We start from the raw sequence: 1,153,433 nt of genomic DNA on the forward strand, positions 1-1,153,433 counted from the left end.
TAAACCTGGCTTGACAATAAGACTGAGTATAATGATTTAATTAGTATATCAACATGCGAATGTAGAGGCAAGCCAAAATACTTATTTTGCCCCAACTTAAATATCTAAATATTAGATAGTTATCTAATGTTCAGTGTAACAATAAAGAAAAGAGTTTTAGTTTTTCTGGCCCCGATATTTTGTATATTAACAAATTTTCCAAAACCGAATAGAATTTAACAATTCAAGAAAATAATGCTTAAGTCATATATATCTAAACGTATAAGAACTTGTTTATTTTTTACCCTTATGCTTTGAGGGGGAAACATAAAAGAAACTATTGTTTTTAAAGAAGAAAGTAAACATTGAAAAAAAATCCCCACGATCTTGTTTACACATTTGTGAGATTCTAGTCATTACCATTTAAAAATTATTTTTTGTCATCCTGAAAAATATTAGGAGGATTCTTTTTAACAAATGCTCTTGGAACTAAGAAACTAGTACAGGCTATTCTGCTTCAATGTGTGTATCTATAATACATATTAGCTTTCGAGCAGGTGGTAAATAGAGAATGGAGTCAATATAAAGTGGAGGCTATGTTAGGTGAGATGCAGTTTTTCTTAGCAAAGGAAACCAGCATAGTGAGAGTAAAATTATAGTTTTCAACAGGAAAGGGAAAAGCTCTAATGTTGCCTGCTGCTCAGTCATCACTTCTGGAGGAAGGCCTTTCTTGATCACCTGTGTGGTATAGGACTATCATTCTGTATCCTATTACCCTGCTTGATTGACTGCGCGAGGCTTAGTATTTAAAGATGTATTATTATTTTGTTTATTCATTTATTGTTTGCCTTTCTAACTAGAATGTAAGCTCCATGAGGGTAAGATCTTTTCTGTATGGTTTACTGCTGTTTGGCACATGGCAAAGGCTCAATAAATATTGATTGATTGAATAAATGAATAATGGCTTCTTCTTACTTTGTCAATGCCAAATTTGGCTTTGTTCTTCCTCAGCATTCATCTTAGGTGACGGGGAAATATTCTCCTTTCACATCCTACAGTTGCAATAATTCAGAATGAGAGCTGCAAATTGAGGAAGCTGGTAACCTAAAGGGATATAGGATAAAAAGAGCCTGTCTGTTTAGAAAAATATTTTCTTTTACTTCAAGGCTCAAGTCAGGTCTTTGATACTTATCCACAAAGCTAAGAGCCCCAGCTTTAGAGTTTTTGTGTGTCAAGAGCATTTTCATTATATGTGTCAATAGGTGACACTAAGCAATGCATTTTAATGAGAAATGTTACATTCAACATTTCCCTTCTTTGCTTCTATGAGTCCTCCATTACAGCCAAGTTGGTCTATTTGCTGGTCTTCATTCTCCCTCCAGCCCCCACCATCTTCTTCCCTGAACTTCTCTCATCTCTACCTTTGCCCTTGTGGCTGCCTACACCACATTTGCACCAGGACTACACTTTCAACAGGCTGCTCTCAGGCAATGATTGAGCACAGGGGAAAATTAAGGAAGGCCTATTTTTGTGAGGTGCAGGACCCCTTTGATGGGTGACTTTGGCTAAAAGACTCCACTTTGACCTGACCTAAACTACCTTAGAACTGCTTTTTCAGTCTAAGATTCTGCTTATCCAACTCTCCTTCCTTCCATCTCTCCTTACAGGACCCAACTTGCATCAGGCTAAAGAGAATATAGGAGCCCATCTGCCTAGGCAAAAATATTTCATGTGGAATTCGCCCTATAGAGACATCTGTGTAGTCTGCTTTATGGTGGGACTCTGATTCCCTTACTTAAATCCACTGCTCCCTCTGCTTGGTCTCAGCCCAGTGACCTCAGTGGTATGCTGGTAAATGTTGAAAAACCAACTCACTAAAAAATTTTTAAAAGCCAGATAATCACGCCTATAATCCCAGCACTCTGGGAGGCCAAGGCGGGCGGATCACTTGAAGTCAGGAGTTCAAGACCAGCCTGGCCAGCATGGTGAAACCCCATCTCTACTAAAAATGCAAAAATTAGCTGGGTGCAGTGGCGCATGCCTGTAGTCCCAGCTACTCGGGAAGCTGACACAGGAGAATCGCTTGAACCCAGGAGGTGGAGGCTGCAATGAGCCGAGACGGCACCACTGCACTCCAGCCTGGGCGACAGAGTGAGACTCCATCTCAAAAATAAAGTAAAATAATAAAATAAAATAAAATAAAATAAAATTAGAAGGCACTGATATGTAGCACCTAACTGTTCCTATAGTGTAAATCCTCCCACCGTGGGTAATTTCAAGCTTCCAACATGTCATCCCTGAATGCAGAGTAAGAAAGAGATGCTGAGTAGCTCACCATTATACAGCATTTTCACACTACAGATACAATAGATGCAACTAACCTCAAGGACATAGCTAATAGTAAAAGGTAGCAAATACTTTAATTTTTTTCTTTTTTCTTTTTTTTTTTTTTTTTTTGAGACAGGGTCTCACTCTGTCACTAGGCTGGAGTGCAGTGGTGTGATCACAGCTCACTGTGACCTGAACATCCTGGGCTCCAGTGATCCTCCCACATAGCTAGGATTACAGGTGTGCACCACTACCCTGGCTAATTTTTCTATTTTTTGTAGAGACAGGGTTTTACTATGTTGCCCAAGCTGGGCTCAAACTCCTGGGCTCAAGTGACTCACCAGCCTCGGCCTCCCAAAGTGCTAGGATTATAGGTGTGAGCCACCACACCTAGCTATAATAATTTTAATAATGGCTGTGTTTAACAAGTGGTTCGTGAAATTCTGGAAAATTTAACAATTGGCTCTCATAAGTCTGTATGAGCTGCCTCAGCACATTACTAGTTTACCACAACCTTGATTTCTGATTGTTCAAGCAGGGGTTACAAGGTCTCTACCCAAGCCACTGATATTGACTTATACCATAGAGGAGCTGGAAAGGAGCTGAGAGCAGCTTTTCTCCTACTTGTTCATTTTATGTCTAGGAAAATTGATGTCCACAGAGTTTATCCATTCAAGTAAGGAAAATGCCATGAACTGGGTCTCCTCAAGTGTATATATTTCTGATATACTCATTTTACCAGGAATAGATGATGGAAATTGGATTCCCTCTTTTGTTAATAGATCATCCAATGAATTATTTGGCCCTGGAGGAGTTCTATTCTCTAGTGGCTTTCCTGTGAAACACTGAGTTGGAGGATGACTTTACTAAAAGGTCCCAGATTCCCTTTAATATATAAACTCTTTGCATGAGGATTTATTTATGAATTGCCAATCAGAAAAAAAAATGCACTGATGCACAAAGCTATTTAATCAATTGTTTATAAGTATACACAGACAGTGTTCCTTAACTTTATTAGAGCCCACTGGAGACTTTTCCCAGGATGCATGCCTAATTAACAGAGGCCATTAAAAATAGACGACTATGTTATAAGAGCTCAGTTAACTGTTGTTTTCTTCATATTAGACTAGTTTTTAAAAGATTCACTTTCATCTTTTTACTCACTAATTAGCTGGGCATTGATAAATAGCAATGGTTGGCCTTTATCCTTGGTTTCAGCTGCAAATTAAGTAAAAATAAAGTGTACTGAATATTTTATTTTTACTGCAGGTAGATCTTACTTCTGGCAGAAAACAAACTAGAGTTAAGCCATTCAAAAAAGGTAATCTTAAAACACCAGAATGAAAGGCTAGATTTTTCTTACTTGCCTGCGATATTGAGAGAGACCCTTGACAGGCTCTGAAATGTTGGACTTCAGGAACGATGCATTATTTATAAAGTGGAGAAAGGGAGAAAACAGTGCAAGAAAAAAGATACAGAGGCTTACAATATTGCTCTTTTCCCTCTTAGAGAAAAGTATAAGATGATTGCCAATGAATACCCTTAAACCCAGAGTGAGGAACCATGTATATTAATTAATAGAAAAATGCCTTTTTGTTGTTAAAAGAGCATTTTTCCTTTGGTGAGAAAACTCACTTCTCTTTGACATCAGCACATGGTACATGTAAGATAGGTTCCCACTGAAAGTTTTTGATGGCGTGAGCCAATATAAAAACATTATGTAACTCACTAAATGTTTTAGACACTTTTAAGACAAAAATCAGTATTAAATATCATAAATATTAAGAAGCCACATTGCCATTAAGTGAAAGCTTAAAGACTAAGCACAATCTATTAAAACACTGTCATGCAACTTTACATACAGGCATATACCTCAGATATATTGCAGGTCCCAGATCACTGCAATAAAGATACTATCATAATAAAGTGAGTCACACAAATGTTTTGGTTTTCCAGTGTATATTAAAGTTATGTTTACACAATACTATAGCCTATTAAGTGTGCATTATGTGCATTATAGCATTATATCTAAAAATGAACATAATTAAAAATACTTTATTGCTAAAAACTGCTGAGCCTTCGACAAATCATCTTTTCGGTAGTTTACGATCTTACCTTAATGTGGATGGTAGCTGACTTATCAGGGTGGTTGTTGCTGAAGGTTGAAGTGGCTGAGATGTTTTCTAAATATAAGACAACAATGAAATCTGTTGCATTGATTGACTCTTCCTTTCATGCAAGATTTCTCTGTAGCATGTGATGCTGCTTGATAGCATTTTACCCATAGTAGAACTTCTTTCAAAAATTGGGGTCAATCTTCTCAAACTCTGCCACTTCTTTAAGAATAAATTTATATAATATTCTAAATCCTTTATTGTCATTTCAACAATGGTCACAGCATCTTTATGAGTAGATTTCTTCTCAAGAAATCACTTTCTTTGCTCATCCATAAAAAGTAACTCCTTACATGCTATAACATTAGATTGCAGCAATTCAGTGACGTCTTCAGTTCTAATTCTAGTTCTCTTGCTATATCTATGACATCTGTAGCTACTTCCTTCCCTGAAGTCTTAAACCTCTCAAAGTCATCCATGAGGACTGAAATCAACTTCCTCCAAACTACTATTAATGTTAGTATTTTCACCTCCTCCCATGAATCACAATTGTTCTTCATGGCATCTAGAATGACGAATCTTTTCCAGGCAGCTATAACTCTATAATACATTTTTTTAAATAAAAAGACTTGAAGTTGGACTTGATCATTGACCCATAGACTACAGAATGGATATTGTACCAGCAGCCATGAAAACAACATTAATATCCTTGTACATCTCTGTCAGAACTCTTGGGTGACTAGGTACATTGTCAGTGAGCAGTAATATTTTGAAAGGAATATTATTTTATGAGCAGTAGGTCTTAGTGGTGGAATTAAAATATTCAGTAAACCATACTGTAAACAGATACGCCATCATCCAGGTTTTGCTGTTACATTTATAGAGCACAGGAGGACTAGATTTAGCATAATTCTTAAAGGTACTAGGATTTGCAGAATAGTAGATGAGCATTGGCTTTAACTTAAAGTCACCAGCTGCATTAGCCCCTAACCAGAGTCAGCCTGTCCTTTGAAAACTTGAAGCCAGACACTGATGTTCCCTTTCTAGCTATAAAAGTCCTAGATGCATCTTCTTTCAATACAAGTCTGTTTCACTGACACTGAAAATCTGTTGTTTAGTGTATTTATCTTTATCAGTGATCTTAGCTAGACCTTCTGGATAACTTGCTGCAGCTTCTACGTCAGCACTTCTTGCTTCACCCTGCCCTTATGTGTTATGGAGATGGTTTCTTTCCCCTAAGCCTCATGAACGGACCTCTGTTAGCTTCAACTTTTGGTCTGCAGCTTTCTCACCTCTCTCAGCCTTCACAGAACTAAAGAGAGTTAGGGACTTGCTCTGGATTAGGCTTTGGCTTAAAGGAATGTTGTAGCTGGTTTGATCTTCTACCCAGACCACTCAAACTTTCTCTCTCCTAGCAATAAGACTCTTTCACTTTTTAAATCACTCATGTGTTCACTGGAGTAGCACGTTTAATTTCTTTCAAGGACTTTCCTTTGCATTCCCAACTTGGCTAACTGTTTGGCACAAGAGGCCTAGCTTTCAGCCTATTTTGGCTTTCAACACACCTTCCTCACTAAGCTTAATCATTTCTAGCTTTTAATTTAAAGCAAGAGACATGCAACTCCTCCTTTCACTTGAACACTTACAAGCGTTGTGGGATTATTAATTGGCCTAATTAAATATTGTTGTGTCTCAGGGAATAGGGAGGCTCAGGGAGAGGGAGAAAATCAAGGGAACTGCCAGTTGTAGCAGTTCGAACACATACAACATTCATTGATTAAGTTCATCATCTATCCACATAGTTTGTGGTGCCCCAAAACAATTACAATAGTAATATCAAAGGTCACTGATCACGGATCACCATAACAGATATAATTATAATAAAAAATTTGAAATATTGCAAGAATATCCAAAATGTGACACAGTTATAAAGTGAGAACACGCTGTTGGAAAATGGCACCAATAGACTTGCGCAATGCAGAATTGCCACAGACCTTCAATTGGATAAAACAACAACAACAATGCAGTATCTGAGAAGCTCAATAAAGCAACATACATGAAGTATTACTATATTACATAATGCAATACAAATTTCCTTTGTGACTGTTACTGGTTTTAAAGGCAGACTGATTTAAGCCAAGACAGCATCTCTTAGAATAATGGTGTTACTACACAAGGTGATGCCTTCCAGGAAAACATTTGCTTGGCTGTTCACATCCTGAATTATTCATTTTTAAAAACCAGACTCACCACTTCTGTAGTCAGAGCTCTACATTGTTAGAAATCAGTTCAGAGGCGAAGGGAAAGCAAGTTATTCGAGGGAAACCTCAGAGGAATCGGAGACAATCAGTAGCTGCTCAGAGAGGCAGTGAATGTAGTGTCCCCTTACCCAGTGACAGAGCTGGCTGGTGAACCCAGCGCTTTTGAATATGATCAGCCAGTATCCAAATCCTCTGGCTGTGGTGGATTTCTTCTTGACATTTTTACTCACAGCTGTTCTCAGCATCTTGCCACCTGAAGCATGCAAAAGTGGAGAAGGATGCTTGTACATCCCCACTTCTTTTCTGATTAGAATAGGCAGCTTGCTACATTCTTAAGTAGAACTTAAAGATGTTGATTTGACTTATCTCTACTAGGATATAGAGGATCATTCCATCCTTTCTTGAACTCCTCTCCTTTTCCTCTCACCCCACCATGCACAAACCATGCTACCTCTTCCAAGTAGCATTGCTTTATAATGCGCAGAAGATTTTGCCATTATAATTAAGGAAATCTCATCTCAACTTAATGGTTAGTCACAGTCATTATTTAAGTCTCTGTATTTATTTATCTTACCTTCTCTCTGTACCTTACTATCTTTATTGTCTATTTTTGCAGTGCTGTGGAAGCGGCTTTTATTGTGGCTACCTCAAATTCTTTCTAGGATTGAAAGGAATGTACTCTAAATTGGTAAATCATTTTGAGAACCATATAGAAACAAGAGACAATGTGAAATTGACAAGACTGTTGACAGATTTCCAGTTTTGATACCTTGTGTGATCTTGATCAAGGTAATTCATCTCATTGAGTCTAGTTTATTTGCTTGAAAAGGAAAGATATTGACTTGATTTTTCCTCATAGAATTGTCACAGCATGTGCAGTGTACAATATTTTAAAACTCCAAGTGAATGTGCTACCTGCTGGAAAATAACATAAAATAGCTTAAGAGTAACTGAGATAATCTGTTGAAGCTAGAATTTACCAAAATTATCATTCTTGAAGGATCAAGAAAGAAGAGACATAAATGTGATTTCCTAGAAATAGCAAAATGTCATAAATACATTGCTGTGCTGACATGTCGTGCAATAAATTCTTACAGAATAGGGTCATGGGTGTAAACATGGAAAGAATAAGATTGGTAGTCCCAAATCCTAATTTAACCTATGCAGCTCTAAGATGAACTTTCTGGGGAGCACTGTTTAAACAACTTTGCCTTCCATCTTATGGGTGTCATCTGGCATTTCTAGTAGCTGACCACATTAAAGAAATAAGGATGGAAACGTTTAAAGTCCATCAGATAATTTCTGGAAAGATTCCAACCTTTTTGGGATAATGCTGCTATAAAAACAATAAATATTATTTTTAATACAGAGATGATCTTATATAAGTGAAATATCATATTTAACTATAATAATAAACTTTATTTTTTGAAAGGTTTTAGGATCACAGCAAAATTGAGTGGAAAGTACAGGGAGTTCCCATTTACCTTCTCTCCCTATACATGCACAACTTTCCCCCATCCATATTTCCTGCCACAATGGTACATGTGCTACAATCAATGAACCTACATTGACACACCTTCATTACCCAAAGTCCATAATTTATATTAAGGTTCACTGTTTGTGTTGTGCATTCTACAGGTTTGGACAAATGTATAAATGAAATGTGTCCACAACTGTAGTATCACACAGAATAGTTTTACTGTCTAAAAATTCTCTGTATTTTTCCTCCTCCTACACATCTGATAATGACTGACCCTTTCTCTAGTTCCATAGTTTTGTCTTTCCAGAATGTTTTACAGTTGCAATCATACAGTATATATCCATTTTAGATCGACTTCTTTCACTTACTAATGTGTATTTATGTTTTTTCCAAGTTTTGCATGGCTTGATAGCTCACTGCTTTTTAGTGTTGAATAATATTGTATTGTCTACATGTACCACAGTTTATTTATCCATTTACCTGCAAAGGACATCTTGATTACTTCCAAGTTTTGGCAATGATAAATAAAGCCGCTATAAACATCCATGCGTAGGTTTTTGTATGGATATGAGTTTTCATCTCATTTGGGTAAATACCAAGTAGGATGATTGTTGGATCATATGGTAAGAGTATGTTTAGTTTTGTAAGAAACTGTCAAACTGTCTTCCAAAGTGGCTGCACCATTTTGCATTCTTAACAGCAGCAAATGCTTACATTATCCATTTGTTCTTGCATTGTTGCCTACTTTTTCCATTAAAAGCGTTAGCATATTAATTAGGTTTTTTAAAATTTCCTGGTCTGATAATTCCAACATTCCTTACATATTTGACTCTGGCTCTGGTCCTTCAAACTGTATTTTTCCTTTTCAAATGCCTTGTAATTTTTTACTGAAAGGTGGGCATGATGTACTGGGTGAAGAAAATGTAATAAATAAACCTTTAGTAAAGTAGTAGTAAGGTGTAGGGGGAGGGGAAGCATTCTATAGTCCTGGTGTTTATTAGTCTCCATCTTTTGGTAAGCCTGTACCCTTGAGCTGTGAACTTCACAGGTGCTGTTTAGTATACCCATCCCTCTTAGGTGAGACAGGATGGCTACAGGGGGCTGGAGTTGGATATTTTCCTTTCCCCACATCAGTTTAGCTGTGATAAAACCCCAGCAGGTTAGGGTCTGATAAGATAGTTTGTCCTGTAGGCAGGACTTGTAAAGCAGAACAGAATGCTCTGGAATATTTCAAAATGGCCATTTTTTCTCCTCCTAGCAAGAGTGGATTTTTTTTTTTTCTGTAATATTCACTGTGAGGACCAGGTCCAGCTCCTGAAGGTAAAACTCTCAGAAGCACTGAGGATCCCCATGACTGAGCCCCCCACTGGAGTTTCCAGCTCTCAAACTTGTCCATACTGAGCCGCCAGCGATTTGTCAATTATAGTTTAGGCTTTCCCACCTTGACACTGGTTCCTGTAGAGGTTCCTATTCCTGGGTTTCTGCTTCAGTAAATCGTGATTCTCTGTATCCCCCTGTCTGTCTCTCCAGTTTTGGGAGCAGTGATTTGCCCTGTGGACTTACTTCTCTGACAGATCTGAGAAGAGTTGTTGTTTTTCAGTTTGTTTAGCTTTTTACCCTTTTAAGAATGGAATGGCGATTTACAAGCTCCTTATGTGCCAGAACAGAAACTGGGAGCCTAAAGTAGAACTTCTATGTTTAATGACTTTTATGGCTTCCTAAAATTATGGACATGAAATTGCCTTGCAGAATAAATGCTGGATTCACTCTTTCTTCTTGAATATGCCAAAGGTTCTTGCTCCTTAGTTCAACACTAGAATTAAAAGGACCCATTTTGTATTACTGGGAATTTGTAATGATTAACATTTCAACTGTTCCTTTTCTTTTAATAATAGAAGAAATTTGCATATTGAAAAGTTTAATTTTTATTATTTTATGTAACTTGTGTAAATATAAATATATTTATAATATATAAATATATAAATATATTATATATATATGGTGCCATATGACATATTGTATGTAAAAAAATTATCCTTACCCTGTGGGAGCTTCCAGTCTAAAGTGAATTATCTTCCTTTCATACAGCAGCCATTTTTCGTAGGGTATGATGGCAAAGCCAAGAGAAAAATGTTAATGTTCTCCATCTCTTCTCGGTACCTGCTGGTCTCAGACTACAATAAAAGTTCTAAAATATTAAAAAGCAAAATATGCAGCCTAAGAATAAGGTTCACAATATTTATTAAAATTGTCATTAAAATAAATGTAAGTAAATGTTCTTATACTGCTTAAGTCAGACTGCTGCTTTATTTTCTTGAAAGAGTCTAAAATGCATACAAACTGCATGATTCTATACTTTTTTTTCTTGTTTTTCTCATCCAACATATATGAAATAATGGCTGAATCCTTTTATGTCAAGACACTGCTGGGCAATAAATCACTTCTATTTTAAGCAATGTGATTTCATTTATCTCTGATCAAGGCATCAAAACAGTTGCTTAAATTAGTAAGACAAACCCAAGAGAAACAAGGGTTGGATACCTCTGTTAACCTTTTATTTCTTTGCAATTATTTTCAGATACCTTGTTCAATGGTCTTATTACTTTTCAATACATGGCATCATCTTTGCTTCTGCTATCAAAGAATGTGCTGCACAGATTTAGAATCACATGTAATCTATACTGCGTTTTTAAAAAATGTATTTCCGCAATAAACATACGTGTGCATGTGTCTTTATAGCAGCATGATTTATAGTCCTTTGGGTATATACCCAGTAATGGGATGGCTGGGTCAAATGGTATTTCTAGTTCTAGATCCCTGAGGAATCGCCACACTGACTTCCACAATGGTTGAACTAGTTTACAAAGACTTGGAACCAACCCAAATGTCCAACAATGATAGACTGGATTAAGAAAATGTGGCACATATACACCATGGAATACTATGCAGCCATAAAAAATGATGAGTTCATATCCTTTGTAGGGACATGGATGAAATTGGAAATCATCATTCTCAGTAAACTATCGCAAGAACAAAAAACCAAACACCGTATATTCTCACTCATAGATGGGAATTGAACAATGAGATCACCTGGACACATGAAGGGGAATACCACACTCTGGGGACTGTGGTGGGGAGGGGGGAGTGGGGAGGGATAGCATTGGGAGATATACCTAAGGCTAGATGACGAGTTAGTGGGTGCAGCGCACCAGCATGGCACATGTATACATATGTAACTAACCTGCACAATGTGCACATGTACCCTAAAACTTAAAGTATAAAAAAAAAAAAAAAGGAAATATCTTCCCATAAAAACTAAAAAAAAAAAAAAATGTATTTCCATGGCTTAAATTAAAACAGAGTATGGTCATTTATCACTTTTGAAAGCAAAAGATTCGTTCACAATCCTTCAGTGCATCAATCAGATGGGGCTAGGCTTTTTTTTAGTTAGTCCACAGCTAAAAGCTTACTTTAGAATGTAATTCATTATCATGTCCACACAGATATAATGCCCCAAGGATTTGCTATTTGTTTTTCCTTAGTATCATGAAATTTTTGTGAAACAGCAATATGAAATGCAGAAAGTCCAGTCTCATGATAACTTGGCACTTTCCATTGCAGGGCTTTGAATTCTCCTACATCAAAGCTTCATTCAGAAACCAAAAGGGTTATGCAAAAAGTGGAATTCTACCTCAATACAAACTCAGGAAGAACTAGACATCCTTCAAGGCTGGAATGAAAAACCTAAGCTCCTGCCATAGATTTATGTCCAATCAGAGGAGAAACAGTACAGATTAATAACAATTTGCAAAGGAATCCCATGAACATTTGGTGAGTGCTCTCTGACCCAGCAGAGATCCATCTGTGGGATGTCCAGGTTAGAGAATACCCAGAGAGGCAAATAGCAGTTTGACTTGAGCCTTAGCCCTCATACCAAGAGCACAGTTTGATTTTGGCTTGGCTATAAGCATGTATGCCTAAAGTGGAATGCATTGTATAGAAATGCTTGAATTTGAATCATTTCTTAGATGTCTGGCATTGTGATCTTTACAAACTTTTAATAAATGGCAATCAACCCAAAAGGTTCGAATACTTACTTTTTTAGCAGCAAAGGTCAAAATTTGGATGTGCAAATTTTGGTCTTATTGTATGTCATTGGGAATGTAAAAGCTAACATTTATCTTTAAACCTACTAAACTATTCTGATCATCAGGGAAATAACCCAGTAGGCTTCAATGGAGGTTCTCTAAAAGGGTCTCAGGGATATTCGTTTTATGGACTTGACAAAAATTTTAATTAAACTCTCAAGAAGGCAATTACAGGGTCAAGAAAGGACATGGAACCTTAGGTCATTGAGAGAGAGGTAACAGCTTCCAAAAGCTTATATAAAAGTGATTCTGTATCCCCATAGCATTATGATTGATGATGCTTCATAGGACTCATGATTTAGAGCACATACAGATGCTCCCCAACTTATGATGGAGTTACATCCTGATAAACCCATTGGAAGCTGAAAATATCATAAGAAGTTAAAAATGCATTTAATACATCTAACCTACCAAACATCATAGCATAGCCTTGCCTATGTTATATGTGCTCAGAACACTTACATTAGCCTAGAGTTGGGCAAAATCATCTAACACAAAGTTAATTTTATAATAAAACATTAAATATCTCATGTAATTCATTGAATATTGTACTGAAAGTGAAAAACAGAATGGTTGTATTAGTACTCAAAGTACAGTTACTACTGAATGTGTATTGCTTTTGCACCATCGTAAAAGCTGAAAAATCTTAAGTCAAACCATCAGAAGTACAGGATAGTCTGTACTGTCAAATCAATTGTAAGACTGGTAAACATTTGTTGGGGGTGATAAACTGGTTAAAACATAAGAGAAAATTATTTACCTGTGCTTAGAATATGTTATAAACCCTAATGCATTCATCTTATTTGTTATTTTTTTCAATGACTATTTATAATTATTTTTATTTACCAATTCAGTACATACCCATTGTGAATTATTTTAATCCAGATAAAGGAAAATAAAATTGCCTTCCAGAGACAGGAACAAATAACATTTTGTTCTCCTTAAACAAACAACACAAAGATCACACTGTGTGTTCTGTCTTGAAATCTTTTCTCATTGAACAGTTTTCTTTATCATTAAATGTTATTAAATATTCTTCTATATTTGTAATAGCTTTTATTAGTCTCTTCTATATATTTACCATATAATTTATTTAGTGATGTCTCTCTGGATATTTATGTTGCTTCTAATTTTTCAGTATTAATAAGACAGTACTATAACACATTTGTTTAGCTTTAATTATCTCCTTAGGAAAAATGTTTAAAAGTGCCATTTATGACTCAAGGGACACACAAAAGTCTAAAGTATCTGATGCTTGTAGCCAAATTACCATCTGAAAGATTTAGTGCCAACCTATCTATAAATGTTTTCACCTTAAAAGAAAAGAGCAGGACAAGTGAGATGGCTCACGCCTGTAATCCCAGCACTTTGGGAGGCCAAGGTGAGGAGTTTGAGACCTGAGGTCAGGAGTTTGAGACCATCCTGGTCAACATGGTGAAATCCTGTCTCTCCTAAAAATATAAAAATTAGCCGGGAACAGTGGTGAGCACCTGTAATCCCAGCTACTCAGGAGGCTGAGGCAGAAGAATCGCTGGAACCCGGGAGGCAGAGATGGCAGTGAGCCGAGATCGTGCCATTGCACTCCAGCCTGGGTAACAAGAGTGAAACACCATCTTAAAAAAGAAAAGAAAGAAAAGAAAAGAAAAGAAGAAAAGAGCAAGTTGTTAGTAGATTCCCATTCCATACGATGAACCAAGGTCTAGTTTTCTTATTTGAAATTTTCAGAGGTTGATACAAGATGGAGTAGAGAAGAATTAAATGTCTGGTAATAGACATCAACATGTAGGCAATGCATTTAACAAAAAGTTTTTTAAATTCTCTTTCATGTGTTTCTTTCTCTTTCTTATGTGTCTTTTTTTCTCTCTCTCCCCACCATCCTCTGTCCCCAGAATAAAAAAGAGGTTCTCTTATTAGAGGGACAAATATACCTAAGGCAAAATCTCCTACAAAGCCTTTTGCTGGTGCCTATGAGCATAAGAAATTAATGGGGGTGTAATGGGGGACAGTGTTAATTAGCAAAAAGAATAATAATTAAAAAGCATTTGGTTCAAGGTTTAGGGCAGGAAAATTAGAGTGGTTGCATATTACAGTGGGCACTTACATATGGCCCTTTCATCAGGCAGAAAGACCAACATTGGAAAAGAGGATTTAGGAGACTACTTTCCTTGTCTTTGACTCCTCTATTTGATTATTAGTTAAATATATTGTTAAAAATAACTACTGGGAAAAGAACAATAAAGCCCTTCAGACTCACAGACCCTTTTGCTAGCGTACTTTTGTCAAGATTCCTGTGGTTAAATCAGTGTATTAAGAAAAGGAATAATTAGAGACAAATGTGTGTGTGTGTGTGTGTGTGTGCGCGTGTGTATGTGCATAGGAGGGTGAGGGTGGAAGATCGATGTGTGAAGTGTAAACATTTTGTGTTTAAATTGTAAAACAAACAACAAAACAGTTAAAAATATATTAAATGAGTTATATGTTGCCTTAGTCCATTTTGTGCTGCTATAACAGAACACATGAGACTGGGTAACTTATAAATAATAGAACTTGATTTCTCACACTTCTGGATGCTGGGGAGCCCAAAATCAGGCCCTGGCATCTGGTGAGGACCATCTTGCTGCATCATAACTTGGCAGAAGGGCAAAGAGAGGGCAAGAGGGAGCAAGAGATCAAATTTGCAGCCACAGCCTTAAGCCTTCAATTTAATTGATTTATTTAATGTCAATAAAAAGAGTCAAACTTTGTAATATGTTTTAAGAGATTTATTCTGAACCAAATATGAGTGAACCTGGCCCATGATACAGCCCTCAGGAGACTCTGAGAACATGTGCCCAAGGTGGTCAGGGCACAGCTTGATTTTATACATCTTAGGGATGAGACATCAATAAAATACACAAGATATACAGTGGTTCAGTCCAAAAGGTGGGACAACTTGAAGGTGGGGAGGACTTCCAGGTTATATGTAGATTTAAAATTTTTCTGTTTGCAATTGGTTGAAAGAGGTTGTGGCGACCAAAGTTTTATCCTTAAGATAAAACTTTTATCATGCTACCTCCAGGTAACAGGCTTCAGAGAGAATAAATTGTATATGTTTCTTATCAGACTTAAGTCTGTTTGATGTTAATGCTAGAGGGGTATAATGAGGCATATCTGACCCCCGCTTTTTATCACTGCCTGAACCAGTCTTTCAGGTTACATTTTGCAGTGCCTGACCAAGGAAGGAGTCCATTCAGATGGTTGGGGGCCTTAGAAGTTTTAGTTTATATTAACATTATTTAAAAATAAATTTTATTGTGTATATTTAAGATATACAAGATGACGTTATAAGAAACATAAATATGTATTTATATATAACAGTGCATTCATCTTATTTATCTTACATATATATGTGTATATCCATATATACATATATATATGGTTACTATAGTGGAACGAATTAACATACCCATCTTCTCATTGTAAAAAGTGAGGCCAAGCTGTAGTATATGGTGAAGGATGCTCTGACACCTGGGGCTCACATAGTATCAAAACTGGCTGCAGAAGCAGCATTAGAGCTTGAGGGTAACAACTATCACTTCTCCATAAATCTGAAGTGATAACCATCTCATTTCTTGAGTGTCATGATCAAAGTCCCCTTAGGTCTACCCTCTAGATTGAAATATTTAACTTTATTAAATATTACCTCAAAGGTATGGGTAGAAAAAATATTCACATAATTTAGGGCTGCCTAGTTCTGCAAACTCCTCCAGAAACAAAAACCTACCCTCCTTAACATTCCTCCTTCCTTAACATGAGTGCAGAACCTGTCTCCTGTCTGTTTCCTGCCTTCTTCTTCAATGCCTTTCTGGCCTAGGCACTAGTCTGTGAATCTGTTTTCACAACCAGAATCACCTCTGCTCTCAGTTCTACAGTTCCAGCCCATCTCCTCTGTCCTCCAGCCACGAAATCTCTCAGACTCACTAGGGATGGGGCCAGTACCTGCATTTTTAATAAGCTACCTCCCCAACCCTGCCCCAAAAAGATTTTAAAAAATGTTTAATTAACACATACTAATTGTGTATATTTATAAGGTACACAGTGATGTTTTGATACGTACAATGTGTATTGATCTAATCAAGGAATAAAACATATCCATTATCTCAAAAATGTATCACTTCTTTGGGCTGGGAACTTTCAATATCCTCTATTCTAGCTATTTGCAAAAATATACTACTGTTAACTATAGTCATCCTATAGTGCTATGGAACACTAGAGCTGATTATTCCTACCTTGTTATAATATTGTATCCTTTAACAAATATCTCTCTGTCCCCTGGTTCCCCCTACCTCCAGGCTTTTTATAATCAGCATTAATTCATTCATGAAGGTGGAACCCTCATAACCTAAACACCTCCCAACACTGTTGCATTGGGGATTAAGTTTCCAACACATGCTTTTTGGGGGACACATTCAAACCATAGCAACTATGTTACTGCAATTTTAGAAGTGAATCTTTTTAACATGAGTTAATGTGATGTTATAAACCATGATATTAGTTGATGACTAAGGTCAAATGTGAAAGGTAATTTAGTATTTCCTTATATTTATTCCTTCTTTTTTTTTTTTTTTTTTTTTTTGACAGAGTCTCACTCTGTCGCTCAGGCTGGAGTGCAGTGGTGCGATCTCGGCTCATTGCAAGCTCCGCCTCCTGGGTTCATGCCATTCTCCTGCCTCAGCCTCCCAAGTAGCTGGGACTACAGGCGCCTGCCACCACGCCCAGCTATTTTTTTTGTATTTTTAGTAGAGACGGGGTTTCACCGTGTTAGCCAGGATGGTCTTGATCTCCTGACCTCATGATCTGCCCACCTCAGCCTCCCAAAGTGTCTGGGATTACAGGCGTGAGCCACCGCGCCCAGCCTATTCCTTCCTTTCTTAACCAAAGAGAAGCTCTCTCCTTTATCAAATCCACATTATTTCATTTGTCACAAATTTTAACTCTGATCTTAAAGATACAAGAATGATACATAATTTCAGAAACAACATTGTGAATCATAGGTACAAGGTAACTGACATTTACTGTAAAAATAAAAAAGCAAGTATAGGAATTACTTATTGGCAAAGTATACATTACAGTATGGATATACTCCAGAATCTCTAGAGATGACTCTTTTGTTCTTAATTTAACAAATGTTAACCAAGAATTAACTTTGTGTTAGCCACCAAAAGTAGACAAATAAATAGACTTTAGTTTAAATGTGGCTTGGTAAGCTATATTTGATCCCTTGTGCTTCATTACTTTTCATGAACTTAGACAACAGCCATAACCCAGATCTTCTATCTGTGGAGAAGTATTGCTGAGAGCAGAACAAATTGGACATGGTCAAGGGAGGAAGCCACAAGAAAATGTATTGTTTTCTTCTAATCATCTCAGGCAGTGAGTTCTCTAAAACTCAGAGTTCTCCAAAGATAGGTTGAACTTCCTAAGAAGTCTTATTAATAAACCCTTGTTTGGAAAAGTACAACTAATTTGAATGTGTATGGAAGCTGTCATACACATTCAAATTAGTTGTCTAAGTTCATACATACTGTAATGTATACATTATAGCCACCAAAAATCCAATGGTACAGTTTGGTGAATTCCTCATCTCAGTGGGAAATGTGAGATAGTGTATTAATTCTTCATTTTTGCAGTAAAAATTTACATTTTTATAGATGCTGTCTAAAGTTGATAAAGGAATAAAAATTTAAGTAAATTACATCAAGTTATAAATCCACTGAGGAAAAAAAAGAAAACAAACTTCTAAAATGGTAGGAAAAGCATGGACACACAAAAGCAAACAAAACACATCAATAGAGCAAAATATTAAAATCTAAAAAAGTATTGAAAACAGAAGGCATAAAACAAAATGGCAAAAAAAGATCAAATACATATGCCACATACAAATGTAAATAGTATAAACATTAACATCTCAGTATAAATGATATACAGGCAATATAAACAACATACAGATAAAAATAAAACAACTATGTTGGATATACAAAATACATATAAACAATAAAGTGTTTGAAATGTTACAAGTGAAGGTGTAAGTAAAATATTACAGGAAAATATTACAGGAAAGTATTACAGGAAAATATTACAAAAATCAGGAATTTTAATGTTAATATCAGACTGCTAAACTCAGGTAGGTAACATTAAATAAGACCAGAAAGACAACTTATATCAATAAGTGGTTCAATAAACTATTTATCACAATAAATATAACATCAGAATTTATAAATCAAAATAATAAAGAAATACAAGAAAAATGATAAACATTATAATAGTAAGAGGCTTTAACTCCCAAAGTCAGTTCATGAAAAAGTAGACAAACAGATCAGAAAAAAAGAGACTAGAAAGGACTTAAAGTAACTTAATAAGATGAATTGAACTTTATACTCTGAAGACAAAGAATACGCCTTGCATTCTACTCTTGTAATATTTTCTAAAACTAACCACAATTACACTACAAAATACCTTATAAAATATAACTAGTATATACACATGTTTTTAAATGCTCAAATTCATTCATTACTTTAAAAAACACAGATTTAGATAAGACGTCATGTTTCACTTACATGATTGGAAAAGGTCATCATGTTTGGTGATACACAGCATTGTCAAAGTCATGGGAAAAAGAGACTATCATACACTGTTGATGGAAGTAAAATTTAGTGAGGTTCAGAAATATCTTACAAAATTTAAGTGATAGCCTTTTTTAACTTAGAAATTCTATTTTAGAAATTTAGCATCCAGTTATACTCATATATGTACATAAAAATGTAATTAGTATGTTTATTGAGGTCTTGTTTGTAACAAAAGCAACTGGAAACCATCCAAATGTTCATTCATAAGAAATTTGTTAATAAAATATGTCATATCCATAGATCATAGGCTCATGTGAAAAGTTAGGCAAAAAAATACTGTTAAAGGGAAATAAACAGTGTTCAGGAAAGATCATGTAACATACCACCATGTTATAAACATTTTATATGCACAGAACATTTCTTGAAGAACATGCACACGAAAACCAATGGTAATTTCTTCTGGCTAAAGGACGGTCATTCTGTAGTGAGAAGGAAAGTTGTTTTTTTATTGTATATACTTTTGTACTAATTTTTGTTAACCATGTCCAAATATTAGATTTGCAAACCTTTTTTTAAGTAAACAAGGAATGAGAGAGACATTGTATGTGCCCATGAGGCACTTACAGGATAATGGAGGATACGAACATTTACATGAAAATGACAATACAATGTGAGAAATAAAATCGATTTTGTACAGATTGAGTGTAGAGGAAATGCCTAATTGTGATAGTGATTTTCTTATAAAAGCAAGGGAAAGTATTGTACAATGCCCCTCCCCCTTTTTTTTACTGTTAGCATACAACTTTCTAAGAAAACAGGCCTCATTTACCAACTTGAAACACAGGACTCAATGGTACCTAAAACTGCTAGATTCTCGTGAACAAAGGAAGCAAATGCAAGCAAAATCCAAGAGGAATTGTTACTAAATCAAATATGCCTTCTCCCTGTGGGGAAGAATCGTCCTTTAATACAGTCTTCTCTGATTATATTCTCCCATTCTCTCCTTTTATTTCAAGTCATCTTTCAGGCAGGGTTGAAAATTCTGTTCATGGTTTGCTGCTATCAATAATGAATGTAAAATATGTCCCCATGAGTATGGTCATGGACTCTGTATTTTAAGCGAATTCTCCCATCCTGGGTGATGGTCTGTCCTGATGACTGTGTCCTCTGTGGCACTGGCTTTGCCACGTATGTGACACAATGGTGGCGGTGCCATGGCAGTCAAGCTGAAGGCCATTTGCACAGTGTGACATGCCTCCTTGCTTTGTGCACTTCCAGTGGCTTTGATGATGTGATCATCAAATAGTCCATTGTTAGAAACAAGAGACCACTTCATCTTGACATGGACAAAAGGGGTGAATTACTGAAAAGCTCGAAGGAGTTAAGTTTCTCACAATAAATAAACAGGCTGGGAAGCATTGACAGCAATATAATCCTTTAGAAACACATTGATCTTTGGGTTTCTGTGCATTGTCTGCTGGAGTTCAGAATTCTACGCTTCTGGCAGAAAAAAAAATAGTGGAATGTTTAAATGCATGAAACATAATAGCTTATTGTAAGGGTGAAAGTATTGTGTTAGCAGGCCCCCATTTGACAGGATTTCCCTCAAAAGTTTCAGAAATCTCATGTTGAATTTTGATGCCTTTCATGATAAAATGCATTTCAACTCCCATATCATTGCACTCCTGCACTATCACAAACAGATGCTTGATTGAATTTTGCATTACTACATGTCTCATTACTCTTTTTTCCTTGCAGTCTACCATTTAGTATCACCAAGAAATATTTTAAAGTGGATTTACTATTAGAGTTTGTTGTTAGTAAAGACAATTCTATGAATTAATATAGTCAAAATGAATAGGAAAAAAGCCATTAGGAAAATCTATTAGACAGGTTCTCCATTGGGCCCTTCAAATTTCTATTTGGTAAAAGTGGAAAATATCTACGGCAGGAAATTCATATCATGTTTCACTATTTTCAACAAAAGTTTTGTTTTCAACAAAAGCCTAAGAAAAAAGAAATAAAATAGCTGGCATAAATAGAGATTCACAAATCTTCTGAGTGGAAATCACAATTATATCAACATTACATTCTATATTTCCAAAAAGATTTTTCACCTAAATGAACGTTACAAAAATGACATATCATAACTTATAATTTTTAAATTCTATACTTTAGTTCTGTCATCGATCTTTCATCCTATCATATTAGAAAGCTATCTCAATATGAAACTGTGCCTCTTTCTGTATTCCATAGCAGATAGAGTTTAGATGATGTTAAAGAAAAAACAAATTGTTGCAATATTATTTTATCTTAATTTCAACAACCTCCTTAAAGCATATATTATGACAGTGCAAAGATTGTAATCTAACCTGTGTGAAACAAAGATAAACTTTAAATTCATTCACATTAAGAATTTAGTTTAATTCAATGATATAATAAATTCTTAGATTTTAACCCCTCTTTTTCAATTGAAATGATTTTACACTCATATTGAATTACCGTTTCACTTGAGAGATTTTACTAATGCTTGTTTTTCTCTGTCTGTATTTATATAACTTGTGAATTCTCTGCAACCAATTAATGATCCAAATTGGCTTTTCCTTGCCAAGATGTGTGCTATTTCCTTCTACCATGGACTGTTGTCTTCATAAAATGAAAAATCATTTCAATATTGACTTCAGTAAGACATACTAAGACAAATGGCCCCTGAATAATAATGTCAGACTTTTCAAAGCCAAATGGAAATGAATTTCAGATCATCTTCTGTTTGTGATTATCAGCACCACTGCTCTTCCCATTAATACAGGTAGTAAGAGCTAAATCTACTTTTCCTTAAATAAATCAAAGGTAGTGGTTTATATCAAGGTTTTTGCCAAGTTTATTTGGTTTCTGTTCCCACTCAATCATTAATCTATACTTTCTGACAAATGTTTAGCTCAATATCAATTTCCTATCTTCCTGCTATAAGAACCCTGTTCAGCTTAGTATTCCCAATACCTCACCGAGTGCCCTGCCAGTAGTTTATGCAAAGCTGGGTAACTACCAGCATACATGCCAGTCAATGTTCTAAGCTCTACATTATTGACTAATTTCATATTCACAACATGGAGAATTAATGGTAAGAACCATTATTATCCTCATTTTACAAGTGACAAAACAGAGGCTAAAGAACTTATCCAAGGTCATAAACTAGGTGGTGGAGGAGCCAGCTTTTAAACCTTTAAACTCAGGCAGTCTGACTCCAGATCCTGGGTTCCTAACCACTAAGGTATGAATTCTCAAAAATATTAATTTTATACAACTGACTGATTTCATTGAGTACTTTCACAGATAGCATGGCCAAAATGCTGAAGGGGAGAAGAGAAAACTTTCTTGGCCAATGATATCTAATAAGTCAACACAGCGGTCCCCAACCCTTTTGGCACCAGGAACTGGTTTCAGGGAAGATGATTTTTCCATGGATGGGGATGGGGGATGGTTTTGGGATGAAACTGTTCCACCTCAGATCATCAGGCATTAGATTCTCTTAAGGAGGGCACAACCTAGATCCCTTCCGTGTGCAGTTCACAATAGGATTCCGACTCCTGTGAGAATCTAATGCCTGCTGATCTGACAGGAGGTGGAGCCCAGATGGTAATGCTTGCCCACCCACTGCTTATCTCCTGCTGTGCAGCCTGCTTCCTAACAGGCGACAGGCCAGTACGGATCCACGATCTAGGGAATGGGGACCCCTGACCTAACAGATGAGGGAGTTACATTATTTTCTCTTTCTTCTGCTAATTTGTTTTGTGTTTGTTTGTGGTGCTATGAAGGAATACACGAGACTGGGTAATTTATGAAGAAAAGAAAAAAAAAGAAAACTCAGAAAATGAAAGTATCAAAAACACAGTACAAAATATTTGAGGGCCTAAGGACATGAGACTGTAGACTGGAGAGCCCCACTGAGTGTAAAGGATAATCAATGAAGGAAAAGAAACCTCTTACCAAAGCACATCACTGTGAAATATCAGAACATGAGCAATTAAGAGATAAACTTGAAAGTTTCTGAGAGAAATAATGAAGTCATATAGAGAATGACATTGCACTTGTCAACAGAATATTGGAAGGGATAAAGCAATGGAAAAATGCTTTTAAGATTCTAAGGGATAATGATAGTTAATTTAAAATTTCATATCTTCATACCTCACTAATAATCAAGTGTGAGAGTAGGATAAATGTATTTTCAGATATGTAAGCTCTGAGAAGAATTCTCCTCCAGGCATCCAATTTTAGTAATCTGCAGAAGGATGTATTTTCCCAAAATAAGCTGGTGGACTAGGAAATGAGAAGCCATGGGGTCTAGGAAGTACAGGATCCAATATAGAAATATCAGGAAAATAGTAAAGAAAGTCCCAGGGCAATAGCCATAGGAGCAAGTCAACAGACAGTATCCAAAATAAAAAATTCAAAAAGCAGCAGAAAAAATATTATTTAGAGACAATAAAGATAATTATTAGAAGAAAGAACTAAAGTGTTTAAACTGATTGCTTCTGGGGGGTGGGATTTAAGAATAGACAGGCTAGGCTTGCTCCTTTTCCTCATAAGCCTACACATGAAAGTTTTGATTTTTAAGCTTCTTGTATGACTTTATGAAAATTAACTTATTCAGTGAAGTATACCTATAAAATATAGAAATAAAATCAATGCAGAGTGGAATTAGTGATGGTGCAAAAAGGAAATATAAAAAATTAGATTAATCCAATTGAGAATGAGAAAGAAGGAAAAAGAAGCATAGAAAGCTGGTAGAGATAAAAAGCACAAAATAAGATTATAGAAATAAATCTAAAATAAAAATAAAAATAATAAAATGAATTAAACTTTCCAGATAAAAGACAAAGAGTTTTATATTGTGTAAAATAACAAAACCCAGCTCTGTGCTATTTAAAAGACGTACTCAAAAGGGCCAGGTGCAACGGCTCACGACTGTAATCCCAGCACTTTGGGAGGCCAAGGCTGGCAGATCACCTGAGGCCAGTAGTTTGAGACCAGCCTGGCCAACAAGGTGCAACCCTGTCTCTCCTAAAAATACAAAAATTGTGTACCTAAAATTTAATTGAAAGGGAAATATAAATACATATGTTAGGGGAAAAAATTGCCTGTATAGAGTAAGGATTTAACCTTTGCTAAATGCCAGGAGGCAGAGGTTGCACTGAGCTGAGATAGTGCCACTGCACTCCAGACAGAGCAAGACTCCATCTAAAAAAAACAAAAAAAAACACATACTTAAAGCATAATGGTGCAGAAAAATAGAAACTTCAAAGATGGAAAAGCAAACACTAACCAAAAGAAGATGGTTGTTATTACATTAATTTCAAACAAAATAGACTGTAAGGCAAAAGATTTATTAGGGACAACCAAATTCCAACATGTGGCTAAATAAACAATTTACCCGTAAGCCATAATTCTGAACCCATGTGAACAAGATAGCTTCAAACTATGTAAAGAAAATTTGAAGAATTTCGAGAAAAAGTAGAAAATGTCAAACATTGGGAAAAGTATACACATTTAAAAAATCGAATTAACCATCTTGGGCTAATGTGTGTGTGTGTGTGTGTGTGTGTGTGTGTGTGTACATAGCATAGATATAGGAATAGATATGGATAAGAATGTGGCTATATTTGTTTGTATCCTTATACATGGTATATTGAACTATCAAGCTTGTTGCAAAGTGCAAGGAGAAACTAACTAATCTTTCAACTTCTAAAGACTTTGCTCCTGAATGAAATATTGACAAGTTTTATAGCTCTTCTAATCATTTTCATGTGATAAAATACAGCATAGTCAAATATAAACCCTACATTCTCATCCAATTTTAGATGATTCTCCTTCCCCAGCTCAGCTCACATGGGTTCAAAAACTTACAACGAGAAAGCAGGACGTGGTTGGCTTCTTTCCTCTTTCTTCGTACACCCCCTTCTCACTTGCTGGATGTGCTTTTGGTCAATGGGAAGAGAAGGAAGGATATAAAAGGGGCATTAAGGAGAAAACAATTTTTCAAGGCTCACAGGGTCACAATCTGGTATGAAGCTTTGCTTTGTATTCCACACGCAGTGCTCTTTCTTTTAAAGGCAGTTTTGTAAAAAACTGTGAAAGATCCCGCAGTATTGCTCATGCATACAGCTTACAAACCCTAAGCTTAGCTACTAGATTCTAGCAGCTCACCCTACTGTTGTGGCTACCTATTCTTCTAAGTAATACTTTTAGGTAGTATGTCCCTCCCAAGTAGCCATAAAATCTTGAGAGAAATGTACATTCACTTTTGCCCTAACAGACTATGAAAGTGCAGTCCATTTCTAAGCAGATCACTTTGGCTCTAACTTTTAGAATATATTTACTCATGAACCCCATACCAATTACTGTGTCCTCAAATTCTAGGGAGCATCTGTCTTGCTCTTTGATTGTTTCTGTCAATATATGTCCCTGGCTGGGATTAAAATGAGAGTAGCATTAGCGCCACATCTAGATGGAGACGAGAAACATCATGATTCTCCAATTTTCTCTTTAAAGAAATACTGTACTTCTTTTCTTCATCTTTATCATCCCATAACCAATTCTCTAGCCTGGTTTCATACAGCATTTGAAGCGAAGGATGATTTAAGTTTTGTAAACCCAGTCTCACATTATCTTAGAATGCCCAGCAAACATGCACATTGAGAAGCTGAGACTTTAGCTGAAACATCAAGATAACAAAAAAGTCACAGCTAAAATCTTCTCTTTCTCTTACACATGCGCACACACACACACACACACACCTACCTGCACCCAAAATTTGAGCCTTAAAAAAAAACCAAACATAATGTAGACCCATTCTTGTATCTCAATGTAACAAAATTAGAAATCAAAAAATAAAGATAAAATCCTCATACAATTGGAAAGTTTAAAACACAGTTTTAAATAAGTCATAAATCAAAGAAGATAATGGAAATTAAAAAATAATTAGAACAGAATTACCAAAAAATCCCTGTGGATCAAAATTTGTATACCTAAAATTTAATTTAAACTAAAATATAATTACATGGGGAAAATTGCCTATATAGAGTAAGGATTTAACCTTTACTAAATGCCAGTAAGATGTTGCTTATAGATTTTGTTGTATTAGATCATGTATATTCTTTGTGTCTTTTTAGAAAGCAATTCATTCCTTTTAAAAAATTTTAATTTATGAGAATCTCTAAAGTAATTTCTTATTCTTCACATGGTTATAATGAAAACGGACTGTTCTCTAAATACTGCGATACTTCAATGACATGTTTATATTATTTAAGTAATTCGTTAAAAGCAATTTATTCTCTTTTTATTCTCAGGTAGACACATTAGGGTAAATCTCCTGCATTTCAATTGATCTTTAAAAAAAATGAGGAAAATTCAGGGCCTTAAGAATAAAGTGCTAGCAATGACAATCAAGTGCTGAAAGCAGAGAAAGAAAAATATATGTATATATATATTATTTTAAAAGCTTTGAGCTCCCTCTAATGGCCTTTGGTAAAATTCCCAGAAGCAATAAGACAACTTTACTTAAGTAATAAATCTCCAATAAAGATGTTTTAAGAACATCTTCAAAATGTTCAGATTGCTGTTTTACTTTAAGTAGAGCATTCATTGTGGGGAAAAACTGAGCATATCCAAATGTTGCTGTGGGAATGTCCTTTCCTGTCTACCTGTTATCCTGTTACTGATGAGAGACACATTTTCTCTCCCCCTAGTGGATGTTTACAAAAATGACACAAAGATATTACCAAACTAAGAGATTAAATTATTGCAATCAGAGAATTTAGATAGCACTAGCTGAGGCTCTTGACATGATTCAGCCTAACCTGTCATTTTGTGCTAGAGGAAATACAACAAATTTATGACTGTGTCATGGTCCAGGGGCACAGGCTCACTAAAATACTGAAGCAAATTTTAGGACTATGAACAATTTCCTTCACTCTACGCCTTACTTCTCCTTAATAGGGTTCCTGTACAACAACAGGAATTACAGTGGAAAGAACTGCAAACCTCAGGAATGATTTAAGAAGTGTCCAGGGAAATCCAAAGACAACAGAGGAGACGAAAACAGGGACACCAGAGGAAACTTTAGCCTCTGACAGAGCTACTGCAAAGAGGAAACACAGTCGAACTCCCAGTCATATAAAACCTCACACTAAAGACATAAAACCTCACACTAAAGACATAAAACTAAAGACATAAAACCTCACACTAAAGACATAAAATATATAAACCATAAAACCTCACACTAAGGACATGTTTATCTGTTTTTTTTACCCAGTACTTCATATTTAGCTTTCATCAAAAAATTACAAGGCATGAAAAAAGGTGAAAACCACAGTGTGAAGAGACAGAGCAGGCCTCACAACTAGACTCATATATGGCAGAAATTTTAGAATTATCAGACTTGGAATCTGAAAGAATTCTGAGTGATATGCTAAGGGTTCTAATGGAAAAAGTGGACAACATGCAACTACTGATGGGTAGTGTAAATACAAATATGAAAACTCTACGAAAGACTCAAAAGTAAATGCTATTATACAAATTAAAAATCCTGCAATAGAAGGGAGGAATGCCTTCGATTACTTATCAGTAGACTGGACATGGCTGAGAAAAGAATCAGTGAAATTAAAAATATATCAGCACTAACCTGCACATTGTGCACATGTACCTTAAAACTTAAAGTATAATAATAATAAAATAAAAAAATAAAAAATAAAAATATATCAGTAAAAACATCTCAAACTGAAAAGCAAAGAGAAAAAAGAATGAATAAAAACAGAATAGTATACCCCAAAATTGTGGGACAATTGCCAAAGGTATAAATACATATAATGGGAATACCAGAAGGAGAAGAAAGAGAAAGAAACAGAAGCAACATTTGAAGCAATAATGACAGAGAATTTTCTCCAAATTAATGAGACACCAGATCACAGATTCAGGAAGCTCAGAGAACACAAAGCAGGATAAATATCCCCCCAAAATCTATACATAGGCAAATCACATTTAAACCACAGAAAAGCAAAGACAAAAATAATGGCTTAAAAGAAACCAGAGGGGAAAAGAAACCCACCTTACTTATAGAGGAGCAAAGATGATAATTACATCAGGCTTTTATGTAGAAACCATGTAGGGCCCAGCATGGTGGCTCACATCTGTAATCCCAGCATTTTGGGAGGCTGAGGTGGGAGGATCACTTGAGTTTAGGAGTTCGGGACCAGCCTGGCCAACATGGCGAAACCCCATCTCTACAGAAAATACCAAAATTAGCCAGATGTGGTGGCACACACCTGTAATCCCAGCTACTCAGGTGGCTAGGAAGCACAAGAATCACCTGAACTCAGGAAGCAGAGGTAGCAGTGAGCTGAGATCATGCCACTGTACTCCAGCCTGGGTGACAGAGGGAGACCCTGTTTCAGAAAGAAAGAAAAGAAAGAAAGAAAGAAAGAAAGAAAGAAAGAAAGAAAGAAAGAAAGAAAGAAAGAAAGAAAGAAAGAAGGAAGGAAGGAAGGAAGGAAGGAAGGAAGGAGAAAGAAAGGAAAGAAAGAAGAGAAAGAGGAAGGAAGGAAGGAAGGAAAGGGAAGGGAAGGGAAGCAAGGAAGGAAGGAAGGAAAGAAGAAAGAAAGAGAAAGAAAGAAAGAAAGAAAGAAGGAAGGAAAGAAAGAAAAGAAAAGAAACCACGAGTGAGAAGACAGTGGTGCATAATATTTAAAGTGTTGAAACAAGAAAAACCAACCTAGAATTCTGCACCCAGCAAAATTATCTTTCAAAAGTGAAGTAGAAATAATTTCTCAACAAATTAAAAAGTAGGGAATTTGTATCCAGTAGACCAGTTGAACATGAGATATTCTGAAAGTCTTTCAAAAAGAAGGAAAATCATATAGGTCAGTAACTCTGATTTACATAAAGAAAGGAAGAGCATTAGAGAAGAAATAAAGGAAAGCAAAATAAAATATTTTATTTTTCTTAGTTGATTTAACAGATAACAGTTTGTTCTAAAGAATAACAGCAATATTGTACTCAGTTTGGGGATAGGGAAAAGAATAATAGCAATGTTGTAAGGGATGGGAGGAAAACATTGGGAATTTGCATTACTTGTGAAGTGGTATAGTGTTATTTGAAAGTGTACATGGGTTAGTTGTAATTGCAAATCGTTAACTCTAGGACAACCACTAAAAAATAAAAAGTGAAAGCATAATTTATTTGCAAAGACAGGAGAGAAATGGAATTGTATAAAATGTTTATCTAAAATCACAGAAGACAGAAAAAGAGTGGAAGACAAAAACAGGAAACAAAAAATAAGGGCAACACATAGAAAACAGTAACAATTATGGTATATATTAATCCAATTATACCAATAACCATATGAAACATCATTGTCTAAATATATCACTTAGAAATAAACTGGATAGAAAGACGAAAACCATTTGGTCCCACTTGTATGAGGAATCTAAAACAGTCCAACTCATAGAAGCTAAGAGTAGAATGATGGTTGCCAGGGGCTGGTTTGGGGTGGGGGTAGGGGTTTGGTGAGGTATTAGTTAAAGGATGCAAGTTTCAGTTACACAAGATGAATAAGTCCTAGAGATCTACTGTATAACATAGTGCCTATAGTTAATACTGTATTATGTTAAGTGTTCTTGTTGCACACACACACACAAATAATAACAAATAAAACTTGTGGGAGGAAAAATGAATCAATGAATAAATAAATAGCCATTTAATTTACAGAGTATCACAATAGATTAAAAACAAGACCCAACTATATGTTGTCTACAAGAAACTTAAAGACACAGATAGATTAAAAATAAAGAAATAGAGAAAGATACACCATGCTAATACTAATCATAAGAAAGCTGAAGTAGCTATATTAATGTCATTCAAAGCAGATTTTTAAGAGCAAGAAATGTTGTCAGGGATAAAGAGGCATATTGCATAATGATAAAGGAGTCCAAGAAGACATAACAATTCTTAATGTCTATGCACCTAACAACGCAACATCAAAATGTGTGAGCCAAAAACTGGCAGAACTGCAAGGAGAAATAAATGAATCTACTATTGTAATTAGAGACTTCAACATCCCTCTATTAGTAATTGGCAGATCCAGCAAGCAGAAAATCATTAAGGACATAGTTGAACGGAACAGCACTATCAATCAAGTGAATCTAAATTGACATTTATAGAATATTTCACCAACAGCAGAATACAGATTCTTCTCAAGCTCACATGGAACGTTTACGAAGAAAGCCCATATTCTGGGCCATAAAATACACCTTAACAAATTTAGAAGAATAGAAGTTATTAAAAGTGTACTCTCAGACCACAATGGAATTAAATTAGAAATTAATAACAGAAAGACACCTGGAAAATCCCAAATCAACAATCAAGGCTTCCACCTTAAGAAAGTAGCAAAAGAAGAGCAAATTTAATCCAAATGAAGCAGAAGAAAAGAAATAATAAGCATAAGAGCAGAAATCAACGTAATTTAAAAGGGGAAACCAATAAAGAAAAATGATGAAATTAAAAGCTTGCTTTTTGAAAAGATCGATAGAATGATAAAGCTCTAGCCAGGCTAACTAAGGAAAAATGAGAGAAGATACAAATTACTAATACAGAAATGAAAGACAGGCCATCACTCCTGATTTAATGGGTATTAAAAGGATAATAAAGGAATATTAGGAACAACTCTATGACCACAGATTTGATAACCTAGATGAAATGGACCAATTCCTTGAAAGACACAGTCTACCTCTTAAAAATGTAACCCTTAGGATTCAACAATGAGAAAATACACAACCAAATTTTAAAATGGGCAAAAGGTCTGAGCAGACACATAATCAAAGAAGATATACGGATGGCAAATAAGCATCTGAAAAAACGCTCAACATCATATGTTATTAGGGAATTGCAAATTAAAACAATATTGAGATATTGCTACCACCCATAGAATGGCTAAAATTCAAGAGATTGACAACACCAAATGCTGACAAGGATGTGGGGCAACAGGAACCCTCATTCAAAGTTGGTGAGAATGCAAAATGGCACAACTGCTTTGGAAGACAGTTTGGTAGTTTCTTGCAAATCTAAACATGCTCTTACCTTGCAATCCAACAATTGTGCTCTTTGATATTTGCCCAAATGAGTTGAATACTTATATATACACAAAAACTTGTAAATTAATGTTTATAGCAGCTTTATTCATAATTGTTAAAACTTGGAAGCAACCAAGATGTTCTTCAATAGGCTAATGCATAAGCAAACTGTTACAGAGTCATGCAATAGACTATTTTCCAGTGATAGAAAAAATGAGCCATCATGTCATGAAAAGACATAGAGAAACATGAAATGCATATTACCAAGTAAAGGAAAGCAGCCTGAAAAGACTACACAGCATATAATGCCAAGTATATGACATTCTGGAAAAGGCGAAACTATGGAGACAATAAAAAGAGCAGTGGTTTCCAGGCATTCAAAGTGAGGGAAGGAGGAATGAATGGTTGGAATATAGGGAAATTTGGGGCAGTGAAACTATTTTGTACCATATTATAATGGTGGATATATGAATCATACCTTTGCAAAAGCCCATAGAACTGTACAACACACAGAGTGAACCTTAATGTAAACTATGCATTTTAGTTAATAATAATGCATCAATATTCGTTCATTAATTGTAACAAATTTACTACACTAATGCACGATGTTAATAAAATGAGAAACTGTGATTGGGGTGATAAATAGAAACCCTCTGTATCTTCTGCTTATTTTTTCTGTAAACCTAAAATGGCTCTAAAAAATAAAGTTGATTAATTAAATAAGCAAGAGAGAGAGGGTTTTGGAGCCTAACAAAGATTCAAATCCTGGTTCTCTCACTTATAATTTGTGTGGGCTTCTGTCCTGACATTTTAGAAACTGATTTTTTTTTCTCATCAGAAAATAAAGATAAAAATATTTACCTCCTAGAATTATTTTGGATTTGAGTGAGCTAATACATGAGAAGCTCCAGAGAGAGCCTGGTACACAGTAGACATTCAGCATTTATTAACTCTTCTAGCTTTCCCTTTCTTTATGAACATTACTACTTGATAGTTACTAAACAATGTAGGAGAAGATGGGCAAGAAATCACCAGGAGCAGTAGCAGAAGCAAAAGTGTAGTTGAAGATGCCAGAGATGATCTAACAAAGAGATCAACTTTTGAGGCTGCATAACATAAAAAGCATTCCTGTCGAGAGACTACTGTGAATAAGAGAATATATTAAGCAAATGAGGCACTGAACTGGATTGAAATTTATACACTATGTGGCATTTGAAAATGAGCAGTAAGCTGTCTTGTGAACTGACACTTCATCTTTGAATATTCCACTCTGTGAGAATGCTTATGCAGTGCTGCCCAACAGAATGTTGTAAAATGATGGAAATGTTTTTGTCCACTGTCAAATATAGTAGGCATTCACCAAATGTAGCTAATTAGCACTTGAAATGTGGCTAGTATGACTGAAGAACAAATTTATTTTATTTTATTATGTTTCAATTTAAATTTAAGTAGTCATATGGGGCTGGTGGCTGTCAAATTGGACAGTTTAGACAATCTTCAAAAAAATGATAAGCACATAGCAAGGAAAATTAGAAAATAATTTGACATGAATGAAAATGAAGACACAACATAATGAAACTCACAGGATGTAGCTAAAGCAGTGCTTAAAAGGAAATGTATAGCTGTAAATACCTATATTAAGAAAGAAGAAAGACCTCAAATCAACAGCTTAACATTTCACCTAAGACAGTAGAAAAGAAAACTAAATGCAATGCAAACAAGGAAGAAAATTAGGATTCGAGCAGAAATTAATGAAACAGGGCCTAGAAAAACCATGAAGAAAATCAACAAAACCAGAACTTTGTTTTTTGAAAGAATAGACAAAATTGACAAACCTCAGCTAAACTGACCAAAGAAAAACAGAGGAGACTTAACTTACTAAAATCAGAAATGAAGCAGAGGACATTACCTTGCATAAATAAAAAGGATTATGAAGGAATACTATGAACAGATAATAACAAGTGTTAACAAGGATTTGGAGTAATTGGAACTCTCATATTGCTGGTGGAAACATAAAACATTGCAGCCATTTATGAAAACAGACCAACAGTTGCTCAAAAGATTTAACACTGAGTTACTCTATGATCCAGCAATTAGACTCTGAAGTGTATACACAAGAGAAATGAAAACACATGTCCACATAAAAACTTGTACATGAATGTTCACAACACCCTTATTCATAATAACCAAAAAGCGGAAACAACCCAAATGCCCATCAATTGATGAATGGATGAATAAAATGTGTGTCATTCATACAGTAGGATATTTTTCATCAATAATAAGAAATAAAGTACTGATACATGAATAAATTTTGAAAATATGTTAAGTGAAAGACACCAGTCATAAAGGGCCCCATATTGTCTGATTCCATTCATTTCAAATAGGTAAATTGGAAAGGCAAATCTGTAGCAATGGAAAGCAGATTAATAGTTGCCTAGCACTAGGGGTGAGGTCTGCTAGGGGTATGGGCAGGTCATCACCTGCCCATGACTAAGGGGAATAGAGATTCCTTTTGGGGTGGTGAGAATGTTCTAAAATTGATTACGGTGATGGATACACAGCTCTGTGAATATACTAAAGCCATTGGATTGTATACTTTAAATGGATGAGTTGTATGTCAACTATACCTCTTATAGCTGTAATTAAAAAAAAACAAGCAAAGTGGAGGGAGCAATACTTCAGGCACTAACAATTTACAAAATTGTAGCTTCAGCAGTGGTTGTTCTTTGTTTCCGGGGTTCCTAGAAAACCCAACACCATGTGTTCATAACAAAGTTTCCAGGTTTCCTTGGGCCAGCCCAATCCCACCTTATTAATTTCCTGCTAACCTTCAACCTAATCTCACCCTCAACAATGCAAGCATACAGGAATTGAACCTGCATATGGAGTCTCATGAAACAATCAATAATTTTTTCATTTTGAGGAAAAAATTTTCTATTTTCTATTGCTGAAATTAAATTTACATTGCTTAATGTTTTGTCAAATTTGGATTTGATGACCATAATAACATGGTATTACAGTTGAAGTTTTGATTTGATCATTATTCTTCCAAAGATAACATGGATGCAAAATTTCATTTCTTAAATTTGTTTTGACTTTTAAAAATGCTTACACAGTTAAGATTTTATGTTAGAATTTTGTACAAGTAGGATTTTTTACTGATTTTTAGTTGCTTCGTTAAGGAGAAATAAAATCTCATGACAAAATCAGACTGTTGGAGTGTCTGGCAGTAGTTACAACAGTTGCCAAGATATTTTTATGTCTGAAAACCAGAACAATTACCCTTAATATTGTAGTTTTATATTCTTACATCTTTGGCTGCTTGATTTGTTTTTCCAGCCAAAACCAGTGTTGGTGAGTAATGTAAGAAATGTGTCAGTAATCAGTCCTAACACCTTTTTCGTGTTTAATCTATATATGTTCCAGTGAGCATACCACTCGTCTACTGTTCTTTCTGATAGATGTTTCTAGTTATATAGGGCTTTACTTTGCCTATATTCAGGTAGAAGGGTTCTGATATTGATAAATGAAGAAGGCCCACATTATCTCTTTTCTTTTTTTTTTTTGAGATGAAGTCTCGCTCTTGTCCCCCAAGCTGGAGTGCAATGGCGCGATCTTGGCTCACTGCAACCTCCGCCTCCCGGGTTCAAGCGATTCTCTTGCCTTAGCCTCCTGAGTAGCTGAGATTACAGGCATTCGCAACCATGCCCGGCTAATTCTTGTATTTTTAGTAGAGACGGGGTTTCACCATATTGGTCAGGCTGGTCTCGAACTCCTGACCTCAGTTGATCTGCCCACCTCTGCCTCCCAAAGTGCTGGGATTACAGGTGTGAGCCACCGCACTGGGCCATATATTTAGCTTTACAACAAGAAGCACCTGTCTTCATTAGATAGTGGCAGCAGAAATCCCACATTCAGAACATGAACTTGGCTTCACTGACTCCTTCATAGATTCCAACTTCACAAACTTCATATTCATTTCCAAGAGTATTCTTACAAAGTCCATTTTATTTTGCTCCTCCAAATTTAATTGAAAATCATTGCTTCCTATAATGCTTCCTTGCTTCTCTTTGCCCAAATTTCTGAAAATATAGATCCCAGATTTGCCCATAGCTGCTAATTTTTATATTGCCCTGCTCAGATTTTCTGCCACAGTGACTTAGTTTTAAGCTTGTCTAGACTCTGATTTTGACTCTCAGATTAGATGTAAGAAGTTTAGATTGGAGGTACAGACCAGAAGACTAGGAAGGGTCTTGGGAATCATATTAAGCCCGTAAGTCAAGTAACACAAGTGTCTCATTTTAAAATTTAAAGGTAAATACTACCACTGAGAGTGATAGCTCACACCTGTAATCCCAGCACTTTGGAAGGATGAGGTGGGTAGATGGCTTGAGCCCAGGATTTCGAGACCAACATGGGCAACATAGAGAAACCCCCGTCTCTACAAAAAGATACAAAGAAATTAACCAGGTGTAATGGGGTGCACCTGTAGTCCCAGCAACTTGGGAGCCTGAGGTGAGAGGATCACCTGAACCCAGAGAGGTTGAGACCGCAGTCAGCCGTGATCGCAACACTGCACTCCAGCCTGGGTGACAGAGTGAGACCCTGTCTCAAAAAAGAGAAAAGGTAGATACTACCAAAAATATATAATCAACTGAAGTGAGATGGTAGCAGTCAGGAGAACCATGGGTGTATACTGGTTTCATCTTTTCTCATAGTAGGGAATCAATAGATGCTAATACATAAAGTTAAATATACAACATAAAGTAGTAGTTATAAATATAACCATTAGTACAAAAACATGAACTCTCCAAATTACCAGACAATACACACATATACAAAATATTATAGATGATATAACAAAAAATTATAAAAAGGAAAAAAATAACTGAAAACACAATATGAAATATAATATGAAATATATCAGATAAAAAGTAAACATATATGCCATATAAATAAAGGTAAGTAGATTAACTCCTCATTTTAAAAAGTCTCAAACTAAATCATAAAGCAAAATGTAATTATATTTTCAAATTCAAGATATGTATCTAAGATAAAATCACTCAGAAAAAATGAAAACAAAAGAATGAGTAAAGGCCTATCAGACAAATGTAAAGAAAATAATAAAGGATACAATCCACTTCAATGATCTCATCATTATGTATATCTATGAATAAAATAACCTCGTATCAACATACTTAAAGCAAAAATTACAGGAAACACAAGAGGAAATAGAAACACATTAGGTACAGGCAGTTTTAATGCCCATATCTCAGTTCATGACATAGCAAGTGAATAAAAAATAAGTTTGTAAATGGAACACATAAATAATGTAAGTAATAAGTTAAGTTTGCTAACTAATTGCTCTGCATGGAATTAAATTCCATGACTTCACATTCTTTTCACATACCCACAAAGCATTGGAGTAAACTGACCATATTTTAGACCACAAATAAAACCTTAGTCAATTTTTCAAAATTAGAAGATGAAAATATGAATATAAGAAGTAAAAATATTGTAAAGGAAGAGTAAATAAAAGCAAATCAATTCATAAGCTATTGGAAACAAGCCAGTTCAGTAAGGTGACTGGTTACAAAATTAATATTAAATAAATAGCCTTCCTATATGCAAGAAATAATCAACCATAAAATGTAATAAAAGACTCTATCAATAATGGCAAGAAAAAAGATTAAATACCTAAGAGAAGCTTATGAAAAATATTTGTCTATATTTCTGCCAGGCACAATGGCATGTGCCAGTAGTTCCAACTACTCAGGGGCTGAGGTGGGAGGATGACTTGAGTCCAAAAGTTCTAAGCCAGCCTAGTCAATGTAGTGAGACCCTATCTATAAGACAATATAAATTAAAATGAATCTTTTTAATCTATATTTTAAAATATAGGATCCCCATAAAAATACCATCTGAGTTTTATTTTAATATAGATGAGCTGATTTTAAAGATATAATAAATTTTGCTCTAGAAAAAATTTATATATGGCAACATGCACACACACACACACAAAGACAGAATTCATATCACAAAGAAGGCAAAATATTTGCAACATGCATTGCATATATAGGACTAATTTTCTTATGGTGTGAAGATCTCCCATAAACTAACTTTTAAAAATCAAGAAGATAATATAAGATGGAGATCACAGCAAAAGAAGCACAAATAACCTTAAACACATAAAATAATTTTACTCTTAATATGATAAACACACCTGTAAATTAGCAAAGATTCAAATCTTTGGTAACAAACTGTAGTTGGAGAAGAAGTAGGGAAGCAGGCACTCATAGTTCACTGGTGAGAGTATAAACTGGTATGACATCAATGCAGAGCGACTTGGCGATATCCATTGAAATTCCAAAGACACATATCATTTGATCAAACAACTCTACTTTTGAGAACTTATTCTACAGATAATACTTGCACATGTGTAAAATGAGACATATCTAAGTAGGATCAATATAGCATTGCTGGGATTAGCAAAAGATTAAAATGAACTAAATATTCAGAATTAATACAAGTTAAATAATTGGCAATCTACTCTCTTCATGGAAGGTTTAGGCAAGGAGGTAGTAGAGTTGAAAGTTGAATGGGACCATGTTAGTACAATCTGAAATCTAAGCTAAAGGATTTGGACTTTATCCTGTAGTCAAGTGAGGGAAATCAAAGTTTTCAAGCAAGGATCATGTGGTCAGCCTGGTGGTGGTATGCAGAAATCTGAGTTGGGGTCAAGAGTTCCAGCACAGGCCTTAAATTTGCACCAGAGCTGTGGGGATGATAAAGCCATTGATGCAAAAGGCCATAGAAAGCTTTACAGTTTCAGAATTTTGATGACTATAGTTGGTGCAGGAGGGAGAGCTGTGGAGTATTATTTATAATTACTGCATAATAATGACAGTATTAATAAAATTAAAAAGGCAAAATCTGAAAATAGTTTCATGGATAAGGTAATTAATTTATCTTTTATCTGATTGCATTTGAGAAGATAGTGAGCTTTCTATGTGGTTAGAAACTGGAACTGACATTCTAGAGAAAGATTAGAGAGGGAGATGTAGAATCAAGTGTTTCTGTTAAGGCTTTGAATGTAGATTCTTTCTCTTGTGTATAAGCAGGGAATATACAATTGGGTTTGCCATCTTGTAAAGAGATATGCCAAGAGTCTGACCCTGATATGGTTTGGCTGTGTCCCCACCTAAATCTCACCTTGAATTGTAGCTCCCATAATTCCCTCGTGTTGTGGGAGGGACCCAGTGGGAGATAATTGAATCATGGGGGGCAGTTTCCCCCATACTGTTCTCATGGTAGTGAAAAAGTCTCATAAGATCTAACGGTTTTATAAGCGGAAACCCTTTTTGCTTGGTTCTCATTCTCTTCTCTTGTCTGCCACCATGTGGGACGTGACTTTTGCCTTCTGCCATGATTGTGAGGCCTCCCCAGGCACACGGAACTGTGAGTCCATTAAACCTCTTTCTTTTGTAAATTGCCCAGTCTCAGGTATGTCTTTATCAGCAGCATGAAAATGAACTAATACAGACCCTTTCTGTCTAATGTAGTGGTGGGGTGAAGGGAGATAGATGTGGGCAGTGGGGCAGTGGCCGGTGAAAATCTCTTGCAAACCAAATGCTAAAAGTTAGTTGACTATGTACTGGTTCCTGCCATTCTCGACTGGAGCAGAGGAACATGATTTAAGTCCTGGTGTCATCTCTCATAAGTGTGCGTCTGGGGACAGCAGAAATAAAAGGTGACAGAGCCAGCCCTTGTTAAATGATTCCAGTGCCTGATACTCACTTGAAATAAGTATTTCTCAAATAAGAAGGTAGAGAGACCTAAAAGAAAGTAAATTTGGAAGAGATAAGCAGAAGTTAAAAGGAGTTGGAGAATAGACGAATGCAGCATCATGAACCCAAAGAAAGAGTCTTGAAAAGGAATGGCTTTTTTTTCCATAAAAGTAATAGTCAGGCCAGGCGCAGTGGTTCACCCCTGTAATCCTAGCATTTTGGGAGGCCGAGGTGAGTGGATCACCTGAGGTCAGGAGTTCAAGACCAGCCTGGCCAACATGGTGAAACCCCGTCTCTACTAAAAATACAGAAAATTAGCCAGGCGTGGTGATGGGCACCTGTAATCCCAGCTACTCTGGAGGCTGAGGCAGGAGAATCCCTTGAACCCAGGAGACGGAGGTTGTAGTGAGCCGAGATCATGCCACCTCACTCCAGCCTGAGTGACAGAGTAAGACTGTCTCAAAAAAAAAAAGTAATAGTGTATGAACAAATATAGAGAATAACAAAACCACCACAGATCTGTTTCCTGACTGCCAGCTGCAATGACTCTTCTCCCAATTACCCTTCTCTTTTCATACAACACTGTGTAGTTATGCCATACAGTTTGTGTTCTCCGCATCATTTTCTGTGTACTTCTGTTATAGTATCTGGCATTTCTTATTCTTGCATTTTTTGTGCTTTGATAGATATATTTCCTGCTGCCTGTAATCTCCTTTAGGGAAGGAATTAGTTCCTGTTATTTCTGGTATATGGCTTCTAGCATAGTGCTTTACTCAATAAATGTTGGTCATGTGAATATTTTGAAATATTTCCAGGAATTGTAGCTTCTAGAAATTTAAGCTGTGGGCAATGCCACATGCCTATGCATATAAATTTTGGAAGGAATCTTAGCTCCCATCTTAGATCATATTCTGAGGCCAAGTTTAATTGACTCACATTAAGTAAAATGAATTTTATGTATGTGGAGGAAACGAAGAACTAAATTATCTCTGGAATATTTTTGATATGATGGGAGCAAATTATGAGCCTTTTGGAAAAGAATGATAAGAGCACTCTGCAGCATCAGCAACTGCAGTGCACTGATGAAACTTTATGATCCTTGGTGCATTCATTTATTTATTCACTTAACGAAGATTGGCTAACTGTCTACTAAGTACTTGGGGCTAACATTGAGGATACAGTGGTGAATGAAACAGACAGACTTGCCGTTGAGTTCATAAGCTTATATTTATGGAAGATGGACAGTAAACAAATAGATTTATATTGTAATATCAGGAAGTGCTCAGTGTTATGAAGAAAAATGAAGCAAGGTGTTCAGGGAAGGCCTCCCTGGGACAGATGATATGAGGAAACAGGACTCCATTCAGCAAGAGGGAGCAGCTGCAAAGAGCCCAAGGTGTGAGGGAGCTGGAAACACCACTAGGCCAGGGCGATGGAACAGAGGGAGTGAGGGAAAGGGCGGTAGGGAGTGAGGGCTGAAGGCAGCGGGGGCAGGGATTGGGTCACGTGGGCCTTGCAGGCCATGGTAAAGCTCTGTGGAAAAGCACCATAGACAAGCAGACGTGGAGCAAGTGGGCCGTTACAGTGCTAGTGAGATTTCCAAGTGACACTGGGTGAAGTTGGGGCTCAGGTGGGAGCAGGAGGGTGGAGGGGAAGTGGTCAAACACTGACTGTTTCCTCTGTGGAGCTGACAGAATTTGCTAAAGGACTGGATGTGGAGTGAGAGGGAAAGTGAGGAGTCAAGGAGGTCTCCAAGGTGTGTGTGTGTGTGTGTGTGTGTGTGTGTTTAAAATAAACTTACTTTTAGAACACCTTCAGATTCACAGAAAAATTGAAAGGATAGTGCAGTTTGCTTATTATTAATAACATCTTACATAAGTATGGCACATTTGTTACAAGTAATGAGCCAATATTGCTACATTTTTATTAACTAAAGCCCATACTTGTATTCAGTTTCCTTAGTTTTTACCTAATGCCTTTTTCTGTTCCAGGATCTCATGCAGGATACCACGGAGAGACTGAATACTGGGTAATGACAGACCATATATAAAAACAGAGCTCTGACCCACAACCTGTAGCAACCAGTCCAGGAAGCTAAACAACAAGCCCTATAGCAATTGGCCCCACATGGCCAGAACCTAATGACAAACAGCTTCTGTAATTTTTGCCGCAGCTTCCAACTTAAGACAAACTAAAGAAAGCCATTTAAGTCCCAAGTACTTAGGAGGCACTTGAATGGTCGACCAATCTCTGTTAAATGAATGACTGCACCCTTAACCCTGCTTCTGTTTGGCCCACCTACAGCTTCCCCATGATAAAAGCCTCCAATCTGAAGCTTCTCTTTTTCCCACTCTGAAGCTTTTCCACTGCTGTGAGTCTGCCTTTGAGTTTCCACCAAATGCAAGTGATGGTGGCTACTCCTCTGCTATAGTAAGCTCTAAATAGCCTTTTCTTGCTCTAATTTAGGTTCTCTTTGTTTCTTTCCACAGCACAGTACATTTAGCTGTCATTGTCTTCTTAGGCTCCTCTTGCCTATGACAGTTTCTCAGGCTTCTCTTGTTTTCAATGACCGTGACAGTTTTGAGGAATACTGGCCAGATATACTGCAGAATATCTCTCTATTCTCATGATTACACTGGGATTACGGTTTTGAAGGAGGAAGACCACCGAGGAAAAGTGTCATTTTCATTACTTTATATCAAAAGTACATTCTCTCAACATGACTTATTACTGGTGATGTTGTATTGGACCCATGGTGCTTTTTATCAGAGCAACTAGAAAAGCATAGTTGCCATTTACCGAGTAGGAAGAGTACAAGAGGGGCAGGATATTTTGGGGAAACACTGAGAGTTTTAATTAGTCTCCTGCCTAGACACCAAAGTGAAGCTATTAAACAGTTGTAGAGTTTAGGAGAGAAGTTATGGTTGGACATATAGAGATGGAAGTCATTAGCATACAGATGTTGTTTAAGGCTGTGGACTGGTGAAGATCACTGGGAGCTTGAAAAGAAATACAAGTACTACCTACTGGATCATTTCAACAGGAATTTTTACTACAAATAAGGATAGCTGTGTTTTTTCCATGTTAAAATTTTTTTTATCTCTTTTTACATTGTTACTTTAAATGAAAGGCTTCTATCTCACTACTTAAGTGTGTTGGCTATGTTATTTTGTACATGTCCTTTATCAGGTTAATGATTGCTTCTATTCCTAGTTTAACAAGAGTTATGAGTAAGAGTTCAATTTTATCAAATGTTTTTAACTGTATCTACTGGTATTATCAGATTCCTTTTCTTTTTAAATTTGGTAAATCATCAATAAATTTTTCTGACGTAGGACCACTCTTCTATTCCTGGGAGGAAAACAACATTACTTAGTCACAATGTATATCATCAATCATCATCATCACTATCACCCAATTCAATTTTCTAACATTTCACCTAGAATTTTTTTTCTTTTTTCTTTTTTTTTTTTTTTTTTTTTTTTTGTTTGCAGGGCTAACTCCGAGGCAGTGTGCCCAGAGTTAGCCTTTTCATCTATGTTGATAAGGGAGAATGTCTTATTTTCTTTTGTCTAGTTAGGAAGCTAACCATAATGAATGCTCACTACAGAAATCATTTAACTATCCCTCACTCATCAGGGGAGGAAATTAAAGCTCAGAGAAGGTAACCCTCAGACAAGAGTTGCTTTCTTAATTAGTGGCAGAAGCTGTGCTAGATTCCTAATCTAGTGTATTTTCCACCTAACCCTGCTGACCTGCTTAGAAGCAGTTAGTTCTATGAGATAGGAAGCAGAAGGACACCAAATGGCTGTTCCCATGCAGCTGGTTTGATTGGGGAGTTACATAAATTGGACTCATTCACCTCACAGGCTCTCTTGTCAAAATTTCACTTCTAAGCATTAAAGAAATGCTGAATTGACAAAAGAAAAAGCACATGGCCCTGAGCTTTAAATATTGCTTGAAAATGAAGGTGCTTGTAGGAACAATTGTGTTATGTTTCCTTTTCTAAACTATCATAAAAATTAAAAGGGAAAAGTGGAATGTTCTGTGAATTAAAAGTCTTGAGAAACACTACTACAGATATAAATATTTAGGAGGTATCATGCACTGAGAGCTATTGCTTGAAGTTATGCAAACTTTTAACTTTGTAAAAACACAAAATTCTAGAAAACAATTAGAATACTCTGCAATATGTTATTGCATATTAACAGGGATTCCTTGGCCAGAGAACTAATTTTAGTGGCATGGTTTCTTATTCAAAGGAAAATTTCAAATTTTTCAAAAGAAACATTTGTTCTGTCTCCTACAAGAATATTTTTAGTGAACTCATATTTGGAGGAGAAAAAAGATGATTATGAGGACGTTTTGCTATGTGTGTGCTGCACATGAATCTTAATAGAAAATTCAACTAAATTCAAAACATGTTCGTAGTACTCACTCACGTAAAAATTTGAATGTAGTGGTATTCTAAACCCAAAGTTACTACCATCAAGGAGCTCATAAATGAATAGAGAATATAAGCATGTACAGCCAACAATACTACAATGTAAAAAGATTTTATGGTAGAAGAAAACTTTGAGCAAGTCCTTGAAAAGTGAAGAATACCTATTAGTAGAAGGTGGAAAGGGAAAAACATGCTCAGGTAAAGGGATTGATAGGGGCAAAGGTGCATGGCTTCAGGCTTCGGTAGGGCAGATTCTTGCAGTGGGTGCCTGGGAAATATGGAGCAGGATGTAGGAAAAGGAGAAGAGTCTAGAAAGCAAGAGTAAATTGAGTTTTTAAGATTTTACCATATGAGAAAGAAGGAGTGATAGACGTTTTCATAAATATGTATTTGAGAAAAATAATTGAGTTTGCTCTTCTTTTTTCTTTTTCTTTCTTTTTTTACAATTTAAGATTACTGTATTTCCTTGTAAGAGGAATGTTTCAATAAATTTTACAGGTGTCAATCAACCCTTGTTCAAATTGGTCACATATCAAATCTAGCATCATGGGTGTTTTATTTATTTGCAAGTGAATTTTAACTATCATAACAAATGCCAATATACTACGCAAAACATCCACAGGAACTTTTTTCATCTTTTTTTGAATTGTACACAAACATTTCCTACATAATCCAACATACAACAGAGAAATGGTACATCTTTTTCTTTCAATTTGCATACAATGGAAAAACAAGTATATATGTATTTTATAAAGTTTAATAAGACATTAGAGCAAGTTGACAGTTTATAGGTGAGAAATTATCTAATAAAAATAATCAGTTTTTTTCAGCATCAGTCACTTCCATAACCAAGTGTTATTCTGATTAATAAAACTTGCTGCCAATCAGAATTCTGGTATATACTCATACCATTACTCAATTTGTAGTACTGCTCCCCACTTTAGTTCTTCACAACCACTAACATATAAAATTGTTGAAAAGCAGGGGCAAGCATTTGCAAAAACAAACAAAAAATGCCCAGCTTTTTATAAGCATGAATATGTATGTTGGAATTTCTTCCCAGAAATAGGCTTTCAAACCATCAAGAAATCACCAGAACTAAGTTTGCCGAGTTATTTTGCCTATGTCCAAGAAGAGATGCACTTACATATCCAACAGAGGAGCTGAAAATCAAACTTAGTGTTTAGTTTGGGGGTGGAGAAATTCAGCCACCATTTTAAAATGACTGTCTTAAAAAAAATGACCACAAAAAATAGGTTCACTAAATTTATTTTAAAAATCATAAAATGTTTCTTTAAAAAGAGCATTATATTCTGCACACTGCTCTGAACAGATGCCAGGGACATATGGACTATTGTTACTTTTCCTCCCTGTCCCACCCCCCAAATGTTACAGTGACCACAAAGCAAGGTGTTCGCAATAATTACATGGGGGGAATTTTTTTTAAACCATCAACAATAACAAAAAATAAAATCCACTCACTCTGCTGCTGTTTCAAAATTTCAATGTTAGTTTTTGCACGCCCTTCCCCCACAACCCTATTTGTAAGGAACTAAAACATTACATCTGGTGAACAGCAAAGATTTCACTACACTTCAAATGCAGAACACCTACAAAGCAGAGGAATGTTGGCTTTTTAAACAGAAGCAAATAAAAAAAAAAGATGCAGGACTCCTCCAGTTCTTCACTAGTCTTAGAAAAACTTTCCAGAATACTGCTACACATTGTTCTGCAGCAAATATTGTGCATTCTGTATCTGGTCCTGTGTTCCTGTAATGATAGTGATCTGATCTTCGGATCCTTCTAAAGGCTCATCAATTTTGATTGAAGCTCCCAACTCATGACCGATTTGTTTAATCCGCTGACCACCTTTGCCAATAATAGATCCAGTCAAATCTTTGGGAATAGTTACTTGTGCAGTAGTAATAGGTCCACCAAGATCACCATATGAGCCACCAATCCCTGCATAGGAATAATCATATCCGGAGCCACCCTGTGGTTCATAAGCCATCTGCCATTCCGATGGGCTCCATGTATCTATTGCAGAGTTCCAAGTTTCATCAGGACTGAAACCAACCATGCCATCGTAACAGTCTCCAGGTCTCCCTCTTCTGTCATAGGCCATTAGGTCTTCCCCTCTAGGTGGTGGTGGTGGAGGAAGAGGAAGATTCCGAGCTCTGCTACCACCCCGGCCACCTCGTCCAGTAAGAGGAGGAGGTGGTCCTCGATGAGGGTTCATATCTCTTCTAGATGGAGGCATGGGACGCCCACTCCAACCAGGAGGCATTCTGTCAAAACCACCTCTTCCCCACATTGGAAATCCCACTGGGCATCCAGGGCGGTCATCAAACATCATTGTAAAACCACCATAATCATAGGTTTCATTGTAAAAACTGGGATCATAAGGCTGTGCAGGTCCTTTGATGGGAGACTCAGATATAAGATCAAGGATGATCTTTATGCACTCTACAACCCTATTGGGTTTTCCTCCAATAAGAACAACTCTGTCAGTGGGATGAGAACAGCATTCCTAGAAAAGCTTGATGGTTGTTTGAGCGTTCTCTCAAAGTTCTTTGATTTTAGCACCTTTGACCCCAATATTCCTCCTGCTAGACTCTGATAAATCAACAGCTTCAACTCGCACTCAAAGTCTCTTCCTTTATAGTGTTGGTAATTTAAGCATTCCACAGCATCAGATTCCAGCAGGAGCTGGCTGGTTGGAGTGAGTAATGGCAACTGGAGGCCCTCTTCCAAGGTAGGGATGATTTTCTTTAGAATTTCTCCAATTGTTTCAATACCAGCACTGATACTCAGTATGCACTTGGGGCCACTGCTGTCTGGGACTGAAACACTGGCACTGTAGTCTATACAGGGAGCCTTAATATTCTTACCTCCTTCTCCAATAACTGCCCCAGAATTCTTGTTCTGAAGCAGAATGTGTAACTCAACCATCTCATCAGTGTTTCTAGATCTTTTCAATGCTTGTTCCTCTTCCATATCTTCTGCAGGGCATTTACCAAATTCACCATTGGTTTCAGTGTTAGGGAAGCTTTCTTCTGGCTGTTCAGTTTCCACTTGTATTAAAGGGACACACCAAGCTATAGGCCACGAACAAGTGGGACACAGGCTGAGTTTGCTCTTCTTTAAGGAAAATTAAAACAGACTCCAGTGATGATTGTGTGTGGGGGCAAAGGACAGGTATTGAAATTTTCACACTGAACTCGTGTAAAAATGAGTGACTTCTTGATATCTCTGTAATAGGATAACCCATAAATTCTACTGTCCAAATTGGAACATTTTTTAGAATAAGAGGTGGGTACTTTAAAAAATCACGCTGGGACAACAACCCTAAAGTGGGAGTGTCCCAGACAAATTGAGAGGTAGGGTCCCACTATATCTTATTACATATCCTTTAGTTGAAAGCAAACAAGCAAACAAACCTTGATTTGGAAGTTACAATTCAGACTCAGCCAAATAAAGGTCCTTTTGGCTTAAAATAGTTATTATGAGATGAAGATGAATATTTAGGCAATTTTAAACTCAAAGAATAAGAGCTAACACTGTGAGTTAGGCACTGTGCTAAGCACTCCACACCTATTAAGTCATTTAATCTTCATACAAAAACTATGAGGTAGGTATTAATATGACTATTTGCTCCACTTTATAGGTGTTAATGGAGAGACTGTTTTAAGTGAAAGATCCAAGGTCAGCTGGTGACCGAGCAGAGCCAAGATTCCAATCCAGGATTTTTGGTGCCAGCTGTCCCAGTCCATGCTACATTGCCTCTCACACTCTAAGCTTCAGCTCACTTGCCTCCTAAATTTGAATTTTAAATGAACAATAATTTCTTTTTTTAGAACAAGTGTGTCCTATGCAACGTTTGAGACAAGGCTCCTCCTTTTTCCTGGTTGCCAAAGGAGCTTACTTATCCTCGGTGTGGTTGAGTGCTGAATGTGGGTGTGGGCTTCTGATCTCTGTGTCTCAGCCAGTACCCTTGGCATTACCTGCTGAAGTGTTCTTTTTGGTTGTATAACTCACAGCCTGTTCTCAGAGCCTGGTCTCCCAGCAGAGCCCATCATTTCTCAAGCCAGAATCAGCTCTGCCTCTACTCCTGGTTATGTTACAGATACCTAGTCTCAGCCTCATCTCTGATCTGCCTGGAAATATTCATATGAATATTTTTGAATGTTTGCATATTCATATGAATATTATGAACATTAAGGACTATCTTAAGAATATTTAAGAATAGGCCGGGTGCAGTGGCTCAGCCTGTAATCCCAGCACTTTGGGAGGCCAAGGCGGGCGGAACACGAGGTCAAGAGATCGAGACCACCCTGGCCAACATGGTGAAACCCCAACTCTACTAAAAATACAAAAATTAGCTGGGTGTGGTGGCGGGAGCCTGTAGTCCCAGTTACTCTGGAGGCTGAGGCAGGAGAATTGCTTGAACCCGGGAGGCGGAAGTTGCAGTGAGCCGACAGCGCCACTGCACTTCAGCCTGGCAACAGAGCAAGACTCCATCTCAAAAACAAAACAAAACAAAACAAAACAAAAACAAAAAAACCAAGAGTATTTAAGAATAGACCTAATAAACCCGATTTGGGCTAGAAAAAAAAGCTCCACTCAAATAGGAAAGAGTTTTTTTGTTTGCCTATGTTCATGAGCAAGTAAAGCAAAATTCCACCATGGCACTTGCTCACTCACTATAGCTCACAAATGAATTCTATCATGTTAGAGAATTCCTATAAGGAAGAATTTGATGAGTTGTTAGCAATGACTGAAAAAATAACAAACCAAGCAGCTCTTCGTTCTCCCATAATTTTCCATTGACTCCCTTCATTGTCTGCCATCTAAGAAGAAATCTTCTCACCTTACCACCCACAAAGCAGGCAAGCAGTTGAGGTACAGCCTAAGGATTCTAGGTTCCATCTCCAGCTCTATGCACCATTTTCATAGCCTTAGTTTCCACGTTTCTAATACTGGAATAATAATACCTGCCACACATAGTTCTTTTGAAGTTCAAATGAAAAGTGGTAAGTAAAACATAAAATATAGTAAATGTAAATCAAGGTTAACTTCAAAGCTCATCTTACCTCATTGTCCATGTAGTGGGTTGAATAGTGCCCACCCCCCAAAAAAGATATGCCCACCTGGAACTTGTTACTGTGAACTTATTTGGAAACAGGATCTTCATAAGACCTACAAATATATTGAGATGATATCATTCTGGATTTAGGGTGGGGCCTTAGCGGAATGAGTATGCACTTATAAGGAAGTATGCTTATAAGAGAAAGGCAGAAGGAGATTTGAGACACAGAGACATGGGGGGGAAGGCCATGTGGAGACAGAGGCAGAGATTGGAGGTGTGCTGGCACAGAGGCAGAGATTGGAGGTATGCTGGCACAGGCCAAAGAACACCTGGAGCCACCAGAAGCTAGAAGGGGCAAGGAAGGATTCTCCACTCGAGCCTTTGGAGAGGCCCTGCTGACACCTTGATTTTGGACATCTAGCCCCCAGAACTGTGAAGGAATCAATTTCTGTTGTTTTTAGCCAACGAAAACATTAGTTGCAGTAATTTGTTATGATAATCTTAGGAAACTAATGCAGCTTACTCCCAACCCATCAGTAAATCATGACAGCTCCATCTTCAAAATACATCCAGACCGTGTGCCACCTCCACCTCCATTAGGGACACTAAGCCATCATCATCTCATTACTGGTCATCCTGCACTCATCCTCACATGGACTGCAGTCACACAGCAATCAGAGTGTGATCAGAAATTGATATCAAATATTGTCAGTTCTCTGCTCAAAACCCTCCACGTGCTTCTCATTTCTCTCAGAGTGTAATCAAAGGCTTTCCCATGACCTACAAGGCTAGACACGATCTGGCCCCACTCCCTGTCCTGTCTTCTTTACCATTCTCACAGTCCTGCTTCCCTGTTGTCTGCGCACATGCCGAGCACACTCCATCCTTAAGTCTTTGCATGCCCTTCTTTCTGTCCGGATAAGCACAGGCCTGCTGCATTACACGTCTCTGCTCACATCTCACCTATTCAGAGAAGCCTTGCCCATTCATCCTATCTGAAGTGGTCTACTCCAATTACTGTCAATATTACATCACTCTTTGTTGACTCCTCAAACTGCACATCACAAACAGTACTTACTTTATTTTCCTGTTCCTACCCTCTCTCCTATTATAAAGAACGCTCCCTAGGTATCAAGACCTTGTCTGTCTTGTTCGTTACTGCATTTCCAGTACCAATGCTCAGCACATTGCAGCCACTAATAAATATTTGCTGAAAGGATGGAGAAACCAACATACCTTATAGCTATTAAGGGTGTTGATCAGAGAGGATGAAGATGGTTATCTGTCTTTAGCACCACCCCAAACAGCACGATCCGGACAGTAACCTGGATCTCCACCTACACACATTCTTAGAGGATAGGAGCCACCGCCAAAGAAAACCGCCCATGGTAGTTGCACAGTGAGATCTGAAGTCAGAGTATTGCTACATAGTATTAACTTTTCAGTGAGGTATTTTGGAATGCTTACAACTGTGAAGCTCAAGAGATAGATTAATGTGAAATCTCTAAGTGAGTTCCTGAAAAAAAATTGAGAACAACAAAAACAATTTTTTATATATTTAATGCTAAGCAATTTAAAAAATGTTTTCGGACAGGTGCGGTGGCTCACGCCTGTAATCCCAGCACTTTAGGAGGCCGAGGCGGGCCGAGGTCAGGAGTTCGAGACCAGCCTGGCCAAAATGGTGAAACCCTGTCTCTACTAAAAGTACAAAAATTAGCTGGGTGTGGTGGCCTGTGCCTGTAATCCCAGCTACTCGGGAGGCTGAGGCAGGAGAATCGTTTGAACCCGGGAGGCAGAGGTTGCAGTGAGCCGAGATGGCGCCATTGCACTCCAGCCTGGGCAACAGGGCAAGACACCATCTCAAAAAGACAAAAAGTTTAAAAAATTTTCATATGCTCTATTTTATTTGAGTCTGTCACCTGCCTGATTTAGGGATGGTGGATAGTATTATTCTCAGTTTGCAGGTAGAAATATGAAGACTTATGGAGACTAAGTGACCTGTACAAGGGCAGGCAACTGTACAACTGGCATTAGAGTAGTCTCAGACTCAAATCAAGACTTCTGATTTGAAGTTCCTTATTTTCCTCTATCGCACTCCATTAATTTATTTAATGTACATTATTGAACACCAACTATTTCAGGTACTGTGTTAGGTGCAGCATATAATAAGAAAGTTGATAATCTGTCTATTTTACAATTAAAAAAAGAATGTGCAATACATGCACTTGGGGAAAAATTCAGTACAGTAACTGCTACTCTTCTCCCCTCTCCCTCTTCTCCTAATCCCTCTCTCCTGATATAATCACTGTTATCTGGAAATCTTTGACTATACAGGCTAAGTCCCCTGTATCTGCCGCGAGGTCCTTCCTGGAGGTGCTGACTGGACTAGCTGATGTTGGCTAGATGACCGCCAACCAGATGACCTTGGCTAACTGATCTTATCCCTTGGGCCGCTGTGGCACAGGATGAGTGAGCTACGCCTGGTAACAAGAGTGCCACTCTCGTGTAAGGGGGCTGCGAAGTAGAAAGGAGGCCAGCCCTTTGGAAGATGTTTCTAGAGGGTGTGGGCAGAACCAAGTCTCGGTAGTTAGGAAGATCTTGGCTCCAAAGTTTAACTTGCAGCGTCCCGGCCGGGTTCACAGCGCATGGGACAGGGGGGGCGGGGCGATGCGGAGGCGGAGCGGGGCGATGCGATGCGGGGCGGAGCGGGGCGGGGCGGCGACGCGCGGCGCGGTGCGGCGCGCGGCCGACGTGGCAGCCGCAGGAGCATGCGCCGCCCGTGGCCATCTTGTAGGCGGGGACACGCCGAGGTAACTTCCAGGGTGCGCCTTCGTTGTCTTCTCCAAGCTGTAGTTCTACGTCCCGACCTCCCTATCATACCACACTCTTCAGCGACCACGCAGGCACTTTCCCGGTCCCCAGGTGAGCGCCAGGTGGCTCCGAGGGGCGTGTATGAGGGGGGTGGCATGGCATGGCATGGCTTGCAGGCGCCAGAGCCAGACCCCGAGGGACGGTGTCCCTGGAAGGTGGGCGGGCCGGCCGGCGCCACTGGACGCCGATGTCGTTTGCGAGCCCCCTAGTCCCGTGGTCCAGGCTCAGCTGTGGCGGCGTGCGGGGTGCAGCAGGCAGGAGTGCACATCGCAAGGTGAGCAGTTTCCGCTGGGGATGGCACGGTGGGCGCGGTTCGAGGGTCTCGCCCCGCGACACTTTGCTCCTGTCCAAGGACCAAGGCAGGAGCGCTCTGGCCCCACCTTCCAGGGCGCTGACTTTAGGGGAGACTGGCGGGAGCGCCGGCGGACCTTAGCCCGGCCCTGTCTGGCCTGGAGACGTGGCAGAGCCTGAGGGGAAGCCGCTGTCTCCTGAAACAGGATTTCGGCCGCTCTGGCCCTGGAGAGGCCCAGGAGGCTCGAGAGTCATCACACCAGGACCTGCAATGAAAGGAAGCTTATTTTCCCTGAGGTTACCCCATCGGTGCTTAGCGCCGCTTGGGAGAGTTTTTGCATTCTCTCGTTTCTTTGTTTGGTCTTGGGACCTGCTTCAGGCAAATTTGCAGATAGCACGTTTCCTAGATTGACAGAATTTATAGCCAATAGTGTTTTTGTCATTCGAAGTAGTTATTTTGAGAGACAACATGTGCATTTCTGCGATCGTGACACATCTTGGCATTCAGTCTTTCTCCTGTGCAGCCAGTGTTTAATTCAGTGAAAATTTATAAAATTTTATTTCGGGGTCAGATTAGGCTCTAACTAGCGCTCACTGTTTGGTAGTAGAGACAATCTTGTGGCACGAGTAGGTCAGCAATAATTGCTCTTAATGCTTTAAAGTTTATCAGAGCTTCACTCTTCCATTTCTTGTAAACTTGTAAATAGACATCCACTTTTTTTTTTTTTTTTTAACAGAAAAACCAAGGCACAAGCAAATTGGAACAACAGGGTCTAGCCGGACTGAGAACTCAGTTTTCCAAACCATTTTCTTCACTTTTTCTTTAGTGTTGATATATGAATAGTACTTTTCGTGACAAGACTTGAGCCCTAAAACAGTTACCAACTCTGACACTTCAGTATTGTTTTATCATAATAGGTTTTTTTAGTAGAAGGCACTATGTTTATGCATGTAAAATTTACCTCAGTATTGCCATTACGGCAGTTTTCATATAAAAAGCCATTAAAGACAAAGAAATTGATTATTTATTCCACTTAATGACTTTGTATTCATTGTACAGTTTCTTTTGCAGACACATTTGTTAATGTTAGGGATTCTCTTACAATAGGACTTCTACTAGTCATTGTAAGGATTGGGGAGCATCTGTAGTAGAGGGTGAATGACCAATAAAAAATTAAATGAAGAAAAGAGGGAGCTTTGGTTGAGGAGTGGTAAAATCTCCAAAGGGGCATTTCTATCTCAGGTTATTTACCTTCGATGTATAGGTACTGAATGAAAGGATTCAGCCTCCCCGGATCCCTGTTCTCTGCTTAGTGCCATAGATCTTTCCTACGTTCACAGCCAAACTTTTTGAAAGTGTCATGCGTGTTAGTCTCACCTGCCACTGCTCGATTCAGTTTACACTGGAATCTTTCTCCACTCTTTATATGAAAACCGTTCTCCCTAAATTCATCTCCAGTTTGGCAGATCCATTGAACTTCTCAGATAGTATCCTATTTGGCTTCTCTGCAGCATTAATACTGTTGCCCATTCATACTGCGAAACTCTGGCTTTTGGACACCACAGTCTCCTGGTTTTCTTCCTTTCTTTTAGCTCATCTCTTATTCTCTGCAAACTTGTCTTCCATCTTACTAAACCAATAATTGGTTTAACATCATATTCTCTTTTCTCTTGGTATTCTCTTACGTAATCTCATCTCAAAACATGACGTTAGACTATCAGTACACTGATGACACCCACATTTATGTGGTTGCTAAGCTCCAGACCAAGTCAGTGTCTCTACTTAGATGTTTGTTTCAAGGAACTTAAACAGCATGTCAAAGACTAAACATTTTATGATTTCCCCCATCCGACTCCCCCAGAAAGAACATCAAACACATTGGCCTTCTGCAGTGTTTCCTATCTTTGTGCATGGCACCACCATCTATCTAGTTGTGCAAGTCATGCCTCCTTTCCCTTCCTCCATACCCAGTCACTGAATTTTGCCACCTAATCTTGTCTTGAACTTATTTACTTTTCTCCATCTCCACTATCATCACTTGAGTCTAGGTCAGAGTTTTTCAACTTTGGCACTATTGAAATTTGGGGCCACTTAATTCTTGTGTGTAGGCTGTGCATTGGAGGATTTTTAGTAGTATTCCTAACCTCTTCATGCTATATGCCAGTAGTAGCCCTCTAGTAGTGACAATAAAAAATGTCTTGGACATTGCCAAGTGACCCCTTGGGGGCATAATCAGCCCTTCCCACTATGAAAATCATTAGTCTAGGTTGTTACTTACTTCTGATGGAACTACTTCTATATCTTCCTTAATGGCCTGTCTGCATCTGCTCTGTCTGCCCAGTGGCCCAGGCTGCATACTTTGTTCAGATCTTTTCAAAAAATAAATATGAATTGCTAATAACTGGAATCAGCCTAAATGTCCTTCAGCAGGTACATTTATACAATGGAATACTATTCAGCAATAAAAAGGAACCAATTTGATATATGCAGCAGCTTGGATGAATCTCAAGAACATTATGTTGAATGAAAAAAAGCCAACTTCAAAAGGTTATATGCTGTATGATTCGATTTATGTAACATTCATGGAACGAGAAAGTGATAGAAAACAGAGCAGTGTTTGCCAGGGCTTATGGTTGACGGGAAGGTAGATAAAGGAACAACATGAGGAAGTTTCTTTTTAGTGATGGAATGGTTCTATGTCCTGGTCGAGGTGGTGGTTATACGAGATTGTGCATATGATGAAGCTTCATAGAACTATGCACATACACACACACAGTAAATGTAAAAACATGTGAAATACAAATAAGATCTATAGTTAATAGTGTTGTACCAATGTCAGTTTCATGGTTTTGATCATTGTAGTGTAGTTATGTAAGATGCTGTTACTGAGAGAAGCTGGGTTTGGGGTACTCAAGAACTCTGCTGTTTCTACATTTTTTTTTTGAACCTAAAATTCCTTCAAAACAGTTAAAACAAAAGACAGTTATGCTACCCTCAGCTTGAATGCCTTACAGTTGTAGGATATGATAAATTTCTCTTCATAGATTTTAGCCTGTAAATTGTTAAGTACAATGAGTTCTGAGATCCTCTCCAAAGAACCAGTGTATCAGTATGTTCAGCTCCCCTGTTCTTTGTTCTTCATTTTAAAGTTTAAATTCCTAGTTCTTTATTTCTCCTTGCCCCCAGTTTCAGTAAACAATCCCCTTCTAGCCTCTATCAACTGCTCTGACCTTAGTCACCCTTGGTCACCTGCTCTGACCTTAGTAATCCTTGGTCATCTGCTCTGTTCTTAGTCATCCTGGATCACCTGTTCTGTAACCGTCCTTCCCGCCAAACTACTCACCCTGCTGCTCTGGCTCATACCCCTGCTCTCTTTAAAATAGCCAGTTGGAATTAGCTTAGACTGCGTGGTCCAACCCTAGCCAATGGGGGAAAGACACAGCAGTAGGGACTAGCTGCGTTAGGATAAGAACCCCTTCCCCTCCCTTGTTCAGGTGTGCTCTTGACATTGCTCCATCTGTGAGACACACCCTTCTATAGAAGTAAAATTGCCTTGCTGAGAAAATTAAATTTATGTTCGAGTGCTATTTCTTTTGTGGCACCGAAAATTTATTTCTAACACAGTGACACTCTGTTCTTTAAAAACCCAAGTTTTTTAACCTGGTTTATGAGGCTGAACACCTTCTGGGCTTCTGTCTGTCCCTCCAGTCCTGATTCTTCTTTCTCTCCCTTCACATGGATTTTATTGAATGTATCTTGTTCTTCCCAGCTCAGTTGGTATATATATTTGCTATATATTCACTTTTTCTGGACTCTGCCTTTCTTCCCTTGCCTAATTAAGTTCTTATCCTTCAAATCTCGGTTTATCTGTGACTTATTTGGGGAACCCTTTCCTTACCTCCAAGTCAAAATCATATTCCTGTCAAACAAAACTGTGTTCTTACCCTCAGAGCACATAATTCAGCTACCATTCATTGTAAATTGGTTTATTATTTGATTGTTTCGTGTACTAGACTGTAAGTATCCTATTTGTTTTTGCTAATCATTGTCATTTCCAAAGGCATCAGTATAGTGCTCGTCAAGCAGTTGACCTTCGCTAAAAACTTATTAAATGAATAAAAATATTAAAAACAAATATAGCATATTTAGAAGTTGGTTCTGTACTTGAGATACACTTCAGGATTTGTAATTTTAAAGAAAGTTTTCTCATATTTTATAATCCATTGTTGTCTATTAGGATGCTGCTATCTAATGGCATTTTTGCTATAGTTAACTTTTCTAAAACCTCAGATATACAATTTATCTGTTACTGGATATGCTTTAAAATGTGAACTAGGAAAATTGTGAATTAATGCTTTTATCAAGTGAAGCACATTTTATTTTATTTTATTGAGACAAGGTCCTGCTTTGTTGCCCAGGCTGGAGTACAGTGGCATTCTCACTGCTCCCTGCAGCCTCAACCTCCTGGGATCAGGTGATCCTCTCACCTCAGCATCCTGAGTTGCTGGGACCATAGGCACATGTCACCCTGCCTGGCTAATTTTTTAATTTTTTTGTAGAGATGGAGTCTTCCTATGGTGCCCAGGCTGGTCTCAAACTCCTGGTCTCAAGGGATCCTCCCACCTCTACCTCCCAAAGTGTAGGTTTACAGCGGTCAGCCACTGTGCCTGGCTTTATTTTTTTTTTATGTTAATGGGGTTATCTTATACACAGTACTTTATGAGAGAAGAGGAAGGGCTTCAAAAATACATTAAATATTTTATTTATTTATTTTTAGAGATCTTGCTCTGTCACGCAGGCTGGAGTGCAGTGGTGCAGTCATAGCTCACTGCAACCTTGAACTCCTGGGTTCAAGGCATCTTCTCATCACAGCCTCCCAAAGTCCTGGGATTTCAGACGTGAGCCACTGTGCCCAGCCTCATTTTTATTTTAAATTTAATAATGACTGAAATTTATATTATTTACTTATTTTATTTTTTAGAAATGAGATCTTGCTATGTTGCCCAGGCTTGTCTACAACTCCTAGCCTCAAATGCTTCCCGTCTTGGCCTCCCAGAGTGCTGGGATTATAGGCATGGGACACCACACCTGGCCCAGACATAACTATCTCTAACATGCATTCATGTGGCAGAAATCAAATTAGTAATTTACTATTTGAAATGTAGTAGATAATTAGTTATATTGTTATTATAACATGAAATTATTTCCCACTTATAAAGTATCTACATGGGAATGTTACAGATTGTTTGATATTAAATATTCTCATAGATTGCTTTCTTAGAAATTTGGACAAACTCTTCGTCTGGAAATAAGTTGCATTATAAACAGTAAAGGTGGACATCTATCTCTTGATGATTTTTTTTTTAGTCGTTCTCTATTCAAGCTTTAAAAATATACTTTTGGTTACTGTGTAATATTTGTTACATTTTTGTGTTTTTATAGTATACCATAATTGAAGAAAAATGATGGAAGAGAGTGGAATAGAGACAACACCACCTGGGACTCCTCCACCAAATCCTGCAGGGCTGGCTGCTACTGCTATGTCTTCTACCCCTGTTCCATTAGGTACATGTAGTTGTCTAACATCTCGTGTGTTTTGAGAATAGTGAAGATACTATCATCTTTTCTCAGAGTCAATTAAGAAAAGAATGCATATATTAAAACTTCTCTATTATTTTTCAGGATGAAAGGAAATAGCCTTTTTAATTTAAAGAATAGAAAGAAAGTCTTGTGTATTTAAAGTAAGAAAACATCAGTGTTTTGCTTTAGGTGGACTTTTGTTCTTTATGTTCATAATTTTACCATCATTTATATTATGGCAGAAATATCCTAAAAAGCATGTGTTAGCTTTGTCTTCTGTTCTTTTTCTTTTTTTTGAGACGGAGTTTCACTTGTCACCCAGGCTGGAGTGCAGTGGTGCGATCTCATCTCACTGCAACCTCCGCCTCCCAGGTTCAAGTGATTCTCCTGCCTCAGCCTCCCAAGTAGCTGCAATTACAGCACTCACCACCATGCTCAGCTAATTTTTGTATTTTTAGTAGAAATGGGATTTCACAATTTTGGCCAGGCTGGTCTCAAACTCCTGACCTCAGGTGATCCACCTGCCTCAGCCTCCCAAAGTCCTGGGATTACAGGTGTGAGCCACTGCGCTCGGCCTACTGCTCTATGACTTTGTGGTGATTAACCTTTCTGAGCCTTCAGGGCATAGGTTTTTATGCTCAAACTAGGGATGAAAAATCGCTTTATTTTATTAAAAATACACCAAAACAAACCAAAAAGCAAAAATGAACAATGCCATAGGTTCATACAGCTGCTTCTTTTACTTATGGGAGTTGAAAGTCATTTACACTCAATTATATTTGTTGTATATTTTAAATTACACATTTTAAAATAATTCTTGGGATATGCTTTGGTAAGTTAAAAATTTTGCAAGAAGAAAGTAATTAGACAGTTTGAAAACTAAATAAAAAACATTTCTAATTCTGTGCTTTTATCCTCTCCACTTTTTTCTAGCGGCAACCAGTTCTTTTTCTTCTCCAAATGTATCCTCCATGGAGTCCTTCCCACCACTCGCATACTCTACTCCTCAGCCGCCCCTTCCTCCTGTGAGGCCTTCAGCACCATTACCTTTTGTGCCTCCTCCTGCAGTTCCTTCTGTCCCACCACTTGTTACTTCTATGCCACCTCCTGTTTCTCCATCAACTGCTGCTGCCTTCGGTAATCCTCCTGTATCTCACTTCCCACCTTCAACTTCTGCCCCAAACACTCTTTTACCTGCACCCCCTTCGGGTCCTCCTATATCAGGATTTTCTGTTGGTTCAACTTATGACATTACAAGGGGACATGCTGGGAGAGCTCCCCAGACACCCCTGATGCCATCATTTTCTGCACCTTCAGGAACAGGTAATTCTTTCTGATACTTTGAAATACATGGCTATTAATTAATGTTTTATTCTTTTTTAAAATAATAGCTTTGTTGAGATATAATTTATGTACTCTACAATTCACCCAATTCAAAGCATACAGTTCCATAGTTAGTTTACATCAGAATTGTGCATCCCTTGTCGCAATTTTATAACCTTTTCATCACTTTAAGAAAGAAACCCTATACCTTTTAGCAGTCAGCCCCTACTGTCCCCCAAATCCTCACAGCTCTAGGCAACTACTAATCTACTTTCTATGTATATGGATTTGCTTATCCTGGTCATTTCATATAGATGGAATCATATAATACGTGGTCTTTTGTGACTGGCAACTTTCACTTAAATATTTTCACTTAAATATTTAACTTAAATATTTTCAAGGTTCATCCATGTTGTAGCATTTGTCAGTACTTCATTCCTTTTCATGGCTGAATAATATTCCAGTTTATGAATATGTATACCACATTTCATTTATTCAATTAATCAGTTAATGTTGGGTTGTTTTCCACTTTTTGGCTATTTAGATAATGCTGCTATAAATATTTGTTTACAGGTTTTTATATGGACATGTTTTTATTTTTCTTGGGTGTCTACCTAGGCATGGAATTGCTGATTTACATGGTAATTCTACACCAAACTGTTTTCTAAAGCAGGTGTACCATTTTACCTTCTTATTAGCAGTGGGCGGGGTCCCACTTTCTCTGCATTAATGTTCTTCTCTTTATTCATTTCTTTGGTTTCCAGAGTTACCTATTTCACATTTTTGCCATTTAAATTATTAAAATAAGGCTGGTATAATTTAGTATATGATTTTTTTATGTGATATACAACTCAGTAGATGATTAGTATATGGGATGTCAGAAAATTCCAAAATTTTGTCCTAATATTTGTGCATTTATAGAGAAATTTAAAGGTGAAGTCTGAGTTTTTTTAAGTTTTACTGAAAAAATTATCAGGACTGACTGTTCCAGGGAGTAGTGTTTTTTTAGCCAGGTAAAAAGTCAGAAACAAATAAAACCTCATGTATGCCAAAAGTTTGTGATACTGGGTCATTTCCTTTCCCTAGGTCAGTTAAATCTACTTGTTTTGTTTCTTTGGAATAATTGTTGCAAATGAGTTATCAAAACTTCGTCCTTGTCATCCTCTGCCTGTTGTTTCTCATTTTAGGGAAAAGCAGTAGCTTTGCTGTGCTTTTTATTATCTATCTTTCCCTGTCTACCTTTACAAATGAAAATTATTGCAGAGTGCAAGTACTATATTCATGTCTATGTATATGTGAATTTTCTTTCTGAGTTAACATGAAGTATATAGAGTATGTGTAATAATTGTGTGCTTTTTTGTGATGAACTTCAGTGCTCAATTAATTTTATGGATTAAAGAGACCTGAACTACAGCCGTTCATATCCAAGTGCTGAATAGGACAGACCTGAAGAACTTTTGGATATACGCTTTTTGTCCATTTTCAGGATACTTGGTTTAAGACTATATAAAGGGAAATAAATTTCTTTTGAAATTCTGTTTAATTTGCGTTTTATAAAGGTTTGTGTTAATCTTTGATTGTATAACTCAGTCTTCAAATGCCTGAATATTAATATTAAAGTTGTTTGAGCCACTCCTTTTTATAGGAAAAAGTTTATGGAATAAATTATACATATGAAAATTTTTGCCATTGATTAGGTCTTTTGCCAACTCCTATTACTCAGCAAGCCAGTTTGACATCTCTGGCACAGGGAACTGGAACCACATCAGCCATTACTTTCCCAGAGGAGCAAGAAGACCCTAGAATTACTAGAGGTCAGGATGAAGCATCTGCTGGTGGAATCTGGGGTTTTATTAAGGTAAGACGTGTTTAAAAATTATGTTTAATTTTCTAATTATAAAACTAATAGATATTCATTAGAGAAAATATTGAAAATACAGGATGGCACAAGGAAAAATAAAATTCTTTTTTATTAGCAGTTTTCTGTAGCTGCTCTCAGTCTCTTGCCTATGCATATCTGTGTAAACGTTCCTTTGAATTAAAATCAAATTGAAGTAGTGACAGGTCAGATGGATACTATTTCATGTTTTCTGGTCTTTACTGAGCATATATCATGGATATCTTCCTGGCCGTAAAATATTTTTTTCAGAAATGTATTTTGGTTTCTCTTATGGCTGCTTCACCATACATGCTGTTGCATTTATTTCCCGTGTTTTATTTTGCTAATCTGCCTATTGGCATTTTCTAATTGTAATTATTTTTTTTAAATTAGTTAATTTATTTTAATTGACAAAAATTGTATGTGTTTATTATGCACAACATGATGTATACATGAAGTGTGTATACATTCTGGAATGGCTAAATTGAGCTGATTAACATATGCAATACCTCACATATTTACCATTTTTTTGTGGTGAGAAAACTTAAAATTTTGAAATATAAAACCTTATATTTCAAGAATATAATACATTGTTCCTAACTATAGTCACCCTGTTGTACAAGAGATCTCTTCTAATTGTAATTCTTATCAATAAATCATCATCATGATTAGGTCTGGCATGGTGCCTCATGCCTGTAATCTTAACACTTTGGGAAGCCCAGGCAGGGGGATTGCTTGAGTCGAGGAGTTCTGTATGAGACCAGCCTGAGCAACATAATGAGACCCAGTCTCTACCAAAAACTTAAAAAAATTAGCCAGGCATTGTAGCGTGTGCCTGTGGTCCCATGTACTCAGAGGCTAAGGTGGTAGGATTGTTTGAGCCCAGGAGGTCCAGGCTGCTTGAGCTGTGATCATGATACTACATTCCAGTCTAAGTGACAGAGTGAGACACTGTCTCAAAAAAAAAAAAAAAAAAAAACCAAAAAACTATGATGAGCACTGTTGTATGTAAATCTTTATGGACATCTTTTTTTCCTCCGAATTAATTCCTGATGAACATTTGAGTGAACATTTGAAGAAATTGATACCTATTCCACTTCAGGAGGTTTATACCAAAATACACTGGTATAACATTTTTCACTTGCCAGCAGTAGTTATTAATTTGGACTAGGGTATTTTCTGATTTGACAGGCAAAAAATAATACCACATTTTAATTTGCTTTCCTTTGCTACTGAATTTGAACATTTTCTCGTATGATTTTTAGCCATTTGTATTCTTCTTTTGTGAAATATCGGTTATGTTCTTTGCCTAGTTTTAAATTGGGATGATTTTCTTTTCTTATGAATTTGTAAGAGCTCCTAATACAGTAAGAATACTTTTCTATATGCTCTCATATGTTGCAGTTTTCTCAATTTTTAGTTTACATTTTCATTTTAATACCCTTTTTGACAGAAAAGTTCAATTTCAGGAGTCAGTTCTGTCAGTCTTTTCTTTTCTTTTTTCTTTTCTTCTCTTTTCTTTTCTCTTTTTTGAGACAAAGTCTCGCTCTTGTCGCCCAGGCTGGAGTGCAGTGGTGCGATCTTGGCTTACTGCAACCTCTGCCTTCTGGGTTCAAGCAATTCTCCTACCTCAGCCTCCCAAGTAGCTGGGATTACAGGCATCTGCCTCCATGCCTGGCTAATTTTTTTGTATTTTTAGTAGAGACGGGGGTTCACCATGTTGGCCAGGCTGGTCTCGAACTCCTGACCTCAGGCGATCTGCCCGCCTCGCCTCCCAAAGTGCTGGGATTACAGGTGTGAGCCACCGCAGGCAGCCTCTCCTTTTCTTTACATTTTTTTTTAATGCTAAAAAAGACCTTTTCTCACTACGATACTGTGATAAATGTTCTTCTGTGATCCCTTTCTAGTTCCCTTAATGTTTAATTTTTTAGACACTTAGCGTTTAATATAGTTGATATTTCTTTACTATATGAGGTAGAGATCAAACTTAATTTTCTTCCAGCTACTCAATGGAGTATTTCAATATCATATCCCCATTGATTTGGTATGATCCCTATATTATCTTCCTTAAGAAATTGTGTGTTAAAATCAGCTTCTGGCCTCTGTATTCTAGTCCACTGCTGTTTCCCTGTTCTTGTAGTAGAGCACACTGTTTTAATTACTTTTACTTTGTGTTCATTGTACTAACGTGTACTGAGGTGGGGATGTGGAACATTCAGTGATAAGTAAGATAGGACAGTTCAAGTCTGCATTTATAAATGTATATCAGTATTTAGTTGTGTAAGTTGTATAAGCTGGCTGATTTTTCTTTTAAATTTTTCTTTACTCATCTTTCCCAATTTTTTTTGCAATGAATTTTGAAATCATTCTGCCAAGTTCCAATATTCTGCTAAGGGTTTGTTTGCAATTTTATTATTATAATTATAATTTATTATTATATTAAAGATTTAAAATTGGTAGATGATTGGCTGATTTGTAGTATTTGAGCTTCATGTTTCAGGAATGTGGCATTTTTCTAAGCTTGTTTATTTTTTAATACCCCTCTGTACTTTTTTAAAAAGTTTTTTTTTGCATACAGACTACAACATTTTGTCCCTCGTTAAGAGCATGTGTCAGTGTGTTTGTCATGAGTTGTAATACCCAGTTCAACTCTATAGGTCTTGTAAATAGTAAGTCATGATGTTTCAGCATATGGTTGGTTGGCAGTCTTAAATTTCAATTTTATGAACTCATCTTTTCCTGAGTCACCTTAGTTTAATGGCAGATTGGAAGATGGGGAATCATGGCAGGTTAGTCAGATGCCATCTCAGGAGGCACTGCTCCCTGGAGTGTCTTTTACCCTTTGTGAAGTATCGCACAAGAAGGAATACTCAAGACTTGGTTCCTTTTAGTAGTAACGGCTCTAAGAATCCAGAGGAATAGATCTGAATATAAATGGCGAGTTTGGGAATGTACAAAACAAGAAACAAGAAGTAGGAAAAAGAAGAAACTAGTAGAAGATAGCAAAATGTTGTACGTTAAGGTAATAAGTAACTGTTCTGCCCCCAGACGAGAGGTGTTTTTACTCTTTTTATTTTTTTTATTAGGGAACAAGTATGGACTTACGTAGACACCTGATTGGGACCTTTATTTGGGACCCTAAGGGACAAGTTTTGCCCAATCTTTTATATAAATAAGTAGAAGTGAAATTATATATATGTATATACACACACATATATATGTATATATAGTATAGCATCCTTTCCATACCCATGCTACTCAAAGCGTGATCTGTAGATTGCTGCTGGTCTACACACTGCTGAGTCAGGAAAAAAAATTGAGAGTATCATTTAGAAACTTAATAGCAATTTGATATTGTCATGACCTTATATATCTTACAAAAGTACTGGTTTAGGATGCATTGGAAACTTTTAAAAAAGTTTTCTTCACAATCATGAAGATCATGGTGTTCCTCACTTAGAGTGAATACTTACATATTGATTTGTTTTATGCAGGGTGTGGCTGGGAATCCTATGGTGAAGTCTGTGCTTGATAAGACAAAACATTCAGTAGAAAGCATGATTACAACGCTGGACCCTGGCATGGCTCCCTATATCAGTATGTACATAAGTTAGACCGGTATCTGCCATTTTTTTTTTAAGGGTATGTCCACATCAGCCACTAATTGTAATTCTCTGTTCGTTTCCACTGATTGTGTAATCAGTGGAAATTCTTATTATATTCTTGCATTAATTTAATTGTCAGTCTTATTTTTTGGTGTTACTAATTCATCTTTTTTAAAAGTCATTAAATAAATTTTGAAAATCCCACAGAATGATCCTAGAAGGAGTAAAAACCATGAATTATTGGTATACTTGCTGATTTTAATTTTAAATATAGGTTAGCATTGCTTTATATGAATTTTACTTTATTCACTACTGACATTTGAAGTGATGTTTGTTTCATACTTTTTTTTTTTTTTACATTTCTCCTGTTATCTATTTTAATTAAATGTTTGTGTGTAATTGAGGGATAATATTTTTGGAGGAAGCAAATCTAGTTAATAATATCTAATGACTGGGTATATTGGGAAAGCTATTTTTAACCACCTCTGAACACTAATCATCCAGAATCATCCAGACAGTTGATAGATACTGTCTGCTATTTAATTTTTATGTACATATCCAATATGTGAAAAAATATCACAAGGCTTAGTGACCAATTATTAGTAATTCTGTAAAAGATAACTTTTAAGTCAAAATTGTGCAGCAGGTACCTGAACAGCGATTTCAGTGGCAATAAAAAGCCAATAGCTTTCACAAGTCTTGACTATGTTGGTAGTTTACTGTCTAGTAAATATCAAAAGATAAGGCCTAGCAATTGTTAAGTGTCTTTATTGAATGCTTCTGCCAGGCACTTTCTCATAAGAGCTCTGCAAGGTAGGTATTTTCCTCAAGTTTTGGACGAGGAATCTAGGTTTGGAGGGATGTAAGTTATCACCCTAGATCACACAACTTGGTGGAGCTGTATTGAACTCATGCTCAATTTTTTTACACTTAGCCACTTTGCTTCCCTTGTAGTAGAAAATTGAATCAAGCATTAAATCAACTGAGTTGTTCTTTGTGTTTGTAACTGTCCAAAGAATTCAAAATTGGAGTCCACCATATATGTTCTTTTCTTTGCAAGTACATATTTTGAATGAAGGAAAAAAAGGAATTAATATTTTTGGAGCTTTTGCTGTTTTAATGGCTGTACTATGTTAGACTATGAAAGCAATTACCTTATTTAATCCTTAGAGCAAACCCTATGAGGTGCCAGGTGTTTTTATTCTTCTTCTTCTTTTTTTTTTTTTTTTTTTTTTTGAGACAGAGTCTCACTCTGTCACTCAGACTGGAGTGCAGTGGCGTGATCTCAGCTCACTACAACCTCTGCCTCCTGGGTTCAAGTTATTCTTATGTCTCAGTCTTCTGAGTAGCTGGGACTACAGCCGTGTGCCACCACGCCCAGCTAATTTTTGGTAGAGACGGGGTTTCTCCATGTTGGCCAGGCTGGATAGCAGGCATTTTTCTACAAAGAAACAAGCTCAGTGACTTCCACAAGGTAAAGAAGCTAGTAAATGATAAAGGTAGAGCCATCAAGAAAAATGTGTAACACCGAAGGGGAAAAAAGAAAGGTACAGAAATGAAATTTCTATTATTAGCAAATGTCATAACTTTATCAGCTTTAAAAAGTAATAAAATCGAATTTAAGAAAGCTGACATCTTTACTGACAGCAAAGCATCACCATTCTGATCTAACAAAACAACTCAAAGTAAATCTTAAGGTTTTTTTTTTTGTTGTTTTTTTTTTGAGGTGGAGTCTCACTCTACCGCCAGGCTGGAGTGCAGTGGTGCAATCTCAGCTCACTGCAACCTCTGCCTCCTGAGTTCAAGCGATTCTCCTACCTCAGCCTCCTGAGTAGCTGGACCTACAGGTGCACGCCACCATGCCCAGCTAATTTTTGTATTTTTAGTAGAGATGGGGTTTCACCATGTTGGCCAGGATGATCTCGATCTCTTGACTTTTTGATCCTCCCGCCTAGGCCTCCCAAAGTGCTGGGATTACAGGCGTGAACCACCGCGCCCGGCCATCTTAAGGTATTTTTACACAAATATTCTAGAAATCATTTGATGTAACAATTTCGTATGTGTCAAGAAACTCAAAAAGTATTAGAAATGGCAGGACTACTCATCACAAGCTGAAAAGCCATTTTGAGCTGAAGCTTAATGGAGCAGTACTTAGCTAAGGTCGAGAGATGTGTCCCATGTGGAGGAAAAAAGTGAAAAAAAAAGTATATTCTTCTTCTCTTTTATGTCCTAGTAACTTCTGAAGTATCCAGTACAGATGTGATCTGTGAGACATTATGTCAGTCAGGAAAAAGGGATCCATTATTTTTAAAACCCAAATATTTGAAAATATCTTTCCCTGTTCCACATGATATTTATTAGGGAAAAACAACCTTGTTTCTAGGGCAAAATGTTTTACATTATAAACAATTTTCATGAAAAATCTCTTTTGCCGGTGATAACTATTAATGCCAAATATCAAAATGTGCTGTGTTTAGAACAAGGGCTTTGAATTCATTATATCACAGAAATGTTTGGTTAAGATTTTTAAAAATAATGAAACATTTGGTCAAATTGATCTGTCTAGAAATAGTAGTACTTAGGTTGTTTAAGTAATTGAAAAATTAAAAATATTTGAAAATATTTTTATTTCGTATTACTCTTAATATTTTAAATTTTAAGTTTTATGTGTTATTTCAATTTCATATATGCTTGCATATTTATATTAGGGCAGTAGTACATGTATAATTGATAAATATCTATTTGTGGTGTATGCTCAGAACATTGTGGGGATATTTAATAAAAAGCTTGATGACCCCATATTTAAACTATTTTCTAGGTTAAAAAGTATATTTCATGGTAGTGCTTGTTTAGTACATAACTTCTCTGCAACTCATTGACAAATCACTTACTATCAGTAAGTCTTTATTTTAATTTTCCGTGGAGTATACTAAATATGTAACTTACACTTCACAAGCCAGATATGTGATTTCTGGCTTGTGATATGTAATGTCAGTTTTGAGTCCTGACATTAGTGCTAAGTAGATACGTTACCTTGGGCAAAACTTTGTTGGCCTCAGTTTTCTCAAGCATATAAAAAAGATAATGATCTATATCTTGCATGGTTTTATGAAACTGGTAATAATTATGTATATTAGATGTTAGCACCTGGTATGGTAGTAATTATGAGAATTTCATTATTTTAATTTGAAAGTTAAATTTTCCTCTGGTCTTTTTAGAATCTGGAGGTGAACTGGATATTGTAGTGACCTCAAATAAAGAAGTAAAAGTTGCTGCTGTCCGAGATGCCTTCCAGGAGGTCTTTGGCTTAGCTGTGGTTGTAGGGGAAGCTGGACAGTCCAATATTGCCCCACAACCAGTGGGCTATGCAGCTGGATTAAAAGTGAGTAACAGAACACCATTTTCAGGACATGGAAACTGGCATTTAATTTTTTCACAATTCTGATAATCTGTTGTCTCTATGGAGCTAATAGACTTTTACATACTGAAATAACAATGAACTTTGCTTTTAGTAGACAGCCCTATCGTATTATGAAGATATAGTGGAGTTTTAATTTAAAGAAATTTAAGATAGGTTTTGATTATTGTGGGAGGGAAAGAAACATTGAGAGAGCACAAAAGGAATAGTTAGTCCTAAAAGAGATCTTCTTAATCCAGCATTAACATTCAAATCAATTACTGAGATGATAATATCCCTTGAATCCCATAAGCTTTTATTATCCCTATTGATAATGCTTAAAAATATGTAAGTTCCAGGAATTCCGTCCTCTCTTTCATACTTTATTTTCCTCTCTTTGTGTTATTACCAGCATACAGTCATGCAAGAACAAATTAACAGTTCATTGGCATACAAACATCTTTCTCACCTTGAAAAAAAAAGAAAAAACCAAAGGAAACCCCAACAAATTCTTTGACCTCCCTTCCTCTATAACTTAATGACCTATTTTGCTTCCTTTTGCAGCTAAACTCCAAGGAGTTGGCAGCACTTTTCTCATATCCTTTTCACATTCAGTTAAGTCTACCTCAGTTAGGCTTTGATGTCCAGCACTCTACTGATAGTGCTTTCAGGCTCGTGCTAATGTTCTCCATCTTATTGGACTTACCAGAGGCTTTTGAGACAGTTGATCATGCACTTCTCTTTAATGCTTTTTTCACTTGATTTCTAGGATTCCACACTTTAGTTTTTCCCTCCTTCATGTATTGCTCACTCCTTCTGTACTTCCTTTGCTGATTCCTCCTCTTCTCTCCAGTCTTCTGACGGTCACCTTCTCATCAATTCACTCTCAGACTATCCCATGGCTTTAAATACTGTCTCTGTGCTAACAGTTCCAAATTTATATCTCCACCTGAGACCTTCCTGTAGACTCTTGATTTATATATAAGTTGCCTTTTTGACAAGTTTACTTGAATATCTCAAACTTAATATGTCTAGAACTAAACTTCTTTCCTCCACACTTGCTCCCTCTAGCCTTCTTCACCTTAATTGATGGCAGTTCTAGCCTTCCGTTTTCTCAGGCAAGAAACCTTGGAGTCAGCCCTGACTTCTCTCATTACCCACTTCTAATCCATCAAGAAATCTTATTTGTAAGACAGACAGTTCTTGTTTTTCAACATAATTGTGTTCCATAAAGTTGCTACAGACTGAATTTGTGAATACTGAGCCATTGCTCCCAGGGGAGATACGATGGTTAGGATACTGTGGGCCTCTGGTCACATTTTGCCAACCTGTCAATACATAACTTTGTTTTATGCCTCTTTCTGTTTAAATACATTTTTATACACATACATGCACATATTTTTGATTCATTAATATTGAACTCTCACAGTCAACAGTACTGTAACTCATGCTTGAATGCAGCTTATTTAACACACTCGTTTTCTCATTAAGGCACATCATTGTCTTCTTGTGCTTAGGAACACTACAGCACTCCAGCACTACACTTGGGGGCCATTTGAAAACAGCAGTTAACATCAACAAACACAAAGATGCAAAAAAGAGGTGCTAAATAGATCCCAAAAAGGATACCTGTTTACATTGTGTCAGCTGAAAGAAGAAGTCAGGGCACTGCCTTGTTCAGCCTCAGCTAGGAGTGTATGCATCAGGCAACTCAAATTTCTCATAGCTCTGTGCATGTCCGATTTTGAGATTATAAATAAATTTCATGTGTAGTCAATGGAATCCACAAAACTAATAGGATCGATCAACTGTATTTATGTTTAAGGAGAAACACATTTTCATATATGACATTCTGTTGTTTTATTTGAAGGAGCTTATAATAGCCTGCATTTTTTGAGAACATCCCCTGAGCCAGGCACATAGACCCTTTACCTGCATTCATTTGATGTGTGTAAAGCATTAGAATGAGGTAATTGACATAGCATATTTCATTGGGGAAAAAGTCTGTTGCATTAATTATAATTAGTCACTAAACACAAACCCACACTGACACTAGATTATTTTTAATTCTACTAGGTAGTGCTACATAAGTTTGAGGTGTTCTTTGAGTTGTATTTAGTACTTTATTTAAATAGAATATGAAGCCCTTTTCTTTTACACATATGCATACTCACATACCACAAAACCACTTTTCTATATTAGGGGCTATTAGGCAGTAGTTATACCCTATCTAAATGTAATGCATTATATATAATATGAATTAAATTACATGTTTTCTGCCTTTTCACTTTTCACAGTGGTCTGTCCTTACACACAGAGCAAAGCTGCCAAAAGCACATGCACTTTGAAATGCTTCTTTTCTCTAGTAGGTTTCTCTTGAATTTGAGCCCTAGTATACATTGCCAATAAGAGTTTCTTTGGTGGTAGGTGTTTGGACTTAATAAAATTTAGCAAAGGTAACTGACGGCTGTAGGGTTTGAATTTAATCTAGAAATGAAAAAAAAAATACAGCAAATGGGTAAAATAAGTATGTATACATGATAATTGTACATTAAACTAGTTGTATATATATAAGATAAACCATAAGCATTCATACGGGCGATTTTTACTTGAAAAACTGGAACAAGTCACATACTTAGATTGAGAATGTATTTGAAGATTTCCCAAGAGGTTTTGCAAGTTGGAGAGAGTTTATAGGTCTGAGAAAGAAGACTTTTCAAGATTTAGTTGCAGAGAGTAAACTGAGGAAAATCCTAAGTAGAAATGATTATTAGACAAAATGGTGAGTACATTTCACTGAAATTAGAGACTAAAACAAGGGATTTCTGTAAATTGTGAAGCATTGTATAAATGTGATATGGAAGTTGGTAACCTTATTTGATGGAAATTATTGTAGTTGCATTTATCTTTTTATAATAGCATTTGACAGATTATTTTTGCTGCTGATTTTTATCCTTCAAATTTACAAATATGAATTCATTTTCCACAATTTTCAGTTCAAGCTCAAAACTAAAATTCATTGAAACTAATATATAAGAAAGTGATTTGTAAATTTGTCGGCTTTTTATTTTTTTTCAGAAACAGTAGAGGGAGCTAATGAGAAGAAAAATAATGTAGAGTCTTAGAGTATAAAATGGTAACCTGTTTTTGTTCTCCCCAATCAGATTTTATTTGAAGTAAATGGGTTTTCTGAACTAAACTTACGTTACCTTTTAAAAATAGGAAATTATTTAAGGAAGTAAATCAGTTCAGCCAAAATTAAAGTTAGGAAGCTTCTAGAACTTTTATGCCAAGTATTAACTTTATTGAAAAGCCAGTTGTAGTTATGACTACTGTTTTATATAGTTTTATATTCAACAAATATAATATCTATAAGCATTTATGAAAATATTATAAAATTTTAACTATTCACTGAACCAAGTTGCTTAGTATAAGCTCTTAGAGTACAATATTGTTCTTCAGTTCTGAAATGATTATTTTAATATGGTCTCTAAACTACCTAATTCTTGATCTCTTATATTGCTAAAAAATAAAATCTCCTTCTCAAAACATTGGTAGGGACTAATATTAAAATGTCTGTATTTGTAACTCCAAAAGAGGCCACATTTAATTAATGTAGTGGTCAGAGGAAAAAGAAAGGCCAGATATAACCCCATTTTCATTTTCTTATGGATTTTATAAACAAAAAAGAAATTTGTCTACCTAGCTTATTATCCTGTTTCTTGCAGGAACTAATTAATTTTAATTAAATGTTTTGTGAATCCTGTGAAATATAAAGCTCTGTGCTGTAGGATAGTGAAAAATGAACAAACTTAGTCTCTGTTCCCTGGAAGCATAAAATCTAGGAATATTTTGTTGTAGTGCATAGCTGAGATATCACCTGCAAAGAGTTAGGGGATGAATCTCTGTACATCTTACTAATCCCTTAATAGTTTTTACGGAATGAATGTTTACTTAAGCTTTTTAAAAATCAAACTTTAGCCATAACTGCTTCCTGGGAGGAGTGAATTAGGCAAATTTGTAACATCTGGTATAAATAACTAAGTTCATCTTATCTGTTAATACTGCTTTCAAAATCAACAGGTGCCTCTTTAAGTGTTATTAGATTTGGTGATGCCATATTTACACTATTTGTATTCTTAACATTGACCACATAGGCCTTCAGAAGCATTTATTTTTTTCTTTGTTCAGTTTTTTATGTGGTAAGTTCTTATTGAACACCTATTAAGTTAGGCACTGTGCTGGAAACTAGAGATAGAAGAGTGAGCAAAAATATACAATCTTGGTTTTATTGTACTTTAAATCCTATCATCTTCATCTTTACAAGCTAGTATCTTAAATTGTCTTACACGTTCTCGCACAGTTGTCACTTTCTCTTTTTCACTTCAGTTGTCTCTGAAATAAATTGAGTTTTCTCGAGATGTGTCCTAGCCTTCTTAATTTTCATTTGGATAAGAATTTACCATTTAATCTGATATTGTCTGTTTACCTCTGCTGTCCTTATAAAAATTATCCATGGCTACTTCTGTTCAGACTTCTTATCTTGCGTTTTGAACACATATTCATCACATTGTTCATGGTCACCTTTTATGAAAGGATTCAGATAAAAGCAATAAACAGAAACCTTTTCCCTCAGTCATCCAGCTTTTAGTTTTCTATTACATATAATCAGTTCATGTCTTCAATGGTAATTATTTTGTTGAATAAGCTGTGGTGTAATGTATACATTTGCAGCTTTTTATTTTAAGTAACTGGTCATTTTGGTGCATGTATATTTAAAAGGAATCAGAAGAAAGAGAAAAACATATTTATTATTGATATGATTGCCTACCTGAAAAATTCAAGAGAGAATTAACTGCAAAACTGCCAGAACTGATAAAAACTTTGTATGTAGTAAGATGGTCTCTTGCCAGATCAACATTAAAAAATACAGTTTTCTTAAATTATTTAACAGTAACAATCAATGAGAAAATGTAATATAAAAATAATCCACAATAGCAACCAACATCATAATGCATATGGAATAATTTGGAAGGTGTACCCCAAACTGTTGATACTACGGAAATGTAATTGTATTTTGTCATTTTTTACTCTACATTTTTGTATTGTTTGAACGTTTACAGTGAGTATATATATGTGTTTGCATATAAATGTATGCATGTATTGTGTAATCATAAATTAGTATATTTAATATGTAATAATTTGAAATGGTCTCTAACCTCTGCCATTGTTGTTTAGGGTGCTCAGGAACGGATAGATAGCTTGCGTCGAACTGGGGTGATCCATGAAAAACAGACAGCTGTGTCAGTAGAAAACTTCATTGCAGAATTGCTGCCTGACAAGTAAGTGTATTATGTTTCTCTTGGAAGCAAAATATAATTGGGTCTGGGAGTTGACACTGAATACTTAGCAAAAAGTGTCTCCTGTTTTATAACCAGAGAGAAAAGTATATTTTGATGCTGGCTATATCACTTAACTAGCTGTGTGTCCTGCATGGCTTAGCTGGCATTTCTATCCTTGTGTCTCTTTTTTAATTATAAAATGGAGATGGTCATGCCTGCTTTCTGAGATCATGCTAATAATTAATAAAATGGCACTAAGTATAAGATGATAGATTTGGTGTGGATATAATTGACCATGAGTAGCAAACACAATTATTCTCATAGTTATTCAAAGTCGTGGAATATATGGGCAAGAAGGCCTGATGGCATTCTCTAGGTTTGAGTTTCTAGTGAGCAGTATCTCTCCTGTACTCATAATAGTTTAGAAAAACCTCCAGACAGCATAATTTATCATTGTTTTTCAGGTGGCTTTTTATGGGAAAAATTTTTAATTTGCTTAATTGATTTATATTAGAATAACTTCCCTTTGTTGAAATCTACCTTCTTTTGTATTTGCATTATGGTTTTGTTGTTTTTATTTTTTATTTGTTTGTTCAGTGTTGAATAACAATGGGCATAGCATTTTGTGGCTTGTAATATGCAAAATATATCCTCCAACTTTGAGGCATATTATAGGCCAGTGGGAAAGAAGATATATGTAGTACACAGATGAGCAGTTTTAAGTAATTGTAAAAAGGAAACATAATTTTTTGCTGACAGGAAATATATAAAATTTCAGTGGAGGTAACTCTGTGGAGATAGTGTCAGGTGAAATTCATGAATAATTAGGGCTTGAACTGGATTTTGAAGAAGAGGTGAAACTTGGCCAAATGGAACAAAGGAAGTAGGATGTTCTGGGTGGAGAAAAAGTTTGAAGGTAATTGAAATGTATTCTTGGGTCAGTGATTATATCAACTTGGCTGAAGGTTTGTTGGATGGGAAATCAAGAGGTGACGGGACAAATTGTGAAGAGCTCTGAATTCTAGGTTGATAAGTTTCAACTTTCTATGTAAGCACTGAGAAACCGTCCAGTGATTGTTGTGTCATTTTTTTTTATTAACCTGTTACTGTTCATTTAATAATTAACATTAGAAATTACAATATGCCTTTTTGATATAACAAAAATTATAACTTGTGATAATACTAGTACTACTTTTAATACTATTCACTCCCTTTTCACCTTTTGCGGTATCATTGTTAAGTATTTTAATTCTGCATATATTTTAAGCTCTTAAGACATAACTGGTAATGTTCTTTGCAGTCAGTATTTGTTTATTCTCTGAATTCTTTCTTGCATTTCTGTTTTTCTGTCTGGGGTCATTTTTCTTCGAAAGGAAGCCTAAAGTACTTCCTTTGATAATACATTATAGTTCAGAGCTGCTCACTACCAATTCTCTCAGCTTTTGTTTATCTGAAAGTGCTTTAATTCACCTTTATTTTTGCTGGATGTAGAAGTCTAGGTTGGCAGTTTCTTTTCTTTCAGCACTTTAAAAATGTCATGGTACTGTTTTCTGGCTTCCGTCATTTCTGTTAAAAAGTCATCTCTCCATAAATGTTTTCTTTTGAGAAGTGTCTGTTCATGTCCTTCGCCCACTTTTTGATGGGGTTGTTTGTTTTTTTCTTGTAAATTTGTTTGAGTTCATTGTGATTCTGGATATTAGCCCTTTGTTAGATGAATATGTTGCGAAAATTTTCTCCCATTTTGTAGGTTGCCTGTTCACTCTGATGGTAATAGGAGTGGTGAGAGAGGGCATCCCTGTCCTGTGCCAGTTTTCAAAGGGAATGCTTCCAGTTTTTGCCCATTCAGTATGATATTGGCTGTGGGTTTGTCATAGATAGCTCTTATTATTTTGAGATACGTCCCATCAGTACCTAATTTATTGAAAGTTTTTAGCATGAAGAGTTGTTGAATTTTGTCAAAGGCCTTTTCTGCATCTATTGAGATAATCATGTAGTTTTTGTCTTTGGTTCTGTTTATATGCTGGATTACATTTATTGATTTTGTGTATATTGAACCAGCCTTTCTTCCCAGGGATGAAGCCCACTTGATCATGGTGGATAAGCTCTTTGATGTGCTGCTGGATTCAGTTTGCCAGTATTTTATTGAGGATTCTTGCATCCATGTTCATCAAGGATATTGGTCTAAAATTCTCTTTTTTTGTTGTGTCTCTGCCTGGCTTTGGTATCAGGATGATGCTGGCCTCATAAAATGAGTTAGGGAGGATTCCCTCTTTTTCTATTGATTGGAATAGTTTCAGAAGGAATGGTACCAGTTCCTCCTTGTACCTCTGGTAGAATTCGGCTGTGAATCCATCTGGTCCTGTACTCTTTTTGGTTGGTAAGCTATTGATTATTGCCACAATTTGAGATCCTGTTATTGGTCTATTCAGAGATTCAACTTCTTCCTGGTTTAGTCTTGGGAGAGTGTATGTATCGAGGAATTTATCCATTTCTTCTAGATTTTCTAGTTTATTTGCGTAGAGTTGTTTGTAGTATTCTCTGATGGTAGTTTGTATTTCTGTGGGATCGGTGGTGATATCCCCTTTATCATTTTTTATTGCGTCTATTTGATTCTTCTCTCTTTTTTTCTTTATTAGTCTTGCTAGCGGTCTATCAATTTTGTTGATCCTTTCAAAAAAACCAGCTCCTGGATTCATTAATTTTTTGAAGGGTTTTTTGTGTCTCTATTTCCTTCAGTTCTGCTCTGATTTTAGTTATTTCTTGCCTTCTGCTAGCTTTTGAATGTGTTTGCTCTTGCTTTTCTAGTTCTTTTAATTGTGATGTTAGGGTGTCAATTTTGGATCTTTCCTACTTTCTCTTGTGGGCATTTAGTGCTATAAATTTCCCTCTACACACTGCTTTGAATGTGTCTGAGATTCTGGTATGTTGTGTCTTTGTTCTCGTTGGTTTCAAAGAACATCTTTATTTCTGCCTTCATTTTGTTATGTACCCAGTAGTCATTCAGGAGCAGGTTGTTCAGTTTCCACGTAGTTGAGCAGTTTTGAGTGAGTTTCTTAATCCTGAGTTCTAGTTTGATTGCACTGTGGTCTGAGAGACAGTTTGTTATAATTTCTGTTCTTTTACATGTGCTGAGGAGAGCTTTACTTCCAAGTATGTGGTCAATTTTGGAATAGGTGTGGTGTGGTGCTGAAAAAAATGTATATTCTGTTGATTTGGGGTGGAGAGTTCTGTAGATGTCTATTAGGTCCGCTTGGTGCAGAGCTGAGTTCAATTTCTGGGTATCCTTGTTAACTTTCTGTCTCGTTGATCTGTCTAATGTTGACAGTGGGGTGTTAAAATCTCCCATTATTATTGTGTGGGAGTCTAAGTCTCTTTGTAGGTCACTCAGGACTTGCTTTATGAATCTGGGTGCTCCTGTATTGGGTGCATATATATTTAGGATAGTTAGCTCTTCTTGTTGAATTGATCCCTTTACCATTATGTAATGGCCTTCTTTGTCTCTTCTGATCTTTGTTGGTTTAAAGTCTGTTTTATCAGAGACTAGGATTGCAACCCCTGCCTTTTTTTGTTTTCCATTTGCTTGGTAGATCTTCCTCCATCCTTTTATTTTGAGCCTATGTGTGTCTCTGCACGTGAGATGGGTTTCCTGAATACAGCACACTGATGGGTCTTGACTCTTTATCCAATTTGCCAGTCTGTGTCTTTTAATTGGAGCATTTAGTCCACTTACATTTAAAGTTAATATTGTTATGTGTGAATTTGATCCCATCATTATGATGTTAGCTGGTTATTTTTCTCATTAGTTGATGCAGTTTCTTCCTAGTTTTGATGGTCTTTACATTTTGGCATGATTTTGCAGCAGCTGGTACCAGTTGTTCCTTTCCATGTTTAGTGCTTCCTTCAGCAGCTTTTAGGGCAGGCCTGGTGGTGACAAAATCTCTCAGCATTTGCTTGTCTGTAAAGTATTTTATTTCTCCTTCACTTACAAAACTTAGTTTGGCTGGATATGAAATTCTGGGTTGAAAATTCTTTTCTTTAAGAATGTTGAATATTGGCCCCCACTCTCTTCTGGCTTGTAGAGTTTCTGCCGAGAGATCTGCTGTTAGTCTCATGGGCTTCCCTTTGTGGGTAACCCGACCTTTCTCTCTGGCTGCCCTTAACATTTTTTCCTTCATTTCAACTTTGGTGAATCTGATAATTATGTGTCTTGGAGTTGCTCTTCTTGAGGAGTATCTTTGTGGCATTCTCTGTATTTCCTGAATCTGAATGTTGGCCTGCCTTGCTAGATTGGGGAAGTTCTCCTGGATAATATCCTGCAGAGTGTTTTCCAACTTGGTTCCATTCTCCCCGTCGCTTTCAGGTACACCAGTCAGACGTAGATTTGGTCTTTTCACATAGTCCCATATTTCTTGGAGGCTTTGTTCGTTTCTTTTTATTCTTTTTTCTCTAAACTTCCCTTCTCGCTTCATTTCATTCATTTCATCTTCCATCACTGATACCCTTTCTTCCAGTTGATCGCGTCGGCTCCTGAGGCTTCTGCATTCTTCATGTAGTTCTCGAGCCTTGGCTTTCAGCTTCATCAGCTCCTTTAAGCACTTCTCTGTATTGGTTATTCTAGTTATACATTCGTCTAAATTTTTTTCAAAGTTTTCAACTTCTTTGCCTTTGGTTTGAATTTCCTTCTGTAGCTCGGAGTAGTTTGATCATCTGAAGCCTTCTTCTCTCAACTCGTCAAAGTCATTCTCTGTCCAGCTTTGTTCCGTTGCTGGTGAGGAACTGCGTTCCTTTGGAGGAGGAGAGGCGCTCTGCTTTTTAGAGTTTCCAGTTTTTCTGCTCTGTTTTTTCCCCATCTTTGTGGTTTTATCTACTTTTGGTCTTTGATGATGGTGATGTACAGATGGGTTTTTGGTGTGGATGTCCTTTCTGTTTGTTAGTTTTCCTTCTAACAGACAGGACCCTCATCTGCAGGTCTGTTGGAGTTTGCTAGAGGTCCACTCCAGACCCTGTTTGCCTGGGTATCAGCAGCAGTGTCTGCAGAACCGCGGATTTTCGTGAACCGCGAATGCTGCTGTCTGATCGTTCCTCTGGAAGTTTTGTCTCAGAGGAGTACCCGGCCAGCCGTGTGAGGTGTCAGTCTGACCTTACTGGGGGGTGCCTCCCAGTTAGGCTGCTCGGGGGTCAGGGGTCAGGGGCCCACTTGAGGAGGCAGTCTGCCCGTTCTCAGATCTCCAGCTGCGTGCTGGGAGAACCACTGCTCTCTTCAAAGCTGTCAGACAGGGACATTTAAGTCTGCAGAGGTTACTGCTTTGTTTTTGTTTGTCTGTGCCCTGCCCCCAGAGGTGGAGCCTACAGAGGCAGGCAGCCCTCCTTGAGCTGTGGTGGGCTCCACCCAGTTCGAGCTTCCCGGCTGTTTTGTTTACCTAAGCAAGTCTGGGCAATGGCGGGCGCCCCTCCCGCAGCCTCGCTGCCGCCTTGCAGTTTGATCTCAGGCTGCTGTGCCAGCAATCAGCGGGACTCCGTGGGCATAGGACCCTCTGAACCAGGTGCGGGATATAATCTCCTGGTGCGCTGTTTTTTAAGCCTGTTGGAAAAGCACAGTATTTGGGTGGGAGTGACCCGATTTTCCAGGTTCCGTCTGTCACCCCTTTCTTTGACTAGGAAAGGGAACTCCCTGACCCCTTGCGCTTCCCGAGTGAGGCAATGCCTCACCCTGCTTCGGCTCGAGCATGGTGCGCTGCACCCACTGTCCTGGGCCCACTGTCTGGCACTCCCTAGTGAGATGAACCTGGTACCTCAGATGGAAATGCAGAAATCACCCGTCTTCTGCGTCGCTCACGCTGGGAGCTGTAGACAGGAGCTGTTCCTATTCGGCCATCTTGGCTCCTCCCACAGTAGCTCACCATCACTGGCCATCAGAGAAATGCACATCAAAACCACAATGAGATACCATCTCACACCAGTTAGAATGGCAATCATTAAAAAGTCAGGAAACAACAGGTGCTGGAGAGGATGTGGAGAAATAGGAACACTTTTACACTGTTGGTGGGACTGTAAACTAGTTCAACCATTGTGGAAGTCAGTGTGGCGATTCCTCAGGGATCTAGAACTAGAAATACCATTTGACCCAGCCATCCCATTACTGGGTATATACCCAAAGGACTATAAATCATGCTGCTATAAAGACACATGCACACATATGTTTATTGCGGCACTATTCCCAATAGCAAAGACTTGGAACCAATCCAAATGTCCAACAATGATAGACTGGATTAAGAAAATGTGGTACATATACACCATGGAATACTATGCAGCCATAAAAATGATGAGTTCATGTCCTTTGTAAGGACATGGATGAAATTGGAAATCATCATTCTCAGTAAACTATCACAAGGACAAAAAACCAAACATCACATGTTCTCACTCATAGGTGGGAATTGAACAATGAGAACACATGGACACAGGAAGGGGAACAGCACACTCTGGGGACTGTTGTGGGGTGGGGGGAGGGATAGCATTAGGAGATATACCTAATGCTAAATGATGAATTAATGGGTGCAGCACACCAGTATGGCACATGTATACATATGTAACTAACCTGCACATTGTGCACATGTACCCTAAAACTTAAAGTATAATTTAAAAAAAAAAAGTCATCTCTCCATCTTCTTGTGTATTGTCTCTGTGAAGATAATATGTTGTTTTCTCTGGCTGCTTTTAGGATTTTCTCTGTCGTTTTATTTTTTGCGGTTTTAGAATGGTATGATTATATGTATTTGCTTGCTTGCTTGCTCTCATAATTATTTTTTGTGGATTCGCTGAGCTTCTTGATTCTGTGGATTAATATCTTCAGTTTTGGAAATTCTTTACAATTATGTCTTCAAAACTTGCTTCTGGCCCATTTCTCTCCCTTCTCTTTGTAGGACCTTAATTACATGCCCATTCACCTTTGACAGTGTCTCACATTGTCAGGTTTTTTCCCCCACTCTTTTTTTCCTCTCTGTTCCTTAGTTTTGACATTTTCTATTCACCTGTCTTCAGGTTCACTAATCCTGCCTTCTGCTGTGTCCAGCCTGTTGTTAAACTCTTACATAGAGTTCTTACCTTTTAAAATGCAGGTTCAATTTATCTTTTGAATGCCTGTATCTTTAAATGTAGTTGAACTGTCTTTACCTCTCTTTTCTTGACTATATGAACCATAGTTAACTTTTAAATCCTCATCTACTGATTCCAATATCACGGTCACTTGTGGTCTGTGTTAGTCTCCTTTTTCCTTTTGGTTTGAATATATGGTGCTGTCTCTCTGAATGCATAGTAATCTTTGAAAACCATTGTTTAGAAAACAAAACTCTAGAGTCTTTAAGTGATCTTGAGAAGGTTCATCCTTTCCTCTATAATAATATACACAATTGTAGGGGTGTGAGGAAGGGGAGGGTAATGTAGTGTACTTCAGTCACAGTCTGAGCTGAGTCAAGTCTAGGTCGGTGTTCTAAGGTATATTCACTGGCATCATAGAAAAAACTTTCCTCATACCTTCAGTAACACTTTTTAGGATGTCCACACCTGAAAGCTTGGTTAGTATGTTATTCACCATAGAGATTATTGTCTGCAAATTATGCAAAATAAGGCAAAATAAAATTTAGCTAAGCTCGACTTTATGGAGGCTTCACAAATACATTATCTTGATTGAGAAAGTTGTAGTAAAATACAAAATATCTATTAGTCTACCAAATAAAATAAATGTCATTATTTAATGTTTTTAATTTTAAAGTTTTAGGATATGAACACTATAGACATTATAAAGTGCCATTTTAGTATTCAGCAAAGTTATTTATGTTACTGTATATTTTACTTTGTTGTTTTTTTGAATGTGTAAATAAAAGTCTCCTAATCCATTTTATATTTCATTGCATTTTATTAGATTTACATTAAAAAATAGGCATTAAACATTTTCCTGCTTCATATCCTTTTATTGTTTAAATTCATTTTTGAGGGTATCTGGCTGTTTCATGATTTGGGTTAGCTAAAATTTGGGTGGTACTACAGTTGTTTTCAATAAAGTCATTTTTAAAATTTATCATTTTGTATGATATATAAGTCTCTTTAAATGAAGAGAAGTTTCCTGGATTTCATGAGGCTGTTTTCAAAGACTGACTCATTGTGAATAATTCAGAAATTGTGATTAGAAGGATTTATTATTAATGAAGAGAGTATTTGTTATTATTTCCTCTGAGCTTATTTTTTAATTTGTTAGTAACTTAGTTGAGTACATATTCATGATAGAGTTTGTATTATAAAATTTCCCATATTTTAGCAAGTGACAATTGAAAAATATTACTCATAAGCTGTTTGCATATTCAATGTATGTAAATTTACCTGTTGCATATTTGAGTACCCTTACTTTGATTATTCTCCCTTCCCATGGAGAGGAAGCTTTCCATGATAAGTATTTTTAAATTTTTTTTCTTTGTGGTTATTGTCTTTTTTCCTCTTAGAATTAATACAGAGTAATTTTATCTGTTGTTTTTATGAATTGTCCTTTTGCAAGTTGGTAAGAAAAAGATTTCCTTTTTGAAATCTGTTCTATCTGAATAATAGTACTTGTTTTTTCTTTTTGTCTATTCATGATAAGTTTTATTTGGCATATAAACCATTTGAAACTCGTAATTCTGTTGCAGATGGTTTGACATTGGTTGTTTGGTGGTTGAAGATCCTGTCCATGGCATTCATCTAGAAACATTTACACAAGCCACACCAGTGCCTTTGGAATTTGTACAGCAGGTTGGTTTTCTCCTTTGCTTTTTCATTATGCTCCAGAGAAACTTACACTATTGTTTTCAGAATAAAAATTTGTTCGGTTTTTTTGTTAGAAATATGTTCTTGATTTTGTTTCAGTCATTTTTCTTTTAGTATTTTTCTTTGCTTTTTAATTTCCTGATCCTTCCATGTTGTTTTAGTACCTTCCTCCTTTTGTTTTCCAGGTGTCTTTGAAAGGTAATACATTACATGGTTAATCATTATTTCTCTCATTTTTTTCTTTGTTTTTACTCTGAGTTCTGGAAAAGATTTACCTTTTCTAGTTGTTTTATGTCCGCCTTTCGTTTGCTTTCCCTTTTATCTCACATTTCATTTCCACTGTTATCTCCATTTCCCTTTTCCTTGATTGATTGTCCTCCTGTTCATCTTTAGTGAAATCAACATTAGAAACCTTATAGGCACGTGTCTTTAGGTTTTTGGCTGAAAAATGGACCTAATAGTGTACCTATCCACACAGTTTCCAGGAGAATGTAAGTATAAATGATAATCCTTATTCCTCTTTTTTTTTTTTTTTGGTGTGTTTTCTCTAATCCTTTCATGAACAAAATGGAATATAAATATATACTTGCATTGGAATCTCTGTGCTCTTAAGTGGTATTCTATTGACTTTTTTCTGTCAATTTCATAAAATTTTTGTTACAGTTGTAGTTTGTACATTGTTAAATATCATTTCAAAACTGCCTTTCAAACTTATTTGGGACATGAAGACATTTGAGAATCTAAGAAAACTATTGGGCTGTCTCCCAAGAAAAATGCGTGTATGTGTACTTTCATAGAACTTTGGCATATGTGTTCACATAATCCCTAAAAGTAACCTCTGGCCTACTTATTACAGTTTAGAAAGGGGGCTAAGAATTGATGCTTGGAATTTGAAATTTTACTGAAACTTTTATTTATACCGTAATTTCTTTTCATAAGTTCAAGAAAACCTTTTTATAGATATTAACATTACACTCATTTCAATATGAAGGTGATTAAAAGACTGTAAGTGAATACTATGCATACTGTTATGCCAATAAATTAGAAAAATTAGGTGAAAGAGTGGATTTTCTAGGAAAATAGAAGTTTTGCCATAGTTAAGAGTATTAGGTTGAACCAAATGACGTTGTTGCCTTTGATGGTCAGAAATAGTTATATATTGTCAGTTTCATATGATTCAGCTTAATTGAAGCATTAAAATGGAAGAACTTTATGTAACTAAAAAAAAAAAAATCACTGAGTACCAATGGTGTTACAAGTGAGTTCTACAAAATGTTCAGAGATGATTTGCTGTATGAGGTATCAAAAATAGAGGTAGAGAGTTTTCCAGTTCATTCTGTGAGACTAGCCTCTTTTAACTTTAAATGAAATTATAGTCCAAAGAACTAAATGTCAAAACCATTGGTAAAATTAATAAATAAAATTCAGAAATGTATTAGATGAACATTGTATCCTGACCATGAAAAATTTGTCCCAAGAACAGCAGAATGGTTCAACAATAGTAAATTTATGTAATTCAGTACATGAACATCTGCATTGAAAGGAGAAAAAAGATTTTGATAAGAGTTGAAGGTATTTGCTAGAAATAATCATACTAATAGCTCTTAGTATTAGACGGGTATGTGTGTACTACAAAATCAAAGCAAACTTCAGATCTAATAAATAAAACACTGAAAACGTTATAATTATGAGGATGCTCCTGTCACTGCCACTGTTAACATTGCTGTAGATCTGGGGTCAGCAAACAGTGGCTCACAGCCAAATCTGGCCTGTCATCTTTTTGTAATTAAGTTTATTGGAACACACCCATGCCAGTTTGCTTACTTATTGTTTATAGCTGCTTTTGTACTATAGCAGCAGAAATGAATAGTTGCAACAGAGAATGTCTGGCCCACAAAGCCTAAAATATTTACCATCTGGCTCTTTTCAGAAAAAGTTTGCTGACCCCTGTGTTAGATATCTGACCATTGCAAAGGACAATTTTTATGTTGTTTTTAGGAATATATACTGGAAAGAAGTAGACATGAAAGAATGAAGTGGACTCGTGTGTACCAGTACCAAAAGATAGCTATTACATATTGCTGAGTAAAAGTCAAAAACAGCACATCTAGTATGATCCCATTTACTAGCAGGCGTGTGTATGTGTGTGCTTTAAAATTTTAATAAGAATAGGGAAAAAGGCCTGGAAAGATAACACAGCAAACTGTTAATAGTGGTTAATTCTGAATAATGGTATTTAAAGGGTGTTATTTGCTTTTTACTTTGCTTTTTATTCTGTTTGTTTTATTTTGTGTCATTTGGTTTTAAAATTTAGAAGATACAAAACTGTGTGCATTGAAATGTCTTCTTTTTATCCTCAGCTATTCAGCTCTCCTCCCTGTTTCTTTTTATTCATTCTAAAATGTTTTATGCTTTTTTATTGTTGGAATTTTTTAATTTAAGGTAATGGAAATCAGCCCTTCAGGTAATTAGAATTATCAGTATATATTAGTAAAAATCTGGAAATAAATTTCATACAATTTGTACTTGTTAAACTTAAATATAAATGATTCCTCACCCCCATAAAAAACCCCAGCTGTTCTGGATTTTTGCCAATAATATAGAATACCTTGTTTCTAAAAAGTGTGGTCCTTGGCTTAACATCATAAGCAGCACCTAGAAATTTGTTAAAATGCAGATTCTCGGGTCCTAACACAGGACTAGTGAATCAGGAGCTGCATTTTAACAAGATATTCAGGGGATTCATAGGCATGCCATAATTTGAGAAGCACAGTGTTACTGGTGTCTCTGAGGACGTTAGTAGTATATCTGCTGTTTCTCTTTGAAATATAGTGAAATACTGATACTGTAGTATACACATTGGAAGAGAGTACTTAGAGCAGGGGTTCCCAAGTGCTGGACTGTTTGCATCAGATTGACTTGGAAGCTATTTTACGTACGTAATACTGTACTGTTTCTCTTGGAACCAGCTGTAGAGTTTCCAATTCAGTTATCTTGGTGTCTCAGTTATCTTAGTGGGATGTGAGAAACTGGATATCGTTAAAAAAGAAAAAAGAAACAAGAGCTCCTCAGGTGATTGTAATACATGGCACATTTGGTAGTCATGTATAACTGTATAGATCCGTTCTAGATGTGGCTATACTTCTCTGGACTATACCTAACACCCTAAAACAGAAAAACCACATCAGTCTTGGATATCAAGCAATGAGTTTATTCTTCTGTCATTCCTTTGTAGATGAATAAATGATTTGAATAGGAGCAAATATGAGTTGGGTCAATTAGGAATGTTGCATCAGTGGTTGATGTTGTCCAGGACTGGATATTACTTGATACATATTAACATGTGAATCACATTTCCAGAGAGAATTTCCATAATTGAGCAATTCTTTTCTGAATGGATTTAAGCCTTAATTTTCAGTTTTCCTCTTTCTGGTTGAAATTTTACTACTATAAAAGATAACTTTAGCACTGATTTTAGTACCAATCTTATTATTAACCTGAAGTGACACTTAATTTAGAACTAGAACTCAAACCTTCCGACTGTTAGCCTCGTTAATGGGGATATTTTTTAAAAAATAGATGTGTGTAATGTTACATTGATTGTGTTCTAGCCTTGTAAGTTGATATAGTTGGCAGCCTAGCTGTATTTCTCAGAGTTTGTCATAATCTATATTTAAAATAACATGAAACACTTTGAAATGTCACTTATAGCTAGTTCCAATGATATTTTTAAATGTATTATAAGTAATATCAATTTCATCTTTCCACAGGCTCAAAGTCTAACTCCCCAGGACTATAATCTGAGGTGGTCAGGCCTTTTGGTGACAGTGGGTGAAGTCCTGGAAAAGAGTTTACTGAATGTCAGCCGGACTGATTGGCACATGGCATTTACTGGGATGTCCCGTCGGCAGATGATCTACAGTGCAGCCAGAGCGATAGCGGGCATGTATAAACAGCGCCTGCCACCCAGGACAGTGTGAGAGGAGACCTACCTGGGAGACTGAGACTTTCCCCCACTTTTAGCTTGATGTTAAAGAAGTGGTTGTACCTTCCTAAATCGAATAGTCTAAATGAATCCAGTAGTTTTTATCATTTTCCTGTAGCCTGCAATTTTTCTTTCTCTAGAAAGGCATCATGTCATTCCAGGAGACAAAAAGAAACAAATCCTTTTTATAGTCATACCATTTCACCTATCATAGTACTCAAAAAAGAAAATATACAAATCTATTTACAGCACAATTTAATATACCAGATTTATAAGGTGGAAATTCATGTGCAGAGACATTTAACTTAATGCCATGTACTTGATTATTTTGTTCTTTAAAGAAGACATTATTAAAGAACATGTTGGTTGAATGTTTATAAAAGCATGATTTGCTTTGGCTTCATCTCTTTTCTGTCAGTCTTTGACTACTTTTGTATGTGCACACGATCTCAGGGCTGGTGCTGAGCAGCCTGCTCAACAGTCACTATAAGACACCTACTTGTCGGGAGATGTTCCACATTTCTGTGCATGTTTTCAGTAATATGGGCCAAAATAATGGAATTGATTATTTTCCTTTTTGGCCATCACGTACACATGTAATCTGGAAAATCATACCTTTGTCAATTTTAAACATAACTTTTGGCATTTCCCAGATTTATACTATGAACATTGGGGTAATACATTTTATTTTTTCATTGCTATATGACAGCTAAGGGGCAAATGATTCAAGTATATTTTAAATCAGAAGTATTCAAATTATTTTTGTATAATACTGTTCAGTACTTCCAAGAATAAGCTCTGACAACAGCCATTGTTTCTGCTTCCACTCATATTCTCTACACATTTTAATACAGAAATTTTTGAGAGGGGGTTACTTTATTGCTTGTGGGTTAGTATGTCTCTTACTTCAATTAAGGTTACTTATTTGGTTTGCCTTAAGCATTACTTTTTTAACTTTGTGCCATTTGGTCTTTACTTTTTATGGATGTTTTCAAAGAAACTATTTTATATTCAATCTAGTTTATTTAGTCTACTGTATTTCTATTTCGTGGAAGCCTTTTCCCCTCAAATAATATATTATATCATTTTTGGACTTATATAAATGATAATTAAATAAATTTTTTTCTTAATACTGTTGGACTTTGTATATACAAGTTCAAATAACTTTTTCGAAGATAGTTTCTTATATAAATGTAATTTAATTTTTTTACTCTTCTATACAGTTCTTTAGATGTAAAAGAATTAGCACAATCTCTGGCAGTTTTATAAAAGCTGTTGAAGCTCTTGTCCTGCACTGTCTTTAGGTATCATAGGTATCAGGTTTGCTTTGTGTTAATGCCACTTCAAGTCATTATTTGGTTTCTGCTATTTTTTTACCTGAGGATAAGAAGAATGAATATTAAATTTGAATATTAAATATATGTTACTTTCCAAGCACTGTATAATGACTGTTCAGTGAATATCAGACTTCCGTGTCATTAAAAGTCATGAGAGACAGCACAGAGAGGTTATAGGTTGCCTTGGTGTACTTTTGTCCAGGAGTAACAGGGACAGAATACTTTCTTTCTTTCCTTCAAGTACAAGAAGGCTTTCTCTACCATTTGCGTCTACACTTTATTTTAAAAGCTATCCTTTTCTAGTAGTATTTTATCATGGCAATGGCATGATGACAACAACAGTCTTTCATTACAGACTGAAGGGAAGCATGTCCTTACTTAAAATAGTTCTGCTACTTTCCCTCCTATTATAAGGAAATCTTACAGATTCTAAAAATACCTTAATTTTTCTTTGATTTTTATTTTACCAAGTCACAAATGTCTTTTTGATGTTTTGAGAATTGTTCTCATAGAATCACAAATACTGACATTTCATTAGATGATTATTTTCCTAGAATCCCCAAAGAGCAGTGGCAGTCCATGGCTTGGTTGAAGCTAGAAATTTTCCTGCCCCTGGTGACCTGGTAAGCCTCCTGCTCGGAACCGTGTGAGTGGGTGAGGAAGATGAGAGATGGTCAGATGGAAGAGAGAAATACATGAACTGCTCTGGCCTCTCTGGTTCTGTTCTTGGCCCAGAGTTTTTGAAAAGCAGCGGAGCATGACTGACTTCACATGCTCAGCTTTCTCAGCCTTTTGTTTATTTTGTTGTCCTTAGATTTCCCTGTTGTAAAAGGGGCAAGAAAAGTAACTCATCATCTCTAACACACCATGGCAGCTTAGCCAGGTAGTCTTAGTGGTGGTGTTTAGGCATAAGATATGCTGATCATCAGTCTCAGGCCACAGTTTCCTTCACTAATCGTCCAGCTTGAGTGTTCTGTTCTCTTCCTGCCCATTTCCTTGAACCTCCTGCTCTAGCCTTGGCGGAGGGAGAGTGCTATTTGCTTTTGTTCTCCCTCTGTCTTAGGAAAAGCCATCTTTAATATAGTTCTTCACCACTGTTGGGGTTGTTTTGTGATTTTTTTTTTCTTCCGAAGAACTCCTGGTTGTTATTGGATTTTGTATTTTAATACAAATTATTGAATTTTATAAGCTTGTACACAATATTTAATTAGTGTGAAAGGAAACAAAGAATGCAGGAAAAATAATTTAATATCAACCTCAGTTGACAAGGTGCTCAGATTATTCAATTCGGGATCCTCCTTTTGTTAGGTTTTTGAGACAACCCTAGACCTAAACTGTGTCACAGACTTCTGAATGTTTAGGCAGTGCTAGTAATTTCCTCGTAATGATTCTGTTATTACTTTCCTATTCTTTATTCCTCTTTCTTCTGAAGATTAATGAAGTTGAAAATTGAGGTGGATAAATACAAAAAGGTAGTGTGATAGTATAAGTATCTAAGTGCAGATGAAAGTGTGTTATATACATCCATTCAAAATTATGCAAGTTAGTAATTACTCAGGGTTAACTAAATTACTTTAATATGCTGTTGAATCTACTCTGTTCCTTGGCTAGAAAAAATTATAAACAGGACTTTGTAGTTTGGGAAGCCAAATTGATAATATTCTATGTTCTAAAAGTTGGGCTATACATAAATTATTAAGAAATATGGATTTTTATTCCCAGGATATGGTGTTCATTTTATGATATTACGCAGGATGATGTATTGAGTAAAATCAGTTTTGTAAATATGTAAATATGTCATAAATAAACAATGCTTTGACTTATTTCCAAAGTTGTATAGCGATTTTTTTTTTAAATGCTAGTTTATATTGAAAGGACGCATATTTCTTTTTACCTAAATTTGTTACTGGCTGCCAAGAATTCTTGTACAACAGCAACTTAACCACCATCTTTCTAGTGGAACTGTAACATTCACATATACCAGAGTTGCTAACTTCAGGGTGCAAGAACTCAAAATATTTAGAGGAGAGGATACATTGGAGATAAAGGTAATAGGCAAGAATTTAAGGCCTATGGTCATGAGGACACTTCTTGAGTATTGGGTTTTCGAGTAGTTTTATTTCTTAGTTTCAGTTCACAGCAGAATTAATTAAAAGGAGGGAAAGTACAGAGATTTCCCATATATCGCCTTCCCCTACATATGCATAGCTTCTTCTCTCTTTATCAACACTCCCCACCAGAGTGGTCCATAATCAATGAACAATAAGTGGTCCATAATCAATGAATAATAAACAATCAATGAACCTGCATTGACCTAACATCTCCCATAGCCCATAGTTTACCTTAGTTACTCTTAGGGTTGTACATTCTTATGGGTTTAGGCAAATGTATAATGACATGTATCCATCATTATAATATTGTAGGAGATTTTCACTGTCCTAAAAACTCTCCATGTTTTTCTATCCCCCCAACCTCTGGCAACCACTAATCTTTTAACTGTCTCTATAGTGTTGCCTTTTCCAGAATGTTATATAGTCTGAATAATACAGTATGTAGCCTTTTCAGATTGGCTTCTTTCATTTAGTAATACATATTTAAGATTCTTCCATGTCTTTTCATGGCTTGGTAATTTCTTTTTAGTGCTGAATAATATTCTATCATCTGGATGTTCCACAGATTACTTATCTGTTTGCCTACTGAAGGACATCTTGGTTGTGTCAAGTTTTGACAGTTTTGAGTAAACCTGCTATAAACGTCTGTGTGCAGGTGTTTGTATGGACTATTTTTAGCTCATTTGGTTAGTGAATACCAAGGAGTGGCATTCCTGGATGTATGATAAGAGAATGCTTAGTTTTGTAAGAAGCCACCAAACTGTCTTGTATAGTGGCTGTATTTTTTTTTTTTTTTCCTGGTTTATTTTGTACTATATTTGGTATTTTGAGTTTATGATCCCAGGACAAGAGATTTTTGTCTTGATTTGACCATATTTGGGGCAGGGGAAGAGGAGATACCATAAAACAACAGAATATTGATTGGGGAAGGGGCTGCTGGGTGGGGTTTCTTGGTTGGTTGTCAGAAGACAATAATACTGTTTTAAAGAGACCAGAAAAATACCAGTTCAGGACCTGGGAAAGGCCCTGTTTCTTTGTATTTAATTTCAGAATTAACTGGAGGAGGAAAAAAAATATGTTGGCAATAGAAACAAAATTGGCAAAATGATATCAAGGAGGTTTAAAAATTTACAGAGGAAGGAAATCTTATAAATTATACTAAAGTGAGCTTATTTTAAGAAAAAGCTCACATTTTCTTAAGAATAATAGTAACACTTTTTAAATAAATTTTTAAAAAATTTTTCTTAAAGCTCTAAGGAGTGAGGAACAAACATTTATATAAGTTTCTATTAGGCACTGGAGTAGAAACTTAAAACCAACATTATGTTATTGAGCCCACAGATTTTATTACTCCTATTTTTATAGGTAAGGTAACTGAAACTTAGATTAAACTGCTTGCCCAGTATCACAAAACAGATGAATCACAGAGAATTCAAACAGTATGTGACTTGCTGAACCAGTCTCTTCCCCACCATCCTGAATATTTACTTCAGGAAGTTATAGGTACATAATCCTATAAATATTTGTTGAATGTAAGTGAATTCAAATAATGGCATGACGACTTTTCCTTAGTATACTTTTAATCTTACACTATTACGTTTAGTGAAAACAATTTTTACTCCATATTTTTCTTTTGAGTTTGAAAGGGCTGTTTTGGGCTTTCCTGCTGGTATGAAACTATGTTCTTGACATTTGGATAGCCTCCCCAATTTGAGAAACCATTAACTAGGTTTGAGTGTCATTTTTAGGATAAAAGCCACAAATGTTCTCTAGTGACATCAGGAAGGTATTTGAAGAAAATTTCCTGTTAAACTAGTCTTCAGGCAAGGTACTGACCACGTGCCTTTTAAAATATTTAAAAATTACTTTTGTTATTGACATGTACATGTAGGAAACTACATAAATCACAAATGAATTACCACAACATGGATACACTCAGGTAACCACTGCTCTGATAAAAAAAGGTAACCACTGCTCTGATAAAAAAAAAAAAAAAAATAGACCAGGCTCCCAGAGCACCATTAGGCCTCCTGAAATCTTCCCTGCTAAGATAACCAATACCTTAAATTCTAACAGAGAGTCTTGCTGGTTGTTGAATTCAATATAAACGGAATCCTAAGATATATTCTTTTACCCCTGACTTCTTTTCTTCAACATTACGTTTGCAAAAATCATTTGTGTTGTATATAGCAGTATTTGCTTGTTTGTCTTGCATAGTGTTATGCAAGTTATAGTGTTCTGTTGTCTGAATATACCACAATGTATTTTTGTTGCTGAACAATTGGGTTGTTTCCAGTTTTTTTGGTTGTAATGAATACAGCCCTGGTTATCTTGTACAATTCTTTTGATCCACATATGTGACATTTGTGTTGGAAATATAGATAAGATGAATTGCTGGGGCATAAAGTATGCATATGTCAATTTTAGTAGGTATGGCCAAAATATTTTCCAACTATGCCTAAATTTACCACTCCCATCATTACTATGATGTTATTTCTATTTGCTGTACACCCTTGTCAAAAGACTCAAAGTCTCTTAAAATTAATTATATTGTAGTTTTAATTTGCTTTTCTCTGACATTAAGGAGAAAGTTGAGCAACTTTTCATGCATTTGCCATTTGAATGTCCTTTGTGAGGCATCAAGTTTCCTGCCCATTTTTCCCTTGAGTTTTCTCTATTTCTTAACTGATTTTTAGAAGTTCTTTGTATACTCTAGGTACTATGAGTTGCAGATATCTCCACTTTTTATTTCTGTAGTGGTATCTTTCAGTGAGCAAAAGTTTAAAATCATAACATACAGGTGGTATCGCTCTTTTTTTTTATGGTTAGTGCAATTTGTCCTGTTTTAAAAACACCTTTTCTTACCCCAAGTTCTTAAAGACATTCTATGTTGACTTATAAAAATTTTTATTGTGTTTTAGTTTTCACAGGTGAGATGGGAAAGTCTCCTGGAGTTATTTTGTATGCCTGTGAGTGGTGTGAAATAAGGGTTAAATTAAAAGTGTTCCCCTCCAAAGTGGATATCCTATTGTCTTGACGTCATTTATTGAAAGGACCATCCTTAGATTTATTGGGCACTTTAACTGAGTTGACAATCTTCTACCAGTGTGTTTCCTCCTCACCCTTCTCTAAACAATTCTAAATGTATTTAAAGGTCTCAGTAGACATTATTGGTTTTGTTTAGAGTCAACGTTGATTTATATTTCCCTACATTTTACCCTTCCCATTGCTCTCTATTCCCTCCTGTATTTCTCAGCTTCCTTCTGTGATTACTTTCCCTTTACCCTGAAGAAAACCTCTTTATAATGTCCTTTACTGTAGATCTTATGGTGATGAACATCCTCGCTTTCTTGTTTTGTTTGAAAATGTTTTTATTTCATACTAATTTTTGAATGATATTTTCACTGGATATAGAATTCTAGTTCATTATAGCCTATCAATATCTGTTTTTGTTTTTGAGATGGAGTTTTGCTCTTGTTGCCCAGGGTGGAGTGCAGTGGTGGGATCTCAGCTCACTGCAACTTCCACCCCCCAGTTTCCGGTGATTCTACTGCCTCAGCCTCCCAAGTAGCTGGAATTACAGGTGCCCGCCACCACGCCTGGCTAATTTTTTGTATTTTTAGTAGAGACGGGGTTTCACCATGTTGGCCAAGCTGATCTTGAACTCCTGACCTCAAGTGATCTGCCCGCCTTGGCCTCCCAAAGTTCTGAGATTACAGGCGCGAGCCACCGCGCCTGGCCACCTATCAATATCTGTCTTCTGTTGTTTCTCTTCATGAACCAATGATCAGTCTTACTGTTGCTTTGAAGGTGATACACCCTTTTTCTCTCCTGCTTTTCAGGTTTTCTGTCTATGCCTTTGGATTTCATCAGTAGTGCTGTGACATGATTAGAATGTTCAACTGCCAAATTCTGTATCACCTCTCTTTTGAGACTGTAATTATACATATGCTAGACATTTTCCCTTTTCCCATATGCCTCTTTTCTGTTTCGATCCTTTTGATTCTGAACTTCAGTCTATTTTCTTTCGGTTTCTCCTCTGCTTCACAAGTTCTTGCTTCACCTGTGTCTACTTTCCTATTAAACTCATCTGTTGAGTTCTTGGTCTATTTTTCAGTTCTAGAATTTATTTCCATTGGATTTTTTAATAGTTTCCACACTTTGATGAAATTCTCCATTTTTGTTTCTTAATTCCTTGAAAATATTAATTCTAGTTATTGTAAAGCCCATGTTTGATAACTGTATCTTCTGAATCTCCTGTGGCCCAGTTTCTATTACTTGTTCTCATCTCTTGGTTTCTGGCAAAAACTTGTCTTCCTGTAATGGTAATGGCTGAGGATTTTGGGGTTTCTTGTTCGTTTTTAGAGACAGGATCTCACTCTATTGCCCACCCAGGCTAGAATGCAGTGGCACAATCGTAGCTCACTGCAGCCTAAAACTCCTGGGCCCAAGCGATCCTCCCGCCTCAGCCTCCTGAGTAGCTAGGACTCCAGATGCATACTACCATGCCAGCTAATTTTTTTAAATGTTTTTGTAGAGACAGGGTCTCCCTATGTTGCCCAGGCTGGACTGGTTATTTTTTATTGAGGGCCAGACACTGTATATGACCAGCTGTTGAGGTAATTTGAGGCTCTGACATTATCTTTCTTCAGTGAGCATGCGTTTTTGCCTCTGGCAATCAACTAGGTTAGGGGTATATCAGTTTAATCTCATTAGACATCAAAATAATTTAAGGTGTTTTTAGTCTTTTTGAGGACTGGACTACTCTGTTTTTGGTGTACTCTTACTCTTGGTTTGTACCTGAAACCCTGAAACCTGGGGCAGGCCCTGCACTCTAGTTTCTATCTCCATAGTCCTATGAATCTGTCAAAATCTATTCTCAATTCCTTACCATCTCAGCCACTGTTTTCATATCTCACAATATTCCTAGGGGGCAAAATGGTGCCAGGCTTACGCCCTTCATTGTCTCTCTCCTCCTGGACATTGGTCCCACAAATTCTCATTTATTTGGTAGCTTTTTGATGATTTTAAACAGACTTTTTTATATGATATTGATCTGGCTTTTTCATTTGTTTCTGGTGGGACAGTTGGATCAAAAAAACCTAGTTGGTCCTTGCTAGAAGTGAAACTTTCTTAGTTTTTTAAAGGGTGGCTGTTGGGCCTTTAAGCATACCAGGGGCTGGGGGAGCGGGAGGTATAGGGTTTATGATTTAACAGAACTTTTGAAATGAATAGTTATTTGTAGAAATCTGTTACATTCCAAGTAAGTTCATTTACAATGTAATGTGTCAGAACAAGTGGGACTGTAGAGGAATTAGCTTTTATATACAGCCAGGTCACACCTCAGCCTGTATACCTGCACAGCTCTGAGGCTTTCACTGGGGACGAGGGAGTCACAGGTGCATGAATAATTGTTGACTGCTAATGGTGGCTTTTGTGCTGGAGCAGCTACTTATCCTAAAATCTCCTTGCCTCTTCTGCTTCTGTGTAATTAGTATTATTGTATCAATTCAATAACAACTGCTAACAGTCAAATGGTTTCTATGTGTGACGCCTTACCACATATGTAGTTCCAAATTTGTTTTTGTAGTCCTTTAAAATAGGTAATAGTATTTTTGTTTCACACATTTAACAAAAGATTGTACCACTAGAATATAAGCCCGCTGAGCACCAGCACCATGTGGTCATGTCTACCACTACACCTCAATGCCTCGCACAATGATAAATATTAATAAATTAAAAATTAATATTTTTAAATAAAGGAACTCAAGTCTGTTTGACCCCATAGGCCATATTCTTCGTGTACTATGCAGTGTAAGTGTTAATAAATGTTTTAATTTTTTAAATAAAAACACTTAAAAAATACCACATGTAAGTCTGACTTTAAAGGACTTTGAATCGCATAATATTGTAGAAAGGGGTTGAAATTGATCTAAGAAGAGAGCCCAATAGACCTGCTCCACTTCTGACAGGAAACTACTGAAGGATGGAAGAGCTAGAGGTTTAGAAACCTTGGATTTGAAACTTGTGCTCACCACACAGGAATGAAATTCCAAGCAAGTGTTTCATCCCTTTCAGCCTCAGATTCTTCATCAGTAAAACAGAAGTGTTGATACCACAGGCACAAGAATGTTGTTAGAAATAAATGAAGCAATATATATATACTTAGTTCCTGTGAGTCTATTTATTATGAACATCTCCCCACACTGAGTATGCTTGTGATGTTTAAAAACCGATTTTTCATGAAACGTAGCCCCTAAATGCTAGCCAGCTGCTTACAATTGCCTGTTTTAATGCTGGAGAATTAACTTTTGGGCTTACCATGAGACATGCCAACCTCTACTCCAGGTCCTTCTTATGGAGTGAAGGTCTTAGTTTTTCAGTAGTACTTTCGAACATATTATAATTTGACAGACATATTTCTGAAAACCCCTGCTTCCGGTAGAATTTTGTGCTAGAGGTAACAGAAGTTTTGGGAAAAGATGGGATTAGGGACAGATCAATAAAAACGTATATAACTTTGAAACCAGGCACTAACAAAACTGGTAATGACCTCAATTAGAATATTAGCACAAATTTTACATTTTATGTTTCTAATAAATACACCAAAATAAGAGGCCTTTGCCTTAATGAACAAAAAAAGGTGAAGGTAGACTGATGGACAGGGAAGGCAGTGACAAAGGACTGAGCATGCTGAGCTATGCAGAAAGAGCAAAATACAGAAGGATCAGGGAGAACTGTGCAATGAGCACTTCCAGACAAAACTGGAGGCTCATATAAGCCAGAAAGAAGAACATGGGCTGATGGCCATTGAGTGTTTGTGATTTTGCATTTAGGTGCTGCTACTTAGTTACACGAACCAAAAAGACTTCTAGGTTATACAAACAACATTCACTCATTTACCAATTTTATTTAAGCTAATTGTTACAGAAACATGAGCTGTAGCAGAGCAGACTGAACTTGCTATTTATCTTATAACCATTAGAAACTAATTACCACCATACATAGAAGCCCTTTGTAAACCACCGTGGAAAAGTCAAAGGCCTGTAGGGGTCAGGCAAGCAATAGAAGTGAGTGAGCAGGAAGACACGGACTTCTCTAAATAGGCATATCCCATCTACAGGGGACAGGCATGCTCCGTTTCAGCCAACTGTTGCCATGTGGGATGGAGGACTTGGGTATGGCCAGATCACTTGATTTTTCCCCAGAGAATTCAGATATCTGGGTTTTTAGGTAAAATTGCCCAATTCTTAAAACCCTGACCAAAGAAGATAGGACAGGGGGTTGGGATTCACTTTGGGCTCCCAGTTGTGACCTTAGGAAAATAACAGACTGTATAAACCTATTAATACCCGTTAAGTCCCCAGGGAGCTTTAACATATGAGCATTTTGATGGTTGTAGGTGGCATGGCCTCAAGGGCTGGGATTGAATGGGAGGCTACTTAATGTGTATTCTAGATATTGAAAATAGAGTTAAATTAAGTTGTCTGTCAAGTAGGTTACCCACCGTTCTTTGTTATTTCCCTATAATTGGGCTGTTTCATTTGTGCTTTCTCCCAAAGAGTGAAAAAACCAGTTTCCTTTTGCATTTGCAGAGTTGGTTTGTCCAGGATACATGCAAACACTTGGTGGAAAATTAAAGCCTAATGCAATCGCTTCAAACTTCCTCTAACTTTTCCCCTTATCACTATGTTATTTAACATGAAAACAATGTGTAGAAAAATGTTCAAGTGTTTCTAATAAACGTAGCTAATTGGATTCTCAAGTCTCTTCTGTGACATAAAAACTGAAATAGTTTTGAAGCTGAAGCACCAATTAATAGGGCTAGTCATGGAAAGAACACTTACAGGAACAAAACTTAATACCACATCTTTAGATTTGTGTAATGGTTTGCTGGCAAGCCAAGTCTTTTTCCCCTGTTTCTTTTGCTTATGTTAAATGCTCTAAAAGGGCGGAGGCAAGTATTCTTGTCAGCAGAGACTTGGCAACTAATGTCTCCTTCCTGGTCCCCTGTGCCTTGCTTCAGCCTCAAGACAGTGAGACAGCCAGCCAGCCACCCAGGCAATGTTTTATGAATCTGATGCTATGGAAAGGAGGGCAGTAAATTAGGGGAAGCTGGAATTCGCCTGTCTGTTTCAGAACACCCCATTTGGGGTATATAAAATGTATGCTGCCAGCAGGAGTTTCTGAGACAAGATGATGAAGTGGCAGTTTGCTTATATGATTTTATTTTTTCAGCTGACTTGGCCCCAGTAGATATATAGGAGGTGAGAGGGGAAAAAATGATTAAATTACCTAGTAGTTAAAAACACACTTTCCCCCTGCTTCTAAGTAGGAAAGTAAGGAATGGTTGACAAATATTTCCATGAGGTAATAATTGATCCCTGAATAGGCTTCCATTAGTTAAAAAAAATCAGTTTATGCCATATGCCAGTGAAAATGTGCATGAAATCATGGTGGAAAGGAGAGATACATTCAATGTGAGATCAGAGAAATGAACTGGATTGTGTTTCCATGGTTCCTGCAGGAATCTATCATATTGTATCTGCCACACTGTATACATATGTTTACAGTCATCCCTTAGTATTTGTGGGAGATGGGTTCCAGGATTCCCCATGGAACCAAAATCCACTGCCTCATTATTCCATGGTTTTCCAGAGGGCAGAGGAATTGTGTGAATTTTGGAGTATAGCTGTATTACCTGAGGTGGCCTTTAAAAACTCAGCTCCCATTCTAGGGAAGTTCTGAGAGATACAAGGTAGAAAGTGTCCTTTCTCCAAAAGAAAAGTGAAACTTCAAAAGCATTTGAGAACCCTTATCTTAGAGACCAAAGGATGCCTGCTTAGATTTGCCTTCTGAATTACAGTGAGACAGACACCTTCTGGCCTCCTACCTTCTCCCCTTTCTCTTCCCTTCTCGTAAATCTGGGGTTGGTTAAGTTAGGAAGATTGGATTTCTTTAGCTTTAGTGACTGAAGACTGTTCACCCTGTCACTAGAGGGCACCAGTTGCACATCAAATATCTAATGTGTAGGTGTCAATGCCCACAAACATTCTTCAAATACAGCAAAATGTCAAATTGAAATGGCTTGTAATAAGGTGGTTCCCCTAGTGTCCCTGTTCTTATTTACCCCATTTCTGCTGCTGAAAGGAGCATTCTAAATTTGACTTTCTAGTGCTTTCAGAATTTTCACTTAATTCAAAACTCTAATTAAAGTTGCAGATATGAAGAATCAATGTTTTTCACAAGATTACATGATGGCAATTTTGCTACCATTTATCTGGCTCTTGCTCTGTGCTGGGTAATATGTAAAACCTTATAGGAATTTTTTCACATGGTTGTATTTCAGATCCTGCAACAAATGAAAATGGTTGTTATCAACCGGAAGCCTCCCCTGTAAGCTAAAATATACCATTCAATATAGAGTATAGGTATGTCTCTAGAAAACCTACAAGTTGAGTTTTCCTGTTGAAATTTTACAAAGAAAAACTGTCCAGGCATTTAGTTTATGTTACTCTTCTCTTCATGGGATTGCACAAAGTGTTGTAAGGCAGTTGTCAACAGTCTGGTTTCTACTGGCTTTGCCTCGGGGGACTGACCCACTGTGCCAGCCCTTGCTTGGGTTTACACTGGGAAGACCAGGCTCATTGTTTCTCATCTGTGATGCGTCCCCTCAACCCATAGTTATGTTTTGGCAAAGGAAAAAAAAAGGAGGAAGTGAACATTCACCCCAGGACCATTTGATTCTGTTGATTGCTGACAGGTGCTATGTTCTGAATAGAATTAGAGACTCTGTACACCTCAGACATACCCAATATCAGGTCAGCTATAATTTGTGCATGATGAGAGGTCACAACGTTTTGGCCTTGGGAAAAAGGCACATTCCTGACTGTGCGGCAGCAGTTGCTATGTGGTGTCCAGTAAGATCTTCAGTCATAGTGGGCTTTGCAATGTACACCCTAAAAATGGAAATGAACCCAACGTCTCCTTACAAACTGTGTGAGTCCTGATGGATGAGCTTCCTGACCCTAGACGAAAGGAATCGGCCCAAATAGAACGTCAAAGGAGGATGAAGAAGTATAAATTCCAATTGCTCTTGGAATCTGTGCGTCTTCTCCAGAACTGAGGCAAGTGAGTCGGAGGGGCACTCCCCGTGTGAGGTGGGGCTGGCTGGAGGAAAACAATTCAGCATCACATATTGAAAAGCCACTACATGCCTGGCCCCATAATCTCAACAATCTGATGAAGTAGAACCCTTATTTCTGTCCTATAGAGGAAGAAATGAGGGCTATTCTAGATTTAAAAATTTTCCCAAGGCTATGCTGCTTACTATAAGAGGTAACAGGATGGCAAATATCAGTCACTGCTGACTATGCACATACCCTGTACCAAGCACCATCATTATCTCTGATGCAACACCACAAGGGAGGCATCACCATACCCACTTTGTAGATGAGAAGCCTGAGGCTGGGAGAGGTTAAATCACCTACCCAAGTGTACCACCATCCTCCCCTCCCCTCAGCATTGTCACCACCCTTTGGTGACAACTCTTCCCTGCCACACAGTGTCCCCAGATCTGCTGCTTCCTTCTAGAATAGGAAAAAAAGCCTGATAAACTAATTCACTTGCATACCCTGGAAAAATTGTGACTGCCAAGACCAGCATCTCCCAGAGGATGTATGGCAGAACAATAACCCTCTGCTTCTATCCAAACAAAGGATCCCTTCATCAAACACATCTAGAAAATTTAGAGTGCATAGGAAAAGGCTCTGAGAAATCCTGGAATACAGAAGAAACTTTCTTAATAAAGGACAGCCCCTTTAATTTGCACTGTTGAGGCACAGAAAACAGCACCACAAAATACGGTAAGTTGGCATGCTGAATGCTTTGAAGGAAAGAAAATGGAAAGGTCTCAGAAATAAGCCTCAGAACCTTCCCCCTCACACCTGTTTCTCTTATCCTCTCTTTTCCCAAGCACCAGAAGGGACTCTGTCCCAAATTTCCTTATCTGGCTAAGGAAGCTTTTTTTTTCCAAAATAAATGCAATTGTCTTAAGACTCTGTTCTTAGGAATCTCATCAAATAACTAGGAAAGATTAACCACAGGAGAAGAGACTGGGAGTTGTCACCACACCCAGACAGACAAACTTTTCATCTATTCTTCTGAAGGCAGCTACTAAGATTACCAGGGAGGCTCTATCTGTATAAGACAAGCTTTGTTGATAATGAAGGTCCACCTTCCTGCCACCTCCCCCAGAGCCCAGAGCCCAGAGCCCAGAGGAACATGGTCTCAGACCATTTTTCTTTGGGCTCATTCATTTCCATGGAAAATCGGTTACTCCTTCATCACCATCTTCCCTTCCCCTATGAAGAAGGGTATGAAAGCCTCTGGGCCTCATTGGGTTATTGGGTAATCACTCTACTGTGATTTCCCCTGGACACTTCAAATACATTTTGTATGCCTTTTTCTTGTACTAATCTGCCTTTCATCCATTCATTTTCAGTAATCCCTCAGTGGGCAAAGAGGAAGATTTCTCTCTACCCTCACAGCATGAAACACCTGTGTTGTAGGTATTTGACTTTGAGCCCCATTTTCATCTGTAAAATTAGTTTATATATGTAAAAGCACTTAGAATAGTGTATGACAGTTAAATTCAGCATAAGCAGTAACCGTGGGACCCTAGTAAATCAATAAGTTAAAAGGAACCGGAAGGAGCCAGGCTGGTAGAACAGGGACTGGACCTAACCCAGGGATCTAACCCCATTTGCAACCCTTTTGTGTGAAAAACCACAACCAATATCTTGCAACTCCAGAAACAGAAGGCATATGGGTTGCAAAATGGCTAACAACAGCAAAGCATTTCCCTTGGGCACCTGGAGAGGAAAGGGCTGACAGTTAAAAATTACCCCAACATAGTCTTAGCATATAGCATAGCACAAGCTTACTTGCACACAGCCCTCTCCAGCACGACCTTACAAAACTTCCCTCCAGCCCCTGCATCTTTGCAGACAGCCCCTTCTCTGCTGTGCTGCTTGTTGCATCCTTGCAACATTATCTTCATGCTTCCTCTAATAAGTCTACCTTTCTTTACCTATGACTGTCTTGGTAAAGGAGCCCAAAGAAAAATGGCCTGAGACTGTGATAACCATGATCTTCTTGGCTCTAGGGGAGGTGGCGGGAAGGTGAACTTTCATTATGAACACCACCAGCCAGCTGTCACGTCCCCGACAGCAACTATTATTATTACTATCATCACCACCTGTAAACAAGGCACCACAGAGCCCTTGTGGGGCTGAATTCAAGGATGTGGGGTACGTGTGTGCAGATATTTATTGACAGAGCAACATTTCAGAGTCCCCTTGGCACATGTGAAAAGTGTGGCTTAGGGGAAAGATATGGATTTTTGATCAGATAGATATGGGCCATGCTCTAGCTCCACTGTTTACCATCAGTGCAACCTTAAAGAGTTATATAACCTCTCTATGCTTCCTTATCATAAAATGAGGATAAATAGTACCTTCCTTTTATTTTTTGTGAAGATTAAGGGGCAAATAACTCCACAGTTGTGGATTGTTATTACCATTAAAAAGCCAGTGGAGAACACCTGTTGAGCATGAGGGTGTAAAGCCTCCCAACCGAATGTTAATTTCCCCAACTGCATCTTAGAAGCTATTTTGGCAAAGAGTAAAACTCTTCACTTTAAAGTTTATTGGGCCAAAAGCATATTTGAAGCTTAATCTTCTCAATATGATTTAAAAAAGTGGAAGAAACTATGATAAAGCAACAGAGAAAGGGATTGACAGGTATGAAAAAACATATGGAGAAGAGTGAGTAAAATCTCTGGAAGAGAATGCAGACCTCTCCCTCCGTTTTGGATCAGTAAGTCTGTGTAGCCACATCAGATCTCATCCGTTGGAAGACCATAAGCTGCCCTTGGGCATGAGGCAATGAAGGGCAGGGGTGTCATCGTGGATGGGTATGACATAAGAGAAAGAGAAAGTGGAAGAAGAGGGGAAGGAGGAGGAGGAGGAGGAGAGAGAGACACAGGACAACCAATAAAACCTTGCATACACATCACAGAACCAAAAGAAAGAGTAGATATTTTGTGTGTGCATATTTGTGTGTTTTTATCTTAAAGACAAATTGTATGCTGTCTAGATCACACAGGTAGGGCAGCTGTCTAGATATTGAGTATGTTAAGGACTTGGACATCTTAAAACAATACACTTAATCAACTGCCTTTGCTACTTAAAAAAAAACAAATCTCAATTGAAAATGGATTGATTGGAAGCATGACAGAATATTTCAGATTAAGCCAATGGAAGGAATCCTATCGTTGCTGCACTGATAATAAAATAATACTTGGAAACCACTTACCACCAAAGTGGGTGCTCAATAGATGTTAGTTTCTCTTTGTTTCCCCTTGTTTCATAAAAAAAAGGAAAGAAAAAAAAAACCAAAGCTATACAGGAGGGAGAAAAAAATGAGGGAAAGGAAGAAAGTCAAAAGGAAAGAAGTTAAAAAAAAGAACGAAGAAAATTTCCCCCAAAAGACTTCAAGCCAACTAAGACACGAGAGAAGTTTGTCAATTTAAACATTGATGATATTTGTGGACATTGCAAGTTCTCCATACAACATCTTATGAGTGAGAAAAATCCCATAGTATAAGAGGCTTTTTTTGATTAGATGTAACAGCCAATTCACTACATAATACAAATTAGATATCTTAAAGAGATACTACCACCAATCAGATTTGACATTTTCTCTTATGCTTTTTTTGTATCTCTAAGGGTTGATTTTAAAGGAGAGAATAACACTTTTGACAATAGTTATGCAATGTACTTTTAAAAACTAACCTGTGAAATCGGGCTGCAATCAACTAGTTGACCTTGGTTGGACCATATTGAGAGGTGACAGCGTGCTAGCAGTCCTCACAGCCCTCGCTCGCTCTTGGCGCCTCCTTTGCCTGGGCTCCCACTTTGGCGGCACTTCAGGAGCCCTTCAGCCCGCCACTGCACTGTGGTAGCCCCTTTCTGGGCTGGCCAAGGCCGGAGCCGGCTCCCTCAGCTTGCGGGGAGGTGTGGAGGGAGAGGCGCGGGCGGGAACCGGGGCTGCGCGCGGTGCTTGCGGGCCAGCGCGAGTTCCGGGTGGGCGTGGGCTCGGCGGGCCCTGCACTCGGAGCTGCCGGCAGGCCCCGCCGGCCCCGGGCGGTGAGGGGCTTAGCACCTGGGCCAGCAGCTGCTGTGCTCAATTTCTCGCCGAGCCTTAGCTGCCTTCCCGCGGGGCAGGGCTCGGGACCTGCAGCCCACCATGCCTGCGCCTCCCCTCCGCCTCCGTGGGCTCCTGTGCGGCCGAGCCTCCCCGACGAGCGGCGTCCCCTGCTCGACAGCGCCCAGTCCCATCGACCACCCAAGGGCTGAGGAGTGCGGGCTCACGGCGCGGGACTGGCAGGCAGCTCCACCTGCGGCCAGGTGCCGGATCCACTGAGTGAAGCCAGCTGGGCTCCTGACTCTGGTGGGGACTTGGAGAACCTTTAGGTCTAGCTAAGGGATTGTAAATACACCAATCGGCAGACACTCTGTATCTAGCTCAAGGTTTATAAACACACCAATCAGCACCCTGTGTCTAGCTCAGGGTTTGTGAAGGCATCAATGGACACTCTGCATCTAGCTACTCTGGTGGGGACTTGGAGAAACTTTGTGTCAACACTCTGTATCTAGCTAATCTAGTGGGGACATGGAGAACCTTTGTGTCTAGCTCAGGGTTTGTGAATGCACCAATCGACCCTCTGTATCTAGCTACTCTGGGGGAACTTGGAGAACCTTTGTGTCCACACTCTGTATCTAGCTAATCTGGTGGGGACATGAAGAACTTTTGTGTCTAGCTCAGGGATTGTAAATGCACCAATCAACACCCTGTCAAAACGGACCAATCAGCTCTCTGTTAAATGGACTAATCGGCTCTCTGTAAAACGGACCAATCAGCAGGATGAGGGTGGGGCCAGATAAGAGACTAAAAGCAGTCTGCCCGAGCCAGCAGTGGCAACCCGCTAGGTCACCTTCCACACTGTGGTAGCTTTGTTCTTTCCCTCTTTGCAATAAATCTTGCTACTGCTCACTCTTTGGGTCCACACTGCCTTTTTGAGCTGTAACACTCACCACGAAGGTCTGCAGCTTCACTTCTGAGCCAGCGAGACCATCAGAAGGAACAAACTCCGGACATGCCGCCTTTAAGAACTGGCACACTCACTGCAAGGGTCCGCGGCTTCATTCTTGAAGTTGGTGAGACCAAGAACCCACCAATTCCGGACACAATATGATTCTCTTGAAGTCCAAAGATGTGAATAGATCGCTTTGTGTACTCAGCCCTCATCCAGGCCAAGCCAGCCTGGGTTTTGTTTTGTCATGTCCACAAGAACATCATAGGCAAGTAGGTTTTGATTTACAGATACATGTAAATAGATGTGATTTCTTTCCCAGGAAAAGGGCACAAGGAGCTAACAGTTTAATTTATACACATGAGGCTGTTTTAGAAGCTTGCATTGTAGTAAGGGCTAGTTAAAGTCAGTCTTTCAGCAGGATGCATTGCTCCCAAATGTTTGCTGGTAGACAGTAAATCTGGGAAAATATCAAGGCCAGCAGGTGACAGGGGAAGACCAGGACAGGAGAATTTTCAGAGCTGAAACATCTCACTGTAAAGATTTAATAAATTTCACATGCATCCCCTTATTTTTCCATATTTTGTTTTTATTTTTGTTTTAGCTGTTTCCTGTGTTTCAGGCACTGGTGATCCTTTTGCCTAGAAACACTAACTACTGTATTTTTTTCTGATGTGGTTTTCTGTTGGATAGGATTTCCATAATAAATAAGGTTGATTTGGTCTGGTCAGCTTCGTGTCAATTTTCTAGTTTTGTAGGTGGTTCCTTTTAATCATAAACAAAAGCTATAACTTAGCCATTTCCAAAGCTCAACGACATTTACAAGGGCCCCAGAGGAATAACTTTCTGGTTAAGGCAACTGTAGTAAGTTTAATAGGATAAACAGGTAGTACCCTTTCAAGCTCTAGGACTCTCCTCCTCGAGGAGGCCCCTCAGCCAGTTTGATCATAGTGGTAAGGAGGTCAAGGCTGTTTCAGTTCCCATCAGCTGGCTTTGAGCAGAGAAAACTCATTGCATGGCCACAGGTTGAACCCCAAGTCTAAGGAAATGACTGTGTTGCTCAGAGGAGGTATTAATAAAAAGCATCCTTTGCACTTTTTCCAGCCCTATTCTACACATTTGTCCTTTGTTCCTTCACAACCCAAAGAGTCAAAGAATGCTTCTGTCCTTTGTTGGGAAGGCCTCTCCTTTGCAGAGCTTTCTGTTCCCTTTCAATTTCCTATAGTCCATTAAGACTGTTCCTGTGACCAGAAGGCAATAAAAGAAACACATTTCAAGTAGTAAAACAAGCATCCAGGAAGAAGCTTTCCATCAGTTTAAAACAGATGAAAAAGCCTGGCCTCTTGTTTCTCAATCTAGATCTGGAACAGACAAGAGAGAAATATTAGAGACACCTGACGCTGGAGGGGTGTGAGGACACATTTCCAGAGCAGCTGCCCTGTACTTTATTTGGACAGTTCTTGCTTCCCACTGTCTCACTTCAGTTTTTTTGTTTTTTGTGTTTTTTTGCTTTTCAAATTTTTTTACACTGTCACATTCTCACTCTTTCTGTACTTTTCATTTTGTTCCCCTCTGCTCAAAACTTTTGACTCCCTCTGTCACCTCCCATCCACCCAGCAAATCCCCAGTTCCTGCTCTATAGTGAGTTCCTCTCGTATGTCATGGCAGTTATAATAATAATAACAGCTATAGGTTATTGAAGGCTTTTCATGAGGTTTTTATCTCATTTAAATGTTTCAGCAATCTTAGAGGTGGTATGTTAATCAGGACAGGCTAATTGTTATAATAAGTAGTATCAGTATTGCTATGAGACCAAGTATTTCTTTTTCTCATGCAGAGTCTGATGTGCATGCTCCTGGCTGGGTAGCTCTCTTGGGCAGATCATCTCCAAGCAGTTGGGCACTCCTTTTATGATGTGGCTAAATTATCCTGGAGTCTTTTGCAGAGAGGGGAGAGAGTGTGTGGAGGATCACATGGATGTTTTAGGGGCCATCTCTGAGTGACATCTCACCACCTCCCCCACAGTCTATTGACCCTAAGTCTGATATATGGTCCTTCCTAGTTGCAAGAGAACAAGGAAATGTATTTTTCTCTTGTGTCCAGGATGAAAATGAAACTACATGGTGTAGGCAGCATTGCCTCTACCATGGTGGGTGGGGTGGGGGCGGGAAGGGCTTTCAACACCTCCAGGTGAGGGAATTCAGGCACAAAGATTCAGAATCATTAGCTAATATGTGGTGGAACAAGATTCCAACCCTATAAATATGACTCTAGAATTATACTCTTGACATTGTGTCCTGCTTTCTGTCTTTAAATAAAAATAACTATTCCCTCTTGTGCTCATGGTTTTCCTTTTTTACAAGTCTTTACTCCAGTGCTTATCACACTGTTGCACCTGTTACACCAGACTGTGAAACCCAAGGGAGAAGAAAAACCCCTTTATATCCATATGAGCAGTATGTGCCTGGGACACAGTGGGGCTCAATAAAAGTTTGATGACTGAAGAATAGCTGTGATCTGTGTGGTGGTTCATGAAAAGGCAACTTGAGGCACTGCATCGTGATTACATCACTGAACAGCTTTTCTAGATTAAAGTCAGGGGTGTCTAAATTAGTGTAACAATCATCTCCATGTAGCTGTTTTCAACCCATCCACAAGATGGAGCCTTTACAAATATAAGTAAGAAATGATGTCAACAAGGCGGTAGAATAGAAACATTCCACTATCATTCCCCTACAGATAAATCAATTTTGGCAAATATCCACAGTTAAGAGTACCTTTGTTGGAGTCTAGGAGTGCAGCTGAGAAGTTCCAGCACACCACTGAAGCAAAAATCCAAGAATAGGTGCACTGAAGAGTGTGGAAGAACAGTTTCATGTTATCTACCTCACCCCTTTCACAAGGTGGCATAGCTCAGTGCCAAGAGAGACGTTATTGGCCCATGATTTCTCCCATGAGGAAAAATGAAAGTGTAGTAAGGGGGTACCTGGCTCCCCCAGCCACATCAGATGCTGCCCAAGAGGCCTGCTTCTTTCTTAACCCACCCGGAATACTGGAGTGATTGGAATAAATGAGTGGTTGGAAGATGCTGGGAGCAGGGAAGAAAGGCTGCCATGGACCTTACTAAGTTCTGCCTACTCCATCAGGAAGCAGGCCCACAAACCACTTGAGGAACCTCAGCTATGAACCCCATACCCACTGCCCCATGGGCACTCCATATTTTCTATATGCTTCACCTTCTCACCACAAGACATGAAGAATTACACCACACATAAGAATTACAGACATGAAGCACTGCATCCAGCCAAAAATGATTATTTTAAGGAAGCTCAGTGAGCTATAAGATAGACAATTCAGTGAAATCAGAAAAACAATACATGAACAAAATTAGAAGTTCAATAAAGACACAGAAATCATAAAGTTGGGTATGGTGGCACATTCCTGTAGTCCTAGCTACACAGGAGGCTGAGCACAACAATCTCATGTGGACAGCTGGCTTGACTCTGCAGGATTGGGAGAAGGTATACAAATTCAAGCAATTCAAGGTGCCATCATAGCAAAAACAAACAGGAGGCACTTAGCACCCACTTCGGCTTTATGGGGTCATGATAAGCCATACAATCTTAAGAATTCTCCCCCCACCAAGAGGAAATAAGGGGCAGAGTGGGCACATTGATAGAAAAGGTCTGAGAGAGCCTCAGAATCCCTAGCTGGGCTATTTAGTTAAAGCATTTTTCTCTCGAAGCCAATCAGTAAATATGGGAGGAAATGATTACTTCTTCAAGTGCACACACAATGACGCAAAACTTTAAGGAACATGAAAAATCTTGAAAACATGACACCACCAAAGGAATAAAATATTCCACTAACCAACTCAGAAAAATTAGAGATCTATAGATTGCCTGACAAAAAAATTGAAATTATATTTATTTATTTATGTTTCAGAGACAGGATCTTGCTCTGTCACCCAGGTTTGAGTGCAGTGGCATGATCATAATTCACCACATCCTTGGACTACTGGGCTTCAGAAATCCTCTTGCCTCAGCATCCTGAGTAACTAGGACTATAGGCACATCCCACCCTACACAGATAATTTTAAAAAATTGTAGGGACAGCATCTCACTATATTGCCCAGGATGGTCTTGAACTCCTGGCCTCAAGCAATTCTCTTATCTCGACCTCTCAAAATGCTAGAATTACAGACATGAAGCACTGCATCCAGCCAAAAATGATTATTTTAAGGAAGCACAGTGAGCAACAAGATAGACAATTCAGTGAAATCAGAAAAACAATACATGAACAAAATTAGAAGTTCAATAAAGACACAGAAATCAAAAAGTTGGGTATGGTGGCACATTCCTGTAGTCCTAGCTACACAAGAGGCTGAGGTGAGAAGCCCACTTGACGTCAGGAGTTCAAGACAAGCCTGGGCAACATAGCAAGACCCTATATCCTAAAAAATTCATTTTAAAAGAGATACAAATAATAAAGAACTAAACATACATTATGAAGCTGAAGAATACAGTGAATGAAATGAAAAATGTAATAAAGAGCATCAGCAGCAGACTCAATCAAGCAGAAGAACCTGTAAATACAAAAGACAGGTCCTCTGAAAATATCCAGTCAGAGAAAAAACATAAAATGAATGAAGAGGAATGATGAACGCCTGCAAAATTTATGTGACACAGTTAAGAGTGCTAACAGTTGCATTATAGGAATTTAAGAAGGTGAAAAGAGAAAGAGGCAGAAAGATTTTTTTTTTAAATAGCTGAAAACTCCCCAAATCTGGGGAAACATACAGACATCCAGGTATGTGGCATTTAAACGTCTCTGATAAGCTTTAACCTGAAAAAGAGATCACCAAGATACACTACAATCAACTGTCAAAAGTCAAAATCAAGGAGTTTTAAACGCAGCAGAAAAGAGGCTTATCTCATACAAGGTAACCCACATAACACTATCAGATTTCTTATCAGGCTATCAGAAGATTTCTCGGCAGAAAGCTTATAGGGTAGGAGAGAGTAGAAGGATATATTCAAAGTGCTGAGAAGAAAAGATAAAAAAAGCCAAGAATATGTAAACCTGACAAAGTTTCTTTCATAAATGAAAGAGAAAGAGTTTCCCAGACAAACAAAAGCTGAGGGAGTTCATCACTACTAGACTTGTCTTATAAGAAATGCTTAAGGGAGTTATTCAAGCTGAAATAAAAGCATGCTAATTAGTAACATGAAAACATATGAAAATATAAAACTCATTGGTAAAGCTAAGTATACAGTCGTATTTAGAGTAAAATTATAATAGTGATGTGTAAATCACTTACGACTCTAGTATAAAGGTTAAAAGACAAAATATTGAAAATAACTACAACTGGCAGGGCGCGGTGGCTCACACCTGTAATCCCAGCACTTTGGGATGCCAAGGCTGGCGGATCACGAGATCAGGAGATTGAGACCATCCTGGCTAATATGGTGAAACCCCGTCTCTACTAAAAATACAAAAAAATTAGCCAGGCGTGGTGGCAAGCGCCTGTAGTCCCAGCTACTCCGGAGGCTGAGGCAGGAGAATGGTGTGAACCCGGGAGGCAGAGCTTGCAGTGAGCCGAGATCGCGCCGCTGCACTCAAGCCTGGGCAACAGTGCGAGACTCCGTCTCAAACAAACAAACAAACAAAAAACCAAAAACTACAACTGCAATAATTTGTTGCTGAATACACAATTTTAAAAGATATAACTGGGATATCAAAAACAAATTGTAGGGATGGGGCAAAAGTGTAGAGTTTTTGTATGCAATTGAAGTTAAGATGTTATCAGCTTAAAACAGACTGTTATAACTATAAGATGTTTTATGGTAGCCACAAAGCAAAACCCTATGTAGATACACAGAAGATAATGAGGCAAAATCAAAATACACCACTGCAGAAAATAATCGAATCACAAAGAAAGACAGCAAGAGGAGAAGAAAGGAACAAAGGATATACAAAACAGCCAGCAGACAATTAACAAGATGGCAATAGTAAGTCCTTACCTAGCAATAATTACTTTAATATAAATGGATTATATTCTCCAATCAAAAAACATACAGTGACTAAATGTATAAAAAGGCATGACCCAACTGTATGCCATGTACAAGAAACTCACTTTAGCTTTAAGGACACACACAGAAAGTGAAGGAATGGAAAAAGGTATCCATGCAAGTGGAAACTAAAAGCGAGTAGGAGTAGTTTTACTTGTGTCAGACAAAAGAGACTTTAAGTCAAAAACTGTAACAAGATACAAAGCAGATCATTATATAACGACAATTCATCAGGAGGATATAACAATTATAGGTATATATGCACTAAATATTGGAGAAACTAAACATATAAAGCAAGTATTAACAGAACTGAATGGAGAAATAGATAGCAATCTAATAGTAGGGGATTTCAATACCCCACTTTTTACAATGGATAGATAATCCAGACAGAAAATCAATAAGGAAACATTAGAGTTAAACTGGGATTTAGGCCAAATGGATCAAACAGACATATAGAGAATATTCCATCCAACAGTAGCTGAATATACATTTTTCTCAAGTATACACAGAACATTTTCCAAGATGGGTCATATGTTAGGTCACAAAATAAGTCTTAAAAAATTTAACATGACTGAAATCATGTCACACAACTTTGCTAAACAAAATAGTATGAAACTCGAAATTAACAACAGAAGAAAAACTGGAAAATTCACAAATATGTGGAAACTAAACAATATGTTCTTGAACAATGAATGAGTCAAAGAAGAAATCAAAAGATAAGTTAAAAAATACCTTGAGACAAACAAAAATAGAAACACAACAGACCAAAACTTACGGGGTGCAGCAGAAGCAACTCTAAGAGGAAAGTTTAGAGTAATGAAAATACCTACATGAAAAAGGAAGATCTCAAATAAACCATCCAACCTTACACTTCAAGTTACTGGAAAGGAAGAAAAACTAAACCTAAAGTTAGTAGGAGGAAGGAAATAATAAAAATCAGGAATAAAACAAATAGAATAGAGGCTAGAAAAACAAAGCAAAGAACTATGAAATGAAGAGCTGATTTTTTTTTAAAGATAAGTAAAATTGGCAAACTTTCAGCTAGACTAAGAGGAAAAGAGAGATGACTCAACTAAAAATGAAAGAAAACCAGAAATGAAAGAGACCTTACATCTAATACCACAGAAATACAAAGGATTATTAAACTGCTATGAAAAATTATAAGCCATCAAACTGGATGATCTAGAGGAAACACATATTTGTAGAAACGTACAACTTATCAAGACTAAATCATGAAAAAAATCCAAGAAGAATAATAACAGCTAAGGAGACTGAATTAGCAATCAAAAATCTCCCATCAAACAGCCCACATCCTTATAGCTTCCCTGGTGAATTCTATCCAACCTTTACAGAAGAACTAATACCAATTGTCAATTCTTGGAAAATAATTGAAAAGGAGGGAACATTTCCAAATTCATTTTGTAAGGCCAGCTTTACCCTGATACCAAACTCAAACAAGAACACTATAAGAAGAGAAAACTATAGGCCAATATCACTGATAAACATAGATGCACAAATCCAAAATAAAATACTAGCAAACTGAATTAAGTGTTAAAAGGATAATACACCATGATCATGTGGGATTTATTCCTGGGATGCAAGGATAGTTCAACATATGTCAATCAATAAATGTTATACATTACATTAACAGAGTGAAGGACAAAAACCATATGATAATCTCAATATATGCAGAAAAGGCATTCAACAAAATTAAACACCCTTTCACGATATGATAAAAAAAATCTCAACAAATGTGGTATAGAAGGAATGTACCTCAACACAATAAAGGCCATATATGACAAGCCCCTAAGTAACATTATACTCAATGGTGAAAAGATGAAGGCCTTTTTTAAGATTTGGAACAAGACAAGTTTGCTCACTCTCGCCACTTCTCTTCAACATAATAATGAAAGTTCTACAGTAATTAGGCAAGAAATAGAAATAAAAGATATCCAGACGTGAAAGAAGAAGTAAAATTGCCGCTCTTGACAGATGATATGATCTTCTACACAGAAAATCCTAAACACTCCACCAAAAACTGTTAGAACTAATGATGAATTGGGCAGGCACAGTGGCTCATGCCTGTAATCCCAGCACTTTTGGAGGCCTCGAGATCAGCCTGGCCAACATGGGGAAACCCTCTCTCTACTAAAAACACAAAAATTGGCTGGGGCATTGTTGTGCATACCTGTAGTTTCAGCTACTCTGGAAGATGAGGTGGGAGGATCACTTGAACCTGGGAAGCGAAGCAGAGGGTGCAGTGAGCCAAATCACATCACTGCACTCCAGCCTGGGTGACAGAGTGAAACTCTGTCCAAAAAAAACAAAAAAACAAAACAAACAAAAAAAACTAATGATGAATTCAGTAAAGTTGCAAGATACAGAATTAACATACAAAAAGTGCTTGTTTCTCTATAAACTAACAACAAACTATCTGAAAAAAGAAAGAAAACAATCTCATTTATAATAGCATCAAAAAGAATAGAATACTTAGGAATAAATGTAATAAGGAAGTGAAAGACATCTGCAATAAAAACTATAAAACATCGACAAAAGAAATGAAAGAAGACACAAAGAAACAGAAAGGTGTTCTGTATTCATGGACCAAATAATCAATATTGTCAAATGTCCATACCAAAGTGTTCTGCAGATTCATTGCAATTCGTATTAAAATTCCAATGACACTTTTCACAGAATGAAAAAAACTATCCTGAAATTCATATTGAGTGACAAAAGTCCCTGAATAGCCAAAGCTATCTTGACTAACAACAAAGCTGGAAGCATCACACTTCTTGATTTCAAATTATATACAAAGGTATAGTAATCAAAACCATATAGTGCTTGAGGCCAGGAGTTTGAGAGCAGCCTGGGCAACATAGTGAGACCTCGTCTCTCTAAAAAAAAGCTAAGCAAACAAAAAAACTCAAAACCTAAAAAACTAAGCTACCTGTGGTGGTGCATGCCTGTAGTCTCCAGCTACCTGGGAGGCTGAGGTGAGAAGGCTGCATGAGCCCAGGAGTTTGAAGTTGCAGTGAGTGAGCTAGGATTGTACCATTACACTGGATGACAGAGTGAGACCCTGTCTCTTAAAAACACAACAGCTATAAACTATATGGTACTGGCATAAAAACAGGCACATAGAGCAATGGAACAGAACAAAAAGTTCAAAAAGAAACCCACACATATATGGTCAATTAATCATTGATAAAGCTGCCAGTAATTTGCAATGGGGAAAGGATAGTCTCTTGAATAAATCATGTTGGTAAAACTGGATATCCACATGTGGAAGAATGAAATTATATTTTTATCTCATAACATATACAAAAATAAGTTCAAAATGGATTAAAAACTTAAATGTTCATCGAAGAAAACATAAAGGAAAAGCTCCATGACATTGGTTTGGCAATGATTTTTTGGATGTGACAGCAAGAGCCCAGGCAATCACAAATAAACAGGAGAGACTACATCAAACTAAAAACTTTCTGCAGCGCAGAGGAAACAATCAACAAAATGAAAAGACAACTTATGGAATGAAACAAAATATTTCCAAACCATATATCTGATAAAAAGTTAATATACAAAATATATAAGGAACTCATGCAACTCAATAGCAAAAAACCAAATAACCCAATTTTAAAAATGGGCAAGGACATGAATAGACTTTTTTCCAAAGAGGATACATTAATGGCCAACAGGTATGTGAAAAGGTGCTCAACATCACTAATCATCAGAGAAATGCAAATCGAAATCACAATGAGGTATCACCTCACACCTGTTAGGATGGCTATAATCAAAAAGTCAAAAGATGATGAGGATTGCTGAGGACATAAAGAAAAAGGAAGTCTTATACATTGTTGGTAGGACTGTAAGTTGGTATAGCTGTTATGAAAAACAGTATGGAATTTCCTCAAAAAATTAAAAATAGGAGTACCATATGATTCAGGAATTCCTTTTCTAGATATATAGTGAAAGAAAACTAAGTTACTCTCTTGAAGAGATGTCTGCACTCTCATGTTCATTGCAGTATTCTTCACAATACCCAAGATAAGGAATCAACCTAAGCATCTGTCAACAGATAAATGGATAAAGAAAATGTGACATGCACACACAGAGGAATATTATTCAGCCTTAAACAACAAATAAATCCTGCCACTGGTGACAACATGAATAATGTACCTGGAGGACATTATGCTAAAAGAACTAAGCCAGACACACAAAGACAAATATTGCATGATCTCATTTACAGTTGGAATCTTAAAAAGATAAACTCATAGAAACAGAGAATAGAAAGATGGTTACCAGAGGTGAGAGGGTGCGGAAATGAGAAGATGTTGGTGAAAGGGTACAAACTTTCAGTTATAAGGTGAGTAAGTTCAGTATCGTGTATAGTATGGTGTCTGTAGTTAATATAATATATACTTGAAATTTGCTAAGAGAGTAGATCTTAAATCTTATCACAAAGAAAAAAGGTAACTATGTGAGGTGATGTATATGTTAATTAGTTTCATTGTGGTAATCATCTCAGTGTATACATAAAATATCATGTTGCACACCTTAAATATATGCAATTTTATTTGTCAATTATACCTCAATAAAGTTGGGGGAAAAAGGAATGAAGTGCTGATTCATACTATAATAATATAGATAAACCCTGAAAACAATATGTTAAGTGAAAAAAGCCAATCGAATTATGTACTATATAATTCCATTTATATATAATGTACAGAATTAAACAAAGCCATAAAAATAGAGTGCAGATCAGTAACTGCCAAGATGTAAGGAAAGATAAATTAAGAATGATTGCTAATTTCTTTTTGGGGTGATGAATATGTTCTGGAATTTACAAGAAAACCATTGGTCTGCACACTCTTAAAGAGTGAATTGGATAGTGTGTGAATTTCATCTCAAAGAGCACAAAATCAAAAAAAGTCAAACAAACAAAATAAGTGGAAACAACTCAAATGTCCATGAACTGATAAATGTGGTACAGATTTATCATGGGTGATGAAAATGTTCTAAATTGATTATGGTGATGATTGCCCAACTCTGTGAATATACTAGAAACCGCTGAATTACACTTCAAATGAATGAATTTTATGGTATGCGAATATACCTCAATGAATCTGCAATGCATAAAAAAAATCTCAAAAACCCAAGTCAGAGTGTTTCTCTCTTTTGCTCAAATCTCTGCAATGACCTGCACCCAGATCTCCTTCCCTTCCCTTCCTTTCTCTTTTTTCTTTTCTTTTCCTTTCTGTTTTTTCTTTTTTTTCTTCCCCTCTCTTTTCTTCTTTCTTCTTTTCTTTTCTTTTTTTTTTCTTTCTTTTTGGGACAGGGTCTCACTCTGTCACCCAGGCTGGAGCACAGTGGTGTGATCATAGCTTACTGTACCCTCGACCTCCCCAGGCTCAAGTGATCCTCTTACCTTAGCCTCCTGAGTAGCCGGAACTCCCAAGTAGCTGAGACTACGGGTGCACAGCACCATGCCCAGCTAATTTTTTTTTTTCGGGGGTAGAGACATGATTTTGCTCTATTGCCCTGGCTGGTCTCAAACTCCTGGGCTCAAGCAGTCTGCCCACCTCAGCCTCCCAAAGTGCTAGGATTACAGGTGTGAGCCACCACACCAGGCCTCCAGATCTTGGTTCCCTGATACCATGTTCCGATAAATTGAACCAGGGCTTCCTGGAGAAATGGCTGAATCCAAGGCGAGGGCAGGGAACACAGAAGATGAGCCTGGGGCATCTTATAGTACCAGGAGATGGAACATACATTAAAAACAAGATTTAACAAAACGTTCATCTCAAATGGAGCCAATCTGAAACAATTGCCAATGTCCAAAACCAGAACAAATGGGGAAAAAAAACAAGTAATGATAATATTAGAGTGTAACTCAAAGAATAATTATCTATGAGTCTATACTGATATAAATAAGCAAATAAGGGGGAAGGGGTGAATCTTCCTTAGAAATATTAAACATAGAAGGAATGAAGGAAATAAAAAATCACCATTATAATACCACTGGCTATAGTTGAGAGCCTTTGATGGATACTAAAATTACTGGGCAAAATTTTAAGAGGAAGCAGGACATTTTCATAGCCTCAAGGTATCTCTTCTAAAAGTACTCATTAATTACTGTGGCAATTTTAACCTATGTTCACAAATTATTTGATACTCCTTTCTCTAGAAGATAAAGCTTAATTCTCTTCCTTTTGAGCGTGGGCTGGATTCCTAGAAGTGAGACCTACTTCTATATATAGAGCATGGAAAAGAAAAAATAGTAACTACTGTGGAGAAACCTGGCAAGATGTCATCTTAACCTAGTGGTGAAAGCCAACATCACCAGTGGTAAGCCATGGGATATCATGTACCCCATGACAAGATGTAATGAGAAGGGCACTTCCTCAGTGTAACTATGAGAAAACATCAACCACATTCACATTAAGGGACATTCTACAAATACTTGCTCAGTCCTCTTCAAAAGTGGCAAGGTCATGAAAAGCAGGAAAAGAATGAGGAACTGTCGCAGATTGGCGGAGAGTAAGGAGACATGAAAACTAAGTGCAGCATGATCTCCTGGATTGGATCCTGAGACAGTGACAGGACATCAGTGGAAAAACCAGTGACACCTGAATAAAGTCTGTATAGTTTTGTACCACTGTTTATTTCCTACTTTTGATAAATGAGCTATGGTTACATAAGACATCAGCATTAGAAGAAGCTGGGTGAAAGGGATATGGGAACTCTAGGTTATCATTGCAACTCTTCTAAAATCACTTTAAAGTAAAATGTTTCTAAAAATACTGAGAAGATAAACCCCTCAATCTCATGCTGGGTAAAATTCAAAGTCATTCTTAATTGCCTTCTAAGCCTGATGTAATGCTCACATTCCCTCTCTGCCCTTCTCTTCTCTCATTCCTTCCCTCCTGCAGATGACTTTGGCTACCTGTCTCCTTCCTGTTTACTCCTGGCATGATTTTTTCTGGGCTCTTGACTCTTACTGTTCCTTTTGCCTGGAAAGCTCCCCATGAAGAAAGTTTCATGGCTAGTTCCCTTACCTCTTAGAGATCTTTACTCTGATGTCCCTTAATCACGAGGCCTTCTCTGACCGACCCATATAAAACCACACATAGTATGTCCTGTCATGCCCTATACCCTGGCTTGCTTTACATCTTCATTGCTCTTATCACCACCTGTCATTCATTATATTTTACTGATTTTTTTCCTTATCTATTTCCCTTGTGGAAGGCAGCATAATGGCCCCTAAAGATATTCATGCCCTAATGCCTGGCATTGGTGATTATGTTATACATGGCAGAGGGGAATTAAGGTTGTTAATCAGCTGACATTGAGATGAGGAGATTATACTGGATTATGTGGTAGGCCCAGTATAAACACAAGGGACCTGAAAAGTAGAGAGAAAGCAGAAAATACAGTAGAGTGATTCCATGTGAGAATGACTCAACTTCCCATTGCTGGCTTTGGAGATATAAGGGAACCATGAGCCAAAGGCTGTGGGCCGCCTCTAGAAGCTGAAAAACATGAAACAGATTTTTCCCTAGAGCCTCCAAAAGAAACACAGCCCAACTGACACCTTAATTTTAGCCCAGTGAGACCTCTGTCAGATTTCTTTACATAACTGTAAGAAGATACATTTATGTTGTTTAAGCAAAACAACACAAGACAGCATTCCTTTCCTGTAATAAATTTGTGATGATTTGTTACAGCAGCAGTAGAAAACTCATTCATATCATGAACAAAATCCCATTGCTAACGTCCCTGTGGGATCTCAGGTCTGATGAGTATGGGAACTCATATGTAACACAAGGACTATTTTGTCATAAATTTCTCCAGTGGTGATGAACAAGTCTGTGAGCACAGTGAGTGTCTCAGGGTATGTGTGAGTAAGTGTGAGTGAGGGATTTTGTCTGTTGTGTAAAGAGTTCCTGCCATATACTCAGAGACCTCACAGGCACTGTTCCTATCCTTGGGTTAAATGCTAAGAGGTAAGGCCTTTATCATTTCCACTGTTTTTCAAATTTTATTTTTTGTTTTTATAGAGACGGGGGTCCCTCTCTCTCACCCAGGCTACAGTGCAGTGGTATAATCATAGCTAACTGCAGCCTCAAATTCCTGGGCTCAAGCAATCCTCCTGCTTCAACCTCCCAAGTAGCTAGGACAACAGGTACAAGCCACCATGCTCGGCTCTCCCATTTCTAGTGTTCAAGATTGAGAATCTTTACGTGGACTTGGAAGACATTTCTGAATACTTTGCCTAAGAACCCTGTACTACCCTGTCTGTTCTAAACAGGAGATAAACAGTGGCCACAGCATTCTGGAGTTTTATGTTTAAAACTGACTCTCAGACATTAAATAAATCTTACCAGAAGAAATTGATTTAGGAAGGCAGTGTAAATGTGTCTTTTGTTTTTATTTAGAGAACTTCTCATCTAGATTCAGACCTTTGAGGGGTTATAGATTGATGGGTGAATTTGCTTGTGTTCATTATGTAAAATAACAGAAGAGCCAGAAGCAATATAACCAAAATACAAGAGAGCTTTATAAACAAAATAAGAGTAATAGATACTTGAAAGATAATGTCCCCAAGCACTTTAGAAATGTCTAAAGTATCGTAGAAATTTTTAGATGAATGGCTCTAAATTCATTTTGGAATGGGCTTTAGTTGTTAAATTTTCTTTTCTAAATAACCCAGAAAAAGTTTTAGCTAGATATAAAATACAAATTGAACACCAAGAGAATTCACCATAAAGTTTTCATTGATGTATTTAATATAGCTGTAATCATGATATGTCAGTAGAAGACTGTGGTTTACACATGACAAAAAACCCCTGACACAACCTGGCTTAAACAAGAATGGGAATTTACTGGCTTACATAACCATAAAACCCCAAGAGAGGGTGGGTTTCTGCAAAGTTGATTCAGATGTTTAGAATTCATCAACAAAGTTGATTCAAATGCTTACAATACAATTCAAATGTTTTCTGCAGTTCTCTCACCCCTACTCTCTGAAATTTGTTGGCTTTTTTCTTGAACTGGCTTCTCTCACTTCTTCTGGCTCCCAGAGGGGTCAGCTCGCTCACATTTGACAAACAGGGCCACCCTGGAACTGCTATTCTAATCATCACGGGGCTAGGAAAGTCAGGATTGATAATAATAGAGCAGAAGTCTGCAAACCAGGGCCTGCAGGTGAAATCCAGCAAGCTTCCTGTTTTTGTAATAAAGTTTTATTTGACCACAGTCATGTCCATTCATTTGCATATTGCTTACGGCTGCTTTTGCACTATAATAGCAAAGTTGAGTAGTTACAATGTGAACCTTACATCATGCAAAGCCTAAAATATTTACTTTCTGGCCCTTGACAGAAAAAGTTTGCTGAACTCTGTAGTAGATTAATAGAGAATAACTCTTTGAGGTAGCACTCAGCCCAGAAGCCAGTCTTCTCACCAAAAGCAGTTAATTCATGCTATGGCTCTTTTTTCTTTTTTCCACCAAAGCACAGAAAGATTTTTCTTAGGCAATTACAGCAAGCAGTTTTTGAAAGTCAAGAGTCAGGCTTCCGATGTTTTAGGATTTACATGGGTCGTCTAAATGGCTAATAGTTAGCTATAGCTAAGGAAATAGAATGGAGTACTGTACCGCAAATTCACACAAACAGCACACACTAGGGGCCAGATTCTGCAAGCACTTTATATCTATTCGTCTCTCACAAAATCATGTGAGGGGTGTTCTGTGATTATTCCTACTTTATAGATGAGGCACCAAGAGCTTAAGAAATTTCTTCTTACAGAGCTGGAGCTTCTTAAATGGAGCATCTGTAATTGAAAGCCAGATTGTGGGACTCCAGCATCCACACTGTTAATCAGTAACAAGAGGTTGCCTGAGCAAATGCAAAACGAGGCTAAGAATTATCTGCAGTTTGTGGTCTGACTCAATACTGAAGATGAAAAAATGTGAGACATGCAATGAAAGAGCAGAGGACTTTCACACAGCCAGGAGACAAAGACACAGATCAAATTAGAAGCAGAAAACAAACATTTGTTAATAGACACTGGGGACTCCAAAAGAGTGTGGGGAGGGTTGAAAAATTGCCTATTGGGTACAATGTTCACTATTTGGGTAGCAGGTACACTAGAAATCCAAACTCCACCAGTATGCAATATACCCATGTAACAAACAACTATATATACCCTGTGTATCTAAAAAAAAATTAAGTAAATAAATAAAAACAAAATAAACCTTCCCTCCAGCTGCCCCTTGCTAAGGGGCTGGAGCAAGACCCTGATGAGGAGGGTGCTGGAAGATAACACCTTACCTATACCAGTGTCAGCCAGAATGAGCTCCTTAGAACATGAGTACTGGAAATTTCTGTATAGAAAATTGGTCCTGTGGTCAGCTTAGTGGAGAAACAGTGCACACACTAACTCACTCAGGGGTATTCCCAGTGCAAATGTCAGAGACTCTGAGAAATGCTAGACTAGAGAAACTGGTTTGCTTAATCTAGTATTTACTGAATTTATAAGACCACTGAACATTCTTTGTGAATCTGTATGACATCTGTAAATGTCCCAAAGAACAAAATTTCCATGCATTTTATTGTATAATTTAAATGCATCATTTGAATGCCTAGTAGTATAATTTAGTTCATAGCCTGTAGTGTGAAACCATTGCTTCTTAAGTTATCTTTTTTGGTTGTCTTTTTACTTTTTTTCGTTGTTGTCTTTTTACAATCTTAATAAGAGCCCTTCCAAGGTAATTAAACTGGGATTCTGAAGCAGATGGATCTCTGGAAGCCAGATGGACTGACCATTTGAACCAGGTGAGCTTCCTTGCCAAAGGGGGCTGGCAAGGCCCCCTTCTAGGAGGATCTGCCACCTAAGTTTACCCACTACAATGGCAGCATCAAAATAGCATTGTCATACTGATATGCTGAAGGACTAAATTGTGTGGAACAGATATGGAGTGTATCAGAGCACAGGTAAATAGCTGCAAATAGTGTAGGCAATAAATTCACAGGAACTTAAAGATTGCAGTTATGGGCATAGTATGGACTATTGCCAACAGGAAAGGGTGCACGGGAGGAGGAGATGCCTGAACTGGACCTTATGAGGTCTAGCGGATGTGGGCAGTGGAGAGAAGTTGTGGGGGGTAGGGTGGAGGGTTTCAGACCAACAGGAAAAGATGGGGCCTGAATGTGCACAGGGCTGAGAACAGTCTCTGTTAGGGCAGGGGGTAACGCTGGGCCTGGATTAGGCAGAGGGTGTGGTTGGTGAGGTCTGAGAGGTGAAGTGGACTAGTTTATGGACCACCCTGATAATCTGGCTGAGGGGTGTGGTTTTAATTCAGCTGATAACAAGGAAATATTGCAGGTTTGTGAGCACGGTCAAAGTGTGTGTTGTTTGACATAGATCTAGAGAACGGCAGTATGAAAATGGATCAGGAGGGAGAAATCTAGAAGGGTAAATAAAATTCCTTTATTACAGGGAATACCTGAAGCACCAGGAAGACCAAATGATTACAGAGTTGGAATTTTCATCCCCACTCACAGACCTCCAGGATGAGAAGAGAAGGAAGAGAAATGTATAGACTATTTACAATTTCATGCTACCAAGAAGGCTGACTTCCAAATTACCAAAGTCAAAGTCATTGATTTTTCTAAGAAATGTCCAGAGAGATTGACTGTATAAGCAACTGTAAGTGGCCCGCCCCGTTGTTTAACCATTGTTATAATTAAGAAGATGGTTTGCTTGCTTTCTTTTAAAGTAACACATGTGTATGTTAAGGGACTGTAGCCACTGGGAAAACACACTCTGTTTTTCTACATCCTCACACAACGCTTCTGACACCAGATGTGTGGGGGTTTTCCACACCAGGCAATTCTTCAACTCTCCAAACACCAGTTGGGTATTCTGCAATTTAATTAGATTCTGACACTATCTGGAGTCAGCTCAATCTCACAAGACTGCCCCACTTGCCAATCACAAGTCCAGGCCTCTGATATTTCTGATTGACCAACTATAAATCCAAGGTACCCAGGACCCCCTCCTCATGTTCAATAATTTGCCACAATGTCTCACAGAACTGAGGGAAGCACTTTACTTATGTTTACTGGTTTATTACAAAGAATACAACTTAGGAAAAACTAAGTCAGGGGATGCATTGGGCAAGATATGGAGGTGGGACTCGGAGCTTCCAGCCCTTTCAGGGTGCCTCCTCCCAGCACCTTCACATGCTCAGCCACCCAGAAGCTTATCAAATCTCTTTGTTCAAGAGTTTTTATAGAGCTTAATCTCTAGCCATCCCCAGTTCCCCAACATCCTGGAGGTCTGTGAGTGGGGATGAAAATTCTAGCTCTATAATCACTTGCTCTTTCTGGTGACCAGACCCAAGGGAGACTATCTAGGGGCCCCACCCAAAGTTACTTCATTAGCATAAACTCTGGGGTGATCCAAAGGGGATCGGCATTAATAACAAAAGATACTGCTATGTCTCAATAAATTCCAAGGGTTTTAGGTGTTCTGTGCAAGGAACTGGGGAGAAAAACCAATTTTTAAAAATTGTACCAAAACCATGTATGATTTGCTTAACACAGCATATTTGGCAAATATAGAAAAAACCTAAGGAAGAAAATGAATCATGCACAATTTCAGAGACAGTCATACATTTTTGGGGGTATTTCTTCCCGGGAGCAGTATGGTGGGGTCTCTGTGAGGTGATGAAGCCGTGGAGAGGTGGACGACAGACCTGGCAGTGCTCTGTGGTCACTGGTCACTGCAGTGATGCCTGGCTGGAGCCTCAGCATCCACCTGAGGCACTGACGAGCGGGAGCAGGCTTGAGTGGCACTTACGTGGGAGTCCATCAGTCATGCTTGTAAGCACATGTGGGTTAGGGTTAAATGCACTTGCCAGGTTTTGTGCCATTTCAGTCACTTTTCATGCAAGAGAACAGAGCCTTAAATGCCAGCCCCACCGTATGTGACCTTTCTGCACACCACTCCAATAATTTGCGCTATCATACTCCTGCTTTACCAATCAGGCCAAGACAATAACACATAAGAAAAGAACACTTCTGCATTGTTCCACAAGCCTTGAAATGTAATGTGAGTCTTTACTGAAGTCGTTTGAAGGGGGTTACATCATATAACATACAATGGAACAGCCTGGAAACCCCTCTGCGATTCAGCTCCTTGAAGCCCCGCACTGCCAGCACCGGCTCCGGCTCCTCCAGTTCCTCCCAGGACCCACTGGCTTTCTCTTAAATGCTCCTGATTCTCTGGCTTGCTTTTTCCTCTCCTTGCTGTTGCTTTGGGAATTTTCCTTTTTGGAGAACTCAAGCCTTTTCTTATGTAAATAAGTACAGTATCTCCAAGTTTTTTCAGCTTCTTCACTCTACCCACTACTTCATCCATGAGACAAGGGCTGAGGAATCTAGCAGTTCAGCTAGACTTCCAATCTTTCTTAAAAAGCTGGGGAGGGGAGAAGATAGAGAATCACTCTGTTTTTCTAATATTGCACCTGCCACACAAACAAGTGGGGGTGAGCCTTATTAAGAGGCTGGAACTTCTTAATCCAGATTATCTACAGATTAACTCTAGGCAAAAATGATCTCTGGAAAACAGAAAGCTGATTATTGCTAGTAAATAAATGGGCTCTAAACCATAGTAGGTACCCAAATAAAACTCTTACTTTAAATGAGCTCCTTTGTTGATGTTTCCTGCCACTTCAAAGCAAGTGTTTGCACATGCTGATTGACAAGCTGAGAAGACCGAATGTTGAGCGGAGCTGCATTTCTTCACTTGGCTGCACTTTTATATAAGACATTTCAGAAACTTCTTGGTGTTATCTCAGAGCTGAAATGAATTTCCAGCTTCATGTTTTCTTAGTTATTATTATCAGTCCCAAAGTACTTACTATATCTGGTGCACGGTCTAGGTCCCTGTGCTAATGTTATGACGATTAAAGAGGGCTGGGTGTGAGTTTCACTATTAATAATGTCTATGGGTCTTTCTTCGAGTCTCCAGGCATTGGTACGAATGTCTTTCTCTCCTACTGCTGCTTGGGTCTGTGGATCTGATTTCATTTATGCCTTTCCTTGTCTCTGTCCCTCCAGTAGTTGTATATAATCCTGGCTAAATGCACTGGTGTCTTCTATTGTTAGCTTTGCCTAACCTCATCTCTACAGTTTCTTCAGGGATTCCTTGAGCACAGAATAGAGCACTGCCTTTCTGCCACAGAGAGATGGACTGTAAAGTCTGGCAATGTAACTCTGCAGGAGGGATTTAACAGCTTGTGATAAAATATTTAAGGAAAAAATAACCAGCTAATGGGAAGAGATTAATTGGATATTAAAATTATTTCCATGTAACAAGAAGACTGGGCTAAGAATATATATTGCAACGGGGGACCAATTGCATAATGGGGACCATAATGGGAACAAAAAACTATATGCTCCCTCAATGGGGACCAGTAACTATAATGGGGACCAATTAAAATTTGTCCATAATGGAGATCAATAACTATGCCCCATTCCTACTTTCATCAATAATTTTAATTTATTAAGGTAAATTAAAATATTAAATATATTTAATATCATAATAGTGATTGTATTCATATTATATATAAAATATAAAATATATAAATACTTTAATACATTTAAGCATATTAAATCTATAAAATATAAATATATTAAATTTGTGACAAAGGCAAAGTATGCAAACATTAATATTTAATATTAGTTTAAGGATATGAATACTTTGAAGAGTTTGATTTTTAACAGTCAGAAGGGACTTTAACAATGACCTAGGAGTGCCTTGATTCTGTGGGTGAAGACCCAAGGCCTAGGTGGAGCAACTTATTTAAATTTCCTCTGGTTACTGGCCAGAACTTCATTTATTGAGTGCCTACTGTGTGCCAGACCTTAGTCTAGGTCGTGATATGCAGCCACAAATGATATCAAGATCCCTGTTTTCTTGGAGTTTAAACATCTGTTGGGGAGGCAGACAATAAACAAGTGAACAAAGAACAGATGAACAAGATCTTTTCAAACAGTGATGAATCCCTTGGTGGCTATGAAGAGGGGAACATGATTGAGAGGTGCAGTGGGGGTTCTGAAGAGAAGACCTTGCCGCTGAGGCCTTGGTGGTGAGAAGTACCAGTCCTGCAAAGCTGGTACAAGCCTGAATGTGTGTGGCCGATCACAGCACTCCAAACTGCCTCCAGAGAAAACAACTGTGGCATCTTCATCAGTTTCGTGGAGGTTCTATCATCTTCCTAGCATTTCAGAAAGAAATGAACACATAGTAGTGATATTTTGCAAATAGGCATCATGTATCAAAAACTGTAATATGCACATATTGGTGATATTTTGCAAAGGAGAATCATGTATCAAAAGCTGGAATATGCATTATGTATCAAAAACTGGAAGAGCATACTATTCTAGGACCTGTTAAAAGGAAGTTTATGTAGCATGCAGCCCTGCCCTTGATGAGCTTACAACTTTATGCACAGCTTCTTCCTCAGGAAGGCAACCTCCTCAACCTTCACAATTGCTCTGTGATCTATACCAGTAGAAGTAAGGGAGGCAGCTAATTTGACTTAAACAAGATTCTAATCAAGAGCCTGTTCTCTTCTAGAAAGAGCTTGTAGACATGTATATCCAGGGCTTTGGCTTTATAACTTATCTACCACAAATAATGGTGTTTATATTATATTACACAGTTAAAAAAAGGTCTATGTGTATATTCACAATATTGACTCTCGGCCTGATATTAATTCCTAATAGTAGGGATGAATGAGAAGAGTCAGTGAAATTTCATCAAGCAATTGGCAACATGCAAAGCATTTTTTTTTCTTTTAAAAATAAAATTTAGCCAGGCGCGGTAGCTCACGCCTGTAATCCCTGCACTTTGGGAGGCAGAGACTGGTGGATTACCTGAGGTTGGGAGTTCGAGACCAGCCTGACCAGCATGGAGAAACCCCATTTCCACTAAAAATGCAAAATTAGCCGGGCATGGTGGTGCATGCCTGTAATCCCAGCTACTCGGGAGGCTGAGACAGGAGGACCACTTGAACCCGGGAGGTGGAGGTTGCGGTGAGCCAAGATTGCGTGATTGCACTCCAGCCTGGGCAACAAGAGTGAAACTCTGTCTCAAAAAAATAATAACAAAATAAAAATATAACAAAATAAAAAAAAAATTAGCTAAATTTAGTTGAGACTGAATGACAAGAATTCAAGCTACAACTTGATCATTGTTCTTTATCCTGTCATCATTTCAGAAGCCACTGTAAGATGGATCAATATATATTTATTGTTGATAATGGAAAAACACATGTTGAAAATATTATCTTCATATCTGTTCTCATAGAAAATTCATCCCAGATTATATGGGCTTCATATTATCTTTTATTTTTTATATATTTTATTTTATTTTTGAGACGGAATCTCACTCTGTTGCCCAGGCTGGAGTGCAGTGATATGATCTCAGCTCCCTGCAACCTCCATCTCCTGGGCTCAAGTGATTCTCATGCCTCAGCCTCCCAAGTAGCTGGAACTACAGGCACCCACCACCACACCCAGCTAATTTTTGTATTTTTAGTAGAGACGTGGTTTCATCATGTTGGCCAGGCTGGTTTCAAACTCCTGACCTCACGTGATCCATCCACCTCAGCCTCCCAAAATGCTGGGATTACAGGCATGAGCCACCATGCCTGGCCCACATTATCTCTGAAGAGAGAAAAAAAAAATGTCTTAGATAGTTATAGTTACAGTTTGGAGAAGACAGCTGGACAAGGACAGAGGATTTTTTAAAAACAGGTTTAATGGAGATCCTGGGTTCTTCAAGACTTTTTCAAAGGACTTTAAAACAATTATAAAATTGTTTCAGTCCCACTGCATAGTGTTCCAGAAATTGTTAAGGTGGAAGGGAGATGGGATAACTATTAAAAACCTAAAAAAGTTTCATAGCCTCAAAAGTGTGAAAATCTGTGCGGCCTAGTCTTTGTCCAGGGAGCAGGGATTTGCACCCAGTCATGATATCTGAGAGCTAGTGTAGGGTGTGCTGTTTGCTACAAAAGAGCCAGACAACACAAGAAACTTTGATTCTCAGAAAATGCTGCATTTCTCAGAAGGTATGAATGGCGGAATAAAAGGGTGGCAGTGTGAATGTGTATCCTCACTGAAGTGTAATGGGAATTCAAAAGACTTTCTGCTGTCTCGCTTGAGCCCAACCCCAAGAGTAAAAGACAAGCTGCCAAAGATGTTAGACCCCAATCTGCAGGGCAGGCTAAGAAGATGGCATAGTTCTGTGAAACTGATGAAGAGTTTTTAGACATTTTCTTTGGAGGCAGTTTGGAATGCTGTGGTGTTTCTCTTCTCCCTGTTTCCCTCACTCCATGTCTTGCTATGGGGTAGTGGAGACTGTTACCCCCGAGCCAAGTGAGAGGAGCTTCAAGGAACCACTCAGACAGCATGACCTTGTGCCCGCACACCCCATCCTAGCCTAGGAACTGTGACTAAATCAGCCTTGAATTGACAGAGCAAAGGGAGAGAGCATTTCCTTGGAAGGCAACAAGATAGCAGGGGAAAGACGCTTGTTTTGACTTTGAATGAATTTGAAGTTTTGTTTCTCTAGCAGAACAGACAAACTCTGTAACTTCTGACCAAACTGAGCTCAATACTGTTTGAAGGTGACTACAGCTTTTGTTATCTATGCATGATTAGTAACCACAGAACTCCTAGGCCGGGCGCGGTGGCTCACGCCTGTAATCCCAGCACTTTGGGAGGCCGAAGGGGGTGGATCATCTGAGGTCGGGAGTTCCAGACCAGCCTGACCAACACGGAGTAAACCCCGTCACTACTAAAAATACAAAATTAGCTGAGCATGGTGGTGCATGCCTGTAATCCCAGCTACTCGGGAGGCTGAGGCAGGAGGATCACTTGAACCCGGGAGGCGGAGGTTGTGTTGAGCCGTGATCATTACATTGCACTCCAGCCTGGGCAAAAAGACTGAAACTTCATCTCAAAAAAAAAAAAAAAAAGAAAAGAAAAAAGAAACCACAGAACTCCTTAAGATGAATTGAGAGCATTTAATAGAGAAAAATAAAAAATAAAAAATTGGTTTCTAGGTCAACTGATAAGCTGGTTCTGTGACCTGAACACACATTTAAATTGTGTGGCTTTTGGGTTCCAAGGAAGAGGTTGAATACCAGTGACCAATAATGGTTTCTGTTTAACTTGCATTCTCTCTGAGACAATGTCTGTAAAGTGCTTTGCACAGAGTCTGGTATAGCAGAAGCCCTCGATAAATAATAATGTTATTATGCTCATTATCTTTAATTATTATTGCAAGCCATCTGATTTAAAACATATGCAGTTAGACCCTCAGCAGTTCTCATCCAGTTCCAGGCCTCTGTAGAGTGAGCCCTGAGACCATCCCTCCCCAGGCTAAGAGGTGGTGGGCCTCTCTACGAGCTGTGGCTTCCTTGGGAAAACTTGATGTAGGTGACAGGTGGGACTCCAGGGAGGTACCATGGCAGACAGGTCAGGCCATCCTGACTTTGAATGTTGTCTCCACAATCAATGGAGATTTAGAAATCCAATTTAAAAATCCAAAAATAATATATACCTATTGTGGAGGTTTAATACCTACTTAATTGGCTTCTTGTGCTACATAATGGAAATCCAGTTCATTTACTTCCTTCTTCCCATCTTACCTGGCAGTGTTTCTTTTCTTTTAATTCTTAAAACCCCTCTGTGGGAGGCTAGCATTCTTAAACTTCCCTGTTCTGTGCCCTGTTTGCTTTACTTACTTGAGAAAGTAACCTATTAAACCAATTTCTAATAAGATATAAATAAATGATAATTGCTTAGACTGAAGATTCCCTTTTAACAGAGGAATTTGGAAGCTGGAAAGCAGAGGAGAAATCTCAGACCCTGAACATCCCCACTGTGTTGACCTGGGAAAGGTCCAGGGCTGCAGAGCCACGTTAAGCACCTGCACTAGGCTGGGTCTTCACAGAAGACAAAACTACCTTTTCTCCAATGTGGGCATCCAACTATGACAGCCGATGAGCAGACAGTGAGCTGACATCTGCCACCTTGACTGGCCACCTGCTCTGAGCTCCTCTGTGCCCAGCTCTAAACTGGGAGCTTTACAACAGAATCGCATTGTGTCTTTGTAACATCTTGAAAGGAAAGGTATTGTTAGCTGAGAGACCCAAACCAGGCAAACTTCAAAGCAGTTGATCATCCCAGACGCACCCCTATGAGAAGAGAGCATTGAAGATGTTCAAGTAACACATATGTGGGAGAAAAGTAAAAGATGAAAAAGTAAAAGATGAACACTTTGAAAAGAGGAGCAGTGAGGGGTAAAAGATGAAAGGAAAAGTCACCAACTTTAAACGCTTGAGGTTTTCCTTGAACTCTATCTTCCTTCCTTGCTAGTTAGTACTCATTTCTGTTAGATCAGCACACAAAGCTACTTTTCACAAATCTGCCAGGTACTCAACTGGTAACATGAGGTCAAACAGAAATGCGCATTCACGCCCTTTAATCTGGAGCTGGCATTTGGCAGAGTTTGTGGAGACTTAACTTTAATTAATTGAGTCCTTAGGAATAGAGCTGACAGTTTCCCTTTCACGGATTTTAGAAAGTTGAAATATTTTCCTCCAAGAACTTGATTGTTCTCTAAATCCCCCTGCCTGTGGAGGAGGCTATCATAAAACAGATGACTTGATTTCTTAGAGAGTCTTTCTCGTCAGACAACAAACACGATGTTATTCATCCTTGCAGGAAAATGTAGGTCCTAAGAGATAAGCAAAGGGGTATTTGGTGATAAAACTGGAGAAAAATAGAAATGTTATAATTGAGCTGTGATCCCTAAACACTCTTCCTGCTCTTCCTCAAAAAACTTCCTGGTGGCTTCCCATCTCACCCCACTGAAATTTAATGCATGATTTAGTCCTGCTGAAGAAATCTCAGCACCCACTTGAACAGCACCCCCCTGATCTCAACCTCTCTCCAGAGGTCTGAGCCCACAGCCATCAGCCATCTCTTAATCCATAAAGTAAATGGGGCTTAATGCTGGCGGCAGAGGTCGCAGCAGGAGACCGGGCTGCACTTGCCCAAGATACAGGCTTGTATGAGCATGCCTGTGGGACAAGTAGGTGAGCCTGCCAGGTGCAGTTTCCATGATGACCAGGGCATCTGCTAGGCAAGAAGATGCTCTAAAAGCAGAGTCAGTTATGCTGCATAGATTGCACAAAGTGAGTTCTGAGGAAGCACTGTGTGGATCCATAATTGCCCCCAGGGGTGTTGGGTTGTGTCCAAGGGAGGGGGCTGAAGTGAGATGGTGGATGAAGCTTAAGAGCTCCTGATGATGAAGTGCCAGCGATCCAGGCTTCTGGAGTTGGTTTTGATGGACGGCCACTCCTTCAGTGTGGACAGTACCTGCGTTGATGTGACTTTGCTGGGAACTGCCGGTGGCCTTGTCATATGTTAGTGCCCTGGCCAGGTAGGAGCTGCAGGGGCAGCATTCTGGTGTGTGCCCACAGTGCTGTGCCTCTAGTGAACATTGTCAGTGATGGCTGACGATGGGTTACAATTGCCTTTGAAGATCACTGTGACAAGAGACAACTGTACAGTGAGCAGCACTAATAGCTGTAAACAGAGAGAAGGGCTTCACAAAACATGGGCAGGACCTCTTTGAGAATTCCCATTATTAACAAGCTGTATTCCCAAGGGAGAGGTGTGCTAGAGTTCCTCCTGACTCAGTGGAGGCTGAATCAGAGAAATTCTGTGTAATGATGTTATGTTAAAACTTCTGCTACCCCTGGGTGCTACCCCTACACGCTATAGGGAATCAAGCATATGTGTGTTTGGAGGTGGGTCTCTGCTTTGATTGTTGATGGCAAGCTATGAGATGAGACAGGCAGAGTGCTCACTGAGAACCATGCTGGGTCAGGAAATCAAGGGGCCCTGAGGCTGAAAGTTGAAGAGATCCAGTGTGGTTACTGACTTTCCCTCAAAGCCAAGTGAAAGTCAATAGCCACACTATATCTCTTCAACTTCCTGCTGGGAAAGGAAGTTGGAGAGATTCAGTCAACAGAAAGAGGAAAGGTCAATAGCCACTTTGGATCTCTTCTTACTGATAGCCAGGCCAGGCTGTCAGCAGCACCACTGATTCTCTAGATCTGGCCTACCCCTTTGACACTAGTGGAGTAGTCTGGGGACTCATTTTCCAAGGAGAGTGCCCTAATTTAGCCATGACGGTAAGTGGTGTTTTGGCAGAGGGATGACATTCTGGGCAAAACATGTGTTGGAGGCTTGGACACCTCTGACCTAGCCACTTTAGCATCCCGAGTAGTCTGGGATAGTGATTGAGTTTGTGTGTAGGGTGGGGAGCTATGTCTCTAGAGAGCTGTATGGCTGAGAGCAATCTTAGATGAACAAAATACCAATGCTTCTCTCCCCTGAGCGGGGAGCAACTCCTGTCAGGTTAGCACTGGTGGACTGCTGTGGTCTGCTCAGCAGGGAGGGCTACCTTAACACAGCAGCGATAACAGCCACTACCACTGACGAGCATAAACTACTTGACTGATCATGGAAGATGTCTCACTTTCTCTCCTGAAAGGGCTGCCTATCAAAATGACCCCTTTGACTAAGTAAATACCTCTGGGTCTTAGAACTTCTTTTGGGAAGGAAGGCCCCAGGAATGGAAGAAACACTTTCCTCCATGGGTGTACTGATACCTTCATTTAATTTGAATATTTTAAAAAATGGTACCTTATTTTGCTTCCCAAGTTGGTAAAGAAGGACAGAACAATTCCATATTACACTGTGCAGATTACTGAGACGCCAGTAAATGTATGTTCCTATTCACTTTCCAATTATCTTTAGTGCTGTCTTTAGTGTCTCGATAGGACTTTGAAAATTTTGAGAAATCAGTAGTTCCTGCTGGTAGCTGTGGTCATGTGAAGATATGGAAGAGCTTGCAAACACAGGATAAACAAGTGAGAGAAAAAAAGTTTGAAGCTTGTCTTCATGAATTAATTATAAAGTGCCTGAAGTAGAAGATAGGACTTGGTTTGAAAAATAAGAATGTCCTGTGGTTTAAATCACTGAGCTGTCTCCATACACCATCAGCCTCTAGCAATGATCTCTGAACCCTGTCTTTCTTTTCAGTCCTTGTGAAATAATGAATCCTTCTGGAAGATGACTGGTGGATAAAATAAGAAATAAAACATTCACTTCCAGGAAAAATGGAACTAGGCACTGTCAACTCTCATGAGCTTTGTTCTAAAAGTTTTCTTCTTAAATAATTACAACAGATATCTTCTTAAATTCTGCCACATATCCAAGACCAAGATTTAGAAATAGGTTGCAGTCTTGCTTTAAGTGTTTGATTGCTGATGCAGATCCATTTAAAAAATGGCTTTATTTTTAACATATTCTCTTTTGAAACATCAAATAGTCAGGCCTTCCCAAGGCCAAAATAGGTTTTGGTCAGGCAAATTAGATCATGTCCAGCAGTAAGAATAAGCAAAAAAAAAAAAAAATGCTGTAAAGACTGTTAAGGAAACCATCTTAGTCTACAGATGCTAATCAGTTGGTTGGAAGCTTTGTTCATAGCATCAATGTATCTTTCAATATTATTGCTGCTTACTGGAAAGCCAGAGACTTACAGAATCTCTTAGCCTGACTTTATGATTTTTTTCTATTGGCAGTTAACTTTGGATCGTGGCTGTCTTAGTTCCAGTTATCTGGAAACTGCCTTTGAAATGGAGATTTGTGTGTGGGAGGTTATTGAGGCCCACCCTCAAGAATAACACCAGTAAGGGAGCAAGTGAAGCAAGACTGAGTAGACGAAGAAGTCGTGTGTGACATGGTTGCAGTTGAGGTTTGAGCTTATCCCACAAGGAGGTCAGGAGCTGTGATGACCTTTCTGTTTTGCCTGGAGTAAGGCAAGCAGGATGGGTCTTTGCCTCCTCTATTAATCAGTCATTGGAAGAGGTCTCTCCTAAGGGAGGGTTGTACCTTGGCAAGGCAGCTCCTTTGGCTGAAGGCAATCCCTGGAAAGGGACACAGCTGTGAGCCCTTAACAGCCCACATTCCTCTCACCTGGCAAAATGAGTTCCATGGTTCTGACTGGAATGGAGAGAAGTGGAGGGGGCATTAAGGCAGTACACTAAAGATCTACAGCAAGTCCCCTTATTAAAGAGGCCCCTTAATTAAGGTAGACGGCGAAAGTTTGTTACTGTCATCTAATATTGTGTAACATCTCACCTTAAAACGTAGTGGCTTAAAACAACAAAAATAATTAACTGACCCACTGGTTTCTGTGGGTCAGAAATTCATAAATGGCTTGGCAAGAATCTTCTGTTTGTACTGCCTTGTGTGAGTGCAGTCAGCTGGTGGCTGAAGCATCTGGGGACTGGCCAGGCAGCTCTCTCTGCTCATGCAGTCTTGGGGCCTCTCCGTTTGGTCTCCTTGTGTGGCCTAGTTTGGTCTTTCTCACAGTATGGCAGCCTGGCACTTCTTACATGGAGGCTTAGGGCTCCACTGGTGAGGGTCCCAAGAGAGACTGGAAGAAACTACATGGCATTTTCTAATCTAGCTTCAGAAGTCATGTGGCATTACATCTTCCACGTTCTATTTGTGTCAGGGACCACCCAGTTTCAAGGGGAAGAGACAGATTCCACTTCTTGATGAGAAGTGACAAGATCTGTAAGAACATGGGCATTTTTGACAATATAAAGGCTATAAAGCTTATATTTTCTGATAGTAATAAATCCCATGAAAAAGAACTAAAAAACAATGGTATAACTAAAATCATTTGATTCTTTTTAGTTACACCGTTGTATATATGTGTACCCTATATATGTATATATGTGTACCATATATAATTATACCATGTATAATATACAGTGTACCATATACACACACATACAAATACACACACGCATACACACACACACAAACACACACACTCAATGCTTAAGTTCAGCTCAGACTATTTCATCAATTGTAAGAAACTAGACCTAGATACCAAACCCAGCATTACTAGCTTCTAATAAGTATGCTATATGAGGGTATAAGAGATACTAGATAAACAAAAGTTATTCCTGTTACAAAAGTCAGTTGAATGAATTCCACACTAGTGTTGGTTCATTCTCAGCCTATATTTTTCATATCATAATGCACAGTGCCCAATAGTAAATCCCTTTTTTGCAGCAGTACTGGGAAAGGATGCTTTGAACCTCAATTTTAGGCCACAGAAATACTACTGGCTTCCCAACTCTTACTTACCTGAAGAAATATGGTCACCACCTTGGGAATTTTGTACCTCAAGTTCAGTTTCAAAACTGGCAAAAAATTGTTAGCTCTGGATTCATTTGGTCAATGCTAATAGGTTTGTCTTTCTGAAGTTTATTCGATGGCTCCCAGGAGGAAAACACAACTACCTCTGTGTAACGAAATGTGGGAAACAAAAACCAGCCATGATGCCTCATGGATTTGCTCCACTTTTAGCATCCTTGTCATTCAGCCTAATCTCTCTCAATGCCATGCTAAGTGACCAACATTACCAAACTGGTAGATGAAACTATGAAGGCAAGCACACCATTAGCATTTGTTTGGAGGAAACAAGAAGATTAGTTTTAGGTTAGAAATCCATCAAATTATGCTTTCCAAAAAGGCTTTACAATATCTCTTGGTTTAAATAGGAAAGGCTGTTTAGTTTACGATATGTTGCTATGGAGTGTACAATATACAATTTAGATGATAATAAATGGGACTCCAAATGCTTTTATGATGCAGAACATTTTTTAGCAGTGTTTGGCAGTATAATCAATGTTGTTTTCACAACTTAAAAAAAAAAGCATTTGATGGAAACCTGCTGTTACAGAATGACATTGTAATGTGCTTTCATCAAAAGTGAACATCTTTAAAAATAACTTTTAAAAGAAGTGATTAAAACCTCAAAGATGTAAAGTTATCTTAAAGTAAATGATGAATATCTGTATATTTTAAACTATGTGCCAAGTTTGGAGATATTAAAAGCATTTTCATTGTTGAACAAATATTGCATATTTTAATCTCTAAAGAGAAGCTTTTCAACTCTTTATCTCATTGAGGCTAGAGGAACTAGTCGGAAGATAGGTTTGCATATTTATTTGAGCACCTTCAGAACTATTCTCAGTTCAGCCTCCATATGACCACAAGTTTGGGGCTCTCTGACTAGAGTTGCATTGTTTCTCACAATGCTTAAAACACAATAACGGGTAAGTCTTGGGAACCTTTTAAATCACTGAATATTATCAGCCGTGCTAATATGCGTTTTAGATACTCCCCCAGTACCTTTAAAGCCAAGATTAGGAGGGAAAATGGAAAGGGACAAAATGAAGGAGTAAGAAAGAAAGAAAGAGGAGAGAAAGGGATCTCTACCAGTGATGTCCAGTGATACCCAGTTCCATTATAAACTCACACCCAACTGATCCCAGCATCCCTGGTTATCACCAAAGCGTAAATCCCTCCAAGCGCTGTTCTTCCTCCATCCGTTGCTTGGCTCATGGCTCTTCTGGGGGGTCTTATAAGAACACATGATATCTATGGAAAACTTCTAAACCTGTATACCTAAATCTCTAGACCCAACCTTTTCCCTGAAGTTCAGAACCCCGTAGCTGAAAGTTTGCTGGACATCTCCAGTAATGAATGCCACACAGGCAACTCAAATTCAACCCATCCAGCAATAAATTATCCCTGCTGCCCACCTCATCTTGTCCCTGACATGTTATCTTCAGGATTCCTTGTCTCAACAAATTGCAATACTATTGACTTTGTCATGGTAACTAGAAATCTGGGAATCATCCTAAAGAATTCCATCTTACCCTACCCCCATCTAATCACCAAGTCCTAATGTTGCCTTTTCTTGAACATTTCTCAAGTCTGTCCTCACTGCCATTGCTGCAGCTCACATCCGCGACATCTCATACGTGGACTCTGACAACAGCCTCTCCTTGAGCTTCCTGCATCCACTCTTGCTCTGCAATCACTACTGAAGGCCACCAGGGTGCTCATCTGGAGTAACACTTGAGCCTATCCCTGCTCCCCCAAACCTTCATGACTTTCACTCCTTAGAGCTGTGCTGACCCTAAAGGAACCATTAGCCCCATGTGGTTACTGGGCACTTGAAATGTGGCTAGCTGAATTGAGATGTAGTGTAAGTGTCTATACAATATATATCACATTTTGAGAATTACATGTTGAAATGATTTTTTTGATGTATTGGGTTAAATAAGATGTGTTCTTACTATTAATTTCACCTACTGCTCAATGTAGCTGCTCAAAAATTTAAAATGAACTATATGCCTTGCATGATCTATCATCAGTGCTAAAGTAGAGCCTCAGCTCCACAGGCTGTGTGGGCACCCCTGTGTCCCAGGGGTAAAGGTCCCCATGATCCCCAGGCTCAGGAAGAACTAAAAGTCTCTATACATACGTGTCAAATTGATACCAATTGGGAAGTGGCTTAAGAACTCTGTGTGTGTGTGTGCGTGTGTGTGTGTGTGTGTGTTTGTGTGTGTGTGTATGTCTATATCCGTGCCTGGAGCGTGTGAATTTAAGCTTGGTCATTATCACACAGATCATTATGAGACTGGTTGGCACGACACTCGTATGCATTTCTATTTTTAATCCTGAAGAAAAAAAAAAAACCCTCAAGGAGCTCGAGTGATGAAGTTAGGGCCATGGGCTGCCAGCTCAGACAACCCAGATCTCTGTCCTCCCAGCTCCACCTTATTTCTGGAGGTACCTCTTCCCAGTTAGCAGCAATCTGAGACCAACACTTCCCCTTTTTTATCTGGGGGAGAATTCCTAAGGATTCCTGGGAAATGACCTTGAGTGGTCTCTCAAAAAAAGAAGGCAGGTGGTTCTAGTCGTTTTTCAACTCCCATCCTTTGTTCTCCTCTGACTCTCTGAAATTTGTCACTTTTGTCACTTTCCTTTTCAGACAGTGACAGTTCCCTAAAGATTTTTCACTCCACATCCTCTCTTGACCTTTCCCTGAGAGGTTGTTTCTCATTTTACTGCCAGCTTGCTGTGTGGCCCTTTTTTATTTGCAAGTTTTTAGGGTGAGCACTTTCTTGTGTGAACTCTTTGTACCTCAGGCTGTATTTTACTCTGGGGCTCAGTCTCACTTGTAAAAGGGTAACTTACAGCCAAGATAAGATGAAGTAATAACATCCTAGCTTTTCCTGCAAGCTCTTGAATTCTAGGATTCAAATTTTCCCATTTCAAGTCTTATGCAAATTTGACTTTTCAGGAGCTCTCTTTATGTTTTGTAAGCACTTTCACTGAACCTGAAGAAATATACCTGCTTCATAGATTATTGCAGAAAGTCAAACTGCACAGAATTTGACTTTTACTTTCCTTCTTAATAGTTTTTTGTTGTTGTTGTTACATGAAAGTACAATGTTAATAGAGGATCAAAAGGATCCTCTATTTTATCCTTCCTAGCTTGAAGGATTACTGACATGAGTGGATGAGATTCTAAGAAGGGGTCCTTTATTTACTAATAAGTTCTAAAATAAGAAAAAAAAGAAACTTTGGAGAATAAATTTTGTTTGACTGCACAGATTTGTTCTTGAAGTTTTAATGATGGAGAAAATATTTTACCAAGTTTCAATTTAAAATAAAATAACTAAATTACCTTATTGCTGAAATAAGATTGATTTGAACTTCAATTAAGTCACCTGATCTAGTCCAAACTAAATGGTAAAACATATATCCAATGTGAAAAATTACCTGGTAATAAAATAGTGGTAAAAATAGGAAAAGAGATAAGCAAAATAAATCCATCTCTCTCTTATTTTTTTCTGTTTTAGAAACTTCTGCACAAACCAAAGTAAGTGAAAATGAGTATGAGGAGTTCTGGAAATTAAGATAGCATTCATAGAAGCCTGATTTATTTAGAAAGCTTCCGTATTTTACATATGTTTTAGTTGTTTTAGTAAGCATACTATCTGTATTTATTTAGCTAGTTATACATTCTGATTCTTACCTCTTTAACAGTGTGTTCTGAGGTGTTATGTCAAAGAATTTTTCCATCATAGAATTTTTCATGTTACTTGGGAGAGTAAGGCAATTTGTTGACCCCCATTTTTCACTATTAAGTGCTCAGGCTAAGGCCAGTTTTAGGTTGGATGAGGAAGAGACCCTGAGGCTATTCTAAGAATCGAACACACTCGCCTCAAAGTAAAAGTGAGACAAAGGGCTTCATCCTTTATTTTCCTCTTTTAAAAAGAGTTTAATAAGTGTATTCATTTCCTATTGATGCTGTAATAAATTACTACAAACATAGGGGCTAAAACAACACAAATTTATTCTCTTGCTATTCGAAAGATGGGAAATTGGAAATCAGTCTCACTGGGCTAACCTCAAGATGCTGGCCGGGTCATTTCCTAGTAAAGCCTGTAAAAAGAGAATCCATTTCCTGCCTTTCCCAGCTTCTGATGGCTGCCTGCATTCGTTACTCCATGGCTCATGTTCCCTTCCACCATCTTCAGCACCAGTAGTGTAACATCTTCTGTCCTCTCTGACCCCGGCTTTGACCTTTACATCTTCTCTTTCTGACTTCAACTCTTGCAACCCTCCTGTAAGGACCACGGTGATTACTTGGTCTGCCCAGGTAATTTAGGATAATCTCCCCATCTCAAGGTCCTTAATGGCATCTGCAAATTCTTTTTGCTCTGTGAGGTAACATATTCACAGGTTCTGGAGGTTAGTATGTGTGCATATCTTTGGGGGAGTATTGATCTGTATACCATAGTAAGCAAATACTCTGTAGTTCTTAAAACTTTTCCAGTTGGACTTTCTTTTCAACAACAAATCAACAGGATGCCCTAGAATTAGCAGACTATTTTCATATATGAGGAAAGAGGCATGAAAGGATAGTGTAAAAGTTTAAGCTGGAACTACTGGTACAATTCTAACATTTATACCACCTTGTCTCATAGGGGTCTCTGGTAAAGGTTTACTCATGGAGTTTGGACTTAGGAACTTAGCTTTAAAACTTATACCACTGTTTGCAAGAGAAAACGAGGGCAGAAAGATCTAGATGGTGTGATATAAATTTTAGAAGTGCTTTACTTTTTTGGATTTCTTCCCAGCAAAAACATTTTCCATTTATAGTCTGTGCCTTTTTAAAATGACTTGTGAAGCTTTCTAGAGGCTGGTCAATGAATTTCAAATATTCTTATGGATGGACTAGATTAATTTTTACAGCACAACTTTTTCAAAAGCATTAAATCAAGATGCAGATGCTTTTGTCAACTGTTCAGTTCTTACTCAGATGCCACATTCTGTGCTGATCCTCTATATAAAAAAAAAGGAGGGGCATTCAATAAAGAAGTTCTTGGGAGTGAGATAAGGACAAATGAATTCTTAAAACTCCAGCAGAGAACATTGAATGGTACACTAATTAGCAGAGGGCAAAACAGGCTGACTGGTTGCAGTCAGGCCACTCACCATCGCAGACTGGCACAAGTGATGACCCCCCATATTCAAGTTTGTTTCGGAAGCCTGGGGTCATCTCAGGGGATCTCAAGAAGCACTCTTGGCCATCACTGCCCACAGAGTACCTAAGGGCAAATCTGCATATGCAAGTTCTTAGATTTTCCATTCAGTCCTAGAGCAGCCCCCATGCTAGAATCTCACTCTGCTGGTGTGGACTTCCACAGAACTTCTGTGCTGCTCTCCCTCCACAGTCTGACTTTGCAGAATTTTCACCCAGGCAGCCACTGAAGGTTCCAGAACAAGGGTTGGGACCAGGACAGCCTCCATCAAGTACCCATCATTGACGTCACCCGTTAAGATGCCGGAGATGTCATTCCTCTCACTGGTGGCTCAACAAGGTTGTTGTCATAACGAAATGAGCCCTGAAAAGGCCTCTTTTAAGATTTTAAAATCCTAATAAATATGTCTACATTTCAGCTTAACAAAAACCTTTCAAATTAGTCATCCAAATGCCACCAAAGGACAGTCATCTTTTTTTTTTTTTTTTTTTTTTTTTTTGAGACGGAGTCTCGCTCTGTCGCCCAGGCCGGACTGCGGACTGCAGTGGCGCAATCTCGGCTCGCTGCAAGCTCCGCTTCCCGGGTTCACGCCATTCTCCTGCCTCAGCCTCCCGAGTAGCTGGGACTACAGGCGCCCGCCACCGCGCCCGGCTAATTTTTTGTATTTTTAGTAGAGACGGGGTTTCACCTTGTTAGCCAGGATGGTCTCGATCTCCTGACCTCATGATCCACCCGCCTCGGCCTCCCAAAGTGCTGGGATTACAGGCGTGAGCCACCGCGCCCGGCCAGGACAGTCATCTTAAATCCTAGTTTAAAAGTTTATTTAAGGTAACTAAGAGTTTTTGTGTATGTCTTTGTTTGGTTTTACTCCTCAGCTTTTCAAGTGAGTTAGGGATTTGACTTCAAGAAGTCAGAAGAATTTTCTTTGTAGTCAAGTACATATTTTTCTTAATAAACATAAACATTTTTGAACACATATCTTGAAATTAGTTCACATGTATAGTGATGTTCCTTTTTTAGTTAATCTAAGAATTGGATTTTATCTGTTACAATGGGTGCCTGCTAATTGCTTATGAAAGTACAAATATTAAATCAGTGACTTTCACACTTTTTTTACTGTTATCATATTAAGAAGTACATTTCATAGTGCATCCTAACACATATACATATTATAGATACATATTTACATACTTTTGAAACAAAAGTTTTATGAAAAATAATGTCCTTCCTATAGCTGTACTCTAATATTTTCTATTTTATTCTATTTCATTAAGAAAATGCTTGTTATGACCCACTGAATTGATTTCATGACCAGAAGTGTGAAAAATATTGTGTTATTAAGTGATACAAAAACCCATTCTATTTTGAGTCAGAAAAACACAAGTACAATCCAAGTTAATTGCCTGAACATCTTCAATTATAAAGGGATTAAAAGTTCAATCCTTGAATCATGAAGAACATGGTTCAAATTTTTGTAAAACTTATTATTGGTAGATGTATAATAACTTTTGGAATAATGATATTGGGTAATCCAGCTATCAATAAAAATAATACTTTTAAAAAGATGCTAAGGCCCTACACTGTCACAATTTCACTGTAACCCATTGTATTGCTTATAAACACCAGGGGTTAAATTTTAGCACATAGAGAATTACATCAAGGGTGTCAACATAAACTAAATGCAGGTATCCAAGGAAGTAAAATAGTAATACTTTTTCTATCATTTGTGACTCAGAAGAAAAAAAAAAGAAGTTACAAGGACTAAAGTTTTTGTTTTGGAGTAATATCAAGATTACATCCAGCTGGTGGTAGCTTCATGAAGTTCTAAAGGTAGTTCACTGGGTCACAGGAAAAGACACATTACTGAGAAAGGTGAAGTTTTGACCAAAGAAAGGTGAAGTGTACATTTGCAGGTGAGCAGAATGTGATCTAACAAAGGGCCAAATGACCACCTTTCGAAGTGTCAGTCCAGAAAAGATTAAGTTGCTTCTTTATTCTGTGATTCAAATTTAAACCAAAACTAATCTGTAGAGTAAGATGCTTCTTTATTCTGTGATTCAAATTTAAACCAAAACTAATCTGTTGAGTAAGCATAAACATGAGCTCATCGAATTCTTCTTTTCCCACTGGTTATCACTTTGAGGTAGTATACCTATATACTTGTTTCAAGTTTTTTTCTCAGTCACTTTGGTGCTTCCGCTTTGGAAGCACCTTAGGCACATACTTACCATCCTTCATCCGCCCCTTACCTGTCTCAGCAGCTTCTGGAATGAAGTGAGTTTGTAATCTTGGTTAGTGGTTTGTGGCTCATGGGTTTTCCTTAACCGTGTATAAAGCATTCCTGCTGTGGAGACACATTTTTCTTACCTTACTCCTACAACAGATTTTTACTGAATATAAATAACTTCAATTCATCTTCACTTTTATATTGCCTTAGTTGCTGCTTCTAAATGCATTTTCGCATGAACTGAAGAGTTGGCTAAGTGGGTGACCTTCATATCCTTGCACAGGAGAAAATACAAAATGAGACCTGGGATTACCATTTTAAATGGAAGAACTGTGGCTGGAAGAAAAATAGCTCCTCAAGGCCCTTGAAGCAGAGCTGATTAGTTACAGAGAGCTAGAGACAAAGCACCTCCCTTTGCACTATTTTGCTGAATTTCTTCACTGGTTTTCAGCTTCTAGGCCCTTTATGCAAAGAAGAGTGGGTGAGGGATGGGAAATAACACTTGCATAGTGTCAGGGGCTTTGCATCTGCACTCATTCAACTGGCACAACAAATACCATTTCTTCCTTCATCAAATGGGGATTGAGTACTAACTATGTGGCACACTAACACACACACACATATGATACATAGATGTATCTATACATTTTCTAGTAGGTTTTGGTGAAAACAACAATATAGCAGAGTAAGAGAAAAAAGGAGTGTGGTAGGCAGGCAAGATCTCTCAATTATGGTGACCTCTGACCAGAATCCTAAAGACGTGAAGAGGAAGAGCCTTATCAGCTTTTGCAAAGCCCCTGAGACGGGGACTGCTTGGCACCTCCAGGAAACAGGAAAGTCCATGTGGTGGGAGCTGAGTGAGAAATACCAGATAGGGCCACAGAGATAGGGAGGAGATGGGGTGTTTGGTGGCAACATATTGCAGGTGACATACTTATACTTAAAATTTTTTGTTACTTATTTAAAATTAAAATTTAACTAAGTGTCTTGTTGTTTGTCTTTTTTAAAAAAATTCTCGCTGTATCTGACAACCCTGTTCCTCCTTTCCTTCCTCTCTTCTTTTTTTTCTGTGTGGCTGTGGTATTCACATGACATAGTCAGGTTCACTTGTTTTGGTTTGCTTTGTTTTGCTTTTTGCCCTTTGTCTTTATTGATGCAATTTTATTTTTGAATGTGTAGGATATTATCATGCTTTTAAAAGTCAAAATTCTCTGACTATATAATTTACAATACTACTCTTGTATTGTAGCACCACTACCTTTTCTAGCCAATTTCACCATTTTCCAGGTTTACTGTTCTCGTGGGTTTTCTTTCATTTGATTTTTTGTAATGATAAGAAAACAGATGCATGCTTTCTTATTCTCTCTTATTATGCAAATTTTGCCATTCTAAATATCTCCTGAAAATTATTCCACATCAGTTCATAGAGTTCTTTCTCAATCTGTTTTTTTTTTTTTTTTTTTTTAAGAGACAGGGTCTCACTCTGTCACCACAGCTGGAGTGCAGTGGCACGATCATGGCTCACTGCAGCCTCAAATTCTGGGTCTCAAGCAATCTTCCCACCTCAGCCTCCCAAGCAACTGGGACTACAGGCATATGCCAACAATGCCCAGCTAATTTTTAAATTTTATGTAGAGACAAGAGACAAATTTTATGTATGTTCCCCGGGCTGGCTTCAAGTAATCCTCTGCCTCTGCCTCTCAATGTGCTGGGATTACAGGCCTGAGTCACCATGCCCAGTCCTTTCTCAGTATTTTTGTTAGAGCTGTATAGCATTCCATTGTGTGTAGAACAATAATTTATCCAACCAGTCTCTTATGCTTGACCATTTAGGAAGTTTTCAATGTTTTATATTTATAAGTAATGCTGCAAATAATAACTTTGTGCATACGTATTTTTGTAATGACTGATGGTATTTTCAGAATAAATTCCTAGCAGTGGGACAACTGGGACAATAGTAAATCGGCAAGTAATTTTGTTAAATATTACTAACTTTGCCTTCAAAGGAGCAATATCACTTTACATTCCCAGCAGAAATATATGAAAGTACCCGTTGTTCGAAGCCTTACCAAGAGGCTGTATTATCAGGCTTTTGAATTTTTGCCAATCTGAGGGGTGAGAAATAGTACTTCAGTGCAGTTTTGATTTGCATTCCACTTATTATGAGATAGAATATTTTTTCATATATTTAAAATAAATTTTAGATTCTTTTATTGTGAATCATCTGTTTGTGTCTTTTGTCTATTTTTCCATAGATTTCTTTCTCTCTCAATTAAAACAATTCATTGTATATTAGGGATTTACCTGAGACATACGTTGCAAATATTGTCTCACAGTTTGCCATTTGTCTTTTGATTTTATTTACAATGTTTTTGCCATGCAAAATATTTATTTTCTTGTAGTTATATTTATTTATAATTTCATTTATTGCTTGGATTTTTTTTAACTTTTGTATTAAGTTCAGGGGTACAAGTGCAGGTTTGTTACATGGGTAAACTTGTGTCATAAGGGTTTGTTGTACAGATTATTTCATCACCCAGGTATTAAGCCCAGTACCCATTAGTTGTTTTTCCTGATCCTCTCCCTCCTCCCACCCTCCACACTCCAAAAAACCCCAGTGTGTGTTGTTCCCCTCTAGGTGTCCATGTGTTCTCATCATTTCGCTCCCACTTATAAGTGAGAACATGCAGTATTTGGTTTTTGGTTCCTGCAGTAGTTTGCTAAGGATAATTACCTCCAGCTCCATCTATGTCCCTGCAAAGGACATAATCTCATTCTTTTTTTTATGGCTGCATAGTATTCAATGGTGCATATGTACCAAATATTCTTTATCCAGTCTACCATTGTTGGGCATTCAGGTTGATTCTATTTCTTTGCTATTGTGAACAGTGCTTATTGCTCAAAATTTCAAGTCCCACTTAGAAAGCCTTTCCTTACATGGAGGTTAAAGAGGCAGTTACCCATGCTTTCATCTAGTATTTTATTACTTTATCTTTTACATTGAGACTTGGGTCCATTTGGAGTTTATGCTCATGTATGGTGTGAGTAATGAATTTAATTTCATTTTTGCCAAATGGCTATCCAGATGTCCCAACACCATTTTTTTTTTTAAAAGACTATCTTTGCCTCGGTGATTTGAGATAATACCTTTGTCAAACACTAGATTTATATATAAAATAGGTCAATTTCTGTGCTTTCTATTCAATTCTATTGATCTGTCTGTCAATTCATAAGCCTGGATATATTTTGAAGGTAGAGTTAACAGATGTTGGTGATGAATTTGATGTGAGGCGTGAGAAAAAAAGAGTCAGGTATGACTCTATGATTGTTGACCTAAGTAACTAGAATGTTGGAGTAGCCATCTACTGAGGAGAATTGAGTTTTTGTCGGGAAATACCAGGAATTCTGGGTTGGCCATATTCAATCTGCAATAACCTTTAAATGTCCTAGTGGAGATGTGAAGGGGCACGTGGCTATAAGCGTAGATTTAGGGGAAAGGCAGGAGAAAGATATTTAGAGTCAGTCATGTGGAGACAGAATTTAAAACCATGAGCCTATTAAGAGTTTTAAATGAAAGCATTATCTCCATTTGGAAGATATACATCCTACAGTTTTGAGGGTTTAAGTCACTTGTCCAAGTAAATTGCAGAGCTGGGCCATGAATCTAGTTCTTATTCTCTGTACTCGTTTTCTATGTCGGATGAAACAAAGTACCCTAGACAGGCTAGCTTAAATAGCAGAATTTATTTTCTCTCAATTCTGAAGGCCAGGATCAAGACATCAGCAGGGCTGTTTTCTCCTGAGGCCTCTCTCCTTGGCTTCTAGGCAGCAGTCCTTTCCTCCCTGGTATTCACATGGTCTTCCCTCTGCTACCTGTACGTGTCCTAATCCCCTTTTCTTAAGGAACATCAGTCCTATTGGATACAGGTCTACCATAATGATATAATTGTAGCTTAATTAACCCATAAAGACCTTATTTCCAAGTACAGTCACATTCTGAGGTACGAGGGGTTAGGCCTTCAACATATGAATTCCGGAAGGACACAATTCGGCAGGTAATATTCTGTTTTTGTGACAACAACTTGCTGTGTGTTTGAGACTGTAGTAGTCAGAGTTCTCCAGAGGGACAGAACAAATATATGAGTTGATTAGGGAGAATTAGCCCACACAGTTACAAAGGTGAAGTCCCACAATAGGCCATCTGCAAGCTGGGGAAAGAGAGAAGCTGATAATGACTCAGTCCAAGCCTCAAAACCAGGGAAGCTGACAGTACAGTCTGAGGTCAAAGGCCCTAAAGCCCCAGGAGGTTGCTGGTACAAGTCTCAAATTCCAAAGACTGAAGAACCTGAAGTCTGACATCCAAGGGCAGGAGGAGAAAAATGGCTGCCCTGGAAGGGAGATAGAGGAAGCTCTGCAAAGTGAATATCTCACTTGTCCCACCAGCTTTGTCCTAATGGCACCAGCAGCCAGCTGGATGGTGCCTGTCTACATTGGGAGCATTCCACTGACTCACATGTCAATCTCCTCTGGAAACTTCCTCACAGACACACCCAGAAACAATACTTCACCAGTCATCTAGGCATCCCTCAAGCCAGTCAAGTTGACACTTACTATTTACCATCATACAGAGGAAACGAGAATTTAGGGCCTGAAAGATCATATGTTTCATGAGAGAATTAAAATGATGATTACTTTGGGCTGGTGCAGTGGTGGCTCACGCTAGTAATCCCAGCATTTTGGGAGGCTGAGGCAGGTAGATCACTTGAGGCCAGGAGTTTGAGACCAGCCTTGCCAACATGGTGAAAACTCATCTCTACTGAAAGTACAAAAATTAGCTTGGCATGTTGGCGCACACCTGTAATCCCAGCTACTCAAGAGGCTGAGGCAGGAGAATTGCTTGAACCCGGGATGCAGAGGTTGCAGTGAGCTGAGATTGTGCCACTGCACTCCAGCCTAGGTGATAGAGCAAGACTGTGTCTCAAAAAGAAAAGAAAAAGGAAAATGATGATACTTTGATGCCTATGGGTTAGCATTTCTCCTTTATCTGAAGGCTATTCATATGTGTGGCATAAAAATAAATGATATTTAATAAGAAGCTACAATCCTCAGATCTGTGTCCAGGAAAGAAAGGCTTGTCTTTCCTTGGGAAACATGGGACAGGAAGGACCCATGACACAGAAGTTACAGCAATGCATTTGAGCCTTGTCTGGGCTGGAGGAAAAAAGGGTGAACATTTTTTTAAAAACATGTGTCAATGTTTATCTTGAAGAAGTCACTTTTTGACCACTAAGAAATGTGGATTAAAATAAATAAGAAATACCTGTCAAGTAAAAAAAAAAAAAAATCCGAAAGTTTATCAATATGTTTTTGGTTAGAAGTAATCAACTTCAAGAAAATTTCTCCTTTTCATATAGTCTTTAGTTATATATGAAAATCCAGTCAACTTATAGATTATTGTAATTAATTCATTAAATACTTGTATATTTGTAAGTACATTAAAAAATAATTAAGCTCTCTGAGCTTCATTCATCATTCTAAGAATGATGCCATAACTTCTCTAGGTCACCTTTACTTGGAAAGATTCTAAAAGTTCTACTTCACACTATTTTGTAATCTTTTTTCAATATTTTTGCTACTTGGTTATTACTCACTAAACTACAGTGTATTGGTGCAGGAAAACATCTCCATAAATTACTAACTGAAACTCATCAAGATTCTATGGGAAACAAATTACTTTGAGTTTGTCTTCCAAGAATTTACGTCATTTCCTAACAACTTTTGTCACTGATTCCTGAGACAACTTTTCAGAATGAGAATATGTTATCTGACATTTCTACTTCTCAGAAGAAATTATCTGAACTAAGTAAAATTTGCTCGAATAGAGTAAGCTGGAATACAGGTTGAAGCAGTTTGGATTTCGGCTCTGATGTTTTGATAGATTTTTAAAAGTGTAAGATTGGAGGGGGAACTCTGATGGAACATTTTGGTTGCCTTGGTTGCTTAGCAAGGTGGCACCAGGGTGTCTGAATAAGGGCAGCTTAGAAACTGATGTTGGTTGTTGTTCTCACTCATAGGTGGGAATTGAACGATGAGAACACTTGGACACAGGAAGGGGAACATCACACACCAGGGCCTGTTTTGGGGTAGGGGGAAGGGGGACGGATAGCATTAGGAGATATACCTAGTGTAAATGACCAGTTAATGGGTGCAGCACACCAACATGGCACATGTATACATATGTAACAAACCTGCACGTTGTGCACATGTACCCTAGAACTTAAAGTATAATTATATATATATATACACATATATATATATACACATATATATACACATATATATATATACACATATATATATACATATATATATATACACATATATATATACATATATATATATACATATATATATATACATATATATATACATATATGTATATATGTATATATATATATATATAGAACAAAACTGATGTCGGTTGTAGATAATGGACCGAAAAAAGCATAGATACTGCAAAATGAAACAAACAAAAATCATAAAAATGTCAATGTTGATTTCATCAGTACCCCATCAGTTAAGTAAGGTTAATTTATCCTTGAAAACAAGAAAATCTGGCTGGGTGTGGTGGCTCACACTAGTAATCCCAGAACTTTGGGAGGACGAGATGGGTGGAATGTGTGGGATCAGGCGTTTGAAACCAGCCTGGTCAACACAGGGAGCCCTCATCTCAACAAACAAACAAACAAACAAACAAACACAAAAACAAAAACCATCCAGGCAGTGTGGCATGGACCTATAGTTCCAGCTACTTGGGAGGTTGAAGTGGTAGGATTACATGCACCTGGATTTCGAGGCTGCAGTGAGCTATGATTGCACCTCTGCACTTCAGCCTGGGTGAAAGAGGGAGACCCTGTCTCAAAAAATAAAAATAAAGAAAATCTATCTAAGTTACAGCAACATGTTGAAAAGAAATTACTCCTAAATAGAATTGCATCTCCTGCCCTGCTCTTAATTGGATAGACCCTCATCCTTGAGAACCACTGGACCTTGATATGGTTTGGCTCTGTGTCCCCACCCAAATCTCATCTGGAATTGTAATCCTCACATGTCGAGGGAGGAACCTGGTGGGTGGTGATTGAATCATAGGGACGGTTTCCCCCATGCTGTTCTTGTGATAGTGAGGGAGTTCTCACAAGATCTGGTTGTTTGTTAAGTGTCTGGCATTTCCCCTGTGTGCTCTCTCTTTCTTGCCACCATGTAAGACATACCTTGCTTCCCCTTCACCTTCCGCCATGATTGTAACTTTCCTGAGGCCTCTCCAGCCATGTGGAATTGTGAGTCACTTAAATCTCTATCCTTCATCTATTACCTAGTCTCAAGTAGTATCTTTATAGCAGTGTGATAACGGACTACAGCCCTCTTCTCTGCTGTGGCCAAAAGCTTCCTCTCACTAACATTACCTCCAAATTGCATATCCAAGCAGTTGCAGAGGTACATAGTCAGGACTGAACATTTAAAATGTTTACCTAACACTTCATTTCTGTTTTGGCATTTCTTCCTTTTCAATAAACAAAAGTAGCCTGGGCCTCTGTAGCCTTCTGAGATTCTTTGTAGATACTGATTATTTTAAAATGCCACCAATAAAACACAGCAGCCAGTGTTATGGGCTCATTGCTCTATTTAAGCACAGCATTCCCCAAACAAAAAGGTTCTGGGAATTCCCCTGGCCTGAGTCGCCCTCTCCTGAGGCCCTGACTTGTAAGGCCTTGCTGTGCTCCTTGTCCTCATCACTGTGTTTTGAGGGAGAAACTTCTGTCTCCAGATGTTTTTAATTCGCCTGATTATGGCTGCTCTTGGTCAGTGAGGATGGTCACTGTCACATTCTGAAAACACACAAAAACAAAAACAGAAGAAAACCATAGGTTAAATACAACTCACCATGGCTCTGTTGTGATTAGCCCTTCCTCAGTTACCTTGTTTTTAAAACGGGTTGATCTTTTGAACAAGTTGTCCCTTCTCATCCCTATAACTTAGAGCAGGCCAGGTAATTTAAAGAGTTTGATAGCAAGTAGCATTTTTTCCTTCAGAGTCTTGGAGTCTCAGCCTCTTCCATCTATTTCTAAGAGAAAGAAGGCAAGTCTACATTTAGTGGGTGACTGCCACTTGCCAAGTGTTTTAATTTATCTTCATAACTAACATGCATTGTAAGTATGAAGATACCCATTTCCAGATGACAAAACTGCGATTTCAATGAAATTTCATGCCTGCAGTTACTGAGCTAGCAGCAGCGGGGTCAGGGCTTTGCTGCAAGTCAGAGCTTCCAGTCTTTCAAAATCATTATCAGGCTTTGTGTGAGATTGACCACATGCTAACAAACCATTCCTGGTACTATTTACTTGGCCATTTCTTTCTAACCATACTAAATGGTTAGAAAACAGACATTTTATCTCTCTGCCAAACATGTCATCCTCCAGAGCAATATGCTGTCCTAACTCTTCTTTAGGTAACTTCATGATCATTAGAACTAGGAGGAGGAAAATGAAGGATTCTCAAAACTCCTTAGCAGGGTTACCAGATTTAGCAAGTGAAAATATAGGACACTCAGTAAAATATTTGGGACATACTTATGCTAAAAAAGTATTCATTATGTATCTGAAATTCAAATTTAACAGAATATTCTGCTTTTTATCTGGCAAACTTATCCCTTAGCAACAATTTTGCTAATGTAAAGTTTAATCTTTCTTTCCCAAATAGCAAATTTTTTTTCTTGTTAGATATTTAGTTTATTTTCTTTCTTATAATTTCTTTGTAAGATACAAATAGGTGGAGGAATTGGCCAATAGGTGCTTATCAAAGGGGAGAGTTTTGTTTGGGTAACTGAGAAATCAGTTCTTTCTGCATGAAGAATTCACTGTAAATTTCATTCTGATTCTGAAAACCTCTGGTGGCAAAACCTTTTAAGTGACTTTATCCAACAATGTTTTTTTCTTTTCCCTGGTAAAGGGTCTTAGATGAAAATATAAGAAGGCAGGAAGAGGGCCTATACCATGAATAAAACTGGAAGCTATACTTTCTATTAAACTTAAGGCTTTTTTTCTTTTTTCAAATCTATTTCAGAAGACTATTTTATTATTATTTTTAAATTTTTTATTATTTTTTCTTTCTCTGTTGCCCAGGCTGGAGTGGAGTGGTATAGTCACAGCTTACTGCAGCCTTGCCCTTCCTGGGCTCAGGTGATCCTTCCCGCTCAGCCTCCAAAGTAGCTGGGACTACAGGCACACACCATCACTTTTGTAGAGATGGTGTTTCACCAGGTTGCCCAGGCTGGTCTTGAATTCCTGGGCTCAAGCGGTCTGCCCACCTCAGCCTCCCAAAGTGCTAGGATTACAGGTGTGAGCCACTGCGCCCTGCCCAGGGACAATTTTTGTAACACGAATATATTATGCTGCAGAGTCATGTTGGTAATCTTAATTTGTAATGAATGGTTCGATAATTAAAAGATGCAAAACCAATCTAAAACACCAAGAATCTATAGGCATTTGGAGGTAAATACACCAGGGAATTTCAGACAAATTCATTGTCAAGACTGCCGTGATGGGGTCTCAGGCTTCACCTGTGGTTTTCAAACATAAAGAAACAATTGAGCATGGTAAATGCACAATCTCAGAAAGAGGACATTCTTATTTTTAAAGGACAAAAACTTCATGAAAAACTTGAAAATCGTTTCTAACTGTGATGTAAAACATACACCATAAGGAAACATGAAACAAGACAGACAGTAATAGAAGAAAAGCCTCTGGTTCTAGTCAACATCTACATATGGGAATTTAAAATTGCTTATGTCACGCCCAGAAAGAAAAATTTTTATTATATTCATAACATGTTTCTGCATGCTATTGTAGGCATTTCTCTATCAATTATTACCTAGAAAAGTGTAAGAATGTATAGCCGACAGAAATTTCAAGGTGACCTGATTCAGCTCCTCTCAAAGTACAAAGTAAATTCAAATTATAGTTTTAATGAAGAGAGTTGATAATGGGGGTGGGGTAATGCAAGAATGAACACTTGTTTGTATCTTTTTTTTTTTCTAGCTAATTGCTAGAAAGTTCCAATGAGAGAGATTTTGTGGCCTTCAAAATCAGCCGTTCAAGTATCCCATTGACCTGGCTTTTTTTCCCTTAATACTTCATTAAAGTATCCTTGATTACACTGTGAAAACAATGAATGCATCATTGTTTTAAAATAAATTGTGAGATAGTTTCTCTAGAGAGAGGCACTCTGTCCAGCTTTGACAGGACAATGATAGAGTTGTATTCCCTAGATGTGATGGGGTCTTAGTGGACTGTCCCTTTTCAGTCTATGCTCACTTTGAACCATAATTCAACATTTCTTGCATATCAAAGAACAAATGCAGTTCCACAGTACTTTACAATTATTGTAGGTGTTAGCAAAAACTTAGTAAGAATACACAGAAATGAATTGGCATTGCCCACTGCATTAGTCCGTTTTCACGCTGCTGATTATGACATACCCGAGACTGAGTAATTTACAAAGAAAAAGAGATTTAATGGACTCACAGTTCCACGTGGCTGGGGAGGGCTCACAGTCATGGTGGAAGGCAAAAGGCACATCTTACTTGGTGGCAGGCAAGAGAGAATGACAGCCAAGCAAAAGGGGAAACCCCTTCTAAAACCATCATATCTCGTGAGACTTATTCACTACCATGAGAACAGTATAGGGAAAACCACCCCCATGATTCATTTATCTCCCACCAGGCCCCTCCCACAGCATGTGAGAATTATGGGAGCTACAATTCAAGATGAGATTTGTGGCGGCGGAGGAAGGGCATAGCCAAACCATATCACCCACCACACACACACACACACACACACACACACACACACACAAACTTAATGAAATAAAATTCTTCATTAAATATTTCAGAACTTTGCCAAAATTTTCTCCTTGACTGCCTCATCTTTCTACTCTTTTTCTCCCCTCCTCCTTGTAGGGGCAAAGAGAATACCTCCGCTTCACCTTCCGAAAGTTCTCTGAAAATCAATTGACTAATAGGAGAAAAGGCATACAAAATTTATTAATGTGTGCACGTGTGCATGGGAGTCAGATAAAATATGAAAGCTCAAAGAAAGGGCCAGATGGGTAAAGTTTTATACCATCCTGAGGTTAGAGAAAGAATGGAGGCTTGGAGCCTGGCAAGACTGGTTGTGGGAGAAAGAGAGAGGATAGGCCTGGCTTGCAAAGGTGCTCTTGTTATGCAGGTGAAACCTCACAGGTGGCAGCTCTCAGAAATAAGAAGTTTCTGTGAGACCCCCCAAAGGTGTCAGACTCTTAGTCTCCCTCTCCCATGAGCCAGTCCTTCCTAGATCAGGACAAGGTGTGGGACCCAGAGAAAGCCTGGCTATTTATTTCGCCAGTGCAGATTTTCCTACAGATGCAAATCTCCTCCACAAAAGGATTTGCAAGGGTGTATTCCTATGTGCAGGCCCTCTGAATAGCCATTTCAAAATATGTCAACGAAGTATATTTTGGAGAAAAATATTTTTGGTTTCCTTTACCTTCATTGCTCTCTGTTTTCTGAAGTAATATTGCTGTCATGTTCAGTTAGCGTATTCTACTCTGTGAAACCAGAGGCCTATAAACAGTAGACTCCCACTCCCTTGGAAAGCTGCTCTAGCACTGACTAGGATGACCCAGAAAACACCTTGGGGGCCTCACCTCCCACACGCTGTGGCTTTCCAAGTATTCATCAAACAGAAAAGTTTTTTTCCTTTGTGTAGCCATCCTCGAGATCGGCCCCCAGTGATTCTTGCCTGCTGGTATTCACTCTCTTGTGGATTCTTCACCTACAATGAGTCACAGCCAACTTCTATGACCAAGAGAATATGATAGAAGTGACAGCACATGACATCTGAAAATAGATCATGGAAGACATTGCAGCTTCCACCTTGGTCTTTTGGATTGCTCACTTTGTGGGGAAGCCATGCTTTGAGGATGCTCAAGCAGCTTTGTGGAGAGGCCCATATAGAGAGAAACTGAGGCCTCCTGACAACAGCTGCCACTGCCACCCACATTGCTACCATGTGGCTGAGCTATCTTGAAGCAGATCCTCCAGTTCCGGTTAAGCTTCAGACAACTATAATCCTGACTGACATTGGTGAGCAACTCATTAGAGACCCAGAGCCATGACTATCCAGCCAAAGCATTTCTACCTGATTCACAGAAACTGTGAAGGAAAATGATTAGTATTGTTTTAAGTGACCAAGTTTTGGGGTAACTTGTTATGCAACAATGAATAGTTAACGAATTCTTAATTAAGCAGTGATTCTAATGCTTACAGCGTTTTGTGATGTGAATAATGCTTTGAGATTTATAGTGTTGGATGATTTATTTCTTCTATTATCTTTTTTTTAATAAAACAACATTGAGAAACTCAGATAACTATTATCTTGAATTTCTAATGGATTCATATTTTAAAGTATATCAACTTGAAATCATGAAATCTATAAATTTGAAAGAAAGAACTTTATTTCATATAAAGGGTTGCAACCTGCAGCCTGACAGGAATATCCTCTTGCAGAAACAAAAAGCAGTCACTTTGAGGGAGAGAAAGTGTCACAGAAATGTTATGCTTAGCAGATCAGCTAGACATACATATTTAACAGGCTATAGGAGGGGCCAGGAGTATACGTGAGAGGATTGTTGCACATGCATGGTAAACAAACATGTATGTTACATACGTTCCGTGTTCACTTTGGGGTGGAGAAAACATCAAAATGTAAAATTAGGCTCTATACATCAAAAAATGAAATAGAGGGCACAGATGTGCCCTGTGAGTGGCCTCTATGGGTTGGCCAGAACCAGTCTGTGGTTGGTGGTCCCTTATCAGAAAGGAATGCTGGTCAATGGCTGTGTCCAAACCGTGAAAGGGGAAAGGAGTTCAGTAGCAGTGCCAGGTGGTTGGTTGAACTTAGAGGAGGAGCGAGTCTTCCATTCTTTGTTTTCTAGGGCTGATTTCTGTTTAACTTTGAGGGAAAAAAGTCTAATGGTAGTTATCAAGGAAGGGGGTGTGTAATGAGGCTTGACCAACCTCCCATCCCTTCATGCCTAGGAAACTTAGTTGTAAGTTTTTCTGGGGTCTCCTTGGCCAAGGGGGTTTGTTCAGTTGCTTGGAGAGTTTAGGATTTTATTTTTATTTCACGAGTGTATTCTATCCAATACTGGGAACACTGAAGCATCATATTTAAGAGCGTAGAAACTGGAGCCATGAAGCCTAGATTCTACAATCTCCCAGCTATGTGACCTTGGGCACATTATTAATCTGAGACCTGGTTTCCTCATTTGTAAAATATGCAGAGTAATCACAAGTACCTCACAGGGATTTGAAAGGATGAAGTATGATAATGCATGTTCTTTGTACACTGCATGGCTTGTAGTGAATGTTCAATAAACGTCAGCTATTAATGAGCTGCTTTCAGCATTAGAAGTATGTCTGTTCTGATTAAATTTAAAATGGAAATTTGGCAGATAAAAGACAGAAGTTCAAACCCAAATCTTACCAGCATGTTATTTTTTTGTTAATGATATTAACAGGATTAGAATGACTTTCTTTTCATCCAGACAAGCTCACAGACAACCCACTGACACTGTGAACTTGGATGTTGTGGAATGCTAATCATCCCTAACAATGTCAGTGTCAGGGCAAAGCACCAGCTGGAGGAAATTTAACCAAGGACACATCTTCTGCATTTTTATGTGACATTTTATGTACATTTGATGTAACTGTTTTGCATGGAAAAATCTTGCAACCATAGAATATTCATGAAGGTAGCTTCTATATTTCTCATGCTTTATCTCCTGGTCTTGTTCATTCTTCCATCACACGTACACAGTATACTTTAAAAATCATTTATTGGTTGATTTACTGGTGATTGTAAAGCTCAGTTGGTGAGAAATGTTACTGATCTTGAATTTACTGAGCAAACAGGAAAAAGAAGCTTGTGGAAAATGAGCTGGAGAAGCAGCAAATAAAGAAAAATAAAGAACACTAATAGAAAATGACAAATAGAAGAGAAAAGGCATAGTATATGAAAATACGGAAAATAAGGCAAGCCATATGGAAAATGAGCATTTGTTTGCTGTGAAAAATTAGGGCATAAATGACTCAAGGATAAGAGCTTATGAGAATTCCTAATGACTATCACCAGCATGTATATTTCATCCTGTCTCCCTTAGCTAATTTATTTAAGAAAAAGAGGGCTATTTTTAATTAACAATACTAAAAGGAAATGAAAGTTTAGGTTGTGGGTACCTTAAACATTTGCTATGAATCTTAAATAGTTACTGTTTACAAGCACTGACTTAATTTCAGTTTGCTGACTCTACTACCTGGATATTGGAACCTGAAAAGGGCAACTCATTGAGCAATAAGTTGATCATCAGGGTTCCCAGGTAAATAAGGGAGCTTACTGCTTAGAAGACTCTCTGCCATGGATGAGATTCAGCTTTTCCATCTGTATACAGCAGAAATAATATATGTCCTTCCATCATATCTGAGCAGTTAATAAGTCAATGATTATATCTAGCCAATGAAATAGAAGTGAGCCATTCGTACTTAGTACTTTAAGGCAGCACTTTTCAAATGTATTCCACAACACAATGAGGAGGCCAGGGAAGGGGCAGGGATGAGAGCTGAGACCACCCGACCCCAGATGAAAGATATGCTAACCATACTGACAAAAAACAACAGGCTTAGGCGAATTCATGCGTATTGATTCCTGAGGCCTTAGATACTCCAATAGGCTTCTACCACTCATGTAGAAGACAGGAAGATTCTACTTTGAAGAGTCTGAACAGCCTAAAAAGAAAGACCTAAAGTCACTGACATCACAATTTTCTAGTAAATGGGATACCCAGATTACATTACAGTGAAGCTTAAAGTCAACCAGCCTCTAAATATACATATTTAGAGTTTCTAATCAGGGAAGACCCCAAGATGGAAGATAAAAACCAGAACAGACAGGAAAAAAACAACTTGGCAAGAAAATAAAAGCCACTGACGAAGAAGAAATTTTCCAACACCTATTATGAATATCCTAGGGAGTTTTGGAAGATACTGCATCCCTGAACTGAGAACAAGATGCTAAGAAAAAAAGGCATTCAGAAAACAAAAAAGAAGAAAATAGAAGAAAAAGACAGAAAACAGGTCTAAGGAGATAAGAAATTTAGAAAACAGTATAGAAAATCTAATATGTAATAATAGAAGTTCAAAAAGAGCAAGAACACAGAAAATTGAAGATAGGAAATCATCAAGAAGATAATTGAAGGCATTTTCCCAAGAGTAAAGGTCATGAATTTCCAGATTGAAAGGGTCCACAGGAAGCCTCGACAATGAATGGAAATAGGCCTATCTATGGCACATCATTGTGAAATTTCAAAACTGGGTACAAAGGGAAGATTCTCAAAGCTTCCAGATGGAAAATCAAGTCACTTACAAAGCACTAAAAATCAAATGAACTCTGCAAGCTAGTGGAATTGAGAATTCCTTTAAAGTTCAGGAATAATATTATTTCCTACGTAGAATTCAATATAGAGGTAAAAGATCAACCATATGGGAGGATAGAACACAGATACTGTTATCAAACATGTAAGGCATTCTTTTCCAGAGCACTATTGGAAGATGTGATCCACTGAAACTGAGAGAACAAATCAAGAAGGAGAAAAACATGGAACACAGGAAACAGGAAGTCAAACACAGAAGAGAGGAAAAAGAAAACCCTTAGGATAATAACAAGGAGGGATTTCAATAAGACTGCTCTGCTGCAACCATAAACGGCAGATTGTGCACAGTGTTAGCTGGAAAATTTGCAGCCAAGGACAGCGAAGGGTCCTTTCTCTCTTGCCAGCCTTCGCCTCATAGTGAAGAGACAGGTATAGTAGAAGTCAAAGAAACCACTGCATTTATTGATGAGATCCATATAATGGTGTATGACTGAGAATGAATGATGAGATATTTAAAGTATGGTTTCAGTATTTCTATTTCTCTATTTTGTATTACTGAGGTTTGGGTATCCTTCTGGCAATGAGTTGGTCACTACTTTTTTTAAGAGGTCACAATAATTATGCATCATGGAAATGGGCACTCTCAGCAGGATATCTGGAAGGCTGGGGTCCCCCACCCCAGATGGAGTAGTGGGCAAGAACAGGGTCCTTGTTATGTAGAGACAAGATCTGCTCAGCTTTCCTTAGTGGGCAAAATAGGCTTCTTATGATATAAGACAAGATCTGTTGCTCGGTTTTCCTTGAAGAAATCCCTTGCTCTTGTATAAGAGAACTGTGTTGAAGAACACAGAACTTTTGTTTCACACTGTAGCAACTAGCGATTTCTGTATGAATTTGTGATTCTCAGTTTGATCCCTGGAGATTGCCTGATGGAGCCATTCCTCACATGGGCTACTCTAAGAGCATGCCCCTACATGTATAAATCTTCTTAAGACCTAGAATTTAGCAATTTTGTCATAGAAATATGCAGTTATTGGATTGTTTTAGATTTTTAAAATATAAATTAATGCAACTTAGTTTAACTGAGGGCAGTTGTTTAGAATATGTAAGTATCTGGAATGATATCAGTATTGATTAATGTCTTTGAGAATATCATAGACAAGATATTGTTATTTCTTCCTGTGCTAGCATGTCAGGAGGACAAGTGGTAGCCCCATCAGGGGCACTGACTCTCAGTAAGTGGAACATGCCTCCATCCCATCAGAATTGGGTATATTTTCTTCTCAGTTAATATTAATACATGCTCTCAAGACAATTTAAACCTTACTGCCAAATTTAGTCTTTTCAATTTATTAAAGTATTCTGTTCTTAGTTTTTGTTTTTGTATTGGGATTAGATGAATAAAATAATGATAACTATTGGAAATTATTGCAATTAAAATAATTTCCTTTACTTATGTTTATAAAAGTTACTAATGAAGTTCAAAGGCAATTTTTGCTTTATTAGAAAATTGTTTCATATTTATTTTCAGATGACTGAGAAAGATCAGAAATATTTCAGTTACATTTTATCTGAATTGATTGCTTTTGTAGAGAACTTGCATTTTCCCTATGACAGAGTAATTCCCATTTTATTTTTATGTCCCAAATCCTAATATGAGATTTAAAAGATACATTTCTTAGCTGATATCTTTTGTGGTTTATCCTGAAGAAAACATTTGTCATGGATGATTCTGTATCATCTATTTGGTTTGTCTAGAAAACATATCCCCTAAACCTTTATTTACTTGAAAATAAACAATGTGGACAAGACTATTATGATGTCAACAGCTATCAGACAGGAGCTTTACAAGCATGTGAATTAAAATATATATCTCACTTTGTTTTAAAGGGGTAAGAATTATTAATGCAACCTGCTTTACATTCACTCAACAAAACTCCTCCTTTAAGTGCAACTCAGTAATTTTAACATCATTTTGTATTCCCAGAGTTTCTGAATATTAGTTTTGAGTCTTGTATTGTAAATGAAATTTTAAAAAATCACATGATTAGTTATGTCATGAGTAGTCATAAACCTGAGGTGTGCAAAGTAAACACAACTTAAAAAATTTTTCACTTCTGAACTTGGAATAGAATGGCTTCTGTTTCCATTCTGCCTAATAGAAAATTACCTATTTACTTCTAAGTAGTCTGTATTACTGATTTATCTTCAGTCTGTTTTGGGTACATTCTCAGTAAAACCTAGGGTTTTTCTTTGTCTCTTTCTTCTCCTTCTCCCCCAGGGTTGAGCAGTGCTCAGTGGCGGGACTGAGAAGAGCAGATACACTCAGTCCCGAACCGGAAAGGCACAGGAGCATTTCTCTGAGTGGCGTGTGTGTCTGTGTGTCTGTGTGAGTGGGGTGTGTGTCTGTGTGTCTGTATGTGTGAGTGGCATGTGTGTCTGTGTGAGTGGGGTGTGTATCTGTGTGTCTGTATGTGTGAGTGGCATGTGTGTCTGTGTGAGTGGGGTGTGTGTCTGAGTGGGGTGTGTGTATGTGTGAGTGGGGTGTGTGTCTGTGTGAGTGGGGTGTGTACTGTGTGTCTGTATGTGTGAGTGGCATGTGTGTCTGTGTGAGTGGGGTGTGTGTCTGTGTGAGTGCGGCATGTGTCTCTGTGAGTTGGGTGTGTGTCTGTGTGTCTGTGTGTGTGAGATGTGTGTCTGTGTGAGTGGGGAGTGTGTCTGTGTGTCTGTGTTTGTGGTGTGTGTCTGTGTGAGTGGGGTGTGTGTCTGTGTGTCTGTGTGTGTGAGGTGTGTTTCTGTGTGAGATGTGTTTCTGTGTGTGTGTGAGTGTCTGTGTGTCTGTCTGTGTGTGCATACCCAGGCAGCAAAGCATCCCTGCTTACTGCATGACTCTAGTGTTAGCAGTGCCCCCTGGGACTGGATTTTAAAGAATGAGTTGATGAAATGCTATATTTTGGAATACAAATTGTGAATCTAATAAAAAAAACTCAAGAAGTCAGGTGGTTAAGGAGATTTCAAGTTCCTGATTACTCTTTAGTAAGGAAATTTCGGGTGAGTTATGTAGGGAAGCTGAATGTCCTTATCAATTTCAAGATAAGATGGTTTACATAATCAGGCCATATATATATACTTGCATATCAATACACATTATATCTCTATTATATGAACTCACGTTGTTTTTCTTGGTATTTCTAAATATGTTAGAAATTTTGTAAGATTATATATGTGTGTGCATATATCATGCACACACAAAAGCCACTAATAATATCTATTCCAACATTTTAACTCTTATCAAAGATATTTAGGTGAACTATGTTTTTGGAATACAATTTGTCTAGAAAAAACTTATGTGAGATTTCTGCAAATACTATTTTCCCATCCTAATCACAGTGCATGAAATCCATAACTGAAGTGTGATACTCTTCCCATTTCGCATGCATGTCTGAACACCTGCACCCACTCCCGTCAGAGGTGGTTCTGATAGAAGCAGTAACGTACATGGCATTGCTTTGGGCCCTCCTCTGCCCCTGTGAACCCACCTCTCCTCAGGCTTACCTCAGCTCATTGAGTATTAATGTACACATACACGAGTACATCTTTGTGATTTTCTGTACTTTAGTGCGAGGGCCAATGAAGAAAGAGAAACAAAAGGACAAGAAAACCCTGAATAACTCAACCACATTGCCAGTGTGCAGTCAGCTGCAGTGGAAAATTCCCTGAGGAGCTGTCACCTCATCTTCTAGTCTAAGCCCAGCGTTCCAGTGTCAAGAGGTGACACACTCTATCCGGTGGTCCAACACCTCAGGTTCTGAGGGTTCCTTCTCAGATTTTACACAAGAGAGAAAGGGAACACTATTAACACTTTTCTGCCCTTATGGGCCTTTTAAAGATCAAAATCAGGGAGACAGCAGGCCTGCAAGGATGCCTTATGGTGACAGAGAATCTCCCCTTCCCATCCTGTTGGACTCTAAACACTTTAGAAATAACATAAGTCATTTTCCAAATGACAATTTTGCTTTCCTAATGTGAAAATACACATCACTAGTGCTCTATGTAAAAGAGACTTTTTCTAGCCCCATCTTAAAAAACTAAAAGTTGATTTGTTACTAAAAAAAATGTGTATTTTGCAGTTTAACGATCACTTCAGTCTTGTGAACCCAATCACTTCAATCTTGATAGTGCATTGTGAGTAATAATACAAACTAGCTAACAGGGCTTCTGTAAGAAGTAACTGACAGAATTGTATGTAAGGAGGCTGGGCTCCTTTACCCCAGGAAAATGTGAGCTAAGCCTGAATAAAGGAAGCCCCTATCCCACTGCCACTGCCCCCTCAGTCTGGTGAGGGACCTAGGAATGGAAGTGGCTCTGTTAAAGCTTTCACTCTTTTTCTTTTGGATATCCATGAACTTGTCTGTTGATCCACAAATGCAACCACTGACAGAGAACAAGCCTGAACAGATAAAGGTATCCTAAGAATGGTTGGGTGCCGTGGCTCATGCCTGTAATCTTAGCACTTTGGGAGGCCGAGGTGGGCAGATCACGAGGTCAGGAGATCAAGACCATCCTAGCTAACACGGTGAAACCGCATCTCTACTAAATACACAAAAAATTAGCCGGGCTTGGTGGCGGGCGCCTGTAGTCCCAGCTACTTGGGAGGCTGAGGCAAAAGAATTGCTTGAACCGGGGAGGCAGAGGTTGCAGTGAGCCGAGATCGTACCACTGCACTCCAGCCCTGGTGACAGAGGAAGACTCCATCTCAAAAAACAAAAAACAAACAAAAAAAAAGTACTAACTTCGGCAGCACATATACTAAAAATAAAAAATGAAAAAATAAAAATAAAAAGTCTCCTAAGAATTAGGCACAAAGCGAAAGTTTGTTCCTGGGCAGATTTCAGCATTGCATCGTTGTGCAGAAAGGCTCAATGTTCTTAGCTGCTCTGCAACTAATAAATTGTTTTGTATCTTTACTTAGAGAGAGAGAGAGAGACTTATAAGTCCTTCGGTTTTAGTACCTTCAGCTATAAAGTGATTACTAAAGTAATTGCCTTCTAAATGAATCTGCAAAAATAAATGAAGACATTGTAAGCCATAAATAGTGAATTCCAGTGGAAACAGCTTCTCTAATCAGAAAAGTCAGTGAATATAATTAAAAATATGAGGAACTATCCCTTTAAAATATTGTGGATATATATTTATGAAATATTCTCATAGTAATGATATCACTTTTTCTGAAGACATTTCTAAATCTTTCCTTAAAGCTTAGATCTACATAAATACTGTTTATGCCACTGGCAAAAAAAAGAGGAATTCTTATTACTTGCATCTAGGGAAAACAAAATACATTTATGAGTTAGGATTCATTTAAATGTCTATTTTTACTGCTAATCATTTGTTTATTCAATGAAAAATATTTTGCCTTCATTAAAATTTTGAATGCTTAGAGGAATTTAATACAATGATCAAAGTTCAGTTAATACTCTGAAATATTTATACCTGTAATAAAGAAAAATGGCTTTGCTTAACCTGAAAGTTGCTCTTTTAACCAGAAGAATATAGATTAAACACTGATTTATGAATTTGCTGACTACTTTTGCTTGATATGGTCATTGTCCATTGTTTTGTCTTCAGCTGGAGCACATATTTATGAAATTTTTTTTATGCCTTTATTAAAGACCACATGCAGAAACGTATACTAAGACTAGTTGTAGTATGAGCCAATTGAAGTGCACTTTTGCAACTAATGACCTATTAATGGTAAGCTGATGATACAAGAAAAAATTTTAAATTTGTTTTGATATTGGAAGTATAAGTGGGTTAAAATTCACAAATTGACGAATTATGCTCACAAATCCATGTATATAGATCAAGCATATGTCCAACTTGAGGAAATTCAGACATATAGTATTATTATGTAAATAGACCAGAGATTTCTCATGTATAATTATTATGTGGAGGCCCTTGATAATCATAACCTTAAAATTTTGATGCATATATTATTTGCCATGAACATTTTTCATTTACAATCTGTATGGATAGTAATTACTATCAAGGCTATTATATACAGGTTGCATATCCCTTATCTAAAATGTGTGGGACCAGAATTTGGGATTTTTTTTCAGATTTTGGAATATTTGCATATACATAATGAGATGTCTTGGGAATGGGACCAAAGTCTAAACACGAAATTCATTTGTGTTTTATATACATTTTATATACAGTCTGAAGGTCATTTTATTTTTCCCTTGGGGACACTGAATAAGCTGTGTGTTGTGCAACTGCCTTTTGACTGTGACCTGTCACATGAGGACAGGCGTAAAATTTTCATGGTGTCATGTCAGTACTCAAAAACTTTTGAATTTTGGAACCATTTAGATTCTGGATTTTCAGGTTAGCAGTGCTCAACCTGTACTGAGTACTTCTCTGAACTGGGCTATTTGGGTTTGGTGAGGAGAAGAATGCCTAGGTGGTTATATATGAGAGCCTTGATGAAGCTCCAAAGTTGAAAAATTTCTCCCTCTTTGGCCTGAAATTTCAGCTCTGATATAAATTCATTTCTCACATTCTGATTTTCTTCAATAAAATCCTGATTAAAGTACAGTATTTCAGAGAAAGTGATATGTTGTCACTAATGCCCATTAACATCATCGTTCTTATCACAACTTTTTCTTAGCAGTTGAGAGAAGAATCCTGGGGAATAGGATATAAGTTGGTAAGTTTTGATGCAGGGAAATACAAAAGTCTCTTTTAGAAGTTAGCATGTGAGCTGACAATACAAACGCTCAGCCCTGAAGACAATGTCTAAGGACAACTCTGAGACACGAAATAACTTAAATTCAGTCCCTGCTTTACACTAAATTTCAGTGAAAGACACAAAAGTTGTATACTGGTTGACATGTTACGCATTTAACAGTTAAGTTGAATTAATAAGTATTCATGTTATATCATTAAAGGGGATGCACTCTACTCTGGTAGATATCTATAGTATATATCTGGTATCTATAGATCAGATAGATAGATGATAGATAGATAGATAGATAGATAGATAGATAGATAGATAGAGTACATACTTGGTAGATATCTGTAGTAAGTACACTAACAATAATAAGAATACGTACTTAGAGCAGACGGATTTGAAGAGAAATCCCCACATTTTTTCAGGGCTAGTGAGTAAATCTTTTGGGTAGATGTGTTGTTGGAGGAGCTGTTTACAGAGAGAAAGTAGAAGGGTTTGGCTTAGGGAAGGGGAAAGAAGAGCTCACCTTGTTGAGAGGGCAGGAAATGAGCTTATATTGTGCCAAACAAAAAGCCGCAGGCGCAAAACTGCTCTTGAATGATATCAAACATACTACATTTATTTTTCACTCCAATTTGTAGACTAGAGGAGAGTTCCAGGACCAAGCTTTTTCATTGATTGGCTTTTTATGAATCACCTCCATTTCTTGCCTTTCCTATAGCACATTTCCTCTATGCTTTTGTTAATCACCAGTGCAAAGGGAGGAAAAAACTCAACACATTTTTTACAAACTCCTCCGTCTGAAATGAGCTAAGCATTGTTCTGATACATTTTGCGGAATGTTAGGTGATACTCATAATTTATTCCAACCTGGTGATTCTAAGATTTTTTTCTACTGGGACATAACTAGTATAGAGTTTATATCTCTTTGGCATTGCCCAAGTTTTGGAGACGTTGAGACTTGTGGCTAAGCACTCACTGTGTTAATAAATTCTAGTTCCTACGGTGTGATTTTTTTTAAGTATGTAAATCTGAAAGTGAAATGATTTGGTTTTATACCTTGGAGCTCTACTAGGGATCTCACTATCCATTTAGAAATGATGTGTCCGTGGTGATGAGGATACAGCAAGTAGGAAACTTTCTGAACTGGTAGTGAGCCCATATCTCTCCTGGGCACCAGAGAAACTCAGTACAAGTTATCAGTAGACTTCAGTGTGGTTAAAGCTGTCCAACTGGGGCCCAGCAGCACCCTGCAACTCTGAAGGAATCTCTATTTCTCAAGGTTTTTCCTAGGTTCAGAAAGATGTAGCTTTATTTTAATTACTCTGAAAAAGCTTAACACTAGGGCTAGCATCAAAATCCACAAACAAGCATGAGATCTTTTCTTTCTATTTGGATTTATTTTCTCTCTCTTTTCCATGCAGAATGATAATAGGAGAAGCAGTTATTTCCATTAACAATCATGGCTTATATCCCGTCTTTTCAGCTCTGATGCTAATCACAGCAAAGCCCCAGCAGCCTCTTGAAGCACTGCTGAGCAATCCATGTTCAACTGTGACCTGAATTTTAAAAGTAAAAAATAAAGGCAATGTTTCCAAATAGCTTATCAAGAAATGTTTTTACAAGTAGTATAGTACAACTCTTAAGGGTTGTATAGTATACAACCCTTATATAGTATATGTGCAGTATAGTGACCCTTAAGGATATGACATTTCAGTTATTTATTTCCCTATTCTTTCTCCTTCCTTGTATTGGTTTGCAAGTTCCTGTGACCCCTTAGCATTCATATAAATTACTGATATTTCAAGCATCTGATTATCACTCATTTAGATGAGGAAAATATGATTGATGTCCTCAAAGAATATATAGAGTCGTCATCTCTTTTTCTATGGCTTATAAGCTCTGGATGGTTTTACATTTTTAAATGTTGGAGGAAAAAATCAAAAAGAAGAATAATATTTTATGACACAGGAAAATTAAATGAAATACAAATTTCAGGGTCCAGAAATAAATTTTTATCGGAACACAGTCACACTCACTTGTTCATGCCTAATCTATGGCTGTTTTCATACTGTAACAGAGTTAAGTGGTAAGTACCAAGACCAAGTGGCCTGCAAATCACTTTACAGGAAAAATTTGCTGGCTCTTGAATTAGAATATAAAACGGTTAAAGTTTAAATGTCGATGTGAAGACAGTGTTGCCCTAATTAACTGCAGTTCCATTTTCCACAATCAGTTATTAGTGCTTAATATTTTGAAGACATCTCATACTTGTGCAATTCTTTTCCATCAATAGTATTTAATTATAACAACTAATGCAAGCTAAGGTGACTCCACAATTACAGTGAGTCAGAAGGAAATGGCTTTTCCCATAGTGAATGAGGCTTAAGAAGAAAATGGAATTCATAGAAGAGGAAAAGATTGCTTTATACCTAAAATCTTCCACTTAGTTTCAATCAACATATATGCATTGCTAATAGAATTAGAGCATTTTCTACAGTCCCTGGTGGGGGGCTTGGCAGATTTCTGGCTGAATAAGAGTCTGCGTCTTGCCTTTCAAATATAAAATAATGATGGGCAGGGAGGAAATGCTTCCCAAGATTCCTCCACATAACACTCCCAAATTCTCAGTGTCTTCCCCTTTGCCTTCTTAGTCATTTTGGGTTCTTATCTTTGAGGCTAAGGAGACTTTCAATGCTTAATCCCAGTGCATGTTGTTTTTATTCATGAGATCTGATCATCATTTGGTGGGAGTACAGAATTTTGTATTTTTTTATTTTATTATTTATTTATTTATTTTGAGACAGAAACTCACTCTGTTGCCCAAGCTAGGGGGCGGTGGCTCACTGCAACCTCTGTCTCCCGGGTTCCAGTGATTCTTCTGCCTCAGCCTCCCAAGTAGCTGGGACTACAGGTGCACGCCATCATGCCCGGCTAAGTTTTGTATTTTCGGTAGAGACAGGGTTGCACCATGTTGGCCAGGCTAGTCTCAAACTCCTGACCTCAAGTAGTCCACCCACCTCAGCCTCCCAAAGAGCTGGGATTAGAGGTGTGAGCCACTGAGCCTGGCTCTGGAGTACAGAATTTTGGATGGGGATTTTCCATGATCTACTTCTCTGTAAAGTTTCTGAATGTCCTGTCTACTGGCTAATGTCTCAAAAAAAGAAAAAAAGAAGGGAAGAAAGAACTTGCTTTTAAGAATGATGATCCTGATTCTTCACTTTTCCAGCTAACTCAGTACAGACTTGCCCAAATGTAAGGTATAGGGAGAGGTACCAGCAGGGAAAACGAATCCTCGATTAGAATAGAAAAATCACCTTATTCCAAATGAATTCTGAGGGCTCACAATCCAATAGTATCACATAGGTCCAAATATTTATGGAAGGCCTGCTACATGCCCTAATCCATACTGGACTTCTGGGAGAGTATAAGGCTCCTCACTGATGTTAAACTAGGGATCCAGGACATATGTAAAATGTTGCTCACTAACCAAAGCTGTGCCTCTGTGAAGAATCTAAACTTGGGCAATTCTGCTGACATACAGCTGACAATAATTTAATAGTGACTTGTTTACTATTGCACAATGGTAACTGTTAGCTCAGGAGTTGAAATGAGGAAATTTCTGTTCATAACAAGAAATAATAGAGGTTAAACAAGTGGTCTCTAGAATCTAGCTGCCTCCATCTGAATCCTCTGTTGATAATTTTCTACCTGTGTGATATTGGACAAGTTATATAATCAGTCTTTATCTAAGTTTCCTTAGCTGCAAAGTTATAAAAGCAGTGTCTAATATATTTATGAGGATTAAATAAATCATAGCATGTAAAGCACCTCAAAGGTGTTTGGCATATAAATGAAAATCCAATAAAAAGTAACAACAACATACATGCATGATCTAGAAGATAGCTCAATATTTGTGCAGTGCTCCAGTTCCAGTTTGAGCATAGGGAATAGTTTTTAACATTATATTTGTGTTTAAATTTGCTGGAGTTATGCTGAAATGAAAAATTATAATTTATCATGGGAAGATGTGTGCAATCCGCACAATCCAAAGAAAAAAGATAAAAGTAATATTTATCTTACATAATAGCCTATATGATAGCCTAGACTTGCATGTACCAGAAACTGTTTCAAGCTCTTTTACATAAATTTAATGTACTTAATCTCTACAACTCTGGGGATAGGTAGGTACTATTATTATCCCCATTTTACATATACAAGAGTATAGGTAAGATGAGAAGAACAATGCAATGATTTGAATTGCTTTGTGTCTTATGTTGCTGTTAACTATGAACTCTCAGGCTACCATTAAAATCTCATGTTTTTATATGTCTATAATCTAGTTGTTTAATTTTTTAAGCAAAATTTCTTCTATGAGTTATTTATATTAAGATTTTGCTGGTTGTGTATTCCAGGGAGGGTCATTTTGAGACAGGGCCATGCTGATTGAAGAATAGACCTCAGTGGATGAGTGGTTTCTGGAGATCATTAAGAGATGTGTCAGCAAACTGGACAAGCCAGCACAAATGACAATTGCTAACAATAGAAGTACTTTTGAAATTACATTATGGTTGAATATGACCAAATACAAAATGGTAAAGACACTTGAATACATAGGTACTTAGTCAATCATTTAAGGGGAAATTCTAGTAGCAAAAACTCACCTAGCAAAGCATCACAAGAAACTCCACTGGAAACAATGATGAAGGCTTCACAATTTCTAATTACTACATGAAATGATTTTTTATTTAGGTCCTCACAGAATATGCTTCTGCTTGCAATGCATCAGATTTGTTGTCATTATGTAAATAGCAACCTTTGAAAGGAAAATAGCCAGTGCTATCAGCAGCCACTACGTTTGAATTGTACCAATTACTCAAATCATGGTGGATTTGAATTAGTTCTCTGTGTTTATGAAAACATGCTTGTAGAATTGAAGTTTTCTTTCCTATTATTTATCAGTAAGAAGTAAGCTCAAGTATTTTAGAATAACAGTATAATTCCCTATGATTGGCCAACAGACAACGCTGAGCTATTTTGATACTCACATGAATGTAGAAAATATTTCTGGATATTTGATATTTTCAATTTAAATGGTAGGATTGTGTATAACAGTTGATATTGTGCTTCATTCACAACAGACATGATTCTCTCTTCTACCTCCCACCCCGATCCCGACCCTCCAGAGAGTACCGAACAAACATTAGAGCTGAGTAGAAGTTCCTGCAAAATGAAAATATGCCTCTCCCATTCACACCATGTTTCAGAGCCTTCAGCCCTCAGATTTCAACAGCTGACTTCTAACTCTGCCAGTGAAGACTTGAGGCAAATAGGAATGTAGAGCTACCCCCATTTCCTTCTGTCTTTGACAGAAGTAGACTGTAAGGCAATACTGCAAAGTATTTTCCTAAAAAATGTCCATGGGAACGCAAGAAATCAGTTGTATCTTCCAGATGAAAATTCCCTCCTGATGTTCCTCTTGACATGCTGGTGATCTATTCCTTGCTGGCAAGGTGGGGTTCTTAAAGGGCTTGCACTTGCTCCCATTATCCCGAAGGACATGCTGAGTATTTTGGAAAGCTCAGCCATGCATGGGAAGAGAGTGATAATGTTTTCCTGTGGACATTTTATAGATGGAATCATACAATTTTCAGTCTATTTAGGATGTTCTTATTTTAACAAGTGGAGAAAGTGGGACCCATGAGCTGACTTGCTTAGGGTAACTTTGCCCCATGGCCAGTGTAAGAATGCAGATCTCTAGGATCCTTGCACCACTTTGCCTCCCATAGGTCACAACTAAAGGGCCCAGGAGTCTTCAAGCAACTCTCAATCCTCTTTTCTCAGTAGGAGATTGCACTGCCTTGAACCACTTATGTCCAAAATTGTATAAAATTTTTTGCAAATTGCAGCGTGTTTGCATTCTGGTTGTAATGTAGCTCGAAACTCAGAAATATTCTTCCTAAAATAAAGGAAATCAATATCCTTAAAGTAGCAAAGCATTGATTGCCTTATTTGTTGTTGCCTCCTGCAGTGCAACATCACTGAGAGGGAGTGTGGAGCTGTCTCTTGGTTCCACACTAATTAGAGTACAGTTTTGAGATATGATTTTATAATGGAAAACACAAACATGGAAAATATTGATGAAAATTTCTTCTTTAAATCAAGTGGTAATGCTTTTTGGACTTTTAAGTGAGACAATTTATCCTAACCTCCAACCAGTCTCTGACCCAGTGCTATGCTGAGTTTGGAGCCACCTGTTATGCAACATTTTAATTCAAGAGAAAATTCAACTGTGTAAGGGGTGGGAGTGGGTAGCAAGGGACCGAGGGCACTCAGCTGCCCACTTGTTGAGTTAGCGCTCTTGCTACACGGTGGCCACTTTGAGACTCACGTTAGCCTGAAAACTCTTTAAATCCATGCAAGAATGTGAACAGGCTAATTTTTTTGGAGAACACCGACTTTAGGTCTGGGTTTTTTGGTTGGTTTGTTTGTGTATTGTTTTTTGTGAGGAGCTTTCTCTGTCTGCTCTCAGGAAGGCACCAGGCTTGTGTTGTCCTCAGAGAAGAATGAAGAAGCAGAAACATTAAGCAATGTTTACACCTTGTGGGGTCCCAGTAGTCTAACACTTACACCTCATTAGAAATGTTGCTGCTGTTTAAAAGTCTTGATTCTACATGCATCCAGCAAAGGGGTTGGTGAAGATCAGAGTGGCTAGAAGAAAGATTTCAGACGCACTATCCGGTCAGAAGAAAGCAATGAAACAATAAAAGATGGCACACAAGAAACAGAAAAGACAGACAAAAACAGTCTCTGATTAGCAATCTATTCTTGAATATTGAAGTAGGTCAGAAGTATGAAAAAGAGCCACCTAAATAAGTTTTCTCTAAGGATCTCAGACCCAAAGAATAGTTGCCTGATTATGGAGATCAAGCTCCCTCCCTGCCACCCACCTTTCATACTCACCTAGGCCACACTTACTCTTCATCTACTGGAACATTTCTGCAGACCAGAGAGACAATTCTCAGACTCCAAATCTGATGCAATCTCTTTCAATGTCCACATCCACCGTCTCCACTCACTGAGAAAAGAATGTCATTGCTCTTCCAGAGGCCCCTATCAAACTTTGAGTTACATTGAGACCCACCATGGTTCTTTCATTTTTTATTTGTTTTCCATGACACAGCCTCCGGAGGTCCTGAGGACATGCGCCCCTGGTTCTTTATTTTAGACACTGCAGAAGAGCAAGAAGTGGGCAAAAATGTTTTCAATGTTATCTTTGTGTTCTTGAGTAAATAATTTAACCTCCTCACATCTTGTCTTTGTGGCTATAAAATTGCAATGATAATATTATGTGTCCTGGGATGGTATAGCTCCTGTGAGGTACTGGCTGTAATAACTGATCCATTAGAGATGGAGCCAGGACATGGGAGTGCATCTGGAAGTGTCAGACCGTGCCCTTGCCCCTTAGGAAAGATCTAGAGTTCTGGAGTGGCATAAGAAGAGCAACATGCTAAATAGACAGCTGTATTGTGCTGAGCTAGAAAGGAGACAAGATGTAATCCGAAACAGGATGCACTAGACCAGAGGCTAATGAAACTAGGTAAACTAAGGCACCACAAGCCAACATGAGGCTAGAAGCAAAGAGAAGGCAAGGAGGCTGAAGCAGGAGGTTCAAGCAAGTGCAGGTGGAAATGGAGCAAATACTGGAAGATATTGTTGGTGTACGATGAAGCTCATGTATGCTGAGATGGGGGAGAGTTATGCTAAAGAAAGTTTATCTTGGGGACATAATCTACGAAGAGTCATTCTGTAAAGGGTAACACTCTAGTTAAATGTTGTTGTAGACTATGTCATTGCTTGACAGTATTCCATGTTCCTTCCTAGGGAAAGATTATATTTCTTAGCCTTTTAAATCAAGAAGTAGTCATGAGATTTGCTTTGTCCAATGCAATTTGAGCTGCTGGTAGAATCCTTAAGAGCCAGGACATGCTTTGCCATGCCCTCTTTTCTCTCTACCTCCTTATCCGGTAGAATCCAACCTCTCTATCTGGGTCTTGGAATAAAGATGATGGTGACATAGGAGCAGAGTCCCTAAATGATCTTTCATGAACAAGTAGCAGCAAATAAACTTTTGGGGCTAGGTGTGGTTGCTCATACCTGTAATCCCAGCACTTTGGTAAGCCACAGCGGGCAGACCACCTGAGGTTGGGAGTTCGAGATGAGCCTGGCCAACATGGTAAAACCCCATCTCTACCAAAAATATAAAAATTAGCTGAGTGTGGCGGCACACACCTGTAATCCCAGCTACTAGGGAGGCTTAGGCACGAGAATTGCTTGAACCCTGGAGGTGGAGGTTGCAGTGAGCCAAGATTGCGCCACTGCACTCCAGCCTGGGTGACAGAGCGAGACTCTGTCTCAAAAAATAAACTTTTGTTATTTTTTGCCACTGAAAAATATTTTTTAAAATCATAGCATTATCTAGCCTATCTTGTCTGACACAAATGAAGATTGCTAGTTGGAAGCTAGTAATTAGTGGTTAAGCCAGTTTACACTTATTTTACTATGACAGGCAAAGTATAGCAACGATGTTGCAAGAGAAAACAACTGGAAAAAAATCCAATTGCTTTGATTGTTTACAATGATTTGTAACAGAGAGTGAAGTCTGTGGATAAATGTGTTACCTCTCCTAGAATCATAATCACTCAAGGGAAAAATAAATTAATAGAAAACTCAGCTTCCTTTATGCTCATATATCTTACAGCCTAACTGGAAGTCAAAAGAATTACACACAGGCACACACACACACATTTCACTGGATAAAAACCTGTAAAAGGTCAAATTCTTTTCTAAATTCATTTTTTATTGAGGTAAAATACATAAAACATCACTCTTACTATCTTTAGGTATATTGTTCAGTGGTAAAAATTCATTTATATTTTTTTCTTCCTTCTTCCCTCTCCTCTCTCTTTCTTGGCCTCTGGTAACCACCAATCTACTTTCTATCTTGATGAGATACATGTTTTTAGCTCCCACATATGAGTGACAACATGAGATATTTGACTTTTTGTGCTTGGTTTATTTCACTTAGCATAATGGCTTCTAATTCCATTCAAGTTGCTGCAAATGATAGGATTTCCATCATTTTTATGGTTCAATAATATTCCATCGTGTATATATACAGTATTTTCTGTATCCATTTATCTGTTGATGGGCACTTAGGTTGACTCCATATTTTGGCTATTTTGAATAGCGCTGCAATAAGCATCAAAATGCAATTATCTCTTTGATATATTGATTTCCTTTCTTTTAAATGTATATCCAACAGTGGAATTGCTGGATTGCACAATAGTGCTATTTTTAGTTTGTTGAGGAACCTCCATATAGTTCTCCAATGTGGCTGTACTAATTTACATTCCCATGAACAGTGTATGAGGGTTCCCCTTTCTCCACATCCTAGCCAGCATCTGTTATTGCCAGACTCAAACAAGACAAGGATGCCCACTTTCACTGCTATTATTCAATATAATAATGAAAGTCTTAGCCAGAACAACTAAGCAAGAGAGAAATACAGGGCATCCAAATTGGAAAGGGAAAAGTAAAATTAGTGTTGTTTACAGAAGACATGATCTTATACTTAGAAAAACCTAAAGACTCCACCAGAAGAACTGTTAGAATTGATAAACAAATCCAATAAAGTTGCAGGATACAAAATCAACACACAAAACTCAGTAGCATTTATATATGCCAATAGCAAATCATTTGAAAAAGAAATCAAGAAAACAACCCCATTTACAATAGCTACAAAAATTATAAAACACCTAGGAATCAATGTAACCAAAGAAGTAAAAGATATATATTGGGAAAACTATAAACCTCTGATGAAAGAAATAGAAGAGAGGACACTGAAAAAATGGAAAGATATTGCATTCTCCTGGATTGGAATAATTAATATTGTCAAAATGGCAATACTACTTGAAGCAATTTATAGATTAAATTCCATCCCTATCAAAATACCGATGACATTCTTCACAGAAAAAGTAAAAATAATTCTAAAACGTATATGGAACCGGAGAAGACCCAAAGAACCAAAATAATCCTGAACAAAAAGAACAAGGGTATCACACTACCTGACTTAAAAATTTACTACAAAGCTATAGTAACTAAGAGAGCATGGTACTGGCATAAAAAGAGATTCATAGACCAATGAAACAGAATTGAGAACCCAGATATAAATCCATACATTTACAACCAACTCATCTTCTGCAAAGGTGCCAAGAACATACAATGGAGAAAGGATAGTCTTTTTAATATATGGTGCCGGTAAAACTGGATAATTATATGCATAAAAATGAAACTTGACCTCTACCCCTCACCACACACAAAAATCAAATCGAAATGGATTAAAGACATGAAAAAAAATTGAGGAAATTCTTAAGAGTTTTTTTTGCATAAGGCCCCAAAAGCACAGGCAATCAAAGGAAAAATAGGCAGTTGGGATTACACCAAGCTAAAAAGCTTCTGCACGGCAAAGGATACAATCAACAAAATGAAGAGACAACCCACAGAAAGAGAGAAAATATTTGCAAACTACCCATCAAACAAGGGATTAATAACCAGAATATGTAAGAAGCTCAAGCGACTCAGTTGCAAAAAAACCAAACAGTCTGATTTAAAAATAGGCAAAAATTTAAACAGATATTTCTTAAAAGAAGATTACACTCTGGGGACTGTTGTGGGGTGGGGGGAGGGGGGAGGGATAGCATTAGGAGATATACCTAATGCTAAATGACGAGTTAATGGGTACAGCACACCAGCATGACACACGTATACATATGTAACTAACCTGCACATTGTGCACATGTACCCTAAAACTTAAAGTATAATAAAAAAAGAAGCAAATAAAAAAAAAGAAGATATACAAATGGCTAATAGGTATATGAAAAAAGGCTCAGCATCACTTATCAGAGGGTCCAATTCTTGCCATTATAAGAGTTCAGTTTCTAAGAATACCAAAGGTACAAGGTTGATGAGTTTTCTGATTTTGATTGTGGTATTAACATTAATATTATTTTACTGTTGCTTTTGCAGTGTTAGATATCAGAAAGACATAAAAACAGGAGTTGACTGAAATTGCAAAAATATGTTCTACTCTTTGTTGTATTTGCTTTCCTGAGCCACATAGTCTTTGAATGGACAATACTTGAAGGGAAACACCTTGGAGAAATTTATTGTTTTGGGGGTGATGGGACTATAGAATAAGGAAGGTTCAAAAAGAGATGCAAGAAACTATACCAGACAGAGAGACAAGTTGTAGATTCCATCCCTGGAGGGAAACCAAAACAGAGCCTAGAAGCCAGAGAGAGAGCTCATTTCAGGGCATAGAGGCCAATTCTTGAAGGCAGGGCCAGGGAAAAGGTGACCATTTAATGATGAATGGCCCAGTCTGCCATCCTGACTTGACCTGGGAGAGTGGGCATGTGTGGGCAACCATGGAGAGATTCTTCTTCATCCTTTTCCCATTTGCAAACAACTTTTCTTGGATTACACAGTAGTAATTCATAGTTCACTGAATATCATATTGGCATTTGATCCAATCCCCAACCATATTCATAATATGCAGCATGAATCTCAGGGCTATTGGCAATACCTAATGTTCATTTTTCTCAATTGACCCAACATCCACTTTTGAATTAAGAAAAATGTTGCGAACAAAGGCAAGGACCCTTCCTAAAAGCAGTGCAGAAGGACATTCTTATGAGGATGAAAAAAAAAAAAAATGGAAGCAAGACTTGGCTAATATCTGCTCTATCTCAGGTTATTTTAAAAGTGTTATTCTTGAGCATTTCAAATGAAGAGTTGCTTTTTCACAAGTTCTTTGAAAATTGTTCCTGAATTGTATCCAGTTCCTATTAATTTACCAGCCAGCTTTTTCACCTTTGTGTTAGTAAAAAACACTGAACATATTGAAGTATATGCTATTGCATTTGTCTATGTACAATTGCTGCAAAAATAAATTAATAAGGGACACAGTTTTTTTAGATTAAATATGTGTAGTGTTTCAGCCAAATAATCATTCTAAAAGGACTTTATTCTTCAAAATTTGAAAACAAGTACATCCAGCCTTTTATTAGATTATCAATGAAAAAATTACATGATTTTTACATAAATACATAATTACAGAATATCACATAATAAACATAATAAACGTGATATTCTGCTACAACTAATGACATATAATCTACTACATAACTTTCTTCAAACATTTCGGAAATGTAATGGGGTATAAATGTATACACACATAAATAAATGAAAAAATAAATAATTAAATAGAAGTTAGCTATATAAGTGAATAAATAGCTAACACATATAAAAACAGATCATGCCTGCCTGCTATGGAAAAACCAGGGCAGTAGTTTAGATTTTATTGCACTGCATGTGATTACAATAAATTACATCTTAAGTGTACATAATATGCTTAAGGAGAACCAAGAAAGATTAGCTTTACTTATATGCAAAGCAGACCATATTGAGGGAAGACTCTGAATGTTCTAGAAGCCCCCGTCCTCAAAGAATCATCCTCATTTGGTGTTGGTACATAAGATGCTATTATATGAGATTTGTTGCCTTGGATAAGGGCGAGGTTTTATTTTTTAATGGTTTGCCCACACTATATTGATAATTTTTGCAAAGTAAATCGCACATAGTTAGCCAATATGTGCATGCTTAAACAATCAAATTGCATAAAAGGGTTTATAATGAAAAGCAGCAAACCTGTGCACTGTCCTCATCTTGAAGGTCTAAACACAGGGAAAAGGAATTTTAACAGTTGCTCTTTTTAATTCTCTTCTTGTTTTCTTAATAATAGATATTGACATCATTCCTGCTTATTTTATCAATGCTGACATTCTCTGTGATGTTCTTACAATAATAACTGGTAATTTAGCTCAATCTTGCCACCACCTGTCCCAGCAGCTATATCAGGACTCCTGACCCACTGGCTGCCTCCACAGCCTTGGAATGTGATGGGTCATTCATTTGTCCATGGAGCTTCCACTTCTCCCTAATTTAGCCTCATGTCTCCTTCCTGACCATAGTCTTTCCAGCTGGGCAGTTACTCTCTTCAGCTGGAGCTGCCTTGGCATGTTTTCTAAGCTGTGTCTCCATTCAGCATTCCTCCATTCGCTTTCCCTCTCCCAGAAATAGACCAAGCTTGTCTCTGCCTCTTGTTCTATTCTGTTGTCTTCCTCCTATGGGCTTTATGCCAGTCATTCTTTACTACCACTTTAGTGGAAGGAAACAAGGAGAGGGAGAAAGGAAGGGAAGAAGAGAAGATATATGCATTTTGAATGGGAATTCCAGGCAGAGGTTCTTAATGCAGGGCATGTACACTTTTCTAATGGCGGGTCCATGGATGTAATCAGTTTTTCATGGAAGTCTGTGATATTCAAAAGGCTCTTTCCCCACACGGTTAAACTGCTTATTGTGGCCAAATAATCAAAAAGGGGAAAAAATCATTTAACTTTATAGTTTTTCAAAGCGTGGACTTCATATGCCCTACATCATCAATCACATAGGTTTCTTATTCCAAATACAGGTTCTTGGCCTTACTGAATTAAATTACCCGGGCCTAACTGCCCTCCTCACTGCCTCCAGGCTAAATATGCATGCTTAACAAGCTCATAAGGTAATTTAATATTATAGATAACAGAAATACAGGTGATTTATAATATTTACATACTTACTATACATAAATATGTAATATATATTATTTACAGGCAAAATTATAGATGATAGGCCTCCTATCAAAGTTTGGAAGAGGTAGATATAACCTTAATATCTGCCTATTTTAATAATATATTACATAACTGAAACTCTTGATTGTTCCCACTGAAATTTTGAAATATCTGTAAAGTTAAATATTTTTGCAAGCAGCATTTAAGTGCATCATCTATAAGATGTAGCATAGAGGGGGCTGAAATTTGCATTCAATGCCCATATATCACAACTTCTGTTTATTACCACTTCCTCAAACTCCTTTCCACCATTCTACAAGTATAAATATCAGAAATGGAAATCGGGTTTCCATGATTTTTTTTAAACAAGCATTTTTTAACTGCTTCATATGATATTTTTCTCCTCTGGGTGTTTTCAAAATTGATTTATCGGTGGAAGGATTTTCAGTTCCAGAATTGTGTTAGGTATTAAAGTCGGGCTAACAGGTCAGTTATTCCCAGGTACCTTCTATTTCATTTTCTCAATTATCCTAATGTTCTAAGCTGCTCAATCCTCAAACTGTCCATGCAGTAGTTTCCTTTCTAAAACGTAGCTGTTGAACAGAGAAAGAAGAGTTCCAAAATGACAGCATAAAAATATAGAGGAATGATTTGTATAAACTAATTGGCACTTTGTATGATATTTTAAAGGCATTAAGTATTTCAAACCCATTAAGAAAATTGTTATTATTGTACAAGTCACTTTAAAAGAATAAATTTACCCACCAGGCTGTTAGAGCCAAAGTATTTCCTTTGAACAGTGAATAATCCATAGTGATGTCCTTATACTTTTATACTGTAATTAGAATTAATAACTTAAATGTTGCAAATGTTGCTTCTAAATAGAACTACTGCTGTGTATTTTGTGAAGCTGCTCCTTCTTAGGGTTGGAGATCAGCTTTTTGGCAGCATGATTCATCACCTAGCTATATGCTTTGTTCTTACTTATACAGGAAAGGATTAACAAAATTTTATAGGGCAATCTATAATCCTCACAAGTATTAAATTCTGTCAGTGTTTTTTTTCTTGCACATATATTTCCACTTCGTTGCAGCATTCTCGTCTTCATTTTGAGTGCTTCTCTATTCTAGATGTATCAGCTACTAATTGAGCATTTAGCATTAAAACAGATGTGATATATACAGAAATGCATTCAAGAAAAGATCAAACAAGGAGGCTGCCAATCTGCAGTTGGACTTTAACCTGCTTGCTTTTAATAGCTCTTAAATATAGATCCCAATGTATAGGCTTGGTGTGAATATCATTAAACCTTTCCCACTGTTCCCTTAAGCTTTGAATGTTCACTGATCTGTGAAGATAGCTGAATGGATAAATAAACTTAGACCTGGCAAATCAGAGAGATTTTAGAAATAGAGCTAATCTTGACTTTTTTTTTTTTAAAGCAAAGCTTTATGTTGCCTGATATATTTTTTTTAAAACAAGAAGACAGAAATAAAAATAACACACATAAACTGACTAGCACTTTTTTAAAATGAATTAAAAAGTGGCGGGGTTATTAACATGTATTCTAGCCTGCTTGTCTTTCCACCTTCATTTCCCATTTGCTGGTAGTTGCATGAATTTTATTTGGCCTGAACCCCAGAGTGCAATAGAGAGGCGATGAAGAGAGAAGGCACTAAGGGAGAGGGGCCTAAGGGCTGAGATATATGTTCCCGCCACTCATTTTAATCCATGTGTTCTTTTTCTGAACCTTCCTTTCAGTGAGTGTTCAGCTGTGTTCAATGTTGCCAAAAAGCAAGGAAGATGAACACTAAAAGGACTCTTTGGCTTGAGGCAACCAGAAGCCACTAGTGACCTTGTGAAATCAGGTCCTGTAGAAAGGTGAGGAGACAGTTCAGATGTCTGCTGGGTGAGCCATGAAGGGGGAGGTTGGGAAGGTTAGGAATTGGAATTTAGTGGAAGTGGGCCAGTCTGTCAAGAAGCTCAGCAACCATCGCTAGAAGTGGAGCTCCTCAGGGCCCTGTTTACCAAGGAATCTCCTAGAGTTGTTCAGTGCACAACCTGAACAAACAGAAGCCAGGACCCAGTATTCGTGTTGTTTATTTTTTGCAACACCTAACACAGAACATATCTGACATTGAGAGCTAATGAATGATCCCTGGATAAGTGAAAGAAAGGACATACACAAAGGAGAGAAGAAAAGATTTTTACAAAGAGTCTATTGATAAGAACCATGTTTATATTTTGAAAGTTATATAGAGTTTTTGTTCAATTTATTTTGAGAATTAGGCAGAGTTAGACAGAAACACAGTAATAATAATAATACAGCCTTGTACTGGCATGAAGACTGATGGCTTATAGTCTTTTTTTCAGATTCATTATCTATTTCTTCATGGAAAAGTGCATCATAGGACATTTAGGAAAGAATTGCAAATTAAAGAACATTAAAGGTGAGGCTTGAAATAAAAATGTAGAAGTTTTTAAAGTAGATTTCTAACTAATAATAACTCATGATGTTGTGTAACTAAAGAGAAAGACTAAGTTACACCCAGGAGTGGCCCTGGATCAGAATGGGTAAGTAGAAGCACAGCATATATAGCCATTTATACATCATAAAATCATCCTGTTTCATCACAATTCCGTGTGTATCTGAGCTGTGTACAGCTCGGTATAGTATTCTAGGCTTCCTATTTAATGTTGCACCAGAGAGCAGAAATTTTAAGAATTCAGAGAAGAGATATAAAGATTATTAAAAGCGAAAGAAATAGGATCTAATATAAAATGTTCAAATGGAACTTTGGTAAACCCTTATTCATTGTTTTAGAATTCATGATGATTCACATAATATAGCTGCATAAGGGGAAGGGCTGATTTTAATAATTTCCATTATAATTATCTTTAAGAAGAAAGGTTTAAATTTAGCTCCAAGCATAACACCAGATCTTCATCAAATACTCTTTGGTTTATCTAGTTCGGCTTCTCTGAAAGGAAAGGGCATTCTAACAAAATTTTGGAGTGGTTAGTGCCTGACTTTTTGCAGCAAGGACAGAATGAAAAGAAATGCGCCAACACATTTAGACTAAGTAAGCAGCAGAGGAGTTTGTTTAAACAGAGGTTGTCAGAGGAAGTTATGGCATCTACTTCTCTGGAGACTTTTTAAAATAGGCCAGGCACTCATCTCTCTGGGATGGTTTCAGCCTGCAGAGTAGCTAGAGGACAGCCCCAGGCCTTTTCAGGTTCCCTTCTCCCTCTACGAGTCTGTAGGCTAAACCATATCCGAGAAGGCCTCTTTGGCAGGGTAAGCTACAGTCACCCAGGCTCATGTCTAACTATGATATTTTCTCACCGCATGGAATGATAATTATAGGAAGGAGGGTGAGGTCGGAAAGATTCCTCAACCACACTCTGTTGGCATTGCCAAAACAGGCACTCCCTCTGCCAGAATTGACTAAATGCAAGAGGGATGCCAGTTAGTACAGGATGATCGTGCTCAGTTGGATTTCATGTGTCCCATTGTCTTACGGTGTGTGGTATGTGTGTGTCTGAAAATAGGGTAAGTAAAATGAATTGGAAAGAAAATTCAGTTAAAAATTAGGAAAACAAATGGGGAAAGAACCTGCATATTGTCTTGAGGTTAGACTCTAACATCAAGCATTCGATCCTAACATTTAGCATTTGATTTGAAAGGTTCCTTTGGGGTCCGAGGCCTATCCTATCCAGGATTGTGGTCCGTTGTGAGCAGATGGGGTTTCCCTCTTAGAAGATGAGCTTGGTTCCAGTTTCCTAGAGCCTTTGGGTAATGGCCGGTTGCTCACAAGAGCTGAGGAGACAGCATAGCTGACAGGCACAGTCAGAGGCAGCTTTAAATATCACGCACCCCATCATTTGGTGGGTGGGTGTGTTGTCGCTAACTGTGCCGCCACTTCAACAAAGAAAGTGGTGAGTTGCCAAAAAACAAGGATGCTCCGTCTTAAGCATTAGGCTGAATTCTTCTTAGAGAAGTGTTTTTTTAATGAAGAATTTTATCCTAAAATATTTTCCAAATTTACTTATCCAACGAAAGTAATTTAAGCATTGTAGCAAGTAACTAGAATCTGCAGAATGAGAACAACTTTCTCTCACAAAAATCAATCTTCTTTATTCATCGAGTGGTCTCAGGTGCCCTGTGTGGGGTGGGGGCTTTCCCAATGCCACAATTATGCAGGCTGCTCAGAGAGACACTGGACCTGGCAACCAACTGCCCAGCTAATTTACAAGCAGGTGACAGGTGGTGAAACTATGATTTTGATATTTTTAAATGGTTCTTTCCTTCCCATAAATGCTGCTTTTTGGAAAGGTCACTTTAGTTTTCTTTAGGAAAATGAGCCTTTTCTCCCTCTCCCAAATGCTAAGTTGATGCCCTTCCCCAGAAGTCTTCCTGTTAATTGAGTTGGCCTGAAGGTCATCAACAATAATCAATATGAAGACTTGCTGCGACGTGCTAATTGACACTCCCAAAGAGGAATAGTGTCAACAATCAATAAAGAGGACAGAGCACTGGTAGATTTATGGCTTTGATTTTGAAAAGGTATAGGAATGCCTGTGATGTTTCCCCACCCCCCAACCCCGTACTCCTTTTGAATGTTAATGCTTTCTTGAAGATGATTTCAGACACACTGCTAGGATACTGCCTCTACTCGCTGAAGCAGAATCCTCTGAAGAGTTGCTGAGGCAGAACTGAAATCATGGCTCACCTCAAAGAAGCAGCAGTATTGGCCGTTAATGATGCCTCACACAGAAAGACGATGCTCCTTTAACTCGGGGTTTTAATGGGAAGTTTCTAAGCCTGAAACAACAGCTTTAGACCTGGGGTGTGCCATCAGCTGCCTTGCAGCTACCACTGTCTACTGCTTTCACACAGCGTGGTCGGGAAGAATGGAAACTAAAGAGGCTTGTAACTACCTGTAACTGTTCCACCAGGAAATGGATCAAGTGTTTGTTCAGCCAGAGCCAGGTACTTGACCCAACCTGTATCTTTGACGGGCTAATTAAATGCTTTTCTCTAACTTTACAATTGATGCATGAGCAATCATCGCATACATGCCTTTCGGATCATAGTTGTGAATTTAGATCTAGCTGTTAGATAAGTCTAATTAAACAATTGCTAGATAAAGTTAAGAAGCGAGGGGGTAAAATGTAATGATGCCTTTATTTTTAAAGCATGGTTAAGTTTATAATGTTATTGATACTGGATGAAGAAGTAGTAAAACAGGCTTTTTTTTCTTTCCTAAGCTGCAGTAATTTATTTCTGAAAGCTGTTTGCCCATTATCGTATTTTTTTTTTCAGTCACCTAAAACGTCCAACCTTCCAAAATGTAACAAGGATGTTCTGATTTGTTTACAAAGGATCACAACTCAACCACTCATATTGACAGCGTTGACTGTCCCTGGCTGATAAGCTGTGTGCAGCACTATCCTTTTGAGATATCAGCAAGTAGCCGTTTTCACTATGAAACACACAAAGAAAGACAAAGAAAACCAGGTGGAACAGTAGGGCTTATTATTTGAAGTTAAAAGTTCCAGTTCGTTAAGGGTGCCTTCTGATACCACCGATTCCTGACTAGGCACCCTCATGGTGTTTTCTGATGTTCTCAGCTAGGCAGTAGCCTTGCCCTGCAGTCCCTTAAAAATTCCTCAAGCAGATATTAAGAGGAAGATGAAGATGGGGAAGAAGTAAAGCTGAGATTGGGGCTGAGGCTGAAGACAAAGGTCTCCTGCTGACCCAGAGCTTAAAAGCAGCAGTGAGTTGAGAATAACAGGGTCCACTCCCAGCCCAAGCAGACGTGTCTGCAGGCTGACTTTGCAGAAACAAGCAGAGAACAGACTTCCCAGTGCAGCAGTGGGGGCTGGCAACAGTTCTGAAACTGCCTGTTGACATCTGTAGCTGAAGACATCCTCATGTTTATGAAATCATTGTTCGTAGGCTTTCTAGTAGACTTGAGTCTATGTTTTGAGAGTATAAAATATATTTACCCTTAGCCCCCCTTTGAATTTTGAAGCATCAGGGCTATTGTATTGGAACAGGAGGGCTGTACTTGGAAAAAAATATAGAGATGTTGCCGTGTATATGAGCCAAAAACAAGGGGAGTGGGAGGATTTAAAATCTATGAAACACCTAGAAAGAGCCAGGAAATCTTTACCTGAAGTTCTTTGCTGGTAAGCAAGAGGGCCATGAATTCTTTGAATTTATATGAAATATTTTGTATCTTTGTGTGTATATCCTGAATGCAAGTTACTGTTCACTAGAATAATACACAGAATTTCTAAAAGATTTGTAGGGGAATAATATTTGCTTATGTGGTGATTCTGTTGCTTAGATAACGAGGTGGCTTATACAGATGACTCACAGTTGTGGTGGGGATGGATAATAGGATCATTTGGGAGATTTACACATCTAGGGTGGGTGAGTGGGTTGGAGAATGAAATGTACTTTGAGAGACTACAGTTATACAAACAGGAATGCAGCCCAGGCTTCCTTTAGTGCTAAAAGTAGAGAGGGATTCTATTTAGGCTCAGTATCAGGATGTGTATTACTTGAATCATTCAAAGCCATGTTAACATTTCCACAGTTAACTTCAGAACTGTTGCAGAATAATGCAGCATTTTGAGTAAGTTTGTCTCTGTTGGTCACCGCAAATTCAGTCCTGCCTAGCTAGGCAATTCCGTTCCTGTTAAAGTCTAAAGATTGGTCTCGCTAGTCTGCCAGATAAATATAAATAAGGTTGATAGTATATCTTTGCAGGATAAAGTGTCCTGTCTATCACATGTGAATGGAAACTGGACAAGCCCAAGAGTGTCCTTGCTCAATGGATGGGCTGTTTTGACACCTACTTTTGAAACCACGTCAAGTCACGTAACTAGGTTTCTGATCCAGAAGTTTTAAAAATTAGGTACTGCAATTATGTGGTTTAGGAATATTTAAAATACAGACAGCATTGCTTCACTGCACCCTACAGGCCGTTAACACCTGAGGGATGACACCTTCAATTCATTCCAACGTGCCAGTGAAAAACTAGGGATCTACCATCATTTGGCGTTGGGGTGGTAGGGGGTGGTGCTACCTTTTTGGTAACGATTTTTATAATTCTGGGCAGTTTATTTATAATTTTCATACCTTAGTGTGCTTGATCACATAATAGAAATTAAAAATAAATAACATTTTGCACAAAAATGGTGTAAAAAGAAAACACTCATTCATCCCCACCTACTTATCAAATCCCCACTATGTGCCAGGCAGGACTACACAGGTACTGCAACTATTAATTAGATCATTGCACCCTATTGCAAAAGGGTGGGCTCTTGAGTTGATGACCTGTAGAATCAAGTCCCTGTGTGTGGCTCCACAGAACAAGGTGTCCAATGCACTTAAGTAATTCTGTCGCTGTCACTTAAAAAAAAAAAAGAAAAGAAACATGTCATTGCTTTAAGATACATTTTCTTCAGAGAAAGTATTTTTTCCTTACTGTGAAATTGTATAATGAGATGCTAATGAAATAAAATGTCCAAGGGATCCAAGCCTGAGAAGGGTACATGTTGACATTAATAGTTTTTGTGTAAGACATTTGGATTCAGGATATTTTAAATGGCTGCCCTTCCCCACCAAAAAGTAGATTAGGTAAGAAAGAATTGACCTCTTAAATAAAAGGGTAACTTTCAATTTCTGGCTGATTTTTATATTTCAGATTCCACCCATCAACACGGAGGCCAAGGAAAATTTAATGAGCCAAATAACTTATGGCTCTTCAAATTACAAGATCTGTGGGTTTTAAAGTGTCATTGTGACTTGAACTAGCTGTCTTTCTTTCAAACAAGACTTACTTCAAATGTGATGGTCCAGCACCTCAGTCCGGCTTGATGACTTGTGCTTTTGTTTTTCCTCTCTGCATCAGTTAGCTGGCACCTCGGGTTTTGAATTCAGTTCCCTGGACTGTAAGGGGTTGAAGATTTGATTTAACTTATATTTAAAAAGGCAATGATCCCAGAACAGCAAATAATTCCTCAAGGAGCTTATTGTGTAATAAGGAGGAGATAAACACTGTCAAGACTCGCACTGTAATCAGTGCTGCCACCGAGTACAGGTGATGTCTCTGGAGATGGAGTAAAAAACACCCCATCCTTGGTGAAGGGAAACAAAGAAGGCCCCACCGAGAAGTGGGTATTTGGTGTGAACCCTAAGGGAGGGAGAGATGGAAAGAAGGAGAGGAAAGATGCTTGCCTCATAGTGCTTGCCTCCCCTCCTCTCCACAGATGGAAAGAAGGAGAGGAGGCAAGTATTATGAGGTAGGAAACCTGGAGGTGTTAGAGCACAGCAGGTATTGGATCAAGCTGAAAAACAGACAAAATGAGGACATTCTCCACAGGTGTCCACAGACTCAGTTACACGGAAGTTTATTCTGATCAACACATTGGCCATTTTACTGAGAACTAAATGTGATTTGGTGTTGACTCCTTTCTAAACTTATAAAAATAAAACTCAGATCTTAAAAATTCCATTGTCAGCATAGGTCCTAATCTGTGGTCCGGAAAACATCTGGGCATCAGGCCCACAAGGGGGTTAATGGGCTGTGGACACTGGGGTGCAAAGGTTTTCTGAGGGGAAGAGTGGTGAGATCTGGGCTTAAAAAGATGAATCGAGATGCAGTGTGTAGGAAGCATGGGCAAGGGATGAGGAACGCCACTTTGAAAATTACTAAAACTAAAGCAAGTGACTAAGAGTGTGAATGACCCTGGCTGCAATGACTACGCCTGCTGGGCTTCGTAAGTAATTATGGGTGTCTTCTGTTTTTGTCAGTATCACAAGGGAGCTTGACTCGAGCAAGGGAATGTATTATATGACTTTTGAAAAGGGTATCTTTTAATTAAGGTTTTCTTTAATTTTTCAGTATTAAAATTAGACTCTATTTCCTGAGCACCCACAAATGGACCTGACAAAGGGAAGACACAGATGTACTGCGTGATGAGGAAAGCCTATCAGGATTAAAATATGGCTGTGAGTAACTGTGGTCCTTCTTTATACTTAAAATAGCTGCCATGTGTTATTATGAAGGCTTCTGATGGTGGTATCAAAATCCTTTGAAATAATAGACTTGCACAGATTTCCCTGGTCATCTAAAAGAAAGATGTCATTATTCAGTTAAAAGCAAACTTGCACATTTTCTAAGAATCATTTTTACCAAAAAGGGACATTTTACTGCGAGACAGACATTTAAAAATTTACATGTCTTGAGATATTTTTGTATTGTGGTAGCAAAATGATTACATTTATTTCTTTTTCTCCACCTTATAATAGCTGATGCTTCCTTCAACTTATACATGCTGTTGGAGCTTTCTAAATCGGTAAATTATTGATTAGCTGATTGCAGGTTTAAAATCAAGCAGACTCTTCCAGGGATTTCAATCAGTCCTGGGCAAAATTGTGAATTAGTCAGCATTGGTTTCTGGATCTCTTTATCCCTTTAGCAACCACCTCCTGATTGTCTCTACCCACCATCCCTCATCCCTCCCCTAGGGCTCTCCAGTGGGCCCCCTGTTCACACCACCATGCCTGTCTTCCTGTCCTGTCCAGGAGTCCCTCATTCCCAGCTAGGTCTTCCTTCAATCGCCTTTCTACTTACCACACTTTCCCCTCCTTCAGGTGGGAACGGTCCTCACAAATTCCTGCTAGCACATTAATGTGCCACTTTCCTAGGTAAAATATTGCAATTTAGTAGGAGACGTTGATACTTTGACCAAAAGCAGTTATTTTTATAGGAACTTGGGCACCACAGTGTGCTGGGAGAGGAGAGGATTACAACTCCCAATGTGCTACAGAGTTTTAAAAATTCTTTCACCTCTATTTGCTCATAATTTGGTATATCAGGAAAGGTTTGGTGATGAAGACATTGGAGTATACACATATTTATATTTTAGGAGGCTTCTCAATGCAAAGAGGGTTAACCTTTCCTTTGTACCTTGCCTTTTAATCAGTAGAGGATGGTAAAACTTCAAATTAAAACTGATTTTAAAAATCATTCTAATACTTGGCATCCTCGTGCAGAATCTGAGTCCCAGAGTCATTCCTAGGGTGACTGAAGAGGCAGATATGGCAGATAATCTGAATCAGGATGAATAAGTTATTTGCTGGAATTTCTGGAATGGTTGCCTACCACTGCAGCCCCCAAATGAATGGTTTGCTCGCTGTAAATCCTGAGTTGTGGGTGAAGCCTAGAAAGTATGAGAGTTGATCCAGGAGAGAAGGATTTGGCATTTGCCCTGTATGGAAGAGAAGGCTGGGGAAGACTACTCCTGGGGTCACAATGTTGCTCATCAAGTGGAGATCCCCGGTGGGAAGGGAGGGACTGAGCAAGGTATCACCGTCCTAGTCAGCCTGCTTGTGCTGAGGAGGTCATTCTCAAGGACTCAAAAGGTTCTCTATCTAGTTCTTACCTGAATTTTTGGATTTCACAGATCCAGAAATCCTTACATCAGTTATACAGTTAATGGTCTTTTCTCTTCTTATATTTCCTTTTTGGATTATATGGTGTTTTCCTAAAGAACTTTCTGAAAATGGCCAGGCATGGTGGCTCATGCCTGTAATCCCAGCACTTTGGGAGGCTGAGGTGGGTGGATCACCTGAGGTCAGGAGTTCAAGACCAGCCTGACCAACATGGAGAAACCCCGTCTCTACTAAAAATACAAAATTAGCTGGGCGTGGTGGTGCATGCCTGTAATCCCAGCTACTAGGGAGGCTGAGGCAGGAGAATCACTTGAACCTGGGAGGCGGAGGTTGTGGTGAGCTGAGATCGCACCATTGCACTCCACCTTGGGCAACAAGAGCGAAACTCCGTCTCAAAATAAAAAAAAAGACTTTCTGAAAATGCATACCTGTCTCGGCTTTGTTGAGAATGGACAAAGAACAGGACTCTGGCCTCATTTGGGCTGGATGGAAAAAGGGCATAGAATGAGATTCTGATAATCCTGCAAGGAGAGCAGGAATCAAAGTGAGAGGATCCTCAGTAGGATATGAAAAAGCAAGGAGTATGTCAGGGATGGCCTCAGCATCTGCTCCTCTGTCATCAGCGGGCTTTCCTTTGGCCCAGCCCTTGGAGAATTTTATATTTCATATGATTAAGTATAGTTTGAATATTTTTGGTGGACACAGATGGCCCTGGTCTGATGTGCTGAGGAGACCTGCATTGGAGGCTCTGGCCTCCCTTCCTGCCCCTCCCTTCCTGGCCCACAAGGAATTAATACCCAAGGCTAGGAGGGTGCTTAGAAACAAGCAAACCAAAACAAAACCCAGTGCATTAATATCCTCTAAATTCCTAAAGAGCTTATTTTTTTAAAATGCGGTCAAATTTTTATCCCAATCTTACTTCCAAACAAACATGAATTATAAATGAGTTTTGCAACTGTTATAGCCTTTAAAAAAATTCAAAGTGATAGAGCTGCAAAAATGATGCATTACCCGACTGGTAACTCCTTCCTCCCAGATCCTGGCTGGGATCCCCCTTATAAATTGTTTTTTAAACTGTAATTTTACAAACTTTGAAGTGTCAATATAATGCAAACTGTTATGCTATGATTACTAATGCTGTACTTGAAGGCAATGATTATAAGTTAACTGAAGGAACATTGTATTGATGCTTTAGGTCACATATTCTATTTTTATTTGGTTATTTTCATTGAGCAAAATTTATTTTGTGTCCGTGTTAATTTCCGTAGCTAATTACTGTGCTTTGTAATTTTTATTATAAATAAATTCATAATAAATATCATTTAATTTTCTATATAGTAGTAGTGTCTAATGTATATACTTTTATTTACGATGTGATTTAAGTAGATTTCGTTCAGTATCTGAAGCTTTTAACGACCTCTGTGTATACTTGTCATGTATATACTTGTATATTTATACGGTAATATACACTTGTATATTTATACAGTAATATCTACATATCTAAGTTTTTCCACCAGTAAAATTAAAATAGTGTTAGCTTGTCCTTTTCCTTCTCTTCCTCTCTACTGAATAGTCTTAAATGGTAGGAAGCCACTCTAAGGAAAACTGTCCTTTTGAAAATATGCATCGATCAATTCCTTTCTCTTGGCTTAATTCTCTAGGTGCTTCCCAGGGTCAAGTATTGAACCTGGTCTTTGTTTTCTGAGGAAAAAAGAAAAAGCAGCAGTAACTTGATAGTTTGGGAGACTGAGATACCTCCGTTCTCCCTTGGCTCAGGCAGTAGAAAGGAAAGGAGAAGCAGCATAGCTCCCTTAGTTGTGTCTTAGGTGAAGCAACACTTGGCTTTGTTTGTTTTTCTTTTTTGTATACTTTTCAAAGGGTTTTCACAGCTCTTCATCCTTATTACAGCACCATGAAAGATGCAGGCATTGCTACTTGCATTTTTACAGCTTAGTGACCTCTCCAAGGTCCCACACCCGTTTTGCAGTAGAGTGGAGCCCGGAGCCCAGAACCCAATGCTCCTGGAGAAGGTTTCTATTTTAAGCACCTTTTCTAGCCTCAGTTTCCTTGCACTGGGGCTAAAGAGATCCCTGCTTTCGTGAAGCTTGCAGTAAAGTGGCTAACATGTTTCAAGTTTAGCCACTGTGCTGACACATAGCTGAGGCTCCCTCAATGGCGCTATCGTAAGAACAATGTGAGAGTAATATTAGTGGAGCAGAGCAGGAGGAGACTTGGCAGGGGAGGCTGGGTTCAGATGTCAAGTTGACAGTACACCCTGAGGTCAATATTACTGTGCACATTTCTCATCTTCTATATTATAGTCGTATTCCCTGCCCATCCCTCCTGGCCCCAGGTGGCTCTTCTGAGAACAATCTGGTAATTTCATGCAAGAGTAAAATATCTTTCCCGATAATTATACAGAATTGAGCATCTCTGGTGAAAAAGAAAGCTGGTTTACAGATTTCTTTTTCTCTCTGAAAAATATGACTGTGAACCTAAAAAAATAAGGCTGCTATTTTATAGGTATTCCTTTCCCTTCCTTTTTCCCTGCAGATAACTCAGCCTCTCCAGAGTGCAGCCACCATGACCTCCGCAGATTGATGATGGAAGAAAAGAAAACCAGGATATCCTGTGCTCTGGCTTCCCTGGACCATGGATGGAGGACAGCCCATCCCCTCATCCCTAGTGCCCCTTGGGAACGAATCAGCAGATTCTAGCATGTCCCTGGAGCAGAAAATGACATTTGTTTTTGTGATTCTGTTGTTTATTTTCTTGGGCATTCTCATTGTCCGGTGCTTCCGGATTCTTTTGGATCCATATCGAAGCATGCCAACCTCTACCTGGGCTGATGGACTTGAAGGCCTGGAGAAAGGGCAGTTCGACCATGCCCTTGCTTAGGAGGGATGGTGTGGGATCTCCTCCTGAGGAGATGAAGTGCTTTGTGTCTTGGTGAGGATTCCCTTTATTTAGTGTTCTCAACAAATCAAATTTAAACAATATTTGGTCCCAGGACCATAATCCATTATTCCATAAATATGCAGTTGGGTTAAAGACATTTGAGGATGTTGGAAATGGACACTTATATAACTAATCCAACATAAGAAGGTTTAAATTTTTATGTTTGCTCAATGAATGAGTACTCTTAAAATTGTGTGATTGTGAAACCAAGAGCGTTAATACTGACATAGATTTGCCATCAAACAAAACACCACCTGATCTGACTAAAGAATAAAAGACTAGAAAGGATCTCATATGAATCTGGTGACAAGGCCAGGAAGAGATTTCCTTGCTCTAATTATGTCTATATTTGTTTTATTTCATGGGCACCTATCTGGGTCCTGAGCAGAATGAGGAAGATTGTGCTGAATGGACCCAAAGTAGTTTCTTGTTTTCTCCCAAAGCAGGGAGCTTTGGGAAGCAATGGAAAAGCTTAAAAGAGATGATTCTGTCCTTGGTAAATGTGAGTGAGAATAGCGTTTTGTTTTTCAAGTAAAACTTAATTCAAAGGCTACAAAGTTTTAAAAACTATTTACCAAGCCAACTACATTATATGTATTCATATTAATAACATGTGTAGAGGTAGCTATACATTACTTGAATTTACACTTTACACAAATGATTTAAAAAATAGGTTGCAAGTGCAGCTTAAAGTTTTTTTTCAATGAAAAGTTAATTGTTTAGAGGAGAAGACTTTTATAGTCTTCAGAGGAATGTGTATTTATGATTGTATATAGTCACCAAATAAAACTTTTCAAGAAACAGAAATGCTTCCTCTCTTATTTCACCAGAACTAATGCACTGAGGGTGCTACCTGGTATTAAGTGCTGAGGCTTAACATTTTTCCAAGAGAGGAGAAAAGAGTTAACAGCATGAAAGCTCATCTAATTCATCCCTCTCCCATTTCAAGAAGAGCTCCTATAAATTGTCCTGCACAGACAAAACCGATAGTTTTTAAGACCACCAAAAAGGGAGATGTGAATACCTCTTATTCCAACTTTTGTTGGAAGGAAAAGCTTGTGTCTAAACCAACCCTGCAGATAACTCAGCCTAAACCAACCCCGTTAGGCTGTATTTATAATCTATGTCTTCTAGTTTTCTCCTCAGCTAGTCATTACCTTTTTTGATTAAAAAAAGCACACTTCTTTAACCTATTAATTATAAGATTTTCTTTTTCTTTCAAATGTACTGTGTCATGTGTGTCCTCATTAATTTTTTTTTGTATTTTTGTTAGAGTCTATTCAAACCCACTCATGTATTTATGGAGCTCCTGCTTTGAGCCTGGAATTGCTAGCACTAGAAAGACAGAAAACACACAGGGCCAGTTCTTAATGTTGAATACTTTTCTATCTTGTTGGATGGAGAATACATTTAAAAAGGCATATGACTGAATCATTGTTCAAATGACTAACATGGACCTGATGGTTCCCACATCATCAGAATCAACTGGGGAGGTTAATATGTGTGCTAATTTTTATTATTTTTTTACTTTCTATTTTTTTTATTTTTTAAGAGATGGGGTCTTGCTCTTTCGCCCACTGGAGTGCAGTGGCACAATAGCTAATTTTCATTATAAAAGTTGTACATCATCATGGCAAAAAATTTATTATACAATATAGAAAAATATAAACATCACTGGTCAAAATTCTACCAGCTTAGTTCACCCTAACTCCTAACTCCAATTTTTCCTGGGTAGTTTATTGACAATGGAGATTATTACAGCCTTTCATCCCTACAGGTTGATTCTGTAGAGTTGGGTTAGTGAACAAATGCTCCAAGAGATAAAACATGAGGAAAGATGAATGTAGCCAAAATAATTAAGGAAATGTCCACGAGACAATGGCTCAGGTATAATTGTGCATGTTTAAGTGCTTGGCATAAAGTTCAATGCAATGTAAGTTATTATTATGAAATAAATTAGATCTTGACCTGAGAGGATGGAGGTAGTTTAGATATGTGCAAAGGAAAGGAAGAGGGAAAACCATAGAATAAGGAAACAGAGGTATGAGTGTGGGACCCGAAGGCAGGAGTGCAGCCTGGCTGGAGTAGAGAGTTGGAGAGGCAGCTGGAGCTCACAAGGGAAGGACAAAGGCAGAGGCTGGACCTCAGAGGATCCTAAACAGAAAAATCAAGGGTGGGAGTCACCGTAGATTCACGAAGAAAAAAATGACCTAAAGAGTGGTGTGTCAGTTCCAGCTTCCGTGCCCTTCCTCAGGGCAACACCAGGATCCACTTCTATAATGGGAACACACTGAAATAGCTACCTGCCCCCTAAGAGACCTTTGAACACAGGCATTGCCCACAAGTGCCACGGGGCCTCCCAAAGCCTGCCCTTCTTTCACTCCTCCCTTTATTTCCCACTCTATTTTTGTTTTCCCTTCTCAGATTACTGCTCCTTGTTCAACTTCCCCTCACTGGCTCTCCTGCCTCCTTCCTTGTCCAGAGCAAGAATACCATAACAAGTGAAAAAAAGCTTTGGGCTATTCACAGTAAATTGATCCCCCCTGTAAGAAGTGCTAACTCTCTTGTTTTAATTACTCTGGGCTTCTTGGAGTGAACAACTTATTCTCAAAAGGTCACATAAGCCCTCTCTTTCCTGGCTTTCTGGCTAAAGGAGTTACAGGGCAGCACTTTGCCTATCTTACAAGATATTTATAATGAGTGCAGCTGGCCTTTATGGAGTATATCTGCATCCCAGGATGGGGGGAAAAAACCCTGGACTTTCCCAAGGTCACTCTGTAGAATAGACCTGCCTTTTGATGCAGAAAAATGTGCAACCTCATTCTTAGCCTGAGCTCGGAATCACAACCCTGTGTTTTATTCCCCCAGAGATCCCAAGTTCTAGATCAACATTTCTCCCTCCAAGAGACCTTTTAAAATATTTTAAACACTGCGTAAAGCAAGTTTAACTTGGGTGCGAAGGAGCCTAATTTGACTCTGCTGTTAAATTAATAAACATTTCAAGACAGGCAATTCTTTTGCTATTATTAAGGGTTAAGGCTGAGGCAAAATAAACAATTTTAGGAGGCAAAAGTTAGATAGAGCAGATGTTTATGTATGCAGAAAAAATATGTATTCAAGTTCCTTTTTTATTGGATTCATTGCACAGTGTTTACTGAAACACTGAAGTTTTTTTTTTTGAGATGGAGTCTCACTCTGTCGCCCAGGCTGGAGTGCAGTGGCGGAATCTCGGCTCACTGCAAGCTCCACCTCCCGGGTTCACGCCATTCTCCTGCCTCAGCCTCCCGATCAGCTGGGACTACAGGCGCCCACCACCATGCCCGGCTAATTTTTTATATTTTTAGTAGAGACGAGGTTTCACCGTGTTAGCCAGGATGGTCTCGATCTCCTGACCTCATGATCCACCCACCTCAGCCTCCCAAAGTGCTGGAATTACAGGCGTGAGCCAGCACGCCCGGCCTGAAGCTTTTTATAATGTGAACATACTGATAAATTTGGTACAATGAGAAATTTCACTTGTTCACCATAAATGATTTTTTTAAAAAAAACCTTATTGTTTCAAGATGTCAACTTTCAGAATTGACATGTAAAATATATTGAAACATGGTTATTTTCAATAAATTTTCTAAGCCCAAAAACATTGAATAAAACCTAAGATATGATTTGTGAGATGTGTGTCGACCAAGAAAAATTATGTAAGATGGGTGTCTCAGTTATTGATTAATCCAAAAGTTGTAGAGTTGAGCCATGATCTCCAGAAAGTGCCCAAATGACTATATGTATGTATGCAATCCGTGATCCAACTGGCCTACTCCAGAAGAGATTTTTTTTGTTTTGTTTTGTTTTGAGATGGAAACGGGGAACCCTCTAAGCTTTGTTTGTACTTCCCGTTTCTAACAAAAATAAATGAATTATTTTCAGAGAGGGGTCTACTCTGAGGACATGAGGCCTCCCCATCTGGCATCTTGCTCTGGTCAGGTGAACCAAGCCCAGTACTTTAGCCAGTCTTTAGTCCTTTCCAAGGTCATGTTTTTAGAATAAAGTTCCCTGCTGCATTTAGTACAGTGGAAATTTTGCCTTCAGTTTCCTGCTATAAATTATACTCATGTCTTTTTCTAAAACACCACAAGATCCTCTTAGATCCCTCCATCCTACAGCCTTTCTCAATATCCTGATTGATGTTTCTCTACTTTCTGTGCTTCAGAGTAAGAGAAATTCCTTTAAACTGTCTTTTCAAAGAGATTTGCACCCTTATTCTCTTCTAGGCCCTATGACCAGCCCTAGAGCACCAAACTTATGCCAGCTTTTAAGAAAGAGGCTCTTCCTGGGTTCCTTGGAGTTTGAAAAGCTGGAAAGAAACATTGCTGTCATCTATTTCAACCTCCTCATTTTACATATAAAGAAACAGAGAAGCAGAGAGGTCATATGGCATGACCATGGCCACTTCTTCACCCACTGGTTGTAGCTGTAGCATCTTACATATGTGGTGTGCAGATGAGTTCAAACAGAAGGGCCAGTTGATAAAACCATAAATAAAAATACCCGTTTGTTAATTGACATGAAAGTTATAATAATATTAAATAGTCTATTTTGGCAGGGAGTGGGGAAGACATATTTTGTTTCTGAAAAAAGTCCTACGGATGATGTATTTTCTTTTGGAACATTCTGAAGCTTCAGTTTAAGTGTCCAGGCAACGAGAAGTATTTCCCGTTAGATTGTAGAGAATGCCTTAACAAAGATTCTGTTTCTCAAAACACGGGATAACCAATCTAGGATAAAGAATCAAAGTTTCTTTTTTTGTTTTTCTTTTTTTTTTTTTTTAAATTTCCTAGTAGACTTTTGAGCTGTTTTTCTTAGCTGAAGAAGCTCGACAAGGGAGATTACAACATAAGTTTATAAAGGCTCTGGATTCTGCTCTATCTATGGCTTATCAAAGAGTTATCTGGATCCTCTTGGGACATAGAGGTGACCTCAGAAAATATACAATTAAGTATTTCAAGTTTGAAAGTACACTTTATCCTTTTCTGTCCTATCTTTTTTCCTAGTTACTTCACTTCTATTTTTCCCTCTACTTTCCAATAACTGGAGTGCTGGAAGAAGTTTAATACAACCACTACATTCAGTGCTTCTCTGGTATATTAATATTTTCCTCAATAGTCAACAACAAGTGGCTGCCTGGTTTCTTCCTTAACATGTCTAATGTCTTAAAGTGTCCATCCTATTTTTAGCTTGTTCTGTTGTTTATAAATATCTCTTTATCAACCCCAAATTTGTCTTTCTGTAATTTTTGCCAGTGGAATCTTGTTTTGTCTTCTGGAGTGACAGAGATTTCTAATACTTGTTAACATGACAACTCTCAAGATATAGTTATTGTTGAAAGTCACACTCCATGGATCATTGCTGTTTCCGCATGTCTTTACAGCAGAGGCAGTGACAATATTTTGTTCTTTTCAAAGAGATTTGTTTAGAGATCGTATCTCCCTTTCCCTAAAAAAATGGCTGGGCAGGTTTGCTTGCAGCCCATTATGAAAGACTGGGTTTTCCTAAGCTCAGAGTTCCCCTCCTGTAATGCAGCCCATTGTGTGTGCAAGCACCATCTGGCTTTTTTTGTGTTGCCCTGTGGGAACTGGAGCTTAAGGAATTGGCACAGGAAAATGCTGATACTCAGTGTTGTGATTGCTGTAAATGATAAACTGTCCTTTGCCTCTGACCCAGAGGTCTTGTGTCTTCTGCCGGCATCCATGAAACTGTGGCAAACTAGTTATCCTGTAAGTAGGGTAAAATCTCAGATCCTACCTTGTTCTTGATGGTTATCATATTCCCCCAGGATAAACAATTCCAGCAACTTCAACCACCCTATATAATTTTCAGGTGCTTTGAATTATCTCTTATCCTTATCAAAAATTCTGGATGCTCTTCAGTTTGACCATCTCCTTGGTACCTAGAAAGGAAAATAATAGTTCATAGGTAGTCTGACTAAAATGAGGGGAATCAAATTATCACTTACTTTGTTTTGAAAACCGCATGACGTTTTATACCTGACTCCCTCATTATCGTATTCATTGCAGTCTCCATCTTTGTATCACCTGTAAATTGGCTCAGCAAGCCTTCTATTTATTTATCCACATTAATGATAAAATTTTGAACATATCTGAGCCAGAGAGAGAGAGAGTCCTGGGCCTTGCCACAGAGATCTCAATGCACATAAGAAGTCAATTGGCAGCAGTAATTGTAAGCAACTGCTCCCATGGAAAGCTCCATGGAGCACGTCCATGGAGATGTTCAAGGACGGCGAGCATATGAAGCATGATGACTTATACAAGTCATGCAGTGAAGCTTCAAAAGGAAACCACCAAAGTGATATTTGTGTAGCTTCCAGAGCTCAGCTAAAATGCCATGGATTCAAATGGGCAAGTGGAAGTCAACACTGAGTGGTGACAAGGGACTCTGAACACATTGTCTAGGACTTAAAATTCACTGGCACTGAAAAGACTTTTGGCTACACCTCCACGTCTCTGCCCAGCACTGTAACTGTTTATACATAATCATGCCTTATTTGCCTGAGGAAAACTTTTCCTCGAAGGGATTATCAGTTATTTATTCATCAGCTAGAGATAGCACAGGGTAGTGAAAGAGTGCATGCCTGGGACTCTGGCAACCTGGGTTCATTACTGTTTCCATAAGGAGTTAGCTTAGAGGCTTTTGAAAATCACTTAATTTTGGCCAGGTGCGGTGGCTCACGCCTGTAATCCCAGCACTTTGGGAAGCCGAGGTGGGCAGATACCCGAGGTCAGAAGTTCGAGACCAGTCTGGCCAACATGGTGAAACCTGTCTCTACTGAAAACACAAAAGTTAGCTGGGCATGGTGGTGGATCCCTGTAATCCCAGATACTCAGGAGGCTGAGGCAGGAGAAATGCTTGAACATGGGAGACAGAGGTTGCAGTGAGCCAAGATAGCACCACTGCCCCCCAGCCTGGAGTCTGAGGTGGACAGACTCCATTTCAAACAAACAAACAAACAAACAAAGAAAAACATTTAATTTCTCTGGGCCTCATTTTTTTTCATTTGTAAATTCAGTTTGGGCCAATCTCTAAATTCTGTTTTACTTCCTAATAAACATTTATAGCTAGAATTTTGGGAACAATTTGCTGAATACCAATATGAAAGAGGCTTGAAGAACTTGGATAGTAAGCCCCAGGTCACATGGTCCATGTGAAGCAAAGCAGGAATTTGAATTCAGTTTGCCGTGAATGCCTTCCTATCTACAAAATAGAACCAGGCTTCAAGCAAATAGAAAAAACTATAGGAATAAGGAAAATTCTAGAAATAGAAATAAGGTTTTCCGGGAAACACTAAATTGCGTTAACATTCTGCTGAAGTTATTATTGGCGTTTTTATGAAACCTCCAGGAAAAGAGGATTTATTAGCTAAAAAGTAGCTTTTGACAGGTCTGTGAGGTTGTTCGGTATACAGTTTTGTTTTGTTTCGGATAGATCCTCATCCTGTTTGCATTCAGCCTCCAGCTCTCACAATTTCTGTGACCTTGGGAAAATTAATTTTTTTATACCTCATTTCCTCATCTGTAAAATGGGCATGGTATGAATAGCATCTGCTCCACACAGGTTTTTACGAGAACTAAATGGGAAGGTGAGAATAGTATCTAATAAGCTTGTAATAAATATTGGCTTAATAAATATTACATTGCAGAAGATATTTTTTACATGGGTAGCTTGCTGAAATCCTAAATTATTTAAATATGTGCCAAAGCACAAAACTCTGGAATTAGACTAATAAGTGTAAACTTTATAAAATTTTTCTTTATGATTGTTTCATTTGTTTTTCCAAATTCAGAATATAATAAAGAAAATGTTTAGTTAGAGTGAAGATTAATTTGAGCTCTGTGCTTGAAATAAAAGCTTTATCTTTGGAACTAGCACAGACCTCTAGGCATTGAGAGAACAAGTTTCTCTTTTTCATTCCCAGAAGTGCTCTTTCATCATACATATTTTTTTTCTTTATATGAGCCAACTTTCAAAATATTTGGAAGAAGAAAGGATTCATTCTCAGGTTTCTCATTATTGCTTTGCTGGTGACCTTGGGAAAGTCAATTAAATTCTTTCATGTTTTTCATAACATGGAAATAATAAGTGAGACTATTCAGCACATAAATCAATGATTTGGGAGTGCTTAAAATCCTGCAAAAATATGAAATACCAGAATATTACTATTTGAAAATAATGAATTTCTGTTTGTGTTCCAAAAACAAAATAATCACATATTTTATTGATAAAGGAAGGTACATCGCACATGTGACAAATGCTATTTCCTAGTCCCCAGTTAACATATTCAATGCTGAAACATGGAGGATTTATTGTGGATGTTCTGTAGCAGTGTAATCCTTGCCCCTTGCCAGCCTGCCTCCCCCTCTAAGATAAGTAGAGACTTTTGCCGCTATTTTTAGTTTGAAATTAGATTTAAATAGGGAAAACATTAATCTCGTGATTACCCTCCTCACAGAATTCCAAGCCTGAGCTTTCACAGAGGTCACACTGTTCCTTAGAGTGATCTGTAACTGAAGTTTCAAAGAATACCCAGCTAGTGAGTCCAGGAATGAAACTATGTGTTTATTTAAATATCTCACCAAGGAGGGCAAAATATGAGAATGATGTGTCCTCTAACATTTGCAAAGAAATCTTTGGCAATAAATCCCAATGACTCTTTGGAATTGGATAGCTCTGCTCAGTATGTTGGACAGATTTACAGGATATCAGGTTATGGGGCACAGCTTTTGGTGATGATATTTCTATGGAAACAAGACCTCTGGGGAGATGTCTACAATTTGTGCACCCTACAGGACTTCTCTGGGAGGTCAAGTGCAGTAGGCCCTGTGGTTAGCTGCCATCTTGCCCTAGCTCCTCTTCTTAGAGTAACTTTCCTCTTTGGCCCTGGAAAAGACCTGCCTGGTTTCTTGGATTGTTCTATATTACCGAATCATTATTTTGTTCTATATTACCGAATCATTCTTTGCTTACCTTTGTGGATAATTAGAATTTAAGAGGTGAAGTTTTCTGAATATTGCCAGGCCTTATGTTTTATTTATTAATTAATTCATTCTGAACATGCAATGCTGAGTGTCCATTGTGTATCAGGCACCGTACAAGATCCTCATTAGCGTTACAAAGAGAAAAAACAGAGTACCTACTCTCAAGGAGTGTACATTCTAGTTAGGGAGCAGAAAACGTTCTGCTTTTATGAATACCTATTGACTCCTTAGTAACTTTTGAAGAAGCTAACCTTTTGATAAAATTTTGCCCATTTAAGTTTGGTTTGCATTTTACCTTCTAGAAACAAAATTTTCGTTAGTTTTTCAGTGAATATGATTTTAAAGCATTTCATAGAATTTAGTAAAATATGATATATGAGTAAATGTTATTGAAATATGTTAATGTTTTGAATGAGTTCTTCAGATTCCAGAACTGCTCAAAGTTTCATTTCTGAAAATGGGTTTAAGACAGATTTAGAGAAAATGCTTGGATTTAAGTCAAATAAAGAATCTTAAGTTATAGGAAGACAAATTAAATAAGTTATGACTAGAAACAGTTATCTGGGTAACTGAGACCCCTTCTTTCCCAGGAGTCAGTGCTTATGTCTGTATGTGGAGAGGGGTTGATATTCAGATCAACTGATCTATGAACAGTATCCATACTGCCCAAAACTTCTGAGGATAGAAATTATTTGTAATCATCCTTAATTACCTTATATTTCCTAGCCAACACACTGCCTTGCATATAATAAACATTCAACAATTATTTGCTGCATAGCATTGAAGTGAATTGAATTAAGTCAAGTGTCTAAATATCTGCTTATCCCCATGACCACTAACCACTGGCTGTGATAAACTTTCTTGGTTTGACTCTTAATATTGAAAACACAAGGGCCTGTTCCTGACTTTTTCTTTCTACCCTCTGTGTCTCATTTAAAAAATTACTAGTAGGCCCACTGTGAGTGAATTTTGTTTTTGTGTGTGGATTTTCCTTAGGACTAATTTCATTTGGGGCTGAGCTTTTCCTTCTAACCCTCCCTTGAGTCCTATGTAAACAACATATTTAAAAATAGAAATGTATTGATTTTTTAAAAGATGATCCCATACACGAGGTATATAAAATTACTGCTTTTAAAAAGTCACTGCCTCTCCCTCATCCAGCTTGAAATAGCATTTAGTATAATAAACATTTACTTACTAAACATACTGGAACAGAAGAATTGGGTGACAGATTATTTTATGTTTAAACATCCACTGGCAAACACTAACCAACTCTTTTTCAAGTTAACTAGACTGGGTCTTTTTGGCTGGAAGCCTCTCTTCACTTAGCTGAAATGGCACTCTGCATGTTTTAAGGAGACACACGGATTTCCAAACTTAATCTTTAAATCCCTAATACTCGGTCTGTGCTATAATTCACTAATTCTCTTCTTGTTAAAAGACAGTCTTAAAGAGGAGGAGTGAAATTATTTTTAAAAAATCAACAGCAAACTTCGAAATGTGTGTGTAAGCTTTTTGTTCAAGGGAATCAGAATGGACTGCATGTTTGTTTTCACATTTTCATGCATCCATTTTCCAATATTATAGATTTAGTAGCCAAGGTCTAAATTGATACAACTTGTTCCTTTGTTTAATAATTTATTTGACAAAAAGGCATAGAGAGTTTCCTGTGTGGAAGGCATCTTCTCAGTGGACACACACTGTCTCAGATAGCATCATCACCTTCACTTAACCTATTTAAGATCCAAGACAGGAGCTAAGGATCACAAACATCTAGCAGGTTACAGTCTGAGTGTGGGCAAATAGGCTGAACGGTAGGTCACTGCTGGTTGGACACTGTGGAGGAAGTGCCATTTATCTTAGATCCTGAAGAACAGGGGGAATTCTAACATGCAAAATCAGAAGAAAAGAAGAAAAATAAATTATGTGGTGAAAAAAGTACGGGACTGGAAAGCAACAGATCTGGGTTCTGGCCTCTATCAGAAATTGATTTCATGAGCTCTAGTACCTCAAGCTTCTCATTTATAAAATGAAGAATTGGGCTAGATGATCTCCAGCTTCTTTTCCAGTTCTACCATTCTGTGACTATATGGCACTTCAAACGAGGGGAATGACCTGAGCAAAGGTATAGATTTAGTATGAATGGTAATGGATGAACAGTAATCATGATGAGCTGGTATGTAGGGTTCATGATGAAGAAAATAACAGTAGGCTTTGGTTTTGAATATCAAGGTGAGATTACCTGGAAAAATATTAGTGATCATAACAAGATCTGATATTAAAACAGTATTTTGATTGTAGTTTGGAAAAGCAAAACCTTTCAGTTTGCTTTACCCATCTTCTGACACTCAGAAAATAGTACTGAATGGCCAGATACTTGCATGAAGTTTTGTTGCTCTTCTTATTGTATTTCCAGTTGCTCCAATTAATTGCTTCAGGAAAGTTTGGTGATTTCTTGCTCTTCTCAGAGAGAAACCAGTCCCAATGGTGGGTAAAATTTAGACATTTGGGATGTTTAAGAAACAACGATATCAATCTTGGCATCTCAGAGGAGGAGCCAAGGCCTTCTGGGGGCATCAGAAACCTTTCTTTCTAACCTGTTTGTTATATAGGTTGCTGGTTTTTGTCAACAAGTTGGTGGTTTTGGAAATACATGAAAGAAGATGTACTATTTCAGGTTATAAAATCCTTGTGAAGGATATCTTTTTGTGAGCCAGGCTTAGTCAAGTCAAAGTCACTGGGAGGTGCCATGAGACGCCCTCACTACACACACACACACACACACACCCATACACACACACACACACACGAAAAGTAAAGTTCTTCCAGCTAAACAGAGCTTCATCTTGCTGTGCATTTCTTTGCCGTCCTAAAGCATCATAGCTCCTATGTGAAGAGCAAGGAGTAGGGGGCTGCAACAGTTTGGACTTTATTTGAAGGACAGGGAGGAGTAATTGTTTTTGTTTTTTTATTTTTGAGTAGAGAGTGGTTTTATTTGAATCTTTCATTAGTAAGGTTGATTTGGAGACAGAATACAGTTCGGATGAGACAAATTGGAGTAGGGAGACTGTACAGGCAGAGAAATCTGCTAGGATGTATTATGAGAAGCTTAAAATAGATAATAATAGTAAGACTAGAATGGAAGAAATTTTTTAAATGTTGAGAAGGAAGACTAGAATGATGTAGAACAGTGCTGTCCAGTAGAAATATAAAGCAATCTACATATGTAATCTAAACTTTCTGATGACCACATTAAAACAAGACAAAAAGACATAGGAGAAATTAATTCTAATAATATATTTTATTCAACTCAGTCATTTCAACATGTAACTAATTTTTAAAAAATATTAGTGAGATATTTTATATTCATGCTTTTTGTACTAAGTTTTCAAAACTTGGTGTGCACTTTGCACTTACAGGTCTCAATTTAGACTAGCCAGATTGTAAGTGCTCAGTAGACACATGTGGTTAGCTGCTACCATATTGTTCAACACAGCTCTGGAATGATGACAAATTGCATAAATTGGACTAGAAGAAGGGGAGGGAGAATCTGAGGGATTGAGTCTAAAAAAAGAAGAGTGCCTCCTTTATTAAAACTGGAAATATCAGAAGATGCATATGATTGAGGAAGAGAGTGGGGATAGAGGATGAGCAAGTAATGATTCCATCATTTTGACTTAAAAGGGCCAGTAAAACACCTGTTGGGGGATATGTGGCAGGCAACCGTAAAAGTAGGGTTATTCAGCATGGAAGACAGAACTCAAAATGGAGATACAGCCTTGGGAGCTGGTTCTAAGAGCATGAACATCAGAAATGGTGATATTCAATGTGGTTACTAGTGCAGAGGTACGGAGAGAGGAGAAAGCCTTGAGCAACCCTGAAAGTGGAGGGTTCAAGGAAGAAGGTGATTTGGCAAAGGAGAAAGGGTCACAGTCGAAGGCTGGGAGGAGAGCCAGTTCTAGCAGTGCCTGAGTGAGGGATTGTTGAGCTGAAGTCTACCCAGGATTAGGAAGGCACATAAGGCAGGAGAAAAATGGAAGCACAAGAAGAAACTTATGGTAACAAAGGGGTGTTTCAAGTTTGAATTTCATTCTGCCATTAGCTAACTAGATAACTTTAGAGAAATGACTCCATCTTTCTAAATCTTTGTTTTCTAATTGTAATAACAAAATAATAGACGCTAATACATACTACTTGCTTATTCTCCTATATGCCAGACACTTTGTTAAGTGCTTTAAGACCATTATTTCATTTCATTTTTATAAAAAACATTGTAAAATATATTTTAGGGGTTATGCTGACATAAGATATTATTAGATGATAATACAATCAAGGCACCTATTTTTAACTTATCTTAGACAGCTTGCTTCCTAATGAAGCTCTTATGAAGTAGACAGATGCATAAGGGACATGAAAAATAGCAAGTGTGGTACCCTTTACATTTTCTGGGTTCTGCCTTGAACCCCAACTTAAGCGTCTAATAAAAAGGCTGAAATGCATGAGCCTTTTCACTCCTCCGTGGGAGACCATGACTCAGCTCACCACCCAGCAGTTTAAAGGAGACGTGCCAGAGACAGACACACTCATGTGCACATCTTTCTTTCTTTTTATGAGACAGAGTCTCATTCTGTCACTTAGGCTAGAGTGCAGTCGCATGATCACAGCTCATTATAACCTCGACCTCCCAGGCTGGGCTCATGTGACCCTCCCGCCTTAGTCTCCAGAGTAGCTGGAACCACAGGTGCCCACCACCTCACTTGGCTATTTTTTTTTTTTTTTTTTTTTTTTTTTTTTGTAGAGACGAAGTCCTACTGTGTTCCTCAGGCTGGTCTTGAACTCCTGGGTGCAAACAATCCTCCTACCTCGGCCTCCCAAAGCGCTGGGCTTACACGCATGAACTATGACACCCAGCCCATGCATCCAACTTTCTTGTGCACAGTGACCTACCACTAGTAAAAATGGCTCAATAAATTACCTGGTCTCTAACCAACCAGGTTAGTTGAGGGTGTAAAGAGGAGTGATGGCAGAGGGGTGGATAAATTAAATACTCTCTGACTTTTCTTTGAGGTCTCCAGGAAGTTTTCTTGTCCCTATTTTATGAGAAAATTGAGGCCTGAAGAACTTCCTGGAGACTTGACTTTTGTCAAGTGGCAGAACTCAGATTCAAAAGCAGGCCTGACTGATTCCTAAGGTTCTTAATAATTGAACAAACTTAGAACTAGCATTCTACATTTCTGCAAGTATTTTATTAGAAAGTAGGATTCTCACCAATTTATTTTGACTTCTAAAGTCATATTATTTATATTACACTTCACTGTCTTTTTTTGTTATTGCTAACTTCATTTCTACAAGGCAAATTAGTTTAGTTATATTGCACTGACATGCGAGAAAACATAGGCAGAGGGTGTCGAGGGAAATAACATTTGCACAGTTATTTGGAACTAATGTTATTACCTAGCTGCCTTCTTGGCCTAGTTTTGATTTTAATTATTTTATCTCACATTTCAAATACATATATATAAATATATATATATATATATATATACACACACACACACACACACACACGTATATATATACATACATACATATATACATACATACATATATATATACACACACATATATATGTATTTGAAATGTGAGATAAACGTAAAATATATTTGTATATATATTTTATGCCTCATAAATTCAGGAAATTTTGCATTTATTTTATATATATGAAATTTTCTATACATACTATATATACATATTATACACACACACACACACACACACACACACACAGACCTAGTTTATATATATTTCTCCCAAGATCAACATCATTTCTGTCAGCTTAGCCACATACTTTCTTAGGCTGTGGAGGCATATGAACCTCAGAACACCAGGTTATTATATTAGGTTTGCTCCTAATATCAACTTTCTCTTTTCAATTTGATCTAAACTGTTAGGTGAGGATCTAAAAAAAGATTAAGATTGGGGAAGGATAACAGTTCAGGCTTTTGGTACAGGCTGACCTTGATCATTTTTGTCTTGTGTTTGAAATAAACCTCCCGTCATTTAATTCAGACCTCACCATCCATATCCTCTTAAACAGATTATTTGTCATCTAGAATCTGAGCTTAAAATGACTTTGGTTTCTTCAAGCCAATACCAGTCAACTTTTTGTGTAAGTGGCCAATTTAGAAATCTAAGCTATGATTTTCATTCATTCAATCATAGCAAAATAGTCATTATTTGTACAGTGCTTTCTAAATACAAGGTCTTGTATATGCTGTTCATGAATTAATTTATTTAATTTTCATATTATTCTGTGAGTTAGCTGCTATAATTATTCTTATTGTATTGAAAGTAAATCTAAGCAGAGGGCATTTAGGTTACTTGCTCAAGATCATACAACTAGTAAATTGGAGAGCTGGGATTCAAGACAATGTGGCTTTAACTACTAAGCTATGTTATATTTCAAACAGAGGACATGAATGCCTGGAATGCACAGCAACATTCTAAAAATTTTAGGCCCCAATTATAATTTTTTAATCAAAATGACAAGCTAATTGGAAACTTGGTTATTTCAATCTATTAATATTTATTTATTTAGCATCCGTGACACAACAAAGCAAGAGAGGATATGGTAATGCATAATGATAACACAAAGTCCTTGCCCTTGAGGCATCTAGTTGGGAAGATGAAACTGCCACATGGAATATTCAGAGAGCAATAAAAGTGTGTAGTTAAATGCTGAGTCATGTGGTGTATTAAGACGTGTACTAGAAGAGCATGGAGAAGAAGAAGAATGCAAAAGACCAGTGGTCAGGAAAAGACTTGTAGAGTCCTTAACATTTAAGATAGGGAGAAACAGGGTGAGGAGAGAGGCTATAAGGAGACCCTGGCAAGATGAGTAAGAGGAAGGTGACTGGAATATCAGAGAGTGGAATGAATGTGGTATGGTTTCTATATTCTTCATTCCCTTGGTCTCTCTTCTGTCTCTGTATGCAAATACATACATGCATGCATATTTGTGCTGTATATGAGTATATATAGGTATACTTCACAGATTTATAATGTTTGTTTTGTACCAGTATTAAAATGTCTCTGATAAACTCAGAAACATGATGGGAGTGATGGTTAATACTGAGCGTCAATTTGATGGGATTAAATAATACAAAGTATTAATCCTGGGTGTGTCTGTGTGGGTTTTGCCAAAAGAGATTAACATTTGAGTCAGTGGGCTAGGGAAGGCAGATCCACCCTTAATCTGGTGGGCACAATCTAATCTGCTTCCAGTGAATATAAAGCAGGCAGAAAAATGTGAAATGTTGAGAAGGACCTAGCCTCCCAGCCTACATCTTTCTCCTGTGCTGGATGCTTCCTGCCCTCAAACATCATACTCCAACTTCTTCAGTTTTGGGATTCCCGTTGGCTCTCCTTGCTTCTCAGCTTGCAGACAGCCTACTGAGGGACCTTGTGATCATGTGAAACTCAATCTTAGTAACCTTCCATATCTATCTATCTATCTATCTATCTATCTATCTATCTATCTATTATCTATCTATCTATCTATCTATCTATCTCCTATTAGTTCTGTCCCTCTAAGAGAACCCTGACTAATACAGATTTTGGTACCAGAAGTGGTTCTAGAGGAACAGAATACTAATGATGGAGTTCTTTCATTGGTTTTGGGGTTTCTGGAGTTGGCTGCTTAATGATTAGACCCAAAAATGCTAAGGACTCTACTTTTAATAGTATGGAGAACACTGATAGTCCTTGGCATGAGCTGTTTAGGGAGTTATCCAAAATAAATGCATTTGACACACTTGATTCATTGCTCATGAGAGGCAAGGAGTTTAGTGACTCTACACATAATACCTTTGACCATATGTGGAGAACCAAGGAACATAATAAAGCTGGTTGGTTGCCCCTAAATTCAGTGGAAAAAGTGATGAAAGAAAATTATGAACTCAAGGATTCTGTCTCCCAGCTTCAGAAGCAGATATTGAACCTCAAATCTGCTAGGATTGCCCTGACTGAGAGGCTTATCTCCTGTAGAAAGAGAACTGAAATTGTGGACAAACAGACACAAGCTCTTATCATGCTAGTGGCTGACCTGCAACAGAAGATGCATGCACAGCCTCGCCAGGTGTCTATTGTTAAATGAAGGCATTGATTGGAAAAGAATAGGCCCCTGAAACTTGGAATGGGGATGTGTTGTTAAATGAAGGCATTGATTGGAAAAGCATGGGACCCTGAAACTTGGAATGGGGATGTGTTGGAAGACCCTGATGAAGCTAGGACACTGAGTTTGTAAACTCTGATGAAGTTTTTTTGCCAAAAGAAACAGCTTCCCCATCCCCAGTAGTGGCAATATCCTCTCCCTGACCCATGTTGCCATCAGCCTGTCCACCTTTGTCTGAAGAGATAAACCCTGTGCTGCCTGAGGCAACAGTGATGGCCTCCTATTAGGCAGTTGCCAGGCAAGATAATGTTGATTCTCCTCAGGAGCCACCCCCAACACCTCTGTTTGCTTCTAGACCTATAACTAGACTAAAGTTCCAGTGGACCCCTAGAGGTGAGATTGAGAGTATGACCCATTAGGAAGTGCACTGTACTCAAAAAGAACTGTTTGAGTTCTCTGATTTATATAAATAACAATATGGAGAACAGGCATGGGAATGGATATAAAGGATGTGGGTTAATGGTGAAAGGAACATAGAGTTGGATCAGGCTGAATTTATTGATTTGGGCCCACTAAGTAAGGACTCTGCTTTTAGTGTTGCAGCTTGGGGAGTTAAAAAAAGGGTTCTAATCATTTATTTGCTTGGTTCACTAAAATATGGGTTAAAAGATGGCCCACTGTGAGTGAGCTGGAAATGTCTCATCTCGCTTGGTTTAATGTAGAGGAAGAAATCCAAAGATTTAGGGAGATTGGGATGGTGGCATAGATTACTCATGTTAGACCTACTCATCCCAGCTGGGAGGGCCCAGAAGATATACCCTTGACCAGGTATACCAGTTGCAAAATAGATTTGTGAGGGCAGCACCCACATCTTTGAATAGCCCTGTAAATTCTCTTCTCTGTATGTCAGATCTTACAGTAGGATCCACAGCCACTCAACTACAAAATTTAAATACAATGGTAACAGTTGGATCGTGAGGTGGCAGGAGCCAAGTGGCAGCACTCAACAATCAAAGGCAAGGTGGGAGTAGCTACCATAATGGACAGCAGAGGCAAAGTGGCAATCAGAATAGTCTGACTCATGTAGAGCTCTGGCACTGGATAACTAATCGTAGTGTTTCTAGAAGTGAAATTGATAGGAAGACTACTGCATTCCTACTTAAATTATACAAACAGAAAATTTCTAGGTTGAATGGACAAAAGACTAATTTGAATTACAAAAATAGAGAATCATGGCCCCTCAATTAATTTCCGACTTGAGCCAGTTTACTGACCCAGAATCCCTTGAATGAAGGGGAGACCAGGACCCCTTGAGGAAGGACCCCACTGCATTACCAACAATTTATGTGGTGAATCTTTCTCCCATTCTTCCCCAGGGAGACCTCTGGCCTTTTACCAGGGTAACTGTGCATTGGGAAAAGGGAAATGATCAGACACTTTGGGGACTACTGGACACTGGCTCTGAGCTGACGTTGATTCCAGGGGACCCAAAATGTCACTGTGGTCCTCCAGTTAAAGTAGGAGCTTATAGAGGTCAGGTAATTAATGGAGTTTTAGGTCAGGACTGACTTACAGTGGGTGAAGTGGGTCCCCGGATTCATCCTGTGGTAATTTCCCCAGTGCCAGAATGCATAATTGCCATAGACATACTTAGCAGCTGACAGAACCCCCACATTGGCTCCCTGACTGATAGGGTGAGGGCTATTATGGTGGGAAAAGCCAAATAGAAGTCATTAGAGCTGCCTCTACCTAGGAAAATAGTAAATCAAAAACAATATCGCATCCCTGGAGGGATTGCAGAGATTAGTACCACCATGAAGGGTTTGAAAGACACAGAGGTAGTGATTCCCACCACATCTCTGTTCAACTCTCCCATTGAGCCTGTGCAGAAGACAGATGGATCTTGGAGAATGACAGTGGATTATTGTAAGCTTAACCAAGTGGTGACTCCAATTGCAGCTGTTGTACCAGATGTGATTTCATTGCTTGAGCAAATTAACACATTTCCTGGTACCTGGTATGCAGCCACTGGCTTGGCAAGTGCCTTTTTCTCCATCTCTATCCATAAGGCCCATAAGAAGCAATTTGACTTCAACTGGCAAGGCCAGCAATATACCTTTACAGTCCTACCTCAGGGGCATATCAACTTTCCAGCTTTGCATCATAATCTTATTTGGAAAGATCTTGATTGCTTTTTGCTTTCACAAGATATCACACTGGTCCATTACATTGATGACATTATGCTGATTGGATCTGGTGAGCAAGAAGTAGCAAACACACTGGACTTATTGGTGAGACATTTGCATGCCAGAGGATGGGCAATTAATCTGACTAAAATTCAGAGACCTTCTACCTCAGTAAAATTTCTAGGGTTCCAGTGGTGTGGGGCCTGTCGAGATATTCCTTCTAAGATAAAGGATAAGTTCCTGCATTTGGCCCCTCCTATAACCAAGAAAGAGGCATAATGCCTAGTGGGCCTATTTGGATTTTGGAGGCAACACATCCCTCGTTTGGGTGTGTTACTCCAGCCCATTTATTGAGTGACCCAAAAGGCTTTGAGTTTTGAGTGGGGACCAGAACAGGTGAAGGCTCTGCAACAAGTCCAGGCTGTTGTGCAAGCTGCTTTGCCACTTGGGCCATACGACCCAGAAGATCCAGTGGTGCTTGATGTGTCAGTGGCAAATAGGGATGCTGTTTGGATCCTTTGGCAGGCCCCCATAAGTGAATCACAATGGAGGCCTCTATGCTTTTGGAGCAAGTCCCTGCCATCTTCTGCAGATAATTACTCTCCTTTTGAGAGACAGCTCTTGGCCTGTTATTGGACTTCGGTGGAAACTGAACACTTGACCATGGGTCATCAAGTCACCATGTGACCTGAACTGCCTGCCTATGATCAACTGGGTGCTTTCTGACCCACTTAGCCATAAAATGAGCTATGCACAGCAGTATTCCATCCTCAAATGGAAGTAGTATCTATGTGATCAGGCTCGAGCAGGTCCTGAAGGCACGAGTAAGTTACATGAGGAAGTGACTCAAATGCCCATTGTCTCTACTCCTGCTACCCTGCCTTCTGTCCCCCAGCCTGCACCGATGGCCTCATGGGGAGTTCCCTATAATCAGTTGACGGAGGAAGAGAAGACTAGGGCCTGGTTCACAAATAGTTCTTCATGATATGCACACACCACCCGAAAGTGGACAGTTGCAGCACTACAGCCCCTTTCTAGGACTTCCCTGAAGGACAGCAGTGAAGGGAAATCTTTCCAGTGGTCAGAACTTTGAGCAGTGCACCTGGTTGTGCACTTTGCATGGAAGGAGAAATGGCCAGATGTGTGATTATATGCTGATTCATGGGCTGTAGCCAATGGTTTGGCTGGATGGTCAGGAACTTGGAAGAAGCATGAGTGGGAAATCGGTGACAAGGAAGTTTGGGGAAGAGGTATGTGGATGGACCTCTCTGGGTGGTCAAAAATTGTGAAGATATTTGTATCCCATGTAAGTGACCTCAGCAGAGGAGGATTTTAATAATCAAGTGTATAGGATGATCCTGAGTGTGGACACCACTCAGCCTCTTTCCCCAGCCACCCCTGTCATCACTGAATGGGCCCATGAACAAAGTCGCCATGGTGGCAGGGATGGAAGTTATGCATGGGCTCAGCAACATGGGCTTCCACTCACGAAGGCTGACCTGGCTATGGCCACTGCTGAGTGCCCAATTTGCCAGCAGCAGAGACCAACACTGAGCCCTCGATATGGCACTATTCCTTGGGGTGATCAGCCAGATGCTTGGTAGCAGGTTGATTATATCGGACCTCCTCTATCATGGAAAGGGCAGACGTTTGACCTTACTGGAATAGACACTTACTCTGGATATGGGTTTGCCTATCCTGCACGCAACACTTTTTCCAAGACTACCATCCATGGACTCAAAGAATGCCTTATCCACCATCATGGTATTCCATCCAGCATTGCCTCTGATCAAGGCACTCGCTTTTTGCCTAAAGAAGTGCAAAATGGGCTCATGCTCATGGAATTCACTGGTCTTACCATGTTCCCCATTATCCTGAAGCAGCTGGATTGATAGAAAGGTGGAATGGCATTTTGAAGTCACAATGCCAACTAGGTAACAATACTTTGCAGGGCTGGAGTGAAGTTCTCCAGAAGACCATGTATGGTCTGAATCACTGTCCAATATATGGTACTGTTTCTCCCATAGCTAGGATTCACAGGTCCAGGAATCAAGGGGTGGAAGTGGCACCACCCACCATCACCCCTAGTGATCCACTAGCAAAATTTTTGCTTCCTGTTCCCACGACATTATGTTCTGCTGGCCTAGCAGTCTTAGTTCCAGAGGGAGGAATGCTGCCACCAGGAGATGCAACAATGATTCCATTAAACTGGAAGTTAAGATTGCCACCTGGACAGTTTGGGCTCCTCCTACATTTAAGTCAACAGGCTAAGAAGGGAGTTACAGTGTTAGTTGGGATGACTGACCCAGACTATCAAGATGAAATCAGTCTACTACTCCACAACAGAAGAAAGGAAGAGTATGCATGGAATACATGATATCCATTAGGGTGTCTCTTAATACTACCATACCCTGTGATTAAGGTAAATGGGAAACTACAACAGCACAATCCAGGAATGACTCCAAATGGCTCAGACTTCTCAGGAATGAAGATTTGGGTCACTCCACCAGGAGAAAAACCATGACCTGCTGAGGTGCTTGCTGAAGGCAAAGGGAATACAGAATGGGTAGTAGAAGAAGGTAGTCATCAATACCAGCTACGACCACGTGAACCAGCTGCAGAAATGAGGACTGTAACTGTCATGACTATTTCCTTCTTCTTTTGTTAAAAACATGTTTGCACATGTAAACACTTGTACTAAGAAAATATCTTCATTTTATTTCCTTTTCATTTATCATGTAACATAAGATTTATTGGCCTCATGTCAGCATTTAAGTACTGTTAACTGTATGTAATAGTATTTGGGTTGGGGATTGGTGCATTTCCAGTTGCATGAAGGATGGTTGGATTATGTTAGGCATAATTATGACCTCATTATTGCCTTTATTTGAATATTATGCATGTGTATGGGTTCACACTGAGTCAGTGTGCTGGGGAAGGCAGATCCACCCTTAATCTGGTGGGCACAATCTAATCAGCTTCCAGAGAATATAAAGCAGACAGGAAAATATGTAAAAAAGAGAGATGGGCCTAGCCTCCCAGACTACATCTTTCTCCATGCTGGATGCTTCCTGCCCTCAAACATCGGACTCCAAGTTCTTCAGTTTGGGGACTTGGGTTGGTTCTCCTTGCTCCTCAGCTTTCAGACAGCCTATTGTGGGACCTTGTGATTGCACATATATATGTGTATACATATGTGTGTGTATATATGGTGTACATATATATCCTATTAGTTTTGTCCCTATAAAAGAATGCTGACTAATACAGTGGGTTACTGGGAGATGGCAATTGATAACTTCTAAATCTGCAATGACTCGTCTGTAAGAGAGAAATGAGATAATGGCTATCCTTCAACCATATCCTGCAATACTACCCTCCTTTCAGAAATCAAGGACAAGTCAATACTTACACCAGAAAGATATTTTTATTAAAAAAAAAACTCCTCTGTATATGGTAAAATTGATTGTTTTTTGATTGACACCACATTTTACTCTTGTACACTTTTTTGGTTTTATCATTGCTGTAGGCAATAGAGAGGAAATTGCTCTGTAATATTATCCCTCTGTATTTGACAATAAAATCCAAGAAAAATAAAGTCTTCCTCCAGTACAGTGAGTTAGGTGATTGAGATGAAAATTCCCAGTTTTATGGGTAGGTAGAGTTATGAATCATGGGTGCTGTTACCAAAAAAAGCTACATTTTTAAGACCAGGATAGGAAATTCTTACATAAAATTCTCTCGTCTTATGCAGCCTTGATTATATGAAACAAAGAAACCAAAATTCCTGTTTTTTTTTTGAAAAGTTTTGAGACATAGTAAATTGGTTTTTATTTGCCACAAGATTTTTTTACAACTGATAAAAAAATTTTTTCAATATAATTCTTATTTACCCCAAAACTGTAATCCACCGACTTGACTTAATAGCTATCTTTTTTTCGGGCCAGGCACGGTGGCTCATGCCTGTAATCCCAGCACTTTGGGAGGCTGAGACAGGTGGATCACGAGGTCAGGAGATCGAGACCATCCTGACAATCATGGTGAAACCCCATCTGTACTAAAAATACAAAAAAAAAAAAAAATTAGCCAGGTGTGTTGGTGGGCGCCTGCAGTCCCAGCTACTTGGGAGGCTGAGGCAAGAGAATGGCATGAACCCAGGAGGTGGAGCTTGCAGTGAGCTGAGATCGTGCCACTGCACTCCAGCCTGAGCGACAGAGTGAGACTCCACCTCGAAAAAAAAACAAAGCTGTTTTTTTCATGTCAGTTGAGTATAATATTCTTGTTCTACTTTTGTATCCTTAATAACCCACTTTGAGCAATTAGTGGAGGAAAAACCGTATTTGTATTCTGCACTCAGTGGGGCCATTTATATTTGGACATCATCATATCTGGTAGTTCACTGACAGTAGAATCAGATGGTAAAATTGATTCTCTTCTTATTTCTTTTACAAAATTCATCACAATCTTATAGATATTACAATAAGCTTCAGTGGTAGTGTTGATCTTGATTTCATCAACAGGAGGTACATTTGTATGTACGTCTGTGTGTCTGTGTGTGCAACCAAAATGGCAGCCTTTCAGAGTAATTACATATTCTCTAGATTCCTAGAGTCGCTTTTCCTTTAGTATTGAAGCAAAAAATTTATTCAGTTATCTTCTCACATATTATTGGAAACCTATCATATTTTCCCATAGCTATGCTGATTCCTGTTGAGTTTGATCAGTGGGGGGATGTCACTTGCATTTTTTCTGATCGCTTCTGACTTCTAGTTCTTGCTCTGTTGAATTACAAAGTTCTTCTCAACCTTTCATTTCCTACCTGTAAGGCCATATTTCACTGTGCTTTACACTGTCCAAACTGTTTACTACTAAAGTCCTCTGAGTCTAGAATATGTGCATAGCAGACTTTCCTGAAGGACTTGGGGGACTAAAGGAGAATTATATAAAATAGGCAACATACTTGATGTAATCTAACCTTCAGTGTTAGACAGCCTTGGTCTTAAAAGTCACTTATTCATTCTCATCGCAGTTAATCATCATTGGTTATATATTTGACTTTGCCTTCAGCCTATTGCCATGCTGTTGGACTTCCCTTTCTTCCTTCAACTGTTTTCCCTCTCTCTTCAGCTTGCTAATCTCTAACCCAAAATTCCTGTTCATTTCTTCTATAGAATAGTTTATTCATATCCTTGAGTTGAAGAATATTAACAAGAATGGCTATACTCAGCTTTGCTCTGAAGTTCTTATCTCTGTTGCCAGAATACCCCTTGATATAATTTATATGGTCAACTCATAACTTAAAATGTTTTTCTAAAGAATGATACATACTAAAAATATTATAGAATAAATGATATGTCTGGGGCTTCCTTGAAAATAATCTGAGGGAGAAGAATGGGTAAACATAGAGGTGAAATGATATTGACTATGGGTTGTTTTGTCAATATTGTTGTGCTATATCAATATTGACCATAAGTGTTGAAGCTAGGTGATAGGTGCATGGGGGTCCATTATATTTGTTTACTTTACTTTTGTATATACTTAAAGTACTCCATAATAACAAGCTAAATTTTTTTCTACTATGTATTGTAATACGTAGTATATGTTCTATAAATAATAGATAATTATGTAGATAATTACTATAAGCCAATGTAAGAAATTAATAGACTAAAACTCAGGGTAAAAGCAAATATTGGAAGGGAGGCAAACTTAAGGGTACATTGAAAAAATTGTAAGGAGAGATGCAATGATAACAAATATACTTGTTAGCTTCCAGGGCACAAAAAATTACCAAAACTTAGTGGCTGAAAACATCAGACGTTCATTATCCCAAAGCTGTGGGTCAGGAATCGGGGCAAAGTTTAAGTGGATTTCTCAGGATCAAGATGCTTTGCAAGGGTGTCATGAAGTTGTTGGCTGGAGCACCAATCATACGAGGCTGGGCTAGATGAATATCCACTTCCACAAACACATTTATGTAATTCTTGGCAGGTCTCAGATCCTCGCTGGCTGTTGTCCAAAGACATCAGTTTCTTGTTCACATGGTTCTCTCCATAGGGAAACTCTACAACATGGGAGAGATTTCCCTTAAAGAGTGATTGAGGGAGGAACTCCAGGTAGAAGCCACAGTCTTTTTGTAATCTAATCTCAGGTGACAGACACTTGCTTCTTCTATATTCTACTTTTTAGAAGTATGTCAATAAGTTAGGAGGAGGGTATCATTTGGGGCCATGTTAGAGGGTGCCCACCATAGTCTGCACTTTGGGCCTCAATAATTTACCTTTCTCTCACATTCCAAATACATTCATTCCCTCCCAAGGTCCCCAAAGTCTCATGTCATTATAGCTATCAGCTCAAAGTCCAGGATCTCATCAACTAAGTCAGATCCCGGTACGGAAGAGATTTCTCAGGGTGAGTTCCAAAGTTCAGCTCCTTATATGGATTCTCTTACTATAGAGACCTATGAAAATAGAAATCCAGGTTCTCTGCTTCTCACACATCAATATACTATGGTGAAACAGGTATAGGATAAACACTATAAATATTCCTTCAAAAACAGGGAAAATGCAGGGGTTGGGCACAAAGGAGTCTCTGATCCATAACAATTCTGAAATCTAACTGGGCAAATGTTGGAAATTCCTTAATTAGGTCTTAAGGCCTAGCAATAATTCTTTGTGGCTGTTGGCTCTGTCCTCTGGAATTATACTGTCAGCCCAGGCTCCTATCTATATACCACCAGCTGGATGCCTTAAACAACAGAAATTTATTTTCCCACACTTCTGGAGGCCAGAAGTCCAGGATCAAGGTGTCAGCAAGGAGGTCTTTCTTCCTGGCTTGCAGATGGCTGCCTCCTCACTGTGTCCTCAGATGGTCTTTCCTCTGTGTGTGTGCAGAGAAAGAGGGGAGAGAGAGCGAGAGAGAGCACGCGCGTGAGAGAGAGGTAAGACCGGTACAGCATGAACATAGAGATTAGAGGAACAATTTTATATATTATTCATACCAATCATCGTAATAATTTCCCAGGATGCCTTTCTTGTAGGTGAAGGTAAAGCCACTAAAAATTCCACGGGATAAATCAAAATCATGTTGTCTAGAACTTAAAGAATTATATAATGGTACTATTATTTGATTATACTTTTTATCTAATACAACCTTGATTTTGTTAATATTCCATCTACTCATTTATTCAACAAACTATTGTTAACCAGTTACTAATTGCTAGGCATTGAGGTTACCTTAAAAGAGCTAGCAAATTTTAGTTTCTAATTCTATAGGGTGATTTAATTTTCTATGTAAGAAAGTACCTTAACTGAAATAATTTTTTCAGGCTTTTTGTAGACTTCCTAAATAGTTCCATTTTTGTAAATAGTTTGAAAAAATAATTTTTTCATGAACATGTTTAAAAGCTAGAAGAGCAATTGAAATTTTCTAAATATATGAATATTTTTAAATTTAGATTTTAAATACGTATTGGCTTTTTCACATCTGGCAGAGAAGATACTTGTGGTTTACAGTGAAACAGGTAGCTCAGTGATTTATACTCTTTAAAGGTGACTGTCCCTGTGGAAGACTCAATAAGAGAAGGAATGATGCTCAGAAATCCCCTGGCTCGCTGTCGCCTGAATCAAGAGCTACATTTTAATATTAGTGCTTGGAAGATAAACGCTGCAGCCTCCAAGGGAGATGATCCTCACTGGGTATCAAATGACTCCAAGTGGGAGAACAGAGAAACGACTCAGCTGTTGACAAGCAGAGCTAAGTAAATATTTACGCCAGAAATGTGCACATTTGCTATAATAACATCACCCCTACTCAGCCACCCCAATAGATAAATAGATATTTTAGATTCCTCCCAGGAATATGGCATTCGTGGGATATTATTTTAAGTTATGTAGCTTTTGATGGGATGTTAAAGAAGATTTCTGTACAGACAAATATACTACATACCTGATAATTCCTTGGCTAATTTAACAGAGCCCCAGCCAATGTTCTTTGTGGTCAGAGGCCATCACTTGACTAGTCTAAAATATCACCAACAAGTCTCTTCTAGTCAGCATGCTCTGCTCTTCTAATGCCTGGTACAGAGAGGTGCTCTGCCCCACTGGGAGAATATTACTCAATATTAGGAATGACCTGATATCCTACATTCATTTTGACAAATGAAATATTGTCCTAGAGTCCTTTTGCAGTTCCATCTTCTAGGCCATTACTGAAGGCATGGTGTTCAGAAACCCAATTACCTTTTTTTTCCCCTTTGCTAGAAATGCCACACACATTGCCAATTTTCCTTCCAAAATTCAGAAGTGATACAACAATTAAAATGGATTTCTGTGTAGAAAGTGGTAGAGCCTAGCAGCTCAGCATTTCTTCACTTAAAAGCTGAAAATTGTATTTTCAAATAGTCTTCGTATTAGAGGAGACTTTTGTAAGCCTGCTTTGATTCTTTGCCTTTGATTCTTTGAATACTGAGTTATCTTGGTTGGGATATTTTAGTTTGTTTAGTAAAGCCCACATTATCATTTTCTCGGTGTAGGGAAAAGTCTTAGTTAATTAAGCCACATCCATGAATTGGATCCATTTCAATTATTTTTGAGATGTGATGCAATAGCAAATGTTCTTTAGAAAAATAACATTATATGAGTCATAATCGAATTCTAAACCACCTGAAACATAACTAAGTGAATGAGGAAAATATGCCACTAGAAAGAAGCTGAAAAGTAGAAAATTTTTTCTTGAGTTTATAATTACTATAGACTCTTTGGCATGAAGTATTGAACAAGTTACAAGAGCCTCAGTATGGCTAAGAATCTTTGTTTCACTGTAGCCTCATAAGAACAAAGGAGAGATTCCTAATTCACATGTGATGTTGTTCTTCATTTCTCGTGTTGTTTTTTTTAGAACTACCAGCAGTTTTTCTCAACCAGGTTAAAAAACAAAACAAACAGGTTCACTTTTGCCAGATATCTTAGAATGAAGAAAACCACAGTGCAAGTCAGGCAAAATGAGAAATCTTGAATAACCATTTTTCATTGTGTAAGTTGCTGTGAGATTCTCTGGTTTTTATAATAAACAGTGCATACAATGAATGGAAGAGAAAATACCAAGTGTCTCAGAAGTCCATCTCAGAAACTGTAAAATGAGAAAAAAAACCTTCTAAAACTCTCCTAATATATCTCTCAGGACTGGAAGAACTATAACTATTTTAGGCCTGCCCTTCTGACCCCACTTTCTTTCTAGCAAGTCAACAGAATTCAATAATCAAATGCTTCAAATGATGCCAAAAAGTCTGACATAATACCCAAGCACAGTTATTGGAGTTACAGCTGGGGAGAGGCAGAAACCATAGGTGGGTCTTTGTTGAGTCTAGGTCTGATTCAAAAACAAGAGAAAAACCATAAAAGCATCAAGCTAAGAAGACAATTGTATGTTTGGCCTTCCTGTAGAGACAATGGTAGGACTATTAGACTTCCACATTGTTTCAAAGTGAGTTCCTGGATTTCCTGTATCATAATTTCCCTCTCTGAGACTTTCAGAGCCACCCATATTCAAGGACAAGGCATTGTAAAAACAAGATTTAATTAGGGACCCAGGAGGTGGTGAAGATTTAGTATTACCCAATCAAATTAAATATTCTTCTGCAGCTTTTTATTTTCTTACAACTTAGCAAAGTTACTCAGAATATAAATAAATCTAATGGAGAATAAGCCCAAGTGATTAACTCAATAGTGGCAAATGCTATGACCTTCTCAGAGAGCACTTGGTTTTCCACTTTTGTCTGAATCCATTTCAAGAAGAATTAAATTCAAAAATAATGTGGAAAATTGTTTGATCCAGTGTGCAAAAATTCAGGGTTCTTTCAGAAAGAATAAAATTGTGCCATATGTCTAAGAATTTACAGAAAACTATTTAAAGTTCTAAGTGTCCACTATGGAATAGCTAGGAAAGCACTGGGGTCTAGTTCTGGTTTCATTCATTGACTCATTCACTGTCTCACCCATTTATTCTTTCCATAAATGTTTGTTGAGAACTACTATATGCTAGGACCTGTACTAGGCACTAGTGATACAATGTTGATCAAAATCAGATTTTGTTCTCCAAAGTTTATTAGTCTAGAGAGGAGGAGGTATATGTTTCTAAATAGTTGCTATATTGTAGATTCAAAAGGAATACGATGCTATGGGTGTAGACCTCAACCAATCTAGGCATCTAGGAAGGGTTCCTTGAAGAAGCAGGATTTAAGCTTTGATCTAAAGAATGAGTAGGAAGAGTTCATCATGTGAAGAAGGAAGGACATTCATGTAGAGGGAACAGCATATACAAAAATCATGGGGAAGCAGAGAGCACAGTATTTTGGAGACATTAAAGCCAGTGTTCCTAGGGACAACAACATCCTAAAAGCCATGAGTAAACTAAGTGTCTAGATCTTGGTTTCTAAATATCACTTTTTACTAAAAAGAGACAGTATGCCTCAGAGAAAAGGCCATATTTTCCAGGACATCTTGATGTATCAGAAAGTAAGAAAGTGCTGAAAGAATAAAGGGACTTGGAACTTGTCAAAATAACACTGACGCAATTCCAAGAGGTTCCTTTTGGCCAAATTTCTGACAATTTGAGTACAAAAATAAATGATGATAGCAATAGATTATAAAACATGGGATAAAATAATAAACTATGAGTCTATGTTGATCAAATTACTAGGCATGAATAAATTAAAAATTTGATAACAAATAGGATATTCACATAGTCTCAAATTACTTTCCCACAAATACTTGTTAATTACACAGAAAAAAAATAATACTTTACAATGGAGAACCTTGGCAAACACCACCTTAACAAAGTTAACATCATTAGTATTGGTACAAAATGAAATTGTGTGCCATTTTATAGTAATCAGTGAGAAGAGCACAGATCATTTCTCTAGCATTCCTACAAAAGTATACAGCTATCATGAAGGAAAATCAGAACAATCTAAATTGAAGGAAATTCTCCAGAATAATTGGCTTGTAATCATCAAGTTTCAAGGTCCTGAAAGTCAAGGGATTCTATGAGTAACTTGTCCTAGTTGAAGGAGACTAACCAAACACGATAACTGACTCCAAAATGGAACTTTGGTTCTAAAGGAAATTATTTGAGTACTTTGTGAAAGTTGACTGAGTTCTGAGAGATGAAATGACTTTAAGTTGCTGATTTTGATGGTTGAATTTTAATTATGTAGAGGAATGCCCTTGTTTAGGAAAAAAAATGCATTGAATTATTTAGAGGTGATGGTATATCCTGTCATCAATGTGTGCACCCAAATGTTTCCTGAAAAAAAAATTACATGTACTATACTTGGAAGCTTCCTAGAAGTTTGAGATTGTTTCAAAATAAAAAATTAATCAATTAATTAAAAAAGACAAAAAAAGGCCAGTGTGGCTAGAAACCTTGGACTTCAGTTTCCACATTGGGACAATAAAGAAGGGAGCTGAAATCCATGAATCTCAGATCCAGTTGTACTGTAGTGTGCTAACTAGTCCCCAGGAATGATATACAAAGGGGAAAAAATGTGCATTACTTTTCTATTGCTATGTAACAAAATACCCCAAATTTGGTAGGCCAGAAGTTTGGGATGGCCTGAGTTTTCTGGTGAAGGCTGAAATCAAGTTGTCGGCTTGAAGCCCCCACCTTCTTGCTGGCTGTCATCTGGAGACAGCTCTCAGCTCCTAGGGATTCTCCTCAGGTCCTTCCCTTATAGCCCCCTCTATCCCAGCAACAGAGAGCCTTCCTTACATCAAATCTCTCTCTCAGAGATTTGAATTTTCTCTTTCTCATCTGTTACTGTCTGCAGTAACTCTCTGCTTTTAAGGGCCTTGTATGATTAGGTTAGGCCAGCTAGATAATTTTTCCATCTTAATGGATTAGTAACCTTGATTATGTCTGCAATATCCCTTTTGCCATATTATATAACAGAATCATAGGAGGAACAGCAGTGGAAAATATTGTGGGGGCCCTCACAGAATTCTGCCTACGACAAAATAGTTGAGAAAAATGAATTTGGGTCTGTTATCAATCAATATAGGTACAGAAAAAAAGAGTATACAACTCTGCTTCTCTGATTCATGAATTGAGGGTTGGGGAATTCTAGACTGTGGTCTCTGAGACATCGTCAGCAGTGAAGTTCTTTGATTTGTCTTTATTAGGCTGTAAGAGCAGGCACAGACTGTTTCTGATTTACTGTTGCATTGCTAGCACTTAGCCCAATGCCTCGAACCTAGTGGATGCTCCAAAATGAGGGTATAAAGAATAAATAATAAGTGAATAATTATATATAGCAACCAAAAATTTGTTTTCTTGTTTGACTAATCAAAATCTTCAATGCTGGTCCCTCAGTGAATTATTCTTCCCAAATAGCCAGGTTAAGAAGAAATCTGACAGTTAATTTCCAGTTCCATTTTGATAGATAAGATTTGTGTGTATATAGAATTCTGGAGGGATTTTTTTTAAGTAAATGTAATTTGCCAAGACTTGGAACATATCCATTTATCAATAGAAGAGGAAAATACATTGAGCATGAAAGGATCTTATGATGCTATATTGTTCCAATTAACAGATATAATAATGAAAGCTTGAAACATTCCTATACGAGGGTATAGGAGGAAATCATTTTAAAGATTATTTTGGAAATAGCTTTATTGCTTTTTAATATTATGAAATGTGAATATGCTTAAGATAAAATATTGGAAAATAAGGTATAAAGAAAATAAAGATAATTTGTTATCTACAAGTCAAAGATAATCGTTCTCAATATTTTGATAGATATCCTTTCACACATTTTCCTCTGCACCTATGGGTGTCAACACACCAGCATATACACATGCAGTTCTATATAGATAATGCAGTTCTATATAGATAGTTTGCTCTTTTCATTTAAAAATATATCAAGATATATTTTCATGATAATAAACATGATCATTTTTAATAGCAACAAGATATTTTATTTTATAGTTGTCATATTTTATTTAGCCAATCCTTCCTGATATACTACTAAATAATTACCAATTTTTCTAGCAGTATACATATAACTTCAATGAACATTCTTGTACATCAATCTCTGAACTTTGGCTTAATTATTTCTGTAAAATAAATATCTAAAAGTACTATTGATAAGTCAAAGGGTATGCGAATCTTGATATTTTCAGATTGCCCTCAGAAATGTTTAACCACATAAGTAGATTATGAAGTACCTGTTTACCCTTGCCAACAATAGATATTATCAACTAAATGTTTAATGTTTGACACATGAAAATGATATATTGTTTTAATTTGTATTTCTTTTTATATAGTATTTTACATCTTTATTTCTCTTTTGAGTTTTAAAAAATATTTTAAGGTGAGGTTTTTAAATAGCTCTTAGACATTATTTTTTCTTATTAATTTGCCGGAAACTATAGTTTTACCATTTTAAAATATTTGTCATTTTCTACATCATTTTCAAGTGCATCAGTGTGGTGGGCAACCTCTAAAATGGCGCCCAAGGGATCTTAAGCACCTGATATTCACAACCTTCTGTAGTCTCCTGCCCTTGAGTATCAGCCAGTCCTGTGATTTGCTTCTTTGTACAGCCAGCATAATATGGAAAAGGGAATGGAATGTTGCTTCCGTGATTAGATTATAAAGTCTCATGACTTCTATCTTGTTAGCAGATTCTCTTTGTTGCCTTCTTAGTTTGCCTGCTCTGATGAAACAACTTGCCATGTTGGAGAGACCCTCCTGGCAAGGAACTGAAGATAGCCTCTGGCCAAGAGCCAGCAAGGAATGGTCAACAGCCCATGAGGAAATGATTTCTACCAACAGCCATGTGGTCATATAAGTGGATCCTTCCCCAGTTGTGTCTTCAGATGAGACCCTAGGTCTGGCTAACACCTTGATTACAACCATTGCCATACTCATTCTTGCCACACCAATTCCATTCTTGCCATACCCCTTCTATTATTCCAATATCTCCAATGTTTACAATGTAAAGTTTCCGATGTACAGAAATGTGACTCTACCTTTTATTTTATAGTATATGGATTAAATATTTATGCTGAAATTTCATATTATGAGTTATTATATATTGTATGGCAATTGGGTGATTTTAGTGTAACCAAATGGAAATTTGGTCTTACATCTGTTTATTTTTGACAAAGAAAGATGATAAAAGCTCTTGTAGATGAGCTGTAAGTTTCTTAGTCTGATAGGGTGTTGGAAGAAGAATAAATAATTATATTTACTTAGCATCTTCTGTAATGAGATTTTGATTGCCTTATTACCTGATGTATTTGACGTATTTGTGTCTTGTTTTTGTTAAAGAACTTATTGGATATACACTCAACATTTTATTCTTCAACTAGCACTGAGGTTTTTAAGGACACTCCTGTTTTGATTTCATGATAAACATTGGAAATTTTATAACTATTTATTTGCATGTACTTGTATTTATATATGTTTGAGAATATGCTTACTATGTGTCCTGACTCATCTAGATTCTGTTAAAAATAAAAGATAAATATCTTACTTTTTAATTCCGGCATGCATAATTCCCCTGGGAAATGTTCCCTGGGAGGGCTGGGAATTATATAAAGGCACCCCCATTTTGTCTTGAGACGATTTGAGAGCACCTCAGTTTCCTTGCCTAGAATGACAGCAGTTGTCTCTCAGCAGTTCTGTATTAATGTGGGTGAAAGTAGTTAAAGATTTAAGCCATTTTATGAACATAAGGGAATTATCCATGAATGTCTTATTTGGCCCTCTGCTTATAAGGCATTGTGAGGGACCTAGAAATTGTAATTTAGGGAAAAAGGAGAAAGCCTCTCTTGCTTCCCACATTACCTTCACCTCCTTTACTCCTTGACTCCTGCCTTCACCACATTAAATATAACCTCAAGAGATTCCTTTGAGAAAAGGAGAGTAACGTTATTTTCTTTTCATTTAAATGTCCTTTATTCCAAGAGATAGAGCTAAAATTTAATAACAACTAATTGGGATTTTATTCCTACATTCACTAAGTGTAAGTTTCCACATTTTCACAAAATATTGAATTCAGTAGTGAACAAAACAAAACAGATTCATGGTTTTATCTACCATATACTTAGCTATTTCTATTTTATTCTCACATAAAGGAGGTTGACAACACAGGAATTTTAAAGCTGAAAGTTAGTGGTAGACTGAAGTGGGTAAGGGGGAGAACGCAAAATAAATAGATGGATGCAGAAGAGGAAATAGATCACCTCATTTGCAGTTGTACCCTAATCAAGCCACTTTTGAGTAACCACACATTTTGTTCTAAACAAAAGAGATTATTTGCTTCCCTTCTGGCCCAAAGTCAGATTCTTCTTCCTAGTATGAACTTTCAGCACTTTATTTTGATTAGTTAAGAGAAGTCCAAAAATCCATGCTAAATATCAAGATAATTCTTAGCCTTGGCAATTCAAAAAAATTAAAACTTACGATGTTTCCTATGGAGGAGTTAAGAAATTAATCTACTTTTCCTAAGTACAGGGAAAAAAACCTGTCTTCAATGCAAACTTCAACAGAATCTACATCTCAGGAAGAAGATGGGGACTGAACCACTTAGAGCATCTCCAGTCCTCATTACAGAACACTGTAGTAGTAAGATGATAATTTAACATAAGAAAACTGCCTTCCTGGATTTTCCTTGAGAAGTGATTAATATGTAAGAGTGGACAACTCAGGGTTTCACTTCTACCTTCTCCATTTGATGACTCTCAGAATGACCAGATATGCCATGCACGGTGATGGAGAACAAGAACCATAGTTTGAAATCAGAACAATGGGATTCCACCCGGCACTGGTACCTATTAAATCTCTTCGAATCTCAGTTTTCTCATTAGTAACAATCTCAGCAGGATTGTTTTGAAATTCATTGATAAAAAGTATGAAAAGAGTTGCTGTACACATTACCTTTGTGATTTTTGTTGTGTCATGTGTGTAAATTCCAGAATATTCTAAGAGAAGCAGCATGATTTAGTTATTCAAACACAGATGCTGTGACAGAAATTTAACTCTGCCACTCATAAGCAGCATGAAGAATTTAAATGTTCATTCCATTCCTTCAGGGTACATCCAAAGATATGCCTACACAAGGGATCCCTGGAAAGCATTTTTCAATTGACATAAAATTTTTAAAAACACTTTGAAGTTCATCATGCAAATTTTAAATATTAAAAGAATTCAACTAAAATATATTTTTCTAAAAATATATTTTCTTTCATCTACCACACAGAAAAACACCAGCCAGTCTTGTTATATAAATGACATCCTTTTAATTAATATGAGTTTTAAGAGAAGCCAACCCTTGAATTATTCTTGTTGAATTAAGTTGCCATGTCCCTTGCAGTCAACAGAAAGTGACTGCAAAAAAAGGTGAAGTTTGAGATAATATTACTATCTGTTGCTGAAAAGATGTGAGGCAGTGGGATGAAAGGAAGAGGGAATCATAGCCACTTCTCTAGTTCCCATAAGGATATATTGTGATCATTAGGCTTCTCTGACATATTCAGTGGATGAACTTGAGTGCCCTCTTTCATGATCTATGATAGCCAACATATATTTGGAGTGATGGGAGTGTGTAGGCAATAGATTTTTAGCATAGAGATGAAAAGTATGAATTTTAGCTTCAAAAAGACCTGTATTTGAATCTTAGTCATTCTGGTTCCTGGCTGTGGGATCTTAAGAAAATTATTAAATTTCTGTAAGAATCATCTTCTTCATATGAGATGGAGCAATAATCATAACAATTGTTACCAGAGTTGTAAGAATTAAATGGAATAATATAAATAGAACACTAAATCTTGTACTTTATGAGAGCTCAATAAATAGGAACTCTACATATATTGCTATTTTCCATGTGCTCTTAAATTATGTATAAAAATTGAGATGTAGTCATATATTTTAATGATATTCCTAAGTTTCTGAGCCCATTCATCCTCATATTCAATACACATATATTTCTCATTTTATAGCGTCATTTTTCTTATACTTTCTTTTGTAATATAGATGTAGTCCTGATAAACTAAATCAATATTTTGTAAACCAAATTATATTTGGTGATGAGGGGTAAGTATTACATTAGAGAAACATATTCTGTTAAAGGAATAATTTTCAAATGTATTAAAATGCATATTCTTTTGAAAATCTGATGATAGCTATGTATCTGTTTTCTACCCAAACGCACAAATCCTTACATGAACCAAACTTCATATATAATTAAAGGGACATATGGACCTTCCCTACAATTTTTAAGAAATTTTTAATGAAGTGGCTAAGCATTTGAGCCAATAGTTCAACCATTATTTACCTGTATAAAGTCAAATGTATGTATGGTAACTTTTAATGAAGTACCTTACATTAACTTTAATGTTTAATTCCATCTGAAAGATTTCATATGTCACAATGTTTGCTAATAAAATTATTTTTAGCCTAGGTTTATGAACTATGCTGTACCTAGCAGTTTCATATCCAGCAAATAAACTGTCACCAGAGAACCATAAATATTAGTGTCAGGTGGAAATATCAAATTACACAATCTGATTAATTACTTTTCTTTTATGTTTCTTCTGCACCAAAGAGCCAGAAAACATTTTTTTTCTAGAACAGTTCTTTTAAAACTCTATATTTTCGGTAAACATCTTTTAGAAATTTCTATAAGGTACTTATTCTCCCAGCATATCAAGATGTAACAGGCATTTGAATCTTAAAATGAGTCAGCAAGTTGGTAAGTTTACAACTAAACACTCAGCTTCACTCCAACACTTGATATTGTATTAAAGTTAATGCAACATGGTGTTTTAGTATTTAAAAAATCAAATTATTAATAGACTCCAAAGACTTCCCTGCAGCAAAATTTGGTATTTCTTTTAATAAGAATAAATCCCAGTGACACCTTCTGAATCTGAATTTAAAGATTGGTTTCAGAAGATATGAGATCTTAAGGAAATGTAGTTTAGTTATTAGATAATCTTTAATATTTCATTTATGAAGTTGAACATTTACCGGGGATAACCTAGGTTACCATCTCATTTGCAATTTGATCTCCATTATGTCTCCAAAATTCAACTAAGGGAGCCCAATTGTTGGCTTCACCTTTTTTTTTTAACTATGAGATTTTGATAATCCATTATCTGTGATACCTTATTGCAAGATTTACCTTCATTTGTTTGCTTTAATGTCATTAGGTAAATCAAGAGGCACATAAAAGCAGTTCCCATCATGGTGCTGAGAAACAACCTACACTGGCAGTTGGTTGGGTTGTTTATCTGGTGCATCTGACATGTGTAAAATGACAGCAGGATCACTCAGGAAATTCAATATACCCACACACAGAAGCCAAATATGTCAGCTTATTTTGGGAACCACTCTATCATGTAGATGCATTTGTTCTTGGAGCAGCCTCAGAAAGCCTCTTCTTTATCCAACTGTCTCTTGATTAAAGAAGCAGCCAATGTATGCTACATAAAGAATGGTTTTTCTCTGGAAAAGTTGTCTTATAGTCAATATTTTTCTTATTGCAAGGAAGATATTTTATTGCTAAATATTTGTTAATTGTCTGTTTTGGTAGCACAGAATGAGAGATGGTTCCTGGAAGGCTGGTCATAGTCATCTGATAAATCACAAATAGTTAGTAAATCCTTGTAATGATGTATATGACATTTTTATCATATAAACGATATGCTTCTGAAGCAGGATGTATGGCAATGTATCTGCTGTTTGTTTAAAATGTTAGATTTTTATTCTTTATACTTGTAGTATAGTTCACCAAAAATTATTTAGCAACTAAAATTTAAAAATTAATTCAAATGCTATTGTGTTTTTATTAGAACATTTTGATAAAAGCAAATAATACTATATTAATTGTGACTAAAAATTAAGAATGATATTTGTTAGGGCACTAAACCAGGCTTTTCCTCTTTCATTCCCTTGAATTATTTTCTTTACTTTACCTATAATTTCTACCCTATCTTGGGATTTGCTATTCGTGTAGCTTCTCTTGCTAATTCTATCCACAATAGCCAAAATAATACTTTATAAACGATAAGTGACAAATATGATATATTGAAAGTATGCGAGTACCTCTGTCTTATTAGTTTCTGGGACTTGACACTACTGAATTGCTTTTAGATTCAGCAAGGATTTCACAAAACTCACAGAAAAATAAAATCATCATCAACATCTTGCAAGGACAAGCAATGCTTCACTGATTGAGATGTGTGGCAGATTTGGAGCATTTTTTCTCTGTGTGATATAGATTTAATGTTTCTAATTAAAACCAAGAACTGTGACAAAACTGTTTGCCTTTTTGAGCTTGTCTACTGAAAAAAATATTTTTTTCTTGTTTCTAACCTGCCATACATTAAACCTCTCCAAGATCAAATTGTTCTTTCCTTACATTGCAGTTAACAATTCATTTTCTCCCCAAAATTAAAACTACAAATACAACATTTCTCTATGCTTTCTAGTTGTTTGAGATAAACTTAATTTTGAACAGTATCCATATGTTTTTTATGAGGCAAATGCTGTTGAGTTTTGAAATGGGCAGTTTCTAGGAGGAATCGTTTCTCCACCATTTTTGGCATTAACCACACTGATAGCGCATGATGATTAATACTTCTAGAATGGCGACACATTCCCTGCATTGAATAAGTACAGATGGTGCTGATTGTTTTTCCTACTTGTCATTGACTTTTAACTCACATTCACATTGAGTCCCAAAGTGTTATCCTCTTGGTGAAGAATAACGATGATGTGACCTCCAGATTAAAGATGTGACTTGTCAGTCGTTTTCAGACTCTGGCATTCGGAGTTGAGAACTCTTTTCCTGCTGCTCGGTGGCCTGCTATTAGCACTTTGTAAAGGCAAGATATCTACCTTTATTGCATCCCTGTTCTCTCTAGTCTCTACCTCAACTCTGAATCTCCAATCTCTCCTTCCTTGTTCTACGGGCTTCAGGAAGGGTTCCAGAAACCTCTTAAATTCCTTTTCATTTGTGCAAACACCACACACATGCACACACACACACACACACACATATTCAGTGCTTAGTGGAGTGCCCGATACAAACTATTAATAAAGTTCGGTAAATTGCTGATAAAATAAAAGAATAACCAATGAAATTAATTACATTGAAATATGAAGAAAGGTTCCAGTGAATTTTGGAGTTGGATGAAAACGTTTGTTTTGTTGCTGATTCTATGAAGGTAAATATAAAGAAAGAGTCATTATTTAAGGGAATAGAGAGATTAATGTGGATACCATTTATAAGTTAAATGCATTAATAGACATTAACATTTCAAAATAATTCCTAAGCTACAACTACAAGGTGATTGGTAATTTTCTGAAAGTAATGTAATTATTACATTGTGAAAATAAATTATATATATAAAACTAGTTAGTGTTTATTAAGTTTAAAGTTTTGTCTACGAAACTGATTCTGAAATTATTTTTCAGATTAAAATCTTAACTGTTCTCCTCACCCTTTCTTTAACTTTTTATTTTCCTTACTGGTACATTATACCTCATTAAGAAAGAATAGAAATAAAGAAAGAGAGAAACAACTGTAATTGTTGCAAAGTAAATTAATCTTATTGAATATTTTTCTAGTCTAGATAATATCAAAAAGATGTAAAACATGTATATATGTCAACACCTTATATTAGTAAGATATGATCATTATTATTTCTATGGTTGAGAAATGTATGTGAATTACATACAAATTGTATGCAAATATATACCTGCATTGGATAGTGTTAGAGCTCCCATACATATTTCACCCTTCCCCACTATGTAGTAGCCCTGGAATTTGAGTGGGATTGATCCCACTGACAGCTCTAAGGGTGAGTTCTGATGGATCCTTTCTCATTGTCACAGTGATTGGTTTGGGGTGGGCATATCTTTCAGATGGAAGCCAGTCAACATGTCCTCAGTCGTAGTGATTACCTATTTAAGATCAGTCAATTAGAATAAAACATAGGACTTCTGTTCTAAGGTCATGGAAAGCAACTCTGTCTCTATCTCTGGCCATGAACAAAGTCGTCTGTAGTCCCAGTTCTGTTGGCAGCCACTCCATGCCTGCAAGGAAAGCCAGCCCTCAGAAGAAGCCACACTGTTTATGGAAAGATACCACATGCTGATAATATCAATGATTAACCTTGAAGTACCTTTAACTTCTGGACTTTATAGGCACATGAGCCAGCAAATTCCCTGATGAGTTAACTACTATTAGTCACCTTTTCTGTTACTTGTAGCTGAAAATATCCTTCACAGAACAATAGCCATCAAAACACCTTCATCCATTTGACAACAAGCCATGAGAAAATCCTGGAAGATGATTTTTGAGAAATGTCTTCTTAGGATTCCCTACTGTCTTGTTTGTTTTTACTTATTTGAGACCAGATTCTTTATTGAAAGTATATGAAAATGATTTTTAAATGAAATATTTAGATGAATTACATTTAATTTTACAGCTAATAAATTTATGAGAAATGTTATTGGAGGCATAACTAGGGACATAAAGAACATGGATTCCACAAAACCTAGAGTAGCAAAGCATTAGAAAAAACATGAAGAATATTTTAAAACATAGTGACAGCGGAAACAACCTGGAAGACATTTCTCGGTGAGGATAGCAGCCTAACGAATATGTCTTGAAACCATGACTGTTTTGTACCATGCCTATCTCTAATGGCTTGCATTGTGATAGGCACAAGACAATGATAAATGTTTCCAAATAAGTGATCTACTCTCAAGAAGTGAATGTTATAAAGAAAAGTAAATAAATCCTAGGAAAACCATAATTAGGTACTCACCAACACAGTAGTAACATTTTAAGGAAAACAGCGTATATAAGCAAAAGAATGAATAGAGATTGTGCTGTAAGTTGAACAATTGTTTCCTGGGTAAAAATCAAGAATAATATGAAAAATATAAGTATGTGAACTAGGCATTTATTGGTAGAAAGTAATAGGAAGCAATTTTGACTAGAAAAGAAAAAAGGAATTTATTGTTGGCATATTGGGGCTCATGGAATCAGCAGAAGGCTGAGTTAGGTTTAGAAACGAGCAGAAACCAAGACCACTCCAGAGACTAAGAAGCAAGACTTATAACAGGAATAGTTAGGTCAGAATGCTGCTGTTTAAGGACAAGATAGAGGTTGGTGGTGACCAAATGAAAGCTGTTTTGGAAGAGTCTATGAATACTCGATTGGAGAAGATTGAAGAGAGAATGGAAAAACAAGCCACTCTTCTGAAGAAGTTTTCACAAAAGGGAGCATAGAAAAAGATGAGGTCAAGGGAGGTTTGTTTGTCTTTAAATGGTGCTAGTTGAGCATGTTTCTGTGATGACAGGACTGAACCACTGGATGCAACACATTTCCCTGCAAGCGCCCCAAAGCTGGTTCCTTCTCATCTTTCACATCTCTGCTCTATGTCACCTCCTGGTCCTAGTCTTATGACATCGTTTTATTTTCTCGATAACACTTGTGTCTGTCTGTAATTATCTTCTGTATTTGTTTGATTGCCCTCTACCAACTAAAGTACGAAATTCATGAGAGCAGCAACTTTGTCCTGCTTATCACTGTCATATAAGCATCCAGAACAGTGTCTGTCGCAAAGCTGAGCCTTAATAAATATTTGTGGGATAAAATTAAAAAACAGATAACTAGAACTTCAACTATTTCTTTCCTTCTTATGTTAACTGTTTGAGATTCAAAGACCCAGGATCCAGTTGCTGATGAGCCAAGTTCAACGCTGTGTAGTCCTTTGTCTGGGCAGGGTCTGCACCACCTTATATTATTTGACGGGGGCTAGCTAGGTAACTGAGTTTACTGTCAGTCCAAAGCCAACTATGAGGGGAGAGAGGCCATTCTCACAGGAAAATCAAATACTGCTAGGAATTTCCAAATGACAATTGCTCAGCGCAGTAAGGCACAGTAAGGAGGGAGAAGAAATGTTCATTTCTTGCTACAAACAAGCCAGAAACGAAAAGTTTATATTCCGGCTGATCCATTAACAACTGTCAGTTTCATCCCTAGGTTTCCCAAGAAAAAATTTTAGGACCAAGGGGACAGACAAGTCTGTCTGCTTACACAGATAAACATCCCTCTTCATTAAAACAGGCTGGGAGTCTGGAGATAATTAGACCCACTGCGTCAAGCAATCAGCAACACAGGGAAGAGGTCAGAAAAACAATGACAAGTGACCTGGCTAATTCTTAAGAGAAACAGAGGAAAGCCTTTGCAATCACTTGAAAGACTTTTTGGCTGTTGTGGCTCATGGCCTGATCTGTACTTGTTTGTTTGCTGTTACTTTGGTTTCTCTGTCACTTTCGCCCTTCCTCTTGTCCTCCCCTAGCACAGACACACTCACCTAGACTCTCAGACATGGGCACAGTCACCTCGCGTTCATCACAATGAAAACATAGTGAACTTTCCCAGGTCAGCTTTGGGAAGGGTGGTCATTTTTCTCTGCAAGATTCTACCTCCCCAGGAGGAAAATCTAAGAAGTGCTCCTGTTTGTTTTTATTTGCTTATTTTTTTTATTTTTTATTTTTTTCAGTGCTTGGGATCTGTTAAGTTAGAAGATCTTTTTGGAAATCCCAAACGTGCTTCATCAATTTTTTCCAATAAGACGTTAGTAGCTACTAGAATGATAGCGTGATAAAATAATGAGCTCCACGAGGGCAGGAACAGTATCGATTTCATTCGTGCTGAGCACCTTGCCTAGCACAAAGTGAGTTTTCAATAAATATTTGGTGAATAAACAAATCAATACATAAATGAAAGAGTGAGTGGACAGATGAAGCCAAAGGGCTATTTTCCAAGCAGAGGCTCCAAAGACCACTGCAGCTTTCTCTGCTCTCCTCAGCCACACCACTTCATTGTAAATCTATTATCTCTTCTGTCTTGCCCTTTTCTCATTGCAATGTTCTCCCTTCCATTCCCCTTTCTGATCCTACTGATATTTACTCACCTAAGTTAGATAAGACATCCTGATAAGCACGAGCCATGGAACATATAAAATATGCATATTCTTAAGATTCCTCCTTGTTATATACGCATTATATGATTTCTGATTCTAAGAAAAGATATGTTTTTGATAGGCTACAAGGTAAGTTTTAAAATTGTACGTAATAATCTACAAGATCCCCAATGAGCTTACAGCATTTTTTCAATTTAAAACAATGTTAATGGTGGAAGTGTCAATGATTTATATGTATTTCTAGAAGTTTTGTTATAATACCTCTTTGTTTTCTTTACATTTAGAGGGAGAAAATGTAGTTTTTCTAAACTAAAGCTCAACTTTTTAAAATAAAATCATTTGAGTGACTTTCATAAGTACTTTTCCTTAATTATAAAAGAAAAATACCATTAATTTTATTAGTTAGCATGCTTAGAATTCTGTAGGTCAATATGCCTTTAATGACCCAGCCAATTTCCTCAGCACTACCTTCTGAAATCCTTCCCATGCAGTATTTTTTTAAAGGAGAAATGGGAATGGAAAAGTCACTTTGTTTTTCAAGGACTTTTTGAAAGTCTGCTTTTGTACTAGCCATATCTCTCCACCTCTCTTTTTGATCAGCTAGATGTATGATAAGATTAATAACCATTACAAATAATTAGTGCCTACAGTGCCTTTCACCAGCCATTATTGAGATGACTTTTCTTTTATAAAATATTATGACTACAACTACACAGTGAACATCTGGACATTCCTCTAAAATGCACTAAAGTGTAATCTACTCTGTGGGTTTTTTTTTTTTTTTAAATGAGATGAGCTAAAGAAACAGAACAAAAATGTTAGCTAGAAGGGATGACAGAAATAGTTCAAGTGGTTCTTCCTTTTTTTTTTTTTTTGAGACAGAGTCCGGCTCTGTAGCCCAGGCTGGAGTGCGGTGGCGCCATCTTGGCTCACTGCAAGCTCCGCCTCCTGGGTTCACACCATTCTCCTGCGTCAGCTTCCCGAGTAGCTGGGACTACAGGCGCCCACCACCACACCCGGCTAATTTGGTTCTTTCTTAAAGTAACAAATCCAAAGCACAGAGAGGTAAGATGATTTCTGATCCCCAACAGGCTGCTAACTACATGCAAGGCCGATTGCCCAATCCTTGCCTTTCCACAACTACCCATTTAGTGTTGGCTTTTCTATCCAGAACAACAACCGCTCAATAGTTCTTAATTTTATTCATAGGGTTTTTTTTACCAAGGGGCTGGGTCACTTGAAGTTTTGTTGAAGAAGTAAATGCTAATTATACTCTTTAATAGATCAGTCTTAACTATTCATTCCTGTTACTATTGTAGTTACTTGCTCTATAATGCTCTAACCCTAGAAGCAAATTCTGTGATTAGAAACATTGCTGTCATGCCAGTCTAATTTATTTTAGGATGAGCCGTGTGACTAGATTGGGTGAGTCCAGGACATACAGACCAAAATCCAGGAATGATTCTGAGCTGTGGACTGCAGGGATCCTACCTGTACTTCCTGTCAGAGCAGAAAGTGAAGCGGATACAGGTTCACCTGGGTCTACAAATGCATCCAGGGAGAGATACAGCAACTGGCTGGGAGAAAGTAGCTGGTGTCTTTGGACAAGCAACAGGGAAGATGGAGCAGCAGTTGCAGGTGAACAGTGAGCAAACTACCAGCTAATCAGGCACAATGAATCACTTGTGCAATCCTGTGTTAGGAAAGAAGCTTTCATGAGAATGTGGCCGGGTGGGGTCTTCTGTCTGGGGCCGGCGGGTCCCAGGGAAAGCAGATCATCACAATAAGGGGTTGGTCTGTGGTGACACCACTGATTGCCTGTAAACCAATGCATTTCTGGGTGTGCACCCCTCTCAGACAGCAGTGTGGCTGTTTCCTTAGCATTGGTTCTGGATGTAAACATGCCTTGGTTTGAGCACAAAACCACTGTTTCTGTTCCACTTTGAATGAGTTTTCCAGAAATGATGGCTATGTGGTGATTCTTCACCTATTCTCATGCCTGGATCTGATTTGTGAGATGTTTTGAGAGGTTACTGCAGCTTTGTAACGGAGATTTTTTTCTTTGGGAAGTTAACTGTCTTTTCCACATCCATTGTGGTAGCCTAGCAACAAGGGACAGCAGAGCAATAGCAGGGATTCTAAAACTCTAAAGAATGATGCCTGTTGACGTCTGTCCCAGGGACAGGGGATCCCAGTGGGTCTGGCTTGAGATGGGACAATGCTATAGCAAGAAATCTGTGGTCCCAGAGTCTGACACCTCAGAGAGAAGCAGGTGAGTTCCCAGCTCCTCTCATCCCAAAATAATTCATGGGAATTTCTGGATAAAGTAGCTTTCACTCAGTACTTAAAAAAAAATCTTTCTTTAAAGTCTGGGGAATAACAGCAGACAGACTTTTTATCCTTTCCTGGAGAGTGACCCCTTTCTTTGAAAGCTGCTGTCTTCCCAGATCACAGGGCATGGCCTGACACACAGTAGGGGTTCAATAAATATTTGTTGAACAAATAAATTGTCCCTTACTTGGTCTTCTAAAAATCACACACTCACCCACCCCAGCCATTTTACTGATGTGGGAAGGGGGAGGGTATGAAGCCAGCCTTCTTTCAGTTGAAAGGAAATGTCATCTTCACTACTCTCTTGCCAAGAGATGCACACACAAAAAGCTGGGTCATTCCTCCTCTACATGTTCCCCACATAAAAACCTAGATCAATGTTGGCTAGAAATATGGAAGTACAGTTCACTTCTCTAATTGATCTGCATTTAATTACTAGAAATTTTGCATGTTGACACCATACTCATTTCCCTTTCAAATGTGGAAATATCTTCCATTTACAATTTTCTTTTAAATCTTGAGTGAGAGGTGGCCACATCTCTGTAGCAGGAGCTACATCCTATAGGGCAGTATCCTTGTGGGATGTTCACATGCAACCATGGTTCTGCTTTTTAAAGTTTTTGTTTGTTTGTTTGTTTTTGAGACAGAGTCTCACTCTGTCATCCAGGCTGGAGTGCAATGGAGTGATCTTGGCTCACTGCAACTTCTGCCTCCCGGGTTCAAGTGATTCTCCCACTTCAGCCTCCTGAGTAGCTGGGATTACAGGCATCTGCCATCATGCCCAGCTAATTTTTGTATTTTTGTAGAGACAGGCTTTCACCATGTTGGCCAGGCTGGTCTTGAGCTCCTGACCTCAGGTGATCTGCCCACCTTGGCCTCCCAAAGTGCTGGGATTATAGGCATGAGCCACCGTGCCTGGCCTGCTTCGTTAAGTTTTAAAATGTATTTTCCTTATGTGAATGTGTGATCCTTGTTCTTATTTGCTTTTCGTCTTGGGTCTATGGTCTGTGGATGATATGAGAAATTCACAAATCTAAGATTTTATGTAAAATGTTGTTTATTTGTGCAAAGGATTCCATAAGCCTCAAAAATTAAATAATCTATGGGAGGGAGTAAGGCTTTATCCATTTATTAAAGCTAATGAAATTTAGCAAACACTCATTTTCTTTTATTTTCCCAGAACAAAGCAGCTAAAGAGATAACATATCTCCCCAGTAAGCCTAGATCGCGACACTGCACTCCAGCCTGGGCGACAGAGCGAAACTCCATCTAAAATAAATAAATAAATAAATAAATAAATAAATAAATAAATAAATAAATCATTTATTCACCCAGGCTAATTGGTGACTAGTCCTCCAATTTGACATGAAGAATGAAGTAAAAAGTTTAGAAAGCGGAAAGACATTTCATTTAAAGGAAGGAAATTTCAATGTTCTTATAATGCACTGAGAAAAATGCCGTATCATTACTCCCTGCCAATAGAAATTTAAAGAAGTTTTTCCAGGTTTCCAGTGAACCCTGAAGTAAGAAAACAATGCAATAAAAACAAACTTTATAAACATATTTGTTAATTATATTTTGTCTTTATCTCAAAGCTAATAGGCTTTCTAAAGCTTTCTTCCCCCCTTAATTATTGTACAACATGACTTCTCCTGTGTATGCTGGGTTACCATGGTTACTCTGAGGCCATGACTCATGACCTTTAAATATAATTGTCAGGCAGCCAAAGCTCTCATTTTTAAATCACCAGTTTTGTTTCAGGCATTATTATTTAAAAGTAGTCTCAAATTGTACTTTCTGTGATGCATTTGTGGCACATCTGAGTATGCACATAAGGGTATTGCACTCACGTATTTTGTTTTGTTTGGTTTCATTCGGTGACTGAATATGACTTTTTTGCCCAGCATAAAAAACAAACGAAGCACAGTCCTTGTCCTCTATGAGGGTGTCACTGAGAAATGCAAAACACAGGTAGAGAAATAATCACATATATCATGAACCATAATAAGGGCTGCAAGAGGTGGATGTCCAAAACCTGCTTGTGGAATACAAAGGCAAGAAATACTTCTGACTGGTAGGGTCAGAGGGCCTTCAGGGAGAGGCAGCATTTGAGTTATGGTGTGAAGAAATGTAAGATTTCAACAAGCAGAGAAGAGAGTATGAGTGTTCTGGCCAGAGGAAACAACTAAGAAGAGGATAAACACACACTCTGGACTATTAGGCTGTACAGTTGAGGGAAAACATCCGTTTTGTGAGTTTCACTGATAGAAGATGAAATTCATTAGAGGGCTCCATTTATTAAGATCCTTTAAAGCCATTTTTTGGTTTGTCCAGCAACTGTGATGACCAAGAGTTTGTTTTCCATTTCATGATAAAGAGGTGTTGTCAAGTAGAAAGTACCAAAATACTGTTTTTTTGCTGATTTGGGTGTCGTGCGAGAAAAGCAATTACATCTCTTAGAGCACCAGTGTCTCCTTCCACTAAGTGAGAACTTAATTAATTTTGTTCAGTAGTCACTGATTACTTTGTGAACATTTGTAAATGGTTTCAAATTTTTTGAAAAATGAGTAAAAGAGAGACATGTGCACAGAAATATGGAAATAAAACAATGTATTCATGAGGAAGATAGTGGGATAGAAAATAATAAAAGTACCTTGGGATTTAAAAGTAAGGCTTTATTGGCAGGGCGCAGTGGCTCACGCCTGTAATCCCAGCACTTTGGGAAGCCGAGGTGGGTGGATCATGAGGTTAAGAGATCGAGACCATCCTGGCCAACATGGTGAAACCCCGTCTCTACCAAAAATACAAAAATTAGCTAGGCATGGTGGCATGTGCCTGTAATCCCAGTTACTCGGGAGACTGAGGCAGTAGAATCACTTGAACCCGGGAAGTGGAGGCAGTGAGCCGAGATTGTGCTACTGCACTCCAGCCTGGGTGACAGAGCAAGACTCCATCTCAGAAAAAAAAAAAAAAAAAAAAAAGTAAGGCTTTATTGATTGACAACAATAGAAAGGAATCTGTTACATCTGTGAGGTTTATTAGATAATTCATTTATTTATTCAACAAATATTTGTTGACCACCCTATCCTTCTTCAAGATGCTGAGGGTAAAGTAACAAAAACAACAGAAAAAATTTCCTGTCTTCAAGGAGTTTACATTTTCAGTTGGGAGATGACACAAAAAATATAATCAATAAGCAAACTATATAGTATGTTAGAATGTGATAAGTATCACAGAGAAAATAGTATGGTGATGAGGTGAGGGGTTAAATTTTAAATGAGATACATATGGTAGGTCCCACTGAGGTGGTGACATTTGATCAAAGACGAGAAGGAAGGATGAGTAAGCCAAGTGGATAGACTGAAAGTATCCAGGGCCCTTGGATGTGCTGGGAACTGAGTGAAGAAAGTATTTCAGAGAGAGAGTGATAAGTCATGTCAAAAGCTGTTAAGGTGAGTTGTGTAAAATAATCACTGGGTTTAGGAATGCAGAGATCTTTGGTGAATTGGACAAGTGCAGTTTCTGTGGAGTGGTACTAGTAGTGGTACTAGTCTAATTGCAGTGGCTTTAGCAAAAAAGAAAGAAAACTAGAAGGGAAGGAATTGGAGACAGTGAGAATATCGTTTTGCTGTAACCTGAATAGCAAAAGAGGTCAGTATAATCAAGTGGAAACTAAAACGGTAAGAAGGCTCTAGGCATGATAAATAACAACATGTTTATAAGCTAATGGAAATGATCCAGGAGATAGAGAGAGAAGAGAGAGGGAGAGAGAACAGTGTAGGAGACAAAGAATTCTCCACGTCTGCTGATTCTTAGGAGGTTATGCTTTCCTCTCCCCACTTTTTTTTTTTTAGTTGAAATACAAGATTGTTCAGGTTTTCAGAACAGATTGTACTGTTCAGACTACTTATTCTCAAGAGAACTTTTAAAGGCTATTTTATCTTCTGCGAGTAAAGTTTACATTCCATTATTTTTATTTCCCTTAGAAATGTCCAGAAATTGACATTTGGAGGAAATACTTTAGAAAATTTATTTTAAATGTTACAGTGTAATGATCTATTCATTGTATGTGCGGGGGTGTGTGTGCGCACATGAGAGCCTGAAATAAAATTTTGGAATTCTAAATGTTTACTTTTTTTCAGCATGACGTCTGGAAGTTCAGAGTCAGATATACCACAAGAAAACAAAGTATCGGTAAGAAATGAAGTTTGTATGAATTCTTTATTTAAAAAAATCATTACAGGTAATGAAACTAACTTCTTTAATTAATATTAAGGTTTTCTTGATATTGTTTAGTTTTCACATTTTACTAGTAAAGATTTTAGAAATAAAACATAGAAAGTTGTTTTCCAAGTAGAAGATTGATGTAAAGTGGGGTGGAGTGGTAACTATGGGATGTTACTGGGGCTTTGGAAAAGTTACATGTGATGTGGCACAGCCTTTCTTATTTTGACATGTAATAAATGCCACACTGCTCTCTGTGGCCCTACAATACTATAGACATCCCTGGGCTATTTTTGAAGTGTCAGCTTGTGTATGAGGAAATCCTGGAATTCACACACGAATGATATACATTGGGTACAACACAGTATTTGGTTTAGCTAGACTGAGGTTTAAATCACAGTCTATTCCAGATACATCTAGTTTTATTCTCTTTCAAGTCGCTGTGACCCTTGAAGGCTTCTTACACCATGAGCTCCATTATGTCTTGGGAAAGCTGGGTCCTTTCTACCTGAGCACCACTGGGTCCCTCCCTAGGCCTCCAGTGAAAGTGTGGGTTGCTAAGAGGTGCTGGAGCTAGGTGATGGGTATACAGAAGATCATTATACCAATTCTCTACTTTTATGTAAGTTTGAGGATTTTTCTTTGAAAAGAAAAACATTAGCTATCTATATTTCCCTCAATCTCCTTTGATTCAGGTTGAAGACCCTCTGGACTCCACCAGAGATATTTCTGGAACAATCTTTTCAGCTCTAATATAGAGGCAGTATAGTATGGAGAAAAATTACAGACTAAGAATCAAGACTTGGGATGAGGCCAAAATTTGCCATCTCCAACCTTTGTGATGATAGCCAAGTCATTTAAACTCTCCGAGCTTTACTTTTCATCTGTAGAATAAAGATAATGGACTTAACTAGTGCACTTCAAATAAGATTTTTGGGATGTGAAAATGGTTAAGTGCCTGAGAGTGTACAGGAGCATGGTTATTCGGAATTGATAGCATTCCAGTGGGCTTCCGTGTGGGCCAGGGGACTTTGTTCTTTAATTTCTCTATTTCTTTCTGGATTCAGAAGTTCTGGCCTACCAGTCCGTTGGAATCCCGGCATCACTAGGTGTAGTAGTTCGTTCTCGCACCACTATAAAGAGATACCTGAGACTGGGTAATATATAAAGAAAAGAGATTCAATTGGCTCGCAGTTCTGCAGGCTGTACGGGAAGTATAGTGGCTTTGGCTTCTGCTACTGGGGAGGCCTTAGGAAGGTTCCAATTAGGCTTTCGGAAAGGGGTGGCGAGGCATGTCACACAGTGGGAGCAGGAGAGAGAGAGAGAGAGAGAGGGAGAGGGAGAGGGAGGAGAGAAAGAAGAGAGAGAGAGGGGGAGAGGGGGAGAGAGGGGGAGAGAGGTGGAGAGAGGGGGAGAGAGAGAGAGAGAGAGAGAGAGAGAGAGAGAGAGAGAGAGAGAAATGCTACACACTTTTTAGCAACCAAATCTCCTGAAAACTCACTCACCATCATGAGAACAGCACCAAGGCACCAAGGGGATGGGGCTAAACCATTCGTGAGAAACTGCCTCCATGATCCAATCACCTTCCACCAGGCGTCCTCCTGCAACGCTGGGAATTATAATTCAACATGAGATTTGGACAGGGACACAGATCCAAACCTTATCACCAGCTAAGAATAATTGATTCTTTTGTGAGTGATATATCTAGAACCTCACTTCTGTAGAATTATTTTTGATCATAAAACGTTAACATCTCTCTTGTCAGTGTAGTTCATTTTACCTGGTCCTAGACAAACTGGACATAGCTCTCAAATTTATAATAATTTTCAGAAAGAGTGTTTCTCTTGAAGAAATATTAGCCAAAGGCAAATCAAATTAGTTTGGTTTCAGTTAAAAATGTATTTTCTAACTCTAGTGATAATTTAATCTTATGTTGCTTTTTTCAGCTAAGAAAACCTGATAATGAAGTTTTGCTTCATTTAATGGAGCTGTTTATGATACTGTTGCCCAAAGAGTGTCCCTCACTGGACCATATGAAAACAATTTTTCTCTGGTTGGTGGGGACCCTTGAATTTGGGATATGGGAATCTTCAGGGCACCAATTTCTACTTAACTGCCCTGTCTTCTAAGGATGCTAATCAACCAGCACCCTAGAGGTAACCCTCTCATGGACGGTATCTACACTGAAAAGGACAAGGTGCCAATTACCTACTACCTTTAGGATTTCTGCCAAGGGCTTCAATTAGCTTCCTGGAGTTCAGAATCCATCCCCTTCCAATTTACAATGGGTAAGCTTGGGATCCCTGGGGCTTGAAGGAACTGGTTGTGCTTCGGTTTCTGATTTTTAAAAAAATATTTCTAAAGAAATACATTTAGCTGGAGGGAGTTGGGATTAGAGACTCAAAGTGGTGGGGATATCCATGATTACTGCTGCCTTCTTCCACAACGCAGTCTCTTTTAAGTCATGGAACTCACAGAGCACAGAACTCAGCAGAATGGATTCTGCTGTGAACCATGAGGAACCGAATTGCAGGTGGATCTCAGTTGCCTCTTTTAAATAATTGCTTTTAGTTTTGGTCGAGAAGACAGAGATGAGAAAATCTTTTCATGAAGATTTCTTGACCACCAAGCAGAATTAACCCCGCTCTCTCTGCCTTTGTGTCTTGGTGGTTCTTTATTTGCCTTTACTGCACTATTCTCTGAATCTACTTTGACTTTTGAACTCTGTTGGTAAACTGTGCATTCCTAGAGAAAGGACTGAGCTTTATTAGTCTCTGGGACAAAATTTCAGACATCAAAATGGCTCTCGATCGATATCATTTGAAATAAAACAAACAGACTGAGCTCCAGGCGTAGTAGCAGGTGATTGAAATTCCCTGTCCCTCTGAATCCGTAGAGCAGCCCATGAGGGTGGTGTCTGGCATCATCATTGTTATATTGATAATTTTCTTCCTATTGTTATAATTACCAATTTAGAAATTAAGAAATTGAGATTCGGGGAGATTCAAGGAGCTCCAGAATGTTAAGTGATCAAAGAATATGTGTTTACTTTATCGCAGGAACCTGATGGGATAATCCAGTAAGACTTTGTTTAAATCCACTCTCAGGTGCCAGGTAGTCCCCATTTATCTCAACCCTATCTATTCTTTGGGCCTGCTGGAGAATTAGAATGTTATTTAAACTATTGCTTTTGCTGCATTTTAACATCTTCTGACAGAATAGCTAGTGCATATAAATTATCTCATTTGAAGCTGTTTAGGAAATAAAAATTCTATTGCAAGAAGGGTTGGCCAAAATAGGATCACGACTGCTCCCTCTGAACTATTTCTGAGAATCTAGACACATAGAAATAAGCAATGTAAAACATATAATGTCATTGGTTATGTGGAGTGCCACATCTAAAAGTAAGGCTATGGGTATGAATTCATTAGCTCTAGAATATATATGAAGTATTTTACTCAGTGTGCAAAACTAGGCTTATTATAAAATCCCATAAGCCCTTTAGCTTTCAAGTAGTAATTTAGTGATCACTTTATTAAAGAATCACTATTTTAAGTGCCAAATATATGAAAGCACTTTTTGGTTTTTAATTTGTAAGATCAAATAATAGCCCACTATATAGGAAGTCAGCTTTATAAAGTGACCTTAAAGTAGCTAAAACATATTATATTTGATAAGTTGGGGAAAGCAAGCAGTGTCTTATTTGTGTCAAATTATATAAATTCTGTTCTTCTTTTAATACTTAGTGTAATATACTATTAGTTTTGCTGGAAACATACATTTGGTCATATTTCTGGTATCTATAAATTTTAACATTCTAAGATGACTTTCAAAAGATTCTTTCCTTTGATGAGCAAACTTTCAAATCGTTAATGAATCAAGGTTATCAATATATCATTTGTGTTTTAAATAAGTGATTTAAAGGAGGTATCGCTGTTTATTGTTAAGATGAGAACAATATAAAATTGTATATGTATCTATATTTAAATAAAGATTTGTTGCTGTTCTGGGAAATAGGTTAATTTTTTTACCACTCTAATAGGTAAGAAATTACATCTCAAAACTCTTTGTTTTGCCTTTCCTTTCTTTCTCTCTCTTTCAGCTTTACTAAGACATAATTGACACATTTAAAGTATACAAGTTGATGAGTTTTGATACCATGTGAAGCTACCACCACAATCAGGATAATGTGCCTATCTACCACCCTCAAAAGTTACTCATGCACCTTAGGAATTCCCCCACCTGCCTCTCCCCACCTGCCCACACCCCTCAAGCATTTCCTTGAGATTTTTATAAACGGAGACATACAGAATGTACCCTTTTTTACTGCTTTCTTTCACTTAGAAAAATTGTTTTGAAATTTATCCATGTTGTAGTGTGTATCAATAACTCATTTTTATTGCAGAATAGTTTCCCGTTGTATTGGAGGTACCAATCTGTTTATCCCTGCTGCAGATTGGATATGGTTTGTTTGTCCCCATCAAATCTCATGTTGAACTTTGATCTCCAGTGTTAGAGGGAGTTCTAATGGGAGGTGTTTGGGTCATGGGGTTGCATCCCTCATGAATAGATTAACATCCTCCCTTGGGGGTGAGTTCTCAATAAGCTGATTGTTAAAAAGAGTCTGACACCTGCCTGTGTTGTCTCCTTGCTTCTTCTCTCACCCTGTGATATCTGCACATTCCTGTTCCTTCCACCATTAGTGGAAGCAGTCTGAGATCCTCCAGAAACTAAGCAGATGCTGACACCATGCTTCTTGTACAGCCTACAGATCCATCAGCTAAATAAACCTCTTTTCTTTTCAAATTACCAAGCCTCAGATATTCTTTTATAGCAACACACAACAGACTAAGACAATCCTTTGTCTGTTGACTGACATTTAGATTATTTCCAGTTTTAGGCTCTTAAAAATAAGGCTTCTATGAATATTCATGCATGAGTCTTTGTATAGACATATGCTTTCTTTTCTCTTGGGAAAATACACAAGAGTGGTGGTAGAGTCATATGGTAGGTGTACTTTTAACTTTTGAAAAACCTGCTAAACTGTTTTCCAAAGTCATTGTATCATTTAACATCCCCACCAGCAATGCATGAAAATTTTAGTTCGTCTACATTCTTTGCAACCCTATGAAGGTCAGCCTTTAAAATTTTAGTCATTCTGTGGCCGGGTACAGTGGCTCACGCCTGTAATCCCAGCACTTTGGGAGGCCGAGGTGGGCGGATCACCTGTGGTCGGGAGTTCGAGACCAGCCTGACCAACATGGAGAAACGCTGTCTCTACTAAAAATACAAAATTAGCCGGGCATGGTGGTGCATGCCTGTAATCCCAGCTACTCGGGAGACTGAGGTAGGAGAATCACTTGAACCCAGGAGGCAGAGGTTGCAGTGAGCTGAGATCACACCATTGGACTCCAGCCTGGGCAACAACAGCGAAACTCTATCTCAAAAAAAAAAAAAATTTAGTCGTTCTAATAGGCTTAGTTATAACTCATTGTGGTTTTAATTTGCATTTCCTTAATAGCTAATGGTGTTGAGCAACTTTTCACTTGCTTATTTGCCATCCTTCAATCTTATTTAGTGAAGTATTTATTCAAGCCTTTTGTCCATTTTCAAGTTGTGTTAGTTTCTTATTTGATAATGAGAGTTTAAAAAAATATGATTTGGATGTAAAGAATTTTTCATATATATTTTGCAAGTATTTTCTCCTGTCTGTACCTGGTCTTGTAATTCTCTTAGTAATGTCTGTAGATGAACAGAAGTTTTTTATTTTGATGAGATCTAATTTATCAATTTGTATTTTCATGGACCACGCTTTGACATCTGATCTAAAAAAATCTTTGCCCGAGGCTACAAATATTTCTCCTAATTTTTATTCTAGGAATGTTATACTTTTAGGGATTTTTTCCTGTTGTTTTCATCTTTTAAAAAGTAATTGACACATAATAATTGTACATATTTATGGGGTACAGTGTGATGTTTTAATATGTGTATATAATGTGTAGTGATCAAATTAGGATAATTAGCATATCTATTACGTCAGACATTTATAATTTCTTTGCTAAGAACATTAAAAATCCTCTTTTCTAGCTGTTTTGAAATATACGTATTATTGTTAACTGTAGTTACTCTGCTTTGCAGTGGAACACTAGAACTTATTCCTCCTATCTAGCTATAACTTTGTATTTATCCCCCTATACCACCATCTCCCTAATCTTCTTCAGCCTCTGGTAACCCCTATTTTACTCTCTATTTCTATGAAATTGATTTTTTTAGATTCCACATATAAGTAAGATTATGCAGTATTTGTCTTTCTGTGTCTGGCTTATTTCACTTATCATGATGTCCTCCAGGTCCACCTATGTTACTGCAAATGGCACAATTTCAGTCTTTTTTGTGGCTGAATAGTATTCTATTGTGTAAATAGATCACATTTTCTTTAGTCACTCATCCACTGATGGACACTTAGTTGGAGTTCATATCTTTGCTATTGTGAATAGTGCTGCAACAAACATGAGTGTGCAGATATCTCTTTGACATACTAATTTCATTTGCTTTGGATATTGACCCAGTAGTGGGGCTGTTGGATCATAGGGTAGTTTATTTATTTATTTATTTTTAGATAGAATCTCACTCTGTCACCCAGGCTGGAGTGCAGTGGTGTAGTCTTGGCTCACTGCAACCTCTGCCTCCCAGATTCAAGTGATTCTCCTGCCTTAGCCTCCTGAGTACCTGGGACTACAGGCACATGCCACCACACCTGCATAACTTTTGTACTTTTTTTTAAGTAGAGATAGAGTTTCAACTCCTGACCTCAAGTGATCCATCTGCCTTGGCTTCCCAAATTGCTGGGATTATAGGCATGAGCCACTACGCCTGGCCAGTAGTTCTATTTTTAATTTTTAAGGTACCTCCCTACTCTTTTCCACAGTGGTTGTACTAATTTACATTCTCACCAACAATATATAAGGATCTCCCATTCTCCCTGCTCTCACCAGCATTCATTATTTTTTGTCTTTTCAATAATATCCATTCTAACTAGGGTGAGATGATATCTTATTGTGGTTTTGATTTGCATTTTCCCAATTAGTGAAGTTGAGCATTTAAAAAATATACGTGTTAGCAATTTGTCTTTTGAGAAATGTCTATTTAGGTCTTTTGCCCATTTATAATGAAATTATTAGGTTTTTTTTTTGCTATTGAGTTGTTCAGTATCCTTATATATTCTGGTTATTAACGCCTTGTCAGATGCATACTTTGTGAATATTTTCTCCCATTCTGTAGGTTGTTTCTTCACTATATTGATTACTTCCTTTGCAATACAGAAGCTTTTCAAATTGATGTAATCCCATTTGTCTAATTTTGCTTTTGTTACACATGTTTTTGAGGTCTTATTCAAAAAATCCTCACCCATACCAATCTCACAAAGTGTTTTCCCTATTTTTATTCTAGTGGTTTCATAGTTTCAGGTTTACATTTAAGTCTTTAATCCATTTTGAGTTGATTCCTGTAAGTTGGAAGAGATAGGAGACTAGTTTCATTCTTCTGCATATGGATGTCCAGTTTTTCCAGCACCATTTATTGAAGAGACAGTCCTTTCTTCAGTGTGTATTATTGGCAACTTTGTTGAAGCTCAGTTGGCTGTAAATGTGTGGATTTCTGTATTTTATGCCAGTGGCATGCTGTTTTGTTTACCATTGCTTTGCAGTATATTTAGAAGTAAGGTAGTGTGCCTCTAGCTTGGTTCTATTTTATCAAGATTGCTTTGGCTGTTTGGAGTCTTTTGTGGTTCCATACCAATTTCAGTATTGTTTTTTCTATTTCTGTGAAGGATACCATTGGTATTTTGATAGGGATTGCATTTAATCTGTAAATTTCTTTGGATAGTGAAGACATTTTAACAATATTAATATATGTCCATGAACATGAGAAATCTTTCCATTTATTTGTGTACCCATTTCTTTCATCAATGTTTTGTAGTTTTTATTGTAAAGATCTGTTTTTGTGTAAAGTCTTTGAAGTTTCATATACAAAAGATCATGTCATCTGTAAACAGGAACAATGTGATTTCCTCCTTTGCAGTTTGAAGGCCCTGTATTTCTTTCTACTGCCTAATTGTTTTGACTAGGGCTTCCAGTACTATGTTGAATAAAATTAGTAAAAGTGGACATCCTTGTCTTGTGATTTTAGTAAAAATGTTTTCAACTTTTCTCCATTCAGTATATTAGATATGGCTTTGTCATATATGGTCTTTATTGTGCTGAGGCAGATTCCTTCTATACCAAATTTGTTGAGAGTTTTTATCATGAAGGGATGTTGCATTTCATCAAATGCTTTTTTTTTGCATCTGTTGAAATGGTCATATGTTTTTGGCCTTCATTCTGTTGATGTAATGAGTAATGTTTATTGATTTGTGAATGTTGAACTCTCCTTGTATCCCTGGTATGAATCCCACTTAATCATGATGAATATTCTTTTTGATGTGCTATTGGATTGGATTTGCTAGCATTTTGTTGAGGATTTTTGCCTCTATGTTCATCAGGAATACTAGCCTGTAGTTTTCTTGTTTGTTGTGTCCTTGCCTGGTTTTGTATCAGGGTAATGCTCACTTCATAGACTGAGTTAGCAAGAATTCTCTTCACTTCAATTGTTTGGAATAGTTCAAGAAGAATTGATATTAGTTCTTCTTTAAATGTTTGGTAGATTTCAGCAGTGAAGCTGTCAGGTCCTGAGCTTTTCTTTGATGGGAGATTTTTATTACTGATTCAATCTTCTTATTTGTTATTGGTCAGTCCAGGTTTACTATTTCTTCATGTTTTATTCTTGATAGGTTGTATGTGTCCAGGAAGTTTCTCTTTTTATATTTAGGTCTATAATCTCTCTAGAAATTTCCCTCAGCTGAGGGAGCTCCAATTTACCACAATTACCTGCCCCACCTCCTTCTTCATAGGATTAACCTTCATTCAATGACTTCTGATGCAGGGCCATAAGATGTGACCTCCTTGCTTTGATTGGAAACAGTTTTGAAGGGCTATCCCAGCTCCATATCTCCCCTTGGAATTGGCTGAAGCCTCTGTTGTATTTTTCCTTCTCTCCTTACTTTATAGGGGCCATCTCCAATAAGCCTTCTGCAGCAAAATCTTTCAGACTCTGTTTCCTGGAACCCTAACCTCATACAATCACAAATATCAGAATAAATCATAACCTAATGAATGAGGTTGTGTGAATAGAAATTAATAAGAAATATTAAACAGCCATAGTGTTATCACTGAAAGCAAGACAAAAAATATGAATAGAAACTGTCATTGTAACTGACAGCCCTTTAGAGAAATCTTTCTTAATATATATAAGAAATTAAATGAATATCTGCTTGCAAACTTCAGGGAAGTAAAATATTTTATTTAACAAATCATTGCAATGTTCATATATTCAATTTTAAGAATTTACTTTTTGCCACAAAAGGACACAAATAGTATGTAAATTGAATCTTTATTTCTAGATTCTTCTGCTAAAGGTAAGTAATGTTATTTTCCCAGATCTTATTTACCCACATTATACTCTCCTGTTCCCATTCTGTTCCCTGCTCCTATGAACTATATTCACCCAATTTAAATAGTGTAGCCTAAATTCTCTGCAGAAAAAAGCTTCTGAAGATTTTGGCTCAAGCAGTGCATAGAAAGGTAGTAGTAATAGTATCCTTGTAATTGGGATTTTTTTTTTGCCTGATATCAAGAAAGATCAAAATTTCAATTAATTTAATTTGATTATCATTAATTTTTTGAACTTTACCTGCTGCAATTGACTAAATTCTTAATATTTTATTTACCTTAATAATTTATTTCTCCTTCATAAAACCCATTAAAGTTGGGAAGCAGAAGGTCTCCAGGGAACTCTCTGGATGGACACTTAACCTGGGAATGCCTTTCTGCAATCTGGGCAGCAATGGGTAGGAGGGGGAAAATTGTCATTGTGAGGGCTCTATCCAGAAGTTACACATATAACTTCTGCACTCCTTCATCAGCCAAAGAAGTCACATAGTCCCAAAAACTTCAGGCTTGTGGAAGTAAAATCATATTATGTGCCTGGGAAAAGTTTTAGAACTATCTTGTGACCAGAAAATTATAGCAATATAAAGCTAGACAAAAAAAAAAAAAAAAAGAAAACAAGAACAAAACAAAACAAAAAAAACACAGAATTAAATCTAAGAAGGAAGCATTATCTCCAGAAGTTCTCACTTTAATAATAAGTGCTATTTAACTTGAGAGCAGAGGCCATAAAAAAGATCTTAGTGATTTAAAATGAGGTTGGCCAAATATCTGGGAAGTGTCCTTTAGAAAATGATCCTTCACAAACAACTGGGCAAGACGACCTATTTCATTTTTAATTTACATGATAGTGCAAATGTATAAGAAAAAAAAGGTCCTGTCTTCATGCAAATGTGTTCTTTTAATTTTTTTAAATGTCAACAGACAAAGAAATTTAGAAAACACGTGGCACTGAAACAGATTGTTTACAGACAGAATGTTTTTCAGAATTTCCCCAAGAGGCACCAGTGGTGCAAAGAACCTCTATAAATGGAAGCATCTGAGTGTCTCCAGATTTGTTTCATCAGATACCCATGACATTTTTTTCTCCATTTGGCTCCTTCAAATGGCAAAAAGTTCCTAACAACTGGCATAATTTGAGGAAAGCATACTAATTTGTGCTGTGTAGTGCTGGCACATTTTATTCTCTATGAGGGTGTTGAGGAGTTTGTATGTATAGAAGGAAGGGAATTTGGTAATGTGAAAAAGGGAGATAAATATACATCCTTAGAGTTTAAGGGTTACTCTGTACTAACACTTTGAATAAAATCAGATTTTATGTGCAACTTGCTCATCCTCTGGAAACTGAATGTTTAGATCAGGGAAGACTGGGCAAGGGGAAGCCAGTTTTGAGGATCATCTTGTTAAAAATATTTAAAAATTTTTAATTGTTATGGGTACACAGTGGTGTGTATATCTATGGGGTACATAAGATGAAATATTTTGATACAGGCATAAATATATAATAATCACAACAGGATAAATGGGTACCCATCACCTCAAGCTTTTATATTTTATTTGTGTTACAAACAATCCAATTATACTCTTTTAGTTATTTTTAAATGTACAATAAGCTATTATTGACTGTACTCACCCTGTTGTGCTATCAAATACTAGATCTTATTCATTTTCTCTAACTACATTTTTGTACCCATTGACCATCCTCACTTCCCCACACAGACCCCTTCCAGCTTCTGTTAGCCATCCTTCCACTTTTTATCTCCATGGATTCAATTGTTTTAATTTTTAGCTCCCAAAAATAAGTGACAGCATGCAAAGTTTGTCCTTCTTGACAGGTTTATTTCACTTAACATAATGTCCTCCAATTTCATCCATATTGTTGAAAAGGACAGGATATCGTTCTTTTATATGGCTGACTAGTACACCATTGTGTACATCTACCACATTTTCTTTTTCTATTCATCCGTTGATGGACACTTAGACTGCTTCCAAATCCTGGCTATTGTGACTAGTGCTGCAATAAATGTGGGAGTGCATGTATCTCTTCAATATGCTTGTTTCCTTTATATTTTATATATACATACATATATATATATATACACACACATACATATATATACATACATATATATACAGACACATACATATATATATATATATATACACACACATACATATATATATATATATATACACACATACATATATATATATATATATATATATACACACATACATATATATATATACCAAGCAGTGGGATTGCTGAATCATGTGATAGCTCTATTTTTTGAGAAAACTCCTGTATTAGTCCATTCTCACATTGCTCTAAAGAACTACCTGAGACTGGGTAATTTATAAAGAAAAGAGGATGAACTGGCTCAGGGTTCTGCTCATGGTTCTACAGAAAGCATGGCTGGGAGGCTTCAGAAAACTTATAATCATGGTGGAAGTTGAAGAAGAAGGAGGCACGTCTCGCATGGCCAGATCAGAGGAAGGGGCGGGGGAGGTGACACATGCTTTTTAAACCACCAGATCTCATGAGAACTCACTTACTATCATGAGAACAGCAAGGGGGATGTCCACCCCCCGATCCAATCATCTCCCACCAGACTCTTCCTCCAACATTGGGGATCACAATTCAACATGAGATTTGTGCTGGGACACAACTCAGACCATATCATTTCACCCTCACCCTCCCAAATCGCACGTCCTTCTCACATTGCAAAATACAATCAACCTTTCTCAACAATCTCCCAAGTCTTAAATCATTTCAGCATTAACTCAAAAGTCTACAGTCCAAAGTATCTTCTGAGACAAGATAAGTCCCTTCTGCCTATGAGTATGTAAAATCAAAACCAGTTAGTTACTTCCAAGATACAATGGGGGTACTGGCATTGGGTAAATACTCCTATTCTAAAAGGGAAAAAATCAGCCCAAACAAAGGGGCTAAAGGCCCCATGCAAGTCCAAAACTCAGCAGGGAAGTCATTAAATCTTAAAGCTCCAAAATGATTTCCTTTGCCTCCATGTTTCACATCCTGGCAACACTGATGAAATGGGCAGAATCCCAAGGCCTTGGGTAGCTCTGCCCCTGTGGTTCTGCAGGGGACAGCCACCATGGCTGCTTTCATGGGCTGGCATTGAGTGTGCCTGCAGCTTTTCCAGGGGCACGGTGCAAGCTGTTGGTGGATCTACCATGCTGGGGTCTGGAGGATGGTGGCTGTCTTCAAACAGCTCCACTAGGCAGTGCCCCAGTGGGGACTCTGTATGTAGGCTCCAACCCTATATTTCTCCTCCACACTGCCCTAGTAGAGGTTCTCCATGAGGGCTTTGGCCCTGCAGCAGACTTCTGCCTGGACATCCAGGCCTTTCCATACATTCCTTGAAATCTAGGCAGAGGCTCCTAAGCCTCAACTCTCATATTCTGCACCCACAGGCTTAACACCACATGGAAGCCTCCAAGGCTTACAACTTGTACCCTCTGAAACAACAGGCTGAGCTGTATCTTGGGAACTTTAAGATACAGACCTTAAGATGGCTGGGCCTGGAGTGGCTATAGTGCATGGCACCATGTCCTGAGGCTGTACAGAGCAGCAGGACCTTGGGCCTGGCCACAAAACCATTCTTTCTTCCTTGGCCTCCAGGCCTATGATGGGAGGGACTGACATGAAGTTCTCTGAAATGTCTTCGAGGTCTTTCCCCATTATCTTGACTATCAACATTTGGCTCCTCTTTACATATGCAAATTTCTGTAGCTGGCTTGAATTTCTCCCCGGAAAACGGGTTTTTCTTTTCTACTACGTGGCTGGGCTGCAAATTTTCCAAACTTTTACACTCTGCTTCCCTTTTAGATATTAGTTTCAGTTTCAGACCATTTCTTTGCTCATGCATATGACCATATGCTGTTAGAACCAGCCAGCGCATATCTTGAATGCTTTGCTGCTTAGAAATTTCTTCCACCAGATACCCTAAATCATCTCTCTCATGTTCAACATTCTACATATTCCCAGAGCAGAGGCAAAATGCCTCCAGCTTCTTTGCTAACATATAACAAAACTGACCTTACTCCAGTTCTCAATAAGTTCCTTATCTCCATCTGAGACCACCTCAGCCTGACTTCATTGTCTATATCACTATCAGGATTTTGGTCACAACCATTCAAGAAGTCTCTAGGAGTTCCAAACTTTCCCTCATCTTTCTGTCTTCTTCTGAGCCCTCCAAACTCTTCTAACCTATGCCCATTACTGAGTCCCAAAGCTGCTTCCACATTTTCAGGTATCTTTATAGCAATGCCCCACTCCCAGTATCAATTTTCTGCATTAGTCCATTCTCAAATTGCTATAAAGAACTACCTGAGACTGAGTAATTTATAGATAAAAGAGGTTTGATTGGCTCATGGTTCCTCAAGCTGTACAGGAAGCATGGCTGTGGAGGCCTCAGGAAACTTGCAGTCATGGTACAAGGCAAAGGAGAAGGAGGCATGTCTTGCATGGCTGGGGCAGGAGGAAGAGAGAAAGCGGGGAGGTGCCACACACTTTTAAACAACCAGATCTCATGAGAGCTCACTCATTATCATGCGAACTACAAGGGGGAGTAAGCCCCAATGATCCAATCACCCCCCACTAGGCTCCTCCTCCAACACTGGGGGTTACAATTCAACATGAGATTTGGGTGGGGATACAAATTCAAACCATATCACCTCCATACTGTTCTTTATAGTAACTGTACTAATTTACATTTCCACCAACAGTGTATGAGGGTTCCCTTTTCTCCACATCCCTGCCAGCATTTGTCATTGCCTGTCTTTTGGATAAAGGCCATTTTAACTGGGGTGAGATGATATCTCATGTAGTTTTGATTTGCGTTTCTCTGATGATCAGTGATGTCAAGCACTTCTTCGTATGGCTGTTTGCCATTTGTATGTCTTCTTTTGAGGAATGTCTTTTAGGATCTTTTGCTCATTTTTAATTAGAGTACTTTTTTTTTTTTACTATTGTTTGAGCTCCTTATATATCCTGGCTATGAATCCCTTGTCAGATGGGTAGTTTGCAAATATTTTCTCCCATTTGTGGGTTGTTTCTTCACTTTGTTGATTATTTCCTTTGCTATACAGAAGCTTTTTAATGTCATGTGATCCCATTTGTCAATTTTTGCTTTAGTTCCCTGTGCTTATGGAGTATTACTCAAGAAATATTTGCCCAGAACAATGTCCTGGAGCATTTCCTCAATGTTTTCTTTTAGTAGTTTCATAGTTGAGGTCTTAGATTTAAGTCTTTCATCCATTTTGATTTGATTTTTGTGTATGGCGAAACATAGGGGTCTAGTTTCATTCTTCTCCATATGGATATCCAGTTTTCCCAGCACCATTTATTGAAGAGACTGTCCCTTCTCCAATGTATGTTCTTGGTAACTTTGTCAGAAATGAGTTTACTGTAGATGTATGAATTTATTTCTGCATTCTCTATTTTGCTCCATTTGTCTGTTTTCATTTTTGTGCCAGTATCATGCTGTTTTGGTTACTATAGCTCTGTGGTATAATTTGAAGTCAGGTAATGTGATTCCTCCAGTTTTGCTCTTTTTGCTCAGGGTATCTTTGGCTATTCTAGGTCTTTTATGGTTCCGCACAAATCTTGGATTTTTTTTTAAATTCTGAGAAGAATTTCGTTGTCATTTTGTTAGAGATTGCATTGAATCCGTACATTGCTTTGGGCAGTATGGACATTTTAAAAATATTTATTCTTCCAGACCATGAACATGGAATGTTGTTTCCTTTTTTTGGTATCCTCTTCAATTTCTTGCACTAATGTTTTATAGTTTTCATTGTACAAATCTTTCATTTATTTGGCTAAGTTTATTCCTGGGTATTTTATTTTATTTTTATCTCTTGTAAATGGAATTACTTTCTTGATTTCTTTTTCAGGTTGTTTGCTGTTGGCATACAGAAATGTTACTGATTTTTGTATGTTGATTTTGTATTCTACAACTTTACTAAATTTGTTTGTCAGTTCTAATAGCTATTTTTTATGAAGTCTTTAGGTTTTTCCAAACATAAGATCATATTATCTGCAAACAAGGATAATTTGACTTCTTCCTTTCCAATCTGGATGCTCTCTATTTTATTCTCATCTCATTGCTCTAGGTAGGAGTTCTAGTACTATGTTGAATAACAGTGGTGAAAATGGAGAGACCATCAAAATTAATCAGTCTGACTTTGAAAGCACAGTTCAATTGCTATGATCTGAAGAAAATTACTTTTCAAAACTGTTTAAAATTTCCTTAAGAGAAGATATCATTCGAAGGGGTTAGGACAGTTACTTAATCTAGCCTTTCTCTTTGAGAGGCTTTCTCTGGATACTTGGGGAAGTTGGCAGAGAATGCAGGTGGCAACAGGGTAAATAGCACAAGGATGCAGCCTCTCAGGAAGGAAGTCTGACCTCTGGCTGCCCTCAGTCTCACCAGGCAGATTGCGTAACATCAGCTTAACTTATTTTGATAGTTTTGTTAAACTGAAATTTGCTGCTGGAAATAATAGCCCCAGGTCTTCATGTCAATAGCTAAACTGTTTATGTTAGATCAGATATCAGAGTCCATTGGTTATTTTGAAATAAGTTAAAATATTTCAATCAATGTGGTGTACTATCTGTACTTAGGTTCAGAGAAATGGAGGGTTTTTCTAAGTTTGATTAGAGCTTGCTTCTTCAAGAAGTTGATTGAATGAGGTTATGCATTAACACAGAAAGATGACAAGATAATTTGGATTCTGAAAATTCTGTATCTCATAAGAAAATTTATCACTTACCATTTTTTCAACTCATTTAAGAAGTATTTCCAAATACTCAAAGTAAGTGATTGAAAAATATTTATAATGTTTATTACAATATAATATCCTTCATATATTAAGGTCTTGCCTTAAATACCTAAGGAGAATGCTATAAATTCTAGAACAACCTGCTTTCTCTAGGGCCTATTTCTACCTGCGATCTTCCTTACAATAGAAACATCTATGTCTGTGGTGACTACATTCTGAATCCTATTAATGTTTTTCTTCCAAATTATAGCAGCATTGAGTTTTTGCCTCCTAATGTGTTTTTACATTCTTTTCTGATAATTATGTTATTGAAAATCTAGAAAGAAGTCTTCCATAGTACTTGCTTTGTGATCACTCATCATGTAATGCTCAAATCCAAATGTACTAAATGGTTGGAATTGGTTTGTGGTTTAAAAAAAAAGTCTAGGCCGGGCACAGTGGCTCATGCCTGTAATCCCAGCACTTTCGGAGGCTGAGGCGGGTGGATCATGAGGTCAACAGATCAAGATCATCCTGGCCAACATGGGGAAACCCCGTCTCTGCTGAAAATACAAAAATTATCAGGGTGTGGTGGCACGCGCCTGTAGTCCCAGCTACCTGGGAGGCTGAGACAGCAGAATCGCTTGAACCTGGGAGGCGGAGGTTGCAGTGAGCCGAGATAGTGCTGCTGCACTCCAGCCTGGTGACAGAGTGAGACTCCGTCTCAAAAAAAAAAAAAAAAGAAGAAAAGAAACGTCTAGTTTCAAATATTCAAGTACTTACCCCTATATATACTAGGAAAATAGTATCATCATTCACCATCTCAACTAAAGAAATCCATCTAAATTTTTTCATTTTTAAGTCATTTTTCAAATAATTTACAGAAGGATAAAGGCATAATAGAAAAACTGATTAGAAATTTTAATAAAAGTTAAACATAGCAAAACTCTTTATATCAAATAAAAAATTTGGCACACAAACATTATAAAAGATAAAAGAATATTGTCATATATGCAATTAGCAAAAGAGGAAAGCCCAAATTCTTGTTGCAAAATATGGTGTGATACAGTCTGTCCTGTATGAAGTACTCTATTTTCTTTATTTTCCATAGAGACAGGTTGTTTACTCATTGATTCATGAATTTGAGGAAATTTGTTAAAGTTTGTAGGAAATCATGATCTAAAGATTCATAGTCTATTTCACTTACATGATTGATTCCATCATCAGCATTAGTGTGTAAAGTAGCACTGTCCAACAGAAATATATTTCATGTTATACATGTAATTAAGAAGTTTCTAGTAGCCAAATTGAAAATTTTAAACAGGTGAAATTAAATTTGAATAATACATTTTATTTAATTTTGCATATTCAAAGTATTATTTCAACATATAATTGATATAAAATATTAATAAGATATCTGATATTCCCATTTATTGTACTAAAGCTTCAAAATCAGTGTGTATTTTATACTTAAAACACATCTCAAGTCAAACTAACCATATTTTAAGTACCTGAATGTCACATGTAATTAGTGGCTACCCTATGGGACAGTGCTGGTCTGGAGAGCTTGCTGTAGCTCTTTATATTTGTTTTCTGATTTGTCTAAGAATTGTGAAATGTCTCCCTCTGTCAGTTTTCTTCTGTTTGGTCATTATAGATGGAAAAAGAAAAAATAAGTATTCTAAACTGTGTTCAATGAAGCTAAAAACAACATACACATGGCGTCTCCTCTTCTATACTATCTTGAAAGATGATGCAATACTTTTGGCAACACAGTATAAAATTGAAAGATTATTATTAATTTCACTATTGTATTTGTCTTTCTAGTAGGTTCCATTATTTTTTGTTTTTTTCTTTAGTCTTTTTTTAAGTCATAGTTGAAAATAATTGATGAATAAGAAAAAAATAATTCCTAGTATAACAAAATAGCAAAATGTTTAAAATGTTAGAAAAAGAAGATCACCAAGATCTCACAATATGTCTTAGCTTTATAAAAGGCTCAATGGACTTGTGTGATAATTGCAAGATAGAATAAATTTTATTTTAAAATAAATATATGTTATCTTTGTTCTTTGTAAGACTATTAAGAAATAATAAAATTCACAAAATATCAATTTTTACAGATAGAACTGCTCAAAAAAAGAAACAAAACTATAATTGAGTCCAGTGAACTCCTATGGTATATGGGGGGTTAAATTGCATTAATTAAACAACATGTCGGGGAAAATTTCAGCGACACATTTATTTTTTAGTCCCCCTTTTCTTCTCCATAAGCTTTCATCTCATAGGACTTTTCCCAAGTTTTCTCCTCAAAAATTCTTTGAAAAACTTTCTCTGGTAGCCCCAGTACACAATCTCTTCATCTCAAAAGCCCCAAAGAACCTGTCTAACAAGAAGGTCGCCCAGAGAAGGGGCAGCAGCCATCACTGCAGCTCCAGTCTGCCATTTTCTCCTGTGGGTGCTGGGGAGGCTGGGTGGTTTGGGCCCAGGAGGAATTCCCCACAGCACAGCACAGTGGCTGTGGCAGATCATGACCAGATTGCCTCTTGAGGCTGGACCTCGACCCATCCTTTCTCACTGGTCAGGGCCTCCTTGTGGGAATTTCAGCCATTCTGGCCAGGGGTTTACGGACAGAGCTTTGATCTCCCTGGGATGAAACCCTGGGGTAAGGGGATCTGCAGACTTAGTCTTTCCCCTTGCTGGCTCTGAGGAATCCAGGCAGTCTGGAGGAGTGGGATTCCTCCCACACAGTGCACCCGCTCCACCAAGGGGCCACCAGAGTGCTTCAGTAAGCAAGTCTTTGATCCCATGCCTCCTGACTGGGTGAGACCCTACAACAGTGGTTGCCAGACACATTATACAGGAGCATTCCTGCTGGCATCAGGTTGGTGCCCCTCTGGGACAGAGCTCCCAGAGGAAGAAGTGGACAGCCATCTTTGCTGTTCTGCAGCCTCCTCTGGTGACACCTCCAAGTGTGGGAGGGACCCTGACAAATAGGGTCTGGAAGGGACCCTCAGCAAACCATAGCAACCCTACGGAAGAGGGGCCTGACTGTTAAAAGAAAAACAGGCTGGGAGTGGTGGCTCATGCCTGTAATCCCAACACTTTGGGAGGCCACGAGGCAGACGATCTTCTGAGGTCGGGAGGTCGAGACCAGCCTGACCAGCATGGAGAAACCCCATCTCTACTAAAAATACAAGATTAGCCGGGCATGGTGGCGCATGCCTGCAATCCCAGCTACTCAGGAGGCTGAAGCAGGAGAATCACTTGAACCCAGGAGGCAGAGGTTGCGGAGAGCTGAGATCATGCCATTGCACTTCAGCCTGGGCAACAAGAGAGAAACTCCATCTAAAAAAAGAAAAAAAAAATCAAAAGAAAAGAAAAACAAACAAACAGAAAACAACAGCGTCAACAAAAAGTCCCCACAAAAACCCCATCCAAAAGTCAGCAGCCTCAAAGATCAAAACTACATAAACTCATGCTGAAAACTCAAAAAGCCAGAGTGCCTCTTCTGCTCCAAATGATCACAACACCTCTCCAGCAAGGGAACAGAACTGGGCTGAGGCTGAGATGGATAAACTGACAGAAGTAGGCTTCAGAAGGTGCGTAATAATGAACTTTGCTGAACTAAAGGAGCATGTTCTAACCCAATGCAAAGAAGCTAAGAACCACAATAAAACACTATAGGGGCTGTTAACCAGAATAACCAGTTTAGAGAAGAAAATAAATGACCTGATGGAGCTGAAAAACACAACATGAGAACTTCACAGTGCAACCACAAGTATCTACAGCCAAATAGACCAGGTAGAGAAAATAATTTCAGAGCTGGAAGACTATCTTGCTGAAATAAGACAGGCAAACAAGATTAGAGAAAAATGAATGAAAAGGAATAAACAAAACCTCTGAGGACTATGGGATTATGTAAAAGGACCAAACCTACAACTGATTGGGGTACCTGAAAGAGACGGGGAGAACAAAACCAAGTTGGAAAACATTCTTCAAGATATCATCCAGGAGAACTTCCCCAACCTAGCATGACACACCAACATTCAAAGTTAGGAAATCCAGAGAACCCCAATAAGATACTCCATGAAAAGGTCAACCCCAAGACACATAATCATCAGATTCTCCAAGGTCAAAATGAAGGAAAAAATTGTTAAGGGCAGCCAGAGAGAAAGGCCATGTCACCTACAAAGGGAAGCCCATCAGACTAACAGAGGACCTCTCAGTGAAAACCTTACAAGCCAGAAAAGATTGGGGGGACAATATTCAACATTCTAAAAGAAAAGAATTTCCAAACTAGAATTTCATATCCAGCCAAACTAAGCTTCATAAGCAAAGAGGAAATAAAATCCTTTTCAGACAAGCAAATGCTGAGGGAATTTGTCACCACAAATCCTGCTTTGCAGGAGCTCCTGAAGGAAGCACTAAATATGGAAAGGAAAATCCATTACCAGCCACTACAAAAACACACTGAAGTACAAAGACCAATGACACTATGAAGCAACTACATTAACAAGTCTGCAAAATAACCAGCTAGCATAATGGTGACAGGATCAAATTCACACATAACAATATTAACCTTAAATGTAAATAGGCTAAGTGCCCCAATTAAAAGACACAGAATGGCAGGCTGAATAAAGAGTCAAGACCCATCAGTGTGTTGTATTCAAGAGAACCATCTCATGTGCAAAGACACACATAGGCTCAAAATAAAAGGATGGAGAAAAACTTACCAAGCAAATGCAAAGTAGAAAAAAACACAAATTGCAATCCTAGTTTCTTTTTTTCTTTTTTTTTCTGGAGACAGAGTCTGGCTCTGTCACCCAGGCTGGAGTGCAGTGGCATGATCTCGGCTCACTGCAGTCTCTGCCTTCTGAGTTCAAGCAATTCTCCTGACTTAGCCTCCCGAGTAGCTGGGACTACAGGTGCATGCCACCACGCCTGGCTAATTTTTGTAGTTTTAGTAGAGACAGGGTTTCACCATGTTGGCTAGGCTGGTCTCAAACTCCTGACCTCAGATGATCAGCCCACCTCAGCCTCCCAAAGTGCTGGGAATACAGGCATGAGCCACTGAAACTGGCTGCAATCCTAGTTTCTGACAAAACAGACCTTAAGCCAACAAAGATCAAAAAAGACAAAGAAGGGCATTACATAATGGTAAAGGGTTTAATTCAACAACAAGAGCTAACTATCCTAAATATATATGCACCCAATGCAGGAGCACCTAGATTCATAAAGCAAGTTCATAGATACCTTCAAAGAGACTTAGACTCCTACACAATAATAGTGGGAGACTTTGAGACCACACTGTCAATATTAGACAGATCACAGATCATAGTGACAGAACACTGACAAAGATATTCAGGACTTGAACTCAGCTCTGAATCCAATGGATCTGATATGTATCTGCAGAACTCTCCATGTCAAAACTACAGAATATACATTCTTCTTCGGGTCACATGGCACTTACTCTAAAATCAGTCACATAATTGGAAGTAAAACACTCCTCAGCAAATGAAAACGAACTGAAATCATAACAAACAGTCTCCCAGACCACAGCACAATCAAATTAGAACTCAAGATTAGGAAACTCACTGAGAACCACACAACTACATGAAAATTGAACTACCTGCTCCTGAATGACTCCTGGGTAAATAATAAAATTAAGGCAGAAAACAAGAAGTTCTTTGAAACCAATGATAACAAAGAAACAGTGTACCAGAATCTCTGGGATGCAGCTACAGTAGTGTTAAGAGGGAAATTTCCAGCACTAAATGCCCACATCAAAAAAGATTAGAAAGATCTCAAATCGACATCGTAATACACAAATAAAAGAACTAGAGAACCAAGAGCAAATAAACCCCAAAGCTAGCAAAAGACAAGAAATAACCAAAATCAAAGTGGAACTGAAGAAGATAGAGACACAAAAAACCCTTCCAAAAATCAATTAATCCAGGACCTGCTTTTATGAAAAAATGAATAAAATCAATAGACCAAAAGCTAGACTAATAAAGAAGAAAAGAGAGAGGAATCAAATAGACACAATATAAAATGATAAAGGAGATATTACCACTGACCCCACAGAATATACAAACAACCATCAGAGAATACTATAAACACCTCTATGCAAATAAACTAGAAAATCTAGAAGAACTGGGTAAGTTCCTGGACATATATATCCTCCCAAGACTGAACCAATATGAAGTTGATATCTGAATAGACCAATTACAAGTTCTGAAATTGAGGCAGTAATAAATGGCCTACCAACCAAAAGAAGCCTAGGACCAGACAGTTTTATAGCTAAATTCTACCAGAGGTACAAAAAGGAGCTGGTACCATTTATTCTGAAACTATTCCAAGCAATTGAAAAGGAGAGACTCCTCCCTATCTCATTTTATGAGGCCAACATTATCCTGATACCAAAACCTGGCAGAGATACAACAAAAAAAACTTTAGGCCAATATCCCTAATGAACATTGATGCAAAAATCCTCAATAAAATACTGGCAAACCAAATCCAGCAGCACATCAAAAAGCTTATCCACTATGATCAAGTCAGCTTCATCCCCAGGATGAAGCCTGGTTCAACATATGCAAATCAATAAATGTAATTCATTACATAAACAGAACTAAAGACAAAAACTACATGATTACCTCAATAGAAGCAGAAAAGGCCTTCAATAAATTTCAACATCACTTTATGTTAAAAACTCTCAATAAACTAGGTATTGATGGAACATACCTCAAAATAATAAGAGCCATTTATGACAAATCCACAGCCAATATCATACTGAATGGGCAAAAGCTAGAAGCATTCCCTTGAAAACAGGCCAAGACGAGGATGCCCTCTCTCACCACTCCTATTCAACATAGTATTGGAAGTTTTGGCCAGGGCAATCAGGCAAGAAAAGGAATAGAGCATATTCAAATAGGAAGGGAGGAAGCCAAACTGTCTCTATTTGAAGATGACATGATCCTATATCTAGAAAATTCCACCATCTCAGCCTCAAAGCTTCTTAAGCTGATAAGCAACTTCAGCAAAATCTCAGGATACAAAATCAATATGCAAAAATCACGAGCATTCCTATACACAAATGATAGACAAGCAGAGAGCCAAATCATGAATGAACTCCTGTTCACAATTGCTAGAAAGAGAATAAAACACCTGGGAATACAGCTAACAAGGGGAGTGAAGGATCTCTTCAAGAAGAACTACAAACTACTGCTTGAGGAAATCAGAGAGGACACAAACAAATGGAAAAACATTCCATGCTCACAGATAGGAAGAATAAATATCGTAAAAATGGCCATACTGTCCAAAGTAATTTATAGATTCAATGCTATTCCTATTAAAATACCATTGACATTCTTCACAGAACTAGAAAAAACTACTTTAGAATTCATACAGAACCAAAAAAGAGCCTGTATAGCCAAGACAATTCTAAGCAAACAGAGCAAAGCTGGAGGCATTATGCTACCTGATTTTAAACTATACTACAAGGCTACAGTAACCAAAACAGCATTGTACTCGTACAAAAACAGATACATAGACCAACGGAACAGAATAGAGAACCCAGAAATAAGACTATGACCATCTGATCTTTGACAAACCTGACAAAAATAAGCAATGAGGAAAGGATTCCCTGTTTAATAAATGGTGCTGGAGAACTGGCTAGCCATATGCAGAAAATTGAAACTGGTTGCCTTCCTTATACCATATACAAAAATTAGCTCAAGATGGATTAAAGACTTAAATGTAAAACCCAAAACTATAACATCCCAAACAGAAAATCTAGGCAATACCATTCAGGACACAGGCTGTAGCAAAGATTTAATGACTAAAACATCAACAACAAAAATAAAAAATTGACAAATGGGATCTAATTAAACTAAAGAGCTTCTGCATACCAAAAGAAACTGTCATTAGAGTGAACAGACAACCTACAGAATGGGAGAAATTTTTTGCAATCTATTCATCTGACAAAGGTCTAATATCCAGGATCTACAAGGAACTTAAAGAAATGTACAAGAAAAAAAAACCATTAAAAAGTGGGCAAAAGACATGAACAGACACTTCTCAAAAGAAGACATTTATGTGGCCAACAAACATATGGAAAAAAGCTCAGCATCACTGATCATTAGAGAAATGCAAATCAAAACCACAATGAAATACCATCTCACACCAGTCAGAATGGCAATTATTAAAAAGTCAAGAAACAACAGATGCTGGCAATGCTATGGAGAAAAAGAAACACTTTTACACTGTTCGTGGGAATGTAAATTAGTTCAACCATTGTGGAAGACAGTGTGGCAACTCCTCAAAGACATGTAACAAGAAATACCATTTGACCCAGCAATCCCATTACTAGGTATATACCCAGAGGAATATAAATCATTCTATTATAAAGATATATGCACGCATATGTTCATTGCAGCACTATTCACAATAGCAAAGACATGGAATTAACCCAAATGTCCATCAATGATAGACTGGATAAAGAAAATGTGGTACATATACACCATGGAGTACTATGCAGTCATAAAAAGGAATGAGATCTTGTCCTTCAGGAACATGGATGGAGCTGGAAGCCATTATCCTCAGCAAACTAATGTAGGAACAGAAAACCAAACACCACATGTTCTCACTTATAAGTGGGAGCTGAATGATGAGAACACATGAACACAGGGAGGGGAATAACACACACTGGGGCCTGCAAGGGTGAGGGTGGCAGGAGGAAGGAGAGCATCAGGGTAAATAGCTAATGCATGTGGGGCTTAATACCGAGGTGATGGGTTGATAGATGCAGCAAATCACCATGGCACACGTTTACCTGTGCAACAAACCTGCACATCCTACACATGTACCCTGGAACTTAAAATAAAATAATACAATTTTTAAAAAAGAAGGTCAAGGAAGAGAAGAGATGGAACAGATCAATTAAAAATTCTCTTTAGCTGGCAGGGGAGGATGCAAGGCTGTGCCCTCCCCACTTGCATTTTTGAATTTTTGCTCTTAGTTTATGCATAACTATGTGCATTTTCTAACAAGGAGTAACCAGGCTAGGAGGTATATTCACATAAAGCCAAGAGTTTCTGGTCCTTACAATCAACTCCCAGACTCTCTCCTAGGCTGAGAACTCCCAGAAGCTGGACCATAGGAACATAAAACCTACAGCTTGATGAGAGAATTTTCTTTTTACTTGCTACTGTGGACCAGCCGTTATACTAAGTAAAGTTCCTGAATTACCCCATTTCATCATCACAGCAAACCCTGGAGTTATCATCTCCTCCATTTTTATAGATGAGGAAATAGGGGCTCAGAATAATTAAATTACTGTCTTAAAGTCACAGAAACAATAAATATAATTGAGTCAAGGACCTCGCATCAGTCAGATTCATATTTGAAATCAACAGAACCCATACTAGTTAGGATTCAAGAGGGGAAAGAATTATTGGAAAATATTAGATATTTCAGAGGTTCTTTAGGAGAGCCAGAGAATCAACCTTGGAGGCTACACGCAATTATCTTGCAGATTCTGAGGACAAACCTGTTACTGCTGCCACCAGACCTATAACCTGTCACTTTCCCTGAATCTGAGATATTACTTCTAAGTCTTCTATCACTGTAGCCTCTGAAAACAGAATGACCCTGTCCACCAAGCCAGATTCCACGCTGTTTGGCACCTTTTTCATTTCATTCTCATCCACATTGAAGTTTCTTTTTTTTTTTTTCCAGTTTCCAATACATTTTTTATTTCCACCTGAGAATTTGTCAGCCATGCCTTCACTAACTATATATATATATATATTTTTTTATTATACTTTAAGTTTTAGGGTACATGTGCACATTGTGCAGGTTAGTTACATATGTATACATGTGCCATGCTGGTGCGCTGCACCCACTAACTCATCATCTAGCATTAGGTATATCTCCCGATGCTATCCCTCCTCCCTCCCCCCACCCCACAACAGTCCCCAGAGTGTGATATTCCCCTTCCTGTGTCCATGTGATCTCATTGTTCAGTTCCCACCTATGAGTGAGAATATGCAGTGTTTGGTTTTTTGTTCTTGCGATAGTTTACTGAGAATGATGATTTCCAATTTCATCCATGTCCCTACAAAGGACATGAACTCATCACTTTTTATGGCTGCATAGTATTCCATGGTGTATATCTGCCACATTTTCTTAATCCAGTCTATCATTGTTGGACATTTGGGTTGGTTCCAAGTCTTTGCTATTGGGAATAATGCCGCAATAAACATACGTGTGCATGTGTCTTTACAGCAGCATGATTTATAGTCCTTTGGGTATATACCCAGTAATGGGATGGCTGGGTCAAATGGTATTTCCAGTTCTAGATCCCTGAGGAATCGCCACACTGACTTCCACAATGGTTGAACTAGTTTACAGTCCCACCAACAGTGTAAAAGTGTTCCTATTTCTCCACATCCTCTCCAGCACCTGTTGTTTCCTGACTTTTTAATGATAGCCATTCTAACTGGTGTGAGATGGTATCTCATTGTGGTTTTGATTTGCATTTCTCTGATGGCCAGTGATGGTGAGCATTTTTTCATGTGTTTTTTGGCTGCATAAATGTCTTCTTTTGAGAAGTGTCTGTTCATGTCCTTTGCCCACTTTTTGATGGGGTTGTTTGTTTTTTTCTTGTAAATTTGTTTGAGTTTGTTGTAGATTCTGGATATTAGCCCTTTGTCAGATGAGTAGGTTGCAAAAATTTTCTCCCATTCTGTAGGTTGCCTGTTCACTCTGATGGTAGTTTCTTTTACTGTGCAGAAGCTCTTTAGTTTAATTAGATCCCATTTGTCAATTTTGTCTTTTGTTGCCATTGCTTTTGGTGTTTTAGACATGAAGTCCTTGCCCATGCCTATGTCCTGAATGGTAATGCCTAGGTTTTCTTCTAGGGTTTTTATGGTTTTAGGTCTAACATTTAAGTCTTTAATCCATCTTGAATTGATTTTTGTATAAGGTGTAAGGAAGGGATCCAGTTTCAGCTTTCTACATATGGCTAGCCAGTTTTCCCAGCACCATTTATTAAATAGGGAATCCTTTCCCCATTGCTTGTTTTTCTCAGGTTTGTCAAAGATCAGATAGTTGTAGATATGCGGCGTTATTTCTGAGGGCTCTGTTCTGTTCCATTGATCTATATCTCTGTTTTGGTACCAGTACCATGCTGTTTTGGTTACTGTAGCCTTGTAGTATAGTTTGAAGTCAGGTAGTGTGATGCCTCCAGCTTTGTTCTTTTGGCTTAGGATTGTCTTGGAAATGTGGGCTCTTTTTTGGTTCCATATGAACTTTAAAGTAGTTTTTTCCAATTCTTTGAAGAAAGTCATTGGTAGCTTGATGGGGATGGCATTGAATCTGTAAATTACCTTGGGCAGTATGGTCATTTTCACAATATTGATTCTTCCTACCCATGAGCATGGAATGTTCTTCCATTTGTTTGTATCCTCTTTTATTTCCTTGAGCAGTGGTTTGTAGTTCTCCTTGAAGAGGTCCTTCACATCCCTTGTAAGTTGGATTCCTAGGTATTTTATTCTCTTTGAAGCAATTTTGAATGGGAGTTCACTCATGATTTGGCTCTCTGTTTGTCTGTTGTTGGTGTATAAGAATGCTTGTGATTTTTGTACATTGATTTTGTATCCTGAGACTTTGCTGAAGTTGCTTATCAGCTTAAGGAGATTTTGGGCTGAGACAATGGGGTTTTCTAGATATACAATCATGTCTTCTGCAAAGAGGGACAATTTGACTTCCTCTTTTCCTAATTGAATACCGTTTATTTCTTTCTCCTGCCTAATTGCCCTGGCCAGAACTTCCAACACTATGTTGAATAGGAGTGGTGAGAGAGGGCATCCCTGTCTTGTCCCAGTTTTCAAAGGGAATGCTTCCAGTTTTTGCCCATTCAGTATGATATTGGCTGTGGGTTTGTCATAGATAGCTCTTATTATTTTGAAATATGTCCCATCAAGACCTAATTTATTGAGAGTTTTTAGCATGAAGGGTTGTTGAATTTTGTCAAAGGCTTTTTCTGCATCTATTGAGATAATCATGTGGTTTTTGTCTTTGGCTCTGTTTATATGCTGGATTACATTTATTGATTTGCGTATATTGAACCAGCCTTGCATCCCAGGGATGAAGCCCACTTGATCATGGTGGATAAGCTTTTTGATGTGCTGCTGGATTCGTTTTGCCAGTATTTTATTGAGGATTTTTGCATCAATGTTCATCAAGGATATTGGTCTAAAATTCTCTTTTTTTGTTGTGTCTCTGCCTGGCTTTGGTATCAGAATGATGCTTGCCTCATAAAAAGGGTTAGGGAGGATTCCCTCTTTTTCTATTGATTGGAATAGTTTCAGAAGGAATGGTACCAGTTCCTCCTTTTACCTCTGGTAGAATTCGGCTGTGAATCCATCTGGTCCTGGACTCTTTTTGGTTGGTAAGCTATTGATCATTGCCACAATTTCATAGCCTGTTATTGGTCTATTCAGAGATTCAGCTTCTTCCTGGTTTAGTCTTGGGAGAGTGTATGTGTCCAGGAATTTATCCATTTCTTCTAGATTTTCTAGTTTATTTGCATAGAGGTGTTTGTAGTATTCTCTGATGGTAGTTTGTATTTCTGTGGGATCGGTGGTGATATCCCCTTTATCATTTTTTATTGTGTCTATTTGATTCTTCTCTCTTTTTTTCTTTATTAGTCTTGCTAGCGGTCTATCAATTTTGTTGATCCTTTCAAAAAACCAGCTCCTGGATTCATTAATTTTTTGAAGGGTTTTTTGTGTCTCTATTTCCTTCAGTTCTGCTCAGATTTTAGTTATTTCTTGCCTTCTGCTAGCTTTTGAATGTGTTTGCTCTTGCTTTTCTAGTTCTTTTAATTGTGATGTTAGGGTGTCAATTTTGGATCTTTCCTGCTTTCTCTTGTGGGCATTTACTGCTATAAATTTCCCTCTACACATTGCTTTGAATGTGTCCCAGAGATTCTGGTATGTTGTGTCTTTGTTCTCGTTGGTTTCAAAGAACATCTTCATTTCTGCCTTCATTTCATTATGTACCCAGTAGTCATTCAGGAGCAGGTTGTTCAGTTTCCATGTAGTTGAGCGGTTTTTAGTGAGATTCTTAATCCTGAGTTCTAGTTTGATTGCACTGTGGTCTGAGAGATAGTTTGTTATAATTTCTGTTCTTTTACATTTGCTGAGGAGAGCTTTACTTCCAAGTATGTGGTCAGTTTTGGAATAGATGTGGTGTGGTGCTGAAAAAAATGTATATTCTGTTGATTTGGGGTGGAGAGTTCTGTAGATGTCTATTAGGTCCGCTTGGTGCAGAGCTGAGTTCAATTCCTGGGTATCCTTGTTGACTTTCTGTCTCGTTGATCTGTCTAATGTTAACAGTGGGGTGTTAAAGTCTCCCATTATTAATGTGTGGGAGTCTAAGTCTCTTTGTAGGTCACTCAGGACTTGCTTTATGAATCTGGGTGCTCCTGTATTGGGTGCATATATATTTAGGGTAGTTAGCTCTTCTTGTTGAATTGATCCCTTTACCATTATGTAATGGCCTTCTTTGTCTCTTTTGATCTTTGTTGGTTTAAAGTCTGTTTTATCAGAGACTAGGTTTGCAACCCCTGCCTTTTTTTGTTTTCCATTTGCTTGGTAGATCTTCCTCCATCCTTTTATTTTGAGCCTATGTGTGACTCTGCACGTGAGATGGGTTTCCTGAATACAGCACACTGATGAGTCTTGACTCTTTATCCAATTTGCCAGTCTGTGTCTTTTAATTGGAGCATTTAGTCCATTTACATTTAAAGTTAATATTGTTATGTGTGAATTTGATCCTGTCATTATGATGTTAGCTGGTTATTTTGCTCGTTAGTTGATGCAGTTTCTTCCTAGTCTCGATGGTCCTTACATTTTGGCATGATTTTGCAACAGCTGGTACCAGTTGTTCCTTTCCATGTTTAGTGCTTCTTTCAGGAGCTCTTGTAAGGCAGGCCTGGTGGTGACAAAATCTCTCAGCATTTGCTTGTCTGTAAAGTATTTTATTTCTCCTTCACTTATGAAGCTTAGATTGGCTGGATATGAAATTCTGGGTTGAAAATTCTTTCCTTTAAGAATGTTGAATATTGGCCCCCACTCTCTTCTGGCTTGTAGGGTTTCTGCCAAGAGATCCGCTGTTAGTCTGATGGGCTTCCCTTTGAGGGTAACCCGACCTTTCTCTCTGGCTGCCCTTAACATTTTTTCCTTCATTTCAACTTTGGTGAATCTGACAATTATGTGTCTTGGAGTTGCTCTTCTCAAGGAGTATCTTTGTGGCGTTCTCTGTATTTCCTGAATCTGAATGTTGGCCTGCCTTGCTAGATTGGGGAAGTTCTCCTGGATAATATCCTGCAGAGTGTTTTCCAACTTGGTTCCATTCTCCCCATCACTTTCAGGTACACCAATCAGACGTAGATTTGGTCTTTTCACATAGTCCCATATTTCTTGGAGGCTTTGCTCATTTCTTTTTATTCTTTTTTCTCTAAACTTCCCTTCTCGCTTCATTTCATTCATTTCTTCTTCCATTGCTGATACCCTTTCTTTCAGTTGATCACATCAGCTCCTGAGGCTTCTGCATTCGTCACGTAGTTCTCGAGCCTTGGTTTTCAGCTCCATCAGCTTCTTTAAGCACTTCTCTGTATTGGTTATTCTAGTTACACATTCTTCTAAATTTTTTTCAGTTTTCAACTTCTTTGCCTTTGGTTTGAATGTCCTCCCATAGCTCAGAGTAATTTGATCGTCTGAAGCCTTCTTCCCTCAGCTCGTCAAAGTCATTCTCCATCCAGCTTTGTTCCGTTGCTGGTGAGGAACTGTGTTCCTTTGGAGGAGGAGGAGGCGCTCTGCTTTTTAGAGTTTCCAGTTTTTCTGTTCTGTTTTTTCCCCATCTTTGTGGTTTTATCTACTTTTGATCTTTGATGATGGTGATGTACAGATGGGTTTTTGGTGTGGATGTCCTTTCTGTTTGTTAGTTTTCCTTCTAACAGAGAGGACCCTCAGCTGCAGGTCTGTTGGAATACCCTGCCGTGTGAGGTGTCAGTGTGCCCCTGCTGGGGGGTGCCTCCCAGTTAGGCTGCCCGGGGGTCAGGGGTCAGGGACCCACTTGAGGAGGCAGTCTGCCCGTTCTCAGATCTCCAGCTGGGTGCTGGGAGAACCACTGCTCTCTTCAAAGCTGTCAGACAGGGACATTTAAGTCTGCAGAGGTTACTGCTGTCTTTTTGTTTGTCTGTGCCCTGCCCCCAGGGGTGGAGCCTACAGAGGCAGGCAGGCCTCCTTGAGCTGTGGTGGGCTCCACCCAGTTAGAGCTTCCGGGCTGCTTTGTTTACCTAATCAAGCCGGGGCAATGGTGGGCGCCCCTCCCCCAGCCTCGCTGCCGCCTTGCAGTTTGATCTCAGACTGCTGTGCTAGCAGTCAGCGAGACTCTGTGTGCGTAGGACCCTCCGAGCCAGGTGCGGGATATAATCTCGTGATGCTCCGTTTTTTAAGCCTGTCGGAAAAGTGCAGTATTCGGGTGGGAGTGACCCGATTTTCCAGGTGCCATCTGTCACCCCTTTCTTTGACTCAGAAAGGGAACTCCCTGACCCCTTGCACTTCCCAAGTGAGGCAATGCCTCGCCCTGCTTCGGCTCGCGCATGGTGTGCGCACCCACTGACCTGCGCCCACTGTCTGGCACTCCCTAGTGAGATGAAACCGGTACCTCAGATGGAAATGCAGAAATCACCCGTCTTCTGCGTCGCTCACGCTGGGAGCTGTGGACCGGAGCTGTTCCTATTCGGCCATCTTGGCTCCTGCATCTCCACATTGAAGTTTCATGCTGGTGTGTCTGACTTGGTGGAGTCTAAGTCACATAACTACACCTTGGCTGCGAAGAATGCTTGGGAAGGAGCTCCTGGCTTTTAACTTTGGAAGATAGGATTTATGAGATGGGAAATTATCCAAACAGAGAACGACACTGGGCAGTCAAAACAGCTTGCCAAATGGCCAGTGCAGAGGTCAAGTTGAATGAGGTACAATGGTGTTCTCATTTTACAGATGGGAAAACTGAGGTGCACTGAGTAGCTACAGTTGGCTGTACTATGCTCTCTTCTCCAATATTTTTGCCATGCCTCTTAGAAGCATTTTGATTGCAAGACCTTAAAAGAAGTGGAAATTCACAGCAAAAGTGAGCCTTTCCATCTGTCTTCTGTGCCTTATAGTATTAGAATGTACTATGGAAATTGTTGCTAAACTTTTATCTGATAGGAAAGGATGCATAACACATTTCTCCTTCAGATCTTGGTAAAGAATGGAGTCTGTGCAAATGCCAGTCTGGGAGGTAATAAAAGGGTTTCTCATGAAAAAGGTTTCTATGAAACTTCAATTTCAATGAAGGATTTCCTTGCTAGGTTTTGGAAATAGCATTGTTGGAATATTGAAGTTCTTATCATTGTAATTAATTTTTTAAATTTTTTAAAAAATTTACCTATTTAGAATCTAAAACTTTTTAGTAGAAAAAAATTACCTCCAGTCTGAACAGTGTCAATCATAAAACATTTGCTATTAATTTTACACAGTATAGCAAAATTTATACAACAAAACTAATTTTGAAAAGCCACAATCAACTTGGGCAATGAAATGTCATCAATTCTATCACTTTACTCATGAGCTGACTTGAAAGTCCTACAGGCATGTGCGTTTCCTAAAACACTAAAATTCAGTTGGAGAATGAAAACATAGTTGGTCAACATGCCAAAGTACTCAAAATCTAAACTCATGCATGATGAGTGAGAAAATAAATAATCCTGTCACACAAAAAAAGTACCATCTTTTCAAATGGCAAACGTATTTGCAGTATTTTATATCCCACTTAACTGAAAATGTTATTTAAAAACAAATAGATTTTTTTTTATTTAGTTGTTGTTGTCGTCATTGTTGTTGAGACAGGTTCTTGCTCTATCATCCAAGCTGGAGTGCAGTGGCGTAATCTCGGCTCACTGCAGCCTCCACTTCCCAGGCCCAAGCAATCCTTCAGCCTCAGCTTCCCAAGTAGCTGGGACTGCAGGCACACACCACCACCACCTGCTAATTATTTTTATTTTTTTGCAGAGACGAGGTCTCACCATGTTGCACAGGCTGATCTTGAACTCCTGGGCTCGAGAGATCTGTCCATCTTAGCCTCCCAAAATGCTGGGACTGCAGTTGTGAGCCAGCACACCCAGCCTGTAATTTATTTTTGAATAAAAATTAAAGGTGACTAGCATGTGATATTCCCTCTAAACAAGGATTGCTTAATGTGGGCTACATGAATGATATTGAGAAGAGTGCTTAAACACCCTGAAAGCATATACAAAATTATGTGCAGGTGTGCTTACTGTATGTGTGTGCAAGCTGTGCACATACTTTTTTTGATAAGAGAATTCACAGATGTTATCAGGTGTTCAAAGGAGTCTCTGTTGCTCATAAATCAAAATGATAGAGGGCTATTTTAGGTCACAGAACAGATTCTGTAACATATGTAATGTAATATGAACTTGAATTCAGGACTCCTCTAGCCCAGATCCTATTTTGCTATTAACTTTAATTTAAACCATGCAAGATATCCATCTTTTGCAAGGTCCTTTTTCTCCTCTGATGCTGTTTATACAAGGTCTCTAAGAGCCTATAAAGCAATGTTACTAGAGATAGACCTGGAATATTTGAAAACAGATTAGAACTGCCTCTTACCACCTTCTAACATCTACCAGAATCTTCATCAAAGAGGAAGGAACAAAGCCCTAAAGCACAAAGCAGTATATTAGGAGTGAGCATAAAAACGTTAAATTAACCACCAAACTTGTGACATTCTTTTCATTTTTACATAAACCTAATCCCAAGATTTCTGTATTGGAGAGAAATTCTAGGCTGAGACTCCTAGTGAGCATATTAACTACGTCTGCCTTGTTACTCCTTATTTCCCTGTTGCCTAGTATAGTGCCTGGCAAATAGTGAGCCTTCAATAAATATTTTTTGAACTTAAATGAATTGAATTGCTTTGAGCTGAATAAGAGTTGGCATGTTAAGAGTTTTGGGTCAGCCATTATTTAAAGTTATTTATGAAGCTATCAAATGTCACATGGGCATTTCTCTTTAACTTCCATGCCAACAACCTTTTTATAAATTAAAATCTGAGTCAACAATTTCTTTCCAATACCTTTTTCTTTTATTCTATCAGTAATGCTATAGAAATGGACAAGTAGTTAAATCTTTCACAGGGTGAAAGGTTGACTTTTAGGAATGTGTTTATTTCTAAAAAAAATAGTATCCTGGAACCTTGCTAAGGCAGATAAGTTGATATAGAATACAGGTGCATCTTGGACTAGGTCCAGGGGAATTCAGGGACTCTAGTTCTGGAAAGGTCACCTGATAAAACATTCAATTCACAATTTAACAGAGATCATTTAGATAGGAGGTCTCTATACTTAGATTTCATAAACCAGTAAGAATTTTCACACCCAAAATAATTAGGGTTAGTTCTCATAGGACTGCCAACTTTTCAATTTTTTTCAAGACACTAAAACACAATAATTTCCATGTACCACCATCATTTGTTAAAGAAATATCCTCTTAACACCAAAGAAAGCAGAATGATTATAATCTCAGAATAAATGACAGTCTTCAAAGTGGAATCAATTTGGCTTCATGAAAAATTCACAATGTTCTCTTTAAAAGTTTGCCTTGTCCTTTTGTTGCTGGTTGGCACAAATGTTATCACAAACCAACACTGATCTATGGGGTGGCATTTGGGAACCACTAATATAATTAAACCCCTTTGGGCTGAGGTTTTTTTGTTTCCTCCTCCCTATCCACTCTCCACCCTTCCCAACTCATCTTTTCAGGGAACGCTGATCTCGCTGGACATTTATTTGGGTTCTCTTGCCCTCTGGCTTGATGAGTTCAGCCCAAGAGAGACACAGACAGGAGAAGAGGGGATGAGAAGAGAGAAGGTCAGGCTATTTACTCCGCTGGTTCATTTCCCCTCCCCGCTTCCCTCCAACCACCAAGACTGCCTAGACATAGTTGGCCGTGGCTGTGTTCCTCTCCTCAAGCTTTCTTTCTAGACTTGTCAGTTTTGCTCTTCCCCTACCTCTTCAGGTCAAGATAAGGCAAAGGGCACCCGTACTTCCAGGAAATGCTTCACCAACCTTTGTTGGTTCCTTTAATCTTACCCACACCTTCTAAATCATCCCTTCGTTTAACTCTCCTCGGTTTCTGCATTGGAGTAGCCATCTATTTCCTGCTGTCTTGATCAATACATTCTTCATTTAAAGATGAAAATGTTGAGACGCAGACAAATGAAGTAGCTGGTCCAAAGTCACATGGTCACTTAGAATCAAGTCAGATATAGACCATGCCTTCCAGATTACAAGAAGAGTGCTCCTTAGGTTGTGCTCATCCAGGCCACCATCCTCCCAGGGCCACCACCTGCTCAGCCATATAGATGGGCATTTCAACAACTAGTTGTAGTTTGTTCACATTTCTAATTTAAACATCTTCTTAGGTGACTATTGAGGCAAACCCAAACACAGAGGAATACTGTTTTCACTGGAGTGGATTAGAGCCAGGAAAATTGAGTTTTTAAATATTTGCCTAAGTAGAAATGGGCAATTTAGTATAAGAAACTATTGCAGGGCCAGGCGCGGTGGCTCACGCCTGTAATCCCTGCACTTTGGGAAGCCGAGGCGGGTGGATCACGAGGTCGGGAGATCGAGACCATCCTGGCTTAACACGGTGAAACCCCGTCTCTGCTAAAAAAATACAAAAAAATTAGCCAGGCATGGTGGCGGGCGCCTGTAGTCCCAGCTACTCGGGAGGCTGAGGCAGGAGAATGGCATGAACCCAGGAGGCAGAGCTTGCAGTGAGCCGAGGTTGCGCCACTGCACTCCAGCCTGGGCTACAGAGCGAGACTCCGTCTCAAAAAAAAAAAAAAAAGGAAAAAAAAAAAGAAACTATTGAAAACGCTAAACACAAAAGAACATGAGAATGATGAAATTACCACTGTGATGTGAATTCTGATCATGAAAGGGGAGCGGGGAGAGATGAAATAAATGTGCCCAGGGTGAGGGGCTGAGGCATGGGTGGTAGGTTGGGGAGAAGATGATCAGCTGGGGAAAGACTTGAATCTGCATGAGAAAATGAGTAGGTTGAAGAAGGGTAAGGAAGAATAGGGTGATAGGTGCCTGTCAAGCAGAAGGAGAGAGGAATGGACAGCAGTAATGAATAGATATCAAACAGGATATTTGTAAAATGTGTTTATCTGGCAGGAAGTTACTGTACCACTGAGCAGGGGCTGCTGCTGGAACCCTGACATATTAGAAGCCTCAGATTTTAGAGAAACTGAATTCTCCAAAACTGACCTATGTCAAAATGCTCTTCCACAATGGTGAAATTTGCCATAACCACACTTTTATTTAAAAATCTTGCTCTTAAATAAATGCACATGCACATATTTAATACATTAACTGTTCTTAATTACAAACTTGATTGAATTTCCCACTGCTGTTTGGTCACTTGCTGTTACAAAAGTGTCCCCATGGGTATTTTCTTTTACTTGGGTTTTAAAATAAGCTAGAGAGTCTTAATACCAAATTATTCTCTTTAAAGGAATTGGGATAATGGAATTATTAACATTTATTGAGCACTTCTTCTGTCAAAGCATTTACCTGCTTTACCTCATTCAATTCTTAAAACAACCGTTCCATCACTCAACCTCGTGACCACATTCTTGCCCTCATCTGCACATCTGGCCCCTGACCATGGCAAGCAGAGCTTCTCTGTGGCTCTGATCCCTGTCAATGTCCCAGGTCAGATGCATGAAAAGTATTGCTCAAAGAAGTCACTGTTATAGCCTCTCAGCATGAAGGACTGCCTGCTCTGGTACAGCCACCTTCCTTGACTGCCGAGCCTTTAATCAATCAACAATTATTTATCAGGCTCCTACTTACTGTTCAGCAAAGTCCCATCTGTCTTCTGCAGACAGGAATCTTTCTAGATACCGCACATGAAGTTGGATCAGTCAGAAACCTTGAGCCAATCCTTAAGGGTCAAAGAGTTTGTACAGCTGTCATTTTAGGACAGAGAAATAAAGGCTTAACAGCAAGGTAGAGGATAATGAGAAGGTACTGGAATAGATTAAGAAATCAAGAAATATAAAATTAGAAAATAATATGCAAATTTTCTTTTAAATTATCCAATGAGAAACCTTTGCAACCAAAATGAAGTCTACTCTTACAATGTCATATAAGATTTGTTCAGTTAGTAAACTATCAACCTCAACATCCATGCATAATAATAGTCAGGTGTCTTTACTGTAATCAAAGAGTTTATTGAATTTTTAGTGTTATTTAGTATCATTTTAGATTGATCATCTTGGCTACATTAGGTATCTGTATTTAGATAATAACTTTATATTTAGGTAGACAATTTTAAGACAAAAAGTAGAAATTAACAAAGAGAATTTTTATTAAATTGTTGGAATTTACCATTTGGAAATCCATACACAGGTTCAATTCCCAAACACCTATATATTGCCTATATTTTCATCATTTTGATGTCATATAACAGACTGTTGATTAGTATTATTCACTTGCAACTACTTTAACCACTGAAAGTATTCATTTTCATTATTAATACAAATTGCATGTGTCCACACGTACCTGGAAGTAAAATAAAATTAATTATGGAAGTCCTATCTTTCTGCCCTTCTGCCATTGCACCTTGCAAAACTGGGACAACAACTGAACACATCTAACTTTTTTAGTCTTTGAAACCACATATCCACCTCCCAGACCTCTATCTTTATGTGTTTACTTATTTTTGAAATTGTTCTTGACTTCATTTTTGTTTGCCTTTTTTCTGTTAATGGGGTTACCTCCTATTTAAAAAGTGCTTGCTTTTGTATAAGCTCTTTCCCGTAAGGGAGTGGGAGAAGCTGAAAGGCAGGTCAGAGAGCAGGGTGTGCTCACTGCAGCTGGAGTGAAGGTGTAAAAGACTGACTTTGCATTCTCCACAGTTTGCTCAGGTCTTTCTCTGTCCTAAAACAGATGACAATTTCCTAAATTTGTCTGTATGAAAAGTCCTATGTTATTTAATAACAGTCCTCGTTTATGCCTGTTTCATTTGGCTTTGACTTATATTGCTTTTGTCTTATGGAAATGTTTGTTCTTCTTAGCCAGGGAAATTTTGGGTGTTTGGAGAAGGCCTGGAGATATGGATTAGACAATCTTGCTGAGTCTACTCATACAAATTTTAAAAACTTCTTCTTGAGATCAAACATTCAACAAGAAAATTTTCCCTGGAAATAGCAGTCTAGATCAGAGATTCTCAATCTTTTAAAAATAGTTTGGCCTCATGACAATTCCCCATTTCTGCATATAATGTCTTACAACATGTATTCATCTCTAAGTGTAAATACACAAGAATTTTGTTTAAAGCCTTTTTTTTTTTTTTGAGAATTTTTGAACCCATTTTTGAAATTACTGGAACCATCAGGGATCCGAGGACAATTGGTTCACTTCCTAGTATCACCATTCCAGCCTAAGATATTCCTCCCCTAATGGCAAACTTTTGAGGGTGAGTATGCACCTGTAGTGGCAGAACTTGACTGTGGAGCCAGGCTGTTGGTGACGTAGCAATATTTTTTTGCCCCTCCTCCCATAGAATTCTGTTTATATCAGAGGCCAGTGGCAGAGACTCAAGGTTCAATGTATAGTATGAACAATTACAAAAACTGAATGAATGCTGTATTTTTATGCCTGGTTTCATTTACCACCAGATGGCTCTATTGTATCATCAGGAAATGCACACATGTAAAATCAGTGGTCTCATAAGCCATAGGGAAAAAAATAAAGCAGAAGTTAGACCTTTAAGGTATGTAGGAATGCAGTTCATTCTTTTTTTTTTTTATTTCTTGTTTCTTTTTTATTTATTTATTTTTTTATTGTTATACTTTAAGTTTTAGGGTACATGTGCACATTGTGCAGGTTAGTTACATACGTATACATGTGCCATGCTGGTGTGCTGCACCCACTAACTCGTCATCTAGCATTAGGTATATCTCCCAATGCTATCCCTCCCCCCTCTCCCCACCCCGCAACAGTCCCCAGAGTGTGATGTTCCCCTTCCTGTGTCCATGTGATCTCATTGTTCAATTCCCACCTATGAGTGAGAATATGCGGTGTTTGGTTTTTTGTCCTTGTGATAGTTTACTGAGAATGATGGTTTCCAATTTCATCCATGTCCCTACAAAGGACATGAACTCATCATTTTTTATGGCTGCATAGTATTCCATGGTGTATATGTGCCACATTTTCTTAATCCAGTCTGTCATTGTTGGGCATTTGGGTTGGTTCCAAGTCTTTGCTATTGTGAATAATGCCGCAATAAACATACGTGTGCATGTGTCTTTATAGCAGCATGATTTATAGTCCTTTGGGTATATACCCAGTAATGGGATGGCTGGGTCAAATGGTATTTCCAGTTCTAGATCCCTGGGGAATCACCACACTGACTTCCACAATGGTTGAACTAGTTTACAGTCCCACCAACAGTGTAAAAGTGTTCCTATTTCTCCACATCCTCTCCAGCACCTGTTGTTTCCTGACTTTTTAATGATTGCCATTCTAACTGGTGTGAGATGGTATCTCATTGTGGTTTTGATTTGCATTTCTCTGATGGCCAGTGATGGTGAGCATTTTTTCATGTGTTTTTTGGCTGCATAAATGTCTTCTTTTGAGAAGTGTCTGTTCATGTCCTTTGCCCACTTTTTGATGGAGTTGTTTGTTTTTTTCTTGTAAATTTGTTTGAGTTCATTGTAGATTCTGGATATTAGCCCTTTGTCAGATGAGTAGGTTGCAAAAATTTTCTCCCATTCTGTAGGTTGCCTGTTCACTCTGATGGTAGTTTCTTTTGCTGTGCAGAAGCTCTTTAGTTTAATTAGATCCCATTTGTCAATTTTGTCTTTTGTTGCCATTGCTTTTGGTGTTTTAGACATGAAGTCCTTGCCCATGCCTATGTCCTGAATGGTAATGCCTAGGTTTTCTTCTAGGGTTTTTATGGTTTTAGGTCTAACGTTTAAGTCTTTAATCCATCTTGAATTGATTTTTGTATAAGGTGTAAGGAAGGGATCCAGTTTCAGCTTTCTACATATGGCTAGCCAGTTTTCCCAGCACCATTTATTAAATAGGGAATCCTTTCCCCATTGCTTGTTTTTCTCAGGTTTGTCAAAGATCAGATAGTTGTAGATATGCGGCGTTATTTCTGAGGGCTCTGTTCTGTTCCATTGATCTATATCTCTGTTTTGGTACCAGTACCATGCTGTTTTGGTTACTGTAGCCTTGTAGTATAGTTTGAAGTCAGGTAGTGTGATGCCTCCAGCTTTGTTCTTTTGGCTTAGGATTGACTTGGCGATTTGGGCTCTTTTTTGGTTCCATATGAACTTTAAAGTAGTTTTTTCCAATTCTGTGAAGAAAGGCATTGGTAGGTTGATGGGGATGGCATTGAATCTGTAAATTACCTTGGGCAGTATGGCCATTTTCACAATATTGATTCTTCCTACCCATGAGCATGGAATGTTCTTCCATTTGTTTGTATCCTCTTTTATTTCCTTGAGCAGTGGTTTGTAGTTCTCCTTGAAGAGGTCCTTCACATCCCTTGTAAGTTGGATTCCTAGGTATTTTATTCTCTTTGAAGCAATTGTGAATGGGAGTTCACTCATGATTTGGCTCTCTGTTTGTCTGTTGTTGGTGTATAGGAATGCCTGTGATTTTTGCACATTGATTTTGTATCCTGAGACTTTGCTGAAGTTGCTTATCAGCTTAAGGAGATTTTGGGCTGAGACAATGGGGTTCTCTAGATATACAATCATGTCATCTGCAAACAGGGACAATTTGACTTACTTCCTCTTTTCCTAATTGAATATCCTTTATTTCCTTCTCCTGCCTAATTGCCCTGGCCAGAACTTCCAACACTATGTTGAATAGGAGTGGTGAGAGAGGGCATCCCTGTCTTGTCCCAGTTTTCAAAGGGAATGCTTCCAGTTTTTGCCCATTCAGTAGGATATTGGCTGTGGGTTTGTCATAGATAGCTCTTATTATTTTGAAATATGTCCCATCAAGACCTAATTTATTGAGAGTTTTTAGCATGAAAGGTTGTTGAATTTTGTCAAAGGCCTTTTCTGCATCTATTGAGATAATCATGTGGTTTTTGTCTTTGGCTCTTTTTATATGCTGGATTACATTTATTGATTTGCGTATATTGAACCAGCCTTGCATCCCAGGGATGAAGCCCACTTGATCATGGTGGATAAGCTTTTTGATGTGCTGCTGGATTCGTTTTGCCAGTATTTTATTGAGGATTTTTGCATCAATGTTCATCAAGGATATTGTTCTAAAATTCTCTTTTTTGGTTGTGTCTCTGCCCGGCTTTGGTATCAGAATGATGCTGGCCTCATAAAATGAGTTAGGGAGGATTCCCTCTTTTTCTATTGATTGGAATAGTTTCAGAAGGAATGGTACCAGTTCCTCCTTTTACCTATGGTAGAATTTGGCTGTGAATCCATCTGGTCCTGGACTCTTTTTGGTTGGTAAGCTATTGATTATTGCCACAATTTGAGATCCTGTTATTGGTCTATTCAGAGATTCAACTTCTTCCTGGTTTAGTCTTGGGAGAGTGTATATGTCAAGGAATTTATCCATTTCTTCTAGATTTTCTAGTTTATTTGCGTAGAGGTGTTTATAGTATTCTCTGATGGTAGTTTGTATTTCTGTGGGATCGGTGGTGATATCCCCTTTATCATTTTTTATTGTGTCTATTTGATTCTTCTCTCTTTTTTTCTTTATTAGTCTTGCTAGCGGTCTATCAATTTTGTTGATCCTTTCAAAAAACCAGCTCCTGGATTCATTAATTTTTTGAAGAGTTTTTTGTGTCTCTATTTCCTTCACTTCTGCTCGGATTTTAGTTATTTCTTGCCTTCTGCTAGCTTTTGAATGTGTTTGCTCTTGCTTTTCTAGTTCTTTTAATTGTGATGTTAGGGTGTCAATTTTGCATCTTTCCTGCTTTCTCTTGTGGGCATTTAGTGCTATAAATTTCCCTCTACACACTGCTTTGAATGCATCCCAGAGATTCTGGTATGTTGTGTCTTTGTTCACAGTGGTTTCAAAGAACATCTTTATTTCTGCCTTCATTTCATTATGTACCCAGTAGTCATTCAGGAGCAGGTTGTTCAGTTTCCATGTAGTTGAGGGGTTTTGAGTGAGATTCTTAATCCTGAGTTCTAGTTTGATTGCACTGTGGTCTGAGAGATAGTTTGTTATAATTTCTGTTCTTTTACATTTGCTGAGGAGTGCTTTACTTCCAAGTATGTGGTCAATTTTGGAATAGGTGTGGTGTGGTGCTGAAAAAAATGTATATTCTGTTGATTTGGGGTGGAGAGTTCTGTAGATGTCTATTAGGTCCGCTTGGTGCAGAGCTGAGTTCAATTCCTGGGTATCCTTGTTGACTTTCTGTCTCGTTGATCTGTCTAATGTTGACAGTGGGGTGTTAAAGTCTCCCATTATTAATGTGTGGGAGTCTAAGTCTCTTTGTAGGTCACTCAGGACTTGCTTTATGAATCTGGGTGCTCCTGTATTGGGTGCATATATATTTAGGGTAGTTAGCTCTTCTTGTTGAATTCATCCCTTTACCATTATGTAATGGCCTTCTTTGTCTCTTTTGATCTTTGTTGGTTTAAAGTCTGTTTTATCAGAGACTAAGATTGCAACCCCTGCCTTTTTTTGTTTTCCATTTGCTTGGTAGATCTTCCTCCATCCTTTTATTTTGAGCCTATGTGTGTCTCTGCACGTGAGATGGGTTTCCTGAATACAGCACACTGATGGGTCTTGACTCTTTATCCAATTTGCCAGTCTGTGTCTTTTAATTGGAGCATTTAGTCCATTTACATTTAAAGTTAATATTGTTATGTGTGAATTTGATCCTGTCATTATGATGTTAGCTGGTTATTTTGCTCGTTAGTTGATGCAGTTTCTTCCTAGTCTCGATGGTCTTTACATCTTGGCATGATTTTGCAGCAGCTGGTACCAGTTGTTCCTTTCCATGTTTAGCACTTCCTTCAAGAGCTCTTTTAGGGCAGGCCTGGTGGTGACAAAATCTCTCAGCATTTGCTTGTCTGTAAAGTATTTTATTTCTCCTTCACTCATGAAGCTTAGTTTGGCTGGATATGAAATTCTGGGTTGAAAATTCTTTTCTTTAAGAATGTTGAATATTGGCCCCCACTCTCTTCTGGCTTGTAGGGTTTCTGCCGAGAGATCCGCTATTAGTCTGATGGGCTTCCCTTTGAGGGTAACGTGACCTTTCTCTCTGGCTGCCCTTAACATTTTTTCCTTCATTTCAACTTTGGTGAATCTGACAATTATGTGTCTTGGAGTTGCTCTTCTCGAGGAGTATCTTTGTGGCGTTCTCTATATTTCCTGAATCTGAACGTTGGCCTGCCTTGCTAGACTGGGGAAATTCTCCTGGATAATATCCTGCAGAGTGTTTTCCAACTTGGTTCCATTCTCCCCATCACTTTCAGGTACACCAATCAGACGTAGATTTGGTCTTTTCACATAGTCCCATATTTCTTGGAGGCTTTACTCATTTCTTTGTATTCTTTTTTCTCTAAACTTTCCTTCTCGCTTCATTTCATTCATTTCTTCTTCCATTGCTGATACCCTTTCTTCCAGTTGATCGCATCGGCTCCTGAGGCTTCTGCATTCTTCACGTAGTTCTCGAGCCTTGGTTTTCAGCTCCATCAGCTCCTTTAAGCACTTCTCTGTATTGGTTATTCTAGTTATACATTCTTCTAAATTTTTTTCAAAGTTTTCAACTTCTTTGCCTTTGGTTTGAACGTCCTCCCGTAGCTCAGAGTAATTTGATCGTCTGAAGCCTTCTTCCCTCAGCTCATCAAAGTCATTCTCCATCCAGCTTTGTTCCGTTGCTGGTGAGGAGCTGCATTCCTTTGGAGGAGGAGAGGCACTCTGATTTTTAGTTTCCAGTTTTTCTGCTCTGTTTTTTCCCCATCTTTGTGGTTTTATCTACTTTTGGTCTTTGATGATGGTGATGTTCAGATGGGTTTTTGGTGTGGATGTCCTTTCTGTTTGTTAGTTTTCCTTCTAACAGACAGGACCCTCAGCTGCAGGTCTGTTGGAGTACCCTGCCGTGTGAGGTGTCAGTGTGCCCCTGCTGGAGGGTGCCTCCCAGTTAGGCTGCTCGGGGGTCAGGGGTCAGGGACCCACTTGAGGAGGCAGTCTGCCCGTTCTCAGATCTCCAGCTGTGTACTGGAAGAACCACTGCTCTCTTCAAAGCTGTCAGACAGGGACATTTAAGTCTGCAGAGGTTACTGCTGTCTTTTTGTTTGTCTGTGCCCTGCCCCCAGAGGTGGAGCCTACAGAGGCAGGCAGGCCTCCTTGAGCTGTGGTGGGCTCCACCCAGTTAGAGCTTCCGGGCTGCTTTGTTTACCTAAGCAAGCCTGGGCAATGGCGGGCGCCCCTCCCCCAGCCTCGCTGCCGCCTTGCAGTTTGATCTCAGACTGCTGTGCTAGCAGTCAGCGAGACTCCGTGGGCGTAGGACCCTCTGAGCCAGGTGCGAGATATAATCTCGTGGTGCGCCGTTTTTTAAGCCGGTTGGAAAAGTGCGGTATTCGGGTGGGAGTGACCCGATTTTCCAGGTGCCGTTCGTCACCCCTTTCTTTGACTAGGAAAGGGAACTCCCTGACCCCTTGCGCTTCCCAAGTGAGGCAATGCCTCGCCCTGCTTTGGGTCGCGTCGGTGTGCGCACCCACTGACCTGCGCCCACTGTCTGGCACTCCCTAGTGAGATGAACCCGGTACCTCAGATGGAAATGCAGAAATCACCCGTCTTCTGCGTCGCTCAGGCTGGGAGCTGTGGACCGGAGCTGTTCCTATTCGGCCATCTTGGCTCCTCGCAGTTCATTGTTTGTGGGGTTAATTGGAAGCAGCTGCAGCAGGAGTATTCACAAGAAAACAGGACACACCCACAGCCAAGCTATAGGAAGGTCATCATCCTAGCATGTACAAGGTTTTCCAACTTTTCATATTTCTTTCTAATTATTAAGTATCACAATAGCAAAAGAGTAGTTAGGAAGTGCTCTAATCTCACAAAGGCCTGTACCTTGTGTTTTCCTACCAATTTTGCATACTCTTCAGCTTGTAGCTGAGAAAAAGTAACTTTAGAAACATTTTGAGTCCAGGCGCAGTGGCTCACACCTGCAATCCCAGCACTTTGGGAGGCTGAGGCGGGCAGATCACGAGGTCAGGATTTCAAGACTAGCCTGGCCAACATGGGGAATCCACGTCTCTACTAAAAATATAAAAATTATCCAGGCATGGTGGCGCGTGCCTGTAATCTCCAGGGGCTGAGACAGGAGAATCGCTTGAACCCAGGAGGTGGAGGTTGCAGTGAGCCAAGATCGTGCCCTTGCACTCGGCCTGGGCAACAAGAGCAAAACTCTGCCTGGAAAAAAAAAAAAAAAAAAGAGAAAAAACTTGACAGGCAGAGTCTACACATCTGCTAATTTAAGTCATATTAGCCAGGCTCTGGGGAAGAATGATCTGATTCTAAAACATGTGGTATCTTTGCTTTAATGACATATGCTAAGAAGGTGAAGATGAGAGGAAACAGGGTTTCTCTGAGTTCAGTTGACTCTGTTCCTACTGTTAGATGACTGTTAAAAACATAGGCATTCTAGGTGACATCTTCCATCAGGAATGTGAAATTTTCATCCTAACCTTTTGGAGTAAGAATAAAAGTTTCAAAGTAGTCAAATTCCAATGACAGTTATTTAATCTAACTTTCTAAAGCTGTTCATTGTCATCATTTATTTTTTACTCTTTTTACTTTGTATATTTTAAATGAAACTATTGTTAAAACATTTTGCTGTTTTATTTCCATGTTAAGAAAAGGGGAGGATTTGTGTGAGTTTATCAAGCCTATCATTGATAAACTCTTATGGATCTTATCAAGTCCATAAGATTGTTTGAGATGCACTCAAACTATCCATGTCAAAAAGTAATACTTGATTTTTTTTTTTTTAAAGAAAGCGTCCCTGGATACTGGACAGATGGCGTTTACCTTGGCCCAACTTGAGTCCTTGGAGATTTGCCTGAAAGAAGCAGAAGAAAAGGCTAAAGCTTTATCTGAACAGGTAACACCTGTCATGGGAACTGGAAACAAATGTTCCTCAGTGTGCAGCATGGCAAGTGTAAATGTAAACACACGTTTTAACCTCTCCCTCTACTGATACACACACACACACACACACATACACACACACACACACACATTGCAGTATGCCCCCCCACCCCACACACACACAGCATTCCATTCATTTTAGACATAACAGTGCTTACTTTAGTCTGTATGGACCTTTTCAGCGTTTAAAACTTTTTTCATCTTTATATTTTATTTGACTTTCATTCACCACAGGCCATGAGTTAGGCAAACCTTCTTTAACTAAGTGATCTTCCTGAATAAGCAAAGCATATTTGCATTATAAACAGATAAGCTCAAAGATAAAATAAAGCCTATTGGAGCCATGCAGAAGTAATTTTCTTTTATTTTTAGGAAACTTTACTTGGAAGAGAGTTTTTCAAATATTGACATCCCTCTTGGGTTTTTGAAACTTACAGAAGCAAAGCAGCAGGTGATAAGTGGAGCCTGGTCTGCCCCAGGTGGCCTGGACACGTTATAGGTGCTTTGCATGTACAGCAGCTCCATGATTTCAGAGACAGTGGCTGTGGGTATAAGTAAAGCTCAGACCAGGGCTGGAACATTTCCCAATAAGATTATACTTTGCAAATAGTGCAGCTATTGTTGCCTTTCCCCCTGGTCAGAGAGGCTTGGCCCCAGGGGACAAACTGCTTGGAGTCTCGGTCCCCCAGTGCTCTCTTTTGGTGACAGTCAGTGAAGGGAAAAGGATGGAGGAGGCCCTGCAATGTTAGAAATGTTTATTAATTTCTTCTGGATTGATACATTTAGATAAAAGTATATTTTAGATACATTGGAAAAAAAGAATTTTAAGGTACTTTTAATAAAGGTAGTCTCCCTGTATAGTGAAACCTAATTGCATCAGAATTTTAGCGGAAACTAAGGAGGAAAGGTGCTTGTGTTATGAGAAAAAGTATAATTAATATATAATTTAGTGATACACACACAAATGCCCTTCATTTCTTTTTCAGCTTACCAAAAAAGGTGCATCCCTTACTTTGGCATGTATTTATTGTTTACTGACTAAATGCGATTGATGCAAGCGGTCACAGGGGGCTTGTGTCAATTAATAAAAATGTGTTGCCCTTTTGGAAAAGTTTCCATCTCAGCCTCAAGCCATAGCTCTAGCCTGCCAACTGTTGTTTTTTTTTTTTTCTAAAATAAACAAAAACAAGCCTCGAACTGTGGCAAAATTAAGAATTACCAAGAACGTAATGATAAACATAAGGTACCATTTCAAAGCAAAAAAAAAAAAAACTAAGAATTTCAGAGTCTCCAAATTGGGAAAGATTTTTCAATGGATAACTAAAAAAGGGCACCCATGCTGGGATTAGGTTACACTAAGAAGGTATATAGGATTTTTTTTTTTTTGGTAATCAAATGGCTTTTAATGATTTCTCGTTTGAATCAGTAAGATTGAATTCACTCATAAAAGTACCCATTCCTGCACTTTGGGAGGCTGAGGCGGGTGGATCACGAGGTCAAGAGATCGAGACCATCCTGGCTAACATGGCGAAAGCCCGTTTCTACTAAAAGTACAAAAAAATTAGCCCAGCGTAGTGGGTGGCACCTGTAGTCCCAGGTACTCGGGAGGCTGAGGCAGGAGAATGGCGTGAACCCGGGAGGCGGAGCTTGCAGTGAGCCGAGATTGCGCCACTGCACTCCAGCCTGGGCGACAGAGCCAGACTCTGTCTCAAAGAAAAAAAAAAAAAGTACACATTATTTTTGTTCTTGATGAAATATTTTTATCCAATGCAAATGTAACCACCCAATCAATGGGTTCACCTTGCCCGCTGCCTAGACAGAATCGATTTATCAAGACAGGGGAATTACAACGGAGAAAGAGTAAATCACAGAGCCGCAGAGCCGGCTGTGCAGGAGACCGGGATTTTATTATTACTCAAATCAGTCTCCCTAAGCATTCAGGGATCAGAGTTTTTAAAGATAATTCGACGGGGAGGGGCCCGGGAAGTGGGGAGTGCTGGTTGGTCAGGTTGGAGATGGAATCATAGGAGCTCGAAGTTAGGTTTTCTTAATGTCTTCTGTTCCTGGGTGCGATGGCAGAACTGGTTGGGGCAGATTACCATCTGAGTGGTGTCAGCTGATCCATCGAGTGCAGGATCTGCAAAATATCTGAAGCACTGATCTTAAGCTTTACAATAGTGATGTTATCCCCAGGAGCAATTTGGGGAGGTTCAGCCACAGGCTGCATGAACCCTAAATTGTAATTTCTAATCTTGCAGCTAATTTGGTAGTTCTGCAAGGGCAGATTGGACCCCAGGCAAGAACAGGGTCTTTTCGGGAAAGGGCTGTTATCAATTTTGTTTCAGAGTCAAACCATGAACTGAATTCCTTCCCAAAGTTAGTTCGGCCTATGCCCAGGAATGAACAAGGACAGCTTAAGGGTTAGAAGCAAGATAGAGTTGGTTAGGTCTTATTTCTCTCACTGTCATAATTTCCTCAGTTATAATTTACAAAGGTGGTTTCACAAATAGCTCCTAATATTTAAGATTCTTAGCTGGATGATCTCTTTATATAACACCAAACAATTAGATGTATTTATTTTTTCAGTAATATAGCAGATTAAATATATAAAATGGAAACTGGATTTCACTTAACTTTTTTGTACCTACCATAAGTAAGGTGCTGGTTAGGTGTTTTGTGGGAAAGACATGTAAGCCAGAGCTTCTCTACCCAAGTAGCTCACAGAGAATAGAAAAATTGGAAGACATGGAGAATGAAAATAGGTGTTTATATGACTCCAAGATAAACTGCACAATAGCATTAAGTTGCAGGATCTGTACATGTTAATTGTACTAAAGGATAGTTCTTGAAGTTGCCAAATTTGCATAACCAAGTGAGTTTAATTGGAAGTTGGCCATAGTTTGAGGAAAGGGAGAGTATGATGTGTAAAAGCACATTGCAGCCATTTTCAATATTATATTTTTAATTAACTTGAGCATTTTATGAGATCTGGCTGTCTTCATTGTTACTGTTGAGAGGGGTCAATCAACACTGTTGTCAGAGGATTTAATCCTGAGATTTTTGCTTTCTCCAATGTTTAGTCTCTTCCTTGAAAACATAAAAACTTTAAGAACAGTCCTCTGTCCCCTATTTTAAAATTTAAGTCAACATTAAAAACATATGGATGAGAGGATAGGGAAAGGGGAGAAACTGATATTTCCTAAGAATGTTCTTGAGAATATTTCAGAATAGAACACCTGTCACAAACAATCAAACATTTGTCCACTGGGTGCCACTGTCTTCCTTACCAGGCCATGCCACTAAGGGATTGCAGTAAGACTGTCTTTAGTGTTAAAGACAAGGATTACACACACACACACACACACACACACACACACTCTCTCTCTCTCTCTCTCTCAATCTGTGTGTATGTGTGTGTGTGTGTGTGTGTTTGAAGGAATATTTTTGCCTGCTGTACACGTTAAGGCTTTTTCTAAATGTCATTAATTTAGGATTTGTCACAAGGATGTTGGGAATGCTAGCTTGCCTTTACTGGTAACCCAAATTATGGGCTAGCCGGGTGAAGTAGAATGAGGTGGGGAGTGTGGAAGACACGACAAGAACCAAGATTTGTGCTGGAATGAAGCAGTGGAAGCTTGCAATATTATCAAACAATGGATCCTGCCTTTGAGAAAAGGGTTAATCTCACTGTTATTCAAGACCTTATCTGTTAGCTTTGCCTCTGAGAACACAGATTTAACTCAGAATGGAAAGTATAGGTGCCTAGTGTTGTTACCTGCATTAATCATCTGTTGGTCCTGGGCCTAAATTTGTGCAAACTGGGCATTTCTAAGGTCTCCTTCAGCAAGGTCCACTGTTACAAAGAAAAAAATTAGAAATAGCCAACAAATAAGAAGGTTGTGGCCACTTCCTCCGATGAGGTCACACAGTCAACAGAATTCTTTGTTGGGCTTCACTTTAGCTTACAATTATTCTTTATTTCTCTGCAGCCAAGTCACTAATGTCAAAATAAAAGAAATAATGGGATCAGGATAACTTGCAATTAAGACTTATAATCTGGGTTAGTCAAGGCTTTGAGAAATAACTGCACCAATTCAGCCAAAGTAGAGTGAGAAAGTGTCATTTGGCTCCAACTTCTAACCTAGGTTATAATGATAAACCACTCAACATATTACCAAGTTTTGCTTAAGAAAATACTTTATTGTATTTCCCATAGGTTAAGATCAGGTGGGAGGAAAACTAAATGCCTGGATGTTGGGTAATAGATAAAAAAAAGGGTGAATAAAAGGGAGAAAAGCTGTTAGGAATGTGAAAGAAAGATGAAAAGTAAAAGCATTTCTAGAGAAGCCCATAAAAAATAGTTTTTTCATGTGTGCTGGCTTCTATCACCAGTGAATATAAGAGGACAAGGAAAGGGACTCTGGTGGACTGCTGTTTATGACCATACACAAGCAAATAGACCATACAGCTTTTGTGCTGAGACAAAAGATAGTGTCAAGAAAACCCATACTTTTGCAATGAAGTCTGGATCCAGATGCATGCCAACATAGAGCTTATGAGGTAACATTCCTTTTGGCAGCAGTGTTAGCCCAGAGTCTCTCCCATTTATCAATGGCTTCTGGTTCCCAGCTCCAGGTATCAGATCAGGGAGAGCCCAGGCTTTGTTCCTGCTCCACTATCTGCTAGCTTTATGGCCTTGGGCAATTCACTTTGTCTCCCCAGCTACAGTTGTCTTATCTAGGAGGGTGTAAACATGCTAGTTACATAGGGCTGTTGTGAGGCTGTTATTAAATGGGATAGGTATCTGTCCCTCTGTCCCTTTGTGGTTATTATGGCTGAATGTTTCTGTCCCCCTGCCAAAAAGAAAAAAACCATATATTGAAACCTAATCCACAATATGATAGTATGTGGTGGTGGGATCTTTGGTGGATGATAAGTTCTTGAGGGCACTGCCTCAGGAATGGGACTAGTGTCCTTATAAAAGAGACTCAAGGGATCTCCCTCACCCCTTCCACCATGTGAGGACAGAGCAAGAAGCTGCCATCTGTGAACCAGGAAGCAGACCCTCATAAGACACCAGATCTGTTGGTGCCTTGATCTTGGACTGCTCAGCCTCTAGAATTTGAAGAAAGAAAGAAATTCCCATTGTTTATATGCTAGCCAGTTTATGGTATTTTGTTATAGCAGCCCAAATGAACTAAGACAGTAGGTTCTCAAAAACATCTGTTTATTTTCACTCCTACCAGTGGTCATAGCAGAACTGTGTAGTTCTCTTTATGCCTTCAGCCACATAAATTAACGAGTTCCAACCTACCACAAAAGTCTTTCTTTCTCACACACACACACTGCCCCGCTCGCTACCCAAGCTCCCTTGTCATAACTTGGCTGGCTTTTCTACTATCCAGTTTTCTCTTCTACTCTTTCTCATCTCTTCATCTGGTAAAGGGATTTTAGTTCTTTAACCTTGTCTTTCCTTTCTGCTTCATCTCTTGGAGCTTCTGTCTGTTTCTGTCCATTATCTGATTTTGTACAGACTGGGAGCTGTTTTCCTTGGCAAGCTGGGGCAGGGAGGGTGTCAGGAGGTGAATCCAGTAAGGACTATGTAGTAAGAATTCATTTCATATATCTTCTGGGTACCATACCTAGCAAAATATAGTTACATATGAGAAAACTTTTTAAAGTTCATGGAAAAATGGAATTAAACAATAAAAATAAAAATTATAAATTTTATTTTTCAACATAAGCTTCATCAATTTCAAGACACTTTTGAAGTGATGATACCAGCCCTTTAGTCCACCTTAAAGAACTGAGGGTCCTGGGGATTTAACCATTTTAATACAGTGGTTTTTTTTTTTTACATCATTAACTAAAGAAAACTGAGTGCTCTTTAAAGGTTTTTTAAGACTGGGAAACAAAAATAAGGCAGAAGCAGCCAAATCAGTACTGTAAGGAAGATGCCTAATGATTTCCCATGGAAACTCTTGCAAAGTTGCCCTTTTTGATGAGAGGTCTGGGTTAGCATCTGGTACTGAAGCGAGATGAGGTAAGTTTCAAAACTTTACATTTATAACAAGTTCCCATCTCGCTTTAGTACCAGATGCTAACCCAGATCTTCAGGCTGAGGTTCTTTTTCACCCTTGTCCTGTGTTCTCCAACTGCATGGCTAACACGGTGCAACCCCATCTCTACTAAAAAATACAAAAAATTCGCCGGGCATGGTGGCAGGCTGAGATCGCGCCACTGCACTCCAGCCTGGGTGACAGAGCGAGATTCTGTCTCAAAAAAAAAAAAAAAAAAAAAAAGGAAAGTTTTAGGAAGATTGAAAAATAATAATGCTCCAAGAGCCCCGTGTTATAGTTTGCAGAGATAATCTCAGCAAGACAGAAAACCAAGTCTTAAGTTAGCAGAAGATGGCAAGAGCTGAACTCTAAGATACCCCTCCTTGTTGGAGTCGTATGATGAGACTCCTGGAATGTAAGAGGTGGGGATAAATTACCCGTAATTTGTATTTGAAGAAAGAAAATATTATGTGTATGTTGTCAGAATGAACAAGAAAGTTAAAGGAAATTCAAGAGGAGGCAAAAACGCAAAAGAAACACTCCGTTCTGAAAAAGACTTGTATCTATTCTGACTGGCTCCCCAACATCCTGCTCCCCTTCAAGCCCATTCTGGCTTATTGCAAGAACCTAATTTGGGGCATTTGTGGCTTTGCACGCTGTTCAAAGTCAAGATCAAGCCAGGTTTAGTTTCTTTGCTGTTTTTTCTGTTTGTTTGTTTTTGTTGGTCAGCACTCATTTGTTCATTTAACAATTGTTTATTGAGGATTCACTATATGCCAGGTACTATATCTAGAAGTGGGAACACAGCAGTAAACAAGATTGATAAGACCCCTGACTCATGGAGCTGACATTCTACTGGAGGACACAGATAGCAAACAAATAAACATTGAAAATACATGGAGCTTCAGATGGTGTTAAATACTTTGCTGGGCCACACTAAAGGGTATCTGTGGGACTACGCTTAAACTTAAATCCCACTGGGAAGTCTGGTTCCTGAGAATAACCTTGTGGGCCCTTGTCCTTGAGAAGCTGGTGACTGTAGCTCTATGTGCATGTGTATGTTGGAGTGTGTGTATGTTGGAGTGTGTGTGTTATTCCTGTTGTTTTTGATATGAAACAATAAAACCTAAGGCCAAATTATTGCTCTAGGTTAGATCAAGGTTCTTGGGGCTCAGGTTTTCTCTTCAAGATGGCATTTTCAAAGAAACGGGAGGATTTTAATAGTTTACTTTCTCTTGAGAGTTTTAACTATTTTGCTAATATTTACCCTAAATTCTTCAGGTATATTTATGTGTATTGTTATAAAGCTTGGACTAGAAACAAACAACGCCCCACCAAAAAAACTAATAAGTTATGTTTGACTCTAATCAGCAAGAAATTATGAATCATTTTATGCCTAAGGCCCTAACAAAACTCCCATTATTTCTCTCTTAGTACATCTTAGTGTCCAGTCTATCTTTTCTTTATGTTTAGGAATAGAAGGAACAAAGATACCAGCAAATTTTTGATACTGAATTTGTGTATTGAGTGGCTAAAAGTAATCTGATGCATACTGAGATTATCCAAAAAATGCTCTGTTTTTTTTTCATTGTTTATATGCAACAGTGGATCTTTTGATGTCAAGTTTATTTGAAATAAACAATGTGCCCTTGGTAGGAGTATTCATTTCTGCAAATGCTCAGAAATTATGCTTGACATGCCAATCTGAAATCATGAGTTTTGTGAATGAGTTTTTGTTTTCAGAACTATTTTGAAGTGTACTTTAATGCCATAAAATCACAAGCAGTCTGTTTGACCCAAAATGAGTTCCTTATCAACATGAAGCCCAGTTATCAGGAACTTCATTAAACAATTTGGCTAGCCAGAGTTCTGATTGATTTTACAGCAGACAAGTTCCCTCCTTATTAAAAAACAAAACAAAATCCAACAACTTCTCATTTAAGCAGATGTTCATCTTCATCTTGTTACTGGGTTGTTGGCATAAATTGGTAGCCTCAGAGAATGCAAGGAAAAAAATAGAAGCTGGTGAAGAGATGGTGTTGTTTTGAATAGAGTCAAACACAATGACAAATCGGCTTCTGTAGTATATTGTTGTTGCAGGCGGGATGTGTGGATTGTTGGCCTGTTACATAACTAAAAACTTCCTTTTGCTTGTAAATGTCAAGATCAAACAGAGGTCAGTTTTAAATAGCTGACCGGTGCTAATAAATGTGACTTTCTTGTCTTGGAAAAAGCAAAAAGCCTCATGCCTTAAGAGTCATGGCTCTGCTGTTAGGAGGAGGTGTCTTTGTGTATGGGCTTAACCTGTATTTTGTTCATGAGATTTTCTTTGAGATGGTAAATGAACTTTCCCTTTGCTTATTGTCTACAAATAAATTAGTAAGTTAGGTATATGCTTTTGTTCAATTATTCATTCAATAAATATTAATCGAGTTTATACTATGAGCTAGGCATTCTGTTTGGTACTTCTGTGAATTTTAGCTATGTATTTCTCCAAACAGTCCTGGAAAATTGTATATGCCATTTTGCAAATGATGAAAGCTCTTTTGTGGGTTTGCAGCCCTCTTGTCTGCTCCTTCTATAGACTCTCCTTGGTGATCTGACTTTAGCATACACAATCTGCTGAAAAGCCTTAAGTCCTCACTACTAGTCCAGGTCTTCCCTGACTTCAGACCTAATTATGTATACTGAACAGCTCCACCAAGGTTCTCACAGACAACTCAAGCTCTCCATCTCCATCTCCAAAATTCAACTTACCTGCTTCTTGCCCCAAACCTGTTCCTTCTCCCACATTCCCTAGGCCAGTGATCAGTGCCACCAGCCACACTGTGCTGCTTTGATTCTTTCCTTTTCCTCATGCCTCATATGCAATCAATTGCTGAGTACTACAGGTGATGACTCCCAAATCACTCTTGAATCCATCTTTTTTTCTCTATCTCCACTATCACCATTTTTGTCCAGGCTACCTTCTGCAGTGCCTCTCCTGACTTTACCTTCATTATGGCCCTTGTTTAATGACTCCTCAACACTACACCAGAATGAAGGTTCTATAACAAAGATCTCATATTTCTCAACTTTAAATCTTAAATTAGCCTGATTTCACTGTCAGGGTCAAATCTGTCCTCTAACAGATCTTACAATGCCATTTATGATCCGACCACCTGCTTGTTTCTCCAGCTTTACCTTACACCACTCCCTGTATACCACTATTACACCACTTTCAGTTCTTTAAAGGTATCATATCCTCTCTCACCTTTCTAATCTAGAAAAAACAAAGGCCTCATTTCTTAGAGTCAAATTATCATTAATACACCCCTTTCCCTCTGCTTCTGCCTAGAATTTCTCTGCTAACTTTCTCTACTTCCTCTTATCGCCTTACTCATTATCCAAAGAACCCCAAGAGACTTCTTTTCAGATCCTCAGTTAGATGCCATTCCCTCCAAAATGCACTTCTTCTTCCTTCAAGTTTGGGTTAGATGTCCTTAGGTGCTTTCATAATCTCTCTCCCACCTCCCGCCGATAATAATTGCTTGTCTGTGTCTCCCACTATACCATATAACACATGGAAGAAGCTCAGACAGTAACTCCTCTGAGGTCCTAAGCCAAATTAGAATTCATTACTTGTCCCTTTTCTGTCAAAGCCCATGTTTTTTCCATTATACATTTGGAGTTGACCCCTACACAAGGAGGGCCATTGAAGGAGGCACATTCTGATCTGTGCTCAAGAGAGAAAACAGTGAGGGACTGAGAAGGACAGATTTGAGAGACCAAAGCCAGGCATATCAATGTGTAGGCTCTTATAAAAATCCAGTTTGGAAATGATAAAGGCCTAAATTATTGGTGGAGAGAAGACAGAGACAAGATATATTTATGAGTTGGATTTGGTGATTAATTAAATGTAGAAGTTGAAGGGAAAGTAGGATTCAAGACAGATCCCAAGTTTCAGGTGACTACGTAACCTGTGGTTACCCAACTATCTTATGTTAGAATCATTAGATGTTAAAAATGATTCATTTCTTATGGACAACTCCATGCAGGCTCAATTTACCACTTACGCTATAGATTCTTCATCCAAGTTTTGGATGATTTTAATCTCCTTTTTTAGATCTTCTGAATCTTGCAATCCTTGGATATTATGTCAGATCCTTTAACTCTGGGGTGTCTAATCTTTTGGCTTCTCTTGGCCACATTAGAAGAAGAAGAATTGTCTTGGGGCACTTGTAAAATACATTAACACTAAGAATAGCTGATGAGCTAAAAAAAAAAAATTCACAAAAAACCTCATACTGTTTTAAGAAAGTTTACCAATGTGTATTGGGCCACATTCCATGCCATCCTGGGCCACATGTGGCCCACGGGCTGCAGGTTGGACAGCTTATTTTAAGCCATTTCCTGGAAATAGGTTTTCTTCTATTTTTCAGTCCCTGGAGCTTCAGGGAGAAAATTTTGGAAGACCATGTGTTTTGTGTATGAAGATCTCATTTATTAGCCTCAGAAAGTGTTTAATGTTGAAGTCTGGAGTTACACCAATGCAAATCTCTTGAGGTTATTGAATGAGTGTATAGTGACATGCAGTGGTCTAGTACAGAGGTCTTCAAAATTTTGTCCAGCAGGTCCCTTGGAGGTTCCTAGCACTCTTAAATGATCTTTAAAGTTAAAAGATTTGGATAATAGTTAAAATTATTTGGATAATAATACTAATAGGTTATTATTCTTTTCTACTATCATTCTTTTATGGGTGGAGGAGAGTCTTCCAGATTCTACATGGCAGAATGTATGCAGAAGCAGATATGAAAGTCCCAATGTCCTTTATTAAACCAGACATTAAGGAAATATGCAAAATGTAAAACAATACCACTTTTTTACTGTTTCATTTTTGTTTAGTTTTGAAAGAGTTATTTTTAATTAAAATATATTTTTGTGTTAGGATATACTGAGTTTATTTTTAAACAAATTAATAAAAGCACTTTTAAATTTCTAAGTTTTACTTTCTGATACAATAAATATCAGTAGATATAGCCCACATTAACAAAAACTTTTTAAAGTCCCCAGTAATTTTTAGAGGTGTAAAAACGTCCTGAGCATCAAAAGTTTACAAACTGCTGATTTATGACTCTGTAGAGTGTAATTCAAGGAGCACAGCCTGTTTGGGAATATGAATCATGTTGGAAACCACCATTACATAAAATAGATAGTAAATTAACATAATTTTATTAATAAACAAAATAGTAAATGCTAAACAGACTTCCAAAGAGGGGAGCCTCATCAGTGGCTGGTAATTGTAACATTTGGTCACTCTATCACTGAACAGAAAATGTCCTTCAATTAGTAGGAGGATATCAATGAAATGAACATGTTCCTTATTCATATTTCCAAAGACCGTGAATGAAAAAGGAGTTGTCCATATTATGGAGACTCTTCGTTTTCTTCCTGATCCCCAGTATTTGTGCGTCTAAGCTCCCTGAGTCTGTTTGGTTTTTCCCTGCTCACTGAAATTCTTCCTCCACTGCCTGTTGTCAGCTTCTTAAGCCTATTTTCACAATATGCCCTATGTTAACCCATCCCACTCACTTATGCCCTACGTTGACACTGCATTTCTGATTCTGACGGGATGATTTTAAATTTATAGCACACCCAGGCAGATAAATGCCTTTTTCAGAATGGTTTAAGGGAGGAAAGGGTAAAGGCTTCTCTCTGGTTTTGCCTAAGATGGAGAGCAGTCTTGGTGTCAGTGGTCTGAGTCTGATCTGCTCAGTCAAGGAAAAATACCTCCAGGGAGTGTTCTTTAACATGGTGAACAGCAGAGAGGCATTTGCTGAGAATGACTGATTACACAGAGTATAATATGCAGGCAAATATAGGAAAAAAAAGTTCTAGAGAGGACATATAATGGGTTATGAAATCAATCAATCAAATTCAATTTCCTCCCTAAGGAACTGGTAAACAAAACAAAACAAAAACCTGTTACCTAATATAAATAAGGGAGCAGTTCTAACCATTTCTAGATTTTAATTTCAGGCCATGGGACTTCTGTGGATTCTATTCTATTCTTGTCCTACCCCATCCAAGATGTCTACTTCTTACTTCAAAGTCCATTATTATCTGTGTATGTACTCACGTCCTGTGTAAAAAAAAAAAAAAAAAAAAAAAAAAGTACGAACTCTAAAGTTTCACTTACTCGAACTACCTCAAATATGTTGTCTCAGGTTGTTTCCCTTAGTAACACAATGGACTGCTGCTTCATCCTGCCACTTTGAGTGTGTGGTGTCCTTGTCCACCCCCACTTCCCATCTCTATTCCTCTGTTCTCATCTTGAGTATTCTGTGTTTTCTTTGGAACCCACACACTCTCTAAAGAAGCAGTAAGCTGAATTAGGATTCCATTCTGGTGGGAACAATCACTTCCTGCTTTAAAATTCATCTGGGAACAGTTGCCTTCCTCATTCAGAGTAGGGGACTCTGTATTTCCTAACCTCAAGGACTTTCCCTGAAGTTGCCTAATTTTTGTTTCCAAAAGCCTAAACCCATCAAAGAGACTAATAAGGCCTTGAGAGAAAGGGAGACTCCTGAGACAGACTCAAAGATAGCAGAGTGCCTTTTCCCCAAACTGGAAAGTAGAGAGTCAGCTCACTGAGTCACACCAGCATGGGAAGCCTGTACCCTGTTCCATGAAAATGCTCTGAGAATGTGCCAGTTAGAGGGAGTGTTGTATCCTAGGAATGTGTCCCAGGCCCCTGTGAAATGTCAGCTACCCTGTAGGATCTAGGATTCCACACAAGGGTTTCTGGTGGGACGAGAAAGGGCATTGCCAGTGCCCTGAAGATATATAGGGTTCCCAGATGGGTAAACTACCGTGGGGAGAGATCTTCGAGAACGGTTGTGTAACTACAGGTGAGGACTTAACGTTGAAATAAGATTTATAGAAAGTAAAAAATGTGCTATTTTTTGTACACTTGGATTTGTGGATTGAGAGCTGTCTGCTTTGCAGTAGCTCTATTTCTGTGTAATTACTTTATGTCCAATCTCATGTTGACTTTAATTTCTTAGAACCCAATATTATTGCTTTTTGACCTTTACCTTTAATGATTGCCCTTTATATCCGAGTCAATGATTGATCACCTCATCTTTCCCATGTCTTTTCATTTCTCTCTGGTATTCTTTATCTATTCTTAAGGCCTAGAGAACTTTTTTGAAGATTAAAGGAAACTTAGGAATCTCTTTGCCTGCATCCCTAACTTTATATTTCAATTATTGATTGGCCTGTTGGTAAATATTTCTATTTTCACTTGGAGTTTAAATGAGCCTTTGTTAAGGCTTATTAAATGATCCTTTATTAAGGATAATTTTCCCCAAAATAACGTGAGGGTGTTATGGATTAAATCGTATGTCAGCCCCGCAATTAATTTGTTGAAGTTCTAACTCCCAGTACCCTAGAACATGACTTTATCTTTTAAAAGGGTCATTGCACATGTAAGTAGTAAAGATAAGGTCGGCAGGGTGTGGTGGCTCACTCCTGTAATCCCAGCACTTTGGGAGGCCGAGGTGGGCGGATCACGAGGTCAGGAGTTTGAGACCAGCCTGGCCAACATGGTGAAACCCTGTCTCTACTAAAAATACAAAAATTATCCAGGCGTGGTGGCACGTGCCTGTAATCCCAGCTACTCAGGAGGCTGAGGCAGGAGAATCGCTTGAACTCAGGAGGCAGAGGTTGCAATGAGCCAAGATCCCACCACTGCACTCCAGCCTGGGTGACAGAGAGAGACTCCATCTCAAAAAATAAAAAAGTAAAAAAAAAATAAGGTCATACTGGAGTAGGATGGGCCCCTAATCTAATCTGATTGGTGTCCTTATAAAAAATGAAAATTTGGTCACACTCATATAGGGAGAAAGCCATGTGAACCTGAAAGCAGAGACCAGAGTGATGCTTCTGCAAGCAAATGAATGCCAGAGATTGCCAGCAAACCGTTAGAAGCTAGGAGAGGGGCTGGAATAGATTCTCCCTCACAGCCCTCAGAGGGAGCCATCCCTGCTGACACTTTGATCTCAGAATTGCAGCCTCTGGAACTGTGAGATAATAAATTTTTGTTGTTTAAGCCACCCAGTTTGTGGTACTCTTTTATGGCAGCCATAGCAGACAAATACAAGAGATTATTATGCTTCTAAGTAGACCCTTGGAGGTCTATTTTATGTGCGTAAACCTAGAAATGACTACAAAAGCTATTAAAGCCAAAACGTATTAATAAACATAAAAGTCTCTTCTGTCTAGAATGGGGTTAAGATAAAGATTTTGTTGTTTGTTTAACTCCTAAAATTGAAATGAGACTAAACCCGTTCTGTGAGCTAAATCTACATTCAGATATAGGGCTTCCTGCCCATTCCACAGGTAGGACAGGTAATTTTTAAAGTGCTTGCCAATGTTATTTACTGCCAGGAAATTTCCTAATTTGTGTTACTAATCCAGTTCAGCTTGCAAAGCATTTAGCACAAGAGAACGCTTTGTTTTTAAATTAAGTCCCTCCTTTCTCTGTAGCATGAGCTCTACAAGGTCTGGCAAGACTTAATTTGTTTTTCAGTGGTTTTTGAGTGACAGTGGAGAACTATTCTGCAATATTAATTACCGCATGTAAATGTGTGGGTTGTGGAGGAGAAAATTTTGGAGAACAGACAATAAGAAGAGATAAATAGGAAATTCACATTACTTAATGGAGTGGTTTTAATAATTGCACCAAGTGATGGATTGGGTGAATGGTGAGAAAAAGAGAAGTCTTTTATCTTTGTGGCTTAAACGTATGAATGGATGGTGCCATGTATTGAAAGAAGGAAGTCCGGGGAAGGAACAGATTGTGAGGAATTCATTTTGAACACATTAATTCTGATTTGCCTGGTATACATTCAAATGACAATATCAAATAGGTTGTTGGATTTTGTGTGTATGTGTGTGTGTGTGTGTGTGTGTGTGTCTGAAGCTGAGTGGTTGTACATTTGAAAACTGGGAGTCATCAATATGTGATTGGCATTTAAACTGTGGTACCTAATGAGATTACTTAGAGAAAGAGTATAGATAAAGCAGAGAGGAGTGCCCAGAAACAAATCCTCAGATCTCAATATGTAGATTTGAAGAAGAGGAAAATCCAGCCAATGAAACTGAGAATCTGAAAGAAATCCAGAGAATTCTGTCCTAGAAACAGAAAGGGGAGAGTGTTTCAAGGGGCATGAGGTGCTCAAATGTGTAATATTTTATTGTGAGGTTGAATAAGGTGCCCAGAAAATTGTATATGGCATTTGGTAAAATGAGGATCAGAGGAAACCTTGACAAGTTCCATTTCAATAACGTAGTCGAGGGCAGAAGCCAGATTAGAAGAGTGGTTGGGAGAGGAATGTAATTTAGGCTGCTGGCAGCCCTCTTCCCAGTTACTGGAAATTTTTTTCCATAGTGAGAGAAAGATATAGAGATAGAGATAAAAACGGAAAGAGGGAGGGAGGAAGAGAGAGAGATTGAGAGAGAATGGGCAAAGAGCCAATGGTAGAGTGAGAGATTTCTAAAACTCTAATTTGAGATTCAGGTTCTAGGGATGCCTCTACTTCCCAGTTAAATGAACCAATTTATTTTTTATTTTGTTTAGAGACTGGACCCCACTCTTTTGCCCAGGCTAGAGTGCAGTGGCATGATCATAGCTCAGTGTAGCCTTGAATGCCTGGGTTCAAATGACCCTCCCACCTCAGCCTCCCAGGTAGCTGACATTACAGGTGCAAGCCACCAAACCTAGCTCAGTTATCTTTTTAACCTAAACATATTTGCACTGAGTTTCTATAATATAACTGCAGTGACCTTGACAAATAGATAAATTGGTGACATACCTGAAACTGGAATTTAGTACAATCCCCCCAAAGGAATTCTCTGTACCTCTTTTCTTGGCTATGGCCATGGAAGTAAAGGACAAAGAAAGCTCTCAGAGGTCAGAAACAGTCAAATTGTTCAGCTACCTCCACTCACTGCACTGCCAGGACAGTGAGGCCTTTCTATCTCTTGACTAATAGAATGTGCAAATAGAATTTGTGATGGCTGGTGACAACTGTAAGTGATTTCCCCTTGCTCCTGATTGTCCTGTTTTTCTGTATATTGGGCATATTAGGGATGGTACATTATTTAATTTTAGATGCTATATCATGACAATTTTCATCTGGATCTGATCCAGGAGCGAATGCACATAGTTTGGAGATCTGAATGTAGAGCTAAAGGCAGTAACGATATAATTTTGGCTTGTTTCCTTTTGAGAGGGAGTGAATGCATTATTGGATTAACATAGAATAGATGCATTATATTATGCAGGAACATTTTAGGAAATGCATATTATGTATAGGTATAAGGGTTTAATTGTGCTGAACACCCACGGGGCAAGGGTGGACTATAATTGGCTTCCGTTTTTATGCCTGCTTTATTTGGAGAATGGCTCCTTTCTCACTCCAATCTTTTAATAATTCTATGGCTGTAAATCACAGTATTCCTGGCTAGAGGGAATGACTTTTGAGCACAATATCTAGGTTCTTTCAATTATATTATCTCATTTTCTTGACCATAAAAATTGATTCAGGACAGGTTATATGATCTAATAGAGTCTTTTTTCAATTTCTACTGGAAGATGAAGTGCCTTACTACTAAGGCCATGAAACTGGAAGTCTATAGGTGCCATTTTTCCTACTGTGTGAAGATAGCTTGTCTGCACTGGGAAATAACAAGGCAAACACATAGGAGCAGCACTAAGAATTGGAGGTAGGAAGAGACAGAATACTATGACCTTGTTTGAGTTTGTGGAATCTAGTTTATGTGAAACAGTACCTATTTCTGACTCCTTACTTATATAAGCCAATAATTTTTATGTGCCTTTTTAAAAGAGTTCAATTACAAAAAATGACAACAGTATGAGGTGATTGTTTTACGAAGTTTTGGAAAAGAAGCAAAAGTATGGGATGATAATGGAGAGGGAGGCAATGGAGAGTTCAGTGGACACCTTTCATTCATGGAAATGTCTATGTCATGTTTATATGCTGAATGGAATCTTTCAGAAAGAGTAAACTAGAAAATGCAGAAGTGGATTGGGGGGTAGGGTACAGAAATTACAGGAGCAAAGGCTTTGTGACAGGTAGGCGTGATAGGAGTCAAAGCCAAGTGCAGTGGCTGGCCTTTGATAAGCAGAAGAATATCATCTCTATTTGTTCAGTAAGAATGCTTTCCTCTTCAAATAACAGAATCCCAATTAAAGTAATGTAATAATGTTGCAGGACTTTTCCTTAGTTCAGCTAAAGATAGGGTCCTTGTCCAATGACCAGCAAGGTTTAGGCTCACAGGTTTGAAGGGTGAATACAGCAGGGTTTTATTGATTGAAAAGGAAAAAAAGGGGAAGCAGGGATTCTCCACGAGGCCAGAGTTCCTGTTGGTGTGGTTCCCGCCTTGCGTTTGAATCCCAGGTTCCACACAGGAAGAGGAGAGGCAAGCTCCTGCCTGCTGCAAATGGTGTGAACTGTGTGGCTTGGCCTCAGTGCGCATTTCTTCCACTGCACAGGCCAGTTGAAGTTTTGCCAGGCACCCCTTCCTACCTGGCTGTTTCAATAATGCCAGCTATCATCTTATATAACAATATGTCTATAGGTGGGCCAGTTTCACAGTTGGTTAATTCAGTGGTTCAAGAATGTCACCAACGGCCAGGTGCAGTGGCTCACACCTGTAATCCCAGCACTTCAGGAGGCCAAGGCAGGTAGATCACTTGAGATCAGGAGTTCAAGACCAGCCTGACCTACATGGTGAAATCCCATCTCTACTAAAAATACAGCATTAGCCAGGCGTGGTGGCGTGCACTGTAATCCCAGCTACTCTGGAGGCTGGAGCAGGAGAATCACTTGAACCTGTGTTGGGGGGGTGCGGACGTTGAGGTGAGCCAAGATCACACCACTGCATTTTAGCCTGGGTGACAGAGTGAGACTCTGTCACAAAAAAAAAAAAAAAAAGTCACCAAGATCCTTTGCTCTACCCTCCTTTGCTCCACCCTCTCTGTTTGTTGGTTGTGTCATACTTGCAAGATATTGGCAGTAATTCCAAGCAATAAGCAGTCAAAACTACATCCTGATAAAAAGAGATGTGCTTCTTCCTGTGCATCTTTTTAAAAATCTGGTAAAAATCCTCCTCAAGCTCCAGGGACCTCTATATATTGCATACCCGTGTCAGAAATGATCTCTTATACTGGAAATGAAACAAACATGACTGATTTAGTTCAATCATGATTCATGTCTCAGGGCTGGACAAGGCCAAGCTCTCCTGAACACATGGATGCTAGCTAATCCAAGTTGGGTTTTAGTTAGCAAGAGATAAAGGGGGAAAAAGACTCATGGGAAATAGATGATCAGTATCTGCTACAGTTAAGGTTTATAGATTAACTGGTGGGAAGGTGAGGGAATAGCTATCTGGCAGCTTCTGTTTTTTTCAGGGACTTACTGAGGTTGTCATTTGGGATGGGTAGAATTTTTGAAGAGAGGGGAAGTATGAAATGATATTTGAGGAGAAAGTTGAGGGAAATAAATAGCTACCTCACAGAAGAGAAAAGTCAGTTTACTAGGAGAAAAATATAGTGCTATTTTTATTTCAGGGTATTGTGGAGTACCCACCTGAGGTTTGTATTTATTAATTTAAAATGAAACCAGTGAATCCAATTTTGTGATGTTTTTTCTGGTAACATTCAATGAGTGGATGTAATGCTAACAATTTTCTAAACCTAAGAAAATCATTTATTTTCTATTTTTAATGGAGGTAAAATTCACAGAACTTAGAATTCATCATTTTGAAATATACAATTCTGTCACATTTAGTGCATTCCCAATATTGTGCAACCAACTCTTTCAAGTTTCAGTGCTTTTTCATCACCCCAGAAGAACACTTTATGCCCATTAAGTAATTACTCCTCATATCCTCTTCCTCTCATCCCTTGACAATCACTAATCTGTTTTCTGCCTTTATGGATTTATTTATTCTGGATATTTCAGATGAAAGGATTTATCTAATATGACCTTTTGTATCTGGCTTTTTGCACTTAACAAAATGTTTTTGAAGTTTATCCAAGCTACAGCAAGTATAAGTACTTTATTCCTTTTTATGCCTGAATAATATTCCATTGTGTGTACATAATGCAATTTGTTTATCCACTCATCTGTTGATGGACATTTGGTTTCCAACTTTTAGCTATTATGAATAAATATTTGTATGCCATATTTTGTGGGTGTAAGTGTTCATTTCTTTTTGGTATATATGTACAAGTAGAATTGCTGGATCACATGGTAATTCTAGGATTAACTTTTTGATCGGTCACCAATTATTTTCCACATTGCCTGTAACATATTACATTCTTACCAGCAATGTACAAGGGCTATTATTTCTCCATATCCTCAGCAACACCTTTTATTTTCCATTTGAAAAATTATAGTCATAATAGTAGGTATGAAGTAGAATCTCGCTGTGGTTTTGATTTGTACTACCTTAACGACTAATGATGTTGAACATCTTTTCATGTGCTTCTTGGCCATTTGTGTGTCTTCTTTAGAGAAATGTCTACTCAAGTCCTTTGCCCAGTTTTCAATTGGGTGGTTTGTCTTTTTGTTGCCGAATTGTAAGTTCTTTATATATTCTGCATACTAAACCTTTATCATATATGATTTGCAAATATTTTCTCACATCTCGTAAGTTGTCTTTTCATTTTCTTGATTATATTCTTTGCTACACAAGTTCTCAATTTTGGCCAAGTCAAATTTAACTATTTTTAACATTTTTTGTGTGTTTTTGCTGTCAAAGAACCCATTGCTTAATTCAAGATCATGAAGATTTACCCCAGTGTTTTCTGTTAACAGATTTACAGTTTGTGCTTACATATTTAGGTCGTTGATCTAGTTTAACATCATTTTTGTTTATGAAGTAACATAGGGGTCCAACTTCAAGTTCTAACATGTTGGTTATCCATTTGTGCCAGCACCATTTGTTGAAGATCCTCTTCTTTGCCTATTAAACTGTCTTGGCACCATTGTCAAACATCAATTAGCCATAGATTTTTGGGTTGATTTCGGAACTCTCAGTTCTATTTCAGTGGTCTATGTGTCAGTCCTTATTCCATTCAGATACTATTTGGATTACTGTAGCTTTGTAGTAAGTTTTGAAATTGGGAAGTGTGAGTCTTCCAACTTTTCTTCTTTTACAAGATACCATAGGCTGTTCTGGATCCTTTGAGATTTCATATGAATTTTGAGGACTGACTCTCTTATTCTGAAAAAAAGAAGCCATCATAATTTTAATAGAGATTGCATTAAATCTGTAGGTTGCTTTGAGGCATATTGCCATCTTCATAATATTAAGACTTTTAATCCATGAACATGAGACATCTTTCCATGTATTTAGTTTTTCTTTAATTTCTTTCTATAACATTTTGAGTTTGCATTGTACCAGTGTTTCCCTTCCTTGGTTAAATTTATTCCTAAGTAGTTTATTCTTCTGGATCAATTGTGAATGGAAGTATTTTATTTCCTTTTCAGATTGCTCATTTCTGGTTGTATAAATCATGCCTTTTTTTCCCTGTATTTCTGATACTTTGACATCTGAGGCCTTGGTGACCCTGGTTACACTACCCCTCCCTCCCAGGGCTAGCCAATTCCTAGAAATAGCAAATAACTTGCCTGGGAGCATTCCTTTCATATGGAAAGTAAACAGTCCAAAGCCCACACCCCCATTACCTCCTCTATTGGGTTCTCAAGCTCAGGGCCACAGTTCTTCTGCCCTAATCACCCCAAGTTCTGGTACCACACAACTAGGGATAAGCCCCTATGTTCCAGAGTTTGCTGAAATTTTTCAAACTAGCCAATCCAATGCTTGCCTATCTTGACTTATTCATCCCTTCTTAAGGAAACCACAACAAGGGCTCTTGCCCATGTTTTCCCCTTGCTCCCTCTGCCTCCTGACCAACTCCAGTGCTTTTCTGTGTGCCCCCTGTGGTGTAGCATGCTACCTCCTCTTGGGAACTGAGTGACAGACTACCTTTTCAGTGGCAATCATCTCCTGATTTCTTAGCGTCATCACACCTGAATAATAATAAAGCCTACACTTTAAAACACTGGTGTATAGAAACATAAACTGACTTTTGTGTGTTTATCTTTGATGTGGTTTGGCTGTGTCCCCACCCAAATCTCATCTTGATTTGTAGCTCCCATAATTCCCACATGTTGTGGGAGGGACCTGGTGGGAGATAATTGAATTATGAGGGCGGTTCCCCCATACTGTCCTTATGGCAGTGAATAAATCTCACAAGATCTGATGGTTTTATAAATGGGAATTTCCCTGCACAAGCTCTCTTTTTGCTGGCTGCCATGTAAGATGTCCCTTTGCTCTTCCTTCATCTTCTGCCACGATTGTGAGGCCTCCCCAGCCATGTGGAATTGTGAGTCCATGAAACCTCTTTTCTTCATAAATTACCCAGTCTGGGGTATGTCTTTATTAGCAGCATGAGTACAGACTAATACAGTAAATTGCTACCATTAGTGACTTGCTGCTGTGAAGATACCCAAAAGTTTAAAAGCTACTTTGGAACTGGGTAATGGGCAGAGGTTGGAAAAGTTTGGAGGGCTGAGAAGAAGATAGGAAAATGTGAGAAAGTTTAGAACTTCCTAGAGACTTGTTGAATGGCTTTGACAAAAATGCTAACAATTATATCTAGGCTGAGGTGGTCTCAGATGGAGATGAGAAACTTGCTGGGAACTTAAGCAAAGATTGCTCTTTTTATGCTTTAGCAAAGAGACTGGTGGCATTTTGCCCCTGCCCTAGAGACTTTTGGTACTTTGAACTTGAGAGAAATAATTTAGGGTATCTAGCAGAAGAAATTTCTAAGCGGCAAAGTGTTAAAGAGGTGGCTTGGGTGCTGTTGTTAAAAGCATTCAGTTTTATAAGGAAAGCAGAGCATAAAAGTTCAGAAAATTTGCAGCCTGACAATGCGACAGAAAAGAAAAACCCATTTTCTGAGAAGAAATTCAATCAGGCTGTAGAAATTTGCATAAGTAATGAGGAGCCAAATGTTAATCATCAAGATGTTGGAGAAAATGTCTCCAGGGCATATCCAAGGTCTTCACAGCAGACCCTTCCATCACACGCATGGAGGCCTGGGAGGAAAAAATGGTTTCATGGACTGGGCCCATGGTCCCTCTGCTGTATGCAGTATAGGGACTTGGTGCCCTGCATTCCAGCCACTCCAGTCATGGCTAAAAGGGGCCAAGGTACAGTTCAGGCTGTGGCTTCAGAGGGTGCAAGCTCCAAGCCTTGGCAGCTTCCACATGGTGTTGAGCCTGCGCGTGCAGAGAAGTCAAGAATTGAGGTTTGGAAACTTCCGCCTAGGTTTCAGAGGATGTATGGAAATGCCTGGATGTCCAGGAAGAAGTTTGCTGCAGGGGCAGTGCCCTCATGGAGAACCTCTGCTAGGACAGCACAGAAGGAAAATGTGGGGTGGGAGCCCCCACACAGAGTCTTCACTGGGGCACTGCCTAGTGGAACTGTGAGAAGAGGGCCACTGTCCTCCAGATCCCTGAGTGGTAGATCCACTGACAGCTTACATCCTGTGCCTGGAAAAGCCACAAACACTCAATGCCAGCCTATAAAAGCAGCCATGAGGGAGGCTGTATCCTGCAAAGCCACAGCGGCAAAGCTACCCAAGACCATGGGAGCCCACCTCTTTCATTAGCATGACCTGGATGTGAGACATGGATTCAAAGGGGATCATTTTGGAGCTTTAAGATTTGATTGCCCTGCTGGATTTCAGATCTGCCTGGGACTTTTAGCCCTTCTGGTTGGGCCAATTTCTCCCATTTGGAATGGGTGTATTTATCGAATGCTTGTACACCCCTTGTATCTAGGAAGTAACTAACTTGCTTTTGATTTTACAGGCTCATAGGCAAGAGAGACTTTCCTTGTCTCAGATGAGACTTTGGACTGTGGACTTTTGAGTTAATGCTGAAATGAGTTAAGACTTTTGGGGACTGTTGGGAAGGCACGATTGGTTTTGGAATGTGAGGACATGAGATGTGGGAAGATCCAGGGGTGGAATGATATGGTTTGACTGTGTCCCCACCCAAATCTCATCTTGAATTGTAACTCCTGTAAGTCCCACATGTTGTGGGAGGAAGCCAGTGGAAGATAATTGAAGCATAAGGGCCATTCCCCCATACTGTTCTTGTGATAGAGAATAAGTCACAAGAGATCTGATGGCTTTATAAATAAGAGTTCTCTTGCACAAGCTCTCTTTTTGCCAGCTGCCATGTAAGACATTCCTTTGCTCTTTCTTCATCTTCTGCCATGATTATGAGGCCTCTCCAGCCACGTGGAACTGTGAGTACATGAAACCTCCTTTTTTTTTTTTTACAAATTATCCAGTCTCAGGTATGTCTTTATTAGCAGCAGGAAAACAGACTAATAAAATCTTATACTCTGCAACTTTACCAAATTCATTTATTAGCTTGTGTGTGTGTGTGTGTGTGTTGTTTGGAATTTTTCTTAAAATAGAATTATGTCATTTTCAAATACAGATAGGTGAACTTCTTTGTTTCCAATGTGGATGTCTTATTTGTTCATATCATAGCTCTAGCTAGGACTTTCAGTACAAGGTTGAGTAACAGTGGTGAAAGTAGACATCCTTGTCTTGTTCCTGATCTTACCAGAAAAGCTTTCTGTCTTCCACCATTGAGTACAATGCTAGCTGTGGAATGTTCATAAATGTCTTTTATCATGTTGAGGAAGTTTCCTTTTCTTTTCCTACTTTGATGAATATTTTTATCATGGAAGAGTGTTGGATTTTGTCAATTTTTTTGCATCTGAATTGACCATGTAGTATTTTTCCTCTATTCTATCAATGTGATCTATTGCCTCAATCCATTTTTAGATATTGAACCACTCTTGTACATCTGAGATTAATCCCACTTGGTCATGGAGTGTAATATTTTTACTGTGCTGTTGGATCCAGTTTGCTAGTATTGTGTTGAGGATTTCTGTATCTATATTCATAAAGGATATTAGGCTATAGTTTTCCTGTACTATTTTGTCTGACTTTAGTATTAGGGTAACATATTAGGAAGAATTTCCTTATCTTCTGTATTTTGGAGGGGCTTGAGTAATATTAGTGTCAGTGTTAATCCTTTTTGAAATGTGTAATATACCAGTGAAACCAACTGGCTCTGGGCTTTTCTTTGTTGGGAGTTTTGTTTCTTTTCTTTTCTTTTCTTTTTTTTAAAATGGATTCAATCTCTTTAATTGTTGTAGGTCAATTGACATTTTCTATTTCTTCTTGAGTCAGTTTTAGTAATTCATGGTTTCTAGGAATTTATTCAGTTCATCTAAATTATCTAGTTTGTTGGCACTCATTTGTTCATACTAGTATCTTATAATCCTTTTATTTCTGTAAAGTTGGAAGTATTGTTTCCACTTTCATTTCTGATTCTAGTTATTTACATCTTATGTCTGTTTTTCTTAGCAACATAGCTAAATATTTATCAACTTTGTTGATTATTTCAAGGAACCAATATTTGGTTTTATTGATTATCTCTGTTTTTTTATTCTCTAGCTTGTCATCTCTGCTTTAACCTTTATTATATCCTTCCTTTTGTTGGCTTGTTGATGTGACATCTTTTTCATTTTGTAATGTAGGCATTTTCAGCTATAAACTTTCCTCTGCATCACATAAGTTTTTTTCTATATATATAGATACATTTTATATGTGCATATATAAACAAATAAACATATATGAGGATCTATGTAAAAATTTTTTTTTGAGATGGAGTCTTGCTCTGTCACCCAGGCTGGAGTGCAGTGGTGTGATCTCGGCTCACTGCAAGCTCTGCCTCCCAGGTTTATGCCATTCTTCTGCCTCAGCCTCCCAAGTAGCTGGGACTACAGGTGCCCGCCACCACGCCTGGCTAATTTATTGTATTTTTAGTAGAGACGGGGTTTCACTGTGTTAGCCGGGACAGTCTCGATCTCCTGACCCTGTGATCCACCCGCCTCAGCCTCCCAAAGTGCTGGGATTACAGGCATGAGCCACTGCGCCTAGCCTGGATCTATGTAAAATTACATACCATCACCCAATGCAGAACCCATGCATTAAATAAGTAAGTTGTCATCAACCTGAGACTGATGTTCAAGTAGTAACTTCTTTTTTCTTCTCAATCTCCTTTGTTCTTTTTTTAAAAAATGTTTTTATTTTTCCATAGGTTATTGGGGGTACAGATGGTGTTTGGTTACATGAGTAAGTTCTTTAGTGGTGATTTTTGAGATTTTGGTGCACCCATCACTCGAGCAGTATACACTGCACCCTATTTGTAATCTTTTATCCCTCACCCCCCTCCCACCCTTTCCCCTAAGTCGCCAAAGTCCACTGTATTATTCTTATACTTTTGCATCCTCATAGCTTAGCTCCCATGTATCAGTGAGAACATATGACATTTGGTTTTCCATTTCTGAGTTATTCACTTAGAATAATAGCCTCCAATCTCATCCAGGTTGCTGCAAATGCCATTAATTCATTCCTTTTTATGGCTGAGTAGTATTCCATCATATATATCTATATTTATCTATATATACATACACACACATATATATACACACACACATATATACGTATACGCACACACATATATATATATATCACAGTTTCTTTATCCACTCATTGATTGATGAGCATTTGGGTTGGTTCCACAATTTTGCAATTGTGAATTGTGCTGCTATAAACAAGCATGTCCAAGTATCTTTTTCGTACAACGACTTATTTTCCTCTGGGTAAATATCCAGTAGTGGGGTTTCTGGATCAAATGGTAGAACTAAAAAGTTCTACTTTTAGTTATTTAAAGAATCTTCACACTGTTTTCCATAGTGGTTGTACTAATTTACATTCTCACCAGCAGTGTAGAAGTGTTCCCTGATCACTGCATCCATGCCAACATCTACTGTTTTTTTATTTTTTGATTATGGCAATTCTTGCAGGAGTAGGATGATGTTGCATTGTGGTTTTGATTTGCATTTTCCTGATCATTAGTGATGTTGAGCATTTTTTCATATATTTGTTGGCCATTTGTATATCTCATTTTCAGAATCGTCTATTCATGTCTGTAGCCCACTTTTTGATGGGACTGCTTGTTTTTTTCTTGCTGATTTGTTTGAGTTTGTTGTAGATTCTAGATATTAGTCCTTTGTCAGATGTATAGATTGTGAAGATTTTCTCCCACTCTGTGGATTGCCTGCTTACTTTGCTGACTGTTCCTTTTGCCATGCAAAAGCTCTTTAGTTTAATTAAGTCCCAGCTATTTATCTTTGTTTTTATTGCATTTGCTTTTGGGTTCTTGGTCATGAAATCCTTGCCTAGGCTAATGTCTAGAAGGGTTTTTCCAATGTTATCTTTTAAAATTTTTATAGTTTCAGGAAAGCACATAAGATTTAAATCCTTAATCCATCTTGAGTTGATTTTTGTATAAGGTAAGAGATGAAGATCTAGTTTCGTTCTCCTACATGTGGCTAGCCATTTATCCCAGCACCATTTGTTAAAAAGGGTGTCCTTTCCCTACTTTATGTTTTTGTTTGCTTTGTCAAAGATCAGTTGGCTGTAAGCATTTGGGTTTTTTTCTGGACTCTCTATTCTGTTCCATTGGTCTATGTGCCTATTTTTATACTAGTACCATGCTATTTTGGTGACTATGGCCTTATAGTATAGTTTGAAATTAGGTAATGTGAAGCCTCCAAATTTGTTCTTTTTGTTTAGTCTTATTTTGGATATGCAGGATCTTCCTTGGTTCTACATGAACTTTAGAATTGTTTTTTCTAATTCTGTGAAGAATGATGGTGGTATTTTGATGGGAATTGTGTTGAATTTGTAGATTGCTTTTGGCAATATGGTCATTTTCACAATATTGATTCTACCCATCCATGAGCATGGGATGTGTTTCCATTTTTTTGTGTTGTCTATGATTTCTTTCAGCAGTGTTTTGTAGTTTTCCTTGTGCACGTCTTTCACCTCCTTGGTTATGTATATTCCTAAGTATTCCTTTTTTTTTTTTTTTTGCAGCTATGGTAAAAGGGGTTGAGTTCGTGATTTGATTCTCCACTTGGTTGCTGTTGGTGTATAGAAGAGCTACTGATTTGTGTACACTAATTTTGTATCCAGGAGCTTTGCTGAATGCTTTTATCAATTGTAGGAGCTTTCTGGAGGTGTCTTTAGGGTTTTCAAGGTAAACAATCATGTCATCAGCCAACAGTGACAGTTTGACTCCTCTTTACTGATTTAGATGCCCTTTATTTCTTTCTTTTGTCTGATTGCCCTGGCTAGGACTTCCAGTACTATGCTGAAGAGGAGTGGTGAGAATGGGCATCCTTATCTAGTTCCAGTTCTCAGAGAATATGCTTTCAACTTTTCACCATTTAGTATTATGTTGGCTGTGGGTTTGTCATCTTTTATTACATTGAGGTGTATCCCTTGTATGCTGATTTTGCTGAGAGTTTTAATAATAAATGGATTTTGTCAAATGGTTTTTATGCATTTATTGAGATAATCATGTGATTTTTGTTTTTAATTCTGTTTTTGTGGTGCATCACATTTACTGATTTGCATATGTTAAATCATCCCTGGTATGAAATCCACTTGATCATGGTGGATTATCTTTTTGATATGGTGTTGGATTTGGTTAACTAGTATTTTGTTAAGGATTTTAGCATCTATGTTCATCAGGGATATCGGTCTGTAGTTTCCTTTTTTGGATATGTCCTTTCCTGGTTTTGGTATTAGGGTGATGTTGGCATCATAGGATGACTTAGGGAGGGTTTCCTCTTTCTCTATCTTGTTGGAATAGCGTCAATAGGATTTGTACCAATTCTTTGAGTGTCTGGTAAAATTCTGCTGTAAATTCATCTGGTCCTGGACTTTTTTTTTTGTTGGTAATTTTAAAATTTCCATTTCAATCTTGCTGCTTGTTATTGGTCTGTTTAGGGTATCTAATTCTTCCTGATTTAAGCTAGGAAGGTTGTATCTTTCCAGGAATTCATCCATGTCATCTAGGTTTTTTAGTCTGTATGTAAAGATGTACACAATAGCCTTGAATGATCTTTTGTATTTCTGCGGTGTCAGCTGTAATATCTCCCATTTCATTTCTTATTGAGGTTTTTTGGATTTTCTCTTTTCTTGGTTAATCTTGCTAACGATGTATCAATTTTATTTATCTTTTCAAAGAACCAGCTTTTGGTTAATTTCTCTTTTGTATTTTTTGTTTGTTTCAATTTCATTTAGTTCTGCTCTGATCTTTGTTATTTCCTTTCTTCTGCTGGGTTTGGGTTTAATTTGTTCTTGTTCCACTAGTTCCTTGAGGTGTGACCATAGATTGTCAGTTTGTGCTCTGTCAGTCTTTTTGATGCAGAGTTTTAGGGCTATGAACTTTCCTCCTAGCATCGCCTTTGCTGTATCTTAGAGGTGGGGTTTTTTTTTTTTTTTTAAGACGGAGTTTCACTCTGTCACCCAGGCTGGAGTTCAGTGGCACGATCTTGGCTCACTGCAACCTCTGCCTCCTGGGTTCAAGTGATTCTTCTGCCTCAGCCTCCTGAGTAGCTGGAACTACAGGCACGTGCCACCATGACCTGCTAATTTTTGTATTTTTAGTAAAGACCATGTTTCACCATCTTGGCAAGGATGGTCTCGAACTCCTGACCTTGTGATCCACCCTCCTCGGCCTCCCAAAGTGCTGGGATTACAGGCATGAGCCACTGCACCCAGCATCCCAGAGGTTTTGATAGGTTGTGTCACTATTGTTGTTCACTTTGAAGAATTGTTTAAATTTGCATCTTGATTTCATTTTTGATCCAGTGATCACTCAGGATCAGATTATTTAATTTCCATGTATTTGCATGATTTTGAAGGTTTCTTTTGGAGTTGATTTTCAGTTTTATTCCACTGTGGTCTGAGAGAGTGCTTAATATGATTTCAATTTCCTTAAATTTATTAAGGCTCATTTTGTGGCCTATTATATGGTCTATCTTGGAGAAAGTTCCATGAGCTGTTGAATAGAATGTGTATTCTGTGGTCGTTGGGTGGAATTTTGTATATGTATCTGTTAAGTCTATTTGTTCCAAGGTATAGCTTAAATCCATTGTTTGTTGTTGTTGTTGTTGTTGACTTTCTGTCTTGATGACCTGTCTAGTGCTGTCAGTGGAGTATTGAAGTCCCCTACTACTATTGTATTGCTGTCTATCTCATTTCTTAGGTCTATAAGTAATTGTTTTACAAATTTGGGAGCTCCAGTGTTAGGTGCATATATATTTAGGATTGTGATACTTTCCTGTTGGACAAGGCCTTTTACCATCATATAATGTCCCTCTTTGTATTTTTTAACTGCTGTTGCTTTAAAGTTCATTTTGTCTCATATAAGAATAGCTACTCCTGCTCATTTTTGGTGTCCATTCATATGAAATACCTTTTTCCACCCCTTTACCTTAAGTTTATGAGAGTCCTTATGTGTTAGGAGAGTCTCTTGAAGGCAGAAGATGGTTGGTGAATACTTATCCATTCTGTTGTTCTGTATCTTTTAAGTGGAGCAATATGGCCATTTACATTCAATGTTAGTATTGAGATGTGAGGCACCATTCAATTAGAAATCCTTTAATTTTCTTTATTTTCACACATTAAAAATGAAACACACTAAAAAAATGGTTTTCATAGCAGATTACACATGGGTCCATTCAGACTTGCTCTCAAAGTGCTGCCAATATGACAAGTGCTGCCAATACAACAGCTGCTAATTGGAGAGCCCATGTCTTGATTTAAATGCAGTAGCATGCAGCCTTCAGTGTGGGAGGTTCGGTCTTCTCTGTTCTTAAATTAGGGTAAATGGCATTGGTGTCCATATTTACAGACATGAAATGTATCTATCCTGAGCAGTTCCAATGTAAATCTGAGACCAGCTGATGGGAGTCTTGGTCTCAGCTTTAAAAAGGGAGGTACAATGGTGGCAGGCTGGCTGCTGTAAACTTGAGTTGTTTACATTCTTTCCAACATGAACTATTTGCTGTGGGACACACAGTCAGACCCTTCCTGGAGGGTTAAGCCAAGTAACTGTAGGTGTGCTTTTCACCATCAACTTGCTCCAAATATTCTTTCTCAATTAGAATGTCAATGCATTTCTTGATCAGGGACCCGGGATTTGAACCTGGAGGATAGCTGAGTGAGGGCCTCATCAACTAACTGCTGGTGTTTCAAAACCTTCCTCATCTTCATGATTCTCATGATGGCCATCTGAATCAGTAGTTTGCAGTCTTCCTCAATATTTTTGTTTGTGTTTTCTTGTTCCTGCTTCTGTTCAGTTTCATGGGCACATTGATGTTAACCCTTAATTTCTAATTTTTATAACCAAGATGTAATTTTATTAAGGTATCTGTCTTCAATTCCACCTCATCAGCATTTACATTTTCATCTTCCAAGACCAATAACTTCAACTTTAATAAAATCTGTAGGACTTATGCCAAAATGTCCATTTTAATTTGAGTGCAATCAGTCAGCTGCTGTACAGTGTAGGCATCTTCTGTGTTGTACTGAAGCAGGATTGCCGTCTGGAATGTGGATGCCTGCAAAGTATATCTGTTTGTAAAGCAGTTAGTTACCAATTCTCCTTTAGACAACTGATATAACCATGTCAATTTTCAGCCACTGTGACAGCTGGCATAGAAAGCTGTGAATTGCCGATAACTACATTCCAACCCTAGGGGAAGGCAAACATACAAGACTGCTTAAAGGGCCAGGACCCAGAGCTCAGCACCTGAATGCTGAAATCCCAGTCTAGGGGTTCTGAATTTGTCAGGTGATTTTTGAATTGCTCATTCAGATCTTTGCTCACACCAGTGTCTTGAAACATCCACTGAAGTTTAGAGGTATACTCAAAACCACAAGCTTGCTTTAACTTAGAGAACATGCTGGCTTCAGCATTGTCACTCACTGCCTTCCCTTAGAGTTGGAACGTAGTTATCGGCAATTCACAGCTTTCTATGCCAGCCATCACAGTGGCTGAAAATTGACATGGTTACTGGCATCATCATTTGCATCATCACTGTTCTGGTAGATGAGCCTCTTGGCCAGCATTTTTGCATAGAACTTCTGAAACACATCTTTGTCCTCTATGTACTTGAAGACAACCATTATATGATTGAGTGTATCTTCTAGTTCTGCCTCATCTGTGTTCTTGGAACTTTTCTTCAAGAACGAGTCATAGTATTGAGCCAATGACTCATGGGAGTTACTGGATAAATAGGCCATCTTGGTAACCGCATTGTTGTTTATGAAGCAACCACAACCTTGTCAAGAGCAGCCACAAAGCCAGTGTCATTGTTAAATGCAGACATTACCAAGGCAATGCATTTTTTATGAAGGTCAAGCACCTTCTGTACATACATTTTGGGGTCATTTAAAGCAGCTTCTCCACATTTTTCAATAGCTAAAAGACCCTGATTATGAATCTGTGTCTCCAGCAGTTTTTTCAATTCTCCTAGGTCATTCTGGATTCTAGATACAAGATTATACATGTGTCCCAAATCTTCATTTTTGTCAGCATCCAATAAATTCTGAAGTTCTGTGTGGAAAATTTCCAAGTGTTTTTCAATGAGGACTTTCTCACATTTCCTTGCTAATTCATCTTGTGTGCCTTCATGAAGGTAAACCTGAACTCTTCATTGTTCCTGAAGCACACAAGCCTCTGCCTTATTCATATATTCAGTAACTGGGTTCTGCTGCAAGAATTCAGTACTCTCTGTGACATAAAATCTCTCTGTGACAGAAAAAAAAAAGAGAGAGATTCAAAGGATTCTTTATACACTGTTAATGTAGGGCCCTTTGCAAATGCATCATCTTCCTTCAGCTCCAATTCCATGTAACACTGTACAACTCCACTCACAGTTTTGTATTGATGGTTTCACCATTTCCTTCCTTTTTGATCAGCTTTGAAACAGAATTTCTTACCTGTTTATTCAGTGGCCTAAATGGTCTCTCCAAGTCACCAATGCAAGGGAATAGATTTCACATATTCCTTTCGTCCTTTGTCACATTCACGGTGAACCCAGTGTCTACTGAGGTAGGCACAAATTCCATTCAGCACTTTGCTTGAAAATCAGTAATCTTCCCATTGTTGAGTGTAGAATTTCAGTACACTCTTGTCCATCAAATCTTCTCCATGCTTAAGAAGACTTGTCAAGTAATTATTCAAAAATTACTTAAGTTGTTTGTATAATTCCAGGCCAATGTACTGAGCTCCTTCAGGTGTCTGCCCCTTTTTTGATGTAGAAACTCTGGCTCCTCATGCTTGGTTTGACTGGTGTACACTAGCACACTAGTTATGAACATGAGTGTGGAGCTCCATGTATCTGGACCTGGTCATGCTGTGCCACATGTACACCTGCTGGATGGTGGCTCTGAGGTCATCCAGATCTGGTCTAAGCCAATCTGCTTCAGGCCATGGGGGTTCTGGCTCCGGATTTATGACATCGTGAGGGATGTTCTAAAGCTGTCCAGTGCAGCAATCCTTATTCAAAGTTCAGCTAGTTCTCCATTAGATAAAAATATGCAGTACCATTCCAAATTTATTCACAGCAGTTTGGAAAGAATGTCCTTTAAGTGTAGAGAGTGAAATATATTGCAGGCAAACTCACATCTCCATGGTACCCAAAAGGCTCCCCTGATGCCTCCACCTGGTCACCAGGCCTAGACCTTGGCAAAACCCCCATCCCACCAATGTCTGGCTGCATCCCTCAGCCACTGGGCTGCCCTGCCTGGAGTTGCATGTGACATGGCACCTACCTCCTCCTCACCTGCCAGCCCAGGCCTCCTCCTCCTGCTGCCGCCACCTCGTCCCATAAGTTTTTGTATGCTATGTTTTGTCTTCATTTGTTTCTAAATATTTTTTAATTTGCCTTGTGATTTTTTCTTTGTCCCACTGGTTGTTTAAGAGTGTGTTATTTCTGTGTACGTGAAAATTTTTCAATTTTCCTTCTGTTATTGATTTTTAGCTTTATTCTCTATTGTTGTGAGAGAAGATACTTTAAATGATTTTATTCCTTCTAAATTTATTGAGAATTATTTTTATGAACCAAATTATAGCCTATCCTGGAGAATGCTTCATGTGCACTTGAAAAAATGTATATTTTTCTGTTGTTTTGTGGATTGTTCTATCTGTCATACTACGTCTGTTATGTCTAGTTGATTTATAGTGTAATTCAAGTCTATTTTCTTCTTGTTTTTCTGTGTAGATATTATATCCATTATGAAACTGGAATATTGCACTTTGAGAGGTCAAGACAGGCAGATCACTTGAGGTGAGGAGTTTGAGACCAACCTGGCCAACATGGCAAAACCTCATCAATTCTAAAAATACAAAAATTTGCTGGGCATCATAATGCATGCCTGTAATCCCAGCTACTTGGAAGGCTGAGGCAGGAGAACCTCTTGAACCTGGGAGGTGGAGGTTATAGTGAGCCAAGATCACACCACTTCACTCCAGCCTGGGTAACAGAGTGAGACTTCACCTCAGAAAAAAAAAAAAAAAAAAAAGGGGGGGACTATTGAAGTCTCCAACTATTCTCACAAAAGTGTCTACTTCTTCTGTAAATTCTATCAATAGTTGCTTCATGTATTTTGGGACTCCATTGTTTGGTGCATTTATGCGTATAGTTTTATATCTCCTTGACAAATTGCCACTTTTATCAATATGCAATGTATTCCTTTTACTTTTATAAAAATTTTTGACAACATCTATGTGACTATGTGACTATGAATATAGTCACATTGGCTGTTTTTGGGCTACAATTCACATGCAACATCTTTTTTCATTCTTTTACTTCCAACCTATTTGTTTCTTTGAGTCTAAAGTGAGTTTCTTATAATCAGCATATAATTGGATCACACTTTAAAATTTATTCTGCTAGTTTCTGTCTTTAATTGGGAGTCAAAGTCACTTAAATTAAAATATTACTAATAATAAAGAACATACTTCTGCCACATTGCTTTTCATTTTCTATATATTTTATGTCCTTTTTATTCCTCAATTCCTCCAATACTATCTTCTTTTGTGTTTGATTGATATTTTCTAGTGTTCCATTTTGATTCTGTATCTTTTGCAGTTATTTGCTCCTAGAATGTATATGTTAGTATGCTTAATAGTGTCCTGTAGGCCTCTTAGGTTCTGTTTATTTCTCTTCATTGTTTTTTCTTTCTGCTGTTCAGACTGGGTAATTCCAATTGCTGTATTGCTATGGACTGAATATTTACACCTCCTCCAATTCATATGTTGAATTCCTAATTTTTAATGTGATGGTATTTGGAAGGGGTACATTTAGGAAATAATTAAGGTCGTGAGGTTGGAATCCTCATGATGGAATTATTGCCCTTATAAGAAGAGAAGGAGATAAGAGCTCTACTTTTCTTCATCATGTGAGGATACAGCAAAAAAAAGGGGCTGTCTGTAAAATAGAAAGAGGGGCCTCACAAGACACTGAATTTTTTGTCACTTTGGCCTTGGACTTCTGAGACTCCAGAATTGTAAGAAATATTTTTTCTTTAAGTCACCAAGCCTGTGATATTTGTTATAGAAGTCTGAACTGACTAAAATAAATTGGTAACAAGAAGTGGGATGCTACTGTAACATATACCTTAAAATGAGTTTTGAGCTTCAGGCTTTAAAAAGTAGATATTTCCATGAAGGGGCTGCTGAAGACAATCTGGTGAGGCCTGACCAAAATAGGAGAACTGGAGAGAAATCCTCCCTCTTATTCGAGAAGACATAAATAATCATGAGCAGAATATTGATGGAAATATGAACAGTAAAGGCCATTTTGATGAGGTTTTAGATGGAAAAGAGGAACATGTCATTGGAATCCAGAGGAAAGCAATCCTTGTTGTAATGTGGCAAAGAACCTGGCTAAATTATCTTTGCATTCTAGTGTTTTGCAGAAGATAGAATTTGTGAGTGATAAAAGTGGATATTTAGCTGAAGATGTTTCTAAGCAAAGTGTTGAGAATACCAAGGGTGTGGCCAAGCAACTGTTTGTTAAGGAGATTGGTATGGGTGTGAAACACGGACCTAATCAGTACTCCAGCAAGAACACTGCCAGTCTGAACTGAAGGAGATGAAGGTGGGGGAAAATGAAGAAAGTTTCTCAGACTTCTTAGAGGCTACAGGACAGGATGATAAAGCTATTCAATAGCCTTGTGCTGTTCTAGAAGATGGGGGAAATGGCCCCAAAGACAGTTCAGAGATTATCAGGGACATCATCTCAGCTTCAACAGGCCAAATATCCTCCAACTAAAGCCATGATGGTGAGGTCACCTGGAGCCATGAGAGCACAACCCTACCTGGAAGAAATTTGAAACCAAGATCCTCGTGTGGTAGAGCCCTTGGGGTTTAGCTTCTCTCTGACAGAACCCTGGGGGAGAGATCACCATTCTGCAGAGCCTTTGGGCATAACCCCCATGCAGTAGGGCTGGGTGGGCACAAGCCCTGCTCAACCTAGCCACAGCATGGATGGATCTCTGCCAAGCTGTGGGGGTGACATTTCCACTCCAGTGGTCCTGGAGGGCAGAGTATCAAACCAAAAAGGATTATTCTAGATTATTCTTGAGCATTAAAGTCTAGTGGAATTTGCCGTGATAGGTTTTGGATGTATGTGGGACTCATCACCCCTTCCTTCTTTCATTTTTCTCCCTTCTGGAATGGAAATATCTATCTTATGCCTGTACCATCCTGTATTTTGGGGCTTGGAGGCCATTTTGGGATATGTTTTGTACTGATATATCATAGTTGTACATATTTTGGGTACATATAATATTTTGATATATGTATACAATGTGTAATGATCAAATCAGGGTAATCGGGACATCCAACACTCAAACATTATCTTTTTTTTTGTATTGGAACATTAATATTTTTCTTCTAGTTATATTGATACACAATAAATTATTGTTAACCATAATTTTCTTACTGTACTAATGAGTACTAGAACTTATGTCTCCTATCTAACTATTTTTGTACCGTTAACCAACTTCTCATTATCCTCTCCTCTTCCTTTTTCTTCCCAGCCTCTGGTAACTACCATTCTACTCTCTACTTCCATAACATCCACTTTTTTAGCTCCCAGATAGAAGTGAAAACATATTAGGCATTCTGCCTAAATTCACATTTAATTATGGGATAGCAAACAAGGCATCAACATAAATAAGAGGAGATTCAAGTTAACAACTGCAAGATATCAGAGCTGAATTTTTAAGCTCTGAGAAACTTGGGCATAGCTTCCTTTTTATTGCTTTTTAAATGTTTATTTATTAATAAAAACTGCTTGTTTTTACAGCATAGAAAAAGAAAGCTCAGGCTAATTTAGTTTCACATATTTGCTTACAAAAAAGAAAGTAGAAATGCATCCATTCTTTAAATGACCAATTTCTATATATTGTAATTAGCCACCTTTGCTGAAATATATAGTTTACATGATGTTGGAAAGCTGATATTCTACATATGATACCTTATGAAGACCAGGACTCTGTCCCCTCCACCTGTGGTCCTAACAAGTTTGGAAGGAGAAGATCATTTAAAGAGAATGGACAACATTCATCTGAAAAATTGTGTACAGCAAAATAACAATTGTCATATTATAAATTTGAAGCTCTGCAAATCTACTCAGAAAATTCAACTTTCAATATTTACTCCAATGTCCAATAAAAGAACACTATAAAGTTATTGCAATATATTAAAAGCCAAAGAAAGATAAACTATATCTATTGTACCATATTGTTGCAGTCAAGAAAGGGTACTGATATATTTTGGAATTATATTTAAGTAACACTTAAAATAAAATGATTTGAACATCACAGAAGATGACAAAATAAGAAGTTCTAGGAACTGGTCCTGTCACAAAAATAACTACTGAACTGGCAAGAACTGTCAGAATCAATCATTTCAGAACTCTGGAGTGTAGCAGGACACTTTCAGCTTCCAGAGAAATGCTTGATGAGGAAAGATACTGGAATACAAGGAAATTCCTGTCAGGTCACTGGCCGCAGAAATATTAGAATAGAGACTTCAGTAACCATACATGATAAGGAATATAGTCTTTGCAACATTAGTTGAAAAAGTCATTAAACAAATGGATGATTGCAGTCTTCAACAAGCAGCAACAACAAACCTTGGGGTAGGAGGAGAATCTGATTTCTAGAATTATGAAATTATATACAATGTTAAATTCTCAGCAAAATATTATAAATCTTACAATGTAAAGTATGGCCCATTCATAAGAAAAAGAAGACACTGACAGAAACCATTCTTCAGGAAGCCCAGAGAGCAAATTCCAGACTTACTGGACAAATGAATATGTTCAAAGAGGTGAAAGAAACCATGTGCAAAGTAGTAAGGAAAATCAGGAGAATGATGTATGAGCAAGTTGGGAATATACGTAAGGAGACAGAGATTATAAGAAGGAACCAAGTAGTGCTGGGTGTGGTGGCTTATGCCTGTAATCCCAGCACTTTGGGAGGCCAAGTTTGGTGGATTGCTTGAGCTCAGGAATTTGAGACAAGCCTGGGCAAAAAAGTGAGATTCTGTCTGTATTAGTCCATTCTCACACTGCTAATAAAGACATACCTGAGACTGGGTAATTTATAAAGGAAAGAGGTTTCATTGACTTACAGTTCAACATGACTACGAGGCCTCAGGAAACTTACAATTATTGTGGAAGGGGAAGCAAACATGTCCTTCTTCATATGGCAGCAGCAAAGAGATGTGCCAAGCAAAAGGGGAGAAAGTCCCTTATAAAACCATCAGATCTTGTGAGAACTCACTCACTATCATGAAAACAGCAGTGTAGGGGTAACCATCCCATGATTCAATTACCTCCCACAGGGTGCCTCCAATGACATGTGGATTATAGGAACTAAAATTTAAGATGAGATTTGGGTGGGGACACAACCAAACCATATCACCATCTCATATATATATATATATATATATGTATAAAAATTAGCTGGATGTGGTGGTGTGCAGCTGTAGTCTCAGCTACCCAGGAAGGTGAGATGGGAGGATGGCTCGAGCCCAGTAGATAGAGGTTGCAAGAAGCTGAGATTGTGCTGTTGCACTCCAGCTTGGGTGACAGAGCCAGACCCTATCTCAAAAAAGAGGCAGAAGCAGAAAAGGAGGAGAAGGAAAAGGAGAAGGAGAAAGACAAGAAAGAGGAGGAGGAGAAGAGGAAGAAGAAGAAGAAGGAGGAGGAGAAGAGGAAGAAGAAGAAGAAGGAGGAGGAGGAGGAGGAGAAGGAGAATAAGAATACAAATTGTGGAGTTGAAAAGCACAATGGCTAAAAGAAAAAAATTCACTAGAAGGGTTCAATAGCAGATATAAGCTGGCAGATAAAACAATCACCAAACTTGAAAATAGATGTCTTAGTCATTTCAAGCTACTATAACAAAATACAGCATAGATTGGGTGGCTACCTATTGGGTACTATGCTCACTACCTGGGTGATGGAACCATTCATACCCCAAACCTCAGCATCATGCAATATACCCATGTAACAAATATGTACATATACTTTCTGAATCTAAAAAAAAAGTTGAAATTATTTTTAAAATCCTATCATAGGCACCAAGGTTATAGAGTCAGTGAGTTGTGGAATTAAGACTAAAACATAGATATCCTGATTCTAAGTCAACATTTCTTAGAATTAAGCTGAACATGAGTTAAATATATCTGAGTCAAAGAGATATTCAGTAAGAAACTTGTTACAAAAGGAGAGGAAATAAGGGGTTAGTGTCTATATAAAAGGAAGCAAGATGGTGGGTTAGAGAGAATTCTAAGGTATTAGAAAAAAGTTTCCTTTAAGTATATAAGTTAAGACCCTGAGAAATATTGCTGAAGTCCACATGGTAAGAAAAAAACGTCACAGGCCTCATTGTGACAGGCAGCCTGAGTTAGGATTTGGATATGATCTAAAATCAGGAATGGAGGCAGACAAATGAGGGCCCAAATCTAACCTCTTCTTTTTAGCTTTGGAATCTTACACAAGTTAATTCACCACTAAAGCATTAAAGCATTTAGTTTCTCAATCTTTACAATGAAGATAACAAAAAATATAAAGAAAATTGCTGATAGGGTTTTGAGCAATGATGTAAGGTAACATTTATATATGTAGTACCCAGCAGAATGCCTAGTATACTATATCTACCAAATATATGTTAGTTTCTGCTGTTTTTCATAAACTTTTCTTACTTGTGGTCAAGAGCATGGAATCTTAGAACCAAACAGCATATCCGTAGAATACTTTTGGCAACAGGTAATAGAAAACTCCTTAAACAATAAAGGAATTTATTGGCTCACTAAGTGCAAGTTGTAAGGTAGGGTTTGCTTCAAGATTGGTTAATAAAGCACTTTAATAATGTTATCAAGAACTTAAGTTTTTTCTATTGTTTACTCTTCCTTTCTGAGTATGCCTGATTTCCTGATGTCTGTGGGATAGCTGTAGTAGCATTCGCGTCTGGTCGGTGACAGAGGGTGCCTCTCCAAATCACTCTCCAATTCTGTGCAGTGTGAGTAACCCAAATTAGGTCACATCTCCTTATACGATAACTGTTGCTACAGGAAAGCCAGGCTCTGATTAGTTTATGCTTTGATTCCTGAACCAATCAACAGCAAAGAGGATAGAATTGTCATGATGACCAGGGCCTACTTTGGAGCTGGGGTCAAATTTGGGTGTAGGGAGTCAAACCTGATGTCCACTACTGAAAACTTGAACTCCAGAACTTACTTGCTGTATCCTTTGATAAGTCATATAATTTTGTTGAAACTCAACTTCTTTATCTGCAAAATGGGAGCTATAATAGAATGAACCTTCAGGATGTTTTGAAGATAAATTGAGATACTAAAATAAATTTGAAAACAAAAGGCTCTGCAGACTGTCTGACATGTAGTAAGTGCCCAAGAAATGTTAACTATTATTAATATTATTTATTCACCTATATAGTTTTGCATTATATAATAGCTATTTTTAAATGATCTGACTTTCTGGCTAAAGTATGAGTTTTTTGAGGCTGTGAACAATATTGTTTTCATTTTTTAATCTACAAATTCTTACATATAATAAATGTCCAACTTATTTCTTTAACAAATGAGTGAATAAATGATGTCTTTTGAGTGAATGAATAAAGGCTTTCAAACAATAGAAGGTAGATTTAAAAGAAAGACAATAAAATGGTAACGATGGATCACATAACAAACAGGATATGGGAATAAAATGGGCCCAACTGAGAGAGATTATATTTGAGAAAAAAATAATTCCAGACATAGAGAGGAGTTTTCTCTGAACATTAGAGTGGTTATAGGAAATGAACAAATCAAATATAGTTTGAATTCAGGGTATGCAGCTCATAAAGATTATGATGTCTTCAGATATTTTGTTTTTGTTTTACAATTTGATAAATAGGCCGGACACAGTGGCTTACACCTGTAACCCCAGCACTTTGGGAGGCCGAGGCGGGCGGATCACTTGAGCTCAGGAGGTCAAGACCAGCCTGGGCAACATGGTGAAAACTCATCTCAAAATTACAAAGAATTAGCCAGGCGTGGTGGTGTGAGCCTGTAGTCCCACTTACTCAGGAGACTGAGGTGGGAGGACCCCTTAAGCCCCAGAGGCGAAGGTTGCAGTGAGCAGCGATTGCGCCATTGCATTCCAATTTGGGTGACAAGGTGAGACTCTATCTCAAAAAAAAAAAAAAAAAAAAACAATTTGGTAAATATTTAGATAAAACCCAGAAGAACACCTACTGTGAGCTAGAAGAGGTAGAAGAATAATTATAATAAGAGCTGCTAGATGTTTGATATGTTCCAGGCATTGTTCTAAGTGTCTCTGTTGTTTAAACTCATGTAATCCTCAAAACCAACTGTTGAGATAAGTAGTATTCTTTTCATCCCCATCGCTATTTACAGATTAAAAAACTCAAGCCCAGGTAGGTCAAGTAACTTGCTGAGATCACACAGATAGTAAACAGCAAAATTGAGATTTTTTTTTTTAAGACAGAGTCTCACTCTGTTCCCCAGGCTGGAGTGCAATGGCGCGATTTTGGCTCACTGCAACCTCCGCCTCCTGGGTTCAAGTGATTCTCCTGCCTCAGCCTCCCTAGTAGCTGGGACTACAGGCACCTGCCACCAAGCCTGGCTAATTTTTGTACAAAATTGAGATTTTTTTTAACCCAAAGGATAAAGACACTAGACTCCTTGGCTTTAACCATTACACTATACTGTGTCTCTAATAAAATAGAAGGGTAGGCAGAGAAGCCAGACTGCAATCCCAAACCACCATGCACTCAGGAGTTAAACACATGTTGGTGATCATGAGGAGCACCGCAGGTCTCCAAGGCCACCAAGAGCCAAAAGGCATGGCCAGCAGTTCGTAACATGTGTGTTCCCTCTAACCCTTATTTTGCACTTTGTTAATCTGCGGCATATAACACAATGGCTGTGGAGGAGGCAACTGAACAAACATTTGTCCAGTGAATGAGCGTGTGGCTGGATGGTTCGGTGCCAGTATGTATGTTGTGCTCACAGTATATATGATATGCCAGTATATCTGATGGGCCAGTATAGATAATGTGCTTATTTCCTTGGCAGACTGACCTCTTCATGCTTCCATATTTGGTAGATTGTCTTTAAAAATTTAAGGACAATTAAGTTTTCTCAAAATGAGACAACTTGCCTTGCAATAACATTCAGAGTAATGAAAAAGAAATGTAGAGATAATCCATGCTTCAGAGAATGCCCTGGGAGTTGCAGTGAATACAGAATTGTGTGTCCCTTTCCAGGGAGTCTTTCAGGACTGTTGCTGACCTATAGAGAAAAAGCACAATAGCTGTCAGAATGAAAGGAGAAGCTAGTACAGGCACTCTCTAAGGGAATTAGAGACTAAGGACTATCAAACTACCACTTTCCTCAAAAGGAATCAACAAACAGTCAAACAAAAACAAAGTCATTGCTAGGAATTTTTTTGGTTGTGGCTTAGCATAGATCTGCCTTTGATCAGACTTTAACTTGAAATTCCTGAATATACCCCAGTTCCATGCACCCTGATGCTTCTATGGCGAACATTCAAAGGAGTCAGAACTCCCACTCTTTCTAGATTGCTGTAGCCCACCAAGAGTTAAGTTTCAAAGACCATATATAAGCCAGAATACAAGTTTCAGATTCAGCTGTACAAATAAAGTGCAATCTTGAAACACAGTGAAGATGAGTGTTGAGGTCTTTGCATTCAAAATTTCTCTATTTCTAGTATTTCTATATTCTCCGTTGTAACTATGCGATTTCATCTCTTGCTTAGAAAGATCTTAGTTATAAACAATAAATAAAATCAATTTTTCCTTCTTTCTCTATGCTAATTTATCATCTATGAGGAATGCTCCAGAAGCTATTTTCATATTTAGTAGATACTGGTGGAAGATAAATTATTTGTAAGTTGAATTTTTAAAAGGAGCTTTTAAAATATCACTGTACTTACATACTCTTATAAAGAAAATATCTTTAGCTTTCAGTCTCTGAAGGAACAAAATCAAAACTGCTTGAACAAGTATCCCGGCTGGAGGAAAAACTGGAGGCTGTGGACCACAAGGAAGCCAGTGGGGGACCATATGAAAAAATGGTTCTTGTGAAAGACCAGGTATGTTGTAGAACAAAGTCATCTTTATTTTAAAAGTTACCTAATTTTATATGAATTGACAATCCTGGAAAGCCATTTCAGTCTGGATTAAAAGTCGTATTTTTAAGTTCATAATGGTAAATAACAATATTTGTATTTGCTAAAAGTAATTTTATTCCCTGGCAAATATTGAGATAAAATTTATTTTGCTAGTAGTAGTTTTAAAGTTTGTTTGATATGTAACCCTTTGAATAACATTAGCTGAATATTCTATTTATTTTATAAATGGTATTGACTGTACAAATGTCTCTTAGTTGTTAATGTTGGAGTGTTTCTTTCTGTGGAGTAAAACGAGAGGCTCATAACATTTGGCATATGTTTTTTAATCAATTACTTTATAAGAAATGATTAATCTCTGAATATCTGAGCATTAAAATATATATCATTATGTAAATTTACCTCTTGTTCAATCCAAAGGGTTTGCTTTTGGAATATATGGATATGATTTCATGTGAAGGTATATATATATATATATATATATATATATATATATATATATATATATTTATTTATTTATTTATTTGTAAATATATATATATTTATATGATATAGGGGCATTTGCATTAACCGTAGCACATCAAGCTAACATTATCTTACTCAGGCATATCCTAGTTCTTAATATATTTGTGTGTTTTTTCTTTGGGTTCTTTCATAGAATGGAAGAGAAATAGGAATGGGGGGATGATTTCTCCAATGATGGTTTTCAAAACGTAGCTGAAATAATGCTGCCATTCACGAGATTTGAAAACTGATACACATTTATGTCTGTAATACGTTGAGTATGTAAAAGAAAGAGTTACATACTTAGTTTCTAAACTTTTCTCCTTTTCAGTGCATCCAGAAATTGCAAGCTGAAGTAAAAGCTTCCCAGGAGCAACTTATAGCCCAGGTAAGTGTTTTCCTCCTTTTTTCATCCCTTTATTTATGTCATTGTTAGCTTGGAAATGAACAGAACATGGAAAGAAGTTATAAATGAGTTTCGTCTGGAGCAAACCAAATCACAAGGCTAAAAATGAGTATTTTTACTGCGTCTACACAGTTTCTTTTCATACATAAAATTCTGATTTTTGTGGATGACCAAAATTCCAAACTGAGCTCTTATATATAATCAGATGGTCTAATCAGGTGCTATCAGAAGAAGAGAACTGGAAACTTAGGACAGAAAGATGAAGAAGCCAGTCTAGTTGGGTGAGTAGGTGGAAGTGGAGAGATGTGGTAATTATTGACCCATCAGATAAAGGTCTAGAGCAGTTCTTCTTAAACTTTACTGTATGTAAGAATCACCTGATAGCTTCTTAAAACAAATTACTCAGATTCTGTTTCCTGCATGCCTAGGTTGGGGCCTGGGAATTTGCACTTTTTGGTGATTCTAGACTCAGACAATGCTGATGCTGCCAGTCTTCAGGACACACGTTAAGTGACATTATTTTTTATACATTTTTTATACATACATATATATATTACATATATTTAATATATATTATTAACATTAATATTGATTTTAGGCAAGTGACCATATAAACCAATCAGACTACATAGTTGCCCATTTTCTCCTGCAAGTACTCGCCTGAGAGAGACCCCATGAATTTCTATGGCAAATTTCATTTGCACACTAGCCTATGTTTACTCTGAGAACAACACATAAGCATCTCCTGCCACAATACCCTGTGTGTCCATGACCATAAATCTGTCACCCTGCCACTATTCCTTCCCAAGGATCTGAACAACCCAAATGCCTTAGACATCTCCTCAAAGACTTGATTGCCATCCTTTTGGTCATCTTTTTCATCCACATCTTGGCTGCTATGGAATGACTTCTTGATTAAAGATACTGACCAGTCATGTTAATGGCCAATCTTAACTACACCAGGCCCCTCAGACAGACCTGAGACCTATGAGGTTGCCCTCCAAAAGACTGCAAGATAATACATTCTGGTGACCATTCCTTTGGGGTTTGGAATGAACTGACTTGGGTAAAATATTGGTAATTGTCCCCATTTTTGTGCTAGAGAAGAGAAAAGCTAATCTGCTGTGGCAGTTAGCAGAGCTTTTAACTCTAAATTCAGAATCTTTTTTGGGCTTGTATGTTCAATTGTCCAATATTGAAAATGACTAAGGCTTGCATTTGTAGCATTGTGACATATTTAGACAGAAATATGTCTCATTAGCCAGTATTTTGTTGCAGATGCCTTTCCCCTGGTCTCCCCCTGAGGGTGCCAGATAATGACTATTGTCAGAGGATGTCCCGTCACGACATTTGATACCCACAGTCATTCACATGGAAGAAGCTTTTAGCTCAGAATTTTATATGGAGGGCAAATGTATTCACTAAAGCTCAGATATTAGCTTCCAGCATCTCTTTGTGAAAAACAGATGAAAAAAGCCATAGTTCCTGGTGCCTTAGGGAAATTCCTATAGTGTCTTCTTTCACTGCCTAGTTACTATGGATGCTATTCCTGTACCATGCTGTTACTGCTTGAGACTTGTCTGAACTAGAATTGCTTCCCTGTATTAGGGTATTGATACCAGTGACTGAGATTTCTCATATGTAATTGTCCAACATTCAGGTTTCAATACAACAGTGTATTCATGAAAGTTTTGCTTCAATGTGTCAAGAAAAACTTAAATGAAAACAGTATTAACGATAGTATTTATTGAAAGTGGATTATGTATTTTCTATGTGGAAGATATTTCACATATCTATTTTAAATCTCAACACAACCCAGCAAGGTAGTCATTAATTTTCAGAAAGAAAATGGAATCTTAAAAAGATTAGATCACTCGTCACACTCTGAAACCCATGATTTTGCTATTACAACTTGCTGTCTCTCCAAATTATATTCTCTATGTGCCATTTGAGGTATCAAATGGTGTTTATAAAGGTTCTATCTCCAACCTCCTTTTCTCTTTCTGTTCACTTTTGGTGATTCAGCAGTTCATAATGCTTCAACTCTCACTCCCATGCAGACAAACTGCCTTCTCCCACAGCAAGTTCCTTCTATCTTAAGCCTCCCCTGATTAGAGATCTGTAGTGTTTTAATGAGCACTTCTTAGAACATTGTCCCTGAAAAAAACATTCCATAGGATGCTAAGAGGTATTCTGAAAAAAAAAAAAAAAAAAAAAAAAACAACAACAACAAAAAGTAGGAAGACTGTTGGAAACAAAGTTAAATGGGTTTATTTCCTGCAAGAGTTATCCATGTACAAACAATCTCCAAGAACAGGCTGTTGTTGGTCATTTTTCCAAAAGAGTTTGATTATGAATGGTGATTTGTAACACACAGGTTTAGAGATGGCTGGTACACGGCATCAAACTGAAGTACTCTGGTTCTTAAATATGACCTGAATATCTTGCTGACACCTCAGGCTAAGAATATACAAAGCCAAATTTATCATCTTCTGTTATTATCTCTTAAATATGTTTCTCTATTCGTATCCCCCAGCCATGGTGGATAATATCACACTACTGTTATTTTTTCTAGATTCAAACTACAAAGCAGTTTTAAAATCCTACCTCTCTCTGCCTCTGTCCTACTTTGGTTAGTTGTCAGGCCCTGAATATGTTTCTACAAGTTATCTCACTTCCATGTCTTCTATTCCATTATACTGCCACTTCTCTAGCTCTTTTTAATCGTCTTATATTTTAATTATTGTAACTGGCCCCAAATTGTTAACATATGTGAGTGAATTCAGAGCCCCCCACAACCCCACTCCCCGTTACAAGGTAGCCCACTTGCTCTGGCACCATCAAGCCCTATTGAGAGAAGAGAGAGGATAAAAATCTGTGTGTAAAGATTTGGAATGGGTGCAGAAAACCAAACAGAGCAAAAGTGTAACACTCACAGGGTGAGTGTGATCTGCTGGCGTGGCAGAGAAGAGAAAGGGGATTTAAAAACCAGGGTGGTAGGAATGGAACACTGAAGATGGGGTGAGGGTTCTTCTGGAATAAGAGATGAGAGTTCTGAGGATGCTGAAGATTAGGAAATAACTTGAAGTATTAATAAGAGTTGCCTGGCAAAATATGTACTTGAACCCCTTTAAGTGAGAGTCCCATGGAAAGTTTGGAATTTCTGTTTGGAGTGTGCCTCCTTAATGTAACACCTGTGGGACCTGACCTCTATAAGAGTCTCCTGGTTTCCGTGCCTCCATCCTGAGTGAAGTTTCCAAAGCATAGTCCCTGCCCCTCATCTTCTCTTCTCCCTCACTCCCCTCTCTCTGCCTTACACTGAGCCTACTACTAGAATGGAGCTGCTATCTTTCTTTACATATCCAGTATTATTTGATGTTCTGTGATTTTGCTCACAGTATTCTCTTAAACTGGAATATCCTTCTCTCTTCTCTTCATTCAAATAACTCTTTTCTGTCCTTGCAAGACTCAAGTTATGTACCAACTTCTCCCTTAGTCCCCAGATTATTTTCTGTGGGTCCCCACAGCCTCCTTTAGATACATCTATTTGAGCTGTTAAAGTAAACATTGTAGACAAATTAAATTTAACAGAGTTCATGTGAGCAAAGAATGATTCCTGAATTGGGTAGAAATCAGAACCAGAAGAGGTTGAGAAAGCTCCATCCAGCAGCATGAGTAGCAAGCTTTTATAGGCAAAACACAGAAGCAAAGTAAAGACATTATCTGTTGGCTACCTAAGTTAGGTGTTTGCCTTATTTGGGTGTGGTTGGATCAGTTGGGTGCCTGTGATTGGCTGAAGCTCAGCTGTTTGTGACTGGCTGAAACCCAACTATTTGTTACAAAAAATATACTCCTAAGTTAGGTTTCAGTTTGTTAAGTAGGAACTCAAAATAGGGAGAGAACCTCAGGCCAATGGCCTCCTGCTTATTTAACAGAGCTCAATACACTACACTTTGTTGACATTATCTGTTTATATATCCGTTACCCACTAGACTCTAGGGACATTGAAGGCAGCACTAAGAATGTGTCTCTGAATGCACTACACCCAGTACAGGGCTGGGTGCATTGTAGCTACTCAATACATTTTGCTGAATTGCATTGAATTTTATTCTGATCATGTCATTTCCTTAGTTCCAAAGCCTTGAGTGAGACATTGCTTGTCCATTATCCCAGAATAAAGTCTAACCTCCTGACCATGGCATTTATCATGTTGACAATGGGGACCTGACCCCCTTTCCTGCCTCATCTCCATCTCCATCTGCGACCCCCAAGTGCACCCTGCATCTCTGCCCTAGCAGCTTTGCTTGTAGCTCCTTGCTACCCTGAATGCCTGTCCCTGCCATTGAGTTTGCCAGACTTTCCCCATTCTTTATCAAGATTGTTTTTTCCACGAAGTTCTCCCTATCAGTCCAGAAGTAATCTCTCCTTCTTTGGTGCGTTCACAGCACTTCTCTGTGCCTCTTTTCAGTCATTTGTCACACTATGCCCCACAAGAGAATGATCTGATGCAGCCTCTTTCTCAAGACTGCAAGTTCCTGGAGGAAGTATGTCTGTTTATCTTTATTCCTCCCACAGTGTCTGGCTCGATGTCTTGTACAGATTTTATTGAAATGAATTGTTAAAGTGGCTAAATTAAAAATAAAATTATTTTGGCATTTGTAGGAGCACCCTTTATATATCAGGGAAAATCACTTTATGACAAAGAATTGTATTCTGTGAAGATGTCAATATTACATCAGGCATTAATTTAATGAGGCTGACTCTTTCAAATATAACATGCAAGTGACAAAAGGTAAGGATCTCTTAGAGTGGAAACAGAAGGAAAAAAATAGCAGAGAAAGAAAACACAGTTGCTGGAAATTCCTATTTCACGTGAAATAAAAAGAGTTTCTAAAGGAAACATGGTCTTAACATGAAAATTAACAACGTAATGTCTTGGCTTGCTTTTATTCAGAGTTCACTGCTCTAGAACTCAATAGTTGAATAATATGATTGTTTAATTAAATTGATAGCTATGAAATGGAGAGGAGATGAAAGCCTTAACATTTCAGAGTTATCATTTGCTAATACTTTGAAGATTAAATTCTCACCCCATTAAATTTACTGTGCCTAGTCACAACTTAGACTTCTAAAGAAATTATTAAGGGTTACCCCTCCCAGTGCACATGTGGGCACCCAGGCTGAGCCATCACCGGGCTAAGCTGCCCTGGGCATCTTTATCACTCCCTCCCATGATTACTTATCCGCTTAAAGACCTACATGGGATAAAACAAATATTTGAAATGAATGTTTATAATTACTTAAAGATATCTGTTCTTGTTAGGGCGATTTGAGTCAGGACTAGGTATCTTAATAAAAAATTCCTTTTAAAATTAATGCCTTCCAAATTATGGAATCCATATGTTGCCTGTGTTTAGTATTAGCGGGTATAAGTGCTTAGCCCCATCTGTTCACTCCTTCGTGGATGACCTGAATATCTGCAGTACTCCAGATGTCTGCCTCCCCTCTTTACCTCCATCCCAACGGCCATCCCATCTCTCAGTTTCCAGCCACCCACAAGACCTGACCAGGACCAAAAGCTCTATAATATTCAATGGGTTTATTTCAAAATGGAAATCTGGGTAATTGGGTGGTAGGCACTCAAGTGTGATGTTATTCTCTATACTGTCCTGTATGTTTGATACATTTCATAATAAACTAAACAGTTAAAAACATCCAGATGAAGGAATCCTTCAAATGAATCGTACAGCATGCTTAAAAGTGTAGGACAGATGAGTGAATTTTGGAAACCAGAAGATCCTGAACCACTGAGGCCTGGAAGCTCAGGGTGAGGAACTCAGGGCATGGGAGGCACCCAGGACGGGGGTCTCCCAAAATGCTGGTTTAACTTCCTTTCCTCCTACAAAGAAGCTATAAACTGCCATTTTACTTTCTAAATTAAGAATCTGTAAGAGCGGACTGCTCCCTCCTAGAATTCCAGGCCCTCTGCTAATTGACTTGTTCTTACCATAACAGAGGACATGGCCTGTTTCCTTGGGTTTGGTTCTGTTTTGTTTTGCTGCCTAAGCATCCACTGACACACCTTTGGCAATAATACCCAGATATTCTCTACAATTGCATCTCTCCCACTATGTGCAATCTTCCAGGGCCTGTCATTCAAAGAACTCTGTCAGCTACTAGCTGAGGAGTGGACATGTGCCAACTGGACTCTCTCTCCAGGGACTCAGCACATTAAATTCAGGTGAGGAAAGAGAGAAAAAACAGTTGGAGCTGGTACATTCTACCAGGGATACCCAGGCATCATGGTGAAGTAGCTTATGCTGCTTGAACCAGAACTGTCCTAGATCCTCTCCATTTCTGAGTGTGTTTCCTACTGATTTTAGGAGGTACCCCCAAACCCTCCAATAAATTCTCTTTTTCTTTAAGCTAGCCAGAATCAGAATCAGTTGTTTATAACTGAGAACCCATCATTCTTCTTTTATCCCAGTAGTTCTGAAAATGTGGCTCCTGAACCAGAAACATTAGCATCACCTAGGACTTTGAAATGCAGATTTTGAGGACTCATCTCATTCTGCTAAAGTCTGAAATTCTGGGAAAAGGATGCAGAGTTTTACAAGTCCTGTAGGTGATTGTGATGGTGGTAAAATCTGAGGTGTACTGCACTGTCCAGTGAAGCCCCTAGCACTTCCAGCATAGACCCTTACTTTCTGACCAGGACATTGTCCCCGACCAGCATTTCACAGATGAGGCTGGCCTCACGGGCCTCATGCTCCTTGTGCTGGGATACCTCTCCAGCCTGATTCCTAGTGCAGTGCCGGGGATTGAGACATGGAGACATGCAGTAGCACACAACACATGTCTGTTCAACTGGTGAGTCAAATGAGAACGATCTTCCTGCCCTCCCTCTCCCAGTCCCACACTTCTATGTGCTCTAGAAGCATCACTTCATTCCTGATGCTTGTCATGACTAATTCTACTGTAAAGTGACAGCAGTTAATCACACCTTAGAGTCACATAACAATATACAGCTTCCTAAATGCTCCCACCCACATCATGTCATTTATATTTCACAATAATCCTATGAAGTAGATATCACTCCCCCTCCTTGATCAGCAGAAGAAAGTGAGAGTCAAAGACACAAAAATCCCTGCTCACAGCAAATAGCTGGTATGTAGCACAGCAGACTTGCGTGTAGATGTTCTGATGTAAAGCTCCTGTTTTTAAAGCCGAATTTCACTTCTAAGTCAGTATTTTTGCTGCATATATATGCCAATGCACAGATGCCAGCTGTGGCAATAAATTAATTTTAATGATCTTTTAACTTTATTTTAAAATATCATATGGCAGACTCAGACCACATGGCAGAGTTAATCAGTGGTTATAATAGAGTTCTACCTGTGCCAATGAGGAATAGGGAAATTCCTTTCCTGCGGGCCATTCTCTTAGTGCCACATGTACATTAATCTAAATGGAACATTCCTCAGTGATTATTTATGAACAGAAGCAGGTGGTACTGAATGATTGCATGTGAGATAAATCTAGGAAATATTTTTGTTGCATGTGTTCATTATATTAAAATGAGCCCCTCTCTGTATCCCACCTTCTTTGGTTAGATTATCTGCACTGGATGATTATTTAGCCCCTCATTTTAACCCTTTATGTCATTACCCCATGGCTCATCTTTCCCATGCTGAATCTGGAAAGATTGAATATCATAGAAGAATAGCAGAAGCTTTCAAATTCCATTAGTGGGTCTTGCTGCCAAGCTTCTCTGTGCGCTCAGAAGAGGAGGGGTTCTGAGCTCTCTTCACATCAGCAGGTTGCTCCTAACCTAGATAGAATCAGCACTCTCTGAACTATGATCCACTAACAGATCCTGCCCAGTTAGATGTGGTTAAGAAGCTAATCTGTAACGCATTGAAGCAATATTCAAAATGAAACTTTGGAGCCCCACCAGGATATTATCTTTTCTTTTCCCCACCAAATAGCCAATGCACAATAAATTGCTCTAGAAGCCACTAATTAGTTGTTGGCTTTACTAGTGAGGACACACTGAGGGACAGAGACCTAATGTTTGAGTTGGGTTCATTACATCACACAAGGACCCTGGCTGGCACCCAGGAGGCTTATTTTCCCCTTTCTGATCAGATCTAAGTCCTGTTTCCTCATTTTCTATAGACGATGAATAAGTTTAAACTGAACAACCACCTGTACCAATTCCTGCCACACCCCCCACCCTACCGCCCCCAGCTACCGTTGCAGGTGTCTAGTCTTTGCTTAGCTATTTGATTGGACACAGGGCGTAGACATTTTTTATAAATACCTATTAGCTAACCACGCATTTCTTCAAACATGTATTTCAGTTTCTTACTTAATAAGCTTAGACTTCTCACATCAACATTCTATCAAAGGAATATACAGATTTTAGAGGTTCTCATATTCAAATACAGATCAGTTACAATCCCTATTTACTTGCTGAAAAATCGGATGGGAACAATGTAAGACAGTCTCAGCTCTTCCCCACTCTGATCCTGAGCCACATTTCTCTATATAAAACTCCAGCCATTGAGGCTCACCCAGAACTCATCCTTTACTATTACTGTAAGAATCTAATAGAAATCATATTTTTATTGTTCTTAAAAATTTAAATTACTTTAAGAAGACTGAGAGGCATACCTCTCCATTATAGAGAGCAGAAAGATGAGCTATTTATGCGAATCATGAGGGGTTTTAAAAGTCCTCTGGTCCTGCGGCCTAATCCCTGCCAGAGAGGAAGACAGCATTGGGGAGTGAGACACTGGGCTAGACCTCAGCTCTGATACCATCTGTGGACCTGGCAAAGGTTACTCTACTTCTGTTCCTTCTGTCAGTAGAAAGAAGCTGACATTACTTAGCCCCATATAGTTTTTTGGAGGTTACGTAAAGTTGTGAAGTGAGATAATTCACATGAAGTGGTTAGCAGAGTGCCAGAACATAGTAAGTGTTCAATAAATCTATTAACAGGTTATTCTAAAATTGAGTTATCCCTTACAGTAACTGTTCCCCAGTTTATGAGATTATAGTTTATAATTCTATGGAATAAGGCACCTCATGTTAGCTGCCTATTTATTTTATAGACAATACTAGGAAGTTTATTAATTAAAGACAAAATTGCTTTCTGAAGAGAATCCTGTCATGTCCTGTCAGGTCAGTACTTTCTCGGCACATTTCTTTCCATGGTCAATGTCTTCTTAAGCCTTTCCCAAAGCTATCTGCTTGTCATTTAATTGTCTGTTTCTTTCTTTATCCACCATTAGATTATAAGCTTCTTGGGGGTAGAGCCTGGGTCTAGTTCACTGTGCCTTCTGAGTACTAGATTGTCAATTAAGTATTTGTTCAGTCAATCAGTTGTTCAATCAGTCCTTCAGTCAATCAAAGGATGAGTGGATAAATGAATGTGGGTAGTTCTTCAATTCAAGAAATATCAAGAAAATCATTTCCAAAAGATTTCTGTTCTACCCCTAACCCAGCTGGCCATTTCAACCAGAGAGCTCTGTGCTTCACTCCACTCCTGGGCTGATCAGGAGTCGATATTTGAGCTCAATGCTTAGCTTTAAAAAGCTTAGGTGAAAAGAAGCAGGACTATCTAAATATAGTCCTTATTTTCAGATATGTAACTTAAAATCCTTCCTGAATTAAGTGAGATCAGCAGAGAGCCACATTCCTAGACTTCAGCAAGGTGCCCTAGAGCTACTTTATTGAATGGCAGGCAGGAGGGGGTAGTCTGATGTTCATGACGTACTGTGGGAGGATTTTATAAGAAACTGCCCTGTGAAGCTTATTACTGTGTTTACTGTCAGGTTATTATTGAGGACATTTATTATTCTATTAGGTAGTATGCCTTCCTGCACCAGTAATGTTGCTGCTTCCACTGAGCGCTGGGCTTGATTTTATTCCATGGATGCATTTTTGTTTTTATAAATGGTTATTTTGACCATCAGAAAGACTACAGCCAACTTTCGCCTTACCTCTAACAAATGAGTATTTTATGTTAGGGCATGAATTGTGTGAACCTTCCCTCTTGCCCCATTTTACTTCTCTGCCCTTAAATTCTCTTTATCACATCTTTTGAGTTCTTATTTTAGTGGCTTCTCACTTAGTATATCTACCTTTTTTTTCAAGCTACACTAAATCCTTTCTGAAATGTACAGTCTCAAAGTAAATCAATGAATCCTAAGGGAAGTAGTCAGATCCATATTGACCCTAAGTGGTTCTTCCAGAGTCAGTTTCATGGACTGTGGATTCAGTTACATAATTCTCACTTAAAACCCTCAGTGGCTGCCCATAGGTCTCCTGATACTCTCCCGCTACCTTCTACTGCTAGTTGACACCCAGTGATGGTGCTCGTTTGAGGACTTGGAATTCACTAAGAATTCCTCTAGGTTCAGGCCTCCATCCCTTTGCAGAGTGAGTCTTTCCCTCTGCTCCATCCACTACTTACTTTCAACAACTGGCACTCATCTCCCCTAAAGGGCAAGCCTTTCTTGACTTCTCAGTAAGAAGCCAACCTCTCCTTGTGCATATTCCATGGATCTCTTTTTTGCCTTTATTCTACTCCATTAGTTGAGTTCCCCAGGTTCTGGGACTTGGCTTTATTCATATACAGTTCTTGACACACAGGAGGTGCTCAGTAAATACCTTGTTCAATGAATGAGAATGGAGTAAGTGAGAGAATGTATAAATGCCATATACCTGGATTTAATGTTGATTTTTAAAAATGAGCAAAGTAACAGCAGTTAAGTGTGTCTCTCTATAGCAAATCGTCCAAAAAAGATACTAAGAGATTTATTTGTAATTTTATCTTATTTTCAAAAAGAAAGAAAATCAAATAAAAATTTGCATCTCAAGGGGATACAGCCTGTTACTTTATGAATGTTAAACTTTTGCTGTTCTCTTGATACAATTTTACACTGTCATTAAATATTAACTATAATGTTTAATTTAACCATATTTATTTATTTATAGTCTAAGTTCAAAAAGGATCTGAGATTGTTAATAAGATGCAAATGTGTGAAATAGTTGTATTTTTAAAAAGCACTTAAAGAGCCATAATTGAGAATATATATTTGAATAAAATAGAAATATCAGGAAAAAAAATAGAATACACATATGTGAGTTCTAACTTCCCATGCAATATAGCTGAAACATAAATATGGCTTTTATCTTTCTAACAGCCAAAGGCAGATCAAGGAAAATGATCAAATAAATAATTAGTGTGTTGGGGGGGATGCTACCATTCATTTCTGTTGAGTTAAGCCTAAAATGAGATTCTATGTTGAATTTCATATAGGGAATATTGAAAGACATAGTGAGGGGAACACTCATGAACATATCAGACCAGCAAATGTAATAATTGGTTTTATTTGGCTGTTTCTGTAATTTCCATCAAAAGAAGCCAAGGACATAACATGTAAATAGTTAATCTTTCCTTATTGTAATTCTAGGCTAGCTAGTATTGCATATAGTTTTAATCCCCAGCTATTTATGATAATCCAGCTGGCAAAGTCTACTGCAGTCGAAGGCCAAGTAAGTAATGTAGAAGAGGGAAGATGGTCAGAACCAGTCATATGGGTCTGGAGGGTGCCTGACTCACATAAAAAGGAGAATAAAGCCCAAGATCACTAATTTTTCAGACAATGAAAATCCAGATTTTTGGTGTGAAATCTTCTCATTTGTAAATGTTTTCAACTGATTTGAATAAAACAGATTGCTCTGTGTGGCAAACAAAATACATTTATTCATAGCCTAAATATGAGCCTTACACTGGATTTTACATTCAGGCTGCTATTTTCTTACATCTGTTCTACAATTTGAAAGATGTTCTCCAAAAAAGGCCAGGAATAAGTGAAGGAGAATTAGGTATTGTGGTGGTTGTTTCAGCCACTTTAAGTTTGCTAGTTAGATAATGCTAGCTTTTGTAACACATAGATCCCAGAATTTCAGTGCTTACCACAATAGAAGTTCATTTCTTTCTCATTCAAATAACAGTCCATTGTGGGACTTGCTGGTGGGCAGACTCTGCCCATTCATTGTTATTTAGTGTCATTCTGTGATAAAAACTGTTGGAGCCTCTGCTGTGCTCAGCATGTAGGATCCAAGGTCATTTTGGGGTCATCTCTATCCCAATTGGCCAAAAAAGAAGAGATTGTTGAGGTGTGGGCTTGGAAAACTTCTAACTGGTCATACGTGGAAGTGGTGCATTGGTTAGAACTCAGTCATGAGACCACATTAATTACAAGGAATGCTAAAAAGGGTAGTCTAGCTGTATACCCAGAAAGGAGAGGGGAATATGGATTTTTGTTAAGCAGCCCTAACATAAAATACTCACTTGTTAGAGGTAAGGCAAAAGTTGGCTGTAGTCTTTCTGATGGTCAAAATAATCATTTATAAAAACAAAAGCGCATCCATGGAATAAAATCAAGCCCAGCACTCAATGGAAGCAGCAACATTACTGGTGCAGGAAGGCATACTACCTAATAGAATAATAAATGTCCTCACTAATAACCTGACAGTAAACACAGTAATAAGCTTCACAGGGCAGTTTCTTATAAAATCAAATCTGACTCAGGCTCCATGTGTCATGTGTTAGCAGAAAGTTCAGTTTCGGTCATTTGGGAGGAAGGGTGGTCCTCTCTCCCTCCTGGGATTTGCAGAAGTACCCCAGTAACTTTACTTGCCAAAAGTTGGGGCCACTAACTTCTAGTGGGTTGTGACTTTCCTTCCCTCTGCTCCATGTCCATGCCTATGGGCCCATTCAGAGCCTTGTGGCTCTTTTTATTCAGTGCTAAGCTTTAACAGAGGGTTTATGGCAGCTCCTGGTCTATATACAACACTCAGCATCAGGCCTCTTTACATATAATTGCCTATTTCAGGTCTTATTACCCAAAGGACCTGTGTACAAGTGGAGTACGCTCTCTGCTGTCTTAAGAACCCCCAATACTTAATCTGCTCTAAATTCTGAAGCAACTTCCTCCCCTTAGGTTTTTCTACTTCCTTTTCTTTTTCAAAGCACCAATCTCCATTCCCTCCCTTGTTGGGGCATTTTCAGGTTGTTTTATTAATGAGACCAGGTTTCCCAACCAAAGGCTTTCCAGATGCTCAAACTCTACCACAAAAGTTAATTTCCTCTCCTTGCATAGGAGTTGGGGGTAGTGTTGGTAATGTAGTAGCAGCAATTCCTCTTTATGAGGAAGTTAATGTTTTAAGGCTGAACTTACTTGAAACTTAAGGGATTTTTTTTAGAGGGTTGTGTACTTAGTAATGCTTAGATAGGAAGGCTTAAACAGAAATGCTTAGACAGAAATATGTGCTTAGATAGTTGAGTCAAAATGTGATATATTTTTATTTATTTTGTTCGCGAATGTGAAGAAATACTAAAATTATTAGGTAAAATAAAATCAAAGCTGTAAGCATTAGTTCTTAGCACTGAAATTGACTTTGCCTACTCTTTCACCTGTTAGATATCTTTTACTCCCCAGTGATAAGTTTATTATCATCAGATTTACCAGGTGGTAACATACATAAGAGGAAATGTGAGTACCTACACCAATAATCATGATACGTGATAGAGTCATTGGCAAGGTCTGAGAAGAAAAGGGAGACTCAATAAATGCCTGTCTCTCCTCTCCCCAGCCTTTCCTCACACTATACACACCCTCCATACACACTGCTCCCTGCCCCAGTAAATTGGATGAGTTGACTAAATATTTAAGAAATTCTTGAGTATAAACTGCATGTATAGAACATTTTCCCCTCTGAACATTCAAGACAGACTGCTTTGGTTTAGAGCCCAGCTCTACCAGTTACTAGCTGAGTGTCTGAGTAGATTGCTTGATCCTGAGGCTTAATTTCCACGACTGCAAAATGGGGATACTAAATGTATCTAGCTCACCGATTTGTCATGAGGGTTAAATGTGTTAATTTTTATAAAATCCTTAGACTGGTACCTACAACACAATCAATTTTATGTAAGTGCTTGCTAAACAATAAAACAAAACAAAAAAATAAAACAACAAAACCAGCATACATTTCCATGTTTTGCTCAGTGGTAAGTTTTAACCACATTCTTTGTGAGAGAATGCTCTGAATGTTCAGCATCGTGATTATCTGTAAAATGGAATAATGGTAGAACCTACCTCAACAGGATTATTGTGAGAATTAAATGGGATGACACTGGTGAAGAGCTGAAAGTGGTCCTGGGATATAGCCAGCCCTCATTAATGTTGATGGTGATTATCAGTGCATCGGTGCTGCTGCTATTGTTGCCTTGTCCTGACCCTCATTTGCTACATATGCTTTGACATTTATCTAAGTGTTTAAAAGCATATATTTTTTGGTACCAAATTCCATTTTATTGATTTTAACTCTTAATTATTTCACTGTCTTCAAAAAAAATACATGTCCCTGTTGAGCCCAAGATATTACTCACTCATTCTTTCTGTGCACGAGGAGAGCATGTAGGAGACTGTTTTGTTTCTGCCAAAGGAGGAATTAGTACGGGGCGTTTCTGCTCACCTTCACTTGAGTAAGAACACAGTGATTGCTTTAGGCAGAGGTCAATGCCATGGGGAATGGAAAACTACTGCCTACGAGTTTTGCAACTGAAAAAGACAATCTTTGATGTTTCAAGGCAATTCTGACCACACTCTTTTTCCTCCACCTTTGCTGCCCTAACCTTTACTTTCTCAGCTTCCTGGAGAATGCCCTCCTACCTGTTTATCTCTAACTCTTGCTTGACCCCATAACCAAATGCCCCAACTGGGAATTTTTATGATGCATATTTCCTGTGCTCAGTGCTAAATCAAATGCAGCTGATTTTACCGTTTCTTTGACATCCATTTTTGGATGCATGTTCCTGGAGACATTTGTGTCCCTTTAGAGTGGGAGCCCGTGCAGGGCGGAGAAGGGCCTGATGGCACACACCTTTCCATGAGGCCCTTTTGACGTTACTGTTCACCTTCCTCATTGCGGGGGCCCAGGATGGGACTTAAACTGTCCCTATTTCATTATGTTGTTCTTTTTCTGCTTTAGCCTTTCCACTCTCAAATTCTCTTGTCAGGAATTCCTCTAGAAGCACCCTCAAGGAAATTGAATGAAAAAACTCAGAATTTTTGAAAATTTAAACAAGTAAATTTTTGTATAGTTTCCTAAAAATCATTGAGGATATCAATACCCTCTTTTGCAAAATAAAAAAGGAAATTGTTTCTAGCTTTAAATTTTATTTAAAATTTAAGTAACTGCTCATCTGCAGTTTTTTATCATTTGTAGTGTTTCAAATATAAATAATTCTATGTTTTGCCCAATCTCTTCCCTTTCTTTTATGTGCCATTTACTGAGGGCTGACATAAATCCCACTGGGAGACTACAGAGAGTAAAAAGCGACCTGGAAGAGTTTGCTTGAGCCTTTATGACTGAAAAGTTTTGTCATAGTCTCAGAATCTGTAACAATACTCAGTGACCATATTTAAAAAAATGATTCAGACAGACTTGTTCAAGCAGATGTGATTTCTGCAAGGATAGCCAGGTCAGAGTCCACAAATGGTTTAAATATGAATCATCTTAAAAAACAAAGAAAAACTAAAATAGTAACTCTACACTTCTTAAACTTTTTCCATTAAAAACTCATGACAATATTGTGTTATAGGAACTAAGAAGGACCTGAGCTTCTCATAGAAAGGATACCAGTAAATCACAAAATCCAAGAAGAGGCAAAGGAATGTAAAACCAAAATAAATAGTTATTAATTATTCATTCTTCAACTATTTTTACTGATCCTCACAAGCCAGTTTCTCATCCTTCAGGCTTAGTGGGTGCAGGGAGCCTTGGTTGTGAATTGCTATTGTCTGTCCTCACAGAAGAACTGGTTTAGAGGAAGGATTAAAAGGAAAAGCAGGAGGAGGTTTGGAGGGTCAAACAGGGAGGCTGCTTCAGGAGTAGGGGAGAATGCAGACGGCAGTAAGGGCAGGAGTGGGAGCAGGAACAATGTGAACAGTGAGACTAGAAGTTCAGTAGAGGGAATAGTCGGAAATCAGAATAGGAGGCGTTATTCTTCTTTGTGGAATTGCTAATAAGAATACAGCTAAATGTTTGCATTAAGCATTAAAAACAAGTTATGTCCAGTTTGAGCCCATGGGCATGTTTCCCCCTCAATGCTCTTTCCCGCATAAAACACACTTCCCCAGAGTGTGGAGCTCAGGAGGTAACCAAAGTAACCAAAGAACTCTGCCATGGTAACCCTTGCAAGGCTGCCATGTTGAGTTAAAGTGATTGTTGTGGATAAAAGCTTCACTGAATGGAAATGGAGGGTTGAGATTTTAGCCTAAACAGTAGCATGTTTAATGCTTATAAATGTGTAGTTTTTAGTTAATTGGAATAGCTAAAAGCTTAGTTGGGAAAAGACTCAGTAACATTTTGGGAGATCTTTCTATGACTTCTCCAAAACTGTGTTGCCCGAGGAATTTACTTTGCCTTTCAGCCCTGGATCTTAGAATAAGAATTTAGACTTTAGAATGACTTTCCAGCAAAGCAATCCCTTGCTGGTTAGTTTCAAGTCTGACATGTTTGGAAATTTGTGCCAATGAAATTCTAGCTGCACAGCTCCCACTGTTCTCCCATTCATGTCCTACGTACCTGTGTTGTCTTAAACATTGTTGAGGGTAAACAGTTGTTTTCAACATCTTCAGTATGGCGAATTTTTAAAAATATTTTTTAATTAGTTTTCTCTGATGGGTTTTTTTTATTTTTATTTTCAAGACAGTATGTGTTGGGAAAATTTCTGGCCTCAAAATATAATTCTTTGCACCTCTCATGAATAAATATTATGACAGAAGGATCTCTCTCTTTCAGCAATGACCATGTGTAGCCTTAAAAATGCTCAGTAGTAAGACTCTAGGCTGGTGTTTCTCTATCTGAAACTGTAGGTTCATGGGCATATTTTCAGATCTGTGTGGTGTATTAATAGACTGTGTGACCTGGGAGCTATTGTACACATCAACTTTAACATATTTTAGAAAGAGTCGATGGATATTTGTGTGCCATTTTCTGTTGACTCCCGCATAGCAGAGCAAACTAAATCTGAGGAAGATGGTGAAACGTCAGAACAGCAAGTAAAATTCTTCCTCTCTCTTGCTGGATTTCATTTAGGAGCAAGTGATCAAAGAGACTGAAAACCTGGAATCTTGAGGCTGGGTCTGTCCATTGGCACATTTGGGGATGATAGGGGGTGGGGAAAATCAGGTTTTACATGATTTCTATAAATTCACAGAGTTCCTGCATGGAATCTACCTTCAGCTTCACAGAAACAATCTTCTCTAAGCCTTCCAGATTGCCCACAGGAGTCTAAGGAGTTTCTTTAAAGAGAGATGTATGGGCTGGCTATGGCGGCTCACACCTGTAATCCCAGCACTTTGGGAGGCTGAGACGGGTGGGTCACGAGGTCAGGAGATCAAAACCATCCTGGCTAACAAGTGAAATCCCGTCTCTACTAAAAATACAAAAAAATTAGCCAGGCATGGTGGCGGGCACCTGTAGTCCCAGCTCCTCAGGAGGCTGAGGCAGGAGAATGGCATGAACCTGGGAGGCGGAGCTTGCAGTGAGAGTAGGTTGCACCATTGCACTCCAGCCTGGGCAACAGAGCGAGACTCTGTCTGAAAAAAAAAATAAAAATAAAAGAGAGAGATGTACAAGAAAGAGAATTTGTCAAAATCCATGACTGATTATATTTGGGATCAGGTGTTATTAAATATACAGTATGTATATAAAAAGTACAAAAATCACATATTTTGTCTCTAAAAGGTTTCATCCATCATTGGTTAGATAAAGCTATTAGACAATGTACTTTAAAGAAGTTGAGATACATTAATATGTGTTAGAGAAAAGTAATGAGGAGGGGAGGGGCTTATGATGGACTTGGCAAAGAAATCATGATTTGGAGTTAGTGTTCTGGAGAGAGTGACTTAGAAATCAACATACTGTTGTGTGGATAAATATTTTATAATTAGCATTAAACATTACAAAGGGTTCAAATTGCATCAGTAAAGCTTTTTAGAGGGAATTTGCTCATTGAACCATGAAAAGGGGGGATTTTCTGCAAAGGAGGCAGACAGAGATTTGCTAGGACCCTAAAGCTAATAAGCAAATTTGGGATAAGCTTGTACTTAGTTTAGCTTTAGTGGGGCTTCTAAGGTAGAGTCCTGTGATATCAGTCATGTTCTTGTTTTACAGAAATACCAGTTTAAGCAGAATAGGTATTAAGTGAAGGCCATGGCTAACTCTCACTCTCCAGGAGAGCCAGAGAACCAGATTTGGAAATGGAAGCTGAAACAATGGTCAAATCACACCACAGAACTTCCCCAGGTAGCTTCCCACTGCTGTATAGTTCTAGCTGGTACCTCTGGCTCTGTGCACTGGAAGCCTCCACTAGAACTTTTGCTTCTAAACAGGGTGTTTCTGCTGTGAACAGAGGGCACATAGCAGCTATTCTTATCTGAATTCTGGCATAAATGTTTCAAGCCTTGCACTGAGGATGCGAGGGAGGCTTCTGCTTTGAGAAAGTGAGGTCTCAAGGTGGGGAAATAACCAAGCTTAGGAAAAGTGTTCAAAGATGGTTGGCAGGCAAAAAGAATGCTATAGTTCCATCACACCCAGTAAGTTTGTGGGTCTCAGATAAAAGAAAATCAAGGCAAGTTCAACTGTAGGCTGGAAAAATATTAGAGTTCTTAATGATTGACTTATTCCATGCTATTTGTTTCTTTAAACCTTGTCCTTCAATATATCTGGATTTAAATTTGTCAAACAAAGGTGATAATGTGATATTATTAGTTATTCATATTGTTAACATTTTTCTTATGAATCATAATTGATTGGATGCTGTGATAGTCTTTCTTTTCCACCTATTACCGGGTGCAATGTCACACCTGTTGGCAGTTGGTGGCTTACAGGTACAGTGCCTTGGAGGAAATAGTGACACCCTAATAAAGTGATTCTCAAATTTAGTGAGTCTTAGGTTCACCTGAAAGCCCTATTTAAAATACAGGTAGAAGAGTTAAAATATGACCCAGCAGTTCTGTTCCTAGGTATATACTGCAGAGAATGGAAATATGTCCACACAAAAGCTTGCACAAAAATGTTCATGGCAACATTATTTACAATAGCAAAAAACTGGTAACAACTCAAATGTCCAGCAATTGATGAATGGATAAACAAAATGTAAAATATTCAACTAATGGAATATTATTTATCCATAAAAAGGAATTCTGGTTCATACTACAACATGGACAAACATTGAAAATACTGTGTTAAGTGAAAGAAGCCAAAAACAAAACTCCACATATTGTAAGATTCCATTGATTGAAAATGTCCAGAATAGGTACTGGTTGCCATTGGCCTGAGGGGGTGAGATGGATAAGGAGTGAGGGAGTGACTGCTAATGGATATGAATTTATTTTTGTATTTATGAAATGTTCTGGACTCCGTAGTGATAGTTGCACAACTTTGTGAATATACTAATATTGCTGAATTGTACACTTTAAAAGGATGACTGCTATATCTCAATAAAAAATAAAAATGAAAACAGATTCTTGAATTATTTCCCAAAGAATCTAAATGCATATCTAGGATGAGGGCTGGAAACATGTATTTTTATTTGGATGCAGCTGATCTCTGAACCACGCTTTTAGAAACATTGCATCTAGTCCTTACATGTGTAAATCTCCTAAGCTATGACATTGTAGAAGTAGTCATACAAATCCACAATTCTTCAAAGTTCATGACCTTGCTTTAGAAAATATCCGTAAAAATAGTACAAATTACTATCAGAAGAGTCTTCAGAATAAAGTATATGAAAAAACCCAGCATAGCTTTTTCCCAAATCACTGCTCTAAAATCAATGGGCGTAGTGATTTTTAATCAACATGATATTTACATATTTTTTTGCTTATAACCTGCTTGCACTCTGGAATAAATAAATTGCTACCTCTTAATGTCACTTGATAAGAGTCTAAAATACTTGAATTTGAATATATAAATCCATTAATTTAGCAAAATTTTAACATCAGTCTTATGCATTGGGTTGACATACTAAAGACTGAGTCTCTAGGACTTTGTCATCTAATGCAGAGGTTTTCAACCTTGGCCACCATTGAAGTCAACTGGGAAACATTTTTTTTAAAAAACGAATCCTGGGTTCTACTCCTAGACATCCAAAATTCTATTGATTTGGAGTACAAACAAGACATGGGGACTTTTAACATTTCCTCAAGTCATTCTAATGTGCAACCAAAGTTTGGAATTACTGCTATCAAGAAGAGATTACATAGAGACCCCATACATAGGTCTTATAGCACATTATGACAAGTGGAATGATCGTGGCTGTCAAAAATTACTATGAGAATTCAGAGGAACCATCCCTAACCCAGGGTGGAGCTGGAGACTGCTCCAAGAAGCCATCAGGTATGCCAGTGATACCTGAGCTGAGTATTAAATTAGGGAGAGGAACTGTCCAAGGGAAGATGGGGGTGGGAGTGATCTAGGCAGAGGAAGTAGCCTGTACAAAGGCAAGGAGAGTTGAAAGAGCCTGGATGTTAGCTAGGGGAAAGGACTGGTAAGGAAAATCCCAAAAGGCATGTCACATATTTTATAGCTGGCTACAGCCATTGGAAGTTTCCTCAGAAACCAACTTGAGTTGGCAATGCTGGGACTTTCAGGTCATGACATCTTCTTGCTTTGTTTCATTTGAGGAAAGGCAACAACTCCTTAATACCCCACATAATGGATTCATAGTAGAAAAAGAAAACCTAGCAGTGCTGGGCTCTTCCTGTGAGATTATTAACTGTTGAAAGGGATCCTAGCTTTCATTATTTGTAAACTGTTTCATACATGTCTACCCATATCCATTTCAATGTCACTTTTCCGGAAGTCCCTGAAACCCATGGCTCCAGATAAAGACCCCCTACTGTCCCTAAATTAAGCCACCATTGAAAGCAAGGAGGGTACACGCTAAGGCAACTACTAGGAAGCGCGCTAACAACGACTTTCCCTCAAGAGATGCCTGCTTCTTTCTTATCCCCAAAAGAACTTCAGGGCTTGGGTAGGCACCACATAATTATGTCAACAGACTCTGCTCTAGGTTCCTGACTCTGTATTCTTACTCTCTCCCCAGTCAGATTGCCATACAAATACAGGCGGTTCTCAGGTAGGGTAAATAACCATGTTATTTCCACAGGAATATTTGAGATTGTAGGGAGGTTGCCTTTATCTGGCAGGGTGGAGTCAGTGATGTGATAATATATGTTATCTTTTTTGAGTCTGGGTGGTCACTTCCATCATGTGACTTTAAAGACCTAAAATGAAAGAAGTTTACATCTTAGCAAACATTTAATGCCACAGTGAAAGATAGCATGGGAGCCAAACCCTCTGATGGTTGTTTCTTTTTAGATGTCTTTACTTCTAAAATGAATCTATTTTATAGATTGCACCATAGATTCTGAAATCCTTTCATGAAGAAGTTTGCTCTTTCTTTAGACCACCACCACGATCCCTATAAAACAATTTACAGGGAGATTCAATAGCAGGTCCAAGGTTAGAGAATCATCTTTGTCATACTTTAGGCAGAAGGAGGTTTAGACTCCTGCTCCTCTGCACAAATGAATAGTCCATGGTCTATAAGGTGCTTGCACTTGCACAGGCAGCCTTAGTTTCCATTCTCAGGGATTATCTTTATCCTTGTTTGTTTTCACAAAGTATTTTAAAGCACACACGCACACACACTCTCTCACACACGTACATCTCTAATATTGAAACTTAACCTTAGCATTTCATCTTCATACTCTTACTGATTGTGTTATTTTAAATGTTCTTATTTTGAGCAGATAATGCTGTGAATTATGTGTGTGAGACTGAACAAAGATAATTTCCCTTAGAACTTTTTCTGTACATCTATGACATTTCATTCTTATTACATTTCTAAATAGGTTATTCTTTAAAACAATTTTACTCAGCCTTTGCTCTGCAACCACAAAATATAGCCAATGAATATTTGGCCAGAAGGTCAATAATATAAAGGCATATAAATTTTAAAATGTCGGCTGGGTGTGGTGGCTCACGCCTGTAATCCCAGCACTTTGGGAGGCCGAGGCGGGTGGATCACCTGGGGTCAGGAGTTCACGACCAGCCTAACCAACATGGAGAAACCTCGCCTCTACTAAAAATACAAAATGAACTGGGCATGGTGGCACATGCCTGTAATCCCAGCTACTCAGGAAGGCTGAGGCAGGAGAATCGCTTGAACCCATGATGCAGAGGTTGAGGAGAGCTGAAATCACACCACTGCACTCCAGCCTGGGCGACAGAGTGAGACTCCATCTCAAAAAATATATGTATCTAAAATAAATAAATTTTAAAATGTCTTCCTTCTCCTTCCTACTTTCTCACTCCCTATGTTAACGATACATACTTTCTACACTCTATAACATAGAAAAACACATATATACATGTTATTTTTTTTAAGTTGATTTTTTGTTTGTTTTTACAAAAATGTGATCTTCTCTATGTATTACTTTTCAAATATATGTATCATCTGTTTCCTTTATCAGTTTGTCAGACATACTTACAACATGACTTTAAATGATATAATCGTAAACTAGTGAAATGTCTACCAAGGATTAATTTAATCTAAATATATTTTAATATAAAAATGTCTCATTAAGTTCGAGATCTCACTTTCCATCTTCCCATGCTCTCTGGTCTCCATCTAGCTAGTCCTTTTCAAACATCATTTTTTCCTCCCATCCCTATAGTATCCACACACTACATGTACACACACACATATACACACACACTGGAAGCTCAGGCAGGCAGAATTCATAGTAACATTGAGTGATGACTAACAGCTAGTGGTGTGCTGGTAAATGTTTAACAACCAGCTTTGGTGGAAGGTGGATGATTTATAGTGTTTGCCTATTTCTGTGGTTTAAATGCATCCTTTCGACATGGCCTTTTTTGAGCTACTGATGTTAGATCAACCAGTTCACATTTCCTGAAATTTTAACAACTGGCTTTCACAAATCTAAATGAGCTGGCTTCAGGCTGCCACTGACAGAGGTTATGTTGTCAACAATAGAAGGTGCTATGATTTATATAAAGTATCCTGTTGTTGGTGGAGAAACTCATCTAGGGGACAGCCTCTTTTTCAGGAAATCCAAAAAGTCATCCCAGACCTCTGCCTTGATCCAAAGTTGACAAGAGACTGGAGAATTCAACTTTCTAAGGATCCCATGAGTCCCTTTTAAATACTTTAGGGATCTTTAATGTAGCTCCCAATCTGGCAACTAAGCTTTTGTGAACTTTATGCGCTTGTCTCCATTTTACCAATGTTGAAGCTAAGAGTTTGCCCAGGCATCCTGCAGGAAGTCTTAAAGCCCAGCTCAGAACCTATTGTCCCTGGCCTCTGGAATTCAGAGTTATAGAAAAAAAGGGAACCTGGGAGATCAAGTACCTCCTCAGGTGGTCCTTAGACCCAATGATGTTTGAAGACCCTTTCCTAGTAGGTGACTATTTCTTCCATGGCAGCATAACTATAACTGCCATAAAGACCCTGAGATAGAAGGTGGTACCCAGAAAGTGTGCAACAGAAGGGCTAACATAACATCCAGCCAACTATGAATCTTCCCACACAACTGAATTATGAAGTTAACTGTAAATATCTCACAAGCTCTATTGGCTAAAAAAGTTAAATCAAGGGACAATAAAGGGAAGATTTAAAGAAATTAAAATGTAAACACAGGTTAGTAACTACTGAACTCTGGCATTTTCCTCCGCTACTTTTAATTAGTTGTCTTCATGCTTTTTGCCTAAGAAACAGGAACTTGCCACTGCAACTCCAGGGACAACATTCTGGGCTTGGTAGGTCCCTGCCTTAGACACGTAATCAGAAAACACTGAAAACTGTTTGCCCTTCTCAGAGCGAAGGGCCTTTCACATTGTCCCTTCATACACTGCTGAGGCTCAGGACCATGGCTGCTTTCAGGCTGTGTCCTCTGAAGAAAGCCTTTTCTATTTCTCATCCCTTTTGGGGTTCAATCTGCCCATGGGTCTTAGGAAACAGAGAGATTAGAAACAGTTAACAGCATTGCTTAAAACCTCATTCATTCCTTTCTAAAATATTTACAGGATGCCTATGGCAGGACATAGCAGTAAGCAAAATAGACTAAATCTCTATCCTCAAAGAACTTATGTCCTAGTGGGGTTAAAAAAAAGACAATAAGCAAATAAACTTGTAAATATATGAAATATCAGATGGTTAAATGGCTAAAAAGAAAAAGAAAAACAGACTATGAAAAGGGAGAGGGGTTCTGGGAGAGGGTGTGCAATTCTTTGCCATGATGTGGTCAGGAAGTCCTCACTGGTGAGTGGATGTCAGAGCAGTGATGTTCAGGGAGTCAGGAAGAGAGCTCTAGGAGCAACTGTGGAAGGACGCTCCCTCAGAGGCTCCAGGAAGGACAAAGATCATTCCTTTAGGGGTCCTAGGAAAGATTTCAGGGCACAGGTCTCTGCAGTCTATGATTTCCAAAGGATAACGGATAAAATGGCCCTCAAGCGTGAAGTGCTGTTGCTGCAGGGTTGGAGGCTCTGCCCAAGTCCTCAGGCCCCTGAGGCCCAGTGAGTGACACCTAGCTTCAGGGTTAGACCATGTCTGCCTTGTAGGCTGGATATCTTCTTGTGGTTCCAGGTCTTAAGACAAGGTTTCCAGGGAGAGAAAGAACCAGGGCCCTCTCAACGCTCCTCAAGAAACGCCCCAAATCCACAAAAACACCACATTACTCTCTGATGAAGATAACCCTGCCTATCAGCTCTGCATCGCAAGAGGTCAGCCCAGGCAAACCTGCTACTCCCCAAAAGCATCTCTCATGGGGTTTTATTGATTTGTGCTTCTCCTCTGAGTACTTGCTGACAGCAATAGTGCAGCGACAGTAATCTCATTGTACAGGTGTCTCTCCCACACTTTGTACGGGTCAAGTCTGTCTTTTCAAATCTGTGGGTACAGGTGATGTTGACAGAGCCTGGAGCTGTTTACAACTCGCCTCTTTCCTCTACCATCTGCCCAGGTCTTGGGTCAGAGAGAATCCCTCTGCTTTTGATTGTTGAGTGCCAGGTTGATCTATTTGCCCTTGAGATCATCCAGAAGTCTCCATTATGCCACATGAGTGGGTGTCACATTTTAATAGATTCTTAACATATTCTTCTCTCACCACTGATTTTACTTATTCAATTTCCCACACTGAAGACTATTTTATTAATGAACTACCCTTTCTCCACCTATGAATTAAAGGTGGCTAAACTCTACTAGGCCAGCTTTCCCCTGTGCCAGCCAATAAATTTCTATTTTCAAGCCTTGTTGGAGTTTCTGCCTTATATCTAAAAAACCATTTAACAGGTGGGACTGTTCTCATTGGAAAGAGCTGTCCTCAAAGCTTCATTCCCTCTCTGACCTCCAGAGTCACCCTAGGGTCACCCTGAGAGTCCTTCTTGTAGGCCTCAAAGAGGTCAAAGGATTTTCCTTAGTGCCTCTCTACAATCGTGTTTCAGAAGTGTTATTAAAATTGGTGAAAGGCTTTCTGTTCCAACTGTGCCTACACAAAAGAATCATTATTAATTGGACCTTTAGTTGCCAACTGACCAATTTTTTCTTTGCTGATGGAAATCATGGGCTTTTCCAAAATGTGCAGTCCTCATGTCACCTAGCACAACAGGCCAACCAGAGGCCACATCAGCTGTGTGTGCACCTCCACCCAATAGCAAGGTTTCTAACCATGAAGCACACTCAGGGAAGAAATGAGAGCAAACTAATGAAAGGCCAAAAACTTCTATTACTACTGCTTGCCCTTAGGGAAATATTAGGCCTAAAGGAGCCTATCTTCAAGGACAGGATGAAGGTTAAAAGATGTGCTTCCCTTAAGAAAACAATTAGCAGCTGTGCTAGGGTTTCCTTGAGACACTAACAATAATATCAACAACTTCTTTCTTAGCTGTTAGAAAGGAAAGAAAAAGGATAGTGAGAATAATGTAACCTTTAGTTTTGATTGAGAAAGGTACCGGAATTGCTCAATGTCCCATGAAATCCATTTGAATGGATCCTGTTTAAGCGTGCCAGCTGGAAGCAATATTATTTATAAAAGCAACAGGCAACATTCAGTAAGGAAACAGAACCTGTGAAATAATGTGGAAAAATTTTATTTCTAAACTTCCATTCTTAATGCTTTTCTCACTGGGGGTTTATATAAATTAAACAGATTTTGTTTGAGTATTTCCAAAACTCCCCAAATCTTTCACTGAATGGAGTGCTTTCTGAGCACTTTTTGCATGGAATTTCACAGACCCAAGGATAGAGATACAGCTGGGAAGATTTTGGATATCATTAAATTTAGAAATTGCCTCATAGATCAAGAAGAAGTCAGAATCTCTGTTTAAAAATCCATTGTGATTGCTGGAGCATGGGAGCCCTGTGGGCTGTGTAGGATGTAGGATCACCTCAGCGTGCCTTGCCTTCTCTCCTCAGGCTCCTGAGGGTCACTCTGTCTTAGAAAAGAGAATATTCAGGAAGTCACAGAGCTCCTTAGGAAGTAGCCTATTTTTCACCTCCTGTGCTAAGATAAATGGTGACAAATACTTGAATCCAAACATGGTTGTTTCGAGAGAAGCAATGAAAGGGATTAAAAGTTTTTAATATGGGAGAAGACTAGGTTGGTAGTTGTTCAAGCACACAAACTTCATCTTTAAGATAATCTGGATACCTAAACTGGAATGCCACAATAGCGCTGTCAAACATTTTGACCAGATTTTGATACTCTTAGAAAACAAAAAACTAAGGTATCTTCATCAAGTGTTTTCTTGAAGAGTTTTAAGGAGTATTGACTAAGAATGGATAATCACTTAGAAAAGGTTTGAGAATAGCATTTACTTATTTTCTAATCTATTAAAACACATTAATATAAAAGCACATCATCCACAATGGCATAGAGTAACAGTTCAGAGAAACAGTCTAGAAGCTAACAAGTTGTATTAGTGGTATCTGTCTTAGATCATCAAGAGTACAACTTTTGAAATATGACTTAGAGCTAAAACTCTGAGTAGAAATATCTCCTCATCAGTCATAAATGGTGACTTTCAGGTCAGCAGGAGCCTTAGAGACCATTTTGTTCAAAGTTGATGCAAGACTGGAACCTCTCAGCAGCATCCCAGTACTTCAAGGACAGCCCACTCTGCTCCATCAGGAATTTCTCCAGTTCTTAGAGGTTTATATCCCTCCATTCATGGCATGAGTGGCTGAAGCTGTCTCCTGGACATGACACTTGGGTTTTCCAGAAAGGTCCACACCCCTAGGTGCTTCTGGGAGGTTCCTCCTGACAGGTCTCTAACTGCTCCAAACATATACATTCTTCCTTTTATTTATAGCCAATGATGTACATTTTATATACAATCTATATACATTCACTTTATGGAGGGCCAAAGATTTTTACTAGTTAAATAGAAGATGAATGATTGTAGATTATTAATATTTGAGGCTCATCAACTAAACTTAGCCACATTGTTAAAATTTAAGGAAGAAGATATTCCGTAAGAAGATATTCCATATTTAATGCAATGCTTGGCAGTACTAGCAAGCTACTTCTATGAACATGAACAAGTAGTTGATTTTTGGTTTTTAATTGTTGCATTTTTTGGGTTTAAATTATAAATGAATGTTACTTTAGCTTTATCATTTTTGATTTAATTTGTTGAGATTTATTTGGCCATTTATTGAGGGTCATTAGGTTAAACATTATTTGGATATTTGGTTGATGAGTATTAGCATTAATAGTATAAGCTCAAACTGCAAATTGTTTATTTTTTTCTTCTAAGTTGTCACTGGGTTCTTTTTCAATTGGAAAGGTGGAATGAATCAGAGAGATGGATTAGAACCATAAAAAATGTTCCACATCACTAATATCAGAGAAATGCAAATTAAAACCACAGTGAGATACCATCTCACACGAGTCAGGATGGCTATGGTTAAAAAGTCAAAGAAACAACAGATGCTGGCGAGGCTGCAAAGGAAAAGGAAAACTTATACTCTGTTAGTGAAAATGTAAATTCATTCGGCCTCTGTGGAAAGCAGTTTGGAGATTTCTCAAAGAACTTAAAACAGAGCTACCATTTGACCCAGCAGTGCCGTTATTGGGTATACACATCCAAAAGAAAACCAATCTTTCTACTGAGAAAACATGTAGGTTCATCACAGCACTATTCACAATAGCAAAGACATGGAATCAACCCATCAACAGTGGATTGGATAAAGAAAATGTGCTGGAGGCCATTATCCTAAGTGAATTAATGCAGGAATAGAAAATCAAATACCACATGTTCTCACTTTGAAGTGGAGGCTACTAGATGGGAGAGGGAGGGAGGGGGGCAAGGGCTGAAAAACTATTGGGTACTATGCTCAGTGATGGGATCATTCATATCCCAAACCTCAGCATCACGTAATATACCCAGGTAACAAACCTGCACATGTACCCCCTCAAGCTAAAATAAAAGTTGAAAAAAATAATAATAAAATAAAATATTTGTTAAAAAGAAAGAAATCATTTTACTGGAGAACAAGAATAAAGACCATCTCTCAAGCTTCTCCATCTCCAATGTTCTGACCATGCCTTGGTGATAAGTTTAATAGAGTAATTTTTTAAAAGAGGAACAATGTTTTCATCAGTGTGCTTTTCTCCAGATATTTTGAAATCAAATAGTAAAACTTGTGTGTATATTTATTTTTAAAATATGACAAATGAAGATAATATGGAAATGCTGAATGGATCATGATTTGTGTAGTGGATGAATTATGTCACCTACAGAGGCCTGCGTTCCCAAATGTGGTGGAAGTGAGACATTTGTAGGGCTGTCTGGGCCAGCTCTACAGAATAAAAAAATTACACAAAGTAGGGAAAATTCCCAAAAAGCCGAACCTTTTTCAGAGAAGTCAATTTGTCCTTCATTGATCTGAGGAAGAGTAAAGGGAGTAAAGGCTTCTCAGTAGGCACCAAGTACCCATTTGGTCTGTCAAGATATTAGATCTTGGTAGCAAACTTCAAAGGGCAGTTTCTAGTGCTTTTTTCCAGCATTTGCTTTTCTTGGGCCACACAAAATATCCACCGTGTCCTTCGGGAATAAAGCCTGAAAGAAAAAGAACAGATCCCAGTTGTTTAGAAAATTAGCTTATTTTTATTATTCTAATGGTGAATGATTAGCCTTGGAAATGTCTGATTTTAAAGATCTTGTAATTTATACTGGCATGGTTTATGGTGTCTTTAAATACGGAACCAATCTGTTCTTAAATATTTAATTAGTGTAAAAGAATTGGGCGTGGTCTGCGGAAGAACGCCTTGTGCTGTCTATTGTCATTAATTCAGCAGTTCTCCCCTGCCCAGAGACAGCTGTACAATGTGCAAGGGCTGTCCTGAAATAACTGGACCAACATATAAATGTCAAAACAATAAACTAATGCTTCCCTTCAACTTGATCATTTGGTCAAATGCTAACTTCCAACTCCTCCGGCGCAGTCTCACCAGTACCTAGACAGAAAAATGAGAGGCATATACCTCAACTCTACCCATGTAAAATCCTTCACCAAGGTCAGCAATTTCCTACCCATTATTTGCTAAGAATTTTTTTTTCCTTTGAGACTGAGGCTCACTCTTGTTGCCCAGACTGGAGTGCAGTGGCGCGATCTCTGCTCACTGCAACCTCTGCCTCCCAGGTTCAAGCGATTCTCCTGCCTCAGCCTCCTGAGTAGCTGGGATTACAGGCACCTGCCACCATGCCCGGCTAATTTTCATATTTTTAGTAGAGACAGGGTTTCACCATGTTGGCCAGGCTGGTCTCAAACTCCTGACCGCAGGTGGTCTGCCCACCTCGGCTTCCCAAAGTGCTGAGATTATAGGCATGAGCCACCACGCCTGGCAATTTGCTAAGAATTTGAAGACTTGACTCCACGATTCATTTTTCAGTCTTCACCCAATCATTTCAAGAAATTTAAAGCATCCTTCAAGTTCTATATATGTGGTCTCGAGAAAAGGTTAAGCTTCTCCTGAGTAATTAGAAACCCTAGGGAAAAATGCATCACACCTTTAGAGTCATCTGGTAGACTACTAACAAAAAGACAAAAGAGGTTCATTAGAAGTAGTATGATCTTTGTTTGCCAATTACTGTTTTCCTGTTCATTTAATAAATACTTAGTCATCATCTGTTATGAGCCAGGCTCTGTGCACACATAGTGACAAACAACATGAAGATGATTGCCTGTGTCTCTTCTGGTACTTTCAGACCAGTGGAGGACATCATTAAATTAACAGACATTTGTAAGGCAGAGTGTAGCATGCTAAGACAGGGTAAATATGCATCTTTGTGACAACATCTGGGAATAGCCCCTAATTGAGCCTGAGAGTAGGTGGGGAGGTCTCTCAGAAGAAATGAAATGTAAGTGGAAATATGAAGTGTCCATAGGAATAGAGGTGAGAACATCAAGGAGAAGGGTATTATATTTAGTCCCTTGAAAAGGAATAAGGGCATTTCTTGGAACAGAAAGTTGTCCAGAAATAAGGGTAAGGAGGTAGGCATTGCCAAGAGCAGTTGGTAGCCATCAGGTGATTTTAGATATAGTCAGATTTATATTATAGAAACAGACTGGGAGCAATGTGGAGAGAGGATTGGAGAGCATGGGCCAAGGTTAGCTACTGCAGCAAACCTGGTTGGGGGCAGATATTGGCTCTCCTTTGGAAAGAGGTAATGAGGATAGACACGGAAGCCATAATGGGTGGGATGGTGAGAGATGGGAGATGTCTAGAGGGAGAACCCGGTATGCTGCTCCAAGAGCTTGGGCCAGAGAGTGGAAGGTGGCAGCAGTCATGGAGAGGGGGGAGTCTGTTGAGGAGCAGGCTGGGGAGTAGGCTGAATTTGATTTTGAACACACTGCCTTTTGGAATATCTAAGTACATGTGGTGGTCAAGAGTAAGTTGAAAATGCAGATCTGAAAAAGAAATTGCAAACAGGATTGGAAACTGTTTTAAATACAAGTCAAGGAAACAAATGGGAAATTTAGATCCTCTTTTATATGTTTTCCTAGAATTGTTTTTTGGTAATTATAAACATCCTTTGGAATCTTCAAAGGGGAAAATATCATCTCCCACCTTTGTCTTTCAAATATCTATGACAGCACTATAATTTCTAATGAGCTTGTTTATTTTTAACATTATTCCTGGGAATCAAAGAGAAAAGAATAGCAGGGAATAAAAGAAATTGCTATAGGAGGAGCTAGGTGAAGAACACCTACACCATGAAATATAGTTTTAATATACAAAAAATGAAATAGTTCCAATCTCATAAAATATTTGCAAAGAAAATTAGATGCATGAAGAAGTACAACATCTTAGTGGGCTTTTATTGGTCTATTTTTTTAAAGGTTACTTAATTCTCAGTTTACTAATTTCCAGAATTAGTGTTTTTGTGTCTTTGTTGATTTTTATGGAGTCAATTAAATACAGCTCAAGGACGTGGCAGTATCTTTCCCCAACTGTAGCCCCCACAACTGTTACTAATAACAACACAAACACAGACAAAGGATCTTTAACAAATGAGAATAACATACCGGTGGCTTGAGTAGAGTCATGAAGGAAAAAATGTACTCTATTTTTTAGTAAATTATCCATTTTCCCAAAAATTTGCATTGTGAAATGGAATGAAAAATAAAACATGAACTCATATTTAGTACCTACTTTATATTCATTCTAAATTTATTTTCTAAGACTTAGAACTGTTTTTAAAACAGTCTACATTGTCAGGTCATGATACACCTTATATAGCAAAGGGGGAAAAACAGTGCAAGGCTCACATGCAAAAAATACACAGATGCCTTTCGCAGTCTCAAAAAAAAAATCAAGGATTCCTGTAGCACGTGTGTGTCTTTTTCTGGTTGATTTTTAGTCAAGAGTTTGGTAGATACATTCTTGCCCTGACCAGGCTTCTAAGATCAGTGGTTTCCATTTATTTTTGTAGAGACTGAAGAAAAGGAATGACTACCTTGTGTGTTAGTCTGTGAGGGCTGCCATAACAACATGCCACAGACTGGGTGACTTAAACAATGGAAATGTATTTGCTTATCATTATGCAAGCTGGAAGTCCATGATCAAGCTTCCAGGAGCTTTGGCCTCTCTCCTTGGCTTGCAGGCTTCTTGCTGCGTCCTTATATGATCTTCCCTGTGTACATGGGCATGTCTAGTGCCTAAATTTCCTCTTCTTACAAGGACACCAGTCAGACTGGGTTAGGGCCCACTCTAAAGATCTCATTTTAACTTAAATATTTCTTTAAAGACTTTATGTCCAAATATGGTTACATTCTGAGGTACAGAGGGATAGGACATCAATATGTGAATTTGTGAGGTGGGGGACACAATTTGGCCCACAACATTCTCTTGCCTCAAGTTAGCATGCAGGAGATCAAGAACAATGCTAAAGGTTTTTGAGAAAAAAAAAAAAACAGGAAAGTTTCCTTCTACCCCTGTGACTTTATAATCTACAAATGAACTAAAAAACGAATAAAACTACTCTTCTTTATGAAAAAGTAAAAATTTAAATTTATCTAAACACAGAATGTTAAACCACATCTTAAGGACATATTTTGGCAACCTATGGAAATCCTAACTGAGTATCTGTTAATGCTCTGTTTTCAGCAAACTCACCTAGCAAGCTTAGTTAGAAAAGAGGCAAACCTCCAGGGCTGGCGAGTTATTTATGGTTAATTCTGAGGGATGACACTTCTAAATTTGTACAAGCTGCAGCTCAGCTCATGTTTTCTGTAAATAAGTACTGGAGACATTCTAATTCCAGTTGAGTTAGGAGGTTAAGCCCTAAAAACAAATTTTTCTCCTTAAAAACTGTGTCTTCTATCTTGAAGATTTTGTATTCTTATCCTATTAAAAATCAAGAAAAGCTATATTTTTTAAGTTCATAAGATTTTGGCATTAATTGTAGTAAAAATTAAACATTTAAAATCAAGTCTGTAATCATCAGAAGAATAAATTGTGCTTTAAAATCTTCAAAATCTTCAAAAGTGTGTGTGTGTGCGTGTGTATATGTGTGCGTGTGTGTGTGTGCATCTGTGTGTGTGCATGCACATCTCCAGTCATTGAATTAACAACCCATGTTGCATATTGGGCATTTTTATAGTCTGAGCTTTCTCACATTACTTTCTTCCCAACAAAATTCAATGCCTATATTGTGTGTGTGTGTTTTTTAAGTAGTTCTTATTAGAAAATAATCACATAATGCCGATAAGGAAACAACTTATGGAGGTATTAATCACTGGTTATGACATACTTATTTAAAGTCTTGGAAATAAACAAAATGAATACATAAAGGTAATCTCTAATGATAGAAATTCAACTATTATAGCATATTCAAATTCATTAATATAAACATAATTAAAAATACACTTGAAAGTATACATACACACATATGTACACACATACTCCTGATTAACATATGATCTTTAAATATTACAATTCACATTATGAAAACTTAGAAAAAGTACATAATAAGAATATTATGTCAAAAAATCTTGTGAAATAAAATTTAATTTGATACAAGGAAAATCAAAACATTAATTGCAAGTTTTTTAAAACTGTAAATAAGTTAAATTGCTAATTTAAAAATGCAAGATAAAAATAGCATAGTAAATTCAAATAAATAGAAGGAATTAAATAATTAAAGGAATAGAAAAAAATATGAACCCTGGCAAATCAATTTTTAAAAAAGAAAAAGAAAAAGAACAACCCAGTAGAAAAATAACCAAAGTTATGAGAAAGCAAAAGTTACAAATAAAACTGAATAGCTAGTAAATACATGAAAATATCTTTAATCTCACCAGTATTCAGGAAAGCAGAAATTAGTACAGTGAGGTACAATTTCACACTCATCTGATTGGATAAAATAGAAGAGGCTTCAATACTAGAGAAGAAGTGAAAAATAGGAAGTCTTGCAAAATGCTGGTAAGAGTTTACACTGGCGGAATCACTCTAGAGCCATGAGGCAAACTCGGATTCGGATGAAAATGCATGTGTCCTCTATCTGTGCAATCCCACTTCTGTGTATGTAACCTGAAGAAACTCCTGCACCAGAAGAATCGCTGCAAAATGATCTAGACAGTATAATCGCATTAATGTGAAAATTTTTAAAGATATATGATAAGGGCATAAAACACGCCTGTGATAAAGGCATATGTAAAAGAATCAGTGGAAAAAAATAGAGTAACAACTTTTTTCAAAAACACAGAAAAAATTACAAAATTCAGAATAGTGATTGCCTCTGGGGGGAATAAAAGGGAAAACAGAACTGGGGATTAGAACAAAGTAGATATCAAACTTAGTAAATAAATATGACACACACACATGCATACATGTATATTTAATATATAAGTTACCAATAAGAGCTGAACCAAATCACCAAAACCCAAACTATATATTTATATCTTGTTCATGTTCACATCTAGCTAAAAACCAAACAAAATAAAAATTCCCTGGAGCATGGGCATCTTTAAATTATGTTACATGTGTCAGCAAGTCCTGTCTACTGTGGGTTATCTTGGGGCTTCAATCTCCTAAATATTGAAACTGTAGCCAGAATAGCTAACCTTTTCAAGCAATTATAATATTCTCCTCTAAGCCAAAGAAAGGAGTTATTCTGCAGGCTGATAGAATTTGAGGGAAAAATTTAATCGTGGCCACATTAAAAGGCTTAGCCCTCTTGTAAAAGATGATCTTATTCTTAGGTTATTGTCTGTGTAGCTCTTATTCAGAAAATATAGATTGGAGCAAAACTCAAGTGTTAACATTCTTATAACTCCTTCTTTCTCATTTCGCAGTCCTGCCTTGTTCTTTTTCACTAATGGGTTGATAATAGATAATCAGCTAATTAATTCTCCTATGGCATATAATTTATACCTCTACTCTATCATTTTTATTGTTTGAATTATTTTATTAAAATTGCATCTTGTCAGAATTATTTTACATGTTCATCACTTTCAAAATTATTTAGGCTTTTAATTCACTGTCCTATTGTCCAATGGTGGGCACATGCAGAGCTCACTAAATAAATACTGATTTGAACTTCTTTGAATGATCTCTTCTGGTCTCTGTTTATATTACATTATAAATATAAAATAGTAAACTCCTTGAGAGCAAGGACATTATGTTCCATGTATCCTCCTTATACTACATGCCATCATACATATAGCAATTGCTTCATATTATTTGAATGGTTGTTTAGGTAGAAGGATAATATTTTTGTTTGTTTTCTTTACCAAAGCAAAGCTGTATTTCTGTTAATATTCAGGGGGTACCTGTGGTTGAAAGCTAGTATTTCTTTGCAGATGACCTGTTTGTGCTCCTAGAATTAATAAACCTATGAATAGAAAACCTATATTTTCTAGATTTGCAAGATCAGATCACTGCAGTTAGCAATAAGTGTTACAGTAAGCTGTATAAAAAACAATTCAGTTAAATTTTCTGTCTCAGAAAATGTCTCAATTTTTAATCAAGACAGAGAACTTGAAAATTTCTCTTCTATCATACACCAGAAAACGTACACAATGTTTACCATGCATCCACAATTAAGTGACAATTAGAGATCAGCTTAAGAAAATGGAAATCATAATGATGAAAGGTAAGAGAATATGCCATCCCAAAATATGCCACTTTGACATAAGAATTATTTTGAGCTGAGGGCAATTGAGCTACAAAAAAGCCTCTCTTCCCTCTTCCTATTTGTCTAAAAGCAGGACATAAATTGGTAAAGGTGTTCTTACTCCCCTCTCTGCCCAAATAACAGAAGTTAATCACCAGAGATGTACCTAGACCCTTATCAGCCCAGAGATGGCACTAGAGGAATCTACAAAACAGATTACTGACCAGCCCATATCTTTCATTAGTTCCCCCATATATTAACCTTCCCACAATTTGTTGCCCTAGAAACTCAAAGTCCTTTCCCTTTGTCTCATCACTTGTCTAAAAAATGTATTGTTCTTTTGTTAAACTATACAAGCTGAAATTCTAACCACTCCTTTGAGTTACTCATCAACTGAATACTCCCATGCACGGTGTACAGATGGACATGTAAATAAACTTCTGCTTTTCTCGTTAATCTGTCTCTTGTCAGTCTAATTTATAGGGCCCCAACCAATGAACCTAAGATGAGTGGAGGAAAAATAACAAAAGCAAAACTTTAATATCAATTATAGTGCTTAGACAAACTTTAGAAGACATACAAATGTGTTTTATAGTATTACATGCGATATTCATAGTATCTTTGCAGGCAAGAATTTCAAGTTGAAAAATAAGCCAAAATTCTCACCAGCAGAATTTTTTAAAGGGAGCAACTGTTGCGTGCAAACACTAATCTCCCGGGCGCAGTCAAACAATACCTTCCCCAAGGGTCAGCTGCTAATTGTTAAACTCTCTAGCGAATAGTAAAACAGCTGTGTCTTGAATCTGCAAAAACATTATCATCTAATGAGTGAAGAATATGTGATTGTGCAATAATAAAAAGGGCCCAGTGTGTTGTTAAGTGTGCCAGTAGCACAAATGGGCCAGTGTGTATATATATACATATTTTTTTCTTTTACAAAGCAGAGAAAAGCAGATTTTTAAGTTATTAGTAAACTTGACATGAAAATATTAAAATGAAATGGTTCCAAAACATTTTCTTTCTCTTCAGCCAGTCTATCAACTGTCTCAGAAAGCATATGCAACTTGAGAAAAGAAATAAAAGTAATGATCATGTCTTTAAATCCTATTTAAGCTAAAAGGCAGGATGAAAAGAAAATTATTTAAACTAAAGTTCTTTCTATGTGGTTCTATGGTATGTGTTAGGTATTGATAAACTGCATCAAATTTTACAGGAAATTTACATTCTCAAATAAATGTTATATTTATTGAAATTAAAATATTAAGGATAAAATTGGTTCAGTTTACACATCAGGAAACACTCCATATGGTTCAGCAGTCAGCACAAAATCTGAAAGATTTCCCAAATTCACTCTGATATTTTTCACTTTTCTCAGCATGTTCCTTTTGCCCAGTTTCTAAATTCCTAATCAACTTTCACAGTCTTCTCTGAGGATGCACACAGTGTTTTCTTCCTTTGCATGCTGGATGTCTCTTTTGGCCCTCCTCAAATGGCACTTTGGTTTAATGGTGATTCTGGAAATATCTCTCTCCCTCTATTAGAATGTGCGTAGGTTTGTTTTCACACTACTGTAAAGACATACTCATCACTGGGTAATTTATAAAGGAAAGAGGTTTAATTGACTCACAGTTCTGCATGGCTGGGGAGGCCTCAGGAAACTTAGAATCATGGTGGAAGGGGAAGCAAGCATGTCTTTCATGGTGGCAGGCAAGAGAGAAAGTGTGTGTGAAGTGAAGAGGGAAGAGTCCCTTATAAAACCATCAGATCTTGTGAGAACTCACTCACTATCACAAGAATAGCATGGGAGAAACCGCCCCCATGATCAAATCACCTCCCACCAGGTCTCTTCCTCAACACCTGGGGATTACAATTCAAGATGAGATTTCGGTGGAGAGACAAAGCCTAACCATATCATTCCAATCCTAGCCCCTCCCAAATTTCATGTCCTCACATTTCAAAACCAATCATGCCTTCCCAACAGTCCCTCAAAGTCTTAACTAATTTCAGCACTAAGTCAAAAGTCCAAGTCTCAAGTTTCACCTTAAATAAGGCAAGTCCCTTATGCCTAAGAACCTGTAAAATCAAAAGCAAGTTAGTTACTTCCAAGATACAATAGGGCTACAGGCATTGGATAAATGCTCCCATTCCAAATGGGAGAAATTGGCCAGAATGAAGAGGTTACATGCCCCATGCAAGTCCAAAATCCAGCAGGGCAGTCAAATCTTAAAGCTCCAAAATGATCTTCTTTGACTCCATGTCTCACATCCACGCCACACTGATACAAGAGGTGGGCTCCCATGGCATTGGGCAGCTCCACCCCTGTGGCTTTGCAGGGTACAGCTTCCCTGCCCCAGCTGCTTTCATAGGCTGGCCTTGAGTGTCTGTAGCTTTTCCAGGTGCATGGTGCAAGCTGTCAGTGGATCTAGTGTTCTGGGGTCTGGTGGCCCTCTTCTCACAGCTCCACTAGGCAGTGCCCCAGTGGGGACTCTGTATGGGGGCTCCAATCCCACATTTCCCCTTTGCACTGCCCTAGCAGAGATTCTCCACAAGGACTTCACCCCTGAAACAGACTTCTGCCTGGACATCCAGGCATTTTCATACCTCCTCTGAAATCTAAGCAGAAGTTCCCAAACCTTAATTTTTGACTGCTGTGCACCTGCAGGCTCAACACCATGTGTAAGCCACCAAGGCTTGGGGATAGGACCCACTGAAGCAATGGCCTTAGCTGTATGTTGGCCCCTTTTAGCTACTTTTGGGATGCAGGGCACCAAGTCCCAAGGCTGCATAGAGCAGCAGAGGGCCCCTGGACCAGGCCCACAAAACCAGTTTTCCCTCCTAGGCCTTGGGTCTGTGATGGCAGGGGCTGCTATGAAGGTCTCTGACATGCCCTGGAGACATTTTCCCCATTGCCTTGGTAATTAACATTTGGCTTCTTGTTACTTATGCAACTTTCTGCAACTTATTAAATTCCTCCTCAGAAAGTGGGCTTTTCTTTTCTACTATATGGTCATGCTGCAAATATTCTAAACCTTTATACTCTGCTTTCCTTTTAAACATAAGTTCCAATTTCAGATCATCTCTCTCAAGTTGAAAGTTCCACAGATCTCTAGGACAGGGGTAAAATGCCACCAGTCTCTTTGCTAAGCATAACAAGAGTACATTTGTTTCATTTCCCATTGCCTCTACATTTTTGGGTATCTTTATCATAGTACACTACTCTCTGAGATACCAAATTACTGTATTAGTCCTTTTTCACACTGCTATAAACACATACACAAGACTGGATAACTTATAAAGAAAACAGGTTTAATTGACTCACAGTTCTACATGGCTGGGGAGGCCTCAGGAAACTTACAATCATGGTGGAAGAGGAAGCAGGCACATCTTATATAGTGGCAGGTGAGAGAGAAGTGCAAGCAGGGTAAATGCCAGATGTTTGTAAAACCATCAGATGTTGTGAGAACTCACTCACTATCATAAGAATAGCATGGAGGAAACGACTCCCATGATCCAGTCACCTCCCACTAGGTCTCTCCCTCAACACCTGGGGATTATGATTCAATATGAGATTTAGTGGGGACAAAAAGCCTAACCATATCAGAATGTAAACACTTTGTGCACAGGGATTACACTTCACTATGGCCAAGAGCCACCTGGAAATTGGCACCATTTGTCTCCAAACAAATCTTCATTATTTTGTACTGATGAATAAGAATTAGACCAGATTCTGGCTAATTCAGTGGCTCACACCTGTAATCCCAGCACTTTGGGAGGTCGAAGTGGGCAGATCATGAGGTCGGGAGATGGAGACCATCCTGGCCAACATGGTGAAACCTCATCTCTAGTAAAATACAAAAAATTAGCCAGGCATGGTGGTGCACGCCTGTAGTCCCAGCTACTCAGGAGGCTGAGGCAAGGGAATTGCTTGAACCCAGGAGGCGGAGGTTGCAGTGAGCTGAGATTGCACCACTGCACTCCAGCACTCCAGCCTGGTGATAGAGCAAGACTCCATCTCAAAAAAAGAAAAGAATTAGGCCAGATTCCATAACATAGATTCTGAAATGTGAACTCTCTATTAAGTATTGGTTATGCAAAGAGACGTTATCTACCCAATTCTCAACCCCGCATGGGTAAGCAATCCTGTTCAGTCTTCTTTCATCTCCCTGACTCCTACAATGCCTTCAAACTTTGCCTCACTTTGTAGCCTCTGGGAAAGCAAGAAGCCTAGTTTCTACAGCACCTAGCACAATGTCACATATAGTTGGCGTGAGTATTAATAAGGACATAACAAGAATAATGTATTTTTGTTTCACTTAGAGAAAATTATAGTCATGGTCACTTAAAGAGTTCTAAATTGTTCAACTGAAAATGGAAAGATGTTATTAAAGACTTTTAATTGGTGATACTGAGAAAATAATACCTCTTCGTCTTCAGGGGACATTAATTTTCAAGATGCATTTTAATTATATTAGTAAACATGTATGTACTCAGGAAATAAAAGCCACAATTGACAGTGTTTATTTTCTGAAGGTGGAATAGGTACAGAATGTCTTTCTCAGGATAGGTGGATGGGTTGTCAAGAATGTGCAGTCTTCCCATGGTCTCTCTTAAAACTTCCTTTTCTTAGGTCCACTGAAACCTTTTTTAAAGACTGAGTTCTGCTACGATGGTTACTTGTACATTTCACCTCCTTGTTGCCAGTACTGAGAAGAGGTGAAAAAGAAAATGAGGCTCAGAAGATCAAGAGCGCTAAAAATGTACACATCAGATTGCCTAGACCCCAATTTCCATATTCACTCTTCCTGTGTATCCCACACTCTCTCCTCAACACTGTGAAAGCAGCATCCTGTGTGTAGTCTGTACTTCAGTGGTGTGACCAGAACTGGTAGGCAGCAAAGACTGTCGCTGGGGTGACTCAGCCTCAAACACACTGACAGCCTGGGCCTCTTCCCGTGAGATTACATCCCCTCCCAAGGAGGCTGAACAATGCCAAGTAGCAGCTCCACAGGAAGCTGTTATTCTCTTTAGGTAAATGGTTTTCACCTGAACCCTGGATTTTTCAGACACTTAAGACATACAGGTCTTCCTCCATATGGAAGGTATACACTCTTAATTCTCTTGATAAACTGAGAAAGGCCTGATAACTTAAAAATAAGTATAAACAGTTCTTGGAATGCTAAGGCAATAATAAGGCTACCTATTACAAGTGCTTAAGGTGAAAAACTGGAAACAAACTAAGTGTTAAATTACAGTACAACTCCACAAGAGGAAGTAGATGACCATTCAAAGTCATGTTATCACAGAACATATAATAGCAAGGGGAAATGGTCATCATTCAGTGTTAAGTGAAAAGAGAGGAATACATAACCACATCACTACAAATGTTATATGTATTAGTATGCTACAAATGTTATAAAGTATGTTTTAATGTACATAAGAAAACAAAAGCCAGGAAGAAAATATACCAAAATGTTAGCAATAGTAATCTTAGTAGAATTTCAGGTGATTTATAATTCTTTCTTAAATTTTCTATTTTTAAAGTTTTTATAATGAATACAGGTCAACTTTTAAATCACAAAATAAAAATAATCATTGGTTTTTAAAATAATAAATTTGAATATTTTTATAAAGATATAATTATGGAGAAAAGTGGCAAGTACCATTACACAACATTGCAGGGAAGTGGTCAAGGGACTGGGCTCTGGAATGACTGTACAGCCTCGTGACCTTAGGTTAACTTCTCTGAGCTGTGTATCCTTGCCGATTGAATAGGGATACTGTATTTCATCACACTAAGAGTCTATGGATTGTAAGATATATATATATATATGATCCTTTTATGTACAAATAAGAGTTTTTAAAAATACTGCCAATACTCCATCTTAAGGCAAATTCTTATTTCAGAGATTTGAAAAAAAATGCATCAGAGCCTCAAAGAACTATGGTAATATTTGCACCTACTTCATAAAGTTTCATGAGAATTAAATAAAACAATCTATGTAAAGTTCTCAGAAGAGCATATGACACTTAATAAACACTTAACAAATGTGAGCCATTATTGCAGACTCACTTAGGATGGCTAGCAAAGACCCTGAGGGTGAAGGTTGATGTTTCAATTTGAGAGGTCTGAGGGTGGCTGTCATGAAAACCTGAAGCCAGAGTCCCCTACCCTTGCTGGCTAGGAATGAGAGCCACAAGTAGAAAATACAGCCATTGTTTTAGAAAGCAACATTACATAGGATTCTTGGACTTGACATTCTTAAATAACTGGGTAAGAAGTTAAATGTATAAGGCTGAGAAAGAAAAAGAGGAAGTGAAGAAAGTTTGAGGTTGGCTTAAGTTTTATAATCGTCAAATTATCTCTGTATCCCTAATATTTATTGAGTAACCACAGGACACACAGAGCCCTGTAGTTGCATGGGTGGAGTAGAAATAAAGCTTCAAAGAAAAAAAGCACATTTGCAGTCTTTTTTCTTAGAACATTCCAAACAAGTAAACAAAATAAAGACATACATATAGGAAAACATGCAATGTATGTGCCTATAATGGTATACATAAATGTCAATAGAACAGAATAAAGACAAGTACAAAAATGAAGGTGTGGTAAAATTATTTTATTAAATTATTAATTAATTTATTAAATTGTTAAATTATTTCACATTTTTTTGAGCTGCAGTAAGACTCCAGGAAGTTAAGCACTTTTTGAAAAAGACCTATTACGACTAAATGTAAAATATTCATCATTATCTAGGTTTAAGAGCAAGACTAGTGAAAGAGAAAGAGTTACTAGAAGCAATAAAAAGCAATACGTTTCATCATATTGCTCACTTAAGGGTTAAATCTATCATGTTTTTAATTACTCACATATAAAGTTTCTACCAAATATTTACCATGTGGGTTTTTAAGTTTGATGAATGTAAAAGCACTGGCACAGGCTTCAGCTAGGAAGTGAAGTAAAAATGTTGACCAAGTGGGAGAAATCTGGCAAAACAAGTCAACCAGAACCCTGACCTTTGAGCCTTTTCAGGTTTTGTATAGAACAAATCTTGTATAGAAATAAGATGTGACCTGGAAATGGTCCCAAAAATTGAAATACTTTACAGTGCCAGGAACAACATCATGTCAAACAAAGAGGAAAAGGAACTGTTAGCAGAAAGACATTTCTTCAGTTTGTATGTGCCCTTAAGAGGCAAATTAGTATTAGGATGTGGAGCAACAGTATAGTGGAGTCCGAAATACACTTTTAGCTTATGGTGAATTTTGAGGCTCAAGAGAACAAAGCACATAATTTCGGAGTATATTATAACCTGGAAGAGCTGAGCCCTTCAGATTTGTCCTCTGAGTTCCCAAAGTGCATTACTTTCTCTCAGGGGAAAGATTCATCAATGTGCACCAGATGGGGTTGAAGGGAATGACTGATGTTCAACATTTTGTGTGGGTGTTGATTTGCAAACAAGGAGTGATTTTTTAAACTAGCATCTGTGTTTGCCAATTTTTTTTTAATCTTGGTTTTCATTTTAGAACACAATCTTTCAAGTTTTCATAAAATGGTAGATTTCTTTGAATACTAGAATGAAAGAGGCTTCATCTGTCTCCTAGTCTGCATTATTCCATGTAACCCCTCTGGAGCAAGAAAGGCATGTTGAGGTCCTGGAGTGGGGAGGCCCTGTGGTCCATGCTGAGCTGCTTCTTAACATATACTCACCCTTGACTACACTGTCTTAGAACAAACGGAGTTGTCCAACGTGTGTATGGGTGGCTCCCATGGTCATGAGCCATGACCCAAGCCTTGGGTCACCAGCCCAACGAGTGATCAGTAAGCATGCCTTGGTATGGGGGCAGTTTTAATGTTTGGACCAGAGGGAACAGCTCTTGTTTCTACAGGGGCCAGGCAGGTTGTGTAAATGAGTTCAGTGAAGCTGCAGTGAAAAATCCACTGAGCAAGTGCAATGATGAATGTTGACTATTGCTTGGCCTCAATGAGGACAGAAAAGGGAGTGACAGAGGCTGTGTTGACCCAGAGAAGACAGGCTCTGTTTTAAAGGGGGAGCCACCACTTAGCTCCCATTGCTTTTTGTAAGGAAAATGGGCGGAGGTGCCAGCTCCTCTGAATTTTCTAGCAGGGCTGGCTTCAAGGGCATGCATTCCCTGCAGTGCCCCAGGGCCAGCACTCAGAAGGACCCACACCTGGTTTGATGCTCTGCTATCCCCATCTTGAAATTCTTTTTTATTATTAGTATTTTTAATTTTTCTAGAGACAGGTCTCACTTTGCGGCTTAGCTTGGAGTACAGCAGTACTATCATAGCTCACTGCTAACTCAACTTCCTGTTTTCAAGGGATCCTCCTAGGAGCCTCAGCCTCGAAGTAGCTGGGATGACAGGTGTGAACCACCATGCCCAGCTAATATTTAAATTGTTTGTAAAGATGTGGTCTTGCCATCTTCCCCAGGCTGATCTTGACATCCTGGGCTCAAGCAATCCTCCCACCTTGGCCTTCCAAAGTGCTGGGATTACAGGCATGAGCTACTGTGCCCGGCCAAAATTCTTAATAATTTTTGAACAAAAGGTACCTGGACTTTTCATTTTGCACTGGATTTCAAAAGCGATGTAGCCAGTCCTACTTTCAAAAGCAGTTATACATGTGTAATTTTCTACAAAATATTCCAATTTTTAAATATTGGCAACTAATTGAAACTTTTGAAATGTAGTGAATGCTACACATCTGCAAGCTAACTGGTCTAGAGTTGGCCAACATGTTCACCCCTCTAGATTGCCTCAATGATTATACTAGAATCTTAGAACTCAGAGCTATGATGTCTTAGATGCAACCTGGCTAATCCCCTAATTCTCTGGATGAGGAAACAATCAAAAGAAATGAAAATGGAAATAGAGACTGTCACAACTTCCACTATACAGGGCCTGTTGGGAGCAGCCTTCCTGGACATACTGCCTATGGCGAAAAGTGCAAGGAATTGGAGTTTCATGGCATCTGTGATAGTGTACACTTTCTGCTTCATCACCTTAATTTCCTGGGCTGTATTTTAGTCAAGTTTTTTTTTTTTTTTTTTTTTTTGAGATGGAGTCTTGCTCAGTTGCCCAGGCTGGAGTGCAGTGGCACGATCTTGGCTCACTGCAAGCTCTGCCTCCTGGATTCTCACCATTCTTCTGCCTCAGCCTCCCGAGTAGCTGGGATTACAGGTGCCCGCCACCATGCCCGGCTAATTTTTTTTTTGTATTTTTAGTAGAGACGAGGTTTCACCATGTTACCCCGGATGGTCTCGATCTCCTGACCTCGTAATCCACCCGCCTCAGCCTCCCAAAGTGCTGGGATTACAGGCGTGAGCCATCGCAGCCAGCCAAAAGTTTTTTTTTTAATCTCTTAGTGACTTCAATTTTTTGCCAGGGATTTAAGCCGTTGTTGATTTTATTATCATTTACACAGTAATTATCCAAGAATAACTCTTTTTTTTTTTTTTGAGACGGAATCTTGCTCAGTCGCCCAGGCTGGAGTGCAGTGGTGTGATCTTGGCTTACTACAACCTCTACCTCCCGGGTTCAAGTGCTTCTCCTGCCTCAGCCTCCCGAGTAGCTGGTATTACAGGCATGCACTACCATGCCTGGCTAACTTTTGTATTTTTAGTAAAGACGGGATTTCCTCATATTGGCCGGGCTGGTCTCGAACTCCTGACCTCAGGTGATCCGCCTGCCTGGCCCTCCCAAAGTGCTAGAATTATAGGCATGAGCCACCTCGCCCAGCCCCAAGAATAACTCTTGACTTAGCCAGAGGCAAGAAATACATTACCAGATCCTACCCAAGGTCTGCAGGTTTTCATGTAGGCGATTTCTTTCTTTTCCCCTTCCTTCATGCCATCAGCTTTGATAACATTCTATGTGATGTAAGAAGGGAAAAAAGTAGCTTAAACAAATGTAAAACCATATTCTAGTTTAACTGTTTTAATCTTCTTTATATTAGCACATTAGAAAGGTGTGCATTCCTGGGTTATCAGACATTATATGGACCAGCTATTTTTATAGATTTTAATTTGTGTTGAACCCATCCCTATAAAAAACGTAAAATAAACAACATCATCCCTTTTCAAGAGTCTGCCAGTGTATATTTCTTTGCCTTTATGGCCCCATTTTTGTGTCTTTCTTCTTGCCCTGTTCCATGGCATCTCATAAGACAGGAAAAATCTTGCAAGCCATCAGTAATTGAATATGTGCTTTGACAGATCCTGCAGCAGGCAATGAATACATTTCTCATAGTGAAAATTTATACCTGAAGCTGTGCTAGCTTAATCATTTCATCCCTGTTTGCCTCAAAGTCTAATTTTCAAAGTAGATTAAACTTGTTAATGAGGCAACAGGATTTAGAGACAATTTAGTTGAAAGATATTGTGATGGGTAAGACAGGTGATTTCAGAAATGGATTTGACAAAGACTACAAAGCCAACCATCACAATAACAGAGCTGAGTAGAATAGAGCCCGAGTTCTAGACAGATTCAGGGTTTGGTTTAACTTAAGCAATTTTTCTTTGGTATGCTCACCCCTGCCTTGTGAGGGTGTCTGCTCCTGCCCAGGTCACTCTGAGCGACCCGGTGAATCTTTCTCATCCAGCACTAGGCTGGATTTCCCTCTAGCAGAGACAAAGGGTGAGGAGACAGGGCTGTGTGGCGGATGAGTGAGATATTTTGGGGACGCAGCAGGATGTGGATGGTGTGGCTGCTCTTTGTGCATTCACAGTGGCAGCCTGCCGAGCAGCCCAGCCAACAGTGCCCTGTCTTTGCTCTTTTGTTGTTTCGTACCATGTGGTGCCAGCAATATTCTGGCAGCTGACACCGTCAGCAGGTGTCCCTAAAATACCAAGAAACCCTGGGAAGACAGGAGGAGGAAATAATGTCTGAAGCCTCACAGGGCCTTGTGCCACCATTTCAGCGGAATTGACTTTTGTTATTTGTTTATTATTTTTTAAACCAAAGGGCGCCACCCTTCTCTTTGTGGTTCTTTGAAGATAGCAAGATTGCACTGCTAGTCTCTGTTCTTAAGAAGGGTCATGTGTGGAAGAACAAATAACCCTGAGATACTAAGAAGGAGCTGGATGGACTTGAAAAAGCAGCATTTGGAATAAAACTAGTAAATACCACCATCTAAGAAAAGCAAGAAAGATGCAGTTTTTATTTTAATAAATGGCTGTTATTAGCCAAGAAGCCATGTTCTTGCCTCCATGTCAGTCATGGAGACTGGAGCTGTCTGGAGGAGAGTCAGGGAGTGAGTTGGGATGCTGCTAGTAGGAATAGTGAGAGTGGGCCGCCCTTTCAAGACATGTGGCCACGAATGAGAGCACAGGGTGAGAGCTTGAGGGGCATGTGCACTAAGAAGGTGGTTCTTTTGTTGATTTGTTTGTATGAAAGGAAAGTCTTAAGCATATTTATAGCTGTGAATAGTACTGAGGAGAGAGTTGAAGTAATAGGACGAGGAAACCACATGGGACAGACTTGACCGAGCTCAGGGAGGTGGCATTTGAGATCATTTTGCAAGCCCCTTAGTGAACAAATAAGACAAGTGAGGCTCAGAGGAAAAACAAACAAACAAACACAGTTTACTGATTTATCTGAAAAATTTGTCATCAAGCAAATCATTTCAAGGTATTTGCTAGTTTCCCATGTGAATTTTGTCATAAATGAAGATTCTATTGCGAGCAAGACCTTGGGTTTAAATAGATGATAGACAGAAACAACAGAATGCAATTTTAAAAAAAAAGCTATAACTCTTACTTTAGCATGAAAAAATTATGCTGAGTCAAGAGGGACATGTATGTGCTATACATATTAATGGTCCCTCACTGTACCCAAGGAGTAAGATATCATTCCTGTGTATCATAAATTTGTCCTGAAATTAATATTCTAACTACTTTCAGTAGAATGTAACCTTTATAAAAGCCAGCACTTTGTCTTTCCTGCAATGGTCTCCCTTGAATCTAGAATAGGGCCTAGATAAGTAGCATTCAATAATAAAAGAATATTTGTTTGGCCGGGCTTGGTGGCTCACTCCTGTAATCCCAGCACTTTGGCAGGCTGAGGCAGGTGGATCATGAGGTCAGGAGTTCGAGACCAGCCTGGCCAACATGGTGAAACCCCATCTCTATTAAAAATACAAAAATTAGCCAGTGGTGGTGGTGCGTGCCTGTAGTCCCAGCTACTCGGGAGGCTAAGGCAGAAGAATTCCTTGAACCCGGGAGGCGGAGGTTGCAGTGAGCCAAGATCGTGCCACTGCACTCCAGCCTGGGCGACAGAGCAAGACTCGGTCTCAAAAAAAAAAAAAAAAAATTGTTAAATGAATGAATACATGAAACAAGGCTGAATCTTCTCCTTGACCTCTTACAGGCATCTAAATGTTAAAACTGGACTTATTTTGCACCCGTTTTCACCCCACACACCCCTTACGCCCACAAAAGCATATTATCTTTCTTTGTAGTGCCTATTTTATTTTGTTTTTATTTTTATTTTGAGAAGGAGTTTCACTCTTGTCACCTAGGCTGGCATGCAATGGCAGGATTTCGGCTCACCACAACCTCCACCTCCCAGGTTCAAGCGATTCTCATGCCTCAGCCTCCCGAGCAGCTGGGATTACAGGCGCTCACCACCACGCCCGGTTAATTTTTGTATTTCTAGTAGAAACAGGGTTTCATCATGTTGGCCAGGCTAGTCTCGAACTCCTGGCCTCAAGTGATCCACCCACCTCAGCCTCCAAAACTGCTGGGATTACTGGCGTGAGCCACCGCGCTTGGCCATAGTGCCTATTTTAATTAAAGATGTTTCCATTCACCTAGTCAATAAAGCAAAAAAAAAAAAAAAAAAAAAAAAAACAGGGAAACATCAGTGATTCCTCCCTTGTCCCCATTTCTAGAACTAATGGGTTCCCACATTCTGTCAATTCTACCTTGGAAAAAGGTCGATTAATATTTTCCCTGCTCAGCATTTCCACAGTCCCCCTCTTGTGCAGGCCTTCATCATCTCTCAACTGGTCCCGTGTTTATTTTCATCATCAAACCAGTGTTATTTCCAAATGTCCATCCAATGGTTAAAAGTATGACTCATGATTTTCTACAGAACAAATTTCCATGGTGCTACCTTTAAGAGTTTGCACAATCTAATCTCTTGCTATGCTTTGTGTTTCATTACTTTCCCCCATGCACTTTTGCCCATTCAAGGTGGACCCATACTTTCACAGTCTCATGCCATTTCTCATGCTGTTTCCTCTGTTTAGAATATCCTTGCCTCCTAGCCATCTGATAAAATCAAAATTATTTTTCACATTTTTCCTCCATTATTAACTCATCTTCCAAGAAGCTTCTTCCCTTGAAATTCACATAGTGAATAGTCCGTTATATTTTTGCTGCTGACAGTATTTCTTTTAAAGACCAATCTACTTTCAAAAGATATAGAACTTTATGACAGAAGGTGAAAACAGCCAATTTAATGTTTAAACCCAGTATGTCCATATTTAATGGACATAAAATATAAACAGATAAGATGTTTGACTTCCCTCATAACTAAAGTAAGTCAAAATAGCTATATGTCATTTTGTACGTTTCTGATTGGCAAAATATAAAAGTTTTATTTAAAAAACAGGACTGGTTCAAGATCAGCCTGACCAACATGGTGAAACTCCGTCTCTACTAAAAATACAAAAATTACCAGGCGTGGTGGCAGGCACCTGTAATCCCAGCTACTCAGAAGGCTGAGGCAGGAGAATCCACTTGAACCTGGAAGGTGGAGGTTGCGGTGAGCCAAGTTTGCACCACTGCACTCCAGCCTGGGCAACAGAGTGAGACTCCATCTTAAATAAATAAATAAATAAATAAATAAATAAATACATAAATAAATGCTCACTGCAACCTCCACCTCCTGGATTCAAGCGATTCTACTGCCTCAGCTTCCCGAACAGTTGGGATTACTGGTGCCCACCACCACACCCAGCTAATTTTTGTATTTTCAGTAGAGACAGGATTTCACCATGTTGGCCAGCCTGGTCTTCAAACTCCTGACCTCAAGTGATTCGCCTGCCTCAGCCTCCCAAAGTGCTGGGATTACAGTGATTTTTTTTTTAATCTCTATGTTTGGTGACCAAACTCCTGAGTGGCTACAGTTTTCTTATCATTACTGCTCCTAAGCATGGTCCTGGTTCTCTCTTATGGTTGCAGTCTGTGAAGCATTTCTGTGTCCTCCTGGAGTCAGTGCCATAGTAAACCCTTCACGTGGTCACACAGGCTCAGTCTTTTTATTCAGAGGGTCATAAAACAACTTCACAACAAATGGAACACAGAGGGATTTAGCCATTGCCCAACTTGAGAGTGAACTTGGAACTTCCTCCTTCCCTGGGCCTGTTTGCATTTCTGTACTTTTATTTTCTTGGTCTGAGTTTACCTGATATCCATTGGCTATCCAATTCCTGACCTTACTTCTAGCCTTCATATTTTCTTCCTGGAGAGCCTGGGTAACTTTCCTTATTGAAGCCAGTCCAACAATAGCAATTAAAAGCTCAGGCCGGATAACTCTTCAGGGATTCAAAACCCATCTCTGCCACTTACTAGATGTGACTTCTCACCTAAACTCTGCCACTCACCTTGGCCTATCTTCTGTGCCTTAGTTTCCTCTACTGCAAAATAAAAAGGCTAATAAGAGTCTCTACCACATAAAATTCTTATCGTGTTCTTATGAGTTAATATATGTAAAGTGCTTAGAATAGTATCTGGCATGCAGAAAGTACTGAATAAGAATTAGCTATCATTATTACTTCAGAGACACTTAGGTCGTTCTGGGGAGAAAAGGCAGTATCCATTATTTAAATTTGAAAAGACACTAGTTATGTAAATTTTACATTGAAGATAAACTATATAAAAGGAGCAGTTTGCCACCTACTCAGAAAGAAAGGCTTCTGTGTAAACTTTAGAAATCCTGTCTATATAGCCAGGTGTGGTGGCTCGTACCTGTAATCCCAGCATTTTGGGAGGCTGAGGCGGGCAGATCACTTGAAGTCAAGAGTTTGAGGCCAGCCTGGCCAATGTAGTGAAACCCCATCTCTACTAAAAATACAAAAATTAGCAGGGCGTGGTGACAGGTGCCTATAATCTCAGCTACTCGGGAGGCTGAGGTGGGAGAATCAATTGAACCCAAGAGGCAGAGGTTGCAGTGAGCTGAGGTCGCATGCCACTGCACTCCAGCCTAGGCGAAAGAGTGAGACTCTGTCTCAAAAATAAATAAATAAATAAAAGGACATTGAATTTACTTGAAATTAGTAAGCCTAGACTGCCTTATTCTCCCCAGTTCTACAGCCAGGATTCCCACCTCCTCAGCACTCTCAGCTTAGCAGCCCACAAGCCACAGGGGATAGAGGCTGACTTCAACTGGCCACTCTGATCTAGGATGATCTCCAGAGGTCTGTCCAGCTTGGCTCACCTCTGTTCAAGAGAATGTCTGCAAGATAGCCTCAGGAATTCCAGAATATAGAAAGAGTTGGCTCTCCTGGGACAAAAGAGTGATTTCGTCGGCCCTGAGAGAACCTTCCTCCACTGCCTACAAGTACCTAAATACCATCATTAGAGATTCATATTTTTGGCCTTAGGCTCCTAAAGCCTGTAAAAGGAAATGAAATGTTGCCAAATGAGTAATTTATACTTGACTTAGGTTAGAGATTTGTAAGGCTCATAAAGAGGTGGAGAGAGATACAAGACCAAGGAAGCAGAAACAAATCTTCAACTTCTCAGTAATACCTTTTCCTAAAGCCAGTCCTGTTTCCTAAACTAAATCAAGACTTACAGCTCAGGATCCAGCCTGAGAAAATTTTTTTGTGAAGAAGAATCTCTCAGGATAGGACTCAGAAAATCCAAATAAGACCTTTCAAGTCTTTAGTGAAAACAAGATCAATTGCATTTATTATACCTACCAGACTTCTGTACTTACTCAGATCCACACTTGGAGAATTACAACAACAAAAGAAATAAAAGAGGGTTTATCTGCTTTTTCTGATAACATCTGCTAACTGACTGTAAAGCAATAGTAGTTTATGCCTTTAAGGCTGGTTGTAAAATAAAGGCCGTAGGGATTATAGAGCTTGGGATCAGTGCTGCCGCCTGAATCTGTCGCTTCTTTGCATGTGGTTTCATGATCACACTTAATCCCCTTATCTCTGGCAGGTGTAGAGCCACCAGGAACATCGCATATATTTGGACAAGGGCACCCAGCTCAGGGGCAAGTGGGGACTAAAATTCAGCTACATTCTGCTGGTCTAACTGAGCTCCTTGACTCAGGAAAGGATCCCCCCAGAGAAAGAGTAATTTTTAAAAATTCTCTTAAAGGTACTCCCAGGGCTAATGCACTAGAATGCATCTATCTCAATGGGCATCTTTTGCTGATTCTCACAAAGGTACTCCATGGTGTGCAGTAGGCATCTTGGTGGATATTTTAGCTTCCCAGAATTTGGAACCCCTTACCTATAACAAGGAAATTCTCCATTCTATAGGTCTTCAAGGAAAGCAGAGCCCACCGTATAAGCAGGCCAACGTCCCTTGCAGCCTGGATGAAAGAATATGATCAGTCAGATGTACATTCCCTGCACTGAGAGTTGAGAGTTTGAGATGCACAGGAAAGGGCAGGGAGAATTCCTTGGGGCACTAGCAAATTTCGGTTTCCAAAGCAGCAGAGGGCCAGGTGCGGTGGCTCAAGCCTGTAATCCCAGCAATTTGGGAGGCCGAGGCAGGCAAATCACCTGAGTTTAGGAGTTCAAGACCAGCTTGGCCAACATGGTGAAACCCTATATCTACTAAAAATACAAAAATTAGCCAGGCATGGTGGCAGGCGCCGGTAATCCCAGCCACTCCGGAGGCTGAGGCAGAAGAATCGCTTGAACCCGTGAGGTGGAGGTTGCGGTGAGCTGAGGCCACACCACTGCACTCCAGCCTGGGCGACAGAGAGAGACTCCATCTTGAAAAACAACAACAACAACAAACAAACAAAGCATCAGAAGCAGAGGTTGCAGAAGCAACAAGAAGCACCTGTCCCTGGTGCCACCATGGAGGCTTTGCAATCTGGGCCACCTGAGACTAGTTCTGCTGCAGGATTGGGTGCTTGTCCTGGCTTCTGCAAATCTCCCTTGTCTTTGGCCTGTTTTCTGATCTCATTCTCCAAATTTCTCAGCAGTAAATTATTTTTATTAAATTGGTGTCTATGATTTACAACTAAGAACCCTGAGCAGGGATTAGGAAATTATTCTAAAATGTTATCAGACAGGCCAATTCAGCTTCCTACCACCATGCAAACCTGTGTACCTACTTCTTCGAGACCAACATTCACCTAGCTTTTGGTCAAGTCCTCTCCCACTATCTCAGGAATCTTGGAATATCAACTATTTATGATATTTAATATCAACTATTCATATATCAACTATCCATGTCTTTCTTGTTTTTTTGGTTATTGCTGTTGTTGTTTTGTTTTTTTGAGATGGAGTCTCGCTCTGTCACCCAAGCTGGAGTGCAGTGGCATGATCTCAGCTCACTGCAACCTCCACCTCCCAGGTTCAAGCGATTCTTCTGCCTCAGCTTCCTGAGTAGGTGGAATTACAGGTGCACGCCACCACACCTGGCTAATTTTTGCATTTTTAGTAGAGACAGGATTTCACCATGTTGGTCAGGCTGGTCTCGAACTCCTGACCTCGTGATCTGCCCGCCTCGGCCTCCCAAAGTGCTGGGATTACAGGCGTGAACCACTGTGCCTGGCCTCTTTCTTGTATTTTTAAATTTCCCTTTTAACTAGATTCTTCCTGTCAACACTTGAACATGGTTACATCCCTCCCAGTTAAGAAAAATGACTTACATTGAGCCCACACATCTGTCTAGCTATTGCTCTGTCTCAGAGTTTACCAACTGGTTTGCCAGAATACTGTGTGTTCCAAGAATGGGTTGTAGGTGTTCTGTGATATATTGAGGGTTGTAAATATTTATGGTAATGAAAAATTAAACCAGTTTTATAACCATTCAAAATTTAACAGTTAAAATTAAATGTGAACACTAGTTTTATGGTCCCCTCTCTGCTGAAGTCAATAATTCTTATTTTGTGCTCAAAATGTTTTCCACGATACCAACCCCAGAGAGCAAACACTACTGCCTATCACACGTGCCTCCTCTCCTTGACTTCCCCTTCAATTATTCTCGTCAGTCTGGCTTAGTCACAGTTCATCCTGTTGAAGGTATATGTAAAATAGTGCTTGATTTTGCATTTAATTGAATTTACTCACATTTTCACAATTATTTTCTTTACGCATAAAGCATATGTTTGATTATTACCTTGTTTTTACATGATAGACAGGAGAAAAGGTGGGTGTAGCCCTTAAGGGGAGTACCTGTTCAGCCTGTGGAAGAGAGGCCTCTGCAGTGTTTTCTCACATGGGGGAAGTATTGGCTGTTATGTGAAACACACAGTCACATTTACACACTCTGAGGGGTCAGGATAGCCTTCAGAGCCACAAACTTCTGTGGCATTCACCCAGATATCTCCATCTCACGTTTCGGGGTCCCAGGTTGTCCCAACCAGAGCCTCGGCTGAGCCCTCTGTTGTCTTTGAAGCTTAGCAACCCTGACTATAAAACTCTGAGTTTGCTCCTCACTGCAGCTATTCTCCCATAACAGGAGGGAGAGACACTTTGTAAGCTACTAAAGATGCCTGGTGGTCCTCACACTTAGTTCTTAACTGTTTGGCAACTATCATCAGTTACCCATTATTCTCTTTAGGCTTCATCACAGCAAGCCAGTTCATTGTTTTCAAATGCTGCTATCCCTGGCCGGGTGCGGTGGCTCACACCTGTAATCCCAGCACTCTGGGAGGCCGAGGCGGGCAGATGGTCAGGAGATAGAGACCATCCTGGCTAACACAGTGAAACCCCGTCTCTACTGAAAAATACAAAAAATTAGCCGGGTGTGGTGGCGGGTGCCTGTAGTCCCAGCTACTCAGGAGGCTGAGGCAGGAGAAAGGTGTGAACCCAGGAGGCGGAGCTTGCAGTGAGCTGAGATCGTGCCACTGCACTCCAGCCTGGGCAACAGAGCAAGACTGTCTCAGAAAAAAAAAATTCTGCTATCCCCATGCTGAAAGAGTCTGAATCTTTGCACCAACCCAGATGTTTACTGTCCACCAGAATATTCTACCAAGTTAACACCAGTGGAAGTTTCAGCAACTGGACTACCACCTCATTCCAGGGACTATCTATGCCCCATATGCTACCCAGAATGGGATCCTCAGTATCCCTTAGAAACATTATTTTCCATATGTATAATAATTCAAAAATGTTAAAATTCTTCCCTTTCTCAAACACATACCCCTTTCTGAACCAAGCACTCTTAACAAGTTGTCTATGCTTCCTGACTACATTTGCTAAATTCAGCCACCTTTTTTTAATTTCACAATTTTTATAGATAATACATTCCTAGTGTACAACATTCAAAGCATCAAAAGCACCTGGAGGCTGGGCGTGGTGGCTCATGCCTGTAATCCCAAAACTTTGGGAGGTTGATTCGGGCAGATCACCTGAAGTCAGGAGTTTGATATCAGCCTGGCCAACGTGGTGAAACACTGTCTCTACTAAAAATACAAGAATTATCCGGGCGTGGTGATGGGCACCTGTAATCCCAGCTACTCTGGAGGTTGAGGCAGAAGAATTGCTTGAACTTGGGAGGCAGAGGTTGCAGTGAGCCTAGATCACACCACTGCACTTCAGCCTGGGTAACAGAGTGAAACTCCGTCTCAAAAAGCAAACAAACAAACAAACAAAAAACAAACAAAAAAAACATCTGGAGTGAGAATTCTCCCTCTCAACCCTTCCCTCAGCCCCATAGTCCTTCTTAGAGATAACCATTGTTTCCAGGTGTTGTGTACTTCCAAAGATGTCTGCTTATGTGTTTATGCACCACTCGCTTTTCACCCCACCCTTTCAATGACTCTATTCCCAGCTCCCCAAAGGCACCATGGCACCTTCATCATGAAACCATTTAAATCTTTATTGCATTTGACCACTCAGCAGCCTGCAGCACTGTTGATCACACCCTTCTAGAAACACTATTCCTTTGGGTTCCAGGTCATAACACTCTCTTGATTCCTTCCTCCAAACCCCCATCCTTCCATTCATTCTCTGTCTTAGCAGGCTCATCTTTCTTGATCCTTCATTAAATCCTTGAGTTCCTCATAGCTCAATCCTACACATTTTTTCTCTTTTCACTCTCTGGTGTTTCCAGAGACAATCTCTTCAATTAAATGCCTTCATTTACCCTTATCTGCAGATGACTTCCTGATTTGTACAGTAGTACCCCCTTATTTACGGTTGCGCCTTCTGCAGTTTCGGTTACCCACAGTAGAGTACAATAAGATAATTTTGAGAGAGTCCACAGTCACATAATTTTTATTACAATATATTGTTATAATTTCTCTATTTTATTATTAATAGTTAATCTCTCACTGTGCCTAATTTATAAGTAAAACTCTATCATAGGTGTGTATGTATAGTATAGGAAAAATCATACTAAAATATCTATAGCGTTCAGTTTCAGGCATCCACTGGGGGTTTTGGAAAGTATCCCCTGCAAATAAGGGGTGACTCCTGCATATCTAACCTAGACCTCCTTGACTGAGCACCACACTCATATAGCCAAATTCCAAGTCACATACACGCATACCTCAGAGATACTGCAGGTTTGATTCCATACCACCACAGTAAAGTAAATAATGCAATAAAGTGAGTCACAGTAATTTTTTTGGTTTCCCAGTGCATATAAAAGTTACTTTTACACTATTCTATCATTTATTAAGTGTACAAAAGCTTTATGGCTTTATGACTATTACACACTTAATAAACTATAGAATAGTGTAAACATAACTTTTATAACAATGTAAACATAACTTTTCAGCCTAACTTTTATAACAACCTTTATAACTTTTATAACAAAAACAATGTATATACCTTAATTTAAAAATAATTTGTTGCTAAAAAATGTTAACAATTATCCGAGCCTTCAGCAAGTGGTAATCTTTTTGCTGGTGGAGGGCCTTGCCTCAGTGTTGATGGCTGCTGATTGGTCAGGGTGGTGGTGGTGGTGGATGTTTGCTGCACTGATTGACTCTTGCTTTCGTGAAAGATTCTGTAGTATGCCACACTATTTAATAGCATGTTTCCCATAGCAGAACTTCTTTCAAAACTGGAGTCAATCCTCTCAAACCCTGCCACTGCTATATCATCTAAGTTTATGTAATATTCTAAATTCTACTTTGTCATTTCCACAATGTTCACAAAATCTTTCTCATCCACAAGGAGCAACTCATTCATTCAAGTTTTATCATGAGATTGCAGGAATTCAGTCACATCTTCAATCTCCATTTCTAATTCTACTTATCTTACTACTTGCACCACATCTGCAGTTACTTCCTCTGTTGGAGTCTTGAACCCATCAAAGTCATCCTTGAGGGTTGGAATCAATTTCTTCCAAACTCCTGCTAATGTTGATATTTTGACCTTCTCCCATGAATCACGAGTGTTCTTAATTAGTCTAGAATGGTCAAGCCTTTCCAGAAGGCCTTCAATTGACTTTGCCCAATCTATCAGAAGAATCACCATCTATGGAAGCTATAGTCTGACAAAATGTATTTCTTAAATATTAAGACTTGAAAGTCAAAATTATTTCTTGATCCATGTACTGAAGAATGGATGTTATGTGAGTAGGCATGAGAACAACATTAATCTTGTGCATCTCTATCAGAGCTCTTGGGTGACTAGGTGCATTCTCAATAAGCAGTAATATTCTGAAAGGGATCTTTCTTTCTGAGCAGTGGGTCTCAACAGTATTCCTAAAATATCAAGTAAAGCATGCTGTAAACAGATGAACCAGACTTTGTCGTTCCATTTATAGAGCACAGGCAGAGTAGATTTAGCATAATTCTTAAGGACCCTAGGATTTTTGGAATGATAAATGAGAAAGTTATCAGCTGCAGTTAGCCCTTCACAAGAGAGTGAGCCTGCCCCTTGAAGCTTTGAAGCCAGGCATTGATTTCTCCTTTCTAGGTATGAAAGTCCTAGATGGCATCTTCTTCCAGTTGAAGGCTGTGTTGTCACCATTGAAAATCTGTTGTTTAGTGTAGCCACTTTAATCAATGATCTTAGCTAGATCTTCTGGATAACTTCCTACAGCTTCTACCTCAGCAATTGCTGCTTCACCTTACACTTTCATGTTATGGAGACAGCTTCATTCCTTAAACCTCGTGTATTAATCTTTACTAGCTTCCAACTTTTCCTCTGCAGCTTTCTTACTCTCTCAGCCTTCCTAGAATTGAAGAACATTAGGACCTTGCTTTGGATTAGACTTTGGCTTAAGGAAATGTTGTGGCTGGTTTGGTCTTCTATCTAGACTACTCACATTTTCTCCATATCAGCAACAGGGTTGGTTTGCTTTTTTATTCATGTGTTCACTGGAGTAGCACTTTCAGTTTCCTTCAAGGACATTTCCTTTGCACTCACAACTTAGGTAACTCTATGGTGCAACAGGCCTAGCTTTCAGCTTATCTTGGCTTTCAACATGCCTTCCTCACTAAGCTTAATCATTTCTGGCTTTTGATTTAAAGCAAGAGACTTGCAACTCTTCATTTTACTTGAACACTTAGAGCCATTGTAGGGTTATTGATTGACCTAATTTCAGTATTCTTGTGTCTCAGGGAATAGGGAAATCCAAAGAGATGGAGAGATATGGGAAAACAGAGATGGTTGGTTGGAGCATCAGAACATACACACTATTACCACCAATTATGTTTGGTGTCTTATATGGGTACAGTTTGTGGTGCCCCAAAACAATAACAATAGTAATATCAAAGATCACTGATCACAGATCACCCTAACAGATATAGTAATGATGAAAAGTCTGAAATATTACAAGAGTTACCAAGATGTGACAAAGTTAGCACGTGCTGCTGGAAGGGGCACTGATAGACTTGCTTGACATCAGATTGCCACACACTTTCAATTTGTGAAAAATGTGTTGTCTGAGAAGAGCAATAAAGTAAAGCATAATAAAACAAAATATGCCTGCATTCTCATGGAAATCTCAAAAGCCTCTCAAATAATTCAACATTCTTCAAATAGAGCTACATCTCCATGATACCAACAATAACACCCCACCTCACATGAACACTTTTACCCACCTTACATCAGTGATCCTTACATAGGGTTACTCAACTCAGTGTGTACCATTATAGTCCTTCCAGTTGTAAGCTGAGAACTGGGACTCATCCTGAATACCTCCCTCAACTTTCCCACCCTTATCCAAACCAGCACCAAACCCTGTTAATGTTAACTCTCTAGATCCATCCTCTTCTGTCAGCTTCTGCCATCATTACTCTGGTCTCATCATAACATGACTAAGCTATTGAATTAATATTTCCTACCTGGTGTTCCTGGATTCATTCTGTCCTACTTAAATTTATTGTCTACATTGAAACCAGAGCGTATTAGGGTTCTCCAGAGAGAAACACAACCAATAGGATATACATACGTACATATTTTATATATATGAGAGAGAGAGAAAGATTTATGTTAAAAAATTGGCTCACATGACTGTAGGGGCTGGCAAGTTTGAAAGCTGTAGGGCTGGCTGGTAAAGTGGGAATGCAGGCAAATTAGTTGATGTAGTTTTCAGTTCTAAATCTGCAGGATGGGCCAGCAGGCTGGAAACTCAGGCAGGGTTTCTTAGGTTGCTTTATTGAGGCATGATTGCTTCTTCTTCAGAAATCTTCAGTCTTTGCTTCTAAGGCCTTCAAAGAATTGCATGGAGCCCATCCACATTATTAAGGGTAACGTGTTGTATATAAAGTCAACGGATTATAAATGTTAATCATACCCACAAATACCCTCACAGCACATCTATGCTAGTGTTTGACCAAACAACTGGGCACTATAGCCTGGCCAATTTGACACATAAAGTTAACCGTCATGCAGGGTGACAGCTCTAAGTCTCCATTTGCTTATATGTATAATGGGAATAGCAATAATATCTATTTCACAAGGCTGTTGTTCGTGTAAATGAGTTAATATATACGAAACACCTAGAACAATACTTAGCCCACAGCATGCACTAAATGTTAACCACTACAAATATTAATATTATAAATCCGATCCTATTGACCACCTGCATAAATCATTACAATCACCTCCCATTGCTTTTAACCTCACACACCAGGCTTCTGTCTGTCTTTGCAGACTCCCACTCTCTCTGCCCGAGGCCCTCTGGATTTCATCCAGGCCCTGGTGCTCACCATTTCTCTTTCCATTGCAAGACCTTTACACACAGTGTTTCCTCTGCCTTAATGCTCTTTTCTCCCTGCATTACCTAATTAATGCCTCTTATCCGTAAGATTCCCTTCAACTGTGAAAATCTTTCCTAACTTCCTTAATGAGGTCACTTTTCTTATCATAAGCTCTCAGAATGCCATGTGTCATTCCCTCATAATACTTGTCACAGTTGGCAACTGACTGCATCTGTGTGATTATTTTAAGTCTGTTTCCATAACTAGACTCTAAATACCATAAAGCCAGAGACTATGATTGTCTTGCTTATCCCAGTATTCCCTGGGTTGCTAAGTTTGTCTGCGATAAACAAATAATGGCTTCATACATCGCTGCATGAGGCATTTACCCAGTCATAGCACCAACTTACAAAGAACAAAGAGAAGCAAGGCCCAGTCACTGTGTGAACTCATATGACCATTGCACAGCTAGAAAAATGGAAGAAAGGGACAAAATCAAGTACACAATTTGCAGCTGTATTCAGAAAAAAGGAGCCAGCTAATATTTCATAAGGCAAGAAAAACAGTACAATAAAGTCACATTAAATCATCATCAAGGGGCTCAAATTATTTGACACTTTTGTGTGCTTATAAAAAAAAACACTGTCACATAAAAATTGTGTTGAGTATAGATGTACTAAATTAAAAAATGAATCATGAAGCTCTACCTGGAACATTTGTCTGTTCACAAACACTGCCAATGTCCTCATGGAGCTTATATTCTTGTGACTACTAATGTTCCCAACTGCCTTTTTCCTTACTGTGAAGAAAGATCTATCCCTTTGAGGAGAAATCCATTAGTTATTTTGTGCCTGAGATGTTTATGTAGACAAACTCTAAATTGTAGAATAAGCTATGATTTATAGCTTACCTTTAATTCTTTTCTTAAATATTAACAAACATGTTTTGTCAGTATTTATTAAATAATAAAACATGTTTGTTAATATTTAACTCAACTTTCTGAGAGGGTCTTCTCCAGTCTAATGTCTCTATGGTCAGACACAGGAATCTGTATTTTAATTAGTTCCCCTTCTGATTCTTATGTGTCCTTATGTTGGAGAACTACTTCTAGGATTCTGGAATCTGGCTGTGCAACAGAATCACCTAGGAAGTTTCTCCCAAATACAGATAACTTAAGTTCCACCTCAGCTCTGGTGAATCAATCTCTAGGAACAGGACCCAGGATGTTCATTTTAAAGGTTTTTTTTTGTTTTTAAACCAGAACTCAGTGTAATTTTTAAATCTGGGGAACTGTGCCTTCCTTCATTTCCAAAAATTTGCCCACCATTTTTACTTCAAAAATAGCTGCTCTCCCATTCTCTCTTCTTTTTCTCTGGAAAGCACATTAGATTTTATCGAAGATTCCCTTCTCTACTCCATGTCTCTTAAATGTCCTTCCATATTTTTCATCTCTTCATTTCTGTGGATTCTCACAATTTTCCCCACATCATCTACCAATTTACTAAGTCTCTTGTCGGCTATGTCTATTCTATGGTTTTACACATATGTATTTCCATTATTATAGTTGTTTACATTCTTACTTGATTCTTTTTCATGACCAAGTCTTTTTGCCTTCTTTTTATCTCATGTGGTTCCTTACCTAGACAATGCTATTTATCAACCTCCAGTTTTGTGCGTACTGGAATGACTTCCTCCTTGTACCCCTTTCTTCCTAACCTGCCTAACTTCTTAGTACTTCAAGACTCAGCTCAGGTAATATCTCCTCTAGTAAACCTTCCTTGAACCCCAGTCTCACCTCTGCGCTCCCAGATCACCCTACATAAAGCCTGTCACAAAACATTATATTGAAAATTTATTATATATCTATTTCCCCCACAAGACAAAAGCTCCAAAAGAAAGGGATTATGCTTATTTCCTTTTGCTTTATTTACCCAGCATCTGGCTTACAGTCTGGCATATAGTACATACTCCATAAATGTTTGTTGAATAGAACTAAATTATTGAGAATCGCAGAAAAACAAGCTCTTTCTAATGAGCTGTATCCTCTCTTAAAATTTTCTCTGCTTTGGAAAGTTTAACCCGGTGAGAAAAACATGCAAGTCTTAAGCTAAAAAGTTTTTTAGTAGGTTATGTACTTGGAAAATTGGGATCAGTCCAACAGAAATGTTCAATTCTTGCTAAATGCCCACTTGACATTCCCAGGTTAAATACCACTTCTAGTAGAACTTTCCTTGTTTAATTTATAGGTTTTCTCCCACTTACTCTATCATAAAAGATAGCAATAAAAGTCCCACCAAGAAATAAAGAGAGCTATTGAGCAAAGTAATAGAGAAGTGACTAGATGCAATATTTCTTTCCTTAAAAATATGTACAGTGTGATGCCAGTTTGGGACAGAAAGAATAAACAGAAAGCATGCAAATAATCAAAGTCTGTCTAGTAACTATACTTCCCATTAAGCCTTTTCAGATAACACATCAAGATTCCTTCTTTTCATACGTTAGAATAACAGAATACTTCAAGATCCCATAAGACTTTTTCCCCCATAATAGACAAAAATTAGGTTAGCCAGCCAAAATCCCTGAGATATTTTATACCACAAAAATGACCAGTTTTCGCTTTCTTTTATAGCATGTGTATTTGTGTGTTAAGTAGACACAGGGATTAGAAAGGATTTAAAGCATTTTAAGAAGCATGGGTTACTTTTTTTTTCTTTTTTTGTGGACAGAGTTTTGCTCTTGCTGCCCAGCCTGGAATGCAATGGCGCAATCTTGGCTCACTACAACCTTCACCTTTCGGGTTCAAGCAATTCTCCTTCCTCAGCCTCCCAAGTAGCTGGGATTACAGGCATGTGCCACCATGCCCAGCTAATTTTGTATTTTTAGTAGAGATGGGGTTTCTCCATGTTGGTCAGGCTGGTTTTGAACTCCTGACCTCAGGTGATCCGCCTGCCTCGGCCTCCCAAAGTGCTGGGATTATAGGCATGAGCCACCGTGCCTGGCCCATCTTGGGTAGTTTTTGAAATAAAAATAAACTGTAATTTTAAGCTAAAAAAAAAAAAAATGCCTGGCCGGGCACAGTGGCTCATGCCTGTAATCCCAGCAGTTTTGGAGGCCGAGGTGGGCAGATCACCTGAGATCAGGAGTTCGAGACCAGCCCAGCCAACATAGCAAAGCCCCGTCTTTACTGAAAATACAAAAATTAGCCAGGCATGATGACAGGCGCCTGTAATCCCAGCTACTCGGGAGGCTGAGGCACGAGAATTTCTTGAACCTGAGAGGTGGAGGTTGCGGTGAGCTGAGACTGTGACACTACACTCCAACCTGGCGACAAAGCGAGACTCCTTCTCAAAAAAAAATTTTTTTTTATTCTTTTTATTCTCTCTGTTCCACACCTCACTTTGAACATTTGACGCTCAAAGCATTTAAACCATATGAGTTAATTCATGTGTATGTAAACCCTGAGGTGATTTAAAAAATCCCATTTGGCATTTGGAGAAAGTGAACATCAAGGCACTTGCCTCAGATTACTCTGCTGTTGATGGAGTTAGGAAAAGGACTTAGATTTTTTCCTGCTAGATTTCTTTGAAGCCTATGAAAGTCATTGAAATAACTGAAAAATGTACTGAGCGTGAAAACAGGTATGGAAACATTTTTAGTTGTTTTGATCTGCAATGAGTTTTAAGGGAGTTGTGAGTGGGAAATAAGAACCAGAAGGACTGGGTTTTTTTTCTCCAAGTCAGAGACAGAGGGAGTGCTGGAGCATTGAATGACTTGGTGCAGTTTGATACTTTGATTACTATTTCTTCATATCTACGCTAAGAAAGGAAGCTGCTATACTCCACAAATTCCTTAACTGCACTGCAATATTTATAATTTCAAAAACCTGCAATTCCTTTGCTTCAACAAATCTCTTTCTCTCTCAAGCTGAAACTGGCCTTCTACAGAAAAATGGCAGGCATGTTACATGGACCAAGTTCTCATGGGAACCTCCCCATCTGCAACATTCTGGAGTTACTGCCATCTCTACTTCCCCCAAAACATTCATGCTGGCCTCAGTGCCCTCATGGATACAAGCATACACATGCCCACAAGGACTCTCACAGCTTTTGTGGCCAGCACCTGGCTGTTACCTAAGATACTCTTTCAGTTGACAGTTGATCTTTATAGTTGTATATATCAGAACCAACCAGAAAGCCTAAAAGCCAAATTACAGTCTCATGCCCAAACTTCCCCAAACTCTGACTGAGTAGGATTAGAGAGAATCTAGAGCATGCGTATTTTTAAGAAACTCTTCAGATAGATCTGATGTGCAAATCCCAAACTATAGAACAATAGGGGAAACCTTAGCACCTCTTTTTCAAAAGAGTAGAAGATTGAAAGAAGTTCACCACTTAATTAGCTTATCTGATGGTAATTTCTTTTCTAACAGCCCCTGAATATTTATCATAAGGTTTCCTATTTCTTATACTAATGCATTGAGTTTTCCTATTTCTTATACTAATGCTTTGAGTGATGTCTGCTTGATGACTTCAGGCCTGGCTCTATCTGTCATGGAGGTTTTGCATTTCCCAATAAAAGCATTGTAAGTCACAGTGACAGTAGCATAGACTGTTCCTTTATTTAAAAAAAAAAAAAAAAAAAAGGAGGAAGGCTCTAAGTGAGACACAAAAGGAAAGCTTAACTTACAAATCTGTGATAGAAATTGTACTACCAGAACCATATAATAAGATCTGAGATGGCTTCAAAATGTCTTCCCACTTTAAGGCCTATGTGCCTCTTTGGCAACAAAAACAAAAAGTAAGTATTTTTGAAAAGAGAGAATGAAATTTATAATTAAAAGGTAAAAAGTTTCAGTTAATTTGGAAAAGGCAAGTATTGTAATTATTGTGCTACCATGATCACTACCTCAAGAAATGTCTTCTGCACAGTAACCAAGGGCTGGAAACAACCCAAGTGTTTATCCATGGATGAATGAATAAACAATATGTATACATACCATGGAATAGTATTCAGCTTTAAACAGGAAGGAAATGCTGACACATAGTACAACATAAATAAAGTGCTAGATTTGTAATGGAGTTAGAGAAGATGCCTTGCTGGAGAGTAAATTATAATGAGGACATCATGCCAAGTTAAATAAGTCAATCTCAAAATAAATACTGTGTGATTCCACTTATATGAGGTACCTAGAAGAGTCAAATACACAGAACTAGAGACTAGAATTTTAGTTGCCAGAGGCTGGAAGGAGGAAGAAACAGGTAGTTGTTGTCTATGGGTATTGGACAGTTTTGCAAGATGAAAACTTTCTGGAAATTGGTTGCACAACAATGTGCCTATATGTAATACTACCGAACTGTACACTTAGAAACGGTTAAAATTAACATGGTACATTTTATGTTATGCACTTTAAAATCACAATTAAAAAGAAAAAAAAGTCTTCGAGTTGAAAAGTCAAATTCCTTTGTGACTCAGAGTAACTGACATTGTTAGTTTAGATAAGGCACTATAAAACGGAAATTAGAGCAAGTAGAGGTCACTTTCAACTTTGACGCATAAAAACTGAGCAAAATTAAGGAGCATATTATTCATCTGTTTGTTCTTTTAAACAGTCAAAATATATGTATTTGTTGTGCATCTCCTGAGCTTTAGTTTTACAGAAGCTTGGCTGGCCTTGGGTCAGCCTCACTCTTACCTAGAAAAAATCAGAGTCAATCCAGGGTGTACCAAGGATGTATTTCTGGGCACCAAACATTTTCATATCTGAGTGGTCTTGTTTCAGGTCATTGTCGCTCCCACTATTACAAAGGATGATCAGAAAGTTTGAGTTCAAAACATAACTGATTAAATATGACTCACTTGAGTTTTCTGGGTCAGGACCATAGCAGGAAACTCACCATTTATCTACATTGGGAAATCCTCAAACTCCTCTTTATTAACAACTCATATGATTATTCCTAAATTTTACATTCTCAGACTCTGGGAAGTTGTGACACCACAAGTCACTAGTGGGAGATGAGGCAAGTGGTTTTAAGCCAAATCCACAAGTTCCCTCCCTACCTGCTATCCGTGCATATCTCCCAGAAATGAGCATGTGTTGATGGAAACAGGCTTAGAGGGCTACCAGATAGGATATTGAGATCTACTTAAAGATCCTTGCTTGGGAGTTCAGCTTCATGTGCTGTCTTTTCTGTGCTAGATTTGTAATGGAATTAGTTAAGACATCTTGCTGGTGAGTAAATTAACAAGATAGTCCTTGAATCCAACAAAACCAAAGAATAATCTGTATGTGATGATTTGTTTTAGAGCAAGGACATTTGTTTAGGCTTGTTAAAATATGCAATATGAAACTTACTAATATCTCCATAGTAAAAGTTCACATCACCACCACACCTTTCCCTCTCTCTCTGTTTACATGCTATTTACAAGTATCAAGTGCTTCTTTTATTGGGTCATGTCTTGGCAACCTAACCTTGCATACATATAACCCAATTCACTTGCAACATCACACTCTGAAATTAAACTTATGTTCTAAGGACTATTAAAAATAACTATATATAATGGCTGGGCATGGTGGTTCACGCCTGTAACCCCAGCACTTTGGGAGGCCAAGGTGGGCGGATCACGAGGTCAGGAGATTGAGGCCATCCTGGCTAACATGGTGAAACCCCGTCTCTATTAAAAATACAAAAAATTGGCCAGGCGTGGTGGCACGTGCCTGTAGTCCCAGCTACTTGGGAGGCTGAGGCAGGAGAATTGCTTCAACCCGGGAGGCGGAGGTTGCAGTGACCGGAGATCACGACACTGCACTCCAGCCTGGGCGACAGAGCGAGATGCCGACTCAAATTAAAAAAATAAATAAATAACTATATATAAATCTAAATATTCTTGTCTCTCCACCTATGAAACATGGCTTCATAACATGAACAAAAAGCTTCTCTAAATAGGGGAGAAGGATAAAACAAAAAAAGTAACTAAAATCACAGCTGAAATGTTGAGTATGAGAAATTAAACTTGATTTAGAGTGCAAATACTGCTTGAAGTTCAGACCATTTCCCCAGGTGCTCAACTACTTCCACAGAGCAGGACTGACACCTTTAAGTAAAGAAGTTTTCAGCTGTAGCAGACTATTGCTATTTTTTCCATCACCTTTCAAGGTTTGGGGTGTAGGTTGCCCTAGTGGTCAAGGACAGGTGCTTCAGGAAAGCTGAAGGGAGAGGTTAAGCTAATGATTGTCAGACTGTTAGACTCTAAGGTTTTAACTCAGAAAAACAAGGAGTGATTTTGTTTCAGTATTGGAAACATGGTTTTCTTATCATCAAATCGACAAAGACTACAGTGTCATCCATACTAGATCAGATATCTTCAGTACACATTTATAAAATTGTATGAATGTGGACAGAATTGGGAGGGACTATAAAATATGTTTGCAGTGAGACCCCCAAAGTGACCTTGTCTTGTAGCTATCAGGCAAATGAACTTGAAGGTAGTTCAGCTTTGATCACTGGGTTATATCTATCGTTGTCAAGATCACATTTGTAATTTATTTGCAGATCAACTCCTTTCTTTGCTTTGTGCCTATAGTACCCTGAGGAACTTGGTTTCTCTAAATAAAGAACAGGATAGAATTGTAGTGGCATTTGCTGTCCCCTCTGAGCTTTTTTTTATATACCGTGCTCCCTGTGTTACAACAGATAACTGAGAAGAGGAAAATCAAGAACAGAGAGCTTTCAGGGTAGGAATAACAACCAAACTGTTGAACGCTATCTGCGGTTCTAGATAAAAGTAGTTGTTCTCAGCATGTGCAGACCATTTAGCATCAGTTCTGCAGCTCAGCAATGCTACGTGGTTATGAGTACCCCAAGGAAAAAAAATCTCTGCTTCATCAACTTATTCTAACTTCTTACATTGCCCAGTCAGTTTGATATTCTAGGGAATATTACCTTTCAAGTAAAAGAGTCAAAAAGGAAAACCACATCTTGAGCTAGGAGCCAAGTTTGATGCTTTAATTTTTGGTAATTTCTCCATATGCGTTTAAATGCCCTTAGTCAAATTAACTATCACACATTGCTTCTAATGAAGTCAGTGGAAAATTTTACATTTTCTTAGGAAAAAACTTAGCTTGAGATTCTTGCCTCTACAAAACCATTTTTTGTTTGTTTCCAGACACATACTAGATGAAAGCAATGGAAAAATTAGAGAACTGACTCATTTAATTGCAGCTATATAATATTCAACTTACAGATAATACTGTAAAGTCATGTGCTCACATGATTCATTGCCAACAATTACTTTCTCAGAAGTTTTACTTATAAAGAATAAAGATTCTAAAGTATTAATATCAGTAACATTATTAACTAATACCATGCAACTCAGCAATTTTCAAAACATTCACCTACATACTCCTTTGCTTTTAACACGGAAAACATGTTTATATGAGATCACGTCCATTTCACATTAAACGTAGACATTTCTTCTATAAATGTCTAAATTAACTCTGCCACAAGAAAGCTGCAGTTTTTAAAAAAATATTGTATTTTATGGGAAAATAATACATATCACAGAAAACCTCCCACTTGGCTGTTTTCTCTAATTTCTCCTGTACAGTGTGTGAAGCTATTTCATGCTGTTATAAGCATCATTTCTCCTCTTATGATAATTTTCCTTTTCTCTACTTTGGTTTCTTTATCTTTTGTAAGTTGTTTTAAGGCCAGCTCTTGTACTTCACTGAACCTGTATCACATGAAATTTCACTGCCTTCGGGGCAGAGTGGGGTTTGTAAAGGAGAAGAATATTCATTGGGAAAGTTAATTTAATTAGGTTTTCCTTACTACACCAAAAACTCTAAAGGTGAATTAAGTACCTTGGTACTTCAATACCTCAATTTTCCGGTCCTTGAACACATGCCTGTGCTTTCTGATCCCAGATAAGTCACAGATGGCCAATAGCTATTAATTTTCTTCTGGAAGACAGCTTCAGTCAAGTTCAAAGGGAGTGCTGGACACAGAAAAAGCAAAGTATCTGACCGATTATAAAGTTATTGCTCTTCATTATTTTTGTAATCATGTTAGAAGAGCTTAGCAGCACTTTCACTAAGCAGGTATGGGAATTCTTTTCCACCACTTGTAAATTCGATCCTCTCTGGTTTCTGTGCTCTTCTACCCACGTCACTTCTTACAGATGTTTGCCAATGATACTATACCAACAACTGTAGAGGTGGGGCTAAGAAACTGAAATTGCTTCATATGTAGCTTTGGCCCTTTGGGCACTTTCTGTCCCCAAGGGGAATTGGACTGGAAAACAGCTTCCTGCCAGGCACTGCGAGGTGTGACAGTGCACTTCTCTGTCTGTTCTCAGGGTGTGATTTGAGATTGTAAGACCAAGGAGATCTTGCTTTACCAGATCTCCTCCTTGGTCTACATTTTCTTTTCACATGACCTGCTTGAGCTCTCAGTTTTTTCTTTGCTATGCTCAGCTGGTAATATGAAAAATTATTTATTGTATGATAGCTTCTTTCTTTCTCAAAAATCTTGATTATCAACTTCATTGATGTTTACTGGGTAAAAAGATTTGGCAGCATTACCCAAAGAAAAGAACCTGCAAGTAGAACCTCCTTAATCTCAGAAATGGGTTGGAATATGGCATATAGCATAATGCTCTGTGAAAACAGGTTTGCTAGTAGACATTGATCCAGCTTTTCTTTTTCTTTTTTTTTTTTTTTTCAAGTTGGCGAGATCTTAGTTGCCTAGACCGTTCTATCAACTTCCTGGACGTTTCTCCCTGTCTATGTATACTACATAAAGGGGCCAGAGCCCAGTCTTCCCTGGCTCTCTGTAAAGGGGGTTTAAGTGAAGGCTGCCTGCCAAAAAGTCCCGCTACTTCTGATACTGGAACCTTACACTTAAAAAATCTTAGGTCCCACTGCAGATTCCCATGACGTAGCCATCCCATTGCTCTTCAGTTCTTATGGCCAAGGAGCAGCATAATATGGGGTCAGAGAAGGGGGCAATAAGACAAGGAATCAGAAAATCTGGCTCTGAGTTTTGCTTCTTGGAGCTTTATATTAATGAATTTGGTAAATTATTTCATTTTCTCTGTTTCTACTTCTCCATCTTCAAAACGCTGGACAGTTTGTCCTCTAAGAGGGCATCCAATTCTGTGTCATCCAAGATTTGATGATTCCATCTGACTCTAATTCATACTCAGTGGTGAAGTCCATGTCTATAAGACTTCATGGTCAGAGGTTAGACACTGCTTTCCCTTGCTTTAAAATAGATTTATAGAATCTGAAATGCCTTGGCCAGGTGTGATGGCTAATGCCTGTAATCCCTGCAATTGGGGAGGCCAAGGCAGGCAGATCACTTGAGGTCAGAAGTTCGAAACCAGTCTGGTCAACATGACGAAACCCAGTCTCTACCAAAAAATACAAAAATTTGCTGGGCGTGGCGGTGGGCGCCCATAGTCACAGAGTGAGACTCTGTCAAAAAAAAAAAGAGAGAATCTGAAATGCCATCTTATCAAAACTCCCCACAATGTAGGACACTGGGTAAGACACTGAGGCATGCACAGCATAGTGATAGAAGGCAAAATCTGGAGATAGACCGCAGAGATTTAAATTGTGACTCACCATGTCACTTTGGGCAAGATACTTAAAACTTTTCTGTGTCTCAGTATTTGCACCTAAAAATAGGATTTATAATACTTCTCTTTCATTGGCTTGCTACAAAAATGAAATGAGGCCGGGCACGCTGGCTCATGCCTGTAATCGCAGCACTTTGGGAGGCCGAGGCAGGTGGATCATCTGAGGTCAGGAGTTCGAGAGCAGCCTGGCCAACATGGTGAAACCCCATCTCTACTAAAAATACAAAAAATTAGCTGTGCCTGGTGGCACGTGCCTGTAGTCCCAGCTACTTGGGAGGTTGAGGCAGGAGAATCACTTGAACCCGGGAGGTGGAGGTTGCAGCGAGCTGAGATTACACCACTGCGTTCCACCCTGGGCAATAAGAGCAAAACTCCATCTCAAAAAAATAAAATAAAATAAAATAAGCTAGTACATATAAAGTTCTCAGAATGATGCCTGGCATATTGTAGGTGGCCAATAACTGTTAGCACCTCTCTGGAACACTCCCAGCAATGGCCTGTCTACCACATGCAGGGGAGGGAACAGTGCCATATTTTAGGGCAAAACATTCCAATTTTTGGACAACTCTACTATTAGAAAGTTCTATCTTATCACTGGAATTCATCCCAAGTGTAAGGTTATCCCTTTATCTTGTATTAATTTGAAGTTTCTCTTAAATAAACACTTATACAGGCATCCTGGAAAGCAGAACATCTATTGTCAAATGCCACTTCTGTATCTAATAACTATTTATTTATCCTACAGAGGGAAAAAACTGAGACTTTCCTCCAACTATAGGCAAACTCTTCCCTTATAGTGAGTCAGGTTGTTTGTTGAATTACTGGGATTTCATTTTCTTTTTATTATAAATCCCAAACCTTGGGTTTCAGGAGTAACTAAAATATATTTCTATAGCATTTTGCAACATAAAATAAGATGAGTTGGGACTCAGATGGGAGGGCTACTGCAAAGAACTGAAAGGTGTTAGCTTTGATTTCCAAGATCTGACTCTCTTGGCTATCAAGCACCTACCAGTGGTCATGTGGGGTCAGGCTCTGGGTCAAGGTTAGGGTGATTCCTAAGGGTTTGTGTATCAACTAGCTCCCCAAAACTTTATCAAATTAAATAAGAAAAAGCTACGTCTTGCACTTGTGATTGTTTTTCATTCGAGGCATTTGTAAGAAAGGTTCTTCTGATCCATTCTTTGTCACTTTAGATGACTCAACAGAATGGTCACAATAACAAGAATCAATTCTGGATACTCCAAGGAAAGATACTAAAGGGAAAGAACAATACCTGGCTCAGAGTGCCCTTAGCTGGGTTCATCAAATCTTTCCTTTATTTCCTAGGGTCTCTAAAGATATCTTGGCAACTCATGCAATAAATGCCATCACACTTCACCAGCACACTTCAATGCTAAATTTTTGTAACCAAGCTGTCACATTGCCTTTCTAGGTTACCTTTAAGTAACTTAAAACAAAAACAAAAACAAAAAAACTAATGGTGCTATTGCTTAGTGCAGACTGAAGTTGTCATTGGAAAGAAAAATCAACATCTGGAAATAAAAAGACCTTGGTTCAAGTCCATTTAGCTGTCTACTCACTATACAACAAGGATTAGGTCCAGCTGAACTCTGGCAGCTCAACTTTCTTGTCTACATAGAGAGATACTAACACGGATGACAGGTTTCATCAATGGGCAGTGGCTGCTGAAAGTGCGACTAAACGATTGTGAATCCAGGGGTGCAACACAGGGTTAAAAAATCCCCAAATCAAAGGCCTGCCATGAACTGAAAAAGAACATACATGACACATATTTGACATCCCTAGACTTTATAATATTCTCCTGAGGGTATATAAATACGAAACATGTAAAATTGACTTTTAAAGACAAGTTGTATCCAAATTCTATCACTATTTATAAGTTTCATTACTATTATTGATTGGCTATTAGAAGAGAAATGCAAGGAAGAACCTATGTATACCTTCTGTATTCAAACCAAATTCTCTTTTATGTCTTCAATAGCGAGCATTTTGCTAGTGGGCCACTGAAGACAAAACCCCTTTGTTATACAGGCTCTCTAAGTGAAGGAGGCTGGGATGGACAGAGTAAATTTCAGACAAAGTGGGAGGAAGCTCTGCCCTGGCAGGCCCAAGAGAGAGCTGCCGTGAGGAGCAAGAGGCAGTGCCTTGGAGTGCTCCTCACATCATTACACGCAGGCAGCCACTGACTTTGCCTAGGCACCGGGCCAGCTCTGGCAGGAGATTGAATCAAGGCTATTTGCATGTCTGTTTTCAGAACATTAAGTTTTGTCTACCCATCCAAAGTGAGGAGATCAATGTAATCATGCAGAAAACTTAATTTCTAAAAAAAGAAGAAGAAATGAAACATCTTGCTTTCAATTAAGTATGAATTTTATTTTCTGTAAAGTATGATAACTCCCATTTTATTTTCTGTAACGTTTCAATTCTTCACTAAAACACTAAAGTATACTTAGAGAAAGTGCTTAGAAAAGATACTTTAGTGTTTTAGTGAAGAGTTGAAAATTTCTCTTATGTGTTTTAAGAGTAATGACAAAACCAGAAAGACATAACTACTACACGGCATAGTGTCGGGTAATGTCATTTCTATGTTATGTCCTTGGATCCCCACAGTAGTCCTATGACATGAATCTAAGGCTTAGAAATGTCATGTGCCAGGCAATTGGGTAATTGCCACGGTTTAAAGTATGTGGAAATACCCAGAAATTTTAAACAGTGCTGGCAACTTTGTGTTGACGCTCTTCTATGAATAGCTCCCTGGTTATTTCTAATTCTCATTAACTTGGAATAATGCAAGCCATTCAGCAATATGATACGAATAGATATTTCCTTTTCAAAACATTGCACAAATACATGATTTCCTCCCTCTTTCCACCCGGTAGGAGAAGTAGGAAAAGAGCACGGTAATAGGAATTTACCTCCAAGCTATAAAGCCTTCCTATCCTTTCAGTAATCACCAAAGAGAGTTCCTAGTTACTAAGGAGACCATAATAGACTGCATTAGATTCAAGTATGACATTTGGGTTGCCTGGCTAGTGAACGCCAAACAGCAAGGAAAATATTATTGTTGCTGAAATCATTTGATGTCTATGACTAATAAAAAACATGTTGGCAAATTGAATTGTTTGAAATGCCCAAAGGGCTTGGTTAAAGCTATGAATTAATAGCAAAGAGCAGTTCTTTCTGGAGAAAAGAAAAAAAAAGATGAAGATGTTGAACTATTTTTAAATGTATCTGAGTAATCAAAAGGTCTCAACAGAAATGTTAGACAGCCAATCTAAGTCTTTTATCCAATTTTTAATTTAAATTTCATTTTCTCCTCCCTTATAGCTAAATAATAAAGTGATATTTTGGTTCACATTATCCTTGAATTCTAAGGGACGCACAGGCTTTGTTAACCTTCTTATCTAGCTTCTCACAAATACCAGAATTATCTTTAAAGTATACCAACTGTACCAACCCTGGAGGCTTTGAGGGCTGAGATGTCCATTTACTCATGTGCTGTGCCCCTCGGGGAGCTGGAGAAAGCCAGAAGTGGAAAGAGTTGAGGGAAGCCCAACTTCCAGTGACCTCTCAACCCAAGTCCCACAGGTCACCAAGGGCCTGCCTGAAGATGTCCATCCAGTCCCTGCTTGATCTTTCCCAGAGCAGGAGGTCTTTGCCAGGATGCATCCTATCCTGTTCTGGATGCAGCTCTGATTGTGTGGAGGGCTCTTTCTCATGTTGTGCCAACATCTGCCTCCTCATGGTTTCTACCCATTGTTCTTCATGTTATCTTGAGAACAACATTGTTTGACTCAGCTTCCTCTCCTTTTGAATAGTCCCTTAGGTAACTAAAGTCAACTGCATGACTGCCCTGTATGCTGTAATGTCTTCTCCAAACTAAATAGTCTCAATTTCTTTCTCAGATTATAAGGTAAATATACAAATATATAATAGTAAGAAGAGACAGAACATATAATCACCATAAAAGACAGACAGCAAAGTGGTCTGGTAATTGAATATTTTTTTAAAAAGAGTTAAAATTTGTACCTAGAAAGGTGAAATTCTTAACTGATATTGAGAACCCCTGTGTCTGTCCACTGAGTTCCTGCATTCTATCCATCAAATTATTCCATCAAAATGAAAATGTAGCTTGGTAAGACTTTTTCTTAGTGACAGACACCATGCCAGCTCCTAGTGACTGTTCATTAATTCTCACCTCACTGCATTTATTTTTTCTTGTGTTTATTTACTGTCAATGCATACTTTGAGAAAAGTTTCTGGAAAAATACATATCTGCATATGAATAGTTGTGACATGATTTGAGAATTTGAATACCATTTATTAAGAATTAAGGGAGGGGCAATGTAAGGAAGATAAATCTTCAGTTCTTTCTCCCCCTAATATCTTATAATGAAAAATTGCAAACATACAAAAAAGTTGAAATAATTATATAGTAAACACCCATATAACTCAAAAACTAGATTCTATAGTGAATATTTTACTATCTTCGGTTTAACACGTATCTATTGTTTCTCTATCAAACTGTCTTATTTATGCATTTCAGTGCAACTTGCTCTCATCAGCACACCTAGTCCTTAACATTTCAGCACACATATTATTGTTAGTTCTTTTTGGACACTTTCTAGCACTCCCTTCACAATCTCTCTTGCCTCATTTTCCCTCATTCTCTCCACTTTCTCAATTTTCATTTCTGTGCCCTTCCTCCTACTCTATATCTCCAAAGTTCTAAATTGTAAAAAGAAAGTGTAGAAATTTGAGCATGGAACAGTATTGAAGTGGAAAAGGTCAATGGTTACCATCCAGGACCTCACAAGGTGCTGTCACCACAGGCCTGGGATAGATGAGATCCTCATGAACAAGTTGATCCAAACCAACTCACCAGAGACAGAGGTATATATTAAAATGCCAACTTAATAATTGAAAAACACAGCTGTCCAGCTGTCAAATACCCAGACATATTTCTTGGTCAGCTTGGTCTCTCCTGAATTAATCTACATGACAGGCCAAATTATGAAGGCTTTCAGTGAATGGAGGCTCAGAAGAAGGGAATTCATTAGAAGGTCTTCATGACTTGGAGGCAGAGACTATCAGCCTTCATGTTTCAACAGCTGGCCAGCATCGTGTCTGACACCCAGAGGATGCATTCTAATAATTAGTGCCACCTCTTTACAAGTACTGCCATGAAAACCAGGCCTCTGTGTTGTGGCTCACGGTACCTCTCACCTGGATTGTGCTGGCTGAACCCTGCCTAATTCTACCCTCTAACTCCCCTTAAAGAAGTTCCATGACTACCATTCTCCTTCGAGTAACACATTTCTTTTAGCCATGTTCATGCCATTAACTAAGCTTTAGTGAAGTGCTGATCTTCCTGTTTGGGGTCTAGAAGATAACCTGATCTGGGTGACCTCCCAAAGGTTTAGATCTCATAAATCATCCAGATGATGTATGTAGTTGTACTGGCAACAAAGCAAAAAGTGAAATGAGGGGTCTTTGAAATGAGAGGCCTGTTTCTATTTAAGACCATTTTTGATAAATTGATTTTACTGGTGTTACTCTCAAAGAGGAGAGTGGTTCCCTACTGCCTGAGTATAGTGCCTTCAGAGGCCAGGGAAGAATATGATCTTACCTAGTGAGCAAAAACCATCCCTTCCCTATCTCAAGATTTATGTCTGATAAGAAATGTTAGTAGATTATTTTCCCGGCTTCCTAATTACCAGCCCACAAAGACTTGGCAAGGTGAGCTCTTCAGTGGAAAGGTAGCTATACAAAAGCAACACGAAAGCGCAAATGCAACACCTTTCACAACAGACAGCTTCTCCAAAGTTGCAGATAAATCCAATTTTAATGAATCAAATCTACTCTGAAACCCTAAAAGGAACTTTCGAGTCATGAAGTCTCGAGGTGAATCCTTTGATTATGTAACAAGTTCCTAATGCAGTTCTCCCAAAGATTTCGATCTCATAAATCAAATTATTTTAGAGTAAGGCATTCCTGTTCATTACTGCTTAAAAACCATTCTTATGCTTGACGCTTTCTTACCCTTGACACTTTCCCTGTATGGATCCCATACTAAATATCAGAAAACACCAGCGTTTGGTGGTCGTATCACACTTTAGAGTGTATTTGAAAGCAAACCATTATGGTGTTGAGGGGGAAATGACTTAGAATCAAGGCTCTATTTCATATGAGTCTACTTACAGATGGGAAAAAAAATCTGATACTAGTAGGCATTAGTACCTCGGTGGCAAATGCCAACTGGCAAGTAGAGTTCTTCTAACTGCCTCTATTATAAGCAACAGGGTTCTGACCCAGGTAAAAACTCTTCAACAGTGTAAAAGATACTATGATGAAGAGAGTGGGCTTTTTTTTGTTGAGGGTTCAAACACTCTGACAGGAGCACATACACTGTTTCACAAACCTCAAACAGGACTCAATCTAGATAAACAGGGAGTGTTTCATCTAAGCAGGCTTCAAAGGCAGTGTTTGTTCAGACATCATTCATTCCTTTTATTTCTTTGATGCGTCTGTCCCTAGTGATGGAAACTCTTATTTTTTTTTTTTTTAAGAAACTAAAGCATGAAAAGAAAGTGAAAAAACTACAGACTGATTTGGCAACAGCTAATGCCATCACAGTTCTGGAACTCAATGAGAAGATAAAGACTCTATATGAAGGAAAGCCAGCCCCTAGAGGTCAGTATTACCACGTGACAGATCCACACTGGCCCGTCAGCTGGGTGATGTATGTAGTTGTATTGGCAACGAAGCAAAAAAAACGAGGCTACAGGCCTGGTCTGACCTCTGTGTGGCACCAGTAGAGACAGCACATGAACTACTAACTCCAGGCTGGATTCACTTTCACCTTGAGAGGGGCAGGGAATGAATAAGCGGTTTGCTCGTTAAGGGAAAGTCTGTGAGGCTGAAGAGCTAGACTGAAATAGATCTGAGAAGTGTCACTGCACAAGCTGGGTGGTAGCAGGGGGAGGGCAGGGCGTAAGAAGGAAGGCAGGTGCCTGCAGGGACTGAGCTCTGGAGTGAGACAGAGCTGTCTGAAAGCACAGGCTGACAGACTAGGGCACAGGGAAGAGAACAGAATTTTTTTTTTTTTTTTTTTTTTACCAATAGGCAAATGAACCAGAAACAAGCAGAGAAGGCTGGCTGGAGATGAAATGTGGGTAGTTCAGAAAATTGTTAATAGCCACATTGGTTCTGACTTTTTAAAAAAAGACTTCTCCAGCTAACAAATTATAAACACACCATTAGGCAACAAACAAGCAAACAACAAACAAAAAAACTCCAAATCTCAGACTGTAATTTTAGCAAGAATACTAGTTAACAATTAATACAGTGCTATGGGCCAGGTATTTTGCTAAGCATTCCATGTCTATTTAATTCTAAGAATAACCTCTAAGGTAAGTACATTTAAGAATTCCCTAAGAATAAGCAGAGGCTTAGAGATGTGTGTTACCTTGCCACTGCACAAGCAACACTTGGAGAGTCACCCTCTAGAGCAGCCGCTGACCATACCCTAGTGTGCCTTTCCCAGCTTTGGGAGACTCAGGGCATTCCCTCTGCTATGTCACAGTAATATCAAACTTCACTCCTGCCTGGTGAATCTCTTGCAAAGCTGTGGTTCCTGGGAAAAATGTCTTCCTTTGATGTGTGCCACTCTTGCAAAGCCAGGAACATGCCATCGTTCTTACTCTGGCTTTCTTTATTACTCATGAGTAATTGTGGAAAAAGAGGAGCAATGCAGAATCAAATGGAGGAGGAGGAAGCAGGCGATGTGGTAGTTTCAGAAAGGGAGACACTCCCAGCACCTGACTACATGGTAAAGCTTTTCATGTGAATTTGATATTCATTTTCAATTTCGTATAGTGCTTTCCCAGGATTCAAATGCCATGTAACATTGTGAACTTGAAACAGTTTTTTCTTTCAATGAAACAACATAAAGGCAGTTTGTAAATTTGCTTTTACCACCATGAAACCTAAAAGAATAAAATCCGTCACAGAATATTATCCATTTAAAAGTCCTTATTCTGAGGCATTAGCCAGATTTTCCACTGGTTTCATTAGAAGAAACTGACAATGATTGTAGAGCACATTGGAGAAAGTTCCCCAGCTCGCTTACGAGAAGCTTTCAACTTTTCAATTGCGTTTTAAACCCGGTGCAAAAATATATATATATAATCGCAAGGTCTCTAATTCTTATTAGTTTCATTTTTTTCAATATTATTTACTGTATAATGACAATTTTGTTTCTTGGATATTTTGATAGGGCAAAATTTAAATAATACTGAGGGACTAGAACTCTAATGGCTTGGGATAGGGAAGAAAACATTAAATCTTACCCTTTTTTTGCCCATTATTCTCTTTATTTTTGTGGATTTTTTTTTTAAACTACCTGTATAGAAAAACATGGGTATTTATGAACAGATGCAAATTTAAAATTTAAATAAAGCCAGTCATTGTAAGATCCATTATGGATCAAAACAGTGATTTTCTTTTGGAGCTACATGTTGCTTCTCTTATTTGGTGGGGAAACTAAGTCAGTCGACTGACATCTAGCACTAAGATCCTAAATCAAATATTTGCACATTCTTGCTCTTCCACAGGCCCCTTGCAGCCTCACCCACATTCAATAGTCCGGGAGGTTGTCAAGGCCATTGTTGTCCCAGAATAATATTAACTGGCATTCTCAGAAATCTGGTCACCTTGGCCTCTGAATTCACTTCAGAATAAAGTGTGAAAAGATGTCCAGTAACTTTAATACACAATGACCCCTATTTAATCACAGGACAATGAGGGCTGGCCCACCCCCCCACACACATATTTCTGGACCTAGAACACCACCACTCCCCTGATTATCTTGTAAAATGTTTGTTTTGGGTTCTCAGACCTCTGTTTGCAAATGAAAGATGCTCCAGTCATAACAGCTTAAGGAGAAAGGGTGATTTACCGGCACATGTAAACAAACCAAGAGAGAGCATTGCACTAGCCTTGGAGTAAGATGGATTCCAGTCTAAAGTACCATCAGGAAACACTGTGTCACTCATCTCTGCTTCTCTCTAAAGATGGATTCCAGTCTAAAGTACCATCAGGAAACGGTGTCACTCACCTCTGCTTCTCTCTGCATTGAGACTTGATTCTCTCAGGCTAGACTTCAGAAGAGAATGGAAATATGGCCACAAGCAGCTATGGGCTGCCCTCCTTATCATATAATCTCCAGGGAAGAAAGAAAGCATTTTTCCACTAACTCTAGTTGGAAAGTGCAAGAAAGAACTCAGTCCTAGCTTAGGTTGGGTACCCATCTGTGGATATGAACCAATCTTTGTGGCCAGGGCTGAGGAAATAAGGTTGAACAAACTGTGGTCATGTCCCCACCACTGGGTGGCAGGGTAGAGGGAGTAAATGTGGGGAAGGAGAATGCTCCAGCTGGCAGCTCCTACGAAAAGCACAGAGCTGGATTAGGAGAAATCCACTTTCTTAAAGGAATATCTCATTACTGGAAAGGAGTGATAGGCAAAACCAATATCTCCTAGCCAGGCATGGTGATGCATCCCTGTAATCCCAGCTACTTGGGAGGCTGAGGCATGAGAATTGCTTGAACCTGGGAGGCAGAGGTTGCAGTGAGCTGAGATCGTGCCACTGCACTCCAGTCTTGGTGAAAGAGCAAGACTCTGTCTCAAAAAATAAAATGAAATTGCCTTGGCGATGCGGGCTCTTTTTTGGTTCCATATGAACTTTAAAGTAGTTTTTTCCAATTCTGTGAAGAAAGTCATTGGTAGCTTGATGGGGATGGCATTGAATCTGTAAATTACCTTGGGCAGTATGGCCATTTTCATGATATTGATTCTTCCTACCCATGAGCATGGAATGTTCTTCCATTTGTTTGTATCCTCTTTTATTTCCTTGAGCAGTGGTTTGTAGTTCTCCTTGAAGAGGTCCTTCACATCCCTTGTAAGTAGGATTCCTAGGTATTTTATTCTCTTTGAAGCAATTGTGAATGGGAGTTCACTCATGATTTGGCTCTCTGTTTGTCTGTTGTTGGTGTATAAGAATGCTTGTGATTTTTGTACATTGATTTTGTATCCTGAGACTTTGCTGAAGTTGCTTATCAGCTTAAGGAGATTTTGGGCTGAGACAATGGGGTTTTCTAGAGCAATCCTAAGCCAAAAGAACAAAGCTGGAGGCATCACACTACCTGACTTCAAACTATACTACAAGGCTACAGTAACCAAAACAGCATGGTACTGGTACCAAAACAGAGATATAGATCAATGGAACAGAACAGAGCCCTCAGAAGTAACACCGCATATCTACAACTATCTGATCTTTGACAAACCTGAGAAAAACAAGCAATGGGGAAAGGATTCCCTATTTAATAAATGGTGCTGGGAAAACTGGCTAGCCATATGTAGAAAGCTGAAACTGGATCCCTTCCTTACACCTTATACAAAAATCAATTCAAGATGGATTAAAGACTTAAACATTAGACCTAAAACCATAAAAACCCTAGAAGAAAACCTAGGCATTACCATTCAGGACATAGGCACGGGCAAGGACTTCATGTCTAAAACACCAAAAGCAATGGCAACAAAAGACAAAATTGACAAATGGGATCTAATTAAACTAAAGAGCTTCTGCACAGCAAAAGAAACTACCATCAGAGTGAACAGGCAACCTACAAAATGGGAGAAAATTTTCGCAACCTACTCATCTGACAAAGGGCTAATATCCAGAATCTACAATGAACTCAAACAAATTTACAAGAAAAAAACAAACAACCCCATCAAAAAGTGGGCGAAGGACATGAACAGACACTTCTCAAAAGAAGACATTTATGCAGCCAAAAAACACATGAAAAAATGCTCATCATCACTGGCCATCAGAGAAATGCAAATCAAAACCACAATGAGATACCATCTCACACCAGTTAGAATGGCTATCATTAAAAAGTCAGGAAACAACAGGTGCTGGAGAGGATGTGGAGAAATAGGAACACATTTACACTGTTGGTGGGACTGTAAACTAGTTCAACCATTGTGGAAGTCAGTGTGGCGATTCCTCAGGGATCTAGAACTGGAAATACCATCCCATTACTGGGTATATACCCAGCCATCCCATTACTGGGTATATACCCAAAGGACTATAAATCATGCTGCTATAAAGACACATGCACACGTATGTTTATTGCGGCATTATTCACAATAGCAAAGACTTGGAACCAACCCAAATGTTCAACAATGATAGACTGGATTAAGAAAATGTGGCACATATACACCATGGAATACTATGCAGCCATAAAAAGTGATGAGTTCATGTCCTTTGTAGGGACATGGATGAAATTGGAAACCATCATTCTCAGTAAACTATCCCAAGAACAAAAAACCAAACACTGCATATTCTCACTCATAGGTGGGAATTGAACAATGAGATCACATGGACACAGGAAGGGGAATATCACACTCTGGGGACTGTGGTGGGGTGGGGGGAGGGGGGAGGGATAGCACTGGGAGATATACCTAATGCTAGATGACGAGTTAGTGGGTGCAGCGCACCAGCATGGCACATGTATACATATGTAACTAACCTGCACAATGTGCACATGTACCCTAAAACTTAAAGTATAATAAAATAAATAAATAAATAAAATGAAAATAAATTAAAAAAAAAACAAAACATCTCCAATACACCTTCAGCTGGTGGTCAAGTTAAAATATAGTATAGGCCAGGCACGGTGGCTCACACCTGTAATCCCAGCACTTTGGGAGGCAGAGGTGGATGGATCGCCTGAGATCAGGAGTTCGAGACCAGCCTGGCTAAAATGGGGAAACCCTATCTCTACCAAAAATACAAAAACTAGCTGGATATGGTGGTGGGCACCTGTAATCCCAGCTACTCCAGAGGCTGAGGCAGGAGAATCACTTGAACCTAGGAGGCAGAGGTTGCAGTGAGCCGAGATTGCACCACTGCACTCCAGCCTGGGTGACAGAGTGAGATTCGAGCTCAAAAAATAAAATAAAATATAGATACATACATACAGTGTAATACTTAATGAGCAACCCATACCATGGGTATTTGTACTTTAAAAGTCGATTCTTCTCAATGAACAAAAGACCTTCATGATCTAAGAAATAAATCTCCAGTGGTATAATTTCAGACCCCATAATAAATATTTCAGACCCCATGATAAATAGAGAGTGAACCACTTTGGAAAAGGAGTCCCCTTCTAGCCTTCAGTAAGTGATACATGGTCACCTACTCTGAAGGCTTGCTTTGTTGTAACAATTATATGGCAAGAAGGGGAAAAAAGTGTTGATTCTAAGTGACATTTGTTACCTAGATTAATATTCAGCTATTTCTCTGTTATAGTTACAAACTGATGCTTACAGTTCTAACAAGCAGATTAATGAAATGTTTCCAAATAAATTAGAACTCCTTTTTACCTCTGTGTGATTTTTCCTTGCTTGGTTCATTTTCTAAGCAGTCTATAGGTCATTCAGGTCTGTCATTCAGGTCTTCTGATCAGAGGGATCAGAGGGATGTTCCAAAATATTAGGAATATTTTTAGGCATATTCATATTCAAATTAATGAAACAGTGTGCTACCAAACTTCTTTCTTTTTAAAAACATAAACACAGTAAACTATTTCATTGGCAGTGTGCTTAAATTACCTCCAAGGAAATAAACGATTTAAGTCGATGGAAAGTTCAGCTGAAAAGAAAAGCCCCTTTATTACAAAACTGGCACAGCAGGAAACTTACTTACAGCCTGAGTGTTGTTTGTTGATTTTACTTTGTTCAAATAATCACAACCCAAGGCGGATTCCTTCCATCATTTCCACACCTGAAATGCTTACAGCTCTATTTAGCAGAACTCAGTAAAACACCTATTGTATCCCTTCAAAGCTTGAGTCCACCTTTTGGTACACTTCAGTATGCAGGAACCTAAGGTTAAATTTTAAAACAATCCTTGTGACCGGTTGTGGTGGCTCACACCTGTAATCCCAGCACTTTGGGAGGCCAAGGTGTCTAGCCTACACATGCATGTCCCCATTATCCCAATGAAAGTCCTGGCAACTCTAAAGTTACCTCTTTGTTTTACTCCCATTAAGGAGGTACTCCTCAGGTAGTGCTGGTACATTCCAGGGTAGACTTATCCAAGACTCAATGTCTGAATCGAGCCAGCTACACTTTTGAGGGGAAGCCTGTAATGGGATTGACATTTTAGTGATTTTTCAGTGACACATAACTTTTTAAACACTACACAACTTATCCCATTTATTTTAAGTATCAAACTATTGCTATCCTACATTCTTGAGAAAGTCCGGAAATATATTTCTTTGCCGACACCCCAGAGCCAATTCTCATTAATATTTTAAAGTGTATCTTTTATCATGATGCCCACCCCTAGGCACTCAGCTCAAACCTCTCTCTTGCAATATTCTTTTTACCTCTCCACCTGTGAAATTCCTCAGGATCAAAGTTCCTATGGCAACTAGGTGTTAGGAAAAGAGGGATTTGGAGGTGATAAAAATGTTCTGGAATTAGATATAGCAATAGTTGCACGGTATTTTTAATATAGTAAAGCCATTGAACTGTACACTTTAAAACGGTTAACGTGGTGAAATTTATGTTATGTGAACTTTATCTCCATTAGAAAATAAAAAAACAGTGATTAAAGCAATCCTCACTAACACTGACTAACAACCCTGTCAAGTGTAAGTGTATTTTAAAGAAAGTGCGTTGGGCCTAAATAAAATCTTGAGTTGGCAGCATTCCAAGCATTTAGAGAGAGGTCATGTTAATATTTATTGGAATAAGACTAGGCGTGAATAGTTGTCCACTTGGGTGTAGGTCTGTTGAACAATGTCACCTTTTCCTCTTCTAATTTCTCCCAGCCTAGCTCTTTCAAAGCTGTTATTCCCCAGACTAGCAACCAATTATTTGACCAAGAGTTCTACAGGTAACCTTCTTTCACCACTGAAAACAGATATTTGTTTTACCAGTCTACCTAGGGTTTTCTAAGAAAGTAACTAGTCTGGTCTTGGAATTTCACTGTTTGAGATGCTGGGACTTCGTCAAAAACCACTGCTCACCATCATCAGACTTTATGGAGCTCAGGTTGATATGTAGTCAAAAGCACAGTGTTTTTGCACTCTGCTCCCTACTCTCTACTATGTCCAAGGGTGCTATTGCCTTGACAGAAAATGACAAGAACTTATGAAAACAAAAGGCAGAGATGTCTCCCCCACAGGAATCATTATCCCACCATTTGCAGGAAGGAATTTACTTTTACAGCACTACCACTGAACTTTCAGATACAGAAGCTATACCAAGATGGGATATTTTACATTTAGACCAATACACACCAGCAATTAACAGTGGGAAAAAATAAGAGAGCATAGGAGTGATCAGTTAAAGGTGTACTTTCTAAATATGATAAATTCCTAAGGAGTTTTGATATTTGCCTTACAGAAATAGCTCATATTTAACTAAAAAGTTAAATGTTAAAAAATCTATAGGTCTCATTCAGAGATTGCCTGTTAGTTATCTCTTCCTTTGTCCACTGAAAGTATTTTCCTGAAATAGAGCCACTATATCCCTAAACCAAAATCTTCTTCCTGATTTCAGAACTTCCCGCAAGGATAAGCATCTGTTTCAGGAGTCCCTGCAGAGCTTAGAGATTTATTGCACAGAAGATCTCAGGAAATGTTACTTCTTCCAGCTGGAGGCTGTGGCCTAATTCAATATGTACAAATTTAGTGTGATTGTGATTTTCAAAATGTCATTTTAGAGACCTGTAGGCTTAAATAGCACTGACGTAAAAACTAAGCATTGATCAGGACTTTGTTGGTTGCAAGTGACAGAAACCAAAATGAAACTAGTTGAAGCAGGAAAGGGATGTATGAGCCGCTCAGGCTGGTAAGGAGGCTGAACCGCGGGCTTTCTAGACTCCTCCGATGGCCCCTCCTTGCCTATTGACCCCACGTGGACTACTGCAGGCACAGAAAGGGAAAGGGTCCCTTGGCTGTCCAGGCTTAACAGTCTATAGTGAACATTTGTTGTTTCTACTCAGAACCACTTCCCCGTTCTTTCAGTAACAGAGGCATGATTTCTGTTACTGAAAGAAGAGGCTGAGGCAGGAGGATCACAAGGTCAGGAGATCCAGACCATCCTAGCTAACACGGTGAAACCCTGCCTCTACTAAAAATACAAAAAATTAGCCAGGCGTGGTGGCGGGCGCCTGTAGTCCCAGCTACTCGGGAGGCTGAGGCAGAAGAATGGCGTGAACCCGGGAGGCGGAGCTTGCAGTGAGGCGAGATTGTGCCACTGAACTCCAGCCTGGGCGACAGAGCAAGACTCCGTCTCAAAAAAAAAAAAAAAAAAAAAAAAAAAGAAGAGGGAAGAGACTGCATCTCAAAAAAAAAAAAATACAGAAAGCTATCTTATATCATTACCATATATTCTTTTTTTTCCTTAGGTAGTTAGCACTGGCTTATGGTACTTGCAATCAAGGAACATTAATTCACACCCAACTCCAGGTAACAGAGCTTCCACAGTCTACAAGGAAATCTCAGAGAAGGAATTTGATTTCCCTGCTCATACCACTTTCTAACTCCTTAGATCAATTACTGCGGCCAAGGCAATGGGATATTATCCTGGACCACACCTGAGTCATGTGCCAGATGTGAAGGGCTAGGGAGTGTTATCAGATAAAAGAAGATGGGGAAGCTTTCTGGATAGAAGACAAAATACACCTCTCACTGTGCCTTCTAACCTGTTTTAGTTAAACCTTATAAACTTGGAGAAGACAACCATCCACTGTTTTATCTTGTCAGGAAAGTACAACATTTCTCTTCTTTTTTCTCCCTATCATTTTTACACTACTTATTTAGGTCCTTCCTTTGCGAGAGGTCTGGAAATCTATTTATTTTGTAATTAACAAAGGGCAAAAAGATCTACCCTGAAATTTTTGGTTGGGGTCCAGTGTTTTCTAACTACACCAGCTGTGGGAATTCAATGATGTCAAGGTCCCCTCCCTCCTTTGTTTATAAGACTAATTTTGGAATTATACCATTATCAGGAAATGGTGTTCCCTTCCTTCTGTCCATTCCTTAGGAATGGTACTTTTTGTTTGTTTGTTTAAAAAAAAAAAGTCTTCTTCCCTCTGTATCCAGAGAGGTTGGATGAAGGGCAAGCACCAGCTAAATGTCAGACAAAGCACAAGGGAATTGGAGCTTGATCAATTTCAAAGGTTTCGTTCTTAGCTACAGAGACTGCTCTGATTACCTGAAGGGCATGTACTGCTTGGGAATGCTGCTAAATAGCTCAGACTGGAGCTGGGGAGGAAGATACTTCCTTCCAGGATATTTGCAGAACAGTCTTGGGCACTCCTTTGTCAAACATCAGCAGATGGACATCAATTTGTCAACATAAGCTGAATTGGAGACTTTGGGGTTGCAAACAATTGGCAGCCAGCTGTCAGTAGTGGAGCAGCTGTCCCTGGTATAAACCACTTGTTGACAAAGCAGAAAAAGTGAATGGTATTCTCTCCTGTAGCTCCCCAGAAACCTCACTATTATTTTATTTAGTAACTCAGTGTTTCCTTATAGGAGGTTAAGGATAGAGATTAGCTACATTGGTCATATGAATACATTTGGAGGAAAGAGTAGATACTTCTAGGGAGCTTGAGCTTATCAAATCAAATTTAGAAAGGATGCACAAAACCAAATCCTGCTGGACAAGCAGGAGACTTCTGTATGAAGGCACAGCATTTATTTCTGGCCAGTGGGATAATGTTATATGTATCTAATATGTATATTAGATATATACCTCTGTGCATTATGGTAATCTATGTGTATATGGTAATTTACTATGGTATTCTAAAGATACACTGGCTTGGACCAGATTACCCTACTATGCCTCTAAATTCCTCAATTAAATAAAGCCATAATTTGATATTTGCCAAAGAACATATGATTAAAAAGAAGAAATGTAAGAGGAACAGCATTCATTGCTCCTTAGTTGCCTCGTATGCAGTTGGATCCCAGAAAAAGTGTATTATTAACTCAGGCAAGCATAAGAAACAGGTCTGGCAAGACTGAAAATGTTACTGCTCTTCTGCACGTGCTTTTCTTAATCCCAGAAACTGTGGCTATAAATGTCCCCGACTCCCCAGTTTTCCACTAAGACCTGGAAGTCCTGCCATGCCAAGCTATCATCTGAATCTGGGCACACCAATAGAGCATCTGCTCCATAAAGATGGTCAAGACATGTTCCGGGGCTACTTTTTTCCCTGGCTTTCCTGGTAAATAAGGAAGGAGCCCCATTCCTATTCTAGAGAACTTTGAATAGAACTTGGCAAACAAAGGAAGGAGGAGCCCTCAGTCACAGACTGAACTTGTATTATTATACAGTTGACCCTTGAACAACATAGGTTTGCATTGTGCTGGTCCACTTATACCCAGATTTCCTTCTGCCTCTGCCACCCCTGAGATGACAAGACCACCCCTCCTCTTCCTCGTCCTCCTCAGATGCTGAGGATGAAGATCTTGGATCCATTTATCTACTTAATGGATACTAAATATGTTTTCTCTTCCTTATGATTTTCTGAATAACATTTTCTTTTCTCTAGATGACTGTGTTATAAGAATACAGTATATGATACATATAACACATAAAATTTGTGTTAACCAGCTGTTTATATTATCAGTAAAGCTTCTAGTCAACAGCAGGCTATTAGTAGTTCAGTTCAGTTTTGGGGGTGTCAAAAGTTGTATGTGAATTTTTAACTGTGCAGGAGGTCAGAAACCTTAACCCCTGTGTTGTTCAAGGGTCAATGGTAAATTGATTGATTGTAACTCAAAAAGGTAGATTGCTGAGGCCAAGGAAATGAAAGGATGCAAAGAGAAATGGCAAGAGAAATAGATGTATGCTTCAGGAATGAAAGAAAACAAGAATTGTTACCAGTCTTCAAAGGCAGAACAAGTACTTACAAGACAGATCAAGGGGATAAAACTTAGCTCTATAGAATCTCTATGTTATAATCTATATTATCTTAACTCTTAAAAAGGCTGGGTGTGGTGGCTCACACCTGTAATCCCAGCACTTTGGGAGGCCGAGGCAGGCTGATCACTTGAGGTAGGGAGTTTGAGACCAGCCTGGCCAACAGGGGGAAACCCTGTCTCTACCAAAAAATACAAAATTTAACTGGGTGTGGTGGTGCATGCATGTAATCCCAGCTACTCTGGAGGCTGAGGCATGAGGATCACTTGAACCCAGGAGGTGGAGGTTGCAGTGAGCCGAGATCGTGCCACTGCACTCCAGCCTGGGTAACAGAGAGAGACTCTGTCTCAAAAAAAAAAAAAAAAAAAAATCCCCAAATGTATAAGGCAATAGGATGGCAAAATTCTTTATCACACTAGGCTGTCTATAATAGGATTCTGACTTCAGGGAAATGTGTCATCCTCTAAGTTGACTCACAATACATCAACCTATTTGAAAAACAATGCCTTCCAGTCCCTTTATCCCAGCTGACCAGAACAATTTTGATGGCTCTTCAGAGTAAATAGGTTTTTGTAACTTTGGATGACTGCCAAAACCTCTGGAAAATTTCTGACAATATGTAGTTAATTTTTATTTCATTTTTGTAAGGTTTTGCCACAACCAGACATTATTCATTTTCATTTTAAATTATGTGTAACATTAATTAATTCATAATTTTTATTAACTATTTTTTTTTTTTTTTGAGACAGAGTTTTGCTCTGTCACCCAGGCTGGAGTGCAGTGGCACGATCTCGGCTCACTGCAAGCTCCACCTCCTGGGTTCATGCCATTCTCCTGCCTCAGCCTCCCAAGTAGCTGGGACTACAGGCGCTCACCACCATGCCCGACTAATTTTTTGTATATTTAGTAGAGACAGGGTTTCACCATGTTGGCCAGGATGGTCTTGATCTCTTGACCTCGTGATCCACCCGCCTCGGCCTCCCAAAGTGCTGGGATTACAGGCACGAGCCAGCGCGCCCAACCTTATTTACTATTTTTTAAAGATTAACAAGCTTTCAACATGAGAACTCCTTTAAAATACATATTTTTAATTTTCAATTTTTAATACCTTATATATGTATTGTGATCGTATTGTTAGATCTAAAAGTCAGGACAGCCGGGTGCAGTGGCTCCCGCCTGTAATCCCAGCACGTTGGGAGGCCAAGGTACATAGATCACTTGAAGTCAGGGGTTCGAAACCAGCCTGGCAAACATGGTGAAACCCCACCTCTACTAAAAATACAAAAATTAGCCAGTCATGGTGGTTGGTGCCTGTAGTCCCAGCTACTCAGGAGGCTGAGGCAGGAGAATCACTTGAACCTGGGAGGCAGTGGTTGCAATGAGCCGAGATTGCGCCACTGCACTCCAGCCTTGACAACAAAGTGAGACTCTGGCTCAAACAAACAAAAAAAAAAGTCAGGACATCTCTTGACATAAATTCTCACGTATAAATTTACATTCATACTCAAAGATATTTGAAATCAGGACCATGCTCCTGAATACTAGATCTAGTATCACTATACTTCTAATTCATATAGGATTGCAGGAGAAAATGGAAATGCCACGTTTATTTAACTGTTCTCATTTATGGATGTTAACCACTAAGTGTCATGTAGTCATAGAAGCAAAAGTTAGAATTGAACATACTAATTTTTAATAGAATGTACTTAACTCCACAAATCTAAGACACTGTCAAAGAAATTGAGGGAAATACACAGCTGACTACTCTGAATGTGAGAATCAGTGCCTAGTTTTATTAACTGTGGCAGAAGAAGACAGTATTTAAACCAGACCTTATATAATCCATCTATCTTGATGCTATAAACAAAATTTCCAGATACAAGGGGCTAATCTTTTCTTTTTCATAGCCATAACTTTTCCTTGTAAGTCCCAAGAGAGAGTCAATAATTGAATTTCAGAAAAGATGACCTTCTTTTGAGGTTGTTTTTGATCTGAAGCCAAAGGGAGGTAATTTATTTAGCAGAAGCTGTGGGTTCTAAACAAAGATACATATGTGGAAATAATGGCAAACAAAATAAAGTACCTTAATTTATTCATCAATAAAGCACTACCAAGATGCTAAGAATTCACATCAGAATAAATGCTCATGGGAATGGAAACTGGTTTGAGGTTTTCTTTTTTCCTTTTTCATGAGCACATGCTGCTGAACGCTTTTACTTCTATTATATAAAAAAGCTTTCATCCTTTGAAAACATTCCTGAAGAAAACTGATAGATCTACAAGTCTTCTGTTGCCTCAATTATATCAGCTTTCCTTTTGGTTAATTTAATCTAAGGCAATAAATAAGTAAATACTCTTATCCCTTTTAAATGACTGATTTCTCATGCATATTTCTTTTTTTTTCCTTTTCTTTTCTTTTCTTTCTTTCTTTTTTTTTTTTTGAGACAGAGTCTTGCACTGTCCCCAGGCTGGAGTGCAGTGGCACCATCTCGGCTCACTGCAACCTCTGCCTGCCAGGTTCAAGGAATTCTCCTGCCTCAGCCTCCCCAGTAGCTGGGCTTACAGGAGCTCGCCACCACGCCCTGCTAATTTTTGAATTTTCAGTAGAGATGAGGTTTTACCATGTTGACCAGGCTGGTCTTGAACTCCTGACCTCAGGTGATCCACCCACCTCAGCCTCCCAAAGTGCTGGGATTACAGGTGTGAGCCACCATGCCCAACCTCTATTCTACTCTTTAAATTGATTGGCCTCCCTACCCCAGTTGGCACGCTGGGCCAGCACCTGGCCCCTGTATTGGCATGCCTATCCCTTCAGCCACTTTGAACCTGTCCATTCTGCACACCTCTTTCTGAACTCTTCCTGACCTCCTCTGGCCATGCCACTGGTCAACAGTTTTATAAATTTTTTTTTTTTTTGGATCCAATATTCAAGGTAACTTTTCTGGTTCTTACTGCATTCCTTAACTAATCAATATGTCCCCTGATGGATGTTTGCTTCCATCTGTTTTAGGTAATACCTTGCCCAATTCTGGTCTAGTGCTTAGCATTGTCTCCTATGTGGTCTGATGTTCCCACCAAATGGATCTGGATCTCACAGATGCGAAGATCTCTTGTCCATGTATGGTGGCTCACACTTGTAATCCCAGCACTGTGGTAGGCCAAGCTGGAGGATGGCTAGAGCCCAAGAGTTTGAGACCAGACTAGGCAGGATAGTGAGACCCCATTTCTACAAAAATTTTTTTAAAAAAATAGCTGGGTGTAGTGGTGCATGCTTGTAGTTTCAGCTACTCAGGAGGCTGAAATGGGAGGATCACTTGAGCCTGGGTGGTCGAGGCTACAGTGAGATGTCATTTTGTGACTTTCCCAGTTGCTCCTGTAGATAAGCATCACTATTGTAAAACCTAAGATTGGTGTTTTGAGATGCCACTACACTCCAGCCTGGTCAACAGAATGGCAGTGAGAGACCCTGTATTTAAAAAAAAAAAAAAAAAGGCTTAGGAATTTAACCTTCATTGGTCTGGCTCAAGTCCACTGTTGCTTACCTTCATCTAGCCATCTAGAGCTTCGTTATCTAATCTCTGGTCCTTCACAGATAGTCTCATAATTTCTTTTCTTTAACCAACTCAGTGCTTTACACTTAAGACAGGTTAATTATGTAGGAAGACAGTTTTGGGAACATCATTTTCAGTCAAAAATTCTTTCATGGATTCCCATTGCCTGTGAAATAAAATTAACATATTTTAGCCTGACATTCAGGGCCCTCTATGAACTGGCCTCAACACTTATTTCTAGATTTATTTCTTAAAACTTTCTTTCTTATACTCATATTCCCTGTCTCCATCATTTGCCCGACAAAACATCTGGTGGAAGCTATCTATCTCTGTTCTCCACTGCTACCTGGTTGGTTTCACTTTGTTTGCATGGTTATAGATCTCAGATGAACACATAATTTTGCTCAGCAAAGCAGCCATGTTTTTTTCCCCATAGATTGCTTTCTCACTATTCTGTACCCTCACACTTCTCTTCAAACTTCTCTCTTCATCCCCTCTATGTACACCCAGGAGAATGACCTTGCTTGTTTGTTTGTTTTGAGACAGAGTCTTGCTCTGTCGCCCAGGCTGGAGTGCAGTGGCGCAATCTCGGCTCACTGCAACCTCAGCCTCCCGGGTTCAAGCAGTTCTCCTTGTCTCAGCCTCCAGAGTAGCTGGGATTACAGGTGCCTGCCACCGCTCCTGGCTAATTTTTGTATTTTTTAGTAGAGACAGGGTTTTGCCATGTTGGCCGGGCTGGTCTTGAACTCCTGACCTCAGGTGATCCGCCTGCCTTGGCCTCCCAAAGTGCTAGGATTACAGGTGTGCACCACTGTGCCCAGCCGAAAATGACCTTACTTATGACTCATTGAGAGTACACAAGCCATCCGTGAGGGATTCTTATCTTTCATCTTTCCACTACCAAATCTAAATTCTTGCTTCTTCACTTGTTTTCTCCTGATTGCTTTTTGTTAGAGTGGAAGAAGGGTCCCTCCTCCCATTTAAGGTCTCTCGTTCCACCTAGTGCTCCACACTCATCATTCTCATCTTTCCAGTGATGTACTTATTTGCCTCATCTCATGCATGCATCATATACTTCTCTTTACTAGCTCATTACTATCTGCATAGGAACATGTTGGTATTTCACATCTCTGTAAAAACTTCCTTTGATGCCTCATTTCTCAGTCTCTTTGTCCCACTCTCACCTTGGAATAAGGTCAACATATTGAAAAGATTATCTCCACACACTATCTTCACTTCTTCACCTCCCTCTCATTTGCTGTTTAATCCACCACATTCTGGTTCTTTCTACTCCATCTAGATGATGGTATTCAACTGATAGTGCTTTTATGTATGGCATTTACTATCTTTTAGGTTACCTAACAATTTTTGTCCATTTCTTCCCATTGGACCACAAGCTCTTCGAGGGTATATATTACATCTTCAGCATATTTGTATCCTCCCACATTACCCAGTACTGCTGCCTTGCATAAAGACAGGCAGAAGTACTGTCTTTTTTTTATCAGAGTACTATTGGGTTTTTATCAGAGTACTATTAACAGGAATGGAAATGAAAGATGTTGCGCAAATTACTAAGTCTAAAAAAAGCCAAGAAGCTATAAAGAATGTTGGTTACAATAATTATCATTTGAAGATTGTTATGTGCTTATGTCATAATCAAATTGTAAATTATCTGATGCTATCATATACTTGGAGCAGTGGAGAAAGCCCTAAAATTAGAGACTAAACATCATAGAAACACATGATTTCAAAAGAAAAGGTAGACAATCCTGAGATAATTAAGGTGCTGTTGTTTGTTGTTTTGTTACCATGTAATTCTGATTACATGACAAAGATTAACTCCTGGATGGAACTAGCAGAACAGAAAAATACAGATGTAGTTATTTCTAAATTTATAGAGAAATTGGTTTAGTATCTAAGATGCTGACATTAGTTGAGCTGTAGTGTGGATTCAAAATGCCTTTAAAAAATCTAAAATGAACTCAAAATATGTTTCCATTATAATCAGAAGTGCATATGTACATTTCAGGTATGTAGGTGATGTGGAAGAAATTTTAAATTTTATCTTTGTGAGCTCTAGTAGTTCACTTGGCAACTGGCAGTGCAGTCCTCTGACATCATTTTCTCATTGTTGACTAGTTTTATGAAGATGTGGCATTGTTCTAGAGAGAAATTGAATAATTATGAATTTAAATAAAGTACTCAGAAATCTGTGTTATAGTTGGCCAAATGTGCAAATAAAGATTTTATTTTATTTTTAAATGCAAGAGCTGGTTAAATAGAAACACATAGCTCAGGGTTAGGAAGAGAAACAGTGTAGAGTAGGTTTGTATGAAAATAAAAGAACAGAGAAAATAATGCTCTCCATTGTCTCGAGTGACACAGAATTGGCAGTAATCCAAATACCGCAAGAGACAAGATTAATATTAAGTATATCTGTCAACATCCTGTTTGAAAATCTCAGCCAGGATCGGAGATATCTGAAAACATCCAAAGGGGGTTTCGCCTAAGAATGAGTCATAGTCTCCATAGCAGAAAGCCCTAAAATATCAGTATCGGGTGTTAGAAGTCAAGCAGACCTTAGCGATAATCTTGTCCACTCCCATGTTTTACAGATGAGAAAACTGGGGTCCAGACAACCCTCTCTCCACCCAGCTACACTGGCAGGCACCAGGAAGTAATGAACAGAATATGGATTTGGAACTACACAGAATTAGGACCAGATCCCAGCTCAGTCACTCAGACAAGTCCCTTACTATCTCTGAGCCTCAATTTCCTCAACTTTAATATGAGAATCAAAATAGCTACTTTGCAAGGTGGTTGTAAGATTGGGAGCAATGCACATATAAAGCATCTGACACACAGAGAATCAACAAATGCTAGGTCTTATTGCCCATAGTCCTGGGATTAGTAAAACAGAACAAGGACACCCACTGCAGTCCAAGTGTGTTCTCACTATACCTTTAGAGATCTCCAGTCCGTAGACCTCTTCCAAAAAGAGGGGAAGGGGAGGAGTTATTACACTCTTCTATAAACACGTAGGCTTTTGATAATCTGGAAATATCAAATGAGCCAGTATCATATAAAATGCCAACTGGAACTTACTAACTTGTCCAGAACATCAACATGACAAAGGATAGTTTAACATAAGGGACAGAAATCTGATAAACATTTATAAATACAGCCCAACAAAACCTTTCTGAATTGAATCTTTCACACTTAAGTATGTGTGGGGACGGGGTGTCAATGTTGCATATATATATACCAAACCAGGCTTTGTAAGTTACACAATGGCCTATTTTTAAAAATTCAGCAATAATGCATTAATTTTTCTAACATTTAAGACAGACCTCCTGTATCTAAAATAAAAGTTGAAATTAAAGAAAAAAAAATTTCATTCCAAATTAAAACTAAACTTTGGGAAAAAAAATCCAAACCTTTAAAGATGGAATGAATTATAGCAAAAAGATAAAGGAAAATTGCTTAAGCCTTTGCGGTTTGTAAAAGAGTTGAGACAAAGCTGAAATGTTTATTTGTTCTAATTACCTATCTCCATTGCAGGTGTATATGACATGGAAATACAGGCCCTACTACTTAAAGGATAGACTTAATGACTCGTGGGCATTCTGATTGCTCGGATACTTTAGTCCTATCTAATTTTTTTTTTTTTTTTTTTTTTTGAGACGGAGTCTTGCTCTGTCACCCAGGCTGGAGTGCAGTGGTGTGATCTTGGCTCACTGCAAGCTCTGCCTCCCGGGTTCATGCCATTCTTCTGCCTCAGCCTCCCGAGTAGCTGAGACTACAGGCGCCTGCCACCACGCCTGGCTAATTTTTTGTATTTTTAATAGAGACAGGTTTCACCATGTTGGCCAGGATGGTCTCGATCTCCTGACCTCGTGATCCACCCGCCTCGGCCTCCCAAAGTGCTAGGATTACACGCGTGAGCCACCGCGCCTGGCCAATCCTATCTAATTTTAACTCATTTATATAAATATAGTCATTAGCCATGACATGTTAACTTTGAATGGACAATGTAAGTTTCCACAGCTAGATTCTACTGAATACCTTCTCAGGATATTCCCTTTGAAAATGAATAAGAATCTAAATCTATAAAGGAATGCTAAGTAACTAGCTTCTCCAAGTTACTACTTGCATTGTTTCCAGGTGCCTGGAGTCACCAGTATGGTAATATAAGATCTAAATAGCTGACAAAAGTAAGAAATCTGTAAGATTTTAGAACTAGAAAGGTTGTTAATGAGGCCACAAATTCGCCCATAGGCTAAATCCAGCCAACCAAAGTGTTTTAATTGTTCCTTAAAGTATTTGCCCATGCTATATGTTAGATACTTTGCAATAGTCTCAACCATTTAACAATCAAGAGATTTCACATTGCAAACAAGATTTCCAGCTTCCTTTGAAAAGTTATATAATCTGGCAACTCTGGGCTGAATTTTTTTTTTCCCTGCAACTTTTATTTTGAGTTCAGGGGTACATGTGTAGGATGTGCAGTTTGGTTACGTAAGTAAGCGTGTGCTGCGGTATTTTGCTGCACAGATCATTCCATCACCTAGGTATTAAGCCCAGCATCCATTAGCTATTCTTCCTGATGGTCTCCCTCCCCCACCACCTTCTTCTAACAGTGGGTCTGAATTCTTGCATGGCAATCCTTGGTTAGAGCTGAACAGTGGCCACCCCTTAAATGCAATGAGTTCTCTCCAGTTGCCCCATCTCCTATTACTCCTGATGGGATTACACAGGCCGATTCTGCTTACTGACATTGCCTTCACAGCTCCTGCTCTGGTCCAAATTCATATTTTACAGAAAAGAAAAGCCAACGCCCAGAGAGATCAAAAGATTGAAGCTAGCTCCAGAATCCAGATCTCCTAGCCAATTATGCCTTTTCCCATATCAGAAAGTCTTGAATGATTATTTGTTTTAATGAGTATTCCCTAAGAAATGAATAAGCACAAAAATAAAATCTAGAGCACAATTTGCAAGATATTAAATACTTAGGTAAAAAATAGTAGGGCTGGGTGTGGTAACTCACTCCTGTAATCCCAGCACTTTGGGAGGCCGAGGTGGGTGGATCACTTGAGGCCAGGAGTTTGAGACCAGCCTGGCCAACATGACAAAACCCTGTCTCTACTAAAAATACAAAAATTAGCCAGGCACGGTGGTGCACACCTGTAGTCCCAGTTACTCAGGAGGCTGAGGTGGGGGTATGACTTGAAGCCTGGGAGGCAGATGTTGCAGTGAGCTGAGATCACGCCACTGCACTCTAGCCTGGGTGACAGCCGTACCCTGTCTCAAAAAAAAAAAAAAGTAGTGCCACCTCAGACAAAAATATTACTGATTATCAGTGGCTGCTTAGCTTGTTCTTAGAAGGAGGACTAATTATTAACAGGCAATTGGTTTCGTATAATTTTTTAAAATCTCTAAATTGGCTTTATTTGAATCTTTAATGTTAACATACATAAGAGTCCACTTGGTGGAATTTAAGTCCCTAGGCCCTTTTTGAAGAGATTCTGAATAAGTATGTCTGTGTTGAGATGCAGGAATTTGCATTTTTAAGTGACTATCACAAGAGATTGATTGCACTTACCCATCAGACTAATACGTCACTTTCAGGTGGGTGTGGTGGCTCCCTCCTGCAATTCCAACACTTTGAGAGGTCCAGGCAGGAGGATCATTTGAGGCCATGAGTTAGAGACCAGCCTGGGCAACATAGTGAGACCCCCGTCCCTACAAATAATAATAATAATAATTTTAAACAATTAAAAGTCACTTTCACATTTTCAATTCTCATCTTAAGCTCCAGACCTTAATCATGGTACTTGGTTCCCCTCCATTCAAAGAATGAAAATTTCCCACTTGTAGCTCCTGATTCTTTTCATTTTCTTCTTCTTTTTTTTTTTTTCTTGAGACGGAGTTTCGCTTTTGTTGCCTAGGCTGGAGTGCAACACTGCGAACTCGGCTCACCACAACCTCTGCCTCCCGGGTTCAAGGGATTCTCCTGCTTCAGTCTCCTGAGCAGCTGGGGCTACAGGTGTGCACCACCACACCTGGCTAATTTGTTTTTTGTTTTTTGTATTTTTAGTAGAGACGGGATTTCTCCATGTTGGTCAGGCTGGTCTCGAACTCCTGACCTCAGATGATCCACCCGCCTCGGCCTCCCTAAGTGTTGGGATTACAGGCGTGAGCCACTGTGCCCAGCTGATTCTTTTCATTTTCTGTGTTTCCTGTTTTGCGGTTTATTAAAGAAAAACCCAAAGAACATATAATGACTGGTATAGCACAAAGGACCAATCCCATAAATATAATTGCTCAATCAGAATGTTTTTATAATGGTGACTAGGTTACTAGTATAGAGTATCTCCTACAGACTCTACTGACTTTATTCTTCTTTCTAAATAATGCTTTCTTTGAATTGAAAAATATTTCCTTTATGGAGCAAATGTACCAGAAGTTTTTATAGCTTTCGCTTAAAACTGCAGGTCAACTTTTGTATTTCTTCTCTAATGTCTCTCTCTCTTTTTTTTTTTAAAGGTTTTATCATCTTCTATGCCTTTTAAATAGACTTTTAGTATAACCAGACAAGCAAAATAAATAGCTACACAGTAGTCTCCTCACATATGACTATTATTTGATTCCATCTAACGAACTAGATATTATATCCTACATTATATCAGAATCACTTTATTTTACCTAAGGCAATTTTAAAGTGAAAATTTCTATATTCAGCCCCCCGAGAATAAAAATCAACAACAAAAAATCAGTCTCTTATAGGAAAGAGGGATATGCCAAAAAGGGATATGATGTCTGTCCACAATTAATTCATACTGAAACACTGCAAAAGTAGCACCAGATAAAGGGAAAAGAAAGTTCATTGAAGTATTTAGCTGGATTCACAGTAGGATATTTTTGAAGGTGAAAGTTAAGGCTCTCGGGTTCTAAGTGCTTATGACAGAGCAATTCTTGATGTAAAAGCAGGCATATGTAACCAGGCCACTTTTAGAGGAAGAAATAGGACCTCGGAGGATTTTTAATATTATTCAATGGAAAAGAATCTTGTGTATATATGGAATAATGCAATTTTAGAAAAAGTGCATACATCGTATTTTGGGTTTTTCTTTTTCATTTTTCCTCTTAGGAATTAGCCTTTAGAGAGGATTCTCATTTTTTTTTCTTTTAAAATTTTGCATTAGAATAGGTGTTCTAGTTTATGAAAGCACTTTTGAAAAAGATCATTTGAGAATGTGAAAATATTTAAGAATGTTTCAACTTCTCATGTAGTTTACTTCAAAAGTAACCTTTATAATATTAGACTATAAGTTATGCTGCAGAAGTAATTAATTGACCTGATTCTATTCATTAATTAAGACTCTCCCTGGTATCAAATGAGAAGCTTAACATACTGGGCAGTATAACAGTAATCATTGTGAAAGTGCTCACTTTGGCTTTATGATTAACATAGGAACTTAAGAACTGCTTAGCTTAAAAACTTGCTAGAGTATATTTAACGGGGCCTGAAAGAGACCTAGTATATTTAATGGGGCCTGAAAGAGACCTTAATATGGTCCAGTTTTTTTTTTTTTGAGACGGAGTTTTACTCTTGTTGCCCAGGCTTGAGTGCAATGATGCAATCTCCATTCACTGCAACCTCCACCTCCTGGGTTCAAGTGATTCTCCTGCCTAGGCCCCTCGAGTAGCTGGGATTATAGGCACCCACCAACACGCATGGCTAATTTCTGTATTTTTAATAGAGAGGGAGTTTCACCATGTTGGCCAGGCTGGTCTTGAACTCCTGGCCTCAAATGATCCGCCCACCTCAGCATCCGAAAGTGCTGGGATTACAAGCGTGAGCCACTGTGCCCGGCCCAAATGTCTGTTAATAGAGGAGAGGAGCTGGTTTAGTTCCTTGATTCAGAGTTTCCTATATAATAGAAAGCTTGTTTGTAGGTGTAGTAATTTTTAAATAGGAAAAAGAAAAACTGAAATCATGCCCTACTTTTAGCAGTGGTCCTGTTTTGCAGGTGTGAGAAGGAGGGAGGAGGAAGGGAGAGGTGGAATACAAGAGAAGGAGCTGAGCATGAACACAACAGAGCATGCAAGAAGGTTTTTTGACTCCATGAAATGCTGAGATGTGGACAAAGCAGCCTTCCAGGGAGCCCGTTCCCATCCCTGCATGGTACCCTTCATGCTAAGCAGTGTCCTTCAGTGAAGGGTGGGGTGAGAGAGGGAGGGAGAAAGACAGAGGTTACTGTGACTGAGATGGTTCAAGGGTAAATCCATAGTAATTCTGTACTTAGGACAAAAGTATGGTGTTCTAAGTAACCCCTGTGGCTCTAAGGTACACAAGTCATATCTAATGAGGACAGATTTTCACTGTGAACAAGGGTCCCTAACCTCAGTTTTGCCTTTTCTGTGGCACCTACTCTGGCTCCAGGGCAGTGGTTACAGCGAGAGTGGGTTTCTTTGAGTCAGCTAGCTGTTTAGGAAGAAAATACATTTTATGAATGAGGAATGACTCACAGACACATTTTGAAATTTAGTTTCATATGTTATACAATGCTGCTAATTTTAAACTCCAGAGCAAAAGTTAGGAATTACATCTTTATTTCTCTGTTTTGCGTTTTTGGGGGGAGTGAACAGGGGGAGCTTCTTTTCAATAAAGCGAAAGAAATGCTCTAATACAGAGGAGAAAAGAGGACCAAACAGGGATCATTCTCTATACAGACATTTGTCTGAGGAGAGAAAGGTGTTCAAGAAAAGCAGTGGAAAGGTTAAGGGACCATCCAAAGAGAGATCCAAGCCCTGCTCTGAGGCTGTTGACCAAGCTCCTCATCAGCCTGGACAATGCACACATTGGCAGGAGAGGAAACGTTTGGAGAGTTTCTGGAACAACATGTGGGCTGGCTTAATCATAAAGCCTCAAGGTTGGCAAGCCAGAGGGCCTGCTCCTGAACTTAAAGAACATAAACACAGCCTCTCAACTGCCAGCCATAAAAGTAAACCATCGTCACACTGCACCAAAAAAAAAAAAAAAAAATTTGATTTGATGAGAAAAAAAGATCTTAAACAGCTGTCCATTCAAACCCAATCACCCAGCAGTGAATCTGTTGATTCTAAGCTCGTTTGTGGGCTTGGGGAAGCCTCATGGAGATGCAAACCTGATCTTAATCTTGCAGGACCAGACTCACAATTTTATTGTGTTTTCAAAATCACAGCAAGTTCTCAAAACAACCTGCATGTTTATCTTCGAATATTTACCCAAATACCCTGAATGTACAGCTGTCCCATAGGAATGGCAATGGGCATCACAAGGGGACACAGGTCCTGATTTCTGTGTGGGACCTCAGGTGTCCTCTGTGGTTGCCTCAAGTTTGTTTCCCCTGACGCTTAACTAATACCTTCAGATTCCCAAAGAAAACTGCCAAGCTGATTCCAAAAGTCCCTGCCTTCACCTGTGTTTAGCATCATGTGTAGATTTAACCACCACTTATCGGACACATGTTAACACTTACTTTGAATATCTAGCATTCAGAAGAAAGAGTGTAGAGCGGAAAGAATCAGAAAAACTAGGATCAAATCCCAGCTTTGCTAACCCTAGTATTTGGGCTATGCCTCAGTTTTCTCATTGCCTTAAGACCGGAATAGCGTTACAAAATTTTGTTGAAAAAAAATATGGAAATCCCTAGCACCACAGGTGCTCCTTCCTTTTCCTGGAGGTGTCTGTTCCTCTTAGAGATGCTACAGCTTTAAAGCAGGGTAGCATCCTAAACTCAGATGTACATGGAAAACGGAATTGGGTTGATTCTATTAATTACAAGCAAGTCAGTAAGGCCAGTGCAGATTCAAGGATATAGGATGAGATTCCACCTGTTAATGGGATGTGGCCAGTTCACATTCCGAAAAACATGTGAGATGAGACATAGTACTGTGGTCTTGGGAAATACGATCTGCCATCCATGGTTTGCCATATAACCCACTTTTGAAGGTCAGAAGCTGAAAACAGGCTGTTGGTGTTTTCTTTGTAATAAATTCCAATTTCTCCTTAGCCAGATGCTTAAATGAAACTAGCACAAATGATTTTTTTATTCAAAAAGACAAAAGAGAAAAGTATATTAAACATTATAGAACATGATCACAAATGCACCTCTAATTAAATTAAATTGACAATGTTCCTGAGCCATGACCTCATGGATAGAGTGGCTTGGCTTCCTAAAGGCCTAGGTAACAAGTAAGGGGGATATGGCAAACTCTCCTATTGAATTAGCTTTTCTTAAAAATTCTTTTTTATTAAAGCAGTACTGTATAAACGTTGCTATGTTCTATCAGAATCTATTTGAGTGAAAAATAAATAAATACAGTTACTGTGTGCCTCAGGTCTTACTAAACAGTCCCTCTTCTGAAGAAAAGACCAATTTGATAAAAAAATTAACATTTGGGTTCAGAATAAAACTTTTTTCCCCTGGAGAATACATATTTTGGTTAAAAAAAAGTTTAAGTCTGTATAAGTTGTTTTTTAAGCAGAAATATAAATTAGTCAAAACAGTGGGACATGACTTAAATTATAATCAATTTTATCCCATGTAATACAATTGGGTATCTACTTACAGTAAACAAAAAAGATGAACTCTTTCTTTTTATGAAGTTTATATGATGAAATTCATTCCACATTGTTTCACTGAAATATTCTTAAGAAATTAAACTGTTTTGTTAAATCATGACATTGCTAGGTAATATCTTAAAAAAATTATTCCTAAATAATAATCATCAATGATTTGCAGTTATTTTGAATCAACCTAGGGTGGAAAAAAAGTAATCATTAGGCAGTTATTACCAAACCTCTTTTTCATTTGTATTTTCATTTGTATATATAAGGGGGAGGAGCACCTTGTAAAAACTATATTCACATCCCTACAGGATTAGACTGGTTTAGAGAAGTAGAAAAATATAGTTTAAAAACAAATAGAGAAATTCAGAGAGTCATTAGATATGAAAAGCAAACATAATTAAAAATAAAATTAATTAAATCATCCCTGAGGGATGGAGAGAAGAGAAGATGGTTATTTTTGTACTCGCTTCAGGGAAAGCCTAACGGAAAAGTATGGCATCCAAGAATCTTCTCTTCCTGCTCCCAGTCAGTCAGGGCTTCTTTACCATTCATCTCTTTCCATTCCACACATGTTTGAAGGTTCATCTATATTTTAAAGGCTGCTGGTCCTCCCTGTATTTTATAGGCTGCTGCTAGTATTATTTTATCCTAGTTTTTACAGTCCAAATACTATTTTGTATTCTGCAACTTTATTTTGTATTCTGCAACTTTAATAAGATCTTTTAAATTTCAGTACTACAGGGATCCCAAATAAATCCCAAGTAAATTGTGATGAATAAATTGTGTATATAAGACAGTAATTGCTGAGGAACACAAATCTTTCTTCTAATAATAACCACAGGCCAGACATGGTGGCTCACGCCTGTAATCCCAGCACTCTGGGAGGCTAAGGCAGGTGGATCATCTGAGGTCAGGAGTTCAAGACCAGCCTGGCCAACATGGTGAAACCCTGTCTCTACTAAAAAATACAAAAATTAGCCAGGCATAGTGGTGCATGCCTGTAATCCCAGCTACGAGGGAGGCTGAGGCAGGAGAATCGCTTAAACCTGAGATGGGGAGGTTTCAGTGAGTCGACATCCTGCCCCTGCACTCCAGCTTGGCCTGGGTGATAGAGTGAGACTCCATCTCAAAATAATAATAATAATAATTAAAAAAATAAGAACCACATAATCTAGGCAGAACATAACAACAGGAAGCTATAAAAGTTTTTTTTTTTTTCCATTCTTGAATCTGGGTCCTGACATTCACAACATGTTTGTTAAAGAAAACAGAACAAAATGAACAAACAAACAAAAAACCAAAAAAACTTCCTGCTCTCATTTAGTTTAGGGAATGCTCTTTAACTAACATAAACGTTCCTTACTTGATCATCACCCCCGGTTTTCACATACCTCCTATCTGCATGCATTCATGAGACATATATCATATTTGGCAGTGAAAGTCAAGAGATGAATCTGATGTTGGACTAGCCTTCAGCCTAGCATTCAACAACTTGCATGACTATAAAGTGTGAAGTAAATGCCTAGAAGGATTGCTGCCTGCCATAGCTACAGAAAATGTTCTGGGTTCATGTGCATCATAGAGTAACCTCCTGGGCAATTAGCAGTGGTATTTTTATAAACGATGACACCAGTTACTCTGGGCAGATAGAGCTTGTGAAGTACCCTAGTGCTTCAGCAATGGCTTTGAGAGTGTAGGTCAAAATTCTTAATTGCCTGGAGTTGCTCTGGAGCATGTGAGCTTAACTTTATTGTGTCTATCAGTCAACACTCATGTGGTTGCAAGTGTCAGGAACCCAAATTACACTCGCTTAAACAAAAAAGGGAATGTATAGGCTTTTTTATTAAAAATCTCAGGCACGGCAAGTTCCAGATGCTTGGAGAGGATCAAAGGGAGTCAGGAATCCATCTGTCTCCCAACCCTGATTTCCTCTCTAATGGTTCAACTTTCCGGCATGCTCTTCCATTGCTGTAAAGAGGCAGACACCAGCAGCTCCACACTTGCAGGGTACATGGTTAGTAATCCCAGCAGGATAAGAACTCCTCTTTTAGAACAATCCTGCCTAAGTTCTGTAATTCATTCTTTTGGAGGAATTTTTTTTTTTTTTTTTTAGATGCAGTTTTTGGTCTTGTCGCCCAGGCTGGAGTGCAATGGCGCAATCTCGGCACACTGCAACCTCTGCCTCCCAGGTTCACGTGATTCTCCTGCCTCAGCCTCCTGAGTAGCTGGGATTACAGGCAACCGGCACCACACCCAGCTAATTTTTGTATTTTTAGTAGAGACGGGGTTTTGCCATGTTGGCCAGGCTGGTCTCAAACTCATGACTTCAGGTGATTCGCCCGCCTTGGCCTCCCAAAGTGCTGGGATTACAGGGGTGGGCCACCGCGCCCAGTCTTTGAGGAATTTTTTGAATGAATCATTATGGCTGGATGATGAAAAGTTTTGGATGGGTATGTCTGGTTCATGCAGGCATGAGTGGAGCCTCCAATAATGTCAACTGCTCCCAAATCATATAGCCTGAGAACAGAAAAGGGGAGATGACCAAACAAAAAATAGCTGATCATTACAAATACAAATGTTAAAAGCTTGGTCTGAAGTCCAATTTTAGGTGACCAAAATTTGAGCCAATAATTTTTAAAAAGAAATAAAATCCAAAGAAATGAAAGCTTTTATTGAAAACTGTTTTGTTGGAGGTGGCAGCCAGTTATTGACATTAAATTTAAAGGAGAGTGAATTTCATCATGACAAAAAGTGGCTGTTACAGGTAAAATAATGACCCTCCCCCAAAAGATGTCTTTACCTAAATCCTGGAACCTGTGAATACGTTCAGGGACTTTGCAGATGTGGTTAGGTTAAGGATCTTGAGATGGGGAAATTGTCCAGGTGGGCCCAGTGTAATCACCTGAGTCCTTAAAAGCAGAGAACCTTTCCTGCCTGTGATCAGAGAGAGATGTGATAGATTATGAAGGGCCAGAGAGATGCAGCATTACTGTCTTTGAGGATAGAGAAAGGGAGCCACGAACCAAGAAATATGGACAGCCTCTGGAAAATGGGAAAGGCAAGAAACAGATTCTATCCTAAAGCTTCCAAAAAGAAGACAGCCTTACTGTAACCTTGATTTTAGCCCGGTGAAACCTATGTTTGGACTTCCAACCTCCAGAGCTGTAAGGTAATGAATGTGTGTTGTTTAAGCTGCTGTTTGTGGTCATTTGTTAGAGCAGCAATAATAAAGTAATACACCAGCTATTTCTGCACCTTCATACATTCTGTAGCCTAAATTCTTAGCACATGGTTTGTACAGACCACTTAGAACTGCTCAGACTGAAAAGCCTCATTTTGGCAGAGACTTTTTTTTTTTTTTTTTTTTTTTCTGAGACTGAGTCTCCCTCTGTTGCCCAGGCTGGAATGAAGTGGCATGATCTCGGCTCACTGCAGCCTCCACCTCCTGGGTTCAAGCCATTCTCCTGCCTCAGCCCCTGAGTAGCCGGGATTACTGGCGCTTGCCACCGCACCCAACTAATTTTTGTATTTTTAGTAGAGAAGGGGTATCACTATGTTGGCCAGGCTGATCTCGAACTCCTGACCTCAGGTGATCTGCCTGCCTCAGCCTCCCAAAGTGCTGGGATTACAGGTGTGAGCCACCGCACTTGGCCTGGCAGAGACATTTAATGCTCACTGAATACATCTGCATCACCTGCCTTTCCCAGTCTCTGTGTAGTTAGGTAGGGTTGTGTGGTTTGCTCTGACCAGTGTACTGTGAGTTTAGGTGACAGATGTCACCTTCCAGGCTCAGACAATGAAAAGCCTCTGTGCAACCGTTTGGCTTGTTCTTTCCCCACCTGGGCAAATTGGAAGACTCATGTTGAGGTAGTTGCTGCTACTAGATGCAAATATCCTGAATCCCTGGGCTTTTGCTGAAAAGGAGCTGCCTGGAGGACCACTGGGAGTACAGAAGATTTTGCATGAGTAAAAAATAAATTTTTATGTCTTAAGCCACTGAAGTTTACAGATTGATTTGTTTCTGTAGACTAACTTAGTCTATCCTGATGAGTTAGAATAAGGGCTACCTCAGGAGACAAAAGTTTCAACCTATCAAGTTTAATGTGAAAACTAATTTCTAATTCAGTCTCTCTTATTAATCTATGAAGTTGCGTCTTTAGGCTTCGGATTCCCTCTATGCATAATAAGGAGATATGCAATTTTATATAGCACTTGGAAAAATATTGAATATTATTTAAGTGACTATTCCCTTTATTTGTGGTGTTTACATCATATAATGATGAATTTTAATTTAGAAAACAAAAAGAAGTTTTGCATTTTATTAAAAAGTAATACTTTTTCTGTCATTGACTGGTAATGCTGATGCAGATACCATGCTTTCATGTCAAGTTCACAATTTATGTGATGAAAATTGCCCTTTTTCAAAATATTTCACGTTTAAGACCTTTGACAAGATACTAATACACTTTAGCAAAATAGCATACTTACAGCTATCAAAAGGTGTGACTGACATGAAAAGTAAACTCACAGCCTATGTTTCTTTTCTAAGAGAATTGGAATGCAAAAAAAAAGTAAGCCAAAAGCATAGTCTATTTTAAGTAATGGCTTAGTATTTTCCATTTAATCATCCAAGGTGAGAATCATAGCTCAAAAAAAAGCAGGGATTACCCAATTTCACTCCTTTATTTGATGGATGAGAAAACTGAGAATTGCAGAAATTAACTAATTTATGCCAGGTAGCCAATAGGGAGAGAGATATCATTCCTGAGGGGAAATCTAAGTGCAGGTAGAAAGCAGCAATTTTGTCAAAGGCAAGCTGGATTTGCCTGATCAAAAATCACTTCTTTTTTTTATAACTGTTTTTTTATTGTGGTAAAATATATACAACATACAATTCACATTTTGGCCATTTTCAAGTGTACAATTCAGTGCCATTAAGTACATTCACGTTGCTGTGCAACCATCACCGCCACCATCCACCTCCACAACTTTTCCTTCTCTCAAACTGAAACCCTCTGCCCACTGAAAAATAACTGCTCTCCCCCGCCTGCAGGTAACCACCATTCTGCTTTCTGTCTCCATGAATTTCACTATTCTAGGTACCTCCTACAGGTGGAATCACACAATATTTGTCCTTTTGTATCTGGTTTATTTCACTTAGGAAATGTTAAGGTACATCCATGTTGTAGCATGTATCAGAATTGCATTATTTTAAAGACTGAATAGTTTTCCATTGTATGTATATAACACATTTTGTTCAACCAATCATCTGACAATGGACATTAGGGTTGTTTCTACCTTTTGGCTGTTGTGAATAATATTGTTATGAGCACAGGTGTACAAACATCTATTTGAGGCTAGGTGCAGTGGCTCACACCTGTAATCCTAGCACTCTGAGAGGCTGAGGGGGGTGGATCACTTGAGCCCATGAGTTCAAGACCAGCCTGGGCAACATAGGGAAACCTCAACTCTACAAAATATACAAAAATTAGCCAGGCATGGTGGCACATGTCTGTGGTCCCAGCTACTTGGGAGGCTGAGGCAGGAGGATCACCTGAGCTCGGGAGTTAGAGGCTGTAGTGAGCCATGACCACACCACTGCACTGCAGCCTGGGCAACAGAGTAAGATCCTGTCTCCAAAAAAAACCCCAACAAAAACAAATATCTATTTGAGTTCCTCCTTTCAGTTCTTTTGGGTACATAGCTAGAAGTGAAATTTCTAGGTCACATGGTTGTTCTGTTTAATTTTTGAGGAGCTGGCACATCATTTTTCACAGCTGCTGAACCATTTTACATTCTTATCAGCAGTGCACCAGGATTCAAATTTTCTCTACATGTTTGCTAACAATTGATATTTTGAGGGTTCTTTGGTTTTTGTTTTTTTGTTTGGTTGGGTTTTTTTTCACGATAGCCATCCTAACAGGTGTGAAGTGTTAGCTCATTTTGGTTTTGAAAAAAACCACATCTTTATACTACTGAAAAGCTCTACCACTACCTTGTTTGAATTTGGAAAAAGTTACAAGGAGTCATATCTGTGAACAAAGTCCAAGAAACCCACAAGTTAGCCATAATTTTAGTGTCTACAGAGACTAAACAAATAAATAAGAGCAGAACAAAAAATAAAATAATTCATTTATATAGGGGTATTTTTTTCAAATTTTATGTTTTAAAACAAACTGAAATGTTTTATTTTACCTAATTTAAAACTTCAGATTTGGGTTATAAAGTTATCTCAAGTAATTTACATTGAAAACAATTTTGCATATTACAATTCTTCAGTTATTGTGATCCAATATTAGTATCAATTATAGTAATTTTAGATATAAAAAACTATTCTAATTATTTATTTCCTTTCTCAACAGAGAGACTAATATAAATAGATGTTAAAGTCTGACATCTATTCAAAGTTTTGCTTTTAAAATAAATGTTAAAGTCTGACATCTATTTCAAAGGTTTTGCTTTATCTTAATCAGCTATTTCAAGTAATTAATGATTTTTGCCTCGATTTTACTTCAAAAGGGTTTAAATTTTCATTATATCTGTCTGTTACCAGTGGCTGAAACTGGTAGAAGTAATGTAGCTCACATAACAAGATTTATTATTTATCAAAAATTAAGTCATCAAAAATCTTTGGTATGCTGGTGACTCTTCTCTCAAAACAAAACCTACAAAAATCTTTAGCCGGTTTGTAAAATTAGTTGAATCCATATGAACTGAAAATCCAGATATTTAATCTGATAACCCAGAGCATTCTGCCTATCTAGACCAAATAGAAATGGTGCATAAACTCTTTAAGTCATAATCAGGTTGTAATAAACAGGCAGTGTATTTGTGAAGGAAGGAAGATTATTGCCTACTCAGGGTTGGTACTTTCTAAGACTACAACCACAATTTAATGGTTTTGGATAAACCATTAAAGATTGGCTTAATGCCATTATCGTGCTCACCTGTAGAGGACCCATCTCATCTAATGTCTCGTCTTATACACACACAGACCACACACATCTCACAGCTTGTTCAGCACTGGGACAGCTAACTTCATGCTTTTTTTTGTTTCCAGATAGATGATTATTTTGGAGGGGGAAATGCTCAAAACATACTAATAATCCAAACACATTTATTTCCCCTGGTCATATAATTTAACAGCTCTTTGATATGGGACAAATCAGTTTCTCCCCTTAGGAATTTAGAGGTCTACAGGTTCTTACTCAGAACTAAATGAAATACAATTATATGAACAGGGTTTTTCTAAATCTTAATTTTCAAAGAAGTGTAAAGGGGTATTATTCTTAAAGTAATACTATAAGTCATTCTTTTACTTTCCCAAAACAGAATAAAAACCTCAAACAAATTAGATTAGAAATAAAGTTTAACATCACTTCTTCCTGCTAAAATATAATCATGTTGGCGTTGTCACATGCTCAAGAAAAACTTAAAACTGTTATATTTGTACCTGAGTTGAATTTTTATACTGGTAGAACACTAATATTTTGAAATATCCTCTGATATGATTTATAGACTTGGTAATTTTATTTTATTTTTATTTCTCCCTCGCATTTCCTTTTGTCATTAAGTGTAAACCTTGTGGGAGGCTGAGGGTTACTCCTCAGGGTAGGGAAGAGTAAACACTGCATAGTACAAAGAATAACTGTTCAACTTTGGCATCCAAGTTGAGATTTTTAAGCTCTATAGGGAAATAATGGTTGTGAAAATCAGGTTTTGAGAAGAAAAAATGATTTTCTCAGACTCTCAAAATCATATCTTCATAGGTTGAGTTGCACAAAATTTTTAACATTCAACCATTTTTTGACCAATGAAATGTAACTTTATTATTGTTCAATTTATAGTGTATATCAAGAACTCAAGCTTGGAGAATTGGCCCTAGATTACAGCATGAAGAAGAAAGGGAGGTCATGTGATGTGATATAAAGAAAATGCTTACCTTTTTGTTGCTAGAAGGAGGAGCTGAAGAGAGAATAGGGAGAAAGGTCTGTGAAGGCAGACACAAGATCAACCCCTGGGCGAGAGCAGTGGACAGGGAGATACACACCCAGGTGGGTCTGGGGCCAATTTCACTGCCTCACCACACAGAGCCTGAGGACTTTTCAAGGCCCTTCACAATACCTTACGTTGACTGGCCACAAGTAGGAGCACTTCTGTTTCCAAACTGCAAGGACTGAGTTACCCTAAATGGGCAAGTTTAAGTTCACTTCTTCCCCTTGCTACTATGCAAGAATAGAAGATCAATAAAAAGAAGAAATCAATTAAATTTTGAGGTATTCCATACTAGATTTAGATAAACGTGTTCTTCAAAATGGGTTGCATTTAGGAAGAAAACAGACTTTTCCTATTTTTAACATGTTTGCTACTTTTTAACTTGCTACCTAATTTGCAGTCTTTTGTGTCCTTAGTATACAATAGTTCCAATATCAACAGCTGTAAAGTGACACAATTCATTCATTGTCACATTGCTAGTTAATGGAAAAAAAAAACTAGAAGCAACTTTCATATTTTCTGAGCTTGGTCCAGGGCACTTCCTAATAGCATTACTTTATTTTTAAGCTTTAGTTATAAAGTGCTAAGACAATGATGCACTGAAGTTTACTGGACTAATGATAAATTCTTCTTTTTAAAATTTTCTGGTCAAAATAGATGAATAGAAGTGTTCAAAGCTTGACAGAATGGTTTATATATATATTTTAATTCTTAAGGGAGACCACAATCTCAATTCATCTCTACAATGGCTTTTATTGCCTCTTCTATGAAAAGGAATCAATACAAGGATCAAATTTCCGTATTTTCAAAATGTGCTCATTTTAATTTGGCACAGTTTCCTCATTTCCTCTGTGGATGCCAAGAAAAGCACCTGTGTGAAAAAGGCTTATGTTAAACTTAGACAAAACAGGCCAAGTGCCTATAAGAAGATGAAAACAATCAGAATGTGTTGCAAAGAAAAGTTGACCTTTCTGAGCCTCCAAAGCCTCAGATTTGCATCTTCTGCATGAAGCTAGAGGCTAGACTCTTCCTGTCTTATTTATTATCTGAAAATAATATGTGCCTTTATGGCTGTCAAGATGATGAATGTAAAATCCTCTATCAACCTTTAAACAAGATCACTGCTTGGTGGGTCCTTCGAAGCTTTTGGCATCTTCACTAAATAAAAATTGCAAAAGCTCAACACACAAGAATGGGTGGCAGCTCTTTAGACTGGCTTCTTAAGTAAATTAACTAATACAAAGAATTCAGATCCAGATAAAACCAATGTGGCTGGCTTTCTCAGATCTGTGGGTTAGTGCATCCATCTTTACTAGCAAGTGATTGGTGCAATATAAAAGGAAACTTCCAGCTGTGCTTATAAATGGTTGGGTGTGTAGTTAGGGAAATCCATACAGCCATAAACTCCCAGTGTTGAATTAGTGATTGTTCAGAACTGAACAAATATGTAGAAGCGTAAATAACTGAATGTAGCACAATTCCCCAAAAAGTCCCATTGTTTCCCCGCTGCAGTAAACATGGAGATTTCTTTTCCCATGCAGGAGCCACAGGAAAGGTGGTATCCAGTAGTAAGTAGAGGACCACTGACTCTCCAGATCACAGTATTTCACATGACCCCATACACAGGCTAACAGCAGTGTCCTGCCAAAGTATAACCCATGGGGAATAGGCCTTTGAGGTTGTTTAAAAGTGGCAGACTGTGAGAGAGAAGCATATTTCCTTTCTGGGAGCCTAATTTAGCTGGAAAATGAAGATAGGCAGAATGTGAGTTTCCTGTAGCTTCATGCATTGTGTAATTTTATTAGACATAAAAAAAAAACTTCCTCTGAATGACTTATATTAACCAACTGAGATGTTTACTTTTATGTAAAATGTGACCTTCAAACTTTGTAAACAATATCATCCAATAAGAACACAAAATATTAATAGCTACCTAAAATGCCCATCACGGTCAGTCCAATTATCAAATCCTGCAATGGAAATCGCTTTCTTTAATTTCACAAGGCATGCATTGAGTCCCACAATATGTGTATGTATGTCAACAAATATTTGTGGAACATCCATTGTGGGTCATAAAATTGTTCAAGCCCAGGGGACATGAAGACAGGTAACACAGTGTCTCTAACCCCAAGGAATTTTCATGCCAGAGTGAGGAACAGACATGTAGACAGGCAAACACTAAGATTAATGCGGGGTGTTATGATGGCTGAAGAGAAGCTGGGAGCTAAACCTGCTGTTGGTATATAAGTCTCTGTAATCCTCATGGCTCTGGAGACATTACCAGTTACTTGTAATACTAATGGACAAATCCTGCATCCTTTTCTTTGAAGTGATCAAAAGAAGCTGAAAAAGCATGTATTATATTCTTCTCAGCACCATAAGTTCATGCACTCTATAATTTAGATATATTTATTGATAGATATAGATATACAAAGAGACAATTTTTCCTTCTAGGTCCATAAAGGGGTACAGTAAACTTACTAAACAATGTACAGTAAACTTGAAAAAGGGAGTGACAGATAATACAACAATTCTCTATCTTTTGCCTTATACCACTTTTTTTTTTTTTTTTTTTTTACAGACAGGGTGGTGTTACTCTGTCACCTAGGCTGGAATGCAGTGGTGTAATCATAGCTCTCTGCAGCCTTGAACTTCTGGGCTCAAGCAATCCTCTCACTTCTGTCTCCTCAGTAGCTGGGACTACAGGCAGCACACCACCATGCCCAGATAATTGTTTTTGGGCTTTTTTAAGTTCTTTACTCACATATCTCCCACCTCTCACCAAATTTTTTTTTTCGGATGGAATTTTGCTCTGTCGCCCAGGCTGGAGTGCTGTGGTGCAATCTGGGCTCACTGCAACCTCTGCCTCCCAGGTTCAAGCAGTTCTCCTGCCTCAGCCTCCCGAGCAGCTGGGACTACAAGCTCACATCACCATGCCCAGCTAATTTTTTTTTTTTTTTGTATTTTTACTAGAGACAGGGTTTCACCATATTGGCCAGGCTGGTCTCGAACTCCTGACCTCATGATCCACCCATCTCAGCCTCCTAAAGTGCTGGGATTACAGGCGTGAGCAACTGCTCCCGTCCCAAAAAAAATTTTTGTCAGGAAACAAGGAAACAACATCAAGCAAGGAAACGCTACTGACAGTATATTCAGGCTATTTTTCCAGTAGCCTCCCCTTAAAGCATAAATTATGAGTCCTCCTTAACAGAGTACAACAATGGGTTGTATAGCTGTTTTCCTTATCTCTAGTGAGAATAGATTCCTGGGTTTAGCAAAAAAAAAAAAAAAAAAAAATGAAGCTGTACTTTACACTTCTTTTTTTAACTGTAATGTTTAGAGGTTATACTAAAGATGTTTAGAGCTTACTCTGGGAAGCCAAGGGCTTCTGCACTTGCAGACATCACAGGAGAACACCGAGCCTCTGTGATAGTGGGAGGTTTCTCGGCAAGGGAGGCAGCCTCTTATCAGAGGTGGATTCCTTGTGGTGATAAGAAGGTGTTCATTGGAGCTATTATATCCAAAAGATGCAGGATTACCTGGGGAGGAGGAACTCTTCACTCTCTGCTTAGGTATTTGAAGCAACTGGAAATTTCTGCTATAGGTTCTTTCTTCCATTCAACTCTCAATGAGTTCCACAACGCTTCCAATGAAACTTCCTATGGCTTGCTGTATATACTGCAAAACCAGGCTTATACCTAATCATAGAATAAAACACAGTCAGTTCCACATTGCTCTACCCTTCACCATGTTAATTAGGGTGGGTGACACTGTAGGTGTGTTCTGCACTGGCCCTGACCAACACATGGTCCCATCATCAAAAGTCAAACTGTCCAAAAGCTTTTCCATGCCCTATTGACAGCTAGCTGTATTGTTTAGCCATAGAGGAAATGTTCTGGTTTATATGTGAACTTTCTGGAGATAGCATGATTCAAGGACAAGACAAATGGTTTTGGGGTCAAGCAGATATGAACTTAAGTCCCAGCTCCATAATTTTTCAGCTGTGACCTGGGGTAATTCTGCAAAAGCATGTATTATGATGCCTAGTCTACAGACCAACAAACTAAAGCCCAGAGAAGCTCCAGGAACACAATAAGAAAAGGAAGGTCTAGGAAGAATTCAAATGCAGATGCCACTTTACCATATTTTCCAAAAGATTGTGTCTTCTCCTCCCTGGCCTTTGAATGTTCCACTTGTTCAGATTACCATCTGTGATAAACCTACGTTTACCTCTTCATTGTTGGCCACCTTAGTAACTGAGTGGTTCTACATCTTGAGGCCTCACTGACCACCAAAGAGAAAGAAAATATCCTGAGTATCCTGGAAAAGGGATTTTTAGGTTCACTTCTACCTAGACCGCTGCTTTTTATTAGAAATGGAAGTGAGATCAGATTTTTAAACCCAGCTGCAGTTACTGTGGTTAAAGCTGATGTGGAGGTCAAGTCTATTTGAAAATTTTAAAACATATGAAAAGACATTTAGAATCCCTGGAGATAAAGAGGAAAGAGCCTTAGAAGAATTTTCTCCTGGACATCTCTGGAGATCTTAGGAGTAGTTAACAAGAATAGGTCTTTTAGATTGGGATCTGTTGTCAACTTCCTCAGATAAAACCAGATGAACTGCCTGAAGACAAGATAGTTCTTCCAACCAGTAGTTCATGCATAATAGCACATGTGCTGGAGTTAATAAGCTTGGCAAGACCCAAACATCTTGATTCCTTGACTTACCCCATGTGGAGGTAGATGGAAAAAACAATAAAGAACAGGGATGAAGGAATACATAGCTATGCCTAACAATTTGAGTTTGCTTTGACTGGTATTTTATGGTATATTTGTATGAATGTGAATAAAAATGGAGAGGGGGGTAGAAATTAAAATAATGGGGAGAAAGGCAGAATTATGATAACTTGGTAAATAGTCCAAAACCAAAATAACTTCTCCTTGGAAATTATAGCAGAGAGAATGAGTAGGAGGAAAGACTGATCTAGTGATAATGAATTTCATGGAGAAAATAAGGCTCACATTTTTTGGATGTGGAGAGCTGATTGGTTCAGGATGTTTGTAATGGAGAAACTCACATTCTTGCTTAATAAATCTTGCCTTGCAGAGCTACATATGAAAATTTCTTCTATACTGTCTGCCCTGACCAGTATGTCTATAATGTCTTATCTGAAGCTTGGGGGCCAAATATGTTTCAGAATGTGGACTTTTTAAGATGTGAAAAGTAACCCAGGTATGGTCTGGGACAATATTCTAGTATCAAATATAATAATATTTACACCAATGTATAAATACTATAAATAGCCTCCCATCAGTTCATATCAGGTTTTGCTGCCAAATGAATTGAGATTAGGTCAGGTCAGATTTTGCCACCAGATGACCTATGAAAAACTTAAATTTTCCAGAGGATTTAAAAAATAGAACTATGAGATTGTGAACCTGTACAAATGGTAACTTTTACTTGACTATTCTACTAAACAAAAATATCAGTTGATTTACAGGAAGATGGAAGACTTTGATTTGGGCAACGTGCTTGGAGATAGGGTACAGTCAATAATAACAGTAGTTAACATTTCTAGAGCAATTACTATGTCACAGCACTATTCTAAGAGCTTAACATGAATTAACTCACTTGAGCCTCTTACAACATTATGAGATATATTGATGTATTGATGGGCCGACTGACACATGAATAAACTGAGGCACAGAAAGTTTATGTAACTCTGCCAAATGCATACAACAATCAATTGGAAGGGCCCAAGTTTGAACATGAATTGATTCCTTCCCTGACTATTAATATCATAATTTTATGTTCTACACAAGGAAAATAGGACTTATGTGTCATTCAAATTACATTATTCCTGACAATAGAAAACTAAGGGATATATTTTACATTTTCAGTTAGTATAATACAGGCATAACTCAGAGATATTGCAGGCTCAGTTCCCGGGAACCAGAATAAAGTGAATATTGCAATAAAGTGAGTCACATGATATTTTTGGTTTTCCAATACATATAAAAGTTATGTTCACACTATACTGTAGTCTACCAAGTGTGCAAAAACATGTTTAAAAAACAATGCACATACCTTAATTTTAAAATACTTTGTAGCTAAAAAGTGCTAACAATCATCTGAGTCTTCAGCAAGTCCTAATCTTTTTGCTGATAGAGCAACCTGCTGCCCGCGGGCCACATACAGCCCAGGACAGTTCTGAATGCAGCCCAACAAAACTTCATAAACTTTCTTTTTTTTGTTTTTGAGATGGAGCCTCGCTGTCGCCCAGGCTGGAATGCAGTGGCGCAATCTCTGCTCCCTGCAGCCTCTGCCTCCCGGGTTCAAGCAATTCTCCTGCCTCAGCCTCCCGAGTAGCTGGGACTACAGGCACGCACCGCCATGACCAGCTAATTTTTTGTATTTTGAGTAGAGACAGGGTTTCACCATGTTGGCCAGGATGGTCTTGATCTCCTGACCTCGTGATCCACCCGCCTGGGCTTCCCAAAGTGCTGGGATTATAGGCGTGAGCCACTGCGCCCAGCAATACTTCATAAACTTTCTTAAAACATCATGAGATTTCTTTTGCAATTTTTTTTTTTTAGCTCATCAGCTATTGTTAGTGTATTTTATGTGTGGCTCAAGACAATTCTTCTTCCAATGTGGCCTAAGGAGGCCAAAAGATTGGATCCCCCTATGACAGAGGGTCTTACCTGGAGGTTGATGGCTGCTGACAGATAAAGGTGGTGGCGGCTGAAGGTCTGGGGGGCTGTGGCAATTTTTTAAACTAAGACAACAATAAAGTTAGCTGCATTGATTAGCTTCCTTTCATGAAAGTTTTCTCTGTAGCATGTGATGCTGTTTGGTAGCATTTTACTCACAGTAGAAACTTTTTCAAAATTGAAGTCGGTCCTCTCAGAACCTGCCACTAATTTATCAACTAAGCTTATGAAATATTCTAAATCATTTGTTGTTATTTCAACAAGGTTCACAGCATCTTCACCAGGAATAGCTTCTATTTCAATAAAACATTTTCTCTGCTTATCCGCAAGAAGCAACTCCTCATTCATTGAGGTTTTATCATGAGATTGCATGATACACATCTTTAGTCTCCATTTCTAATTCTAGTTCTCTTGTTATTTCCACCATTTCTGCAGTTATTTTCTCCACTGAAGTCTTAAACCCCTCAAAGACATTCATGAGGGTTGGAATCAACTTCCTCTATACTGTTGTTAATATTGATAATTTGACTTCATTCCACAAATCACGAATGTTCTTTACGGCATCTGGAATGGTGAATTATTTCCAGAAAGTTTTCAATTTACTTTGCCCAGATCTATCAGAAGAATCATTATTATGAAAGTTATAACCTTACAAAATGTATTTCTTAAATAATAAGACTTAAAAGTAAAAATCACTCCTTCAGCCATGGGCTGAAGAATAGATGTTACATTAGCAGACATGAAAACAACATTAGTCTCCTTGTACATCTCTACCAAAACTTTTGGGTGACCAGGTACATTGTCAATGAGCAGTAATATTTTGAAAATAATATTTTTCTCTGAGTAGAGATCCCAGTAGTAAGTTTGAAATATTCAGAAAGCCATGCTATAATCTGATGTGCTGTTATTCAGGCTTTATTTTTCCATTTCTAGAGCACAGGGAGAGTAGATTTAGCATCATTCTTAAGGACCCTAGGATTTTGGAATGGTAAATGCACATTGTCTTTAACTTAATGTTATCAGTTGTATTAGCTCCTAACAAGAGTCATCCTGCCCTTTGAAGCCAGGCATTGATTCTCCTCTCTAGCTAGTCCTAGATGGCATCTTCTTCCAATAGAAGGCTGTTTTGTTGCCATTGAAAACCTGTTCTTTAGTGTAGCCTCCTCCATTTGTTACCTTAGCTAGATCTTCTGGATAACTTGCTGCAGCTCCTCCATCGGCACTTTCTGTTTCAGTTTGCACTTTTGTGTTATGGAAACAGCTTCTTTCTTTAATCCTCATGAACCAACCTCTGCTAGCTTCCAGCTTTTCTACTTCAGCTTCCTCACCTCTCTCAGCCTTCATTGAATTGAAGAGTCAGGGCCTTGCTCTGATCTGCCTTTGGCTTAAAGGAATGTTGTGGCTGGTTTGTACTTCTATCCAGACACTAAAACTTTCTCCATATCAGCAATAAGGCTGTTTTCTTTTCTTATCATTTATGTTTTCACTGAATAGCACTTTCATTTCCCTTCAAGAACTTTTCTTTGCATTCACAACTTGGCTAACCGGCGCAAGGGGCCTAACCTTTGGCCTACCTTGGCTTTCAGCATGCTTTCCTCACTAAGCTTAATCTTTTCTAGCTTTTGATTTAAAGTAAAACAAGTGTAACTATTCCTTTCACTTGAACACTTAAAAGCCATTTAAGGGTTATTAAATAGCCTAATTTTAATATTGTTGTGTCTTAGGAAATAGAGAGGCCAGAGAAGAGGGAGAAAGATGGGGAAATCGTCAGTAAGTGGAGCAGTAAAAACCCACATACTATTTATAGATTAAGTTTCCTGTCTTATATGGGTGCAGTTCATGGCACCCCAAAACAATTACAACGGTAACATCAAAGATCATCGATCACAGAACACCATAAAAGATATAATAATAATGAAAGAGTTTGAAACATTATGAGAATTACCTAAATGTGACATAGAGACACAAAGTGAGCACGTGCTGTTGAAAAAATGGCACTAAAACCGGGCATGGTGGCTCACACCTGTAATCCCAGCACTTTGGGAGGCTTAGGCGGGTGGGTCACTTGAGCCCAGGTGTTGGAGACTAACCTGGGCAATATAGTGAGACCTCGTCTCTACAAAATAAAATTAGCTGGGTGTGGCGATAGGCACCTGTAGTCCCAGCTATTCAGGAGGCTGAGGTGGGAGGATCACGTGAGTCCAGGAGGTCTAGGCTGCCATGAGCTGAGATCGCACCACTGCATTCCAGTCTGGGTAACAGAGCAAGACCCTGTCTCAAAAGCAAAAAACAAAACAAAACAAACTCAATGGCATTGGTATACTTACCCAATGCAGGGTTGCCAGACACCTTCAATTTGTAAAAAAAAAAAAAAAAAAAGTAGTATCTACAAAGTGCAATAAAGTGAAGCCCAATTAAATGAGATATGCCCCTGTCTTTCAAGATGCTTGCTTTTATCACGGAGTGTCCTTTTCTATTTGAGAACAACTGAAGTTTTGTATCTTGAAACTGAGTAAATTAACAGATTATTGACACAAACCATGTTAGCATGAGCAACATAAGAAGAATCAAGCATTTGCATTTCTCCTTGAGAGTAGGGACTGGTTTTTAGTCATTGTTTTATCCCCAAGGCCTAACTTAGAGGCTTGTATATATTACACACTCTATGGGATGAATGAATGTGTCCCAACCTCAAAAAAGCCCCAAAATGAAGGAGTCCCATTCAAACATGCTAATTTGCATTACTCCATTTACACTTTTCTCTTGGTTAATGTTAATCCATTAGGTTTTAGTAAATCAAACTTTTATATTGGTTCATATTTATATAAAAGTGTAGCATTGATGAGGAGGGGGCAGTGAACAGCTTTGCGTTTGGTTGAATGTATTATTTTAGCTGGTCCCTCCTGACTCCTACTCATGCTTATACGTTTGTCTGTATATATGCGTGTGTGTATGTGTGTGTGTCTCTGTATGTCTCTCTGTGTGCATATATGTATGTGCATGTGTGTATATATGTATGTGTACATGTGCATGCATGTGTATGTTTATGTTTGCATATGTGTGTATATGTGTGTCTCTGTGTGTATATATGTGTATATATGTGTGTGTCTGTGTGTATATGTGTGTGTGCATGTTTGTATATGTGTGTATGTATATATGTGTGTGTATGTGTATATATGTGTGTATATATCTGTGTGTGTATGTGTGTGTGTATATATGTGTGTGTGTGTGTGTGTGTGTGTGTGTGTACCTATGCACATGTAATATGTAACATCTCCAGATTAGATCAGGCCTTATTCCAGTAGCTCTCGGAAAATGATGCAGCTTATCCAGTTTGACTACTCTGGATACTTGACTGCCAGAGTCAGGTGCTTTCACCTGGTTCCCATGACTATCTCTGACAATATCTGAAGAGTTCTTTGACTCAGAACTTTGTCAAGATGATAAAGGTGAGAATCCCTTTATCATACCACAGGACAAACTACAGATAATTTTTTAAGTTACCTTGAACAAAATATGTACTTATAGTATTAATGTCCAATATTTATTAATTAAGAAATCTGTGGATACGAAAAAAAACTTCCAGAACCCATCCATATTTTGCACCACTGCCATGGTTCTGCAGGATCCATGGCTCCCAGCTTCTCCTGTCCTGTCTCAGTTTCAGACCGTAATGGTAGAGTCACTCTCTTGTCTCAGTGCTTCGGTACTCAAAGCAGATTCTCAGTATCACTATCTGCAGTTGTGCAACAGGCTTTCCTCAGAGCACGGCATTGTTCTCACAGAGCTTCTACAGCAAACTGGATTTTGCTACTCCATAGGAAAGTGCTGAGACATCAGAGTGTCACTCTTTTCCAAAGCATCCTCTCCAAAATCACTGGATGACTGCTCCTTCCTGTAGCTTTTCCCTCTGCTATTCTATCTCACAAGATATCACTCTCCATCTCTCTCTGTGTCCCTCTGTCCCTCTGTGTCCCTCTGTCCCTCTATCTGCTCTGTACTACAGTGGATAGATGCACTATTTTGACAGAGAATGCCACTTTCAGGTAAGGCAAGACCAGGTAAAGGATTGCCCATTGGCTAGCAGCCACTTACTCTCTGTTACTTTCTGTGGCACATCATTATACTTCCTCTCTGGTTATTCTTGGATCTGACAGACTTATGTCTATACATGCAGAGCTACACACACCTGCACTCCTATACCATCCTTGCAGAGAGAAGAGAATTTGAGAATTTAAGATGTCCTATTTGCTTTTCACACATTTCTTACACCAGTTGTTAACATAGAACCATTTTAGAAATAGTTCTTTTTCAGTTTTAATTAAAATTCTAACTTGCCAACATTCTTATTTTACCCACTTGAGAGATTTGTGCTCACACACAAATACATAATTCTGTGATTTATCATGAATAGATAAATAGAAAAAAATTATCTAAAAATATAAACCCAAGAATTAACATTTCATTGATTTATCATCATCAATGATGATGATCATCATTATGATCATCAATCATCATAATTTCTAGGAAGCTAAAAGGAACTGAAGAGGCTTTTTTTTTTTTTTTTTTGAGATGGAGTTTTTGCTCTGTTGCCCAGGCTGGAGTGCAATGGTGCAATCTCGAGTCACTGCAACCTCTGCCCTCCTGGGTTCAAGCAATTCTCTGCAAACTTGACTCCTGAATAGCTGGGATTACAGGTGCTTGCCACCACACCTGGCTAATTTTTGTATTTTTAGTAGAGATGAGGTTTCACCATGTTGGCCAGGCTGGTCTCAAACTCTTGACCTCAGGTGATCCACCCACCTTGGCCTCCTAAAGTGCTAGGATTACAGGCATGAGCCACCGCGCCCGGCTGCTAAAGAGGTATTAATAAGTTATTTTTGCTCACTTTTGGTCCTTTTTCTCTTTAAGAAAGGACTGGCGGCTGGGAGTGGTGGCTTATGCCTGTACTCCCAGCACTTTGGGAGGCTGAGGTGGGAGGATCACTTGAGCCCAGGAGTTTGAGATCAGCCTGGTCAACGGGGTGAAGCCCTATTTCTCCAAAAAGACAAAAATTAGCCAGGCATGGTGGTGTGCACCTGTAGTCCCAGCTACCTGGGAGGCTGAGGAAGGTGAGGCTGCAGTGAGTCATGCTTGTACCACTACACTCCAGCCTGGGCATCAGAGTGAGAGTCTGTTGGAAAGGAAAGGAGGAAGGAGGAAGGAGGAAGCAGGAAAGGAGGAAAGGAAAAGAAAGGAAAGGAAAGGAAAGGAAAGGAGAAAGGAGAGGAAAGGACAGGAGAAAGGAGAGGAAAGGAAAGGAGAAAAGAAAAGAAAAGAAAAGAAGGAAGGAAAGAGAGAGAGAAAGAAAGAGAGTAGTGGAGGAAGGAAGGGAAGAAAGGGAAAGAAGGAAGGGTAGGAAGGTAAGAAAAGAAAAGGAAGGAAAGGAAAAAAGACTGACAAGGTAGTTAAGTAGTTTGGGGGTCATGATGACATTAGTATACTAAATAAACCACTCCAACCCATCCACCTACTAAAGAAGTCACTCATAATCACCATCATTGCCTCCAATTTAACTCAACAAGAATTTAGCACTTACCATGTACCCACTATCTGGCAACATAGATGCAGAGTGAGCTGTTAAACAAGGCATAAGAAGCTTAAATGTCAACATGTGCATTAACAACAGAATGCATTATGTTAAGTATTAAAATAGTCTAGAATAAATGCTCAGAAGTCCAAAGTCCCTAATACAATCATAGAATTGTAGAGTCAGGGAAGTCTTTCATTAATTATATGGATTAACATTTTTCTTTTATAAATGAAGAGACTGACACACACGGAGGGGCTGATTTGTCCAAGGTTTTAGGAAATTACTGTAGTGGCCATCCATGTGAGTGTAGGCCCCGAACCTCCCCTTGCTTGTTTTGGGAGCTGCCTTCTCTCTCCATACTGGGTCAGGTAATTCATTCCCTGGCTCTCAGATGGTATTAATTTGCCCGAGAGTATATCTTAGAATATATAAATAATTTTTTAAACTTTGTGATGTATGTGGTAGCCATGCTGGAAATGCTGACACTTCTGTCATTAAACATTGTCGTGCACTAAAAAGTACATGCTACTAAAAATATTTCTTCCTATTTTGTTTGATGTTAAAAGTCTCTTCAAATGATAAATATGAAAGCCAATTTGGACCTCAACGAATTGGATTCTGTGTTAGTTCTCTAGCCAAAAAATAATTGATTAAATTTCCTTAATATCAACATGTTACAATGAATAACTTCTTAATCTTTGTCAAAATCAATAAACTGCATGTGAAACAACCAGCTTCTTATTCTGCTTAGAATTTTGATACAGTTGTGACTTTCCCTAGATTTTTCCATAAGTTTGATTTTTATGATTTGCTTCATTTTAAGCTATCTTCTAGATAACATTATTTAATTTATTAAAACTCTTACTAAGAAAATGACTACAAAATGAGACTTGTAATAATGGGGAGGAGCCTCTGTTTATTATTTATTTATTTATGTATTATTTCATTCACTCGTCTTCCTGATTTCCTTTCATTTCTGTTATAAATCGCAATGCTTAAGTACATTGCAATGTTGAAAGTTTAAACATGGCCAGGCATGGTGGCTCATGCCTGTAATCCCAGCACTTTGGGAGGCCAAGGCAGGCAGATCGCTTGAGCACAGGAGCTCAGAACCAGCCTAGGCAACATGGCAAAACCCCATCTCTACATAAAAATACAAAAAGTTAGCCTGGTGTGGTGGCACACACTTGTAGTCCCAGCTACCCAGGAGGCTGAAGTACGAGGATCACTTGAGCCCAGGAGGTAGAGGCTGAAGTGAGCTGGGATCACACATCACACTACTGCACTCCAGCCTGGGCAATAGGGTGAAACCCTGTCTTAAACAAACAAACAAAGCAAGGAGGAAAGAAAGCTTAAACATCAATTGCATAGCTCACTCACTTATTCAGAGATGAGCCTTGTCATCTAAATGAACCAATGGGATGTGGGGAGTATTTGTTGAAGCTAGCAGGAAAGACAAGCTGCCTGTTTTTCTGTAGTAAATAAATACCGGTAGAAACATTCTTTGACACTAGACAGAAAAGAGAATTCTCTCTAGAAGATAATGGCAGCCATCTGAGTACCAAAATAGTATCAGGCTTAGGAAGAAGCTGGCACTGTAAAGGGAGAGCAAAGAGACCAAAAGAAGCCACATTTTCAGTTACATTATTGAGGCCACTAGTTCAAGACTTGCCTGAAGCTATCTCTGGAGCCAATACATTTTCTTTATTAGTTAAGCCAGTTAGAATTGGGCTTTCAGGTTGTTGAACAAAAACAGTAGTAAATGATACACTATTATTGAAATTTGGTATAAAGAAAAGTTTTGTTCATTGTGGCAGACCCTATTAGTCACCTACACAAAAGATTCTGTTCTTCCTTGTGAACGGAACTCCAATTTTACTCATAGTTCATTCATACAGTATTTTAGGGGTCCTCCCTCACCCATTTCAGAATGCTAATTTTCATTAGTCTTTTTTTTTTTTTTTCTTGAGACAGAGTCTCACTCTGCCTCCCAGGCTGGAGTGCAGTGGTGCCATCTTGGCTCACTGCAAGCTCCGCCTCCCGGATTCACGCCATTCTCCTGCCTCAGCCTCCCGAGTAGCTGGGACTACAGGCGCCCGCCACCATGCCCTGCTAACTTTTTGTATTTTTAGTAGAGACGGGGTTTCACCGTGTTAGCCAGGATGGTCTTGATCTTCTGACCTTGTGATCTGCCCACCTCGGCCTTCCAAAGTGCTGGGATTACAGGCGTGAGCCTCCGCGCCCGGCCTTTTCATTAGTCTTAACCAATCATGGCATTGATTTTTTTTTTTCTTTGTCAAGGGCTGCTTTAGGAATATGATGGACATACATGCACAAAAATATGAGGTAAATTCTGTTGCAAGCATCACGGAAGCTTTCCTAACTTTTAAAAAGATGAGACAAGACAGGACTTTCTCTTCCAACTTTCAGACAATGCCTTATGAAGAATGCAACCACCTTGCAGATAGAAAGGAGAAACAAAAGAATCCCAGAGAAGCCAACCTGGCTCCCCAGAGCTACCAAATGAGCTAACCCTGGAATTCCCCCAGGTTTCACCTTAGGTACAATAATAAACTTTCCATTGTATAAGTTGCTGATAGTCACATATCCTGTTATTTGGAGCTGGATCACTCTGACCAATATATTCACAGACAATATTGATTCTTTGAGGTTAATCTCAAGTAAAATATTACCTTACTTAATTGATTAAAGCTAATCTGAGTCCTAAAGAGGAAACAAGTACTTTCACCATTTTTGGCACACTTTATCATTTGATGGTTTAAGTGGTTTGAAGAACTGAAGTGACCAATTAATACATAATGCTGATTAAATTTAAATAATTTCTATATCTTAAGCCTCAGATGAAATGGAAAGTTTGCCTGCTGAAAACGAATGTGTGCCCTAAGCCTTTGTTTATCCAGGTGGTTAGAACCAGAAAACACTGGGAGGGTCATCTTGGGAAGCAGCCAGAACAAATGCCCATAAGTCTTAATGGTAACCGTGCTGCCAATTCCTAAGATTCTTAGCATTTGCTAGATCAGAAATTAATAATAGATGGAAACAAAAAAGAATGAGACAACTGGCCTGTTGTTTTATCTTTTAAAGCCAGGAATATTCCATAAACAATTGAGAAGTGATTAGCATATGACCCCCAAGGGTATGTTGTGACCCCAGATCAGTAGGAGATGCTAATGGGACAAGACTTCCATGGACTTACATATTTACCTGACAGTAGAGGCAGGATGGAGTGATGTGGTTGAAAAGTGGCCTGCATGTTTCAGACCTGTCTGAACAATGGATAGGTGCTGTGATCTATACAAAGATTCTGGTGGTATCATTCATAATAGTAGCAATAAGAGGCAAATATTTACTCTGTTCCGGTGTAATTGCTGAACAAGTTCTTAGTAAAATGACATGGAGTAGGTGCTCTGTAAATGTTTATCTTTCCCCACTTTCCTTTTATCCCCCTCTTTACTCCTATCTCACAAGTACAGAGGAGGAAGCTATGGAAAAAAAATCATAGCCACAGAATTTTTTGACATCTCTAAAAATTATATTATTTTTCTATTTTGATTTATGTACAATACATCTCAACAAATATATAAAACAAAACTTATATGCAACAACAGAAGCATTTTGCTGAGTATTCCATCTGTCCTCTTGACAATTTTTTATGCCTCTCTAAAGTGCCTTGGATTTGAGTCTAACCTGAAAATAACTCTATTACCATTAGCTTTAATAATGTTCTCAAGGAATATAACTTACCTGATAAAGTAGGTAACTATTGGAAAAAACACCTATGAAAATTAATGTTTATAATAGAATATCAGAAGATTTCCTAAACTAAAAAATCTTGTTTGAGTCCCCTCTTGGAGAATTTCTCTATAACTTTTGAATTATCTTTTGTAATTTCAAGATGAAATTGTATCTTGATATGAAAAAAATAAAATCAAGCTGATAAAATTGGAATGGCATTCCACAAGGAGGAGGAATTGAAAGACGAGTATTCCACAAGCTGTCCTCAAGAACGGGGCATTTTTATGCTGCCAAGTTAGCTTAGCAGACACATCCCTGTCCCTCAGCCCATCCTTGAGTCAATTTCTCACTGTTGTTTTATTACAGTAAAATTTAAACTAAAAGCAAGTAGCACAAAGTAAAAGCAAGTAGCACAAAAAAAGTTGATAAAAATAAAGTTAGATATGATTGTTCATCTTGGAGAAGATTGATAAGCAGTCATTGCTTTTGTAAGTTCTTCCTCTCAAGTGTGCAAGGGCCCTCCCACGTCGACATTATTTTTACCCACTTCAACTCTGCTATTGCTTCTCGTTCGCTTAAACCACTTTCATGGCTGTCTCTCTAAAACCTACTTTCCCCTTGGCATCTTCTGAACTGAACCCTGTAGTTTCAAACAATAAATGTCCAAGTGCTCAGGCATGTCACTACAAAGCCCATTTGTATTATCTTAATACAAGAAAAGCTTCAGCCAAATTAAATTTAAAGGCATTTAATTGAGCAATGAATGATTAGCAAATCAGGCAGCCCCCAGAATCACAGCAGATTCACAGAGACTCCAGTTCAGCCACGTGGTGGAAGATTTATAGACAAAAAAAGGGAAATGGGGCGTGCAGAAATTTGAAGTGAGGTACAGAACAGCAGGATTGGTTACAGCTCCGCCTTTGCCTTATTTGAACACAGTTTGAACACTCAGCAATGTATGAGTCATTGAAGTTCTGCCGCTGCAATTGGCCAAGACTCAGCTATTGTTACAGGTGCATACTCCTAAGTTAGGTTTTCAATTTTTGTCTATCTATTAAGCTAGGTTGCAGTTTGTCCACAAGGACTCAAACATAGAAGTATGGAGTCCTCAGGCCACATTTAGTTCACTTTAACAATCTGATAAGTGACTCCTCATCAGCTTGTTACTTCCTTATGGCTATTATGTCTCCTAAAGTGACTTAAACCGAGGAGGAAACATGGGGTTTGGACATGTCCTTGATAAACTAGTACCCCATAGAGATTGAGAACGTATTTTGTGAAAGAGAATTATAAGGATGTGGAGGTGAAGGAAGTTGCAGGAGCATGTTGCATGACCTAACGGGGGTGGAGATAATAAGACAAACTTAAAAGGTATTTAGAAGTCTAAATCAACAGAACTTTGTGAAAAGACGGATGAAAGAGCATGGGGGTAAAGGAGAAACTGGGTATGAGATAAGCTTCAGAGGTTAGATAATGAGTTGAGTTTTTGGCATATTATATCTGAGGTGCTTATAAGATATCTCAGTAGGAGTTCAGAGTCTAGAGCTCAGGTCCGACCTAGAGTTGTAAATTTGGCATTATTCATACCAATATATTGCAACCAAGGCCACAGGAGGGAATGAAATGACCTATAGAGAGGGAAAAGAAAGTTTAAGACCAGGAGTTTAAGAATCTCCATGCAGTAATTACTCTGAGGAAAAGCTCACAGGGGACCAAAGGAGTAGGCAGAAAGTTTGGAGAAAAAGAGTGTCCTGTTACCAAAATGAAGGGGAGAGTGCTCTGAGGAAGACTGTCAACAGGGCAAATGTTTAGAGGTCAAGTAGATGAACTTGAAGCAAATCCATTGGATTTGGTGGCATTGGTAACCTCAGTAAGACCAAGTTTAGTAAGGTCCTTTTGAAAACAAAAATTAGATTGTAATACGTTGACATGAGAAAAATACAGCCGTTCCCTTTTATGCATGGTTTTGCTTTCTTCAGTTTCGGTTACCAGAAGTAAACCATGGTCTGAAAATAGGTGAGTATAGTACAATAAGATATTGAGAGAGAGAGAGATCATGTTCACATAACTCTTATTACAGTATGTTGTTATAACTGTTCTATTTTACTATTAGTTATTTTTGTTAATCTCTTATTGTGCCTAATTTATAAATTAAACTTTTTCATAAGTATGTGTGTACAGGAGGAAAACATAGTATATATGAGGTTTGGTACTATCTGTGGTTGCAGGCATCCACGGGGGGTCTTGGAACTATCCCCCGAGAATGAGTAGGGACTACTGTAGAGGAAAGAGGGTGAGTACAGACAACTCATCCAAGAGCTTTGACTGCGAAGGCAAGAAGAGTGACAGAGTAATAGCTGAAAAGGCATTAAGTAGCTTAAGAATTTTATTTCCTATTTAAAATGGTAGCAATTAAATGTTTAAATGTTCATGGCTTGGAGCCAGTAGAAAGATTAACATTTACAAAGAAGAGGGAACTATAATGGTTTAAGATTCCAGAGGAGGCAGGAGGGTCTGTAATCCAGATCTCTCTGGATGTCTGGAAACCCTCAGTTGCCCTTAGTTGCAATCCAAGTCCACTGGTGACATTGCACTAAATGAGATTTCTGGCTCTCCTATAATGGATAGATTTTCTTCATTATTCAGATGTTCTTTGGTTTTTTTTCCCTTCTCTATTCATTTCCTGTTGCTGCTATGACAAATTATAGTATAACAGTAGCTTAAAATGACACAAACTTGTGATCTTATAGTTCTTTTTTTTTTTTTTTTTTTTTGAGACGGAGTCTCACTCTGAGTGAAGTGGCCCAATCTTGGCTCACTGCAGCCTCCACCTCCCAGATTCAAGTGATTCTCCTGCCTCAGCCTCCTGAGTGCCTGGGATTACAGGCACCCACCACTATGCCTGGCTAATTTCTGTATGTTTAGTAGAGATGGGGTTTTACCATGTTGGCCAAGCTGGTCTCGAACTCAGGTAATCCGCCTGCCTCAGCCTCCCAAAGTGCTGGGATTACAGGCCTGAGCGACCACGCCTGGCTGGTGATCTTTTATAGTTCTTATAGATGGAGGTCAAAAGTCCAACAGGTGTCACCTGACTAAAATCAAGGTGTCAACAGGACTGTGTTCTTTTTATAAGTTCTAGAGGAACATATCTTTCTTTGTCTTTTCCATCTTCTTTAGGCCACTTACATTCCTTGGCTTGTAGCCCCTGTCTCTGTGTTCAGAGCCAGCATTGTGACATTTTCAGATATTTTTCTCTGACTCTGACCCCCTACTTCCCTTTTATCATCCTTGTGATTACATTGGGTCCACCCAGATAATCCAAGACAATCTTCCCATCTCAAAATTCTTAATCACATCTGCAAAGTCTCTTCAGTCATATAAAGCAACATATTCAAAGGTTTCGGGGATATCTTAGGGGCGTATTATTCTGGACATCTTTGTGGACAGGCAGTCATTATTCTGCCTACCACACTTCCCTGTTTCTAAAGTACTCTTCCAAGCTTGCTGAGAATTATGGATGGAGCTTCCCATGCTCTACATTTTATATAAGTGAAAATCTCAATAACAAATTTTAGCCATGTTATTCTTTTTTTTTTTTTAAGACGGAGTCTCGCTCTGTTGCCCAGGCTGGAGTGCAGTGGCATGATCTTGGCTCACTGCAACCTCTGCCTCCCAGCTTCAAGCAATTCTCCTGCCTCAGCCTCCTGAGTAGCTGGGACTACAGGCACCTTGCCACCACGCCCAGCTAGTTTTTGTATTTTTAGTAGAAACACGGTTTCACCAGGCTGGCCAGGCTGGTCTTGAACTCCTGACCTCATGATCCACCCACCTCAGCCTCCCAAAGTGTTGGGATTACAGGCATGAGCCACCATGCCCGGACTCAGCCATGTTATTCTTAAACGATAGAGGGGCCACCACTCAGAGAATATGTTCTGAGAATTATGTGATGATCCCACTTGGCTGGTACTGGTAGCATTTTATTTCATCATTTTTAGTATTCAGAACAAAATAAATGAACGACAAAAATAAGTTCTGTGTGAACCTGCCGCTGCTGTAGTATCTTTTGCAGTTTATTATGTCTTATGCACACATTTTTAAGCTCTGGCCAAAAGACACTGACTTCAGACCTAGCACCATATCTAGGGGGCTAGGAAAAGAGAGACTCCTCTGCAGACCAGTAGTGCTATCTCACTGTCATCCCAAGGCTGATCAAAAGAAAGAAAATGAGGGATGGGGTGAAATTTTAAAAAGAGAAGGGGCTGTGTGTAGAGATGTATAGTTGCACATGTCAGTCAAAATTTGGTACAATAAAAGATTGCATTCAAGTGTCCTGTCATCAGGAACATTTAATAGCAATGTCAAGTCAGCTAAATCAAAATAACTTGTACCTCCTCTGTACAACGCCCATTCCTCTGCACAGTTTAAACAAGTAAAATCCTGATAAACAATAGCAATGGATCCTTTATCCCATCTTTCTCAAAAATTTTTTTCAGTCATTATCAAAGAATAGCCCTAACAATACTATTATTACTACAACATTGTTTTGTTTCTCAGTGCTACACAACACTAGAAACTGTCATATCTTTTTAAAATTAAGGCAAACAAATTATCTAAGTAGGCATTCCTTATTTCATAAGGAGGTATCCTTAACAAACCCTTGTGCACCACCAGGAAGAAAAACTTGAAAAAGTCCCACATTTGACACTAGTGCAACATGCAGTCCAAAAGATGGAAAATGGCCAGGCGCAGTGACTCACACCTGTAATCCCAACACTTTAGGAGGCCAAGGCAGGCAAATCACTTGAGGTTAGGAGTTCAAGACCAGCCTGACTGACATGATAAAATCCCATCTCTACTAAAAATACAAAGTTAGCCAGGTGTGGTGGCGCATGCCCATAATCCCAGCTACTCTGGAGGCTGATGCAGGAGAATCGCTTGATCCCTGGAGGCGGAGGTTACAGTGAGCCGAGATTGTGCCACTTGCACTTCAGCCTGGGTGATAGAGTGAGACTTCTTCTCAAATTAAACTAAACTAAACTAAACTAAAGTAAACTAAACTAAACTAAACTAAAATAAAAAGATGTAAAATCATCTTTACTTTTGTACCTTCAATTGACTTTGAGTCCATACTGATTCATTTTCAGATAAGCATAGAAGCAGTGCTTCATCTATTGTCTTCTATCTTTCTTCCATTCATTCAATCTCATGGACTCTCCCTCCTGGAATTTCCTAACCTCCCACCAGTGTCCATTTTTACCTTGTGGCTTCTGGCCAGGCTGCTGGTCACTGCATTCCATCCATTATTCTCTTCAAAGCCAGAGTTGTGGGAGGAGACTTCAGGTCCTACTCATAGGAGGAAGTAAGAGAGATTCCAGAAACCCTTTCTTCTGCTCAGATTGACTTCCTCTTGGTATAACTCAGGTACATGGTTATGCTAACAGTCTTCTCAACCTTACCAAGAACCCCTTCTGTAAAATATTCTGATGTGGCCTGAGACCCTGCAGTGGGTGGGAAGGAACTCTGCCCCAGAAAGGAACTGATGAGCTAAGTAAGTTAGCCTAGGTTATCCTACCCTCAATCCTAATGGAGCACTTTGTGCTACTGGAGAGTAGATAGAAGATGGGATACACACTGCACTCTGCTCACCAGCCAATGTCTGGCCACTGGGGCCTACCCCCACCTTCCACAAGCCTATATTCATTTTGTGGCGTCATCTTTGAGACATCATCACTTGCTTTTCCGCACAAACGACCAACACCCTGCCAGCCTTTCCTGTGCTAGCAAAGATGTGTATGCAAACATCTTTCTGTGATACTGTTCTTATCAGTCTTCTTGGACATATGTGCTGACTCCAGCAAGCTCCAGGAATAAGGGCCTGGATTCAGATTCTCAGGAGTGGGGGATTCACTTCCTCCCTGCATGGTGGTGGTAACTGTTAAACTTCTGTGGAAGCTGGGGAGTCACTGTGCTTCCAACCCAAAGTCCAATCTCTTCCTTCCTCTCCCTCTGGCTCATCCTCTCTTTCCCACCCCTACCCATAGGAAGGAAAAGAGAGTCTAAGGAAATAGATCTATTCATCCACTGAAACAGAAATGGAAGCAAAAACAGAAACAAACCCCTGAACACTCATCATTTTTTCTGTATGTTCTGGAGATAATTTAGCCAAATTGGAACTGGCAAGATATTGTTGGGATGTAAGCTAATTAAAGCAGCGGGGCTGGGTTGCAAGGACCATGGATGCATTCAATCAGCTAGTAACATTTAAAGGCAAAGCTTTGTCAAGTAGCCAGCACAATAGATGTGCTCTCCCTCCTCCAGCTGTGCATATTGCAGCCTTGTCAAGAATAGGCTTGCCTGGTGATTTCTGGCCTACCTGTTAGGATTTAGCCAAATCTTGGTTCACCATAAATCTTGCAGGTCAGCAGAAATTCACTTGTAGAAACCTGGCTGATCATCAGATTTCCTTGGGAAGCTCTGTAAAAATATAGATTCCCAGGCACCCTTCTAGAGTCACTCAAGCAGAATTTCAAGGATGAGATCTTGGATTCTCCATATTAACAGAGATTTCCCAGTGCCAGACTTGGGGAACAATTTTTACAGCTTATAGAAATCTAAATCCTAGATTGGGAAGACATCTAGGGGATCAATTTTTCTAACTTTCTGTTTTCTATCAAAAAAGAAAGTAGGCTGGGCACGGTGGCTCACACCTGTAATCCCAGCACTTTGGGAGGCCGAGGCAGGTGGATCACGAGGTCAGGAGATCGAGACCATCCTGGCCAACATGGCGAAACCCTGTTTCTACTAAAATACAAAAAAAAAATTAGCCGGGAGTGGTGGTGCGCACCTGTAGTCCCACCTACTTGGGAGGCTGAGGCAGGGGAATCGCTTGAACCTGGGAGGCAGAGGTTGCAGTGATCCGAGATCGTGCCACTGCGCTCCAGCCTGGGCAACAGAGTGAGACTCCGTCTCAAAAAAAAAAAAAAAAAGTAAACTCAGTGATATTACATGCAATGACAACAGTTTGTTGTGGGTTTTTTGAGACAAAGTTTCACTCTTGTTGCACAGGCTGGAGTGCAATGGCACGATCTTGGCTCACTGCAACCTCTGCCTTTCAAGTTCAAGTGATACTCCCACCTCAGCCTCCCAACTAGCTGGGACTACAGGCATGCGCCACCACGCCCGGCTAATTTTGTATTTTTAGTAGAGACAGGGTTTCTCCATGTTGGTCAGGCTGGTCTCGAACTCCCAACTTCAGGTGATCCTCCCACTTCGGCCTCCTAAAGTGCTGGGATTACAGGCATGAGCCACCATGCCCGGCCACCAGTTTATTTTTTCTAATGCAGTAGTGAAAGCATTATTTGAAGAAAAAAATACTCCTGGGGAGGGAATCTAGGATATTGTTGTATCCACCCTAAAGATACAGCAATTGTAACCTTCGGGCTGATGCTTTCTTAGGTGATTTGTGTTATATATGCACTTAACTTTCATTTATTTATTCACTTGACAAATGACCATCACTACAATCCATGCACTATTTTGGGCACAGGGGATACAGTACTGAACAAAACAATAAAAAAGCTCTGCTTTCATGGAGCTTTCATTCCACGAGGGGAGAGTGACTGCAAACAAGATAAAAACCAGATCTAGAATAGTCAGATACAGCATGTCAGTAAAAACAAGGCAGAAAACATGGATGTGAAGTGTTCAGCAATGGGGCTTGGGTTGAAATTGTAGGTAAGATGGCCAGGGAAGGCTTCACTGTGTGAAGGTGACTTTGGAGGGTTGAAGACCTGAAGGAACTGAGAGAGCTAGCCATGTATGCCTCAGGTATACAATTGTGCAGGCAGAGGAAATAGTAAATGCAAAGTCCCTGGGATAAGAACATGCCAGGCCTGGTAGAACAGCAGTGAGAATTGTGGAAATGTAGCAGAGGAAATGTTGCATTTACTCTGGAGAGGAGGAAGGAGGAATAGGTTACGTGCTATCGAAGTAAAGAGGTCCCAGATCACATAGGGCCTTGAAGATCAGTGTGAGACTTTGGTCTGCATGAGACGAAAAGTCGCTGGAGGATTGTAGGCGAGAGTGTCAAGACCTGACTTATATTTTGATGGGACCTCTCTGTGCAGAGTTGAAACCAGCCTAAAGTAGCAGAAGCAGGGTGACCAGAGAAGAAGCTATTGCGATACTTAAATACTAGGCGAGAGGGAATTACCACTTAAATAAATGATGAGCATGGGCACTGGAGTGAGTATATGCCTCAGACTGAGCATAAGAAGTAAGATAGGAATCTGTATTTCTCTTGGTCTGCTTAACTCCCACACACCTCTCACCGTGAGAGCATCTAATTGCCACATGAGTGATGCGAGTGGTTAGAGACAAGTGTTTTTCATTCATTCTACGTGTTCACTAAACCATAAACAAGTCCTAGAAGTGTCTTCATCAGCCAGGCCCCTCACTCTGGTCTGGAGACTGGTGGAGTACTAGGGTCTGAATGTTTGTGGTCCTCCAAAATATGTATGTTGACATCCAATCCCCAGTGGGTTGCTATTAAAAGGTAAGGTCTTTAGGAGGTGACAAGGTCATGAGGGCAGAGCCCTCATGAATGGGAGTAATGCTTTATAAAAGAATCTTGAGGGAGCCTATTGGCTTTTCCACCATATAAGGACACAGCTGGGAGGCACCATCTATGAGGAATGGGTCCTTACTAGACAATGAACGTGCCGGCACTTTGATCGTCAACTTCCCAGTCTCCAGAACTATGAGAAATAAAATTCTGTTGTTTATAAACTAAGGCATCCTAAGCAGACTGAGATATGCAGGCACCACAACTTCTCAAGGCCCAGATGAGCAGTAGGCAACAACTGCTTCCTACATGGTCTCTCTTGCCTCTTGTTTTCCTTTTCACTGGGTGTTCTACAGGCTCTCTGATCCACTGCTCTCAGGAGCACTACCCCATGTCATTCAGGCTGCAGCCCTTCCATCATGATCTCAACTAAGTATTTGTTCCCTTCTAAGTCACTTACTAAAACAGACAGATCTTCTTAAACTCTCAGGTTTGGGCCTGTTGCTAGGTGAAAACATATATTCTCTCCACTGTGCCATTACATCTCGAATTTTTCCTCTAAAATATAACTATTATAAGACTGATCTTCATTATATTATCAAAAGTTTCTAGCTAATTTTATATACTACATTTTAATTCTTTTTAGTGACCAAACCTCTTTGCCAACCAATTGTATTCTTATAATGCTGCTTGTTTTTTCCAAATCAATTAACACGTGCCTACTTCAGATGGATCCTAAATGTTGACAGCTTTAGTGGAAGGAAATTGAAGTACCTTTGAAGTCAGTCACTTGGCACTATAGATTGGTCTCTTTACAAGTAAAAACATTAAAAGGGGAGGACAGATGAAACTTCAAGACATAGGACTAATTTGATTTTCAAAAAGAAAAATATTTGTACTACAATACAAAAAAAATAAGTGAATCATTTATTTCAGAGAATAGCCATTTGCAAACGTTCACTGTAAAAATCTAGAGGATAGAAAACCTAAAAAGTTTTGTTTAGGTTTGTCAATTTAAGTGGGAGGGATATATTTCTAAAGAATATGTCCTAAAGCTGTGCCAAGTATGTGCAAGTCCAAGTATGGCAAGAGATGACCCTGGACTCTGTGGTGGTTGCAGACAAATAATACATAACTTTCAAAACCAGCCCCATAGTGAGTCAGAGTAGTGGGCATTTGTACAGAGGAGGAAGCTGACATTGTCTTTTAATCCAAACAGCAATCCTGGGTGGCTCTGGTGGAATGAGGTATTTAATCACCTCACCGGTGATCCTTGTTGGGTCTTTCTTGTTGAGTAAATACTTGGCAGCCTTAGTCATTAGCTTGAAAGGCAGAGGGAAAAGTAAACCTTCATGAGTGAGTACCCAGCTGAGGTGTTTGTTTAGGCTAATCCCAAATGCCCTTTAGGGCCTAACTCAGTGCTGCCCCTCCCCTACTTCACTGTGAAGCTGCAGCTGTGGAGCCAACATTTTATCTTATTTATTCTCTATGTGCAGGTTCCCAAACATAATTATTGGATGAATGAATGAACAAGAAGATGACTATGGAGGATACTTGGGATCTGGCTAGCAACAAGTATATTTCCCATTGTTAGAGGTAGTTGGGTCAGAAATTAGATCAGTGCTTCTCAGCATTTCTCTGTTCAATGCATACTTTTTGGTGGCACCCATAAAGAAATCAAAAGGGGAATATCCCTTTTTAGCAAGAAGTATTTAGAAAATCTAAAAGAACTCTTCCTCCTATTCATTGGGTCACTTTTCAGCCCTGCATCACTGTTTACAGAAAAGTGTTAACATCTTGGACTCGTGAAGCAATGTTTTCACACATTCTAGGTATGTTGACCTAATATGAAACCACTCCTTCTTGCTCTGATTAGCAACAAGTGATGCCCCACTGTTTTCCCAGTCTATGTATGGCAGTGTTCCCTCTGTCAGGTCTCTCTGTGACAGTGTACAGCTGCAGTGATCACAAAATTCAGATTTTTAACTCATTGATTACAATTGGCAGCCAACCTCTGAAGAGCTGGAGGGACACCAGTGACTGAGAGCCACTTGCTTAGAAAATTATCAAAGAGAGGCCAGGCACGGTGGCTCATACCTGTAATCACAGCACTTTGGGAGGCCGAGGCAGGTGGATCACCTGAGGTTGGGAGTTCGAGACCACCCTGGTCAACATGGAGAAATCCCGTCTCTACTAAAAATACAAAATTATCCGAGTGTGGTGGCTCATGCCTGTAATCCCAGCTACTCAAGAGGCTGAGGCAGGAGAATCGCTTGAACCCGGGAGGCAGAGGTTGTGGTGAGCCAAGATCGCACCATCGCACTCCAGCCTGGGCAACAAGAGCGAAACTCCGTTTCAAAAAAAGAAAAGAAAAGAAAAAAAATTATCAAAGAGATGTTACAGAAATAATTCCTATACTGGTAGCAGATGAGGCTAGATCACCCCAAAAATGTAGTCAACGCTCAGTCTTTTAAGGTACTCCTTCAACTACAGTCACCTCTATTGTTATCTATTTAGTTATTATTAGTCATTTTTGATGTAACTTTCACATGTCACTTTTCTCAGAGCATAAAGGTTTTGAGGGTATGAAGAACAGGAAGCTGGAAATGGCCAAAGGCAAGGTCATATTTTCTTCTGGGCCTTTGGTCTTTCAAGGCTGACATAGAAAAGTGAGTACAGCCTGGGTCAGCCGAAGGCAGAATGCTGGGACTGCCTCTCCTCTCACTAAATCTTTCTAACCCTGCCCAATTCCCACCGGCCATCCCCTATAGTCTTTTTGCGAGAACTGTACACCATCATTCTCAGTCCTGACTTACATCTATTTTAAGTCATAGAAGAAAGAGGGAAAATGATGAAGAATGATGTATGACTGTAAAAACCCCTTCAGTAGTGGCGAAAGTGATGAGTTTATACCCTCACTGTTGCTAATCAGGTTTTTCCTCCGTCTCACATAGAAGAGCCTTTCTTGTTGCAATCTCTGGGTTTCCTGGATCCTGTGGGTGTGGGGTTAAGGCTGAGAAAATCTGGTCAGATAACAGCACCTCCAGGCTTCCGGGAGACCCGCCTTGGCAAGACTGAGCTGCCAGCAGAAGCCTATGAGGGACCACAGGTGTGTGAAGTGTGGGACATGTAGAGCTGTCAGGACTTTGGGGACACACATCACTTCCTGTTACAGATGAGGGAGACTAGATGGGGGGAGAGGAGTGAGATGGTTAGTGGTAGATTCTAGAAAACTCACTGGGGTGGCCTTGGGCACTTTCCAATACAAATAGGACTTGAGGCTCTTGAAGTCCCCCACTTTGCTAAAGAGTTTTAAACACTTTTGTTAGTTGTAATGTATTTAGAAATGGAACAAAATATTTGTGTTTTATATGTGTAAAGAGACTAGTAGTAAAATATACTTGTATGAGAATTTTTTTAATTTTAGTATGTCTTTAGGTTGTCTATTAGTATTTTCATTTAATACATGAGAACAGTACAATGGGAATCCTCATGCCATCTCTCTTTTTTTCAGCATCTACTCTACCCCTTTTCTGACTGTCCTCTTCTTGTGCTATGGACTGAATTATGTCTCCATCAAAATTCCTGTGTTGAAGCCCTAGCCCCCGACTAGATGGCATTTGGAGATGGGGCCTGTGGGAAATAATTAGGCTTGGATGGGTTCATGAGAGTGGGCCTTTCATGATGCAGCCAGTGCCCTTATAAGAAGAGATATGAGAGAGGTTTTGGTCTCTCTCTTTCTGCCATGTGAGGACGCAGCATAAAGGTGGCCAGGAAGAGAGTCCTCACCAGAACCTGACCATCCTGACACCCTGATCTGAGACTTCCAGCCCCCAGAACTATAAAAAAGTTTCTTGTTTAAGCCACCCCATCTGTAGTACTTTGTGATAGCAGCCCAAGCTGCCTAGACACTTGCTTCTCCTCTCATTTTCTTTCCACCTTCTCCCTGTAATACTCTCTTCCAGAAGGGCGATGTGGTCCTAGTGACCGTGACTGCCTATGCAATGCCGCTTCGCCGCATTTTTGCTGCTGTATCATTAGAGCTGGGTGAACTCTACCTATACTGCATTGTCTAAAAACGTTTTGACCAGTTTGACCAGGGGTGACACTAAACTCCTTTCTTCATTGTACAAATCCGTTGAAAATAACTCATTCTAAAAGCAGAGGAAAAACTGAGGAGAGAAAAGATGGAAGGAGAAGTCAAAGAGGAAGAAGACGTCAGACAGGCACAGTGAGGTTCCAATGCACCCCCCTCCACCCCTGCCCCCTGCTGAGGCCCTGCATCCCCCACTGTTCACTGCTCCTCTCCTCAGCATCTTCCCTGGCCACTTTGCTGCCATTTTCCTTCTCCTACTCCTGATGAAACTCACTTCGACCCACCTGAATCAGTTTCTTATGTAGTTTAAGGAGTAGCTTAGGGACTGAGAGAAACATTACTGTCAGTCACGGATACAAAAGCCTGCTACCTGGGTACCTACACACCTGCTTAAGGTGGGGCAGCTTTGCTGTGGTAGTGCATTCAGGCAAGAAATCACCCATTCCCCAGCAAATAAAATTAATTGGCAGTCATCACTTTTTGCCAAACTTTGATTTCCATGACTCCATCCTCTGGGGTAACAGAAAAATAATCTGTGTGCCAATGCTTGAGGACCAGAGATCCTCCCTCTCAAACAATATCTGTGCAGGTTAACTAGAGCCATCTCCAGGTAACACATCCACCTGGGTTTCAGAGAGAGCTCATCTGGAAGGAAATGCTAGCCCAGCATTATCCAACAGAAATATAATGGGAGCCACAAATGCAAGCCATGTATTTTAAATTTTCTAGGAGCCACATTTTTAAAAACATAAAAATAAGTCAGTTAAATTATTTTAAAAATACATTTTCTTTAACACAATGTATTCTAAATATTATCATTTTAATGCATAAGCAATATAGAAAATTTGAAGTATTTAACATTTTTTAAACTAAATCTCCCAGTCAAATGTGTATTTTACATTAAAGCACATTTTTATTCAGACTAGCCACATTCCATTGCTTAATGGTCACATGTGACTAGTGACTACTGTATTGGACAGCACAGCTCCAGCCAAATGAAAGGAAAGGTGAGACCCTGGCACATCAGGAGATGAGGAAGGCCTCCTGCCATATGGACTCCCTCTCCTGGGCTGGAAAGCACAGGCATGAAAGGAAAGGTGAGAGCTTGGCACACCAGGAGATGAGGAAGGCCTCCTGCCATATGGACTCTCTCTCCTGGGCTGGAAAGCACAGGCTTATCGCAGAGGCAATGAACTAAATGCTTTTTTGAAATTTGAGCTGTTTTCCCGTTGCTTGTTAACTTATGAAAGGCACTCAAACCAACATCTTTTTTTTTTTTTTTTTTTTTTTTTGAGATGGAGTCTCACTCTGTCGCCCAGGCTGGAATGCTGTGGCACAATCTCAGCTCAATGCAACCTGCAACTCCCAGGTTGAAGTGATTCTCGAGCCTCAGCCTCCCGAGTAGCTGGGATTACAGGTGTGCACCACCACACCTGGCTAATATTTGTATTTTTAGTAGAGATGAGGTTTCACCATTTGGCCAGGCTGGTCTTAAACTCCTGACCTCAAGTAATCCACCTGCTTCAGCCTCCCAAAGTGCTGGGATTACAGGCGTGAGCCACCGTGCCCCACCTTCAAACCAACATCTTAAATATTATTGTTATAATATTAAACATTCTAACAAATTCAGAGCAAAAATTTCCCCATGGATTCTTAAATGTTAGTAAAGAGCTAATAATTTCTAAGAGCAGAGAATAGCCTGTTGTCTCCTCTTATCACTTTTATGAAGCCAAAAACACCCTGCCCACTGTGCAATATGCTGCCAAAGATTTTACCCCTTGATCCCTTGGGAATGTGATGACTGCCAATTAATTTTATTTGTTGAGAAACGGGTTATTTTTATGTTTTTTTTTTTTTTTGCCTGCGCGCACTACTACAGCAAAGCTGGTCCATTTTCAGCAGGTGTATAGGTACCTAATAGCAGCAGGCTTTTGTATCTGAGACTGACAGTAATGTTTCTCTCAGGTGAAGCTGTGAGATTTGTTTTCACTGGGAATCTCATAAATGTGGGACCTCAATTGTAACAATCTACCGTGGAGACCACGCATCAGGTTCATTCATACATGCCATAAGCTCCATTAGTGCTGAAATGATACCCAAGCCCTTGATATCTCTTCCTACTTATACCTAAGTCTGCCTTTTATATAGCTCCGAGACATTTAATGCTGGAAATTTTGAGAGTGGTGGGGTACTGCTAAAGGCTAGTAAGATGGACTTGAGTTTAAGGTGCTGCATTTTTTGATGGGCTAGAGAGGTGTGTTTTCAAGGACTCCTTATGGCCACTCATCTTTTATCTCTTTGTGGAACCTCTCTCTGTCCTTTCTGACTCAGGCCTTTATCCTCATCTGAGTGGTTAACTGATAGAAATTGATAAAGGATAAGCTTTCATGTCCAAGAGGTATCTGTGATTTTATTAAGAAGTGCCAAAAAGACTTCAGGCCTAAAAGAAATGAATCTGTATGGGAAATACCATGCTAATAGAGTTTTCCTGGATCACCTCAAATTGCATCCTTGCCGACTCTAAAGCTGACTTGGGTTAAGAAACTAGTCTTTCCTCATTATCACTTTCCCCAGAAAGGGCAATGGCAACCTTTTCGTTATTTATTTATTTATTTATTTATTTATACACAGAGTCTCGCTCTGTCGCCCAGGCTGGAGTGCAGTAGCATGATCTCGGCTCACTGCAACCTCTGCCTCCTGGGTTCACGCCATTCTCCTGCCTCAGCCTCCCGAGTAGCTGGGACTACAGGCGCCTGCCACCACGCCCGGCTAATTTTTTGTATTTTTAGTAGGGATCGGGTTTCACCGTGTTAGCCAGGATGGTCTCGATCTCCTGACCTCGTGATCCGTCCACCTCAGCCTCCCAAAGCGCTGGGATTACAGGCATGAGCCACCGCGTCCGGCCCTCATTTTTTATTTTCAATTGAATTAGAATTCAAATCAAAGCATAATTCTACTTGATTATAGCTCTTGTGAAAGATTCTTAGGGAAAAGAATAACATGAACGTTAGGATGGCCTTTGTTTGTAGATTGGATTTTCATGAATTATTCCCATGGTTAACTGAAAGTTAAATGCATATAAACAAGAGTTGGCAAGGGCTGATGCTGTACACTCTCAAGAGGCTCCCAAGTTTTGTTTTGTTTCTTTTTTCATGAGCACCCAGAATCTTTCCTCTCACTGGATCCAGATTTTATTCTCAGGGTATCTAACCAGATGATGCAACATCTGTGCTCTCTTTTAAGAACGTGAGAAATGAAGCTTTTTCATTTTTCCTTGCTTTGACTTCTGGGAAATCTAATCAAAACTGCTCAGACTTTCCTTTTCTTGTTTGCTTTAGAAGACAGCTTGCTGGAAGGGTTCTGTGGAGGTCTCCCACCTGTGGAAGAAGGTGATAGAAAAATTAGCCTGATAATGGAACTGTCAACCCAGGTTTCCCTTCAGACTGAGAGAATTACTCAGCTGAAAGAAGTTTTGGAGGAAAAGGAAAGGAAGATTCAGCAGCTGGAAGCTGAGCGGAGTCCCCATCCTCCCCAAGAGGTCAAGGACCCTCCAGGATGTTTACCAGAAGCCCCAGTTTTCTCTACTCATGACATCCCACCTGTGGTCTCTGATGAGAATTTGTAGATTCCCAATAAGAAAACAATAAAAGTTTATTAAGTGTCATCCAGGTAAAGTCTGATACCAAATAGTCTCCTAGGTGACAAACTCAAGTTCAAGTTCATGTGTTTGAATGTATACTATCATGTTCGTATTGGAAGGAAACAAAAAAAAGGAAATGTTCAAGAGCAAACACTGAATGTTTCCCCTTTGGACAGTAATAGTCACGTAAACCACGCAGCTGTAGAATACTATGTTTTTAGACATTCCTGGTAGCAGTGGGGGAGGGAAGAAAACAAAACTAGACAGATGGTGAAAGAACTTAGCATTATCCTCTTAGCAGAGATTTGTCACACTGCAAGGGAGGGGTGGCACCAACCCCGTTTAGTATGCAGCTCTATTGTGAACAGAAAGCTGTCGCGGAGGGCCAGCTTCAAACTCGTGAATGCGCGGGTACTAAAGAGCAGGAGCTAAAGAGCAGGAGCCGTCAGCAGAGTAAATAGCCATGAGGTCTGTCCTTTCATGTCCTCAGGAGTTTATTTCTTTATGGCATGCATTTTATTAACATTAGCAAGGATAGAAAGGAAATAAAACTAAAGCAATAAAAAAAATTAAAAATGGGTGAATCAAAGCTGCATTCCTTTGGGAAAAGTGTCCTGGTACAGCATCTCCCTGGGAAAACACACAACACTGATTTTTCCCTTAGGAACAAGACTAAAACCAAAGCAAAATACAATCTTCTGTTATGATTGTACCAATGAGCTGTGAACAGTGCAAAACACTGGCAGGAATAATGGAGAATGGGCAACGGAAACCTGCCCTGTAATTAATGGAATAAAAGAAATCGGATCATATTCCTCTTCCACTCAACCCCTTCAAATAAACTATTTTCCACTCAAAGGGAGCAGCTAGGCACTAACTGTGAGGAAGACTTCGGTCCTTAGTTCTTCCTGTTCTGGTACAGCATGACTCAGGCAAACAGCTCTAGTTTCATGAGTATGACTGTAATGCTAGTTCTCAATTTAATTCAACCAGTTCAACAAATCCTCATCAAATACTCTTCTATCTGGAAGGCACAACTGTAGATGTTAGAAATCACAGCAAACATGAGAATCACCATTTTCACCATCCAGAAGTTCATAGACACACAAGGATCTCCTTAAAGTAAGGCTGATTGTATTGAGAGATGGGAAATGGGAGAAGGGAAGTGGGTGAAAGTGGGGTAAACCTGATCAGCATTGTTTCAGCAGAGGTTCTCAGATATACTGAGCATGAGTAATCAGCAAGAATGTATATTCCTGGCCTCTAGTTTAGGGCCCAGGAATATGCATTTTAATAAACACATGTGGTATTCCTGATGAATTTATTCCAGAAACTACATTTAGGCCACATTGGCTTAGGGATGGCTTCAAGCAGACCTATTATACTTTTGCTCCCAGACTAATAGACAATCCCCAGAAGGAGATTTCTCCTTGAAATCTGGGGTGAGTCTTCTACACTATTTACCTATTGCATAATCTGATTATGGATCCCAACTATCTACAAAACACAGTTTCCAAATGTGATTTTTCAAAAACAAAAAAGGAATTAATTGAGTTCTTGACTCACATAAGATGACTTGTTGATATTGACTCCAGAGTTTCACTACCCCACCACCAAAGAAACCCAAAAAACGTGGGTACTATCGGTAGCCTCTGTTTTCAACCACAGCAAGAAATTTCCCATATTTGTATTTAACCTCAGTTTTGCCTACAATGGCTACAAGTATGTACAGGTGCGGTTCTATATCAGAAATGAAACCAACTCACTGATCATGAATATACACTACCCCAGAAAGTAGTTAAAAGTACCTCTTTATCTTTTCCATAAGGTGCACTTCAGTCCCTACAGAATCCACTTCAGAAATCCCTTCTCGCTGGTCCCTCCTTTTTCTCACCTCCCCCAAATCCATGATTTCCCTGATCTTTTCTATTTCTCTGGCCTAGGTGTCCCTGTTGCAGTCATGAAGGGCCCATTGCCTCTGACACTATAGTGAGACTGAGGGTTGGCATGTTCTTACTGTGTATTTGTAGGAGAAAGCTTTAAATCCTTCTCTTTGTTAAGAGTGGACCATCTGCAAGACAAACTGTCATCTCCACGATTTTGCTGTGTTATTATGCTTACCGAGTTTCCATCTCTTTATTTTACCAAAGATTGTTTTAATCTCATGGGATATTGGGAATGAGATATCCCAGTCTCACTATAGGAAAGTAGAGAGAGAGAGAGACAAAAATTTTCATCACATTCCAGATAGCAGTGTGTCAACTTCTAGATCAGTTTCCCCTGGCTAATACCCTGAGTAGCCCTCAGTATGAAAGCAGCCTTACAGTGGAGATAAAGTAACAGGCAGAGCAGGAGCTGCTATTAATAATTAATTGAGCCTATCACCTCTAAACATCCGAGGACCAGCCACCGAAGAAGAAAGCATCAGGGGTCATATTACCCCGCAAAACCATCTTTACAAGAAGCTGATCTTGACTCAGGTCTAGGTTACTGCCAAATTAGAAGTGGGGAGGAAATGTGTCCCAAAGGTACGAATAGACTAATCTCTGTTAGGGACATCTTAGTAACAAGAAATTTTTAAGTGTCCAGGGTTGGAGGAGAGGGGATGGGAGGAGTATTATTGGCCTCTGAGAAATTTATTCTTTTCCTTTATTTGTTTATTAATTTAATATCTTTTAGAGACAGGGTCTCACTCCGTGGCCCAGACTAGAGTGCAGTGGCACGATGATAGCTCACTGCAGCCTCAACCTCCTGGGTTCAGGCAATCTTCCTGTCTCAGCCTCCGGAGTAGCTGGGGCCACAGGCATGAGCCACCACACTCAGCTAATTGTTTTAGTTTATTATAGAGACTGGGTCTTGGAATGTTACCCAGGCTGGTCTCGAATTCCTGGCCTCAAGCATCCTCCTGCCTTGGCCTTCCTAAGCTCTAGAATTACAGGTATGAGCCACCATGCCCAACCTGAGAAATTCTGAAGTGGAAAAATTCACCTTCCCAGCCGAATCTCTTTGTGATTGTATGCCCCAAAGTTCATTTCTATGTCCTGCCAAACCTCTAGAGAATTGAGTAGTAAACTTCAAATTGTGCTAAATACCGGGTTCAGATGAACTGAAAATCAGATTATAGCCTACACTGTAAACACAAATCTCATTTTCTTAGAGCAAATCGGGTTGCTGAAGCAGTTCACACTGACCATTAAAATATTGCGTATAAATATAACAAAGCAATTAATATGCTAATGATCCTATTTTTTAATGAAAATTCAGCAAATCATCAGGTAATATATCTGATTCAAAAATAACTGAAAATCCAGGAAATAAGGTACTTAACAAGAGTAACACAAGCCATTCTCTAATAGTATAAAAACATTTACAGAACTATATACATAGTTTTAATTCTCCTTTTTCACCTGGCATGAAATTTTCTCAGACAGAAAGTTAAATATGTAACATTTCTAACCAATTTAGGTAAATGTTGGATTTAACAATTTAGTTTCATTGTTATATTAGTGGACTTCCAAATACTTTCATGCAAAGCTGAAATCATAGCAATAAACTTGTTAAAAATTAGCAGAAAAGCAAGCCATTGGAGTAACTGGCCCAGGGATTGCTCTAGTATTCAGTCCAGCAAAAGGAGATAAATTATAGTACTTTCTAAGTGCATTTCTGGAAAAGAATGAATCTAATCCAATTCTAATTATCTCCTATACTCTCTCTGCTTATTCAAAATCCAATCATTTTCTTCTATATTACACTGAAATAAATAATTTTTGGTTTAATGCAATAAAAAGAGAATTGTTGGTAAATGTTATAGGGTTAAGTAAAAATAATGTTTATTTGGCAATTATCGAGTATAGGAACTGCAAAGACAAAACTATTCTAAAAGGTTTTTTTAAACATTTTAAAAAGACTTAGGAAACCAAATGTTTGAGATTCAAAGCTTGATTCTCATAATTTGAAATTAGACAACAAAAAAGAACAGACAAATTATAAAGAAATAATTATTATTTCTCCATGGTTTTACAACAAAATTTTTTATTAAGATTTCCCACACGCAAGAGAACTTTCCTGCTAAAACAGGAGAATTGAGTTCAAGTAGGAAATAACCTTTTTAAAATAGAAGAACAAGTACACTGGGACAAAGTTCACAGCAAAAGACAGGCCTCGCCATGAAATTTCCCACACCTAATGAAATTAGGACTTTTATGGTAAAACAAAACAAAACAAAACAAAAAACAGTTCTTATTTTCAGTTTCCCAAAGAAATCATTTTCAAAGCCAGACACTCTCCCTCTCCCCACCCTCCACCCTCAAGTAAGCCTTGGTGTCTGTTGTTCCCTTCTTTGTGTTCACATGGACTCAAGGTTTAGCTCCCACTTATAAGTGAGTTTAGCTCACTTATAAGTGAGAACAAGTATTTGGTTTTCTTTTCCCTGACATTAATCTGCTTACGATTATGGCCTCCAGCTTCATCTATGTTGCTGCAAAGGAAATGAGCTCATTCTTTTCTATGGCTATAGTATTCCATGGTATATATGTACTATATTTTCTTTATCCAGTCTACCATTGATGGGTATTTAGGTTGATTCCATGACTTTGCTATTGTGAATAGTGCTGCAATGAACATATGTGTGCATGTGTCTTGTGGCAGAATGATTTATGTTCCTTTGGGTATATGCTCAATAACGGGATTGCTAGGTCAAATGGTACTCTGTTTTAAGTCCTTTGAGAAATCGCCACACTGCTTTCCACAATGGCTGAACTAATTTACATGACCACCAGCAGCATATAAGCATTCCCTTTTCTCTGCAACCTTACCAGCATGTCTTCTTTTTTTTTTGACTCTTTTTTGTTTTCTTTTTTTTGAGACGGAGTCTCGCTCTGTCACCCAGGCGGAAGTGCAGTGGCGCCATCTCGGCAAGCTCTGCCGCCTGGGTTCATGCCATTCTCCTGCCTCAGCCTCCCGAGTGGCTGTGATTACAGGCGCTCGCCACCACGCCCAGCTAATTTTTTGTATTTCTTAGTAGAGACGGGGTTTCACCATGTTAGCCAGGATGGTCTCGATCTCCTAACCTTGTGATCCACCCACCTCAGCCTCCCAAAGTGCTGGGATTACAGGCATGAGCCACCATGCCCGGCTTTTTTTGACTTTTTAATAATAGCCATTCTGACTGACGTGAGATTGTATATTATTGTGATTTGGATTTGCATTTCTCTAATGATTAGAGATGTTGAGCATTTTTTCATGTTTGTTGGCCACATGTATATCTTCTTTTGAAAAGTGTCTGTTCATCCCCTTTGCCCACTTTTTAATGGAGTTGTTTGTTGTTTTCTTGGTAATTTGTTTAAGTTCCTTATAAATTCTGGATATTAGACCTTTATAGGATGCATATTTGGCCAATTTTTTCTCCTCTTCTGTAGGTTGTCTGTTTATTCTGCTGATAGTTTCTTTTGCTGTGCAGAAGCTCTTTAGTTTAATTTGGTCCCATTTGTCAATTTTTGTCTTTGTTGGAATTGCTTTTGGTGTCTTTGTCACGAAATCTTTGCCCCGACCTGTATCCAGAATGGTGTTTTCTAGGTTATCTTCCAGGGTTTTTATAGTTTTAGGTCTTAACATTTAAGTCTTTAATCCATCTTGAGTTGATTTTTGTATATGGTGTAAGGACAGGGTCCGGTTTCAATCTGCTGCATATGGCTACCTAGTTATCCCACCCAGACATTTTTTGAATATAGCTAGTGTCCCACCATTTTTTGAGTACAGCTTCCTTTTCCCGTTGCTTGTTTTGTAAACTTTGTCAAAGGGCAGATAGTTGTAGGTTTGTGGCAGTATTTCCAGGCTCTCTATTCTGTTCCATTGGTCTATGTGTCCGTTTTTGTACCAGTATCATGCTATTTTCATTACTGTAGCCTTGTAGCATAGTTTGAAGTCAGGTAATGTGATGTCTCCAGCTTTGTTCTTTTTGCTTAGAATTGCCTTATCTATTTGAGCTCTTTTTTGGTTCTGTATGAATTTTAAAATAGTTTTTATTTCTAATTTCATGAAGAATATCATTGGTAGTTTAATAGGATTAGCAATGATTCTCTAAATTGCTTTGGGCAGTATGGTTATTTTAGCAATATTGATTCTTCCTATTCATGAGCATGGGATGTTTTTCCATTTGTTTGTGTTATCTCTGATTTCTTTGAACAGTGTTTTATAATTCTCATTGTAGAAATCTTTCATCCCTCTGTATCTAGCTGTATTCCTAGATATTTTATTCCTTTTTTGGCTATTGTGAATGGGATTGTGTTCTTGATTTGGCTCTCAGTTTGGATGTTGTTGGTGTATAGAAATGCACAAATGATTTTTGTACATTGATTTTGTATCCTGAAACTTTGCTGAAGTTGTTTAGCGGATCTAGAAGCTTTTGCCGAGACTATGGGGTTTTCTACATATAGAATCACATCATCTGCAAACAGAGATAGTTCGACTTCTTCTCTTCCTATTTGGATGCCTTTTCTTTCTTTCCCTGGACTGAGTGCTCTGGCTAGGATTTCCAGTACTATGTTGAATAGGAGTGGTGACAGAGTACATCCTTGTGTTGTTCCAGTTTTCTAGGGGAATGCTTCCTGCTTTTGCCTATTCAGCATGGTGTTGTACATTTTCAATAATATGAGCTTGTGGCAGGATGACATTTAATTATCTGACCATTTCCATCTCTATGGTTTATTATTGTTTTTTGTTTAACAAAGAATGACCCTTAGTGCACAATTCCAGTAGTACCCAATCTTTCTGTTCTTGGATGGGAAAATCACATGGCATGTGGTCTAATAACTTTTTAATCCATTTTCCTAAATGTCACAAATAAGCTTCACCAACAGTTCATTATCTGATATCACCCTTTTCATATAGCATGATGATATCACAGGCAATGGATGATAGCAGAATGGAAGAGAAAGAACTAGCCCTAAACCAGCCCTTTGTCATATGAGGTCCAAGCAATGATAACAGTGAGTTATCATTAAAAGAAAAATGCTGATAATATAATATTTGGCCTTGCAATAAAAAAGTGTGCCTTATTGCCTAGCTCCTATTGAAATACAGTTGGTGTGGTGATAGTGAAAGGAACAACAAATACCCATCATGGATGCCCACTATCTTGTTCCGGACCTGCATTTACTAACCATCAGCTATATATATATATAGGAATGTAACTAATATTTACACAGCAATTTACAGTTATTTAAAACATTTCAAATAGATTATTTTATTTGATCATCATGAGAAGGTTTTAGCTAGATAACTAGTCCTAAAGTTATAAAAAGAAAATGCCAGAACCAGGATCTGTAGCCCCCAGGCCAGTATACATTTCATCACTCACCACTCCTGTGCAGTTAGACAAAAAAGATATGTATTTCTTATACCCCCTTTCTCAAGTCAGCCTCCATCCCATTTATAAGAAAAACAGCTTTCCATGGGTATCTTCTTTCTCATGCTTGCTCCACTATAGGGGGTCCAAAAAGTGGTCCAGATTCAACTGACCGACTGTTTGGTTTGGCACAGAACAGTGTTTTGTTTTTTGTTTGCTCATTTTGTTTTATTTTGTTTTGTTTTAAAGTAAATTCTTTTAAGAAGGGTAGGGGCTCACTCTACAGTTTGCTCCAGGTTCCACCATTTCCTATTGTTTTATGCAGGGCTGCTTAAGGCATTTGTCTTGCCTGCCTGGTCTTATAGGTGTGTAAACCCTTCCTGAAATACTCTCAATTGTGTATACCAGGTCTGATTTGGTATGCTATGGTTGTGAACTTCTGATTTATAGTCTAAAATAAACGTTCAAAATGAGTGCATTACATCCTACATTTAACATTAATACATATTTCCAAATGTATAATAAAGAAGGAAAAGAAAATCTAAAGGAAGTTACTAATGAGGCCCACTGCCTCATTCTCATGACTTCAAGACAGCTTATAAATCTTTCTTTTTCAATCTGTTTCGTATGCAGTGGGGAATTCTGATAGCAAAATGTCATTTTATCCACATCACGAGCATAGGTAAATAGGTAAGTGATTACTACCAGAACCAGCATTTTCTGAAGGCAGGAGACCCACATATAGACATTCTTCTCACTTGATCTTCAAACTTGCCTTTAAGGTCAGTGGCCTGATCGCATGGACTTCAACTATATGTCCTAGAACCTGGGTTATTCAAGCCTAAATGACACCCTCTGTGGGATACCAGAAGTCCTATAAAAATCTATATTTAGGAGGAAATGTTCTCAATACACACTACTTTACAGACTGCTTAGTATCTCAATCTGTGCATCTGCACTCAGATATATGGTGACTTCCATCTCAAGAAGTAGGTATTTGCATTCTCATAATTAAATGACCATTTTTGTGACTTTCTAATATAAAGGAAGGCATCTCCAAAGATGAATTAAAGTCATAACTCTAGAAATCCAGCTGCTGATAACTCATATGAAAATTTTGTATGTCTTTTTTGTTTGTTTGTTTGTTTTTTGTTTGTTTGTTTGTTTTGAGACAGGATCTCACTCTGTCACCCAGGCTGGAGGGCAGTGGTACAAGCATAGCTCACTGCAACCTTGAACCTCTGGCCTCAAGCAATCCTCCCACTTCAGCCTCCCTGGTAGCTAGGACCACAGGCACATGCCATCACACCTGGCTAATTTTTTAATTTTTTGCAGAGACGGGGTTTCAATTTATTGCCTAGCCTGGTCTTGAACTCCCGGCCTGAAGCAATCCTTTTGCCTTGGCCTCCCCAAAGCACTGGGATTACAGCTATGAGCCACCAAGCCTGGATTCATATGGGAGTGTTTAAGCTAAAACAAAGTCTCTTTCTCTGCCATACCATCCTCTACTAATCAAAGACTTACAGAGCAGTACCACTATAAGCTGAAGTATAAATCTTCTCACCACACTGTCATTTTTGTTAAAATTTTCTATTTTTTAAAAATAGATTAACAGCCAGAGTATATATTCACTCGTTCACTCAAGAAAGTTACTGAATACTTATTCTGATCTTGTACATATCATATGCTCTAGCAATCATGTCAGATATCTAGATTTAGCCCAAATTTATACATAGAATAATATAGTTTCTTATTATTGCCTCAGAGATGTTTACTATACCTTTTAAGTTTATTAAATAGTAGGTTCAAGAAATGGCTGGTAAAAAGAAATCAGGAGAAGGTTTCCTATGCCATAGTTTCTCTTACAAATATATTTGAAATTGATTAGAAGGAACTTTTTTTTTTTTTTAATTCTCCATGCTCTGGACCTTCTGGAGAGGATGAATGCTACTTTGTAGGGGCAGATAGTCTTCAGAGAGCCAGGTGATTTAGCATCTGCAGTAGACTGCAGATTCAGGCACTCAGATGAAGGTCTAGGGCTTCAGTCTGCAGATTCAGATTTCTGAAGGAAGGTCTAGGGATAGAGAAGAGCCGTGGCTTCCTTTCTTCTCTACCTGACCTCCAGCGTAGCAAAGATGCCAAGAATTTAAATTAATCCGATTATCCTCTGGGAGTTACCCAATCATATTATTTTGCCATAGAAACTTAGACCCATTCCGTGAGGTTGTTCTCTAGATTGCTGGTTGCTATATACTTTAATAAACTGAGACTCTGAAGACAGAATATTTTTTTTCCTTCTTGGTGTTTGCTCTGCAGTTGTGAAATATAGCAGTTATCTCGTAAAGATGTCAGAGTGCCTGTGAGTCAGGAGCTCAGGCTGTGGAAGGGCTAACTATAATGTAGGGAGTTGTTTCAAGCATCAGAGCATAGTGACGCTTGCCTGAGACCCCATCCAATACTGAAATTCAATAGGCCCCTAGAGTGATGTATAATTTGAGAGAGCTTATTCCCATCTGCTACTTTTTCAGCAAGAACTAGAGAACTCAATCTTTACTGAGAAAAAGGAACTAAATTTTTAAAAGAGAGCCTGTGTCTATAAGTAAATTTCCTTTTTAGTAATTAAAATTGGAAAATGAAATAGTTGCATTACAAACCAAATGCATGGAAAATATCTTCCAGGGAATCAACCCTAAGAAACATCTGTTCTCATCAGTACTAGTAATAACCTTTAATAGGTTGGGGTATTTGTGATTTTTCCCCATAGGGAAATGTGTGGTAAATCTATAAGTCATAAGTCCCAACAAACAAACAAACAAACAAACATTCTACTGATTTAGTGAGCTCTCTACAGAGCAAATCCTTGGATGAAATGAGATATGTTACGTTACTAAGTGGAAAATTGAGATACAAGTTACTTTTTTCTTTCTGCTACAATAGTTGTCCTATATGTTTGATTCGACTAGAGTTTTTCCAGATGTCTTAAGTAGGCACGATTAACTGTAATAGCAAAAGACTGAACAGGAAACTACTGATCTGAACTTCTTGAGCACTTCGCCCAGATAAATGAAAAGAGAGAGTTAAAATTTTTGTATTATTTCCAGCCAGCACTGAGACAGTGAAGTTTTGTTATGAGTCTGGTGAAAATTACCCCAGAATGAGGTTGATTAGAACTTCCCTTAAAGTGAGATAACTTGGGAAAGCACACCCATACTGTGTCTTACACCAATCAGATGCTCATAGATGCTTCTTCTTTCTCTTCTGGTGACCAAAGTTACGGTGGAGTATAGTGGCTTCACGAAATAAACACCTTAATTGTCCTCCCTGTCAGAGAGCATTTTATAAGAGTCTTCATTCTCTTCCATTTCTTTGAAAGAGTTCTATAGAATCACAGTGGGTTAGATAATGAAATGGCACTGATACACCTTTCAACCTGAAAATAATCCATACATGATTAAGAGAACTAACATTAAAAATTCATTGAGGGCCAGGCACAGTGGCTCATACCTGTAATCTCAGCACTGTGGGAGGCCGAGGTGGGCAGATCGCTTGAGCCCAGGAGTTTGAGACCAGCCTGGGCAACATGGTAAAACCCCATCTCAACAAAAAATACAAAAATTAGCCAGATGTGTACTTATTGTCCCAGCTACTTGGGGGACTGAGGTGGGAGGATCACTTAGGCCCAGGAGGTGAAGGTTGTAATGAGAAAAAAAAAAAATTTGAAATCTTGCAATACTTTTTCATCTCCAGTGGTAGATATTTTTTTTTTCTTTGAGAATGGGTATCACTCTGTCATCCGGGCTGGAGTGCAGTAGCTCAATCACGGCTCACTGCAGCCTCGATCTCCTGGGCTCAAGGCATCCTCCCACCTCAGTCTCCCAAGTAGCTGGGACTACAGGTGTGTACCAGTGCTCCTGGCATTTTGTTTTGTTTTAATTTATTGTGGAGACAGGGTCTCAGTATGTTGCCTAGGCTGGTCTCAAACTCCCAGGCTCAAGCTATCCACCTGTCTTGGCCTCCAAAAATGCTGGCATTGCAGGTATGAGCCACCATGCTTGGCCAACAGTAGATTTTAATAAGTTGTGAGTATAGAATGTAATACCTAAAGTAATCACTTAACAAAAGCTATACAAAGAAATACACTTTAAAAATGGTATAGTGAATCAAAATTGAATTTAAAAATATTCAAATAACACAAAGAAAGACAGAAAAAAGAAAACAGAGAAAAAGAAGAGCGAACAGAAAATAAGAAACAAAATGCAGACTTAAACCCTGTAATAGCAGTGGTTACATGTAAATGTAAATGGCCTAAATACACAGATTAAAACACATATAATGGTAGACTAGACAAAACTATATATCAAACTATATAATGTTCAATATATAGTTTTAAGAAACTCCTTTCAAAAATAACAACATAGACTGATTAAAGTTTTTTAAATAAAAAGAGATGCATTATGCAAACAGTGATCAAAGGAAAGCAAGGGTGGCTCTATTAACAAGAGATAAAATAGGCTTCAGAGGAATGAAAATCACTAGCATGAGAGAGGAACATTATACTATGATTTTTAAAAAGTCAATCGACCAAGAAGACATAGCAATGCTGAATGTATATACACCAAACAGACCTGCAAAACATGTGAAACGAAATCTGATTGAACTAAAAGGAAAAATAAACAAATCTAAAATTATAGCTGAAGATTTCAACACCCCTCTTTCAACAATTGATGGAACAACTAGACAGAAAATCAGCAAGGATATAGAACTTAATGGCACTATTAATCACTAAAATCTAATCAACGTTTATAGAACACTCCACCCAACAAAAGAAGAATACATATTCTTCTTTCTTTTTTTTTTTTGAGAAGGGGCCTCGCTCTGTCGCCCAGGCTGGAGTGCAGTGGCGCAATCTCAGCTCATTGCAACCTCCGCCTCCCGCGTTCAAGCGATTCTCCTGCCTCAGCCTCCTGAGTAGCTGGAAATAGAGGCGCACGCCATCACGCCCAGCTAATTTTTGTATTTTTAGTAGAGACAGGTTTCACCATGTTGGCCAGGATGGTCTTCATCTTTTGACCTCATGATCCACCTATCTTGGCCTCCCGAAGTGCTGGGATTACAGGCGTGAGCCACTGCACCTGGCCATAATACACATTCTTCTTATGTGCCCATGGAACATATACCAAGATAAACCACATTTTGGGCCATAAAACAATTGCAAAAAATTTAAAAGAACTGAAATCATATAGATAGTGTTCTCTGACCACTATGGGATTAAACTAGAAATCAATTAAAGAACAATAATAGGAAAATCTCCAACTTGGAAGCTAAACAATATACATAAGCCATGGGATAAAGAAGTCCCAAGAAAAATTTTAAAAGTACATTGAACTAAATGAAAATGAAAATACTACTATTAAAATTTGTGGGACATTTCTATAGCAGTGCTGAATAGAAGTTTATAGCCCCAGATGTAAATATTATAAATGAGGAAAAGTCTCAAATCAATAATTAAGGTTTCTTCTAAAGAAACTAGAAAAAAAGGAACAAAATCAACCCAAAGCAAGCAGATGGTATGAAATAATAAAAAGAAGAGAAGTCAATTAAATAGAAAACAATAAAACAGTAAAGAAAATCAATGAAAAAAAGACCTAGGATTTTTTTTTAAAATCAATATAACTGACAACCTCCACAAGACTGACAAGAAAGAAGACACAGTATGCAATATCAGTAACAGGGGATATCAGTGTGAACATCAAAGGATAATATGAGAATACTAGAAACAAGTCTATAAACCTAAATTTGACAATTTAGATGAAATGGACCAATTCCTCAAAAAATATGAATTACCACAACTCAGCCAATAATGAAATAGACCATCTGAGTAGACCTATAAATATTAAGGAACCTGGTTTAATCATTTGAGATCTCAAGAATAGAAATCTCCAGGCATATATATATATATATATATATATATATATATATATATATATATATTTATATAGACAGACAGAGGAAATTTATTTTAAGGAATTTACTGATATGGTTGCAGAGGTTGGCAAACCCAAAATCTGTAAGGTAGGCCAGCATATTACAGACCCAGGGAAGAGTTGATGTTGCAGTTTGTGTCCAAAGGTAGTCTGTTGATAGAATTCTCCCTCCTTCATAGGGGGTTGGATGAGGTTCACTCATATTATGGAGGGTAATCTGCTTTACCTGATGTCTGCGGATTTACATGTTACTATCATCTAAAGAGTACATTCATAAAAACATCTAGAATAATGTTTGACCAAATATCTGGTTACCGTAGGCTAGGCTAGTCAAATTGACACATGAAATTAACCATCACAAGGAGGGAACACTTTTCAATTTATTATATAAAGCTAGTATTGCCTTGATATCAAAACCAGACAAAGACCATTAAGGCCAATATAGCTCAAAATATAGGCTCAAAAAATTCTATAAAATAAAAACATATGGTATTCAACAATAGTGAAGAATAATTATAGACCGTGACCAAGTGGAGTTTATTCTAGAGATACAAGACTGGTGCAATATGCTAAATTCAATCAATGTAATCTACCATTCTAACAGGCTAAAAAAATTACCTGACCATATCAATTGATAAAAACACTTGACAAAATTCAGTATCTATAACTAAGAACTCTCAGACAAATAGAGACAGAAGGAAACTTAATCAACTTATTCTCTTACAAAGAACTTACTCTCTTTTTGGAGAGCATTTATAAAAAAACTTATAAGTATCATTATACTCAATAATGAAAGACTGATTGCTTTCCTTCTAAGATTGGGAACAAAGCAAGAATTTCCAGTCTCACCATTCTTATTCAACATAATGCTGGAAATCACAGCCAGTGCAATAAGGCAAGAAAAGAAAAGAAAAGGAATACAGGTTGGAAAAGAAGAAATAAAACTGTCACTCTTTGAAAAGTTGTAGAAAATCCCAAGTATCAAAAACAAAAACAAAACAAAACAAAACAAAAAAACCAAGCCTTCTAGGACTAATAAATTAGTTCAGCGAGGTCTCAGAAGACAAGATAAAAATATAACAATTAATTGTATTTTTATATAGTAGCAATGAACATGTAATTAAAAACACCAAAATAAAAAATGCATTATCATTATAATCACTTTTTACAAAAATGTCTTAGGTGTAAATCTAACAAAACACAGAGGACTTGTAGGGTGAAAATTGTAAAATGCTAATTTAAAAAATCAAAGAAGGTCTAAATAAATGGAGATAAATACTGTCTTTATAGATTAGCAGACTCAATATAGTGACACTCTCCCCAAATTAATATACAGGTTCAATACAATTCCAGTCAAATCCCAGCCATTTTTTTCCCCTATTTAAAAGATCATTCTAAAATCTATATGTGAAGGCAAAGGTACTAGAATAGCTAGAAACTCTGAAAATATTTGAAGTAATGTGGAGAACTTTCCAAAGTGAATGTAGTTATCAAGTCACACATCCAAGAAGCTCAGAGTATTCCAAGCAGAATAATAAATTAAAAAATCAATAAATAACCCATACATATTCATGCATATTATATTGAAGTGAAAAAAAAGCAGAGACAAAGAGAAAGTCTTGAATAAGGACACAGGAGGAAAAGATACCTTACCTATAGAGGAACAAGGGAAATCACCAACCTAGGATTTTATATCAGCAAAGTTATTCTTCAAAAGTGAAGAAGAAATAAAGACTTTCTCAGAAAAGCAAAATTATAGAAATAGAGGACAGATTAGGGGTTGCCAGCTGTAAGTGCTGGAGAGGGAAGCAGGTATGTTTATAAAAGGGCAACATGGGCCAGGCGCGGTGGCTCATGCCTGTAATCCCAGCACTTTGAGAGGCTGAGGCAGGTGGGTCATGAGGTCAGGAGTTCGAGACCGGCCTGGCCAATATGGTGAAACCCTGTCTGTACTAAAAATACAAAAGTTAGCTGGACTTGGTGGCACATACCTGTAGTCCCAGCTACTCGAGAGGCTGAGGCAGAATCGCTTGAACCCGAGAGGTGAGGTTGCAGTGAGCCAAGGTCATGCCACTGCACTCCAGTCTGAGCAAGAGAGCAAGATTCCATCTGAAAAAAAAAAAAAAGGGCAACATGAAGTTCCTTCTGTTGATGGAAATGTTCTACACCTTGACAATATCCTGGCTGTGGTTTACATTGTTTTGTAAACTGTTACCACTAGGGAATACTGGGTAAATGGTACCTGGATCTCTCTGTATTATTTCTTACTGCAAGTGAATCGACAATTATCTCAAATATAAAATTTAGTAGAAAAAAAAACTCAGCCTGTTACGAATTGTTTTTATGTATCCTCCTCCTGGGGTTGACACTATTAAGCTGTGAAAGAATGTAAGCAGATGGCACCCCTGCAGCAGTGGGCAGCAGATGTCCATATCTGTGTCAGGCCCATGCTGGCCTCCTGCTCCAGGTGTGACTCATCCTGTCTGGTCCTGGGCAGAGACAAAGTGTGCTGCTTATTCCCACAGTGGCTGGAGGAGCTGCAGACCTTGGCCTGGCTCCCACGTAGCATCCTGGCATCCATCTGCTAGCAAGTAGCTTCAACCCCCTGCTAACAATGCAACATCTCATTCCTGCCACAACAAGACCTATGTAGCACAGTGGTTCTCCTCAGCTTGGATCAGTGACCTGCTCTAGGGGATTGGGGAACTTTTCACATGCCTTTGCCCACGACTTCAAGAGCACATAAAACTGAGGAGACTCTTTCTGGCCCTCTCCTGCCTGGATCCACTGTGTCACCAGTTCTCATCTATACCTGTCAGCTGCCATATCAGGGTGGCATGAGAGAAAGGATCATTTCCCTGAGAATTGCTATTGCCTAGTTCAAACCATGGTTATAAGTTTCACTCTATTTTCCAAAATGCACACACAGAAAGGGTTCCATCATATTCCCATTTCCCAGATTTGACCATGAGAGATACTAGTTCTATAAGGGATGCTTCTGATTTTTTTCTGTCTTCCTTCTAAACCAGCAGTTTTGAACTTAAGAATCAAGACTATGCTAACTTTGTTATTCCAGTTGCATAGCATCTTTCTTTCCCCAGGGCAATGTGCAAGTTATGTCTAACTTCTCTGGGCTGAAGGGAAACAGCCTTAGGTAAATAAGTGAAGAGAAAAAATTTAAAGAGCTTGGCAATGAGAATAAAGTACATAAATGCATACATGGGTGGGGGGAGGTTATGCTCCTACAGTTAAGTATCTCTGTGTTGTACTGTACATATTAGCAATGCTCCCATATGGCTCTGGATGCTGGGCTTCTGTTACTGATGCTGCATACAACTTGTCTTTTAATGATAATGCAGTCCTATTGCATTAAGACTCAAGACTCTCTTTGAAAGTCAAGAGTCTCTTTGAAAATGCTTATTGATGCGAATGCCTTCATTTTTCTTGAAGAAACACATGCAAGAAAAGAAGCATAAGAGGAAAACCTTGAACAAAAACCCTGAGAAAAAATTAATGATTTGTAATCTCTTGTCTTAGTTTTATCCTTACAATAAAGCTTTCCTTTTCCCTTCCTCTGTGCTGTCTTCCAACTTCCTGATACCTTTCACTGCATGCTGAACCTCTGTTTCCATGTGGGCCCTTTGTGGTGCCTCCCCACTATGCACACAAAGGTCCTTTTCAAAAACTCAGGCAATATACTTGTTTGGTACTAACCAGCGGCTTACTAAGTCACCTCACATCCTGGTGCACAGAGCACTATAGATAATTAACATTGTGAATTCTCCGTAAAAATCCAAGCCAACGTACTGTTGGTCAAAGATTTCAAACACAAGAAAATCCTTTGTGTGAACAGGAAACTGATTTGCGTACTTACTGTTAACTAGACAAACAACTTGTAAGTGAATTGCATTTGTGCTCTTGGCAGCCCTGTTTGTATAAAGAGGCTTAGCTAGAAGATTAAAACAAATTCTCTTAAAATATTGCACTGTAAAACCATACACCTGCCCAGAGTTCAAAGACTGTGGTCTGATATGTTGTATAAGCATCAGGAAGCTCTGACATGGGAAACAGTTTATAGTCACATAGCTAGACATCTAAGGCAAATTCCCCTAAGTCCAAGGCAATGTGAAAAGAGAAAGCCAGACTCATCCACTTCCTGAAGAAAGGCCAGGTGGAATGATAGCAAGCCGTACTTAGGAAGCTTCCAAAGTCCTGTGGATGAGGGAAACTGATGACTACTGAAAGGCAGGCAAAACATGAAGCCACTCGGGTATGCAATGACAGAAGACAATTTAGGATTTTGTTAATTCCAGCAATTATTATGATTATGAAAAAAATGCTTCTTCTTAGCCTATATGGTGATTATCCTTTAGTTTCTGTTGAAGATTATGGTCTGAGGGAAATAGTAGGATATAGAAAACATAAGAAGTTTTAGAGAAGCAACAAGGCTGTTCAAGCTTTCACGCAAGCTGAAATTTTCTGGGAAACTACCCACACACCAGATAATATTAATATAACCCAGGTGTGCAGTGGGTGAAGCAGGGAGAGGCCCATTCATCTAGGTGTTAAAAAAATAACTGCTGCTTTTATTACTACCTGTAATTTTCAAATTAATGACCTAATGCTGCACAGGATAAATAGACCACCTCATAGAGGATAGTTGAATTTATTTTTTTAACCCAAAGCAGGAAATGCTCTTGCTGGGCTCTGTCCCTCTCCTGAAGCTGCTCTGGGCACCCTGCCAAGGATTGCTCACCAGGCTCCTATTTTCCTTTTTTGATCTCATCCAATCCGTTTACCTTATGCTCTCACTTTTTTTTTTTCTTATTTCTCTGTATTATATACCTCGTGCATGTTAGGTAATAGAGGCAAACTGCATTTCCTGTCTGCCTGCTTAAAGCAGGGAAAGATTAGCTTGGACAGATGTAAAAAGCACTTGCTAGTTTTGCCTTTAAAGACACAAGGATACATAAAAATCCTTTAAAAGTGAGACTAAACTGCACATCCATAAGCCTCTGGGATGACTGTGTTTCTTTTAGATAAAACAAATGGTTTTGGGGAACTTAAGCTATCCATGTGGATCCTTCCTATGTGGTGTGCAAACAGGTGGGCCACTCATGGGCTCAATGCCAGTGAGTACCCCCACTCCATGGGAATTCATAGAATGCCCAGTGGCAGCCTTCAATCTCTGGTTCCTTGCAGAACAAGGTACCCAATCTCCCGTTAAATTAGGCTCTGTTTCTTTCACTGAAAGAATTATGTCTTTATTATTTACTTTCCAGAGAAACCTGTCTTTACAAAACTCCAAAGTTTAAGCCTCTTAGCATTTTCTCATCAGTTTTAGCAGACATTTCAAACTAACCAGACTCAGAGACACATTCATCATTCCATCTGTCTCTCAAGCTCTCCTTCTCTTCAAATGGCTGTTCTACTTCTGGGTAACTGATTTAATTTTATAAGTCTAGCTACAATCCCCTTAATAAACTTACAGGGATCTAGTTCAGGTAGGTGGAATCATGAAAGCTACATGGAATGCCACCTGTTGGAGTTTGCTTTCATTGTAGAAGAAACTTTGCACCATATGAGCTGCTCTCCAGGAAGCACCCTTTACATCCATCATGTTGCTTACTCTTTCATTTCCTGCTATTTCAGCTGGCAGTGGTGCACCCATGTTCAATTTCTGATTGCACCACTTCCTAGCTGTGTAACATTGAGGAGAGTCCTTTAAGCCTTGGTTTCTGGCTTAGGACCATGCCAAACACAGTATTATCTGGTCTTCCTTTCTGGATTTTCCCTTGGAGCCAGAGGCCATTTCCACTAAACTGAAAAAGACAAAGCATTGCCACGCAACTAACAAAGAATTGATGCCTGTTCCTTGACCCTCCCTTTATAAGATTTCCTATTTCCTGCTGCAGCTGCTGAAATTAGGGATTCACTGACTTCAACAGTTGATATCGACTCATTTTTTATCTTCCTGTGATGCCCACAACACACACACACACACACACACACACACACATATACACACACACACATATATATATATATATAGAAAGAGAGAGAGATTGAGAGAATTACTTAACAAGCAGTGATGAAAACTTAAGACATGTTTGTTGTATGAATGAACCTTACTTAGTGAAAACTTGAAAGGGTAAAACTTTTTAAAAACTAATATGGACATGCCTAGACCCACAAATGTGTTATTTAGCAAAGCACTTTGAAACACCAAAGTAGCACACCACAATTACCAGCTAACTTCACCGAAAAGATTTAGGGTTTTGAACAGGAATGTTCCATAGACCATTCTGTTCAACACTGTTCAATAATGAATCCAGAGAGTCCTGATTTTTCAAGTTGAAGAAAGGCCAACTTGTCTTGTCTGTGACACTTATCAGGTGTTTCCTGAATGTCATGTGCCAAAGTCTATTTTTATGCAGGCCCAGAAGTCTTTTGTTGCTACAGCAAAGAATCTAGACCAAAATCCCAGATACAAAATGATTTAGAAAACACTAAAAGTATAAAAACTGAGAGTAGCTGTCTCATATGGTCATGGTGAAGATTAAATGAGATCATATGTTATATACTCAGCAGAGAGCCTAGTAAGCACTCAGCAAATGTTAATAACCATTGTTATTTTTATCAAAGTGTAAAATAGCATTTTGAAATTTCACAGAGACTGCAACTAAGCTAAAATATGCAACTCTGCTTATAAATATGTACTAATGACAAGTGCTGTCTTTTAATATCCTATGATCATAAAACATCTGTCTTGGTAGGGATCCCTTGAAATAGGTCCTGAGTCAGGGAATTGGGTGCCTATGAATTACTGAGAGAGTCCTCATCAGGAAAAACCTGTAAAGGGGAGACGAAAGTAAGACTAGAGAGGGATAAAAGAGCAAGGATGTGGTCTCAGACAAAACCTAGCCTTGCCTTGATCCATAGGAAGGCTCTGGGGCTTAAATCATACAGCGTTGTTGCCTATTGAGGATCAGCCTTTTATACTCCCACATCCATGAGCCATTTGCTGTGAGCTGCACCTCCTTCCTCCCACATGAAAGATGAGGGCATAATCTCTAGGGCAAGGCAGTCCCCTTCAGCACAGGGTAATTCTTCAAAAGTGGAGAGGTGTGTTTGTTAGCTTGGGCTGCCATAGCAAAATAGCACAGACTGGGTGGCTCTATTTCCTCATGGTTCTGAGAATAGAAGTCTCAGATCAAGGTCCAGCACAGGTGGTTTCTTATGAGGGCCCGATTCCTGGCTTGCAGGTTGCTGCCTTCTTGCTGTATCCTCACATGGCAGAGAGAGAAAGAAAAAAAATTCTCTTTCTCGCAGTATAAAGTCACAGCCTTATTGAGTTAGGACCCGACCTCTATGATCTCATTTAACCTTAATTACCTCCTGAAAACTCTATATCCAGATATGGTAACTTTGGGGATTAGGGATTCACCATACGAACTTTGAGGTGACACAAGTCAGTTCATAGCCAGAGGCATCTGTGACCCTTTGGCAGTCAACACTCATAGCAACTGAGGCATATGTACAAAGGCCAGGTATGATAGATTGTTTGCAAAAAAGATGGCAATTCTTCTTTCTGTATGCATGACCCTTTCAATATGACTTTGCAACTCCCTCACTACTCTTTGTACCTGGACTGGCTTTATGAATTATTTCGACCAATGAAATGCAGAAGTGACATTGTACCACTTCTAATCTTAGAGCTCAAAAGGCTTGCTTCCACTTGCTCTCTTGCAGCTTGGACGCCACCACATGAATAAAGCTGGGTTGTCCTGCTGGATAAGAGGCATCATCCTGGCCAGTAGCAAGCCAGCCAATGACCAAACACATGAATACAACAGCTAGCCTCCAGTCAATCCTCAAGCTGACCACAGACACATGAGTGAGCCCAGCAGAGATTAGCTAAGCCTGGATGGATCAGCAGAACTACCCAGCTGACTGGTAAATTTGGGAGCAATAATAAATGGCAGCTGTGTTAAACTACTAAGCTTGGGGCATGGAAGGGGCCTGTTAAACAGCAATAAATAACTGATACATACACTAAAGTGAACCTGGACAGAAAAATGGAGTTAATACAGGTCACCAAGCATCTTAAAGAAATAATTCATGAAATTCCTATGTTTTTCTCAGGGGAGCTTCTTTAATGAGTAGCTAATTCTATGACTTTTTAAAATAATATAAAAACTTAATCTGTCATCGGCAGACATACTCTTCTCAGTAAATATTGAATCAAATTCCTAGAGTCTAGTTCAATTACTGTCTAGCCTCAAGGATACATATCTAGATTTAAAACCAATCTTGGTCTAAGGACATTGATCTCACCTCAGCTTTCTTTCTATACCGCAGTCCACAGGAGGTATAGAAGCAAAACACGGTACTTAGAAAAAGAATTTTGGGGCTTATGAACTGGCTTTTCCATTTTGTATTTGTATAATTTGGCAAAGAACCTGTCTGAATCAATTTCCTCATGTGCCAAATGAGGATAATATTCTATAACTACAAGAAAATTATCAAGAGGCTCAAATGAAATACCAGTGTAAAAGTCTAGATAAGGTGAGAAATGTTACACAACCATGAGTGAATTTGAGGGGACCTAATCTGTATATCCTTGGAGACTCTGGGATGAAAAGATAACCAGGAGTTCTTGTTGTATAAAGGTTCTGATACTTCCTGAGATAAATGCAAAGTGGATTTTGAGAAACATGCTCAAAGTTTGAGCCTTTGAGATAAACGTGGTCCCCAAGTTCTTACCCTGAAGTAGAAGATATCTGACATGTGCCTCAGCAAGAGACTCTAATCATGAAGCAAAAAACAGCATGTTTGGGGCATAGCTCAGAATACTTCTGACCTGATTTGAGACATCTGTTCTAAATCCTTCAACAGAGGGAACAATAAAAAGGAAAAGTCCTGGTTATATATTGAAGTCCTAAACAAAGAATTGGCTTTCCGGTTCACATTGGCTAACTGAATACAAAAGTTTACTGTGGGGGAAAGAAATCCCATTAAGATGACAGAAAGCCACATATACATACACATAAAAAGTGAATCCGTAATAGAGTGGGAAATTCGAAAGTGATGCCACCGATCAAATTTCTAGAGGATATGGAGTCATTCAGACTAGATTGAAAGTGGAAACTAAGAAAGCTGAGGAAGCCACGATCTCATATAGAAGAAACAGAAGGTCAAACAGAGTGTGTTTTCCCAACTGTGCCCCCAAATAATCCAAAGAGCAGAACCAGTGGGAACTAGGGGAAAGAGCAGGATGAAGACCGTTAGTAAGCTGACTAATTAAAGGATTTCAAAACATTTACATCAGTGTCCACTCATGTCCCTGATGTCATGAAGACAGTGGTTACTTCTTAGAGCTACGACTCCAGATTCAAGCCATGAGAACACTTCTCTAAAGTGAAAGTTGGGGCATAGAGAATTCCAGAGTAGCTGAGGCTGGAGAAGCAGAGCAGTACTACAACCTATGGTTACTGTGAGGGACTGGAGCTCTTGGCATTTGTGATCTCATTCATACTTTCCCTACATAAGCTCCCAGGGCTCCTGTAATCAGAACCTGTTTCTGTGTCACATGAACAGTGAATTTTTTTAAATTTTTGAGACAGAGTCTTGCTCTGTCACCCAGGCTGGAGTGCAATGGCGCGATCTTGGCTCACTCCAATCTCCACCTCCCGGGTTCAAGTGATTCTCCTGCCTCAGCCTCCCGAGTAGCTGGGATTACAGGTGCACGCCACCATGCTTGGCTCATTTTTTGTCTTTTTAGTAGAGACGGGTTTTCCCCATGTTGGCCAGGCTGATCTTGAACTCCTGTCCTCAGGTGATCCACCTGCCTCGACCTCCCAAAGTGCTGGGATTACAGGCATGAGCCACCACACCCAGCCTAAGAGCAGTGATTTTCATTCAGGCTAGGATTCACATCTATAGCTAAGAACAGATAACCAGAATATCTAAATATTTGTGGAAAATCAACCATAAATATATCAACTATAATAACAATAACCACAACAAAGTTCTAAACTCAACAAGCAGAAAAATTAACCCCTGGGGAAATAACAAAATCCAAGCAAATGAAAGAAAACTACAAAGGAATATAAACACAAGAAATTAAATAAAACTTCAAAATAAGAATAATTTCCTCAGATTGGTTTGAAGAGATACTGTGTTCAAAAGAAAATAATATATTGTAGTGAAAAAGTGACAAGGGAGATCTCCAAAGTAAAAAATATGATCACCATCTATTGGCGGCTCAAACAGAAAAATGTACACAGCTAAACAGTCAAATAGGCAGAAAATAGAGCCAAGTGATTCTCCTACTATGTAGTCCAGAAGGACAAAGAGGTGAAAAATACAGGGGGAAAACCTAAAGAACATGAGGAAGAGACCCAGAAGAATATTCATCCATTTATTAGGCATTCTAAAAAACAGAAGAGAGGGGATGAAGGGGAAGAAATAAAAATAATAATAGAGTAAAATATCCTCATCCTTCAGATGAAAAACCTCAAATTAAAAACAAAAACAAAACCCACTAGGCTTATCTTGATGAAATTTTGGAAACAAACAATAAACAGACTATCCTAAAACACTTCATAGAAACAAAGGGTATACCAATAGGAAACAGAATCAGATTAACATTGAACTTCTTATCTGCAAAGACAGTTGCTAGAAAATAAAGGGACAATATCATTACAATACTGGGGAAAGGCCATTTTGAATCTAGAATTCTATACCTAGCCAAACTCTCACTAAAAGATAAGAACAAGGTAAAGATTTGAGGAGTGTGTCCTTACTCAGAAAAGGTACCATTAAAAAAAAGAAAACTTTTCTAAAAGATTTTATATATATATATGTGTGTGTATATATGTATATATATGTGTATATATATGTATATATGTATATATATGTGTATATATATATTACCTAATACACATTAAGAGAACAGTATACTCCACAGTAAGAGAATATACATTCTTAAGATCCATAGAATATTTACAAAAATTGACCACATACCTATGCATACCCAAACACATACATTCACACACACGCTCTTGATAAATTTCAAAATGCAGAATTTATTTTAGCAACAATTTTCTAACTCCAATGAATAATAAATTAACAACGAAAGAGGAGCAAAAATTATTCCATTTGCTTGAAAATTGTTAAACATCTTTCTATAATAAATCATGAGTAAAGTCAAAAGTAAAAACTGAATGTATAAACAAATTGGAGCTGAAAGACAAGGAGAACAAGATTTATAGGATGTGGTCAAAGCAATGAAACGGAAGAGTTCCCTGATTCCCCTTGCAGGGCGTGCGACAGGGGTGTGGCTCACCTGTTCAGTAGCCCCCTCTGCAGAAACCCCTTGCGAGAGGGGGAGCACGCAGATGGGCAAGTGCAGAGGCCGGGGTGAGGGCTTTGGGCTCTGGCTCTGCGGTAGCGTCTAGAGGTGGGTGCCTGCAACCCCAGTGTTACAAAGCTCTTTCAGCTTGGCCACCACAGACAGCTGGAGTGTTAACCAGCTCAATGGACCTTCTGCTTTTTCACAAGGGCAAAGGACCAGGGGACAGCTTTCTGTATTCCGAGCTCTTTTCCAGAATCCAGGAAAAATCGGGTCACACACGGACTTGAAGGATGAATGCGAGGTTTTATTGAGTGGTGGAAATGGCTTTCAGCAGGATGGATGGGGAGCTGGAAGGGTGGGGATGGATGAAGTGGGAAGGTGATCTTCCCCTGGAGTTGGGCCGCCCAGGGGCTGGACTCCGCTCTGACTGCCCCGAGCCAAACATCTCTCGGTGTCCAGACGTCCCTCCTCTTCTCTCTTTCTCTGCTACGTCGTTTTGCCGTCAGTCGGCTTGCCTCGTATCTCCTCACCTGCTGGTATGCTCTGGAGGTTGGGGTTTGGGGTTTATATGGGGGCAGGATAGGGGGCGTGGTGGGTCAAAAAGCAACTTTTTGGGCCCCAAACAGAAACGCCTCTTCTCATTTAGGGCCGCGGGTATCCAGGCTTGAGGGTGGGGCCTTAGCCAGGGAACCGCCCTCTTCTACTCAGTATTTCCGTCTCCTGTTCGTGTCAGCAATACACAGAAGAAAATCCATTCCTAAAAACATATATAAGAGAATAATAAAATTGAAAACTAAGTATTTGTGAAACCACCTTTGCAAAAATCATTATCAGTGAGAAAAGTATGACAGTGAAAGAGAGCGGAGCTAAATGCTTTTGTAAAGCTCATGGAAAGCCAACAGGCTTGGGGAAGGAGAGGAGCCTGAATCCCGCTAAGGCCCAGACATGAACGATTGTTAGGCGGTATTCCAGAGGTTTTAAGACATGCAACTTCCCCATTTACTCCTACAAATAACACCACTACTTGACATTGGCCTTTTGAGATATCTTTTCAAGTTTCTTTGCATGTCTGACACCCATGACTCCACTTGGGATCCCCCAAGCCTGCTCCCGTGGCCCCACCCAGACGTGACTCAGCAAGCAGAAGGACAGATTCGACCCCCTATGAATTCATCTCTGCCTCAACTAATCAGCTGCAAGCCTAGCCACTCTCACCCTTTCCCCCAAAATGCCTTTGAAATACTTTTAACCTAAAGGCTATGGAGGAGAATGATTTGAGTACTAACTCCATCTCCCACATGGTGTGGCTGGCCTCATGTCTATTAAACTATTTCTCTACTACAATGCCATGGTCTGTCTTTGTGCAGCGGGCAGGAAAAACCCCTCAGGCAGTTACATTTCAACTAAGAAGATTAATAAAGGAAAATAAATACAAATAAGAATAAAAGAAGATAACTATAAAATAGAAAACTGAAAGATTAATAAAGCTTTGATTAATAAAACAAACCAATGTTGTCTTTTTAAAAGACAAATAAATGAGTCAAATCTTCAGCAAATATTAAAACAGGGAAGAAGTCAGCACTTCTGTAAAAACAGGCACAGAGGAACAATCAGGATCTTATAAGCTGAATTATGAGGCCTGAACTATATTCATTCTGAAGGCCACGGGGAGCCATTCTAGGGATTTCTGAGGAAAGGAATGGCCATGGTCAGATCTGTGGTTTTGGGAGCAATCCCTCTTGTAGATATGAGGAAGGAAGAGAGGAGAATCAAGTTAGAGATACCAGCAAGCAGGCTTTGCAAGAGCCCAAATAAAGCAGTGGCAGCAGGGATAGAAGGCATGAGAAGGATTCAAGAGGTGTTTATAGTGAATAAAATATAGGCTTTGGTGACTAATTGAATGGCAGGAGTAAGGAAAACAGAAGAAAAGCAGACCTGGAGGGTAAAGATGAGTTCACATTTGAACATGTTGAAACAGAGTTATCCCTAAGTCATCCAGGTAGAGATGGCACATGGGCTTTAGACATTCAGATAGGCAGCTTGGAGGAGGCCTGGATTAAATACCTAAATTTGGGTTTTATCTGGGTCTAAGATTAATTAATGGCAGATCCAAGGATAGAGTTAGTCTTTCATGCCAATTTGGATCAGTTTGTAGTGTCATATTGAAGACACATGTTCAGAAGGACTGTGCGGCCAAGTCAAGGATGGGCAGGAATGAGTACCAGGACAAATCAGCAATACATGCCATGGGCCTAAGCCAGAGGTACAGTGGCAGGCAGGCAGCACATTGCCTGACTCTGTCATAAACAGTTGAACTCATGGTCAAGTTTGCCCCCCAAACAGCATGTAGCATATGAAGAAAACCATGATCAAGAGGAATCCAGTGAATCACCAATATTTAAGAAGTAGATAAAAGAAGGTTTGTCTTAGGATAAGTTCAGCAATTTTTATCAACCTGGGTTTTTAAGCATTTCACCCTTTTCACAAGGAGTCACAAAGTTTTGCCCAGGTTGTACCTGTAATGATGCAATTTGAAAGCTATGTGTATCAATTGACTTCACTGCTTCCCAATTTTTATTAATACAGAATTCCTATCCATTGTCTCTTGCCTTTAACTGAAGCCTCTTATGTTTGAGATCTAGTAACTATGGTCCTAAACTAATATCCAAAACAAATACTCTCTTTGGCTATCCTTAATACACTGCATTGATTTTTTTTCTCCATTCAATAAAGACAGAAATAGCCTGCTATCCTTATTAAATCTAAATTAGATTAAAAATGTATGTACTAATGCTGAGTTCTTAGGGATAAGATGGCCTAAATCAGAAGTCAGAGAAAACTTTCATAAATATCTAGAACATAAAGTCGACCTGACCATTATAGTATTCCAAAGTCTTAATATGTGGCTCATGAATGAGAAACTATTTTGATTGTATCATGTTGTCCTAAGAAAGGCTTTGTGCTAGAAGTCAGCATGTGTTTTAGTTTGCAATGTGTCAGTAACGGCTGTGAAACTTTGAGTTAGGTAATTGGTTGCTGGGGTGACCAACTTATTCCCAGTTGCCTGGGACTTTCCCAGTTGTAGCACTGAAAGTGCTGCATCCCAGGAAACCTCTTACTTAGCTCAGGGCAAACCACCATATTGGTTGGTATCTCTGAACCTTAATTTCCTCATTTGTAAAATGGGATAACTGAATTAAATAATCTGTAAAATCCCAGTCGACTCTAAAATTCTAGAGACAAACAAATTATACATGCAAAAAGGTGGCTCCTTGCATAACACAATTTTTCCTTCAAGAAAAGGCCAACTATTCAAATATACTGCCTCCGTTACATAGCATAGTACTTTAAATCCCGGAGATTTAATCCCACAAGATTACACAAGTGGGTCACGCCCTGACTAACACAGTAAGATTAACATTTTTCAGGGATCTAAAGCTAGGGGAAACTAGGAAACAAGCGAGCAAGTGGCACTGCCTGGGCCAGATGAATGCCCCATTTTGGGACTAAGAAACTTCCACTTCACAGTTCTGCCCATCCTGGCCTGGCCAACATCAGATCCCTTTCCTTTTATTTGGTGGCCATCAACAGCAAAGGTCCTGAATAGAGATCAGCCTCCAATCAGAATGAAAGCAGGGCTTTGTGAAGCCATGAATACAACATGCAGTGACCTGGTTTGTATAGGGTTGGTCAAAATGAAAGGGAATCTTTCTTCAGCAGAGACCAAGTGGTTGCTTATCTCTAGGACTCCCAATGTGAAGTCACTCAGAAAAATAGCAGGTCCCAAAGAGTGTATATAGTTGTTTGCACTGCCCTGCTTCTTTCTATCAAAACTCACTGTCAGACAATTTTCAACTGCTTCTGAGACACAAGCAGTTCTCAATAGGGCCATCTGAGTTTTACTAGTATCATCTCTCTGAAAGACATTTTACAGCGCCAAAAGAAAACTGACTTGTCATGTTCTGATAAAGTTTGTTAAATCTAAAAATGTTTTCTATAGGAAAATAATAAAGGAAAACTAAATGTGGAGCATTAGGAGTCCATGTTCATGCTTCACAGACACTGACTTGTTGAGCCATCTTAATCACTGACAGTTGAGTCAGATGCTCTTACCTGAAATTCTCTGACAGAAAAACAAAGGCTATAGTGTTTTTTCAAGGAACTGAATTGTGGTTAAAATATCTGGAAAAGTTCAGGTGAATACCTTTAAAAGAATGGGAGATGGGTTCACAGATGCATCTAGTTCCAGGAAGAGAAGAACATAATTTAATAATTAGCATCTAGTACATTAAAATTTTAATATATGGAAGACAGAAGCTAACAATCCTTTTTCTATAGAGAACCAAATAGAAAGTAGGTTTAAATTTATCATGTTTCTCTCCTGCTTAAACATAGCCTCCTACATCCCACACAACAAATTCCAAGTTCCTTGGATCAGTTAGTTATATTCAAGATTTGCCACTGTTTATTCCACCCCAGATTTCCAAACTTATCTCCCATTTCTGAACTGAAACTTGCTCTCTAACCATTCTCTACTAACCATCATTTCCCAAGTACCCATGAGCCTTTCCACCTCAATGCCTCACTTGTACCGTGCCTTCAACCTGGCCTGCCCTCCCCACTTTTATCTTCTTCTTGGTATCATATTTATCCTCCAGTCTCTAACCCTTCACAAAATTTTTCTTGAGTGTTCCAGACTACACTGATTTCTCCTGCTTCTGAATTCTTACAGCACATATTGTCAAGTACTTATATTAGGCACTTAATAACCTACTGTGTTAGCTGTTTTTTCACACACATGTCTTGTCCCAACTAGATGCTTACAGCCTTGAGGGCAGTGCTTTTTATACCATGCATTCCCCTACAACGTCATTAAATTGAACAGTACAATTTACTGAGTCCTGAATTAGGTCACAAGAACATGCCCTTCCCCGGAGATTAGGAGACTTGCCCATTGGCCTGAAACAATTTAAAAGAAGAATAATTGAAGCTGGAGGGATAATAATAGACTCTAGAGGATAATAATAGAAAATAGATAGATAATAATAGATGATAATAATACACTCCAGAAGGATTCTAAAAGTCTAAAATTAGATACAACTGACAAGCCACTTGTCCTAGGCCAAGCAGAAAATAGGATGGAAAATGTGGCAATAGCCATTGACTGAGGTGTGAAAATATTTAACCAAGTAATCAATTGGGTTATAGTTATTATGTCAAACACTGATTCAGAAGTATTATATTATTAACTTTTTGTAGTGAATTGACTTAGTCAACTAGTATTAAAGAATGATTAGACTCAGAGGTCTACTGCAAATCAAGCCAAAGCTAGAGTAAGTTCAATTTCCTCCTTTCTCTTTCTTCTTATTAAATTTATCTCCACAAGAGACTGTGTTTTGGCAGAATATTGGGTGTATTTACAGCAAACCTGAGGGAAAATTAGAATCTGCATCAAATTTCAAATGGTGAAATTTGCTCAGTGACTACTGTCAAATTTTAGTTAAGACATGAAGACATGAGGAATATGAGAGAGACCAAAGTTCAGAAATGAGCCTTCTCAATATTCTGGTAGCTCATATGGGATATGTTGTTCCTCCAGAGCCCTTCGGGATGCCAGATGTCTTGCTTTCTCTCTCCCTTTCTTCCTCTATTTTTTGGTATCTCATCTTCTACAAGATATCTAGAGCTGTGCTTCTAGGCGAAAGTAAATGTAATACGCAAGCCATGCCAAATGTAAAACAGTTACCACTGAGAAAGCATTTTTCCAAAGGAGAGGAACTAGCTTATCAGTAGGAAGTAATTACTTTTAAGACAGCACAGTTGATTAAATTTTGTAAAATTGCTGGACCTATGTATGAGAGGGTATAGAGAAACTTGGAGTTCATAGGACTCTAGAACAACTTCTCTGGTATGGCTCCAAAAATCGATTTCTAATCCTTCTTCTGATAGTTAAAATGTCCACAACCTTAGACTAGGTCTAGGTCGGCCATACCTGCATAAAAATTCCTATAGAAAAAGAAATGGTGTTTCAGTCATATCATTGCCCATAATCAGACAATTCTACCACCATTTAACACATTTGTTTTCAAGAGCTCCATATTCTTCCATTCCATCAGCCGTCCTCTGACCCTGAATTCCTTCCTTCTCAGGATAGACTTACGTCTGCCATTTCTGTCGTAGTCTTTCTGACATCTGAGATTCCACCACCTGTCCTATTACTTTGTCCCCCTTTTCAATACGCAACTCTACACTAACCCATTCTCCCTCCTTCTCTGATAGGGAGCCATTGCAGATGTCTGGCCAGTGAACCGAAGGGTCACCTTAGAAATCACTGCCCTTAATTTCTGATCTATAGTCCTTACCCTCCCTCATCTCTTGCAGACTTCCACAGCCATCCATGATCCTCAAACTCCCAGCTAAATCAATGCTTCTCTCAGTCTTTGCAGCAACTTCTCCTATACTTTACTCACAGAAGAAAAAGCCATAGACATAGACTGGGAGAGACTATTCACATAAATATTTCTAATTTAGAGTTTGTGTCTATAATATATAAAGTATTCATAAAGTCAATAAAAAGATATATAAATCCATTGGGATTTTTTGTTTGTTTTTCTGTTCTTCTTCTTTTTCAGAAGACAGGCTCTCTCTGTCACCCACGCAGGAATGCAGTGGTGCCATCATAGCTCACTGCAGCCTCAAACTCCTGGGCTCAAGTGATTCTCCCACCTTAGCCTCCCAAATAGCTGGGACTACAGGTACATGACCGGTTATTTATTTATTTATTTAGGTATATACAGACTCTTGATTGCTCAAGCTTGTCTCAAATTCCTGGCTCTAAGAGATCCTCCCACTTGGACCTCCCAAAGTGTTGGGATTACAGGCATGGCCACCATACCCAGCCCATAAATCCATTTTTAAAAGACAAAAGTTTGACCAGATACTACACAAAAGAAGATATGCAAATAGGGAATAAAAACATGAAAAGGTGCTCAAAATCATTAATCATTAAATAAATACAAAGTACAAACTATAATGGGACACCTTGTCACATCCACTCACAATAAATAGAATAAAAAAGACTGGCATAACTGGTGGTAGGAATTAATATAGCCATTATGGAAAACAGTATGGAGGTTCCTCAGAAAACATAAAATAGAATTACCATATGATTCAGCATTCTGCTTTTGGGCATATATCCAAAGGAATTGAAATCAGTGTGTTAAAGAGGTATCTGCACTCCCATATTCATTGGAGTATTATTTGCAATACCTAAAATATGGAAGCAACCTAGGTATCCATCATCAGATAAATGGATTTTTGAAAGGTGGTGTATATGCACAATGGAATACTATGCAACCTCAAAAAAGAAGGAAATTCTGTCATTTGAGGCAACATGGATGAACCTGGAGGACATTGTGCTAAGTAAATAAGCCAGGCACAGAAAGACAAATACCACATGATCTCACTCTTATGTGGAATCTAAAAAAGTTGAACTCATAGAAGCTGAGAGTAGAATGGTGGTCACCAGGGGCTGGGGATGTTAGTGGACAGGGAAAGGGGAGATGTTGATCAAAGGGTACAAAGTTTCCATTAGCCCAGAGGAATAAGCTTTAGTCACTTATTGCACACAATGTTGATTATAATAATGTGTTTTATATTTCAAAATTGCTAAAAGAACAGAGTTTTAATGTTTTTACCACAAAAATGCTAAGTATGTGAGGTGATGAATTTGTTAATCAGCTTGATTTAATTATTCCACAAGGTAAAAATGCTGCATATCAAAATACCAGGTCATACACCGTAAATATATATGATAATTACTTGTCAATTAAAAATAAAATTTAATATAAAAAGGCTAGCATACAAAATATTGGTGAGAATGCAGAACAACTAGAATTCTCAAATGTTGCTAATGGGAATATAACTACTGTTTTGAAGAATGTTTTGGTAGTTTCTTATAAAGTTAAATCGAAACCTATCCTATGACCCAGAAATCCCATTCAAGGTCCTCACCCAAGAGAATTGGGGAAAAAAAATTGTCCACAAAAAGACTTGTATAAGAAAACTTCATTACAGTAGTTAAAGCCTGGAAACAGCCCAAATGTCCATCAATAACTGAATGGAAAAACAAATTGTGGTATAGCTATACAATGGATCCTACTCAGAATTAAAAAGAAACAAACTATTGATATACACAATAATATGGATGAATCTCAAAAATAATATTTAAAGGAAAAAAACCAGAAAGTACATACTATCTGATTCCACGTATATAAAGACCAAGAACAAGCAAACCTAATCCACAGTGAGAGAAATAAGGTTCTCTGGTATTGGGAAAGGAAATAATTGGCTGAACGAGGAAAGGAAACTTTCTGGGATGATGGAAGCGTTATCTATCTTAACAGAAGTGTAGATGCCATAACTGTATGCATTTGTCAAAATTCACTAAACTGAAAATTTAACATCTACCAATATTATTATATGTAAATTATACCTCTATTTTTTTTTTTTTTTTGAAAGAGTCTTGCTCTGTTACCCAGGCTGGAGTGCAGTGGCTCGATCTCTGCTCACTGCAACTTCCGCCTCCCAGGCTCAAGCGATTCTCCTGCCTCAGCCTCCTGAGTAGCTGGGATTACGGGCACCCACCACCACGCCCCAGCTAATTTTTATATTTTTAGTAGAGACAGGGTTTCACCATGTTGGCCAGGCTGGTCTCGAACTCCTGATCTGCCCACCTCAGATCAGCCCACCTTGGCCTCCCAAAGTGCTGGATTACAGGCTTGAGCCACCGCACCCAGCTTATACCTCTATTTAAATAAATAAATAAATCAAAAGTAGAAAAAAGTGAAAATGTCTGTATGTCTATATATTCCTCAAAAAATTGCATCTGGGTTTTATTTGTAGAATATCTTACATTCAATGGTTCACACTCTATAGGTACTTTATAAAGCTTGATAAATTGTTGATTTCAAGGTATACTCTTACAAACTAAACTGTTTCAGTCTTCAAAAAGGATTTATTGGGGAGTGTAGCATTGCTATGTTTGAAAGTATCAATATTCAAGTCAAGAAATGAACTTTTTTTTTCTTTGTAGTCATTGAAGCCTAGTAAAAACCAAGCCACTTGAAGAAAGAAGTAAATGTGAAGCTCTGGGATGACCTAGCCATGTTGATCTGTTCACTTACGGTGTTTCTAATGCCCAGGACATAGCTGAATGCCTTGTAGGCATTTAATGTTTATGGAATAAATGAACAAGTCAGGATGGGTAGAAAAGAGAAGACAATAGGGTTATTAGAAAAGAAAAAAAAAGGTATAATTCCTAAAAATAGTTACTCTGCCAATAAAATAATTAATATTAGACCTGTAATTATATTATATTGACCATATTATGAATTTTGCATCATTGTCGCCTCCTAAATATGTTATAGAAGAAAGTGAGTGCTGGATAATAGGAATGGTGTTGGATTAACCATGCATGAATAATTCAAAGTTGATTTTAGGCACCCAGGACTGAGATAGGAATAATAGAAAGACCTTTAGAATTTTTTCTTAATAAATTAATGTTTATTTTTCAATTGACACATAATAATTTCACATATTTATGGGGTACAGTGTGTTGTTTCAATGCCTGTATAAGTTGTTTAATGATCAAATCAGGGTAATAACCATATTCTTCACCCTAAGCATTTTATCATTTTTTAGTGGTGATAATATTAAAAATGTCTTCTAGCTAACTTGAAATATACACTACATCGTGCTTTGCTATAGTCACCCTTCTGTGTACTAGAACACTAGAACTAACTCTTCCTTTCTAACTATAACCTAAATGCCCATTGATAGGTGGATGGCACACGGATGAACCTGGAGGACAGTATGTGAAGTGAAATAAGCCAGGTACAGAAAAACAAACATCAAATGATCTCACTCATATGTGGAATCTAAAAAAGTTTATTTCATGGAAGGAAAGGTAGAACAGTGGCCACCAGTGGCTGGGGAGGGTAGGAGAGAGAGGGGACCAGAAGAGGCTGGTCAACAAGTTCAAAGTTACACTTAGAATTCTTATTAAGCTTGATAATCATATTATGAAGGTTCAGGGTTCATAATTTAGTCTGCTATCATCCACACAGAAAACATGTTAGGTCACCTATAAATTATACTACAATCTTCTCTCCAGTTATTATGGTACGTTATTCTAACTAAAGGCAAACGTATTTTACTTTGTCTGGGATCTACCAAGATCTTCAGGGCTGGGAAGTGTTACCGGTGGAGGGTGTCCAGGCTCTTGGCATTTTGAACAAAGAATTGGACAAAACGCACCAACAAAGCAAGGAAACAATAAGGCAACAAAAGCAGAGATTTATTGAAAATGAAACTACACTCCACAGGGTGGGAGCAGGCCTGAGCATAGGGGCTCAAGAGCCCAGTTACAGAATTTTCTGGGGCTTAAATACCCTCTAGAGGCTTCCATTGGTTACTTGTTGTATGTCCCATGTAAATGAAGAGGCTAAAGTGAAGTTGCAAAGTCATTTATTAGTGTACGCCCTATGTAAATGAAGAGGCTATTTCCCGTCATAGCTGATGTGTTTCCGTTTGATTTCGTTCTAAGAAGTTCTTAGGTTACCTGCCTCCATGCCCTATTCTCCTGCCTCAGAAGCACAGCCCTCATTTTGCTACACCCCAATCTGTATCAGACTATCTCAAAGAGCATTCCAGTTTTTAAGAAAAGTTTTCAGAGAAAAATTCTTTTAAATAAACTCTATAATAAAAATCTCTTGCATTTAACATTGGCAGAGTGAAGAAGGGGTATCTCTAAACCCGTCATTCTGAGAAATTATTGTATAAACATATTAGTAAGACAGAAAAAAGGAAGACTGGAGCAGAATTCAATGGAATGGAAATCAAAATAGCAGGAATAGGAAAAAAGATAAATAAAGACAAGAATAAAAGAAGATGACAGGCAAAAGGAAGACATGTGAAGTAGCCATGGAAATGAGATACAAACACAGCCAGCATCCGTCCTCATACGGCTACTTACTATGGCCCTGCAGGAGGCAGAAAGAGAGAAGACAAATAGGACTTCATCTTTGCTTTATCTTTAAACTCCTATTCCTAAATCTAGCCTTATTACCCCTTGTTTTAAGAGGAAAACATTTTACTAAAGGCCTTCTTTCCATTGTTCGAATCTTCAAGACATTTTACAGAAATGAAGCAATGCTGCTAACCTTTTGGGTGACAGTAGGAAAGGAAACAAGAATACAAGGGAGAGCTTATTTCCCAGTCCAGGGAACTTTGCTTCAGTTCTGGCTGAGTGTCCAGTTTCGGATGTAACATTTTTTTCTGAATGTAGACTTCATCATGCTGGTAGCTCAGAACAATACACTGTAAGCAGTAGTGGCAGCTCCTGAGCTCCGGCTCTCAGGACTCTGCTGCAGGTGCTTTAACAGGCATTTCCCTTCCTCCTTCCCTCCCTCCCTTCCTTCTTTCCTTCCTTCCTTCTTTCCTTCCTTCCCTCCTTCCTCCCTCACCCCCTCACTCCTTCCCCCCTCACCCCCTCACTCCTTCCCTTCCTTCTTTCTTTTTTTAAATTAAAGCTTATTTTCAAAAATACTTTCCACTGCAAGTCTCAGCTGGGGTGAAGATGAGACCCAGAGGCAGAGACACAGGTGCCTCCACTCTTCCAGTGAGCTTCCTAAGTCCTGCCTCACTGATCCCCACTTCACTTCTTTCCCAATGCCTCCCTTCCTCTTCAGTCCCGAAAAGGATCTGATGTTGCATTCAAGGAAAACGTTCAAAGCCATTTCAATCCCATTTTGGATGCCATTCCTTTTTTCTGTAAAAGACACTTTAAGCTTCATATGTACATTTTTTAAAAAACAAGTTTTCGTAAAATCTGAGTCCTTAGTAATGCTTAATTCTAATCCTTCCTTCTCTTAATAAAAATTCTGAAAAGGCTGCCTTCCCTAACCTCACAACAGCTGCACATTACCTACAGTGTTTCATACTATTTAATTAGGCTTTGTTTCAGCATCCACAACACCTTAGTCAATTTGGCATTTATTTCATATCCACAAATGCCAGAATTATCTCAGAGTATTTAACACATACGCTGAAATATCTGCAAGGGAATGTTTTACCTGCAGAGGAACAGTGAGTACAAATTCAGTACATTTTCATCCTCTATCCCCTAGGGCGAATCTTCTTGTTCAGGCTTTTTCCCTCTCCGCTATGCTTGAAAAGAAGAGAGCAGAGCATTGTGTTGCCTATCCAAAATGGGGACAGAGCTTCAGGTTAAATGGGTGGAGGAAAAGGTAAACTATTACTGAATGCCCACTATGTACAAGACATTGATGCTAGGTGTTTTATCTATATTTTAAAATTTAACCCTCACAATTCCCTCATGAGGTAAATATAATTATTTCTATTTTCCAGATGATGGAACTGGAGCAGAGAGAGGGTACATGTTAGGCAGTTAAGAGTTCTATCAGATTTCATTACACTACCTACTTCTTCACTTCACCGGATTGTTCATATCAAACTCAAACAAGTAGCTACGACAACCCTAGGAGGACCTAAATCTGGTCCTACCTTGGTTGGTGATTTCACAAAGGTTATGACAATGAGCAGGTAGCCCCTTCCTCTTCTGGGTAGAGCGAGGTCACAGTGCAGGCATACCACCTGAATCATCTGTGTGCCGAGGTCACCAAGGACACAGGCATTGGGGTTAGATAGCTGTTTAGGTCCCAGTTGGCTATGTGACCTTTGGGTTGTTTGTGCATTTATTCATTCATGCATGCATGCATACGTCAGTCTACAAGTATTTATTGAGCGCCTATTATGTGCCAACCATTCTAGATTTTGAGAAAACAGCAGTAAACAAAACAAATTAGGCCATCACAGAGTCTACATAGTCAGGGAATGTAAAACATTATGCCTCTACTTTCTTCTTGTGTGAAGTGGAAGTAATAGAACTGCCCTCATGAGGTTGTGCTAAAGATTAACTAAGTTAATCTGGGATTTTTTTTTTAACTTTAAAATGAAAACCTTTCTCTCTAGTACAAATTGAGCTAAAATCAATATAGGTGATAACAGCGGGACTTTTTGTGTATAGAAATGGGGTGAGAAGGAACAATTGTCCCCCAAAGTGCCAGGGGTAATTTCCTGTCACATTTAGTTGAGAGGAGAAGTCTCTAATGTGAGCTGCTAGGCTACCATTCATTTAAGTGCTAATGGAAATGTCAGGCTGAATTGAGGGTCTCATTTTCCTGCAAATTTCGGTGTGCAAAGTAGTCCTCGGGTTTATTTCTGCCTGGTACAGAAAATAAAGGAAAGTACAGGTGTTACAGTAATTATTTTAAATAACCCAAGCTTAAGCTTAAGAGAGAGTGCTTATCTATAATACCTTTGGAAAATCTGGCATTTTTTTTTCTCTCTCTCTTTTTTGGAAAGCTGGAGCAGTATCTAATCTGCTTTCTAAGGTTCAAGAGCTAATAGGAGTGCACAGAACAAAGATTTGATTGGTTAATGGTTTCCTACCCATTCCAAGGACTTTCTAGACTCCACAGGTCATGGGTGCCAATACAGACAGCACCAGGAGAGTATAGGGGTCAGCCCAAGTTTCAGTAATCAACTTCCTGAAATTAAGGGGGAAGACAGGGAAGACAGGCAAGAAATGAGACATAGCTATAAAAAGCTTAATCATCTGCCCAACATCTCAGGTAATAAATACATCTCCCAGGCAGTGACCCCAGATCTCTCCATTTGATTGTAGACTTAGAATTTTAAAAATCATAAATTTTGTTCACTTCATTTCTGAGAATACTTTGTGGTGTTCTCGATTAAGGGGAAAAAAGGTCATTCCATTTCAAACCTATTCATTAGAATTTTAAAAAGAAAGAAAGAAAACCAAAGTCTTTCATTTAGCCCATGCCTTAAATAAATATTTATTTGCTGATCTATCTTTGGTTCAGGGTTAGCAAGACAGTCTGGTGGTTATGGTTTTTGATACAAGTTTCATTTTGGTATAAATTCCTGCCCAAGAGGTATAAAAAGACACAGAAGTGAAGTGAAATCAAAATAAAGACAATGAGGAAGAACAGAAAGGGATTCTTTTGGAGACATTTTACAGCAAACATACCTAATAATGACAATCTTGGTTATAATTTAATAGTTATATGATGTTTCCATTCACTGAATCCCCTTTATTCTTACACAAAATAATGTGCCATGGCTTCCCTACCTCTTCAAAAATCGACAGGGCAGAGCCACGAGCTTCAGATAGTTTTCTGAGTCTATAGGCCAGCCCCTCCAAAGGGGTAGAAAACATCTGGCAGTAGCTTGTGGAGGCCTGCAAGCCTCCCTCATAAAAGGGGCTCTGAGGGATCATTTTAGCTGATCTCTTTTGACTATGCAAGAAATAGTTATTAGTTTCTTGGCTGGAAATCAATGCTATATGGGTTTTCAACATATCAGTTTTCTGAATTACATGAGGGTGGTTCATAGGAGTAAGCTGGCCGGGCTATCTCAGCTGACTTCCATGAACATTAACTGCATGTCACTTGTACGTGAATCTGGATGCCAAGTGGGCAGCTCCTTTGGTAGAAAAACTAAAAATCACTGGATGTTTCTGTATGTATGTGTGTGACAGCACTACCTAGCTGTCTCTGCCAATGTTCTCCAAGAATTATTCCAGGATTTTTTTTAAAGTTTAAAAGAGAGAAAAATATTGAATACAAAAATCCTATGAGGCAGGTTTAACTTAAGCTGTGACTCTGCCCATAAATGGAAATTTTGAGTACACAATAGAAATTAAACACAAATAACTAGTATTTACTCAAGAAAAGTACACTCACATATTTGCCAAGGGTGAAAAATAAAGATGTGATTTTTCCTACTAAGTAGGAAGGCATCATAGATTTTGCAGAATGACCTTTATAGATCAGAATCATGGAGGGCAACAACCAGGCTAAGTCACAAAATAGACTTTGAGTCTTCTGTCCCTGAGTAGACTTGGTCCAATATCACTGATGAGAAAGCAATGATCCCAGCTTTGAAGATGGCAATCTAGCTCCAGGGTCTAACTCCAACTGTTGCATACAGAAGAGGTTCTATGGTGTCACAAGATCTGAGTTGGAGTCCTGACTCTGTGATTTTGGATATGCCACTGAGCCTCTCTGAAGGTAAAATTAGATCTTGTAATGGAGAGATTCTTACGTTCCAGTCAGCCCAAATCAGAATTCAGGGTCTAGCTAAGCTTAGAAACTGGAAGATATGGTGATTCCTGAGTCTATTTTAGGAGTTTATTTGCATACAAGTAAGAGGTAGTTAAGTTATAAATCTGAACAGAAATGTATATTGGGAGAGAAAAGGAAAATAGGCTTATAGAGAAAATTTTGTCTAATCTCCAGCCTGAAGCCTATGGGCCAAAAGGTTGAAGGCAGAGGTTAAAGGGACTCTTTTACTCCAAATTTTATAAGGGCTGAGACCCTCACGTGGGCATGTGTGAAAACACATAGGACATTCCAGAAATACCTAGAGGGAATGGGGAAAGAAGAAGGAGGGTGTCGGGATGCTCGGCAGCAATGTTTGAAGAGAATCTGAGCCAGGGAAATTGGGATAAAGATGTTAACATGACTTTGTTCTCCCATACATGAAAGACCATTTAATCCTCACAACAACATGAGGAAATAAATATCATTAACCCTGCTTACTCCATTTCTGCGTTTCAGAAGGTAGATAGATGAAGTTAATGCTGTTAACTGTGCATAACAGGATTTGAGTTCTTTCCTGTAAGTAGATCATACTGTCTTTAAGCACTAAATTCTGTTCCTTTGCCTACTTGCAGCTATAAAATTCTTAAAGAAAAAAACAAGACAGACAACTGAAAGGGATGCTCAAATTGTTTTAGATACAGGATAATTAAGTGTCAAAAAGAGAATGAGCAGGGATTGGGTTTGAGAACAACCTAGGCATAAATCAGGAAGCTCGAATTTTTATACTTTCTGCATCAACACTTTTCTTTCTTAGACTCACATGAAAACAGAGTGGAAATACTGAGAGGGAGATCTCTCTCAGTGCCCTTGCAGAGGTCAAACACTTTCTTATCTAACTCTGATTTACTTGGGTTGCATGGAAATTAGTGAGCTTGGCTTGATCACTGATGGTTCTGGCATTTCACATTGGAGACTTAAGCCATTTTGGCCAATGCCTTGGTTTGCCTTGGAGTAACATGGTAAGCAGCTCTCTCAACAAGCCATTTCAATTATTTTTAATGATTATTTTAACCTTAGATAGTAAAGAAAAACCTCAACAAGGGTGAGACACTCTCTAGCAGTTTTAATTTTACTTAAGGTCATGTCTGAGATATCTGGATTTCTTTAATTCTGAATGGAACTACACAAATCTTGCCTTTCTCAGAAGGAATTTCAGTCATTTATCAAGAGCAGAGAGTTCTTTTCATGTTTTGGAAATACAGCTTATGTTCCGAGGGGCCAGGATCACTTTCCCTGCAGCATGGGGCCAGCTCTACCTAGGGAATGATTAAGCCTATTTGATTTAGAAAAATATGCATATAATTGACTCAAAAGATAGTCTTTATATTTATGCAGCTCTTCTTATTTATTTATTTTACATCCATTTCCACAAAGTGCTTTCATATTATTTTCTCAGTTGATTCTCACCAATTCTCTGTGGTTTTGGAAAGTCAAATAACACTGTACTCCTTTACAGATAAGGAAACTTGAGCCCAAGAAAGCTTACTTGATATGTGGAAGGTCTTAAGGGTAACCGATGGCAGAGGTATTACGACTCCTTATTCTTTGCACTGATTTATGAGTGTTCCATTTACTTACTTCTGTGTAACAAACAAGTCCAAACTGTTCATGGATTCAGAGCATCAGGAATTTAGACAGGACACAGTGGAAATGGCCTATGTCTTCCCCCCCGAGGTCTGGGGCTTCAGCTAGGAAGAATAGATGATGACCAGGCTTAAAGAAGACTCACATGTCTGGTGCCTGAGCAAGGATGACTAGAACATCAGCTGCAACTATAAACCAGAACACCTACATGAGGCCTCTCCATGTGGCTTGGGCCTCTCCCAGCACATCATCTGCATTCTGAGGAGCACTTCCAAAAGGGAGCATCTAGAAGGGGAGTGTTCTAGAGAACTAGGCAGGAGATGAATGGCCTCAGATGTCACACAGAAACCATGCTGCTGTATTCTCTTGGCTATAAGTGAGTCAGTAAGCCCAGATTCAATGGAAGATGACTGTTGGTGGAAGAGTGGCAGGGTCACATTTAGAAGAGCATTTATGATGGCAGATGCTATTGTGGACATCTTTGAAAAATGTCATCTTCCACTATAAGCACAAATATATTTCCTGCACAAATAACAGGGAAATAAAAGAAAATAATATAAACTAGGGCTTTAAATGGTTATGAAAAAACTAGACAAATAGTAAGAGCTTTCCTACACACCAACGATAACAGGTACGAAAATAAAGTGCAGCCCCTGGCACAGTGGCTCACACCTATAATCCCAGCACTTTGGGAGGCTGAGGCATGTGGATTGCTTAAGCCCAGCAGTTCAGGACCAGTGCCTGGGCAATATGGTGAAACCCTGTCTCTACAGAACATACAAAAATTAGCCGGTCATGGTGGCATATGCCTGTAGTCCCAGCTACTTGGGAGGCTGAAGTGGGAGGATCACATGAGCCAGGGAGGTCAAGGATGCAGTGAGCTGTGACTGCATTACTGCACTCCAAGCTGGTGACAAAGCAAGACTCTATCATGAAAACTTAAAAAAATGCAAAAAAGGTGGAAACAAATCCCATTTACATCAGTACTACAAAATAGAAAATAATTTAGAAAAAAAGTTTAAAAATTACATGGGCATAGATGAAGAAATCATCAAATGTTCTGAAAGATTTTTTAAATGAAATGAAGATATATATAATGTTTCTTAAAAATGTCCTTTCTGACCAATGCCATACATCATATTCCTGAACGGCGTTATTTCTGCTCCAAATGTAACTCAGTTCCAAGAAAAAAATCCCAACACAGAGATATGTGAATTTAATAATATTAATGTAAAGTTCATCAGGAAGAATAAAATTATTAGAATAGTCAATAGCCTTATTAAATAAAAACAAAGAAATATAAAACATATCAGATATTAAAATCTTACAAAGCTTCCATAATTTAAAGACACTGCTGGTATTAAATTGGATAATCATGTGCCTGAGACCAGGTTTCACCTCTTGTCCTAGTATAATTATAATTCTTTTTACCCTCAAAATTATCCAGTTTTGGATGATAAATTATATGGCCACCCTACAATTAATCATATATATGTGTCTGTACTCCCTCCCCAAACCCTACTTAAAAGTAGGGTTTTAAGGCAATAAATACATTTTAAAAATATTAGTCAAAAGGTCCAAGAGAAGAGATGGATTGATGGATGGATGAATGGATGAATGGATGGATGGATGGATGGATGGATGGATACATAAGTAGGTGGATAGAAAGAGAAGTAGATGAATGGATATGTAGATGCCTAGATATATATAAAATAAATAGACTGATCATTCAGCCAACAACTAACTGGGAAAAAAGAGAATCAAAGAGTGAAATGTGTGTTGTGGTGAGAATCAAAGTTTGGTGTGATGACCAAGAGTGACTTTGGCTATTTCTGGCTGAAAGTTTTCTCTGAAAACATTAAATTTAAATTGATATTTGAATGGCAAGAAGGAGCAAGTCCTTCAAAGAGTTGGAAGGAACACTTTCTATTAGGGAAATTAATTAGTGCAAAGGCCATAAGCTAAGATTAAATTTAGCTTGTTTGAGAAACTTAAATACTTATGTAGCTGAAGCATAGTACCCATCTAAGATGAAGTCTGAGAGGTAGGTCAGACCATTTAGGATCTGTAAAATAGAGTAAGTTAGAGTAAGAAAGCAAGCTGGAGCAAGGAGTTTGGATTTTATCCTAAATGAAATGTGAATTAATTAAAGAATTTTAAACAGAGTAATATCGCATAAATATTTTTTAATAAGAAAGACATGGACAATGAATTGTGGAGAGTCAAGGGTGGAAGCTGGCAGATCAGTTATGAGGCTATTGCAGTGGTCTTGGCAAGAGAAAATAGTGTCTTAGGCAAGAACGACAGAAAGAAGAGTGAAGTGTTTGAATTAGGAAGGAAAATTTGACAGGGCTTGCAGAAGGCATAAGGCAAAAGACTGACAGATGTTGCCGTATGAAAACATAAATCTTATATATCAAATAGACCATAAACAAAGTTAACAGTTAAAAAATAAATGAAGAAAAAATGTGTAATATATATAACAAAGGATTAAAATAAAATATATTATGTATATTAAAAAATGTCAAAAATACATTTTAAAAGCTATAAATGAATAAGAAAAAGACAAACAACCCAATAGAAAAATGCGCAGTGATATAAAGAGATAATTTACAGAACAAAATACAAATGAAATAACATGTGCAAAGACATTCAACCCTGTCAAGAAACTAAGACTTACAAAATAAAATAATAAATCACTTTAATCTTTTTCACTGGAAAAATTAAAGACATAAAATTTAAAATATAATAAAAGAAAAATATATGTTTAAATATTTTGTATTGGTTGAGAGTAATAATGGGAAGATAAATGAATATGGAAATTTGGAGGGCAGTTTGTCTACATCTATCAAGTTTTTTAATTGACCGTGAAATTCTCCCAGTATTTATTCTAAAGATACACTTTTATTATTTATTATTTATTTTTAGACAGAGTCTCATTCCATCACCCAGGCTGGAATGCAATGGCGCAATCTCCTCCCACTACAACCTCTGCCTCCCGGCTTCAAACAATTCTCCCACCTCAGCCTCCCGAGTAGCTGGAACTACAGACATGCACCACCACACCTAGCTAATTTTTGTAATTTTAGTAGAGACACGATTTCGCCATGTTGGCCAGGCTGGTCTCAAACTCCTGACCTCAAGTGACCCACCAGCCTCTGCCTTCCAAAGTGTTGGGATTACAGGCGTGAGCCACCTCACCCAAGCTAGAGATATACTTTCAAATGTGTACATGAAGATATATACAAGAATGTTCATTGCAAGGGTATTTGTAATGGAAAAAAAAAAGAAAACCATCTATTTGCCCATTTTTGGTGACATTCACCCCAAGAAATATAATGGAAATACCGTGGAGAATTTTTAAAGAGTAACATTGATATATAGGGACTTACTCAGAAATATCTCTATGACTTTTTAGAAGTAAAAAATCAAGTCAAACAATATAAGGAGTTTGGTTTTCCTTATATGGAGAAAACTGAAACTATATGTGAATGTGAATGTAAGTAGATTCAGAGTAATATCTTCAATGTCTTAAAATTTTAACAGTGGTTCCACGGTAGGGTAGGAAGTTAACTGACCTGACTTAGGGGAAGGCTGATGGATGAGGAAGCACTTTTGCTTTTTATGCTACACACATCTTCATTGTTTGAATGTTTATAGCACATATTATTGTATTACTTGAGTAATTCTCTACATTGGATTTCAAATCCAATATATTTGGATTTCAAAAAGTGAACAAATGAAACTCAGATTATGTTGGCAGTCGTAGAAGGGGCTTCAATCATAAACAGTTGTGAAAGTTTTGGTGGTAATTTGAATTTAATAAATCTTTACTGAACAAAGCTTGCAAGAGTACAGTTCAATGTGGAGTCTGGTCAAATGGCATTTAAAACGCTAAAGGAAGTGCTCCAAGAAGGGAGAGTCCAAGGACTTGGGGTAGAAAGAACAAGGCAAAGGCTTGAATCTGTAATGTCTTTGAGTTTTTTTCATTTCCCTTATCCATAAAATGAAGTATTGGCCAAAGCAGCATTTCAAACTATTTTTTGGGGGGTGGGGGTGGGGGCAAGGAACAGAACACTTTTGTATTCCCAAAATGAAATCTTATGAAAATCTCACTATTTACAACTGATAAAAGCAGTATTTCTCTGATTAAAAGAGGTCAAAAGCCAGAGCTCTACCAGCTCTGCTCCTTGGGCAATACTGCAGCCTTCCTCGGGATGTCCCAGAGGAACCCGAGGCCATGGAGAACACTCCTCAAAAACTTCCAGCCTGGATCATTTCTAAAGCCTTTTCTACTCTAAAATACATAATTCTCATTTACAGATGTAACTCATGAGAGTCAGCCTCAGTAAGTGTAGAGTACAGTTAGAATTCAACTGAGGAGAAGCAAAGAGGAGCAGCATTTATTACACTATTTACATGTGCTACACATTGTTTAAGCCATTTTAATACCTTACTTTGTTTAATCCTCACAACCATCCAGTATTTTTAGCTCCATACAGGGAGGAAACAAGGAGATAAGGAGCTTTCCAGAGGTCACACAGTAAGTACTGAGCAAATTCTAACAGATTTGCCTAATTGGAAAGGTCACACTGGGTAGGCCTAGAGCACAGTGTCCTATTAGGGGAAAGGGGATACAACAGTAGTACTTCTGGGGGCTGATGGGGAGGGTAGTGGAGGACACCAGGAGAGGGTGGGTGGGAGGACTTCCAATACCAGCTCCTCATGCTTCCCAGCTTTGTCAGGGACTATGCCTTCTAACAGTCTATTTGGGGAGCTAAGACTATCACATGTGGAACAAATTAAGGAAAACATAGGCAGCATGTAATTAGCTGTTTAACCACATGGTATATTCTAGAATTTGAGGAGCTTTGAGGTTTTTTTGTTTTGTTTTGTTTTGTTTTTTTCAGAAATGATTATAAATTTGCACTACTCTTGTTCCATCCTCTCCAGATACCTGGTTGTGGTCAGTGTCTGTGGTCAAGGCAATGCGAGGCACATCCAGCATCCCTGAGCAAGATGTGCTCAAACACATGTACGCTACAATGTTCCCATAACATCTGCCTCCATAGCATCAGCAACTGACCTAAATGCCTGCCTTAATGGGCAGGGCTTTTTTGCATGCTAGATGTCCAGGATGCTTGCTGTCCCTACTTGTAATTTACCATTGCAGTTGTTATTTACATTATTTTCCAAGTAACCAATTCATAGAACAGCCAGACAAGAGCTGAGTCATCTTGGAAGAGAGCCCAAAAATCTCCCCTGCACAGCAAGCTTTACAAAAAGATCATCCTTTGTGGAATGCAAACAAAATGGCCTCCACAATTTATTAATGTTCCCAAGAGCTGTGATTATGAATCCAGACATTTTAACAATGTTGAATCTAATTATGCCAGGTGAACAGAGTATCTATCACAAGTTACTCCAAACCATCCAGAGGTACAATGTAAGCCTCTTGTTTTTACAGGTTCTTCTGTCAAACCTAACTGAGAGCATTTTGTCTTTTGAGCTAGACTAAGGTTAAACAAGATTTACACTGAAGGCAGCCACAGCAATCAATGACTGATGCTTAGACTAAGCCAGGATGCATATGTTTCAGAGTCATCACATTCTCCAATTTTAAGAAGAATAAAATATTGGCATATTCCCAATTCAACATATTTAATTCAACTGCTGTTTGTTTTCAAAGGAAATTTAAAACAATAGCAAAGAAGGAATTCACCAATACTAATTCTATAACACTAAAAAAAATTTCTTTTGTTTTTAATTATACTTTAATTTCTGGGGTATATGTGCAGAACGTGCAGGTTTGTTACATAGGTATACATGTGCCATGGTGGTTTGCTGCACCCATCAACACGTCACCCTACATTAGGTATTTCTCCCAATGCTATCCCTCTCCTAGTCCCCCCACCCCGACAGGCCCTGGTGTGTGATGTTCCCCTCACTGTGTCCATGTGTTGTCATTGTTCAACTCCCACTTATGAGTGAGAACATGCGGTGTTTGGTTTTCTGTTCTTGTGTTAGTTTGCTGAGAATGATGGTTTCTAGCTTCATCCATGTCCCTGCAAAGAACATGAACTCATCCTTTTTTATGGCTGCATGGTATTCCATGGTGTATATGTGCTACATTTTCTTTATCCAGTCTATCATTGATGGACATTTGGGTTGGCTCCAAGTCTTTGCTATTGTGAACAGTGCCGAAATAAACATACGTTTGCATGTGTCTTTATAGTAGAATGATTTATAATCCTTTGGGTAAATACCCAGTAATGGGATTGCTGGGTCAAATGGTATTTCTCGTTCTAGGTCCTTGAGGAATAGCCACACTGTCTTCCACAATGGTTGAACTAATTTACACTCCCACCAACAGTGTAAAAGCATTCCTATTTCTCCACATCCTCTCCAGCATGTTGTTTCCTGACTTTTTAATGATCACCATTCTAACAGAATAGAAATCTCAATAGAGATTTGCATATCTCTATTGACCAGTGATGATGAGATTTTTTTCATATGTTTGTTGGCTGCATAAATGTCTTCTTTTGAGAAGTGTCTGTTCATATCCTTTGCCCACTTTTTGATGGGGTTGTTCGTTTTTTTCTTGTAAATTTGTTTCAGTTCTTTGTAGATTCTGGATATTAGCCCTTGTCAGATGGATAGATTGCAAAAATTTTCTCCTATTCTGTAGGTTGCCTGTTCACTCTGATGATAATTTCTTTTGCTGTGCAGAAGCTCTTTAGTTTAATTAGATCCCATTTGTCAATTTTGGCTTTCGGTGCCATTGCTTTTGGTGACTTAGGCATGAAGTTTTTGCCCGTGCCTATGTCCTGAATGGTATTGCCTAGGTTTTCTTCTAGGATTTTTATGGTTTTGGGTCTTATGTTTAAGTCTTCAATCCATCTTAAGTTAATTTTTGTATAAGGTGTAAGGAAGGGGTCCAGTTTCAGTTTTCTGCATATGGCTAGCTAGTTTTCCCGATACCATTTATTAAGTAGGGAATCCTTTCCCTATTGCTTGTTTTTTTCAGGTTTGTCAAAGATCAGAGGGTTGTAGATGTGTGGTGTTATTTCTGAGGCCTCTGCTCTGTTCCATTGGTCTATATCTCTGTTTGGTACCAGTACCATGCTGTTTTGGTTACTGTATAGCCTTGTAGTATAGTTTGAAGTCAGGTAGCATAATGCCTCCAGCTTTGTTCTTTTTGCTTAGGACTGTCTTGGCTCTGCGGGCTCTTTTTTGGTTCCATATGAAGTTTAAAGTAGTTTTTTCCAACTCTGTGAAGAAAGTCAATAGTAGCTTGATGGGGGATAGTAATGAATCTATAAACTACTTTGGGCAGTATGGCCATTTTCACGATATTGATTCTTCCTATCCATGAGCATGGAATGTTTTTCCATTTATTTGTGTCCTCTCTTATTTGTTTGAGCAGCAGTTTGTAGTTCTCCTTGAAGAGGTCCTTCACATCCCTTGTAAGTTGTATTCCATTCCTAGGTATTTTATTCTCTTTGCAGCAATTGTGAATGGGAGTTCACTCATGATTTGGCTGTTTGTCTGTCATTGGTGTATAGGAATGCTTGTGATTTTTGCACATTGATTTTGTGTCCTGCGACTTTGCTGAAGTTTCCTATCAGCTTAAGAAGATTTGGGGCTGAGACTATGGGGTTTTCTAAATATACAGTCATGTCATCTGCAAACAGAGACAATTTGACTTCTTCTTTTCCTATTTGAATATCCTTTATTTCTTTCTCTTGCCTGATTGCCCTAGCCAGAACTTCCAACACTATGTTAAATAGGAGTGATGAGAGAGGGCATCCTTCTCCTGTGCTGGTTTTCAAAGGGAATGCTTCCAGTTTTCCCCCATTCAGTATAATATTGGCTGTGGGTTTGTCATAAATAGCTCTTACTATTTTGAGCTTTCCAGAGTTCCAGCAATATCTAGCTTATTGAGAGTTTTTAGCATGAAGGACTGTTGAATTTTGTCGAAGGCCTTTTCTGCATCTATTGAGATAATGATGTGGTTTTTGTTATTGATTCTGTTTATGTGACAGATTACATTTATTGATTTGAGTATGTTGAACCAGCCTTGCATCCCAGGTATGAAGCTGACTTGTTTGTGGTGGATAAGCTTTTTGATGTGCTGCTGGATTTGGTTTGCCAGTATTTCATTTAGGATTTTCGCATTGATGTTCATCAGGGATATTGGCCTGAAATTTTCTTTTTTTATTTTGTCTTTGCCAGGTTTTGGTATCAGGATGATGCTGGCCTCATAAAATGAGTTAGGGAGGATTCCCTCTTTTTCTACTGCTTGGAATAGTTTCAGAAGGAATGGTACCAGCTGCTTTTTATACCTCTGGTAGAATTCAGCTGTGAATCCGTCTGGTCCTGGACTTTTTTTGTTGGTAGGTTGTTAATTACTGCCTCAATTTCAGAACTTATTATTGGTCTATTCAGGGATTTGACTTCTATGCAAATAAACTAGAAAATCTAGAAGAAATGGATAAATTCCTGACAAAATTTCAATCTTACTATTACTTAATACAAGTAACACCAGCAGCTTCAGAGAGAAAAAACAGATGTAGAAGTTGAAATTTTTTTTATTCAAAACAGCAGATGGGAAATGTTTTATTCATACATGCATTCCCCATGACCAGTATGACCTTGCATGCAGTTGGTGCTCAATAAATGTTGATTATATAAGAAAGAAAATCTAGTTATGGGACTTTGTGTGATCAGTATAATATCCATTTTTGTTTGAAGACAAACTTTAATTTTTTTTCCTGTTCTCCTTCAGTGAATGGTATTTGATTTTTCTTTTGACGTTAAAAAGTTAGTAGGCTCTTATCCATTGTAGTAGAAGGTCCACCATACATTACATTTCTATTTCTCTTTCCTCTCTAATGAAAAAAGTTTTGAAGAACCAAACATCCTAGCTTCCCTTGTTTATGAGTGGAGTTCTGGTACAATTATTCTTAGTGTCCTTTCAAAAATATCACAATTTAGGAAACAAACAAACTATAATCTAAGCCATCTAGAAAAGTGCCACAAAATCACCAATCACCTTTATCTCACTGAAGATTATACCCTGGGGACAGTAATCCTTCCCAAACAAAAGAAGAGTAGCTGTCAGTACCCTGGAATCACTTCTGAATCCTTTTCAGAAGATAAAACACTTTTGAGTTACTGAAAGTATTCATCCTCAGAAGAGAGTTGAACAAGTCTTCTCAATATGAATGAAATCAAACTGAGTGGATCCTGAAGGAGAGAAGGGAGATGTTGTTTTGGGTCTATGAGTGGACAAATATCAGGCCAGACCAACCCAGCAAACCTGAGACCTATTAATGTGCTGTATAGGAAAGAGCCAAGCAAGTTTAGTGTTGGTGGGGTGGTATTGGACTCCCTCTAAGGACCCCTTCTAAACCACAGAACCATCACAGCTATGATACACACCACTTGTCTTGAGAGCAGTCATCAATAGTGACATCCCGTGACAGCCAGAGGCAATGGGAATTGATCAGACTCAATTTCTCTCTTTGCTTGTATATGAAACTCAGGCTCCTAACTCTCCCTTTGTCCCGTCTTTGGACTACGTAAATTCCTAGTGTTCTTAGAGACCTGAAAGACACACACACAGACACACACACACACACACACACACACACAAAACAGGTGAGACTAAAAAGATTATTTGAAATGAATAAAATAATGGTGGCATTAATTTCATACCAAGTTTGTGGAGGAATTCACACAAGACAAACAAAAAGAATAAAATTTAATGGGCAACAAGCAATTTTATTTAAGATTTTGGGAAGAATGTCTTGACTATACACAGAAAGTCCACACCTGGAGTTGTTTAAGACCCCAAGTGGCTTGCAGTCAAATGCACACATGATCTACTTGGGCCCCAGAGTCAGGCAATGACTAGGGTCTTCCACTTCTAAGCAACTCACTATAAGTTAGCTCTGGAGCTTGATTAAAAAAAGACTAGAGGGCAAACTTTTCTTTGTCTATAGAAAAATCTAGGCTCATGAAAAATGTAATCGATGTTTAGATACTTTGGGACACTGACATGGTTATAGAGCTTATCATTGTTTTGAAAACTGTCTGAAATAGTTCTCTATACACATAGAGGTATTATCAGAATGGCTGCCAGAAAAACTAAGACGGTGGATACTGAAAGCCAAACTAACAGTGCCAATGGGAATAAGGACCTCCTGTTTTCATCACTTGTCATCCAACGAGCTCTCTTTAGAGACGTCATAAGATTCAAGGAAGAAGAACGTAAAGAATACATAAAAACCAAGAGCACTCAGGAATTTATGGAAATTATGGAAATGATGCATGTAAAGAAGATTGATAAGAACAAAGAAAGAAAGGCAAGGTAAAATTATATAAGGAAGACAAAGACGATAAAAAGAACACAAAAGTTACCCCAAACATGGTGCATGCTTTGATAAGACTACTGAGATTACACTAAGATTTTAGGGGGAAATTCCTCAAAACAAAAGGATGGCCAAGAGATGTGAATGTGTTTACATTAGAAGAAAATAATTAGAAGACCCTAAGTGTAGAGTTAACTTTCCTTTTACCTTTTAGGTACAAGGCCAGCATGTGTACAGCTCAGTGTTTACATTTACACTTATGTAATGTGTGAGGTGGCACACTGAGTGACCCATGCAAACAGTCACAGATTAATTTTGTTGATGAGTAATTCAACAGCTCCACAAGATGGCACATAGGAATTTTTCACTGCTTATAGACTGGGCCAGCCCCTCCATTCCATGAAATGTAAAATCATTTATTTGTGAGGAGTTTGGGACCTCAAAGGGAAAACTGCAGATGGAATCTCCAAGTTCGAAAGGGCTCGTTGCTGCCAATTATAAAGTACTTCTATTATTGGCTATTTGGTGGTGGGGTGTCATTTTTTAAAACTGGATTTACTGATAACTATGGAGCATAACGTTTCTGTTCTCATTTCTCTGGGATTTGATCAATGGTTTCCCAGTTTTGAAACAGAAGTAGGTTCTTTGCAAAACTGTATTTGGGTCAAGTTCTGATTTTGGAAATAAAAAACTCCCAGTGAGAATGTTATTATTGATCTAATTAATCATAATTTAAGAATTGCTTTCAGTAATACTTAATATAGAATGAATCATTTAATTAATAGCCAAGCAAAAGAGCTTGTAGAATTTCACTCTACTCATTACTCCTCCACCCCAATCCTGTGAATTGATTTGGTTGTTAAATACAGTTGCGAAACATATTTGCAAGAACTAAACAAATTCAAACACATAAAGGACATGTTTAGCATCCGGTCAGGTATGAAAAGGTAACTCTTGTATTACAGAACAGAAGACAAAAAGAATAATTGTGAATTAATCCAAGTAAACAGGACATGCTGTCATATCAATTTAAAATCAAACACAAGGATCTGGCAATCTGAATCAGGAAAGAAAACAAGGAAAAGCTTCCCTCAGCCAGTACTCAAGAAGAATGCCAGCCCTGGTGGACACGTGTCAAGAGAATTTAGTGGGGCCTCATTGTTGCACACATCTTCACTTCTCTTTCCCCCTTGTTAAGGCTTTACTCTGTGACATTAGCAAAGATATTTTCATTCATTCAACAAATGTGTATTGATGTATACACTGAGCCAGATTCCTAGCACACTGTACTCAACGCCTTTGTTGCCTGTAAACTAAAAATATCCTTGCTTGCCTCAATTTAGCAAAATATATAGAAAGAATATTTGACAATGAGACAAAAAGATTCAGTTCTAGTTCATGTTCTATTACTTATTAAATATGTTACCAAAGGCAAGTATGGCCAAATACAAGCTCTTATAATTATAATTATAAGCAATGATAAATATTGGGCAAGTTGCTGTATGAAGGCTCTCTTGGTCTCTTAAATCCCAGACTGGCAGATGTCAAAAACAGTTTCGTCAGGGAAAAGGATGATTGGTAATTCCATTTCCCCCTTTGCTTTACTCCCCACAGAATTTCAGTGAACATTCAAAATAGGAAAGAAATCTCAGAATCCAGGATGTGTGCTATAATACACAGAGATTATTTAGAATATTCACAGGAGCATGTGTTCTATCTTCCCTATTTGCAAGCAAATTAATTTGAGACCTAGATTCCAGAGACGTGTATCACGTGAGCCTACAAAGAGCCATGAATTGCCACCTCACTCAGAAGAAGCTAATCAGAGTATACGTTCTGTCTTCCTTTTACCATTTTCCTCCTTCCACTCAAAACAGACCCCAGTCCCACCCAGAGCCTCAGGGATTCACATATGACTCAGATTGGGCCAATTATAATACCTTACCCCCTCTCCTTGGCAATGATGGGCACACAGTCCAAGCCAGGCCTGTTGTGTTACATAATCAGAAATCCGTAAGATGGTGAGTCTGGAGCTGCTAGTGGCCAAGTCCCTAGCACGTGGGAAGAGCTGGTCTGGAAGAATTAGGGCAACACTCTGCTTCTCTAGCAGATGACAGAAACAGAATACTGATGGAATGTGAACTCCTAGTTTTAGTCTTCTGAAGACCTCTCAAGGGTCGTTGCTCACATCTTCTTTCAGTTCTAATAAATCTCCTTTTTTGGGTAAGCTAATTTGGATTGGTTTCTGTCACCAGTGTAATGACTGATGCATAGAAAAGGTCAGAAATACTCACTTCTTTTTTGTTTTTGCATTAATGCTTTCTATAAGAATGCCTGGAACTGGGAAAGCGGCCAGAATGGAGAGTCAAGGCCACAATATCTGGCTCTTGTGGCGAGAAGAAGAATGCAGATTTATTGAGAGGACAGTGGTAGCATGAGAAGAATGAGCTTGGGGTCCTCTGGCCAAGGTCTGAAAGGCCCCCCAAAGCTATGCCATACTGACTTTCAAGCAACAATTAAACTATTGGAGGCATAATAGGATACTCATCCTGGCACTGCAACCAAGTTTTTTACTTTGAGCCATTCATATAACCTTTCCAGGGCTGGTTTTCATCTATAAAATAAGAGTCTCAGACTGCAAAGTGCTGTACTTCTTGAAGCACTTGTGAAAACTGACTTTAAACTTAACAAAAAATAACTGTGAGAAAGAGTGGATAGGGAGAAATTTAGATGAATAGTTGATTGAGACTATATTTATTTTTAATAATAACACCAATAATAACTAAAATATAGCATAACTTTATGGAAGGCACTGTTTTATATGTAGAACATTTGTTAACTCATTTAATCATCACTTCAAACCAAGAGATAGATACTTTTATTATTCCCCTTTTAAAGTTGAAGAAGCCAAGGCACAGATGAGTCTAATAACTTTCCCAACACTACCCAATTAGCATGTCAGACATAGGAACCTAACGCATGCAATCATTGTCCAAAATCCATGCTCTTAATAACTATGCTACACATCTGCTGTTAAGTGTACCTGCTTCTCTGCCTGGCACATGTCGGCAGATGAATATAAAGTGTCCTCTGTGAAGGCATTGATAACAACCAAGTGATGCAATTTTCAAAGTCATGGTGCGAGTGGTGAAGATACCTGGCCATGGGACAAGACAGCTTCTGTTGGGATATTTTGCAGCCATACTCCCAAGCACTCACCCCTTTTTGTCCCACTCTGGCTAGAATTCTCGGAGCATTATGTGCAAGGGTTAAGTACATTTTGTTAAAGGTAGGACAATCCTTGTGTAATTCCCTGGGCAACTGGATTATACTAAGTAGACTGGTTTATGACAAGTACTTCTACCTCATGCCAATGAGAAACTTGTCAGAAATAAACTGTTGGAAACAAAGAAAAATAGAGAAGTAGAAGAATATGTTCACCAAAAACACTTACTTGTTTCCTTGTCATGTGTTAAATGAAGGCATTACTTACTCTCTCTCATCAGGGACCTAAGTAAAAACTGTCCTTTCAATCATGACTTTCTTAGCCCCCAGAAAGTTGGCAGAAATGGCTTCTGTAATTAGCAACTGTGATTGGAAAATGTCCATATGATTAGGTTTATTGAAGACTATGTATTAAGCAAATTAGAATTTAGATTAGAGCAAAATTTTGATAAATAACTTCACTATCCCTTTAAGTAAGAATCAGATTTTCCTACATTAACTCTATTGTAAAAAATTATGTTGCTAGAGTCAAACTTGGTTTAATAAAGCCACTCCCTCATTGGAATGCTGAGATCAAGTTTATTAATCCACACCAGCAGAGCTTATCTAAGCAATGGAAAAGACCATTGTAATTGTTATCTACCATGCGGTTTTATAAACCAGCTGAAGTTTAGCAATCTGCACTTTCATTGTCCAGTGGCTTCAAGGATCTAAGGAACAAAATGGCTTAAAGGTTAGTTTAGCCTACATCATGAGAATTGCCAGGGTTTGGAAAATTTGTATTAAAGGACTACGAATAGCTCTCATGCAATCAGAACAATAGCTGTGGAAAAAAACTATTAGGTCATTGCATCTACCGATCCCCCTGTTGGTTCTAGAGAAGCAATTAGAGCTTCGGTTGCTCCGGTATTGCTTCTCTGTGTGCAGAGAGAAAGCTTTAACTCCTTGTGGTGTAGCCAGGCTGGCTCTGGTGAAAGATAATGGAGTGCTGCTCATCCAGCCTCATCCACACAGGAGAAGCTGTCCAAGCTGAATCCTGGACTGAGTCCATTGGTGTGCTCAAATATGGATCTTGTAGTTCTTAGTCCAGAACTGTTTATTTTGCAGATCTTTCCCCCTGTGGAATGCAGCAGCTCCAAAAGCAACACCTCACCAAGCCCTGAGAAGACAAAAACACTCCACACAGGGGATGGTCTGTTGTGTTCGGCCCACAGAAGAGTCCTGCCTGCTTGAAGCAGACATTCTCTAGTGGCACCAGGACACAGGTGCATGTCCTCACTTGCCATATGACTTTTGAATGATTTGCATAAGCTATAAAACTGGAGTGGAGGTAATGCTCTCTAAACAGAAATATAGCTTTTTTAAAATAAAGACTGTACTAGAGGTTTGAGGGAGCCTCTACAGTGAAGATAATCCTAATGTCAAACAGAGGTTGGGTAAGCCAGAAAATGAGGGTTTGGAGTGACCAAAAGGATTTACCCTCAGTCCTGTCTAGAAAATTAGCTAATAAAAGCTGAATTGAAAAGATGACTCCTTTCTGCTTCTCCTGACAGTATGGGCAGATGAAACTGATTCAGAGATAATAGACTGGAAATAAATTTCTGACTTTAGGTCCCAAATTGGATGGGTTTCAGAGCAGTCTGCATTCCAGTTCAAATATTATAGCAGAAACCTACAAGAGAGATTTGGGGGTTTTATTTTGAACTTGTTGACAGCTTACTTTTTAATTTTTTTAATAATTATTCAAAAATTTCTATAGCCCACCATAGACTATAAACTCCTTGAGGGTTAGGATTGGCTCACTTTTTCCTCTATTGGGGGATATACTGTTTTGGAATAGTCCCCATAGCTACTACTGTAGCTGGCCTCTAAGATGGTCCCCAAAGATCACTGCCTCCTGTTACTCACACACTTGAATAGTCTTTTCCTACAATGTTCCAAAATTGGTTTGTGCAAGCAACAGAATACAGAATACAGAAGTGATGAGATGTCACTTCTAGGATTAGATTATAAAAGACTGTGGCTTCTGTTCATGTTTTCTCTCTCTCTCTCTCTCTGTTTCATCACTGACTCTGGGAGACAGCAATGTGCCATGTTTGAGCAGCCTTATGTAGAGGTTCTCATGGCAAGAACCTGCCAGCCTACCAACAGCCAATGAGAAACTGAGGCCCACCATCAACTGTGGGAGTGAGCTTAGTAGACTCTCTAACCCCAGTCAAGCCTTGACATGGCTGCAGCCCTAGCCAACAGTTGGACAGCATCCTCATCAGAGGCCCTGCGCTGGAACCACCCAGTTAAGCTGCTCCTGGGTTCCAAATAAATTGATATGTTTTAGGGTAACTTTGTTATTCGGCAACAGACATAAATAGCTGATGAATAGTCCATTAGGTTATCAATTTTTCTCAGTGGCCCTTGATCTAAATACTCCTCTCTAGTTAACCCCAGACCAGAACTGTCTTCCTTGCTTCCTGGGGAAGATAATATGGCCTTTTCTAGTTTGATGACTTCTAATTTCAGTTGAAGCTGAGTCATGCTCACATAATTTGCTTTTGGTTGGTTCCCCTGCTGCCTGAGCCACCTGAGATGCCCCCACTGCATGTCCATTTCTTCATGCATTCAACAAATACTTAGTGAGTGTCTTTGTTCTAGGAGCTATGGCTGCAGCAGTGAACAAAACTCAAGGCCCTTGCATCTAGCATACTCTCCTGATAAGCTGTATTTCCTGAAGTATGGTGCCGTCCTTTGGACCTCTTCTACCAGCTATCTGGGCTCCGAATCCCTATCTAAGTGCATGCTTATGGAGACCCAGCAATAGTTAGCCTTTTCAAAGTAAGCCTGAAAGACATTCTTATCATTTACAACAACTCTTAATAATTACTGATAGTCATTTAGCCCATAAGAAAGGCAATTGCATAACTCCATGGTCCTGGTTATAAAAACATGCATACATTTAGTAGAGGTAGGAATTTGCCACACATGTCTTGCTTCCCTCTAATGTCAACCTTCCATGGCATTTAACAATGTTCTTCACACCATATATTTTTAATAAATCACATTTTATCAGTTGATAAACATTCTAATGTCACATTTCCCGCCCAACATTGAACTAAACCATGCAGATCAGTAATATACAACCAATTCACTTAAATCTGAACTATAAATATTGTCTAAAATGCATATATAATCATGTTTCAATGTCTCAGATATTTTTTTCACCCACTTCAGTCATCTTTATTCTAGCACAAACTCTAAGCTGGTGGAAAATCCATGTTTCCTAGGTCACCACAGCCAGAGAATAAATATATAGTCAAAACAATGATCACAAAACAATATTTCCTGACTCAGCTTCTGTTTCTGCTAAGAAGTATGAGGCTTCTCAAGAACTTCTTCCTCTGTGTTCCACAAACTAATGTTCTTGGTGACCCCCTGCTAGTGCTTCTCTTCTCCTGTCCTTTTTATAGGGTAATATTTCCTCCTACTGAGGACATCAAAGGCAGCAGCCACCACCCGTGTCTAGCTGAGAGTGCAATACTTGCAGCCAAGGCCATCATCTACTGAAGCTTCTAGTCCACTTTCTGGCAAAGTTACTGAACCTGTTACATGTATATACCAGGGATTAGTCTGAGTATTAAGGATTAATTTGAGGGGGAAGACACAGTGTCACCCCTTTTCTATAGTATTGGTCAAACTCCTTCTTTTTGCTCAGAAGACTCATGAATACAACATACTCCTTACCTCCTCTGCAAATTTTTCAGACTTGTTTATATGTACCTAAAGGTTGGGTGAATTTGGTTTACTCTTAAGCTAAGACACTTGATTTAAGGGTATCCTAGGAAAATCAGTCTGGGAGCCAGGTTAACCTGTGACTATTTGTGAAAGGCTAGAAGGCCTAAACTGGATAAATTTTAATTAATTCATTCATCCCATGTGAATTTATTGACAAAAACCTGTTTCCTGCCTTCAACATTTTCATTTCAGTTTTTACATTTTCAATCAGAGCCAATGAGGTTTATCACCTTATCCACTCAATAAGGTTAGTTTTTAGAAAGCCTTTGAATTACAACATGACAAGTTCAGCCCATTATAAAGAGGAAAGAGGAAAGAGGAAAATCTTTTTTTTTTTTTTTTTGAGATGGAGTCTTGCTCTGTTTGATTTAGAGACACTAGATTTTTTTTTTTAGCTGCTAGGAATGAAATTATTTCATTGGTGTTATGTTCAGCTGTGATTTTAAAACAACAAAAATAGTTCTTTTTGTGTGGTTCAGAAAGTAAGGGGGTTTTAACTGAGCAGGTAAGATTGCAAACTCAAGCTGCAGTCACAGCTTTTTCTTTTGTCTTTCACCCTGCTTATTCATTATTTGGATGTGTGCTGTTTCTTCCCTCAAGGTTACATTTTATAAGACAAGTTTGTTTTTTACAAACATAAACTTTGGATTAAATACACTAGAAGATAAAATAAATATATTAAGATAATTAGTTGAAATATATAACCCAGAGCTATGAAGAAGAAGATTCTGGGAATAGAGCCAAAATGGAGGTGATCATAGTATTTCAACCAGACTAAAAAAATAAACATAAAAATCAGAGACACATATATATATATATATATATATATATATATATATATATATATATATACACATCCTGGTCCTATGTTATGTGACAACTGGATAAGATGACCAATTCTGCATTTTCTTTTCCTTCCAATAGTTCATAAAAGGATCATCTGTAATCCCTACACCGTATTGACCTGAAATTTGTCTTTGTCAAAACTAGTCCTTATAGGCTCAAAATATTTCCTGACTGATGAACATATACATTCATTTTATGTAATGAAATAAATATATTCAGAAGCATAGAAAAATAGAAATAATAAATCTTGAAAAAGGAAGAATTTTAAAATGCATAGTATTTGCATTAATTTCAAGGTGGGGGAAAGGGTTATTTTTGTTTTCTTCTTTATACCTTTCATCACTACAGATATAATTTTCTATAACAAACATTTTGCATTTGAGGGAAGTTTAAAAATAAAAAGGAGGAGGAAGGAAGATGGAAGATAACTGCCTGAACCCCATATGTGCATTTGTCCCTTTCCTTTGGTAGAACACTGTGCTAACTAGCTTACTTCACACTAGTTTACTTATGCCCTTTCATCCACCTGATAAGGCTGTACATTCTGTGTGAGTATCTTGAATGGCACACATCTAGGTGCCAGGGATGACGATACAGACTGTTCTCTTGGTCTATATAATAACAGTAACCAAAAACAACCAGTGGTTACTGTTACTTCCGTTAGTAGAAGGTAACAGTCACCTATAGAATATAGTAAGCAAAATGTGGATTTAAGTCTGCTTCTCTTTAAGAAACGAGGGTCAAAATGCCAGAATGGACCATGGTAAAAGGAAAGCAATATTCAAAGATACTCAAAATTGAATTTGAATATTCAAGCAATATTCAAAAATGTCTTCTCCAGAATGTGAAGTTTTTGATAGGTTTTTCTGTGAATAAAGATTTATATATTGCTTTACAGAACATTTCCATTTTTATATTATATTTTATCTTTGAACTATGGGTTCCGAATACAGTCCCATGGTTCACTAGTCTTATTTCCATGCCTCCAAACAGGAAGGAAAAAAATTGAGCCATTGAATGCCTGTGGGAAGAGACAAAAAAAAGTCTATACCAATTTGCAATTAGGTGATTAACACAAGAGCCAGTGGTAACAAGCAATGTGTTTTTATTCCAAACATCTTTGCTACAAATTGCGGTTAAAAGCTTCACCCTGAATTTTCTTTTTGTCTTTTGACTGTAGGGTGATGATATAAGGTAATTGCACAGTAACTGCAGAATGCTGCATGTTATTTCATGCAAGCCATTTAGTAACTACGTCAGGTAACCACACAGAAAACCCTTTTAATTACAAGATAGGATAGCTTGCATTACCCAGCTGCATTCTTTCTGGTTAGCCTTGACCTATCGGCTCATTGCTAAAGCTTCCATTTGTCCCAGGTTGTGCTTCACCAGCTGCCAAGGGCTACACTGACTCTGGTCGAGTGCTCCTGAAGCTTGAGGCATCACCACGTGGGGATGCCCTCTCTGGTCTCTCCATACATGGACTAATGGCTTGGCTACGATTGCTACTTGGATCTGCTCAGTTCTGGTTAGCAACACTTGAAAGATTCTTCTTGTCTTGGATTCTATGAAAAAAGTGAAAAGTATAGTTGTTGATGACTCAGCCCACACTGACAAATAAATTAAATAGAGCTTCCTTAACAGCTACTTTAAGCAAATATATGCAAACATATATTCACTGTAAGTAATTAACAGTCTGGAGTTATTCCCTTTCAGCACTCCTTCTAATTTTTCCTCCTTAGAAAATGGTGACTCAGTTAGCTATATGTAGCTAAGAATAATATACCCGCAGTGATCTTACTTGTGTCCTCTTTTTTCATCGTCCTGGTTTACATGTTATCTACTGATATTCCTCCATTTTTGTGTAGTTCCACTTTCTACTTAAGTACGTGTCAGGGCTGTTATTTCATTTAGCAAGGTTGGCATGCTAATTTGCAATGCATATTCAGTATTTTTATGCTAATCGCTCAAAATTCAATTTCAAAATACACATAATGAATTGTATTTATAACTCTAGCTATTGTTGTTCCTAATTTGCTATGGAATAGATACTTAAACATTGAGAGACACTCTCTCAAGTCCTCCATAAAATATTTGCTTCTGTAAAGATTCCCTTTTCTGGGACCCTGGCTTTTGACAGTATGAGAATGACTGACTTCCAGGCTAAACGCTACTATGGAGGAGAGACTAGATCTTGTGCAGAAATTGGATCACCTTATCCAGTGTTTTCTCCAGCTGCAGCTACTGGAGGCCTGTTGCTTGACTATTTCATGGCGGCTTATTTGTGGGCTACGACTGTTATGTCTAAAGGAAATCATGACTTTCCCCCCATGGGATTTACAGGTATGAGCAGTGACAGAAAGTATAAGTGTAACTTTTACATTACCATTAGAATAGGCCTATTTTATCTGAAAATTGCATCTAGAAGTTTTTCAGGTTAAAATATTTCACACTGGAGAGAAATATCAATGTGGTGTTTCCGGCCTCCAAAATGTTTCAATTCTTCTTGTTTTTGTTATGGTCCGTTGGTAGCAATATTCTGCCATGGGTCCTGAGTGAAACTGACAGCCCAACATGCCTCTCTTACTCCATCTCATCTTCAGCACCAACTCTTCCCAGAGGGGTTCTTTTCTGACCTTCCTGTTTTGATCAATACTCCATCCTCTTCCTGAACCTAGAGAGTCTTCCTTGACTTCTAGACCCCACACACATTATCAAGTAGCAAAATCCTGTAGTTTTAGAACCATAAAGACAGGAAAGATATATTCAATTTTAAAATATCTAGTTTAAATCATATATTTACCCATAAAACCACACAGGTTTCTTTGCTTTGGCTGATTTTTTTTTTTTTTTTGACAGAGTCTTGCTCTGTAACCCAGGCTGGAGTGCAGTGGTGCAATCTTGGCTCACTGCAATCTCTGCCTCCTGGTTTCAAGCAATTCTCATGCCTCAGCCACCCAAGCAGCTGGGATTACAAGTGTGCACCACCAAGCCCAGCTAATTTTTGTATTTTTAGTAGAGATGAGGTTTCACCATGTTGGCCAGGCTGGTCTCGAACACCTGACCTCAAGTGATCCACCCGCCTCGGCCTCCCAAAGTGCTGGGATAACAGGCATGAGCCACCGTGCCCGGCCTGAAATTATTTTATATCAGTATGGTAACATTTATTGTCTAAGGATTATTAAAACATTACAATGTCTTTTGATAGCATCAGAAGAATACCTGAAACATGAACGTAGATCAGACTTAAATTTAAAATGTTGATCATGTGACTGACCTTGGATGTGGGCATAGTAACAAGGATCTGATACACAAAGCAGTAAAATATTTTAAAATTTCTGCTCCCTTGTTCAAGTTTGGCGCTTATCATTACCACAACCAGGATAGTGCTGTGACTTTTTTTTTTAATATTTGATGATTATGAACTGTTAGTTACAATCTAGATTTGTGCCATAATGGGAAAAATACTAATCTCAAATGGAACATGTTTATCTTTGTTTAGTTAAATATAGTTTGCTTCATAAACCAAATCTTTTGGATCACGGAATCACAGTTGGTGGTAAGATTGGGAATCACCACTATAGCCTCCCTACAAAAATAGCTCTTACCTCCATACCCTCTACCCCATTCCAACTGCAAATGCCCTAGTTTATTCCTTCCTTTCCTCTTACTTGGGCTGTTATAAAAGGCTTCTAACTAGGCTTCCATTATTTTCTCTCTCTTGATTATATTCATTGCTACTCAAGTAATTAATCCTGCTAAAACATTTTAATACATCTCTATTGACATCCTAAGTATAAACTTCCTTACCATGGCATTAAGCCCTCTGAAATACAACTGCAACCTGTATCCTAAGTCTTAACTTTCATTACTGCTTCACAAAATGCCTGTGTCAATCCAGATGTACTAACTCTTACTATTAATCATGGCAATTAGATATAAGGTTCTGAATTGTTGACTCCATGGGTCCAAATTTTGACTCTGCCAATAATTAGATCTATGACTTCAAGTCCATTCTTTACCCTCTCTGAAACTTAATCCCCTCATTGGCAAAATTGAGATAACTCAAAAAGTTAGTTGTTTGTCATTACTATTATTATTATTTAAAGTACCCTTCAGTTTCCTGCCTCTCAAATTTGCTCATTTTCTTTTGTTTTGCTGAACATTCTCCACTCCTTTTTAATCTCTCTAAAGCAGTGGTTCTCCAAGAGTTGTCTTTGAAAAAGGAGTAACAGAATCGCCTAAGAACTTGTTAGAAATATAAATTCTGGGCCCCATTCCAGACGTATTAAATAAAAAATGTTGAGTATGGGGCCTAGCAATCTGTGTTTTAACAAGTCTTCCAGGTAATCCTGATGCACACTAAACTTTGAGAATCAAGACCAATCTCAAATGCTGCCATCTAAAATTCTTTTATTCTTTCTTTCTTTCTTTCTTTTCTTTCTTTCTTTCTTTCTTTCTTTCTTTCTTTCTTTCTTTCTTTCTTTCTTTCTCTCGCTCTCTCTCTCTTTCTTGTTTTTTTGTTTTGTTTTGAGACAGGGTCTCGCTCTGGCTCTGTCACCTAGGCTGGAGTACAGTAGTACCATCTCAGCTTACTGCAAACTCTGCCTCCAAGACTCAAGTGATCCTCCTGCCTCAGCCTCCCAAGGAGCTGGGATCACAGGCATGTGCCAACACACACAGCTAATTTTTGTATTTTTAGTAGAGACAGGGTTTTTCCATGTTGGCCAGGCTGGTCTCGAACTCCTGGCCCCAAGTGATCTGCCCACCTCGGCTTCCCTAAGTGTTGGGATTACAGGTGTAAGCCATTGCACCTGGCCTAAAATTATTTCTTATCCTTCCAAGGGCACCTGATCTCTTTCCTGACTAAAACATTTTGAGCAGCACTTTGTACCATACCTTGGCATTTCTGCTTTACCTTAACCATATGTGTACATTCATCTTATTCCTCTTTTACTTTTGCCAAATTGTTAACACTTTGCAAGAAGGAACTCTGCTTACTCATCTTCCACTAGCAATCAGGGCTTGACAAAGTGTCCTTCAAATATTTGTTTGACTACATTGGAATGAAAGAATCTGTGGTACTTACAGTACTAGAGAATAAATAACTAGAAAGAAAACTTTCTTTTTAATATCAATTAAAAATTTCCATTCTGGAAAATTCAACAGCAACATGGATTGGATGCTTCAAGTTCTTAACTAGCGGAGTTTCAAGAAAGGCAAAGGAGTTAAAGCTCCATCCTTATAATCATCTCTTCATTCTTTGGTTCTGTAGTGTTAGCCCATTTTTTAAACATAACTTTCTCAATGCATAATGTTGGACGGGAAATGTAATATCAAGAATTGAGGCAAAATGTATGTGTAAGGCTGATGGTTCTGTAAAAGTACTTTCTATTTTATCTGCCTATAAAAGGTATACACAATGCTATTTGTGCTTCCCATTTTGCTTAAGTAACTTTGAACTCAGAAAGGAATCCAAGCTTGGCCCATTAAATTGCAAATCCAGTAAAAATAACACATAGTCTCTTTCTTTCTAACTGGATAGAGTCTATCATATACAAAAGGAAATTTAAAAATACTATTTTCTTAAACATCATTCACTAATTAGTACTAATAAGCAATGTTTTAAAAGAAGGTAAAAAGAAGGAACTAGTGGCTACTTAGATGTCTTCAAATCATGTGTGCACAGTGTGTGTGTGTCTGTATATATATTAATGTACATGTGTGTATATATATATAACAACACATATATACTGGAGACTAAAAATAGAAAATACATACATATATACACTAATGAGATCTTTATTTTTAATTAGTTGGATGCTTGATATTGTCCAACTGATAGTTGGGTAGTAGTTGGGCACAGCCTTGTTTTCAAGCAGTTGTAAGTTAGTGTGACTTGCAGTGATGAAAAAGGAATTCACTGTCATTGGGTTTCTTTTGAGGCAGTGGTTTGTCTGTACTACTTACTTTGCTTGGAGACAACCTTTAATTCTCCACAACTTTAATAAATTGATATGCAGGCTGAACTCATAGATAACAGAAAGATGTCACCCTCTTCTAACTATATCTATCAGAAGATTGTTGACTTTTATTATTTTTTTGCCTTTGACAGAGAGTCATGTGCTTGCTGCCTTGTCAGATGTAAGGCAAAGGTTTATGAAACAAAATACAGTTAGTGACTTAAAAATTCTACTGTCTTTTAAACTTTTCCATAACAGTAGCATCTACTTATTTTATTTACTGAATATGTGAGAAAAAACAATAACCATGTTAACGACAGAAAGCTAAAGAAGCAGCTGCCTTGCAGGTAAAGTCCAATCAATACAGCTTCTAACAGGTATTTTTTCCCTCTATTTATAAGGCCCTCAGCTTTACAGATTACTTCCAGAAGGAACTAGAAAGAGACCTCTTGGAGAAATTCTAAGACACTCCTGAAATGTTCTGGGAAAACTCTACTTGCTGTGGCTGGCTATGGAATAAGATAACAGCAGAGATTTCAGAGACACTCTGCACAAGTCACAGAATAAATAATCAGCACACAGAATTCTATTCACCTGCTAGTAAAGACCAAACAGAAACAATTCCAGAACCCATACCTTTATGATAAGTAGACTCAGTTAAAAAGAAAAAAAAAAGGGAAGATGATTATAAAATAAAAAGAAGAGAGATTTCTTTTGGAAAAGGGCTCTAGAAAAAATGCAAGCTCCAATAAGAAATACAGATTATAAGAGCAAGCAGGGATGAACTTGAAAACATTATGGTAAATGAAGTGAAATGAGCCTGACACAAGAACAAATATTGTTGGATTCCATTTATATGAGGTACCTAGAATTGGCAAATTCTTGGAGACAGAAAGTAGGATTGAGGTTACCGGGGCCATAGAGAGTGGAGAATGGGAAGTTATTATTTAATGAGTACAGAGTTTCTGTTTCGGATGATGAAATGGTTCTGAAAATGGATAGCATAGCCTTGTAAATATACTTAATAACATTCAATTATACACTTTCAAAAGGTTAAAAGAATAAGCTTTATGTTAAATATATTTTATACACTTTCAAAAGGTTAAAAGAATAAGCTTTATGACATGTATATTTTGCCACAGTTTTAAAAATATAATGTAAACAAATGAAAAAAAGCAAGTAAGGAGACCTTGTGATAGAAAGTCCCTCTGATACTAACATGTTATGAACTTACAGAAAAGAAAAAAAAAGTTTTCAGAAGAACTATAAAAAGAAGAAATACATTGGATCCTCATCTGCAAGAATTATACTATGTTACCCATACAGAAAAACAACAGAAAATCAAAAAATAGAACAGAAAGCCAGCTAGCACTGAGCAGTGATATTTTTGAAAAGGGAGGTGATCATAAGTAGGACCGATTCTAATAATATCCTGTCTATTTACAATGTTTTTATAAAAGTTATTGTATTCTGTAGACCACCATCCTTACCTATGAAGAAGAAAAAAGGTAAAAAACAAGCCATTTACTGATAAAACAGTTGGCCAGAGAGGAAGACTGATTCTTTACCACAAAGTTAGAGATACTGAGTTGCAGCATAAAGGGTGAAATTGTATTTAAAGCTTCATAAAGAAAGGAAGGGCCGAGCGTGGTGGCTCACGCCTGTAAACCCAGCACTTTGGAAGGGCAAGGCAGGTGGATCGCCTGAGGTCAGGAGTTCGAGACCAGAAAGGCCAACATGATGAAACCCCGTCTGTACTGAAAATACAAAAATTAGCTGGGCATGGTGGCGGACGCATGTAATCCTAGATACTTGGGAGGCTGAGGCAGGAGAATCGCTTGAACCTCGGAGGTGGAGGTTGCAGTGAGCTGAGATCATGCCGTTGCACTCCAGCCTGGGCAACAGAGTGAGACTCTGTCTCAGAAGAAAAAAAGAAAAACAGAGAGAGAGAGAGAAAGGAAGAAGACGAAATTAGAAAATCTGGCTCCGTAAGGTAATGCCCAACACTTGAGCTTCTGTGATTTTGTGATTCAGAGATCTTTGGAAACATTTTAAACGCTCAGCATCTAGCAGTAAAAAGTGGTTTGTAAGTGTACCCCTGGATTACAGAAAATGATCTATATTTGTTAATAAACAACTATTTAAAAATACTTCTACTGTATATATTAAAGCAGCATTTCTTCAAGATGTAGCAATAGCATCTCCAGGGAACTAGTTAGAAATGCACATTAGTAGGCCCCACCCCAGACCTGCTGAATCAGAAACTCTGAGAGTGGGGTCAGCAATCTGTGCTTTTACAAACCAACCCCCCAAGTGACTGATGCCAGCCAAAGTTTGAGAGCCATTGTTTAGGATGGAAATCAGCAGAGAGGCAGTTAGCAGGCCCAGCAGGTGGTTAACAAGACTGCACTGACCCAAGGGAGAATCATAAGCAGGACTCTTGCTGGAGGGAGCTGCTCCTGAAGAAAGGAACATTGCTGAAGCCCTCAAGGGAGGACTTTCTTCTCCTTTTCCAGGAGGATTTCTTATTTGACTAGGGAATTACTTGTCTGTTGCTAGTGTTAGTAAGCTAGGGTTTTAGAGAAATCTGGAAAATAATTCTTCTCAGGAGACAGCATGAAGACTCCTCCTGCTTTCAGAGCACCTGCTCCCCAGCCTCTTCCTCCACATTTCTTCATATTGGAATATATTTGCAATTTATTATGTCACTCAAATCTTTCAGAATGTATGCTCATCTCACCATTACCAAGAAGACCTCTCAAGTTAGGCCTGCCTGATATCACTATCCAAATATTCTACAATAAAAGGATTTAGCTGGAGATTTCAGGAGCCCCATTAGATGTGTGTGTGTGTGTTCTTTTAATCTTTGGTCTTCTTTCCGTCATGGAGTATCTGGGAACAAGGTCCATATATAAATTAGCAGCAAAACCATCTGTTTATACTTAGATTAAGGTTATGAAACCCCCTTAACCTCAATATGCTGTCAAATGTGACTAATTGTTTTTTTTAAATCCGTGAACATATATATATATATATATATTTAAATCCATGGGCATATGTTTCTTTTATAACATCATCCAGGTTGATGAATATTGACGTTTCTTTGTGCCAAGTCTTATCATCTTTTTCTAACTAGACTGAGAGTCTAATTTAGTTCTACAACCTTAAGCCCATGATCTGCCCCTCAGCACTGATACCTGCCTGTTCCCTTTTCAGGTGTATAACTAGCATTCAAAAAGAACAAGATCCAGCACTCTTTCTTTGTCCAGGCCCTGTTTCCTAAACCGTCATGTATCCTACCTTATTTCCCAACCTCTTGCACTGTGATCTTACCACTTCTCTGCAGCCTCATACCTGTTTCCAACCTGACATTGCTGCTACTTTTTCTTCTATAATTTGCACTGGTCTCTTGAATTATGTCTACTTCTTGAAGCCCCTAGTAACAACTGCACAGGATTCAGGAAACAGCACATCAAGTTAGGATTTCCAGCAGTCTCTTCAAAGAAAGCTGGGTAAACTGAACCATATTTAGAATTACACCACTAAAAAGTGTTTAATAGAGGTTTACCAAATCGTTTTGTTTTTCCTCCAAAACCAAAAACACACACATTCACTCTGTGCCAGTGCTTGCTAATGCCTTAATGCTAAATGTAACTTACCAGCCACCTAACCAAGAATCAGTGATTATAGGATTTATGACTATTGGAAGAGATAGTACACAACTCTAATTAGACCTTTTTAAAAAAATGTCTTGGAGGAGGATTTTTGAACCAATGAAATTTAGAAGAGAGAAAACATAATTTCTAAAACTTTGATAAAGAGACATTATAAGTCATGAAAATATGCATTGACTCTTAGAGTGTTTCAAGGAAATAAGGTAGCCTAATAAAGAGGATTAGCTGGGGAGCCAAATGGAAAATTTAATATACTTTTTTCTCCCTCCTATGTTATTTTCCCTTAATTTTCTTGGAATCTATGTTTGTGAAAGAAATAAAGGTTTGATTTGCAACAGGAATATTTTACTGTCTCCATTACCTGAGGGTAGGCACCAACACTTTAGCTCCATGTATCAGTAAAATTGCCAAAGTTTGAGTAGTTCTATTCAATTCAATAGTAACAACAACAACAATAATGACTGGATAATGCTAGGCAAACTGCAGTGACCAAAAAAAAAAAAAAAAAAAAAAAATCCCCAAGTCATAGTGGCATAACATAATCAAATTTTAATTCATGTTCATACAAAGTCCAATACAGTCTAGGAGCTCTCCTGAGAAGTTCCCATTTGATAATGACTCAGGGATGCAATTTCCTTGCATATTGTAGCTACACCATAGCCAAGGTTCCTGCTGCAGAGGTGGAAACAGATGCAGAAAATACACTGGCATTTAACTGTCCTGGCCCAGAAATGCCAATTTCTCTTCATATTTCATTGGCTAGAGCTACTCACATGACACTAACCTAACTGCTAGGTAGTCTGGAAAGTATAGAAGAGCACCAGAATATCTGGTGAGCCCTAAGAGCCTTTCCCACAAGTAGTGCTGATATATTGATTAATGCTGTCTATATTCCAAGAACTGTGCTAATTAATTTATGTGCATTATCTAGGATCCTCAAAACAACCTTTCAAGATAAGTGTTAATAATTTCACTTTATAAATGAATAAACCAAGGCTCACAAAAATTAACTAATTTACATATATTCTTCTTTCTATCATGGAGTGTCTGGGAACAAGGTCCATATATAAGTTCTCTGATTCCCACAGAAACTTTTAAAGGTTTGTATTAGCTTTGGTTTACAATTGAGCCTCATAAACATAAACTAATTTTCCAAAAGTCAAAGGGCAAAAGTAGGATTTGAACCCTGGAAAGACTCTATCTTTTTACTTCTCCACATGCTGTGTACGAAGTGTACTGCTAGGCTCTGGGGATACCACAAACAAAAGGAAACGTGGCGAGGGGAAAGAGAGAGGCCTTATTTCTACAAAATGACATCAGATACTGCCACATCAGCACCATGCACTGGTGCCCCAAGGGAATGTTCACACCTGGACCAGGGATATAAAGAACATTATTTCCAAAGTCAAAAAGACCAGGCACTTGGTCAGAGTTAGGTTTTCCTTAAAGTGAATAGAGTTTTAGGTTCAGAATCCACAGACAAAAATCCATAATTTTACACAATCAATCATGGGTTGTAGAAATAAAATAAATCTTTTGTAAACAACTAAGAACAAATTTGTATCAATCATGCTAGAGAAAAGTTTATTCTGTTCTCTTTATAGAAAATGATATAAAATTTAAAAATTGTTGACATGTAAAGAGGTAATCAAAGAGCTTACATCCCAAAATACTGGGAAAAGGACAGTTTAATTTCAGGAAGTTAATTTAATTTGTGGTATTTGTCAGCTCTTTTAAACTTGTGTGTGTGATTTCTTTTTCTACGTATATATCACTATCGTAACTACTTTGTGTTATTTTTCTTAGAGAGTCCTCTCCTACCCCCAATTATGTAAGGTTCAGGCCCCCCTAAACCAGGATTCACCCTTGCACTACCACATATTGGCAGGTAAAATGCTCATCTCACTGACCTAGTAGAATTTTATTTTTATTTTTATTTTATTTTAAGTTTTGGGGTACGTGTGCTGGATATGCAGGCTTGTTACATAGAATTGGTGTAAAATTTGAAAACCATGAAAAAATAAAACAATAAAGGATCTAGATGCTAATAATGTGGTTAGTTAACATGTTGACCATTTCAAAGCAAAATAAGTCTTTGATGTTTTATACTATTCATGGCAAGATATAAGTATTTAATCTGCAAAGACGTGGATTTGAAAATTCAGCTGCCAAATGTAAAGAACAGATTCCTAGATTATTATTAATAATATCTCTATAAATATTATATTTATCAATAATGGGTACTATTCAACTTTAAAGGACACCTATGGCTCAGTTAGGCCAGGGAATAAAGATACTTGGATAAAAGTAGTATTTATAAAATGAAGAAAGGGGCCCTTCTGATTCACTGTACATAAAATGAAACACTCTAAAGTCTCTAGGGAGAATTAGAGTTTCTGTCTGGCACAAAATGAAGTCGCCCTCTTGTTAGTAGATATAGGATACATTTAATCACCAAGATATAAAAGGAAATTTGATAGTGCCCAGAAAAAAAAATGCAATGCTAATGACTTGAAATTTAATAAATAATGTTAATGCTTATGCTCAATAAATGCCTGATGGACTTTTCTTTTAAAAAATTTGCTACTATAGTCAACATTTTCAAAAATTCTACTTGGAAAACAGAAATAGCATTTCTCATACTGAATGTCTTTAATAGCATGAAGAGGAAAATGAGACTAAAATAAGACATTGTCTTTATCAGTTTTTATCAGACTACCTAAAACATGTTACAGAGTTCAACTCGGTAGCCCTTACATTCCAGATAATTTTGAAATATACTACTGTTCTTTAACTGGGTAGCTTGTGGCCCAGAGAGATGAATCGATTTGTTGAAGGTAAGTAGTAAATACACTATAAGAATAAAGGTGGGGAGGAGGGGAGGAGAAGCTAGAATCTTGAGCACAAACTCTGAGCACAAACTTAAGAAATTCCAGTAAGTTTCTTAAAATAAATTATTCTATTTCTTCTCAGGAAGACACTAAGACCCTGTTTTCAATAAACTATGATAGCTCCAGAAATAATTTAGTGGTCAATCTGAGAGTCATTTAGATCGATCTAATTATATTCCAATGGCTCTAAATATACTGGGAACTATGGATAATTTTGAAGAATTTAATTCACAGAGAAAGTATAGAAACACAAATCAATAGAGAATGCGTTATGGTAGAAAATCCTTCTCATATAAAAATAGTTCTGTTCACACTTTGTACCTCCTCTAAATTCTACTTCACTCAAATTCTGGGAAACCAAAAAAAAAAAAAAAAAAAAAATCTAAAACTAGATGGATAAAATCCCAGGATCTTTTTTTTTAAAAAAAAAAATCTGGAAAGGATTTTAAAGATCATCTCTTTAGCCTTCAACTCTCTTGTTCTAGAGACCCTGAATGTTTAAATGACTTGTCTGAAATAGTCATTTAGATAGAGGCAGAACTAGGACCAGAAACCAAATCTCTCCACTCCTACTACCACAAGACTGTCAAAAATCACACTGCCTCTTCCCAAACCTTTCCCACTCCCAAAAAAAGATTTTTTTTTAAAAAAGTCTTACAGTGGATAATCACATTAAAAAAGAATCTGAGGGTATATGAGTAGAATTCCTAAGAGTTTAGATTTTTAAGAAAATTTTTATTAAGATAAAACTAATATTCCCAAGAGACAGACATTGGGAACACTATTTGGCTTTAAGGTTAGGAGTGGTGATAGCAAAGGAGCAAAACAGAAAGGTAAAGGCAGGGAGAAACTGTGCAGAACTATACACTCAGTAACCCTATTGTGAGCCATATGCTGGATGCTGAGGAAAAGGAAATGAAAAGCTTTGAAATGCAGCTGTCCTACTTCCTGCTATTTCCATTTGAACCGAACTATTTTTCCACCAGGATCCAACACGTGTGCAGTGACACATGGAAACAGGGTGAGCTTATGAACACAGGGGAATAGTGTCCAGCATTCCCAGCACAGCACCCTGGAAGCACACAGCCACTCCCAACCTCCACCCCAATGGATGGTAAATGTGGAAGAAGACCTATTGATGGAAAAACCCACTTTGGAGCAGAAAAGGAAAGCCAAAAAATAGCTCAGGCACCTGGCTGCCATTTATGAATAATGCCAGCAGACAAAAAACATTAGATCTAAAACATCTTAGTTCGAAAAGATCTTTATTCATTCAAATCATGGCAAGAAACTCCTTCAGGAACACAGGAGATAGTGGTACCAAAAACAGATAACCACGCAAACTATGCAAACTTGGAAAAGTGCATTGCTTTGTCAAAGTTCATTAAGTAGGTCTTAATATTTTAGCAAAAGAAAATCTTCCATCTGAACACAGGGCATGACAAAGCTCATTTCACACAATGGAAGGAAGGCTTTTTTTCTTGTTTCATGTTTGTATGTTTCTGACACTGCAGTATTAACATTTTAAATTGAATCTTTAAATGATTTTTCTGATGTCAACAACATTATTGGGAAGGCCAAGCTCGGTAGATGACCTTAACTGAGGTGGTTACAGCATTGTTCCCGGTAATTCGGCTTTGTGATATATCCTTCTTCTCCTAGGTATTAAGGTCTGGTTTGAATTAAAGTCCGCAGCATACTCACAGCTGTGGGGAGTAACTGAAAGGACTTGTTTTCATCTGATGGCCAAAAGACTTTCTTGTAACATACAGTTTGTACATTTAATTACTTACTTGTTGGGCATTTATTGACCCTCTACACACCTGATGCCAAGCACTGTGCTAGGTATAGATATAAATCCTGACCTAGTTTCAAGCCCTATTTTTGCTGAGTAATTACATTTCAGTGGAGCATGATATTTAACCCCCCTGAGCTCTTAGGTTTATTGTAAAAACTGAATGAGATAATATATGTAAAATACTCAATACATTATGGTTTTAAGATGACAGTTCCTGCCTTTGAATAGCTCGATTTGAAAATGACATGTACATGAATAACCAAAATGTAATATGCTATTTGCTACAGCAGAAGGTGTACTCTATAAGACAGTACAGAGAAAGGAGTGGCTAATTTTGTCTGGAGTGGGGCTGGGAGAAGGTCATCAATGAAGTGTCAGAAAGAAGGTAACCTTGACAGATGAGTAAAGAGGGGAAGAGAGAGACATTTAGAAAAGTTAAGATTAAATCTCCCAGGTCTCCTGGTAGCAGCAGAAAAGTTCACCCCCTCAGGCCACTGATGCTCCCTTTCTTGGAAGTTGAAAGTTGCGCACATTTCCAGCTTTGCCCCACACTGCCTGGCCCTAATGGCATTTCCAAAAAGCATTCTACTGAGGGGACTGATCCTTCCAAGGAAGCAGCTTAGGAAAAAGATAAGATAAAATCAGCAGATGAGTCATAGAGGAACTGAGGGAGAGGGAGGGGAGGACACCATTGGATAAATCTAGAGTTAAAAAATAAAATAGTTAAGATCACATAATACACTCAGGGTGCTGAGGACTTAGTATGTGTTCTACTAGTTTTCTAATAGAAAAAACTACTGGTTAAAAAAAAAAAACCTATTCGCCAAAATGTTAGAGTGTCTGTTTCTTCTAACATGTAAGGGAAGTATTCTACGGTGACAGACAAAGCAATAAGAATATCACTAATGAAGCAGTGATCTAGTATGGAGGTGGCAAATAGAAGAAGCCACTGCCCCCTCCCCTCCCTTTCCTCCCCCTAGGCCGGCATTATAAATTAATCATGGCACACTTTCCTTTTGAGACTGGATGCAACCTCTGATTCTTGGTCTTTATTGTCATCCCTGAACTAGTAGCCCTATAAATAATATGCTGAAAACACAGTGAACAACATGATATTGTGCCCACAGAAAGATCAGTATTGCAGTCTCATTGGTCTGATTAAGAGAATCATATAAACTCTCAAATTTCAACTTGATTCTAGATATTTACTGTGAAATGAGGCTGAGACACAGTGTTGAATATTATGGATTGGTTTACTCAACATTTATGCCAACTCTCTTCTAGCATGCAGAAGCTGGAAAGCTAAAAAACAACATCTCTTGGTCCTTTTACATTCAGGTTTTAGGTTTCAATTCAGAAAGACTTGCATGAAGAGAAAGGTAGAGTTCAACGTACATATTCCTAGAAAGGTCTGTGCTGGAGGCAGCATTGTCTCATGGTCAGCCACAGAAACCCAGGCTTCCTGATCCAGGGTCTTCCTGGCCCTGGTGGAGGAGGTGGCAGCAGCTCATCCGGATGCCCAGTTCTCTAATAAGGTTTGAGAGTCATTCCTGGAAGCTCAACCTAGACCCTGTTTCTTCAGCTCCCTCTGTCACAATGCTTTCACAAACCTCTTAATAGCCAAATATCTTTCAGCTTAAACAGGCCAGACTCTTATCTAAAACTGAACTCTGGCTATAACAAACATGAAAAACTACTGTAGACCATATTCACTGGAAAAAATAATTTGGCAAAAATAGTTCTAATGGCATGGATATTTTAGGTAAAGCTCATATTATTGTAGCTCCAACTGTTAACTCCCTATGAAAATAAATTCAAAATCTATATTTATATCTCCAAAGTCTGACCTTATCTGCCCTCCCATATCTTAAATTGCTTCTTAAACTTCTACACTTGGGTTTTCTGCCATCACCAATAAGTCATATATCAATAATTTTTTTCAATCTTCCCTTTCATTATTCTGGTCACCTGGGCTCAAAACTTCAGCATAATCTCACTTCTCTCTTTGTCCTTTACCAAGCCCTAACAATTCTTTTTTTGCATAATCTCTCTTTCCCATTGGCACTATCATCAATCTAGTTCAGCCTTTTCTCACCTTGTGCTTGCTCTAGTGTAATATTCTCCTGTCTGGTTTCCCCTGTTTTTAGTATCTCCTAATCGCTTTGGCCCACAAATTTTTCCTAGCTATGGCACCCAAATTAGCACTCCTAAAAATCATTCTCATTTTGACACTTCCTGCTCAAATATTTTAAGACTTCCTATACCCCAAATATAAAATTCAAACAATTTAGCTTGGCGCTCAAGGCTTCCACAGTCTGACTGCCAACTATCTATCCAAAATTACTTCCCATTACTTCCCGTCTTAAGCACTATAGCCAACTACAGCCAAACTTGATTCTTCACATTCTCATTACTTACTGAAATACTATTCTGAAGAATCATGTTTTGTACACCATTTTTCCTTCCTTCATTGCTCCTTACTCTCTTCTCTACATTTCATGTAATATGAATGGAAAATCATAAACCTCCTCCATTACAAGGCAAAAAGGGGAGTGAAGACTCCAGAGCTATCTGAATGACAAATAGAAAAGAATTTACTAAATTAGGAAAATAACATTTTAGATTATTTTATTGTTTCAGTCAACTGACTATCAGACATATGTTTTATTTGGATTTTGGGAGAGTTGCAAGTTCTTGTTAGTCTTATGGTTCTCCAGGTGGAAAGGAGACCAACATACTATTCAAATGGACTAACATCATGAAATTATTTACACTGGATGACAGATAATGACAGATAATACACTGGCTTATGTAACTGACTTTTTTGGTGCATATAATTGTGAATAAAGCCAGATAAGAACTTGGTTAACTTCAGCCAATTGAGACATCCATGCAGATGATCAGCTGGCTGAAACTCTCTATCACTACTGTATATTTTTTTTTTCTGTGACAATTTTAGCATCTGCTTCAGGAATGCATTGTTCATTTTATCTATCTCATCAGAGAGCCTCAACTCTACTTGTAAAACAATGGACTGTTTTTCTTTTTTCTTTTCAACCTTTCTCCTGTCCTGCAGTGTGCTTGCACCAGCAGGTAGAAGGATTCTCTTCCAGGTATGCAGCATCCTGACACACATCACCTCTCCCCTCTCCCTGCTCTGCCACTGTACTTTTCCACTTGAGGGCTCTGGCACAGTAGACCAACTGATGCATCTGAATTCACGCTTGCTGATTATGGTCTTAGGCTTATTTTGTTCATCTTGTTTGCTACGTCCATATCACCTAAGGGATGGATGTTTAAGGCTTCAGTGTTATTTTTGGCTTCCCTGCCTATTTTCACTTGTCAAAACCTGAGAAGCTCCCATAATGTTTTCCTGTTAACCAGCTCTTCCATAGATAGTCTGGATGTTTCTCTTCATCTTCTCTTCATACCTACCATGTCCAGTTCATAGAACTCTAGACCAGGCAAATACATTCTTCTCCATTCTAATAAGATGTGTGCCACCAGTAGCCTAAAATTCATCTTCCTATTAATGACAACCATGATTCAGAGACTTCCCATTGTTGGTCCCATCTTGGTAATGTTTTAAATACTTTTAAATACTTATTGCTCATTTAAAGTCACAGAAGTTACTGGGAAAAGGTGAATGACAATGCTTCAAGTCTGTCTGGGATTTTTCCCCCCTAGGACCTTATTGCCCAAATATCCTCCAGAATCCCTTCCTTTCCCAACAAATGGGCTCAACAAGTCTTTTTAGGCTTTCCAAGCCAACTGTTGTGCTAGAGAAAGACAAGAAATAGGTCACACCAAATCTGCATATAGCCACATACAGGGATTCACTTTCTATTCTCCTGACTCAACTGTCAGTTCTCTTTCACCATGCTGGAATCCTGTATTTCCCGGTTTTCTTAATTTTCTACAAGAACTTTGCATTCTCTTTCTTTTTTTTTCTTTTTTTCATTCCCCAAGTCTCTTCACACTCTGCTCAAGCTAGATTGCATTTAGTTCCCACATGTCTGGTTCTTCCCTCTGGCAAGAAGATAAACAGTACTTTCTCTGTCTCCCCCTAAGCCCCATTCCTCTTCAATCTAGGATTGAAATCTGAAATGGAATCCTCACCCTTTGTGACTTCTCTCCACAAATACCTTTCTCAAAAAAAAAAAGGTTAATCATACATTTCTCTGCCCAAAGAAGCTGATAGCTGCTCTCATTGTACTTCATTCACCTATTTTTGGAAAACGTAGACACTTTTAAAACTAAAAAATGAGGGTCTTTGGGCCCTTCATAAATGTAAAACATGCCTGTCTTCCATCTTGTAAACTATAATGATCAAAAGCTTAGATTTCATCACTCATCGGGCCTGGCCAGGTACCCCCGTTATATGTTCTCAGGGGGCCCTATACCTTTCCTTTATTGCCATCTTCAGTGTTATTCTCAATAATTTGTGTGATTATCTGCTAAACAACTGAATTCTTAACCCTGCACCTACCATTACCCTCCAATTTGCTGCTTGCTATCCAAAATATGAATGGAAGGCAGTAGGTTTCACAAGCATCACAGTGAATATTCAGCAGTATATGGAGAGATAACATTTCAACCCACAGCAAAGGCAGACAAGAATGAAGATGCACTGTAGGCATATGCTCTGAATGCAGATGGGCTGACAGCCTGTAGGCACCACAGAAAGCAAAAGAAAGAACTTCTGCTGGTACTGCAGAGTCACTGCAGAAGATTATAAACATGCCAGAACCTTCTGAGCAACAGAGCCACAAGAGACACCTCAGTGGAAAAGGCTGTTTGACTTCAACTCTAATAACCTGAACACGATGAAGGGCAATTAGCCTCAAGCTGTGGCCTCCACCAGGGAGTGCTTTTGGTCACCTTGCAGCAGGTGTGCCTTCCTCCTGTGGTCCAGAGCAGCCCCATACTGCTTCACCATCCATGCACCCCACTTCTCCAGGAAGAATCAAGTTTCTCCTCTCCTGCCTCAAACTGTAACACACTAAATATTTTTTCTCCTGATCACATATCAATTTATTGTGGCTTCTTATAAACCCCTTTTGTGCTTGTTCCTAGGTCATGGAAATCAAGAGTAGAACAAATAATGAAGTGCTCTAGGACAAAGAGAACTGAATTCTAATCCACTGTGCAAATTTGAAGAATTTAAATAGCATTATCACTCTGCTATGACCTGGCTTTTGTCTTGAGCAAGTCACATTGCTGGGCCTGTTTCTTCAGCTGTTAAACAGAGGAGCCACCTGGGTTTTCAGCTAGGGTAGACTCTCTAGGACAGAGTTGGTCAAATTGCGTTTGTAACCATTTGATTGGTCATAAAACCAATTTTTGTAATGGATTGGAATACTTAAGAATACATTGCACAGAACAAGACTATTTGTCTATAAACTTTTGTTCTATCTGTGAGTTGGGTGTTAAACATATTTCTTATTGTTAATAGAACTGAAATGTTTTTAAAATTCTGAGCTACAAATATAGAGAGACAGAAAATAGATTAGTGGTTGTGTAGGGCTAGAAGTAGGAATGGGGAGTGACTGTAAATTGACTTAAAAATTTTTTTTAGGGTGATGGAAATGTTATAAAATTAGATTGTGGTGGTGGTTGGACACCTCTGTAAATATACTAAAATTCATTAAATTGCGCATTTAAAATGGATGAATTTTATGGCATTAAATTACATCCTAATAAAGCTGTTTGAAAACAAAGCAAAATACTGCTCTACAGGGCAGTGAATTTGCTTCAGGGCATCTATGGACTCTTCAAAAGTGTATCATAAATTTTATTTTTCTGGGAAAGAGAACATAGCTTTTATTAGATTCTCAAAGGGATCTAAGACGCATAAAACTTTTTAAGAACCACTAGATTAAACTGTCAATTTCCTCCTACCACTAAAATTCTATGACTCTAAAATTCTAAAGTTTATTTCTTCAAAATTAAAATGATAAAAAAAAGTTTCATTTCCAAAGCACTTGCAAGAATCTGTTTATTTATCCAGTGACCTCAGTGTATTGGCTCACATGTGTTAACATATTTTAAGAAATAAATCACTGTGCAAATTTGAAGTATTTGAATAGCACTATCATTATTTGATTATATTTTTATATATTTTATTATATTTATCTGCATTTGGTTTATATCCACAGGGTTTTTAGTCATAGATACATCTGTAATTTATATGCCAATTACATATGATAATGTTATTTGTACCTCCAATTTTTTTTCTCATATTGGTGATCCCTAATTCCAGGTGTGGTAGAGCTCACAGATCATGCACAATCTTCTCACTATGTGCAGGCCCTTTGGTAGCAAACACAAAAGAAAATCAAGAGATATAAAGAGATCATACAAAAGGAATTTTGTATATCTTCTGTAAACAGAAAGACAGATTGGAAATTTGTAAGCAAAGTTGCAATATGGAAATAGGAAAAGGCATTTCTGAATAAGGGGGATGTTTATTCAAGAGGTTGTGTTAGATCCTTGTGTATGGGCAATGAGCTATCAGCCAACTACAATTACTAGGTTATGAGTTCTTGGATGGAAAGGAATATGCCTACTTTGTCTAACAATGCTAAAAAACAGGCTATATGTACATGATAAGTGATTAGTGTCTGTTGGTAATAACCAAAGGGATGGATACAATCTAATTATCTATCGAGAGGGGACAGGTCAAATAAATTGATATTTTCAAACCTTTATAATAATGAGGTATGTTTACATGTGCTTTTAGAAAATGATCTCCAGAATATATTATTATATGAAAAAAAGCAAAGTTTAGTTTATCCCCTTTAAAATAGTAAAAAAGAAACATAAGAAATATAAGATTTTATATATAATATTTCTAGAAGAATTCAGGATATCTGTTTATGGTGAATGTCCTAAGGAGTAGGACAGAGTTACTGGTGGGAAGGAGAATTGCTTTTCATTGTATACCTTTTTATCCCTTTTGAATCTTTTAATTTATAAGTTCATTAATTTTTCATTTAAAATATTTAAAAAATAGTATTACAGAAAGTAATTCTGTATCACTATGCATTCAGCTCTTTAACATACCACATCCCATTTAATATAAACAACAACTCATCTTATGGATGAATACATGAAGGCTCAGAGACCACAAGTGACTTATATAAGGTCACATAGCTAGACAGTAAATAGCATATTTAATACTTGACCCAAATCCTTGGGCTTCCTACTCACTGATGCTTTTCCCACAACTCCACAGACCAAGTGCATATGGATATAAAACCACAGTACATTTCAACATAGTTCAGTCAGGTCAATTCAGTACTCAAGCATGCTGGTTTTGCTACAGATGACAGATCAAGCTTAAAAGTACTACATGATATTTTTCCACATGGCTCCTGCTCCTTCTAGTCCTTATAATTCTTTCCTATTGGGGCCCAACTTCTTCATTTACATGGCTCTTATCTCTGGCTTCCAGCTTATACATTACTTTTTCCCCATAGCTGTAATTAGCCCCTGAACTCCCATCATCTTGGATCTTCCATGCTACATTCATCGTTCCCTTCCAATATCTTTTATTCCTTTTTTTTAATTGAACTCTTAGCTTCTACCTATTTCCATTTCTTTTTTTCCAGGTACTAAGTTATCTCTCCCTTATTTTATACAACTTCCTATCTTCCTACCTACTCCCAAATTAATAAATCCCAATTAATCAATCAACTCCCAATTAATCAATTATCTCCCAATTAATCAATCTCTGCTAAGAGTTCCTTACCCTTCCACTGAGCATGGCTACTTTGATCCTTTTACCCCAAACATAAGTATTTATAATATTTTTATACCTTTGTATAGTATCCATTTTATAATTTTACCATATTCTTTAATAGCGACTCAACTGCACTTCTCTGATATTAAGACCATGGATAATATAACTCAAGAGTACGTTTTTTTCATACCAACAATTCCATGGTTGGCAGTGTCCAAGTGGTTAAAAACATGTCTCTAAAATTAATAAAACCTGGGTTTGAGTCCTAGTTCTGTCATTTAATAATTGTGTGAGTTTGGGAAATTTTCTAAATCTTATCTGCTTCCCTATTTGTAAAATGAGGAGAGGAATACTTATTTTATAGGTTTCCCGTGATAATTGCGTGGATAATGCAAGCAAAGTGCTGCAGATGTTAGTGGACTCAATGTAAGTAGCAAGTAAATACCCCTCGTCTTAGCCTCACTACCGCATCAGCTCTCCACAAACCTTGCAAAACAAATCTTTTCCTTCTCCAAGACCCATCCCACCCACCTCTCAGCCTCAACACTACCTCAACACATCATCTGTGTTGAAACCAAGAAAATTTCATCATGCCACTTACACTAAGGGATTCATAGGAAAAATACCAAATATGCATCCTTTGGCACAGAATATTTTGTGCCTTACCCTTTTTGGAGTAAAGCTATAAAATTTCCTCTAAGTCATAAAACTCTAGATTTTAATCTCAGACATTTTCTTTTTGGAAACAATTAAAGTCTCTTTGTGCTGCATCAGAATTCACAAAAAAGCTATCCAGTGTCCATTTACATTAATTATACTGGTGATTGACTATGGCTATGCCAGAGAATGTATTCCAGGCTCAAGTTCTACTTTTTGATGACTGTTCTCAGGATCATCAGACACCTGTCCGATGTAGCAGCTGGAATATTTAAGCATCACAGTGCTTTTAAAATAGCAGACAATTGCTGTGGCTGCAAGAAAAAGAAAAATAAATTAATTAAAATAAAATAGCAGATAAGCCAAACCACAAAGACATATTTTAAACCAGGGGGTTTTAACACTGAACACCCTGATTTCAATTTTTTCAATGCTATCTAAATAGAAGTATATTATAATCCAAGATAATACAAGCCTATGGCTCCAAGCAAAGTCAGATGGAGAAAAAAGTAGATTTGGTTAAAGATAAACGAAAAGAAACATTTCTTCCTCACCTCTACACTTTGATTGTAGTTCCTGGAATCAAATCAGAATGGAGCTAGGCTCCCTACAAGCCCCATTGGAATGGATAAGGGAAACTGTGAAAAACTCTAAGGGACCAACAAGTCTTTTGCACTGGAAGGAATCTTCAGAGATTTTCCTGACCCTAGTCTAACTCCAGTCCCCTTGTTTTACCAAGCAGGAAACTGAGGATTAGAAAGATAAACTGAAAGTCCCAACATGAATTCTAAAGATTGTCAAAGGAATCATAATAGTGAGATTCAAAATAATATACCTTCTATTTCTCACCCAGCGCTAGGTGATGAAGGCTGGGTATACAGTATAATTGGTCTAAGTGAGCATTGTAACCCATTGGGTTACCAAATCAGGAATAAGCATGTGACCTAGTATCAATCAAACAAATATAAGGGAAATTTCTATGGGGATTTCTGGAAGGAATTTTGATCCTTAATAAAAAAAAGAAACAGTGAGAAGGACTATATCTTCTTCTGGTTGTGAATGCATAACTTTGAAGATGCAGTTCCTGGAGCTATCATAGTTGTACTGCAAACTTGCCTTAGACAAACCTTAGAAAGAAAATCAAACCACTGAGGGTGGCAGAAGGGAAAGATACAAAGAGCAATGGTCACTGAGAGTACTGTTGAATTGCTGCACCCAAGTAGAATAATTACTAAATTTACTAAAAATTATTGAATTGTGCACTTTCAATGGGAAAAAACTATGGCATGCAAATTATACCTCCAGAAAGTGTAAAAAGCAAACATTTGATTAATTATTGAAATACCTAAATCATTCAGTAAAGGATTTGATGTAAACAACTGGTCTACCCAGTACCAAACAAGATATAAGGATGCAAATATATTCCTTTAGGTGGATTAACAGATGAGTTGTTCTGACTGAAAAATTATTAAGTTAAGTCTAAAGTGAATAAAAGAAGAGAAAAAGGGTACTAAAATGTCAAAACAAGAAGCAATCATTGACAGCTACATTTTAGGAAATATATTCTAATATCTGAGGCAGAACCTCAACTGGGTTTGGACAAAAAAGAAGTATTTGGGGTAAAACAAAAAAGTGTTTAGCATATTCTGACAGTGGAAAAAAAGTAGGGAAGTGCGATTGTTAAGGGTTAGGTTGAGTGTTTCAGTTTGTGCTCAGAAAGGGCTATTTATAGTTATTTAGATTTCAAATTAATATTCAGATATTTTTAAAGGTAAGATATTCTTAAACCTTTGAGGTCAACATCCAAATCTTTCACTTAAAAAATCTAATATTTTTGTATAAAATAAGAATAATCACTTTCAGATGTTCTTTTATTGTTGTTTTTAACTGAACATGAGTTCAAGTAACTCATGTTGAACAGATTACAATCATGTAAATAATTCTGTTTAAATACTTAATTACACTTTGCCACATTTTAAATTATAAATTTAATAGATTTGATTTTTTGCAAGCATTTCAAGTGTCTGCACAGGTACACCTATACCCTAAAAAGTAAGGCCTTCCACAGCTCCTTCATCACTTCTATAGAGCTAATAAATTTTATCTATGAAAATATGAATCACGATTGTTCATAAATATTCCGAAACTGATTTTAATAAATTATTCAAATTCTTATATTTTTCCTCTTAAGTCACATATCTAAACCAAATACATATTTCAAATGAAAGTGACATGTGTAATCTCTTAGATTAAATAACACATACACATATTTCCCTAATGATTGTGTAAAATGTTCTTATATAAAAGCCTAAGTATCATGGGTTTCATTTATTTCATTGCATCCATTTTAATTCTAAACCTTCCTGAGTTTCAAGAGATTTACTCAGTGAAGGAGATTTACCATCTCAAGTATTAATAGAATGAAGTTATTAAATCAAAGTTCTAAGATCTTGATAGTTATTTATTGTTCAGAAATTTAAGACTAGAGAGTGGAACTTGAAATCTATACTTCCATGATTCTTCCAGAATCACAAAATAGATTGCAGCTATTTTATACAAACTGTGTCAGCAAGTCTATGCAGCTCACAAACCAATTTTATTCACCTGACTGGGATAGCTAGAATTCTGCATCCTTACCATGACTGCAATTAACTTCCTTCATGCTCTGACTTGATTCCATTAATTTCCTTACTGTCTGATAGGACTCTGCAAAATTTTTGCATTCTTTTAGTCCTGATTGGATTTTGTATGCCTCTCATACTTTGGTCTGACTCTAGACATACTCATAATCCTTTTAATGACACACTTGACTTTGCAGTGGATCTGGCCCACAGTGTCTTCTATCCTTTAACAGAGTTCTTTTTGTCAAGGATCAGGTGCCAAAGAAGAAAGTTTGTGAGGTCACGAAATTGATGCCCAGGTCATTACTTTCATGATGGAAGGTGATCTATAGTGTTGGAATGGTTAGAGTGGAAGCCAAGCAGGGAATAAGTGCAAGGTGGTCAAGAAAGACTCACTGGGTGAAGTAATACTAGTGGCCTGATAGAGGAGTAGAGAAGACGGAAGCTATAAGAATGTGGTCCTACAGGGAAAATGGCTCCATTTACTCTCTGGGAAATTTATGATGATAAAATCCAGGGTTAATGCCACGCCCATATATGGAAAATATGTTGGGAAAGTGAACCTGTGCAAAATTAGAGAGTGAAAGATTTCAAAGTGGAGAAGCCTAAAATGTACTAATGTAGATGTAAAAGGCATTAGGGATGGTGGCAAAGGTAAAATGAAGAAAGAAATTTGATCCAAGAGCTCCAGCCATCTACTAAGAGAACCCCAAGCCAAAAAATCCCTATTCAACTAACATTTTGGACAGTCCAAGGATGTGTGAGCAACAAGCCAGCTACCTCTTCATTTTAAGCCACATATGGTATATCAAAAATTTCTACTGGTGACAAGAACTGAAATAATACAGTTTCTTCAGAGCTGGTAGTGATAATTAAATTTGATCTGTGGCAACTTTAAACATAGTGTTTTTGAAAATAAAGGTTTGAAAAAGTGATAAAAATGTGTTATTGTACTACACTGAGCTAATCTCATCTTTATTTAAAATCATACTCCAAGGTTGGTCTACATTGCCTTCTATATTCTTGCAAATGTTTCTGAATTGGACGGCCTGTGATTCAAACAGAAAAAGTGAAATATAAGAAGCCAGAAAACTTATTGCTCATAAATTTCCTTAAAGGAAAGAAGAGGAAGAAATGTTGGCACTCAGCTTGTTTCCCTAAATGGTGAATGGCTTCATCATCCCACCCCTAATTCAAGTGCTTAGAAATTTAGCAGAACAATTGACGACAAATTTAACTTGATCTTTGCCAGAGATATGAAAATTTTAGTTACAAATAGGATTGCCATATTTATCAAATAAATATTCAAAATACTCAGATAAATTTGAATTTCAGATAAGTAACAATTTTGGTGGAAGTATTTAACCAAATATTGCAATAATGCATGGGACATCCTTATACTAAAAATTTATTTATTGTTTATTTGAAATTCAAATTTAACTGAATATGCTGAATTTTATCTGGCAACATTATGTTTTCAAGTGAGTAGAGTTTAGTGACTTGAAATTAAAAAGCAATGAACCAGAGGCTGTATGACAAATATAGCTCATAAGGGTAATAACTTTACCCAAGACTCTAATTTCCTTCCATTACCTATCCCGTGCTCCCATCCCTGTAATATTTTTTAAATTTTCAAATTTTAAGTTTTAGTCCAATTTTTACATAGGGATAGTCAAGTGAGTAGCAACTTTGAAAACCAGCTTGACTCTAACAGAAAATCAGTTCTTCTCCCAGTCAGAAGGCATTCTAGATTTAAAAGCTTCATTTATTTATGTCAACATTTTTAGCTAATAAGAAAATAAGCACAGTTTATACATAGTTGTTACAACCTACTAAATCAGCTAAAACCTTGCCTGTTTAATAACTAATATACATGTCATATAAATGAAAATAAGTAACAGATTACTGACTTCACTTTTTTTTTATTATTATACTTTTAAGTTTTACGGTACATGTGCACAATGTGCAGGTTAGTTACACATGTATACAAGTGCCATGTTGGTGTGCTGCACCCATTAACTCGTCATTTAACATTAGGTATATCTCCTAATGCTATCCCTCCCCGCTCCCCCCACCCCACAACAGGCCCCGGTGTGTGATGTTCCCCTTCCTGTATCCATGTTTTCTCATTGCTCAATTCCCACCTATGAGTGAGAACATGCGGTGTTTAGTTTTTTGTCCTTGCCATAGTTTGCTGAGAATGATGGTTTCCAGCTTCATCCATGTCCCTACAAAGGACATGAACTCATCATTTTTTATGGCTGCATAGTATTCCATGGTGTATATGTGCCACATTTTCTTAATCCAGTCTATCATTGTTGGACATTTGGCTTGGTTCCAAGTCTTTGCTATTGTGAATAGTGCCACAATAAACATATGTGTGTATGTGTCTTTATAGCAGCATGATTTATAATCCTTTGGGTATATACCCAGTAATGGGATTGCTGGGTCAAATGGTATTTCTAATTCTAGATCCCTGAGGAATCGCCACACTGACTTCCACAATGGTTGAACTAGTTTACAATCCCACCAAACAGTGTAAAAGTGTTCCTATTTCTCCACATCCTCTCCAGCACCTGTTGTTTCCTGACTTTTTAATGATCGCCATTCTAACTGGTGTGAGATGGTGTCTCATTGTGGTTTTGATTTGCATTTCTCTGATGGCCAGTGATGATGAGCATTTTTTCATGTGTTTTTTGGCTGCAAAAATGTCTTGTTTTGAGAAGTGTCTATTCATATCCTTCGCCCACTGTTTGATGGGGTTGTTTTTGTTTTTTTCTTGTAAATTTGTTTGAGTTCATTGTAGATTCTGGATATTAGCCCTTTGTCAGATGAGTAGATTGCAAAAATTTTCTCCCATTCTGTAGGTTGCCTGTTCACTCTGATGGTAGTTTCTTTTGCTGTGCAGAAGCTCTTTGGTTTAATTAGATCCCATTTGTCAATTTTGGCTTTTGTTGCCATTGCTTTTGGTGTTTTAGACATGAAGTCCTTGCCCATGCCTATGTCCTGAATGGCATTGCCTAGGTTTTCTTCTAGGGTTTTTATGGTTTCAGGTCTAACATTTAAGTCTTTAATCCATCTTGAATTAATTTTTGTATAACGTGTAAGGAAGGGATCCAGTTTCAGCTTTCTACATATGGCTAGCCAGTTTTCCCAGCACCATTTATTAAATAGGGAATCGTTTCCCTATTTCTTGTTTTTGTCAGGTTTGTCAAAGATCAGATGGTTGTAGATATGCAGCATTATTTCTGAGGGCTTTGTTCTGTTCCATTGGTCTATATCTCTGTTTTGGTACCAGTACCATGTTGTTTTGGTTACTGTAGCCTTGTAGTATAGTTTGACTGACTTCACATTGTTAACTGAAATTTTAACAAAAAGTGATCAATTTGTCATATGTTGGTAATAAAAAGTCATCCTCATTAAATATCAAATGTATGAGAATAAATGAAATTCCTGGAGAAGGAAGTGAAGAGAAGATAGACTATCCACGGTATCAGTACAGACAGGGAGAGGAAAGAAAGTAAAGGTGAGCAAATGAATGCCTCCCAAGGTGTAGTGGGCAGAATAATTACCTCCCCAAAATTGTCCATGGCCTAATCCTGGAACCTGTGAATATGTTGCCTTATACGGCAAAAGGAATTTTCAAGATCTGAATAAGGCCAGGCACAGTGGCTCACATCTGTAATCCCAGAACTTTGGGAGGGAAAAGTGGGAGGACTGCATGAGCCCAGGAGTTCAAGACTTGCCTGGACAACAAAGGAAGACCCTGACTCTCCGTATAAATAAAATTTAAATAAATAAATAAAAATATGTGAATAAATTTAAGAAATTTGAGACAGGGAAATTATCCTGGATTATCCGGGTGGGCTTAATCTAATCACCTGAGTCTTTAAAAGTGGAGAACCTTTCCTGGCTTTATAGAACCAGAGAGATAGCAGCATAAGGACTAGACCCACTGTTACTGGCTTTGAAGATGGAGGAAGGGGCCATGAACTGATATGGTTAGGCTTTGCGTTCCCACCCACATCTCATCTTGAATTGTAATCCCCATAATCCCCACATGTGAAGGGAGAGATCAGGTGGCACTAATTGAATCACGGGTGTGGTTTCCCCCATGCTGTTCTCATGATAGTGAGTGAGTTCTCATGAAATCTGATGGTTTTATAAGTGGCTCTTCCTCCTTCGCTTGGCACTTCTCCTTCCTGCTGCCTTGTGAAGAAGGTACCTTGCTTCCCCTTTGCCTTCCACAATGATTGCAAGTTTTCTGAGGCTTCCCCAGCCATGCTGAACTGTGGGTCAATTAAACCTCTTTCCTTTATAAGTTACCCAGTCTCAGGCAGTACTTTATAGCAGTATGAAAATGGATTAATACATGAACCAAGGAATATAAACTTCTAGAAACTGAGGGAAAAAAATGGATTCTCCCCTACAAAGGAACTAGAAAGTTCCTAGAAAGGAACTCAGTGCTGCCAACACCTTGCTTTTAGCTCAGTGAGACCTATGTTCTGGCTTCTGGCCTGTAGAACCAATTATAATAAATTTGTGCTGTTTTAAGCCACTGTTTGTGGTAATTTGTTAAAGCAGCAATAAAAACCAATATGTAAGACTTGACTGTTTTTAATTAAAACACATACAATTTTAGAGTGCGCATTTTCCCAGGAAAGGTCTCAGTGTTGGGATCTCTACAAGGATATAAAAGGATTTTCTCTTGATACCTCCCTGTGAATTTGCACGCTAACTCCCACCCTGCCCCCTCATCTTCACCCCTGAAATTTACAGAGTTTCTAGGGATTGTCAAGATGTTGGCTACTCCATATGCAAAAGAATGAAGCTGGACCCTTATCTTATACACAAAAATCAACTCAAAATGGATTAAAGGCCTAAGCATAGACCTGAAACCATGAAACTTCTAGAATAAAATAGGGGAAAAGCTCCTTGATAGTGGCCTTGGCAATGATTTTTTGGATAGGAAAAGCTCAGGCTACAAAAGCAAAAATAAACAAGACAAACTACATCAAACTAAACAATCGGCAAGATGAAAAGATAACCTACAGAGTGGGAGAAAATATCTGCGAACCACATGTCTGATAAGTGGTTAATATCCAAAATATGGCCAGGCGCGGTGGCTCATGCCTGTAATCCCAGCACTTTGGGAGGCGGATGCAAGCAGATCACGAGGTCAGGAGATTGAGACCATCCTGGCTAACATGGTGAAACCCTGTCTCTACTAAAAAATAGAAAAAATTAGCTGGGCGTGGTGGCGGATGCCTGTAGTCCCAGCTAGGGAGGCTGAGGCAGGAGAATGGCGTGAACCCAGGAGGCAGAGCTTGCAGTGAGCCAAGTTCGTGCCACTGCACTCCAGCCTGGGTGACAGAGTGAGATTCCATCTCAAAAACAAAACCAAAAACAAAACCAACCAACCAAACAAAATATATATATATATATCTCCAAAATATATATGAAATTCACACAATAGCCAAAAAAATCTGAATAACCCAATTTTAAAATGGGAAAAGGACCTGAATAAACATTTCTCCAAAGACTAAAAATGTCCAACAGGTGTATGAAAAGGTGCTCAACATCACTAATCATCAGGGAAATACAAATCAAAACCATAAGGAGATACTACCTCACAGTTGTTAGGATGGGTATGTAGTCCTAACTACTCAGGAGCTAAGGTGAAAGGATCATTTGAGCCCAGGATTTGAGGCTGCAGTGACCTATGTATGATCACTCCAGCCTGGGTGACAGAGTGAGACCCTGTCTCAAAAAAAAAAAAAAAAGAAGGAAAAGAAAATATTAATGTTCTATTGTAGAACCCTTAAAAGGACCTTAAAGATGAACCAATTCAACTTCACTCATTTACTACATAAATGCCTTTTTCAAATTCTTCATGTGACAGAAAAATGAGTTGAGCTAACAAAATGAAGGCAGAATTGTTAATCTGATAACAGTAGTATGAATAATTCAACAGAAGCTAGGAATTTTTGTACTGATACATTGACTCATTTACAAAGCTAGAAGGAACTTTTCTGCTGTTTGTAAAATTTTTGTTTAGAGAAAACCCACCAAGCAATAGAGTGAACATTTAGTACCTTAATCTTAGATGATGAATTCGTTAAAGAATTTAATGGCAGGCTATTAAATAATTTGCATTCACTAGCAGAATACAGCAGTGTGGTGACAAAAATCTATCAGACTTAAAATTAAATGTAGTACATTTGCTAAAAAGAGTGATCATGTAATCTAAAAGCAAGTCTAGAAATTAGCTGGTTAACATTACGTGTTTTTCAATGTTTTGAATTTTTCTCTTTATAAATGGTTTCAGCATAGTTTTTAAAAAGAGGTCCCAATTACTAGCGTTCCTATACACCAACAACAGCCAAGCCAAGAGCCAAATCAGAAAGGCAATCCCATTCACAATTGCCACAAAAAAAGAATAAAATACCTAGGAATATAGCTAACCATGGAGGTGAAAGATCTCTACAATAAGAATTACAAAATACTGCTCAAATAAATCACAGGAGACACAAACAAATGGAAAAACATCCCATCCTCATGGATAGGAAGAATCAATATAATCAAAATGGCTATACTGCCAGAAACATTTACAGATTCAATGCTATTCCTATCAAACTACCAATGACATTCTTCACAGAACTAGAATAAACTATTTTAAAATTCATATGGAACCAAAGAATAGCCTGAATAACCAAGGTAATACTAAACAAAAAGAACAAAGCTGGAGTCATCATGTTACCCGACTTCAAACTATACTGCAAGGCTACAGTGACCAAAACAGCATGGTACTGGTACAAAAACAGGCACACAAACCAATGGAACAGAATAGAGAGCCCAGAACTAAGGCAGCACATCTATGACCATCTGATCTTCACAAAGCTGACAAAAATAAGCAATGGGGAAAAGATGCCCTATTCAACAAATGGTTCTGGGAAAACTGGCTAGCCATATGCAGAAGATTGGAGCTGACCCTTTCCTTAGACCATATACAAAAATTAACTCAAGATGAATTAAAAACTTAAATGTAAAACCCAAAACTATAAAAACCCTGGAAGACAACCTAGGCAATACCATCCTGGACATAGGAACGAGCAAAGATTTCATGACAAAGATACCAAAAGCAATCACAACAAAAGGAAAAATTGACAAGCAGGATCTAATTAAACTTGAGTTTCTGTGCAGCAAAAGAAGCTATCAACAGAGTAAACAGTCAATCTACAGAATGCGAGAAAACATTTGCAAACTATGCACTTGACAAAGGTCTAATATCTAGCATCTATAAGGAACTTAAACAAATTTATAAGAGGAAAACAAATAACCACATTGAAAAGTAGGCAAAGGATATGAAGAGACACTTCTCAAAAGAAGACATACATGTGGCCAACAAGCATATAAAAAAAAGCTCAACATCACTGATCATTAGAGAAATGCAAATCAAAACCACAATGAGATACCATCTCACACCAGTCAAAATGGCTATTACTAAAATGTCAAATCAAAACAAAACAAAACAAAAAAGATGCTGGCAAGATTATGGAGAAAAGGGAACACTTATACACTGTTGGTGGGAATGTACATTAGCTCAACCATTGTGGAAAGCAGTATGGTGATTCCTCAAAGAGCTAAAAGCAGAACTACCATTTGGCCCAACAATCTCATCACTGGGTATATACCCAGAGGAATATAAATCATTCTACCATAAAGACACATGTACACGAATGTTCACTGCAGCACTATTCACAATAGCAAAGATGTGGAATCAACCTAAATGCCCATCAATGACAGACTGGATAAAGAAAATGTGGTATATATACACCATGGAATGCTATGCAGCCATAAAAAAGAACAAGATCATGTCTTTTGTGGGATCATGGATAGAGCTGGAGGCTATCATCCTTAGCAAACTAATGCAGGAAAAGAAAACCAAATACCACATGTTCTCACGTATAAGTGGGATAGAAATGATAAGAACTTATGAACACAATGTAGGAAACAACAGACACTGGGGTCTACTTGAGGAGGTAAGGTGGGAGGAGAGAGAGGAGCAGAAAATATAACTATTGGGTACTGAGCTTAATACCTGGGTGATGAAATAATATGTATAACAAACCCCCGTGACACGTGTTTACCTATGTAACAAACCTTTACATGTACTCCCAAACCTAAAAGTTAAAAAGAAAATAAAGTTCCCAAAACTTTATTTCTCTCTAGCTTCTTCTCCAAGAGCAAGTGATTAAATCATGACAATGTTTCTAACTATGAATGTCACACATAAAATATGATACCAATTGAAAGTATATAGCTTGCAAGTACATCTGGGAATTGTAGAAACACAGACAGCTCATCAGTGTTAATTCAGGCATGGTTTTGAACAATGTTCTGTCTACATATTGGGTTTTCTGATTACCTAACTTTCCTTTCTTGTCTACATTTCTCAACAGAGATTTTTAGTTTATCTTAGAGTATTCATCATGGCTCAACTTATAATTTCAAGCGAAGCATGATTCAGAATGCCCTCGATTTTTAGCCCTTCACAGCCTTTGGTTATCTCAAAGTTACCTGTTCTGATGTCCACATCAGTATGCTAAAGTTAGGAGACTATGATACTATATTCCAAAGATTTTCCTCAGAAAAATGAAGACAGCTGTTGGCTAATCAGTCTGAAGTGCTTGTCTTTTGCTTATAAATCAGGTGCTCCTTAAGTTATAGTTCTTTCTTTCCTTATCTGTATTCATTCAGCAGCTGATGAAACTGTGCTATTATCTTCCAAATAATCTGGCATTTTCTCTGCAGAATTGTAAAATCAATATAAATCAGCTGAGAATTAAGGAAAGCGGTAATAAAAATCCTGAGGCAAAGTTAAAAAATTTTAAGTTTTCTGATGCATGATTCTGATTTAGATTAGTTTTCAGGTAACTGTTTGAGGGTCAAGAAAGAATACATAAACTGATGATGATCTGGGTAAAATCTGTGAAAAATAGAAACTTGGTGTTGATATAAAAAGATGTTAACTGTATTTATTATACAACATAAACATCAACATGTATCCGATAATGGAAGAATGCTCTGTAGCTAAAGCCAATGAAGAGAGAAATTTGGTAGATGATAGATAGACAGATTGCACTGATTCTACGAGCCCCCAGGATTTTGTATTCCCTTGAGATGTCTCAGTGCCTGGTCAGCAGCTGGTGGAGAAAGGTCAGAGTGAGCTGCACCATAAATCAATGGTACAGAGAGGCAGGATAAGTGGCTGGGCAGAGGCGGGGGAGAGAGGGACTTAATAGGAATAAAAAGAGGAATAGGTTTTGAGATGGCCAGTTAATGGTTACTGAACCGGAAAAATAGCACTGCAGGTTGCAGAAATGGCTAATGTCAAAACTTTGCATTATAATGAGATCTAGCTCAACCGTAGAAGGTTTTTACTTCTACAGTTTCTAATAATCTGAATAAAGTTTCTTAAAATGCCACATTTATTCTCCAAAAGTTTAAGCATTGGTAAATTCAGAGGGCATACTATTAGGGTTTGTAAAACAAACAAAGAAAACCCACAAAAATATTATTTTAGTAATAAATTTGCAGACTTGTTCATTATTTAACTTATGCCATGTATAACTCTGAGTTGTAACTTCTGGCTCTATATCTGAATTCTCATCAAGTATAAAATAATCATACTGAATCCAAAAACTCATTTCAGAGAGGTGTATGGTTACAATTTTTTTTAACATCAATAAAGATCCTCTTCAAATTCCCACTAAAATTAAACCATAAGTGCTACCATTTCTAGGGTTTATAGTTTTTAAAGCAAAAAACAAACAAACAAAAAAGAAGGGATATTTACCTGAGTATACCAAATAAACAAATATTTTTAAACATTTGTTTAAATTGTTAACTTTGGCATATTGTAATTTAGAGGAAAATATCCCGAAATCTTTTAGCCTAACTCTCCTCATAGTACAGATAAGACAGCCATGCACATTGCAACCCTGGGTGCCCAAAGTCACACTACAAATTAAGGTCACAGGCAGAAAATTGAATATACGTCTCCTACTTCCTGGTCCATCTTCCTTTCTTCACCAGAAAAAAATAATTTTAAAAATGTATAAAGACTATCATGGTAAGATATTAGAAGAATGCTTCAGCAATGATGTTATGTTTTATCCAAGTCAATGTTCAGTATGAGTAGAATATAATCAAAATTAGAGAGAAGATAGAAGAGTCAGGAAACGTGCTGGTTTGGTTATCATATCTTCATAGTGTGTGTTCGTAAAACTTAGGAAAAAACCCTGGGATTCAGCTGCCCAGATATATTTAAAGAAATATGATTGTTCTACAAGATTTCTTTCAAGTAATAATAGAAAAAAATAGCATCAGTTTTGCTATTGTTGTAGGAGTAGTAGAATTAACAGAAATTCATCAATTGCCTCATTTTTTTTTCTAGTGAAAGGAGATGGCCAGCATTCAAGAATTTGCAGAGGCTACTACAAGGAAGTGCAGATTCTTCTCACAGTTGTTTCTTTTCTCACGTCCAGGAGAATTCAGCATTGCTTAAGCATATTTGCCCCAGGGTCTAGATGACAACTGATTGGAGTGATGTTTGCCCTATGCTTTTCAGACTTGATTAAAATGACTAGTGGAATGAATGTGTGCTGTGGTTGACAGCCTTCTAAATTTGATAAAGAAAACTATAATTATATCCAATCTTACCTGATGTTTTAAACAAAATATTTACAGTGTGCAATGAAGATATCTTTGTCCTTTATATGACCTGTAAGATGGCTTAGAAATTATAGCTTAACTGGATGCGTTGATATGATTAAATATATACTTAGTTGACTACCTAAGAATTGCACAACAAAAATGAAAATGTAAGCCTGTGTTTTTTTTTTGATCTTCCCTAAGAATCACTTATGTCTGAATGTGAATACAATTTTTAAAGTAATGCTCGTTAGAAACATAAAAATAAGAAAAGATACTGTATTTTATTTTCACAGAAAAGTGCTTCTATAATTTTAAATAAATGCAATATGTAGGGGACTCATCCAACTCTGTATCAGAAAGGAGACTGAAGAAACTGGAATACAAAATGCATCTGTTTATCCTGTTTTCAAATATAGTCAAAATTGAGGTCTTTTATGTAGATTTTAATCATTTTTAGTATTTTAAATTCTTCCTTAAATTTATCTTTATAGCCCAAATCTCTCTTGCCATGATTTGGATCCAATTCCCATTTTTCACCTTTAACAGAGGCAAATCAGTGGGTAGTGTCTAAAATACGTGATAACCTTCAATTGAAAAGTAACCATCAGTTTACAAATATTTTGTATTTTTAAGGATGGATCTGCTTCTATTAAAATTAAGAATGCAGGTGAAGGCTCAGGACTGTCACTCTGTTTACAGACTGAGGTATGGTTAGCTCTCTCTCATGCTTCTTTATAGTACCCAATGATAATCACTAATTACTAATAATAACTACTTTATTATCATTTCCCACTATTCCTTTATTGAATGAAATGCAGATGGGTGGTGAGGTGTGGAGGTAATTAACACTCTCACATGAAAGTCCAAAGGTAGTCAAACATGACTGCCACTTAAATCCCATTGTCCAGAAGGGAATTACTTGGCCATACCCAGCTGCAAAGAAGGCTAAGAAACATAGCTTTGATATGGGGCAGCCATGTACCCAGATGGACACCGGGACTTTGTTAATACAGACTAAGCGGAAAATGGATTTGGGGGAGCTACTAGCAGTTTCCATTACACTCCACTCCACACATTTTAACATTGTATTAATAGTCAAATCCATTGTGCCTGGGTTAATCTCATATGGACCTTCATTGTTTTCAAACTTCTGAATTATATTTCATGCAGAGAAAAAAGAAATTGGTGTCAAGGACAATACAGAAGAAAAAAATTCTAAGCATCAAGTTACCAAGAATTTATAATTAGACATGCTCATAGTATATTTTAGAAGTGAAGAAAAGTATGACAAATTGAACTATAGGAAAATCTCTTAATTTAACTAAGAGCTTGGCTCTGATCCTTTTGTCAGTGACTTGTGCAGGATCTCAAAATCATATTAAGTGTGGCATTAAAGAGATAGGGCTCAGTCACAAACTTAGCTTTGTTTAGGAATTCTAAACATGGCCAGACCACTTCAAAGTGCTTCACAAAAGATGTACAATTACTTAAAAAACTAATGCAATCTGTGGTCCCAAGATAAGGATTGAAAGCAGAAGGAAACAAGTGAGTCATTACAACTATTGGCTTCTATTTTTGATGAGATAAAGGAATTGCCTGCTTGAGTTCTAGCTGCTTCCTATGTGAATATGCACAAAGAATGTAGGTGTGGTAAATAAAACAGAAGAAGCTATTTTAATACATTTTCATAATATTTTGCATGTAGTTTTAGACTGGGTTCATTTGATAAAATCTGACCTTCAAAATAATTACATAGTAAATTTTTAAAATTTTAAACAGACAGTTCTTATTTTTGCTAAAATAAGTTCTTGATTTGGTGGCCGCCAAACTCCTATTTGCATTCTATGTCATATGACTTAAATTATCTATAATTAATCTTTCAATATTTAAATATTTTCTTTTTCTTTTTGGCTAGGACTATTGATCATATAATAATTAACACTTCCAGGCTTTGGGGCTTTGTATAGCAGTTAGGGAAAAAATATATATAAAGATGAATCTTTTTTCTTCCTTCAAAATTTTGTGCCTTTCTGATTTACTGTAGCCTGGAGCAGAAGGTCACTGTCTGATCCTCAAACTTCTGATTGTTCACATCTTCATTTTGCTGCTACTGATAGACTCGCCTTCCTGGTCTCCGTACATTTTGACTTAACTCTTTGTGTCTTTTGTGAGCATACACACATAAACCTGGAGGAATGTTTTAAAAAGATGACTAATAGCTGGGCGCGGTGGCTCATGCCTGTAATCCCAGCACTTTGGGAGGCTGAGATGGGTGGATCACAAGGTCAGGAGATCAAGACCATCCTGGCTAACACAGCGAAACCCCATCTCTACTAAAAATACAAAAAATTAACTGGGCGTGGTGGCGGGCACCTGTAGTCCCAGCTACTTGGGAGGCTGAGGCAGGAGGATGGCGTGAACCCGGGAGGCGGAGCTTGCAGTGAGCCGAGATCACACCACTGCACTCCAGCCTGGGCGACAGAGTGAGACTCTGTCCCCACCACCCAAAAAAATAAAAAAATAAAAAAAGAAGACTAATAGTCAGAATGGTAAACACATATCTGGGATTTCCAATAAGGATATCCTGTGACAAATTTAATTTAAGTTCAAACTAGGAATCTCTACCAGCACCTAGCAAATACATTGGACAATGAGGGTTAATAGACAGGAATGACAAGTGCTATACTGCTGAATTTTATGCTCAGTGTTCACCACTTTTTCTTTAATGGTAATAACAATATCAATAGCTAACATTTTTTGAGCATTTACTAATGTATGGACACTGTTACACATATCTTATCCATTTGCTAATTAAATCCTCTTAACAATCTACAAGGCAGGAATCATTTTCTTCCCAATTTTACTAATAAGGTAGCTGCATCACAAAGAGCTCAAGAATTTGCCCAACATCACATAATCAGGATGTAGCAGATGGGAAATACCAACATAGGCAGTCTCATACTAGAACCCAGGCTCTTGCTTAGCACAGGGATCCATCTTCCTCTTTTGTTCATGACCTAAGCCATAGCTGCAAAAGGATATTTCTCCTAAAATAATTGAAGACACATTGGAACCACTTGTAAGTTCTGTAATTATATTTGAATAACATTTGTGTTGCTATTTCCTTCTCTGATAATTATCCTCTATTCTCTTTCCATCTGTATGGCTGTAATAGAAACATCCATATGACCCTGTCTTCTAGACCATAGTTTATTGAACCATGAGTGGGCATCTGACTCAAGATGAGCCACTGAGATCTCTTCTAGGCTATATGGTGTAGGTAGAGGTTTCAGTTTTCGCCTATCTTCTTGAACAGCAAAAATATAAACTTGGGCCGGGAGCAGTGGCTCACACCTGTAATCTCAGCACTTTGGGAGGCTGAGGCGGGAGGATTACCTGAGCTCAGGAGTTCAAGACCAGCCTGGGCAACATGGCAAAACCCCGTCTCTACCCAAAATACAAAAAATTAGCCAGGTGTGGTCGTGCACACCTGTAGTCCCAGGTAATCAGGAAGCTGAGATGGGAGGATCACTTAAGCTTGGGAGGCAGAGGCTGAAGTGAGCTGGGGTCATGCCACTGCATTCCAGCCTGGGTGACTCCATCTCAAAAAAAAGTAAACTTGGAAGCTGGTAGCAGTGGCCATTTACTACAGTACTACATGGACCAGGTAAAAGAGAAAGCTGGTCTGCAGTAAAAGAAGAATAAGCAACCCTTCCCTGGTTTACTACAGGAGACAGATTCCATAACTGTCCCCAATTCTTTATTCCCCTTCCTGTATGCCACTCCCTTAACATTATGACTGCAGGTCTTCCCAACAAGAGGTGGAGCCAGTGGCCCATCGCTTAGATCTGGACTGGACTTGTGACTTGGCAAAAGTGACAGAATGCTAGTTTCAAGTCTTAATCACAAGAAGCTTTTCATATTTACAGTTTTTATCTTTGACCCATCTTCTCCCTAAGAACATGCCTGGCTGGCTTGCTGGAAGGATAAGAAGCATAGCTATGGTGCCATAGCCAAGATCATCCTAAAAAGCCAGGAGATAGCTGACCCACCAACTGACTAAAGAGACAAAGAGATGCCCCCTGAGATCATCCAAGCCTAGTCCAGATGAGCAGAACTGCCCAGCCAACCCATAGACTTGTGAAAAATAGTAAATTGTGGTTTTTATAAGGGTGGCTTGTAATGCAGCGTTAGCTAACTGATACAGTTACCTGCAGTTTTCCCATCCATTAAGATACTAGAGGCCTGGATATGCTGCAGTAGCAGGTTTCCATAACTCACACTTATAGTCTTTTAATAAATTTTCCATTTGTCTTAAGTTTTCTCAGTTGGGTTTCTGTTATATGCAACCGTAAGAATCCTAAGTGATGTGAGTTTTATAAGATCTGAGAATAACAAGAACAGCATCTTACTTTTACAGAGTCCTGTTAAGAGGTAACCAGTTTAGTAATAGTGTATTAAAAAGAGATACACCGTGAGCTTTGTTCTGACTGCTTCAACATGTTTGGGGCTGGATCTCTACTTTTGTTTTGTTGGTAGTGATATTGGCAGTTTTTTTTTTTTTTTGAGACGGAGTCTCAATCTATCGTCCAGGCTGGAGTGCAGTGGCACGATCTCGGCTCACTGCAAGCTCCGCCTCCTGGGTTTCCGCCATTCTCCTGCCTCAGCCTCCCAAGTAGCTGGGACTACAGGTGCCCACCACCATGCCTGGCTAATTTTTTTGTATTTTTAGTAGAGACAGGGTTTCACTGTGTTAGCCAGTGGTCTCGATGGTCTCGATGGTCTCGATCTCCTGACCTTGTGATCCACAAATGCCACTAATATATAAATATGTCTACACTGCAACAACTTAAAAGTCTACATATGCCTCAAGCATTAAAATGGAAAAGTTCCCCTTTCCTATTCCCAACCTATAGTAAAGACCCTCCTCAGAGGAACCAGAGTTAATAGCTCAGACAGCTAATAAGGAGCAAGAACTTTAAACTTGTACCTTTACTGAAACTTGGACAATTGAAACCTGGATGGAGAAGATAAGAACCTACATAATTGTCAAAGCAGTGAACTGGATTTTACTGTTGTTTCTTTTGCAGTTATTGGATCTGCTTTTAGGGCAGATTGTTGCTTGTTTGACCTGAAAATCCTCCATAGGCCATTTAATGATGTAAGTATTACACTGATCTCTCACCTGGATAGATGTTGGAGATGGTGAGCCCCCAAAACTTGAGTGTTTTAGCACAAAGAGGTTCACACAGGAGGCTGGCTGTATGGGTAAGCTAACTGTTCTTATTGTATGACAAGTATTAGTCTCTTCGAGATAAATGTTTTATTTTATATATTTAGCTTAAGATCTCATTGTCTTAAAAATGTCACTTGTTCTTACAAATAAACATTCGTGTTTGTTTGCAGGATTGCTGATAGGGAACTGAGCTCTAAGAAGCTAAAGGAGAGTCATGGCACATGGCAATGCTGTTTCGAGGCCTGCAAGATATTTGCCAGCCTTCTAAGCCCCATGAGAACCTTCACACAGGTAGGGGACACCATCAACAATGGTGATGATGAGGTTCCTTCAGGAACCGCAATAGTAAACATGGACCCAGAGGAGCCAGGGCAGGGAGGAAAGAAGGTGATAGATACCTGTTGGAGATCAGGATAGATAGACTACACAACAATTGGAAATAATCTGGGTGTCAAATATTCATACAAGCCTAGTTTTTAATTATAGACTGTTAAAGCTTGCAATATACCAGCTACAGTTTATGTAAGTATACACCAAAAGAAATATTTGGAAGGATATACACCAGAACTTATACATAGGATCTCTGAATAATAGCATCAAGAGATCTTATAATTCTTGTACTTTTGGCTTTATGTATTTTCTAATTTCTTGTAGTGTACACGTACTAGTTGTATAATTTTTAACAATTAAAAATTATCCCAAAGGGGAGAAATAAAAGAATGTATATCACATTTCCCTTAAGATAAACATCTGCTTTGATTTATGCTTATGATTGTTTTTAAAGGTCATGTGAAAGCATCTTTTGATTTTTTAGAATATCTTTAGTTAAAATATAATTTTCTTTCCTTGGTGACCTGATTATTTGGAGCAGCAGTATTTGGGTGTGTACTGATAATTTGGTAACATGTCTTTTATAGTCATTACTGGGGCTTGGTTTATATGTTCTTAGGGATACAATGATAGCGGTGTGATTAGAGAACTTATCTAAAAGTAAATAGGTCTGCAGGCCACTGAAGTTACTTGTTTGATCCTGTTTGCTACATATTCAATATCCTTCTAGGTTTCTGGAGTTCTGTGGAGCCATAACAGGAGGAATAAAGAAGGCATCTGTGTCTTCCTGCGTGCCCTAATAGAAGAACATATATCCATGGAATCTTAAGGTTGGACTTTCTTATTTAAGTGCATAGGGTGGCCAGATATCTTGATTCATAAGAACAGTCCCCAATTTTAGATACTGTCAGGCCATTTGTCTTGAAAAATAAAGTTTAAAAAGAGAGGCTTTAGACTTTAAATGTGTGAATTGTATAATACATGAATTATCTCTCAATAAACCTGTTTTTTTTTTTAAAAAGGGGATACTGGTCAGGTTCCAAGATGGCAGAATAGGAACAGCTCCAGTCTGCAGCTCCCAGCAAGATTGGCACAGAAGATGGGTGATTTCTGCATTTCCAACTGAGGTACCTGGTTCGTCTCATTGGGACTGCTTGGACAGTGGGTGCAGCCCATGGAGGGCAAGATGAAGCAGGGCAGGGTGTTGCCTCACCCGGGAAGCACAAGGGGTTGGGGGATTTCTCTTTCCTGGCTAAGGGAGGCCATGACAGACTGTACCTGGAGAAACGGTACACTCCTGACCAAATACTGCTCTTTTCCCATGGTCTCAGCAACCGGTAGACCAGGAGATACCCTCCCATGCCTGGCTTGGCACATCCCATGCCCATAGAGTCTTGCTCACTGCTAGCACAGCAGTCTGAGATCAACCTGTTATGCTGCAGCTTGACAGCGGGAGGGGCGTCTGCCATTGCAGAGGCTTGAGTAGCTCACAGGGTAAACAAAGTGGCCAGGAAGCTCGAACTTGGCGGAGCCCACCGCAGCTCAGCAAGGACTACTGTTTCTCTAGATTCCACCTCTGAGGGCAGACCAGAGCAGAACAAAAGGCAGCAGACAGCTTCTGCAGATTTAAACGTCCCTGTCAGACAGCTCTGAAGACAGCAGTGGTTCTCCCAGCATGGCGTTCGAGCTCTGAGAACAGACAGACTGCCTCCTCAAGTGGGTCCCTGACCCAATGTATCCTGCCTAGAAGACACCTCCCAGTAAGGGACGACAGACACCTCAAACAGGCGGGTGCCCCTCTGGGATGAAGCTTCCAGAGGAAGGATCAGGCAGCAATATTTGCTGTTCTGCAGCCTCCACTGGTGATACCAGGCAAACAGGGTCTGGAGTGGACCTCCAGCAAACTCCAACAGACCTGCAGCTGAGGGGCCTGACTCTTAGAAGGAAAACTAACAAAGAGAAAGGAATAGCATCAATGTCAACAAAAAGGATGTCCACACCAAAACCCCATCTGTAGGTCACCAACATCAAAGACCAAAGGTAGATAAAACCACAAAGATGGGGAGAAACCAGAGCAGAAAAGTGGAAAATCCCAAAAACCAGAGTGCCTCTTCTCCTCCAAAGGATTGCAGCTCCTCACCAGCAAGGGAACAAAACCGATGGAGAACGAGTTTGACGAGTTGACAAAAGTAGGCTTCAGAAGGTTGGTAATAACAGATTTCTCCAAGCTAAAGGAGCATGTTCTAACCCATCATGAAGAAGCTAAAAACCTTGAAAAATGGTTAGATGAATGGCTAACTAGAATAAACAGTGTAGAGAAGACCTTAAATGACCCGATGGAGATGCAAACCACAGCACGAGAACTTCGTGATGAATGCACAAGCTTCAATAGCCGATTCGATCAAGTGGAAGAAAGGGTATCAGTGATTGAAGATCATATTAATGAAATAAAGCAAGAGACAAGATTAGAGAAAAAAGAATGAATAGAAATGAACAAAGCCTCCAAGAAATATGGGACTATGTGAAAAGACCACATATACATTTGATTGGTGTACCGGAAAGTGACAGGGAGAATGGAACCAAGTTAGAAAACACTCTTCAGGATATTATCCAGGAGAACTTCCCTAACCTAGCAAGGCAGGCCAACATTCAAATTCAGGAAACACAGAGAACACCACACAGATACTCCTCGAGAAGAGCAACTCCAAGACACATAATTGTCAGATTCACTGAGGTTGAAATGAAGAAAAAATTTTAAGGGCATCCAGAGAGAAAGGTCAGGTTACCCACAAAGGGAAGTCCATCAGACTAATAGTGGATCTCTCGGCAGAAACCCTACAAGCCAGAAGAGAGTGGGGGCCAATATTCAACATTCTTAAAGAAAAGAATTCTCAACCCAGAATCTCATATCCAGCCAAATTAAGCTTCATAAGTGAAGGAGAAATAAAACCCTTTACAGACAAGCAAATGCTGAGAGATTTTGTCACCATCAGGCCTGCCTTACAAGAGCTCCTGAAGGAAGCACTAAACAAGGAAAGGAACAACCAGTACCAGCCACTGCAAAAACATGCCAGATTGTAAAGACCATCGATGTTATGAAGAAACTGCATCAATTAATGGGCAAAATAACCAGCTAACATCATAATGACAGGATCAAATTCACACATAACAATATTAACCTTAAAAGTAAATGGGCTAAATGCCCCAATTAAAAGACACAGACTGGCAAATTGGATAAAGACTCAAGACCCAGCAGTGTGCTGTATTCACGAGACCCATCTCATGTGCAAAGACGCATGTAAGCTAAAAATAAAGGGATAGAGGAAGATCTACCAAGCAAATGGAAAGCAAAAAAAAAGCAGGGGTTGCATTCCTAGTCTCTGATAAAACAGACTTTAAACCAACAAAGATCAAAAGAGACAAAGAAGGCTACTACAAACTAGTAAAGGGATCAATTCAGCAAGAAGAGCTAACTATCCTAAATATATATGCACCCAATACAGGAGCACCCAGATTCATAAAGCAAGCCCTTAGAGACCTACAAAGAGAGTTAGACTCCCATAAAATAATAATTGGAGACTTTAACACCCCACTGTCAATATTAGACAGATCAAACAGACAGAAGGTTAACAAGTATATCCAGGACTTGAACTCATCTCTGGACCAAGCAGACCTAATAGACATCTACAGAACCCTACACCCCAAATCAACAGAATATACATTCTTCTCAGCACCACATCACACTTATTCTAAAATTGACCACATAGTTGGAAGTAAAACACTCCTCAGCAAATGTAAACGAACAGAAATCACAACAGACTGTATCTCAGACAACAGTGCAATCAAATCAGAACTCAGGATTAATAAGCTCACTCAAAACCACACAACTACATGGAAACTGAACAACCTGCTCCTGAATGACTACTGGGTAAATAATGAAATGAAGGCAGAAATAAAGATGTTCTTTGAAGTCAATAAGAACAAAGCCACAACGTACCAGAATCTCTGCGACACATTTAAAGCAGTGTGTAGAGGGAAATTTATAGCACTAAATGTCCACAAAAGAAAGCAGGGAAGATCTAAAATTGACACGCTAACATCACAATTAAAAGAACTAGAGAAGCAAGAGCAAACAAATTCAAAAGCTAGCAGAAGGCAAGAAACAACTAAGATCAGAGCAGAACTGAAGGACATAGAGACACAAAAAACCCTTCAAAAAATCAATGAGTCCAGGAGCTGGTTTTTTGAAAAGATCAACAAAATAGGCCACTAGCAAGACTAATAAAGAAGAAAAGAGAAGAATCAAATAGACACAATAAAAAATGATAAAGGGGATATCCCCACTGACCCCACAGAAACACAAACTACCATCAGAGAATACTATAAACATCTCTATGCAGATAAGCTAGAAAATCTAGAAGAAATGGATAAATTCCTGGACACATACATCCTCCCAAGACTAAAGCAGGAAGAAGTAGAATCTCTGAATAGATCAATAACAGGCTTTGAAATTGAGGCAATAATTAATAACCTACCAACCAAAAAAATCCAGGACCAGACGGAGTCACAGCCGAATTCTACCAGAGATACAAAGAAGAGCTGGTACCATTCTTTCTGAAACTATTCCAAACAACAGAAAAAGAGGGAATCCTCCCTAACTCATTTTATGAGGTCAGCACCATCCTGATACCAAAGCCTGGTAGAGACACAACAAAAAAATAATTTTAGGCCAATATCCCTGATGAACATTGATGTGAAAATCCTCAATAAAATACTGGCAAACCAAATCCAGCAGCACATCAAAAAGCTTACCCACCATGATCAAGTCAGCTTCATCCCTGGGATGCAAGGCTGGTTCAACATACACAAATCAATAACATAATCAGTCACATAACAAGGACCAATGACAAAAACCACATGATTATCTGATGCAGAAACGGTCTTTGACAAAATTCAACACCGCTTCATGCTAAAAACTCTCAATAAATTAGGTATTGATGGAATGTATCTCAAAATATTAAGAGCTATTTATGACAAACCCACAGCCAATATCATACTGAATGAGCAAAAACTGGAAGCATTCCCTTTGAAAACTGGCACAAGACAAGAATGCCCTCTCTCACCACTCCTATTCAACATAGTGTTGGAAGTTCTGGCTAGGGAAATCAGGCAAGAGAAAGAAATAAAGGGTATTCAATTAGGAAAAGAGGAAGTCAAATTGTCTCTGTTTGCAGATGACATGATTGTATATTTAGAAAACCCCATCGTCTCAGCCCAAAATCTCCTTAAGCTGATAGGCAACTTCAGCAAAGTCTCAGGATACAAAATCAATGTGCAAAAATCACAAGCATTCCTATACACCAATTATAGACAGAGAGCCAAATCATGAGTGAACTCCCATTCACAATTACTACAAAGAGAATAAAATACCTAGGAATCCAACTTACAAGGGATGTGAAGGACATCTTCAAGGAGAACTACAAACCACTGCTCAATGAAATAAAAGAGGAAACAAACAAACGGAAGAACATTCCATGCTCATGGATAGGAAGAATCAATATCGTGAAAATGGCCATACTGCCCAAGGTATTTTATAGATTCAATGCTCTCCCCATCAAGCTACCATTGACTTTCTTCACAGAGTTGGAAAAAACTGCTTTAAAGTTCATATGGAACCAAAAAGAGCCCACAGAGCCAAGACAATCCTAAGCAAAAAGAACAAAGCTGGAGGCATCACGCTACCTGACTTCAAACTATACTACAAGACTACAGTAACCAAAACAGCATGGTACTGGTCCCAAAACAGATATATAGCCAAATGGAACAGAACAGAGGCCTCAGAAATAACACCACACATCTACAACTAATCTTTGACAAACCTGACAAAAACAAGCAATTGGGAAAAGATTATTTAATAAATGGTGCTGGGAAAAGTGGCTATCCATATGTAGAAAGCTAAAACTGGATCCCTTCCTTACACTGCATATAAAAATTAACTCAAGATGGATTAAAGACTTGAATGTAAGACCTAACACCATAAAAACCCTAGAAGAAAACCTAGGCAATACCATTCAGGACATAGGCATGGGCAAAGACTTCATGACTAAAACACCAAAAGCAATGTCAAGAAAAGCCAAAATAGAAAAATGGAATCTAATTAAACTAAACAGCTTCTACACAGCAAAAGAAACTATCATCAGAGTGAACAGGCAACCTACAGAATGGGAGAAAATTTTTGCAATCTACCCAACTGACAAAGCGCTAATATCCAGAATCTATAATGAACTCAAACAAATTTACAAGAAAAAAACAAACAACCCCATCAAAAAGTGGGCAAAGGATATGAACAGACACTTCTCAAAAGAAGACATTTATGCAGCCAACAAACATATGAAAAAATGCTCATCATCACTGGTCATCAGAGAAATGCAAATGAAAACCACAATGAGATAACATCCCATGCCAGTTAGAATGGCGATCATTAAAAAGTCAGGAAACAACAGATGCTGGAGAGGATGTGGAGAAATAGGAACGCTTTTACACTGTCGGTGACAGTGTAAATTAGTGCAAACATTGTGGAAGACAGTGTGGAGATTCCTCAAGGATCTAGAACCAGAAATACCATTTGTCGCAGTGATCCCATTACTGGGTATATACCCAAGGATTATAAATCATGCTACTATAAAGACACATGCACACATATGTTGACTGCAGTACTATTCACAATAGCAAAGACGTGGAACCAACCCAAATGTCCATCAATGGTAGACTGGATTAAGAAAATGTGGCACATATACACCATGGAATACTATGCAGCCATAAAAACAGATAAGTTCATGTCCTTTGCAGGGACCTGGATGAAGCTGGAAACCATCATTCTAAGCAACCTATCACAAGGACAGAAAACCAAACACCACATGTTCTCACTCATGGACTCAGGGAGGGGAACATCACACATGGGAACCTGTCGGGGGTTAGGGGGCTTGGGGAGGGATAGCATTAGGAGAATTACCTAACGTAAATGACAAGTTGATGGGTGCAGCAAAGCAACATGGCACATGTATACCTATGTAACAAACCTGCACGTTGTGCACATGTGCCCTAGAACTTAAAGTATAATAAAAAGATAATAAAAATAAATAAATAAGTAAAATAAAATAAAAAGAAGGGGATACAACAGAGGGGTGACATATTAGTACAATAAAGAAAGCACATTGCCCTGAGCTCAATAATTAATTGTTGAATGAATGAGTGAACAATAGCTTGAATACAGATAAATATTAAATTGACCTGTTTTTGTTTAAAGTAGTCTCTGTGCTCAAACTGTAAAATTAGAGTTGATTTGTAAGATTACTGTGAGTATCAAGAAGAAAAATAATAAGAGTTCTAAAGATGTAAATACATCTCAAGTTATGAGAACAATTTTTAATATCTGATGATGGTATATGTGGGATCCTACCCCTAAGATGACCTCCAATGATTCCCACCTCTTAGTATTCACATCCTATGTAATCCCTCCCACATTATATTAGGGTTGATCTGTGCAACTAACAGAAAATGGCCGAAGTGATGGTTTGTCACTCCCAAGACTAGGCCATAAAAGACAGTGTATCTTCTGCTCCATCCCCTCTTCTCTCTCAGATAATCTGTTCTGGGGGAAGCCCAGCTCCTGTGCCATGAGCAACCCCATAGAGATGCCCATGTTGTAAATAAATGAGCCTTCCTTTTAACAGCCAAATGAGTGAGTTTTGAAGCCTTCAGATGACTGCAGCCACAGCTGACAGCTTAACTGCAATTTTATGAAAGACTCTGAGCCAGAACCACCCAGCTAACTCCCTCCTGGATTCCTGACCATGAGAAACTGTGTGTGATAAATGTCGATTGTCATATAAGCTGCTAAATTTGGGGGCAATTTGTTATGCAGCCTTAGATAACTATTACATTAGAGAATAGGAGAACTGACAAAATGTAGAGATTCCAGTCTTATGTAACAATGTAGGCATTTCTAGAAAACAGAAAACCAATGAAATTCTATAACACCTGATTTGCCTTGGGCCTTCTATCCTATTAATTCCTTTCCCTCCACAAGTTTTTAATGTGCTTGACTGGAAGATTTTACTCTCCTGTGGAAACATTTCTAGTTGTAAAATGAGCATCCATAGAAAATTCAGATTTACTTTAAGTTGGTTATGATTTATTCTCTGTAAAAATTAATGTCCTTTCTTAAACACTAGAATTACTTTTCCTATAATAACCATAAAATTTATTATGTGAGAAAGATGATGTTACACAGAAGTAAGTTTAGTTGAGAACAATCAACAAATTTTAAGACCTTTTTCTATCATATAATTTTCTATTATGGTTTTGGGGGAGGGATAGCATTAGGAGATATACCTAATGTAAATGACGAGTTAATGGGTGCAGCACACCAATGTGGCACATGTATACATATGTAACAAACCTGCATGTTGTGCACATGTACCCTAGAACTTAAAGTATAATAAAATACATCTATATAAAAAAAAGAAAATAGATAATTTTCCAGTTGAATCAAACTAGAGTGCTTTTGACAGATGATATCTCTTTTGTAGATCCATAGTTCAAAAACACAGGAAGGAGTTACAGCCCACTGTCAGATAAAGCAAATTTAATCTTAGAAAAAACTATCCTCACTAATGAATGAACCAAAAAGAATTTCCTTTTACTAGTTTAACTGTACCAATTTATTGCAACAAATATCTCCAAAAGAATGAGTGTAAGTGATGAGAATGTGATAGTATTTATAGGTTGTTTGTCCATCCTCTCCTTTACTTCTGAACAGCCTCTCCTGATCACTTGCATGGCCATAGGTTAAAACGTGGCAGCCATGTTCATCAAACATCAGCCCTTGGACCCAGATGATTGTGCCAAGGTGAACATCTGATAATTCTGAAAATTTGGAATAGTGAGTGGGGAAGGGAGCTAAGAAAGAATTGGGATTGATTTTGTTTTTCTCAGGATAACTGGACCTATGACATATAAACTTGGGAGCAGTCTTGGCCATGTTTTCATCAATGTAGTAAGAAGCAGAGGAAAACTGTTGGTTAAGAGGAAGGGAATGAATCAGAAATGCAGAGAGGAGCATACATAGAAGTCAAGAGAATGTTTCCAGCTCCATCTTTGTCCTTTGATTCCTCAAGATATTCCTGTGTTTTTCTAATATATTTGTTAAGCTCAAGGGGGTTTCTGTTGCTTGAAAATAAGAGTTTTATCTAATAAAGAAATAACATAGTGCTATATCCTAAAGGGTTAGTTAAGAAATTGGGAAAGATTTGACTATACAGCTATTCATCACAGCACTGGAAACACTCTAAACATTCAACAGTAGAGGACTAGTACATCCATTATGTGCCCAATATCAATCATATTATAGGAGAATATTAGGGTAGGATTACACGTATATAATAGATGTTATGAAAAAAGCAAGTTTGGGAAGGTTATTTGCTAACCTTCCCAAATGATACCATTTATGTTTTAAATTATTTATATATAGGCATACCAAAAAATTATAGTATCATGTAAACAAAAATGTCAACATTCTCTCTGATAGAATTGCAAAACGTTTTATTCCCTCCTTTTAAAAACGATCTCATGGCTATCATAATATCTGGTTTCAATTGATATTAAGCAATGGATGAGTTCTCTGTTGTTTTTAAACTTTTATATCTTTTAGTTTTGCTTACTCAACTTGCAGATTGACAAATATTTCATATATTATTTTAATTTTCTTTTTGGTGTGAATCTTTATTTGTCCTAATTTTTTCTTGTTCCTCATCTTGGTGCCTACGTAGTCTTTGTTCTTAATGCACAAGAAATCCAAGTTCCTTATTGATAAAAAAGTTAAAAAGCAACAGAGAACTCATCCATTGCTTAATATCAATTGAAACCAGATATGATAGTCATGAGAATGTAAAACAAGAAAAAAACCTTCTGTAAATTATAGTTTGATTGTCACAGTTATATTATGTGGATAAACAAAAGGTTTATAACAAGGCATTAAATAAACAATACTTAGTTTATAAGGCTCACTCATTCTCTGGGCAGCTAGTCACTGTCTCAAATTTCACTCATATAGTAATTGTTTAATCCAAAGTGAAAGTCCAACAGATAATAAACACACCCTGGAAGGATAATGGATGCTAAAATCTAAGCACACTATGATAAAATGTCATCTATATTTAAAGTAGATGGTTAAAAATGACCAGAAAGAAAATATTCAATGGAAAAAGTGGAAAATGACCAGATTGCATATTGAAAACATTTTTGCAGAAACAGATTGTCTAAACCAGAAGTCCCCAACCTTTTTGGCACCAGGAACCGGTTTCATTGAAAACAATTTTTCCATGACAGGAGGGGCAGGGGATGGTTTCAGGATGAAACTGTTCCACCTCAGATCATTAGGCATTAGATTCTCATAAGGAGCGTACAACCTAGATCCCTCATATGCAAAGTTCACAATAGGGTTCACACTCTTACGAGAATCTAATGCCACTGCTGATCTGACAGGAGCCAAGCTCAGGCAGTACTGCTTACTCGCCCCCACTCACCTCCTGCTGTGTGGCCCAGTTCCTAACAGGCCATGGACCAGCAGGGGGTTGGGGACTCCCAGTTCAGATCAAGGGTTTGCAGCCTGGGGGTTGGGGATCTAAACCATGATTTATTCAAATATAAAAAAATCAAATTCAAACTCTCTCTCTAAATACCTGCTTGGCATCTCACCCCCTAACCTGTTTTATACCAAAAAACTTCAATCACAAGATGGGGTTGGCAGTATTTCAGAAATGCTTTTCAACAGTACAACAACCTTTTTTTAGAAACTAGGATTAGCTTAACACAAATATGGGTATGTAAAAGTAGGCACTGAGTTATGCAATATTTATTCAAGTGGAATTCTTCCAATATTTTCTGGAAGAGAGTTACTTTTCAATAATGCTGTTCTGTGGACCAACATCTTAGAGAAGAGTGTTCATCTTTTTTAAAAATAAGTGTTCTTATGTATAAAAAATGCATAAGTGTGTAAAAGTAAGATACATATTAGATTTTCTATGTAATCGATGATTAATTTCAGCAAATTTTATTTGAAAATTTTAAAATTAGGATTTTTTTCTATGAAAGTTCTCTCCATTCGTTTTTATTTCCATTTTTTAAATCCTGACAAAAATGACCATACTCGGATCTACATGCTTCTAACTTTTCTCCTTTAGTTCATTATTAACAAGCTTGTTACTTGTCAAGAGTGAACTATCTCCCTCTGCATTCGTCTGCTCAGTAAACCATCTCCATTACTGTCTCCATCTCTTCACTTGTCTATTCTTTATTTCCATCTTGAGCCTATTCATTCTGGTCTCTAACCTGATGGTGGAATGGAACTGTATGTTCTTCCCACTCATCCACCATTACACATAGCTCTAAACTTGTCTGTTTTCCTGAGTGCTCAGTAGCTGTCCTTTCTTTTTCCTCTGGACTTCTGAAATCTGACCATTGTCTGAAATTCAGTCTATAGCCCATTGGTCATCTCTTCATAAAGTCTTCTTTCTCAAGAACTCATTCATGGCCTGCCATGGTGGTTCACACCCGTAATCCCAGCATCTCGGGAGGCTGAGATGGGAAGATCACTTGAGCCAAGGCATTCAAGACCAGGCTAGGTAACATAGGGAGACTCTATCTCTACAATGTTTTTTAAAAAAAAATTAGCCAAGAGTGGTGGCACGTATCTGTGGTCCTAGCTACTCAGGAGGCTGAGGTGGGAGGATCGTTTGAGCCCTAGAGGTCAAGGCTGCTGTGAGCTGTGATCGTGCCACTGAACTCACTTCTCAAAGAAAAAAAAAAGAACTCATTTATCCTCAAGGTTTCAACTGTCACTTGATTCCTGCATCTTAGCTCCAATTGCCTACTGGGCATCCCACTAAAGTTATGGCCTCATCTAGGATAGAACTCATTATTGGACCATCTGAGCAGATTATTGTCAGTCTTCATTGTTTCATTACTAAGTCCTATCATTCTTATATTGATTCTTTTCTTTTCTTTTTTTTTTTTTTTGGAGACAGAGTCTCGCTCTGTTGCCCAGGCTGGAGTGCAGTGGCACAATCTTGGCTCACTGCAAGCTCCGCCTCCCAGTTTCACGCCATTCTCCTGCCTCAGCCTCCCAAGTAGCTGGGACTACAGGCGTCAGCCACCACGCCCGGCTAATTTATGTATTTTTTCGTAGAGACGGGGTTTCGCCGTGTTAGTCAGGATGGTCTCGGTCTCCTGACCTCATGATCTGCCTGGTTTGGCCTCCCAAAGTGCTGGGATTACAGGCGTGAGCCACCGTGCCCGGCCTCTTATATTGATTCTATCTCTCAAATCTATCTTTTCACTTCTCTTTGCAATTACTGTTCTTAGGCTATGGCTTCATTATCACATTGATTTCTCCCTCCCCTGGTCTGACATTAGTCTTTCAAAATAAGGCTAAGACATAGGCTTGCATATTGGTAGTTTATTTGGGCAATAATCCCAAGAAGCATAACTGACATAAGAGAGTAGGACAGAGAAGGAGGGAGAATGAGTTCAAAAATGCCTTATTGAATTGGCCACCACTATGGGTAACTGATGCTAGGTCTCACCAGGATCTTATAATGAGTCTTACGAAATTCATCTCAGAAAATCCACCTGAGAGGTGAAAAGAAAAAATATTTATTTATGAGTTCTTGGCCTCCATTGATTAAAGATGACCCTACTGGCAATACCTCCCCTGCACTTCCTGATTGCACATGTGTGTGTCTGAGCGTTCTTCTGGCCTCCACCACGGCATTAGAGAAGTTCTGCACAGGCAAGAGACAAGCAAATAAAAAACAAAGACATGGGAAGTTGTAGGTAAATGTTTGGGGCTTAGGTGACTGTTGTCCAGTTGTATCAACAAGATGCTGGTCCAAACCTATTATAGCAGCTTCTAGAGCAAGACATGGCAGAAAGAGGACTTGACTGGTTCATAAAAGGCATTTAATACACCTTTTATTTAGTTTGTTGTGTGGGTCTCTTGTTTCTTCAGCAGGACTCTAAATGTCTCAGTGACATATATCCATTCAGTAGAATTAAGACACTTGCTAAACGAATCATTCAATCATTCACATTCAATTTTCTCATGATGTTAAAATCTTAAATATTTCCAGTTCTATTTTCTCAATAAATTGCCTAATTTAGTAAAATTCATGTCATATAGTTAACTCTCTGGAATTTTACCAACAACTACCACCAGCCCTCTCTGGATCTGCTCCCAGTATTGATGTCAAAGCATTCCCACCCACTATTATTAAAGCTTATATTTTGAACTCTTTTCTCCTGATTATATTGTGTTTCATGTTTCTATTACATCGTTTTCCTCAAGACCATGGAACCTCTGTGTAGGAAGTTTGACCAGTTTAGCAACACAGTCACTGGCTAAAAAAAAATAAAGAAGGTGAATGGACTATCTAAGTTTGGAACACTGGGCTCATTAGCCCTCATAGTCCAGCCATCTAAGCTAGACTATATTTTGAAATCTTCCATCTGTAGATTAAGATCAAATTGTTCCAGTAACTTTAAGGTTGCTTTTCATTACATTTACTTATCTTTACACCCTACAGCTTAGATAGACATTTTTTTTTTGCATTCTCTTCTCTAATCTATTCCATCAAGATAGTTCAGAAAAACTGTAGCAATTCATATTAGTTCAGGTTAGATGATGACACTCAGGCTGTATTTATGTCCTACATGCAAATAGTGTTTATTTTGAGAATGTTCTAAAAATGAGAAGGGGAAAATAAATTCACCTTCTTTATCCTTTGGGTACAATATAACATCCACAGAACTTATCAAGCTCTTTACTTATCATCAGGGGTTTTCAAATGTTGAAGATAAAGTTTTCAGAATACCTCCCTTAAAGGAAATTTGGGGAGTCATTTAGACCTAAAATAAATGCGCTTATTGTTTTTAAAGACACTAGGAAAAAAGTTAGAGAATTTGAAAAATATACTCATTCATTTAACAAATATTCACTAAGCATTCTATTCTGAAAAAGAATATAAGTCCTTGTTTATCACTTTAAAAAATCTTTATTTTCCCACTTATAGAACATTAAATACATTTTCTGCAAAACAAACAAACTAAAAACTTGGAAAATATAAAAGCACCTTTAATCACACCACTCAAAGGAATACTGTTAACCTCCAATGGATGTCTCCATTGCTTCTTCAGTAGAATCCCCCCAAAAATGTTTTTATGGGTTGAAAGCATTAAAAAGAGTCTCTATTTGGGTAGACTCATTTCTAGGTAGTGAGATTGTATCTTACTCTTCATGGTATCAACCCCAAGAGCTGACACATACTATGTGCTAATAAAAATGTTTAGGGGATAGTTCATCAGTCTTATTAGAAATCAGACAAAATCAAAATATATTACCAAATGAACTCAATTCCCCATAGTACCTGCTGTGAAGCAGGACATTTAGAATGCTTAGTCTCATTAACTAATTCTAATTACAAGTAGATGTGCACCTATCTTGAATAGAGTTTCTCTATGTTTATCACAAGATGATAAACTTTGGTGTTTTATTAGGAATGATATTTGGTGGCACAGGCAAGAAAAGTCCATCCTTATCTGGTTATTGAAAATCAGGAATATGCTATCATTTGGAGTACAAATGGTAGCAACAGTCTAAAATTCTCTGCACCACTTTGTTTCACACCAACCAGAGGAATAAGGCAAAGACTGATTGACAAATGTCAGTAACTCATTTTTCACATATGACAAAAAGTGACTAAACTGATAAAATTATCATTTCAATGTTCTTGCCAGAAGGCTCAAGTAATTAGCAAAACTAACCAGCAAAAAAAGAGAGCAAAGCCCATTATTTTTCTTATGTTTAGAAATTACATAAGTACTTTCCTTCAAAAATAAAGGTTTTCCAGCCGGTATCTGTCTGCTGGATATAAACAATTAGCCTGTTTTAATATGGAATTTTCCCTTTTATTTTTAGTATTAGAAGGGAGATTCTAATAAATCTATGAGGAGGAGCATCACCCCTTATTTGTAACCTCAGGACATAAAACAAATATTTCCGACCCCCTTCAAAGTGTGGAGATGGGTCCCATATTTGTAAAACTAAGTTCTTTTTACCTTTAAGGAAATGAAATCAGCTTTTAGTCTGCCAGTGTTTTTGCTACAGTTTTAATATGCAGTCAAACTTTATTATGAAAGCCTACAGCAGATATTTGGAGCTAAGAGACAAAAAAAGTAACATGTCTAGCATGGGAGACCTGGGGAAAATGGACGGTGGTGCCATTTACTGAAATGGGAAAGGCAGAAAAGCAGGTTTGGGGAAGCTGGAGAGGAGTTCTGTGTGGCTCCTTGGCGTCTGTGGTAACAGAATTCAATCTTGGTTGAGTCTGTGGCACTGGTTTGTTTAACTGAGCTTCTGCCTTGGTCCTGTTTTTCATTCTATTCCGATACCCCAAGAGAAATGAATCTTGCCTCACCTTTGCCAGGCCTCCTTACTGGGCTCTTGCCTCACCTCTCCCCTTGAATAGCAGGCCAGTAGAGACAGGCCATCCAGGTGTCACTTCTGATCAGGCTTTCAAGGTTAGCTACCTGCCTTACCTAGAGTTCATGAGACCCTTTTATGTCAAACTCTCTTTGCTAAGATATGGATCATCAGTCATTCAGAAGTCAGGCCCCTTCCTGACTTGTCTGTCTTGTGGACAATTGGCTTTATCCCAGTGAGTTCTGAGAGAGACAGTTGTTCAATTAAGAGAACAGATTTTTCAGACTATTAATCTGTTAGCTGGAGAAAATAAGGTGCTATGGGACAAATGGTTAGTTGTGTATAATACGTGAACCTAGGAATAATCATCAGGCTCTTGAAGACCTCATCAAGCCAGGAAATATATGCTAGTTAGCTTCAGTGGTCTTCAAGAAGAGGCTCTGCAGCTTTAAGTAATGTATCTCAAAGCTTGCAAAGGCATTTTTTTCCAAAATAAGCCTTAAAATTATAAGTATGGAGTTAGAGTCACCATGTATATTTGAATTGTACAGTGAACCACTGGGATAATTCAGGCTGAGTCCATAACCTCTTAATTATCTTTGATAGTTTAGAAAAATTTGTGCTTCCTATCCTGAATTACCAGTTAATTACAGCTGTAAACCTTACCTACTGTCTTTTATTGTAAATGATGTTCTAATTTGAGTTGGCACTCTTTTAAATGACATTTTAGGGTTCAACGTCTTTCCTAGGAGATAGAGAAAACTTAAGAAAAAGGTCTTCTAGAACCCCAAGTCTTGAAATAGCTGCCAGTAAACCAGGAACAAATTCCATATCAAAAAGAGCCTAAAGTTCATCTCTATTCTGATACACATAGTCACAATTCTAATTTTCTAGTATGAAAAACTTAATCAAATGAGGAAATATCCTGGTTTTAAAATGAATTGATGGTTTGTTTAATTAAAAATATTAAAATTTTTTATAATAATCATATTTCCCAAGGCTGCCAAACTAGTTCCTTCTTCCATATTGTGCCAAGCTATTTGGCCAGCTACATGGACAGTGACCTTATTTTATTCAAGTATACTACAGAATCAGTGAGTGGTTTTCAGCTCTAAATTTACTCCCTCTGGTGATCCTGCTAATTATAAACTTACTAGCCTTCAGGGAATGGTATTAAATATTTTCCTCTTTTGGCAACTTAGTCTCTGAATTCTAAATCGAATGATGCTTTCATGTCAAATGACCCATTCGAGTGTTTTTTAAATGTATTTTCATAAGATGCAGCATATATTTTTAGCAACTAGTAAATAATTATATTAATATACTTATACCAATTGTTTAAATCATAATGAAACACTTACTGACAAATAAAATAGCAATTACTGATATAAAATGGGGAAATAATTTTACTCTCCTGCATTTGTACAGAGAACATTTGAGTAACAGTTTTCCCAAGCAAAGTAAACCAAATATTTATCTGGTGGATTTAGGCAGCAGAACACAACACAGAGAGTTTACATGTTTCAAGAAGTTACATACCTCCTGCAAGCGATATAACCTAATATCCAAATTATCTTAGTCAATTTGAGCTTCTATAACAAAGTACTATAAACTGGGTGACATAAACAATAGAAATTTATTTCTCACAGTTCTGGAGACTGAAGTCTGAGTTCACGGTGCTAGAACGGTGAGGGACTGGTGAGGGTCCTCTTCTGGTTGCAGACTGCCAGCTTCCCATTGCACCCTCATATGGTGGAAAGACAGCTAGCTAGCTCTCTGGTCTCTTCTTTTAAGAGCACTAATCCCATTCATGAGGGCTCCACTGTCCAAAGGCCCTTCCATCAACTACTATCACATTGGGATTATAGTTTCAACATACGAAATTTGGGAAGCACACAAGCATTCACTCCATTGCACAAATCTTCTGACCCATCCTAAACTTATTAGGATTTTTCTCATTCCAGTTACAGAAATCTCATTTGAAAGTCCATAACATTATTAAGTAGCAAAAAATGATGATATCCATCCATAAGATTCATTTTCCCCACTGGCCCTTAGTGGTCCTTTAAATACTAAACATTTATAAACAATTGATGACATGAGAGGATTCCACAAGCAAAGATTTCACTCTTTTGTTTCACCTCTGATAGGCAAAAAGCCAAATGAGGTGAAGTGGATATAGGTTTAAAAAGAGACTTGAGTGACATCCCAGGGTACTGAAAGGGAATGAAGAGAAACTTAGGAAAGGTAGAAACAGATCTCAGCAGATGTTAATTTTCTTGAGTTGCTCAAATTATTTAGGACAACTGCAATGAATTCTAAGTCAACAGTCAGGAAGAAATTGATTTGGAAAAGTTAGATGGGGAGTTTAATTGAATATGAGAAAAAGCAATGAATCAGCACTTGGGTAACTGCATAGGAAATGCTGACCCAGGAATTAAGCAGACTGGCTGATCTGTAAAATGGATCAATGTTAGAAATAAAAATCACCATAATTTCCCATCTGCTACTGGCATCAAGGCAGAAAGACTAGTTTTCAAATAATAATAAAAGCAAATATTTATGGAGTGCTAACTTAACAGTTTTGCCATATTACCTTAGTTATTCTCACAACAACCTGTGGGAACTCACTGAGACCCCCAGAGTTGATATAAAGATTATTCTAAAGACATTTGAAATTCAACAGATGCAGAAAAAAGCCTTCTCAGAACTTACCTTATCTCACTAAATGCAGAAACTACTGGGAGTGAGGCTGCCATAAATCTCTTCTGGAGAATTTTACTGGCCATAAAGAAGACAGAGAAGACCGCTTGCACCTGCATAAACAAACATTATCACAAACCTTCTTCTTTTTCATTTCTTCCCCTAAATACTCATTTGTTCTTCCCTACATAGAGGGCTTTACTCCCCCCTTCTTCTCCCCCATTAAGTAACCTCTCCCCTATTAGGTATATAAACCCCCATCTTTAGTTGTTTAGAGTCACATTTTTCTGTGTGCTCCTGCGTGAATAAAAATCTATGTTTTGTCTAAGTTTAATTCCCAGGCCCTCAAGAACTGAACCTAAGAGGGTAGAGGAAAAGATTTTCCTCTCCAACAAACATTACTTACAAAGGTAAGTAATTTCATCTTCATTAAAAACATGAGAAAACTTAGACTCAAAGAAGTTATAAAATTTGCCCAAGTTCATTAAACCAGAGGAATGAGGATTCAAATCAGGTTAGGCTAGGCACGGTGGCTCACACCTATAATCCCAGCAGTTTGGGAGGCCAAGGCAGACAGATCACATGAGGCCAGCCTGGCCAACATGGTGAAACCCTGTCCCTACTAAAACTACAAAAATTAGCTGGGTGTGGTGGCACATGCCTGTAATCCCAGCTACTCTGGAGGCTGAGGCACAAGAATCGCTTGAACCCAGAAGGCGGAGGTTGCAGTGAGCCAAGATCACACCACTGCACTCCAGTCTGGGAGACAGAGCAATACCCTGTCTCAAAACAAAACAAAACAACAACAACAAAAAACACATGCAAGCTATATTATCCCAGAGTCTACACTAGTATCACTTCATTAAATTGTTCTTACATGGTCTAGAGGCTTTAGCAGCCCATGCAAATGGGCAGATCTTAAAAGTGATTCTTCTTAGTCCTTACCATCAGGTGTCCTAATTCTGAATGTTTTGGTATTTACCAGGAGGGACATTATTTGGGTGACTGCAAAGTTTACCTAAATTATTTGGTAAAAGCAAAGATAAATGAAGCATTTGACTTTATTTTACTTCCTTCACAAGCCAGTTTCTAAGGTTGGTATGTTTAATTCATTGGAAAAAATTTCTTACATACAACTGAAAACTGACTCAAGGTAAAAGAATCCAGCATGAATAAGACTTGTAATTTCTCACAGTCAGTAATGAGGAAATTGAACAGGCAATAAACAGGACATTTACCAACCAGAAACCAATGCCGTTGAACTCCCAAACATGTTCCAACTTTGCACAGCTGAAGAAACAGCCACTGAATTGTCATTACTAGCAGCCATGAAGGAAGAAGACAGCCAGCCAAGATCATGGTGAATCGACTGCAGTTCAAAGGATACGTAGTAAAGGAGTAAGCTGGGGATGCAGGTGAAAGGGAAGTAGGATGGGGGTGTAAAGGTAAAAAGAACGTCTCTGTGATAGACATAGACAGGAAAGCAAGCACTGAAGTAGGCAGCACCACAGAGCTGTGTTAAAGACACCAAGACAGATATTACTACCTCCCTCCAGTTAAAATAATCAAGATGAATTAACATGCATAGATTTCCTGGATATTTTTGAGAAAAAAAACAAGATATAAATCAATACGTGTAACATTTTTGCTTTTAAAAGTCCACAAAATGGTATATATTTCCCAGGGATATACACATATAAATGTCCATCTATATTTCCACAATAAAAAGACTGGAACCATACCATGGAAATAAACAGAGACCACCCAAAATGAGAACAATCAGAGGCTATTTATTCATTGCTTACTAAAACAAGGGAGTCAAACACCATCGCTTGTGTTTGGCAGATACTCACAGGCAGCCAAAGCAGAAATGAAAAGCTTTATAGTGAAAAGAGGGAAGATTCACAAATGCTACAATTGGAAACTTGGTTTGGGAAGCTAGAGGTGGGTAATTACAAGTGAGCCATCTTATGTGATTGGTTTGGGGAGTACATTTGGCTTTGTCTGGTTGGTCCTGAGTTAAAAGCTGACAGTCATTGACCAAGCACTGACACTTCAGAACCAATTGTATCAGAGCTTGTGGTTTGGCTTCCCAGGCTGGTTGCTGCAGAGGTTGTGTGTCCGAGTTCTATTGACATATATGGTCTGGTCCTTGTCCGTTTGTATATTTAGTCTATCAGTATGCACCAAACTAACATTAGTGGTTACTACTGGCAAGATGGGAAGGGATAGGGTCAGCAAGTAATTTCATATTTTGTAATTCTAAATTTGTTTGTAAGGAGAATATATTTACTCATTTTTTTACTTGTATAATTTTGTAAAATTCTGAAGCAAAATGGCAGAAGATTGATAGCTGTCATTCCTAATCCTCACAACACTGCAAGATGGGTTGTATTCTTATTTTACAGTGGAGGAAAGTGAGGCACTAACAGGTTAACCTGCTCAAGACCACACAGTTGATAAATAGCAAATGGAATTTAATTCCAGGCATATCTGATCCTAAAAGTTACTTTTCACTATGCCATGATCCTGCTTACAAATGTATAGTTATACTAACATTAAAAGAGAGAATGGGCTGGGCATGGTGGCTCACGCCTGTAATCCCAGCTCTTTGGGGGGCTGAGACAGGAGGATCACTTGAGCTTGAGACCAGCCTGGGCAACAAAGTGAGATCCTGTCTCTACAAAAAATTTTTAAAAATTAGCTGGGTGTAGTGGTGCATGCCTGTGATCCCAGGTACTTGGGAGACTGAGGCAGGGGGATCACTTGAGCCTGCAGTAAGCCATGTTCACCTCACTGTACTCCAGCCTGGGTGACAGAGCAAGACCCGGTCTAAAAAAAAAAGATCAGGCGCAGTGGCTCACGCCTGTAATCCCAGCACTTTGGGAGGCCAAGGCAGGCGGATCATGAGGTCAGGAGATCCAGACCATCCTGGCTAACACAGTGAAACCCCGTCTCTACTAAAAAATACAAAAAATTAGCCAGGGGTGGTGGCGGGTACCTATAGTCCCCGCTACTTGGGAGGCCGAGACAGGAGAATGGCATGAACCCGGGAGGCAGAGCTTGCAGTGAGCTGAGATCGTGCCACTGCACTCCAGCCTGGGCAACAGAGCAAGACCCCGTCTCAAAAAAAAAAAAAAAAAGAGAATGGCCATTTTTACTCCTTACAAAGGGTGAGCATAACATATTGGATTAACCCAATATTGCATCTATTAGTACAATATTAGCATCTATTTACTAAAGTGGTGTTAGAACTCAGAAATGGCTGTTGCCATTGCAAGTTGAGTTATCTGAAGTTACAGAACTTGACACGACATCACATGACAGTCCTGCCTGAAGTCTGATTCTTTGTACTTCCAGAAGGGTAGCTTTGGCTTTTGAGAAAGAGATAGCATTTAAAATGTAGTTATAACTAATGAGAAAGTAGGTATCTTTCAGAAAATTCCTTGTAGAGCACCATCTATCACCTATATTGTTGATAATGGTGTTGGCCAATTTCTAATCTAGGAAATGCTAATGAATCAATTTCCTATAAGTTTAAAGCAGTTGTGTGAACCAGCTGATTGTTTTTCACGTGGTAATGTAGCTAACTTAACTTTGATTACCTTGGTGATCAAGAACTTGTAAAGGTACCTCTAAATTAAGAAGGGCTAACCAATTGTTGCAGGATTAAACTCTTCTCTTTAAAATCTTTAATTGGAACCACAGGTTGTAATGATCTGTAATTTAAAAAACAACAGTTTTTATGTTGGGTAACTACAAAACTCACATGGAAAAACAGATTAATATCTATAAACATTTTTGCTATTTACTGCCCTAAATATTACCTCGAGATTTACATAGTAACTCAGGGCTTCTCAACACTGAAACAGCACATTAAAATCACCTGGAGAGCTTAAACAATAATATCAAGGCCCTCCTCCCTTCCTCCAAGATTCTGATTTAATTGGTCTAGGGAAGGTCTCTGCATCAGTATTTTTAAAAAGATCACTAATTGATTCTATAAGGCAGCCTAAGCTGAAAAGCACTGCTATAGATGAAGATGATAAAATGAAAAGGACTTCATGATGCGGTTCAGTTTGTTTACCAGCATCCATCCCTTTGGAGAATCATTATTTCCTATGCTGTGAGGTCCTGGTAAGGCTGACCCTGACTCTTCTCATCCATAGCGAGTCCTCATAGTGTGCACATGACCCAGTTCAGAGTAATGCTTTGTATATGTTGATGCTATATAATTAGATACACATACATTTTATACCCTCATGGTGGCTTAGTATTTTTGTCATTATGAAGCATACATTTTATTTTTACAAATGCTTTTACCTTATAGTTTGCTGATATGGTTTGAATGTCCCTGCCAAAACTCATGTTGAAATTTAATTGCCATTGTGAAACTGCCTTTGCAAAAATTATAACTGAGAGAATTATGACAGTGAAAGAGATCTGAGCTAACCAACGCCATCTTGCCTTTAACCTCAAACTGTCCTTGATCATTCCTGGGTGTAGGCCAAGCTAACTTTGGGATAAATTTAATTTATAGTTTAAATGAAAATAACACTTCCCCAAAACTAAACCACCTTTATAAAACTAATGAAAGGCCACCAGATTAGGAAGATGAGAGGGGCCTGAATCCTGCTAAAATACAGGTATAAATGATTACCAGCCATTATTCCAGAAGTCAAGAAATTTATTAACTTCTTCCATTACTCCTGTATTGATTTTTTGAGATGTCTTTTCAGGCTTTTGCACTTCTGACTACCAGATAGCCCCATCTGGACCTGCAATTCGGGATTCAACCAGTCATATGGCCCCCACACAGAAGCAGACACAGTGCAGGAGGGCTGCTTTCCACACCCCTATGATTGCATCTCCAACCAATCAGCATTTCCTAATCCCTAAACCCCTGCCTGTCAAACTATCCTCAAATAGCCTCCGAATTTTCAGGGAGGCTGATTTAAGTAATAATAAAATTCCTGCCTCCTGTTTAGCTTGATCTAACATGTATTAAACTCTCTATTACAATTCCCATGTCTTGATAATAGGCTCTATCTGGACAGCGGGCAAAATGAACCCACTGGGTAGTTACAATTGTAATAGTGTTATGAAGTGGGGTCTTTAAGAGGCGATTAGGTCAAGAGGGCAGAGCCCTTATGAATAGATCAAAGCCATTATGATGGGAGTGGGTTAGTTATCACTGGAGTGGGTTCCTAATAAAAGGATGAGTTTGGCCAGATTTCCTCTCTGTCTGGAGTATCACAATTTAAACATCATGCTTGTAAACAGTACAGCATTGACTTTGTCACTTAATGAAGTATTTTCTTCTTTTACATTTAATGTAGTTATTGATATGTTTGTATTTAAATCTACCATTTTATGAAGTGCTTTCTGTTTATATTGTCTTCCTTTCTTGTTTTCTTTTTGGATGCAATTTTAATTGCATTTTGCCCTCTGAATTATCTTGAGGTTATATAAAAATCACTTAGGAAGATACTACTGTTTCTTTTTATTATCTAATTAATTTTGCAGTCATATTTTATTTTCAAGCAGACATGCAACAATACGTGTTTCATTTTATTATAGTCATGAGAAAAGCATGTTTGAAAAGCAAGCCATTATAATTTTGAGAGAAGTTCTGGGGAACTTCCTGGGGGAGGTGAATAGTCATTTGATCCTGTGATCTACATTAGAGGCTGGCAACCTATATCCCATGCACAAAATATAACCCAAAGACTGGTTTCAGATGGCCTGTAAGCTAAGAAAGGGCTTTACATTTTTAAAGGGTTGAAAAAAAATTAAAGAAACATATGTGACAGAGACCATGTATTATCGATCTGGCCCTGTACAGAAAAAGTTTGCTGATGACTCTCCTATATCATCTTGCCAAGACCTGTAAAGGTCTGAGAGTTTTCCCCTCCTTGCAGACCAATAAATTAGCTTGCTACAATTTCATGGATGCTAGTGGGAGACAGGATAACCCAGTGTAAGAAACAAAGGACTTTGTTATTTACAGCAATAGCAGTCATCAGAACATCAGCATTAGTACCAATTCCTTATGCCCTAATTTCCACCAGGTAATAAGAAGAGAGCCAGGTGACACCAGCATGCACAGTAGCTGTGTTACAGGAGAGGATAATGAGCTTAGGGCACCCAAATCTTTTATAATGGACAGTAAGCACACCTGCTCTTTGCTCTGCAGGGAGACATTATCTCAATCTTCCAAGGCTGTTTGCTATTACAAATTACAAATATTTAAGAAAAGATAGTTTGGAACAAAGTCAATGCCTCTAATTACAAGATATAGAGAAACACAAGAGAATCATGGAGCACTGTGATCCAATAATCTAAATTTGTATCTATAGCGGCCTTCAGATTTTATAATAGTTATATCATTTCAAAAGTTCATCTGAGCCAAGTGCTAAAATATTTTCAGTATTATCTTAAAGGGTGGAGGAAATAATAGTTACATCACCTCATAGGGATTTCTAAAGGCAATTTAAAATCTTAACGTTTAAAAAATTATTACTCAGCTATTTAAAAAATTCTGATATGCAGAAGGACTGATTTATGGTATGGGCCAGGTAAGTGATAACTTACTCTACAGTCATCTTCTAACTAATTTGGTAACTTGACATTTTCTTTGGTGGATGCATAAACTATATCATGTTCTATAAAATTTTATTACTACAGTCCAAAATGTTTTAAAATTATCCCAGAATTTGGCTAGGCACAGTGTACAGTTAGCTGTAATCCCAACATTTCTGGAGGCCGAGGCAGGTGGATCACCTGAGGTCAGGGGTTCGAGATCAGCTTGGCCAACATGGTGAAACCCCATCTCTGTTAAAAATACAAAAATTAGCCTGGTGTGGTGGCACACGCCTGTAGTTCCAACTACTCAGGAGGCTGAGGATAGAGAATCGCTTGAACCTGGGAGGTGGAGGTTGCAGCGAGAAAAGAGCGCCACTGCACTGCAGCCTGGACAACAGAGTGAGACTCTATCTCAAATAACAGTAATAATAAATAAATAAATAAATAATCAATCCCAGAATTTAATAGTACACATTTTACAGAAGAAACTTAAACACTTTAAGGACATTTTAAAATGTATTGATTTAACAAGTATTATAGTTGATATTTAACATCTAGAAGTAGAGCTCACTAAGTAGTTTTCTCGCAGCATTATAAATGGAACAGTGTTTCTAAAAATTATGACTTTTTTAAAAAGAATTCTTTTACAAGATAAATGTTTACAAGGATGTAAACTATGTAACATTTAGTTAAATATTTAACAAGCTGCTTCTATTAGAAACAGTAAGGTGTAAAATTGGGAATCTTTGAGAAAATCTAGATCATCTTTAAATGTCTGATATGGGACAGTTAGCAGAATTCTCTAATATGAAACCTTTTTAACCCTAGAAACTCAAAGTATGAAATCCAGTCAGAACTGATCTGATGTTGCTTTAATATAGGCCTGAGCTGGAGAGCTCTGGAGAAAGCAAGATTACTTTGGGGACAATATGGAATCCCTTTAGGGACAATATGGAATCTCTTGTGTCCAACTAAGTATGGTCTAGTAGCTTTGAGTTTCTAGCCTACTGAACAAAAGCTGCAGCTAAGATCTGATGTTCCACTACATAATTTTACTGAGTAATTTTAACATAACTTTATAACATATAGGAAGGAAGAATATAAACTAAAAAAGTCTTGCATGATTAGTTGCTCTTCACTACTTAGTGTTTCTATTTAGATTTGTTCAGTCTCTTTACTATAGTTTGGGTTAAACTATAAGTCATTTTAGCTGAGGACTAAGTATGGACTAGGTTCATGTGGACTATTTTTATATATTCATATACTAACTCATTTAGACATCCTTAAGTGTTTTGATAAAATCATATTTTAACTGTTCTATTAAAATATCTATTATATGCTTTCCAAGGCAAATATAGAATATAGAAAAAGTCCGCATAAATAAATTTCATTTCATTTCATTTATCACATGCCAACATTTAACCAAATAAATTTTATAGAGATGCTGGAACATCTGCTAGTCTCTGATAGGGTGTTCTAGGTGAGGTGAGGACCAGCAGTTTGAAGGAAGTTTGGAGAAAAGGATTACTTTATGTCTGGTAAGATAATGTTCTTTACTAATAAAACTTTCCCACCTATTGACTTTTAGGACGCCTGAAGGAAAAAGAAAATAGGAATCATTTAAATGTTAAACACATTGTTAAACACATTTTTTTTGACAACCCAAACTCATTAGATTTATCATATTCATCTGTCTGCTGTGATTTTTTTTTCCCTAGGTGTGTTCTCACAGACTTCTTTGAAAAAAAGAAAGAAAACGGGCTGAGTTATATGTGAACTAAATTTACCTATCATTATACATTTACAAGACAAATGGCAACACAGGAAATGGGCTTCTAAGCAATTTGGAAATTATATATAACCTGAAAGTCACAAAGAAGATTAAAATTTATGTACAAAAAGTTATAAACAAAATATAAAAATTAACCACAAAATGGGAAAAATATTTGCAACACATAATAGACAAAAACATTAATTTAATTTACAAGTTTTACAAATCACTAAAAAAATGCAACTTAGAAAAATAGGCAAAAGATATTAACAGGCAGTTGACAGAGAAAGAAAAGCAAATGAAATCATGCTAAACTTCACTCATAATTAAATAAATGCAAACTAAAATAAGTTATATTTTTCAACTATGAGAGCAGTAAAGATAAAATATTCTGACAACACACAATGTTGGCAAGTAGCAGTTCATAGAAATGTAAATTAAAACAACTTTTTAGAGGGCAATTTTGCCATACCCATCAAAATTAAAAATGCTTGTACTGTCTCAACTGTAATTTTATAGCTAGGAATTTAAATGAATAAACTCTCAAAAATTGCAAGGTTCATTTTCCAGTGTACTCACTGATCCATTACTGGTAATAACAAAAAATGGAAAATAATCTAAATCTCCATCAGTCTGCCTGAATAAATTATTATATACCCAATCAATTCAATATTATTTAGCATTGAGCAGAAAGAATCATACATCGTGTTAAAAAGTGAATAAAAAAACATGTGCATTATGATCCGTTTACTTATATGAAGAAATATATATAAATTTTTTCAGGAAACGAAACAATGAGGCAACTAAAACAGATCTTTAGGGAGAGGAATTAGTAGACTTCATTTTTCATTTTATATCTTTATGCCTGATTTAAACTTTTATTTTGCCACATATATGTAAAAAATTTGTACATATATAACATATTTTAAATAATAGTTATTGTAGTACTATTAAATAATATTTTAGAGAAAAGAAACTACACAGATAATTGTTCACAGGCCCAGTCATTCAATATATATGGTATAGAATTCATCTCATCCACATTGAGATACCTTTTCAAAACAATGACTGCAAAAAAAGGGGTTTCCATTCTTTTTAGATGTTATTTTTAAATTCATTTCATAATAAAATCCAATACCATAGTATAACTCATTTTTTTCCCTTTCTCCAGAAACTTTAAGCAAATACTTGAAGTTATAGTAAAGGATCTTAAAATAATACCATTCTTGGTTCAACCACTTGGGGAAACAGTGTGTCTTTATCTATTGAAGGTGAAGCTATACATACTCCATGAACCAGCAATACCGTACTAAATATACACCCTAGAGAGAAATCTACTCATATATTCACCATGGTATGTGTATACAAATGTTCACAGCAGAGTGTTTATAATAGCAAAAAACAAAAGCTAACCTCAAAACTACTAAAATAGTAATTAACATTAGAATGGCTATATTAATTATGGTATATCTATACAATGGTATATCTATACAAAGAATCATCCTTAGGCTTGCAGAACAAATTTTAAGGTTTGGGCATTTATAATTCAAAAATAAAGTACAAAGAGGCTGAATATGGAACTGTGTCCAAACCATCATAATAAAAATTAGTACCAGTACAGAGAAGAGATTCTATATTTAGATTAGAAGATGGAACTTCTAATTACTTCTTCATTATTAAACCTTTAATATTCATTCCTAAATTAGATTTAGCCATTCCTTTTCAAGAACATTACATTTCCTGATATATTTCATAAATTGCAAATGCTCTTAAACAATCAGACTAATATATCCTTCCTATCATCATTATTCATATTAACCTATCCTCACAGAAAGAAACCTCTAAGAGATGAAAAAAAAAAAAGTGTAAGAAGCATGTCAAGAGGCTAAAAACCACTACTTAACAAAACAATCTTTTTTTCTTTTTCTTTTTTTTTTCTTGGAGATGGAGTCTCACTCTGTTGCCAGGCTGGAGTGCAGTGGCATGATCTCGGCTCACTGCAACCTCCGTGTCCTGGGTTCAAGCAATTCTCCTGCCTCAGCCTCCCGAGTAGCTGGGATTACAGGCGTGTGCCACCACACGCGGCTAATTTTTGTATTTTTAGTAAAGACGGGATTTCACCATGTTTGCCAGGATGGTCTTGATCTCTTGACCTCGTGATTCGCCTGCCTCGGCCTCCCAAAGTGCTGGAATTATAGGCGTGAGCCACCACACCCAGCCTTTTTTTTTTCTGAGATGGGGTCTCACTCTGTCACCCAGGCTGGAGGGCAGTGGCATGATCTTGGCTCACTAAAATCTCAAAATCTCTGCCTCCTGGGCTCAATGAATTCTCCCACCTCAGCCTCCCAAATAGCTGAGACAACAGGCGTGTGCCACCATGCACGGCTAATTTTTGTATTTTTTGCAGAGATGGGTTTTCACCCTGTTGCGCAGGCTGGTCTCGAACGCCTGAGCTCAAGAGATCCTGCCACCTCAGCCTCCCAAAGTGCTACGATTACAGGCGTGAGACACCAAGTGATAAGGTTTGACAAATCTCATCTTGAATTGTAGCTCCCATAACTCCCCCATGTTATGGGAGGGACACGGTGGAAGATAATTGAATCATGGGGGCAGTTTCCCCTGTACTGTTCCCGTTAGTGAATAAGTCTTACGAGATCTGATGGGTTTATAAGTGGAAACACCTTTCACTTGGCTCTTATTCTCTTGTTTGCCACCATGTAAGACATAGCTTTTGCCTTCTTCCATTATTGTGAGGCCTCCCCAGCCACGTGGAACTGTGAGTCCATTCAACCTCTTTTTATTTATAAATTACCCAGTCTCAGGTATATCTTTATCAGCAGTGTGAAAATGAACTGATACACCATGCCTGGCCAAAACCAAAATCTTCTTAACTCATGTTCCACATTTAAATATATGGTAGCAGTGGTGAAGGAGAGTGAAGAGAAGTTTTGAATTGTTATAGTATACATGCACACACAGGTTCACACGCACACACAAACCATTTTGTAAGGGGAACATTTATTTTAAATCTTAGCCATGTGTTAATTTTCACTTAATATTTGTAGGAACATTTTCAGTTACATGTTCAACATAATACCATTTTAATACTAGTATTAAAAATGTTTTATAACCCTTTATAACACAGGAAAACACAGGTTTCTACCAATGGGCAGAACTTGTCATCATGGGGGATTCCAGTAAAAGACTATTTCCCAATCTGCTACGTACAGCCGACTGCCTAAATTTGGACCAATGGATTTGGTGTGTGTGTGTATGGTAGGAAGTTGTTTTCTCCTCTCTAGGTTTTCCTTCTCACTGACGAGATAATAGCAACAAATAAAGGCTCCCATCTTTAATTCAGATGAAGAAGCCTCCTGATGAGAAGGACAGAGCTGCCTGGCCAGCTTCAGACAGGTCATTTCTAGATTGCTGTCTGAGTAGAACAGAAATGTCTGTTATTTCAGCACTGAAATTTGAAGATATTGTTATAGAAAATTTTAACACAAAAGTCTAAATATTCAGTTAAATTATTTGTAGGAAATAGTTCAATCAATGTCATTAGTCAAGGCAAAAATCTTTGTCATAAGAATTAGGGGATAAAAACAAAATCTTAAAAATATGTACACATGAATTTTTATGTATATGCTCATGTGACATTAAAGGTCTCTCCAGGCATTACATCAGCAGTCCCCAACCTTTTTGGCACCAGGGACCATTTTCTTCCATGGATTGGGGTGGTGAAGGTGGATGACTTTGGGATGATACAAGAACACTACATTTATTGTGCACTTTATTTCTATTATTACTACATTGTAATATATAGTGAAATAATTATACAACTCACCACAACATAGAATCAGTGGGAGCCCTGAACTTGTTTTTCTGCAACTAGATGGTCCCAGCTGGGGGTGTTGGGAGACAGTGACAGATCATCAGGCATTAGATTCTCATAAGGAGCACGCAACCTAGATGCTTCACAGGCACAGTTCACAATAGGGTTCATGCTCCTATAAGAATCTAATGCCACTGCTGATCTGACAGGAGATGGAGCTCAGGCAGTAATGCGAGTGATGGGGAGTGGCTGCAAATACAGATGAAGCTTCTCTTGCTTGCCCACTGCTCATCTCCCGCTGTGCAGCCTGGTTCCTAATGGTACCATTCTGTGGCCCAGGGGTTGGGGACTCCTGCATTACATCAAAGTAAAAATCACACACACACAAAGACCAAGATACTTACAGTAATAAATTTTCTAAATAGTTGAATGTCAACACTATGATAAACAAAATTGCAATGCAACTAACTGGAGAAAACCAATTTAGTTTAGGGTTTTTGTCCATAATACATGAAAAAGCTCTTAAAATGGGTAAAATGACAAAGAACATTGTATTAATAGATTTTTGGTTGCAAGCCACAGAAACCAAGACTCTGGTTAACTTAGATGAAGTGAATTACTGTAAGAGTATGGGAAAGTTAAATGAAAGAAGAAACAGATGCAGAAAGGACAACGGAAGTAGTTCCAGAGGGTGCTGCTGGCAGGAACTACCATACTGTCTTCCCTGAGTACTGCCACTGGAATGGACAGTTCCTTAGAAACAGACTGAGGTGGCATAGAGATGGCATAGAGAAAGCATAGAGAAATGGCATAGAGGAAGTTTGATTGAGAGTATACTCAGGAGACACAACTATAAGGAAATGAGGAAGGCAGGATTGGGCAGAGGAAGCAGCAGACTCACAGTGAGGATGCAGCTGAAGCCTCAGTCCATCCTACAGGGTGTTCTTTGAGGTAGTGGCTCTTTAGATTGTCCCAAATACAGTCAATGCCCTTTATATTGACCATCAGCTAGTCAGTGGCCTTGGGTTGCCCTCAGGCAAGGCAGTTGCCCAGGGAGGGAGGAAGTGAGATATAAGCAACTAAGAGTCCCACAACTGGACTTACTTTTCTGACTTTGCATCACACCACCCAAAATTCAAAACACTTATGAGAGCCAGATTGGCACATTTGGTCATATGCTCACAATTTGGCTGGGGCAGGCAAGCTCCTCTATTATGTCCTTCCAAAACTACACACAGAGAGGTAATTCCAGTAAAAGAATTACCCCCACCTCACCAAAGAAACAAAACAAAACCCAAACAAAAACAACAAGAAAAATGTGTATGCTATTACCACAACAAGAGAGAATGGAAACCCCACTTCTAGGATACAGTAATGGTCTTCTATAGATATCAATGGGCAATTCAGAAATAAAAATATATAAATGATTAAGAAACTTTAAAAACTATAACCTCACTAGAAGTCAATGATCTGCAAATTAAACTTTTGTTGTTTTTTTTTTTTGCTAATCAGATTGACAAAGATTAAGAAAGATTTTACTCTGACTTTATAAGGGTGGTGGAAGGCAGAAATTCAAACACAATGTTGACAGAAGGATAAATTGATAATAACCTTTCTGAAAATCAATTTTGATATGTATGCCAAAAGTTTTAAAAATATACATACCCTGCTATTTCACTTCTAAGAATTTATCCTAAGGAAATACTCAATTAAGAAAGATATATGCACAAAGACATCCAATGTAGCACTGCTTGCTCTTATTTAAAAATGAAATAAACAGGGTTCAAAAATAGGTGATAGAGTCAGTAAATTATGATAAATCTACATGATGCAATATTATGAAGCCATTAGAAATCATGCAATTGCAAGATATCCATTTTCATATATAGAGAAATGTTCACATTACTGGTTTTAAAAACTATAAAACATACCATAAATCATTTTGTAATACCATAAACAGGAAAATGTTATTTCAGGGTGATGGCATTATAAGTGTTACTTCCTTTTGCTTTTTTCCTATGACTTCTATATTAATTATTACTTTATAAATAGAAAGATGTTATAAATAATAAATATCTACTTGACTTATAGATATTAAATTCTTGATATATATCCTATTATATATCAAGAATTATATATTATATCAAGAATTATATAATATGGAATATATATCAATAATATCTATCTATATTATATAATATATATTAAGAATTTTATGTCTCTAGAAATTGGTTACAATTCAACCAGGCATGGTGGGTGTCTCAGCCTGTAATCCCAGCACTTTGGGAGGTCAAGGCCGGCAGATCACTTGAAGTCAGGAGTTCGAGACCAGCCTGGCCAACATGGTAAAACTCCATCTCTACTAAAAATACAAAAATTAACCAGGCCTGTTCGTGAGCACCTGTAATCCCAGCTACTTGGGAGATTGAGGCAGGAGAATCACTTGAACCCGGGAGGCAGAGGTTGCAGTGAGCCGAGATCATGCCACTGCACTCCAGCCTGGACAACAGAGAGAAACTCAGTCTCAAAAAAAAAAAAAAAAAAAAAAAAAATTGGTTACAATTGAGGTGGAATTTTAGTTCAAATCTCTTAAAAAACAAGAAACATTTCTTGACTAATCAGAAGAGCTGATACTCAGGGCCATATTCAAAGTCAGCTGGTACTTCAGTTTTAAATGAAAACAATTACATGAACCGTAATAACCTGCCTTTACCTTCATACTCATGTTTTTAAAAACTGCCATATTGAACCTAATAGTTTTGGCCCACATTTAAAGGAAGATTAAATTACTTGGAAAGGGCCCAGAGGACAGTAATAAAAATAATTACATACTTAGAAATTTGGTCCTATAATGACATGCAAGAGGAAATCATTTAGAAAATAAAACTGAAAATAACCTTACACTTTTACGGGTTACCATAACCTCTGAAGAATGGGACAAGAAGCCAAAGAATTGAATTATAATGAGAATAATTTAATTTAGTCATTAGGAAGAACATCTTATTCCTCAATAAGTATTTGAGTGATTATTAATGTCCAATGCTATGGCATAAGGACTTGTAACCACTAGGATGTGTTACTAGAAATTATTTTCTTAAAAGTGTCAGAGGTAGAATATTGTGCAAAGTAGGGGCTTATTACATAACCCTTTAAGATCTTTTCCATATTTATGATTTTTACAAAATTTCAGGCATCTAGAATAATTATAAAAACATATCTTATTTTTATGGCTTTTTAAAAGTGAAAATAGATTAATAATTAAGAAATATAAGAGGATAAAAATATTAGAGATTTTTCATTAACATTGAGGAAAATATAAGTATACAGTTAGTTAGGAAACGCATTATATTATTTGACTCCATAAAGGGGAAGCAATTAAACTAATTATTAAGATATGAGTACATGTGTGTTAAGTGTCAGTATTTGTATTTTAAATCTCTTTTTTTTTAAAGTATAGTGCAATGTAGTGAATGCAGACAAAATGTTCCTATAACATATCTGTACAGATTTTTTTCTAAGACGGGAGTCTTGCTATGTTGTCCAGGCTGGTCTTGAACTCTGGGGCTGAAGCGATACTCCTGGCTTAGCCTCCCTAGTAGCTGGGACTACAGGCACACACCAACTTACCAGTAACACATTAGTTTTAAGGGGCTCAGATGAAGGAAAATAAAATGGATTTAAGATGAGTAAAAAAGAATCCTCCTTTGTCTGGGCTTGTTCCATCTTCCAAATATGTAGCAGCAACATAATGACACTAAAAACTGCCCTAAAAATCTGTAACAGAAAAAAAAAATAGCTTACATGCTACTCAAAAAATTACCTAAATACCTCTCAAAATCAAAACAAAAAGCAAAGTAAAAAATAAAACAGGACATACTTGCAAGAAAAGATATGACCTAAAGGTTGTATCTTAGCCCTGTTTGTTTTTTGAATAAAATATTAAGTTTTAAGCATTTATTTACTGTTTACATACATTAGGCCTTACCATATTATCAGGCACTATTCTAAGTATTTTACGAATAGTACTTTATGTAATCCTCATAGCTCCACAAGTATGAGGGTGTGGTGGCTCATGCCTGTAATCCTAGCACTTTGGAAAGCAGACTGCTTAAGTCCAGGAGTTCAAGACCAGCTTAGGCAACATGGCCATACCCTGTTTCTACAAAAAACAAAAAAATTAGCCGGGGATGGTGGCCTGCACCTGTGGTCCCAGCTACTCAGGAGGCTGAGGTGGGAGGATCACTTGAGCCTGGGAGATCAAGGCTGCAGTGAGCTGTGATCTTACCACTGCACTCCAGACTGGGTGACAGAGCGAGACTCTGTCTAAAAAAAAAAAAAGCTACCATTGTTATACCCCATTTTATAGATTAGGAAACTGAGGCACAGAGGTCACACTAAGCCAAGATCACACAACAAATAGCGGAGCTGATGGAGCTGAGATTCAAATCCAGGCAGTCTGGTGCTGGAGTCCATGTGTGTAATCACTAAGCTATTATATACAAGTAATTCCTTCAAATATTAATATTTGATAACAATTTTGAACTTTGAAGTTTGCAAATATCCACAGCCTGTATAGTTAGAAGTACAAAAGTAATCACAAATAACTTTTCTAATACAGATTTTAAATTGGAAAAGATTTCTTTGAATAGCTTTACAACAAACATGTGTAGACAAAAGTAGGGATAAGAAAGAAAGACTGTTTTTTAAATGCATTTGTCATGAATTTACTACCTGGGTAAGCAAAAAACTTGAGCTGTCTCTTTTGAAAGACATAATTTACAAATATGAATTTATATATTGTCTAGAGGAAAAGCACAGTACAATTTCAATTAATGTTTAATTCTATGACTGACTAAAATCTTTATAATATTTTTAATTAAAGAAGAAGGTGACCGGGACTTAGGTAAGAAAGCAAAATTATAACATTTACTACATAACAAGTTTTTTGTTTTTTTTTTTACATAAACAAGCTTTGTTTCTTACAAAAAAAAACAAGCTTCTTCTTTTTTTTTTTTTTTTGGATACAGAGTCTCACTCTGTCGCACAGGCTACAGCATAGTGCCGCAGTCTCGGCTCAATGAGGCCTCTGCCTCCCGGGTTCAAGCAATTCTCATGCCTCAGCCTCCCTAGTAGCTGGGATTACAGACATGCACCACTACACCCAACTAATTTTTGTATTTTTAGTAGAGACAGGGTTTCCCCATGTTGGCCAGGCTGGTCTCGAACTCCTGGCCTCATCTGATCCGCCTGCCTCGGCCTCCCAAAGTGCTGGGATTATAGGCATGAGCTACTGTGCTAGGCCTATAAAAAAGCTTCTTTAGGGTAACTTTTTTCTTTTTTCTGTAACAGAATAATCACATTATTTCTCAAGGGAAATACCATTTACTCAATTTGTACTCTGAATGCCATCTAATAAAACAGCAAAGCCACAACCATGCAGAATGTCAGCACAGCATGTCTAACTAAAACTCACTGTAAGAAAAAAAAGGAAAAGAGAGCTGATTTCAAAGGTTCTACATGGCTTTGCACTTCACATGCTCTGATGCTGCAGATATGAGAAGTTGTAGGTCTAACATAATTTATATCTTCTTTTAGGATACTTTGGCATTTGTGAATTGAGAAGTTTGGAAAACAACTACGCAAGTCACTTCTAATCCTAAAATTCCAACTACATGAAATAAATATTAGTAAGTACTCAGACACACACAATGTCAAAGGCTGGCCTTGTGGCAAAAAGGAAATACAGCAAAATCAGTCAGGTTCCCACCACGGCACTGATAGCAAGTCTGTTCTCAAGGTTAGTCTCTAAACTGACACCTGGTAAGTCTGACAATGAAATATTTGCCAACAATTAAGTAAAGGAGATCTCTCCTGATAAATTTTTCATAAGTTTCACATAATACACTTTGATATTTCCTGGAATGTTTGTGGCCCTCCCCTCACTGCATTGCTCTCTCATTTTGTTGGCTAATACATGTTACTAAAGTCAATATATATTCAACTCATTTTTCTCTGCCTCTTGGCCCAATTTAACACAGCTGATCCTGTTTTCAAATGCCTTCATCTGATTTTCTTCTCACCTCCTGACCTTTGTAGGTCTTTTATGTGCTCATTAATGTTGGAATTACTTATTTTTTCCTTAACCAAGTTTTTCATCTGTAAAATGGATGTAATCTTATGATTTTCTTCATAGTGTTGCGAGAATTCAGTAAGATTATGAATGTATAGATTTTGGCACAGTATCCAGGACCTAAATTCTCTATAAAGGCTAACTACTATTACTACTATCAACTCACAGCTAGATTAGTGAAATTGTGTCCTGACTTTCCATGCTTATTCTTCCTCTTCTCCACTCTTCTGCTCATAATATAACTAGTTTTATTTTTATTTATTTATTTTTTGAGACAGTGTCTCACTCTGTCGCCCAGGCTGGGTGCTGTGGCACAATCATAGCTCACTACAACCCCCACCTCAAGTGATCCTCCCACCTCAGCCTCCCAGGGAGCTGGGAATACAGGTGCGTGCCACCACGCCCCACTAATTTTTGAATTTTTGTGGGTTTTTTTGGTAGAGATGGGGTTTCATTATTGTTGTCCAGGCTGGTCTCGAATTCCTGAGCTCAAGCCATATACCCGCCTTGGCCTCCCAAGTGCTGGGATTACAGGTGTGAGCCACCTTGCCAGGCCTAGAGAGTTTTAATAAGCACAAATCTGATTATGTGCCCCTCAATCTATCCAGAAACCCATTAATGCTTTTATAGGGCTTTTAGAATACAGACACATCTCTTACTACTTTTGCCCCCAATCCTTCCCTATGCTTTAACCAAACTGATTTCAAGCTTCTTGCTTCTTTGATAGTCCCTGCTCACTCCATGAGGGCATTTGTCCACAATATTTCCCTTGTTGGAAACCCTCTAGTGACAATTTGGTCCTAATTTTCCTTTAGACCTTTGCTAAAAAGTCACTTCTGTCTTGACTAAGTCTGGCCTATTTTGCATTTTCCTTATACTACGTTCCTATCCCCTAGAACTTCTGTTTGCAGTTACAAATTTATATGAGTGACTACTATTTATTATTAATACACATTTGTGTGTTTCTTCCAACAGACATCTCAGACTAAGCTCCTGATATTCATCCAACCCAAACCTGTTCCTTTAACCTCCTTTGCCATCTCAGAAAATAGCAATACTATTCTTCCAGTTGCTGAGGTCAAAACCCTTGGACTCTCACACTTCACATCCATCAGCAAATTCTATTGTTTCCCCAGAATTCAACTACTTTTCCCCATTTCCACTGATACCCACTGTGGTCAAAGCGCTATCATCACTTCCTGGATTGCTGTAATACCTCTTAACACATCTCCTTGCTTCTTTGACCCAACCATTTATCCCTTGCCTACCTACAAGACAGCTAGATGAATCCTTTAAAAATGGCAGATGTCATTCCTCCACTGAAACCTTCCAATAACCTGCCATCTGCCAAGGACTGTTGTGTACCCTGCTAAATTAATATGTTGAAGCCCGAATCCTCTCCTCACTCCTATGTGACTGTATTGGAGACAGTCCTTTTAAGGAGATAATTAAGGTTAAATGAGGTGATCAGGGTAAAGCCCTGATTCCACAGAACTGGTGCCCTTATAAGAAAAGAGACAACGCTCTCTTTATCATCTGAGGAGACATTGAGAAGGTACTGTCTGCAAGCCAAAAAGAAAACCCGAACATGATCATGCTGGCATTCTGATCTCAGACTTCCAGCAGGCAGAACTGTGAGAAAATATATTTCTACTGTTTGAGCCACCCAATCTATGTATTTTGTTATGGCAGCCTGAGCTGACTAACACACTATTCTACTAAAAAAGTCAAGTATGTCTAACAGCCAAAAAAGGTCCTAAACATTCTGATCTACTACATCCCATATCCTAAGCTCTCTGATGTAATTGCCTTTGATTCTTCACATCTCTTAAGCAAGTTCCAGCCAAACTGGCTTACATGCAATTCCGTGAGCATGCTAAGCATGCTCCTGCCTTTGGGTCTTTGGTTTCCCTCTGCTTCAGACACTTTTTTTCCCAAGAACTCATATCACTCACTTCCTTACTCAAATATCACCTTCTCAGTGAGGCCATCCTATGGAAAATTTTATGATCCTCATTTCACACAAATATCCCATTTCCCTTTCCTTAGTACTCACTGCTTGGATGCTATGTATTTTACCTATTTATCTTGTCTATTGTTTCTCTTTCTCACTAGAAAGAACTCCATGAGAGATGGGATTGTCCGTTTTGCTCACTGCTATATCCCGTAAATACAGAGTAGCTCATAGTACCTGTTCAGTATTTATTCAACTAAATGAATGTTGAATTCCAATAGTGGCAGAATTCGTTGTGGAGCTGAAAGGTACTGCACGGATCAACTACTAATGCAGCAATTCCCTAGTAGAAAACTGCACTGCTTAAAGGACCACCTCATTTTTCTGGCCTCCTCTGGTTATTACTAAAGCTCAAAAGGAGCTTTAAAAATCCTGATGCAACAGCTGTTTTCCCCTCTCACCGTCTTTAAAAATAGAGATAATAAAATAGCCTGAAAAGTTGTCAAGTTCAAGTAAGATCATGTTTATGACAATTTTTTGAAAATTGCCTGGTTGCAGCTTTTACTTACAGCATTTTCAAACAGTTCTGCCAACTCTGTGGCTCTTTCATCATGTTTCAAGTGTTCAGCAAACGATGGTGTTCGTCTCCATAAAGTCAAAGTTTAAAAATACAAGGGCCGGGCGCGGTGGCTCATGCCTGTAATCCCAGCACTTGGAGAGGCGGAGGTGGGCGGATCACGAGGTCAGGAGATCGAGACCATCCTGGCTAACACGGTGAAACCCCGACTCTACTAAAAATACAAAAAATTAGCAGGGCGTGATGGCGGGCGCCTGTAGTCCCAACTACTCAGGAGGCTGAGGCAGGAGGAGAATGGCGTGAACCCAGGAGGCGGAGTTTGCAGTGAGCCAAGATCGCACCCCTGCACTACAGCTTGGGCGACAGAGCGAGACTCCGTCTCAAAAAAAAAAAAAAAAAGTACATAAATAAAAACCAAGTAATTGGAGGACGCCATTCATTGATTTTACTTAGGACTTTGGGCATAATCTATAGGTTTAAAAATTTCTGCTGCTAAGAAAGTGGGAACACAGTTATATTCCCTTACATTTTACCGAAGAGAAACTAGACCTGCAGAGGAGTACCTTTCTGTTTCTATATAAGCAGAGGAATTCTGCACAACCCAAATCACGCAGAAACCTCCTGGTAAGGACTCCACGGGTAGTTATTGCCGGCATTGTATTCTGAGAGATGAGCTGCATATCACTTTTGGAAATGCCTTAAATTAAAACTCGTCTTGAAACAACATGACGTCTCAAAGAAGCTCCCTTCTCACCTTGGAACATCAGCTTTTAAAATAAAGGTGTCATCAGAAGTGTGTAGACACCCACTGCATCACAACTGGAACTGATCTCTGGTTATGCCAATCTAGGTCTGCCTGGCAGGGTGAGTCTACCGCTCGAAAGCTGCACAGAGGAAATCCTCCCTCCTCCAGGTTCAGGCCCGGAGTTACGAGCGGAGATTCGCGGCGGCGGGTCAGAGCCCAGAGCAAACCAGGCTGGGGAACGCACCTCGCCCGCGGCTCCGGAAGCGGCTGCGGCCCCGACCGGAAAGCCCCCAGCATCGCCCGAAGGAATCGCGGCTGGCCTGCGGCTCCGGCCCGGCCTCGGGTACCACGCGCCTAGTGGGAAGCCGCACTGACGCCTGCAGCATCTCGCGAGATTTCGGGCTCAGCCCAAGTACTGCGAGTTCACCAAAGCGGGGGGAAAAAAAAAAAGCCAGCGTGCGAGAGCCTCTGAAGCCGTGGCTGGGGCGCTGGGGTGGCAGCTGCCGCGGGAGCATCAGCTACCGGCGTGAGGCGAGGCAGGGCACGCGCGCCGTCCGCAGCCCCGTTGCCTGGGCTGCAGGTCCACTGACGCGCGGCCCCTGGGTGGAGAGAGGGGAGGTGGCCTGGGAGCCCGCTCCTTTTCGCCGCAGAGCGCGGCGGGGGAGGGAGGTGAAGGCGTGGGAGGAAGGCGGCGGAAGAGGAGGTAGCCGCGCGGAGATCCTCCCGGCGACATCACTGAGGCGGAGCGTAGCCGCGCCTGCTCCCCGATCGCGCCGTTCGTGCTGCCCGCACTGCCCGAGGCCCTTTGCGGACTGGCTGGCCGCGCTCTTCGCACGGGGCGCTTTTGCGTGGGGTCGCGCAGGAGCCGCGGAGGGCCGGATCGCTGAGGGAGCGTCAGCCGCGCGCCGCTGCGGGACCGCGGGTGGGCGGGCTGAGGGGCGGAGGAGCCTCCGGCCCCGCCTCCCGCGTGCTGCTGCCGGAGCCGCCGCCGCCGCAGCCCCGCCGAGGCTTTAAACAGCGGGGCCCGCCCCGCGCCCGCCACACTCGCGCGCTCGCTCGGCTGCCGGTGGCCTCTGTGGCCGTCCAGGCTAGCGGCGGCCCGCAGGCGGCGGGGAGAAAGACTCTCTCACCTGGTCTTGCGGCTGTGGCCACCGCCGGCCAGGGGTGTGGAGGGCGTGCTGCCGGAGACGTCCGCCGGGCTCTGCAGTTCCGCCGGGGGTCGGGCAGCTATGGAGCCGCGGCCCACGGCGCCCTCCTCCGGCGCCCCGGGACTGGCCGGGGTCGGGGAGACGCCGTCAGCCGCTGCGCTGGCCGCAGCCAGGGTGGAACTGCCCGGCACGGCTGTGCCCTCGGTGCCGGAGGATGCTGCGCCCGCGAGCCGGGACGGCGGCGGGGTCCGCGATGAGGGCCCCGCGGCGGCCGGGGACGGGCTGGGCAGACCCTTGGGGCCCACCCCGAGCCAGAGCCGTTTCCAGGTGGACCTGGTTTCCGAGAACGCCGGGCGGGCCGCTGCTGCGGCGGCGGCGGCGGCGGCGGCAGCGGCGGCGGCTGGTGCTGGGGCGGGGGCCAAGCAGACCCCCGCGGACGGGGAAGCCAGCGGCGAGAGCGAGCCGGCTAAAGGCAGCGAGGAAGCCAAGGGCCGCTTCCGCGTGAACTTCGTGGACCCAGCTGCCTCCTCGTCGGCTGAAGACAGCCTGTCAGATGCTGCCGGGGTCGGAGTCGACGGGCCCAACGTGAGCTTCCAGAACGGCGGGGACACGGTGCTGAGCGAGGGCAGCAGCCTGCACTCCGGCGGCGGCGGCGGCAGTGGGCACCACCAGCACTACTATTATGATACCCACACCAACACCTACTACCTGCGCACCTTCGGCCACAACACCATGGACGCTGTGCCCAGGATCGATCACTACCGGCACACAGCCGCGCAGCTGGGCGAGAAGCTGCTCCGGCCTAGCCTGGCGGAGCTCCACGACGAGCTGGAAAAGGTGAGCTCGCCCAGCCCTCCCTTCTTCCCCAGCCCCTGGTGCATGCCGACCGCGGGATGTGGCTGCAGACTCTTCCCGAGTTGAGGTGGCGGGAGTAGTAGACGTGCACGACTTGCTGGCATCTCTGGATTCAGCTGTCAAGGGTGGAATTGCCGAGGAATGTTAACTTAATCTCTCAAAAGTTTGTAGCGGGTTTGGCTAGTTACGTGATACCGGAGGGCTGCCTCTAACAACCTTCCCCATCCAGTTAGGTATCTCGTGTGCACTTTCTTTCCCACCCACGCTCAACAGTCACCATCCCTCTGAATGACAGTAGTGTTTGTGGGCCCTTTAGAGGAGAATGTGCAGTGAGGATCTCTCGAGAGAGGTTGGAGAGCACCTACCATCTGTGTCGTTTTGAAAGATTGTGTTGTGTGGCTTATGTACGCCTATTAGGGATCGCAAGAGTGGGAATGTTGCTGTTTGAAGGAAAACCTTAACAGGGTGTGTTTATGGTCTATGAGTTATTAAAGCTCAATTCTTGCAATCTTGAATATACAAAGGATCATAGAGATCTTGTCTTGGGACACGCTGTTCCTAATAATGGCATAACTCTTTTTTTTTGCGATGAAAACGTTTTGGGAGAGGTGTATATTTAAAAAAAAAGGGACAGAGGCGAGTCTTTAAAGAAAAAAGGGAAACAGGAGAATTGGTTTTTCTGTAGAGGATGACCAGAAAGACCTGTGGGGTCTTTGCCATAAGCAGTTACACTTTGTAAACAGAAAACCATCCCCATAAACTCATTGATTTTTGTAACTATTTTTTATGGTCACATAAGACTTATTTCTTCAGCGTTCAATGTCACTGTTTTGAGATAACATTGATGCTTTTGAGATTTCGTTAATGTTTAACTTTTTTATGAGCCGGGATTACTTGAAGTCTTCCTTTACAAGTGTGTAATGACTACATTGATGGAATTTGTGAACGCAAGAGGATGGTACCACATAGGTTGAAATGATCACAGTTTGGACAAGTTTAAATCCAGTATGTGATTTCTTTTGGATATGATTATTTGATCTCATACAGTGATTTCATACAAGATTGTACTTGTCCCAGTGTTTGATAATGTAACATTCACACAGAGGTAATTACAGAGCTCTTACAGCTTATTGATTGTTTAAAAGCCTGAGATCATTTAGCTTTAGATAATACTATTCTTGTTATTCCATTGTGGTATTTTGTCATAATCAGAAGCAAAACAATGTCTAAAACATTTTTTATTCATACTCCTGTAGTTTCTATCAAGTCTATTCTTTTTTCTTTTCAAAACTCAAAAATCATTGTAGACAAAAGTAGATATGGAGCTGGCAATTTTCATTATCTTAGGACAGTTTTACTAATGAAAATATTATACAGATATATTTTAGATTTATTTTACCAAAGCCAAGTATGTGAGCAGTAAAGTGATCTGTATTTACCCATAAGTTTTAGAAAGACATCCAATTGAAAGGTATATATGTTGAGCTTATATGCTTCCTAGGGAAGTTTTTGCTACTTTAAATTAAATTATCTCAATAACAAAGCACTTCAAGTTCTCCAAAACTTTAGATTTGTGTGTTTGTGTTTTTTGCTTGGCTTTTTGGTTCAAAGTATCTAAAAAACAACACCTGTACTGTTAGTTGTATGGTAGTTGAAGAAATCACCCAACCTCTTAGCTTCAGCTTTTCAGGGTTATCATGAAGATTAGAAAAAAAGCGCAATAAAAATGACCATGTTCAGTGCCTGGAAAATAATACCTAGTTGTTATTTCCCTCTTATATTGGCCCTTCAGAAGACTCTAGGATCTCAATTTTAGATTCTGTTAATTCTTACGTTATTAGGTGAATGTAGTATATAAATATTATGTTCAGTTTCATTTATGCAACAGGTACTTTAATTCTTTGTAGTTTACCTTCTGCCACTCATAATCTTTATGGCCACTGTTTTATTGGCTTAACTAATAACTACATGTTGAAGATAATTTTGCTTAGAATTTTAGCAGATGGATTAAAGAAATGGGTGTTAAGTAGTACAAATATGACTATACATCACTGTCGAAAGAGGGGCAGACAGGAGGGGTTATAACAGGTTGGCTGGATCCCCAGAAGTTGTCCCTTACTCTGTCTAAATTGACTTCTACCTCTCTAACACCTTCTGTAATGTTTCTAGCCTTCAGTGAATTATAATATTTAGAATTTTTATAACACCTAATTCTAGCAGTCGATTGATTGGCATATACTCTACTTTGGTCTACTAAGTGCATAATTATCTACCATGGGACTAACTCTGTGTTGGGAACTACAGAAGAAGAAAAGAAGTAAAATACTTCAGAAACTTGTTAGGGAAAAGGACTGGATTGTCTTCCCTCCAGTTGAATTCCTTTCATTATCCATCACTGACTTTTTAAAAGTATTTTGTCTAGATGTCCAACTGTAGGGGAAAAGATAAATATCCTTGGTGCATCTTGCTATATTATATAGCCATTCTAGGACCAGTAGGCATGAGTTCTCCATTTATGAGTTATTGGGGAAGGGGGTATCTTAGATGTTGACAACATGCTTGTGACATTGTGGGATTATGTGGTGATTAGCAAACCAGTTACTGCTTCTGCCTAGACAGACATTAACAAAGTAGTTGGACAAATAACATAGTTAATAACTGTTTTTTAAGTGTTACGAAAGAAAAGGATACTTGTAAAGATAGAATAGGACCTAATTTTAATTGGGTTTTGGGAAGGCGTTTTTTTGAGAAGTATGACATTGAAGCTGAGACCTGAAGGGTAAGTTGATGATTGGGTGGAATGACAGTCCTGACCAAAGGGACAGCGCACATGAAGGTAATGGGGTGAGAAAGAGTGGTATATTAACATAACTAAAAGGAGATAACTATTTTTCATTATAAATGTAGTGGGACGCTATTGAAGAATTTTGTGTGGGGTAGCCACATGACCCATTTTGTTTTAACATCTTTAGGCTCTGGGTGGAGAATGGATTGGCAGGGGCAAGAATGGAAGCAAAGAGACTCAAGTGATTACTGTGGTCTGGTTGAGAGATAGTAAAGGTTGGTGGCACAAAGGATTGGATGTGGGAGTGAGAAAGAAGCTGACTTGTAGATTTTGAACTTGAGAAACTTAATAGATGTTGGTACTGTTGCTTGAGATGAGAAATACTGGAGGAGGAATAGATTTGGTGGTTGGGAGAAGTTTGTATTTGAGGCTATTCTGTTTCAGTAGCCTATAAAGACAAAGACAACTTATTCCAAGAGTCGTGGAGGAGGCTCTGTGTGTGTGTGTGTGTGTGTGTGTGTGTGTGTCTGTATATAAACATATGTAAATATATATATTTACATATAAAGATTTGGTTGCTTAAGGTCATGGACTAAATTACTTAGGGAGAGTGGTAGATAAGAGAACAGAAAATAGGGTCTGGCATTGGACTTGGAGATTGTTTAAAGGTCTGTTAGAGATTGAGGAGCCATTAGCAAAGGAAATTAAGGAAGAGCTGCCATACTGTCAAATAGCCTGGAGAGCAGTGTTGGGGGAAGCTGAGAGAAAAGAGTTTTTGGAAAGGCAGAAACTCTTCAAAGCTGATGCTAGGAATTGATTTAAAAATGTATATACGTACACACACAGAGTGAAAAATCAAAGTATGGATTTTTGGCCCTACAAGAAGAAATAAAAGGTGGAGGGTAACAAAGTATTTGATGGACATCTTCAACATGTATGATGGAATGCTAGATTATCAAATGTGGAAAGTGGAGTGGTAGACAATCCATACTAGCTCCTACTGGATTTAAAGCATTATTAAAGTAGTTTTTTGTTTTTGTTTGTTTGTTTTTTGTGTGTGTGTTTTACTATTTTGTGTTTTACTATTTTGACTGCTAAACCATAATTTCTAATATTTTTGTTTTTAAAGGTAGCATTACCATTGCAGTTGTCCTTGGGCCAAGGCTTAGGAGCCTTTTGCTGGTGGTATGTCAAGGGTTTCTATATGATTCCTGTATTTTTGCCTTTCTCATTAACAAGGGGAAAGGTCAAGGGAGCAACTATATTGTCTTTCATGTGTCACTTTGCTTGTTGGATTTTCATTAATTCCTAAGAAATAGGTCTTATACACATTTTACTCAAGATGAAATGAGCTAATAGAAACAGAAGAAATTGGCCAGGTGCGGTGGCTCACTCCTGTAATCCCAGCACTTTGGGAGGCCGAGGCGGGTGGATCACCTGAGGTCAGAAGTTCGAGACCAGCCTTAACAACATGGTGAAACCCTGTCTCTACTAAAAATACAAAATTAGCCAGGCGTGGTGGCGCATGCCTGTAATCCCAGCTATTTGGGTGGCTGAGGCAGGAGAATTGCTTGAACCCAGGAGGTGGAGATTGCAGTGAGCCAAGATTGCGCCATTGCACTCCAGCCTGGGCAACAAGAGCAAAACTTTGTCTCCAAAAAAAAAAAAAAAAAGAAAGAAACACAAGAAATTGCTTAATAGCCACTTTTACAAAAAGTGCAGCTGGAGGACAGGCACCATGGTAGGAGCCTGTTGTCCCAGCTGCTTGGGAGGCTGAGGCAGGAGGATTGCTTGAGCCCAGGAGTTTGAGACTGTAGTGCACTGTGATTATGCCTGTGAACAGCCACTGCGCTTCAGCATGGGCAAAACAGCAAGACCCTGTCTAAAAAAAAATAGTAGTACAGCTCAATTTGGACTTCACATCCAGGTTTTTCTGACTTTAATGCTAGGACATAGTAGCAGCAGGTTCTTCTCTCTTTATCTTTTCTATCCCTTAGACCTGTTCTAAGATAACAAAGATGTTGAGGGGGACCCCTTGGGGATTACCACCACCATTTCTCTACCTTGAACTCCTGAGAGTTGAATGATTATATAACTGACAGAAATCAAGAGATGTGATGATGTAAATATTATTATGACTTCTTCACTAGCATCTGTATAAGTGTTTATCTTCATACAGAGAATAGGCACTTAATAAAGATTTGTTCATGGAATGTACAAATCAGGTGAGCAGTTCCTGTCACTTAACAAGGACTTTAAGTAAAACACTAAATAATTACAGAATCTCCTCTAACCATGAGCTGCTTCTCTGAGTGGGCTGTGTTGATGCCTAGTCAAGAAATTTCACACACTATTAATCATTTCAGTGTATAGCTTTAGTCCTTGAAAGTCACCCTGGGGGAACAAGAATGTGTCTCTCGAGGGTGAGGGGAAGAGTAGAGTAGTGTCCAGAACTGGGTAAAGGTGGGACCCTGATAAGAAATATTTACATGTGGCAAAGTCAAATTTGGCTGATTTCACAGTTTTGCCAGGGGCTTTGCCCTGCTAAACCCATGCTACTTGCCATTGAAGTCAGGCTTACCCATAATACTAAATGCATTCCCCCAGGTGTACACTGACTGAAGTAGTTCTACAATGCGGCAAACAGGTAAAATTGCAGCTACTGCTTTGTTAAATAGAAAACAGCTTTTAATTTTTAGCATAAAAATTTCCTGGGTAGAAGGAAAGAAATTTTGGGATTTAAAATGTAGCAAAAAATCAGTACACTGCTAAATTGATATCTTCTCTGTGTGTATTTATGTTCATACATTTTAAAATCCTGTGAGACTAGAATTTAAAGGACCAAAATAGAGTTTCTTGGTTCTTATGTGTGGAGTGTGTTTGCTTTCAATGATATTTCATTATATGTTACATATATATATTTGGGAAGTCTATAGTATAGTCCTATGCTGAAGTGAAATAAATGTGAACCTAGTTATTCAACAAATCCTTGTTGAACATCAACAACAACACTGTTCTAAATGCTGGGGATATAGCAGTAAACAAAACAAAGTCATGGGGCTTTCATTCTAGCGGTAGGAGACAATAAACAAACAAAATTAAAGCAGGGCGAGGAAAATTAAAGGTGGCTAGATGATGGCTGGGTGATGCTGTTTTAGCATTGTTAGGGAAGACCTCTGATATGTGAGCAGGCTCTAGAAAGGGGTGACCCCCATGCAGATACCAGGGAAAGAACACTCTAGGCAGAGGAACAACAGATACCAAGACCCTGAGATGGGAGTGTGCTTGGTGTGATGGAGAGACAGGGAGGTCAGCAAGACCGAATTGATGAGGCAGTGTGATAAAGTCAGGGGGTAGTGAGGACCAAATAGCGCAGAACCTTGCAGATCATGATAAAGACTTAGGATTTTACTCTGAGTGATTTAGGGGAAGGCATTGTAGGGTTTTGAGCACAGATTTGACATGATCTGACTTATGTTTTCAAAATACCACGCTGATTGTTGTGTAGAGAATATACTGTAAGGGGGCAAGAGTAGAAGGCAGGAAACCAGTTAGAAGCCTACTGCAATGGTTCCATTAAGATGATAATGACTTTTACTAAGGTAGTAGTGATTGATACAATGAGAGGTGTTCAGATGCTGGATGTGTTTCAGAGGTAGAATTGTTGGGATTTGCTGATGGTTTGGATGAGGGGATGTATGGACAGAGTAATACTAGGGTTTTCCCCCTATTTAGAATGGAGTTGATATTAATGGAGAAGTCTGTGAGAAGGGCAGGTTTGGGAGATGGACTCAAGATAGGGTTTCATTCTACAAATTAGTTCTCCAATGAGGCAAACAGGTAAAATTGCAGATACTGGTTTGTTAAATAGTAGAACTTAAGAAAACAGCTTTCATTTTTAGCGTAAAAATGTGCTTTTGCTCTTCAGGTAAAACCATGAAAACTAGTAGTCTTTCAAATACTGTACAAAGGGGTAGGGAACTAGTGGGTTGATTCCACAAAGTGAAAGCCCACTGAGGGTGAGCAACAAGGAAAATTACTTAAAATACTGAAGTTAAAAACATTAGTGGTGTCTCATTTAAACCATGAAAGCTACTATCAGCTGAGGCCCTCCTTTGTCTTTTTCCATTTTCACTAGGATCTCTACCAACACTAGCTTAAAGCTATTATGAAAAACTTGGAGCTGGTAGAGAACTTGGGGGTTTCTAATTGGAAGAAGGGGGAAAGCCAAAAAGAAAAAATAGCTTAGTGGAATGTTGACTCTCAGCAGAAGCTAATTATGGCTAGTACACTCATAGTATCATTGGACTCAGAAATTTCCCTGCCTTAATTTTTAAAAAAATTCTGTGCTTTTTCTGAATAGTCACAAATTAGATATTCATCTAGGTTCAGAATTCTGGAAACCTGTGGGATAGTTCTTTGTTGGGTAAGTGTGAATTAGTTCTTCCATCAGTTTAGTTTCAAACAGAATTTGGTATGGTATGCTAGCCATTTTGGAGACTTTTGCAAGGGAGCGTAGGTGGTTTGGCAGGGCAGGCTTGAGTATTCCAGTGGGGAAAGACTTAGAGGACCCTAATCATTAGAGACCTGCCCTTCCCACAGACTTCTCCATTAATATCAACTCCATTCTAAATAGGTATTACTCTGTCCATACATCCCCATCCAGACTATCAGCAAATCTGAACAATTATACGTTTGAAACACATCCAGTATCTCAATACCTCTCATTGTATCAGTCACAACCACTTTGGTAAAAGCCCATTATCATCTTAATGGAACCATTGCAGTAGCCAAGATGAGAGGAAGGGGGTGATTAAAACATTTAGCTGCAATTCAAGAATTGGGCTATAGGGCTGACGGTCTTGGAAAGAGGTAGGAAACTTCACAGAGCATGTCTGGACTGAGGACCCCAGTCCGAAGTTTGGACTAGCAGTTGTTGTGATTATGGCCTGTTACCATTTAAGGTCTTTATCAGTGCTGTCCGATAGAAATATAATATGAACTACATATGTCATTTAAAAAAGTAAAGAATCAGGCAAAATTAATTTATAATATACCGTATTTTATTTGACACTGTGTCTAAAACATTCATTGCAGATATAATGAATATTAAAACATTTATAATGAGATATCTCAATTTCTTTTTTTTGTACAAAGTTTGAAACCCCGTGTGTTTTTCACATACAGTACAGCACATCTCAATTCAGACAAACATTTCAATGGTGTTGAAGTAGTAGCTCCTTGTGACCTTTGATTACTATATTGGACAGTGTAGATGTAAACAGTACTTGGCAGTTTGGTTCTGAGGTCCTATGATTTTCATTTTTCTTCTTGGATATTTAACTGTTCCTGTCAATAGTTTACTTCTGTTAAAGAAATTTGAGTAGCTTCTATCTGACAGAAAAAGCGGAATATTTTATTTAACTCTCATTCCTTTCCAGGTACAAGCTCTTTCCTTCCTTCCTCAGCCAGACTTGTTGAGAGTATTGTTTATAATTGCCGTCTTTCCTTCCTTACCTTTTACTCAAACTGCTGTAGTGTGGCTTCTATTTTGCATAAATAGTTCTTGTTAAAGTCACAAGTGATCTCCATTCTTATCACAAATTTCAGGAAGTTTTTGTTTTGTTCTGTTTTGTTTTGTTTTGAGCAGTGTTCAGCTTTCAGGCAGCATTTGGTGTTCTTTTGAAGTGTTTTGGTCACTTCCTTGGCTTCTTAGTTTTCCTTCTGCCTTTCTGACTCTTTCAGCCTCGCATCCTTTGCAGTCGCCTCCTTCTCTAACCTGAACATCCTCAAGGCTTTATTTGGACTTTTCTCCTTCCTTGTTCCTCTTTTTTCTCTCCTTATGCTACATCATCTGTAGTCCAATGACTCCCGAAATTTCGTCTTCTACCCACACTCCTCTGAGTTCTGGGTATCCAATGCTTGCTTGACATTTTTGTTTTATGTCTCAAAGATAACTCAAGCTCACAAACTTAGTATTTCTTCCCATTCCCTCCAGAAACAAGAATCCAGGCCCTCTGCCAGTGTGTGCTATATCTCTCGGAATGGTACCACTATTCATCATACTGCAAAAGTGAGAAACCTATGAGTCATCCTTGACACTTTTCTCTCATTCCCCCATCCAATCACTGAGTTCTGTCAACTTGAATTTCTAAATATTCTTTTCATCTAAGCTGCTACCATCCTATTAGGTTGGTGTAAAAGTAATTGCATTTTTTGACATTGAAAGTAATGCCAAAAACCGCAATGACTTTTGCACCAACAAAGCTGCAGCAATAGCCTTGTAACTGGGCTTCTCATATTCACTGTGCTTTCCCATCACTATTGTGCCCAAAACAAAACTGATCATTGTTGCCCAATGCTCCCTGCATTGTCTATTTCTGGTTTGCCTCTTCTTCAGTGTTTCACTTACTCAGTGGCACAATAATTCTTTGGTCACGTGGCCTTTGTACATGGTACTCTCCATGGACTCTTCCTCTCCCTTCCACCATTCCATACACCCACTGTTAACTTTCAGTTTAAGATTTCACCTCAGTCCTTATTTCTTTTGAGAGGAGGCCTTCATCCTCCAGTCTAGAACAAACTCATTTTCCCTTAATGGCTTTAGTTAGTGGTAGTATATCTATTAACATGGTTGCTTGAGTCAACTTAAGCTAACTTCAAGCTCCATGAGAAGCTGACTTTGTGATTGATCACCATTATGTCCTTTGCTATCTAGTATAGGCCTGACACAGTAGACCCTCAATCGATACATATTGAATAATAGGCCTAATTCTTTACATATTAATGTGGTACAAAAGAATCTTACCTACCTTATATCTGTTGTCTAGATTCTCTAAAGAATGTTTGGCAGAGAAATTGCCCTGTTTTGCGTATGTGGTGTTTAAGACCCAAAAGAACTAAATGACCTGTCCAAAATCATAGACATGCAGAGCTAGCATTGGAAATTGGGGCAGGCATTACTGAGTCTCAGTTGGCATTCATTTCAATATCCTACAGTTTAATACTGCATAAGCTCTTGTTATTTTGGTGACTTTTTTTTTCTTTTTTAAATACTCATGACAAATGTTTTTATATCCATTGAATATAAAATAGAAAAGATTTAGGCTGCAGAGTTCTAGTGTATGGATGTATCTCTTCCTAGTAGAAAAATGTTCAAAAAATTAAGAATAAGAAAGTTTCTTATACATGGAATCTTAGTTTTTTGTATTTCCTCTGCCATCCCCTGTCCATATCTTCCAAAAGTATGATATAAATTTTTAAATGTAATATGGGTTGTACTTTCCAGTAACTCGTAACTTGTGGCTGTTAAATTTAACTTTAAATTAACATTGTGTTAAAAATTCAGTTCTTCAGTTACTTGAGTCACATTTTAAGTACTTAATAACCACATTTGGCTAGTTGTTATCATTGGACAATTGAGATACCAAAGATTTCCATCATCACAGAAAGATATATTAGATAGTGCTGTCAAGGGAGGTGATATCTAAAATAACTCTTTTCCTTCATTCATTCTTTCTTTTCTTAATTCCTTTTCTTCCACATTAGTGACTACTAGTTTAAAGTCATTAGAGAGTCTAATGTTCTTCTAATTTTGCATAGGATCCTTCCTTAAATAAAAGTGTCTGGAACATTAGGTTCTCAATGAAGTGTTTCAATCAGTGGAATCTGTTTTCTTTGTGAGAGTGGAGATTTGGGTCTTTAAAGGCCTGTGAATAATTTAATATTGTATTGTTAGAAATGTTAGTTTCCAAAGCATTCTTAAGTTACATATCTGCATTTGGTCTTCAGTCTCAGGAGTAGGTGGGTTTTTTTAGAAGGTCCTGGAGTAACAGTCTCATTTTGCAAGGCTGTAGTTTGTCTTCAAGATAATACCTGGTAGGGCAGAATCTTTTTGAAACCAGGTCTCGGTATCCCAATTTTTTTCTTTTGGACCAGTGATTCCAAAATTTCTAAAAGAACCACCTGGGGAAAAATGGCTGTTTCCCATTTCCCAAAGAATATGTGCAGTGTTTTGTTTTTATAAACAGGCAAAGTATGTTTTATTCAACCTCTTAGAGCAAGTTTGACCACCTTACAACCTGCGGGCCACATGTGGCCCAGGACAGCTTTGAATGTGGCCCAACACAAATTTGTAAACTTTCTTAAAACATTATGAAATTTTTTTTGCAATTAAAAAAAAAACTCATTAGCTATTATTAATGTTAGTGTATTTTATGTGTGGCCTAAGCCAATTCTTCCAGTATGGCCAAGGGAAGTCAAAAGATTGGATACTCCTGTCTTAGAGTATTTGTGGTTTTTAGAGTTTTCCTGGTGATTCTTAGAGAGGCTGGTTTGAGAATTGGTGACCTAGACCATGTTGAGTCTTTGATTACCATATTGAGAGTACAGTCATTTGTTTTCATTGATGTGCTGATTCTCAATTTTGAAATACCCTGATATTGACAAGTACTATCTATCAAAGTTCTGGCTTTAACTGTTAGATAACTGTATACTGAATTAAATTAAGTTGTCAGTTATTAAACATCTGATAGGTTTCAGTAGTTTTCTGTAGCCTGGGCACAACAACCTTGCAAGCTAGGTAGTTGACAGATGGACAGACTCAGAAGCTAGTATCAACTTGTAAGTGGTAAACACTGGATATTAGGAAAGGTAATAGGTATTAATACCTAATTATTTAGTAGCAGACACTGGATATTAGGAAAGATGAGGTATTAGGAAAAACATCTATGTTTTTACTCATTAAGTATGAACAAAACATGGTTATGTTGCTATTAAGAGTCCTATTCAAATGCTGTAGGGATATCAGACATACAAGTACTAAGTGATAAGTTTGAATCCTGATGAGTTATTGCAGAATAGTTGGGTCTAGATATTAACCTCTTTTTTATAAAACCTAATGGTTTCGGGCATAACTTATCAGACTTGATATTTTAGAAACTAATGTTATGGCAAATAACTCTTTATAGGAAGATTTTTTTCTTTGAAAATTAAAATGTGAATTTGCTTTTTGTTTATTTAATCACCAATTTGAATCTCATTATTTTAGTTTAAAATAAAACCGTCATGAGAATTGTGTACTGAGAGCATTTGCAAATAAGTATTTTAAAAGAGAAATGTTTTCTGGCAAAGCTGGGCAGGACATAGCCTCAGTACTAACTTACCTATAAATTTCTAGAGATTTGCCTAAGGTTGGGTTTAGAGAAAATATTACACTGCCTCTCCTGTATCAATTCCAATTATCAGGCAGATTTGCTGATCAGAAACAAATTTAAGAAAGGTAATTAAGCAAAATAACAGCAATAACAACAAATAGGCATTCATAATAAACGGCTTTGTGGTATCTTGCAGGAACAGAAGATAAGAAAATCATGAAAAGCAGAAACAAAGCTCTCAGAAAATAGCAGTCTGTAATAACCCTTTAGATATAAGAACAGGACCTGAATTTCAATCATTATAACATCTTCATCTAGCATAAATGCTAAGGAAATTAACAATGTTTTAAATCTCAATACAAAAAAAGAGTCAGTGAACTATACAATTTTGGAAAATTTCAGTCTCAAGCCTTCCTAGAATATTAGATTTTAAGAGTCTGAGGATTAACCTTTTTGAAAACCAACACTTTAAAATTTTATTCAAAGAGTTTCATTGTACTTTGCTTATTTCAAATGTTTATTGTTTCATGAGGAAGAGAAAGTAATATAAGTTTGAGAAATAGGGAAGGTAACTTAAATATCTCAAACCCTTAACCTTTTTGCATTTCTGTGCATTTTTAAACTAAAATTTTATGTCCTACTTTCTCTATCTAGCATTAAGTAACATTAGTAAATAATCAGTTTCCAATGCTGCCTATAGAATATTCATATAGTTATAATACTTTAAAGTATATGTACCATAACTTGCCATTTCATGCTCTTTGTATACTTTTTAGTCCATTTACATTTATTGTGATTTGGTTGTAATTAGGCCTGACATTGTGTTGTTTTCTATTACCTGTTTTTTGTTTCTCGAATTATTCTTTCCTGCCATTTTTTGTGCTAAGATTTTTTAGCATTTAATTTAATTCTTCTGTTGAATTTCTAGTTATATATCTTTGCATTATTTTTTAGTGGTTACTTTGAATATCATTGAATTTCTTCAGCTGAAATATAGGAATTTTAAAACAGTACTTTCTCTTTCCTCAGTGCTCTTGTCATCTAGATGATAAACATGTTGTTCTTGTTGCTTTCAATAGTTACATGGCTTTAAAAAACAGATAAAAGAAAAATATGTATGGTTTTTAAATATTTTCATTTATATTCATTCTTTTTTGTTTATCAGATTGCTTCCCTTCCTTGGGCACTTCTTGTAATGGAGGTCAGTTGGCAACAAGTTCTCTTAGTTTTTTTTTATCTAAACATGTCTTTATTTTACTGGAGTTTTGAAGGATAGTTTTGCTGGATATAGAATTCTTAGTTGACAGCTTTCTTCTTTCAGCCTTTTCAGTATGCCATTTCAATGTCTTCTGGCCTTTGGTGTTTCTGGTAGGAAGTCAGCCAACTGTGTAAGATGTTATTTTTCTCATTGCTTTCCAGATTTTCTCTTTACCTTTGACTTTCAGCAGTTTGTGCTTCAAGAGTTTCTCTATTTGTGTATCCTTTGTCAGTTTGTTAAGTTTCTTGAATCTGTACGTTGATGTTTTTCACTCTTCCTTCTTCTGCCATTTCCATTCTGCTATTAAGTCCACCTAGGGAATTTTTCATTTCAAAATTTTTTTCATGAATTTCTGTAAAAATTTATTCCAGGTCTAGAATTTCTAACTTTTAAAATATAGTTTTCATTTCTCTATTAGATTCCATCTCTGTTACTCATTGATATATTTACCTTTGCTTTTGTTTAACATATTTATTGCAGCTGTTTTTGGAGTCTTTGTCTCCTGAATTTAACATATGGGCCACATGGAGGAAATTTCTAATGACTGCTTGTTTTTTTTGTTTTTTTTGTTTTTTTTTCTTGAGTGTGTGTTACATTTTCCTGTTTATTTGGATGTCTAGCAGTTTTTTATATGGAAACTGGCCATGCAGACACTACGGGTTTTGGGGTTGGTTTTTAAAAATATTCTTCTGAAAATTATTGTTGTTGGTTTTTTTTTGTTGTTGTTCTAAAAGGCACTTTTTATCTAGGCTCAAACTGCAGACTTTCCACCCCCATCCACTCCTCTCCCCATACAATAGCTGATATCTCTGTTCTGTATTTTATGGTTTCCAGCTACTTATTTTTAGGTTGGCCCCTGGGGAGTCTCCCCTGCATTTGTGTAATTTGGTGGCCAGCAGAGATTCGGGGGCTTACCCTTGCCATCATTATACTTTTTCTGAAGATTTTCACTTAATTTCCAATTCCTCTGTTGACTTTGGGCTCTATTTCCTGATATTTCAAGTTAGTAGGGCTTTACTCTCAGCCATTTAAGCTATCCACAGTTGAGAAAGGCTCTCAGTTAAAAAGCAGCAAAGTCAGGGATCTGACAAAAGTGCAGCTACATCTATCATGAGTATTTTCTTTCCTGTCTTTGCTTCTTTTTCATTTACTCTGGTTTCTTTTCCATGCACATACAGTCGTATGTTGCTTGACAACTGGGATACTTTAGAGAAACACATTATTAGGTGATTTTGTCATTTTGCATAATGATACAAACCTAGAGAGCATATTCCACTACACACCTAGGCTATATGGTGTAGCCTGTTGCTTCTAGGCTACAAATCTGTACAGCATGTTACTGTACATGGTTGGAACATAATGGTAAGTATTTACATATTCACACATAGAAACCTAAACAGTAAAAATACAATATAAAAGATAAAATGGTACACATGTGTAGGATACTTACTATTGAATGGAGCTTGCAGGACTAGAAGTTACTCTGAGTGAATGTAAAGGCCTAACACATTACTGTACACTACTATAGACTTACAAACACTGTAAACTTAGGCTACATTAAATTTATTTAAAAAATATTTTTCAATAATAAATTAACCTCAGCTTGTTTTAACTTTTTACTTTATAAACTTTTAGATTGTTTAAAACTTTTTGACACTTTTGTAATAACATTTGACTTAAAACACAGACATATTGTACAAGTGTACAAGAGTATTTTCTTTGTATCCTTGTTCTACAAACCTTTTTCTATTTTTAAAAATTTTAGGTTTGTTTCTTTTAAACATCTGTTTTTTTGTTAAAAAGGAAGACACAAGCACACACATTAGCCTAAGCCTATAAAGGTTCAAGATCATATCACTTTCACCCCCACACCTTGTCCCACTAGAAGGTCTTCAAGCACTATAACACGTGGAGCTGTCATTTCCTATAATAACAGTATACATTCCTTCTTCTGGAATACCTTCTGAAGTATCTGCCTGAGGCTGTTTTACAGTTATTATTTTTTTTAAGTAAGTAGAAGTAAGCTGTAAAACAATAATAAAAATTGTAAGTACATAAACCGGTAACATATTTATTATTGTTATCAAGTGTTATATACTGTGAATAATTATATCCGCTATACTTTTATATTACTGTCAGCTTAGTAGGTTTGTTTATTCCAGCATCACCACAAACTCATGAGAAATGCATCGCACTGTGCTCTTAGAATGGCTACCACGTCAGTAGGAGAGGAATGTTTTAGCTCCATTATAATCTTATGGGACTATTGTATATGCAGTTCATTGTTGACAGAAACATCATTATGTAGCACTCGAGGGATTTAACTCTTGGCATTTCTACTTAATAGTTTGTGGGACATCTAGGAAAAGGACTTCACCTCTGACCCTCAGTTTCCTTATATGAAAAATGGGAAAGGTGACAGAGCTAGAGTATCCCTAATCTGAAATGCTCCAAAATCTAAAACTTTTTGAGTGCTGACATGGTGCTTAAAGGAACTGCACATTGGAGCATTTTGGATTAGGGATGCTGAACTCCAGTAGATATAATGCAAATATTCCAAAATCTGAAAATATCTGAAATATGAAACACTTCTGGTCCCATGCATTTTGGACAAGGGATACTTAACCAGTATTCACAGTGAGAAGTATCAAATTCCTGTGAGAAATACATGAAAAATCAAGTGTATCTTATGTATCCAGGTGTATACTAAAATGTAGTTTTTAATTACATGGTTCTTGATACATACTGCTTTTCCAGTGTTTTACCCATTTATGATGCTACTAGACATATACTTCTCTATCTTCTTACCAACTTTTGGTTCATCTTTAAAATAATTTGAAATAGAAATTGTACAGTTACTAATTGATACTGGAAGGTGTAAGTTTTCTGGTACTCGAATTAAAATATTTTCAAGCTTTTAGTTTATTGACATTAGCAAGTTGTGTGGGATTTGAAGCAATGCTATTTCTAATGCATTCTGTTGTAACTCAGTCTTGAATGGTTAGTAAAGAACATGATGGGCTAGGTAGAGGACTGAATTCTTTGTAATCAGCAGTTCTGACTTGGTTCATTGTAAAGTCACATGGTCACACCATCCACTTTTATCTGTGGCACTTGAGTTTTGAGCTTTGCATTAATACCACTGGATATTAATAGAGCATTGTTAACCAGAGCAGATTGGATTCCTGTAAAACAATACTTTGTTTTGAAAGAGTAGTCTGTATGGGGAGCATTACACTGAATACACCAATCACCGACAGCACGGATAGGAAATGTTGGTAGCTTTAGGATGATATAATTGGCCAGTACTTGATTAAAAAAAATTGTTAGAACAATTGTTAGAATAAAACCGGCCACTTTGGGGTCAAAATTTGCATATGTATGCACATATTTTTAGTTGCTAAATCACCTATGATTCATGATAGTAATTTAACGCTTTGACTTACCTTAGTATTAAGCAGATGCTGTTAAACCATATAAGAAATTTTGATCTTTAACGTATCTTTAAAAACATTTTAATTCAGAAGTTTGTAGGGTGTAAATAAATGGCATTTTTAGGTGGACTTTAACATTTTTGAAATATAATTTTGGGTTTATTTAAATCAACAATAAGCTACTTGTCAAGAAAGTAATACACTTTTGTATGTTAACAGTGCCCTAAAATAAAGATCCCCACTCTGCTGGCTGTCATTAACCATTATTTAATTTGCTGAAATAATGCTATGTCCAGAAGTTTTGTTTCTGTTCTCAGACTAGGCAATCTCATATTAACCCTAGGCGTTCCTTTTGTAAAGTGTGTATCAGTGCCACTAAGGCAAATAGGAAAGAGTTTATCATTTATTAAATTTTTAGTGTCAGAGAAGTTGTGAAACATTTCTAGTACTGTGAACATTGGTCATTAAAGCCACATTCTTGTGCTATACTGTGTTGGCTTGGCAGATGGTGTGGGTGATAAATCCTTTAACACCACCATGTGGAATGGTGATTTCATATTTGTATGCAAAAGTCCTTTTTTTTAAAGTCTTTTAGAGGTAATCTTAAACTCTGCCAATATCAAATTATAAGAAGCTATGTAGTAGAGTCTAGATTAGTAATGTTTTACAGTATTTATTTTTATGTATTTTTTTCAACATCCAGTTTTCAGCTCACAGTATGGGCAGTTGCAATAGTAGATCACTTATTTGTTTATAGTAACAGCTAAAATTTATTGAGCTCTTACTTTATTAATGTCAGGCAGTGTACTAAACATTTAACACATTTTCTCATTTAATGTTATTAAAGTATTTTTTATTGTGGAATCTAAAAAAAACATAAAATACAAATGTATAACGTAAGTTATCAAGTGAACATCTGTGTAATCACCACCCAGATCAAGAAATAGAATGTTGCTGGCACCCTAGAAATTCTCTGTGCACCCCCTTCTAATTCCTCCACAAAATAGCCACTACCCTGACTTATGGTGATCACTTCTTTGGGTATTGGTGTTATTTTTTATAATGATTTTTGTCACCTTTATGTATTCCTGAAGACTATTAGTCAGTTTTTCCTGCTTTAAAAATGTATGTAAATGGAATCGTATAGCATATTTTCAATCTGACATCTTTTGTTCACTCTTAGTTTGTAACACTCATTTATACTGTGTCTTTCTGTAATTCACCCCCCCCCCCGCCTTTTTTTTTTTTTTTTTTTTTTTTTTTTTTTCTTTTGAGGTAGTCTCACTCTCTTGCCCAGGCTGGAGTGCAGTGGTGTGATCACAGCTCAGTGCAGCCTCAACCTCCTGGGCTCAAGTTATCCTCTGGCCTCAGCCTCCCAAGTAGCTGAGACTACAGGCACGTGCCACCATGCCTGGCTAACTTTTTTTTTTTTGTATTATTTATTGAAATGGAGTTTCACCTTTGTTGCCCAAGCTGGTATTGAACTCCTGAGCTCAAGCGATCCACTGGCCTTGGCCTCCCAAAGTGCTGTGATTACAGGCATGAGCCACTGTGCCCATCCCTTCATTTATTCATTTCAATTGCTATTTTCTTCGATTGTATGAATATTCTACAGTTTCTTTATTCTGCAGTTAAGGATGTTTGTGATGTTTCTAGTTTTTGACAATTTTAAACAGTGCTGATATGAACGTTTTTATACGAGTATCTTGCTTCATAGAAGTATTGTATATCTCTAAGGATATGCTGAGGAGTAGAATTGCTGGGTTAAAGGTGTGCATTTTTTCAACTTGAAAATAATGCCCAAACTTTTCTTTCAGAATTGTTTTAACAGTTTATATTCTCACCGGGATCATATGAGAGTTTTTGTGTTCTGTACAATTATTGTATTTTCTCACTTCGTCTTCTCAGACAGTATGGAGTGGATAATATCCCCATTTCGCATATGTCGGAACTGAGGACCAGAGGGATTAAATAACTTGCCAAAGCACACATTACTAGTGAGTAGCAGAGCTGGGATTTGAGCCTATCTCTGACTTGAGAACAGACACTCATTTTGCTCTACTATTTCAGGACATTATTTGGAAAACAGATTCCTCATGAAAGCTCAATATTCATTTACCATATCTTTGATAAAAATGACAGGAAAGGTCTGTGCTGTTGTGGACCTTCCATTTTAATACTTACTGAGGGAGTGCATAGATTACAAAACACCAAGTAAATAAAAAAGATAATTACAGAGTATGATATGTGTCATGAAAGAAATAAACGGGACTAAGAAGAAACAATATGTTAGGTGTTTTGGGAAGAAGAAGGCTGCATTTAAACTAAGACCTAAAGGATGAGAAAGAGCCAGCCATCTTCAAAGTGCATTTAACAGGCAGAGGGAAAGGCAAGCCAAAAGTCCCTCAGGAGAAAATACTTTAAAACCAGTATTTCAGCAAAAGAACATTATATCAAATTAAACATTTTAGTTAGAACCCTCAATTATCTAATTTAAAGGATAAGAGTTTGGGGTATTATAAAATTCAAGGAAAATTAAATAGGAAAGTGGTCTATGGAAAAAAATAGAAATGTCACTTCTATAACAGTCAGACTAATATTTGCCTTTTCTTTAATCATGTCAAAATTTACTATGTGTGGTAACAACATATTTATGACAGATCGAAAGAATTCCTTGGGATAACATTATTTTTCAAGGCTTCCTGAAAAAGGCATGGATGTACGGAAACCCAGGGGTCTAGAGGTTGCAGTGGGAAAGTATCTAAGGGAAGAGAAAACCTAGTTTGACCTGGAACATTGATTAAAAGGAGATGCTATCTTGAGCAGCTAATGAGGATTTTTTAATTGGAAAAAATCCTAGATAATGTAGAAACGGAATGATTGGCCTATTTTACCAGCCCTCTCTACCAGAATAGCCTCCAAGTAAACTTCCAAAGTTAAATAACACAAAACTCTATCTAGTACACAATTTCATACTTAAAACATTTGAATCCGGGTGTGGTGGCTTGTACCTGTAATCCCAGCACTTTGGGAGGCCCAGGCGGGCAGATCACTTGAGGTCAGGAAAGTTAGAGACCAGCCAGGCCAACATGGTGAAACCTGTCTGTACTAAAAATACAAAATTAGCCGGACGTGGTGGCAGGCACCTGTAATCCCAGCTACTTGGGAGGCTGAGGCAGGAGAATCACTTGAACCCGGGAGGCAGAGGTTGCAGTGAGCCCAGATCGTGCCATTGCACTCTAGCCTGGGTGACAGAGCAAGACTCCATCTCAAAAAAAAGAAAAAAAAATATATATATATAGATATATAGATATATAGATATAGATATAGATATATAATAGGTATGCTTTCTCAGATGGATTTTCTGGACACTATAGCAATTCTTCTTTAAAGGTAGTCTGGTACAGCTATTTGTAACAATCCTGTATAGCAGTTTCATAGATGCTGTATACCCTGGGAGGTATTTCTACAAAGTATAGAATTTTAAAAATCTCCTCTGGAGCTATACAGTGCAGAACTTCTGCTGTCGTTTTTATGAGGACCATGTTAGAAGCCCTTAGCTTCTGTAGATTTGGGAACAAAGGAATGAGGGAAATAGATACCTAAAAATAGATAATCTAAAATAATTTACCTTGACTCATTATAACATGTGGAATTCTGTCATTTGGAAAATGGTTAAGTGTTTTCACTGAAACCATCAGGAATTTAAAACTAGATCCAAAAAGAAAAATTTCCCTCTCCATTTTGACAGAAGTCACTGTTTATAGTATATTGACAAGTTCTTTTTATCTTTTGGTGAGGATTAGAATAGTAAATGTAATGAAACATCCTAAGTGGTAAGATCAATATTTTATACCCAGGGCTGAAACTCACAAAAGAGGACTGAACCTAAGCCGTCACTTACGACTTAACACATATACACGATGTTTAGAGCTATGAGTCTGGTACGATAACCATGGAAAATACGGGATGAGCAAGGGAGGGGGGTATAGGACCAAGTGCTAAAGGAACTCCTACCACTTAATTGCTGGGTAGAAGAGTGTGTTGTTTCAAGAAAGGGAGTGGCTGACAGTGTCAGATGGTACTGTAGGAGTTCAGTGAGACAGGAACTGAAAAATGTACATTAGATTTAGCAGCCAAGAAGTCATTGGATGTCTTAATAAAACGATTTTGGTGTTGTGGTGAGGGGAAGCCAGGTTGGCTTGCGTTTAAGAATGTGCTGCACTATTAGAAACTTTGGCAAGAGTCAGAGTGCAGTAAAAAGTTAACTCTGGTTAAAGGAGAGGGAATGATCAAGTTGAGGTGGAAATTTGAATATACTAGGGAAAGAAGAGATCATCCATAGTGTAAAAATTATCCTTTTCTCTACATCCTGCAAGGAAGTAATGATGATGGAGACCAGAGTTTCCATCTTTTTTGTCTATTTTCTACATACTCAGAAAAGTGTTCTGCTCCCTATGGTTTCTGTTTTTCTTTTCATCTGTTTGCATAGCTTCTTTACCTACTAGCTTTTTATCCCTGGCCCCTCTCCTAAGTTCCAGTCACACATTTTTTAACTGCTGGATAGGACTCTAATTGTCCCATAGCTCCTCAGATTCAACATGTTCAACTGAATCTTTTCCTTTTTGATTACTGAGGGCCTAAATATCTGGATCTTCCATTCTTTCCTTTATCTCTTCCTTTCTTCCCCCTTTTTTTCTCTGTCCTACCAGTCCCTGCTGGGGCTGGGAAACTTCAAATCATAATGCTACTTTTTGAAAGATTATTTTCTGGAATAATACTAAATTTGGTCAGCTTCATTTAATAAACCATTACCCATAAAATATTTATGTTGCCAATTTCTACTTTTTATCCATTAGTGTGGAATATACAGTAAAAACCAAAAATCTATCATTTCTGTGAAAATGGCAGGTAGAGTGAAGATTTTTATTTATGTACTTTTGTATCAGCATAATTTATAGTTCATAATTGCACACTTGAACCTCCTTGATTATACAGTTTTTATACTTTTTTGTGTGTGTGGACCAAATACCATACTTGCTAATTCTCTTATTTCTCTGAAACAAATTTAAAGAAACAAAAGATGTGTCTTCCACTTTGGTTTCCTGGTATTTCAGGAAATTAATACAATTATGAACCCAATTTTATTATATTTAAGTCTACTAATTGAACTACAAATAAAAAGTTATTTGCTTTTGACTTTTGAATTTTATTGTAGAGATAACTAAAACAGTTTTAAAAATAGATCTGCCAGAAGATGATAGAGAAGATACATTTTTTATTTTGTGTGGACATACCTTTATTTTAAAATAAAATACTGGAAAATTTTACTTTGTTCTTACAACATAGTTGTATGTAGTATGGTGGAGAGCTAGTTGCAAAATTATTGCTAGTTCTTCTATTTTGAGGTGGAATTCTGATAAACACCCACAGCAAAAATTTTTGGATGCCTGCATACTTTTGCATTGTTAAAAAGACACCCACATGAAATCTTAGCCTTAGAAAAAGTAGCCTACTAAGTACATACATCTTTCGTTTTCTTTTAACACAGATGGGAAGAGAGATGCCTTTTTGTGTATATTATAGACATTATATTTTCTTGTAATACTTGGAGGTTATATATTTTAAAGTCTGCTTCCATTAAAAAAACTGAAGAGCACTATGTATTCTATGGTGAAAGATAAGGGAACTCCTCCTTAAAGTTTGTTGAATTAACTGGCAGATTTTCTTGTTCTGGCTTTATTTGAATAATTGAACAGTTGAATCATCAATCCCTATTCAGAGTCATTTCTTATTATTTGGGATTGTCCCTGACTCTACTGTCTGAAACACATTAAACAGTGGTGGAAGTACAGCTGAAGTGGGTTGTTATTGTGATTGAGCTACACAGTCCCCTAGTCATATTTTTTTTTCTTTTACCGTTTATGCACACTTCTTATTTTTGAATTATACTTTAAGTTCTAGCATACATGTGCAGAACGTGCAGTTTTGCTACATAGGTATACACGTAACATGGTGGTTTGCTGCACCCATCAACCTGTCACCTACATTAGGCATTTCTCCTACTGCTGTCCCTCCCCTACCCCTCCCTGCCGCAACAGACCCCAGTGTGTGATGTTCCCCTCACTGTGTCCATGTGTTCTCATTGTTCAGCTCCCACTTATGAGTGAGAACATGCAGTGTTTGGTTTTCTGTTCTTGTGATTGTTTGCTGAGAATGATGGTTTCCAGCTTCATCCATGTCCCTGCAAAGGACATGAACTCATCCTTTTTTATGGCTGCATAGTATTCTATGTGTATATGTGCAACATTTTCTTTATTCAGTCTATCATTGTGGGAGTTTGGGTTGGATCCAAGACTTTGCTGTTGTGAATACTGCTGCAATAAACACACGTGTGCATGTGTCTTTATAGTAGAATGATTTATAATCCTTTTGAGTGTGTCCCCAGTAATGGGATTGCTGGGTCAAATGGTCCTTCTGGTTCTAGATCCTGGAGGAATTGCCACACTGTCTTTCACAATGGTTGAACTAATTTACACTTTCACCAACAATGTAATTTCTCCACATCCTCTCCAGCATCTGTTGTTTCCTGACTTTTTAATGATTGCCATTCTAACTGGCATGAGATGGTATCTTAATTGTGGTTTTGATTTGCATTTCTCTAATGACCAGTGATGATGAGCATTTTTTCATATGTTTGTTGGCTGGTTTATGCATACTTCTAACAAGTTTAACCGTTAATGGTTTCTGTGTTCATACCAGCAAGCAGAAGAAGAATAATAGGCATCTTCATTTTAAGCAGGAAGAGGGCTAACAATAGGCAGGCATATTTGCTGAAATGGGAAGTGACAGTTTGCAGTCTCATACAAAGGAAGAGATGAGAAAAATGACCAGAAGTAGTCACTTCAAGAATTATATTATGGTCCAGCAATTCCACTCATAGGTGTATCCTCAAGATAAATGAAAACATATTTTCACCCAAAAACTTTAGACAGCTGTTCATGGCAGCATTATTCATAATAGCCAAAAAGTAGAACCAGCCCAAATGTCCAACTGATGAATTAAAAAAAAGTGGCATATCCATACTATGGAATATTATCTGGCAATAAAAAGGAGTGAAGTACTGATACATGTTATAACATGAATGAACCCTGAAAACATGCTAAGTGAAAGAAGCCACACATAAAGCCCACATCTTGTGTGAGTCCATTTATATGAAATGTCAGAATAGGCAAATTCATAGAGACAGAAAATGGTTGGTGATTGGCAGGGGCTGAAGGAAGGGGGAATTGAGGTATTTCTTTTCGGGGTGATAAAAATATTCCACAGTTGATTGTAGTGATGCTGGGAATAAGAGTACAACTTTGTAGATATACGAAAAATCATTAACTTGTACACTTTAAACTAGTGAGTTTTGTGATTTGTGAGTTATATCTCAATATAGCTTAATAAAGTTTAAAAACAATTGCAAATTTGGGGTAATTTTAAATTTTTATGGGGTTGGTTAGTTCCATTTTCCATAAGCCTGGGGGCATCCTTTTTATAGTACAGTAAAATAATCATTGGTTGATAATAGTTATGAAACTGTGTGCTGTAAGGAAAATACTTAATGTGTTTTAGGATCTCTTTTGAAAAATGTATGAACTACTATCCTAAATGTTTAACATTAAACTTCATATGTGAATTCCTGGTTATCTTAAAATGACTCATTTTCCATGTATTTCACATAGCTGAGGTTATAGCTATGTCTATTAATGAAAACATGAGGATTAATTAAAAATTTAATTATTTTTCTCACCATTACAAAGCCTAGTTAAAATAATTTTCAAAAAATATACTTAATTAAGTTCATCATTGTCCTGAGAAAGAGGAGCAGCGCAGTTCTTGGCCGGGTCAGCAGAATCCCTGGTGACCCTCACCTAGGCGTGCCAGGGCACAGGTTGTGATTGTCCTGGGGCGGCGGAAACCCACGTGCCTGCCCTGCATGCCTGCCCTGCATGCCAGGCAGCACGCTTTGGAGTCGCTGTGATTGGCCGGTGTGCCCCTGCCGAAGCCTCGGCTGCTTCTGTCCACGTCTTACACTTCTTCATTTATCCATGGATCATTTCGAGAGTCCGTCTTGTAAATGTTTAGCATTTTGCTGCTTTATTGCTTCTTTCTGGGGACAGTTCCAGCACTTGCTGGGTGGAGAAAGGCAGCTGAGTCCGGAGAAGAGCAAAATATGGGGACCCAGGTTAAAAGCAGACATCGTCCTTCCTACCCAGTATTTCTATATTCAGACAGTGGATACATCAGGGAATAGCTTCACATCTTCTCCAGGCGAAAAAGTCTTCCAGGTGAAAGTCCCAGCACCAGAGGAGCAATTCACTAGAGTTGGAGTCCAGGTTTTAGACTAAAAGGATGGGTCCTTCATGGTAAGATACAGAATGTGTGCAGGCTACAAAAATCTGAAGATGGGAGTTAAATTCCAAGGTCAAGATGTGGCCAAATCCCCATGTATTTTAAAAGAGCCAGTGTGCCATGAGAATTGTGACTGGCCTTTGCAAGATAGTGCAGCCTGGCTACGGGGGATGAACTGCCCAACTGGAAACCATTGCTCAGATTCAGAGAGATCTGGCACATTTCCCTACTGTGGATCCAGAAAAGATTGCAGTAGAAATCCCAAAAAGACTTGGACAGAGGCAGAGCCTGTGTCACTACACCTTAAAAGATAACAAAGTTTATATCAAGTCTCATGGTGAACATGTAGGTTTTAGAATTTTCATGGATGTCATACTACTTTCTTTGACTAGAAAGGTGAAGATGCCAGATGTAGAGTTCTTTGTTAATTTGGCAGACTGGCCTTTGCTTTGGAAAAAAAGAAATCCAATTCAAACATCCATCCGACCTTTTCCTGGTGTGGCTCCACAGATTCCAAGGATATCGTGATGCCTACCTACGACTTGACTGACTGTTTTAGAAACCATGGGCTGGGTAAGTCTGGATATGATGTCTGTGCAAGCTAACACGGGTCCTCCCTGGGAAAGCAAAAACTCCACAGCTGTCTTGAGAGGGCAAGACAGCCGCAAAGGAGACTTGAGCTGGTTAAACTCAGTAGAAACACCCTGAACTCATAGACGCTGCTTTCACCAACTTTTTCTTCTTTAAACATGATGAAAACCTGTATGGTCCCATTGTGAAACACATTTCATTTTTTGATTTCTTCAAGCATAAGTATCAAATAAATATTGATGGCATCGTAGCAGCTTATCACCTGCCATATTTACTAGTTAGTGACAGTGTTGTGCTGAAGCCAAGACTCCGTCTACTATGAACATTTTTACAATGAGCTCTGCAGCCCTGGAAACACTACATTCCAGTGAAGAGCAACCTGAGCGATCTGCTAGAAAAACTTAAATGGACAAAAGATCACAATGAAGAGGCCAAAAAGATAGCAAAAGCAGGACAAGAATTTGCAAGAAATAATCTCATGGATGATGACATATTCTGTTATTATTTCAAACTTTTCCAGGAATATGCCAATTTACAAGTGAGTGGGCCGCAAATCTGAGAGGGCATGAAAAGGGTAGAACCACAGACTGAGAATGACCTCTTCCCTTGCACTTGCCATAGGAAAAAGACCAAAGATGAACTCTGATATGCAAAATAACTTCTATTAAAATAATGGTGCTCTGAAGACTCTTAACTAAAAAGAATTTTTTTAAGTATTAATTCCATGGACAATATAAAATCTGTGTGATTGTTTGCAGTATGAAGATAACGTTTCTACTTATGCAGTATTCTCATGACTGTACTTTACATTTTTAGAATTTTATAATAAAACTACCTTTATTAAAAAATATATATACACACAATTATTGCATCTGGCTTATACTTCTATTGCTTCAAAAATCAAAGAATTAACAGTAATTAACATATGTAAATATGGAATCTAAGAGCTAATCTAGGTTGATAGTACTTTAAAAAAGCATATAGCAATATTGCATTACATGGAATTGAGTGAGTCTATTTGGCTGACAGATGTTGGTTAAGGGAAAAGGGAATTTTGATTATCATGTAGATTTTGCACTGTGGTAGCACAGAACTTGCTGCATCTCATTTCTGTTAAAAGAAAATATATATAGGCTGGGCACGGTGGCTCACACCTGTAATCCTAGCACTTTGAGAGGCCAAGGCGGGCAGATCACGAGGTCAGGAGATCGAGACCATCCTGGCTAAGATGGTGAAACCCCATCTCTACTAAAAATACAAAAAATTAGCCGGGCTTGGTGGTGGGCGCCTGTAGTCCCAGCTACTCGGGAGGCTGAGGCAGGAGAATGGCATGAACCTGGGAGGCGGAGCTTGCAGTGAGCTGAGATCGCGCCACTGCACTGCAGCCTGGGTGACAGAGCGAGACTCCATCTCAAAAAAAAAAAAAAAAAGTGTACGCATATATATATGTGTGTGTATATACGTGTGTGTGTGTGTATATATATATATATGGAGAGAGAGAATTCACTAAAGGATGTGAAGTACTGAAAATATGTTTTAAAAATTTAGTTGGTTCTTCTGCATTTAAAGAACATCTGAAATATAGCCACATTATGTTCTCTGCTGTTTAGATGTGGGTAGAGGAAGAACCACAGGATGGTGTTAGAGACATAATTCTAAACCCAGAACATCTATTTCCTAAACCATCTCCCCTTTCCTTTCATGACCTTTTTAGGGCTCGGTTACTGCTTTGGAAATGTGTCATATATTGGGATAGAACAAAACTCAAGAAGCACTGAAAGAGAAAGAGAGAAGTTAGAGAACAAAGAATTATGGAATCAGCTATGAAACCTAAAAACCTAAAAAGGAAACACTGGTTGTCAAATTCATTATGTCAACCAGTACATGTCTGAGTCTGAGAAAAACTACAAAGGAAAGCAATGAAAAGCACTGAGTCACTGCAGACAAGGAATGAGTAAAGAGAGGAGCTATGAAGGAATCTTGGGATCCATGGGATTCCTGCTGTCATGGACTATAAAAAAAACATATTCGTTGGTGATGAAGAGGAGTTTTAAGTTGTTAATGTTGAAATTTCAGATGTAGGACTGGTGGCAACTAGGTGATGTAAATTTGTGGCTTGAGAGATGGGGTCTGAATTGATCGACTTAGCTACCCTGTAATTAGCAAACAGGAGTCATTGTTTCCTCCAGACACTACCAAAAGTGTAGCTAGAATTTGGAATTATTAAAATGGATTTACTGTCATAGTGAGACTTAAATTTTAAGAAATTTCAGTAATTAAGGTTTTCTTCTAGTTTATTGTTTTGTCCTTTCCTGGGGTAAAATATTTGGAAACCCTTGATTCTTGGAAATCTGTACTATGCCCTCTTAAATATGGTTAGATGTATTTAGTTATGTTTGTTTTTATCAAGTGATTTTAAATTTTAAATGTTAAGCATAATTCATATTTCTTTTTATAACCAGGAACCTTTTGAGGATGGCTTTGCAAATGGGGAAGAAAGTACTCCAACCAGAGATGCTGTGGTCACGTATACTGCAGAAAGTAAAGGAGTCGTGAAGTTTGGCTGGATCAAGGGTGTATTAGTATGTATATATAGACTTAATTTTATAGTTACAGCATATCTGTTGGTTATAAAATCTTCCTAACGTTCTCATCAGTTCTCAAGAGAACTCTTTTTTTCTCTATGTTAACTGTCTTATCTGAGTGCTGTGGAAAACCAAATTAATAGCTTGTACCTCCTTTGCTTTTGGATATTAACTTCAGCAAAGGAGATATGCCATTTATTTTGCCAAATTATTCTTGATTATATTCTATGTAATGTGTTACTGATGGTATTAAATTATATTTCATTGCCTCTTGTGAATCTCATGCACTGTCACTTTTCAGAAATTAAATATGAAGACTATCAAATTGGGAGCATCAGAATCAAGAAGGCTGAGCAGGGAATAGAGCTGAAATATGCCTGCTTCCTTTCACATTCCCCCCATTATATTTCGAAGAGAAGCGTATGGAAGTTAACAAGCAAGGAATACAGGAGAAATACTTAAATGTTGAGTTCACTTTGTGCATAGATTTAGGTGGTTAAGGTTCAGATTTACTTCTGTTTTTCTGTGTTTGAATAAGCACTAAGGATCTGACTAAAATAGGCTACATTGCCTTCTCATTGGGACTTTGGAAGCACTTAATAGGGGTTGTATTGGAATTTCAGGGAGAAATAGAGGGAAAAAAATCACAGTTCTAGTATTAATTTTATTGCCTAATCCATAAGGTGAATGTGAAGCTTCAGGTAGTATTGTTTGCCTTAGATTTTAGTGTTTTAGAAGACTATGTTCTATGTATGAACATAGCAAATAAAACTGAAAATAAATAGGGGAAACTTTTACAACTAATTTGAATTTTTAAAAATGTGAACAATTGGCATTTTGTATCGACAAATATTATGTAATACTTAAATCTGCTGAAGAAATCATGAAATGAGGATGTTATAAAAGAATAAGCAAAAGTTAAACTTTGACTGATAAAAGGGAATATGCACTACTTTTTTAAAGGGCTGAATTTTAAAAATATATCTTGTATCTTTCTTGTTCTGTTGCTTCTGCTGCTTCACACAATTGTGATGAGTGCATTTATTTTCATACACACTTTTATATGTTACATTGTGTTTATATTAGCTCAAAAGTAAGCTCTTTTAAGCTCTTTATAAAAACTGTTAAAGAAAAGGGTGGGGTAGGAGTTAGATTTAAAACTACATATCTTCTGTAGTTTCAAATGCATGTTCTACTTTGACTGGTTTAATGCTTACTATATAATGTTTGATTATTCTTCTTCCTCTGTGTCTTGGCCTCTTTTTCCCTCTTTAGGTACGTTGTATGTTAAACATTTGGGGTGTGATGCTTTTCATTAGATTGTCATGGATTGTGGGTCAAGCTGGAATAGGTAAGTGAAGTTATATCCTGCTTGATTTGAGAATAAGCAAAATAACTGTGTCTGAGCTCTTAACCTCATGAAACTCAAGAAATTAGAGTCATTTTTAACTACGTTTTCCTTTATATCAGATTGTTATCTTGATGTTCCTTTTTTCATAATTCTGATTTGGTTTTTATAAAATGAGATCAAAATTGGGTAATTTATAACTTAAAATGTAGATTCAGTATTCTTAGACCAACCAGTTTTAGATACCGATGAGCTTAAACAAGAGTGTAAGTATTCTCATTGTCTTTCTTTCTTCGTAAAGGTCTATCAGTCCTTGTAATAATGATGGCCACTGTTGTGACAACTATCACAGGATTGTCTACTTCAGCAATAGCAACTAATGGATTTGTAAGAGGAGGTAAGTAGAATCTTTTTGAATCATCATCATCAGATTACTCTTACTAAACAGAGGTCTAAATTGTATTTTTAATTATTTTTTACTTTAACTGAAGCAACATATTAAGTCTATATAGACAAGAAAGTTGCTACCGAGCACTTCCAGACTAGTATATTTCAATGTAAAATTTTATGTCAACTCATACACATAAGCTTTTAAGTTATTCAGTGTGTCTCGTAGCAAGAATGGAGCATCTACTTTGGTCTCTTATCCACTGGGCTGCATCTTAATTGCCTCCTCCAAGGCTTGCCCTTGGATCAGTCAGCAACATGCTCCTGGCATTTGTTCAACATTGTATTGGGGTAACCTCATTCCCCACCTCCATCCCCTATTGAGGAAAACTGAGGCAGTATACCTTCCCCATGATCTAATAGCATTGCGTGAGCTATACCTGGGACTGTAAATTAATTAATATATTTATTTGGAGATGGAGTCTCACTCTCACCCAGGTTGGAGTGCAGTGGCATGATCTTGGCTCAGTGCAATCTCTGCCTCCCAGGTTTAAGTGATTCTTCTGCATCAGCCTCCTGAGTAGCTAGGATTACAGACGTGCACCACCACGCCCGGCTAATTTTTGTATTTTTAGTAGAGATGGCGTTTTGCCATGTTGGCCAGGCTGGGCTTGAACTCCTGACCTCAGGTAATTTGCCTGCCTTGACCTCCCAAAGTGCTGGGATTACAGGTGTGAGCCACCGCACCTGGCCCTGGGACTTTAAATTCATACTTTCAAGTCTAGCTTTCTGTGGGCACTATGAGGCCTCTCATTAGAGTCTATAAGATCTGCCTTGTGAGATTTTTACCCTCCCTAGGAAGAGGACCTAAGAGACTACGGGAGAATGGAATCAGGATCCCTGAAAACAAGAAGAAAAGAATTCCATTTTCCAAATCAAAACTCTTCAGTCAGAGTGAGAAGATCCCTGGAGAAAGGAGACAAAATGTCTGCCAGCACCTGTAAAGTCATGGTAGCAAATCAACTGAGAAAAGATCTATTTCATCTGCCTCAACTGTTTTGAATATCCCTTTTTGACATTATATAACACAATTTCCACTTTACCTGCATCAAGTATTTGGGTGTGGGAGGGATAGAGACAGAGAACCAGATTGAGCTTTTCATTTTTCACCATTGTCTTTATATGTTTTAGACACCAGAGGATCCAAATCACTGTGACCCTTGGAGGCTGGTATCTTGTATCAATATGATTATGACTATGCTGAGCATTCATCACTGTTGACTGAAGTTTTATGCTTCTGTTAGCCTGGATTGAGCTATATTGGGATATACAGTGTGGATATGTTCAGCAGAGTTAGTCAGATAATGTTGAGAGATTCTTTTTGGCTTCTCGTGAACTGGGTACTCCATGCTTCATTTCTCTCTGCCACAACTGGGGAATGAAAGTGGGAAGAGAAATGGGCTGGGATGCTGTGTATTTGTAGGGGATCAGCAAATCATCAAAGAATTTCTCCTTTTCCTCAGACCTTAGAATCTAGGCTGTGAGCCTCAAAAGGAATGGGGCATGAAGCCACTGGCAACATTAACTTCATGCTTTTCCCCCATTTGAATCAGATTTTTGGAAGGTAGAGATTTTGCAAGATTGTGACCAAAAAGCCATTTCATTTTTCAATAATACCATTTGTAGTTTACATATATATACCATTGGTAGTGTGTATATATAAATATATATATATATATATATATATCTCTTTACAAATACATCTGCCTGATAGACTTTGTGTGCAGTCTTCTGTCCTGGACTGCCAGGGAAAGTACGAGAGTGTGGAACCCACACAGATCTGTCCCAAAAAATGACTATATATTATAATTTTGCATGAGTTTCCTGAAAAATCTGTTCACAAAGGAAGAACCTAGAGGGTAAAAACCACTTGAAATTCTGTTATGAGGTGTTCATACGATCAAGAAGGTGATACATTTGGTGAAATAATGAAACCCATAGAAGATAAAAGAGAAAGTTATTAATTTAAAGAGTGACCAGATACTACGAAGCTTTCTTAGAAGGCATTCATTTTTCACTTAGTGACTTTGGACAGCTGGATGGTCTTTATAGAATATGTATGAGCTGCATCATCTGCAATTAGTGTTTTCAAGAGATTCTTTTAGTGAATGTAAGCCCCTTCTGTCTCCTCTGTATCTGACTCAGATTTGGAAACCCCTAACATGGTTTATTTTGGTATCATGAAAAAAATATTTTCCACGTGGGAGAAACTAGATACAGGCATAAAACTGAGATCACATTACACCTGTATTCAGGATTCTAAATTGAAAGTATTAGTCTTAAAATTTATCCTGAAAGTACATATTTTTTAGTTTTTTCCATTAAAGTGACCTATAATAAATGACCAGCTCAGTGGCAATAAGCAATTCTTGTGCCCATGTTGTGTATTTCCACTCAAAAGAACCAACGGACTTTAGAGAAAAAATTGATTCCTTATCTGGGCAGGAAATGAGCTTAGACACCTTTTCAGATCCAAAGTATTGAGCACTACTAGTTTCATATCAAAAGGACCTAAGAGTCAACCTAAAGGAGCTAACACTGGCTAAAGTTTGGATAATTTGAACAGCAGTAATGATGATAACTGATTTGGATGAAAATATATGAAAATATGGATGTAAATCCATAAGTTAACAATGAAACAAACCAAAAAATCTCACTTTTCACCTTTGAAACATACTCGGGAACCATCTTATGAAAATTGATAAATAAATAGTGTTGAATCAAACTCCTGAAAGGTTTCTTTCCTCAACTCAAGGTAACCAAGAAGTCGATGAGATTTGTTCTTCAGATAATTGCTCTACATAATGAGTAAAGGAGGAAAGAGACTTAGAATATTCCAACTTTGTATGGTTCAAAGACTTAAATCTAAGACCTGAAACCATAGAAATTCTAGGAGATAACATTGGAAAAACTCTTCTAGGCATTGGCTTAGGCAAAGAATTCATGACCAAAAACCCAAAAGCAAATTTAACAAAAACAAAACTAAATGGGACCTAATTAAACTAAAAAGCTTCTGCACAGCAAAAGAAATAATCAGCCAGAGTAAACAGACAACCCACAGAGTAGGAGAAAATATTTGCCAACTCTACATCTGACAAAGGACTAATAATGCAAAATCTGCAAGGAACTCAAATCAGCAAGAAAATATCAATCCCATCAAAAAATGGGCAAAGGACATGAATAGACAATTCTCAAAACAAGATGTACATATGGCCAAGAAACATACGAAAAAATGCTCAGCATCACTAATTATCAGAGAAATGCAAATTAAAACCTCGATGAGATACCATCTTACTCCTGCAGGAATGGCCTTAATTAAAAAAAATAATAAAAATAACAGATGTTGGTGTGGATGTTATGAAAAGGGAACACTTTTACACTGTTGGTGGAAATGTAAACTAATATAACCACTATGTAAAATAGTATGGAGATTCCTTAACTAAAAGTAGAACTACCATTTGATACAGCAGTCTTCCTGCTGGGTAATCTACCCAAACAAAGGAAAATAAGTCATTATATGAAAAAGACACTTGTGCACACATGTTTATAGCAGTAGAATTCACAATTATAAAAATGTGGAACCAAACTTAAATGCCTATCAACCAGTGAGTGGATAAAGAAAATGTGGTATATATACACCATGGAATACTATTCAGCCATCAAAAGGAATGAAATAATGGCATTTGCGGCAACCTGCATGGAGTTGGAGACCATCATTCTAAGTGAAGTAACTCAGGAATGGAAAACAAATCTCATGTATTCTTTCTTATAAGTGGGAGGTAAGCTATCAGGATGCAAAGGCATAAGAATGATATAATAGACTTTGGGGATGCGGGTGGAAGGGTGGGAGGTGGGTGAGGGATAAAAGGCCACACAACCACACATTGGGTATAGTGTATGCTGCTTGGGTGATGAATGCACCAAAATCTCAGAAATCACCATTAAAGAACTTACCCATGTAACCAAAAACCACCTGTTCCCCAAAAACTATTGAAATAATTTTTTTTTAATTCCAACTTCTGTAAAGCTTTTACTTGATAAGAATACCTGTGAAGTATTGTTTCCCAACAAATTAAATCTGAATCACATTATGCCAATATCTCCAGGAAACATTTTATAGAATATCCAGAGGAGAGAGGAACTTTTTAAATGACAGCATAGGGTGATGACAGAAAATTCCAGACTGGGAATCTCTATGGAGCAAGGAACCCTTCTTATTCAAGGCTCGAAAAAAGATGGAGAGGAGAGTTAATGGTTTAAAACAAACTTGGGATTCAATGTGTAGGTATGAGTTTTGTTTGCCATTTTAGCTATAAACTATAAACTATACTTCTTGGTGGTACCAAGAATCCCTGAGTTGGATTTCCTACAGCTCAACTGCTAAGATTTGATTTTGACTGCCTACCTTGTAAGGGCTACTTAGAGAGGACGGTAATAGAGCTAGAATTATCCAGAGGACTGGTGTCTTAAAAGGAAATGGAAAAATGCTGTGGGAAGAGTGATGTCTGGTGAACCCATCTGAACTTTTTGTAGACTGAAAGTTGACTATTAAGGGAATTAATGAGGAAATAAATTTTCTTAAAACACTATTCAAAGGTTGGGGAACATTATGTTTATTGTTTAGTAATTTTAATTCAAAGAGCCCCATTTTAAACTTGATGCATAGTTTTTAAAAATTAATGTTAACTAGTTTCAGCTTTCTACATGTGGCTATCCAGTTTTCCCAGCACCATTTATTAAATAGGGAATCCTTTCCCCATTGCTTGTTTTTCTCAGGTTTCTCAAAGATCAGATACTTGTAGATATGCAGCATTATTTCTGAGGGCTCTGTTCTGTTCCATTGATCTATATCTCTGTTTTGGTACCAGTACCATGCTGTTTTGGTTACTGTAGCTTTGTAGTATAGTTTGAAGTCAGGTAGTGTGATGCCTCCAGCTTTGTTCTTTTGGCTTCCTTACACCTTATAAAAAATTAATTCAAGATGATTAAAGACTTAAACGTTAGACCTAAAACCATAAAAACCCTAGAAGAAAACCTAGGCATTACCATTCAGGACATAGGCACGGGCAAGGACTGCATGTCTAAAACACCAAAAGCAATGACAACAAAAGCCAAAATTGACAAATGGGATCTAATTAAACTAAAGAGCTTCTGCACAACAAAAGAAACTACCATCAGAGTGAACAGGCAACCTACAGAATGGGAGAAAATTTTCCCAACCTACTCATCTGACAAAGGGCTAATATCCAGAATCTACAATGAACTCAAACAAATTTACAAGAAAAAAACAAACAACCCCATCAAAAAGTGGGCAAAGGATATGAACAGACACTTCTCAAAAGAAGACATTTATGCAGCCAAAAGACACATGAAAAAATGCTCATCATCACTGGCCATCAGAGAAACGCAAACCAAAACCACAATGAGATACCATCTCACACCAGTTAGAATGGCAATCATTAAAAAGTCAGGAAACAACAGGTGCTGGAGAGGATGTGGAGAAATAGGAACACTTTTACACCGTTGGTGGGACTGTAAACTAGTTCAACCATTGTGGAAGTCAGTGTGGCGATTCCTCAGGGATCTAGAACTAGAAATACCATTTGACCCAGCCATCCCATTACTGGGTATATACCCAAAGGACTATAAATCATGCTGCTATAAAGACACATGCACACGTATGTTTATTGTGGCACTATTCACAATAACAAAGACTTGGAACCAACCCAAATGTCCAACAATGATAGACTGGATTAAGAAAATGTGGCACATATACACCATGGAATACTATGCAGCCATAAAAAATGATGAGTTCATGTCCTTTGTAGAGACATGGATGAAATTGGAAATCATCATTCTCAGTAAACTATCGCAAGGACAAAAAACCAAACACTGCATGTTCTCACTCATAGATGGGAATTGAACAATGAGAACACATGGACACAGGAAGGGGAACATCACACTCTGGGGACTGTTGTGGGGTGAGGGGAGGTGGGAGGGATAGCATTAGGAGATACACCTAATGCTAAATGACGAGTTAATGGGTGCAGCACACCAGCATGGCACATGTGTACATATGTAACATACCTGCACATTGTGCACATGTACCCTAAAACTTAAAGTATAATAATAATAATAAATAAAATAAATAAAAATTAATGTTAACTAATTTGAGATAATGCCTGTTTATTTATCTTGATTCTTAACTGAATTATAACGTGTTTATATTTTATTAATTGAATAATGTTTTATTCTTATCTTGAAAATTATGTGTTTGCAGCTTTGCGGAAGTGTGAATTCAGTGAATTTTCCCTAGTGTTATGTACATTTTGCCATAGGAGAGATTTAATATTACTAATTAATTTTAACTTTGGCTTTAACAGTACATTTTAGAGATTAAACAGATATCAATCTAGAAAAGTTGTACTTTGTTATTAACTTGTAAACAAATGTAATAATGTCCAACTTTAAAGTCTCATGTAATGGAAACATGCAAGGTTTCTGAAAAAGTCAAAATGTAGAAAATAAAACATGCTTAGTTTCAGGCTTGATTCAATTTTAGTACTGATGTGGGGTACTATTTTTTTATTTTTATTACCGTTTTTTTTTGAGACAGAGTCTTGCTCTGTTGCCCAGGCTGGAGTAAAGTGGCACGATCTCGGCTCACTGCAAGCTCTGCCTCCTGGGTTCACGCCATTCTCCTGCCTCAGCCTCCCGAGTAGCTGGGACTACAGGTACCTGCCACCACGCCCGGCTAATTTTTTGTATTTTTAGTAGAGATGGGGTTTCATTGTGTGAGCCAGGATGGTCTCGATCTCCTGATCTCGTGATCTGCCCGCCTCAGCCTCCCAAAGTGCTGGGATTACAGGCTTGAGACACTGCGCCCGGCTGATTTGGGGTACTATTTAAAGTTACTGGAAGCAGATTAGAGAATCATCACTTAAGTTCTCTGCCTTCCACATAAGAATAGCAGTGCCAAGGAACTGATAACGTTTACTTTATTTCTGTCATAATCCCTGCCTGCAAGACACATTAATGCTTTTCAGATTATTGCAGGCTACAGGGATTTTAGAGCCCTTTCCTGTTCTACGAATCATAGCAGTGTTCTTGAGAGCTTGGATTTTATAGAGTTTCCACGGATCTGTACAACAGGTTTTGCAACTTGGATGGTGCTGGCCAGCAGCCACCTTCACTCAGATCTGCATTTCCTAGATTACACAGACCAGAGTTGTCCCATCTTTAATTAATCCATGAATTTAGACTCATTCATAGAATAGAGGACAACTGCAGGCAGCCGTTCATAAGATGAAGACTGTAAATTCTTGGTTTTAATTAATACTGTATTATATGAACTGAGCAATACAAAGGAAAGTTTCCTCAACCACTTTTTGCTTGGGGGCATTTAGTTGACTAAGTTAAAAGCAGAGGTCAGTATCTTTTCAGATAAAAGCCTTGGTTACATAAAACTTCAGATAGGTAGTTCTGAAGTTTCCAAAATCTAAAATCAACATAAACTTGCCTATTCCATGATGAAGTTTTATGTTACTTGTACTTTAGTCAATCAGCTGACAATTGTTGAGCATTTTGTGACAGACACTGGGTTTTTAACAGTGAAAGACAAAATGCTATGTTATTGGAGTTTACATTGAGGTAATAATAGTAGCTATTATTTTTTGAGAACTAACTGCTAGGCATGATGCCATGGTGTTGACATACATTATCTTATGTAATGCAACATTGTGGTTAGTCACATTTAACATTTACATGGATAGTGAGAACAAAAAATCAATTATACCCATTTTTTAACAAAATTAATTTTTATGCAGATTCTGCTTGTGAATTTTTAGAATGTCTACATAAGTCACAATTTTATGTACTCATATCTTTTACTTTTCTCTGAAATAATTGAGTACCTCCTCATTTTTGTAAATAGATAAAGCCAAAAACATTGGAAATAAGGAAAAACTTTTTCCACGTACTGTGACAGAAAAGTGCTTTCTGCATTTGAAAAATCAGATTATCATTGATTGTCAAATTTTTTTGTTTTATCCATTGTGTAACTATTAGTTCCTACCATTATCAAGCAAGGAGTTCTAAGTTAGAATTCAGCTCCATAGTTCCTTTTTTTAATAGCTAGTTTCTTTGAAATTATAACTTTTCAGATCAATGAAATGTTTGAAGCAGCTGTAAAACACAGTTGTATTATGAGGTTTATTAAATTTAACATAACTTTATGTTTTCAGTTCAGTAAAACACTATTTGTATTCTACAAATAGCTCAGATACGAATCTGGCAAGTAATAGAATTTTCAGCATGGGTTTTTTCTTTACTCATTGGTGACCTTTCAGTTTTGCCAGTTTATGCAGTTTATTATTAATACTTCAGCTTGGTTCCAAAATTGTTTGCTGCAGAATTAGGGTTATATGTCTTTGCCTCTTGTATCTTAAAATTTAATTGAATTATTCTGGTGATCATTCACAATAAGATAACACCTAATCCTGGTTGGAAGATTCCATGTTTGTCACCTCACCTTTCCCTATTTGATAAAATAATGGCAATAAAATAGAGAAAATTTGCCAAACATTAAGAGGCAAACTCCTTATTTTTATTTGTAAACCAGGATACTGGAATGTATTTCATTATTGTCACCCTTTGATTCTTTCCTCAATACACCAAGAAAACTTTATTTTTACAAAATTTTCACTTTCTATTCCAACCAACAGTGAGTTTCACTTGTTCCGTATCTGTATCCTCACCAACAGTTGGTATGGTCCTTTTTATTTTTCATTCTAGTATGTGCGTAGTGGTATCTTAGGATAGTTTTCATTTGTGCTTCCATAATGGCTAAAGATGTTGGGTATCTTCTCATGTACTATAAGTGTCTACTCATATTTTGAAGGGTTATTTATTGTATTGAGAGTTCTTACTATTGAGTTTTGAGAGGTTCTAGATACAACTACTTTATCAAATAAATGATTTATAGTTTTTTTGTCTTGAGTATATGGCTTGTCATTTCATTCCTTCAATGGCATCATTAGAAAAGTAGCTTATAGTTTTAGCTATGTCCAGTTCATCACTTTTTCCTTTTTGGATTGTGCTTTTGGAATGGTATCTAAGAAACCTTTCCCTAGCCTGGGGTCTCAAAGATTTTCTTCTGTGTTTTCTTCTAGAGGTTTTACAGCTTTAGGTTTTCAGCTAGATATATTACCATTTGTAGCTAGCTTTTGTATATATTGTGAAATGTGAATCAGTATTCATATGGATATCCAGTTATTCCAGCACCGTCTGTTAAGGTGATCTCTTTTCTGTTTACTTACCTTTGTGCTTTTCTCAGAAATTAATTGACCCTACAGTGTGAGTCTATTTCTAGACTCTGTGCCATTCCATTCATCTTGGCAAAAGCCCTTGTGACTCTTAACACCATTCATGAAGTTCTGCACATTAGGTAATAGCAATACTACTAGGATCTGTTTCTTGTTTTACACACTTCTGACTCCAAATGTGTGGGTTTTCCCCACACAAACCAATTCCCCAACTTTCTGGACACTAATTGGGTATCCAACAATTTGATTAAAATTTGACACTAATTTCCCAGAGTTGTTGCAGACCCTATAGGTTAAGAGCTGCATCTCACAAGACTACTCCCACTTCAAATGCCAGTTGCAATTCCAGGCCTCCTGTACCTCTGACCAACTGGCTATATATTGGGGGTTTCCACAGCCCCTTCCTCAGGTTTGATAATTTGCTAAAATGGCTCCTAGAACTTAAGAAAACAGCTTACTATCATCAGTTTATAATAAAGGCTACAACACAGAAAGAGCCAAATAAAAGAGTTGAGTAAAGGATGGTATGGGAGAAGGGATGCAGAGCTTCCATGACCTCTCCAAGTGCCATCCTCCTGGCACCTCTGTGTTCACCAGCCTGAGTTCTCTAAACCCCTTTGTTTATAGTTTTCCATTATATAGCCACGATTGATTAAATCATTGGCCATTAATGATTAGCTCAATTTCTAGTGCCTCTCCCTTCTCTTCTCCCCTAAGGTGTGAGGGGTGGGAGCTGGGGTGGGTAATGGGGGTATTGAAAGTGCTAACCCTCTAATCACATAGTTGTTCCTCTAGCAACTAGCACTGTCCAATCCGGAAGCTATGTAAGGGCCCACCAAGTCACCTTATTACCGTAAACTGAGGTAGATTTGAAGGGGCTTATTTTAAATAACAAAAGATGCTTTTCTCACCTGATCAGTAAATTCCAAGGGTTTTATAAGCTCTGTTGCAGTAACCTTGGATGAAGACCAAATATATATTTCTTCTTACATCACAACATCACAGCAAGGAAAATAATTTCAGTATTTTGCCTGAGTTTAAGATGGAATTGTGATCGGGCTTTATTTTTTCCAAAGGATTTTAACTCTTAAAACAATAATAAGAGATAGGTCAGGCAGTCATTTTAGTTTTGATTTTAGTTATGGGACTAAATAACAGATTGCTCGAGTCTTCTCACAGCTTTACTGTTCACCTATGGCTTAAAGTCACAGATTCTGAATCTCAGCCTTACTGCGTGTGAAATGAGAAGTTTAGTACCAGGATTCTATGAGGCCACACCTACAGACCACAGTGGAAGTGTATGGAGAGAGTGGTAGGTGGCAAGGAGGAGTTTGGGCTATTTGCTTGATGTTCAATGATGAGGAGCATCTTTTTATGTGTTTACTGGCCACTTGTACAATCTTCTTTTGGGATGTAGTCACATCTTTAGCCAATTTAAAAATTGGATTGTCTTTTTGTTACTGATTTGTAGATTTTTCTATATATCTAGTTATGTTATTCGGTTTGACATATATATTGTGTGTATTTGTTCTCAGTCTGTGGCTTGTCTTACCATTTTTATCATTTTCTTAATCATGTCTTTCAGTGAAGAGACGTTTACCATTTTGATGAAGTCCGGTTTCTCTTTTTTTTTATGCTAGTGCTTTGTTCATGGTAGAAATATTTGCCTATCCCAAGGCCATGAAGATATTCTCCTATATTTTCTTCTAGAAGCTTTATAGTTTCAGTTTTTAGATTTTTATCTGTGGACAATCTCAAATTAATTTTGGAGTATAATGTGAGATGGAGAGTGTAGTTGTTTTTCTCCCTACCCTTCTTGCCCCCATCCTTGTACACATATCCACTTGTTTTGGCACCATTTTTTGAAACAGCTATCTGTTTCTTATTGAGTTGTTTTTGATACCATTGTTGAAAAATCAGTTGTCTATCATCTGGACTGAATTCTGTTGCATTGATTTGTTTGTGTATCCTATGCTGGTACTATCTTGTATTGATTGCTTAGCTTCACAGTAAGTCCTAAGTCTTCTAACTTTGTTCTTCTTTTTCATAATTGTTTTGGCTTTTCTAGATCTTTAGCATTTTCATATAAATTTTTGACTTAGATATGCCAATTTCTGCCCAAAAAATTGGATTAACAACCTAAATATATAAGGAGCTCAAACAACTCTCGGAACAAAATCTAATAATCCAGTTTAAAAATGGGTAAAAGATTTGAATAGACGTTTCTCAAAAGAAGATATACAAATGGCAAGCAGGCATATGAAAAGGCACTCAACATCACTGGTCATCAGAGAAATGCAAATCATATAAAGAAATCAGGCAGTAACAGATGCTGGAGAGGATGTGGAGAAAATAGAACTCTTGTACACTGTTGGTGGGAATGTAAATTAGTATAACCGCTATGGAGGACAGTTTGGAAGTTCCTCAGAAAACTAAAAATAGAGCTACCATATGATCCAATGCTGTGTATATACCCAAAAGAAAGGAAATCAGTATATTGGAGAGATAGCTGCACTCCCATGTTTGTTGCAGCACTGTTCACAATAGCCAAGATTTGTCATCTGAATAGAGATGGTTTTTACTTTTTCTTTCAAATCTCTAGGACTTTTCCTCTTTTTCTTGCCTTTTGAACTACCTAAGACCTATGGAACAATGGTGACTAGAAGTGTTGAGAATAAACATCCTTTCCTTGTTCCTAGTCTTAGAGGGAATGAGTTCAATATCACTGTTAACTATAAGGTTTTAAAATGTCATTTGTCAGATTTAGTTCTATTTCTGAGTTGCTGAGCATATTTATCCTAAATGGATGGTGAATTTTGTCATGATTCTCCTGCATCTGTTGAACTGTATGTTTTTTTTCTTCCCTTATTCTATTATCACAACCTACATATATATATATATATATATATATATTTTTTTTTTTTTTTTTTTTTGCATCTAAAACAACCTAGCATTTGTAGGATAAACTTCACCGGGTCAGAGATATTATCGTTTCTGTCGAATTTTACTTGCTAATAGTTTAACAATTTTTGAGTATGATCATAAGGAATATTGGTCTGGAATTTTTTTTTTTTTTTTTTTTTTTGAGATGGGGTCTTGCTCTGTCACCCAGGCTGGAGTGCAGTGGCACGATCTCGGCTCACTGCAAGCTCTGCCTCCCGGGTTCGTGCCATTCTCCTGCCTCAGCCTCCCGAGTAGCCGGGACTACAGGCACCCGCCACCACGCCCAGCTAATTTTTTGTATTTTTAGTAGAGACGGGGTTTCACCGTATTAGCCAGGATGGTCTCCATCTCCTGACCTTGTGATCCACCTGCCTCGGCCTGCCAAAGTGCTGGGATTACAGGCGTGAGCCACCGTGCCTAGCCTGGAATTTTCTTTTTTTATAATAACCTTACTAGGTTTTTATGTCAGTATTATGCTCATCTTATGTGTTTCCTTTTCCTCTATTTTCTGAAAGAGTTTGTGTAAAATTGATCTTATTTCTTCCTCACCAGTGAAGCCATCTCTGCCTATAGTTTTTTTTTTGGCAGGAGTGCTTATCACAAATTTAATTTCTGTCATACTATAGGGTTACTTCAGTTTCCTGTTGCAGTCACACTTCTGCCACATTTTGTTTTTCAAGGAATTTGTGTATTTCATCTAGTTGCAAAATCATTGTAATCAAGTCATTTAATATATTACCTTCTTAACTTTTTGATGCAATAGGATTTGTAATGACATGTCCCTGCTTTCATTCCTAATTTACTTTTTTCTTCTTTGTTCTTGATTAGCTATTGTTTATCAGTTTTTTTTAATATTTAAGAATAACTTTTGGCTTTCTTCTTACTGTTTTTTCCATTTTAGATTTTATTTACTCTTTTTCCAGTTTCTGAAGTTAGAAGCTTAGATTATTGATATATCCTCATTTTTTAGTATAATCATTTAAAACAAATTTTACTGTAATTTCTGTTAGGTATATCTCACTAATTTTATGCTTCACTTTTCGTTATCAAATCAGTTCAAAATACTTTCTAATTTCGCTTGTGATTTATTTAAAAGTGTGTTATGTAATTTAAATATTTAGGGATCTTTCATGCATCTAATATAGTTCTGTTGTGGTCAGTAATATACAGTGTGTTATTTCAGGTTTTTGAAATTGAGACACACTTTATGACTGAAACCAGTTTTTAATGTTAGGCTTTTGATTAGCCTAGTTAGGGTTTTGATTACTGATTGGACATTTAATAAGAATTACCAGGGCATATATCCCCAAATCAAGATGTAATAAAGATGGAACTCAGTATTGTCACTACTTAGTATCTCTGGCATCTGACTAATTATGTTCTTTACAGTCAGAGTTTAGGGTAGTTTATGACCAATTATGAGACCCCATCAGGACTTTTTTTCCATATTGATGTCTGTGTTTGCTTGATCAACAGATTTTTTTAATAAAATTATTTTCTATGTCTTCAGCATTTTTAGCGATAACAGAAAGGCTGATTTACAAGAGTTTATCATACATACTGTATTGGTAAGCAATTAAGTCAAGGAGACCTGAGTTTAAATACAGTTCTTTACTTAGCTGCTTACATGACCTTAGCCAAATTACTTAACCTCCCTGAGCTGTAATTTTCTCATTTGTAAAATGAGGATGACAACAGTACTTTAGTAGAATTAAGTTAAATGTGTAGTATTTAACAAAATAAGGTGTATACCTAGTCTGTGCTGATTAGTAAAAAAATAACACAGCCTTTCAGAGTGGTAGATCTTTAAAAAAAAAAAAAAACCTCTAGGAAATAGGAATGGAAGTGGGAAGGAATAGGGCAAATAACTGTTGATTTTCATAAGAAGTAATAGATGATGTGCAGTTGTTTTTACATTCTTATCCATGTGTCACTTCCTTTTTCTTGAAAACAATACAAATCTTTTAAAATGTGAGTTTTACATTTTAAGTTTCTGTATTTGTGAAAGACTTTTAAATCTTTTGAAATCTCACATTTTATAAAATCAAAACTTTAAGGCACATAACATGAATTTCTTGCTTTAATAGGTCCTATTGGTGATATTTCTGATTCTAAAGTTTGTATTGTCAACTACTAAAGACAAGAGTGTTGACTAATTTCAATAACTTTTCTTTGTGACTTCATTTTCTCATCTATAAAATCAGGATATACTTTGTTTTAATTCATTTTTGCTATTGGGAGTAGATGAAATAATTCATTAATTTTTAAAACATACGTTAGATAAAGGCTGATAATTATACTATTGTAGGGATTTTACTTGTGATTAATTATAATGTGATGTAATATAGTCAAAGATCTTTGACAAAATTGTCATTATATAAATTAATTGGAGTTTTTAGTGTTCAAGAATATTTCGTGGAAAATTTTAAGTCATTTTTATCTCAAAATCATGAGGCTAATGTTAAATGGTTAGGTTGCTTTTTTTTTTTTCATTTTCAGGATCATGAAAACTAAGAAAGTTTTATAGTGGATGGGTTTAAAGTGTAGAATATTTTGAGCAAATTGATAGGAATCAACTAGAAAACCTGTTACAGGTGTTTTCCAAAATGAAGTTTGCATCATTAGTACTTTAACTGTAGAATTTTTTTGTTGGTGCATTTACCTTCTTTATACTGGGTGAACAATAGAAACAAATATTCAGCTGTTTAATGACATTTCACTATATGGTCTCAAGTATTTAATCAGTTAATAGAAATATGTATATAGCTTTATGTAACTTCAGTAGTATTAAAACCAAGTTTTGATTGTGACCTAATGGCCAAATTTAAATTAGAATTTTAAAAGAGCTCTTAGAGACTTCAGGTAAGCATTAGATTGTCTCTGAATCATAATACTGATTTCTTTTTTAAGTTAGAAAAAATAACTTGCTTCTTGATAGCTCATTTAATATCTTTGTTTATTCTGCCATTTAGACAGGATTTACTGGGATACAAACTACATCTCTTTGGAATACCATTATATGCTCTTGTGAGACTTTGTTTTTTTTTTTTGGTCTTGGTATTCACATTACCACAAATTGTCTTAATTAAGTAATTAAAATCATACCAACTGTGATTTAGAAGTTACATTAAGGCTGGGCGTGGTGGCTCACACCTGTGATTCCAGCACTTTTGGGAGGCTGAAGTGGGCAGATCACTTGAGGTCAGGGGTTTGAGACCAGCCTGGCCAACATGGTGAAACTCTGTCTCTACTAATAATACAAAAATCAGTCATGTGTGTAATCCTAGCGCTTTGGGAAGCTGAGGTCAGGAGATTGAGACCATCCTGGCCAACATGGTGAAACCCCGTCTCTACTAAAAATGCAAAAATTAGCTGAGCCAGGTGGCGCACGCCTATAGTTCCAGCTACTCAGGAGGCTGAGGCAGGAGAATCACATGAACCCAGCAGGTGGAGGCTGCAGTGGGCCGAGATCACACCACTGCACTCCAGCCTGGGTGACAGAGCAAGACTCTGTCTCAAAAAAAAAAAAAAAAAAAAAGTCCGGTGTGGTGGCACGCACCTGTAGTCTCAGCTGCTCAGGAGGCTGAGGCACGAGAATTGCTTGAACCCAGGAGGCAGAGGTTGCAGTGAACCAAGATTGCACCACTGCACTTCAGCGTGGGCGACAGTGAAACTGTTTCTGAAAACAAAAAAAAAAGCATAAAAATAAAAGTTACATTAAGATTAAATATATTAGAAATTCATTGGGAAATGATCTCTTGGGATCTGTGAAGGGGAGGAGGCTGTGGCCCATTTTAATCTAAACTTTAAAAGATAAAATGGGAATTCAAATAGGATGATTTTATATTTGATATTGGGAGCATTATCTGGATGTTGTGAATTGTTAATACGTGTTTTGTGAAATATTCTTTTTAGGTATTTCTGAAAATACAGTCACTCACTTGCCTCTTTAACTGCTCTGCTTATTGGGGGCATCTGCTTTGTGAATTCATGTATAATTAAAGGATAATTTGGCATTTTAAATCCTAACTTTAGTACCTGTTTTTTTTGTTTGTTTGTTTGTTTTTAGGAGGAGCATATTATTTAATATCTAGAAGTCTAGGGCCAGAATTTGGTGGTGCAATTGGTCTAATCTTCGCCTTTGCCAACGCTGTTGCAGTTGCTATGTATGTGGTTGGATTTGCAGAAACCGTGGTGGAGTTGCTTAAGGTAATTCACCTTCCTTCTAGTCATTCGTTTACCAAATCTTTATTGAGGGATTATATGCCGATCACCATGTTAGAGGTTGGGAAAGCAGTGATATGATGACCAAGAGATTCGTCCTTCATAAAGTTTACTACAGGAGATAGGCAAAGAACAAAATACTATTAGAATGTCAGCAGTGGGCCGGGCGCGGTGGCTCGCGCATGTAATCCCAGCACTATGGGAGGCCGAGGCGAGCGGATCACGAGGTCAGGAGATCGAGGCGAGCGGATCACGAGGTCAGGAGATCGAGACCATCCTGGCCAACATGGTGAAACCCCATCTCTACTACAAATACAAAAAAAAAAAAAAAAATCAGCTGGGCGTGGTGGCAGGCACCTGTAGTCCCAGCTACTGGGGAGGCTGAGGCAGGAGAATGGTGTGAACCCAGGAGGTGGAGCTTGCAGTGAACTGAGACGGCACCACTGCACTCCAGCCTGGGCGACAGAGCAAGACTCCGTCTCGGAAAAATAAAGAAAAGTACAGCCGGGCGTGGTGGCTCATGCCTGTAATCTCAGTACTATGGGAGGCAGAGTTGGGCGGATCACCTGAGTTCGGGAGTTTGAGACCACCCTGACCAACGTGGAGAAACCCGGTCTCTACTAAAAATAAAAAATTAGCCTGGTGTGGTGGCGCATGCCTGTAATCCCAGTTACTCTGGAGGCTGAGGCAGGGGAATTGCTAGAACTGGGGAGGCAAAGGTTGCGGTGAGCCGAGATCGCGCCTTTGCTCTCCAACCTGGGCAGCAAGAGTGAAACTCTGTCTCAAAAAAGAAAAAAAGAAAAATACAAACATTTTTGTATGGTTCAAGCACAAAAGCAGCAAGACATTTAATACTAGAGAGAGAAAAAATAATCAGGAGAAGGGTCTTATTTCCATTGAAGTTAGGGTCTTGTTTGGGATTGGGGGGCGTGACATGCTCAGATTTGGGATGTAGGGAAGTATCTGACCATGGTACGGAGAATGGACTTGAGGAATCACAAATGGAAATAGAGACCATTTAGAAGGTTGTAGGTGTCCTGGGAGAGGAGATGGTGGCTTATATTAAAACAGTGACTTGTGGAGCGGGAAAGATGTGGGCGAATTTGGGAGATTTTAAAGAATTTGAAGGATTGGATTTGATAATTAATGGGATGTGAGAAATTAGAGAAATAGGAGGATTTCAAGTTTATACACAAATTTCTGACTTTTGGATTTAGATGGAAGATAATGCCATTTGCGGTGTGATGGATAACACAGGACAGTTTAGTTTGAATGTGTTAACTAGAAGAACCATGAGTATATCCAAATAGAGCTGGCTGTATTGCTCTGGAGTATAATTAAAGAAGAGTGCAATAGGATTCCTCAAATATTATTAAATGAGAGGAACCTCAAGTGACACCTATAATTGCTCATGTTAGGTTAGGTTGTAACTATTCTACAGTAGTAAATGGTACATAAGGAAGTATAAAATCTGACAAGGATTGACACCTGCGTTGACATTGACCTTTACATGTTTACACCAAAGGGATGAAGAAAAAGGGCTATAATACCATGAGTAAGCAATGTACTCATTAGAGTTTATATTCTTTCATTGTTTAATTTAGTGTATATTTTTATTTGATAGTCAAAGTTTAAGGTTTACTCTATGAAGTCTTATCAAAGTATTTAATTAGGGTTTATACATGTTTTTGTTTCATGGAAAATTTAACTTAGAGAAATATGAAATTTCAAACATTTTAAACTACATTTATTATATAAAATATTGAGCTATAGCAGTAGTCTTCTATTACAATCATAGTCCATGAATCTAAAAGCCAGTCAATAGATACATTTACACTAGTACCGTTTTTTTTCAAGTAATTCTCAGATATGATTTTCCAAATGCTATAGGGAATTTCAACGATCAGATTAATTCAAGAGATGTCGAAATCAAATTTAAAAAAACACTAAAAAATTTTTTTGCAAAGTAAAAAGTATGTAGCTTTATGAAATTGAATGGGACCCTTGAAGGTGGACAAGGTTGGGAAATGACTTTTCCTACTGTGTTGATTAAATATTAACACTTTCTATGCCTTCAGTTGACAAAAGCATCTTTGGATCTTTGGATCTAGGGGTTTTTCCACCCTAATATTTGTATTAAGGTCATTTATCTGGAATTCAAGTAATTTTTTTCCTCCCTTGTAATTGACTTTTATGAAATAATTTCTTTTGAAAAGCATTAACAAGATTGCTTTTTCTTAAAAGAAGCAAATTGATAGGATTATTATAATCTGTACTTTAGTCAATTGCACAGAATATAGTCGTCCTGAGTTATCAAAACAACTAAATTATGTTTTAGTTTTTTTGTGCCTTTTATTACCTTATTTGAGAAGTGGTAGTAATTGATAAATAGCTTTTGCTTAGTTAACTGGGATATCATAATCTTTAATTTTATCCTAGATGGGAATCTTTTAAAAATGCCATTGATATTAAACTACAAATAATTTTGTTTGCAGAGTGGAAACAGTGTGTTTTTGGACAGCAGCAGGAAGTTGTGCTTATCACTTACTCTCTCACAGTATAAAAGACCTTTAAAAGCATGAGTTCACTAATCACAATAAATACAAAATATATTTCTGCTATATAACTTAAAATTCTAACTAGCAGTATTAGTTATAACTTTTTTACTTCTTTGTTAGCAATTCCTTTTTTGATTTATTGAGTCTATATTAAATATAGAAGCATTAATAATCATACATTTATGTCATCAGATGCTTGAATGACTAACACCTCAGTGGTAAATAGTAATTTGTTCCTTTAGGTCTTCCATTTATTCCTTAAGCAACCATTTATTCAACTTCTTCATGTAAGGCACCGTAATATCTCTAAAATGTTTCAAAAGGAGTGTGAATGTGTATAAAAATAACTAGTATTGCTTATTATATTTATGATTCCTTTTTCTAGGAACATTCCATACTTATGATAGATGAAATCAATGATATCCGAATTATTGGAGCCATTACAGTCGTGATTCTTTTAGGTATCTCAGTAGCTGGAATGGAGTGGGAAGCAAAAGTAAGTTATGATAGGAACACCTGTAAATATTTAATACGTAAACTTTTAGAGCTTATGTTTTGGGAACACTCTGAAGTATGGTAATATTTCCAGATTCTAATGGTACCTAAGTGGCCATTTTCACAAATGTTTATGTATAAGGTTATTTTCTACTTGACAAGGCAGAGAATCTTTGGAGATAACACTCAGCCTAGGATCTAGTTAAACACAGTACTTTGTAAATTTTGAATTTCCCGCCTTCTCGCCCATCCTCCAGTTTTGCAGTATGTAAAAATGCTGAGGTCAGTGTGTTAGTCCAAATTAAACGTTTGGCTTTGTAATTTATTTAAAAGTTCAACTTAGACATGGGGCAGTAAATAAAAGTTATTGCCCACATGAGGTTAGAGAAGTTATTCTTGCTATTGAAATTTCAGAAGTTAGGACTACCAAAGCCAGTATCATTGTTTCTGGAAAAAATTGCTAAAGTCACATGTTACCCATAAGCAGAGCACCCAGAAGTGTTTTTGTCTCTTTGAGAATTAGAGCATCATAGCACAGCTGTAGTTTCCCAAGTAATGGATATCCACAAAGGTGTTTACTTTTGAAGACCTTATAAAAGTCACATATTTGTGCTATATATGATATGATAATGTTTACCAAACCAAAAATTAGGAAAGCCTGAAAGAATAATTTTTTCAATCTTGTTCTTTATTGTAAAGTCATATTAGTGTAAAATTAAATCATTTATTTACACATTTTACAAATTGACTGTATGAAAATAACAGAATTTTATACCACCTGGGACATGATTAGCATGTATGTAGTTCCATTTCCCACAGATGACACCGTTTTTCATGAGTGTTCAGGTTTATTGAGAGGTTGAGAGTGGAGAAGGGGAAATGGTAGTTTTCATAGATTGTTCTTTCCTTCCAATCCCATTGCTACTTGAATTTCCCTCCTGTATATTGTCATCTTCTTTCTGTACTTTTTCTTATTTTCCTGTAGCAATCACACACTCAACATTATGTTTGGACCATGTATAAAACTTGTGTTTGTGTCCAGCATGTTCTCCATGTCAAGATGGTAGTGTTAAGGTGGAAGAGACAGGAATGAATGATCTAGAATGAAAGCCTATATTGTTTTGGAATTTACAGTGCTTTATGGTTTGTGGGAAGGCATGCACATCTTTAACTCATTTCAGAAATATGGCATGATCTCACTTTTACTATCTTTTTTTTCCCCAGATATTTCTTTAAAGATCTCTTTGTTCATTAAACAAGGATTTATTGAGCAGCTGCTTGGCATATGGCATTGTTTAAGGCACTGGGGAATCAGGCAAAACAAGACAGAAATTCTTTCCCTCATGGAAGTTATATTCTAGGGGAATTGAATCAAGATATAGAAACAAGATACTTGATTTTAATTTTTAATGTTTAAAATTGCAGGCTCAGATTGTTCTTTTGGTGATCCTACTTCTTGCTATTGGTGATTTCGTCATAGGAACATTTATCCCACTGGAGAGCAAGAAGCCAAAAGGGTTTTTTGGTTATAAATGTAAGTAAAAAAGATTCAATATTTTTTAAGGGTACCTATTTATAGAATTCTATCATCAATTAAATTTTGTACATTTCAGATATTTTGTAACAGAATTGACTATGGTTTGGTGATTCACCCTAATTTACAATTTAGTTTTGTCCCCTTTATGCTGTACAGTTGGAGTAAAAATTACTTCTATTTACATCTTTTCTTTTTCATTATTAGCAACAAAAGGTGATAGAATATGGAGAAATCAGTGCTGCTAAGAAAAGGAGATTTTATTCTCTACTAGTTTTGGGAATTTGTAACTGAATTTCTAACTTTTGTTCTAATATGACTTTCATTCTTTTAACATATTTAAGCACAACAGTATAAAAGCGCCTAAGATTGTGAAAGCAATTATTGGTATAATTGCATTTTTCAAGAGTGCAGGCCATTTGATTTTTAGGAGATCTCTCCAGTTGGGTTTGTCTTATTTGTTTTTATAGATTCAGGTTATTTATGTTTGTCAGGAACGTAAGTGAACCGTGTCTCCTTCTCAGTCCAGCACATTTGGAGGGTGCATGATGCAGTTTTTTATATTACTTAGTGGTGTTAGTTTTGATGACTTAGTCAAGGTTATACCTGCACAGTTTCTCTATTGTGAAGTTGCTGTTTTTTTCTTTGCAGTTAGTAAGTGATCTGTGGAAGAATACTCTGAGACTGTTCATAGCCCTGTCAAACTTCTACCAAATGGCTTCATCCTTAACCCCTCTCACATCTGGCTTTTGTTGGTTAAAATATGTCAGATGGTGATAGATGCACTATGAATTTTTTGTCCTCTGCTTCATTTCTCTTAGTCATTCCTTCTCCTTCTTGAAACATGTCTATTTTATTCGATGTCAGATACCCTAGGTGCCTAACTCACTGGTCACTATGTCCATTACTCCTGTTACCCCCTTTAAATGCAGAATTTTACAACTATTATAGTGCTGACCTTCTAACTATACACTCTCCCTTGGGTGGTGTGTATTCTCATGGCTCAAAATGCTATTAAGGGACTGACATGTTTCTATTCCTGAATCTCTCCTTTAAAGTCCAAACATAAATATATATCCAACTGATTATTTGAAGTCTCTCCTACTTATTTCTTCTCAGGCTTTTCCATCTAAGCAAGTAGCTGAAACCAGGATCTTAGTGTTTCCCGTCCTACCTGCTCCTCTTAATTTCTAATCCTTTCCTAATCAGTGTATTTATTCTCCCATCTCTAGATTGAACCTCTGCAGCAACCTCCTAATGGGCCTCCCTGTTATCAGATGTTGAATCTTTCAGTCCATTGTCCACACAACATTAATAGTATATGTCATTTGCGTGTTTATGACCCTACTTTGGTTTTCCATTTTATTTAGGATAAATTTAACTTTTATAAAATATTCACACTCTGTTCCTCAGTGGTCACTCCAATTTCATTTAATTTTTCTCCTTACTATAAGAATTTTATCTTCTTTTATTTCCTCAGAAGAGTTAAACCTTTTTCTACTTTGGGGTCTTCATATATGTTGTTTCTCTTTTCTGGTATACTCTTTTTCCCTGATGATCACATGGCTGATTCTTGCTCAGCAAACTCTTAGCTTAAGTATTGTCTCCTTCCTTATATTTGCTTAGCCTTCTGTAACCACATTGAATTAGATTCTCTCTCTCTCTCATTTGTTATTCACAAATCCCTGTTTCCATCAGAACATTTACTGCTGTTTATAATTACCTGTTATTTTGGTCATTTGCTATTGAGACTCTTAAATTCCATGAAGGCAGGAACAATGTCTAACTTGTTTATATTGCATCTCCAAGTACTTTGAGGTGCTAGAAAGCTCTAGTACAGGACCTGACACATAGTAGCTGCTGAAGTATTGAATGGATAGATGGATACATTACAGTTAGTCGGTTATCTTAGAGTCAGAGATGAAAACACTAGGTCTAGTTGAAGCTTTTATTGTTGTTGAAATAGAAAGGAACTTTACTTAGGGTAGCTAATTGTCTGACAGCCTCAAAAATCAATAGGTGACTAGACAGCAGAGAAAGCTGTGGACCAAAATCTATACAGATAGTAAAGTAAGTTGGAAGCTATCAAAAAGTTGATTCTATATTATTATGATGTTGCTTTTGTTTTCCTTTTTTTTTTTTTTCTTGAGATGGGGTCTCACTCTGTCACCCAGGCTGGAGTGCAATGGCATGATCATGGGTCACTGGAGTGTCGACTGTCCAGGCTTAAATGATTCTCTCACCCCAGCCTCCCAAGTAGCTGGGACCACAGGCATGTGCCACCACTCCTGGCTAATTTTTTAATTATTTCTAGAGTCAAGGTCTTCCTTGTGTTGCCCAGGCTGGTCTCAAACTGCTGGGCTCAAGAAATCTGCCTGCTTCGGTCTCCCAACGTGCTGAAATTACAGGCGTGAGGCACCACGCCATGCCCCCTTTTGTTTTTCTACCTCCCTTCTTGCTTCTTTTACCTCAGAGATTGAGGGGATTATCCACATTTTGATTTGCATTTGGGCTAGTCATAACAATTCATTCAGAGGCTCTTGAAACATAATTAGCGAGGTATACAAAAAATGAGACATGAATCAGATCAGATGATCATTTTGATGGTAAACCATTGTCTCATACAAGAAAAGAACACCAAATACTTGAACTGGGAAATATGCAAAAATTTACTCGTTACTTTAACTGAAGAAAAGTTAGGGGTCATGTATACCTATTATTCTTGACCTCAGTTATTATAGTCTAATTTGCTCTCCATTAATTGTCAAGAATATTTTGTTCTCTGCAGCTGAAATATTTAATGAGAACTTTGGGCCCGATTTTCGAGAGGAAGAGACTTTCTTTTCTGTATTTGCCATCTTTTTTCCTGCTGCAACTGGTATTCTGGCTGGAGCAAATATCTCAGGTGATCTTGCAGTAAGTATTATAAAGTGCTATATCAATTATATATTTTAAAAGTGGAATTTGTATATTTATTTTTACAGATAGACTTTAAAAAATCTTCTTGTCTTCTAGGATCCTCAGTCAGCCATACCCAAAGGAACACTCCTAGCCATTTTAATTACTACATTGGTTTACGTAGGAATTGCAGTATCTGTAGGTAAATAGTTTCACATTTCTTTATGTGTCGCAGAAATTTCATGATGTACGTACTATAAATACTTATTTTTATGACATTTGCTAACTTTTTTAAATACAGAAATATTTCAATAAAAAGACATGGAGTTGCTCATTATAATTCAAAAACAGTTTTTAGAAAACTAGTAATGACTTCTATAGACATTATCTAAACCGCCAAATGCTTTATGGTATCTCCAGGATTTTTATTAATTATGGTAAATTAAAAAATTATATGAAATTGCATCTATAAACTCATTCCACTGAGATACTGAAAACAATGTATGTGTAGAAGCAAATGAATTTCACTCTTACAAATTTCTGTATTTTTTTAAGATGGTTATTTATTTTTTTTTTTTACAGTATATGAAGATTCTTTCAAGGCTATTAAGCAATGCTTGGCAATTTTTTACTATAAAAACACTGGTTTTGAAGATTAGGACATACTAAGTTTTACTTAGGAAAAGTTTTACTAAATTCTTAGTAAATTGAATGAAAGTGATTTCAAAACCATGTTATTACTTCATGGGATCATGGATCAACTTCATGGTTACTTCATGGGATCAACTTGAAAGGACTTAAGTGGTCAACCAGTCTCTAATCCTTTTCTTACAGATGAGAGGATAGAAGTTCCGAGATTTCACTACCAAAGATAGTGGCATTTGTTTTAGAGAATTGTTTTCATGGCAAAGAAGGTTTTTTTGTTGTTTGTTTTAAATAAAGTCTTTAAGGCTATTTTCTATGAATTACTATTAGTTTACATATGGTTTGCATTTGTCAAGCTTTACAGTTAAATTTCTTAAGCATAATGCAAAAGTAAATCTTAGTTTAATACTAATGTAAAGAATCATAAACTCCAAGCCCATAGGCTACACAATATGAGGTTTCTATTGGATTTGGTAAGAAAATTTCATTTTTGCTATATATTCACTGATTTGCTGGGAAGTAATAGCAGAATTATATTTATAAACTCTACTATTTGCTTAAATGTAATTTTGAAATTTCACTACATGACAGAAATACTAATAATATCATGGTGAGCTGAATTGCCTTTTTTGCTTGTTTGTTTTTGTTTTTGTTTTTTGTTTTTTGAGACGGAGTCTCACTCTGTTTCCCAGGCTGGAGTGCAGTGGCTCGATCTTGGCTCACTGCAACCTCCGCCTCCCAGATTCAAGCAATTCTCGTGCCTCACCCTCCTGAGTAGCTGGGATTACAGGCACCCACCACTACACCTGGCTAATTTTTGTATTTTTAGTAGAGATGGGGTTTTGCCATGTTGGCCAGGCTGGTCTCAAACTCCTGACCTCAGGTGATCCACCTGCCTTAACCTCCCCAAGTGCTGGGATTACAGGTGTGAGCCACCGCGCCCAGCCTGAATTGGCATTTACAGAGGAATTTGGATTTCATTTATCCTTAGAATTCACACACAAATCTCTGAAATTTATTTTGAAAACACGGATGAATATATATGCCTAGCAAAATATATGGGTTCCCCTAAAAGTTCCTAGCATGCTTCTATACATTATTGCTAAAGAAAATTTAGGCATAAAGTGACATAATTGATTATGTTTTAACTTGTAAAATAGTTTGTTACAGCAAATATTTTCTATTTTTATTTTACCGTCTAACATTGCTGGCCCTCATGCTCATTTCATTCTGTCTGCATTAGCCCTTGGAGCAATAGGGGTAACCCCTTGATGCTGATGTTCAGTAGCTAGGCCAGTAAAGGCAGCCTCTACACCAGTGGTTGTTAAGCTCAAAGAAGTGGAACCTTCCCCCCCCAAAAAATTTCAGGCATAGACTATCAGAATACAAAGCACATGAAAGTATAGTTACTTTAGGGCTGGGGGGATTTGCAAGGCTCTATTCTCCCCCCATTCCCCAGTTGTTTCAGAGGTACCTTTATGGAAACATGGTTTTGCAAGGACTGCTCTGAATGGTAGATGAAAAAATTGAAAAACAAAGAACTGTATAGTCTGCCTAGTCATTAAAATATCCTCCCTTCTCATACTTAGTTCTGTTTATTCAATTTTTGCTGTCATGCATGTAATTTTTACCTCAATATATGATGAAATAATACTGAAAAAGTGCTTCAGAAAGTAAAAATCTTTAAAGTATAAGGAATGGTAATTACCATTAGTTGTGCATTACACGTTACTCTGAATAATAAATTGCTTGTTTCAAGGTCACTTTTAAAATATTTTATTATGGAAGTTTTCAATTTTATGGAAAAGTAGGGAGGATTTTCAAATTAGCTCAATAATTATTACCCAGCTTCAAAAAAGTTAGCAAAAATATTAGTACATGGTTAATCTTGTTTCATCTATACCCAAGTCACTCTGCTCTATGGGTTCTTTTTAAGCAAATCTTAGATACCATGTGTTTTCTTCTTTTTAGGATAATCATATTTGAGACAGAGATTTAAATATAATTATAATTCATTAACATTCAAATTATTTTCCCTCACAGAAGAGTGGTATTACCTGAAGTCTGATTTTTAGCCACATTCAAGTATAAAATATTTGGAGTATAGGAAAACATCACTGCCATTTGGAACTCTTTCAGTACAGTGTTTTCATATTTACTTAAGGACATCTTAACCAAATAGGCTAGGAAATAGTTTGCTAGTATACCATTTTCCACAACTCTTTACATGGTTTTTAAGTGTTTATGTGTAAATACTATTCTTTATAAAAGGTTCAGTTTCATCACATATTGGGGACCATGATGCTTTACAAATTCTGTTCAAGGTAAAGTCTTAATTGTAAATGCAATGTATGCTATTATAAGGGAGTAGATATGTAGTCACTACTTTGGTTTCTTTATAAATATATATATGTATATAAAATTCTGAAATGAATGTAGATATTAACTATATTATTCTTGTTGTCACTTGTGCTTTAGGTTCTTGTGTTGTTCGAGATGCCACTGGAAACGTTAATGACACTATCGTAACAGAGCTAACAAACTGTACTTCTGCAGCCTGCAAATTAAACTTTGATTTTTCATCTTGTGAAAGCAGTCCTTGTTCCTATGGCCTAATGAACAACTTCCAGGTGAGCATTGACTTTGTAATATACAGACATTCTGTATTTATCTAGGGGTGAGACTACTATCAAATATGACCATTCAGAATATAGCTGTAACATAGAAGGGAGGACAGTTGTTATTTTTTTTAATTTTTAATTTTTTCTTGAGATAGAGTCTCACTCTGTCGCCCAGGCTGTAGTGCGGTGGTGCTATCTTGGCTTGCTGCAAGCTCCGCCTCCTAGGTTCAAATGATTCTCTTGCCCCAATCTCCCGCGTAGCTGGGACTATAGGCGCCAGCCACCACACCCGGCTAATTTTTGTATTTTTAGTAAGGATGGGGTTTTACCATGTTGGTTAGGCTGGTCTCGAACTCCTGACGTCAAGTGATCCACCTGCATGGGCCTCCCAAAGTGCTGGGATGGCAGGTGTGAGCCACTGCGTCTGGCCAGTTGTTCTGTATATCCCCTAAAACTGTAAATATCTAATTGGACAAACTAAAATATGAATGGATAAAATCTGAGGATGTTCAAGAGCAAAGAGCCCCTAGGAGGTAATGCTTTTATAACAGCATGTAATATATATATATATATTAGTGTGTGTGTTTTTATATATGTAATATGTAAGTGTACTGTTTTAGAAAGCATGGAATCATCTTGCACATGGTCATATTTGTATGGGTCTGTTTTTGGATTCTTGATTCTGTTCTGTTGATCTTCGTGTCTGTCCTTGTGCCAGTACCACACATTCCTAATTACTGTAGTTAAATGATAAGTTTTGAGGTCAGGTAGATTAATTCCTCCCATTTTAGCCTTTCTAAAAAAATTGTTCTAGCTATTTTAGTTCCTTGGTCTTTCCATATAAAAATTTAAAATAACCTTATGTGTGTGTGTGTTTTAATTAATTAATTTACTTTTTAATATATTTTCACTTCAGTAGTTTTTGGGGTACATGTGGTTTCTGGTTACATGGATGAATTGTGTTGTGGTGGAGTCTGAGATTTTGGTGCCCCTATCACCCAAGCACCTTACGTTTATTTTTAAAAAGTCTTGGGATTTTGATAGGAATTACGTTAAACTGGTATATCAGTTTGGAGAGAATTGACTTTGTTGAGTGTTCAATTCATAAATATCATCTCTCCATTTATTTGTATTTTCTTTGATTTTCTTTCAGTCAGCATTTTGTAGTTTTCAGCATATACGTCCTGTATGTATTTTGTTAGATTTACGAGTAAGTATTTTTATTTTGCTCAATTTAAACCCATACCAATTAAGTTCAGTTTTCTAATTAGTGTTGTCTTCATAATTGCTTTATTTATAAATGGCCTTTAAAAAAGCATTGATCAGTATCAATAGTAGTGTTACTTTATTAGATATGGCTCATATAAAGTCATGCAGCATGAAATCACCATTTAACATTTAACAACAGAATTTAATTCTGAATGGATACTAGAAAGCTAGTGAATTTCTAAAACATACAAACTAGACAGGTTAGTAGTACTTCTCCAGTATTTGGAGGCTGTCAGTTTCTGCTGTTTATTGTTACCTCTATTAAGGTACTGAAAATGAAATGAAGTTTTAGTCTGCCAGATTTATGAGTTTTTAGAAACTGAAAAAAGATTATATAAGGGGAAAATAAATTACTAAAATTAATTTGGAGGATAATTTTGAGTTGTTTGTTAAGTCCTAGGATGGTAGAAAGAACACAAAGGTGTAGATTCAGGAGATTAAATCAAAATATTCTATTGTAAATTTATAGAGTACATGGTTCTGCTGATTTCAAAAGAAAAATAAAAATTTTGCTTTGTAATTTTTTTCAGTATTGTATAAACAGAATAATTTGTATTTTAATGTATTTAAAATTATGTGTTTTATGTACAATCTGTAAGTTTTACAATACAATTTTTAACTAAAATTTGTAAAGGCATTGTTTTTATTATAAATAAAATTATTTATAATAAAATTATTTATTATAAATATAATAAAATTATGTAGTTTTAAGCAACTGACTGTACTTTCAGTGGTTACAAATATTGAACCCAATTATGTAATAGAAGTTTGTGTTTTCTAGTCATAAGACTAGGCAAAATTGTAGGAATGAAAGAAAGTATTCATGTCCAGCTAATGATTCAGGCCAATTCTGACATTGATACTGTGTATGGAAGGCACAAACATTGGTCTTTGCCCAGTGACTGAAAATGCCAGTCAGATTTCTGTGTGGCCTTAAGATAGAAAAGTTTGTTGTCTTTATCAAGTTTAGTTATGGACTCATTCGAGCAAAGAGGAATTTGGTATAAGTAAAGCTGCTTTTCTTATTTAAAGGAAGTAAACTTTTCAAAAATACTTTGTAAAGCGATACAACATGAGGGAAAATCTTGTGAAAATATAAATACCTTGGCATTTGGAGAGTGAAGAATGGTGGATAGGACATAAATGAGGAGTATGTAAGTTGGAGTCTCCATCATAAGATCTATACAAGCCATACTTTATAATCATCTTTTCAGACTTCAGGGAATAAAGTTATTTAGGTTATCTTCTTGCTCTTAAATTTTAAATTGTGTATATAGTCTTATATTGCTTGCTATATTTCTACATTTTAATGTCCTCTAAAACCTTTGACTCACTGTTGCCTAATAAACAAAATGCAATCTTTAGTCTAAATCAGTCAGAGCCCTTCATACCTCTTCTTAAGCCTCACTGCCTTCTGTTCCGAGTGGACTCCAGGCACTGAGTGTGTTTGTACACACACACATGCATACCCTACTCTTTTGCTTTAGTCATTGCTTCACTCTGCTTGGAATGCACCTGTGGTTTATTTTCCCATGTCCAAATGTGCCTGACTTCAAGGCCACTTAGTTCTGTGAAGATTTTCTTGAATCCCAAATCATCTTCAACACACACCCCCACACAGACTTTTACCATTCATTTTATTTACTTGCTATCTTTTAGCTTTTATTAGACTTTTGTCTTTTTTTCCCCTTTAGAGACAAGACAGTCTTTTTTTCATCTTTGTTTCCACTGTATATTGTTGACACTAATATCATTATTTACATTGAATATCATTATCCTTGCTGCTGATATTTTACCATTAAATGTTGAGAAGTGCAGAGGTTACTGGATAACTGTTCAACTATTTAATAGAAAACAGAAAACCTATTATAGCAGGCCCCAAAACATAGTATTTCCAGATGAAAAGCCTGGATCATTATTTACTTCAATTTATAACTGATGGAAGAAGGGAAAATGTATTGTTTCCTCAACATGGAAGAGGAAAGGTTATAGTAATGCTGGTGGTGTCAGTTTTGCCTTACTCCTACAATGCAGAATGTATCATATACTCTGTTCTCTACTTTCGTCCACTTATCTCTTTCTTTGTACTTAATTTAACTTTGAGATCATTAAGACAGATGTAGAATTTTGTATGATCTAATGAGGCTGTATAGCAGAAATTGGGTTTATTCATTTTAATCTTGACTCATCTGTCCTTTACAATCTCCTTCCCTAAAGATAAGGTTGTCAGTTCTAAATAATCCAGCATTAATTACCATGAAAAATAGTGATTATGAAAAATGCACAGCATATATGTAACTACTAAATTGTTATTAAAGGGCTGAGTAGAAAATAATCTTTTCAGATTTTCTCCCCACTCTTAGAAGTCTGCTACTGTCTTTAAAACACTTCAGAGATGTATTCTTCATATTTAACCTTAAATCTAATGGAAGATCTAGGGAAAGATGTTTAGTCAACAGGGTGGTTTATGTGTACATGAAATCAGACTTATGCATTGTGGACAGGGATTGTACCCGTTGCTAACTTTCCATTTTGTTTAAACAATTAAATTTTACAGTAAAGTGTGTGATAGAAACAGCTTAAAACCTGATTTCCTTATCTCTTTGGTCTCAGTTGACATGTTCTTAGTCAATATAAATGAAAGATAAAATCTCCACCAATGAAGCAGAGAATCTAGGTGATGATCACCATTCACTGCTGGGAGATTTATAATACCATTCACAGCTGTTCAAGTTGACAATAGTTGAATCCACTAAACAACTCCTCCACTTTAATTTTGTGTTTTGACAAGTTTCACAGATTCAGAAGTACACAGTGAATACCTGTGTACTTATCCTTCAGTTATATTTACTAGTTTATATTTTACCCTATTTGCTTTGTGTGTGTATATATATAGTCTTTTTCTCCTCAAATAAGTTATAGACATCATGACACGACGATCATTTTGAAGTATTTAATGCATTTTGTGTAAGCACAATATGGTTATCCTACTTAAGAAATTAAACACTGATGAAATACTGTTATTTAAATATACATCCTATGTTCATATTTCTCCACTTGTCCCAGTAATGTCTTTTATAGCTATTTTTTCTAAGTCCAGGATTGATCTAGGGTCACACATGGCATTTAGTTATAGTGTCATTTTAAAATCATTTAATCTAGGGGAGTTTCTAGCCCACATTAATCTTCATGACATTGACATTTTCAACATTTGAACCAGGTTGTTTTTGAATTATGCCTCTCAGTTTGAATTCACCTGAATTCATGATCTTAGTGATCAATCCTATGTTGTTGGTGTTTTTTTTTTTTTTAAGTCTTCTAAGAGGAAATGTTTGAACATGTACACAGAGAAAGCAATATAATATACCTAGTATCTACATTACCCAGCTTTATCAGTTATCAATGCATGGTTAATTTTGTTTCATGTGTAACTCTTCCTATCCCAGATTATTTAGAGCAAAACCCTAGACTTTATATCATATCTTTTCGCTGGAAATATTTCCACATTTAGCTCTAGAAGATAAAAGGTTAGAAAAAAATAACCACAATACTATCTTAACATAAGAAACAGCCTTCCTAATAGAAGTACATGATGGCACTTACACAGTATTCTTGCCAAAACTTGTACCTCATTTTGATTAACTGTCTAGATAGAACCAGTTTACTAGAATTATAGAAATGAGAAGAGGTTAAGCAATACAATGATGATGAAGTCAGAAAAATCCAGAGTATGAGATCTCCATGGGAGAAATGATAGAAAAATAATAAAAGGAAAAGGAAATGTGAACCTGTTGATTGAAAAAGACTGAAGAGACGCATAAACCAAATATAATGTGTAACCTTTTTTTTTTTTTTTTTGGATCCTGATTTGAACAGACTATTTTTAAAAGATAAGAAAGGACAATTTAGGGAATTTGAATGCTGACTTGCCTTTTTTGTGGTACTGTTAAGCAATTATTAAGTTTCTAAGCTGCGACAGTGGCATTGTAGTTAAGTTTTCAAAAGTCCTTACCTGTTAGAGATACGTACTGACATATTTATGTGCTAAAGGATATCTGGGACTTGTTTCAAAATATTGTGGGGAATAGCCCTAAGTTGATCATTGTTGAAATTAGGTGATGGATGTTAGCAGTTCATTACACTCTTCTCTCTGCCATTGTGTGTGTTTAACATTTTACGAATGAAAAGGTTTTCTTAAGGTAAGGGCTAGTGGTAAATAAATTTGTTTCAGATATTTGTAATGCACATAGCGTTGTTGTTATTATTATTATAAAATGATCCCTAGTGTTAACCTCCTTCAAGATGTGACCACATAATATTGTGTTATTTTCTGAATTGTTTGTGAGATTTATTTTTCCATTTTTGTCACTTTTATTTAAGGTAATGAGTATGGTGTCAGGATTTACACCACTAATTTCTGCAGGTATATTTTCAGCCACTCTTTCTTCAGCATTAGCATCCCTAGTGAGTGCTCCCAAAATATTTCAGGTAAGTGTTTTTATATTACAGGCTTTATTAAAGGGAGAGTTAAAGTAATACTTCTCAATTTAGAATTGTTGCTATTTTCAAATTATTTGCTTCTATCAACCATATATACATATATATGATATATATATGCACATAAAGATATACATAGTTAATTTTATATGTGTGAATGAATGTGAATGTTTATATAAATATTTGTGCATTTGCTGTTAAGGTATATTCTTTGAGTCTTTTTAGAAGTGCTGATGGATTTTTGCTTTTTTGACATTTTTAGCATACATTTTCAAGATGTTTAAGGTATAGGAGTGCAGTCTAAGACTGAAAATAGGAAGTAGTAAAATATCTTTGTTCTAGTCAGTATGATATCAACCTAAATATTTTATTTTACAAATATTTAAACACCTAACGTGATATACACATTGTGTTCATTACTTAAGGGTATGATGATGTATAGGATAGACATTATCTCCTTTTAGTGAACATTAAACAGCTGAATACTGATGGGAAGTACTTTTTATTGGTAAATCAAATAAATGAATGTTGATTCTGCAGTCTTGTTCTTAATGCTGTATTTATAGCCAGTGAGTACAGTAAAGGTAGAAAATATCATTTAAGACAGACTTTAGTAATGTTTTAAGAAAGGTAGTTAAGTGTTATAATCAAGATTTTTATCTGCTTTAAGATTTCAGCTTGTTTTTCTTAAAATAGGTCACAACTATGTCATATTTATCAAGCTTCCAACTTTGTTTTTACTTGTATGCCTGCTTCTGTGATTTCTTCTTCATAAAATTTAATTTCAACATGGGGATAGGGTAAGGCAGATAGAAGTTTTGACCAGTATCCTTCTGATGTTTGAAATGCTTGAATTTCCTTTACATTTTGTAGGTGAAGCAGTATCTGGGACAGGATAAAAGAGATGACCAAGAATTAGAAACTTGAATCTCATTCCTGATTAACCTATTAGAACTATCAGCAAATCTGCATGTCTAATTTTAATATGTTTCATTTTAATGTTTTCTTTCATTAGGCTCTATGTAAGGACAACATCTACCCAGCTTTCCAGATGTTTGCTAAAGGTTATGGGAAAAATAATGAACCTCTTCGTGGCTACATCTTAACATTCTTAATTGCACTTGGATTCATCTTAATTGGTTAGTTATATAAATGGTGTGTTATTGTAGATTTTTGGTGCATATTAGTTCTAGACGTTGAATTATTAAATTATTAACAATGTTATCTTGGTATACTAAGTTTCTTTGTAATCAAAGAAAGTTTATAAAGTACTGTAAGTAATAGCATGAGTACATATTTGCTGAAATTATTGCCATTACTAAGTCCTCATTAGAGCTAAAGAGAATTCCTAGGCTCTTTTTCCTAAAACAAATATGATAATGGCATAAGGGAAAGGATTCTAGTGTCCCCTGTGACATCAGTGCCTTTGATGATCTATTTTTTTGGCACTCTGCCTCTGATCATAAGTGAGCTCTGTTGGGTCTTCCACTACTAAAGATGACATTGGACTTTTTAAGGTTTAAAGAATTTTGTCTAACCCCTGAGACTAGTTGACATTAAAAGGCTGATGTACCACAAGTGTTGTGGGACTATGTGGAAACTAATTCTCATGTGATGCTGTTAGATGTGTATTTGGTGTAGCCACTTGTGGAGAACAAGTGGGCAATATCTCGTAAACTTTTCTGTGATCAAGAGTTTTCCTTCTAGGTATGTACCCTATAGAAACTTGTATATATACTTAAAGAGCCATATACAATAATGTTTCTAGTATTATTCATTATAGTGAAAAACGAAAGCCACCTAGATCAATAGAAGAATAATATGCAGCAGTTAAAAAAAGGAATAAACTTGGTTTTCATTTATCAATATGGATGAATTTCAAAAATAAATGTAAAAGATCAAATTTCAGAATGATACATATGGTATGCTATTTATGTAACTTTTAAAACACCCAAAACAGTACTATTATGATGCATATAGACGATACATGTCATAAAACTATATAATATGACTGGACAGAATATACCAAGTTTGGAGATGTGTGAGATAAAGTATAAAGGGGATTCAATGGTTTGCACAGGACTGGATTTCTGAAAAGTAAAGTATATGAGGCATATATGGCAAACTCTAAATGTTTATGAAAGCTGGATGGTGGTTATGGGGTGTTACGTTGTTATCTAAAGATTTGAAATACTTCATAATTTTAAAAAGTTAAATGTCTAATACGTCAGTAAATCTCGCATGTGTTTGTTCTGCAGCTGAACTGAATGTTATTGCACCAATTATCTCAAACTTCTTCCTTGCATCATATGCATTGATCAATTTTTCAGTATTCCATGCATCACTTGCAAAATCTCCAGGTAATTTTACATTTTTAAAAAAGTTTGTAAATATCATTTTTGATTGCAAAGAAAATAAAACTTTTGCCACATTTTCAAAGATGTTATGTGTGGGGTTAGTTCATTAATGCCAAGTCTGTCTTTACAGTTAATTCAAATTAAGCTTTCAAAGATCTCTTTATCAGTAAGTTTACTGATAATATTGTTTCTTATCTTCAAAGCATTTGATAGGATTAATCTCTAATTCTGATAACACTGAAAAATTGTTACTTTTTAAAAAAACTAGTTTTTCAGTCTTTAGCTGATTTCTATTTTAGTTCTAAGAACATCATTATGATATAGTTTACCTGTAAGAAAATGGTTTTAACACGATGAGTTCTGTAAAATTCTGAAAAGGAATTTTAAAATTTTAATTTTAAAAAAGGAACAAAAGCATTGTTCCTTTTAAAGATTTGAAAGTCTGAGAACAGGGAACATATAAAGTATGAGAACTTTGGACACAAACATTCTAACATCAGGTTTTTACTTTAAATGTATAAATTCTATTGAAATTATTTTTTTAAAATAATTTTGGCTTTGGAACTACCTACCAATGAAAATTGAAAAACATGGTCTTCAACATTTTTTAAAGTGGGCTTCCTTCATAAATACTTCACTAAATGGGAAGATATGTGTTTCTGTAGTCAGCTCTTAGTTTTTCTAGCAAGTTGATTATGTTTTTAATGATTTTTATGAACATTTTGTTTGAAATGTTTTATATATTCATTAGACTATGGATATGGGTCATCCTAGAACCAGAAAATAAAGCCTAGTTACTACTAAGGATTCAATTTGAAACCTTTCTCTTTAAAACCTTCTATACTTTTTAACATTCACCTAAGGTAGGTTGATTTTTTTTTTATGAAGAGTTTATTGAATACAGAACTAGTCAAATACAGTAATGTGGAAATAGATGTTACCTTTTCATAGCCATCAAGAATTGTCAAATTCAATTGTGATCAATAATAGTCTTTGACTTTACTATTCAATATTAGACTTATACTTAATGCTTAAAGTCCTCTCAGTGTGGCAACCATAAAGAATGTTATTTTTTGAATACATATGTACCATTGTGTAAAGCAGATGAGGTATTTGTGTGACTTTTATTTATTTGTTATTGTTAGGATGGCGTCCTGCATTCAAATACTACAACATGTGGATATCACTTCTTGGAGCAATTCTTTGTTGCATAGTAATGTTCGTCATTAACTGGTGGGCTGCATTGCTAACATATGTGATAGTCCTTGGGCTGTATATTTATGTTACCTACAAAAAACCAGGTCAGTAGCCTTTTTTGTTTATATCCCAAGCTAGAAAACATCTAGAAGCTAGAAAACATCTAGAAGTTCTTTGTTATTTTTCATTTTAAGCATCATCTTTTGTATATTTGAAAGCTACTTTGTATAAAACCTAAAATACTTTATTTCCAAACTCCTAAAGTTTTTTTTTTTTCAAATACATGTAGTTTTAATAAAACAGTTACTTTGAGATTTTTTATTCTGGTTTCCATTCTCACTCATAAATTAAATTGATCCTATTTGTAGAAAAAGAATAAATTCATGTAATTAACATTTTGCTGCACTCGGTATATTTTTAAATTATTTTTTGAAAGGATCCAGTTACAGTACTGTAGTAGCTGTATAGCCTAATAAGCTAGGCTATTTATACATATAACCTACTGTGGTCCTTGAACTGGAGTGAGTACCATGGAGTTAACAAAATACTAGAAGACATAGTATCTTTCCCACTAGGTTACTGTGTAGCAGGGGAAATTGGACAAACTTGTTTTAACTGAGTAATGATTAATGATTTCCTAGTATGTCGTATTGATAACAGCTAAACGTATCTCCAGGTAAGATGATGATGCTGGAGTATGTTAGGATTGGTCCCGGTATTGAGCATTATAACCCGTGACACATGAAAGACCTGATGAGAAAGGCTTCATCTGGGCTCAATAGAATAGACTGGGAAGAGATTACAAGAGTAGTTTCAATATAGTAGTTTTAAACAGTAAGAACACATTTTGTAATCCAGATATGAAATAATGAGCTTTTAGATTAAAGTGGTAGCTCCAGAAATGAAATAAAACATTTTAGAATCAGTTATTTCTCTAACATACCTATCAAGTCTATAAATTAACAAATGTCTAAAATCATTTGAAGTCCAAGTTGTTTATTCAATAAGAAATAAAATTGTCCTGTTCAAATAACCCAAACAGTTAAGTACTATAAATAAGTATTTCTTAACAATTAGAAATTTGCTCATTTCCATTTAGACCTTTGGCTATATACAAACAATAATTTTAACATATTTATTTGTGAAAGACTCTTTCAGAGTTGTATGCACAGCATGTCTGCAGCCCTGTCATCTCAATCTTTTCTAAGTAATACTTTTTCTTTAAATGAATTATAGTTCAGATTATCAGTCTTAATATCTTGCTGTATATGTGAACTATTGAAAGTACAATAGTGTATTTCAGCAATTGACTTTTTAAATGTGAAAGCATGTTTAATTCTCTATGCCTCAGATTGGCTATTGATTGGTTGTTATTACTGATGTTAATGCTGCATGAACATTATCTTCCCACAGATGTGAATTGGGGATCCTCTACACAAGCCCTGACTTACCTGAATGCACTGCAGCATTCAATTCGTCTTTCTGGAGTGGAAGACCACGTGAAAAACTTTAGGTAAGTGATAAAGAAGGAAACATGGAAGCATTTTCTCTTTGCTGGCCAGTCAGTTCTTATTTTTCATTGACATTTTCATGTACATTTCACATTTTTAATCGGTCTTGGGCAGTTTAATTATTCAAGAACAAAATTGTACAAAGAAAAATTAATATCTACCTTAAAAAATGTTATGAGGGTTTTGGAGGTTTCTCACTTGAAGACTTTTAAATGATGGGTATGATAAAGTCAAAGTTTGATTTTCTCCATGTTCATTAAAGTTACGTAACTGTGTAAGTATGAGATTCATAAAGATTTTTTGACATGCGTTATTTTGTAACATTACTGACACACTAAAATTGTTAGTTGTGTCTTAATTAGTGATTAACTGGAAGCAACTTATAGTGACAAAGAATCAGTGCTTATACTAAAGAGCATTTATTACTATTTTCCTCAATAAATGACTTTAAGAATATATTATCTTTTTTGGCTGGGCACGGTGGCTCACGCCTGTAATCCCAGCACTTTGGGACGCCAAGGCTGGGGGATCAGTTGAGGTCAGGAGTTTGAGACCAGCCTGGCCAACATGGTGAAACCTTGTCTCTACTAAAAATACAAAAATTAGCCAGGCGTAGTGGCGCATGCCTGTAGTCCCAGCTACTTGGGAGGCTGAGGCAGGAGAATGGCTCGAACCCAGGAGGCGGAGGTTGCAGTGAGCCAAGATCATGCCACTGCACTCCAGCCTAGGCAACAGAGCGAGACTCCATCTCAAAAAACAAAAAAAGAATATATTATCTTTCTAATAGTTTATTAACCATCGGTATAAACTTTCTTTAGTCATGAGTAATCCCTCCTTATTGGCTTCTGCATGATAAACACAAATCTTTTCCATGTTTATTAGTAAACCAAAAGGGAAAATAATGTTTTTAAAGAAACCCTGAAACGTAGATAAATGTCAAAAGAGAATTGCTCTACCCAGTCTCTCTCTCAGTAAGAAAAGTAATTGTTTATTTTTTTGTTACTCTTTTGAATTCCCCCCTTCCTTTTTGCTAGACTAAAAAGGTCTGAGAGACCACACGCAGGTCTTCAGCTTTAGGGTAGACAGAAATGGAGAAGAAGGAATGAGAGCCCTGGGAGGAAAACTTTTCACTTCAGCATATTTTGGATAGTGATGTCAAGGATGACAGAAAATAGAAATTATTATTTTATGTAAAAAGTTGTATCCTAGAACTGAGAGTATGACCAAAAGCCTATGTTTATTTGCCGTCAATTAAAAAAAAAAACAAAAAAAAAAAACCTCTTGCTTTGGCTCATTGTAGTAAAGCCAACATTAAAAAAAATTTATTTTTGGGCATGTTGGTGCATGCCTGCAATCCCATCACTTTGGGAGGCTGAGGCGGGAGGATCACTTGAGCCTAGGAGTTGGAGACCAGCAGTTTGAGACCAGGCTAGGCAACATAGTGAGATCTTGTCTTTACCAAAAATTTACAAAATAGCCAAGTATGATGGTGCATACCTGTGGTCGGGAGACTGAGGCTGGAGGACTGCTAGAGCCAAGGAGTGTCTAGGCTATAGTGAGCCATGATTGTACCACTACATGCTAGCCTGGGCAACAGCGAGACCCTGTCTCAAAAAAAAAAAAAAGTTATCCCAGTTTGGCTTTTTAATTTTTATTAGAATTATACGTGAGTATTGTGTAAAGAGGAAAAGCTAGTCTGCAAGGTTTGTCATGAAAATCAATAGTTGCCTGCTCCTCATATCCCTCTTTCTCTCACAACTACAGGTAACCATGTTATTTACTTCATAAATAGCATGCTTGTCTTGCTGCAGAGTAGTCCCCTGTTATCCACAGGGGTTGTGTTCCAGGACCCTCGGTGGATAGCTGGAACTGCAGAGAGTACTGAATTTGATTGTCATGAGTCAGAACACCTTTTTGTTGTTGTTCATGTCTTCTATCCACGAAGTTAGTGCCTTTTCCATCTTAACTAAGCCCTTATTGCACATTACGGCTGTAACTTTTACAGTTTGAAGTGCAGCAGCAAAACTAGCATGAGTTTCTTTTTCCTTCTTTACAGTTTCACAGTTAGAAGATTCATTTTCTTACTGTAGATTTTAGTAACCTTTGCGTAAAATTTTTTTTCTTTCCTTAAGAACTTTCACCTTTTCACTTAAAGGAAGCATTTTACAGTTTTTTTTTTTGGCATATTCAAATTGCCAGCATCACTACTCTTGTGCTTTGAGGGCATCATGAAGTAAAATAAGAGTTGCTTGAACACAGGCACTGCGATATGCAACAGTTGATCTGATAACCAGGACAGATGTTGGGCAGGCAGTGTCTGTAGCACAGAGACGCTGGATAAAGGGAGAATTTATGTCCCAGGCCAGATGAAGCCGGATGTTGAGAAATTTCACCACACTACTCAGAATGATGCATAATTTAAAACATGAATTGTGTATTTATGGAATGTTCTATATTCTGAAACAATGGAAAACAAAGCCACAGATAAGGGGGGCTAGTGTACTTTTTGATTTTTAATTTTGGACATTATCAACTGATGTCTTTCATCTACGTATGCCTACCACATGCATGCATCCTTACCTTTATACCCCATCCTCCCAATACATTTTATATTATGATTTTGATTAGATCATATTTGGTATTTATATTTTTAAGACTTTTAAACATGCTGTAACAGCTGAGCCATGTAGTAAATTATTACTGTTTTTTCTTTGCTACATAGCTTTTTTGTTTTCCCTGAAACTAATAATTTTTCTTCTTCCTTAACTGTATTCATCACTGTCTTAACCTTCACCAAACTTGCCAAAAGATTTTTGTTGTCTTCACCTTGTAGTTTCTTACTGTTTACTGTTTCTTTAATTTGGGTTTTGGGATTTAGCCTGGTCTGAAATGAAGTATCTCTAATACTTGGCCAGGGAAGTTCGGCATTGGTAAGTGGAGCTTGTCAGTTGAAGTCCTTAATGTAGATTAATGTGGCTTTGCTGGTTCTTTGAGGAATGTGATTATCTTAAAGGCTTTCTTTTTGATCTGATTAGATTTTCCAGAAAAGATTATTTTAATCTTCTGCTTGTAGGTAGAGAGTTCTGGGAGCCAAGTGGGGAAAGGAGCTTAAAGGTTTCAGGGTTCAGTATATACATGTTCTTTAAACTCTTCTATTAAATGTAGCTTACTTCTGCCCCTAGCTGTTGCTGGTGACTCCCAGACCAGGGACTCTCTCCAGCAAATAAGCCCCAGCTTAGTAGGGTTGGGGAGGTTCAGGGACAGTGGCAATGATTTAGTGATGGAAATGATTTAGATCCATCTAGTTACTTCTTGTGTAAACTTTTACTTTCTTTAACACACTGTTCCTGCCACTTCCAGAGGGACCTACTGTTCCTAACTCCTAGGCATTTTGGTGATTTTTAGATGTAAAATCAGGTAGTTTCATAGCTTCCTCATGTGCTTTCCAGATTTCATTTTTTTCTGATTTGTCAAATCCTTTACTTTTCTTCCAGTTGCTTTCTAGCTTTCAGTATTCCAGTGCTGTTGTGCTCCAGATATTTTTGTGGTTTGTGCCTTTAAAAAAAATCTCTTTATGCCGTGGAGAGTTTTGAGAAAGGAGATTACATCAAGGTAGATGTGCACTCTGCTGCTGTTACTCAAAGTCATCCCTAATAAACTTTGTACTGTACCATTTTTGGTATGATCAGACTGTACCAAATTATATCTTTGTGGTTTATTGTTTAGTAAAGATAGGGGCTACAAGTTAATTTCTCACAATAACGGGTTCTATTAGGGTATGGGTTAAACTACTATAATAAAAAGACTGAAAAATACAGTGGCTCAAACAAGAGAGACATTGGTGTCACATGGTAGTCCACAAGTAGACAGATGTTTCATAGCAGGTAAGCAGATTTGCTGTACTTTGGTCACTCAGAACCCACGTTCCTTATCAGTCTGCCATTCCCTAGCTGTTTTTGTTCATGTGGTCAAAGTCATCACTGCATCCACAGTCTAGCTTTCTGGAAAGGGGGAAGAATGTATGGAGGCAGCACAGCTTCCTTTTTTAAAGGACACGCCCTGGAAATAGGAACATACTTATGGGCTATAAGTTAGTCATTGGGCCACATTTAGCTCCTAGGAAGGCTAGGAAATATACTGTCTGGCTAAGGAGTTAATGTAACTTGCTAAAGCTCGAAAGTCTGGGGCATGATTTCATGTTTGATTGCCTCAAAGCAACTCTCCCAGACAGAATTGCTTTTCCAGCTCATTTGCTAAAATTCTAAGTAAGATGGTATTTTTTGAAAAGTCGTTATTTAGGTTTTCATCCTCATTTTAAGGACTCCTGTAAACGTTAACGTTTAAGTCGGAAATTGTAGTCTGCAATTCACTTTCTGTTATAGTTCATTTTGATTATATAAATCCTTTTCTGAAGGAATTTTTGCCAGTCTGTTTGGACCTACCAAATGGAGACCTGTATATTTTTTACATTAAATATCAGTGATTTCCATTTCCAGTCAGTGAAAATCAAGAGCTACAAATATATGAAAGGCATGCCACTGTCTCACATTTGCAAAGGCAATTGAATTCTGTTTTGGCTTTCATCATTGATAGCTAGAATTCAGATTTCTAGTTCAAGTAGAAATCTTTTTTTCAACATAGGTGATTTTACTCATGGGACGACAGTCATTAATGTTAAGCTAGATTAGAGAGGGCTGATATCATGAAGTGGTAATAATTATGAAGTGATCAAGCTAAGAAGGAAAGTGACCTGTTTTGTACATGAAGGCAAACCTGTGCTTGCAGGAAGTTTTGCAAACTCTATGAAAGAATTATTAATAGAATATTTATTACCTTTAGAAAATGAAAAATTGTTACATATTTGAAGACAAAGCAGTGCTCGCAGGAAGTTATGCAAACTCTGTGAAAGAATTATTAACAGAATATTTATTACCTTCAGAAAATGAAAAATTGTTATATATTTTTTTAACTAGCATGATAATTTCTTTCTGTAATACCTACCAGAATCTTGATGTATAATAGTACCTATTATTTTAGAGGGACATTTGGCATGATGTTTGTTCCAAGATTTTGTTTCTGCATTTCTCATGTACCAAGAAGTCCTGGTTAAAAATAGTCTTTTTGAGAATCCTGTGGCCTGTGTCTTAAGGACAGTTGTATACAGAAAGCTTCTTAGGGAAACAACTTAAAATCTTGTTGCCAGAAACACAAATTTATCTAATTTTGTTTGTCTTTTCATCTTAAATTAGGCCACAGTGTCTTGTTATGACAGGTGCTCCAAACTCACGTCCAGCTTTACTTCATCTTGTTCATGATTTCACAAAAAATGTTGGTTTGATGATCTGTGGCCATGTACATATGGTAAGTATCAATTTTGTTTTCTTTTTCAAGTTTTTTTTTAAAGTTTTATTTTAGGTTCAGGAATACATGTGCAGGTTTGTTATGTAGCTAAATTGTGTGTCACAGGGGTTTGGTGTACAGATTGTTTTGTCACCCAGGTAATAAGCATAGTACCCAATAGGTAGTTTTTTGATCCTCACCCTCCTCCCACCCAGTAGCCTCAAGTAGGCCTCAGTGTCTGTGGTTCCCTTCTTTGTATCCATATGTACTTAATGTTTAGCTCCCACTTAGAAGTGTGAACATGTGGTATTTTGTTTTGTGTTCCTGTGTTAGTTCACTTAGGATAATAGCTTCTAGCTGCAGCCATGTTTCTGGAAAGGAAGTGATCTCATTCTTTTTTATGGCTGCATAATACTCCATGGTATTACAGGTACCACATTTTCTTTATCCAGTCTACCATTGATGGGCATTTAGGTTGATTCCATGTCTTTGATGTTGTGAATAGTGCTTCAATGAACGTACGCATGCATGTGTCTTTATGGTAGAACAATTTATGTTCCTTTGGATATATACCCAATAATGGGATTGCTGAGTCGAATGATAGTTCTGCTTTGAGTTCTTTGAGAAGGCCAAACTGCTTTCCATAGTGGCTGAAGTAATTTACATTCCCACCAGCAGTGTATAAGTGTTTTCTTTTCTCTGCAACCTCACCAGCATCTGTGTTTTTTTTTTTTTTTGACTTTTTAATGATTGCCATTCTGACAGGTGTGAAATAATTTTTTTATACTAAAACTTTTATGCTGTATATAATTTGTAATTTATAGGGCTTTCTAGATTGGAAATAATTTGACAAGCCAACTTTTTTTTTTTCAGGTAGTTGTTTTTTTCAAAATATTTTTGCCCCTAAATGGTCTTGAAGTAGCATTTTTAAACAGTTACTGAATTTTGAGCTCTCATTGTTTTTCTTATTCATTATGAGTAGATTTTAACAAACTGTATTGTCCTTGTAGAGTGGTTTGGCTTTTTGATACCTATGGAGTAGAAATTCACTGTTATTTTTCTCACTAATATGTCTGAAACTGGGCCCCTTCTTTACACCTTATACAAAAATTAAGATGGATTAAAGACTTAAACTTAAGACCTAAAACATAAAAACCCTGTAAGAAAACATAGGCAGTACCATTCAGGACAAAGGCATGGGCACAGACTTCATGACTAAAACACCAAAAGCAATGGCAGCAAAAGCCAAAATTGATAAATGGGATCTAACTAAACTAAAGAACTTCTGCACAGCAAGAGAAACTATCATCAGAGTGAACAGGCAACCTACAGAATGGGAGAAAAGTTTTGCAATGTATCCATCTGACAAAGGGCAAATATCCAGAATCTACAAGGAACTTAAACAAATTTACAAGAAAAAAACCACCCTGTCAAAAAGTGGGCAAAGGATATGAACAGACACTTTTCTTATGTGGTCAACAAACATATGAAAAAAAGCTCATCGTCACTGGTCATTAGAGAAATGCAAATCAAAACGACAATGAGATGCCATCTCACACCAGTTAGAAGGGCAATCATTAAAAAGTCAGGAACAACAGATGCTGGCAAGGATGTGGAGAAATAGGATCACTTTTACACTGTTGGTGGGAGTTTAAACTAGTTCAACCATTGTGGAAGACAGCGTGGCGATTCCTCAAGGATCTAGAACTAGAAATACCATTTGAGCCAGCAATCCCATTACTGGGTATATACCCAAAGGATTGTAAATCATTCTACTATAAAGACACATACACACGTATGTTTATTGTGGCACTGTTGACAATAGCAAAGACTTGGAACCAACCCAAATGCCCATCAATGATAGACTGGATAAGGAAAATGTGGTGCATATACACAATGGAATACTATGCAGCCATAAAAAAGAATGAGTTCATGTCCTTTGCAGGGACATGGATGAAGCTAGAAACCATCATTCTCAGCAAACTAACACAAGAACAGAAAACCAAATACTGTATGTTCTCACTCATAAGTGGGAGTTGAACAATGAGAACACACGGACACAGGGAGGGGAACATCACAAAGCAGGGCCTGTTGGGAGGTGGGGGGGCTCGGGGAGGGATAGCATTAGGTGAAATACCTAATGTAGGTGACAGGTTGATGGGTGCAGCAAACCACCATGGCACCTATATACCTATGTAACAAACCTGCATATTCTGCACATGTATCTCAGAACTTAAAGTTTTATATATATATGTTTTATAAAGTCCCAAGAACACTTGGGAACATTTACTTACCAGAAAAAAATGGGGGTTGGAAGAAATAGGCAAATTGTGATAAATATCTCCGGGGGAAGTAATATCTCTGGTATGTAAGAAGAACAAAGTGAATGCTGAATTTCTAAGTTCAAACACTTAGTTGCCAATTCTTTTTTGTTTTAGCCAGAAGAAAACTATTAAAAATAATGAACCTTTTTTAATCCGAAAGTAGTTTTTAGTTTTTTGGCATTGTGTTTATTAAGAACAGACTGGATGATGGCTTACCTGTGCTGCATAAGAAATAGGGGTATTTGTTGGATCAGCTTCTCTCTCAATTTCTGTTCTTCATCTTGTCTTGATTCTAGAAGTGTATATTGTATACCTCATGTCTCATCCCCAGCTAATTGTTCTGCTTATACAGTGGCAAAGTCAAGGGGTGTGTGTTTGTGTGTGTGTGTGTGTGTGTGTGAGAGTGCGTGTATGTAGGGTGGTAGAAGGATACTTGGAGACACTGACCCCACTTGGGACTTGTGGAGTTTTCTAGTTTGTCTCTGAGCTGATCAGCTAAATCAAGCCTTGAGCATAAGACATTTACAAATGAGACAATTTCCCCACTACAAAAGGTAAATTATATTTTTACTTATTTACATTTAGGGTGTGTACTCTTAAGCTTATTTTTAGATTTTTGTTTTATATATTTGTGTATAACACATTTTGTGTATTGCTTGCAAGGATCAAAATAAGAGTTATGAGTTAACAAAGTTCATTTAGTTTCTCCTGTTATTTCATCCTTTAACAGAATTTTAAAGAAAAATGCATTAATATTTTATAGCTCACTTTGATTTTCAGTGATATTCTCAAGTTAGAATTAATAACACAGACATTTGGGAGTAACAAAAACAAAACTAGGGAAACTTTCTGTAGAAAAATAGAAGGTGGTTATTTTACTCTGTATAATCTCTTCATTTTTGATAGCTTCTAACCTCTTTACTTAGAATGGAAACTTTTAATTTATTTGTAAGTCTGTGTTTCTTCTCTTATTCTTTCTACTGGCATCCCTGTGCCTTAGCTATTCCATCACCTCTACCTTTTTGTAATCTTATGTATTAAAAAGACTACATGGAAATAAAATGCTATTATTATACTTCTGACCCTACATTTAGTCACCTGTTTCAAGCCAGTATAACAGGATGAATCATTTGTATAAATGTGAAGTTGCTTACCTTTTAATTAAATATATTATTAATATTTTTATTCAAAGGGTCCTCGAAGACAAGCCATGAAAGAGATGTCCATCGATCAAGCCAAATATCAGCGATGGCTTATTAAGAACAAAATGAAGGCATTTTATGCTCCAGTACATGCAGATGACTTGAGAGAAGGTGCACAGTATTTGATGCAGGTAACTTTGTTAATGCTTTTCAAATGCCTACATTTTAGATTTGTATAAGCTTTTTAAAACTTTTTAATTCTAGATTTCATTCTTCATACTAATAAAAATGGCAAATCTTTTTTTATGTCTTTATTAAAGTAAACTACTTTGGCTCACCTGGCTAGTTCAGTCAGTAAAGCATGAGACACTGAAAGTAAACTACTTGGATTTGTATAATTCAGAATTAAAGGGACAGTAGAAATGTTGTGTTGTTCTGTGTTAATTGTGTAATTGTGGAGCTACTTTGTTAAAGTAGAGGTGGGAGGCTCAGAGTATTGTCTTCTGATCCGTTTCTGTTGTGTGTTTCTTAGAACTTGATAAGCACAGGGTTAAGAATAGCCAAGGCAATCTAGGAAGAAGGGACAAGGTAGGCTTGCTTTATAGGAAAGAAAGCCCTGTCAAAAAACTGTAGTAATTAAGACATTGTGGTGTTGAATATAGCGATAGACAGTTAGACGAATGGCACAAAACAGAGGAAATAGAGCTACCCGTATCAGAAACTTAACATATATGACAAAGGTGCTATTGAAAGCATGGGCCAGAATAAATCATTATTAACATGAAAAAAAATACTAGATCCTTATAAAAACCACACAAAACACATCTCCAGATGGATTAAATACCTAAATTTAAAAGGCAAATTTGTTTTGTTTTTAGAAAAAATTCTAAAACAATTTTATGACCTTTAGCTAGGGAAGAATGAGGCACCAAAAGTTGAGTTCAGTAGTTTTGTAGTTTAAAATTTTGAGATTCTAAAGAAAACATGAAAATAAATAAAGGAAGCATAGACCAAGGGAAGATGGTGATCCTAACATGTAATCAACAAAAGATATGGTCCAGAGTACAGACAGAAATACCATGTCAGTAACAGAAAAAAAGCGAAAGATATGAACAGAGAGGAAAACTAAATGACAGAAATAAAAATTAAAAGCACAATATACTCTTATTCCATATCCATTAGACTGACCCAAAATTAAGTCTGCCAATACAGAGTGTTAGAAATGGCATAGAGCAAGCTGGTCCAACCCGTGGACTACATATGGCCCAGGATGGCTTTGAATGCGGCCTAACACAAATTCGTAAATTTTCTTAAAACATTATGAGCTATTTTTGTGAGTTTTTTTTTTAAGCTGATCAGCTATCATTAGTGTTAGTGTATTCTGTGTGTGGCTCAAGACAATTCTTCTTCCAGTGTGGCCCAGAGAAGCCAAAAGATTGGACACCCCTGACATAGAGCAATTGGAAATCTTTGAACTGCTGTGGTAATGTAGATTGGACAACAACGCTGTCCAAAATAGGAAAGCAACCTGGCAAAATGTCCTGCAAATTTGGTTTGAATATTCTAGGACACTCTCTTCTTAGGTGTGCATCTCACAGGAACTTTTGCACGTGTGAAGAAGGCTATATGAAACTTCAGGCCGGGCACAGTGGCTCACTCCTGTAATCTTAGCACTTTGGGAGACTGTGACAGGTGGATCACCTGAGGTCAGGAGTTCAAGACCAGCCTGGCCAACATGGTGAAACCCTGTCTCTACTAAAAATACAAAAGTTAGTCAGTTGTGGTGGCACGCACCTGTAATCTCAGCTACCTGGGAGGCTGAGGCAGGAGAATCACTTGAACCCCTGAGGCAGAGGTTGCAGTGAGCCAAGATCATGCCACCGCACTCCAGTTTGGGCGATAGAGCGAGACCCCATCTCAAAAAAAAAAAGAAACTTCATGGCAACGTCATTTGTAATAGTGAAAAAGAATCGGAAGTAACAACCATCAATCACAGAAATGAAAATGTAGTACAAATGTATGGTAGAATTCTATACAGTGGTGAAGAGGAGCTATATATATCAACATGGATACACCTCAGAAACAGTGCTTAGGAAAAATAGCAAGTTTTAAAAAGTATATGAACAATATGAAGATTTAAATATTTTAAAAATGTAGTAAATTTTATATGTATGCATTTCTAAGTAATAGAATACATAGTAAAAATGCAAAGAGAACATGAAGATACAGTGGAGGCTTTACTGTGTTTCTCATGTTTCTTAACGGCGCGGTAGATACATGAATGTTTATTATTTATACTTTATTTTTGTATGTGAAATATTGAAATATTTTAGGTAGAATGCTACACTGGGTCATATGGTTATTTCTAGTAGGTAAATCTTGCTTCCTTTATATAATTTATAGGAACATTCTGATAGCCAATTTATACAAACAATAAATTTTAGGAAGGAAATGAATGAAAAATTTTCCTTAGAGCAGTGGTCATTAAACTTCAGCATGCGTCAGAATCATCTAGTAGACTTGTTAAAACACAGATTGTTAGGCCCCACCCCAGAATGAATCAGATCTGGGGTGAGGGCCCAGCGTTTGCACTTCCAACAGAGTTTGAGGTGATGCTGCTGATTCAGTTCAGGGACTATACTTTAAGAATCACTGCTCTAGAAAGTCTCTGTGGTGTAAATGATTCTTCTGTAAATTTGGCAGGAGCTAGAATTCATCCTCCAGATTACTTTCATCCACCTAATATATTCACTGCAGTGGACCATGACAACTCTATCAGTGTGGGGCAAAGTTTTAGGATAAATAGAAGAGTATTGTTTTGAGAAAAATACTTAGGAGACTGACTTTCTAGCAGAGCTGTCTGAGGAACTATATGAAATATTATTACAAATAGGTGCCGGTTGCCTCTGTACAACTAGTAACTGAAATTTTTAGTGTGAATTGCTGCTGAGAGTATTTCTCTTTCCTTTCTACCTTTGGGAAACCTGTTACACAAAGTGTCAAATGTCTTTTAGTTGTTTATTACCTTTGGCAAAAGAATTTTGTACATTAATTTGTTTGTACAGTGACTTTTTGTATAGTTGTAGAGATGCTGTTTTTAGATGTTATTTGTTTTACTGGACTTACCCTCAATTTTTCCCTGTCCCCTCATCTTTCTAGTTACTAATTATAATCTTAAGCATCTATTTATCATTAAACTAGCAATTAAGTATCTAGCTTCCACAACAAAACTGTTTTGTTTTTTTTTTTTTTTTTGGAGACAGAATCTCACTCTGTCTCCCAGGTTGGAGTGCAGTAGCTGTAGCTGACTGCAGCCTTGACCTCCTGGGCTCAAGTGATCCTCCCACCTCAGCCTCCTGAGTAGCTGGGACCATAGGCGTGCGCTACCATGGCTGGCTAGTTTTTGTATTTTTTGTAGAGATGAGGTTTCACCATGTTGCTCAGGCTGGTCTTGAACTCTGAGCTTGAACAATCCTCCTACCTCAGCCTCTCAAAGTGCTGGGATTATCGGCATGAGCATCCATGCCCAGCCTAAGACTTCACTATTTTAAAAAAGAGACAATCTTATCAATAAATAGCTTGCTTAGAGACCTCTTTGAGCAAAGGACATTAGCATTGCTAATTTTCTTGTTTTGTATATTTGTATTTCCTTTTCCCTTTAAATTTTTTGTAAGGCAATAGCCACCTGATTGTCAACTCAATTTTAAACCTTCATATTTAAATAGCAAAACTAAATACGTTTTTTTGGTCAGCAAATTTTGGCTTAAGATGCACAGAAAACATTGTTAAAGATTTGAAGAAATAACACAGTGGGAATGTTTGAAATTCGTGCAATAAGCTTCAGATGACTGCATTTTGCTAAATAGATTTCAATTATGTAATCCATGAAGAACTCATTTCCGATCACTTAGTAAAGAAGTATGTTCCAGAGAAAACATATTTTCAGTAGCTAATTACTCCACTGATAAACATATTGTTATTTGGACACTGAAAACATAACCTTTGACTGAATAGCTACTTTGATTGGAATTTGCAAAGGATTTAGGGATGAGAGTGATAGATGTGAAGTTTCAGTCATTCAAGGGAAAGTTATTGCAGTAACAAAATTGAAAATGTAAGTATACAGAGTACAGCAAGTTGTTATTGTTAACTTTATAAAAATAAAACCTTTTAATTATTATAGGATTGTAACAAATTTCTGTGAGTGACCCTGACAGTATTTTGCACCATTAAGAAGGTACTGGTTATCTTATGGCTTAGTTCTTTAAAAAGCTATCAACCTAAAGATATTCTTGGTTTTCTTTTACCTCCCCCCCCCCCCCCCAGTTAAAAATATGCTGTGTGGTTAAGATAGTTTTAAAAAACTAAAATGAATATTTTTATCTGCCTCTCCAAGTCAAAGGTCCTTTTAGTATTGAATGGGGGGAAAATTTACTTCTTGAAAGAAGTCTGTATATGGATGGAACACTTTGAAAACAGATGTAAACTTTACAGAGTTAGGGATATTTCTTCTGTCCTAATTATCCCGAGTGGCAGGTCAACACTTGATAAATATTTGAATTAATTTTTTTTTCAAAAAATGACATATGTCACAAATAATCCTATGTGTGACCTCACACTATATATAAAAGTTAAATTAGTGACATAAATATGAGAGCAAAACCCGTAAAACTCTTAGAAGAAAACAGCAGTAAGACTTAATAGCATTGGATTTGTTAGTGGATTCTTAGATACGACACCAAAAGCATGAGCAATAAAAGGGATGGATAAAAAATATTCGTTGCTGTTTTATTCACAATAGCCAAAAGATAAAAACAAAAGCGTCTCCCAACAGATGAATGGATAAACAAATGTGTGTGTGTGTGTGTGTGTTTGTGTGTGTGTATGAAATGGAATATTATTCAGCCATAAAAAGGAATGAAGTTCTACAACATGGATTAACCTTGAAGACATTATGTCAAGAATATATACTGTTGTTTCACTCATGCAATATCTAGAATAGGCAGATTCATAGAGACGGAAGTACATATTACCAAGGGTTGGAGGGAGAAGGGGATGGGTGATTATTAAGGGTTATAGAATTTCTGTTTGGGGTGATGAAAAATGTTTAGAAATAGATAGTAGTGTTGCTTATATAACATTGTGAATATAATTAATACTATTGAATTGTACACTTAAAAATGGTTAAAATGACAATTTTTTTTATTTATCTTTTGCTACAATAAAATACTAAAACTTGTGTGTGCACACAATCTTGGAAATAGAATTTTCTAATGTGTTTAAAAATCTTAGATTGAGTGAATTTTGGGGGATACTTTGGCCCTCTGTGTCTGCAGGTTCCACATCTAAAGATTCAACCAACCATGGCTTGAAATTATTTGAAAAAATAATAATACAACAATAAAAATAATACAAATTTTAAAAATACAATATAACTTTATATTGTATTAGCTATTATGAGTAATCTTGAGATGATTTATAGAATAAGGGGGGTTATGTGTTGTTTATATGCAAATACTATGCCATTTTATATAAGGGACTTGAGCATTTGCAGATTTTGGTATCCTGGAAGGGCTGAAGGGAGACCCTGAAACCAATTCCCTATTGTTAAACATACTGAGTTGCAAATCCTGATGAGGTTGCAAGAAAAATTGATGGAATAACTGAGGAAGGAAATTAACTAGCCAGATGTCAGCAAAAACTTTTGCATGATTGGTAGAACAAATTCAGATTTTAGTATTGATGTGATTCAGAACTGCATTCATTTGGACTTTTGTTTATAGTTTTTAATGGCTGTTATCACAATATATAAATGAGAATGCCACTGTATTATAATTTTTAAAAAGATTATATTCTCTTTCTCTTAGTAAAAATATGAAAATTTTGGTAGATCATAAAAGTACAAAAATATGTACATTTAGAATTTTTCAAGTGTTTTATTTTTAAATTATATTTTTGTGTATGTTTAATTTTAAGTAATATCAATGGAATAGTATATGTAATTTATAAGTAAATATGAATATGGAATGCTGAAGAATTTTTGTTAAGAGTGTCTATAGAAGCTGTCAATTTGGAGGACAGTTTTATCACTTCAGAAAACATTTTGTTGAAAATAATATATCTGTAAAGTTATATTGACCCTATATTTTAGGCTGCTGGTCTTGGTCGTATGAAGCCAAACACACTTGTCCTTGGATTTAAGAAAGATTGGTTGCAAGCAGATATGAGGGATGTGGATATGTATATAAACTTATTTCAGTAAGTATCTTTTTAATTCAATAATTTAGTTCATTTAGAAAATGTTAATTTTGAAAGCTTGTCCTAATTTTTGGAGACTGTTTCTCATATAGTCTCTTGTAATGGAAATATAAGAACGAAAAGAATCACACAAAGCATCTGGGTTTTAAATTGATAATCTATTAACAATTTTTTATTGATCTTTATATGTCTCTTTACATACATGCATATATATATATATACACACACACACACATATATGTATGTATATGTATATATGTATACACTCTGGCTTCTCATTTAAGTTTGTAAACTTTTTCCTATCCCTCCAGCTGTTGCTGAGCAGAGTTCCCAAATGTCAGACCCATCACCTCCTAAACTATGTCATTATAATGTGCTGAGGAAGAGTGTTTTATCGCTGTTTAGGCTTGTTCCCCTTCCAAACAAATTTTGCAGTTAATCATTTGGTTCATTCATTAAGTTATTTACATTTCTTTTATTTAAATGTACTTATATGTTTTGTTTTTCTACCACTATGAAGAGTTAAGTTTGAGTTCACTGTAACTTCCGTTTTTTGCGTTGTCTAGTGCAGCAGTCCCCAACCTTTTTGGCACCAGGGACCAGTTTCATGGAAGACAATTTTTCCACAGACATGGGTAGTGGTGGGGTCTGTGGTTTCAGGATGATTCAAGCGCATTACATTTATTGTGGACTTTATTTATATTATTATTACATATTCACCGTAATGTAGACTCAGTGGGAGTCCTGAGCTTGTTTTTCTCCAACTAGGCAGTCCCGTCTGGGGGTGATGGGAGACAATTGACGATCATCAGGCATTAAATTCTCATAAGGAGCGCACAACCTAGATTCCTCACATGCGCAGTTCATAATAAAGTTTGCACTCCTTTGAGCAATTGGTGCCGCTGCTGATCTGATGAGGTGTACTTCAGGTGGTAATGCTCACCTGCCCATGGCTCACCTTCTGCTGTGCAGCCCACCCAGTTCCTAACAAGCCTGGCTCATTACTGGTCCATGACCCAGGTATTGGGGACCCTTGGTATAGTGCGTTCTTTTTTATTCTTTGCTACTTTGTCTTTCTGGTTGTGTTCTGTTTGTGGATTTTGTGGATGTTTAATGTAATCTACCACATACTTTTTGTTTAATAACAATAAAACTTTTTTTTTGTTTTTGCCAGATTTTCTTCTTAATCTTGAAAAGTACTTCTTTTCCTACTATTCTAAGATTTGCCTAACCTATTTATCTTGTTTATACTGAAGATAAGCATTCCCTCTCCACTATGCCATACTTGATTTGAGGAGTAGTTTTTTTCTCATCCTAAGCACTGATGAAATAGAACTGTCTGCTTCCTCTTATAATTGTCCTTTAAAAAAAACTTTTATTTACAAAGTAGCTTTAAGATTAAAGTTTAAGTCCTATTTTCTCCATGAATTTTGATCTGATCACCCTTTTTTCTCACTGGAGTTACTTCCTTACTGGAACTCCTGTTGTATCTTTGGCTATAACCACATATATTTGCCTGTCTCACATATGATGGTTTTATTAGTGACATTTGAAAAGTCTTTGAGGAAGCAGCTGGATCTCATACTCTACTTTTTAAAGGATCTCTTTATATGGATTAGTAATATATATGATAAACAAGATTTACCAACTAATCGTTAAATGCTTTTAGTAAAATTAAAACTGCTGATGTGTTGTATGTTGTTACTACTGCTGAGTTTTGGTTTTATTAATGTTTTTGTAAGCAAAACCTCATTGTGGCTTTCTAATTTTGTATTCTGTGTATATAGGGATTAGGGACAGAAAGATTAATGTGGTCCATGAGCCATGAAACCCTATGCTTTTTCCCTCTCAAGACCTAAGAACAGTGAGATGACGTAATTATCCTAAAAAATAGAAAAAGTGACATTTTTTACAAATTCTTTCATACACCTGTCACATTATTAGTTGTAGTTGCTCATAATGGAACACTGGAAGGGGTCTTTCTGACTCTGACTTTCTAGGGATTAAAGTGAGTGAGTGTTCTGAAAGTTGAGTATTAGTCTAAACATTATTCCTGTACATTAGGCAGCAGTTAAAGAATAGGTAAAATACTGCTTTCTGGTTTTAGAACCATGTAAATTAATAGCAGTTTCACAGCAGTGACACTGCTCATTCTTTATCTTGTTGCACTTCCACTGATGTTTTAGCTGTGATTTTTAAATACCTTGTGCAATTTAAGTATGCTTTATATATTGTGTTTTTATTAATAGTATATAAGATCTGAAGCTGCAAATCAATTTTTATAGCTTATAACAAAAACATTTATTTGTTTTAATCCACAGTAAACTTGGGGAGCTATATTCCCTGGCTTTAAAGAAATTGATTTTGATTTAGTCGATTTATTAAACAATTTTTAAAATGCTTATAGTTATTTTTTCTCTAGTATTAATTATATCTTTCAAGATACAGCTGAGAAAGATTAACATGCCTATTAAATTTATTTCTCCAGTGACTTTGTTAACTTTAGCTCATCATAGGAATGTGGCCAAATTGTCTCTCCATGATTTAAAAACAACAAAAGACCTTTTATAACCATATATTATATCCTGAACACATTCTTCCATTTGTCAGTAAGAGTAATAATTTGACTGTTTTATTGGATTTTAGCCTTTTTGATTTCATATAGCTGTATCTTAATATATCATTGTTTTTAATATGTCTACATTGAATACTTATTACTTGTGCAATGAAAAATAATAATTAAAGATGAAAGTTAAGCCTGTTACCACTTTCAGAGAACAACGTGACGTTTTGGAATTTAAAATTTTTTCAGTAGATTTGAGAAAAACTTGGGTTAAAATGAAGATTTATGCTCAGAACTGAGATTCCAGGGTTTAAGTCTGGTTTTAAAGCTGTCTTCAAGATTTTAATGTATTTTCTGTGTGTATAGGATGCTCTCATTTCTGTTTTTAAAAATGAAAGGGATCGCTCCTGTAATCCCAGCACTTTGGGAAGACAAGGCAGGTGGGTCACGAGGTCAGGAGTTCAAGACCAGCCTGGCCAATGTGGTGAAACCCTGTCTCTACTAAAAATACAAAAATTAGCCAGGCGTGCTGGTGTGTGTCTGTACTCCCAGCTACTCGGGAGGCTGAGGCAGGAGGATTGCTTGAAACCGGGAGGCAGAGGTTGTAGTGAGCCAAGATTGCGCCACTGCACTCCAGCCTGGGCAACAGAGCGAGACTCTGTCTCAAAAAAAAAAAAAAAAAAGAAAGGGAGAGGTAAATATATATTTTCAGATGTATATAAAATCTTTGAACCACTGTTCAAACCAGTTTTGTAAAAATTTTAAAATTATGTTAAAATTCCCTCAGTCTTTTCAAAAAGAATTTCTTCATATCCTGCAACCTGCTATCATTCGCAGTAGCATCAAGGTTTTTGTGTGTGTGTCTTCATGTATTTCTCTTGGTTTTAATGGTATAAGCCCAAATATAAATATAGCGGGATTCTGAAAGTAGTTTTTCTATAATTTAACTTAGTAGGATAAAAATACTGCTGCTGCTTTAAACCGCTGCTGTAGGTATAATGTCAGTACAACAAAGATCTAAAAAGTAGTTTTCAAGGGTATTACAGAAGAGAATGTTGTGGAATTTGAAACTAACATACATATCTCAACAAGTGATTTTCAAAGCATGTTTTAAAAATCAGACGTTTAAAGCCGAAAGTAATTTTAGAGATCATCTATTATTTATTTTAAAGAGGATAACACAAATTTTTGTGATTTTTTTTTTGGTTTTTTCATTTTTTGTTTTTTTGTTCTTAGTGATGCTTTTGACATACAATATGGAGTAGTGGTTATTCGCCTAAAAGAAGGTCTGGATATATCTCATCTTCAAGGACAAGGTAAATTTTGTTGGCAATAAGTTTTTTATTTACAAAAATATAAACTACTTTGTTAGAAAATTATATTCTCACAAACTGGGCTCTTCGTTACTTTTAATAATTATGTATCGTGGACTTATTGTATGGCATTTTAAGATCACATCTGTTTGGCTCCACTAAAGTTTGTGTTTTCTCGTTGTACCAACCTGGATGATGGTTAGTGATTATTTGGATTGAATAAAATTCAATCCAAAGCATAAGCTTAAGAGAAACAGACATTAGTTATGTCTTTAAAAAACCTGGCCAACAGACAAACCTAAGTAAAATAGCCTGAGGAAAAATTTTTAAATGACCACTAAATCATTAGACATTTTCATATTTATGAAAGTATGCTTTGTACAGAGTCATATTGATAGAAGCCTAAAGTTTGTCATAACGTTTTCTATCTTCAGCAGACCTAATAAATTTTTTAAAAACATTTTTTAATTTAAAAATATTTATAGATTCACAAGAAGTTGCAAAAAATAGTAGAGAGGTCCTCTGTACCTTTCATCCAGTTTCCCCCAATGATAACATCTTGCCTTATCCTAAGGTACTATATCCAAGCCAGGAAATTGACATTAGAACAATCCACAGACCTTTTTCAGATTTCAGCAGTTTACAAAGACTTGTATGTGGTTGTGTAGTTGTGTGCCACTTATGTGTTCATTTGTGTAACCACCATTGCAATAAAGATACAGAACTGTTCTGTCACTACAGAGGTCTCCCTATGTGTTCCCCCTTTCTACTTCCCACTATGTACTTTGTCTCCAATCATTACTGTATAATTTTGACATGTCAAGAATGGTATGTAAATAATAATATAGTGTGTAACTTTTAAAGCATTTTTGAAAGTGAAGATTAAAGCCTAAGTAAGGTATAATTACTACTTTTGCCAACTTTATAAAAACTATGGCTGGGCACCGTGGCCCATGCCTGTAATCCCAGCATGCTGGGAGGCTGAGGTGGGTGGATGACCAGAGGTCAGGAGTTTGAGACCAGTCTGACCAGCATGGTGAAGCCCCGTCTCTACTAAAAATAGAAAAATTAGTGGGGCATGCTTGTAATCCCAGATGTTTGGGAAGCTGAGGCAGGAGAATTGCTTGAACCCAGGAAGCAGAGGCTGCAGTAAGCCGAGATTGCTCCTTTGCACTCCAGCCTGGGTGACAAGAGCAAGACTCAAAAAATACAAAAAAAACAAAAAACAAAAAACAAAAAAAAAACAACTGTGAAGATTTTTATATCCTTTGAAGATTTTCTGATACTTTAAGAAATTATAAGCTTAAGAAAATTTACATATATAACATATTACCCCTATCAATTAATTAACCAAATCATCAGAATGAGCTAAGCCTAAATACGTAAGAGGTATCTGCTTCTGTATTTAAACTGTTTTAATCTTCCCTCTCTTTACCCCTTTAAGGGCAGTCTGCAGTTTTGAAAAAAGCAATTTGAGGTCTTTATCCATGTAACCAAATATGCATTTTCAGCAATCTGGAGTAGGTTTGGCAAAATACTATTTCAATTATTTCTTGCTCTACCAGAATTGAGGTTTAGAGTGCCTAACTTATACCTGTTAACTCAACATAAATAGTAGTGTTCCCTTTCACGTATCAGTTTGATGAATAAATTATATAGTTCTATCATTTACTGAAGTTTGAATGTGATTGAAACTTTTAAAAAGTATTTTCATGTATTTATAATCATTGTGAAATGTTTTTGAATGCCTTATTATTCATCATTAAGTTTTAAAACAGGAATTTGGGAATAGGAATTAAGAGCATAGGCATTGGAGTCAGGCAAATCTGCTTTAAAAATATCAGCCTTTTCTGTTAGATGTTTTGTAGCCTAGGCAAATTTGATGACTTCCAAGCCTCAGTTTCCTTATCTGTTAAAATGTATTTACCTTACAGGTTGGTTGTTAAGATTAAAAAGAAGATTAAGGCCTGCGAGCTCTTAGCATAGTGCTGGCATGTAGCTTCTTTTGTTTCTCTTCATTTACGCAAATAAGTGATGAGGATTATGGACATACTATCAATTTTATATTATATTTGTCTTTGTGATACATGTTTGTATGGTGGAAACTAAATCTTTACTAACTCTGACAAAGAGAAAATGAAGAAAAACTACTTTAAAATGGAGAAATGGTACTTTCACCATGAACTTAGGAAGACTCCATTTGGTGGTCTTGGTTTTATAGAGTGGGTAGAGTTTTTCAGTGTTGTCTGTCATCTTACGTATCTATGGACAGTTGTTACATTTTACATTTTTTATGTAATTGATTTAGAGAGAATTGATTCACATACTATGTATTACTGTCTACCAGATTCTACTGTCCTATGACTTGTACTCATTACTGATTCTCCAGCTCGTAATTCAAATACAGTTTGTGTATCTATATCCAAAATGCTTGGAACCTGAAGAGTTTCAGAATTTGGACGGGGAGAGGTTGATTTTGGAATATTTGCATTACATAGTACTTACCAGTTGAGCATCTCTGATCCAGAAATCCCAAATCTGAAATGCTCCATTGAGCATCATGTTAGGCATGTAAAAAGTTTCAGACTTTCAGATCAGGATATTCAACCTGTAACCTAGTTGTGGTTTATGTATTTAAATGAATAGTCATTTCAAACAGATTATCATAGTTGTTTAAATAAGAAGCCATTTATAATAAACTTATTTTTTCATAATAGTTTAATTACTAAACCATAATGCCTTATTTAACAGTTAAAATATGACTTAGATACTATTTTAAATAATTTTCTGTCTACAGAAGAATTATTGTCATCACAAGAGAAATCTCCTGGCACCAAGGATGTGGTAGTAAGTGTGGAATATAGTAAAAAGTCCGATTTAGATACTTCCAAACCACTCAGTGAAAAACCAATTACACACAAAGGTAATTTTCATTCAAACAATAAGTCTTATTAATAGTAATGTTTTAATTTGGGAGAAATATTTTTAATTATATAATATGTCTTATAAAAATAACCTGTTCTCAAACTTGTACTGGTCATTTCTAGCTGGTCAGGTAAAATTTATGGCTTTCAAAAATGGCTACAAAATGACTAGCTGTGTAAGGTATTAGAGTAGATCATCAAACAGAAACCATGCTAGTTATTTACTAATATGGCTTCTGTGTTTTTATTTATAGTTGCTTTAAATAAAACATTTTAATTTGAAGCATAAGTTAAATCTGAATTTGGAAAGAACATGGTAATTTTAAAGTAACAAACTCATGACTTTCACATAATTTCATCCACAAATCTGTGTCATGTTTGAGAAGAAAAGAGGGATGACTTCCAAATCTTACTCTCCCACCCTCACTCTCCTACCTCTGTTCAGTCTAGTATCTCCATCTGTCCTATTCCCAGCTGACACGCAACAAGAAAATAATCTGCGCTGTGAATCATCAAACTGTAACATACTTTTGATTCCTGCAAAATATTTCCCATTCTTTTTCTGAAATTGTAACCTTGGACCAATCATGTCTCTGTACAGTTTATCTCTTCTATATTATTTAGAAGCAGTAATGTTGCTTTTTATTTCTTTCCTTCTCATTTACCTTGTTGGCTTAGAGTATTAGTAAAGTTTAGTTCACACCCATTTTCCTTTTCAGTTCTTTGCTGACTTGATTATAATTTATTTTGTTTTTCCTCAAAATTCTATAAACTGATTCTGATAACTGTTCCTATATTCCAGCATTTATTTTAGTTTACACTATACATTCTTTCATTTCCTCTTTTTTGTTTTTTTCTTTTGCTTCAAACATTCTTTTTCTACAGAATCTGTTGGGAATTAATAGGTGAAGTTTAATGGGAGGGTAAGAAGAAATACATATCAAGCATCTACTCCGTGCACCCAACATTATAATGGATGTTACCCATACATTAGCTAATTAATATATGTTACGATCTTATGAAATCATTATTTTTATAGAACAGGAAACTGGGTCAGTACATTTCTACTTACCTTTTTATTGTAAAAATCTAAATGCCTTTAACTTACTTTATAATTGTTAAATGTCAAGATTTCCTTGACATTTCTGAGATCTTTTAAACAAATGCAGCATATCCGTAGTTATAATTTTTATTATCAAAGACAAATGCCATTAAATGTCTGCTTTATAAGAACAATATTGAATGCTATAATATTAAATCTAATGATTCTTTTTCCATTACAAGTTTAAGAAATTAGTGTTTGCTTTATTTTGTGTTTATTTTCTGTTTAGTCAGTTATTCTCAGTCAACAGTGTAGATACTATAGAAACGTTTATACATTTTAAAAAGTCTTCAGAATTAGAGACATTAGTGTGTAGTTGTTATAAATCCACAGTATTTAGCTGTGTCTATCTTGGTTATTGAAGCATACATCATGCAAGAAGTCAAAAAGAACACCCTTCAAATACTTTCTGCCAGGCCCAGAGTTCAGTGCATTAATACTTGCATTAGTATAACAAGCTTAAGAGGTAGGTACTAATACCTCTTTCGACAAATGAGAAAAGCAAGTTCAGTAATGAAAGTTTACTCAGCTGTTTTAACTCCTGGGAATATAAATGTAGAGGTAAGATTGCAATCTTGCAGCCTAACTCCAGAGCCCACTGTAGTATACTCTTTCCTAAGTCCAGAGTTTTATATGCCATAAACAAATATTTTAATACAAGCTTGTATTAAGGGAACAAAATGAGATTAGGAAAATTGTTAATGCCAGATATATTTGTAGATATTTTTAAATATAAATGGATAAATATTAATGCACACGTATATACATACATATATAAATTTATATATGTGAGAAAAATCACTCCTGTATAACCTGGCATTTTATATAAAGCAAAATACTTATGTCTCTGATCAAATTTCTTAATATTTCAAGTGTGATTAATTTTTTACAAACAACAAATATCCATTAAATGTTTCTAAAATTGCTGTTCAGTTATTTGCACAGTGATGGCATGTTTAAAATTTATGTATTATCTGCAATATCAATGTTTAATGTCATATTTATACCTATAAGCCACAGTTCAACATCTTCTCAACTTATTTCAAGTATGAAAGTGTAAACATTTTAAAAATATGCTGAAATTTAAAAAGTAATTTTACAGAAATTAAATTTAGGGGTGTTAGTCATCCTGTAGGGGAGGGGTCTCAAATATGTTTGCTTTTTAAAAGCTTCAACACTCAGTGCAGAAAATATTAATCTTCAGTCTTGATTATTTTTCAGTGGACTGCTGCTTCATATTATATTTTGTTTATAAATGTGCTCTGATTACATTTTTATTATTTTATTAATATAAAGGCAATTAACATATTTTTGTGTTTTTTAAACATAATCTAGTTGAGGAAGAGGATGGCAAGACTGCAACTCAACCACTGTTGAAAAAAGGCAGGCATTTTTCATCATTTTATTTTAAACCCTTTTTCATACTGTAAACTCTTTAACTCCAACCTTATTCCCTTTTTTTTAACCTTGGTTTTTATTTCCATGGTGAGGTAATGTTACAGTTCTATAAATGCAGATTAGAAAAATTATTATTAGTCTAACTAAAAAGTTAAATATTCTCAGGAAATGGAGTTATATCACAAATTCTTTTCTATTATCACAGCATTTCTGAAATATTAGACCCAGACAGCCGGTATTAATTTTTTTTAATTTAAACTGCATGGTTTAGATGATAAGTAGGGACACTGAAATAGGTTTTATTTGCAGTGTCACTTGCATTCTTTACCATCAGTTGTACCCAGCCAAGTCCTCAATTTTGATACTAATGTATTTTTCATTTCAAAAATTACAATATTTCTCACAGTCGTGCTGCGTTTGGGAGATACACAGTCATGTCAACATACATGAATTTTATGAGAAGGAGATAGAGGTGAGAGTTATGGAGCAGTGTGGTTTGGTAGCCATATTATTTCATCGTGCAAAATCATTTGTCATGTTTGCATATATCACAGCAGCATGAAAAGTGACATTCTACAGAAGTGATCAGATGTCCTCGTATGGATTTCTGCTTTTAAAATTTTGGTGTAGGAGTTTCATGATAGTCATTTGCTTGCTCACAGAATCAATGCTGTTTTTTGTTTTGTTTTAACTCCTGGGAATATAAATGGGAACTCCTTGGTGTATTGTTCTCAGACCTGCAGCAGATGGGTGCCCTTTGAAGGAGCTCCCACCATCTTTCTGTGGTTCAGAGAAAGATGTGGTTATATGGCTTTAGAATTGGGTGCCACATATTGGGGACAAAACATAGGTAAAAATGAGAAGTCTTTCCTTAGACTAAGGTTTCACTGTGATAATTGTAAGAATGTGTTAGTATGTCTTCAACTCCCATCTTTCATTTATATTGCAGATAACAACTTTGTCTTTTAAAAAGTTTTGAGCTTTAAATTATTGAGATACCAGATTACCAAAGAAATAGTTTCACAGAACAGGTATAAACTTGATTTGTCCAGTTTGACTAAAACAGCTTTTCAAAACAAAATCTAGCAGCTCACTGTAATTTTTTTTATTGTTATTTATGATTCTCTTACATTCATTCAGAATGCTTGAAAATATTAGTAAGTAGGCAGATAATTTGGATTGGTTTAGCTATTGTAAAGAGTTATTTCTCTCTAGCCATTTATAAAGTATACTTTTATTATAAACAACTGAAAGTTTATGGTAGATGCCGTATACAATTGTCTGAATTATCTGTAGTATAAACATCTGAATATACAAACATTAGGAAATGATAGGAATTCAGCAAAAGGGACTTTAATATTTACTTTGCTTACATTTTATATTTTGCTTAATCCTTTAGAATCCAAAGGCCCTATTGTGCCTTTAAATGTAGCTGACCAAAAGCTTCTTGAAGCTAGTACACAGTTTCAGAAAAAACAAGGAAAGAATACTATTGATGTCTGGTGGCTTTTTGATGATGGAGGTAAGGTTGTTAATTTTTTTAAAATGATTTTAAATTTACTGACATTGTGAGAATAGTAAGAAATGACATGCACTCTTTACCTGTGGACCCCATTCAAATTTTGCCAGCATTCCCAAAAGCAAAAGGATTAATTTCAGAATCAGGCACAGCCTTTAGTTGTCTGGTCTCTTCAGTATCCCTAATGCGGAGGTTGTTCAGTAGTATTTCCTTGAGCTTCATGACCTTAACTTTTTTTTAATATGAACCATTTTGTTGACTGTAACCCAATTTGAAGTGCTAGTTAATGTTTTATTATAATTAGTTTTAGGTTATCTACCTTTGGCAGAAATATCACAGAAGTGATGCTGTGCTCTTCTGTCTACATCTCATCAGGTGGCACAGGATGTTGATTTGTACCTTCACTGGTGAAATTAACCATTGAGTAATATATGATTTTCACCACATGTATTCACTGAAAAGTTACCCCACCCCCTTTTATAATTACAGGTATTGGGGATGGCACAGAGGGATTACTCTGAGACTATGTAAATACACTATTCTTGCAGCCTTCACCACTATCTTTAGGATCCATTGATGTTTCTGCCTGAATGTATTGTTATTGTTGTGGTTGCCAAATGATGATTCTCCTATTCCATCATTTCTTCCTCATTTATTAGTTGGCATTTTATTGTAAGGAAGAGCTCTTTATTTCTGTCAGTGTGGACTCATTGATTCCTATTTTATTGATATTCAGTGGGATATGTATTAGACTGTTCTTGTGTTGCTTTGAAGGAATACCTGAGACTGGGTAGTTTCTAAAGAAAAGAGGTTTAATCTGCTGATGATTCTGCAGACCACACAAGCATGGTCCTGACATCACTCAGCTTCTAGAGAAGCCTCAGGGAGCTTTTACTTATGGCAGAAGGCAAAGCAGGAACAGGCACATCACATGATGAAAGCAAGAGTGAGAGAGTCATAGAGAGGAGACAGAGATGCCACACACTTTTAAATCACCCGGTCTCATGAGAACTATCACAAAGACAAGCACCAAACCTTGAGGGACTGACCCCCATGATCCAAACACCTCCCACTAAGCTCCACCTCCAGCACTGGGGATTAATTACAGTTCACCGTGAGATTTGGGTAGGGGCTGATATCCGAACTATTCCAGGATATAATTTGTTACTTTCATTTGTTTTGATGTTCCAATTGTCCTATATTTCGCCAGCAGAATCCTCCTTAGGCTCATTTGTTTCCATTTATCATGTCCCAATCGTTCCTTTTTTTTTTTTTTTTTTTTTTTTTTTTTTTTTTTTTTTGCGACTGAGTCTTTTTCTGCCACCCAGGCTGGAGTACAGTGGCGCAATCTCGGCCCACTGAAAGCTCCGCCTCCCGGGTTCACACCATTCTCCTGCCTCAGCCTCCCGAGTAGCTGGGACTACAGGCACCTGCCACCATGCCCAGCTAATTTTTTAGTATTTTTAGTAGAGATGGGGTTTCATCGTGTTAGCCAGGATGGTCTCGATCTCCTGACCTCGTGATCCACCCACCTCGGCCTCCCAAAGTGCTGGGATTACAGGTGTGAGCCACCACGCCCAGCCCATTCTTTTGGGTTATTTTCTAATACAAGAAGATGTTCCAGGCTCAGTTTTATTGTTTTGCACTTTCCCTTCACAGCCACGAAAGTAACCCTTTCCAAGGAATGCTGGTTCCTTTTACTGAATCATAGTGTTTAGAAACAAAGATCAGGGCATTGGATATGCTTGTGTCTACTGGAGTGTCACTGCTCCCAGGCCTTCTCCATGGACAGAGCCAGGAACTCCTTGTGTGTGTGTCTGTGGAGATATAAATGGAGATCAAAAAGCAATTTCAGTCCAGCTTCTCCCTTTTCATATTTCTAATTTCAGTGTTAAACATGGCTCCTGCTAAGGTCAATAATTATACTTATTTTCTCAATCCTGTTGTATGTGACTGATCTCGACCTTACCAGGCCACTATCCCATTTGGCTACCTTCCTTGAATGGGATCAGACTCCGTTAGGAGTCCCTTGTTTCTCAGGTCTGCTAATGGCTTTTTGACTGAATTATCAAGGAAGGACAGAAAGATTTTTGTTTCATATGGAGTTGTAGTAAACATGTTTTTCGAGACTAAATTGATGTTCCTGATTAAGAAATTTGCATTTAGTAAATGATTTATTACATTTTTATAATTCAGGTTTGACCTTATTGATACCTTACCTTCTGACGACCAAGAAAAAATGGAAAGACTGTAAGATCAGAGTATTCATTGGTGGAAAGATAAACAGAATAGACCATGACCGGAGAGCGTAAGTTTATTTCACATTGAAGGGCATGAATCTATTAGCACTTCATTGCTACAGTATAAATTTGATAGGATAAAAATTAGACAATCCAGAAAATGTCTATTATCTTGCTTTGTTCTTTACTGAAGTTAAAAATTTTAAATATAACCTTGTTCTCTTTAGTCTTCATGTTTAACTAGTAAATACTTAATTTTACTTAGATATAATTTTTTTTAACATACTAGCATTTTAGAAGGTCCTTCTTAAATACTTGTAACATTAAAGTGTTAAGCAACTTCTTTCTTTTAATCAGGGAGAAAATGCACAAACGTTACATATTTATATATGAGATAAATTTTGTTGTAGACTTCTAGACAACAAAATGCAGGATGCCATTGTCATCCATCCAATTCTTTCCATCTATACTGTCACGATTCTAGTTCTTGTTTCAGTATTTCTCTCCTGCTCTCTAAGTACTCTTGTTTTGTCTTTGACCTGTAACATGTATATTGTACAGAGTACATAATATGCATAATCTTCAACCTAATTAATATGTATATTGTACACATTATGGGTCAAAGGTAAGACATGGGTACTCAGAAGCATTGAAACCCAGTTTTATTTTTCAGAAAGCAGAGTTTTGACCATATGATTCCTCTACCCAAAATAGTTAAACGACTTCTCTGCTACCTGCCATAGAAAATCTAATTGTTATAATGTAGCAGTCAAGGCCCTTGACAGTCTGTCCTCTCATTCCCTTTCTATTCTTCTGTTTCCCCCAGTGTTTCAGTACACTTTTCCCTATGCTCTAAACATGCATGTGACTTCAGGCTTTTACTCCTTTGCCTCCTCTCATCTCTCTCCTGTAAATAGCTCTTCACTTGCCTCTCCTTTTATCTCTTTAAATACTGCATTCTTTAAAACCCAGCTCAGTTCTTCATAGTGCCTTTCCTATTTTCCCCCCACTTACCCCCCCATCTAGTTGTTATGTTTCCTTCTGGAATCACAATATACTTTTATACCTACCACTCATCACATTATGGCTGGTATTATATTTATTGTCTTATTTAAGTTTTGTGGGCCCTGTTTAGCATGTTTTATAGTAGCCACTTAATTGATAGATCCTGGAATTCAACTGTTTATTCATTTCAAATAGTGAATTATGCAAGAAATACTAATAATAAATTTAATAGTCAAACCTATAGCAGATCTGTTTTCTCATATCTCAATTTAAAAACATTTTTATTACAAATAAAATTGCATTTTGTTAATTGCTTTTTGTATATATGTGCACTTCACCTGTTCTGTTGTTGCCACCAATGTTTCATTGCCAGCTAAGCCTTCAGAAAGGTATTTACTGGAAAATCAGGCTTGTTGATGATCCTTTTCTACATCCTGTCCCAGTTCCTTCTTTCCCCAAAATGCTATGAACTTAATCTGCCATCAACTATATCTTCAGTATGGCCCACAGGTCATATTTGGGCCCTGAGATAAGTGTTCTTGGATGGAAGAATAATCCAAAAATAATTAAATATTTGTCTACTAGTTTTTACTGAAATTTATGTACTTATCAATATAGTTTGACTAAAATTAACTTAAGAAACATTAGCTTCCATTTAAATTTTATTATTAATGTCTTTGTCCATTACTCAGTGCTAAGGAGAGATTCAGAGAAAGTAAAATACTCAGTGATTACTCAGAAAGTAAAGTACTCAGTGAATTTAAGTCTACTTTGTGAATGAATGGTGTGAATTAATTCAAATGGATATTGTTTAGCATATGATAGACTGACTTTTTCTATAAATCATGCTTTTTAGATATATGGATTCAGCCCAATATAGAATGAAAATACTTGTATCTTAATTCTATTTATTTTTGTTGTAGGATGGCTACTTTGCTTAGCAAGTTCCGGATAGACTTTTCTGATATCATGGTTCTAGGAGATATCAATACCAAACCAAAGAAAGAAAAGTAAGTTACTCTACAAATTTCTGATCCCTTTATAGATGGCCTACTCAGACACAGATTCAACTTAATTAAAACCCAGAGATTTTTTTCCTGTTGTTAGTTACATGTGAAGTCAATATTTTAAAAAATCTAGCATTGATAGTTGGCATGCATATATCAGATATTAAAGAAAGTCTAAAGAGTTTTCAATATTCAGAGAGGATTTAAATTACAGCTTTACATGTGATTTCTGAAAGGTGGTTCATTTCCATTGCCCCTGCCTACAGTCGTTATAACCACTCAGTCCCTGCTCTACATACCTATTACTTTCCACTGTTTTGTTTTATTGCTAAAATAGGAAAATCTAAACATTTGCCTGCAATAGTTGCATTCAGAATTCTTCTAGCAAAGACTTTGGAATATTCCACCTGAAAATGGTATATACAGGTTGTTATAATGATATTTGTATTTATTTTACCTGATATAATTTTAATTCTTAGATTAATGTTGAATCAATATGAAGCTGATATAAAGAATTCCTTTTAGATAGAAAATAGTAAGGTACAATTTGTAAGGTTGTAATCAGGGTGAGATTGCTTTTATTGTAACACAGTGTATACTGGGTGTTTCATACTAGATTTGATACTGAAAAATATTTTTCATGTTCATAGAGGATTAGAATGCCATTCATGTTATTTTACTGTTAAATATCTTTGGATGTAGAAATTAATTTTGCATTTCCTTAAATTTTTAGTGTCTGCCCTTTTCCCCTTCAAAATGTTCTAGTACATTTTTTTACATCACTTTTATTCATTGATAACTGGGAAAGCCTTTGGGTGTTTTGAGCAGAGTAGTAACACAATTTGACTTATTGCTCAAAGGGATCATGTTAGCTACTATGGTAAAATTTATTTAGGCTGAGAGAAAATGGCCATAAGGGGAGGCGGGGTAGATAACAGTGAGATCAGCTTTAGCAGTTAAAAATGCAATTTATTACAGGTTGGAGATTCCTTATCCCAAATGCTTGGGATCAACCAAAAGTGTTTCAGATTTCAGATTTTTTTTTAAATTTTGGAATATTTTCATTATACCTGCTGGTTTAGCATTCCTAATCCAAAAATCAGAAATTTAAAATGTTCCACTGAGCATTTCCATTAGACATCGTATTGGTGCTTAGAAAGTTTTAGATTTTGAAGCATTTTGGATTTCAGATTAGGGATGCACAATCTGTATTGTCTATATGGGTTCTAATTTTCTCATCAGTTTGAGAGACTAGAAATTGCTGTTTTTGAAATAAATTGCCAAACTGATTATTATGGTTGGGGTATGGAGAGGAGCGTAATAAATGAGAGGCACTAACTTTGCAAGTTACAATTTAATATTTAAGATCTTCCTGTTATGTAACTTAAAATAAGATTAGTTGTCAGTATTCTTTCTGTTTTTTAAAGTATTATAGCTTTTGAGGAAATCATTGAGCCATACAGACTTCATGAAGATGATAAAGAGCAAGATATTGCAGATAAAATGAAAGAAGATGAACCATGGCGAATAACAGATAATGAGCTTGAACTTTATAAGACCAAGGTATTCTCTTCTGCTTCCTTTTCATTAATCTTTTATATAATAAAAGACATGAAAACCAAGAACTTTAATTTGATATAGGAGGGTCAGTTGTATAAATGAACTCTACTTTAAAATAGATTTATTTGAGGTTAGTGGAAAGCATTTTTAAAAAAAATAAAAATAGAGAACAGATATTTTTATTACACGAAAATTCATTTCAGTTTCTTTTTGTCTCCTTATAGTTTTATGAACCATGCTAAATTCTTATTTCCACATGGTCTAGGAATGACTGTCCTGTTTCATTTCAGACATACCGGCAGATCAGGTTAAATGAGTTATTAAAGGAACATTCAAGCACAGCTAATATTATTGTCATGTAAGTAATATCTTTATAAAGATTTTCTTGCTAATTTATGATAATATGCTTTGAATTAATTTCTATTCCAAGTACATATCTATATAACACCCATATTGACTTAGTGGTTATAAGGAGGAAAAAACAAACTTGTAAAAATATACTATGCTTTAAGCATATGGAGAAAGACAAAAACTTTAACCTTATGCTTATATGAATCCCAAGTAATCTTTTTATCATAGTAGGTTATATTGGAACCTTTTGTTTACCCTTCTTCTCACCTTTTTAAAATTCCTTATCTTTGTAAACACTACAGCATAGCCGTTAAGCACGTGTGGATAGGAGGGTCCTACGTTAAAATTTGGGCCCCGGACAGCTTCCTCTTGAAAATAATTCAAAAAATGTTATTTGGCAGATTAAACTTGAATAGTGATTCCTATCTGGATCCCCATTCTTATGTTTCCAACACGCAAATTTTACATACAGACACATTGTCCTTGAGTTAAATATGATACTAAATGCCTACTTTGGCTCTTCCTCTACTGAACTAGGTTAGCTATTCTTTGAACCCACATTTTCTGAGTTCTGGAACATGTGTCCTTAGATAGGAAAGCTCAGGCCTCTCCCCCACAAAAAAAGCCAAGTAATGAAAAAAACTACCAAAAGATTGTTAGTTTAACAACATTCAATAAATCAAAAAGTTTCAAGTTTTGCTGATGATAATCAAATACCTGTAAATGGAAAAGACACCAAAACATAGAAATTTAGAGAAAAACTATACAGCAATTGGTCACTGCTGCCACCATCCATAAATAGAAATTAAAACTAAGAGAAGATAAAAATTGCATTTATCCATATATAGCTTCTGTTTTCTAAATTTTGATAGTAAACATACCTTTCACCTAAAAGAATTCTATTCTTATTAAAGAAGGGGAAACCTAGGATTTAGTGTTAGATATCAGAGGTACTGTGGTTTATAGAAATACTTACTGTTCTTATGAACAAATTTTGAAAAATCTTTTGTTGAAAGATTATAGTCTTTTATATATGCATATATGATGGTGGTACCATAAGATTATAATACCATATGTTAAGCTGGGCATGGTGGTGTGCACCTGTAGTCTCAGCTACTTGGGAGACTGAGGTGGGAGGATTGCTTGAGATCTGGAGTTTTGGAGTTTTGAGTCCAGCCTGGGCAATGTATTAAGACCCCATCTCTCTTAAAAAAATATATATATATTTTTACTGTATCTTTTCTGTATTTAGATATGCAAATGCTTACCATCGTGTTACAGTTGCCTATAGTATTCACTACAGTAACGTACTATACAGGTTTGTAGCTTAGGAGCAACAGGCTGTGTCATATAGCCTAGATGTGTAGTAGGCTATACCATCTAGGTTTGTGTAAGTACTCCTGTGATGTTTTCACGAGGGCAAAATTGCCTGACAGTAAGTTCTGAGAAATGCGTCTCCATCGCTAAGCAACACAACTGTGGTTGTTATTCTATTTGCAGAATTCTCCTGCACTCAGAAATATTCTGTAATTATAGTAATTTACAGTAACTGTTATTGTAATCTACTTTATAATTTTTGCTACATTTTATTCTGTAAATGCATTGCTCAGGGTTTTTTTTTTTTCTTTTTCTCTTTTTGATACCAGGAGTCTCCCAGTTGCACGAAAAGGTGCTGTGTCTAGTGCTCTCTACATGGCATGGTTAGAAGCTCTATCTAAGGACCTACCACCAATCCTCCTAGTTCGTGGGAATCATCAGAGTGTCCTTACCTTCTATTCATAAATGTTCTATACAGTGGACAGCCCTCCAGAATGGTACTTCAGTGCCTAGTGTAGTAACTGAAATCTTCAATGACACATTAACATCACAATGGCGAATGGTGACTTTTCTTTCACGATTTCATTAATTTGAAAGCACACAGGAAAGTTGCTCCATTGATAACGTGTATGGAGACTTCGGTTTTAGTCAATTCCATATCTCAATCTTAATGGTGATTCTTCTCTGTTGAACTGAAGTTTGTGAGAGTAGTTTTCCTTTGCTACTTGAATAGCAATAAAAGCGTGTTAACTTTTTGATTGATGAAAGAAGTACAAAAAGCCTTTAGCCTTGAGGTGCCTTCTGAAATTAACCAAATTTCATCCATATATCCTCTTTTATAAACTTATAGAATGTCAAACTTTGCCTTCAACTGTTTTTATTTCTAGTCTCTTCCACTTTAAAACAAAATGAACACTGCTTGTCTTCTTCCATTGACCATTTAGTGTTGAGTACTGTATGTGTTTTGTTAATTCTATAAAGGTATCTGTTAGATATTAAAGGTGAGAATTAGGGCAGGTTAATCAAAAATGGGGAAGGGGAAATGGTAACCAAAAAGTAACCCCATGGTAAGGTTTATATGAGTATATGTGAATATAGAGCTAGGAAAAAAAGCCCCCCCAAATACCTTTTTAACCCCTCTGATTGGCTATTATTACTATATTTATTATTATTTATTGAAACCTTAGGGAAGATTGAAGATTCATCCCATACTTCTATATACCATGCTTAAAAATCACGTCATTCTTTAAACAAAAATACTCAAGATCATTTATATTTATTTGGAGAGAAAACTGTCCTAATTTAGAATTTCCCTCAAATCTGAGGGACTTTTAAGAAATGCTAACAGATTTTTCTGGAGGAAATTTAGACAAAACAATGTCATTTAGTAGAATATTTCAGTATTTAAGTGGAATTTCAGTATACTGTACTATCCTTTATAAGTCATTAAAATAATGTTTCATCAAATGGTTAAATGGACCACTGGTTTCTTAGAGAAATGTTTTTAGGCTTAATTCATTCAATTGTCAAGTACACTTAGTCTTAATACACTCAGGTTTGAACAGATTATTCTGAATATTAAAATTTAATCCATTCTTAATATTTTAAAACTTTTGTTAAGAAAAACTGCCAGTTTGTGCTTTTGAAATGTCTGTTTTGACATCATAGTCTAGTAAAATTTTGACAGTGCATATGTACTGTTACTAAAAGCTTTATATGAAATTATTAATGTGAAGTTTTTCATTTATAATTCAAGGAAGGATTTCCTGAAAACATTTCAAGGGATTTATGTCTACATATTTGTGTGTGTGTGTGTATATATATGTAATATGCATACACAGATGCATATGTGTATATATAATGAAATTTATGTTGCTGGTATTTTGCATTTTAAAGTGATCAAGATTCATTAGGCAAACTTTGGTTTAAGTAAACATATGTTCAAAATCAGATTAACAGATACAGGTTTCATAGAGAACAAAGGTGATCATTTGAAGGGCATGCTGTAATTTCACACAATTTTCCAGTTCAAAAATGGAGAATACTTCGCCTAAAATACTGTTAAGTGGGTTAATTGATACAAGTTTCTGTGGTGGAAAATTTATGCAGGTTTTCACGAATCCTTTTTTTTTTTTTTTTTTTTTTTTGAGACGGAGTCTTGCTCTGTTGCCACGCTGGAATGCAGTAACGTGATCTTGGCTCACTGCGACCTCCACCTCCCCAGTTCAAGCGATTCTCCTGCCTCAGCCTCCCTAGTAGCTGGGACTACGGGTGCACGCCACCATGCCCAGCTAATTTTTGTATTTTGAGTAGAGACAGGGTTTCACCGTGTTGGCTAGGATGGTGTCTATCTCTTGACCTTGTGATCCACCCGCCTCAGCCTCCCAGAGTGCTGGGATTACAGGTGCGAGCCACTGCGCCTGGCTGGTTTTCATGAATCTTGATAGACATCTATAACGTTATTATTTTCAGTGGTGTGCAGCATTTTTGCTTCATGAGTATGACCTAGGTATAGAGATCTGATAACTTGAATTCAGAATATTAAGAAAATGAAGTAACTGATTTTCTAAAAAAAAAAAAAAAAAAAATTTCTACATTATAACTCACAGCATTGTTCCATTGCAGGTTTTGCAATGTTTGGGGGTAAAGACAGTAGAAATATTATTCAGTAAACAATAATGTGTGAACTTTTAAGATGGATAATAGGGCATGGACTGAGTGCTGCTATCTTGAAATGTGCACAGGTACACTTACCTTTTTTTTTTTTTTTTTTAAGTTTTTCCCATTCAGGAAAACAACATTGTGATCTGTACTACAGGAACCAAATGTCATGCGTCATACATGTGGGTATAAAGTACATAAAATATATCTAACTATTCATAATGTGGGGTGGGTAATACTGTCTGTGAAATAATGTAAGAAGCTTTTCACTTAAAAAAAATGCATTACTTTCACTTAACACTAGACACCAGGTCGAAAATTTTCAAGGTTATAGTACTTATTTCAACAATTCTTAGAGATGCTAGCTAGTGTTGAAGCTAAAAATAGCTTTATTTATGCTGAATTGTGATTTTTTTATGCCAAATTTTTTTTAGTTCTAATCATTGATGATAGCTTGGAAATAAATAATTATGCCATGGCATTTGACAGTTCATTATTCCTATAAGAATTAAATTGAGTTTAGAGAGAATGGTGGTGTTGAGCTGATTATTAACAGTTACTGAAATCAAATATTTATTTGTTACATTATTCCATTTGTATTTTAGGTTTCCTTTTACATTCTTTTTATATGCATTCTGACATTACATATTTTTTAAGACTATGGAAATAATTTAAAGATTTAAGCTCTGGTGGATGATTATCTGCTAAGTAAGTCTGAAAATGTAATATTTTGATAATACTGTAATATACCTGTCACACAAATGCTTTTCTAATGTTTTAACCTTGAGTATTGCAGTTGCTGCTTTGTACAGAGGTTACTGCAATAAAGGAAGTGGATTCATTAAACCTATTTAATGTCCATTCTTATATCTGTTTAATAAGTCTTTGCCAGCTTTGTGGTTTTATCTCATTTCGATAACTATTGCTTCATTCATTTCTGAATTTTTAAAATAGCTTTTACCTTAATATTCACGCCCTGGAAAAGTCGTTCACTATTCTTAAACCTTTGCAATAATCACTGTTGATGCTCACAGTATGACTGAACCATCTGAGATGCAGCTCATTATGGTATTTTTTTAAGTGACCTAGCTTTTCTAATTCTGCTTTATCTTTGGGCCAGATCTCTCATTTGTGAATGAGGAAACTGGAAGATTAAAAGCGATTCATAGTCCCTGAATATAATCTGATTCTTTCCTTCCAAAGATTTTTGTCTAAGCTCATTTAGAGTTTTAGAAAGCATTTTCATTTTCTCATTTGAATATGACTGTAGGTGTGTATATATGCAGGACAGCTATTTCTTTTACTCTTGAGAAAGCAGCTTGGAGCAGTTTAGGGAGTTTTCCAAGGTCATGGGGTAAATCAAGGAAGGATATTGGTCTAGAGCCCAGGTCTTTTATCCCCAGGAATTTCTTTATTATGCATTCACTGCTGGCTGATCCATAAGATAGATGGCTGGGATAGATTGGTCATTTCCAGATTGGTCATTTCCAAATTACTTACACCTGTCCGCCCAGTAAATGTGTGTTCAGGTAAGGCAAATTATAGTTAGAAATATAGGTTGGCTACAGGCTGCCTTTAATAGGTTTGAAACAAAATGTAAATATCCATTTTTTGATTTGTCATCTTCCTTATTCTCAAGCCACTATTCAGGCCAGTTTACTCACTTATTTGGAAAGCTAAAAGAGAATTTGAAGGCAACTATGTATGTGACATTTTCTAATATCAGACCATCCAACAGTTTTTAAAACAGGAACATCATTCACCTTTGAGCCAGCAGGCTTTTGTTGTTCACTCACCAGGAAGAAAAGATAAATCCATTTGATATGCTTCCCTCTTTATGTTTATGTACCTATAGGAAGTTTGTAGGTCCAGAGGAAATAGATGGTAGTTTAATGTTTAACTTTTGGGGAAAAGATGGTACAAGTTCTAGGATATGCTCAATAGAAAGTACTATTTAGTTTCTCTAGTTCAGATAATAAATACAACATGTTGGTGGGTTAACCAACTTGACATATTTTTTTTGGTAGTAGTCGAATACCTAAGGATCTAAGTCTCATTGTCCTGTATGGAATCTGGTGGCAATGGTGATGGACCTGTTTTACCTATATGATGGGCATTTAACATGGTCTGTTAAATGATAGCATTAAGAACCTCAGCCCATTTTTTTCCCTCCTTAAATCTACCTTTTAATTTTTTCTTAGACAAGGTAAAAGTTTGAAACTATTAGGGAAAATGTGAATGCCTCTGCATTTGTCCCCTCCTGCTGTGCAGCCTTCCTTGTGGCTGCTGTCCTCACAGATCAGGAACTCATTCCCCAAAATGATAGTGTATTGGTAACACATATCCTTTGTTCCACGATTCTAGGATATGAATACAAACTACCAGTGTATTCTACCCAAAGCTACAAATGAAAATAAGCTTACTTTTTTGATCCACAAAACAGGATCAGGATCCATTGGTATTGAATGCCAAAATCTGACTCAATACTTGTCAGAATTTTGTTAGAATACTACCGAAGCTTTTGAGGTAGAGAATTGTGGAGGTTTCATCCTGGAAGAGTTAACTTCGTCTTAAGAAAGCAAGCAATTTATAGGGTGACTTTATATCCAGCTATTATATCTCTAAGATATACTAAAAAAGACAGTTTTAAAATTAAGTAGGCACTGTTCATATTTATTTATATAAGGTACATATAAAGGTGTATAACTACTAAAAGATACTACATTTGCTCTTTTACATTCTAAATTAAGCTTCAGTTGAGCCATTTTTTCAAGGAAGTCACAATTTGAAAAGGAGCAATCTATAGGCATGCATTTGGATAACCAGAAAGTCACAGATTATTTTTAAGTTTACAACATTTTTGCTTAAGCCATGAAAACTATCCTCTGAGTTCCTAAGAAATGTTACTATTTAAGAAATTTAGAAGATGACAAGGACAGTTTGGGAAGGAGGTGGCTGGTGACAGTGAGATGAAAAATTATGCTCCAAGAAAAGGTTTATGAATTGCAAAATATGTGCCTTTAAGTCTTAGTGTCATATTTCCTTTTGGGAAATAGTGAACTGTGAAGAAGTTAGTTTTTTTCTGAATTTTTAAATCTGTTGACACAACCAGCACCTTCTGTTAGCTACACGGTGCCAGTCTCAGAGCTATAATAATCTACATCTTTCAGGTAGTCTGTTTTCTCTGTGGTCTTTCCATCAGTAAAGACTATCCATTGCTTACTGTCCATGCCCTTGTGAGTTTAGTAGTATTAACATAAATTTCGCACTTGGGTTTTTTCAGAAAATTGGTAAGGAAGCACAGGTATATTTTGTATTGAAACATTGATTAGAACAGTGGTTCCCAAACTTTAGTGTGCCTCAGAATCAATGGCAGGGCTTGTTAACACATACTTTAGTCCTGCCACATAATCTCTAAGTGAAATTCTTCACGTAGGCTACTTCTCAATATAACCTCCCTTCTTTACACTTCCTTTTGTCCTTTCTTTCATGGTATACATGTAACTTCCATCTCCCCTTAACACCAGCTGTGAATTCAAATGATTATCTCCTTTCCAAATTGCTCAGTGTTTCCCTTTTATATTAGGTCTTTGTCAGTGGCAAGAACAGAACCCAAAGGTGGGTAACAGAAAAAGGAAGCCATAGAAGGCAGCTGAGCTTAGGGACTTCAGTGAGTGTAAGCAGGGACTTGGAACGGGGTCCTTAGGGCTCATCTTTCCTTCTCTGGTTTGCCTTTCTAAGCGTGACAGTTCTTCACATAGACTGTCATCATGTAGTGTGCTCTGTGGCTTCTGAGAAAACCATACTCAGTCCTGGTGGCTTAACAACAGCTGCAGTAAAAAGGTGGTGTCTCCTCATAAGCTTTGGCAGAAAAGACTAGGGAAGGGTCCCAATGGGCTCAGTTTGGGAAATGTGATCCCCCCAATTCAGCCATGCCATTGATTAGACATGAATCTTGTGCCCACTTGACTTGAAGTAGATTCTCCATTTAAAACAGATTTTATTATTGAAAAAAAAGGAGGCCAGGCATGGTGGCTCACGCCTGTAATCTCACTATGTGAGGCTGAGGCGGGAGTATCGGTGGAACCAGGATTTCAATACTGGCCTTGGCAACATAGTGAGATCCTGTATCTACAAAAAAATAATTAACCCGGGCATGGTGGTACATTCCTGTAGACCCAGCCACTCAGGAGGTGGATCACTTGAGCCCAGGAATTCAAGGCTGCAATGAGCTATGATTCTGCCACCACACTCAAGCCTAGGCAACAGTGAGAACACGTCTCTAAAAAAATTAAAGGGAGGTTGGGAAAACCAAACCAATAGATACCACTGGGAGTGACCTAAAGAATAGTGCTGACCCACATTTAACTAAAAATCAGAGAAAATCTAGGTCATCTGCTTCCTTCGGAGTCTCTAGTTATAGGGACATGTCTTAGTCCAGAATATTTATGATGATCAAATCCAGATGTGGCTGCTCATGATCCAGCAACCTATGATTGGCTAAATGATATTTTTACCCCTAATATACCTTACAATGACTGATATTTATTGAAGGCCTCTGTGTACCAGATAAATGAAATGTTTTGCCCTCATTTAATCCTCACAAGTGTGAGGTAGACTCTGTAATCCCCATTTCTCAGATGAGATAACAGGAGTGAATCCAGGTCACATAGTGCAAAGCCTCAGTCCAGATTCAGGGAATATCGCTGATCCCTGTGCTCTTAACCACTCAGCTGGACTGCTTACATATAGTTACGGAGAGAAAATAGGAGAGTCACTGTAAGAACACTCATTTGGAAATGGGGAGAAGAGGAAGCCCTGGCCTTAAAGTGGGTTCCATGGTGAGTCACTGCTTCCCCAGGTTCTCCTCTGTGATCATCAGCTTACCCATTGTCTTCCATGGCTGCATGTAAGGATTCCCATTCTGGGGGCGCACGTTTGCTGTAGGCTGAGGGGTCTGAGGACTACTCTAGAGAAGTCTCAAAAGCTTGTTGCCAGGCTAGAGGTTTCTGTGGCAACACCCTTAACTAGCCAGCTACTTGTTGATCTGACTTTGGGTATTGTAGGACTGGTGAGCAATTCCAGCAACCTTGGAAATCTGATCCTTGATCTGAACTCTGCTCTTTTTTTTTTTCTCTTAGCACCAACACAGCCTATTTTCTAGTTCTCAGTTTACTGGCTGCAATGGTCTGGCAGAGATTCTCTTTCCTGCTCCAATACTTTATGATGGTCATAATGCCTCCTGTGGAATTGCAATTTAGGCAAAGTCACATTCTAAAGTCATCACAGGAAGTCATCATTGCACTTGAAAATCACTTACCACTTCCAAACCACACAGTTCTGTTTCTCAATGAGTCTAGTACAGTTAGGTTTTCCTTCCATTATTTCTTAAGTTGTGTACCAGCTGAAACAGCTGGCTTGCAGTTAGGACAATGTTGTTCAAATATTACATAAATACTAGGATCCCACAGTGAGGGAGCCAACACCAGTGGCAGGAATGACAGGTTCATCTCATACCACTTTTTTCTTCATGACAAACGGAATGATTGGAGTTTTTTGTTTGTTTGTTTGTTTGTTTTTTGAGACAGAATCTTGCTCTGTCGCCCAGGCTGGAGTGCAGTGGCGTGATCTCGGCTCACTGCAAGCTCCACCTCCCAGGTTCACACCACTCTCCTGCCTCAGCCTCCCAAGTAGCTGGGACTACAGGCGCCTGCCACCACGCCCGGCTTTTTTTTTTTTTTTTTTTTTGTAATAACTGGAGTATTTTGTCATTGCCTTCTTAGTTACCACCACCACCACCACTCTCCAACAGAACGTGTATAATTCAGTCCAATACATGCATGTTGCAACTCCACCAGATTGCTTTTGCCCAGAAGGGTATGCATAAGAGGAGGGGCTTAGAAGGGGATGATCAGGGGTCTCCTGGTTCTCAGGCTCCTCCCGATCCCCATCGCGTCCATGGTTTTAGAATCTACCCTTTGCTCCTGTGGATCAAGACTGAGAGTTGGGATTTTTAAATGCTGAGAGGGCTTTGATTGTTTAATCTCATCCAGTCATGTTTGCTAGCTGCGGAAGAGCGAGTTTCTTTTAGCAAAATCACCTGTTGTCTCCTTTCTACTTTCACAAGGGCCAGCCTAGCTAGAAGTTTAACCATTTCTTACAGAAAACTTGGTGAAATCTCCAGAAATAGCCAAGTGCATGTCAAGCTATCATGTTCCAAAAGTTTAAAACATAAGTATACAAATAGAGTAAATAAGTCAAAGATTATGTTCAACTCATTGGTCAGAGAACCAATAGGCAAAAGTGGTTCAAAGGAGAATGAAAGGAATAGGATGTATGTCTTCACCAGGAAAAGCATTTTTAAATGTTTGCTGAATTAGAGACAGATCCTAACCTGTGGAGTTATCTTTTATACTAGACAGACAATATTTACGTATCTAGCAGATGAGGTCTACAGTAAAACATGTAACTTCTTAGAGTCTAAGCCCTTAATAGTAAGTAGTGAAGTCAAAAATGGATACATTTCCCTAGAGCAGTGGTTCCTAAAGTGTGACATGGGAACTTCATGGGGTTCTGCAAAGTCAAAACTACTTTCATTATAATGTTAAGATGTTAGTTGCCTTTTTCACTCATTCTCTGCCAAGCGTACAGTGGTGTCTTCCAGAAGTTAGTTGACATGTGGTAACCTCATTGCTTCAATGGCTAATGGAATCTATGAAGCTATGAGAATCTGGCTGTCTTCTACTAAGCCAAATGTTGAAGAGATTTGAAAACATGCAGAGCAATGCCTATCTTCTTACTAATCATTTTTGGAAAATATAGTTATTTTCTTTTTAAAAAGTTATTTGTATTTACATGCAATGGATTTATTACTATTTGTGATGACTAAACTTTTTAAGAATTTCTATTTTCATATCTAAAAATAGATGGTATATCAGTCCACCCCGGACCAATCACCTAGGTCGGGGATAGGGTACTGTGTCCACCCGAACACACCAAGTGGGGAAAGGACAGTTCCTCAAAGAGTAAAAGGTGCTCTTCTGGCTTCATCTTTTGTTGTAAGAGCTAGGCCATAAAACCACCGTAAGGACTGATGAAGATTGTAGGGGTTAACAATAAGTTTATTCTTGTTAAGTTGCAGAGCTGGGGTGTGGAGGGGTTGAGGGAGAACAGTGGTAGAGGATACTTTGTTTTCTCTCCCTTGCCATGTCACGAAATGACTTAAGAATCTTTTATCAACACTTTGTTAGTAGGAAAGGCAAAAGTCTATCAAGACCAAGATAAACTAGGCTACCCTTGGGGTCAACCAGGCTACCCTTAAAATACATAACTGAGTTTATTCCTAGTAGTATTTAAGATGACAGCCACAGGCTCTGAAGCCAGACTGCCCAAATTCTAATCATCTTCTTGTCATTTGCAAATGAACTTTTCTTGGCCTCAGTGTCCATATCTGTAAAATGGGAATATAGTTTTCTTACTGATCATTATAAGGTTTAAGTAAGACAATTTATTGAAGAGGTTTAGAACTGTGCCTGGTACATAACGTTTATATTGTCCACTATAATGATAATGTTGAAACAAGACTGCTGTATTTATCGTTTAGTTATAAGGTTTACATTTGCTTTTATTGCATGAATTGGGTAGCTTGCTACCTTTTCTTTGACATTCTTCATTGTATATCTAGAAATAAGAGTCATCAGATGAATAATAATACAACCTGTCAAATAGTCATTTCTTGATTGGATTTCTGTTCCCTGGAGGCCACATTCTCTTGGATTTATCACTTCCATTAATTTTCTCAGGTGTCATGGCTGAAGAAACCAAAGCAGAGAAGCAGTGCTCTAACTGTCCCCTTATTAGAAATAATGACCTAAATCACGTGGAATATGTATTTTTCTCATAATCTCAGAAAAGTACTTAGATATGAATCTATGAAGATACTCGTTGGTTTCCAAGAGGTTCCACTGTCTTGCAAATAGCAGTTTGTGGATAAAGGAAAAGTCATGCTCGTATCTCCAAGAGGCTTAACTATTCCAAAACATCAAAGTAACTCTTCTGTTTCTAAAACCATGCCACAAAATTAGCTCATTGGCAGGAAGCTGCATGTGAAGCTCAGATTGCACACAGAGCTGACGTGTTCTGTTAGATGAACTTGTACTGGAGCAGCTGATAAACAAGAAATATCCCTTGAACTTCTAAAAAAGTGATGAGGTAAAAAGTCAGCAGCTTAGTTCAGTGAGTGGAAGATTGTTTTCTGCTTACTACAGGAGACCGTGCTTTTTTCAGAGAAGTTAAGAAGTTGAGCATAAAAATACCAGAAGGCCCAACTGTGAGAGACAAGAGAAGTGTTGATGTAGCTTTCCAGAGAGATTGTGGATTCCTGAAGCTGACTCTGCAGCTCCCTATGAGCACAGACACTTCCCTTGGCCCCCCTGAGCCTTGCTGCTCAACTCTAGGATGAGGATACTACGATCCCCTTCAGAAGTGTTATGAGATTTCAGTAAGTCAAAATATGTAAACTGGCTGGCGTATAGTGTTAATTGCTATGAACTCTTTTCTCCCCCTTTCTCCTGAATTAGAAAACAGCGCTCAACCAATCCAGACACCTTGCAGAACTCCTCCCTTCTGCTCACTGCTCAGGTGCAATTCATCACCCTATCCTATTGACATTTTTCTCAACATCTTTAATCTTCCTACCTTTCACCGGCCCTTTTTCCATGACATCAGTTCAGGGTTCCAACACTGAGACCGACCATGTCAGGCCTGCCCTAAGCCTAATATGATGGAAAGAAACAGAGTCCAGAGTCCAGCCAGGGAAGAGGTGGGCTCTTTTTGCTGATTCAAATAATGCATCTGGGCATTATTCAAAGTCTTCCCTCCACCTCCAGAGAGGGGACCCTCCTCCCCTGAATACGACAGCTGCATCCACAAGAAATTTGGTTACGTCTATCATTTTTACACTGTGCCTCCCTGCTAGTTTCTTTGCTAGCTCTTCAGCAGACCCAAGCAGTGGCCAGTTAAACTGAATCCAAATCATCATTCTGGCCCTCTAACTTAGACTGGGACTTTGTTGATTAGCCAAGATCAGTTGTGTTTTTCTCGCACATTATTGCAAAAGGTTTCTAATCTGTCTTCTTGCCTTCTGTTATACCTGTCTCTATACTAAAGCCAGGGTGAAGTTCAAAAGACAGATTTGATCTTATCGCTTTTCTGCTTAAAACCATTCCTTGGCTGCATTCCAAGTTCTTCAGCAACTTCTGAGCCCTTCACGCCTCTCTCTAGGTTCATTTTCAGCCACCACTTGCCATGCCTGGAGCTCTATACTCCAGTCAGACTAACCATTGGCACAGTGGGCTCTTTTGCTTCCAGGCAGTGGAACATGCCATTCTCTCTGGCTGGCCTTTGACTTTCCTCCTTGTCATGAACTCATAATTTTACATTGCTGCAGCATCTACTTTGACTGAAACTTAAACTCTTTCATACCAGAAGCAGGGCTCAGTCACCCTTGACAGAGTTTCCAGTTCTACACTTCCTCCCAGTTCCTCAACCTGGTCAATCCAGATATCTGCCTGATAATGGTTTGGCTGTGTCCCCACCCAAATCTCATCTTGAATTGTAGCTCCCATAATTTTCATGTGTTGTGGGAGGGACACAGTGGGAGATAATTGAATCATGGGGGCGGTTCCCCCATACTGTTCTCATGGTAGTGAATAAGACTCACGAGATCTGATGATTTTATAAGGGGAAACCCCTTTCACTTGGCTCTCATTCTCTCTTGACTGCCACCATGTAAGACATGTCTTTCACCTTCTACCATGATTGTGAGGCCTCCCCAGCCATGTGGAACTGTGGGTCCATTAAACCTCTTTTTCTTTATAAATTATCCAGTCTCAAGTATGTCTTTATCAGCAGCATGAAAATGGACTTATACATTGCCTTATACAACTGCCTCCTGGTGACCACCTCCCTATGGGACCACCTCCCAATGCAGCCTACTTGAATCACCTTACTGACCCACGTACCTAACATGGACTGTGCAGATATGCCATAGTGACCAGTCCCAGTGTGACTGCATGAGACATGGACCTGCTTGCTCCAAACCCACCAAGTAGAATTACCCACGGGAAACTGGGTAATGCCCTGGTCCCCAGTAAAGGCTTTAGTCCCACAGGTTCTCTCTCTCTTGCTCCCCACTCCTTGGTTGAGTGCATGTGTCCTGGACAGCTCTTCTCATCCCACTGGCCCTGTGAGGCAAGGCGTGCTGCCCTCTTCTCTCTGGGTCTGTAGGTAATGCACTGCTTTTGTTATTTAATGTGTTTGTTGCACTGCCTCCTCTGTGTCTCACCCCACGGACACAGTCGAACCTAACTCTTCTCCCCGTCAGAGCTCTCCTACAGAGTGGCTATCTTGGTAAGAATGCACTGGACACAGGTCAGACAAGAGCCACAAGGGTGTCTGCCAATATAAACAAGTTTCCTGTGAGAGGGACACCTGGTCATGAGTCAGACACTTAGGCATGAGGCCATTGACCAGGGTAAAGTAGTATCCCATGAAAGGCACACTGTAAATACTCATGACCGCCTTTCCTGTAGCCCCATCAGGGCAGGACTAGAATTTATAACCCCTCTCCAGGGAGAGCCCTCCAGACCAGATTAGAGGAAAGTACAGCACTCTTCAAGAAGCAGCTCAGAAAGACCTCCTCCAGGAAGTTTTCTCTGATGCCACAGGTCTGGATTAGGGTCCCTCTCTGCTGTGCCCCTCTGTGCTCACCAGCTTGGCCGTTTCATGTCCTCACTATGCTGGTGTCACCTGGTAACACACTTGAGTTACCTGGTTTTGTTCTGTGGTCTACACCAATCTGGGAGCTCCTTAGGGGTAGTAACCTTAGACAAGGCTTGCAACATAATCAGCAATTAATATTAATGTCTGAGTCAATGAATAAGTGAATGAATGAAGCAAAGAACTGGTTTGGTTTCTCTTATGAACACTATGGGTTGTGTAATAATTTTGTTTCCCACTTATTCATCACTGATGAGGGAAGGACTACCAAGAGATTATGGCAGATATTTAAGGTATTAGGTGAACCCATGGATCCCACTCCTACATGCTGTTGCTTCACTGATAACTGTAGTATAGTATCAGTACATTTGTAGAACTAAAGGGGAGTGCCAAAATATTTTAAAAATAAATGAATTTATCACTGTGAAAAAGCCAAATGAACCTCTGCTATTAATGCCTTATCTTGTCAAGTGTCTAAGGACTGTGTGACTCAAAAACCCATGCTTTTTAAACATTATGAATTGGGAAACTGCAGTTATTACTTGTGACTTTTTCCAACTAGCAAAGTCTTACTGTTTCCTGATGACACAGCTCAAAAGTCACCTTCTCTGTAAAACTCCTGTGACATCCCATCACCACACTCCTCCTGTAGCCCTTCCACCTGATCTGTTGGACGATCCCACTGTCATTTATTTGATTTCCCCATTAGATTGAGTAACTGACAATCACTTTCATACCTCTAGTGGCTTATCTTATTTGTGAGCAGCTTGGAGTTTTCAATACAGGATTTACTTCATGAAGGGATGAATGAAAAGATTAAATCTATAAAGGGGGAAGGCTGCTGGTGACAGGGGAATAGCTCAAAGGGGTTATAGGCATGGAGCATTATTAGGATTGGAGCTTTTTGGAACGTGTGACTTGGTTGAGTGTTCTAGTTGTAACAACTACACACTAATATGATTTGCATGGCATGTTTCATGTATGCTTGAATTCTTGAGACCTAACTTATAATAACCATTATTTCATTATTTCCTTCATGCTAAGGATTAAGGTTAATGATGATTTGAAGAGAGGATCATTTATTAAAGTGCTTATTGATTCAGTGAATACTTACTGATTATCTAGGGCAGGGCAACACCATGTGTAGTGGCCCTGGAGCTCCTGCGGACCCTGGCTCAGGAAGGTGGTGGGGGCTTGGTTTGAAATGCTTAAGTCAAGGAAAAAAAGAGAGGTAGTGTTTAGTTAGGTGTCTAAGTATTTGCTTAAGGAACTGGCCACCTGCTTGTCCAAGTTCAGGCTGTTATCTTAACTGCCCTTTAAATGCTTCTAGGTTGCTTTTATTCTTTGAGGATTAGTGAACAATTCAGTCCCACAGGTGTCTGCTGTTTTGAGAAAATAGTGCCGAAAAGTACACGAATGCGGGCAAATCCTTATTTGTTAAAACCTCCAGTCTTTCAAGAGATCCTTTTCCCAGACACGTGACTGAGGGTTCGCATAATCCCATTTCTGCTTAACCCGAGTCACTCCCAACTTCACACCAACAGAAGGATCCTAGGATAGACCCATTCATCCGTCCATCCTTCCTTCCTGCTTCCTTCCTCCCTCCCTCCTTCCCTCCCCTTCACCCCCCACCACCTGCCTTCGAATTAAACTGTAATCCTGATTTACTTCATTCCTTTCTTGTTTGACATTTCTCAGATTTCACGATAAGAGGGAAGCGAAGAAAAAAGCACGTGACTTGAAAATGTTTTTCTCTTTTTAAAGCCACATCTTTCTGCTTCATTTTGATTTCAGTGTAACTCGCCGAGTGAGGACTCTTGGCCCACGCTGGGAGCCCGCAGCCGGCATCCGCCACCGCCGGGCAGGTGTGCGCTGGGCGGGCGCGCGGACTCGCCTTTGCCCGGCCCGCGGCTCCCCCGTGTGGCCTGAGTAGGTAGTGATGCGAATAACATGCTTTGAGAAGTCAGAAGGCTGGCGTCTCTTCCTCCGGAGCTCACGGAGGAGTCTCTCTGGTTTCCTTTCTCAGAGGCAAAAAATTTCCAGTTGGTCTCAGGCTAACATGGACTCTGGCAGAGGAATTGAATGATGGCCGATTTCAAGAAAGCAAAACAAACTCCTGCCGGGGAGACAGTTTGGGGTCGAATGATTTCATGATGCCCAAGACCACTCCTGCCACACAAGCGAGGGGAAAGAGCGGGGAAGGTTCTAGATGAGCTGGATCCCCGCTAGGTGCCAGGCATCTGACATGCATTATTTAATCTTACTGTACCCCAAGCTAGATAGGAATAGTCACCTCATTTTACAGAAGAGGAATAGTCACCTCATTTTACAGAAGAGGAAACAGATTCTCTGAGGTCCGCAGTCTCAAAATGGTGTAACAAGGGTTCAAACTGTGACCAGGCTGACTCCAAATCCCATACACTTGGCATGACAAGACCTCATACAAGAGAGGCGTCTCGGTCCCTTTGTGTTGCTGTAAACAGAGTACCTGAGTCAGAGTAATTTGTAAAGAACAAAAATGTATTTATCACAGTTCCGGAGACAGGTTCAATGTCTAGGGAGGGCCCCCATCTCTGCTTCCAAGATGGCACCTCGAACCCCATCCTCACATGGAGGAAAGGCAAAAAGGACAAGAAGAGATGAACTTGCCCCCTCTAGCCATTTTATAAGATGCTAATCACCTTCCTATAGGATGCATGTTTAATCCTGTTGCACAGGGGATTCACTTTCAACATGAATTTTGGAAGGGACACAAACATTCTAACCATAGTAAGGTGAGGATCTCCTGCTCAGTTCTCTCCTTCTGTTGGAGATAGACGTCAGGCTCCAGAGAAAGCTGCTTATATCTCAAGTCCAATAACCTCACGTCTGCATGGCCCATCTGAGTTACATGAGTGTGGAGTGTGGCATTCTGATCTCTGCATTGCAAAGTATGTTGCGTAATCTCGAGAACAGTCCTATGAGATGATTTTTTTATTGGCAATTTAATCATAAAATGAAGAGAGAGATGAAGTCACCTGCTTAAAGTTCTGACAGCTAGCAAATGTGCATGAATTTGTCTTTTTCAGGTCTAGTGGTGTGAAATCAATTTTAATTATCATATCAAGTTGTCTTACATCTACCTCTGTAGACTAGTTTTGAAAAATTTGTTAAATGAGGGAGGTGGGGATCCTAAAGTTCCCTTCTAGCCCCTGAGTTCTGAGTTCTGGTTCTTGAGTGCTGTCACATATGTTTCTCCTCTCATCTTCCCAGTGCTGTAATCTGGGGGTACCAGGGTGATATGGTTTGGCTTTGCGTCCCCACTCAAATCTCATCTTGAATTGCAATCCCCATAATCCCCCCATATATAGGAAAGTGACCTGATGGAAGGTGACTGGATCATGGGGGCAGTTTCCCCCATGCTGTTCTGGTGATAGTGAGTTCTCACGAGATCTGATGGCTTTGTAAGTGTTTGACAGTGCCTCCCTCACACGCTCACACTTTCTCTCCTGCCACCATGTAAGATGTGCCTGCTTCCCCTTCTGCCATGATTGTAAGTTTTCTGAGGCCTCCCCATCAATGTGGAGCAGTGAGTCAATAAAACCTGTTTTCTTTAGAAGTTATCCAGTCTCTTTATAAATTACCCATTTCTTCATAGCAGCGTGAAAACGGACTAATGCACAGGGGTATAGAGTTTGGTGACTAGCCATTGGACACACAGGCAGTCTCTGCCCCATCTAAGCCTGGGATGCAGGTTCCTTGACTGTGGACCTTGCATTGTGGGCTATTTACTGTTTGGCCTCATCTTGCCCCTTTTCTTTGATGAGACTCAACATTTCCCTTTGGGATGAGGCACTTTCTCTCTGGCTAGGGTGGGGCTGATCCACTCAGGCTTTGATGGTGTTTATATGACTCTGGCCTGGGTTGTCAAAGTGATTGGTCCGTAAACAAAATCCTGCTCTAAGTTGGGCTAAGAGCAGGCAGCTGCAGCTTCTAGCCCCTTTGGGAGAGAAGTGTGCTTATAGTTTTAGCTTCTAGCCCCTTTGGTATGGAAGTGTGCTTTTGACTGCATTTGCTAGTGTGGCTTTTATGGACTGAAGATTCGTATACCCCCTCCACCCCCTAGTATTCATCTGTTGAAGCCCTAATCCCCAATGTGACTATATTTAGACATGGGGCTTTTACAGAAGTAATTAAAGTAAGGTAATAAGGATAGGGCCTAGATCCCACAGGATGAGAGTACATAGAAGAGGAAGAGAAACCAGAGGTTGCTCCCTCTCCACATGCTTGCACTGAGGAAAGGCATGCACTGTGGACAGAAAACACAGCGGGTGGCCAGGTGCAAATCAGGAAGAGTCCTCACAGGAACCAAACCTTGCTGGCACCTTGATCTTAGACTTCTCAGCTGCTGGAACTGTGAGAAATACATTTCTGTGATTTAAGCCACTCACTCTAATGGTATCTTACTATGGCAGCTTGAACTAACACAGTGGTAAAAGGTCAGCTGGGGGCTACTAGTCATCATCTCTGCCACCAAGTGAGAAAGCCAACAGAGGCAAGAAGAGCTGAGAGTGGGAGTGACAAGGGGTGTGGACCCCTGGACTGTTCATGATCCAAGCCAATACGTTTTAACCAGCTTTGATATATCGTTCATATACAACTTCCCCTCTTAAAGTGTATAATTCAATGGATTTTTATATATTCACAGATATATACACAGGTGCAACTATCACCAGAGTCATATTAGAATATTTCTCTCACCTCAGAAAGAGCCCCCATTTCTTCTGTTTACTCCCCTATGTTCCCATCCTTCCCAGCCCTAAGCAATCACAAATCTACTTTGTTTAACATTTGCCTATTCTGTATACTTCATATAAACAGAATAATATGGCTTGTGTGTCCGGCTTCTTTTACTTAGCATAATATTTCCAAGTTTCATCCATGTTATGGTGTATGTCAGTACTTCATTTCTATGGCTGAATAATATTCTGTCCTATGGATATATGACATTTTGTTAATCCATTCATCAGTTGAATGTTTGGATGTTTCCACCTTTTGTCTATTAGGAATATTTTGTGTTCATTTATGTAGATATGTTTTTATTTTTCATGAGTGGATTTGAATGGAACTTCTCTTGACTAGAATTCCACCTTAAGAACGAAATCACTGACTCATATGACCATGTTTAATTTTTGAGGAATTGCCAGGCCTTATTCCAAAGTGGCTACATTATTTACATTCCCACCCACACTGTATGAGGGGCTCTGATTTCTCAATATCCCTGCCAATACTTATTAATATCCAACTTTATTCATTCTAGCCATCCTAGTAGATGTGGTGGTATCTCACTGTGGTTTTGATTTGCATTTCCCTGATGAATAATGATGTCAAGCATCTTTCCATATGTTTATTGACCATTCTGTATCTTCCTTGGGGAAAGGTTTATTCAGATCCTTTGCCCATTTTACTTTATACATTCTATATACAAATTTCTTATCAGAACTTTTCCTTTGTTTTGCTTGTGCTTTTTATGTTAAATGCAAGAATTTATTGCCAAATCTAAGGCCATGAAGATTTGTCCTTAGGTTTTCTTCTAATAGTTTTGTAGCTTTAGCTTCTATATTTAGGTATTTAATTCATTTTAAATTAATTTTTGTATATGGCATGAGATAAGAGTTGAGCTTCATTCTTTTGCTTGTGGCTATCCAGCTGTCCCAGCACCATGTGTTGAAAACACTCTCCTTTCCCTATTGAATGGCCTTGACATCTTTATTGAAAATGAAAATGAGTCGACCACAAACACAAGGATGTATTTCTGAACTCTTAGTTCCGTTCCACTGATCCTTGTGCCAGTACCACAGTGTCTTGATTACTGTTGCTTTATTGTAAGCTTTGAAGTCAGAAAATGTGAGTGCATGCACTTTGCTTATATTTTCAAGATTGTGTTGGTTATTCTGGTTGACTTGCAATTTTGTATGAATTTTGAAGTCAGCATGTCAGTTTCTACAAAGAAGTCACATGGGATTCTGATAGAGATTATGTTACATCTGTAGATCAATTTGGGGAGTTCTGCTATCTTAATGTTAAGTTTTCTGATCCATGAACATGGATGTCTTTCAATTTATTTAGATTCTCTTGAGTTTGTTTCAACAACATGTTGTGGCTTTCAAAGTATGTTTGGCATTCTTTTTTGTTAAATTTATTCCTAGGTATATTATTCTTGTTGAAGCTATTGTGAATGGAATTGTTTTCTTAATATTATTTTTGAATAGATCATTCCAAGTGTGTAGAAATACAATTTTTGTATTTTGAGCCCATCTATATTTGTTTACCTTAATTCTGCTTGAATTGTGTTTTTGGTATTTGGAACTGAAAAAATGCTGTATTAGTCCGTTTTCACGCTGCTGATGAAGACATATCTGAGACTGGGAAGAAAAATAGGTTTAATGGACTCACAGTTGCACATGGATTGTGAGGAAGGCCTCACAATCATGGCGGAAGACGAAAGGCACTTCTTACGTGGTGGCAGCAAGAGAATGAGAAAAAAGTGAAAACAGAAACCCCTTATAAAGCCATCAGATCTCCTGACTTATTCACTCACACAAGAACAGTATGGGGGAACTATCCCCATGATTCAATTATCTCCCACTAGGTCCCTTCCACAACATGTGGGAATCATGGGAGAACAATTCAATATAATATTTGGGTGGGGACACAGAACCAAACCATATCAAATGCTAACCAATACTAGACTGTGCCATAACTGGAATCCCCAAAAATCTGGGATGTAGAAATATATATGACAGTGTTTATAAAGAGCTTTCACATGACTTTATTTGATCCCCACTTACTTTGGGAGATGTGCAAAGCAGTATTTTTATCTGTATTTTAAAGATGAGGAAATTGAGGCTTGAGAGAAGCTAAATGACTCACCTAACCCTCAGCTTAGTAAGTGGTTCTTAGCAAGCCATAACCGTGGTCTTCTGACCCCTGTACCAAAGCCTTTCATGTAGCCTTAACCCCCATCTTCTGACCCCCATACCAAAGCCTTCCTGAAGGGCTCACAGAGCCCAAGAGAGGTACGTTGTTGCCACTCTTCCTCTTTTTAAGAGACAGAATCTTGCTCTGTTGTCCAGGCTGGAATGCAGTGGTGCAGTCTGAGCTCACTGCAGCCTCAAACTCCTGGGCCCAAGTGATCCTGCCACCTAAGCCTCCCAAGTAGCTAGGACTACAGGCACAAGCCACCATGCCCAGCTAATTTTTAAAATTTTTTATAGAGACGTGATCTTGCTGTGTTGCTCAGGCTGATCTCAAACTCCTGGCATCAAGTGATCCTCCTGCTTTGGCCTCCCAAAGTGCTAGGATTATAGTTACAAGCCTCTGTACCTAGCGAGAGATACTTTTCTGATGGGTCTGCCAGGAAGCAAGGGTGGAGAAGGGAAGCATTGCCTCAAACAACAATATAGAGCAGAGGTGTTCAATCTTTTGGTTTCCCTGGGCCACATTGGAAGAAGAATTGTCTTAGGCTACACATAAAACACTAACAATGGCTGATGAGCTTAAAAAAATTACAAAAAAACTCATTTTAAGAAAGTTTACAAATTTGTGTTCGGCCGCATTCAAAGCCATTCTAGGCCACATGCAGCCCATGGGCCATGGGTTGGACAAGCTTGATAGAGAAGCAGAGTCTCAGAAAATGAGTCATGACTGAGGTAGAAGATCAAGGAATTAAATTCTAGTGCTCACCCTAAGGAAAAATGAATACTTATCAACTGGAGAAACTTTTTTTTAAGGCTTCATTCTAAAGAGCATGGAAAATAAAACCTCACTCTCCCCTGTCCCAAAATAAGTATTTGTGGTAGATAATGTATACTATTTTAGGGACTTTACAAACTTTATAAACTACAAGGCTGAGAGCTAAGAAGCCCAATTGGCTCTGCAACTCTTTTACTTAACATAATTATAATGAACGTTGAGTCAAAGGCAATTTAGTACAGTGTGTACTGCACTTGGTATATTTCTAAACATGGGAATTAAGGCCAAGGAGGGAAGGCCATTACTTGGCCCGAATATTGAAAACTTTCTTTGTAATTGCACTCTGCTGTAGGTCATCATTTTTTAGTTTAAAAACTGTTTCAACCATATTTTCATGCTTCAGTAGGACTATGATAAATATCATTGTATGTATTAACAGTGTCTGTCAACACGAAAAGGAAGAATGGATCCAAAACTCTCCATCTAGCTCTTAATTCAATCAAACTGAAATTGCTCCATTTAAAAAATAAATGTGTTTTCTTTTAGTTCTTACTTATAGCAGATAGTGATGGGAGACAGTAGGCAGTACCAATAGTACCTGTTTTTTGGTTGCCAGATCTCCTGTGATGGGCAGGGCTCACAACCAGAATGCCAATCTTCTTGTGGTTCACCAAAAGAAGGAGTGTCAGTGATGGAGGTGGAAGCCTGTACTCCATTTCATAATAATCTGTGGTTGAGAGAGATTAGGAAATTCCTCATTCATTAGAAGCCTCACCTATTACAACTAATAACATTTTGTAATGATTCCATGCCCGTTTGAGAACTAGAAATCCTGTTTATGATTATTGATTATTGCATATGAAGATTATAACACAAAGAAATGATACATGTTGGATGTCATATTCTAAATACCCTGATTTGATCATTACACATTGTATGCATATATTGAAATATCATATCTACCCCATGAATATGTAAAATTACTATGTACCAATAAAAATACATTTTTTAAACTGCAAAAAAAGATTATAAAGAAGTTTTTGTATTTAGAAACATGTGCACATATATTCACCTCTATAAACCTAAGATGATGGCAGAGAGGGCATAGATAAAAATATTAAACCCAAGTTGAAAGTTAAGCTGGCATTCAGAAGACAATGATCTGCAGTATTGAGATAGACTGTCTACTACATGCAGAGGCCTGGAGTTCAGAACAGGAGGCTGAGGTAAGAAAGATACCCATGCTCAGTCCAAAAGCTGACAAATATAGTACACACTCCATACTATCACTGTCCAATGTCACAGTGACACCCAACTGAGTGGGTAAAAAGCTTCCAGCAAGGCCCACCAAGCTGAAGTGCTTTCCTAGTCTGCTCCCATCAAGAGTTCTGTGGAGGACAGCCCTACTGCTCTCCAGTACAACTTGACCAGAACAAAGGCTCAGAACAACTTAGACCCCACCTGCCACCAGTAGGGAATTCTCTCCTTCTCCAGCCAGGAGAGGCAGCCAGCTTGGTTAGAGCAAAGAGTTGGTCTTATGCTCTATTCTTCCCCTTTCCCTTTCTTGTATCCCATGGAGCTGAATGAAGAGCTAGAAAACAGCTCTGTTCTTATTTCAGGTAATTTTTCCCCTTCCTCCTGCCACATACCCAAGAGAATAAGCTCCTTTCCTCCCTATTGCCTTGGAACAGTTCCTTACACATCACTGATTCTTAATGAATTGTGTTAAAATGAATCTGTAATCAACTTTGCTATGCTCATGGGTCTGTTTACCACAACGATACTGACAACGAAGGGTAGTTTTGTGGTTGCTTTTCCATTTATGTGTCTACCTGGTTTTGCTTTAAAGATGAGGAAAAAATTATTTCTTGCCTCTTCTAGCTGAAGCCCTGAGTACTGATTAAGAGTTTATTTGGGACCAGGTGCAGTGGCTTACACCTGTAATCCCAGCATTTTGGGAGGCCAGGGTGGGAGGATTGCTTGAGCCCAGGAGTTCAAAACCAGCCCGGGCAATATAGGGAGACCCGGTTTCTATAAAAGTTTATTTGGCCTTTGGGAAATGTCTATCCCAGGTAATAGTGGCCAGTTTCTTGAGAGATTACCAAAGGCTGAGTCAATAAAATCCCTCAAAAAATTACAAATGTATTTATACAAGAAAGCAAATGAAAGCATCCAGGAAAAAAATGTTCACAAACACAAATTCAAAAACATACAAATTAAAGCAAATTTGAGGTGCCACTTACAACTAAAGAAACATCATAACATGATAATATATACTAATGTGTTTGTAGTGAATCTGACTTATTTCTACAACAGCTTAGGAAGTGATATGACAATACTAATGAATGTCTACTGACAGTATTTCAGGGAGCGCAACTCCGCAATGTAAATGGTGGCCCTGTAAACAAAAGTGTTTTTATCCAATAATCTTTGCTCCTGGAATTTTTTCTGAACCTCAAAGGGCACATAGAACAGGAGATTAAAGTTCATGGCATGCTCAAAAACAATTGAGTTCTTCACCAGCAATCCTCAAAAAAGAAAATCCTAAAGGTTGTTCTTGAGAATAGAAATACATTAAATTCAGAAAGAATGGCTTAGATATAACAATAAATAAAGAAAAAAGAAAATGGCTAATATATGGGTAAAACTTACTAAGTATTGACCCTAACTAGCAATAATTTCTTATGTGGATTTTTTAGAAAGTAAGAATTAAATCAATGACTAAAATATAAATTTGACTGGGCATGATGGCTCATGCCTGTAATCCCAGCTACTTAGGAGGCTGAGGTGGGAGGATCACTTGAGGCCAGGAATTCAAGGCCAGCCTGGGCAATATAACAAGACCCTATCTCTACGAGAAAGTTAAAAAAAAAAAAAGGAAAGAAAGAAAAAAAATTGAGCCAGGCATGGTGGCTTGTGCCTATAGTTCTAGCTACTGAGGAGGCTAAGGCAGGGGGATTTCTTGAGCCTAGGAGATCAAGGCTGTAGTGAGCTATGATTGAGCCACTGTACTCCATCTTGGGCAACAGAGTGAAACCTGTCTCTAGGGGGAGGAAAAAAAGGATATCTTCCAAATTAAGAGAAGGAAAAAGGTAAAAAATTCTCAAGCAATCTCCAAAAAGGAAATATGGAAGGAACAAACAAAATACAAAATTGTAATTACACTAAAGCCATATGGGTCATATCCTCCAGTTAAAAGAAAAAAGAATGCTTGTTTAGAAAAACAAAAAAAAACCCAACCATATGTTGTTTAACAAGAGATAAATCTAGATAATATGAATATGAATACATCTAAATATAAATATTTAGATACATCTAAATAATATAAATATATTTATATTATTTATATATTAAATCTATATATTATACATCTAAATAACATAATTTAGATACATCTAAATAATATTTATATTATTTTATTATATAGATTTATTTATATAAATTTATATATTTATAAAATTATATATATTTTAATATATAAAATATATAATTATATATAAATATATATAATTATATATATAATAAAAATACATAAAATGATTATATTTAGATACATCTAAATAATATTAATGATAAATAGTTGAGATTAAAATGATGAAAGAGTATACCTGATAAAAGTATAAAGAAAAGAAGACTGGTGTGGTCTATATTAATATCAGACAAAAGAAACTTTCAGGCATAAAGCATTACTTAAAAATAAAGTTGCTCTTGAATGATAAAAGGTTTAAGGGAGAGATAAAATAACTTAAGATTTGCATGCATTTAATAGCATGTATGATAGAGGAAATGAAATCAGTATTTCCAAGAGATATCTGCACTCTCATGTTCATTGCAGCTAATAGCCAAGATATGAAAAAGACCTAAGTGTCCATTGACAATGAATGGATAAAGAAATTGTGTTGTATATGTATATACAATGAAATATTATTTCACCTTAAAAAGGAAGCAAATCCTGCCATTTGCGACAACATGGATGAACCTGAGGGTGTTAGGCTAAGTGAATTAAGTAAGACAAAGAAAGGCAAATACTGTATGATTTCACTTATATGCAGAATCTAAAAAAAGCTAAACTCATAGAAATGGATCATAGAATAGTGGTTGCCAGGGGCTGGGGGGTGGGGGAGATGGGGAAATAATGGTTAAAGGGTACAAACTTTCAGTTTTAAGTTCTGGGGATCTAATGTACAGCATAGTGACTATAACAATACTGTGTTGTACACTTGAATTTTGCTAAAAGAGTAGCTCTTAAATGTTATACAAAAAAAATAACTAGGTGAAGAGATAGCTAGCTAACTTGATTGCAATAATTATCTTGCAATATATACACATATTAAATCATCACACTGTACACCTAACAGTAATACAATTTTGTCAGTTACACCTAAATAAAGCTGGAAAATAAAAAAACCTCCCATAAAAAAGAAAATAGATAAAAAATTTACATGCATTTATTATACAGTCTCACAATATATAAAGGAAAGTTGACAGACCTACCAGGAGAAACAGACAAGTCTAAAATCATAGTAACAAATTTTAACAGGTCTGTGTAATTGAAAGAAAGAGCAAAATACTACAACGAAGCATGCAAAAAAGAAAACACTAGTGGGGTTATGTTTTTTCTTGTTAAAGTTTCCCCTGAAATTTAAATGTATAATTAGAATCAAACCAGAAACGGTATCCGAGGTGAGGCTTCCATGTTGTCATGTCTTGGGGTCTCTGCAGGCTGAGGTTGCCTGTCCGTTCCTACACACCTCAGCGTCTGTAAGTGATTATGAGCAGCACAGGGGAAGGAAAGAACGTGTGGATCAGGTGTTAACAGCATTTTTTCCAAATATTCTCCATTCTGCTTTTCCTAATAACTTTGGTTTTGGAAAGTCCCTTGTGCTAAAGTAATCCAAGCTGCCTCTCCCAAGAGTGTACTGTGGCCTGACCGTAGGCTCTGCCCACCTTGATCCTGATTCCAAGAGGGAAATGACCCCGAAAGGAGCTGGAATCTAAGGTCTGGCATCCGGTCCTGTGGTGGAGACAAACACTTTCAAAGATGTAAAAAAATCCCACTTGTTCTAAGTCACTTTGCTTCCTGCCTGGGACATGAAAAGGGGGCCTTGTTCTTTGTGAGGGAGTGTGCAGCTAATTCTGGTATGACGTAAAGGCACTTTATATTATTGTCTGTGCAAAATGAACTGTCACCTCCCAACTTATTACACAGCAGTCTTACAGTTTTGCTTAGCATCTGAGGCACACACCCAGAGGCCAGAATAGTCCACCAGAGACTGAACTAATACTGCAGTGTGGAAGACAGCCACACCAAGATGAAAGATGCTTTCCTGTGCCGAGTGAGGTGATGGAAAAATAAAAAGCCAGACAAGAATGTGCACAAAAGTGATGTACAAAAGGGCACCTCTTCTCCAACATGGTTCAGTACTTAGGGCTTGCTTTTGCAAAGTTTCCTTCATACAAACTGCTTCCAAAACCACTTTACAGTTAAAAGCTTTGGATGGCCATTTGTTAGCACGCAGTAATAAATCACAGTTGAGGCAGAGGGCAAAAATTACATTTAGATGACACTGCTGTCAGCTGTCTGTGGGGTGGGGACAGGTTTAAGACTTGGTGGTGAGGCACAAGGGCACTGATCTAGGGAGTGGACTTCACTCTCACAGGCTCTTATGTGAATGTGATAAGCCAGGATAACCCCTTAGAGCAGTAACCGGAAAGATTGGCCTCACTATTTCTCACTATTCCCCCACTTCTCTGAACCCACTGCCCATCCAATTTGCACAGTGGAGATGCCAAACCACACACAAATTGCCACCCATCAGTCATTTTTAAGTATAAATAAGTTGAGGGTGAAAGTTCGAAGATACACATGATACAAAATTTGGGAGAAGAAATTTGACTAAATGCAGCCAGGGCCCATGCTCACTCTCAAGCCACTTTCAGGTCCCACCAAGAGGTGTTCAAACAGTGAACCTCTGTAAAAATAGGGCTTCTTCTGGTAGCTGAAGTAGAAATGGAATGATTTTATAAGGTATCAAACAAAAATGTTCCCAGTTTCTTTACTTTGTTAAGAGCAAGCAATTTTCTCTTCAGTGATTGTGTGGCAACAGTAGATGGCGATGTTGCCCTTGTTTTTGAGGAAACTGCTGTTGGAAGCGGGTGAACTGTGGCAAACATTGAAAATTCGGGGCTGAAATGTTGATTCTGTTGTGTTAGCAATGTAGTGTTGAGGCTGTTTGGCCTGAGTAGGTGTGGGGAAGGAGCGGATGCTAATCCAAGGCCATTTGCTCTGGCCCACCAATATACTCATCTGAGGAGGCAGGCAGGCACTGACAAGAATCTATCAAATTATCAGTTTTTATCCAAGTATTTGTTTGAAAGAAATGGTAGACAAATTGCAGTTTTTATCCAAGTATTTGTTTGAAAGATTTCAAAGATATGTTTGAAAAATTATCAGTTTTTATCCAAGTATTTGTTTGAAAGAAATGGTAGAGAAATTGCAAAGTTAATACACTTTAACAACAGCAAGTCTCAGGAACTAATCATGAAAAAGCAATGGCAATAATATTATAGATACATGATCAAGTGTCACTGTGAGCCAGGCACTGTGCCAAGTACTTTGTATGGCTGCTACTACTTAATTCTTAGAGAAACCTGTGAGACAGGTATCAATACCCCCATTTTACAGATGACGTCACTGACTTTCAGGAAGTTTAAATTCTTTTCCTGAGGTTCCAGTTAGTCAGTGGGTTGGCCAGAAATCAATTTCGAGCCTGCTTGGCTCCTCGAAATATAAAATTTTTCGCTTTTCTAAAGCCAGTCAAGATAAAGACAAGTTTAGTTTTCAGAATGAACCTTCAAAATCTACACGAGATATATAAATTTAAGAAATGGGGAAGAAGGAAGCCTTCTAGGGTCAGAGGAAATACCTTTTTCTTTTTAGAGCTTCCTTTATCTTACCCCAAATAATCAGATCAAGTGTGTGCATGTGTGTGATTTTAAAATATGGCATATGGATTCCAAAGGTCTGCTTACCTGTTAGTAACATTATTGCAAATTCAAAAGAGCTTTCAGGCATAAAAACTAGTTTTCATAAACTTTCATCTCATAAATCAATAAAAGTTTTTCTTAGCTATTCTACCCTTAAGTTAATGTCACAGAAATAGTTTTCCCATAGTGACACTAGGCAATAATTTTTTTTATTGGCAAATTGTTATTTATTTTATGTCCATAACAACGTATGGCATTAGAAACTATCAGGATTCCCTTCCACTGGGAGGTCATGGGTGACGGTGGATAAACTCATATCCAGAACCAGTACAAGGAAACTTACCCAGTCTCTGCAGTACAGAATGTATGTGCCCTATCAAGGACTACTCAGTAGAGCCAATCAAATCCTTCTAAATTATCAATAGGACAGAAATAATTCCCTGAGTATATACTTGTGAAGTTATACTTCAGATAAGCTCAACAATCAAAGGATAAAAAAGTCCTTTAAAAGTTGTTTTTGAAATATCTTGACTTTGACAACTTAGGTTTGATGAATTGGAGACACAGAAAAAGTCTACAAACATCTTTTCTTTGAGAACTTAGATATAAACTGGAGAGGCTGCAAATTTTTCCCAGGTAAAGTTTGCATGTGCCTTTTAATCTTAAGTCCAGGCCAACCAAACTGCTCCACATCTCCTTTAATTCATTTCAGGATTGTGAGTCTTTACGAGAAAACACAGGACAAACTTAGGTGAATAAAATCCCAAATCTGACACATGAGCCCAGGCCTATCCCTCAGCTTTTCAAGGTCTGGAACAAGAGTTATAAATGGAGGCCCTGTATAATAATTTATCATTTTAAAGTAAGAAGTCAAGCTAAAAACTGTTGAATGAAATATGTTCTATCCTCCTAAGTTGAAAAATATGCCTTCCTGATGGCCTGGGAAGAATGTGGGTCCCCAGAACCCTCAAGGTTCTACCCCACAGCATGAACACGCAGGAAGAACTGCCTCCCAGCTGCCCAAGAGGTCTTACATGCATGTGTGCAGACACCCAGGCCATATGTCCAGGCTCTGTCCATGCCCCTCACAAATGAGTGCCCCCTGCCTCCTACCCCTTGGCCCTTGGGATGTACATACTAACACTGTGATTTGCCTGCTGGAGGAAGGGCCTAGGGAGGAAGCTGGCTGTGGGGTCACTGGAGTGAGAAACTGTGGGGATCATGTTTGAGATGGGGAGTGGGGTGAGGGCTCCAGGTGGTTATGTTCCCTTGAGCCTGCAGACTTTCCACTCTATGGAAAAGGAGACAGCAGGGGACGGCCAGGGCAAAGTATACAACACACAGGGCCTGGCTGGGGATCTCCTTGTTTTCTTGAGAGACTTTCTTTCTCTTGATCAGAAGTATAGAAGTTCAGCTTTCTCTATAGAAAAGGAGGTCACAAGAGGTGGTAGATGGAAAAACAAGGAAGGCAGGCAAGGAGAGGAGTTAAGAGAACATCTCTCAGCAGAGGCGGAGGGGTGGGAGAAGGTAATGGTAGGGCATGGCTCAGACCAAGGAGACCAGGGATGAACCAAGTGGCCTGGAGAGCATCACCCCTGAACTGTGGGCTCAGCATTTTAGAAGTTGGAAAGGTATGTGTATTTTTTAGAAAGATTGTTATTAAAATAAAACAAAACCCCAGAGTCACAAGAGTTAACATTTTGGTTATTGGAAGCATGAAAATCATGCTGCTATGATTGTGGTGAGGGACAGAGGCATTCTGTGGAGGGGGTTACAGGGAGGTTCCCTCAGTTACGTATAGAGGAAAGAAAGTCAGGAGCTGCCTGGGAACCACAGAGTGAGGCTCTGTGTCTCAACCACTTGGCTGGACCCAAGACACCTCTGGTCTTGTTTCCACTCATAATCAGGAGTCCATTGCCCCTTCACTCTTAGGTCTCAGCGTCTTTGCTCCGCCATGTTCCCCCTCGACTTCTAAGTTTGGCTCAGGTGCAAACCTTTCCAAGGAGACTGGTTGGATTGAAACCATGAAACCCACTATTGGGACACACAGTTTTGTCAGGCTCCGCCTAGCACCCTGGTCCAGAGGAAGGCTCTCAGTTGTGGTACTGAGCAATTCAAATTTACTTTGACCAGGGCAACCAGCCCCCCCGCCCCGACACGTGCCTGACCCAATTCCTAGGCCCAGCTCCTTGTCTGAGTTTGGCCACACACAGCAATCCGGGCTGGTCCAGACTTCAGACTAGTAAGTCCTGAAGGTCAGTGGTTGACTGATTTTCTAAATAAGACAAACCTCACCCACATGCCTTTTAAAACTCAGCAGAAGGCAAACACACGCAAAGAAAGGGACAGAGCAGCAGGGGAGCGTCACTGTGGCCGGGCTCTCGACAGGGCTCTGCTTCAGTTTCCTGCTCTGTGAAATGAAAGGTTTGCATTCGATGGTCTACAGGTCTTTTCAGAGAATACATGTCCATGATTAGATGTCATGTCACACGCTGTAGAGTCCTCTTACCGAGTGAACACTGAGTGTGTGCTGATGTTTTTGTAGCACCATTCCCACGGAGTAACAGCCGGCTCCATTTTCATAACCCCTTGGAGTGAGGCGTCACCTCCCTGTCCTCTTTCCTCTAAGAACTCAGTTGTGTGCCAGACCTCAGGAGGTCGTTTTCAAACCCCACGGCTCGGAGAGAACACAGGCCCTTGGTGTCCACAGTGTTGAGGGAACCGGGCAGGGGCTCTGCCAGGAGCCACGCTGTTGATCCTGGCAGGGTTTCTGCCCTGATGTGGACAGCGCATGGGAGATCAACCTCCCCTCACTCTCACTCCCCATTCCCACTCCCCTGCTGGGTAGGAAGGCCTGGGTTTCCGAGACTCCCAGTAGGAGCCAAGCAGCTTGACTCAGGCCAAGGGTTTGTGGCCTGGGCCCGTTGCCTCCTGAGCCAGCTTTAATGCGCTCAGATGAGCTCGTGCCCACAAACCCGTGGCTGGAAGATGATTCAGGGCCAGATGCAATTAGACTGTGGGCCAGTCAGATCTTCCTGGAAACTGGAATATTGCAGGTCACACCTAGAGTGTGTGTCATATAAAACTAATGCAGCAGGAAGACATGCAAACTATTCACTGGGGTTCCCCCGCTCCCTCCACTGCTGTATCCTTGCCAGTTGGGCTGAGGCCACAGCCTGGCACTGTCCCTTAGGATAGGGAGGGGTGTCAAGAGGGATTTGGGAAACAAGGACAGCAAAGTCTGACTTTTAATCTCAAAGCCTTGGGTCGAGGTATTTTAGGAGATTGAGGCAACCAGCCCCAACTAGGACCCAACCTATCCACCACCCTCATTAGGTAAAGATTCTCTCAGGCTGGGGATTTAGGGAGGATAAGTTGTTAAGGAGAGAAAGAAAGTGAGAGAGTTAGAGTTGAGTGTGCATACAGTAGTGACTGAAAGGGAGGGGTACTCTGAACTGCAAGCCTATCCTTACATCTCCTGGGCTAGAGATTGGGAAGGAATAATAATATCTCCAATGGGTTTGGTGGTCCCAGAGCAAAGTGACCTTGTGACTGATTTCCAGAGTGCAGCCTTGAGAGGACATTCTATCCAGTGCGTACTTCATGAGGCAAATAGGCAAAGGGAAGTTCAAGGGACTCCAGGAGGCTCAGCCCCAACTACCAAAGTGCCATGAGAAAACACCTGCAATTTTTGGTAGCCCTTTGATTAAGGTGTAGAAGGTAGCAGAAGGAGCCTGCAACTCCTGTGGCCATGGCTGGCAGGGAGGAAGGACCCAGAATAACCTGCATGGACCTGGTAACTGGAGGCCAGAGTCCCAGGACATGTAAGGCCATGTGAAGTATTAACTGGATGGTGGCAGCCAAGGGTAATGGTAGGAGGGTTGTAGCTGTTGCCGGGAATCAGCCAAGACAGCTGGAGGTAAGAAGTGGACCACTCTCCTCTAGCATGCCACAGCCTGGGGTGTATGCTCCAGCTCTCCTCCATCTCCATGCTAGGGTGTTGGTGCTGAGTTTGCGGGGGTGATCTTGTGTCTATATGTGCACAATCTTGTATTTGACCAAATTTAAACCTAAAACTTAACAAAAGTCATAAAAGTGGCTGACTGTATCTGGAAGTGACACGGTGAAATTCTTTACATCTCACAGAATGGTGCTTCAAGATAAAAACTGAGTTACAGAAAACAATTTTTTTTGCATACCTGAGTGCACTTTTAACAGAAATTTTAACCATAGAAAGCACCATTGGCTTCTTTCAAACTGGTTTTTCTCCTCCTCATCAGAAAAATTATCTGAAACTTTGAAATAGAAGACATTACAGGATGTTCTCTTTCAGTGTAGTACTGAGTTTGCAACTTTGACTTTCCATTAACTGGTTAACTTGTAGATTTTTGTCTGGGAGAGACACAAAAAGTGTGTCCAATGGAAAAGGTAATGCCAAAGGTCTCAGTGTGTGGACCTGTAGGCCCATAACTCGTCTTGTATTGAATGAACAATTTGTTCCTAATGTTCCCTTACTAAATTACCTATAAATGTCTATCTTCTCATGTGTTCTTTGAACCGTTCATAACATCTTACTGATTTCCTCATTAATTAGACTTGAAAAAGACCTTTGACATATGCTCATTTCATAACATTGTTTTATAAGTCTTAGAAAATTATACTTGAGTATCATTATAGTCTCAGACCTACTAACTCACATGGCATACATAAATCAATAATCTAATCTATCTTGTCCCTCTTAGTAGAATGTGTAAGTACTTGTCATTCTTTGTCCTTGATTGAAATCTCAAGAAAGGAAAAGCCTCACTTAATATCTTGTTTCCAGTCGTTATTATTATAACCATTTTACCAATGAAGGAACGGAGGTTTAGAGAAGTAAGGTATCTTGCCCAAGCCTACACAGCTAGTGGGTAGCAGACGTAGAAGGATTCACACTCCAAGCTTGTATGTGTCTCAAGTCTTTGCCTTCCTACTGCACCACACAAACTTCTATACTACTAGTCTGAGTCAAACATTAATTTGTATTCGAAGAAATAATCCAACATAAATCAACCCTTCAGCAAACACACGTGCACAAATATGCATATCCCACACACATATAAAGAAAAGAAACAAATAGAAAGTAAAACACCCTACCCAATTATAAATAAAACTCAAAACTCATAACATTTTTTATCCAAAGGTACCCCAAATACAACGCGTGCTTATTTTCTTTCTCCCACCCAAATCTGGTCCTTCTCCTGTATTCCTGAATTTGGTTGGTGATAATACCACCCATTGGCCACCAAAATTAGAAACCATGGAATCTTTTTACTTCCTTCTTGCTAACCTTCCTCTCTGCTAGTGCCAAAGCACTAGACTTAGAAGTTGGAATACTCCTTAATGAATCCTTTTTTCTCTATTTCTTCTGCCAATGCTTAAAAGTGATCTTCAGATTTTTTTTTCGGCTTCCCTATCTCCTAAAATACTTATGAAAAACTTTGTAACCCCGAACATTATCAAACTTTCCTCTAAAGTGTTTCATCATAATTTCAAATATTTACAAAGGATATAATTTCTAACATATTATGAATACTGACATTTGAAAAGTACTTTATTACTCATTGTTGGTCTTTAAAATGAATCTAATGAAACCTAAAAACAAGTGTTGATACCACCGCCTTTTTTTTTTTTTTTTTGAGACAGAGTCTTGCTCTGTCACCCAGGCTGGAGTGCGGTAGTGCTATCTTGGCTCACTGCAATTTCTAACTCTGGGTTCAAAGAGTCTTGTGCCTCAGCCTTCCAAGTAGCTGGGATTACAGGCTTGTGCCACCATGCCTGGCTAATTTTTGTATTTTTAGTAGGGATGAGGTTTCACCATTTTGTCTCAGGCTGGTCTCAAACATCTTGGCCAGCCTGGTCTCAAACTCCTGACTGCAAGTGATCCGTCTACCTCAGCCTCCCAAAGTGCTAGGATTACAGGCGTAAGCGACTGTGCCCAGCCCATTACCCATTTTAAAAATACATGTTTCATCAAATGGTGTTGGTACCATTGGATGTCCTGTGAAAACATTTGAAACTCATATTTTACACAAGAATTAACTCAAAATTATCACAGACCTAAATGTAAAACCTAAAACTAAAAAACTCCTAGGAGAAAACATAGGAGAAAATCTTTGCAATCTTGGGTGAGGGCAAAGAGATTTTAGATGTGACACCAAAAGCACAATCTATAAAAGAATAACAATTGATACATGAGACCTATCAGAATGAAAATAATTTGCACTGTGAAAGTCACTGCTAAGAGGATGAAAAGACAAGCCATTGACTGAGAGAAAATATTTGTAGATCACATATCTGGCAAAGGACTTATCTGGCAAAAGACTTGTTTCTCTCAAAATTATAGTAAGAAAATAACACAATGTTTTGACGAAATATTTGAACACTTCACCAAAAAAGACGTATGGATGGCAAATAAGCAAATGAAAACATGTTCATCATTAGGGAAATGCAAATTAAAACTACAATGAGAAGATACCATTTTGTAGCTAGAAGGATGGCTAAATACAGATCTGACAATACTAAGTGCTAGTGGAGATATTAAGTAACTGGAACTTCCATGCGTTGCTGGTGGGAATGTAAAACTGTAGAGCCTTTAAAATGATACAAAAACAGTTTGAGTTTCTTTTGAAGTTTAACCTGTACTTGCCATATGACTCAGCAATCCCACTCCTGGGTATTTGCCCCAGTGAGATGAAAATTTATGTTCTCACAAAGACCAGTATGCAAATGCTTACAGCAAATGTTTATTCATAATGGCCAAAAACTGAAAACAACTGAAATGTCCTTCAACCAGTTAATGAATAAACAAACTGATACATCCATCCAATGGAATACTACTCACCAGTTAAAAGGAATGAATTATTGATAAGCGTAATGAAATGGTTGAAGCCAGACCTCAAAAATTATATGATTCCACTTAAATGATGTTTGAGAGAAGATAAAACTATAAGTATACAGAGCATATCAGTGGTCACCGATGACTGGGATTAGGGGAAAGAACTGTCTACAAAGAAGCAGCATATGGGAATTTTGAGGGTGCAGGTGATGATGCTGTTCTGCATCTTGATTGTGGTGGTGAATACATTTGCCAAAACCCATAGAACTGTAAATCACAAAGGAAGAATTTTACTGTATATAAAAATTTTTAGAACATATATATATGCACACATATATGGCTGACTGCCACTACTACTACTTGAGTCCGTCACTACAGCAGTTACTACTGTTACTGCTTGAGACCATCATTACAAGACAGAACAAGCTTCTTTGGTTAATTACCGTGGGGTAAAAATTTCCACTGTTAATCAGAAAGAGCCTGTTTCTCATTAACAGAAGGCACAGAGAAAGCAAATTGAGGCTTATCCTTTTCGCACAACAGTATAGCAAAAAGCAATCCTTAAACCTTCAATTTGCACTGTACAGGTGGGTCCACGAGATGCTACAGGTTGTGATAGATAAATCTCTGTCCTAGTTGCACTTCCAAATCCCTGACCTCCTTGCTTCTTACGTAGAGAAGGGTACAATGTACAGGGAATAAGCAACAGTTGAGCAACGTATTCTCCTGGTTCAAAAACCCAAAGATCTTGTGACATTACCACTACCTGAATTTCTCCTTCACAATCAGAATCAACAACTCCTGGGCCTGTAAGTTAAGACAGATTTTACCAAAATCAATCCCATGTATCTTGTTGGCAAAGGTCCCCAAATACCAATGGGAATCTTAGTGAGTTTGTTTCTTTCAATTAACATAATTTGTTCTCTAGAAGATCTAATCCTGCGTTCCCAGGTGCTCCTGGGGAGAGGGAATCAATGTGCCTCTGGAAACCCACCCCTGAAATGGAGTTGTGGCCTGGACGGGGAATACCCTCATAGTTTGAGGTTCCCGGGTCCAGGCCCCCTTCTCGCTTCCCGACAGGGAGGTGCCATTTTGATGAAGTTTTGGGTGGCATTGATTAGCCCAGAGATTTCCTTTTTTTACAACAAGGGCAAAGTCCTGGCATTTTTCTGTTGTGGGGGGAACTGCATTATAAAATCCCTTCTGCCCAGAGGTCTGGCGGTGTTCTTTTTTTGAAACATCCAATTTTTCTACACTAACAACTCTTCCCCACTTTAGGGCTTAACCCTTGGCTTCTTTTAGATCTGTCAGTCACCAAATTAGCCATTGCCCAAGCCAATACTGCAGAGCAATGAAGCTCAGTTCCCACATCTTGACAAGCTCCGAGAAAACCTCTCAAGTCCTCTGCAAATCTCACAGGTGCCAGCGCACGTTTACAATCCACAAAAGCCAAAGCTAACGTTAGCCTTTCTGTAGCCACAAAAGAAGACAGTACAAGCCAATTTCCATTCTCCCTTTCCTGCTCACCACTTTCTATAGGTGCTGTAGGTGGGGCAAAAAAATTCTCTCAAACCCTGAAATAATAAAAAGGTGGTACGTAAAAAACTCCAAACAAAAAAGAGAAAAGAAATAACCAAATTCTTCCTCGTGTTACACTGATTCAAAAACTTCCCATTCTTTGTACCTCTAGGGCACTGACCGGTACCTTTAGAGCACTGACCTTAGATTGCTGCTGGTAGACTTGTAACGGGGTTTCTCGTTCATCTAGTTGGTTTTAGTTTTTTTCCTCTGGACTTCAGCTTTTTGTTTTGCTCCAGCAGACCTTCCTCATTCAAGTCCCTATAAGACCCTATCTGTCCCGCAAATTTCTGCTAGTCTTTGCTAGCCTCTACTTTTGTACCTCTTTAGGGCACTGACCTTATATTGCTAGTCTTTATCTATACCTATCTGTCCCTATGGTACCTGTTAGTTCCTGCAAGTCCCTGTCTTTCCCCTCTCTCTCCCTTTCTCCTCTCTCCCTAATCTCTACCTACTTATCCATACCTACTTATCTCTATTTGTCTCTATCCCTATTTCTTTCTGTTTATCTCTATTTATACCTGCAGGCTTCTTCAGGTCTCTTCAGGTCTCTTCAGGTCTCTTTTTGCCCCTGACGTCCTTCATGTCCCTGTCCATCCAGGCGCCACTTGTGACTGACAGCCACTACTACTACTTGAGACTGTCACTACAGCGGTTACTGCTCTTACTGCTTTAGACCATCATTGCAAGACTGAACAAAGGGACAAATGTAGAAACGAAAACTTAAGACAAAAGAAACTGTTTTAAGGAAAGGCTAGCATGGGGAAGAAGACGAGAGAGTCCTGCTTCTAATGAGCAAAGGCAGTCTCTGAGGTGCTATAGCGCTTTGTATTTATTGGGTAAAAAGAGTAAGGAGGAGGAGGTAATGATTGGTCAGCTGCTTAATTGATCACAGGTTCATATTGTTACTGACAGGCTTCAATTATGCCTAATCATAAGAAACATTTGTGCGGCCTCCAACACACATACACTGCATCTTTAATAATTGATTTTTATCATTCCTTTTTCTCTTTAAATTCACATTTCCATTTTACCCCCTCCAAGAATTTTATCCTAATGTAATATATTTTTAAACTTGAAAGTCTCTTATTGGTCACCCCATTATACTTCTCTTTCACAAAGTATATATAAATTGAAATTTGAAATGTTGAAAAAAAGTTTTTTTTTTGAGACAGAGTTTTCTCTTGTTGCCCAGGCTGGAGTACAGTGGTGCAATCTTGGCTCACTGCAACCTCCACCTCCCAGGTTCAAGCAATTCTGCTGCCTCAGCCTCCTGAGTTGCTGGGATTACAGGTGCCCACCATGATGCCCGGCTAATTTTTTGTATTTTTAGTAGAGATGGGATTTCACCGTGTTGGCCAGGCTGGTCTCAAACTGCTGATCTCAGGTGATCTTTCCACACTGGCATCCCAAAGTGCTGGGAGAAAAATTTTTTTACATGATCGTAAATCTACATGTAATTTTAAAATACTGGTAAGAGTATTTTTGACATTAATAGTAGTAAAAATTGAACCAAAACAGCATAAATATATTATAAATGTGGGTAATTAATACACATTAATTTATATAAAATACATTTGCATTAAAGTTCACAAAAGTAAACGTTTTTGGAAAAAATCTCTCTTAATGAGATTGATATCTATATCTTTGATTGTCCTATTGTTGGCATCTTCTCTTCTCCCCCAGAGTGTTTTCACACTGAGACATTACACCATAGTGAGGCTCTGGGTGGGTGAGAGGGAGGCCTTTCTGTCATGAAGGAATGGGTGATTGTGAAAGAAGATGCAGTGCAGCCATTGCAGGCAAGTGCTCAGCCTGGCCAATTTGAGAAAAGAGAATGGAAGGAGGCTGAAGATCTGCCTGGGTAGCTCTTCAAAAGACTTAGATTCCTGTCCCCTGAGAGTTCAATCTTTCCCTTTTCTGCCTGGGCCATTCCAACAGCTTTAATCCCTGGTCTCCTTGCCTCTTGTCTTAGCCCTTCTGAGCTGTCCTCCACCCATCCATCAAGCTTGACCTGAATGACAAACGCGACCATTTTCTTCCTTGGCTTACCAAGTTCACTGCCAAAGTCCACCCTGCCCCCAACTCCATACACAACATCCTCTTTTCTGCAGCATCCAAATTCCATAGCCGTTCCCTTCAGGATCTGGCTTAGAACACCACACTGTAGCTTTATTTGCCTTACCTCTGCCCTATGCCACCATCTCCCCTTCTAGTCTGGATATTTTGAGAACTCCTTTCATAAATCTCTCAGCTCTGAATTCCTGCCTAGCAGAGTGCCCGTCATGAAATTGGCTTTTGAGGAGGGGAAGTAAATTAAATGCCAGAGAAACAAAAAAAAGAATACTGATATTTCTTTTTGATTCTTCATAAAGTGTTTCAATGTGGAGTAGAAAGAGACAGAGAGAGTTTACACCTATCAAACATTAAGGCTGATAGGATCTTAAAATGATTGGTCCATGCCTGTGTGGCATTTTTATATTCTCATGGAAGAGACATGCCAGATGTGGGCCTTGCCTTTTTGGGCCATAAAGTCCAGTGAAGAAGGGGCCATGTGTGTGTTCTCTTCATTCCTTCACAGAGGGTGGGCTCTAAATATATATTAAATGACAATGAATTGCCAGAGGGTTAGGCTGGTTTGTTACTCTTGGCACTTGGGCTAACCATGGTAATGTTAATAATGCAATTCCCCTTTTGAACACAGCCCCTTTTCACCCACAATATGACATAATGTGGCTTTGAAGTCTCATTTTATGAAACAGAGAACAAAAACAATGTTAGCATTATAAAGTTCCAATACTGCATTTCACCTGAATGCATCTTTTAATTGTACTTCCATTAAAAAAAGATGCTTTGTTGCAGCAATAGAGATGTCTCAGAATCTGCCCAAGGAGGAAAGGGAATAAAGAAAACAATTGCCAAGTCATTGGCAATGTGCAGATTTGTTTAACAGTTTCAGCCTACATAGGAAGTTGCGTGCTCTACACTGGACTCCAAATCAAGTTCTTGCCATCTTGATTTCTGAGAAAGGGAAATTCCACAGAGTCAAGTAACAGTATCAGCCGCCAGCCTTCATGTTGGTAGAGGTCAAGGTCCAACCACAGAATACCTTTGGGTTCATGGTTCCCATCTCCATGAGAGGCTGACTGGCAGCATTGTAATATTTTCCTTTTAGTTATTATAACAATCCACAAGTTTTTATTCAATTTGGCATCTCCATTGGCTCTCAGATAGTATGTCACTGACACATTTGAGCCTCTTAGAAGCCCTGGAGCTCCCTAGCAAGGTGAGTAAAGGGAGCCATTCACAGAGGCAGCCACAGGCTTGGGGATTAGTTACCATGCACTGTTCGTCTGACCTTCTTTCTCGTTCCATGCCCATAGTTGCTGCTGTAGTTTAAATATCTGTCCCCTCCAAAACTCATGTTGAAATTGAATCCCCAATGTGGCAGTATTGAGAGGTGGAACCTTTAAGAGGTGATTGGGTCATGAGGGCTCTGCCTTCTTAAAGGGGTTAAACCATTCATGGATTAATGGGTTAATGGATTAATGGGAAATCATGAGACGGGACTAGTGACTTTACAAAAAGAGGAATAGAGGCCTGAGTGAGCACACTTGGCTCCCTCACCACGTAATGCCCTGTGCTTCTTTGGGATGCCACAGGGAGTCTCCCACCAGCACGAAGGCTCTCACCAGATGTGGCCCCTTGACCTTGAACTTCTCAACCTCCATAACTGTAAGAAATAAAATAAATTCTTTTTCTTTATAAATTACCCAGTTTCAGGTATTCTACGTAACAGACAAGAGACTAAGAAAGTTACTTTGATAGATTTCCCAAACTACTGAGATTCCCAACAACTTTAAAGAGCTCAGTGCATAACATTGTAAATTGGGTAGATGGAATGAGTCTGGAAATCCAGGTAGAGAAGCCTGTTGACTTTATCTATTTATTTATGTATTTATTAGACATGGTTCTTGCTCTGTCGCCCAGCTGGAGTACAGTGGCCTGATCTCTGCTCACTGTAACCTCCACCTCCCAAGTTCAAGCGATCCGCCCACCTCAGCCTCCTGAGTAGCTGGGACTATAGGCACTCGCCACCATGCCCGGCTAATTTTTGTATTTTTTGTAGAGACAGGGTTTTGCCATGTTGCCCAGGGCGGTCTCGAACTTCAGAGCTCAAGCGATCTACCCACCTTGGCCTCCCAAAATGCTGGGATTACAGGTGTGAGCCACTGCATTCCGGCCCCTGTTGACTTGTAAACTGAAAGAAAGCAATGGTACAGATGCATGTAATCAAGAGTATGTGGCAGGAGGGGTCAAAAAGAAAGAGCTGAGTGTTCAACTATGAGAAGAAAAAATAAATACCTTGCTTCCCTCTCTTCCGTAGCCAGTTGGATATAGTGTGGTTCTTCATTATTAAATGTCCCCTGAAGAAAGCTAAGGGAACAGAGAGACATTCTAGTGTCCTACTTTGGCCTATAGGTAGTGGCAGCTCAGGATAAACAGGTAGATTAGAAGAATGGAGATGGGATAGGGAAGGGAGAAACTTTCTAGAGGGTGTTGGTGCTGGATGTCTTAGTCTTTCAGGAAGTAGGGAAGATACTGCTTTTCTGGGAAGGGAATTATGCTAAAAGGAACAGGCATGCTTAGCTGTATGCTCAGGGAGGTAGGCAGCATGACCTATTGCCATGAGGTGGGAGTGAAATATTCTAGGTAGCTCTGATAGGAATAGACTCCTTGGCTGGGATCATGCCTATTCTTCTCCGAAGATTTCCACCTCCGAACTGTAGCCCCTTGAAGAATTATAGCCTATATGCATTTCTTTATCCCTTCACCCATATTCACTCTGAATATTATAGTATGAGATCTATTTAAGTGAGGAAAAACTCCAAATAGTTGTAAGTTTTGAGCCATAAGACAAAAAATACTTAGAACAAGAAATAGACTCATAAACTAAGCTTAAGTTACAAGGGGACCATAGGGATAATCTGGAGACAATACTTTTATTGTACATATGAGGCAAACAAAACAAAACAACAACAAATGGTTTGCCGGAGTCACACACCCAAAGAAGTAGGAGAACTAAAAGAGGAATTCATGGTGAGCAATCAGAAATTCACTATAATTTCTTCTTCACCAAGCTGTTTTAGCACAAGGACCATTCAACTGTCTGTGTGTGTGCTGCACGTGTGTGAGAAGTGGGCACACAGCATGCCCACCTACATATTTTGGAGCTGATCTATACTAATCCTTAGCGATGACACACTTTGTAGATTCTAGGACTTCATAATACACACATACCCCCTGCCTGGCTGTGGTGATGGACAAACACAGCTACACCTACTTTTTTGGCTCTTTTAAGGAGGCTGACCCACTGACTTACAAGTTGTTGGCTAGCGTGGGGAATGATTCACTTCCTCTGGAAGACATCAATGACTCCTAATACACTTATGACTCCTTGGTTGTTGGTAGGTGGGGCCCAGGCTAACCCCACCCTGGGCCTATGTGGTCCGTGGTTTTGAGGGTGGGCAGCAGTGCCAATCCCTGCTCTGAGTAGGCCTGTGTCTTTCTGAAGCATTCTTGTCCATCTGACCTACTCTGGCCCTGCCAAATTCATTGCAGTAACAGGCCTCATTTGGCACCATTTTTAGGGTCTTATTTACCTCCATAAACATGGGGAAAGACGGGAAATTAGCTTATTAGTTAACACAAATTACCTATTCTCTTTAAAAGTATAATTTAAAAAATCTGCTATGAACATTTATTAGACATATTAATGCCAGCCCTGGGAAAATTAACACATGCAGGACCTCACTGTGCTGAGTCTTAATTATGCTTCACTTGCACTGAGGAATTGGCATTTGATTCTTTCCAAACTGTGCTATTGGCTGACCTTGCCGGTATTAGGTCATTAAACACCAGTAATTCTTATCCAGATTCTCTGCAGACACCGTGCATTTGAGCAATCATTTGTTTTACTGTCCCTCTTTGCTAAAGCATCTGTTGTAAGTGGCATTGTTCCAATCCTACTTATTCAACAAATTAAACTTTCCCAGGAACAAATAATCATCCCTAGAATTCCTCGAACTACCCTGGCTTCCAATGGGCCCACTTAGAAACACAGCCTGGTAAAAGCTGAAGGGTGATAAGGCTACCAAAAATGGGTGTTCCAAATCTTGCATGGTGGTCTCCCTGGTTTGCACTGAGGGTAGAATCCCACATACCACAAAGGATGTGATATGCAGATGAGGATACAAGCTCCTCCCAGGCAGGGCCAGCTTATGGGATCTGTCAGATAATGCAAGAAATATTTGGGAACGCTAACTATTTAAACTTCATATTGTCCCACAGTTCTGCTGGAACCCCACAGTAAATACTTTCTATAGTCCCCGGGGAACACATTATTATAGTTTTCAATATTGATTTAGCCGCAATGTCTAAATCAATATTGAGACATCGTGGCTTTTAAAGTTGATCTCAGGAAAGGACCCCTCTACTCCTTTTTTTTATTTTTATTTTTTATTTTTTCATTTCAATAGGTTTTTGCGGAACAGGTGGTGTTTGATTACATGAATAAGTTCTTTTTTTTTTTTTTTTGAGATGGAGTCTCGCTCTGTCACCCAGGCTGGAGTGTAGTGGCACAATCTCAGCTCACTGCAACCTCTGCCTCCAGTTTAAAGCAATTCTTCTGCCTCAGCCTCCTGAGTAGCTGGGACTACAGGCATGTGCCACCATGCCTGGTTAATTTTTGTATTTTTTAGTAGAGACGGGGTTTCGCTATGTTGGCCAGGCTGGTCTTGAACTCCTGACCTCGTGATCTGCCCACCTCAGCCTCCCAAAGTGCTGGGATTACAGGTATGAGCCACTGTGCCTGGCCACGAATAAGTTCTTTAGTGGTGATTTCTGAGATTTTGGTGCACCATCACCCGAGCAGTATACACTGTACCCAATGTGTAATCTTTTATCCCTCGTTACCCCTCACACTTTCCTTCATGTCCCCAAAGTCCAATGTATCATTCTTATGCCTTTGTGCCTTCATAGCTTAGCTCTCACATGTGATAACATACGATGTTTGGTTTTCCATTTCTGAGTTACTTCACTTAGAATAATAGACTCCAATTCCATCCAGGTTGCTATGAATGCCATTATTTTGTTCCTTTTTATGGCTGACTAGTATTCCATAGTATATATATGCACATTTTCTTTACCCACTCATTGATTGATGAGCATTTGAGGTGTTTCCATATTTTTGCAATTGCAAATTGTGCTGCTATAAACATGTGTGCTAGTATCTTTTTCGTATAACGATGTCTTTTCCTCTGGGTAAATACCTAGTAATGGGATTGCTGGATTAAATGGCAGATCTACTTTTGGTTCTTTAAGGAATCTCCACACTGTTTTCCACAGTGGCTGTACTAGTTTACATTCCCACCAACAGTCTAAAAGTATTCTCTTTTCACTGCATCCATGCCAACATCTATTACTATTATTTTTTTGATTATGGCCATTCTTGCAGCAGTGAGGTGGTATCATACTGTGTTTTTGATTTGCATTTCCCTGATCACTAGTGAGGTTGAGCATTTTTCCATATGCTTGTTAGCCATTTATATATCTCTTTTTGAGAATTGTCTATTCATGTCCTTAGTCCACTTTTTGATGGGATTGTTTGTTTTTTCTTGCTGATTTGTTTTGGTTCTTTGTAGATTCTGGATATTAGTCCTTTGTCAGATGTATAGATTGTGAAGATTTTCTCCCATTCTGTGGGTTGTCTGTTAACTCTACCTATTATTTCTTTCGCTGTGCAGATGCTTTTTAGTTTAATTAAGTCCCAACTATTTATCTTTGTTTTTGTTGCATTTGCTTTTGGGTTCTTGGTCATGAATTCTTTGCCTAACCAATGTCTAGAAGAGTTTTTCTGGTGTTATCTTCTAAAATCTTTATGGTTTCAGTTCTTAGATTTAAATCTTTGATCCATCTTTGTTGATTTTTTTATAAGGTGAGAGATGAGGATCCAGTTTCATTCTTCTACATGTGGCTTGCCAATTATCCCAGCATCTTTTGTTGAATAGGGTGTCTTTTCCCCACTTTATATTTTTGTTTGCTTTTTTGAAGGTCAGTTGGCTGTAAGTATTTGGCTTTATTTCTGGGTCTTCTGTTCTGTTCCTTTGGTCTATGTGCCAATTTTTATACCAGTACCATACTGTTTGGGTGACTATGGCCTTATAGTATAGTTTGAAGTCAGGTAATGTGATGCCTCCAGATTTGTTCTTTTTGCTTAGTTTCACTTTGGCAATGTGGGCTCTTTTTAAGTTCCATATAAATTGTAGGATTGTTTTTCTAGTTCTGTAAAGAATGATGGTGGTATTTTGATGGGAATAGCATTGAATTTGTAGATTGCTTTTGGCAGTATGGTCATTTTCACAATATTGATTCTATCCATCCATGAGCATGGGATGTGTTTCCATTTGTTTGTGTCCTCTATGATTTATTTCAGCAGTGTTTTATAGTTTTCCTTGTAGAGGTCTTTTACCTCCTTGGTTAGGTATATTCCTAAGTATTTTATTTTATATATTTGTTGCAGCTGTTGTGAAAGAGGTTGTGTTCTTTATTTGATTCAGCTTGGTTGCTTTTGTTGTATAGCAGAGCTATTGATTTGTGTACACTCATTTTGTACCCTGAAACTTTGCTGAATTCATTTACCAGTTCTAGGAGCTTTTTGGATGAGTCTTCAGGCTTTTCTAGTTATATGATCATATTATCAGCAAACAGTGACAGTTTGACTTCTTCTTTATCGATATGGATGCTACTGATTTCTTTCTGTTGTCTGATTTCTCTGGCTAGGACTTCCAGTACTATGTTGAACAGAAGTGGTAAAAGTGGGCATACTTGTCTTGTTCCAGTTCTCAGGGGGAATGTTTTCAACTTTTCCCCTCTCAGTATAATGTTGGTTGTGGATTTGTCATAGATGGCTTTTATTACATTAAGGTATGTCCCTTCTGTGCTGATTTTGCTCAGGGTTTTAATCATAAAGGGATGCTGGATTTGTCAAATGGTTTTTCTGCATCTGTTGAGATGATCGTGTGATTTTTGTTTTTCATTCTATTTATGTGGTGTATCCCATTTATTGACTTACGTGTCTTAAACCATCCCTGCATCCCTGGTATGTAACCTACTTGATCGTGGTGGATTATCTTTTTGATATGCTGTTGGATTCTGTTTGCTAGTATTTTGTTGAGGATTTTTGCATCTATGTTCATCATGGATATTGGTCTGTCGTTTTCTTTTTTGTTGTTGTTATATCCTCCCCTGATTTTGGTATTAGTGTTATTGGTCTGTTCAGAGATTCTATGTCTTCCTGGTTTAATCTAGGAGGATCGTATATTTCCAGGAATTTATCCATCTCCTCTAGGTTTCCTAGTTTATGCATGTAAATGTATTCATAGTAGCCCTGAATAATCTTTTGTGTTTCTCTGGTATCAGTAGTAATATCACCTGTTTCATTTCTAATTGAGCTTATTTGTATCTTCTCTCTTTTTTTCTTGGTTGATCTCACTAATGAGCTATCAATTTTATTTATCTTTTTAAAGAACCAGATTTTCGTTTCATTTATTTTTTGGAATGTCTTGTTTGTTTATTTGTTTCAATTTCATTTAGTTCTGCTCTGATCTTCATTATTTATTTTCTTCTGCTGGGTTTGGGTTTGGATTGTTCTTGTTTCTCCAGTTCTGTGAGATGTGACCTTAGATTATCTTTTTGTGCTTTTTCAGGCTTTTTGATGCAGGCATTTAATGCTGTAAGCTTACCTCTTAGCACCGCTTCTGCTGTATCCCAGAGGTTTTTGTAGATTGTGTCACTATTATTGCTCAGTTGTAAGAATTTTTTAAATTTCCGTCTTGATTTCATTGTTGGCCCAAAGATTATTCAGGAGCAGGTTATTAATTTCCATGTATTTGCATGGTTTTGAGGGTTCCTTTTGGAGTTGATTTTCAATTTTATTCCACTGTGGTCTGAGAGAATACTTGACATAATTTCGATTTTCTTAAATTTACTGAGACTTGTTTTGTGGCCTATCACATGGTCTATCTTGAAGAATGTTCCATGTGCTGATGAATAGACTGTGTATTCTGCAGTTGTTGGGCAGAATGTTCTGTAAATATCTGTTAGGTCCATTTGTCGTAGGGTATAGTTTAAGCCCACTGTTTCTTTATTGACTTTCTGTCTTGATGACCTGTCTAGTGCTGTCAGTGGAGTATTAAAGTGTCCCACTATTATTGTGTTACTGTCTATCTCATTTCTTAGATCTAGTAGTAATTGTTTTGTAAGTTTGGGAACTGTAGCATTGGATGCTTGTATATTTAGAACTGTGATATTTTCCTGTTGGACTAGTTTTTTTATTATTATATAATGTCCCTTTTTGTCTTTTTTAACTGCTATTGCTTTACAGTTTGCTTTGTCTTATATAAGAATAGCTACTCCTTCTTGCTTTTGGTGTCCATTTGCATGGAATATCTTTTTCCACCACTTTACCTTAAGTTTATGTGAGTCCTTTTGTGTTAGGTGAACCTCCTGAAAATAGCAGAAACTTGGTTGGTGAATTCTTATCCATTCTGCCATTCTGTACATTTTAAGTGGAACATTTAGGCCATTTACATTCAATATTAGTATTACGATGTGAGGTACTCTCCTATTCATCGTACTATCTGTTGCCTGAATACCTTGTTGTTGTTGTTATTTTCATTGTGTTATTGTTATATAGGTTCTGTGAGATTTATACCTTAAGGAAGTTCTAGTTTGGTGTATTTCAAGGATTTGTTTTAAGCTTTAGAGCTCCTTTTAGCAGTTTTTGTAGTTCTGCCTTGGTAGTGGCAAATTCTCTTAGCATTTGTTTGTCTGGAAAAGATTGTATCTTTCCTTCATTTATGAAGCTCAGTTTCACTGGATACAAAATTCTTGGCTGATAATTCTTTTGTTTAAGGAGGCTGAAGATAGGGCCCCAATCCCTTCTAGTTTGTAGGGTTTCTGCTGACAAATCTGCTGTTAATCTGATAGGTTTTCCTTTATAGGTTACCTGATGTTTTGTCTCATAACTCTTAAGATTCTTTCCTTCATCTTGACTTTAGATAACCTGATGGCTATATGCCTAGGTGATGACGATCTTTTTGCGATGAATTTCCCGGGTGTTCTTTGAGCTTCTTACATTTGGATGTCTAGATCTCTACCAAGGCTGGGGCAGATTTCCTCGATTATTCCCTCAAATATGTTTTCCACACTTTTAGATTTTTCTTCTTCCTTGGGAAAACCAATTATTGTTAGATTTGGATGTTTAACATAGTCTCAAACTTCTTGGAGGCTTTGATCATGTTTTAAAATTCATTTTTCTTTGTCTTTGATGAATTAGGTTAATTCAAAAGCCTTGTTTTCGAGAAGTTCTTTCTTCTGCTTGTTTGATTCTATTGCTGAAACATTCCAGTGCATTTTGCATTTCTCTAAGTGTGACCTTGATTTCCAGAAGTTGTGATTGTTTTTTATTTATGCTATCTATTTCACTGAAAAATTTTCCTTTCATATCTGGTATCACGTTTTTAATTTCTTTAAGTTGGACTTCACCTTTCTATGATGCCTCCTTATATTAGCTTAATAATTGACCTTCTGAATTCTTTTTCTGGTAATTCAGAGATTTTTATCTTAGTTTGGATCCACTGCTGGTGAGCTGGTATGATCTTTCAGGGGTGTTAAAGAACAGTGTTTAAGAATTGTTTTTCTGGTTCCTTCTTATTTGAGTAGACTATGTCAGAGGTAAGATCTGGGATTTAAGGTATTCTGTTCAGATTCTTTTGTCCCACGGGGTGCTCCATTGAAGTGGTGTTCTTCTCCTTCCCCCAGGAGTGGGGTTTCCTGAGAGCCAAACTGTAGTGATTGTTTTTGTCTTTTGGATCTAGCCACCTAGCAGAGTTTCCAGGCTCTAGGCTGGTACTGGGAAGTGTCTGCAGAGTGCTGTAATCCATCTTCAGGTCTTGCAGTGGTAGATACCAGCACCCAATCTGGTGGAGGTAGCAGGGGAGTGAGGTGAACTCTGTGAGGGTCTTTGGTTGTGTTTTTGTTTAGTGTGCTCATTTTGTGTTGGTTGGCCTCCAGCCAGGAGGTGGTACTTTCAAGAGTGCATCAGCTGCAGCCCTATAAGGAGGTTGCAAACTTGCCCTAGGGACACTTGGTTAAGTATTCAGGTTTCTCAGGTGGTGGGCAGGGCCATAGAGCTCCCAAGAGATTATGACCTTTGTCTTCAGCTACCAGGGCAGATAGAGAGAGACCACCAGGTGGGGGCAGGGATAGGCTTATCTGAGCTCAGCCTCTCCTTGGGCAGAGCTTGCTGCGATGGCTGTAAAGGATGGGTGTGTGGTTCCCAGTCCAGCGGAGTTATATTCCTAGGGGGATTATGGCTGCCATTGTTGAGTCATACAGGTCACCAGGGAAGTGGGGGGAAAGCCAGCAGTCACAAGCTTCACTCCGTTCCCATGCAGCCCACAGTCCTAAAGGCCAGTCTCACTCCCACCGTGCCCCTGCAACAGCACCCAGTCTATTTCCAGGCAGCCAATTACCAGGGCTGAGAACTTGCCCCAGACCACTAGCCTCCCTGCTGAGAATGCAAGCAGACTCACAAGTTTTCAGCATGTCAGGGAGCCTGCAGCGGTAATCCAATTCCTTCGAAGGGTCTGTGGATTCTCTCGGCTTTCCTGGAAATGTTGAAGCAGTAGTTCTTGAAGCAAAAGTTCATGATGTGAATCTCCACATGCTGCTCTGTCCATCCTAGCAGGAGCTGAAAGCTAGTCCTGCCTCTTATCTACCATCTTAATCCTCCTCTACTCTTTTTTGTCTCTGATTTTAACCAAGGGTGTTTTCTGACCCCAGCTCGTATGTAAATACCAATATTCTCTTTACTGGTTGGCTTCATTCAATTACACTCCATTTTCCAAGCCGGTTATTTTGTTTAGGCATTATACTTTGGCTTCTTTTGCATATGCCTTTTTTTAAAAAAGGTATCTTTTTACAAAGATAAACCATTCAAGACCAGCCTGGGAAACATAGTAAAACCCCATCTCTACTAAAAATACAAAAATCAGCCAGGCATGGTGGTGCACGTCTGTAGTCCCAGCTACTTAGGAGGTTGAAGCAGGAGAATTGCTTGAGCCCGGGAGGCAGAGGTTGCAGTGAGACGAGATTGAGCAACTGCTCTCCAGCCTGGGCAACAGAGCAAGACTCTGTCTCAAAAAAATAAATAAAAATAAAATGATGAACCAAGAATTTCAAGAGGAAACATAATTGGTAATTCTAAGAAGTTACTCAAAATGAACTTTTGAAGAAGGAAGCCCAGACCTGTTTTTGATCAGGGCAGAGCCCTCTGGCTCCCAAGACTCATCCGTTGCTTCTCTTTGATCAAGGCATAATTTGGGTGCCTCCCTAAGAAATTTTCTTTTTCTGAAGGGCTTACGGAGGGAGGGGCTGGTGTGATTGGAAAATGGAGCTGACATTTCTGGGTTGGTGGGATTAAGTGCTGTTTGGCAATGACTTGATAACTGAGGTATAGAAAATGTCAGCCAACTCACTGAATAACTTCATTTCGACACATAACACTAAAGATAGTTGGAGGTCACACCAAAGGAACCTGCTCCACACCTTGTAACCTAGACTTTCCCTATATGGAGAGAAGTGAGCGATGCAATCTGTCATCTGGGTGTCCTGAACACGGAAGAGCATTACATATGGGTAAAGCAGCGGTGAGCAAGCAGGGACTGGAGGTGGGCGTGTGCCAGCACCTTCTCTACACCTGACTCCATGACAGGAGTTCTAAACGCTCTACTTCATTTAACCCCTACAGCAGTTTTCAGGATGTAAATCGTATTGCTACTTTGCTACTGAAGTGAAATAATTTGCCAAGTTCATAGAGACAATACATGTCAAAGGTGAACCTTGAGCCCTTGTCTAATTCTGAAGCTCACTCACGGTCTTTGCACTTTCTTATACTGCCTAGTTCAGCCCAGGTGTGAAATAGGAAAGGTCTCTTCATGTCTAATTAATAAGTTGATAGTAATTTCTTTACTTAATGATAAAGTTAATTTTTTTAGAATGCCCAGAATTTAGCCACATAAAACCCACACATTCCTGTTTTTCTCAAAATTTAAATAATTTCAAAAAGTTCTCACACTTAGAAATGATGAGGAAGTGTGCCCCGTCCCCCAAAAGCAAATAAAGTAAATTTTACTTTCCTCTGCTAACCAGGAGAGAATATTCTTTTAGATTTTGTAAAGGGGAGCTACAATCTATTTTAGTCTTAACAGTGACTTCTCCTTGGAACTGGTAACAAGTTAACATCTTTGCACATGAGTTTTTTAATGGTTAACTCTGGGGGAAGAAAGCAAGCCACAAAACCATTGAGGGGTTCTGTGCCAGGTGCTCTGCTACTTTATTTAAGGACTGTCATTTCTAAATCTGATCTCTAATCAAGACTTGGCAGAAGGGCCTCCTGTTGGCCCTTCGGCAAAGAGCCTTCCTGTGCCTTTGGAGGAATCCTTCATAATTGAACTCTGAATGTAGTCAGATGGCCTGAGTCTTCTACAACACATAATCCAAGAGCTTCTCTCAGAGTTTTACAGATAATTTTGACTCCTTTGCAAAGGCAGAATGTACAGAGAAGCATTCAGAACCCCCCATGTAAAAATCTTTTTGGAACACAAAAACTCAAAACTTAAAAAAATAATAAAGGGCAACACTACAATGGAAAATAGCGTTGTCATCTGTTTCTCGTTATTTCTTATCTGTTTCTCATCCTTCATTTCGATAGGTGCAGTTTTATTTTTAGACTCTTGTCTTTATGGCTTGAGGGCTCTTGCTGTGGTTTTCCACAAGTTTTACCAGCTTTCTCCGCAGCATGTCTTAATGGGAGGGTTGTTTGGGTGATTAACCTGATGCTGAGTTTAAGCGCTGCTTGGCAGGTTGCTGGGTTTATGCTTACAGCATGTGTGCAGAGTGTTATGTTTTCAAGCAGAGCTTCGGAGATTCATTTGTTCCACTCAGTATTTCCCCTGAGGAAAGCTTAACAGCTCTGTTTTTTGAAACATCCTTGTGACAGGTCTGATTCATGACTATCAGAGCTGGAGCGAATTTCCGATCATCTATTTTGGAAGAAATGCCTCTTTCATTGGGAGCAGGTTGGAGGGGTCCATTTTGCTGCTGGTTTAAAAACCAGGATTAGAGAAAGAGAGAGTGAGAATTGTAGAGTACAAGGATATTTACTAAGTACTGAATTATTAATTTTTTTCCTAATGCATGTCCTTTTTTGTGAGTTACTATTTGTATAACTTATTTTGCGTATTGCTAGATCTTTCCATTTGCCTATTTCCTTTTCTTTTGTGAAATAATAACTACATGATGGAGATGCTTTACTGACCCAAATTTCTTAAATGTTCCTTTTTCTCTTTGTATATGTTAAAGGATGTGGGGAACCAGGTGAGGTGTGGCCCTTTGTTTCCAAGGGCCTGATTCATGTTCTGCATGTGAAATGAGGGATAGAGCACAGAAGGAGCCTGAGAGCAAAGTGGCCCCTGGATAAATCTTGTGTTTGAATTGGATTTTCTTTCTCAGCTTGGTAAAGCCCACATGATTTCCAAATATTATGAATCATCATTGGAGATGGCAATTGGGAGAACATATTTTTTCTGTTTATTTATCAGACAATTTTTTTTTTCCTAAACCAGGCTATACTTTAGGGCAATGGCTTCCTGGTGGGCAAACATCATAATGGGACTCATAGCAATCTGGTGAAAGGGACAATTTAAGTCTTCAGCTTGCAAGAAATATATGGTGGTTTTGAGCAATTTTTTCCAACAGACTTTTTACCATTTGTGAAGCTCCTGCCAGGGCAACTAAAAGGAACACTGAATTTTCCTGGTATTTTCACTATGTCTTTGGTTTAATGATAGCAAAGCCTTTTCCCATAAAGAAAGTCTGTTCTGCTCCTGGCAGAGGACAACAATGGCAGTCTTTCGCAGGCTCAGTCACCCTTCAGGTAACCTCCTTATCCCAAGTCAACCTTTTCTCCTTTATTTTTCTTTTATATCCCATATCTAGCCCACTAATAGATTGTGTGGGCCCCACATCAGATGTATCCAGCAGCTTCTCCTGTCCACCTCCTCCATTGTTTCTCCCCTGAATGAGTGCAGTGATCTCTTCTCTGGTTCCCAAATTCGCCCTTGCCTTTCCACGGATGGTACACAAAGGATCTACCTGGAGGGGTCCTTAAACGCCAAGATCAGATCAATCCATTTCCTGCTTAAAGCCCTGTAATGGCTTTCCATTTTACTCAAAATAAGATTTAACACCAATAAAATTCAGTCTCTTTATCAAGGCCTCATATCCCTTCATATAATTTGATCCTTTCTCTGCCACCTCTCATTTCTCCATCACCCCTCTATCTCTCTCCTTCTCTTTTCTCTGCATTCTACTACATTAACCTTTTGTTTCCATGAATATTTCAAGTTCAATCCTACTATGAGTCCTTTGCAGTTGCTGCTCATGCTGCCTGGAAGTTCTTTCCCCAGGTTTTTGCATGGCTGACTTTTTGTCATTTAGGTCTCAGTTCCTCGGTAGTATCTAAATAGCCTTGCCTGAGCCATTCTCCTTGAGTGTCATCATTGAGTTTGCCATCTTCATAGTCCTCGTCACTGGTTGATATTTTTTGTTTACTCTTCTTATTTTTAGCCCTTCCCCTAGCATATATGTTATATAATATTGGGACCTTAATTTTTTTCCCTCAGGACATTGTAGGTACTTAATACAGTAAATGAATTAAGTTTTTCACTAAATGAAGACAGCAAGAAAGAGTACATACTCAATAGTACTTACTGAAGATGGGGGACTGGAGAGAAAAGGTCTTACTGCCTAGGCGTGCTGCATTTTATCTTCGGCCTTCATTAATTTATCCGTTTAAGAAATATTTAATTGCTTACTATGTGCTAAGCACTGTTTTAGGTCATGCCAGTAGAGCATAAACCAAATAAGGCCTCTGCCCTCTCAGACATGACATTTTAGAGTGAAGATTTAGATATGAAATATATAAGATATCAGATGATTACAGGTACAATGAAGATTAAGAGAAGAAGACGTGTTGGGCGAGGTGTGAGGATTTGCTATTTTAAAATAAAGGATCATCAGGGAAGGCTTCTCACAAGGTAACAGTTGAACAGAACAAGACACGTGGCTATGGGTGGGAAGAGAGTTACACGTGGGGCATATCCAGAGTCCCTGAGGGAGAAGTCAGCCTGATATATTCCAAGAACAGCAAGAAGGTCAGCAACAGCAGCAGTGGATAAATGAGGAGAAGAGTAATAGCAGAGAAGTTAGAGAGTTGGGGAAGGATGAGAGATCACAAAGGGCCTTGTGGGCCGTTGTAAGGACTTCAGTTTTCACTCTGTGTTACCTGGGAAGCTACTAGAAGGTTTGGGGCAGAGAAGTGATCAGATTTTCATTTTTAATGGGTCACTTTGGCTACTGTGAGGTGAACTGACTATAGCAGAGGCAAGAGTGGAAGAAGGAAAAGCTGGTTGGGGGGTTATTGCAATAGTTCGAGTGAGAGGTGGTAGTGGTTTAGCCAAGGCACCGGCAGTAGAAGAGGTGAGAAGTGGTCACCTGCCTATATATAATAAAGGTAGTGCTTACAGAAGTTGATGTAGAGTGTGAGAAGAGAGGAGTCAGGACCACCCCTTGAATTTTGGACTGAATGTTCTTAGAGGCCTCATTCAGTTCTAAGTTCTATCTGCTTAGAAATAAGCAGAGAGTTGTTGTTCCATATTTGATACATAGACATGGCAAAGACCGATGCAAAATGGAATGGGCACCAGGATTTATAAACAAGGTTACTCATTTGGACCACAGGGTTTAGCTTGAGGCAAGAAATCACACTTGAAGTTCTCACCAACAATTGTATTGCTTTATCACATTAACACTTTGAGTTGTGTAAGGGACTAGATTTCTTTTATTGTGTTGGCTGCTGAAAAGCTTAATGCTATATTTAGTTAGTCTTTGCTATGTAACAAATCCCCCCAAAATGCAGTGTCTTAAACAGCAAATATTTTAATAGCCAGTGGCTGAGTCAGAAATTTATGCTGTACTCAGCTGGGTGATATGTTGTCTTGCTGTACTTTACACACATTACAAAACTATCTTTAATATTGTAATTTGTTTTACCATATTATAATTTATGATTGAATTTTTTACCCTGATGTGTGAGATGTCTTGGTTTAGAAAACTTTGCACTTAGCTTTTTGTGACTTTCTGGAGTATTTCACAGCTTTATATGAACTCAAAATTAGTCATCAGATACTTGAGGGAGTTAGTATTTCCCATCTGGGCCTGACTAGTAGTCTTCTCTCCAGAGACTTCTTCCTTCCATCTTCATTCAATGAAAGGAGGATGTTCTAACCCGTAAGAGTGACAAACCACAAGCATTGCCTCAATGTACGCTATGGTAACACTCTATTCTAGTTCATCTCTGTAAATTGGTGGACTTTGAGATTCATTCTTTGGAGAGAAATGAAAATTCTAGAACTAGAGTATTTAAGAAGAAACATGATCTTTGTTTGTGGACTGCTTCTTCTTCCAAGTAGCTGAAGATTGAAACAGATCCAATTGTGAAAAGGAACATTGACTTCCTCACCAGCTGTAAAATGATCTATCACAGTCAGGTTTCTTTGAGGGTTGCTTACTATTTTTCCTTATGTCTGACTACCAAGCCAAATTCCAGGAGGGTTATTATGTTATTGAAGACCAGTTGCCCAGTGACTCAGTTGGCTTCTCTGGGCATCAGGGCTGCTGAAAAGAGCTCTTCCTCTACATATCTAGAATAAATGTATTTTTATTTTTTAAAATTCGCCATATAAAAATGGTAGGATTTGGATCAGCGAAGAGTAGGTTGAACCATGGGCACAAAAGGGATGCTGGAGATTTGGGGGAAAACTGCTTCCCATGCCTCCCCCTGAGAAGTAGGGCAAACCTTTGGAGTAGCTCACAGAGAGCTTCTGGAGAAATGAGAAGGCCTCTTTGAGCTTTAATAGGTTTGAATGCTAAAGGGCAAGAAGTAAATGATGGTGAATACAATTTGAGAAGTGACAGTGGCTTTATCCAAGGCATTAGCAGTGGAAGGGATGAGAAGTCGTCACTTGCTCATACCTAATGAAGGCAGTGCCTATAGGATTTTAAGTAAAGTGTGACAGGAGAGGGTCAGAATACTTCAATTAACTTTTATAGGGAAAAGCAATGGTAGTGATTTGGGAGGTGTCTATTCTTCCCTTCTAAGATCACGACCAACAGTGAGGCTTAGGGGGCACATACTGCTTAATATATTGCCATTAAAAAAAGTGTGGCTGGGCGCAGTGGCTCAAGCCTGTAATCCCAGCACTTTGGGAGGCTGAGGCGGGCAGATCACTTGAGGTCAGGAGTTCAAGACCAGCCTGGGCAACATGGTGAAACACTGTCTCTACAAAAAATACAACAATTAGCTGGGCATTGTGGCATGCCCCTGTAGTCCCAGCTACTCGGGAGGCTGAGGTAGGAAGATCACTTAAGCCTGGGAGGTTGAGGCTGCAGTGAGCTGTGATTGTGCCACCGAATTCCAGCTTAGTCAACAGAGCAAGAACCTGTCTCAAACAAACAAACAAACAAACAAAGAAAATAAAAAGAAAGAAAAGTGCTATATTAACTTTAAGAGAGCTATGTCATAGAAGAAAAGATGAAGGAAATACATGAAAATAGTAATTATGGATTTATCTGCATGATTGGGATTATAGGTGCTGTGTCCCAATATTTTATTATAAAAATTTTTTAATGTACAGAAAATTTAAAATAATTTTACAGTAAACATCTATACACCCACTATCTAAATTTTACCATAGGCATTTATTATACTTGCTTTATCACATATTTATCAATCTATCCATCCTATATTCACCCATTAAGCTATCTTATATTTTTAAAAAATACTGCATTGAAAGGATATAGGATAGTTTATAGATACCAGAAAGGATGGGGAGACCAGCTTAGAAAATCAACAGGAAAAAGAAGGCTAAGAAGTAAGAATTGCAGGCCAAATCATGCCACAAAACCACTGTGATGAGGATCTCCCACCCTCCGCCAAATATCAGAACATTGAAGCTTACACAAGGGTCACTGCTGCTCCAGGAACTTGTTGTTGCAGCCACAAAGAGAATGGGTTCCCCACTGTTTGGTGGGTGCAGCTGACTGGCTGAGTTGTTGTCTGTTTGAATATCAGTCCTTTTCAGTAGAGGGTGATATTCTTTGCCTTCCACTCAGATATATGTGGTAGGGAATTGCCCAATCAAGATGCAGAGCAGCCAAAGCTATTCTACAAATGTCCACTAAAAACAATGAACGGGGCCAGGCGTGGTGGCTCACACCTGTAATCTCAGCACTTTAGGTGGCCAAGGAGGGTGGATCTCCTGAGGTCAGGAGTTCGAGACCAGGCTGCCCAACATGGTAAACCCCATCTCTACTAAAAATACAAAAAATTAGCCAGGCATGGTGGCGGGGTGCCTGTAATCCCAGCTATTCGGGAGGCTGAGGCAGGAGAATCGATTGAGCCTGGGAGGCGGAAGTTGCAGTGCGCCGAGATCACACCACTGCACTCCAGCCTGGGTGACAAGAGTGAAACTCCATCTCAAAAAAATAAAAATAAAAATAAAAATAAAAAACAATGCGAGGAAGTATGGATGGTTGGATGGGTTGGTAGTCAGTTGGGTAGTTGGATGGATGAGTGGATAGATGGATGATGGATGGATAGACAGACGGGTAGGTGGGTAGATGGATGGATGAATGGGTGAATGAATGATGGATGGATGGGTGGGTGGGTGGTGGATGGGTGAATGGGTGGGTGAGTAAGTAGATGGATGATGGATGGATGGCTGGATGGGTGGATTGGTGGGTGGAAGGATAGATGGGTGGGTGGGTGGATAGGTCGATGAAGAAACTGAGGCTCTGTGACTGATCAAAGTCCACACAGCTGAGAGATAGCAGAGCTCTACTACTTCTGAGCCAGGGCTCTTTCCTCTGCCCCACACTGATGCAGCCAAGATCCATCGTTTTCAAATGTTTAATCTTCTGTGTTGCCTTTGGAGACACTGCCTTTGCTGAGGTGTGTTACGAGATATGGTCGTTTTAAAACATGGCTAAAATTTCTATGGCACCCCTGTTAAAAGATGTAGCCTATGTTCCTTCCCCTTGAGCCTGAGTAGAACTTTGTGACAACCACCATAAATAGAATGCAACACACATGCTACTACAAGACTTCCAGTGACGTTAGAAAAGGCCAGGGTCATTTAAAAAATGCATTTCAAAGTAAATTGTAGACTTCAATATACTTCCTCCTAAACACTTCAACATTTATTTACAGTTTCTTAAGTGTAAAATGTACATACAATGAAATGCCTAAATCTTAAATGTGCATTTACTGAGTTTTGACAAATTTATGCACCCATTTAAACCCATTTAAACTCTATGGAAATATTGAACTTTGGCATTGAAGAGAGTAAAAAAACTCCCTATGTCCCTTCCTAGTCAACCTCTCCCTCCAACCTTGAAATAACTAGTGTTCTAATTTCTTTCCCCACTATAGATTAGTTTTGCTTGTTCTAGAATGTCTATAAATGAAGTCATACTGTGAGTGTTCTTTTATGTAAGGCTCTTTAAGTCAGCATCATATTTTTGAGATACATCCATGTTGTGTTTATCAGTAGTATGCAACTTTTTATTGCTGTGTACAATTCTATTATATGAATATGCCAATTTATTCATCCATTCACTTATTGATGAATATCTTGGATTTTTCCAGTTTAGGGCTATGATGAATAAAGTTTCAATGAACATTCTTGTACAAGTTTTTTTTGTGGACATGTTTTCATTTTTCTTGGGTAAACATAGGAATGGAATTAGTGGGTCATAGGCTAGGTATATATCTAGTTTTATAAGAAAGGGCCAAACCTTTTCCAAAGTGCTATTAACATTTTATATTCCAGTCAACAATACATGAGTCTTACTGTTCTATATTCTTTCCAACATTTAGTGTTGTCAGTGTTTTGAATTTTAGTCATTCAGGTTGGTGTGTCATTATACGGTAATTTTAATTTGCATTTCACTTATGGCTAATTATGTTGAACACTTTTTCATGTGCTTATTGGCCATTTGCATATTTTCATTTGTGAAGTGTCTGTTCAAATCTTTTGTTCATTTATAAAATTGGGTTATTGTTTTATTGTTGAGTTGAAGGAGTTCTTTATGCATCCCAGGCAATAAACCTTGTCAGATAAATGTCTTGTGAATATTTTCTCACTCCAGGCTGTGGTGTGCCCATTCATTTTCCTAATAATATCTTTTGGTGAACAGAAATTATCATTTTTGGCAGTGTAATTTATTTTTTCTTTTATGATTTTGCTTTATTGTTTTAGCTTTTATGTTTAGATCTATGATTCATTTGAAGTTAATTTTTGTGTATGGTGAGAAAAGGGTCAATGTTCATATTTTAAATATGAATATCTGGTTATTTCAGCACTATTTGCTGAAAAGACTCTCTTTTTCTCATTATATATATACATATTTGCAGTGGCTTGATCTTGGTTCATTGTAACCTCCACCTCCTGGGTTTAAGTTATTCTCTTGCCTCAGCCTCCCAAGTAGCTGGGATTACAGGAGCCCACTACCGCACCTGGCTAATTTTCATATTTTTAGTAGAAACGGGGTTTCACCATGTTGACCAGGCTGGTCTTGAACTCCTGGCCTCAAGTGATTCACCTGCTTCGGTCTCCCAAAGTGCTAGGATTACAGGCATGAGCCTCCACGCCTGGCCTCATAATAATTCTTTATAAAAACTCTGAGTATTTATGTATTGTTTTTCTATTGCTGCCATACAAATTACCACAATCTCAGTGGCTTAAACAACACTAATTTATCTTACACTTCTGCAACTCAAAAGTCTGACATGAGTGTCACTGGACTAAATCAAGGTGTTGGCAGGGCTGTGTTCTTTTCTTGGCCTTCTAGTAGAGAATGCGTTTCTTTGCATTTTCCAGCTGCTAGAGGCCACTCACATTCCTCGGCTCACGGCCCCTTTTGTTGGTTGAATTGTTTCTCCCAAAAATATATGTTGAAGTCCTAATCCTTGGTATCTGTGAAAGCGACCTTATTTGGAAACAAAGTCTTTGTAGATGTAATGAAGGCGTAAACTAAGATGAAGTTGTATTATAGTGGAGTGGACCCTTAATCTGAAATGACTGGTGTCCTCCTAAGAAGAGAAGTACAGAGACAGATATACAAAGGAAGGGTGTCACATGACCAGGAAGTCTAAAGCGCTGGAAGCAGCAGGCCAACGAATGCTAAGGATTTCTGGCAAACCACCAGAGGCCAGGAGGGGGCAAGGGAAGATTCTCCCCTACAGATTTTGGAGTGAGCATCACCCCACTGACATCCTGATTTTGGACTTCAGGACTTCAGAAGTGTGAGACAATCAATTTCCATTATGTTAAGTCACATAGTCTATGATGTTTTGTTAGAGCAGCCACAGGAGACTAATCAGTCGCCTTTCTCCATCTTCAAAGCAAGTAACGATGGGTTGAGTCCTTTTCACATTGCATCTCTCTAATTCTTTTTCTGTCCTCACATCTCTCTTTCCATAGCCAGGAAACGTTCTCTGCTTTTTTTTTTTTTTTTTTTTTGGTGGAGTCTCTCTCTGTCGCCCAGGCTGGAGTGCAGTGGCGTGATCTCGGCTCACTGCAAGCTCCACCTCCCGGGTTCACGCCATTCTCCTGCCTCAGCCTCCCTAGTAGCTGGGACTACAGGCATCCGCCACTCCACCTGGCTAATTTTTTGTATTTTTAGTAGAGACGGGGTTTCACCGTGTTAGCCAGGATGGTCTCGATCTCCTGACCTTGTGATCCGCCCGCCTCAGCCTCCCAAAGTGCTAGGATTACAAGCATGAGCCACCGCGCCCGGCTGGTGCTCTGCTTTTAAGGACTCTTGTGATTCCATTGGGCCCATCTGGATAATACAGGATAATATCCTCATTTCAACATCCATGATCATAAAATCCTTAATCACATCTTCAAAGTACATTTTGTCATGTAAGGAAAAATATTCATAGTTTCTGGAGATTTTGATGTGGACATTTTAGAGAGATGGCTGTTAGTTTGCCTATCACAACTTATTTTTTCCCGAATCTACATTGAATTTTTTTGGTCATTTTTATATTAAAAAATGAACAGCAAATGTTATTTTAAAAATCAAAGATTCTCAGATTGGTTAAAGAAATAAGCCAAAAAACCTTCTTCTCATTAAACATATGAAATAACATTAATAACCTCCAACCATGAAATTAGTTTCTTTGTTGAATTGTTAGTGTATATGAACATTAAGTTTAATTGTTGTTCTTTGGTTTACCTGTTAATGCATATAAATGTTAAGTTTATGATACTGTATTTGATCAAGCATATATTACAAGATGTTGCTTTATGTGTTAATTTTACAAGTTCCTTATTTTATGGGGTTTTCACTCAATAACTTCATTGTGAATCAAATAAAGTCTTGGAGAAGATACTTTATCCTGAGATGACCTCAATTAATACTAACTTTGAATGTTAAAGGTCTCATCTATTTTTGTTTTAAAGCAAAGAAATTTACTTCTGATTTAGTAATTATTCCCACAGCACAATATCAAAATTGCAAGTCTCAGATCATCTTTTATAGAAGCTTTTTAATGATCATTTTAAAAAGCCAATATGGCGAGTGGTTTCTTTGTGAAGATCTTGAATCTATAAGATAAATGAGAATAATCAACTGTCCTAATGCTACGCAAATGAGCACTTGTAGCTTGGAAAAAGATTGCAGTACAGCTTCACTAAAAAAGTGCTGTATATCAAGCGATTTAGCAAACAGTGGAAATAGCATGTTTGGAAATCTGTGTTAAATGGTTTAAAAAGTGCAGAACATACATCAGTCAAAGATGCATGCAAAGAATTTAAATAAAATTGGCTTATAAAATATGAATATAGAAAAATAAAACATTTTAAATCATTTTAGATATGATGTAATTTCCAAATAGGTATGGAATTACATTGATACATGGAAAGTAAAAAGTTATTTTATACAATTTATAATATTTATCGTTTTAATTTGGCCCCAAACTCACTTTCTTTCTCTTTTTAATAGTCTCAATTGGGAAAATACTTGAGGTTGTCTCATATTCCGGTATATATGTTATATGAGGAGGCATGACTTGTTTTAGGGCTTGTAAGGTAGCAGCAGCTAACAGATGGAATCAGGACTGGGCTAAGGGAAACATCTCCTCATCCTGGCTTTCTCTGATCAAAGTGTGTTTTCATTTCCCTCTTTCAAAGACTGAGTGGGCGATTAGATTCCTCACAGCCTCTGTGGTCCCACAGATAGACTGTATAGAAATGCCTGCTATTAGAAGGACCCTGAGGGACCTTCACAATGTCACTGGCTATCCCTTCATCAGCCCTCGAAAGAGATTTGAAGGAAGTGAGGGAAGTGGATGTTTGTAGTTTATGGACAGGATCTATGCTATAAAACAGAATTGCTTTTATTACCAACAGCAAAAAGTAACTTGTATAAACTTTTGGGGATATGGTTGATATCTTTCCTCTATTTTGTTTTTGCTGTAAAACAAATACGAGGACAAAGTTAGACACATAAAGTAGATAGAAACAAATTTAAAACAGACACCGGAAAGCATTTTTTCCCTACTCTGAAAACCATTCGTGTGTAGTGTGGCCAAGGAGACAAGGGTGAAGAATTAAACCGCCAGGTTGCTGGAGAAGGTTAGCTGACAGAACTGGCATTTGGAGAAGCTGGCTCTTTAAGATGCGAATTGGTTTTCCTAGGCCAAATGCATTTATTCTTCCAAAAATGTCTTGTGTAATTATTTATTCCACATAAAGCTTCACATGCATGTACTCAATCAGCCCATGGAATGGTTTAGCAGGGTATTGCAGGAAGAGCAAAGGATGATAGCATGGAAAGAAATCCAACTAATTCAAGTGGCTGACATAAAGCTACAGCATTTGATTTATTTTTCTCCTACTTAGCTGGGCTATTTTGACCCTTCTTGGGACTGTTGGGCGTAATCCTTGGGGCTAATGAGTGGTTCCTCTCTCGGCTGTTTTCCTAGGTCCTTTGTGAAATGTAAAGAGCAAGCTCCCTGGCAGAACAGACCACCTTTCTCCAGCATGTGCTCCAGAAACAAGAGGCCAGGCTATGGTTTACCTCTCCTGGGACCAAGTCCAGCGCAGCCTTTCCTAACTCCATCCTTCCCAAACTAGAGTTGGGGAGGATGCAAGAAATAATAAATAAAGGTGACAAAATTCTTGTGAACTGCAGAACGATCCTGGCTTAGTTATTCACCGTAATAGGGGACACAGGAGACGGGACTGGGGAAAATTCAGGGCTCCTTCGTGACATCAATAGAGAAGCTATCAGTCTGTTGTATGACGCTATATTCTAGGCCCCATGTTGGGAGGGTGGGCGTATTCTATATTTCTTGTTTTTTTGTTTTTGTTTTGTTTTTGTTTTTGTTTTGTTTTGTTTTGGGTTTTTTTGTTTTTTTTAGATGGAGTTTCACTCCTGTTGCCCAAGCTGGAGTGCAATGGCGTGATCTCGGCTCACCACAACCTCCGCCTCCTAGGTTCAAGCAATTCTCCTGCCTTAGCCTCCTGAGTAGCTGGATTACAGGCATGCACCACCATGCCAGGCTAATTCTGTATTTTTAGAAGAAACAGGGTTTCTCCATGTGGCCCAGGCTGGTCTCGAACTCCTGACAGCAGGTAATCCGCCCTTCTTGGCCTCCCAAAGTGCTGGGATTACAGGCGTGAGCCACTGCACCCCGCCAGAGTATCCTGTATTTCTAAACCTCAAAACAATCCTAATGTAGGATAGATATTGTTTAGAGTTTTTTGGATGTAAGCAACAACTTATTTTGACAATAAAAGTAATTGATTCCAAGGATGTGGGATAGCTCAGATAATTTTGTAAAAACTGAAAAATCAGGCTTAGAAAGAAGATGGAATGGGTCAGCTTCTGGGGTCTAGATTGCAAGAACTGACTCATAGTTTGATTAGGGTGCTGCTTGGATGAATGCAAGATCTGTTATCTGCTCTTGTATTATTCTGCTCAAAATTCAAATTTCAGGGATACAGAAATCCAACCCAGGAGAGCAGAAACTCTTAAGTCCTAGTATGACTTTATGTAATGGTGGTGAGTAATTACCCAAAACAAAACTGGTGGTATGTTGTTAAAAAAAAAATACTTAAAATCGAACATAACTTGACTAATACCACACAGCAATTGAGTGGCATCCAGGATAGAAACCCTATTGTTTCTTTGCCCCAAAGGCTACACTTTTTCCCTCCTTTCCCATGCTACCCCTCATGTTAATTTATGGGCAAGAATCATGTACACTGTTCTGTCATTGCTCGCAACAAAGTGACTAAAGTGAAGGAAGAGATGAAGATTGGGGGGGCGTGAGAAATAGATATGGTTGGGAAAGGAGATTTCATTTTACTAGCAAAAAATTTTCAAGATGCTTTCCCCAAATGCCTTCTTATGTGGTTTGGATCTGTGTCCCCACCCAAATCTCATGTTGAAACGTAATCCCCAATGCTGGAGGTGGGGCCTGGTGGGAGGTGACTGGATCATGGGGATGGTTTCTAATGGTTTAGCACCATCCCCCTCCTGCCGTTCTTGTGATAGAGTTCTCAGTAGATATGCTTATTTAAAAGTGTGTGGCCTGGCCAACGTGGTGAAACCCCATTTCTACTAAAAATACAAAAATTGGCCTTTTGCAGTGGCACATGCCTGTAATCCCAGCTACTCGGGAGGCTTAGGCAGGAGGATCACTTGAACCTGGGAGGCGGAGGTTGTGGTGAGCCGAGATCACATCACTGTGCTCTGGTCTGGGCAACAGAGTGAGACTCTGTCTCGAAAAAAAAGAAAAAAAATAGGTGTGGCACCTCCCCTCCTCTCTCTCTTCCTCCTGCTCTGCTCCGGCCATGTAACACATGCTTGCTATCCCTTCAGCCATGATTGAAAGTTTCCTGAGGCCTCCCCAGAAGCCACTATGCTTCCTATACAGCCTGCAGAACCATAAACCAATTAAATGTCTTTTCTTTATAAATTACTCAGTCTCAGGTATTTCTTTATAGCAATACAAGAACAGACTAATACCTTTCTATCTAGGCATCCTTGACATCACCACTGTCTTCTGATTTTACTACTACTTCTTTACTTTCTCTCTCTCTCAGAAGTTGTGACAAATCTCCTTTTGTATTTCTAGATGTGGGAAGTTGCCAGGCCTTGGTTCTAGATCGTCTTTTCTTAATCAATTCTCAGCCATACACCAATGATTCGTCATTAGCTACGGACTACAGGATAAAGTCTAAATGGCTTAGGATGTCCTTCAGTGTCCTTCATACCTGGGCCTTACCCTTCCTAATCATCTTTTTCCTTCATGGTACCATCAGTTAAGGCCCATGGGTTTTGTTTTGTTTTTTGAGATAGGGTCTGGCTCTGTTGTCCAGGCTGGAGTGCGGTGGTACCATCTTGGCTCACTGCAACCTCTGCCTCCCAGGTTCAAGTGATTCTCCTGCCTCAGCCTCCTGAGTAGCTGGGATTACAGGCGTGTGCCACCACGCCTGGCTAATTTTTATGCTTTTATTAGAGATGGGTTTTGCTATGTTGGCTGGGCTAGTCTGGAGCTCCTAGTCTCAAGTGATCCACCCGCCTTGGTGTCCCAAATTGCTGGGATTACAGGTGTGAGCCACTGCACCCGGCAGACCCATGGATTTAACTCTTCTTTGTGTTCCAATATACCATTCACATTATGACTTACAACATTTTGTTCATGCTATTCTATCTTTTGGGAAATTCCTTCTTACTCTTTGCCACGTATCCCAAACTGTCTCATTCTACAAGATCCAGCTCAAGTCCCAGCATTTCCAGGAAATCTCCCACAAGTCTGCATTTCACTGACCACTCCTTTTCCAAGAGTCTGGGCCATTTGTCTGAGACATCCACTATGGCCCTTAAGCACACACCATCTTATAACATGTGGTTATCTTGTTTCTTTGTGGCTGTCTTGCTTGTTTCTTTGAATTATTTGTAAGGTTTTGGAGGGAAAATCATTTTAGGTCTGTGTAATACCCAACAGATGCTCATTTAATCAAGTTGTTCCAGAAATAAGAACTGTGTAATGTCTCTTCGAAGAAAAATTACTGTACCAGTTCCCAAACCCAGACTTCTACAGAAGCAGCATGAACCTCAGTCCAGGTTTGGATCAAGGATATCCTAATGGGACAAGTCAAGATTGCAGCCAGCTTGCCTCAACAGCTTCTTCAATCTGCTCTCACCCTGGGGGAGACCTAAGGGGCTCTCTAGAAAAGTGGAGAAAAGCAGAATAAATCAAGAAAGTCCTCCTAGAAGACGGGAAGATACCTCCATGATGATCTCCAGAAACCTGTTCTGAGGGTTTCCAGTAAAATCATGACTATGATACCACCCACTCCTTGGACAAGGTCCAATTTCCTGTGCTGGTCCATAAGTCTCCACTCTGCAGAGAGTCAGAATCCTCTCCCTCCCTTCATTCATTCATGGAGTATTTTCTGGCCTTGGCTCTGTGAAGTTTACAGGTTCATAACAGGGTGAAGTCCCAGGTTCTAGTACATGGTCATGGGTCTTAGGACCCTGCCTTAGGCCTGAAGATCACAAATGCACAAGCCTGAGGCTCTAAATCCACTCCTACAGGAGCAGGTTCCATCAGTGTAGGGAAGCTGAGGTCAGGTAGAGTGGAAGGAAGGGGGTGGCCTTAGGGTGGAAACCCAGGCAGCTTAAACAGACCAAAAGCCTACTTTTTTTTTTGGCACATTTTTAGGAACTGGCCATTCACAGCTTCTACTGTTATTTCATCAATGGAACTCACACGTGTAGCAGTAGTTGTCTGGCAAAGGCTACTAATGTTAACTTTCCCCATAGCTTGCTCTAAAAATCATGTAAAGCATTTTCCTGTTTTCTTTTGGAAAATGTCTATACTACATCCTGACATTTAAGCTGCAGCCCTAATGGGAGTGACTAATGGGAGCTGTTGGTTCTTGGCTATTTCGAAAGTAAGCCAACTTAATCTAGTAATATCTTTTTTAAGGCTCTCAGGAAAAGGAAAAAAAATGACAATTAAGCAACACAAGCAACTAGTGTACTTTCCTTAAGCATTCTTAGTAAAACAAATGTGTAAGTGTTTTTAAAGTTTTGAAGGTCTGGTTTAAATAAAACATTTAACCCTTTGAGAGCCAGGGCTGTAATATGTATTTACAGAAGTACAGGATTGGGGTGGGGTCTACTATGTAGCCGCCAATATTTTGGCATTTCAGTGCATACACAAATCTCTGGTTTATAAGATTGGGAGCAGTTACACAGACAGTGGGAGAGACAAAACAAAAAGCAGTGCTTGGATCGTGCTTGGAAAATATTTTTGGATTCAAGATGAGCCAAAACCATGGGAACTGGCCTATATCTTAGGGTTTAGAAGAGATCCAAATAGGCCTACCACGTAGTAGAAATATGAATAGAACCAGACTGCAACTAGGCAACCAGGGTTCTCGCCTCACCTCGATAGAAACTAGCTTTGCAATGAACTATGTTACAACTCTGGGCCTTACTTTCCCCACTTTTAAACTTATAAACAGGATTGGACTTCTAAAGGCCTTTCTTTTTTGCTTGTGAGATGGAGTCTTACTCTGTTGCCCAGGCTGGAGTGTAGTGGTGTGATCTCAGCTCACTGCAACCTCCGCTTCCCAGGTTGAAGCGATTCTCTTGCCTTAGCCTCCTGAGTAGCTGGGATTACAGGCACCTGCCATCATTCCTGGCTAATTTTTTGTATTTTTAGTAACGATGAGGTTTCACCATGTTGACCAGGCTGGTCTTGAATGACTGGCCTCAAGTGATCCACCTGCGCTGGCCTCCCAAAGTGCTGGGATTACAGGCATGAGCCACTGTGCCGGCTCTCTAAAGGCCTTTCTAGTGCTGACATTCAACAGCACTAAATCACCTCAAAGGGATGATCAGATGCCCATATTCTCCTTATTGGTTGGTTTCCTGGAGGTCTATAGACGGGAGGGCTCCCGCTGCATTTGTAGCTTGACCTTTCCGGGCTGTCGCCCACAATTCTGTTAAGGGCAGAGTGATGTGGAGACGATAAACGCTCATGACCACACCAGGACTTCTAAAGGTTCAGAGCACTTAGAAAATTTTCCTGGTTGCCATTTATCTGGATTTGTTCCTACAATTCCATGAGAAAGCAGTAGTTCCAGGCCATGCTTAGAAAGGAGCTTTGTGTGGATATGTGAGCTCATTCTTCTAATAGTGATGATAGTAAGAGGAGTAGAAGGAGGAAGAAGAGCAGCTGACAGTTACTGAATGTGTGCTATCTGCTTGGGCCCTATGCTAATGGCGTTGCCTGTACTATCTCATTCAATCCTCTCAGCCACAGTGTAAGGAAAGATCATCCTAGGAAAGAAACCAGGTCTCAGAAAAGTTACGTAACTTGTCCAAGGAGACGGAATTGAAATTCAGGTCTGACTGATTTGAAAGTTTTTTCTTTTAACTACAAGATAATACTGCCTGAGTGGGTGAATTGAATGATTGAATTGAATTGAATGATATGAATAAAAATTCTCTGAAAAGGAATTTGGAGGAGATACTTTATTCCAGTAACAATCTGCAAACTGGGAAGATGCAGCTTTTGGTGTAACATGAAGGTGGTTCCAGAGCACAAAGAGAAGCTTCAGATTTGATATAGCAAAAGGTCCTACTCAGGTTCCCAGTGAGGACCATTTTTGCAAATGAAGTATTCAAACTTGTTCTGACTGGTCAACACAATTGAGTCCTGATTGGTCAATACAGCTGAGCCCTGATTGGCCAGGGTAGATGAGCTCTGATTGGTTGGTTTCCAAGCTCAAAACCAGAAGTCTCTGTCAGATGCTTTTGTCAAAGGGCCAGGAGGGACCAAGTGTCTGGCCACAGTTTATCTTGGCACCTACAACGGAAACTGGTTTGGCTTGATTGTAGACAGGGAGGTCCTGTGATACATTTACATCTTTCTAAGAACACAAAGTACATGACCAGTCCTTCACCCAGCCACAGCTGCCTGGTTCTGTTTTAACTCACTTCAGTTAGTCATGGGGAATCCATGGGTAATCCATGCTTTCTGTCAGCCAGGGCATACAGGGAATTACATCTTGCCTGGAAATGATCTAGACATTTAATGAACACCCATCATTTAATTTAGCTTAGCAAAACATCTGACACAGACAGGATACCTTGTAGGTGCCAAAATAACCTGTGGCCAGAAACCCTGCCCCCATCAACCCTTTGAAAGAAGCATCTGACAGAGACTTCTGGTTTGGGGGTTGGAAACCAACCATTCAGAGCTCACCTGTCCCCACCGCCAATCAGGGCTCAGCTATATTGACAAATCAGGACTCAACTGTGTCAACCAGTCAGAACTAAGCAATTTTGAATACTTCATTTGCATAAATGAACCTGATTGGGAACCTGGGCATGACCTTTTGCTCTAAAATCTGAATCTTCTCTTTGTTTTCTGGAACACACCTTTGTTTCACACTGAAACTATATTTTCTCAGTTTGCAAACTGTTCACTGGTATAAAGTCTCTTTTCTTCAAATTCCTTTTCAGAGAACTTTCGTCACATTGTATTTTAGGACTCCACTGCTCTGTACACTGAAATAATTTTGAAGGAGGTGAGATCAGAAACATGTACTTCTTATTGATCAAGAAAACCATGGCTTTGTATCTATTTGAGAAAGCAAACGTGTTTTAAAAAAAAATGGAGGCTGGGATGAGATTGCAGACATGGTTGACACCCTTACTTCCTGTTGGGTAGCAATGAATCTCCAACTTTTCGTCTCTCTCAAGAAGTAAAAGTTCCTCAAGTTTTTCCTTTAGTTTTTAAAAGGAAAAACAAAAACAAAAAAACACAAAACATTGTGCTGTATTCCAACCTTTCCCAATGGACTTGTCTTTGTCTTTGAACAGCTTCCATAATACCATTGAGGTCGCAAAGGTGTGTGATTTAGACTCTTTCCAGTGTTTTGGAGCTTGAAAGAAAGTGGTTGTTTGAATAAATTATGTTCTTGTGGACTATTGTAAACTAGGAGTACAAATGAGCCAACAATGGCATAGCAAGGAGTGAATGGGTTACTGTCTTTTGAAGAGAAAAGATGTATTCAGATTTCCAGTCAATTCTCGAGGAATGTATTTCTGAACTATTAAATTGAACCACATACAATTGCCATTTTGTAGGTTAAACATGGCCAAATAACAGCAAATTCATATGCTTCAATTAATATATGAATTACCTTGTTCCCCTAAAGGTTTGTAGGACTCTAGTAGACTGATGCTCTATAATTTTTAGTGTATTTCCCATCCTCAACCCCACACGTTTATTCTCTGAACCAGGAAGGCAATTAATGCAAAATAAAACCCTAAAGTATTTAAAAGAGAAAGACTGTATGAATTATCCTGTTTAGTATTCCTAGATAATGCAAAAAGGAAGATGTTTGAATTTAGTGTAACTCTAAACGTTTTGTCCCTGAATTTCATTCAATGTTCACGTGCAAAAATATCCAACTTTTATCTACTACAAGTAGCGAAAGCAAAAGGTACTAAATAGAGCTACATTTTTTAAAGCTCCAAATTTAAATACAAGTAGAAACAGAATTCATGTCAGCTAAAGACCAAATTATTACTTATTAACTAATACATATGCCCAGTGGATTTGGTTTATGTGTTTGGGCTTACATCACACCTTTCTCTCCTGCAAGGTTTTCTATAACTTAGCCAAGGTAGTTTCTGGAGCAAATGGGACATTCATGGGAATGACAAAATAGTGCAGAAAATGTCATTAGCAGTTCGTTATGAGACAGACAAATTCATTCTGATTTTGTCAGTGTTCACAGTAAAAAAATGGCAACAAAGCTACCAAAGGTACCTGAGACATTTCCTCCTGGAAGGAGTGTCTTGCAGTGGTCATTTCCTTCTACTTCATTCTTCTCTTAAACCCCTCATCATTTTTTATCTTCTACGTAAAGCACCTAAAGATGTGGATTCTCAAACTTCTTTAAGAGCCAGTTAAAGGTAAATTAAATGTTGTTGCTCAACTTTCAAGGCTAGAGTCAAATTTGGTTCCAGGTAATTTCATATTACAATACTCATGCTGTACCAATAATAGATGCCAGATGAAACTGAATATGCATGTTAAGTTTTAAAGAACGCCTTGAGGCAAATACTTTTCTTACTCCATGCAGCTAATTTCTGATTGGCAAAGAACAGCACTAAGATCAGTCACAATATTTCCTTGTTTACTTATTCCTTGGATAAAAAATTTAAGCGCATAAATTCTTAAACCATGTATTAAATTAATCTCTAAGAGTCTTGGAAACATTTCTGTGCCTGTTTTGGCAGTGTATCAAAAGGGAGTTCATGCTAAATACTTTGTTAAATCTATCCACTTCTCCAGTGAATAAACTGTATACCATTTTAAGAGATAAGGTTTAGATTATTTTTGAAAATGCCTTTTGGCCTGGGGTATGCCCGCTATTACCTTTGCTTAAAAACTTGGGTTCAGGAAATTTCTACCTTAGAGAAGTAAGATTCTCTAAAAGAATGTTTCACTTCCTCATGGATACTTTATGGGGGCATTAGCATGAAGTGAAGAAATTCTTTGAAGTTTCCAGAAAGATGGGTCCCAGGAAGCTTAGAATTTATGCATAAGTAAATGACTTTATGTCCTTCTATTTGAATGTAACTTCAAATCATAATCATCAGTTGAACACATGTTGACTTTGCTTCACAGATTTGCCAGCATTCCTTTATTTTCCTGTGTGTCTGGCTCTCTATTATTACTTCAATACAGGTTCCCATAGACAAAGCCCCCAGCCCCTCCCGCAAATACAACAGGCGTTGTGGTCTCATAAAATTTTCAGTCAGAAAAATACCCCAAAATAAGCTTTATTGCAAGAAAAGTGTCATATTTGATACACAGACCTACAAAAACAAACAAAACCAAAAACCATAAGTTTTTCCTCACAAACTCTTGATTACAAATTTACACTGTTCCTTTTTTCTTTTTAGTTATTAAAAAAACAATAAAACCTCAAAATACTGGGTATAACTGGTTACTAATCTTTGGTCAGCACAGGTTTGAGAGGAACAACCAGGAGCCTGCATGTGCTTTGGCCATTTCACATATGAGGTTTGGTCACTGGTCCAGGAAACAGGTTCTTGGGTTGAGAAGAATAATGGATACGTGCTCTTAATAGCACATCCTGGTACAATATCTTTTTAAATGACTAAAGCAAACTAAACATCAATTCATTGTACAAACATCTTTCATACACAATAGGCTATGATAAAATGAGGCATATGGTGTATAACTACAGTATTAATGAAAATTCTAAAAAAAAAATGGGTTTAAAACAACAACAACAACATATATTCCTTGGCTGCATTGCATGATTTGTTTGCACATATGGCAATCCTGAAATAACTTGAACATAATAAATGCACCATTATTTAAGACAGCACGAAACACCACAGAATGCCAGGTGTTCCCTTTCAAGGGAACGGCGGTTCTTCAGCTGCCTACAGTACCATGAGGACGCAGCGCACCCTGGGTAAGAATGAGGTGTTGTGGGTAGCACATATGGTTCCTTGAGGTTATGAGAAGGAAATACAGTACGGTTTGGCCTGCAATGCTAATGGTCTCACAAGCAGTCAAGGTATTTTGCTACAGTGGTTGTGCTTCAACTTCTGTTGCCTGGTGTGTCTGGTGATATGAAATGTTGTCACAAATGAGCTGCTTTGGCTTCGATCTACGTTATAAAGGATCTAATGACATTCATGTTTTTTAAATTATTGATTACACTGCCCATTCAGCTCTGTGTGGCTTTCTTTAAAATCATCAGGTGTGTATCAGCTGGATGACTGGCAGAAAACCAAAGGAAACATCTCTTGTATCTATTGGATTTTTAAAAAGCACCTCTAAAAAAAATAGCTCAAATTTATAAATCTAAAGAAAAACAAGTGAGTTTCCCTTTTTGTTTACATAGTTTGTTCATTTCTCCATATATTACTGCATTAAAAATAAATAAACATCTATATTTTTTTAATTAGCAACTATAGCAAAATACCCAAAGTGTTACAGACTGCTAACAGGAAAAAAAAAAAAAGCTCACATTATTTTTGTGCATTTAGTGCCATATGCTGATATCTTGAACATTTAGGTTTCTTTTAATATATTTTAAAATGAAGTTATATAAAAAATACAGTAACCACGGTTGCCTTTGTGCTCAAATCTTTGGCCATACCAGAGTCTAAATTATCCCTCCCTGTGAGGGTCAACATTCAAAGTCTAAGACAGGGAGGAAAGAAACAAGAGTTATTATTATTTTTCCTCTTTAAAATTAGTCCTTGACTTTTCAAATGCTTCTGCAGACTGGCTGTGCTAGGATTTGAGCCTGGGCCCAAGTCTGTGAAGGGTTAATAGAGCTGAATCTGCAGCCTCATTCTGAGAGCCTCCCCAAGCTCCCCTAGGAGGTAGTCATCCTCATTGCTCTCTTCCAGTTTCTTAAGCTCCTTCTTCTTGTAGAGAGGGATGCTAGTGATTTCCAGTGTGTATGTGCCGGGCATGAGCTTCTTCTTGGCCGTGTGCAAGTAGCTGAGCCCATTCCTTTGGTGGATGCGGAAGACGCTGTCATCGTTCCCTTGAGAGATGACATAACGGATGTGGTTGTTGAGGGGCTGGATGGCGGGCCTTAGTTCCAGGATGTGCTCCTTAGAGCCGAGGTGGGAGAGGTTGAACTTCATGTTGACGGGGCTGTCCATGTCGACACTCTCTAGGCTGATCTGTTCAACCTGGAGGAAGAACAGGAAATGATTTGGGACAAGCTTCTACAGCACAAGCAGAGGACTAGAAAGAGATCAGCTGCAGGGGCTTTGGTCACGAGGACAGGCTGTGGCTTCCCACTCCCGCTTTCTGCACTCTCCTTACCAGCAGTGGCTGTGAAAGAGGCTATTGTACATTTTTGTCAGTTGGAAGAAAAGGCCAATTCCATCGAGAATACCCTGTAAATCTTTAGGACTTCTCACTCAGCCTTAACAAGGTAATTAAAGGTACAGGACTGGGCTTACAGAGTGTTCCCATTTCAAGTTTTTTTTGATGAGTTTATGAAATATTGTGCTAATTAATAATTTTTAAAAACTAAAATTTAGGTAATGATTTTTTTTTTTCTGGAGTCAAAATAAGAAGTACTGCTGTTGGGCATCAGCAGGGAATGCGCCCAGGGGAATCTTCTGTCTGAAAGCTGGGCTTTGATTTGTAAGGTAAGTGAATGATGAGTGAGTTTACTGGGAGCTATCAGAGGTACACAGAGTGAGTGATCTGCAGAGTTCTCAGGGCTCCAGTTCAAACCAGCATCTTTGGTAAAAGCCAGTGGGGCAGGGCCCAGATAAACCAAGTCTGACTTTTGCTCAGAGGGTTGGGAGGAGCACAAATATATCAAAGTAAGATAGGATAAAAACCACAATGCTTTGATTGGGCATCTGTTAAGTGAGGACTTGGCAGTGGTGACCCAGAAGTGCCCATCAGTGTTCAGGCAGAATTATGTCCTAGTACCCCAATGGGAAAGTTTATAAGCAGAACTTCTGGATTTGTAGTTTGGGAACTTGATGAATATCTCAACTGTCAAACATCAGTTGGGTATCTTAGTCTACTTAAGGTAAATGTAACACTGGCTTATTTATTATTATAAAATAGCATCATGAACTTTTTGGCTAGACAAGTCAGGTCATATAGACAAAGATTCTGAGGCCCAAAAAACTGAAGCAAGTTGTCCAATTCACACAGCCAGCCAGTTGTTGATTAGGTTTTTTGGTGGGGTAATTTCTCAGTCATATTAACTGCAGAGAGTGGTGAGTGACGACCTCATACTGTCTCAGATCTTTGGGAAAATCATCAAGATCTCTAGATATGAGATATTAATCATTCATAGGAACTGAACACATGTGATATATATGTCAGGCATTGTTCCAGGCAGTTCACATGTTTCAATTCAATTAACCCTTCCATCAGCCTTCAGAGGTATTATTATTCCCATCTTACAGGTGAAAAAACTGAGGTTGAGAGAAGTTAAATAAACACAAACTATGTAACAGAGGTAACAGATAGGGAGGGCCAGGGAGTTACGTTCAAAACCAGGTAGTCTGCAGCCCACCCCTTTAAACACTGCCAAAATGCAATTAGGGAAAGGAAATATCAGTGGCTCGCAATTTCCAACTTCAGTTCCTTAAAGAATACAAGTGATTTGGAAGACAAAACTTCTTAATGAAGGAACAACTGTCTTAAAAATAAAACAAAGAATATGAGACCTACTTGGTTTCCCTAGTGAAAATTAAAATCAGCCTTGTATGCTATACATTTATAAAACAGAACTGAACAAATTAAAAATAATTTCATTTTTTGAATCATGTAAAAATAGCTCTTCCCGAGATGGACATACCCTCCCACATAAATCAAAAACTACAACAAGAGAAAATGCTCTGAAACTGTGAATCTTAAAGTCTTTTCTCCCAAGCTTTGTGTTTTGATCTAATAATTCAATCACTTTAATTTACTTGTCTTTTCCATACTGGGTCCATTAATTTATCCATTAAATTCAAGGTATGATTAACTTCAGTGAGGCTGAAAACGACGTGAACTGCACTGTATACATGACTCCGTAGGGATAAAATTTTGTGGCAACACAGAGTGGGATATACTCACAGCAGTGGGATCAGGTTCATGAATACTTCTCTTCTGCCTGCTGTCTTTCTTAGAATAGCCGTTGATTTTGCACTCGTAGCATGCTTCTGGGGACAGAGCATTTTCCTCATCGACCTCTGTATCCAGTGACAGGTACTGCCCCTTGTTAAATCCCATTCCTGAGACACAGTGGCTATTTGCAAAAAGCAAAGTATTGTTAGACTTTATCACTGACTTGACCATAGTTTTCCAGTGGTAGAGCAGACTCTTCAGAAACACGAAACCAACAGAGCAAACACTAAACTCATAAACATAAAACCCTAATATTCTTTGCAACTCTTTTATTTTTCTTTTAGAGACAGGGTCTTGCTCTGTTTCCCAAGCTGGAGTACAGTGGCACGATCTTGCTCACTGCAGCCTCAAACTTCTGGGCTCAAGAGCTCCTCATGCCTCAGCCTCCAAATTAGCAGGGACAACCGGCACACACCACCACATCCAACTAATTTTTTTTAATTTTCATGTTTTGTAGAGATAGGGTCTTGCTATGTTGCCCTAGCTGGTCTCCAACTTCTGCCTTCAAGCGATTCTCCTACCTCGGACTCCCAAAGTACTGGGATTGCAGGGATGAGCCACAATCCCCTATAATTCTTTAACACACAATAGATAAACTTTTCCCTTATTTTGAAACAGCAAAATTCTTCTGAGGGTGAGCCCCATGCTTTCCCAATTTTCAATCTTAGTTAGACTGAAGTACTGAGCATAATTAACTCCAGAAGGTAAAAGTAAGGTATGAATTTCCAAAGAGAATGCTAAGACAGGTTCCATTGTTTCAGGGGCCTGAAGCCTGTATTTGCTGCTTGCAACAAAGCTCCCTGCTTTAAAAACTGAGATTTCTGAACTTATATTTTGGTTAGTGAGTCAATGAATTGGCTCTAAATGACCTTTGTGTAGACCAAGCCTTTTGTTTTAACTATTATCATACACCATTGTTGGACAGACTTGGTCCATGCCTTTTAGTCCCTGCCTTGCACACTGCTCCTTTCAAAGAAGGCAACCTGGACTGACCTCTAAATGCCCATCTTCTGTGTTACTGAGCACCACGGCCTTCCTGGAAGAATGCAAATGGCCAGCACCTCTGCCACAGCCCATGGAACTTGAGACAGTGCGCCTAGTTGGAGGGAAGCCTGTCTTGTGGGTCAGGCCCGTGCTGAATGACACCACACCAACTAGGCACCATCCTCTCTCTGTGCGATAGGAAAGCCACATGAGCAAAGAAAGGGACAAACTCCTTCCTCAGTGATCACTATGCTAGCACCTTCCAGAATTTGTAGAAGAACCTGTGGCAAGGCCATTTCCACTTCTACCTCACAGCCCAGGTATCCATGGCAACGTGTGAGCCGCATTTTTAAGCATCTGTTTGTCTCTGGCCTTGGGTCAAATTGAATCAATTCAGGCCCTTAATAAGAGGAGCAAAGAGTGATATTTACATACAAGTTCAAGTTTTATGCTCATCACAAAGGAAGTAATGCTATACCCTGAGCACAGTCCGTGTGTGCTTTCTTGGTATTTATCTGCATACCCGAAGAGTTCTAATCAATGCTTTTGCGGTTTGGCTTTTAGACACTGTACTCTTCCCTGCAGTGGGGGGTGGCCTGAACTCACTCAGGAACCATGTATTCCTCTATGTGCTGAGGCTGAAGGCCGCCTTACCCTTGTCCCACTCTGTAATACCCAGGGGGGCAGCCACAGAGGTAGCCCCCCTCCGTGTTAGAGCAGCCGTAATTGCAGGGGTTCTTGGAGGACGAGCACTCATTCACGTCGTGGCAGGCACTGGAGAACTGGTCGAAGGAGAACCCCGAGGGGCAGGCGCACTTGTAACTCCCCAGGGTGTTGTAGCAGGAAGCAGAGCCACAGGCATTGGGATTGGAGCATTCATTCTCATCTAGTGAAACGAAGAAAGAAACTCTTACACGGGGAAGCAGGCAAGAGCAAAAACGTGAACAAGTCTGGAGTCTCAAGTGCCTGTGATTTTATGGCAGAAATAACTCTAACACAGTATTTTATTTTATTCTGACGACTGATTTGCAAAGCACGTGAATGAAAAAAATTCCCCTAAATTGTGGCTTTAAAAAACCCTTGCTTTGCTCTTTTCTGTTTGTACTGTTTCTAAATATGTCTGCAGCCCTTGGGAACAGATATTTGCAGTTTGCCTAGTGAATAACTCTTCTATTCTCTTAACAGAAGGTTACTTCAAAAGCTTATATCTCGGGCAAATCCTTAGAGATAGAGAGAAAATTAGTTGCCGGGGCCTGTCGGGAGGAAGAAATGGGAAATGACCGCTCTTGGGTATGGTGTTTCTTTTGGAGGTGATGAGAATGTTCGGAAACTGGTAGTATTGATGACTGCATACCTTTGTGAGAATCTACAAAACCCATTTACATGTACACTTTAAAAGAGAGAAGTTTATGATATATCAATTAAAAAAGTCCCTATAAGTATTTGTATCCATTCCCCCAGCAATTCCCCAAACCTTCATTATACAGGAGGAGAAAGCATAAAAAAATTTATAAACCCTAAATGAAAACGATGGAAAACAACACTATTTAGTTAAATCAGTTGAACGAACAACTAGTTCAGTTTAAAATGCTTGAGAACCCATTGGGTGCAGACTGTGCTTTCTGAGGCAGGTTTGCATCCAGCCATCAGCCAGCTATAGCTTTTACTCGCTTAATGACTAACATTATACTATAAATACCTGGTAGCAGGATAATTATAGGTTATACTTTCAGTTACTATTATCATTTTTACAAAATCAAAGTCTGATTATGCTTTCAACTTTGGAGATTATAAGTTTGCCTTAACTGTCTGGTTGATATACAGCATGTGGCTTGACTTCTTTGGGCTTTTTTTATAATCCAAATTTCACCCTGGGAACAAATCACATCTGTTCCATGGAATTCTTTCAATTCTTGTGACTCCATGTGGAGCAAAGAGTGTCTGTTTACCTAATATGTGACAAGTATATATTTCAGCCCATGTGGGGAAACAGGCCCATGTGCAAGTGGGTGTGCACAGAGGACATAGTACCTAGTGGGGAAGCGAGGGATCTGCAGCAGCTCAGTGAGATTTGGAAGATGCACATGGGCTCTCAGTGAAGAGGCCTCCCAGACAGGAATTAAACTTCATTAAGTACAGGACAGAAGTTACTGAAAGGGTAGATATTATTAGGAACATTTTTGTATCATGATTCTGATAGTCTCAGAATTAAAGGAGACCACTAAATGTAGGTGTCTTAATCACTGAATATAAAAGATGCTGATTATCTAATATGTGAAAATTCTTAGCCTTTATGGCAGGGGAAGAACGTAGATACGATAAATAAATTCTCAGTAACTTGGCTACATAAGATGTAACTATAACTGCTATTTTATTTCTATATACAAGAGACTTGGAATTCTGCCATAAAGCCTCATCTGCTTTTATAATTAGATCTGACATTCCTATGCAGTGTTTCTCTCCTAACAGGGAATCTAAATTAGATTACAATTTAATAAAATGATCCTGCCATGAATATACCATTAGACATTGTGTTAGGAAGAAAAATTACCAGGCAAAAATAATTAACTGAATAAATTATATTTAAACATATCACTTACAAGAATATTTAAAAATATGTAACATTTTTGCAAGCACCATGATATACCTCATATTTATATTCTATAAATGTATATCATGATTAAAATTTATAGACTTAAATAAATATGTTCCTGTCTGACACATACTTTGAACTGATTCAAGCCTCACTCAACTATGTGTGAATTATTGTGAACAGGCTACAGAAGCAACTGGAAGTTACTAAAACACAAAGTCTTCATATATGAAGACATAATTTTTCTTCATATGCAAATGTTAGTATTTACATATTTCCAATTTTGAATAATTGTATTTGAATAATTCTAATGCTTACAAATAGTTGAGAATGTTCCCTACATCTGTACACTCTATCTACCAGAACGTTGTAAATTCTTTGTGACAACTGGCAGAAAACTTCCTAAAGTGTTAGTTTGAACTGAAAGCTTTTTTCAATATTAACACTTTCAAAGAACTTTCATTCTTCTTCAATTGGTAGCAGGTTTAGTAACATCGTAGGTTTACAGTTTTGCCTGTTTAAACTGTCTGATGCATTGACTAACAGTGTTGACCACTGACGAGGATTCCGGGGGAAATCTGTCTGAAATGCTTCCTTCTGTATTCCCCCATCAATCATATGAATGGCTGAAGATATTCACACAAGTAGTGACAGATAAAAAATGTTGGTGGCTTTTCAATTTGCGTTTTGTCCTAATTCTTTTGCTAACTTGTTGCTTTTATTAGTTTCCTGAAGGGGTATTTCACCCAATTTCTGCCATATGTTTGAGTTAAAAATCTAATGGCGTTACATGAATTCAAGGGAAGAAAGTCAGCAATTTTATTAGAGACAAGCTGGATTCCTCAACCCTGCCCAGAAGAATCTAGAATCTTTTGAAATAAATCCCTGATGTGTCGTACCCAGGCACCTGCTGCTTAGAGGTACTCATTTTAGTAGAATAAGCTTACAAATTAATACCTGCAATTAGGGATATCTGCTCATGTATTTTTAGTTTTGGACTCATCTTAAACCATTTATTCCTCTGCTCATGGAGTTTCTCCTGATTAGAAGGCAAACCGGCTTCTGGCTGGACTCCATTGCGAGCTCCTTTGGGGGTGACTGCCTTGTCAAAGTGCTCACCCCAGGATCTCATAAAGGGGAACTGGGATACACCACACCATCTTGATTTTAAGTCAGACTATTTTAGATAGAGCTTCCACATTTAGTAAAAACCTGTGCAGCTCGTTTTGTGCTAGGTGTTCAGAAACAAAAACTTCAGGAAACTGAAACACTTTGAAATTAAATTGGCACTCCATGCATTTTCCTATTTCTACTTTTGTTCTCCTTAAAAAAAATTCTGTTTGATAGAGAATCATTCTTTTGGATTAAGGTCTATGGAATTAACCAACAAGTCCATGGTATTTACTAAATAAAGTGGTGGGCTTCATATTTTATAAATATTGTAATATAATAAAATTGTTTTATATTATTATTATATTTATTTATTTATTTAAATTTTACTTTAAGTTCTGGGATACATGTGCAGAATGTGCAGGTTTGTTACATAGCCAAGTGTGCCATGGTGCTGTGCTGCACCTACTGACTCATCTTCTAGGTTACCTCCCCTCGCCCCCCAACCCCCAACAGGCCCCAGCATGTGCTTATTCCCTTCCTTTCCCTGCGTCTATGTGTTCTCGTTGTTCAGCTCTCACTTATGATGAGAACATGTGGTGTTTGGTTTTCTGTTCCTGTGTTAGTTTGCTGCGGATGATGATTTCCAGCTTCATCCATGTCCCTGCAAAGGACATGCTCTCATTCCTTTTTATGGCTGCATAGTATTCCATGGTGTATATGTACCACATTTTCTTTATCCAGTCTATCATGGGCATTTGGGTTGGTTCCAAGACTTTGCTATTGTAAATAGTGCTGCAGTAAACATACGTGTGCATGTGTCTTTATAGTAGAATGATCTATATTCCTGTGGGTATATATCCAGTAATGGGATTGCTGGGTCAAATGGTATTTCTGGTTCTAGATCCCTGTGGAATCACCACACTGTCTTCAACAATGGTTGAACTAATTTCCATTCCCACCAACAGTGTAAAAGTTTTCCTATTTCTCCACAGTCTCACCAGCATCTATTGTTTCTTGACTTTTTAATAATAGCCATTCTAACTGGCATGAGATGGTATCTCATGGTGGTTTTGATTTGCATTTCTCTAATAATCAGTGATGTGAGCTTTTTTTCATATGTTTGTTGGCCACATAAATGTTTTTTTTTGAGAAGTGTCTGTTCACATCCTTTTCCCACTTTTTGATAGGGTTTTTGTATTTTTCCCACAAACTTGTTTAAGTTCCTTGCAGATTCTGGATATTAGACCTGTGTCAGATGGGTAGATTGCAAACATTTTCTTCCATTCTGTAGGTTGCTTGTTCACTCTGATGATAGTTTCTTTTGCTGTGCAGAAGCTCTTTAGTTCTTTGAAACCAATGAGAACAAACAGACAACGTACCAGAATCTCTGAGACACAGCTAAAGCACTGTTTAGGGGAAATTTATAGCGCTAAATGCCCATGTCAGAAAGCTAGAAAGATCTCAAGTCAACACTCTAACATCACAGTTAAAAGAGCTAGAGAAGCAAGAGCAAGCTAATTCAAAAGCTAACAGACGACAAGAAATAACTAAGATCAGAGCAGAATTGAAAGAGATAGAGACATGAAAAACCCTCCAAAAAATCAATGAATCCAGGAGCTGGCTTTTTGAAAAAATTAACAAAATACACCACTAGCTAGACTAATAAAGAACAGAGAAGAATCAAATAGACACAATAAAAAAATGATAAAGGTGATATCACCACTGATCACACAGAAATACAAACTACCATCAGAGAATACTATAAACATCTCTATGCAAATAAACTAAGAAATCTAGAAGAAATGGATAAATTCCTGGACACATACACCCTACCAAGACTAAACCAGGAAGAAGTCGAATCCCTGAATAGACCAATAACAAGTTCTAAATTTGAGGCAGTAATTAATAGCCTACCAACCAAAAAAAAGCCCAGGACCAGATGGATTCTCAGCAGAATTCTACCAGAGGTACCAAGAGGAGCTGGTACCATTCCTTCTGAAACTATTCCAAACAATTGAAAAGTAGGGACTACTCCCTGACTCATTTTATGAAGGTAGCATCATCCTGATACCAAAACCTGGCAGAAACACAACAAAAAAAGGAAATTTCAGGCCAATATCCCTGACGAACATCGATGCGAAAATCCTCAATAAAATAGTGGCAAACTGAATCCAGCAGCACATCAAAAAACTTATCCACCATGATAAAGTCGGCTTCATCCCTTTGATGCAAGGCTGGTTCAACATATGCAAATCAATAAACACAATCCATCAAATAAGCAGAACCAAAGACAAAAACCACATGATTATCTCAATAGATGCAGAAAAAGCCTTTGATAAAACTCAACATCTCTTCATGTTAAAAACTTAATAAACTAGATATTGATGGAATGTATCTCAAAATAATAAGAGCTATTTATGACAAACCCACAGTCAATATCATATTGAATGGGCAGAAGCTGGAAGCATTCCCTTTGAAAACTGGTATAAGATAAGAATGCCTTCTCTTATCACTCCTATTCAACATAGTATTGGAAATTCTGGCCAGGGCAATCAGGCAAGAGAAGAAATAAAGGGTATTCAAATAGGAAGAGAGGATGTCAAATTTTATCTGTTTGCAGATATCATGATTCTCTACTTAGAAAACCCCATCATCTGACCAGGCGCAGTGGCTCATGCCTGTAATTCTAGCACTTTGGGAGGCCAAGGCGGGTGGATCACTTGAGGCCAGGAGTTCGAAACCAGCCTGGCCAACATGGTGAAACCCCGTCTCTACTAAAAATACAATAATAATAATAATAATAATAGTAATAATAATAATAATAATAATAAACTAATAATAATTAACCAGGCATGGTGGCAGGCGCCTGTAATCCTAGCTACTAGGGAGGAGGTGGAAGTTGCAGGGAGGAGGTGGAAGTTGCAGCGAGCTGAGATCGTGCCACTGCACTCCGGCCTGGGCGACAGAGTGAGACTCCACCCCAAAAAAAAAACAAAAACCCAACAAACCATTGTCTCAGCCCCAAAACTCAAGCTGATAAGCAACTTCAGCGAAGCCTCAGGATACAAAATCAATGTGCAAGAATCACAAGCATTCCTATACACCAACAATAGACAAGCAGAGAGTCAAACAATGAATGAACTCTCATTCACAATTGCTACAAAGAGAATAAAATACGTAAGAATACAGCAAACGAGGTATGAAGAATCTTTTCAAGGAGAACTACAAACCACTGCCCAAGGAAATAAGAGAGGACACAAATGAATGGAAAAACATTCCATCCTCATGGATAGAAAGAATCAACATTGTGAAAATGGCCATACTGCCCAAAGTAATTTATAGATTCAATGCTATTCCCATCAAACTACCATAAATTTCATATGGAACCAAAGAAGAGCGTGTATAGCCAAGATAATCCTAAGCAAAAGGAACAAAGCTGGAGGCCTCATGCTACCTGTCTTCAAAGTATACAACAAGGCTACAGTAACCAAAACAACATGGTGCTGGTACCAGAGCAGACATATAGACCAATGGCACAGAACAGAGACCTCAGAAATAAAACCACACATCTACAACCATCTGATCTTTGACAAACCTGACAAAAACAAGCAATGGGGAAAGGATCTCCTATTCAGTAAATGGTGCTGGGAAAGCTGGCTAGCCATGTGCAGAAAACTAAAACTGGACCCCTTCCTTACACCTTACACAAAAATTAACTCAATATGGATTAAAGACTTAAAACCCTAAACCATAAAAAACCCTAGAAGAGGCTGGGCATGGTGGCTCATGCTTGTAATCCCAGCACTTTGGGAGGCTGAGGCGGGTGGATCACCTGAGGTCAGGAGTTCAAGACCAGCCTTGGCCAACATGGTGAAACCCCGTTTCTACTAAAAATACAAAAAATGAGCCGGGCATGGTGGCAGACTCCTGTAATCCCAGCTACTCAGGAGGCTGAGGCAGGAAAATCACTTGAACCCAGGAGGCGGAGGTTGTAGTGAGCCAAGATCATGCCACTGCACTTCAGCCTGGGCAACAGGGCGAGAGTCCGTCCTAAAAAAATAAAAAATCCCTGAAGAAAACGTCGGCAATATCATCATTCAGGACACAGGCATGGGCAAAGACTTCATGACGAAAACGTCAAAAGAAATTGCAACAAAAGCCAAAATTGACAAATGGGATCTAATTAAGCTAAAGAGCTTCTGCATAGCAAAAGAAACTATCATCAGAGTGAATAGGCAACCTACAGAATGTTTTACATTATTTTAATAGCTATGTAAAAAATACTGTTTCTGATATTCTAAAGAGTGTGCCATACACTTTGCCTTTGTTTATGAATCAATAAATCTGGGCATAAGGAGTTCTACAACAGTTTTTTTCTATGAAGAGGAAAAAAAAGTGAATTAAATTTATAAAGTTATTTTGAATAACTGCCTAATTGGTAATTTAAATAATTTTTTGAAACTGTCTTGTCTTTAACTTTTGATCACTTATTGGTTTCTGCATTTCTACACTCCTATGAGTGTATATTCGTGGTGTGGTAAAGCATCTGTCTTTGACCTGGCATGATTTTCCCTCCACTGAAATTTATCTTGATTTTTTGTTCTTAATTCACTTAGCTGTCACTAGAAATTTCTTTTGAGAAGACCACAAAGGATAAAATCAGACTAATTTATTTAGTGGATCACAATAATTCAATATGTGAATAACCTGTGAAGTAATTTGAATTACTACACAGAAACAGGAAGCATCCTGATATTTCTCTGCAGGACCACAGTGCCCCTTTCTGCTCAGTTATGCCAGCACCTAGCATCAAAATGTGTTGGTTGGAGTGTCTGTGAAGCGCATTCAAAAGGAGCCAAGAAATTAGGCATATGCTAAGTAAGTCACCTGGCTATCCAAGTAGAGAATAATGTTCTCTTTGATCAATCACTCCTTAAAAGGAGAATTTCAGCGACTATTATCAATGCAAGGAACAGAGCTGAGAGCCACGTATTTTATTTTACAAACACTTCTGTCTAGAGCTGCCAACAGCATTTGCTGTAAGTAGGTACTTTTTCAACCTTAAAACACTTCCCATCCTTTATTAAATCTATGTGACAGGAGAGCACACATGGACTGTCCTCATTAAGTTGATGTGAACTCCTTTAGATTCGTATGAGGGGAATGGATGGGAAATCTAAATATATTAAATTACAGACAAAAAAGTGGCTGACCTTCGCAAACAAAGATGATGATTCTTGACATCATCTTCAGAAACTTAAAATTACTTAGCAGATATTTAAAATGAAGTAACCTCTAGTTAAGTTAACTTCCCGGTACTTAAAAACAAACTTTTTTTTTAATAGATATTTTCAAACATACACACTAGCAGAATGAGTCCCCATGCATCAGTCTTAAGGACTGGGTTTAAAGTCTAAAATTCAAAGGCTATACTGAAATCTCAACCCTCACAATTTGTTCATCTTATTCAGAGACACTTTCAGGTGAGAAAAGCAAGTGCGATGGAAGAAAAGAGCACTCACCGACACACTGATTCCACTGGTAGTGCTGGATGTAGCCTTGGGGGCAGCCACATCTGTAGCCACCCAGGATGTTCTGGCAGCCGTGTTGGCACCTGTGGTTCCCATCACATTCATCAACATCTGCAAAAACAAGCCCGGCAAAACCTTTATGTCACCTTTCTTCTACTATTTTTAAATGCACTCCAAACGAAACCTGGGGTAACTGTTATCATGGGAACAAACAAACAAACAAGACATGACACATAGAGAGGCTGTCATTTTTCCAGGTCACATGGTTATTAGTCAGTGGTGGTGCAGGGAACAGTTCTGAGATAAGAGACCAGCTCATTCTTCTGCTCTCCACCAGACCACGGCATGTCAGTGCTCTAAATAACATCTCAATTTCAGCAAGTCAACCATAGCAACCACAAATGTTGTACATTTTGAACTAATTAACTGCAAATGGTATGATTTATTTGGTAAATCATATATATATATATATATATATAAAATATATTTGCATTGCATAGTCCAGTAAGTTTGAAAGTGACTGAGATACAATCCTCATTTTTGGGAGGATAGAAGCATTACAGAGATACCTAAAAAGTACAATTATATTGCACGTAAAAATTTTTATTACCATTCAAGATTAATTAGATGCAAATCCCTCTTAAGTATTTAAATATGTTATTTTTAGACAAGATGTGGTATTATTATACATGTGGAATAATTTCTTTATTTATGTATGCTTTTTTGGAATGACAACCGAATATTTGAAATCTATCCATAAAGAGTAAAATAAAATTGGCATGTCTGAGGGGTGTAACAAATTTACATGGATAATTAATAAATGGTATCTTATGGGGATGGTCACGAGCTGAACTCGCATGTGGCAAACAGCTGTAGGTTAAGAATACTTTCAACGTCTCAACGATTTGAAAGATAAAATATTAAAATTGACATTTTAAAAACTGAATTTTTCTTTGCTGAAAATGAGATACATATAAAAGCCCCACAAGCCTTACAGAGAGCAAATTAAATACTTAACATATATTTCTAGAAATCCAAATCATATATTTCTAAGAATAGTTAATGTTAAAAGGGTGATTAAAATCAAGAAAACTATAAATTGCAATACGATATAAGAATGTAAGGGAAATAAATATAGTCTCATAATCTCTGGCATGGGTGTTTATAAGACACTAATCCTAATACATTTTTCTTGTCATACACTGCCACTTGCAATATAAATAGTGAAGAACTAGATGAAATTTTCTTAACTGCAAGCATGTTCTTATTTTGTTTCCACTTAAATGTTCCCTTGGATTTTACAGGAAATAGTTATTGCAGAGGAGACCAAGGTCCACTGTAAGAAAGTGAAGGAGTGAAGCGGGAGCTTGACTCGTAAAAAACAGAAACAGCCATCATTTCACCTTAGCGTGTTCAGTACATTTGTTCAATTCTCTCTGATGACAGATTCTTTTTATATTTAATTCTTATACATTTAAGAATCATGGAACAAAAGGCCAATTATTATTTTTTTCTGGTATGCTTGTACACTACCGCAAACCATATTAGGCACAGAATTCTTTTTCAATTCAATTCTTTCTCAGATCCATGATTAGTCAACAGTTACTTTAAAAGTCAATTCGTAATCACAGAATTTTTGTTTCACTGCATTTAGGTTTCCCTCTGTCCCCAAAGTGATACATAGAAATTTATGACCAGGAATAAGTTGCTGGGTCCTATTTTGTTCAATACTTTTTTTTCTTTTTTTCAGATTATACCAATTTGTCTTGGAAGTTAAAAATATATATGGTTTACTGTTATTAGATTAAGAATTTTTGAGCAAATCAACTAACCTTCACAGTTCAGTCCGGTGGCATCAAGAGAGAACCCTCTTTGGCATTCACAGCTGAAACTGCCTGGAGTGTTTTGACAGATTCCCTTTGCTCCACAAAGCGAAGGTTGAGACCCACATTCGTTGTTGTCTGGCAAAGCATCAAGAAGCAGAGCGTCAAACTTTCCAATCATAACATGTCTTACGTTTCATGGGAAGTAAAAAGCAATGTATGAAAACCTAAGTTTCATGATGTGAAAATGGCATTTTGGGAAAATTTATACCAAAATTCACTGTCATATTAAAGACAAAAGTGGTAAGAAAAAGTGTATTTTAAGAGGTTTGAGATTTGAGCATATTTTGGAGTGATTGAAGGCACACTGACTAAAGTTCCTTAACATGTGTCTTCTAAAATAAAAGCTCAATATGTTTGTTAACATGTTCTAAATTACAGTGAGCCTTTAATCATATTTTGTCTGAACACCATGGTTGCATTAAGAATGTGATATAAAGGCACTGCTTGAAATATGGCTACTGTGCAGGTGCTTGGACTAAAAAGGCCTTTTTTTTCCCTTTGGATATTGTTCTTGAAAATATCTATCTTATTAGCAACTTCTTTAGACCACAAATTATGGGGTATTGGTTACTGAACATAAATACCAGGACATTCTTCTGTTTATAATTTTAAATATAATTTTTATGCATCTACTAGAAGTTTGTAAAATTTCCCATTTGTAACTTTGTCTTACCGATACAAGCAGTGTGATGCTGTGTGAAACCAGGTGGACATTTACAGGTAAACCCCCCCAGGGTGTTGACACAGAGGAACTGGCAGTTATGCTGCTTTGTTTGACATTCATCAAGGTCTGAAATTAGAGAGAAGCCAGTGAAAATCACAGTAGACTATCTGGCTATGTTTCCTTTCTTGTGAAGCCACAGGAGATGCACATGCTCCATTAGAAGCATTTTGTCTAGATTTTTGCTGGAAGCTTCGTAGATTTCCATAGGCATATGGCAAACAGTTTCTTTTTACATATTTAAGCAGAATAAATATTACGGGCTAGGATGATAGGACAATTAAGGCAATATATAACATAAGAAACTGAATGGCAGAATCATAGCAGTTTCCATGAACTGTTCTCAAAGCTACTATCCAAAGGTTACAATTCTTGCATTGAATGCAGTATAGTACATGGCTGATTACTGATTCCTATTAAAGGAAGGATTAAATAAAAATGAAACAGAATCTAGAAACTGATGAAGGTCCGAACAGAAACACTAAGAGTCTCCACATTCAGATGAAAACACGGGCATTAATATTAGAGGAAGCAAAATACAACACCTGTAATTCTAGTCACAAATGGTATTGATATTTGGACCCTACTAATTAAAAACTCAAAATTTGATTTTGGCTATACTAAAACTTAATTTGGAAACTATATTTAAAATAAATATACCACATAAGATGTAGGCAAGACTAATTTATTATTTTACAGCTTAAAAAACGCTTTAGTCATACTCATTTTTTTTTGATATGGAGTCTTTAGTCATACTCATAAACAATGTACAACTGAACATAAACAATGTTCAGTTCACTAAACAGGTCCAAGCGGTGCTTGCTATTATTTTTTTTTTTTTTGATATGCCTTGGAAATAAAACCTCATTTTACTGAGAATAATCTACATTTTAAAAATTTGCTCAGTCCATTAATTTCATTCTGATGAGGCTTACTATAAAATCAAATATATGAGTATAGTATTGAAACTATTTTAATGATCTAATTTAGCTTGATAAATAATTACTTTTGATACTACCTAAGCAAAAAATTTAAATTTACCTATCCATTTTCACTTTTCCACAGTAAACCTGTAATAAAGGTAGCTTAGAGAAATAAAAGCTTAGATAAGCAACAACAACAAATATCTTATTTCAGTGATTTGTTTCGATCTCTTCCCATACCAAAACTTTTGTTTTATTTTATTTTTTAAAATTTATGCAGTTTTCTATAAGAAGCAAACTGTTTTAACTTGGGTTTTAATCCTCTCTGCTTCCTGCAATGAGCATATTGGTAGAGTTTTTCTATGAGCAATAACATGGCCACTAGGATGGGACCTTTTAATGAAGGTGATGCACATGGCATAATTCCTGATAATCTAATATTTAAATTTGAAAGAAAAGATACAGACTAGGGTCACGATTGTCAGAGACTCTTCACTCACCTTTGCATGTCTTTCCATCCTCTTGCAGGACATACCCCCTCGGACATGAACACTGATAACTCCCCTCAGTGTTCTTGCAGATGTAGTTGCATGGTTTCGGGGACTGGGAGCATTCATCAAGGTCTAAGTAAAAGTGATGTGAAGATTAAATTACTGGTTAAAAGAAACAACCAGACTCTTTCCTCCTTCCATATTCTCACTTCATTCTTTTTGTTTTTCCTGTTCAACTTAAAGTGGAATATAGCCAGAGAGAAATGATGCACAGAAGGATTTTTTCTAAAGTAACATGCGGGTTTACTTTGTAAATCAATCTATGGATCTTGGGTAAATATTATGATGTCTAGACAACTGTCTGGGTCCAAAATTACTACATTCTTTAGATTAATATACTTTGGTTTACAACCTGAGAATCATAAACTTAATAAGAGTTTCTCTGTTTTTGACCCATGGATGTGGCACAAGTTCTTTTAAACTCTCTTTACTGAGGCTCCTTTAAGCATCTTGTGGGATCACAGATGGTGCTGGAAACCTTCCACTTTCCCCTTCAGATTCAGTCCTCACCCTGGTCCACTCTGCTCTCAGGCCCAAGAGATGGAGCTCTACAGACTCCATCCGGAGGCTCTCCCTTGCCCTCTGTCTTCTGTCTGGCCCTTATTTCCTCAACTCCCTCCCTGCAAGATAGGCTCAGGCTGGCTGAGTCACTGGAGCAGCTGTCAGAGGTCCTCTCAAGGCAGTCCTCTGAGCACAACTTTCTTTTTCTAGGTTCCAATAACTTCTGACTCTTTTCTTTTGGCCCAGGGGTAGTACAGCCCCAGCACACAGCACTACGCCTCCTGGCTTTTGTGCACACTGCTCACACGTGTATAGACAGTCTTTTTGTTAGACCCTCCTTGAATTGTCCTCCTTGAAATATGCCATCTCTTTCCTACTCGGACTCTGAGATAGCAGACAATCTCCATTTCCTCCATATAACATACGGCGTTGATGCCCACAGAATGCTGAATGCTTATGATTAATGGCCTATTCTCTATTACTCATGCTCTTCTGTTTCAAAGAAGTCAGTTGGGTTTTCTTAACCTTTTAATGCCAAGTGTGCTTGTTATTGACATAGGTAATTTGATAGAATATCAAGTAAGCTAATGAAATATAAAGGAGAAAAAAAATTTTTTCTTTAATAAAAATGAAGTTGAATACTTTGGAAAGACCCGACAAAAGTCTAAGTCCTTTCTGCCCCACGACTGTCATATATAGGTGTGAGTGAGACAATAAAAAACCGAATAAGAAAAATAAATTGTAAAATGATAGAAGGATTCTGTACTGAGACTGCTCCGCAGCTGGAAATTTTATTTAGGTAATGCTTACTTGGTATACTTTATGCAAAATAATAGCAGAGAAACATGGAAAACATTCTCTTAATATACACAAACACACATATTCATAAGAAAAAGCCCTTTTCCTTCAGTCAAAGAGTGACAAACAAATGTGCACTTTAAATTTTAAATTAAAATATAAAATGTTGAAAGTATGTATTTGTGATTTTTGTTTCTCAGGTTTACAACCTGAGAATCAGAAACTTAAGAGTTTCTCTGTTTTTGACACATGGATGTGGCACAAGTTCTTTTAAACTCTCTTTACTGAGGCTCCTTTAAGCATCCCACATTACTGGACAAAGGCCAAGTGCTGTGTGATTAAGAAGCACATTATTGAGAGGATGGCAACATTTTAATAAAATATATATTCCAAAGCTCCATAATAAAGACACTCTACTGATAATGAGTGACTTGCAGGAAACAGTAGCTGATTAGCCCCCAAACCCCTGGATATAGAGGTGCCCATCGTTACCTATACAAGAGGTTCCACTGATGTCTGTGGTGTAGCCAACCTTGCAGAAGCATCGGAATGAGCCCATGGTATTGATGCACTGACCATTGGTGCAGAGGTTTGGCATTACCTTACATTCATCAATATCTGTGGACCAAAACAACAAAAACAATCAGGAGTTAACATATATGCAAGGGTAAAACTGGTTAGAATCAAAGAGAAATGAAGAAATGGAGATGACATAACTAACTGCAAACATTCCTAATAGCACTGGAGCACCTGTTCATCATTCAGGTGAACAGCAACATGGATGTGATGGAAAAATAATCTCAAGTGATGGGAGGGGATAAAGGGAGACTCTGGTGAAAGCCCTGTTTAAGACTACCCATTTTGCAATCTAAGCATGAATGATTTTGGGGGGAATCTAGAAAGCTACCCCCTCAAAGTCCATCCCTTAAAAAGTGTGTGATCTTGGGAAAATTACTTATTGTTACCTTAGCTTTGTGCTTCATTTTCCTCATCTGTTAAAATGGGAATAATACATTCTACCCCTTAGGTCTGATACGAAGATTAACTCCTAAAATCTCTAAAGCATTAGCAAAGATTATTCTTTCTATATACATATATATGAAAACACACATCAAATATAAATATCAAGGTATAAACATTTTAGCTACTCTTTTGATTGTATCAATTTTTCACTTTTCCTTCACATTTATCTGAATTCATAAAATTTAATGTGTTGATTATATGAATAAATTTCCTCAACTCCTTACCTCTTCCATCAGTTGTATATCCTGGGCCATGAGGACATATCTTTTTGTACTGGGCAGTTCCAGGAAGTGGGCAAAGCTCGCACTGGTGGCCCCAGCCTCGCCCACCATCACAGCAGCATTCTGACTTAGTGACGAGATTGCGACTACTGGATGCCATTTGACATATTGTCTGCAGTACCTCTGCAAAGCAGAGACCCTGTCGATTGTCTGAAATGGCAAAGTAGAAAGAGTTAAGGATGCGGAACTGACATTTCATTATCCTGGCTTTCAAATTAAGCAGGGCAGTCAAGAATTTCCTCCTTAGGAATAATTAAGACAGCTTAATGTCTTAATTATTTAAGTTTTGCTGGCAGTTAAGTTCATAGCATATTCTTTCACTACAGACTACAGTCTATTAAATTTGACAAAAAGTGATACTATACTTTAGAAATAGATAGATTTTTTCCTCCAATCCATTGCCAACTAAATGATAGTGACCTACCATTTCTGTAGAATACAAGTGAAAGGAAAATCAAATTAAATTATTTTCCTTTAAACAAATGAGTGCCAGGATTAGTTTCTGGAAAGCAAACTCTAGACTATATTTTATGAGCTTGGTACTTATTCAATCTGATATCTCATATTTTCTACATCTGAAAGACTGTTCAAACACTTGGACTGAGTAGATTTTATAAAAATATAAATAAAATTATTTTTTTCAGATTTAAAAGCCAATTAAATCTTTAATACAGTTTTATAAACAATCCTAGCCAAACTGTTAATAAAATGAACAGAAAATTACACTTTATATGTAGGTTACTTTTCCTATTTCCTAAAAGACTGATGTTAGTTAGTAAAGGTATAGATTAGAGATAACAATAAACAAAAAATGTTTTTTTGATCAAAAATTTCTTGGAATTTGAAGCATATGACGTCATTCAGAAAAAAATGTGATATAGTTGAAATACTCTTTTTATGTTAAATCAAGTGATGAGTCAAACAGCTTAGCGCTCTTATTTCTTTGTTTACCTTGAATTTTACTACAGCACACTTTTTGCAGCTGCCATAATTAACTACAATGATTTATAATGTATGCATTTTAACATTAAAATAAAATATAATGTCTGAGATGTATATTTCCCATAAAAAGGTTTTATAAAACATTTTTTTCTGTACCACAATATAAAAAGTAACCTTCCCTGCATTTTTGAAATATGGCATTTATTTTGCATTAATTGTGGCAGAGCTTACCTCATATTGCAAATATTTTCTTTTGGAATTAAATCATCCTCTGATGTAAGTTTTACTAAAGCCAAATTTTCCAAAGAACTTAATTAATCTTAATTTTGGAAAGACTATTTAAGATTGTTATTTACATTACACATAGATGTGCATATAACACACACATGTACAAATATATCATTTTAATAGATGTGCATCTTTAAGAAGAAGCATGTGGATTATTGAGATTGGGGGATTTGTTTAGCAGACAAGAATATATATGTGGAGCTCTTCTGTGATGACATCATGAACAGATGTTTTATCTACCAAGTATAATATATTTGGATGTCAACTTACCAAGGCATTCAGTGCCTGAAGAACTTGACTGGAATCCTTCATTACACTCACATCTATAGCTTCCAATAATGTTAACACAACGTCCATTTTCACAGATTCCTGGCTTGGTCCTGCATTCATTTTCATCTTTAGAAAAACAAACAATATGAATAATGAGAAAACTGTCAAATTATAGTTTACAAGCTATCTTCTAATGGGTTATATCTTATTTAACACTTCTTTGCCAAAATACTAATATGATGAGATTAAAAATGGTCATGTGTGAATATTAATTTATTTTTAGCTTTACTTCATCCTTCTTGGTGGGTTCTTTCTTAAGATAATGTTGTCTTCTTCTTTCTTTTCTTTATCCTCTGCAGAGAAGGGATAGTGTTAATATATAGAATTGAAAATTGGCCTCCAAAAGGAATAGAATTGCCCTGAGACACCAGGCAAGGATGGGAACTCTGGGGAAAAGAATGTCAGTTTCTGTGATATTAGAGAAAGGTGTGGGGAGAGGGATGGTGGGTGTTGGGTATGGGTGATGAGTACAGTAAAAGCCTCACAGGCCAGGAATAAAGGACAAGCTGCTAAATTGGTTTTGAGTAAAATCACAGGAACAACTATGGTCTGTGAGGGTAGTTAATGGGAGAGGCAGTTTAAGTAATACTGCTCTTTTGGTTGGTGATAAATAAACCTACTTCAACAAAATTGTTTTCACTAAAATTCTCTATATCCTTACTTTTTGTGCTTTTTTGATATTTTGTAAATTTTGTTTGAGGTTTCTTTCAAAGCTGTGTTGTTAGGAGCATAAGAGAGCGCATGACAATTACATCTTTTTGATAAATGGCTCCTTTCATCTTTATACTTAAAATTTTTAAAAATTTACTGACATTTATATTTGCATGCACTTTGCTTTTATTAGTATTTGCCTTGAATATTTTTATTTTCAACCTATCTCAGATTTCAATTTTGGTACTACAATTCTATTAAAGAGAACCTAGCAGAATTCTTAAAAACACATTTATCTTTTAACCAGCAGTTTAAACCACTTATATCTGTCATGATTACTGATATGTTTAGAGTCTCACCTGACATTTTATATTGTTTTATATTTACTGTGGGATTGCCCTCTTCCTATGCCCTCCTTTTCCCTATGAACTCATATTTGGAAGTCACAGTCTTCTTTCAATTCTTACAGTGGAAACCACTGAACAACTTCAACACACATTCTTAATGAATAATTTTCTATCAATGCCAAGAAGTATCTGTTTTGAAAGCTCTCGGCCATAGTAAGCACCTTTGCATAAATTTACTTATCTCTGCTCTCTCCCTGAACCACCTGCCATGTTGATGTTATCTAGAAGTTTTGGTTTGTTAGATTTTTAGTGTGCCATCAGCATCTGTTTAAATTAATGAGGCTTACTGGTTTCTTGGCTCACCATTGGTCCACTTATATTATTTCTTCCACTTTAATTAATTTAAAAAAATTAGTGTATGTAGTTTGGTGATTATTTATTTATTTATTTATTTGAGACAGAGTCTCGCTCTGTCGACCAGGCAGGAGTGCAGTGGTGCAATCTTGGCTCATTGCAAGCTCTGCCTCCTGGGTTCACGCCATTCTCCTGCCTCAGCCTCCTGAGTAGCTGGGACTACAGGCGCCCGCCACCACGCCCAGCTAATTTTTTTATTTTTATTTTTAGTAGAGACAGGGTTTCACCATGTTAGCCAGGATAGTCTCAATCTCCTGACCTCGTGATCCGCCTGCCTCGGCCTCCCAAAGTGCTGGGATTACAGGTGCGAGCCACCGTGCCCGGCAGGTAATTATTTAAGAGGGCTATAAGTATTCTAAAACAGATTTCTGACCATGTCTTCTTTTGTTTTCATACTTGATTGAGTATAGCATTTTAGTTCAAAATTATTTTCCCTTAGAATGCTTTCAAAATACAGCTCCTTTATTATTATTTTTTAAACCAGTGTTACTGTTCATTTGTAAGAAATCTGGTTTTTCTCTCTGGAAGTTTTAAGGATTTTCATTTTCTTCTTAGTGTTTTGAAATTCACCATGATGTGCCTCCTGTGATTATTTTTTTCCTTTTTTAGAAAAAAACACTTACTTCAGAAATTTAAAGGTATATACAAAAGTAATGAGTTATGAATTAAAAAGTTTTTTTAGTTTATTATTTCTAGAATCTGAGGGTGCAAGGTCTGTTGCCTTGGTCTAATCCTATCCTTAATGTCATTCACCCTGATTTTGAATTGTATTTGATTTGTCTGAATTATTTTTTTTCAAAAAGGGCTTTTGAACTAAAAGCGTTCTTGGAAGAACTCAGGATATACTGCCTGAGTTCTTCCAAGTTTGATTATGTATAATACAGTTTCTTCTGTAGTACATAATTTGTGCTTCAAATTCTTAGATTAATTTTGCTTTATTGACATTGGCATAAAGAATTACTGAGAAGAGGTTGAAAAAAAGTTGCCTGATTCTTTTTTCTGTTGAAATTTGTAACTTTAATAGGGTGTATCTTGGAGTGATGTTGCTCTACCTAAATAATGTTGATTTCCAGCATTGTACTTTCTACCCTTTGACAATTTGTGGGCTGCAGCAGGATTGTCAATTATCGACCTTTCCATTGTCCATCACTCTTGTCCGATGCTCCCCTACTTCTACCTACTCTATGTCCAATCCAGTGCAGCATGACAGCCTAGAGGAAAACAGGCTTCATTTCAATGAGACTCAAGACTCAAGACTCAAATCTCAAATGGGTACATGATCCTCCGTCAACAATCCTACTATACTTCTTAGTATCTTCACACTCTCACTTTCTAAAATGACATTACACACTCAGACACATCAGACATCTCTCCCCTATGAACCACTGGGCTATGCCCTCACTTTCAACCTTTTGTCTTCTTCCAACAGCTAAACTATCTTTGTTTTTTCTCCAAGGCCAGCTCTTGCACCGGTACTCTAGATTGCCTTCCCAGATTTCACAATACTCCCTTTTCAAGGAATCATTCCCTCAGCATAAATTCTCTAGTAACTTTCATCTTAAAACAATACAAAAAACTCTCTTATTCACCTATTACCCCTGTGGCTACTGCCACATGTATTGATTCACTTTCAGAACAAAATTTCTGGAAGAATGATCCATGGCGATAAATTCCACTTCCTCATCACTGATTGTTTCCTTAATGTGTGTGCTCCACTGAAACCTCCTGAAGAAGTCACCAAATCTAATTACAACTCTATGTTACTCTACATCTTAGTAGCATCATACAAAAGCGGCCACTTTAGTTCTCAGGACATCACACGGACATGGAGAACTTCCTATCTTGCTGGCTACTCTTTCTTAGTCTCCTAATATTTTTAGTCTCTCTAAATATTGGAACAACCAGAGTCCAGTGTCCTGGGAAGGAGCCCTGCTCCTCCTACTCTCCAGGATCTCTCTCTTGGTGTTCTCAGTCAATCCCATAATTTTTCAAACACTATCGATTTGCTAGCAATTTACATCTATGGCTCATAAATATGTCTGCTGACTTGATATTCCCACTTGGAAAGCTAGAACATATCTGACACTGAGCATGACCAAAACAGAACTTTTATTCTTCTGTGTCCCCAACGAAACCTGTTTCTTCCAATCTTTTCCATATCAGTTAACAGTAGCATCAAGTAAATTATTATACTAAGCTAATTTACTTTAGTCACTCAAGCAAAAATCCTGGGACTTATCTTTTATACATATTCAATCAATCCATCAGAAATCCAATCTGTTGATTATTTCCAATACATTTTCTGAATCTGTCCACTCCTTTTCCACACTATGGTGGCCCTAATCTGAGCCTCCTTTTTCTCTCGTCTGGATGTTTAAGACAGTCACCTAAATGAAACCCTTGTTTCTGCTACCACCTCCTTCAAATCCATTACCTATAAGGCAGCCAGATATCTTTAAAAATGTGTAAAATAGGAAATAACAACTAATACTTAATTGAAATTTTACTCTATGCCAAGCATTGTACTAAGGGTTTCATGTGAATTTTTTAATTTAACCCTCCCAATAATCCTATGAAAGTGTGCTCAAAATTCCTATTTGTTTTTACATGAGGAATCTGAGGCACATATTTAAGCCAACTTGCCCAGGGTCACAGAGCTAGCACACATGAACCTAGATTGCTAACATTCATAGTCCATCCCCAGGGCCCATACTCTGAGTCACTCTGCCGTAACACTTTTAGCATAAAACCAAATTCTTTTCCATGGTATTTGCCTACCTTTAGACCCACTTCATGCCACTCTCCTGCACAAGCTTCAGCTACACTGGTCTTGTGTAATTACTCATCTTTGAACAATTTTCTCCAGTTCAGCTACTGGCTGAAAAATAGTGTAGCTGGTCACGGGTCCTAAAGTGGGCCTAATGTGTAGTTTCAATTCATGTTTGTTGTATGAACATCCTCTCACCAAATCTGCCATGCTCTCTACCCTTGAGGCACTACACTCGGGCTTTCAGGTAATTTAGGGAGTCGTGTGGCTCTGATAAAGTTCTTAAAGCCTTAGAATCTCTGATAGTTGCTGCTTCTCCTCTTCCTGCCTCACCTCCGGCAGTCTCCATGTCTAGAAGACTAGTTTGTTGATAATTAAATAGCATCCCAGTATTTTCTCCTTTGCATCTACCTATTTTCACACTGCAGTGTAGAAATGGGTCTCTACAAAAACACTCCATACTTTTCTCATTTGCTTATGTCCCTGATCTTCTAATCAAAGATTGTTGGATAAACTTTAAAAAATTGGGACAGTCTGCCAAAGTCTAAAGAAGAAAATTTAATGATCTTGGTAAAAAAATGTTCTACTTATCAGATTTCTTGATTCATTTATTTGTTTAAGAAATAATTACTGAGGCATAATATATTGCATAGTCAAGTTTCCGTCTCTGATTAGGTTTATGGTTTTCATTAAAGAGGTCTTAGATTTCCTGTATAACTTTAATTCCCTTAACTGTAATACTTTTAGTTTCCGTTGCAATCGACTTTTTTGGGTAAGTTTGATTCCAATTTCATGCATTGGCATTTTTATTGATTTTTTTTGTGGCTTTATTTTTCATCCTGACTTTTGTAAATACTTTTTCTTTGTAATAATATTTTTACTGTTTTTAAACTGGAATTTCTAGTTGTGAAAACACATTGTTTGCATGAAAGTGTTCTACAAAGAGTTTTGTGATGATCAAAAAAATTTTGCAGACATTTCAGCTATCAGCATGGTATAATGAAAAGCTTGAAGATCAGAAAAGTTTCAGAACCTGTATCTTTTGTAGTGCTGTTTAACAACGAAAAGAATACAAATGTAGAATGCTGCTCTTGGTCTTTTCTTTGAAAAAGTAAGTTCAGAGGATGATAGAATTTTAGAGCTAGAGCAGATGCACCCTTCCCAACACCCACCCCCACCACTCCTATCAATCATGCAGACTAAGTTTCTCACTGTATGCAGATGAAGGAACTGAAGAACAGAGAATTGAATCACTTGCAAGTCATCCAGATCATTTATGGCAGATCCATGACCAGAAACCTGTGTTCTTAATCTGATCACAGTGCTTACTCCCTCTTTCCCAACAACATATCTTTAAATGTAATAAAGATAGTATAATATAAAATTCAGCTAGTTATAAAAATAAGAAATTTCCATGCATAAAAATTAAAACACATTTTTAAGTATTTTAGCCAATCTGATTAAACATAGCACATACATACATTGTTTTCATTCAAATAAATTAAAAGAGAAATGAATGAAAAGAAATTTCATGTACAGTAAGAAGACACGATGATTAAGAATGCTGATTTCCTTTCTTCCATACATGGTTATTAGCATTTTGCCCTGTGCTAGATTTGGAGGAACACATATGACTTAGGAGTTTAGGTTAATCTTCTGGGATAACAGATCTTGGAAGAATAGTGTTTTTGAAAGAATCACTGCATAACTACACCTCCTATGTACGTCTATTTTTAACTTTATTAAGTACTATATTTGAATGAAATATCTAACAAATGAAAAGAAACTAAAAAATCCAATTATAATTTGTTGTATATATAATTTTTTATATGACACATGTAATTCAGAATAGTTCAGAAACTCACTCTTTTGTAAAATAATTAAAATTGACAGATACAGCTAAAATCACCTCAGACTAGTTACTTCTAATCTCGATGTCTTCCCTAGCAGTAATTCCTTCTATGAATTAGGGTTTACCTTTTTCAATGTTTTTCTATATATTTACTTGGTTACATATGTACCTACAGAACACATATAGTTTTATTTACAATTTTCTTTAAAATATGAAAAATCAAAAGGGCATGTATTCTTGAGCAGGCATAAATGCCACAATCCAGAACCTATTATATTAGCAGAGACCCTGAGATGGAAGAAAGCTAGCTGTATCACTGCCTTAACACAGCTGGAAAAAGAGTTGGCTTGCAGTTAAGATGATGTGGGAGTAGTGCCATTAATGAGGCTGGGAGTGGAGGCATTACATAAGCAGACACCTTCCCTTACCGCTTACCTACACAGCCTTCTCCATCGGGCCTTCGGGCCATTCCAGGAGGGCAGATGCACATGAAGGTGCCGATTAGATTCTTACACATCATGCCCCTAGATTCACAGTCGTGTAACCCTTCAGCACATTCATCCAGATCTAGAACAAAAAATAAAAATTAAAAATTATCTGGAGCAAGCTGTAGTTTAGTACTTTTAAGTCACAGGTGTGGTCTTCTGACACTTAACATGTAATTTTATGGTGGGACAGAGAAAGGAGAAGCCCAGCCATTGTCAGCTGTTGGCTATATTCCAGATGTGTAAGTTTCAGCACTGCTCATAGTGATAAGAAGTTTAGGGAAGGGCAATCTTTGCCTTAATAAGAATCCAAGAGTGTGAGAATAGTGGGCTTCTCAACCCATCTTATCTCGGACTTGATTTTACAAAAATACCATCATGTGTCTTGTTATCTAGGTATGGAAATCTACTAGCAAAATGCTGTCATATATATATTTCTGTAAAGCTCTAGAAGAAATTAGTTGAGAACTATAAAATCATTAAGATGTATCTCCAGCATGACAAATAAAGTTCGAACTACTCCCGAGTCTGAGGCCTTACCTTTGCACATCTTTTGATCTTCCCTGAGGGCATAGCCAATCGGGCACGTGCATTCATAGGACCCAAAAGTGTTCATGCAGCGGAAAGCACACAGCAGTGGGTTCTGGGCACATTCGTTGATATCTGACCAAAGGAATGGACAGGAATGTGCTCAGCCTAGAGTTCTAATTATTTGTGTAACTAAATGTTGATGTCATTTACTTGGCGGTCATACACAAAGCAATAGAATAGTAGAACTTACACATCTGGTACGCAGAATTTAGTACCTAACAAACTCATCTTTAAAAATAACAGCTATAAACTCCGGAAAGAATATAAAAAGTACCTGAAGTTTTTAGTGGTGAGCTGAAACTCAGAGCAAACAACCAGTAGGGAGTAATTTCACATTGATTTGGCTTCTATTTTTCTGAAATTACCCTCCAGATGACCATGGCCTGGCAGTGCTGTCATCTGGTAGCTAACTCTCCAGAAGAAACTTTCTGAGATTCCATCCAGAGGAAGGAGGGGAGGGAATCTTAGGGCAACCAAGTCTGCTAAAGAAAGGGAACCCAGGAAAGAATGCCAGGGAAGGAGAAATACTATTTGTTTTTCATCTAGTCAGCTCAAGTGGCATGACTGTACTATGCATGTGTGGGGCAAAATCAAGAATGCTAGTGAGTAAGGTTTAAAGAACTGACAGATGAGCCACCGCCCTTCTGAGGCCTGAGGGTCTGCTATTGTGCCTACCAGAGTTGACTGTCTGCTAAGACAAATACATCAATATTCTTCAGAGTAATATAACTGATTTCGAAGCATATCATTCACAATATCCAGAGTATAAATCCAACATTAACCAATATACTGAAAAGGCAGGAAACTGTGACTCCATTTCAAGGGAATAGACAATCAAGAGATGCCAACCCTGAGATGACCCAGATGCTGGAATGATCAGACAAGGGCTTTACAGCAGCTATTTTAACTGTACTAAAGGAAAACTAAAAACCAACCAACCAAACAAAAAACCCAAAAAACAAAAAACCCCACCGTATGCTCACCAGCAGAATATCAGAAGCAATATAAATAAATATTGAGACATTAAAAAACACTTTCTATGTCAAGAAGAAATAATATTTAAGACAAAGATCACTTGCCTTCACAATTCATCATGGGCCCTGGCTCAAAGCCTTCATTGCAATTGCATTCAAAACTCCCAATAACATTGGTGCATGTACCATTTCCACACGGATTGCCGATTGAACACTCATCAGTATCTGAAAAAGAAGAATAAGAAACTGCCACAAAGATGTTTTAGTTTAACAGGAGAATGCCCAGGAAGACCCATGCTTGGCCCTCACCCATTTCCAGGATCTGAGAAGGGCACATGTAACCCTGGCATCCCTTGGGCCTTGGCTGGCTGGCAGCTATGTAGTGCAGAGGGTCTGAAGGATCAATGTGCAATGCTCTGGCCCCCAGGCAGCAATACTCGCCCTAAAGATGACAAATCCAGAAGAAGAATGTGGTCCTCTGCTTCAAGAGCAGGCATGGAAGGGCATAAAGTAAAATGGATTTCTTATCCAATGAGAGATTTTGGCAATTGTAAGTCTCTAGGACACATAAGATTTTGTATGTTTGGTTGAAGACAGAGGTTGTTAACTCTCTCCATCTTCACATAAATCAGGTCTGACTGGAAAATGTAAGACTGGTGAAGAAGGTGCCACTACTAGCTATTTATCCTGGATTTGTAAATCCCCCCATCACCCAGGGTACCTGAGAGACCTTTTACTGAATATGAGAAGTAAAATAGAACTTTAAAATTCTGTAATGTGGAGCCAACACTCACCCACACAGCGTACTCCAGTGTAGTCAAGGTTGTAGCCCATTGGACATTCACAGCGAAAAGATCCGTCGGTGTTGATACATTGACCATTTGAACAAATGCCTGGGCTCTCAAGACACTCATTGACATCTAAAATATAGAACTGCATGTGAATTTCCTCATATAAAAAGATATGCCGGCCAGGCGCAGTGGCTCATGCTTATAAATCCCAGCACTTTGGGAGGCCGAGGTGGGTGGATCACCTGAGGTCAGGAGCTTGAGACCAGCCTGGGCAACATGGCGAAACCCCATCTCTACTAAAAATACAAAAAAAAATTAGCCAGGCATGGTGGCGCACACCTGTAGTCCCAGCTACTTGGGGAGACTGAGGCAGGAGAATCACTTGAACCCAGGAAGTGGAGGTTGCAGTCAGCTGGATCGCACCACTGCATTCCAGCGGGCAACAGAGTGAGACTCCACCTCAAAATAAATAAATAAATAAATAAAATAAAAATAAAAAGATATGCCAGTACTGTGTATGTCTATTCAACACAGACTTGTAAATACTTCTTTTGTCAGAGAAATATGTATTTCATATATCACGATATAATCTTATGATATATGTATAATGTATATGATACAAAATAAGGGTTATATACATCCATTAAATACAATATACTATATGTTACATAGTAAAGTTAGCATGAGTTATAAAATAAATGTAAAATAATACGTGTGTATTAAATAAGAATATAGGAATAAAATATATCAAAGCGTACCTTCACGTGTATCATGAAGACTAGGGACAGTTCCATGGCCATATGGACACAAATCCTGAAATGCAACTACAAAGAAAAATACAAATTCTCCATTATTGAAGACTTGAAATTATCAAAGAACTTAAGAAAGGATGAACAATATACATGAAATTACACTTAATTATGTTTCCATTACAAAGCTGTCTATAACAAGACTCTTTTATTTTTATGATTTATTTCAAAAGCATATTTAGTGAGGGCCACCTTCTAGGGTGCCACCTGCTCAGTGCTCCTGGTTCTTTCTGTTTGCTCATTTAAAGCTGAGCAGCTAAAGAGAACTTCCCTGCCCATCACACTCAGAAGCCATCCCTAACCCAGAGGCCAAGCCAGCTGGAGTTTGCTGGGAATTATCCTATAATTTATGGGTGCCAATGAGACCTGAGGCTATTGATCTTTTCCTGTAAAGGGCCATTGTGCTGACTCAGCTTCTCAGAATTTAATGTAACATTCTGAGAGCCACAGCCTGTGATACAATGCCCACATGGGACTCCTGGAGCAACCTGGAATATAATTTCCATTCCCTTCTTTCTCCTGCCTTGGACCTCTCAAATTCGTACTTTTGAAAGCAAGTAATACTAACCTTGGAGGTGGGGAATGAAATAAAAGGGTAACTCCACCTGTGCTTAGACATGTCTTATTCAAAAGCTGAAAGAAGTTTCTCAGGCTAGGTTGTTCAATGAACCATCAAAACTTATATGCAAGGAGATGATTTCACTCTCAAAATATTCTTAAATTACATGGTTAAACCCACTCTGGCAAACATTCAAAAACTGGTACACAAAGTGCTGTCTGATGATGTCATTGCTCTTACCTTCATCGTCTTTGGGGCACAGCTCACAGGGGTCCCCCCAGCCCTCTCCTGGCATCTTACTACAGCAGCATTTTGCTTTTGTGGTGTTGAAAGCTTTGGGTACAGAACACTTTCCATTTTCAAAATTTGTGAAGCAGAAGCTCTGGCGAGTATCTAATCAAAAAAGCAAACATTACAGATGGAATTATTTTGTAACACTGTTTGGACAGAACATTTCTCATTGTAGAACACGGGATGCAGACTAGATCAGCAGTTAAGGCAGGTCTGGAAATCTTCGATTGCTGATTTCATTTGCCAATTTAGACTGACCTGGCTATAAAATTATTTAATTATTTAATATGCTTAAAATATTTTTATAATGTGCTAAGAAAATTCGAGAAATCATGCTCAGTATCAAAGTGATTTCCACACAGAGTCTCTTTTTTCACTGTTGCATGATAGTCTAAGAAAAACAATCAAGGTAACTTTCAGTAAGTTACATCACATCAAAAGCATCACATACACCAACAAACAAAAAAGCTATGACAACAACAAAATTAACATAGTCATTCTGATAAATCAGAATAAGAATTTTTCTTTTAGTAAAAAAATTTATAAAAATGTAGAAACAGTGGCAATAATTCAAAGTACCTTAAAAATTGTTCATTGCTTATGTTTGAGACCTAAATTTTTAACTTGCAGATGTATTTTAGCATAGACATGTATTTTGTTAGGACTAATACCAGCATGATGGTTTACAATTCAGCTTTAAAGTTTCTAAGCGTGAACTGTGACAGTGAAGTCATGCCAAATCTTACCAAAGCATCTCCGTCCATTATCAGATAGTACAAAGCCAGGGGGGCAGAGGCACTGGAAGCCCCCTGGAGTATTAGTACAGGAACCAAAAAGACAAATGTTGGGATCTTCATCACATTCATTTATATCTGCAGAACAGGGGGAGTATTTATTAGCCATTCAACACTTGAAAATAAACAATTGTCCATACTATCACTGTCCACTAGCCAGCTGATATTTCAGACAAGAGATATTACGTTGTATGTTTAACTTATTCATAAAAATAAACTATTATTGCTTCAGAAGTCAAAAGTTGTAATTTCAACCAACCATGTGCCAGAGAGTCCCAAGTCCATGTCCACCTTCCTGTCTTTGATCTTTAGGGGTGTATGTATGTCTACCTGCCTACCTGACATGAACAACTCCATGTCTCATGGGCATTGCAGGCTCCATGTGGCCAAATGTTCTATGAACTGGTCCCCTTCTCCCTGATAACTCTCTCTCAGTAATCCAAATTGTGATCCCCATGTCACCCCTATTTCTCTCCTTTTTTCACTCCACATGCAAGCAGAATGTGGCAGCCATTTCTACCTCCTCAGTACTTCCACAGCCATCATCATTTGCCACCAGTCTCTCAACTGATGTCTACATCTCCTGAATGTCTTCTTCTTGTCACATTGCCACCAGGGCTGCCTTTCTAAAACGTCCATCTGATTACATTTGAAAATCTGTGCCTATGGAAATGGAGGGCTGAGACATATTTTGACAGTGTTATCATTTCCCCCTTTCCCCAGAACGCTTCCTTAAAATAAATAAGCATGCCTGCCTGACTAGTGATTTTTCGTCGTTTTTTTTGTGGGAAGTACTTATTTAATGGAATGTTTTAATCACATGAAAAAATACTACTTTTCAGGCACATTAGAACGTAAGCTCCATGAGGACATGACATGTCTGTCTGGCTCGCTGTTGCACCTTTAGCTCCTAGCACGGTATCTGGCACACACAAGTTCTCAATTTATGTTGGTAGAAGTTTAACAAAAGAGTCATCACATCCCTTCTATAAAACAACAAAAAACTGCAGAAACCAACACCACCGCCACCACCACCAACAACAAAAAAAACAAACACAACAACTCCTGCAATGGCTCCACGCTGACCGCAGGCCTGAGTTCAATCTTCTGAGCCAGCCATTCTATGCTCCTTGTCGTGCTCATGCTGCCTATGTTTCCAAATAGCCTCTTCTGTTCTCTTTCTTTGGTTGATCAGTAAAATCCTATCCAACATTTAAGAGTGACCTAGACAATCATCAATCCTCTGTGACAGGCTTTCTTGAACTGCCACCCTCTCACAACTACCATAATGATCCCTAACCTCCTGCGGTGCTCCCATCTCCTGAACAGACCTCCAGTACAATGTCTGTCACATTGTATTATAAGGATGTCTTCACAAAACAGGTTTATTTACAAAATAGGTCTCTCCCCTTAGGTAGTAAGTTACCCCAAAGCAAAGATGATGTTCCTGTATTTCTAGCACCTAGAAAGGTGCCAAATGTTCACTGTCATACCCACTGAATGTAGGAATGAATTTATATCTGTGCAGGGTATGTGTACACATATCTATGTCTGTGTATGTGTGTGTGTGGTCATGTTAGAATGTCATCTGGGAAAAGTTGGTAGAAAAGATACTAGTCTGAAGAAAATCTTACAGTGAAGTAAGTTAATTAAAAACCATTTTTTCACACTTTGGGAGGCCGAGGCCAGTGGATCACTTGAGGTCAGGAGTTCGAGACCAGCCTGGCCAACATGGTGAAACACCGTCTCTACTATAAGTACAAAAATTAGCCAGGCGTGGTGGTGGGCACCTGTAATACCAGCTACTTGGGAGGCTGAGGCAGGAGAATCACTTGAACCCAGGAGGTGGGGGTTGCAGTGAGCCAAGATAATGCCACTGCACTCCAGCCTGAGTGACAGAGCGAGACTCCGTCTCAAAAAAAAAAAGTAATAAATTAAAACCATTTTTTCAGAGATGCAAACTAGTGTCATTGCTAACGATAGATGAAGGAAAACGAAATATTTCTGAAACTTAATAAATAATAATATATGATATCTTAATGAAATAAAAGCTATCCATACTTTCATTAAGAGGAAAGGTAGCCAAGACTGCCTAATACAAGGAGGCATATGTATTTCTATTTCCCTCCTAGTGGCTGACACACTACTTTTATTAGCATTCCATAAAGAGAAGGATCACAGAGACAAAGAAGAATCAAGATTGAGCATGAGCAAAGAAAATGGAAGAACAACAGGATCTTAAACTTTTCTTTTTTTTAATTAATTAATTAATTATTATACTTTAAGTTTTAGGGTACATGTGCACAATGTGCAGGTTAGTTACATATGTATACATGTGCCATGCTGGTGTGCTGCACCCACTAACTCGTCATCTAGCATTAGGTATATCTCCCAATGCTATCCCTCCCTCCTCCCCCGACCCCACCACAGTCCCCAGAGTGTGATGTTCCCCTTCCTGTGTCCATGTGTTCTCATTGTTCAATTCCCACCTATGAGTGAGAATATGCGGTGTTTGGTTTTTTGTTCTTGCGATAGTTTACTGAGAATGATGATTTCCAATTTCATCCATGTCCTTACAAAGGACATGAACTCATCATTTTTTATGGCTGCAGAGTATTCCATGGTGTATATGTGCCACATTTTCTTAATCCAGTCTATCATTGTTGGACATTTGGGTTGGTTCCAAGTCTTTGCTATTGTGAATAATGCCGCAATAAACATACGTGTGCATGTGTCTTTACAGCAGCATGATTTATAGTCCTTTGGGTATATACCCAGTAATGGGATGGCTGGGTCAAATGGTACTTCTAGTTCTAGATCCCTGAGGAATCGCCACACTGACTTCCACAACGGTTGAACTAGTTTACAGTCCCACCAACAGTGTAAAAGTGTTCCTATTTCTCCACATCCTCCCCAGCACCTGTTGTTTCCTGACTTTTTAATGATTGCCATTCTAACTGGTGTGAGATGGTATCTCATTGTGGTTTTGATTTGCATTTCTCTGATGGCCAGTGATGGTGAGCATTTTTTCATGTGTTTTTTGGCTGCATAAATGTCTTCTTTTGAGAAGTGTCTGTTCATGTCCTTTGCCCACTTTTTGATGGGGTTGTTTGTTTTTTTCTTGTAAATTTGTTTGAGTTCATTGTAGATTCTGGATATTAGCCCTTTGTCAGAGTAGGTTGCGAAAATTTTCTCCCATTTTGTAGGTTGCCTGTTCACTCTGATGGTAGTTTCTTTTGCTGTGCAGAAGCTCTTTAGTTTAATTAGATCCCATTTGTCAATTTTGTCTTTTGTTGCCATTGCTTTTGGTGTTTTGGACATGACGTCCTTGCCCATGCCTATGTCCTGAATGGTAATGCCTAGGTTTTCTTCTAGGGTTTTTATGGTTTTAGGTCTAACGTTTAAGTCTTTAATCCATCTTGGATTGATTTTTGTATAAGGTGTAAGGAAGGGATCTAGTTTCAGCTTTCTACATATGGCTAGCCAGTTTTCCCAGCACCATTTATTAAATAGGGAATCCTTTCCCCATTGCTTGTTTTTCTCAGGTTTGTCAAAGATCAGATAGTTGTAGATATGCGGCGTTATTTCTGAGGGCTCTGTTCTGTTCCATTGATCTATATCTCTGTTTTGGTACCAGTACCATGCTGTTTTGGTTACTGTAGCCTTGTAGTATAGTTTGAAGTCAGGTAGTGTGATGCCTCCAGCTTTGTTCTTTTGGCTCAGGATTGCCTTGGTGATGCGGGCTCTTTTTTGGTTCCATATGAACTTTAAAGTAGTTTTTTCCAATTCTGTGAAGAAAGGCATTGGTAGCTTCATGGGGATGGCATTGAATCTGTAAATTACCTTGGGCAGTATGGCCATTTTCACAATATTGATTCTTCCTACCCATGAGCATGGAATGTTCTTCCACTTGTTTGTATCCTCTTTTATTTCCTTGAGTAGTGGTTTGTAGTTCTCCTTGAAGAGGTCCTTCACATCCCTTGTAAGTTGGATTCCTAGGTATTTTATTCTCTTTGAAGCAATTGTGAATGGGAGTTCACTCATGATTTGGCTCTCTGTTTGTCTGTTGTTGGTGTATAAGAATGCTTGTGATTTTTGTACATTGATTTTGTATCCTGAGACTTTGCTGAAGTTGCTTATCAGCTTAAGGAGATTTTGGGCTGAGACAATGGGGTTTTCTAGATATACAATCATGTCGTCTGCAAACAGGGACAATTTGACTTCCTCTTTTCCTAATTGAATACCCTTTATTTCCTTCTCCTGCCTGATTGCCCTGGCCAGAACTTCCAACACTATGTTGAATAGGAGTGGTGAGAGAGGGCATCCCTGTCTTGTGCCAGTTTTCAAAGGGAATGCTTCCAGTTTTTGCCCATTCAGTATGATATTGGCTGTGGGTTTGTCATAGATAGCTCTTACTATTTTGAGATACGTCCCATCAATACCTAATTTATTGAGAGTTTTTAGCATGAAGCACTGTTGAATTTTGTCAAAGGCCTTTTCTGCATCTTTTGAGATAATCATGTGGTTTTTGTTTTTGGTTCTGTTTATATGCTGGATTACATTTGTTGATTTGCATATATTGAACCAGCCTTGCATCCCAGGGATGAAGCCCACTTGATCATGGTGGATAAGCTTTTTGATGTGCTGCTGGATTTGGTTTGCCAGTATTTTATTGAGGATTTTTGCATCAATGTTCATCAAGGATATTGGTCTAAAATTCTCTTTTTTGGTTGTGTCTCTGCCCGGCTTTGGTATCAGGATGATGCTGGCCTCATAACATGAGTTAGGGAGGATTCCCTCTTTTTCTATTGATTGGAATAGTTTCAGAAGGAATGGTACCAGTTCCTCCTTGTACCTCTGGTAGAATTCGGCTGTGAATCCATCTGGTCCTGGACTCTTTTTGGTTGGTAAGCTATTGATTATTGCCACAATTTCAGAACCTGTTATTGGTCTATTCAGAGATTCAACTTCTTCCTGGTTTAGTCTTGGGAGAGTGTATGTGTCAAGGAATTTATCCATTTCTTCTAGATTTTCTAGTTTATTTGTGTAGAGGTGTTTGTAGTATTCTCTGATGGTAGTTTGTATTTCTGTGGGATCGATGGTGATATCCCCTTTATCATTTTTTATTGCATCTATTTGATTCTTCTCTCTTTTATTCTTTATTAGTCTTGCTAGTGGTCTATCAATTTTGTTGATCCTTTCAAAAAACCAGCTCCTGGATTCGTTAATTTTTTGAAGGGTTTTTTGTGTCTCTATTTCCTTCAGTTCTGCTCTGATTTTAGTTATTTCTTGCCTTCTGCTAGCTTTTGAATGTGTTTGCTCTTGCTTTTCTAGTTCTTTTAATTGTGATGTTAGGGTGTCAATTTTGGAACTTTCCTGCTTTCTCTTGTGAGCATTTAGTGCTGTAAATTTCCCTCTACACACTGCTTTGAATGTGTCCCAGAGATTCTGGTATGTTGTGTCTTTGTTCTCGCTGGTTTCAAATAACATCTTTATTTCTGCCTTCATTTCGTTATGTACCCAGTAGTCATTCAGGAGCAGGTTGTTCAGTTTCCATGTAGTTGAGCGGTTTTGAGTGAGATTCTTAATCCTGAGTTCTAGTTTGATTGCACTGTGGTCTGAGAGATAGTTTGTTATAATTTCTGTTCTTTTACATTTCTGAGGAGAGCTTTACTTCCAAGTATGTGGTCAATTTTGGAATAGGTGTGGTGTGGTGCTGAAAAAAATGTGTATTCTGTTGATTTGGGGTGGAGAGTTCTGTAGATGTCTATTAGGTCCGCTTGGTGCAGAGCTGAGTTCAATTCCTGGGTATGCTTGTTGACCTTCTGTCTCGTTGATCTGTCTAATGTTGACAGTGGGGTGTTAAAGTCTCCCATTATTAATGTGTGGGAGTCTAAGTCTCTTTGTAGGTCACTCAGGACTTGCTTTATGAATCTGGGTGCTCCTGTATTGGGTGCATATATATTTAGGACAGTTCACTCTTCTTGTTGAATTGATCCCTTACCATTAAGTAATGGCCTTCTTTGTCTCTTTTGATCTTTGTTGGTTTAAAGGCTGTTTTATCAGAGACTAGGATTGCAACCCCTGCCTTTTTTTGTTTTCCATTTGCTCGGTAGATCTTCCTCCATCCTTTTATTTTGAGCCTATGTGTGTCTCTGCCCGTGAGATGGGTTTCCTGAATACAGCACACTGATGGGTCTTGAGTCTTTATCCAATTTGCCAGTCTGTGTCTTTTAATTGGAGCATTTAGTCTATTTACATTTAAAGTTAATATTGTTATGTGTGAATTTGATCCTGTCATTATGACGTTAGCTGGTTATTTTGCTCGTTAGTTGATGCAGTTTCTTCCTAGTCTCGATGGTCTTTACATTTTGGCATGATTTTGCAGCGGCTGGTACCGGTTGTTCCTTTCCATGTTTAGCACTTCCTTCAGGAGCTCTTTTAGGGCAGGCCTGGTGGTGACAAAATCTCTCAGCATTTGCTTGTCTGTAAAGTATTTTATTTCTCCTTCACTTATGAAGCTTAGTTTGGCTGGATATGAAATTCTGGGTTGAAAATTCTTTTCTTTAAGAATGTTGAATATTGGCCGCCACTCTCTTCTGGCTTGTAGAGTTTCTGCCGAGAGATCCGCTGTTAGTCTGATGGGCTTCCCTTTGAGGGTAACCTGACCTTTCTCTCTGGCTGCCCTTAACATTTTTTCCTTCATTTCAACTTTGGTGAATCTGACAATTATGTGTCTTGGTGTTGCTCTTCTCGAGGAGTATCTTTGTGGCGTTCTCTGTATTTCCTGAATCTGAATGTTGGCCTGCCTTGCTAGATTGGGGAAGTTCTCCTGGATAACATCCTGCAGAGTGTTTTCCAACTTGGTTCCATTCTCCCCGTCACTTTCAGGTACACCAATCAGACGTAGATTTGGTCTTTTCACATAGTCCCATATTTCTTGGAGGCTTTGCTCATTTCTTTTTATTCTTTTTTCTCTAAACTTCCCTTCTCACTTCATTTCATTCATTTCATCTTCCATCGCTGATACCCTTTCTTCCAGTTGATCGCGTCAGCTCCTGAGGCTTCTGCATTCTTCACGTAGTTCTCGAGCCTTGGTTTTCAGCTCCATCAGCTCCTTTAAGCACTTCTCTGTATTGGTTATTCTAGTTATACATTCATCTAAATTTTTTTCAAAGTTTTCAAGTTCTTTGCCTTTGGTTTGAGTGTCCTCCCATAGCTCGGAGTAATTTGATCGTCTGAAGCCTTCTTCTCTCAGCTCGTCAAAGTTATTCTCCGTCCAGTTTTGTTCTGTTGCTGGTGAGGAACTGCGTTCCTTTGGAGGAGGAGAGGCGCTCTGCTTTTTAGAGTTTCTAGTTTTTCTGCTCTGTTTTTTCCCCATCTTTGTGGTTTTATCTACTTTTGGTCTTTGATGATGGTGATGTACAGATGGGCTTTTGGTGTGGATGTCCTTTCTGTTAGTTTTCCTTCTAACAGACAGGACCCTCAGCTGCAGGTCTGTTGGAGTACTGGGCCGTGTGAGGTGTCAGTCTGCCCCTGCTGGGGGGTGCCTCCCAGTTAGGCTGCTCGGGGGTCAGGGGTCAGGGACCCACTTGAGGAGGCAGTCTGCCCGTTCTCAGATCTCCAGCTGCGTGCTGGGAGAACCACTGCTCTCTTCAAAGCTGTCAGACAGGGACATTTAAGTCTGCAGAGGTTACTGCTGTCTTTTTGTTTGTCTGTGCCCTGCCCCCAGAGGTGGAGCCTACAGAGGCAGGCAGGCCTCCTTGAGCTGTGGTGGGCTCCAAACAGTTCGAGCTTCCGGGCTGCTTTGTTTACCTAAGCAAGCCTGGGCAATGGTGGGCGCCCCTCCCCCAGCCTCACAGTTTGATCTCAGACTGCTGTGCTAGCAATCAGTGAGACTCCATGGGCATAGGACCCTCCGAGCCATGTGCGGGATATAATCTCCTGGTGCGCCGTTTTTTAAGCCCGTCGGAAAACCGCAGTATTCGGGTGGAAGTGACCCGATTCTCCAGGTGCCGTCTGTCACCACTTTCTTTGACTAGGAAAGGGAACTCCCTGACCCCTTGCGCTTCCCGAGTGAGGCAATGCCTCGCCCTGCTTTGGCTCGTGCACAGTGCATGCACCCACTGACCTGCGCCCACTGTCTGGCACTCCCTAGTAAGATGAACCCAGCACCTCAGATGGAAATGCAGAAATCACCCGTCTTCTCCGTCACTCATGCTGGGAGCTGTAGACCGGAGCTGTTCCTATTTGGCCATCTTGGCTCCTCCCCCCTTAAACTTTTCAAGAAACTTCTCACTGAGATGATTCTAGTATTATTGTTTATTATTTTTTAAGTATTAAAAACACTAGTCTTATAATGAACTATACAAATCAGAAAATCAGAATGACTAGGGGATACCCATGGTATCTAATTATGTGGTCTGAAGAATAATTAAATTCTATGAAGTAAACTACTTCCTTCTGCCCTATTTAACTCCCTTAAATATGAACAGTAGAATGACATATCTTTAGGTAGAATCTTGCCAAGGGCGATAGAATTGGATAATTCAAAGGCAGAAAATATCCTTAGCATCTTTTCACGTTAGAAAAACCACACTAAAATGCTGGTGCTTCTGAATTTCAACAAGGCTGTAAAAAATAATTTGTATAAAAGTGAAATAAAGTGAACTGTAAAAAAGGTCGGACTTCATCATGTCCACTAGGCAATTCTGGGACACACTTTTGATGTGGTTACAGTGTTCGTGTGTGCTGGAAGGGTTTCAACAGAAAAACATCTGTTATGACAAATGGATTAATATTTGCTGCTTTGACATGAGGCCTTCCCAAGAAAAAGAATGTCTCAACAGCATTGTCGAGATTTTTCTGCTTCACATTTCTAAGACCCTAGACACCTTTAATAGCTGTTTTAAAACTGGGTGCCAAAGATTACAATTTTTGTAGACACTCTTTAAATTCACTGAAAGTCGCTGCTGACATTTGGAAAAAAGATTAATTAGCATATGCTGAAAATTCTTTGACTAGCATTAGATTTCTGGTAATGAAAAAATCCTACATCCCTAAGTTTTTTATTCTCACCATCATTTCTGATGGTTCAGTAAAACAGATGTAGGCAGCTATATGTTTAATTCCTTAGGTCAGCATGCTTGCAGTGGTTGGCACTTAGTATGTTTCCAGAGTCTTTACCATGTCTTACTATACTGAACTACTAGTGGGCCTCAGAATAAATGTTACTCTTACCAATGCAGTTCTCGCTTTTTACTTCATACCCTGGGGGACAGATGCATCTGAAGGATCCCTCCAAATTCTGACAGGTACCAGGAGAGCAAGAGCCGGGAAGGGCGACACACTCATTAGTGTCTTTAGAGAAAAAGAAGAGAAAAAATAATTTAAGCATGAGATAATTGTTACATAGATTTATCTGTCTGCCAAATGATATTAACATGAATTCAACTCGGGTCCTCTGATCTACTGGGTCACCATGAACAAATATTACCAAAGATACTCTTCTGACATCTTGGATATTTCTTATTTGGCAAGTGGCTAATTTTCTTTATTTGTTGTCTTTGCTTACTTTTCTTAAGACATGGACAGCCTCAAGCTCTGTCCCCAGTAAAAACACTGCCTATGAGACATTCCCATTGTTGATACCTTATACTAAAATTTTCCATCATAGCTTATCTTGGTCATGTGCTCTGATGATTAAATGAAATATTAATGAGTTCTTAAGTGAAAGGAGGGAGGCACATATCATCATTTTACAAAACATAACACCACAAAGACTGCTTATTATTTAAATACTTACCTATACAGTTTTTGCCATCTGGGGTAAGTTCATAACCTTCGTTACATAGACACTTGAAAGAACCAATTTCATTAAAACAACGTCCATTTCTGCACACCTGACCAAAAAAGGAACTGCACTCATCTATGTCTGTAAGCAAACAGGAGTATGTTTTTCAGAAAGAGCTCTTAACATGTATATTGTTTCACAAGACGCTACTTAAAAACATACTTATTGGCATGCATTTATAAGAAATCCCATATTACAACTCCTCATCAACAGAGAAAAATGGCACATATCATAAGGATCATATAATTAATAGGATCCCATAGAGTCCTACTATTTTTCAACCATAAAGATACATTTTTTTCATTTTTGATATTAATATAACTCATGAATTTAGAACCAGATAAAAATCAAGGTTTACGGTGAAGCTTTCCATTCTTTCTAACTGAAAAATATTTATTTTCCCACAGGCAGGAGGATATGTGGGATTTAATCTGATTGCCTAATTTGCATATACTTTACCTGGAGCTAAGCTGAGCATATTCAGAGAACAAATAAATGAGCTTATTTATTACTGGAAAATCAATGATATTAAAAACACTGGAATTGCTGATATCAAACATAATTGAAAGAAAAAAGACATTAAGTATTAAGTTTTCATTTAAGTTTTAGTTCTCCCTGACTGTACAAAGGCTCTAAGAAACTAGTCAAGAAGGCAGCAGTTGAATAAAATGTCCAATTAGCTCTACTTTTTTTCACAATTGTGGAATTTTGAAAAATAAAGAAAACAGAGAGGAACTTATGTTGGGTTAAATGAGGACGTGGGGATGAGCTCTGATGTAGTCCCACAATGGTAGAAAACCTAAGTTCTTTCACATACCTTGCAGGGCCATGCGAATTACAACACATTATGCTGTAAATTACCCATGCAGTTCCTGGCATGCAGTAAACAAGGAATAAACGTTTGCTGTCATTTCTCTTATTCTCTCCTCCAACTACTTCAGGACCCTCTCCCACTCACTATGTTTCCATTTCACATTTGTGTGTTGCTGTGGGCCAAAGACTAAAGTCCTGTATGGCGCATAGGAGATATTTCTGAGGGCTTATCTAGAAACCTAGTCACCATTCATTATTTTTGTGGGGAAAGGCATTCTGGCTTCAAAAGCTGATGGAAAATGAAATGTCATGACAGGTGTAAGCAGGAGGCTACTGGTACTTGAATGTAAATAATCCAGAATGGATTTAAATGAAATACTTGTAATAACATTGAGACAATGAAGGGTCTATTTTTGATCTCATTAAGGAAATACAAATACCCTAAACCATAAATCAGTCCAAATATGTTTACTGTGATCTGAATGACCTTTTTTTCCTGAAATGATTGGCTGATTGACAAAAGGATTCAAGAGTATATTGTCTTGTGACAATTTAGGCCAATACTATGGTTTCAGTTAACTAGAAACCAGTCAATGAAATTATATATCTTTTGGCACATATTTGCAATTTTAGTAATATAATTTTTTTTTGTTCTTTAGTTTTGTTTTTTATTTCAGCACATTGTGTGGAAATGAAATAGAAGCAATAAAGGACTGAATGAAGTACTTACCCAGGCAATCATTATTATGAGTGAGTTCAAACCCTGGGTAGCACAGACAGTTATAGGATCCAACGGTGTTTTTACAAGTTCCATTTCCACATGGATGCCGCTCGCACTCATCAACATCTATAAAGAAATATAGGCTCAAAAAATTCAATTTTTAACTAGAAAAAAATGGGCTATTAACCGTTTTATATGTTTAACTTATGGAATTACTTAGATTTTCCTCATTCAGTACTAGAAACTCATATCTACTTGAGGAAAATGAGTAAGAGATACGGAAAAATCAAAATTACAAGAATCAAAATTGTAAAATTCTAAGAAAATAGTACAGTTTAACAGGTACTGACTGTACTCAGACAATACTCAGACATAGCCTAAGAGAGCATCCCCCTAGTAGAGATGTATTAATGAGCAGGTCTGCTTAATAATCGTAAATAAAACTGATCTTCTAAAATACTGAAACAATTTCTTTCATAATAAAAGGCATTATAAACACTTACCCAGAAATTTAAATCCCTTAATTTGAGCAGAAAAACAAAGACAAACTTTAGTTTACTTAATTGTATGAAGTAATGAAATCCAAATTGAGGTTTATTAGAATTCACTATTAGCCTTCAAAAAAACTGAATTAAGAAAATATTTAGAAAGGTCATTCATCATATGAGACAGCAGACTCCCCAACTATGAATTCCAGGCTGCTGAAACTCTACCACACCAAAAAAAGGGTGGGGGCTGGTATTGTTCTTTAGGAAGGAAGCTCTGTATAAGGGAGGTCTTACTGAAGAATCTGACTAGCTTTTATCATGGAAGAATTGTTATGAGTGGACAGATTTTCCCCATACGAAATTCTGAATCATAAATCTCATATTTTTTTTTGGTAAATCATACTCTCTCTGGGAGTACAGCAAGAAGAAGCATGTATAAACAAGCATTCTTAGGGAGTTCATGCAAATAAGACCAGATCCTGTATATTCCTTTGTATAAACATCACCTAGAGAATTTTCCCTGCCATTATAGGAGAAGTCCAAAGGGAGGGCTTTAGGAGGCAATGGATGAACCTGGAGACATACTCCAGGTATTCCCTGTTGTATGGATGTGTCATGAAGGAAACCAGTCCTGCAGTACTGAAATCTGATTTTAATATTCACATAGATAATATCTTGAATATCAAGAGTAGCTGAACAGCCCTAGCCTTTTCTACACTGAGAAAATGCTAATTACAAGTAGCCAAGTTTTAAATTTAATTTTCCCCTTTCAAGTGCAAAGCACAGAAAGAAAACTCTTCAGCAGAGGCAGAGCCAACTGCTGACATCAGACTTAAGGGGTTATACTCAGTCCCAGCTTCATGGCATCCAGCCCATCTGTCTTTGAAAACCTATTAATCATCAGCTCAGCAAGTACTCACTAAGCTCTATTACCACTTGGCTACCCATTACATTAGCTACTGGGAATTTTTAAAGAGTTTGGCTATATTTGCTCCTAAAGCTATTTTTAAGGGATAAAACACAAAATATGTACATAAATCCCACTATTCAACAATTTGTTTTAAAAAAGTATGTGCATATGTGTATAAATTTATTAAGTTTAATGCTGTCACTCTTACTACTCTCTTGCATTCCAAAATGGTGTCTTGAGTAGAAACATGAAAGTAAAGGGCAGCGGGTGCTATGGTAAGTTCCACACAAGCCCAAGTGGCTCAGAGGGTTTTTTCTTGTCAAGCCATGTGAACATCTTCTGGAGAAAAAGCTGTGAATCACTGAACTGACGAACATATCGCAGTATGTCCCTGCTTGCAAATTTTATATATTGCAGTATGTCCCTGCTTGCAAATTTTATATTGAATCAAGACTTAAATAGTTTGACCTAGTTAATTTTTTGCAAGATTGTTTCTGACAGAGACATAGTAGTTACTCATGGCACTTGATGGAACTGTGATCTGTTCTGGAACCCCAGCCCCACTTCACTCCCTGGAGCCACATGCCCTTCTTACCCATGCACATGGTCTGGTCCTGAGAAGCCTTAAAGCCATTGTGGCAGATGCACTGGTAACTTCCTTGCAGATCAACACACAAGCCATGACTGCAAACGTTAGGAATTTCTAAACATTCATTGCGATCTAAAACAGAAAAAAATAAATGTTACATGTATCTGATTTTTATTAAGATTTCTTCATTTTTCACAGTTGTGTTTCTCTAATCTGCTATTAATTATTATAGGCAGGCTGAAAATGAACCATAACAACAGCTGAATCAAAATGAGCAGGACTTCAAAGTATCCAACCCTCTTTTTTTAATCATGCAAATTTTTTTATGTTTATTGGTATCTGAAGGATATTATTTTATTTTAGGTCCAATCCTGGGGAAATCCATTGAAGAGATCTATTTTCTTAACAAAATCATCTAAAAGATATGGTGAAATAGGTTCACTATAAATGAACAGGTTAAGTGAGAAAATCTTTCCCAAATTATTCTTGAAGTATTTTTTGATAGGAAATCTAAGGAATCTTGTGCTCAGTGCCAAAGAATGAGTCAGCCTCTTTCTTACCTACACAGGCCCCATTGGGTGAAAGTTTGAAACCCGCGGCACATTCACAGCGGTAACTACCAGGACTATTGATGCAGTCTGCATTCCGCTGGCAGAGATTATCACCATTGCTGCACTCATCTATATCTGAAAGAGCAACAATTCCATTTTAAAGAGTCCTTTTTAGTATTGTATTAGCATTACATTCACGTCACACTTTGATGATCAACTCTTGAAAAATTGTAGAAGAAATAGTAAAAATCAGAAACCATCTAAATGCTATATATGTATACCAAATTATACTGGATAAAGGACATACTTTATTCAGATTACCTTCACAAACCAACAGCAGGTCATTGTAACTGAATCCTGTAGGGCATTCACAGCGGAAACTGCCAATCTGGTTAATGCACACACCATTTGCACAAATGCCTGGAATCTCTTTACATTCATCAATGTCTGAAATGGAACAGATTTGGTCAAATATATGTTGTTCTGTTTAATATACTTACCATATAACTTTGAATAATGCTACATGTACCCTGGGATGAGTACAAATATTCAGTGTCACAAAAATCTATTATATACTAGTATAGCTAATTTTTTTGGTTTATAAAAACATATATACCAGAAAATAGAAACAGTGATGGAAAAAATCTAAGTAGCTGATAAAATATACCAAGTAATTTCAGAGTCAATATAGCAAATGAACTTTCTAGGCAATCAAACCCCTTCTTCAGGTTACCCTAAGTGCTGCTATTCATTTGTTTAAAAAGCTATGTTTTCATCATTGTATGTATTTTATTTTATCATATATTCATAATGGAGACTTAAAATTATATTGCTTAGGCCAGGTGTGGTGGCTCACGCCTGTAATCCCAGCACTTTGGGAGGCTGAGGAGGGTGGATCACCTGAGGTCAGGAGTTCTAGACCAGCCTGACCAACATGGTGAAACTTCCATCTCTACTAAAAATACAAAAAATTAGCCGGGTGTGGTGGTGGGTGCCTGTAATCCCAGCTACTCAGGAGGCTGAGGCAGGAGAATCACTTGAACCTAGGAGACAGAGGTTACAGTGAGCTGAGATCGCGCCATTGCACTCCAGCCTGGGCAACAAGAGCAAAACTCCATCTCAAAAAAAAAAATTATATTGCTTATCAAATCTTTGAGGAAGGAAGCTAGAGTGAGCAACACAATGTACATTTAGAAGGAATTAATTAATATGAAAAATAAGTCTGCACATTCATATTTAGACCAGTAAAAAGGGATACTGCAAAAATACACCAAAAATTAAAAAATGTACTTAAGAAAATAGCAACTAAAGGTTAAAATAAGGTAGATTATTTAGAGTCATGTAATACAATGTGCATGACAAGGACAACTGAAGCTTTAGCTTGGTGGATGTGACAAATATCGAGAGAGTCACATAACTACCATAACCCAATCACCAGACTACGCTGATGGAGTATCATTATTAATACTTGGTTAGAGTCTGTAAGCCTGTTATTTCTCTCTTATCTAACTATATTAGATTGGATCCCAGATTATTATATTTTGTGGTACTCTTGAATTTTAAAAACATAGAATAGATTTTTACAGAATGCTACACATATGTATTAAAACAAACATAATCTGGAAAAACTCACCAACAGCTTTTCCTGTGTGAATGTCAAAGGTGAATCCAGGAATATTTCCACATATGGTTTTAAAGTCAGCTTTAAAATATAAACAAAGCAATGCACTCTTAAATTTCTCAAATTCCTTCAAAATAACATTTTGTATTACTTTCACAAACAAATATATTTTACATTATTCACAACCAGACATTTTGATTTCAATTATATTTATTTGATAGCAATGCCAGCTTCTGCTAGGAGTGGATCTAGGCATTCTTTACCATTATTATCATTGTTATTTCTATTACTCTCATTAACTTTTTACTGCTCTGATATCAGAAGGCAAGTAAATCATTATAAGATTCAAAATGTCCATTTAGATATTTAAATACTTTTTCTTTTAATATGCAGAGCTTTAAAAAACATCCAATACATAAAGATTAAAAAAAAAGAGAAGTACAAATTGAAAAAGGAATTACAGATTGCACAAAGGTATAGACATGCAAAAATAATGTTGTAGAGGGGAAATAGGTAAACAATGTATAATGAATGAGATGCGAATTTTGTCTTTTTTTTTTTTACTGTGTCTATTGGAATGTGAAATTTGAGTCATCAAAAACAATGCATTATGAAATAAAATAGGGACTATAAGAAGTATTCTTACACATAATTAACCAAATCAATGGAAATTTAAAAGAATTCTAATTTGCAAGATGAAAAATGCTTCTGACGCTCACTGCTATACAAGTGAGTAAAACTCCTGAAAACAGTATTATATAAAACTTAAACTGCATACTATATTCCAAGTGCTATCAGGTCAGGGATATTGTATATTTCATCCATCAATATATACCGAGTATTGAGAACAGATAGAAAGACCACAGATGCTCAACTTAATGGTTTCTAATTGTCTGGAAATCTTCAAATTATAATTTATATGTATAATCTCCCTAATTGTCATTGCACCCATATGAATTAGTCACTGTAATTATTTATTATTCCTATTTTATACATGAGAAATTAGTTTCAGAAAGGATACATACTCTGCAGGAGGTTCCACAATAAGTATCTTAAGAGTTTTGATTTAAATACAGACACGTCTCTCAACTCCAAGCCTTTCGCTTCTTCTCACAAAGAAAGTGCCATTTTAATTCCCCAAATCAATGATCTTAAATTTGTAACTATGGAGTTTTAAAGTTGAGAATTGTAGGAATGTTTCTATTTAATTTTATGGAACATAATAATGGCAAGATAAGGCTAAGAAAATCCATTTGACCAGTGAATTGGAGCCACTGAAAAAGGCCTATGTGTTGCTTTTCATCATTTCTCTCCTTAATTTCATCAATACATTAAATGGAACATTTAAATACATATACCCTAAGTAATATTTGGTAACAAATGCATAATCACTGTTTCTTATTTGGCCTACTGGTTCAACTCTTAGTATCTATAGTTATTAAAAGTTGCCATTCTCCAGGTCATAAAAGAGAGCCTGATGGACAGCAATTTTAAGACAAGCATTTTTGCTCTTATCTCTATTATCTTTCATTTTTTCTTTCAAAAGAAACTGTCTTGTGAAAAAAACATGACCAAGTGAAGACAAGCTCTATTTTTTGCCTAAAAATTTCACTGATGTCTGAGGAAGAAGATGTAAAAGGCACATTATGACAATGGGTTGCTTTTATGTAAAATTCGCTCATAAAAAACACTTTTTGCATATTTTCCACGGCTGAACTAAAAAAAAATCCTTATTGAATTTAGTTTTTCTCCAAATATTATACTTTCCATGTCTAGCACAGTGACATACAGTAGTTACTCAAGAAATATTTGTTTGATGAATAAATCAATAATTGACAAGCACAGTTTAAGATAATGAGTTTAAATGGACTAATGCTATCAACTCTAACTCTTCAGCAATGGATCTTATTTTCAGGATTCACAAGCCTATCCAACATAATGTCTCAGAAGTTAGTGTTTGAATCCCAAAGAGGATCACTTGGGAAACAGAACCATATGATGCTCTTGGGAATTTTTGGAACTGAGCATCTCTAGTTTTAGCATGCAGTGACTTTGACTATACTGTTAGATATATGCGTGTATCACTGATGTGGCAGTCAGCAGATGCACGAGCCGTGTGCTTACCTGTTCCTGGAGTTGGGCATGGTTCACAAGGTTTGTTCCAGGCTTTGCCCACATTATATGTGCAGCAGCACATCCTTTTTGTCACATTGAAAGGCAACTCATTCTCACAAGTGGTTCCATTATAGCTTCGGTAGCAAAAGCTTTTTCTCATGTCTATATAAAGAAAAACAAAGAAACTAGCCATTTGTATCCACGAGTAGTTTATAATGAAGCCCACACAGCTGTAGACATCAAGCTTTCCTGATGAACACAACTCGGAAACCCTTTTTAGTCATTTGAAGCTATCTTAAAATAACTCCTTAAACATAAATCATTTTTAGATTAACATCTCTCCTTTATCCTTAAAGGTTTTCACTTATAATTTTCTTGGGAGACAATGTTAATACATATTTGTTTTTCTCTCAAAATCATTTATTTAATTAAAAAAATAAAGCATTAAAATTTAAATGTTCTTTTATTTGTAAATTAATGTTCACACTATATGAATGGAGATGAAAAATTTAAGAATATATAACATTTGAGGAAATTTTCTACATTAGACTCATGCTTTTAAAAATTTAAATGTATACCCAAAGGTCAAAAACTTGATACTAAGCCAGCAGCTTGCAAGACTCTGAAATATCTCAATTCACGAAGACTGAACTTCCAAACTTCCAAACAATAATTCTGAGACGTAAGTGCTTTATGTGTGAAGTCAACAACTGTGCTCTAATTAATCTCAGAGTTCTTTACCTACCCATGCAGTTGTGGCCTCCATTGACCTGCATGTACTCAGGTGGGCAAATGCAGGTGTAATTTCCCAGGGTGTTATAGCAGGTCCCAGGCCCACACACACCAGGATGTGCAAAACACTCATCAATATCTAGAGTAGGCAAGAATATCTATTAATTAATAAATCTATTTTTTCAATGAATTTATATTACTTAGATGACTGAACAAAGCATAGGTGATTCTCTAAATCCCCATTTATGCAAAACTTAGAAATAAAGAAAATATCCCAAATATGCATTTATATAACACAGATACATCTTTCTTCAAAAGAAAAAAATCCCCATATTAAAAAATATAAAGCATCAAAAGAAATTATTCTAAAGTGGCAAAAAATAATTTCCTTGGCACATATATATATATATATATATATATATATATATATATATTTTTTTTTTTTTTTTTTTATTGCAATTCGCATTCTTCAATTGGAATTTCTTTAAAGCCTGCTTTTGTCCTATGTCACTTAGGCTAAGTTTTAATGCCAACTTTAAAGTGAATGCAGGTTGGGAAAGCCTTTGTCTTTGTAGCTTCTTTCAAATTAGTAACTATTCAGAGATTCTTAAAGCAGTGCAGCTGCTGGTTGTTCTCCTCATTACATCCTATTTCTTCCAGATACATTTATCAAACATGTTCCAAAAGAAAAGTTATAATGGAAATAATTACGCTACATGTTTAATGTTCAGTTAGAAGCATTCACTCATTTCACAATTAAAATATTGAGATTCTACTGTAAGCTAGAACTTATGGCTGTAATGATGAGTAAGATGTGGACCTTGTCTCCAGAAGCCCCCAGTTTAGTGGTGAGACAGGCCCCTAAAAGAATTGAAATACCATGTGATCAAGTGGGGGGATGGAAGCAAGAATGGCAGCTGCATAACCTTTGAACTTCTTCATACCATATAGTCCAACATTTAAAAATTACTGATCAATATTAAGTTAATGGTCACATTTTAGCTTACCAATTTTTCCTATGTAAAATGTAATTCTTATCAATATTTTCACTAATAACTTACTTAATATTTTAGGTTTTCACACTACCCCATTTTCCCAATTTATATTTAATCAACCCTCCTGGAAAAATACAGTGAATTATGGCAACGAGCCATAAATTAATTTGTCTATCATCATACAACTTAGCTACATTGATATGAAAAAAAAAAAAGCTATGAACCAATCTTAATTGAGCCTTTTGTAGAATGTGAGGATGGGCCTTTCCCTCAGGCCTCAGCAGCCATTTTGTTTTAAACAGCACTGAGCATTTTAGGCATCAAATTCATCTCACCTTCACAGATGCGGGTATCCTCGCTGAGGTAGTAGCCTTGTGGGCACTCACACTGGAAGCTCCCAAAAGTGTTGATGCAGTTTCCACCCTGGCAGAGACCTGGTAACTCCTGGCATTCGTCAATGTCTACAAAAAGGGAGACAGTGCACTTAAAACAAACACCTTCACTAAGGATAAGAGTTAATATTAGAGCTTTCAAAAGTGTGATCTTGTAAGAATCAGATTTCTATGCATCCAAATGAACGCACACTTAGATGGCAAGTTTATTCTGCTCAAATATCTTCTTGGCTTTGTCACAGAACTTTTACCATTATCTGAGAAAATGAATAAAGTTAAGTTGGAGATTATTCAAGGTAGAGGACAATGGGAAAGAGTTTCTCTGCAGAACAGTCAGACGTCAAATCACTGCAATGGATCATTACTGCTTGATAAAAGTAGTAGTTTAACATTTTAGTAATTAAAGTCCATCTGTAATTTTACTAAATTATCTTGTCGGGGCTGCTCTGCCCTAGGTTTTCTGCCAGCTTTTCTCTATAATTAACTCTTTACCTTGTTTGAATCTGGGTGACAATGGGATTAGCTCACCTTCTAAAATGATTGTGATGGGGTTAGGTCTGAAGCCTTCACCTCCGGGACACAGGGTGTAATATTCAGCTACAAAACAATAGAAAAATAAGAGGTTTGATACCTGTGTCCAAGTGGCTGAGACAATGAGCAAGCATTCAGCAAATGACAGGCTCAATATACTCATCCTAAGGGGTGTATCCAAATTTTTCTTAGTGCCCTTTCAAATACATTTAAAGTTACATATTTTACATAAAAGATCATACTTTATTAATCACATACACAGTAGAATAACACGAACCATTTGTTTTTAATTAAAGAAAAAATTCCCTTGCAGCTCTTTTAGCTAGTAAATTAAGACTAGAGAAAACAGGCTTTGGTTCATGTTCATATCAGATGTTTCAATTTAAGGCATTCTATAATTGACTTCAAGAATACAACACACCTATGAAGCTGAACTAAATAACCTTTGAGAAGAATCAGGAATGCACTTTATCTGTGACATCATGAAGAACTGATATTAGTACTATTCATACATGATTACAGTTAAAAATTATTTTTTTAACATATCATGATAAAACATAGGAAGAGAGGAATTCAAATCCTTTAACATTCTTGGCTGGTTTCAGAGTGATCACTGAAAGTAGTTCAAATTCAGTTTTTTTGTTTTGTCCTCACTAAACACTCCTCACTCCCAGCTCAGGAATAAAATGGCAACAAATCTTTAGATACCAGTTGGTTTTCTTCCTCTTCTTCAGCTTTGTACTTACTGCTATTGACAGGGGGGCATGTCTCACAGGGGTTTCCCCAGGCCTTTCCCAGAGAGCAGCAGCATGAAGAGCGACTGACGCCCACCCCGATCTCGGTGTTGCAAGACAGACTCCCATCTCCTCGAGGTCCAAACTTCAGGTAGCAGTTGCCCACACGGTTGTCTGCAGAGCAACAAAGGAGCTTACAGTTGCCCTTGCTTACATAGTAAGGACTCCATTTTAGGGAAAAGTCACTCAAAGGATGAAATTCAAATTTTGTACGTTAACATGAAAGGTTCCTTTTAATCCTTAAGTACCAAGCAATCTCCTGCTTTTCAGCTTTTTCGAGATTGAGTCAGAGGAAGCCAATCATGGCAGACTTTCCTATATTTAGAAATCCACATAGACCATATTTTCCTATACTCATGGAATGGACAAGATAGTAAGAAATTTCTCATTTGGGACATACTGGACCTCCAATAATAGGAATACAATACATTTTTTGTATAATTAATCTATATCACGAGTTTATCCAATGGTTTAGTTTCAACTTGCATAGCTAACTTTGCAGGTTTTGGAAAAGATAGCCTGCAACAAACTTAGAGAAGATACTTAAGGGATCAACTAATCTAAGGCTTTTCTTTATCTCTACAGTTATCATCCAGATCACTCCATTGAGTCTATGGGTTTAAATACTACTTTTTTGCTGAGAACTCTCAAATTTATGGTTCTGTATCTCATCTCTCCCGTGAACTCTAGACCCTTCTACCAATTGCCTATTTCATTTCTTCTCTTAAACATCTAATAATTATTTCAAAGTTAACACATCTAAAATCAAACTGTCAATGCTCTTTCCTCCATGTACAAAATCTGCCGTCTTCTCTCCCAGTCTTCTGCATTTTCAATAAAAGGAAATTCACTTTTTTTTTCAGTTGCACAGGCCCTAAGCTTTGACATCATTTTTGACTCCTTACTATGATTCCTTATTCAATCCAGTAATAAGGGCTGTCTACTCAACCTTCAAAACATATCTGGAATCGACCATCCTGGCTAACATGGTGAAAACCCGTCTCTACTAAAAATACAGAAAATTAGCTGAGCATGGTGGCGGGCACCTGTAGTCCCAGCTACTAGGGTGGCTGAGGCAGGAGAATGGCATGAACCTGGGAGGCAGGGCTTGCAGTGAGCCGAGATCACGCCACTGCACTCCAGCCTGGGCAACAGAGCGAGACTCTGTCTCAAAAAAAAAAAAAAAAAAAAAAAACATATCTGGAATCTGTCTACTTACCACTGCCTCTATCATTACTATCTTTTTTTTTTAATCACTACCAACTGAGTTCCAGCCACCATCATTATCCCTTTACCTAGTCTAATGTAATAGTTTTCTAACTCTTTTCTCAACTTCCATCCTTGACTAAACTATGGTCTACTTTACCTTCTGTAAGCCAGAGTGACCCTTCAATAGCATTACCTTAGGTCAGGCAACCTCCAATGGCTTCTCTTCTCAATCAGAATAAAATCTAGAGTTCTTAGCAGTCTACAAAGTAATTTTCATCCCTGGCTGCATATTAGAATCATTTGGGCTTTTTAAAAAAACTTATTTTACTTTATTTTTGTCTCAGATTTTGCATTTTGTTTTTGTTGCTGAATCTCAGATCTCAGAGGCTGCAAGATTCTCATGGTCCCCCTTCTAATTAGGTTTATTTATATTTATTTGTTTATTTATTTTTTGGGGACGGAGTCTTCCTCTGTTGCCAAGCTGGAGTACAGTGGCACTATCTCGGCCCACTGCAACCTCTGCCTCAAGTGATTCTCCTGCCTCAGCCTCCCGAGTAGCTGGGACTACAGGTGCCTGCCACCACGCGCAGTTAATTTTTGTATTTTTAGTAGAGACGGGGTTTCACCATGTTGGCCAGGATGGTCTTGATCTTTTGACCTTGTGATCCACCCACCTCAGCCTCCCAAAGTGCTGGAGTAACAGGCGTGAGCCACCACGCCCAGCCTAATTAGGTTTATTTATTCCTCATTTATTCACCTGTTCTTTCTCTCTCTTCCCCCTCCCTTTCTCTTTTATTCCTATTCTTCATTCCTATTCTCCTTCCCTACCAGATCATCCAAATGTATTTAATGCTATTACTTTTTACATGTGCTCTTGCAAAATAAATATTTTTGTTTTAATGTGTTCATTTTAAATGTACACAAATGTCTTTTGTCATACATCTCATTTCATTTTTATAACTTTTCTAGTCATGCTTGTTCTGTAAACCTCCAGTCTGTCAACTCCGTGGTGTATAATTGCTTTTAAAAAAAAACCCTCCTCTCCAAAAATGGTTTCTAAAATCCTGCCACCACAAAGAATGCCGTGATGAACATCATATATGTGTCTCTGTATGGGCCTGTGAGTTAATTCCATTGGCATATACAGCCACAAAAGGAATTGTTGATTCACAGGATTTGCCTATACTTAGCCTTCAGTCAGGAAAAATAGTCATCATTTACCAACTACATCCAAGGAACCCTTTAATTTTTAATATTTTTAAGTCATTTTAAAAAATAATTTACAGAAGAAAGGTATATTATAAAACTAATATACAGAAGAAAAAAGTTGAAAACAACTTTATTAGCAATATTAATAACAATTTAATGATAGCTAACTCAATTTTTTAATCTATATTTTCTTGGTTTTGAAGATATTCTACTCAAAATGATCTTCTGAATGCAACTAATTGCTTATCAACTGTCATTCATGAACTTGGAATATATCCAGTTTGTAAAAACCGATTCCAGGTTTCAAACACATCTCTAATAGGTTCTAGCTTATCATTATTTCTGGTTCTTCTTGTTCTTGCTTCATAAAAATGCAATACCCAAAGGAATGTTTGAAAACATTAACAGTTCATGATTTTGTTGATGAGAGGACAGCCGTCTTCTTTAAAGTCTCCACAAATAGAAAATGTTTTCATTTTTAGATTTATCAACACCAATTAGAACAATCAATCTAATGACTGTATTTCTACATCACATATTTCCTTCCAGTAACCTTTTATACATACCTGCCTTTATCTCTGTCTGCTTATGAATCATATCAATTAAATTTTGGTACAGAAACGTCATGAAAATATGAAAGAATCCACAAACCTGGGATGGTTCAGGTTCTTGTTACCAAATATTGCGGGTTGAAGTTCTTTCTATTGACTAAGTGGATGAGAATACTGTATTTCCTTTGTCTACGGAAATACACTGTCCTTTCACTTGCTGATTCTGAAGTTTGAAAACATTCACCTAGGATATTGGTCTCTGAAGACACGTAGTCTGGGATTGTGCTTAGATGATTCACTTCACCATCACCTTTAGAATCTAGACAAAAGAGCTGCTCTCTGTCTCTTTGTAGTTACCTGACTCAACTTCATTTTTTTCTCTTTGCCAAAAATTATGGCCAGTAAGTAAAAACTTCTAAATTCTCAACTGTGTTCAATAAATGCTAAAAGAAGATTTCAAGTAAGGTGTCTCCAGTCTTCTCTTGCACTTTCTTGAAAAATGATGCAATCCTTAGGACAATATAATAAGAAAACTGAAGGATGATAAAACAGTGACATTTTATTTCACTAATGCATGTTACTTCTAGGTGATGCCATAATTTTCCACTTCTCGTTATTTTACTCTGTTGTATCCATTGGACATAATGTTGAACATTGACAAAAATAACAGCTAGGATGATAAAACGTCAAAATGTTTCAAGACAAAGGAAAAACAAGATCTCTTAATATTTTATAATGTTTCAGACCTACGAAAGGTTCCAATAGATTCCTATGGCACTTTTGAGATAGAATAAGTCCTTGTTTTTTTGGCACTAAGAATGAGTGAACGCAATAAAGTGTCAATCCATACAAATCGAATTGCTTCAAAAAGAAACTCATAAACTAAAATTGATTATACACTGACAGTTAATCGGTGTACCATTGTGCAAACATATTATCTGCAGTGCTGCCCTGGTCTACACTTCTACCAGCAGAACAGAATGCTCCTCAAGGCTCATGTCCCCACCAATACTTCACATTATCCAGGTTTCCTAATTTTTGCCAGTATATGAAGTGTAAAGTGGCATTCATATAATTGTTTCAAATGGATTTCTTATTCCTAATGATTTTGGGCATTTGTTTGCTTACATTTTTTAATGTTTAGACTATTCTCTTTTATGAGCTGCCTGTTCACAGCCTTTGTTCCAAGGAGGTTTTTAAGAAATATTGAGGCCCCAGTGAGTCAGAATTTCTGAGGGTGTAACAGGCATCAATATCTTTTCCAGGTTCTAAATGGAGTTTACTATGCAGCCTGGGTTGAGAATCACTTTGCGAACTGGGCGACTGCTCCTCTGATTCCTCTCCTCATCCCTGTCCCCTCCACTCACTCCTCTCTTGCTACAAGCAGCCTTGTGCTGTGTCTCTAACGCCAGCCTTCTCCTGCCACATGCCCCTTGCACTGGCTTCTCCTTGTAACTGGAGGCTTCCCTCAGTGGTCCAGTTGGTCTGTCCCCTCCTTAAAGGCTGTGACTCCCCCATCCCTAATATAACATAGCGCTTCTCCTCCAACCACCTCCAGTGCCAATTCTGTTTGTTCTTGCTTTTATTTATCTCCCTGCCTCTAGAATGTAAACACAAAAGCAGAGAATGTGCTTGTTCTGTTCACTGTTGCAACTCCAGCCCTTAGACAGAAGGCACTCAAACTTTACCAAATGAATTATTTTGAATGGAAAACACAGACTTGGAGTTTGTGTAAATGATAATTAAAAGTATTCTCCAAAACTTGAAAACAGTATATAAGTTGTGTATAAATCACAGCAGCAAATATTCCTTCCATTTGCTGCAGGCCCAAAAACTGACACTGAGGACAGTAGGCAGATTTCTACTCAAGCAAGGAATTCTCCACCCCTCCCTTTTTTTGTATACTTCCAGAAAATTCTCCAGGCCATTTCCTTCTCTAGGAAAATACAGTAACAGTGCAGATAGTAAAAGCTGGACAATTGTTTTTTTAAGATCAGAGGTGCTGACCACAGATTCTGAACCTTCATTACGGCCTCCTCCTCCTCCCTGTCACCTTCCAACTTCTTCTGCTCCAATGGTTTGGCTCATAAATCCATCTCTCTAATTCCTTGCTTCTCATCACTTCATTTACTTTGCTATATGACCCTTCCAGTAGGCAGGAGAAATAGATATTCTAACAGCTATACCACCACTCTGGGTTATCCTGGCCAAACACTGGACAAGGAGCCAGGTGGCAACCTGGGCCACTGCCTTAGCTCTGCCACTTTCAAGCTCTGAGACCTTGAACAAATTACTGCACTTCTCTGTGCCTTGGTTCTCAAGTCCGTGAGAGGAGGAAGGTGGAGCAGATGATTTGGAAGAGAAACACAATAAAGGCGACCACATAATGTTTTGTTTTTAAGTTAACTGTAGCAAACACTCATCACGGTTCATTATCAAGAGAGTCTGAATATTCAACTTGATAATTCTATTTGTTTGTTTCATATAGCTTTACTTACCAACACAACCCACACCAGTTGGGTTCAACTGAAAATCGGGTGGGCAGTTACACTCATAGCGACCAGGCGTGTTGACACATAGGCCATTGACACAGTTTATAGGATCTGCACACTCATCAATATCTAGGAGAAGCATTTAAAATGCCCAGGTTACCATTTTTACTTTTTCTGTGCATACTGCTGTTCCAAAGAATTTGGTGGAATTTTTGCAAGTGAGTAGATTAAAGATCACTAGGAAAGACTCAACACAATAAAATAAATATCTTAAATTTTGGTATATACCTAAAACAGGTTCCATACATCAAGGACAGAGTATTTATGACAGCGTTTAACATCCTTAACAAATACATTGTAATTAATTAAAATTTGCAACTCTGAGGACGAAAAAATTATGTCACTATTTGCTTAACAAAAATCACATATATACATGTATATATATATATACATGTACTATATATACATATACATGAACATATATATAAAGAGACACTTTACTAGTTTCATGTCAGATATTTAACAATCATACAGATAACAATTTAATATTATTTACATAAAAATGCATCAATTCCATAGTTACAAATAAATGCATCTGAATATAATTTTCTTTTTCTGAAAAATGTGTAACCTAATGCATAGATTAGCTAAGCAGAAATCTCAGGAATTTTTATGCTTAGCACAGAATACTCATTTCAATGAATCAGAACACAACTTAGCTGGTAACTGACCATACCTGTACAGTTCCCTCCTGTTCTGTCCAATTCATAACCATCATCGCAGATGCAATGAAACATTCCAGGCAGGTTATTACATGTTCCAAAGACACAAATGTTTTGGAAGGAGCATTCATCAATATCTGAAGATTTTAAAAAAAAGTAATCTCTTATTTAAGAAGACATTTTAAAATTTTAATGTAATGTCTAACATTAGCGCATTTTTCTGCCCCCTCAGATGTTTTTATTCAGTAAGGCTTTTTTTTTCTCTTTTTTGGCTAGGTAGATAAGTGTAAAGGGCAAGCAACTAATGTTCACCTATGGAACTAAGATATACAAGAATACTGTTTTCTTCGTAAAATGAGTGTCTAGTATTTTGAATGACTTGGATTATGATATACTTAAAGAAGAGTTGGCTCAAGGCACACAAAATACAAAAATTAAATATAAACATGTCAAAGAAATGAAATTGTGAAAAAAAGATAAAAGCAAATTCAAAGATTCTAACTAATTAGTGCAAACAGCAGACATTTTATAGTTAATAAATGTTTTATATTATGAAAAAACAAATACATAATCATTTTAAATATTGGAGATATTAAAATTAACTTTTTAGTTAATTTAGTTAATTAAATAAATTTAGTTAATTTAGTTAATTAAATAAATTTAGTTAATTAAATAAATATTAACTTTTTAGTTTTTACTTCCTTTTTATTTTGTAATCTTATCTGTTATTATAAAGCAGTTTTAAACAGAGAACTAATTTCTTCCCTAATTTCATGTTAATAAGATGATCCATTGACCCCACATTCTAGTAAATTTCATTAAAATATCTCTACTGAATTGGACTAAAAATTCATTTATGAAAAGTTTATGAGAGTCTTCCATGAGGCTTTAACTCAAAGTTAGTAAATATGAAGTTATCACTCCTCACTCAGGTGAAAATCAATGTGTATGTATAGCTGTGGAAATAATCTGAATTTCTACTCTCAAAAAGAGGATGGATATTTATGTATATAAATTGCCTAACACTCTGAGAATGCAGACCAGGCACGTCATTTTAGGCTAGACTAGACAAATCATTCTAAACTGCTGTCCTCAGACAGTTATATCTTAAGTCTAAACAAGACTTCTTTGGTCATTCTTCCCAGTTAAAATATTGGTTTCAACTATTTTAGATTTAAGGTATGGTTCCAATCATGTTTAAAGTTTAACATGTGCAAAGGTGTCTTTTATTGTGTTGGGGGTAAGAAAGTTATTCTCTTTATATAAATGAGTAAAAACTCTTTAAGCTAGATTACAATTGAATTGTGTTAATTTATACTCAAAAAGGGAATTGTATTATTATCCTTCTGACTATGCATTTTTTTTTTTTTCAGACAGGTTCTTGCTCTGTCACACAGGCTGGAGTAGTAGCACGATCATGGCTCACTGCAGCCACAATCTCCTGGGCTCAAGCAATCCTCCCCCTTCAGCCTTCCAGGTAGCTGGGACTATGGGCAAACACCATCACACCTAGCTAATTTAAAAAGGTTTGCAGAGACAGGGTCTCCCTATGTGGCCTAGGTTGGTCTTGAACTCCTGGGCTCATGGGATCCTCCCTCCTTGGCCTTCCAAAGCACTGTATTAATAGGTGCGGGCCACCATGCCCGATCCATTTTACTTTTAAATGAACTTTATTAGAAATTTCTTCCACCTAAATAATGTAATTGTTGTATAAAAGAACGCATTTTAAAAGATTACTGTCTTTCCTTTATAAAAGTGATAAATATTCAAAAATTCAAATAATACAGAAAACAAAACAGCAAAACAATTACTCAAAAATGTTTCTATCTAGAAAGAATCATTTAAGATGATGAGACATTTTTATATACATATTTAGACAGTGAAGCTAAAACAATTTGTATGCATCAGATAAATTTACCATCATCTCAACAGTTTTAAAATACTTTTCTAATGTTAAGAATAAAAAACGCTAAAAATTTTTTGGCTTTATGCTAAAGTTGAAATGTAATTTTTAGACAGTATTAATGAATTCTATACAATAAATTATAAGAAAATTAGCACTCATGTATCCTTCCAACTCCTTATTTTTATTTAATTATGTTCACTTTTTTAATGTCTATGGCAGTTTACCATAATTTCCACAGTGTTTAGTACTAATTATTTACTTAAAGGGATCAATAATGGTTTTATGACAACTTCTCCATTTGTTTCTTGATTGGCTGTGTTTCATTGCTGATTGTTCTTTCTCCAAGAAGGGTGGGACTTTTATGAAATCACAGGTGTTTTCTACCTGACTTATTTCATGTGTAAGAAAATGCTTATTATCTTTACAATTAATATTAAGTATAATATTTTTCACATTTCCTCAGAATTCTGTGGGCATGGATCTAATGTCTTTTGATATTGAATATTTCTGTTTAGCTCATGAATTGCATTTTTTAAAAATTATACTTAAGTTCTGGGATACATGTACAGAATGTGCAGGTTTGTTACATAGGTGTATGTGTGCCATGGTGGTTTGCTGCATCCATCAACCTGTCATCTACATTAGGTATTTCTCCTAATGCTATCCCTCCCCTAGCCCCTCACCCTCCGACAGGCCCCAGTGTGTGATGTTTCCCTCCCTGTCCACGTGTTCTCACTGTTCAACTCCCACCTATGAGTGAGAACATGCAGTGTTCGGTTTTCTGTTCCTGTCTTAGTTTGCTGAGAATGATGGTTTCCAGCTTCATCCACGTCCCTGCAAAGGACATGAACTCATCCTTTTTTATGGTTGCATAGTATTCCATGGTGTATATGTGCCACATTTTCTTTATCCAGTCTATCATTGATGGTCATTTGGGTTGGTTCCAGGTCTTTGCTATTATGAACAGTGCTGCAATAAACATATGTGTGCATGTGTCTTTATAGCAGAATGATTTATAATCCTTTGGGTATATCCTCAGTAATGGGATTGCTGGGTCAAATGGTATTTCTGGTTCTGGATCCTGGAGGAATCGCCACACTGTCCTCCACAATGGTTGAACTAATTTATACTCCCACCAATAGTGTAAAAGTGTTCCCATTTCTCCACATGCTCTCCAGCATCTGTTGTTTCCTGACTTTTTAATGATCGTCATTCTAACTGGCATGAGATGATATCTCATTGTGGTTTTGATTTGCATTTCTCTAATGACCAGTGAGGATGTGCTTTTTTTCACGTTTGTTGGCCTCATAAATGTTTTCTTTTGAAAATTGTCTGTTCATATCCATTGCTCACTTTTTTATGGGGTTGTTTTTTTTCTTGTAAATTTAAGTTCCTTGCAGATTCTGGATATTAGCCCTTTGTCCGATAGATAGATTACAAAAATTTTCTTCCATTCTGTAGGTTGCCTGTTCACTCTGATGATAGTTTCTTTTGCTGTGCACAAGCTCTTTAGTTTAATTAGATCCCACTTGTCAATTTTGGCTTTTGTTGCCATTGCTTTTGGTGTTTCAGTCATGAAGTCTTTGCCCATGCCTATGTCTTCAGTGGTATTGCCTAGGTTTTCTTCTGGCGTTTTTTATGGTTTTAGGTCTTATGTTTAAGTCTTTAATCCACTTGAGTTAACTTTCGTATAAGGGGAAAGAAAGGGGTGCAGTTTCAGTTTTCTGCATATGGCTAGCCAGTTTTCCCAGCACCATTTATTAAATAGGGAATCCTCTCCCCATTGCTTGTTTTTTTCAGGTTTGTCAAAGATCAGATGGTTGTAGATGTGTGGTATTATTTCTGAGGGCTCTGTTCTGTTCCATTGGTCTGTATCTCTGTTTTGGTACCAGTACCATGCTGTTATGGTTACTGTGGCCTTGTAGGATAGTTTGAAGTCAGGTGGTGTGATGCCTCCAGCTTTGTTCTTTTTGCTTAGGATTATCTGGCTCTTTTTTGGTTCCATAATTTAAGGTAGTTTTTCCTAATTCTGTGAAGAAAGTCAATGGTAGCTTGATGGGGATACCATTGAATCTATAAATTACTTTGGGCAGTTGGGCCATTTTCATGATACTGATTTTTCCTATCCATGAGCATGGAATGTTTTTCCATTTGTTTGCGTCCTCTCTTATTTCCTTGAGCAGTGGTTAGTGGTTCTCCTTTAAGAGGCCCTTCACATCCCTTGTAAGTTGTATTCCTATGTATTTTATTCTCTTTGTAGCAATTGTGAATGGGAGTTCACTCATGATTTGGCTATTATTGGTGTATAGGAATGCTTGTGATTTTTGCACACCGATTTTGTATCCTGAGACTGCTGAAATTGCTTATCAGCTTTAGGAGATTTTGGGCCGAGATGATGCGGTTTTCTAAATATACAATCATGTCATCTGCAAACAGATACAATTTGACTTCCTCTTTTCCTATTTGAATACCCTTTATTTCTTTCTCTTGCCTGATTGCCCTGGCCAGAACTTTCAATACTATGTTGAATAGGAGTGGTGAGAGAGGGCATCCTTGTCTTGTGCCAGTTTTCAAAGGGAATGCTTCCAGCCTTTGCCCATTCAGTATGATATTGGCTGTGGGTTTGTCATAAATAGCTCCTATTATTTTGAGATACATTCCATCTATATCAAGTTTATTGAGAGTTTTTAGCATGAAGGGGTGTTGAATTTTATTGAAGGGCCTATTTTATCAAAGGCCTAGTTTTATCGAAGGCCTTACTGCATCTTTTGAGATAATCATGCAGTTTTTGTCATTGGTTCTGTTTATGTGATGGATTACATTTACTGATTTGCATATGTTGAACCGGCCTTGCATCCCAGGGATAAAGCCGACTTGATCGTGGTGGATAAGCTCTTTGATGTGCTGCTGGATTCGGTTTGCCAGTATTTTATTGAGAATCTTTGCATCAATGTTCATCGGGGATATTGGCTTGAAATTTTATTTTTTTGTTGTGTCTCTTCCAAGTTTCGGTATCAGGATGATGCTGGCCTCATAAAATGAGTTAGGGAGGAGTCCCTCTTTCTGTTGTTTGGAATAGTTTCAGAAGGAATGGTACCAGCTCCTATTTGTACCTCTGGATGAATATGGCTGTCAATCTACCTGTTCCTGGACTTATTTTGTTTGGTAGGCTATTAATTACTGGCTCAATTTCAGAACTTGTTATTGGTCTATTAAGGGATTCAACTTCTTCCTGGTTTAGTCTTGGTAGGGTGTATGTGTCCAGGAATTTATCCATTTCTTCTAGATCTTCTAGTTTATTTGCAGAGAGGTGTTTATAGTATTCTCTGATGGTAGTTTATATTTCTGTGTGATCAGTGGTGATATCCCCCCCTTTATCATTTTTTATTGTGTCTATTTGATTCTTCTCTGTCTTCTTATTTGTCTCACTAGCAGTCTATCTGTTTTGTTAATCTTTTCAGAAAACCAGCTCCTGGATTCATTGATTTTCTTTAAAGGGTTTATTGTGTCCCTGTCTCCTTCAGTTCTGCTCTTAGTTATTTCTTGTCTTCTGCTAGCTACTGAATTTGTTTGTTCTTGCTTCTCGAGTTCTTTTAATTGTGATGTTAGCGTGTTGATTTTAGATCTTTCTTGCTTTCTCCTGTGGGCATTTACTGCTATAAATTTCTGTCTAAACACTGCTTTAGCTGTGTCCCAGAGATTCTGGCATGTTGTGACTTTGTTCTCATTGGTTTCAAAGAACTTCTGTATTCCTGCCTTAATTTTGTTATTTACCCAGTAGTCATTCAGGAACAGGTTGTTCAGTTTCCATATAGTTGTGCAGTTTTGAGTGAGTTTGTTTTCTTTTTCTTTTTTTTTTTTTTTGAGATGGAGTCTCGCTCTGTTGACCCAGCCTGGAGTGCAGTGGCGTGATCTCGGCTCACTGCAAGCTCTGCCTCCCGGGTTCACGCCATTCTCCTGCTTCAGCCTCCTGAGTAGCTACGACTACAGGTGCCCGGCATCATGCCCGGCTAACTTTTTTTGTATTTTTAGTAGAGATGGGGTTTTGCCATGTTAGCCAGTATGATCTTGATCACCTGACCTCATGATCCACCGGCCTTGGCCTCCCAAAGTGTTAGGATTACAGGCATGAGCCACTGCGCTCGGCCATGAGTGAGTTTCTTAACCCTGAGTTCTAATTTGGTTGCACTGTGGTCGGAGAGACTGTTTGTTATTATTTCCATTCTTTTGCATTTGCTGAGGAGTGTTTTACTTTCAATCATGTGGTCAATTTTAGAATAAGTGCTATGTGGTGCTGAGAAGAATGTATATTTTGTTGATTTGGGGTGGAGAGTTCTGTAGATCTCTATTAGGTCCACTTGGTCCTGAGCTGAGTTCAGATCCTGAATATCCTTTATTTTCTGTCTCGTTGATCTGTCTAATATTGACAGTGGGGTGTTAAAGTCTCCCACTATTATTGTGTGGGAGTCTAAGTCTCTTTGTAGGTCTCTAAGAACTTGCTTTATGAATCTGGGTACTCCTGTATTGGGTGCATATATATTTAGGACAGTTAGCTTTTCTTGTTGCATTGATCCCTTTACCATTATGTAATGCCCTTCTTTGTCTCTTTTGATCTCTGTTGGCTTAAAGTCTGTCTTATCAGAGACTAAGATTGCAATCTCTGCTTTTTATTTTGCTTTCCATTTGCTTGGTAAATATTCCTCCATCCCTTTATTTTAAGCCTATGTGTGTCTTTGCACGTGAGATGCGTTGCCTTTTCTATCTGAAGTCTTCAATCCTCCTCTATGATTAAAGTTGACAAATGTAGCAAATCTAAGTCTTTGTCTTACAATTTAGGCTTTGTATATTCAGTTCTTTGTTTTATTGCAGGAAAATGTTTGGTTGTTTAGTACCTTTTTTCTAGTTGATTTTTTGGGCTCTCTTCAGCAACACCAATTATACTGATGTTTATAGTTTTTGTCTTTTCTCTAATAGTGTTAATTTCTCTTTCCTCTTTCCACTGTTATTATCTCAGGCCCTTTCTCTATGCTAGCAATTACATTTTCATCTGTATGTCCTCTGTTTTTTGCTGTTTTTATTTAATAGTCCTCTTATTTTGCTGTATTGGTCCCCATTTCTTACTTCCCTTGATTCTACAATCTCCCTTTTACTCTATAGCTCTTATAATCTCTACAAACTTCTTCAACTACATTTATGATTTTATTAAGATCATATATGGCATAAAGTACCTATGGAAAATTTGTTTTATTTCTTGAGTTGTTTTCTTCCATCGTGGGTTGGTTCTTTAGCTGATTTTGTGTTTTTCTTCCTTTCGTTTTCACAGAATGCCTGCATAGTTGCTACTGTTTTTCAGCTTGTATAGACACTACTTTGTCTGCTCTTTCAAGAGCTTCTATCTACTTTAGTACAGTTTAAATAACATCTCTTGATATCTTTCCTTCTTTATCAGAGCTTTATGTGGAAGATAGCTGGTTTCGGTTTCATTAAAGCTGTATTCAGTCGCCCAAAGTTTCGTAAGGTGGAGGGAGAGAAGATTGAGAATGGGGAGAGCTCCTCTGGGCTCTATGTTGATGAACTTAGCCTTTGCTCTCTCCTCAGAAATTATAGAAAATGGTCTGTATGTAGGTCTGTTCCATTTAATGGAGTCCTCTCTCATGTTCCTGCAGGGGCTCCTCCAGGTTTTATATTCCCCCATTTTGGTGGAATTTACTGGGAAATGGCCAACTTCAATAATTTTTTGAATTCTATAGAAATTCTGAGACTTTGGTGAGAAGTGGATGCTTAGTGGAAAATATTCATCGGAGGATCATGTATTTATAATAAGATGGGTAGACAACAAGGGATTAAAATAGTAAATTCAGGAGAAACTGTCCAGATGACCCAGACCTTGTGGAGAGGAGAGAAAAACAAGGAGAATGGCCAGAACCATGGAATTACATTTTTTGGATCTCAAAAGCTGGTGTTCAGCTGAATGGAGCAGAGGGTCCAACTGAGGGTGAACTACAGGTGTGCCAACCCTCAGCTTCCCTGTCAGTTAGGAGTTTCTCTCTGTGGTAATGACATATGAGAAAACTAGATGTGAAGGAAGTACAGTAAACAGTAACTATTTAGCACCATCTTGGGGGAGAGGGAAGTTCTGAAAGGGCCTATGCCACCCATAAAGTAATACACAATTAGGAAGGAAAAATCCTGTCTGGGTATAAAGAATTTATGTTGTTGAAAGTGGCTACTGCTGACCTGTTCCTTCTCCCACTAACTCTTGTCAAGCTAATGTAGATAATAAATCATGTCATTCCACATTTACATTGATTCACATTTTCTACTAATTCTACTACTAAGCTTCAGTGCTTAGAAGAAACCAGGATTGGGAAAAAAAGGAACTCACCCTACAGTTGCCTTATATAAAATGGATTAGATTCTGCCCAATCTTGTGGGTCAACGTAGAAGCACGAACGCTTTCAGTTTCCAACTTCATCTTCCCTACGGCCAACTGTTCATCCCCTTTTTCTGAGTCTCTCCAAATTGGTTGCTATTTCTGGAGAATTTCATGAACTTTTGGCACACTTTCTTTCTTCAGTGCCACTTCTGATGGTGGAGCAGAGTTGGGCTCCACTCTGAACCACCGCAGGTTGTATAATTTGGTTTTGTTTGGTTGATGCTGATGAATTGTGTGTTTGTGTGTGTATATGTGTGTGTGCACGTGTGCCAGTACTTGCCAATTCTGTTCATTCTGGTTAGATACTGATGTAGGGGGAAGTTTTTAATATGTTTCATTTTATCATTTTTGCTCAGCAGTTAGGTATTTTTTTTTTTTTCATGAGGCTGCATGACTGGAAAACTGAGTTCTTTTGTTGGTTTGTTTGTTTTTGTTTTTGTTTTTTTTTTTAGACTGAGTTTCGCTCTTGTTGTCCAGTCTGTAGTGCAATGGCGCAATCTTGGCTCACCGCAACCTCCGCCTCCAGGGTTCAAGCAATTTTCCTGCCTCTGCCTCCTGAGTAGCTGGGATTACAGGCATGAGCCACCATACCCAGCTAATTTTGTATTTTTAGTAGAGATGGAGTTTCTCCATGTTGTTCAGGCTGGTCTTGAACTCCCAACCTCAGGTGATCCACCTGCTTCGGCCTCCCAAAGAGCTGGGAATATAGGCGTGAGCCACCACGCCTGGCCCAAACTGAGTTTTTTTAAAGGTTTTCTGTGAATCATAAATTCTACTGAAGCCCTATGGTGTATAAATTATTTTCAATCTCTCCTTTCTTCATTTATATTTTCATATAGTCCCTATTCATAACACAATGATGGCTCAAACTATATATAATGTGAATTGAGTTTCTAATTTAATAGAAAATCCAAATTCTTTTTCTTGGAAAGATATCATACTAGGCACAAAGACCCATTTCTAGGAAAGGTGGATGATGTCATCACTTAGAATAAGGAACCACTAGTATTAAGCAAAAGTACAGCCCTTGCTGAATCCCTGAAGAGGACTTCCATTCCCAGACATACAGACAGCAGTCTCAACCACGAAGGTAAATGCCAAAAATGAGCTTTTTATGATTTTGATAAACACAATAAATAGTGGTAGTTGAGACAAGTAATGGAGCATACTTTAAAAGCTGAATAGTTTCTCCACATGTCATTCATTTAGTGATAAAAAAGAGAAAGAAGAGAAGAAATGGTTAAAAAAGAAAAAAGAATGATCCAAACTTCCAACTACTGGCTCTTGGCCAGGAAAACTTCATAAGAGATGAAAGCCGCCATCATCATTATTCATTCGGCAAAATAATCCACGCTTAAACGAATGACTTTTATAGTGCAGCATGTGCTATGTATTCTGCTTCCAGGTGGAGCTTGTTCCAGCCCTTGTTGTGGTTTCATTTACTGTGGTTGATCCAACTTGAAAATGAGTTGGAATCCTGGTGACCCACCTTGGCAGGATCTGCTGTCTGAGGCTGGAGTGAAGCCCATCTCACACTCGCAGCGATATGCACCCGGGACATTAAGGCACTGTCCGTTCTCACAGAGGTTTATGTTTTCTGCACACTCATCAACATCTGTGCAAAAAAGCAAATTACATCTCTGTTAAGTTCCAAATTTCATGACACATTTTCTCCTTGCTCTATAAATAGATCAGTTTTACTGGCTTGACTTAATGCTCATTAACATGAAACAACAGTTAATCACATTCACTTAAAGGAGGGTATCAACCTGAGAGAAAATCTATTTATCTTGCCCCCTAACATTCAATTGTAATATAATTAAAGAAAAGCTATTTAACCTGCACCCTAACATCCAATTGTAATATTATTAATAGGAGAAACGCAGACATCTCTCACATTTGTCTTGTTTCTCTTGTCAGTAGTATGCCAACATTATTTAGATATGAAAAAGAACATTGGAATTAATCTTAAAATGGTGATCATTCTTTGAGAAAATTATAGTATTCGAATAAATAACTGGCTTTTTCACTAATTCAAGTGTTTTAAAGCAAATTAAAGACACTATGGGAATGGGGAAAGTTTCTTTCATGTCATTACAATCTTATAAAAATACTCCTATCTTAATTACACAAACAGACATTACTCACAGACCTTAAAGATAATTTAATTCTATCAAGCAGAATAAGAGGGAAGGAAAAATCACTGTTTAGTGAGGGTGTCATTTGCCATATGCTGTGCTGGTGGCCTGACATGCATTTTTTCACTGAATTCACCAATCTCCTGAGGTTTAGAAGAGGAAGAACCTGTGGCTAAGAGCAGCCAAGTAAGCTGACACAGCCACACTGAGCTAATAATGCATGTTGACTGAGCCAGGATCTGATTGCAGATGTGTCTGACATGAAAGCCATGCTCTTTCCTTGACACCACAGTGCGGAGAAATGCCAGGAAAGATGCAAACTCTAAGGCTACAAGTTATGAAGCTTTAAAACTGAATAAACATGTTTCCTTAAACAGGCATTTGAAAATGATGAGGCTGCATTTTTGATGTCCACAATTTGAAAAAAATTTAGGCTATCCGTTAATTATGGGTTTAAAGTGTGTACTGAAAATCAATTGAGAAACCCTTATTTTATAAACTGAAGAGTATTCAACTTTACGTCCAGCAAGATTATCTAGTCTTATACATGCATATAATGAGAGGATGCTTTATCCTCAAAGAGTATGAATGAATAGAAGCCAAACAGAAGCTATTATTTACTGAAATTTTGTGATGTGTTCTTCTAAGTCCTTTATTTGTATTATTCCATTTAATCCTTTCAATGCCAGGTGATAAACTACTGAGACTTTGATAAACACATTAAATAGCAGTGATTGGATAGGTCATATATCCTATCTTAAAAAGCTGAACAGTTTTCCCATGCCATTCATTTAGGAATAAAAAAGAAGAAAAGAAAATTGTATTATTACTATTGCATTTTAAATCAGGACAGACAAGTTAAGTAATTCACTTACAGTTACAGGCAAAAAATGGCATAGGCAAGATTTGAATCCAGGTAGTCTGATCCAGACAAAGCCTGTGTTTTTTTAACCACTGTGTTACAAATGAGTAAGATAAAATGGCGAGTCATTAACAGTACATGATTGTTACAAATGCCGTTATTTGAAAACTTCCAACAATATATTTGGAAAGTCATTCAGGTTTTTGTGTTTAATGTAAGAGAAAGATACATAGTCACCTGCAAGTCAAGTATAAAAAAAGAGGTAGTTACTTTTGTCTCCTTTAATTATAATTTTCTTCAAATAAGGAAGCATATAGAGTGTTCTATGACCATCCCGTCAGAGCACACCTCAGGACTGTCACCCACCTGAGCAGGTAAAGCCATCACCAGTGAAACCTTCGGAGCAGGCACAGCGGTATGAGCCCGGGGTATTTACACACTGAGCATTGATGCTACACTGGTGGGTTCCATTAGAACATTCGTCCAGATCTGCAGAACACAGCAATAAAGTTCAGAAATGAAAATGGAACATTTAAGCACCTGGAAAGATTATCGTTTGTCTTAATTTACATATAAACTGGATAAATGACAGGCATTTTAGTTTGCAGGATCACAGTTCTAATTCGCTAAGCTCTCAGACCCAATGTCCAATGTCCAGGCTATAAATGTGGGCCAAAATTATGAATTCAAGCAATTTGTGAGATATCTAGTCAACGTGAATTTTTTAACAGCTTAAAGCAAATTAGTGTTAGATCTCATTCTGACTTCTACTGAGGGTGAATTTTATTAGTGGTTTCCTTATCAGTAGAAGAATCAATTCTGAAGGTGATACTGAATTTCAGAGCAGGAAAATTAACAAAGAGTTTTTAAGTTTATTTAATAGATGAGGAAACAGAGATATGATTCTTGACCTCATGGAATCCCTTAGTTGAGCAGAAAAGACAGATGTTAAACACAGAAAAAAACTAAATCTTGCTATATGTGCCATGAAGAAAAGTTACAAGGTGCCATGAGAGAATAAAAAAGGCATCTGATTTGGGCTGCAGGAACAAAGATGCCCCCATTGAGGAAGTAGTTTTTAGTTAAGGTCAGACCTGAGGATGAGAAACAATTAACTTGCTGAACAGAGGTGGGGAAGGATATTCCTTGCAGAGGGACGAGTGCATGGTAAGACACCAAGGAGGAAAAGAGCTCAGTGTGACTGAAAAAATGAAAGGAGGTTAGAGTGGCAAAGCAGAATGCACCAGACAGAGGGTGATGGACAATGAAGCTAGAGAGACAGTGGAAACCCGCAGCCAAGGGAGGGAAGCTGAATTTTATCCCGAATTCAATGGGTTATAGTGAAGACTATGAAGAGATCGAATCCATGGTTTAAAAGCTTCCTCCTGCTGCTACGTGGAGAATGGATTGCAGGAGGGCCAGAGAGGGAACAAGCCAACATACCAGAGGGGATTCTTTTAGCATTCAGCAGACACGAAGAGCGAGGGCATGTGAGAGAGACAGAAACTCTCTCTGGTTGGGACTAGAGTAGGGGAAAGAAGATGTAAAGGAGAGGATGAATTTGGGTGACATCCTGGAGCACAGGAGGCTGGACACAGCTGAATGTCTTGTATCAGAGGCAGGCTGTTTTGCAATAGTTGGCCAAAATGACAGATGGACAAGAAGCATAAAAATGGGAGGCCAAAAAGAGAAAAAGAGTAGGCACATGGGGCTACGAAAATGGGAATGAGGGTATGGTTGAAAAGTTATGATAGTAACCCTGGAAAGATGGCTGGACTAGAGGCTGGCACTTCACTAAGCCATTGCAGGATGTTATTTAGCAGTTATTTGGAAGCTCTGATACTTCAAATTCTATAGTCAGTACATAAACTTTTGATAAGTATGAAATATTTGAATGGATAAAAAAGTATATATTCAAATTAACTTATAGTTTTGGTAAGAGATCTTAAAGCTATTCTTTAATCCTTACTGAGGGCCTATATATTTTTTGTAAGTTATCAGGGGGAAGTGAGTTTAGCTTGCTTTCTTTTCTGTTTTAAATTGACCTAGAAATTCTTACTAGTTGGAAAAATGCTTTATTGTAAGGCATGTGAAACACTAAGCATATTACACAAAACTGTGAATGACACTCAGGGTATATTCTAGTCCCTTCCCTCTCAGATATAAAAGACTTCTTAGACTCTGGCTCAAGAACCATAAAACTTGGAGAATTTGCCTATTTTTTTTCTTCAAATAAGACCTCTTGGAATGCAAGAAAGCATTTACAATTTCCTGTAAGAAGAATTCTATTTTCTAATAAGATGGTGGTATTGATGACTTACTAAAAAATTAGGTTATCTGAAAAAACCTTTTCATTGCTCTCCATTTATTCCACTGGATTTTAAATCTCACTGATTACTTCTTTGAAAAGATTGGAAGAACATACTAGTCATTTTTCATCATACAGCTGTGTTTGGATCACCAGCTGCATATCAATTTTTACTGAACAAAAACACATTAAAAAACAGGTGCCAAGGCATACTGTTGAAATTTTGATAATTTATATTAAGGGTAAAGGACACCCTTAGGCAGGAATTATCTTGCAACTAAGATAACCTTTTTATAAAGGAATTAATAAAAGTGAAGAGCATGATTCTACAACCATGCAAAAAAGAGCCTTTAAAAATTTGTGCCTTAGCAAAGGATATTTACATTTGCAAACTCACCAATACACTTGATGCCGTTTCCAATCCAGCCTTCTCTGCAGCTACACTTGAAGCTTCCTGGGATATTCAGACATGAGGCATGCATGTCGCAGTTATGAGCACCAATTTCACACTCATCCACATCTGATAAACCATAATTCATAAGAAGAAAATCAAAATACAAACTAATTAATTCTACTTCCAAGTATATTTTTGTATAGGTAACATTTTAAAGTAAAGATGCAACCGTATGGAGAAAAGAGTAGCCTAACTAACTTTTATTTTTAATTTTTGTAGGCTCCAAGAGGACTTGGAAAATTCATGATCCTAATAAAACAAGTTCTTCCCTAGAAACAACTGTCAGCCACTTTCCAGTAGAAGAGAGAGAGACACAGCAGTGTTGCTCCCCGGCAGGTATGTGTATTATCCTGGGGCCTTCTTCCCTGCCCAGATTCAGACACAACACCATAAAGAGGACATTCGATTACAGATCAAGAGAAATCTTATTTCCAATAATAGATGGTGCTATTCCTTCCTATTGATATTTATTACATATTTTTCATGAAGATAAGAATCTAACTTTTTAAAAAAAGTAATAGTTTATTCTCTTTAAAATTACATGATCATTTGTCATTTAAAAAATCAATATAAATATTTTACAGAATTTAAAAAAAACTATTCATTTAGGTGTATATTTTTATTTCTTCTACTTATTTGAGATTATAGAAAAATATTCACTGGGAATGTTATCTGGAAAGTAGCCAGATGCTTTCGCCAGTGTGTGTGTGTGCGTGTGTGTGTGTGTGTATTTGTGTGTCTGTATACACACACACATATCCCTATATATGTATGTATAACCTATGTAGATTTGGTTCTCCAAAGCTTTCTTGACTATAAATAGTAATGTGTTCTATCTAGTTCAACGATTACATATTATAGATGCTGAAATCACACACACACACACACACACACACACACACACACACTACTGGCTTCACATCAACCCTGTCAGTGGTGAACATGCAAAGAACACCTTCTTTTATAATCTGCCCCTTACTGGAGGGGTCAGCTTAAGGGCTGGGTTGGACTCTTAAGTCTTCCACCACCTGCCTTGAAAAAATATCACACATAAGTCTTAAATTGTGCACTGAGGAATACGTGATCCAAAACCTTGACCCCGGCACATCCTAGCCCCACCTGCATGCAAAAGGCTAAAACTAGTTAGTAGTAGTAGTAGAGAAAGGGAACAAAAGACAAAGTGAGCAAAGTGAGCAAAGAAGGAAAGTGAAGAGAGGAAAAAGAGAAAGGCAATTTGGGCACAGAGAAGAGAAGACAAAAGCAAACAGAAGAGCAAACAAGAAAGGAAAAGATGGGAGAAAGGAAGAAAGGGAAAGAGTCTCAATGAAACTTGATTAATTTTTACTAGTTTAAAAGAAGTGCAGAGGTAAATGGCAACCGGGATCCTCGGGTCTTTTGGTGCTCTTTGTACATGAATGTCTTCCAAGCGGGCAGCAGTCATACTCAGAAAGTGACTGATGCTGCATGAACGACCATAAGTGGTCAGGGCCATGGGAACCAGACTGTACTCCTACTCACTCACTCTGTCACAGCCCACAGCCAGCCCCACGGTGGGTGGCTCAGACAGCGTGCTACCACAGAGACCAGCCAAATCCATCACACATCCTATAGGTCACACACTCATCACACACACAGTCACAGTCTGGTGGCAGGTAACCGCTCTAAGAGATGCCAGAGAACAAATGATGTTGAAAGTTGGCCTTTGACATCTGAGAAGTTGAAATACAGAGAACACAAGCTTGAAACCTACCTGTACATCCTGTGGTCCCCTTCTTCACTGAGTAACCCAGCTGACAGTGGCAAATGAAGGATCCCTTTGTGTTCTCACATTCCCCAAACATGCAGATATTTGAATTTAGGTCACATTCATTGACATCTAGAAAATTTATTTTCAATATCTTAGTATGTGCTCATCACAGTAATTTAAAAGCTATCTTCTACACTGAATAGCATAATACTGAAATACACAGGCAAGATCTAAAATATAATCCATCCGCAAATCATCGTGTTATAGATAAATATACAACCTGCCTTTAGACATTTTTAAAAGTAATTCTTCCTGAGATTTTACAGTTCTAGTAAAATGATTTGAATTTTTAAAATAACAACAGAAAAAGCCTTCCTTTTATCACGCTTGTGTGTGCATGTGGGTGTGTGTGCATGTGTGTGTATAAATGTTTATCCTTTCTTATGATACCCACCAATGCATGTTTTCATGTCCATGGAAGCCATGAAGCCATCATAGCAGAGGCAGCGATACTCTCCAGGAATGTTGGTACACTGGCCGCCATCACAGATATCAGGATTGTTTTCACATTCATCAATGTCTGATGATACAAAATTAGCATCAAATGAAAATAAAAATGTCGTTCATCAATCTCAAATGTTTTTGTTTTCTATCTGGTTCCACTTGGTAATATCTGGAGCCATATTTTCAAGAAAAAATTAGTTAGATGTACAAAACCTGTGTGTTTTCCTTTCTATACCTGCACACGATCTCCCATCTGGCATCAGGGCATAACCCTCACTGCAGCTGCATTCGTAGCTTCCCTCTGAATTTGTGCACTGGGTGTCACAGCCTCCGTTCATTATCATACATTCATCAATATCTGTGAAAACAGCATTGCAACCACATTGTCAGGTCTGCTTCCTTAAAAGGAGTTTTCTTCTTTTTAAACAGATAATGCTAATGTGGCTTTGAATTTTTCTCCCCACTATGTGTGTTGATTGAACATTATCTTTCTTAGTTCTTTCACCTTCATTTTAGGCAGCATTCCATGTTTAAGTGCAGTACCCTAAGATTAACTCAGAAATAGAAGAACTATGGGGATTAGAGCATTTTCTACATTAAGATGAGTGAGTCTGCTGCAAGATCACACAATAACTGAGATCTGCCCCTAGTCTTACATTCATTTTTGGGACAAAGGATTTGCATAGCCTTCATTATAATTCAGCGCCAAAAGTTTTCCTAGGCTGATTTGAGACATATGAGTTTCAGGCCTGCTTGGTCTCCCCTTACCTGTACAGCCCTGGCGGTCTGGCGTAGCCTGATATCCAGGATTGCAAGAGCACTGATAGGTTCCAATCATGTTCACACATTTTCCATTTCTGCAGAGATTGTCACTCAGGGAGCATTCATTAATATCTATAAAAGATACACAGAAGTAATGCTTTACACAATGTCCACTCACTAAAGCCATCAGAAAGGTGCTTCACCAGAGCAGTGGTCTCCAAAGGGGTTTGTGTACTTCACGAGGAAGTAAAATGTTCTCCTGGGGGATTGAAAGAAAATGCTGGATTCTCTATTTCCATCTACAACAATACTGTTGAGTAAAGCTTTCTACAATGATGCAACTGCTCCCAAATCTATGCGGTCTAATACACAGCTGCATGTGCTACTGAGTACTGGAAATATGGACAGTATAACTAAGGAATATTTAATGTTATTTAATTTTAACTGAATTTACATAGCCACATATGGCTAGTGACTATCATGTTAGACCACACAGATTTCACATATGCCAGAACTGAAGCTAAATACTACTTAATATATGAACTTACACTGGCACGCTCACCTGGTCTATATTAGATGGTGAAGTGTTGCCTACATGATTTGAAGTATACTGATGGAAGACTGATGGTTCCACAAGACAGAGGCATGACAATAGGGCCCTCATGTATTTAATTGTTTACACTGTGTTATGTTTTGTGTGTCGGGATAGTAATCTACAAATCACACTGCCTGTTTAAAAATAAACTAACCCCTATAATATGGGCAGGTGCCTTAAAAATAAACTAGTACCAATAATGTAATCACAAGATAACAGAAGAAAATGGCAGGGTGATACACTTCCTTATGTAAACTACTTGTCAGGTATAAGGTAAGGTAAAAAACAGTACAGTATAATCAGATATAACAAGAAATTTATTCCAAATTCTCAAAATAACCAAGAAGATTATATGGCATGGGTTTATGCTTATGATCACTAAGTGTATATTATACAGAAATATATATTTTATATTCTGCATTGTTCCTTTGGGGGATACGTTTTTAAGCTGTAAGATCCACGAAAACTAAATAACAAAGTAAACTTAGATCTGTGACTCATTATACCTCAATATGTTCAACCATGAATAAATATTCTGCAATTATTAGTGTGAAAAAGCCTTTTGTACCGCTATTAAAATGAAATAAGAACATAAAAACCTTTTCATTTATCATTTTAAAATATCTATTTATCTATGACAAAATTCACCTCATATACTAGCAAAGCAATACATAAGGCTTATAAATAAATATATGTGTATTGGAAAGGTGTGCTCAAATTATGTTTTGAAATTTGGTGTGCAATCTGTTCTATTTTAGGCTGTCTTATTTGCTTACGGTTTTAAGAAAGAGTTCCTATGAAGAACATGCTTTCTGGCTAAAACAAAGTTTTAAAGCCAGTATACTAGGAACATAGTAAGTCCAGAGATCTTCATGTATTGTGAAAAGCAATAGGTTGCAACGCCCAAAGACCAGTCATTAGTCTTCTCATATCCTTTCTGGCAGCCCTACAGAGCTCAGGGCAAATGAGGAAACCCAGTGTTTCCATGAGAAGTGGGTTAAGGGAGCGCCATGTTCACACATGTGCAAGCCGATCGTGAGCAGGCACAGGGGCGTAGAGCGGAGTCTGCCGAGTGGATGGGAAGACGCTGGGCAAAGGTGCACAACGCACACAGTAGCTTTCCCATTTTTTCCTAATGGAGGATGAGACCACAAGGACTTCCACAGGGCTCCTCACACAGGGACCAATCACGTGGCTTGTTATAAAAAAAGAGGCCAACCAGAAGAATGCCAGCTTATTCGAGTGTGTCACCCAAGCATCCACTAAAGACACAGCCTGCATCCAGATGTAGGGAATCTCAATTTCCACCTTTTAATAAGCTAGATTTCATGTGCTCCTCAAACAACAGGTTTGTCAGAACTGATCCCTGGTCTTTACCAGTTGTGCTGGGCAGGTTTATGTGCTGAGGAGATAAACTCACCCACACAGTCCTCACGGGATGGTGACAGCTCGTGTCCCAGTGGGCAGTCACACTGAAAGCTGCCCTCAGTGTTCACACAGGTGCCACCCCTACAAAGGAGAGGGTTACGTTCACATTCGTCAATGTCTGAAAGGTAAAAACGTGAGATCCATTAAAGAACTCTGAGGGAAAAATATTCACACATACAGCGTGGGAGAAAGAATATTATCTGATGTGAGAGTGTGAGTTAGTGGAAGAGAGATGCTTCATAGGAGATGGGATAACGCTTTCCTCACTTTTCCTACGACCAACAGAAAAACTAAAATTTCTACTCTTAAAGGTAGTAAGCTTTCAAGAAATTTAATTGCATGAAATCAGCAGGCTCACAAGGGGTAGAAATACATAATATTTGCTTTATATCACCACGGACTCATGATATATTGTTGTCAGTTATCCTGGTGTCTGTAACGCTAATCAGGGTGAAGGAGAATCTTAGACTTATAACCTACTATATCCTATGAGGTAGGTCTTATATCATACTGAAAATTAAACAGTGGGCTAAAAGGTTGGGAATACCAAAAGAGTTTGTAATAGTACACAAATAAGAGCAATAACATGGGATTGGCATGACTGAATACAAATCTTGGGGCCACCACACGATGCCATGCATTTTAAAGTAGTCCCACCTAAATAAACAGTCTGTGTGATTTTAGATTCTATGAATAAACAGGATCCAATCTGAGTATCTCATTGCCATGAAGGCGCCAAGAGGTTGGGGCTCCCCGAGAGCTATCCAGGAGCGCATTTCCTGTCTGACATTTAAATCTCTTCTCTCTCTCACCACAGATGCTGGCCACACATGCCGTTCACAGCCCAGAGATAAGCAAAGGTCATGCGCACGAATGAGTCTGTGCTAGTATGGTTTCAAGCTGGCGAGGAAGAGCTCACGGTGCTTACCCATGCAGTTCTTCATCATCATGAAGCCACTTTCATAGCCTTCGAAGCACTCGCACTCAAAGCTGCCCGGTGTATTGACGCAGATTCCACTGCCACAGAGGTCAGGAGAAATCCTGCACTCGTCGATGTCTAATTCACAGGGTTTAAAAGAAATTTAAAAATTGAATGAGATAGACTTGGCCTTCCAAGCGAAGGTGCTGCATGCTTGAAAAGTTGGGGAAATTGCTGGCTAACAGTACAAGGGTATGTTTTCAGTAGACCCAGATAGAAGGGCCTGGGACCTGAGGCACATTCCTTTCCCCAACTGCCAAAACTGCCATGCCAACAGGCAAGTGGTGCCTTTTCACCTTTAAAAATTCTGAATTGTGTATTTGTTTTTGTGGCTTAGAAATCGTAACAGAAAAGGGGGGCATGGTGACTCATGCCTGTAATCTCAGCACTTGGGGAAGCCCAGGCAGGACTGCTTGAGACCAGGAGTTTGCAACCAGCCTGGGCAATGTAGGGAGACCCCATCTCTACAAAAAAAAAATTATTGGGGAGGCTGAGGTGGGAGGATTGCTTGAGCCCAAGAGGTCAAGGCTGCACGGAGTTACGATGTATGATGGCACCACTGTACTCCAGCCTGGGTGACAGAGGGACAACCTGTCTCAAAAAAGAAAAGAAAAAGAAAAAGAAAGAAATGTTAACAGAAGGATGAACCCTGCAACTGTGGTATGGGCTGAATGAGGCAGGTGGTAAATGAGGCAGCCAGGCCCCCATGGAATGAAACCTCATGTGTGACTGGAAGACAGTGCTGGTCTACTACACTAGCCCATGCCACCCCAGGTCGCAGCATGTGAAGGCAGGGCCCCTGTCTCTGTGCAGGAGGGACTGGCAAACCCCAGAGAGACAGGCAGCCACGACGGACCAACCCTGAGCCAGAGAGCACACATAGGGCAGGGCCATGGTGTGTGCCCCAATTTGTGTTTTTGTGTCATATTCAGATGTAAAGAGCTTATTGATTTAGTAAGCCCTTTGGTGACATGAGCTGTCACCAACACCTGAGGACTGTGTGGGTGAGTTTGTTTCCTCTTTTTATATATTACAGTAAATAATCTTCAGCAACTATATTCTCAAACACAGGGTTCTCTGAGAAATCTCCTATGCTTATAACTAAGATTTTTAATAGAGAAGTCATGTCTATATAAAATATGTTTAAGAAAACATGACCTATTTACAAATGTTTTAGTCCAAAAATCAAAAGTTTTTAATCTAAAAATCTGTCAGTGGGGAAAAATGCCCCACTACGATCTCTTTATTTTGATGAACTTAATTTTGAAGTTTTAAAATCACAGGATTTAGTGCATAATTTGTGCATGTTCTCTTGAGAGGGGGGTCTCAGTCTCTGCTTTCTGCCAGCTTTTACTTAGTTTTTCTGTATTTATTTCTCCAATTACAGGAGTCTTTATTTATTTCCCTCATTACTGGCCATGTGAAAAAAATGTAAATACTTTCTTTTAAACAAACATATTAACAGAATTTATTGATTCAATTAAGTAGCTAACAATATGTATATTAATTTTCTTTCTATCTATCAGTATCTAGGACTGGTGTTAAGAGTCATATGAGGAATGTGTTCTAGGGTGGAGCAGGGACAATCTTTGGCTAATGTGATGTGGTGGGAGTTTCATAGTATAAACAGTGTGGATTCTAGAACCAGATACCTGGCTACAAATCCCAGTCTGTCATCTACTGAGAACAGGGCCTTGGGAAAATCATTTAGTCTCTCTGTGCCTCAATTTCCTTATTTGTCATAGAATCCACCTCATAGAGTTAAATGACTATTTGTTAAGTGCTGAGAACAGTGCCTGTCTCATAGAAAGTGCTCTCTCTTTCTCTCTCTCTCCCTCTCTCTCTCTCTCTCTATATATATATGCAAACTTCTCTGCTAAGAATGGGTAATTTGGAGGGTGTGGCTTTTGAATTGGTTCTTGAAGGTTGTACAGAAATGCTAGCTTTAAAGATACAGAATAGAGAGGCAAGAGATGAAGCGCACCGGTGAAGAGAAAGGAAGCATTTCAGGGAGCAGTAAGCCACAGATTGGCTGGACTGGAGAGGCTGACAATGAGTGTGGGTACAGGACGGACCGGTAGGATTACTAAAAGCCCCCAGCATGGGAGGAGACCGGCCCTTCCTGCTGTGAAGATGAGAGCCAACAATTTTCCACAGAACTTCACAGTATATCCAGAGCAATGCAGCCCTGTCAATGTGTTAGAGACATTAAGCAACTTTGGCTAATTTCACAACAAAGGAAGAGGTGGGGTCAGAACTGGAAGAACCCTGAGCTTCTTTATCCAGCACCAGGATTGCCTATACCAGTGGAAGTTGTTCAGTGGGAAGTTACACAATCCAGCCCTGCTTGGATGGTTAACCTGGGTTGTGGCAGTGAAGGATTTGACCGTGGGAACTTAACAGGTTGGGAGATCCTGGAGGAGTCTGTGATACAGTAGATACTGTGACATGTCACCCAGGTCCCTCTTCAGGAAAGAAGGACTTACTCCCCCTCCCCGTCAGCTATTGGTAGTGTCGCTGGCAGAAAGCCCTCAGATGCCCACTATTCTAAGAGGACCTCTTCCCCCATTCCCTGGGCAGCTGTATCCCAAGATTGGTCCTGCAGGTACCTAACTGCATGGCTTCCATGCCCTACTCAAGGCAACTCTGATGGGCCATCCCAGTTCCAGAACTCCCAGTGGCATGGGCTGAGGACTTCAGTGGGACTGCATCATAGCCCCATTTCTTTCTCTGCCCACTTCTGCTTTCCTCCCTTCCCTTCCTCATTGTTCATCCCAGGAGCAAGCCCCGATAAACTTCCTGAATGCTCTTCTCTGCCTTGGAGTCTGTTTCCTGAGGAGCTTAACCTGCCTCTGTCTGAAGAAATATCACAGGTAATTGAAATAGCCAGTTTAATGAAAGAATTCGCATAACTTTTTCACTTTGGGAGAGAGAGACATCAAAATTCAATTGGAGGCTTCAATCCTGTTCAAAATTATACTCCTAATGCATACAGGGAAGTCCCTAGTAGGATAAAGTACAGGGTAGGGGGAAGAGCAAAGAAAGATCAAAACAAAGACAAACTTTCCAGATGGGAAGTTATAAATGTGGGAGTGAAACTCAGGAAGAACAGAGAGAGTTAGAGACAGGGTCTGGGAGTCAGCTCAGCAGAGGCCATCTCTGAAGTCATGATGGTAGATGAAACTCTGAGAGGCAAGACGCTGAGTAGAGGACTCTGGCAACACCCAAGAAATGGGAAAGGCAAGAAGAATCTGTAGAGGTTAGAGAAGAAACATCATCTGCATAGAAGGATGATCAAGACCGGAAAATACCACAGAAACTAAGAGAAAAGAAAATCTCAAGGAGAGATTTGGCAAGCAGAGGTCCAGGAGAGATGTTTTAACACCACAAAGATGTTTTGCAAGAGTAGATGAGTATACATGTATGTGCCTGAGTGACAGAGGGCAAAAGTCAAAATTACAGGACAAATGGCTGGTTGAAAGAGAGGGGTGAGACTTACCAGCAGGAAAACGGGATGGTAGCTTGAGAGAAAAGAAGGGCTGAGGAGATATTTTGAACCTGTGTATAAGTTGAGGAACAGGAAGCAGGGAAGAGGAGATGCTAGAGAGAGGAGAGAGGAGCGAACCTGCTGAGACAACCCAGAGCAGGAGCTGGGAAGGAGGGAAAAGAGGAGTTAACCCCAAATCCAGGTAGAGCATCACACCTCATTCTCTGTCACCGGAGGAGAGGGAGTGGGGGATAAAGGAGATTTTTTTTTTTTTTGAGATGGAGTTTTGCTCTCATTGCCCAGGCTGGAGTGCAATAGCACGATCTCGGCTCACCAAAACCTCCGCTTCCTGGGTTTAAGCGATCCTCCTGCCTCAGCCTCCCGAGTAGCTGGGATTACAGGCATGTACCACCATGCCCGGCTAATTTTGTATTCTTAGTAGAGACGGGGTTTCTCCATGTTGGTCAGGCTGGTCTCAAACTCCTGACCCCAGGTGATCTGCCCGTCTCGGCCTCCCAAAGTGCTGGGGTTACAGGCATGAGCCACCATGCCCAGCGGGATAAAGGAGATGTTATCACTAGAGAGGAGGCTGTGTGAGAAGGATGCAGGCAATCAGATTTATTCTCAATGAAGGAGAACGGTAATAGATGGGGGTGGAGGGTAGAGGAGAGGGCATGTAAGTCAGGGAAGAGGTTTAGAAGCAGTGCTGAGAGGAATTCAGAAAGTGATGAATGGAGGTGAATATGAGTGTTGTCAAGCAGCTTCAAGGACTTGGAGGTGAATGCAGTAATCTCAGGCAGCACTCCTCAGACTCTCCCAGCCAAGTGCAACAGCCAGAGTGGAGAAAACAGGTGAGGGGATGAAGCTCTGGAGACTGGCACAGGGCTTGAGCAGACTTCAAGGCAGCAGGACTTCAGAAAGCCAGATGGACAGCTGTGAAAAGCTCAGAGATAGCCTTGGCTGAGGAGGCACAGGAAAGAGCCAAGAAAGATGTGGCCGTGAGGTCAGGAAGAAGGAGCAGGCAGGAGGGAGTGCGATAAGGGGAAATCCCATGGAGAATACGAACAAAGAGAGTGCTGAGAACGAGATCCTGAAGACACAGCTCAAGGGTCTGGAACAACATGGTATACTAATAGAAAAAGTTAGAACTTCACATCTTGTTCAAAGAGAATGTTATGGGTATGGATGGTGACTGAAAACTAATATTAAGATTCCTGTTCACAGATGAGGAAAAGAAGTAATAACTTCTATATCACAAACCTTAAAATCTTTAAGAGAACACTACTCAAGTTTATATAATTCTTGTGGATTTAATGACTGTATTTCTTTAGTAGTCATATATTTTGAAAATCATATTTGTATGCTGTTCCTAAATATAAAACAAACAGCATTTTCATGATGTTTTGCAGTTCTCTCACAACGAGTTTATTTGGAGAACTGGTTTAAGTGTAGAGAAAAGAAATTTAAAAAATTTACAGAGCTGGATGCCGTGGCTCAAGCCTGTAATCCCAGCACTTGGGGAGGCCAATGCAGGAGGACCACTTGAAGCCAGGAGTTTGAGGCCAGCCTGGGAAGCAAAGTGAGACCCCATCTCTTAAAATAAATAAATAAATAAATAATTAACTTTTTAATTAGCTGTGCATGGTGGCGCACACCTGTGCTCCCAGTTACTTGGGAGGCTGAGGTGGAGGGACTACTTGAGAACAGAAGTTTGAAGTTACAGTGAGCCATGATCATGTCTCTGCACTCCAGCCTGGGCGACTAAGTGAGACCTTTTCTCTAAAAAGAAATTAATAAATAAATAAAAATTTTCATGTTCTCAATGAGAGGATTAGCTTTTTAGGGCAGTCCTTTCAAACAGAGTAAAGGAAAGACAGCCAGAGTTTATCAAATAAAACAGCAGAACCATCTTACCCGTGCAGTTTCTTTCCTCCATGTCTAGAGCAAAGCCACTATTGCAACGGCATTTGAAGCTTCCGATTGTATTTCTGCACTTCCCATAAGTGCACATCCCAGGAAATGCTTTGCATTCATTGATGTCTAAAAGCAGAATGAAGCCAGAATGTAGAGCCGGTTGATATAAACGATTAGGTCCATCACTTTAAGTTAAAAATCTATCATGATGGACAACAGTAATGCATCCAAGTAAAAAACAGGGCTACTAAATGTTTCAGTGATCACACTGATATCACACAGGAAGTTTCAATATGGTGAAAAAGATCTTATATTCTTTTTTTTTTTTTTTTTGAGACAGAGTTTCACTGTTGTTGCCCAGGCTGGAGTGCAATGGCACAATCTTGGCTCACTGCAACCTCCACCTCCCAGGTTCAAGCGATTCTCCTGCCTCAGCCTCCCGAGTAGCTGAGATTACAGGCGCGAGCCACCACGCCCGGCTAATTTTTGTATTTTTAGTAGAGACGGGGTTTCACCATGTTGGTCAGGCTGGTCTTGAACTCCTGACCTCAGGTGATCCACCCACCTCAGCCTCCCAAAGTGCTAGGATTATAGGCGTGAGCCACCACGCCCGGCCAAAGATTCTATATGCTTAAGAAAGAGTTCTGATTCCTTTATTTCTCACTACTTGTTTTATAAAGATAAGTGGGAATAGGTAACTTTTTGCTACAGATGTAGCTATCAGGGCGACATCTCCGGTTGCAGAGGAACAAAGAGTAGAAGAGAAAGATAAGCAATCTGTTTTATCTCTTTACTTCAATGCCATCTTATAGGGGATTTATACTCTTGGGACAGAACATTGGTCACAAAACCTAAGTTTAACTGAGAAAATAAAGTGGGAAGTCAAACATTTAAAGCAAAACCAATTCTCAGAGAATGTGGAAGGCTTCCTGTTGGTGAAGAAGGACCAAGGCGCTGGCCGCAGGCAGTTACCTTTGTAAAATGGCCGCCCAGTAAGAACATCCCCTCGGTTAGCAAAGCCAGCCCCGCGGGGGCACAGCGTCTCGTATTCCTTGGTGCCAGGTTTGGGGCACTCCTCACACTCGGTGCCCCAAGCCGCCCCGACAGCACAGCAGCAGGCATCCATGCGGAACTTTCCAGGAACGGGGTGGATGCATTCATCTTCATCCCACTTCAAGTAACACTGCTCCATGCGAATATCTACACCGAGAACGAAATCACAGGGTGAGAATGAGTTGAAACATCCATTGAACAGTCACATGTCAAGCGTCTGCTCAGCACCAGGCATCATGCAGGACCCTTGCGGTGTACTGGTGGGCAAGATGCAGTCCCTGACCTCCTGGAATGGACTCCATAATGACAGTCATTTAAGGAGAACAAAGGTGAGATCCTCTTCAGTCTTAATTCTCACAAGAAACCCTCAGGAAGAAAAGGTCCTCTCATGAGATGACTGCTTCATGTCTATTACTCCTTTTTTGTATTGTTCACTTTAGAAAAGGTAAGATAATTTTAATGATAATTCTTCCTGTTCAGAGAATTGCTTCAAGTGCCTTTTAAGCAGCCCTGTCAGATCCCATTCATAAACAGTAAATGATCGGCTATAATCTATTTGCCAATTTGTTACAACTATTAAGATCACTACAAAAGAAAGTGTTATAATATTATTACATTTAAAGTTTTTTTTTTTCTCCTGCCAACTTTACCTTTTGCATCATGGTTTTTCCCTGGATTATGTGAATTTTCCGTTTTAAGGGACCAATTATTTGTTTAAATGTCACATTTTCCCTCCAACTTCAAAACAGACCAACATTTCAGTGCTTAGCCTGTGCTAGCCAGGACCTTAGAATATCTATAAACAGTCGCCTACATCTAAAAATAGAGTAGACCAGAATGGTCTATAAATAACATGTTCATCTGTTAGCAAATAGATTTATTTTCAAATCATACTAAAGCACTTGGCTGTTTAATTACAAATATGGATAATGAGTTTGGAAACGGTTCCTTAATCAAATAGCATGATTTCTTTGATAAGAACATTTTAAGACATTAAATCCTTTCCAGAAGCTGAAAACTGTCTAACGGAGGGAATGAGATCCCTGATGGAAATGTACACATAAAAATTAATGTTTACTACTTTAGTTACTGTCAATATTGATTCTTTCAAGTTCTAAAAGGTAATGAGTTACATTTCTGAGTACTGGAATTAAAAAGTTCTATTTTTTTTCTTTCTTTCTTTCTTTTGAGATGGAGTCTCACTCTGTTGCCCAGACCAGGTGTGGCGTGGTGGCTCATGCTTATAATTTCAGCACTTTGGGAGACTGAGGCAGCTGGATCACCTGAGGTCAGGAGTTCGAGACCAGCCTGGCCAACATGGCGAAAACCCATCTCTACTAAAAATACAAAAATTAGCTGGGCATGGTGCTGGGTACCTGTAATCCCAGCTACCTGAGAAAAAGTCCTATTTTTAAGGAAAAAATAACTGTGGTAAATGTTTATTTTGATTCAGCAGACTGAATGTAGATATCTACAGAAGGTGATTCTGTCTTATATATCTACATTAACACAAACCAAAAAGCCACATGCTTTGCCAGTGTGAAGTGTGATAGTAATCCAGCGTCTCATTATCACAGGGCTCTGAGGGGCTAGTCTCCTTATAGCTGGTTCCGTCCCATATGTCAGCAGCTAAGTAAGAATCTTCTCAAGATGTGAAAGTCTTATATAAGTACAGGTGGCCTAAGAACTCTGGCCTGAGTCATACTGTGAGGTTACTGAAGAAACCTGCTCAAGAAGCTCAAGACAAACTAAAAATGTACCATTTCATAGCTTATTGGAATAAACTAGGGTGAGAGGGGAAAGGCATCTGAACTATGCATGTAAAAAGTTATAACAGCCAGGAAGAGCAATCCTGTCTTTAATACTGAGACCTCTATGGATGTTTATATCGGCAATTAAAAGTCAGCACACTACTGAGAACTCTATATTTATATCAGGAATTAAACGTCAGTACACTGGCCACATAAGGCCTATCAATGCTGCGATTGTCCTTGCATGGAAATTAAAATATGAATTTGGAAACCTTTGGATGGTCCATGTTCTCTGAAGTTTGCTGCAGTCCCCACTGCTCCCTGTTGTCGCGTCACTCATTTATATGTTACATGCTTGGCTCCTGCAAGCATCTGAGTTTGGGATCCCTGATTCAGATGAGGTTCTATCAGAGCATTTACCAAAACTTTAGTTCTCAGAATACTTTACATTTTCATGTGCCAGTTGCTTCTTGAAACTTTCTCACATCCCCAGACAGAATTAATTAATATAGCATAATTCAAGTGGTGACAAAAGCATTTAAGCAAAGTACAAGGATGAAGAATCCAATATATCATCTTAGAATATTAAAAAATGCTTTTTTTTTTTTGAGACAGAGCCTCACTCTGTTGCCAAGGCTAGGGTATAGTGGTGCGACCTCGGCTCACTGCAATCTCCACTTCCCAGGTTCAAGCGATTCTCCTGCTTCAGTCCCTCGAGTAGCTGGGATTACAGGCATGCATCACCATGCCCAGCTAATTTTTATATTTTTAGTAGAGACGGGGAGGGGGGGGTTCCCCATGTTGCCCAGGCTGGTCTTGAACTCCTGACCTCAGGTGATCCACCTGTCTCAGCCTCCCAAAGTGCTGGGATTACAGGCGTAAGCCACCACTCCCAGCCATAATTTTGAATAATGTTATTGAAAATTTATTTTGCTGAGTAATAATTTACAATCAATGATATATCTTCATATATTATAGCATTTCATTATAGAAGGTAACTTGATTTCATTAGTCATTTGGCCATACTGATATTATTATTTTTGACATTTTCTTTTTTTAAAATTTCGATAGTTTTGGGGGAATATTTTGTCATTTTCAAATGATACTTATTTCTAAACATTGTAGATCACTTAAAGATAATTTTTAAAATATTTAAAAATCTGAAAGACATTTTCTTTATTTTTGTACTTTGGATATTATGTTTTCTAAATAATTTTGTATGATTTTACAGTCATGCTTCCAATCCAGATTTAAATGTGCTATCAAAAACTGAGTTAAAAATGAAATCTGTTTTAATTATAATAACTGTATGGTATTGCAAACTTTTTTCTTACAGTAAATTTTAAAAATCACTGATATGTAAATACTTTAAAGGTGATTGCATACACCACCACTATTATTTATGCTTTGTCTACATGTCTAAATTTCAAATACAAATCTATGTAAAGTTCTTTTATAAACTAAAAATTTACTGTTCCATAGCTTATTGGGGGAAAAAAAATCTCTGTAGGTAAATGAAAAATTATTGTTACATACAATGAAAATTAATAGAAATTTCTTTTTCAATCATGAAATTCAAGTTCAAACATGACACTAATAAAGAAAAAGGTCAAATCACTATTCCTATAATATGCTGTTGAAAGAAAGAGATTCATCACTACAGATCTTTAAAAAATAAACTATTAAGAAAACTTAAACTCTAATAGCAATAAAGGAAGGACCAGGATCAGTGAATGATTTCAAGCAGAAGCAACATATCTTTGCTCTTGACTTTCCCCACTGTCTTCAGGGTGTAGCTGCAATGAGCTGACAAATGTAAACTTTTAAAATCCTAGTCTCCAACTTTCCTGCTGTGTTCAACATATTCTTACTCTATTAACTCAGTGTGAAAGACTGAACCTGTCTAAATTATCTGGTTAAAGAAATGGAAGATTTTGAGATAGATTTTTGAGCAGTCCCAACTTTTGGCATGAAACAGAAACAATTTCGCATAAATACATTCACTTTTAAAACAGCCTCTAGTGATTTCCCCCTAAATATCTCATTTAAAGCAAGTTTTCTCAAGTACAAACTCTTGTGGTTTTGGACTAGCCACTGCTTAAACAAGGAAATTCATGGCTTGTTTTATACATAGAATACATGAGGGTGTGAATCTTACCCAAACATACACGGCCAGTCCCATCCAACGTAAGGCCTTCAGGGCACTCGCAATGAAAAGATCCCTTACTGTTGACACAGCGTCCATTTGGACAAACGCCAGGGAACACCTCACACTCATTAACATCTGCAGGGAAATGCAGCAAGCAGAGGAGCAAAGATGTTACAAATAGAAAAAGCAGGTGTGGTCCTACTTCCTGTATAGCATTTTCAATCCACATTCAATACAATGTGGATTATTACTTGAGTTAAACAGAAATATTCCACAACCGAGCCACCCGCTTTCCTAGGTACCAGCTGTGAAAATTACCACAGCCTTGCCTGTCCATAAAACATGGCCCAGACATGTGCCTTTCCCAGCTGTTCTGGGCCTTAAAGGCTAGCGATGTCTTCATGAAATTTACACAACTCCATAAAGAGGAGAAACGGGAAACTCTAAGCTCTTTCCTAAGAGAATTATGCTAAAGCATTTGTTGATTACATCGAGTATTTTTATTGAAATGTCAAGGTTTTTGAAAATGATAAATATCTCCAAAGTTTGAGAGTGAATGTTAATTTTACTTACTGCTCAAAAGATGTATAGTATCTTCCAAGGAAGGATACACTCACCTTCACACGTAACACCTTTAATCCTGGCAAGCCCTCTTGGGCAAGCTGTATCTGTAACAACAACAGGACAAATTTTACTTCATTATAGAATAAAATACAACCATGGTATGCTCAAGAAGAAGTATAATGAAATCTAAATGGAACTAAATAAAAAATGCAAGGCAGGGTCTTAGGGTCCAAGGACATCATTGTCCCCTCTTCATTCAGTAGGGCACATGACTTTCTGTGGTAACTCCATTGGTATTGACCTGTATTGAGATTCTCATAATTTTTCCTACAATTTCTTTTTGCTGTCACATTGACAACTGAGTTAAAAGTAAACAGGTCAGGCGCGGTGGCTCACGCCTGTAATCCCAGCACTTTGGGAGGGTGGATTACTTGAAGTCAGGAGTTGGAGACCCATCTGACCAACATGGTGAAACCCCGTCTCTACTAAAAATACAAAAATTAGCTGGGCATGGTGGCGGGCACCTCTAGTCCCAGCTACTCGGGAAGCTGAGGCAGGAGAATCGCTTGAACCCGGGAGGTGGAGGTTGCAATGAGCTGAGGTCACGCCACTGCACTCCAGCCTGGTGACAGAGCGAGACTCCGTCTCAAAAAAATAAAAGTAAACAAAAGATTTGAGGAAAACAGCCACCACGCAAACAAGGATACCAGAGGATACAGTCATCTAGCAGATAGATTCTAGCTGATTCCCTTCCATGTTAAAATATTTAGAAGGCCTGCTTATGTACCAGGATAAAACAAATACACATTTTAAGAGGTAAAAAACATTAGCCAGGAAAGATAACATTTTAGCAAAAGTAAATGATCTCTGACCTTCTTCACTAAGGAACTGCGTAGTGAAAGAGGTGTCCTAGTGGCAGGAGAAGTTTCCAAGGAGAAGCCCAGAAGCTCCCAATAAGGCTCCTACCTAGTTCACACCGCTCACAGGGGCTCCCCCAGGCGGCTCCGAGGGTGGCACAGCATTCAGATTTCAGAGTGGCTCCATTAATATTCACCTCACAGCGGCTGTCCTGGATGTTGAGCCAACAGGTCCCCTTCAGGCTGTCTGAAAAGGAACAGGAAAGGTTGGGGAGCTCTTACCTCTGAAGAAAATAGAATTCAGCTGTGTACACAAAAGGCATTTGTTACAGTATTCTAAAAAAGAAAGATTACTGGCTCACGCCTGTAATCCCAGCACTTTGGGAGGCTGAGGAGGAAGGATCATTTGAGCCCAGGAGTTCGATACCAGCCTGGGAAAATAGCAAAACCCCATCTCCACCAGAGGAAAAAAAAAAAAAAGAATACTTTAAAAGTTTTAATAGTGGGGCTGGGTGCAGTGGCTCACGCCTGTAATCCCAGCACTTTGGGAGGCCGAGGCAGGTGGATCACCTGAGGTCAGAAGTTCAAGACCAGCCTGGTCAACATGGTGAAACCCCGTCTCTACTAAATATACAAAAATTAGCCAGGCTTGGTGGCAGGTGTCTGTAATCCCAGCTACTCGGGAGGCTGAGGCAGGAGAATCGCTTGAACGCAGGAGGCAGAGGTTGCAGTGAGCCAAGATTGTGCCATTGCACTCCAGCCTAGGCAACAAGAGTGAAACTTCGTCTCAAAAAAAAAAAAGAAAAAATTTTAATAGCATATACTTTGAAAATACTTTCATGTACCTGCATTCAAATATGGTATATTACATATATGTAAATAAAATATTATACTATGTATCTCTCTCACATAATATGGTAATTAATATAATTATATCTATTGATATTCTAAGAGGAGTTGTCCAAGATTTTATGCTGGTACTCAGAAACACAGTGCATTGCCATGTTGCCCAGGTTGGTCTGGTTTGGAACTCCAGGCCTCAAGCAATCCTTCCACTTCAGCCTCCCAAAGTGTTAGGATTACAGGCATGAGCCAGTGCGCCCCGCCCTTCTTTTTTTTTTTCTTTTAACATACTATAACAACATGATAAGACCATCACTTGTGTGAAAAGTATTCATAAGATATATCCTTAATGACAAATGCTTTGATATTTAAGATTTTATCGTATAAAATCCTTTTCCTTCTACCTTAAGTCCCTACTAAATAAATCACACACAATGTATGTTCTGTTATGCAAAGGCCAATATTTCTCCAGCTGAAGATAATTATTTGATGAATAATTTAAAAGAAAAAGCCCTATAAAACGAAGAAGGAATAAACATCACTTATAAAACCCTCACTAATGCATTCCCAGGGCTAATATCTGATGTATTTTCTTTCAGGCACTTAAAAAATGTGTGTATGTGTGTGTGTAGATTTATCTCTAGTTCAAAAAGTAAATCATACTTATGGTAAACAATTTGAAGAAATAGAGAAGTATGAGGAAGATGTAAAAATCACCTGTAACCCTCTAGAGATAACCATTCCTAACGTTTTAGACTGACTCCACATCAAATTTGTTCTTCCTTTTGAATGGTAGAGTACCCAGTGAAATATTATGCACTTTAAAATTTTTATTTTATGTGGATTAAAGGGAATAACGAATGGTTAGTATATTTTTGGTGGCATAATGAAAAGTTTTTCAAATGAACAAATAATAAATGACTGTTAACTGATTTTGAAGCAGTGATAAGGAATCCAGTCAAAGCTGATATAGCAAATACTAATTGGCTAAAACAAATCATATGTCATGTTTTCCTTGTAGAGCAGTGGCTCTCAGTTAAGTGTGCATAATATTACCAAGACACTTGTTAAAATGCCGATTCATAAGTTTCCCGGTATGCAGCCCAGGAATCTGAATTTTGACAAACTCCTCAGGTGATTCTGATGTGAGTGATGTGGAAAACACTTTACCAAAACCTCAACAGCATATTGTGGCATTAAGACTTGGAAGAAAACAAAGAATAAGTGTATTCCTATAGTATTTATTTGAAAATTCATTTTAATAATATGTACAGATAAAATTTACTTCTGGCCAGACACAGTGGCTCATGACTATAATCCCAGCACTTTGGGAGGCTGAGGCAGTCGGATCGCTGGAGCCCAGGAGTTCAAGACCAGCCTGGACAACATGGTGAAACCCCGTCTCTACAAAAAACACAAAAATTAGCTGGGAGTGATGGCACATGCCTGTAGTCCCAGCTACTCAGGAAGCTGAGGTGGGAGGATTGCCTGAGCCCCGTAGGCAGAGGCTGCAGTGAGATCGTGTCACTGTATTCTAGCCTGGGTGACACAGTGAGACCCTGTCTTCCAAAAAAAAAAAAAAGTTTTTACTTCTAAATTCAACAACAAAAATACCCCCCTGCCCCCAAACACAGAAAGGGAATTACAATTAAACCATGGGCCTATGATGGCAGAAATAGTAATTTCTGATTCCCTAGGAAACACAAGAAGTTACCAACAACCCAAACACCAAGACAGAGGTTGAAACAAAACAATTCTCTCCTGTACTGAATAAAAAGTTACAGGGCAAAGGTGTGAAAAAGAGCTGGACAGTCACTTTGCTTTTTCACTCTGGCTGGAATGTTCAGTTTGGATAAAACTGTAGAGAAGCATTTGTGTCAGGTCTCAAACTGCAGGCTTGTTATAGATTTACATCTGTAAATTCCATAGCACAGAGGAAACAGAGATGTTTGTGTAAAGCTACTGTGTATTTAAATGATCTTTTAATGACCTGGACTAGTTCTGATTTATCACCTTGTCATCATTTTAAGTAAGATAAACAACAGTTATTGCTAAGATTTATCAAGATAGTGACAGGAACTGGAAGGCTTTCTATGTATTAATTTATTTACTCATTAAAACAACCCTGTGAATTATGTACAATTTGCAGATGAGAAAATTTAGGCACACAGAGGTCAACCAATTTACCCAAGGTCACCCAGCTAGTACAGTGTCAGCATCAAGATTCAAGCCCATGCAGTCTGACTCCAAAGCCCTCACTCTGTAGCACTGTGATTCTTTAGGCTGGTGCTGTATCAACACTTGAAAAGCTACAAATCCATTGATAGCACCCCGCACCCCCCTACAGGCTCATCCTTCTCTCTCTCCGATTCCTTTCCTCCATCCTCCCTCCCTGTCTCCCCACTGACCCACTGTTGTGTGTGTATGCCCATCCCGGCCCCCAGACACACACACAACTGAGATACAGATGTAGATAGTCAGGAATTAGTTAAGAACTCTCAAAAAATAAAGCAGGGTAATTAGCTTGAGGGGAGAAACAGGAGAAAGACTGTTATTTTATGTAGGATGGTCAGAGAAATCGTGACTTACAATGTGGCACCTGAATACAGACATAAAGAGAACCCTGCAAACCCGAGAGAAAAACATTCCTGCCAGATAGATCAGTGGACTTCAGGTGGGCATGTGTCTGACGCAGGAGCAGGAAGTAGGCCAGTCTGGCTCAGGCTGAGGGGGTGGGAGGCACAGGGAAACAAGGTCACAGCAGGAGCAAGATCATGAGGGGAGCACAGGCTTCGGTTAGGACTTGAGCTTTTACTGAATGAAATGAGAAGCCTAGGATTTCCTAGACACAGTTCCTGGACAAAGAATGATATGCTCTGATTTATGTTTTAAAAGGGCTGCCTAGTGGCTATGTGGAGAACTGAGTGTAGTATGAGGAAAAGAAGGTAAGGTAGAGGCTACAGTAGTAATTACGAAGAGAAATGATGGTGACTTGGATTGGGGGTTGGTGTGGTGATCGTGAGAAGGGGTTGAAATATGGATAAACTTCAAGTGCAATCAATAGGTTTGCTGATGACTTTCATATACAGCTTGAGAAAAAGACATCAAGGATGCTGCCAAGGTTTTAAGGGGTGGCAGCTAGAAGAATGAATTTGCCATTTGCTGAGATGGAAATGTTCCTGGGAGACTCAGGTTCAAGCCAGTACACAGGAATTTGGTTTTAGACATGGGAATTTGAGATATCGATGAGCCATCCAAGTGGAGACACTGTACAGACAGTTGGAAACACAAATCTGGAATTGGTGGCAAGGTTGAGGCCTAGAATTTCATTATCAACTAGAGTGACAAATGTGAGAGTCAACACAGAGGCTCTCGAGGATGAGTGTAGAAAGAGAAACAGAGGTCCAAAGACGGACTGGTGGAACACTTCAGGTTAAAGGTTAGGAGGATAGGGAGGACTCAGTAAAGGAAAGAGAAAATGTGCCATAAAAGTGAAAGAAGAAGAAGATAGTTGTGCCTGGAAAGCCAAAAATGCAAAATTTCTTGAGAAAGAATGATTAATGAACTGTGACAAATACTGCTAATAATCTAAGGTGAGGAATGAGAATAGACCATTGGATTTGACAGCAGAGTGGTCACAGCCATATATCCATGCAAGTTGAAGACAGAGCGCAGACCCAAGCCAAAGATGAGGGAAACTGGTCTGGATTATATAGAACCATCAAACCACAGCAGTATAATGCAGGAAATATTAATCAAATGCATTGTTCTATTACATTTAACCATATTCAACCAGAACACCATAGTCTTTTTAAGCAGTTTGCAGAATAGTTGAAGATTAATTTATATTTAGAAAGCTTGAAAAATAGATTCTAAATCTTTAAATATTCATAGTATCCAACTAATTCATATATAATCTAATGTAATTTTAAATTAGTAATCACATCATGAAATTTCAAAATGTAATGACCTGGACCTGTGGAAGAGAAAGTTGCAGGCTAACCACTGATGAGAGCCACTGACAGTCCTATTATACATTCATGACTTGTCCTGTGTATATTTTACTATTTGTTATTTTCTTTTTCAACTAGATTCTCTTTTTAATAAAAAAGTACATGAAATAATGTCTAAACTTTAAAAATATTAGGGAAATCTCATTTTGAGCTGCTCTACACTGGGATATTCAAATTTAATCACAATAAATGAAAGCACACAATACACTGGCTGAGAAAAATATGGTGGTGGTTAGTTGTTGGCAATTGGAAGAATGACATAAAGACTTGGGGGTAAAAAAGTCTTTGTTCTTGTTTAGTTAATAAATATAAGGGCAAAAGGCCAAAATAATGGAAGTCTACATGATGAGGCAAAAACTATCTTTGATGCTCAAGTGGCATGCAGATTTAGTTTTCTGAGACATTAATTGATTAATGCTGAATTCATTTCCTTTGCATAATAAAATGACTCCATCTCAATTGGAAATTGTGGCTTAGCAAAAATATTTCTGCTTTAGTGGCTCCAACCCACACACCCCACCGCCCCCCCAACCCAGCCCGGAATTCTATAAGAAAAAAAGTAATGCCCCAGGCAGATGGCAGTCTATTTCCTAATATGAAGAGCTGAACAAGGCTCAGATTTCACCAGCTGTACCTCACTGGGAAACGAGGAGTTGGTGTTTCCAAAGAGAAGGTTTTCATTGATAATTTTGGACTTGGTCATTTGTCTTTATGTAACAAACAGGTACTCTAGCATCCAGCTAAATATGGTTAATGTCAGACATAATACTGAAAAAGCTATTGTCTTCGACAAATATGAAACTAAAGATTCATTTTGGCTAGATAATAAAAACTGCCAGTTAATTTGGCACTATGTAAAACTGAAATATCTTCCTATTTGGAATATATATTTAGTTCACTTTAAAGGTGGATACTAGCTAATGATGTGAACTGTGTAGGCCTAGTGAATGGAACCACAGAGGCTAGAAGTAGGGAAAAATTACTGGGACAGTTTTGTTCCCTTTTACGTGCTGGATTTTTCCTTGCAGTAACAGATCAATCTCCCTTAATATACATCCCATGTCATTATCAAGAACTGACTTTAAATGTTTTGAGACATATTGAAAGATGTTAGTTTAGATGTTTTAGAATAATTTCCCCTAGAGATTTCCAAAAGCAAGAGAACAGTTATCTTCTCTTCCTTAGAGCCCCAAAATTTATGATTGATGGAAAAAAGAAAAAATAATAAATTCCCTCTATGTGTTTAAAAGCTTCAAATTCTTGTCCTGTTAACTGAATCCAAATTTCATCACATTTTTTGTTTGCCATTGAAGTTTGTTTATAAAAAAGTATGGAGTAGAGATTTGATTATATTGCTGCCCAAGGCATTTTTAGGGTAACGGATATACATATGTGTGTGGTATGGAAATGATTATAAGTTATAGCATAATATATCTACTTATATAAAAGGAAGATTTCTAGAATCTAACAAAAATTGAATAGGCTGCCTAATTAATGCTATTATGTTTTACCTCTATATTGATATTGAGTAAAAACAACTAACATAATGTGTAATTCTTTGCTTTTTGGAATCATATTCTGTTTTTATCCGTAGTAAGGCCTGAGATCTGTGCTTATCTTGGCAGTGAAATTGAAGCATCAGTATTGTGTATGAATCTTACCAATACAGATCAATCCTGTGGAGCTGAGTTTGCTGCCGGGCGAACATTCACAATTGAAAGATCCAAGGTTGTTTCTGCAGGCCCCATTGACACATGGGTTGCTTTCACATTCATTTATATCTACAATCCAGAAGGAAAAGATTCTGTTAGAACTGCCATGTGTTTCTGGAAAATATTATTCCAACAAGCCATGCAATGCCAGAATGTCTGGTAAACTTGGCTCTGGTAATTTTAATATGGATCTATGAAGCATAAAGTGAATGGGGAATGGAGACATGCATTTTACATCGTGGATACACATCTATAGGACTGGGAACTCAGTAGGACCACAGTGATCAGCCTATTGGGAAAGAGTTCAGTTACATGCTCCTTCAATACATCATCACAACTTTACATAAATTGGATTTTTTTTTCCCACATAATAAGATGCAATTCCAGGTGCAACATCCTGTGCACAAACAAAGGTTGATTGCTTTGATGATTTCATGAGGCTCTGAAAAACTTAAAAAGTCTATCTTAGATGCAAAATATCACAATGCTGCTTTAATTCCAAGCTCTTGGGTATGAATCAGGAAATAAGGACTGAAACATTCATGGTGGGTACATAACTCTCCTCTAGTCCCTATCCACCTTCTCTGTCTTTAGCTGTTCACATTTACATGTTTAGTTTGCTTAGTTTTTTTTTAATACAACTAATTTTGGTAAAATAAAAATTAGAAATACTTGATCAAGTAGAAATAATTGCTTTAAATGGGACTCTACCATTTATTTGATTTGAGTCCTAAATGAAATCATATACCATAATCTAAACAATTCCTGTTGATGGTCAGAAGTAAGCAGAACTGCACTATGCCTATGTTCTCAAATGGTGATTACAGAAAATGTCAAGCCTGTAATGTGAAATAGTTTAACACATGAGTTAATGAAAAAGAAATACAAGCTTCAGGTAAAGTACTATAAAAAAAATCAAAGACATTTTCAGTATAAATTCAACCACTTTTAAAGTGGTACACTTTAAAGAAGTGGCACACAGTTTTCCTTCTCTACTAAATTATCTGAAAGAGGTCAATAGTCCTCAAGGCATTTTATATTGAACACTGGGGTTTCTAGGTTCACAAGAATACTTTTTCTTTCTCTAAATATTTCTTTGAATTTATTATAAAGCACTTTACTATACTGAGGAAAGCACATAAACAAATAACTAGAGGACTTTAAACTAAACTAATCCTGAAAGAGCAAGGCTCGCAGCGGAATATCCAGGTGCTAATTTAATTCTTGAAATAGAAATTGTTTGAAGAAATATGAATGTATTTTGCTTTTCAGATTGTTTATACTGAGAAAACCTCTTAAAAATACAAGAAGAGATTTTGTAAATATAGCACAGATTTCTAATGAAAACATCAATCCGAGTAGAGAAACTTTTTCATAAAAACACAATGTAAAAAAGAAACTAGCTAACCATAAAAGAAGCAGATAACAAATCTAAGGACAGACCACATATAATTCTCCTATTAATTTCATTTGTAAGAAGCCTGAAAAAAGAAGAATTTCAATATTGTGTGTTTTTAAAATTTCTATTTTAAATTAAGCAATTATGAATTCAGAAACTATAAACATATGCGCTGACAACTACAAATATCAACTATTTAGTTTTCCTTTAAATAATATGTTGTTATGTTATAAATGTCATGGAACCAGGAATTGAAACAGTTCACTGTACATTCCTGGAAATAAACTTCAAAGCACATCTGGTTTACATTTAACTAGTTATGTCACTGGAAACACAATCTAAACCACAGTGCTTGCTGTAAAAATTTTAACTTTCACAGACTCTCAGAGCTCAAACAAAAAAAGTAAAATAAAGTTTCTGTAACTTCAATCTGAAATATAGAAGAACTTTACTCTCTTTATTATTAGTGCTATTTGTTATATATTTAAAATACTCTGAAAACATGATTGACAAACAAAATTAGTGCACAAGACAAATATACAAGAAAAAGCTAAGATTTGCAATGAATCTGCTAATAATTCCCTGTCTAGTCTTTGGAAATTAATTCAGAAAGAAGAGAATGAAGAGAACTGCTTCAGACAGAAACACTTACTGTTTGAATGCAACAGAGGAAATAAGAAAGCGACCCAAGGGAAAAAGAGATTAGTAGCCTTCAAGTCTATTCTTTGCAAAACTCTTAATAAAATGCAAATAACAGTGGGAAGAAAGTGTAGAAATAACAGTTATTTGGTTAGGTTTCCCATGATAAATCATTTTTATTTCCTCCAATGTCATAAGGCTGGAGCCAAAAGAGTTGTCTATCATTTCTTCTTTATTTACATAACATGAACTTCTTTCCTATGAATGACAGACATAAAATTGTTTTTACATTAAATAAATCTCTCAGATTAAGTATGCTTGTAATAAGTGAAGATCACTGTTTCTAACCCTCACTGTTGCCTGATTTGGTATGAAAGTGCCTTAATATTTACATAATCACCAAATGTTACACTATTAAACACCACCAGCTCCTACTCTTAACTGTTCATGTAAGCAGGTGAGTCTCTGATTTTACCTTCTTTGGTATTTCAACTCTCAGAACCTTTGTACTCTGTTACTTGTCTATAAATAATCATTGATAATTCAGTGTACATAGCAAATAGAACCAGACACTATCCATTTAGTTCCGCATTACGTGTCTCTCACAATAGCACCAGAAAGTATTTTCCTAGACAGAGAAACCAGTTCTAAAAATCATCAGTTTCCTAGTTAAATCAAGATGACGTCCTACCCTGCTCTTGCTTTCTAAGTTTCCTGAGATTTAACGGAAGCTTATCCTCCAACAGACAACAGACAAAACTGAAAAAAGACTACGGGAAGGAAGTGTAGAAAATCAGGAAAAACAAAAACCTTTGAAATCCCTTCTTCCATCTGTCCAAGGAAATCATGGAGGAAATATGGCTAGGATACTTTTTCATAAAGTACATTTCTCAGAGCATTTCTGAAGAATTGGTGTTAGAGATGGGAGCAGGATCTAGAAAATAGAGACTCTGTAGTTGAATACATTTGAGAAGCCAGAGCTGGCTTAAAAAGAGGACTCTCATAACCTATTGAAAGATATTTCAAACTCTTAAGTGTGTCCCCTTCTCACCTACTGAAAAGATAAATCTTCAAGTACTTTCAGTGGGAATGGAATGAGCACTCCTCTTTGAGGAGTTCCTGAAAAGATGTTGGACAATAGGGGAAACTGTCACCAGAAGTAAGTTTAGAAAAAGGGGATTTTATGCTGAAGTTTTCTTTTTTTTTTCTTTAGGCTAATTACTGTTTTTTAGTGGCCCCTCTGATTCAATTCAAAGTTAGCACTGCACTTTGTAATTGCATTTCATTGACTTCAGCAGAGTCATTCATGTTTTGGCATCTTGTTCTATAGTCCTAACTGGTTTCTGTTCACAAGAATGCTTTGAAGTTAAACAGTAAGATGAAGAGAGAATGTTACATCTTTTTGCATACTATTACTACTGCAGTTTTCTTGGCTGTGGCATCACAAAAAAAAAAACCAAATACTTTAACAGATAAAAAAAAAGGGCTATTCCACAGTCATCAAAGATGAAATCTTTTCTTAAAAGTTTCTATTACAAAGTAGTAATTGGATTTGAGAATGTTATGGGACCCTTCTGTAGGCCCACACAGTGAGATTTAAACAGGAACAATGACTAGTATTCATACCACAGATTATTCTGAAATATACAGTACTTTGATCAAGATACAAAAACATAATTCAGTGTACTCACTGCTCAGCCAGTATCTCACTGAAAATGAGGACTTCTCTAACCATTTAACTCATTTAAGTAACTTCCACTGCAAAAATATGTGATTAGAAGAAAACAAAGAAGCTTTTAAACACTAGTTATGGTCTATAAACTCAAATGACAACTTTTAAATTATCAAATGGAAAGGACAATTCTCTTGGACTAAAAACCTATTAAAGTTATCATTTTTACTTAGTTCTCAAATATTTTGTGGGCTGACTTCTTGGGTATATCAATCATTTCATAAATAAAATGCCTAAGAGTTAACTTTTCCATTACGATTCAGGTTCCTACATTAATGGATCATAGTGGTTCTGAAAAGAGGAAAACACAGTAAACAAATATTTGACATTGTATTTCAGCAAGTAAAACAATATGGCTCCTTCCAGTTGGTTTCTTTTTTATCCGCTTTAAAATGTTTGTTCCAAATGTGTGTTGATATTTTGTCTGAGTGGAACAAAATTGATGGTGTTTGTAAACTGTATTAGGTCCTTACTATTTCAAAAACTGGCAGATTAGCTAAATGAGATTATAAAATAAAATATTCAAACAATATTCTTTTCACTACATTGCTTCATCACTGTAATTGATGTTTATACAACTCCAGGTACTCACTATGCACAAATAAGGCGATGAAGACAGCTCTTACCTTCACAGGTCTCTGTCTCAGTCCTGAACACATACCCTGGTGGGCACGTACAGCTGTAACTTCCTGGCGTGTTTCGGCACAATCCGTTATCACAAAGCAGTCTGTTTACTAAACATTCATCAATGTCTGAAAGCAACGATTGAAAGATAGGAGATACACATATTTAAGCATCTATTACAGTGGGCAGCAATGTTTAATTTTGTTATTTGTTTTATTTCCCTCTTTCTTCTCTGTGACATAGTCTCTGTATCACAGCGCACTCTTCATCCTAAGCAAAATATATTTAGTTTTATTCAAATGGGATATTCTTATGCTAGTGGCTAATTTTAAGATGCTTTTAAATCCCTGGAAAGTATGCACTAGCTTGGAAAGGCACATCTCTACTTCACTTGCTTTTAGTCCTGTAATGATATTATGTTAGATATATTTTTAAAGCATTCATAAAAGATATCAAAAGGTTAAATTCATTTGCCTGTATACTTGCTTATGTATAATAAAAGTAACAGAAGGCATTTTTTATGATTAAAATTTTTAAAAAGAATGCCTTATGTCTTCATGTCCCAGATGGTTAAAAAATGCATTAAACAGCAGTTAAAAGACATTCATTAATCTTTTCCCACTATGTTTTTATCTCAGAAACAGTTATTAATGAAAATGATGTATTTTGCATACTCTTTTAGCAGTCCAGAACAGCCTAGAGAATATCATCTAAAACTCCAGTTTAAAAAGCCCACAATGAGTTTTTTGTTTGTTTTTGAGACAGGATCTCACTCTGTTGCCCTGGTTATAGTGCACTGGTGCGATCACAGCTCACTGAAGCTTTGAACTTCTTGGCTCAAGCAATCCTCCTGCCACAGCCTTCCAAAAGTAGCTAAGAATACAGGCATGTGCCACCACGCCTGGCCAACTTAAAACAATTTTTTTTAGAGATGGGATCTCACTATGTTGCCCAGGCTGTTCTGGAACTTCTGGCCTCAGGTGATTCTCGCAGCTTGGTCTCCCAAAGTGCTGGGATTATAGGCATAAGCTACCGCACCTGGCCTCACATTTTAATCTTCATATTCTTCCATTTTTGCAAGTGTAGTTAGTGACAAAAAGAAATAAACCCTGTAGTTTAGAGTGAAGAGCTCTTTCACTTAAAGTTACATTTCTAGTATTGCAAATAACAATTTTCCCTTATTAAATAATATACTGATACTGTGGAGATTTTGAAAACAGATCAGAAAAACATCTGCAATTCCATCATCACTGATAATATTCTTTTGTGTATTATCTGACCCTTTCCTTTCTTGATCTTGTTTTTGCTCCAACTCTTAATCTTGATACTTTAAAAATTAACATTATATTTTAAGGACTAGACTACCATAGCTTTTCCCATAATAGTGTAATATGTGTACAAATTGTGACTGCATCACAATTTTCTTTCTCTCTTTCTTTCTCCACTCCCCTTCCCTCCCTTCCCTTCCTTTTCTCTTTTCTTTTTTCTGAGATGGAGTCTCGGTCTGTCACCACGGCTGGAGTGCAGTGGCGAGGTCTCCGCTCACTGCAGCCTCCGCATCCCGGGTTCCAGCGATTCTCCTGCTTCAGCCTCCTGGGTGCTGGGATTACAGGCACGTGCCACCATGCCCAGCTAATTTTTGTATTTTTTAGTAGAGGGGGGTTTCACCATGTTGGCCAGGCTGGTCTCAAACTCCTAACCTCAGGTGATCCACCCACCTCAGCCTCCCAAAGTACTAGGATTACAGGAGTGAGCCACTGCATCCAGCTTGCATCACAATTTTTTAACCCATTTTTCTAAGCTATGGATTGAATTGTGTCCCTTAAAAAAGATATGTTGAAATCTTAAAACCCAGTATCTCAGAATGTGACTTTATTTGGAAATAGGATTTTTATAGAAGTAATCAAGTTATAATGAGGTTGTTAGGGTAGGTTGTGAGTCAACATGACCGGTGTCCATGTGAAAAGGGGAAATCTGGATTTCACTTCTGGAGAATAAAAACTAGCATGGTTTGCATGTTGTTAGAAATGTTCAATAATCTTTGCCTGGTACTCTTCCCTGTAGTTATCAAAATCTATTATAGCACGTAATATAAATATAGCTTTTACATCCATCTGTATGTATGTCTTCAACTCCAAATCAAACGAATATGTTCAATAGTAAAAGCCACTACCAGAAACACAGAAAAATCTGTTCCTTTTCTAATCATAATCATTAACACTTGGTTGTAAAAGCCATAAGTGATTAGTTGTAAAACTATCATGCACAATGATGGATTGAATAACATTTATTTTATAAAAGTCCACTCAAGTGCTTTATGGGAAAATCTTGCACTAATAGGAAATAAGACTGTCAAACCTTTTCATCCTCCTCCTCTTGCATTTGTTAAACATAAATTACATACTTCAGTTTTTTCAATCATTCTCTTATAATTAAAAAAGGAAATACCTTTGTCTTAGTTGTCATGTTTAGGTATATTGTGGCAACTGGTTGTTTCTTTATGAAGTTAAAATTCTCTCAACCTGTAACACTTTATTTTCTTGACTTACTTTTATCCATACTGACCTGTTAATTTTTGAAATCAAATTCTTCGTAAAAAATTACAGGATTAAGGTATATGCAGGAAAACAATAGGCAAATAATTGAGGATGTTAATTCCGGAAAATAATATTTTAAAAACGAATTGGTACCACCAAGAAGTCTGTTACTGTGTAACAAAATTTGTTTGATTCTGATATTTTCCTGTCAATGTGTAATATGAAGAAAACAAGAAAAACTGTACAATTTTTAGTTTTAGTCATTTGTGTTTTTAATTCTAATATAATCCATGGGATTAAACTATATGAAATGTTCTTGCATAAATATAACAAATAACTTACCAATACAGTTTCTTCCAGAGGCATCTGGTTCATAGCCACTGTTGCAATTACAACGGTAACTACCACGTAAGTTTTCACAAATCCCATTGGCACATATATCAGGATCCAAAGCACATTCATTGATATCTGCATTAAATATTGAAAGTTTAGTGCTATCAACAAACATGTTATTGTTTGTTGATAAATGCAGGTCTAGTAAAGACCATTCAACATATGAAGTGTTTAACTCTGCAAACTCACAATTTGCCTGCCTTTCAGAAAGGAAAAAGAACTGAAAACAAGGAGTAAGAAAATAAAACTGAAAGATATAGGACACTTCACTGGTAAATCAAAAGAAAAATGAAAGACGCTGGCAGAAATTCAAAGAGTTAAATCACGAAATATGCCAGCATTTATGATGACATTAATAAAGACAATTTATAGGCTGTTGGCTCCAAATCCAAAGGAAAACTCGAGTTGATAGATATTGTAATCATCTAACTAAAAGACAGATTTATTAGGGTGGCCCATATAATTTTATGGTCCCCAAAGGTACAGGATATTTCTATTTTATTACATTTTTGAGGTCCAGTTACTAATATTTAATAAGTGTTTCTCATTGCTGATACTTGAAATTACTGGAGAGGACACTTTAAACATGGATGCTTCAGAACATGACGTTTTATAACGAGCCGTGAACATGACTACTACTACTATATCACCGAGGGGCAGTGGAACTTGTGCACTGATGTGCTTGTATGAATGATCAAGTAGTTTCCAATAGAGGCTGGCTCTGCTGGAAAGGCTGTACTGACAGGGAATATAATGAAAGAGTAAGCCCAAAGTCAAATTTTGGTCACTATGCTCAAATTTTGATGCTATTGTTTTCAATAATTTGGGAGACCTTAAATATTTTGGAAATGTCTTTCATTTTATACTTGGGAAAAACATCCTTTTAAAAGTTTACTTTTCACTCTGGTTTGGATATTTATTATAAAGATTCAACATTACTGCCTACCATCTATAATTTGACTAAAGCTTTCTCAAACACAAGGGTAGAAGAATATACATAAATATATATATATAACCGTATATATATTTATATATACTCTTCATATATACATATTCATATATATAGTGAAGATTAATAACACCCAAGTTTTATTTATGTATAAATGAATCTATATGTATATTAAAATATAAAAGAATCTGAAAATTACAAACACATATGTACTTAAATGTTCAAGATTCTATATTGGAATTTTGTTAACCATAATACAAAATTGAAAGCAAGAAAAATTTTAGTGAATCTTACTTCTTTACTTGGAGAGAAATGTTTTATTATTCTTAGGTGTAAATAGTCTTAACAAATTATTTCAGCCAGTATATCCCAAACTTGATCCATATCAAATATCTCTTTAATACTGTTTATTTTTCTAACCCTATCTGCACCATTACTTAATGTTTTATCATAAAATTGACTTATTCTTCTTTTTTTAACTTAAATGTCACATTATTCTTTTCTTAAGCAATGACTGACTGAAATCAGGAGAGTAGTTTGTTAGTGACATTTTTAACAATGCATATTTAACAGATAAATATTTATCCAAGATGAAAATGTGTATCTACATATCACTTAATATCATCTAGCTTATAACCACTGCTCTAGGAGATAATTAATCTTATTATTTTATAATACTACATTTTCATATTAAATATACTCATATTAATATTAGAATTATAAAGCTATACGATTATGTCACGTGATTATTATAAAGTTGAGATTAACTAGAGTTACCTCTTCCATCCACAGTGATACCTACTCCACTACTACAAAGGCCGTGGAATTCAGCTGTATGACAAAAAGAAATAGAAGAATTAAAAACTTAACTATACCTATTCCATATACAAGTCATTTCATAACTCCAAAACTACCATTAGGAAGAATTATTTGTGCATTAGTTTTTAAAGTGAAAAAAATTACCATTTTCTAGCAAACAATTATTATAAAATTCTGAACTTATAAATAAGCATAAAAGAGTAAAAATCACTTGTAATCATCATCCTGAATATTATTAATACATATAAATGTTACTAATATTTTCTACATAAGGAAACTTTAAGAAAAATATAAATGGTCTTAAAGAGCTTGATATTTAACTTTTTTTCCTCACTAATAAAATAATAACAGCCAAAATATAGGTTATAGTACTTACCAAGTGCCTGGTATTGTTCTACATTTTTCATCTATCAATTTAGTTAATCTTCCCAATACCACAAACTAAATACTATTGTATTTTCCTTTTTACAACTGAGGAAAAGGGGGAAACAGAGAAGTGCAGTAACTTGACCAAAGTCACAGAGGTTGTAAGTGGAGAAGCCGACTTGGCTCCTGGGTACTCTATCACAGGCATGTCATGTCAATGTCCCATTTAATAGGCCATTTAATATTGTTTTCTCAGTTACATAGAGGTATCACATTTATTCAGTCAATCTCTTACTGGTGAAATTAGGTTTGTCCAACTTTTAGCAACTATCATAAATAATATGAAGTTTAATTATATCACTAGGATAGTCTCTTACAAGTAAAACTCTCAAAGTTTATGCCCCTTTTAAGGTTTTAGATAGTTCTTCCCCTCCTAAAACGCCCCCAAATTACCCCTCCATCAGCGGTATAAGACAGTATTCATTTTTTTAATACCCTCATTATCACCGGGAAGAATCAATCGTTTATACCAATCTGCTAAACAAAAATGGCACCTTATTTTTAATTATACGGAGAGTGGGCATCTTTTTACATGGTATTCTTCCATTTGCATTTCTACTTTCTGAAATCCTGTTTATGTACACTGCTGTTTTTTCTATAGAGGATTTCAACTCTCCTTATTGATTAATGTAAATTCCATAAAGATTAAGAAATGATAAATAAAAATATTTTTCCAGATTACTTGTGTATTTTACTATTTAGGCCTGCTTTGAAAGTCTTTTACCATTACAAAATAAAAAAGAATTTATATTCTATATGAAAATTATGTTTTAATGTTTAGTGTAGGGACCTAACTTCATATTTTTTTCTGAAAGTTATCAACAATAATTATTATTTAATCTTTTTCCTTGCTGCTCCAAAATGCTTTGTTATATCCTAATTCCTATTCATATTCAGGTTTCTAGATTCATTTTATTAGTTCACTTAGGTTTTTGTCTAGTCTTATGCCAATTTTTGAACTTATTTGATAATATGCATAATTCAGTTTGGTACATTTTAGAACTACGTTCTCCTCATTATTTTTCTTTTTTTTTTAAAAAAAGTCACACTCAGTAATTCTTCTGGATGCTTCAAATCATTATTTCCACGTTTGAAGACTCCATTCAGGATTTTTAAGGGAATAACAAGACATTTCCTTTACAGGAATGCTTTCCTGTATCCTCCATATGGAAAGTTCTTACTCATTTTTTTCAAGACCAAACTAAACGTGCCCCTTCTTTGAGGTCCTTCCCAGCTTCCCTGGGCTACAAATTGCTCCTTCCTCTGTGCTCTCTCCATACTTGAACCTTTTAAGGCACTAATCACACTAAATTGTAATTTATACATTTGCCTGCCTGTATTCTCAACTACTGTTAACTTTAAGGAAAAACACAGATTGTGTTTATGTTAGAATCCCTACTGTACTTACGTATATTCAATATATATTCAATACAGGTTTAGTTAAACTATGAACAGACAAGAGTCAATGTTATTGACCTAAGAGTTTGGAACTATTGCCTGAGACTGTGACTTGAGACCACTTGGTGTCAAGATATATATATAGAGAGAGATCTTCATATATATGTGTGTGTGTGTGTATATATATATATACACATATATACATATATATACACATATATATACATATATATACATATATATACACATATATATACATATATATATAATCAAATTGAGTTCTTGTTGTGTTTATAACCTTGAAAGTGGTAAGTAAATTTTATGCTATTTGTCTTCACCATGACAGCACAGATCAAGGAAACTGAGGCTATCATGTTCATGTAAAAAAACCCTCTTATAATAATCATAACTGTATAAGAAAATAGATTTTTGATTGTTTTTTAAAGAGTCAGCATCTCGCTCTGTTACTCAGGCTGGAGTGGAGTGGCACAGTGATGGCTCACTGCAGCCTCGAACCCTTGGGCTCAAGTGATCCCTTGCACCTCAGCCCCCCTAGTAGCTGGGACTACAGGTGTGTGCCACCACACCCAGCTAATTAAGATTTTTTTTTTTTTTTTACCAAGACAGGGTCTCACCCTGGCTTCAAGTGATCCTCCTGCCTGAGCCTCCCAAAGTGCTGGGATTACAGGTGTGAGCCACCACAATCAGCCAGCAAATAGATTTTTTTATTCACTGTGTGTTCTGTTGGCCTAGAAATCGTATATAAACACAAGCCAAATCTCCTTATTATATGCCTCACATATCAATACAGGATTGGATTTCTCTTCTTCAGTTAAAATTAATGATGAAACACTTAAGAGCTGATGTTCTCTTTGGCCAAACATCTAAGGTTGTATTTCTTGATTCTTTATCAACTGTGAAAATGGCACATGTGACTACCTGAATTTTTTGCAGGGCATGGCTGGCAGGGTTCTCCAAAACCATAGTCTGGATTGGCACAGCAGCATTCGGACTTGGTCACTGCACCGGGGAAAGGACGCACACACACTCCTTTCTTGATTCCTCCATAGCAGGTACTGCGCATGTGAGTATCTAAAGGAGATACAAAAACAATGACTTGAGGCAGTGATAGAGACAAAGAGATTTCGAAACAGAAGGCTTCTTTTAACCTAAGTGGCCACTAGACTGGAAGCTTTTCAAGGGCATCTGAGACTTTTATTTTGCATCTTTAGCATCTAATAGTGTTAGGAAATCAACAAATGTTTTCTGAGTGAGGAAAAGAATGGATGCATATCACCGACTCTGTTTTCTTTAATAAGTTTTATGAGCTACACAGTATCCATTGTCCGATGTATTCTTACAAACCTTTTGTGAAACCTAGGATATTTCCACAGTTATAAAGAATACTTGGAGCTCTAATCACTGGCTATGCTATATTCAAAATGACACTTCTTATTTCAATTTTGGAAGTTCTCATGAACAATGAAGTGCAATCAAGTTAAACTACCTTGAGGTGATACTGGCTTGGGCGTGAGATTTCTTACTCCCACTTTCCGAGTTAGGAGGCCTTTCTTTTCAACCCCCAGGATACTGCTTGTGACTGTTTTAACCTCAGAAACTCAGTAAATCCAGTTATAAAAATAGTTAACTACCATATGTGCTCTTGGCATTGTGCTCGTTGCTTTACAGACATTATCTCATTGAACAGTCAGGTCAACAGCTCTATAGGAGTGGTCATTACGTGCATTTTATAGATGAGGAAGATGAGGTTCACAGCTACCTATGTAGTTTGAAGTCCTTGAATATCCAGTGCCTGAGTTGGGGTTCAGACAAGGTTTATGTGACTTCTAAAACTCTTCCTCTTTCTAGTAAGTAATGCTATACCCCAAAGAAGCATATTCTGCTTAGTTCTCTCACTCTTAATTCTCATAAAATACCCTACAACTTTATAAGACAGTAAATGGTGAACTATAAAAAACTCAGATCATAAAGGGCAGAGAACCCATGCAATTTTTAAGCAGTATACTGACCTGGTATACTCCAGTATACCTCCAGAGATAACCTCTATTATAAATATCTGTAACTATTCACAACTTGTTGGAAAAAATTTCATCTGCTTGTTATGCAAAATGGCCATCCAATAATTTCTTATGACCTGGGGGCATTTCTGATTAAAACAGTGATTTATGGCTGCATTAAAAATGAGATACGTGTGTGCTTAAATGGAAGGAGGCCATGGAATTCACCAACCCCATCCCTGAGGAGTCAACTCAGAGAAACTTGTGCTGCCTCTGCTGTGGCTGAGTTTGGCAGTGTATCTTCTGAGTTACACAAACACAGATTTGACTTGAAGGCAAATTTGCACAAATATAACATGGTTCATCATTTCCAATATGATTTTTGTGAGTTCTTTGGACATTACTGATGATCTTGGAAGGCATCTATGAACAGCCAAAGTTATTTCTGCTTTTGGGTTTAGAGCATATGCCATGCAGAATTTTTAAAAGCAAGCAGATAAAAGGCCTATGGAGCTCACTGGAAGAGTGAGACATGTTATATGGTAGTTTGCATTACAGGTGAACCAATCTCTTTAGAGTACCCAACACCAGAAGTTTCATGAAAAAGAAAGTAGCATAACTTATGTGTAGGTTTTACGGACATAAACTTCCCAAAGTTCAGATCCCCACAAGATGATCTTACATAAATTACTTAACATCTTCCTTATTCATTAAATAAGGATACAGTTTGTATAGTAAATGAAAGTATATTTGTTAAGCACTAAGCACACTGCCTAGGACACACCTGAAATACTAAAAAAAATGGTGACCACCTTATTTCCCTCTTCTATTTTTTTTTCTAAGACTAGTAAAGTGCAGCAGTGAGAAGGGAGGAAAAGTAGAACAAGGAGTTCTATCTGTAACTGATACTGTGAACTATCAGTTGAGATAACTCACTATTTCCCTACTGACCTTTTCCTGTTCAAAGACCCCAAATTGGCAACCTAGCTCATATTATACTATTCAAATATAACAGAACCACTGTATACAGGATAGGATAAAAGGAACAATACCGGTAGCACCATGAGAATATGCTCACATGAATGATCTGGTGACAGACTGGACCTAAATGCATCTTTTCCATATGTTAGCAGACTTCTGCATGCCTTTTCTCTCCTTCTTTCTCTCTCTTTTTCTTTCTTTTCTTTCTCTTTTTCTCCTTCCTTCCTTCCTTCCTTTCCTTCCTTTCTTCCCTCCCTCCCTCCCTCCATCCTTCCTTCCTTCCTTCCTTCCTTCTGTTTTTTTTTGAGATGGAGTCTCGCTCTGTCGCCCAGGCTGGAGTGCAATGGCGTGGCATGATCTTGACTCACTACAACCTCCAGCTCCTGGGTTCAAGTGATTCTCCTGCCTCAGCCTCCTGAGTAGCTGGGATTACAGGTGCACACCACTACAACCGGCTAATTTTGTATTTTTAGTAGAGATGGGGTTTAACCATGTTGACCAGGCTGGTCTCAAACTGCTGACTTCAGGTGATCCACCTGCCTTGGCCTCCCAAAGTGTTGGGATTACAGGTGTGAGCCACCATGCCTGTCCCCTTTTCTTTCTTAAAAAATGAAAAGATTTAAAAATTTCTTCAGGTAATTAGCAGATTCTACATACCATGAGTAAAATATGTATGTATGCAAAATGCTAACTTTATTTTATTCTTCTTTCTTTAAAATCAACTTTTATTTATAACTTAAAGCAGCAACTCTTAAGACTATGACCTAGATATGATACCACTATTCTAATTTAATAACAATAATATCAGTAGTAGTTAACTTATTGCGCATTTGCTATGTGCTAGACACCATTCAAAGCTTTATTTAATTCTCAAAACAACAAAAGAGGAAAGGAGGAACAGAGAGGTCCTGTATCTTGCTGTCATCTTATAATTTTTTGTCACTTAAGAATATTCAGTAGTTATCATGTTGCCTGACTTTTCTTCCTTACTTACTAAACTGCATCACTGAATAAACTTAAAAATAAATTTTGAATGAATGGGAAAGATAAAGATATGATTGCCTTTTGTTTACAACCTTGCTTGTGAGTTGTATTTCAATATACTACTTAAAATCATAGCTTAATTACCTGAGACTAAAACAAAAAACAAAAACACATCTTAATATCTACAGAAGAAAAATGAACAAACAAAAAATAGATCTAAAATTAAAATGCTTATCCTAATAGTTTTTCATAACAGTGATTCATTTATTTTTTCTATTTTTTTTGAGACAGGGTCTCACTCTGTCACCTAGGCTGGAGTGCAGTGGTGCAATCATAGCTCACTGTAACCTCCACCTCCAGGGCTCAGGCAATCCTCCTGCCTCAGCCTCCCAAGTAGCTGGAATTATAGGCACATGCCACCATGCCTGGCTAATTTTTGTATTTTTTGCAGACACAGGATTTCACCATGGAGCCCAGACTGGTTTTGAACTCCTGAGCTCAAGCAATCTGCCCTACTCGGAATCCCAAAGTGCTGGGATTATAGGCATGCACCACTACACTTGGCTAATTTTTGTACTTTTTGCAGAGATAGGGTTTTACCATGATGGCCAGACTGGTCTTGAACTCCTGGGCTCCAGTGATCCGCCCAACATGGAATCCCAAAGTGTTGGGATTACAGGCATGAGCCACTGCGCCAGGCCTCATCTCAAACTTAAAGAATCAATGGGTCTAAAAAGTGACATCAAGTCAAAAGACATGAAGAAAACATCTAGCATGTTATAGAAACAGTAATATATAATTTTATACACATGAGAAATAATGTTTTTATTTTAAAAAGTTTAAATGACCACAATGATGAAAAACTGAAGGAGGCTTTCTGAAAATTTCCAATGTGTTTCCTGGATTGTGAACAAGATAATGAAATTTTATGTTTTACTGAATTCCTAGCAACAACTCGCATGTTGGTTACTTAAGAGAAAAATAATTTCTCCCTCCAAAACTGGCTTTGTGCTCATGGTAGATTTCAACAGAATCATTTAGGTAAAGGAAAAAAGCAAGTAAATATATTAAAGCAACTGAAAATATTTTAGCTCTGTAAGCAGGAAGAAGTTATATTCTTCTAGCTGCTGTATTTGAAATATCCCTGAACAAAGTGCTGACAACTTTGTAGGGTGAAATAAATCTTTGACTGGATAGAGTGGATAAATTTGAGTGAACAGATTATTTCCATCTGCAAATTCTCTACTTCTTCTCCTCCACCTTTGGGATCCATATGTTTTGATTCTCATAGGTAGGAGTAAAGTATTAACTATGTCTAAGAATATGGTATCTCTCAAATATACTTTGAAATCCTATTTCTGTGTTTTACTGTACAACATGAAAAATAGAGGGTATACAATGGCTAATTCACCCTAGAAGCCTCATGAAAACATTTTTGGAGAGAAAACTGCATTAAATGTATTTTTACCACTCATTCTGCTATCCTTATCACTGGAATATATTGCTGGGGTTCCCAAACGCCAGTGACGCTTCTGTTTTGCCTGCCTCTTCAAAGCTGGGCCTGGTACTTCTGATTGATTTTCATGGGATCAATTTGACAAAAATAACCTAGAGGAATCTGAATGGCTTAGAATAAAATATATATTCTTGCTCATACTTCTTTATACTCTTGCTTCTGCAGCTAGTTGCATGGTGATGAGGAGTAACATTTTGAGCTTTTGATGCAAGTCCAATATTTATATTTTAAGTTTTGTTAGGGTGAAACCAAGTTTACTTACCTATAACTATAATCCCCATTACATATCTTATTTGTTATTAATTATAAAACTGAAATGCACTGTGTTTAGGATTCAGTTATCTAATATTATCAAGTATGCTAGTTTAAAAATATATTTTTTCTTCTCCAGCATGTCATCAGAGCCTTCTGTAGGTTCTGAAGGGGGCTATCTGGGGGTTCCTGTCCATTAAAAAATAGCTTTGTTAATATACAATTTACATACCATAGAATCCATCACTTTAAAGTGTACAATTTTATAGTTTTTAGCATATTTACAGATGTGTTCATCCATCACTACAGATGATTTTAGAACATTTTAATCACCTCAAAAATATCTTTTAGCTCCCACCCCATTCTCCCACCACCCCCATCCTCTCTGTCCTAACACGAATCTACTTTGTCACAACGGACTTGCCGATTCTGGAGATTTCATATGGATGGAATCATACACTGTATGGTGTTTTGTGACTGGCTTCTTTCACTTAGCATAATCTTTCCAAGGTTTATCCATGTTTTAGCATGTACTCTTCTTATGGTGAATATTACTCCACTGTATAGAAATATCTCTGTCAGTTTTTCAAAGATCATTTTGCACAGTGGGGCCATTATAAAATGTTTCACTTACCAACACACACACGTCCATCCATGCCCACAGCCAGGCCTGGGGGACAGTCACAGCGGAAGGACCCTTCACTGTTGATGCAGTGCCCATTCATGCAGATTCCTGGGGTCTGGCATTCATCAACATCTGTGCAGTGGGTGACAGAAGCCAAGCAGTTACTGGGTAAATTTAACGTTATTACAGGGTTTACTTGCAGCCACTGCTCTATACTACTAACCTTTTGTTTATAACTTTATAATTTGTGAAGAACAAATAAGTGTGGTAACAGGTATCATATACAAATGCAATCCTTTCAACACATTTCAGAATGCTTTACTTTACCTACTGAGGAAAAAAAAGCCTCACAATCTTCTTTTTCATTATTTATTTGACAATCCCATTTAACGCTAAATAATTCAAATTAGTTAAGTAAAACAAATTCTTTAAAAATTAAGGTAAATTTCTGTAATTTTTTTCACACAAAGACACTTTAACTAGAAGTAGATGCTATGCTGATATTCATTTGGTCATTTGATAATAACAAAATAACTTGAGGTATGTCTTCTAATTTTCAATCCACTTGAATTTATCAAACGTAACCCAGCATTAAATGACTTCCCCAAAAGATGAAAGAGACTTCAAACACAGAGCTGCCGACTCAGGAATACTTAAAATCTTCACAACATTTGTAATTAAATAATTAATAAGAACTAATTTCCAGAAAGCAGAAACTGGTGAGGTCGAAGTCATCTTTAGATGTATATTGAAGTTTCTTTAAAAAGGCTGAAATAAAGTCACATACTGTAACATAATTCTACACACTGAAGCATAATGACAATTTCCTATCCTGTGTTAAATCTAAATCAGCTAACCCTGAGATGACATCCCAGTCATGAGTTCAACCAGCAAAACTACAGTACTCCTCCTTCTTGGAGAGTCAAAAATTTGTTTCTTACTCAGAAACATAAGAATTCAGTCTCAATTTTTTAACCTCTACTGTCCCTAGAATTTCATTGTAATTCATTGAAATTATAAGAATTGAGCATGATCCTTATCTGGTACTTAGATTAAGTTTGTGCAATTGAAGGCAGAACATCATTGATGGAGTTAATTTTGTCTTAAGGAAGGAAACAAAGAAAAACAAAAATTTGGCCAGGTGCGATGGCTCATGCCTGTAATCCCAGAACTTTGGGAGGCTGAGGCAGGAGGATTGCTTGAGCCCATGAGTTTGAGACCAGCCTGAGCAACATAGTGAGACCTCATTTCCACAAAAAATAAAACAAAATTAGCTGGGCATGGGGGCACATGCATGTACTCCCAGCTACTTGGGAGGCTGATGTGGGAGGATGCTTGAGCCCAGGAGTCAAGGGTGCAGTGAGCTGAGATTGTGCCACTACACTCCAGCCTAGGTGACAGAGCAAAAACCTATCTCAAAAATAAATAAATTTAAAAAAGAAAAGGAAAAATGTGCTTCTAAGTAGAAGCTGCAAAATGTATTATTCCACTTTATTAAATTCCAATTGTGAGTACAAACATAATAAGGTCTCATTTATTTCCAAGAGGTATAACTTTAGCTTATTAAGGTTATCATTAGAGCTTGGTCTTCAAAATGGCTTTGTAAACAAAATAATTAATTGAAATATTAAAATTATGTCTTCACTAAATCAATGTAAGGTTTTTAGATAATGACACAGTTACAAATGGTCTGTATATTAGCTTTATGGAAAAGATGTAATGCTAAACCCATAATGAATGACAGTGGAAAATCTAGTTCTGAGAATGCATAAAAAACAAAAACCTTTCAAGATTTTTTCTTCTTCTTTTTTATTCAGCCAAGCAGTTGAGAGAAATTATTTCTACGTTGTTTTCCACAAGACTTGCTAAAACCAATCTGTCAGTTCCTTAATTTTTCCTATACCATTATTATTTTTGTTAAGATATGACTGTTCCCTAGACCACAATGTGTGTTTTTCTAGAAAGCTTTAGACACCTGCCTTAGTGAATTAGCAAGAAATGTGAATAATATGAAAGCCACATGGGGAAGCTGAAGTAATTCTTCCATGGTTCATTCAAATAAAAAAGGTGGTTTCAATCATGGTCACTTTCCTATCTGAAAGCCACACATACCAGTACAGTAACGCCCATTTGGAGCCAAGACAAATCCTGGTTTGCAGATGCACTTGAAGCTGCCATCTTCATTGATGCACATTCCATTCAAACACATGTTGGTAGTTGTACATTCATCATGATCTGCAGAAGAGGATTGAGTGACTTTGAACACTGGCCTTGAGGGAACCAATTCCTTCTTCTTCCATAAACAACCCCCAGTCAAATTCCACTACCTAAATGAGCCATGTGCTCATGGCTTTTAGTTTTTTTTAAAAAAAGAACGCCAACTGAATGAGAAAAAATAGTGCGGAGAGTGGAAAGGACCTTCAGTATATGGATATAAAGGAAAATAATCAAATTTTGTGCTTAGCTCCTGTTAAAACCACATAAACCATGAGTAGTGTTACTTTGTGTACCAAAAAGATAATATAATTTCAATGAGTGTTTATTTTATAAGAAAATAAGGCAATGGCAGACCTCACTGCAAATGAAATGATCTGGACTTTCATTAGTAGATGAATATGATGTGTTACCTTGTAAACAATATTTCTGTGGTGTGTTGGTATCCATTGCACTGCTAGATATCACAAGCCACAGTTTTAGAGATTTGTGTACTGCATATGTCAAACATTTTTATATTCCTCCAGTTTGTGGAGGAAGGGAAGACCTTTTCTATTTTGTCAGTGTTGTAACCCCAACACCTGAAATACAGTAGCGGTCAGTAATTGTTTAAACTTATGAAGAATAACTGCGACTTACAATTTAACTTGTAACACACAGGAAATTTTTAGAAGCAGTAAATTATTCACTGTTATAACATCTCCTCCCCTCCACCACCAAAAAAAAAAAACCAAAAAACAAACAAAAAACCTGTCCTTTTGCTTTAACAGTCTTATATTAAATGCATTTGCATTTTACCTAAGTTACCTGAAGATCTCACATACGTGGTGTGTGAGCTTTCATGGAAATAGTACATGGTTCTAAATAAAAATGTATATCCTTTTAAAATCTTTTGCAAGGGAGCAGGCAATTTCCATACCAACACAGTTTTTTCCATCTGTAGTTAATTCAAAGCCGGCATTGCAAATGCACTGGAAACTTCCATCTGTGTTCACGCATCGACCGTTTTTACAAAGAACCCCATTCTGGATGCACTCATCAATATCTAGGAAGATTGAGAATGGCCAAACATCATTCTTTTACAATACTTATAGATAAACACAGTAAGATAAGAAATGGAATTTTAAATATTCAAAATCATGTTACTTCTTTAGCAAAATTTCTGTCTCTCAGCAGTTTTTTTTTTTTTTTTTGGATAGGTAGGTGCAAGCAATTTTACAGCTCTTATAGTAGCTGAAGTGGGAAAGGAAAAAAAAAAAGAGGGTATCCAGTAAACCTAAGAAAGGGTGGGCAAGACAGCTGGAATTACTGGTTGCAGCTGTTTTTCACATAGTGGATGAAGGCCTTAAAAGTCAGAACAAGATGTTGGATAAGTGTAAAGTAACTACAGAATTTCTAGATTAAGAGTAACACAATGAAAACTGCTGGAAAGTTGATTCAAGCAACTACCTGTGGATGAATAGGAAATGAAAAAGAAGACAGGCAGTCATCTGCTAAAAGAATTCTGAGATGAATCAGCAATGAGGTAGCGCGTTTGGACCAGGGTGGTGGGTGTAGCACTGAAGCTGTGAATAAAGACCAGGCATGACTTGGTGTTGGACTATGTGTGGGATTCAAAGAAAACAGTAGTTTAAAATGACTATAAATCTTAAACTCAGTTAATCAGAGAAGGTTACTGATGTTATCTGGAGAAAGGAAGCTCTGATCTAAGGAAGGAAGATAAACTGAATTTTTGTGAAAACAGATACCATGTTGCCTGGGTTATATATGCAAACATTGTTTATGTTTAAAGGAGAATCTCTGAGGGTATTACAAATAAATCTGTAATAATGTAACACTTATTTTATTCCATGTTTTAATAAATTTACTTTTAACCTCAACAGCCTTGGTCACTATATTTCATGGAACATTTTCATATGTGAAAGCAAACTGCCTTACCAATGCATGCTTGCTTGGTAGGAGTCCTCTGGAATCCAGCATGACATTTACAATAATAGGAACCAGGTGTGTTAACACAATCTCCATTAGTGCAGGGATTTGATGTGCATTCATCAACATCTGTGAGCAGCAAAAGAAACCATTATAGACTTCACTCCATTTGTAGAAATGTTTGTTTAAAGTACATTTAGTCCTCTAAAGTTTGAGAGAAGGCCAGTCAGTGGTAATAGTCTAAATAGCGAAGTATTTATAAATGAATGAAAATTCCTCTCTTCAAATACACTCAGAGGCCAGTTTGAGGATTTACAAAAATATCACCTTTTAGAGAGTACCATGGGAATTTGCTTTAATCAAGAATTAAAGATTTTTCAGTTGGAATAATGGCCAATGATTAAAAGCATGTGCCCTGAAAAGAGAAATAGGCTATAATGCTTATTGCTTACACCAATGTGGGCAAGTTAATAACCTCTCTAAGGCTTAGTAAAGTGCCAGAAGAACAATGAAAGGATTCTGAAGATATATATTTATGTTACATGTTGTCACTGCTATTAGTTTTAAAGAAAGAGATTGATGGATTATGGAATGTCTTTGGTATAACTTTTTTTTGGTGAACTCATCTATGTATACAACTATATATACACTAAAGCTTGGATAATATTTTGAAGTAAAAAAACATGAGGGAGTAGAAAATGAAAACATTTAAACAAAGCCTATTTTTTTCAGCAGTTTCAAGTTTCTTTAGGATCTTAAAATTGGCACAGTGATTTGTTGCATAAAATGAAGTTTTATGCAAATACTAGTCGTGACCAAAAAGTGAGAAAGTCATGCTTTCCATTCAAGGTCTCCTAAAGCCTAATTAAATGCAAACCCATTGCAGGATTCAGGGGCTGAAAAACCAAATGACAGACTGAACAGTCTGGACTAGTTAAATCCCAGAGAAATCACGTGTGCCAGTATAAGAAGTTTAATTCATCTTCTCTCAGCAATGCCCACTAAATATTATTTTCAATCCTTGCAAATTAAAAACCTGGCTAGTTGGTAGAGGGCATAATGATTTGCCATTTCATATATGTGTAGAAGCCATTAACATATACCATTTCAGCTAAATTGGAGAACATAACAATAAAATCAGTTCACAGGTTTACCATTTTAATAAGCAGATTCCTACTTTCACAGATGTTCTTAAAAGAGGAACTGTACTGTATCAAACCCACCAACTTCATTTATGTAAACACTCAGACTGAATGCAATTAAGCCCCTTCTGGTAAAGGAAATAAACTTCATAGCAAATAAAATAAAAACAACAAAGAATAACAGGACTAAATCCTTTTCCATCCATCCAAGGACCCCTTCAGCCCATAAAGACTCACTTACATTTAAAGTTTTAGTTGATACCATCAATTCTACTGAGCCAAAGGAACGAAGCAAAATGAGAAAAGAGAGAGAGCATTAGCAAGCATATAAAGTATAATAAATAGACTTTCCAATATGAAATACCACCTTCAGTTCGCAGTGTTGAAGATCACTTCAATTTTGTGTTACATAATTGAAATGCAACAATTAAAAATGTGTTGTAGCTGTTATCTTTACAGCAGCCTCAACATAAAGCTCTGTTTGAAGAACATGAGAAACCACGCATCCACTCCCCTCTCTTTAGGTAAAGTTTCAGGAAAGCCACTTCTGCAGGACTGTTTTCTCCCCTGGAGAGTCTGCTCCTAAGGCTCCTTGTTACTATGGCAGCTCTGTCAGCTATTTTGCCACTACAACCACAATTCACTTCTGTCTCCTGAGCCCCTCAGGGACTCATCAAGGGTCTAGTACACAGAGAAGATGTAATCGTTCACTTAATTTTGGTCAAAACAATCACCAAAAAAGCAATTAGTGACTTTACAATTCCATATGACTTTAAAACCCATTTGTTGTTTTTCGTTTGTTTTCTGGGATTTTCAGTTTTAGACTAGTCACAAACGACCACTGCCAACTTCTACATGAACACTTCTGTCTCCTCTTTATTCTGAGTCTCACAGTCCTGGACCTCCAAGAGACCATGTTCGTTTTGTCTTGTTTACAGGAACAGAAAGTACTTAAATACTACGTTCTGTACATTTTGACTTCTTAGTATGTTTTCATTGGGGGGATGGGTATTTTTAAGCAAAATTCATGGGATTTAACCTCCTAAAATAAATTTTAAAATTATGGAGAATGTTGATTATCAAAATTGTTAATTTCTCAAATACTACTATATAGCTAAGAAATATTTTCCCTTGAAAAATACTTTATATGCCAACTTAGAAAAGGCTTTGTTTTTTGTTTGCAAGGGCTCGAGGATTACCTGTAGCCCAATAGAAATTTAAATTATTTTTTACTACTCCAAAATAGAGTGACTTGAATTAAAAACATTGCTAACAGCAGTTTGACTTATACAGACACTAGGAGAGTTACAAATTTTAATTTTAGAGTAGAATTCTCAAGAAAAAGAGAAAAATATAATGGGTAAATATAACTGTTTTCAGGCATCAGGAGCAATTCTCATAATAGCAAAATAGACCCAATTCTATTTTCTTTGTCACTGATCCTTTAATAAATCTATTGCCTTTCAAGTTATACTGCTTCATTAGGTATCTCATAAAAGTTCCCAAACAGCAATGGCAGTTTGTTATTCCTCAAAACATTAGCGCAGCTGACATAGTTACTAGTGTTATCTTGGGCTCTTATAATTTAAAGCACTAGTTAATTAATATCCTCTTCACTTTTTCTGATGTGTTGTTTATAAATTCAATTTGTTGTTTATAAATTCAAAGTGATCAAAAATTGAATTAGAGTATAGGATTAAAAATATTAAAACTCATTTTCTGAAAATGTGCTCCATTACTAAGCTAAGTCTCTATGAATTACAGTAGTCAGAAAGACAAGCCTGCTGCTGGGGCTTTAACTTTGCAGGGCTAAATGATGAGGTATATCTATCACTTAAAGAAGCACCAGGTGGTATCAGCTAAGCTAGGTAGGCTGCATATGGTTATATAGTGTACAACCCTAGGGCATACCACTTATATAGACTCTTTGAATGATACCCTTTAGGTTTGTACAGACAAAATTTGAGCTAAGCCTAATTTAATAACTCTGATCTTGTAGCCCTGTACCTAGTTTAGAATGATTGTTTTTTCCAAAACATCATATTTGGCCCACATTTTCTTTTATAATCATAGTGGACCTAAGACATTTTTGGCAAAATTATGATGCTAACTCTCTCTATACCTGGCCTCTCATCTATACTGTTTAATGGAAGACCTGAACTCAAATCTGTTATTTAGGGTTAAGCTAGTTAATGAAACACATGTGTGTTAATATTATGAATAAATAAAATAACCTCAAAATGACTCAATTACCATCCTAAAACCACTCTTCAAAGTTAATAAAACCCCCCAATTACCAAATCCAACAGATGTTTTTCCTCACTGCCTTTGATTTTTCTACTGCATTTAACACCTAACACTACTTTTCTCTTGAAAGTGTGCCCTTCCCTAACTTCAGGAACATAATTCTCCATATTATTTTGCTATCTCTCTAACACTATGAGCTAGAACGAGGTGCGTCTGAGTTGAGCTAGACTAAGGGCCTTCGATGTGTCTGTTCCATAAGATTCCAGCTGTAGTATTCCTGTTATCTTTTCACTTGTCCTGTTGTTCAGCTTGGGACACAGTATTCATCCTCATGGTTCTAAGAGCCACCTGTGTGTTGTTGACTCCTAAATCTGTAACTCTACCCCGGACATTCCTCTTAGCATTAGAGCTCTATAATTAAATACCCTAGACACCTAAAACTCAGCATGTCCAAGAAAGACTCAACAACTATTTCCTCCCAATCTGCACCTTCTTATACATGTTAACACCACCACTATATGTCCAGTTTTGCTCAGCCAGAAACTTGTGTATCATTGTAGTTTTCTACTCTTTGACTCCCCACAACTAATCTGTCATCAGATTCTATCGATTAACCTCCCAAGCACTTGTTGAATCATTAAGTTTTTCTGCAGTCCTACATCACTATTGTCATAATTTCTTGCCTAGACTTATATAAAAATTTACTAGCTGGCGTTTTTGTTCCCATTTTTTTCATTCCACAATCTTTGCACTAAGAAAATAGGGGACACTTCTGTTCCCAGCCAAGACAGATTTACCCTCCTTCCTCAAAACACAAACAAATGGACAAAGTATAAGAAATCATGGTTTTCAAGAAACTTGACATCAGGCAACAAAGAATATAGATCCCTAAGAGAAGGAAAACAAACACAGTGAATATCATAACTATTTCAGCTTATTGCTTTAAGAGGGTTTTCAGACCACGATGCAGACAGGGGGAACACTGGCAGGATGCAGCAAGCCCCTAAGTAGGTGAGTCAGAGCTGAGAGTCCAGAAACAGACCCAATATATACGAGCAAATGATTTTCAACAAGGTGCAAAGGCAATTCAATAGAGAGAAGACACTCTTTTCAACAAAGGGTGATGGTTATTAATATACTACAAAAAATAAACTTCATACAATATTAAAAAAAATGAATTCAAAATGGATCATAGGCCTAAAGCTAGATAACTTCTAGAAGCAAAAACTGAAGAAAACCCTTGTGACCTTACATTTGGCAAAGATTTCCTAGACACAACATCAAAAGCGTGATCCATAAAACAACAAATTTAATAAATAAAGCTTCGTCGGAATTAAAAATTACAGCACTTCAAAAGATATGTTACAAGAAGAAAAGGCAAGCCACAGGCTAGGAGAAAACATGTGTAAATCATATATTTGATAAGGACTTATATCCAGAGTAAACAAAGAACCCTCAAAACTCAATAAGAAAATAATTTTAAAATGGACCAAGATTTGAACTGACCCTTTACCAAAGAAGTGTCAGATCAAATAAACTCATGAAAAGATGGTCAACATCTTTTTATGTGAATCATTAGAGAAATGTAAATTAAAACCACAATGAGAAATCCCTGCCTACCTATTACAATGGCTAAAGTGTAAAAACCTGACTATACGAAGTGCTGGCTTGGTTATGGAGTAACTGATACTCTCATACACTGCTGCTAGAAATGTAAAATAGCACATTTTGGCAGTTTCTTAAATAATTAAATATATTCTTCTCACACAATCCAGCCACTCCACGCCTAGGTATATACTCAAAACTAAAATGCTTATACAAACACTTGTCCATGAATGTTCATAAGAGCTTTATTTGTGATACACAGAAACTGGAAACAAAATAAGTGCCCATCAACTTGGGAATATATAAATAAACTGTGCTATATCCATACAATAAAATATTATTCCACAACAAAAAGAAATAAATGATTTTTCCCACCACAACACAGAAGAATCACAGAATAATTATGCTGAGTAAAAGAAATCAGACAAAAGTCATATATGTAACAGTATGATTTCATTTATATAAAATTCTACACGATGCAAAGTAATGTACAGTGACTAATCAGGGATTGCCTGGGGACAGGATGGGGGCTGGGGATGGATGAAAGGAGGAGCAAGATGGAGAGATTACAAGGGACAAAAGTAAGCCTTATGAGGGTGATGGATATGTTCATTATCTGATTGTCGTCATGAGTTTATTGGTATACACATATCAAAACTTATCAAGCTATATACTTCAAATATATACAACTTATTGTATGTCAATTAAACCACAATAAAGCTAGTTTAAAAATCTGCACAATACTTCCATCATGATTAACTAAGAAAAAGATATGGTCTTGTCTTCTTGGGCTTACAGACTTTTAGGAGTCATGAACACCTATGATATAAGGTGTTGTGAACTCTGTGGCTGTTTTACAGCATATCTTTAAGAGCTTCATTTTCCTCCTTGTCTTTTAGAAATAAGTGCTTAGAATGCCTCTATTCTTCAACACAGGGTACATGGGCTGGGAAAACTGGAGAAAATATTCAAGTGGCACCTGGGGACCAAAAATCTACTTGGGAAAACCAAGGCTCTAGATGAAATTATAGTTGGATTTTTTCAGACATGGGCCCAAAGCTGGGAGTATTAATCCCAGCTTTGACTAGTATGTGCAAACATGGAGTACATCTTAGGATCATGACCAACTTCTTTAAGACTTTGAACTAAGCAAGCACAAATAGGGAGCCTAGACAGTACAAACAACTTTAATTCTCAAAATTTTTAGAACTCCATATGAAATGGGTTCTTTGGCTATCCCTCAATTGGCTCAGAACTCAGACATGGAGAAAGATATGTTTTACATATACACATATATTTTTCTTTCCAACTTTTATTTTACATTCAGGGAGTACAAGTGCAGGTTTATTACATGGGAAAATTGCATGTCACAGGGGTTTGTTGTAAAGATTATTTCATCACCCATGTAATAAGCCTAGTGCCTGATAGGTAGCTTTTCGATCCTCACCCTCCTCCCACCTTCCACTCTCAAGTAGGCCCTAGTGTCTCTTGTTCCCTTGTGTTCACATGTACTGAATGTTTAGCTACCACTTACAAATGAGAACATATGGTATTTGGTTTTCTGTGTCTGTGTTAATTCATTTAGGACAATGGCCTCCAGCTCCATCCATGTTGTTGCAAAGCACATGGTCTCATTCTTTTTCTTATGGCTACATAGTATTCCATGGTGTCTATGTACCACATTTTCTTTACTCAGTCCACCACTGATGGGCATTTAGGCTGTTTCCACATCTTTATATTGTGAACAGTGCTGTGATGAAAATATGTGTACATGTGTCTTTACGGTAGAACATTTTATATTCCTTTGGGTGTATACCCAGTATTGCTGGGTCGAATGGTAGCTCTGTTTTAAATTATTTGAGAAATCTCCAAACTGCTTTCCACAGTGGCTGAGCTAATTTACACCCCCACCAGCAGTGGATAAGCATTCCTTTCTTCACAACCTTACCAGCATCTACTTTTTAATAACAGCCATTTTGACTGGTATAATATGGTATCTCATTGTGGTTTTCATTTACATTTCTCTAATGAGAGGTGGTGCTGAGCATTTTTTCATATGCTTTTTGTCTGCATGTATGTCTTCTTTAGAGAAGTGTCTGCTCATGTCCTTTACCCATTATTTAATGAGATTTTTTTTTTGCTTGTTAAGTTACTTATAGATTCTGGATATTAGACCACTGTCAGAGGTGTAGTTTGCAAATATTTTCTCCTACTCTGTAGGTTGTTTACTCTGATACTTTCTTTTGATGTGCAGAAGCTCTTTAGTTTAATTGGGTCTCATTTGTCAATTTTTGTTTTTGTTGCAATTGCTTTTGGAATCATTGTCATAAAATCTTTGCCAGAGCCTATGTCCAAAATGGCATTTCCTAGGTTTTCGTCTAGAGTTTTTATAGTTTTAGGTTTTATATTTAAGTCTTTAATCAATCTTGAGTTAATTTTTGTATATGATGAAAAGAAGGGATTCAGTTTGAATCTTCTGCATATGACTAGCCAGCTATTGCAGCATCATTTATCGAATAGGGAGCCCTTTCTTTGTTGCTTGTTTTTGTTGACTTTGTCAGAGATCAAATGGTTGTAGGTGTGTGGCTTTATTTCTAGGTTCTCTAACCTGTTCCATTGGTCTATATCCCTGTTTTTGTACCAGTACTGTACTGTTTTGGTAGCTGTTGCCTTGTAGTATAGTTTAAAGTCAGGTAGTGTGATGCCTCTAGCTTCGTTCTTTTTGCTTAGGATTGCTTTGGCTATTCAGGCCATTTTTTTGGTTCCACATGAATTTTAAAATAGGTTTTTTTCTAATTCTGTAAATAATGTTGATACTTTGATAGGAATAGCTAGAATCTGTAAATTGCTTTGAGCACTATGGTCATTTTAATAATGTCGATTCTTCCTATCTATGAGCATGGAATGTTTTTCCATTTGTTTGTGTTGTCTCTGATTTCTTTGTCTCTGAAAGAAATCAGAGATAAAATCTCTAATAAAATACATTTATTGATTTGCATATGCTGAACTCACCTTGCATCCTAGGGATAAAGCTTACTTGATTGCGATGAATTAGCTTTTTGATGTGCTGCTGGATTCAGTTTTCTAGCATTTTGTTGAGGACTTTTACATCTATGTTCGTCAAGGATATTGGCCTAAAGTTTTCTCCTTTTTTATTGTATCTCTGCCAGGTGTTGGTATAAGAATAATTCAGGCTTCATAGAATGAGTTAGGAAGGAGTTCCTCCTCTTCAAATTTTTGGAATAGTTTCAATAGGAATGAAACCAGCTCTTCTTTATACATCTGGCGGAATTTGTCTGTGAATCCTTCTGGTCCCATGCTTTTTCTGGTTGGTAGGCTTTTCATTACAGATTCAATTTCAGAACTCATTTTTGGTCTGTTCAGGGATTCAATTTCTTCCTGGCTCAATCTTGGGAGATGTTATGTTTCCAGGAATTTATGATTTCTTCTAAGTTTTCTAGTTTGTGTGCACAGAGGTATTTTTAAGGTTTTCTAGTTTGTGTGCATAGAGGTGTCTCAGGATTTCTGTATTTCTTTGGGGTTGTTGGTAATGTCTCCTTTATCATTTCAGTTTGTGTTTATTTCCGTCTTCTCTCTTTTATTCTTTATTAGTCTAGATAGCAGGCTATCAATCTTATGTATTCTCTCAAAGACCCAACTTTAGGTTTCGTTGATGTTTTGAATGTTTTTTCACATCTCAACTTCATTCGGTTCAGCTCTGAATTTGGTTATTTCTTTTCTTCTGTTAGCTTTGGGGTTGGTTTGCTCTTATTTTTTTAGTTCCTCCAGGTGTGATGTTGTTAATTTGAGACCTTTCTAACTTTTTGATGTGGGATTTTAGTGCTATAAACTTTACTCTTAACACTGCTTTAGCTGTGTCCTACAGATTCTGTTATGTTGTATCTTTGCTTTTATTAGTTATTAAAATTTTATTATGCTGTGGTCTGAGAGTGTGGTTGGTATAATTTCATTTTTCTTGAATATACTAAGAATTGTTTATTGCCAAGTGTGTGGTTAATCTAGAGTATGTGCTATGTTACAGATGAGAAGAATGTATATTTTGTTGTTGTTGGGTGGACTGTTCTGTAGATATCTGTTGAGTCCATTTGGCCAAGTGTTGAATTTAAGTCTTGAATATCTTTGTTAGTTTCCTGCCTTGATGATCTGTCTAATACTGTCAGTGGGGTGTTAAAGCCTCTCACTATTATTGTGTTGTTATCTACAACTCTTTGTAGGTCTCTAAAAACTTGTTTTATGAATCTGGATGCTCCAGTGTTGGGTGCATGTATGTTTAGGATAGGGAAATCTTTTGTTGCACTGAACCTTTATTATTATGTAATGGCCTTCTTTGTCTTTTTTGATCATTGTTGGTTTAAAGTCTGTTTTGTCTTAAATTAGAATAGCAACTCCCACTGTTTTTGTTTTCCATTTGCTTGGTAGCTTTTTATCTATCCATTTACTTTGAGTCTATGGATGTCACTGCATGTGAGATGGGTCTCTTGAAGACAGCATATAGTTGAATCTTATTTCTTTATCTATCTTGCCACCCTGTGCCTTTTCAGTGGGGCATTTAGCCCGTTCATTTTCAAGGATAATATTGGTATGTGCTGATTTGATCCTGCCATTGCATTTAGGAGGTTGTTATACAGATTTAATTGTGTAGTTGCTTTACAGTGTCAATGGTCTATGTACTTAAGTTTGTTTTTGTGGTGGCTGGTAACAGTCTTTCATTTCTATGTTTAACACTCCCTCAAGGACCTCTTGGTAAGGCAGGTCTGGTGGCAAATTCCTTCAGCATTTGCTTGTCTGAAAAATATTTTATTTCCCCTTCACGTATGAAGCTTGTTTGGCTGAATATAAAATTCTTGGTTGGGATTTCTTTTCTTTAAGAATGCTGAATATAGGCACCCAAACTCTTCTGGCTTGTAGGGTTCCTGCTGAAAGGTCCACTGTTATCCTGATGGGGTTCCTTTTGTAGGTGACCTGCTCCTTCTCTTTAGTTGCCTTTAAAATTTTTTTATTTCTTGTTAACCTTGGAGAATCTGATGATTGTATGTCTTGAAGTTTGTCATCTTGTACAGTATTTCACAGGGGTACTCCAGACTTCCTGAATTTGAATATTGCCTTCTCTAGCAAGGTTGGATAATTTTTCGTGGGCAATATCTTCAAATATGTTTTCCAAGTTGCTTGCTCTTTCTACCTCTGTTTCAGGGATGCCAATGAGTTGTAAGTTTGGTTTCTTCACATAATCTCATATTTCTCAGGGGTTTTGTTCAATCTTTCTAATTATTTTTTATTTTCATCTGACTGAGTTGATTTAAAGAACAGTCTTTGAGCTCTGAGATTCTTTCCTCACCTTGAACTATTTTGCTGTTAATATTTCTGATTGTATTATGAAATTCTTGTAGTGAGTTTTTCAGCTCTATCAGATCAGTTTGCTTCTTAAGAACATGCCAGTGGTGATGGGGTGATGAGGCCTATGTGCATGTGTGCCAGCAGAGCAATGGGGGAAGGCTGTGGGCAAGTGCATGCCAGCAAAGTTGTGGGGAGAGGCTGCAGGTGGGAGAATGCTGGCAGAGGCCCATCTGCTGAAGTTCTCCAATGGTTAGGCAGGGTTTGCTGGCAAAGGAGCTATGGTGGTGACACCTGGGAAGAGCCCCAGATGGGCATCTGAGGCTGTGCTCCAAGTGGACACAGCCATGCAGGGACACTGGCAGAGGCCGGCAGATGGGGGACACTCAGATCAGACTGGCCTTGTCCCATGGGCAAGACTGCTCTGCTCTGTCCAGGTCCAACAGTCAACCAAGGCCAAAGCCCCCTAAAGGAGGATGTCAAGCCCTGGGGTATGGGCATCGTAGCCACTCTGGTGCCAAACCCTCTGGGCTCTGCACAGGCTGGAGTCCTGTCCCTGCCCCCTATCCAAGCAGCTCTCCCATGTCTCAAATGTCCATGGAGGTTGTAAGATCTTCTGCAGGTAGGATTCCAGAGACCCCTGCAAAGAGTGGGCCACTCCTCAACTATTTAATTCACTTCTCAGGGTCAGGAACAAGTCCTGGCACTTGGCAGCCCCATGAAGGCTTCCCAGCTTCCTCCTACTTCAGTCCAGGGTCTGTGTGCTCCTTCCATACATTCTTAATGCCTTCCTTCTGAAGATCCTCTCAGAGTGTGCCAGTCTTCTTGATGGTCTGATCTTTCAGTAGGAAATGCTCTTCCTGGCTGTGTCTACTGAGCCATCTTGGCCTTTCTCTATGGAGTTTTTTTTTTAACTCCATGCGGAAATCCCTTATCCTTCACAGACACTAATGTAACCCCTAACTACTGCAGATCCTGCTGCTAGATTGGATATTCCTGATGGTCTCTTCTTTCACCACGTTGCTAGCATACAGATCACAGTTACTGAGCACAAATCAATTTAAATGGCATTTAAGGAATGAAAACTTTCAAGTCTACCACTACTAACTCTCTCACTGTTAAACTTTTTGTATATGACCTACAAGAAAGTTGGGGACTCTTTATAGCAGCTGTTCTCAAGGTGTGGCCTCTGGGAGACCATTGAGATCCTTTCAGAGTGAGTTTGATTCAAAACTATTTTCACAATCATATTAAGATGCTATTTACTTTTTTTTTTTAATCATGTTAACATTTTCTCTGATGGCACAAGAGCAATGATAGTTGCTTAGCACAGGTTAAGGCAATGGCACCAAACTGTCCTACCAGTCAATACAATGAACTCACAGGGTATTTGAAAAAGACATTTTCACTTAAGAATATAATTGGTGAAGCCACAAAATTAATAATAATCTTGGCCCTTGAATATACATTTTTAAAATACTTCTGTGACAAAATGTACATTACACATTGTTGCTGACTGAAGCACCACGAGTGCCTGTCTCAAGGAAAAGTTTCTGCGTAGTTGTTTTGAGTTGTGCACTCCATTAGCAGCTTTTTCTGCAGAATACTATTTTTACTTGAAGAATGACTGACAAATTATAGTTATTCAGAGTTATTAATCTGGCAGACATTTTCTTGAAAATAATGCAGTGAGCCTGTCACTTTAAGAAAAGGAACAGACTGTATATTTGATGCTAATGTTAACATTCAAGCTTAAAAATGACAGAATTCAGAAAGATTATTTAACACTGTATGCTTGATTGTTTCTCAGCAATTTGAAGGCATTTTTATGAGTTTGATGGTGATATTCTCAAATATGATTTTTTGATAGTACATAGTAAAATATTTCAACTTTGGAAAGATGTGCATAATACAGTGCATCAATATATTTCAAATGACCAATGCATGTTACAAAATCCACTCAAAGCATTAGACAAACCAATGGACTTTATGTAACAGAGTACAAAAAGTGTACTAATATGGTTTCAGATTCTACATGGTTAACTAAACTTTAAGAATTACTCCTTGTAAGTTTTGGTGGAATATCAAAGAATAACCTCAATTATCTGAAAGTCTATGCAATATTCCTCTTCTTTTCCATCTATGTATCTGCTTGAGGATAGATTTTCATTCCTCAACAAAACAGAACAAAACAAAACAAAACATCACCAAACCTTAAATAGAGAAGCAGCTATGAGAATCCAGCTGGCTTCTATTAAGGCAGACATTAAAAAGGTTTGCAAAAATGTAAAACAACGACACTTGTTTCCACACATTGTTTTCAAAAATGTAGTTTTTCATAAAAATGTTACTTATGTCAACATGCAATGGATTCATTGTTGTTATTTTTGAATAAATCAATAAATGTCTTAATATTTTCATCTTTAATTTCTAATTAGGTAATTATCAAAGTAGAGATAACCAATGATTTTAAGAGTTGAAATGAGTCTGAGACCGACATATTTGAAAACTACTGCCCTGACATATCAGATTTTAGTCCATTGGTGTCTTGTCATCTTTTAAAGATGGATTCATGCTTGACGAATTGTTTTTAAAATATATTCATTGTTACATAGATTCCTTTTTATTTTTAGTTTATATTAAGAGTAAGCATTTCTAAGGAGAATGGAAAGGGAGAGTCAGAGACAGAAATCACAATATTTAGGACTTGAAAGGGTAGGAAATTCTTAAAGTGATCTAGCTCAGCATAGGTTAAGGGGGCACACTGAATAGCATACACACAGAAGAGACAGTTTGGAAATTAGCTGTATTTCAAAAGACTTAAAAAAATCATATTCATTCCAATTTGATCCTGTAATCTAATAGCTACTAAAAAAACTAAGAAGGATTATTAAAGAATCACAAACTTACCTATACAATCTCCATTTGCATCCTGCTTATAACCCATGTTGCATTCACATCGGTAGCTTGAGACAGTTGGTATACAGCGTCCATTTAAACAAAGGTTAGCATGATGCTTACAGATATCTATTGTCTGGTTCAGAATTGCTACGGAAAATTAAAGCACAATTATATTTAATCATTACAACATGCATTACTTTTCTGAATTGATTTTTAAAGGACATTTAATAGTAAATTAATTAGATGTATATCAGAAGCTCATATTTTATATTTTATTAAAACTTTAATGTGGAGAATCTAAAAAATATTACTGAGACACATGGTTGCAACTTGTATCTGTTAAGTTACAGATCTGAAAATGCTGCCCTTAATCATGTCTTTTTAAAATTACAGGAATGTTCTACCATACGTTTGAGTGCTTTCCGTTTCTCCTTTGTAACTCTGCTGAATATTCAGATATAGTAAATCGGCAATATGCCAAAAAGAATAAACATAACACTGTAGGACATCTTTAAATATTATTAGCAAGAGAGGGCTTTTAAAAAGAATGAAGTTAAATGTCAAGCACACAAATGCCAACTCTGGTCTGAAGCCCACGGTTTTCAATTTCTTAAGCAATTTAACAAAAAAGGGTGAGGAAAGGAAAGATATGTACGTTACAATATTTGGATCTGCACAGAGCAAGATATTCAGTTTATCTCAGTGGAGAAATGGTTCTGGAAAATAATTCAAGGGGTGCATGAACAGGGCAGCTTTAAACAGCCAAATGAAATACATTGAAACCAAAAACATGCTTTTTGGTGGTGTCAACTGGATTGGAGTATTACTGGGCTCTCATATGTATTTGCGAAGACCTGGGTCACACATTCTTTTCTCTAATTTAACAGAAAGTTTACAGAACATAAAAGTAATATTTTCCTATTACATTTTCCCAAATTTAGTATTACTATGTATCAGACCTTGAAACACTTTTCCCTCTGTCTCTCTCTCTCTCGCACCCACAAACACACACACACATGTGCAAGTGTGTTCATACAACCCTTTTGAAAAATTAAAATTATGTTAGATATTATAATGTCACTTGAGGCAGGAAACTAAAGAGTCCACAGGAAAACTGACCACTTACTTAGTCCAGTGATGATAGGTCCCTGTCCCCCGGCCCCCACACCGGCTCCCCCAACGCCAGGAGAAAAGCCATTGCCTCCAGGGATGGGGATGAAGCCTGTCCCTCCTGGGCCATAGCCATTGCCATTGCCACTTGGGGCAAAGCCATTTCCCCCAGTGCCTCCAGGTCTGGAACCAGCACTCCCTGGAATTCCTCCCATTGGAAGTCCATCCATGCAAAGTCTGCGATATTCCTCTAGAAGAAAAGAAAGTTGGCATTAAGCACAGGTGAATGTCTTTCTGCATAACAAAAGCCATTGGTACACTGTACTAAGTCACTTTGGGTTACCTATACTACACAATATGATTAAGTAGGTTACTATCTCAATACATGTTTTTAATGCTGGCAGTAGCAAGAAAAAGATATAGAAGTTTTAGAAAAAATTTAAAACCTATATTGTCACATTATTTTAACTGAGTTGCATAAACAATCATTTACATGTGTATTTTTATTTTATGCACCTAAGTGCAACTCATAAAATTCCAGACATAATTATAAATACAGAAAATTTACTTGTACAGATAAAAGTTAAAGCTTTATGCTAATTCATTCTATCTGTATGGTTTTACTTACATTCTCTTCAGCATTATACCTATACATTTTTCCTGTCCATTTTTTTTCAGGAGATTAGGTATTAATATTGCTCCAGAATGATATTTTTTTCTAACTTGGATTTTAACGGTAGACAATATCAAGTAAGCTTTAAAATCTGCTCCTTTTTGTCCAGGTGACAAAGTTGAGTAAAGAGAAGCAAGAAGATAGCAATTGCCTTATTGCCTTAACTGTTTGCAGACTTAAGGCACTGTATCAGAAGGAAAAAAAATTATTAATTATATACTACTAGTGGAACTGGGAGAATCCAAAATTATTTACTAGGCATTAATTCTGCCCCTTTTTGTCTTACTAATAGATTTTGGTATTTTATGACTTAGAGATTTTGTAAGAATGATTAATGTGTCATGATATCTTTTCTGTTAACAGTACATATTGGCATAAATATTTGTAAGTATATTTGAAAACTTTAATTATTTTACACGCTTTTAATTCAATGAGAAAATGATAATAGAATTGAATATATTAATATATCTTTATGTGAGAAACATTAATTTGTACTTTACTACTCATATTACACGTAACAAGAGGAACTACTTCTCATTAACCCTAATTTCCCAATATAGCATCATTTATATGGCAGTTACCACAGCGTAGTTAATGAGAGCCATCATCATACTCTTGTATGATTAATTTTCAAGATCATGAGAAGAGAGGAAATATCTTCAAGGACTGAGACATTATAAGCTGAAGGTATTCCTGAAATAAAGTATAAATGAAGACAGAGTTTTCTTCCTCATAGATATTTGAGCTCTGGATGAAAGATCAGGAGGTTTAAAAACTGAATTGAAATACTAACATTCAAAATAATTTAAAAAACAACACTTGCACAAAAACAAGTCAAACAGCTTTCAGGTATTTGTCTGATGTTACTAAATTAGATATTATCAAAACTGATCCTAAATAACAATGCTATCACACTCCCCACAAAAACACTCAAGTCATACTGAAAACACACAAAGGAAAACAAATATGACTTGACTTCAAGGACAGGAGCAAAATATATACATATATTTTTGAGACAGGGTCTCGCTCTGTCACTCAGGCTGGAGTGCAGTGGCATGATCATGGATGGCTGTAGCCTCGACAGCCCAAGCTCATGTGATTCTCCCACCTCAGTCCCACAAGTATCTGGGATTACAGGCATGCACCACCATGCCCGGCTAATTTTTGTATTTTTTGTAGAGACAGGATTTCGCCATGTTGCCCAGGCTGGTTTTGAACTTCTGGACTCAAGCAATCCACCTGCCTTGGTCTCCCAGAGAGCAAAATACAGTACTGCTACTAATTTTCCTAACAGTGTCTGTGCTGAGGAGACTAACAGCCAGCCACGTACCAGAACCTCTGACAGGACAGGCTTCAGGAATGGTTCCGATGCCCCAGCAGCGGCCAGGCTCACAGCAGCACTGCATTTTCGTCATTCTCCCCGGGAGCTCTTGTGCACAGCGGCCATTCACCAGGCCCGAGAAACACATGCCTGTTCTCTGATCTGTGCATGTATAAATAAGACAGAAGATATGGCAGAATTACCTCAGGTTCTTACAACAATCACTGTACATGAGATGAATGTAGGTGAAGTGACTCATACCACTTAATCTCTGTTATCTATTCCTTTCTTCACTCTCTTAATATCTCAGACATTCATTGAGCCAGGGACAGAACAATGAAAGACGTGGAGCAGATAGGAGGACAGACTGCAGTAAGAAGCTAAAGTCAGGCAATTCTGAAGCTTGAAGGAAAGCAACAACCCAGTCCCAATCCTCAGCCTGGAGATGCGCACTGTTGTATGTCACTGTGATTTTGTGGTTGTCTGTAATGCAGCAACATCTGACTGATGATTTTATAAAAGTTGATCAGATGCAACCTGAAACAGTGACATTTGAGAAGGCAGCTGACTAAAATGAGGGCATGAGCCATGGAAGTATCTGAGGAAAGAGCAGCTTCTGAGGAAGAAGAGAATGTGCTTCATGTGTGTGAAGAAAGATGGGCCACTATGACTAGAGAACAGCATGTGGAAGGGAAAGTGCAGGAGCATGAGCTCAGAGAGACAGCAGAGGCTATCATGGATGGTCCTATAGGCCATTAGGAAAGGACCTTGGGATTTCACTTGGATTTCGAGTGGAGGGTTTGGAGATTTCCTGGATGGTTACAATGAGAGAAGACAATGGTTTACATTTTTAAGAAGATCTCTTTGGCTGCGATGAGAACTGACTGTAGCCAGAGCACAGAGACCAGTGAGGAGGACACTGAAGACATTCAGGTGAGAGATGATGGTGGCTTTGATGAGGGTGGCAGCAGTGGAGATGATGAGGCTGAGCAGAGGGCAGACATGTTTTGAAGGTACAGCCAATGGGAACTTGCTTGGGTGTGGGGTATGGAAGAAAGAGAGTCTTAGACATTTCCTAAGTTTTTGACTTACACAGCTGAGATGGGGATGGCGAGGGAAGAAACGGGATTAGAGAACACAAGACAAGGCTCCTCTTTAAAACATGTTATATTTGGAATGTTGAATAAATGAGCCTGGAATGCAGAAGCATAGTCAGGCTGAACATATATATCTGTGAATTGTCAGTGTATATATGTCATTCTAAGCCAGAGCCAGATGAGACAGTTTCAAGAACTAGGGAAAACTGACTGTGCCAAACTAGATATTGAGAGGCAAAATAAGGTGACCACTCAGAGGTAAGCACAGTTTGGCAGGAGTGCTATGGTAAAGAGTCTGTGCATTATCCAGTAGGATTTGATGTAAGGAAGTGACATGATCAAATATGACTGTAATAGAGGTCAATCTGATAGCAGAATACACAATGGATCAAAATGATCAGATAAAGGCTAGAAGACAGGTTATGATGATTGCAAAAGACTGCATAAAATGCAAAGTTGCATAGGGATAAATTATCAATATCATCTGTAAACTTTATGGGTTATAACTGAAACTGCCTTTATAGTAACCAATGGAAAAAACTGTGAGCTTCATTAACAACATATTATTCAACCCTATCAAGATGCTTTCAAAGTTGTTTTGTCTATGATCACAAGAAGAAAGATGTACCACAGCAATCAGGATCTGCATATCAATAATGAAGATGAAACTGTTAATTGCTTATAATTCCATTAACAGGTAAAGTTAAAATTTTTAGCACTGGATACAGAGTTTAAAGTAAGCACATTATGTCCTCTAATGGCCCATATATAGCATGCCTCAGATTGCTTTTAAGCTATCATAAAATAAATGAATTACCTTTAAGATACTCTGTATAAGAATCGAACAACTCCTTCTATTTCTCCCCAAAATCCCAGTAAGACCCAAAACCGAGCACTAAATGTGATGTATGCACACATAATTAAAGGCACTGCAGAAATTTCAAAAACTTGAGTTGGATTTGGACAGGCTGTCATTAGGAATAATTTCACAACTAAGTTTCTATTCCTAAGAATAATCACAGGAAACAATTTTTGGAATATTCATTTTATGAACCCGAAGTATCATATACTACCTCCTCAAGGCCAGGATGTAAATTAAAATAAGAAAGTTCCAAACTCTTAACAATAATCACTAACGTTATAAAACACAATCAGTGCTACAAGTTAGGATGAATATATTTATCTCTTCAAGGCTTCTACAAGAAGGAGGTTGTAATATAGAATTTGAAAACGAAACAACAAAAAACAAAACCATAGCCTTGAGTCAAGAGACCTAGTTTTACATTCAAATATTATTAATTGTTCGATTTTCAACCGTATTTAACTCTTCTTCTGTACAGAACATGGTTGGTGGGAGAATGAAATAAAACAACATATGCTCTATTTCTTGCAGCTTTCATGGTGAATTAGCTACCCTGAATGTTCCTCTCAATTAAAATATCCTGGATAAAATGTGAAAAAATATTTAAAAACACATCATCCAGCTCGCATGAAATGAAGGATAAAACAGAGTCCCTAAATGAGGTGAAATGAGAATCTTAGGAGGTATTTGAACAACTAATTTCACCTTTAGGCTACTATTAAACTCCGGAGACTGTGAATTTCAACTCTGATAGTTTCACAGTGCCCGGGGCATAAGACATAAAAAGCCCAGATTCCACTCTCCCCCAATACATAACAGAAAACTCCCTCGTAAGGTAGGGTTCCAAAGAGCCATATGCTTAGTTTATGGATATAGTATATGGATAAGGTAATGGAGGCAACTAAGAAACTTGCCTGTCTCTACCTTGATGCTCTGTGGAGGAAAAAAAAAAGATCTCTCTTAAGAATCTGTAACCACAAGGTCTTCCTCACATCAATAGCTTTGATGCCTCAATTCATAGTAGGTTTTTGGTCTGAAGAACTTCAAAGGAAGAATATAACGTAAAGAGGTTCTCAGGTTAGAGACACTCCAAGCAACTCACAAGAGCCAACACAATTAGAGGACCTAATATTAATGAAAGTCTCAAAAAATTCTCATAAAGTTCCTAGAAAAAAGAGCTGCTAACAGGAAAATACATTAATAACACACTAAGGAACAAAAACTAGTTAAGTAACCAGTATATTTTTGATATTGAAATGGTCAGATCAATTCTGACAATTATTATTTTAAATTATTAATAATTAAATATTAATTAATAACTAAATTATATTTAATATATTTAAAGCAATTCAAGTCTGAAGACATGAACAAGGGGAAAAGGCCCATAAACAATGAATAGGAACAGACTTAAAAGAGATCAAACTTCTATAAATGAAATGAAATAAAGTATCTGACAAATACATTACACAAGTGTATTGCACATGGATAAAGAAAATTACTGAGTTGGCAGATATATATGAATATATTATCTTCAATTAGCACATAGAGACAAAGACACTGAAACGTTAAAAAGAGGTTAAGAAATATGAAGGTGAGAATGAAAAGCTAATTAGATGTACACCTGTGTACATCTGATATGGTTTGGCTGTGTCCCCACCCAAATCTCATCGTGAATTCCCACATGTTGTGGGAGGGACCTGGTGGGAGGTAACTGAATCACGGGGGCAGGACTTTCCTGTGCTGTTCTTGTGATAGTGAATAAGTCTCAAGAGATCTGATAGTTTTAAAAACAGGAGTTTCCCTGCACAAGCTCTTCTCTGGTCTGCCACCACGTGAGTCGTGCCTTTCACCTTGCACCATGAATGTGAGGCCTCCCCAGCCATATGGAACTGTAAGTCCAATAAATCTCTGTCTTCTGTAAATTGCCCAGTCTCGGGTATGTCTTTATCAGCAGCATGAAAACAGACTAATACAACATGTAATAAGAGTACTAGGAAGAGTAATAAGCAGAATGGGAAAGAAGCAGTATTTAATGGATACTAACTTAGAACTTTCTAGCAATGTTGTAAGACCTCAGATATAAGAAGTCCAATACATTCAAAGTAGGAAAAATAAACAGAGATACACAATTAGCCATACCACTGTGAAACTGCAGAACTACAAAGGTAAAGATCTTAAAAATAGGTGGAAAAACAAGACAGATCACCTGCTGAGAAACGGTATTTTAAAAAAATAAATTGCTGACTTTTTGGCAGCACCAATGGATGCCAGAACACAATGAAATAATATCTTAGTATACTCTGATAAAATAACTGTCAACTTAAAATTCTGTACTGTGATAAATCATGTTTGCAGAGGGCAAATTAAGGTAATTTTCAAGAAAACAAAACCAGAGTTTTCTACCAAGAGTTTTTTTGATAAACAAAATGTTGAAAGAGGCACTTCAGGCAAAAGAAAAAGATCCCAATGGAAGGTTTGAGATGCAGGAAGAAATGATGAGCAAAAAATATTAAATAAGTGGGTAAATCTAAATAAGTACTAACATATTAAACAATAATGATTAAGTTGTCACACATAGGAATGGCAATATACTAGATTTTAAAAAGTTGTGAGGGGAAGATCAAAGTTTAACCACTTAAATATTCTTTTATTATTTATATATAGGCAAACATACAGGTAATTTTAAATATGCATCTTAAAACAGCTAGGATAGCCACTGAAGCAACAGAAATAAAGTACATAACTTCTTAACAAATAGGAGAAAGAGAATCGAGTTCACGGCAGCAGGTCGGGGGGATCCTGAACAAATCTAAAAGAAACCAAGAAAGGAGAAAAAAATACAAAAAAAGTAAGATAAGTAGGAAGCACAAGGACTATGGTAAAAATAAAAACAAATATATCAGTAATATAATAAATACACATGGATTTAAATCTCAACTGAAGAGACAAAGATTTACAGACTGTAAAAATAAAACAAAAAATAGATATAGGCTGTTTAAAAGAAATGCATTTAAAACATAAGGAAGAGGAAAGATTGAGAGGGAAAATACATAGTAGGTATATACTTAAAGCTTCTGCTACCAGAAGCTTTATTTTTTGGTTTATTTTGTGATACAAAACAAACCAGAGTATACTAAGATATTTTGTGATACAAAATAAACCAAAAGAAAATATTTAGAAATAGACCACAAATAAAGAAAAAAAAATAGAGTCAATACATAATTTTAAAACGGTTCAATTCACCAGGAAAATATGGCAGATACTTTTAAACATTTATCACTTATAGCATAAGATCAAACTATATAAAATAAAAAATTACTAGACTACATGGAGAAACTGAGAAATCTACCTCCACAGTGGAATATTTACATGACTTTTTCAGTAATAGATATAGTAGACAAAATTCTGTAGGTACAAAGAAAATTTGAATAGTACAGTTGTTTGATCTAATGGATATATCTACAATCTGGCACCCATCAATTGGAGAACACCCATCTTTTTCAAGTCCATAGGGAAGATTTATAAAAATAAATCATTTGTTAAACCATGAAGCAAATACTGTACCAGAATATTTCCAAGAATTGGTATCAACTGGTAATATTCTTGGACCACAATGTATGAAATGAAGTTGGAAATCAATAACAAAATAAACAAGAAAACATCCTATACTTCTAAACAATTCATGGACCAAATACAGTAACACATTTTATACATAAGGTAATATGTATAAAAATGCTGATATGGTTTGGTTGTGTCCCCACCCAAATCTCAACTTGAATTGTATCTCCCAGAATTCCCACATGTGGTGGGAGGGACCCAGAGGGAGGTAACTGAATAATGGGGGCCGGTCTTTCCCATGCTATTCTCATGGTAGTGACTAAGTCTCACAAGATCTGATGGGTTTATCGGTGGTTTCTGCTTTTGCTTCTTCCTCATTTTCTCCTGCTGCTGCCATGTAAGAAGTGCCTTTCACCTCCTGCCCTGATTCTGAGGCCTTCCCAGCCATGTGGAACTGTAAGTCCAATTAAACCTCTTTTTCTTCCAAGTCTCTGGTATGTCTTTCTCAGCAGTGAGAAAACAGACTAATATAAATGTCAATCAAAATGTTGCAAGTACTTATCAGGAATCCATTCTATACCAATCCCCAGACTTTGGGAGTATGCAATGATATTGAGAGGGGTTCACAAATGCATATTTTCATTGAACACTGCAATGTAACACTTAACAGTTTATTGGCACTACCATGATTCACATTTATGAATATGCCACTATAGCTAATAAAATCCAAATTCATTTATCATTATTACTAAATATCCAAGAACATTTTCATTATGTATGCTCTCACGAATATTAAATTATCATAATGTGAGGATCTGAAGTACATTTTTTATGTTAAAGAGAGGTCTTTAAATTAAAAAAATTAATAGCTGGCTGGGCACAGTGGCTCACACCTGTAATCCCAGCACTTTGGGAGGCCGAGGTGGGTGGATCACAAGGTCAGGAGATAGAGACCATCCTGGCCAACATGGTGAAACCCCATCTCTACTAAAATACAAAAAATTAGCCCAGCGTGGTGGCACGTTGCTGTAGTCCCAGCTACTTGGAAGGCTGAGGCAGGGTAATCACTTGAACCCGGGAGGTGGAGCTTGCAGTGAGCCGATATCACGCCACTGCACTCCAGCCTGGTGACAAAGCAAGATTCCGTCTCAAAGAAAAAATAATACTAATAATAACCATTGTTCTACACAGTTTGGAAACCTCTGGTCAGTCCTGTAATACATGTACTGAAGGAAACTAAGTCATAGGTGAGAGGGTAGAGAGGCAGCAACAGAGGACTGCAAAGTAAATTGTAACTTTTTTCATAAATTCTACAATTAGCTTTTTCTAGTAACAAAAAGGAGGCAGGCAACCTACTTCTCATTTCTTGAGCCAAAACCTACCAGGATGAGACATACACTGGTGTAGCATCTCACAGTTAAGGTCTCCAAAAAGGCATATTTCAAAGCAAATCAGAGGCTGGGAATTACCTCTCTTTCCTTTGTATGAAATTTCATGGCCCTTAGAAAGCACTGTATTAAAAAATGTATCATGTGGAAAAATATTTGAAATAAAAAAGAGGCACCTGTTAGAAACAAGAGTTGTCCAGGCACACTATTCCTTGAAACAGGGAATCATTAGGGGCAAAGCCAGATGAAAGCCTGTAAAAACAAAATCCCTCTAATGCTTGCTATATGTTTAACTGTAGAACCAATGTGTCCTAAGTAATGAAAACAAGTCTATTCCTCTAATCATTTTCTATCGCCCTTACTACATTTCCTGAACAAGGCTTACAAGGAGTCATATTTACAGTCACACCGAGAAACAGGAAGTAATTCATCTCCTCTGATTAAAATATAAATCTATTTTGAAACGTAATAAAGGTACACTTATCAGAGTTTGTTTCATAGCTTGACATTTTGTGTAAACTTGATTTAAGAGAACTAATGGTTAATTATACAATGTGATGAAAACTTGGCAAAAATTGGGGATTGTATGTTGAAATAAATGTCTCCTGTGGAATTAGGTTTGCTCATTAAGAAATGAAGGGTTCAGCCAGAAAACACCAATGAGATTAGCCCAGGTCAGAACAATAGTGATAGACAGTAGGTGTTCGGTAAATAGCAGCCATTGTCTCATGCTTGTCTCCTGAGACTGGATGCCTGCACTCACCTCTTTGATGGTCTGGTTCCAGCCTGGGCTCCCCTTGATTGATTTTGCGGATTCTTACTATTCCTAAAATACTTTCATGTTTACATTGTTTAAGAGTAACTATAGAACTAGGAGCAATGAAAAGGAACCACTGTGGATCCCAGGTTTATTTCTTCCTTTAAAATAGTGAATGACGGGCTTCTTCCTCACTGTAAGGAAAACTTCTCCTTCTAACACACTTCTTCCTTTCTTAATTAAAACTGATATCCTCATACTCTTTCATTTCTGGTTCCCTCTTTAGTTAAATAATTTTGGGTTCTCCAAGTGTTTTGTTTCAAATGCACACATGCATGTGGAATCAACAGCCAGCGTTACATAGAGTGCTGTGTAATACATAAATAATTCTGTACCTTGCCCTTTTCTTGAAAAAGGAAAAAAAAAACCCATATACTGGTCATCACTTCTGCCTCAAACTTTCTTTTATATTGGTATTATATTTTTTCACATTATGTTTTCAGGTTTTGTTTTTTCAAGAATACTCCACAGCAGTATTGTGCACTAACACGTTTGGAAAGCTTGAGGAAATGCCTTAGCATGCTGTGGCACCATCATATTACTGGAAGAATTTCTAAATGCTTAATCCCATTTTCTGAACTTAACTGGCCCTTTTGGGTCCCTGTGCTTAGGGTCCTTTCTCACCCTGTGTACACAATAGCAGCAGACACATTATCCTGCACACAGAAGTTGCTCACTGCTCTTTGCCAACGCGTTATTTATTGCTGGCTGCCAGCCATTCTTCTGTGCCTATATAACAATGTGCAAATTAGGTATTAATCATTCCTTGGACATGACCATGACAGTTACTTCCAAAATGACTTAAGGCTTATTAAGTAGTGCTATTTAAAACGCTTTTTAGAGAAATATTATTAGGTACGTTTTAACTCCTTTTTTTTTTGGAACTGGCACATGTTAGTGCTCTATGCTAAAAAACAGTTCTTTCCTGGATATATAAAAAGATGATTAAACACACTAGATAGATAAACAAATCAGAAATTTGACTTTTATATTTAGTATACAATGAAAGCGGAAAATTATCGTGTCTTATAATTAAATTGCCTGGTTAAACTCTCCTACCATGTGAAACTGTTTTCCAGCACACAAAAGAAATAGGATCAAGTTTACTGATGCTTTGTCATGTGGTATACACTCAGAATATCTGTGTTAACTAGAATAAGAAATTAAGACAAAATTCAGCAAATGTCACTTTCAGCACATGTGAGCTCTCAGAATAAAGCTGCAGATAACACGCAGTTTAGTATTAAAAAGAGCTTTAAGTTCATCCAACTCTTTATTAGCATACATGTGGTTAGAAAATAAATAGCGTGCAAATATCTCCAACATATATAATTCAACCAAATAAATTCAATCTGAGAAAATACAGACTCAGAATTTTAGAAATCAAAGATCTCGTACACATTAATATGTTAGATTAATTTTTTCTCATGTATGGAAAACACATACTTATTCCAAATGTAACATAGTTATTCAAAACATTTTTAAGCTGCTTACTTAATTATAACACTGGTTTTGTAATTCTGGAGAGCCATTCTCCCTTCCCTAGAGACCTTCCTTTGTTCCTAGTGTTCAGGATGTTGATAGTGAAATGAATGGGACTCCTGGTTAGTGCAGGACTTAGCTTTCCGAACCTCAAGTTAGCTCTTGCTTTATGAGCATCCAGGACCGTAATTCAGTGGCACGACATCATGTCCAAAGAGATGCCAAAGGCTGCAAGGCCGCTATAATCAACATGAAGTTCTTACATTCAATATCATCTCATTCATTCATTTGCTGGTTTTCCTGTTCATTCAGAAAAGATTTACTCAGCACAAACTTCTATGCAAGATGCCTATTACATAAAGCCCAGGGTCCATGAAGCTGCATAAGACAGGGCCTAACAAAGCCCACAGTCTAGCCAGTGAGTAACGCAGAAGTACCTGTGACAATGCAGTAAACCCTAAAATGAAGCAAATGAAAACATATTTCATTTCATTTCAAAATGGTGGGGCTGATTAATTTTGCCCAAGAAGAAAATGTAGTTTAGGTGAAACGGCTACAAAGAAAAGCGATACTGGCCAGAGGTCATGGCTCATGCCTTTAATTCCAGCACTTTGGGAGGTCAAGGCGGGTGGATTACCTGAGGTCAGGAGTTCGAGACCAGCCTGGCCCACACAGGAAAACCCTGTCTCTACTAAAAATACAAACATTAGCCAGCGTAGTGGTGGGTGCCTGTAATCCCAGTTACTCAGGAGGCTGAGGTGGGACAATTGCTTGAACCAAGGAGGCAGAGGTTGCAGCAAGCTGAGATGGTGCCACTGCATTCCAACCTGGGTGACACTGCATTCCAGCCTGGGTGACACAGCTAGACTCCATCTTTAAAAAACAAAAAAGGAAAAGTGATACCTATTTTGGGACTTAAAGGGTGAGCTGGATTTTAATGAGCATAGAAGGGGAAAAACAAGATGCTTCGGGCAGAGGGGGTACTGCTGGCAAAGGCATGGCAGTGTGGTCTTGTACAACAATGAGGGAAATACAAGTGTGAGGTGGCAAGTGGTTAGAGATGACTCAGGAATACAGGTTAGGTAAGGCTTTGAATGTTCAGGTAGAGACTTAGGACTTTATAACATAAGGAGGCAAGAGATAAAAAGAGTTTATCATAATTTTTTGGTAAATCAAAACTCTCCTCTAAGAAAACCCACCTTAGTAAATCATTAGGTACGTTGGTCTTATCTGAATAAAATGAGGATTCATGCTTCTTTTCCAATGCAGAACAAAAATATGAATGCAAGTTTTGTTTGACTAGAGAAAGATTTTGAAATGTAAGTGAGTAAATAAAAAGAAGTAATTTAGAAATGGGGAATAAAACGCTGAAACTTGTTTTGGCAATTCTACCTCATAACTAGTTTCATTTCTCTCTATTCTCAAGCCCCCAACCCTGCATTACAATTTGTTCTCAAAAGCCTTCAATTACTCCACATTGATTACCAAATAAAATACATGTGCTGTATTTGGTATTTCCAGAACTTCACAATAATAACCTCACTTCCTTCTCCAGGCATATTTCTTCTAGCAATATTCTAGGAGACAAGTTTCCGGAAGCCAGGTTCTACAGCACCCAGACAACAGTGTTCAATGACGACTCCCACGGCGACGTTTCTCCTAAAGAGTTGAATCTATACCTATTCCAAGCTGATTATTTTGTGTTCGCATATGCACGTGTGCATAAACATATTATTTTCCTATAGAGTTCAAGAAAATCAAGCCAGATGTAGGTAGTTGCACTAATTTTCAACTCTCATAGAAAGCTGACAGCCAAATTATAAAGTAGTTCTCCCTTATCTGCGGGGGATACGTTTTAAGATCTCCAGTGGATGCCTGAAACCTTGAATGGAGCTGAATCCAACTGCTTTCAATTTGAACACGTTTCTGTTCATATCTTCCACCCACAAATTTAATTCCTTTTCCATCTTAACTACACTTATCACACATTGTGGCTGTAACTTTTGCAGTGTGAGGTGCAATAACAAAACTAACATGAAATTCTTTTTCTTCATTCACAATTTCATGGATAGACTTGTTCTTACCATAGATCTTAGCAACCTCAGCATACGATTTCTTTCCTTTCCTTGCTAAGTAGAGAACTTCCACCTGTTCACTTAAAAGAAGTACTTTATGGCTTCTCATTTTATATATATCTGAATTGCTAGCATCAATACTCTTGGGTTCAGGGGCCATGATGAAGTATAATAAGGTCACTTGCACATAAGCACTGCGATACTGTCAGTTGGTCTGATAACTGAGATGGCTACTAAGTGACTAGTGGGTGCGGAGCCTATACAGCATGGATATGCTGGGAAAAAGAGGAGTCATACCCTGGACGGGCTGGTGTGAAAGTTCACTGTGCTACTCAGAATGATGTACAATTTAAAATTTATGAATTGTTTATTTCTGGAATGTTCCATCTAATATTTTTGAATCACAGTGGGAACTGCAGAAAACAAAACCATGGAAAGTGAAACCGTGGATAAGGGGGAATTAGAGTATTAAATGAATCAAACTTACTACACAGTGAGCCAACTGGCAACAGTAACCCTAAAATAGTTTATCTGCTCAGTTATACAGACTTAATATTTCACGAAAAATGATTTACCTAATGCAAGATAGAAACTCTGATTCATCTGTAAAACACAAACAATTCTCATTCAAAGACACGACATGAGGCTCCCAACAGACATCTTACTTCTCAAAGCAGGCTGTTAGCATGACAGTGAAGAAATCAGTCATGCTGGAGGCCCTGACATCTAGCCACAGGATCTCCACAGCCTTAAAGTGGGTAAATGGTAGTTCAGTGTCACAGTAGCACAAGAGGCTGGAGTCAGAGAGGTCAGGATTTGAATCCTGGCTCCATTCATTGGCTGCAAAACACTGGGCAAGTCACTTAACCTCTCTAAACCATATTTCTTTTATTTGTAAATTTGGAATAACTATACTTATCACACAGGGCTATTAGAAGGACCATATGACATATTTATATAGGTCCAGAGCAGGCATATCCTCCTCCTCCTCTTAATAAGAATAATAATGAAGAATATTTTATTGGACACTTATTAGAAGAAACTGAAGTGTAGAGAAGATGGTAGCTTGCCTGACTCCTCACAGCTATGAGATAATGAGGTAGTGGAGAAGCCCAGTGCCTTACACACGGTATGTGTAATATCTTAAATGACAGCTATTATTTTTACTACTACTACTGTTTCTTCTATTACTGCTATTAGTAGGCTTCTACTGTTATTTATGATGACAATATGGCATTCTGAAGGCAGGATTTGTATCTCTTATGTTCACTGCTGGATGACCTGATATATCAGTACATTTAATCAAATGAATTCAGGCCACAGTCCTTTTATTGGTGGCCTACGACTTCTAGCTTACATCCTTGACTCTGTATTTCCATCTCATCAACTCAGTTCTCTTGGGCACATGAGAATCATCAGGGAATCATCAAGACCTACAGAGATCCTGGCAGTTGGTTGCTGACATACTAACTGCCTGGTTTGGGGAGAGAGAGACACTGCCCAAACGGCCACCCTCTAGTGGACCAAACAACACCATTCTTTAAGTATTGGATTAATTTTCCTAATTCCTGCACTACATGAATCTTTAGTGCCAGTAAAGATAACAGTGCCTCTTTTTTCCTCTCTTTTTACCTATTGTCAGCTTAAAATTGGAATAGACTAGGTTAAAAGCTCAGGAAGGGAAATGTGAGGGTAGCTCACTGTGCTGTGATTATGCATCAAAAGACACTTCATAATCTCTATGCTCGCAATAAGACAGATGTCTAAGCCTTGCTCAATAACAGATTACCTTCACCATGACTGTAGCACTATTGCATCTTTCTAAATAAACAAGGGAGAGCATACAATGGTTTTAATTTGAATATATTTAAACACAAAATTAAAGGTGTCTTTTTTGTATAGTAACTATTTTCAATAGAATAAACAAGTTCTAAGTAAATAAGATGTTAATAACATTCATGATTCATAGCACAAAAGAAGCTTTAATTACTACATTCTGTCTCCCAAAGCAGATTTTAAAAAATTTTTCTCGTGCCTTTGTGTCTTTCTTTATTCCCAAAATGACTTTGACAACATAAAACAAACCCAGTTGGATTCTGAAACTGAAGTCTTTGCAAAGAGTACCTGGTCTATCAATCCCTCAATACTGGTACCGTTTACATTAAACAACTCATTCAGCCATTTCTTCAATATTTTATAATCGTTGCCATCTTCATACCTGTTTGGGCTGTTTTGTCATTATAAAGACCCAGTGTATTGAGCCTTCAAAATGCGAGGCTTACCGATGCATCGAGAGCCATCTGTTGAGGTTACATATCCACGTGGACAAACACAAAAATAGCTTCCCACGGTGTTGGAACATTCACCAGTTTCACATATCCCAGGAATGATGCTGCACTCATCAATGTCTAATCAAGGGAAGAAGGAGAAGATGATTGAGAAAGGCCTTCATTAAATAGCTTTTAAAAGAGATTTTTTTTTTAAGAGTATGAGAGCATTCATGGTTGATTAGGTCAGATCATATAACCCTGAAGATACTCTTGTTTCAGGCCCCAAAGAATTTCTCACACATATCTATGGGAACTGAGATGAAAGTAAACTCCCATGGCAGTTAAAACAAGGCCAACTAAAGCAGAACTCTATACCCTTTTTTAAAAATGCAATTTAAATTGGAAATAAGTAAAGATGTCAATGTTTTAGTTTCCATTCTACATCAACTAGGGAATTATCCTACTAGAGCCTTTAAAAAAACACATACATGGATTACATTTTAAAATATAGAATAACTGTATTTGAAAATGTATAACTAATTTTCACACTATTTGAAGCAATGAAGAGTGGCAAATAACTTTTTTTTAAACTTGGCTTCAGGATATGTTTTTGTACTTACATTTGAATATGGGAGTATTTGACATTCTGGGAACAACTTCAATCTAAAATAATACAGAAACATGGTAAAGGGCAAAAACTTGGGAGGCTTTGGGAAGTGTCCAGTTTTCCTATTGTACCTCCCTACATTTATCCATTCAGCATACTCAATGCTGGAAATAGTCTATTTCCTTTCCCATTAATGAAAAGTCTGCTTTCTTTAAAATTTTCCTTAAAGCAGAAAACCCAGTCATTTATATAAACTTTTAATGTACTTCTCTTCTAGTTCAGTAAGCAGAGAGAGGTGGGAAGTCTAACAAAGCTGCAATTAGGGATAACTGGGAGCTAATTGCTAATACATTTAAAAAGGAAATGAGTCATTGTGAGAAAAATCCACCCAAATTCCTGGGAGGTGGCTGTCTTTTTTAATGAACAGAGGTAGCAAAAGCCAGTAACTAGAAGAAACAACAATAAAAGCCATACATACAGATAATTACTGAAAAGTCAAAATAAGCTGACTTTTAGTTTTTCTCTTTTCAGTTGCATTTATTCTTTTAAAATGTCCAATAAAAAAGGAAAAATAATTATATTCCTATTATAAACACACAAAATATGTTTAACCCCACGCTTAAAAAGAAAAAGGTTGCCAATGCCTTTCTTACATCCTTTTATTGGTCTATTCATTATTTTTTTCCATTTATTCTGGCAAGTCACTCTTGCCTACAAGCTTTATCATGAAATAACTATACGCTGTGTGTCTTCTTGGCATGTTCTTATAAAAAAAGTTACCAGATTCAGACATTCTATGAAATAATATCTTCATTTGAGGCTTAACACTTAGCCACTGAAGGCACAGAGGTACAAATCAAAAATCTACCAATTTCCCAAGAGAGATCAGAATTCTAACATGAATTGACTACATGAGGAGTAAATACAAAATGTGGTCAAAGAGCTGCCATCAGACTTAATCCAACAAAATAAAACCACGTGTGCAAAATTAGGTCCTGTTGCATCCTGTGTTGCTATCTTAGTGCAGTGCATCTTAATACAACTGAGCATGGATTCAAAAGAGAGATGAAACTAAACAGCTGTACTTTAATTACCACAGAAACTTATCACCTCTGGATAAGGAAGAGAAAAAGAAAAGAAAGAAAAGAAGGATACAAGGTAAAGCAAGCATTAAAAAAGTGAAGAACTAAAACTTGCCTTCTCACTCTCTTAACATCTAAAATTATATGAATTATCAAGGTGCTTATGAAGCCCAGGATTTATGCAAAATATTAAACATTAAGAGACTCAACTTTTTCATTTAAACATTGGCTTTTATTTCTAGGCATTTCGTTTCATAATAAACAACTTCCCTATGCCCTAGTCTTAAAACTCTTCCTGACAATAAAAAGAACAGAAAATTAAAAGATGTTTGACATTTTCTTTTTTTGGATAAAATAAATCTGGGACATAGAAGGACATGTGGAGTGACATTAAATTTGTGGTTTTTCTGTTAACAATTTTATTGTGCAAAAAAAACCTATGTGTTTCACAATTCTCCTTACAGTTGAGTAGGAACCCTAAAAGGTTAGCTTCAAAATAATTATACATAAAAGGCTCTCAGGTTTTGTATAAAAAATAGAAATGCTTTTAATTCATTTTTGGGCTAGACATCTACCATATTTTAAAAATTTAAAAATAAGGTGCTTTTTTAAAACAACAACAACAAAACCCCAAAATACTGACCAAAACCCCTGCATTTTAATACAGTGTTGCCCAATTGAGATGGGAGAGTTCCCTCGAGCCCCTCACAGGACTTGAGACAGGGGTGGCTTGTTTACTTGGCTGCCATGCTCAAACCCTTTGCTGGAGGGGAGCACACAGGTGAGCAGGTGCAGGAGCCAGGATGAGTGTTTCCGGATGCCGGCAGGAACAAACCCTGTACCAGCCCACGGCAGTGTCTAGGTGTTGCCGGTGACCTGTGGAGCCCCAGAAGGTGTGTGTTACAAACAATGCTTTTTTAGCTTTGCCATTTGCAGATGGCTTAAATGTTAAAAAGCTCATGCCCAGTGTTTTCAAATTCTTGTCTGGTGTCCAGGGAGAATCAGGTCACGTGAATGAATTGAAGGATGGTGTATGCAGAGGATTTTATTGAGCGATGGAAGTGGCTTTCAGTGGGATGGGGAGGTGGAAAGCGGACGGAGTGGGAAGATTATCTTCCCCTGGAGTTTGGTCATCCCTAGCGGAACTCCTCTCTGACCGTCCCCAGCTGAACTCCTCTCCAACCGTAGTCTCTGATGTCCAGCTGCCTCTTCTCCTCTCGACATTCAGATGCTTCTTCTCTCCTTCCTTGCCATGGTGCTCTGCTCCTTTGCCAGTGGAGCTTGGGGTTTTTATAGGTACAGGGTAGGGGATATGGTGGGCCAGGGTGGTTTTGGAAAAGGCAACATTCGGGCAGGAAAGCAGGAATTCATGATCTCATTTAGGGTCGCAGGTCCAGGCTTGAGGGTGGAGCCCTCGCCAGGGACCCCCACCCCGTCTTCGACCTAGTATTTCCCTGCCTCCTGTCTGTATCACAATGTTTATCCATCAATTTAAATTTAGCATTAGCATTTATGTTCAGAAGGATACATGCATTTAGCTCTTTTGAATATTAGTTCTTCAATACTGTATGTCATAATCAGATTTGGAAGTATTATATCCACAAATATAAAGCATATATTATCTATGTATAAACAAGTGTGCCTAAAGGTGACAAGTCTGCTCATGGGAAAAAGCAGAGTCTTAACAATGGGAATTGGTTTCATCCATGTTCTGCACACTGAATATACTGCCACCCATCTCTCCTTGATCTTTTTTGAAACTATATCAGTTTGCAGCTTTGGTCTGCAAATATCAGAAAAACTGATTTAAACTGATATAAATCAAAAATTTAATAGCTGTCATATCTGAAGTCTAGAAGTGGTTTCAACCAATGTGTCTTGTTCAGTTTCTGTGAGATATGTTCAACTAGGCCTTCCTCTGTATTTTGACTTGAGCTGCCTTCCCTGATGGGAGCAAAATGGATACAGCAGCTTTAGGCTATTCCTTTGACTGGGACACCTAGTGGAAGAGAGTGTCTTTTCCAGTGCTCTCTCCTGAGAGGAAGAAAACTTTTTCCAGAAGCCCCCAGCAAATCATCCCTTTTGTCCTAATTTCTAGAATTGGGTCACATGCTAATTTCTGAATGATGCCTCTGGCCAGGAAAATGTTCTGATTGGCATAGGCCTGGAGTCCTGAATGAATTTTTGTGGCCAGTCGAGTGAAGTTAGCTTCCAACTAATAAACAACAACAACAACAACAACAAAAAACAGCATGGGCAACTGGGTCTGAAAATACACCACAGTTGAAGAATGCACAGTGTACTAGAACAGCTGGGAAACTGATGGACAATAAGCTTAGCTAGTTAGGCATATGCTAAATCCTGAAAAGCCAAGCCAAGGACTGTGGCTTTTATTCTGAAGGTGATGAATAGTGTCTATGAAGGAGTTTAAACAAAAGAATTACATAAGCCTATCAATATTTTAGAAAGATAGTCCTTGTGTTTAATGTGGACAGATGATATAATAGTCCAGGGATAAATGTTGAGAACTTGAAGTAAGGCTTTATGATGAGGAAGGGAACATATATTCAGGATATAATTTGAAGGAAAAATCAACAGGAAGGACTTTGTCACCAGAAAGATATCTTACACTACTATTTTGATTGACAAGGATGATGACATAGTGCTATTAACAAAGAATGGAACACGAATGGAAGAACATGTTTTACAGTTAAGTTGAGCTTTGGACATTTTGATCCTGGGATGTTTGAGAGAAACCAGTAAAAATTCTAATCTACAGAGCTAAAAATTTGGGTATGAAACTTAGCAAAGAGGTAAATTATAAAGATGGACATTTGTGGTTTATCACCAAGTATAAGGATTGCCTTTGAAGTTATGGCAACATATGAGATTTCCAAAGAAGACAAATGAAAAGACTGGAATTGAAGGAGGAAACCATGAGAACTATCAACATCTAAGAAAAAGTCAGAGGAAGAAAAGCAGAATAGGAGTCTGGGAAGGAAGGATCATGGAGGAAGGAGGAAGAATGTGAAAAACGGAGGCTAAGGAAGAACACTGTGAAAACAGGGGGATTGTCAAGTGTGACTTCAAAGGGCAAAAAAAGAGAAAGACTGGGAAGTCTTCAGTAATGTGAAGACTCTGAACACAGGTTTTTTAAAAAAGGAAATCCAATCTAAACAAAACCATCTGACAGATTTCTGACTGCCAAACCACATAACCTCATATTTGTCAACCAACATTTCCTGTAAATCTTACACTAAACGGAATATAATGAATAATTTGATAAGTAGTGATAACATGATCTCAGATATCAATGAATTCTAAGAACACCCTAGAGAGACTGTCCATTCTTATAGGTACATGTCACAGAAAAAAAGCCATCCATGTAACAATTATGTTACAGAAGCTTAGTACAAATAAAACAAGAAATTTTGTTTTAAAAACATGTTCTTAGAACATTTTGTTTCCACTGATGCCAAGAACTATACATATTTGGAATATTCTGTATAATATCTTTTTGATATAGAAAAAAGTAAGCATATTTTTGCATACACTGAACTTCCACTTATTCGTATACTGTTTGACACTAGGAAAATTCATGATTGAAGTGTTAAGTGCAATAATTTGCTGCCTATTTCCAGCTTTTCTAAAGACAACAGGCAATATCAATATTACAAATTGCAATGGAAAATTGATGTCTGCTTTCCTCTTTTCAGATTTCAAAAGCATGGTGTGTATCAACTGTACTCAGAATTTCAATTTATAAACAGCTTTACTGAGACATGATTCACATGTCATACAATTCACACATTTAAAGTGTAAAACTCAAATGATTTTAGTGTAGTCACAAGGTTGTGCAGCCATAACTACAACCTGATTTCAGAACATTTTCATCCCCCCCCAAGGAAATTCCAGCCTATTAGCAATCATTCCTCCTATTCCTCTCCAAGCCCTACGCAACCACTGATCTCATTTCTGTCTCTATATATTTGTTTATTCTGGACATTTCATATAAATAGAATCATAAAATATGTGGTCCTTTGTGTCTGGCTTCTTTCACTTAGTTTATGTTTTCAAGGTTCATTCATGTTGGGGCATGTATCAGCACTTCATTCCTTTTAATTGCTAAATAATATTCTATTGTATGGATATACCACAGTTTATTCATTTATCAGTCAATGAATACTTGGGTTATTTCCATTTTTTATTTTTTGGCTATTATAAATAAAGTTGCCATGAACATTCAGGTATTCATTTTGTGTAGACATATGTTTTCATTTATCTTAGATATACACCTAGAAGTGGAATTGCTGAGTCATACAGTAATTCTATGTTTAACTTGTTGAGGAACTGACAAACTGTTTTCCAAAGCAGCTGTAATAATTTACATCCCCACTAGCAATATATGAGGGAGTCCTTCATACACACCACATCCTCACCTTCACTCATTATCTACTTTTTTTTTTGCTTGTAGGTGTGAAGTGGTATCACATTATAACTTGGTTTGCATTTGCCTGATGATTAATAATGATGAGCATATTTTCATGTCCTTATTTGCCGTTTGCGTATTGTCTTTGGAGAAATATCTGTTCAATTCCTTTGCCCAGTTTTTAATTAAGTTACTTATGTTTTTAACGAATGAGTTATAAAAATTCTTTACATATGTCCCACATGTTATATGATTTGCCTATGAATTTCCATGTAAACTTTTTAAAAAAGTTTTTCATTAAAATATAACATTTATACATTTTTATGGGACACATGGCATTTAGTTACACGCACAGAATGTGTAATGATCAAGTCAGGGCATTTAGGGTATCCCTCACATCTTGACTATCATTTCTATGTGGTAAAAATATTTCAAGTCCTCTCTTCTAGTTATTTTGAAATATAAAATACCTTGTTGTTAACTATAGTCACCCTACTCTTGTTATGAAACACTGGAACTTATTCCTTCTGTCTAACTGTATGTTTGTACACATTAAGTAACTTCTCTTCATCCTCCACTATGGCCAAACATCCTTCCCAGCCTTTGGTAACTCTTATTCTACTCTCTCACTCCATGAGATCAATTTTTATACACATATGAGTGAGACCATGAAATATTTGCCTTTATCTTCTGAACTCATTTCACTTAACATAAATACCCTCCAGTTCCACCCACGTTGCTGCAATTGACAGTATTTTATTCTTTTTTATAACCAAGTAGTATTTCATTGTGTATATATATCACATTTTTTTAATCCAGTCATCCAGTGACGAATGCTTAGGTTGATTCCATATCTTTGCTACAGTGAAAAGTGCTGCTATAAACATGAGGGTGCAGGTGTCCCTCTGATATAATAATTTCCTTTGAATAAATGCTATGTAGTGGAACTGCCAGATCACATGGCAGTTTTATTTGTAATTTTTTGAGAAATATCCATACTGTTTTCCATATTGGTTGTACTAATTTACATTACCACCAACAGTGTATAAGAGTTCCCTTTTCTCCACATCCTTACCAGCATCTGCTATTTTCTGTCTTTTTAATAATAGTGATTTTAACTGGAATAAGATGACATCTCATTGTAATTTTGATTTGCATGTCTCTCATGATTAGTAATACTGAGCATTTTTTCAAGTATCTCTTGACCATTTTTATGACTTCTTCTGAGAAATGTCCATAGTTTGCACTTTTTTTTTTTTTTTTTTAGACAGAGTTTTGCTCTTGCTGCCCAGGCTGGAGTGCAATGGGGCGATCTCGGCTCACCGCAACCTCTACCTCCCAGTTCAAGCAATTCTCCTGCTTCGGCCTCCCAAGTAGCTAGGATTACAGGCATGTACCATCACACCCAGCTAATTTTGTATTTTTAGTAGAGATGGGGTTTCTCCATGTTGAACAGGCTGGTCTCAAACTCCTGACCTCAGGTGATCTGCCCGCCTCAGCCTCCCAAAGTGTTGGGATTACAGGCGTGAGCCACTGAGCCCGAACCCATAGTTTGCAAACATTTTATCCAATTTAACAGGACTGACTCTTCACTCTGTGGATTATTTCCTTCGCTGTTCAGAAGCTTTTAGTTTAATAGAGTCCCATTTGTCAATTTTTGTTTTTGTTGCCTGTGCTTTTGAGTCGTAGTCATAAAATTCTTGCCCAGACAATGTCCTGGAGTGTTTCCCATATGCCTTCTTCTAGTAGTTTTATGGTTTCGGGTCTTATGTTTAGGTCTTTAATCCATCTTGAGCTAATTTTTGTATATGGTGAGAGACAGGGGTCTAGTTCCATTCTTCTGCATATAGATATCCAGTTTTCCCAGCACCATTTACTGAAAAGGATGTCCATTCCTCAATGTTGTTTTGGCACCTTTGGTGAAAATCTGTAAATAGGAGGATTTATTTCTGGGTTCTCCTGTTCCACTGGTCTAGTATCTGTTTTTATGCAAGTATCATGCTGTTTTGGTTACTAGAGCCTTGTAATATATTTTTGAAGTCAGGTTAGTGTGATGCCTCCATTGATTCTATATGAATTTTAGGATTGTTTTTTCTAATTCTGTGAAAAATGACATTCATATTTTGATAGGGATTGCACTGAATCTGTAGATTGTTTTGGGTAATATAATCATTTTAATGATATTAATTCTTCTGATCTATAAGCATGGAATGTCTTTCCATTTGTTTGTGTCCCCTTCAATTTCTTTCGTAAGTGTTTTGCAGTTTTCCTTATGGAAGAATTCACTTCCTTAGTTAAATTTATTCTTAAGTATTTTATTATTGTTTTTGCAGCGATGGTAAATAGAATTGCCTTTTGAGTTCTTTTTTTAGCTACTTCATTATTGGTATATAGAAATGCTACTGATTTTGTGCACTGATTTTTTTATCCTGAAAATTTACTGAATTTATTTATCAGATCTAAGAGGTTTTGGTGCAATTTTTAGGATTTCTAAATATAAGATCATGTCATCTACAAAGAGAGACAATTTGATTTCCTCTTTTCTAATTTGTATGCCTTTTATTTCTTTCTCTCTTGTCTGATTGCTCTGGCTAGGACTTCTGTAGTCTGTTCAATATAAGTGGTGAATGTAGGCATCGTCTTATTCCAGTTCTTCGAGGAAAGGCTTTCAGCTTTTCCCCATTCAGTATGGTGTCAGCTGTGAGTGTGTCATACATGGCATTTTTAATGTCGAGGTATGTTCCTTCTATGCATAGTTTGTGGAGGGATTTTTCATGAAGGGATGATGGATTTTATCAAATGCTTTTCCTGCATCTATTGAGATGATCATATGGTTTTCATCCTTCATTCTGCTGATGTGATGTATAATGCTTCTGGATTTGCATATGTTGAACTATCCTTGTATCTCTGGGATAAATCTCATTTGATTGTGGTGTGTTATCTTTCTGATGTGCTGTTGGATTCAGTTTGCTACTATTTTGTTGGGGATTTTTACGTCTATATTCATCAGGAATATTGGCCTGTAGTTCTTTTTTGTTGTTTTGTCCTTGTCTGGTTTTGTAGAATGCATTAAGGACAGTACTTTCCTTTTCAATTTTTGGGAATAGTTTGAGGAGAATTGGAGTTAGTTCTTCTTTATAATTTTGGTAGAATTTGGCAGTGAATACATCCAATCCTGGGCTTTTCTTTGTTGGGAGATGTTTTATTACTGATTAAGTCTTATTGCTTATATTGGCTTGTTCTGGTTTTCAATTTCTTCCTGATTCAATCTTGGTAGGCTGTATGTGTCCACAGATTTATCTATTTCTTCTAGACTTTCCAGTTTTTTAGTTATACCTGATTATAATAGTCTTTAATAATCTTTTGCATTCTGTGGTATCAGTTGTTATGTCTCCCTTTTCATTTCTAATTTTGATTAGTTAGTCATCTCAACTAATTTTGTTAGTCATCTCTCCTTCTTATTGATTACTCTAACTAGTGGTTTATCAATCATGTTTATCTTTTCAGAAAAACCAACTTTTCATTTTGTTGATCCTTTGTATTGTTTTTTCAGTCTCTATTTTGCTTAGTTTTGCTCTGATCTTTATTTCTTTCCTTCCACTAATTTTGGGTTTGGTTTGTTCTTGCTTTTCTAGTTCCTTGAGGTGCATCATTAATTGTTTTACTTAAAATCTTTGTACTTTTTCTGACCCAGGTATTTATTGCTACAAACTTTCCTCTTAGCATTACTTTTGTTGTATAACATAGGTTTTGGTATGTTGCGTTTCCATTGTCATTTGTTTCAAGACATTTTTAAAATGTCCTTATTCCTTTCTTCATTGACCCATTGATTTCATTCTTCAATGGTCATTTAGGAGCATGTTGTTGAATTTCCATTTATTTGTACATTTTTCAATGTTTCTCTTCTTATTGATTTCTTGTTTTATTCTATTGTGATCTGAGAAGATATGTGGTATGATTTTGATTTTTAAAAAATTTGTTGAGACTTGTTCTGTGACCTAACATATGGTCTCTATCCTGGAGAATATTCTATGTGCTGCTACGAAAAATGTGTATTTTGCATCCATATGAACTTTAAGATTAGTTCTTCAATTTCTGCAAAAAAGCAAGCTTCATTTTTGACAGGGATTGTGTTGCATTTACAGATCGACTTGGAGAGTACTGCCATCTTAACAATATTAAGTTTTTCAATCTGTAAGCATGGTGTATATTTGTTTATTTAGATCATTCTTAATTTAACAAGGCTTTACAGTTTTCAGTGTACAAATCTATCACCTACTCTGCTAAATTTATTCCTAAGCCATTTATTCTTTGTATAAAAATAAAATTCATTTTTGTACATTGATCTTGTACAATTGCAACTTTGCTTAAATCATTCATTGGTTCTAATAGTTTTTAGAGTACACCATAGCCACTTTAGTGTATTCCTTATTCACTTCAGTTGTTACCTTGTCCACTAAACACGTGTCATCTACAAATAGAGATAGTTTTACTTCTTTTTTTCCAGTCCGGGTAACTTTTATTTACCTAATTGCATAATTGCCTTGGCTAGAACCTGTAGTACAATGTTGAAGAGAAATGGTGAGAGTAGACATCAGTCTTGTGCCCAATCTTAGGGAAAGCATTAATTCTTTCACCATTAAGTATGATGTTAGTTGTAGTTTTTCATAGATGCCCTCTATAAAGTTGAGTACGTTCCTTTCTATTCTTATTTTTTTCTTTCTATTCTTAATTTTCTGATTATTTTTAGAATACAAGGGTATTGGCTTTTTTTCAAATGCTTTTGGTTTTTTGCATATATTGAGGTGATCACGGCTTTTGTCTTTTATTTAAATAATATATTACATCAATTAATTTTCAGATGATGAACCAATCTGGCATTCCTGAGATAAATCTCAACTGATACTGATGTATAATTTTTTTTGTTTTGAGACAAGAGTTTTGCTCTTGTTGCCCGGGCTGGAGTGCAATGGCATGATCTCGGCTCACCAAAACCTCCGCTTCCCAGGTTCAAGTGATTCTCCTGCTTCAGCCTCCCAAGTACTAGCTTGGATTACAGGCATGCGCCACCATGCCTGGCTAATTTTGTATTTTTAGTAGAGATGAGGTTTCTCCATGTTGGTCAGGCTGGTCTCAAACTCCCAACCTCAGGTGATCTGCCCACCTTGGCCTCCCAAAGTGCTGGGATTACAGGCGTGAGCCACCGCACCCGGCTGATGTATACTTCTTTTTATATGGGGTTAATTTGATAATTGACAATGATGTATAGTCTTTTCTATATGGGGCTGGATTTTTTTCTTCAATTTTCAGAGACTTTATATTGTTGGTATTTTTTAAAAAATGTATTTCATGAGTTAAATTCTTATTTTACTTGGGAGAGAGTCTACCAAGGTGCTTATATCACCATTCTGAAAGCCTTGTCCTCCCATTCCATGTTCTTTTTAACTGAATTCAGGTTTTCTAATTTAATATGAACCATTAGCCATTGGAAGAGATCTTACTTATTACATTCTTATTATAAACAAGAAATCTGGCATACTAACTTTTCCAGACCAGCCACTTAACATAAAAACTTTTTCCTCTAATAGATAATTTGTTTTTGGGAAGGGGGGCAAATGTAATCCCCAGGATCTTCTTTTGATTTTTTTCCCATACAGCATAAAAGTATACATCAAAGCTGGCAAGGATAGTTATGAAATTTCTGAATTATCATTGTTTTACCTTCAGCTTCAAAAAACAAATGTTAGCTTTAGCTATAGTATATACATTGATCAAAGGTATTTTTTATAGAAAAGGGTTGAATCAGACTGAAATTTAAACACATTGAAAATTTAGCTTACCGATGACAACTAAATGGCCATAAATGGGTATATCTCTTAAATAAATATTTTGTTTGAAATAAAAAGAAACAATAGTTAATGAAAATTATGCTATTCATTCTTTAAAACTCTCAACTTCTCTTAAGAAATCAAATAAACAGATACTGATTGGGCATATACTATTCATTCATGAACTCATTAAGTAATTGCTAATTAAAAAGGCCTTTGATTTGCCACATACCAAATACCTAAATGTGAAACAAGGCACAATATAATTTATTCCATCAAAGAAGATTAACAACATGTTACCTCAATTCAACCATGAGAATCGGCAAAAGTTCTTGGCAGATATAGTTATTGATTGATAAAGGCCCCTAAAGAATGGGGTGGAACTTTGGCATGCAAGGAAGACAGGAGGGAGGAGTTCTTCCAGACAATGAAAATACTCTAGCTAAAGTATGGAGGTAGCCAATTATAAGGCATGGATGAGAAATGGGCAGCTTTCCATGACCTGAGGGCATTTACTTAGAAAACAATAAAACTAGAAAGTTAAGTGACAGGCCTAGAATGCCATTTTCAGTAATCTGTCCTTGCACTGTAGGCAATGAGGAGTGACCAAATCATTAAGCAGGCAAGGAGAGTGATCAGAACTTCACTTTAGGCAAAGATTTCTACCTATGTCGATAAAGATGATCAGGGCTGACGTAGAAATGGGTCAGGGACAGCAGAGATGATGGCACAGTCTCAGTTCCAGCTAATGAAGGTGGGACTGGGAGAGAAAAGAATACATGAAAAAATATCCTGAAAGTAAAAGCAAGAATAAGGGGAAATGGCAATAAGTTTCATTATTGAGCTAATATTAATAAAATCAGTAAAGTAAAAAATATATTCTGGGAAAATTAATGGCTTCATGATTAACAATTTGAGTTACTAATATCTAAAAATTGTTGACTGTCTAGAGTAAGTCTTTGCAAGGTGATTGGAATCTATGGGTATAGACAGTTGAAACCATCAATGTGGATAAAATCAGTTGAGATGAATAATATAAAATGAAGAGATCACACGAGAAGAAAAACGTTAAAGGTAAGTCCTAAGGGGATATATTCATTTGAAAGAAGGGAAGCAAGTGAAGATAAAGAAAAGGTAAACAGAGTCACCAGTATTACTGAAAAGCTATTACGTTTTAAGAAAGTCAATAGCAGGAGGCAGAATAATAGCCACCCAATGATATCATATTTAGAACCTATCAGTATGTGAGCTTGCACGACAAAGAGAATTATGGTTGTTAATCAGCTGATCTTGAGATGCAGAGATAATCCTAGATTATCTGGTCCTCTGTCCAATGTAATTACAAGAATCCTTATCAGTAGAACAAGGAAATAGAGTGTCAGATTGAGAGACAGATTTGAAGATGCTACACTACTGGCTTTAAAGATGGAAGAGGCCACAAGCCAAGGAACGAGGGTAGCCTCTCGAAACTTGAAAAGGCAAAAAAATGGACTGTACCCTAGACACTTCAAAAGGAATGTAATCCTGCCAACACCTTGATTTGGGCTTGGTTAGACCATTCTGACTTCTGATCTCTAGAACTGTAAGACAATAAATCTGTTGTTTTAAGCCACAAAGTTTGTGGCAACATGTTATGACAGCAAAAAGAAACTAGTATGTTGAGGAAAAACAATTAAGAAGAAACAGAATAAGCAAGAACACCAAATGCAATGAGGGATTCTAGGGAACACAAGCAATTTTACAAAAGGATAAGAAATAAGTAGAAACTTGAGATAACTGGTATACACTAAGCTTTTGGGAAAATTTACAGTGAAGAAAGGCAGCAAGAAATAGTATAGTGAGAAGTGACTAAAGAGTTGAAAGAGTGGTTTTATGGTTAATGTGTTTTAGGATGGCTTTGCAGGTAAAGAGGAAGAGTCAGGAAAGAGAAGAGATCCCAACTAGAAAATGAACTAATTAATGGCAAGAGTTAAAAGGAGTACAGAAAGGTGATGGAATTAATGTGCAGAGCTGGAACATTTTGCTCTGGAAAAATGTGAAGACACTTCATCAAAGACAGGGGAAATGGAGAATGAATATGTAGTAATAGAACTGAAGTTGAGTAAGTTCATGTCAGATATCTTTTACTCTTCTCAAGAGAGTAAAACAGAGTACAGATGTTACAAAACTTTACTGTGTGTAAGAATCACATGGACAGCTTATTAAACATGCAGATTTTGACTTCCAGTCAAAAAGCTTTGGTACTATCCTTTTTTTCCAAACACATAGCACTGACAGATGACATATAAAAAGAGAAAAACAAAAAAAGATGCAGCTGGTTTCAAAATAAAAGATAAATATTTCTTTAGACCACAAATAGTATTGAAAAACAGTGAGCTAAGCTGAAACTAGTTGGACTCCTTCTCCAGAAGCCGTCAGTGGTGGCCAAGAGACTGAGATTATACCTGATGACAATATGGTGAGATAAATTCTACAGCAGAAATAGTGAAAGGTAGTGAGAGAATGCAGAAGAGAAAGGGGCCAGGAAAGACTTCCCTGGGAAAGTGACAGTTAAATTGAAACAGATAAACAGGCCATGAAAATCAAATGGAATATTCTTCTCCAGGTAGAAGGAAGAGCATTCACAAAGGCCAGGTGTATTAGTCCGTTCTCACACTGCTAATAAAGACATACCTGAGACTGGGTAATTTATAAAGAAAAGAGGTTTAGTGAACTCACAGTTCCACATGGCTGGGGAGGCCTCCCAATTACGGCAGAAGACAAAGGAGGAGCAAAGTCACATCTTACATGGTAGCAGGCAAGAGAACATGTGTAAGGGAACTCCCCTTTATCAAACCATCAGATCTCATAAGACTTGACTATCAGAAGAACAGCTTGAGAAAACCCACCACCATGATTCAATTACCTCCCACCAGGTCCCTCCCACAATAAATGGGGATTATTGCAACTCAGGGTGAGATTTGGGTGGGGACACAGCCAAACCATATCACAAAGCAAGAGAGAGCATAATTTATTGAAGGAACTAAATAAATCTACCTGTGTCTGAATCAGAATGTGTGAAAAGAAGTTAGGCTGGAGAGGTAAACAGAATGATCAGGCAGGAACTTTATCCTGAGAATGGGAGATCCACATAGGAAAGTGACATGACCAAACTTGTGATCTAGAAAGGTAGTTGTGCTGCAGTGTGGAGAAAGGATTGCAGTGGAACATGTAGGAGATAGGAGTCCTGAAGGAAAGCTGTTTCAGAAATCTAGAAGAGAGACGTTAGTGACAAAGGCAGGAAAGTGGATGAATTCAAAATATATTTAGGAAATATATTTAGACTCCACCTAAATGTCTTGATGATAAAATGGGTGATTTGTACCCAGGTTTATAACTTGGGAAAGAGAATGAATAATTGTGCCAATCACTGTCATGATGAACGTGAGAAATGATGATAAGGTATACGTGGGGTGGGTGTAGTGGAGCTGAAGACTCGGTCTGTGTATGTTGAGTTTGAGATAATTGTGGGATGTTTAAAGTATACGTGCCTGGCAGGCAGCTCCAGACAAAGGTAGGGAACTCAGAAGAGAGAGCTGTATTGTAGTTTTGGGAGCCAACTGCTTATAGATGATTGTTCCGCAGGGATGTTTCAGTAAGATAAAAAATGCAAAAGGTCCATCTGGTGACATCGATGAAATTAGTTTCACTTGACTGGTGAGAATAATCCCTAGATTAGAAGGTGTTCGGGAGTTAATCAGAAGAAAGAAAACAGAGAATGATTAGGGATAATTCCAAAGTTTGATGTGAACAAGAAGGAAAAGCGAGGGCAGTTACCCAAGGAGAAGATAGAAAGGGAAGGATATTTTTTAGAATGATGGAAAACAACAAGGGTTATGCAGAGGATGAAAGCCTGTGGTCTGTCACATTATATCATTATTTTTGCATTATTTCAGGATTTTACTATAGTACAATATATATTCTTTCTTGTCCCTCTTTTCTATTGTTATTAGTCTAAGGAAATACATTGAAAATAGTCTTTGTTATCATTAATAGGAACTAAGGGAACTTTTTAATTAAGAGCTTTTTGTTCACTTAGGCTGAATAATTGCATTTTTGAAAGGCTACTACTGCAGCAAAGTAATGAAAGGTTCCCTTTTGGCCTGAAATCAATACTGCATCTTTCTAAACACTAATTTGCAGTAACTCAGGCATGAAGTAATAATGGTGGCAAGAGGCAGCTCCATCACAGTGCTTTTTAACATTATAACAGTCTGAAAGCTATCTCTGTTTCAAAATACATAAAAGTTACTGATAACATAGTCAAACAATATGAGTTTGAATATTTGGTCTGCATTCCAAAGCAAATATTTCTTGGAAGGCATAGCTGTTTGCCAGCAGTAGTTTTTCTTTCTCTCTTTTCCTTTTCCTTTTTTTTTTTTTCTCTCTCTGTCCCTCTGTCTTTTTCGGGGGGAGGTAATTTACTCAAGTGGAAGTATTTTGTCACCTTTTGTTAGTCCAAATTTAAGACACATTAGGACAAACTTAAAACTTAAAACATAGACCTTTAAGACAAGTGAGATCAAGTTATTTATGTTTTAAAATACTGAAGACTTAACATAATGACACTAAGCTTTACAGGGGAATATTTTTTAACAATTAAGTGACAAGCTGTGAAAACCATGTCCTCCAGAAAATTTCTTTCATCCAATTTCCTCACTTTTCACAATTGCCCTAAACATTTTAAATAAAGGGAATTTAAATTGAAAGACTCCCTTAATGTTGGGCAAAATCTAAAATTTCAGCAATGCAAAAGTCAGGAAATTCCAAAGTTAAATTTACTATACTTATTTGAACTTGGCAAAGCTGCAAGAATTTAGAATTTGGAATGTAGTATTTAATAGGGAAAATTTAATATTTTCCCATTAAGCATCAGTACATGAAGGTGTGATCATAAAATCCTGAGGATTTTAAAACAAATTTTTGCATAATGCAGTAAGAACATTAATTTAAGAAGTATTGATCTTTTATCAGTACTCTGAGGATGCATCTAAAAATCATTTATTTTGTATCTTCTAAATAAATGGCACCAAATGAAAAAGAAATCCACCCTACATTCCACTATAGAATTATCATATAAATGAGCATTAGCCTCTGTGTTTTTCACACTTAATATCATAAAAAGAAAGAAACTCAATGAAAATGGTACCCTCATTCACTGAGACACATACATGTGCAATTTTTATGAAGAATGTTAATCTTCAAATTCATAGAGTTGAATTTTCTCATTATTGGTTGATTTTCTTATTCTCTTGACAGTTTACATTCATATGTACCCTATTTAAATTTAAAAAGTAGCTGCATATACATTGAACTACATAGACCTAGCTGTGTATATGCATAAAGTAGGTCCTGTACGTGTGAAGGTGTGAGTAGGGAGAAGTCACTCCTAATGCTTTGCCTGTAAACCACACACTTTGATGTTCTCAGTGGGGTGATGGAATTGCATAAACCCAACAAGCCATTCACTGGCATTCTCTATGCAAAACGACAAATTCAAAATAGCTGAATGGGGAGACTACCAATTCTGTGGCTGAACCTCATTAGGACCACACTCTAACTATGCTAATACAGCACAGACACATTCACATTACACATCTGGACAATTCTCAAGTGCGCCCACACACTTCAGAGATCTTGACCGAGACTTCGAAAACCTTCATATTTGAAATTCCCTTTTCCTTAAGTTACTCAGAGCACCTGCTGTTTGATGATTTATGCAAAAGTTAAACTTTTGCCTGTAGACTTAGGACGATAAGTCATGAAGCTGAAAGTGTTTTGAATAGTTTCATGTCAACTGAGAGAATATATGGTAAATGGGTATTTGAAACTGCTAGAGTGCAAGCAGAAAGCAACTATTTCTCCCACTGCTGTTTTGCATATTCTCTCTTGACCAGTTCTTTCTTGACCCTAGGAAATCTCATGCAGTTCACACAGGTTTTCCAATCCCCTTCAGATAAATAAAATGTAACAAATCTAACAGTCTAATCTTTCATTCAGTTAAAGCTTCCCTTCTTCCTAGGGTGAGCATCCCCCAGGCTCAGAAGCCCTCAGTAATGAAGGGGCATGGTGTCTTCTTTCTTCTATCTTTCCAGTCCTTTCTTTCTAGCTGGCAACTACTATGAGCACTTTCAAGGTTGCAGTAAGGACGTGAGAGGACAGGTACTAGGAACGAAGATCTTTCTTGATTATGGAGCTATAATCTCCCTGACTTTTCCTTCCCAGTCTCCTTTGTTGGTGCTTTCTCATCTCCTGCACCTCTAAATGTTGAAATGTTCTAGGGCTCAGCACTTGGACTTCTCTAGCAAAATGCCTCCCCTGACTGACTTTATCCAGTCTCATGGCTTTAAAGACCAACTCTAAGTTGAAGACTTCCAAATTTATATTGCCAACCTTGACCTTGCCCTTGAACTTGACTCATATATGCAATTAGAAATATCTATCTAGCTGTCTAACAGATGTCTCAAATTAACCCTCTAAAACTAAGCTCCTGAGATGGAGGTGGGATCCCTCGTAGGGGCCTGAGCTTCTGCCCACCCCCCTGCCACTGCCCCACCAAGCATGGAAATAAAAGATAATCTTGAGTTCCTTCGAGAGAAAGTCCAGGCACATAGCTAGTCCTGAGAAGTAAATGAGCAACTTAATAAGCAAGAAGGTAATAGTAGCTTAAAACAATAACCAAGGAAGTTAGAATAATGAGATTTTTGTTCTCTATAGAAACTAAATATAGCACCTTACCATTATATCCCTGAGTTGTTTTTCAGAAACCCTGACCCCCACCAAAAGGATCTGCTGGCACATAGACCTCAGACCAAGGGGAACTGAGGACTGAACTCTGACCGCCATTCTTTCTTCTAAAGTTCTTCTTGAGGCACCTGGAGAAAGCCATGCCCACGTGCCAGAGCTAACATTCTTTTCTGCTGATTTCAATTTTAAATAAAGCTGCTCTTTATTAATCAATTGCAAATTGGAAAATATTTGGCTCTACCTATGGTCTGTAAGCCCCTGGTTCAAGATACCCAGCCTCTTTCAGTCAAACCAATGTATAAGCTCCATGTATTGACTTAGGACTTTGCCTGTAACTTCTGCTTTCCTGCCTTTAGAAATCCTTACCTATAAGCCATTGGAGAGTCCGGGTCTGAAGCACGAGCTGCCTGATTTTCCCTGCTGGGCACCCTGCAATAAATGCCTCATTTTCTTTTGCTGCAATCTCGATGCCAGTGTTTGGCTTACCTGCATTGGGCAGGTGAACCCAAGTTCGGTTCGGTAAACATTCCTGATAACTTTTCTCCTCGCTATGTTCTCCCCACAGATGTTCTCCATCTCAGTTAATGGCAATTTCAACCTTCAGTTCTACAAACTTTGAAATTACTCAATTCTTTTCCTTTCCTACCCCACAACTGATCTGTCAACAAATTCTTCTGGCTCAGCCTTCATAATACATCTGGAATTCAACCACTTCTCATCACTTTTACCACAAAAACCCCTGGTCCAAGCTACCATCAAGTCTCACTTAGATTATTGCAGGAGCCTCCCAAGTGGTCTCCATGCTTCCCCACTTGTTCCCTTATTATCTTGTTACTACCCAGCAGCTGGAGTAAACCTTCCAAAATGAAGGTCAGAATATTATACTTCTTAACTGAAAAGCTCTAACAGCTCCCATCCTTGAGAATTCAAACTAAAGTCCAAAGTATGCACCGTGGCTGGCAAGGCCCCTCCCCATTTGGCCCTGGACTACATCTCTAAACCCATCTCTTACTAATTAATCTCCTCCTTAGTGCTCAGCTCCAGTCACACTGGACTCCTAATGTCGTCCCCTAGATACCTCAGGGGTGCCTCTACCTCAGGGGCACTGCACTTGCTGGCCCCCATCAGGAATTCAGCCCTGGCTTATCACTTTACTTCCTTCAGATCTTTGCTGAAATAAGGCCATGTCAGTGACTTTCCCTGGTTGCCTGTTTAAAATTCCACACCACATTAGCATTTTATAGGCTCTCATCCTGTTTTATTTTCTTTCTGACATAGCACAGACTTTAGTTGTTTACTGTCTCTTGCCTCTATAATGTAGACTTTATGAAAGCAAAGATTTTGATCTGTTTTGTTCATTACTCTATTCCCAGGGTCTAGAACAGTGACGGAACTCCGTAAATATATTTTTGTATGAGTGATTCTGGTATCAGTGTCATCTGGGTGTGGCAGGTCCAAAGCCTAGTGTGTTTTGAGAATCCTCCTAATCCTAAGGTCTCTCACCTCTCACGGATGATTCTAGGGATAATAACTCCTCTACCTGGCCACTCTCATTGGCCCCAGGTTCCTGACAGCTTATCCTCATGCTGGGATCAGCCACCCTCCAGGTAGTTGCATGGACAGAGCCCCTCTCAGGACAATTCAACTCATCTGTTTTCTGTGAGGCCCTCACCTGGCAGATGGGAAACTCACATGTCCTCTGCCTTTCAAACTCTGGAAACGCAGAACAGCCTTTCCAGGTGTGAGTCAGGCTGTACTCCTTACCTTCTCCCTCTCCCACACTCTAGTTCATGGATGACACTTTTCAAAAAAGATCCCCAATACCGTTCTCTTCAATCTCCTTAAGGATTCTCTTTTTACACAGCTTGGGGGTGAGCGATGGGCCACTAAAGGCAAAACAGTCTTCCCCTTCCTTTCGTCACTTCTGTTCTCCCTCCTCCCACTCCTACTGCCCACCCACTATACAAATACTGAAGACAATGGTTTACAGTATAGCAGTATTCCTAAAAAAATCGGAAATGAAATTTTAATTATCTTCTTAAAGAGGAACAGATTTGAGAATATATTTTATTCATGAAATCCACACCATTTTTAAATTCCAGGTAGAAATATTAATATGTAATTAACTAGCCATTGCAAATAGTGTTTATATATACTGGCATAAAGGATCTATACACAACGTAACATTATACTTTGTGGAAAAAAACATCAAAATAACAATCTTCCACCTTCAAACAAGGAAAATGAAGACATAGAAGAAATATTTTAAAATGTATAATCAAATTTTACATTAATGCCAGGATACTATACTTCCTGTTTTGCTTTACTTGTTAATTATGAGAAATATTTCTTCTATCATAGTAAATTAAGAAAAACATTCCATGTGGGAGAAAAATTATGATAATTTAATTTGTGAAAGATGATATGCTACGAGTTTATTAAGTTGAATTAATTTCTAAGCCTACAATTAAATTTTTACAGTATGGTTTCACTAAAGCTAAATGAGAACTTTTTTCTTTTGCAAATTTCAAGTTTTCTGTTACAAAACATCTTCAAGCACTACAAATCTGTTGTACTTAGAATTCAACAAAACAAGAAAGCAACCTCTGAGACTTTTTTCACATATCATTTAAAGCACTTTTTTTATTCTTGCATTTCCTTTCCTGTGAGTTACCTTCTAATATTTTAGTTATTTTTCTGTTAGGTGTTAGCCATTTTCTTTACCTATTTCTAGGGCTTTGCCTTTAATTTAGTCATTTGCCTTAAATATTACTTGCAAATATTTTTTCTTTGGCATTTTTCTTTTGACATTCTTTTTGATGTCTTTGCCAGTAGTTTTTTCATTTTTCATTTTTTTTAAACTTTTATGTAGTTGAATATGTCATTTATTTTCTTTTATAATTTCTGGATTTTGAACATAAAAGAATTCTCTTATGTTGTATTATTGTACATTTATTGTTCTATTTAAAATTTAAGTCTTTACTTTTTTGTTATATTTGGCTTACTTCCTTATGTTTTACATTCATATTTCAAACATAGCATTATGTTTAAAGCACTTTCTTTCTTGTTCACATTCGTGTCTAAAACAGAACCTATTTATGTCTAAGCCTATAGCAGTAGTTGCTTATATGTTTTCTCTTGCAAAATCATATTGAAAAAATAAAATACAGGCCAGTGAGGTGGCTTACGCTTGTAATCTCAGTACTTTGGGAGGCTGAGGCGAGTGGATCATTTGAGGTCAGGAGTTCAAGACCAGCCTGACCAACATGGTGAAACCCTGTCTCTACTAAAAATACAAAAATCAGCCAGGTGTGGTGGCACAGGCCTATAATCCCAGCTACTCGGGAGGCTGAGGCAGGAGAATCCCTTGAGCCTGGGAGGCGGAGGCTGCAGTGAGCCGAGATCACACCAGCACCACTGCACTCCAGTCTGGGCGACAGAGTGAAACCCTGTCTCAAAAATAAATAAATAAATAAATAAATAAATAAATAAATAAATAAATAACACAAAATACTGATTGCAATAGCATGAACTTCTTTTCAAGTGCCACACTGACTCATATCCCATGTAGTGTACAGGTAGACAAACTCATAAACATAGAACAACTGAAATGATTTGGATAATGTTGAGAGAATTTCATGTCTTCTAATTTCAGGAATGCCCAGGTTTTAATAGCAGTCTAGACAATAGTAGAGAAGATTAGAAAGAGAAGTAATATAACGAAGAGTAGAAAAAATAGGAGGTGATAGTTGGGAATAAGTAAGGTAGATCTACAAAGAAAAACAGTAGAGCCAAATTTATTGTTATCTTAGTGGGCCATTCCTTTCCCTTTGGAACTTTCTGGCAAAAATAATAAGATCCTGAGTTCCTGTTTGACAACACTTACTTTAAGAATTAAAATCGCTTTCTAATACAGCAGTCTCTCCTTCTCTGGGAAATATGTTCCATGACCCTCAATGGATGCCTGAAACCATGCATGGTACTGAACCTGATTGCTGTCAATCAGGAACACGTTTTTGTTCACGTCTTCTACCCACAAATTTCGTGCTTTTTCCATTTTTAACTAAGTGCTTAACATGTACTGTCGCCATAACTTTTGCAGTTTGAGGTACAACAGCAAAACCAGCACAAATTTCTTCTTCCCTCTTCGCAATTACACAGATAAAAAAATCTATTCTTACTGTAGAGCTTAGTAACTTTAGCATATGACTTTTTTGCCTTATTAAGTCAAGAGCTTTCATCTTTTCATTTAAAAGGGGGCACTTTACAGTCTCTCTTTGGTATATCTGAATCATTACCATCACTACTCTAGCACTTTGGGGCATTATTAAGTAAAATAAGGGTCACTTGAATACATGCGCTAAGATACTGTGACAGTGAATCTGATAACTGAGGCAGCTACTGAGTGACTCCTAGGCAAGGAGTGTCTGCAGCATGGATATGCTGGACAGATGGATGAGGCACATCTCCAGCACAAGATGTTATTACCTTACTGAGAATGGCACGCATTAAAACATATGGATTATTTCTGGAATTCACCATTAAGATTTTTGGACTGTAGTGGACAGCAGGTACCTGAAACTGTAGAAAGTGAAACTGCAGATAAGGGGACTACTGTAATAATAATGATGATAATGATAAATCTTACAATAACATGTCCCAAACTCCAATCATTTAAAACTTCACCTCCATACCTATTGAAATACCCTGAATCATTTAAATTACATCTCTCTATTTCTACATGTATACTTATTTTAAAAATTTAATATGAACTTTGGGATAATCAATAATATTTTCAGGAATAACATTCATAAACACATAGTTTTGATGCACTGGTTGTATTTTTTCTTAAATTTTTTTCTTATAGCTTATTAATATTAAAATAAAACCTATTTGTCCGTGGGCCACTTAAAATCAACTAGCCAGTCACTAAGAAAATAGTGGTAAAATTAAGTAAAATTGACACCATTTGAAATACAGAGTAAGAATAGTGAAATCAAGAACAGGAGTTGGCAAACTACAGCCCACAGCCTGTTTTTGTAAGTAAAGTTTTACTGGAACACAGCCTCACTCATTCGTTTTTACTGTCTATGGCGGATTTTGCACTACACTGGCAGAGCTGTCTATTTGTGACAAAGACAGTATGACCTGCAAAGCCTACAATATTTACTATCTGGCTCTTCACAGAAAAGTTTGCCAAGCCCTGATCTAGAAGAACTGCATTTAGTGTTCGGATCTAGAAAGACTGCATTTAGTGACTGGCTCGATGACTTTAGGTGGTCTGTGGACAAATAAATTTTATTTTAATAGTCATAAGTGATAAAAAAAAGTTTTAATAAAACTAGTATTTTATTTTGACCTGCATTTAGGGTGTTGTATTAGTCTGTTTTCACACTGCTATAAAGAGCTCCCTGAGACTGGGTAACTGATAAAGAAAAGAGGTTTAATTTACTTGTAGTTCTGTATGGCTACCGAGACCTCAGGAAACTTACAATCATGGCAGAAGAAGAGGCACATTTTACACGGCAGCAGGAGAGTAAGCCTGAGACTGAGCAAGAGCAGGGAAAACTGCCTTATAAAATCACCAGATCTCATGAGAACTCACTCACTATCATGAGAACAGCAGTGGGGAAACCACCCCCTGATCCAATCACCTCCCACCAAGTCCTTCCTTCAACATGTGGAGATTATGGGGATTAAAATTCATGATGAGATTTGGGTGGAGACACAGCCAAACCATATCAGATGCCTTAAAAAAAAGATGTTAGGGGTTTGCTCCAATTTAAAGAAATGAAACTGGAAATCAGAGCATTTGGGTGAGGTTTACACAACAATGGCAGGTCAGGAACTTATTTGGGAAACCACTTTCTAAAAGAAGGCCTACTTCCTCTATCAGAGGATTGGAAAATATTGGTCAACATACAAGTTTGAAGTTAGACTGCAGTACTAAAAGATAAATAATTTTTACGATCCTCTCTTTTACAAACTTGTTATAACATTCAAATACTTAATATTGATTTTGCAACATAAGAGGTTTTTACTATAATCCTTAAAACAGGTAAGAACAATACAAAAAGCAATTTTCTTCTATGTAATAAAACATAATAGATTATTATAATGCACTATTACTAATGGGAAAAGCAAAGCTTTGATTTATAGTCACATAGTCCTGGTAGCATTTCTGAGAATTTGGAAGATGAAACCTATAGCTGAAGAATATGTTTACGCTTCAGATTAGCATCAGCTATATGGCTAGTTAAATCAAGCTATGCAAAATTTAATTTGATAGCATACAGCTGTTGGTTAATAATGCCCAAATTTTCCTCTGCCGTTCACCAAAAGGCACAAACCTGCAACCCAACCCTTCATTTGTCCTATGTTAGCTGCTGCTAGACTGGGACAAAAATATACCTCAGATAGTTTTATAATTAAACTAGAAAATACACAGTAATATGTGAAATATGAAACCACAGCCCTCTAGGAAAATCAAAGCTTACATAAAAACATAGCAACTCACTCAGTATCTGTATGACATTAAAAGAAACCTTCTCATACTATAACTAAATTTGTTTATTTATATTGATTTTGTGTCTTCTAAAATAAGGGCTCTTTAAATAGCTGTCTTCTGGAAGCAGGTAAAACAACTACTGGCACATGGAGAAACAATTTACCTAACCTTGCGACCAATACAGCAGGTGACTAGAACTAAAATTCTCAGAATCCTTCATATTATCCTTAAAATATAATTATTTGTACTAAAATCCAGTAAAGGCAAAGTATGGATGAGAAACACTATATTAAAATAAGAAAAGTTTGCATTAAGATAAGGGGATTTAGTCTGGGATTAAGAAAGAAAGACAATTCAAGCATTATCACAGCTTTGTTTATTTACATCCTGCCATAATATACTCCCAAGGATGCATCTAAAAGAAATGGCAGCCCATAACATTTGTCTCCAGACCTGCATACATTTTTCAATGCCTGGCAGTGAATAAAGTGTGTATATATATATATATATATATATATATATATGGGCAGTAAGTGACAGCACTGGCGAGAACTGCAGTCTTGGATCTAGGTATTACATTTCAAGTTTTGTTACATTTTTATTTGACTACAGCAGGATTTCTTTAGAGTAGACTAATTTCTTTCAGGCACTGAGCCAAGGTAATTTGTGAGATGGAGAAAGGTTCCCTCTCTCTCTCTCTCTTCCTCCTACCCTTCTTCCCTGTCCCTCTCCTTCTTTCTTCCTCATTTTGTCAAGAGAATATAAAGATACATATGAATATTATAGAACTTGCATTTTATTTTGGCCTGAATTATTGTTTTTTCATTCTACTATGAAATGGCTATTATATGTTAAGCAAAATAAAAATTTATCGAGCAATTTTTTAGTAACTGAAAGGGAGGCAATATTTCAGATACCTTTTTCCTCTAATGGCAAAGTTCAACAAAATGTTCACCTGATCCTTTCATTCAGGGTAGAATAGGTTTTCCTATCATTAACACACATCTAATTTTATGTCTCTGAGAAAGATGTCTTGGAGGCTCTCAATTTTTCCAGTCATCTTTAGCAGACACTGAATTGCAAGAATCATGTGAATTACTTTACCATGCTTTTTTTTCATAATTTTAAAAAAAGAATTTAAACATACAATGGCACTAGGGAAACAACATTGGTTCTCAGCATTTGGGAAATTTTTCCTGAATCCATCAAAGTGCAATTTCCTGACCACTGTCTTATGTTAAATAAATCAAGCCCTCTGGGTCTTAACTCTCCATTGCTGTAATTTAGGTGGAACTGGAGCAGGGGAATAAAAACAGGCTGAGACCAGTCAGGAATTAATGGATACCCTAGTTCCACATTTTCTCATCTCATGATAGACTTGGGGTCATTTCATTGCCTGTTAATACTTTCATCAGACTAGGCAAATATATGCTCTAGTAAGTCAACTGTGTTATTTTCAAGATTTTTGTTAGCTTTTTAAAAGAATTTATTTATTAGAAACTGTACTAAAAGTCATCACTGAAATTACACATCAGAACTCTTCCACAATTAATTTCTTTGCTATCCTTGTCTTTAACAAGGACCCAAAGTGTCAAATGCTTTATATGTTATGCATAAAAACCTTAAGCAGAAAAGACCATTATTATTCCTATTGTAAAGATGCAGGCATTAATTTTCTTGAGATGACACAATTCATATGGGGTGCAGCAGGAGCACAGATGGACATTTGGGTCCCAAATGTTCTCTTCCCTCCCCAAATTTATTTCCTTAATTTTACTGAAAACTTAAATTGTCATTTTTCTCTATAATTTTCCTCTTGTTACTGGGATAAATATGTTTGAAAATAAAATAGATTTTTAAAAAGTTAAAATGTCATCTGGATATTTCAAACTTTGCTCCAGATCACAATCCAGATCAAAGCCTGTCTTCACATGCCAAAGATTACCTTTTGCTGAATAATTTTCTTTTGGAATATGTATTTTTTCACAGATTTCATGTTTATGACAATGATGTTACCCACTGTGCCTCAAATAAAGAACTCTTTCTGGTCTAGACTTTTATAGAAACCTATGCATGCAACTTTCCATGTAAACAGTTTTGTTTAGGTTGAAATTAAAGGAGTGACGTCACTTCAGTAATTCCCCATGAAATATGGCTGTTAGTTAACTAACACCGTCAAGGTGCTGTCCAAGTTGCTTAACACATGTGTTTTACTAGTGCACGCCATTTGTGGGAAGAAACTCAAATAGTTTAGATTGGCAACTTCTGATAAATATGCTAGGAGGTGCTAAGTGCTCATTTTGCCTCGTATGTCAGCTCTGAGCTGCTGTTTGGCTGCCCCTCTGGAGTTCCTATCACTCTTCCCCGCTGGTCTCACTTTCTTGGATGTGACGTTTCCATTTATGAAACACAGCATGGGCTTCTAAAAATCAGACTAAAAATATCACTGCTAGTATGCCCTTCCCAAATAGTTTATAAAAGCATATATACTTCAAATTTCCATTTCACATTTTAACTGTTGATATATATTCTCCAAATGACTCTGCACTAAATTTCCAAACTACTCTATGCTCTGCCTCCCAACATAAATGTATCATAAAAAGCAGATTCCTTAGTGCAAAGAACTTTCATTGGATTACAAGTAATTGTCTATTTTATATGGAGAAAGATAGGAAAACGGTAACCCTAAGTGATGTCATTTTTGCTTAGCACAAATAAGAAAAAGTCAAAAAAGGCTTTGATTCTTAAACCCAGTGGCTCCACTTAAAAAAAAAAAAAAAGAAAAAAAAGTATGGAAATATTTGCGGTATCTTCGTTTCTCCTGTATGATTTCCTAATCTGAACGATGTGTCCAGCGCCTCATGGAAGAGACATAAAAAGTAACCCAGAAGACAAAGTCCTTTAAGCCAGGGCAGAATCCCTTGGCAGTTATTCCCTCACCAATCTGGACAGAGGGCTGGGAGACACACAGTCCTGGGCTGAGGTGGAGATGTAGATCACTCACCCTAACTGCGGGGAATATCAAGCTCTTTGTTCTTCAATCAGGCACCCAGCAACAGTAAGCCAAAACAAGGCTCCAGCATGCTAACATTGCTATGACCTAAGCTGCTCACACAGAGATCTCTCGTGATAGAAATGTGAATGAGTCACCTTTTGGTAATGAAGAGATCAAAAGACAGGACAGACATATTCCTTGGGAAAATCCAAATGACTCGCTCCAGGGTGGAGTTCATAGTCTACTTTGAAGAAGATACCTGGTACAACACTGCACAGAGTCTTTGTACCTGAAAGTATGTTGAATACTATTCACAATGAAAAGAAATGGGGAAACAAATGCCCATCAATGGGAAAGCTGACAAACACGCTATGGTATAGCTACATAATGGAATATTGTATCCCACTCTAAAGAATGAATTAGAGCAGCATGCAATTACATAGATCAATCATATCATTATAATATGAAGTGAAAAAGTTAAATTCCACACAGCATTAAAACTCTTTTGTAACGTTTAACAACTGCAATAATGATTATGATGATGAATGGAGTATCTCTAGATTTAATAAAATTATCTAAAAATTAACAAGAAAATGTGAGATTCCTATACAAAGTGATGGTTATATGGGGGCCTCATAACCACCATGGGTAGATGCAGGTTATTGTCATGGTCCTAGCTTTTGGTTTTGGTGGCTTCATGGGTGCTTATTACATTGTAATAGCAAAGCAAAAGTAGGTCATGGATCAATAATAATAAGAATCATGAATCAAATACTATGATTAATACAATATTATGCACCTGAAAGAGAAAAGGGGAGCACCACATATAGAGAGAGTAGTCTAGATAGATAAATAGATAGATAAATAGTATGTATGTATAGATAGATAGATAGATAGATAGATAGATAGATAGATAGATAGATAGACAGACAGACAGACAGAAAGACAGGAGAAATGCTGAAATAAATAAATGAAAGCATCATAAAAAAGAAAAAGAAATTGATCTGTTTTTCTGTTTTGAAAGTCTTAATTTCAGTAGGCCATGTAGTTTGTTTGCAGTTGGTGACCAGGATTTTACTAGCTTTTTGTTTCAAAATGACTTAACAACATCTCTTTTCTTCATAACATGACTACTACAGGCTGGAGTGCAGTGGCATGATCCCAGGTAACTGCAACCTCCGCCTCCTGGGCTTAGGTGATCCTAATGCCTCAAGCCTCCGGAGTAGCTGGGACCACATGCACATACTACCACGTCTGGCTAATTTTTGTATTTTTAGTAGAGACAGGGTTTCACCATGTTGGCCAGGCTGGTCTCAAACTTCCGGGCCTCAAGTGATCTGCCTGCCTTAGCCTCCCAAAGTGCTGGGATTACATGTGTGTGCCGCCGTGCCCGGCTACATTCACCCATTTAAGTCTTGTATTTTTTCCAAAAGCATATTATAATCAGCTTCATTGTAATAACCATCTTTGATCTGTCCCTTAATGTCTGTTTTACTTTTACTTCAAGTCACTAAATATATTTTAATGAGATTTTTCTCTGACAGCAATTAATGGGAGGATCATTAAAATCAAACACATTTCATTTGACACTCTTAAACTTTTATTGATTTATAAAAGTAATAGTTTTATGGTAAGTGGAAAGGTCCCATATTTTCATCCCACATTCAGTAAGCTTTAGATGTGCATATATTGTCTACTTGGCAGCACATAATGTGCCATAGATGTACCTACTGTTCTGGGGGATAAAGGTTGCAATGCCCTGTGACAGAGGCTCTAACAGCTTTGTATACATTGTTCCGGGGAGACAAGAGTTCTGGACGGAAATTCACTGAGGGCTCAAGAAAAAAACTGCCAAATAAATGGGTCTTCCCACCCCCAACCTTACTCTCTGTTTTAAATTTTTTGAATAAGTAATACATTTACATGGTTCAAAGTCAAAAACTTAGGTTAGGGCACTCAATGTGAAATCTCCTCTCCATTCCTTTTTCCAAGCCAGACAATTTCACCCCCAACAATATCCAATGCCACAGACTTTCTAGTCCTTCCATGGACATTCTATGCATTAACACACACACATACACACACACACTTTTTAATATTTTTTATGAAAATGTTTACAAATTGCCTTTGTCATGTAACAATATACCTTCAACATACGTTTATATCAATATATAAAGTGTCTGCTATCTTTTCGTAAGGATGAACAGTTTCCCACTGTGTGCATGTTTTTAATTGAATCAGTCCACTATCCTATATAGGTCTATGATATTTTGCTATTACAAAAAAAAGACAGAAGGAATAACCTTATTAAAATCCATCATTTCTTGATTATGAGTATAGACAAAACAACTTTTTAGAATTAAAACTAAGTGATTAAATATTATAGTATGGATATTTGTAATTTTGATAGATATTTCTAAATTGCCCTCTATATAGGGCACTTTTATACTCTTATCAGGAATTTGTGAGAGTGTCTATTTCTTAACACCCTCACCAATACAGTTTGCCATTAGAATTTTTATTTTATCAACATTTAGAAGTAAAAAATAGTGTCTCACAGTTTTATATTACACTCTCTTATTCTAAATACACTCTGCTTATATAAATAAGGATAAATATGTTTTTGCGAGTCACTGGTATTTCCCTTGCCATCAATAGTCAATTCATATCCTTGAACATTTTATTGGATATTTTCTTACTGATTTGTGGAATCTCTTTGTACTAGAAAAATTTGTCTTTCTGTGTGTTATGAGTTACAAATGCTTTTCCCAGTTTAGCATTTGTCTTTTTTTCTGGTTAGTAATTTTTTTTTCTTTTATTGCCATGTAATTTATTTTATTTTATGTAACTGAATTTATTAATCTATTTCTCTATAACTTTTAAGTGGCCAACACACTGAAATATGCTTTCTCAGGTCTAAGACTATATAAAAATGCTCATGATTATTTTTAGTATCACTTTCTTTTGTATACATAATATTTTATACAAAATTGTATAGATAATATTTGTATCTTTGATTCATTTAAAATTTATCCTGGTATAAGATGTGACACATAGATCCAAATTTATCTGTTTCAAATAATACCCTGTCATCTCAACATGATTCACTGCATATTTGATCTTTTCCCTTATTGATTTAAATGGCACAATTTCAACTTTTACTGAAATTTCTATTGTGTTTCATTGGGCTATTTACATGCTAGTACCATAGTAATTTAAATATTTTCGCTTTATAACATGTTTTAGTATCTAAAATGTCCTGTTCTCCAGTCTTTCAAATATTTTGCTGTCTTATCTTTCCATAGGAATAGTAAAGTACACTCTTGGCTATTTTAAAACTATTTCTTTAGACTATTGCTACTGACTCCTGTATTAATCCATTTTCACATTGTTATAAAGAGCTACCTGAGACTGGGTAATATATAAAGAAAAAAAGTTTTATTTTATTGGCTCATGGTTCTGCAGGCAGTACAGGAAGCATGGCTAGGGAAGCTTCAGGAAACATACAATCATGGTGGAAGGTGAACAGGAAGCAGGCACCTGGCCAGAGCAGGAGAAAGAGAGACAGAAGGGGGAAGAGCTACACACTTCTAAACAACCAGATCTCATGAGAACTCACTCACTATCACGAGAACAGCAAGGAAGAAATCTGCCCCCATGATCTAATCACCTCCCACAAGGCCCCTCTTCCAGCATTGGGGATTACAATTTGACATGAGATTTGGGTGGGGACGTAGGGCCAAGCCATATCAACTACCTTCTGTGAACAAAGATAAAATTAGTTCAGTTCCACTTTCTTACACCTACTTTTGTTTTCCAAGACCTGCAATTACAATTCTAAAGTCATAATGAATGAATTATTTAGGCACAGAATACATTTTAATTTAATTAACAGAAAATATAACAAAAATCCCTTAACTGAATATCTAACATATCAGCCAGAGAGGCGGCATAGAATACTTCGGAGAGAAACGTTTACTTTTTCAGGAATTAGCCCTCATGGGCTAACTTCTTAAAAGGCTCCATGGAAACCAGCTATTATGAGTGCAGTGCTTAAATTGGTCAATCTGGGGAGGGGGCCTGAAGCAGTAGATTTGGGTTGGAGCCAGTGAACTGCCAGGTCATACATCTGCAATCCCTGACGATACAAATAAAAAGTTCTCCCAACCAGGAAGGCTCAAGTGAAGAAACAGAAATGAAGGTCAAGGCTCTGTATTTTTTTGCCTTCATTTTTTCAGGGCAGACAGATGATGCTTTTTCCAATCACGCAGCTTATAATCTCTACAGCCAGTGCCAGGATCTTTAAACTGGATCTACTTCCAGCCTTGGTAGATTCTGGCCAGGGTACTACCACAAAATGCAATGGGCAAAGGGAGAATCACACTCTTACTGCAACTGCTGTCTCCATGAGTTTCCCCGTCAGTGCAGTCCCAGGCTGGGATGTGTGCCGCCTGGTCATCCAACACCTTTGTTTGCTCAATAGCACTGGCTAGGAGCAAAAGCTTTGGAGTCAATCTAGCACACTGGCATTCTGGCTCTTCTGTTTCTCATCCATATAATCCTAAGAAAGTTACTTGGCCTCTTTGTGCCTCAGTTTTTTCATCTCTAAGGTGAGTTAATAATAGTAACTAACCTCACAGCTCTGTGGTGATGATTTAATAAGATAACCCATGTAAAGTAGTTTAAATATTGTCTGGACTATAGAAAATGTTCAATTAATACAGCTTTTATTAATTTTATTTTGGTACATATATCCTGCTGGCAGAGTCAGGCAAGAAAAATAGTTCAGATACAATATGGTAAGTGAGGAATAAATTATTTGTGATGGGGGCAGAAAGCAGGTTTGAGTGTAGCACCCCTGACTTTCTTATTCGAGAGAGAGGGAATACATATGTTTTAACTACAGTGTTATAAATTAAGCTAAGATGATTTTCATGGTTTTTAAATTTATGACCCAAAAAGTCTTATCTGTTTCCAATGTTAGCAATCCCCTTGCTTCACTCTCCATTTTAATGAGTTTTCCCCTTGAGAATGTTAATGGATTTATTTTTATTTATTTTAAAATTAATATACTTTATGTAATATGAATAAGAGCAAGTACTTTTCAGTTTAGTACAGAAAGTTTATTTTCCATGGTTTATCTAAGCAGAGTTGGAACAGCAGCAGAGGAGACTGTGCCAACAACTTTTATGAGTTTCATGAGCCTAAATAAATATATTTGTTGTCACAAGTCTCAAACAACAAAATGCTGTGTTAATGGAACAAAGCTGAAAACTCTTCAAACTAAATTGCAAACAACTATCTGCCACATAAAGAGCCATTTAAGGGAAACTTTCCAATACAATGATGTTCTTTTTCTGCCTCCCATGTAAGCCAGGAAAGAATAACTAGCTCAAGGAATGTTAACGAAGGTATAGTCTGGAAGGGAGGATCACGCAAGGACATCTGGCTCCTGCTTGTGCTTTATCCACATGGACTGAAATTCAAACGAAAATACTTTATTGTACAAAAGAAAAACGCTGAGCTGTCTTTTAGTGTACCATTTCATATTATATTGATGTGTTCTCCTTCCCTTCTTCATTTAAATTAAATGGATATTTAAATTAATGGATGTTTGAACAGAGGAAGTTAACTGAAACAACCTTCTCTTTGCATGTGAAGAAATGGTTTATTCCACCAAAGAATAATTTTATCCGCTGTATTACAGAATTAGGAAATTAGATTTGGGAACCAAACTGGCACAGCAGAAATAAACATGGCTGCAGTGAGCATCATGAGAGGTTTTTTTGAGATCCAGGACCCTAATTGAGCAAAGGGGGATAATAACTGGTTCTCCTTAAAACAGACACACACACACAAACACACCACATACATACATACACACACAGAGAGAGAGGAAAAGGGAGAAATATGTATTTCTTTCTGCTTTGGGTTCAGATTTACAGCTTACCTAGTTGTCTATATCTGAATATGAGGGAAAAAAAGAGTCGCAGGAGAATCAAACAACATAAGCCTCCATGATAGATAGTGACAGACATGTTTCAAACATTAAGTTAGGAGATGAATGCTGCCCCCAGCATTAAAACATTTTTAATAAAAACTATATATGCTCAAACTTGATTTTTTGGCAGAATAAGCCTTTCAGAATAAGATTTCTGTTAAGAAGACATCACAGTGAATGAGCAGAAGACATTTCTTTCTTTTAGCTAAAAAGCAAAGGTCCTTGACATCAGAAGCATTACCTGCAGGTGACCAAAGAGGAACCATGACACAGAAGATCTAAACATTTGAAACTGCATTTAATGTTTACATGCTCTTGATCTCTCAATGGCAACCAAAGGAAAATCAAATTATTAACAAAACAAAAAATGCTAAGATGAAGCAAAAATTCCTTTGAGGAAGACCAGTAGCTTCTTTCCAAATTCAGTTTTAACTCTGGACCCACATTTTACCTTCCATTTGGACCTTCAGCCCAAGTCAAATAAACTAACTTATTATATATCCTACTCTCAATTAATCAACATATATTTGTTTGGAGCCTACTAAACTTTTCTAGGCTCTGGGATACAGCACTAAAGACAGAGGCTCTGTCCTGAAGGATCTCATTCAAGGGTTGGAGTGAGATAGTTAACAAAAAAATACACACAGAAAATATCAATAACATAATGTTTAACGATTAATAAGCTAATTGCAGTTTCTTGTTAAGGATACCACCATTTTCCTAATTACTCAGACCCAAAATACTGAACTTACTTTTCTTATTTCTGAACAGACCTAGTAACTTAAAGACCAAAAAAGGTTTTTAAAGAGAATTTAATTGCTGTGTGAGCAGAAACATGAAATGTGCTACTGTAAAAACAGGAAGAACATCATCTTAAATCTGCCAATAGTACTATGTTTTATATTTGCACTGTAATTCACATAATAAATTAAAATATTTTACCTTTGATAGTTGATCAAAAGTAATTGCTATAGTTATATTTTTATTTAGAGCAAACATTACATTTATGGCAAGATTTTTACAGACACTACATTATCCATAAAACTGACTACAATTCAAAACCTGTCACTAAGTGTAGCAACTGTTTATAGTTTTTCCAGATATATTATACTACTGATTACATTAAATAGTTTTATATAAGCAAATATCACTTGTTCTTTTTTTTTTTTTTTTTTTTTTTTTTTTTGAGACGGAGTCTCGCTCTGTCGCCCAGGCCGGACTGCGGACTGCAGTGGCGCGATCTCGGCTCACTGCAAGCTCCGCCTCCTGGGTTCACGCCATTCTCCTGCCTCAGCCTCCCGAGTAGCTGGGACTACAGGCGCCCGCCACCGCGCCCGGCTAATTTTTTGTATTTTTAGTAGAGACAGGGTTTCACCTTGTTAGCCAGGATGGTCTCGATCTCCTGACCTCAAGATCCACCCGCCTCGGCCTCCCAAAGTGCTGGGATTACAGGCGTGAGCCACCGCGCCCGGCCCACTTGTTCTTTTATATAAAGAAACAATATTACCCAAATAAAATTGAAAATAGCTGCTTTTAAGAAATATTTAAATAAATATGCCTTATACACAAGTAAGGCCTTCATAAAACCTTTATATTTCAAATTCTAATCACTACTTCTTCCAATTCTGCTATTCCCCACCAATCCCAAATATTAAATCACATAATTATTTCTGGGCAATGGTTAAATGGATTTGGCTGCCTGGGCAGGAAGCAAAGAAAGGCACGACTGGATTCAGGGCTTTGGGTGGTGCCTACGTGCTATCAATGTCCCTCTTTCCTAAAGAACATAGGCAAGTGGTGAATAAAGACTTGTACTGTCTTTCTCCCATGTCTGGCTTGGCTCTGTATGCTGCTTTGATGAAATGTAACATAGAAAAGCCTCATTCCATTTTTAACTAAGAAGAAATACATTGTTCGATGTGCATTAGAAATGTCACAACTACTATAATCAGTCAGTGGCTGTGCCTTCTCATCTATAATCAAACTTTGTTCCCAAGTACATCTAGTTTAGATATTAGTCCAGAAGTAAAAAGTGAAAGGGAGTGAGAAAAGTTTGAGCAACACAATCAACTTACAAAAAGCCAGGAGAAAAAATACAAAAAGCGGCCAGGAAAAAGCAGCACAACCCAGAATTTCTGCAGATCCCTGAGTTTTTGGTCTAATGTGGGTGCTTCTTCAGGTAATTCAGATATTTTTTCATGTCTTCCAAGTGTTACTTTCACCTTTCCACTACAGGCTGACTTTGACTATCGACAGTGTATTTAAGTAGTATAAGACACTTGGGCATTCTTGTAAACAATTTCACAGAGAATTTATTTGGTCCTTAAAATAATCAACTATGTTTTTTTAAACTTTCTTCCTAGAGGGAGCATGAAATTAATTTGTAATTACATAAAATGTATATAACTATAACAATTAATTTGGAGCTAAGTATACATGAACCAGGGCAAATGAAAAAAAACAGGATAATACATGTCTCAAGGATTTATAAGATTATGGTTTCTGGCATTGAAACAATGGCATATGTACCCACATTCTATCTCTTATGAAATAATATAGTTCATACTGCTGTTTATCTTCTATAATTAAACTTTAGATTTTGCCTCTTCCCATTTTCTTTTTTACAAAGAGGAATGCAGCTGTTTACAACCAATCAACAAAAAATAAACTACTTTTGGAAAGAGAAAGAGCAAAAGACTTAATTTGACTTGATGATAATGCTTATGTCACAAAAAATGAGAACAGTTATACTCTATTGCCTTTAGAAAACTGCCTTAGATGAAATAAATTTATTTAAGTAACATAACTGAAAAGATAAACATTGTATCAAAACTACTAGAATCATCAAAACTATTCTAAATATCCATGATCATTGAAGCCACATGCACTTAGAAACTTCTTGAATTTTATAAAAATGATACAGGTTTTGATCACAGATATATATAACAAATAAATTTATTCTATTAAGAACTGCTAATGGAATTTACATTTCAATATTATAATCCATATTTAATATTGCAGAAAAGTATTAGGTTTTTTGATATCTTTATTTGAGCAAGCTATTCTTTATTGAGATATTTGTAGTGGTAATTTCCAAACCCTTCCTGAATCAATAATCCATTTAAAAAAATTTGATGGCCAAACAATATTCAGTATACCAATTAGAGTATTTTATTTTATAATATATGACACGGTGCCAACTACTAACACATCATTTACACATGATACTGTATTTCACTTGGACTTCTTATTTCTATCTCAATTTTCGTTTTTGATATAACTTTATAAGTGAAATGGAAACCTACTTTATTAAGAAGAAACATAAATGGCTGGATTACTCCCATTCTCAATGCAACACAACTGAGATAACAAACTAGATGCAAATGCTCATTGACTCTTTTCAAATCAAACCCACTAAGGCTACAATACACAAACACAGAACTACTCTAGGCTTAAACCTATGCTTTCATAGTAGATAAAGAGTTTTAATTGTGACCAGTAGTCTTCAAAATTTCAAATGAAGTCCTGTTTTTCTTGCATTAAAGTCACAATTAGGCATGCTTCCCAAAGTAGAGAGACTCACCTTCACATTTCTGAGTAGTTTCACTCTGTTTGTGACCAGCAGGGCATCTGCATTCAAAAGAGCCCACTGTATTGATACAGTTTCCTCCTTGGCATATCCCTGGGATAGCCTGGCATTCATCAACATCTGCAAGAAGAAAACATTTTGAACACAGATGACACTGGTTTTCAGAATATCTATACTTTTTTTTACTATAAAAACTTTATATAAACATTCTTCTAAGAAACTCAGTTTTTCTCAAGAGAGTGGGGTTAGAGAAGTAAAACACCTTTGTATGCATATGTTTTAATTTATGTAAATGGTATCATGTTATATATCTTAGTTTGTTTCTTAATTTTCCTTTTAGAATTTTGTTTTTAAGATCCATCCTGTTGTGGGAAGTCAGGGACCCCGAACGGAGGGACCGGCTGAAGCCATGGCAGAAGCATGGAAATTGTGAAGATTTCATGGACATTTATTAATTCCCCAAATTAACACTTTTATCATTTCTTACGCCTGTCTTTACTGCAATCTCTGAACATAAATTGTGAAGATTTCATGGACATTTATCACTTCCCCAATCAATATTCTTGTGATTTCCTATGTCTGTCTTTACTTTAATCTCTTAATCCTGTCATCTTCGTAAGCTGAGGATGTAGGTCGCCTCAGGACCCTGTGATGATTGCGTTAACGGCACAAATTGTTTAAACGATATGAAATCTAGGCACCTTGAAAAAAGAACAGGATAACAGCGATGTTCAGGGAATAAGGGAGATAACCATTAGGTCTGGCTGCCTGAGAGCTGGGTGGAACAGAGCCATATTTCTCTTCTTTCAAAAGCAAATAGGAGAAATATCGCTGAATTCGTTTTCTCAGCAAGAAACAGCCCTGAGAAAGAGAATGCGTTCCTAGGGGGAGGTCTCTGAAATGGCTGCTCTGGGACTGTCTCTCTTTTACAGTTGTAGATAAGGGATGAAATAAGCCCCGGTCTCCCTTAGTGCTCCCAGGCGTACTATGTACCAGGATGAGGAAATTCCCGCCTAATAAATTTTGGTCAGACTGGTTGTCTGCTCTCAAATCCTGTCTCCTGATAAGATGTTATCAATGACAATGCATGCCCGAAACTTCATTAGCAATTTTAATTTCGGCCCGGTCCTGCGATCTTGCCCTGCCTCCATTTGTCTTGTAATATTTTATTACCTTGTGAAGCATGTGATCTCTGTGACCCACAGCCTATTCGTACACTCTCTCCCCTTTGAAAATCACTAATAAAAACTTGCTGGTTTTGCGGCTTGTGGGGCATCACGGCACCTGCCGACATGTGATGTCTCCCCCGGATACCCAGCTTTAAAATTTCTCTCTTTTGTACTCTTTCCCTTTATTTCTCAGACTGGCCAACACTTAGGGAAATAGAAAAGAACCTACGTGAAATAACATTGAATTATTGGGGGCGGGTTCCCCCATACATCCATACTGTTATGTGGACAATCTGTTGCTTCAGTTGGCTGCAGAACACTTAATGTGTTTCCTCTCCTGATCATGGGCACTTGGTTTATCTTTAGCTTCTCAAAACCTCAGTGAATGGTACAGTGAATGTCTCCACTACGTTTCTTTGTGGAATGACTATGGACATTGAGGACTCAGATTCTTTATCACTTTGCTGTAGACCCAGAGCAGAATTACTAGATCATAGGGTATAATGAATAAATAGTGTCCAGTGGTCCTTCAGAATGCCTGCAGGAGTCTTCATACCACTAGCAGTCTACACACCTCTACTGTTCATGAAGACTCCTGCATTTCTTCTTTCCTGCCAATACATGATATTACTATCCAATATCCTAATTTTCTTTCTTTTTTTTTTTTAGACCAAGTTTTGCTCTTGTTGCCCAGGCTGGAGTGTGCAGTGGCGTGATCTTGACTCACTGAAACCTCCACCTCCCAGGTTCAAGCGATTCTCCTGCCTCAGCCTTCCTGAGTAGCTGGGATTACAGGCATGCACCACCACGCCCGGCTAATTTTGTATTTTTAGTAGAGATGGGGTTTCTCCATGTTGGTCAGGCTGGTCTTGATCTCCTGACCTCAGATGATCTGCCCGCCTCGGCCTCCCAAATTGCTGGGATTACAGGCATGAGCCATGAGCCACCGTGCCTGGCCTCCAATATCCTAATTGTCTTGTATTGTAAAGGAATATTGTAATATTGTAAATATTGTAATATTTGTAATATTATAAATACCCTAATATTGTAAAGGAATACTAATTATTACTTTAGTTTTCATTTCTCTAATTACTAGCTCCTACACTTACTAGCTTTTTTATTTCCTCATGTGAAAGTTGTCTATATTCCTTGAACACTCTTATATTGGAATTGTTGGAATTGTCGTCCTCTTACTCTAAATTTAAAATTTCAGTTTTAGACATTGAAATTATCATCCTATCCTTTAAATTGTCTATTAATTTCATCCACATAGGAACAGAAATCCTTAGTATTGACATAATAAAATTCACGAAGCATTAATAAAGAATTTTTGGACTTTAAATGTAAAAGGAAGCTCTTCAGGTAAAATAAAAGTGAGATTAAAATTCTAACCTACACACAGAAAATGAAAAGCAGTAGGAATGGTAATATGTTAATAGAGATAAAATATATTTTCTTATTTTTTAATTAACCTTAACAGAATTGATTTTTCCAAGCAACAACAACAATAACGTATTTTGGATGTTATAACACATAGAAGTAAAAAGCATAACAACAATAACATGAAAAATTGAAGAGGTAAATGGTACCATTGTAAAGTTATTACATTATAAGTGAAGTGGCATTATACTATTATACTATATAATAGTATAATTATACAGTATACTATATAGTATACGTATAATTACATAGTATACTATATAGTATACTGTATAATTTATAGTATACTATATAATAGTATACTGTATAATTATATAGTATACTATATAATAGTATACTGTATAATTATATAGTATACTATATAATAGTATACTATTAAACTATGGCATAATAATATTATACTATTTGAAAATAGAATGTAGTAAGTTAAATACGTATAAACACTAAAAAATAAGCAGAGATATAGCTAATAATCCAACTGTGGAGATAAACTGCAATACAAGAATATACACTATTAATCTAAGAGTCAGGCAAAGAGAAAAAGAGTAACAAAGAATAGGTGAGACAGACACGAGATAGTAAAATGACAGATTTAAACACAATAAAATTGATAATCATATGAGATGTCAGTGGTACGAAAAATTCCATTAAAAAGTCTGATTGTCAGATTTTTAAAAAGCAAGACTCAATTTTAGGCTGTCTACAAGAAAACTCCTTTGACATCTTAAAAAGTAAAGAGATGAAAAAGATATATTAAGAATTCAATTAAAAAAATCTGGAATGGCTATGTTAATACTATAAGTAGTACTCATCACGACAAGTAATAAAGTGTGTGGATAAAAATGGACATTGCATAATGACAAAGGGGTCAATTCATCAAGAAGACATGATAATGCTAACTGTGCATGCATGATTATAAAGCATTAAACTCCTGGAGCAAGGGTAATTTCAGCAGATAAAGCTGAAAACAGAAATAGATAACCTGCAAGTATGTGGAAATTTCCACATTCTTCTCTTAACTAAAAGAATAAGTAGACTGAAAATCATCAGGGATATATTAGACTTGAACCATATTTTCAACCAACTTGTCCTAGTTGACATTTATAGAATACTCCACCTCACTTAAGCAGAGCACACATTCTTATCAAGTGCCCACAGAATATTTACCAAGAAAGACTATATTCTGAGGCCATGTAAAAGGTTCATTAAATGTAAAAGAAAGTTAAAATAATCCAAAATATGTTCTCCAAACACAACAGAGTTAAACTAGAAAGTAATAAAGGAAAAAATCTGGAACAACCTCAAATATCTGAAATTTAAACAATATACTTTGAAACAATGCACAGGTCAAAGAAAAAAAATCACATGGAGAAATAGAACATATTTTGAATTAACTTAAAATGAAGATACACCATATCAAAATTTGCAGGATGCAGCTAAAGTGGTGCTTAGAGGTAAATGTATAGCATTAAAATGCTTATAGTACAAAAAGAGAAGCTTCTTAAATCAATGATCTCAGTTTCCATATTAAGACATTTTAAAAAGAAGAGCAAATTAAACCCAAAGTAAATGGAATCAATAAAATAATGATGATAAAATACAAAAAAATAGAGATAATCAATTACTATAAAACCTGGCTTTTGGAAATACAAGTAAAAAAATCAGTTGATTTTTATAATAAACACTGTATATAAAAATAAATGTGAATTTACACAAATTTGTTACACTCTCTTCAAACTTACAAGCTTACATAATAGATTTATTAATGCTATATACTTAATTACAAAATAACATATCTCATTGCAACAAATGTTAAAGATACAGAAAATAGAAAATTAAAGAAATAACCATCAATATAAATTTGCTTCTGTCTTTTTAGACTTTTATTCACACACATATTCAGGATGATGGTCTGTTTATTTAACGAGAATAAAACCATAGTATATGTGTTTTTCTGCATCTTGTTTTTCTTCATTATAAAATATTTCATGAACACATCTCTGTGTCAGTACATATCAATTTGCCCTATTATTTTTTGGTAAGCTCAAAAGTTCTGTATATCTCAGTGTGTAAATTAGTGAATTCAAGCCTACAGATTATTTCTTCCTCCTATTAGCTATATCTATTGAACTAATTACAAAAGTCCAAAGTATTTTTGTACTGAATTAAAGTAGATTTCAGTGTCTTATTAAAGGATACATGATGTAAACAAAAATCAACTATGAATACAATATATGGCAAGAAGTCTATATACTAAACATTCTAATTCAGCACATTTTAAACCTCATTATTATTATTGTTATTATTATTTTTTGAGAAATTATTATTATACTTGCTCCTGTTGCCCAGGTTGGAGTGCAATGGTGCGATCTCGGCTCCCTGCAACCTCCACCTCCTGGGTTCAAGCGATTGTCCTGCCTCAGGCCTCCTGAGTAGCTGGGATTACAGGCATGAGACACCTCATCCGGCTAATTTTGTACTTTGAGTAGAGACAGGGTTTCACCATGTTGGTCAGGCTGGTCTCGAACTCCTGACCTCAGGTGATCCACCCGCCTTGGCCTCCCAAAGTGCTGAGATTACAGGCATGAGCCACTGCGCACAGCCTTAAACCTCATTTTTAAATGTACTACACTCCCACTCTCATTACAGTGTGGTATAAAAGAGCTCTAGAAACTTGTTTTCCTGGCAGATAAATCAGAGAAAAAATATGGTAAAAGCTGAAAAATGAGACCAAGTCTATAAAACCTTAACATTATTCATAAAATTGTATGCTGCATACGGATTATAGTAGATTCAGTGATTTTTCAAAAAGAAAAACAATTCAGCATCATAGGATTTATTCTGTAACTGCCTAAAAAGTATTTTTTTAGAAGAACGAAACCCTTATTTTTGAAGTCTCCTAGGCTCTGCAGTTATGTAGAATTAATTTCTTTTAGTTAGATCAAGTTAGCAGTTAAAATAAAAAAGAAAATTTAAAAGAAATTATATAGAAATAACCAAAAAATAACCACTTTGGACCAAGATGTGCTCTTTATAAATATAAAAAAGCATGCCTCAAGCCTTCAAACTATGCAAGAATTTCTACATCTGCAAAGTCCTATCACAAGCAACTACTAATGATTGATTAATTCTCCAATGACCAGACTGTACAGATGTTATCTTTGCTCATTCCTTCAATTCAGGCAAAAACTTACTATTTCTTTAAATTTTGAATTATTCCAAATCACATGTAACAATTTTATAGAACACAATTATATATTTTGAAATTTATACCTTATGCAATAACGTCAGTCCATGTCTATTAAGGTTAAAAATAATGTAACAAAGCAACAATAATTCTAGTTTATAACCTCATTTATTCTCCAAATTCTCCGTGTAAACTTGTTCTAAAAAATTAAACTTATTTTATTACATAAATTATTATTAGATGATATATTATTTTTAGTTCATGTCCAAATATGGAAAATATGTGCAGTATTATAGGCATATAAAAATGGTTCATTTAATTTATATGTGTAGCAACCAGGGGACATAGAAATTACTACTATATTTCATAGCGTGTTTTTTAACTTTTCTTGTTACCAAATTAGATCCATTTCTAATTTTAATTTTTTTACATTGAACTTGCTTTTTCTTTTCAATTTTTATGGTTTCGGGGATACAGGTGCGGGTTTGTTATGTGAATATATTGCATAATGGTAAGGTTTGGGCTTCTAGTTAACCCATTATCCAAATAGTGAAAACTCAGTAGGTACTCAATAGGTAATTTTTCAGTCCTCATCCCTCCTCTCAGCCTCCCTACTTTTGGAGTCCCCAGTGCTTATTATTTCCATTAGTAAACAGAAATTCTTATTTCTATACTCTGTAGATATTCACACATAATATTTTATTCCTATGAAAACAAATGTCTAACTTTAAGGGCAGCAACTAAATAATAGGTCTATTTCTATTTGGAATCTGAAACATATGGGGTGTCCTAGCAATCATTTAATATGGTTTGATCCAGAATGAATATCTACTCATGTATGATACACAAAATTCAAATGTTAAAATGATCATCAAAACAAGTATATATTGGTAACTTGATATCTGCAGGACCCTGAAATTGTAATAACAAGAACAGAGCATGGTTCTATCTCGATCTTATCTTCACAAATGTCACCATCGTGTTCCAGCTGTTAAAGTCAGAAGCCTAAGAGAGAAACTTGGCATGTTCCTCTCACTTATGTCACATCACTTCATCAGCAACAACTGCTTACTTTCCAAGAATATCTCAAATCTTTCCTCTGCTACTACCCGGTCTCAGCCTCCATCATATAGCACCTGGACTACTGCAGAAACTTTATAACTGGCTTCTTGGCATCCACTCTGGCCTTCCTATAACTGATGCTCCACAAAGCATCATTGCTTTAAATTTCCATTAAAAATGTTGTTTTTAATTTCCTTGAGATAAGAGAGAAGTATATAAACTTTGCATTTATTTGGGTAGTAATTCTTTGAAGCATGTTCATACCCGCCTTTTACTTATGTTTTCTTTTTTTGTTGTTGGTTTTCTTTTTTTTCAGTTTTTATATGCAGGCCTTTCTCTTTATTATTCATCTCTCAATGCAGCCATTTCCTGCTGAAATGCAGAGTGGGGAAGGCTCAAAGGAAACGTGTTGGTTTGAAACTTCCACAAGGCATAGTCCTGAAACAGTTTGTCACCAAACTCCTCCCCCAACTTTTTTTTCCCTTGAGCATCAATTTTCAACTGTCAGTTGGTGGTGTGACTCTTATATTTACAGATTACTTGCTAGTGGTCCATACTTCCTCTTTGTCCTTCCACCCTCCTGTACCTCACTCAAGGAGTGTCTCTGGGATGGAAGACTGGGAGTAGAATACTCAGAAATGGCTTGCCCCCCCCCCAAGTTTCTCCTTCCATTACCCTCTGTTACTGTGAGGTTCTGAAGTAGATCTGTCTCTTATGGGAACATCTCCTCCTCTCCAATAGAACATCCACAATCCTAGCTCTCTGCTCTTAGTAGGTTCAAACACCTTTCAGGATTATGACACTCAGAGTAAATGCTTAGAAAACTCTCCCTGTCCCAGTGACTTCCCAACAGCTACATGTGCTCATCACTGGTTTTGTTCCAGGATTTTGTTTTAGAATGATGTGTTGTTCTCTATTATTCATTTTCATGTTAGTTTTTTGTGGGGTTAGAAGAAGAGGAATATTCTGTTATCTTTAAATAGGAGTTTCTATAATTGAGTTTGCTTTAAAGTTTTTTAATTGTTTAGGAATAACTTGTGTTAATACAGCATGAATTAAAGTTAGACTTTATAATGATCTCGTTAACTTGGTTAATGTAGGCAGCCAAGATGAATTTGTTTTGGCTGTAACTATCTTTAATAATTTATTCTAATCAAATAAATCAGATAATAGCCAAGTTTACTTTTTACTTGGCTATGTGGAAGGCTTGGAAATAACTTTCTACTCAGGGCGTCTTCTGCTCATTCAACAATTGAGGAGCTAGCAACATCTGCCTGATTTCAGCTGAGATTAAAGTCCTCTACTCTCTCACATGCAGTCAGACTAAAGAAATTATGTTTCTGGTGCACTAACGCCATATGAAAAGAACACACACCAGCATTTGTTTTGCAGAAACCAATTTAGGGTCTGTATTGCTATTTCTTTATTCATGACCTTATCCTGTGTCCTAGCTAGGGCCTGTGTCAAATATGTGAATTCCTGTGCATTTCACATTACCTGGAAAGGAGCAGAGGCTTGGCATCAATGTTATTATCATCAATGATGAAGCAAGAGATGAAATTTCACAAACAATTTTCTTCTGCTATACCTTCAGTTTTGAAGCATTTGAAGTAGTTTAAAAGCCTAATCCCTAAATATCACATGGTACAAAAATTAATAATTATGCCAGTTTAATTTTAATATATTTAAAAAAATTTTAGGAGCACCCTGTTCATTTGAAAACCTAAAAGATCCAAAGCCAAGTACTAATCTTAAACAAAATGTCACTCCTAATTAGAGTAGGTTCATGAGACTAAAGACAAAAAAAGAAGAAACTTTGTAAGAAAATTATACATCATATGCACATGGCAATTTGTTATATATTTAAAGTTCACAAATATTATTGGAAAAGGGCTTAATGACACTATTAACATTTTTAATTCACTTGTTTTATGATAGCTTAAATTTTAAGTCCTATATGAGTTAACTTTGGTCCTTTAATGTATAATAAAATGGAAGAAAGTAGATTAAATGTGGATTAAGCACAACGGCTAAAACTCAAATGGCTCTCAATATTAAAGCCATCAAGAATTGATATGACTGATTTCATACCACGCTAGGAGGGCACACCTTTCTGACACTACTTAAGTCCAGAATGTTAGCATGGCAACAGTTTAAAGTAAAATGTGGGGCCAAGATGGCCGACTAGAAGCAGCGTCTCTCAGAGGCTCCCATCAAAAAAAAACAAAGAGTGTGAATCCTTCACTGGCAACCAATGTATCCAGGTTCTTTCATCAAAGTTGACTAGAAGGCTGGCGTGATCCACAGAGAGAAGGATGAGTAGTGTGGTGCCACGGCCCACTTGAGAGCCACACGGGGATGGGAAACCCCCTCCCCGCAGCTAAGGGAGGTCATGAGTGAGTGTGATACCCAGCCTAGTAAACTGTTTTTTCCAGGGAACTGTGCAACCCACGAATCGGAGGATCCCACTCTCAAACCCAAGCCACAGGGGACTACCATCTCAACCCTGGAACGTACAGATTATTACAGCCTCTGAGCAGGAATCTGCTTAAGCCTATGGAGCCCCCCGGGGGTTGTGGCGACCAGCTCCAGCTGCTGCTGTCTGCTCTCTAAGCCTTTTGAGCTCCTTGGGGGAGGGTTAGCAACAAAAAAAAAAAAAAAAAAAAAAAAAAAAAAAAAGCAACTGCTGAACACACTAAGCTCTCTGGGCACGGGGAAGGGCTGCATCCATTTCTATAGCTCCCGGCTGTGCTTTTCCCCTGCTGGAGCCAGGGAGGTTGGATGGCTTGGTCCCAAGACTTGTCCTCACAGCCCAACACACTGGCTGTGGCAGTCTGAGGCCAGAGTGCCTCTTCAGGTCTAACCCTGACCCATCCTTCCTCAGTGGGTGGGGCCTTCCTGCAGGATCTCCGATAACTCCAGCCAGAGGCTCAGAGACAGAATTTGGATCTCCCTGGGCCTGAGCCCCTAGGGGGAGGGGTGGCTGCAGTCTCGGGATCAGCAGACTTAGCCTCTCCTCCTGGTAGTTCTGAGGAATCTGGGCAGCCCGGCCGAGTGGGTTTCCCCCCAGCAAAACACACTCTCTCCACCAAAGGACAAACTGCTTCATTAAACGGATCCTGCTCCCAGTGCCACCCAACTGGGTGAGACCCTCCAAAAGCGGTTGTCAGACTCCTTATAGAGGAGAGATCCTACTGGCATTAGATTGGTGCCCCTAGAGGTGAGAGGTCCCAGAAGGAGCAGGCACCCATCTCTGCGGCTCTCTAGTCTCCTTGAGTGACATCTCTAGTCATGGGGGCGAATCAGATGAATAAGGCCTGAAGTGAACCCCCAGCAAACTGCAGCAGCCCTACAGAAGAAGGTCCTGACTACTAAAAGAAAGACAAACAAGCAGAAAGTGACAACAACAGCATCAACAGCAATAAAAAGGCCCCCATAAAAACCCCATCCAAGGGTCAGCAGCTGCAAAGACAGAAACTAGACAAACACACAAAGATGAGAAAGAATCAATGAAAAAATCCTAAAAACACAAAAGGCCAGAGTGCCTCTTCTCCAAATGACTGCAACATCTCTCCATCAAGGGTGCAGAGCTAAACGAAGGATCAGATGGATGAATTGACAGAAGTAGGCTTCACAAAATGGGTAACAAAAAACTATGATGAGCTAAGGGAGCATGTTCTAAGCCAATGCAAAGAAGCTAAGAACTTTGATAAATGGTGAGAGGAATTGCTAACTAGAATAACCAGTTTAGAGGGGAACATAAACGACCTAAGGGAGCTGAAAAACACAGCATGAGAACTTCATGAAGCATACACAAGTATCAACAGCCAAATCGACCAAGTGGAAGAAAGGATATCAGAGTCTTAAGACCACCTTACTGAAATAAGATATGCAGACAAGAATAGAGAAAAAAGAATGAAAAGGAATGAACAAAGCTTCCAGGAAACATGAGACTTCATAAAATGACCTAACCTACGATTGACTGGAGTACCAGGAGGAGACAGGGAGAATGGAAACAAGCTGGAAAACATATTTCTGGATATTATCCAGAAGAACTTCCCCAACCTAGCAAGACAGGCCAACAGGCAAATTCAGGAAATACAGAGAACACGATTAAGATACTCCATGAGAAGATCAACCCCAAGACACATAATCATCAGATTCTTCAAGGTTGAAATGAAGGAAAAACTGTTAAGGGCAGCCAGATAGAAAGGTCAGGTCACCTTCAAAGGGAAGCACATCAGACTAACAGTGGACCTCTCAGCAGAAACTCTACAAGCCAGAAAAGACTGGGGTCCAATATTCAACATTCTTCAAGAAAAGAATTCTCAACACAGAATTTCACATCCAGCCAAGCTAAGCTTCATAAGCAAAGGGGAAATAAAATATTTTCCAGAAAAGCAAATGCTGAGGGATTTCATTACCACCAGGCCTGTTCCTCAAGAGCTCATGAAAGAAGCACTAAATATGGAAAGGAAAAACCAGTACCAGACACTGCAAAAAAAAAAAACAAAAAACAAAATATAAAGACCAATAACACTATGAAGAAACTGCATGAACTAGTGTGCAAAATAACCAAATAGCATTATGATAACCGGATCAAATTCACATGTGACAATACTAACCTTAAATGTAAATGGGCTAAATGCCCCAATTAAAAGACACTTATTGGCAAACTGGATAAGCTGTCAAGACCCATCGGTGTGCGTGTGCTGTACTAAGGAAACCCGTCTTACATGCAAAGACACACACAGGCTCAAAATAAAGGGATGGAGGAATATTTACCAAGCAAAAGGAAAGCAAAAAAATGCAGGGGTTGCAATCCTAGTCTCTGACAAAACAGATTTTAAACCAGCAAAGATCAAAAAAGACAAACAAGGGCATTACGTAATGGTAAAGGGAACAATTCAACAAGAAGAGCTAACTCTTCTGTTGAATTCATAAAAGCACCCAGATTCATAAAACAAGTTATTAGAGGCCTATAAAGAGACTTAGACTTCCACACAATAATAGTGGGAGACTTTAACACCCCACTGTCAGTACTAGACGGATAAATGAGACAGGAAATTAACAAAAATATTCAGTACTTGAACTCAGCTCTGGATCAAGTGGACCTACTAGATGCCTACAGAACTCTCTGCCCCAAATCAACAGAATATACATTCTTCTCAGTGCCACTTATTCTAAAATTGACCACATAACTGGAAGTAAAACACTCCTCAGCAAATGCAAAAGAACTGAAATCATAACAGTCTCTCAGACCACAATGCAATCAAATTAGAACTCAGGATTAAGAAACTCAGTCAAAACCAGACAATTTTGTGGAAACTGAACAACCTGCTCCTGAATGACTCCTGGGTAAATACTGAAAGTAAGGCGGAAATCAAGAAGTTCTTTGAAACTAATAAGATCAAAGAGACAACGTACCAGAATCTCTGGGACACAGCTAAAGCAGTGTTAAGAAGGAAATTTATAGCACTAAATGCCCACATCAGAAAGCTATAAAGATCTCAAATCGACACCCTAACATCACAATTAAAAGAGTTAGAGAGGCAAGAGCAAACTAATCCAAAAGCTAGCAGAAGACAAGAAATACCTAAGATCAGAGAAGAATTGAAGGAGTTAGAGACAAGAAAAACTCTCCAAAAAAAAATAAATGAATCCAAGAGCTGGTGTTTTGAAAAAAATTAATGAAACTGATAGACTGCTAGCTAGACTAATAAAGAAGAATGAAGAGAAGAATCAAATAGACACAATAAAAAATGATAAAGGGGACATCACCACTGACCCCACAGAAATACAAACTACCATCAGAGAATACTATAAACACCCCACATAAATAAACTAGAAATCTAGTAGAAATGGATAAATTCCTGGACACATACACCCTACCAAGACTAAACCAGGAACAAGTTGAACCCCTAAATAGACCACTAACAAGCTCTGAAATTGAGGCAGTAATTAATAGCCTACCAACCAAAAAAACCTCAGGACCAGACGGATTCACAGCTGAATTCTACAAGAAACACAAAGAGGAGCTGGTTCCATTCCTTCTGGAAACTATTTCAAACAATTGAAAAGAAGGGACTCCTCCCTAACTCATTTTATGAAGCCAGAATCATCCTGATATCAAAACCTGGCAGAGACACAACAACAACAACAACAAAAAACTTGCTAAAACAACAACAACAACAAATTGTGAAAATCTTCAATAAAATACTGGCAAACTGAATCCAGAAGCACATCAAAAAACTTATCCACCACCATCAAGTCAGCTTCGTCCCCAGGATGCAAGGCTGGTTCAATTGTTCAACATACACAAATCAATAAACGTAATCCATCACATAAACAGAACCAAAGACAAAAACCACATGATTATCTCAATAGATGCAGAAAATACTTTCTATAAAAGTCAACATCCGTTCATGTTAAAAATTCTCAGTAAACCAGGTATTGATGGAACATATCTCAAAATAATAAGAGCTATTTATGGCAAACCCACAGGCAATATCATAGTGAATGGGCAAAAGCTGGAAGCATTCCCTTTGAAAACCGGCACAAGACAAGGATCCCCTCTCTCACCACTCCTATTCAACATAGTATTGGAAGTTCTGACCAGGGCAATCAGGCAAGAGAAAGAAATAAAGGGTATTTAAATAGGAAGAGATGAAGTCAAATTGTATCTGTTTGCAGATGACATGATTGTATATTTAGAAAACCGCATCATCTCAGCCCAAAATCTCCTGAAGCTGATAAGCAATTTCAGCAGTCTCAGGATACAAAATCGGTGTGCAAAAATCATAAGCATTCCTATGCACCAATAATAGACAAACAGAGAGTCAAATCATGAGTGAACTCCCATCAATAATAGACAAACAGAGAGTCAAATCGTGAGAGAACTCCCATTCACAATTGCTACAAAGAGAATAAAATACCTAGGAATACAACTTACGAGGGATGTGAAAGGCCTCTTAAAGAAGAACTACAAAACACTGCTCAAGGAAATAAGAGAGGACACAAACAATGGAAAAACATTCAGTCCTCATGCATAGGAAGAATCAATATCATGAAAATGGCCATACTATCCAAAGTAATTTATAGATTCAATGCTATTCCCATTGAACTGCCATTGACATTCTTCACAGAATTAGAAAAAAAAACATTTTAAATTTCATATGGAATCAAAGAAGGCCCTGTATAACCAAGACAATCCTAAGCAAAAAGAACAAAGCTGGATGCATCACGCTACCTGACTTCAAACTATACTACAAGGCTACGGTAACCAAAACAGCATGGTACTGGAACCAAAACAAACATACAGACCAATGGAGCAGAACAGAGACCTCAGAAATAACACCACACATCTAGAACCATCTGATCTTCAACAAACCTGACAAAAACAAGCAATGGGGAAAGGATCTCCTAATTAGTAAATGGTGCTGGGAAAACTGGCTAGCCATATGCAGAAAATTGAAACTGGACCCCTTCCTTACACCTTATACAAAAATCAAGATGGATTAAAGACTTAAATGTAAAATCCAAAACCAAAATAACCCTAGAAGAAAACCTAAGTAATACCATTCAGGACATAGGCATGGGGGGAGACTTCATGACAAAAATGCCAAAAGCAATTGCAACAAAAGCCAAAATTGACAAATGTGATTGAATTAAACTAAAGAGCTTCTGCACAGCAAAAGTAACTATCATTAGAGTGAACAGGAAACCTACAGAATGGGAGAAAATTTTTGCAATCTACCCATCTAACAAAGGTCTAATATCCAGAATTTATAAGGAACTTAAACATATTTATAAGAAAAAGACAAACAACCCCATCAAAAAGTGGGCAAAGGATATGAACAGACACTTCTCAAAAGAAGGCATTTATGTGGCCAACAAACATATAAAAAAAGCTCATCATCACTGATCATCAGATAAATGCAAATCAAAACCACAATGAGATACCATCTCACACCATTCAGAATGGTGATTATTAAAAAGTCAGGAAACGAGATGCTGGCGAGGCTGTGGAGAAATAAGAATGCTTTTACACTGTTGGTGGAAATATAAATTAGTTCAACCATTGTGGAAGACAGTATGGCGATTCCTCAAGGGTCTAGAACCAGAAATACCATTTGACCCAGCAATCCCATTAGTGGGTGTATACCCAATGAATTATAAATCACTGTACTATAAGACACATGCACACATATGTTTATTGCAGCAGTATTTACAATAGCAAAGACATGGAACCAACCCAAATGGCCATCAATGATAAGACTGGATAAAGAAAATGTGGTACATATACACCATGGAATACTATGCAACCATAAAAGGGAATGAGATCATGTCCTTTGCTGGGACATGTATGAAGCTGGAAGCCATCATCCTCTGCAAACTAACACAGGAACAGAAAACCAAACACCACATGTTCTCACTCATAAGTGAGAGTTGAACATTGAAAACACGTGGACACAGATAGGGGAATAACACACACCAGGGCCTGTTGGGGGGTCGGGGGAGGGAACTTAGAGGACAGGTCAATAGGTGCGGCAAACCACCATGGTACACATATACTCCTGTAACAAACCTACATATTCTGCACATGTATTCGTTTTTTTAATAAGAAATAAAGCAAAATAAATAAATAAAATAAAGTTACTGATTTTCTCACAGCTTAATTCTTTAAGTATTATCTTAATTTCCTGTTGTCCCTCATTTTCCACAGCTACTCTGTTTACTACAAGGGCATGTTTCATTCACAACTAATTTCATCAGCTACAGGATATCATTATCTTCCAAACTTCAAAAGAACCATGATTTAGAGCTAGTGTTAAGCTATTTACAGTTATCATCCACATAGTTGAAATTTATTTTTAACTCTGTAACACTTCTCAATCATCGTATAAAAAAGATCACTGTTTTTTTAATGACATATATGCACCATGTTTTAATGTATTATTTTTTCATGCCCCATCTCTTCCAAACTAATTTGGCATAAGTATTCAGGAAACAGTCTAGGAATTTAAAGGAAAAAAATGAAATCACAGTAAGATGTCTTAAAATAGCCTGAACTACGGATTAGTATTTAATTGAGAACTTTCTGACTATGCCATGATTTTGAAATAAAGCAGAACTTTTCAACGTGCTTTTCCAGACATTTTAATCATGTGGCAAATTTCATTTTGTTCCTGTTACTGTGTTAATCCCTCAGATTTTTAGGCAAATGGAGCCTGAAACTTATCTTTGATGCATAAACCAAATCAAATAAGTAATCCTTCAGACATTACTAAACCCTAAAGGACATTCAGAAAGTTTGAGATCAGATGACACATTTTTTATAATTGTGTTTGGGAAAAAAACTAGGCCTCTGACAAAGTATGAAAGTAAAAAAGCATAAGTATAAATACAGAACATGAGAAAAGTCAATAATTTGGAATGTTTTGGTTGAAGTTAAAGGCTTTTCTTAACCTGAACTGTTTCTTTCTCTGAAATAGTGGGTTTTGGAAGTATTTCAATCTTAATGTCATTTATTAATTCAAAAGGTATTTGCTGAGCTTCTACTGTATATTAGGCACTGTTCTAGATGTCTGAGACATCAGTGAATAAGTGAAAAAGATTTCTGCAGTCATAGAGCTTACATTCTAGTCAAAAGAGAATTAAAAACAACAAAGAAATGAAGTTAGTATGTTAGAAGGTAATAAAGGGTACCGAATAAACAAAAAGTAGTACTATAGTAAATCCAGTCATTATTAAACTAGTAAATCAATATAGTAGAGTATTTTATTTTTAATAATAATCTATATCCACTATATAAATTACATGGTAATCTGTATACTAAGATGTAGTAAAGACCATATGGAGCACAGTAAAGACAGATACAATATAATATAGAATATCTTCCTATAGAAGAAACTGTTGCACTACCAGGAACTCTATATATTCAGACTAATATTCATACCAAAACATACAGAATTTTACTATCCATAGTAAACAATAGATTAAAAATGGCATTTGACTCAGTCTTCATCATTAAGGCCTGAGCTGTGTTCATCACTAAAAAGAACTATTCTAAGTCCACAGCTCACATATGTGAGCTTTCATATGTGATTAAATATAAAGTCGGTAAATGTTTTAGTTATATAGTCATCCCCTTGGTATCTCCGTAGTTCGGATTCAAAATGATTTTAGAAATAGACCATTTTAAAAATATACCTTTTATAAAACTACAACACTAACAAAAATCTGTGGATGCTGCTGTCAGGGACACATTTACAAAATTATGCAGAACACTCACATTTTATTATTCAATGAACTAAAGTTACGTATGTGCTCCCCAAACTGTAATTCTCATTTGAGATTTAGGACACTGACCAGGCTTGCTACAATGTAAGATTTACACAGGCCCAATAGATAACATCTTCACTTGTGACACAGCTTACTAACATCAATTTGAAAGACTTTGGATCTAACTTTGTGCATGTTTTAATTATAGAAAATAACCCTAACTCTCAAAGTCTCAAATATGAATAATATTATTTATGTGAATAATACAAAAATCATTTCTGTTTTCCTGTGATCTTACTGCTATGCAATATGAAGGCAACTGCCATTTAAGAAGTCATTAGAGAGACCATTTCCGAGCTCTAAAAATGGATTTAAGACATTTGATATCAGAGAAGTTGCTAGAAAAAGGTAAGAATTGCGGCAGCTGAAAATTAATTAAAATAATTAATCAGTAAATAGGTAACAATTTTTGGCTACTTGGATTGCAGTCTACTAAGGTAGCATCCTCAGGGCCCTGATCTGGCCCTAATATAGAAATCAGTGTCATGAATGCAGTTAGGGAGTGTCAAAACCCAGAGATCATGACCAACCCAGGTTACAAAGTCTGTAATAACTGCAATCATAGACAGAGTTCACATTTTGTCTTTGAAGACACTATTAATAATGATAGAGGGCCAATATTAGGTGGCTTTCTTCTCCTTGTTACTTGGGTTCAGATTCTCATAACTTGAATGAGATAAAGAGAAAAAATAGGTTTTTCCTGGGTATTTGCATGAGTATAGTTAAGGGAGGAGTCATGCCATCTAGATAAAAATAGAGTGGTTCATCCTTTGATTGTATTAAATATTTTACACTGTATTTTTACATTTCCCCCAATTCTTCATCTCTTTCTCTTCTCCATTAATGTCAACAGTTGAAACAATTATTCATTAGGTGGCTAAAAGATAAACCTTCTCTGGTCAGGGTTGTTAACGAGGCCACTCTTGGAAATCAGTATTCTGTTAAAAGCTACCATCCAGTGCCAGATTCTCCAACTCCAACAAAAAGAGAAGTGGCAGGTCTGCGATGGTGTGCACAGGCAGACAGCTGACTCACCTTGGCAAGCTCCAGTGCGGATGTTGGGGATGAAACCCCGTCGGCAGGGCTGAGGCTGGGCTGGACACATCTCACAGGGATGGCCCCACGCCCGTCCAATGGTGGCACAGCACAGAGTCTTCGTGCAGACAATGCCTGTCAGCTGCCCTTGGCACATCTGGTTGTTGACCTGAGTGAAACACGGGCCTGTCCTGTAATCTGGAATGTGGGAGAAGAAAGAAAGACAGGTTTTATGATCATATACTAATCTTATACCAGTGCCTCCAAATGCATAAAACAGAGACTATTTCTTCTGACCAAAGTGTCCAAAGACAGAAGGCTAGAGAGTTTCATGTTAAAAATTCATAATTTTCCATTCATGAGAAGTACCTTAAGAGACTTCAATGTATTCCACACTAGACACTGTAAATGGGTGGCTCAGGGCTGTGTCTGGGATACAGATGTGCCTTCTTGGCCTGAATAATGCTTTTACAGAATTTAAATTAGTAGCCAACATTGTAAACTTGGGAAATTCCACATGAAATTTGTATTTCTGGCTTCTCTTGAAAAATTGGAAGTTCTGGTCATGCTAGACCTGCCATGTCACACAGCACTGGTGGGATGAAGTGTGTTTTCTCCAGGACACCACTAAATCCGAGCTCAGTACATTCACTGATGTTTCCTTCCTGGGCCCTGAAGGCATCAGCATTAATGACTCCTCTTTACTTAGCAGAGATTTTCTTTTCTGACTAGGTGAACAAGAGTTTAGAAAATTAAAACAAATCAATAAAGATATGCTCCTTCCATATCACACATATATTTGGGCAATCTAAACTGCCTGTAAATATTCAGTTCTAAGAATCTGATTTCTGTTTCTGTGTCAGTCAGTTTAGTTCTATGGGTAGCCTAGTTAGGAAGATCTCATTAATAAGGCACATAGTCATGAATTCCTTACACGTAAGTTAGTATTATATGATCGCTCCTCTCTAGCAAGTGACTGTACATTGTCCAGCTCTGTTATGGTGATAACAAAAGCCTTAGTAAATGTATGGCATGTGTGATACATAGGCAAATTCTTCTATGAATATTAAGTACAGTCCATTTAGATCCCCGCCTCTCAAGGTTTCTATGGACCAGCAGCAACAGCATCACTTTGGGGCCGGGTAGAAATGCAGACTCAAGCCCTACCCTGACCCACTAACCCAGGTTCTGCATTTTTTAACAAGACCGGGCATTAATATGCACCTTGGAGTTTCAGAAGGGCTGATATAGACTGCAGGCAGTTGGAAAGTTAGCCCTGGGTATTTCTGCTCTATCCTGCTTTCTTCTGTGATTTACTTTCAGTGAAACTTTTCGATGATCGGTGAAACAGAACTGAATCATGAACTAAATAAATTTTAATTTCAGCTTTGTTGTTGTTGCTGTTTTGAGAGATACAAGAAATCAGAGAAAGGTCAGTTTTCTGAGGATTCACCAATTCAATTATTCTCATTTGCTATAAAATACAACAGAAATACATGAAAAAGTTGTGTGTTTTTCCTTACACACAGGGATTATGTCAATACAGTTTATTAATTCTTGGGAATACAAAATACCACTCAGGTTTCTTGATAAGGTCTAACATAAATGATATTATTCTACTCCAAGGGGAAAGCTACACAGATTTAATTCATAGTTTTATGAGAACAAAACTACCTAACATTTAAAGGAGGAAGAGTCAATAATGTTGGTATAATTTTTATGAAAAACTGTTTCTAGGAAAATCAAACTTGGATATAATTTAACATTCAAAATGCTAAGCTAGGAAGCCTTAGATATCATATACGTGCTGCAGTACAACAACAAAAACCTTAAAACCACATAAAACTTCGATTTGCTTTAAAGAAGAATGAGGCTGTCTCCGACAGAAGCAAAGAACAGTTTAGAAGTTCAATATTAAGAAACAAAATCGAGAATAGGTAATTTCTTGGCAAGCCATTTTAACATTGTTACTCTGCAGCTGAACTTCAACAAAAATAGCTCATTTTAATCCCTTGCATAAGAACAACAGATGTGCTGGCTGCAAGTCTCGTTTTTGAAAAAGATCTTTGGAGTATACGTGAAGATATGGCAACCTTATAAACAAACACACTTCCTATACTGCAAATTGTCAGGTTGCAAACTTTTAAAATCTATCCTATTGTCCTTCAGATATAAATATTTTGTCATTTTAAATAAACATTAAATTCCTAATTATAAGTTATATCAAGTTCTGAATACGTGGGGAAAAGTCTGTTTTTTTGCAAAAAAAATATAAAAACACATATTGTTTTTAGGTCAATGTGTGAATACCCATGTTCACATTCTATGCACTTTTAGGATTCCCAGAATGAAATCTGCACAGTCTCCCTCATAACCAAATTCATAAATAAACCAACTTGACAGTAGATTCATTCCTTCTTCTAACTACACCTTAAACTTATGTCCTCTTAGTACCGTCTCTGTGGAGAAGGGGAATATCTGGACAAGGACAGCTGTTTGTCCTCTGCAAATGACCTTTCTTGTTGAAGTCACTAATTAAGGCAACCTTCCACTTGGCAGGAATAGAGTTGACCATTTCTTATTTGTTTTGCTTACATTTTACTCCTTACAAAATATGCTGAACCTATGTTTGTATATGATGACAATTTGCTTTCTGGTTGGTAACTAAATACTTTAAAATTTAAACTTACAATCTTATCTACTAATTCAAGAATTACTACCATGTAAAATAAGAACAAATACTAGATATTGTAAAAGAATTTAAATTTCCTGATAGGGTTAAAACATCCTGTCCCAGACTCTACCTGCAGTTTAATTATGGACAAAAGAGTCCTTAAAATACCTTAATTAATTGTGATTGGCCATGCATTCTCTTCCTAAAAGTTGCACTGTGGGAAAAATACTGATGTATACCATGCTAACCATTCATAGTCACAAGGATACTTGCAGTGTGTTAACTAAGTGTAAAAGGGGAAAATTGCTTATCACTTAGTATGTTGGAACTAATGACCTATAAACAGTTATGTTACACGTTATGACATGACCAAGAAAATTTTGTTAAAAATTAGGCTGTGAAACACAAATATTGCTAGTTTGATTTTCTAATATCTAAGTGCAACATGGCGTGTTAATTTGCTTATGCAATTTCCATTTTTATTCACATTAAAAAATTAGTGCAGTTAGCAAGCTCATCAAAAACTTTGGCTGCTAATTGTTTTGTTGTTTCAAATAACTATAGGAAGGTGTAATTTACGTACCATAATTCGCCTGTTTTAAGTGTAAAATTCAATGGTTTTTAGTAAATTTATTGAATTATGCAACCATCACCACAATCCAGTTTTAGAACATTTTCATCACCCAAAAAGAACTTGTGTCCATTCCCTGTCCCAGCCTCAGTCAACCACTAATCTAGTTTCTGTGACTATAAATTTGATTTCTCTGGACAATTAATATAAGTGAAATCATATAACACGTGGTCTTTTTTTGTCTTGCTTCTTTCACCTAGCATAATGTTCATCAAGACCATACAGTAGCATGGATCAATACTTCATTTCTTCTAATTGCTGAATAAATTTCCATTGTATGGCTGTACTACATCTGTTAACCAGTCTGTGGCCATCTGGGTTGTTTTTACTTTTGGGATATTATAAATAATGCTGCAATGAACATCTGCATGAAAGTCTTTGTGTGGATATATGTTTTCATTTCTCTTGGTAGTTATTTAAGAGTGGAACTACTTATTTGACAAATATACATTTAACTTTCTAAGAAACTGTTATTTGACAAATATACATTTAACTTTCTACGAAACTGCCAAATTATTTTCCAGAATAGGTTCACCATTTTATATTCTCCTCAGCAATGTATGAGGGTTCTAGTTCTTCCACATCTTTGTTAATATTTGCTGTTTTCTACAATTTTTATTATAACCTGGGTTCACATTTTACATTAAATAAACACATTTGCTTGGGAATTTTGCTGTAATTTCACAAGTCCTTTTTACACAATTAGAGATGATAAATCATGCTAGAAAACCAAAGTTGAGCATTATTGTTTATAGAAAATACAAGTTGAGAAAATTAAACATTCTTAAAATAAAATATAATACACTTGCTAAAATCCAAACCATACGGAAAAAATAAAATGCCCTTTTCATAACATGTTGAGATTTGTGATACTTTTTTCTAAATAAAAACACAATTAATCATCTCTTACACTTACCTTTTTGAATTATTTATATACAGTGTTCTGAACCTGGAGTGTTCTCTTAATTGTATAACTTGGAAATTAAGTCTACAACTGAGTTTACTGAGTGACTAGTATATACTAGATATTGTTCTGGGCTCTGGAGATGTAACAGTGAGGGGAAAAAAGTGAATAAGAAAGAGAGGAGGAAGGAGACATACAGAAGAAAGTGAGAGAAGAGAGCACCAATGTCTTTGACCTTTTAGAGTTAATTTACAGTTTGTTGGGGGAAACAGAAAAGGCCAACGGGGCATAAAGTCCAAAGGCCCTATGAAGGGGTGGAAGCAAGGTGCACCTAGGGTAGTGTGTGGCTCATGTAAGAGAGGAGATTGGTGAAGGATGAGGCTGGAGAGGAGATCAAGACCATCCTGGCTAACAGGTGAAACCCTGTCTCTATTAAAAATACAAAAAAATTAGCTGGGTGTGGTGGTGGGTGCCTGTTGTCCCAGCTACTTGGGAGGCTGAGGCAGGAGAATGGTGTGAACCCAGGAGGCGGAGCTTGCAGTGAGCCAAGATCGCACCACTGCGCTCCAGCCTGGGCAAGACAGCAAGACTCCGTCTCAAAAAAAAAAAAAAAAAGTCAGTGGAGAGACTTCTTTCTGGCATGGAATGACAAGCTTATATTTGTATTCTAAAGTGTTAAGAGTAGATGCTAGGAAATCTTTTAGAAATCTCATGATCAAGACACAAGATACAGTGGAACCAGAAATTGTACAGGTGAACAGAGCTTGGAATAAAAGTTCCTGAATTCAAAAAATGAACGGGTGAATGTGTTAATGTGGAAGATGAGTAAGCAAGAGATACCAAAAGTAGGATCAGGATTTTAGTTCACTTATGAGGATGGCTGATGGTGTCATTTCCTGATATACTGGTAATAGAAGACAATCAGGATTTTAGGTTCATTTTTCAACATGTTACACTGAGGTGCCTTTAGATACCCAACAGGAGACGTCCAGTGTGTTACAGAATTTAGAATATATGGATTGAAGATGCACACTAATGAGTCATGTGAGTTGGGTAGTTTTCAAAGCAATGGGTGTGGATAAAATTCCTTGGAGTGAGAGAATATAGTTAAAAGAGAAACGAGTCTAGGATACAGTCCTGAGGAATTTCAGCACTTGATAGTGGGCTGGAAGGGAATGAGTCTGCTGAGGAAACAGGAAATGGATAGCCAGAGAGATGGGAGAGCAACAGGAGATTGTACTCCCACAGGACATAGGAAGCACATGCTGTAGAAAGGAGGCTCAACAGTACTGAATGCTGCTGAGCAGCCAAATTGCAGGAGGCTGGTTCCATGCATCTGCAGGTGATTGGTGATCTTAGCAAGAGATCTTCTGGTGAAGTGATGGAAGTTGCAGCCACGTTGGAGAGAGTTAAGGAACTGGCTGGAGATGAGAAAATAAGACAATGAGTACAACCAGACAACCTTTGGAGAAGTTTCCTCAAGGTAAAGACAAAAGAGTCTGGTAGGGGGTTTGGGGTTAAGAAAGAAGGTTTTTATTGTGACTTTTTCCAGCAACTCTAGGCAGCTGAGCTCATTCAGAGATTAGGGTTCATCCAGGGTTTTGCTTTTGTCTGTCAGATGTGGGGGAAAAAAACAGAATGGCAAGGAAGCTCAGGGTAGAATGTTAGCATATTTTGAAATTACAGACCATGGAATCTATGCTGGACAAGACGGGAAGTAAGAAAAGGACTGCTAGATTAAGAAATGAAAGAAAGCAGTGAGATCAATGGACTAGATGTCCCCATGAGGCCCTACTTGAGAAGGGAAACAGCCAGAGGGACAACAATACATCAGCTGCCCATGTGGCTATAATATCATTTATGTGACTGTCAGTGGAATGCAGTTACAGTGTACAACTGCATAGATTGTGCCCTGCATAACTTAGAAGCTTCCCACATACTTTAATGTAAATGTCATTCCCTGGAGTTGTGCAATGGAATGACAATGTTAGAGACCTTCTATGCTGTAACTGCAAGTCAGATAACGCCATAAGGTATCATTATCACTTTGGTACAGAAAAGAATTACCTGATCTTGGAAAGTACATTTAAAAATGTAGGATTTCCTATCAACTTGCATGGTCTTTCAACTTAGGCAAGAAGGTATTTATGTTCTCAGTAACTAATAAAGTGATCATCTTGTATGGGAGTTACAGACATAAACATGTAAAATAAAGAATTCTGCAATATGTGTAACTTAATCTAAGGATCCTGGCTAGGTGACTAATTCCTTCGAGTAATGGAGTTTTTGACCAACAATTCTGTCCTTATTATAAATGAGGTTCCATGTATTTCAATGATGAGGTTATAATTGAGAATCTAAAATCTCTAATCACAGATATAAACACAGCAAGCAAAGAAGGCAGTACCCAAAATTATATGGGATAATAAAAACATTTCCTTCATTTCAGTAAGATTTGCCTTGGATGTCTGCAGCTCCAGACTTCATGCTGGGTCTAAATCTTTAGATCAAATAAACTCAAATAACTGATATAATTGCCTTCCTTGAGGTTAAGCATCTTTCAATCTCAGAAATTTTAGAATTAAGTACAAAAATGTTTAAGAGAATCAAAGCCATTAAATTAATATTTTTATTTTAAGAGATCTGTGCAAATATTATGTACCTGTAATGCCTGAAAACATTTGGCCTATTCCATGAAACTGGCCTTAAAAACAAAAACAAAAACAAAAAAAACTCTTTTTAATGCATGAGAGACTGCCTTTTAACCACAATTTTAAATAAATTATTGAGTAACTTATTTAGAGTTATGATGATTGTCATTAGGCTTATATATAGAATTGGATCATTTAAGCTTCAGGTCTTATAAAATTATAAGTTTGAGTATTTATACATGTAGTTTTTAATTTATTAGCTTTTAGGAGTTGAGTACTTTTTAAGGTGCACGACTGAAGTACCTAAGAAAGCACTTTAAAAAGATATCTGATGTATTTAATAAACAAAACAGTTCAAAAGGCATGGAGTTATTTCATAAACTAGGTATGAAAATAGAAACAAATATTATTTAAAATCTCTTAAAGCGACTACTAAAATCTGTTAAGACTATAGGCACTTGAAGAGATATTTATCTACCCATGTTCACAGCAGCACTATTTGCAATAACAAAAGATGGAATCAACTTAAGCGTCCACTGACAGATGAATAGATAACAAAATACGGTATATACATACCAAAAACTATTATTCAGCCTTAGAAAGGAAGAAAATTCTGACACATGTTGCAACATGGATGAACTTTGTGCATATTGTGCTGAGTGAAATAAGCCAGTCACAAAAGGGGAAATACTGCATGATTTCACTTACACAAGGTATCCAGAGTAGTCAAATTCATAAAGACAGAAAGTAGAATGGTGGTTGGCAGGGGTTTGGGGTGGGAGGAAAATGAAGGCTTACTGTTTGTTTGAGGGGTAAGGAGATTTCTGTTTTACAAGATAAAAAGACTTCTGTGGATGGATGAGGGCAATGGGTGCACAAGAATGTGAATGTACTTCAAGCCCCTGAACTTAAAAATGATTACGACAGGCTGGGCACAGTGGCTCACACTTGTAATCTCAGCACTTTGGGAGGTCGAGGCAGGCAGATCACCTGAGGTTGGGAGTTTGAGACCAGCCTGACCAACATGGAGAAACCCCATCTCTACTAAAAATACGAAATTAGCTAGGCATGGTGGCACATGCCCATAATCCCAGCTACTCGGGAGGCTGAGGCAGGAGAATCGCTAGAACCCGGGAGGGGGAGGTTGCAGTGAGCTGAGATCGCGCCATTGCACTCCAGCCTGGGCAACAAGAGCAAAACTCCGTCTCAGAAAAAAAAAAAAAATGATTAACACAGCAAATTTTATGCAATGTGTGTTTTACGACAATCTTAAAAATAAATATTTAAAAAGCTCCGGGAGTAAGTAGACTTTTGAAATCATATTTAAATAAAGCAAGCCTGAATATTTAACACAAAAATAAACTGAGTATTTTTTGGATGCAGAGTCACCATGGAGGGCATGGAAATATTCACGTGCGACATTGACCACGCCCCTCGTGATGGATATTTATATTGTTTTCAACTGATTTCAAGTGCACACAGTGCTACATAGGCACTCTTCAACATACTTACTGACTATACTTTGGCAAGTTTTTCTGTAATCTAATTCCTGGCACTGGAACTGCTGGGTCAAGTGTCCAGCTTGAAAAATACTGCAGAACTGCTCTCTAAATAGGTGGCACCAATTTACACTGTCATCAGTAGTGCCCAAGGAAGTCTGTACCCTCACACTCTCTCCAATGCAGAGTAGAGGCAAAGAGTTTATTTTTTATTCATTTAATGGGTAAAAACAATATCTTCTTGTTGAATTTTGACAGCAACTCATTGTCCCCATTCTTGAAAACTAGAAAAATTAACAATGTGGTACATATTACTTTGTAGTGGCCCTTTTAATATATCTTTTTATCTTAAGTACTAAAAATATTTTTGCCATTTTTACAAATAAATTAAAAGTCACAGATTAAGTAATACATGGTGAATCACAGAGCTAAAGACAAGTGAAAGTGAGATTCACCTTTGAGATCCATTTCACTCCAAGTGCTTGTGTGCTTTTACCCCTACACTATGTTCCTTCACCCCAACACATGGGTTTTCTACATTCTCAGCTTTTGGTAACTTTGCCTTCACCGTGCTAATGAGTACTGTCACAACCCCACAGATGCCTCCTCCTGCCTCCTATGTATAATTTCCTAACTCCCAATTACCATGCCCAGGTTTGCTTTTCTTCTGGTTTCTCCCAAAGATGAGTCTCCATCTAGCCGTGTTACACCAGGGAGAAATTATCTCTGTGCATTGAGAGAAACATTAAAGACTTTCGTTTCTGCAAATAAATGAGTAATTACTTTAATTACCACAGTTGCCTTGCATTTTATTTCAACCTAATACCATCATGTAATATTTCAGTGGAATGTGGGCTTGGCCAAAGGACTGCTTTCACCTTTCTCTGCAGTCTTTCAAAGCACAAGGCTACTGCTGACATCAAAGGGCATTTTAAGAATGAAGAGGCCGTAACGATAATTAGGTGCTGGCCAGTGATGCAAACAAAATTGCTATCTTTGATGTCACGTTTCATACGGGTGAAGGCCATCAAAGATGTGGTCCTCAAATTCACAGCCTATAACCCTAAAAGTGCACTCTCCCAAGAGCAAAACCAATTAACTTACTTTAAGGACAACAAAAATTGCTGAAGATTAAAAACTAGTAAGATTAGTTAAGCAGAAGGATATCGTCACTTTTGAAGAAGAAAGTTAAAGAGATGAAAATATTTTGACATGAGTTAATAAGGGGGCCAGAGATATAAATGATTAACACAAAAGATGGATCATAAGCAAGTCAAATTTAAAAGTACCACATTTTATAGTATCTTAGGAAAATCTGTACTATCGTTAAGTAGGCCTGAATATATTTCAGGGAAAAGTGACACGTACTCAGAAAACATTTATCCATTATCAATAAAGTCAGAAATAGAACCAATAGAAACAAGGTGCTTGAACAGATCTAATGCATCTTTGGTCCAAAAATAATATGGTCACAAGACTGGATTATGGTGGCTGCCATGAAAATGTTACACACACTTTGCTGACAGAGCCCATGGATTCCATGTAGTATTTTCCTACTAAAATTTCTGCCCAAATCAATGCCTCCTGAGTGATGTAAGCAGCCAAATACATGCTACTGAGTCAATCAAACTTAGTAAATAACACCTTTCCGAGGAAACTAATGTGTAATGGGAAAACAAAAACCTCTCTCTATGATTCTGTCCTGGCATGTAACTTCCAATACAACATCTAAGCAACTGTGCTGAGATTCTCCAAGCCAGCAAATGCCATGTGATTCATTACTGGGGTTGTCGTTACTTGAGAATTCTAGGGAAATGCTGAAAAGTTAGAAAACCATTAGACCGTAGGACATTCTAAGAGGACACAGGTAGCATCTATCAATAAATCCATTTGAAATGCACAGGGGAAGCTCTTTCCCAGTTATTTGCTGCATGAAGAACAGTGATAATCAAGTGACCCTGCTGGCACTGATGGCCCAGTGGTGGTGGTGGTAGTGGTCTGTAAGGAGGTGAACCATTCCTGGCTCCTGGAATTAGAACCTTATACCATGCCTGTCTTTTATACATTAGCACCAGGAGAGGCGCAAGAGCAAAGACATCCCCCGGTCTCATCTCAACAGAAGGGTCCTAGTACTGTGTTACCTGCTTTGCAAAATAAAAATGACCTTATTTTATACAGCCTGAAAATGTGTTATTGTCAGGGAAACCCATATAACTTACTAGTATTGGTAGTGAGAAAATTCATGTCACAGACAAAAATTAAAAGACTAAAGTCTCTCTTTAGTTCAGGAGAGTGAATCCTTTCAATATTTAGACTCAACAGAAGTGCAAAAAAAGGGATGGTCACTGCTTCAAGCTAAATTAGTTGTCTGGAAGTCAGTGAGAATAAACAGGTCACAACATAGAGCCTAGAAACTGGAATGTAAGTAATATGAATTCCAAACTAAGATTTAAAAAACAAGTACAGAAGTAATAAAGATGTAATTGGAAAAAATATCCTAAGTTTAAATGAAAAATAACTTCACACTTTCAGGTTAGAATGGCTCATGGCATCCTAGACAGAAATAATGATAATAAAAAAGATATACTCAACGAAAAAGCTTCATGAGATCTCTGAATTTCTGAACTCTGAAAATAAAAGAAAAAGAGAAAAATCCTTCCATTTCCAGAAAGAACAGTCTACCTACAAAGGAGATTAAATAGGCTAGCATTCGTTTTCTCCTGTGTTTCCTGAGAGTTAAAGTACAGTGAAATAGCATTCACAGGCTACACTTCTGAGAAAGGATTCTTGAAACAAAAGAGCCATGTGATAAGATAAAACTTAATAATAGCCTGAAATGATAACAACAGGAACTGAGAGATAGCAAAAGTATCTGCCATATGAAGACTCGCTAGTAAATTATTCCTACAATCTCAATTTGGGACCAGGATGAGTGAATAAGTAAAATGTCTTGGGGTGACATTTTGTACAATTTAGACATTACGCAAAAGTTGTGACAGAGGTACAGGTGTTTCAAAATAATGGTGAAAGATAAAAAGGTGACCATTAGTTCAATGAAGGACACAGAATTTCTTAATTAAAGAAAGGTGGTGAAAATAGATAACTGAAGTATAATTGATTAAACCAAAATGATAATAAAAATGACAAAAGGAAAACCACAAAATATAATGCTTTATATACTTAAAATGATGGGAATAAAATATACTGAAATCACAATAAATATGAATAAGCTTAGATTTTAATCAAACAATGAAGTCATCAATAGATCTGACTAAAATAACAAAACTCAGCCCTATCCTGTCTATATTAAAACCATCAAAATAAAATGAGTAGAAAATAAACAGAACGGCAAAGAAAAACCAAAGAAAATACAAAAGAAAGTAGAAGTAGTAATAATCAATATCAGAATGGAATTCCAAAAGGTAATTCCAAAAGTATTAAACTGAGTCAAAAAAAGAGTATTATAAGGATTAAAACTAAAATCCATTAAGAGGATATAAGATTTATCTAACTAAAAAATATAGTGAAATAAAAAGAGCAAAAACTTTTAGAAATACAAGTCAAATTTGACAGAGCAAGTAGACAAAAAAAAAATAAATAAGAACATAATCAAAAAGCGTGTCTTAATAGACAGGTTTACAGCTTTGTACCATATAAACAGAGAATGTATATTCTACTTCTGTTTTCATGGAACCTTCAGCTTCGCAGGGGATCAAGTCCTTAGTCACAGCACACCATTATTACAATGAGATTCAATAGCTCCGTGAGGTTTCTACAGAAGATTTTGTCTTCCACAGTGTGAAAGTGGGAAACTTTCCACAGTCTATGCATAGAAAGCTTTTAACTAATGTGATTGATGACTTACCACCAGAAAAGAACACCCTGTGGTCTCTTTTCAAAAAGCATCAATAACAGCTTTTTAACTGCAGAATCTGTGGCATGAAATTGACAATTTTAGCAGTTTTAAAATCTTACACCAATGTGGGTTTTTTTAAATCATGTATAGCTGTGTGATCCAAAACAGTAGCCACTAGCCACATGTGGTTTTCTAAATTTAAACTTAAAATTTAAATTCCATAAAGTAAACATTCAGTTTCCCAGTCACACTAGCCACATGTCAAGTGCTCAAGGGCCACATGTGCTTAGTGGCTACTGTCCTGGACGGCACAAAGAGCATTTCCATCATCCCAGAAAGTTCTTTCAATGCATATTGGAGTAGTTGTCTCCCAGTACCACAGAGAAATGGGGAATATCACAGCATTTGGTGTAGAGGTAATGATTCTTTAAGGAGTTATGTTTGAAACTGGGTAGATTCTGATATAAACTGCAATAAAATTCAAAGGCATCCTGGAATTACGAGTTGGCTAGCACCATAAAACACTTAAAGATAAAAGTTTTAGAGACAAGAATCTGCTATAATGACTTCTTTTATTATTATTATGTTATATATATATAAAACACAACTACACAACCATGAAGTTTGCGTAGTACTTTATAGCCATCATTTTACTTAATCTGTACAATAACCGTATTTGGTCAGCATGAATAGCTTTCCTCCACAAATGATGACAGTAGGCTTAGACAGGTTAAATAAAATTGTTCAAAGTCACACTGATGATGCACAACAGACCCCGAGTCTGAAGTACAAGTGTATCTGACACCAAAATCCATGCTCTTAACCATCTCACTCTGCCATCTCTCAGTGGCACTGATCATCATGGTGCGAGGGGGCTGGGGGGAGTTTATCCATGTTTGATCAATAGTGCTTGCACTGAATGAAATGCCTTTTTCTGTACTAATTTATCCCTTCCCTTGTTTTAAGACTGTAACCGTTTTATTCAGTTGATAAATTAGCCTGGTTTATTCAATGCTTCACTGGCCACTTTGATATAACCTCTAAATAGAACCACGACATCTGAGATTGCTGAATGTTTTCCTCGATTCAGACTTTTCACTTCTTGTGTGCAAGTACTTCTCAGCTATGGAAATTCTCTTTCAGTAGGTACTCCACGGCATTACAGCCCAAGCCACTTCAAATCTTATCGGCATTTAGCTTCTCTTCTCTGAGTGGATGAACTATGAGTAAGTATTTTTGCAACGCTGAGGGAGGTTGCAGTGGTGCTGTTGGACTTCAGACAATACTGGCCAAGTGTCTAAGAAGCCAGACACACACTACCTATGGAAGGTAAACTCTAATTGTTCAAAAAAGTTCCAATATAATCTGCAGTGCTGGGTAGGCATTGGGCTTTGCTGTCAGCTTTTTAAAAGTCATCCAGCTCACCCTAGATGAGGCATGTATAAAAGCATTTTCAGAAATGTATTGTTATTTTTTTCTTTTGGTAACCTTTAAACATGAACCATCTTAGAAACTGTTTGATCTGATTATGTGATTAACAGATGAGGAAATAAAATCCAGAAAGTTTCAGCAACTGGCCCCAAGTCAAAACGAGTTGACATAACTGCTTAGGGCTCTTGACTAATTCTCCTGTAGCACACAACATAAAATGGTAATTAAATGCCTACAACTGATGAATCTGATATGTCAAGGTCTTTTCAGGACAAAATGCACCTGCTGAGTTTAGATCCAGAAATATGGTCTAACTCAGTATTTCCCAAAATGTGGTCAATGGACTATCAGTTCTACAGAACACTAGGAGAACTATGCCAAAACAGGATTCTGTGGTCAAATATATTACAAGTTGAAAAAAGACAGAATTGGGTGAAACTACATGACTTTCAGGGGCCCTTAATGTACTCTTGTGCATTCTTAACTGCCAAGAGGAGGCTATAGTAGGCAGCCTTCAAAATTTATTTGCTCATAAAATAGTTTTATTCGATAGCATTCCTGAAGACAAGTGTGGGATGCAACACACTTTGGCAAACACTTATCTAACTTTATCAGTATATGGGATCCCTTGTCATTATCCTCAAACATGGCTGCCTGAAATAGATTTAATAAAACAATATATTTTGTGTAACTGGCTTTCCTCCAGATGACATCACTACTACCATAAGTACCTTGGAGAACTTTAGAATCTTGTGACATGACCGTAACACTCAAACTTTCTTAGCAGTTGCCAAACTATTGCTTAAATGGATAATAGTATTGAAACTATTTGTACGCAATTACAGTCCCAAAGTTCCTTTGTTTTTTTGCATTGTTCTTCTTTATACCAAAGGTCACATAGAACCTAAAATCTCACGTCTTATAAGTGGTGATAAAAAGCACGTGGTCTTATATTCCTGTGTAGGCCTTTATCAGCAATGCAGGGTAGAGGAAATAGTGACACGTGTGTATGCATATACATATGTATATACACACATATATGTACGTATATAGTAATATTATATCACTACTCTAAATACATTACATATTTTTACTTTTTTAATCATCATGACACTATGAAATAAGTACTATCCTTATGCCCACTTTAGAGATGAGGAAACTCAAGCACAGTGAGATAAGGTAACTTGCCTAAGACTACAAATCTAATAAATGGCTGAACCAGGTGAAAAGACATGATAAAGATTCACATAAATTTCTTCTTAAAAGCTACTAATGGTCTAGACCTGGTGGCTCATGTCTGAAATCCCAGTGCTTTGGGATGCTGCAACAGGAGGATAGCCTCAGGCAAGGAGTTCAAAGTCAACCTGGGCAACACGGCAAGACTCCATCTGTACAAAATATTAAAAAATTAACTGGGCATGGTAGAATGTGCCTGTCATGCCAATTACTTAGGAAGCTGAAGTGAGAGGATTGCTTGAGGCGAGAAGTTCAAGGCTGCAGTGAGCTATGTTCATGCCACTGCATTCTAGCCTGGGCAACAGAACAAGACCTTGTCTCCTTGTCTCTCTCTCTCTCTCTCTCTCTCTCTCTCTCTCTCTCTCTCTCTCTATATATATATATATATATATATATATATATATATATATATATATATGTATATACACACACACACACACATATTCTATGTATATATAATATATATATTCTCTATATATAATATATATATTCTCTCCATATATATAATATATATATCCTCTCTATATACATATATATTATACATAGTATTCACAGAGAGAATATATATATTATATATTTTATATATATAATAATGAGGTGAAGCATCTATGTTTACTCCACATGGTATTAAAACTTTCAAGCAGTTTATCTTCTATCTAGGAATCTCAACAGGTAAGGTGTCATATTTTGTGTCTCTGCCATTATAGACATATGCACTTAGCATACTGACTAAAAGCACAGGGCTGCAGTCAGACAGCTCTGGATTCACAGCCAGAATTCTAGCTTCACCAGCTACACGCCTATGGTCTTGAATAGGCTAAGTCAGTTTCCTCATTTGTAGTATGGATATAACAGGGGAGCTTTACTTATAGTGTATGATGTAGATGTGTGAATATCATGAGATAAAACTCTCAAGTAATGAGCACAATGACTGGCTTTTACAAAAATACAAAAATTAGCTGGGCATGAGGGCGGGTGTGTGTAATTCCAGCTACTCGGGAGGCTGAGGTGGGAGAATGGCTTGAACCCGGGAGGCAGAGGTTGCAGTGAGCCAAGATTGCGCCATTGCAGTGAGCCAAGATTGTCGCCAGCCTGGGCGACAGAGCGAGACTCCTTCTCAAATAAATAAATAAAGAAATAAATCCTCAGCACCGGTTAGCTGTGATTATTGTGGCCATTAATAAACTAACATTTTGAAGAACTCTCTGGTTTTCCAAAACACTTTCCTATGCGTTATTTCATTATGTCATGACAGTGATATCGCAAGACTAAAGATGAGAGAGGCAGAAAAGTCTACATAAACCTCACTGTGGCTTTGATCCTCCTAATTACATATGGATAAAACTTTCTTGGATATGAAAGCTGCAAGAAACCACTTAAATGGATAGCAGGATCCTTCCAAGAAGTAATATACTTCCTCACGGAGTTATTTTCTCTATTATTCAAGCTCCCTATTTCCCAAAGATCTGTTTGGAATCAAAGCCAGGTTTCACAGCCTGAAAATTAATACTGTGCAGCCAGAAATAAATTATTCAGCAAAGAGAAATACCAGACCCACATAATTTTTACTCAGGGAAAAAAAAAAATCCCTTTTTACCTCACCAGGAAGTACAATGGACAAATACAAAAGCATAGCATTTATCCAGTTCTGTGGTCTGTAAAAGACCCCTTTTGATTCATGACTGTTAGCCTTTATTCCAGCAGTACTGTTCCGACCTGGCAACAAAAGTGCTGTCATCAATTTCTGATCAGCCGTGATATTATCTGTTTTTCAGATTATCTACCTGCAGCCTCTAACTTTTTGCCAGGAGACTATGCGTCATGCCACTGAGAGGAGGCCCAGGTAGGAAGGGATTATGGCACAGAGTACAAGTTTGTCAGTATGTGAACTTATGGGAGAGGCTCTGAATGCCTAATGATAAACATCCAAAGAAACCCCAGTTGAGTGTCCACATGTTTCCAAACTCCGCTAACATTCCAGATACAGAAAAACATTCTGATGCTCAACTAAAATTTTAAATTTCCAACCAGATGTTTGCTAGGTTGAGTATGTGTCTCTGTTTAAACAGCCTCCAAAAATTAGAGAAATATGATTCTTATTATTTGTATTATCTATTTATATCTTCTGTCCCTAATTATTTACAAAAAAATACTAGAAAATTTTTAGTGGAAAAAAAACACTTTACTTGAGTTTCTATAAATCTCACACATTTCACATTTATCATTTTTGATATAGAATAGTTGTACCTATCGTGTTTCTGCTCGGTAAGCAGATTCTTCCCATTCTTAGGTAATTACAGAATGCACGCCTTCATATAGAGACAGAAAATAGCAAATCTTATACTGTGGGTTCCATATGTAATTATACATTTTGGGGGCAAACTAAACTGTTACTTACTAGAAAGGCTCTACTTCAATTTCTGGGAAGTCTAAATAGCTGAGATCCATAGGATTGTTCTAACATTGTTTTCAATATTGCTTCCTTTTCTAAAGCTGAACTCTCAACAAAAATGGATATATAGAGCTCATAAAAACCATAGTCAAAATATATGATGAGCTATGGAGAGAAAATGTGGATATTACCGGTTCTGTTCTGCATTCAAGCCTTCTTCCTATTGGGAGGATGTTTACTTTGTCTGAGTCTTGGTGGGAGAAACTGATGCAAAGACACACATTTGGAAATTTCCCCCGCCCAGCAAGAGGACGATGAAGGCAGTAAAGGGCCAAGCAGGGACTAGCTAGCTGTTGTTTACTGCTGGCAACTTCCCCTCACTCTCACCTATTCTCTAAGCTTGTTTCTCCAGACTGCCTGAAGATTCAATGATCTACCCAATGCATTCTTTTATTATTTTTAGTTCAATGAGGCAGATTTGGGTTTTGTCTTTTTTGCAACCAAGACCCTTAACTGATACAGGTGACACATTATTCGCAATACGAATTTAATTCTTTCAGTTTGTTCACTTGTGGGTAGGAGGTGGAGTTTATGGGGAGCTATCATTTTTTGCATGTGTGTCTGCATTTAGATTAGAGTTTTAAAATTGATATATTAATATCAATTTAGAATTGCTATATTAATATTCTCCACTAGAGTCCCATTTTTTAATCTTTTCCATGTCACCTGCAAATATTAAGTTAATATGTTTAAATGAGGCTTAACCCTTACAAAGGTATAACTACTTATTCTAGTAAAGATTTTTTTATCATCATTATAATGTGAAAAATTGTTCTGGTCTCATTCATACTAACTTACCAAGATGTGAGACCAGCCACAAGGTTTTTAAAATATACGAACAAGGTCATGACAGTGCTACTCACAATAACAGACATGGAATCAACCTAGGTGGCCATCAATGCTGAATTGGATAAAGAAAATATGGTACATATACATCATGAAATACTACACAGCCATAAAAAGGAAGCTGGAGGCCATTATCCTAAGTGAATTAATGAAGAAACAGAAAGCCAAATACCACATGTTCTCATTTACAAGTGGGAGCTAAACATTGGCTACACATGGATATAAAGATGGGAACAATAGACACCAGGGACTAATAGATGAGGGAGGAAGGGAAGAAGGGTTGAAAAACTAACTATTGGGTACCACGCTCAGTACCTGGATGACAGGATCAATCATATCCCAAACCTCAGCATCTTGCAATATACCCTGGTAACAAACCTGCACATGTACCCCCTGAATCTAAAATAAAAGTTGAAATTATAAAAATAAATAACAGCTCAATAAAATATATGAACAAGGAATTAGATGGGCCACACTGATTTAGGGTTGATATGAATAAAAAGCACTTTATGAGAAGTGACATCCAACAAGTTACGGAGAGAAACCATACCAGCTGAAAATCACAGACAGCCTTTTGGAAAACTACCTGAGGTTGGCTGAGTTTTTTTTTTTTAAATCTTGCAAGAGGCTGACAGTCCCAAAGCAAACTGTTAGATTTGGGGCAGCAGACTCAGGAAAGCTTAAAGTCTGCCCATTTTCAAGTTCTGAATTTTCACTAATTCTATGTTAAAGCCTTAATGAAATATTCAGGACACGTAAAATGTAATGACTTTGAACCCATAAAAGTATTTCAAGTATTGAAAATGAGTTGTCTGGTTGGCAATCAGGGGTGGGGGGTGGCATGTCAAGGAATTTTCATATTTCATATAAATCAATGGTTCTTAAAACATTTTAAGCGATAATAGCTGGAAAAAATGTTAAAGTATATAGCAATTCTCTTCAAAAGCATAATCCTCTTTATAGAGTAGACAAATCTGGTTGCCAGTAGAGACTACTTAACCGCATATCAATCCCACTCTGGTGTCTGACTTCAGTGCTGTGTTGTAACATTTTCCACCACATATGTGATGGAAGTCTATGATGGATTGGGCTGCCTAATATACTTCCAGAAAGCGAATTACATATGGAATGGGCAAGAGACAGAAATGAGAGAAAAACCAATTATTTAATGCAGAATTCCCTTCCATTTTCTAACAGATTTTCATAGAATTATAGCTATTTTTCACAAATTATCCATACTTGAGTACATTTATTCTCATTCATATCTCTCTCAGTAATATTGATAACCAAGTCCTTCTAAGTTATTACTTATGCATTAGATGAAGGATATTATTTTCACGTACTTAGAAATTAAATATTTGCTTCTGAGCAAAAGTCATAATAGAAGAGATTAGTAAAAAGGGAATTAGTTAAAGCTAAAATGTTTTGTATAAGAAAATCACCTTAACTAAAACTGCAAAGGCCAGCAACAGTCTAAGAGCAGATAGCTGAATCATAGAAAGAAATATATATATTTGCCATAAATAATTAATGCCAATCATACACAAGGAAGCATGCAAATCAACAAGAAAGACAAACACCTTTAGAAAAACAGAAAAATATATTTACAGACACAGAAGAGAATACAAATGGTTGGTAAGTATGTGAAAAGATGTGCAAACTCATCTTCAGAGAAACAAAATTAAAACAACAATGAGGTTTCATTGGATACCTACCTGACAGGCCAAAAAATGTGGCAAGCACTAGTCTAGGCTCTTTATATATTTTATGTCATGTAGTTCTCAAGAAAACCTTATAAGACATGACTATTTTTACCCTCTGTTCACAGTGGAGGAAAGTGAGACACAGAGAGAGGTATGAAAGGTATGGTAAAGCCCAAGGTCAATGCACTATTCGGTGGCAACAGGGCTGAGACTCAGAGTCCAGGCTCTTGTGCACTCCGTAGCCCAACTACTCAACCCAACAACACTGAGTTTCAGTGACAATACGATCACACCCACGGGCATGTGACTGGGAGAGCAATCAGACAATACCTAGTAAGTTGAAGATACATACGCATATAACCTGGCACATTCAATTCTAGATGTTTAGTTAAAAGAAACTCTTGCATAAATGCACAAGGAAACTTTTTTTTTTTTGAGACAGGGTTTGGCTCTGTTGCCTAGGCCTGAGTGCAATGCAACGAACAGGGATCACTGCAGCCTCAACTTCCTGGGCTCAAGTGATCCTCCTACCTCAGCCTCCCAAGTAGCTGGGACTACAGGTGCAAGACACCATGCACAGCTAATTTTTTATTTTTTGTAGAGACAGGGTCTTGCCATGTTGCCCAGGTTGGTCTCCAACTCCTGGGCTCAAGCAATCCTCCTATTTTGGCCTACTAAAGTGCTGAGATTACAGGCATGAGCCACCATGCCTGGCCTGCAGAAGGAAACATTTAAAAAGATATTCATAGTAGTATTTTTTTATTGTGAAAAATGAAAAATAATCTAAATGTCTATTAGTGAAAGAATGAATATGCAAATTGCTGTACATTTATGCAATAGAATCAATTATGCAATAGAATTTTGACAGTAGTTAAAAATGAATAAATTAGTCCTAATATGTTTGAACAAGGGAAGATCTCAAACTCAATGTTGAATGAAAACAGCAAGTTGCATAATACATGGAGACTGATAGCATTTATGTTCCTTAAAAATATAAAACAATGATATATAATATTTATGGAAATACCGGATACAGTAAATGTATAAGCATGTACTAAATACATTATGAGTTCATGAGGGCGGTTACACTCTGGAAAAGGAGGAATTGAAAAGAATATAGGGATTTCTGTTTTATCTCTAAAGCTTTACTCTTTTTAAAAGAGGAAGGGAGGAAGGGCAAGAAGTGATCTGAAGCAATAGTTTTCAAAGTTTTTATTCAATTTGAGTGGTAGGCACATAAAGGACTTCTTGAAGTGGCCTTTATTATATTCCAGACTTTTAAAGCTATCCAAAATATTACACTTTAAAAGATCCCTTTCTTAATTAAGAACACAGTGCTTCTAAACAACTGAGTGATCACAGGGAATTCTGTCCTATTTTCCAGGACTAAATCAAACTTATCATTTAAGTACAGGATTTATTTGGAGGCATTTCTCAGAGTTTAACTGCAAAAAAATCAGACATATCTCATTAATGCCCATATATAAAAGTATGTTCAGAATGTTGTTATCTGCCCTATAGTTTTTTACCCTGCAATTTTTACTCCTTAGACCTCTTTTTCTTCTTAGTACTATCATAAACCCGTCAAATCTTAGAAGAAACAAAACACAGTTCTTCTTATAAATGCAGACGCCTTAACATTAAATGAGAGCCCTTTAAAGAATAAGTATATAATGACATCCCATGCCACTGTACCCCCATATCATAAATGGAACACAATATGACAAACTTCCACAATCTATAAAGATAACCCCATTGACAACTAATCAAAATATTTCCAGCATATTAGTCACCATTACCATATTAATATTTAAATGGAAGACAGAAAAATATTCAAAATAATGTCTCACCTAATCAATATTTAGCTGTATACAAAATTATTGTTCACAACACTCTAGTTCCACTGTTGTTCTTGTATGTCTTCAAAACACACTCACTTCTTTCCTACCTCAGAACCTTTTCCTATGCAGGGCCCCTTACCGAGTAGACTTCTTACAAGAACTCTATTCCTGCAACTCTTTTTTTTTAAATTATACTTTCAGTTCTAGGGTACATGTGCACAGTGTGCAGGTTTGTTACATATGTATACATGTGCCATGTTGGTTTGCTGCACCCATTAACTCGCCGTTTACATTAGGTATTTCTACTAATGCCATCCCTCCCCCATCCCCCCACCTCATGACAGGTGTGTGATGTTCCCCTTCCTGTGTCCAAGTGTTCTCATTGTTTAATTCCCACCTATGAGAGAGAACTGCAGTGTTTGGTTTTCTGTCCTTGTGATAGTTTGCTCAGAATGATGGTTTCCAACTTCATCCATGTCCCTACAAAGGACATGAACTCATGCAACTCTTAGAATGGCTAGTTTCTTCTCATTCCTCAGGCCTGTACAAGTCATTAGTGCTGTTCCCAATATCCAATTTTCCTCTCTTTTCAGGCACATAGAAAAATGTACGTATCTGCCCCCTTTAAAATTAGGTATGGCCACAACATGTGACTTTTTATGGCCAATGATATGAAAACACAGAAGTGTCACTTCCAGGCCAAAGTGTTTAAGGACCAATGTGCAAGTCACCATCCGGCTCTTTGCTTTGGTAGCCATGGAGGCATGTGTTGAGATAGAGCCTCCTTCATTCCAAGTCCCTTAGTAACTATGATGACCAAAGTTCCCCTGCCAACTTACACTGGACACTTAGTTATGTAAGATGAACTGAAATTAACCTTTGTTTATTAAGTAAAACAAGCCACAGAGATTTTTACGGTTGGTTGTTATGATAGCATAACCTAGGCCATACTGACTAATACAAGGTCTCAGATTAAAGGGTCTCTCTTTAGAGTGAAATTTCTTACACAATCACTGGAAATACCTTTAAATCAGTATCTCAAAAACCTCTCTGTTTTCTTTGGGCACTTATCACAATACACATTTTTAAAATATATTTGTTTTAAATTTTCCCAAAAAGACCGTAAGTACATATAGAAAGGATTTTAAATGTGGTTATGGTGGTTTCTCTATTACCTAGCACAGTGACTAGCAGATGAGAGCTTCTTAGTAAATTTGAAGAATCAATGAATGTTTCACTTTATTTAATTTAAAATAATACATTAAGTACTTTATAAATTTTAATACACAAACATGCCTATGCAAAGAAAACCCAATGATAAGAAAAAATTATCCAGCACAATAACTTCTTATAACAAATGTAAAATTTCCAAATTTGAGCATCCATATGACATATAAACTATATATTTCACATTACATCATAACCCCTTATGTCCCTAAATTTAGAGATCATTAAAGGAGATTTCTTGATTTATCACAAAAACCAATTTCAGATAAACTCAGATACACAGTTCATGTAAACAGAATGTAGACTTAAATTTAGCCAACACATAAAAAGTCATAGGAGTTATAAAAATGATATTTTATTGAAGTCATAAAGAACACATATACTAAGCTAGGGTCCTTACTTTCCTACTGGCAATTTAATAAATGTTTCAGTCATATTTATGACTATTTCATTTTCCACGTATCTTTTGTTGCCAGGATAAAACCTTGGGAGTTCACGCTTCAATGAACCCAGACTCAAGAATCTATTACAAAAATGAATTTTAAGCTGGCATTCACTGAAACACTAAATCTTCTGGTCCAACTGCCAGGGTGTAAGGGACTAAGGCTTGCTGTGCTAGCAGTTTTTGTCAGCTGCCACCCTTTTGCCAGTGACTATATATCAACCATGAATTGTCCGTAAGTTTCAATCTATCGTGTATCTTATGGTAGAGTTTAGCATGACTGGAGGTCTCAGCTTAATAAAATTTCAAGTTCTACCTTTTAGATAAGGCAAAATGCCAGTTCTTTTTTTTCTGTGCTTCTTTGATTTTATTTCTTTTTTTTAATTTTTTTATTATTATTGTACTTTAAGTTTTAGGGTACATGTGCACAATGTGCAGCTTAGTTACATATGCATACATGTGCCATGCTGGTGTGCTGTGCCCATTAACTCGTCATTTAGCATTAGGTATATCTCCTAATGCTATCCCTCCCCCTTCCCCCCACCCCACAACAGTCCCCAGAGTGTGATGTTCCCCTTCCTGTGTCAGTGTGTTCTCATTGTTAATTCCCATCTATGAGTGAGAACATGTGGTGTTTGATTTTTTGTCCTTGCGATAGTTTACTGAGAATGATGATTTCCAATTTCATCCATGTCCCTACAAAGGACATGAACTCATCATTTTTTATGGCTGCATGGTATTCCATGGTGTATATGTGCCACATTTTCTTAATCCAATCTATCATTGTTGGACATTTGGGTTGGTTCCAAGTCTTTGCTATTGTGAATAGTGCCACAATAAACAAACGTGCACGTGTGTCTTTATAGCAGCATGATTTATAGTCCTTTGGGTATATACCCAGTAATGGGATGGCTGGGTCAAATGGTATTTCTAGTTCTAGATCCCTGAGGAATCGCCGCACTGACTTCCACAATGGTTGAACTAGTTTACAGTCCCACCAACAGTGTAAAAGTGTTCCTATTCTCCACATCCTCTCCAGCACCTGTTGTTTCCTGACTTTTTAATGATTGCCATTCTAACTGGCCAGTTCTAAGAAGCAAATTAAGACAAGTTTGTTAGAAATGAATATTTCTATGCAGTCATGCTAGATCGAAGTCAATAATGGCAATTAAACTTGTTACAAATTTAGTTTGGATTCCTAACCATTAAGAAGTATCTGACAGCCCACAAAATACTTTTGATCAAATTTTATTTGGAATTTTTGTCTTTATAGAAATTATTTAGCTGTTTCTTCTTATTTGAATTTGTTTTTCTCTTTTACATGCTTTTAGGCTGTTTTTCTCATATCTTTTCACTTAAACATTTTTCCTTCTAGTCTACTTAAGAATTTTTAATGTATTCAGGCTTTCTGGTAAATGTGTTTGTAAGTATGTCACGAATTCATGAATGAGAAATGATAAAATGATTTTTTAAATGAAAGGAATTATGATTATTTGTAATAATAAAAACATTAGGAAACAATTAAAAGATACATGCATCAGGCCCTGTTCTAACCACTCTGTGAAAAATGATTCATTAACTCTGTACAGTGAAGTAGGTGTAATTATTATACTCAATTGACCCCTAAGGAAATAGAAGACCTCAGAGGTTAGATGCTATATCCAAAGCAACACAGCAACATAAAGAAAAAGGATGTGTGTTTGTGATTATTCACTTGTTATAATTTATAACCAGGAAGCCAATATTGTATAGACTACAGATGAAGACTACAGATGTAGGAGCATACATCTACGGATGTACTATAGACTACAGTACAAAGACCACATATGTAGGAATGAGGCAGACCTGGGTTTAAATCTCAGTGCAATCATTTACTAGCTGCTTGACACTAATTCAGTGAAATCATTTCATGGAAAGAGCCTTAACATAGTAGGTGCTCATTAAAGGAAAGCTATCATATTACTTAGATATGAATTCAACAATTTCCCACTAATGATCAGCACTTTCCACACATTATACAACAAGCATGTATTATTCTTATAATCAGAAAAAACATAAATCATATAAAATGTAGTTTTATTGTTTTAACAATTTGAGATCAGAGCCATACCCAGATCAAGTATTAAAAAGAAAAACTATCCAATTTCATATCAACTCTGTTTTAACAGATGTTAGCCATACTGATGGTGAGAGATGTCATGAGAACTTCCCCTGGTGTTTCTGCTGAAGACAAAACCAAGACTGTTGGCATAAATCATGGAAGCCACAGCAAGTGCAAAGCGAACAAAGATAATTGAATCATAAAAATAGCCAACCTGTTCCTCAAAATTCCACAGCTTATTCTCTTAAATGAAAACTGTAAAACAAGAGTTTACACCTCTATAATCGAAAAAGTTTTATGTACTGGGAAGTGAAAACATCAACTCTAATGCTCACATTGTAATATCAAGTATATATAGTAATGCATAAGTGATTACACAGGTTTATGTCCCCAAGGGACACATATTTTATTTCGAATTCTATCCATTTACCTCCAGTTAATACGATTTTTTAAAATTTAATTTTAGAACAAGGAAAACACTGAGCATCTAGCAAAGTGTTTGGCACATGGCACATGTTCAATAAATTCTTAATGATAAATGCTGAAATCTAAAAAATAAATTCATCTCTTTTTTGTTCCTAATATTAGCAGTAACAAATACATGAACAATAAATAGTAAAATTTCTACTTTACTGATCAGTGGCTTGTATGAGAAACAAAGAGGTTACTCATCAATTTCTTAACCAGTAATGCAGAATTTTTGGAATGCATTTTTTCCTTCCAAGTACAGAGTGCTCTTGAGTTTGCTCTGATCTATTTCCATAATTGTTATTTGACCCAATACTCAGAAAAGCCTTCATCATATGTAATTTTTCCAAATGTTTAACTTGTGAGGATAGCATCTTAAGTTCAGAGAAACATAATATGATGTGAACAGAGAAAACCTAATGTTACAGATTTTCAGGTAAGGAGACGAGAAAATTAATTTTCTAAAAAAGGAAAGGACTTCTTTTTCAAGTTACAATTAAGAAAGAACACACACAGTCTGTACTAGCTTTAAAACTGGCTTTTAAAAGCTTGAAAAACTTTTGAAAAGGACAGCAAGCCATTTACTTTCAAAAGTATAATTAGGATTTTCTTCATCAGACAACTTTTCTGTAACGCAATAAGAGCTTTTTAGAACATTGTAAACTTTTCTCCAGGCAGTGATAGACCTTGTGATTCTGTAACTGATGGAGAACAAAGGCAGGTTACTGACAAAAACAGTGCTGGCATCCTTCCTTGCAGGGTCAGATGGTAACTGAGCTTAGGAAGTAATCACGTTTTGTCTACACAGGAAGTGGAGCAACAGAAGACTGCCAGGGCTAGCTTGTCATTCACACTACCACAACCCACTGTAAGCTTACGGCTTTGACACAATGCTGCCACTTAGTTGATAGAAAAGCTTCTCCTTACTCTTTAATAGAATTAACTTTATTTCTTCCATAGCTGCTCCAAAATCTGAAGAGGGTAATTTTCTCATGTTAAGCATAAAGAGGAAAAATGCAACAACAAAAACAAGTCAACAAAAAGTCTACCTTGATGAATAAAGGAAATATATCACCATATTAAAATTGAATGGCCAATCTTTGGATCATGGGCATTTTTCTTCAACCAGAACCACAATTATTCAAATATTTATATTCGTTTGGGGCAATTAATGAAAGACCTTTAAAAGAGGTACTTTTTTGAGCTATTCTCTCTTTTTCAAACTCCTTCTAATAAACAGCTTGACCATTTTGTGATTTTGATCTATGATCTATAAATTCTCTTTAATTATTATGCTATAATTTGAATATAGTTTCTCCTTTTGTAAAATCAGTTAAAGATATTGAGATTCATACCTAAATGAGGGTTAAGTTTTCCCTCCCTCTCACTTTGTCAAAGTTAGAAAGGCATTCCAGTGCCTTTCTGAGGGTGCTTGTGTGTCTTCATAATTTGCAGATTATTCTGCAATTATTCAGTGAAAATAGTATTAATATATGTTCAATCTATTTTCTTCTCTCAGAACTCTTCTTGCTCTTCCTTGAATATAGTTTTATTACTCACTATAACCCAAGATAATCCTCATTAAAAGAGGGTAAACACCCAGTCCCAAGAATCATTTTCTTTTTCACTGTCCAATAGCCTACTATTTCTAAAAGTCAGAAGGAAATGAGCCATGTAGGTAATAAATATGATTAAGGAGACCTCTGAATTAGAGCACACCTATTCTGCACAAAGAGGCAGCTACATAACTATCATGGAACTATTTCCATGACATCAGAGACCTTTTACAACATTTAATAAACAGGGTCAAACTTTTGTTAAAATATAGAAATACTGGCTGGGCGCGGTAGCTCATGCCTGTAATCCCAGCACTTTGGGAGGCTGAGGCGGGTGGATCACCCAAGGTCAGGAGTTCAAGACCAGCCTTGCCAACATGGCTAGACCCTGTCTCTACTAAAAATACAAAAATTAGCTGGGTGTGGTGGCAGGCACCTGTAATCCCAGCTACTCGGGAGGCTGAGGCAGGAGATTCACTTGAACCTGGGAGGCAGAGGCTGTGGTGAGTCAAGATCGTGCCACTGCACTCCAGCCTGAGCAACAAGAGCGAAACTCCATCTCAAAAAAAAAAAAAAAAAAAAAAAAAAGGGAAGAAAGAAATACCTATTGGCATATGGGGGAAACTGGCAGATTAGATAAAACTTTATTTTGAATTAAAATTAAAGTGTAAAGCGTAAAAAAAAAATCAATGCTCAGTGCAAAACCATATAATGAAAAAGAATACAAAGACTAGCAATAAAAATAAATGTACATTAAACAAAAATTTCCTGGGCAAGTGCTACGAGGCTTTATCCATCTTAATTAGTAGAGATCTAGGGATACAAAGGCAAATAAAACATGACCACTGGCCTTAATGAACTCACAGTCTGTTAAGGCAAGAACAGTGACAAATACAGAAATACTGAATGCTAGATGTACACAGTAAGTGTAATGAGGGATTCTGAGAGGGGGACTCACTCTCAATCCTCAGTTACAACCATGATGCACTCCAGTGGGAAATCCAGGCAGCGATGGCACCAAGTACAAAGCTATGGGGTGAAAAGCGAAGGTGTATTTGGGAAAAAACAAAAAATCAGTTTACTGTGGCTGGAGTTGTGTATGTGTTAGGGATGGGGAGGCTGAAGACATTTTCAGTTATGAGAGAGAAAAGATAATAATAATGATGATAACAGCTAACAGTTATCGAGCACTCAGTGTTTCAGACACTGGGTAAGCACTTGACATATATCATGCCATCAAAACCTCACAACTCCCATAATGCATATTATCCTCACTTACAATCTAGGGTTCAGAAATATTAATGGGGTATAATCCTTCATAAAGGGCCTTCTATATCAAGTTAAGAAATGTGGGCTTTATTATATACTAACAGGAAATCCATGAAAATATTTTATGTTAGCACTTTCAAAAATTCTTTAACTGAGAAGAATGTAGGAAAAAATAAACTCTGAAGGCTGTGTGATACTGGAAGGATGACTGCTACATGGTCTAAGAAAGAAAAAAAGACCTCAACTAGGGCTAAATTAGCATCATACTGAAGAGGAGGGTATGCATTAGTGTGACATTTCAGAGGTCGAATAACAAGATTTGGTGACAGATCTGTTATGGTGGAGGAGTGAGAAGTGTCAGGAATTACTGTGAGGTTTTTAGCTTGGATAACTGGGTAAATGCTAATGACCCTATCTGACATAAGGAATACAGAGAGAAAACCAGGGGATGACAGCAGGTTCAATGTAAGACATGTCATATGCAAGGTTTCTGCGAGACAGAGAGCTTTGTTTACGCAAGCAATAGCAAATATGGGTCTGTGACTCAGTTTAAGCTGGAGACACAGATATTTCAGAGGAGAGGCAAGCCAAGAAGACTAGAGGTGATCAGCCCTACCCTGCATCCTATTTATAAAGCAGCAGTGTCACTCCAAGATAGACCATTGTCTCCGCCTTCAGTCCAGAGGAGTGGCTCAGAGATTTTACCCAAAGAGAAAGGCAGGCCCATAAGAAGAAAGACCTCTGAAACTCTTTCCAAAGGAACTGACTTTATTTAAAATAGATAAAGTAGGGAAGTTCAAATCTGAAAGTGCTTTGGAAATGGAGATTTTGATGGTAGGCAATTAAAAGGAGGCTGGTAGCTTTATGAGGGCATTCAGCTAAGCCATGGCCAGTTAGTTTAGAGAAAGAGACAGCTAAGAAGTCTTTTTGGAGTCAGAGGCTCAAAGGCTGGCCCCAAAAATTTATCCTGCAAAGGGTCCTGGATTTAACTGGATCAGACTATGGAGCAATTTATACCCCAGGGCATTGTAAAAAAACAATTAAGAAATCAGTCAGAAATTAGTGAGGCCTAACAGATGGGTGTGATACTAACAGAAGCCAACAGCTTAACAGATCAGGGACAAGAACAGTAAAAGAGAGCACTGTTAAAACCACTGTCATCCCAGGTTAACTGGGCACATGTTCAAGACTGTGCCTCTGGGGGGCAGCATGAAAGGCTTTCCACTGCAGAAGAAACAGACTTCACTAAGATCGTCCAGCCAAGGCACTAAACAAAATAATTAAACAATAGTATCAAGACCCTGGGGTGTGGGCAGTATCAAAAGGTGCTGCAGTATCTTATTTTAATGTAGAGTTTTCAACAAAAAAACTATGATATGTGAAGAAACAGAAAGTGTGTCCATAGTACACAGGAAAAAAAGCAAGCAACAGAAATGTCCTTAGAGAGAACTCAGGACCAGCCTTAACAGACAAATACCTCAAAGCAGTCATTATGAGTATGTCCCAAAACCTAAAGGAAGCCATGCTGAAAAAACAAGGTTTACTGACAATGTCTCGTCAAAGTGAGAATATCATCAATGAGAAGACAAACTATAAAAAGAACCAAGTAGAAATTCTGGAGATAGAAAGTACAATAATTGAAATAAAAAATTCCCTGGAGATAATCAAGAGTAGATTGGAACTCGCAAAAGAAAGGATCAGTGAATTTCTGGTGATAGATCTATAGAGAGTATACAATTTGAAAAGCAGAGGAAAAAAATAAAAAAGAATGAAGAAATGTGAACAAAGCTTCAGGGAAATGTGGGACACCATTAAGCACACCAAAAATACGCAATAAAGGAAATACCAGAGGAAGAGGAGGAAAAGAACAGTAAAAGATATTCAGAGAAACAGCAGAAAACTTCCAAACTTGATGAAACACTATTAATTTATACCTCCAAGAAGTTTAACAAAGTTTAAGTAGTAAAAATGCAAAGATATCCAAATGTAGACATATCACAGTAAAAACATTAAAGACAAAAAGACAACTGTCAACAGCTGACTTTTTATCATAACAATTAAGGATAAAAAGCCTTAAGACTCTGGAAAAAGTGCTAACTTGACCTAATGCAATCAGAAAGAAGCAAATAATAATGATCAGAGAAGGTACTAATAAAATAGAAAATAGAAAAGTAAGAGAAAAATCAACAAAATCAAAAGGTGGTTCTCTGGCAGATAAAGTTGGCAAACCTTTAGCTAGACTGACCCCACCTCTATAAAAAAGAGAAGACTCAAATTATTTATACTAACATCAACAATGAAAGAGGGAGCATTATTACTGACTTTACAGAAATAAAGAGGATAATGAAGTAATACTCTGAACATGAAGTGAACAAGTTTACCAACAAATCAGACATATGAAATGGACAAGTTTCTAGAAAGATAGAAATTACCAACAGTGACTCTAGAGTAATTAGAAAATTGGATTTTCCAATTAATGAGTAATTATTTTCTAATTACTAATTTATAGTAGGTAAAGGGATTCACTTAGGGATAGAGAAACTATCCACAAAGAAAGGCCCAGGCCCAGATGGCTTTACTGGTAAATTCTACCAAACATTTAAATAACAATACCAATTTTTCACAAACTTTTCCAAAATAATAAGAGGAAAGAACACTTCTCCAGTCACTCTATGAGGTCACAATTACACTGATACCAAAATCATACAAAGATATCAAAAGAAAAGAAAACTACAGACAATATTCTATGTAAATATAAAAGCAAAAATCTTCAACAAAATACTAGCAAACCAAATCCAACAATATATAAAAAAGATTATATACCACGACCCAGTGGGATTAATCCAAGGAATTTGAGGATATGTAAATCAATCATTGTAATACACCATATCAACAGAATAAAGGACAAAAACCATATGAGCATCTCAATATACACAGAAAAGAACAAGTTTCATAATAAAAACACTAAAAAACTAGGAGTAGAAGGGAACTTCCTCAGCATAATAAAGGGCCTCTACAAAAAACTCATAGATAATATCATATTTAATGGTGAAATACTTGTTACGTTCCGCGTAAGATCAGACTAGGACAAGGAAATCTGATCTTGCCACTTCTATTCAACATTTGTACCAGAGGTTCCAGCCAGAATCAGACAAGAAAAGAAAAGAAAAAGCATCCATGTTGGAATGAGAGAAGTAAAACCATCTCTATTTGTAGATGGCAACACTCACGCATTTCATGTATATTATAAAATATACATTATGAAAAAATATATTTAATATATAATACATGTAAAATCCTAAATTATCCATTGAAGACTATTAGAATTAACAAGTTCTGCAAGATTGCAAGATACAACATCAATACACAAAACTCAACTGCATTACTGTACACTGGAAATAAATGTTTCAAAAATAAAACTGAAACAACTCTATTACAATAGCACTAAAAAGAATAAAATAGAAATAAATTTGACAAAAGAAGTACGAAACTATACTCTGAAATGTATAAAACATTGTTGAAATAAATGTTTAAAAATATAAATGAAAAGATATTCCATGAAAGAAAGAAATAGAAAAAGAACAAATTGAACAATGATTTAAGACTGAAGGATATCCTTTCCTAAGTGTCTTCAACAGATGGGAGTGAGGTACAGAAATAGGTTCCTTGTTTTGAGTTATAATGAAGGGCAGCCTGATGACATGTCAACACCTGGAATACCAAACACCAGACTTAGGAAAACTTAACAATGACACATGTGGATGTACCATGGATGAGTACACACCAGAAATCCTAGATCCTCAGAGATTTGTGGATTACACTTTCTTGGGCCACTTTGAACTATGAGCTGAATTTCTAGGATCTGGTTTGATAATCATCACAAATCTAATCCCAAATGGATGAGGAACAAAATAGTGGGGGCAACAAGTCCACTTCAAACTTGTACAAAGTGGTTAAGTAATTTTAGGGATTTGCTTTGTTGTCATCGTAACACTCAAGAAAGTGGCCTGAACCATCCAGAACCAGCACGTAAAAGGAAAGGCATACTGCAGTCTCCAGGCACAGGTAATTCAAAGTATAGTCGATCTAGACTTCTATGTTTTATCATGACAAATTTCTGGCAATAAAGTGTTTTTAAAAGGGGGTGTTTTTTCTAGTTCACAGTGATGTCTCTGAGCTAGTGGAAGAGGTGGAGCCATATTTCAATATTCCTGGTAACGTGATAGTTAAAATAATTAACACAAAATCTCCAAACAGTTTTAACTGAATGATTAGGAGAGTTTGTTTCATAATTCTAGTTAAGTAACAGAAAAAAATTATTAGCCATTTGTATCATGCAATGTACCAAATTCTTTATATATGCCAGAACATACTTAGTGAAATAACTCCCAATTTAGAACCCCTCATGCCTCAACCAATTTATCCCTTTCTGACACCCACCTGAAACTAGGAAAAGGAAAAGCAAAAGCAAAAGGAAGCCCAACCCCTCTGTCCTGAGGAGGACTGTGAGACATCAGAGGGAGGCAGGAGAGAGGCATGGCAGAGCCCAGAGTTGGACCAGTGTGTCAGACACATTACTGGGAATGCAGAGGGCAGAGCACATTTGCTTCCTTTGGGGACTCCAGAAAGAGATGACCATTCAAACCCAAACCATTCTGAAGGTTGACACCATCAAAGTGATTCTTGCATGGCCCCACAGGGACCTGGAAGTTACTGAAGAGTCTGGCTAGGGCTTATGCAAAATCTCATATATTTTCTTGTTCATACATAACAGCCAATGGAAGCAAAAATCTCCAACATCTCACCAGTCACGGGATAATTAATGAATATAGCACTTTCCACTGGGATTTCCCAAAGTACCTTCCTCACTCCTCCAACTCCTTCTCCATTATCTGCTCAGCTGTTCTTTGATCTTGTCTAGTTCAGCTCTAGGTTTTTATCCTCAAGTGCTCTGTGCCTGAAAAAATGGACCTTGGTATTCCCTAGCACCAACCAAGCCCTCAAACTGTCTTTTTATCAAACGACTCTTCAGACACCACCTCCTTCACAAATTATTTATATTTTTACAAGAGAGAGCTCAAGTTCCTCTGGCTTCACTCAAATGCAGGGAAATAAACTATACTTATTTATAGCTTTGTAGAGTCATAAACAATAGAAAATACATAACTGTGAAATAAGAAATGAATACTTATGAATGTCAGTAATTATTCTAAAAAGAGAAGTATTATATAAGTAGTACTTAAAAAGTGTGCAGGGTTACATTCCTTTATATATTTCACTATGATCTCTACAATCTTACTATAATCTACAAATCTATAATGTAATAACTGATTAAGATACAGATTTAGTTTTAGCAAGATTTGTCATTAATTTCCTTCAAACGAGTAGGATTTTCCTTTTTAAAAAACTAGATAAAGCTTCCCATTCATTTACAAGTCATTCTACATATTATTTTTAAAGTTTATTTGGGTTATTTCTTAGTTTACCACATAGTAACCAAGCCAAGATTCGAAGCTATTATAAACATTCTTGGCTCAATTTTGCCCCCTGCAGGGAGTATGTACTTCTTACATTGGGATTTAAAAGTATGAGAGATGGAGAAAACCTTAACATAAAGTTGACTATTCCAAATCCAGCGTTGCCTCATCAGAGAGAGGCAAAATCTATTCTGGTAACAGAATTTTAAGACATTATAAATCTTTCAAAATAATCTAGTAGTAAATTATACCCAGAGTGGCTTCATTTTAGGCACTATTCAATGTGAAAATTGAATTATTGGATAAAATATTAGAGATATTTTAATAAATGATTTCTTAAGCCTAGCTAATTATAAAAATGCCCTGGGGTACTTTGTAAGGGCCTCATGCTATACCAATGTTTCACAAACTTCACCTTATAGCACAATTACTTCGCGGGCTTTAAAAAATGCTAATGTTTGGCCATGGGTCCTATGGCTCCAGAGATTCTTATGTAATTGATAGGGGATGAAGCCTGAGTGCCGAGATTTTTAAAAACTCCCTGGTGATGATAATAAGCAACAATGGTTGCAAATCACTGTATTCAGAGTACTGAATTTGAATCTCCAAGGAACAGATGTGGGAATCAATACTGTTGACAAAAATACTCTGGTGATTCTTATGACCAAGCAAGATGAGTAAACACTGATCTAGCCCAATGTCCTCATTTTTCAAACAAGAAATTACTTGTAAATTGACACGCTCAAGAACACAGTAATCTGTTAAATTCTAACTAAACTCTCTACTGTGACATTCAGAACTTAATTCTTTTTTTTTTTAAGATGAAAACCATCTTGTTCAAGATTTGGAATGTACTTTGTGTGCTATTTCTAAATCAGATGAAGACATTCACAAACATAAGGCTTTGCCCATATGCAAAAAGTTTGCATGCATTAAACCACGACATTAAGTATGGTCATGGGAAACACAGTCTTTAATTCGCAGAAGATGAGGCACCCACAGAATTAACGTTTCTTGATTGAGTAATATGCACTTAATAAAGTGCAACAATATTAGTCTTAAATGTCAGCTGCAGTATCACAAACTATATCATCTTCGATTGGAAGCCCCTCCTCCTGGCTTTCTGTGTGACTTTAGATAGATTTCAGGTCAAAAACTTTTTAAATGTGATAAAAAAAATTCCTGGAAAATACAGTAGAGTAAAACCATATCACAGAGTCTCCCTTTCCCACAGCTAATATCAACAACAACAACAACAACAACAACAACAACAAAGGTCAAATGAAACTAACAACACTTTTACTGTCAGCAGCTAAAGAAGAAATATGCCCAAATTCCTGACATGTTTGAAAAACAACAGACAAGGAATGAAACGGAAGAGTGTCATAACCCCTCTTCCCTCAAATGATATAGGGAATGAAAATGATGAGACTCTGACAATTCTTTTTTTTTTTTTTTTTTTTTTTTTTTTTTCAGACAGGGTCTCGCTCTTCCACCCAGGCCGGACTGCTGTGGCGCGATCTCGGCCCACTGCAAGCTCCGCCTCCCGGGTTCACGCCATTCTCCCGCCTCAGCCTCTCTCGAGTAGCTGGGACTACAGGCGCCTGCCACCGCACCCGGCTAATTTTTTGTATTTTTAGTAAAGACGGAGTTTCACCATGTTAGCCAGGATGGTCTCGATCTCCTGACCTCGTGATCCGCCTGCCTCGGCCTCCTAAAGTGCTGGGATTACAGGCGTGAGCCATCGCGCCCGGCCGAAATCTGACTATTCCTTCTGAAGAGCTGAGTTCGTCTTTAGCTTATGGATAAATTAGTTAAAAATTATAGGACTAAAATCCCTACCTACCCACATAACATCGCATTCGAAGAAAAAACAAAAACAAAAACAAAAATAAAAAAACAGAAAGGCCCAGTCATTGTGATCTCTACCAGATGGGAGAAAACTGGACAGTGAAGACAGAATTATATCATCACACAGGGTTAGTTATCCTCAGCATTAAGCACAAAGAACATAAGAACAAAGGATTCTCAGGGAGCAGCAGGCTGGGGTGAAGCCCCTTACAATCACAATAAGGAAGACAGACTAATGCTGAGGAATGATGAGACAAATACAGAAAACTAACACCAAGCAAGATTTTCTGATAGCAATGGTGCATCAGGTCCTGTAGCTGAAATGGGAGCAATCATTCAAATTTCAGGGATATCCTCTTTGAAAAAGAATACTTCCATGACAAGAGGGAGTGATCCTGACACAAAATATGTGAAGAATAACCTGAGAAAGTACAGAGCTCAGATCCTTTCATCACTGCTGCCCAAATCCCAGCTGTGCTCTTCCTTTCCTCATAGGGGCTCAGAACATAATGCACTTGAAATACCTGGCTCTCAAACAGGAGCTAGGGAAGGAAAACAATCCCTAGGTAATTCTGAAAGGGAGAAAAGAAAAATTCATCTATACCAAATTAATGCAAAAGCCCATTTCAAGGAAGCAGAAGACAGAAAGAAATGGGTCGGGAACTATGTACCATACTATAATTTTTTCCTAATACACAAAGCAGATTAAGAAAAGAATACTGCATTGTAGGAAAAAATAATGAGAAAACAAAAGAAAATTATGCATGATTTCTTTGTATTACAAAGCTATTTGTTAATAAATATATAAGGAAATGAATTCAGTAACAAAAGGGCTAAATAAAGTCTAAATGATCAAACAAAACAGTGAAATAAAAGAGAAACTTCTAAATAAACTAAAAACAAAGTAAGATATCTTATATGATTATAAAACCATTACACTAATTGGCAAAAACAACAGAACAGACACTGCTAAAAAGAATTACTGATAAAGATCAAAAGAAGTAAAGAGTGGATAAAAGATCAAAAGTCTAAAAAAAGAAATCAATATACTTGAAGTAGAGAACCTAAAAATGGAGAAAAATGACTCGAAGACACAACAGAACATTTCTCCAAAATTAAGGAAGAAGACTATCATTCCAAATCAAATGATCACATGCTTTTCACTAAAACTAGTACAGAAAAAAATATATACATGATTATAAAGTAAAAACCCTTTGGGTATCCAGGAAAAAACAGCAAGTGACTTAGGAGAAGAAAGATCAGGCTAGAGTCAGACTTCTTCATAGCACACACAATGCCAGAAAACAATTGGATCCTATCTACAGAAATATGGAAGGAAAAAGGTACAAACAGCTCAAAGAAACAATAGAACGTTTCTCCAAAATTAAGGAAGAAGTCTATCATTCCAATCAAATGATCACATGCTTTTCACTAAAACTTATACAGAACAAAAAAAAAAAAATAATTATAAAGTAAAAACTCTTTGAGCATCCAGGAAAAAACAGCAAGTGACTTAGGAGAAGAAAAATCAGGCTAGAGTCAGACTTCTCCACAACACATTCAATGTCAGAAGATAATTGGATCATATATACAGAAATATGAAGGGAAAAAGGTACAAACACCCAAGTTAAACTTATCCAAGTTGGAATTTAAGTATAAAGCAACAAATCAACATTATACACAATAAGAAGGCACTCAAGCAGAGCCTAGAAAAATCACTTGACAAAAATTGAATCAATCTATAGGTGAGGTGAAAAAAAGCAACAATAAAAGATATCATACTTACTCCCCTTATGGTGGAGAGATAAAAGAGATTGTATAATGTTGGTAAATCAAGAAATTGTGGCCTAAGTATTTTAATCAGATTTTAAAATTTTACAAAACAAATGAGATTAGGAAGTGGTTTATATAATGTTGAAAGTAAATCTAAAATAATAATTTTTAAAAAATTTTGCACTAATTTTTGTAAGAAGAAAAGCTTTCAAGGAACAAAAATAAGCAGGCAGAAAATTCCTCTTCTTTATGTGCTATGACACTTTCTTTGTTCAACATAAATTTAGCTTTTAACTCTTTGAGAAGAAGTGATAGGACAATAAATTATAAAAACATACCCTGACTATTTTTCTAGTTACATTTCCTGACTTCCCAGCTGATGTGGTTTGGCCATTCCCCACCCAAATCTCACCTTGAATTGTAATAACAAGGGTGGGGCCAGGTGGAGATAACTGAATCACAGGGACAGTTTCCCCCATACTGTTCTCATGGTAGTGAATAAATCTCAGGAGATCTGATGGTTTTACAAAGGGGAGTTCTCCTGCACAAGCTCTCTTGCCTGCTGTCTGTAAGACATGACTTTGATCCTCATTCACCTTCTGCCATGATTATGAGGCCTCCCAGACATGTGGAAATGTGAGTCAACTAAACCTTTTTCCTTTATAAATCACCCAGTCTCAGGTATGTCTTTATTAGTGGCATGAGAACAGACTACTAATACAGTAAATTGTTATCAGATAGTGGGGTGGTGCTGTAAAGACACCTGAAAATGTGGAAGAGACTATGGAACTGGGTAACAGGCAGAGGCTGGAACAGTTTGGAGGGCTCAGAAGACAGGAAGATGTGGGAAAGTTTGGAACTTCCTGGAGACTTGTTGAATGGATTTGATCAAAAAGTCCAGGCTGAGGTGGTCTCAGATGGAGATGAGGAACTTGTTGGGAACTGGAGTAAATGCCACTCTTGATATGCACAGATACTGGCAGCATTTTGCCCCTGTCCTAGAGGTCTGTGGAACTTCGAGCTTGAGAGAGATGATTTAGGATATCTGGTGGAAGAACTTTCTAAGTGGCAAAGCATTCAAGAGGAAGCAGGTCATAAAAGTTTGAAAAAAATTGCAGCCTGACAATGTGATAGAAAAGAAAACACCATTTTCTGGGGAGAAATTCAAGCCAGCTGTAGAAATTTGCCCAAGTAATGAGGAACCAAATGTTAATCCCCAAGACAATGGGAAAAATGTCTCCAGGGCATGTCAGAGACCTTCATGGCAGCCCCTTCCATCACAGGCCTGGAGGTCTGGGAGGAAAAAATGGTTTCCTGGGCCTGGTCCCCAGGCCCCCCACACTCAAACCCCGCTCTATGCAGCCTTGGGACATAGTGCCCTGCATCTCAGCTGCTCCAGCTCCAGCTGTGGCTAAAAGGGGCCAATGTACAGCTCAGGCTGTTGCTTCAGAGGTTGTAAGCCCTAAACCTTGGTGGCTTCCACATGGTGTTGGGCCTGTGAGTGCACAGAAGTCAAGAATTGAGGTTTGGGAACTCCACCTAGATTTTAGAGGATGTATGCAAATGCCTGGATGTCCAGGCAGAGGTGTGCTGCACGGGTGGAGCCCTAATGGAGAACCTCTGCTAGGGCAGTGTGGAAGGGAAATGTGGGGTCGCAGCCCCCACACAGAGTCCCCACTGGGACACTGTCTAGTGGAGCTGTGAGAAGAGGGCCACCATCCTCCAGACCCCAGAATGGTAGATTCACCAACAACAACTTGTACTGTGTGCCTAGAAAAGCCACAGGCACTCAACACCAGCCCATGAAAGCAGCGTGAGAGGGGCTGTAACCTGCAAAGCTACAGGGGCGGAGCTGCCCAAGACCATGGGGACCCACCTCTTGCTTCAGCATGACCTGGATGTGAGACATGGAGTCAAAAGGGATCATTATGGAGCTTTAAGATTTGACTGCCCCACTGGATTTCAGACTTGCATGAGGCTTGTAGCCCCTTTGTTTTGACCAATTTGTCCCATTTGGAACAGGTGTATTTACCCAATGCCTGCACAACCATTGTATCTAGGAAGTAACTAACTTGCTTTCAATTTTACAGGCTCCTAGGCAGAAGGGACTTGCCTTGTCTCAGATTAGACTTTGGAATTGGACTTTTAGGTTAATGCTAGAATGAGCTAAGACTTTGGAGAGTTGTTGGGAAGGCATGATTGTGTTTTGAAATGTGAGGACATGAGATTTGGGAGGAGCCCGGGGCAGAATGATATGGTTTGGCTGTGTCCCCACCCAAATCTCACTTAGAATTGTAATAATCCCCATGAGTCAACAGCAGGGCTAGGTGAAGATAGCTGAATTATGGGAGCAGTTTTCCCCATACTGTTCTCATGGTAGTGAATAAGTCTCACAAGATCTGATGGTTTTACAAAGGGGTTTTCTCCTACACAAGCTCTCTTTCCTGCCGCCATTTAAGATGTGATTCTGCTCCTCATTTGCCTTCTGCCGTGATTGTGAGGCCTCCCAGCCATGTGGAACTGTGTGTCAATTAAACCTCTTTCCTTTATAAATTACCCATTCTTGGTTATGTCTTTATTAGCAGTGGCAGAACAGACTACTACAATGGCCATCTGCTCCTTGAAAAACTCATACTGATTATGCAGACAATAATTAGTAACATTACTTTCTCAATATCCCCAAATAGAAGTCCCAAAAAAGATGTGCACAATGATTCTGGAAGCATCCCTCACTGTGTTTCCCTAACCACAAGTAGAAAAAAAGTGTATGTGGCCAGAAGCATTAATCCCAAAACCTAAACCAACTTATACAAAAGGAGAAACAATTACTTTCATTGTTCAATTTTTTAACAGCTTTCCCGAGGTATAATAAACATACAATCAGCATCATATATTTAAAGTGTACATGTATGGTTTTATACATGTATAACCCCATCATCATTACAACCTATATAACAACATATCCTTCACTCTTACAAGTTACCACCTGTTCCTGTGTCATTGTTCTATCCTGCCTATCCATACCTTTGCATCCCTAGGCAACCACTACTCTGCAAGTCGTCATAGTAGTTTTAATTATCTAGAATTATATAAAAATAAAATCATAATGTATTTACTCTTTTTCAACTGTCTTCTTTTGCTCAGCCTAAATAATTTAAGGTTCATCAATAATGTACATATAAATAATTCATTACTTTTTTAACAAACAATAAATATTCCGTTGTATGCACTGTATGAATATACAACTTGTTTCTTGATTTATCTGCTGATGGGCATTTGGGTTGTTTGCAGTTTGGCACTATTACAAATAAGGCTGCTACAAAGCCTTTGAGTACAAGTTTTTGTATGAATATAAGCTTTCATTTAGCTGGGGCAAATAAAGCGTGAAATAGCCTAATCATATGATATGCATATACTTAACTTTTTAAGAAACTTGACAGTTTTCAAAAATGGTTGTACCATGTACTTTCTTACAAGCAATGCATACAGTAGAATGACATCTCATTGTGATTTTAGTTTGCATTTCCCTAATGATGAATGACATTGAAAATCACAATGAGATACTGCTCTACTGGACTTCATACATTCCTGGTAAGACTTTTGCTGTGATTTTGATCAGTCCTATGCTGAATTCATACAACAATTTTGGGAGAAGAGATACCCCACAATATTGAGTCTTCCAACTAATGAACATATGTATTTCTTCATTTATTAGGTCTTCATTAATTTTGTTCAGCAATGTTTTGCAGTTTTCAGCACATGGGCTTCTGCATCTTTTGCAGAATTATCCATGAGTATTACATAATAAATAAGATGATGTAAATGGTATTGTTTTCAACTTAGATTTTCAACTGATCATTGTTAGATATGGAAATGCAACTGCCATTAGTTTGTATCCTGCAGCCTTGCTGAACTTACTTATGAGCTCCAGTAGATTTTTGTAAAGTCCATCGGATTTTCTACATAGACAATAACATCATCTACAAGTAAAACAATTTTACTTCCTCCTTTCCAAATACATGACTTTCATTTCTTTGTATTGCCTATTGCCATTGCTAGGACCAAACAGTGCAATGTTCAACAGAAGTGACGAGAGTGACTATCCTTGCTTTGTCACCATATTACAGTTTTTTTGGAAATGCCCTTCTTTCATGTTGAGGAAATTCTCTTCTATTCTTTATCTTGCTGACTGTTTTGGGAACAGATTTTGGCATCAGAATTTGTCAAATGCTTTGTCAGCTATATTTAGATGAACACTCTGATTTTTTAGAATTTGTTCATATAGTGAAACACGATGTTTTTTAATATCATAGGATAAATCTCAATTGGCTATGATCTATTATCCTTTTACCATATTATTGATACATTTGCTAAAATTTTGTTGAGAAATTGTATATCATAATTGATATTTATATGTTGTTTTCTTCTTGATATGTCTTTTTCTGGTTTTGGTATCAAGGTAATTTGGCCTCACAGAAGCAGTTGGGAAGTTTTAACTCCTGTTCAACTTTCTAGAGAAATCTACATAGAATTGGTATTTTTGCTTTCTTAAATGTTTGGTAGAATTCACCAGTAAAGCTTTTTGGGCCAGTAGTTTTCTTCATGAGAAGGTTTTAAGTTACACATTCAATTTATTTAATTGATACAGGGATATTCATGTTATTTACAGCAGTCCCTTAGTATCTGCAGGGAACTGGTTCCAGGATGCCCAGAGATACCGAAATCCATAGAGGCTCAAGTCCCTGATAAAAAAATTATGTAGTATTTGCATATAACATACACACATTCACCCATACACTTTAAATAAGCTCTAGATTACCAATAGTACATAATACAAGGTAAATGCTATATAAATGGTTGTCTTACTGCTAAACTTTTTAAGTTCATATTATTTTTTGTTGTACTGTTATTTTTATTGTTATTTTCAAATATTTTTGATCCATGGCTGAATCCACATGCATGGAACTCATGGATTCAAAAGGCCACCTGTATTCTTAATTGAGCTTTGGCGATATATGTCTTTCAAGAAATTATTTACCTTATTTTTGCTTTTGAGTTGTTCATTATCTACTTAATATCCATTTAATATGATCTTTCTTGCTACATGTTCCATGTGCAATAAAAAGGAATGTATATTATCTGCTGCTGTGTGGCAAAGTGTTCTATAAATATTAAATAGGTCAAGTAGATTGACAGCAGTGCTAAAGTTTTCTATGCCCGTATTGACTTCTTACCTACTCTCAATTATTGAGAGGGGGTACTGAAATCTCCATTAATTATGGATTTGTCTACACCTCCTTGCAGTTCTGTTTTTATTTCATGTATTTTGAAGCTATGCTATTAAGTGAGAGAACACTTAGAACCATCACATCTTCTTGATTAACTGACCGCTTTATTATTATGAAATGGCCTTCTTTATGCCTGATACTATTACTTGCTCTGAAATCTTCTTTGTCTGATATTAACTTAGCTACTCCAGCTTTAATTTGATTACTATTAGCCAATTATTTCTTTTTACATCTTTTAGGTCTTAATCCATTAGTGTCTTCTATTTAAAATAGATTTCTTATAGGCAGCATATAATTGGATTTTTAAAATCCTACATAACAATCTTTATCTTTCAATTGGAGTGTTGAGACCATTTACATTTATTGTGATGATTGACATGGCTAGGTTTCAATCTACCACTTTCTATTTGTTTTCTAACTATCCATTAATCATTTGTTCTTCTTACCTTCTTTTGTTGCTTTCTTCTTTATTATTCCATTTTATCACCTTTTGTTGGCTTTTTAATCATTACTCTGTATTTTTAGTGCTTACTCTAAGGTTTACACCACACATCTTTAACTTATCAATGTCTATCTTCAAGTAACATAATTCTTGACATATAGTATAGGCACATCCCAGCCTCTGTGTATTGTTTTATTATTTTACCACCACATCTACTCTACACCCCATAGGACATTGTAATTAATTTTTGTTCAGTCAATTGTTTCCTAAAAAGATTTAAAATACTAAGGAAAAGTATTATATATTTACCCACATAGTTACGTTTTTTGATACTTTTCATTCCTTTCAATATTTTTCAAAGAATATTCAAAAATATTTGGCAATATTTTTCTTCAGCCTAAAGAACTGCCTTAATATTTCTTACTGTGCAGGTGACTGGAAAATGAATTCTTCCCTTTTATATATTGGGAAAAAGCTTTATTTATTTTACTTCTGATTTTGAAAGACATTTTATTAAATATAAAAGCCTAGACAGAGAATTGTCTTTTTCAACTTTAGTGCTCTAAATGTGCTGTTCCACTTTCCTTTTTACTTGTACTGTTTTGGACAAATAATTTGTTGTTATTTTTATCTTCTTTTCCTCTATACAAAATGTATCTCTTTTCTCTGGCTACTTTAAGATTTCCCTGTATCCCTGGTTTTGAGAAATTGATTATGATGTATCTTAATATAATTTTCTTCAAGTTTCTTTTGCTTGGGGATTCATTGATCTTGGGTCTGTCAGTTTATAGCATTTATCAAATTTGGAAAAATTTTGACCATTATTTCTTCAAATATATTTTTTCTGCCATCTATTATTTTGCTAACTCTAAATATATGTATTTAGTTTGCTGAAAGTTGTCACAGAGCTCACTTATGCTCTCCTACATTCTTAAGCCTTTTTTTCTTTGTGCTTTATTTCAAATAATTTCTGTTGCTATGTTTTCAGGCTCACTCGTCTTTTCGCCTATAATGTCTCATCTCCCATTAATCCCATCCAGAAAAATGTTCACCTCAGACATTGTAGTTTTCATCTGTAGAAGTTCAATTTGGATTCCACATCTCTACTTAACATTTTTAATCTTTCCTCCAACTTTAGGGACATAAGGAATACCTTATAATAACTACTTTCATCTTCCAGTCTGTTAATTCTAACATCTTTGTCAGTTTGGGGTGAATTTTAGTTGATTTTTTTTCCATTTTGATCATGCTCTCCTGCTTCTTTACACAAAATTTTTGATTGCAGATATTTGATTAGATACCATGTATTGGGATTTTTTTTACTTTATTTAGTGCTTAATATTTTTGTATTCTTATAAATATTCTTAAACTTTCTAGATAGATGTTTGATCCTTTTAGCTGTTACTTTTAAAATTTATTCTCCACAGCCAGAGCAGCATTTAGTCTATAGTTAATTGTTCTCCACTATTGAGGCAACACTATTCTGAGTACTCTAACCAATACCCCACCAATTATGTGACCCTCTAATCTGGTTAGAGAGGAAGGCAGTATTTCCAGGCTTATGTGCAACTCTGAGTATTGTTCCTTTCACTCCTTTCAAGCAGTTCCTTCTCCAGTCTCAGAAAGATTCCTCACATGAATGTGATTGTCAGTATTCTGCTGAAAACTTGAGAGACAGCCTCTGTAGATGTCACAAGTTCTCTCTATATATCTGTTTCCTCACCAGGATTCTGCCCTGAGAACTCTAGCCATCTTGATCTCCCCAGAACTTAGGGAGTCTGCTAGGCCGTGCCTGGATTTTCTCACCCCGTAGCACAGGAGTGTTCAATCTTTTGATTTCCCTGGGCCACACTGGAAGAAGAATTGTCTTGGGCCACACATAAAATACACTGACGATAGCTGATGACCAAAAAAAGAAAAAAGAAAAAAAACCCTGATAATGGTTTAAGAAAGTTTACGAATTTGTGTTGGGCTGCATTCAAAGCTCTCCTGGGCTGCATGAAGCCTGTGAGCCACAGGTGGGGCAAACTTCCATGTTGTAGCACAACCTGGAAAAACCCTTTCAGGCAGCAAGCTGCGGAAGTCAAAAGGTTCACACTGTTGTTTCCCTTCTCTCACGGGTCACTGTTTTTTGTTGCTTAGTGTCCAATATCATGAAAACCACATTTTCATATATTCTGTTCTGTGTTTTATTCTTTTCAGGCAGGAAGGCTAATTTATTCCTGTTAGTCTATCTTGGCTAAACACAGAAGTCTGAATTTTGTTTTAAGCTCTATGAGTTTTGAATATTTTAGATTATATACATAAAGAAATTCTGAGCCTATGAATTCAGAGTCATAATCTGAAATACATATATATGTGTGTGTATTCCCTAGGCTAGATAAGAAAATAATCCCCAAACGACAAGCCATCCCTTTAATTCAATGGTATCATGTGCCTTGTTATCAGTACTCATATTGAACTGACACAATATAGTTCTAAAGAGTGGAAATACATTATTTTTGCAATGTCGTGTTTCACTAGAATCAAAGTTGAGGCTAAGTATATGGGTTCTGAGGTTATACCACCAGTGTTCCAATCCTACTTTCTTATTAGCTGAGTTAACATGAGAAAATTGCTTCACTTCTTTATACCTCCATTTTTTTATTCATGGTGTTATGTTAAAAAATATTTTGGGTTGTTAAAAATATTAATTCCTCTAAAGTATTTATCATAGTAAAAGTTCAGTAAATGTTATCTTCCCTCCAAATTATATAATTTCCAATTTATATTAAAAATCTAAGTTTTGTACACATAAATCATAATCCTAGTGAAATATTATACAACTTTAATCTAGCAGACATGCAGTGAGTTCTAAGAGATTCCACCCTTCATTCTATTTTGTTTGCCACTCCAGAATGACGTTTGTGGAGAACTGCTTTCAAGCATACAAGTCATTCATAGCTCCTCTACTCAGTGCCTACTTGAGGGTATAGAGGGCAGCCTCTTGACTCCAGCATTTCAGACTTTGTAAATTAAGGTCTGTGTCTATTTTTCCAGCCTCATCATCTACTCTTTCCTTTCACTAACTGTGTATTACAACCACACGAAATGATTAATCTCTGTGAACATTCAAGGACCTTTATTATCTCTATACTTATTTTCATCCTATTTCTTCTACTTGGAATCCCCCATGTTTATGCAGTCACATGTATGATGCGTCTTCCATTATGCTGCACTGTGTGGAGTATAAGAAACACAAAGGCAATTTTAGAAAAGTATCTCTGCTCTTAAGAGGCCTACAGCCAAGCAAATACACAGTCACAACACAATGAAAAGAGCTATTCTAGAGGAATGGATATATGGCAGGTAAAAGGACAGGACAGACTGCCTTAGTTTTGCCCAATAAATAAGATGGGGGTAGGAAGGTAGGGTGGTCAAAGAAAGTATCACAGATGGACTCCTCTCTGTACTGTTTGAAAAACTCTCTGACCTACTTCTTCATTCAGATTTAGCAATATGCAAATCTATAGATTACAAGTACTTGGCTTAAGTAAACTCTACCTATATATGAGTTATACTATAAACTGTTTAGAATAATAACTTGTGTATAGGAAAAGGGCAAACTAAGACATTTTCAAAAGACCAGTTAAGTAATGAGTACTAATAGGAACACTGACATTTACAATAAAAACATGTCAAAACAAGATAAGTAGGGTCTAATTCAACTGCATAAAAACAAGGTCATAATAATGATATACAATATTTTCCAGTCAATCTGTACCGTTACCAAAAATCCCACAAAAGGTAAAATAGTGAAACTTACGCTGTTCACAACTGATGTCCCAGAGATCCTGAAACAGTCTCTCTCTCACCCATTAGGACAATTTTATCTAAGACAGCATATCAGGCCAGGCGCAGTGGCTTAAGCCTGTAATCCCAGCACTTTCGGAGGCCGAGGCGGGTGGATCACCTGAGGTCAGGAGTTTGAGACCAGCCTGGCCAACGTGGCAAAACCCCATCTCTATTAAAAGTACAAAAATATTAGCAGGGGTGGTGGCGCATGCCTGTAATCCCAGCTACTCAGGAGGCTGAGGCAGGAGAATAGCTTGAACCGGGGAGGCGGAGATTGCAGTGAGCCAAGATCACGCCACTGCACTCCACCCTGGGCAACAGAGCAGGAACCCGTCTCAAAAAAAAAAAAAAAAAAAAAAGCATATCAGATCTTGGCTTAATTTTTAAATTATAGCTGATCATTTATTGAGCAGTTAACTCTGTGCTAGACACAGGCCACGGCACTTCATTTCTTGTTTAAATCTCATCTCAGGATTGTGAACTTCTCTTAAAGTATCCACTTTATTCTAAGTCTTTCCACTGTCAATAAAAACATCATCAAGCCTTATTTGTATGACTTAAATAGGTCGCAACATTCTTTTTTCTCCCATTTGAGAGTCCATTTTCGAATATTCTATTTCTAATAACCAGCCACCACATCTATCATTTTGATAACTGGGGAGTCCTCTTAAAACGATATTAGCATTAATGACCATTATTTATTTCATTTATTGGATGCCAGGCATTATATCATTCAATCTTCACAAAAATGATTCAAAGTTAACATAATAGATATATATTATATATGTACAAACAGGCATCAGATAGGGCAATCACATTTCTAAAGTTACATAGGTTTTAATATTAAGCTTTGATTTTGACTACAGCCTGTGTTCTAAAAATACAACAAGTAACACTTAGTGGAAGCTTACCATGTGTCAGGCACACTGCCTATTGTGTGTCAGGTGCTTAACACATTATTGCTTTTAATCTTTCCAACGAATCTGTGAGGTGATTATGGGTCCACAACTGTTTATCTGAAACCCCTGGAGACAGGTGTTATTTAAGAATTTGTAACTTTTGAAATATACGGTATTTGTTACATAACTTCCCCCATATACATGCACATCTGATTTAATTACTTTTGAGTAAATTCTATATAATAACAACTGATTACATTTAATTTGTGTGTGTCTGGTAGTTTTTCCCAGTTTCTACACCAATTAACCTCTAATGTCTTTTAATCCGATGTTGAAACAGGAAAACAAGAAAAAATATTTATGGAGTTAAAAATATAAAATATTCTAGCCTTTGTATTTTATATTGCAGGTTTCCCTGCCTGTAGGTAGATAAACCAAAATCAAAGAAAGAGCTGGAATAAATGAGATACACACTGCTTTTGTTCAAAAGAGAATAAAATATCAGGATCTACTGGGCTGCCAAAAGTTCAGTCTTATTTTACAGATCTAAACAGCAGACTCTTAAATTAAGGATTAAGAAGTGAAAGCCTGGCCTCTCCCAGGTAGATCAATCAGTGAATTGATTTTTCTCCCTGATTTAAGTCCTTCCTTTATACAACACCAAGCGTCTCCACTTCTCTTCTAGCATTACATCTCTCTTTTCTTATCAGTCTTCATTTTCTCCTTCCCCTCTTTTTCTTCCACTTCCCACTGTCTGCTTTTCCTTCTCTAATTTTCTTTCCCTCTGTTCTTAATGGCATTCAAGATAAGGGTATCAACTGAGCTAGTGCCAAAAAGTTAAGTTCCCACAGATCTTTTGGTATTTCTCTGATGCCCATTTAAGGCTAAGTTTAGCTTAGAGAGTGCAAGGTTATAAAATGCTCTTCTTAACGGCCTCACAAGTGCAGAAATGTGTGTGTGTGTGTGTGTGTGCCTGAGGGTACATGTGAGTCTGACATCTGCAGTTGGTAACATTCTCTCTCTGCTTATTGTAATTTTCATTCTACTAAATCTTCAGAGTGCAAGAAAAAGGGAGACATTTTATTTCTGCAAAATAAATATCAGCTTAGTAATTAGGGTAATTGGTCATGAATTATGGAGTTTAAATAACATTAGTATAAGATTTAATCATGATATATCTCAGGAATTAGTCTGATACTGTTTTTCCCACTGTAGTAAGCTATGTTTTTTCATTCTACATTCATTTGACTGAAAGAAAGACTTTTGTAATTTGTCCTGCATTAGTGAGCATTTCTGAGCTCTCTTACTTTTTGTTCCTACTCCTATTACGGTATTTACTGTGTCTTATTGCATCCTCATGTGTAAAGTAGATGACTAGTTTTTCAATAATTTGCTTCTCATTAATAAGAAGTATATATTGGTTTTTCTTATAACTCAAGTTCCAAGTACTTAGCCTAATACTGTAAGAGTACTCAACAAATATTGGATGAATAAATATTAAATATTTAAATTTAAAAATTAGTTTAGTTACACTCTTGTATATTCTAATTTGTAGTTAAAAAGGTAAATTGAAGTAAACACCCCAAAGCACGTATAACTTACTCTTACATCTTGCTTGTCCTTTTGTGTTATTACAACGTGCAGTGTACGTTATAGTCTCCAAGACATTAACGGTAATTAATCCTAAGTGTAGGAATTATGAGTAATTAGATTCTCGTCTTTCATCTTGTTTTATTTCTAAATTACTTTATAATAAACATGCATGACATTTTAAAACAGAAAATTACAATGGAACTTATTTTCTTAAAAACATTGTTTATACATTTCTTGAAAGTATCAAATTCACTGGGTATAGAATTCTATGTAATACCAGCTTGTTCTCGTCACCATATTCCCTATATTCCTGGTCATACTACTAATTTGCTATGTTACTTGAATGTTCATAAGCTGTACAGTCACCCTGAATACTTTATAATACATTCCAAGTCCATTGGATTAACAAGTATATCAGTTATTTCTAAACGAACTTGAGTCTGGGTCTACATTATTCTCAGAATTCAGGAAAATCCAAATTTGTCCATCTTTACACCTGCTCTTGGAGGATTTGGGTAAGGTCTAAGTAGATTTAATGGCTACTACAGTTACTTTACTTCCTGAAGTATGGGTGAATAAATAAAAATGTATACAATAATTAAAGAGTTTATAATTAGAAGCCAAGTTGCCAGCATGCACACCTGAGTGGCAGGTTGTGGTTGACTCCTTTCAGAGAAGTTGTCATCATCATCTTCCCACTGAATTAGACTATATGGGATCTTACACATCTGCTAAATGTCCTGGTTGGACAGCAGCAGAATAATGCAGAGTTCCAGCAAGCAGGACTCTGATGATGAGCAGGACTGTTTCATGATGGGGTGAGTGAGTGAGAGCCCCTGACTAGAGATATCCAGGCAGAGATGGAGTGACTCCTTCTCAGCACGCTTTTAGACCTGGGTTCACGCATTAGGTCTATAACTGGATGATTTCATAAAAGGTAACCTAAATGGAAATCAATCTATTTTCATTTTACATAAAGGCTTGAAAGTTTAGATTTTTTGAACTCTAACATTTGCAACTTGATCTCACCTTTAATTCCACTGAAGATGCAGATTAACAAAAGTCATTTTTCTTTAAAATGTCAATAATTAACAAATAATTTTCTAGTCCCTTTTTCCTTTAAGTTGTACTAAAAAAATGTACATTTTAAAGGAAATGTTACTAAGCACCAGATTATTTGAAATTTTACACAATTTGCATACTATTTTAAGGAAGTCATGTTTACATGATAAAAACCATTTGTAGTAGTAATTTATGTATTACTTAAAAGGGTCTGGGATATATTTCTAACAGATGAGCCTTATATAAACTTCAAAGAAAATTCCATTACAAAAGATTTCAACAATCCTTTAAGTCAAAAAAGTTGAAAGAAGGACTCTAGACAGGCCACATTTGCGATCAAGTAATCACCTATTTGGTTCAGAAATTCCTCAGGTAAATCTATGTCTTGTCTACCCACCCTCTCCAAGTTTCTACTGATAAAACATAAGGTACATTTTAAGTGTTAGGGAAAAAACCCATCAGGTCTTACCATTGAATGCTGACTCCATTTCTGTTTAATCTCAAGTGTATATTAAGTGAGATATTTATTTTTTCTCAAATTACATTTGTTTGGAAAGAGATACATAAACAATTGAGTACCTTCATATGCTATGGCCACAAATGAGCTGTCTGCATTTTACAATTAGCCTGTAACCACAAGAACTCTTTTTTTTTTTTTTGATGCTAAGTATAAAAGGTCATTGTACATATCAGCAAGTGTGAAAAGAGAACTCCAAAGAAGTTCAGGTTACCCACACTCAGACTCAAGTTAAATACCATAATCATGCCAGCCATTGGTTACTACTCAGTCTCTGGGTCTGGAAACCAGTCTGCCAAAAGCCCAGACAGCTAGAAAAGCAGCCATGTTTTATCATATGACTGATCCCAAAAGGCCAATTTAAAGAGAAATTATGTGTTCTACATTAGGAGGAACAAATATCTCTGATTTTACAAAGGTCTTTTTATTAAGATAACAAAGAACATATATTTTGAAATTCAGTAATTTAAAAATATATATATAAACATTAAACGCTAACAGGGCACATGAGCTTACTCACCAACCTCAACATAAGTGAGTTACTCTTTTTGCATCCACACAGACACAATGTTTCTTGAAAAAAATTATGAACTTCATTTTTAGTAGAATGGGTTATTATACATGTATAAATTCAATTTAAAACATCTCTTTAAAATATTAAAGTTCATGGTTGCTATGTAAGAGTGCAACTTGTTAACTCCTTCTTTGAAAGAAATGAAGCTTTAGAACTTCCATCTGAAGAGTAGTAAGTAATAAGACTTTTAAGAAACAAACCAACATTTAAAAAATATCCCAAGGGTAATCCATTAACTAATTAATCTTACAATTTTTTTTGGAAAACATGCTACTGTACATGTAAAATATATGTAAATCTTTATTGAATTCTCAGAAATTTAGTAAGGACTAACAAATCTAATGAATGAATAACTGTTGAAGAATAATGACGTAATTCCTGGAAGCCTCTGAGTTGAAACTACTCACCCAATTTCTTTGCCAATTACAAATTGACTTTGAAATCTGCTTCAGGATGAAAGAGCTACAAAGTTTACCTGACTCCCAGAAAAATGAAGATCATCTCTACCAATTATGATTATGTTTGAAATTTTAAATTTATTCTACATTCTATGATGTTCAAATAAACTTAGCGTTATCTAAGAAATGTGTGTTATTCCATTCTGAATAATTTATCTTTTTATGCTAACGTTTCATAATTAATTTTTCTTTCCCAAATAAAAGCATCTGGTAAAGACATTTAAATTCATCCTAAGTGTAACATTAAACTCTTATCATTTGTGGAATGTACTTCAGTCCCAAGAAATCTCAATTACATTAAAAATAATAAAAATATCTTGATGTATATATACATCCAAATGTATGTGAAAAAGATTTTACTTTTCAAACTTCACCATATAATTGTAATTTCTCAGTTTCTTCTCCAGGTTAAACTTGAAAAGCAAGATGAAGTTTTGTCAGGGTAATGAGTATAATTTTTAAAATATAAGGCTTTTTCACGACTCAAAGCCTCTATATGTATATAAACCTTGACCCCTACTTATCTGTAATATTTCATTGACATAATTTCATATATTCTAGTTTCACAATAAAGAAAGTGCTGTATAACTTGATGCCACAACAAGCTCTGGAAAAATGCACTGAGGATGTAAATAACAATGAATGATTATGTAATATTAATTTTAGCTCAAGTTTGTTTTTACTGTTATGGCTCGATGCTAGTTATTTATCACATTTTACGAAGTTTAACTTCTTGATATGTCATGAAACTGTTTACCATCAGGACATTATTTTAGATAGCTTACACACAGCACACACACTCTTTTGCTCCTTTGTACTTGTGACCTGGGAGACCAGGAGTCAGGCTTCCGCTGGCCTAGAGGGAGCCAGCAAACTTGAGCCACTCCCCTCTCCCCACTGCACTGCCCTGCACCGCAACTCAGCTCAACCTAAAAGATCACACTCTCTAGAATCCTTGAAACATAAATATTCCCATGATCCATAATGAGGGATCAATGCCAGAGATTTTTCAGCAGTCTATATAGGTCATGAGTTTAACTGCTATTCAAATCATAGTAAATTGGTTTCACATTGGCTTGACTAACCATTTATATGAATAAGTTGGACAATGCGGGATGCCTACCCAGCATCCATCCCTCCACCCCTTTTCTCTTACCAAAAGGAAGCTCTACTGGCTTCAGATACCCAATCATCCCTTCCATGTGACTCTGGGGAAGCTTAAATCATCTCCTGCTGCAACGACAGGTCCTGGTAAGTCTACATCAAACATATTACCACCACCACCCCCCACTTTGCCATGAACTATTTTAAAAACTCAAGCTTAAACCAGGCAGCGTACAAAGTGTCTCTGGAGGCTATTGCTGGCCCACAGTTGGAGGAGATGTTTTCTGTCTCAAGAGGTGAAGAAGAAACATGTTTCCTTAGTGACTGCTGACAGCCATTTTACAAACACAAAGAAGTTCAGGCTAGGACAAAAAGTGAAACATAAAGGAGGGCAGGGTCAAGAGAAACAGAGTAACAGGGTAAAAGCCTTGATCACATCCTACCTGAGGCCCACTAGCTCGAGACTTTTTGTTGTGAAATGTTATACATTTCCTTATTGCTTAGGACAATTTATGTCAGATTTTGTGGGGTTTGCAGCCAAAGATAACTTGACACTATTTCATTTTTAACAGAAGCAGTACTTTCAACAATGCCTCCTAATTTGAATTAAGCACATTATTAGAATTTGCCATCAGTCACTCACTCAAAATTACCCTAGAGCCATAGCCCCAGAGTTGGCCGCCCAAACTGAGTTCACTGGTGGAAAAAGTTGAGACACTTCTGCCACTATTAGCTATGTCTCAAAATCTTACCATTCAACTTAGAGACATAATCAAAGAAGAGTAAAAATATAATTTCATTAGCAGAATCTTCATTGAATAGCAAAAAATTATACATTTTTACAATAAAATAGACTTCTTCAGAAAGTAAAGTCTCATTTCTCTTCTTACCTCTTTCACACTGTGGACCAGTGAACCCATAAACACAAGCACAGCGGTTGGGTCCGATGCAACGTCCACCATTCTGACATCCATTTTCACAGACAGCTGCATACAAAAATAGCAAGAAGCTCATTATATAGCCAGTCTCCAAGCACAATATAGTAGTGCAGTGATGCTGCCAATAAAGGATCTTATGTTAAATTATAGTACATTATGTTAATTAAACTGCAACTTGTATAAATTACACAGGTTAAAGTTCACATCTTAAATTTAAGTAAATATATTTAAGTATATTCAGACAAAAACTTACATACTTCATGTAAATCACACTGTTAAGCAAGTGTTTGGTAAAAGGTTTTTTGTTTTTTTTTTAATCAGAATCATATTCGCTGGCTCTCATGCTCATTTAGAATGTAACTACTCAACCCTCAATTTCTGTACTACTAACCCTATAATCTATATTTTCACTGGTAAGGAATGAATAAAATATGGGAAATGAAGGAAAAAAGAGGCCGATCCCGGTAGCACAGGGAAGGAGTAGGAGGAGAAAAATGTAATAAGAAAAAATGAAAATGATATGGCAATAAAGGGAAAAAGGAAAAATCAGAGAAGAAAAGGAAGCCAAGGGGGGAAAAGGTAAAGCTGGAAGGGCAAAACAAAGAAAAGGGGGGAAAATACCATCAACGTTAGCTATAAAATGCCAAAAGAAGTAACCAATGTGTAGAGACTATTTGCAGGTCATAGAAGAAAAAAAGGGAAAAAAAGCTGTGTAAGCATAATATGTTTTTTCATATAAAATTAACTCACAATCCAAATGTTTCCAAAGTCATGCTGACAAACACACAGCACACACTCTCTTTTGCTCCTTTAGCCTTGTGACCTGGGAGACCAGGAGTTAGGGTTCCATGAGCCCAAGAGGGAGCCAGTAAACTTGAACCACTCCCCTCTCCCCACTGAACTGCCGTGCACTGCAACTCGGTTCAGCCTAAAAGATCACACTCTCTAGAATCCTTGGAACCTAAGTATTCCCATGATCCATAATGAAGACAGCTGAATTCAAGAATCATATCTTCTCCAGGAGAAAATACTGATACTGAAAGTGTGTCTCCCTATCTACCCACCCTGTTGAAACATTTGTCCTCACAAATGAATTAGAGGATTATATTCTATGACCTGTGTCCACAAATGGAGTTGAAGGACACTAATTACTCAAATTAAAGGGAAGTGGGGGGCCAAACACTTCAAGTGAGGTACATATCATAAAATGGGAAACTCAATAAGTATACTGATATCTAGTAGCACAGTAATGCTGCTATTTCCTTATCAGGTATGTTGAACCGGATAGATTGCCTATCATCTCCAGAATGCACAGAGTGATTTCTGTTCTGCTGATGATGGTCAGAAGACTAAAACGCACTTGGAAATAAAAGATGATCTTGACCTTAAAGCGTCACTGTGCCAATGGCCTCAGAGGCATTTGTTGATAAGTTACACTTCAATTAAAGGCATGATTCTGTGTGTCTCTGCACAAGTACAGCTCCCTAGGAACCATACCCTTCTGCTTCTTTACCTATCTCCAGCTGAGTCCTACATAGCACTTCCCACTCATCATTGCCTTGAAATATGGGCAGACTTGAAATATAAGTAAATACGAAGCAGAAAGGAAAAGGAAAAAAGGCCACGGGGAACATGAAAAAAATAAAGATGGATGGGAAGGTGGGAAAAAACAAAACCTATGAGAGCATTCTGTGCAGTAATTCCATAGAAACAACTGCCAGGATTTGAAGATTCCTACATGTATGCGTATGTTCATTGCAGCACTATTCACAATAGCAAAGACATGGAATCAACCCAAATGCCCATCAATGATAGACTGGATAAAGAAAATGTGGCACATACACACCATGGAATACTATCCAGCCATAAAAAGGAACAACATAATGTCCTTTGCAGCGACATGGATGAAGGTGGAAGCCATTATCCTCAGCAAACTAACACAGGAACAGAAAGCGAAACACCACATGTTCTCACTTATAAGTGGGAACTGAACGATGAGAACACATGGACACTGGGAGAGGAACAACACACACTGGGGCCTGTCTGGGGAGGGCAGGGGGAGGGAGAGCTTCAGGATAAATAGCTAATGCATGCGGGGCTTAATACCTAGGTGATAGGTTGATAGGTGCAACAAACCACCATGGCACACATTTACCTATGTAACAAACCTGCATGTCCTGTGCATGTATCCCAGAAATTAAAATACAATTAAATTTTTAAAAAAGAAAGATTTAAAAAATCAATTGTTAAAAAGATGCACTGCAAAATACTAAGTCCAAAGTAATGTGATCAATTAAAATGTGTGGAATTTTCTTTAAATGCTATTGAGCTGTAGGAAATTTAAATTACAGTCACTTTCCCATGTGTTCTCTTATCACAATGCCAGCCTTTGGGGAAAAGCTGTCCACACTGACTGTAACACTCAGAACACAACCTCCGGTAAATGGAGGAAGGGCTTCTCCCACGGTTTTCCAAAACAAAGTTTCCAATTCGCAGGTAGAACAAGGCTGGATGAACCTTGAGTTTCTCCTAGAAAGAGCTGGCCCATTACAAATTAAACCTAATCTAATCTGTCTAGGTTAGACTATCAATGCCTCCCTTCTCACTAAAGATTTTTGGAGGTTTGCAAATTATAGTTATTGTTTATAAAAAATATTTATCTTAGCTTATAATATGGGTTTCTTGTTATTTTTAATGAATCAATAAATATTTTAAATTTCTCAATTTTAATTTCTAATACTATAAATATTGAAGGAACTCATATAAACAAAAGACATTTGAGGACCTCAATAATTTTTTAAAATGTAAAGGGATCCTATGAACAAAAAGATCAAGGGCCACTGATACAACCATTTGCTTGTATTTCTGTCTCTCATGTGAGAGTGGGTTCCCCCAGGACAAGGGCCAGATCTGTTTGCCTTTGAATCCCTGTCACCTACTGTGGTATCTGACAGACTGCAAGAACTCAACAAACTCCCGCACATCAAAATTTCACGGCATTTTTTCAAGTACTTCGCAAGGCAGAATGGTGCAGTGAACAAATAATGAGCTCTGCTGTCCCCAGCACCCACTCACCACACCACCTCTCTGATTCTTAGCTTCCTGGCCTGCAAAAAGAGACTTAACAGTTCCTCCCCTACAGACGTTTGAGGACTAAATAAAATAGCATATAAGACAAAGTGCACAGTGGCTGCACGCTGAAGGTATTCTACATTCTTAATTTCCTTCCTCTTTTAACTATAGAACATTTGTACGAAAATGTTCTGTAAGACAAGACGTCTGCAGCAGCCGAAGTTTACATTAAAGAGCAATAGCAAAAGAAGAGAAGCAGGAAATACAGATAAAAGTAGAAGCAAAAACCAAAAATGGTGAATTTCCTTTTCTCAAATGAATTATGATGAAAGGTATTTTACAAAAGAACATATTTTTTTGTAACAAAAAAGAATGGAAACAGCAACTTATATTTCAACTGGAGTCAGAAAAAAATTGGAAAATGCCTAAATTTCCACCACAGAAGGAACGCTGACCACTCAGGAAGAAAACTGTGCTTACACCTAGCATGACAGTGGCATGAAAGGCAAGAGAGCAAAAGATGTACTACAGATAGAAGTATGAGCTGGTTTCTTAGCTGCCCACCAAAATCCTAGAAGGAGAAAACACACTGTTTTTCCTGTGTGGGTTGGTTGCATACTGTAAAAGCTCAGATATTTAGAGGACATTTTTATTCAACAGATATTTACTGAGCACTTACTTTGTGCCAGGTAACAGGTCAGGTATATATTTTTATTAGACAGACTCCCTTACAACTCAGCAGAGGCGCAGACACTTGGGCATAAGTCAAGTCTGAAATCATGATTGTAATTTCTACACAAATGTGTTAGAAAAATAGCATTCTAAACCAAGTTAAAATGTTAACAAGAGGAAAGAAACAAAAGCCTACTGTCTGACATAGGAAGGTATAAATCTTTGCTATTGGTGCTGCCTTCTTCCTTCGTTTTCTAGGATACCACACTCTCTCAGTTTTCATTCCATCCTCATGTCCATTCTTTCTCACTCTTCTTTGCAGGCTTCTTTTCCTCTTCCCCATCTCACAATGTTGGGCTGAATTGGGTCTCTGTTTTCAACTCTCTTCTTTAGCTACAACAACTTCCTAATGATCTTTATCTAAGCCTATGATTAAAATATTATCTATATAATAATTCGGTCTATACGGTCCCAAATTTATATCTCTATGTCCAACCTCTCTCCTAAGATCAGAGTTCATAGATCTTTGCACTTATAAGTCTGACAGATTTCTCAATCTAATGAATCCAAAACAAAACTCTTATCCTCAGCCCCACCACTCCTTACCCAACCCACTCCCTATACAGTATTTCCCGTATCTGGAAATGACATCGCTATTAATCCAGCAGCTCCACCAAAACCCTCTCCTTGTCACTTTTGATTTTTACTTTTTCTATTTTTTTTTATCCACCACGCCTGGTCCATCAGAGTATACCTCCAAAATACAAGCTCAATACAACCACTTACCACATCTTCAGCGACTACAGCTGCAGCATTGTTCACTAGCACCACTGTGGTAGCCTCCTACATGGCCCTTTCCTTTTCTCTGTTATAATCCAGGCTCAACACAGCAGACAGGTGATTTTTTTTTAATGTTAACCAGGTCACAGAACACCACTGCTCAAAATGCTCCAGTGACTTCTCATAATATTTAGGCTGTAGTCCAAATTTTGTTCCTTGGCCTACTACAAGGCCCTATACCTCCCTCTCCAAACTCAATTCTTACCATTTTCCCTTTCCCCACTTTACTCCAGGGACATGGATCTTACGGTTTCCAAAATACATGGAGTCTGTTCCCACTACAGGTCCTTTAAATTTGCTTTTCACTTGTCCAGAACAATTTTTCCATAGATTTAAAGGCACAGACTCGGATCTGTGTTTCAATGTCACCTTCTCAGAGACCCCTGATGTAAAATAGCAGACAACTGCTAATCCTGACCCAGACTCTCTCCCTCTTACCCTGCTTTATTCTTCTCCTAAAACTTCTCGCTACCTAAATGTGTATTAGGTATTTACCTTTTTAGTATTAACTGTCATTTCTACCAGAATATGTGGCCAGGGTATTATCTTACCTATTCACAGTAGTTACTCAATCAACATTGCTGAATGAAATGGATGAAATAGAAGAATGCTTTCTAAGAAGTGCTGTCTGTTTCCAGGAAAGCAGCTAAGCAGTCTAAATGTTTTATAATGTTCATTTTAGCAAGCATCCTATTTCCAAGACTTTTCTGGATTCATAAATTGAAAAATGTTCCATCTGCTTCTTTGCTCTCAGTATTGTAACACTCTTTCTATATAAGACGACTTGGAAAACATCTTCCTTACACCATTCCTTGAGCTGGTAATCTATTAGTTATCATACCTTTACCTTCTTACTTGCTGACAAATAAATTGTGTTTGCTACACATTTTGCTTCCCCTATATGTTCTATTATCCCTGAGGTAAACATTAAGGAAGATGTCATCCCATGAGAAACCTAGAGAACAAATGTTCAGTATATGCTGATTTTCTGACCCAGTGATGTTGCCTTTCCTCTGACTGGAAAATGTGGTAACATCAATATGGTTTGACACAGGGGCGGAAGAACATCAAAGCATTTTAGAAGCGGAAAGTCCTTTCCATCCCCTGCCTTCTCATTCCTGTGTGAAGAACAAGAGACACACCCACTAGAGCGTGTTCTGTACAACCCTCATACATACATACACACGTATGCCCAAGGCATGAAGAGCAGCTTAATTCAGACTGAAGACAGCTAATTTCAGGACAGATTTGAGCAAATACTCTGAAAGATCAGTTGAGGCAAGGCAAGGCGCTTTCTTCAGTGATTCTAATTTTCATTTTTCCCTCTACAGAGCAAAAGGATGTGTTTCAACAAGGATAGATGTGTCTCTTCATTGGTTATGAAACTTTGCAAAACAGAGTTGGCAATCAGATATCCTAACACTTTTCTAAGGCCTAAAAATATATATCAATCTATCTTTTTATGAATACTGTGTTCGTGATAGACTTCTGTCTTTCTTTTCTGGTTATAAACAGAAGTCTGTTGTAGAAAATGTGGGAAATACCTGAATGTACAAAGAAAATATAGAAAAAGTATCATCCATGGAATGAGAAACTCTGCTGCATTTATCTGTTCCACTGTTATCCAGTTCTTTCTTAGCCTCCCCTGGCCAACCCTAGCCTAGAGAATTTAACACATTGGCCCCTCCTATTCTTGCTAGAAAACTGGCCTCAACGTATTGTATTCTCTTAAAAACCTTCACCCTCCATTTCTCAAACTTCAGTCAGTCTCCTCTTGTCATACCTGAGAACCACCCACACCCACACAAGGAATCTGCAAACTATGGCCCAAAGGCCAGATCTAGGCCACTGCTTATTTTTGTACTTCCCATGAGCTAAGAGGAATTTTGACACTTTTAAGTAGTTGAAAAATCAAAGAAATAATACTCAGTCACAAGTGAAAATTGTGTGAAATTCAAATTCCAGTGTCTATAAAGTATACAATTTTGCTGAAACACATCCTAGCTCTTTCATTCACATATTATCTATGGTCACTTCTGCACTACAATGGCAGAGTTGAGTATTTGCAATGGAGAAAGCAAGGTCTAAAATATATACTCTCTGGCCTTTACAAAAAAAGTTGACCTACCCCTGACCTTAACAGAATATCTTTCTTTAAATGGATACTCCTATTTTACATAAAATTATTCTAAAGAAAACTTTATAGCACTTATAAATAGAAAGTTATAATTACCATAATCACCTTAACTACAAGACAAACTTGGAAATTACTGTAACAACCACAATAAGTACAACTTCACATTCATTAGCATGATTATTATTATTTAAGAAAAAAAAACAGAAAATAACAAGGTTTGGCAAGTATATAGAGTGGAGCCCTTGTGCACTGCTAGTAGGAATGGAAGACAGTGCAGCTTCTGTGGAAAACAGTATGGCAGCATTTCAAAAAATTAATAATACAATTATCATGTAATCCAACAATTCCACTTCTGGGTATACACCCAAAAGAACTTAAAGCAAGGGCCCAAACAGCTATTTCAGCATTATGCACAAGAGCCAAAAGGTGAAAGCAACTCAAATGTCCATCAACAGATGACTGGATAAACAAAATGTGGTATATTCATATAATGAAATATTATTTTGCCTTTAAAATGAAGAAAATTCTGACACATGCTAAAACACGGATGAACCTTGAGGGCACTATGCTAAGTATAACAAACCAGTCACCCAAGGACAAATACTTCATGCTTACACTTCCATGAAATACCTAAAGTAGTCAAATTCATAGAGACAGAAGTAAATGATGGTTGCCCGGGGCAGGGGAGAGGGAAATGGGGGTTACTGTTCAATGGGTACAGAGTTTCAGTTTTCCAAGATGAAAAGAATTCTGGAGATGGATGGTGGTGATGGTTACACAACAGTGTGAATGGACTTAATGCCACTGAACTATACACTTAAAAGTGGCTAAAATGGTAAATTTTGTTATGTATATTTTACAACAATTTAAAAAAATTTTTCATTGCAAGAAAAATAAAATAATGTTAACTGAAAACAAGCTAGATATTCTTTTACACCTAAGACTTGGTTTTTCTATGTTTAAAAAAGAGACCAGCAATCCTTAAGGAAGCCTTGAAGATTAGCAGGAACGTATAGTCTACATCAGGTAAAAATGCAAATAAAGTAAAAAGGGACTTATATTTGTGATTCAATTTCAGAAATAACACTTCTTTAATGTCATATAAGGTGACATTACTTCAAAATATGTGAATTCCCAAAAATGTCCCACAATTTAGAGAAGATTACCCAAATGTTCCACAGTGATGTGTCACAATCCAGAAACTACAATCCTTACACTCTTGCTAAAAGGTTATTTCTTGATTCATACAGGGTATTCTCCAGTGAAGGTACCAGTTTTGCTGGGTTACAGCTCCCTGTTTCACAATAACATCTGCTTTTTAAAAATCATTTCATCACCCTGTATCTTAGTATTAAATATATTTAAGCAAAGGATAATTTATCAGATTGGCTCTCCTGGGGTTAATTTTGAGAAGTTCTAAAAAATCATAGATACAAAGAGGGAACTGGAGAGGGAAGGAAGAAGTAAAAAAGAAAGAAAGATCACAGAAAACTTGCTCTTTTTTTTTCAGGAAAGTATACATGTTTTATGGAGCCAGATAAAGGAAAAATAAATCACAGAAAATCTGTGAGATGTGTCACATTTGCTAAAGCACTAGTTACCAGTTGTTGACTAGTTACTATTCAAGAACATCACTGCTCTAAAGCACAAAATTCTAAAAGAATTAGAAAAATTCTTACAGGATAAAAATTAGAAATTCAGTTTTAAGGTATGGTTTACTACATAAAATTGTTTTTTCAAAAGATCACAGGATTTATGAGACCTTAAATTATAACTTAATATGAAATATCCACCAAATCAAATGATTTCTAATAAATCAATGTCCCTTACGTTGTCCACAATAAGTTCCAATATATCCTTTCTGGCACTGGCAGTGGTCATCTGCACAGGTCCCACCATTCATGCATCTCACACTGCACTGCTGAACTGCAAAGAGCAATAACAAAAAGTATAAAAACATCAGTCATCAAAATTATAGTATATGTGAGAGGTTATAAAACTATAAACTCAATTATCCAATTCAATGACAATTATATCTTACAGAAGGAAATACTATGACCCAAACATATTTTTATTCATCATTTCTTTATAAGTGCACACATGGGCATATCTGTGATAACATGTTTTTCAGGATGCATTGAAAACACTTCCAATGTTAAAAAAAAATAAACAGAAGGTGACTAGCAGCATAGTTTCTGGAAAGCAGGAGGCACTTTTGTCTCCATTCAGAATGCAGGAGGTGAGTGCCCACCATTCCAGCTCAGTGCAGTACTGTCATAATGGACTTGAAAGCTATCCTCACAGAGCTTGAATTCCGATGGGGAGCTACGGAAAACACAGGTAAACAAATACCACTAAGTAATTATAGACTGTGATAAACTGTTTGAAGTAAACTGTTGTGAAGGAGACTAGTCTGGAGCCAAGAAGGAGCTTAGATACTGGCACTAGACAAGACCACTCTGAGGTGACATTTACACTGAATAAGCCAGATATTAAAAGTACCACGGAGAAACTTCAGAGAGAGAAGAACCAGCAAATCAAAAGACCTTAGGATGGTAAAAGGTTTCTTCTGAAGAATGGAGAGATTCCTGTGGTTAAAAAGAGGCAGACAGGGAAGAGACCTTGGAAACCCAGGCAGAGACCAGCCAGCTAACACAGGGCCTCCTCGGCCACCGAAGGGTTTTCATTATATCCCAAATGCAACAGGGAGTCATTGAAAGGATTTAAATGAGAAAGTGAAGTGATGTAATCTATATTTTAAAAAGATTACTCTAGCTGCTCTGCAGAGAACGGATTTGAAGAGGGCGAGAGTCTGGGAGAAGGATGAGGATAGCTTACACCACATGGTAGCAGTGGAGATGGAAAGGAAAAGATAAATCTGAGATAATTATTTTCCAGTAAAGCCTACAGGACTTGTTTAAAGAGCCGACATAGAGAAAGAGAAGCAGCAGTTACTTAAGCACTGGGTGGATGGCAGAGCCATTTGCCAAGGCAGGAGGAACTGTGTGGTTCAAGTAGCCTGTGGTCAGCAATAAATTCAGTTTCCTTTTAGACATGCTACTAAGTTTCAATTGCTTGCTATTTCTTGAGTGGAGATGTCAAATGGGAAAGGGAATATATGAGTGTGGAGGTCAGTGGTGGGATCTCCAGTGTAGATAAATATTATGAGTTATCAACAGATTGGTAGTCATTGAAAACATGAGTTCACCCAGGGAGGGCAGAACTCAGGAATACCAAACCTTGAATGAAAGACTGATGAAGACATAGAAAAGAGACTAAAAAGGAATGATCAAGAAAAGGAGCACTGAAGGCCACTGGCATTTTAAAAGTCAAGGGTGTTTCAAAGAAAATGAAAAACAACATTTCAAGAAGATAATGATTAATAGTGCCAAAAGCTTTAGCAAGGTCAAACAGGATGATGATTGGGAGGGTTAGAAAAGTTCCTGATGAAATGGAAGGATTGCCCAAGGCCAAATGAATGCACAGATTCCCTGCTAAATTATATACCACAAGCAAAGAGTGGACCAGAGAATGTCCCAGCTCCCAGGTAGAGGAATTAAGAAACTGAATCTTAAAATTCCTCCAGCATTGTGTTTTTTGCCAAAGGCAAATATGAGAAAACTAGGAACAGGATAATGAACATACTGGCAACAGTATCTTGTAGGTAATCAGGCAAGAAAGAGAGGTTCAGGTTAAGTTGGGGATGAAATGTTCTGGTTAAAGTGGTCAAGAAATCTTGATGAATTTGAATGGTAGGTTTTAAAAGCTGAGGAAATGGCAGATTCAAAGGAAGTGAAATTAAGAGAGTTTTCATCAGGAGTTTCATCAGAAGACAATGGCATTTGATGTATGAATCCTGAATCTTATTCCTGAGTCAGACATACTATATTACCTTCTTTTAGGGAAAATTTGAAGAAAGATGTATTAAAAATATAATGACTTCACACTAGTTTGAGGCAAGACTTAAGAAAGCATTTATTTAATTATTGAGCAATTAAATAAACAATCTTGCTTCTGCCTTGTTATAATGTTATCTTAAATACTAGCCTCAAAGATTAATCTTCGACCTTAAGGACCCAACAATTTCTAATTGGGTCATGAATCACACAATCATAGTCCACAGTTATAATTATCTTATGAAGTTGTTGGCAGTTAATACATGTGAAGCAAAATAGGTCCATTATGTGTAAAGTATGTGGTCAGTACTCAATAAACACATGCTGCCTTTGGAGTTCTCCTCTCCTTCCCCCTTAGATAACCCACAAAACACATGTTAAGCAAAGGCAACAAATACAGTCTAGTGTTTGAGACTATACACTTAGGCATCAGAATACCTGGATTCAAGTCTGTGTTTCCTTGGGCCAGTTAATTAAATTATGTGTGCTTTACTTTGCTATTCTGTAAAATGGGGTATTAACAGTATCTCATAATGTTGATGTAAGGATTAACTAAAGTAATAACAGTTAAAACTCCCTGGCACATAGAAGGACCTTTAGCATTTGCTCCAAAGCTTAAGAAAAATGCAGTGAAAAGGCCACAAGTAAGAAACATACTTGATTTTGATCCACAGGTTGATGATATTTGCCCACTGGAACAAGTACACATGTTAGGACGGGAACAAAATCCATCTCCACAACTATTTCTACAAATCGCTGTAGAAAGCACAATAGGAAAATGAATGAATAACTATATAATAAACCATAGTTTACAAAACAAGAAAGCTGTATTTAAAAATAAAAAGCCTGAAAAACTAAGATAAAATATATGATATAAATGTCTAACTTCAGATATGCAATAAAATTACCCATTGCAGACTTGGGAATAAGTCTCACAGGTATCCTTATGAAAACGTGTAAACAAATGAAGCTGTTTCAAATTGCATAATCCTTTAAGGAATCTCCACACTGTTTTCCATAGTGGCTGTAAAAGTAGAACTACCATTTGATCCAGCAATACCACTACTGGGTATCTACCCAGAGGAAAGGAAGTCATTATTCGAAAAAGATACTTGTACATGCATGTTAATAGCAGCACAATTCACAACTGAAAAATCGTGGAACCAACCCAAATGCCCTTCAATCAACAAGTGGATAAAGAAACTGTTATATATATATGGTGATATATATATATAACTGTGATACATATAATATATATATCACCATATATATAATGGAATACTATGCGGCCATAAAAATGAATGAATTAACAGCATTTGTAGTGACCTGGATGTGACTGGAGACTTATTATTCTAAGTGATGTAATTCAGGAATGGAAAAGCAAACACTGTATGTTCTCACTGATATGTGGGAGCTAAGCTATGAGGACACAAAGGCATAAGAATGATATAATGGACTTTGGGGACTTGGAGGAAAGAGTGGGAGGAGGTGAGGGATAAAGGACTACAAATATGGTGCAGTGGACACTGCTCAGGTGATGGATGCACCAAAATCTCACAAATCACCACTAAAGGACATATTCGTGCAACTAAATACTACCTGTACCCCAATAACTTATGGAAAAATAGAAACAAAAATAAAGTCATATGTAAGTAAACGTTACAGAATGAAAACATGGTAGAATAAAATAAAGCACAGGCTTTTTAAGTTTAAAATACATATATATGTGTGCGTGTGTGTGTATATATATGTATGTATATATAAGTGTATATATATGTATGTGTGTATATATATATATATATATACACACACATATTTACTGGCTTTAAAAGGTCTAAAAGAACTTTCACCAAACAGTACAATGGATCTCACTGCATGATGGGCTTATGTATGGATTATTACTTTTTTAATAAACAGTTAAAGCTTTGCAATAAGGAAAAAAAAATTGCATAATCCTAAATCTTTAATTGTCTTATCAATACAGGTTGTCTCTTTCATTAAAGACTGAGAGTTTAAAATGCAGAATTCACCCAGAGAAGACAGCCTTGATTCTAAGTAGTTGGGAGGGTTGCAGGAATAGAGAAAATACAGCCCACTATGCAAAAGCCTTCACAGGAGACAGACAACATGAAATTGGCTGAACCAGAGGCTCCAGTTCTAATGACTTGGCCAAGCCTCAAGGGTTCCACACACATTCCTTCCAGGCTGGTATCTGACCTACCCTGTGATCAATCTTTGGTCCCCTCAATAATTCCCTCTCCTTCCTACAGCCTTTCTCCTTCCATATTATCTCCACAACCTAGCGTATTCCTACTGCTCAGAAAAGCTACTGTGGCATTTTGATGGTGGGGAGAGTCAAAGCCTCCTGCAGCTGTGACCTCCAATGAACAGAAAGGTATGAGGGTCATCACAGCAAAGAATGTTAGGCTCACTGACACAATACATTCCACAGATACTCCACACTTGTAGCCAAGTACCTTCGAATGGGAAGTCTCTCCCATGTTTAGAGACAGTTCATTTAGGAGCTGAGAGATTTCTCTCTATAACCATAATTGAGTTCTCTCTTTCGGCACAAGGGCTGTGTACTTTAATGCTCATGCCATGACTGGATATATAAAGACAAGAAGAAAGTCTGGAAATGCTCTGAAACTGGCTGTAGTTAGGGAAAGGTCCCACAACTTTCAAAGAGATTTGGGACCCTCAACAATGAAAAAAGCATTTCCTGCAGAAGTAAACTAACTCACTAATTGTTTTTCTTCTCCAAGATGCCTTCTGATATCCATATATTACTACTAGCATTAGTACTTCTTATAAATGAAAACAGTGGGCTGGGTATGGTGGCTCATGTCTGTAATCCCAGCACCTTGGGAGCCTTAGGCAAATGGATCACTTGAGCCTAGAAGTTGGAGATCAGCCTGGGCAGACCCCAACGCTACGAAAATTTTTTTAAAAATTAGCCTTGCACATTGGCATGTGCCCATAGTCCCAGCTACTCAGGAGGCTGAGGTCAGAATGCAGCTTGAGCCCGAGAGGTCAAGGCTGCAGTGAGCTGTGATCATGCCACTGCATTCCAGTCTGGATGACAGCCAGATCCTGTCTCAAATTAATAAAAAAAGAAAAAGTGAATAGTGTCAAATACTGTGATGTTAAGATAAAAATATTTTAGGCAAGAATATGTTTCCTGCCATGGAGTTGACTCTTACTTCTTAAAATGTACTACAGTTTCTGATCACCAGTAACTCTCCAATGACAAATGTGCATTAAAACATTGTTTTATTTCAAAGTTTCCTCCTCCCCAGAAGGCCAATATTTAGTCTAGGCTTAAGAGAGGAGACCCAAAGTACCTCCACCCGGGTTCCAAACCAAATGAAGGTTTGATGGGCTGGAGACTGAGCATTCTCAGGCATTTACCTGTCGTGGATACAGGTATATACTCTGTATCTGTGAGCCAATGAGAAGCAAGAATGCTGAGGCCCTTTTGCCCCACAACAGCCTCAGACTATGGTACACTTACTGAATACGTCCCTCCCACAATTACTAAAACTATGAGACCTAGAAATACCAGAGGGAGAGGGAGACAGGACCTAGGGGCTGAGACTTCAGTGATGCTGTGAGAAGTCACATGGCCAGGTAAAGAATACATAGTACCCAAAAGGTCTGAAGTTTAGTTGTCACTCTGCCATTGATCTGCTATGAGCTCCAGAAAAACCCACAGCCTTTCTGGGTTCAGTGTTTTCATTTGGTAGCATAACATAAAGGAATTATACCGGAATGCTCTGATGTTTCCTCAGGTCTCAAATGTTATTTAGTCCAGCCAACCTCATCCCACTCTTATTATATTGATCAAAATACTGTTCATAGCATAATTTCACAATAAATAAATTAATAAGCAAATTGTTTCATTGCTTCATGTTCTAAGAAGATTAAAAAAAAAAAGGTGAGAAAGTCAATTCCGTACTTTTGGAAATGAATATTTGGAAGTTTGGAAGTACTTCAGTAATTTTTCTAGGCTACAACTAAGCACAATACCAACAAAACATAGAGACTCAAATCAAAATGCATTAGGTTTCCAGAACTTGGAGAATTACAGTTTCTTTTTAATATCTTCTCCTTATAAAGCCTGTCAAACACTAAAATTCTGTTGACCATTTTTTATTTTTCTATATTAAAAGAATGCTGAGGTACAAATGTATGAGAAAATTAATATTTGGTTTTTATTTATTTGTATTTTATTTATTTTCTTTTTTGTAAATGGTCTCAGATACTTTCTTTTGCTAAATGGTGTGATACAGATAAATCCAATAAATATAATAATTTACTTAATTCATTATCATCAGGAAGGCCTGGAATTAAAATTCTTGATTTTGAGTTTATAACGGTTTCATTTCACTTATTACCTCTACATATGATCATTTTAAATGTCAGACTAATTGAACTACTGAATTGAATGCAGGCTATTAGCATTAAATGAGACTCATGCAATAGAATATAAAGGTATTACACTGTCCCTATTTTGTGCACTGTTTAATAATCTTAGGTACTTAGAATTTTTAGATGTGTTTCTAATAAATATTTTTGTAGATACGTCTTGACACAAGTGTTATAAATGTTTCTTACAGATATAAAGATCATTTCAAAGTTTACTCTCATAGATTTCTGATACGTGTAAATTCCAATGTAGCTCATAACCATCCAAATATTTCAAGTCTCAGAAATGCAGATTACAATAGTCACTGTTACCCTGAGATTTTCAAAGCTGATTTTCTACCAGTGATCAGTGGGGCCATACATATATTTCTACTGCAAATATTCTGGAAGGCTCTGCTCTCTGGAATTCCCATTCCACACTGATCCAATAAAATCTGACTTTACAGATTTTCAACACGTACCATGAACCAATCCCTCCTCCTCGGCTGCTCTCCAACTCAATAATGGCAGTCACATTCATTACATTTAGTGAGTCAGACTTTCCGCCGTGCCTAAGTCACTCCCAGCTAGTATGGCAGGTGTGTGATGAGTGACGTTAGCTGTTTCAGGAGTCTAAAAAACCGTGTAAGTTTAAAGCAGCCATGGTAATGCCCTACTGGCCTGAAAGAGTAAACCCACCCTCCATTAATGCCTCACATATGACTTCTGTGTTGGAGAGAAAAGAATGCAGAACATGTTCTTTTAAAAAATAAAGCAAAGGCTTATTATAATCAGAGGATTTGTTCAAAATATTTATAAGTCACTTTAAATAACACAGTTGTTTCCTATTTTTGCCATTGGAAATAGTGGGATGTTAAGGTAGAAAAAATAAGAAGAAATTAGTCTTTATGACACTGGAGATTTCATCTCTTTTTTAAAAACTGCCCAGAAATAACATTAAGCATCTATCTCAAAACCACAAAACCAATAAATACAGAGTTAGAAATGCCACTACATCCTTATTATCCCTTGGTTAGTGTGCCTTGCCCTTTTTCTCTGTTCACAGTTGCATAATTATTTTCTCCCTGGAGAACATGGAGGTCAATCTAAAGTCAAGACTGGCTCTAAATGAATGTGCTGTCTATGATACCTGGCTCTCCTTCCAACAAGACAAATGTGGTTGTGCTACATAAACACACAGGAGAAGGCCAGTCACACTGCAAGTCACAAATTTACAGGCATATGAAATAAGACATCCCAGAGTCCGTGACTGTGAGGCTGATAACTAATGAGCTCTCCAATTAGAACTTGGAGAACTGGTTATACACTTTGGAAACAGAATAAAATAATCAAAACTTTTAAGGTCAGAGATACAGAATTTTTCAAGGTCTAAGATTCATACTTTGGAAATCTACTGCACACTATTGAGGTTCAGGGTCTGGAAACCCTAAATTTAAACGTCTTCCAAAAAGCAAAAAAAAAAAAAAACTCAAGCCCCTTTGTAAGAGTTCTGTCTTTTAAAAGTTTGTTAACTTAGGTCAACACTAAATCCGCGAGAATGCTCCTTTCGTATCTAGGTTATGTGGTTGTTGATATAAAACCAGAAATAAGAAAGTGGTTTTATATAAATGCCTAAGAAATCTTGATCTTCATAAGGCCCAAACCTCAAGCAGAGTTAAAAGCCTGATAATTTGCATAATAACATGTGGTCTCATCTGGATTTTTTACAGAAAAAGTGGTTTTGAGTTATCTAGATAATTGCTCTACTCCTCCCCTCTTCCAATTTGTATTAATAGACATAGAAAGATAAAACTTTCAATTATCTTTGAAATCTTTATCATTATTGCCCTTCAACAGAGTCTAGAAGTGAAGTCTGAACTGACTCAAACCGGTTGAGTCTTCCCCACTATTCAAATGGGGCCGCGTCCCGATTATCAGTGCAATGTGATCACTTGATTTTAAACGCAACTATGCGTCCAAATGGCTGAGTGCAAGAGGTCGGCCGGAGATAGGGCCGAGTGCGCTGCCCCAAGCTGCGATCCCTGCCAAGCACTCACGGACAATGCACTGGTTTCCTCCAGGGAGCGTCTTCCATCCAGGGCAGCAGTAGGAGTGGAATCTGGAGCCGCACACGTTGGGCCTGTGATGGACAAGCGCGGTCACGTAACAGATAGGTAGAGGGATGCAGCAACATATAAACGGTCTTCGTAAGCAATGCCCCGAGCGAGTAGATTTCAGGACAACAAACAAATCAAAATTACACTTCAAATTATTGGAGATCGGGAGGCAGACGTGGAAGCAAAAGAGCTAGATGCTGGAATGCAGGAGGGTCAGAAATGTCTAAACACTGCCTTTCATCTGTCGTCCCTTGCCTGCCTTTTTAAAGGGCGAAAAGAGGCATGGAAACATATAATTTGCTACTATTCTAGCTTCCAGATGCAGAGAACAAAGGGACCATTCCGTTCCAAAGAATCCTTGCCCTCCTTCCCAAATCCATTCCTCCTTGGTCAACTGTTACTTTGGCCCCGACGTGTCAAGGAAAGCGCGTCGCAAGGTGGAGCGCTCGGGTTGACGATGAGAAGGTGAGCTGTGAACCCTGCACACGTCCTCAAACAAAAGGCTCACGAGCGGCGGCCCCGACGTGGGGAGCAAGCAGGCTTCTCTGGCCCCTGCAGCAGGCGGACCCAGGCCCGCCTGCCGCCGGACATTCAGAACCTGTTCCCGCAGCGCGAGCTCTGCACACGCTCTGCGATCGGCACCCCTGGACCCCCTAACCACCCGCCGCCCAACCCCCGGAGAGAGGGCTTTCCGCCCGCTGAGCTGCGGGGTTGGGAAGGAAAAGGGGGACGCGCTCCTGGGGGTCTTTGGATATTCTGGCAAAGGGGGCTGCAGCTCTAGGCTCCAGCTAAAGGGTCTGGGACGGAGTGGGCCAGAAAGCCGCCAAACTGAGGATTCCCCCCTCCCCCAAGCCGGAGCCCTAGGTGCGGAGCCGCTTGCCCACTTACCCTCGGAGCACGTCCTGCTGTCCTCGCCGGCGGACGCGGCTGGCCACTGCGGCACCCTCCTCGCGATACTCGGGCGCTAGAAACCCGCCTTCAGAGCCTGCTGTAGCGGACCGAACCTGTTGCGGCGGCGGCTGGGGCCGGGGCGGCTTGGGCGGAGGAGGCTGAGGCTGGCCGGCCGTGCCCTGCGCCCAGAGCACCACACAGCCCAGCCACAGGAAGTAGAGCTGGAGACACAGCCTCCGTCTTCTCCCCATCGCCGGCGCCGAAAGCGCGCGGCCGTAGACCCGCGGAGAGGGAGTGATCAAAGACAAAATCTGCGCGCCTCAGAAAAGAGTCAGGGTCTAATAAGCCCTTCGTCGGCTCCGGGGACTCCCTCGGGCTCGGGCTCCCTGCTCTAGCTGGAGACCTCGACAGAGCGCCGGCCCCCTGACTGCCCGCGAAGCGAGACGCGGGGCGCCGGGTCTAGCGCAGTGAGCGGCGAGGCGCGGCGGAGGTGCAGCCGGCAGCCCCGAGCGGTACACGTTGCATAACCGGCCTAAAGCCCCGAGCGACTCCAGGACCGTCAGCGGGCGGGGGAGGAAATTACAAAAGCCCTGGCGTAAAATTTCAAAAAATGTGAACCTCAAAAGAAAAAAGGGCCTGCACGCAGAGCTCGGCGGATTCCCGTGCGCTCCGAAGACGGATATTGGAAAGCTGCAAAAGTCACCAGAAAGAAACAGGCAAGCAAACAAAAGTCGCCCCCAGAAGAAGAGGAGGGTTCCCTCCGGGCTCGCTCGGAGTCCCACAGGGCAACGAAGCGCGGGTAGCGGCTGCGGAGCCGGGCGGAGGTGCGCGGGGCCGGGGCGTGCGGCCAGCAAGAGAGAGGGCGGGAGGCTGGGCGCTGGAGAAGATGCGGCGGTGGAGGGCGCGGCGCGGGGGTTTTAGAGGCCCGGCGGGGCGCGGGGCGGGCCGGCGGGCGGCGGCTGTCAGTGGGGGCGCGGCCGTCCACACGTGGGGCTCAACCCGGACTGAGAGGCCGGCGCAGAGTGGGCGGGGACAGAGTAAGGGAGAGATCGGGACTGAGGAACGAGGGGAACCAGGGTTGGGTGAGGGGAAGAGGAAGGAAGGGGGGGAGGGCGAAGGGAGGGAAGAGGACGGAGATTGGGGAGAAGGGGGGCGAACCCGAGAGGAAGGCCGGGCTGGAAGAGGGACTTGGAAAGAGGGATTGGCGAGCCCGGGTGCGAGAGGAAATGAGCGGGGGATGGGGGCGAAGTTAGGGCAAAGAGAGAAGTGGGAAAGGAGAGGGAGGGCCAAGGTCCGGGCGCCGAGAGGAGGGGCCCGGGGGGCCGGCTGGAGGGGGCGAGGCGCTAGGCGGCTTTGCTTCCCGTCCCCGTCAATTGGCCGCTAGCTCTGTTTTGACTGCCTGTACAAAGCGAGTAGACGGCGGGGGATGGGGCGATTAGGGACCGGATTTGGGAAAGGAGGCAGCAGCCCCTTCCCCTCCCCCTCCGTCCTCGCCCGGCCGCGGACCAGGGACTAGGGTGCCTAAGCGCGCCAGGCTTGGCCGGACCCGCAGCTGAACTGACCCGCAGCTGAACTTCCCCGCCGGACAGAGGCCGCAAGGTTGAGGATGAGAACGGGTCTTTCTGTAGGGTCCCGGCCCCTGACCTGGGATGGGGGGATTCGCAGTCAGCCAGGAATAGAGGCTCACGGGGCTGTTGGTTGCAGCCTCAATCCAAGAAGGAGGAGACCTCCCCTTTGCCCTCCTACCCCCACCGCCCCACCGGGAGCGGCGTCAGTCTGCGGGACCAAATTAGGGGCTGGGAGTTTCCAGATTGAAATGCGCCCTCCACCACCAAGAGGGAGCTCACGCGGCCGCGGGGGGCCGAGGCAGCCAGCCGGCGCCGCGGTCCTGGGGAGTCCGTGCAGGGGTGTGCTCTGGTGTGAAACCTGGCAGGACTCTGCCTGGGCTTGCATGCAGGGAGGGGTTAGAGACTCTGAAATGTACTAGCGGGCAGGGTGGTGACAAGGCGGGTAAATGAGGCTCGGGGCATGCCCTTGCTTCCTGGCTTGGACCCCTTCTGATTGATTAAATCCTAGCAATTGGTGCAACCCTCTGTACCTCTTAGAGTGCCTCTCACCGGCCTGCTCTGGGTTCTTCCTTTGTGGCCCTCCTTTCATGAAATCTCTGTGAAGTCCTGGTCATTTCTCATTTAGTGGAATATCACAATTTAAAAATCAAACACTCCTGAAAACAAGGAGAGACCATCCAAGCACAGTTTGCGAAACAGTACAAAAGAGCAGTGTCTGGTTTATTCAAGCCTAGAAAACCTTAGTTTAAAGGGGAAAATGTTGAATATGTATAGGAGGGTGTGTGTGTGTGTGTGTGTGTATATATATACACGTACATATATACATATATACACATAACATATATATGATATATATCATATATCATATATATCATATATCATATATATGATATCATATATATGATAGATCATATATGATATATCATATATATGATAGATCATATATATCATATATATGATATATGATATATGATATATATGATAGATCATATATGATCTATCATATATATCATATATCATATATATCATATATATCATATATATCATATATATCATATATATCATATATCATATATATCATATATATCGTATATATCATATATCGTATATATCATATATATCATATATCATATATATCGTATATATCATATATCATATATATCATATATCATATATATATCATATATCATATATATGTATTTCTGGCCCAAATTGCCCAGATGTGCTATTTGACAGCCAAAATTCTCCAGTAATTGGCACAACTCCCTCCTTTATTTCTCCATGTAGTCAAAGGGTCTGAAGGTAGTACCCCTTGTTACAGTATTCTCATAAAGCAGAAGAAAAGATAAGAGTTACATAATTTCATGTGAGACACCGATTTGTTAAAATCCAGAGAAAGAGCAATACAGTTATTTTCACGTACTTCGCTTCAAATAATAAAATTATTTAAACTAAAAGAGCTAACTAATGTAACTATCTCCTGGTTTAAAGCAGTGTTTTAGTCATACCATTTAAAACATCCTGTATCTGCTTTTTTTGTTGTTGTTGCTGTTGTTTAATACTTACGTGGCTTCATGGTTCATTCCTGTCCATCACATTAAATCTAAATGCTCTAGAATTGCCTATGCCTTTACCCTTTGATCCAGCAATTCCACTTTTAGGAACCTATATAAAAGATACATAGACAAAAAAAAATGAAATGGTGCATACATTTGACTGTTCTTTGCAGCACTGTTTATAATAGTGAAAGACTAGAAACACAAACTTCCCATGAACAAGCAACTGTTGTGTATGACTTCATCTATTCAGTGAAGTATTATGCAGCTGTCAAATATGAATGAAGAGAAACTCTGTATGCTCTTAGAGAGTGATCTCTAGCATATACAGTCTACTAAAATAAAAAAAAAGCAAGGTACAGATAGACTAGGCAGTTCATTGAGACAAAGTAGAATAAAGGTTACCAGGAGCTCCAGGAAAATGGGAAGGATGAGTTATTGTTTAGTGAGTACAAAGTGGTCTGCCTAGGATGATGAAAAAGTTAGAAATGGATAATGGTGACGGTGGTCCAACATTGTGCATGTACTTAATGCTACTGAATTGCACGCTTAAAAATGATTAAAATGGTAAATTTTATGTTATGTCTATTTTTTACAATATTTTTTAAATGAAAGCTGTATAATATTGTATGCTACTTTTTAGGGGTATGAGTGTGTTATAGATTTAACAACAAACAAGAAGTATAAACTAAATCTAATAAAAAATGGTTATCTGTAGAGAAAGGGGAGACTATGAGGAAAGAAACAATGGTGGAAGCTAAACCTTTCTAAATAAACTTAGTTTTATAGTTCTGGCTTTGGAACTATGTTCCAAAGACCTAGAAATAGTGACAACCCAAAAACCATAAGGTCATTGTGACCAGATTGTGGTTCCTAAATACCATTTCTAAATTAAAGGAATCAGGGTTCCTTGGGTGAGTGGCAGATTCTAAGTCTGGGAAAGGAAATGCATAAAGTGAATCTGGACTATCTGTCTTGTCATGCCTGAAAGCAAGAAATTATCTGACTATTAAGGTCATGTCAAAAGGAAACCTGAGCTAAGTTGAAAGAGATCTTGCTGGTTAAGGATGGGGAAACTTGAGCATCAAAAAGAAAAAAGAAATGACAGCAAAAGATTGAAATACATGAAGTGTGTCAGTATTCAAGATTTCCGAATGATACTCCAAACAAAAATTAGTTGGCCACTTTTGGAGGTTGTTAGGGCACAGCTCACTATTCTAAACGCATCGATAAATAAAATTATTAACCAGTTATTCTTCCTTTGCTAGAAAGACCCAGAGAAAGTATTTCTTTTGAAAAAAAAAAAAAACCACAGTTGTAAATGCAGGAATGATGGAATTAGAAAAATCACTACTTGTAAACCCTAATAAAATAATGGACCTAGGCAACGGTTTTTAACAACTGCTAAAACCATTAGGTAAGAAGTGTTCAACTTGTGGCCATTTTTCCTCAGGGTATATTTGGCAGTAATTGGAGACATTTTTTATTGTCACAACAAGACAGTGTGTGGGAGTGGTGATGAGAGTATCAGAGATGCTGCTAAACATTCTACGATGTACAGGCCAGTCTCCCATAGCAAAGCATTATCTGGTCCAAAATACAAATTTACTTGGGAAGCCGTGCATCAAAAAGTCAATTGGGAACTTTTTAGTGAATGTGTCAAGCTGTTACCACCAGAACCTACTGATTAATTATTAACTTATGAAAAGTAAGACAACCAGACATTATGTTTTTATTTTTATGGTGCAATAGGAGGTACACAGACCACCTATGAAATATCTTTGTCAAAAAAACTGAGCCTGAATGTAACCATATCTCTACATTTAACTCCCAGTTTCCAAGAACAATAGAGGACCATGAAACATATTAAATGATACCTTGAGAATATAGGTAACCAGATCTAGAATGGGATATACCACAAGACCAAGTTCTTCAAATAAATGACATCAGTAGAGAAGAGGGAGGGGAACTGTTATGGCACAACCACCAAAAGCAATGCTTGCCCCTTATCTGGGATTTTGATATGAATGTTAGTGAAAAATAACATTTTTGATGCTATCATCCAGTCTAGTAAGTCTTATTTATATGGTTGCAGCTACAGTCAATATATAACTGCAACTGCGTGAGACACCCCAAGTAAGAACTACCCAGGCAAACTCTTCTGAGTTCCTGACCCATAAAAGGCTAAGGCAAAATAAATTTTTTAAACCTATAACTTTAGGGGTAATTTGTTATGTAGTGATAGAACACTGAACTGAACACTGGTTACTAGATATTAAATATTTATTTTTAATTTTGGGAGATGTGACAATGGAATCATTGTTATATTTTTAATATACTGGCTAATGTTATACTTACTAAAGTCTTTATAGATGAAATGATAGGATGCCTGGGTTTGATTCAAAATACTGCAAGAAGAACAAAGGCAGAGTGGATTAGATGTACTTTATTCCTCTTGGCAAGTATACTTAACTAAACATAAATAAATATATGTGGAGAGAGAGAGCATGCACACATAAGAAGACTGTAAATGGTAGGGAGAAGAAGGCAGACTAGTTACCCTGCTAGTGACCTTGGAACCTGAGGAATGACATGATGGTGGTTTTCCTGAATTGTCTTTTGCTTTTTGTATCCCAGAATGAGTGCTAGGAAATCTGGCAATTTGGAAATGCCATTGGCAACAGACCAAAGAAAGCCTCGAAAGAAAGCCTGCCCTCTCTAGCCAAAAGACAAGAAAGGGATAGCCTAGAAAGACAAAACACTTTTAGACAATAACTGCCCTAACCAAACCACAGAAAAAAACTGTAGTCACCTTTACCAACAATGGCCAAGTAAGGAGCCTAGACTTTCATCCTTACCAGGGTGTAGCAAGGTATCCCTCCCCTTCTCCTGGATAGTGTCAGAGAAAGCCAAGTGGAAAGCTCAGACTTTCATCCCCCTGCACAGTCGTGAGCCACCTTCTCCCCATGGTGTCAGTGGAGAAGCTGGACTTCCACCTCCACCTAACAGTAATGAGATGCCCCTGTCTGCTGGGATGGTGTCAGAAGATACCTAGTAGATGCTCAGGAATCTTCTCACTGCCCAGCAGTAATGAGGCCATCCCACCACCACCAAGGTGTCATGGAATATCATGGGAAACTACATTGGGAGCAGTAATGAAACACCACTGTCCTAGCCAGAGTGGTACAGAAGAGCTTGAGTGGTGACCCTGTACTGTCACCCCTGCCCAGTAATAAATAACAAGTTACTCCTCCCCTCAAGAGTGTCAACAGAGGCTGCATGTAGATCTTGGACTTCCACCGTCATCTAGCAGTAATGAGGCATCCCTTGCCCTGTCTGCCCACCATTGCAGTATCAGAGGAGGCTGCTAAAACAAAGAATTTAAATATAACCCAAAGTCTCACAAAATAAAGTAAAAAATGTCCAAGATTCATATACACCTACTATTTACCAGCAATTTTTTTTAATTCCAAGATTCAACTGAAAATCATTTATCATTGAAAGAACCAGGAAGATCTTAACTTAAATGAGAAAAGAAAATCAATACACATCAACACTGAGATGACACAGATGTTAGAATTGTCTGACAATATTCTTAAAGCAACTACAATAAAAATGCATCAGTGGGCCATTGTAAAACTCTTGAAACAGATGATAAAAGAAAGAAAGTAGAAAGCATCAGCACAGAAATAGAAGACATAAAGAAGAACCAAATGAAAATTTTAGAATTTAAAAATAAAACAAAATTTTAAAACTTAATAGATGGGTTTCACAGCAAAATTCAGAGAGCAGAGGAAAGAATCAGTGAACTTGAAGATAGAAAAATAGAAATCACTCAAACTGAACAATGAAGAGTATATACACTGAAAAATCAAACAGCCTTAGGGAGCTATGAGACTATAATAAAATATGTAACATTTGATTATCTGAATTTCAAAGGAAGAGAAAGAGGATAAAGCTGCTGAAAAATTACTTGGAGAATAAATAATGGTGAAACATTTTCAAATTTTGGGCTTTGCATAAATATACAGATTCAATAAGCCTAATAAGTCCTAAACAGAATAAACCCAAAGGCATTCACATCAAGACTCATCATAGTCCAAGTTTTGAAAATTAAAGGCAAAGAAAAAAATCATGAAAGCAGCGAAAGAAAGGACACTTTACTTGTCCTTTCTGGAAAAAAACAATTCAAATGATAGCAGATTTTACATCAAAAAGTGTGGAAGCCAGAAGGGAGTGACACCCATTTCTTCAGTGCTGAAAGAAAGTAAAGAACTGTCAACCAAGAATTCTATACCCAGTGGAAATATCCTTCAGAAATAAAGGACACATGAAGACCCTTTTAAATGAAGGAAAACAAGAATGTGTCTCCATCAGACCCACCCTAAAATAATGGCTAAAGGAAATTATTTAATCAGAAATGAAATATTAACCAAAGGATTCTTGAAACAAGAAGGAAGAAAGAACAAAAAGAGGGAATATATGGAAAAGTATGAGTAATTACAATAAATTTTATCTCTTGATTTTTCTAAATATGGTTCATACAAAAATTATAACATTGTCTCAGGTATATATAAGAAATATTTAAGAAAATTATTTTGTAAACAGAGGAAGGGAAAGACACATAAAAGGTGGTAAGGTTTCTATACTGGTAAAATGATAATACTAGTAGACTGTGATAAGTTAAAGGGGTAGCACAGGGAGACCTTTGTGATGAGGAAATAGTTCTCTAACCACTTGGTGGTGCTTACCCAAATCTGTGCATGTGAAAAATGGAATAGAATTATACATACACATTGTGCCAGTGTCAATTTTGTGGTTTTTATATTGTACATAAGAAATAACCATTGGGAGAAACTAGGTAAAGGGTAAACAGGATCTCTCTGTGCTATCTGTGCAATTCTCTGTGAATCTATGCTTTTTAAAACATTTAAAATATTAAGGATAAAACCTTTTTAAAGAAACTTGACACATTCTTACCCATCTTCTGTCAATGTAGAGATATTTCATCCCATGCGATTGAAAAAAGGAGGTTAATAGATGAAATGGCAAAATGTTGATAATTATTAAAACTGTATATACAACCCTCTATCAGTAATTTAAAGATGCAGCAGATGGAAAACCAATGAGAGCATAGTTGAACTGAGCACCACCACCGATCAGCTGGATCTAGTTGACATTCATAGTATATTTCATTTAATAACTACAGAATACACATTCTTCTCAAGCTCTCATGGAATATTCACCCAGATAGACCACAACTTTGCCCATAAAACACACCTTAACAAACATCTAAGAGAATAGAAATCATACAAAGTATGCTCTCAGATCACAATAGAATTAAATTAGGAACAAAAGACAGAATAGAGCTGGAAAAATCCCTAACTATCTGGAGACTAAATAATAAACTTCTAAATAACAAACATGCCAAAAAAGAAGTCTCAAGAGAAATTAAAGAATATTTTAAACTAAATAAAAATGAAAATAGAGCTTATTAAAATTTTCAGGGCCAGGTGCGGTGGCTCATGCCTGTAATCCCAACAGTTTGGGAGGCTGAGGTGGGCAGACCAAGAGATCTGTGATCAAGAGATCGAGACCATCCTGGACAACATGGTGAAACCCCATCTCTACTAAAAAATACATAAATTAGCTGGATGTGGACGTGGTGGCATGTGCCTGTAGTCCCAGCTATTCAGGAGGCTGAGGCAGGAGTATCACTTGAACCCAGGAGGCAGAGGTTGCAGTGGGCCAAGATTGTGCCACTGCACTCCAGCCCGGTGTCAGAGTGAAACTCATCTCAAAATAAATAAATAAAATAAAATAAAATAAAATAAAATTTTCAGGATGCAGAGAAAGCAGTGCTTTGAGGAGCATTTATAACACTGAATGCATATATTAGCAAAGAAGGAATATCTAACATCGATGATCTAAGCTTCCACATTAGGAAACAAAAAAAGAAAAGCAAATTAATACAAGATAGATTGAAGAAAAGAAATAAAAATTACAGCAGACATTAAGAAATTGAAAACAGGAAAGCAATAGAGAATATCAACAGACAAAATATTGGTTATTTGTTTTTGTTTTTAAGTGAAAGCAAATATATTAGAGAAATAAAGAAACAAAAGAATAGCTGCTCCATAGAAAGAGCAGCACAGGATGGGCTGCTTAACTAGTATAGTTATGGTTGTTTCTTGATTATTTGCTAAACAAGGGGTGGATTGTTCATGTGTTGTTCGAGAAAGGGATGGGGAGTTCCCAGAACTGAGGGTTCTTCCCCTTTTCAGACCATATAAGGTAACTTCAAATGCCATGGCATTTGTAAACCATCATTGTGCTGGTGGGAGTATCCTTTAGCATGCAAATGCATTATAATTGGCATATAATGAGTAGTGAGGACAATCAGAGTTCGCTTTTCTCCTCCTTTTGGTTTTGATGGGTTTTGGCTGGCTTCTTTACCGCATCCTGTTTTACCAGCTGGGTCTTTGTGACTTGTATCTTGTGAAACCAGTTCCACCAACCTCTTATCTCGTCCTGTGACAAAGAATGCCTAACCTCCTGGGGATGCAACCCAGCAAGTCTCAGCCTCATTTTATCCAGTCCCTATTCAGAATGGAGTTGCTCTGATTCAAACACCTCTGACATATTTCCCCTCTCCCTTCTAAAAGGGACCCTTAATCCTAAAAGGTTCATCTTCTGTAACTTCTTCAGGCTGAATGGGTGATGATATTCCTGTCTAAGTATTAGGGTCTCTTGTATTCAGGATAGAGAAGCATTCAGTGAGAAAGCATCGGTATGGTGAGGGCCATTTATAACTCAGAATCCCAACAAAAGGTGATATAAGGCCAGGTGCAGTGGCTCACACCTGTAATTTCAGCACTTTGGGAGGCTGAGGCAGGCAGATTGCTTGAACTCAGGAGTTCAAGACCAATCTGGGCAACATAGCAAAACTCTGTCTGTATAAAAAATACAAAAATTAGCTGTGCATGGTGGTGTGGAAGGATCATTTGAGCCCAGAAGGCAGTGAGCTGTTATTGCACCACTGCACTCCTGCCTGGGTGACAGCCAGACCCTGTCCCCGCAACCACCCCAAAAAGATATAAATAATTTCTAAATTCTGGAGAAATAAAGTAGAAAGAAATATGCTCCAGATTTTGTTTACAGGAGTATATTTTACTCAATTCCTAAAAGCTGTAAATAGCTCAAAAGAAAAGTTTTCTTGACTACAAATTCAGCCAATTGGTGCTGCAGTCTATTTCCTTTGAGTTGGGGGTCTCTTCAGTATGGTCCCTTCATGGTTTGCCATGGAAGATGTTGCCAGAAAGAGGTCCAGATCTAGACCCCAAGAGAGCATTCTTGGATCTCGCAGAAGAAAAAATTCATGTGGAGTCCATGGAGTAAAGTGAAACAAGTTTGATAGAGAATTAAAGAAAAAAATGAATGGCTACTCCATAGACAGAGCAGCCTGGTTAGTTGAAAAGATTAATAAAATTGATAAACCTCTAGCCAAGCTAACCAAAGGAAAAAAAGAGAACACACAAATTACTAATATTATAAATAAAATAGAACCATCATACTTATCTTGTGGGCATTGAAAATATAATAAAGGAATAGTATGAACAATTCTATGCTACAAATGTGATAACTAAAATGAAATGGACTAGTGACTTGAAAGACACCGACTATCAGAACTCACACTAGGATGAATAATTTGAACAGGCCTATATCCATTAAAAATAGAGTTAATAATTTCCAAAAAAGAAAGTACCAGGCTCAGATGGTTTCAGTGGCATTTTCTACTAATTCACTGGGGTTTTACAAAACATTTAAGGAACCAATGGTATCAATTTCTGCAACATCTTCCAGAATATCTAAGCAGAGCAAACACTTCCTAATTCATTCTATGAGGCCAGCATTCCCCTAATATCAAAACCAGAGATATTACAAGAAGAGAAAATTATGGGCCAATATCTCTCATGAACATAGATGCAAAAACCCTCAAAACAGTAGCAAATTAAACAATGTATGAAAGGAAACATACTCTGTGACCTATGAGCATGTATGCCACGTATGAAAGATTAGTTAAGCATTTAAAAATTGATAAATGTAATCCATCATATCAATAGGCTACAGAAAACAATTATGATTACATCAGTCCAATACTCATTGATAATAAAAAACATTTGACAACATCCAATACCCATTCATAATAAAAACTATGAGCAAACTAGGAATAGAGAAGAACTTCCTCAACATGATAAAGAATATCTACAAAAAACAACTAGAGCTAACATCATACTTAATGGTGAGAAACTGAACGCTTTCTCACCATTTATTTGGGAGTAAGACAAGGATGTACCCTCTCACCACTCCTATTCTACATTTTACTAAAATAAGACAAGAATAAGAAATATATTTATACAGATTGATAAGGAAGAAACAGAACTATCTATGTTTGCAAATGACATGATCGTCTATGTAGAAAATCCTAAAGACCAGCAAGAAACTCCTGGAACTAATAAGCAATTATAGTAAGTTTGCAGGATACAATATAGAATGTCAATGTGGAAAAGTCAATTGCCTTCCTATCTATTACCAACGAAAAATTAATTAGCAAAAAACATACTTAGATGCAAACCAAACAAAATATGTACAACATCTATATGAAGAAAACTACAAAACTTTGAAGAGAGAGATGAAAGAATATTCAAGTAAGTGGAGAAATATTTCCTGCCCATTGATAGGGACACTAAATATGGTTAAGACGTCAGTTACTTTCTACTTAGCTGTAGATTCACCCCAGTGACAATTAAAATCTTAGCAAGTTATTTTGTAGATATTGACATACTGATTCTAAGGTTTCTGGGTTTCTGTGAAGAGGGAAATGACTCAGAATAGCCAACAGAACACTGAAGAAGAGTAGAGACAGAGGACTGACACTACTCAACTTCAAGACTTAGTAGAAAAGGTACAGTAATCAAGACAATGTGATATCGGATACGTGGGTGTTTATTATGTTTCTTATTCTAATTTTGTGTGTATTTGAAGGCTTTCATAATGAATTTTTTTTTCTTAATGAAAAGTTTTTGAGACTCTTCTTCAACTGTGTTTTTCTCCATGTTTTCTCCCTTCTCCTAATAACCACAAACTTTATGCATGCTCAAGGATTATCAATTTCACTGATTCTCTGCTTCCCAAATCAGTAATTTCTGCTTAAGTCATCATTACTTTATTCCTTCTGTTTTCTTTGAAAACACATGGTTTAATTTTCTAGCACTTCTAACTTTTTGAGTCTACTACTTAATTTACTTGTTTAGCTTCCTTTTTAATTCCTTAAGAGTATAAAACTATGAATTGTTCTTTGAGCACAACTTTAGATAAGCCCTTAATTGTTTGGTAAGTGATGTGTTTATTATCTTTATTTTATAATTTTTTTAATTTTCATTTTGAATTCAAAGTATTTAAGAAAAAGATATAGAATTTTCCTATGATTATATATTTTTCTTTTTAGAGTATTAATTTCTACTTCTATTGAAATATATCCAGAGATCATGATCTGTTCTTCATGTATTTGTGTATATATTGGAAATTATCTGTTTATTTATATGGCATTATGTATGTTTGGGGTCTTGAAAAGAGGTTATATACTCTTTCGTGTTAAAGAGTTTGAGACATATCTGTTAGCTGAAGTATAATAATTATATCATTTACATCTTCTGTGTGCTTATTTTATTGTGTAGCTGATCTGTCATGAACCTAGAGGCAAGTTAAATTCCACTGCAATACCATATTTCGGTCTATTTCTTCTTGTTTTGTTTGCAGCATATGTGTTCTATCTTTTACTATTTATGTACATATTTATGGCAACTACAATCTCATAGTAAATTGTATATCTTATACTCACAAAATGGACTATCTTGTAAAATATTTGCTTTGGATTTAGTCTTTGTGATATTGATATTTCTACCTCAAGTTTTTTTTTGTTACTATTTCCTTGTTATGTCTTTTTTTCTTCTATACAATCTGAGTCTTTTAGCTCTGTATGGTTCTTGTATATACAACATATTTTCATCTATAAAATATTATTTTTTTACCCAATCTGGTCATCTTTCTGTGAATATACCCTATTTACATTAGGTGTCAAAAAATATAATTGGTTTTAGTTTTTTCATCCAATGTTATGGGTTTTTTTGTTTTAAATACTTCGTTTTTTATTTTTGTATTTTATTCATGAAATTTCTTACCATTACTTTGGTTCAGTGTATGCAGTGTGTGCTTTCCTTCTTATAATTTGGAAGGCTTATATCTTCTTTTTACACGTTGCTATGGAAACATTTGTCAGTTGATATATTTTATCTAATCACTACTTCTTGCTATAGCAGCTTTAGTTTTTGTTTATGTCTCCTACGAAAGATTAGATAATTAGCTCACTACACTTTCTTCTACCTCTTTTCTCCTTCTCACCTTCTGAATTTCTTAGCTGCAGTTTTATTTTTAGTTCTGGTGATTTCCCTTATGACATACAAACAATATACAACTTAGACTACTATTTGTTGATTTATTCATCTTGAAATGGTTATTGATTTTTCATTAAGAAAGGTAAGAAAATGGGGCTGCATGGCCAAGATGGCTGACTAGAAGCAGCTATGGTGTGTGGCTTTCATGGAGAGGAACAAAAAGTACAAGTAAATACAGCATCTTCAACTGCAACATCTAGGTACTCACACTAGGACTAATCAAGGAAATAACTTGACCCATGGAGAATGGAGAAAAGCAAGGCAAAACAGCAGTCTGCCTGGAAGCAACACAGAGCCAATGAAACCTCCTCTGTCCAGGGAAGCAGTGAGTGTAGGTGCAACCTCAGGAAACTACACTTCTCCCACAGATCTTTGCAACTCTTGGGTCAGAAGATCCCCTTGTGAACCAACTCCACCAGGTCCTTCATTCAGACACACAGAGCTACATGCAGTTTTGGCAGAGCAGCTGCTTTACATACTCTGGCTCCAGGCTTCCCAGCAAAAGTAACTGCAACTCCAGCAAAGTGGGAAGTTACAATTCTGTACATACCCCTAGGAAAGCAGCTGATTCCAGGGGGCCAAGCAGCAATGGTCTGTGGGCCCCACTTCCATGACACCTCACAGGATAGGACTCACTGGCTTGGAATTCCTGCCGGCCACCAGCAACAGTGTTGTGCCTACATGGAATGCAGTTTCTGGGGGTAGAGTGGACTGCCATCTTTGCTGTTTGAGTGAGTTAAACATTCCAGCCTGTGGTCTTGGGAGAGTCCAAACCATCTGAGCTGAAGTGGTACACCAGCAGAGCACAGCTGCTCCACTAAAGTGTGACCAGACTGCTTCTTTAAGTGGGTCTTTGATCTTGTTCCTCCTCACTAGGTGGAACCTCCCAAACGAAGCCTCCAACCACCTCCCACTGGTGTTCTCTGGCCAGCAGAGGTTTCAGTTCTCCATGGGATCGAGTTCCCGGTGGGGAGGGATAGGCCACCATCTTTGCTGTTTGGGCAGCTCAGCCATTCTAGCCCACGGTGTTTGGAGAGCCCAAGCCACCTGAGCAGAAGTGGTATCCGAGCACAGCACAGCTTCTCTACAAAAGCATGGCCAGACTGCTTCTTTAAGCGTGTCCACAATCCCGTTACTCATGACTAGGGTGAGACCTCCCAACCAGCATCTCCACCCACTTCCTATTGGTGCGTTCAGGCTGGCAACATGTCTGTACCTCCCTGGGATAGAGCTCTCAGAGGAAGCAGCAGGCTGCCATCTTTGCTCTTTTGCAGCCTTCACTGGTGATACCTCCAGGTACTGGAAAATCTGAGCTGACTAGGTACTGGAGCAGACCCTCAGCAAACTGTAGCAGCCCCACTGAAAAGTGGCCAGACTGTTAAAAGAAAAAAATAAAATAAAGCCATGCAAAGGTCCACAACCTAAAGGTTGAAGGTAGATAAGCCCACAAAGATGAGAAAGAGTCAGCACAAAAGAGCTGAAAACTCAAGAAACCAGAGTGCCTTTTTTTCCTCCAAATGACTGCATCTATCTCTCCAGCAAGGGTTCAGAACTGGGCTGAGGTTGAGAGGGCTGAGATAACAGAATTAGATTCAAATAAAAATAACCTTCACTGAGCTAAAGAAGCATGTCATAACCCAGTGTAAAGAAGCTAAAAATCATGATATAACATTGCAGGAGCTGAGAGACAATATAGCCAGTATAGAAAAGAATGTAACCAGCTTGATAGAGCTGAAGAACACCATACAAGAATTTCATAATGCAATCTCAAGTATTAATAGCCTAATAGACCAAGCGGAGGAAAGAATTTCAGAGCTTGAAGACTGTCTTTCTGAAATAAGACAGGTAGACAAGAATAGAGAAAAAATAGTAAAAAGGAATGAGCAAAACCTCTGAGAAATATGGGACTGTGTAAAGAGACCAGATCTATGACTAACTGGTGTACCTAAAAGAGATGGGGAGAATGGAATCAATTTGGAAAACATATTTCAGGATATCATCCATGAGAACTTCTCCAACTTGGATAGAAAGACCAACATTCAAAATCAGAAAATGTAGAGAACCCCAGTAAGATACTCCACAGGAAGATCATTCCCAAGACACATAATCGTCAGATTCTCCAAGGTCAAAATCAAAGAAAATATGTTAAAATCAAAGAAAATATGTTAAAAGGCAGCCAGAGAGAAAGGCCCAGTTACCTAGGAAGGGAAGTTCATCAGACTAATAGTCAACCTCTCAGCAGAAACCCTAAAAGTCAGAAGAGATTGGGAACCAATATTCAACATTCTTAAAAAATTCCAACCCAGAATTTCATATCTGGACAAACTAAGCTTCATAAGCAAAGGAGAAATAAGAGAAGTAAATGCTGAGGGAGTTAATTACCACCAGATCTGCCTTACAAGAGCTGCTGAAGGAAGTACTAAATATGGAAAGGAAAGACTGTTACCAGCCACTACAAAAACACACTAAAGGCTGGGCGTGGTGGCTCATGCCTATAATCCCAGCATTTTGGGAGGCCAAGGTGGGTAGATCATTGAGGTTAGGAGTTCTAGGCCAGCCTGACCAACATGGTGAAACCCCATCTCTACTAAAAATACAAAAAATTAGCCAGGTATGGTGGCCCGTACCTGTAATCCCAGCTACTTGGGAGGCTGAGGCAGGAGAATCACTTGAACCTGGGAAGCAGAGGTTGCAGTGAGCCCAGATCATGCCACTGCACTCCAGCCTGGGTGACAGAGCAAGACTCCATCTCAAAAAACAAAGAAAAAGAAAAAGAAAAAAATCATTGAAGTACACAGACCATTGACACTATAAAGCAACCACATAAACAAGCCTGCAAAATAAGCAGCTAACATCATGATTACAGGATCAAATCCACACATATCAATACTAACCTCAAATGTAAATGGGCTAAATGCCCCCATTAAAAGACTCAAGAGTGGCAAGCTGGATAAAGAACCAAGACCCATTGCTATGCTGTCTTCAAGAGACCCATCTCACAGGCAGTGACACACATAAACTCAAAATAAAGGGATGGAGAAAAATTTACCAAGCAAATAGAAAACAGAACAAAGCAGGATGGCAATCCTAATTTCAAACAAGCAGTCTTTAAACCAACAAAGATCAAAGAAAACAAAGAAGGGTATTACATAATAGTAAAGGGTTCAATTCAATAAGAAGACCTAACTTTCTAAAATATGTATGCACCCAACACAGGAGCACTCAGTTTCATAAAGCAAGTTTTTAGAGACCTTCAAAGAGACTTAGATTGCCACACAATAATAGTGGGACCCTTCAACACCTCACTGGCAGTATTAGACAGATCACTGAGGCAGAAAATTAACAAAGATATTTAGGACCTGAACTCAGCACTGGACCAAATGGACCTGATAGATATCTACAGAACTCTCCACCCCAAAACAATGAAATATACATTCTTCTCCTCACCACATGGCACTTACTCTGAAGTCAATCACGTAATTGGAAGTAAAACACTCCTCAGCAAATGCAAAAGAATTGAAATGTTAACAAACAGTCTCTCAGACCATAGAACTATCAAATTAGAATTCCAGACTAAGAAATTCAACAGCCCTTCATGCTAAAAACTCTCAATAAATTAAGTATTGATGGGACTTATCTCAAAATAATAAGAGCTATTTATGACAAACCCACAGCCAATATCATACTGAATGGGCAAAAACTGGAAGCATTCCCTTTGAAAACTGGCACAAGACAGGGATGCCCTCTCTCACCACTCCTATTCAACATAGTGTTGGAAGTTCTGGTCAGGGCAATCAGGCAGAAGAAAGAAATAAAGGGTATTCAATTAGGAAAGGAGGAAGTCAAATTGTCCCTGTTTGCAGATGACATGACTGTATATTTAGAAAACCCCATCGTCTCAGCCCAAAATCTCCTTAAGCTGATAAGCAACTTCAGCAAAGTCTCAGGATACAAAATCAATGTACAAAAATCACAAGCATTCCTATACACCAATAACAGACAAACAGAGAGCCAAATCATGAGTGAACTCCCATTCGCAATGGCTTCAAAGAGAATAAAATACCTAGGAATCCAACTTACAAGGGGTGTGAAGGACCTCTTCAAGGAGAACTACAAACCACTGCTCAACAAAATAAAAGAGGACACAAACAAATGGAAGAACATTCCATGCTCATGGGTAGGAAGAATCAATATTGTGAAAATGGCCATACTGCCCAAGGTAATTTATAGATTCAATGCCATCCCCATCAAGCTACCAATGACTTTCTTCACAGAATGGGAAAAAAACTACTTTAAAGTTCATATGGAACCAAAAAAGAGCCCTCATTGCCAATTCAATCCTAAGCCAAAAGAACAAAGCTGGAGGCATCATGCTATCTGACTTCAAACTATACTACAAGGCTACAGTAACCAAAACAGCATGGTACTGAGATATAGACCAATGGAACAGAACAGAGCCCTCAGAAATAATACCACACATCTACAACTATCTGATCTTTGACAAACCTGAGAAAAACAAGCAATGGAGAAAGGATTCCCTATTTAATAAATGGTGCTGGGAAAACTGGCTAGCCATAGGTAGAAAGCTGAAACTGGATCCTTTCCTTACACCTTTTACAAAAATTAATTCAAGATGGATTAAAGAGTTAAATGTTAGACCTAAAACCATAAAAATCCTAGAAGAAAACTTAGGCAATACCATTCAGGACATAAGCATGGGCAAGGACTTCAGGACTAAAACACCAAAAGCAATGGCAACAAAAGCCAAAATTGACAAATGGGATCTAATTAAACTAAAGAGCTTCTGCACAGCAAAAGAAACTACCATCAGAGTGAACAGGCAGCCTACAGAATGGGAGAAAATTTTTGCAGTCTACTCATCTGACAAAGGGCTAATATCCAGAATCTACAAAGAACTCTAACAAATTTACAAGAAAAAAACAACCCCATCAAAAAGTGGGCGAAGGATATGAACAGACACTTCTCAAAAGAAGACATTTATGCAGCCAACAGACACATGAAAAAATGCTCATCATCACTGGCCATCAGAGAAATGCACATCAAAACCACAATGAGACACCATCTCACACCAGTTAGAATGGCAATCATTAAAAAGTCAGGAAACAACAGGTGCTGGAGAGGATGTGGAGAAATAGGAACACTTTTACACTGTTGGTGGGACTGTAAAATAGTTCAACCATTGTGGAAGACAGTGTGGCGATTCCTCAAGGATCTAGAACTAGAAATACCATTTGACCCAGCCATCCCATTACTGGGTATATACCCAAAGGATTTTAAATCATGCTGCTATAAAGACACATGCACACATATGTTTATTGTGGCACTATTCACGATAGCAAAGACTTGGAACCAACCCAAATGTCCATCAATGATAGACTGGATTAAGAAAATGTGGCACATATACACCATGGAATACTATGCAGCCATAAAAAAGGATGAGTTCATGTCCTTTTTATGGACATGGATGAAGCTGGAAACCATCATTCTCAGAAAACTATTGCAAGGACAAAAAACCAAACACTGCATGTTCTCACTCATAGGTGGGAATAGAACAATGAGAACAGCTGGACCCAGGAAGGGGGACATCACACACCGGGGCCTGTTGTGGGGTGGGGGGAAGGGGGAGGGATAGCATTAGGAGATATACCTAATGTAAATGACAAGTAAATGGGTGCAGCACACCAACATGGCACATGTATACATATGTAACAAACCTCTACGTTGTGCACATGTACCCTAGAACTCAACGTATATATATAAAAAAAACCATAGAATTAAATGGAAATCAAATAACCTGCTTCTGAATGACTTTTGGGTAAGTTATGACATTAAGGCAGAAATCAAGAAGTTCTTTGAGAATATTGAGAACAAAGATACAATGTACCAGAATCTTTGGGAAATAGCTAAGGCAGTGTTAAGAAGGAAATTCGTAGCACTAAATGCCCACATCAAAAGGTTAGAAAGATCTCAAGTTAACAACCTAACATCAAAACTAAAAGAATTAGAGAACCAATAGCAAACAAATCCCAAAGCTAGCAGAAGACAAGAAATAACCTAAATCAGAGCTGAACTGAAGGATATAGAGACATGAAAAACCATTCAAAAGATCAGTGAATCCAGGAGCTAGTTTTTCAAAAAAGCTAATAAAATAGACCACTAGCTAGACTAATAAAGAGGAAAAGAGAGAAGATTTACATAAACACAATAAACACAATCAGAAATGATAAGGGGGCTATTACCACTGATGACACAGAAATACAAACAGCCATCAGAGAATATTATTCACACCTCTATGCAAGTAAACTAGAAAATCTAGAAGATATGGATAAATTCCTGGACACATATACCCTCTCAAGACTGAACCAGAAAGAAATCGAATCTCTGAACAGACCAATAATGAGTTCTGAAATTGGGGCATAATAAATAGCCTACCAACCAAAAAAGCCCAGGAGCAGATAGATTCACAGCTGATTTTTATCAGATGTACAAAGAGCTATTTTGATTCTTACTGAAAGCATTAACAAAAATTGAAAAGGAGGGACTCCTCCCTAACTCATTCTATGGGGCCAGCATCATCCTGATATTAAAACCTGGCAGAAATACAACAAAAAAAACTTCAGGCCAATATTCTTGATGAACATCAATGCACAAATCCTCAATAAAATACTGGCAAACTGAATTCAGCAGCACATGAAAAAACTTATCTACCACAATCAAGTAAGCTTCTTCCCTGGGATGCAAGGCTGGTTCAACGTATGCAAATCAACAAATGTGATTCATCACATAAACAGAACTAAAGACAGAAACTACATGGTTATCTTTATAGCTGCAGAAAAGGCTTTCAATAAAATTCAACATCTCTTCATCTTAAAAACTTTTAGTATATAAGGTATTGAAGGAACATACCTCAAAATAATAAGAGCCATCTATGACAAACACAGCCAACATCATACTGAATGGGCAAAAGCTGAAAGCATTCCCCTTGAAAAACTGGCACAAGACAAGGATGCCCTCTCTCATCACTCCTATTCAACATAGTATTGGAAGTTCTGGCCAGGGCAGTCAGGCAAGAGAAAGAAATAAAGGGCATTCAAATAGGAAGAGAGGAAGTCTAGCTATCCCTGTTTGCAGATGACATGAAACTATATCTAGAACACCCCATCATCTTAGCCCAAAAGCTTCTTAAGCTGATAAGCAGCTTCAGCAAAGTCTCAGGATACAAAATTGATGTGTAAAAAGTGCTACCATTCCTGTACACCAACAATCAAGCCAAGATCCAAATCATGAACAAACTCCCATTCACGATTGCCACAAAAGGAATAAAATACCTAGGAATACAGCTAACTAGGGAGGTGAAAGGTCTTTACAAGGAGAACCAGAAATCACTGTTCAAAGAAATCAGGGATGATACAAATGGAAAAACATCCCATATTCTTGGATAGGAAGAATCAATATTGCTAAAATGGCCCTACTGCCCAAAGTAATTTGTAGATTTATAGATTCAATGGTATTCCCATTAAACTATCACTGACATTCTTCAAAGAACTAGAAAAACTATTTTAAAATTATGTGGAACCAAAAAAAAGAAGCCTAAATAGTCAAGGCACTCCTAAGCAAAAAGAACAAAGCTGGAGGCATCATGCTTCCCAAATTCAAACTATGCTACAGGACTACAGTAACCAAAACAGCATGATACTGGTACAAGAACGGACACATAAACTAATGGAACAGAATAAATAACCCAGAAATAAGGCAGCACACCTACGACTATCTGATCTTCAACAAACCTGAAAAAACAAGCAATAAGGAAAGTATTCCCTATGCAATAAATGATGCTGAGATAACTGGCTAACCATATATAGAGGACTGACACTGGACCCCTTCCTTACATCATATACAGAAACTAATTCAAAATAGATCAAAGACTTAAATGTGAAATCCAAAACTATAAAAACCCTTGAAGGCAACCTAGGCAATACTATTCAGGACATAGGCAGGAGGAAAGATTTCATGATGAGGACACCAAAAGCAATTGCAACAAAAGCAAAAATTGACAAATGGGATCTAATTTAACTTACGAGCTTCTGCACAGCAAAAGAAACTAACAACAGAGTAAACAGGCAACCTACAGAATGGGAGAAAGTTCTTGCAAGCTATGCATCTGACAAAGGTCTCATATCCAGCATCTATAAGGAACTTAAACAAATTTACAAGAAAAAGATAACCCCATGAAAAAGTGAGCAAAGGACACGAACAGACAGTTTTCAAAAGAAGACATACATGTGGCCAACAATCATATGAAAAAGAGCTCAAAATCAATCATTGGAGAAATGGAAATCAAAACCACAATGAGATACTATCTCACACCAGTCAGTATGGCTACTATTAAAAAGTCAAAAAATAACAAATGCTGCCGAGGTTGTGGAGAAAAGGTTGGTCGCTAACTCCTGGGCTCAAGGGATCAGCCTGTCTCCGCCTCCCAAAGTGCTAGGAATACAGTCCTGAGCACTGTGCCCCGCCCTTCAACTTATTTCTTAGATCTACGATTTTCCTTTTCATTTCACGCTGCAGTTTTATCGTCTCTTTTTTAAGGTTCTCTGCTTTTATTAGGTTCATGTTTTCATTATGTTCTTCCACAATATGAAAACTTCCTATGGACATTTCTTCTGTTTCTTTCGCTATCTTTTCTCTAGATAGAATTTGCCATCTATGGCATACATTACTAGTAGCCTACTCAGTGTCCATTCCTCCCTATTTACTTATTTCCTTAACACTCAGTTTTATTCAGTACAGTAATGTACCCAGCTTCAGGGCAACATTTCTCAGATTCTTATAGCTAGTGGTGACTAATGCCTTTCTTTTAGTTTCCTGCCGGCGTAGGGACATTTAAATTAAACTTTCCCATATTCCACATTTTTTCTAGTGCAGATGCAACTTTTGTGTGTTGGTTCACCTTTCTTTGTTTGGAAGTCTTAGAATAACTTTTTAAAAACTTTTCTCTCACGTCTATTGCATTGTGTGTGTGTGTATGTGTGTGTGTACGTGTGTGTGTGTCTGTGTGTGTGTTGGGGAGTTTGGACTATGGATTATGTTTACTGCAAGGGATCAAGACAAGGGTATTCAAGGAAACCTCTCTCTCAGGTTGCACATTTTGAATTGTATCACATGAATCTCTTCCTTTTCTTTTGGTTGAATCCTAGGTATTTTGACTGGTTTGGTCCTATTTGTTATTCTATCATTACGGTTGGAGAAAAGGAAAGTCTCAGATGTTTTTATTCTACCATTTTAACTTGGAAGTCTGTACAAGTACTTTAAATTTTAATCAAAGTAATACAAGCAAATGGTTACAAATTAAATCTTGCAAAAATATTGTGATAAGAAGCAACTGAGCTCAGCTCCAGTGTGGCTTAACCTAAACCTTACTCCCTGGAAGCTTTTTTTTTCTTTTTCTTTGTAAATGGAGGAGACATTTACATACTGTGAAATCCACACATCTTAAATGTAAAGTTTGATGAGTTGTGACAATTGCAAATATTCCTATAACCCTGTCTATTAAAATATAGAACATTTTTATCACCACAGAAAGATCCCTTATGTAATAACTCAGTTAATTCCATTGCACCTCATCCCCATCCCATAGGCAATCACTGTATGGTTTTCTTTCACCTGAGATTAGTTTGTCTATTGTGGAAATTCATATCAATTGAATCATACAATATGTACTCTTATATCTAGCTCCTTTCACTAAGCATAAAAGTCTGGCAGTTCGTTCATTTTGTAGAATGTATCAGTGGTTTGTTCTTTTTTGTTGCTGAAGAGTATTCCATTGTCTGTTTATATTACAATCGTTTTTATCCATTCTCCTCATTTGTTTAGGTTGTTTTAATTTTTGAGCCATTATGAATAAAATGAAACTACTATGAACATTCTTTACATTTTCTATGTTCTTATGTTTTCATTTTTCTTGGTAAATACCTGAAAGTGGAATTTTTAGTCATAGAGTAGATATATTTTTTGCGGGGAAGAGGAGGGTAGTGGGACACAGTCTCACTCTGTTGCTCAAGCTGGAGTGCAGTGGCTCAAGCTCAGCTCACTGCAACTTCCACCTCCTGGATTCAAGCAATTCTCGTGCCTCAGCCTCAGGAGTAGCTGGAATTACAGGCGCACACCACCATGGCTGGCTAATTTTTATATTTTTAGTAGAGACGGGGTTTCACCATGTTGGCCAGGCTGGCCTCAAACTCCTGACCTCAGGTGATCTGCCCACCTCGGCCCCCAAAGTGCTGAGATTACAGGTGTGAGCCACCACACCCAGCAAAATAGATGTGCTTTTAACTTTATGAGAAACTATTAGAACAATTTCGACACTGGCTATACCATTCTACAGTACCTGCAGCAATGTATGAGACTTTTGATTGTTTCACATCCTCAGCAGTATCTGGTGTTGTCAGGCTTTTTCACCTTTGCCATTTTAATGACTATGTGATATATGCCATTGTGATTCTAATTTGTATTTCCCTAATGACTGATATTAATCACTTTCTCTTGTGCTTATTAACTATTTCTGTGCCTTTTTACATAAAAAGGCTGTTCAAGGTTTTTTGGCTGATTTTTTTATTGGGTTGTTTTTCTTTCTATTATTGAGTTGTAGAAATTGTTTATATATCCTGGATACAAGTCTTTATCAGATATAGACATTACAAATATTTTCTTCCAGCCTGCAGTTTCCATATGTTTTCTTAATGGTGTCTTTGGATGAGCAGAGACTTACATTTTCATGAATTGTAAGTCTACCTTTTCTATTTTATGGATAATGATTCCTAGTTAAGAAATTTTTACTTAACCCATGTTTTCTTCCTGAAGATTTTTGCTTTTATAATTTGGTCTATGACATATTTCAAGTTAATTTTGTGTAGAATGTAAGGAATGGGTCTAGGTTCATATTCTTATATGTATATGTGTGTGTGTATACAAGTATATGTATACATATATCTATGTATATCTATAAATGGCTATACATATCTAGATCGCTGTAGACATATATAGATATATCTGACCATATATACCAGTTTCAGCACTGTTTGTTGAAGGGACTTTCCTTTTCCTATTGAACGGCTTTGACAGCTTTGTCAAAGATCAGTACCACAGTGTCTTGATTACTGAAGCCTTATAGTAAGTTTGAAAGCATTAGAGTTTGCTTTGTTCTCTTTCAAAACTTTTGGCTACTTTAGGTCTGTTACATTTCATGTAAATTTTAGAACCAGTTTATCAAATTCTAGAGAAAGATCTGCTGGGATTTTGATTGGGCTTGCACTGAATTTGTTGATCAAGTTTAGAAGAGTAGACATTTTATCAGTATTGAGTCTTTGAGTCTGACAACACATGGACATGGGGAGATTTCTTTCTTTATATCTTCATTAACTTTTCCTAGTAATGTCATTTTCAGTGTAGAGGTCTTGAATATATTTTGTTAAATTTAACCTAGGTATTTTATGATTTTTGATGCTATTGAAAATTGTATTGTTCATTTTATTTTCCAATTATTTGTTGTTTAATGTGATGGGCAATTTTGGGTGTCAGTTTGGCTCTTAGTCAATCACTAATCTATGTGTTACTATAAAGGTATTTTGTAGACTTGATTAACATCTATAATCAGTTTACCTTCAGTGAAAAGAGATTATCCTTGCTAATCTGGGTGGACCTGATCTAATCTGTTGAAAGGCTTTAAGAGTAGAACTGAGATTTCCTTGAGGAAGAAGAAATTCCTCCTGTGGACCAAAACTTCAGTTCCTGCCACAGCGTTTCAGCCTGCCATGCTGATCCTGTCCTGTGAATTTCCAACTTACCTAGCCAACCTCAACAATCATGTAAGCCAATTTCTTGCAATAAATTTCTTTATGTATATCCTACTGGTTCTGTTTCTCTGAGACAACCCTAACTCTGAGATCCTTAAGATATAAAAATAAAAGTGATTTTTTAATATTGATCCTTCACCCTCTTATTTAATAGTTCTGGCAGTTTTTGGTAAATACATGATTTTTTACCTATATAATCATATCATCTGTAGTAAAAGACAATTTCATTTCTTCCTTTCCAATCTTATGGCTTTTAAAACTTTTCTCTTTTACTATAATCAAATTAAGTATCCACTTTTATGTCTGGTAGTAATTCTTGCCTTGAAATCTACTTGGTCTAATTAATAAAACCACTCTAGATTTCTTAAAATTAATTTTTATGTCATATATCTTTTTCCATTCTTTACGCTATGTACCAAGGGATTTCTGGCATCTGAACTTTATTTAGCAAGGACCACCATTGTGGTTTGTTTATAAGCATAGCAAGCAATTAGAATCACATATATTCTCTCCAAACTGAAGACGGAATTCCATTTCTGTGATACACGAACCTTTATTAAGACATGACTAGGTGATGAATTTAATTGACATTGTATATCAGCTATTTTCATGGTTAAATCTCAAATCTGTTCATTGGCTTTTATAGCTCTGTGGCTTTAAGAGATGAGAGATTATTTTAGCAAAGTGATAGGCATTCCTTAAGTTGCATTTTTACCTTTCACTGAGAACTTAGGAACCTGATTAAGGTATTCCTTTCTTTTAACATACCTGAGACTTTCAGAAGTAGCTGGTAGTTCTTGAATTTCCCACCCCCTTCATACTGTTTAAAGCCTTGCCCTCTGAGGGCAGTGGATCACAGGTGAACAATATGATTAGCTGTTTGCCTTCATCTCCAGCTAGGCCAAATTTTCTTACTGATTCCTGGAAGTTTGTTTCCTGGAATCTGATTTAATTATAGAATAAGCTAAGATACTTAGATGCAAACAGAAGAAACTGAGTATCTATCCTAAACAGGAAAGGAATCTATTGAAAGGAACTTGGATAGCTCACAAATGTGATAAAAATTATAGAACAAAGTTCAAGAAGCAGGGAGACTCAAGCAGGAAATATGACCACTGTCTTTTAGCAGGAATAGGCCTTTTGTCACCACTAGATATTATTCTAGCTACCATTAGTAAGTTATTTCTGCCCCTTCATTCTTATAACATTGACTTTGGATTCAAAATCCTGGATAACAGCATTCAGTGGCAAAATTTAGATCCCAGCCCATATTGCCTCTAGAGGAGGATTTATCAATTTGTCTTCCATATTTGAAGGTGTTGAACCAAGTCCAACCAATACTGCATACACAAGGAATATTCCCTAAAAATGGAAGAAGGCTGGATGATGAACAGCCAAAGCAAAACACTAACAAATCTAAATGAGCCAACAACTTTCTGCTATGCTCTGAAATTCTGAAAATGCATTTATTCTGATATGCAATTGTTTGGTAACTTTTCTGGGCAAGATGTCTAGTTTGTTTGCTGCCCCCCTAGCCTCAACCTTTTAATTGCTTTTTTGTTTGCTATCAGTGCACTGATGAGGTTAATGCCAGTCTGATTCTCATGCCTTTGCCAGTGAGCTGGCTCTTTGTTTTTCCTTTCTTTCTTAAAAATGAGATGATCTTTATTTATTCCTTGGGGTTCTGAAATTTTCTAAGGAAGAGTCTTTTTTCATTCATCATACCAAGCATTTCATGGACTCCTTCCATCTCGAGAATAGTGGTGTTCTTCAGCTCTTTGATTATTACATTTTCCTTTATCTTTTCGTTTCCACATCTCTGAAACTCCTAGTAATCAAATATTGTTCCTTCTGGAGGTTCCCTGTTTGAATTTGTTGAATCTTCGCTTCAATGGGTCAACCATTTCTTCCTGTTCTTTTCACTGTTGTGAGTTTATTCCTTTCTGGGTGTTTTTTTCTGTTGTTTGAAAAATTTTTCCTTGTTTGATTCATCTTTTATTTTTAAATTGTTTTCTTTCTTACTTAGAATTTTTTTAAATCTGTCAATTTTTTGCTAATTTTTCTGCCAGATTTTCTCATAACATAGAAAGTGTTTTCCTAACTAGAAATTTGTTATTTGATTTTTCTTCTATTTTTTGACATCCTGTATTTAATAATCATTCTGATATTTAGTAACTTGAGTGCCCAGCACTAGTTATTAGATACACTACCCTTTCTTAATGATTTGTGTTGTTTTAGAATTATATATATTATATATATATTATTATATATTATGGAGTACACTACTCTACTTTTTTTTTTTTTTTTGAGATGGAGTCTCACTCTGTCATCCAGGCTGGAGTGCAGTGGCGTGATCTCGGCTCACCACAATCTCTGCCTCCCGGGTTCAAGCAATTCTCCTGCCTCAGCCTCTCGAGTAGCTGGGGTTACAGGCGCGTGCCACTGTGCCCAGCTAATTTTTTGTATTTTTAGCAGAGACAGGGTTTTGCCATGTTGGCCAGCCTGGTCTTGAACTCCTGACCTCAGGTGATCCACCTGCCTTGGTCTCCCAAAGTGCTGGGATTACGGGCATGAGCCACCACACCACGGCATACTCTGTCTACTTTTATAACAATTATACACTGTGAGGCTTTTTTTTCTTTAGATTTTAAATAATCACTGGGGACTTTCTCTGACACAAGTTCCTTTGCAGTCCTCTTCAGTAGAGGCCGCTTGTTCATTTTTTCCATACCTCATGAACCTTCGGGGCATTATGTGTGTAAATGCCCTCCTTGTGCCTCCTTGATACTATCAAAACATCTCCACAGTCTTCAAAGCCCACGGCTCCTTTGATGCTCATACACCATTTGACTGTATCTTTCAATGTTCCTTCTTAGTGTGATTTTCTAATTCCTCGTCACTCCCTGTCATTTATTGAAGTCTTGAGAACACCTAAATCAATCTCTTCCTCTCCAGTTCTACTGCTGCCATAATTCTCCTGGAACAACATCCATGTTAATAGTATATTTGACACTCTGGCCTCCAGCTTCCTGGCCTTCCTTGTTTCCAATCATAATTACATCCATCCTACCTAAGCTGCTCACCTCGTGGCCACACATTGCTCTGGAATAGTGCAGCCCAACAGGACTTCCTGCAATGATGAAAATGTTATATAGCTGTGTAAGTTCACTGTCAACACAAATATTTAATGTTTTCTCCGTTCTCTTCACATTTCTGCCTCTATCAGCTGATGATCTCACTTATACTTCATTGAAATGATAAAAGAAATAAGAGAAGAGCACCTTCATTTTCAAAATCACTACCCAATCTAGTAATCTGTCTCCACTTGAACTTCTTTGCTTCACCTCTTGCTAGTGGGAAGAAATGTCGACTTTCAACCCAGAGGCCAAATCCTCCACTTTATCCTTTGGATCACATCACCTCCAGCTTAACAAATGAAATCACTCTTCAAACCCTTCCCTCTTTTCTTTATCAGTACACCAGCATTCTTAAGTTATCTATTATCTTAAATAAACAATTCTCTTTAGCCTTTGTGTCTCATTCCAGTTTTTGTGATAATTCTTTGGGACCTTTTGCTGCTGTTACTGTCTCATCCTCTATTTATGTATTTAGCTACTGATACCAATTTATTAAGCTAGTTGACTTAAGTACCTGCAATGACGACCTCAACCTCTACTCCTGGCTCAATACTGATGAAGTAATCTGCTTAGTTTCCAGGGAACTGTTAAAGTTAATGAGTGCTTGGGGATTCTCATCTGGAAACCATTCCAATGGTTAGAACATTCGCCGTAAGAAATTTTTCTTGTAGTGATTCTTTGATTCTTTGATCTGTCCCTTCACTTTAAGTTTTTCCTATGTACCTCTAATCAAGTCAACACAAACCATCTCCAGGGATTTTACCTTGCCACTGGTTAGATAATTCTAGTTTGGTGAGTTGCCACCCTTAGTTCCACAAGTGTCTCTTCTGTCTTCAAAAGCCATGGCTACAGTGTCACTTCCTGACTGACTTGTTCCTCAGGGAGAAATACTGGCGGTGAACCCACAGGAACCTGTGGGTCCATAGCTCTGCTGAAGCTGCAACCAAGTCAAAGTCCACCTATTTCTTCTTAAGCCTATGCCAACTAAAGTTTCTCCTGACCAGTAGGCAAAAAGTACTCACTTTCTGGGTCAAAAAATGAATGCTAAGTTGCCAAATCCAGTGGATGTGATTTGGCATTCATTTTACTCATAGCCATTTAATCATTTCATTCAACTCAATCCCAACCTTTGAAATAATTAATTACTCCCTCCTTGTAAAATGCTTCTGACTGTGCTCTTATTACACTCCATTCTTACTTTCTTCCCACCTCCTTGTTTACCAGTTTCGGTCTCTTGCTTGCTCTTGAATGGACCTGGCAACTGATTTCCTCTGCTGATATTCCCTCTCTAGGTGATATTTCAGATAGTTATAATATGTTTAATACCTGCTGGCACGAGTTCTAGTTTTTCTTAATCTTTTTTTTCCAAGTTGTCTTTGCTACCTTGGAATCAATTAGACTGTAAGTAATAGAACTTGCAGCCAATAGTGGGTTAAAAAATACGAGAACACAGAAGTAGGGCTGTGTATTGGTAATGGTTCTAAGCAGTAGGCAACAGAATTCACTGTGCTTGTTTCCTCAATAAGATGTTTATGGAAGGATAGGAGAAAGCATACAAAATCACTGGAAGGACTGGGGGAACAAAGGCTGAGGCTCAGGAAAAATCTCCCGGATTCATTCTCTAAAGCTACTGATTTTCTTCACCACTGCCACCTTCAGATCAGGCTACCTCCGTTTAACTACTCTACTTAACTCTATTGCTACCCTCTGAAGAGATACCCCACCCTTTCCTGTTTCCTTATGTAGTTCTATTCCAACTCAGTCATCTTATGGCTGTGTATGTTGCAGAAATGAAGTCATGTTTCTTTATGCTTGGGGCAAAGAAACGTAGGAAAGGTAGTTTTGTTTCTATATTGGCAAGGCAAGATTCGTAACATAGGGGACTATTAAAATCTAAAGAAGGAGTTCAAAATATGCTGGGCAGGCAGAAACGACAAACGTCCACTATAGAGGGGTTGGAAGGCATTGTTTGCACAGGCTTTTCATTTCTCTATGATTTCTCTTGATGTGTGCCATATTTCCTTTTGGATGGCTTCACTGGAAGAGCAACAGTGTTCTAATCAGTTGAGACAACACCTTTGTGAAAGTCTACTTGGTGTCAGGCACTGTTCTAGCAGATGAGCTCTGCTGAACAGAGAGTCAAGAGAGAATGTCCCAGCTAACATCTAAAGAAGAGTAAGGGCTTTTTCTTTTTTTTCTTTCCTCTGAAGCACCTAGCAAAATGTGCATTCTTCTGAACTAAATCACAGAACTTTTCCTGAAACAGTCACTCTGGAAAGCAAGTGGAGGTAGCTGATTGGTTTAAGCCAGTTGTGGACTACTGCTGGCCTGGGTGAAGTGAGCTTCCCTTGGAGTACATAAGTTATTTGTGGAAGGAGCAAAACAGTAAAACAACAGGGAAGAAGTGAATGCTGGGTGAACCCAAAGAGTAAATGTCCACTGCACTAATTCTTTTTATCATTCTGGATGAACTTGAGAATTGCATTGACTTCTATAGAAATTGCATTTTTCCAGCAAATAATCTTGGATGAATTCTCGTCTTTATAAAATTTATTCTTCTCATTCCAGAATGACAAGTATGTCTTCACTGAAGTTATTATGTTATTGTTCATGAAAGTTTTATGGTATCTTTCAAATATGTTTTTGAGCAAGAGTTTTCATCAAATAGTTTTAGTATTGTTATGGTGAAAACAATTTTCTAAGAATATTTCCTTTGTGATATGTCTGAATATTTTCAATCTACGTTTTTTAAATAAAAAAATTCTTATTTAATTATAAATAATTTCATAAATCTTGTTTATTTATCAAAGATCTTGCCATTGAAAAATACATTTTACATTTAATTTTTAGATATTGCCAATAATTCATTGTTTTTCGTTTCTTTTTTTTTTTTTTTTTTTTTGAGACAAATTTTCTCTCTTGTTGCCCAGGCTGGAGTGCAATGGCATGGTCTCAGCTCGTGGTCTCACTGCAACCTCTGCCTCCCAGGTTCAAACGATTCTTCTATCTCAGCCTCCCAAGTAGCTGAGATTACAGGTGCCTGCCATCATGCCCGGCTAATTTTTTGTATTTTTAGTAGAGACAGGATTTCATCATGTTGGCCAGGCTGGTCTTGAACTCTTGACCTCAGGTGATCCGCCCACCTTGGCCTCCCAAAGTGCTGGGATTACAGACATGAGCCACTGTGCCCGTCCTTGTGTTTTATTTCTAAAAGATAATTTTTAAGTTTTCATTCATATGTTATTAAAATGCCACTAAATACTAGAGCAATATATAGCAGGTATGATAGTTTTGCTATTTATTTTATTATGCCAATGGAAAATTAAAAATTTAATAAGTTTACTTATGTTATTTCAGTACCAAATAAAAAATGTAAATTGACTGATTTTGTAACTATAGTTAAGGATGCATTTCCACTTTTTAAAATGAGTACTTTAAAAATAAACAGTGATCATTGAATGAAAAAACATAATATTTTAAATTTTGTATATTTGATAAGTACTGTCTGAAAAGACTTCCTAATGTGGAAAAATCCTTCCATCCAGAATTTAAATAATTACATTAAATATGAATATAGTCATTGTTATCACTCTCTAAATATTGAACTGCTGAATTTTACTTTTAAAGGAAACGCATGAAATTTCTATTTTAGCCTCTTTCTATAACTGTTAGAAGCAAGGGTAAGATTTTTAAGGATATATTAGTCTTCTTCAACATTGGCATGTACTATAACTTTAACTGTGGTATTACTAAAACATTCATCAAGAAAATGCATATTTTCCACTTTCTAAGTCATCTAATTTACTTAAAGAAGCCAAACCTTTTGTCATATGAAAAAACTTTAAAATACTACACTTCTATATTCTTTTATCTTTGCATGCCTTTTCCAAACCAGTTTTTGGTTATTAAACTAGGACAATATGCAGGAAATCAATTTAATTTTTTCTGAACCATGTAAATATAATAAAACCCTCATTATATATTGAAAAAGAACAAATAAATAATAAGCAACTTTTGCTTTTTTTCCCCATCTACCAAAGGAATTTCTCAGTTGATTCAATAAATTGTATTTCCTTAGGAAAAACTAAAATACATGTGAGTGGTAAAGAGACTTATATCTTTAATTTTTCCTCAAATTTTTTTATTATGGATTTGTTTGAATTTCTTTTTCACAGCTCTCCTTTTCTTTTTATTTCTGTCTCCCTTTCCTTCATCCCTCTGAAATAGTGAAAATCTCAGGAAAGTAAAGTCATATGGTTTCAAATTTCCCATCTTTAAACTATATTAAGCAATTTATGGGGTAGATATTTTGAAGCCAATTGCCATAGTACATTTAAGATTCTTGGATGAAGACGCCTTTTATAAATAAGAAGATTTTCCCTTTCAAATGTAGAATGGCTCCTTTTTCACTATGAAGAGAAATGTAAGCAATTCTTTTAAAGGACGTTCATTATAAAGGAACTTGTTTCTTGAATGTCTGTCCTTCCCGAATATATAAAGCAGGTAAAATTCTTTTCTGTAAATTTTTGTTATACTTGCACCTATACCTTTTTAGTGATTTTTTTATGGTTAAGTTGATATCTTTTAAGTTTTATTGAATAATTTTAAAAATTTAATTCTTTTAGTGTTTCAAAAGAACAACATAGAGGTGGCTGCAACCTTTAGTGTTCACTAGATTTGTTTATTTTTTTCATTGAAAAAATGATCTTGAAACATTGCGACCTTCTTTCATGCAATGATTTTTTATGATGACATTAGAACTGATACAAAAACAGATCACCATTGATTTCCCTAGAGTGATAACCATAGTGCTTCTCTACTTTTTCTCTCTCCTGCCTAAACATTGCTTTACAGAATTTTCAGTATCTTAACTCTCCATTTTTTTAGCCTTATTTCAAATTCACTTTTCTCCAAACTGGATACTCTACCTAGCCTCCTCAGCAACCCTCATTTCATAGTAAGTCCCATGTTTATATAGATACATTTTTATAGAGAACCAGATTAAAGAAGTTATATTCCTCACTCTCAGCTCAGAGATGAGCTTTATAGCTTCTAAAATAAAACCCTAACTTTTTTGGATTGCATTAAAAGACTACCATACGTCATATTTGGGAATTCCTTTGTCTTAGATATTCTGCTCTGTCAAACGAATCAGATTTTTCTGTAGTCCTGAATATTACTGTTCAATTATAGCCATTATCATCATCATTAATCACTAACGTGAATCTCTGCAGTCACGCTATTACTGTCCCATCTCCAAACTTCTGTATGTGTTGCATTACCTAGAGTATAACTTTTCTTCTTTCTCTAGAAAAATGCATCTAAAAATATATATACTCTATATTATCTATGTCGGCTAATTTCTTTACTATTTTCTCACTAGCATAAACACTTAGACAAAAAACCAAAACCAAAAACAAAAACAAAACCCTTTCCACCAACCTCTGCCCACCATGGGTTGGAACTGGAACTAAATTGTTATGTTCCCCTCACTCCACAGAAGAAGACCGCTAGCTACAGGGGTCCCTGTGCTGGCCAAGCTAGTGAGCCTGTTGGGAGGCTGGTCCGAGGAGAAAGTGGGCCAGCTCCCATGACCTCGCCTCACTCCCTCAACATGGGACACTTTGTATAGATGTGTAATGTATATGTATTTCTTTTTAAGTGACCTCCTCTCCTTCTGCAGACCCCACATGACCATAAGCCTCAGGACTTTCCACCACCTTGCTCCACAGATCCTGCTAGGCCCAACCTGGGCCTCATCCCATGCTGCTTGGTCTCTGGCTGATCCTGGGGCTTTGTCTTCCTCTCGTCAGTTCTTTTGGTTGTGTTTTTTGTTGTTTTTTTTAAAAAGCTCAAAAAATAAATAAAAGACTTGGAGGAAGGGTAAAAAAACAAAAATCCCTTTCCTAAGACCGTAATTAGTTTGCACTTGCTTATAGATTACTTCTTATATGTGTATTTATATAATCGTGTTTTTTAATGATGGAAGCGAGATCATCTGTTACTTTGGATGAAAATTAAAAAACAATCCAGTACTCCCTTTCTCATGAATTCTGATACCATGCACTATCTTCTGTGCCTCTTTCCTAAATTATGTTAGTCTTTTCTGTGGCTTATCTAGACAAATGTAAAACTGCTGTAATACATTGGAACTTTAATTTGTTAAAAAGTGAGAAAATGGAGTAAACAAGCGCTTGAGTGTAAAAAAATGTTAACACTATGAGGGATTTCCCAGTGGAGTCACACAAGGACTTATGGTTCAAGGTTTAAAATCTAATAGCATGAGTAATGAAGCAAAAGTGATCTATGTTAAACATATTTACACTTTTATGAAATGTAAGCTTGGATAACGTAGAGTTCATAAACTAAATAGCAAAAGATAATTCCAAGATGAAATCATTTTATTACATAGGAACGCTTAATTTGTCAACTTTGAAATCCCAGAATGCTGTCTTTTTATTTTTCAGAATCTGTTTGCTTGTTTTGGTGTTTAGCCCAATGAAAGATATCTCAGGAGATCGTATTTTATAAGTGAATGCAAACATATGAAGCAACTTGATGGTTTGGAGTTTATATTTAAACAAATTTGTGTTATCCTGGTTTAATTATGTTACCCATAATGTAGACAAGTCTTATTTTTATTAAAGAAAGAAGAAAAAAAGCTGGTCTCAGAAGCACAGAAACTAGAACTGGTGAGTCACATGAATCTATAGAATCAGCTCTGCTAATTCCATACAGATGTCCTAGTGCATTCCTGTAAATTTTCAGACTGAAAAGGAAATGTTAGTTACACCCTTCCCTTTTACAGCCCAGGGTAAAATATTTCACATATTGTACATATGTTTTGCTAGCAGAAAAAAAATTACAAAAATTAAGAAGTAGTTATTTTGGGCTTAGTATTTTACCATTAATATTAAAAAACAAGTGTATTTAAAATCATGATTTTAAATGAAAGCACACAATCTCTTTGCAGACATCAATCCCTATATTTCAAGTATAAAAGTATAGTTTGTATCCATTTCTAACATGCCAAATAATATAGTTGTCATGTGGTTATGTTTACTGTAACCACAAGAAGATAGATATGATTGCTCTTCATAGATACTGACAAGGGTAAAAACATCTGTGGAAGGAATTACGCAGTGACTAGGATAGTGCTGCCTGATCTCTTGGCTGGTATTTCTGTATTCTCCAGACCAATAAATGCAAAATGGCTTATTAGCTAATAGGCCCATCTGCAGATGGACCAGTGGGCTCGTGGCTCTGGGTCAGGTGTTGAAGAAATATTTGGTACCCTCATATTTTTGCTTTGATGGGGGATTTAGAAATCATCTAGTCCAGGGGAGGCAAATACATAGTATGGCTGTTGACCCTTCCCCTCCAATAGTCTTCTCCACCAAGCCTGAACTTGACTCTCAAATCTTTCTCAATATATTATTATGGCTAACCATTACTACTCAAATAGAAATGCCACATGTCATGAAGATTGTTTATCTTCCCTGATTTAGTTCAGCTCTCTAATTTTTTTTTTTTTTTTTTGAGACAGGGTCTCACTCTGTCAACCAGGCTGGAGTGCAGTGCAGTGGTGAGATCACAGCTCACTGCAACCTCCGCTTCCCGGGCTCAAGCGTTCCTCTCACCTCAGCCTCCTGAGTAGCTGCGATTACAGGCAGGCCACCATGCCTGATTACTTTGTATTGTATTTTTGGTAGAGACAAGGTTTCGCCATGGCCCAGGCTGCCTCAAATTACTGAGCTCAAGCTATCTGCCTGCCTCGGCCTTCCAAAGTGCTGGGATTACAGTCCTGAGCCATCACTGCGCCTGGCTGCTCTTTCATTTTTGGATGAGTAAACTGAGGCTCAGATAAGCTAAGAGATTGGTCGGAAAGAGACCGACCACTTGGCTATTAAGTGGCATGAATGGAATCTGAGTCTCTGAATTTAGTCCTGAAGACTTACACATTAACAGTGCTCCTGTGGGTAAGACATGGGATTTCCCTAATAATCATTAATGAGTCAACTAATATTCAAAGGCAACTGAGACCCGGAATCCTCTGCTAAAATGCTCAGCTTTGGGTAAACCATCAAGGTAGCTTTGGACCCATGAATAGAACCATGAATCTGGAACCTGGTATCAGAAACTAAACTCCTATGGTTTTCAAGAGGTGTAGTGGTAGGCAGGGCAGATGGCTCTGAGTCATGGTTAAAACATTCAGAGACATGTAGATGGTAAGTCTTGGAAGCAGAGAAATGAAGGGGAGTTTACAGGTTCTGTTTTAAGGACTTGCAAAAGGGACTGTGTTTATAGCACAATGTTTAGAGATAATGCAGCAGGAGCTGAAAGAGATGCTTGTTCCAGTTATCCAGTTTGTTTGAGAAGCTTGTCAACAGGAAACAGTGATTTGCTCTGCACATATGTTTAGATTGGAGAAACATTAGCAGTAAGACTTGCAAGAAGGTGCTGGGCAGCACAGTTTCAAAAATTGAAATAAGCTAAAGCAGGTTAGTATAGGGGTGATGTGTGGCTAAACAATCCTTCCAAACCTTAGCAGATGTCACCGGCCAACAGAATTCTCAGTTATCAGTAGCCACCTGGCTGACTCAGGAAAGGCCCTGGATATATGGCTCAGCGTGTCTTGCATCTGAACCTCTTGTGGAGTAGGATGCTGGAGGAGACTTGGAATTGGCTTGCTCTTCACCGCCAGTCCAAGGCCTTTGCCAGAGATCATATCCCTGACCTGAAGTTATTGAGCCCTTGGCGATCATCAAAAACATACATCTAGAAGAGCCAGTATAGATAGAACAACTTCACAATCATATTAAGCCTGCTTTGGACTTCGGGAGTTTGAAATATCCTATCATTTTTCTTGGTTATCACAAGAAGTTAGGGTGAGGATGCAATGCATTTTATGACAATGTGCACTGGTCTCTTTACATTACCATCTTTCTACATTTACAGGAGTTAGAAATCTGGAGGAAAGGTATTCCCTTCAATGCTGCACACAGGTGTTAGCTGGGAACACTGGGGAGGCACTAAAGTGTCAGATGAAAAAAAGCATGACAAGGAGCCTGGCTCCAAATCCTGATCCCCTCCTCCCTCTTGAATCCAGGTGCTGCCCACCCTACCTGCATGGCAGGTATACCTTCCCCAGTTTACACTTCTGAAGGTTTTGCTGAACCTAATCAGGCAAGGCTAGACAGTAGAATAAACAGACATTCAGAAATAGTCACACACTCCACCCTGTAAGAGAGTGGGAGATTTGGAGGGTGAGCAGACTATGAGTAGGGGAGACCCTAGGTGCCACAAGAAAATATTACAGTCTCCTTAACCAGAAGAAACTACAGTCAAATACATTGAGTCTTCCCAGAACAAGATTGGAGGAAGAGGCTATGGTTGTACCTTAAGCTAATAGTCAGATTTTATTTTGTTGAACCTTCTGGATGGACTTTTGGTTTTGCAGATTAAGGTCAGTGTATGGAGCACGCTCTGAGAAAAGCTCTATGGGGATGGATTGAGAGGGGCTGAGAGATACATAGAAATGTGACAAATCCTTTAGACAGTCAAGCTTTAGGGGAAATAGTGATATTGTATCAGTCAATACTTTCTGGCAAAGAACAGATGGCATATCCAAATTAGGGTAATTTGAAGAGAATATAATAAAAGGACTGTGAAGGCAGCATGTAGGAAAACTATAAGAGATACTGTAGAATCCCTGCACTAATAAGAAAAAGACATCATTGTCATTCCTAGATCTGAAGAGCAGGACTTGTTCAAAAGCTAGAGTCAGCAGGGCCTGTGATGAGAAGGCTGCCTACAAGGGATGAAACCTCTGTGGTGGAATGAAGACGACCCAGGACAACCCTGCAGGATATAGACCAGGGGATCTCAACCCTGCTCTTGCTCCTGCTACAATTTGCCATTGACCACAGACAGGAAGCCCAATGATGTGGTCAATGCAGGTCAACCTCCTAAGGCACAGACAGGGTGGAGAAGGGTAGAGAGAGATAGGATCTGAAGGGGAAATGGAAGATATTCAGCACCAATTTTTGAAGAGGATGTTTAGAAGATTTTGCTATATCATGTGGGATGTAAACCAATATTATTCCATCACTCCATGAAAATGTCAGTAAAAATCAGCCTTATTCATCAGTGCCTCTTGGAAGTAAATGTGTGTGAGTGTATGTATGGATGCTTGATGAAGGGCTTTATGAGGTTAACTTTAAGGCAGGTTCCACGTGAGGTTTAGCCAACAAATCTCAGTTGAATTGGGTTACCTATATTTGAGAGATATTTAGTTAATAGTGTTCCTTTTTAAGAAATAAGAGGGAATTATTTTCCCTTTTAACTTACTCTTTTTTAATTTTTAGTTTTTTTGGATTACATAATAGTTGTATATATTTATGGGGTACATGTGTTTTTTTTGTTTGTTTGTTTGTTTTTTTGAGACAGAGTCTCTCTCTGTCACCCAGGCTGGAGTGAAATGACACAATCTTGGCTCACTACAACCTCCGCCTCCTGGGTTCAAGTGATTCTCCTGCCTCAGCCTCCTGAGTACCTGGGATTACAGGCACCTGCCACCACGCCAGGCTAATTTTTGTAGTTTTAGTAGAGATGGGGTTTTGTCATGTTGGCCAGGCTGGTCTCGAACTCCTGACTTCAGGTGATCCTCCCACCTCAGCCTCCCAAAGTGCTGGGATTATAGGCATGAGCCACCATGCCAAGCCACGTGTGATATTTTGATACAAGTATACAATATGTAATGATCAAGTCAGGGTAATGGGATATCTATCAACTCAAGCATTTATCATTTCTTTGTGTTAGGAATATTCCAATTTTACTATTTTAGGTTTTTTGAAATGTGAATAAATTATTGTTAACTATAGTCACCTTATTGTGCTACGAAACACTAAATCTTATTCCTTCTATGTAACTGTATATTTGTGCCCATTAACCATTTCCTCTTACCCCACCTCCCCCATACACATCCTTGCCTTTGGTAACCATCATTCTACTCTGTATCTCCATGGGTTCAATTTTTTTAGCTTCCACATATGAGTGTGAACATGCGATATTTGTCTTTCTATGCCTGCCTAATTCCATTTAACATCATGTCCTTTAGTTCCATTCATGTTGTTGCAAATGACAGGATTTCATTCTTTTTAATGGGTGTATAATATTCCATTGTGTATATGGATCACATTTTCTTTATTCATTCATCTATTGATGGACACTTAGGTTGACTTTATATTTTGGCTGTCATGAATAGTGCTACTATAAACATGGGAGTGTAGATACCTCCTCAATATACTAATTTCCTTTTTTTTTTTTTTGATATATACCCAGTGGTGGGATTGCTGAATTATATGTTAGTTCTAATTTTAGTTTTTTGAGGAAACTCCATACTGTTCTCCATAGTGGCTGTACTAAATTACATTCCCACCAACAGTGTAGAAGCGTTTCCCTTTCTCCACATCTTTGCCATCATCTATTATTGCCTTTTTGATAAAAGCCATTTTCACTGGGTTGAGGTGATAAATAATTGTAGTTTTGATTTGCATTTCTCCAAAGGTTAGTGATGTTGAGCATTTTTTCACATACCTGTTGGCCATATGTATGTCTTCTTTTAAGAAATATTTGTTTAGATCTTTTGCCCATTTAAAATATCAGATTGTTGACTGGGTGCAGTGGCCAATGCCTGTAATCCCAGCACCTCGAGAGGCTGAGGTGGGCAGATCAGTTGAGGCCAGGAGTTCAAGACCAGCTTGGCCAACATGGCAAAAACCCATCTCTACAAAACTACAAAAATTAGGCAGTGTGGTGGCACACACCTATAATCTCAGCTACTCAGAAGGCTGAGGCATGAGAATTGCTTCAACCTGGGAGGCGGAGGTTGGAGTGAGCCAAGATGGTGCCACTGCACTCCAGCCTGGACAACAGAGCAAGACTCTGTTTCAAAAAAAAACAAAATAAAATAAAATAAGATTATTATTATTCTTTCATACACAAGGTCTTTCTATGTTACCCAGGCTGGAGTTCATAGGCCATTCACAGGTGTAATCATGGCACACTGCAACCTCAAACTCCTGGCATCAAGTGATCCTCCTGTCTCAGCCTCCTGAGTAGCTGGGATGATAGGTGCACACACCATGGCTATCACTATTGAGTTACTTTTGACTTATTCTTAAAGAAACTCATATTAATTAAAAATCCTATAACTCTCTTCCTGTCATTGGTAAAATTAAGACAAAGCATTACTCTGTGGCTTATGGGCTGCAGGTATTCTTGGATTCATGACTGGAGTACTTTCACAGTTGGGCCCTGCACCTAAGATGGTGCATTTCACAGAATAGGTACTCATTTTGTTGGGCTGAAATAAACAAATGTGTGAATGAATAAATGGATTGAAATGTTCTTGATCCAAGCTGGTGCTTGCTTCTGACAAGATAAGGCAGGGGAGTAACATGCCCCTCTTCAGGGGCAGAATGCCTTCTTTCTTTTGTTTCCCCTCCTTGTGTTTCCTGTTCCACCTCCTGGAGATAGGGGAGTTGAACAAGCATGGTGGCCAATAGAGCCTAGCCATTTTGACTCCAGCCAGAAGCAGACAGGAGAGTTTCCCCCTTCCAGACTTGCAGACCTGTAGAAGTCTGAGGAAACATTTCTCTCTACGAGGAAAGCTACCTGGCTTCCCTTTCCCAGACACACAAATAACCCACCAGCTACCATCCATTCCCCTGTAGAAGAATAGCACCCCTGCAAGCTCACTGTCTGTGTTTACAAGAGAGAGGCCTTTCCTTGTACACAGGAGTGGATGGCAAAGGACGAGGCTTCATGAAGACTTCGTTGTGGGGTCCGATTTTCTTGCCTATGTCATTATACTTCACTCTGATAATTCTGCAGCATAAAGGCTGTATCTGAATAAAGTGACAGTTTTCCTTGTTTAGAACTATGTCTAATGTTACGTTTTCTTAACTGCCAGTGCTGGTCTGTGAAACACAGTGAGTCTTTCAATGTACTTTGGCAACAGCTTTTCCACTATTCCTGTATTTCTTCCGCCATTGCTTTCTCATCATCGATACAGATGTCTCTATATTTTTGCCAATTTATTTGATGGTGTGTTAACAACTGTTCTAAACAATTATGAATCTATTCTCTTTTAGTTTTCACGTCAAATACTTTATTAAGCAATAAATCAACCCCGGGAAATAGATTATGTAATAATCTGCAAACATCTTTACTCATTTTTCCACGAACCATAAAAATTTCATATATCTCTGCCTAATGACTAATTTTTCAAGTATGTTCAGAGGACATTGTTCCTGGTATTGACTTACTAGATGATGCTAGTAATTGCATTTTTTGTGAACCTACTCATTCTTTATAGTTACTGCCTTATTAACTGTTGGTGTTCAATGAGCTTATCTCTAGAATCATGCTGTGGTCTTTCATGTGCAGTGTTGTAACTTAGTTTCAGAGATCTTTTAAAAGGATTATTAATGTTAGAGCAACTGATAAGTCAAAATTTTATGTGTGTAAATACTTTTCAACTTTATTATGCTATTTCACTTGTGTCTCCCTCTGTGACATACATGCTTAGATCTACCAATGGGGCTCTCATCTCCAAAACATTAACCTGTATTTTCATCTTTACAAATTTTTCCTAGCCACACAGCCTAAAAAGCAACAACTCCACCAGTGCCCCCTGACTGAGGGATTCAGAGCCTCAAGTTTCCTCCAACATTTGTATACCGTCACTGTATCCCCAGAAAAAGTAAAATAATCCTCCTGATCTGATGGAATCACAAGTGAGTTAGCCTTTAAGTAGTTGACTTGACTTTAAAAAGCACACCGAGTCACAGCATTGGCATTGCAGCTGGGACATATAAAAAGCTTGGAAGCTGTCACTCCCATCCGCAGAAGAATAGTGCTGAACAACCTGAAAACCAATGATTTTCCTTAGACTCATCAGAGAATTGGGGTCACAGGGCAAATTGTCGCTGTGAAATCTAGAGAGACAAGTGAATACAGAAAATTGCAGTCAAGATCAGCTTATCTGGAGTAAAAGCTGCTGGAGCCATAAACTGATAGGAACACTGATAATCTATAGTCTATACAGTTGGAGGGCACACAAAATCCAACTTTAAAACTTGCTATAAAACCACAGTAATCAAGGGAGTGTATTATTGGAAAAACAATTGATACATATATCAATGGAATAGGATAGAGAGCCCAGAGATAGACCCATGCAAACATATTCAATGGATCAAAGCAAAGATGATCAGAGCAAAGATGATTCAATGGAGAAAGATGGTCTTTTAACAAGTGGTGCTGGAATACTTGGACATCTATATGCAAAGAAGTAATCATACTTTACACATGTCACAAACACAAACTCAGAGTGGATCATATATTTAAATGTAAACTGCAAAACTGGAAGATAACATGGGAGAAAATCTAGGTGACCTTGTGTTTGGTAACTAGTTTTTAGAAACATCACGAAAAACACAATCCAGGGAAGGAAAAATGGATATATTGAACTTAATTAAAAGGAAAAAAATGTACTTTGGGAAAGACTAAAAGAATCACCATTAACAGAATGAAAAGAAAAACTACAGCCTGGGAAAACATATATGCAAAAGACATATTTGATGAACAACTTGTATCCAAAATATACAAAGAATTCTTAAACTCAATAATAAAACAATTCAATGAAAAAAGGGAAAAGATCTAAATAGATACCCCACCAAAGAAGATATAAAGTTGGCAAATAAGGATATAAAAATGTTCAGCATGATTTGTCATTAAAGAATCACAAGTTAAAACAACAAAATACAACTGCACACCTCTTAGATGCCTGCAATTAAAAAAAAATACTGACAATACCAAATGTTGGTGAAGATGTTAAGCAGCAGAAATTCTCATTAATTGTTGGTGGGAATGCATGGTACAGCATTTTTAAAGACAGTTTGGCTGTTTCTTACAAAGCTAAACACAATCTTACCATAAGGTTCAGCAATCATGCTCCTACCTACTTACCCAATTGGTTGAAGACTTATATCTATGCAAAAAACCTGCGCATGAATATTTTTGGAAACTTTGCTAATAATCACGCAAAACTGAAGCCACCAAGATGTTTTTCAGTAGTTAAAAGAATAAACAAATGGTGGTATATCCATGCAAAGGAATATTACTCTGGGATTTTTTTAAAAAAGGGCTTTTAGGCCACAAAAAGTATGGAAGGAACTTAAATGCATATTGAAAAAAAAAGCAGTTTGAAAAGGCTGCATACTGTATAATTCCAATTTTGTAACAGTTTGAAAAAGGCAAAACTGTAAAGGCAGTAGAAATATCAGTGATGGCCAGAATTCAGGGTAAGACTGTGATGAGTGGAGATGAATAGATGTAGCACACGGGATTCTTAGGATGTTGAAGCTATTCTGTATAATACTGCAATGGTGGATATATGACATTAATCATTTGCCAAATCCCTTAGAAATTTACAACCCAGAGTGAACCTTAATATGTGTGAATTTTTAAAATAGTTTAGGAATTCAGGGATCCCAGGAATGAATACAGATAATGATAAGATAATTACACTGTATAACAAATATCTAAAACAATCTCATTGAAGTTGGTAAGGTAAAAGTTGCTGACCTAAGTACCTATGGACATAAATAGAGTCTGTTAGACTAAAGACAGAGAGAACTACTCAAAAGGACTGTACTCTAGTTGATAAAATACAGAGATAGAACTTTATCAGAGATATAAGTTAGAAATTATGATACTTCTGTTCATGTTTTCTAGAATAATAGATGGATGGCAGATGGTGGCAGCTAGTTTTCTCACTGTTGGAGTGGGAATTTAGATAAGCAAGGGGAGGAAGCCAGAACACTTCCCATGGTAAAAATTCAGCGATGGAGACATCAGTAATAATTCATGTTTAAAATGATAAAGATGGTTATATACAGAAACATTGATTGATGTGTATATATACATGAATTAGATACATACATATATTTCTCTGCTCTGTTACCTGGAAGGTCCTAAAAGAAACGATACCGTAGTAACAACAATCACACCTAGTTCCTAGTGCCCAGATCTTGTTTTCTAGTGTCTTTATCCATTAAAAAGGAACCAGTACTCTTTAGAGAAGTGGCTGTTTCTAGTACTGGGGCAGGAAATATACAAGATGAGACTGAAACATCTTGTAATGCCAAAAAGTAATAAAGTGCTCAAGATAAACAAATTAACAAGCTTTTTTTTTAACCTAGACACACACACACACACACACACACACACACACACACACACATTGTGGAATATAATGAAAAGCATAGGTACCAACTGAAAGAGCTTCCAATGGTCGAAGCAGGAAAATTTGAGTAACAAAATAAATAAATGGTGTTGAATTGTAACCCAAAATATAAAGCAACCATCCATAGAATTCATACTAATATAAATAAATTATTGACTGATACGGTTTGGCTGTGTCCCCACCCAAATCTCATCTTGAATTGCAGTTCCCTTAATCCCCACATGTCAATGGGAAGGACCAGGTGGAGATAACTGAATCTTGGGGACAGTTTTCCCCATCCAGTTCTTGTGATAGTGAGTTAGTTGTCACGAGATCTGATGGCTTTATAAGGGGCTTCCCCATTCACTAGGCACTCATTTCTCTCTCCTGCCACCATGTGAAGAAGGACATGTTTGCTTCCCTTTCCACCATGATTGTAAGTTTCCTGAGGCCTCCTCAGCCCTGAAGAACTGTGAGTCAATTAAATCTCTTTCCTTTATAAATTACCCATCCTCAGGCAGTTCTTTATCACGGAGTGAGAATGGATTAATACATTGACTAAGTTAATATATTGGGGAGAAGACACAATTATTTCATGCAGAAAAATTCCAAAAATTATGTAGTTACTCCAACCTAAAGACGGAAGAGAATAACTTCCTACTCTTTAAGTGTAGGCTACACATAGTAACTTCACTCCAAAGATTGCAGAACAAAAAGTGGGAGAAAAATCATAACTTTACAGTGGAGAAACCTGAAAGACACTATTTCAGCCATATGATCAAAGTCAGTATTCATAAATCATAAATCATGTTGCTACTATGCAATCTTGATATGACGTGACAAAAAAATTACTTTACGTTTGCCTTCCTGCTTCCCCAAACCCATAACCAGCCCCAGCTTAATGAGAAAAACATCAAATCCAGTAGAGGGGATTCCTACAACATGCCTGACCAATGTTCCTCAAAACTGTCAAGATCATCAAAAATGAGGAAAGTCAGAGAAATTGTCACAGCCAGGAGGTGCCTAAGGAGACAATGACAACTAGATGTAATTTGGTACGCTGGATGGGATCTTGGAACCGAAAGAAGACATTAAGTAAAAATTAAGAACAATCTTAATAAACTGTGGAATTTAGTTAAAATAATGCATCAATATTGATTAATCTGTTGGAACAATAGTCCCAAACTAATGTAAGATGTTAACAATTGGAGGAACTGGGTGAGGGTTGGGGGACATATGAAAACTCTCTTTACTATCTGGTTGATTTTTCTTAAATCTGAAAATTTTCTTTTGTTTTTTTGTTTTATTTTGTTTTGTTTTTGAGATGGAGTCTCACTCTGTAGCCAGGCTGGAGTGCAGTGGCACGATCTTGGGTCACTGAAACCTCTGTCTCCTGGGTTCAAGCAATTCTCCTGCCTCAGCCTCCTGAGTAGCTGGGACTACAGGCACATGCCACCACACCCAGCTAAGTTTTGTATTTTTAGTAGAGATGGGGTTTCATCATGTTGGCCAGGATGGTGTCGATCTCTTGACCTCATGATCCGCCCACCTCAGCTGCCCAAAGTGTTGGGATTACAGGCGTGAGCCACTGAGCCCAGCTGAAAATTTTCTTTAAAATAAAGTCTATTAAGAAAATGAGTATACAGAATCCCCATTGTATACAATGTAGCTTCGAATTCTGCATTTTTATCTGTCATAAACAAACATTTCACAATATCATCAAAAATCGACTAATGTATATTAAGCACATGTTAAGCTTAAGTGTAAGTTTCAGTGCTCATTGATAATGCTTTTAGGTCACAACATTCCCTCCCTCCTTATTACATCTTCCAGCTGGCTAGAGCCTTGCATTTGTGAGGACTCCCTTGGTTGCAAGTTACAGAAATGCACTTAATCTAGCTATGGCAAAACTAGCTAACTTTTCTGGGATTTTGAAGGCTGGTGGCTTCAGCCTTGCCTGAACCTAGGAATTTTCACCATTATTATCAGAAATTATTAGACTCTATCTCTCATCTCTGTTATCTTCTGTCCTGGTTTAATTCCCAGGCAGGGTATCACCATGTAATGGCTAAAATGGTCAAGCCAGGCCAAAGTTGACACCGTATCTAGACTGTCAAGCTGTAATGAAAGGGCACTTCTTTCCTAATAGTTCCCAAGAAGAGCTTTTATTTGTTCAGTTTGGATCACTTGTTCATCTATATGCCAGTTGCTGAATTTGATCCAGTGTTCCCTTAACCAAGCACAGATGATGTGTCCCACCTCTAGATAGGTCCACTTGAACCACTAGACTGAGACAGACAAGGGAAATTTTCCAAAGGGCAAAAGAGGATCCTATTAATACAAGAAGGAAAAAAGGATGCAATGTGATTTATGGTAAGTGCTTTTTTGTGTGTACTTGAGGTTTGGGACCAAGTTGTATAAATTTGGCCTTTGGAGGGCTGGAGACTGAGTAGCAAAAGTCAGTCATGCAAATGTTGTATGCTTGCATGATGGATCCTTAAATTAAAACCCTGACACTAGGGTTCAAGAGTGACTCTCTGGTTGACAGCACTTTGCATGTGTTGCCACACATTATTGCTGGGAGAATTATGTCATCTCCATGTGATTCTACAGAAAGAAGAAAACTGGAAGTTTTTTTCCCCTTGGTTTCTCCTGGACTCTGCCCTGTGTGCCTTTTCCCTTCACTGATTTTAGTCTGATCATTTCGCTGTAACAAATTATAGCCATGAATATAACAGCTTTTTTTTTCAGTCCTGTGATCCTATCTAAGAATCATCGAGTTTGAGGATGGTCTTCTGACCTCTGATACACCAATATTTAAAAACTAGGATATTTTACATAGAAATCTGCAAAGCTGGCTTTTCTTGAGAAATCAGAATACTTCAGTAATCACTGCAAGTTCTAGTCACAGCAACAGCCTGATAATCTTTTTGGGAAGTTTTCTTTCTCCCATTGCAATATAGGCTTTGGAGGCTCTTCATCAATGTAGTTCACCTTTGAAATATCCATGTCAATAAATTCTAGTGTTACATCATTTTAGGCCATTTTTAATTTTCTTCACTTTTGTTATTTTTGCCTTTTGAAGGAATATTACACTTCTAAGTTATTAAAAGTAAATTTAAAATTTAGAAATTGTTAGAAGTTAATATGTAACTTCAGTTAAAATGTTTTGTTTATTAGAATATAAATAATAGAAGCCATATTCTTAGAGAATGTCACTATATGAAGATACACTTTCTACAGATACAAGGGAAGCAGAATGAAATAATGATTGTCCCTATATGTAATTCCTTCCTTTCTTTGTGTTTTTATTTTTTTGAATAGTCTTCTTTTTTTTTTTGAGACAGAGTCTCTCTCTGTTGCCTAGGCTGGAGTGCAGTAGCACAGTCTCAGCTCACTGCAACCTCTGCCTCCCGGGTTCAGGCGATTTCCTGCCTCAGCCTCCCGAGTAGCTGGGATTACAGATGTGAGCCACCATGCCTGGCTAATTTTTGTATTTTTGTAGAGATGGGTTTCGCCATGTTGGCCAGGCTGGTCTCGAACTCCTGACCTCAGGTGATCTGCCCCCCTTTGGCCTCCCAAAGTGCTGGGATTACAGGTGTAAGCCACTGCACCCAGCCAAATATTCTAAAAAACATAAAAAAATACTGAAACACTGAAACTCCTTTGTCCTACATCATAATCTTATTATCTTGCTTGTTCCTTCATAGGTAACTTTTTTATTATAAGTTAGTCTGTGGTCTTTCCATTTGATTTTTAAACTTTTACCACATATGCATATATGAATGCATATGTATGATACAACTATTTTGTTTTTGAACTTCACATAAATAATATGCTGTAAATATTATTCAAGTATTTGCTTTATTTTTAAACATTATTTTTCTAAGACTTGTCCATATGGATACAAGCAAATGTAGCAAGTACACTTTAATTGGTGGTGAATTCCATTATATGATTCTTTACCAATTCTCTTGGTGGTGGAATGTTTCATTGGCTGGACTCTTTTCCTTATTAGAACCATTGCTACTGCAATAATTATTATGGCTCAAATTTGAGTCCTAATTATTTGCCAGCCGTTAGTCTGAATTATACAAGTGCTCAACACATTTTATCCTCATAACAACTCCTAAGAGGTGGATATTGTTATTTCCATTTTTGACATAAGGAAACAGAGGCATGGACAGGTTAAGCAATTGTCTAAATTCATATAACTAAAAGTAGCAGAGCCAAAACTTGAGCCTAGAAGTCTTGATCTAGAGTACATGAAATTAATTGCCTTAGGAAAATCTCTGTGCATACGTGCAAGATTTTCTTGCTGCTTATGATCACTAATATCATGCATGATATAAACTGGTTATCTATGTTTGCCAATAGCCTGAAGCCCAGGAGTCCTGTGCCTTCAGTCTACTTACCACATCAGGTTTTGCTTTATTTTTGCTCTATTATCTTTTTTGAACATGACTATTTTTTAAATTTTTTTCTTTTATAATCTTAAACATTACATATTTGAGTAGAGAACATTCTCAAAACATGAATTTTAACACCACCTATACCTTCAATTTTATTCATCTTCCACTATTGACCACCAAATATTTCTTAAAACTCTTTTCTCTTGTTCTGTTTACCCAGAATTCAACATGTCTTTCTCATCCCAAGACACTGTACAAGAAACAGGGCATAAAACAACAAATAAGGCAGAATTCCTCTCTCTGAGGGATTTACGAGGAAATTGGCCACATAAACAGCTAACTGGAATGAAATGTGATAAGTACTGACATAGAAGTATAATCATATGCTACAAGAATATACATGACAACTTATTTATTTTTATTTTAGGTGGAGCTTAGGAATGGTGACATATATGCTAGGAATTGAAAAATGAGTACAATTTTCTTAAACTTGGAGGAGAATGTGAACATATTTGGTGAAAGGGAGAAACATAAATAATTGCCTGAAAGCCTGAAAGTTCACAGCATATTCAAGAATTAGCAAGTAGGACAGTTTAGATGTGGTACAGTGGATAACAGAAATTAGAAGGAAGAAAGAGGATGTAAAGCTCAGAAGATGAGTTGGCCAAAACTTTGAAGTGGCGACTGGGTGGAGGGAACACAAAGGAGGCATAGCTCACTACCACCTCCCCAGTGGTTTTTATTGGTTTTGTGTGTAGTCTCACCTTACATATCACTTTTTCTCTTAATGACTTTTTACCACAATAGTCCTGGCAAACTTACATCACTTATAAGGCAATGATTATTTTTTCCAGTAGAATGACATTTTTTGTCTTCACATCTACTAAATAAGCATACTATCCAAAGTTATATTTCAACATTACTGTTTCAAGAAAAGGCGCACTCACAAATTTACATGCAATAGTTTCTAGTCAAAGAATATTATTATGTGGAACAAATTTAAAGTGCATGCTGTATTTGTATGGACGCGAATGTTTTGCTTTGCCTATGAATGCCAACCAAGAGAGATAAAGAAATATCCTCTTTTATTTTTCATTCTTGTACATGTGTACTATTTCTTCATGTTTTGAAGCACATATTTTTCTACCCAAAGAATCTACTAATCTTTTATCTTTATGTCAAAGCCTTCCATATCAGGTAGTTGTTTTAGAGCTAAAGTCTCAAGGGAAAGAGAATTGTAAAGCTCATATGGTTCTGATACTAAATACCTGTCCAATATTAAAACACCTGACTTTCCACCACCTTCCAAAGAATGATCTCACAACCCTCCTCCTCCAGCCACTGTCTGTTATCAAGCTTTCTCCTCTTTCTTTGGAAATATAATAAAATTTCATTACATTGCTTTATATGTACAAATCTGTACATTGATTAATTTTTATAAGAAGGTTTTTGTTATTCAGTTGATATATGTATAGAAAACTGTTGCATATCTTAGATTAGCATGACACATTCCATATTTTTTATTTTATAACAACACATTCTATATGTTTTATTTAATAACTTTTCACTTAGTGACATTGTTTTCAGGGATAAGTTAAGGTCATTACAGAAGGAATAGATGCATTTGGATCCCATATAAAACCTCATTTGTAAGAGCACCACTAATAAAAAAAATTGCTGTCTGTTCTATAGATTGACATCATTATGCTTATTGTTCTCTGAGTCCAAGAAAATAATTCAGTTCTGACTGATTAAGCAAAATCCTATATTTTAGTGGAAGAAAATACAGTATTGGGTATTTTATCAAAGGAAGTGCCAAGCAATCAGTCTGCAAGGATAAGAATGAGGGCCACTGGGAATCTCAGCAGCCAGAGACCCAAGACCATCTTGTTATCTGTACTGACATTCTTGTTTGCCTCACTCTTTTCTCCCCCTGCATCAGATTCAAATTCCAAGAAGAAATATCACATAGGCATATACTGGATTCTTCCTATACTTCAGTGATGACTTTGAATGGGAGACAGTTTTCAAAGGAAAAGTAGGATTTTTATTAACTGTAAAAATAAGGAAGATGTTCCATATAGGAAAAACAACACATGCCCACCAGATTCTATCAATGGCTTACCAGGACAAACACATGCGCACACACCCGCACATGCATTTTTCATTTTCCTCCATATATAAAACTTTAAAACTACCCTCAGTTGTCATAACACATCTATCACAAACAGAAAAATGATCTCAGCACCATAAAGTAGATTAACTTGATGCTAATTTAATGCATTCAGTTTCAAGTCTGGAATCTCTAGATGATATATTTTCCTTGTTTCTGCAGCTGGTCATAAAACCTTACCAGCTATTTATGCCTTCCCTTCACAACTCTTTATATATGATGTTGTTCATGTCATTGTTTTTCTAAACACCTCTTAAGCAGTGCTAGTCTTCTGGTAAACATTCACATGGAACATAAATATTACTAGCCTTTATCTATTCTGAGAGTCCCATTTGAACAAACCATTAGCTAGTGCATAAGCATCAGTTTAGAAACTCTTCTCAGGTTATTTTGCTTTAATAAGATAGCAGGTAACTCAAATATCTGCCCATTGGAAGTATTATCTTTTTCTACTATCTTCCAGGGCCATAACTGAGTAGGACTGTAATTCAATAGCAGTGTATACTATCTGAAAAACCATCCGAAAACCCAACCAGTTTTTCATCCTCAATTATCTATTAATATGGGATTAAAAAGAAGTGCATTTTTAAAGTGTTCAACATAACATAAATCTCTCAAGTTCTCCCATGTGTCAGGCTGTCAGCTATTAGCCAAAATCATTATTCTTTTGTTCTTTCTGAAATTATCTCTAGGCCATACTATCAGCTTCTTTTGTAGTTAGATGTGATCATATGACTATGTTCTGGCAAATGGAATGGAAATAAAAATGATGGTTGCCATTTTAAGGCCAGGACATTTCAGAAGCATTTCTGCTTCTTTTGGAGTCTCTTTTCCCCACATACCACCATGTGAATGTAGAGAATTCTAATGCCCTAAGGAATGGCAGAGATTCAAGAGGGAAAGATCCTGTATCTCTAACCAATGGTGTGGATGAATGCCATTATGCAGAAACACTCCTATTGGACTCCATACATAAAAATTCACTTCTATTGGGTTAAATGCCTGAGACCTTGGGATGTGTGTATTGTGCAGTTGATATTAGGCCTTGGATTGAGGAACACTAATGTCTTGCACGTGGCCCTTTCTACTATGGTGGCTTTGACATCATGGATCAGTGAGCCAGTGGAAAGATTCTACCAGTGGCCAAAGATATCCATCCAAGAATATACCAATAAGCTGTGAAAATAACAATTGGATGGGTTTGTTGTCCCATTGGCCTTGGGCAAGTTCTCTATTTTCCCACATGATCCCATAAGCCTCACACTGACTGTCAGATCATAGTCATTTTATGGGTTGCTGGAATTAAGGTTAGCTAGGGCTCAGTGTCAAATACAACCTAAAACGTTTTGGTAATTATTTTTCTTATTTTTCACAATGTAAACTACCTAGTGCTCCTTTGGGGGAAAGGTTGAGAAGAAAGACCAGAGAACATGTGTGTAGAATTACAGTCGATTTGTCATCAAGATGTGTGATTTTGTTTTCATCCAAGGCCCCTAAGTATAGAGAACTGGCTCAGATGCCATGACTGTGTTACAGATGACTCAATTTAGGTGTCTATGCTGACTCCTCCATTTGATATGAAAACCATGGATGATATTCTGCCAGTAGACATTGGTAATTTGTAGTGGCCATTATCCATTTTCATTTGCTGGTGCCTGTGCCTTACTGATCATTTATTATTTTGAATTTATCCCTTCATGAAAATGATATATATTGTACTTTTGCCACCATCTGGACTTGGCCATCCCAGAGTTCCTACCATGTGTACTCATATTAGAAACCCAATTATGACTGTGGATGTGATGTGATTATATGTTTATTGCAGCAGATATTTATTATGGAAAAATAAAGTTAGATTTTTTACTAACATGGCTTTGAATTCTGAGAAATTGATATCTACTATAATAACAAAATTTATTATGTATTTTAAATCAGATTACTCAGTTAAATACTATTAATAAAACTTTGTATGCTCCAGGCTTCCAGAAAGAAATATAAGGTTGGCTGCCATGGAAAAGCCTCACTTTGCTGATATTACTTGCATAGGTTTGTGACTCTTAAAAGGTCACCAATTTAAGTCTTATCTTCTCTAAATATTTGAGTAAAAATGAATATTCCAAGATGCTGTGAACCCAACACTCTGCCACTTACCTCCATGTACATGTATACTCTATTATGGAATGCATGGAGGAAAGTTATAGACCCACTTGGAGGTTGGATAAAAAGGGTTTGAGGTCATTCCTAGTGCTTCTATTTTTGTAAGTTAAGTAAGGACATTGTCGTATGTCGAGAGTCAAAGGGTTGAGGAAGAATGTTGAATTTGAAAACAGTGATAAATGATTGAAACAGTTGCTCTAGGTATTGGAAATAGATTAGATGGGTTAAATGACTGCAAATAACTCTTCTTTCCCACACAAATAAGAAATTATGAACTTGACTAGAATTGAAGTCAAATCTCATAAGGTCTATCTGTGCTCTGTCTGCTGTACCACACTGCCTGCCATAAGTACATTTTGCATATCTTTACATCTCTCCAGAGCTATTTAGTAGATAAAATGATGTTTGCTCTAGGTGTTAAGATGGATCTGTAATGATGGAATTTGAATAAACACTGTTTTTTCTGGAGTAATCAGAGAAAATAGTGAGGTGGAGGGAGGAAGTAGTTGCAGTACTGAAAGTAAAATGTAAACGCCTTACATAGATCTTAGAGTAAATAGCATTTACCAATGCAGCATGCAAAATCATAGTTTCTGTATGTTTTTCTCTAATGCTACATAAGAGTGGGAGAAATGCCATCAATGTATCAGATATTCAAAGACAAGGTTAAAGGATTCATTTTCCTGACAGTGAAAATATTCTACTACATGTGTATTAGGTTGGTGCAAAAATAATTGCGGTTTGGCCATTACCTTTAATGCCCAAACCGCAATTACTTTTGCACCAACCTATAAAACACCAGTTTTACACTGTTGTAAAACAAACACTATAAAGACTTTGTATCTTATCTTTGGCCTGATAATTTTGTCACTCTGTGTGGGCATTGAAAACTGTCATATGATATTATTTCAGAGTACTTCACACAAGATTAACAACTGTCATTTATTTGTTGAGACAATACCTGAAACTGAGAATTAACTATTATTTGTTTTCCAGTTAAGATAGCCAGAACAATTAAATCTGAATGATTGTCATTGTTTTTAACAGTGTTTTGTTCAATAGGCCAAATGTGGCAGTATTCTTTGAAAACTAGTTTTATACTAAACTCCAGGGATCTCAGATCTTTTATAAAAACTTCAGCACTCACTGAGTCCCCTAAGAGTGATCAACCTAAGATGTGTAATATGAAACTTCTGTGTGAATTTTTAACTTCCCCCAGATGGGGCAAACCACAGTGTCTTTTAATGCACTGATGGTATCAAAATGCATAAACATCAGATGCAACTGCACTCTCACATTCGATACCAATCTGGTATTATAATAAAGGAATTACAATGTAGGGCACAAAGGAAATCATAGCATATCTTCACTTCCTGCTTACTACGTCTTGACGATTTCATAACAGTCTTTTTCAATCAAAACCCCTTACCAGGATTGAATAATAAGATCATAACAGAGAGATAAGGCAAAAATTAGAATTCGGGAACCCCAATATTAACAACTAATGGATTTCTCATTTACCATTGAACACTTTGACCATTGCTCATTGGCTCATGGGGAATATCACTTTCCTTTTAGTCTCAAATGAAATATAAATAATAAAAATACTTTAGGAAACTTCTTTTCAGGATCTGCTCTTACTTCATATTAACACTCAGGGAAAGATGAATGGAGTTTTAAAACACCTTTTTTCAAAATGTAAAGTTCTAACTGTAAGACTTGACCATAAAAAAGGCCTTCGCAATATTGTGATTGAAATGTTTTTATTTATAATTTCCTAACTTTCATCAATATTTTTTTGTTAAAATGCAAAAAAAAATTGTATGATTTTCCTAAGAACACATCTTGTTTAAAATTTTATAAAAGTAAAATGTAAGACTTAGTAGAGGCATATGGATATACAATATTCCAGACACTTGAAGTTTTCACTTCCTTCCTTATAGTTTCCAAAATGTGGAAAAGAGAAAACTATGTTGTTATACAAATATATACATTAGTAGAATTCCTGTTGCTATAGTATTTCTATAACAATTCCAAGAAAGAACTCCAAACACTTCTTATGACATCTCTTTAATAAATGAGTCCAGAATTCCAAATCTTATTGTGTCTTTTAACTTCCATCACATATATGTTAAGTGTAAATTTATTTAGCATGAATATTATTCTTTCCCTTCCACGTCAGTCAAGCTAAAGCATACAGAATAGTTGACACTTCTAAAATATAGTTTCTCATTTGATATATAGATGAATATACTTGATTCTAAGAAATGTTATCAGAGTGTCAGTAAAAGTAACCATCTTATAAAATGGAATTTGTTGATGCATTCACAAATGTTTGATGTTCTTCAGTTGCACAATAATTTTCCTAACCAGACCTCAGAGAAAACACATAACAGTCACCACAATTTTTTATTTCTACCTAAGATGCAGAAGAATTATCAGAGAAAACAGGTTTGGAGGTCTTTGTATTTTTAGTTCAAATGTGTGTGTCTCTTTAAGGTAGTATATGACTATAGCCCTCCGCTGGAAAAAATATATATATATATGTATATAGGATTAAAATGCAAGGTTGAAGTGTCCAGTCTGTTAGGGGCTTACAAATGTGACTTTTATGATTTCTATAAAAGCAAGAGAAAATAAGGTATTTTCCTGCAGAAAAGTTAAATGTTTGTGTATAAAGCCTACTACACATAACCTCTGGGCTTGGCAGGATGTCATAACTCTCATGATCTGAGCAAGGTTCATTCTTTTCAAAAGTGGTTGATTATTGTTTCTTCTTTTTTTTTTCTTTTTTCTTTTTTTGAGACAGAGTTTTGCTCTTGTTGCCCAGGCTGGAAGTGCAACAGTACCATCTTGGCTCACTGTAACCTCCGCCTCCCGGATTCAAGCGATTCTTCTGCCTCAGCCTCCTGAGTAGCTGGGACAAGCCCAGCTAATTTTTTTTTTTTTTTTTTTTTTTTTTGAGACAGAGTTTCACTCTTGTTGCCCAGGCTGGAGTGCAGTGGTGCGATCTGAGCTCACCGCAACCACCGCTTCCCAGGTTCGAGCAATTCTCCTGCCTCAGCCCCCTGAGTAGCTAGGATTACAGGCAGGCACCACCATGCCCAGCTAATTTTGTATTTTTAGTAGAGATGGAGTTTCTCTATTGGTCAGGCTCGTCCCAAACTCCTGACCTTAGGAGATCCCCCTGCCTTGGCCTCCCAAAGTGCTGGGATTACAGGCGTGAGCCACCGTGCCCGGCCTAATTTTTTGGTAGAGATGGGGTTTCACCATGTTGACCAGGCTGGTCTCGAACTCCTGACCTTAGGAGATCCACCTGCCTCAGCCTCCCAAAGTGCTAGGATTATAGGTATGAGCCACTGCGCCCGGCCAGATTATTGTTTCTCTAGTATCAGATGATAAAGTGCAATTTCAAAATGTAATAGTCCTATTTTCTATATTCAACAATAATTTTTCCTTTTCACTTTGCTTGGCTAATTCTGGCCTATATAAAAGCAAATTTAAGACATTGCTTTAGTACATACATGAAACTTGAAAGCCAAGAGACCAGGAATGAGACTCATTAAAAAACAAACCAAGGAAGTTCTTATTGCCTACAGAGTATGTCTACTTACTGAGAGGGAAAAATCATAATAAAAAAGCATCCAAGTTTATAAATCATTCATTCATTCAGCAGCTATTTATTGCTTACTGAGCACTAACTAACCTGACACTGAAGAGCACACAGTCAACTGCATTGAGGACACCTACAAAAAAGAAAATACAACATAGAGCTTTTATGGAGCTGCATACACAGTGCTAATGTTGGGCAGTCAGAAAGGTTCTGGTGGAGGCAACATCTGAGATAATGTTGGAAGGAGGTGCAGATTTAATCTGGATAATAAGCAGATGGAGAGAAAGACCTTTAAACAAAGTCTCTCCTCTCCCTATGACAAAGCCTCAGGCACAAGAAAATGTGAACATTTTGGGGAAATACAAGTGGAACCTCCAGGCAAGAATCGCCAAAAATTAGATTGTATTAGCAGGACAGGATGGAATTCTGCATGGCGTTGCAGGTGTGTTAAGGTATATGGACTTCTTCCTAAGGCAGCGGGTAGCAACTGAATAATTTTAAGCAGAAGAATGATTTGTTTTTAAAAAGTCGTTTTGGTATACAGTGCAGAATCTGTCAGGTCTAAGAGGGGAGAGGGGCTCAAGCTTCAAGAGGGTTTGAGAGGCTACTGCTCCAATCCTTCCGATGGCGATTTGCCCAAGGGAATGGAGAGTAATGCACAACTTTTGAGAGGATTGGCAAGGAGCAGGAAGGTAGGAATCCAGGTCAATTCTGTATATCTGGCTTGGAGAAATTGGCTGATCGTACTTCCTCTTACTGAGAGAGAACATATAGGAGAAGGCAGGGCTCAGGAGGAACCTCTGAGACAGAGATTACATTTGGGTGCACGCTGCTGTGCTTTAAGCACTGCACCTTCAAAGGAATTCAGTTGAACCTGGCTCAGAGGGGATAGCTGGCCATGAGCAAAGCTTATTTCTGGTGCTGGGTTTAGATTAACAGGAAACTTGAATTATCAACCTCTATAGAAGCCTTTGACTCCATAGGAGAAATTCTCCTTTCATGCTTGGCACTAGTCCATTTGGAACATGGAAAGTTGGAAGAGGAAAAGACAAAACTTCATATGGGTATTGTAAAAGGAAAGGGAATATTTTTTAAGTGACTAAATAAAGAGGAGTTAGTACACCCTGTATCAAAACCCACTTTTATGGATAGTTAGTGAGTTCTAAAGAAAAGATATTTATGTGTAAGTTTGTAAAGTTTTGAGTTTGAGTCTTGACTCACAACAGTGTACACTGATGATTTTTTTTCTCCATTGTCTTGCTAAATGTAATGCTCATTTCTGTGCTATTTTCAAAAATTAATCAACAGTTTAATCAGTCATGCTTAATTTGGGGATTCCATTGGTGGCCACCTCCCTGCACCATCTACTGAATGAATCTATTTGTTTTAGGACATCGATGGCAGAAAAGATTATTTGGGATCCATGAACCTATTTTGTTTACAAAGCTTGTGCTTAGGTAGTTGACGCTATTATCAAACAGAGTGTGCGCTAGAGATGGTGCTTGGCAGGCTTGGGGTCAGGCTTTTCCGGGTCTCAGTTGTAAATCCTGCAATGTTTTTTTCCCCTCCCTTTAGTTCACTTATGGTAGCTTGGGCAGAGTCTGACATATTTCATTCCTGGCTGCAGGCCAAAACAGGCTTTTTAACAAAGCCACGTATTCTTTTCCTACTTTCAGATGGGCTAGCCCCACCAAAGTGGTTGACTTTCTTCTAAAGTAGTGAAAATAGATTTGTCTCACTTGGCTCTTTGCTGTAAGCAAAGGAAAACAATTTTGCCTAATTAGCAAGGGAAAACAATTTTGCTTAATTTAAAGAGAAGGATATAAGTAAGAAACAAGAGGAAGTCAGGAAGTGGGAACACAGGCAAAATCTTGCCTCAAATGCTCTGGTTCAGACACTGCTGCTGGCCCTACCTCCTCAGGTGACAGTGCCAGGATGGTAAAGCCACAACCGCCCACTATCTCTACCCACCCCTGATGCTGAGCACAGTAGCATAAACTGTCCCTTTATCCTTGCATCACTTGATGAAGGTACAAAAGCTGAGAAAAAGAACCAGATGGCGGGGGCGAGGCACCTGTTCATGGGATATGGAGAGGACACACTTGTCTTCCTTTGGCCTTTGTGTGCAAAGGTGGGCTGTGTCTCTCTCCAGGGCTCACACAGTGGGAGATTTCTCCCCAAAAGGAAGAGGTTTGTGCAGCCAACAAATAAGGAATATTCACTACAGTTTACCCTTTTGGCTGACTATATTTGTCCTTCTACACATATTTACATTAAAAAAGTCCTTATCTAACATAATATAATGATCCTTCGTATAACTTACAATACACTCTTTCCCTCCCCCAAGTAAGAAAATCTGAAGTGAGCCAGACTCCAAATCCAGAATCTCTGGGGGATGTCCACTTCTTTGGTTCCGCATAATCCCACTTCAGAATTTGGCTACTGAAAGCACGCATTATATGGTTGATTACTACCACCTACCTCCTCAAGAAAAGGGAATTTAATTAAAATGCGCAAATATAACCATGATTCAACAAGAAAGAAAAATTGGGTAGAGGCTTTAGTCTTTGTTTCTGCAAGTGACCATGAGACTGTCACTGGTATTTATGACTTTATTCCTCCACCAAGCATTTCTGTTTGCTTTGCCCTCTGCTAGCACCTCAGCTGGCTGGGATTCTTTACCCAGTGGGATCACTCAAACCTTCTTCCGGAGGGATCTAAGCTTTTGGTGGTTCTGCCTGAATAGATTGCCAGAGTCTTTGATTAACTTTTAACACTGGGCATGGTAATATGAGAAGGTGTTCTGTTTATTCTCCTCCCTGCCCCCATTGTATAACAGCAATCCAGTTTTTCCTTGAGAATTAGAATCAATCAAACTACGCTAAAACACCATTTTCCCCCTGTCTTCAACATGAAGAGTGTAAAATAGTCCAATAGAAGTCTAAGCTCCATCAAATGCTGAAAACATTCCTCTTTTCTATGATCCCCATGCCAGCAGAGCCTGGAGCTGATGGGATGGAATGCAAAATTTTGCAAGATGTAATTAGCAATTAGGTAATAGCACCATGTTTAATATAGCACCATAGATAATTAAGTGAATAGCACCATATTTCTAGTCCTTTGTTCCTCAACTAATATAATTTGGTTTTGGGAAAAACAGAATTGTTTACTGTTTGCTGGTTAAAGAACAATTACTACATCTACAGAACCAGGCCCTGAATTTTCAAAGTATCTATTGTACATTAGGACTTAAATCCATCTTCAGTAGTGCATTTTACCCTTTTTTCTTTCTTTCTTTCTTTTTTTTTTTTTTTTTTTGAGACCGTGTCTCACTCTGTCGCCTAGGCTGGAGTGCAGTGGCATGATCTCAGCTCACTGCAACCTCCGCCTCCTGGGTTCAAGTGATTCTCCTGTCTCAGCCTTCCGAATAGCTGGGACTACTGGTGTGTGCCACCATGCCCAGCTAATTTTTTGTATTTTTAGTAGAGATGGGGTTTCACCGTGTTAGCCAGGATGGTCTCGATCTCCTGACCTCGTGATCTGCCAGCCTCGGCCTCCCAAAGTGCTGGGATTACAGGCATGAGCCGCCGCGCCCAGCACATTTTACGCTTTTATAAGATGATTGACTCTAGATGAGGGTCCTATGATAAGACTGGCTATTTCTAAAGTAAAGTGAATTCTTTGGCTGGGAGAAATGTTGTGTAGTGTGCCAATACTTGGTTTCCCTTGAAGTGGACAAAATGCCCACTAGAGTTCATTCTGGGGATAATGCTGGAGAGCACTCGAATCCTGCGTTCTTAGGAATTAGTGTTGCCTCACAGATTGTGTCTTATCTTTTCTCTAAATGTTTGATATTTTTCTTTCTTTATAACACAATTAACTTAGTAAATGCCAAAAGTCACACAGCTAGTAAATGTTACAGCCAGACTTTGAATCCAGTATTCTGACTGCAAAATAAAAGCTCTTGTCTCTATGCAATGCATCTCTTCTCTACACCAGTGATTTTATTGTCCTTTGTGGTCATTAGGCTTTTCTTCATTGAAGGAGCCTCTTGGATCTTTAAAATGACTTTGTGCAACATGTTTATCTGCTACATACGAGTGAGACATGCAATATTTGTTTTTCTGTGCCTGGCTTATTTCACTTAACATAATGACCTCCAGTTCTATCCACATTGCTGCAGATGACAGGATCTCTTTCTTTTTATGGCTGAATACTATTTCACTGTGTATATATACCACCTTTTCTTCATCTATTTGTCCACTGATGAACACTTAGATTGATTTTATACCTTGGCTATTGTGAATAGTGCTGCAATAAACATGGGAGTGCAGATATATCTTTGATATGCTGATTTCCTTTCTTTTGGGTATCTACTTAGCAGTGGGATTGCTGGATCATATGGTAATTCTATTTTTAATTTTTTGAGAAACCTCCACACTGTTCTCTATAATGGCTATATTAATTTACATTTCCACCAACAGTGTATGAGTTCCCTTTTCTCTGTATCATAGCTAGCATTTGTTTTTTTTTGTTTTTTTTTTTGTTTTTTTTTTTGTCTTTTGTAAATAGCCATTTAACTGGGGTGAAACAATCTCATTGTAGTTTTTGATTTACATTTCCCTGATTGGTTATGTTGAGCCTTTTGAAATATACCCGTAAACCATTTGTGTGTCCTCTTTTGAGATAGAGACTAGAATGATAATTACTAGAAGCTAGGAAAGGTCAGGAGTGGAAGAGAATGAAAAGAGGCTGGTTAATGAGTACAAACACAGAAGGGCTAAGTACTATTGTTTGATAGAACAGTAGGGTGACAATAGTTAACTATAACGTGTGGAATATTTCATAATAGCTAGAAGAGAAGATTTCAAGTGTTATCAATACAAAGAAAAAGTAAATGTTTGAGGTGATTGATATTCTAGATACCCTGATTTGATCATTATACATTATATGCATATATCAAAATATCACATGTACCCCATACATACAGACAATTATTACATATCAGTAAAACTTTTTAAAATGACTTTGTTCTAGGACTTGGGTAAGAGGTCAAGAATTTTATATGTATTTTGGTGGTATTTACCAGATCCAAAGTTTTTTCAAATATACAAGATTTTATTTCAACATCTTAGACTGCATGGTTGATTAAACATTGTCAAAAATATCTAGGTTAGAACATTCTGATCACTATGATAACTATGCCTCCTCTCCCTCTGTTGATTAAATGCCATATGATGGACATCTGATTGAATCATCCCCATGACCCATTGGGGAGTTCCTATCATTAGCATTCCTAATGCTAAGATACCTTTCTAAGTTGCTGGTGTTATTCTCACTAATGTGTATCACAAACTTCAGTGAAGGAAGTGAATTCTGGACTCCCCCTAGGGAATGTAGAGAGTGGGTTAGACAGTTTGCATATGGTAAATCCATTGTGGTCTTCCATTTTCTAGTCTCCGCATTCCTTCCTTTTTGACACACCAAGGAATGTCTGACATTTCAATGAATGCGGTATGGAGAAATAAATCCTGAGTATACCTATAGTTGCACCAGATAGAAAAAATTAAATTAAATTATAATTTTAATCAGAGTGAATGCATGTATACACTTTTAGAAGCAAAGTAAGACAACAAGGCATATGACAACAAACTGCAGCCCCCTTCATACATATCTACCCTTAATTTTTGCTCTCAGAGATGATGACTTTCAATTCTTAACTCTTTCTTATGCTGTATTTCTGAAAACTTGCTTTTTCTGCTTTCTTGGTTTTTAAATTTTAGACATTATCCATTGATTTCCAGTTACTGAAGATAAGTAGTTAGTTTTTTTTTTTTTTTAACAGCAATCGCCACCAGTGCCTACAATTTCCATCTCTCATCACTTTCAGTATAGTTATCATGTAATTTTTGGTTAAATTAATATTGAGTGTCCACATTCTTTTGAGTATGTTAATATTGTCAACAGCAGAGTTTGTAATATAGTGACCTTCTACATCTTATGAAGCTTTTTGTTTTTTTTGGAGTTTATAATGAATTCTTTTTACATGTTTGCTTATCTTATAAATACAGGTACTTATTGCTAACAATCACCAAATTCTTCTACTGATCTATGAAACTCTTTAAAATAAAGTCATAAATCAAGCACAGCAGATAATAATCTATCAGTCTCTTTTTTTTTCGTCATCTTTTTTTAAGCTCCAAGTCCTCCTGCAATATTTATTATCTCAACCTACTACATAACTATCATCCTAAGGTTTCTGGTCACATTGAAACTGGGAATTTTCCTTGCCTTGCTGCTATATTGAATCTCTTTTTCCTGGATGCCATATCCTTCTATTTCTTAGTTTAGATTTTTTGTTTTTGTGGAGCACATCCTACTGAGAAAAGATTACCTATAATAGGCAAGACCCTTAATGTCTGAAAATGCCTTTACTTTATTTTTACATCATGCTTTAGCTTCTAGTCTGATGCCATTAACTTTTTTGAAAAAAAAATTTGTTTTTTATGGGTGTAGAGTAGGTGTACATATTTATGGGGTGCATGAGATATTTTGATAAAGGCATACAATGTGTCATAATCAATTCAGGGTAAATAGTGTATCCATCAACACAAATATTTTAATTTTTTGTGTTATGAATATTCCAGTTATATTCTTTTAGTTATTTAAAAATATACAATAAATTTTTGTTGACTGTAATCCCCCTGTTGTGCTACCAAATAGTAGGCCTTATTTTTTGTACCCGTTAACCACCCCACTTCCCCCCAGCCCCACTCAACCACCCCACTTCCCCCCAGCCCCACTCACTATGATTTCCAGCCACAGGTAACCACGATTCTACTCTCTAACTCCATAAGTTCAATTGTTTTAATTTTCTTCACCCACAAATGAGTGAGAACATACAAAATTTTTCTTTCTGTGCCTGGATATTTCACTTAAGAAAATGTGTTCCAGTTCTATCCATGTTGGTGCAGATGACAGGACCTCATTCTTTTTATGGCTGAATAGTACTCCATTTTGTATATGTACCACGTTTTCTTTATTCATTTGTCTGTTGATGACACTTAGGTTGCTTCCAAATCTTGGCTATTGTGAATAGCGCTGCAATAAACATAGGAGTGCAGATATCTCTTCAATATACTGATTTTCTTTCTTTTAGGTATATACCTAGCAGTGGGATTGCTGGATCATATGGTAGTTCTATTTTTAGTTTTTTGAGGAACCATACTGTTCTCCATAGTGGTTGTACTAATTGACATTCCCACCAACAACGTAAGAGGGTTCCCTTTTCTCTACATCCTCTCCAGCATTTGTTATTGCCCATCTTTTGGATACAAGCCATTTTAACTGGGGTAAAATGATATCTCATTTTAGTTTTGATTTATATTTCTCTAATATCAGTGATGTTGAGCATCTTTTCATATAATTCTTTGCCATTTGTGTGTCTTCTTTTGTGGAATGTCTATTCAGATCTTTTGGCCATTTTTAAATCGAATTATTAGATTTTTTTTCTGTAGCATTGTTTGAGCTCCTTATATATTCTGGTTATTAATCCCTTGTCGGATGGATACTTTGCAAGTATTTTCTCCCGTTCTGTGGGTTGTGTCTTCACTTTGTTGATTGTTTTCTTTGGTGTGTGGGAGCTTTTTAACTTGATGTGATCCTATTTGTCCATTTTTGCTTTGGTTGCTTGTGCTTTTATGGTATTACTCAAGAAATGATCACATGGTTTTTGTACTAGAGTCCATTGATATGATGTATCACACTGGCTAATTTGCATATGTTGAATCCTTCTTGCATCCCTGGGATAAATCTCAATTGGTCATGTTGTATGACCTTTATAATGTATTGTTAAATTCAGTTTGCTAGTATTTTGTTGAGGATTTTTGCACCAGTTTTAATCAGTGATATTGGCCTGTAGTTTTCCTTTTTTGATGTGTCTTTGTCTGGTTTTTGTATCAGGGTAATACTAGCCTTGTAGAATGAGCCCGGAAGTATTACCTCCTCTACTTTTTAGGCTAGTTTGAGTATAATTGGTATTAAGTCTTCTTTAAATGTTTGGTAAAATTCAGCAGTGAAACCATCAGGTCCTGGCATTTTCTTTACTGGAAGACTTTTTATTATGGCTTCAATCTTGTTACTTGTTATTAGCCTGTTCAGGCTTTGGATTTCTTGCTGGTTCAATCTTGGTAGGTTGTATGTATCTAGGAATTTGTTAGTTTCTTCTAGATTTTTCAACTTATTGGTATATAGTTGCTCACAGTAGTCTCTAATGAGCTTTTGAATTTCTGTGGTATCAGCTGTAATGACTCATTTTTCATCTCTGATTTCATTTATTTGGGTCTTCTTTTTCTTGTTTGTCAATTTTGTTTGTCTTTCAAAAAACAAACTGTTTGTTTCATTTATCTTTGTATTTTTTTTTCATTTCAGTTTTATTTACGTCTGCCTGGTCTTTACTATTATTGTCTTCTAAGTTAAGGTTTGGTTTACTCCTGCTTTTCTAGTTCTTTAAAATGTATCATTAGATTGTCTATTTAAAGTTTTTCTACTTTTTTGATGATGGCACTTATTGCTATAAACTTTCCTCTTGGTACTGCTTTCCTTGTATCCCACAGGTTTTGGTATGCTGTATTTCCATTTTCATTTGTTTCAAGGAATTTTAAAATTTCCTTCTAAATCTCTTTATTGACCCACTGGCCATTCAGGAGCATACTGTTTAATTTCCATGTGTTTGTATAGTTTCTAAAATTCCTCATTGATTTCTAGGTTTATTCCATTGTAGTCAGAGAAGATACTTGACATAATTTCACTTTTTTGAATTTTTAAGAGTTATTTGTGGCCTAGTATATGGTTTATCCTTGAGAGTAATCCATGTAGTGAGGAGAAGGTATATGAAATGTTGTGTAAGTATGTATTAGTTCCATTTGGTCTATAGTGCAGGTTAAGTCCTCCGTTTCTTTTTTAACTTTCTGTCTGGAAGATCTGTCCAATGCTGAAAGCGGGGTGTTGAAGTCTGTAGCTATCACGTTGGGGCTTATCCCTCTCTTTAGCTCCAATAATATTTGTTTTATGTATCTGGGTGCTCCGGTTTTGGGTGCATATATATTTACAATATATATATTGTTATCCTCTTGCCGAATTGACCCCTTTGTAATTATATAGTGACCTTCTCTGTCTCTTCTTATAGTTTTTGTCTTGAAATCTATTTTGTCTGATACAAGTATAGCTACTCCTTTTCTTTTTTGGTTTCTGTTGGCATGAATATCTTTTTCCATCCCTTTATTTTCAATCTATATGTGTCTTTAAAGGTGAAGTGTGTTTTTTGTAGGCCACGAATCATTTACTCTTTTGTTTTAATCCATTCAGCCATTCTATGTCTTTTGATTGGAGAGTTTAGTCTATTTACATTCAATGTTAGTATTGATAAGTAAGGGCTTATTGCTGTCATTTTGTCATTTGTTTTCTAGATGTTTTGTAGTCTGCTCATACTTCTTTCCTTCCTCCATGTCTTTCTTTTAGGAGGGTGATTTTTCCCAGGTGGTATGTTTTAATTTTTTACTTTTTGTGAGTTCATTGTATGTTTTTTAAATTTGAGATTACCATAAAGCTTGCAAATAATACCTTATAAGCCATTATTTTAAGCTGATGAGAACTTAACACTTATTTCATAAACAAACTAGCTAAGTAATAAGCAAAGTCAAAACTAATAAAAAGTACTTTTTTCCTTCCAATTTTGTTTCTATTTCTGTCTTATTGTGCTATGTCTACAAAAAGTTATTGTAGTTACTATTTTTGATCAGTTCATCTTTTAGTTTTTCTACTGAACATATGAGTAGTTTAGACACCACAATTACAGTGTTATAATATTGTGTTTTTCTGTGTATTTACTTTATCAGTGAGTTTTGTACCTTCAGATGATTTCTTGTTGCTCATTAATATCCTTTTCTTTCAGATTGAAGCAGTCTATTTAGCATTTGCTATAGGGCAGTTCTGGTGTTTATGAAATCCCTCAGCATTTGTTTGTCTGGGACCGTCTTTATTTCTTCTTCCTGTATGAAGAATATTTTTGTCAGATATACTATTCTAGGTAATATAGAATATGTCATGTCATATTCAGCACTTTAAATATGTCATGTCCACTTCAACACTTTATTTTTTTTTATTATACTTTAAGTTTTAGGGTACATGTGCACATTGTGCAGGTTAGTTACATATGTATACATGTGCCATGCTGGTGCGCTGCACCCACTAACTCGTCATCTAGCATTAGGTATATCTCCCAATGCTATCCCTCCCCCCCTCCCCCTCCCCCCTCCCCCCAACCCACCACAGTCCCCAGAGTGTGATATTCCCCTTCCTGTGTCCATGTGATCTCATTGTTCAATTCCCACCTATGAGTGAGAATATGCGGTGTTTGGTTTTTTGTTCTTGCGATAGTTTACTGAGAATGATGATTTCCAATTTCATCCATGTCCCTACAAAGGACATGAACTCATGATTTGTTATGGCTGCATAGTATTCCATGGTGTATATGTACCACATTTTCTTAATCCAGTCTATCATTGTTGGACATTTGGGTTGGTTCCAAGTCTTTGCTATTGTGAATAATGCCGCAATAAACATACGTGTGCATGTGTCTTTATAGCAGCATGATTTATAATCCTTTGGGTATATACCCAGTAATGGGATGGCTGGGTCAAATGGTATTTCTAGTTCTAGATCCTTGAGGAATCGCCACACTGACTTCCACAATGGTTGAACTAGTTTACAGTCCCACCAACAGTGTAAAAGTGTTCCTATTTCTCCACATCCTCTCCAGCACCTGTTGTTTCCTGACTTTTTAATGATTGCCATTCTAACTGGTGTGAGATGGTATCTCATTGTGGTTTTGATTTGCATTTCTCTGATGGCCAGTGATGATGAGCATTTTTTCATGTGTTTTTTGGCTGCATAAATGTCTTCTTTTGAGAAGTGTCTGTTCATGTCCTTCACCCACTTTTTGATGGGGTTGTTTGTTTTTTTCTTGTAAATTTGTTTGAGTTCATTGTAGATTCTGGATATTAGCCCTTTGTCAGATGAGTAGGTTGCGAAAATTTTCTCCCATTTTGTAGGCTGCCTGTTCACTCTGATGGTAGTTTCTTTTGCTGTGCAGAAGCTCTTTAGTTTAATTAGATCCCATTTGTCAATTTTGTCTTTTGTTCCCATTGCTTTTGGTGTTTTGGACATGAAGTCCTTGCCCATGCCTATGTCCTGAATGGTAATGCCTAGGTTTTCTTCTAGGGTTTTTTATGGTTTTAGGTCTAACGTTTAAGTCTTTAATCAATCTTGAATTGATTTTTGTATAAGGTGTAGGGAAGGGATCCAGTTTCAGCTTTCTACATATGGCTAGCCAGTTTTCCCAGCACCATTTATTAAATAGGGAATCCTTTCCCCATTGCTTGCTTTTCTCAGGTTTGTCAAAGATCAGATAGTTGTAGATATGCGGCGTTGTTTCTGAGGGCTCTGTTCTGTTCCATTGATCTATATCTCTGTTTTGGTACCAGTACCATGCTGTTTTGGTTACTGTAGCTTTGTAGTATAGTTTGAAGTCAGGTAGTGTGATGCCTCCAGCTTTGTTCTTTTGGCTCAGGATTGCCTTGGTGATGCGGGCTCTTTTTTGGTTCCATATGAACTTTAAAGTAGTTTTTTCCAATTCTGTGAAGAAAGGCATTGGTAGCTTCATGGGGATGGCATTGAATCTGTAAATTACCTTGGGCAGTATGGCCATTTTCACAATATTGATTCTTCCTACTCATGAGCATGGAATGTTTTTCCATTTGTTTGTATCCTCTTTTATTTCATTGAACAGTGGTTTGTAGTTCTCCTTGAAGAGGTCATTCACATCCCTTGTAGGTTGGATTCCTAGGTATTTTATTCTCTTTGAAGCAATTGTGAATGGGAGTTTACTCATGATTTGGCTCTCTGTTTGTCTGTTATTGGTGTATAAGAATGCTTGTGATTTTTGTACATTGATTTTGTATCCTGAGACTTTGCTGAAGTTGCTTATCAGCTTAAGTACATTTTGGGCTGAGACAATGGGGTTTTCTAGATATACAATCATGTCGTCTGCAAACAGGGACAATTTGACTTCCTCTTTTCCTAATTGAATGCCCTTTATTTCCTTCTCCTGCCTGATTGCCCTGGCCAGAACTTCCAACACTATGTTGAATAGGAGTGGTGAGAGAGGGCATCCCTGTCTTGTGCCAGTTTTCAAAGGGAATGCTTCCAGTTTTTGCCCATTCAGTATGATATTGGCTGTGGGTTTGTCATAGATAGCTCTTATTATTTTGAGATAAGTCCCATCAATACCTAATTTATTGAGAGTTTTTAGCATGAAGGGTTGTTGAATTTTGTCAAAGGCTTTTTCTGCATCTATTGAGATAATCATGTGGTTTTTGTCTTTGGCTCTGTTTATATGCTGGATTACATTTATTGATTTGCGTATATTGAACCAGCCTTGCATCCCAGGGATGAAGCCTACTTGATCATGGTGGATAAGCTTTTTGATGTGCTGCTGGATTCGGTTTGCCAGTATTTTATTGAGGATTTTTGCGTCAATGTTCATCAAGGATATTGGTCTAAAATTCTCTTTTTTGGTTGTGTCTCTGCCTGGCTTTGGTATCAGAATGATGCTGGCCTCATAAAATGAGTTAGGGAGGATTCCCTCTTTTTCTATTGATTGGAATAGTTTCAGAAGGAATGGTACCAGTTCCTCCTTGTACCTCTGGTAGAATTCGGCTGTGAATCCATCTAGTCCTGGACTCTTTTTGGTTGGTAAGCTATTGATTATTGCCACAATTTCAGCTCCTGTTATTGGTCTATTCAGAGATTCAACTTCTTCCTGGTTTAGTCTTGGGAGAGTGTATGCACTTCAACACTTTAAATATGTCATGTCCACTCTCTCCTGGCACATAGGTTTCCCCTGAAACGTCTGCTGCCAGATGTATTGGATCTCCATTGTATGTTATTTATTTCTTTACTCTTGATACTTCCAGGATCCTTTCTTTATCCTTGACCTTTGGGAGCCTGATTATTAAGTGTCTTGAAGTAGTCCCCTATTCGAGTTAAATATGCTTGGTGTTTTATAACTTTCTTGTACTTAAATATTGATATATTTCTTTAGGTACAGGGAGTTCTCTGTTATTATCCCTTTGAATAAACTTTCTACCCCCATCTCTCTCTCTACCTCCTCCTTAAGGCCAATAATTCCTAGATTTCCGCTTTTGAGGCTATTTTCTAGATCCTGTAGGTATACTTTTTAAATTATTATTATTTTCTCTCCTATGACGGTATATTTTCAAATAGCCTGTCTTAAGATTACTGCTTCTTTCTTTCACCTGATAAATTCTGCTGGTTAGAGACTCTAATGCATTCTTCAGTATGTCCATTGTATTTTTCATCTCCAGAATTTCTGCTTAATTCTTTTTAATTATTTCAATCTCTTTGTTAAATTTATCTGATAAGATTCTGAATTCCTCTCTGTGTTATCTTGGATTTCACTGAGCTTCCTCAAATCAGCTATTTTGAATTCTCTGTCTGAAAGGTCACATATCTCTGTCACTCTGGGATTGGTTTCTGGTGCCTTATTTAGTTTGTTTGTGAAGTCATGTTTTCCTGGATGTTCTTGATGCTTATGGATGTTTGTCAATGTCTGGGCATTGAAAAGTTAAGTATTTGTTGCAGTCTTTGCAGTCTGGGCTTGTTTGTATCCATCCTTCTTGGAAAGGCTTTCCAACTATTCAAAGGGTATTGAGTGTTGTGATCTCAGTTTTGGTCAGTGTAGCTGTATCTGCATTAAGGATCACCTCAGGCCCAGTAATGCTATGACTACTGCAGACTTATAGAGGTATGTCTATAAGAGTAAAGCCCTCTTTACTCTTCCCTCTCATTTTCTCAGGCAGAGGGAAGGAATCTCTCCCAGAGCTGTAAGCTGTGCTGCCTGGGGTTGGGGGAAGGGTGACACAAGTACTTTCTTCGCTCTCCCAGCTGGTATATCACTAGGTTGCATGCAGCTCAAGTCCACTGGTTCCAAGCTCATCACAGCATCAGGACTTGCCCAGGAATTGCAATGCTTGTGGCCTAGACCACCTTTCAAGTTTATTTAGGACCCTAGAGTACTTTAGCCTTTAGTGGGGCTAACCAGAACTCAGTTTCTGACTTCTAGGATGGATGATTCCCATCTGGCTAGGGCTGGTCTTAGTGCGTCCTCTGTGGGTGCCAGCCAGATTCCACCTTGTGTTGCTTTCCACTGAGACAGGTGGCACTGAGTTCCAATACAGTGTCCCACAGTCACTGTGCTGTTCTTCCCTCCAAGCACACAGATTCTCTCTCTCTGCCATGCAGCTGCTGCGGGGGACAGGGGTAGCATGGTGTTGGCCTTTTAAGACTGTCTTTCCTAACCTCTTCAGTGCCTCTTTCCTTGCTATGATGTTAAAATCAGGTATTGCGGTTGCTCATCTGGTATTTGGTTCATATGAAAGTCCTTTCTTTGGGGGATAGTTGTTCAATTTGGTTTTCCTGCAGAGGTGACAATAGCTGGAGGGTTCTATTCAGTTATCCTGCTCTACCTCTTCACCATTAAATTTCTTTGTCTTTTTTTGCATCTGAGTGCTTGAGATGCATTTGATTTTCTTATCTGCAGTGTTCTGGGATTTGTTAAGAAACTTTTTAGCCATACAGAAAATTTCAAATAATGTTACAGTAAACACCCATGTATTCTCCCTTAGAGTCTATCTGAACATTTTACTATACTTTTACTATGACAGATCTGTCCATCTAGTCATCCTTGCATTTTTGATGAATCTAAAAGTAAGTTTCAGAAATCAGTATACTTTTCTCCAGACATTTCAGCATGTATATAACTAGAGTTCAGTATTAATTTACAGTTCTTGTTTTAGGGCAAAGTTTTCACGTGACAAAATATGCAAATTTTAAGCCTAACATTAGATGAGTTTTGTGCAATCCAAACCTCTATCAAGATATAGAATATTATCATAACCATAGAATGTTCTATCATGTTTCTTCCCAGTCAATGCTTATTCCTAACCTCTTGAGACAACCATTCTTCAGATTTTTTCTCAACATAGATTAGTTTGACCTGCTAGAAATTCACATATATGGAATCATATTGTTAGCTGTAGCAAATCTGCCTGGGTCTGCAGCAACCTTAATTCTTGCTGCCTCAGAAGAAAGAATTTGACTGAGGGGGCATATGGCAGAGTGAGAGACTGAGGCAAGTTTTAGAGCAGGAGAGAAAGTTTATTAAAATGTTTTAGAGCAGGAATGAAAGGAAGTAAAGTAAACTTGGAAGAAGACCAAGTGAGCGACTTGAGAGATTCAAGTGTGTGGTTTGAACTTTGACTGGGATTTTATATGTTAGCATGGTTTCGGGGTGTTGTATCCCTTCTCCTCTGATTCTTCCCTTGGGGTGGGCTGTCCACATGCACAGGGGCCCACTAACACTTGGGAGGGGATGCATGCACAGTGTGTTTACTGAAGTTGTACACATGGTCACTTGAGGTGTTCTTCCCTTACCAGTCGAGTGTTTTGGAGGAAGGTCATAGGCCAGTTAAACTCCACCATTTTGCCTCTTAATGCTCATGCTTGAGCCCACTCGCCCAACTCCTGAGATCTTTTTAGGAAACTGCTGATCACCAGTTTCAGCTGTTTTCTGTCTGTTGGAGACAGCCTTTCCCTGGCACCAGCTGCAACCAATTACTATTTTAGAGCGACAGTTTAACAACCTCCTGACCATCACCTGATGGTTGCCTGACATTCCTGGTTTGGTGGGGTTGGGGGGCCCTCTCCTGCCCTGCTCATGTCTGCCTAACTACCTACTGTAACAATATCACATTTATTTCTTTGAGTCTCTATTTTTTCAATCTGCATAATGATTTTTTTATTCATTCATCGTGTTCCTCATTTCTTTTTTATCACTGAATAATTTTCTTAGCCTGGGTAACTTGAGAAGAAGATAAAAGGACAGGATTAGATGTGTAAGAAATTGTTGAGGGAAATGCCCATGAAGGATAAAGGGAAGGGAGTTGGAGTAGGTAGGGAGAGCCTTCAGACTGCTGTGTTGGTCTGACACCTGTGAAAGAGAAGGGGACAGCGGAGGACTGTGTAGGAAGAGCCACGGACTCCAGAGCAGCTCAGAGAAAGTCCTAGGCAGGCCAATGCAGAGTTCTCCACCCAGAGTTGCCTGTTAAAGGAGTCCCAAAGTCTTCATTATTACGTTGCCAGCTTAGTCATCCATAAGGAGGAGCCATAATATTTGTAAGGGTGGAGCTAAAGGGCAATAGTTGGGGCTCTGGTGGGCTTTGCTCCCCTCAGCAGGAAGTCTGAATGGAGCCTATTCATGACCTCCACAGCACTGTTCCACCTTATGAATATTACACCCTGTGCTTATTCTCCTAGTGACAGAAACTTAGGCTGTTTCCAGTTTCTGCCTATTATGAATTTTATATGGTCTTCTAAAAGTTTTCTTTCTTATTTTTTTGGTCTTGATCTAATGTTTTGAATAATGTTTTTAAAAGGGTGAAAAAATCAAATTTTTTTGGATAAAGTTTCTATCACTATTCTTGTACAATTTCTTTTGTAAACATACATTTTTATTACTCTACTGTAAATACCCAAGCGTGGAATTGTTGGATCATAGGTTTAGGTGTGTTTCTATAAGAAATTTCCAAATCTTTTCCCAAAGTGGTTGTATGATTTTTCACTCCCACAAATAATGTGTGAATTCCAGTTGCATAATATATTGATCAACATTTAGTGTTTTTAACTTTACCTGTTTCGGTGGACGTCTTGTTGTAGCTCATTGTCATTTTAATTTGCGTCTCGCATATACTTAATGAACATTTTTTTGGTCACAAATGCACTTTCTTTTCTGTGGAAGACCATTCAATTTATATTGCACTGAATAAGATTTGCCCATGGGCCATACAGTCTGAACATGCATTCCCCTAATTCTCCTTCAAAGTTAAGTGTGAATAAAGAAGTTTGGGTCTATTAAACTCAAATTTTTAATGATGTGAGCACTAAATCTTTCTGTAAAAGACAATGTAATTTTAATCTTTAATTTCTCAAAAATAGCTGACTTTTTTTTTTTTGTAGTTGCGAAATGTGTCAAACACCTGTTTGGGTCTCGGTTCCCATCTGTTTAATATAGCAGGTATGAATTAAGTGTTGCCACCCAGAGCATACTGCTTATTTAGAGGGCATGTCAGAGCCTATCTGGAGTGATTTTTCTACAGAGCTCTGAGATGGGATCCAGGAGGGGTCTCTGACCCCAGGGATAAGATAAAGACATTTGTATATCCTCCTGCTTCCTATAAAATGGAGCTATATGGTCTTTCCTATTGAGAAAAATATGTGACTCTTCATTTTTCTTTATTTAAATATGAACAGTGGCAACTTGAGGCAAGACCATGAATTTCAAGTTACAGAGGTCTTGTTTCAAATCCTGATTTACATATAATTTACCTACTTTGTGACTCTGGGGAAATTACATAAATTCTCTGAGCCTCATTTATTTTGTTAAAGGTATCTATTGCTGTGAAACAAACCATCCTAAAAGTTAGTGGCTTAACACAATAACAATGTATTTCTTCTCATATTTCTGTGGTATGACTGGGAGGTTCTTCTTCTTTTCATAGGATCAGCTGGAGCATGGGGAAAATTAGAAGGTCCAAAATAGTCTCGTTCACATGACTGGCAATTGCTTCTGGCCCTGGCTCCCAGCTGGGACCTTAGCTAGGGTTGTTGGCCAGTGGTCTCTCTACCCGAGCCTCACTGTGTGGCTTCTTGGGCATCCCTAGAATTGGGTTCCAAGAGGGAACATTTCAAAAAGGCAAGTTGCAATGTGCAAGCACTTCTCATGCAGCAGCTTACTTTATGGGTGCTGTGTACCATTGGCCAAAGCTAGTCACATGGTCAGCCCCAGTATCATACAGTGCAATGAATACTTGAAGGTGTGTTTTATTGAGGGCCATAGAAGTCTATCACAATTTGCCTTAAATATTCCCTGCTCTCATTTGCTCCTGAAGTAGCTGTTTCTTTCTTTCTTTCTCGATAACTGTGATTCCTTCTACAATGCTAATTTCACAGTCTTCTAAAAGTTTCCTTTCTTATTTTTTGGTTCTAATCTAATGTTTTGAAGAAAGATTACAAAAGGGTGACAAAATTCAATATTTTTAAGCAAATATAAATTTAAAAGCATGGAAATGATGTGAACATAAGAGAGAAGGAAAAGGTCTTATTTTTTTCTCCCATTTTACTGATTATCAAGTTTAAAAGTTAAATATATTTTTGAGAAAACACAGCATGTTGGTTTTTAAAAAATGCTTTAATTTTTACACTTTCGAAACAACCAAGATGCTTGGAAGGTATCATTTATTTGAGGGTGGTAGTTGATTTCTCCTTCTCTTTATTTAAATTAATTTCTCCTAAATTTAAAATTATAGGGTCGCCTTAGTCAGTTTTGGCCACTGTAACAAAGTACCATATATTGAGTGGCTTATGAAAACCAAAAATGTATTTCTCACAGTCCTGGAGGTGTGAGAACTGAGATAAGGATGCCAGCATGGTCGGGTTCTGGTGAGGGCATTTCTCCAGGCTGCAGGTGACTCACTTCTCACTGTGTCCTCACTTAAGGGAAGCAAAGCTAGAGAACCCTCTGATCCCATTCATGAGGGCTCCACCCTCATGACCCAGTTACCTCCCAAAGGCCCCACCACCTAATACTATCATAATGGAAATTAGAATTTTAACATACAAACTTTGGGAGAAGCAAATATTCAGTCCATTACGACGGTAGTAGGAATCAAACTTTCCCTGAAAGCTTTTTACACTAATAAAAAGCCACTCATTCATGCTATACAGTTGGGAAGGACTTTAATAATAGTGAGTGTCATTATTTAAACACAATATATTCTGCGGTAATGAAGATAGTGAATAGTAATACATCTACTTTAACAATAGAATGTGAATGATTAATAGTTGAAATGCGCAATACACATATTTTTAAAATACAACTTATTCGATAGTCCTAACACCTTACTCCCGCCAAAAAACACCATTGATTCAAACATGGATCATTACAGTACTTAAACTAAATAGATAGTATTGAAGTTAAATTAACAGTAAATTACAATTAAAAACCAAGGTTAGAAGCAATTGGTTACTCTGACCAACTCAAGTCAATATCAAGGATGCACTGCTAATAAGTCATCCTTCTTAAAAATGTATGAGAGTTCTAATTAGTGCCTCACTGCTAAGCTATGTACAGAAGTCAGCTGATTCAACATTTTTCTTAGGAATGTAACATAAAAGAGCCTTGCTTTTCTATTCTTCTAGAAAAAAAAATTAGAATATGGAAAATTCCAGCACTTACTCTTATGATTTTTACTGTGTGACTTCTGGAAAAACTATTTGTGTCCCCAAAATGTATTAGGAATATCCTAACTTCTGGGGTGGTCTATTTTTCTTTTCTGCAAAGTACACACACATACACACACACTCAAACTGTCTAACTTTCGGTGTCAGAAGGGATAATCAACTTTGGAAAACTGGTTATAAAACCCAAAATGTGCTGGAGTTGAATAGCTGTGAAATAAATTTTAATCTCACTAGTCAAATTGTGGCTTATCATTGATGTCACTGGAAGTGATATAAAGTGTACTATGTCCACAATACAAATGTTCATTGTTTCTGAATTCCACTAATTTTTTGTATGGTGAAAAAAATGTTTTTCTCTAAAACAGTGATTGAGGTGAGACAGGACACACTGAAGTGGTTTTGAGTCCATTTGAATGGGGACCTGACGGATGTGACTTTCATTCTCCCAGTTCTCAGTGAGTGGGTGGTCATTTCCTCCTCTTTTTTTCCAGGAACTGAACAGTATTTTTAGATTTTTTTCTTAAAGATTTTATTTAAGTTAAAATAGATCCTAGTGTCTGCAATCACCATTCATTGAAATCACGTCTTATACACACCATAGGGATGTATACTGACTTGAAACTGTGAAGTGTTTATAGAATTCTTAAAGGAGAGAAAAAATTAACCTTGGGAGTAGTTTATAAAACACACCAAATGAACCCTTTTAAATGAAAGATCAACTTAAAAAAATTCGCAAATCTATATTCATTGTAAAAAACTTGAAAAATGTAGATAAAAGCAAGAAAAAAGTAATTTAAAAATCTCATCCTTGATACACATGATTAACATTTTGGGATATACTATCAGGACTATTTTTAAGTGTATATATATATATATATATATATATATATGCTAGGATAATTTATTGAAATATTGTTTTTTGTTCTCTTGCTGTAGGTAATTTTCCCTTCTACATTCCAAGACTAGTGGCCAAGTCTTTTTTCCTTACTGAAGGAAATTAATAACGACTTTTCTGTGGCAGGGCCAGGAGTAAAAGTTGCCAGACAAAGAAAGAACCATACCCATGGAGAGTTTTTGTTAAAGGTAGAATCATGCAGCAATAGAATCAGATTGTCTAAGCAGAGAAGGACATCCTGGAACTTGTGAAACTGGGGAGGAGGAAGGTTTTGAGAGCTTTTCCCAGGGCCAGATACGGGGATAGGGCAGATATGAGAGTTTCTGCACCTTGCTGTCTCCCAGGACCCCAGGGACTGTCAGGACCTCTGGGAGACTGGATGAGTTATGGCCCTCTGAGGCTGAGTGCCAATCACCATCCTGACATGAACCCCTGGGCTCACGCTTGACATTGAAACTCCAGAGCCTCTAACCTTCAGGGTCCAGGCAAGATTAATAATGAACATATCCCCAGTGACCCTTTTGGACTAGAGACCAAGGGGAATTAGAGAACAAGGGGGCTTTTCCCAAATGTCCTGGTCTACATAGTTCCTCTGAGATACTTGCATAAGCCTGGAGAAGATGACCCTACAGACATGATCAAAATACAATTTTCCAACCTGTTAGTAGGAGGCCCTTGGGGGAGATACTATTTTTCAGAGGTTCATACTAATGTGATATTTTGGAGTAAAATTCAGAGCCACTGCACATAAGCACCCACCCAGGAGTGCAGCCAAGTTGGTTCACAACCTGTTTAACTGCAAATATTTGATTTGGTGCCTCAATAATGACTGAAATGGAATTTCCTTCCATCTGAAGACTCAGAGAGCAATTTAAATTTATTTAAAGAAAGTAAAGAAAGTGTGGTATTTTTAAAACTTAGCATAGTAGTTCAGAGAGAAAACTCTAAATTATTGCACAGGTTCAATCACATCTCCTCCAATTACAATCTATTGTGACCTTGGACAAGGGACTGAGTTTTTCTGTTACTGCATTATTTATAAGACAAGATCAGTAACAGTGCTCATGTTACAGGGTTGTTATAAGGAATAAACTAATCAGAACAATTAGAACAATATCTGGCACTTTAAAGTTTTGGTATATAATTTTTGATATATAGTCCTTAATTCAGGTTAAGGAATTCCTCTCTTATTTTAAGTAGGTCAAAGGTTTTATTTTTGAATAGGTGCTGTATTTTATCAAATGCTATTTCTATATTTACTGAGATGATCATATAATTTTTCTCCTTTATTATATTAGTGAATTATACTTATAGCTTTTATGATATTAAATCAGGCTTGCATAACAGAAATGGATGTTATTTAGTCAGGGTATATTGCATGGTGTACTCTGAATCGATTTGCTAATTTTTATTAGGGCTTTTTATGTCTTATTCCTAATTAAGATTGGTCTGTACTTTTCAGTTCTTGTACTGTCCTTGTCTGGTTTGATATGAGATGTTATCTTCATCTCATAAAAAGATTTGGGGAGTTTTCCTGTTTTTCTTGTTTGTTTTTTGAGACAGGGTCTCACTTGGTCGCTCAGGCTGGAGTGCAGTGGTGCCATCTTGGCTCACTGCAGCCTTGACTTACTGGGCTCAAGTGATCCTCTCACCTCAGCCCCCCAAGTAGCTGGGACTACAGGCATGCACCACCATGCCTGGCTAATTTTTTTGTATTTTTAGTAGAGATGGGGTTTTGCTATGTTGCCCAGGCTGGTCTCAAACTCCTTGGCCTCCCAAAGTGCTAGGATCACAGGCATGAGCCGGGCCTCCTGTGTTTTAATTCTCTGAAGCTGTAAGTGTGGAAGGATTACATTTTTCTTGAATATAAGCTTGAATGTGCCTGTCTACCTGGCCTGGTAGGGATTCCTTCATTTATGTTTGAAAGATTTTAAACCCCCAGTTCCATCTCTTTTCAGGTTTTCTCAAATAGTTGTTTCAATTTTCTTATGTTATAATTTTGGAGGAAAATAGATCATTTCATTCAAGTTTTAAAATTTTTGCTTCAATGATTCATGGTCTCCTCTTGTTTATTTGCTAATGTCTCTTTTCTGTGCATTGTTACTTCCCTATGTATTGTTTTGCTTTCTCTCTATTTCACGGATCCCTCTTGTCAGAGGTTTACTTACTTTATAAGTTATTATTAAGGACTGCTTTTAGATTGATTGTTCTCTATTGCTTATTTTATTTTATTAATTTTTTCTCTCTACTAAACATACTTCAGAACTTTCTTGTACTAGGAGTCTTTAGGTGACAAACTCTCACAGTGTTGATTTGTCTGAAAGTATCTTTAGTACACTTTCATTTTAAAAAGATATTTAGTTTTATGATTCCAGATTGACATTATTAACATTATATTAATAACTATATTAATAATAACATAAATTGTTCACCTGGATATAATATGGTTTTTGTTTTTTATTCTTTTTAACTCTGGCTGTTCTTAAGAGTTTTTCTTTGGTGTTTGAAGTTTCATTATGATAAAGTCTATGTATAAGTTTCTTGACATTTGTTAGGTATTTTGTCAGAAGGTTTATGTCTTTTATCAGTTCTGGAATAATCTCATATATTATTATCATTAAATAATTATCTCTGACTTGTTCTCTCTTTTCCACGTGGAACTATATCTCGATATGCTAGACTTCTCACTCACTTCCGAATGTCTCTTATTTTCTTTCATAGTTTCTCTTTGCCTCTTTGTGATGCATTCTGGAGAACTCAGATCTGTCTTCCAAGTAACATATTATCTTTTCATAAAATGTCTAAACTGCTATTAAATCCACACATTTATAATTTCAATCATTACAATTTTTATTTCTAGAAGTTTATTTTATTCTTAAAATCTGCTTGGCCATTTCCCATAGTTTCTTGCTATCTGCGTATATTTTCACTTATGTTTTTTATTTCTTTAAACACAGTGAGTATAACGTTGTCATAATCAGTGTCCTAATATTTTTAGTGTCTGAAATTCCTGTGTTTCTTTCTCTTCTGTTTGTTGTTTTTGCTTATTCTTCCTCAGGGGGCTTTATTTCTTTGTATGTGTAATTATTTTCACCTGTGATATGCTTATTTTTCTTGTCAGTTTATTTCTAGAAATTCTCTGAGGCCTAAAATGATTCCAGTAGGAATCACTAGACTGGATTGTGTTTGCTTCAGCTAAGTATGTGGGAGGATTATACTCTCATAATCACTCTGAATTACATTTACAAATTGGGTTATTTTGGTCTGCCTAGGTGGTATAGGTTCAGGATGAAGTAGGCTAGTTTCTAACTTTCAACAATGACTTTTTTTCTCCTTTTCTCAGTGTCTAAGTGGTGAAGAGTTGATGTTTGAGGGAAGAATGTTTCTGCTTCCCCTGAAAGAGCTCATGACCTGACAGTCCAAGTTTCATAAGCGGAGGAGCCCCACTCCTCTTAGATTTCCCTCTTTTGAATGGACTTTGAGGCTTGTGTCTGTAATTTACTGATATTTTACATAGTGTAATATTAAAATTAGAAGTGGATTTAAAATGGATTATTTTTGTTTTTTTTTGAGACAGAGTCTTGCTCTGTTGCCCAGGCTGGAGTGCAGTGGCACATTCCCGGCTTACTGCAACCTCTGCCTCCCGGGTTCAAGCATTCTTCTGCCTCAGCCTCCCGAGTAGCTGGGATTATGGGCACACACCATCATGCCCAACTACGTTTTGTATTTTTAGTAGAGATGGGGTTTCACCATATTGGCTAGGCTGGTCTCGAACTCCTGAGCTCAGATGATCCACCCTCCTCAGCCTCCCAAAGTGCTATGATTATATGTTTGAGCCACTGTGCCTGGCCTAAAGTTGATTTTAAAAATGATATGCAGATAAAGCATAAATCATGAAGATAGTAAGCTGCATGACTGCTGTATTGACAAATATCAAGAGTAGGTTTGGCTTGATGGTGAGAGCAGACTCAGAAACTCAGGGGCATATTAGACATAGTTTACACAATCAAAGGCTGGAGAATGAAACTAGAGCAGCTACGATCCACAATAGCAAGATCAGCAACATTTTTTAGGACGGGCAGATATACACGCTTCTAGATCTCAAAATCTTCACTGGGGTCATGCAATTTCAGGTAATAACATGAGTCACTGAAGTTCACATTAGAGCTTCTAGAAGCTCAGCTATTCCCTCCAGTTTCAATTTCAATACATAAGTCTCGAGCCATTTGTAGGTAGGCTAGTTTGGCTGCATGCTGGAGACCCCTCATCCTGGCCTGGTGCACTTCATTCGTCTCTGTATTATACAAAATACAAAATACACAGAGCCCATTTTGGTACAGAACACAGGCCAGGAACACAGCCCTAATTTATTACCTTTTCCCATCCCAGTCTGGCCAGATCTGGTTCAAGGCCATTTCTGAACTCAGTGCTGTGGGATGAAAACCAAGATCAATTGCTCAGACTTCTCTGGCTACAGGGTTCATATGTAAATAAGTGAAGTTTTGGTCTAGTAAAAACAGGTCTATTAGAAATACAGTCCATCAGGAATTACAGATCAGGGAGGGCTTTAAAGGGAACAGATATCACACTCAGAATAACTAAGGAGAGTTTATTTATACAAGGGACTAATTACAAAGAGGTGTGGGGTTTGGTGGTGGTGAAACACAAGGGATAGTGGAGAAACCTGAAGCTAGCAGAAACAAGCTTGTACCAACCTTAGAACTGAGTGGACAGTGGGAAGAAGACATTACCAGACCCCAGAAGGAGAGAATGTCTTATACAGCAGCCATCTAGAGTGAAAAAATAACCTTCTGTCAAGGAACACAGGCTGCCCAAATGTGCTCAATTTCCTTCCCCTCAGCTTTCTGCTGGTCAAACCAACTGGAAGCAAGAGGCCATGCAATTCTATTGATGTAACCCAGGCAAGTCAGCTTTCCTAGTTAGTGAAC

The 1,153,433-nt window shown here is 37.8% G+C and overlaps 5 protein-coding genes, 4 long non-coding RNA genes and 3 pseudogenes across 46 annotated transcripts, besides 18 other annotated features; 6 read left to right on the forward strand and 6 right to left on the reverse strand.

Annotated features, from left to right (window-relative positions):
- Positions 1 to 44,764: 44,764 nt before the first annotated feature.
- HNRNPKP1 (heterogeneous nuclear ribonucleoprotein K pseudogene 1) lies at positions 44,765 to 46,365 on the reverse strand (annotated as a pseudogene).
- Positions 51,011 to 51,080: a silencer, noted in NCBI's record as "silent region_16293". NCBI's record gives its function as "represses an Ori minimal core promoter by ATAC-STARR-seq in GM12878 lymphoblastoid cells {active_cell/tissue: GM12878}" and the evidence as "EXISTENCE:reporter gene assay evidence [ECO:0000049][PMID:35858748]".
- Positions 51,141 to 51,320: an enhancer, noted in NCBI's record as "active region_23034". NCBI's record gives its function as "activates an Ori minimal core promoter by ATAC-STARR-seq in GM12878 lymphoblastoid cells {active_cell/tissue: GM12878}" and the evidence as "EXISTENCE:reporter gene assay evidence [ECO:0000049][PMID:35858748]".
- On the forward strand, positions 51,143 to 88,588 carry PRRC1 (proline rich coiled-coil 1). Of its 2 annotated transcripts, NM_001286808.2 has the most exons (10): positions 51,143 to 51,279; positions 56,963 to 57,085; positions 58,034 to 58,423; positions 60,121 to 60,281; positions 63,797 to 63,899; positions 67,126 to 67,289; positions 72,543 to 72,646; positions 81,322 to 81,424; positions 85,210 to 85,381; positions 87,300 to 88,588. In NM_001286808.2, the coding sequence occupies exons 2-10, from the start codon at positions 56,983 to 56,985 to the stop codon at positions 87,386 to 87,388; spliced, it is 1,389 nt and encodes a 462-aa protein (NP_001273737.1). In that variant the 5' UTR covers positions 51,143 to 51,279; positions 56,963 to 56,982; the 3' UTR covers positions 87,389 to 88,588. The 2 variants fall into 2 exon arrangements, with proteins under 2 accessions (NP_001273737.1, NP_570721.1); NM_130809.5 differs by having other exon boundaries at positions 85,210 to 88,588.
- Positions 88,589 to 88,859: 271 nt separating this feature from the next.
- On the reverse strand, positions 88,860 to 102,968 carry LOC124901058 (uncharacterized). Its single transcript, XR_007058924.1, has 2 exons — positions 102,729 to 102,968; positions 88,860 to 99,042 (listed from the first exon to the last, which is right to left on the reverse strand). It is a non-coding gene; the product is annotated as an uncharacterized LOC124901058 (long non-coding RNA).
- Positions 100,823 to 100,882: a silencer, noted in NCBI's record as "silent region_16294". NCBI's record gives its function as "represses an Ori minimal core promoter by ATAC-STARR-seq in GM12878 lymphoblastoid cells {active_cell/tissue: GM12878}" and the evidence as "EXISTENCE:reporter gene assay evidence [ECO:0000049][PMID:35858748]".
- A 79,616-nt stretch (positions 102,969 to 182,584) lies between the features above and the next one.
- CTXN3 (cortexin 3) lies at positions 182,585 to 192,133 on the forward strand. Of its 2 annotated transcripts, none has more exons than NM_001048252.3 (3): positions 182,585 to 182,891; positions 186,820 to 186,926; positions 190,926 to 192,133. In NM_001048252.3, exon 3 carries the CDS (start codon positions 191,025 to 191,027, stop codon positions 191,268 to 191,270), a length of 246 nt encoding a protein of 81 aa, NP_001041717.1. In that variant the 5' UTR covers positions 182,585 to 182,891; positions 186,820 to 186,926; positions 190,926 to 191,024; the 3' UTR covers positions 191,271 to 192,133. The 2 variants fall into 2 exon arrangements, with proteins under 2 accessions (NP_001041717.1, NP_001120857.1); NM_001127385.2 differs by lacking the exon at positions 182,585 to 182,891 and adding an exon at positions 186,553 to 186,694.
- Positions 185,246 to 197,265, reverse strand: LOC105379164 (uncharacterized). The gene is made up of 3 exons (XR_002956226.1): positions 197,127 to 197,265; positions 185,756 to 185,864; positions 185,246 to 185,324 (listed from the first exon to the last, which is right to left on the reverse strand). It is a non-coding gene; the product is annotated as an uncharacterized LOC105379164 (long non-coding RNA).
- A 38,453-nt stretch (positions 197,266 to 235,718) lies between these two features.
- CCDC192 (coiled-coil domain containing 192) lies at positions 235,719 to 475,010 on the forward strand. Of its 12 annotated transcripts, XR_948757.4 has the most exons (8): positions 236,894 to 237,010; positions 241,212 to 241,263; positions 287,771 to 287,878; positions 330,606 to 330,737; positions 331,609 to 331,665; positions 409,041 to 409,164; positions 417,958 to 418,018; positions 418,101 to 418,413. XR_948757.4 is itself a non-coding variant. In XM_017009806.3 (7 exons), exons 2-7 carry the CDS (start codon positions 241,213 to 241,215, stop codon positions 474,969 to 474,971), a joined length of 759 nt encoding a protein of 252 aa, XP_016865295.1. In that variant the 5' UTR covers positions 235,719 to 235,803; position 241,212; the 3' UTR covers positions 474,972 to 475,010. The 12 variants fall into 12 exon arrangements, 11 of the variants coding, with proteins under 11 accessions (XP_016865295.1, XP_016865296.1, NP_001304867.2 ...); XM_017009806.3 differs by lacking the exons at positions 236,894 to 237,010; positions 417,958 to 418,018; positions 418,101 to 418,413 and adding exons at positions 235,719 to 235,803; positions 474,685 to 475,010; XM_017009807.2 differs by lacking the exons at positions 236,894 to 237,010; positions 417,958 to 418,018; positions 418,101 to 418,413 and adding exons at positions 236,301 to 236,376; positions 474,685 to 475,010.
- Positions 285,708 to 286,907: an enhancer, noted in NCBI's record as "BRD4-independent group 4 enhancer chr5:127087897-127089096 (GRCh37/hg19 assembly coordinates)". NCBI's record gives its function as "activates an origin of replication core promoter dependent on BRD2, P300/CBP, MED14 and CDK7 cofactors, and independent of BRD4, by STARR-seq in HCT116 cells {active_cell/tissue: HCT116}" and the evidence as "EXISTENCE:reporter gene assay evidence [ECO:0000049][PMID:35650434]".
- Positions 317,668 to 320,830, reverse strand: CUL1P1 (cullin 1 pseudogene 1; annotated as a pseudogene).
- Positions 409,400 to 409,449: an enhancer, noted in NCBI's record as "active region_23035". NCBI's record gives its function as "activates an Ori minimal core promoter by ATAC-STARR-seq in GM12878 lymphoblastoid cells {active_cell/tissue: GM12878}" and the evidence as "EXISTENCE:reporter gene assay evidence [ECO:0000049][PMID:35858748]".
- Positions 409,460 to 409,539: an enhancer, noted in NCBI's record as "active region_23036". NCBI's record gives its function as "activates an Ori minimal core promoter by ATAC-STARR-seq in GM12878 lymphoblastoid cells {active_cell/tissue: GM12878}" and the evidence as "EXISTENCE:reporter gene assay evidence [ECO:0000049][PMID:35858748]".
- LOC124901059 (uncharacterized) lies at positions 442,663 to 468,817 on the forward strand. Its single transcript, XR_007058925.1, has 3 exons — positions 442,663 to 442,705; positions 447,753 to 447,878; positions 468,747 to 468,817. It is a non-coding gene; the product is annotated as an uncharacterized LOC124901059 (long non-coding RNA).
- Positions 468,238 to 468,891: an enhancer, noted in NCBI's record as "OCT4-NANOG hESC enhancer chr5:127270427-127271080 (GRCh37/hg19 assembly coordinates)". NCBI's record gives its function as "activates a minimal SCP1, AML or CMV promoter by ChIP-STARR-seq in naive and primed H9 embryonic stem cells {active_cell/tissue: H9 hESC(naive and primed)}" and the evidence as "EXISTENCE:reporter gene assay evidence [ECO:0000049][PMID:30033119]".
- SLC12A2-DT (SLC12A2 divergent transcript) lies at positions 473,943 to 616,678 on the reverse strand. Of its 19 annotated transcripts, none has more exons than NR_152807.1 (6): positions 616,238 to 616,678; positions 615,476 to 615,697; positions 610,450 to 610,596; positions 598,240 to 598,353; positions 594,647 to 594,747; positions 555,054 to 557,801 (listed from the first exon to the last, which is right to left on the reverse strand). It is a non-coding gene; the product is annotated as an SLC12A2 divergent transcript (long non-coding RNA). The 19 variants fall into 19 exon arrangements; NR_152808.1 differs by lacking the exons at positions 555,054 to 557,801; positions 615,476 to 615,697 and adding exons at positions 590,511 to 594,147; positions 595,877 to 596,003; NR_152812.1 differs by lacking the exon at positions 598,240 to 598,353 and having other exon boundaries at positions 616,473 to 616,678.
- Positions 542,670 to 543,368: an enhancer, noted in NCBI's record as "OCT4-NANOG-H3K27ac hESC enhancer chr5:127344859-127345557 (GRCh37/hg19 assembly coordinates)". NCBI's record gives its function as "activates a minimal SCP1, AML or CMV promoter by ChIP-STARR-seq in naive H9 embryonic stem cells {active_cell/tissue: H9 hESC(naive)}" and the evidence as "EXISTENCE:reporter gene assay evidence [ECO:0000049][PMID:30033119]".
- Positions 547,047 to 547,247: a silencer, noted in NCBI's record as "peak5458 fragment used in MPRA reporter construct". NCBI's record gives its function as "represses an SCP1 promoter by STARR-seq MPRAs in K562 erythroleukemia cells {active_cell/tissue: K562}" and the evidence as "EXISTENCE:reporter gene assay evidence [ECO:0000049][PMID:32103011]".
- Positions 616,933 to 617,762: a silencer, noted in NCBI's record as "silent region_16295". NCBI's record gives its function as "represses an Ori minimal core promoter by ATAC-STARR-seq in GM12878 lymphoblastoid cells {active_cell/tissue: GM12878}" and the evidence as "EXISTENCE:reporter gene assay evidence [ECO:0000049][PMID:35858748]".
- Positions 617,269 to 723,180, forward strand: SLC12A2 (solute carrier family 12 member 2). 6 transcript variants are annotated; one of them, NR_046207.2, is made up of 27 exons: positions 617,269 to 618,213; positions 646,317 to 646,436; positions 647,715 to 647,790; positions 648,089 to 648,184; positions 664,570 to 664,709; positions 667,668 to 667,778; positions 669,203 to 669,311; positions 672,100 to 672,227; positions 672,327 to 672,411; positions 675,333 to 675,484; positions 681,125 to 681,232; positions 682,257 to 682,380; positions 683,500 to 683,601; positions 684,744 to 684,899; positions 686,209 to 686,308; positions 691,556 to 691,667; positions 695,163 to 695,303; positions 701,264 to 701,370; positions 705,170 to 705,249; positions 708,044 to 708,169; positions 710,608 to 710,655; positions 712,070 to 712,192; positions 714,386 to 714,497; positions 716,358 to 716,444; positions 717,869 to 718,004; positions 718,226 to 718,359; positions 719,999 to 723,180. NR_046207.2 is itself a non-coding variant. In NM_001046.3 (27 exons), the coding sequence occupies exons 1-27, from the start codon at positions 617,458 to 617,460 to the stop codon at positions 720,132 to 720,134; spliced, it is 3,639 nt and encodes a 1,212-aa protein (NP_001037.1). In that variant the 5' UTR covers positions 617,269 to 617,457; the 3' UTR covers positions 720,135 to 723,180. The 6 variants fall into 6 exon arrangements, 5 of the variants coding, with proteins under 5 accessions (NP_001037.1, NP_001243390.1, XP_047273547.1 ...); NM_001046.3 differs by having other exon boundaries at positions 718,292 to 718,359; NM_001256461.2 differs by lacking the exon at positions 710,608 to 710,655 and having other exon boundaries at positions 718,292 to 718,359.
- Positions 618,253 to 618,422: an enhancer, noted in NCBI's record as "active region_23037". NCBI's record gives its function as "activates an Ori minimal core promoter by ATAC-STARR-seq in GM12878 lymphoblastoid cells {active_cell/tissue: GM12878}" and the evidence as "EXISTENCE:reporter gene assay evidence [ECO:0000049][PMID:35858748]".
- POGLUT2P1 (POGLUT2 pseudogene 1) lies at positions 642,708 to 644,701 on the forward strand (annotated as a pseudogene).
- Positions 731,748 to 732,127: an enhancer, noted in NCBI's record as "active region_23038". NCBI's record gives its function as "activates an Ori minimal core promoter by ATAC-STARR-seq in GM12878 lymphoblastoid cells {active_cell/tissue: GM12878}" and the evidence as "EXISTENCE:reporter gene assay evidence [ECO:0000049][PMID:35858748]".
- Positions 734,933 to 735,112: a silencer, noted in NCBI's record as "silent region_16296". NCBI's record gives its function as "represses an Ori minimal core promoter by ATAC-STARR-seq in GM12878 lymphoblastoid cells {active_cell/tissue: GM12878}" and the evidence as "EXISTENCE:reporter gene assay evidence [ECO:0000049][PMID:35858748]".
- On the reverse strand, positions 791,412 to 1,071,748 carry FBN2 (fibrillin 2). Of its 2 annotated transcripts, NM_001999.4 has the most exons (65): positions 1,070,853 to 1,071,748; positions 1,069,905 to 1,069,987; positions 1,064,098 to 1,064,196; positions 1,061,375 to 1,061,470; positions 1,052,776 to 1,052,871; positions 998,227 to 998,424; positions 979,984 to 980,109; positions 942,177 to 942,302; positions 928,625 to 928,777; positions 926,638 to 926,871; positions 925,521 to 925,658; positions 912,274 to 912,393; positions 911,255 to 911,380; positions 910,234 to 910,356; positions 908,131 to 908,253; positions 902,685 to 902,837; positions 899,880 to 899,933; positions 898,103 to 898,228; positions 895,226 to 895,351; positions 890,779 to 890,898; positions 884,371 to 884,508; positions 883,458 to 883,508; positions 882,850 to 882,975; positions 878,860 to 879,087; positions 877,888 to 878,013; positions 872,436 to 872,564; positions 871,500 to 871,625; positions 869,491 to 869,616; positions 868,958 to 869,080; positions 868,673 to 868,798; positions 868,222 to 868,347; positions 866,415 to 866,537; positions 864,076 to 864,198; positions 862,199 to 862,324; positions 852,382 to 852,504; positions 851,652 to 851,774; positions 846,137 to 846,298; positions 845,388 to 845,456; positions 844,803 to 844,928; positions 843,486 to 843,611; positions 842,750 to 842,902; positions 840,638 to 840,706; positions 839,326 to 839,451; positions 839,014 to 839,139; positions 838,460 to 838,585; positions 836,476 to 836,592; positions 834,885 to 835,013; positions 834,320 to 834,439; positions 825,032 to 825,157; positions 824,235 to 824,387; positions 823,385 to 823,450; positions 822,630 to 822,755; positions 821,941 to 822,060; positions 820,811 to 820,933; positions 820,221 to 820,352; positions 813,695 to 813,820; positions 812,138 to 812,344; positions 811,383 to 811,508; positions 809,541 to 809,663; positions 808,070 to 808,186; positions 807,343 to 807,471; positions 805,502 to 805,621; positions 796,928 to 797,159; positions 795,239 to 795,410; positions 791,412 to 793,332 (listed from the first exon to the last, which is right to left on the reverse strand). In NM_001999.4, the coding sequence occupies exons 1-65, from the start codon at positions 1,071,104 to 1,071,106 to the stop codon at positions 792,958 to 792,960; spliced, it is 8,739 nt and encodes a 2,912-aa protein (NP_001990.2). In that variant the 5' UTR covers positions 1,071,107 to 1,071,748; the 3' UTR covers positions 791,412 to 792,957. The 2 variants fall into 2 exon arrangements, with proteins under 2 accessions (NP_001990.2, XP_016864717.1); XM_017009228.3 differs by lacking the exon at positions 928,625 to 928,777.
- Positions 878,542 to 879,741: an enhancer, noted in NCBI's record as "BRD4-independent group 4 enhancer chr5:127680731-127681930 (GRCh37/hg19 assembly coordinates)". NCBI's record gives its function as "activates an origin of replication core promoter dependent on BRD2, P300/CBP, MED14 and CDK7 cofactors, and independent of BRD4, by STARR-seq in HCT116 cells {active_cell/tissue: HCT116}" and the evidence as "EXISTENCE:reporter gene assay evidence [ECO:0000049][PMID:35650434]".
- Positions 969,983 to 971,182: an enhancer, noted in NCBI's record as "BRD4-independent group 4 enhancer chr5:127772173-127773372 (GRCh37/hg19 assembly coordinates)". NCBI's record gives its function as "activates an origin of replication core promoter dependent on BRD2, P300/CBP, MED14 and CDK7 cofactors, and independent of BRD4, by STARR-seq in HCT116 cells {active_cell/tissue: HCT116}" and the evidence as "EXISTENCE:reporter gene assay evidence [ECO:0000049][PMID:35650434]".
- Positions 1,069,418 to 1,070,348: an enhancer, noted in NCBI's record as "NANOG-H3K4me1 hESC enhancer chr5:127871608-127872538 (GRCh37/hg19 assembly coordinates)". NCBI's record gives its function as "activates a minimal SCP1, AML or CMV promoter by ChIP-STARR-seq in naive H9 embryonic stem cells {active_cell/tissue: H9 hESC(naive)}" and the evidence as "EXISTENCE:reporter gene assay evidence [ECO:0000049][PMID:30033119]".
- Positions 1,072,074 to 1,072,574: an enhancer, noted in NCBI's record as "H3K4me1 hESC enhancer chr5:127874264-127874764 (GRCh37/hg19 assembly coordinates)". NCBI's record gives its function as "activates a minimal SCP1, AML or CMV promoter by ChIP-STARR-seq in naive H9 embryonic stem cells {active_cell/tissue: H9 hESC(naive)}" and the evidence as "EXISTENCE:reporter gene assay evidence [ECO:0000049][PMID:30033119]".
- Positions 1,080,339 to 1,080,633: a silencer, noted in NCBI's record as "tiled region #657; HepG2 Repressive non-DNase unmatched - State 24:Quies, and K562 Repressive non-DNase unmatched - State 24:Quies". NCBI's record gives its function as "represses a minimal TATA promoter and a strong SV40 promoter by Sharpr-MPRA in HepG2 and K562 cells {active_cell/tissue: HepG2 | K562}" and the evidence as "EXISTENCE:reporter gene assay evidence [ECO:0000049][PMID:27701403]".

This window comes from Homo sapiens, chromosome 5 (genome assembly GCF_000001405.40).
Source record: "Homo sapiens chromosome 5, GRCh38.p14 Primary Assembly".
Taxonomy (NCBI): domain Eukaryota; kingdom Metazoa; phylum Chordata; class Mammalia; order Primates; family Hominidae; genus Homo; species Homo sapiens.

Coding starts and splice junctions, on each gene's coding strand:
- CCDC192 (NM_001317938.2), top strand. CDS start 236,949: ATGGGACAATGCTATAGCAAGAAATCTGTGGTCCCAGAGTCTGACACC. Junction 237,011..241,211: donor GACACCTCAGAGAGAAGCAG/GTGAGTTCCCAG, acceptor ACTTTTTTTCAG/CATGACGTCTGGAAGTTCAG. Junction 331,666..409,040: donor AGGAGCAACTTATAGCCCAG/GTAAGTGTTTTC, acceptor TTTTTTTTTAAG/AAACTAAAGCATGAAAAGAA.
- PRRC1 (NM_001286808.2), top strand. CDS start 56,983: ATGATGGAAGAGAGTGGAATAGAGACAACACCACCTGGGACTCCTCCA. Junction 63,900..67,125: donor TGGCATGGCTCCCTATATCA/GTATGTACATAA, acceptor TGGTCTTTTTAG/AATCTGGAGGTGAACTGGAT. Junction 85,382..87,299: donor TGCAGCCAGAGCGATAGCGG/GCATGTATAAAC, acceptor ACATTTCATTAG/ATGATTATTTTCCTAGAATC.
- CTXN3 (NM_001048252.3), top strand. CDS start 191,025: ATGGATGGAGGACAGCCCATCCCCTCATCCCTAGTGCCCCTTGGGAAC.
- FBN2 (NM_001999.4), bottom strand. CDS start 1,071,106: ATGGGGAGAAGACGGAGGCTGTGTCTCCAGCTCTACTTCCTGTGGCTG. Junction 910,357..911,254: donor AGATGGAAAAAACTGTGTTG/GTATGGAAATTG, acceptor CCTCTTCTGCAG/ATCATGATGAATGTACAACT. Junction 884,509..890,778: donor CACAGGATTGATCTGTATTG/GTAAGATTCATA, acceptor GTTCCTTTTCAG/ACAGCCTGAAGGGGACCTGT.
- SLC12A2 (NM_001046.3), top strand. CDS start 617,458: ATGGAGCCGCGGCCCACGGCGCCCTCCTCCGGCGCCCCGGGACTGGCC. Junction 675,485..681,124: donor GCCTAATGAACAACTTCCAG/GTGAGCATTGAC, acceptor CTTTTATTTAAG/GTAATGAGTATGGTGTCAGG. Junction 714,498..716,357: donor ATAGACCATGACCGGAGAGC/GTAAGTTTATTT, acceptor TTTTTGTTGTAG/GATGGCTACTTTGCTTAGCA.